The sequence below is a fragment of the Schistocerca nitens genome, chromosome 10 (assembly GCF_023898315.1).
Source record: "Schistocerca nitens isolate TAMUIC-IGC-003100 chromosome 10, iqSchNite1.1, whole genome shotgun sequence".
NCBI classification, from domain to species: domain Eukaryota; kingdom Metazoa; phylum Arthropoda; class Insecta; order Orthoptera; family Acrididae; genus Schistocerca; species Schistocerca nitens.
In genome coordinates this window covers 102,996,273-104,149,705 of record NC_064623.1, presented here as the reverse complement: position 1 = coordinate 104,149,705, position 1,153,433 = coordinate 102,996,273, and the positions used below count along the sequence as shown (strand labels likewise).

Sequence of the window (1,153,433 nt, the reverse complement as noted above, 5' to 3'; positions counted from 1 at the left end):
AGCATGCGAACCATTGAACGAAACATCAATATGGACTTTCGGAGCGGAAGACCCAGTCGTGCACTCTTGATGACTGCACGACACAAAGCCTCGCCTGAGACAGCCAACTCTGACATTGGACTGTTAATGACTGGAAACATGTTGCCCGGTCGGAAGACTTTAGTTTCAAATAGTATCGAGCGGATGGACGTGTAGGTGTACAGAGACCACCTCATGAATCCATGAACACATCATGTCAGCAGGGGACTATTCAAACTGGTGGAGACTCTATAAGGGTGTGGAGATCGTGCAGCTGGAGTGATGTTGGACATCTGATACATCTAGATACGACTCTGACGCGAGACGCGTACGTAAGCATCCTGTCTTATCACCTGCCTCCATTCTTGTCCTTTGTGCATTCCTTCGGACTCTCGCAATTCCGGTAGGACAATGCGGTACCCCACACGCCCTGTATTGCTTCAGGGTGGCTCCAGGAACACTCTTCCGAGTTGAAACACTTCCGCTGGCCATGAACATTATTGGCCATATCTGAGATGCTTTGCTGAAGGGACCTTCAACCCCTTGTTCTCTAACGGATTTATGGAATGACATGAAGGATTCACGGCGGCATTTCCCTCCAACATTACTTCAGACATTAGTGGAGTCCATGCCAAGTCGTGCTGCGGTACTTCCGCGTACTCTCGGGGACCCTGCACGATATATGGCAGGTGTACCAATTTCTTTGGCACTTCAGTTTACGTGAAACTTCAGGAATTCTGGAATTTTTCTATTCGTACCGACAATTTCTTCAAGTGCTCCGTGCCTGCAAATTTGGTTCAAAAATGGTTGAAATGGTTCTGAGCACTATGGGACTCAACTGCTGAGGTCATTAGTCCCCTAGAACTTAGAACTAGTTAAACCTAACTAACCTAATGACATCACAAACATCCATGCCCGAGGCAGGATTCGAACCTGCGACCGTAGCGGTCTCGCGGTTCCAGGCTGCAGCGCCTTTAACCGCACGGCCACTTCGGCCGGCTGCAAATTTGGCACAAAGTGCTTATTGATGTACAGAACAATGAATACCGTCTGTCAATCGTAGTAATTATTTGCGGTTTCATTACCATTTAAATGTTTCAATTCTCTCTGTATCGTACCGTAATATCGTTTCATAGCAAATAAACAGTTCCTGTCGCTTATGAGAATTCTCATCCCTCTCTTCTCTTATTCCCATTCTTTGTAAGGGATTATGAAGATCGCTAAACTGCTTCTTGCACAAGCAGCCACTGGATCTGTTTACCCCCTTCACATCACGAACAAATAGTGAAGGGTCAACAGCCCTGGCCGGCCAGGGTGGCCGAGCGGTTCTAGGCGCTACAGTCTGGAACCACGCGACCGCTACGGCCGCAGTTTCGAATTCTGCCTCGGGCATGGATGTGATGTCCTTAGGTTAGGTTTAAGTAGTTCTAGGGTACTGATGACTTCAGAAGGTAAGTCCCATAGTGCTCAGAGCCATTTTCGACAGCCCTGACACGACGATTCTGCAGAAAGATAGCTGTGCCGACCGAAAAATGCAGCACCACAGAGCTATATGAAATGTCAGACTTTTGCTGATACTTCCGAGTATGATCGAGCAAACCCGAGTGACAGGCAGGTGCGGCCCCGCACGCGCTGTACGTGTGAAGTTTGGCACGGGATGGCAGGCCCTGTGTACAGTATACATACGTACTTCCGTTTTTATGATTTGCATAGATGTAGAATGAATGTTAAAAACGTATTTGTATTGCAACGTAACCTTCCAGTACTGGTGGTGGTAAAAGTCTACCTAAGAAGGTAGGTTACCGTCGCTTTCACCTGTCCTTCCTCTCCTGCAAGCTACCGTCTGTAGTAAATGGTTTCTTAAATTCGTGTGGTCCACGAAATTACTGGCGCCTGCGAGTTATTGCTGGGTATTAATAATTTCTAGTGGAAGGTTTTAACGAACCGGTAAAAATTTGTACGCAACGGATAACGCTTTTTTTTTTCCTTTGAACCACTATAGAAGGCACTTATACAGGGCGTAATAGGCAGTATATAGCTTTTATTTGCTTTCATGACCCAGAATTCGACTGTGGTACTGACTGCCCCCTATTCTTTATGATTGACAGAGTAAATAATCAGATTAATTGGTATTCATTCACTACCGATGGTATTTCAACAACTAGTCGTGTTTCTCTTGCAATGTACAGCATCAAAACCGGTCTGTAGTTAACATGGTTCAGTTTCGCCACGTAATTATGGAATGGTGCAGAGGAGCGCAGACCTGGTTTCAATGTAATTTTATACAACCGCACAATTATACCAAAACCCACGGTTACTACATTCAGTTGCTATAGATAGAACCAATTCCGCAAAGACACTACAAGCGAAACTAGGTCAGGTTGGAAGAGTATTTCGCAAACCTTTATCAAATCAGTGGGCATTACAATCCGATACTTCTCCTAGTGGCACGAGTATTTTACTTAACGCACCACATCGCCAACAAATCAAATCGTTATGGGGGTGCACAAGAAACATCACCTCAATGCTGTTCAACCCACATGGCCAAGTTTCAGTAGCCAACAGAAACCCAGAAAAGTATGGACACACACGATTATTCCTTCCCTATTTTACTTTCGCTCACTATCATATGATTATTTATCGTGTACAATATATTTTCAGACCGAAACTACAATTTATCAATGCGGCGGTTGCTCCAACCGACCACGTGGCGCGAAAGCCAGTTCACAAAGGAAACCTATGGAAGATAAATAAAAATCCCCAAAATGTTACTGTAAATGGAAGAGCAGATTAAAATACATTGAATGAGTGAATTTCCATTAAACACAGAGGAATAACGTGATCGTGAGCTTAAGGCACATGGTGCGTTGCCTGAACAAGGCACTAACGCAAGGTCTACTGAAATTCGAGTAAATTAAGAAAATCAATTCCCTTATAGGGTTCAGTGATAATTTCGCACCTGATTTCACCATCAGGACTTCGTTACAGAGCAGATTTCAGACAATCTAATACCTATGTTAACATTGCCAAAACGAGAGCTGCGTCTCCATGTCTGTCCAGCACCACGACCCAGGAACAAGTGCTCTTCCAATCGAATTCGCCCAACCGTTCCGCTTACAAACGTGGTGGGGGTGGCGCGCCAACCTGACAGAGCCAATACGCGCGCCTACGTGTCATCTTTGCCCTGACTTGCAAACTTGGTCTCTGCTAAACTTGTTCACGCTTGGGGTGTTGGTACTACCCTACCCCAGAACGACCATTCATGCAGTGTTACAATCTGTGCCTAAAGCTTTCTGCTAGTTCACGCACTCACTCATTTATACCGTCGAGCCCGCACAAAGGAAAGGAAAATGGGAAACGTGGTACACAACAGAAAAAATTTCAATAAGTAACACTGTTTAGTCCATTCTCTCCTTTTGGACACCAGCTGAGGTATTACCTGCAAGAGAAGAAACTCTTGCTAATAATTTCTGCGTGCTAGCAATTTAATAAAACATTGGAACGGTGCAACAAGTTCCGTTTCAGTATTATTACAAGAACTTTCAATAAAAGTTGTGGAGACAATACCGTGTTGTCATTAAACGGGATGGGATGGCCACGCTTTCGTCCCTGAAAAGGTGGCAACGAACTGCGCGTGCAGAGCACACAGCGCACGGTGGGTACGCCACACTCTCGCACAATACGTGCGGCCCGCTCGGCCGCCGGATGTTCCCTCACGCACCGCTACGCACGCGCGCGCTGCCGCCATGTGTTTGCCGGGCCCGCGCCATACGTTCGCCGCTGTCGGGCTGCGGTCTGTGGACATTCCGTCCGCGGCAGCAGGATCGCCAATAAAGCAGACGCGAAACAATACGAGAGGAGAGCCCTGGCATTGCGCCACGTGGCCCCCGAGCAGCGGCCAATAAAAGTCCGCAATGGAATCACGCACAGCAAAAGCAGAGGGCACGGCATCTCGTCGTAATTGATACCACGGCGTCTCTCTCTCTCTCTCTCGGATCACACTGTCTTGGATAATACCAACACCGTTTTGCCGACGTAGCAGTCTCCAGCGATGCGGTTCTCGGCGAAAACAACTCGTTTCCGTCACGGAAAAATAGGTTGCTATCAATTCTGAGAGCCGCATTTTTTCGTCAAATTAAAATCGGCATCGTTCGGGAGCAGAGTTATATCTGCAAAATATTTTCTATATCTGCTGGAGCCGTTGGGTAACTACACGAGACCTGATCCGTGCGTGGCTCGTGTTCCCGCCATCATGTATTTTACTGTTGTGTACATAGTTCCGCTTAGTCAGCGCGTACACAACTTTCCCACTAGAGCGCGCCCCGCTAAGCACAACAGCACAGGCGCAGCGCTCGTCCGTCTCCGCACTACGAGATGGCGCTGCCATAGAGACGGACCAAATTAGGCTTCCGCCGATCCGCGTATTGCTGATTGCTGCTAAAGTAGAACCTTTTCTCCTCGCGGATCACATTCCCGCAGTGGTACATGAACGCGCGAGGTATTAAAACGAGTGTACAGACCTCCGATTAGTCAGTTTGCATTTGCACCAGGCTGTACGACTCTACATTTGTCTGTACCAGTCTATAGTCAAGTTTCAGTCTGCACCTAATAAGATTACCATATCCTGTACATAGCCACGAAGATAAATCTATACACACTTCTGTCAAGTATCAGAGATATATGTGAGAATAAGATTAACGTACCAATACCAAAGGAACTTCAGATTGTCAATCGTAAATAGCCTCCAGAATCAAGTTAAGTAAGGTTTATGATTGTTATTATTTTAATAAATGTGTGTCAAAATTAATCAGGTTCTGTTTAAAGTTGGTCACCGTCAATCTACTACTCTAAGCGTGTAAGTGGCATTCCTATCGTCTGACCTAATGGCAGAAGATAAACACGCCACGATAAGACCACGAGACATATTGCTGACACTCGCCTACTTCGTTAGAGCGACAAGTCAAGTAATCTGATGGTGTGTGTACTGAAGGTCTCACAGTACGCACACCAAATTTACACTTTGTTTTTAGCGTACTTCCACCTCACAACGTTAATTTAAATTACAACTGTCACTGAGTTGCTATTTGCCTGACTGTGACCTGCACTAGGAGCGCGTATCGATATATCCCCTCTCGTAGTATCTTTGCTTGACTGTTATTACTTCCCGGTCGTTGTCTGTCGTGACCAGTTCGTGTCGGGAGTTCGGGTCTGCCAGTCCGTTGCAACGAGTCTGGAGCGCAATCCGGATCTGCCAGTCGGCGAGTTGCAATGCGACGCGGCGCTATAGTTCAGTTCTTTTATCTTGGCGGTTCCTGCATGCTCGCCCAGACGCGGGAGATTGCTGCGTTGCCAGTTGTACGCGCCAAGAGAAGTGGCGCCATACTATAGTTCGCAAACTTACGTTTAGGGGGGAGCGCGCAGTTTATAAAGTAAAGCCACCACGGCCGCATTAACCCTTTCGCTGCTTCAGAGACGTGCTCCCCGCATTCCGCGCTGTGCGCCATTTTGTCATCACTGCACTGCTCGCCTATGCTGACACATGGTGTTCCTACTGCTTTCACACACTTATCATTCGATTTCACAAAAACTATTTGCCCCAAAAATTTGATTTTTACACGTCTTCTTGACTGATACCTTCCCCCCCATAAATGACTTAATTTTGTTTCGAAGTTCAACGCGGTTATTGTGCAGCATTAGATGTAGTAAACAATTGCACGAAATTTTGAAGAGTTTGCAGAGGTAAAAGTACATAGTGTATACTTTCTGTATGGTCGATTTTAGTTGCCACTAGAAATTTCAAAAAATTACATTCAAACGAATAAAATTCATGAAATAAGACACTTCGATATTGTTTTTAAATAAAGAAAATATTAAGAGCGAACAAGATTTGAACTCAGAACCTTTCACTTACCAGCCATACCCTTTAACCATTATGCTAACACAGCTCATCATTCAATACATATCGCGGAGGACTTTAAAATATCACGCAAAATACCGACAAACACTGTTGGTATGACTATGAATTACTATGAATTACTCACGTTTCGTCGAAGTACAATAGGAAATAAACAATAACCGCTGTTCTTTATTGCGAAAAAGCGGTTAGTGAGAATGATACAAACACCTTTCCTTGCTATCGCCTGTATTAGGAGGCTTATTGCTTGTTTGGTTTAATTAATTAATAGAATATGAAGCAATTGGTATAAAGAATGCTTTTTCCAAACATTATATAAAAGAAAGTCTGCTATCAAGACATTGCTTTTGTTCAGTTACTTTATTTATGACTGAACGTTTCTAAAACTGAAGACACTCGTCCATGCTCTGTACTGCAGTCGAGCTCTGGCAGCGTTGTCCTCTGTTCATTGGCTGACTGTGTTTGGTGACGACAGATGCGCAGAACGAAACTAAACTTGGCCACCGTCGTAAATGACGCGCACTTTAGTGCAGTCGGGTTGGAGCAGCAGTGAGGTCTGCATCGACATGGCTAGCCCGGCTATTGCCGCCACGCCTCACTTGAGCCGGACCACGGTCTCGGTGGATGTCGGTCGGTCGTCCGACTGGATGACATGTTTTGGCTCGCCGATCGTTCCTGAGTCGGCTGCGCGTGCGTGCATTGACTGCCGACTTGTCTTCGTGTGTGCTTAGTGGCTGTTGTGTATTATTCAGGTCTTCGTGCAAGTGTTTTGTCAGGCTCTGTGTGTGAGATTTTGATGAACAAGTTGTCTTAAATGTTGTCGCCGTATTGGCTCTGAGAGGTCGGTCGTCTCATCGGCGACTTTTAACTGGTTCTCCGAGCGCTTCTCATCCCCTTTAATTACCGTCTTGTGGAACTTCGGCCGCTCCTTTCCTGGTGCAACGATGTCGTTTAGCCAGTGGGCGTGTTTCCTCTGCGTGGTTGGGTCCGAGCCAGTATTTGCGCCGCCGTGTGTCTGGAGACGCACCAGCAGTGCAGTCGCGACAGAGCAGCAGTCGCGGACGGATCAGCAGGCAGTCGGTCGGTTGGTGCGGACCACGGGAGACATCTCCGCGTGGTACAGTCGGCTGGAGCCGCTGGCCACCCCTGCGCAGTGTAGGAGCGTGTGTGGAGCTGTCCGATCGCTACGAGCTCCGTGGTTCACCGAACCAGGAGGTCAAAGTTGACTAGTGCTTTCAACTATCCAAGCCACGTCCATTCATGTTGTGAGGTTCGTTTCAGTCGTTCGCTGTTGGGAAGGTTTTCCTGTGAGCAACACCGAGTGTTTGTATTGCTGAAATTTAGCCGCCATGCGGTGCAATTAACTATTTTGGTTGACTACAGTTCGAGTGCACCAGTGGAATTTTCTGACTTGTGGCCGTTATTGTTCCGGTTACCTGCCCTGGCCACTAACATAATTTCAGGCAGCGTGCTTTCCTCACCTGTTGTCGTTGTCCAACATGGTGTGTAGTTTTGACAGCTAATACAACTCCGTTGTGGATTATCACGTTTGTAGCATTCTGGTGTTTGAGTTCTCATGTACTGATTGACGGGAAGCAAGTCGTTGTATGGGTCGGTCCGTGGCTGTCCCCTGGTTGGGTTCCGACGGATCAAGTGTAGTTGGGCTCACCACCTGTCTCACCAAAGTGAACGAGGGCAGACCGATCTCCCTGGGGGCTTCTGAGTGCCACCGGTGTTTAATTATCTGTTGTCAGCTACTTTAAATGTGGTGTCACCGCCAGACACCACACTTGCTAGGTGGTAGCTTAAATCGGCCGCGGTCCATTAGTACATGTCGGACCCGCGCGTCGCCACTGTCAGGATTGCAGACCGAGCGCCACCACACGGCAGGTCTCGAGACACGTACTAGCACTCGCCCCAGTTGTACGACGACGTTGCTAGCGACTACACTGACGAAGCCTTTCTCTCATTTGCCGAGAGACAGTTAGAATAGCCTTCAGCTAAGTTAATGGCTACGACCTAGCAAGGCGCCATTTGTACCATTGCATGTATCTCAAGATAGTCTCACTTGTATCATCAAGAATGCTGTATACCAAAGGACGATATAAAAGTTAAGTGTTCTAGTAGCTACGTTCTTTTCTTTATCACATTCATTACGAATCCTGTTCCAGACTTCGCGCCAGTCGGCGTGTGTGTACGTGTGCCCTCTCGGCTACCCGTCTCTGTGGACTGGCTGCCTTGTCAGTCCACTACATTAAATTCAAGGCTTATGGCTATATTTTTATTTTCTTAAAAATTTTGCCAAATTAATTTTTAAATTTATCCTCAAGCTGAAACACTGCGGCCTTCAGCCTTTAAAGGATTATGGTAATATATTCTAAAATTTTGAAATTCAATTGTGGCCCTCAGCCATTTGTATTGCCCTGTTTCCTGGTCCTCATTTTAAAATTATTTAATTGCTACCTTAATTGGATTTTTATCTTGTTGATTTATTAAGATTTCTTGTTTGGAGGCCTTCAGCCGTGAAAGAGTTGCATTCGGTAAAGGTCCGGCTATGTGCCACTTTGGTTGTAAAGGTTATTAAGTTACAATAAATGACAATTAGAGGGAGAAACTGACCTCAACCTGTAGCCCTTTCCACAATCCTATTACCTGTTCTGCCCAGCGGGTTCAGCGGGCGTATCACGACCTGTTACTGAAAAGCCTAAACCTTATTTATTTAGTACACATTCGTGAGCAATAACCGCTTTCGCTAAGGCGGCAAGTCAAACGCCGGCACGCCAATCGCGAACAATAGAGCAGAGATAGCTATGAGATGACGACAGCCAATCGAAAACTGACCGACCCCTCTCCAGGACGACGACGAGACAGCAGCGTCCACTATGTCAAGAGAGCGCCGTGCCCGACTGGTCTCTGTCCAGTTGAATAGTAGCTTCAAATTAGGCACTTGTACAGCAGCCACAGGATTTTTCACACTGAAGAACATTGCTTATTTTGCGTGCCACCCTGTGCTTGCGACACATCTGTGTAATTGACAAAGTTAAGAATTGCGCAGCTGGCGACTGTTGGTGGACGTGGCAGATGGATGGTGTGTCAGGAGGCACTCTACCAGTTCGCCACTTTCCGGATCCACAGGGAAGAGGAGGTGACAGTCATCTATATACGCCAGTCGGGAAGTAAAATAAGAGTGACTTTTGACCATTTATTTCTATAAATACATGCTTTGCCGCTGCTTGTTCGGTTGCGCCGCGAGCGCCCAGCAGCTACTCACGAAGTGAATGCTGCGTCTCCGCCGTTCATACACGAAAGAAGGTTGCGCGTGCGTATGTGGCTTACACACGCTGACCCAGGGGGTCCTCTATGCCCTCCCGCAACTGTGGCTCATCTCTGCTCTGTGAACTGCGATGACGGTTCTCCTGTGGGAGAGAAGTGCGCCGACCATGGTCTGCCACGCAGGTAGGCCCCGTGGCTCCGCTGTAGTGTCAGGAACGTTGGTGTCCTGGCCCAAGATGACACGCAAGACCCCCAGGGAACCCATCTGCGTTGGAAGCTGTCAGCAGCGCCGAACTCCTGGTTGGTGCATACGGAGGGGAAGAAATCTCTCCGGCGGCAGTTGGCGGGGTTGAGTACGAGCAGGAAATCTACAACAGGCTTACACCCAGCGTTAATACCTTGTCAGGGAATCGAGTACGCGCGTCAAGTGCTGGAGTACTTACAGTGTGAAACATTGGCTGTATTCCAGAACGAGATTTTCACTCTGCAGCGGAGTGTGCGCTGGTATGAAACTTCCTGACAGATTAAAACTGTGTGCCCGACCGAGACTCGAACTCGGGACCTTTGCCTTCCGCGGGCAAGTGCTCTACCGTCTGAGCTACCGAAGCACGAATCACGCCCGGTACTCACAGCTTTACTTCTGCCAGTATCTCGTCTCCTACCTTCCAAACTTTACAGAAGCTCTTCTGCGAACCTTGCAGAACTAGCACTCCTGAAAGAAAGGATACTGCGGAGACGTGGCTTAGCCACAGCCTGGGGGATGTTTCCAGAATGAGATTTTCACTCTGCAGCGGAGTGTGCGCTGATATGAAACTTCCTGGCAGATTAAAACTGTGTGCCCGACCGAGACTCGAACTCGGGACCTTTGCCTTTCGCGGGCAAATGCTCTACCAACTGAGCTACCCAAGCACGACTCACGTTCCGCCCTCACAGGAATGTAGGAGGCGAGGTACTGGCAAAAGTGAAGCTGTGAAGACGGGGCGTGTGTAGTGCTTGGGTAGCTCAGTTGGTAGAGCCCGCGAAAGGCAAAGATCCCGAGTTCGACTCTCGGTCGGGGACACAGTTTTAATCTGCCAGGAAGTTTCATTGGCTGTATTAACCCAACGTCACTTGTAATGACCGCGTAGGCTTTCCTAATACGAAGCTATCAGCGATGCCGCGTATGACACTGTCTGGCGACAGGGACTGATCTACAAGCTACTTTGTACCAAGTCGAGAAATTGTGCATCTGATATCCAGCATGCTTAGTGAAAGGCAATTTGAAGTGTTTCTAGGCAGCTGTAAAAGCCACAAACGGAAACTAAATAATGGACTACCACGGGGATTTGTTTTAGCCCCATCGCTGTTCAATTTATATATTAATGATTTACCAACCACAATGTCAACTAAATTCATCTATGCTGATGACATCGTACTGGTAGCACAGAGCAGTAATTTAGAAGATGGTGAACGAATTCTTACGGAGGATCTGGAGATGATGTCAACTTTCTTTAAGACCTGGAGATTGATCCCAAGCACATCAAAAACTGAAGTCTCTTGTTTCGATTTAGCGAATCGTGCTGCGAACTACAAGAGTTCTGATCAATGGACAAACGTTGAGGTACAATCCTTTCCCAAGAGATCTCGGAATCACTCTAGATAGAACCCTGAGCTACAGAGAGCACATCACCTTGCTGCATGCCTCGTAATGACTGGGTGTTGTGTGATGTCCTTAGGTTAGTTAGGTTTAAGTAGTTCTAAGTTCTAGGGGACTGATGACCATAGACGTTAAGTCCCATAGTACTCAGAGCCATTTGAACCATTTTTGAACCTTGCTGCAAGGAACAACATATTACATAAGCTCAGTGGTACCACCTGGGGAACCTCTGCTGATTGCGTTTAACTGGCATCAGTCTTGTGTACTCTGCTGCCGAGTATTGTGCACCTGTCTGGTTGGAAAGTGTACACGTGAAGAAGGTAGACACAAAACTTAACGACACAATGCGCTGCATTACTGGTTCCATCAAATCAACCCCATGCGATTGGTTGCCTGTACTGAGTCACATCCCTCAACCTCACAAGCTCTACTGACGGAGGCCAATAAAATTGCTGCAACACCCTCTCTACCACTGCACCAGGAATTCTGTCAACAGCCACAGCAACGATTGCGATCAAGAAGACCAGCAAGTGTTACTGCAGGACAACTCATCGCGGATGGTTTTGATCTAAATGAAAGCTGGAAGAATGAATGGTCAACATAAACATTGGGAACAAGAGCCCATCACCTTGATCCCACAAAGAAGCCAAAAGGTTTTGACCTAGCGAGGAAACTTTGGTGCCGCCTCAACAGGTTAAGGACTGAACATGGTTATTGTAGCTACTTCAGGTACAAATGGGGCTGGATCAGTTCACCATTGTGTGAATGTAATCAAGAAGAGCAGACAACTGAACATCTTGTCCAACGCTGTCCACTTCATTCATACCCTGGAATTCCCGACGACCCAGCTTAATTAATTGGTTGGAAACACGGACTTTAAGGTTTAGTCTTGCCTTATATCATATGTATATTGTATAAAATCACTTGCCCTATATCAACTGTATATTGTATAAAATCACCATACGATTAAATAAGCGATTCCTATGGCGCCTTATTTGCTTAACACATTTGTTATACCAACAGAATGCTCCGTAACAATATCCAGTACGCCTTCTCGCGTTAGCGACGACTTCCCAGTCGTTTTGCTTTACTAAGCTCCTGCTGATTCTAGCTACCCAGTTCGCGCAAAGTGCTGATGTCCTGCTTTCCACCCGCCTTGCTAACGTGATGAAACGATGTCGTTTCGTGTCGTGCCTGTTGACACACCCGCTTGGATCACAAAGTGAACGAGGTCCCATACGTCCATCCGCTCGATACAATTTGAAACGAGACTTGTCCGACCAGTCAACATGTTTCCAGTCATCACGGTCCAATGGCAGTGTTGACGGGCCCAAGCGAGTTAGCTTCGTGTCATGCAGTCATCAAGCGTACACGAGTGGGCCTTCGGCTCCGAAAGCCCATCTCGATGATGTTTCGTTGCATGGTTCATGCGCTTACACTTGTTGATCGCCCCGCATTAAAATCTGCAGCAATTTGCGGAAGGGTTGCATTCATGTAGCGTTGAACGATTTTCTTCAATCGTCGTTGGTCCCGTTCTTGCTGGAGCCGCAGCGATGTCGGAGATAAGATGTTTTATCGGATTCCTGATATTCACAGTAAACTTGTAAAATGGTCGTACGAGAAAACGCCCGCATCATCGCTACCTCGTAGATACTGTAACCCATCGTTCTAGCGCCGACCGAAACACGACGTTCAAACGCACTTAAATCTTGATAAACCGCCATTGTAGCAGCTATAACCGACGTAACAACTGCGCCAGACACTTGTCTTATGTAGTCCCGCCTATACCAGTTTTTTTGGAGCGTCAGTCTATAATAAATACCATGACCTCACAGTCCAAGCTAAAGGGAGACAAATCTAAATTGTGATTGACTTCAGTGGATATTAAACTTGAAGTGTTGATGTAGAATTGAATGTTACTCGAATGTTGAACTAAATCTTAACGTGCTTAGCAAAGAAGCTTTTATCCTTCATCATGATTGCCTTTAAATGGATCTGAGCTTCCAGAACTGTCCAGGAATTCCCATGTTTAATAAGTTTACTTATATGGTGTAGATTCTTACAGCCGCCGTAATGATGAAATGGTAGCGACACGAAGTTGTAGCCTCCACATTCCGCACCGCTTCTCCTGAAAAACTTATTTAAGTTTATTTGCCACGTTAGACATTCGTGGCCACCTACCTTCGTAGCACACTCTGGGATGTATGAATGTAGTCGTCTAAGTTTTGGGGGGTCACAAAGACGAGTGTCCAATAGTCTGTATTTGTAAACTTGAAGCACAAATTTCCAAAGTTGTTAAAATAATGGAATAGCTAACCTCCGAATATAATTTATATGATAAGTTCTCTTTAACAAAACAATCAGTTTCGTTTTTCTGTTCACAAGATATTACGACTCAGCGTTTCATTGAACTTACTCTTCTAACTAATTCCGTAACGACTGAGGTGCAACAATACAGTTATATCCGCTCCGACAGCACGTCTTGGTGTTCCAGCGTCTCAACCCGCAGTGGAAAGTATTATTAATCCAGTGTCAAGAATGCTATCTAAGCACAGAGTACCATATCCTTCAGAGAGTCCAAGAATTGTCTCCAGCCTCAATGAAACGGCAGCCATGAGGCCCACGCTTTCTCACGCTAGACAATTCGTTACGGGGCCAATCATGTGCGATGGAGCTCAACCTTAATAAAGACTAATGAAGAACTGCGTAAACGTGTTCAGCAAGCCTTATGCAGTATCATTGTGTATATGTCAAGGAGGGCATAATTAAGCATAGATCTACGTAAAGGCGGGATGATACACACACAGATTGGCTGTCCGCTTCGGTTTTATACGTAATTACTTCATCATAATCATCACTACCTTCCTTTCAAGGATTACGCTGTAGCCTGTTCCGAACTTAGAAACAAATATGATTCTCATCTTTTTCATGATCTTCCAGTATCTATTTTCCCATTCGGCTTGAAGTTCAGAATTCTGTGACGTTGCATTCTCATGAGCTGTTGTTTCCAATCTTCATGATACTTTTGAATTTTTTATTCACGTTGAAAATATTGAACTCTGTACTAATATCTTCGTTTCTAATGATATATCTTCTTCTGTAGCCCATCCCCTTTCTTAAGAACTTTGCTGTTGAAATTTTTATGTATTTATTTTTTCTGGCAACCTAGCTTTCGCTAGGACAACACAAGGATCGCTATTACTTTAAAGAATATCATAATGGTTTCCTTTCTACTTTGTGGCCCAGTATTCTGCTAATGGTAGCACAGACCACTTGGAATTTGTGTATATTACTTTCAATGTCAGGGTCCAAATCAAAGCTTATTGACGCGGTCTAAATAAGAGATTTGAGACATTTGTTCTACACTACTGGCCATTAAAATTGCTACACCAAGAAGGAATGCAAATGATAAACGGATATTCATTGGACAAATATATTATACTAGAACTGACATGTGATAACATTTTCACTCAATTTGGGTGCATAGATCTTGAGAAATCAGTACCCAGAACAACCACCTGTGGCCGTAATAACGGCCTTGATACGCCTGGGCAAACAGCTTGGATGGCGTGTACAGGTGCAGCTGCCCATGCAGCTTCAACACGATACCGCAGTTCATCAAGACTAGTGACTGGCGTATTGTGACGAGCCAGTTGCTCGGCCACCATTGACCAGACGTTTTCAATTGGTGAGAGATCTTGAACATGTGCTGGCCAGGGCAGCAGTCGAACATTTCTGTATCCAGGAAGGTCCGTTCATGACCCGCAACATGCGGTCGTGCTTAATCCTGCCGTAATGTAGGGTTTCCAGGGATCGAATGGAGGGTAGGGCAACGGGTCGTTACACATCTGAAATGTAACGTCCACTGTTCAATGTGCCGTCCATGCGAACAAGAGGTGACCGACACGCGTAACCAATGACACCCAATACCATCACTCCGGGTGATACGCCAGTATGGCAATGACGAATACACGCTTCCAATGTGCGTTCATCGTGATGTCGCCAAACACGGATGCGAAAATCGTGATGCTGTAAACAGAACCTGGATTCATCCGAAAAAGTGACGTTTTGCCATTCGTGCACTCAGGTTCCTCGTTGAGTACACCATCGCAGGTGCTCCTGTCTGTGGTGTAGCGTCAAGGGTAACCGCAACCATGGTCTCCGAGCTAATAGTCCATGTTACTGCAAACGTCGTCCGTGTAGATGTTTGTTGCCATGCAAACGTCCCTATCTGTTGCCTCAGGGATCGAGACGTGGCTGCACGATCCGTTACAGCAGTGCGGATAAGATTCCTGTCATCTCGACTGCTACTGATACGAGGCCGTTGGGATCCAGCGCGGATGTTCCGTATTACCCTCCTTAACCCACCGATTGCATATTCTGCTAACAGTCATTGGATCTCGACCAACGCGAGCAGCAACGTCGCGACACGATAAACGGCAATCGCGATAGGCTACAATCCGACCTTTACCAAAGTCGGAAACGTGATGGAACGCATTTCTCCTCCTTACACGAGGCATCAGAACTACGTTTCACCAGGAAACGCCGGTCAACTGCTGTTTGTGTATGAGAAATCGATTGTAAACTTTCCTCATGTCAGCACGTTGTAGATGTTGCCACCGGTGCCGACCTTCTGTAAAAGCTCTGAAAAGCTAATCATTTGCATATCACAGCATCTTCTTCCTGTCGATTAAATTTAACGTGTGTAGCACGTCATCTTCGTGGTGTAGTAATTTTAATGGCCAGTAGTGTAAAACTGAATTGTCCAAACAATTTTTGACCTGACTACATATTTTATTTGAAGTGCCACTACTTTTGTTTTGTTACTAGACATTTAAAAGTTCAACTTCTTGTAAAATTCGTTCATCTATTATACTGATCTCTGGAGGTCATCTTCATTCTTTTGAATAATAAAAATCAGGAAACAAAAGTACATTGAGGTATTCCTCATTCGTTATCTTAATGCCTTAGTTTACTTTACATTTTCATTTGCGAAGAATGTAGTCAATATAGATATGAAACAGTTTAGGTGATAGTCCACATCCTTGTCTAGTGGCTTCGTTAGTAATTATTGCTTCTAATCGATTCCTACATGTGTTTATTACAGTGTGTGTAGTGTGGTATGGAGTTTTCACTCTCTCTGCCGGCCTGGGTGGCCGAGCGGTTCTAGGCGCTACAGTCTGGAACCGCGCGACCGCTACGGTCGCAGGTTCGAATCCTGCCTCGGGCATGGGTGTGTGTGTTGTCCTTAGGTTAGTTAGGTTTAAGTAGTTCTAAGTTCCAGGGGGACTGATGACCACAGATGTTAAGTCCCATAGTGCTCAGAGCCACTACCCCTATTAGGTGGTGAGGATATCCACACTCAGACATAATCTTCCATAGGGTACCACGATTCCCACGATCAAAGGTCGTCTCAAGGTCGTTAAAGCCCATACGGTTTCCTAAGATGCTTTTAACCACAAACACTTTGTCTGTGCATGAACGAAATGATCTAAACCCATTTTGTTATTCAGAAATAATTGCGTCTGTGATATTCTTCATATGGCTGATGAAGATCTTCGAGTATAGTTTGTACTCAATGTTTATAAGACTTATGCCTGGGTAGTTTCCATTTTTTGAAAAGAGAGACTACTTCTGGTGTGTATCAAGAGACTGTCGCTTTTATTGCGTAAAAAAATCCGATTCGGTCCTCTATCTTTCCTATCTTCAACGTTTTTAGATATGAGAAGTCCCAGTTCGGTTAAGTCAATTATTTATATTGTGCATTAAACTAACTACAAATGGCTCTGAGCACTATGGGACTTAGCATCTGAGGTCATTAGTCCCCTAGAACTTATAACTACTTAAACCTAACTAACCTAAGGACATCCCACACATCCATGCCCGAGGCAGGATTCGAACCTGCGACCGTAGCGGTCGCGCGGTTCCAGACTGTAGCGCCTAGAACCGCTTGGCCACTTCGGCCGGCCAAAGTAACTACATACCAGACCCTTCTTATGTAATTAATTCAATGCACAATAAATTCTTTTGTCCTAACGGAAGTGGGACTTCTCCTACACAGAAACGCTAAAATGATAAGATAGGAAAGATGGAGCACCTAATCGGCTTCGTTTATTCAATAACCGAGGGTGAGTCAGTTCACGAAAGCAAGCACGTTACAAAGTGACGTCGAGAGAATTTTCTAGTGTCATGATACAAGGATCAATATTCATGGCATTGTTGATACTATTAATTATAAATCGTATTGCATCGCTCTACAAACGTAGTAAATTCTTCTTGTTGGCGTTTCATTCAGTATCTTGTCATGTGCTCGAGAGAGTTTGACGCAAGAGTACCGTTTTGTTGAAAGTCATTAACTGACTAGCACAAACAATCATTAATTTGGGATCGACTTTTCTCGTGAAGGCATGCTTCCATTGAAATCACATTATGTCCGGCCAAAATGGGAAGAGAGAGGTTTTAAACATACTGATACGCAGAGATACGACTGTTTCTCAAAATAACTAGGTGGACACCGAGATAAAACAATTTAAGCACATGCTAAGAAAGTACGGTTGATCGAAGCATTAAGAATGGAGAAACGTAAAAATGATGTTCAGCATCGGCCAGACGATCCAGCTATTGAGCTTGTTCCTCTCTCGCGCGCGCTATGCCTCACAGAACAAACAGAATCGTTGGTTAACGATGTAAGAGAACTAATTACCGAACGGCCAGCAGGCTTAAAGAGATGGTACAATTAATTATGGACCGTCTTGTCTTCAAGGTCCTTTGAGGGCACAATATCGCTTATTAGTACAGAAGCAAGTACATTAGGTGGCTAAGAGACGTCGACTGCGTTCCGGCGTAACATCAAGCGCCGGCACGTGGGCCTGGAACGTTACAGCAGAGGGGGCTGTGAGACGAAGTCAGCCAATAGTAGGTGACGGACCGCTCTCTAGAACGACACCGGGACAGAAGTTGCCTCTAGGAGATGGGAATATAAGCGCCACCCCGCGTATGTTCGATACGAATTAAAGACGAGCCGTCCTACGAACGCTACAGCAGTGACTTGTGAACTGTATTGTTTTGCTTGTATTGGAGTTGTAATATACTGAAGAACACTGATTATTTGCATGTCACCATTCACTTGCGACACACCTACGTGATTATGCAAAGTTAAGTATTATCATTTATCGTACTGTAATGAACTTCGTTAATACTATTTGCTTGAATTGTTGTCTAGCGATCCGAGAAAGCAGGTTTACTAGGCACCGTATAATAGACGAGCTGGCAGAACACAACAGACATATCGGAAATCTCAGTACACTACCTTATCTCATACAGCCTCGCTCGTATAGACTGTTTGGTCTGCAAAGATTTTTTTGATTTTTCTGCGATCGAATGTGTATGTTGTCAAGACTACTACATATCTGCAAGTCTACAGTCAGTGACCCTGAATATAGCTGCCAGTCTTTGCATACTTAAAATGTTCCAACGTGTTTAATTTAATTTCATACGGCGAGCTAAGGAAAAAAAAAGGAGAGAGAGAGAGAGAGAGAAATCGGATAAATGGTTCCATACTACGTCAATCTTACACCCAGGACTGAATTCTCTCTCATCTCAAACGGATATTCCTGTACGTGTAATCGGATTTAAAGATTTAAACGCGATTACTAATTGATCATCAGTAATAATTATTTGCATAGTAATTACAGCAAATATAATTTTATAAGCATAAATTAAGCCCACTGAAAAATTAATGTACACTCCTGGAAATGGAAAAAAGAACACATTGACACCGGTGTGTCAGACCCACCATACTTGCTCCGGACACTGCGAGAGGGCTGTACAAGCAATGATCACACGCACGGCACAGCGGACACACCAGGAACCGCGGTGTTGGCCGTCGAATGGCGCTAGCTGCGCAGCATTTGTGCACCGCCGCCGTCAGTGTCAGCCAGTTTGCCGTGGCATACGGAGCTCCATCGCAAACACTGGTAGCATGCCGCGACAGCGTGGACGTGAACCGTATGTGCAGTTGACGGACTTTGAGCGAGGGCGTATAGTGGGCATGCGGGAGGCCGGGTGGACGTACCGCCGAATTGCTCAACACGTGGGGCGTGAGGTCTCCACAGTACATCGATGTTGTCGCCAGTGGTCGGCGGAAGGTGCACGTGCCCGTCGACCTGGGACCGGACCGCAGCGACGCATGGATGCACGCCACGACCGTAGGATCCTACGCAGTGCCGTAGGGGACCGCACCGCCACTTCCCAGCAAATTAGGGACACTGTTGCTCCTGGGGTATCGGCGAGGACCATTCGCAACCGTCTCCATGAAGCTGGGCTACGGTCCCGCACACCGTTAGGCCGTCTTCCGCTCACGCCCCAACATCGTGCAGCCCGCCTCCAGTGGTGTCGCGACAGGCGTGAATGGAGGGAAGAATGGAGATGTGTCGTCTTCAGCGATGAGAGTCGCTTCTGCCTTGGTGCCAATGATGGTCGTATGCGTGTTTGGCGCCGTGCAGGTGAGCGCCACAATCAGGACTGCATACGACCGAGGCACACAGGGCCAACACCCGGCATCATGGTGTGGGGAGCGATCTCCTACACTGGCCGTACACCACTGGTGATCGTCGAGGGGACACTGAATAGTGCACGGCACATCCAAACCGTCTTCGAACCCATCGTTGTACCATTCCTAGACCGGCAAGGGAACTTGCTGTTCCAACAGGACAATGCACGTCCGCATGTATCCCGTGCCACCAAACGTGCTCTGGAAGGTGTAAGTCAACTACCCTGGCCAGCAAGATCTCCGGATCTGTCCCCCATTGAGCATGTTTGAGACTGGATGAAGCGTCGTCTCACGCGGTCTGCACGTCCAGCACGAACGCTGGTCCAACTGAGGCGCCAGGTGGAAATGGCATGGCAAGCCGTTCCACAGGACTACATCCAGCATCTCTACGATCGTCTCCATGGGAGAATAGCAGCCTGCATTGCTGCGAAAGGTGGATATACACTGTACTAGTACCGACATTGTGCACGCTCTGTTGCCTGTGTCTATGTGCCTGTGGTTCTGTCAGTGTGATCATGTGATGTATCTGACCCCAGGAATGTGTCAATAAAGTTTCCCCTTCCTGGGACAATGAATTCACGGTGTTCTTATTTCAATTTCCGGGAGTGTATTAAAGATATGTTTCTTTTTTGTATGTAATTCTCAGCTCATTTGTCATGGTTATTGTTAAACAGCTTCCTTGCATTCCGTTCACAAATTGTTCCACGAGGTGTAGCCGGGCGGTCATAGGCGCCTTGCCATGGTTCACGCTTCTCCTCCCGTCGGAGGTTCTAATCCTCCCTTTGGCATGGGTATGTGTTGCCCTTAGCGTAAGTTAAAGTTAGATTAAGTATCGTGTAAGCCTAAGTACCGATGACCTCAGCAGTTTGGTCCCATAGGATCTTACCACTAATTTCCAAGTTTCACAAAGTGCAACATCTTTTAAACTTTTGACGCTAATTAAGGCCATAGAAACATGGTTCTTGCCGAATGCACTTCTGATAAGATATTCTACTTTCATCATAAAATATTTGCAAACCATCTTTCACCTCTTATTTCACCTCCATACAATTTGTATTTCTAAAAATGCTGAAGCACATATGTTTTTATTTCTGATCAGGGAACAAAACACCAATTTCGTAGTTCTAACTTCAAAATTGCTCCAACAATTTTTCAAAAAAATACTTCATCCCCTATTTATACCCCCTGAGCGGCGAATTTCGAAAAATCTCTTCTAAAACAGTGCCTACAGTATAAGATCCATACCCTCTCCCAATTTCAAGTTAGCGGTTTGGGCTGGTTGATGATGAGTCACTACTCCAGGTTGTCGTGCCGTCGTCTGAGGGGTCTGCAGACACGTCTTCGGGCTGGATTGTCACTGAATGTAGCAGAATTGTCTCGGTGATGAGCCCCACTTCAAAATGAGCCCCGATGATCACTGAAGGTGTCTCTGGAGGCGCCCCAGACTGCGGTGGGATCCCAAACTGACTGTCACCCACCATACGGCCTGACAACCAGGAGTGATAGTCTGGTATGACATTTCACATTAGGGCCCCTTTGTTGTCATCCGTGGCACTCCTACATCACAGTGGTATGTCAACGATGTTCACGCCCTTTTTTGTTGCCCTACAAAGCAAGTCAATCTACGTTTACATTGCAACAAAATAATGTCTGCCCCCCCCCTCCCCCCCGCCCACCACACACAACGAGAGTTTCTTCTGCTTTTATTCGCGCTCGCCAGCAAAACCTTAAGCTAAGGACAACACACACATCCATGCCCGAGGGACGACTCGAACCTCCGGTGGGAGGGGCCGCGCAGTTAGTGACTTGGCGTCTCTAACCGCGCGGCCACTCCGCACGGCAGTTTTGACGAAAATATTCGTAGTAGTAAAAATTTAAATTATATTACAGTTTGTTGTCTGAGAAGACTGCAATAACTGCTGTAACGTGATATTTGCGGCAGTTGCCAAAAGATGTTGCTTGACGATATTTAGTCTAATTTTAAATCACCAAGAACACACTCCACCTAGCCTGCTTAAGACTTCTTTATTGACTTTTTCTTAGCAGCTATCCCAGACTCATCACATCTTTGCTACCAAAGAATAAACAAAAAAAAATTAAAGATATTACATCATGTTATCAGTAATGAACTATAACTATTAACGGTCTTGGCAACTTCATAAAATATAAGAATTCCATTTAGATTTCATTAGTGTTGCCTTTACAATACGTACATTTCACTTGCATGTATAATGCGAGGAGCGTTCAATAAGTGAAGCAACATTTTTTTTTCTTAAAAGCATGTTCGTCTTATTCAGAATTCCAATACTTTTCTCCACTCTTTTGGCTATAAAACCCTATTTTGCAACATAATCTCCGTTCAGTGAGATGGAATAACAACACCTTAATGGGAGGGTACGCATGGCTGCATGGTATCCACCCACTGGTCGACGTCGGAACTAACGTTTTCCACTACCAACAGAGACATCTGGATGAAGTCTACGTATAGAGCCGCCACCTATCATAACTTCATGAAAATATAGAGGCTGAAGCGGGGAAAGTCCACTAAGTCCCACAGTGTTGAATTACACTCCTGGAAATGGAAAAAAGAACACATTGACACCGGTGTGTCAGACCCACCACACTTGCTCCGGACACTGCGAGAGGGCTGTACAAGTAATGATCACACGCACGGCACAGCGGACACACCAGGAACCGCGGTGTTGGCCGTCGAATGGCGCTAGCTGCGCAGCATTTGTGCACCGCCGCCGTCAGTGTCAGCCAGTTTGCCGTGGCATACGGAGCTCCATCGCAGTCTTTAACACTGGTAGCATGCCGCGACAGCGTGGACGTGAACCGTATGTGCAGTTGACGGACTTTGAGCGAGTGCGTATAGTGGGCATGCGGGAGGCCGAGTGGACGTACCGCCGAATTGCTCAACACGTGGGGCGTGAGGTCTCCACAGTACATCGATGTTGTCGCCAGTGGTCGGCGGAAGGTGCACGTGCCCGTCGACCTGGGACCGGACCGCAGCGACGCACGGATGCACGCCAAGACCGTAGGATCCTACGCAGTGCCGTAGGGGACCGCACCGCCACTTCCCAGCAAATTAGTGACACTGTTGCTCCTGGGGTATCGGCGAGGACCATTCGCAACCGTCTCCATGAAGCTGGGCTACGGTCCCGCACACCGTTAGGCCGTCTTCCGCTCACGCCCCAACATCGTGCAGCCCGCCTCCAATGGTGTCGCGACCGGCGTGAATGGAGGGACGAATGGAGACGTGTCGTCTTCAGCGATGAGAGTCGCTTCTGCCTTGGTGCCAATGATGGTCGTATGCGTGTTTGGCGCCGCGCAGGTGAGCGCCACAATCAGGACTGCATACGACCGAGGCACACAGGGCCAACACCCGGCATCATGGTGTGGGGAGCCATCTCCTACACTGGCCGTACACCACTGGTGATCGTCGAGGGGACACTGAATAGTGCACGGTACATCCAAACCGTCATCGAACCCATCGTTCTACCATTCCTAGACCGGCAAGGGAACTTGCTGTTCCAACAGGACAATGCACGTCCGCATGTATCCCGTGCCACCCAACGTGCTCTAGAAGGTGTAAGGCAACTACCCTGGCCTGCAAGATCTCCGGATCTGTCCCCCATTGAGCATGTTTGGGACTGGATGAAGCGTCGTCTCACGCGGTCTGCACGTCCAGCACGAACGCTGGTCCAACTGAGGCGCCAGGTGGAAATGGCATGGCAAGCCGTTCCACAGGACTACATCCAGCATCTCTACGATCGTCTCCATGGGAGAATAGCAGCCTGCATTGCTGCGAAAGGTGGATATACACTGTACTAGTGCCGACATTGTGCATGCTCTGTTGCCTGTGTCTATGTGCCTGTGGTTCTGTCAGTGTGATCATGTGATGTATCTGACCCCAGGAATGTGTCAATAAAGTTTCCCCTTCCTGGGACAATGAATTCACGGTGTTCTTATTTCAATTTCCAGGAGTGTATTTATGGAACGACTTTCGTATTGTTATTAGTTATGTTGTTTGGTGATAGTTTCGTAGCAACGAGGACTATTTGTATGAATTGCCCAAAAGTGAAAATAGAGAATATCTCGCCAAAGCTACACGAGTGTTGTATCGTTGTAAAACGATAACTGAAAATTATGTAAACGGAAAGTAAAATTATACTGAAATGAAACGCTGAGGAGGCAGAGACTTGCATGAAAGGGTAATCAGCTACAGACACCAAGAGGAAAGTAACTTAATTGGAAAGCAAAAAAGCATTTGCGTTATTCTAAAGTCCATGCGGTGGAAATAATATTTTAAACTCTGGGAGCAACTCGGCGGCGTCTGAAATGAAACGTTAATGCTGCTGTAAGACAAGGAAGATCCCTTTCACTCCGTCGAGCAGGTCTACGTCACGAATTAATGCGGAAGTGGGGTGGAGTAATTAAGAGGTCCATTTATCGGAGAGGGGCTTAAAAACACATTTGTCGCTCGCTCGATATTATCGACTTCATTTAACTCGGATACAGTGTCCGCCGGCGTATAATTACGGGAACAAAATTTAAAATACAGTGGCTTTAAATTATTTCGGCCCCAGAGTGTTCCGTGCTCGTTAGAAAGTTTGATTTCGTCGAACACAAGAGGGAGAACTTTGATGTGACATCTTCCGAAATGTTCTTAAAAATAGACGAGCGGAGCGAAAGAATTCCGGAGTCTCGTAAACAGCGCCTTGAGAGAGGGTAATGGCTCTCAGTCAGGCGACTGACTTCCGAGTTTCGTGTTTAATGGAGGCGCATAATTTGCCCCGAGGAAGCACTTCGCCTCACTTCGCTCCCGCCCCCCCCCCTCCCCCTCTGCACTTCGCTTTCGCATTCGTGATTTACTGCGTCGGGCCGGAAACAAAAGCCGAAGGTCTGGTAGCAGATTATATTGCCGCAGTGACACGCAAAGAACGTATACCATTAGAGTTCGGAATACGTCACTCCTCGGCATTCTCTTCGTGCTTGCGATTTTGTAGCGAACATCGTCTTGTAAATAGGGGTAGCACTTGGCCTCTTCTTGTTGTAACACTTCACGTCTCTGCTGCACGATGGAGTCAAAAATGAAGGGTGTAGCTAGTGTAACCTATTCCATTAGCATCTGATTACTGTTTGCGAGATTTGAGATGCTTCCACAAACTTCCAGAAATATTTTCTTAGTTAGCGCTAGTCTCTATTTCACATCCTCTCTGCGTGAACGATCATCAGTCATTTTGCTGCCCTATAGCTAATGCGACTTACTTCTTTTAGTGTCTCATTTCCTAACGCAATTCCCTCAGCATCAGCTCATTTATTTCGTCCACATTGCCTTACGGTCGTGTTATTTTAGTGAATGCTTCTAGGTAGGAAATTAACGTGATCGGATCTGAACTGAAAGAACCAGAGGTAGTTCACAGACAGAAAGGGGGGACTATGAAACCATTTCCTACAGCAAGGAGAAGCAGTACAGAATGAATGTGTGTTTTATGGAATCGAAATCGTAAAAGCAATAAAAGCAGCAGAGAGTCAAGTAAGAAAAGCAAGGCCCAGTAGGAATCTTCGGATAAAACAGAGGTACTGACTAACGGGCGAATAAAGAATGGAACGAAGATCAGCGTTCTGTCGACATCGACGTCATTAGAGACGTTGCGCAAACTCGGTTTGTCCCAAGGATGGTCAAAGAAAGTGGCCGTGTCCCTTTCAGAGTAACCATCTCGGCATTTATCTGGAGCACTTTGGGGAAATCATGGAAAACCTTCATCTTGTTGGGAGGTCTTAAATTTGAACTAGCGTCACCAGTCTCCGAATGCAATGTGTTAATAGCTGGATTTAATCAACGAAGGGAAAATATACAGGAAATGATCCACGTAAAAGGGAATGTAGTCCACCAATTTGTATATACTGGGAAAATACAGTCAGAATTTACTGAACAATCATATGAGACCTCCTAAAAATCGGTCAAGTTTGTGTGATCCAACAAAGATGTACAGACGGATACTGAATGTGTGCAAAGAAGTCCACCACGCATTAGGACAATTACATGAGATACACGTACGTTTTCACGGAAGTGCTGAAAAACTTCGTTTGTAAGATTCTGCAGATGGACGCCACCTGTCCCGCGAAACATTATTTACAGTGTTTCAAGAACGGGAATCAAGCGAGGAATCTAGGAATACACTACTGTCTCCTACGAATCGACTAAAGTCTAAACTACACTAAAGAACAAAAGAAACTGGTACACCTGCGTAAAATCGTGTAGGACCACCGCGAGCACGCAGAAGTACCGCAGCATGACGTGGTATCGACTCGACTAACGTCTGAAGTAATGCTGGAGGTAATTGACACCATGAATTCTGAAGGGCTGTCCATTGATCCCCAAGAGTACGAGAAAGTAGAGATTTCTTTTGAACAGCACGTTACAATGCATCCCAGATTTGCTCAATGATGTTCATGTCTGGGGAGTTTGGTGGCCAGCTGAACTGTTTACACTCAGAACAGTGTTCCTGGAGCCACTCTGTAGTAATTCTGGAAATGTGGAGTGTCGCATTGTCCTGCTGGAATTTCTTGAGTCCGTCGGAATTCACAATGGTGATGAATGGATGCGGGTGATCAGACGGGATGCTTACGTACGTGTCACCTGTCAGAGCCGTATCTACACGTATCAGGAGTCACATATCATTCCAACTGCACACGCCCCACAACATCTTCTACCAGACGATCAAGTCTACCTCCTGGGAGGCCCTCGCCACACGACATTTAATTTGGATTACAGAGACCACCAGCTTGAACAGTCCCCTGCTGACCTGCAGGATCCATAGATTCATGAGGTTTTCTCCATAGCGGCACACGTCCATCCGCTCCATACAATTCGAAACGAGACTCGTTCGACTAGGAAACTTGTTTCCAGTCATCAGTAGTCCAGTGTCGGTGTTGACGGTTCCAGCGAGCCCTAAAGCTTTGTGTCGTACAGTCATCAAGGGTACACGAGTGGGCCTTCGGCCCCAAAAGCCCATATCGATGATGTTTCGTTGAATGGTTCGCACGCTGATAGGTGTTGATGGCGTATCACTGAAATATGCACCAATTTGAGGAAGCGCTGCACTTCTTTCACTTTTGATAACGCACCGTTAATGGTCTATGGGAGCCATGTCGGGCAATCTGGGTAGCCAAGTCATACCTTGCAGTTGTCCAGAATGTTCTTCAAACCAATCGCGAAAAATGCGGCCCGGTCACATGGTGCATTGCCACTTGCCATAAAAATTCCGACGTTGTTTTGGAACATGACGTCCATGAAGGGGTGTAACTGGTTTCCATGTAGGCGAACATCCATAGGACACAGAGCCCACACCATTATGGCGCTGCTACCAGCTTGCACAGCGCCATGTTGACAACTCTGTCCATCGCTTCGTAGGGTTCAAAAATGGTTCAAATGGCTCTGAGCACTATGGGACTTAACATCTGAGGTCATCAGTCCCCTAGACTTAGAACAAACCTAACTAACGTAAGGACATCACACACATCCAAGTCCGAGGCAGGATTCGAAACTGCGACCGTTGCAACAGCGCGGTTCCGGACTGAAGCGCCTAGAACTTCTCGGCCACAGCGGCAGGCGCTTCGTAGGGCTCACCAACTGCAATCGGGACATGTAACCAGTCTACGGTTTTCCAATAGTCTAGGGCCCAACCGCTATGGTCACGAGCTCAGGAGAGGCACTGAAGGCGATGCCGTGCTCTTAGCAAAGGCAGTCCCGTAGCAAAGGCCATTACCGCCAAATTTCGAAACTAAGTCGTACGTCCCACATTGATTTCTGGATTTTTTCACGCGGTGTTGCTTGTCTGTTAACAGTGACACCTCCACGCAAAAGCCGCTGCTCTGGGTCGTTAAGTGAAGACCATCGGCCATTGCGTTGCCCGTGGTGAGAGATAATGCCTGAAATCCAGAATGAGATTTTCACTCTGCAGCGGAGTGTGCGCTGATTTGAAACTTCCTGGCAGATTAAAACTGTGTGCCGGTCCGAGACTCGAATTCGGGACCTTTGCCTTTCGCGGGCAAGTGCTCTGCCAACTGAGCTACCCAAGCACGACTCACGCGGTCCTCACAGCTTTACTACTGCCAGTACCTCGTCTCCTACATTCCAAACTTTACAGAAGCTCTCCTGCGAACCCTGCAGAACTAGCACTACTGAAAGAAAGGATATTGCGGAGACATGGCTTAGCCACAGGCTGGGGGATGTTTCCAGAATGAGATTTTCACTCTGCAGCGGAGTGTGCGCTGATGTGAAACTTTCTGACAGATTAAAACTGTGTGCTGGAGAGCTTGTGTAAAGTAGGAGACGAGGTACTGGGAGAAGTAAAGCAGTGAGGACGCGGCATGAGTCGTCCTTGGGTAGCTCAGATGGTAGAGCACTTGCCCGCGAAAGGCAAAGGTCCCGAGTTCGAGTCTCGGTCCGGCACACAGTTTTAATCTGCCAGGAAGTTTCAATGCCTGAAATGTTACATTTTCACACTGCTGATCTCGGAACACTGAATACCATAACGATTTTCGAAATGGAATGTCCTGTTCGTCTAGCTCCAATTACTATTGCACGTTCGAAGTATGTTAATTCCCATCGCGTGGCCATAATCACTTCATTTCGACATGAATCACCTCAGTACAAATGACATCCCCGCCGAAGCGCTGCTCTTTCATGTCTTTTTTCCGTGATACTACTGCCATGTAGATGTGGGTATATTCCTATCACATGACTTATCATCTCAGTATCCATGAATTTAAAAGAGATTGAAATCACCGATACAGATCTATAATCGCAGTACAACAAAATTTCGTCAGGTAGAATGTGTGACACAGGCTCAGGCTAGGGTCTATAAGTCCGAGTACGACCCTAGCGGTACTTACAGGTTTCTGTGCTGAGTGCATATGGGTCATTTATCACGTAACTCTGCGGCGCTATTACATTTACAGGCCGGTGTGTACCAGTGATTTGCATGTTTCTCATCAGAGGCGAGTAGCGGCGCGCTTTCAGGACGCTGTCGTGGAGTTTTATCGGGTTGGCCTCTGGCGCTACCTGGGGCTGGTCCTGGAATCTTGTTGAGTGCGCCGCTAGTGGGCGATCTCTCCGTCTGGCACACTGCCAGGCGCGCCCTTCTGCATCGCAGAGGCTCAATTTTGCGGCGTGTTGCGGCTTCCGGGAGCTACAAACCGAAAAAGAAGATGGTAGGCTAGGCTGCTGCCGGATATTTGCTTTTATACCAGCTGCGGGCGGCGGAGTGAAATATTCCCGTCGACAAAGTGCGCCACTGCATCGGACCGCTTATATAAAGGGTGAGTCACCTAACATTGCCGCTGGATATATTTCGTAAACTACATCAAATACTGACGAATCGGTTCCACAGACCGAACGTGAGGAGAGGGGCTAGTGTAATTGGTTAATACAAACCATACAAAAATGCACGGAAGTATGTTTTTTAACACAAACCTACGTTTTTTTAAATGGAACTCCGTTAGTTTTGTTAGCACAATTGAACATATAAACAAATACGTAATCAGTGCCGTTTGTTGCATCGTAAAATGTTAATTACATCCGGAGATATTGTAACCTAAAGTTGACGCTTGAGTACCACTCCTCCGCTGTTCGATCGTGTGTATCGGAGAGCACCGAATTACGTAGGGATCCAAAGGGAACGGCGATGGACCTTAGGTACAGAAGAGACTGGAACAGCACATTACGTCCACATGCTAACACCTTTTTTTGGTGTTTTTCACTGACGCACATGTACATTACCATGAGGGGTGAGGTTCACGTACACACGTGGTTTCCGTTTTCAATTGCGGAGTGGAATAGAGAGTGTCCCGACATGTCAGGCCAATAGATGTTCAACGTGGTGGCCATCATTTGCTGCACACAATTGCAATCTCTGGCGTAATGAATGTCGTACACGCCGCAGTACATCTGGTGTAATGTCGCCGCAGGCTGCCACAATACGTTGTTTCATATCCTCTGGGGTTGTAGGCACATCACGGTACACATTCTCCTTTAACGTACCCCACGGAAAGAAGTCCAGAGGTGTAAGATCAGGAGAACGGGCTGGTCAATTTATGCGTCTTCCACGTCCTATGAAACGCCCGTCGAACATCCTGTCAAGGGTCAGCCTAGTGTTAGTTGCGGAATGTGTAGGTGCACCATCATGCTGATACCACATACGTCGACGCATTTACAGTGGGACATTTTCGAGCAACGTTGGCAGATCAATCTGTAAAAACGCGATGTATGTTGCAGCTGTTTGTTACAACACGCAACTGAACGTCGGAGGTTTCAAGCGTCACGTTTAGGTTACAATATCTCCGGATGCAATTAACATTTTACGATGCAACAAACGGCACTGATTACGTATTTGTTTATATGTTCAGATGTGCTAACAAAACTAACGTGGTTCCATTCAAAAAAACGTAGGTTTGTGTTAAAAAGCATACTTCCGTGCGTTTTTGTATGGTTTGTATTAAACAATTACACTAGCCCCTCTCCTCACGTTCGGTCTCTGGAATCGGTTCGTCAGTATTTGATGTGGTTTACGAAATATATCCAGCGGTAACGTTAGGTGACTCACCCTGTATGAATCCTGAATGCGAATTCTTTCTCTGTACTTCGTTTAGAAATGAAGGAGGGATATATCCATACGTTGGTGTCGTGAGGCGCGCTGTTATTGGCCTACAGCGCTGAAGTCACTCTGTTGTAGAATTATGCAACATGTTTTACACTCATGAACTACGACGGCTTTCGAGCACTACAATCCCCACTACAAACATCAAAATGGATTCCACGAATTAGTCTTTGTTCCTTCCTGGCAGATTAAAACTGTGTGCCGGAAAGATATTCGAACTCGGGACCTTTGCCTTTCGCGGGCAAGTGCTCTACCATCTGAGCCACCCAAGCACGACTCACGCCCCGTCCTCACAGCTTTACTTCTGCCAGAACCTCGTCTTCTACCTTCCAAACTTCACAGAAGCTCTTCAGCGAACCTTGCAGAACTAGCACTCTTGAAAGAATGGATATTGCGGAGACTTGGCTTAGCCAAAGCCTGGGGGATGTTTCCAGAATGAGATTTTCACTCTGCAGATTAACACTGTGTGCTGGAGAGCTTCTCTAAGGTTTGCAAAGTAGGAGATGAGGTCCTGGAAAAAGTAGAGCTGTGAGGACAGGCCGTGAGTCATGCTTGGGTAGCTCAGATGGTAGAGCACTTACCCGCGAAAGGCAAAGGTCCCGAATTCGAGTCTCGGTCCGGCACACAGTTTTAATCTGCCAGGAAGTTTCATATCAGCGCACACTCCGCTGCAGAGTGAAAATATCATTCTGGAAACATCCCCCAGGCTGCGGCTAAACCACTCTGCATGGCAGAGTGTTCAATGAACCACCTTAAAGCTGTCTCTCTACCGTTCCACTATCGAACGGCGCGCGGGAAAACAAGCCTTGATTTCTCTTATTTTATCGTGATGATCATTTCTCCCTATGTAGGTGGGTGCCAACAGAATTTTTTCGCAGTCGGAGGAGAAAACTAGTGATTGAAATTACATGAGAAGATCCCATCGCAACGAAAAACGCCTTTGTTTTAATGATTGCCACTCCAATTCACGTATCATGTCTGTGGAACTATCATCCCTACTTCGTGATAATAGAAAACCAGCTGCCCTTCTTTGTACTTTTTCGATGTCATCCGTGAGTTCCATCTGATGCCGATCCCACACCGCACGGCAATACTCCAGAATAGGGCGTACAAGCTGGTGTAAGCAGTCTCTTTAATAGACCTGTTGCACCTCCTAAGTGTTCTGCAAATGAATTGCGGTCTTTGGTTGCCTCACCCACAACATTATCTATGTCATCATTCCAATTTAGGGTATTTGTAATTGTAATCCCAAAGTATTTAGTTGAATTTAGAGCCTTCAGATTTGTGTGACTTATCGCGTAATGGAAATTTGGCGGATTTCTTTTAGTACTCATGTGAATAACTTCACACTTTTCTTTATTCAGGGTAAATTGCCACTCTCCGCACCATACAGGTATCTTACCTAAATCATTTTGCATTTCGTTTTGGTCATCTGATGACTTTACAAGGCCGTAAATGACAGCATCATCTGCAAGCAATCTAATACGGCTACCGAGATTGTCTCATATGTTGTTAATATAGATCAGGAACAATAGAGGGCGTACAACACTTCCTTGGGGAACTCCCGATATTACTTCTGTTTTACTCGACGACTTCCCGGTTATTACTACGAACTGTGACCTTTCTGACAGCAAAATCACGAATCAAGCCACATAACTGAAGCGATATTCCATAGGCACGCAGTTTAGTTAGAAGACGCTTGTGAGGAACGGTGTCAAAAGCCTTCAGGGAATCAAAAAATATGGAATCAATTTGACATCCTCTGTCTATAGCACTCATTACTTCATGTGTATAAAGGGCTAGTTGTGTTTCACAAGAACGATATTTTCTGAATCTGTGATCACTAGGTGTCAATAAATCGTTTTCTTCGAGGTAGCCCATAATGTTCGAAGTATGAAGAGGCAACACATTGATTCCAACAACATCACTGTACAAGAATGAAGTGACCACAATTAGTTAACATTATAGAGAAATTAGAGCTCAGACAACGATTTATCGAGAGGCATTCTACCCACACACTATCGACAGTCATTTTATCCATGCACCGTTCCTTCATTGAGCAGGGAATGGAGGAAGTGATACAATTACGGCTGCAGAACTGCTCTCTACAACACTTTGTAACGTGGCTTATGGAATATGCATATGGATGTAGATATTATATGTTTAGTTACTGTTTAATATATGTCGAGAAACATGTCATGAATTAAATGGGTACTGAAGACAATTTATGCAGGCATTGCCCCCACAGGTGGTAAAGTTATGAATAACATGGTAGTAAAGCACCGGGAACATCCATCTCCGTAGCTGAGTCAGTCTGCCTTTGGCATTAGTGAGGTGAGCACGCCTTGTTTGCGTATCGCCTGTTGTGCTGGTGCGAGCGAGCTCGTGTCTCTGTTTCATTATGCATAGCAGCTTGTCTTTTGGTCTGAGTCCGTCAACCATCATGGCGTTTTTCTATCGCCAAGCTACGATTAAATTAACCTTTCGTTTGGATCATGAACGACCAAATGATTTGTAGTAGAACGGTTTACATACACTCCTGGAAATGGAAAAAAGAACACATTGACACCGGTGTGTCAGACCCACCATACTTGCTCCGGACACTGCGAGAGGGCTGTACAAGCAATGATCACACGTACGGCACAGCGGACACACCAGGAACCGCGGTGTTGGCCGTCGAATGGCGCTAGCTGCGCAGCATTTGTGCACCGCCACCGTCAGTGTCAGCCAGTTTGCCGTGGCATACGGAGCTCCATCGCAAACACTGGTAGCATGCCGCGACACCGTGGACGTGAACCGTATGTGCAGTTGACGGACTTTGAGCGAGGGCGTATAGTGGGCATGCGGAAGGCCGGGTGGACGTACCGCCGAATTGCTCAACACGTGGGGCGTGAGGTCTCCACAATACATCGATGTTGTCGCCAGTGGTCGGCGGAAGGTGCACGTGCCCGTCGACCTGGGACCGGACCGCAGCGACGCACGGATGCACGCCAAGACCGTAGGCTCCTACGCAGTGCCGTAGGGGACCGCACCGCCACTTCCCAGCAAATTAGGGACACTGTTGCTCCTGGGGTATCGGCGAGGACCATTCGCAACCGTCTCCATGAAGCTGGGCTACGGTCCCGCACACCGTTAGGCCGTCTTCCGCTCACGCCCCAACATCGTGCAGCCCGCCTCCAGTGGTGTCGCGACAGGCGTGAATGGAGGGACGAATGGAGCCGTGTCGTCTTCAGCGATGAGAGTCGCTTCTGCCTTGGTGCCAATGATGGTCGTATGCGTGTTTGGCGCCGTGCAGGTGAGCGCCACAATCAGGACTGCATACGACCGAGGCACACAGGGCCAACACCCGGCATCATGGTGTGGGGAGCGATCTCCTACACTGGCCGTACACCACTGGTGATCGTCGAGGGGACACTGAATAGTGCACGGTACATCCAAACCGTCATCGAACCCATCGTTCTACCATTCCTAGACCGGCAAGGGAACTTGCTGTTCCAACAGGACAATGCACGTCCGCATGTATCCCGTGCCACCCAACGTGCTCTAGAAGGTGTAAGTCAACTACCCTGGCCAGCAAGATCTCCGGATCTGTTCACCATTGAGCATGTTTGGGACTGGATGAAGCGTCGTCTCACGCGGTCTGCACGTCCAGCACGAACGCTGGTCCAACTGAGGCGCCAGGTGGAAATGGCATGGCAAGCCCTTCCACAGGACTACATCCAGCATCTCTACGATCGTCTCCATGGGAGAATAGCAGCCTGCATTGCTGCGAAAGGTGGATATACACTGTACTAGTGCCGACATTGTGCATGCTCCGTTGCCTGTGTCTATGTGCCTGTGGTTCTGTCAGTGTGATCATGTGATGTATCTGACCCCAGGAATGTGTCAATAAAGTTTCCCCTTCCTGGGACAATGAATTCACGGTGTTCTTATTTCAATTTCCAGGAGTGTATGATGAAACGCGTTTCCCATTGCAATATGATCTCACAACTCAGTTTTCGATCTTTTAAACATACCATGTTGTCAATGATGTATGTCACATAAAAACTGAACTGAGATAGAACGCGACTTCCTAATTGATTAAGGCTGGCTGTAGGGCAGTCATCAGTATGATTGCCAGCTGCACTTTGTGAGGTTCTTGCCGGGAATGCTTTCTCCATTCTTTATGTCTCCAATTTAGATAGGTTTAGACACTGATGGGAGACTTTACACTCCCTGAGGCATGCACTATGTTACCTTTATCTTATGAGTCTACAGCGGGCCTACCACCTGCTGTGGCTCTTTTGAACTAGGCATTGACAGAGTTGATGTCTATTGAGAATGTGTTGGTCGTTTTGCCTGTTTCTCCTACACTGCCACCAGTGTCAGTGCCAAGTGGTCAATGGCCATCAGCAGACCCCTTCTGATGACTGCCTCCCTGATATGTTGCACCTTCCTACTGATGATGCCTTGTCCTCTAACACCTTGGTGCTGGACAACCCAACGTGTCTCGCTGCCTCCGACTTGGGTCAGCATCCACCTACAGATCCAAATTTACCCCACCTAAATTTCATGTGTTTGCCCCCATTCTTGTGCCTGACGCTGCCTGTGGGTGCTGTTGTGATAGTGTTCCACTGAACTGGCCCAATTGGAGGACGGCGTCGATGCTGAGGATTCTGGAAGTCTATAGTGAACCACGATAGGAATGGTCGCAGGATTGCAGTTAACGAAAACGCGGTGGGACCGGCCCACAAGCAAACAAGACGGACGAACACAATTGATCAAGACACCTACAACAAAGTATTAAGCAACGGGGCCACAAGAGATAACCTCACGAAATCAAAAGAACGTCCAGTCGTAAGCGGGAAGAAAGCACATGCAACGTAAACATGATGTTTGTAAGCGAATTATCAACCGACTCAACGGGAATACCAGACTGCAGCGCTGAGTGAGAGGCAGCCGCCTAAATACACAACACGGTACGTCGCTATTGGCCTCTGGGACCACGTTCTCCACAGTGGCACCCTCACGTTAGACTCGGGGCCAGGAGCATGCGCAGCCACGGCTTACAGCGTGACTGCTGCAGAGACCTCAAGTGGTCATCGAGTTCCATGCCCTCTGGCGCGGACTCAAACCCCGCGGCGCTTGGTACCACATGTAGTGTGATGGAACACCTTGGGTAAGGTTGGCTCCCTCCCCTTTACAGTGATGTGCCCTTCCACAGTAGCCTAACTGGAGGCCCGCCCTCATGACGATGGCAGCTTTTCAAACTTACTGCATAGCCATGTTTAGTGTCAATACCATTCCTACATCCCATAAAGTGATGTTACTCAATGAAATGCTGCATGCTGTGGACGTAGACGTTGCCCTGCTTCAGGAGGTACATATTGCTGCTTTTTGTGCTCTCATGACTTTATGACATACATCTTCCATGCTTCCGCTACTTGTAGTCTGGTGGTGATCCTCTTATGTGACAATATCCTTGCTCATGCAGTTCTCTATGTCCTGCAAGTTAAAAGTGTGGCTATCACGTTTTGTAGCGTCGGGATTATCATCTGTGCACCATTTGATCCCGGTCACCATCACTAACTTTCAGCTTTCTCCTTTGAAACGATCACACTCTCTCCCTGGGTCGGCAGGATGCCTTGATCACGGCAAGAAACTTCAAGTCAACCCAGGCGCCCGCAGACCACCTGCGCTGCAATTGTCCAGCACCTCAGCCTTAAGAACTCTTGGCAGAATATCATGGTGATCAATTCAGGGCTTATGCATTTCATTGGACAATCTTCCAGTCGCCTCGATCGTGTTTGTGCCTCCTGTGTTATTGTCTGTGCGGTTGAGGATGCCGAAGTCAGACCCGTTGTATTCTCCAACCATGATGCCTATAATGTGCTGTCAGTCTCTGCCATCAAATGGTATACGCGGTTGGGAACTGTAAAAACTATACATGCTCCATCTTACTTCTCCTGACCGTCGGCAGCTCATTGAGACCATGTGGACCGCCTACGATGCATATCAGTCTACCCTGTCATGTTGGGTCCTCTGTGCACAGCCTATCGACTACAAGGGTCCTGATTGGTTACTGAAGGGATGTCCCAGCGTAGAAACGACAAACCTGGGACTTCTACCTAACCGTTCTTCAGGAATGTACTATGAACCCACATTCACCAGAGCGGAAGGCGATAGTCAATCATGCCAATGCACAGACAATGCCCTCTGTTGAAGTTAGTGAAATGCCCGCTAAACACGCTGGGAAGAACAGGTAATAGGATTGTGGGAAGGGCCAAAGGTTGAGCTCAGTTTCTCCTTTTAATCGTCATTTAATTTAATGACCTTTACAACCAAAGCGGCACATAACTGGACCTTTACCGAATGCAACTCTTTCACGGCTGAAGGCCTCCAAACAAGAAATCTTAACAAGAGAAAAATCCAATTAAGATAGCAATAAAATAATTTAAAAGAAAAGCAGCATATGCAAAGTGTAATACAACTGGCTGAGGGCCACAATAAAATTTCAAAATTTTAGAATATATTACCATAGACCATTAAAGGCAGAAGGCCAACAAGAAATCTTAAAAATCAACAAGATAAAAATGCATTTAAGATAGCAATAAAATAATTTAAAAAAGCAACATATGCAAATTGCAATACCAATGGCTGAGGGCCACAATTAAATTTCAAAATTGTTAAAATATATTACCACAATCTTTTAAAGGCACAAGGCCGCAATATTGAAGCTTGAAAGGTAAATTAAAAAACTAATTTTGCAAAGCTTTAAGAAAACAAAAACAAATAACCAGAAGCCTAAAATGTAAAGTAGCTGACAACAGATAATTAAACACCCGTGGCGCTCAGAAGCCTCAAGGTAGGTCGGTCTGCCCTCGTTCACTTAGGTGAGACAGGTGGTGAGCCCAACTATACTTCATCCGTTCCTCGGAATCCAACCACGGGACAGCCACGGACCGACCGACACAACGACTTGCTTCCCGTCAATCAGTACATGAGAACTCAAACCGACAATGTTACAAACGCGATAATCCACAATGGAGAATGTATTAACTGTCACAACCTTGGGTACTTAAAAGCACTACTGAACTTTGACGTCCTGGGTCGGTGAGCCACGAAGCTCGTAGCGATCGGAGAGCTCTACACACGCTCCGACACTGCGCAGGGACCGGAAGCGGACCCAGCCGACCGCGCCGCACGGAGATATCCTCCCTGGTCCCGTCCACCTGACCGACTCCTCTCAGAATGCAGACAACATCTCAAATGGTCATCAGTGGAAATAACACCAACTACACACACAACCTGACAAACACTGCATGAAGACCTGAACGATACCCAACAGTAACTAAGCACGCACGAAGACAGGTCGGGAGTCGATACACACACACATACAGCCGACTCATGAATGATCGGCGAGCCAAAACGCGTCGTCCTGTAGGACGACCGGCCGACGATATACCAAGACCGTGACACGGCTCATGATGCGTGGCGGCAATGGCCGGGAGAGCCATGTGGACGCAGACCTCACTGCTGTTCCAAACCGATAGCACTAGCGCCACACTGCAACTCCCCGACTGACCGGTCCAGACTGCGCTCCAGACACGTCCCAACCGACTGGCAGACCCAAAAACTCGCAACCCGAACTCCTAACTAGCTACGACAGACAACGACCGGTAAGTAATAACAGTCGAGCAAAGATACTACGAGAGGGGCTATATCGATACACGCTGCCGGCGCCGCTCACGGTGAGGCAAAGGCTCAACTCAATGACAGCAGTAATTTAAATTACCGTAGTGAAGTTGAAGTACGAGGTGCATTCAAGTTCTAAGGCCTCTGATTTTTTTTCTCCGGACTGGAAAGAGATAGAAACATGCGCATTGTTTTAAAATGAGGCCGCGTTCATTGTCAATACGTCCCAGAGATGGCAGCACCGTACGGCAGATGGAATTTTACCGCCAGCGGCGAGAATGAGAACTGTTTTAAATACTTAAAATGGTGACGTTTTCCTTACTTGAACAGCGTGCAATCATTCGTTTTCTGAATTTGCGTGGTGTGAAACCAACTGAAATTCATCGACAGTTGAAGGAGACATGTGGTGATGGAGTTATGGATGTGTCGAAAGTGCGTTCGTGGGTGCGACAGTTTAATGAAGGCAGAACATCGTGTGACAACAAACCGAAACAACCTAGCGCTCGCACAAGCCGGTCTGACGACATGATAGAGAAAGTGGATAGAATTGTTTTGGGGGATCGCCGAATGACTGTTGAACAGATCGCCTCCAGAGTTGGGATTTCTGTGGGTTCTGTGCACACAATCCTGCATGACGACCTGAAAATGCGAAAAGTGTCATCCAGGTGGGTGCCACGAATGCTGACAGACGACCACATGGCTGCCTGTGTGGCATGTTGCCAAGCAATGTTGACGCCCAACGACAGCATGAATGGGACTTTCTTTTTGTCGGTTGTGATTATGGATGAGACGTGGATGCCATTTTTCAATCCAGAGACAAAGCGCCAGTCAGCTCAATGGAAGCACAAAGATTCACCGCCACCAAAAAAATTTCGGGTAACCGCCAGTGCTGAAAAAATATGTTCTGGGACAGCGAGGGCGTAATCCTTTCCCATTGCGTTCCAAAGGGCACTACGGTAACAGGTGCATCCTACGAAAATGTTCTGAAGAACAAATTCTTTCGTGCACTGCATCAAAACGTCCGGGAAGGGCTGCGCGTGTGCTGTTTCAGAAGACAACGCACCCTCATATCGAGTTAACGTTACGCAACAGTTTCTTTGTGATAACAACTTTGAAGTGATTCCTCATGCTCCCTACTCACCTGACCTGGCTCCTAGTGACTTTTTGCTTTTTCCAACAATGAAAGACACTCGGCGTGGCCGCACATTCACCAGCCGTGCTGCTATTGCGTCAGCGATTTTCCAGTGGTCAAAACAGACTCCTAAAGAAGCCTTCGCCGCTGCCATGGAATCATGGCGTCAGCGTTGTGAAAAATGTGTACGTCGAGAAATAACGCCAGTTTCATCGATTTCGGGTGAGTAGTTAATTAGAAAAAAATCGGAGGCCTTAGAACTTGAATGCACCTCGTACGTTAAAAACAGTGTGTAAATTACGTTATGACGGTAACACGAGCGACGCACGGCATAGTTAGTTTGAAGGGGCTATCGTCACGGCTCGCCTACATAACAGCTTAGTGCAGGAGCGTCCGTCTATGTAGTGCATGGTAGTGGAACAGCGCTACCGTCGGAGGTTAATGTTCTTAGAACTGATGATAGGTGGTGCTTTGATACCCAACGCAATGTACGGTCAGACCTCCATGCACCTTATATTACGCTTTGCTCTGCACATCATCTTGCCGACATTGTGACAGTCTCTCGACTCACCTTCGGCTAGGTTATGTGGATGCAACGATAAATCTTTCTGCCGACGTAGTTGATGACGCTGTCCAGGAAGGTACGACAAACAAGTCACCTGGAACTGATGCCACCCACTGGAGTTTTATCGTTCGTTTCTTCCCCTACTGGCTCCGCTGAGGACAGAAATTTGTCAGGACTTAATGTAGCCTATCTTGCAGATTACAGACAGTTCCCTTGACGGTCATTCCCATATTATCGCCGTTTGTCGTTGCTCAACAACGACACAAAGGTCTTTACCCAGCTGTTGGCTGTACGGCTTAAACAGGCGGCCTGGTACTTGGTTTCCCTGATTAAATCTCTTTTGGGAGTTTCCAGTAGCATACGCACTGGCCTTGTCACTATCGAGACATAATCGCCCTCGCTTGTGCTCGTCGTGTGCCTGAACGTTTGGCTACTCTTCAGCCAGGTGTTCGATCGGGTCGATCACTGCTACCATGAAGGCGTTCTTTGCAGTATGACATGCTTTGATACTACCGTCAACGTCGTAACCCGTCTCCTCCGCGGAGTGACATCCCCATTCAGTGCGTTGAGGCTTCCCGCTTTCTGCCCTGTTGTATGCTTTCACCATGGAACCGTTGCCCTGTGGCCTTCCTCAAGACCTGCCTGGGATGTCTTAGATGGCCATACTGCTTATGTGGACGGTCTCTTACTTACTTAGTGGAGCGGAGGTCATTGAATCATTGGCTTGGGATACAACCTAAGGCGAAGCTTTTACAGCCGCCTTAGCGCCTGCTATTTGAGCGCTATGGCTGCAGGTGCGGAGCTCCTCGAGGACACCGCTGCTCCATTGCGAGTGGCTGCTACTATCCGATCGTTCGGACTCGATTTCACTCTTCATCTTCTACAACGGACACAGTATGTTGACGTACATTCGGTGTCACTTATCCACCACGTGGCACACACTTTTCCCACTTCGTCATCCAAGACCCGCTGCATGCTAGCGACATTGGGTTCTTATGTTTTCCATGGGTTGTTGTTCTCTCGAGGACACCGCTGCTCCATTGCGAGTGGCAGCTACTAACCGATCGTTCGGACTCGATTTCACTCTTCATCTTCTACAACGCACACAGTATGTTGACGTACGTTTGGTGTCACTTATCCACCACGTGGCACACACTGTTCCCGCTGCAAGCTAGCGACATTGGGTTCTTATGTTTTCCATGGGTTATTGTTCTCTCGAGGACACCGCTGCTCCATTGCGAGTGGCTGCTACTATCCGATCGTTCGGACTCGATTTCACTCTTCATCTTCTACAACGGACACAGTATGTTGACGTACATTTGGTGTCACTTATCCACCACGTGGCACACACTTTTCCCACTTCGTCATCCAAGACCTGCTGCATGCTAGCTACATTGGGTTCTTATGTTTTCCATGGGTTGTTGTTCTCTCGAGGACACTGCTGCTCCATTGCGAGTGGCAGCTACTATCCAATCGTTCGGACTCGATATCACTCTTCATCTTCTACAACGGACACAGTATGTTGACGTACAATTGGTGTCACTTATCCACCACGTGGCACACACTTTTCCCACTTCGTCATCCAAGACCCGCTGCATGCTAGCGACATTGGGTTCTTATGTTTTCCATGGGTTGTTGTTCTCTCGAGGACACCGCTGCTCCATTGCGAGTGGATCGTTCAGACTCGATTTCACTCTTCATCTTCTACAACGGACACAGTATGTTAACGTACATTTGATGTCACTTATCCACCACGTGGCACACACTTTTCCTACTTCGTCATCCAAGACCCGCTGCATGCTAGCGACATTGGGTTCTTATGTTTTCCATGGGTTGTTGTTCTCTCGAGGACACCGCTGCTCCATTGCGAGTGGCTGCTACTATCCGATCGTTCGGACTCGATTTCACTCTTCATGTTCTACAACGGACACAGTATGTTGACGTACATTTGGTGTCACTTATCCACCACGTGGCACACACTTTTCCTACTTCGTCATCCAAGACCCGCTGCATGCTAGCGACATTGGGTTCTTATGTTTTCCATGGGTTGTTGTTCTCTCGAGGACACCACTGCTCCATTGCGAGTGGCAGCTACTATCCGATCGTTCGGACTCGATATCACTCTTCATCTTCTACAACGGACACAGTATGTTGACGTACATTTGGTGTCACTTATCCACCACGTGGCACACACTTTTCCCACTTCGTCATCCAAGACCCGCTGCATGCTAGCGACATTGGGTTCTTATGTTTTCCATGGGTTGTTGTTGTCTCGAGGACACCGCTGCTCCATTGCGAGTAGCTGCTACTATCCGATCGTTCGGACTCGATTTCACTCATCTTCTACAATGGACACAGTATGTTGACGTACATTTGGTGTCACTTATCCACCACGTGGCACACACTTTTCCCACTTCGTCATCCAAGACCCACTGCATGCTAGCGACATTGGGTTCTTGTGTTTTCCATGGGTTGTTGTTCTCTCGAGGACACCGTTGCTCCATTGCGAGTGGCAGCTACTATCCGATCATTCGGACTCGATTTCACTCTTCATCTTCTACAACGGACACAGTATGTTGACGTACATTTGGTGTCACTAATCCACCACGTGGCACACACTTTTCCCACTTCGTCATCCAAGACCCGCTGCATGCTAGCGACATTGGGTTCTTGTGTTTTCCATGGGTTGTTGTTCTCTCGAGGACACTGCTGCTCCATTGCGAGTGGCAGCTACTATCTGATCGTTCGGACTCGATATCACTCTTCATCTTCTACAACGGACACAGTATGTTGACGTACATTTGGTGTCACTTATCCACCACGTGGCACACACTTTTCCCACTTCGTCATCCAAGACCCGCTGCATGCTAGCGACATTGGGTTCTTCTGTTTTCCATGGGTTGTTGTTCTCTCGAGGACACCGCTGCTCCATTGCGAGTGGCTGCTACTATCCGATCGTTCGGACTCGATTTCACTCTTCATGTTCTACAACGGACACAGTATGTTGACGTACATTTGGTGTGACTTATCCACCACGTGGCACACACTTTTCCCACTTCGTCATCCAAGACCCGCTGCATGCTAGCGACATTGGGTTCTTATGTTTTCCATGGGTTGTTGTTCTCTCGAGGACACCGCTGCTCCATTGCGAGTGGCTGCTACTAACCGATCGTTCGGACTCGATTTCACTCTTCATCTTCTACAACGGACACAGTATGTTGACGTACATTTGGTGTCACTTATACACCACGTGGCACACACTTTTCCCACTTCGTCATCCAAGACCGGCTGCATGCTAGCGACATTGGGTTCTTATGTTTTCCATGGGTTGTTGTTCTCTCGAGGACACCGCTGCTCCATTGCGAGTGGCAGCTACTATCCGATCGTTCAGACTCGATTTCACTCTTCATCTTCTACAACGGACACAGTATGTTAACGTACATTTGATGTCACTTATCCACCACGTGGCACACACTTTTCCCACTTCGTCATCCAAGACCCGCTGCATGCTAGCGACATTGGGTTCTTATGTTTTCCATGGGTTGTTGTTCTCTCGAGGACACTGCTGCTCCATTGCGAGTGGCTGCTACTATCCGATCGTTCGGACTCGATTTCACTCTTCATGTTCTACAACGGACACAGTATGTTGACGTACATTTGGTGTCACTTAATCACCACGTGGCACACACTTTTCCCACTTCGTCATCCAAGACCCGCTGCGTGCTAGCGACATTGGGTTCTGATGTTTTCCATGGGTTGTTGTTCTCTCGAGGACACCACAGCTCCATTGCGAGTGGCAGCTACTATCCGATCGTTCGGACTCGATATCACTCTTCATCTTCTACAACGGACACAGTATGTTGACGTACATTTGGTGTCACTTATCCACCACGTGGCACACACTTTTCCCACTTCGTCATCCAAGACCCGCTGCATGCTAGCGACATTGGGTTCTTCTGTTTTCCATGGGTTGTTGTTCTCTCGAGGACACCGCTGCGCCATTGCGAGTGGCACTTACTATCCGATCGTTCGGACTCGATTTCACTCTTCATCTTCTACAACGGACACAGTATGTTAACATACATTTGATGTCACTTATCCACCACGTGGCACACACTTTTCCCACTTCGTCATCCAAGACCCGCTGCATGCTAGCGACATTGGGTTCTTATGTTTTCCATGGGTTGTTGTTGTCTCGAGGACACCGCTGCTCCATTGCGAGTAGCTGCTACTATCCGATCGTTCGGACTCGATTTCACTCATCTTCTACAATGGACACAGTATGTTGACGTACATTTGGTGTCACTTATCCACCACGTGGCACACACATTTCCCACTTCGTCATCCAAGACCCGCTGCATGCTAGTGACATTGGGTTCTTGTGTTTTCCATGGGTTGTTGTTCTCTCGAGGACACCGCAGCTCCATTGCGGGTGGCTGCTACTATCCGATCATTCGGACTCGATTTCACTCTTCATCTTCCACAATGGACACAGTATGTTGACGTACATTTGGTGTCACTAATCCACCACGTGGCACACACTTTTCCCACTTCGTCATCCAAGACCCGCTGCATGCTAGCGACATTGGGTTCTTATGTTTTCCATTGGTTGTTGTTCTCTCGAGGACACTGCTGCTCCATTGCAAGTGGCAGCTACCATCCGATCGTTTGGACTCGATATCACTCTTCATCTTCTACAACGGACACAGTATGTTGACGTACATTTGGTGTCACTTATCCACCACGTGGCACACACTTTTCCCACTTCGTCATCCAAGACCCGCTGCATGCTAGCGACATTGGGTTCTTATGTTTTCCATGGGTTGTTGTTCTCTCGAGGACACTGCTGCTCCATTGCGAGTGGCAGTTACTATCCGATCGTTCAGACTCGATATCACTCTTCATCTTCTACAACGGACACAGTATGTTGACGTACATTTGGTGTCACTTATCCACCACGTGGCACACACTTTTCCCACTTCGTCATCCAAGACCCGCTGCATGCTAGCGACATTGGGTTCTTCTGTTTTCCATGGGTTGTTGTTCTCTCGAGGACACCGCTGCTCCATTGCGAGTGGCTGCTACTATCCGATCGTTCGGACTCGGTTTCACTCTTCATGTTCTACAACGGACACAGTATGTTGACGTACATTTGGTGTCACTTATCCACCACGTGGCACACACTTTTCCCACTTCGTCATCCAAGACCCGCTGCATGCTAGCGACATTGGGTTCTTATGTTTTCCATGGGTTGTTGTTTTCTCGAGGACACTGCTGCTCCATTGCGAGTGGCAGCTACTATCCGATCGTTCGGACTCGATATCACTCTTCATCTTCTACAACGGACACAGTATGTTGACGTACATTCGGTGTCACTTATCCACCATGTGGCACACACTTTTCCCACTTCGTCATCCAAGACCCGCTGCATGCTAGCGACATTGGGTTCTTATGTTTTCCATGGGTTGTTGTTCTCTCGAGGACACCGCTGCTCCATTGCGAGTGGCAGCTACTATCCGATCGTTCGGACTCGATTTCACTCTTCATCTTCTACAACGCACACAGTATGTTGACGTACGTTTGGTGTCACTTATCCACCACGTGGCAAACACTTTTCCCGCTGCAAGCTAGCGACATTGGGTTCTTATGTTTTCCATGGGTTGTTGTTCTCTCGAGGACACTGCTGCTCCATTGCGAGTGGCTGCTACTATCCGATCGTTCGGACTCGATTTCACTCTTCATCTTCTACAACGGACACAGTATGTTGACGTACATTTGGTGTCACTTATCCACCACGTGGCACACTCTTTTCCCACTTCGTCATCCAAGACCCGCTGCATGCTAGCGACATTGGGTTCTTATGTTTTCCTTGGGTTGTTGTTCTCTCGAGGACACTGCTGCTCCATTGCGAGTGGCAGCTACTATCCGATCGTTCGGACTCGATATCACTCTTCATCTTCTACAACGGACACAGTATGTTGACGTACATTTGGTGTCACTTATACACCACGTGGCACACACTTTTCCCACTTCGTCATCCAAGACCCGCTGCATGCTAGCGACATTGGGTTCTTATGTTTTCCATGGGTTGTTGTTCCCTCGAGGACACCGCTGCTCCATTGCGAGTGGCAGCTACTATCCGATCGTTCAGACTCTATTTCACTCTTCATCTTCTACAACGGACACAGTATGTTAACGTACATTTGATGTCACTTATCCACCACGTGGCACACACTTTTCCCACTTCGTCATCCAAGACCCGCTGCATGCTAGCGACATTGGGTTCTTATGTTTTCCATGGGTTGTTGTTCTCTCGAGGACACCGCTGCTCCATTGCGAGTGGCAGCTACTATCCGATCGTTCGGACTCGATTTCACTCTTCATCTTCTACAACGCACACAGTATGTTGACGTACGTTTGGTGTCACTTATCCACCACGTGGCAAACACTTTTCCCGCTGCAAGCTAGCGACATTGGGTTCTTATGTTTTCCATGGGTTGTTGTTCTCTCGAGGACACTGCTGCTCCATTGCGAGTGGCTGCTACTATCCGATCGTTCGGACTCGATTTCACTCTTCATCTTCTACAACGGACACAGTATGTTGACGTACATTTGGTGTCACTTATCCACCACGTGGCACACTCTTTTCCCACTTCGTCATCCAAGACCCGCTGCATGCTAGCGACATTGGGTTCTTATGTTTTCCTTGGGTTGTTGTTCTCTCGAGGACACTGCTGCTCCATTGCGAGTGGCAGCTACTATCCGATCGTTCGGACTCGATATCACTCTTCATCTTCTACAACGGACACAGTATGTTGACGTACATTTGGTGTCACTTATACACCACGTGGCACACACTTTTCCCACTTCGTCATCCAAGACCCGCTGCATGCTAGCGACATTGGGTTCTTATGTTTTCCATGGGTTGTTGTTCTCTCGAGGACACCGCTGCTCCATTGCGAGTGGCAGCTACTATCCGATCGTTCGGACTCTATTTCACTCTTCATCTTCTACAACGGACACAGTATGTTAACGTACATTTGATGTCACTTATCCACCACGTGGCACACACTTTTCCCACTTCGTCATCCAAGACCCGCTGCATGCTAGCGACATTGGGTTCTTATGTTTTCCATGGGTTGTTGTTCTCTCGAGGACACCGCTGCTCCATTGCGAGTGGCTGCTACTATCCGATCGTTCGGACTCGATTTCACTCTTCATGTTCTACAACGGACACAGTATGTTGACGTACATTTGGTGTCACTTATCCACCACGTGGCACACACTTTTCCCACTTCGTCATCCAAGACCCGCTGCGTGCTAGCGACATTGGGTTCTTATGTTTTCCATGGGTTGTTGTTCTCTCGAGGACACCACAGCTCCATTGCGAGTGGCAGCTACTATCCGATCGTTCAGACTCGATTTCATTCTTCATCTTCTACAACGGACACAGTATGTTAACGTACATTTGATGTCACTTATCCACCACGTGGCACACACTTTTCCCACTTCGTCATCCAAGACCCGCTGCATGCTAGCGACATTGGGTTCTTCTGTTTTCCATGGGTTGTTGTTCTCTCGAGGACACCGCTGCTCCATTGCGAGTGGCTGCTACTATCCGATCGTTCGGACTCGATTTCACTCTTCATGTTCTACAACGGACACAGTATGTTGACGTACATTTGGTGTGACTTATCCACCACGTGGCACACACTTTTCCCACTTCGTCATCCAAGACCCGCTGCATGCTAGCGACATTGGGTTCTTATGTTTTCCATGGGTTGTTGTTCTCTCGAGGACACCGCTGCTCCATTGCGAGTGGCTGCTACTATCCGATCGTTCGGACTCGATTTCACTCTTCATGTTCTACAACGGACACAGTATGTTGACGTACATTTGGTGTCACTTAATCACCACGTGGCACACACTTTTCCCACTTCGTCATCCAAGACCCGCTGCGTGCTAGCGACATTGGGTTCTGATGTTTTCCATGGGTTGTTGTTCTCTCGAGGACACCACAGCTCCATTGCGAGTGGCAGCTACTATCCGATCGTTCGGACTCGATATCACTCTTCATCTTCTACAACGGACACAGTATGTTGACGTACATTTGGTGTCACTTATCCACCACGTGGCACACACTTTTCCCACTTCGTCATCCAAGACCCGCTGCATGCTAGCGACATTGGGTTCTTCTGTTTTCCATGGGTTGTTGTTCTCTCGAGGACACCGCTGCGCCATTGCGAGTGGCACTTACTATCCGATCGTTCGGACTCGATTTCACTCTTCATCTTCTACAACGGACACAGTATGTTAACATACATTTGATGTCACTTATCCACCACGTGGCACACACTTTTCCCACTTCGTCATCCAAGACCCGCTGCATGCTAGCGACATTGGGTTCTTATGTTTTCCATGGGTTGTTGTTGTCTCGAGGACACCGCTGCTCCATTGCGAGTAGCTGCTACTATCCGATCGTTCGGACTCGATTTCACTCATCTTCTACAATGGACACAGTATGTTGACGTACATTTGGTGTCACTTATCCACCACGTGGCACACACATTTCCCACTTCGTCATCCAAGACCCGCTGCATGCTAGTGACATTGGGTTCTTGTGTTTTCCATGGGTTGTTGTTCTCTCGAGGACACCGCGGCTCCATTGCGGGTGGCTGCTACTATCCGATCATTCGGACTCGATTTCACTCTTCATCTTCCACAATGGACACAGTATGTTGACGTACATTTGCTGTCACTAATCCACCACGTGGCACACACTTTTCCCACTTCGTCATCCAAGACCCGCTGCATGCTAGCGACATTGGGTTCTTATGTTTTCCATTGGTTGTTGTTCTCTCGAGGACACTGCTGCTCCATTGCAAGTGGCAGCTACCATCCGATCGTTTGGACTCGATATCACTCTTCATCTTCTACAACGGACACAGTATGTTGACGTACATTTGGTGTCACTTATCCACCACGTGGCACACACTTTTCCCACTTCGTCATCCAAGACCCGCTGCATGCTAGCGACATTGGGTTCTTATGTTTTCCATGGGTTGTTGTTCTCTCGAGGACACTGCTGCTCCATTGCGAGTGGCAGTTACTATCCGATCGTTCAGACTCGATATCACTCTTCATCTTCTACAACGGACACAGTATGTTGACGTACATTTGGTGTCACTTATCCACCACGTGGCACACACTTTTCCCACTTCGTCATCCAAGACCCGCTGCATGCTAGCGACATTGGGTTCTTCTGTTTTCCATGGGTTGTTGTTCTCTCGAGGACACCGCTGCTCCATTGCGAGTGGCTGCTACTATCCGATCGTTCGGACTCGGTTTCACTCTTCATGTTCTACAACGGACACAGTATGTTGACGTACATTTGGTGTCACTTATCCACCACGTGGCACACACTTTTCCCACTTCGTCATCCAAGACCCGCTGCATGCTAGCGACATTGGGTTCTTATGTTTTCCATGGGTTGTTGTTTTCTCGAGGACACTGCTGCTCCATTGCGAGTGGCAGCTACTATCCGATCGTTCGGACTCGATATCACTCTTCATCTTCTACAACGGACACAGTATGTTGACGTACATTCGGTGTCACTTATCCACCATGTGGCACACACTTTTCCCACTTCGTCATCAAAGACCCGCTGCATGCTAGCGACATTGGGTTCTTATGTTTTCCATGGGTTGTTGTTCTCTCGAGGACACCGCTGCTCCATTGCGAGTGGCAGCTACTATCCGATCGTTCGGACTCGATTTCACTCTTCATCTTCTACAACGCACACAGTATGTTGACGTACGTTTGGTGTCACTTATCCACCACGTGGCAAACACTTTTCCCGCTGCAAGCTAGCGACATTGGGTTCTTATGTTTTCCATGGGTTGTTGTTCTCTCGAGGACACTGCTGCTCCATTGCGAGTGGCTGCTACTATCCGATCGTTCGGACTCGATTTCACTCTTCATCTTCTACAACGGACACAGTATGTTGACGTACATTTGGTGTCACTTATCCACCACGTGGCACACTCTTTTCCCACTTCGTCATCCAAGACCCGCTGCATGCTAGCGACATTGGGTTCTTATGTTTTCCTTGGGTTGTTGTTCTCTCGAGGACACTGCTGCTCCATTGCGAGTGGCAGCTACTATCCGATCGTTCGGACTCGATATCACTCTTCATCTTCTACAACGGACACAGTATGTTGACGTACATTTGGTGTCACTTATACACCACGTGGCACACACTTTTCCCACTTCGTCATCCAAGACCCGCTGCATGCTAGCGACATTGGGTTCTTATGTTTTCCATGGGTTGTTGTTCTCTCGAGGACACCGCTGCTCCATTGCGAGTGGCAGCTACTATCCGATCGTTCAGACTCTATTTCACTCTTCATCTTCTACAACGGACACAGTATGTTAACGTACATTTGATGTCACTTATCCACCACGTGGCACACACTTTTCCCACTTCGTCATCCAAGACCCGCTGCATGCTAGCGACATTGGGTTCTTATGTTTTCCATGGGTTGTTGTTCTCTCGAGGACACCGCTGCTCCATTGCGAGTGGCTGCTACTATCCGATCGTTCGGACTCGATTTCACTCTTCATGTTCTACAACGGACACAGTATGTTGACGTACATTTGGTGTCACTTATCCACCACGTGGCACACACTTTTCCCACTTCGTCATCCAAGACCCGCTGCGTGCTAGCGACATTGGGTTCTTATGTTTTCCATGGGTTGTTGTTCTCTCGAGGACACCACAGCTCCATTGCGAGTGGCAGCTACTATCCGATCGTTCAGACTCGATTTCATTCTTCATCTTCTACAACGGACACAGTATGTTAACGTACATTTGATGTCACTTATCCACCACGTGGCACACACTTTTCCCACTTCGTCATCCAAGACCCGCTGCATGCTAGCGACATTGGGTTCTTATGTTTTCCATGGGTTGTTGTTCTCTCGAGGACACCGCTGCTCCATTGCGAGTGGCTGCTACTATCCGATCGTTCGGACTCGATTTCACTCTTCATGTTCTACAACGGACACAGTATGTTGACGTACATTTGGTGTCACTTATCCACCACGTGGCACACACTTTTCCCACTTCGTCATCCAAGACCCGCTGCGTGCTAGCGACATTGGGTTCTTATGTTTTCCATGGGTTGTTGTTCTCTCGAGGACACCACAGCTCCATTGCGAGTGGCAGCTACTATCCGATCGTTCGGACTCGATATCACTCTTCATCTTCTACAACGGACACAGTATGTTGACGTACATTTGGTGTCACTTATCCACCACGTGGCACACACTTTTCCCACTTCGTCATCCAAGACCCGCTGCATGCTAGCGACATTGGGTTCTTCTGTTTTCCATGGGTTGTTGTTCTCTCGAGGACACCGCTGCTCCATTGCGAGTGGCACTTATTATCCGATCGTTCGGACTCGATTTCACTCTTCATCTTCTACAACGGACACAGTATGTTAACATACATTTGATGTCACTTATCCACCACGTGGCACACACTTTTCCCACTTCGTCATCCAAGACCCGCTGCATGCTAGCGACATTGGGTTCTTATGTTTTCCATGGGTTGTTGTTGTCTCGAGGACACCGCTGCTCCATTGCGAGTAGCTGCTACTATCCGATCGTTCGGACTCGATTTCACTCATCTTCTACAATGGACACAGTATGTTGACGTACATTTGGTGTCACTTATCCACCATGTGGCACACACATTTCCCACTTCGTCATCCAAGACCCGCTGCATGCTAGCGACATTGGGTTCTTGTGTTTTCCATGGGTTGTTGTTCTCTCGAGGACACCGCGGCTCCATTGCGAGTGGCAGCTACTATCCGATTATTCGGACTCGATTTCACTCTTCATCTTCCACAATGGACACAGTATGTTGACGTACATTTGGTGTCACTAATCCACCACGTGGCACACACTTTTCCCACTTCGTCATCCAAGACCCGCTGCATGCTAGCGACATTGGGTTCTTATGTTTTCCATGGGTTGTTGTTCTCTCGAGGACACTGCTGCTCCATTGCAAGTGGCAGCTACCATCCGATCGTTCGGACTCGATATCACTCTTCATCTTCTACAACGGACACAGTATGTTGACGTACATTTGGTGTCACTTATCCACCACGTGGCACACACTTTTCCCACTTCGTCATCCAAGACCCGCTGCATGCTAGCGACATTGGGTTCTTATGTTTTCCATGGGTTGTTGTTCTCTCGAGGGCACTGCTGCTCCATTGCGAGTGGCAGCTACTATCCGATCGTTCGGACTCGATATCACTCTTCATCTTCTACAACGGACACAGTATGTTGACGTACATTTGGTGTCACTTATCCACCACGTGGCACACACTTTTCCCACTTCGTCATCCAAGACCCGCTGCATGCTAGCGACATTGGGTTCTTCTGTTTTCCATGGGTTGTTGTTCTCTCGAGGACACCGCTGCTCCATTGCGAGTGGCTGCTACTATCCGATCGTTCGGACTCGGTATCACTCTTCATGTTCTATAACGGACACAGTATGTTGACGTACATTTGGTGTGACTTATCCACCACGTGGCACACACTTTTCCCACTTCGTCATCCAAGACCCGCTGCATGCTAGCGACATTGGGTTCTTATGTTTTCCATGGGTTGTTGTTTTCTCGAGGACACTGCTGCTCCATTGCGAGTGGCAGCTACTATCCGATCGTTCGGACTCGATATCACTCTTCATCTTCTACAACGGACACAGTATGTTGACGTACATTCGGTGTCACTTATCCACCATGTGGCACACACTTTTCCCAGTTCGTCATCCAAGACCCGCTGCATGCTAACGACATTGGGTTCTTATGTTTTCCATGGGTTGTTGTTCTCTCGAGGACACCGCTGCTCCATTGCGAGTGGCTGCTACTATCCGATCGTTCGGACTCGATTTCACTCTTCATGTTCTACAACGGACACAGTATGTTGACGTACATTCGGTGTCACTTATCCACCATGTGGCACACACTTTTCCCACTTCGTCATCCAAGACCCGCTGCATGCTAGCGACATTGGGTTCTTATGTTTTCCATGGGTTGTTGTTGTCTCGAGGACACCGCTGCTCCATTGCGAGTAGCTGCTACTATCCGATCGTTCGGACTCGATTTCACTCATCTTCTACAATGGACACAGTATGTTGACGTACATTTGGTGTCACTTATCCACCACGTGGCACACACATTTCCCACTTCGTCATCCAAGACCCGCTGCATGCTAGCGACATTGGGTTCTTGTGTTTTCCATGGGTTGTTGTTCTCTCGAGGACACCGCGGCTCCATTGCGAGTGGCAGCTACTATCCGATCATTCGGACTCGATTTCACTCTTCATCTTCCACAATGGACACAGTATGTTGACGTACATTTGGTGTCACTAATCCACCACGTGGCACACACTTTTCCCACTTCGTCATCCAAGACCCGCTGCATGCTAGCGACATTGGGTTCTTATGTTTTCCATGGGTTGTTGTTCTCTCGAGGACACTGCTGCTCCATTGCAAGTGGCAGCTACCATCCGATCGTTCGGACTCGATATCACTCTTCATCTTCTACAACGGACACAGTATGTTGACGTACATTTGGTGTCACTTATCCACCACGTGGCACACACTTTTCCCACTTCGTCATCCAAGACCCGCTGCATGCTAGCGACATTGGGTTCTTATGTTTTCCATGGGTTGTTGTTCTCTCGAGGACACTGCTGCTCCATTGCGAGTGGCAGCTACTATCCGATCGTTCGGACTCGATATCACTCTTCATCTTCTACAACGGACACAGTATGTTGACGTACATTCGGTGTCACTTATCCACCATGTGGCACACACTTTTCCCACTTCGTCATCCAAGACCCGCTGCATGCTAACGACATTGGGTTCTTATGTTTTCCATGGGTTGTTGTTCTCTCGAGGACACCGCTGCTCCATTGCGAGTGGCTGCTACTATCCGATCGTTCGGACTCGATTTCACTCTTCATGTTCTACAACGGACACAGTATGTTGACGTACATTCGGTGTCACTTATCCACCATGTGGCACACACTTTTCCCACTTCGTCATCCAAGACCCGCTGCATGCTAGCGACATTGGGTTTTTATGTTTTCCATGGGTTGTTGTTGTCTCGAGGACACCGCTGCTCCATTGCGAGTAGCTGCTACTATCCGATCGTTCGGACTCGATTTCACTCATCTTCTACAATGGACACAGTATGTTGACGTACTTTTGGTGTCACTTATCCACCACGTGGCACACACATTTCCCACTTCGTCATCCAAGACCCGCTGCATGCTAGCGACATTGGGTTCTTGTGTTTTCCATGGGTTGTTGTTCTCTCGAGGACACCGCGGCTCCATTGCGAGTGGCAGCTACTATCCGATCATTCAGACTCGATTTCACTCTTCATCTTCCACAATGGACACAGTATGTTGACGTACATTTGGTGTCACTAATCCACCACGTGGCATACACTTTTCCCACTTCGTCATCCAAGACCCGCTGCATGCTAGCGACATTGGGTTCTTATGTTTTCCATGGGTTGTTGTTCTCTCGAGGACACTGCTGCTCCATTGCAAGTGGCAGCTACCATCCGATCGTTCGGACTCGATATCACTCTTCATCTTCTACAACGGACACAGTATGTTGACGTACATTTGGTGTCACTAATCCACCACGTGGCACACACTTTTCCCACTTCGTCATCCAAGACCCGCTGCATGCTAGCGACATTGGGTTCTTATGTTTTCCATGGGTTGTTGTTCTCTCGAGGACACTGCTGCTCCATTGCGAGTGGCAGCTACTATCCGATCGTTCGGACTCGATATCACTCTTCATCTTCTACAACGGACACAGTATGTTGACGTACATTTGGTGTCACTTATCCACCACGTGGCACACACTTTTCCCACTTCGTCATCCAAGACCCGCTGCATGCTAGCGACATTGGGTTCTTCTTTTTTCCATGGGTTGTTGTTCTCTCGAGGACACCGCTGCTCCATTGCGAGTGGCTGCTACTATCCGATCGTTCGGACTCGGTTTCACTCTTCATGTTCTACAACGGACACAGTATGTTGACGTACATTTGGTGTGACTTATCCACCACGTGGCACACACTTTTCCCACTTCGTCATCCAAGACCCGCTGCATGCTAGCGACATTGGGTTCTTATGTTTTCCATGGGTTGTTGTTTTCTCGAGGACACTGCTGCTCCATTGCGAGTGGCAGCTACTATCCGATCGTTCGGACTCGATATCACTCTTCATCTTCTACAACGGACACAGTATGTTGACGTACATTCGGTGTCACTTATCCACCATGTGGCACACACTTTTCCCACTTCGTCATCCAAGACCCGCTGCATGCTAACGACATTGGGTTCTTATGTTTTCCATGGGTTGTTGTTCTCTCGAGGACACCGCTGCTCCATTGCGAGTGGCTGCTACTATCCGATCGTTCGGACTCGATTTCAATCTTCATGTTCTACAACGGACACAGTATGTTGACGTACATTTGGTGTCACTTATCCACCACGTGGCACACACTTTTCCCACTTCGTCATCCAAGATCAACTGCATGCTAGCGACATTGGGTTCTTATGTTTTCCATGGGTTGTTGATCTCTCGAGGACACTGCTGCTCCATTGCAAGTGGCAGCTACCATCCGATCGTTCGGATTCGATATCACTCTTCATCTTCTACAACGGACACAGTATGTTGACGTACATTTGGTGTCACTTATCCACCACGTGGCACACACTTTTCCCACTTCGTCATCCAAGACCCGCTATATGCTAGCGACATTGGGTTCTTATGTTTTCCATGGGTTGTTGTTCTCTCGAGGACACTGCTGCTCCATTGCGAGTGGCAGCTACTATCCGATCGTTCGGACTCGATATCACTCTTCATCTTCTACAACGGACACAGTATGTTGACGTACATTTGGTGTCACTTATCCACCACGTGGCACACACTTTTCCCACTTCGTCATCCAAGACCCGCTGCATGCTAGCGACATTGGGTTCTTCTGTTTTCCATGGGTTGTTGTTCTCTCGAGGACACCGCTGCTCCATTGCGAGTGGCTGCTACTATCCGATCGTTCGGACTCGGTTTCACTCTTCATGTTCTACAACGGACACAGTATGTTGACGTACATTTGGTGTGACTTATCCACCACGTGGCACACACATCTCCCACTTCGTCATCCAAGACCCGCTGCATGCTAGCGACATTGGGTTCTTATGTTTTCCATGGGTTGTTGTTTTCTCGAGGACACTGCTGCTCCATTGCGAGTGGCAGCTACTATCCGATCGTTCGGACTCGATATCACTCTTCATCTTCTACAACGGACACAGTATGTTGACGTACATTCGGTGTCACTTATCCACCATGTGGCACACACTTTTCCCACTTCGTCATCCAAGACCCGCTGCATGCTAGCGACATTGGGTTCTTATGTTTTCCATGGGTTGTTGTTCTCTCGAGGACACCGCTGCTCCATTGCGAGTGGCAGCTACTATCCGATCGTTCGGACTCGATTTCACTCTTCATCTTCTACAACGCACACAGTATGTTGACGTACGTTTGGTGTCACTTATCCACCACGTGGCAAACACTTTTCCCGCTGCAAGCTAGCGACATTGGTTTCTTATGTTTTCCATGGGTTGTTGTTCTCTCGAGGACACTGCTGCTCCATTGCGAGTGGCTGCTACTATCCGATCGTTCGGACTCGATTTCACTCTTCATCTTGTACAACGGACACAGGATGTTGACGTACATTTGGTGTCACTTATCCACCACGTGGCACACACTTTTCCCACTTCGTCATCCAAGACCCGCTGCATGCTAGCGACATTGGGTTCTTATGTTTTCCATGGGTTGTTGTTCTCTCGAGGACACCGCTGCTCCATTGCGAGTGGCAGCTACTATCCGATCGTTCGGACTCGATTTCACTCTTCATCTTGTACAACGGACACAGGATGTTGACGTACATTTGGTGTCACTTATCCACCACGTGGCACACACTTTTCCCACTTCGTCATCCAAGACCCGCTGCATGCTAGCGACATTGGGTTCTTATGTTTTCCATGGGTTGTTGTTCTCTCGAGGACACTGCTGCTCCATTGCGAGTGGCAGCTACTATCCGATCGTTCGGACTCGATATCACTCTTCATCTTCTACAACGGACACAGTATGTTGACGTACATTTGGTGTCACTTATACACCACGTGGCACACACTTTTCCCACTTCGTCATCCAAGACCCGCTGCATGCTAGCGACATTGGGTTCTTATGTTTTCCATGGGTTGTTGTTCTCTCGAGGACACCGCTGCTCCATTGCGAGTGGCAGCTACTATCCGATCGTTCAGACTCGATTTCACTCTTCATCTTCTACAACGGACACAGTATGTTAACGTACATTTGATGTCACTTATCCACCACGTGGCACACACTTTTCCCACTTCGTCATCCAAGACCCGCTGCATGCTAGCGACATTGGGTTCTTATGTTTTCCATGGGTTGTTGTTCTCTCGAGGACACCGCTGCTCCATTGCGAGTGGCTGCTACTATCCGATCGTTCGGACTCGATTTCACTCTTCATGTTCTACAACGGACACAGTATGTTGACGTACATTTGGTGTCACTTATCCACCACGTGGCACACACTTTTCCCACTTCGTCATCCAAGACCCGCTGCGTGCTAGCGACATTGGGTTCTTATGTTTTCCATGGGTTGTTGTTCTCTCGAGGACACCACAGCTCCATTGCGAGTGGCAGCTACTATCCGATCGTTCGGACTCGATATCACTCTTCATCTTCTACAACGGACACAGTATGTTGACGTACATTTGGTGTCACTTATCCACCACGTGGCACACACTTTTCCCACTTCGTCATCCAAGACCCGCTGCATGCTAGCGACATTGGGTTCTTCTGTTTTCCATGGGTTGTTGTTCTCTCGAGGACACCGCTGCTCCATTGCGAGTGGCACTTACTATCCGATCGTTCGGACTCGATTTCACTCTTCATCTTCTACAACGGACACAGTATGTTAACATACATTTGATGTCACTTATCCACCACGTGGCACACACTTTTCCCACTTCGTCATCCAAGACCCTTTGCATGCTAGCGACATTGGGTTCTTATGTTTTCCATGGGTTGTTGTTGTCTCGAGGACACCGCTGCTCCATTGCGAGTAGCTGCTACTATCCGATCGTTCGGACTCGATTTCACTCATCTTCTACAATGGACACAGTATGTTGACGTACATTTGGTGTCACTTATCCACCACGTGGCACACACATTTCCCACTTCGTCATCCAAGACCCGCTGCATGCTAGCGACATTGGGTTCTTGTGTTTTCCATGGGTTGTTGTTCTCTCGAGGACACCGCGGCTCCATTGCGAGTGGCAGCTACTATCCGATCATTCGGACTCGATTTCACTCTTCATCTTCCACAATGGACACAGTATGTTGACGTACATTTGGTGTCACTAATCCACCACGTGGCACACACTTTTCCCACTTCGTCATCCAAGACCCGCTGCATGCTAGCGACATTGGGTTCTTATGTTTTCCATGGGTTGTTGTTCTCTCGAGGACACTGCTGCTCCATTGCAAGTGGCAGCTACCATCCGATCGTTCGGACTCGATATCACTCTTCATCTTCTACAACGGACACAGTATGTTGACGTACATTTGGTGTCACTTATCCACCACGTGGCACACACTTTTCCCACTTCATCATCCAAGACCCGCTGCATGCTAGCGACATTGGTTCTTATGTTTTCCATGGGTTGTTGTTCTCTCGAGGACACTGCTGCTCCATTGCGAGTGGCAGCTACTATCCGATCGTTCGGACTCGATATCACTCTTCATCTTCTACAACGGACACAGTATGTTGACGTACATTTGGTGTCACTTATCCACCACGTGGCACACACTTTTCCCACTTCGTCATCCAAGACCCGCTGCATGCTAGCGACATTGGGTTCTTATGTTTTCCATGGGTTGTTGTTCTCTCGAGGACACTGCTGCTCCATTGCGAGTGGCAGCTACTATCCGATCGTTCGGACTCGATATCACTCTTCATCTTCTACAACGGACACAGTATGTTGACGTACATTTGGTGTCACTTATCCACCACGTGGCACACACTTTTGCCACTTCGTCATCCAAGACCCGCTGCATGCTAGCGACATTGGGTTCTTATGTTTTCCATGGGTTGTTGTTCTCTCGAGGACACCGCTGCTCCATTGCGAGTGGCAGCTACTATCCGATCGTTCGGACTCGATTTCACTCTTCATCTTCTACAACGGACACAGTATGTTAACGTACATTTGATGTCACTTATCCACCACGTGGCACACACATTTCCTACTTCGTCATCCAAGACCCGCTGCATGCTAGCGACATTGGGTTCTTATGTTTTCCATGGGTTGTTGTTCTCTCGAGGACACCGCTGCTCCATTGGGAGTGGCTGCTACTATCCGATCGTTCGGACTCGATTTCACTCTTCATCTTCTACAACGGACACAGTATGTTGACGTACATTTGGTGTCACTTATCCACCACGTGGCACACACTTTTCCCACTGCGTCATCCAAGACCCGCTGCATGCTAGCGACATTGGGTTCTTATGTTTTCCATGGGTTGTTGTTCTCTCGAGGACACTGCTGCTCCATTGCGAGTGGCAGCTACTATCCGATCGTTCGGACTCGATTTCACTCTTCATCTTCTACAACGCGCACAGTATGTTGACGTACGTTTGTCGTCACTTATCCACTACGTGGCACACACTTTTCCCGCTGCAAGCTAGCGACATTGGGTTCTTATGTTTTCCATGGGTTGTTGTTCTCTCGAGGACAGCGCTGCTCCATTGCAAGTGGCTGCTACTATCCGATCGTTCGGACTCGATTTCACTCTTCATCTTCTACAACGGACACAGTATGTTGACGTACATTTGGTGTGACTTATCCACCACGTGGCACACACTTTTCCCACTTCGTCATCCAAGACCCGCTGCATGCTAGCGACATTGGGTTCTTATGTTTTCCATGGGTTGTTGTTCTCTCGAGGACACTGCTGCTCCATTGCGAGTGGCAGCTACTATCCGATCGTTCGGACTCGATATCACTCTTCATGTTCTAGAACGGACACAGTATGTTGACTTACATTTGGTGTCACTTATCCACCACGTGGCACACACTTTTCCCACTTCGTCATCCAAGACCCGCTGCATGCTAGCGACATTGGGTTCTTATGCTTTCCATGGGTTGTTGTTCTCTCGAGGACACTGCTGCTCCATTGCGAGTGGCAGCTACTATCCTATCGTCCTGACTCGATTTCACTCTTCATCTTGTACAACGGACACAGTATGTTGACGTACATTTGGTGTCACTTATCCACCACGTGGCACACACTTTTCCCACTTCGTCATCCAAGACCCGCTGCATGCTAGCGACATTGGGTTCTTATGTTTTCCATGGGTTGTTGTTCAAGAGGGTACGAGACCCTCACCCTCCCTCATTTCAAGGGCGGATTAACTCTGCACACGGTCCTGATAGACCGAAAACCCTTTTGGTCAGTTTTGAAATGGTGATGTGGCGCTGTTGTCCAACGTGCCTCGCCAGACTGTTGATCGAGGGTCTTGCACACGCTCTCTCTCAGCCACTATCCACACTTCGGACGTCGCGCCGCCCTTTTTTTCCCATGAATGGACTTTTGTCCGTACTGCGATACTAGCAACGTGCTTGATATCACCAAGGACGATCTATAGCTTTCTTCAGCAGAACATGGCACCAAATGTGCTTGAGAGGAACCATCCACAGGTCGACTTACGTGCCGTCTGCCGATCGCTGAACGCTTCTTATCTTGTCACTGACGTACAACCCGCATGGTGCCCTACGATCAATGGAAAACAAGTATTCATCTTGCAGACGCCCTGTTGTGTGTCGCCTGTGATGTCCTGCACACAGAGGAGCATCGCTTGGAATGCGGATCGGCGATTGGTGGCTGGTTCTAGATAATCATGTTGGCTTTAATTACCTGCAGACTCTTCATAAGATACCTCCAGATCTGCTCCTCTTTTCGAAGACGAACTCCGTGACGTAGATTTCTGGACTTCACTATTTATTTGCTGATGTCACGAAAAATGTCTTTCATTTTTGTCACTTAATGAAGGGTGTTGTGCAGTTGTAAGCAATCCCAAATATAGACATTTTTCCTGTAATTCTCTTTGTAGTGTCTTTCTTTATCCAATCTGGATTTGCGATGTTAATGCAATGAGGAGTTGATCCACGCATTTCCACTCAGTAGCGGTTATTCTCTGGTCATTGGAACGTTCTTCTCAGAAAAAACTATGCTTTGAGTAATCCCACCAAGTGTGGCAAATTTCCACTCCATTCTCCTCGTGACGTCGGTTTCCTGCTCCTCTCGGTGGCGTGAAAATAAATAAATAAATAAAAAGTTGTTTCATTGATGCGCTTTGTACCATTACCCCACGTTTCCTGTAGTTTGCTCCCACACTTCCGTTTGGGCGCCAGGAAAGTCCAACTGAAAAAAAAGGGAAAGTGGTCAGTGTGGCTGACTATCGTTCGGGAGAATCGGTTCGATCACCGGTTACTAACGGCGAATTTTTGTTCAAGAAACCGGCAGGGAGAGCGATGTGCTGACCAAATGATACTCTGTACCACATCCATTGACGCCACTGCCAAAGGATGACCTAGCGGGCGAGCGGGTCCAACTAACCCGTCTAGGACCACGACACGGAACTGCACCTTCGTCGTTAAATCACCAGCAAATGCTGAATGAACTGTATCTTACTGAGTACTATTTAAAATCATTGTGATCGTCATACAGCAGTACAAAACGACACTAAAGTGCGTGTTACAGAGCAATAACACAATTAAAAACTGGGAATCCATTACGTATGCTTTCGATTGGTGCAAGTACGCAACACATTATTGACATAATAAGTAGATTTCTTTTCTTTTCTTCCTGCGCGATTTAACATAAGAAATAGAGCATCCTGCTATTTCTTAAAAATTCTCGTGGCACAACATTCGAACCGCTTCCAGCTCCTTCGCGCCCAGACTGACGCCACACATTTTGTTATGACCGTATTAAACTGCAGTCGCACAGCTATAACTGTGGGTTCTTTGTCTGCTCTGGGGGATGGCTCATTGGAGCTACAGCGTACGAAAATTAACTGGATAACTGATACGTGGCCGTCATGCAACTGCTATTCAACAAAAATTGAGAATATTAAGTCAAGTAGTCAATCGTGTAATTATTGCCAGAAAATGTTTCGGAACAAAATTATCCCATTTCAAGAGCAAAAAAAAAAAAAAAAAAAGGAAAGGACACAAGATAAAACAGTCCTCTTTATACCATCAGAAGAATATGGTTTACAGACATCCCGATTTAAAAACAACAGGAAAAATTTTTTATGGCGTTAGGCCTCGCCGTGACTTAAAAACAAGCTGCACACGTATATTGCCAACTCAAACCGTAAAACGTAATACATCCCAAGCCGGTGCATAGATCGTTCCCGAGAGGCAGTTGTGAACTGAAAGCTGCAGCCATTATCTGCCAAGGATACTCAGCACCAACTACTCTACTGTCTGTCATAAAATCTTTCAGAAATGCCTGTTGCAAGGTTGGCCTCAGTAGACGTAGCTAATTTGTATACATTTGTGACAGTTGTGGAAACGATAGACATCATAGAAAACAACTTACGTGAGCATAGTAAAATATCTGATGTGGAAATTAATGAATTTGTAAGGTCATTAAAGTTTGTTTTATCGTTCAACTACTTACGTTTAATGGTACGTTTGATGCACACGATAACGATTTAGCAATGGGATGCGCATTAGCATGCAGATGGCACACATCTTCCTGAATAAGTGCGAAGCAGCTTTTTTAAACGCAAATGTTACGTACAGCGATAAATACAGATGCAAAGTTGATATGTTGATATTTTAATACACTACTGGCCATTAAAATTGCTACACCAAGAAGAAAGGCGGATGATAAACGGGTGTTCATTGGACAAATGTATTATACTAGAACTGACATGTGATTACATTTTCACGCAGTTTGGGTGCATAGATCCTGAGAAATCAGTACCCAGAACAACCACTTCTGGCCGTAATAACGGCCTTGATACGCCTGGGCATTGAGTCAAACAGAGCTTGCTTGGATGGCGTGTACAGGTACAGCTGCCCATGCAGCTTCAACACAATACCACAGTTCATCAAGAGTAGTGACTGGCGTATTCTGACGAGCTAGTTGCACGGCCACCATTGACCAGACGTTTTCAATTGGTGAGAGATCGGGAGAATGTGCTGGCCAGGGCAGCAGTCGAACATTTTCTGTATCCAGAAAGGTCCGTACAGGACCTGCAACATGCGGTCGTGCATTATCCTGCTGAAATGTAGGGTTTCGCAGGGTTCGAATGAAGGGTAGAGCCACGGGTCGTAACACATCTGAAATGTGACGCCCACTGTTCAAAGTGCCGTCAATGCGAACAAGAGGTGACCGAGACGTGTAATCAATGGCACCCCATACCGTCACACCGGGTGATACGCCAGTATGGCGATGACGAATACACGCTTCCAATGTGCTTTCACCTCGATGTCGCCAAAAACGGATGCGAACATCATGATGCTGTAAACAGAACCTGGAATGACGTTTTGCCATATGTGCACGCAGGTTCGCCGTTGAGTACACCATGGCAGGCGCTCCTGTCTTTGATGCAGCGTCAAGGGTAACCGCAGCCATGGTCTCCGAGCTGATAGTCCATGCTGCTGCAAACGTTGTCGAACTTCTCGTGTACATTGTTGTTGACTTGCAAACGTCCCCATCTGTTGACTCAGGGATCGAGACGTGGCTGCATGATCCGTTACAGTCATGCCGATAACATGCCTGTCATCTCGACTGCTAGTGATACGAGGCCGTTGGGATCCAGCACGGCGTTCCGTATTACCCCCCTGAACCCACCGATTCCATATCGGATCTCGACAAGTGCGAGCAGCAATGTCGCGATACGATAAACTGCAATCGCGATAGGCTACAGTCCGACCTTTATCAAAGTCGGAAACGTGATGGTACGCATTTCTCCTCCTTACACGAGGCATCACAACAATGTTTCACCAGGCAACGCCGGTTAACTGCTTTTTGTGTATGAGAAATCGGTTGGAAACTTTCCTCGTGTCAGCATGTTGTAGGTGTCACCACCGGTGTTTTCCTTGTGTGAATGCTCTCAAAAGCTAATCATTTGCATATCACAGCATCTTCTTCCCGTCGGTTAAATTTCCCGTCAGTAGAACGTCATCTTCGTGGTGTAGCAATTTTAATGGCCAGTAGTGTAGTATATGAAGGGTCCAAGGAAGAAATAAGTGAGTTGGTGAATGACTTCAGCAAGAAGCATGACGTCATGCAGTCTCAAATAATTTAGACTTGAGGATCGAGAATAAGAATAACGTGCTCAAGATATGAATTTTTAGGAAAGTCAAGTTCACAGAGGCGGTTACTGATAAGTCCTCATGTCACCCCATAAACATACCTTAGCATTTTTTAAAAATGAGATGCACCTCTAAATCCGGAAACAAGAATGAGGGAATGAAAACTCTTAGACAAATAGCGGTAGAAAATGGTTTTCACGCTGGTTTGATGTATCTATTGGGTATAGCAGTTACGCATAGTAATGAGACAAATGATAAAAATCCAGACAAATATAGTGTCACGCCGTATTGAGCTATCACCTCACATAAACTAGCGAAGTTGTTTAGCAAGAAAGTGGTTAAAATGCTTTCAAGACGAACAAGAAATTAGGACATAAACTGAGGCATAAGATCCACACAGATGAGAACTGGATGAGGAAAGCGGGAGTGTAGGAACTAAACTATCAGCGCGATATGCGGGGCAGGCGGGAGAGAATTTTAAAGTAGTATTTCAGGATCAGAATAACAGAGTCAACGGCTTGTCAGCTGTAGCGAAGCACCTCAATAATGAGCAGCTATTGTTGGAGGGGTGGTGGGATTATAACGGAAAGCATGAAGGTGTTGCAAGTTGAATAAAAAGAGGGGTTGCTATGAAATTTAGAGGACGGAGAGATTTATTATGCCTCGATAGAGGAGAGCGCCGGCGTTTTAAATGAGAGGTCGTAAGCGTCTAAAGGGCATTTCTGGGCACACTTTAGCGATATCGTCCTTAAGAAGCAACCACATGACGTGGCGTTTATGCATGTTATTTCCGTTTAGAGGGCAGCTTAGAGGTAGTTCTATGTTAGAATGATATAAGAGCAGAAAGACATTTCTCAAAGAAACTATATTATTTCTAGTATTCTTGATGGTTGGAGAACATTTTAATAATAAAAAAAATATTCCCTGTACCCTGATAGGGCGCCCCATTCCTTACGGCAGCGGAAGGAGTCAAATGTGAAGTTATCTGTATGAGCTGTAGCTCTTCGTTGCACAGATTTGACATGTTTTTCACATTTTCGGAAATACCATCTTTGACTATGTTACGTAAGTCTGGAAATGATATATTCTATATTTTTTGCATATCCCTAAAAATTTTGGTAGTGCCTGTATTATACATGAGTGTAAATTTGCTTTTCTGTTCTATAGGATGATTTTAAAAAGAGTGACGCCCCAGAACTAGTCATCGAGTTAATAATAACCGTAAAATTTGCAACTTCTGGTTTTTTGTTGTACTGGTTAACAGAAGCTGGTGACTCGCAGCTACTCCAGCATGCTGGAAGTTCGTAAATTTCTAAAAGGTTTTATGACAGTATGCTGAGCATTAGGTTTGAAGTAGACATTGTCGTTGCTAGGTGATGGAAGGAGCTTTCAGTTTGCAACTTTACCTCGAGAATTGTGGACGCACCGCATTGTGATGTTACATGTCTTGCGGTTTATGTTGACCATGCACGTGTGCACCTTGTTTTTAGGCTGTGACGAAGCGTAATGGCATAAGAAATTGGTAAGGTGCGTTTTAACGCAGTACGTCTGTATTCGTTATATGTCTGTCGGTTTAAGGAGGATTGCTCTATCTGGTTTCCTTGTTTTTCGTACTTGAGGATGGGGTAAGGTTGTCCCGAAATATTTTGTGGCGGTAATTATACGATTGACAACTGGGCTGCATATCCTCAATGTTGCTTACTTGAAAAGTACTTCACTTTGTTACAGAAATAACAGAAAGATTTACGTAACTTTATTCAGTCTTTGGAAACATCACTGCTTGATCATTTGTACATGTCACTGACTATTAAAGTGTCACTTGATGCACGAATTAATAAACTGTTCTCTTGAAGTACAGTGTTCCACATTTACAAAAGTATTTTTCCGTCGGAGACTTGAGTAACTCTTTGGTCCTACTCAGTTACACTCCTGGAAATGGAAAAAAGAACACATTGACACCGGTGTGTCAGACCCACCATACTTGCTCCGGACACTGCGAGAGGGCTGTACAAGCAATGATCACACGCACGGCACAGCGGAAACACCAGGAACCGCGGTGTTGGCCGTCGAATGGCGCTAGCTGCGCAGCATTTGTGCACCGCCGCCGTCAGTGTCAGCCAGTTTGCCGTGGCATACGGAACTCCATCGCAGTCTTTAACACTGGTAGCATGCCGCGACAGCGTGGACGTGAACCGTATGTGCAGTTGACGGACTTTGAGCGAGGGCGTATAGTGGGCATGCGGGAGGCCGGGTGGACGTACCGCCGAATTGCTCAACACGTGGGGCGTGAGGTCTCCACAGTACATCGATGTTGTCGCCAGTGGTCGGCGGAAGGTGCACGTGCCCGTCGACCTGGGACCGGACCGCAGCGACGCACGGATGCACGCCAAGACCGTAGGATCCTACGCAGTGCCGTAGGGGACCGCACCGCCACTTCCCAGCAAATTAGGGACACTGTTGCTCCTGGGGTATCGGCGAGGACCATTCGCAACCGTCTCCATGAAGCTGGGCTACGGTCCCGCACACCGTTAGGCCGTCTTCCGCTCACGCCCCAACATCGTGCAGCCCGCCTCCAGTGGTGTCGCGACAGGCGTGAATGGAGGGACGAATGGAGACGTGTCGTCTTCAGCGATGAGAGTCGCTTCTGCCTTGGTGCCAATGATGGTCGTATGCGTGTTTGGCGCCGTGCAGGTGAGCGCCACAATCAGGACTGCATACGACCGAGGCACACAGGGCCAACACCCGGCATCATGGTGTGGGGAGCGATCTCCTACACTGGCCGTACACCACCGGTGATCGTCGAGGGGACACTGAATAGTGCACGGTACATCCAAACCGTCATCGAACCCATCGTTCTACCATTCCTAGACCGGCAAGGGAACTTGCTGTTCCAACAGGACAATGCACGTCCGCATGTATCCCGTGCCACCCAACGTGCTCTAGAAGGTGTAAGTCAACTACCCTGGCTAGCAAGATCTCCGGATCTGTCCCCCATTGAGCATGTTTGGGACTGGATGAAGCGTCGTCTCACGCGGTCTGCACGTCCAGCACGAACGCTGGTCCAACTGAGGCGCCAGGTGGAAATGGCATGGCAAGCCGTTCCACAGGACTACATCCAGCATCTCTACGATCGTCTCCATGGGAGAATAGCAGCCTGCATTGCTGCGAAAGGTGGATATACACTGTACTAGTGCCGACATTGTGCATGCTCTGTTGCCTGTGTCTATGTGCCTGTGGTTCTGTCAGTGTGATCATGTGATGTATCTGACCCCAGGAATGTGTCAATAAAGTTTCCCCTTCCTGGGACAATGAATTCACGGTGTTCTTATTTCAATTTCCAGGAGTGTATGTCGACTGCTGCAGCTGACGTCAGGAATGGAGGGCATGCGTTTCCATTGTTAGCTCTACATTGACCTCCGTACGAGGGCGCTTGTGTGCTGAGAGAGGGAGTGTGTGCCTTCTTTAGCCTCTCGCGTTTCTCGTTGAGGATCCCAGCGAGCCGTTATGGCCGAGCGGTTCTAGGCGCTTCAGTCTAGAACCGCGCGACCGCTACGGTCGCAGGTTCGAATCCTGTGACTGGCATGGATGTGCGTGGTGTCCTTATACTAGTTAGGTTTAAGTAGTTCTAAGTTTTAGGGGACTGATAACCTCAGATGTTAAGTTCCATAGTGCTCAGAGCCATTTTGAAATAAACGTAAAAAGTGACTTAGATTCTATCTTGAAGGTGGTAAGAGATACCATGGCTTCAGTTATGAACATTTATGTTCAGTTCTGTGGACAGAGGGTGCAACGGTAATCTCAGAATTATGTAAGTCTGCAGGCTTTCTTGGCCGTTGTCACTGAAGTTAAAATCTACTGGGTTATTAGGCTGCGTCATGTTTCTTCTAAAATGTTCGACATTTCGACCCCTCTGCTGGGATATTCCTCAGGATCTTTTGATGTCCACTACCGCTAGCAGAATCCTGAGGAAGATTCCAGCAGAGGGGTCGAAACGTCGAACATTTTAGAAGAAACATGACGCGGCCTAATAACCCAGAAGATTTTAACTTCAATCTCAGAATTTTTTTCCACCGCCGCCCTAATTCATTCAAATAGAAACACCACCTGTGACGATCCAAGCTACGGGTCTGAGCACGAACCCCTGTGGGATCTTGCCTCCTGGGTGTTAGTTCTACTAGTTCCCGCCGAACATCAGACAACGTAGTCGTGTCGGAGAAGAACCACGCATTACAATCGACCAGCGGAAGAGGTCGGCGCTTGGGCCACTCTGATAACTCCACCGTCGTGATGAATTTCCAGGTAGCGCAGTACGGAGTTACCTCCGGCGGGATTCAGAAATCTTGTTTCGTCTCCGGGACGCGTCGCAGACACGACTTCGTCTTCGTCGGGTGCTCGTAAGCCGCTTACGGCGTAACTAAATTCTCGCGCTTCGTTAAGCCCTCTTTTTTCCGCGACTGGCTACAATCCCTTCCCGTCGCAGTGCCGGGACGGCCCATTACACCTGATTCCTTCGCCATTTCTCTTCCCGCGTCGCATTTCGCTGCGAGGACGAGAGTACGCCAGACCGCTGCTTCTTATTTTCCTCCTACGCCGAAGACGAATTTCGGCTGCAGCTGTATTCTGCACGACGTGAAACGATCGGCTCTCTTGTAGTCGGAAACCAGATACCGGATAGAATGCTAAGAAAACGCAGCGTGTTTCGGGAAGCAGTCCTTAGCCTACAGATGCACTTAAGCTAAATAGTTGTAGTAAAATGTCCTTCAAGAAGCACACCAGTTTAGAACCACCATTTACTGTATTTTATATGTCAATAAACCACGTTCTTTTGTATTATATCACCATTTAGTGTATTTTATTTGTCGATAAACACGTTATTTTATATTATATCGGTGTTCTTCAGCGACTGCACTTTGGTTTTATTTCGCCTTTTTGGGGAAAAGAATTTTTGGAAGGAATTTTTGGGGAAACAGATATCTTTGGAAAATTTTTGGGGAAGAAAACTGTAGTTTCACCGCCAGACACCACACTTGCTAGGTGGTAGCTTTTAAATCGGCCGCGGTCCATTAGTATACGTCGGACCAGCGTGTCGCCACTGTCAGTAATTGCAAACCGAGCGCCGCCACACGGCAGGTCTATAGAGACTTACTAGCACTCGCCCCAGTTGTACAGCCAACGTTGCTAGGAAAGGTTCACTGAGAATTACGCTCTCATTAGCCGAGACGATAGCATAGCCTTCAGCTTAGTCAATTGCTACGACCTAGCAAGGCGCCATTTATCCTTTGCTATGTATTTAATGAAGCATGTACAGTAACAAGATCAATGTTCACCAATTGTGGATTAAAGTTAAGAATTCCAGCAGCTACGTACTTTTCTTTATAGCATTCATTAAGTATCCTGTTTCAGACCTCACGCCATCCTGCGTGAGCTTATAGCGTGCATTTCGGCTTCCTCAAACAACACGGTGTTGGCACTTCTGCCGACACTTCAAAAACTTCTGTACCAGGAAAACTGTGGAAGCATTTTATCCGCCTAGCCTTAACTTCATCATTCCTTATCTTATTTCTCTCCCTAATTTTCAACATTATTCTGTAGCACCACATCCCAAACACTTCGATTCTCTTCTGCTCCGGTTTTCCCAAAATCCATTTATCGCTACTATAAAATAGTGTGCTCCTCAGAAATTTCTTCCTCGAAGAAGGCTTTTGTTTAATACTAGCAGACTTCTCTTGGCCAGGATTACCCTTTTTGGAGTGCCAGTGTGCTTTTAATGTCCTCCTTGCTCCGTCCGTCATGGGTTACTTTGCTGCCTGCATAACAGAATTCCCTAACTTCATCTACTCCGTTATCATCAATCCTGATGTCAAGTTTCTAGTTGTTCTCATTTCGGCAACTTCTCATTAGTTTCGTCTTTCTTCGATTTACTCTCAATCATATTCATCACTGATTAGTCTGTTCAACCCATTCAACATATCCTGTAATTGTTCTTCACTTTCACTGCAGATGTACGGGCCCACGTCCAACACAATCTCCACGCCAGCCTGTATCCAGTCCAGCGAATGGCCTACATAAACACCTACGTAAAGCCAAAGCTCGTACACGTCGCCAGATATTCCCTCTGCCGATGGTCCCAGATCCTGGTGGATTTTGGGTACTTCGTATTGGCAGGAACCATGTTCAGCGTCTGCTACGACACTCTCACCCTCCCGACTTCAAGAGGAGGACTCGGTCCATACCTAACAACTTATACTTAGCTATCATGACAAGGCGTTGACACAGGTCTTCCACGTAGCTCACACGAAGCCTCATGGAGGTTCTTACGCCAGCCTTCCCTGGGCGTTTCACTTCTAGGCAATGATCTGGGTCAACCAATAGCAACAGTAGGAATTTTAAGCAATAAGTCTTCTTCAGCACACGTGCAGGAAAAATCCCTTTCTAATCAATGACGTTGACCCACCAGTGGTAGCCAGAGTTGTTTTAGCCAATAACCCTCTTCTTCGGCATTATCGATGGAAAACTTCTCTTACTATGTACGTGGCTCAGCAATGGTAACCGAAGATTTTTACCCAATAATCCTACTTCTCTAGCACAAACGCGGTAAAACCACCATTTGGAAGAGAAGGTGATAATGGTCTATAACAGCGGCCGGTCTGCAGTGGATGCCACAAGACCCTGGAGGAGACTCCAGCAGAGTGGTCTAAGCGTCCATTGTTTGAAGAAATATTAGACATCCTAACAACCCAGGAGATTTTTACTTCGTTACACAAATTGTTTATCCCCTGTATGTATCGGCAATGCTTAAAGCGACAAGGTGTCAACGCACTCGAAAAAAAAGTTCCCAGCTCAGAAGTTCGAACTGCGCGACCGCTTCGGTCGCAGGTTCGAATCCTGCCTCGGGCATGGATGTGTGTGATGTCCTTAGGTTATTTAGGTTGAAGTAGTTCTAAGTTCTCAGAAGTTGTCCCATAGTGCTCAGAGCCATTTGAACCATTTCGTTTTCAGAAGTTCATTCGAGTGTAAGGCTGGTTAATGATTTCACTTTGGCACGATATTTCATGCCAATGCTGTCTACCTGCGACGGTTGGCGGAATGGGACTGCAAACGCTTCAGTCCCGGAAGAGCCCTCAGTTACGACAGTCGAGTATGGGGATGGGGCAGCAAATGCTTCTGCTCGGTGGCTCTCGTCGTAATCGGATGTCTGGTGGCATCGGAAAGAATTCTGAGAATACCGTTGCGCCCTCTGTTGACAGAACTGCACATAAATATTCATAATTGAAGCCATGGTATCTGTTACCACCTTCAAGAAATCATCTAATTCATTTTTGGCGGTTATTTCAATCAGCGTTTTCAACCTATGTTGGAGCAACTCCTCAGATTCAATGATAGAAGTTCTTCATTGAATTGTCTCATTATGAGAGTACTGAAGGACGGCCTGTTTTATTGGTTATAGAAATCATTCAAAAACAAGATCACACTAAATATTTTTTGTCCAAGACAGCTGGTTCCAACTGTCTTAGCTGCCACCTTCAGGCATTACAAAAACAATCACTGAAATACGTAACGTGTGGAAAACACAAGTCCCTATTGTGCTCCACAGCGAAATTATCCTAAGTCCGGATGTTTCGCAGAAAACTGTATCCTCCGCATAGACTCGTTGAACTCTCACATGGATCTCTGTGACAGCTGCGCTTAAATAACCTCGAACTGAAATTCCCCAAGCTATGTCACTTAACTGCGCTTCCCATTGATCACCACTTCTTAGCGTATCCCTTCACATAGAAGAGCAATTTTAATTGTGATTGCACCAATATATGCGAGCTGAAATTCTCATCAAATAAGTCTATTACACGAATTTGTAGTTGCAATGGTTTGCCCAGAATTAATGTTTTGATTTTTTGCAATATCTCTACAGAGTGCGAAATAGTTTTTGTCCATTAGCGTCAATAAGTAACAATACAGTGGTTTATAAGGCACCATTTTCCGTAAGGCAACGGCCTTGCCGCAGTGGATAAACCCGGTTCCCGTCAGATCACCGAAGTAAAGCGCTGTCGGGTGTGGTCGGCACTTGTATGGGTGACAATCCTGGGCGCCATGCGCTGTTGCCATTTCTCGGGGTACACTCAGCCTCATGATGCCAATTTTGGTTCAGGAACGGGCAGTTCGGGCAGTAAGTGGTGTAAGTTCGCGAACCTCTTGTCGACCTCTGTTCACTAGTTTGAGTGTTCCGATATTGGCCTCTCAATATATGTATTCCTTTCTGTCGTTTCTTGTTATCGATATCAGCTTATTCCCAAGAATTAGCAGCTCTCACTCAGTTAAGAGTAGGCAGAAGTCCAATCTGTATTTGGATCGCACTTCCTCGACTCTTGTGCAGAAACGTGTGCGGTATACTGCTGCATCCATTTTCAATAAGTTTCCACAAGAATTCAAAAGTCGTAGCAGTAACACAGGTCTGCAAGAAATATTTTTTGAAAGTTGTTTGAAATTTGATAACTAATTTTTATGTACTTTTTTGCGCTGATTTAAAAATGCAATTCATTTTTTCTATGACGCCAGGTTTTCTCACAAAAAATTGAGTAATTTAGGGTAAAATAAAAAATTAAAGCAATTTATCACATTCTTTCCAACGTTATATAAAATTTATTTTATTTATATATTATTTTCTAAACTACAGTCCCAGCACACTTCCATTTCTCTTTAAGCTCTTAAGTCCTTATAATAACGCTTTCGATTTCTGTCCAATGTTCTTTTATTGCTTTTCCGGCTGTGGACTCGTTGAGGGTCATCTCTTTTTATCATTAAGCAGTATTCCGCTATAATGTTGACGTTCCATCTTCCTTGATATCTTCTTTCCATTTCTTTGATGTCTTGGTAGAATCTTTCCCTCTTCCCTTACATCCCCAAGGTTTGCAGGGACGTAGTCAAGATTTGAGGGAAAAAATGAACTTCAATGCTCATGTTACAGCCTAGCTTCTTAAAGTTGTCGCGCATGCCTGCCACGATTGTCTGGTAGTTTGGATCTCTTTTGTTTCCCAGGAAAGAAGAGAGAAGAAACATACAAACTCTTTTTCTCTCGATCGATACCAAGAAAAGGATCTAACCGGAGCCAAAATATTTTTATCTTTCAATCTAGATCCTAAAACCCCTGCCCATTTTTAGAAAGGCCTAAGTCTCTAACTAAATCGTTCAGTTCAGATTGTGAGAATGGAATGGGACCGGTTGTGCCAGGATCGTAGCAATCTCTGTCTTCTTCACTATCACCTTGATGAGCCAATGGCTCGTGATCATCTATATCATCGAAAGAATATGGAGGAGAGCGTATTGGTACTTCAGGTCCATGAGGAACAGGGCGAATGGCTGATAGTATGTTAGGGTAAGAAATATCATTTTTGTTTTTCAAATTAAAACGTCGTACGTTGCGAGAACAAAAATAGCAGTCATTACTATGAATTTTGTGCTCCCTCCAAACCATTGGTATTCCAAAACGTAAGGACTGCTTTTTACGTTGAAACCATTGCCTCAGGTCTTCAACACACACTGAACAAACTTTGTGTGGGGCCCAAGACTTTATAGCAAAATAGGTGAAATATACTTTTTCAACAAAATCGGAAATGTTTCTTTGTTGCTTTTAAACGGTATAGTTACCACAAATGTAGCAGAAACAATCTGGCGAGGTTATACATCCTCTGGTAGCCATTGCCCATTGTCCATAAAACAATTTTACAACGCAATAAAACAGTCACTACCTTAAAGCACTAGCAACAACAACACGTGAACGGCACAAAGTGAAGAGGTATTGTGAACTGAAGGACAACAGCAGAAGCTCACTGCTTGATGATGGGGGGGGGGGGGGGGGCGGTGGGGAGGGGGGGGGGAAGGGGCAGCGAGACAGACAGGAACTGACATGGAAGTACTGCTGGTTTCTCCTAATTTCTCTTTGTTTTATTTATATCTGGTGTAATAACGGCTAATAGTTTATGGAGATCCGAAAAACAAAAATTCAAACTCACTAGAGGGCTGAAATATCGAAAAAAGCTAAAATTAGATAAACAGTTTGTTAAATAACTGTACGTGATGGAATTTTTTCTCTATTTTTTCCGAAATCTGCGTTGAAAACACTATAATAATCACTTGATAAATTTGAAACAATTTTTATGCCCTAGACCCGTGAAATCTATGCGCTTTCATATCCAAACTGTAGTGTTTTCTCATGGGTCACTCCTTCTATTGTGACAAGGAGTTCCTTGAAAATTTAAGTTGGTTCCTGTATTACATTCTTGCTTGCGTTTGCATTAACTTATGGCGTGTATTTTTTAGATTCATAAACATTTCATTTTATATTTTTTACTTTTATTTCGTTATTTTATGTACTGTCACTTTCCATGACCTTGGAGGTTTGTTCCTCAGCTTCGTCCTATAAAACTAGACCTGGGAAATAAAAAAAATATAAAAATGAAAAACATTTGGTTGACAGTATCCACATACGACACTGAATGTACATACCGCTAATATATTGTTCTGGTTCAAATGGTTCAAATGGCTCTGAGCACTATGGGACTTAACATCTATGGTCATCAGTCCCCTAGAACTTAGAACTATTTAAACCGAACTAACCTAAGGACATCACACAACACCCAGTCATCACGAGGCAGGGAAAGTCCCTGACCCCGCCGGGAATCGAACCCGGGAACCCTGCCGTGGGAAGCGAGAACGCTACCGCACGACCATATATTGTACTACACATAGTTCTGGAGATATGATGTCGTAAACACTGAGATACATAAAACGATTCCGCATGAAGTTTGGAGTTGTAATACATTTTTCTTTACTACTACGATAATCTACAGTCAAGTCAACTTAAGGAAATCAGTGACACCTGGCAGCCTTTTAACATCTCTCAATTACGAAGCACAAACGGCTGTTAGGCGAAAACAATAGCCGTGTATAGAGCCAGGAAGAGGCGCGGCCACAGACATTATTACACTCGATACAGCTGCACTCAACGTATAGAAAGACTGTTCCATAATTTCAGATGTGCTTTCGGGAATACATGAAAAAGAAATTTTTTCGATACTTCACTACAAAGTTTATTCTAGGACGAGGAATTACGCCTTATGCAAGACACTTATTCAGTTTTGTTATACTCAGACATGTTTCAGTACTTTTTGCGCTGTGTTCAGTGGGTTATTTTTTATTTTCTTACTGTAAAATTGTTGGTACATAATATTTGCAATTGTGAATGAATAATTGTTGTATAATATTTTACAGTTGCTCATAGGTCACAGCTATGTATTAACGAACTGATGCTCTGCGTGTTGTCTATAACATTATGTCTAAAGCTCCAGTTATAGCTTAATTGGCATGAGAGTGGATGTATGCATTAGTTTACATACCTTACATAATGCTATTGGACGTTTATGTTGGTAGCTAGTCTGCTACACATTCTTTCGTTTTTGTTCGTAATACACTCCTGGAAATTGAAATAAGAACACCGTGAATTCATTGTCCCAGGAAGGGGAAACTTTATTGACACATTCCTGGGGTCAGATACATCACATGATCACACTGACAGAACCACAGGCACATAGACACAGGCAGCGGAGCATGCACAATGTCGGCACTAGTACAGTGTATATCCACCTTTCGCAGCAATGCAGGCTGCTATTCTCCCATGGAGACGATCGTACAGATGCTGGATGTAGTCCTGTGGAACGGCTTGCCATGCCATTTCCACCTGGCGCCTCAGTTGGACCAGCGTTCGTGCTGGACGTGCAGACCGCGTGAGACGACGCTTCATCCAGTCCCAAACATGCTCAATGGGGGACAGATCCGGAGATCTTGCTGGCCAGGGTAGTTGACTTACACCTTGTAGAGCACGTTGGGTGGCACGGGATACATGCGGACGTGCATTGTCCTGTTGGAACAGCAAGTTCCCTTGCCGGTCTAGGAATGGTAGAACGATGGGTTCGATGACGGTTTGGATGTACCGTGCACTATTCAGTGTCCCCTCGACGATCACCAGTGGTGTACGGCCAGTGTAGGAGATCGCTCCCCACACCATGATGCCGGGTGTTGGCCCTGTGTGCCTCGGTCGTATGCAGTCCTGATTGTGGCGCTCACCTGCACGGCGCCAAACACGCATACGACCATCATTGGCACCAAGGCAGAAGCGACTCTCATCGCTGAAGACGACACGTCTCCATTCGTCCCTCTATTCACGCCTGTCGCGACACCACTGGAGGCGGGCTGCACGATGTTGGGGCGTGAGCGGAAGACGGCCTATCGGTGTGCGGGACCGTAGCCCAGCTTCATGGAGACGGTTGCGAATGGTCCTCGCCGATACCCCAGGAGCAACAGTGTCCCTAATTTGCTGGGAAGTGGCGGTGCGGTCCCCTACGGCACTGCGTAGGATCCTACGGTCTTGGCGTGCATCCGTGCGTCGCTGCGGTCCGGTCCCAGGTCGACGGGCACGTGCACCTTCCGCCGACCACTGGCGACAACATCGATGTACTGTGGAGACCTCACGCCCCACGTGTTGAGCAATTCGGCGGTACGTCCACCCGGCCTCCCGCATGCCCACTATACGCCCTCGCTCAAAGTCCGTCAACTGCACATACGGTTCACGTCCACGCTGTCGCGGCATGCTACCAGTGTTAAAGACTGCGATGGAGCTCCGTATGCCACGGCAAACTGGCTGACACTGACGGCGGCGGTGCACAAATGCTGCGCAGCTAGCGCCATTCGACGGCCAACACCGCGGTTCCTGGTGTGTCCGCTGTGCCGTGCGTGTGATCATTGCTTGTACAGCCCTCTCGCAGTGTCCGGAGCAAGTATGGTGGGTCTGACACACCGGTGTCAATGTGTTCTTTTTTCCATTTCCAGGAGTGTAGAATATTGGCGAACTGAATACCGGGGCAATGTCGTGATTGTCAGCTAGTAGGCCTATAAAACTGGGTGCGAGGGTAGGCGAGAAATTACTGTGTGTTAAAATACAACTTCTTTTATTAGTATGTTGTTTGGGGCACGGTCATGACCTCTGTGACAGCATCGCCTCCATCGTTAGATCTGTACCTGCTGTGGTGGAGGAACAATTGGGAAGGAAATTTGGCCTTGAAGTTTTCAAAGGTGTCATCCCCTCATCTGCCTTTAGCGATTTAGAGAAACAAAGAAAAACCCAGACCTGGGTCATCGTGCTGAGTTTTGAGACGCCCTGTTACTTAAGGGAGTGGACCAGAGTGACTCTCGATCTTAGAATTGATATTCATAGTTTTTTCCAATTAGAATAACCCATCAAATTGCAGAACTAAATTTAGGCCTTCACTGTACACCTTTGAGATTGTATTATTAGGATTTTTTTAAGTACAAAACTGGTACCCAGGGGACACTACGTGACATCGACGAAAGGCCTTCGCCGAGTGAGAGGGCCGTTGGTGGGAGCTCTGACCGTCAAAGTGTTCACTCTAGAACAAAATTTCAAAATCTGCTTTGATACTGATAATACTGTATAACGTAGTAGATAGGGGAATTTTTAAGAAAAATGATTTTTAACAAAATGGCGACATTGTGAAATAAGTCAGTTTTTTCGACAAAAAAGTCGTTATGAGAAGGTCTAGTAAATATCGAAATGGAAATATACCACAAAAGTCATATTAATGCAGTAGAAAAAACACCGATTAACAAGTTACATACAGGTATAATGTAATTGCTTGTATATTTCCTGAGTTATATCTCCCTCCAACTCGAAAAATATTGTTTTGAAAATGGAACCGTTTAAAATTTCAACTTGTGTTTGTCAATGCTAAAGTTGAACAAACCTTTCATCGGCAATGCCAGTACCGTACAATTGGCCAAATTCCCCCCACCTCTAAATACTCTCATTTTGACGAAGTAATATCGATTAACTGGCTTTCGCTACCAATCGAAGCCTTTTTTGCACGACTGGGATTACTTTTAGAAGTTTTCTGTTAGCATAAATACGTTTGTCATATTAAAGCACGCCTCTTACTTCGTATGAAAACGAAGCGAAATGACAAGTTAAGCTGACGCGAAACAACCAACTGCTGTCAGTCAATTCACCATAAACTAATCACGTCACGAATAGAAATCTTGTGAAGGATAGTACTTTAATTGATACCGATATCTCTTGTGAAATTATCTCAAATTAGCAACACCACTACTCCGGCGGTGGCCATCGTAGTATTACATCGGTTACATTCGAGCTCTCGGATGCGTCAGAGCCCCACGCAGTAAGTAGCAGTTTTTGCATACTTTATAATTTATGGAACATTTTATGTGAATTAAGCTTAAAAATAGAATACATGAATGAATTCACAATCGCGAATAAGGACGAACATCAGCTGTAGAATGGAGTGACGACAAAGGAACTTTCTGCCAGACCGGGACTTGAACCATATTTCCCGCTTTTCGCTAGCGGTCGCCATATCTTTTTTTATTTTTTAATGTCCTTTTGTTCCTTCTTGTTCGTTCTGTTTGTTCGGGGCGAAAGTCCCATGACACCCATTCAACTTCATCGTCCATCCATTTACTCATTTTTTTATTACAGAGGCCGATTAACCCTCTGACCGAACACGCTGAGCTACCGTGCCGGCATACCATTTGGCTCTCCGTACACGAATCACGGCCAGACCCAAATTTCCATATGTCGTCAACCATGCGTCTAAGACCTCTACTCGTACATCCGTTATGTATATTCCCGTACACGTAAGACATTGTACTTGAAAGGCGCTTGCCCGGTATAGGTTCATAAATACGATTGAGGTCTGGGTTCTCAGGATGGGGCAGGATAAGGTTACGATTGTGGACGGGGCCGTAAGCAGTTACTCTCGGCTGCACAACAAATACGTAAACTTTATTTAAAGAAATTAAAATTTAAAAACAATTTCTTAAAAAAAACACAATTGACTGTATGACGGCTGAAGGCCTTATCACATAAAAAACTACACAATTTTAGGGCCGAAGGCCAGCAACAATAACCTCAAACAACAAACGGCTGAAGGCCTGAATTAAAAGTCAGAAGAACAATTCTAAATAACACATATTAAGATAAATACTTAGTCTTAAAACAAACTGTAACATGGCTAAAGGCCTTATTATAAAAGAAGTGAAATTGTTACTCGACTGAAGGCCACAAACAATTTCAGATAACAAACAGCTGAAGGCCTGAATTAGAAGTCAGGAAAACAATTCCAAACAACACACACCTCAACAAATACCTTGATACCTTGCTTTTAAAACAAGTTTGCTTTAAAAAAAAAACTCATTGTCAGACGGCTAAAAGACTTATCACGAAACATGTGAAATTACAGCTCGGCTGAAGGTCACACAAACAATAATTAGAAAATCACAAATATCCTTAAAACAAACATCACAATCTAAGGAATCAGGACAACCGGTTCTCTGCAAGTGTTCCAAGGACTGGCCTGGGAAGGTAACTCAAACATAAGGTAAGGTGAGACAGGCAGCCAACAGTTGTACTCACGTAACAGGATGGAAACTCAAACTGGGCGCAGCTTAAGCTCCGACCGTCCGATTAACCCATCCGCCTAGCGTCGGATCACCGGTACAACGATGGAATATTTTTAGGCAAGGGCGAAGAGACAGACAGCACTACGTCTTCAGAAAACACCAAAAGCAGAAGGAAACACTAGAACCAAGGTAGACCTCCCAAAAGAAATATGCACAGTACAATACAAGAGGCTGTCGAACTACACGCCGTGTCGGGCAGCATCAACACGACGAGGAAAGGTACAGTGCCGGAAAAGTACGCTAACCTTCAGGGCAGGTAACTGGAGCGTTAGTGGCCACAAGGCAGAAAACACCGCTGGTTGAACTTCACTAATAAAAATAATACTAAAATCAACGCTGAATAACAAATAGAGAAAGACAACTGCAATATCTCACCGCCTCGAAACACTTCACTCGTTGCCGCTAGGCTCAGCGGCCCTGGGAGCAACAACCCGCCGACCAAAGGCAAGACCTCAGAATAGTCGGCGTTGCATTAGCAGTTAACTCTTTACTCAACTGAAACGTCCAGGGTCCGGTGTGCAACGAAGTCGTCGCCCTGGCAGCTACCCCTCCTCGATCCGGCAGTGGCAGCACGGAGCCAGCGGCCCTGGCTTGCTCACGCGCTGCACGGACCTGCTCGCTGCTGCGCCCCAACCGATGTCCGTTCGCAACTCCTCACCAAACCCAGTATGCAGACAGCATTAAAATAACCGCTCATTTAAAACCACAAGATACACACGGATCCGGGAAAACAATTCCACCAACAACTCACAATACTAAAACCAGTCACTGTGGAATAACAAGGACGAATTATAAGTCGGCACAAAGACACAGAAGCCAGAAGCTGTCGGAAGACCAAATGCACGTCGTCCACTGCGGCGACCGACCGAACGACCAACCAACGGTCGTCCCCACTCAAATCAGACTGGATCCGTGAGGTGGCCACATCGCGACATACTGCAAAATTTAGTCGACTGAAGACGACATCGCAGCGAGAAATTGTTATTCGAAGCCCTGTTATTAATATGACAGGTAGAGATTTGGACGATGCTACGATGATGGTTTTGAGTAAGGGACTGAATTTTGCACCCACGCCACAGGTTCTGCCATTGTCTTCGTTTATCAGCGCCATTGAAGAAGCTGTTCGACCACTTCCCTCTGATTCAGCAGAGGAAATAAGACGTGAAACATGCCGTGCAATTATGAAGGCTCGCCCACAAAGGAGCAATACAGGGTTATTACAAATGATTGAAACGATTTCACAGGTCTACAATAACTTTATTATTTGAGATATTTTCACAATGCTTTGCACACACATACAAAAACTCAAAAAGTTTTTTTAGGCATTCACAAATGTTCGATAGGTGCCCCTTTAGTGATTCGGCAGACATCAAGCCGATAATCAAGTTCCTCCCACACTCGGCGCAGCATGTCCCCATCAATGAGTTCGAAAGCATTGTTGATGCGAGCTCGCAGTTCTGGCACGTTTCTTGGTAGAGGAGGTTTAAACACTGAATCTTTCACATCACTATGCGTGAAACTTGCCCGCACGCGTTCAACCGTTTCTTCGCTCACTGCAGGCCGACCCGGTGATTTCCCCTTACAGAGGCATCCAGAAGCTTTAAACTGCGCATACCATCGCCGAATGGAGTTAGCAGTTGGTGGATCTTTGTTGAACTTCGTCCTGAAGTGTCGTTGCACTGTTATGACTGACTGATGTGAGTGCATTTCAAGCACGACATACGCTTTCTCGGCTCCTGTCGCCATTTTGTCTCACTGCGCTCTCGAGCGCTCTGGCGGCAGAAACCTGAAGTGCGGCTTCAGCCGAACAAAACTTTATGAGTTTTTCTACGTATCTGTAGTGTGTCGTGACCATATGTCAATGAATGGAGCTACAGTGAATTTATGAAATTGCTTCAATCATTTGTAATAGCCCTGTATATCTGTGGCAGAGAGGGCTGCTCTACGCAAGCTTCGCCTGGATACTCAGACGGTGGTACTCCCAGCAGATAAGGGTAATGCTACTGTTTTATTGTCTCGGGACGAATACCATGATAAAATGTACAATTTATTGAGTGATAGCATGTACCGGAAGATCAGCAGGGATCCCACTAATCGAGTGGCAAAGAAAACTGTTTCGCTTATGAATGATTCTCCCTTTCCACCAGAAGTTGTTCGGAGATTGAAACCAAGTGGTCCGGTGCCTCCTACACTTTATGGTCTACCAAAGCTCCACAAGAAAGATGTTCCTCTACGCCCCATAGTGAGTAACATAGGCTCTCCGACCTATGACGTTGCCAAACATCTGGCATCATTGTTGACGCCTCTTGTGGGAAAATGTACTCACCACATAAGAAACTCGGCTGACTTCATTAGTAAACTGAAATCATTTAAAATGAACCCGTCTGATATATTAGTTAGTTTTGATGTGGTGGCTTTATTTACAAAGGTCCCCCTTCCAGAATCTCTACAACTTATTGAAAGAAGTTTTGACAAAGAGATTTCAGCTTTATCTAAACATGTTCTGACCTCCACATATTTCTTATTTAACAACGAATTTTTTGAACAGACGGACGGAGTCGCCATGGGTAGTCCCTTATCCCCTCTGGTGGCCAATTTATTTATGGAGGACTTCGAGGAGAAGGCGCTTGAATTTGCTGACTTGAAAACCACGGTATTCTGGAGGTATGTTGATGACACCTTTGTAGTTTGGCCCCATGGTGAAGACAACTTGCAAGACTTTTTAAGACATCTGAACTCCCTCCACGATCAAATAAAGTTCACAATGGAAATGGAAAAGGAGGGATGTCTTCCATTCTTGGATGTTCTGGTTCGCCGCAGAGAGGATGGCACTTTGGGACATGAAGTGTATAGGAAGCCGACACACACCGATCTGTATTTACGTGCAAATAGCTGCCACCATCCTGCCCAGACAATGAGTGTTCTCCGAACTTTGACTCACAGAGCGCATATTATTTCTGACTAAAGCAGTCTGCAAGATGAACTTACAAAGAGTGTTTGAAGACAATGGGCACTCTCCACAACAAATACAGAGGGCACTGAAAATGAAACCGAAAGAGGCCACAAAGAAAGCAGAAGAAGATGAAGAAGCCTTTAAATCGATGGCCTTCCTGCCATATGTGGGTAGCCTCTCATCAAAAATAGGACGCATTCTCGGCAGACACAAAATAAAAGTGATTTTTCGTCCTCCACCTAAGACAGCTGCACTCGTGGGCTCCGTCAAAGATGATGTGCTGCTCCGAAAATCTGGAGTTTACAAAATTCACTGTGAATGTGGCCTTTCTTACATCGGACAAACAACTCGGACTGTCCAAGAAAGATGTACAGAACACCAGAGGTACACACGACTTTTACAACCTAACAAGTCGGCCGTGGCAGAGCACTGTATTGATAATTGTCACAGTATGTTGTATGACAACGTCGAAATTCTGTCAACTACATCGTCATTTTGGGACTCGATAGTAAAGGAGGCAATTGAAATTCGCTTGACGACGAACTTAATTAATAGAGACAGTGGTTTCAATCTTGATAAATCCTGGAATCCGGCACTTGCTGTAATAAACTCGCAAAGACGTCGTCACAGTGCAGCTCATAATGATATATCGATATGCCAACAAAGATCAACTGCGGAGTCATAGATACAACTCGCGCGTTATGCACGTCTCTGCCGCCGACCAACGGCTCTGGCGCATTTGCATCTTTGGCCGCATGCGCAGTCGCGCGGTACAACAGTATAAAGGGACGAAGCAAGCACTGGAGCGGCAGTCTTGCGGCTCACTCTGAAGATGGCTGAACGTTTTACAGCCGAAATATAAGAAGAAGGAGATTTCTTGCGGCTGCACACCCGAAACTTAATGGAACGGTTGTTCTATAAGTTGGTATGATGTCTGATGACTTTAAAAAAAATACGTCGAAGCATTTGCGATCGCGTTGAGTGAGAGCACAGATTTGTCAGACTCAGCTCAATCAGCAATTTTTGTTCGTGGTGCAGGTGTGACGTGCAGTATAGATGTTCAAATGTGTGTGAAATCTTATGGGACTTAACTGCTTATGTCATCAGTCGCTACGCTTACACACTACTTATCCTTAATTATCCTAAGGACAAACACACACCCATGCCCGAGAGAGGATTCGAACCTCCGCTGGAACCAGCCGCACACTCCATGACTGCAGCGCCTTAGAGAAGTGCAGTATACTGATAGAGTTATTAGCATTGCAGTCTATTAACGGAACCACTACTAGTGAAGGTATTCTTGGAAAAAAAAAACTGAAACTTACAATCTGCAGTGGAGTCAACTCGCTAGAGTTTTTCTGGTGGAGCATGTCATTAAATAAAAAAAATATTTTGAATTAAATACTGATATAGCCAATTTAACAATTTTTCAGTGCATTATTCACGAACAAACTATAAGGGGGTAGAGCACAGTAGAAATTTTGTTATCAGTCTGTTTTTTAAGCTTCATTCATATGAAGTGGGACCTACATTTTAAAATATGTGAAAACCACCATTTACTGCATGGGGTCTGGCGCATCTGAGCGCTCGAATGCAAGCGATGTAACACTGTAATAGTTATTGACGGAATGGGGATCCTGTTAGTTTCGGATAGCACCACAGAGGGCTTCGATGGCTATGAGCACTATGACTGAGGTCATCAGTCCCCTATAACTTAGAACTACTTAAACCTAAATAACCTAAGGACATCACACACACCCATGCCCGAGGCAGGATTCGAACCTGCGACCGTAGCGGTCGCACGGTTCCAGACTGTAGCGCCTAGAACCGCTCGGCCAACCCGGCCGGCACCACAGAGGCCATTAATATCAACTGAAATACTATTCTCAACGAAATATCTCTTTATAATACGATTCGTTAGAGGTAAACGGTCTGACAGCACATGCTGTCACACAATTAAACCTTGGGTGCTTGAAAATTACGAACAAGCGTATCGATAAGTAAGCCCAATCGTGCAGAAAGACGCTTCTATTAGTAAGCGGAAGCATGTAATTTCGGCGAAAAAAAGGCCAACTATGCGGTGCTGGCAATGCCGGTTAAATGTTTCTTTAGTTACAATACTAAACAACAAGATGAGTTCTTCTCAAAACAAAATTTTTCAAGTTAGCGGGTGCTATAACTCATGAAATATACATGTGGTTACACAAACTTGTGGGTCGGCGTTTTCTGTACAGTAGTACTCAGGACATATTTTGATATTCGGTGCAAGTTTTTATAACCATATTTTTATCGAAAAATTGACTTTCATTTCAGAGTGCCGCCATTTTCTTAAAAATCAATTTTTAAAATATCCCTACATCTTACGTTAAACAATATCATCAGTTTCAAAGTAATTTTTGAGATTTTGTTCTACGTTGAAAACTGTGGCGTTCAGAGATTCCACCAAGTGACCTCGCACCCTGCGGAGGTCTTTCGCCGATGTCCTGTAGTGTCCTCTGGGCGCACGTTTTTTTGCTTAAAAATTACGTAATACATTTTTGGGGTGTACGATAAAGGTCTAAAGTCAGTTTTGTAACCTGTTTGTTAATTTACTGAACAATAATCATGAATGTCGGTTCCAAAATCAAGCGTCACCATCGTCTATCCCATTGTATGTGTGCCGGCCGTTGTGGCCAGGCGGTTCTAGGCGCTTAAGTCCTGAACCGCGCTGCTGCTACGGTCGCAGGTTCGAATCCTGCCTTGGGCATGCATGTGTGTGTGATGTCCTTAGGTTAGTTAGCTTTAAGTAGTTCTAAATATAGGGGACTGATGACCTCAGATGTTCAGTTCCATAGTGCTTAGAGCCATTTGAACCATTGTGTGAATGAGGCCCGCTATTCACCAATCTTTGCCCGTGCGTGGCATAGTAACAATAGCGCATTGGTGGAGTGGATGGCAGCCGAAAGATAGTAGAGAGCGTGCGGGGTGACCCGGGCGGAGACTCGAGGATGTTACAAGTTACAAATACACCGGAAAAAAACAGCATTGTAAAGTGTCATCAGAGCAAATTATAACCATTATGTAAAGAAGAATTAGGAGAACGTAGTAAATGAGGGAGAAGCTCACGGTGATAAGAACACAGTTGCGGAACTGATGTCTTAAATTGAACATCTAAAGACACGTTCAGTGTCAGTCTTGACATGTGGTCTTGTAGAAGAGACTTCTATATGTGTAACGCGTGCGACTGTGCTCCTCTGCAGATGCGGCACCAAACGCCCGAGCATCCAATGAGGCCAGGCTGCTCCTCCTCCGGGAGATGGGAAGCGCTTCCCAATCAGCGGAAGTCCAATTCCAATAGTGCCACGCAAATTGAAGCCTTCCCCGATCGTGCGGCTTCGTTAACTTGCCTCGGAGGGCCGTACGACGCCGCGTTCCCCGAAAACTCGTTTCAAACGGGACGCCGTGGGACCCCCAGCTCTTTCTGCGTCACATTTCACGTTTGGACTGCACGTAGTTTCGTGGCGGACTTTCAGGTCTCGTATCATTTACTGCACAATTTGACAACAGCGGCTCTCCGGAGCTGTACACCAGGTCGTGTCCCAGCGCCACAGCGATGCCAATTGAGTGAAGATTGATTATGCTACATCTACATCTACATTTATACTCCGCGAGCCACCCAACGGTGTGTGGCGGAGGGCACTTTACGTGACACGTTCTTTACCTCCCTTTTCTGTTCCAGTCGCGTATGGTTCGCGGGAAGAACGACTGAGAGCCTCCGTACGCGCTCGAATCTCTCTAATTTTACATTCGTGATCTCCTCGGGAGGTATAAGTAGGGGGAAGCAATATATTCGATACCTCATCCAGAAACGCACCCTCTCGAAACCTGGCGAGCAAGCTACACCGCGATGCAGAGCGCCTCTCTTGCAGAGTCTGCCACTTGAGTTTGCTAAACATCTCCGTAACGCTATCACGCTTACCAAATAACCCTGTGACGAAACGCGCCGCTCTTCTTTGGATGTTCTCCGTCAACCCGATCTGGTACGGATCCCACACTGATGAGCAATACTCAAGTATAGGTCGAACGAATGTTTTGTAAGCCACCTTCTTTGTTGATCGACTACATTTTCTAAGGACTCTCCCAATGAATCTCAACCTGGCACCCGCCTTACCAACAATTAATTTTGTATGATCATTCCACTTCAAATCGTTCCGCACGCATACTCCCAGATATTTTACAGAAGTAACTGCTACCAGTGTTTGTTCCGCTATCATATAGTCATACAATAAAGGATCCTTCTTTCTATGTATTCGCAATACATTACATTTGTCTATGTTAAGGGTCAGTTGCCACTCCCTGCACCAAGTGCCTATCCACTGCAGATCTTCCTGCATTTCGCTACAATTTTCTAATGCTGCAACTTCTCTGTATACTACATCATCATCCGCGAAAAGCCGCATGGAACTTCCGACACTATCTACTAGGTCATTTATATATATTGTGAAAAGCAATGGTCCCATAACACTCCCCTGTGGCACGCCAGAGGTTACTTTAACGTCTGTAGACGTCTCCCCATTGATAACAACATGCTGTGTTGTGTTTGCTAAAAACTCTTCAGTCCAGCCACACAGCTGGTCTGATATTCCGTAAGTAACTAAGTAAGTAATGCAACACACAATTTCTGTACAAATTTTGGTTGAGTAGATTTTATTGTGGTATATCGTTAAATATTCCCATTTTGGCCCCTATAGTTTTGTGAGTTTCCGATAGGTGACGTAATCCTCAAAATGGCATCTGTAACGTACGTGCGCTCTAAGCAGAGAGGTGTTATTCAGTTTCTCTTGGCCGTAAACCAGGGCACCTGAGATATTCATAGGTGCTTGGGGAATGTCCGCGGAGACCTGGCAGTGAACAAAAACACGGCGAGTCGTTGGGCAGGGCGTCTGTCATCTTCGCGCAAACGTTTCCGATCTCCCGAGTGCCGGCCGACCGGAGACAGCTGTGACTCCTGCAAAGGTGAAACGTGCGGACACTCTCAACCCAGGTGATAGACAGATCACTACCAGACACTCCGTTTCTCAAGTGGACGTCTCTGTTGGTTGTGCTGACACACTCGTACGCAGTTGGGTTCTCAAACGTTAGTGCCGTCTCACCGCCTAACAGAAGAACATAAAGAGCAACGAAGCACCATGTGTCTGGAGTTTCTTGCTCATTACAACGCTGATCGTGACATTTTTTTGGTCGAACACCGTGACAAGTAATGAACCACTTCTAACTGGAAAGAAAACGGTAATCCATGGCATGGCGTGACATGACCGCTGCTTCGAAGAAAATGTTCAAATCCACATCATCGGCCAATAACGTATTGACGATAATCTTCTGGGCCTCAGAAAGAATTACTGTGATTGCCCTCCGTCATGGTGCAACGATCAACCCCGAGGACTATTCTGCTACCTTCAGAAAACTGAGGAAACGATTTCAGCACGATCGTCGCCACAAAAATTCAAACGAATTTTTCCTTCACGACAACGCAAGTTCTCACAGAAATCTTCATTCTCCATGGCGCCACACAAAAATCAGCACACCCGAGAGAGGCCACAGAGCTTCATTGGACTGTTCTGCATCATCCACCCTACAGCCCTGATCTCGCACGTTCCAATTACCATCTCCACGGCCCGATGAAGGATGCACTCCGTGAGAAACAGTACCTGGATGATGGGGAGGTTATTGATGCAGCTAGACGTTGGTTTGAGGTTGACGAGTAGAGTGGACCATCAAACCTACAGGCCATGAGGTTAAGGTGGCTTGAGGCAGGCGTGTTGAACAGAGATTGTGTTGAAAAACAGTTTTTTAGCTAAAAGAGTTGGGAATAATATGGTGTATTGGAATATTCAATAAAACCAATTTACTTTAAGAAAAACAAATGTAATGCATTACCTATTGAACGCGCCTTGTGCGTTGGTGCGCACTACAACAGCAACAGTGGGAGGGATAGCAACTAATCAAACACACTATTTGGCACATCAAAACTGCGTGCTGGGACGAAACTCGGTAGCTTTGCCTTTGTCAGGCCTACCGACTGAGATACCCAAGCACAGCTAACGACCAACGTCTTGCACCGTGTCGTATCTCAGGTCGTGAGTTGTGTTCGGGTAGCTCAGTCGGTGGAGCATTTGCCGGCCAAAGGCAAATGTCCAGAATCTCGCACCGGCACACAGTTTTAACCGCCGAAACGTTTGATATCAGCGCACACTCAACAGCAAAATGAACATTTCAGTCCCAGCTAACGAAAATGACCCGTGCGGATGTGTTTACTTTTTGCGGACCCAGGGCACATCCGGTGCAACGCACTTATGCGGATAGGTCAAGCTTGTTTAGTCGGTCGTGTGTTGGAGTGATACTATCACCACGGATGGCCTAGGTGTGGTACATTCCCACATTACTCTCTGTTTAGTCGACTGAGAAAGTTCTTCTTGGCGCCTTTCCACTTCAGGTGCGTTTCCTGCAGTCCAGGCCTGGCTGATAACTGCATGACACATCCTCGGAAGACAGCTAGAGTGTACGAAGTTCGACTCAAGGCGCCAAAGGCTACGAATCTATTACTCCAGGAACATCATAGAGGGAAGTTATCCTGTCAGAAATATATGTCAAACAGGGTGCTATCATCGCTTCGGATCCCATCAGAGAACTGCCATTGCTTGCAGGTTGAGGTCCCCAGCTGTGGCAACGACTTTTTGAAACTATCTATACTGTGATGTAGGTTAACATTCGAGGTATCACACCCTGCAGCCATTGACCCCCGAGGGCACTTATTTGCGATTTATTGATGAAAAAAATTCGAAATTTTGTCTGACAATCAATAGAGCTAAAAAAAAGTCGTATGAAATAGTTCTGTTGCATGGTGTCATGGATAGGTAATGCATTCAAATAGAGCAGGTTGTGGTTCCGAATTTTTCCAGGTGCAATAAATTTTTCTAATTTTTAAATCTTTTTTCGAAATTACTTTGTTCATCATTCTTTTCAGTTAATTGAATTAAAATTCATTTTTTATTTTCCTTCCTTTGTTATAATATTTTAATCACAATATCAGCTTCTTCATTTGCTCTCATTTTTCTTCCTCTTTCTTTTTCCACTTGAAATATTCGTTCAGGTGGTTTTAATTAATTTTGTGTATTCACTTCGATTTCATTTCTTTTGTTTTATCATCCTGTATTCCGTCCAGGTTATTGCGTTCATTATGTCTGTTTCTCACTTTCCTCGACTTTCGTTTTACTCATAAAACCATCTTTCATTTAATCACCATCTGCGTTATTTTGTCCATAGTGCAATAGCAATTTAGGCTACGCCGGTAACGAAAAATGCATTTTTCACACCATTGCACAGCCTGTGTAAATGAACTGAATCGTATTTGGTTTTTCTAACTTACAAAATAGGATTTTTGAAATAATCGAGTATTATAATAGATAAATATAGATAAATTCACTTTTAAAAAATCATATTGGAAAAAGAATGATATAAAGAAAAAAACAAATCACTGTGTTATGTTCATACGGAGATTAAAATGATGAGACGAATAACAGAAATAAAAAATTACATTTAAGCCAGGTAACTGAATAAAAATTATTACCTATGTCATTTCGATGAAGATTTTAAAATATTTATTGCACCAAATTAGGCTCGAACCCAGAAACTCTTGCATGTTTAATTGTTATCCTATTCATTACACCAGACAAGCATACTACGTAACACGAATTTTATAACGCTACTGAGCGACGTGTAAAATTTCGCATTTTTTTCCGTAATTACTCGCAGACAAAGGCCCACAAGGGTGAATGGGTGAGGATGTGGTACCTATGACCTTAACCTACATCACCGTACATTTAGTTTCACGAAGTCGATCCCACCGATACGGACCTGTCGTTTTTAGTATTGACTTGCGGTATACCAATATCATATAAATGTTAGTATAAGTGATGAGAATTGCCGGATAAGCCTTATCGTCCTCTGGATCTGTTGCTAACTGTTTACTGCCATGCAAGTTTTTTAATTTATTTTTTTTAAAACTAATATTTCATCTCATGAAATTTCAAACACCAGTTTTCTCCTCCGATTGCGAAAAGATTCTGTTGACACCCACCTACATAGAGACGCGGAGAAAACGAGCATTTAAATTTTTCTGTGCGAGCCCTGATTTCTCTTACTTTATCGTGATGATCATTTCTCCCTATGTAGGTGGGTGCCAACAGAATATTTTCGCAATCGCAGGAGAAAACTGGTGACTGAAATTTCATGAGATTCCGTCGCAACGAAAAACGCCTTTGTTTTAATGATTGCCACTCCCGTTCACGTATAATGTATGTGACACTATCTCTCCTATTTCGCGATAATACAAAACGAGCAGCTCTTCTTTGTACTTTTTCGATGTCATCCGTCAGTCCCACCTGATGCGGATCCCACACTGCACAGCAATACTCCAGAATAGGGCGGACAAGCGTGGTGTAAGCAGTCTCTTTGGTAGACCTGTTGCACCTTCTAAGTGTTCTGCCAATGAATCGCAGTCATTGGTGTGCTCTACCCACAATATTATCTATGTGATCGTTCCAATTTAGGTTATTTGTAATTGTAATCACTAGGTATTTAGTTGAATTTACAGCCTTCAGATTTGTGTGACTTATCTCGTAATCGAAATTTAACTGATTTCTTTTAGTACTCATGTGAATAACTTCATACTTTTTTTATTCACCGTCAATTGCCACTTTTCGCACCATACAGATATCTTATCTAAATCATTTTGCAGTTCGATTTGGTCATCTGATGACTTTACAAGACGTTAAATGACAGCATCATCGGCAAACAATCTATGACGGCTACTCAGATTGTCTTCTATGTCATTAATATACGTAGATCAGGAACAATAGAGGGCCTATAACACATCCTTGGGGAACGCCAGATATTACTTCTGTTTTAGTCGATGACTTTCCATCTATTACTACGAACCTTTCTGACAGGAAATCACGAATCCAGTGGAACAACTGAGGCGATACTCCGTAGGCACGCAGTTTGGTTAGAGGACAGTTGACGGACTCAGATAAGGCTTAAACCTTTGTGTCCAGCAGTCTTGTATGGTGGGGAAGGAAATCAGCAGTGCCCTTTGAAAGGAAACATCCCAGCATTAACCTGGAGCGATTTACGGAAATTACAGAAACCTAAATAGTTGGACGCGGATCTGAATCGTCACGTTCCTAAACGTGAGTCTAATGTGTTAACCACTGCGCAACGTCACTCTGTATTTGCCGTTGTCTCACTGTATACGTTTGCCGATTATTGAATGACCATCATGTTGAGCTGTTCGTTTCGCCGTGTATACAGTACCGTGGACTGACATTAATGTTGTATTTAGATTTATATTGTGGTTCTTTGCTTGGACTGTTTGTGCTGGCTGATTACGTCTGGGCTCTTCTCACACTTCTTTGTAGATTTGTGAGCGTCCTGCTTGGTTTAGCCTTCCACATTAAAAACTAGACTGTGAACTTAGTGGCAACGTCGCTGTACTCCTGAACATAGCACACTACAACGGTTATTATGCGTTGAGGTAGAAAGGTGGCCGCTGGCTGTAATGGATATGGAGACAGGTATGGAAGACGAAGCGAGAAAGATTAGCGTGCTGTAAGGCAAGTTACCAACAGATCAGCACAAGTTATGTAGCCTATACATGTTACTTTTATTTTAAAATCGCACAGCAGGTAAAATTGTGCACAGACTGTTGAGTAGTTTACTCAAGAGGCAGACAGCACAAATGAAGAGAGATTGTAAACATTTTTGTTTTATGGGTGAGCACAGATTATTTGGTAGATAAGATGGTATAGTAATTATGATGAGATGACACCCACTTCTTATATGGTGCTAGGTACTATGGTACATCCGCACAGATGATCTGAAGGAGTAGACGTAGCATACGATAATTTTTCTGGCCGCCACCTACCTTACTGGCCATCTTAGCGTATGGTTCAAATGGTTCAAATGGTTCTGAGCACTATGGGACTTAACATCTATGGTCATTAGTCCCCTAGAACTTAGAACTACTTAAACCTAACTAACCTAAGGACATCACACAACACCCAGTCATCACGAGGCATAGAAAATCCCTGACCCCGTCGGGAATCGAACCCGGGAACCCGGGCGCGGGAAGCGAGAACGCTACCGCACGACCACGAGCTGCGGACTCTTAGCGTATGAAGCACAGACATGGTCAAATTAACGAATGTTGCATATGTAACAGACTTACGCACTCAGTTTTAATTGGTGGTTCGACCATAGCACAGACTCCCATATGGAGGGAATAGTAACATTCTACATCTACATCTACATACATACTCCGCAGGACGCCAGACGGTGTGTAGGGGAGGATACTTTACCTCTATCGGTTCATCCCTGACGCAGAGAAACAACTGAGAGAGATGTAAACGAGTAGGTCCGAATAGATACAAGTTCGGTTCCACAAAGGCTACTCTACTGCACTGGCTCCTTTATCGCGAATTTCTCGCCCAGTACCAACTCTCAAGCGACTGGAGAACAACACTGTTGACTCCTGTATACAAGGAGCAAAATATCGGGACCGAAAAATTACAGATAAATATTCTTTACATAGCTTTGCTGTAGAATTTATATACAAATTCTCAGTTCTAATGAAATACATTTCCTTGAAAGCTTTTCCCAAGAATCGGCACAGTTTCAGAAAGCAGTGCTCTCGCGAAACCCAGCTTCCACCTTTCTCACGTGATATCCTGTGAACTACGGATGGAGGACAACAGGCAGTTTCCATATTCCTAATATTTCGGAAAAGCATATGGCACGATACCCCACTGTAGATTGTGAGTGGATCGAAGACTTCTTAAGTAACAGAACCCAGTATGTTGTCCTCGACGGCGAATGTTCATCAGAGACAAGAGTATCTTCAGGAGTGCCCCAGTGAAGTGTGATAGGATCAACATTGTCTTCTGTGCACATAAATGAACTGACGGAGATGGTGAGCAGCAATCGGCGACTATTTACTGGTGACGCTGTGGTATATGGGAAGGCGTCGTCGTTGAGAGACTGTTGAGGATACTAGATGACTTAGACAAAATATCTAGTTAAGGTGATGTATGATACATCGCTGTGAATGTAGATAAATGTGAGGTAATGCAGATGAGTAGGAAATAAAAACCCGTTATGTTCGGATACAACTTTAGTATTGTCACGCTCGAGACTGTCACGTCGATTAATTATCTAGCATACGTTCCAAAGCAATATGAAATGGAACGAGCATGTAAGAATTTTTATTGCGAGAATTTTAGGTAGGGGTACTTCATTTGTAAAGGAGACAGCATATAGGACGCTAGTGCCACAGATTTAGTTCACTGTTGAGAACCAATTTTTGAATACCACCCAAATGTCTGGTATCAAAACTAGGTCGGACTAAAGGAAGGCATCGAAGCAATTCAGAGGTGTGCTGCTAGATTCGTTAACAACACGCAAGTATTACGAAGATGCTTCGGGATCTCAAATGGATGTCCATGGAGGGAAGGTGATGGAATGTCCTTTTCTAGGAACGGTACTGGTAAAATTTAGGGAACTCAAATTTGAGGCCCACCACACTGTGCAACAATGAAAATGTAAACCGAATGAAAATAGTCAATTCCTATCAATTGTAATGTGCTGATCGCGAATATCACAGAGACAATTCAAAATTAGCTCCAATTTTCATTTTACACTGTTTTATTAGGTGACATACGAGGGCAGTTCAATAAGTAATGCAACACATTTTTTTCTCGGCCAATTTTGCTTGAAAAAACCGGAAATTTCTTGTGGAATATTTTCAAACATTCCCGCTTCGTCTCGTATAGTTTCATTGACTTCCGACAGGTGGCAGCGCTGTACGGAGCTGTTAAAATGGCGTCTGTAACGGATGTGCGTTGCAAACAACGGGCAGTGATCGAGTTTCTTTTGGCGGAAAACCAGGGCATCTCAGATATTCATAGGCGCTTGCAGAATGTCTACAGTGATCTGGCAGTGGACAAAAGCACGGTGAGTCGTTGGGCAAAGCGTGTGTCATCATCGCCGCAAGGTCAAGCAAGACTGTCTGATCTCCCGCGTGCGGGCCGGCCGTGCACAGCTGTGACTCCTGCAATGGCGGAGTGTGCGAACACACTCGTTCGAGATGATCGACGGATCACCATCAAACAACTCAGTGCTCAACTTGACATCTCTGTTGGTAGTGCTGTCACAACTGTTCACCAGTTGCGATATTCAAAGGTTTGTTCCCGCTGGGTCCCTCGTTGTCTAACCGAACACCATAAAGAGCAAAGGAGAACCACCTGTGCGGAATTGCTTGCTCGTCATGTGGCTGAGGGTGACAATTTCTTGTCAAAGATTATTACAGGCGATGAAACATGGGTTCATCACTGCGAACCTGAAACAAAACGGCAATCAATGGAGTGGCGCCACACCCACTCCCCTACCAAGAAAAAGTTTAAAGCCATACCCTCAGCCGGTAAAGTCACGGTTACAGTCTTCTGGGACGCTGAAGGGGTTATTCTGTTCGATGTCCTTCCCCATGGTCAAACGATCAACTCTGAAGTGTATTGTGTTACTCTACAGAAATTGAAGAAACGGCTTCAGCGTGTTCGTAGGCACAAAAGTCTGAACGAACTTCTCCTTCTTCATGACAACGCAAGACCTCACACAAGTCTTCGCACCCGAGAGGAGCTCACAAAACTTCAGTGGACTGTTCTTCCTCATGCACCCTACAGCCCCGATCTCGCACCGTCGGATTTCCATATGTTTGGCCCAATGAAGGACGACGCAATTCGTGGGAGGCACTACGTGGATGATGAAGTTATTGATGCAGTACGACGTTGGCTCCGACATCGACCAGTGGAATGGTACCGTGCAGGCATACAGGCCCTCATTTCAAGGTGGCGTAAGGCTGTAGCATTGAATGAAGATTACGTTGAAAAATAGTGTTGTGTAGCTAAAAGATTGGGGAATAAACTGGTGTATTTCAATGCTGAATAAAACAACCCCTGTTTCAGAAAAAAAAATGTGTTGCATTACTTATTGAACTGCCCTCGTAATTATATAGGAATTTTTATGTTAAGTTTAAAATCAAATATTCTAATGGCTTGTCAATAACCAGTAACAATGGACTATATTATTGTTCCTGGTCTTACTTGTGTGTAATATTTTCGATATAAACGTTTTGACAACAATTGTAGTGAGCTTTTTGTTTCGCTCCTCTTCAACTTCAGTGACTTTATTAATGCATGTAATAATTTTGGCACATTTATTTCCATATTAACTACCAGTTGTTCAAGTTGACTGCTACTGAAGTGAACACAAATGCCACGAGTTTGTGTTAACAGTGCTGACACATACTGCTATGTGTGTGGAGAAGTGAGATTTGCTTCACAAAAACAGCAAAATCTTCAATGATAAAAAAAAGCTTACAGTTGTTATTTTGGTTGCAAAATAGGTGATCAGGATAAACCCTGGGCTCCACATCTCATCTGCAACACTTTTTCCAGCAACCTCAGGAATTGGATGCATGGGAAAGGACGTTCAGTGCCCTTTGCAGTGCCCATGATCTGGCGTGAGCCAACTAACCAAGTCAAGTGACTGCTGCCTCTGTATGGTTCCTCATATCAAGAAGGGAAAATCTAAGAAGAAGAAGCGGGCAGTGATTTATCCTAATATTCGATCTGCCATACGTCCAGTTCTACATGGGGAAGGATTGCCAATACCTGAACCACCGGCATAGTAAGAGATTACTTCTGATGGGGATTCTGAATGTCCAGAACCATGTACATCACATGATCCAGAGTTTCTTCCAAATATATCATCAAATGATCCACAAAAATTGTCTCAAAATGAATTAAGTAAGTTCATTAGAGATTTGGAGGTCTCTAAAGCTAAGGTTGAGATTTTAGCATGAAGATTGCAGCAGCGCAATTTTCTGGAAAGCAAAGTAAATGTTTCATTCTACCGCAGAAGAGAGCAACAATTCACTCCTCTTTTTTTTAACATGCAAGATAGTCTTGCGGCATGTATAGACATAAAGGCTCTCAGAATTATTTAAACCCAGATGAGTGGAGACTCTTTTTTGATTTGTCAAGGCCGGCCGCGGTGGTCTAGCGGCTCTAGGCGCTCAGTCCGGAACCGCGCGACTGCTACGGTCGCAGGTTCGAATCCTGCCTCGGGCATGGATGTGTGTGATGTCCTTAGGTTAGTTAGGTTTAAGTATTCCATAAGATTTCGGGATTGCAGCCGGATCTTATCGACTTCTTTCCACGATATTTCGGCTGCCAACCTTACAGCCATCTTCAGGCGAGTGTTTGACACTGGAGATTGCTAGTGCAGTCGCTGTATTTATACTTAAAAGTGCCGCAGGCGCGCATGCGCAAGTTAGCGTAGCATGCGCGCCACCTGTCGATTCCAAGGCCCTCTACAATATTACTGCATCTATGGAGCGCCAACGAATGCATGAAAACAGTAAAACATGCACACAGATGTGTCCAAAACAATAAAAGGAAAATTTCAATATTAAATTTAAAATTACTTGTCGCTCGACATGTCAGAAGCCATAAAAAATTTTCTTTTGGTTGAAATTAAAGAAATCAACGGGTCCCAGGCCTTATTCAATAAAAAGCCGCTATCACGATTAATGAGATTTTCCGCTAAACGTATTTCGACGGATTCCTTCACAACTGAATCCCAGAAGGATCTCGATGGAGCCAAGATTTTCGTGGCCGAATAATCCATAGTATGTCCTGTGGATATACAATGTTCTGCTATGGCCGACTTACTGGGCTGTAAAAGGCGAGTGTGGCGCTCATGTTCAACGCAGCGGTCGTGTACTGTGCGTGTGGTTTGACCAATGTAGGCTTTCCCACACTCGCAAGGTATTTTATAAATTCCAGCCTTCCGTAATCCCAGATCATCCTTGGCTGAGCCCAGAAGAGCACGAGTCTTTGTAGGTGGCCGGAAGATTGCTTTCACACGATGTTTCTTTAAAATTCTGCCTACTTTCGATGAAATGTTCCCGACATATGGGAGAAATGCTCTGGACTTAAACACCTCCTTATCCTCTTGATCTTGTGGGTGGTCACGATTTTTCCTCCTTAAAGCAGTACTGACCTGATGTGCAGAATATCCATTATGTTGAAATACCGATTTCAAGTGCTCTAATTCGTCTGCAAGGCTGTCTTTATCAGACACGACATGTGCCCTATGCACCAACGTTCGAAGAACACCCATAGTTTGTGACGGGTGATGACAGCTTGACGCCTGTAGGTACAGATCCGTATGCGTGGGTTTCCGATAGAATGCCCCAATGACCCATCCACCCTGCGTTTAACCCTGACGTCCAGAAATGGTAGGCAACCATCCTTTTCAACTTCCATCGTAAACTGAATGTTTGTGTGGATGGAATTCAGATGTTGTAAAAACCGTGAAAGCTCTTCTTCACCGTGAGGCCACACTACAAAGGTATCGTCCACGTAGTTCTAAGTTCTAGGGGACTGATGACCACAGATGTTAAGTCTCTTAGTGCTCAGAGCCATTTTGATTTGTCAAAGTTGGACATAGTGACCATACGAAAGAGTCATACGAAAACATGAAAATTTTACTAGAAGCCATCAAGTATAATGACTCTCAATGGGAGGTTTCTGGTGACTTGAAAGTGGTTGCACTGCTATTAGGTATGCAGTTATGGTATAACAAGTATTGCTGCAAGAATATTAACCGTGAATCTCTAGTAAATCTAAAAACGTTTTGCTACTGCCGTTGCACATCAAGCTGGGTCTCATGAAAAACTTTGTTAAGGGAATGAACAAAGAAGGTGACACGTTTAAGTACGAGGGTGAGTCAAATGAAAACCTTAAATTTCTAATAACAAATCGAAATTTCGCGCCTTTATCCTGCGTGCTACAAACAGCATGCAGAATGGCCTGTAGGTGGCAGCATAGTGCAGATGCACACATACCGCCGCAGTATCAGCATAAAGAAGGCCGCCCCACTTGCGACTTGCACCAGGGAAGAACAGCGTTCTGTTATTTTTGCGTAGTGAAGGTGTGAAACCTACTGAAATTCATCGACGAATGAAGGTTCAGTACGATGGTGCATGTTTGTCACAGCAGCAAGTCTACGAATGGAGTAGGAGGTTCGCAAATGGTGTGACTCCCGTAGAATATGCTCCTCGTCCAGATCAGGCACAACGAGTTATGACTCCACAGAACATTGCATCAGTTGAAGCCATAGTGATAGAAAACCGCCGAGTGACACTGAATGACATTGCAGCATGTTTACAGATTAGTCATGGATCAGCACACCACATTGTGCATGATGTGCTCCAGTTTCACAAAGTTTCTGCAAGGTGAGTGCCACGACAGCTGACTCCTGAAGTGAGTGAACGACGTGTTGATGCTTGTGAAGACCTTCTTCGGCGTTTTGAACGAGAAGGTGATGGAAACGAAGAGAGCGAGCAAAGAGTGGCACCATTCGTCATCACAAAAACCAAAGAAGTTTCGAACAGAACCATCAGCAGGAAAGGTTTTGCTGGCTCTCTTTTGGGACGAAAAAGGCGTCATTTTGGAGCATTACATGCCTATAGGGACCACTGTCACCATTGCATCATACACAGATCTCCTAAGAAATCATCTGCCGCCTGAAATCAAATCAAAGCGACGTGAATTGCTGTCAGCAGGTGTCCTTTTGCAACGTGACAATGCAAGGCCCCACACTACCTGAACAACAATTCTGAGTGTTTCCCTCATCCACCATACTCACCAGACCTTGCCCCAAGTGATTTCCATATGTTTGGACCACTCAAAGAGGCAATGGGAGGAAAGAAGTTCCGTTCTGATGAAGAGGTACCCCATGCGGTACATGAGTGGTAGCGCGGACTACCAAAGGAAATTTTTTCTAACGGAATTTATGCACTTTGTAAGCGCTGGAGGACTTGCATTGAGCGTGGGGGAGATTATGTTGAAAAGTGATACAGCTTTGTACCACTTCTGCACAATAAATGATATTTAAAAAAATATTGACTCACCCTCGTACTTAAGGCAAAAATTCCCTTACTTAAGTGATAGCAAAGTAAAGGAGGACATCTTTGTAGGCCTACAGATTCGAGAGCTTTTCGCAGACCATTTCATGGAATCATATAAGGTGATGAGAAACATGCATGGGAATGTTTTAAGACAGTCCGTTTACAGTTCTTGGGGTACAAACGAGCAATAAATTACAAGGAGATTGTAGATAACATGATGTCATCTTACGAAAAACTTGGTTGCAACAAGTCGTTTAAAATGCATTTCTTATGTAGTCATCTTCTTCCTCAAAGATTATGGGGTAGTAAGTGATGAACATGGGGAGCGATGTCATCGATATTGCCACATTTGAGAAGAGGTATGCCGTTAGTGGAGCCCTCCTGCCTTAGCAGATTACTGCTGGGCTGTCGTAAGGAATTTCCGGAGTATGTGTATAAACGTTAAGCCAAACGAAAACGGTCATCTTCTGAATTTATCTCTCAACAAAGTAGGTAATTGTATATACTGTACGTTTGGAAATTTAACATTTGTAGTCCTTTATATACACTCCTGGAAATGGAAAAAAGGACACATTGACACCGGTGTGTCAGACCCCCCACACTTGCTCCGGACACTGCGAGAGGGCTGTACAAGCAATGATCACACGCACGGCACAGCGGACACACCAGGAACCGCGGTGTTGGCCGTCGAATGGCGCTAGCTGCGCAGCGTTTGTGCACCGCCGCCGTCAGTGTTAGCCAGTTTGCCGTGGCATACGGAGCTACATCGCAGTCTTTAACACTGGTAGCATGCCGCGACAGCGTGGACGTGAACCGTATGTGCAGTTGACGGACTTTGAGCGAGGGCGTATAGTGGGCATGCGGGAGGCCGGGTGGACGTACCGCCGAATTGCTCAACACGTGGGGCGTGAGGTCTCCACAGTACATCGATGTTGTCGCCAGTGGTCGGCGGAAGGTGCACGTGCCCGTCGACCTGGGACCGGACCGCAGCGACGCACGGATGCACGCCAAGACCGTAGGATCCTACGCAGTGCCGTAGGGGACCGCACCGCCACTTCCCAGCAAATTAGGGACACTGTTGCTCCTGGGGTATCGGCGAGGACCATTCGCAACCGTCTCCATGAAGCTGGGCTACGGTCCCGCACACCGTTAGGCCGTCTTCCGCTCACGCCCCAGCATCGTGCAGCCCGCCTCCAGTGGTGTCGCGACAGGCGTGAATGGAGGGACGAATGGAGACGTGTCGTCTTCAGCGATGAGAGTCGCTTCTGCCTTGGTGCCAATGATGGTCGTATGCGTGTTTGTCGCCGTGCAGGTGAGCGCCACAATCAGGACTGCATTCGACCGAGGCACACAGGGCCAACACCCGGCATCATGGTGTGGGGAGCGATCTCCTACACTGGCCGTACACCACTGGTGATCGTCGAGGGGACACTGAATAGTGCACGGTACATCCAAACCGTCACTGAACCCATCGTTCTACCATTCCTAGACCGGCAAGGGAACTTGCTGTTCCAATAGGACAATGCACGTCCGCATGTATCCCGTGCCACCCAACGTGCTCTAGAAGGTGTAAGTCAACTACCCTGGCCAGCAAGATCTCCGGATCTGTCCCCCATTGAGCATGTTTGGGACTGGATGAAGCGTCGTCTCACGCGGTCTGCACGTCCAGCACGAACGTTGGTCCAACTGAGGCGCCAGGTGGAAATGGCATGGCAAGCCGTTCCACAGGACTACATCCAGCATCTCTACGATCGTCTCCATGGGGGAATAGCAGCCTGCTTTGCTGCGAAAGGTGGATATACACTGTACTAGTGCCGACATTGTGCATGCTCTGTTGCCTGTGTCTATGTGCCTGTGGTTCTGTCAGTGTGATCATGTGATGTATCTGACCCCAGGAATGTGTCAATAAAGTTTCCCCTTCCTGGGACAATGAATTCACGGTGTTTTTATTTCAATTTCCAGGAGTGTACATTTCTGACCAGTTAATTTATATATTTTCTTTTGTGCTTCAGATAGTTCTGGTACAAAGTAAACTTACAAAGTTTTGTCATTCATGTAGACTACTGGCCATTAAACTTGCTACACCAAGAAGAAATGCAGATGATAAACGGGCATTCGTTGGACTAATATATTATACTAGCACGGACATGTGATTACATTTTCACGCAATTTGGTGCATAGATCCTGAGAAATCAGTACCCAGAACAACCACTTCTGGCCGTAATAACGGCCTTGATACGCCAGGGCATTGAGTCAAACACAACTTGGATAGCGTGTACAGGTACAGCTGCCCATACAGCTTCAACACGATACCACAGGTCATCAAGAGTAGTGACTGGCGTATTGTGACGAGCCAGTTCCTCGGCCACCATGGACCAGACGTTATCAGTTGGTGAGAGATCTAGAGAATGTACTGGTCAGGGCAGCAGTCGAACATTTTCTGTATCGACAAAGGCCCGTACAGGACGTGCAACATGCGGTATTCCATTATCATGCTGAGATGTCAGGTTTCGCAGGGAGCGAATGACGGGTAGAACCACGGGTCGTAACACATCTGAAATGTAACGCCCACTGTTGAAAGTGCCGTCATGCGAACAAGAAGTGACCGAGACGTGTAACCAATGGCACCCCCTACGATCACGTCGGGTGATACACCAGTACGGCGATGACGAATACACGCTTCCAATGTGGGTTCACCCCGATGTCGCCAAACACGGATTCGACCATCATGATGCTGTAAAAAAAACCTGGATTCATCCGAAAATTGACGTTCGTCGTTGAGTACACCATCGCAGGTACTCCTGTCTGTGATGCAGCGTCAAGGGTAACCGCAGCCACGGTCTCCGAGCTGATAGTCCATGTTGCTGCAAACGTCGTCGAACTATTCGTGCAGATGATTGTTGTCTTACAAACGTCCCGATCTGGGGACTGAGAGATCGAGACGTGGCTGTACGATCCGTTACAGCCATGCGGATAAGATGCCTGTCATCTCGACTGCTAGTGATACGAGGCCGGTGGGATCCAGCACGGCGTTCCGTATTACCCTCCTGAATTCACCGATTTCATGTTCTGCGAACAGTCATTGGATCTCGACCAACACGAGCAGCAATGTCGCGATACGATAAACCGCAATCGCGATAGGCTAAAATCCGACCTTTATCAAAGTCGGAAACGTGATGGTACGCATTTCTCCTCCTTACACGAGGCATCACAGCAACGTTTCACCAGGCCACGCCGGTCAACTGCTGTTTGTGTAAGAGAAATCGGTTGGAACTTTCCTCATGTCAGCACGTTGTAGGTGTCGCCACCGGCGCCAACCTTGTGTGAATGCTCTGAAAAGCTAATCATTTGCATATCACAGCATCTTCTTCCTGTCGGTTAAATTTGGCGTCTGTAGCACGTCATCTTCGTGGTGTAGCAATTGTAATGGCCAGCAGTTTAATATTATCTCCATTTTTTTAACATTTTAGTTTTGTACTTTGAGAATTGCAGTGAAATTTATCAATGCATAACACATTACATAATTCAAGTAGCAATTCACTTAAAATTTGTTATGCTTCGTCTTGGCACATGAATGCATATTTAGTTAGTGAGTTATTTATAAAAGTGTAGATTACTGTAAAAAAACGGGGTTAAATGTTTATGAAGATGATGATTTTGTATCATTTTATACTGAAATAAACATAACTAACTCAAAGTCATGCAATTTATTCACTTTCCCTTCAGATTTGTTGTTCAGTGTCATTGTACGATTCTTCTACTTCCAACGTATGTTTCGTACAATGACTACGAAGATGAGGGAAATCAGGGTTCGTATGGAGGCATACAGACAGTCATTTTTCCCTCACTCAGTTTGCGAGTGGAACAGGAAAGGAACCCTCCCCCACACAACGTGCGATGGCTAGCGGATGTACTTGTATGTACATATAGAGAGTTCTTACTCTATGTGGTTTTTTCAGAACTTGTCCAGTATTGGATTACACCGCAGTACTGAAGGTACGGCAAAACACGCTATTACGCAAATTTGCATTTGACAACCATTGGAAACACATTCCGGAAAGACAATGGGCATAGAAGATAGCAATATTTTTCCTGTATGAGGCAGTAGTGCATCCAGCACAGATGACGTTCTTCTCTAAAATTTTCATTCGAGTTGTTCGCCGTTTTATGGTGTTGCATACCCATTTAGATCCCGTCAAAAGGAATGGAAAGCAACTGTCCTTGTGTTTTAGGACTAATTGATTGCTGATGGAACACTACATATTTCTGAAACTAATAAACATACACAATGAATTTTGTTTTCTGATGAACGGGAAACTCAAAAAGTTTTTCATATCTTTTCATAAGTGTTCAATATGCCCCACTTGAGATGCCCGGCATATGTCAGTGCGGTATTTAGATTGTTCCCACGCTGCAGCGAGCAAGTCTAGAGCTACAGCTTCCACAGCTGCTGTTATGCGATGCCTCAGTTCATTCATTGATGTTGGTGAGGGAGGCACATAAACAGTGTCTTTTCTAAACCCTCACAAGAAATACACTACTGGCCATTAAAATTGCTGCACCAAGAAGGTGACGTGCTACAGACGCCAAATTTAACCGACAAGAAGAAGATGCTGTGATATACAAATGATTAGTTTTTCAGAGTATTCACACAAGGTTGGCGCCGGTGGCGACACCTACAACGTGCTGACATGAGGAAAGTTTCCAAACGATTTCTCATGCACAAGCAGCAGTTGACTGGCGTTGCCTGGTGAAACGTTGTTGTGATGCCTCGTGTAAGGAGGAGAAATGCGTACCATCACGTTTCCGACTTTGATAAAGGTCGGATTGTAGCTTATCGCGATTGCGGTTTATCGTATCGCGACATTGCTGCTCGCGTTGGTCGAGATCCAATGACTGTATGCAGAAAATGGAATCGGTGGGTTCTGGAGGGTAATACGGAACGCCGTGCTGGATCCCAACGGCCTCGTATCACTAGCAGTCGAGATGACAGGCATTTTATCCGCATGGCTGTAACGGATCGTACAGCCACGTCTCGATCCCTGAGTAAGCACATGGGGACGTTTGCAAGACAACAACCATCTGCACGCATAGTTCGACGACGTTTGCAGCAGCATGGACTATCAGCTCGGAGACCATGGCTGCGGTTACCCTTGAAGCTGCATCACAGACAGGAGTGCCTGCGATGGTGTACTCAACGACGAACCTGGGTGCACGAATGGTAAAACGTCATTTTTTTCGGATGAATCCAAGTTCTGTTTACAGCATCATGATGGTCACATCCGTGTTTGGCGACATTGCGGCAAACGCACATTGGAAGCGCGTATTCGTCATCGCCATACTGGCGTATCACCCGGCGTGATGGTATGGGGTGCCATTGGTTACACGTATCGGTCACCTCTTGCTCGCATTGACGGCAATCTGAACAGTGGACGTTACATTTCAGATGTGTTACGACCGGTGGTTCTACCCTTCATTTGCTCCCTGCGAAACCCTAGATTTCAGCAGGATAATGCACGACCGCATGTGGCACGTCCTGTACGGGCCTCTCTGGATGCAGAAAATGTTCGACTGCTGCCCTGGCCAGCACATTCTCCAGATCTCTCACCAATTGTAAACGTCTGGTCCATGGTGACCGAGCAACTGGCTCGTCACAATACGCCACTCACTACTTTTGATGAACTGTGGTATCGTGCTGAAGCTGCATGGGCAGCTGTACCTGTACACGCCATCCAAGCTGTGTTTGACTCAATGCCCAGGCGTATCAAGGCCGTTATTACGGCCAGAGGTGGTTGTTCTGGGTACTGATTTCTCAGGATCTATGCACCAAATTGCGTGAAAATGTAATCACATGTCAGTTCTAGTATGATATATTTGTCCAATGAATCCTGTTCATCATCTGCATTTCATCTTGGTGTAGCAATTTTAATGGCCAGTAGTGTAATTACATACAGTCCGGTTCGGCGATCCTGGATTTCAGTAATGTAAAGCTGAATCATCTGGTCCAACGCGATCGATCCGTCGTTCTGCAACCATTTGATTTAAAAATTCCTTCATTTCCAGATGCCCGTGTGGTGGTGCCCCATACTGTTGGTAAATGAAGCCTTTCGAATCAGTTTCCCACTTTGGGAAAAAAGTTTTCAAGTATATCGAGATATGTGCTTCCTGTAACAGTGTTCTCGGCAAAGAAAAATGAACCGTGAAACTGCACAAAAGACACTAAATTTTGGAGAGTGCCTCTCATGTTGTACAACTTCATGTGGTTGTTCTAACCCCATATTCTCACATTATGACGGTTCACCTTTCCATTGAAATGGATTGTTGCCTCGTCACTAAACACTAAGCGTGGAGGAAAACTGTCATCCTCCATCTTGAAAAGAACGAAATTACAGAACTCCACACGTTGTTGTTTGTCACCTTCACAAAGGGCTTGAACTGGCTGTAGCTCGTATAGTTTCATGTGTAAACGTCGACGTAACACATGCCAGACAGACGTCGGGGGCGCGTTGAGCTGTCGAGCTGCACGGCGAAAGGATTTCTGCGGACTGCTTGTAAAACTATGGTGGATGCATTGGACGTCAGTGTCAGACACTCAGGGACGGCCCGGCGATTTCCTTCACACAAACAACCTGTTTCTCGGAATTCTTCATACCATCGTCTAATGCTCTGTGCTGTACGAGGATACACACCATAACTAGTGTGAAAGCCACACTGAACAGTTATTACTGACCCGCACTGCGTAAAACGTAGAACACAAAACGCTTTTGTGTTGCCCCGAAACCATTTGCACTGCAACTGAAGCGGGCGCACACCTGTGAAACTCGAAGTAGGCCCTTTCCAATAGTACGTTTAACACGCACATATCTCAAATAACACAATAGTTGTGATTTTTTTTAAATTCGGATGATTCTTTTTGATACAGCCTATGTAATAATTACTTGCGACATGATTATTCCTGTGGACGATGGCATTCTACGAGGGCAGTTCAATAAGTAATGCAACACATTTTTTTCTGAAACAGGGGTTGTTTTATTCAGCATTGAAATACACCAGGTTATTCCCCAATCTTTTAGCTACACAACACTATTTTTCAACGTAATCTCCATTCAATGCTACGGCCTTACGCCACCTTGAAATGAGGGCCTGTATGCCTGCACGGTACCATTCCACTGGTGGATGTCGGAGCCAACGTCGTACTGCATCAATAACTTCATCATCCGCGTAGTGCGTCCCACGGATTGCGTCCTTCATTGGGCCAAACATATGGAAATCCGACGGTGCGAGATCGGGGCTGTAGGGTGCATGAGGAAGAACAGTCCACTGAAGTTTTGTGAGCTCCTCTCGGGTGCGAAGACTTGTGTGAGGTCTTGCGTTGTCATGAAGAAGGAGAAGTTCGATCAGATTTTTGTGCCTACGAACACGCTGAAGTCGTTTCTTCAATTTCTGAAGAGTAGCACAATACACTTCAGAGTTGATCGTTTGACCATGGGGAAGGACATCGAACAGAATAACCCCTTCAGCGTCCCAGAAGACTGTAACCAAGACTTTACCGGCTGAGGGTATGGCTTTAAACTTTTTCTTGGTAGGGGAGTGGGTGTGGCGCCACTCCATTGATTGCCGTTTTGTTTCAGGTTCGAAGTGATGAACCCATGTTTCATCGCCTGTAACAATCTTTGACAAGAAATTGTCACCCTCAGCCACATGACGAGTAAGCAATTCCGCACAGATGGTTCTCCTTTGCTCTTTATGGTGTTCGGTTAGACAACGAGGGACCCAGCGGGAACAAACCTTTGAATATCCCAACTGGTGAACAATTGTGACAGCACTACCAACAGAGATGTCAAGTTGAGCACTGAGTTGTTTGATGGTGATCCGTCGATCATCTCGAACGAGTGTGTTCGCACGCTCCGCCATTGCAGGAGTCACAGCTGTGCACGGCCGGCCCGCACGCGGGAGATCAGACAGTCTTGCTTGACCTTGCGGCGATGATGACACACGCTTTGCCCAACGACTCACCGTGCTTTTGTCCACTGCCAGATCACCGTAGACATTCTGCAAGCGCCTATGAATATCTGAGATGCCCTGGTTTTCCGCCAAAAGAAACTCGATCACTGCCCGTTGTTTGCAACGCACATCCGTTACAGACGCCATTTTAACAGCTCCGTACAGCGCTGCCACCTGTCGGAAGTCAATGAAACTATACGAGACGATGCGGGAATGTTTGAAAATATTCCACAAGAAATTTCCGGTTTTTTCAACCAAAATTGGCCGAGAAAAAAAATGTGTTGCATTACTTATTGAACTGCCCTCGTATAAACGGTTTGGACATCGGCGTTAAAACGAAACCTACATGAGGCTGGAACCAACGAGATGTAATTGTCACATTACAGGAACGAAGGTGAACGCAGTGTTAACCCCAATGGTATGAAAGATAGAACAATCTTCGAGAATGATATTACAATGAAATGAACACCCTTAGCTGGTTACAGGCGTTGACATACGTCAACGGGGACAGATGAAAATGTGTGCCCCGAACGGAACTCGAACCCGCGATCTCCTGCATCGTCACCGATGATATCTGTTCTTTCGGACATGTCCGAAAGAACAGATACCAAATTAATATATATATACTTCGAGAATGACATTTCATTCCCACTGACCAACCAACAGACGAAAGTACCTCCTGGGATACTGTCTGTGTCCCTCATAACTTTTAAGATTTACAGTCATCTCGTACGTAAAATCTATGAAGGCTACAAATAATTCAATACCTTCCCTTTGCTGACAGTACAGGTAATGCGAAGGATGATGATAAATGCTAAATCTAGCTTTCAAAAGAGGACTGCAGCACTACTCGCCCTTTCAATTGTCGAACAAACGCAAGGATGGCTGACATAGTGTTTAGTGTATCTGGGATTGTAAAACAGTTGACGCCAGGAAGGCATCTGGCCCAGATGGTATCCTCGTAAGATTTTTGTTGACTAAGCTACAAATAAAGCACCATTCTTATCCGTCATCTATAAGAGATCATTGGAACAGCGGAAAATTCCACGGGACTGGAAGAAGGCCCAGGTCATAGCACTCTATAAAAAGGGTAGAAAATCGGATGCACATAATTACCAGTCGATTTCACTGACATCGCTTTGTTGTAGAATCATGGAACTTATTTCGTGTTCAGACATAATGACCTTTCTAGACTCTGAGAAGCTCATCTGAAGAAACCAGCACGGTTTTAGAAAACAACGGTCTACCGAGACACAGCTGGCCCTCTTTGTGCATGATATACAACAGGCTCTAGATACCAACTCCTAGGTTGATGCCATATTTCTCGACTTTCGAAAGGCGTTCGACTCAGTTGCGCACTGTCGCTTGCTCCAAAAAGGGCGCGCTTACGGTCTATCCGATGACACACGCGGTTTGATAGAAAGTTTACTAACAGAGAGCAGTATGCCATCCTGAATGGGATGACTTCAACATAAAGAAGTGTAACTTCAGGTGTGCCCCAGGGCAGCGTAATAAGTCCGCTGCTCTTTACGATTTACATGAACGGTCTGGTTGATGATATTGACAGCGGCATTAGACTGTTTCCCGATAATGCTGTAGTCTACAGAAAAGTAGTATCACATGAAAGTTGAGAACAAATCAATGATGATTTGCAGAAAATAAAAGCGGGTTGTAATGACTCGCAGTTTTCAATATTAGTAAGTGTAACTTAATGCGTATAACAAACCGAAAGTACCCATTAATGTACGAGCACAAAATAAATGCCCAGTCTAGGGAGCGGGAACATCCGTCAAGATGGTTCAAATGGCTCTGAGCACTATGGGACTCAACATCTTAGGTCATAAGTCCCCTAGAACTTAGAACTACTTAAACCTAACTAACCTAAGGACATCACACACACCCATGCCCGAGGCAGGATTCGAACCTGCGACCGTAGCAGCCCCGCGGTTCCGTACTGCAGCGCCAGAACCGCACGGCCACCGCGGCCGGCCATCCGTCAAGAATCTGGGTGTGAATATTAGAAATGATCTCAAATGGAACGATCAGATTACACAAGTAACGGTTAAGGCTAATTCTAGATTGCGGTTTATTGGTAGAATATTGAAGCGATGCAGTCGTTCAACGAAGGAAATTGCTTACAATACTTCAGTTTGCCCAGTCTTACAGTATTATTCGTCTGTGTGGGACCCTTACCTGTTGAGTCTGATTCAAGAGATTGATAATGTCCATAGACAAGCGGAAAGATTCGTTACTGGTGCATTTAGCCATCGCGAGAGTGTTACAGATGTCATAGAAAGTTTGAAGTGCGACACACTTGCAGATATACGATGCGCTGAACGGAAGGGGCTGCTCACTAAATTCCAAAATACGATATTCGCCGAGGATGTAGAGCTTATATTATTACCACCAACTGTCAAATCGCGCAAGATAAGGAAAATTACATCTCGTACTGAGGCGCTGAGGCGTTCAGGCTGTCGCTTTTCCTTCGAGTGGAAAGGGGGGGGGGGGATATGGCTTTGGTGCGAATAGTGCCCTCCGCCATACACCCCTTGGTGGCTAGAGGAGTATATACGCAGATGTGGATCTCAATACCTAAAGAAGCCAACAGCCTAGCCACAGTGGTAACACCGGTTCCCGTCAGATCAGCGGAGGTAAGCGCTGTCGGGCGTGGCTAACACTTGGATGGGTCATCGTCCGGGTCTGCCTAGAGCTGCCCTCAGCCCTTGTGAGGCCAATTGAGGAGCTACCTGGCTGATAAGTAGCGGCACAGGTCACCGGGAAGGCGATGTGCTGACCACATGCCCCTCCATATCCGCATCCAATGAAGCACGGCAGTCAGTCGATACCGTTGGGCCTTCAGTGCCTGTTCTGACGGCGTTTGTTTTTGATTGTTTTTCAGTATCTAAAAAGAGATCGTCATTAGTTTCAACAGAGGAAGTATCGATATCTTCAGGCGCAGCATTATACGTAAGTTAGGAGGTTATCGGCGGAGAAAAGCTAACTGTACAATTATGTGCAGTATCGATATCTTCAGGCCCAGCGTTATACGTAAGTCAGGAGGTTATCGGTGGAGAAAAGCTGTCTGGACAGGTACGGGATTGAAGAGATGTACATGACACACAAAAAGAATAATAAGGGGCACAGTACTGACCCCTGTGGCACTTCCGAGACAACTTAATTCCAGGTCAATATTTTTTTCCCAGTAACCAAGGAGTGCTGAAAAGTGCTCCATGGGAAAGGGTTCATATCATTATGCTTACGTTCCTAAAAATATGTTACTTAGAAAAAAGACTTTGACCGTTGCGGTTCATCACCAAAGCCTGAACGGAGTGGGGCTTTGAGCGGCAGCGGACCACTATTAAGCGTCAGTTGCAGATTTCCGAGTAGAGCTCATTAATCGGTAACGCACACAGGTGCGCAGCGTCGGAATGAACAGACTCTATCGTCCCTGCTGTCAGAATTTTCGTGGAACGCTGCCGTCAGGTGACAGACGCTGGCATTGATTGGATTCTGAATAATGGACGCCCCGCTCCGCATTAGAGAAATTTTCCATCAGCACTGGCTCGCTTTTAATTTGTGTCTGTCTGCCGCCTGCCGCTTTTTCTGCCAGTCTGACGGCCTCTCGCCAATGGCTATATGCCGAGAGTGAGTTTGTGTGTGTGTGTGTGTATGTATGTGTGTGTGTGTGTGTGTGTGTGTGTGTGTGTGTGTGTGTGTGTGTGTGTGTCATTAGAAACAACACGTCAAATTCTGGTGCACTACTAGTAATTTGCAAATTTCGTTTTCGCATAGTGCAGATCGAGTAGGTCGAAGCATATACTGAGCGTAACGTATTACATGTTGAGCCCAGAATATACACTACTGGCCATTGAAATTGCTACACCACGAAGATGACGTGCTACAGACAGGAAAAAGGTGCTGTGATACGCAAACGATTAGCTTTTCAGAGCATTCACACAAGGTTGGCGCCGGTGGTGACACCTACAACGTCCTGACATGAGGAAAGTTTCCAACCAATTTCTCATACACAAACAGCAGTTGACCGGCGTTGCCTGGTGAAACGCTGTTGTGCTGCCTCCTGTAAGGAGGAGAAATGCGTACGATCGCGTTTCCGACTTTGACAAGGGTCGGATTGAACCCTATCGCGATTGCGGTTTATCGTATCGCGGCATTGCTGCTCACGTTGGTCGAGATCCAACGAATGTTAGCAGAATATGGAATCGGTGGGTTCAGAAGGGTAATACAGACCGCCGTGCTGGATCCCAACGGCCTCATATCAGTAGCAGTCGAGAAAACAGGCATCTTATCCGCATGGCTGTAACGGATCGTGCAGCGACGTCTCGATCCCTGAGTCAACAGATGGGGACGTTTGCAAGACAACAACCATCTGCACGAACAGTTCGACGACGTTTACAGCAGCATGGAATACGAGCTCGGAGACCGTGGCTGCGGTTACCCTTGACGCTGCATCACAGACAGGAGCGCCTGCGATGGTGTATTCAGCGACGAACCTAGGTGCACGAATGGCAAAACGTAATTTTTTCGGATGAATGCAGGTTCTGTTTACAGCATCATGATGGTCGCATCCGTGTTTGGCGACATCGCGGTGAACGCACATTGGAAGCGTGTTTTCATCATCGCCATAATGGCGTATCACCCGGCGTGATGGTATGGGGTGCCATTGGTTACAAGTCTCGGTCACCTCTTGTTCGCATTCACGCCACTTTGAACAGTGAACGTCACATTTCAGATGTGTTACGACCCGTGGCTCTACCCTTCATTCGATCCCTGCGAAACCCTACATTTCAGCAGGACAACGCACGACTGCATGTTGCAGGTCCTGTACGGGCCTTTCTGGATACAGAAAATGTTCGACTGCTGCCCTGGCCAGCACATTCTCCAGATCAGATCTCTCACCAAATGAAAACGTCTGGTTAATGGTGGCCGAGCAACTGGTTCGTCACAATACGCCAGTCACTACTCTTGATGAACTGTGGTATCGTGTTGAAGCTGCATGGGCAGCTGTACCTGTACACGCCATCCAAGCTCTGTTTGACTCAATGCCCCGGCGTATCAAGGCCGTTGTTACGGCCAGTGGTGGTTGCTCAGGGTACTGATTTCTCAGGATCTATGCACCCAAACTGCGTGAAAATGTAAGCACATGTCAGTTCTAGTATAATATATTTGTCCAATGAATACCCGTTTATCATCTGCATTTGTTCGTGGTGTAGCAATTTTAATGGCCAGTAGTATATATACACATCTATATCTAAATGAACGGATCGTCCATAATTACATTATCAGTCTTGAAACGCCGTAGAAAGAAAACCACTACAAGAAAGACGTCAAATTTGAACGGCATATTATCGACGCTGCGAGAAACTTCATGGAGCGAAAATAAAGAAATAAATAAAGTAACGAAAATTTAACCAGTAGATGGTGCTGTAAGCGTCGGAATGTGCTCACCGACAGACGCTCGGCACACGGCTGTTGCTCACATTTCACTTTGCGTCCGAGACATCCAGCATAACTGTCTCCACAAAGGATCGAGCGCTGCTGGTAAAGCCCTTTTCCAACAACGATGACTGTGCGCCAGTAGCCCTGCAGAAGCTCCGGACACTCAAGGGTATGGGAAAACACTTTGGTCCGAAGTCCGCTGAGGATCTGGAGAAATTTATTAAAAAATCCGAGAAGACATCTGCTTTTGAACTGCAATGTGGCACAGGAAGGAAATCAGTTGATCCGACGTCAGTCAGAGATGTGGCAACAGCATTGGAGGAAGGGTCGAACGGTGATATGCATACATGCAGTGCACAGAGAATTGCCCGAACTTTGCACATGTCTGTGAGCAAGGTTCATGAAATCTGAATTCTGGCTTCGCAGGAGAGAGCGTATCAGGTTGTGGAGAGGCGCCAAGATCAGTTGCTGTTAGTTACACAAAAACAAACAACTGTATTCCTCGAAAACCAATGCACAGTTTTGTCTTTAAAACAACAAGTATCAATTCACGGCTGAGGGCTCAAGTAACTTCTCAATAATAAGGTTTAAATAATTCCTTTTGAAACACTAGGATTTAGAGAAACGGCTGAAGGCCTTACTTTAGCAAAATGAAAATATCATTGAATAATTCCTTTGAATGCACAATAATTTAGACAAACGGCTGAAGACCTTACTTAGGTCAAATTAAAATATCTTCTCGTCTAAAGGCCCAAATAATATTTCAGATCAGCAAAGGAAATTCTTTAAAAAGCAAGGCATTTACAAATCTCAGCTAAAAGCCATATTAAGGAAAATTTAAATTAATTCCTCGGCTGAAACATAATTAAAGGCAACCTTCAAAGACAAGTATTTACACAGTACAACAGAATACCATCTTGACAAAATTTGAATAGCTTGACAGCTGAAGGCCCAAACAATTATTCAAAATAATTAAAGACAAACCTTAAAATAAGCATTTACACAGTACGGCTGGAGCCATTTTAAGAATTCAAGATAATTAAAGAGAAACTTTACAGACAGGAATTTACACATTACGCCTGAAAGCCACAGATTTTAAAACAAATGCGGCTGAAGGCCTAAATACAGAGCAAACAAAACATTTAAATAAAACAGGGGCGACGGCCTAATCTTAAAATACTTCACATAAGGTTTGACTGAAGGCCATATAATGGAGCCGGCCGCAGTGGCCGAGCGGTTCTACGCGCTTCAGTCTGAAACCGCGCGACAGTTACGGTCGCAGGTTCGAATCCTGCCTCGGGCATGGATGTGTGTGATGTCCTTAGGTTAGTTAGGTTTAAGTAGTTGTAAGTTCTAGGGGACTGATGACCTCAGATGTTAAGTCCCATAGTGCTCAGATCCATTTGAACCATTTTGAACCATATAATGGACATAGAACAGACAAAATTAATACATGGCTAAAGGTCGTCACACACTCACAAAGAGCAGAACAGTGGTGCACAGAAGTGTTTCAAGTATCGGCCTTGGGAGAAAACTCTAACAACAGTTCAGGTAAGACAGGCAGCCCTGCATGACACTGAAGAACCAGCCAACAACCTAATCAGTTCCCATCCACCTGACCAATGGGACGACAACCAAAAAATATCAGCGAGGACGAGGATCGCGGCAGCACTATGTCTTAAGAATTAGCGTCGAGAAACAGTCAAAACACAATAACCACTCAAGGAAAAAGGGAGAACAACACCAAGCTGTCGAATTACACGCCACGCCGGACAGCATCAACACGGCGAGGAATACACACTGCTGGAAAATTTCGCTAACAACAAGAGCAGGTAACCGGAAAATTAGCGGCCACAAGGCAGAAGATACCGCTGGTGCACTTCACTAATAAATTATATAATCATTTTAAACAGGAAGACGGTTACAAAATTTTGCCAACTCGAGCACACCATCAACTCGCTACTTGTGGGAACAGCCCAGGAAGCAACAACCAGCAACCAATGAAGAGATCTCAGAGCAGTTGAGGTTTCATAACAGGTTCACTGACTACTCTACTCCAGTATGCAGGTTTGGTGGGTGACGCACTTTGCAGGTCTCAAAGCTAGTACCACACAACTCTGATTGTGTGTGCACACCGCTCTGGCCCCGACCTGACCTCACGCCACGGAGAAATTCTGGCTGCTCCGTCGCAACCGACCAACTGCCTCACACACACCACGACACGGAAATATAGCGGCGACACGAAAGAAGGTACAGCAGTACTAGTATCGATAAACGCTGCTGCTGCCACTGATGGAGGCAAGTGAGCAACTCGTTGAGGTAGTAAGGGAGCAATAAGATGTCACTGGATGGTGAGCAAATGCCAATAAAGGAACATGGCACAGCACGAGCCGACGACGGCTCAAAATCCTACAAACCTTCCTGTACTGCTATCCATACAGTCCCCCAAGTCTAGGGGACTGATGACCTCAGATGTTAAGTCCAATAGTGTTTAGAACCATTATGTTCAGGAGTTGCTTCCTGCTGACCTGCCAGCAAGACAAGCGTTTGCTCTGGAATTTCTTGCACGCATGAAGGTTGGCTGCCAGTGGCCATTGACCATTCTGTTGACGAGTGGTTCTAGGCGCTACAGTCTGGAACCGCGCGAATGCTACGGTAGCAGGTTCGAATCCTGCCTCGGGTATGGATGTGTGTGATGTCCTCAGATTAGTTAGGTTTAAGGGGGGTAGGACTTGCAGCAGGAGAGGCACCACATGCTATTTTAATTTCCAGTGTCTATACTTTTACAAATACATTAATAAAACTTTGTCAGCATCACCAGGAAGGATTCAGGATTCACACTAATTGCAGTGGAAGTTCGAAAACACAACCAAGTAATTTTTTTATACATGTGAAATTTCTTCATTTTTTCACTTACTAATGGCAGCATTTGTTGCTATAGGTACACTTTTCTTCATAAGTTAGAGAGATTCTTTGATGAATTTTGCACAGTATACATATCATACTTACAGGTATATGAAACTCTAGAATTTATTTAATTTATGGAAAAACGAATGAGCTGTTATATTTTAAACTTCATGTTGAGAAAAATCACAAATTTTATAGTTAATTACCTCAATTTTTTCCACAGTTTTCAATAGATTTGGAAAATTCCAGAGTTTCATACACCTTTAAATATGGTTTGTATGCTGTGCAAAATTCATCGAAGCATCTCTCTTACTTATGAAGAAAAGTGTACCTATAACAACAAATACTGCCATTAGTAAGTGAAACAAAATGATGAAATTTCACATGTAAAAAAAATTACTTCGTTATGTTTTCGAACTTCCACTGCTATTAGTGTCAATTCTGAATCATTCCTGGTCATGCTGACAAAGTTTAATGAATTTATTTGTAATAGTATAGACAGTGGAAATTAAAATGTGCGGTGGTGCCTCTCCTGCTGGAAGTCGGCCCGTTTGACGTCCTACCCCCCTTAAGTATTTCTAAGTTCTAGGGGACTGATGACAACAGAAGTTAAGTCCCATAGTGCTCAGAGCCATTTGAACGAATTTTGAAGAAAACCATTTCCACCTCCAAGGATGTGACAGCAAGCAGAACTGCACAATATGGGGAACAGAAAATCTTCACGCGAATCGGTCGATATCACTTCACACTGAAAAAGGTGGCTTCATGGTTTGGATTGATAGAACCGAATACCGTAGGGCCGTGCATTTTCGAAGAGATGAGTCTTGGGGGCCTATTACCTGAACCTTCACTAGCTAATGCTGTAAGAGTCTCTTGCGAACCAACGCCATCCCAACCCTTAAACAGCATGGTCATCCGGGTCGAAGGATCGTTTTTATGGAAGATGGAGCTCCTCGAACATTGCACAACCAGTGACGCGGCTGCTGCAGAGGCGTATCAGAAATGCTAGAATTACCAGCCATCATTTCCCAACAGCCTGGCCCTACAGACCATCTGGTCTTGATCCGAGTGACTTCTGGCTAAGTGGTTATCTGAAAAACGCTCTGTTCTCTGCTCCAATTACGAACGTAACTGAATTGAAGGCAAGCATTGCGCAACGTATTCTGAACGGGCCCCGCGAGAGACTCCGATCTGCTGTAAAACATGCTGTTTAACGATTGCTTGTGGCAGGAAACGGCGGACAGCATGTTGAACATGTCTTGCACCAGCCTCACGTCAGAAACTGATGTCCCTCTGCTCTTTATGCGGTTTTTGGCCTTAGGACAGTTAAAACCTGTAGAGTCTTGTACCGCAAGGAATCAAGGTAGAGGTTGTTGTTATCTGTGGGCGGTATACTCTCTCTACAAAACAAATGCGCAGTTAATTAATACAGTTCTTTATTTACTTGTTCTGCAAACATTTACGACCTCAGATAGAGTCCATTTGTGGTGGTACAGGCTCATCAGTAATAGACCTCTTGCAGACAATATCGGTAACCTCGCTTTGTACACTAATCAGGTTGCTATGCCCTGTCGTAGCCTGAGTGCGTCAGTGACGATATGACAGACAGCAAACAGGAAGTTGAGTCTGTGAGGCCCTCCGGTCAGCGGCGGTGGCCTAAATACCTGCTGTTGAGAGGGCGTTGGCGGCGTGTTGCTTGTCGGTGCGTCTCTGGCCCTCCCGTGGTAGGCGCGCTTGATCCAGGGCCTACTATCGACCTTCGCGCTACATCTTTGCCGACTGGTGTGATGGCGACAGCTTATGAAAGCACAATACCGATACTGTTTTGCTTTTTATGGATGTTCTGGCCTCAGGACAATTAAAAACTGAATTTTACCATCTGACATGATACCACTTTAGCACAGTGAAAGGTCGTAAGTAGGCAACAGCGTCGCAACTGTCGATGCCATACTTATGCAACCATGCACATTGAACAGCACGGATGTGTAACTCAGATCATAGCCCTCGTAATGTGATCTGTCATTTTTAGGTGACGCCATTTACTTTAAGACGCTTATAGTGCCACCTGTCGTCCAGATTTTAGTTAATTTTCTCTATCTCCCCCTTTTTCCTTCAATAATATTCTGTTAAAATTTGACGACATTCAGAGCAGTATTGTTCTGTTTGTATAGCGCTTTGAAACTGGGACTTTAATTACGGACATCCTGTACACATGTTCTCCTTGAAGCAACCTCGTGACACTATCGCAGCTTCCTTCTTTCCCTCTTTCATTTGCAAATGGTGTGAGAGAACAACACCTGTCGGGAAACATTGGTGTTAGGTCGAATTTCTCTGATTTTATCTTCGTGGCAAAATAGCTAAACGTATATGGGAGGATGTAATACGATGCTCGACTCACCTTGTAACACGCGTTCTCGGAGTTTGAGCAGACACTATCTCCGTGATGGGTGACGTCACTCTAGTAGCGTTTGCCATGGGAATCTGTTCAGCATTTCTGTAACTATTACGCGCTTACTAAACCATCCTGTAAGGAAGGGTACCACTCTTCATTGAGTCTTCTCTATCGCTTCCATTGTTCCAGTCAGACAAATAACCAACAAGGGTCGACGTTAGGAGTTTTTTTGTAAGCCCCTTTCTCGCTACTGTCTTGTGGCGTTGCAACCCTACGGAGGGTGGACTGCGACCAGCTACCGAAGTTTCCATATTATATACGTACAGCAATGGCCCTGTTACCATCAACTTTTGGGATAACGCATTAATTCTATATGCTAGAGGGTCGTGAGTCCTGCCACAGACTTCGTCTGGTACTCGGTAAGCTCGCATTTTTTTTTAAACTTTACAACACTACGTTGTTAAGTGTCGGGTTCTTTCCCGTTAGAATCCACATGTATATCAGACAGGTACGATATGTGTCCATTAGAACACTAGCTACTTGATCCAATGCCATTGTTCAAATGGTTCAAATGGCTCTGAGCACTATGGGACTCAACTGCTGAGGTCATTAGTCCCCTAGAACTTAGAACTAGTTAAACCTAACTAACCTAAGGACATCACAAACATCCATGCCCGAGGCAGGATTCGAACCTGCGACCGTAGCGGTCTTGCGGTTCCAGACTGCAGCGCCTTTAACCGCACGGCCACTTCGGCCGGCCTAATGCCATTGTGATAGGCGCTAGAGTCTGGGACCTCGCGACCGCTACGGTCGCAGGTTCGAATCCTGCCCGGGGCATTGATGCGTGTGATGTCCTTAGGTTAGTCAGATTTAAATAGTTCTAAGTTCTATGAGACTGGTGACCTCAGAAGTTAAGTCCCAGAGCCATTTGAACCAGTTTTGAGCCATTGTGATACATCATTCTTGCAGTGCAACGGAATATTCGAGAAGAGGTGAAACGAATGTCTAACTATATTTAAACTGACGGTACGTGGTAAGTTCAGAAAACCACGAAAAAAATTCAGTACTCTAGCACCGACTGACGAGCGAAGTTCCGTGACAGTGTGTATGCTAGAGGCGTTCAGTAAATAATGCAAACGATTTTTGTTCTCCGCCAATTTCGGTTGAAAACAGCGGAACTAGTTGTGAGGTATAGAGGAATATTCCCGTTTTAGCCCCTATAGTTTACTGGTCTTTCTATACGTAGCGGCGCAATACGTATCATTCAAAATTATATCTGTCACGGAGGTGAGTTAGAAGCAGTGAGCTGTCATTGTTTCTTTTGGCAGGAAACCACAGAATCGCAGACATTAACAGGCACTTGCTGTATGTCTTCAGAGACGAGGCAACGAACAAAAGCCGGCCGGTGTGGCCGTGCGGTTAAAGGCGCTTCAGTCTGGAACCGCGTGACCGCTACGGTCGCAGGTTCGAATCCTGCCTCGGGCATGGATGTGTGTGATGTTCTTAGGTTAGTTAGGTTTAATTAGTTCTAAGTTCTAGGTGACTGATGACCTCAGAAGTTAAGTCGCATAGTGCTCAGAGCCATTTGAACCATTTGAACGAACAAAAGCTCGGTAAGTCGTTGGGCGGGGCGTCTGTCATCATCGCAACGAGTTCGGACAAACCTATCCGACTTCCCACATGCCGGCGGACGTACTCAGCTCTGATTCCTGCTATTTTGGAACGTGCAGATACTCCTTCACCTCGCTGCTCTACTGGACATCTACTGGTAGCGCAGAGGCACTCATTCACCATCTGGGGTACTCAAAAGTGTGTGCCCGCTGGATTCCTCGCCAGTTAACAGTAAACCATAAAGAGCGAACGAAGAACCATCTGTGTGTAATTGCTTTCTCGTTACTGGCCGATCGTGGCAGTTGATGCTATTCTTGATCCAGCATGAAGTTTGCTCTGATGATCGTACGAGGCCTGTTCAGAAAGTAAGCTCCGATTGATTGCCAAATTGAAACCACAGTGAACATCAGAAATGTTTTACTTGTAACAATTAGCTACACCTTTCAGCTACTTCTCTACGTAGTCGCCGTTCTGACTTAGACTTTTGTCATACCGTTGTACCAACTTTTCAATAGCCTCATCATAGAAGGCAGCCACCAGTGCTTTCCGCCAATTCTCCACGCTGGCCTACACCTCGTTGTCTGTGTCAAAATGTTGTCTTCAAAGACAGCGGTTCATGTGACCAGAGATGAAACTCAGGGGGAGACAATTGCGGACTGTATTGTGGGTAATCTCACATTTCCATTTGAAAACGATGCAGGAGCATCTTCATTGCCCCTGCAGAATGCGGCTGAGAATTGTCTTGAAGAAGAAACAGCACGACAGTTATGTAATGTTAGCTGCATAGCTTCAGGCGAAATTTCTCACCAGGCCCTCGTACTTGGCGGCAGACACTATTTTCTAGACATCTTTACGCACTCACTGCGAGCTCAGAAATGAGAAGAGCGACGTGATGCTAACTGGGGTTATACTAGAGACACTACCCAACACATCTGTGCAAAGCTTTATCGGATTTTCATAGTCGTTTCCATTTCGCGACCGATCGGAGCTTACTTTCTGAACGCCCCTCGTATATTGACCCTCCCAGTAAGATGGCGTAAGGCCGGAGACTATGTTGAAAAATAGGATTTTGTAGCAAAACGAGTGGGGAGTAATATGGTGTCTCCTGAATAAAACCAACCAGCTTCCCGAACAGAAATTTGTTGCTTACTTATTGAATGTCGCTCGTAGCGGGCAGACGCCGTGGAGCACGAGAAGTAAAGGGCGAGTCGAGTGAAGAACACAATCGCTAACAAGTGTCAATCGATCACTCACTGTCCGTTGTTACCGACTTCACTGAATAGGTGACATCTCATTGCTCCCTCAGTTACTACCTGAACCAGTAGCAAACTTGCCTCCATCAATGGCAGCAACAGTGTTTATCGATACTAGTACTGCCTTAGTGTCGGAAGTTCCAGGCGGCTTTTCGCGGATGATGCTGTACTATACAGAGAAGTTGCAGCATTAGAAAATTGTAGCGAAATGCAGGAAGATCTGCAGCGGATAGGCACTTGGTGCAGGGAGTGGCAACTGTCCCTTAACATAGACAAATGTAATATATTGCGAATACATAGAAAGAAGGATCCTTTATTGTATGATTATATGATAGCGGAACAAACACTGGTAGCAGTTACTTCTGTAAAATATCTGGGAGTATGCGTGCGGAACAATTAATTGTTGGTAAGGCGGGTACCAGGTTGAGATTCATTGGGAGAGTGCTTAGAAAATGTAGTCCATCAACAAAGGAGGTGGCTTACAAAACACTCGTTCGACCTATACTTGAGTATTGCTCATCAGTGTGGGATCCGCACCAGATCGGGTTGACGGAAGAGATAAAGAAGATCCAAAGAAGAGCGGCGCGTTTCGTCACAGGGTTATTTGGTAACCGTGATAGCGTTACGGAGATGTTTAATAAACTCAAGTGGCAGACTCTGCAAGAGAGGCGCTCTGCATCGCGGTGTAGCTTGCTCGCCAGGTTTCGAGAGGGTGCGTTTCTGGATGAGGTATCGAATATATTGCTTCCCCCTACTTATACCTCCCGAGGAGATCACGAATGTAAAATTAGAGAGATTAGAGCGCGCACGGAAGCTTTCAGACAGTCATTCTTCCCGCGAACCATACGCGACTGGAACAGGAAAGGGAGGTAATGACAGTGGCACGTAAAGTGCCCTCCGCCACACACCGTTGGGTGGCTTGCGGAGTATAAATGTAGATGTAGATGTAGATGTAGATTTCGTGTGGCCGCTATATTTCTGTGTCGTGGTGTGTGTGAGGCAGTTGGTCGGTTGCGACGGAGCAGCGAGAATGTCTCCGTAGCGTGAGGTCAGGTCGGGGCCAGAGCGGTGTGCACACACAATCAGAGTTGTGTGGCACTATCTGTGAGAGCTGCAAAGTGCGTCACCCACCAAACCTGCATACTGGAGTAGAGTAGTCAGTGAACCTGTTATGAATCCTCAACTGCTCTGAGATCTCTTCATTGGTTGCTGGTTGTTGCTTCCTGGGCTGTTCCCGCAAGCAGCGATTTGTGATCGAATTTATTAGAAAATAAATTGTTTGTAGCTCAAAACGTTTTCAGGGATATCTACTTTGTTGCAGTGTTCATCTCAAGTTCGACAGAAACTCAGTCATTGAGTTACAGGGCAATCAGTTATAAAGTGTCTCTGCATTCACGGAGAGAAAAAATAGTCGTGATCTAATTTAACGATGACCTAACAGGCGTTGTGGAAATTACGGACGTGCTCGAAATTGAGACCATACCAGCCCGTTACAACTTTTGCACAAAAGCAGACGGGAGGCGCATCCAGCGAGAAGAGCAGCGGGTGACAACAGGTGCCAAACTGGGCCGCAGGATCGCCAGAGAATATGGAGGACGACCTCGTCTTTTTGGATTTGGAAGGGTTCCTGTATAGTTCGCGGATCGCTAACTAGGGTTAATTTAACTACAAAAAACGCAATCCGAAACTTTAAAAGCGTACTTCTCACAACTAGTTTATCACATTGCAGGAAATATAACTTGAGATCGGAATCTGATGCCGGTACTCTAAACTGAATTCTCTAACAGATACGTAGTGGTTTGGTGATACCTTGTCTCGATTTTGTGGGTGAGGAAAATGATATTTGTTTCAACTCGTCACCATTTTGTTAGAACGCACTATTTTTCAATTATCCTGTGTATGTTGATAAAAAGTGTATTGAAAAAGACTTTTGTTACAGGTCCATTAGGAGCGCTACGGATTCAAAATGTTCAAGTTTGTGTGAAATCTTATGGGACTTAACTGCTAAGGTCATCAGTCCCTAAGCTTATACACTACTTAACCTAAATTATCATAAGGACAAACACACACACCCATGCCCGAGGGAGGACTCGAACCTCCGCCGGGACCAGCCGCACAGTTCATGACTGCAGCCCCTAGACCGCTCGGCTAATCCCGCACGGGTGCGCTACGAATATTCCCGTTGAAGACCTAATTTCCGTCTGCAAGAGGTCTTTTCACCTGGTGAGCGATTACACGCAGCATCCTATGTAGACAGAAAATGATTTCATAAAGACCGAAGTGTAAAGAATAAAATTATATCATCAGAGTTACCATTACTTTTTATTTTCCTTAAAAAAATCACCTACTTTTCATGTGTTCAAAGAGGGCTACACCTTAAAGAATGATCTAATGGAAGCCACACAAAAGAACATTAGTACAGCATTGGATAGTGTCAGTATTACGGCACTTCCTCAGAACGCTTTGTCTGAATCTTTAATTCCAATAATGTAGTTTTATTTTCTTCATTCTCTCCTTGAAGTGGTTGACTAATGACTATCTCGTATGTTTCTATATTTCTCCCGAAATTCAAAATGAACATACCACAGGTAGACTTCTAACAAACGAACCATTACCCTGTAGATAATTTATGTTAGTACGCAGGGAGTTCAGAAAGTAATTGTCACATGTCACGCACTAAGACCATTGCGTAATAAGAACGGCTGATTGTCAGAAGAATGTCCATATTCTCAATATCCTGCAGAGCAGTTTTGCTGCAGTACGGATAACATCTGCATCACAGTGTACGTGTGAACTGGCGCGACAAATGGTAACAAAGACAGAACTGAAGCGAGCGGAGCAGTAAAATACTTATGCTAATTCTTGTGGAAAAATCATCTAAAATGCACACAGATTCATAGTGAAATTCTGTCAGTAAATGCACCAAATGCAATGTTCGCGTCTGTCCTTAGTGAAACGCCGCCAATAATTTTGACGAAGGCCACGCAGGCGTGGGCGATGCTGATCTTCCATAAACTTCAGATCATACGCTTTACGACTTTTCGTCACACTGCAAGAACTGAACCAGCGATGACTGAAGAGAATCGTTCAAAGTGACAGAAGTGCAACACTTCCGCAAATTGCTGCAGATTTCAGTGTTGGGACGTTAACAAGTGTCAGCGTGCGAACTATTAAACGTGTGTATGCCAAGAGGATACCGAAAAGAATATGTTCCAGGATGGAATGAGGAAAGTGAAACACTGTACCAATACTTCCAGCAAAGTGGTGACCCAGAGATAGCTACGGAACTATTTTCCAGCTTGGACATGTCTCGGAGGCAGAAATGGGCAGGAACAATCAAAACTATGGACTTTACCCACTCGAGCAGGAAAGCATGGAGTCTTCTGAGAAAATTGGGAGGAACTGCACCAGCATGCAGAAAAAATTCCGAAGTAACACCAGACCAAATTGCTTCCCACATCATTACCACCTCAAGAGTACCTCCTGACAAGAAACATACAAGACATATCAGACGACAGCTTCGTGACCTTAAAAAGAAGGCATCTCCCTCATCTGAGTATACCCATCCCTTCACAGTTTCAGACATTGACTCTGGACTGAAGGACCTCAAACCTCTTAAGGCACCTGGATTAGATGGTATCCACCCAGAATTCCTGATCCATATGGGAGGAAAAGCTAAGAAATGGCTGGCAGAATTCTTCACTGACATCCTGCTGACTGGTCAACTTCCATCTGAGTTTAAAAAGGTGAAGATAATATCTGTTCTGAAACCTGGCAAACCCAGCAACAGGGTAGAAAACTATCGCCCCATTTCCCTACTCAGCTGCTGCTACAAGCTTTTTGAAAGGCTAATATATAACAGAATAAGTAGCGCTATCTTAGAGAACGTTCCAGTTGATCAGGCAGGCTTCAGACCAGGGCGTAGCTGCTGCGACCAAGTATTGTCTCTCACATCCTTCATAGAGTCAGGATACCAAATGAAGCAGAAAACATCTGTGGCATTTGTTGATCTAACTGCCGCCTTCGACACTGTGTGGAGGGAAGGCCTTATCTACAAATTTCTCCGCATCATACCCTGCAGAACAATGGGTCGACTGATTAACAGCATGCTAAGTGATCGGAAGTTCCAGGCAAACACTGGAAGCAACATAAGTAAGGAGAGGAAGCTGAACAACGGATTGCCTCAAGGATCAGTTCTCTCACCCTTACTGTTCAACCTATATCTATCTGATCTACCTGACACTTCGTCCAGAAAATACTGCTATGCCGATGACCTGGCTCTAGCCGTCAAACACCAGGAAATGAAGACAACAGATTTTAGCCAATGACCTGTCTGCATTAGACAATTACTTCAAAATCTGGAGACTCCAACCCAGTGTGAGTAAAACAGAAGTGTGTTGCTTCCATCTAAATAACCAGTTGGCGAACGTAAAACTGGAGGTAAGTTTCAGAGGCAGAATTCTTCGTCACAACTGGAACCCAAAATATCTTGGTGTCATCCTGGATCGTACACTATGCTTCAAACAACACCTTCTTAACTTAGCTCAAAAGCTAAGGACTCGAAACAACATCCTCCATAAGCTATGCGGAACTACCTGGGGATCTTCAGCAACCACCCTGCGAACTTCAGCTCTGGGCTTGGTATACTCAAATGCTTTGTGCACCTGTTTGGATGAATAGTCATCATACAAGGCTTGTTGATACCCAGCTGAATACGAAAATGCGCATAATATCTGGCACAATCAGATCTACTCCAGTTTATTGGCTTCCACTGCTAACCGGTATAATGCCTCCTGATCTACGCAGATGTACTGCCCTTATGAGAGAATTCCACAAGACTTCCAGCAATTCTAACCTACCCGTGCATAGCGACCTGCCACTTTTAAATCGCAAGAGACTGAAATCACGTCATCCAACTCTGTGCGATGCTGCTGACATGGTTGCTAAGAATTTCAAACCTCTTGAAGAATGGAAAGGTCGGTGGGAAGCAGTGACAGATGTGCACCTGCATAACATCTTCTCAGGTGCTAAACTTCCAAGTGGATTCGACTTACCACGCAAGACGTGGTCTACTCTCAACAGAATCCGTACCAGCCATGGGCGATGCAGGGATGCTCTCTTTAAGTGGAAGAAGCTGCCTGATCCAGCTTGTGACTGCGGGGCTCCATACCAGACTGTTCACCACATTGTCAGTGAATGCAGGATTCGAGCCTATCACGGCGCCAAAGAGGACTTTCTGCTAGCAACTCCAGATGCAGTGCGCTGGATTGAAGGACTGGATATTCAGTTGTAAAGACAAACTTAAATTTCTTGTGTGTCAATATGTACATATGTATATGTAATTTCATGATATGTCTGTATTAGCCATACGCTAAATAAAAACCGACATTGAACTGTTGATGACTGGAAGCATGTTGTCTGGTCGGACGAGTATCGTTTCAAATTCTATCGAGTGGATGGACGTGTACAGGTATGGAATGCATGCACCCTCCATGTCAGCAGGGGACTGTTCAAGCCGGTGTAATGGCGTGGCACGTGTGCAGTTGGAGTGATATGGGACCCCTGATACGTTTAGATACGACTCTGACAGATGATACGTACGTAACCATCCTGTCTGATCTCCTGCATCCATTCAGTGTGCATGTGCATTCCGACGGGCAATGCCATTAGCATAATGCGACACCCCAAACATCCAGAATTGCTGCATTGCTAAGAGAGTGGCTCCAGGATCCCTCTTCTGAATTTAAAACTTCCGCTGGCCGCCAAACTCCCCAGACATGAACATTATTGAGTAAATCTGGGGTGCCTTGCAACGTGCTGTTCAGAAGAACTCCCTCGTACTCTTACAGATTTATGGTCAGCCCTGCAGGATTCATGATGTCAATTCCCTCCGGCACTACTTCAGACATTAGCTGAGTTCATACACTGTCGTGTTGCGGCATTTCTGCGTGCTCGCAGGGCCCCTACACCATATTAGGCAGGTGTACCAGTTCTTTTGGCTCTTCTGTGAAGTTTTCTGTTGAAAGCAACCACAGCTGAAGTAAACCATGTTTCTGAAATAAACTGCTTTCAGCTGTATATTAACTTTTACAGGAACACGACAAGTTTCGTGATGTGAAATCACAACTTCACGATACGTACAGTCGACATTATAATGAAAAGACTGATACTTTTCCTAATATCTATGCTCTATGACAACCAGTGTGCAGTTATCATACGTCAGTAAATGATTTAAGCGCAGATGAGGGAAGAAGCTGAACTCAACATTCTCAAAATGAAATACTGATCCCCGCAGCAAGTACGGCATCATAGTTCAGATTGACCAGTTGAAAAACACACATGTTAAAATCGCACTTACCCGCAATGAAAAGAGCCCAAAATGGCAAAATAAGAAAACAAGAAAAGGTAAAAAGCCTCAGCCAAAAGCATTGGAAGGTCGTGGTTACGGAAACTCACTTTGTACCATGAAGGGACGGACCTCAACACTCGAAAAGCATTGCCATAAAGATCCCACTGAGCATCAGTGTGCTCATGTATGTCATGGAGGGCACTTGCGCCACCGTACACATAGCGGGAAAAGTTACAAACGTTTTCGCGCGTATCCCAATATCAGGGAATGACCGGGGCTCCAGTTTAAAAGAAAACCATATAGACTACAAAATACGTTAGTGTAGAAACCGTTAAAGCGAAATAAACAAGACGCAAGAGCATATAACGACAATCCAAGGACCAGTAACCAAGCAGTCGAAGTATTCGTAATGTGTCCTTGAAAGGGAATCAAAGTTTGACAGTACATTCTAATGTCTCAACTCCACCTGCGTAATGGTGTATAGTACGAGGGTTATTCGGAAAGTAAGGAACGATCGGTTGAGAATTGGAAATCACAATGAAAATCCGCTGACGTTTTGCACAGGTGTGTTGGGCAGTGTCTCTAGCATGCTCGTCGATCCCGTTACGTCCTTCTTGTTAGTTCTGAGCACACAGGGGGCACATAGATACCTAGAACAATAGTGTCTCCCGCCAAGTAAGAGGGCTTGGTGAGAAATTTCACCTGAAGCTATGCAACCAACATTACATAACTGTCGTTCGATTTATTATTCAAGACAATTCTCAGCCGTATTCTTTCGGGTCAGTGAAGATGCTCCTGCATCGTTTTCAATTTGAAGTGTTTGATTACCCACAATGCAGCCCGTAATTGTCTCCCTCTGAGTTTCATCACTATTCACATGAACAGCTGGCTATGAAGACAACATTCTGGCACAGACAACGAGCTGTAGGCCAGCGTAGAGAATTGGCTGAAAGCACTGGTTGCTGCGTTCTATACCGAGGGTGTTGGAAATTTGGTACAACGCTACGACAAACGTCTAAGTCGGATCGGCGAGATAAATAGCTGGAAATTGTATCTAACTGTTGCAAATAAAACAGATTTGATTTTCACTGTGGTTTCCATTCCGCGACCTATCGTTCCTTACTTTTCGAATAGCCCTCGTATTATGCAGGAGCTCCAAAAAGCAACGATTCTGTGAGCGTTTGAAGCCGAGCGAGCACGGCACGCCTCGGCGTTAGACCACCGATTCCACGCTCACGTTTACCAGTGCCTCGAACACATTGTAGATTTACACTTTTCTCATGTTGGCACCCTGGTAGACGCTCAGCCAGCCGTTTCATGGCTGAGTAAGCGTCAGTCGGCTCCGAAAGCCCATATCGATGATGTTTCGTTGAATGGTTCGCATGCTGACATTTGCCCAACTAAGGTTTTGCTAAGTCCCTATGAGACCGCCGGCAGGAGTGGCCGAGAGGTTCTAGGCGCTACAGTCTGGAACCGCGCGACCGCTTCGGTTGCAGGTTAGAATCCTGCCTTAAGTAGTTCTAAGTTCTAGGGGACTGATGACCTTAGAAGTTAAGTCCCATAGTGCTCAGAGCCATTTGAACCATTTTTGAACCCTATGAGACCATACTGCTAAGGCCATCGGTCCCTAGACCTGCTTACGTAAAGTAACTTACGCTAAGGACAACATACACACACATGCAATAGGGACGACTCGAACCTCCGACGGGGGCCAGCATGAAAATCTGCAACAATTTGCGGAAGGGCCGAGCCTGTGTGACATTGAACGGTTCTATTCAGTCGTCGTTGGTCCCGTTCTGGCAGGAGCTTTTTCCGGCAGCAGCGATGCCGGAGATTTGATGTTACTGGATTCCTGATATCCGTGACTCACTCTTGAAATGGCAACCTCTGCGATACTGTGTCCCGTCGCTCGTGCGCCGACTATAACACCAAACTCACTTGGTGGTGGTGGTGGTGGTTAGTGTTTAACGTCCCGTCGACAACGAGGTCATTAGAGACGGAGTGCTAGCTCGGGTTAGGGAAGGATTGGGAAGGAAATCGGCCGTGCCCTTTCAAAGGAACCATCCCGGCATTTGCCTGAAACGATTTAGGGAAATCACGGAAAACCTAAATCAGGATGGCCGGAGACGGGATTGAACCGTCGTCCTCCCGAATGCACTTGATAACCTGTCACAGTATCAGCAGTAGCTGCGCCAGACATTTGTTGTCTTATATAGGCGTTGCCGACCGCAGCACCGTATTCTACCTGTACAGATATCTCTGTATTTGAATACGCGTACCTATAACAGTTTCTTTGGTCGTTCAGTGTATAAAACATGTTTCTGTTACTGTTAAATAACTTACGCGCTTATCAATAATAACACGAAACTCCTGCATTAGATGATTATGGAGACCGTTCTGTCGAGTACTAAATAACATCAATAGTTATATGGATTGTTTTCTTGTTTGCGTTTATAAACTGTCTGAAGTTCAGTCAAAATTAATTGTTTTCGCCACATAAAAGTGCAGAAGCTACGCGAGCACCTATTCTGATACCTATAAAATGCACTTTATTTTTCGTCAGGATACAAAATACGCAATGAACGATTTGAGGTTCTAATTATGTGCAAAACAAACAAAATCAATATGAATGTCATCTGCTCCCAGTTCTTCTCTCACACGTTTATTTACATTTCTTTCCCCACAAATTCTACCCATAGTACCGGTAATGCAACTATTTACTACGTTACTTACGTACTGTACAAAAATTTCCGAACCGTAGTTTTGCTAGAGTGCAACATACGTTACGTGGCAATGACTTATGATGCAAAAGTAATTTTCGTTCTCAAGTTCCAGACACCACTATGTCATTGAACGTCGCACACTTGTGTGCTTCTAGTATGCAAGGCATTCCGTTCTTAATTTCGAGTGTGAGTATTTCTCTTCACACCATGATATTTTTTTTTAACTTCTCTTCGTTGCCGCTATCGGCTTGTGCCCTTGGTCTCGCGCATCTACTTCCCACTGCGTGGCTGGCTCTTGTAGCCTAAGTGCGAGAGCCTGTTGGTCTGTGTTTCACCGATCCTCCCCCATCCCTACGTCTACGCCGAGCATCCAGATCTCACCAGCCTGTGTGCTTTCGGCCGTAATCAGATGATTTCCTCTTCCTTTTGGGGCGTGAAGGTCGACAGACTACGCATTTTTTTTTTTGGGGGGGGGGGGTGGGGGGGGGAGGGGGGGGTGGAAGGGGGTGATTACATAGTGCTATGAGCGAAATTCAGAATATAGTGATCAAGGTGCTCAGCACTCCCATATTAAATAATATAAGAGTAACATCGGCGCTAATCCGTTACTGCTGTATCACAGTCTCAAAGGTGGTAAGGAGAGATAAATTTGGGAACTGCCGAACATTTACCAGGGCGTGCGGAAAAGGAATGTCTCTGAATTACTTACAAGGAAAGTCGTGAGGCATTGTATGTGAAACAAACTTTATTAACGTTCCGCGTCTTTATGCTTGGGAGCGTCTACTTACAACGGAATGAAACAAATTTTTGGGTTTCGCCTTTACTCTTTTCAAGACATTACCAGTGGCATGAAATAAGTACATATATTTGTTTACACTACTTAGTTTACATTTTGGTAGTTGCATATATATATATATATATATATATATATATATATATATATATATATATATATGTGTGTGTGTGTGTCTGTGTGTGTGTTATAAAAAGTTCTGGCTGTTTGATTTTCTGTGGTGTAGTAATAATTTAAAGTTCTACTTACAGGTTTCGTCGATTTTGTTCTACATGTTTTGTTTTCGTTCCATTTTTAACGCTGATCTTCTTCATATAATGGCCATATGAAAGTTTGTTTCCAAACTTTACAGCACTATGAACTGAATAGTTGTTTTGATGATACTTTTTGCTACGCGTTGCGAACTGTCTAACGTTCTTGCCAACGATCGAATGTAGTTACCAATTACCAACTATTGAATGTCCCTGTCTGTCTCTTTCTCTCATTCACAAACTTACACACACACACACACACACACACACACACACACACACACACAAGTAGACGGCAGATATCACAAAAACAAATTCAGTAAATTGGCAGTAGCATTCGACAGATGACACCAATCAAAATATAACATCGGACACGTATTCAGTTCATAGAGCTGCAACGTCTGTAAACAATATTTCAAATGGCAATTACAGGAAGAACGTCAGTGTTAAAGAAAATATATAGAACAATATCCACTAAATCTGTAAGTAGAACTTTGAATTACTACTACATCACAGAAAAGCTAACGGCCAGAACTGTTTACTACTCTCACATACAACGTCCTAGACATAAACTAAACAGTATAACCAAAAATGTGTACATGTTCCGGTCAACTGAAGCAGCCTTGCAGAGAATAAAGGTGAAACGCGCATGGCACAAAAAATGTGTTTATTCAGTTGTTATTCGGCGGTCCAAAAGTAAAAATTATCAGCATATCGTAATATTACAAGCAACTGAGGACGACAGAACTACAGAAGTTAAGGAGTTCCTTCTTCATTTCTGCGTATTTATTTCTCAACACCCTGGTGACAAACGCATTTCTCCCAACGGCAGACCGATTTTCCAATTCCGTCACTGTAGAATGTCTTGCTTCGTTGACGGGGAGATAATGTCATCACTTCCTGCACCGCTTCATCAAGATCAGAGTGAGGTGTTCGAAGATATACCGTAAGTTGTGGAAACGGGTGTAAATCGGATGAGGCTATGTCGATATTAGTTTATCGATAACCATAATCCCAAGGCATAGGATTGTTGCTGATGGCTAGCGCTAGTATGTGGTCTGGCATCATAATACGAGGGCAGTTCAATAAGTAATGCAACACATTTTTTTTTCTCGGCCAATTTTGGTTGAAAAAACCGGAAATTTCTTGTGGAATATTTTCAAACATTCCCGCTTCGTCTCGTATAGTTTCATTGACTTCCGACAGGTGGCAGCGCTGTACGGAGCTGTTAAAATGGCGTCTGTAACGTATGTGCGTTGCAAACAATGGGCAGTGATCGAGTTTCTTTTGGCGGAAAACCAGGGCATCTCAGATATTCATAGGCGCTTGCAGAATGTCTACGGTAATCTGGCAGTGGACAAAAGCACGGTGAGTCGTTGGGCAAAGCGTATGTCATCATCGCTGCAAGGTCGAGCAAGACTGTCTGATCTCCCGCGTGCGGGCCGGCCGTGCACAGCTGTGACTCCTGCAATGGCGGAGCGTGCGAACACACTCGTTCGAGATGATCGACGGATCACCATCAAACAACTCAGTGCTCAACTTGACATCTCTGTTGGTAGTGCTGTCACAATTGTTCACCAGTTGGGATATTCAAAGGTTTGTTCCCGCTGTGTCCCTCGTTGTCTAACCGAATACCATAAAGAGCAAAGCATCTCAGATGCTTTGGCGGATTATTCTGTTCGATGTCCTTGTGCGGAATTGCTTGCTCGTCATATGGCTGAGGGTGACAATTTCTTGTCAAAGATTGTTACAGGCGATGAAACATGGATTCATCACTTCGAACCTGAAACAAAACGGCAATCAATGGAGTGGCGCCACACCCACTCCCCTACCAAGAAAAAGTTTAAAGCCATACCCTCAGCCGGTAAAGTCATGGTTACAGTCTTCTGGGACGCTGAAGGGGTTATTCTGTTCGATGTCCTTTCCCATGGTCAAACGATCAACTCTGAAGTGTATTGTGCTACTCTTCAGAAATTGAAGAAACGACTTCAGCGTGTTCGTAGGCACAAAAATCTGAACGAACTTCTCCTTCTTCATGACAACGCAAGACCTCACACAAGTCTTCGCACCCGAGAGGAGCTCACAAAACTTCAGTGGACTGTTCTTCCTCATGCACCCTGCAGCCCCGATCTCGCACCGTCGGATTTCCATATGTTTGGCCCAATGAAGCACGACGCAATTCGTGGAAGGCACTACGCGGATGATGAAGTTATTGATGCAGTACGACGTTGGCTCCGACATCGACCAGTGGAATGGTACCGTGCAGGCATACAGGCCCTCATTTCATGGTGGCGTAAGGCCGTAGCATTGAATGGAGATTACGTTGAAAAATAGTGTTGTGTAGCTAAAAGATTGGGGAATAACCTGGTGTATTTCAATGCTGAATAAAGCAACCCTTGTTTCAGAAAAAAAATGTGTTGCATTACTTATTGAACTGCCCTCGTGTTAAAGGAGTGAGTGCTCCACGTGTGGATGAATTCATTTGCGGTTAGCACGATGTTATTCACGCACCGACACACCTACATTACACACCGCCATGTTACACGCTGCAATCCGGAGCCCTCTAGCGGCAGACGGTTGTAGCTTGCGTCAGTGAAGCGGGAGAGGCGACCGAGTGATACAGCATGCATGACATGTAACAACACTTCAACTGATACTGAGAACAGAATAAAATAATAGTAAGGATTACTTTTCAACACAAGACCGTAGATTCGCATCTCGTGCATCCGAGCTACTGCCAAGAATATTAAATAATGGAATGGACTGGAAAATTATGGAGCAGTTTAGTTTTAAGGAAGATGAACGACGTTCTGAAACTAAGTTTGATAATGGAGGCGAGACTTCAGAAAAATCGAGGTAACTCCATATAAATTCAGCAGTTCATATGGAATTACCTGGCTTTTTCTGAAGATAGGTACAGTCTTCGAAAAGGTTAAACAGAGCGACGTGCTTAGGATTCTTGAATAAACTGATGGCAAACTATATGTATTCGGACTTCACAGACGGCATGTTACGATTACTAACGATGAATATAACTTTAGGTAGAAGTAAGGAGAAATTTCGATATTTGTGGTAAGTTCCTACGGGACCAAACTGCTGAGGTCATCCGTCTCTAGCCTTACACACTACTTAATCTAACTTAAACTAACTTACGTTAAGGACAACACACACATCCATGCCTGACGGAGGACTCGAACCTCCGACTGGGGGAGCCGCGCGAACCACGGCAAGGCGCCCCCACACCCCACGGCTACCTCACGTGGCAAGAAGGATGGAAGGTCAGAGTTTAAACTCCCGTCGACATCGAGTTGTAATGTTTTAAATTTATTTTTCAAAAAGGGTTCAAATGGCTCTAAGCACTATGGGAGTTAACATCTGAGGTCATCAGTCCCCTAGACTTCGAACTAATTAAACCTAACTAAAACAAGGACATCACACACATCCATGCCCGTGGCAGGATTCGAACCCGCGACCGAAGCAGCCGCGTGGTCCTAGACTGAAGCGCCTAGAACAGCTCGGCCACACCGGCCGATATTTATTTTTCCTGATTGCTTGGATGTATTTATTAGTTTCTGAAGGTGCAGTAGGTGCTTGCAACTCGGAATCAGATCGTAGGATGCAGTCAAGGCTTTCATGTATTTAGGAATAATAAATTCTTTTAGTCATGTCCGTTGGGACAGAGCTTTCTCAATGAGGTGAGAGCGACTGCTCTTCTATTATTACAGCAGTATATACAGTGTCCACTCACATTAATGCAACCACCTGTCAGAGCAATGAATAATCACGTTTTGCATCGCGCACCGCTGCGACACGTGTAGGAAGAGAGTCAGTGAGTTTCATGAAGATATCGACAGGGATTTGGAGGCATGCCGACTCCAGTGCCTTGGCCAGCTGAGCTACGCTTCTCGGTTGACAATCCATGGCAAGAACAGATCGCTGTGGTCCACGTATTCACGACGTTGAAATCCGGGGAGTTTCATGGCCAGGAGGACACGATGAACTTACCCTGGGCTCTTCCGAGTACGCACGTACACTATGAGCTTTGAGACGTGTTGCATTGTCCTGCTGGTTCATGTCATCGTAACGACAAAAAAGAAACCGCATGTATGGTTAGACAAGGTCCCCAAGGATAGATCCATACTTGTGTTGATCCATTGTGTCTTCCAGAATGACGAAGTCTCCCAGAGAATGCCGCGAAAAGGTTCCCCAGATGTGTGATTCTCAACATTTTTTAGACCATTACCCCTCAGTTCAATTACACATTAACTAGTACTTCCGCCCTCACCCCTCCTCCAAACCGTTGCTCCCTAGCCCCTCCCCCAAATTATTACCTAGTTAAACTTTTTAGCAAATAATTAAACTAATGAACTAAAGACTTTTCTGGGAACGCTTTTATTTTTAAAATGATGAAAGATGAATGCTATTTAGTTTGAGTGTGTGTGTGTGTGTGTGTGTGTGTGTGTGTGTGTGTGTGTACGCGCACCCCCGCGCGCTAGAATGAATGTCGAAGGAATTCCTGCTGCATTGTAAGTGCTACCCACAGCTCCTTCTCAGATAACAAGGCTAGACAACGAGGCTAGACACCTGTTACAAAACATCATTACACCCCAGCCATTGCGTCCCTTACTTGACCTGCTCACTACAACTCCATTTCGCCGGCCGGGGTGGCCGAGCGGTTCTAGGCGCTGCAGTCTGGAACCGCACGACCGCTACGGTCGCAGGTTCGAATCCTGCCTCGGGCATGGATGTGTGTGATGTCCTTAGGTTACTTAGGTTTAAGTAGTTCTAAGTTCTAGGGGACTGATGTCCTCAGAAGTTAAGCCCCATAGTGCTGAGAGCCACAACCCCAATTAAAATCAATGAAGTTGAAATGTATTCACTATATTTGTTGTTCGTAAATCGCTTGGTTTACTGCAATCCTTGCTTCTGAACTGGCTCCAGTTGGAAGACTTCAGACTGTTAATGCTTTGTGTATAATCACTCTATTAATTATAATAATAACTTCAGACTCTTAATGCTTTGTGTGCAATCGCTCTAATAATAATAATAATAATAACACTGTGTACAGCACTATAGTATCCGCTACACAGTTATTGCTGTGTCGTGCCGTCATTTAATTCATTTATCTGTTTCGAAGCGAATAATGAAGGTATTTATGGACTACTACAGGTACTATCTACGACTTGTAGAAGACATTTTTCTTGAAATACTTAGCACTTGTTACGTATGTGTCTCACCTTTTTTTTATTCGCGATTTACGTGACAAAGCACAGCATATGTGTGTAGTGATTGGGCTACCTGACGAAACTGTAACCTCCATTGCATTTATGCTACTAATGGAGAAAAAATAATTATTAGTAACTACTATAATCAATATTAGAGTCTTACAAAACCGTGATGATAGTAATGATCGTTCGAAAATAATTTGGTTTTGTAGCTGAAGCAGAATCGATTCGTTTTGCTTTTACCAATAAGGGAATTTCATTTTTCCCGTCAGGATGTAATTGCCCCCAGGTCGGGAAGCACTGCCCTATATCATAACGCTCGCTCCACGTGCCAGGTCCCTTCAAGTGGTTGTAGCAGGGTGTTTGCTTTCAGACGTTTCACGCCGTACAAGCCAACGGCCATTTGTCCGATGGAGCACAAAGCACGGCCCATATGCAAAAAGACTACCCGTCGCCACTCAGTGTAAGTCCATTTGCGGTGGTGCCGCGCAAATTCTTGCCTCGTCACCGATGAACAACAGTCGGCATGGGTACACGAGCCATTGTGGCGAAACAAGTGCTGTATCGTCTGAGAGATACAGAGACGAGCGAGTGTGCCGGGACTTACCCCACTACTACTAGCGCCACGTCAACATAACGCGTCGTCTATGCGTAGCACACAAATATTGCACCATAATTAAGAATGAAATTAAAAGTTAAATTTCCTTTTTCAAACTCGATCGGCATATGCTTTATCATAATAACGTTTAAACTGTCAAGTCTCAAATTGATTAGTCAATATTTTTACCTAAATAGATTGTTTTAAGTGGTAAATAATAAAGCTAGGACACCAAAATTGGTCATAATGTGCTGATGTATGTCAATATTAATTGGTACTAGTCCAGATGTGATTAAAGTAATATTTAGGTCAGAAGCCACAGTTTTTTAAAAAAATTGAAGACGCCAAATATTAGGCTTACAAATGTGACAATTTCTATGAAGCTTCAGTTTAGTATAAAAACATTAATTATTTAACCCCACTGAGCCACCTATAATAGTTTTCCAGTAATTTACGGAAAACTAAATTCCGAACTAAAACGTCGTTATTTGTAGTGGTTTAAGTATCTGTTATATTAATGCTAGAAAGTTTTGGTTACAGCACGTTATGAAATCTGTTAAATAATAGAGCTATAGCAAGATTCAAGGCCTGGATTTAAATAATAACAAATACAAGGTCTCTTAAATTTTTAGGGTAGAGGTCATGTTCTAATAACAGTACCGTTCTGAAAATTCTAGACGGCAAAGTTTAACTGCAGGTTAGCTCAAATTTATTCTGTGATTTTAAACAATTTACCTACATGCATACAAAAATTACGAAGACTTTAAATTGATTCATATCAATGTCCGAGAATGCGGCCGTTTAGAGATTGCTGCCGTGTGCATAAGGCGGATGACAGCTATTGTTTTCTTGGCCGTCCGCTGCGCCACATATATAAATACAGCCCCAGAATCAAGGCTAGGCTTCACTTCACTTCGTACCGTAAGATTCACATCAGTCAAACGTCGGACTGCGCGCTGCCTCGGATGACATCAGGGACAGGATGTTACAAAATGCTTATTTTCAGTAATAACAGTGAACTAGATCGGCGCTTCAGTCTGGAACCGCGCGACCGCTACGGTCGCAGGTTCGATTCCTGCTGCCGGGCATGGATGTGTGTGATGTCCTTGGGTTAGTTAGGTTTAAGTAGTTCTAAGTTCTAGGGGACTGATGACCTCAAATGTTAAGTCTCATAGTGCTCAGGGTCATTTGAACTACTTTAGCGCGTAACCGTCGCGGTGCGACTGATTGTTGATGGTGCGGAAACGCGATGACCGAACGCACGTTCTCACGCTCACTACAAGACACTGGTACTTGAATGCTCTCTTTCGTGATAAATTATATTGCTGATCGATATTAGTTCATTCTTAGAGGCCGAACACGTCGCTCATGATTGATGTACAGTGCGACATGCAACGAGAAGATACACAAATACGTTATCGGCGGCACTGCTCAGTTTTAATTACAGCATTGCGCACTTTCCTCTGACTCACTTCCATATTTCATCACTTTACTGTAATAGCGCTCGTAGTAACACTTGAACTTCCATAATAACAGTGCCTCTCACATGCAGAGCTTACCCACAACACAATATTACAGTTCCGTGTCCCGTGCTCGACTCTGCAAAACGCGGCTGCCCGCAAAGATACTCCGCAGCCAATCCAGCGATATGACAGTACGCTTACAGTACGTATAGAGAGTTGAATGACAGTCTCTCAGACTCACAGAAGACGTGATATTACACTCGGAAAGATGAAATTACTAATAACGACACTTGCCACAAAAAGAAGAAAGTTGAAGAAATCCCAGCACAGTGAAATGCAGAGAACTACAATATATTGGGCAGGCAAAGAGGAGAAACAGGTATACAACGCCGCAGAATGTTATTCAAAGAATAGTTCCTGCTAAAAAATTACGTGCAAGAAGAAGAACGTCATATGTCGGAAACTTATGGACATGATTTCCACAAACGACTAGGAATTTTTTCGAAGGAGCAAAAGTCGTGTAGCCGTGTCACCAACATGCGGAATGGATAGGCACTAGATGAAGAAGAAGGACTTTCCATAGCGTACTCATGTAACAGTGCCATAAAAATCCTGTTATGTAGCCGGCCGCGGTGGCCGTGCGGTTCTAGGCGCTCCAGTCCGGAGCCGCGCTGCTGCTACGGTCGCAGGTTCGAATCCTGCCTCGGGCATGGATGTGTGTGATGTCCTTAGGTTAGTTAGGTTTAAGTAGTTATAAGTTCTAGGCGACTGATGACCACAGCAGATGAGTCCCATAGTGCTCAGAGCCATTTGAACCATTTGAACCTGTTATGTATGTGCTGTTTTGTCCAAAACTGACATGGTGAGACCGTGGCTGTGTATAGTTAATGTAGATTGATTCTTACAAAGAAGAAAACAGCGACCAGCTACAATGAATACTGCTTTTTTTTAAGTAAATAGCGCCGTAACTGGTTGTGAAGTGCCAAGTTCATCATCTGACGGCTGTTCACACGATTTACAAGATGCACTTTACATACTTAACGTAATCGTCAGTTTTCGATTTTTATTCTTCCACTGTGGCGAAATATTCGTGGTGTGTTGGTGCCCTACGGTAGAAAATAGTGTTAGAAGCGCCCTATGTGAACATAACTAATCTCCAGACGATGAATACGAAGTAAAAAAATGTGTGAGGTTAAGTTGTTATGGTACTTACACAGAAAATTCCGCGCAATTTTGTAGCGAAGATACAGGATTGTGTTTTCCAAATACTCCAATCACTCCTATCATATAAGTGCTGCATACATTTTGGAATATTTGAAAAACACAATCCTGCAACTTCGCAACAAAATTGCCCGGAATTTTCAATGTAAGTAGCATAATAACTTAACCTCACACATTTGTTTATTTCGTATTCATGGTTTGGAGGCTAGTTATGTTCACATAGGGCGCTTCTAACACTGTTTTTTACCGTAGGCCACCAACATACCACGAATATTTCGCCACAGTGGAAGAATAAAAATCGAAAACTGACGATTACGTTAAGTATGTAAAGTGCATCTGCCGGCCGCGGTGGTCTAGCGGTTCTAGGCGCTCAGTCCGGAGCCGCGCGGCTGCTACGGTCGCAGGTTCGAATCCTGCCTCGGGCATGGATGTGTGTGATGTCCTTAGGTTAGTTAGGTTTAAGTAGTTCTAAGTTCTAGGGGACTGATGACCACAGATGTTAAACCCATAGTGCTCAGAGCCATTTTAAAGTGCATCTTGTAAATCGTGTGAACAGCCGTCTGATGATGAATTTGGCACTTCGAAACCGGTTACGGCGCTATTTACTTAAATAAATACCTTTATTAATAGTGGCTGGTAGCTGTCTTCTTCTTTGTAAGAATCAACCTACATGTAATGTAGGTGTTAGAAAGGCTGTTTTATAAATTTTATTCCGACGTTCGCTGTTTTCACTAATTAACGTGAAGTCGACTGCCAGATGATCTGACTTTTTACAAAGCGGTATCCGTCTGCCGTAGCATGTTACAATAAATAAACTGTCGCCGATTTATTGCTCTGACGAGTTCTTTGTTAGCCTCCAATTAGTACTCTGAGATTTTCCCCCCTTTGCTCGTAGTTGACGTTCCAGCCACGCCTGAATTGCCTTTTTTAAAAACGTTTTTCTTTGTTACTCTGTCCTTCTGAGAGCAAAAAGCGGCGCAGAAGTTTAAAATCGAGGTTGAACGTACCTTCAATATAGCATCGCTTCAAAGCAGCCTTTTAAAATACAGTGAATAGACGCATCTTCCATCAGAGGCGATCTTGCTCGACAAAGCTGATACATAATTATTCTCTTACACTACCGCTCAATATACAAGAGCTCCAGGGATACGTTTCCAGTAATTACTGAAAATCACAAAGCGACGTCTTTCACAACAGTTATAAGTCATTCAACCGTGTATTCTTGATGAATAATTGTATATTGCATAAACTCAATGAAATAAAATTTTAGAATGGCTCGGGTTCCAGGGTTCGATTCCCGGCGGGTTCAGGGATTTTCTCTGCCTCGTGATGACTGGGTGTTGTGTGCTGTCCTTAGGTTAGTTAGGTTTAAATAGTTCTAGGGGACTGATGACCATAGATGTTAAGTCCCGTAGTGCTCAGAGCCATTTGAACCATTTGAACCTTTTTAGAATGGTTTTTCATACTGTATCATTAGTATATGACCTAGACTTCGGGTTTTAAGCCCATTTTAAGTACACAACTGAACAAAAAGCTGTGAAACACGCGTAGAGAAACACGACAACTTCATTTACCGATTCGCGACTTCTAAAAGCTATCTTTGTCGAAAATTTTGGTAAAGTTACATATTCATAGAATGAAGGCTTTCACGACCGGATGACATAGCTGCTGGTAAACTTTTCGGGATGTGAGGTCGTGGTGCAATGAACTCTTCCGTTCCTAACGTTTCGCCCAGGACTGCGCTGGACATCTTCAGAGGCGCTCTTCCGCTGAGTCTTGCCGACTAACTAGTCGGACGTCCGAGAGCGACATATATACCGTAGGAAACGGAGCGTGGTCGAAGTAACACGTGATGAGCAAACATTACCCTTGCCAAAGATAAAACTTAGTTATCGATTGTCGTCTTGTCAAAGATAAAATTTTCTAGCGATTCTGCAGAGCTACTGTCCATATGTGGCTAAGTTTCATTGCCTCCTCTTTTCTATTAAAATTATCCTGATGCTTACAAATGTCAGTGGATAATAATTTGACGTTGTAGATAAAACTTCTGTTTCAGAAAACTTCACTTCTTGGATTCCTGACTGAAGACCATGCTCTGGTACAGCTGATTTCTCTATTTTTCCTAGTCGGCAAAGACTTTTGTGCTCTTGTAACCGTGTATTTACGCTCCTCTTGGTAGTTCCAATAGAAACTTTACCACACGTACACGGATTTTCTCCATATAGAAATTAGCGACTGCAGGAGCTAATGGGTTGCCCATTGCTACACCGTCAAGTTTCTCATAAAATTCATCATCCCACTGGAACTAATTCGATGTAAGGCAATGTGCAAAAAGAGCAGTAAAATCTCCTGGAAAAATATCCTTTATGAAAATCATAACTTAGTTGAGTGGAATTATAGTGAATAAGGACACTATGTCAAAACTTACAAGAATATCTTCAGGAGCTAGAATTCTTCTTTCAATGACGCGAGTCTTTTATAAATGAGCCAGTTTTCCCAGTATGTGGTTGTAATCGAGTTGCTAGACATCTCGCTATTTCGTACGTGGGAGAGTTGATGGCACTAACTATGGCTCTCAAAGGAGAATATTTTTATGAATTTGGGTACACCATACAGTCTAGGACACAAAGCTTCACTCTTAAACGAAGTTCTTTTATCTTCCTTTTGAATAGAGGTAGATGACTTAATCAGACTATTTGTTTTCCTCAGTACGCTGGCTGTAGGGTTCTTCGTAATTTTTTTTTATTGTCCTGAGGTTAAATGGTTCAAAATTTTTCTTCGAAAATCCTCTGTATTCATAGCAGCAGTAGCATTCCCTTTATCAGCAGGAAGAACCACTATCTTTCCATCTGCATTTAAATCTCCGAGAGCCTTCCTCTCGCCTTTTTTAAAATTACTTTCGAAAGGCTTACTGTCTGTTATTTATTTATTTATTAAGACCGTGATGATTTCGATTCGAATTGCATTTGCAGTTTCCTTGGGGAGATTTCCAGTACCTGCTTCTATATTAGCAATAATATCTTGAATTGCTACTCTGTTAGGTGTTATAGTGTAGTTATTTATTTAAAAAAGTAGCGGATAAGGTCGGTACGAGTTTACAGAAACATGACATCGGACCGGTCTTTAGACCAACAAAGAAAATAAGTCAAGAACTTCGGTCTGTGAAGGACAAACTGCCTCCTCTGTCGACATGAGGTGTATACAAAATTCCGTGTTCGTGTGGTAAAGTTTCTATTGGAATTACCAAGAGGAGCGTAAACACACGGTTAAAAGAGCACAAAAGTCTTTGCCGACTAGGAAAAATAGAGAAATCAGCTGTAGCAGAGCATGCTTTTCAGTCAGGAAATTACGAAGTGAAGTTTTGTGAAACATAAATTATATGCACAACGTCAAATTATTATCCACGACTATGTAGGGAAGCTATTGAAATTTATAAGCATCAGGGTAATTTTAATACAAAAGAGGGGGCAATGAAAATTAGCGACATATGGACAGTTGCTCTGCAGAATCGCTAGACAATTTTATCTTTGTCAAGACGACAATCTGCAATTAAGTTTTATCTTTGACAAGGATTATCTCTGCTCATCACGTGTTACTTCGGAAACGCCCCCTTCCTTACAGTATTTATGTCGCTCTCGGACGTCCGACAAGTCATTCGGAAAGACTCAGTGGAGGGGCGCCTCTGAAGATGTCCAACGCAGTCCTGGACAAAACGTTAGGAACGGAAGAGGTTCTTGGACCACGACCTCACATCCAGAAAGGTTTACCAGCAGCTAGTTACATATTCATTTACAAAATTAATTAGGAAAGCTTTATTTTACAATAGTCATGACTAAACGTACACTGGAATAGAGCATTGACAGGAATGGAATTTTTATCATCTACTCATGAACGAAGACAATGTTCTTCTCCTATGCAGCGGTTGTAACATTGACTAAATAAATTATGTTCGATCATTCAGTAATAAATGTGGGGATACATAGAGCTGTCCTTTAAATTCTAATATCTCTGACTGAGCTTGCAACCCCTTTCGTCTGTGTGTAGGAGATGTATGTTCGTTCATTCAGTAATAAATGTGGGGATACAGAGAGCCGTCCCTTAAATTCTAATGTATCTGACTAAGAGAGCTTGCCACCCCTTTTCTCTGTGTATAGGGCTTCTACGTATACTATGTGTTTATGGTTTTCGTTGAAGTAATGTTCCGTAAATACTGATTGTGGCTTCTTAGATCTGCAACTTCTATGGTGTTCTCTGAACTTTCTACAGATTGATCTCGCCGTCTGTCCAACACAGCAAGGTTGATACTCTTGGCAGATGATCTTATAAATTCTACCTTCCACGATGGCTGGTTATTTATTTTTTGAGTGAAGAAAACACTGACGAAATACTATTTAAATGGCAATCGTAGGGTGCAGAAAGTTAAAAACGATGCGTTTCGCCCGGATAGGGAATGACCAATTTATGTTAAAAGACCAGAAATAATCTGCCAATTGGTAGACAATTTCCGGTCTTTTAACATAACTTGATGATGCCCTATCCGGGCGAAACGGGTCGTTCTTGATAAAGAGTATTTCGGAACCTGAGGCAGATTTTTAAATGGTAGCAATAGGAAGTTGCTGTACCATCAAGCTGAGATGGAATAGAATAATTTTTATCTACGAAATGGATGTGAGACATAGAAAAACTCAACCCTTTACCGTTAATCTGTTTTTTATGCTCTTTGATGCCATACCTATAAATCATAAACTGCATCATATCCTTTCCGGGCTATCTGCGTTCTTCACTGGATACAGTAGTGATTTGGTGTGAAATAGACAAAATATCAATAAGAAACTAAAGAAGCGCGCCATATCGCTACTGCACCAAATGAACAGTGTAATAGACCGAAAAAATGAATGTTGTATTTCTCCTTTTAAAAGTACAAAAATCAAAACAGCCTTCAGTGAAATTAAAGACAAGGGCGGCACCATTAAATCTGCAAGAGGAATTACACTTTTAAGAGCAGGAGAGGGATTGGTGAGACCTCTATGAGGCACAGGACTAATCTGATGACGTGACAGAAGAAGAAATATAATTTACAGGGAAGAGGTAGGGGATTCCGTGTTAGAATCAGAATTTATTCACTGCAGGAAACGACAACAAAATGTTTATACACGATGGTGTGTAGAATGTATGGGACTGCCGATATACCATCAGACTTCTGCAAAAATGTCATCCATACAATTTCGAAGATGGCAAGAGGCGAAAAGTGCGAGAACGATCCCGCAGTCAGCTCAACAGCTCATGCATGCAAAAAGTTCCTGACAAGAATAACACACAGAAGAATGCAGCTTGACCTCACGAAAGGAAAAGATGCCAGGCAGTTGTGACGCTGTTGATAACGGAAGCAAGACTGAAGAATAATCAAACGGTCGTAGGATTTTTCGACCAAGAAGAAGCCTTCAACAGTGCAAAATAGCGCAAGAGTTCCAAATTCTGAGAAAAATAGGGGTTACATATAGAGAAAGACGGATAATATGCAATATGTACAAGAACCAAGAAGGAACAATAAGACGGAGGATGAAGCACAAAATGCCCGGATTAAAAAGGTTTGTAAAGACAGTTGAAAAGGTATCAAGGATAAGATTCGGTGATGGCTTTCCTACTCCAGTGAAAGTGAAGAAGAATTACTGGATCTGTTGAGTGGAATGAACTATATGAGGACAGCATATGGGCTGAGAGTAAATCTAAGAAAGATGAAAGTAACGAGAAGTTGCAGAAATGAGAACAGCGAGAAACTTAGATTTAGTCACCACGAAGCATATGAAGTTGAGAAATACTGCCACCTAGGCAGCAAAATTGAGCCGTGCATGGCTTGCCGTCCCACCATTTGGTATTTTACACACTGTTTTAACGTATTTCCATCTCACCACGTTGATTTAATTTACTGGCGTTACTGAGTTGCTGTTTTGAGTGACCGTCATCGGCACTAGCAGCACGTATCGATGTATTCCCTCTGATACCATCTTTGCCCGGCTGCTATTACTTCCCAGTTGTCATCTGTCGTGGACCCCCCCAAATTCTATAAGTCCCTCCAGATCCTTGAGCGTCATGCACTCAACCTCGCCTGCTGTATACGCCTCCCGTCCCCCACGCGGCTCCTCTATGACCTCATTCCTTTCCCCCATCTGCTCCTATTCCTCGAACATATCCGCATACTCTACACCTCCTGCCGCCTTGATCCCCCTCACCCCCTGGTTGCTCCTCTCCTCTCCCATCCCTGCCCCCTGCCACACCTTCACTGTTGTGTCCCCCCTACCCTCCAGCTCTACACCCTTCATCTCCTTTCCCAAGGTGGCTTCCACCAACTCCCCTTCCCGGATGATGCCTTCTCTCCCTCCATTTATCCCTCCTATCAACTCTGATCCTCACCCACCCCCTCCTTTCCGTCCTTTCCCCGGGCTCCCCCCTTCCATCCTGTGTTTCTCCCTGCCTAACCTCTCCCTAACTCCCTTCTCCCCCCTGAGTCCTTTTGTACTCCCCTCCTCTGCCTTCCCCACTCCCTGTCATGTCTGCTCAGCACCCCCAACCCCCGTTATGGGTCCTCATCCTCCATTGGCTCCTTTCCCCCTCCCCCGCTTCACTTTTCCTCTCCTTCCTCCCTTTTTTATTTTCCCATCATCTGTCCAGTTTCCCCCACCTGCTCTCGGCTGTGGTATGTCATATTTGCCAACGTTTTAGTGCAGTGTTCCAGTGAATGTTCAGTGTTGTTTCGTCTTTCCAAGTGTTGCGAACAGAAACCATGCTGTCGCTGGGTGTGAATTTTATGTCTTTTGCGAACGGAAACCAGACTGTGGCCGTGTTTTTAATTGTCTATTATTTTACCTGTCTGCTTCATATGTATTTTATTAGCATCATAATCCCTTTGTTCATCTGTTTTAAGTACCACGATTTTTTGGCCATGTTACCATTTAAGTTTCCCATTTTATCGCCCGTTTTTATTATATATTATCTTCACCTTTTTAAAACAAAGTCTGTAAAGAGCGGCATACTAAACTGCTGCCAGCCCGCCCCCTTCGGGGGGAATCGAAATTCAAGAAAAAAAAATATGTCGTGGAGTCAGTCGGAATGTGCGAGGAGGAGAGTTCACGGCGGCAGTTCGTGTCGTGAGTTGGGCCCTGCCAGGGAGTTGCAATGCGTCTGGAGCGCAGCCCGGGCCAGCCAGTCACCGGCTTGCAGCAACAGTGAGCCCTGCGTGGACATCGCCCGCCCGACCGTTGCCACCACGCGTCACTTAAGCCTGGCCTGACTTTTGGTGGACTGTTGGGCGGTCGGTTGGTCCGAGGACATCTCCGTGCGGCGTCGTCGACTGGGCCCGCTGGCAGTCTCTGTGCAGTGTCGGAGTCTGTCTGGAACTGTCCGATCGGTACGAGCATCGTCGATCGCCGACCCCAGACGTGAAGGTTGAGTGGTTTTGAGCATTATGTAGTTGGTTCCGGCGTTGCTGTTGTGGAGATTTTCCAATGAGCAACAACGAGTGAAGTGTTCGAGATAGCTGCCGTCAGGGAATTGTTCAAATTAACTTATCTATAGTCAAGTGCACCAGCAGAGTTTTCTGCCTCGTGGCTGTTAGTGTTCTGGTTACCTACCCTGGCCACTAATGTAAATTCAGGCAGTGTACATTTTGGGTGAAGTTAACCGTATTATCTTGTTCCGTAGTTAACTTGTGGAATATTCTGCCTTGTGCCCGTTAGTGTTCTGGTGGTGGCCGAGCGGTTCTGGCGCTACAGTCTGGAACCGCGCGACCGCTACGGGCGCAGGTTCGAAACCTGCCTCGGGCATGGATGTTTGTGTTGTCCTTAGGTTAGTTAGGTTTAAGTAGTTCTAGGGGACTTATGACCTCAGCAGTTGAGTCCCATAGTGCTCAGAGCGATTTGAACCATTTGAACCAAGTGTTCTGGTTACCTGCCCTGGCCGCTAACGTAGTTTTTAGGCAGTGGCTTTTCCTCACCTGTTATTGCTGCCCAACATGGTGTGTAGTTCTGTTCATATACGCGTTTGTTTAGCGATAAGGATACTTGTGATTGTTTCGGGGGCCTTGAATTCTTGTGTACTCCGTTGTGGCAAGCAAGCGGTTGGTCAGTCAGCCCGTGACTGTCCCTTGGTTGGGTTCGCACGAATTAAGTGTAGTTGGACCCACCACCTTTCTCACCTAAGTGAACGAGGGCAGACCGATCCACTGGAGGCTCTTGAGAGCCGTTCTCTTAATTGTCCTTTTGACACTGTTAATGTTGTTGTATTTTAACTGTAGTTTGTATTTTTAATTTGGCAAGGTTAGCTGTGGGCCTTCAGCCCTGAAAACATGTTCTCAGAGTCCAAACATTTTCGTCTTCTGCTCTTGAAAGGTTATTATAATTGTCTCTGAAAGATTTTACAAGTTATTGTGGGCCTTCCGCCATTGGTATTGCTAAAAGAAAACTTTTTAAACTTAATGAAGTAATTTACCGATTGTAGCAATATATATTTCCTTAATTTGCATAATTTAATTTTGCAGTCTTCAGCCATCTTATTGCGTTTGTTTATCTCTTTCTGTGCACCTTGTGGGCCATCATCCCTGTTGGCATCTTAAGACATTGTGGCCATCCGCCTTCAGTAATCATCATAGTATATTTGGAATTTAGAAGATTTAATCCGGCGGCCTTCAGCCGCATCGCATGCTGATCTCATATATGTGTACGATTTATCTTATTCGTTAATTTAACTGTGTGTCATGTCTTTTCAAAATTGAACTTATTCTAAAACATCTGCCGCGAAGCAAACTTAATTCCTTCAAAAGTGTATTTGTGAACTAAATGATAATAAATTACAATTGTGAAATGAATCCGACCGCAACTCCGATGGCCCTTTCCACAATCCTAATTATCTGTTAGCTCTGTGTGATTTAGCGGGCGTTTAAAATACACTACTGGCCATTAAAATTGCTACACCAAGAAGAAATGCAGATGATAAAGAGATATTCACAGGACAAATATATTATACTATAAATGACATGAGATTACATTTTCACGCAATTTGGGTGCATAGATCCTGAGAAATCGGTACCCAGAACAACCACCTCTGGCCGTAATAACGGCCTTGATACGCCTGGGCATTGAGTCAAACAGAGCTTGGATGGTGTGTACAGGTACAGCTGCCTATGCAGCTTTAACACGATACCACAGTTCATCAAGAGTAGTGACTGGCGTATTGTGACGAGCAAGTTGCTCGGCCACCATTGACCAGACGTTTTCAGTTGGTGAGAAATCTGGAGAATGTGCTGGCCAGAGCAGCAGGCGAACATTTACTGTATCCAGAAAGGTCCGTACAGGACCTGCAACATGCGTTCGTGCATTATCCTGCTGAAATGTACGGTTTCGCAGGGATCGAATGAAGGGTAGAGCCATGCCTTGTAACACATCTGAAATGTATCATCCACTGTTCAAAGTACCGTCAATGCGAACAACAGGTGACCGACACGTGTAACCAATGGTACCCCATATCATCACGCCGGGGGATACGCCAGTATGGCGATGACGAATACACGCTTCCAATGTGCGTTCACCGCGATGTCGCCAAACACAGATGCGACCAACATCATGCTTTAAACAGAACCTGAATTCATCCGAAAACTGACGTTTTGCCATTCGTGCACCCAGGTTCGTCGTTGAGTGCACCACCGCAGGCGCTCCTGTCTGTGATGCAGCTGATAGTCCATGCTGCTGCAAACGTCGTCGAACTGTTCGTGCAGATGGTTGTCGTCTTGCAAACGTCGCCATCTGTTTACTCAGGAATCGAGACGTGGCTGCACGATGCGTTACAGCCATGCGGATAAGTTGCCTGTCGTCTCGACAGCTAGTGATACGAGGCCGTTGGGAACCATTCCGTGTTACCCTCCAGAACCCACCTATACCATATTCTGCTAACAGTCATTGGATCTCGACCAACGCGAACAGCAATGTCGCGATACGATAGACCTCAATCGCGATAGGCTACAATCTGACCTTTATGAAAGTCGGAAACGTGATGGTACTATTTCTCCTCCTTACACGAGGCATCACAACAACCTTTCATCAGGCAACGACGGTCAACTACTGTTTGTGTATGAGAAATCTGTTGGAAACTTTGCTCCTGTCAGCACGTTGTAGGTGTCGCCACCGGCGCCAAACTTGTGTGAATGCTCTGAAAAGCTAATCATTTGCATATCACAGCAATTTCTTCCTTTCGGTTAAATTTGACATCTGTACCACGTCATCTTCGTGGTGTAGCAATTTTAATGGCCAGTAGTGTATAACCATAATACATGCACAAGTCTTACATATAGAGGTGCCAGTGGCAATCTAAGTCAGAGATGTTAGGAAATATGTACGTTTAGTCGTGATTACTGTTAATGCTGTCCTAATGAATTTTGCAAGTCCATATGCAGCTTTCTCAAAGTTATTAGTAGATATAATTTCATAGTTAAGATTCCATAAATTAAAAAGTTGGCAAGTTTATCTTCGCTTAGGTTTCGTCTTTGGTATCAGTGGTGCACTACAAAGTGGACTTGTAATCAGAAATCTATGTCGCAAAGGAGTAATAAAGTTTGGAAACAAGCCTGATGAAGTGTTCTGTGTACTTAATAAAACAACAGTTTATCTATGATTTTTGTATATGGGCAGAGATAAGGTTTCATAATGAAGATAGTAATACTTTCAATACTGCATTCTTATTATTATAATTTATAGGAGTTGCTTGTTCAGAGGCAGAATTTTTACCATGTCTTATTAATTTTCTCCCATTATTTTGTATGTCGCTCCGTAGTTATATCTGTGGTAAATGGAGGGAATTCACTTTTTTTCGGTCATCCGTTACTTCCATAGAGTGTTAACTACAAGAAAGATTTCCTTTTCTTTTTTCGTAATCAGCCTTCTGTTTGAAGCCGTCCGTCGTATGTGCCAAATTCTTTATCAAGGAGTAGCATTTGCATCTAACATCATCAAGTACATCTCGTGAATATCGCATTTTCTGACTGTCATTCTTAACAGCTTCTACTGTCTGTGCCTCCCTCTAGTACCATGAAAGATGTTCCAGGAAGTCTTGACATATCTCCTATTCTCCTGTCTGTCCTTTATGTTAGTCTTGTTCAGACATACTCTGAGACAAAAAAGGGCGCACCACAAAGGAATTATCCGAATGAGACGGGAATCATCAGATGTGATGTAGGTGTGCAGACTAACAAACAGTCGGAAATCAGCAGATGTGATGTAGATGTAAATGAGTAGGTGTGATGTACATGTGCAAACTAACAAACGTTTACAGTTTCAGAAAAAATTGATGATTTAGCAAGAGAAAGAGCTTCACAATCTGAGCAAGTCCATAAAGCATTGATCTAACTCTGGCCCTTAAGAAATTATTTGGATTGCCGTTGATAGATGTCCTTCTGAGGGATATCATTCCAAATCTATCCAATTGCCGCGTTGGATCGTCAAAATCCCGAACTGGCTGCAGGGCTCTGCCCACAATGTACGAAACATTCGCAAGTGGGAGAGAACCAGTGACCTTGCTGGCCAAGGTAGGGTTTGGTAAGCACGAAGACGAACAGTAGAAATTTTCACCGTGTGCAAGCAGGCATTATCTTACTGAAATGTACGAGGTGCGGCTAGAAAAAAACCGGACTGATGCTGGAAAAAACATTTATTTACAATTATTTACAATTTCATGTTATCTCCTTCAGTGTACTCTCCTCCTCGGTCTCTGCACCGCTCCATACGAATTTTCCACTGTTCATAGCAATGCTGCAGATCATTTTCGGTAAGTCCATACATTACTTCCGTCGCTTTTTCTTTTACTGCTTCAACAGTCTCAAATCTAGTTCCTTTCAAAGCTGACTTGACTTTAGGGAAAAGAAAAAAGTCACAGGGGGGCCAAATCAGGTGAGTAGGGTGGATGATCTATGATGGGAATGTTGTGTTTTGCCAAAAACGTCTTCACTGACAACGCACTGTGAGCTGGGGCATTGTCTTGGTGAAGGATCCATGACTTTTTTCTCCACAAATCGTTCCGTTTTCTCCGTACTCGCTCACGTAGGGTAGCCAGGACGATAATGTAGTAATGCTGATTCACTGTTTGTCCCCCTGGTACCCAATCAATGTGCACAATCCCTTTGATGTCAAAAAAAACAATCATCATTGCCTTGAATTTCGATTTTGACATTCATGCTTTTTTTTGTCGTGGAGAACCAGGAGTTTTCCAATGCATCGATTGGCGTTTTGTTTCGGGATCGTAAGTAAAAAATCAGGATTCCTCGCAAGTAATAACATTTTCCTAGTTTGAAACAAAATTTGATGTTAACACGCTGTTCTTTCTGTACACTCAACATTTTCCGACGCACAGACAAAACGTCAACTACTTAAAACAGACGCCACGGGCAGAGTGCAGGAGGCAGATGAAACTCGAGCAGTAGGCGGAGCGAGAGTCACGTGACAGGCCACGCAACTTTCAGCCTTATTGCATTCGTTTTATTGTTTCACCAGTACTAGTCCGGTTTTTTTCTAGCCACACCTCGTAAGTCCAGGATGGTTTTCTATGAAGGGAAACAAAACAGGACGTATAATATCGTCGGTGTACCGCTGTGCTGTAAGGGTGCCACGGATAGCAACGAAAACGGTCGTGCTGTGAAAGTAAACGACATACCGGACCAAGACTCCTGGGTGTCGGAGCGTATGGTGGGCGATATGGGGCATCTCCAGACGCATCTTCGCTGGTCATCGGGGATCAATTGGAAGCGGGACTCATCTCTGAAGGCAGTCCTGCTCCAGTGAATGAGAATAATAATTGTCACCCTTGTCAGACTTATAGCACAACGGGACGATGCCGATATTCTCTCTCAGGAGGACGTCCAGCAACTCTGTTAGTGCCAAGCCGAATAACTGCTAGCATTAGGGACAGAGGTGGACCAACGCGTTATGTACATGCTCGATTTGTGAAGCACTTCCTCTTGAATAAATCGTGCAATTGTTCTGAAATTGTATCATTTGTTTGTCTGTTCATGGTGTGGGTTCCTGTAGTCATGTCCTAGTTCATGAACCACGGGCAACGTATGAGTGGCCAAGTAAGTGGTCCCGACAGTCGGGATACCAGTTACTTTGGAATAATGCTGGGCATCTCGGACATATTCTGAGTGAGTCGTGGTCACCTTTGTGCTCATACGGCAAAGACTACCAAATCCACCGGTTAGTCCCTCGGCCGTTAGGGGTAAAACCCAATGGCACTCGGGGCAAGTAAGGCTAGCAACCTGCTTCCCTGGTACTTTAAATATGATGCTGGCAACAATCAGAGCAAAATGCCTCGGACCTTTGGAGGTGACGGAGTCACACCTCTAACTGACAAACCAGGGACTCCTAAGATACGACTTGGCAAACAAATGGTAATGAGATGGGGAGCTATTAATATCAATGGGGGCTACTCTGGGAAGAAGGTAGAGATGGCAGAGGCTGCAAGTAAGATGGGGCTGCACGTTTTAGCTGTTAGTGACATTCGCGTAAGGGGTGAGAAAGAAGAGGGAGAATACGAGGTCTACCTGTCAGGAGTCAAAGCAGGAATAGCTTTACATCAGGAAAGAAATGGAACCCAGCGTAGTTGCAATAAGGTATGTAAACGAACGACTGATGTGGATAGATTTGACAGTGTCTAGCAAGAAAATTAGGATTGTGTCAGTATATTCGCATTGTGAAGGGACAGATCAAGATAAGATGGATAGTTTTTATGACGCACTCAGTGATGTAGCTGTTAAAGGACAAGGACAGTGTTCTACTCATGGGTGATTTTAACGCCAGGATTGGAAATCGAACAGAAGGGTATGAAAAGGTTATGGGTAAATTTGGAGAGAATATGGAGGCCAACAGGAACGGGAAACAACTCTTGGATTTCTGTGCCAGTATGCGCTAAGTAATCACAAACTCCTTTTTAAACATAAGAACATTCACCGGTATACTTGTGAAGGCAGGGGAACCAGATGTCATTGACTATATAATAACAGATCAGGAATTCAGAAAGGCTGTGAGGGACACACGTGTATTCAGGGGATTCTTTGATGACACTGATCATTATTTAATCTGCAGTGAAATTGGGATTGTGAGGCCGAAAGTGCAGGAGGTCAGGTCCATATGTAGGAGGATAAGAGTGGAGAAGCTTCAGGATAAGGAAATCAGGCACAAGTACATAACAGCGATCTCAGAAAGGTACCAGTTAGTTGAATGTAGTCAATTACAGTCACTGGAAAAGGAATGGACAAGGTACAGGGACGCAGTACTAGAAGTGGCTAAAGAATGTCTTGGAACAGTAGTGTGCAAAAGTAGGATGAAGCAAACAGCTTGGTGGAATGACACAGTCAAGGCAGCCTGTAAAAGGAAAAAGAAGGCGTATCAAAAATGGCTGCATACTAGAACTCAGGTAGACAGAGAAAGTTATGTTGAAGAAAGAAACAAAGCCAAACAGATAATTGCAGCATCCAAGAAGAAATCTAGGGAAGACTTTGGAAACAGGTTGGAGACTATGGATCAAGCTGCTGGAAAACCATTCTGGAGTGTAATTAGCAGTCTTCGAAAGGGAGGTAAGAAGGAAATGACAAGTATTTTGGACAGGTCAGGAAAACTGCTGGTGAAACCTGTGGATGCCTTGGGCAGATGGAGGGAATATTTTGAAGAGTTGCCCAATGTAGGTGAAAATACGATCAGTAATGTTTCAGATTTCGAGGTAGAATGGGATAGGAATGATGATGGAAATAGTATCACATTTGAGGAAGTGGAGAAAATGGTCAATAGATTGCAGTGCAATAAAGCAGCTCGGGTGGATGAAATTAAGTCGGAACTCATCAAATACAGTGGAATGTCAGGTCTTAAATGCTACACATGATAATTGAATTGGCCTGGGAGTCAGGACAGGTTCCATCAGTCTGGACAAAAGCAGTAATCACACCAATCTTTAAACATGGAAACAGAAAAGATTGTAACAACTACAGAGGTATCTCTTTAATCAGCGTTGTGGGTAAAATCTTCTCAGGTATTGTTGAAAGGAAAGTGCAAGTGTTAGTTGAGGACAAATTGGATGAAAATCAGTGAGGGGTTAGGCCTCTTAGAGGTTGTCAGGACCAGATCTTTAGCTTACAGCAAATAATGGAGAAGTGTTATGAGTGGAACAGGGAATTGTATCTATGCTTTATAGATCTAGAAAAGGCATATGACCGGGTTCCTAGGAGGAAGTTATTTTCTGTTCTACGAGATTATGGAATAGGAGGCAAACTTTTGCAAGCAATTAAAGGTCTTTACATGGATAGTCAGGCAGCAGTTAGAGTTGACGGTAAATTGAGTTCATGGTTCAGAGTAGTTTCAGGGGTAAGACAAGGCTGCAACCTGTCTCCACTGTTGTTCATATTATTTATGGATCATATGTTGAAAACAATAGACTGGCTGGGTGAGATTAAGATATGTGAACACAAAATAAGCAGTCTCGCATATGCGGATGACTTAGTTGTGATGTCAGATTCGATTGAAAGGTTGCAAAGTAATATTTCAGAGCTGGATCAGAAATGTAAGGACTATGGTATGAAGATTAGCATATCCAAAACGAAAGTAATGTCAGTGGGAAAGAAATATAAACGGATTGAGTGCCAAATAGGAGGAACAAAGTTAGAACAGGTGGGCGGTTTCAAGTACTTAGGATGCATATTCTCACAGGATGGCAACATAGTGAAAGAACTGGAAGCGAGGTGTAGCAAAGCTAATGCAGTGAGCGCTCAGCTACGATCTACTCTCTTCTGCAAGAAGGAAGTCAGTACCAAGACTAAGTTATCTGTGCACCGTTCAATCTTTCGGCCAACTTTGTTGTATGGGAGCGAAAGCTGGGTGGATTCAGGTTACCTTATCAACAAGGTTGACGTTACGGATATGAAAGTAGCTAGGATGATTGCAGCTACTAGTAGATGGGAACAATCGCAGGAGGGTGTCCACAATGAGGAAATCAAAGAAAAACTGGGAATGAACTCTATAGATGTAGCAGTCAGGGCGAACAGGCTTAGATGGTGGGGTCATGTTACACGCATGGGAGAAGCAAGGTTACCCAAGAGACTCATGGGTTCAGCAGTAGAGGGTAGGAGGTGTCGGGGTAGACCAAGGAGAAGGTACCTGGATTCGGTTAAGAATGATTTTGAAGTAATAGGTTTAACATCAGAAGAGGCACCAATGTTAGCACTGAATAGGGGATCATGGAGGAAGTTTATAAGGGGGGCTATGCTCCAGACTGAACGCTGAAAGGCATAATCAGTCATAAATGATGATGATGTTTGTCTGTTCTCGTACGTAACATCTACCGGTATCAGTCCGATTGGCATAATTCCTTTGAGAGGCGTCTTTTTTTCTTTCGTCTTAGAGTGTATACTTTCCGTTGCCGATTCTGTGGGTAACCCAATTTTTTATGCTAACAGGTATTGTAACTGCGACTGGGACGGTCGCGGGGTTGAGACGACGGAAAGAGCGGCGGGACCCGCGGAGAGGCCAGCGAACAACAACGGGATAAGACGGACACGACCAACGAAGGACAGAACGAATAACAAGATCGAACAACGGAGTCACAAGGAAACCTAACAAACTCGTACACAGAACAAGTAAGTGAGCTGTCTAACGCGAGGCTATGTGACCACAGACGTACGCGAGATTGGACATACTGGCTGAGCATTTTTTTTTCTTTATTGAATTTTGATTCCCCCCGAAGGGGGCGGCTGGCAGCAGCTTAGTACGCTGCTCTGCAGCCTACAGACTTTGTTTGAATAAGATGAAGAATATAAATAATAAAAACAGGCGAGAAAATCGGGAGACTTAAATAGTAACAGGGATAAAAAATTGCCGAACTTAAAATATAGAACAAAGGGGTGATGATGCTAATAAAATACATACGAAGCAGACAGGTAAAATAATAGACAGACAATTAAAAAAACACGGCGACAGTCTGGTTTCTGTTCGCAAAAGACATAAAAAGTCACACCCAGCGACAGCATGGTTTCTTTTCGCAACACTAGAAAGACGAACAACACTGAACATTCACTGGAACACTACACTAAAAAGTTGGCAAACGTGACATACCACAGCCGAGAGCAGGTGGGGGGAAACTGGACAGATGATGGAAAAGTAAAAAAGGGGGGGAAAGAGAGGAAAAGCGTAGGGGAGGAGGGGGGAAAGGAGCCGATGTCGGATGAGGACCCATAAGAGGGTGCTGGGCAAACTGGCTGAGCTTTTTTTTTTTTGTTTTTCTTTATTGTTATTTAAACACCTTACATAAGGTGGGCTGGCAGCAGCATACTACACTCCTCTTCAGCCACAAGTTTGACAATGAAAAATACAAAGGAGACACACAAGATACTGAGCAAAGTGGGGGGGGGGGGGGGGGCAAAAAACAGTAAACACAGAAATAAATGACACGAAGCCGTTCACACTCGATGAAAAAACACTAAAAACTGTCGGCACGGCCTGGCTGAGGGCGAGGCCGGCGCTAAAGTACTCTATCGGGGGCGCTGCTATTGGCCGCTGGAACCACGTGTTCCACTGTGGCGCCCTCACACCAAAAGCGGGCCAGGAGGCGCGCGCCGCCACAGCTTAAGGCGCGATGGTGCAGAGACATTTATGGGTCTTCGACGTCCATGACGTCTGGCGAGGATTCAGATTCCGCGGCGCGCGGTACCAGAACAGGTCGCTTAAGTTTCAGTACACATTTGTAGAAACGTTTCTCAAACTTGTCTACTTCTTCTTTGGCTTCCGCACACCCTACAATTACAATGATTTGCTGCTTACAATGTTTAATTTATAAAATATCACACCTTTTCCCATCGCATAATTTTGGTCATTGTCAGTTTTACTGGCGCCGGCGCAGTGGCCAATTATAGTGACGCTGTGATTTAATTTTTATTTTAAATCTTCAGTACTGACTTGTCACACGCTTTAAAAATAAGTTCCCCGGGATATTTCGGAGTATCATTCCGATGCTTTCCAGTCGAAATTAAGCTCTGCGGCTTCCTACGTATATTTTGTGAAATACTTTGGTCACATTAGACCTTAAGTTTGTTTCTAGTGGGATTCTTCTGGCGAGGAATTCCCTCTTTCCCTGTGCGTGTCTTTAAGTCTTCTTCTATTCGTACGCCATTTTTTTTGGCCATGAAGATAACAGAATTCCTTCACTTTCTCTACTTAGTGTTACCCAATTATCGTTTTAACTTTCTTAAGTCTTTGGCGTGTAACTATGTTACATCTTGAGCAAAGGCTATTTTTTACCTAACGTCGTCGCTGCTGCTCCTTATTACTTTCTCTGATTTATTCGGAATCTGTAGCGTGTGCTCACTAGAGAAAAAGCCTTTGATAACGTAAAAGACCTCTGTTTTGGAAAATGTTGGAAACAAACGGTTTCTCTGAACATCTTATTAATACAGTAATCAGTCAGTATGTAAATACAAAAATAGTTGTAAGTTCATGTTCGAAAATGTCGGATGAAATTTTGATAAATCAAAGTGTTCGACAATGGTGGATAATGAAATGGTGCATAATGGGTTTCAGAGTAAAGAAACAATTCAGATGGAAAAAATAATAAATGAGAAAACCTTAGAGCAAATATCCCACTACAGTTGTCTAGAAGGTGGTATTAATTTTAATTATGACAATGACATTCAAAAAGAGGTTAATAAATATAAAACTATCTGTGGAACAATTGGAAGAATTTTGGGAAGAAAAACAAGAAATGAAACACACATGAAATTGTTTACATTTACTGCTTTTCCTACTATTATATATGGTCTCCAATCACGGAAAGTAACAAAACAAGAAAAATTCATGTATACAAGAAACAGATATGAACCTAATGGCACATGCAAGAGGCTGCAGAAAAAAGGATAAAACAAAGAATAAAACAGTAAGCACAGATTTAAAAATCATTTCAGTGACAAGATAGAAGAGAAGTTTCAGATGGAAGGATCATGTTGATAGAATGACAGAAACAGTGTGAAAAAAATGATAATAATGAATTATCGGTGGACAAGAAAGAGAGAACTACGCAGACCTCGTAAGAGGTGAATGGATGGAAGATAGAGACCGGAAACGATGATGTAATGATGGTGACGAGGCCCATTATATCCTTTATCCCAATGAAAAGGTCCTGCAATTCTTATTCACTTCCGCTGACGATACTAACATCGTCTGTAAGTCAACATGAACTTCCTTTAACGCAGAATCATAATCCGACTCCTCATCAGATCTCTTATTTACTTATTGCTTCTTCGATATGCAAGTTGAACATTATGGTTGAAGTAGTATATCACAGCCTTACGACTTACTACCACTTCCCTCTAGGTCTTCCGTTCTTATTCTCCCCATTAGATCTTGTACATAGTGCATATTACCCTTCCTTCAACACAGCTTATACATATTTTTCTCGTAATTTCGATCGTATTCCACCATTTTATAACTTTAATCGCCTTCTACATGTCGATAATACCAATAGAAGACATTTCTATCGTCAGTGAAAGTGAAGAAGAATTACAGGATCAGCTGAATAGAATGAACAAGATAATGAGTACAGAATAAGGACTGAAAATAAAGCGAAGAAATACGAAAGTAATGAGAAGTAGCAGAAACAATAACACTGAGAAACCTAACATCAGGATTGGTGACCGCGAATTAGATGAAGTTAACAGATGCTAGTGTCTAAGCTGCAAAATAACCAATGACGGAGGGAGCATGGGGACTTCAAATGCAGACTAGCACTGGCAAAAGGGGCATTCCTCTCCACGAGAAGTCTACTAGCATCAGTCACAAGCCTTAAATTGAGGAATAAATTTGTGAGCATGTTCATTTGGAGCAGAGCATTGTATTGTACTGGAACGTGGACTGCAGGAAAACCGGAACAGAATAGAATCGAAGCAGTTAAGGTGTGGTGCTACAGAACAATGTTGAAAATTAGGTGGACTGATAAGGTAAGGCGTGGGGAGGATTAGCGCAGAATCGGAGAGGAAAGGAATATGTGGAAAACACTGACAAGGTGAAGGGACAGGATGATAGGACTTCTGCTAAGATATCATTTCCATGGTACTAGATGGAGCTCTAGAGGGCAAAAATTCTAGAGGGAGACAGAGACTGGGATAGATCCGGCAAATAATTGACAACGAAGGTTGCAAATGCTACTCTGAGATGAAAACATTGGCACAGGAGAGGAATTAGATGCGTACTACATCAAACCAGCCTGAACACTGGTGACTCAAACACAGTCCAGTCTTTGTCTTCCCTTACATTTTTACACTCTACACCTCTCTCTAGTACCATGAAGGTTATTCCTTGATGTCTTAACGGATGTCCTACCATCATGTCCCATCTTCTCGTCACTCTTTTCCACATGTTCCTTTCGGCTATTCTGTGGAGAACCTCCTTTCACCTTCAATTTTAATTTCATTCTTGAACATTTCTTTTATTTCCATTATTGCTTCTTCAATGTATAGATTGAACAGTAGGGACGAAAGACTATAATCCTACCTTAGACAACTTTTAATCCGTTCCGTTCGTTCATGTCCTTCCACTCTTATTTTCCACTCTTCGCTCTTATACATGTTGTATATTACCCGTCTCTCCCTATAAATTAACCCTGTGTTACTCAGATTTTCGAACATTCTTCCATTTGACACTGCCGAGAGATTTTTACAGGTGGACAGATACTATGAACGTGTCTTGATTGTTCTTCAGTCTTTCTTCCGTTATCAATCGCAACGTCACAATTGCCTCTCTGGTACTTTTACCTTTCCTGAAACCAAAGTGATCGTCATATCGTCATCTAACACATCCTCAATTTTCTTTTCGATTCTTCCGTATACTGTTCATGTCAGCACAGCAAGTTGGATGCATGGGCTGTTAAGCTGATTGTGCGATAATTCTCGCACTTGTCAGTTCTTGTAGTTTTCGCAAATGAGTGGATGATATTCTTTCGAAAATTAGATGGTATATCCCCGGACTAATATATTTTACACACGAACGTTAAGAGTCGTTTTTTTGCCATCCATCCCAATGCTTTTCGATATTCCTATTTAATATTATCTGTCCCTTTTGCCTTATTTTATTTTGAATCTTTCAAATCTCTTTCAAATTCGGTTCTAATGCTGGATTACCTATCTCTTTTATCTCAATTCTTGATTCTTCTTCCATAACGTTATCAGGCAGGTCTTCCCTCTTGTACAGGACTTCAATGTACTCTTTCCACCTATCCGCTCTCTCCTCTGCTAAGAGTGGAACTCACATTGCACCCTTCTTTTTATTCCATCGGAGGTTGTTTTGATTTTTCTATGCGCTGAGTCAGTAAACTGATGTGCCAAAACATTATGGCCACCTGCTTAATAGCTTGTTTGTCAGTCTTTGGAACAGAGTACATCATCGATTCTGCGTATCGGGGATCCGACAGTTTGCTGGTAGGTCGGTGGAGGTATGTGGCATTAGATGTCTACGCACAGGTCATGTAATTCGCATAAACAACGGACTGCCGATTTGCGTACTCAGCGATGGCGCTCGATAGCGATCCAGATGGGTTTCATAGGCTTTACTTCAGGCAAATGTGGACATTGAGACATTAACGTGAGTCCACTATAATGATCTTCAAACCACTACAGCCGGCCGGAGTAGCCGAGCGGTTCTAGGTGGTATAGTCTGGAACCGCGCGACCGCTACCGTCTCAGGTTCGACTCCTGCCTCGGGCTTGGATGTGTGTGATGTCCTTAGGTTAGTTAGGTTTAAGTAGTTCTAAGTTCTATGGGACTGATGACATCAGATGTTAAGTCCCATAGTGTTCAGAGCCATTTGAACCATTTTTGAACCACTACAGCACGGTTCTGGCGCCGAGACACGGACATTTGAGGCGTCTCTGGAACAACGACTTAACTGCAGTATACGGAAGTTAAGATACAGAGCGTTAGATATTTGACGTTGTGTTTTCATTTATTTCAATCACTCGTACGCGGACGAAATTTCAGTCAAACAGAAACTACGCATTGTTGTTTCAGAATAAATGACGCGATAGTGTAATGAACCCTGAATTTACTTAAAAAAATATTCTTAAATTTATTTTATTTACTAGTGATTCATCAATAACATTAACACATTTAATCACACTATGTGAGCGTGCAAGTAGTTGCCAGGGAGTAACTGATGAAATCAAAATCAAATTGCTTTTAACAAATGGAAATTTTATTCCTAAAAGCCTTTTTTTTAATGAAACAGATTTAAAATTATAAGGACAAATCACCCTCTAAATATCAAGTTACAATTTATTCAGAGGCAGAAAGAAACAAATTTTTGAGTATATGAGCTTTCGGGCAGAGAACCTTGCCGCCCCCTTTTGAGACGGCCGTAGTCACGACCGCTCACAACAACCTCTGAAAGACTACACTGGTGCAAATCTGCAACACACCAGATTACCTTAAAGTTAAAGTTCTAACAATTCACACGAGCACACAAACTATGCACCCCGTGGGAGGGATGGAAATGGTACGAAAACTAAAATTAAAAGATTAACTTGACACCGAAGGTGCAACTTGATTTTAACTTCTAAGAAAAGTCTTGAGGTGGAAGGGTGGCAACTTTATATACTAAAATGATCATTCAAGTAAAAGCCTATAAAATGGAATCTTATATAAAATTCTACAAGGTTGGCCAGACAAACTAAGATACTCTACAGTACACAGATACCGCCTCTCAAGATGATAGGCAAAATCAAAACATACTTCAGGTTTTAGGCCGTTACACTCCAAGCAATCAATCCGTTAACACACCAAATCCGACAAACATGACAGAGGCAGCTCCGAACGACAGACAGACACAAACTGCCTAACAAATGCGGACGAGAGACAGACGAGCAAGCTGAGGACGAGAGACTGACCAAGAAAACAAGTAAAATTTAACAAGATAAATCACACAACATATCACCAATCACTTCTAATAAACTGCGACTTCTCAAAAAGACCTGGCGCAGCACCCCCAAATCGCTCTCCCGAACCGTCCGCTGCCAGCCGCTTCAACGGACGCAGGAAGGCGCGCCGATCTCACGTCCCACGGCGTCGCAGCTCGCACCGGCCAGACTGATCTCGTGGGTTGACTCCTGTTGCTCTCGTGTCGGCCGCGGCCCACTGGACTCAAGTGGCGACCTCACATGCGCCGACGCTCAAGACGGACAAGTCATCTTGTGTCCTAGTGCGCGACCGACCAACCGATCGATCCAACCGCCAATGACCGTTGCCTGAGCAACTCGAGCAGACTGGCGTCCTAACGCGCAGACTCAGATGCAGGAACTAAGCCCCGACCGGGCGACCACTTTTTGAGTTTCTCACTGCGCCACAAATTCGGACGAGAGACTGACTAGCAAGCTTGGAACGAGAGACTGACCCCAGACACTCCAGACTAACTCGACTGACCGACTGGCGAGCTCATACAATCCTCGTGGACAGGCACCCTTCCCCCTTTCCCACCAGAGAGAGACACCAATGCTGCGACTGACACAGCGGCACCACCGCCAGAAACGGAGGGAGACTGCTTCACACTTCGCGCTGCGACTCGCTCTTCCAAACAGCAATTTTTACCACGGTTCAGCACTGTGTACGACTTACATAGTGATTTGAACTGATAACACATTTCCACATTTATTTTGGTTTTCCATATATCACTGTTTGACTCGAACAAGAAAACGACATTTTCCGTATTTGGCTATTAAGCAGTTGTTAAATCTAAACTGTCATGGACTGTGCGGCTGGTCCCGGCGGAGGTTCGAGTCCTCCCTCGGGAATGGTTGTGTGTATTTGTCCTTATGATAATTTAGGTTAAGTAGTGTGTAAGCTTAGGGACTGATGACCTTAGCAGTTAAGTCCCATAATATTTCACACACAAAGGGTTCAAATGGCTCTGAGCACTATGGGACTTAACATCTGAGGTCATCAGTCCCCTAGAACTTAGTACTACTTAAACCTAACTAACCTAAGGACATCACACACATCCATGCCCGAGGCAGGATTCGAACCTGCGACCGTAGCGGTCGCTCAGCTCCAGACTGTAGCGCCCACAACCGCACGGCCACTCCGGCCGGCGTTTCACACGCACACATAATTGAATCTAAACGTAAACTCTGACAGTAAAGCAACAAAATATACTTTTATTCGGCAAAAATAATTAGTTTTAAAGCAACAGTGCACTGTGAAGGTTTCTCTGAAGGCTTTATATAAGCCAACGAACATAACACGTAATAATTGTCTTTAAAACTTAGTATTTACATAACAATCCGCAAAGCGAAAGAAATGCATTTATTCAATAACAGACATATGTGGGTCACAACACCGACCTCTGCAATTATCTGCGACAGTCTGTGCATGCTTACTACTGATCTTGTGTCTGTCTTGCATCCTGAGCAATCATTGTTTGTCCGAGATACCGTCGAAAATATTCTTCAGCATTTCTGCATTGTCATCTCGAAGGACTTAAGTAGTGTGCAGATTCCTTTCTTCTTTGCACCAGTAATCCCAGGACGAGGCATCTTCGCATTGGCAATGTACAACCTCGTTTGTTTACTCGGTAAGGATTAATTGTTCCTTTATAAGCAGACGAGACGGAAAACACATTTCCTTTGTAATACCAAACGACGTATTTTTGTCTTCAAAATAATGTCTTTCCATTTAGTTTTGTGACGTAGTATGATGATAAAGCTGACGCCTAGTCCACAATAATGTCCACTCCTTTCATTACCTCAATAGGTGCTGAATTCCTTCTGCAGCTCTGGAACACTGAAATAGATTGGCACATATTCTCAATGTTTTCAGTATTCCTTAGCATTTTTCCATATAGGCCGCAGTTATGGTCGCATTGACTGTATGAGTGTTCCCGAAATTGAAATATCTGTTGTATGATTACTTTGTTTGATTCTGAAAAGCAAGGACAAAGTCGTACCATGCTCATATTTTTATTTCGGCCTCCACAAGAATCCGATGGAAGCATATTAGTCTTAATATCGTTTGGGTCCAGGAGTTTCCTACTTACTAAGTTATATTAAAGGAACAAACAGCATTTAAATCTTGTTTTGCTGAACCTTCGAAAAACCAATATAATGTGCTTGACTGGTCATTTCGTAGTGAACATTAAATACGTACAGTCACAGCGGCCTCTTATAGAACTGCGCAGTAATGCTCAGTTTAGGCAGAGGCAGGTTCTGTGCTAAATCAGACTCGAGCACTAAGGTATCTATGTTGTGAACTGTGGCCAAATACTGGTCCTTGAGTTCACTGTACACCTCAGTCTTTAGTTTGTGTTGCTCATATACGTCTTTACGAAGATGATGATGATGATGATGATGTTTGGTTTGTGGGGCGCTCAACTGCGAGGTTATCAGCGCCCGTACGAATTTTGCTCGGTCCAGTCTCGTCAATTTCATTAATGATGATGAAATGATGAGGACAACGTCATCTTTACGAAGATCCTTTGCACTGACACTCAGTATAACTCCATACCCCCGGCAGAAATTACAGGTATCAGTTCTTGGTTTTCGAACCGAGTACGGACTATTCTCCCTAAAGAACTCATAGTAAGTTTTATACTTCATTTGGAGTACCATATCCGTTTTATGCAGAAAAGACCTGTAAACGATGTGAATAATTTTGCAACAGTGTCAGGATTGTCAAAATATTTCCTTTCGGACTTGCCTTGACAATAATGCGATGGTGTGGAATGAAACTGGTCCCAGTGAGAAAGGACCATGTCCCAAATTTCGTTGCAATTTAATGCGGTCTGTGGCTGTGTTTACCTCTTTTGCCTTCTACAGTAACAGCAGTAGCATTGAACGCCTTTCAGACTGACTTCAAACGACTATCGATAACTTGCAAGATACTTTGGAATAGCGATTTACAGACTACTGTCTTTTTATTGTTGTGTATGGTATATATAAATGGAGCTATCATTCCGACGAGACCTAGGTGCATTAGATGCTCTAAATGGGGTTTTCTTTTCAATTAAACTTAACATCAATGTATCTTGTGTGTTCTTGTCACCTAAAGCCCAAAATCGTTCATGGGTCTGTTCTCGATCTGTTGGACATATTTTTCGATAGCATTCCTTCGCGCAACACTTCTCACTAAATGAAATTTCTTAGAACAGAGTTTCTTGCCGTTTTCGGCAAAACATAAGATTGCCCCGAGTTTCTCTACTTCTTCGCGACCTCTTTCTTCGACTTCCCTTTCAGAATTTCACCTTTCCTTCCAGTTGGGTGGTTCTCATAATCACACTCCGTACTGAATATCCTATCATGGTCTCTTCCCATATTTTGTTTACAGTTACTATTTACTTCCCGTGTGATGTTGTTGTTGTTGTTGTGGTCTTCAGTCCTGAGACTGGTTTGATGCAGCTCTCCATGCTACTCTATCCTGTGCAAGCTTCTTCATCTCCCAGTACCTACTGCAACCTACATCCTTCTGAATCTGCTTAGTGTATTCATCTCTTGGTCTCCCCCTACGATTTTTACCCTCCACGACGCCCTCCAATACAAAATTGGTGATCCCTTGATGCCTCAGAACATGTCCTACCAAACGATCCCTTCTTCTGGTCAAATTGTGCCACAAACTCCTCTTCTCCCCAATCCTATTCAGTACCTCCTCATTAGTTATGTGATCTACCCATCTAATCTTCAGCATTCTTCTGTAGCACCACATTTCGAAAGCTTCTATTGTCTTCTTGTCCAAACTATTTACCGTCCATGTTTCACTTCCATACACGGCTACACTCCATACAAATACTTTCAGAAATGACTTCCTGACACTTAAATCTATACTCGATGTTAACAAATTTCTCTTCTTCAGAAACGCTTTCCTTGCCATTGCCAGTCTACATTTTATATCCTCTCTACTTCGACCATCATCGGTTATTTTGCTCCCCAAGTAGCAAAACTCCTTTACTACTTTAAGTGTCTCACTTCCTAATCTAATACCCTCAACATCACCCGATTTAATTTGACTACATTCCATTATCCACGTTTTGCTTTTGTTGATGTTCATCTTATATCCTCCCTTCAAGACACCATCCATTCCGTTCAACTGCTCTTCAAAGTCCTTTGCTGTCTCTGACAGAATTACAATGTCATCGGCGAACCTCAAAGTTTTTATTTCTTCTCCATGGATTTTAATACCTACTCCGAATTTTTCTTTTGTTTCCTTTACTGCTTGCTCAATATACAGATTGAATAACATCGCGGAGAGGCTACAACCCTGTCTTACTACCTTCCCAACCGCTGCTTCCCTTTCATGTCCCTCGACTCTTATAACTGCCATCTGGTTTCTGTACAAATTGTAAATAGCCTTTCGCTCCCTGTATTTTACCCCTGCCACCTTTAGAATTTAAAAGAGAGTATTCCAGTCAACATTGTCAAAAGCTTTCTCTAAGTCTACAAATGCTAGAAACGTAGGTTTGCCTTTTCTTAATCTTTCTTCTAAGATAAGTCGTAAGGTTAGTATTGCCTCACGTGTTCCAGTATTTCTACGGAATCCAAACTGATCTTCCCCGAGGCCAGCTTCTACTAGTTTTTCCATTCGTCTGTAAAGAATTCGTGTTAGTGTTTTGCAGCTGTGGCTTATTAAACTGATTGTCCGGTAATTTTCACATCTGTCAACACCTGCTTTCTTTGGGATTGGAATTATTATATTCTTCTTGAAGTCTGAGGGTATTTCACCTGTTTCATACATCTTGCTCACCAGATGGTAGAGTTTTGTCAGGACTGGCTCTCCCAAGGCCGTCAGTAGTTCCAATGGAATGTTGTCTACTCCGGGGGCCTTGTTTCTACTCAGGTCTTTCAGTGCTCTGTCAAACTCTTCACGCAGTATCGTATCTCCCATTTCATCCTCATCTACATCCTCTTCCATTTCCATAATATTGTCCTCAAGTACATCGCCCTTGTATAGAGCTTCTACATACTCCTACCACCTTTCTGCTTTCCCTTCTTTGCTTAGAACTGGGTTTCCATCCGAGCTCTTGATGTTCATACAAGTGGTTCTCTTCTCTCCAAAGGTCTCTTTAATTTTCCCGTAGGCAGTATCTATCTTACCCCTAGTGAGAAAAGCCTCTACATCCTTACATTTGTCCTCTAGCCATCCCTGCTTAGCCATTTTGGACTTCCTGTCGATCTCATTTTTGAGACGTTTGTATTCCTTTTTGCTTGCTTCATTTACTGCATTTTTATATTTTCTCCTTTCATCAATTAAATTCAATATTTCTTGTGTTACCCAAGGATTTCTACTAGCCCTCGTCTTTTTACCTATTTGATCCTCTGCTGCCTTCACTACTTCATCCCTCAAAGCTACCCATTCCTCTTCTACTGTATTTCTTTCCCCCATTCCTGTCAATTGTTCCCTTATGCTCTTCCTGAAACTCTGTACAACCTCTGGTTCTTTCAGTTTATCCAGGTCCAATCTCCTTAAATTCCCACCTTTTTGCAGTTTCTTCAGTTTTAATCTACAGGTCATAACCAATAGATTGTGGTCAGAGTCCACATCTGCCCCTGGAAATGTCTTACAATTTAAAACCTGGTTCCTAAATCTCTGTCTTACCATTATATAATCTATCTGATATCTTTTAGTATCTCCAGGGTTCTTCCATGTATACAACCTTCTATCATGATTCTTAAACCAAGTGTTAGCTATGATTAAGTTGTGCTCTGTGCAAAATTCTACCAGACGGCTTCCTCTTTCATTTCTTAGCCCCAATCCATACTCACCTACTACGTTTCCTTCTCTCCTTTTCCTACACTCGAATTCCAGTCACCCATGACTATTAAATTTTCGTCTCCCTTCACTATCTGAATAATTTCTTTTATTTCATCATACATTTCTTCAATTTCTTCGTCATCTGCAGGGCTAGTTGGCATATAAACTTGTACTACTGTAGTAGGTGTGGGCTTCGTATCTATCTTGGCCACAATAATGCGTTCACTATGCTGTTTGTAGTAGCTTACCCGCATTCCTATTTTCCTATTCATTATTAAACCTACTCCTGCATTACCCCTATTTGACTTTGTGTTGATAACCCTGTAGTCACCTGACCAGAAGTCTTGTTCCTCCTGCCACCGAACTTCACTAATTCCCACTATATCTAACTTTAACCTATCCATTTCCCTTTTTAAATTTTCTAACCTATCTGCCCGATTAAGGGATCTGACATTCCACGCTCCGATCCGTAGAATGCCAGTTTTCTTTCTCCTGATAACGACATCCTCTTGAGTAGTTCCTGCCCGGAGATCCGAATGGGGGACTATTTTACCTCCGGAATATTTTACCCAAGAGGACGCCATCATCATTTAATCATACAGTAAAGCTGCATGCCCTCGGGAAAAATTACGGCCGTAGTTTCGCCTTGCTTTCAGCCGTTCGCAGTACCAGCACAGCAAGGCCGTTTTGGTTATTGTTACAAGGCCAGATCAGTCAATCATCCAGACTGTTGCCCTTGCAACTACTGAAAAGGCTGCTGCCCCTCTTCAGGAACCACACGTTTGTCTGGCCTCTCAACAGATACCCCTCCGTTGTGGTTGTACCTACGGTACGGCTATCTGTATCGCTGAGGCACGCAAGCCTCCCCACCAACGGCAAGGTCCATGGTTCATTGGGGGGGGGGGGGGGGCGTGTGATGTTGGCATACGTAAATTCCACGGCACAGATATCCCGTCAATGACAGATACGTCTCCGCACAGCACACAGGCAATGTTGGTACGAGTGGTGTGGAAGTTACCTAGTGGCCATGGCGGTCGCTAGAACAACGACTTCGAGCAGCACGGCCGTTAAACGTATCTAGAGGGCCTTGCGTCGGTCGGAGAGTAATAATAATTTGTGAGAACAAAGACTTGATGGTGCAGATACAATTACTGCACGAAACGGAAAAACGGCCTTTTCCAGGGAACGCCTTAGTTTTTCTGCAGGAAGATGACATCGCCGTCGGGGGAGACACCAACCATTATGGGAAACTGGTGATTCGCAGCTTCGGTTACCACCACAGGTCCCACGCAGCCGTAGGAGAATGTCTCCCATATCACAGTACTGCTCCCACCTGTGGTGTCACCGCCAGACACCACACTTGCTACGTGGTAGCCTTTAAATCGGCCGCGGTCCGTCGGACCCGCGTGTCGCCACTATCAGTGATTGCAGACCGAGCGCCGCCACACGGCAGGTCTAGAGAGACTTCCTAGCACTCGCCCCAGTTGTACAACCGACTTTGCTAGCGATGGTTCACTGACAAAATACGCTCTCATTTGCCGAGACGATACTTTAACATAGCCTTCAGCTACGTCATTTGCTACGACCTAGCAAGGCGCCATTATCAGTTACTATTGATGTTGAATCATGTACCGTCAAGAGCGACGTTCGCCATTAATGGATTAAAGTTAAGTATTTCACCAGCTACGTCAGTGTTTTCTAAATTCTAATTTCCTTGTCCTGTTCCAGACCTCACGCCAGCCTGCGTGAGCTAAAACGCGTGCCTTTCGGCCTCCTCTAGTAACACGGTGTTGGCTCTCCTGCCAACCAAAACACCACCATCCTGCGTCCGTGGCGCGCTGCACGTTTCGAGCCGCCGTTCACCTCGATGACGGCGTTTAAGGAGACGACCGGCGTTATAGTGTAGTACAAATGTGATTCACCCGAAGAGCCGTCACGTTTCCATTGATCGACGCACAATTCCCGATGGTCCCGCGCCCTCTGCGATAGTGACTGATGATGTCGTTGGATCAATATGCGAACGCGCAGAGCTGGTTCTTGCGGAGCAACAATATACTACGAACGGTGGGTTCTGAAACGCTTGTGCTTGCACCAGCATTGTGCTGGTTTGGCGCAATGCCGCAGATCACCATCTATCCTTCTTTACAGAAAACAATCTTCCGAACCCCACGTCCTGTGAATAGTTGTAGATTTCCAACTGATTAGCGCCTAGCGTTAGTTTGACTGTCGTTCTTTCTCTTTCCGTAGGTGCTCACGACGTAGCACGTGAACATTCGACCAGCTTCGCCGTTCTCAGGCTCTACGTATTAATAATCTGCCTTTTGTCAAAGTCGCTAATGTCAATCGATTTCCCCATTGGCTGTCCATACCTTCGGTAAGGTGACACCCAATCGCGTCTGCTACTCTTACATACATTTGTTTCCGCGTCACGTGCCCGTATCACCACCAGACGGCATCAAACGTCGCAGTGGGAAGTGGTCATAATGTTTTGGCTCATCAATGTATTTTTATTATCTCTTTTTCGATTTATTCACATTTTCTTTACAACCGTTTTGCCTTAGCTACCGTGCACTTCCTATTTATTTCCTTCCTATGCTACTTATATTTATGAATTTCTCTGAAAATTTTTGTACTTTCTTCTTTCATCGATCAATTGAAGTAATTCATCCGTTACGAATAGTTTCTCCGCTGTTACCTTCCTTGTACCTGTGTTTTTATTTCCAACTCGTGTGATTCCTCTTTTTAGAGATGTCCATGCCGCTTCAGCTGAGCCGGCCGGAGTGGCCGAGCGGTTCTAGGTGCTACAGTCTGGAACCGCGCGACCGCTACGGTCGCAGGTTCGAATCCTGCCTCGGGCACGGATGTGTGTGATGTCCTTAGGTTTAAGTAGTTCTACGTTCTAAGGGACTGATGACCTCAGAAGTTAAGTCCCATAGTGCTCAGAGCCATTTGAACCAATTTTGAACCGTTCAGCTGAACTGCCTTCTGAGCTGTTCTTTTTCGCAGTAACTACAGCACAGAAAACAAGCTTACCTCTTCTTTCCTTAGTACTTCTGTATCCTACTTCTTTGGGCATTGTTTCTTTATTCTCTTATACTTTTGCTTGATCTTCATCATTCCTAAATTGTGATCTGAGTCTACATATCCTCCTGGAGACACCTTACAGTACAGCACTTGATAACAGAATCTCTGCCTGACCATGACGTAATATAACTTAGGTCTTCCAGTAACTCCCAGGCCTTTCGCAAGTATTCCTCCTCCTCGTTGCAGACGTGGTGTAGGGCAGCATGAACACCTACAGAAAAACATAACGCCATCGCAGAGATCGGACAGTATGGGAAAACCTCGGGAATCATAATCAATGTGACCAAATCAGCGGTTATTAACATCGGTCGTGGTCTATAAGTCGAAGGTCACTGCCACTGTCTACAGTGTACAAATTCCATTATAGAGGTATCACATTTAAAGGGTATCCATACGGCGGCGTATGGATACCGCTATTTGCTTCAGATGACATAAGCCCAAATCCAATACAGCCTCCATGGCAGCCTGAATCCAATCAAGCGACTGGCCTACATGAACATCTACGTCGCAGCCAAGCTCGTACACATCGCCCAAACCTCCCTCAGCCGATAGCCCCAGATGACAGTTCCTGGTGGCCTATGGGTATCTAATGATGCCCAGAAACGTCTTTAAGGTACGTTACGACACTCTCACCCGCTCCATTTCAGGAGGAGGACTCGATAAATATTAGATCCAGCACAATCGCTTTGTACTTAACTACGACGACACGGCGTTGACACAGGCCTTCCACGTCCTAACACGCAGTCTGTTGGAGGCTCTTACTCTGGATTCCCCAGCCTCACCGGTCAATATGGGCCCCATTGCCCCAACACGTTCCCTCATATCGCCCCACTTTGTCGAACGCGGCTACGTGCATGATACGTTTCCGACCAGTGCACACCACAAGCGAACTACTTCTTCACGTTGTTTTCACAATGCACCACCTGTAATATGTTGGGGAACCTCCGCCCAGATATCCATTGCACATCAGTGTGGAAGAACACTCACATTCCCTTCCTGACAACTGATGCACAACCCCTATGGTACCGCGTCACTAATAGCAAAAAGCGAATCCACCACAATGGACTGGCCGAATCACCGTTACGTACTCGCTGGCACAGTGAACATCGTCTCAGATGTCCATAGAAGCGCGATGTGTGGTAACTCGTGCAGTGGATACTGTCATGTTGCCTCCGTGCCCCACCAACGGCTGTCATCCCGCAATTCCTTCTCCTTACAGAGCACACACTTTTCCCACTCACCAAGCACCACGCTGTAACATGGTTCAAGGGCCTGGTAACTGTATGCCGTTTCAGTGACGGGCACAGTTTAAGCTGGACTTTTGGTAATGTGTTTAAGACGTTTACAGCACACTTGAACGAACGCCATCTACCACCCTCAGTTTCATTGTTACTTACATCATGTAATTTACGAGCCCCTCTCAGCTGGGGCGTACCCGACGTTCGACGTGCTCGACATCCACGACCCCTTTTTATGATCGGTGCAGTGTAACAGCCGAGTCCCGACTAATGAGCGGGAGCCGTGCTCGAAACGGTTCCTGCTACATCTCCCAATTTATCTTCATTCCTTTTCTCATTTATTCCCTCTTTTGCTTTCTGTTTCCTGTAATATTCCCAACGTTTTCTGCCTTGAGATGTTAGGGAAGTAGACCCTTATTCAGAACAGCTGGGACACAATAAAAGATTGAAATAAAGTAGCATAAAGAAAATAAATACACCCACACGCGCACGTATATATATATATATATATATATATATATATATTCGCCAGACATCGGTCGCGAACCCTGCCACTTGTCCCCCCCCCCCCCCCCCCGCCCATATCCCCCGACAATCGTTGTGCTCCTTCCATCCTCCCTCAGAAACAGTGGTAAAAAAAAAAATTGAAACAAGACAAGAGGGGTAACGACTTTGATTAGTGATCAAAACGTCCTCAATCCCGGGCTCTAATCCCACTACCACTTAAATTTTGCATTAAATTCATCAAGATTGGCGGTAGAGGACTTTCGGCCTAAGGAGTCGCCCTCGATCTGTCAACGACCTTTTCAACAGGGCGGAGGAGCGGACAGAGGTTCAGGGCACTGTGATTGCCCTTGGAATGGGAAAGTGTCCCAAAAGCGAGGATCAACGGCATGAGGATGCAGCAGCCAATATAAGGGACTGCATTAAAGACATATAATGTGTACCTACCGTACAAGTGGCCTGTAATTGAAAAAGTATCATGAGGACCTCCCGTTGCCAAAAGATTCCGGAACAGTTCCCTCTTCGGATCTCTGGGAGGGGACTGCCAAAGGGGAGGTGACCACGAGAAAAAAACTGAATAAACAACTAACGGATAACGTTCTGCGAATCGGAGCGTGGAATGTGAGAAGTTTGAACTTACAAGGGAACCTCCCCATCGCACCCCCCTCAGATTTAGTTATAAGTTGGCACAGTGGATAGGCCTTGAAAAACTGAACACAGATCAATTGAGAAAACAGGAAGAAGTTGTGTGGAACTGTGAAAAAATAAGCAAAATATACAAACTGAATAGTTCATGGGAAGGTACGCAACATCAAGGAGACTGGGAACGCAGGAACGCCGTGGTCTCGTGGTAACGTGAGCAGCTGCGGAATGAAAGGTCCTTGGTTCAAATCTTCCATCGAGTAAAAACTTAAATTTTTTATTTTCAGTTTATGTGACAAACTCTTATGTTTTCATCACTTTTTTGGGAGTGATTATCACATCCACAAGAAAACATAAATCGGGCAAGGTAGAAGAATCTTTTTACCCATTCGCCAAGTGTACAAGTTAGGTGGGTCGACAACATATTCCTGTCATGTGACGCACATGCCGTCACCAGTGTCGTATAGAATATATCAGATGTGTTTTCCTGTGGAGGAATCGGTTGACCTATGACCTTGCGATCAAATGTTTTCAGTTCCGATTGGAGAGGCACGTCCTTTCGTCTACTAATCTCACGGTTTTGCGATGCGGTCGCAAAACACAGGAACTTATTACAGTGAACAGAGACGTCAATGAACGGACAGATAATAACTATGCAAAAATAAAGAAAGTAAAATTTTCACTCGTGGGAAGACTTGAACCAAGGACCTCTCCTTCTGCAGCTGCTGACGCTACCACGGGACCACGGCGCTCCTGAGCTCACGTTCTCCTTGATGTTGCTTATGTAGCCCATGGACTACTCAGTTTGTATATTTTGCTTATTTTTTCACAGTTCCACACAACTTCTTCCTGTTTTCTCAATTGATCTGCATTCAGTTTATCAAGGCCTATCCACTGTGCCAAGTTATAACTAAATCTGAGGGGGGTGCGAATGGGGAGGTTCCCTTGTTAGTAGGGTAGCAACAAAATCCGTAAAGGGAAACGCTAAGGCTCAATCTAGATACAGTAGGGGTCAGTGAAGTGAAATGATAAGAAAACAAGGATTTATGGTGAGGTGCGTATTGGGTTATATGGGCAACAGTAGGAAGGGGTACAACGGGAGTAGGATTCCTTGTGAATAAGAAGGTAGGGCAGAGTGTATAACGGGGAACCGTTCAGCGATAGAGATATTCCCATCAGAATCAACAGCGAACCAACACTGTCAACAACTGTTCAGATAGAAGCACTGGGAGCAAAAGAAAAAGAAGACAGTGAAAGTGAAAAGCAAAGATGAGAAGAGACCATACGGAGGCTTGTGATTTCGGGACCCTCCCAGACGGAGGACTTTAACACATGAAGGCGTAGTTTGGACCAACATTTTAATCAAGTGGATGTAGGGGGAAAGGTAGGTTGGACCCCCAGAATCTATGCACTGTCGAAGCATGAAGGAGACACTGGCAGTGGAAAGAAAGGCAAAACTAGACAGTGTAAGTGAAGAAGGTGACGTGGCAGTGGGATATATTATAAATCCAAAGGAGAAAAAGCAGACAATGGGATACAGACATACACAGACTGCGATATGCCGAATATGACGGCTTAACTACACAGACAGAAAATTTGAGAATTTTCTGTGTCAAAATGGCGCGAATGTATTTTGCATGTCAAAATTTTTGGTGAGGAAGGCGGGATAAGTATTGAGGCAGGTCGTTTCCATTTTTTCTGGCAGAAAAGTGCGAAGTTATTCATATGAGTATTAAAAGAAATCAGCTAAATTTCGGATACGCGATAAGTCACACAATTCTGAGGGCTGTAAATTCAACTAAACACTCAGGTATTACAATTACAAAAACCTAAATTGGAACGGTCACACAGATAATATTGTGGGTAGAGCAAACCAAAGACTGCGATTCATTGGCAGAACACTTAGAAGGCGCAACAGGTCTACCAAAGAGACTGCTTACACTACGCTTGTCCGCACTATTCTGGAGTACTGGTGTGCGGTGTGGGATCAGCATCAGGTGGGACTGACGGATGACATCGAAAAAGTACAAAGAAGGGCAGCTCGTTTTGTATTATCGCGAAATAAGGGAGATAGTGTCACAGACATGAAACGTGAATTGGAGTGGCAATCATTAAAACAAAGGCGTTTTTTGTTGCGGCGGGATCTTCTCATGAAATTTCAATCACCAGTTTTCTCCTCCGATTGTGAAAACATTCTGTTGGCACCCACCTACATAGGGAGAAATGATCATCGCGATAAAATAAGAGAAATCAGGGCTCGCACGGAAAAATTTAAGTGCTCGTTTTTCCCGCGTGCCGCTCGAGAGTGTAACGGTAGAGAGACAGCACGAAGGTGGTTCATTGAACCCTCTGCCAGGCACTTTATTGTGAATAGCAGAGTAATCACGTATATGTAGATAGACGTGGATGTAGAGTCGTTTAAAGAGGAGTATGTTCGTATTTTATTGAGCTCGTACAGAAGCATTTTTCCACTGGTTAATTAATACCAAACAGGGTATGAAGGTACCACCTGAAACTCTGTCCTAAAGAGTGCAACAATGATTGCAGCATACCGTGATGGCGGGGAAAGAATACCAACAGCTTCGCGTATGTCAACAGGCGAGAGCATCACGGAAGGTACAGATGATAGGCAAAATACTGTGAACAGTCGTAGTAACGGGATGGTTTTGTTTGGCGGTCAACAACGCAGGTAAGACTCGTGTCGCGCTGGACTGAGTGTGTTCTGTACGGACCAGGCATCAGTGCATGTTGTTTACGAGTAGTGCACACTTCGTATTTGCATTCGAAGGCCGAGTGGAAGACCTGGCAGAGTTCCAAAGAGGACATGTAGTGTGGGCCAGATTAGCTGGGGCGTCAGTAACCAAGACAACCCACACAAAACGTGGAAATACGTCATCGTGTAAACATAATAGCGGGCGTAAATCAAAACCAAATGACAGACATCGTCGTGCGCTAACAAGAATTGTGTCAAAACAACACAAAACTACTTCAACCAAAGTGACTGTTGAGCTCAAAAGGCATCTTCTAGACCCCGTATCTATCGACACTGACCGCCGAGAACTCCATAAAGCGAGTAGTCTTGGACGAGCTGGTATAGCGAAACCATTAGTGACGACAACCAAAGCAAAGAAGCGTAAAACAGGGTGTCAGGAGGATAAATCCTGGACCTCTGATCAATGGAAACATGTCACACGGTCCGACGCGTAAACGGTTTCGTTATTTCCAAAATCGAGCCGTGTTTGAGTCTGGAGAACGCAAAAAAAAAAAGAAAAAAAGAGAAAAAAAGAGAAAAGAAAAAAGAGGCCTACAATCCTGATTGCTTGATTCCGTTGGTTAAGCGTGGAGGTGAAGTGTGATGGTGTGGTGTGGGCAGCCATATCGTGGTATTCTGCCTATTAAAGGCCGTGTTACAGCCAACGATTATGTAAACATTTTAGGTGATCATGTGCACCCCATGATTCCAATGTGTTCCCCAATAATGATGCCATATTTCAGGACGATAATGCACCTAATCATACAGCCATGAAAGTGCAATCGTGGTATCAGTGGCATGCAACTGAATTGCAGCGTCTTCTCTGGCTTGCACAGTTCTCGGACTTGAACATTATCGAACCCTTGTGGGCGGTAGTGGAGCGGAAAACTCCGGAGCAGATTTCCACCTCCCTTCTCACTACAGGAGTCAGAAGAGGTTCTGATCGGAAAGTGGCGTAACATTCTACTGGAGACTATACAATCATAATGTGCCAGTATTCCAAGGAGAATCGCTGTTGTATTACGGGCAAATGGGGGTCAAGTACCTTATTAATAAGTCATTGCCAAGGTAGTACAGGTGTTCACATTGTTCTGCCCATCCCCAGTAAGTTTCACTTAGTTTATGAGCTGAAAATGTCTAGCAGAGGTGTTGTTTGTGCTGTATATGGATACTCTAATTATTAACCATCATGTCGTCTTTCTACATATTCCCGAGGAAGAAAGAAATGTAGGTGTGTATATAAACTGGAGGGTAGCCCTCAGTGAGATAGTTTTACTTCGTACAATTGAGAACGTTATTATTTGTAACCACCCTTTCGTTATTTTTGAATGTAGACATTTGATTATTTACAGTAGAAGAGCAGACATTAACGAAATACTTAGCAAAGATGGAGCTGACCATTTAAATAGCAGTCATATAGTATATTCCGATCACTTTATAGAGAAGGACTTCAGAAATAAGAATTTACTAAGCCAGTGGTAAGTATTGTATTTTAAGTAGTAAAATAGCTATATTTTAAAGCATGTTTAGTGATTCGTTACGCTATTGCCGTTACACATAACTTTTTACCCTCCTAGTTTCAGCATTTGGCCTGACTGTGTTCCTTCAATTTTGCCAGATAGAAAGGAAAGTAATTTCGGAACAATCCAAAAGAAACGGAAGCGAGAAGAGGAAGTGGAGCAAAAACATCAGGCGCCGACATTAAAGTGTAAGAGGACCATGGTATTACCTCCAAATTTGCAAGAAAAATTTTTGTCGTTAGCGGTAAACTGTAGAACGTTACAGGAAACAGTATCGAGACAGAAATAAGTGATTCATATTTTGAGTTCCGAGTTCTGTAATGCACGAGGGTTGCCGAGAAAGTAATGCACTGCATTTTTTTCTTCAACAGTTCTTTATTGAACATAATGAGGATTACACACACGAAAGAATGGTGATTTATCTACCCACCCTATTTTTCCACGTAAGCTCCATCCGGTTTTATGGCGAAACAAGGGCGTGTATGCCCTGTTGGTTACAATCGTTGTCCTGGTGGCAGAGCCAGTGCTTCACTGACTCAATCACCACCTCATCGTCCTCAAAATTTCTTCCACGAACGTCATCCTTTAATGTCCCAAACAAGTGGAAGACCGAGGGGGCTAGGTCAGGGCTGTAGAGTGTATGCCGTAACACTGCCGAGTCCTGTTTTGCGATGTGCTCAGCAGTCCTCAGACTTGCGTGGGGCAGAGCGTTATTGTGTTGCTGTAAAACATCTCCTGGGTTGGTGTGGCGCCGAAGTAGCGGGAAGCGCTTCTTGAGTTTTGTTAATACGCTGACATATGCTTCTGGATTGATGGTACCTCCTCGTGCCATCACATCAACGAGAATCACACCTTCGCAGTCCCAGAACACGGTGATCATGATCTTACCGGCGGAAGCAGTCGCTTTGAGTGGGAATGGTGTCATTCCATGAGCTGTCGTTTAGTTTCGGGATCAAAATGGTGAACCCAGGTTTCACCACCTGTGACAGTGCGGGATAACAAGGCCTCCCAGAGAGCTTCAAAAAACTGCATAATATGAAGACGTGTTTCTCCTGTGCGATTTGTGATCCACCGTTAGACACCGCGGGACCATCTTGCACACACTTTTGAATATTCAAGAGTGCGGATAATTGCGTCCGCACTTCTTTTGCTCATTGTCAGATGCAGTGCCAACTGCCGAGTCGTAATGCGCCAGTCCTCGCGAACGACAACATCAGCTCGCTGCAACATGTCAGGTGTGACAGCCGTGGATGGTCTCTCCGACCGCTGCAAGTCGTGGAGCTCCGCCGAACCGCCTTCTGATGGCTGGCTCTGAGCACTATGGGACTTAACTTCTGAGGTCATCAGTCCCCTAGAACTTAGAACTACTTAAACCTAACTAACCTAAGGACATCACACACATCCGTGCCCGAGGCAGGATTCGAACCTGCGACCGTGGTGGTCGCGCGGTTCCAGACTGTAGCGCCTAGAACCGCTCGACTACCCCGGCCGGCGCCTTCTGATGATCTCACCCTCCGTGCCCAGCGAACTTGCTGTACTTCTGTCTACAGCAGATGCTCCATAGACTTCGCAGAAGCGCTTGTGAATATTCCACACGGTTTCTTTCTCTACAGTGAGAAATTCAATTACGGCATGTTGCTTGGAACGTACTTCACCTACAGATGCCATTTTGAACCTGTCCGGCAGCTACGCTATGTGTCGGAAATGACAGAAACTTTGCGTGCTCGCTCAGGAGACTTCACATAATACATACGTAACTTCCCGCATTCGTTGCGCTATTTTCGGCTGAGAAAAAAAATGCGATGGATTACTTTCTAGGCAACGCTTGTAAAACGCAAAGTAATGAAGTGCAACAGTACCAAAAGAGAAGTTGATAATGACGTGGCAGGCAAGTTCATCAGCCTGTAGGAAAAATACAGGAAGCCTAAGGGAAGAAGGTATATAGCACAAGAAAGCAGGTTTTCTTCGGCTTTTCATTTCTTTTCACCAAAATCGTACAGTTTTTCGTGGCAATTATAGGTGTATATGTAATGTAGCCACCGATGGAGTGAAGGATCATGCTGATGCTGTACATAGAAATAAAGATAATTATGTTTACATTGCATGTAAACACAGCCAACACCATTATGGAGCCACTTCCGAATTGCACAGTGCCTCGTTGACAAAATCGGTACTCTTCTGAGTAGGCCACGGTTTTCCAATCTCCTGGGGCCCAACCGATATGGTCATGGGCTCAGGACATGCGCTGTTGGCGTTGGGCTGTTAGCAAAGGCACTGGCGTCAGCCGTCTGCTGCCATAGGCCATTGACGCCAGATTTCACCGCTCTGTCATAACGGATACGTTAGTCATATCTCCCAAATTGATTTATGCGGTTATTTGAAGCAGTGTTGCTTGTCTGTCAGCACAGACAATTCTGAGCACACACTGCTGCTCTCGGTCGTTAAATGAAAGCCATCGGCCACTGTGTTGTTCGTGATAAGAGGTGATGTCTGAAATTTGGTATTCTCAGCACACTCTTCATACTATGGATCTCGGAATATTGAATTCCTTGACGATTTCCGAAATGGAATATCTTATGCGTCTAGTGTCAACTACCATTCCGCGTTGAACGGCTGTTAATTCCCGTCGTGGGCCGTAATTACTTCGGACATCTTTTCTCATGAATCACCTGAATACAAATGACAGCTCCGCATTTGCACTGCCCTTCTATACCTTATGTACGAGGGCAGTTCAATAAGTAATGCAACACATTTTTTTCTCGGCCAATTTTGGTTGAAAAAACCGGAAATTTCTTGTGGAATATTTTCAAACATTCCCGCTTCGTCTCGCATAGTTTCATTGACTTCCGACAGGTGTCAGCGCTGTACGGAGCTGTTAAAATGGCGTCTGTAACGGATGTGCGTTGCAAAAAACAGGCAGTGATCGAGTTTCTTTTGGCGGAAAACCAGGGCATCTCAGATATTCATAGGCGCTTGCAGAATGTCTACGGTGATCTGGCAGTGGACAAAAGCACGGTGAGTCGTTGGGCAAAGCGTGTGTCATCATCGCTGCAAGGTCAAGCAACACTGTCTGATCTCCCGCGTGCGGGCCGGCCGTGCACAGCTGTGACTCCTGCAATGGCGGAGCGTGCGAACACACTCGTTCGAGATGATCGACGGATCACCATCAAACAACTCAGTGCTCAACTTGACATCTCTGTTGGTAGTTCTGTCACAATTGTTCACCAGTTGCGATATTCAAAGGTTTTTTCCCGCTGGATCCCTCGTTGTCTAACCGAACACCATAAAGAGCAAAGGAGAACCATCTGTGCGGAATTGCTTGCTCGTCATGTGGCTGAGGGTGACAATTTCTTGTCAAAGATTGTTACAGGCGATGAAACATGGGTTCATCACTTCGAACCTGAAACAAAACGGCAATCAATGGAGTGGCGCCACACCCACTCCCCTACCAAGAAAAAGTTTAAAGCCATACCCTCAGCCGGTAAAGTCACGGTTATAGTCTTCTGGGACGCTGAAGGGGTTATTCTGTTCGATGTCCTTCCCCATGGTCGAACGATCAACTCTGAAGTGTATTGTGCTACTCTTCAGAAATTGAAGAAACGACTTCAGCGTGTTCGTAGGCACAAAAATCAGATCGAACTTCTCCTTCTTCATGACAACGCAAGACCTCACACAAGTCTTCGCACTCGAGAGGAGCTCACAAAACTTCAGTGGACTGTTCTTCCTCATGCACCCTACAGCCCCGATCTCGCACCGTCGGATTTCCATATGTTTGGCCCAATGAAGGACGCAATCCGTGGGACGCACTACGCGGATGATGAAGAAGTTATTGATGCAGTACGACGTTGGCTCCGACATCGACCAGTGGAATGGTACCGTGCAGGCATACAGGACCTCATTTCAAGGTGGCGTAAGGCCGTAGCATTGAATGGAGATTACGTTGAAAAATAGTGTTGTGTAGCTAAAAGATTGGGGAATAACCTGGTGTATTTCAATGCTGAATAAAACAACCCCTGTTTCAGAAAAAAATGTGTTGCATTACTTATTGAACTGCCCTCGTACACGACACTACTACCCTCTGTATCTGTGTACATCACTATCCCATGACTTTTGCCGCCTGAGTGTTTATTAGTAAAAAGATATGAATCATGCAATTCTTTTATTTTTTTAATGAATGTGAAACTTCTTGTCTTCTACGATGTCCAAGACCTTTAGGAATCGGTTAGCACACTGGACTCGCATTCGGGAGGACGACGGTTCAATCCCGCGTCCGGCAATCCTGATTTAGATTTTCCATGATTTCCCTAAATCACTTCAAATGCCGGGATGTTTCCTTTGAAAGGGATGGGGTCGATGACCTCGCTGTTTGGACCCTCCCCCAAAATCAACCAACCAACCTTTAGGAATCATTTCAGTAAATTTTTGTATTCATATATCCCATAGAGTTCGAATGAAATTGGTTGGTTGATTGATTCTCAGAAGGGGACCAAACAGCCACGTCATCGGTCCCGTCGCATTAGAGAAGAATGGGGTAGGAAGACGGCCGTACCGTTTCAAAGGAACCATCCCGGCATTTAGCTGAAGCGATTTAGCGAAATCACGGAAAACCTAAATCTGGATGGCCGGAATGCGAGTCCGGTGTGCTAACCACTGCGCCGCCTTGCTCGGTAACAAATTGGTCCATACACTGATAAGTGATATGCTTCTGTAGAGAGTGTTAGTGAAAATTGTTTCCTCTTATTGACCAACAAATATTTTGTGGAGCTGTTTAAATCATATGAAAATAAAATAAACAAGTCTTCTGAAGCCCGGTTATCAGAAAAGATTGTCAGACTAAAGAATATTATGCATATATGATCAGATAACTTTTCTGAGATGTTAGGTGTAAGTAATGCTGTAGTCAATCACATACAGTCCTATTACACAGAAAATCTTTTTATTCCATATCTAGGCCCCAGGAGAAGACAACATTTCATTAGTACTACTGACAGCCTTAGGAGAGACAGCCATGACAAAATGGTTCAAATGGCTCTGAGCACTATGGGACTCAACTGCTGTGGTCATAAGTCCCCTAGAACTTAGAACTACTTAAACCTAACTAACCTAAGGACGGCACACAACACCCAGCCATCACGAGGCAGAGAAAATCCCTGACCCCGCCGGGAATCGAACCCGGGAACCCGGGCGTGGGAAGCGAGAACGCTACCGCACGACCACGAGATGCGGGCCAGCCATGACAAAGCTCTACCATCTGATGAGTAAGATGTATGAGACAGGCGAAATACCCTCAGAATTCAAGAAGAATGTAATACTTCCAATGCCAAAAAAGCAGGTGTTGACAGGTTTGAAAATAAATGACCTATCAATTTAATAAGTCACGACTGCAAAATACTAACACGAATTCTTTATGGACGAATCGAAAAACTGGTAGAGGCCAACCTCCCGGAAGATCAATTTGAATTCCGTAAAAACGTAGGCACAAGCGAGGCAATGCTGACCCTACGACCTCCCTTAGAAGATAGATTAAGGAAACGCAAACCTACGCTTCTAGCGTTTGTAGCCTTAGAGAAAGGTTTTGACAATGTTGACTGGAAATCTGAAGGTGGCAAGGGTATAAAACAGAGAACGAAAATCTATTTACAATTTGTGCAAAAACGAGATGGCAGTTACAAGAGTCGAGGGGCACGAAAGGAAGCAGTGGCTGAGAAGACTGTCAGACAGGGTTGTAGCCCATCCCCGATGTTATTCAGTTTGTATCCTGACCAATCAGTAAAGGAAACAAAAGAGAAATTGGAAGAAGGAATTAAAGTGCATGGAGCAGAAACAAGAAACATTGAGGTTAGCCGATGACATTGTAATTCTGTCAGAGACAACAAGGGACCTGGAAGAGCAGTTGAACGGAATAGACAGTGTCTTGAAAGGAGGAAATAAGATGAACATCAATAAAAGCAAAATGAACATAATGGAATTTAGTCGAATTAAATCATGTGATGCTGAGAGAATTAGATTAGGAAGTCAGTCACTTAAACTAGTGGATGAGTTTTTCTATTTGGGGAGCAAAATAACTGATGATGGTCGGATATAGACTGGCAATGGAAAGAAAAGCGTTTCTGAAAAAGAGAAATTTGTTAACATCGAGTAAAGATTTACGTTTCAGGAAGACCTTTCGGAAGGTATTTGTATGGAGTGTAGCCATGTATGGAAGTGAAAAACGGACGATATACAGTTTGGCCCCCCCCCCCATGAACCATGGACCTTGCCGTTGGTGGGGAGGCTTGCGTGCCTCAGCGATACAGATAGCCGTACCGTAGGTACAACCACAACGGAGGGGTATCTGTTGAGAGGCCAGACAAACGTGTGGTTCCTGAAGAGGGGCAGCAGCCTTTTCAGTAGTTGCAAGGGCAACAGTCTGGATGATTGACTGATCTGGCCTTGTAACAATAACCAAAACGGCCTTGCTGTGCTGGTACTGCGAACGGCTGAAAGCAAGGGGAAACTACGGCCGTAATTTTTCCCGAGGGCATGCAGCTTTACTGTATGATTAAATGATGATGGCGTCCTCTTGGGTAAAATATTCCGGAGGTAAAATAGTCCCCCATTCGGATCTCCGGGCGGGGACTACTCAAGAGGATGTCGTTATCAGGAGAAAGAAAACTGGCGTTCTACGGATCGGAGCGTGGAATGTCAGGTCCCTTAATCGGGCAGGTAGGTTAGAAAATTTGAAAAGGGAAATGGATAGGTTAAAGTTAGATATAGTGGGAATTAGTGAGGTTCGGTGGCGGGAGGAACAAGACTTCTGGTCAGGTGACTACAGGGTTATAAACACAAAGTCAAATAGGGGTAATGCAGGAGTAGGTTTAATAATGAATAGGAAAATAGCAACGCGGGTAAGCTACTACAAACAGCTTAGTGAACGCATTATTGTGGCCAAGATAGATACGAAGCCCACACTTACTACAGTAGTACAAGTTTATATGCCAACTAGCTCTGCAGATGACGAAGAAATTGAAGAAATGTATGATGAAATAAAAGAAATTATTCAGATAGTGAAGGGAGACGAAAATTTAATAGTCATGGGTGACTGGAATTCGAGTGTAGGAAAAGGGAGAGAAGGAAACGTAGTAGGTGAATATGGATTGGGGCTAAGAAATGAAAGAGGAAGCCGCCTGGTAGAATTTTGCACAGAGCACAACTTAATCATAGCTAACACTTGGTTTCAGAATCATGATAGAAGGTTGTATACATGGAAGAACCCTGGAGATACTAAAAGGTATCAGATAGATTATATAATGGTAAGACAGAGATTTAGGAACCAGGTTTTAAATTGTAAGACATTTCCAGGGGCAGATGTGGACTCTGACCACAATCTATTGGTTATGACCTGTAGATTAAAACTGAAGAAACTGCAAAAAGGTGGGAATTTAAGGAGATGGGACCTGGATAAACTGAAAGAACCAGAGGTTGTACAGAGTTTCAGGGAGAGCATAAGGGAACAATTGACAGGAATGGGGGAAAGAAATACAGTAGAAGAAGAATGGGTAGCTTTGAGGGATGAAGTAGTGAAGGCAGCAGAGGATAAAGTAGGTAAAAAGACGAGGGCTAGTAGAAATCCTTGGGTAACAGAAGAAATATTGAGTTTAATTGATGAAAGGAGAAAATATAAAAATGCAGTAAATGAAGCAGGCAAAAAGGAATACAAACGTCTCAAAAATGAGATTGACAGGAAGTGCAAAATGGCTAAGCAGGGATGGCTAGAGGACAAATGTAAGGATGTAGAGGCTTATCTCACTAGGGGTAAGATAGATACTGCCTACAGGAAAATTAAAGAGACCTTTGGAGATAAGAGAACCACTTCTATGAACATCAAGAGCTCAGATGGAAACCCAGTTCTAAGCAAAGAAGGGAAAGCAGAAAGGTGGAAGGAGTATATAGAGGGTCTATACAAGGGCGATGTACTTGAGGACAATATTATGGAAATGGAAGAGGATGTAGATGAAGATCAAATGGGAGATACTATACTGCGTGAAGAGTTTGACAGAGCACTGAAAGACCTGAGTCGAAACAAGGCCCCCGGAGTAGACAACATTCCATTGGAACTACTGACGGCCTTGGGAGAGCCAGTCCTGACAAAACTCTACCATCTGGTGAGCAAGATGTATGAAACAGGCGAAATACCCTCAGACTTCAAGAAGAATATAATAATTCCAATCCCAAAGAAAGCAGGTGTTGACAGATGTGAGAATTACCGAACAATCAGTTTAATAAGCCACAGCTGCAAAATACTAACACGAATTCTTTACAGACGAATGGAAAAACTGGTAGAAGCCGACCTCGGGGAAGATCAGTTTGGATTTCGTAGAAATACTGGAACACGTGAGGCAATACTGACCTTACGACTTATCTTAGAAGAAAGATTAAGGAAAGGCAAACCTTCGTTTCTAGCATTTGTAGACTTAGAGAAAGCTTTTGACAATGTTGACTGGAATACTCTCTTTCAAATTCTAAAGGTGGCAGGGGTAAAATACAGGGAGCGAAAGGCTATTTACAATTTGTACAGAAACCAGACGGCAGTTATAAGAGTCGAGGGACACGAAAGGGAAGCAGTGGTTGGGAAGGGAGTAAGACAGGGTTGTAGCCTCTCCCCGATGTTATTCAATCTGTATATTGAGCAAGCAGTAAAGGAAACAAAAGAAAAATTCGGAGTAGGTATTAAAATCCATGGAGAAGAAATAAAAACTTTGAGGTTCGCCGATGACATTGTAATTCTGTCAGAGACAGCAAAGGACTTGGAAGAGCAGTTGAACGGAATGGAGGGTGTCTTGAAGGGAGGATATAAGATGAACATCAACAAAAGCAAAACGAGGATAATGGAATGTAGTCGAAGTAAGTCGGGTGATGTTGAGGGTATTAGATTAGGAAATGAGACACTTAAAGTAGTAAAGGAGTTTTGCTATTTGGGGAGCAAAATAACCGATGATGGTCGAAGTAGAGAGGATATAAAATGTAGACTGGCAATGGCAAGGAAAGCGTTTCTGAAGAAGAGAAATTTGTTAACATCGAGTATAGATTTAAGTGTCAGGAAGTCTTTTCTGAAAGTATTTGTATGGAGTGTAGCCATGTATGGAAGTGAAACATGGACGATAAATAGTTTGGACAAGAAGAGAATAGAAGCTTTCGAAATGTGGTGCTACAGAAGAATGCTGAAGATTAGATGGATAGATCACATAACTAATGAGGATGTACTGAATCGGATTGGGGAGAAGAGGAGTTTGTGGCACAACTTGACCAGAAGAAGGGATCGGTTGGTAGGACATGTTGTGAGGCATCAAGGGATCACCAATTTAGTATTGGAGGGCAGCGTGGAGGGTAAAAATCGTAGGGGGAGACCAAGAGATGCATACACTAAGCAGATTCAGAAGGATGTAGGTTGCAGTAGGTACTGGGAGATGAAGAAGCTTGCACAGGATAGAGTAGCATGGAGAGCTGCATCAAACCAGTCTCAGGACTGAAGACCACAACAACAACAACATACAGTTTGGACGAGAAGAGAAAAGAAGCTTTCGAAATGTGGTGCTACAGAAGAAAGTTGTACATTAGATGGGTAGATCACGTAACTAATAAGGAAGTACTGAGCAGAACTGGGATAAAGGGAATTTGTGGCACAACTTGTCTAGAAGAAGGGATTGGCTGGTAGGACACGTTCTGAGGCACCAAGGGATCATGAATTTGGCATCTGAGGAAAGCGTAGAGGGAAAAAATCGTAGATATGTGAACACTAAGCAGATTCAGAAGGATATAGGTACTGGGAGATGAAGAAGCTTGCACAGGACGGAGTGGCATGGGGAGTGCATCAAACCAGTCTCAGGACTGAAGACCACAACAACAACAGCTAAAAATATTTCCTTTTTGCCAAAATTCCCAACCTACTATTCAGTAAATGTCGTCTTATACCAATTACTTTACATATGAGAGCCAAACCCAAGGCATCACATATTCGTTTTTCGTGCAAGGTATTACGTGCCAGCAGACGACAACGGGAAAGATATCATTTCGAACCACTAGATGCCACATCTGTGCGCTGCCTGGTACGAAGATAATGCAATCTTGCGATTGTTCAAGCTGTTATCTTTATCCGCTATTTGTTAATGCGTTAGAAGAACATTTCCAGAATAGTCGCAGCGTGAGCAGAGGCAGCGCCTCTGACGGCGGGTGCGGCAACTGCCGCTGGCGACAGCAGCCCGCTCTGGCGGCGGATGCGAATGGACGGCGGCGGTTCGCCAGTAGCGCGCGAGACTCCGTCCCGTGAAGTCAACCCGGGGCCGGCTCGTTAAGAACGTCCACTGTGTCCACCGGTCACAACACCACGCTCCGCGGTCCTCGCTGACGGGACGACGAAGCGATCCGTCGACTAGCAATTCCTTCGCAGGCGTAACAGCAGGTCTCAGTCGTCCGGTTACTAGGTGCTGTCCTCCTTTGACAAGCGCGAGACTCTCTGGTAACAGATCGCCGTCATCGGCCAGGTGAGTGAACACTATTAACAAATACAGCTCTCAGTATCTTCCCTAATCAAAAGCAATCTTCTTGCTGCCATGTATTTTATTCATTGCAGACGCGTTTCGCCTATCCACTTTAAGGCATCTTCAGTGGAATCTGGACTGATACAATTTTATGTTGATACGAGAAATTTGTAGATTTTAAATCACTTCACGTCCAATTGTTTTCATACATTAGTGATTACGTATAGTTATTCGAGTTTTCTTCTATGGCGCCTGCGTTTTCTCTCACCTGATCACATGCTGAAGGTCGCACTATAATTTCACTCACGAAGGGCATTTTCAAATCACGACTTTTTTCTTCAGATTTTCGTGTTCTTTGCGCCAATTGCTTGGATCACTATCACTCTTCTGTTGCTGATTGTAGATATTTTACCGAAAACTGTGATTTAAAGTTGTAACTACTGTGTGTTTATGCCTCTTGCTATTTGGTTTCTTTGCGTATATATTGGCCAGGCAAACAAAAAATGGTCGTCTCTCGGTGAGACCACAGTGTCCTTGAAACTCCTATTAATTTATGATGAAAATTTTCTGAATGCGGTGGCGCGTCATAAAAAATGGTTCAAATGGCTCTGAGCACTATGGGACTTAACATCTGAGGTCATCAGTCCCATAGAACTTAGAACTACTTAAACTTAACTAACCTAAGGACATCACCCACATCCATGCCCGAGGCAGGATTCGAACCTGCGACCGTAGCAGTCGCGCGGTTCCGGACTGCGCGCCTAGAACCGCTAGGCCACCGCGGCCGGCGCGCGTCATAACGCTCAACTGCCGTCAATGAATAACACTGAAGTTTCACATACGGTTGCAGTGTCATTCATTTCTGCCATTTTTCCAGAAAATTTTTGTGTGAAATATGTAATATCTTAAGACATTCGACACAAATTTATCTTGATTGCGATGTGAAGAAGCCGCTATGAAACTGCATTCGATTGCTGAACGACGAACCATTTCCCAATGCACGAAGAGTATAGAGAAAATGGTGATAATTTTGATTTTCGCTGGAGCCACAGTGATGGTGATTTTTTTTTTTCAATAATGTTGCCGCCATTTGATTGTAATAATTTTTATTTCATTGTTATGCGATCTAGGTTTCGCCCTCATATCATTTCCAAGTACATATAAACAACTGTTTGTACTTGAAAAACGCTAAAGGCCGAAACCTGAATCGTATAACAATAAAATAAAAATTATGACGATCAAATGGCGGCAGCGTCATTAAAAAAAGGTGAGAGATAGAAAGGGTAGTCTATAAGGGATGTTACATTTCTAAAAGTGTAGGACATAAAAAGTTAAATTTTGCGAAATATGTAAAAATTCTTTCAGAAATAATCCGCGTTCAGGCGTATATGACGTTTCGTGATATCAGATCACATCATCAGGTTAACATCTACAGGATAAGAAACATGCGATCGACATTATGATAAAAAGAAACCATTCCTATCCTAATTAACTGAGCAGTATTTGACAACGAATATGAAATACACACATATCAGTAACACTTTAAGTCCAAGATACTGAAAGGTGGGGGCTCAACCTTCTCAAAATATTAGGTTGGCGCATAAATTCGTAGTGTTTTGTTTTGCATGTTGGTATTCCGTTTGCTATGGATTTATTTATCTATTATCACTTTTTATTTGTAGTTCACTGTTGCCTTTTTTAGCTTACATATTGTTCTTTTGTTGTTTCGGCATTGTGACTAGAGATGTGGACGCAAGAAAATGGAGTGCCAAGTGGAGAAGTAGGAACATTTCCGACATTTTCTTGTTTAAGTTCAGTAGAGGTGTGACAGCAGCGGATGCAGCCAGAAACACTGGCACCGTGTTTGGGGATAATGCCACTGGACAGAGTACGAAAAGAAAATGTTTTTCTCTTTTTAAAAACGAGCGCTTTGACATTAGTGACTCATTCAGGAAGACACGTTCAGGAAGACCAGCGGATTTTGATGAAGATCCTGTATCCGCGTTAATGCACAACGATTCACCTCAGTGTACTCGAGAACTCAAATGTGTTGGACTGTGACCATTCCACCATCGTGCACCCTTTTCAAGCAATGGAAAAGGTTCAAAAATCTGGTGTACAGGTACCGCATGCTCTAAGCCAAAAATCACAAAAACGAGCGGGTGGCCATATCTGCATCTCTGTTTGCCCGTCATAAATCGGCTTGTGTCGTTACTAATGACGAAAAATGGTATCTGTAGAAGGAAAAAAAAAAAAGGAATTATTGAGCCCATGTTGAGTCCAAACCAAGTAGCAACTCCCCGTACAAAGAAATGCGCGCATCCAAAAAGGTAATGTCATGCATCTGGTGGAACAGCGACGGTGTGTACGACGATTTGCTTCCCTGAGATGCAACCATTACTTCTGACATTTATTACCAACAGGTGAAACATCTTGCAGACGGAATCTAAGAACAACGACAAGGAAGAACGCTACTCCACGATAACGCAAGCCCGGGTTCTGCCACACTAACATAAGAGGGGACTTTGGTTGAGAGGTCAACTACCTTATTCGTCTAATCTTACAACCTCAGATTTTCACCTTTTCCACTCTCTATCGAACAACCTTGAAGGACCTTCCTTTCCGGATGAAAATACGCTCCGAACATGTCTCGACGAATTCCTCGTCTCAAAACCAAGTGATCTCTGCAGTCGTGGAATCTAAAGTTACCCCAGACGACTGTAAATAGAAAAGGAGCATATATTATTAATGACAAAAGTCTTTGTTATGTGTATCTGTCGTTTTTATTATTCTTACGGGGAAACCCTTCGAACTTACGTACCAACCCAACAAAATGCTGTTACCAGCAACAAGCAGGGCGTCATAGATCAAACTGATGAGGTGAAAACTGATCAACGTTAAAATGAAACTACACAAGAACACTTAAGAAGAGTCAACTAGTAACGTTGAAAGTCCGATAGTTTAGAAAACCATGTACACCTGAAGATGTGGTTTGCTATCACGAAATCGGTCGTCGTCCTATATATAAAAGTATACACAGCTGAAAGCGGTTTCTTTCTGAAACATTGATTACCTAAGCTGCAGTTGCCCTAAACAAAAACTATATATAAAAGACTGCCAACGGGAAAAAATGGTTCAAATGGCTCTGAGCACTATGGAATTTACCATCTGAGGTCATCAGTCCCCTAGAACTTAGAACTATTTAAACCTAACTAACCTAAGGACACCACACACATCCGTGCCCGAGGCAGGATTCCAACCTGCGACCGTCGCGGTCGCGCGGTACCAGACTGAAGCGCCTAGAACCGGTCGGCTACGACGGCCGGCGGCTTGCCACACTGGCGTCGTCGGTTCTCATCATACAGTCGAAATTAAGCGCTCTCGGTCTTGGCTAACATTTGGATGGGATACAGTTTGGAGCTGCGAGCGTCGTTGGAAAGGGCGAAGAGGCTGCACCCGGTACTTGTGAGGACAATTGAGGAACTACTTGAGTAAGAAGTTGCGGCTCCTATCACGGAAAGCGACGATGGCCGACAGGGAGGTGTGCTGACCACATGCCCCTCCATATCTGCTAATAGGCGGACGAGGATGACACAGCGGTCGGTCGGTTACAGAGTTTAAGATGAAGACATGCACACACACACACACACACACACACACACACACACACATATATATATATATATATATATATATATATATATATATATATATATATATATATACAACCAGGTCTCGAGAAGCCAACGGTACCGACTGACAGTCATGTCATCCTCACCCATATATAACGTTTCGTCCCGATAACGTAGCATTCTTCGATCTGAAACCGTTTGTTCGACAAATTAAACCAGTTATTTATCTGGTTCATTATATTGTGATCATGACAAGTAAATTTATAGTGAGTGTTTCCGGATCGCGTGCTTCGTTAATTGAAAACGTCAGGTTTGATAAATAAAAACATCGTTACAAAAATAGTGAGAACGGTTGCCGTTTTTCCTCTTCAGCGATATTTACGGAAACGGCTTCCGTGTTTCGAAGCCAATACCTGAAAATAAAAATCAGTCGTCTACCACATCTGATATTAAGTAGCGAGCGTTAGTTCGCTATAACTTTCAACGGTAGTAATAGGCTCTGTATGGCATTTATACTTCTTCATGCGCTCAAATCCATGAATTGCTTCACTAACTCATCCTATCTCTTTCCATTCTTTTTCTTTCTTCCTTTTTTGTGACCTAACTAAAAAATTTCGCTTTTTCACCGGGCCCCTATACTAATTCTTTACTTTCACGTGTAAACATCGCGTAATGCGTAGATATGAACGAAAGCAAATCTGCAGTAGTATTGACCGTACTGAACTAGTTTTATTGAAAATAAAGCTACCTAAATTTGGCAGCTTGCCTATCGACCTCTGACTTAAAGGTAGCTATTAATTGACACATGTTTTAGTGAATCATTAGAAGGATCAAAAAAGGCCTGTCGGTATTTCGATTGCTCGATAACCAGAAAGGTGGTGAAATGAATGATATCGTTGCTATGCTAAGTTAGAATATAGTTTATCAAAAAATGGTTCAAATGGCTCTGAGCACTATGGGACTTAACTTTGAACTTAGAACTACTTAAACCTAACTAACCTAAGGACATCACACACATCCATGCCCGAGGCAGGATTCGAACCTGCGGCCGTAGTGGTCGCGCGGTTCCAGACTGTAGCGCCTAGAAACCGCTCGGACACTCCGGCAGGCTATAGTTTATCCGTCAACTTCAACCCGTATTTTTAAAGCACATCGGATGCCCTTGGAAATCCACACGAACAACATTGCGATCCCTAATAGTGAATCTTTTTTAGAACTCCGCTCCACAGTCGCAGTGAACAATACACAACAAATTTCAGCACCCCACTTGCAGTTACGCGACTTTTACGCAATACATTTTTTTGGGCCCATTTAGGTTGGGACATCGTGGTATATTCCCGCTTCTGTCCCTATAGTTTCATGAAGTTCCGTTCGGTGGCGGCGCTATACGCAGCTTTCAAAATTGCGGTGCGTTCCAAGCAGAGGCCTGTCACTGAGTTCACTTTGGCGGAAGACCAGAGCATCGCAGATATTTACGCTCGTTTTCGAAGAGTCTACAGAGACCTGGCAGCGAACAAAAGCACGACGAGTCGTCCGGTGAGGTCCCTGTCATCTTCGTAACAAGATCGGGCAAACCTGTCCGATCTCCTGCGTGCCAGCTGCCGGCACACAGTTGTCTCTCCTGCAGTGCTGGAACGTGCGGACACACTCACTAGAGGTGATCGGAGAGTCACAATTAAACATCTCGCTGCACAACTGGACGTCTCTGCTGCTAGTACTGACACACTCTTCCACCATTTGGAGTTCTCAAAGTTGTGTGCTCTCTGGATTCCTCGCCACCTAACAGAAGACCATAAAGAGCGACGAAGGACCATGCCAGATTGCTCAGTGTTATAAGACTGATAGTGACAATTTTTCTCAAACATTGCCACAGTCGATGAAACATGGGTTCATCACTTCGTACCGGAAACAGAAATGCAACGCATGGAGTGATGCCATGCCATCTCTCCGAAGAAAAGTTAAAAGCTGCACCCTCAGCCGGCAAAGTCATGACGGACTTGTCGGGCTCTGAAAGGGTCATTGTGTTTGGTAGTGTCCCTCTGGGTGCAACGATCAACTCTGTACTGCGCTACCTTCAGGTAACTGACGAAACGACTTTAGTGTGTTTCTCACCACAAAAATGGAAAGGAACTTTTGCTTCTCCAAGACAACGCAAGGCCTCACACAAGTCTGCGCACCCGAAAGGAGCTCACAAAACTTCATTGGAATGTTCTTCCTCATCCACCCTGTAGCCCGGATCTCTTACCTTCCGAATTTTATCTGTTTGGCGCGATGAAGGATGCACTCTGTAGGGAGCTGTGCGTGGATGACGACGGGGAGGTCATTGTTGCAGCAAGACACTGGCACCGACGTTGACCGGTAGAGAGGCATGCGGATATACAGGACCTCCCAATAAGGTCGTCGCACTGAACTTCGATAATGTTGAAAAATAGGGTCTTTCAGTCAACAGAGTCAGGATAATGTGGTGTATTGGGAATCTGATTAAAGCCAACCTGCTTTCACAAAAAAAATATAATATACACTCCTGGAAATGGAAAAAAGAACACATTGACACCGGTGTGTCAGACCCACCATACTAGCTCCGGACACTGCGAGAGGGCTGTACAAGCAATGATCACACGCACGGCACAGCGGACACACCAGGAACCGCGGTGTTGGCCGTCGAATGGCGCTAGCTGTGCAGCATTTGTGCACCGCCGCCGTCAGTGTCAGCCAGTTTGCCGTGGCATACGGAGCTCCATCGCAGTCTTTAACACTGGTAGCATGCCGCGACAGCGTGGACGTGAATCGTATGTGCAGTTGACGGACTTTGAGCGAGGGCGTATAGTGGGCATGCGGGAGGCCGGGTGGACGTACCGCCGAATTGCTCAACACGTGGGGCGTGAGGTCTCCACAGTACATCGATGTTGTCGCCAGTGGTCGGCGGAAGGTGCACGTGCCCGTCGACCTGGGACCGGACCGCAGCGACGCACGGATGCACGCCAAGACCGTAGGATCCTACGCAGTGCCGTAGGGGACCGCACCGCCACTTCCCAGCAAATTAGGGACACTGTTGCTCCTGGGGTATCGGCGAGGACCATTCGCAACCGTCTCCATGAAGCTGGGCTATGGTCCCGCACGCCGTTAGGCCGTCTTCCGCTCACGCCCCAACATCGTGCAGCCCGCCTCCAGTGGTGTCGCGACAGGCATGAATGGAGGGACGAATGGAGACGTGTCGTCTTCAGCGATGAGAGTCGCTTCTGCCTTGGTGCCAATGATGGTCGTATGCGTGTTTGGCGCCGTGCAGGTGAGCGCCACAATCAGGACTGCATACGACCGAGGCACACAGGGCCAACACCCGGCATCATGATGTGGGGAGCGATCTCCTACACTAGCCGTACACCACTGGTGATCGTCGAGGGGACACTGAATAGTGCACGGTACATACAAACCGTCATCGAACCCATCGTTCTACCATTCCTAGACCGGCAAGGGAACTTGCTGTTCCAACAGGACAATGCACGTCCGCATGTATCCCGTGCCACCCAACGTGCTCTAGAAGGTGTAAGTCAACTACCCTGGCCAGCAAGATCTCCGGATCTGTCCCCCATTGAGCATGTTTGGGACTGGATGAAGCGTCGTCTCACGCGGTCTGCACGTCCAGCACGAACGCTGGTCCAACTGAGGCGCCAGGTGGAAATGGCATGGCAAGCCGTTCCACAGGACTACATCCAGCATCTGTACGATCGTCTCCATGGGAGAATAGCAGCCTGCATTGCTGCGAAAGGTGGATATACACTGTACTAGTGCCGACATTGTGCATGCTCTGTTGCCTGTGTCTATGTGCCTGTGGTTCTGTCAGTGTGATCATGTGATGTATCTGACCCCAGGAATGTGTCAATAAAGTTTCCCCTTCCTGGGACAATGAATTCACGGTGTTCTTATTTCAATATCCAGGATTGTATAATGTTCAGCTTTTTAACATGATGCAGAACCCCTCTCTTGCAGTGTCTGCTGCTGACATTGGATGAGCATCAACCAGACGCTTGACGCCAGACTCACGAGAGTTTTGTAAGCTACTTCAGTTGTGAGTGGACTGCATTGCCTTAGAGTACTTAGAATGGACCTCAGTTTATTGACTTGCCGTCTTGCAGCTTTTTGCGATTGATCGACTTTTAAGTCGCTCAATACACATCGTCATAGACATTTTATTGATGTGATTACTCCCAGTGATTTTCGTGTAAACATACAATAATGGCGAAATAGCAGTACTTGTTTCATTAAAACGTTCAATTCAATGTTTCTTCAGACATGCATGCTTGTCCAAAGGAACAGGTACCGCAGCGACAACAGCCATCAACATTACAGGAAATGTATTCGCACTCGCGAGTACGAACCACATTTGGCTGTATATTGTAATGACGACAACGAAAATTTGTGCCGAGCGGGTACTCGAACTCGGTCGCGAGCGGCCGTCTTACCATTAAGCTACCCGAGCACGACTCATGGGCAGATATAAACTTCCATGCATTCATATCTAGAGAAACGTTGCATCGTACTCCTTATAACACAGGCCCTGTTGCCTCGCATTACTTCTCCAATATCAGACCCTCTGCTCTCAGTAAATATTTTCTTTCCGGACGAGATAATATGTAACGTATGAGTGTAGGTTACGACACATGGATGGCGTCTTATGAAAGTTTCGATCCGGCAGTGATTCTTGCTCTGATGGCCGAAGCGGTTAAGGAGGCTGGTCGCATAAAGTGAAAAATCCGGTTTCGGGCCCTGTCGGGCGCTGTCGGGAGTTGCTGGGTGACCATCCGGGCTGCCATGCGCTGTTGCCATTTTTATGGGTGCACTCAGCCTCGTGATGCCAATTGAGGAACTACTCGACCGAATAGTAGCGGTTCCGGTCAAAGAAAACCATCACAACGACAGGGACAGTGGTGTGCTGACCCGACACCCCTCCTATCTGCATCCTCAGCCCAGGATGATACGGCGGTCGGATGGTCCCGATGGGCCACTTGTGGCCTGAAGACGAAGTGCCCTGATCTGGCCCAAATTTTCGTTGGCGGCATTCCAATATAAAGCTGAAGGGGTTTCATACTCACAAATACATTTCCTATACAGTAATTGTACTTTATGGCAGTTAATGTGCAATACCGTACTTTGGTTCATGTTGACCACTTGATGATCGTCTGTACGTCTTCACGAATTCGCTGCAATAATCTAGCGTTGCGAATTCCGTGTATATCATCGTCAGCGATATTTTCATTTCAGTACTCAGGAAGACGTGTTTCTTCACATGGAATAGTTCATTGTGTTCCTTTTGACCCTCTACTAAGACAAACAAAAGAATACTGGACACAGGAATTAAAACTTAATTCGAAATAAATTCCAGCAGTTACTTGCTGCGCGGTAAGGGGGTCTAGAGACGTTATTGAGTTTGTGTCAATCACCTCCTCCTCATCCTCTTCCCCCTCTCTCTGTCAGTCTTCTCCTGGTCCCACTGCCCACCTTCACCTTGCCTCTCTGTTCATCTCCATCTGGCCCCTCTCTTGTCCTCCTTCCCCTCTCTACGTCCCTCCCCCCTCTCTCTGTCCATCTTCACGTCATGCCATTCTCTGTCTATTTTCTCGTGTCCCTCTGTCTGTCGACCTCCTCTGCTACACTCTTTCTACCTACATCTTCCTCTGCCTGCCCCTGTCCATCTCTCCCTCTTTCCTTCCTCTCTCTCTCCCCTATTTCTCCCTTATCTGTGCTCATCTCCTCTCCTCTCGCTATCTCTTCATCTTCCCTTCTCACCCAACGTAATCAACGTCTCTTTAATAGGATGCTGGTAGTTCTTACAGCTACAGTACTTTTTATGAGTTTGATGTGGCCCGCCACGAATTCTTCTCTTGAGACAATGGCTTCATCTTTCAGCTCTCTTCATGTTATGTATATCTGTTAATCCTTTCTCGTGAGGATCACACAGTGGATAGCAATGCTGAACATTCGGATGAACAACGGTTCTGTGAGCCGCCACTTTTATCGTGCTGCATACAATATTATTCAGCTGCCCCTACCGCTCTCGTTTTATGTAAACCGCAGTGTTATAACTGGCCTTCATAAACTACATGAGTGTTTTTCATAGTCTCTCACTCACTAAGCGCAAACTATCAGTACTATGTAGAAAGTGAACAAAACCTTTTTGTAGGAAATTTCATGTAATTACAATTTGTACTGCGGTGTGTTATCGCTAGAGGCCGTAGTTTCCGAGTTATCCAAGATAAACTAACAAAAATGACATTCAAACGCACACCCACTGTCATACTCAATCCCCATGGCCAGCATTTCTAGCATGTTGTTCATGCCATTCTCTTTGAATAAGTATTTGCGACTGCATCAATTGCTTCCCACGTTCGATACTATTTAGTCTTCACTGACTGGCCTTACTGCACCACCAGCGTAGTCAACCACTTAGAAATTGTAGAAGTGACGTTAGTGTAAATTTTATTTAACAGTTTTGAGAATTTTAACAGCATAAAATATGCAATTACATCTTTGTATTCGTCATGATTTCTGACTATGAAACTATCGCTCTTATAATGGTTAACTTTGGATTTAATTGACAACATAATTCGTTTTAGCGTGACGTTTACAAAAGTTGCTCTTTCTTCATTATCCTCACGGACATGTTTAAATTAATATTGTTGACGAAGTAGACGACTATGCTTGTGGCGTAATAGTCCAGTCAATGGACACCGAAAAGGTCGAATGTTGGGAACAGTTCATGTGCGTTTGAAGGTCACTTATTTCCTTTTTTTTAAATAACTCTAAAACAGAGGGCTCCAGTGAAAACTTATCTTCTGACAAAATTTAACTATATTGAACGTCATAAAAAGTCCCATTCACTTTTTCTGTAGCACTAATAGTTTGTGTGTAGCGAGCGGGAGAATATGAAGGCCAGTTGTAACATTGCAGGCTCCATGATAGGAAAGCGGTTGGAGCAACTGACCCATCCTGTATATCCTTACAATTCTTGCGACGAATCGAAGCCAGGAATCTTGTTTCTCTACAACTAACTACTAGCTGGTCGATCCCGTTCATGTCGCTTCTAAATATTTTTACTTTTGCTAGTGATGGCTCGACAATCTTATAATGGGACAGTAACCGATGTCTTCACCTTTTTACGGCGAGTACGTTACATTTGACGAGGGTGTAATGTACGTCCCAGCGCCAAGCATCGGAGTACTGATCTCTCTTGCATTTCGCTACAACTTTCTGAAGTTGCGAATTTTTTGTGTACTACAGCATGATCGTCGAATTGCATCACCAACCTTCCGCCATTATGCACCGCGTAATTTGTATACCTTGTGATCAAAGCCCGTTTAGGTTCAGACCACTTTCGCCAGATAAGACAGTTGTCTTGTATCTATTGGTTACATTAATTTTAAACCCGTCATAGTATCCGGTCCTGTACTGATGTTCAAATGTGTGTGAAATCTTATGGGACTTAACTTCTAAAGCCATCAATTCCTAAGCTTACACACCACTTAACCTAAATTATCCTAAGGACAAACACACACACACCCTTGCCCGAGGGAGCACTCGAACCTCCGCCGGGACTCCTGTACTGGTTTTATTTTTTGTTACGAGACAGTTCGGAAATGTGTGTAACGAATTCTGAAAGCCAAGGAATATGACGCCAACTTAGTCACAGGCTTCTGGGTCTCTTTGTCGAATAAAGCGACCTGAGTTTCACAACGTCAGTAGATAACTATTGATTCCTGGAAAGGAAAATTTCGCAGTCGAGAAAGATCCAGAAAATGAAGCAGAACACGTGTTACTTTATTCTACAAGAGACTGGAGTGAGCGATACAGACTCATCGTTAATTGCAACTGTCTGACATTGCTTCTTGAAAACAGGAAGGAACTGAGCGTTTTGAAGTCACTTTGGACACTTGTCAGCTCCAACGTCCTACGGTACACCGAGGACCATTCAACCACTCCAACATGAGCCCCGACTAGAACACGTTCTTCAGAAAGTCCGTGGTGCTCACTTCTGTATCCAACAGACCTATGATCATTCGTGCAGCCCTTCCTTGTAAAAGTACGATAACCGTTCTTGGACATGTCTGGTATGAAACGAACATTAAAATGAAAATTAAAACATCTGCAGGAGTATCTTTTGCAACTTAAGTGACAGCTGCATTAGTTTTAATTTTCATTTAATACTGAACAGTCCAAGTCCTTGTAACCATTTATTACAAGGATGGCTATACAAACATTATCTGGTTCAAATGGCTCCGAGCACTACGCGACTTAAAAGCGGAGGTCATCAGTCCCCTAGAACTTAGAACTACTTAAACCTAACCAACCTAAGGACTTCACACACATCCGTGCCTGGTGCAGGATTCGAACCTGCGACCGTAGTGGTCGCGCGGTTCCAGACTAGAACCGCTCGGCCACTCCGGCCGGCACATTATCTGGTATTTATCCCGTACACGTGATCAAGTTTTTACTAAGCAGTCTCCTTCAATTTTCGCAGTATTCTACGATAGAATCGGAATATGCCACATGTCTTACCTGTAACTGGCTCTGTGTCATCGTTAGATTTTTTATCCCAACCTACTGTAGTACCCAGGTAGTTGTATGAGCCGACCGATTCCGGTTGTTATTCATTGTTATGCAGTCGTAGAATATTATGCCGTTGCGTTTTCTGAAAACGATAGGAATCAAATCTCCATGCGGCGATTGCGAGTTAAGTGTTCTGCCGTTTCCGTGAATTTCTTTACGTAACTGCCGGAATGGTTGCTGTTATACTACCAATCACATCCGTACCTAACTAGACCTATAAGTACGTGAATGACTGTAGGTGTAAGTACGTTTTCTGTTCTTAAACTGCAGTGCTGTATGCTCCTTATACTTCTGAAACTGGTCCGCAAATGTATTCAACAAACGTCAAATTGTTATGAGGAGTACTCTTTGCTTCAATACACAAATGACGCACCATCCCAGCGTATACAAATGAAATATGTAGGAGCGACGCCATCCACATTCTGTGTGTAAGAAGATTGTGAAGGAGGTTTGCATTCAGAAATCGTTCCATGGGTTCATGGTCGTCGTTCTGAACACAAGCAACGTCTGATAGGACGATTGTGACTAGTACTGAGAGGACAGCCCAGTCACGTATTTCGAGTCGGGAAATGGGCTGATTTTCAGCAAGGCAAGAATCCACGCGAACGGTGAGACGACTTTTGGATCATCAAGGATTGTCAACACGGTGACCATTGTTCCTTGACCATAGGAGTGGAGGGATAAGTGGCGGTAGTGATATGTCCAACGACCACAATGGACACAGGAGCCACGTTGTACTGGTTCTGTGAACAACGTCATCGTGCACTTACCCTTGTGTCGAAGCTCAAAAGACGACACATGTTGCCAGTTTGCATCGTTTTCACCAAACAGGATTGGCACCTAGCTCGATGGTATGGGTTGTCTTCGAGTTGACAACATGACAATGTCTGTTTCGCATAGCAGGTGATTTGGACAGCAGTGTTTCGAACGGTGGATGTGTCATATTTTGCCAAATTCATATATTGCCTCTACTGATCTTATCTATCCCGATACAGAGGTTTTCGACTGTTTGCCCTGCCCAGAATTTAGTTCAGATCTCTCACCCAGAGAAAACACCTGGTCGTGCACTGCTGAGAGACCAGCACACCACCACTCACCAGCCACCATGACTGATGAAAAAAATGGTCCAAATGACTCTGAGCACTATGGGACTTAACATCCGAGGTCATCAGTCCCCTAGAACTTAGGACTACTTAAACCTAACGAACGTAAGGACATCACACACATCCATGCCTGAGGCAGGATTCGAACCTGCGACCGTAGCGGTCGCGTGGTTCCAGACTGTAGCACCTAGAACCGCTCGGCCACTGCGACCGGCCCATGATTGATGAATTCCGGCTTGGGGCTGAAGTTGCATGGAATGACGAACCAGTTTAAATTGATGCCAAGGCTTGTTAAACCCGTTGCTGCTGCCGGAGTACTCAGTTCTGTGTGCTGAATTTCGCACCAATAAACCCCAATGGCCGGCCGATGTGTCCGAGCCGTTCTAGGCGCTCCAGTCTGGAACCGCGCGACCGCTACTGTCGCAGGTTCGAATCCTGCCTCGGGCATGGATGTGTGTGATGTCCTTAGGTTCGTTAGGTTTAAGTAGTCCTAAGTTCTAGGGGCCTGATGACAGATGTTAAGTCCCATAGTGCTCAGAGCCATTTGAACCAAACCCCAATGACCTACAATTCGGTCATGTATTTTTGACATTAAGTTGCGCGGTTATAGGTACATGAAATAATTTGATGCTATTATGGGTCTGGAGACCCCATCTGGGATGATTCAGCTTCCCATTCCAAATCTTTATATTTGATAGTACTTCGGCGAGTTGTGCGTCTATGATGATGAAATGAAGCTAAGGACACCACAGCAAAGCTGTCCCAGAGCAGATAAAACCGACCCGGTCAGGATTCAAGGCCTAGATTTCACGTTTTAGAGGCCGCAATATGTAAAATTCCGTTTTGTAGCTAACCTCTTTGTGTTATAACCTCAATGGCCAGGACTCTACTACTACTACTACTACTACTACTGCTGCTGCGATATGAGGGCACTGACGCGCATGAACGATTTTAAAGTCTCACACAGACAATACCACATCATTTGAACGTTGCCATAAAGAGAGGGTTAGCGCCAATGTGTGGTACACATTCACAATTTCACTTCACTCTGTTTCTACGTACCTGCGGTCCGCGAAGGACCATACGCATACTTACACCTTTCATTTGTTTAAATGATAATTAATTGAAACCCTCAGCTGCCGACAGGTGTTGTTGATATTCCTCGATTGGGACAGCTGAAAATGTGTACCCCGACCGGGACTCGAAGTCCACTATTCTACATATGTAATTTACCTAGTAGATATGTAAGCAGGGGATCCCGGGTTCAAGTCCCGGTCGGGGCACACATTTTCAACTGTCCCCATCGATGTATGTCAACAACACCTGGCGGCAGCTTAGGGTTTCAATTAATTATCATTTATTCTAGAGAAGCTGCCCGGTCATCAATGGTATCTGTCCTTTCGAGAACAGTTGCTATCTTCATATATTTCACTTTTTTTTTTAAGTCTGTTATTCATAACGTTAACACATCCGGATGACGGATTAGATAGGCGACAAGCCGGGATCAGCATTTATGGCCATTACAGTAGCGCTGTCCCGTGAGAAAGGATTATGCATTTTAATTTTTTTTTTTTTTTCCTCTTTCTTGCGCGGACAACAGCGCCAAGTGGCGCCTCGCGCGGGGGTTTCTGGAAGCAGCGCCGCGGTCCCTGCTGGTGAGCGGCGGGTTGCCGTCAGTCGCGCGGCAGGCGTCGCTAGCGGAGGCAGCGCAGTGGGTTAGCGGCAAGTTCTCGCGCCGCAGCGCGATCGCTACAGAAACCGCCGTGCTGAAATTACGTCGACTGTCCATTTCGCTAATCCAACTGTCGCTCGGCGTCCGAGGGCACTGAAAACTTCCAGTCGGGCTCCGTACGTGAGTACTGAGAGATCTAAAACTGATTTTCGTGCACTTTCGAAAAAAAATTCTGTGATAACAACGTACTTAAATATTGTTTTTACAGTTATACTAAGAATTCGCCTAATTCTCATACGTCGGCTTTCTTCCACTCACTCGTTTCCAATAACCACTGCATTACATATCCTTAAAAAATGTTGAGGAAGGGAGGGGGCGCCTTTCTTAAAGTGAAGACTGAATTTATTTGAAATTAATCAAGTTTTGCCTCAGTTCTGAGCGCTATCGTTGAAATTAAGCGTATGTCTGATTGCAATTTTATACATGTGAACCACCGCAATAAGCGGCCTACAATAAAAAAAATATATTGCCAGTATAAAAATAAATACTGCCGCCTTAATTTTAGCATCTGATTTCATAAAAAATTTGTGCCATGGCTCCCTGCGAAGCTGACAAAACATTTGGAAATAAAATCTGAATTCCGAAGAGGAAATGGTTGTTTTAGCCTCTCATAGAGTTTTAAAAACAGCACACTAAGCAAAACTAATGAACATAAAATCACATGAGACAGCGGTGGACTCCGTAATATAAGCAATTAATCACAGTATATTTCTCAACAGTTCTAAATGCATTGATCCTCTTAGAAATAACTTACTAACAGTTTCCTGTGCCTCCTACAAAATTTTTATGCACTTACAATGATTTACATTAATCTCACAAGTAATACATTCTCTGCAACACGAAGCTTGGTGGGGGATAGAAAGTTCTTTGCGGTATACGTCAGTATTTTTTTCTAAAAATTAGAAACAAAACCATTTTTTTTCACCTTTCGTACTTTTCCCATCATTCAGAAACTGTTTGAGATTCAATATCCTAGGTTTAAATTTCAAGTTAATATTTCAATATGACTACAAAAAGGTATGTAAGTAGGCCGTTGTATCGAAAGCTGTGGTTCTCTGATCGATGCCTGTAACGGTCTTCAAGAAACATATTAGTACCTGATGTTTCCTGCATGACTGCAGTTGCACTACTAACTGAACTACCCCTGCAGTCTACGCCAACAGTATTTCATCCACGTATCCAAACTTCAACACCTGATCTATTCCTCAAAGGAAAATGGCATTAATGGCTTGCTCTTGCCACGTGTACGTGGAAGTGCTATAGTTTGAATTACCAGCAATGGCAGTCTAGTTTAAGCTTGTTCTGCTCATCTATGTCACGCATTCTCCAAAACCAAACGAACGTTCAGTAGTGTTCAGAGCGCTCTGGTGTGATCGTCGTAGCCAATGCGAGCATTAAACGTGATCGCAGCAACTTATTTAGTGAGTTTTTATTTAATTGGCTGATGATGGTGGTAAGCCAGATATTCTACACAAACAACTGAGATACGTAATTCGCAGGACATACCTTTTATCAAGCATAAAGCGCATCTATGTGAGTGCTGCAAATTTCATTTGGTAACGGCAACAATGCAATCTCCATCCGTGTCGCGACCTGCGCGGAACGCCATCGTTCCTGAATCGGACCATAACCAATCTTAAATCATACTACTACTAATACCAACAATTTTTAGTTCTCAAATGACGCAAATACTTATGAAATGTTGTTAAATACATTATCCTTAGTCGCCAATAAAGTAACCAAAAATCTCTCGAGGGCTACGCACAAGCTTCTAGTTCTATACTAGAAATAGCAGGACCTTTTTTGTAGGAAATTTAATTTAATTCAGTTTTGAACTGGGATGCGTTTCCACTGGAGAGGTTGCGGATTTCGCGTTATTTAAGAAAGTGACCTTCAAACGCACCTCCACCCGATACTGTTCCTTCACCGCTCAGCATTTCTAGTGTGTTTTTCACGAAACTCTCTTCTACCACTTTTCAAAAACACACGAACTGTTCCCATTATTCGAACTGTTTTGGTTTCCATTCATTCGCTGACTATGCCACCAGCATAATCAGCTACTTTGTTATCATTATTAATGTAAACGAGACCATGTGTGTAATGAAGAAAAAACGACTTTTGTAAGCGTTACGCTAAAACTAATTATGTTGACAGTTCGATCTAAATTAACGCTTACAAGTGCTGTAGTTTTTTAATCAGAAGGCTTGACAAATACAACGGCATAATGGTTTATTTTGTGCTTTTAAAATTCACAAAACTGTTAGGTAAAATTTACACAGGTGTTAATTTACAATTTGTAAGTGCTCGACTAAGCTAGTGATGTAGTAAGGCCAGTTAATTAAGACCAAAAAAGTTTTGAGGATCAGAAATAATTCGTGTCGCCAATATTTGTGTAATCCTAAGAGAGAGCCATTAACAACATACCAGAAATCCTGACAGTGGGAGTGGGGGGTGGGGGGGGGGTGGAGTGTCGGAGTAATGATTATTTTGAACATTTGTACGCATTTCTTAAACATCACGAAAACTGTGGCCTCTAGCCGAAACATATCCGAATATAGATTTTAACCAAATTAAATTCCATATAAGAAGGTTCTCCTCGTTTTTGTCTGTACGACTAATAGCTTTCGTGTAGCTTGCGAGAGAAAACAAATCATGCGTGTTTTTTGGAGGCCAGAAGTAACATTGTTGGTTGCATAAAATAAAAGCGGTAGGGAGAGCTGAATCGCCTCTGTAAGGCTTGTAATGGTGTTGCATGGTACGTTGTGCTGAGAAACGATTATCAAGAAAAAAAGATTCGATTCGTTGCGACGTTTCCCGTTTAATTGCCATTTAAGTTAGTCAATCAGGCCGTTTCGAGAGTAAATTGAAGCGGCCCGCTAGAGAAGGTGACGTCAATCGTGTTCTTAGTTAGGTTTCCTAAAATCAAACAAGAAAACAAAAAAAAAAAAATTGAACTTTGGACGGTAATAAGGATCCACCCCAAGCCTAAGGCTGAGCTGTCTCGAGCTCTATCATCTTTAGTATGAGAACATCTCTCTCTAATTGAATTTGGCGTGATTGAATTTGCATGCATGCGCAATGGTCTGATAGGCTGACCTCAATGATAATTAAGTCTGTTTAGCGTACTGCATTTTTTCTTGACAATTGTTTCTCAGTGCAGCCTACCCTGCAACACCCTTACAAACTTTTCCACTGTTTCCACCACCCTGAACATATTAATCTTTGAGATTTCCTCAGTACAAATCTTAGTCCAACATAACAGTAATTCAGAAGTTTTGAAATATTAGAACACAAGTATTCTCTCGTCAACTTGTTCTTCCATGTTTTCCCATCTAGGTTATTCCTTTCATCTTCACTAAGTCTTGTCATTATGATCTGTACTCTTTGGAATCATACCGTCGTGCCTCGTACTCTTCTCCTCGTTACATAAGTTTCCTCTCTGACTACAATTCTTGGTTCTTCCGTGTTTCTCAAATGTCGATAGCACAGCAATATTCTTCTATCAAATGCTCCACATTCTCCTTCTTTTACTTCCATTCTCTCCAACACTTCATTATTTATTATCTTTTCTTTTCTTGATATTCGTAGTGGTCTTCTCCAAAAGATTCCTCTAATACTTTGAGCTTATTAATACATTTCTGATTAATTACCCATGTATCTGCTCTATACGAGACTATCCTTATATCGATTTGCATCTGGTTCTCTTAGTTCACCACATTCCTGTTCTGACGACTGAACTGAGAATCCCAGTGACTTTCTGGCCGTTATAATTCCTTTATTAGTTTCAAAATTTGATTTTTTTATTTTCTAAAGGGTACCCCTAGTAGAAAAATTATTGATATTTTTCTCCCTATCTATGTATAGTTCATATACCAGATGGTTATAATGAAACCTTCCCAATTCAACACGTTATAACGCGGAAACTAACGACCGTAATAGTACCAAACTTAGTAGCATTAATCTCCAGAGTATGGGGTGCATGATTTCCATGCATCACAGCAGTTCCAACTATGGCCACCAGGTGTTGTGAATAGTCGTAGTGATTCATAGTCTCACACACGTGACCAGTCGCAGTGCACCTGTTGATGTGTCAACACGAGCTTGGACAAAAGGAGCAGGGCATTATTAGGGAAGCTGTGTTAATCGAAACAACAGTAATGCTGCAGCTACACTTCGAGAATATCACCGGCTAAAAGAATTGCGGAAGGATACTTTTTCTCTACCTGCTGTGCGGAGCATGTTGAAGAAGTTCGAATCAACTGGATAACTGGGATTCGCTCCAGGAAGGGGTCGACGAACAGTTGCACCACAGGTGGTTGATGAAATCGCTATTGCTATGGCAGAAACCGCTGCGCGCAATTCCCGATCGTCAGGCAGTGTGCATGCTGTATCACGACAGTTGTATATCCCGGAGTCCACTGTACGGAAGGTACTTCGAGTCATTCTCATACTGTATCCGCACAAAATCCGTATTGTACAGCAGCTTGCACCACTGGACGCCCAACGACGTGTTGGCTTCGCTCTCCACTTTCTCGCACGTATTTAAGTTGACGAGGGCTGGCCCTGGACCATCCTATGGACAGACGAGGCTCATTTTTCTCTGACACGTGGGGCGAAATGCCGAGTATGGGATTCTTCACCTCACGTCACCGTGCATGAAATTTATCTGTGTGGTGAACGTGTCGCCGTATGGTGTGGCTTAACGGCTACGTTCACCGTCGGCCAACTCTTTTTTTTGAACAGGTTGGAGCTCAAGGACCAAAGTGTTCCGGCGTAAAATCAAGCGCCGGCACGTCGGCCTGAACAATACAGCGGAGAAGGCTGTGAGACGACGTCAGCCAATAGAACGCTGACCAGGACAACACCACGACAGGAGCGGCACCGTTACGAAGAGACTGTAAGCGCCGCTCCAGATTGCCTCGGCCGCACTAGAAGAGCCGAACTAGAAGACGAGCCATAATCCAAACGATTTAGCCGTGACTTGTGATCTACAGTAGAATCCCGCTAATCCGAACCCCGGTAATCCGAACATTCGGTTAATCCGAACATGAAAAATGTAAGTGTTATGTCTGCGGCAGACAGCCCCTGCCAGGCAGACTACACTCAAGACACCCCTGTGTACCATATAACATACAGAAGTACTTGCAGGCGCTACCAAGAGGAAAACAGTTCTTCAAAATAAACAGAACTTGCTAGAGACTTATGCGAACCTTTTTCTGCAGAGGTCGCCTCACAGACACAGGGAAAGTTGGAGTACTCCTCCGACCTCCGCCGGGTTTATAAGGCCAGCGCAGCAGCAGTACAGCCAGTTCCTCCCCGAGCTAGAACCAGCTCCGACGGACCTCACCGACGCTCTTGATGAATAGTCGTCTACATGTTATTTGTTTTCTTTGTGTGTATACAGGGTGTTACAAAAAGGTACGGCCAAACTTTCAGAAAACATTCCTCACACACAAAGAAAGAAAATGTGTTATGTGGACATGTGTTTGGAAACGCTTACTTTCCATGTTAGAGCTCGTTTTATTACTTCTCTTCAAATCCCATTAATCATGGAAACACACAGCAACATAACGTACCAGCGTGACTTCAAACACTTTGTTACAGGAAATGTTCAAAATGTCCTCCGTTAGCGAGGATACATGCATCCACCCTCCGTCGCACGGAATCCCTGATGCGCTGATGCAGCCCTGGAGAATGGCGTATTGTATCACAGCCGTCCACAATACGAGCACGAAGAGTCTCTACATTTGGTACCGGGGTTGCGTAAACAAGAGCTTTCAAATGCCACTATAAATGAAAGTCAAGAGGGTTGAGGTCAGGAGAGCGTGGAGGCCATGGAATTGGTCCGCCTCCACCAATCCATCGGTCACCGAATATGTTGTTGAGAAGCGTACGAACACTTCGACTGAAATGTGCAGGAGCTCCATCGTGCATGAACCACATGTTGTGTCGTATTTGTAAAAGCACATGTTCTAGCAGCACAGGTAGAGTATCCCGTATGAAATCATGATAACGTGCTCCATTGAGCGTAGGTGGAAGAAACTAAAATAAGCTCTAGCATGGAAATTAAGCGTTTCCGGGCACGTGTCCACATAACATCTTTTCTTTATTTGTGTGTGAGGAATGTTTCCTGAAAGTTTGGCCGCACCTTTTTGTAACATCCTGTATAGTGATTGTTTGAGAAATGTAGTTCAGTTTCAATAAACTACATTATGCTGAGTGTTCTACAATACTGAGTATTCTTCATTAAGGATGGAAAACTGCGCGGTAAACTGTTATACATACACACTATTTTAATTTACACAGTACAATGAACATGTATTAGAAAGATTGGCAAGAAAACATTAGGTTTAGACAATGCATAACAAGGAAAGAAAAGATGTCAAACCTCCTAAATTCCAGCAGACATTTCATCCCTACTTTTTAGGTGACAAAAACTCAATCATTGTTTTTTGGCGTAATGAAGACAGTCTGTTATATGTTGCATAGTTGCGCTATCGTCTCATAAACATCAGATCAGCAGGTGTAGTAGTGGGCTGTTGCTACAGATAACGTTGCGTCACTGTGTGGCAGCAGCTCTCTTTTGTCGCTGTCAGGCTCATTCTCACTACCGTCACAGTAGTCCACTTCTTTCTGGTCTTTAGTCACAGCAGCAACTAAATCAGCGTCAGTAAGGTTCTCCACACTTGCCCCATCCGCTGCCATACACTCATCTACGTCTCCTTCACTAGCTTCTTCACGTCCAGGAATTGTCTGTATCATTTGTAGTAGATTTTCCTCTTCATTTTCAACTAGGTTGTCCTGAAATTCAAGAGATATCCACACTTTTCTCCACGATTTTCTCAGAGTATTTTCTGAAATATTCTGCCATGCCTCAGCGGCCCAATAAACAACATCCTTCACATTGGTCTTTTATATTTTGTCCACTAAAGGAATGCTATCACCTTGGATCAGCATTCTTAAGAATTGTTTTCTGTAGGTCAGTTTTAATGTTTGCAGTACGCCCTGGTCTATCGGCTGTAGAAGTGGTGAAACACTCGGCGGCAAAAACTTCGCCGTAATTTCTCCAGCACATAATTCCTCATTGGTGGGGTCAGATTGCGCGTTATCAATCAAAAGAATTTGCACGGGGAGTCAAACGATTTTCCTTGGAAAACCGTCGAACAGAGGCAACAAACTGACCGTGAAACAATTGTTTGAACAGCTTACCATCCATCGATCCTTTTCTTTGGTTGTATACAGTCAGGAAGTTCATGTAGTAGTTTTTGAAAGCTCTGGGCCTAGCAGATTTGCCGATCAGCATTAAAGACAGCTTGTGATTACCAGCAGCGTCGCTGCACGCTAATGGAGTCACGCAACCTCGGCACATTTTAAAAGCAGGACCATGGTCTTCTGCTTTTGATGCCAGGCTTTTTGTTGGCAATGCCCTACAATTAAGTCCAGTCTCGTCAGCGTTATACATTTGTTGGGGAGAATACTTTCCGTCTCTTATCATTTTTTCAAACTCACCCAAGTATTCCTTCGCTGCATCACGGTCAGAAGAAAGCTTCTCTTCTGTAATTGTTAGCTGACGGATTCCATGACGTTTTTCGAATCTGTCCAACCAATCCGTACTCGCACTAAAAGACTCATCACCATTCAATAACTAATTCAGGTAGACAGCCTTCTCTTGAACCAGTGCTCCACTCAAAGGAGTTCCCCTTTTTTCTTTCCTTCGCAAACCAAAGGAAAAGAGCTTCATCCACTTTACCGTACTGGGACTCTTAAATTTTGCCGAATTTCGAGTGTTTTTCCCGACGACGTGGCACTACACTGTTCAAGCTTCACTCGGTTCTTCTTCCAATCACAAATGGTTGCTTTACCGACATCCAGTTCCGTTGTCAGTTTAGATACATTCTCACCATTGTCTATCCGCTTCAAGGCATTTAGTTTTTCTTTGAGAGTTAACGTTGTATGTCTCCGTTTACTCATAACGAAAATACGTACACCACTACCCCTGAACGAATACAGTACAACTGTTACGCGTGCCAGCGGTCGATAACTAACATAACCAAGCACTTTGCGAGCTAACTGGCAGTGCACTGACCTCAGACACTACGAAGGTCTTAACAACGCACAACAAAAAGTGAGCCATTGTTCCCACACTTGTTGCCATTTGTTACCATGGTGTACCTACTTATCTGCTTGGTATATTTCATTCTAGCCGGCCGGAGTGGCCGAGCGGTGCTAGACGCTTCAGTCTGGAACCGCGAGACCGCTACGGTCGCAGGTTCGAATCCTGCCTCGGGCATGGATGTGTGTGGTGTCCTTAGGTTAGTTAGGTTTACGTAGTTCTAAGTTCTAGGGGACTGATGACCTCAGATGTTGTCCCATAGTGCTCAGAGCCATTTGAACCTTTTTTTTTTTCATTCTAGAAATTCGTCCCCGTAATTCCGGCTAATCCGAACAATCGGTAATCCGAACAAGATCCGGTCCCAATTAGTTCGGATTAACGTGACGCTACTGTACATTAATTGCTTGCATAGAAATTTTATATATCGAAGAACATTGATTATTTGGATGTGGCCAATTGCTTGCGGGCCGGCCGCGGTGGTCTCGCGGTTCTAGGCGCGCAGTCCGGAACCGTGCGACTGCTACGGTCGCAGGTTCGAATCCTGCCTCGGGCATGGATGTGTGTGATGTCCTTAGGTTAGTTAGGTTTAAGTAGTTCTAAGTTCTAGGGGACTGATGACCACAGCAGTTGAGTCCCATAGTGCTCAGAGCCATTTGAACCATTTTTTGAATTGCTTGCGACACCTCTTTGTAAAAAGGCAAAGCTAAGTATTGTCAATTAAGTTTACTGTAATAAACTCCATTAATAAGATTTGATTGAATGTTGTCTAGCTATCCCAGAAAACAGCTTCCAAGGCACCCTATATTAGACGAGTGGGCAGTATCCCACACAAAGACGTACAGCGTGACTGGCCAGCGCTGCAGTTATATGCTTCGTCAGCATGCCATACCCTTCCAAAAGGAGAGAGAGGCATTGAACTCAACGGTTTTCATGCGAGATAGGGCCGCACCGCAAATCGCTCATGAAGTTTGGAAACGATAGCTATTATCAGTCGATCATTTCCAAATGCTTGGCCAGCACGATCACCTGATCTATCTTCCTGTGATTTCTGGTTGTGCGGCTACCTGAAGGTCAGGTTTACCATGGGACATTGACACGTGTGCTGATTTGAAGTGCAGCATATAAAGAGAGGTAGCCAGCATAAGGATGGACATACTTCATTCTACTGTGCCGAATGCAATTCTGCGCTTTCAGACTCTTCTGGACGCTGATAGGCGTCATAGTGTGCCCCTTCTGTAGTAGTAATGGTACCGGCACGAAAAGGTATGATGTACCGTAGCAGCACATTAAAAGTATTTCAATTAAATTGATTCTGCACTATTTCTCCTCCATACGTCCTTGACATTAATGCTACCAAGTCTGGTCCTCGTACGGTACTTAGTGTCCGCGTTATAACATGTTAAATAGGGAAAGTTTAATTATAACCATCAAGTAGATGCCCGCTATTATGTGTACTTGATGGTGAACCTTCAGACAGAAGTGTTTGTTTTCTATTGCTAATAGGTTACATATGTCACTTGCATCCTTCTTGCCTTGTGCTATGACGATTATGTCACCAGCAAATAAAACATGATATACATATTTTCCTAAATCTTAGATGGGACGTTATGTCTTTAAGCTTTCTTCAGTTTTACTTCTTCTAATGGGATTTCCATCTACAAATTCCTGTGCGCCTATCAGAATCGATAATTCTTTCTGTGTCAGCCCTTCACATGCAGTGACGTAATAATTCTAAGTTTTCGAGAACAGCCACAAGTTCGGATGAACACAAATTATATGTGTGTTACGTGTCACCGTTTGATTTCTTCTTAGTGCTGTTAGAGTTAAACGTAATAAGCTGCTGAATGTGATTAATGACTGTATGTACCGTATGTGGAAGTACAGTATCTGTAATACTGAGCGTCGTATCGACGGTCTCTTCATCGATCGGACACAGTGTGTGGCGCTCCGTTATCTCCGCACAAGAGTGGTGTCTTTTCTGTTGGACATATCCAACAGAATAGGCACCACTCGAATACACTCCTGGAAATTGAAATAAGAACACGGTGAATTCATTATCCCAGGAAGGGGAAACTTTATTGACACATTCCTGGGATCAGATACATCACATGATCACACTGACAGAACCACAGGCACATAGACACAGGCAACAGAGCATGCACAATGTCGGCACCAGTACAGTGTACATCCACCTTTCGCAGCAATGCAGGCTGCTATTCTCCCATGGAGACGATCGTAGAGATGCTGGATGTAGTCCTGTGGAACGGCTTGCCATGCCATTTCCACCTGGCGCCTCAGTTGGACCAGCGTTCGTGCTGGACGTGCAGACCGCGTGAGACGACGCTTCATCCAGTCCCAAACATGCTCAATGGGGGACAGATCCGGAGATCTTGCTGGCCAGGGTAGTTGACTTACACCTTCTAGAGCACGTTGGGTGGCACGGGATACATGCGGACGTGCATTGTCCTGTTGGAACAGCAAGTTCCCTTGCCGGTCTAGGAATGGTAGAACGATGGGTTCGATGACGGTTTGGATGTACCGTGCACTATTCAGTGTCCCCTCGACGATCACCAGTGGTGTACGGCCAGTGTAGGAGATCGCTCCCCACACCATGATGCCGGGTGTTGGCCCTGTGTGCCTCGGTCGTATGCAGTCGTGATTGTGGCGCTCACCTGCACGGCGCCAAACACGCATACGACCATCATTGGCACCAAGGCAGAAGCGACTCTCATCGCTGAAGACGACACGTCTCCATTCGTCCCTCCATTCACGCCTATCGCGGCACCACTGGAGGCGGGCTGCACGATGTTGGGGCGTGAGCGGAAGACGGCCTAACGGTGTGCGGGACCGTAGCCCAGCTTCATGGAGACGGTTGCGAATGGTCCTCGCCGATACCCCAGGAGCAACAGTGTCCCTAATTTGCTGGGAAGTGGCGGTGCGGTCCCCTACGGCACTGCGTAGGATCCTACGGTCTTGGCGTGCATCCGTGCGTCGCTGCGGTCCGGTCCCAGGTCGACGGGCACGTGCACCTTCCGCCGACCACTGGCGACAACATCGATGTACTGTGGAGACCTCACGCCCCACGTGTTGAGCAATTCGGCGGTACGTCCACCCGGCCTCCCGCATGCCCACTATACGCCCTCGCTCAAAGTCCGTCAACTGCACATACGGTTCACGTCCACGCTGTCGCGGCATGCTACCAGTGTTAAAGACTGCGATGGAGCTCCGTATGCCACGGCAAACTGGCTGACACTGACGGCGGCGGTGCACAAATGCTGCACAGTTAGCGCCATTCGACGGCCAACACCGCGGTTCCTGGTGTGTCCGCTGTGCCGTGCGTGTGATCATTGCTTGTACAGCCCTCTCGCAGTGTCCGGAGCAAGTATGGTGGGTCTGACACACCGGTGTCAATGTGTTCTTTTTTCCATTTCCAGGAGTGTATATACGTTTCAGCTAGAGCGCAACGGCTCGTTGACTTTGACTTCAGTGTGCTGCAGTAGTATCGTCTCAATTCCTATGGGAATAAATAATTTGCGACTAGGGATTATTGGAAGAGCGAAACGCTAAATTAGGGTTCGAGTCCCGATAAGGCATATTCAGCTTTCGCCACAGCATTACCACAAAGTGCTGCCCGGCAGGAAGTCACGAATTTCCACCCATCACTCCCCTTTCGTTCCCTGTTGTCTGTTTCATATAAATTTAAATCGGCAGCCGCGAGCCGTCGCTAGAGAGGCCTCGCCAGATGCTGCAGAGTTCGCATCACCTCACTGCCTACATTGGTGACTGGGTCACGAGTCTTTTAAGCCACCGCACTCGGAGCTCCGCCCTCGGATAATCTTCAAATGGCTCAAATGGCTCTGAGCACTATGGGACTCAACATCTGAGGTCATCAGTCACCTAGAACTTGGAACTACTTAAACCTAACTAGCCTAAGGACATTACACACAACCATGCCCGAGGCAGGATTCGAACCTGCGACCGTAGCAGTCACGCGGTTCCGGACTGAAGTGCCTAGAACCGCACGGCCACCTCGGCCGACGACTAATCCTCATATTATCTTCAGACTAGCTGGGTACCTAGCATTGTATTATCTCCTCCTCCCCCTTCATGTTTGATAATCTCCTTTCTATCTGTCCATCTCCTTCTGTCCTCTCTCTATCTAACTCTGCTACAGTCCCCCCCCCCCCCCCCCCCCCGCCACGTGCGCGCACTGGCCCATTGCCACTGTCTCTGTCTGTCCCTCTTTCAGTCCATCTGTTTCCTCACTCTCTGCCCATCTACTACTCCCGCCCTCCCTCTCTGTCCATCTTCTCATGTCCCCTCCATCCATCTGCTCCATCTGCTCCATCCCTCTCCAAACCCCTTTCTGAATAAATCTTCTTCTCACTCCTAAATCTCCCCCTTCCTCTGTCCATTTTAGCCACACACTCTCTCAGTCCATCTCATCCTCCCATTGTCCCTCTCCTTTCTCTTCCGTCTTCTGTCAATCTCCTCTTTCTCTGTTTTCTTCCTTTCCCCAGTCCCTCTGCCCATCACTTATCAGTCCATATTCTCCTCCCAATCTCTCTGTTGAGTCCCTCCTTGTCTCTTCCTTTGTCGATTTCCTCCTCCCTCCATCCACCTCCCCATTTCTCTGTCCATTTCTCCTCCGCCTCACTGTGTCGATCTCTTCCCTCATATCTTTATATCTTTGTCCACAACCTCCATCCAACTCTTTATCTGTCCACCTGTCCCCCCCCCCCCGCCTCTCCTGTCTCCATGTTATCAACCCAACAAAATAGGAAGTTTGGTTCCAACAATAACACCTCTTTCCTTACAGTAACATGGAAACCACATTTCGTTGAAATCAATCATTCGATTTAGTAGGAGATTTTTAGACATGGCATTGTCCGCCCGCTGTACCTGAGTGCTCAGCGCGACAGAATGTCAATCGTGAGGACCCGGGTTCGATTCCCGGCTGACTCGGAGTTCTCCGCTCAGGGACTGGGTGTTGTGTTGTCCTGATCATCAACCTTCCATCCCCATCGACACGTAAGTCGCCGAAGTGGCGTCAAATCTAAAGACTGGCACCCGGCGAACTGTCCATCCGATGGGAGGCCCTCGTCTCAGGAGATTTACATTTCTTTAGAGGTGGCTTTGCCAGAGAACGCTCATGTCATCTTATTCCACAAATACGTCACACATATGTCATCTGTATATGAAGCATGTTTGTTCTCCAGTTTCGGTTTCATGTAGCTCAATCCCCATGAAGTCAAATCTACTGAGCTATGTGCTCTACATTTGTACAGTATTGCAGTTACATTCAATGGTAAATTTTTATTCTGTTTGTAAAATGTGTTGCTAATAGAGTTAGTTATAAAGACGTAATACATTAAACATCGCGCCTAATGCGTCAGTTTTTCATGCATCTCAGTGATTACGTTATGTCCTGACCTTTGTGTCGTACAGTGATCCATTCAACGGTATAGATGAATAACATGCACAAAATCTGTCGCGAATATCCAGACGCCCCCCCCCCCCCTCCCAAAAGAAATAACATTCGTTTCACATATAAGGTGCATTGTGCTCCCACCTGCTAGCCAGGTACTCCACCGACCTCAGTAGTTGTTAGACATCGTGAGAAAGTAGAATGGGGCGCTACGCGGAACTCACAGACTTCGAACGTCGTCAGGCGATTGGATGTCACTTCTGTCATACGTCTGTACGTTATATTTCCACACTTATAAACATCTCTAGGTCCACTGTTTCCGATGTGGAAACGTAAAGAGACACTTACAGTACAAAAGCGTACACAACGACCTCGTCTGTTAACTGACAGAGACCGCCCACAGTTGGTCGTAATGTGTAATAGGGAGACATCTATCCAGTCCAACACACAGGACTTCCAGACTGCATCAGGATTCACTGAAACTACTATGACAGTTATGCGGGAGGTGAGAAAATTCAGATTTCATGGCCGAGCGGCTGCTCACGAGCCACACATCACGAGGATAAATGCCAAACGACGCCTCGCTTCGTGTAAGGAGCGTAAACATTGGAGGATTGAACAGTGGGAAAACGTTGAGTGGAGCCACTACAACGTGGTGATCCGATGGAGGGTGTGGATATGGCGAATACCGGTGAACATCATCTGCCAATGTGTGTAGTGCCAACAGTAAAATTCGGAGGCGGTGATGTTGTGGTGTGGTCGTGTGTTTCATGAAGGGGTCTTGTTCTTTTGCGTGACACCATCACAGCACAGGCCTACATTGATGTTTTAAGTACCTTCTTGCTTCTCACTGCTCATGAGCAATTCGGGGATGGCGATTGCATCTTTCAACACGATAGAGCACCACTTCATAATGCACGCCCTGTGGCGGAGTGGTTACACGATAATAACATCCCTGTGATGGACTGGGCTGCACTGAGTCCTGACCTGAATCCTATGGAACTGCTTTGGGATGTTACGGAAAACCGATTTCGTGCCAGGCCTCACTGACCGACCTCGATACCTCTCCTTAGTGCAGCACTCCGTGAAGAATGGGCTGCCATTCGCCAAGAAACCTTCCAGCACCTGATTGAACGTATGCCTGCGAGAGTGGAGGCTGTCATCAAGGCTAAGGTTGGGCCAACACCATACTGAATTCCAACATTACCGATGGAGGGCACCACGAACTTGTAAGTCATTTTCGGCGAGTTGTGAGGGTACTATTGATCACATAGTGTAAGTAATAAGTTAAAACGTCATGCCTCATGCGGCTTTTTTATTTCGTGAAGACCGGAATGCAGTAAAGGAGTTTTTTCTCGATTCATCGTATTCTGCGGTTTTCAGTGAGAAAATGCTTCTTAAAGGTTTTACAAATTATGTGTAGACTTTTCTGCAAGTCACTCAGTGCTGTAAGCGGTCTTATTCTCAAATACCTTATGAATAAGGTTCGGGTAATCGTGCCTGTCTGGATACTAAGTTATGTGTGTACCAAGTTTGGTTCAAGTCGATCTTTTGATCTAGGATGAGATGTAGGACATAGACACACAGGTATACACGGAAACTATTTTTATAACATGAATGGATTACCGTCAGATTAATTTTCGATCCCGCCGAACTTACAAACGACAGTGCAGTGAGAACCTTACGAGCCTAGCGAGGTGATCTACTTCGACTGTCTGTGAATACTGTAATCCATACTAGCGGGACCTAAACAGAGTGATCGCAAAAAGCTACAGGATATAAAGTTATGTACGCTTCATATCGAATGTACTGTAAATAAATACAGTAATCAGAATGAGATTTTCACTCTGCAGCGACAGCAGATTAAAACTGTGTGCCGGACCGAGACTCGAATTCGGGACCTTTGCCTTTCGCGGGCAAGTGCTCTAATATCTGAGCTACCCAAGCGCGACTCACGCTCTGTCCTCACAGCTTCACTTCTGCCAGTAGAGCACTTGCCCGCGAAAGGCAAAGGTCCCGAGTTCGAGTCTCGGTCCGGCACACAGTTTTAATCTGCCAGGAAGTTTCATATCAGCGCACACTTCGCTGCAGAGTGAAAATCTCATTCTGGAAACATACCCCAGGCTGTGGCTAAGCCATGTCTCAGCAATATCCTTTCTTGCAGCAGTGCTAGTTCTGCAAGGTTCGCAGGCGAGCTTCTGTTAAGTTTGGAAGGTAGGACACGAGTTACTGTTAAATACAGTAATGTTTTAATCCTTCTGCAGTGTTTGCTGTCTTCTAGAGTGTACATCCACCACACTACACCGACGGACACAACACTTACAGTGAATATGCTGCTTTGAACAGAGAAATCACTCCTCTAGAAAAATATAGTGGGATGCAGGACAAAGCCCAGAGCGGTGCTCCGTGTGAACAAATGTATTGAGTACAAGGAAAAGTACCCGTTATGTTTTCACTGCATGGTTGTGAAACAGTCAGTGCAGACAGTGGCATTTCTAAAAGATCTGGTCGATTTAAAATAACACTACCACATCAAACTGATGGATTAATGGCAGACCCCTGACTGAGGGTCGCTGGAAGAATCCACATGGCGTGTATTCCACCCGTAAGGGAGGTAGCTTACATAACAGTAGTTCGATCGATACAGGAGTACTACTTAAGAAGATCGCAGTTGTTCCAATATGGCTTCCAAAGTTATAAAACGAAATGTACCTAGAGAAACTCACTGTCAACTTCAACTAACAACTTTTTTCGAATAGGAAGTGCTCAGAAAGTGGTACCAGGCATGGGTGCTTTAGTGAAAAGCAAAGTAAGTAAAGTTCGCTGACGTACTGTGTTTTTGTATTAAAAGCTTTAATAAAATGGTAACGAAATTAAAGACGTTTTTAATTTAAAGTTCTACCGAAAACGACATTTACCATAAGGCTGAACCAGTCGTAAAAAGTATCATGCTTCGTACTTAGTTGCCCTCTGTTATTCGCTTGATCAGAATATTAAAAGATATGTATAAATTCATTGTCATTTCTCGTGAATGCAGTGGCCTTAGAAAACGGGCCAATAGTTCCACATTTCATTCTTTTAATCATCAAACCCTCCTGTATAAAATAACTTCAAACGCCTGAGCACTCTAATAACGAGTTAATGCGTTAAATATGTAGCGTTGAGCGTGTGAACTTTTCATGGTTGAAGACGTAAAATTCCAATTATTGTTGTTTTATTAGTTTTGGATTATTCGTCCAAAGACTAATTTTTCTGAAAAGTTAGTTATTCCTCTAAACTACGCGTCGCACTGTGATGTAATTTTTTGTATGTATCTTCAGTGGTGTATGTGGATATCACCTGAAAAATGCTTAGCGAATAGAGACAGTAACAAAAAATCATAAATTATAGCATTGTAAAAGCCGCCATGGTTTATCACACAAACAACATATGTTTAGTAAGTTGTATACTGTTTTTCTTTCATGGTTTTGTGAGACTATAAACGACCGAAAGCTTAGAAAAAGTTTGAACTTATCTTTGAATTAGTTGGCTGTCGCTAAAGGTTCTCATTTTCAAATACTGGTTGATTATAGTCTGTGTAATATGCGCGCTGTGCCTTATGCTATATCAGGTCATCTACACAGTTTCCAACTCAAACTAACTCAAATACGTGTATTATTGTCTTAAATCTTTAACCTAAGATGATAATTATTTCTTAATGCGTAGAGAATGAGAGGGTTTTCAATTTTTAAATTTGTTCACTTGTTACATGTCATATCGAAAATCAAATTTTGTACCCTTGGGAACCGTAGCTGGGATTGGGCAAGTGTTTTATCAGTTCAGTAACACAGATTTTCCACGAAAAGTATTAATGGGCCACCCTGAAGCTGTACATCACTATATAGTGATATTAGTAGCCATAGAATCAGACTCGATGGCAACAGTTTTTCTATCCCCTCCCCCTAGCCTCTTTGTTGAAGTGAACTGGCCGGTCGCTCGCCACGGAAGAGTGAGCACGGGCCAGTTCGATTTTTTAACTTTTCTTTTGAGTCTGCTGATTGCTTTGATGCAGCTCGCCATGAATTCCAACCTTTGCATCTGAGAGTAGCAATTACCACCTACGTCCTCAGTTATTTGTTACATGTAATCCAATGTTAATCCAATCTTTGTCTTCCTCTAAAGTTTTTTCTCTCTACAAGTAATTCCCTGATGTCTGAACAGATGTTGTATCACATTGTCCCTTCCCCTTTTCGGTGTTTTCCATATATTCCTTCACTTTCCGACTCTGTTCAGAACCTTCTCATTCCTAGCTTTATCGGTCCACCTAATTTTCAACATTCTCTTGTAGCACTACCTCTCAAATGCTTCAGTTTCGGTTTTCACACAGTCCATGTTTCACTACCATACATTGCTGTACTCCAGACGTACATTCTCAGAAATTTCTTCCTGAAATTTAGGTCTTATTTGATACTAGTAGACTTCCCTTGTCATGGATGTCCTTTTTGCAGGTGCTAGTCTGCTTTTGACGTGCTCTCTGGTGCGTCCGTCATGAGTTATTTTGGTGCCTAGGTAGCAGAATTGTTTAACTTTGTCTTCAGCGTGGTCCCGAATTCTAATCTTAAGTTTCTAGCTATTTTCGTTTCTCGTAGTTCTCATTACTTTCGTCTTTCTCGCTCTTAGTCGTACTCTGTACTCATTAGTCTGTTCATTCCATTCAACACAACCTATAATTATTTTTCACTTCTACCCAAAATAGCAAAGTAATCAGTGAATTTGTCGTTGATAGATTTTCATCTTCAATTTTAATCCAACTCGTCAGCCTTTCTTTTATTTCCATCATTCCTTCTTCGATGTACAGATTGAACAGAAGGAGCGAAAAACTACATTCCTGTCTTACATCCTTTTTAGTACGAGAACTTGGTTCTTGGTCATCCACTCATATTGTTCCTTCATGGACCTTATTTTTATTGTATATTGCCCTCAAGTCCTCATAGTTTGCTCTTATGTTTCTCAGAATTTCGAAGACCTTGCAACATTTTACATTGTTGAACGCTTTTTTCAGGTGGAATAATCCAATGAACCTGTCTTGATTTCGTTCAGTCTTGCTTCCATTATAACCATAACGTCGGTACTGCTTTTCTAGTGCCTTTACCTTTCACAAAGCCAAACTAATTGCAACCTTTTTAATTCACAGTTTTCGTTTCATTTCATCTGCATATTATTCTTGTCAATAACTTGGATGCATGAGATGTTGGGCTGATTGTGCGAACATTCTCGCTCACTCCGGCCCTTGAAATCTCAGAACTGTGTGGATAATGTGTTTTTCATTCTACACACCAACAATTCTTCCAGGGGTTATAGAAAAATAGATGGATTGTTATCAGTGTTATGTGCTTTATTTGATCTTAAGTTCCTAATCTCTTTACTGTCGAATCCTGTTTCATCTTATGTTAACTTCCCAGACAAGTCCTGCCCCTCACAGACGCTTTCAATCTACTCTTTCCATCTGTCCTATGTCTCTTCTGCATTTAACAGTGGAATTCCGATTACGCCCTTAACGTTAGCGCCTTGCCTTTAATGTCACTGGAGTCTGTTTTAATTTTTCTGTGTCCTGAGTCAGTCCTTCCGACAATCATTTATATTTAGATTCCTTCACATCTTACCACCTGTATCTTGTACAAACTACAAAAAGTAACATCGCTGTAACACTGCAGTTGAGTACCTCCGATATTATTTTTACACCTAAGTGTTTCGTAACAAGATCATCGAGTTGACCTAGAATATTCTGAATCCAGCCACAAATCCGCTCTGATATTCGCTAAGCTCATACTTATTCGTTACACGACATACCGGGAAACCAACCGGTGGAATAACTGAATGACTGTATTCGCGCCGTCCCGGTAGGAAACTGCAGCCTGCAAGTTCGACGTGTTCTGCGGGTTGCCGCTAACACACCTGACAGGCGTCCCCTTGCTGACAAAAACGCTCCCAGGCTTAAAGACACAAGCGTTTCATGCAGTACCTAAACAAATACCGAGCAACTCATTTAAGAGCCATCACTTTTTCTCCTGTGGTTCGCCAAGGATCTGCAAATCCGTTTTCTCAGTAAGTGAATCAGTCCAAACAAATACTACGGTACGCGCGCCTGCCAGCGCCTAAGAGGCTCCGGAACGCCCTATACTTGCAATGTTAAAATAACGCTTATAAATTACATCTTTCCTCACAAAGTATTTGAGGTAGGAAGTTGAACTTTTTACAGATTATTTATTGGAATATGGGCTACAACTTAACACAGGGATTTTACAAAATTTTAGTTCAGTTATTAAAGATGATTTTTTTTCAATTATAATGAAAATTCACAACATTTTTTTGCAATTTTTTTATTTATATATTCAAAAATATACAGTTTTTTGGAAAAAGGCTGTGTTAAATTATGCAGAAGGTACTGTGTAACATTTACTGAAAGTTTGAAACAAATATGTTTGGAAGATCCTTAGAAAACATGTAATTAGTATGAGAAAATAAAAGTTTTGGGAATCGAGCGACAAAGATTGGATTAACTTTTTAGTGCATTCCAGGTCCATAGGATGGATTATCTTCATCCTCTGCAAACTCCTCCTCCAGCTTCCTCTTGTTCCTCCTCCTGTTTACTCTTGCTTGTATTTCTAGACTCTTTACAGCCCTGTCTGCAGCCCGAAGGCGTTCCTTGTCTAAAGCAAGCATCGCTCGTATCATGTTAGAACCTATCTTCATTCCCATATTTCTAAATACCTTGCACCTTACAATGTTGCCATCATTGAAAGTCGCAACAGCATCATACACACCAAAGTGAAGTGTTTCTATTCCAAAAAATACAGTCTTGGGGATTCTCGACCATATAACACTATTTACACTTTCATTGGGGTTTTGAGTTTTTCCGTGAATACACTTTTTCAACAGTTCAGGTGCTGCTAAGTCTCTGAAAATAGGTTTTATACTTTATCTCACATCACTAAAATGTACCTGACATTAAGTTTAGGGAGAAGATATAAAAACCACGAGGTTCGTCGAAGGCATAGTTCCGTCACAGGGTACAAAGCACTTGGAAACGTTGCTGAACGGAACGGACAGGCTGAGATTACAAAATGAATCTCTCCGAAAGTATAACAAAAGTGAAAGAATGAAGTGGAATTAAATCACGGACGTTAATAATAACACCATTTGACAGCAGTTTAACAGCGCCACAGTGGGTCACGCCCATGTAGAACTCAAAAAAAATTTAAAAATAGTTGTAGTCTTCGGAATTGAATAAATTATATATCTATTAAAAGGTAACAGTCTGCAGATTCAGAAAACGCAAAAAAGTAAAAATTGAACTTTTCATGATTTTGAGCCTTTCCGGAGACCCTTAAGATAAAGTTTAATTTGTACCCCGTCATATTATTTGATGTTGAATTCAAAGTGCCAATCTGACAGAGCAGTGTCAAATTGTTGTGCTGAGTCGTAATATTGTTCTGGCCTTCCGTGTAATGACTAGCTCGATGCAGCTGGTCTACCCTGTGCAGCCTTCTTCATTTTTGCATTCCTATAGAAATCTACTCCATTTGATTCTCCATCCTCTACTCACGTTCTGGTCTCCCTCTGCAATTTTCATGCGACACTCGTCCCTCCATTACGAAACAGATCAGTTGTTATTGTCTCGGCAAGTGTGCTGTCAACTGGTCACTTCTTTTCGTCAAGCTTCGCCGCAAATTTCTTTTCTCCACAGCTTCATTCAGCACCTCCTGATTGGTTATACGGTCAACTCACCTGACTGTCTACATTCTTTTGCAGTACCGCATATCAAAGGTTTGCTGTTTGAAGTATTTATCATTCACAATAAACTTCGACGCGTCGCTATACTCGAGACACATACCTTCAGAAAATAAGCATAAATTTATATTCAGAGTTAAGAAATTTATGTTCTTCGGAAATACATTTCTTGCTACTACCAAATCGCATTTCGTATCCTTTCAGCTACCTTGTTGTACATACATCAGAACTCATCTATTATAGATAATGTTGTATCTCTTAAATGAATTCCGCCAACATTGCCTGATTTAATTCCACTTCATTCTTTCACTTTTGTTATACTTTCGGAGAGATTCATTTTGTAATCTCAGCCTGTCTGTTCCGTTCAGCAACGTTTCCAAGTGCTTTGTACCCTGTGATGGAACTATGCCTTCGACGAACCTCGTGGTTTTTATATCTTCTCCCTTAACTTTGACTCCGTCTTCAAATTCTCTCTTGTTTATAAACAAAATTTGATGAGTTTACTTATTGAATAACGTGGGGAAGAGGTTAGAACATCCTTTCTTCTTTCTTTCTTTCGCTTACGCCATAGTCCCGCAGCGATCGCAGGGTCAGCGCGGTTAGAACGGATTTGGCAGTGTTAGTTTTAGGGGTGGCCAGATGCCCTTCCTGCCACTACCCCGTACCGCCAGGGATGGAATCAGTGTACCCCCAGCTGTCTGCACCTAGTGTAAATCGGGAAGTAATGCGAAAGTGTTTCAAATGTCTGCGACGCGTGTAATTGAGACGGAACGTGGGGACCAGCCTGGTATTCACCTATCGGGATGTGGGAAACCGCCTAAAAACAACATCCAGGCTGGCCGGCACACCGACCCTCGTCGTTAATCCGTCGGGCGGAGTCGATCTGGGCCAGACGCGTCTACCGGAGTCCAGGAAGCAGCGCGTTAGCGCGCTCGGCTACCCTGGTGGGTTAGAACATCCTTTCTAACCCTCCTCAAACACTGACTCCCTTTTATGTTCTTCTACTTTTATCCACTCTACATATTAATGTGTCCACTGGTCAAATGCATTTTGTAGCGCAGACCGCTGCGAGATGTGCATGTGAGGGTCTGGAAGGTACCGGCGGGGTTGTAGAGTCAAACCCTCTTCAGTGGGGTGGCCAGCTACGCTAGGTTTCTCGGTTGAGGATCAGTGAACAGCCCGAACAGCCCGATCGAGGTTGGCACAAAGATTCTCAGTTGGGTATAAATACGGGGAGACTGATGGTCAGGAAATTACGATAAACACATCCTGGTACTTTTCGAACCACATACGTATACTGTGATCTGTGTGACATGCTGCATTGCCCTGCTGGTAGATGCCACCGTGCCAAGGTAAAACAAGTTACATGCTGGGGTGGACATGGTCCCCAAGCATTGATGTAAATTGTGTTGACCCATTGTACCTTCCAGAATGACGAGCTCCCAGGAAATGACACGAAAACATTCCCCAGACCATAACTCCCTTATCCAGCCTGAAGCCTTCCGGCAATTGCTGCAGGCTGTTTGGTTTTGAGGCGTTTCACATCATATACGCTAAAGACAGTCTCTCCAATGGTGCATAAAACGTGATCCATCAGAAACGGTGGCCTGTCGCCAGCCACATAATGTCCAGATGCGATATTGGCGTGGATATTCCAGCCTTCTTGACGATGGACAGCAATCAGCATGGTTAAATGAACCAGACGCTCATACGCAGCAACGAGTGCTGATCGTTGATAGGACACTGTCGGTAGCCCCTTGGCTGGTCCTGGCGGTGTTTCAAGTCCTCCCTCGGGCATGGGTGTGTGTGTGTTTGTCCTTAGGATAATTTAGGTTAAGCAGTGTGTACGTTTGGGGACTGATGACCTTAGCAGTTAAGTCCCATAAGATTTCACCTACATTTGAACATTTGGTAGCCACTTGGCTAATCTGAGCTACTACTTGCTCAGCTGTTGCACGTCTGTTCCCCCGTGCACACCTCCACACCGTCGCTCACCCCTATCGTGTATGGCCCATTGTGCACCACAATTGTCTAGACGGCTGATTTAGACAGCGCAATTTTCCGTTGCACGGTTCACTTTAACCGTTGCTGGACGCGATCAGTTTACAGACTTAACCGTTTCGGAAACACTTCCATCCTTAGCCCGAAAGCCAATGCCCATGTCCTCCGTTTTCACCTTACGACAACGCCTGCAATGTTTTCCAAGTCCGACCGACACGCTTTATAGACACAAGTGCTGCGATCTGCTGTCTGTGAGTGGTTACTGCAAGTTGACGTCGTACAAAGGTGTAGGTCATATTAATATGACTTAACCGTGTAACTGTTGTCATGATTCAGTGAAAGTCCTAGGTAACATTTAACTTACTGTATCTTCAGAATTCCGAAGAATATAGTCCTGTCAACATTGTCAATACTTTCATGTGAATCTACATTTGGCATGAAAGTCGGTGTGCCTTTCTTCAGCCTATCTTCTAACAAGTAGTAGGTATGAAAGTCGGTGTGCCTTTCTTCAGCCTATCTTCTAACAAGTAGTAGGATCAGTGCTGTCTTGTGTGTTCTTGTATTACTCCAAACTGATCGTCCCCGAGGTCGTCCAGTTTATCTAGTCTTCTAACGCTATACACACTAACTTGTGCGCGCAGTATACAAAACATCGGACATGCTCTTGGCCCTTTATCCTAATGTACATATTTCATGTGGCCTTTGATTATACAATACTGGGAGCGTTAACATGAGTCTAGGCATATGCTCAAGAATCTCCACCTGTGCTCGGCAGGCAACCTTATTGTGTGTGGCGAACGGCACTTTGTGTACAATTATCATATCCACCATTCGCTGTTAGACTCACGAATGGTTCGTGGGAAGAATGATTGCGGTAAGCCTGAAGCTGTCCTCTCACGAGACGTGCAAACGCTTGTGCACGAGAGCCTGATGACGTCACAGCTTGCAACTCCACGTACACTATACTGCGGAGCGAGAAGTAAAGAATCTTGCAATGTCAGATTTTTGTCTGGAGGAGAGGAACGTGGCAGGTGTGATGCGAGAGCAGGAGCCGCCAGATTGTATGATGTTAAACTTCGCTATCTCGAAAACGCGTCGTTTTAGCTGCGATTTTTTATAATAAAATGGCAGGAAACTACATATCGGTTGATAAGGCTTCCTGTAGTTGACGTGTTACGTACTATAAGTTGTGTGGTTCGAAAGTATACCGTTTCCAACGCTACGGCGAAATGATGGTGGTGGTGGAGGAGGAGTAGATCAGTATTCAACGTCTCGTTGACATCGAGGTCATTAGAGACGGAGGACAAGATCTGATTAGAGAAGGTACTGGAAGGTAGTCGGTTGCGCCGTCTCAAGGCAACCATCCCGGAATTTGCAGGATGCGATTTATGGAAACATGGACACTCTAAATCTGGATGGCCAGAACCGTGTCAGAACCGTCTACCTCCCGAATGCGAGTAATGTGTGCTACCCGGTGCGCCACCTCGCTTGGTGTGTTCTTAGTGCATTTTGCTTATCAAACCTCAAATAATGACACCGTTAGCTACAGCCATTAAACAGTAAATACCATACACGAAATGCTTGTTGCTATGTCAATATTATCGCGCAGTTGATAGCGTCGTGAACTCGTGAGTTGTGAAAAAAAAAAAGTCAGTTTGGCGTCCACCTCTTCTCAAATACGTTTTTTTTTCACCTTTCGCTTTTTAAAAGATTACAGATCTTTATTATTGATTGATCAGTAGTGTCAACTACTGTAGCTGATGCAGTTTGTTAGAAAAATGTATTTAATGCAATTATTTTTGCAAAGGTGAACGACTTGAAAGTTTCCCCAGTTGCCAGCTATCTCAACGTGACTGCCAACCTGTCAGAAAGTAAATACAGACTACACATTGGCAGCTTTTGCTATCATGAAACTTTCTCTAAAACATACATATCCATTCTGGTGTTTATGAACTGGCTATTTGTATCTTGCCGGTAAATTTCTTTTTCAGTAATGGTGTGTAACTGCAAGAAAAATTTCCCCTTCCATTCTAATGAGATTACATAACGAACACCGATTTTGAGATCAATCTGATGAAGCACATTACTTCATAGTATCGGTAGTTATCGCAACATCGAGAATAAGGGTATTATGCACCCACAAAATAACATTAGCCACTGCACCTTAACTTTATTCAGTTTAAAACCTAAAATAAGATGAAAATTCTGTTGAGGTAACCGATAACTTCTACTAGTACATATCTCGGACAGTTGTACAGTAACACGTAGTTTTCCTCTGCTAGTTATTCACTCTTCTTTGACATCGCTCACAGAAATAACGTAGCTCCTTTACGCGCGTCTATTTTCGTAAAGAAAGTGTATGGTCTCCTAGCCAAATAAAGCTGACAAGGGCCGCTGGAGTGCGCCGAGAGAGCAATTCATGTTAACCAGCTCGGTCAGTGGGGTTACGGCACCGTCTCTTGAGAGATCTGATATCCTGTCCGCGACCACGACAACGTTACCTGTCCCATCCCATGTGAGAACGGCATTAATGTGTGCCCATTTTTTGACTCATTAGTCTTCTGAACGGTTTGATGCGGCCCGCCACTAATTCCTCTCCTGTGCCAATCCCTTCACCTCAATTACACTCCTGGAAATTGAAATAAGAACACCGTGAATTCATTGTCCCAGGAAGGGGAAACTTTATTGACACATTCCTGGGGTCAGATACATCACATGATCACACTGACAGAACCACAGGCACATAGACACAGGCAACAGAGCATGCACAATGTCGGCACTAGTACAGTGTACATCCACCTTTCGCAGCAATGCAGGCTGCTGTTCTCCCATGGAGACGATCGTAGAGATGCTGGATGTAGTCCTGTGGAACGGCTTGCCATGCCATTTCCACCTGGCGCCTCAGTTGGACCAGCGTTCGTGCTGGACGTGCAGACCGCGTGAGACGACGCTTCATCCAGTCCCAAACATGCTCAATCGAGGACAGATCCGGAGATCTTGCTGGCCAGGGTAGTTGACTTACACCTTCTAGAGCACGTTGGGTGGCACGGGATACATGCGGACGTGCATTGTCCTGTTGGAACAGCAAGTTCCCTTGCCGGTCTAGGAATGGTAGAACGATGGGTTCGATGACGGTTTGGATGTACCGTGCACTATTCAGTGTCCCCTCGACGATCACCAGTGGTGTACGGTCAGTGTAGGAGATCGCTCCCCACACCATGATGCCGGGTGTTGGCCCTGTGTGCCTCGGTCGTATGCAGTCCTGATTGTGGCGCTCACCTGCACGGCGCCAAACACGCAAACGACCATCATTGGCACCAAGGCAGAAGCGACTCTCATCGCTAAAGACGACACGTCTCCATTCGTCCCTTCATTCACGCCTGTCGCGACACCACTGGAGGCGGGCTGCACGATGTTGGGGCGTGAGCGAAGACGGCCTAACGGTGTGCGGGACCGTAGCCCAGCTTCATGGAGACGGTTGCGAATGGTCCTCGCCGATACCCCAGGAGCAACAGTGTCCCTAATTTGCTGGGAAGTGGCGGTGCGGTCCCCTACGGCACTGCGTAGGATCCTACGGTCTTGGCGTGCATCCGTGCGTCGCTGCGGTCCGGTCCCAGGTCGACGGGCACGTGCACCTTCCGCCGACCACTGGCGACAACATCGATGTACTGTGGAGACCTCACGCCCCACGTGTTGAGCAATTCGTCGGTACGTCCACCCGGCCTCCCGCATGCCCACTATACGCCCTCGCTCAAAGTCCGTCAACTGCACATACGGTTCACGTCCACGCTGTCGCGGCATGCTACCAGTGTTAAAGACTGCGATGGAGCTCCGTATGCCACGGCAAACTGGCTGACACTGACGGCGGCGGTGCACAAATGCTGCGCAGCTAGCGCCATTCGACGGCCAACACCGCGGTTCCTGGTGCGTCCGCTGTGCCGTGCGTGTGATCATTGCTTGTACAGCCCTCTCGCAGTGTCCGGAGCAAGTATGGTGGTTCTGACACACCGGTGTCAATGTGTTCTTTTTTTCCATTTCCAGGAGTGTATTTGCTGGATGTATTCCAACCTCTGTCTTTTCTCTACAGTTTTTGCCCTCTACCTCTAGCACCATGGAAGTCATTCCCTCATGTCTTAACAGATGTCCAATCATCCTGTCGCTTCTTCTTATCAGTGTTTTCGACATATGCGTCTCCTCCCCGATTCTGTGCAGAACCTCCTCATTCCTTAACTTATCAGTCCACCAAATTCTCAACATTCGTCGGTAGCACCACACGTTAGATGCTTCGAGTCTCTTCTGTTCCGGTTTCCCCAAAGTGTGTGTTTCACTACTATACTCCACACGTATATTCTCAGAAATTTCCTCCTCAAATTAAGGCCGATATTTGATATTAGTAGACTTCTCTTGGCCAGTAATGCCCTTTTTGCCACTGATAGTCTCCTTTTGAAGTCCTCCTTACTCGGTCCGTCATTGGTTATTTTACTGCCTAGGCAGAAGAATTACTTAACTTCATCTACTTCGTGACCATCAATCCTAAAGTTAAGTTCCTCGCTGTTCTTATTTCTGCTACTTCTCCTTACTTTCGTCTTTCTTCGATTTACTCTCAATCCATATTATGAACTCATTACATTCTTCATTCCGTTAAGCAGATCATGTAATTCTTCTTCACTTTCACTCAGGATAGCAATGTAATCAGCGAATCGTATCATTGATATCCTTTCACCTTGAATTGCAGTTCCAATCCTGAACCTTTCTTTTATTTCTATCATTGCTTCCTCGACGTACAGATTGAACAGCAGGGCCAAAAGACTGCATCACTGCCTTACACTCTTTTTAATCCGAGCACTTCGTTCTTGGTCGTCTACTCTTATTATTCCATCTTGGCTCTTGTACATATTGTATATTACACGTCTCTCCTTATAGCTTACCCCTATTTTGCTCAGAATTTCGAACGTCTTGCACCATTTTACATTGTCCAACGCTTTCTCCAGTTCGACAAATCCTATGAACGTGTCTTGATTTTTCTTTAGTCTTGCTTCCATTATCAACCGCAACGTCAGAATTGCCCCTTTCGTATCTTTCCCTTTCCTGAAGCGGAACTGATTGTCATCGAACACAGCCTCAATTATCTTTTCCATTCTTGTGTATATTATTCTTAACAGCAACTTGGATGCATGAGCTGTTAAGCTGATTGTGCGATAATTATCGCACTTGGCATATCTCGCAGTCGTGTGGATGATATTTTTTTTCGAAAGTCAGATGGTATGCCGCCAGACTCATACATTCTATACACCAATGTGAATATTCGTTTTCTTGACTCTTCATGCAGAGCCCCTTTCTTCAAAATTCTGTCTTTAGATTTGACCGCGCATCTCGACGCTTTCGCGCATGTTAAATGAACCCGTAACGAAATGTGCTGCTCGTTTTTGGCTCTTCCCTTATTTCTTTATGAGTACTATCTGGTGCGGCTACCAGACTACCCAACAATATTCATTCATTGGTCGAACGAAGTTTTTGTAAGCTACCACATTTGCAGATGCACTACACTTCACTGAGGATTCTACCAAAGAACCTCCATCTGGTATTTGCCTAATATGCGATTAGTTGTTTGTGGTCGTTTCACTTCAAATCACTCCTACGCTAACTCCTAGATATCTTATGGATGTGATTGTTTCTGCAATCGTGTTTTCATACAATAACACTATGTATCATTGTTTTTATTGTTTCGTTGCAAACGTTATTTTCTAACTTCATTTGTCTCAGAACTGTGAAAAATACCAATTCCTCAGCCCAACTTTGATTTTATGAGTATGCTAGCAATATTTCTTTAAATTACGTTTCTCAGAATTTGAATGATGAAAAGATACATATCCCTTTCATTAATGTGAGTTTTAAACAAGTGTACGTGCCACATTCGACCTGTATAAACAGAGAAACGGAATACATGTGAATTAGAAGTATGTGTTGTTGTTGTTGTGGCCTTCAGTTTAGAGACTGGTTTGATGCAGTTCTCCATGCTACTCTATCTTGTGCAAGCTTCGTCATCTCCCAGTACCTACTGCCACCTACATACTTCTGAATCTGCTTAGTGTATTCATCTCTTGGTCTGCCTCTACGATTTTTACCCTCCACGCTGCCCTCCAATACTAAATTGATGATTCCTTGATGCCTCAGAACATGTCCTACCAACCGATTCCTTCTTCTAGTCAAGTTGTGCCACAAATTTCTCTTCCCCCAATTCTATTCAATACATCGTCATTAGTTACGTGGTCTATCCACCTAGCCTTCAGCATTCTTCTGTAGCACCACATTTCGAAAACTTCTATTCTTTTTTATGTCTAAACTATTTATGGTTACGTTTCACTTCCATACATGTTTACACTCCATACAAATACTTTCAGAAACGATTTCATGACACTTGAATCTATACTCGATGTTAACATATATGTCTTCTTCGCAAATGCTTTCCTTGTCATTGCCAGTCTACAATTTATATCCACTCTACATCGACCATCATCCTAATCTGATTCCATCAGCATCACCCGATTTAATTCGACTACATTCCATTATCCTCGTTTTGCTTTTGTTGCTGTTCATCTTATATCCTCCTTTCAACACACTGTCCATTCCGTTCAACTAATCTTCCAGGCCCTTTGCTGTCTCTGACAGAATTACAATGTCATCGGCAAACCCCAAAGTTTTTATATCTTCTCCATGCATTTTAATTCATATTCCGAATTTATGTTTTGCTTCCTTTACTGCTTACTCAATATACAGATTGAATGACATCGAGGATAGGCTACAGCCCTGCCCCACTCCCTTCCCAACCACTGCTTCCCTTTCATGTCCCTCGACTCTTATAACTGACATCTGGTATCTGGTTTCTGTACAAATTGTAAATAGCCTTTCTCTCCCTGCATTTTCCCCCTGCCACCTTCAGAATTAGAGTATTCCAGATAACATTGTCAAAAGCCTTCTCTAAGTCGACAAATGCTAGAAAAGTAGGTTTGCGTTTCCTTAACCTATCTCCTAAGAAAAGTCGTAGGGTCAGTATTGCCTCAGGTATTCCAATATTTCTACGGAATCCAAGCTGATCTTCCCCGAGGTCGGCTTCTACAAGTTTTTCCATTCGTCTGTAAAGTATTCGTGTTAGTATTTTGCAGTCGTGACTTATTAAACTGATAGTTCGATGATTTTCACATATGTCAGCACCTGCTTTCTTTGGGGTTGGAATTATTATATTCTTCTTCTGAGTAGTCACCGCCCGGAGATCCGAATGGGGGACTATTTTACCTCCGGAATATTTTACCCAAGAGGACGCTAGCATCATTTAACCGTACAATAAAGCTGCATGCCCTCGAGAAATATTACGGCTGTAGTTTCCCCTTGCTTTCAGCCGTTCGCAGTACCAGCACAGCAAGGCCGTTTTGGTTAGTGCTACAAGGCCAGAACAGTCAATCATCCAGACTGTTGCCCGTGCAACTACTGAAAAGGCTGCTGCCCCTCTTCAGGAACCAAACGTTTGTCTGGCCTCTCAACAGATCCCCTCCGTTGTGGTTGCTCCTACGGTACGGCCATCTGTATCGCTGAGGCACGCAAGCCTCCCCACCAAGGGCAAGGTCCATGGTTCATGACGGGTAGAAGTAAGTAACATTTCCAAATTTACGACTTTACTGTAAATCACTTTTACGGATCAACCCACAGATATGGTATCCCATAATGTTTTTGTTATACTGTCCTTGATGACAATGTTGAAAGACCAGTATGTACTGGTGGACGTTGTCACCTTGCTCTCCCGAGCGCTCTTCCGTGCCTTCTCTGTACCCATTTAGATGAGCGTCAAGAATTAAGACTCTAAACGTCCTATATCCCTTAATGTGAAAGTTCTCGACCAGATACACATAGTTTTCGGCCTTATAAGTGTCCTAAACTAATGATATAAAGAAGTCGAAGCTCCTTCGCAGTGAGCTTCTTTGGGAATTCCTTGTATTGGGTGACCGTCTTTGTCTATAGTTGCACAAACGCGCCAGGTTTGACCTTAGTCTCATGCAGTTTGCGAGAAAGGCTAGGAGGTATCTGAAGGCTGCCGAAACTTTATTCAAACTTCATTTGAAAGATGCAGGAGAGATTGTTTCGTCATTCATCACCATTGTGAAGTACATGTGAGTTGTCAATACAACTTTGGAGAGAACGTGTTTGAATGTCAACGTCATTTATATTAGAGCGACTATATTACACTCGCGTCCGTATTGTTATTAGAATTGAATCTGTCATATAACTATCACTGTTTTTTGTAAAATGGTTAATGATGTAATTATATTGAAACTAAAACGTTAATTACGTGTGACAGCAGTTTGACAGTCGATACTTACGAAACTATATGTTTACAAAGATTATGCAGATGAACAGCGATGTTATTTTATTAACTAAAATTTGTTACGATTGTCTTTGGTTGTTGTATATGCCACTTCCGATTCACCCATTTTCGTGTTCTAAAAGTTCAATAAAGATTTTGAGGTATTACTTATATCTCAATTCTGTGTGCTGGTTTAATACTTCGTGCAGGTATTTTCTCTTCTGTATATACGAGGGCAGTTCAATAAGTAATGCAACACTTTTTTTTCTGAAACAGGGGTTGTTTTATTCAGCATTGAAATACACCAGGTTATTCCCCAATCTTTTAGCTACACAACACTATGTTTCAACGTAATCTCCATTCAATGCTACGGCCTTACGCCACCTTGAAATGAGGGCCCGTATGCCTGCACGGTACCATTCCACTGGTCGATGTCGGAGCCAACGTCGTACTGCATCAATAACTTCTTCATCATCCGCGTAGTGCCTCCCACGGATTGCGTCCTTCATTGGGCCAAACATATGGAAATCCGACGGTGCGAGATCGGGGCTGTAGGGTGCATGAGGAAGAACAGTCCACTGAAGTTTTGTGAGCTCCTCTCGGGTGCGAAGACTTGTGTGAGGTCTTGCGTTGTCATGAAGAAGGAGAAGTTCGTTCAGATTTTTGTGCCTACGAACACGCTGAAGTCGTTTCTTCAATTTCTGAAGAGTAGCACAATACACTTCAGAGTTGATCGTTTGGCCATGGGGAAGACAATCGAACAGAATAACCCCTTCAGCGTCCCAGAAGAGTGTAACCATGACTTTACCGGCTGAGGGTATGGCTTTAAACTTTTTCTTGGTAGGGGAGTGGGTGTGGCGCCACTCCATTGATTGCCGTTTTGTTTCAGGTTCGAAGTGATGAACCCATGTTTCATCGCCTGTAACAATCTTTGACAAGAAATTGTCACCCTCAGCCACATGACGAGCAAGCAATTCCGCACAGATGGTTCTCCTTTGCTCTTTATGGTGTTCGGTTAGACAACGAGGGACCCAGCGGGAACAAACCTTTGAATATCCCAACTGGTGAACAATTGTGACAGCACTACCAACAGAGATGTCAAGTTGAGCACTGAATTGTTTGATGGTGATCCGTCGATCATCTCGAACGAGTGTGTTCGCACGCTCCGCCATTGCAGGAGTCACAGCTGTGCACGGCCGGCCCGCACGTGGGAGATCAGACAGTCTTGCTTGACCTTGCGGCGATGATGACACACGCTTTGCCCAACGACTCACCGTGCTTTTGTCCACTGCCAGATCACCGTAGACATTCTGCAAGCGCCTATGAATATCTGAGATGCCCTGGTTTTCCGCCAAAAGAAACTCGATCACTGCCCGTTGTTTGCAACGCACATCCGTTACAGACGCCATTTTAACAGCTCTGTACAGCGCTGCCACCTGTCGGAAGTCAATGAAACTATACGAGACGAAGCGGGAATGTTTGAAAATATTCCACAAGAAATTTCCGGTTTTTTCAACCAAAATTGGCCGAGAAAAAAAATGTGTTGCATTACTTATTGAACTGCCCTCGTAGATTTCCGGTATCAAGAAGGTCCATTGCAGAATCTTTTGTTATTCTGTGCAGAATGTGGAATGTATTTCCGATCATATCAGCAGTGTCATTTTGGTTTTTCAAATGTAGAAAGAAGCCCGACTGCTCACTTCCGCTCTCTCTAATGTGTTCCTTATATCTGACATTAAAATTTCATTATGTTTGTCCAGTGTAAAAGCTAATACAGCAGCCACATGTGTTTCATACTTGCCTAGGTTATCAAATTCGTTTTTCTAGTGGTGGCGGAACGTACTTTTATGAGTGGTTGTTACTGATTCGAGAGACTAGTAGAATATTTGTGGTCTTAAAAAGTAAGTTAAGTTTGCTGCTGGCCCTAAAGAAGAGACATTGTTGACGATATCGCTTTATTCAAACGTCTAACAAAGTGCTTCATTAAAGCTAGCCTTATGAGTAACGGATGCAACAGCGCCGTTGTTGGGTGTACCACGGATTCCCACCTGACATTACTCTTTCTCACCAGAATTCGTTTGTCTTCGGTCAGTTTCGCCTCTTAAAGTGACCTTCGATATCTCCTCTATCCCAAAAACAGAGGACGCAGGGAAACATAAGAAAAACCACACATTTTGGAGATTTATCAGAAAACCACAAATTTAAATTCTCCTATTGCCTCCCACCTATTCAATAAAATTATTAAATCTCAGTATCCCAGTGAGAAAAGCAAGGCCTGTGTCTATTTTTCACACTCTTTACACAGAAGCAAGTAGGAAGTACCGGTTCAAAGGCAAAAACATGTAACGGGTCTTTGTGTTTATATTTACGCAATAATTTACATTTGTTAGTGTTGAGGGTCAATTGGCACTTCCTGCACCAGGCGATTCTGTGCAGGTCTTTTTTCATTTCGCTAAAATTTTCCAGCATTGCAACTTCTCTGTATACAACAGCATCAGCCACGAAACCATCATGGAACTTCCGAGGCTATCCACTATATCATTTGTAAAAATTATGGATCTGTAACATACCTTTGTTCCACACCCGAAGTTGCTTTTACTTCTAAACATTTCTCTCTCTTGAGAATGACATGATGTACTCCGTTTGCTAGAAACGTTTCTGCCCAATCGGTAGGCTCGCGTTATGATCATTAGGCGTCAGTGCGGAATTGTATTGAACGCCTCCCGGAAGGCAAGTAACATGGCGTGGACGTCGGCGTTGGTAGCTACTGCTTTTTTTGGTCTCGTGGACGAAGACAGCAGGTGATATCTACACCCTGGTTGTTCCTGGAATCCACTGTGATTCCTACGGAGCGTATTTCCAGTCTGCAGAAATTTCTTATGAAAATAGACTGCCTCTTTACTCACACCAAGTTGGAAAATTGTGATAAGATCCTATGGGACCAAACTGCTGAGGTCATGGGTCCCTAACCTTACACACTACTTAATCTAACTTAACGTAACTTACGCTAATGACAACACACACACCCGTGCCCGAAGGAGGACTTGAACCTCCGGCGGGGTGAAGCCGCGCGGACTGTGACAAGGCGCCCCAGTCCGCGAGGCTACCCCGAACGGTTCACACGAAATTTTGAGTGTTATTGACAAGGGAATTCAGGTTGATTCCGTATTTCTATAGTTCCAGAATGCTTCTGACAATGTACCTCACAAGCAGCTTGTAGTCAGATTGCGTGCTTAAAGAATATCGTCGCGGTTCAAATGGCTCTAAGCACTATGGGACTTAACATCTGAGGCCATCAGTCCCCTACTTAAACCTAATTAACCTAGATTAGATTAGATAAGATTTACTTTCATTCCAATTGATCCGTAGTGAGGAGGTCCTCCAGGATGTAGAACTTGTCAGAAAAACTACAATACATGACAAATATTTACAACTCAAACAAATAAGCTAATGTATTCCACAGGACATCACACACATCCATACCCGAGGCAGGATTCGAACCTTCGACCGTAGCAGCAACGTGGTTCCGAACTGAAGCCCCTAGAACCGCTCGACCACAGTGGCCGGCTATCTCAGTTATGCGACCGGATGCTTGATTTCTATCAGAGCGGTGACAGTTCGTAGTAACTGACGGAAATTCATCGAGTACAGCAGAAGTTATTTCTGTCAATCCCCAAGGTATTGTAATAGGTCTTCTGCTGTTCCTTGTCTGTATAAATGATTTAGGATACAATTTGTACAGCCGTCTTAGGTTGTTTGCAGATGATGCTATCGTTTATTGTGTAGTACAGTCATCAGAAGATGGAAACAAATTGCCAAACCATTTAGAAAAGGTGCGAAAATTGGAAATTGACCCTAAATATCGACACGTGAGGTCATCCACTTGAGTGCTAAGAGGAATCCTTTCAACTTCGGTTACATGATAAATGAATCTGAAGGCCCAAAATGCAACTAAATATCTATGAATTACGGTTACTAGCAATTATTTTCATCATGGCAGCGAGAACAGCAACCGTTACGAAATTGTCTCGAATGAAAAACAGCCCACAGTTCCACTAAATTCTGTTTATTTCTGGACTGCTGAAGAAGGCTATATTATTATAGCAGAAACCATGGTCAAGGCTAAAAATAAACAGAATTTAGTGCAACTGTGGGCTGTTTTTCATTCGAGACCATTACTAGCAACTTAAGTTGGGAAGAACACATAAAAATGTTGTGGTGAAGGCGAACCAAAGACTGCGTTTTATTGGCACAAGACTTAGAAGCTGCAATAGCTCTACTAAACAGGCTGCCTACACTATGCTTGTCTGTCCCCTTTCGGAGCACTACTGCGCGTTGTGGGATCCTTACCAGATAGGGTTAACGGAATACATAAAGTTCAATCATCCGCTATCTCGTAATGCTGAAATATTTTCTTGACACCGACCTACATAGGGAGGAACGATCATCATAATAGAATAAGGGAAATCAGATCTCGCACGAAAAGCTCTTCGCTTTTTCCTCGCGCTGTTGGAGATTGGAATAATAGAGAATTATCGTGAAGATGATCCGATGAACCATCTGCCAGACACTTAAATGTGGTTTTCAGAGCATTAATGTAGATGTAGTTGAGATACGGGCCTATAGGTTTGTGTTTTTTCGAGCGACCTTTCTGGAAACTGGAACAAAACACAAAGAATACGCAGTACTCCACCAGCGACTGAATAGCACTGCTGCAAGGCGGTATAAGCCCATATTGCCGCCGGATAGACAGCCTAACGCCAAAGACAACAGGAGGCGAGAAAGGTAAAGGTGTGGCAAAACCATTTCTCCGTGATATCTTTCCTTCCACGAGTGCTAACCCAACAGACATGAAGCTGACATTCTGTCAAGTTTGGAATGTTGTGGAGAAGTACTGACAGAATTGTTGCCACCCGCGAGTCGTTCTATGGCGACTCAGTATGTAAGAGCTGCGCACACAAAAGGAGTGGTTCTGATTTTGAGTCCTGGTCTGTCACACAGTTTTGACGCACCATCGGGCTTCAGCAAAAGAGGCATCTCAATAGCTACAGAATTAGAATACAACAATACAGCTAGACGGCCACATACTCACATATGCTTGTGAAACCACACGCCTAGTGAAGCCATGGAGATCCTGTGTTAATTCGTTCCACCTGCCAGAGACCAACAGCGGTACACACAACCACGAGTCTACACAGGACACAACACATAGTTTGTCGTTCCTCGCTCCAGCTCTACCCTGAACAGGGAAGAGCGTTCACGTCCCGGTCGCGCAACACTCATTGTAAATTCCTGCACTCATTGTATCCCTCCAAGGTGCTCGTGTCACTATGTCCCACTGTACCACCGAGTTTGGCCTTTGAACTAGCCGCGTCAGAGCTTCTCTAGTAACCAGATACACGATACTAGCGCGAGGTACCGGACAAAGGTAACTACAGACGCTGAAGTAAAGTCAACCGCGCCATGGCTCAGCGATAAACGTGTATAATCAGTTATACGGTGATGGTTAGATAAGTCTGGCAAGTTTGAATGAATATTTTTGTTGCGCCTTCATTGTTCCGGCTGCGGTGGTCTAGCGGTTCTGGCGCTGCAGTCCGGAACCGCGGGACTGCTACGGTCGCCGGTTCGAATCCTGCCTCGGGTATGGGTGTGTGTGATGTCCTTAGGTTGGTTAGGTTTAAGTAGTTCTAAGTTCTAGGGGACTTATGACCTAAGATGTTGAGTCCCATAGTGCTCAGAGCCATTTGAACCATTTTTGCACCTTCATTGTACGTAAGCTTGATTATTTCAAGGACCATATAAAGATTTTCAACTATGTACAGTGTACAGTTCATTGTTGACAGCCGTCTGAATTGATTAGTCACCCCCTACTAGAAGGGACTCACAAAACCGGATTTCGTATGCCGATTTCCCAATACCGGTTGTGGGAGGTGATGTAAACACTTCAAAACCGAATGTAAAAATTCGATTCTAACGCCAGTTTTCGAATTCTGCAATCGATTTTCGCTCCCATGTAAATTCAACCGGGTTTGGAACGTGATTGGGCTGTCAGGTTTCGTCTTGTTCTTAAAATTTTGTGCTAATATGGATAGAGTGATTTTTTGCGCAGTGAAGTAGAAATATTAGACTGAAGCAGTTTGCAACTCGTTTGAGTGAAGAGAATTCTGACTGAATCAGAAACTGTAACTGCTGTCTTCCAGGCGCCATATTTAACCGGGCTTGCAAATCCGTTTGAGAAATGAACATGTGAACACGACAGCGGAAAACGGTTTTCGAAATTCAGTTTTCGTCTTTCAGAAGATGTGCCGTACTTAAACGTAGTGAGTGTGTCGAGTGAGATTGTGAATGGAGAAACCCGAGTTCAGTGTTGTCATTAAACAATTTCACTTGAAAGGCTGGTCTGCTGCACAAATCAAAGCAGTAGAGGATGCAGTTTACGAGGACTCTGCGCCATACTTGAAGACCATTCACTTTTGGATTAATGAGTTTTATCGTGGGCGGACAAACATCGAAGACGAAGCGTACTCCGACCGTCCAGTTGCGGTCACCACAAAGAAAACCATTGGCAAAATCCATGATAGCGCAATCCTAAGACAGTAGGCATCTCAACTAAGCAACTGGATAACATCCTCCACGGAGAATTGGCTTTGAGGAAGCTATGTGCGGGTGGGCGCCGCGATTGATCACAGTCGACCAAAAGCACATCCCACACGGTAATTCAACACAATGTATGGCGATGTTTAACCACAGTCGGCAAGACTTTTTGCAGCGATTTGTGACTGTTGATGCCACCTGGATCCATTATTACGAACCACAGTCAGAACGGCATTAAAAACAAAGACAAGAGCTTTTGCAGGTGAACCGAAGACAGCAAAGACAGTTTTGTTAACTAGTGAGGCGATGTCCACTGTTTTTTGGGATTCCAAGGAATAATCCTTGTGAACCACTTAGCAAAAGGCAGAACGATAACAGTGAAAGTGCATGAGTGGGGCTTTGAACAGGTTCCTCATCCACCATATTCACCAAGTGACTTCTTACTGTTCCACAACTTTTAGTCAAATGAGAAAGTGGTAATTGATGTCAACGAATATTTCGAAGAGTTGAACAGAACCTATTTTTCCGAAGGGATGAAAAAGCTTGAGGATCGTTGGACCAAAGGAGGCTATGTCGAGAAATAAGATGAGTTGGTTACGAAACAAAAATTTTTCTTGCATTTTTTTTTTTTTTTACCAGACTTATCATTCCACCCTCGGAGGACAAGAGGCGCATGGATGTCTTGGATTTGTTAAAGCGTTCTGGATAAAACACAATGTATCTGTAAAGGAAATCACATGCATGTCGCTAATCCTTCCAATGTTAGAGTACTGTTCCAGTATTTGGAGTCATTATAAAGTAGGAATGACAATAGATATCGAACGTAATCATAAATGGGTTGAGACAAGTGCTCAGTGAACTTGAATGGTAATACTTTGACGAAAAGCGACATTGTTCCAGCATAACTATGCTGTGTTAATTTAGAGAAGCCACATTCGAAGAAAACTGAGCGACCATTATGCTGTCAACGCCGGATATCTCATGTAAGTTTCACGACAATGGAACTAGGAAGCCTACAGAAGCACACAGGCAGTATCGCCCGATCATACAAGTACCACAACACACATAAGAGGGCTCATGTCGTTTGGGTACTATTGTGATATTCAAGAAGAAACGTTTGTCTACTAATTGGTCGGGCGATATTTAGGTCACAGGAGACCGATTATCCCTGTCGGGTGACGAAGAGGGGGAGGAGAGGGTGGGTGGGGGTAAAATATCGACACCTGTTAATGACCACCGCAAAGTTTTGCGGCATTTCATTTGCGTGGTCGTTATATCCACAGTTAATCTCCGGCTTAATGACGAATGCAATTATGGATTGAAACAGAAATGAAACGTTTCTCAAATGGTTTATCATTTTTTAAATGTGCCTGCGTAGTTACCATTATTATGCGTCGTTTAAATTGATACTATTAGGCGGGAACCATTACTAAAATACAGGTAATTTCTAAGTGGCTTTTATATACGAGTTGGAATAAAAAACTTTAATTCATTCGCTCTCCTAATTAACAATTAGTATGAGTTTCACTCTATTAAACATATCGATACCACACATCAGTCCTCTGTGAAGTCGCAGGGTTTCTGACACTGTTTTGCAAACTGGTATACTGAAGATTTACCTAACTAGAACTGTTACTAAAATAAATGGAGTGTAGGAAATACCCATTTTTTAATGAAACCCGTATTTGCTCAAGCTCTCTCGATACGGATTTATTGTAGTTTTCCGTAATTATGGGAAGTAGCCGGAGAATATTTCCAGTGAACAAGGTGTACCGGTCATACATCGTTATCAGCGATTTAAAATTTATTACGTTTTCAAATAAATATTAAGAAACCAATAATAAAAACTATTGCTGTCACACATTATAATAATTATAAATATTATTTACACTTGGTTTTCCAATCTGTGAACTATGTTAGTCTCGGTTCTATCTAAAAAGAGCTGTTACCTTTGTCCGCAGCTCGTGGTCGTGCGGTGGCGTTCTCGCTTCCCGCGCCCGGGTTCCCGGGTTCCCGGGTTCGATTCCCGGCGGGGTCAGGGATTTTCTCTGCCTCGTGATGACTGGGTGTTGTGTGATGTCCTTATGTTAGTTAGGTTTAAGTAGTTCTAAGTTCTAGGGGACTGATGACCATAGATGTTAAGTCCCATAGTGCTCAGAGCCATTTGAACCATTTGAGCTATTACCTTTCTTCCTCAAAATTGTTTTATAATTTGCCCATGTTTCCTTCATTCCTCTTCATTCAATTTTTCCTTCCTCTCCTCTTCTAGTTTTACACAATAATGCCTACGACGAAACACGTTTGTCTTTGTAGAGTCAACATTTTCACTGAGCCAGCACAATACTCGAAACAGAACCCCTCGCCTGCAAGTCGACATCAGTTGTCATGTGTTATGCGTGTTTCACAGTTTCTGTACAACATTCAATCCTATTTGTTCTTTTGCGCAGAAGTTGTCTTTATACATCAGGTTCGTTTCTAGTTTCAACTTATGTGTTAAGCTCCAACCGTTACTCATCGTCTCTGACTACAGATACATACTTCCAAATGTTGAATGACGTTTTATTCATTTAAAACATCGTCACTGATCGGGACTCAAAATCTATACTAAATGTTTTTACTGTATTTTCGCCCGATTTGCCTTTACATCTGTTATTGTGGTCGGCAAGGACACTATCCTATTTGCGTTTAACTCGATTCTTCTTTCCAGTGGTCACACTGGTGACCTGGTTGACGAACTGAATAGATCAACAATAATAACACATTACGCTTCATACTTTCAAAGTGTTTCAAGTCGATTAAATACCGAGAGTAAGTACAAACAGATCGTTTTACAACATATTTACTGGTTATCCCTTCTTTTCCACAGCCCCTATTCTAGGGTTAGTAAGATGTCTTACCCCCATAGTATTTTTATACAAATAATGACACATATCGATACGAAATTTGGCTAACTTTTCTCCAAACGTACTTGCTTCTATGTCACCCAATTTTCCATCCCCACCCCCACCCCTATGCAAGGTACATAGTTATTATCTCCTACACTTCTTTTTTCCAAATAGTATGTGATACAAGTTTCAAATGGTTCAAATGGCTCTGAGCACTATGGGACTCAACATCTTAGGTCATAAGTCCCCTAGAACTTAGAACTACTTAAACCTAACTAACCTAAGGACATCACACACACCCATGCCCGAGGCAGGATTCGAACCGGCGACCGTAGCAGTCCCGCGGGGCCGGACTGCAGCGCCAGAACCGCTAGACCACCGCGGCCGGCGATACAAGTTTCAAATTTGGATGAATTCTATATCAATTTAAGAGATGACATACGCATATGTGTACATGATTTCATAAATATATAGAATTATAAAATTCTTCTTTCGGTCCGTGGAATAGCATATGTGTAGCACGTCATACTTCGCAAAATGCAGCTGGGCTCCCTATGCACCACAGTACTTACGTTTATGCTGTGGTGTCGTTGTCTGCTATTTCTGGTATTCTCGGTAATGTTTAGTAGCTGCTTCCACATTAAGATCTCGAGCTTTTCTGTTATCCCTGCGTCCCTTCATTTTCCTTCTCAACACTGTCTTGCGTTCCTTGGACCATATCGTTTTTGTGCTTACCGTCTGTAAGGAGTGTTATATAGAGTCTGGTTCCAATAGGTAAATGGCAGTCGCTGGTGTCATTTCTCGAGTTTTACCTAATGTAGAGTTCTTCCAATCTTCTCTCTATTTGCTTGATCTAAAGGTTCTGTAGTTCTAGCATTGTTGTCTATGAGCAGATAGGGTGCTAGGATATGGGAATGTAAAGCGCTCAGCGAAAAATAAAGTACTCTCAGGTAAAGTAATCTCCGATAAAAAATCATTTATCTACTTACCACACAGATAAATTGCCATAAAAAACACACACACAGGTAATACCTGTTTGTACATAAATTTGAGCAGACGTTTTTCAAACAGCAGTTTCTGTTATACACATCAGCAGGTTGCTGATACTGGAAATACACAGAAACGTCAAAGAAACTGCTATAGGCTTGCGTATTCAAATACAGAGATATGTACAGAGCTAGAATACGGCAACGCCTATATAAGACAATAAGTGTCTGGTGTAGTAGTTGGATCGGTTATTACTGCTACAATGGCAGGTTATCAGGATTTAAGCGACTTTGAACGTGGTGGTATAGTCGGCGCACGAGCAATGGGATACAGCATCTCCGAGGTAGCGGTGAAGTGGAGATTATCCCGTTCGACTGTACCGTGAATATCAGGGATCCGGTAAAACATCAAATCTCTGACATCGCTGCGGCCGGAAAAAGATTCTGCAAGAACGAAACCAACGGCGACTGAAGAAATCGTGCAGCTTGACAGAAATGGAACCATTCCGCAAATTGCTGCACATTTCAATACTGGGCCATCAACAAGCGTCAGCGTGCGAACCATTCAACGAAACATAATCGATATGGGCTTTCGGAGCCGAGGGCCCACTCGTGTATCCTTGATGACTGCACGACACACAGCTTTGCGCCTCGCCTGGACTCATTAACACCGATATTGGACAGTTGATTACTGGAAACGTGTTGCTTGGTCGGACGAGTCTAGTTTCGAATTCTGTCTTGCGGATGGACGTGCACTGCTATGGAGACAAGCTCATGAAGCCAGGAGCCCTGCATGCCAGTTGAGGACTATTCAGGCTGGAGGAGGCGCTTTAATGGAGTGGGGTGTGTGAAGTTGGAGTGACATGGGGGCCGAGATACGCCCAGATACGACTCTGACAGGCGACACGTACGTAAGCATCCTGTCTGATCATCTACATCGTCATGTCCATTGTGCATTCCGACGGACTTGCACTATTCCAGTAGTACAGTGCCACACCCCACACGTTCATAATTGCTATTGACTGGCTCCAGGAACACTCTTCTGAGTTTAAACACTTCCAATGGCCACCAGTCTCCCCAGACATGAACATTATTCAGCATATCTGGGATACTCTGCAGCGGGCTGTTTAGAAAAGACCTCCGGCCCCTCGTACTCTTATGGATTTACGGACAGCCCTGCAGGATTCGTGTTGTCAATTCCCTCCAGCACTACTTGGACATTAGTCGAGTCTATGTCACGTCCTGTTGAGACACTTTTGCGTGCTCACGTGCATCAGTTTTTTTTTTTTTTTTTTTTTGGTCTCTTTAGTGTAATATGTAGGTCTGTGACAAACAGAATAGACTGTACATCAGTAAATACCAAAATACTTAGCTTAATGAATTAACAGCAGTAAATTTATATACACAGCTGTGAAGCAACTATGGATAATGTTATATAGTTTACATGCACGGTAGGAAATTTAAAGATATAATTTATTCCATTTAACAACACCTTCTGCAATATGTATTAACAGTGCCCGCAGCATGACAATACTATACACATATGGGAAGCAGACAAGGCGGACTTTAAGATCAATAATTATTGTAATGCATAGATAAAATTATTAATAAGAATGTTAAAATATTGTGTGCACCGCTGCGAAACAACCAGAGTGGAACGTTGTCCCTCTAGGTTGTACAACCAAGAAAAGTTGAAAATTCGAAATTTAAACGTCTGTGAAGCAGACTCATACAACAATAAATACCGGGTTGTTACAGTGCAGGTACTTACAGAGGTGAGGTGTAGGCTGCAAATAATTGTATGGCAACAAAATTTGGTAGATACTCTAATGAATTGATACAGAACCCATCTGCGCTGGTCAGTCTCGAGCCGCGCGACCGCTACGGTCGCAGGTTCGAATCCTGCCTCGGGCATGGATGTGTGTGATGTTCTTAGGTTAGTTAGGTTTAAGTAGTTCTAAGTTCTAGGGGACTGATGACCTCAGATACGTCCCATAGTGCTCAGAGCCATTTTGTACCATCTGCACTAGAAAAAAGAATTAGTTTCAGTTTTGGCCACCAGATGCAATTATGATGCAGTATGGCATCTTATCGATGTCTCCGGTGCTCAGAATGGACTAACTGCGTAACTGGCAGTTAATAACAACATCAACATTATGTCTTGCCTGCCCATGTTCCGATCTTAGTGCATTACATATGGAAACATTTCGGTACGTCTTTATTCCTGCTATATTGTGAGATTCGCACCTGGTGGGAAAAATTGGAGCCAATGTTTTCAGGGTAAATAGGTTCTGCATTAAGGCATTAGAATATCTACAAATTTTTGCTCCCGTAAGATAATTACAGCTCACACTGGACCTCTGTCAGTAGTAGCACGTTAATTATAATCACCAAGTATCAGTCAGAAAGATCACAATATCAGTCGGAAATAATTAATTGTTTCCACGCACAGCCAGGAAGCAGCCATGGGAAATTACTATTTCTCTAACATACATAATCACAAACAACAGGGAATTTTAAATAATGTACACAGCTGTGAAGCAGACTTTTGCACAAACTAATATCAGTCACATAGATGAGAAAATTAGTCTTAAAAAACCTTAACTTTACATATGCGAGTGCACATAGATTAAAAAAAATAGTATTAAAAAATCTTAACTGTACATAGATAGGAAAAAGTAGTATTAAAAATCGTTCAATACACAGGAGTATGTGAAGCAGCGAAAGGGAATTACTATTGCACTAATATGCGTAATCATAGGGAACAGCAAATTTAAAATAATGTGCACCTCTGTAAGCAGACTGAGAGCATTAGCAATCGCTTTTACGAGCATCAAAATCCCAGGCAGCCTGATGGCCTAGAGCACGTGATTAGGCAACTACAGCAACGGGTTGGTTTCGGCCGAATTTCCAGACAGTTTGTCGACAAGTTATTAAACATACACACGGAGTACAAATTTAGTTTATAGAATATATGGACGGTAGGCTGTACGCAAACCCCAACCACAAAAGAAACGTGGCGGTATATAACTGAGTCCGCCCCCTAGTACCCAAGGCTCTTAAATACAGGAAACGGCAGACACTGAAACCTTAATGGAGAAAACGGGTAGGCCTTAAGAAGCTGATAGCGTCTTAAAATTAAATAACCGTTTGATATGAGCAAATTCTAAGTGCCAGGATGCAGATCCATATAAAGGCATCGGTTAAACACCGGAAGAAGAACGACTGAAATCAGTCTACTGTCAAATAACAAGTGCTGAGTCCCACTTGTGACTGCAGAAGAGGGTGTTGTCTCGCAAATCATGACCAACACCTGACGAAGATAAGAAATGGTGCTCCCCACCGTTCCTGTATCAGGTGAAAGCGAATCGTGGACAACGACCTGGACACGTTCAATAGCCAAGACAGCAGGCCTGAAGACCAACTCTAGAGGAGGACCCGTTACCACACAGGCGCCTCAGCCCGTGATGTAAACATCGGCCGTACAGGCACTAAGAGCGACCACCACGAACGGTATAAGCCGCTATACCACGAAAACACCCAAACCCCATAAGATCCCGTGTCACTTTCGGAGCGCTTGATAAGGTTCCAGATCGCACCACTCGAGATGCGAAGGAAACGGTTTCTAAGCAACACTAGGCAAAGAGTTTCCGCAAGCACAAGAATCGGCTCAGGCTACTAAGGAAATATAACTGGACAACCCACGTTGGTGAATCTGTACAGATGGCAATAGAAAGCTAATCCCCTTGTTGTGATGGAACCGGTGAGGTTTCCTTGCTGTTGGTAGAGGTCACGATTAAGTCCGTGCTATAGTCTCCCACCAGACAGGATCCTTGTTCGCGATACCTTTCGAAGGAAGCTCCTCGTACTCTTACGGATTTGCGGACAGCCCTGCAGGATTCATGGGGTCAGTTGCCTGCAGTACTACTTCAGATACTAGTCGATTCTTTGCCAAGGCGTGTTGCATCGCTTCTGTGTGCTCGGTGGGGCCCTACACGATATTAGACAGGTGTACCACATTCCTTGGCTCGTCAGTGTATTTCAGGCTGTCTCCGCTTTGGCTCTATTGAATTCAGACAGAAGAATAAGTCCGAAACGTTTCGATTTCTCCAACTGGCTTCTCAATGCAGACACGGGCAAGGCATGGGCAAGAATATGAAAACACCAAAACCGCAACACATTACCGTGAGTAAGACGGTGCAGAAAAAGCAGCTTCTTGTTGTCTTGCAATTGGTAAATAGAGGTCCTGTTTGGTTGTATGGTTTTCAGTTGAAACTTGTACCATTCTTCCTGCAAAATTGTGGCGAGTTTAAGAAATGACGACGGAGGTGGATAGCGATAACTTTCTGGCAAAATCAGATCACGAAGGCTCAGTAATGATCAGGTCTGTTGTCTGTGGACGATTCTTGCTGTTTGAACAGAGGCCTTTTCGTCTTGTAAGAGTGTTTCACCGTTGGAGAATAATGCAGCATGTAGTGGATCTGATCATCTAAAATGGTCACAGAATCCTTGGCAGAGATGTGACACCACATGGCTGTCCAAATCGTCACCGAGCCCACGCCCTGTTCCACTACGGGCAGCAAACACTATGCATCACTGGCTTGAGATGCCATACGACAACGATTACTGAGAAGCTGGAAACAGTGTGAAACGAGATTCATCCGACCACATTCTTTCTGCCGATGTCCATAGTCCGGGCTTTATGACTGCAGTACCGCTGAAACGCCTGCGCTAGCAGGACAGAGCGGATTAGGTTGTGGAAAGTGGCCAAAATGAGTTCCTGTCAGTTGCACTCAGCATACAAACTTTATTTATCAACACAAAATATTATAGCAAGGATGCAAAACACTTAAAACTTTAATCGACCTCCCTTGATTAACTTTAGATCGGCTGTAGGCCACACTCAAAATCCAAAACACAAGGCCTAAGCAAGAAATTGAAATACAAGGTTCTTCTGGGGGTTTCACCCAAGAATATTTTCTAAATCTTCAATCTAAACAGGCTGAAATCCTTAGCAATTTAATTTTAATGGAACTTGCCTGGAGGCCGCATATTAGGCAAAAAGAAGGCCTTATCTTAAAACAAAATCAATCTTTTGCCTTAAGGGCAAGACAAGGACATTAAGAGACATTAAAACTCGGCTTAAGGCCGCACATGAACTAAATAACTAAAACCCGAATGAGGAAATTACTATGTAACACAGAAGGAACGGCGCTCAGAAGTTTCCAAGGGTCGACCTGGGATTATAACACTAACGCCCGTTTAGTTGAGACAGGCAACCTGTCCAACGACTTCTTAATCTCGAGGCAACCCAACCGACAGACAGCCGACCGACCAATCGACCAAATCAGTTCCGTTCGACGCAACCAGCAAAACGACAACCAGGTTTCAATACAACGACACAGACAATGCTGGCGCCCACAACGATCAGCAGTACCTCAGCTGTTGAACTACACGCCACGCTGGACAGAAACAACACAGCGAGGAAAATGCACCGCCGAAAGTTACGACAACCGCCATGGGCAGGTAACCGGAACGTCAACGGCCACAAGGCAGAAGATACCGCTGGTCAACTTCAATAACAGGGAGTAAATTAAAATCCACAGGAAGACGGCTGGAATCTTAGCCAACTTAAATAGACACACATTGTTGCTCGCGAAGAAATGTAAACAGTTGAGGATCGATAGTAGGTTAAGTGAGGACTCAACTCTCATATCCAAGATCGGTGGACGACGAACTTCGTAGCACTCGCAAGCAGCACCTCACACTCCAACGGCGCGTCGACGCCGCCAGCGGCTCCGGCCCGACTCCACGCGACAGGGACTTCTTCGCTGCTCCACGCCAGCCGACCGACTGCCCAGGCCCGAAAACGGTGAAAGGACCAAATATACGTCGGCCAGTGAGACGACCAACCGAACGACCAACCAACGGTCGTCCCACCCGAATCTCCCTCCGTCGGACTGTTCACGTGTGTCGCTAGCGGTCGGCGAGCACTGGCTGTCCGCGCCACATCGGCGCTCTGTCCCCCGACTTCACTGCTGCTGCATCCCAACTGCACTGCTCGTCCGTCCCGAACTGACTGCCAGACACACGATGCCCCTCAAATACTATCGGTCGCTCCAGCGGTGGTACGACCGTGCACATATCGATACGCACTGCTGCTCAAAAATGGCTCAAATGGCTCTGAGTACTATGGGACTTAACTGCTGAGGTCATCGGTCCCCTAGAACATAGTGCTACTTAAACCTAACTAACCTGAGGACATCACACACATCCATGCCCGAGGCAGGATTTGAAGGTACGAGCCGGCCGTGTTGGCCGAGCGGTTCTAGGCGCTACAGTCTGGAACCGCGCCACCGCTACGGTCGCAGGTTCGAATCCTGCCTCGGGCATGGATGTGTATGATGTCCTTAGGTTAGTTAGGTTTAATTAGTTCTAAGTTCTGGGGGACTGATGACCTCAGAAGTTAAGTCCCATAGTGCTCAGAGCCATTTGAACCACTTTTTTGCAGCCTACGTCCTCAATTACTTGCTGGATGTATTCCAATCTCATTCTCTACAGTTTTTGCGGTCGCGCGGTTCTAGACTGAAGCGCCTAGAACCGCTCAGCCACTACGGCCGGCGCACTGCTGCTGCCGCTCACGGGTAAGTAAGGCAGGAAGTTAGTGACGCCAATAAATGGAATAAGAAAACTAGGTGGCAGTAACGTAATAGAAGAAGACAAACAATAAGTGGGATGAACACGAACCGTGCACGGCTGAAACACGTTTCCCTGTTAAGGTTATCTAAAACACTGGTGTGTGGTTTTGGGACTACAGCTCGATCTGCAACTACACTTTCGTGTCGTTTTGGTGGTGACAGGGTTCATGAGTGTTACACTCATTTCCGCAGTGACTTGCACTGACGGTTACAACCCTCTTCTCCCACGATCACTCAACAAAAACTTTCGTCCGCTTTGTGACTTAGCGGATGATGTACTTCCCTATATGTGGCATTAATATTCAGTACGGTGCTTCTTGAACCATCGAACACTTGGGCTCACTTGGTTACGGGAGCACCCATCATACGAGTACCAACTATCTGCCCACTGTAGCTCCGGTACAGTGTACACACTACCACACAGTACGCTGTTCTGACCCCTACTGACACTCGCAATGTATTGAGGACACCACACAGGTGCCGACTGTGATCAAATACGAAACCATCGCCTTTGGATTTGACCAGCATCTGCAGTTACGTTCAAGGATGCATTCTTCGCGATATTTACATGCCTTTTCCCACTCCCTGCACTTAACTCCAAGTTCTCTTGCATTTTAAGTAAAAATTTCTGCGTGAACAGTTTTAAATATGCGAGGGTCGTTCAGTAAGTAATGCAACCGCATACTCATTCCAGCTGACTTCATTCTTTTCGGCGAAACAGTTGGAAGTCGGAAGGTGCGACATCCAGAGTGTAGGATGGATGAGGATGATGACAGATGACCCCTCCAACGACTCACCGTGCTTTTGTTCACCGCCAGGTCTCTGTAAGCACTCTGCAAGCGTCTCTTAATATCTGCGATACTCTGGTTTTCTGCCAAAACAAATTCAGTGACAGCTACGAGAATATTCCACAATCTCGTGCAACATTTTTTCTACTGAAAAAGGCGGAGAAAAAATTGTGATGCATTACATACTGAACGCCCCCTCGTAAAATCAACATTTGCAAACCCACATACCTTGTCAATAAAGGCGCTAAGCATCTGACTGGTTGAACGCATTCATTTTCAGCACGTAAAAAAGAGAACTCAGACCAGTGCTGTGGAAAGCAGCCATTCCAAGAAAATTTATATTTTATTTCGTCTTTTTTTCCAGTTTAGTGTTACGAAAAGTAATAGCGAAAAATACGCCCCACTCTTCTCCGTATGTATGAATATTTGCATGAATATCGTCACACATTAATAGCTTTACAACCGCAATGCCTCCAGCTAGCTTCCTGGACTGCTGTATATGCAAAGTGCAGGAGGTAAATCGCCAGATGCAGAATAGGAAGAAGCGGCATTTGCATATGGCGCGGGCAGAATGATTCAGGAGGGCGATAGCATTCCGTTCCCCCTGCCGTAAATCATAGCAGCCCAGGGAAACGAAGGACACGCCATCCCATCACATCCCATCCCATCCCATCCCATCGCATTGCGACGATCCGGAACTGCTCGGCGATTAAACAGTGATGGCTGCCTCCTCCCCCTCGGAACCAACGGGAGCTGAGCGATCGTTGACGTCATACGAGCTTCTGCCAGGCGGGTTGTAGCAGTAGCTGTCACTTATCTCTGCTAGAACACTGCATGGGCGTCTCTCATAGCCCTTCCCAATTTCACCCACCTAGAACCAAGCGTTGCCAATATTGCAGTCACATCCGAACAGTAAATATTAAAAAAAAATATGCCGCTATTGTATGTTTTCTGTGAGTTTCTGCTTGATTGCACAATATTATTACTTTTATTATTATTATTATTATTATTATTATCATCATCATTTTGGAGATGTGATCCGTCTGTTCAACCAAATAAGAGACCTGATTATTTTTAATGCCAAATACGATACGCTTCTATTTATTTCCGAAGCGTCGTCAGAGAAGGTATTTATGGTTATTGTTACCACAGACACAACCTGATGAAAAGTGCAAACACACCGTCGTTTCACTGCCTCGCAGAATCCCACCCGAAAACCACAGAAATAGGCGCAACTAGCGTAGGGAAACGACTGACAGAGTTGAAAAAAGATGATTCGCCACGTCCAGATGGAATCTCAGTTCGGCTTTACACATCTACGGGATTAGCCCCTTGTTCAGCTTGTATTTATCACTATCTCGCCCAGCGCAAGCGACTGGAGAAGAGCGTAGGTGACTCCTGTATACAGGGTGTACGGAAAGTCCGCTAAACACTTCTAGGACTTGTGGAGGGGGGTGAGCACATGATATTTTGAAGAGGAACCCATCTCCCTTAACATGCGGTTTCTGTTCTACGACGGTTGCACTTCTGTTCGATGTATCTGATCAGGTGAGACGCAATTCAGTTATTAGGTAACCATTCGAAACGAAACATTCATTTATCACCGAAGTACATTTGTCTATATTAACAATTAAAAATTTCGTGTTTGCATTATTCCAAAACAAAAAACCAGATATTGTAACTTTTTCATAATGCGGGGCGACAATCATAATATATTTCTTTAAAATCAGTACCGCCATTAGATTGTTGCTTATTTGCAGTGTTACATTTAATCTGTCACAATCATGATTTCGGCTTCAAAGTGCCATTATCAAGTGTTTTAAGTGTATAATGTGGGGACACACTTTAAAGTCACTACCGTCACTACACGCTTAAAACACTTGATAACAGCACTTTGAAGCCGAAATCACGATTGTGAAAGGTTAAATGTAACACTGTAAATAAACAACAGACTAATGGCGGTACTGACTTTAAAGCAGTATATTGTAAGTATAGAACGTAATCTTTAGGGGTTAATACAGAAAATGTTCTTAAGTGGTAAATGAATGTTTCGTTACGTTTCCTTGCAAATTGTTACCTAATAACTCTACTGCGTCACGACTAATTCAATTCCTCAAGCAGAAGTGATTGAGTTAAACATCCGAACTGAAACCGTCGTAGTACGGAAACGATGCGTTTCCGAATATGGCATTCTATTCAAACTGTTACGTACTCACTTCCCTCTACAAATCCTAGAACTTGGTACAGGGAATCTCCGAACAGCCTGCGTACCAACGGTAAAAGAACATACCTTATCACAGACCAATATCTTTAACATCGGTTTGCTGCATAATTCTTGAATGTGTTCTGATTTCGAATGACATAGATTTTCAAGACCATAAAACCTTCTGTCCACAAATCGCCACGGATTTACACAGCGTAACTCGTGTTGAACTCACCTTGGACTTTTTTCATGTGATATTCTAAAACCTCTGAGTAGAGAACAAGAGCCAGTTTCCACATTCTCATTGCGGAAAGCATTTTGACAAGGTACTCCACTGCAGACTGTTGACAAACCTCCGAGCATACGGTTTACGTTCCCAGACATATGAGTGGCTAGAAGACTTTTAATTAAGGAATAAAACTCACTACATTTTTTCAACGGTGATTGTTCATATCAGAAAATGATATGATCAGAAACAGAGGGAAGTATGATAGGACCGTTCTTATTCTCTACATACATAAATGGTCTGGTGAACAGAAATTTACTGCTGTTTGCTGATGACGCTATGGTGACCTGGAAGGTGTCGACCTTTAGTGACTGCAAAGGGATTCGAAATGACTTAACGGAGTTTTCTGTTAACTTAGTGAATGATAGGGTGCTCTAAATGTAGATAAAGGTAAGTTGATGTGGTTGAGTAGAGAAAGTAATACTGTAGCTTTCTAATACAGCATCATGAATATGTTGCTTGACACAGTCACAGTGATTAAATATCTAGGCATATCGCTGCGAAGAGGTATGAAACGGAATGAGCACGTCAGGTAGATGGTAGGTAAGGAGGAATGCTCGTATAACTAATCTGTAAATGACATGGCGTATAGAAGGCTAATGCTACCCCTTCTTGAATACTGCTCGTGTTTTGGATCCCCACAAGGTCAGATTAAAGGAAGACATCGAAGCATTTCAGATAATTGCTGGTAGATTTGTTACTGATATTTTCGATGAGGACGCAAGTAATACGGAAATGCTTCGTGCTCAGACAGTAATTCATGGAGGGAATGTTGCTGAAATTTAGAGTCCCGGCATTTGAGTCCGGCTTCAAATCGATTCTACTGCTGCTAACGTACATTTCACCTAAGGACGGCTATGATAAGGTGACAGAAATTAGGGATCGGACGTAAGCTTATACGAAATTTGTTTTCCCTCGCTCTATTTGCCAGTGAGATAGGAATATAAATCACCAGTAGTGATATGTTGTACCCTTGAAGATGCACTGTACAGTGGCTGGAGGACTATGCATGTAGATGTATATGTAGATTCGGACACCTATTAACAAGCTCCTCTTCCAGGCTTTGTAGACCCAAAGGATGTCGACCGGACGCTGTGTCATCTCCTACCATGGGGCGTCATGCAGATACAGAATGGGAGTGCATGTGTATGGAAGCATACTATGCACGGGGGCTTAATTATAAAAAAGAATGCAAATAATTTTTATTTTTCGTAGCTGAATGTCCGATTACGAAGTCTCGTAAACGGTTGGCCCTGACTAGTATTTGTACGCAATCTGACTGCATAGAACAACAACAAAGAATGAAATGAAATTTCCGTTAACACAATTAATTAATTAAGTCCCCAGCAACTATAAAACGTACAAAACCAAAGCACAAGTGTAACTGTTCTGTGTGTGGAAGTATGACTCAACGTACACATCTGGCACGGTTCTTCTTCAATAAGACAAGAAATTTCAAATACCATTTATACTGAAGTAATTAAAGAAAATAGAAATACCATAATTACGCAAGAAAACCAGAATTACACTCTAATCCAAGAACACAAGCCAGATGCTTTGTTGACTGAACCTGTAATGACGCATTATTCAAGACATTGAAATAATGAGAAAAAAAGAATAGGAGTTTTGTTACCTTCATATATATTGACGAAAAGCACTCTAATCATTACAATATCTCCATTGGAACAACATCTGCTGTATAGCCCATCAAACAACTGCATAAAACATGGAACAAGCACTCCCTACTACAACATCTCGACAAGCACTCTCCACCACGACCTCTCGACAAGCACTCACTCTACGACATCTCAGCAAGCACTGCCCACCGCAACTTCTCAATAATCACTGCCAGTGGAGGTGGCGGAACAATACTCTCTAGCGCGATCTCTGGCGCTGTGGCTCAGTGTAGCCACCTTTCGACTATCGCGGCGATATCCACTAACAAAATATTCTCGCGTTTCAAGGCGCGTCAGGTTGTTGTCTGCCCACGAGCTTTCGACAGAGATCTCCTCTGCCGTTGTCAATTTGCTGACTACCGTGTCTGAGTGCAGATGCCGTGCTTATAGAGCCGCGTCGCCACCAGTGACGTCTCTGGTACGCAGTCCCGCACGATGTGTGGTAATGCTCTTGTGACACGACCGTGGCGCCTGCTTCAGCTCCCCAATCTCAGTGGCCCAGGCCATACCCAACTGCAATCCACTGCCCTAATTAAGGGTGACGTCCGATATTTTGATCTCTATCGCCTCATTTATTACGCTATTCAAGAAGCCGTTGGTCTGTTTAGTAACAGAAGTATCTTCGAATGCAATTCGGTGCCCGTTGTCCAACTTTATGCTCCGCTACAGCTGGTTCAAATGGCTCTGAGCACTATGGGACTTAACTTCTTAAAACTACTTAAAGGTAACTAACCTAACGACATCACACACAACCATGCCCGAGGCAGGATTCGAACCTGCGGCCGTAGCGGTCGCGCGGTTCCAGACTGTAGCGCCTAGAACCGCTCAGTTACCCCGGCCGGCCGCTACAGCTACTTTTTCGCGATAGCGTAGGTGGAAACACCTTTCGTACTCTACGCGACGAGGTTCAATGGTGCGAAGAGTCTGACAGACATAACTGCCCATATCCACACGGCATTCTGCATATGCCAGGTGTTATGAGGCCTAATCCGTCTTTCACAGGCTTCATTAGTTGCTGGATTTTTGCTGGCAGTCTGAAGGCCGTGTCGATTTTATATTTCTTCAGGAGATAATCTTTTCTGTCATTGAGCCACAAAACGGTAAAACCGCAATCTTCTTCGTGTCTTTTACGGAGGCCTTCCGGTTTCGTGGCTTAGACGACACTGCTTAAGAAATTTTTCAGTTGCTGTAACTGTTTCCCTTGAAAGCTTTACATAAGTGGCTCAGTTCCCTTCAGCGTCTGTGACGGTTTCAGCTCTTTGAACCAAGGTCCTCAGAACAGACCGTTTCTGTGCTGGGTAGTAGTAGCTTGTGGCGCGTGAATGGATTTGTGGTAAACGCTATGACCAAGACACCCTTTGGGTGTACAGCGGACAAGGACGTCCAGGAATGGCAAGGAATGATCCTTCTCTACTTCCATCGTGAGCTTTATGTGGTCGTGGATGTTGTTGATGTATTCCAGAACTCTTCCAGCTTTTCATATCCATGAGCCTACATGACGAAGGCATCGCCGACGTAACGATAAAAACAGTAGGCTATGCAGGAGCCGTGTCCAAGGCGATGTCCTCAAAGTGCTCCATAAAGAGGTTGGCTACAATTGGGGCTAATGAATCCCCATCGCGACGCAGTCTATCTGCTTGAAATACTATCCAAGATGTAAAATATATTGACGTTGGGTATGTTGAAAGAAATTCATGATGGTATCGCCAAAGAGCCGAGACAGCAGGACTAAAGAGTGCACACGTGAATAGGGAAACCACATTAAAACTAACCGTAATATCCCTTCACCAAGGTGTAGACGTTTAATTCAATAGATGAAGTCCCTTGTATCCTGTATAGGGTGCGCACAATATCCAATGTGCTTCGGGAGGAGGCTGGCCAAATGATTTGTAGGCTCGTAGGTCAGCGATCCGATGGTGCTTACTATAGGCCTTAAAGGTGTATCGTTCCTTTGGCAAAATGTAGAACGTGTGTGGTCCGGGTGTCTGAGGGAGGAGGATTTTAATTACACTCTCTTCCAGGGAACGACCGTCTGGTAACCTCCGAAGTTGGATGTTGGGTACTGAGACAGTTGGTACGTATCTTCCTCCAGCAGCCGTCAGATTTTCGCCTCATAGTTGGCTCGTTCCATTAGGACGGCAGCATTGTCCTCGTCAGCTTCCGAAAGGTCGTGAGCAGATAACCACTTGCAGCTTGAAACCCGAGGTGCATCTGGCCAGAACACTGCACTCCTGGCCGTCCTGACGGCTTTCCGGACTATTTCTCATTAAGCAGCGCCTCAGTCGCCAAGACTCAGCACAACCAGGAGCGACCGCGTGCACCTAGGCGACACAGCTGGCGGTGTCTTTGGGACACAAAAAGCCTAAGGAGAGAGACGCGTTGCTACCCGACGAGAAAAACGTGACCAGTAGAAGGGCAAGAATGGAGACCTCCTCATGACGGCATTTGTGCGACTATGTGGAAAACAAACTTATTTACAAACTAATAACTATTGGCTCTTACGTGTCACTGAGGAGCGAGTTCGCCGGCCTGGGTGGCCGAGCGGTTCTAGGCGCTACAGTCTGGAACCACGCGACCGCTACGGTCGCAGGTTCAAAGCCTGCCTCGGGCATGGATGTGTGTGATGTCCTTTGGTTAGTTAGGTTTAAGTAGTTCTAAGTTCTAGGGGACTGATGACCTCAGAAGTTAAGTCCCATAGTGTTCAGAGCCATTTGAACCATTTGAGGAGCGAGTTCGCTCACCTTAAGCAGAAGAAAGAGACGATTACTTGAATGAAGATTCACTTTCGATATCTGTTTAAGTATCTATTTTATTGCAATTTAAATACGAGGTGTAATTTCTGAAACTCAAAAGCAAATATCTCGGCAATGCATTGTGCGACTACAGCAAACAAATCCTCTACGGATACATCCCCGTAGAGCTGTATTGGACAGTCATAGTAGACTCAATGAAGTTGTACGCATTTTAAGTGAAAGGCTTAAATGAGCATTTCACACAGTAAAAACAGTTTGCCTTGCTAAAAAAAAACTATAAAAATCCCAAAAGTAGAGGCAGCGATATAAAGTAGAAATAAATAAGATTAGAATGTATAGTTCAAATTATGTTTTAATACTTATTCCTAAAAACTTGAAAATCTAAGGATAGAAACAGAAAATTTGTTATTTATAAAATCTGTGTCAAACGTAAGAAAAAAAAACAGCATCATGAGATTTGTCGGAAAATTTCATCATAAATCGATGTACACTGAACAGTCAAAGAAACTGATACACATGCTTAATATCGTGTAGGGCCTCAAGACGAAGCGGCATGGACTCGACTATTGTCTCAAGTATTGCTGAGGGAACTGACACCATGAATCCTGCAGGGCTGTCCGCAAATCTGTAAGAGTACGAGGGGCTGGAGTTCTCTTCTGAACACCACGTTGCAAGGCATCCCAGATATACTAAGAAATGTTCACGTCTGGGGAATCTGGTGGCCAACGGAAGTGCTTAAACTCGAAAAAGTGTTCCTGCAGCCACTCTGTAGCAATTCTGGACGTATGGGGTGTCGCATTGTCATGCTCGAATCGCCCGTCGGAATGCACAACGGGCACGAGTGGATGTAGGTGACAGGGCACGATGCTTACGTATGTGTCACCTGTCAGAGTCGTATCTGGAAGTATCAGAGGTCCCATATAACTCCAGCTCCACACGCCTCAAAAAAATGGTTCAAATGGCTCTGAGCACTATTGGACTTAACTTCTGAGGTCATCAGTTCCCTAGAACGTAGAACTACTTAAACCTAACTAACCTAAGGATATCACACACATCCATGCCCGAAGCAGGATTCGAACCTGCGACCGTAGCGTTCGCGCGGTTCCAGACTGTAGCGCCTAGAACCGTTCGGCCACCCCGGCAGACCACACATCTCACACCATTACAGAGCCTCCGCTAACAGGCAGGGTACATGGATTCATGATGTGTCCTCTGTACCCGTACACATCAATCCAGTCGGTACAATTCTAAAATAGACTAGTCCGACCAGGCAACATGTTTCCAGTCATCAACAGTCCAGTGTCGGCGTCGATGGACCCAGGTGAGGCGTAAAGTTTTGTGTCGTCCAGTCATCAAGGGCATACGAGTGGGCCATCGGCTCCAAAAGCCATATCCGTGATATTTCGTTGAATGGTTCGCACGCCGACCCTTATTGATGGCTCAGCTTTGAAATGTGCAGTAGTTTGCGGAAGGGTTCCTCTTCCGTCACGTTGAATGATTCTCTTCAGTCGTCGTTGGTCCCGTTTTTGCACGATTTCCTGATATTTACGGTACAGTCGTGAAATGGTCGTACGGGAAAATCCCCACGTTTTCGCTACCGCGGACACGGTGTGTCCCATCGCTCGTGCGCTGATTATAACACCACGTTAAGAGCCACTTAAATGCTGTTAACCTGCCATTGTAGCAGCTGAGCCAGACACTTGCCTTTGCATAGGCGCTGCCTACCGGAGCGCCGTATTCTCCCTGTTTATATAGGTTTGTATTTGAATACGCCTGCCTATACCAGTTTCTGTCTCGCTTCGGTTTATAATAGATGTGTTAAATGTTTCAATTATCAGTTTCGGCAATCATCTTTCTAAATAGTTTATCTGACTTCAACAGTCATAGACCAAGGGTTTGTAAGGTAGGCGGCCACCTTTAAACGGAGAGCTCCGTATACTTATGCCCTGTGGGCAGCTTCTGTGAGTTGCTGTGTTTGATCAGCGGCAGCACAGCCGCTCTTTGTTAATTACAGTAAGTCGGAACTCTGATCTTGTGGGGGAAAGGTGACGGGATTTATCGTAAATTGTGACAGCCACTACTGATATATAAATGCTTGATCGGACCGTGCGTTATATACACTCCTGGAAATTGAAATAAGAACACCGTGAATTCATTGTCCCAGGAAGGGGAAACTTCATTGACACATTCCTGGGGTCAGATACATCACATGATCACACTGACAGAACCACAGGCACATAGACACAGGCAACAGAGCATGCACAATATCGGCACTAGTACAGTGTATATCCACCTTTCGCAGCAATTCAGGCTGCTATTCTCCCATGGAGACGATCGTAGAGATGCTGGATGTAGTCCTGTGGAACAGCTTGCCATGCCATTTCCACCTGGCGCCTCAGTTGGACCAGCGTTCGTGCTGGACGTGCAGACCGCGTGAGACGACGCTTCATCCAGTCCCAAACATGCTCAATGGGGGACAGATCCGGAGATCTTGCTGGCCAGGGTAGTTGACTTACACCTTCTAGAGCACGTTGGGTGGCACGGGATACATGCGGACGTGCATTGTCCTGTTGGAACAGCAAGTTCCCTTGCCGGTCTAGGAATGGTAGAACGATGGGTTCGATGACGGTTTGGATGTACCGTGCACTATTCAGTGTCCCCTCGACGATCACCAGTGGTGTACGGCCAGTGTAGGAGATCGCTCCCCACACCATGATGCCTGGTGTTGGCCCTGTGTGCCTCGGTCCTATGCAGTCCTGATTGTGGCGCTCACCTGCACGGCGCCAAACACGCATACGACCATCATTGGCACCAAGGCAGAAGCGACTCTCATCGCTGAAGACGACACGTCTCCATTCGTCCCTCCATTCACGCCTGTCGCGACACTACTGGAGGCGGGCTGCACGATGTTGGGGCGTGAGCGGAAGACGGCCTAACGGTGTGCGGGACCGTAGCCCAGCTTCATGGAGACGGTTGCGAATGGTCCTCGCCGATACCCCAGGAGCAACAGTGTCCCTAATTTGCTGCGAAGTGGCGGTGCGGTCCCCTACGGCACTGCGTAGGATCTTACGGTCTTGGCGTGCATCCGTGCGTCGCTGCGGTCCGGTCCCAGGTCGACGGGCACGTGCACCTTCCGCCGACCACTGGCGACAACATCGATGTACTGTGGAGACCTCACGACCCACGAGTTGAGCAATTCGGCGGTACGTCCACCCGGCCTCCCGCATGCCCACTATACGCCCTCGCTCAAAGTCCGTCAACTGCACATACGGTTCACGTCCACGCTGTCGCGGCATGCTACCAGTGTTAAAGACTGCGATGGAGCTCCGTATGCCACGGCAAACTGGCTGACACTGACGGCGGCGGTGCACAAATGCTGCGCAGCTAGCGCCATTCGACGGCCAACACCGCGGTTCCTGGTGTGTCCGCTGTGCCGTGCGTGTGATCATTGCTTGTACAGCCCTCTCGCAGTGTCCGGAGCAAGTATGGTGGGTCTGACACACCGGTGTCAATGTGTTCTTTTTTCCATTTCCAGGAGTGTATATAATTTTTCGTAATTGTGGGAGAAACAATAACCTTGTACCCATAACTTTAACCACTTGGAGTGCGTGCCTAATTTCTAGTGATTCAATTCTGTTTCTATTTATTTGAAAAATATTTTGGGTACATTGCGTCAGGTGTGGCGCCCTTAGACTTAAAACGGGCTACATTATTAAGTTCAGCTGGATCCTACGGAGGTCCATTAAATTGTATCGTGCTGGGTTGTATTTGAGTTATATTTTCGTGCATTAGCTTGTGAGCTAATTTATAGAGGAGTTAGACTCTAATTTTGGCACGTTTTACAGAATATTTATTCGTTATCCGCCACAGCGTTAGCGAAAGTCCGTGGTACAGATACAAAGTTCATTGGATAGAGCGCAGGAGACCCAAAAGTCGAATTCACTGGACTTGGATGTCGAGGGTACGCTAAACCAGTCGTAACTATGGTCGCAACCGATGTCAGCCGCAAAGTAGGACGAATTTCTAGGGGTCTTTTTTCACGTAGGTCAAGTAGCCTGTCTCTCAAGCTCCAGTGCTATGGTCTGTTCAGGAACCAGGTATGAGAGGACATTAGTATTTGAAGTGAACAAGTAAATGATCCGCAGGCAGAATTCTGACCCGAAGTGGATATTGGCTTCGCTTAGACCAAATACCTTTCACAAGTGGTATTGATAACAGACTTACGCACCGCATATGTCTGCTAAGGTTTGCTGGTTGAGTAAGTATAAATTGTAAAATACGATTCTCTAGATTGGGGTTCATTCAAAATATCGTAAGGAAATTTTTTTTTTTCAACGTTTGACGAGGTACTTTACAAAACTATCGTTTCGAATGAGTGTTGGCTATTATTCATGTGAGGCTCTAAAGAGGTAATATTAGCAAGAGGAAATAAATTCGTGTAGCATAATTGGCTGGGAGTCCTTCAAGAGGTACGATCAGCCTCATGTACACAAGTTCTCTCACTTGGGCTTCGGCGGCTTGAGTGCCCTTACCCTACCATAGCAATACTACAGGGAAAAATTTAAAATTTAACGTATAATCCGAAGCTCTTGTCGTTCCTGGAATATCCTTCCTTAACTGAGAGGCAAATGCTACCTTCACCTTTAAATGCACAGTGTGGCTGATCAGCTACAAACCATTCCTCTTCGATTCACAGTGCGTGAGTTTCTTTCTCACTTGTAATATGTACCATTTTCGTTTGTATACATTCTACATACGACAATCTACATAGTACAAGAAAACTGCAACAGATGGCACCACAAGGCTATTACAATCTATATTTCGTACAGTTGTGTCGCTGCTGAACCGCGCGTTTTGTTTGTGAAAACGGAAGTCCAGAAAGTGTGTTTGAATGCCAAAAATTGTTTAAAATTTTTTTATGACACGAGTAAGGTGTGTGGAAGCTATTTAAATCATAATATGTTTATATTCTAACTTATAAAGTGTAGAAAATCGTGAAATACTGTTTGTAGCTAATCAGCTGCAGCGTGAATTTACCGTATTTCAGAACGCAACCTAATATGACAAGAAGAGATCAGGAGAAAGATATATTGGAGTGGCTGCAGATCCCTTTATCCAGTGAAGATAGTTTGGACTCATCATATGATGACTCTTCACAAGACCCAACTTGCTTTATGCAAGAATATGAATATTCTGACAACAGCAGTAGTATGAAAGACGAAGTTTTATTTTGACAGTTACTACACACCATTACCATTTACAGTTTACTTACACAAACACGGCATTTATTGTTTAGGAACTGTGAGAAGAAACCGAGTGACAGATTGCAAGCTTCCAAAAGAAGAAGATTTGAAAAAAAACTGGAAGAGGTACTTGTATTGAACGTGTGACAACTGTTGAAGCCTCCAATGTTGTTTGGAAAGACAACAAAACTTTTATGCTTCTTTATACCCTTGCTGGAAAGGAACATATGAGGGAAGTTAACAGATCTAATCGGAAAACAAAAAGAAGAATAACAATGCAATGTCCTCAATTGATAAAGTTGTACAACAAACATATGGGAAATGAAAATTTATTACACAGTATTATGGGCAGACATGAAATTCTTATGAGATCTCGGAAGTGGTATCTTAGAATATTCTATCATCTGTTAGATACGGGCATAGTAAATGCATGGATTTTGTACACGGGAGTAGCAGAGTGTAAAGGGAATCAAAAGGTCATAAAGCTAAGCAAATTCCTCATTGAGGTTGCTGAATGTTTATGCCATGCTGGGACCACAACACCAAAGCGTGGGAGACCAAGCAATGAATTGGAAAAACAAATCCAAGGAAAGAAGAGGACCAACTGCTCATACGCCCTCAAAGCATGCAAGACTGGACCAAGTTGGTCATTTCCCATCTCACTTGGAAATAAGACAGAGATGTAAATTTCCCGGATGCAATGGATTTACATGGGTTTATTGTCAAAAGTGTGTAGTTCCATTATGCTTTCACAAAAATTAAAATTGCTTTAAGGAATATCATATGCAATAGGACTGTTGCACGTTCAAAATTAAGTTGAAAATTTTTGAATTAATTTAGTGCTATATTTAAATGAATTTTTGTGTTGCTTTTGTAACCTACTGAAGCTTATGTCATTTATTTTATTTCATTATTTATCCTTGCTTAATGTCAGTGAGTGTGTATGGACAATGTTCACTTTCGCAGTGGAGCAAAATTCCCAAGCACTGGCTGATGTAAAGCTGTCCCTGTGGTATGTCAGTTAACTACTAAATGCATTTTGTAGCTGGTCAACTACAAACCATTAATTTGGATCTAAGAGCCTCAAATTTTGAAATATAATTTTTTAACTATTTTTCTGGCTTTTAACATCACTAAACACAACAGTGGGAATGTTTAAAAAAATACATGCATTTAAGGGTTAATCGCCGACTGAGAAACTCTGGTGTGGGACTGGGATTCGGTCTCCACATTACGGTCTGCCGGCTAGCACTTTGTCACCAGATCACCAGACCCCAAGCCCCACAGGTAGTATTAACAGAAGAGACGGAAATTGTCCTGACTAGAACCATTACTCAGCGCCAGAGGATTGTTTCGATAGCGTCAAACCATTGCTGTCATATTCTCCCAAATACATCAACAACACATTCGCCTGGAAGCTGAAGCTCACACTTGTATCCGTGTTTGCTTACAAGTAGACTTGTACTTGAATACGTTCCACATTCAGCAATCACGTTTGTTTTCCTACGTTTTACCCAGACATGTTTCGCTGGAATGGCAGAATCTTTAGTGGGTCCTTTATTTTCTTTCTATCAAATAAAGAGCTGCTTTTTACTGTCTCCACAAACAGAATTTCAGTTTTTAAGCAAAAATGCACAAACTGGAAACAGCATTTTTGACACTTTCTTAACACAAGTTTTGTTTTCTGTAGCTTTCTGTGCGTTGCCATGCAGCTGCTATTCTTTCACATTTGTGGTCTACAGCCGTAGAGAACGTGATGAAGAAAACTTATTTCCATCAAAAATTAATCCGAGAATGTTAACACTAGCAATACGAAGGCATTTTCCATAACGCGAATTCCCAAAGGAGGCGGGAGGTTATTTTTCCCCTCCCCCCTAAAACACTTAAACAAAATAAAATTCGTTAATTGTTATTGAATTACATTAACAACCTACTCTTCAGAGAGGTACTGATGTGTAAGTAAAGCCATGAGCGTGAGAATACTGAATACGATTTTCATTAGGGTATGTGACATTTACCACTGAGACTTAAATATTTGTGTTACGTTTAACTGCAATATTGAGACAAATATGCAGGTTGGTAGAAAAAGTCATTAAAAACAATAAATATAGTTTTTAATTTTTTCAAATATAAGGTAGTCGACCAGATTACAATATTTTCTAAAGGTGGACATTAAGTAACGAGGTAGACCTCCCCCCTTCCCCACCGTTGCTATTGCGAAGGTTAACTATATTTACATTAATTTACTCTACGTGAAGGACTGCGTGATCGCAGTGAAGAGTGTTGCACGTCTTGCATATGCGAGTGTGTGCCTGTGCATGCACGCCTTATGTTTACACTTACGTTTACAGGTTTTCACATTGCTCTCTATGTAAGTCTACATAGTCTCACTGTTCACCATATTGTTTTCGTATGTTGTAAACGTCAAACATCATAACTGCCTCTTTGATTACTTTCCCCTTTTTTTAAAGTCAGAAAGATCGACAGGTAGCATCACAATTATATTTTCAATTTATTTGTATATTATTCTTCACATCAAACTGGTTACATGATTGTGCAGTAGTTCTTGTAATTTTCTACGTTTTCTATCCTTGTGGTTGTGTGTATGATATCCTTCTGGTTTTCCAGTGTCACAGATTCCACACACTAATTTCAATTAATGTTTGATTACCACTTCTCACAATGATTCTGAGAGAATAACATTCATCCTTCCTGCGTTGTTTAATAGCTAGTCTTCGACAGCCCTGTCACACACTTCACTGTAACACTCATACGTCCTACATCATAAAGTAGACCACCACTTCTCCGCCTGACTTTTGTTTCAAACAGTAAAACCATTACTCTGCCTTTTTTTAATGATATCAGTTACTATGTAATTATTCTTAATGGCCGTCTGGACATTACCCTCACGCCTAGCCATGATTTAAGCTTTACCAGCTAGGTGCAGTAAGTTGTCCCGGCACGTTTAATGGCAGAAGGATGATGATGATGAAGATGTTTGTGGTGCGCTCAACTACGCGATCATCAGCGCCTGTGCAAAGTCCCAATTTTCACACAATCAGTTTTTACACAATCCAGTCTACCCACTGTCACGAATGGTGATGATGAAATGATGAAGACAATACAAACACCCAGTCCCCGGGCAGAGAAAATCCCCAACCGGGCCGGGAATCGAATCCGGCGGCAGACGGAACATGAATATATAACTTATATCCGAGTGCCTCTGTCGGAGTCGGTCTTACCTGCTGACCTCACTTGAAACGGATTGCCGAAATGAATATTGAAACTTTTCCCCTAAAGCTGATTATCTTAATCCGGAAACCGGCCAGACGTCACCCCAAGTTCTAAGCGGAGTGAATCGACGCCAAAGTTCAGCAACGCTCGGGGATTTGTTATAAGACCCCGTCTATGGGAAACGAAGCAGACGACCAAAACTTTAATCCACTGTGCGAATTTCCTGTAACTCAGCGTTCCATCAGTCAGTCAGTCTTACTTACTACCAAGGACGTTCAATAAATAATGCTCCTCTCTTTTTCCGGTGCGTATTTACAGGTAAGAGAAACCGGTGACAATATCAGTCAGCATTTCTCTTACATATACAGTTTATACCGTTCTGTACCTCAGTCAATGAAAACGGAGCCCTTATAGAATCACTTTGTTGTGTGTCTGTTGCTCTGTTTGTCTCTTTTTCTCAATAACGGTAGAAAAAAATGGTTCAAATGGCTCTGAGCACTACGGGACTTAACGTCTGTGATCATCAGTCTCCTAGAACTTAGAACTACGTAAACCTAACTAACCTAAGGACATCACACACACCCATGCCCGAGGCAGGATTCGAACCTGCGACCGTAGCGGTCGCGCGGTTCCAAACTGTAGCGAATAGAACTGCTCGGCCAACCAGGCTGGCAATAACGGTAGATGGACCTATGTACTATGTCACGTACTAAGGTGTACGTTCCCTTAGCGGTGTAAGAAAAAGAAGCTTCGAAGTCAATGCAGTTAAAAGATACGGCGATTTATGTCACAATTTTGATACTCCCATTGGTCTAGAACCGCGAAATTTAGCAAGAAGAAGCTTTCACTGTACAAGTAAAACATTCGAAAATGGTTAGTGCATTATTATATCGGGCGAAAAAATTTTTTTGAGTGTATCCGTATATCTGATTCCTCCTTTTTCTCGGGAATGGGTAGACGTTTCAAGCTGAAATTTATGTCACATGCCAAGGTCTATAGTCCCTTGGTTGTGTACAAAACGTAAGCTTCGAAGTCAAAGCAGTCAAAAGATACAGCGATTTATGTCACGTATTTTCATTATGAACGTGGCATAGAAGCAGAACAGGGCCCTGATTTGTGAGCACCACCTAGAGGTCGCTGCTCCGAAATGAGAGTCACCATGCAAGTAGTTGTGCCTGTGTGGTGGCGGAATCTTGCGGTATTCGTTGAGTGCCTCTCAAGCCTGGTATACAACTGCCCTGGGCCTAAGACATTAGGTGTCGATGGTACAACTTACGTCTCACTTGTTGTGCAGGTTTCAGCAAGCTCAGCAAGCTCAGCCACTACAGTTCAGACGACATGGGCCTTCGCAACCCTGGATCTCAGCAGCCAAGCCAGAGAGCTCTGGCCAGGCCAACACGTGCAACATGCCTTTGGCAAACTCCAAGCTAAGAATAGGCATTCACATATCTGTCCATGAGGGGCTATTTACGCCAGCACACGGGCTGAAGAGAGCAGATCATACTTAGCCAGCAACCTGACGGTCTACACTCCTGGAAATGGAAAAAAGAACACATTGACACCGGTGTGTCAGACCCACCATACTTGCTCCGGACACTGCGAGAGGGCTGTACAAGCAATGATCACACGCACGGAACCGCGGTTTTGGCCGTCGAATGGCGCTAGCTGCGCAGCATTTGTGCACCGCCGCCGTCAGTGTCAGCCAGTTTGCCGTGGCATACGGAGCTCCATCGCAGTCTTTAACACTGGTAGCATGCCGCGACAGCGTGGACGTGAACCGTATGTGCAGTTGACGGACTTTGAGCGAGGGCGTATAGTGGGCATGCGGGAGGCCGGGTGGACGTACCGCCGAATTGCTCAACACGTGGGGCGTGAGGTCTCCACAGTACATCGATGTTGTCGCCAGTGGTCGGCGGAAGGTGCACGTGCCCGTCGACCTGGGACCGGACCGCAGCGACGCACGGATGCACGCCAAGACCGTAGGATCCTACGCAGTGCCGTAGGGGACCGCACCGCCACTTCCCAGCAAATTAGGGACACTGTTGCTCCTGGGGTATCGGCGAGGACCATTCGCAACCGTCTCCATGAAGCTGGGCTACGGTCCCGCACACCGTTAGGCCGTCTTCCGCTCACGCCCCAACATCGTGCAGCCCGCCTCCAGTGGTGTCGCGACAGGCGTGAATGGAGGGATGAATGGAGACGTGTCGTCTTCAGCGATGAGAGTCGCTTCTGCCTTGGTGCCAATGATGGTCGTATGCGTGTTTGGCGCCGTGCAGGTGAGCGCCACAATCAGGACTGCATACGACCGAGGCACACAGGGCCAACAACCGGCATCATGGTGTGGGGAGCGATCTCCTACACCGGCCGTACAGCACTGGTGATCGTCGAGGGGACACTGAATAGTGCACGGTACATCCAAACCGTCATCGAACCCATCGTTCTACCATTCCTAGACCGGCAAGGGAACTTGCTGTTCCAACAGGACAATGCACGTCCGCATGTATCCCGTGCCACCCAACGTGCTCTAGAAGGTGTACGTCAACTACCCTGGCCAGCAAGATCTCCGGATCTGTCCCCCATTGAGCATGTTTGGGACTGGATGAAGCGTCGTCTCACGCGGTCTGCACGTCCAGCACGAACGCTGGTCCAACTGAGGCGCCAGGTGGAAATGGCATGGCAAGCCGTTCCACAGGACTACATCCAGCATCTCTACGATCGTCTCCATGGGAGAATAGCAGCCTGCATTGCTGCGAAAGGTGGATATACACTGTACTAGTGCCGACATTGTGCATGCTCTGTTGCCTGTGTCTATGTGCCTGTGGTTCTGTCAGTGTGATCATGTGATGTATCTGACCCCAGGAATGTGTCAATAATGTTTCTCCATCCTGGGACAATGAATTCACGGTGTTCTTATTTCAATTTCCAGGAGTGTATATCAACTTCTGTAGAGCACGCCGCCTCCTGAGCTGGGACTCTAAGTGAACAGCGACATGTTCGTTGAGAATTGGTATAGTTGTAAAATTGTTCTTCTAGCTGACAAGATAGTGCCAGACTACAGGTTTCTATCTTTGACAAACTTAGGTATTTCATATAAGAGCGTAGGCTCCCGCGGCCGGTGTCAAAGTGATTAAAATTCTTCTGGGTATTATGCCACGTCATTGCTAAAAACTAACAACAACAATAAACTAAATCCGACGTTTCGGCCGAATTGCAACGGCCTTCCTCAGGGCACGACTGGTTTTTGATGGAGATTGGTGCTTCTATTTATTACAGACTATTGATGTCTGACGACACTGTTGTAAAACTTTTAATTGGCCCTCTAATATGATTGGCTAGTCATGACGTAAGGGAAGATGGAAGGAAAGAGGTTATTCGTGGATGTCCATGTCGTCAACGATTGGTAGCTGTCGGCCAATCAGCGTTCGGCTTCTGATCGGCAAGTTTTCCTCCTGGTGTGCGCGGATGTGGACTGACAGTTGCTCTACAGCTGTTTGTGCAGATACGACCGTGTAGCTTCTGCCCTGCGACAGCTCGCGGCCCGTTGGACTGGGATGGCCGGCAGCCAGGACGCCGGGAGTTTGTAGCCATCTTCTCTGTTGATGTTGTCAGGCTGCTTGATAATTTCAATCGCCTCCCGTATTTTGCGTTCTCGCATCCACAGTTCTTTCGCCAGTACTCGGGCTTCCTGGATCCTGATAGGTTGTCCACAGTCACGGTGGTGTTCTGCTAGCGCCGATTTATTATGTTGTTGTAATTTCATTACTGTTGGCTCTCAATACTTCTTCAGCTAAGTAAACCATAACAGTTGCTAAGTGTTTATTCTTCTTGACTGAAGCTTGCATTTTGGACCTTGGGCTTGAACCTGAAGTGAGAAACTTGTCTTTCCGTTTCAGCCTAAAATTATTGGGACTATAAGCACTACTCATTAAAGAGCATGTGACTACAGAAACTTAATTCACTGTTTTTAACGTAAAGCTCCTAACGCTGTAAGATTGAGTTAGCTAGAGTGCGTGTAACTCCTTCATATATTATGGAACACATTTATTCACTTTGTGATTCAAGAAATTGAAGTGGCTCTGTGATTTATGAACCATTATTTATTTTGTTTCGCTTATTGCAGGACTAGATTCCATTTTATTTCACTTAGCGAAGATCTATCCTTTCTTCTGTTGCATTGTAGAGAGTATTTTTGTGGAAATCGTGTCTGTTCGCTATAGCTTGGCTGTTTACTTGTGACCAGCACTGGATACATCAAGAACAGTCTTCTATCATGAACGGAACAATGAGGTTCATGTACACTGTTCAGGTTCATCTCATCGTAAGTCACTGTGGAATTGTTACTTCATTAATTTTGGGAGGTAAAAGTTGACAACAGAAACCAGGACTTGACTACATAGCAAAACTTCACGTGGACGTAGGTTGAAGCAGTTGTACAGAGAAGAAGTGAGTTGCAGAGAATAGGCTAGCATGGAGAAAGGCATCGAATGAGCGTTCACCAAAGCCAACAATAGTTGGGAATATTACGAAATGGATTCGCATTTTGCAAAATACATATTGATGACAGCTGTTTGTGACATATGAAAATCTGTGCTGGACCGGGACTTGAGATGGTATGCATGCACGACTGAAGGGCTTTGTAATATAAAGATACAGTCATTGTATAAACAAAGATATTGTAATCATCAGTGATTTATTTGGAAAGCTGCGATGACCCATCCTGTGGCGTTCAGGGAGGTGAGACAAGAGCAACTCCCTGGATCTTTCTTTGGTTTTTCTGAAGTGGCGCAACTCGGACACCACAGCGAAAAAACCTTCTTCGTCCATAGCATCGTGTACTAAACAGTCAGCTTTTCAAGTATTCACAAAATCTTGCGACTTTCTTAAATAATGTGCGTGGCGAGTATTAAAATTATTTTCACCACATCACCCAATGATCCTTTCCCACAGCAACGCAAGGACAGATCCAGAATACCGAGAAATACTGACATTAAAAAGCAAATTACCGTATACAGTTTCATGTCTTTTTCATTTTGACAGCGATTGACCCGTGCATTGGAACACTGGCATTGTAATTTGTTCTGCTGTGTGGCCATTCGATCTTCCGTTAAATGAGTAATTCGTACTCTTTCTTGTAACATCCCGCAACAACTACGACAACATAAACTTGAGACCGAACATAACGGATAGTAGAGGACCCCATTTGTAATGGCAAACCATGTAGTTAATTGTCACGAGGGTAAAGCATTGGACCGCGCCCCTACGAACGGCACTTGTGCAACGTCCTCAATACGTTTCAGGTATCAGTCGTGATCAAAACAGTATTCTGTTGTGACTGGAATCGAACGTACGCAAATTGTCGGCGCTTCTATGGCGTGTGCTTCTGCAATCAAAGTAGCGGAAATGTTTGTTGTTTCAAGAGAGTCGCCGGCCGTTGTGGTCGAGCGGTTCTAGGCGCTTCAGTCTGGAACCCCGCGACCTCTACAGTCGCAGGTTCGAATCCTGCCTCGGGCATGGATGTGTGTGATGTCCTTAGGTTAGTTAGGTTTAAGTAGTTCTAGGGAACTGATGACCTCAGAAGTTAAGTACCATAGTGCTCAGAACCATTTGAACCATTTTTTTTCAAGAGAGCCCGTATCGAAGATTTATGCCGCATACAGGAGGAAGCACAGGAACATTCACCATAAAGTCACAAGACGGAGGATAGTGTGTGTTAAGGAAACCTGACGGATGGCTATTGAAGGGAATTTTGTCCAAACACGAGAGTACGACATTTGCGAAAGTCACTGCAGAACTGAATGTTGCACTTGCTAAACGTTTCAGCACTAAAACAACACGAGGTTAGCGCCAGAAGCAGGATGTTGAAAGTCGAGCTTGAATTCTGTAGCTATTCAACAGCGATGTAAAAGTCTCTGAAAGCAAAACACGGTGTTGGATTGTGGAGTAATGGGAGACTGCTTTTCATACAATACTCAACTTCTTGTGACTTAAAGTCCGAAATGACAAACATCGTGGAAGCTAGGTAATGGTTGGGTAGCCATATCTTCGTATCCCATGGGGCCAATGGGTAGTCTACAAGGTTGCGTTACTGGCAGGTATTATGTGACCATTTTCGTTAATTATGTCTTTCCCACCTTGAAATGTTTGTTCCCAAACAATGAACAGGCCCCCTGTTCATACATTTTGCATTGTCCAGGACAGGTTTTGTGAGCACAACCATGAATTGTCGCATCCCCCTTGTGCACCACAATCACCAGATCTCAATATTATGGAGCACTTGTGCTCTGCTTCGAAGAGAAGGGCTCATGATCGCTATCCACCTCCATCACGGTTGCCTGAGCTTGCCATTGTTATGCGGGAAGAATAGCATAGGGTGTAGTGACTTGGCAAGACAGCCAAGCCACTCGGAGGTAGCCGAAAGGCACGCGTTTAAGCTCACGCAGACTGGCGTGAGGTCTGGAACAGGACAATGTCTTGAGAATTGCAAATAAAGTACGAAGATCTTGGAATACTTAACTTTAATACATAATTGGGGAACATCGCTCTTGTTGATACCTTAATAACAATCTCAACATAAACTGGTAATGGCGCCTTGCTAGGTCGTAGCAAATGACGTAGCTGAAGGCTATGCTAACTATCGTCTCTGAAAACGAGAGCGTATGTAGACAGTGAACCATCGCTAGCACAGTCGGCTGTACAACTGGGGCGAATGCTAGGACGTCTCTCTAGACCTGCCGTGGGGCGGCGCCCGGTCTGCAATCACTGACAGTGGCGACACGCGGGTCCGACGTATACTAATGGACCGCGGCCGATTTAAAGGCTACCACCTAGCAAGTGTGGTGTCTGGCGGTGACACCACATAGGGAAACCTTGGAAAACACACCGAATCTGTATTTATCCATTCCGAGGTGACTGAATGCCGTTTTGAATGGCTGTGTAATTCCTACACCGTATAAGCCTTGGTAATGTGTTCTGTTGTCGGGATTTCCATAATTTTGTATTCTGCCTGTACGTCAGCGGTAGAGGGTCGTATATTTGCCTCATTCTAGTCCTACGCTATCTACAGCACTTCCTTTTAATGTTTTTCTAATATTTTTCCCGGTCAGCTCATATTATGAGAACTACTGAAGACCTCATGAAACTGGGACACCAGACCCCCCCCCCCCCCCCCCCCCCCCGAGAGAAAGGAGAAGTGCCATGCCACAACACTGACGTCTGAAGCAGTGCTGGAGGAAATTGACAACATGAATCCTGCAGGGCTGTCTATAAATCCGTAAGAGGAGGTGGAGATCTCTTCTGAACAGCACGTTCCAAGGCATCCCAGATATGCTCAGTAATGTTCATGTCTGGTGGCCAGCGGATGTGTTAAAACTCAGAAGAGTGTTCCTGGAGCCGCTCTGTAGGAATTCTGGACGTATGGGGTGTCGCATTGTCCTGCTGGAATTGCCCAAGTCCTCGGAATGCAGAGTGGACATGAATGGATGCTGTTGATCAATAAGGATACTTACCTACTTGTTACCTGTCAGAGTCATATGTAGACGTATCAGGGGTCCCATATCACTCCAACTGCACACGCCCCACGCCATTACAGAGCCTCTACCAGCCTCGAATTCCTCTGATGATATGCAGGGCCCATGGATTCATGATGTTGTCTCCATACACGGAGGCAGAATCTAAAACGAGACTCGTCCGGCCAGGCAACATGTTACCAGTCATCAACAGTCCGATGTCGGTGTTGACAGTCCCAGGCGAGGCGTAAATCTTTGTGTCGTGCAGTCATTAAGGGCACACGAGTGTGCCTTTGGCTCCATATTTCGTTGAATGGTTCACACACTGAAACGTTTTGATGGCCCAGCATTGAAATTTGCAGCAATTTCCGGAAGGGGTGCACATCTGTCACGTTGAACAATTCTCTTCAGTAGTCGTTGGTTCCGTTCCTGTAGAATCTTTTTCCGGCAGTGATATTGAAAATTTGACGTTTTACCAGATTCCTGATACTCACGGTGAACCGTAAGATTACTACTGGTTCACCAAAGGTCATTAATCACAATTAATACACAAAATGTAAAGTGGAAGTAGGCGCCAAGGAATAACTGGTGAAATTACGCACAATTTTCAGTAACACTCTTTATTCGAATTTGATGCACGACTTTACGATATTTTAAAAGAACCCAACAATCATTTAACGAGTAAGCCACAATTTACGATAGGAAAGGACTTTTAAATTATTAAATTATTATAAAAAATTTCACGCCAGTAAAAGGCAACTACACGCAAGCAATTTAACGTATACAACGTGACGCTGTACAATATTTCAAGCTCAGCTAAAATTTCAGGTGTATTTCACTCCATTAATAAACGAATACCATTTGAATATATGACAAATTTCCCATTAGGTTACAACAGCCGTAGCTACGGCCGCCCACAGCAGCCTCACTCAGGCTCATTAAATGGCGCAGAATCTAACTTGTCTGCTACATATAAAGACAATCCTGTTTACAAAAGTTCTCAAAATAGAAAAACCAAAACGCATGAGTCATGAACACCGAGGGGGAGGGGGGGAGGGGACACTCACGGTTAATAACATTAACATTTCCAAAATATATAAAAAATAAATTTTACAAATTTCTGCCAGTTAACTTACGACAAACACACACGCTCACAAGGTAGGACTTGCGAACTTTTACAACATTCACCTTTCAAGGCAACAATTTCCACCCGTAATGAAATGGCAAACTTTTGCATGGCAAGAAAAGACACTAATGAGCAACTACCTGTATAAAACACATAAGCACGTTGACTAAAAGCCTTAGAGGGTACTGAATTGGTAAAAACACACAACAGTTTTTGCTGACTAGAAACAATACAAGAAAATCCACTACGGCGTACATTAACAACCTTGCTTGATTATAGCCAAGTATACATAAACAGAAAGTTACGTAAGTTACAGCTTCCAGATGAGCAGGAATTCGTTATGCAATTGACTAGTTCTTGCCACGAGGCAAAGGGAATTTTTCTTCTTTCTTAGAGTACCTTTTACACGTGAGTCTAGTAATACTACTTATGGCAAGCGAGACAATGGTTCAAATGGCTCTGAGCACTATCGGACTCAACTGCTGAGGTCATCAGTCCCCTAGAACTTAGAACTACTTAAACCTAACTAACCTAAGGACATCACACACATCCATCCCCGAGGCAGGATTCGAACCTGCGACCGCAGCAGTCGCACGGTTCCGGACTGCGCGCCTAGAACCGCGAGACCACCGCGGCCGGCGCGAGACAATGGATCAGGTCTTAGTGCATTGCATTTTAAACAGTACAGCCATTGGTGCCTCACGCTTTCACAGACATGGCAAACAGGCGAATAACCCGTAGGTAAGCCCGAAGGAGAAAGAAAGAAACAATCCGAACCACAGATTTACTCTGACTCCCCTCTCCCCCCCCCCCTTTCGGACCACCCTATCTAATATTACCACCTTCCCATGGGTGGGCAGACGAGAATGAATGGCGGGAAACCCCAAGAATATACGGCTGGTATAATTAACAAGAATAAGTAAATTGAACTCAATTAAACTTCTTAAAATCTGTTAACAATCAATACTCAACTTCTGGTGCGTTACGACTCCCAGGACTGAACCAACGCAGCACCACCAAATGCTCTGCCAGCCGTTTCAAAGGACGCAGGAAGGCGCGCCGATTTTCAGAACCTCCTCGCCGGTCGAAAGCATACTGCAGATTAGGCCCCTCGCGGACCCACGCTCAGGAAGATTCCTTTCGCGGCGACCAGTTAACGCCCCATACTACGGAGCCGCTGCTTACGCTGATGCCGCGGTCTGCGTGCTGTCCCTCTAGCACCGGCAGAGAGGTCGCTTCTTGATGACCCAACTGCCAACTCTCCACGAGAGCCCATACAGCCACCCCTCAAACCCACGCGAACAGCCCACTTTTCCCCTTTCCCCTTTAGAGGGAGACACCGGAGCCTTCAACTGCAACAAAGGCGCCACCGCCAGGAAACTGAGGGCGACTGCTTCACGCTACGCGCAGCGGCGCGCTTTTCAAAGCTAACTTTACTACGGCTCTCACGGTACACTCGTTAAATGGTCGTATCGGAAAAGCGTCACTTTACCGCTACCTAGGAGGTGTTGTGTCCCATCGCTCGTGCGCCGATTATAACATCACGTTCAAACTAACTGAACAGTAAGCGATCTAACAACTGCGTTGCACACTTGTTGTCTTATATAGGCGTTGCCAACCTGAGAGTCATATTCTGCCTCTTTACATATTTCTGTATTTGAATATGCATGCCTATACCAGTTTCTTTGACCCTTAAGCGTTGTTGCTGTTGTTGTGGTCTTCAGTCCTGAGACTGGTTTGATGCAGCTCTCCATGCTACTCTATCCTGTGCAAGCTTCTTCATCTCTCAGTACCTACTGCAACCTACATCCTTCTGAATCTGCTTGATGTATTCATCTCTTGGTTTCCCTCTGCGATTTTTACCCCCCACGCTGCCCTCCAGTGCTAAATTGGTGATCCCTTGACGCCTCAGAAGATGTCCTACCTATCGATCACTTCTTCTAGTTAACTTGTACCACAAACTCCTCCCCAATTCTATTCAATACCTCCTCATTAGTTATGTGATCTACCTATATAATCTTCAGCATTCTCTGTAGCACCACATTTCGAAAGCTTCTATTCTCTTCCTTTCCAAACTATTTATCGTCCATGTTTCACTTACATACATGGCTACACTCCAACAAATAGTTTCAGAAATGACTTCCTGACACTTAAATCTATACTCGATATTAACAAATTTCTCTTCTTCAGAAACGCTTTCCTTGCTATTGCCAGTCTACATTTTATATCCTCTCTACTTCGACCATCATCAGTTATTTTGCTCCCCAAATAGCAAAACTCCTTTACTACTTTAAGTGTCTCATTTCCTAATCTAATACCCTCAGCATCTCCCGACTTAGTTCGACTACATTCCATTATCCTCATTTTGCTTTTGTTGATGTTCATCTTATATCCTCCTTTCAAGACGCTATCCATTCCGTTCAACTGCCCTTCCAAGTCCTTTGCTGTCTCTGATAGAATTACAATGTCATCGGCGAACCTCAAGGTTTTTATTTCTTCTCCATGGATTTTAATACATACTCCAAATTTTTCTTTTGTTTCCTTTACTGCTTGCTCAATGTACAGATTGAATAACATCGGGGAGGGGCTACAACACTGTCTCACTCCCTTTCATGCCCCTCAACTCTTATAACTACCATTTGGTTTCTTTTAAGCGCTGATGAAAGTGAAAGACTGATAAAGAAGGAAATGAAAACTGTATACTGTGTTTGACGTTTGATTATACTCCCCTGACAAAAACCATAATTGTACGTGGAGCGTATCACTTTCCCCCTGACAGCAGCGGCGATTAAGTTGAAACTTTGCCAACTCTGGAAGCCTGGGGAACAAGGCGACTGGGACAAAGGTAGGGAGGTAAGGTTCGCTCTCTTGTTGGCGAGCCCGCATACAAGTTGTGTCGCTAACACATTGTCTGGAAAAAAGTCGTAGGCACTCGTATTGACAGTTGCTACTCTGACTCGTGAGCGCAAGGTCTTAGATCTCTTAGTCAGTAACACGTTGACGGAGAGAAAGGAATCAATGACAGTAAGTCAGTTATAGCAGTTATAACCACAGGCGTTACAAGGCATGTCAGGATGGGTAGTAAATTACGCAGTCCAGTCCAATCGGTATAAGCACTGCCTATGGTCGACCTGCAACGACTATTCGCAGAAAGCAGGTGACAATACTAGCAGTAATAGATACGAGGGGCGTTTGAAGAGTCCGTGCAAAAATAAAAACTACTTACTGTTTGGGGTTAATCTTTTTTTTATTTTTCGACATAGTCTCCTTTTAGACTTATACACTTAGTCCAACGCTGTTCTAATTTATTGATCGCCTCAGAATAATAGGAATTGTCCAGGTCTGCAAAATAGTTATTAGTCGCTGCAATCACCTTCACGTTTGATTAAAATCTTTGTTCCTTCAGCCATTTCTTCAAATTACGGAACAAATAGTATTCCGAGGGAGCCAAGTCTGGAGAATAGGGAGGGGGGAGGGGGCTGTGAAACGAGTTGGAATCCTATTTCCAATAATTTTGCGACCACAACTGCTGAGGTGTGTGCTTGTGCATTGTCGTGATAGAAAAGGACTATTTTGCCGTCCCATCACCGACGTTTTTCTAGCTGTTCGGTTTTCAAAAGGTCCAGTAACGACGAATAATATCACCTCTAATAGTTTTACCCTTTTTCAGATAGTCGATGAGGATTATCCCTTGCGAATCCCAAAAGACAGTCCCCATAACCTTTCTGGCCGAAGGAATGGTCTTAGCGTTTTTTGATGGTGATTCTCCCTTGGTAACCCATTGTTTAGATTGTTGTTTGGTCTCAAAAGTATAGTAATGTATCCATGTTTCATCCACAGTGATGAAACGACGCTTAAAGTCCTGCGGATTCTTCCTGAACAGCTGCAAACCATTCTTGCAACACTTCACACGATTCCGTTTCTGGTCAAGCGTGAACAATCCCGGAACCCATCTTGCGGAAAGCTTTCTCACGTCCAAATGTTTATGCAAAATATTATGTACCCGTTCATTCGACATGCACACGGCACTAGCAATCTCACACACATAACTCTTCTGTCATCCATCATCATATCATGGATTTCATCAATGGTTTCTGGAGTCGTAACCTCCACAGGGCGTCCAGAACGTTCAGCATCACTTGTGCCCATATCGCCCCTCCGAAAATTTTGAAACCACTTATAAACTGTTCTAATCGAAGGTGCAGAGTCACCGTAATATTTATCAAGCTTCTCTTTACTCCCCTGAGGCGTTTTGCCTTTCATAAAGTAAAGTTTAATCACCACATTAAGTTCTTTTGCGTCTATTTTTTTACACTCACTCGATTTCCTTGATTCACACGAATGCCAAACACAAAGAAATAGACCAATATGGCTGATACTTGGTGTGCGTTCTTTCCAAAGATGCTACTAACTGAACATGACCTCGATATGCACCGGTGGTGCCACTCTCGGACTTTACATGGTCTTTTCAAACGCCCGTCGTACATAAAGCTTGTTGGTGATTGGATGAGGAGGGGGGGCAGGGGGGGGGGGGGCAGGTAAACACGGGAAAAAGTGCAGTCTTTGTCGTGCGTAAACGGAACGATTTACCTGACGTCCTAGAGTGCTTGCCAGTTAGTTTTCGGGCCAAGACTGAAATTATTTTCGAATCGGCTTAGCTTGTAAACTGTTCGCATGCCGCCGTGGTTAAAGTAAAGAATGTCAGAATGGCGCTGTAGAAAACCGGTGCCGAAGCAACTATAGTGCTCCACGGGCCATAGATCATTGAGGTGACCGACGGCTGCGAATAGTGGTGCACCTGTTGAGAACTGACTGCCCAGATAAACCAAGGGGCTACCAGGAGTGTTTCCTCAAAGATCGTTCAGCGAACGCTGCTGTGTATGAGCCTCTGCAGCAGGTTGCTGATTCATGCACCCATGCTACTGTTGTTCATCCACGATCTAGGCTAGAATTTGCACCACAATAGCGCAACTGTATGTCCACTGAGTAGCGACAGGTGGCCTTTTAGGGTGAATAACGTTTTATGTTCTGTCGGAAACGTCGCCATTGGCTTTTACCGCCCCACAATAACCGTCGGAAGAGTGAGGCCAGCGGAGGGAAAGTTATGGTGTGAAGAATGGGTTCGTGGAATTCCCTGCACAATCTTTTTATTTTGGACGCACAATTGGTCAACAAAAGTATGCACGTCCACCCTAAGATCGATTTGCTTCTTCCTCGGCTCGATGACATACGAGGTACGACAATAATGAGACTGATTTGAAAATAAAAAATGTTGCTTACCGTTTTAGTTAAGTTTAATGTTGTCTCCTTCAAAGCAATTCCCTTCTGATTGCGCACACGTTTTCCAAGTCTTCTGCCATTGATGGTAACATTTCTGGAGCTCATCTTCTGTAATATCCTCCAAGACCCTCGTCACAGCTATTTGGACATCTTGTGTTGTTTGAAAATGGTGTCACTTGACCGCCGTTTTGACTCCCGGAAATAGAAAAAAGTCGCACGGAGCGATATCTCGCAAATAAGGTGGCTGTGGTAGTAGTGAAATTTGTTTTGATGTTAAAAATTGCTGTACTGACAGAGCAGTATGGGATGGCGCATTGTCGTGATGCAGAGTACAATTATCAGCAGTGTTAACACGGACACAAAGAAGTCTTTCTAAAGTCTTTCTAAAATTTCTTTGTAGCAATATTGGTTAACTGTTTGTCCAGGAGGCACCCACTCTTTATGAACAATTCCCTTGGAATGAAAGAAGCACACAAGCGTGCATTTCCCTTTTGACTTTGACATGCGAGCTTTTTTTTTTATAGTCTGGGTGATCCCTTTGAGCACCATTGCGAACTTTGGCGTTTTGTCTGTGGGTAGTACTGCTGAAAGCAACTTTCATCACCAGTGATAACACGGCTCAACAATTCTGGATTGATTTCCGTTTTCTCTAACAGATCGGCTGCCACATTTTTCCGTGTTTCTCGCTGTTGTGGAGTGCGGTTTTTGGGGAAAATTTTTGCACAAATCTTTCTCATACCAAGATCTTCAGTTATTATTAGACGAACTGTTTCTCGATTGATGTTCAGTTCTTCTGCAATCACTTTCACGGATAATCTTCGATGACATTGTACGAGGTCAGGCACCCTGGCCAAGTTGCCATCCGTCCGTGAGATTGATGGTCGTCCACAACAGTCTTCATCTTCAACATTCGTTCTGCTCACACTAAACATTTTATGCCAACGAAAAACTTGAGGTCTTGACATAACCTCCTCTCCAAAGGCCTTCTGAAACTTATCGTAAGTTGTCGCCGCGTTTCCACACAGTTTAACGCAAAAAGAAATGGCATACCGTTGCGCAATATCATGCGGTTCCATTTCCGTGACGAGAGACACAAACACGTGTTAACTTATTACAGCACAACTCACGACTGAGCAGTTGCATCGATGTGCCGCTTGGACTAGAAGCAGCTTATAGACCGAGGTCAAAGATATTGTGCTTACGCAAGGCTGCAGGGTTGCCACATCTTGCAAAGAAAATCAGTCTCACTATTGCCAACACGACAATGCGATGTTCACAAAGTTCGCAGTGTGTGTGCTTTGAAGAAAACCATGATAAGTTTCCGGTAGTCCCCTGGCCTCCAGACTCCTGGGATTTTAGCCCAATCAAGATTCTGTGAGACAATCTTGAGCTGACTTTTCGCCTCACGTATCCTCAGCCAAAAACTTAGCATAACTGACCTCTGCACTGGAGTCGGCGTGGCTCCATATTACTCTCAGTACTTTCCTGAACCTCATTGGCTTTCCTCCTGCACGTCCGTGCTGCCAAAGGTCCTTATTCAGGCTTCTGACAGGTATTCACATTAATGTGACTGGACAGTGTATTATTTCTTAGCAAGAGCGACAGGCGACAAACTGCGGAGTAGCTGAGCAGCCATCATCATTTAGCGCTGGGGGCGCAAATACAGGGCTATTACAAATGATTGAAGCGATTTCATAAATTCACTGTAGCTCCATTCATTGAAATATGGTCACGACACACTACAGATACATAGAAAAACTCATAAAGTTTTGTTCCGCTGAAGCCGCACTTCAGGTTTCTGCCGCCAGAGCGCTCGAGAGCGCAGTGAGACAAAATGGCGACAGGAGCCGAGAAAGCGTATGTCGTGCTTGAAATGCACTCACATCAGTCAGTCATAACAGTGCAACGACACTTCAGGACGAAGTTCAACAAAGATCTACCAACTGCTAACTCCATTCGGCGATGGTATGCGCAGTTTAAAGCTTCTGGATGCCTCTGTAAGGGGAAATCAACGGGTCGGCCTGCAGTGAGCGAAGAAACGGTTGAACGCGTGCGGGCAAGTTTCACGCATAGTGATCTGAAAGATTCAGTGTTTAAACCTCCTCTACCAAGAAACGTGCCAGAACTGCGAGCTCGCATCAACAATGCTTTCGAACTCATTGATGGGGACATGCTGTGCCAAGTGTGGGAGGAACTTGATTATCGGCTTGATGTCTGCCGAATCACTAAAGGGGCACATATCGAACATTTGTGAATGCCTAAAAAAACTTTTTGAGTTTCTGTATGTGTGTGCAAAGCATTGTGAAAATATCTCAAATAATAAAGTTATTGTAGAGCTGTGAAATCGCTTCAATCATTTGTAATAACCCTGTATGTTGTACAAACAGGTTCTAAGGTGAGCTGAAAAATAATAACTCCAACTTTCTGTGTGAGAACTCTTACACCTCTTTTGCAAAAGGAACCTTATTATCAGTCTCCATCTTTATTTTTCATCTTTACATATTTATTTCCCAACATAGTCCCCCTGGCGACGAACACTTTTTTCTGAACGAGAGACCAGTTAGTTGATTCCGATAATGTAGTCTTTGACTTCGTTGGCGGAACCACTAACTCATCTCTGCTTGCACCATTAAAAAGAAATCCTCGAAGGTGTTCTTTAAGTTTTGGCAACAGGTGATATTCGCACGGGGCAAAGCCGGGACTGTAAGAAGAATGATCGATGACACTGAAGCAAAGTTATCGGGTTGCAGATGTCGCAACGGTCTTGTGTGATCTGACATTGTCATACTGTCCCGTGTTTGGACGAACCCTTCGAATTTGATACCCGGTTGCAGCACACACTTTCTCACGCACTGACATAATTACGTTGCACACCGCCGTGTTACACGCTGCAATACGAGTCCCTGTTTTCACGGATGGCTGCAAATATGTAGACATGAAGAATATATATGTAGAATGTTGGTAACGTTTATTTTATTTAAAAAGCTTTAAGAGTTTTTACGTAAAAAATCGAATTCATTAATTTTCAGCATGCCCATTACAATTCTAAAACACTATAACATAAGCCTTAGAATAGTATCAGTAACACACGACTCCATCCCTCCAGTTAGTCAATGTGTTGAATTACAGATGAAGGCACAAGACTGTAATAATGCTGGATTTATTCGTTTAGGACAAATCAAACTGCATATGTTTGATGTTTAAAGTCCACCATATGAACAATGACCATTTGGTAAAGGATAAACTGTTTGAAACTTCCTGGCAGAGAAGACTCGAACTCGGGACCTTTGCCTTTCGCGGGCAAGTGCTCTACCATCTGTGCTACCGAAGCACGACTCACACCCGGTACTCACAGCTTTACTTCTGCCAGTATCTCGTCTCCTACCATCCAAACTGGCAGAAGCTCTCCTGCGAACCTTGCAGAACTAGCACTCCTGAAAGAAAGGATATTGCGAGACATGGCTTAGCCACAGCCTAGGGGATGTTTCCAGAATGAGATTTTCACTCTGCAGCGGAGTGTGCTCTGACATGAAACTTCCGGGCACACAGTTTTAATCTGCCAGGAAGTTTCATATCAGCGCACACTCCGCTGCAGAGTGAAAATCTCATTCTGATAAACTGTTTATTTTCATTATTTTTCTGAGGCTGTAGGCGAGAAAATGTTCAGTAAAGTTTTGAAATTAGGTTTAAGGCTACTTCTAGGCCGTCAGGTGCTCTTATCATCATACATTGCATGACAGTTTGAGTAATTTGCTGTCCGCCTAAAAAAAGGCCGGTTTCTGACGCATCTCGATATTTGCGGCATTCCTCATGAACTTCGTGCCGTACAGTGATATAGTTCATCGGTATATGCCGATACTGTCTGCAAAATGTGTAATGGACACATTTAGTAAAGAAGTTCTAAATTAAAACGTAATGCGACATGCTACGTAGCCATGTTAGAAAGTTCCTCTTCGGAGGTATATAGAACTTCATCAGAGATGCAAGAAAGTCTTTTTGAGAAACTGTTTTGAATGAAGCCACGGAGAAAGTAAGGAGAACAATACCAAAAAACGTTAAGCGAGTTCTGGAACAAAATTTTGTGAATTCTTATGACCGAGAATGTACAAGAAATTTTGATCGAAGTTTCCCATCACCTTCTAGTATGTGCCTCTCCTTCAATACTACACGAGTTTGTAGTTGGTTAGCTGCCAGATTGTATTGGTCTACGCATGTGACGTAGGAAAGCAGGTTAACTTTCACCAAGTTAAGTAGTGAAGTTATATCGGCTATATTTGAATTTTATAAGCGATTACAAAAGAACTTTTTTCGGACGGTACGAGGATGCAAAAAGCGAGGGGAAGTGGATGCATTTCAAAGACGTGAAACGAGAAAAATTCGTCTCACATTTACGTAACGGAACCTCTTGCACAAAACTACAATTTAGAGTGACCTTGTCGGTCCCGCATTGTGATGGAAAGCATTCGCCATATTCAGGGGAAGAATGGATTATTTAAATGAAGGTGCAAAATGCTAAATATCACGGAACAAAAATTTGCATTTCAAAGACAGCGGGGCACTTTCGCTCTCCCATTTCAATATTATATTCAGCGTTCGGGTGTTACGCGGAACGCACGCAATGCTGACCGGTGGCGCTCCTAGCGGCAGCAACTCAACTACGCCGGATGTCGGGGCGGTGGCGCTGCCAAGCGGCCGTTTCTGTAAACCGCCACGAAAGCAAACGTACCGCGCTGTTAACACTCCAAGAGAGGATTATTTATTTAGACACTACTGAACTACAAGAGTCGTGTTTCCTGGTATAATAGTCTGCGCCATTAAAGGAATAGGTAACATAATCAGAGATTACTTCTTGTGTTTACAATTGTAATAGAATTAATCCCCGTGTGTCAATGTCTCCAGTGCAGTCGATTAAAGATCGAAGAGTGGTCAGATCCAGGTCTTCGTGGCTCTCTCTGTCTTGTGCAAGCCTCTTAATCTCTGCACAGCTACTGAAATCAACCCTTAGTCTCAGTATACAATTTCAATACACCACACTCCCATCTATTCCTTTAACAAAATACAAGTCTATGTAGGATACAGTATTCAAATGTTTACAGATTTTCGTTAAACTGTTCGTATGTTTGTTCGACAAATGCAGCAGTGCCTTCCCATGCCCATTATCACAGTCTTCGATGCAGTGCTGCCTTTTGGTGTCATCGTTGTGAAATATTTCAAAGGTATCTGGACATGTCATTATTTGAATTTCTCTCCTACTAGTCCCATTTCCATTCTGTTCAATTTAACATCTTAGAACGTGTTTCAACCATATTTTGCTCATCATCAGACATTTATGCATCCAGATGTGACTTAAATTTAGTTTTAGTCTAAATGAACCTGGAGCTGCTTTTGTTCGCCATTCTACTATTGGAGTGACCGCTCGGATATTTGGTAGGAAGGGACTGGCAGTGCCTGGCCAGAAATCAGTGTCAGCGTTGTCTTCTGCAGCTTGGAGCTGTGCCTCGTTATTTTCGTTGACACGACAACCTGTGCGGGATGCAGATAGTTTTGCATCTCTCGGTGTGGCGTAATAATCGAGTGAAATGCATTCATATACACTCCTGGAAATGGAAAAAAGAACACATTGACACCGGTGTGTCAGACCCACCATACTTGCTCCGGACACTGCGAGAGGACTGTACAAGCAATGATCACACGCACGGCACAGCGGACACACCAGGAACCGCGGTGTTGGCCGTCGAATGGCGCTAGCTGCGCAGCATTTGTGCACCGCCGCCGTCAGTGTCAGCCAGTTTGCCGTGGCATACGGAGCTCCATCGCAGTCTTTAACACTGGTAGCATGCCGCGACAGCGTGGACGTGAACCGTATGTGCAGTTGACGGACTTTGAGCGAGGGCGTATAGTGGGCATGCGGGAGGCCGGGTGGACGTACCGCCGAATTGCTCAACACGTGGGGCGTCAGGTCTCCACAGTACATCGATGTTGTCGCCAGTGGTCGGCGGAAGGTGCACGTGCCCGTCGACCTGGGACCGGACCGCAGCGACGCACGGATGCACGCCAAGACCGTAGGATCCTACGCAGTGCCGTAGGGGACCGCACCGCCACTTCCCAGCAAATTAGGGACACTATTGCTCTTGGGGTATCGGCGAGGACCATTCGCAACCGTCTCCATGAAGCTGGGCTACGGTCCCGCACACCGTTAGGCCGTCTTCCGCTCACGCCCCAACATCGTGCAGCCTGCCTCCAGTGGTGTCGCGACAGGCGTGAATGGAGGGACGAATGGAGATGTGTCGTCTTCAGCGATGAGAGTCGCTTCTGCCTTGGTGCCAATGATGGTCGTATGCGTGTTTGGCGCCGTGCAGGTGAGCGCCACAATCAGGACTGCATACGACCGAGGCACACAGGGCCAACACCCGGCATCATGGTGTGGGGAGCGATCTCCTACACTGGCCGTACACCACTGGTGATCGTCGAGGGGACACTGAATAGTGCACGGTACATCCAAACCGTCATCGAACCCATCGTTCTACCATTCCTAGACCGGCAAGGGAACCTGCTGTTCCAACAGGACAATGCACGTCCGCATGTATCCCGTGCCACCCAACGTGCTCTAGAAGGTGTAAGTCAACTACCCTGGCCAGCAAGATCTCCGGATCTGTCCCCCACTGAGCATGTTTGGGACTGGATGAAGCGTCGTCTCACGCGGTCTGCACGTCCAGCACGAACGCTGGTCCAACTGAGGCGCCAGGTGGAAATGGCATGGCAAGCCGTTCCACAGGACTACATCCAGCATCTCTACGATCGTCTCCATGGGAGAATAGCAGCCTGCATTGCTGCGAAAGGCGGATATACACTGTACTAGTGCCGACATTGTGCATGCTCTGTTGCCTGTGTCTATGTGCCTGTGGTTCTGTCAGTGTGATCATGTGATGTATCTGACCCCAGGAATGTGTCAATAAAGTTTCCCCTTCCTGGGACAATGAATTCACGGTGTTCTTATTTCAATTTCCAGGAGTGTATATTGGCTGTTCACTAAAGATTTTCATGCCCTAACGCTTCATCTGGTTCGTTGGCACAGCTGTTGTTCAACATTACACTGTTGCATTGCTTATTTATAACACTGTTTTTGAGGTTTTTCATTGCACAAAAGTTTCTTCACAGATGTAAATGTGTATCTTAAATACAATATGGCGGCTTTACCGCGTGTGGATGAGTGTCGACTATCGTTTTTCTTTCCAGCGATATTCGCTGACTGACAGTGTGGTAATCGTTTGTTTCACACTGGAACATCTTGAATCTACTGGGTTTAATACTGGTTTCAAGCTATTCAAAAATTTCAGTTTTTGAGTTATGTTATCTCGTGAAGAACAAAAAAAAAAAAAAAACGGTTCAAATGGCTCTGAGCACTATGGGACTTAACATCTGAGGTCAACAGTCCCCTAGAACTTAGAACTACTTAAACCTAACTAACCCTGGGCATTACACACATCCTTGCCCAAGGCAGGATTCGAACCTGCGACCGTAGCAGTCGCGGGGTTCCAGACTGAAGCGCCTAGAAGCGCTCGGCCACTGCGGCCAGCCTTTAAGAACGCTGTCACTGATTTTTGCATTGTGAATGAAAATTTCCATTTCTCCCATGTTTCGTTCCCTTCCTTTTTTCGATTTGTGCTATATGTCAAGCCTGTCTTAGATTTTACTTTTTTCGATCTTTTGGAAAATTTCTAAGTTGCCTTAAACTGTTAGAGGCTGGCTCGTGTCAGTAATGTGTCTTGCCATTGTTAATTTATTACATTTTTCTAGCCTGTAACATTGTATATGTTTTGTCAATAATGTACTCTTGTCCCGGTCACTCAATTCTTTAGTTTTACTTATTAATGCGCGTCTCGCTTTAAGAGCATCACCAGATATATTTTTGGTACAAAGAACATTAGATTGGATAAGCAGACATTTGAAAAATAACGATGTTCAGAGTAATGGTGGTGGATACTTGGTATCAAATTCAACAACTTTCACAACATCAGAGGTCAAACTGGCTCTCGTCGTGCAGCTCGTTACAAGGTAAACATTTTCGGCCACCAGATGGATGAACGGGGTGTATTCAATATGATTCCACATATTATCTTAATGTGTAGCAATTATTCCCACCATAAGTATTATAACTGCAGCCTGTACATATTACATTATGAAACGCATTATTTTTTGCAGTAAAAGTTATTGTGCGTGAAAAAATATTAAGGTTTACTGATATAACGCTGGAATTAAAGTACAGTTTTTAAAAATAAGTATGGTTGCAATTAATATACGTGCAGTAGCATACGTCTTCCCCCATGAACCATGGACCTTGCCGTTGGTGGGGAGGCTTGCGTGCCTCAGCGATACAGATGGCCGTACCGTAGGTGCAACCACAACGGAGGGGTATCTGTTGAGAGGCCAGACAAACATGTGGTTCCTGAAGAGGGGCAGCAGCCTTTTCAGTAGTTGCAGGGGCAACTGATCGGGCCTTGTAACATTAACCAAAACGGCCTTGCTGTGCTGGTACTGCGAACGGCTGAAAGCAAGGGGAAACTACAGCCGTAATTTTTCCCGAGGACATGCAGCTTTACTGTATGATTAAATGATGATGGCGTCCTCTTGGGTAAAGTATTCTGGAGGTAAAATAGTCCCCCATTCGGATCTCCGGGCGGGGACTACTCAAGAGGACGTCGTTATCAGGAGAAAGAAAACTGGCATTCTACGGATCGGAGCGTTGAATGTCAGATCCCTTAATCGGGCAGGTAGGTTAGAAAATTTAAAAAGGGAAATGGATAGGTTAAAGTTAGATATAGTGGGAATTAGTGAAGTTCGGTGGCAGGAGGAACAAGACTTTTGGTCAGGTGATTACAGGGTTATAAATACAAAATCAAATATGGGTAATGCAGGAGTAGGTTTAATAATGAATAAAAAAATAGGAGTGCGGGTAAGCTACTACAAACAGCATAGTGAACGCATTATTGTGGCCAAGATATACACAAAGCCCATGCCTACTACAGTAGTACAAGTTTATATGCCAACTAGCTCTGCAGATGATGAAGAAATTGATGAAATATATGACGAGATAAAAGAAATTATTCAGGTAGTGAAGGGAGACGAAAATTTAATAGTCATGGGTGACTGGAATTCGTCAGTAGGAAAAGGGAGAGAAGGAAACATAGTAGGTGAATATGGATTGGGGGGAAGAAATGTAAGAGGAAGCCGCCTTGTAGAATTTTGCACAGAGCATAACTTAATCATAGCTAACACTTGGTTCAAGAATCATAAAAGAAGGTTGTATACCTGGAAGAATCCTGGAGATACTAATAGGTATCATATCGATTATATAATGGTAAGACAGAGATTTAGGAACCAGGTTTTAAATTGTAAGACATTTCCAGGGGCAGATGTGGATTCTGACCACAATCTATTGGTTATGAACTGCAGATTGAAACTGAAGAAACTGCAAAAAGGTGGGATTTTAAGGAGATGGGACCTGGATAAACTGAAAGAACCAGAGGTTGTAGAGAGTTTCAGGGAGATCATAAGGGAACAATTGACAGGAATGGGGGAAAGAAATACAGTAGAAGAAGAATGGGTAGCTCTGAGGGATGAAGTAGTGAAGGCAGCAGAGGATCAAGTAGGTAAAAAGACGAGGGCTAATAGAAATCCTTGGGTAACAGAAGAAATATTGAATTTAATTGATGAAAGGAGAAAATATAAAAATGCAGTAAATGAAGCAGGCAAAAGGGAATACAAACGTCTCAAAAATGAGATCGACAGAAAGTGCAAAATGGCTAAGCAGGGATGGCTAGAGGACAAATGTAAGGATGTAGAGGCTTGTCTCACTAGGGGTAAGATAGATACTGCCTACAGGAAAATTAAAGAGACCTTTGGAGAGAAGAGAACCACTTGTATGAATATCAAGAGCTCAGATGGCAACCCAGTTCTAAGCAAAGAAGGGAAGGCAGAAAGGTGGAAGGAGTATATAGAGGGTTTATACAAGAGCGATGTACTTGAGGACAATATTATGGAAATGGAAGAGGATGTAGATGAAGATGAAATGGGAGATACGATACTGCGTGAAGAGTTTGACAGAGCACTGAAAGACCTGAGTCGAAACAAGGCCCCGGGAGTAGACAACATTCCATTAGAACTACTGACGGCCTTGGGAGAGCCAGTCATGACAAAACTCTACCATCTGGTGAACAAGATGTATGAGACAGGCGAAATACCCACATACTTCAAGAAGAATATAATAATTCCAATACCAAAGAAAGCAGGTGTTGACAGATGTGAAAATTACCGAACTATCAGTTTAATAAGTCACAGCTGCAAAATACTAACGCGAATTCTTTACAGACGAATGGAAAAACTGGTAGAAGCGGACCTCGGGGAAGATCAGTTTGGATTCCGTAGAAATGTTGGATCACGTGAGGCAATACTAACCTTACGACTTATCTTAGAAGAAAGATTAAGAAAAGGCAAACCTACGTTTCTAGCATTTGTAGACTTAGAAAAAGCTTTTGACAACGTTAACTGGAATACTCTCTTTCAAATTCTGAAGGTGGCAGGGGCAAAATACAGGGAGCGAAAGGCTATTTACAATTTGTACAGAAACCAGATGGCAGTTATAAGAGTCGAGGGGCATGAAAGGGAAGCAGTGATTGGGAAAGGAGTGAGACAGGGTTGTAGCCTCTCCCCGATGTTATTCAATCTGTATATTGAGCAAGCAGTAAAGGAAACAAAAGAAAAATTCGGAGTAGGTATTAAAATTCATGGAGAAGAAGTAAAAACTTTGAGGTTCGCCGATGAGATTGTAATTCTGTCAGAGACAGCAAAGGACTTGGAAGAGCAGTTGAACGGAATGGACAGTGTCTTGAAAGGAGGATATAAGATGAATATCAACAAAAGCAAAACTAGGATAATGGAATGTAGTCAAATTAAATCGGGTGATGCTGAGGGGATTAGATTAGGAAATGACACTTAAAGTAGTAAATGAGTTTTGCTATTTAGGGAGTAAAATAACTGATGATGGTCGAAGTAGAGAGGATATAAAATGTAGACTGGCAATGGCAAGGAAATCGTTTCTGAAGAAGAGAAATTTGTTAACATCGAGTATAGATTTAAGAGTCAGGAAGTCGTTTCTGAAAGTATTTGTATGGAGTGTAGCCATGTATGGAAGTGAAACATGGACGATAACCAGTTTGGACAAGAAGAGAATAGAAGCTTTCGAAATGTGGTGCTACAGAAGAATGCTGAAGATAAGGTGGGTAGATCACTTAACTAATGAGGAGGTATTGAATAGGATTGGGGAGAAGAGAAGTTTGTGGCACAACTTGACTAGAAGAAGGGATCGGTTGGTAGGACATGTTTTGAGGCATCAAGGGATCACAAATTTAGCATTGGAGGGCAGCGTGGAGGGTAAAAATCGTAGAGGGAGACCAAGAGATCAATACACTAAGCAGATTCAGAAGGATGTAGGTTGCAGTAAGTACTGGGAGATGAAGAAGCTTGCACAGGATAGAGTAGCATGGAGAGCTGCATCAAACCAGTCTCAGGACTGAAGACCACAACAACAACAACAACAGCATACGTATGTGCATGTTGAGGTCGACAGAGAAAAGATACACTTTGTATGACATCCTAAATATAGGGTCACCAGTCGTTACCCGGGGCTGCTGTTACATATCAGTAGCCTTGGTGTCATGAGTGATGGTGAGTAATTTGTAAATGTCTGTGTACATATTGGTGTAGCGACGTACGTATACAAAATGTATGCATTACCGGTATGTAATGTCACGTCTCCCCACCGCGCACTTTTTTCTACGTCTGCTTTGGCAGTGGTGGTATATGGCACCACTTCCTGTGCCCCCGCCCACACAGTTTCAAAGGGTATTTCCTCAAACAGATTGCTTGTGCTGTCTAAAGCACTCGCTTCTATGTTTACGGCACTGGTTGGTTGTTGTTCCTCAGTATCCATGTTGCCTGTGCGTTGCCTGCGCAGTTTGACCATGTTTATGGTTTACGAACTTAATGGCTCTGACCACTATGCGACTTAACTTCCGAGGTCATCAGTCGCCTAGAACTTAGAACTAATTAAACCTAACTAACCTAAGGACATCACACACATCCATGCCCGAGGTAGGATTCGAACCTGCGACCGTAGCGGTCGCTCGGCTCCAGACTGTAGCGCCTAGAACCGCACGGCCACTCCGGCTGGCATTTAAGAACTTAGATACAATATCTATCGACTTACTCGTTGCATACAAAATATATAAACTTGTACACAATACGTCACACAATGAAGAATTCTATCTACACTTAACCCTGGCCTGTCACAAACAACTATCCGTAAACTAAACACACACCACTAGTGAGATATGACTTCACGGAAATTCATACTCTACTGGCAGGACAACTACACTGTAATCTTACCTTCAATTTGTATGGTTCTGAGTTCGGCTGCGCCAGGACTATGTTATTGTTACAGTTTCTCTGTAGAATCGGGTTGTACTCGTTCGGTTTGCACGCAATGGTGTAGTTTTCATGAAAGAGTTTTACATGCATTAAGACGTAGCATTTGTTACAAAATACATATGTACATTTATCGGTAAACATATATACACTAACCATTCTGAAAGAAACAACACAAAATTGTTAGCAAATTTTCATGGCCACAGTTCATTCGGACCCCGCGCTTTCAGGGCGCTAAATTGTCGCGTCTCCCCACCGCGCACTTTTTGATTTTATATGCAGATTATGTTGCATAACATTTTTATTAACTGTATATTGCTTATTGTTGCGAGCACAAAAGATAACATGCGATTCTCACTCTTAGTTTCTATAGTTGAAAAACTTTATGCACCTCGACCTATTATGTGGGCATACGCACAACACTAAAAGATTTCCTGCTGTGAACGTGTGATCTTTAATTTGCCAACTATTTACATATAACACTGATCTGGCCTTTTAGGAATGGAAAACGGTATCGTTACTGTAACTAATTACGAAATTAAATATGTCCTTCTTTACTTTCATCCCTGAAATTCACTGAAAATTACTCTTATTTACACGTACAGAAGTTACAGTATGCTATGTTCGCTAAACATAAAAGCTGCAGTGGATTTTTCAACATATGAAGACTATTAATTGCCACGACTAACACGAGAGCACGAATCAAAAATGAAATTTGATTTTAATGTTATTATTAGCCAGAAGAGGTTTCTGCACAGCAGTTTTTGGTATCACACAAGTACAGTGTATCACTCTGATTTACGTAAATTATTTACGTCACTGAGATTGTAATAGCATTTGCCCATGTCCACCTGAAAATGACATAATAAAATCCACAACTCTCCTCTGAGGTCTCCGGGAAACTGAAAGAAATAAATGTACCATTACCTGCCTGCTTAATTGCGGGAAAACTGCTTTCATTCAGTTATAATTTGAATTTGCCGCGGCAGCTCCCGCGATGGCGGCGCAGCTATGCTTAATGAAAAATTCTAAATATGCTGAAAACGGCTAAAAATGTGGAATGAAATACTGGGCAGGCTAGCAATAAATTATTACAAATATTTTTAACAACTTCTATTTTCAAAAATCAACATAAATTCAAAGTACACACCTTTCTTATACATCAGCCTCCAATGGCGTCTTTATCGAACAAAGAACAAGTGAAAGCTAGCCATGCATTCAAGAGAGCGTCACAGGCTCTTACAACTTTAACGGCTGCATGAAAGAGAGAGTAACGTTTAAGCCTTCACTAATCAATTCAGTACGCTAATAAATATCTTTGTTAATTTTTTTAAATTATCATTGCCTACCCGATTTCCACACTCGCCGACCACAGACGTTATTTGCAAAATATAGATACATAAACATTGCACAAACACAAAAATGAAAACTGATTATTTCCTTTTTTACAGGCTCTACATAATAGACAACAGTTCATACAGAAATGAAATAGTAATAATAATAATAATAATAATACAGATAAATGTATCTTTTTTCGCATATATTGCACAATTTTGCAAACGTCTTGCCAGAAGACATCACAGTATGTATATAATTAACGTGATTCTGTGATTGTGCTGTATGTCGAAATCAATCATTATATTTTCTAGTCATGTTTAAAAGGTGCCTTGATTCATTACATTCGTACACAAGTAGAGTTTTTAGGGGTTCCCTGTTATAGGTAGTACTGGATGTAATATTTTTCCGCCAGAGCAGCACATGCTAACCGGTTCTTCCTTCCATTTCTGTGCATTATACTGCTACATTCGTTATCCATCACCCTAAGATCACTCATTTACGATTGATGATGATGAAGTCCCATACTCCTTGACAGAGCGTAGAGGACGATGCGGGAGACGCGCACCGCTGTACTAGGAAACGTCCTAGCGGAGGTGGTTTGCCATTGCCTTCCTCCGACCGTAATGGGGATGAATGATGATGAAGATGACACAACAACGCCCAGTCATCTCGAGGCAGGTGAAAATCCCAAACTCCGTCGGGAATCGAACCCTGGACCCCGTGCTCAGGAAGCGATAACGCTACTGCGAGACCACGAGCTGCGCGCCATTTATGATTAAAATAGTTAAGAGATCATAATCAAATGAAGCCTAACCGAAAGCCCCAACGTTCTATATGCAAATGTACATGTCTCTGTGCTGGTCGCACAGTCTTCAAATCACTCCGTGGTTGTGAGTCTTCAAGCATATTGGAAGCTACAAAAGACGCGCGATGGTTACCGGCTAAAATGAGATGGTCTTCTGACATATTAGTGTGGACCTATGGATTAAATATGCAGAGGATTGCATATGAACTGTATTCATAACATTAAATTGTATTATGCAGAGTATGTCAAACAATAAAAGCATTTTCACAAATGTGGTAAACTTCAAAAGTAAAAGAAGAAATACGAGGGCAGTTCAATAAGTAATGCAACACATTTTTTTTCTGAAACAGGGGTTGTTTTATTCAGCATTGAAATACACCAGGTTATTCCCCAATCTTTTAGCTACACAACACTATTTTTCAACGTAATCTCCATTCAATGCTACGGCCTTACGCCACCTTGAAATGAGGGCCTGTATGCCTGCACGGTACCATTCCACTGGTCGATGTCGGAGCCAACGTCGTACTGCATCAATAACTTCTTCATCATCCGCGTAGTGCCTCCCACGGATTGCGTCCTTCATTGGGCCAAACATATGGAAATCCGACGGTGCGAGATCGGGGCTGTAGGGTGCATGAGGAAGAACAGTCCACTGAAGTTTTGTGAGCTCCTCTCGGGTGCGAAGACTTGTGTGAGGTCTTGCGTTGTCATGAAGAAGGAGAAGTTCGTTCTGATTTTTGTGCCTACGAACACGCTGAAGTCGTTTCTTCAATTTCTGAAGAGTAGCACAATACACTTCAGAGTTGATCGTTTGACCATGGGGAAGGACATCGAACAGAATAACCCCTTCAGCGTCCCAGAAGACTGTAACCATGACTTTACCGGCTGAGGGTATGGCTTTAAACTTTTTCTTGGTAGGGGAGTGGGTGTGGCGCCACTCCATTGATTGCCGTTTTGTTTCAGGTTCGAAGTGATGAACCCATGTTTCAGACAGTCTTGCTTGACCTTGCGGCGATGATGACACACGCTTTGCCCAACGACTCACCGTGCTTTTGTCCACTGCCAGATCACCGTAGACATTCTGCAAGCGCCTATGAATATCTGAGATGTCCTGGTTCTCCGCCAAAAGAAAATCGATCACTGCCCGTTGTTTGCAACGCACATCCGTAACAGACGCCATTTTAACAGCTCCGTACAGCGCTGCCACCTGTCGGAAGTCAATGAAACTATACGAGACGAAGCGGGAATGTTTGAAAATATTCCACAAGAAATTTCCGGTTTTTTCAACCAAAATTGGCCGAGAAAAAAAATGTGTTGCATTACTTATTGAACTGCCCTCGTACCTTTTCCAAAGAGCAATCACTGTTCCATATTTCGCGTGATATTCTTGAAATCAATCAGTAAGATGTATCGCAGACCACCTAAAGTAGCCTAAGATCCTATGATCTTCCTCAGTGCTCAAGCTATTCCGTACCATATTTCGCCAAAATTGTTTCATTGGTTTAGTCAGATGGTTCAAATGGCTCTAAGCACTATGGGACTTAGAGGTCATCAGTCCCCTGGAACTCAGAACTACTTAAACCTAACTAACTTACGGACATCACACACATCCATGCCCGAAGCAGGATTCGAACCTGCGAACGTAGCGGTCGCGCGGTTCCAGACTGAAGCGCCTAGAACCGCTCGGCCACAGTGGTTTCGTCGTGGAAGTGTAAGAGACAGAGGTGCTTTCGCATTCATACTATGGATATGGATATAAAAAATCTCAGTAAGAGAGACATATTGAACAGTATTGACAGTCATAACGCCCAGCCTGACATGGCTGTAGGTACTGTCCTAATTCTCGTGAAATTTATAAACAGTAAATCAATTACTAACACTTGACATAAAAATATGTGCGATGTATCTGTATGTAGCTTTGCACGTCCACATGCATCATCCATCATCCAGCAAATGTCAACCGCACCGGCATAGGAATGGAAGGTTCTACTACAAGAACTCTTGTTGAGTGTGTTAACTTTATAATGCGTAACGAAAGTACAGGACGAATACTTCGGTTGCAAACATCCGCCACGCACGTTTTCACCACATTCTGTGTTCCAATAACTTAAAGATCACTGTGTGAATGCTTCAGTAAAGGTCAAAATGAGGCGTGAACGAGGAACCTTTCGTTTATGTTTGTGCACCGCACCTGCAACGAATACAAAACGAGGCCCCGGTAGGACGGTAAGGAAAGGTGTCAGAGGCTATGTGAGGATGGATTTGTAGGAAGCACGACACCGGTAATGGTTCGAGTTAAATAAAAATTTTAAACCATGCTTATGGCTGGTTGCTGCTTAAACTACACACTGAAGAGCCAAAATATTATTTCCACTGCCCAACGCGATGTTGGATGCCACATGGTGACGTTCCGGGCTCGTGACGCAGTAACAAAAGTACGTAAGCGGAGTACACACGGACAGGGGATCATCCTGGCGAAGATATCGGCTGCGAAGGGGGAAATCCATTGAGATAAGCTACTTTGACGAAGGGCAGATTATTATAAGCTGAGCCTGTGGACGACTACGTTGAAAACGGCGAAGCTGGTCGCATGTTTGCGTGCTACTGTAGTGAGAATGTACGGTAAGATGTGGTAGGTCAGTGAAGCATCAACTAGGCGCTAAATGGTCTGACGTCCAAGACTCTTCAGAGAGTTCGGAGGATTGTGTGGTCTGCAAATTAGGATAGATGGTGATCCGTGGCATCTCTGCCGCAAGAACACAGTGCTGGTGCACCCACCTGTGTTTCGGAGCACACTGCTCATTGTACATTGTTGAACATGGAACTCTGCAGCTGACCACCCGTACGTGTTCACATTTGTGCCCTAAGACATCGTCATTTGCGACTGCAGTGGGTACGCGACCATCGGGGTTCGAGGGTCGATCAGTGGAAACGTGCTGGCTCTTCAGATGAATAATATTTTTCTACACTAGGTCGATGGTCGTCTCCCCAAACGCCGTCGTCGAGGTGAACGACGGCTCCAGACGTGCAGAACGCCACGAAAGCAGGCTGGTCGTCATGTGACTAGGGCCTCCCGTCGGGCAGAACGTTCGCCGGGTGCAAGTGTTTCGATTTGACGCCACTTCTGCGACTTACGCGTCGATAGGGATGAAATGATGATGATTAGGACAACACCCAGTCTCTGAGCGGAGAAAATCTCCGACCCAGCCGGGAATCAAACCCGGGCCCTTAGGGGAGGGCCGGCCGAAGTGGCCGTGCGGTTAAAGGCGCTGCAGTCTGGAACCGCAAGACCGCTACGGTCGCAGGTTCGAATCCTGCCTCGGGCATGGATGTTTGTGATGTCCTTAGGTTAGTTAGGTTTAAGTAGTTCTAAGTTCTAGGGGCTAATGACCTCAGCAGTTGAGTCCCATAGTGCTCAGAGCCATTTGAACCATTTGAACCTTAGGGGAGGATTATTGTACTGTGGGAGGCATTCTCCTGCGCTTGAGGAGGACCTGCGTTAGTAATCCAAGAGACGCTGACAGATGCGAACCAACTGAATCCCTTCATGCTTGATGACTTCCCCGACACCGATGTCATCTTTCAGCGGTGTAAATGTCCTTGTCTCGGAGCAAGATCGGTCCCCCAGATGTTCGAGGAGCATTATAGCGAAGTCACGTTAATGTCTCGGCTATGAAATTCGCCTCCAGTAAATCCGATGAAACACTTCTGGGACGCTGTCTGACACCATCAGCACGTACGCAAATCAGCGGCCTGTTGCTTATGCGAAATACGTGACTTGTGCATAGATATGCCTCCACAATCGTACCAACAAACTCTCGAATTTTTAATACGCAGACTCAGTGATGTTTGTCGTTCCAAAGATGGACAAAAAAGTGATTAATCAGGTGGTCGTAATGTTTTGGATCATCGGTGTGACACCCTTTATTCGGCTACAGAACCGTTTCTCAACATGTCAATTTTTCACAAGACAGCGAAAAACATTGGAAGTGCTCTTTCGTACTCAAAACGTGTGTTGATCGAAATTACGTTTTACGCCTGTGCCATGAAGTAATAACCAGAGATTGATCTAACCGATCTTCGCGAAATGTAATGAAACAAAATGTCTCACGAGCTATTTTTCTGTGTTACTATGTCAGCTAAATAACGTATCCCCGGAGGTTTAGACTTCCACACGCAGACTACCACAGTATGAAGGCAGCTTTCGTTGTTAATTGATGCTGCTCTCCGGGTTGTATGATAAGCTGACAGGGAATGTAGTGGAGAACGGTAGAAGGATTTAAGCAGTTGCTCAAAAGCGACTTCTGTGATTGCAGCTGTTCATCATCGGACGACACAATTGACTAACAGCGCTTCGGTGAGCGGGTGAGGGCGCAAGACACGCGACCGTCGACGGCACGAACGGAGCCGTTCGCTTGGATTGTCTAGCCAAAAAAAGGAACGAAAAAGGGCCATTCGCTTTTGACAGCCGTGAATTACGGGAGCCTTTTGTGGCGCGCCTCCTCTTCTCGCCTCCGGTATGTATTATGGACGACGCCCGCCATGCTGTCCCCGTGCCGTAAAACTGTCACGTGACGAGCCTGCCCCCTTCCTCTTTTTGTTGTCGCGGAGAGCAATTCCAGCGGACAAATTTCGGGCGGTCACGCCACGTCGACCTCCAGCGCGCCTGCCTGTCCGTCTCTCCACGCTGGCTGGAGCGGACGAGCAGGGCTGTCCTTGCGGGCTACGTTCCAGCAGCTGGTCTGACGTCATCGAGCGAATGCTTTCCAGATCTATCGATCACCAGACGAAACGCTCTACTGAGCCACAACCAGCGCGGAATCAGAAAATAACCGCCTTGTAGAACACAACTATCTCTCCACGATGTAACGTGCGTTATACGGCGCAAAACAATATGAACAGTTGAATCACTCAATCATATCATTAACCTCCTTGCGTCTTAATGATCCCATTTGTTATGGTAGTACTCTACCGTTGAGGTGCCTAGTTGCATTCACCACTCTGAGCGAAATGTACGAAGGTAATCCCAAAAGTAAGGTCTCCTACTTTTTATAAGTACACAGACCTGTGAGACCTTAACTTTTCCCGGCGAATCGAATGTTCAAATAGCTTACGGGTTTGCTGACAGGTGACGTCGTCGAACACCTGCCATTCTCAAGGCACAAATGCAAGGAAGAAAAAATTTGGAAGCAAATTTAATACCTTGGTTCACAGAGGAGAAACAAGGAAGACACCACACACAGAACAAGTGTCAACACAACCAAAGATAACCAGCATAAGAAATATCGATAGTTACTACACTCCTGGAAGTTGAAATAAGAACACCGTGAATTCATTGTCCCAGGAAGGGGAAACTTTATTGACACATTCCTGGGGTCAGATACATCACATGATCACACTGACAGAACCACAGGCACATAGACACAGGCAACAGAGCATGCACAATGTCGGCACTAGTACAGTGTATATCCACCTTTCGCAGCAATGCAGGCTGCTATTCTCCCATGGAGACGATCGTAGAGATGCTGGATGTAGTCCTGTGGAACGGCTTGCCATGCCATTTCCACCTGGCGCCTCAGTTGGACCAGCGTTCGTGCTGGACGTGCAGACCGCGTGAGACGACGCTTCATCCAGTCCCAAACATGCTCAATGGGGGACAGATCCGGAGATCTTGCTGGCCAGGGTAGTTGACTTACACCTTCTAGAGCACGTTGGGTGGCACGGGATACATGCGGACGTGCATTGTCCTGTTGGAACAGCAAGTTCCCTTGCCGGTCTAGGAATGGTAGAACGATGGGTTCGATGACGGTTTGGATGTACCGTGCACTATTCAGTGTCCCCTCGACGATCACCAGTGGTGTACGGCCAGTGTAGGAGATCGCTCCCCACACCATGATGCCGGGTGTTGGCCCTGTGTGCCTCGGTCGTATGCAGTCCTGATTGTGGCGCTCACCTGCACGGCGCCAAACACGCATACGACCATCATTGGCACCAAGGCAGAAGCGACTCTCATCGCTGAAGACGACACGTCTCCATTCGTCCCTCCATTCACGCCTGTCGCGACACCACTGGAGGCGGGCTGCACGATGTTGGGGCGTGAGCGGAAGACGGCCTAACGGTGTGCGGGACCGTAGCCCAGCTTCATGGAGACGGTTGCGAATGGTCCTCGCCGATACCCCAGGAGCAACAGTGTCCCTAATTTGCTGGGAAGTGGCGGTGCGGTCCCCTACGGCACTGCGTAGGATCCTACGGTCTTGGCGTGCATCCGTGCGTCGCTGGCTGCGGTCCGGTCCCAGGTCGACGGGCACGTGCACCTTCCGCCGACCACTGGCGACAACATCGATGTACTGTGGAGACCTCACGCCCCACGTGTTGAGCAATTCGGCGGTACGTCCACCCGGCCTCCCGCATGCCCACTATACGCCCTCGCTCAAAGTCCGTCAACTGCACATACGGTTCACGTCCACGCTGTCGCGGCATGCTACCGGTGTTAAAGACTGCGATGGAGCTCCGTATGCCACGGCAAACTGGCTGACACTGACGGCGGCGGTGCACAAATGCTGCGCAGCTAGCGCCATTCGACGGCCAACACCGCGGTTCCTGGTGTGTCCGCTGTGCCGTGCGTGTGATCATTGCTTGTACAGCCCTCTCGCAGTGTCCGGAGGAAGTATGGTGGGTCTGACACACCGGTGTCAATGTGTTCTTTTTTCCATTTCCAGGAGTGTATTAATCAACAGGTGAGGTAGCACTATTTCTGTCCCTCTGTTTTTTGATGAGAGACAGAGCCGGATTCCAAACAGCATTTAAACAAAATCCACCATCTCTGTTAATAAGGTTGCTTGATTGATTTCAACAGCTTCCTTGATAGCACTATCCCAATAGCTGGACGTGCAAGCCAGAATCTCCGTGTTGTTGTATTCCATAGGATGACCGGTGTCAAGGCAATGTTCTGCAATAGCAGATTTTCTCGGCTGTTGTAAGCGTGTGTGACGCTTATGTTCAATACACCGGTCTTCCACAGTCCTGATTGTCTGACCAATATATGACATGCCACAACTGCAAGGAATACGATAGACACCAGCCTTACGCAAACCAAGATCATCTTTTACGGAAGCCAACAGGGCGTTAATCTTAGAAGGTGGTCGAAAAACACATTTCGCATCATATTTCTGCAAAATACGGCCAGTGCTTTTGGAAATGCTTCCTGCGTAAGGCAAAAAGGCCATAGACTTACGTGCCACCTCGCTGCTATCGTCACTCTCCCGTTGCACAGAAGGCTGATGGCGCAACGCACGTTTGATCTGCCTCTCACTATAACTATTCTGATGAAAGGTGACTTCGAGATGTGCTAGCTCAGCTGCCAAACTTTCAGGGTCTGAGATAACGTGGGCCCTGTGAACCAAGGTGCGGAGTACTCCTTCACTCTGAGTCGGATGGTTGTTACGTCAACGCTCGGGCGTACGTTAACTCTTTAAAGCCTGTACTATGGTAAGTTGACGGGCTTCACCTTATAAGAAAGGATTTTAGTAAATATGTTGGCCGCGTGTACCTGAATGGAGGCACAATCAGACTTACACCCACTCAGTAAAAACAATGATACGTCAAGCAAGTCTAAAGTGCAACTACACGTTAGGACGGGCGAGAAACATACACAGCAGATGCTACCAATTGTTAATAATACGGTCGCCAGCCTAATTAGGCATTAAGTGCGTTTTTCCCTTATATAAGTAGATGTACGTACAAGCATAACAACACGTAGTAATACTGCATTATATGGAAAATTTTAGAACCAGAAAAATCTACTGAACTAATACTTTCCCTTTCTGTACTAATTTGGACAAGCTATAAATACTCAACATTACACTATAATGATTACTACAAATTGCGTTTTGTCTATTGATCCGACTGAAATCGGGCACAGGTTACCCTAGAAATAGCACTTTTGAAACACACATACAATGTCAATTTTAATAAGGGTAAAACACTGATAAATTTAGGTTTTATATTGACTTTAACTTTGCTGGTCAAATCAGTTCAGTACACTTCAGAATTTAAATGAATAGGAAAGAAAAGAGTGGAGGGGGGGGGGGGGCATGAAACTGTTATGATCACTGTGTTGAAACTATTAACTATTGGAAGCATTAAGCACTCAAGATTTACAATATATGAGTTACTACTCTTTTTGTCTTATTACTTCCTCATTTAACTATCATTATTTTTGTCTCAAATTAATTAAGCTTCATTACTAAACCAATTCCAAAATTATCTTCCAACTTTGTCAGACCTTTGTTCTTTGCTTATATTTTCATTAACAATAAAGCTCCTTAAAATTCATTCTAGCATAGATAGGTCTGCAGGTAATTCTTATTAACATAAACTTTAAATCTGCATTTCGGGACACTCGGATTGCACAACATGTGGAAAGGACCCTGTCTAGGTTAGTGATGAGGATAATTAATTGGTAGGACAATTCTGGTAAAAGTTAAGTTGTTATTGAACAGTCAGGAACAAAATTAACACTGGTCCACACGAATACAATTCCAAAGATTCAACCTGTTCGTGTCGATGCGGCGGTTGGCGGGCGGCGAGATGGCGAGGCGCACAGCACACATACAATCACAGCTATGGCTCTTGGTGTATCGGCACTTTGCTTCTTCTTAGCGTCGCAATCCTTTTCAATTTAGTGCCTATAGAATATAGCCATGCTGTATAGTCGTCGGAAACGGCACATCCGAGGCTCAATGAAATCACGTTTTCCAGGAGAGCCTCCTCGATCCAGAGCGTGTTTCTCAGACCGATGCCCAACTCCGACTACTACTGCTGAGCCCGTTATGCCGTGCCGCGCCCGTGTGCATTTTCCCGCGCTCGCCTGCCATCCGCCTTTTACCGCTCCCCTACAGACAGGGTATTCACCAAAGGTTTTACATTCCACATATCCTAATACGTTGCCTACGTATGGACCAGGCGCACAATTACAATTTTAAATATGTTACAATAGATTCAACATAGGTTACCCTTCAATTCTGTTATAGCATTGCTTGAAATTTGACATAAATATTAATATTCACATCGAAAGTTGCTTACAGTTTCTTTAACATAATAAAATGAAAAGAAAAGGAAATGAAATCAAAATATTGCTTACACTAATTTATCGAAAATTAGAAGAAAAAATTATTATATGTACAGTTGTTGTTGTTACATGGTGACAACTATCAGCTCGCAGATACAAGTCAGTTTGGGAGGCTTCCTATACACAGAATGTCCCAACGTACCATCAGTCTTCATTTTGACCAACACATCAAGGAAGGGAAGGTATCCATTCTTTTCCACCTCCATAGTGAACTGAATATTCGGGTGGATTGAATTCAGGTGTTCCAAAAACCGGTCTAAATTCTCACTACCATGGGGCCAAACAATAGAAGTATCGTCTACATATCTGAAAAACACGCTGGTTTTGAAGATCGTTGACTCCAATGCTCGTTCCTCGGAGTCCTCCATAAACAAATTGGCCACAATAGGTGACAACGGGCTTCCCATTGCAACTCCATCAGTCTGTTCGTAGTACTGACCATTGAATAAAAGGTAAGTGGAAGTCAGCACATGTCGAAACAAATTTGTTAACTCGACACCAAACTTAACCTCAATTAGCTGTAACGAATCAGAGAGAGGAACGCGAGTGAAAAGAGAAACCACATCAAAACTGACTAAAATATCAGAGTCATTCATACGCAATCCCTGCAATTGACGTAACAAATCTGCAGAGTTCTTAATGCGGTGTTCACACCTACCTACTAGCGGGCTCAACAAACTAGCAAGATGTTTAGCTGCACGGGACAGCCTCTTTATGGACCTTAGGGAGGCCATATAATCTAGGTGGTACAGCACTGTAAGAAATAAGACTCTTGATAGTCTCCTGTGACAACTAACTTTTCTTCAGGTTATTTGTCTTTCTCTCAACACTCTTAGTACGGTCAGCACCGATTTTGCGGTACGCCTAATCAGAAAGTAGACACTGCATCTTTTGAATGTAATCGTGCTTGTTCAACAAAACGGTGGCGTTTCCCTTGTCCGCAGGTAAAATAACAATATCAGGATCCATTCAAGGTGAACGTAAAGCAGCCGCCTCAGCTGCTGTAATGTTACACTTGGGTGGACGGGCCCCAGTCAACACACGACAAGCTTCCCTCCTAACCTCTTCCGCAGCCTCGGAAGGTAGTCTATAAACAACCTGTTCGATAGAACTAATAAAATCAACGACTGGTAAACTCTTAGGCGTTGGTGTGAAGTTCAAAACTTTCCCCAGCACAGACAAAGCTGCGTCGTCAAACGTTTTCTCCGTGAGATTGATCACAGAACGTCGAGAATTAGAATTAGACACTGAGCCAAGGAAACGTTCAAACTTCACCGAATGACGAGCAGTTACAGATTGAAATTCCCAGTCAGACTGCGTCCAAGAGGCACCGTCCACCCAATCCCAAGAAAATTCAGAAACATTAGACGCCATCATTAAATGAAGCTGACATAATTCCATAGAAAACAAAATGTAATTGACGGCGAGTATAGTGGACCCTTTCACGAACAAGAGCTAAACCAGCACGTTGCTTGATGCGACTGGCGGCAGGAGAATTAATATGATGCACAACCTTAGCAAACGTTGGGACCAAACTATGATTTCGACACTTCAATAAAAACGATAATGCACATTCCAACCTTACTCTATTGCTCCGAAGATTATCCAACCTCCGCAAGCAACGATACATTTCCTCCCCGTAGAGGTAAACTTGTTCTGTGTGTGGTATCTTCCTTGTTTCTCCTCTGTGAACCGAGGTATTAAATTTTCTTGCACATTTCTTCGTCCTTGCATCTGTGCCTTGAGAATGGCAGGGTGTGCTCCTGTCGGAATATCGGCGGTGTTCGACGACGTCACCCGGCAGCAAACCCGTAAGTTATTTGACTATTTACACATACCTGTTTATTTCCACAATGATGTACATCAGTTTACAGCTTGAACATTTAGCTATTTTTCGACATAATCACCAATTCTGTCGATGCATTTTTGTGGACGCTGTGGCAGTTTTTGTGTACCCATGTCATACCAGCTCGCCGCCATGCTGTTCAGAATGTTACGAACCTCTTCTTTCACCTCGTCGTCGGAGCTGAATCGCTTTCCGGTCAAATGTTCCTTTATCCTAGGGAACAGGTCATAGTCACTGGGTGCCAAGTCAGTACTATAGGGTGGGTGGGTGATTATGTTCCACTGAAACTGTTGCAGGAGAGCAACGGTTTGCCGAGCGATGTGTAGGCAAGCGTTGACATGGAGAATGTGTACGCCCTTGCTCTAAGTTCCTCTTCTCCGGTTCTGGATTGCCCGTTTGAGTTTTCTCAGAGTCTCACAGTACTTGTCAGCGTTAATTGTGGTCCCAGTGGGTATAAAGCCGATCAACAATACCTCTTTCCGATCCCAAAAAAACGGTCATCATGACTTTACCGGCACACTGTGTTTGTTTGAATTTCCACGGCTTTGGCGAAGAAGGATGCCGCCACTGGCGTGATTGTTGTTTGGTCTCAGGTGTAAAGTGGTATGCCCAAGTTTCGTCACCCGTGACAATTGAGTCCAGAAAGTTGACCCGTTTGCCTGTAAGGCGGCGAAGAAATTCGCGGGAAGCATCAGCTCGTTGCCGCATGCTTGGCACCCATCTTGCGCACACCTTCCAGTAGTTCAATGTTTCCCTTAAAATTCTGTGAGCGGTGCTTCGGGAAAGCTCAGGAACCAACGTGCAGAGATCATGCAGGGTGATCCGCCGAGTTTCACCAATGATTTGCTCAACTTTCAACACTGTCTCCTCAGAAACTGACGGCCTCCCGCTCCTTTGTTCGTCGTAAATTTCGGTCCGACCAGCTGCAAACTCTCTACACCACTTACGAACCTTTTCACATCCATGCATGACTCACCAAACACTTCCGTCAATTGACGAAGGGTTTCAATCGGCGCAGTGCCCTTTGCGTTCAAAAACCGAATAGCTGCGCGCGATTCACACTTGGCGGTAACATCCAACGGGAGCTCCATCCTCAACGGCTGCCAAGTCAAAACTGAGCGCCTCAGATCTGAGTGCACATGTTTACACACAGCGCTTGAAGCACTCTTCATAACAGTGTGACCAACTGCCACACAAACAGAGTTCTGCACTTATAAAAAAATAGGAGACCTTATTTTGGGATTAACCTCGTATAAACTTGTAAAGATTATCCCCTGCATTGACAGCAACACATAGATCGTAGGTCCGTTGTGTTGAGGCTGTTATATGTTAGTAATGTGCTAGTTTGGGATGCTACGAGAAAATGCCATTTACAAACGTTATCCGATGTCTTTTGGACAATTCACACATTTTAACATACTTAAAAAAACTTTATCTAGCAACGCCCATAACTGATTACATTTTATGGATTCTTAAACTGGTCTGGAATCAAAATTCTGCACAATGTTTATGATTGCCAGATTGCACCAGACAACAGTCTGTACCTCTCGACTGCCCCTTCTCGTCTTATTAGACAGCGCCGTCCCTATGCTTGGGAGCCCTGTCCATGCAGAACTCCAAAGACACCGGAAGAGCTTCTTCTGCCTTTTCGTTTAGCTCTGGTTTTTAGCCTTACTTTTAATCCGGACTTTCGAAATATGTATACGACAGCTTGTTATGTGGAGATACTTATTCCTGAATGTTAAGCGAGTTTAATGCATCGCTATTAAAATGTCAGTGAAAGGAAGTTAACATTTTCGGCACACAGCCTCCGAACTTACCAGACGACTGATGGATTACAATTCTGATGTTCCTTCCCACGACAAAGGTACCATCTGCTACTGGTACCTCATATCACTGATTAATGACAAAAAAATGTTCAAATGTGTGTGAAATCTTATGGGACTTAACTGCTAAGGTCATCAGTCCCTAAGCTTACACACTACTTAACCTAAATTATCCTAAGGACAAACACACACACCCATGCCCGAAGGAGGACTGGAACCTCCGCCGGGACCAGCCGCACAGTCCATGACTGCAGCGCCTGAGACCGCTCGGCTAATCCCGCTCGGCGTTTAATGACAGACGAAGTAGAGTGTATAAAATGCATTCTGTCAGTAGCACGAAAAACATATATGAAAATACCGAAGGAGTGCAAGGAGAACCAGCAATGTGAGGGTTCCGTGCCGGCCGCGGTGGTCTAGCGGTTCAGGCGCTCAGTCCGGAACCGCGCGACTACTACGGTCGCAGGTTCGAATCCTGCCTCGGGCATGGATGTGTGTGATGTCCTTAGGTTAGTTAGGTTTAAGTAGTTCTAAGTTCCAGGGGACTGATGACCACAGATGTTAAGTCCCATAGTGCTCAGAGCCATTTGAACCATTTTGAGGGTTCCGTATAAAGTTACATACTTGTGTAGAGAAAAGGGGACTTATAGCATAATGTGAAATCCGAACCACTTGTTATTCCTGTCAACTCCTCGCGTCTTTGAGAGATGGAGGTTAGCTGAAAACGAAGACCAAATAATTCGCGTTTATTAACAGGATGGTAATTGTATAACACTTCGACACCTACTGCCCTTGAAAATGGCCTGTAACACAGAAATTGGCCAGTCGTGCAAGGTACATTAAATCGAATATTTGTGAAAATACGTCCTAGGTGGAATACCTCAAAATGTCGTGGTACATATACAGTCTGAAAGTGGTGTCCTGCATCCTCGCACTAAATCGGAAGTGTGAGTTTGTGTCACGCAGACAAATGTCAAAGTGAGCTACAGACGTGATCTTCACAACATCGACACAGGACTTATATTCTGTATTGCAGGTCTTATAACACTCCATCGCAGGCTGCTTAACCTTAGACGTCTTCTGACGTAAACAGCATCACAAGTACAAATTATGCATCCTTTCGAACCCAGATCTGGAAGTTGGAGACATCAGGAGAGATTGAATAAGAGTCTCTAACAGTTCTTTCCACCAGCCTGTCGTCTTCTAAAGATGTGTCCCCAGCTCAGAAGACAGCTTGTCGGTCGTGAGATCTTCTTCGGCAGAGGCTGCTATGCTGTCACCTCCAAGCTGTGATTGTGCTTTTCTACGGGATGCCACTTGCCAGGTTAGTCTCTGTATCTACAGAGGGCAAGATCTGTAGTACTGACAATGATGGTAAGATACACTTCTCGTTAAAATATACCGTTAGGTTATTACTTAAATATTCACACATTTTACAGTCTCTTTTACAACACTCGACACAGCTTCCTTATTTGTACTAGTAACTTTTCTAGACATTTCTGATATAGAGTATGACATGTCTGTCCCTCCAGAACGTCCAAAAAAAGAGTTACGTGTCCGGCTCTGAAGAACGCCCGAAACATAGTTACATGTCCATCCCTCCAGATGTTGCAATATTATATTTCTCAAAACTAGTGAAATTTAATAAGAAAAACGATAGACTCGTAGGGTGTCCATGAGAGATTGTCATAAAAGAATGGGTTAAATGCAATGAAAAGTATATAAATAATTAATCAGAGAAGTTAGGCGTTTGCCACCAGAATGTGCCGCCCAATCAGGAGCAAGTTCAGAACAATTGCCGGATTCTGCCACGGGACTGGCACATACTGTACCATCTGTCGCTTGTACCTCACTACACTTGTGTACGATATGCTACTTCACGTGTATGAAGCTGCATCAAGGCGAGCTTCTAGCAAAATAAAATACTGGCAGTGACAGTCAGGAATATCATACAAGTTTCAAATGGTAACCAAGGGGAAGGAAGGAAACACTCTAACCCTACAGTGTGGTGTCACAGCCAGACACCACACGTGCTAGGTGGTAGCTTAAATCGGCCGCGGTCCTGTAGTACATGTCGGACCCGCGTGTCGCCACTGTGTGATCGCAAACCTAGCGCCACCACAAGGCAGGTCTCGAGAGACTGACTCGAACTCAGCCCAGTTGTACGGACGACAGAGCTAGCGACTAGACGTACGAAGCCTTTCTCTCTCATTAGCCGAGAGACAGAATAGCCTTCAGCTAAGTTAATGGCTACGAACTAGCAAGGCGCCATTAGCCTTACAGTGATTGTAATTAGAGCCTCACTTGTGTTCACCATAGAGATGTACAAGAAGACATTAAAGATAAGTATATGAGAAGCTCCGTTCTTTTCTTCATAGCATTAATTACGTATCCTGTTCCAGTACTTCACGCCCATCTGCGTTAGTCTCGCGTGCCTTGTTAGCCACCTCTATTTACAAGGTGTTGGCCCAGCTGCCGACACATCATACAGAACCAACACATTGTCCATAACATGCATAACCACGTAAGGGGGAGTTGCTTTACCGCACACTAAATATAAATAAATAAATAAAATTCAAAATTCATTAATTATTGTTGAGTAATATTAACAACACACGTTTTAAAGACATATTTATGTCCAAGTAGGGTCCAGAACCTGCAAATATTTTTTAGTACGCTTCTCGCAACATCGACGCACTTTCAATAACATTTATTACCTGAGGGCAGTGGCTACCATATGTCCACCACAACAAAAAAATTTAAAATGCAAATTTCTTTTATTGTTCTTGGCTTCTACTCCTAAAGATTGATTGGTATGTAAGTAGGGCCCTGGACGTGAAAATACTGAAGTGACGTCTACTGAGTTAATCCTTACTGAACAATTTGAAACATTCATGAATCTGGCGGATGAGCTCACTAAAAATAATAAATATATTTTTTTAAATTATTTAAGAAAGTAACTGTGTATATAACAATAGTTGCAAAAAGTGGGCGTAAAGTACCCTGCTACCACTGCCCCCTCCCCCGACAAAACTTGGTATTGCGAGAATCAATACCCAGCCAGCTAGAAAATTCTTCGATGGGTTACTAGTGTGGGCACATAAAATATTTCGTGCACCTTAAGATACGCAACTCAACTTACATGATCTGCCCCAGATGCAAATGACTTAGGTTGGGTTGCTCGACTTAAGGTGCATGAAGCATTTTTTGCAACGTTTTTATTTTGTCTACCATGTGGATATTTACTGCACAGCATAAGAGTGGACAGCAAGTTTCAGCAGCGAAGTTACAGTCTGCCTGATCTGACCCAGAGCTTTAAAATATACACGGTGTTCTAAAACTATTCATTCAAAGTATTACAGGTGATAGAGAACATTATTTTGATAATTACGATATTGCAGCGCCTGTGTTATTAGTTGCGATGCAAAGTTCCTTTGGTCATGCATACATGTCCAAAGGGACAGGCACTGTGGTGACTACAGCCGTTACGACACACATTAGACACATAGCTGAGCACATATGGAAGTTTGGGTGCGGCAGTGAATCGTGCACGGATAGCTAAATGGTAAGATGACCACTCGCGATAGGAGGGAAATCCGGGTTCAAGTCCCGGTCCGCCAATAATTTTCACTGGCGACATTCCATTCTACAGCTGATGATTGCCCATGTTCGTAACTGCGAATACATTTAATGTATTATTTCGATAACGAACGTATAGTCTCTGAAATCAACCTGTAATCACCAGTAGCGACATACACTCCTGGAAATGGAAAAAAGAACACATTGACACCGGTGTGTCAGACCCACCATACTTGCTCCGGACACTGCGAGAGGGCTGTACAAGCAATGATCACACGCACGGCACAGCGGACACACCAGGACCCGCGGTGTTGGCCGTCGAATGGCGCTAGCTGCGCAGCATTTGTGCACCGCCGCCGTCAGTGTCAGCCAGTTTGCCGTGGCATACGGAGCTCCATCGCAGTCTTTAACACTGGTAGCATGCCGCGACAGCGTGGACGTGAACCGTATGTGAGGGCGTATAGTGGGCATGCGGGAGGCCGGGTGGACGTACCGCCGAAGTGCTCAACACGTGGGGCGTGAGGTCTCCACAGTACATCGATGTTGTCGCCAGTGGTCGGCGGAAGGTGCACGTGCCCGTCGACCTGGGACCGGACCGCAGCGACGCACGGATGCACGCCAAGACCGTAGGATCCTACGCAGTGCCGTAGGGGACCGCACCGCCACTTCCCAGCAAATTAGGGACACTGTTGCTCCTGGGGTATCGGCGAGGACCATTCGCAACCGTCTCCATGAAGCTGGGCTACGGTCCCGCACACCGTTAGGCCGTCTTCCGCTCACGCCCCAACATCGTGCAGCCCGCCTCCAGTGGTGTCGCGACAGGCGTGAATGGAGGGACGAATGGAGACGTGTCGTCTTCAGCGATGAGAGTCGCTTCTGCCTTGGTGCCAATGATGGTCGTATGCGTGTTTGGCGCCGTGCAGGTGAGCGCCACAATCAGGACTGCATACGACCGAGGCACACAGGGCCAACACCCGGCATCATGGTGTGGGGAGCGATCTCCTACACTGGCCGTACACCACTGGTGATCGTCGAGGGGACACTGAATAGTGCACGGTACATCCAAACCGTCATCGAACCCATCGTTCTACCATTCCTAGACCGGCAAGGGAACTTGCTGTTCCAACAGGACAATGCACGTCCGCATGTATCCCGTGCCACCCAACGTGCTCTAGAAGGTGTAAGTCAACTACCCTGGCCAGCAAGATCTCCGGATCTGTCCCCCATTGAGCATGTTTGGGACTGGATGAAGCGTCGTCTCACGCGGTCTGCACGTCCAGCACGAACGCTGGTCCAACTGAGGCGCCAGGTGGAAATGGCATGGCAAGCCGTTCCACAGGACTACATCCAGCATCTCTACGATCGTCTCCATGGGAGAATAGCAGCCTGCATTGCTGCGAAAGGTGGATATACACTGTACTAGTGCCGACATTGTGCATGCTCTGTTGCCTGTGTCTATGTGCCTGTGGTTCTGTCAGTGTGATCATGTGATGTATCTGACCCCAGGAATGTGTCAATAAAGTTTCCCCTTCCTGGGACAATGAATTCACGGTGTTCTTATTTCAATTTCCAGGAGTGTAGTCGCGTATATGAACAGAGATTCAATACTGTCAAATGTTCTTTATTCCCGATTTTGATCACAATATGAATTCTTTTGACGATGACGAGTTTCAGTCAGTAATGACCATCCTCAGATCTTCTCTACACCACGTCCTAAAGGACATGATGTTGTGGCGTAACAAGACAGCCACGCCACTTGGAAGTAGCCGAAAGGCACGCGTTAACTCACGCAGGCTAGTAGATAGGTCTGAAACAGGATACGTAATGAATGCTATAAAGAAAAGTACGTAGCTCCTGCAATACTTAACTTTAATCCATCCTTGTGGTACATCGCTCTTGATGTTACAAGCGAGACTCTTTAGATACAAGCTATGTAATGCTAATGGCGCCTTGCTAGGTCGTAGCCATTGACTTAGCTGAAGGCTATTCTAACTATCGGCTCTGCAAATGAGCGAGGCTTCGTCAGTGTGCATCGCTAGCTAAGTCGTCCGTACAACTGGGGCGAGTGCTAGTCCGTCTCTCGAGACCTGCCGTGTGGTGGCGCTCGGTCTGCGATCACTGACAGTGGCGACACGCGGGTCCGACATGTACTAATGGACCGCGGCCGATTTAAAGCTACCACTTAGCAAGTGTGGTGACTGGCGGTGACACCACACATGACTTTAGGACACGGTGTAGAAATGACCTGAGCATGGTCACTACTGACTGAAACCGGTCGTCGTCAAAAGAATTGACATTGCGATCAAAGACTGGAATAAAAAACATTCAACCTGTAATGTTGGGGATCATATTACTAGTGGCGCTGACTAAACTACTGTATTGGTGTCGCTGAATGGAAATGTATACTGACATTAAAATATCCACAATTCGCATATCCGGGCACACGTGAAGCCACGAGGTACTCGACCTCATGCTCATCAACAGCGATCCGGTGCTAATACACTCCTGGAAATGGAAAAAAGAACACATTGACACCGGTGTGTCAGACCCACCATACTTGCTCCGGACACTGCGAGAGGGCTGTACAAGCAATGATCACACGCACGGCACAGCGGACACACCAGGAACCGCGGTGTTGGCCGTCGAATGGCGCTAGCTGCGCAGCATTTGTGCACCGCCGCCGTCAGTCTCAGCCAGTTTGCCGTGGCATACGGAGCTCCATCGCAGTCTTTAACACTGGTAGCATGCCGCGACAGCGTGGACGTGAACCGTATGTGCAGTTGACGGACTTTGAGCGAGGGCGTATAGTGGGCATGCGGGAGGCCGGGTGGACGTACCGCCGAATTGCTCAACACGTGGGGCGTGAGGTCTCCACAGTACATCGATGTTGTCGCCAGTGGTCGGCGGAAGGTGCACGTGCCCGTCGACCTGGGACCGGACCGCAGCGACGCACGGATGCACGCCAAGACCGTAGGATCCTACGCAGTGCCGTAGGGGACCGCACCGGCACTTCCCAGCAAATTAGGGACACTGTTGCTCCTGGGGTATCGGCGAGGACCATTCGCAACCGTCTCCATGAAGCTGGGCTACGGTCCCGCACACCGTTAGGCCGTCTTCCGCTCACGCCCCAACATCGTGCAGCCCGCCTCCAGTGGTGTCGCGACAGGCGTGAATGGAGGGACGAATGGAGACGTGTCGTCTTCAGCGATGAGAGTCGCTTCTGCCTTGGTGCCAATGATGGTCGTATGCGTGTTTGGCGCCGTGCAGGTGAGCGCCACAATCAGGACTGCATACGACCGAGGCACACAGGACCAACACCCGGCATCATGGTGTGGGGAGCGATCTCCTACACTGGCCATACACCACTGGTGATCGTCGAGGGGACACTGAATAGTGCACGGTACATCCAAACCGTCATCGAACCCATCGTTCTACCATTCCTAGACCGGCAAGGGAACTTGCTGTTCCAACAGGACAATGCACGTCCGCATGTATCCCGTGCCACCCAACGTGCTCTAGAAGGTGTAAGTCAACTACCCTGGCCAGAAAGATCTCCGGATCTGTCCCCCATTGAGCATGTTTGGGACTGGATGAAGCGTCGTCTCACGCGGTCTGCACGTCCAGCACGAACGCTGGTCCAACTGAGGCGCCAGGTGGAAATGGCATGGCAAGCCGTTCCACAGGACTACATCCAGCATCTCTACGATCGTCTCCATGAGAGAATAGCAGCCTGCATTGCCGCGCAATGTGGATATACACTGTACTAGTGCCGACATTGTGCATGCTCTGTTGCCTGTGTCTATGTGCCTGTGGTTCTGTCAGTGTGATCATGTGATGTATCTGACCCCAGGAATGTGTCTATAAAGTTTCCCCTTCCTGGGACAATGAATTCACGGTGTTCTTATTTCAATTTCCAGGAGTGTATATGGACCGACGTTCTCGTTGATAGGTTGATTCGACCGTGGATTTTTCCATTCCGCCTCAACGACTGGACGTGCCGTATTTCCTTGGACATGTGTTGCCAGAACTGCTGGAGGATGTCCCTGTAGATTTTAGACAAAGGATTTACTTCCAGCATGATGGGGCGGCAGCCTATTTCAGCAGTGTTGTGAGAATTATAGGAGAGCCACCTTCGGGAATCGATGGATCGCCGGATGTGGCCTTACGTGCCTGGATTTCTTCCTCCGAGGGCGTATGAAAGAGCTGACGTATGGAATCGTTGCGGAAACAGAAGAAGACTTCGTCGGAAGAACCGCCGTCGCTGCTGGTATCACTGCATTCACACCAGGAATCTTCTAACGGACAAGACAATGGTACGACAAAGTAGTGCGTGCATACAGAACAATGGCCGCGCATTCGAGGATTTGCCGCGAATGCCACAGCCGTAATTAGCATGCTAAACTACCATCCGTGTAAATCGTGCCTAGCATCGGATATTGCCGTCAGGGATCATAGGTACTATAATTAAATGTTTGTTCTGATGTTCTGTACCTCTTGCATTAATTTGAACGAATAGTTTCGGAACGTACTGTATAAAGTTTATCAAGTGCGTGTTGCCTGCTACGCTGTCAGTCATTTTAATGATTCCTGCGGCGCGAAACATTAGTCTACCAGCGATCAAATATGTGATGTTGGAGACATGAAGGGAATTGGAAGCAAGTTACATTGCAACCAACAAAACAATTATGACTTTGTATTTTCAATGAAACAATGGAGTCAGACAATATCTCAAGTACATCTCCGTACACTTGGCGTAGTGGAAGATGAGTTGTACATAAAATGCTCGGTGGACCCATGTATACAGTTGTGTGATCAACTTGCGATTGTTTGCCGAGCACTTGAGGGGCGAATTGTGTTCTCCCCTGTAAAAGAGAAACAGTGCCTTCTCAAATTCTCAAACGTCCGTCGCTACGTGGCCCACCACTTTCCTAAATTCTGCGGATAAAAAGCGCGCAGAGGCCGCATTTTCCTGTTTCATGATTGGGAACAAGGAATAATCTACCAACCTACTCTGAGAATGTAGGTTTAATTTTATCTCGATCACATCTGTGGTCGTATGTAGCGATATTCTCAGAAGAATATTCAGAAAGAGGTTGTCGATAAAACAATACTAAATACACGGAACTGATCACAGCATACTTTCTTCGCCTCTTTAGTACCCCCAGGGACGTACACTCATCTTTGCAAGCCTTTAAGAGAGCTAAAAAATGCTCCATTTTATTTTTCTTGTGATAAACATTGCGTCGACGTAACTTTAAGGGCTGGTAAATAAATTCCTTCTGTCACCTCTTAAAAAATTAATCGCCCTTAATCGCCCTCTGCCTCTCTCATTCCCCCTCCCTCCCTCCTCTCTCTTTCTCTTTGTCTCCCTCTCCCTCCCTCCCCCCCCCCCCGCCCTCTTTGTGTGCGTGTGTCTCTCTATCTGTGTGTGTGTGTGTGTGTGTGTGTGTGTTTGTGTTTGTGTGTGTGTGTGTGTGTGCGTGTGTGTGTGTGTGTTCCTCTGCTAATCTCCCAGTTCCTTTAATCTCACCTACCATCCTGTATCTTATTCCTTCCATTCGTCTCCCACACACTAATCCTTCTTATGTACTCCGTCTGTCCAATGACAACAACCTTTCTCTTCTTCTTATAGCTTCCAATTGTCTTCCTCCCTCTCCTATTCTTTTCAGCACCTCCTCGTCAGTCGCTCTCCGTACCTAACCATTTTCCTCCACATCTCGAATGCTTCCAACTTTCTTTCGCGCTCTCTTCTCAGTGCCAATGTTGTAGCTGAATAGCGTGGAACACTCCAGACGAAACACTTGTCTGTCTTTTCATCTAACTTACCGCATAATAAATCCCTCTTTCTGCTTAATGCCTCCTAAACGAAAGCGTTTTGAGTCTTCACCTCTTGGCGGTTGCCGTCCACAGTGGCCGAGCGTTTCGAGGCGCTTCAGGCTGGAACCGCCCAACCACTACGGTCGCAGGTTCGAATCCTGCCTCGGACATGGACGTGTATGATGTCCTTAGGTTAGTTAGGTTTAAGTACTTCTAAGTTCTAGTGGGCTCGGGAGGACGACGGTTCTATTCCGTCTCCAGCCATCCCGATTTAGGTTTTCCGTGATTTCCCTAAATCCTTTCAGGCAACTGCCGGGATGGTTCCTTTGAAAGGGCACGGCCGATTTCCTTCCCCATCCTTCCATAACCCGAGCTTGCGCTCCGTGTCTAATGACCTCGTTATCGACGGGACGTTAAACACTAATCTCCTCCTCCTCTAGTGGGCTGATGACCTCAGATGTTATGTCCCATAGTGCTCAGAGCCATTTGAACCATTTTTTTCTTGGTGGTTCCTTAGATCTTCCGTTATTATGCTCGTACTCGGCGTGGCTGTAAAATAACAGGATTGATCCAGAGATTTTCACTCTACAGCGGGGTGTGCGCTGATTTGAAACTTTCTGGAATTTTAAAACTGTGTGCCGGACCGAGCCTCGAAATTGGGATCTTTGCCTTTGTTGGGGAAGTGCTCTACCATCTGAGCTACCCAAGAACGACTGACGACCCGTCCTCACATCTTCAATTCTGCCCATACCTCGCCTCCCACCTTCCAAACTTCACAGAAGCTCTTCTGCGAACCTTGCAGAACTAGAACTCTTGGAAGAAAGGATATTGCGGAGACATGGCTTAGCCACAGACTGGGGGATGTTTCCAGAATAAGATTTTCACTCTGCAGAGGAGTGTGCGCTGATATGAAACTTCCTGGGGACCGAGTTCGAGAGTCGGCCCGGCACACAGTTTTAATCTGCTAGGAAGTTTCAACAGGATTGATGCTGTCACAGAGATAGTGCGCATGCGCCGAAGGTGAGCGACCAACAGCAGTGAAGCTTGATGCATATGTGGTCGTGACCGTTGGCGTAGAAGCTGTTTTTTGCTAAAAAAAATGGCACGTATAGTCATAGAGCAACTAAATATTGCAAAGTTTCACATGAAACTTGGAAAAACTGTTATTGAAAACTATCTTCTAGTAGAAGAAGTGTATGGCAAAGACTCTTTATCATGTACGGGACTTTTTGAGTGGTTCAATAGTTTCCAATATGACGGAGAAAACGATGAAGGTATCTCACGCCCGGGACGCCCTTCAACATCAAATAAGTGTGAAAACATAAAAAATGAACCAGTAGGTAATATGGCTCAATATTACTGTCTGTTGACTAGTCCGTCGATTGCTGAAACTATACAAATTGGCAAAGAATGAGTGAGACAAAATTACGTAATCAGTTTAACATGAGAAAAGGGTGTGCGAAACTGGCGCCAAAAATCGTCACGATCGAACAAAAAGAAGCACTTGAAAATGTTTGTACTGTCACTTTGTGTACCACTGAAAATGATCCTATTTTCTTGGAAAAGAAGATAACATGTTACGAACCCCGGTTATCCACATATGATCTATAAGGTAAGTGCGAAAGCATGCATTGGAAATACCCAACTTCATCGAGAGTGGGAAAAGTTCGAATGAGCAAATCAAAATTCAAAGTCATGATCATTGCTTTTTCCGTTATTCATGGGACTGAGTACCGCCACCGTAGCTGACTGGACAGTGCGCCGGCCTAGTCATGCTGGAGGACCAGGTTCGATTCCAAGCTGGGTTGAAGATTTCCTCCGCTCAGTGGCTGGTTGTTTGTGTTGTCTTCATCCTCATCAACGCGAAAGTGGCCGAAGTGGCGTCACCTCAAAAGACTTGCACCAGGCGACCGGGTGTAGCCGCCGGGAGGCCCTCGCCACACGACGTTTTGTATTCCCTGGGCTGGATCACATTATTAACCACCATTGCTATCTAAAGCTCCAGCTAAACACTGTGCGAAAATAAGACACTAAAATGTAAACTTTCACGGCCGGAAATATCATGTCCCTTATAATTATCCGGGCTGTTATGCCGTGGTCGGTTGATGAATTCTGAGGTGATTCCCAACGTTTCGTCTCCGACTGCGGGAGACATCTTCAAGGGGGTCCGTAGCTTGATGGTCCAACACACACACTGGCTCGCTACTGACTGCCGCTAAATTCCGTGTCCGCGCGCCCCCGCGCCGCGGCGTGACGTCACGTGTTTTGACAACGTCAGTGCAATTGGCCGCTGTCCGTCGCCGTCGATCGCCGTTGCCATCACCCAGTAGTGGACGAGTGGTACACATCTTCTTTAACACCGGCATCCATATACCATTTAATTTGACGCCCTCCTCCTTTCGGTTGAAATTATTTGGGTGTTTTGCGATTTCGATTGCCTCCCTGTAGAGCCTTTCGTAGTATCCGCTCGTGGCCGCTAGTACTTGCGTCTCCTCGAAACGAATATTGTGGTTCCCTGGCTGGAAAGCATGCTCCGCAACAGCTGATCGTTCCGTTTCTCCTCTTCTACAATTTCCCTTGTGCTCTTCCAAACGTTTAGAAACAGTTCTTTTGGTGGTACCCACATAAACATCACCCCGCTTCTATTGTGCGTGGTGGTTCGAATCCCGGTGCAAATAACGGTCCGTGTGCGTGGGTTTGCGGTACACTGAGTGGCCCAAACTACCATTTTCGTTTCTAAACACAAGCACATCGAGGAAATGTAGTTTGCCGTCTACCTCCTCCTCCATAGTAAACTGAATTCTTGAGTTTATACTGTTCAGATGTTCGTGGAACCGGCTTAGTTCCTCCCTACCATGTCTCCACAACACAAACGTGTCATCCACGTATCGGAACCATATATTTGGTTTCTTGCTGGCAGTACCTAAGGCCTGTTCTTCGAATTTCTCCATAAAGAAGTTTGCAATTACGGGACTTAGGGGGCTTCCCATAGCTACGCCATCCGTTTGCTCATAAAGCTGTTCATTCCACTTGAAGTATGTGGTCGTCAAACAACACTTAAACAGCTCTAAAATATCGGCAGGAAAAATTCGATCCAGCTGTTCCAATACATCATTAAGTGGAACCATGGTAAACAGCGATACCACATCGAAGCTGACCAATATGTCCTCCGGCTGGACCACTATGCCATTCAATCTGCTGATGAAATGTGTCGAATTCTTTATATACGAGTCCGAACGGCCCACATGTGGTTTTAACAGCGTAGTCAGAAACTTGGCTAACGAGTAGGTGGGCGAACCAATGGCACTTAGTATCGGTCTTAAAGGAACATTTTCTTTATGAATTTTGGGCAATCCATAAAGCCTCGGTGGTAGCGCAACCGAACTGCAGAGACCTTTCTGAACACTCTCTTCAATGGAGGACTTTTTTATTAACCGCGACACAGTTCTGAGAACGTTGTTAGTGGGGTCCTTATTCAGCTTCCTATATGCTTGCGGATCCAGTAGATCCGTAATTTTTCTCTGATAGTCGGCCACATCCATAACATGGTAAGGAGGAACTAAGCCGGTTCCACGAACATCTGAACAGTATAAACTCAAGAATTCAGTTTACTATGGAGGAGGAGGTATTCCTCGATGTGCTTGTGTTTAGAAACGAAAATGGTAGTCTGGGCCACTCAGTGTACCGCAAACCCACGCACACGGACCGTTATTTGCACCGGGATTCGAACCACCACGCACAATAGAAGCGGGGTGTTATCAAGACGTTAGCGGACAGAGCTAGAAATATTTGTGAACCTGAGTTGCTCGACGCTGAGATGGAACATCTCCACAATGCATTAACGAAGAACGGATATTCGTCCGCCGAAATAAAACGTGCGTTGAGGCAGCCACGCAGAAATCATACTGACGTACAGGCTACTGCAAAATCTAAGGTTTTCCTGCCGTTTGTTAAAAATGTAACGGAAAGAATAGGGAGGATCTTGACGAAGCGGAATATTACCGTAATTTACAAGCCCACCAGGAAGATACAGGAATACCTTAGGCCTGCCAAGGACGCTCGCAAACCATTGGAAAAATGTGGAGTGTATAGGATCCCATGCAGCTGTGGTGATGTTTATGTGGGTACCACCAAAAGAACTGTTTCTAAACGTTTGGAAGAGCACAAGGGAAATTGTAGAAGAGGAGAAACGGAACGATCAGCTGTTGCGGAGCATGCTTTCCAGCCAGGGAACCACAATATTCGTTTCGAGGAGACGCAAGTACTAGCGGCCACGAGCGGATACTACGAAAGGCTCTACAGGGAGGCAATCGAAATCGCAAAACACCCAAATAATTTCAACCGAAAGGAGGAGGGCGTCAAATTAAATGGTATATGGATGCCGGTGTTAAAGAAGATGTGTACCACTCGTCCACTACTGGGTGATGGCAACGGCGATCGACGGCGACGGACAGCGGCCAATTGCACTGACGTTGTCAAAACACGTGACGTCACGCCGCGGCGCGGGGGCGCGCGGACACGGAATTTAGCGGCAGTCAGTAGCGAGCCAGTGTGTGTGTTGGACCATCAAGCTACGGACCCCCTTGAAGATGTCTCCCGCAGTCGGAGACGAAACGTTGGGAATCACCTCAGAATTCATCAACCGACCACGGCATAACAGCCCGGATAATTATAATGGACAGAAAATAAGACAACACCCCGGATTGTAGAAGAAAAAGTCTTGGATTCTGCGTCAACACAGCGCAAAGGGTCATACCCCGTTGTCTGTTAAGAGGTTTCTAGCGAGGTACACCATCACAATGTCAGATCACACACCTTATTCGCCTGACCCAGCATCAAATGACTTCATTTATTCCCAGGAGTCAAATCCGCATTAAAAGATGTATCTGTTGAAGCACAGAAAGAAAAAGTTGTAAGTGTCATCAAAGAGCTCACAGAGGAAGAATTCCATCACAAATTCAATGAATGGAAAATTGGCATGAGGTGTTGTAACGGTGGAGGAGGGGAGTATATTGAGGGTGGCAGTAACTAAATAAATAGGTTTTTGAAATAAAATATTTTACAGCTATAGTCCCGTTACTTTGTAGCCACACCTTATGTACACACATCAAAAAAGTATTGCATCACCTCGGTTCCTGAACCTGTACAGAAAATTGGAATAGAGATAAACATAAACATCATTTACGACCTTTTTATTGCTAATGGAAACCACACATTGAAAGTTGTATCACCATACAGCGAGACCTTCAGAGGTGATAGTCGAGATTGCTGTACACACCGGTACCTCTAATTCCCAGTAGCACGTCCTCTTGCATTGATGCATGCCTGTATTCGTCGTGGCAAACTATCCACAAGTTCATCAAGGCATTGTTGGTCTAGATAGTCCCACTCCTCAATGGCGATTCGGCGCGGATCCCTCAGTGTGGTTGCTGGGTCACGCCGTCCATAAACAGCCATTTTCAATCCATTCCAGGCATGTTCTATACGGTTCATGTCTGCAGAACATGTTGGCCTCTCTAGTCTGGCGATGTTATCCTGAAGGAAGTCATTCACAAGATGTGCATTGGTGTTAGGGCGGGGGGGGGGGGGGGGGGAATTGTCGTCCATGAACACGAATGCCTTGCCAATATGCTTCCAATATGGTTGTACTACCGGTCGGAGGATGGCATTCACGTATCGTACAGCCGTTACGGCGCCTTCCATGACCACCGGCGACGTACGTCGGCCCCACATGATGCCACCCCAAAACAGCAGGGAGCCTCCACCTTGCTGTACTCGCTGAACAGTGTGTCTAAGGCATTCAATCTGACCGGGTTGCCTCCAAACACGTCTCCGACGATTGTCAGGTTGAAGGCGACACTCATCGATGAAGAGAACATGATGCCAATCCTTAGTAGTCCATTCGGCATGATGTTGGGCCGATCTGTACGGTGCTGCATGGTGTCGTGATTGCAAAGTGGGACCTCTCCATGAACGTCGGGTGTGAACTTGCGCATTGTGCAGCCTATTGCGCACAATTTCAGTCGTAACACGACATCCTGTGGCTGCACGAAAAGCATTATTCAACATGTTGACGTTGCTGTCAGGGTTCAAATGGTTCAAATGGCTCTGAGCACTATGGAACTCAACTGCTGAGGTCATTAGTCCCCTAGAACTTAGAACTAGTTAAACCTAACTAACCTAAGGACATCACAAACATCCATGCCCGAGGCAGGATTCGAACCTGCGACCGTAGCGGTCTTGCGGTTCCAGACTGCAACGCCTTTAATCGCACGGCCACTTCGGCCGGCTTGACAGGGTTCCTCCAAGCCATAATCCGTAGGCAGCGGTCATCCACTGCAGTAGTAGCCCACCTGGGCGGACCGAGCGAGGCATGTCATCGACAGTTCGTATCTCTCTGTATCTCCTCCATATCCGAACAACATAGCTTTCAAATGGTTTTTGATTCCAGTCTCTGATCACTGAATTCTTTAGACGATGACCTGTTTCAGTCTGTAATGACCATCCTCAGATCTTTTTTACACCATGTCCTAAAGTGATACGGCCATAATGGCATCGTCAAAACATATAAATATAATCAGCATAGCATCGCCACATAGATTTAAAATATACTGATTATATTTATATGTTTTGACGATGCCATTATGGCCGTATCACTTTAGGACATGGTGTAAAAAAGATCTGATGGTGGTCATTACAGACTGAAACCGGTCATCGTCTAAAGAATTCATTTGTGATCATAAACTGGAATAAAAAAGCATTTTACAGTATTGAATCACTGTTTGTACACGCGATTATGTCGCGGTTGGTGAAACATAGCTTTGGTTCGCTCTGAGACGCATGGGTACTTCCGTTGTTGAGAGCCCTTCCTGGCACAAAATAACAATGCGGACGCGATCGAACCGCAGTACTGACCGTGCCGTGGACCTCCTTCCTGGTGGAACGTTGGGAACTGATCAGCTGTCAGACCCCCTCCGTCTAATAGGCTGTGCTCACGCATGGTTATTTATATCTTTGGGTGAGTTTAGTGACATCTCTGAGCAGTCAAGGGGACAGTATATGTGGTACAATACCCACAGTCAACGTTTATCTTCAGGAGTTCTGGGAACCGGGGTGATGCAAAACTTTTTTTGATATGTGTGTAATTGAAGGTCGTCACACAAATAATTCTAGTTATCCCATCCTAATATTAGCTAGTTTGCCTCCATTTGGTTTGATGGAAAAATGTATGTGAAAGGTCTCTGTTGGATTCCTTTCATGTTTGATTTCTTAAATATGTTGTCATTTACGGCATAAATTCCTCTTCTAAATTTACTGCGGTGTTTCTGACTATCTGGGAGGAGACTGAGTAGTGGAACGTGTTACTTTTACACATAAACAAGAACGATCTGTCACACTACTACACTTTAAAACACAGTTTATATGTAATTCATGTCACACAGTCTCATACGGAACCTACATCCGCTTTCTGTTATATACTGTATATGATAAGATACTGTCATCCCCCTTCCCTTCTGTGTGAGAGGATGAATGATCAAATGTGTTTGTAGTTGCATGCTTGAGGGTAGCAGACAAGGCTGTCTGCTAGAGAACAGTAGGACCAACGTCGGAACAGGTAGCTACGCTTTCTTAAAGCAGAGAGGTTTCTATCCTTAGTATGGTCCTGTCCGTCCGTTGTCATGTTGGTATAGGAAGCTGCCCCTCTGGCCCCTTCCGTTTGTCTTTGTGAGCCACCCTCAGGAAGCACGCTCGGTAGTAGGCAGTTGCAGTCTGGCGGTGGCGAGCGTCTGAAATGGTAAGATCTCCGGCTAAGCGCGTGTCTGCTAAGTCCGTAGGACAATGGATTTGTTAAGTTCAGCCTAACTGAGAATTTAATCACCTTTATTTCGGGTTAGCTCTAAGATATCTAAGGTTATCTTAAATTGCAGCGTAGTGTAATTCTCGTGTGAAGTTCATATTATTTTCCGGGAGTTGCTTTGTTACTACTTTGTGAGTAAAGTGGAACCACGTGTTGATCAGTAACTCTAACTAAGATCAATCTTAAATGCGAATGCTTGTGTGATTATAACGTCTCGTCTTAACAATATTTTGGAATATAGCAACTTTTCTTTATGTTCAACCCACGTGGGATGTACTTTGCGAGACCAGTACCACGTGCTTATATAACTGTTTGACCCGTCAGGTTAACAGTAAGACGTTAGTAACCAGTTCGAGGTTTTTCTTTTGTAATTTGCTTTTCGATCTAATTTATTTTAATTATCAAAATTATTGTGGAGTTATACGCTTTGTGTAAACCAGGATTGTGCTACGAACGTAATTTCTTTGGGTAAAAATTTGAATCTGTTTGTAGTGGTTAACTTTCTCTTGCATGCGTTTCAACGTTCTTTGTGTGTTGTTTTATGAATGCAGTGTTCTATGCAGACTCCCAATCTTGGCTCCATATTTGATGTGTTCCGTAAGATTTTCACCATCCTAAATAAGGCACCAGCTTGTTCGAATAAAATTTAATATGCTGAAATTTCATGACCAATCTTAAAAATAAATTTCCAAATATAAACTGAATTCTTTCTTTTTATTTAAATTCTCCTTTTTATATATATATTACGGGTTGTTGTATGACTATTAAAAGATTATCATTAATGTTAGTCTGTTTGGGAATTTGGTAAACTTAGACTAGATACCTGATGAAGCCCGCATCTCGTGGTCGTGCGGTAGCGTTCTCGCTTCCCACGCCCGGGTTCCCGGGTTCGATTCCCGGCGGGGTCAGGGATTTTCTCCGCCTCGTGATGGCTGGGTGTTGTGTGCTGTCCTTAGGTTAGTTAGGTTTAAGTAGTTCTAAGTTCTAGGGGACTGATGACCATAGCTGTTAAGTCCCATAGTGCTCAGAGCCATTTGAACCATTTTTGAACCTGATGAAACAGTTGCCCAGTAATCCACGGTTAACTTCCCCAGACAGATCACAGATTTTAACCCGGTTTCATTGTCCATCAGTACCGCTTTCAACATACCAAAATTAAAGCTACAACGTTACATATGTGCATGTCTCTTAAACGGTTTCGTTATGACTAGCCAGTCGTACGTGAAGGGTATTTCCGTGCACTGAAATGAAACGGTGGACCCGCTTCTACAAACGTCTCGTTCACCTGTTATCACTGACTGACAAACAACTCTTTTCTCTGACTGGGGTCGCTACTGCGTACCCGATACGGTTCCCAACCGCCGCTCCATTTGATTTGTCCCTCAGATGTCGACTGAGAGGTGCTTGGCCGAAGTAGCTGCTCGCGGAATGCTTACAAAAACTCTGTTCCCTCTCTGCGCAATGCTCCTCACGTCGCCGCGGAATCTCTGTGAGAGCTCTGAAGTCAAGAAACCGTGGCGGCGCGCTCGGCGCCACAGTTTTGGCAGAGCTTTAGCATATTAAAATAACAGCCAAGGACTGGTAGCTACACTCCGATTGAAACCGTGCGCTATTCAGAATAGCAATGAATCCGTTAAAACTGTTTACGGAATCAGTACAAACTCTGTGTGTGGTTTCTTACGGTAGCTGAAAGCATTCTAAGTAGTTGCTTGTACAGAATACTGGGACTTCTCCAGTTGTGGCTGGTAGCGCTCGTTAGCTAATCGCATAAAGCCGACTACTAATTCAGACCGTCTACAGAGGCTTCTGGTGGAAGACAGGTTGCGATATCGCATAAATGCAAGAAAACACGAGGCGGTACTGGCCATTTCACTAATATGAGAAGACAGATCAATGAATTCCAAACTTTTTTCAATGAACAAATGGCAGGTAGTCGGATGTGTTTCTTGGAACATTTGATGGATGAGCTAAATGAATGTGACATTTGCCTTCCTGTGCCACTTCTGGAACATTTTATTCAGTATTTTTGAAAGTCCCTTTTTGTAACATCTTAAACATCTTCATGAAATAATAAACTAATTACAGCGAACCGACGTGAATAATGTGCTTCAGTATATGTCGTAACGAATCTACTACATTTTATATACGAACTTCATATGTGCTTTTTTCTTCCTTTATTGTTATTTCATCCCTCTCGTCCCACATGGACAGCGGGGAATGGGTTGTCAGCGGTACAATTCTCCTCTCTTCAGGCAAGCGAATTAAAAAAAAAATACGAGAAATACAAACAAAATTTAGGGTTGCTTCCTTTTTTATATTAAAAAATGAAAAGTAGTAGAAATGAGAACAGCGAGAAACTTAACATCAGGATTGATGGTCACGAAGTAGATGAAGTTAAGGAATTCTGCTACCTAGGCAGTAAACTAGTCAATGACAGCCGGAGGAAGGAGGACATCAGAAGCAGACTAGCAATGGCAAAAAGGGTATTCCTGGCCAAGAAAAGTCTACCAATATCAAATATTGGCCTTAATTTGAGGAAGAAACTTCTGAGAATGTACGTCTGGAGTACAGAATTGTATGGTAGTGAAACATGGGCTATGGGAAAGCAGGAACAGAAGAGAATCGAAAGAGATGTGGTGCTACAGACGAATGTTGAGAATTTGGTGGACTGATAAGTTAAGGAATGAGGATGTTCTGCACGGAATCGGAGAGGAAAGGAACATGTGGAAAACATTGATAAGCAGAAGGGACAGGATGATAGGACATCTCTTAAGACATTAGCGAATGACTACCAAGGTACTAGATGGAGCTGGACCTGTAAAGGGCAAAAACTGTAGAGGAAGACAGAGATTGGAATACATGCAGCAAATAATTGAGGACGTAGGTTGCGAGTGTTACTCTGAGATGAAGAAGTTAATATAGGAGAGGAATTTGTGGCGGGCCGCATCAAACCAGTCAGAAGATTGATGACCCCAAAAAAAAAAAAAAAATTAAAAAATTGAAGACCGACTGTCAGAAAAAATCGAAATAAATGCATTTTAAAAACACATCACAGGAAGACGAAATACTGGTGATAAAAACACCGAAGTACCGCAGTTTCTCTTTAAATCGGAAGGTCTTGCACTAGCGTGAGAAGTACAGCTGGAAAAGAGAGTATGTTCCATAGGGTTGCGGGGAAGAAATATAGGGCTCTGTTACATAGGGAAGCTATGGAGATGAGAGGTACGAGCTGAGGTAGATGGCGGGAAATACAGTCGTTGGGGAAGACAGAAGTTGAGGAGCAGTGCGTCGTGTGGGTAGGACAGTTGAAAAAGGAAAGAGACGGGCATGGATGGAGAGGGAACTTGATATGTGCTTCAATCTTATCATAAAATATATATACTAAATTAGACAAATTAGTTATCACTTTATGTACAGGCTTTTTTTTATATAAGATTTCAACAACTTTGTCAGTGATCCGGATTGTGGACCCTTACGTAATTTCAGGTTTTCGTACACGCGTGTGCTAAGTTGTTTTGACCAGTACATCCTACGTAACGCACACGAAGTCGTGGCGCTTGACACACATACCTGTGCTCAACGCCCTCTAGCTGTCGAGGACATTGCGGCTTCACATTGAAGTTCTAGCCTTGTGACTTTTACGTTTGTTGTTGGCATGAAGCTGTTAACTGATTAAGCTTAAAATTCAATTGATGATACACGATTATTCATGTGTATTGTTTGGTATGTATCAAAGGTCCACAGTTTACTACTCTTGACTGCTGTCTTATTGTAGCTACCATTACAAGACTGTTGTAACATCTACCATAATTACAATGGTATTTTGTCTAATTAATAGGTCATCGGATACTGAGATAGTCGCGAAACGCGTCAATAAGGGAATTCACGACAAACTAGTGAATGTTTTTGAGCAACCTTACAGCATTTTTAAGTATATTTCATAATTTCTACACATCTAAGAAACATAAACCAACATTTACAGTACTCTTTGGTTCGTAATATACGTCTGATAATGTTGAGTAGAATACGCCTCCTTCAGTTGAGAATGTAGCTGGGATAAAATAGAGTAAGAGGAAGGTTGTCCAATCTTATACAGAAACCATACTGAAGTTATAAGGATCGAAGGACGTCAAAGAAAAAATAGTTGAGAAGGGAAGGAGGCAATGTTGTAAGCAGTCTCGATATTAACCTGTAGGGAAAGGAGAGAATTGGAAAGAGAATAAAACTTCCGAAACAAGAAATAAAAATATTGTTTGATTATGACATGGCATATATTAGAACTATCAGTGGAATGAAGCGTAAGATGTTCCGAAGTGACGTTGCAAAATAAAAAGAAACAAATAGTATAGTGTATCAGAATTGAATATGATGAAGTTGAGGGAATTGCATTAGGCAATAACACTTTAAAGTACTAAAGCTCAACTTGGTTCGAGTGACATACGTCTTACTCTGTAACGGTGCTGGTGGCCATGGAAATCAGTATTTTCCGATTATTGTCGGATTACCTAGAGGCGGTGGAGCTATAAAGATGTTTAGCTCATTGACAGCAGAGAGGGGGGCCTTAAAGAAATTCTAGTTTATTAATTCATTTATGTTTGCGATACTGTATATTTTTACAAATTCTATTTCGTGTCATGTTTGTACGAGACGTCATGAACCTAACCAGTGATTTCCGTCAAGACGAACTCACTATTCTGAAGTGTGAATGGGATGATGCATGTAAATACACTCCTGGAAATGGAAAAAAGAAGACATTGACACCGGTGTGTCAGACCCACCATACTTGCTCCGGACACTGCGAGAGGGCTGTACAAGCAATGATCACACGCACGGCACAGCGGACACACCAGGAACCGCGGTGTTGGCCGTCGAATGGCGCTAGCTGCGCAGCATTTGTGCACCGCCGCCGTCAGTGTCAGCCAGTTTGCCGTGGCATACGGAGCTCCATCGCAGTCTTTAACACTGGTAGCATGCCGCGACAGCGTGGACGTGAACCGTATGTGCAGTTAACGGACTTTGAGCGAGGGCGTATAGTGGGCATGCGGGAGGCCGGGTGGACGTACCGCCGAATTGCTCAACACGTGGGGCGTGAGGTCTCCACAGTACATAGATGTTGTCGCCAGTGGTCGGCGGAAGGTGCACGTGCCCGTCGACCTGGGACCGGACCGCAGCGACGCACGGATGCACGCCAAGACCGTAGGATCCTACGCAGTGCCGTAGGGGACCGCACCGGCACTTCCCAGCAAATTAGGGACACTGTTGCTCCTGGGGTATCGGCGAGGACCATTCGCAACCGTCTCCATGAAGCTGGGCTACGGTCCCGCACACCGTTAGGCCGTCTTCCGCTCACGCCCCAACATCGTGCAGCCCGCCTCCAGTGGTGTCGCGACAGGCGTGAATGGAGGGACGAATGGAGACGTGTCGTCTTCAGCGATGAGAGTCGCTTCTGCCTTGGTGCCAATGATGGTCGTATGTGTGTTTGGCGCCGTGCAGGTGAGCGCCACAATCAGGACTGCATACGACCGAGGCACACAGGGCCAACACCCGGCATCATGGTGTGGGGAGCGATCTCCTACACTGGCCGTACACCACTGGTGATCGTCGAGGGGACACTGAATAGTGCACGGTACATCCAAACCGTCATCGAACCCATCGTTCTACCATTCCTAGACCGGCAAGGGAACTTGCTGTTCCAACAGGACAATGCACGTCCGCATGTATCCCGTGCCACCCAACGTGCTCTAGAAGGTGTAAGTCAACTACCTTGGGCAGCAAGATCTCCGGATCTGTCCCCCATTGAGCATGTTTGGGACTGGATGAAGCGTCGTCTCACGCGGTCTGCACGTCCAGCACGAACGCTGGTCCAACTGAGGCGCCAGGTGGAAATGGCATGGCAAGCCGTTCCACAGGACTACATCCAGCATCTCTACGATCGTCTCCATGGGAGAATAGCAGCCTGCATTGCTGCGAAAGGTGGATATACACTGTACTAGTGCCGACATTGTGCATGCTCTGATGCCTGTGTCTATGTGCCTGTGGTTCTGTCAGTGTGATCATGTGATGTATCTGACCCCAGGAATGTGTCAATAAAGTTTCCCCTTCCTGGGACAATGAATTCACGGTGTTCTTATTTCAATTTCCAGGAGTGTAGTATTAATTTCCGTTGGAGACGGGTGTATGATCGTTAATAAATCCAAAGTTCCACGCATTACTTGCAGTGTGGTCTAAGAAATCGAATTTAAACATTCTGGTTATTGTAGCCGAGTTTCCAAACAAATTACACTGCTTTGTTCAGAAAAAATTAAAACAAATCAAACCATATACCCGTAGTTGCACAGACCTTTTAAAGCATCAGACATCTATGCTCTATATATCCAGTCTGAAGTGAAGAAAGAAAATTTATACCAAGGCCAGTATTTGAACCCAGGTCTCCTGCTTACTAGACAGGTGCACTCACCACTACGACACCCTGACACAGTGACTTTTCACAACTGCACTGACTATCCTGGCACATGTCTCTCCTCAGTCCAAATTCCCATTCACGCTTAGACCACTTGGTATTCCCACTGGAATTCTCTGTAACCATATAGTTTCATTTGATTAAGGCACCTGTGCAAGGGTTTCAGGCAATATATCCATTTTCGTTTGACGCTGAAATGCTACTCCAATACAGCTGCGGATCGTCAGCAATGTTGTTCCAGATTATCAGTAATACCATGTGTGCTGAGGAATGTGGATTGGGGAGGGAGAACGGCCAAGGTAATCTGCACGATCATGCAAAGCCACTATGCCAGGGTGGCGTATTGGTTAGCTTTCCTGCCTAGTGAGCAGAACAGCTGGGTTCTAAGACCGGCCTCGTTACAATTTTTCATTCCTCGCCTCATCTGTATACATACAGGGGATAGGAAAAATAATGTGAACGTCTGTACTTACTTGGGAATGGTATATTAATAAAGGGCTGGACCCTAATTTGCTCGTAACACAGCTGCAATTCTTCTTGGAATACTGGCATGAATAGGCTGTTTTAGTTTTATTTCTAGACCATGCCCTCTTAGACAAATTATAGATTCAGGTACATCTTCTGAATAAGGCTCAATTATTTGGGCTGAAACCTAGGTAAAGGTTGGTTTCATTACCGCAATCGAGGATGATAGTTTCTCCTATATTAAAATAAAATTTGGCAAAAAGCATCAAATTTGGAATAAACATCGCATTTGCAGAAAAAAATTAGTTTTGATGAAAAGGTATCGCATTTGGCAGCAGAGGAACACTGAATTTGAAAAAAAAAATCGAATGTGGGGAAAGAAACCAATTTGGCCAAAAATAACAACGATTTTAGCCAGAAGCAACAAGTAATTTGCAAGGGTAGCAACAAATTTAGCAAATGTAACAACGACACTGGCGAACAATAACACCAAATTAGGCAGAAAGTTACACCGATCTTGTCTGTAAAATAAAACTGGTTTTTCCTGTCCCTGTTTATTATGGCTCCCGCATTTTAGCCTTCGAAGTCTAGTGTGCTTAAAGATGGGTTTATGATCGCCCGAAACCGATCGTAGTATTGAATTAATACACTGAGTGGTTGATTACCTGATTCTGCTATGGAGCTCAGTTGCGGATCTCCTTTCTACCTATTCTTCTCTGGAAAGCGTTAATCTGCGCATTTTATAGACATGTGTCATGCAGCTGGCTTGAGAATCGTAAGAGCAACAAACTCTTATAACTTCTATATAATTATTTGCACAATAGAAATTGAAGTGTGCATTCATCATGATCAGTGTTTCACATAGAAACGCGTTGTTACAGGTCTGCAGTCTGTGGCTGTGCGATCATATAAATAAGAGCAACGGCCTATCGATTAGAAATTCCAGCCTACTTTCGAGGAACTCAGATTTTCCTCTACTTTTTCCTTGTTTTTATGTGAGGGAGGGAGCGAGAGGGACGAGAAAAGTCTTTCTATTTCTACCTCGCCTACTCGACTCACTGAACGTCATGTTGTATGCTGACCTCGAAATGTGTCAGATCAACTACACTCCTGGAAATGGAAAAAAGAACACATTGACACCGGTGTGTCAGACCCACCATACTTGCTCCGGACACTGTGAGAGGGCTGTACAAGCAATGATCACACGCACGGCACAGCGGACACACCAGGAACCGCGGTGTTGGCCGTCGAATGGCGCTAGCTGCGCAGCATTTGTGCACCGCCGCCGTCAGTGTCAGCCAGTTTCCCGTGGCATACGGAGCTCCATCGCAGTCTTTAACACTGGTAGCATGCCGCGACAGCGTGGACGTGAACCGTATGTGCAGTTGACGGACTTTGAGCGAGGGCGTATAGTGGGCATGCGGGAGGCCGGGTGGACGTACCGCCGAATTGCTCAACACGTGGGGCGTGAGGTCTCCACAGTACATCGATGTTGTCGCCAGTGGTCGGCGGAAGGTGCACGTGCCCGTCGACCTGGGACCGGACCGCAGCGACGCACGGATGCACGCCAAGACCGTAGGATCCTACGCAGTGCCGTAGGGGACCGCACCGCCACTTCCCAGCAAATTAGGGACACTGTTGCTCCTGGGGTATCGGCGAGGACCATTCGCAACCGTCTCCATGAAGCTGGACTACGGTCCCGCACACCGTTAGGCCGTCTTCCGCTCACGCCCCAACATCGTGCAGCCCGCCTCCAGTGGTGTCGCGACAGGCGTGAATGGAGGGACGAATGGAGACGTGTCGTCTTCAGCGATGAGAGTCGCTTCTGCCTTGGTGCCAATGATGGTCGTATGCGTGTTTGGCGCCGTGCAGGTGAGCGCCACAATCAAGACTGCATACGACCGAGGCACACAGGGCCAACACCCGGCATCATGGTGTGGGGAGCGATCTCCTACACTGGCCGTACACCACTGGTGATCGTCGAGGGGACACTGAATAGTGCACGGTACATCCAAACCGTCATCGAACACATCGTTCTACCATTCCTAGACCGGCAAGGGAACTTGCTGTTCCAACAGGACAATGCACGTCCGCATGTATCCCGTGCCACCCAACGTGCTCTAGAAGGTGTAAGTCAACTACCCTGGCCAGCAAGATCTCCGGATCTGTCCCCCATTGAGCATGTTTGGGACTGGATGAAGCGTCGTCTCACGCGGTCTGCACGTCCAGCACGAACGCTGGTCCAACTGAGGCGCCAGGTGGAAATGGCATGGCAAGCCGTTCCACAGGACTACATCCAGCATCTCTACGATCGTCTCCATGGGAGAATAGCAGCCTGCATTGCTGCGAAAGGTGGATATACACTGTACTAGTGCCGACATTGTGCATGCTCTGTTGCCTGTGTCTATGTGCCTGTGGTTCTGTCAGTGTGATCATGTGATGTATCTGACCTCAGGAATGTGTCAATAAAGTTTCCCCTTCCTGGGACAATGAATTCACGGTGTTCTTATTTCAATTTCCAGGAGTGTATTTATGGTCTGGGCGGTCAGCGTCTGCGTGCAGCGGTACGCTACCCCGCAGTACCCAGATTATTAACAGTTGTAATCCGGCAGGAAGTTTCATAACAACGAACACGCCGCTGCAAAGTGAATATTTCATTTTGTAATTACTTTTGTTACTGCATATTGAACTTTCCATCCCACTGACCGCTTTAATAACTGGTAATAATTTTCCCCTCTAGTGCTGTAGGTATGGCCATCACAGTTCTTCTCAACTCGTGATGGATATTTATGACGAATTTCTTTAGCAAATTATAAACTGATCAGCAGCGTCACCTGGCGAGCAATGACTGCTAGTTAGACACAAGCGAGCTTGCATTGAATTGTATTAAACCGAGGACCTAGAAACGACGGAGAGTCTTCGTCCCACCTCATTGGTTCCAAAGCCCACAACAGGCCACAGCAGTCCACCCACCCCACCGCCGTCCCACACTCAGCAATCGCCGACACAGTATATCTGAGGCGGAATAAGGGGAACCACCCTGCGTTCACCGAGGCATATGGAAAACCGCCTTAAAAACCATCCACAGACTGGTCAGCACACTGGGCCACGACACTAATCCACCGGGCGGATTCGTGCCAGGGACAGGCATGCCTTCCCGCTGCGGAAGCAGCGCGTCAGACCATGCGGCCAGCCGGGCGGTCAGATTAGATTAGATTACATTAGATTAATACTAGTTCCATGGATCATGAATACGATATTTCGTAATGATGTGGAACGAGTCGAATTTTCCAATACATGACATAATTAGGTTAATTTAACAACATACTTAAGTTAATATAACAACTTTATTTTATTGTGTTTTTTTGTTTTTCTTTATTTTTTATTTTTATTTTTTTAATATTTTTTGTTTGTTTTTTCTTAATTTATATCTAAAAATTCCTCTATGGAGTAGAAGGAGTTGTCATTCAGAAATTCTTTTAATTTCTTCTTAAATACTTGTTGGTTATCTGTCAGACTTTTGATACTATTTGGTAAGTGACCAAAGACTTTAGTGCCAGTATAATTCACCCCTTTCTGTGCCAAAGTTAGATTTAATCTTGAATAGTGAAGATCATCCTTTCTCCTAGTATTGTAGTTATGCACACTGCTATTACTTTTGAATTGGGTTTGGTTGTTAATAACAAATTTCATAACAGAGTATATATACTGAGAAGCTACTGTGAATATCCCTAGATCCTTAAATAAATGTCTGCAGGATGATCTTGGGTGGACTCCAGCTATTATTCTGATTACACGCTTTTGTGCAATAAATACTTTATTCCTCAGTGATGAATTACCCCAAAATATGATGCCATATGAAAGCAATGAGTGAAAATAGGCGTAGTAAGCTAATTTACTAAGATGTTTATCACCAAAATTTGCAATGACCCTTATTGCATAAGTAGCTGAACTCAAACGTTTCAGCAGATCATCAATGTGTTTCTTCCAATTTAATCTCTCATCAATGGACACACCTAAAAATTTGCAATATTCTACCTTAGCTATATGCTTCTGATTAAGGTCTATATTTATTAATGGCGTCATACCATTCACTGTACGGAACTGTATGTACTGTGTCTTATCAAAATTCAGTGAGAGTCCGTTTACAAGGAACCACTTAGTAATTTTCTGAAAGACAGTATTGACAATTTCATCAGTTAATTCTTGTTTGTCAGGTGTCATTAATGAGCTTGCTGTCTGAGTGTAAAATCGGAAAGCTGCGCGTTCTATCTGCGTTTGACCGATCGCAGATTGTGATGGCCAGGAGGCTTGGCACGAGTGCTACGGAAACTGGAAGACTTGTTGGGTGTTCGTGGAGTGGCATGATGAGTGTCTTCAACACTTGGTGAAACCATGTCCAGACGTGGTGGGGTTGGGCGGCCGCCTCTCATTACAAAAGTTGGACTCGTAGGTTGAGCAGACTAGTAAAACGTGGCGAAAATGACATCAGACTTCAACGCTGGGCAGAGCACAAGTGTGTCTGAGAGGACATATCACTGAACACTCCTAACGATGGTCTTCTGCAGGCGACGACCCAAGCATATGCCAATGTTAGCACCACTACATCGGCCACTACTACTAAATGAGCACGAGACCGTCAGCACTGGACGTTGGCGCAGTGACAGAGCTTTGCATGGTTTTACGAATCCTTTTCTACTTCATCGTGTCGATGGGAGGACGTGAATTCGTCGTCCTGCAGGGGAACAGCTCCATCACACCTGTACTGCGGGTCGCAGGCAAGCTGGTGACAGCTCCATTACGCTCTGGGTACCATTCATGTGGACATGCATGGGTCCAGTGGAGCTCGTGCGAGGCATCTTGACGGCAAAGAAGTATCGCACACTGCCTGCAGACGACGTACACCCCTTTATGACGACCGTGTTATGGATGGGCAGTGGCGTTTTTCAACAAGATAATGCACCATGAAACAAGGTCAGGAGTCTGATGGAGTGGTTCGAGGAACACAGTGGCGACTTTCCATTGATGTGTTGACCCACCAACTCGCCAAGTGTGAACCCGATAGAACACATCTTGGATGTGACTGAACGTGCCGTCAGAACTCATCATTCCCCTCCCAGGACTTTATGGGAATTAGGTAAGTTGTGTGCGCAGGTGTTGTACCATCTCCCTCCAGCGACCTACGAAGGTCTCATTGCTTCCATTCCACGACACGTCGCCGCTGTTATGAGTGTTCAAATGTGTGTGAAATCTTACGGGACTTAACTGCTAAGGTCATCAGTCCCTAAGCTTACACACTACTTAACCTAAAGTATCCTAAGTACAAACACACAACCACGCCCGAGGGAGGACTTGAACCTCCGCTGGGACCAGCCGCACAGTGTTATGTGTGAAAGGTGGACATAGCTGCTGTCAGGCAGGTGGTCATAATGTTCCGCCTGACCAGTGTATGCATGGTGCAGGCGCATTTAAAATGGGCAGCGGCTTCAGGAGGTACCTAAATGTCGTCGGTGAGTATACACTGTGGTGTCACCGCCAGACACCACATTTGCTAGGTGGTAGCCTTTAAATCGGCCGCGATCTTTTAGTATACGTCGGACCCGCGTGTCGCCACTATCAGTGATTGCAGACAGAGCGCCGCCACACGGCAGGTCTAGTCTAGAGAGACTCCCTAGCACTCGCCCCAGTTGTACAGCCGACTGTGCTAGCGATGGTTCACTGTCTACATACGCTCTCGTTTTCAGAGACGACAGTTTAGCATAGCCTTCGGCTACGTCATTTGCTACGACCTAGCAAGGTGCCATATTCAGTTACTATACTATCTTCAAGAATGTCTTCTGAACAGATAATATTGTGACTCATGTACCGTCAAGAGCGACGTTCATCATTAATGGATTAAAGGCAAGTATCAAACTAATTACGTCCGCTTTCTGAATTCTCATTCCTTGTTATGTTCCAGACCTCACGTCAGTATAGTTCTTCCCTCCTCACGCTAGCCTGCTTGAGTTAAAACGCGTGCATTTCGGCCTCCACTCGCAAAACGGTGTTGGCTCTTGTGCTAACAAAAAATACAACACTTATTAGTCGTACCGCTCACCTTTGTGGAACCAATACTGAGTGATAAATTACACAAGAAATTTTTCCGTAACACAATAATGATTGGAAAAATGAAAAGTACATCAGGAGGTTCAAACACTTGTTTAGACTGATTAGCAATTACACGGAAAGCAAAAGTAGTAGAACTCAACTGTCTTAGACACTCAGTAATATGCTGCTTCCAGTGCAAGTTTTCATCGGTACGTACTCCGAAAAAATTGGAACATTCTACCCTATTTACTGACTCTTGCTCACGTGCTAACTCAATTGTTGGTATGAGTCTGTCCGTTTTACAGAACTGAATATTTTGTAATTTTTGAAAATTTATGGAGAGTCCATTTTCCGACAACCGCTTGATAATCATTTGGGAAATATCATTTTCTTTCCACGTTTCGAGTCTTTTCCTCTCTATCTTACTTCATTACCGCGAATTAGTTGAGAAATTAGGAAACTGATGCGTATAATAATAGAAAATCTTTCCCTACAAATTTGGGGGAGAGTAAAGATCCCAAATCTCCCTGCCCTTCTTGCACTTCCCCTCCCCCGTCTCCGATCAGCTCTTGCTACACTACTACTGTGGGCGCTGTCAGTGGCAACGTTGACCAAACACAGGTGAGGAGACACACCTCCACTCTGGGCCCCCTCGGCGTCAGCCCAGGAGAAGCAGGGCGTCCCCACACTGCGGCCGCCTCAGTAATAGGCAATCACGCTGAAAACCAGGCATTAGAGCGCGCTATCGCCGCCCATTACTGGCAGCCAGCGTATACGTTAAGGCCGGCGCGCCGTGTCGGCTATTACTCAGCTCCCAATAACAATTACTGACGCCCCAATCACTCGCGGTCACGCCACGCCAAGCCACGCGTTCTGGCTCGATGCTCCGCGACTCAACATAATAGCTGTTTGCACCTCACATCCGTATGATAAGGACTGTCTGCCGTGATATGTGGCTCTCGGTTCCACTTACAGGTCATGCAAGTAAAGTGAGGGCGTATGAAATGCATTTTCTGATTATGTTCTACCAGATGAGTACCCAGAGTTTCTCAGGAAGGTGTTTATTCCAGTCTTTTATTTGTCAATCTCCTATTTAACCTAAATCAGTCCATCTCCTCCTTCACCCTCTCTATCTCCTCCAATCTCTCTCTCTGTCCACCGCCTTCAACCCCCACCCTGTTTCCTTCTGTCTCCCTCTGTCTATCTGCTCTTCCCCCATCTCTATCCTTCTCTCCTCCTCATCTCCTCCCTTTTTCTTTCAGTGTCTTTCTCCTCCTATCCCTTCTCCCTGTCCACCACCACCTTCTCCTCCTCCTCCTCTCCCTCTCTTCCTCCACCATCTCTCTGCCTGTCTCTTCCTCTGCCTCGATGTCCATCACATTTTTTTTCTTCATCACCTTCTCTCCCCTCTTCATTCCCCCTCCCCTACCACTGCCCACCTCCCTCTATACCTTCCCACCTCCTCCCTGCTCCTTCCTCCTCTCTGTCTGGCAATCTCAACTTCACCAGGTCTATCTCCATATGAACACACACTCTGAAAGGAGTCTGGTGGTTCTGACCCCCACAGCAATTCTTTGCAGGTCGTAACTAATATTTGTACAAAATTTGATGATAACTTTCTAGGAAGGATGAGCTTTTTGCGGATGTCCTTATGGGCATACGCACATGAACATATATTTATCAAATTTCACACGTATTTGCACACATATCTCACTTGCATCTGCTAGTCCAGTACTTTAATTTTAACGCAGCTCAACGTTTATGATGTTTGTGTGTGTGTGTGTGTGTGTGTGTGTGTGTGTGTGAGTGCGCTCATATGGCTCTGAGCACTATGGGACTCAACTGCTGTGGTCATCAGTCCCCTAGAACTTAGAACTACTTAAACCTAACTAACCTAAGGACATCACACACATCCATGCCCGAGGCAGGATTCGAACCTGCGACCGTAGCAGTCGCACGGTTCCGGACTGCGCGCCTAGAACCGCGAGACCACCGCGGCCGGCTGTGTGTGCGCGCGTGTGTGTGAATTCCTAAGGGACCATACTGCTGAGGTTATCCGTCGCTAGACTTTCACACTACTTAAACTAACTTATGCTAAGAACAACGCACACACCCATGCCCGAGGCAGGACTCGAACCTCCGCCGGGAGGGGCCGCGCAATCCGTGACATGGTGCCACTAACAGTGTGGCCACGCCGCGCGGCCCATGTCTCCTCAACAAGGCGTCATGCAGTGGTATAATTTTACTGAATTACCCAGTGGTATGCATGGCTACTGTCTGAGAAATGTGATCCGAACAGCGTTAGCATTAATGAATTAATAAGCTGAAACGTCATGCATACTGTGGTAATTTTTTTTTGCGCATCTCATTGTTTATGACCTCATAAGTCCTGAACTATTTGTCGTGCAATTATATGTTTTTTTAGGCACGTACAGTGGTATATGAGCATTCTGTCTGGGAAATGTATTATGAATAGTGTTGGTAATAAAGAAGAAATAAATTAAAACGTCATTCATGTTGCGGCAATTTTACTGCATGAACAACAAAAGTGTAGTAAGCAATAAATTTTTTTCTCTCATCATTTCTTGGGGGTTGTCAGTGACACAAAGATTCGTAATCGTCTGAAATGAAGTGCAAAATTTTTTGCAACTCGTAAGTGCTCTGATTTCCCAATACTGAATGACTAAATTAAGGTCATTTACATGTCATGGACTACACCGGCTTTTCACCCCTACAACGATCTTTTCTAGACAATAAGTGAGATGTGCACCAAGTTTGGCTGAAATCGATCTAGTGGTTTACATAAATAAATACATATAAATACATAGAGACAATCATGTACAGGGTGATCAGGGTAGGTTGTGCTGGCTAATAATAGTTAAAAAATTCGATTCGTTTTATATTTTCCAAGTTAATTAGCACTGAAGCTGGCCACTCAGGGAGTTTGACATGCATATTCCAGCGGATCGTCCGCTACAGTTAATGTCAGTTGTGCTCATAGCTAAGATGATAGCACACGGTTCTGCTGAGCCTTTGGCTTGGATTGGATCGTTACAACTGTCTCATGTCCAATTCTTACATCACTCTCTTATTTGGTTTTAGGAAACCAAACGGGAAAATGTTCGGCAACACAGTCTTTAGCGGGCCGTTAGAATTTTACGCGTCAATGGCCTGACTGGATAACTTCAATTCTAATTAACTCGGAAACGCTGCAAGTTATCACATTTTTTTAAATATTTATTTCACAGCACGATCGACTCTGCAATTCTCTTACAAGCCTTTCAGACTATTTCTGACCACCCTGTAGACATACATCCATTTTAATTATACACTCCTGGAAATGGAAAAAAGAACACATTGACACCGGTGTGTCAGACCCACCATACTTGCTCCGGACACTGCGAGAGGGCTGTACAAGCAATGATCACACGCACGGCACAGCGGACACACCAGGAACCGCGGTGTTGGCCGTCGAATGGCGCTAGCTGCGCAGCATTTGTGCACCGCCGCCGTCAGTGTCAGCCAGTTTGCCGTGGCATACGGAGCTCCATCGCAGTCTTTAACACTGGTAACATGCTGCGACAGCGTGGACGTGAACCGTACGTGCAGTTGACGGACTTTGAGCGAGGGCGTATAGTGGGCATGCGGGAGGCCGGGTGGACGTACCGCCGAATTGCTCAACACGTGGGGCGTGAGGTCTCCACAGTACATCGATGTTGTCGCCAGTGGTCGGCGGAAGGTGCACGTGCCCGTCGACCTGGGACCGGACTGCAGCGACGCACGGATGCACGCCAAGACCGTAGGATCCTACGCAGTGCCGTAGGGGACCGCACCGCCACTTCCCAGCAAATTAGGGACACTGTTGCTCCTGGGGTATCGGCGAGGACCATTCGCAACCGTCTCCATGAAGCTGGGCTACGGTCCCGCACACCGTTAGGCCGTCTTCCGCTCACGCCCCAACATCGTGCAGCCCGCCTCCAGTGGTGTCGCGACAGGCGTGAATGGAGGGACGAATGGAGGCGTGTCGTCTTCAGCGATGAGAGTCGCTTCTGCCTTGGTGCCAATGATGGTCGTATGCGTGTTTCGCGCCGTGCAGGTGAGCGCCACAATCAGGACTGCATACGACCGAGGCACACAGGGCCAACACCCGGCATCATGGTGTGGGGAGCGATCTCCTACACTGGCCGTACACCACTGGTGATCGTCGAGGGGACACTGAATAGTGCACGGTACATCCAAACCGTCATCGAACCCATCGTTCTACCATTCCTAGACCGGCAAGGGAACTTGCTGTTCCAACAGGACAATGCACGTCCGCATGTATCCCGTGCCACCCAACGTGCTCTAGAAGGTGTAAGTCAACTACCCTGGCCAGCAAGATCTCCGGATCTGTCCCCCATTGAGCATGTTTGGGACTGGATGAAGCGTCGTCTCACGCGGTCTGCATGTCCAGCACGAACGCTGGTCCAACTGAGGCGCCAGGTGGAAATGGCATGGCAAGCCGTTCCACAGGACTACATCCAGCATCTCTACGATCGTCTCCATGGGAGAATAGCAGCCTGCATTGCTGCGAAAGGTGGATATACACTGTACTAGTGCCGACATTGTGCATGCTCTGTTGCCTGTGTCTATGTGCCTGTGGTTCTGTCAGTGTGATCATGTGATGTATCTGACCCCAGGAATGTGTCAATAAAGTTTCCCCTTCCTGGGACAATGAATTCACGGTGTTCTTATTTCAATTTCCAGGAGTGTAGTTAAAAAAAATTCGATTCGTTTTATGTTTTCCAAGTTAATTAGCACTGAAGCTGGCCACTCAGGGAGTTTGACATGCATATTCCAGCGGATCGTCCGCTACAGTTGATGTCAGTTGTGCTCATAGCTAAGATGATAGCAAATGGTTCTGCTGAGCCTTTGGCTCGGATTGGATCGTTATAATTGTCTCATGTCCAATTCTTACATCACTCTCTTATTTGGTTTTAGGAAACCAAACGGGAAAATGTTCGGCAACACAGTCTTTAGCGGGCCGCTAGAATTTTACGCTCAATGGCCTGATTGGCTAACTTCAATTCTAATTAACTCGGAAACGCTGCAGGTTATCACATTTTTTTAAATATTTATTTCACAGCACGATCGACTCTGCAATTCTCTTACAAGCCTTTCAGACTATTTCTGACCACCCTGTAGACATACATCCATTTTAATTATATGTATGGATTTTGTCACGATCGTTTCATACATAGGTAATTACTGCACACTACATCTGAATAATTTGTTTCATTTGATCAAGCATGTCTTTAGTCTCTTTATCGCCTCTGGAGGTGATAGAAATATATACTGGCACTTCTCCCGTTGCAGGAGAAGGGTACATGGAAGACTCTTACGTGTAAAAGGGTCAGGTTTCTGACGTACCACTATGGCATCATGAAATGAAACACTCAACTAGGAGCTGTCGCAGCAGTAGCGGGGAAAAAGAGTATAATCAGACACGTTTAGAATATGCAAAGCACCTGTATTACTGTTAAGAGCTCAGATGGCAAGCCAGTGCTAAGCAAAGAAGGAAGGGCTGAAAGGCTGTACAAGAGAAACTAACTTGGAGACGTTAATATAAGAAGTGAATAAGAAGCAGGAAAAGATGGGCTGAGAAATATGATACTGCCGGATGAAGACTTAAGTAGTGGAGTGGACGACATTCACACGGAATTATTCAAATCCTTGGGATTACAGCGAAACTAATATTATTACGCTTTAGTTTTTATGTAAAAAAAAATTCTGTTTTCTTTTTTTTTTTAATTTTCTATCGATAATTCAATCGACAACTCTACAAAGAAAGGAAACTGCATAGTTTTTATTTTGTCAAAATTTGCAACTTTCATTAATAATTATTGAGGGCGTAAAGGGTGCTGTATATAAATACGTACAAATAATTATTTTCAGAAAACATTATGCAAATTATACCTGAAAAGTAATTTCCATTACAACAGCCGTAATGAAAATCACTTTAATTACATTCTGTTCCGCCGGCCGGAGTGGCCGAGCGGTTCTAGGCGCTACAGTCTGGAACCGCGCGACCGCTATGGTCGCAGGTTCGAATCCGGCCTCGGGCATGGATGTGTGTGATGTCCTTAGGTTAGTTAGGTTTAAGTATTTCTAAGTTCTAGGGGACTGATGACCTCAGAAGTTAAGTCTCATAGTGCTCAGAGCCATTTGAACCATTTGAACATTCTGTTCCAGATAGTTCTGGAAGCTATGTACATAATACTTATAAAAATTCTAGGCACCAATAGCTTCACTTTAACAAGTTTTGCTGTAGAAGGTGTCAAGAATATGTGAATTAATATTGATGACGTCAAAGAGTAACTGTATCCCAGCGTCTTTTAGTGAAATAAAAAAACTTTGGACTTATTAATTGAAAAGCATAAACAGGAACCGACAGCCTAGCCATCCGTGTCAAGATAAGTAATATTTATCTGCTAATATAATATTTCTGCTACTTTCTTTTGGAATCATCAGTCTTCTGACTCGTTTGATGTGACCCGCCACGAATTCCTCTCCTGTGTCAATCTCTTCATCTCAGAGTAGCACTTGCCACCTACGTCCTCAATTATTTGGTGACTTTAGTTCAGTCTCTGTTTTCCTCTACAGTTTTACCCTCTACAGCTCCCTCTAGTACCATGGAAAACATTCGCTCATGCCTCCAGAGATGTCCTATCATGCTGTCCCTTCTTCTTGACTGGACAGGAATGCACTTTTTGCCAGTGCCAGCCTGCTTTTGATGTCCTCCTTGCTCCATCCGTCATTGGTTATTTTGCTGCCTAGGTAGTAGAATTCCTTAACTTCATCTGCTTCGTGACCATCAATCCTGTTCTCATTTCTGCTACTTCTCATTACTTTCCTCATCCTCCGATTTACTTTCAATCGATACACTGTACTCACTTCACTCTTCATTCTATTCAGTAGATCATTCTTCACTTTCACTCAGTATAGCAATGTCAGCAGTGTTGCGTATCATTGATGTTCTTTCACCTTGAATTTTAATTCCACTCCTGAATCTTTCTTTTATTTCCATCATTGCTTATTCGATGTACAGATAGAAAGTGAGGCGGAAGATTACATTCCTGTCTTACACACATTTCAATCAGAGCACGTAGTTCTTAGTCATCCACTCTTTTTATTCCCTCTTGGCTCTTCTACATGTTCCATATTAATCGTACCTCCCAATAGTTTACCCTATTTTTCTCAGAATTTTGAACGTCATGCGCCATTCTACACTATCGAACGCATTTTCCAGGTCGACAGATCCTATGAAGGTTTCTTCGTTTTTCTTTAGTCTTCCTTCCATTATCAACCGCAACGTCAGAACTGCCTCTCTTGTTCCTTTACCTTTCGTAAAGCCGCACAGATCGTCATCTGACACAACTTCAATTTTCTTTTCCACTCTTATGTATATTATTCCTTTCAGAAACTTGGATGTATGAGCTCTTAAGTTGATTGTGCGATAATTATCGCACTTGTCAGCTCTTTCATTCTTCGGAAAGTGTTGCTGATACTTTATCGAAAGTCGGATGGTATGTCACCAGACTCATACATTCTACACACCAACTTGAATAGTCGGTTTGTTGTCACTTTTCTAAATAGTATTAGAAATTCTGATGGAATTTTATCTATCCTTCCTGCCTTATTTGATCTAATTCTGGATCCCCCATTTTAAATTCTGATTCTGATTCTGGATCCCCCATCTATTCTAAATCGACACGTATTTTTTCCTCTATCAAATCAAACAAATTTTCCCCCTCACAGAGGCCTTCAGTGTATTCTTTCCACCTACCCGCTCTCTCCTCTGCATTTAACAGCGGAATTCCCGATGCACTCTCAATGTTACCACCCTTGCTTTTAATTTCACCGCAGGTTGTTTTGACTTTCCTATATGCTGAATCTGTCCTTCCGACAATCATTTCTTTTTCGATTTCTTCACATTTTTCTTGAAGCCATTTCGTCTTAGCTTCCCTGCACTTGCTATTTATTTCATTCTTCAGGGACTTGTGTTTCTGTATTCCTGAATTTCCCTGAACATTTTTGTATTTCCTTCATAGTTTCTTCACAGTTACCTTCTTTGTACCTATGTTTTTCTTACTGCCCTTTCTAGAGATGTCTATTCCTCTGCTACTGTTCTCCCTAATGAGCTATTCCTTATTCCTGTTACAACAGCCTTAGAGAACTTGATCATAATCCGTCATTCCTTAGCATCGTCGCATCCCACTTCTTTGTGTATTGAGTCTCCTTGACTAATCTCTTAGATTTCAGCCTACTCTTTATGACTACCACATTGTAATGTGAGTCTGTATCTCCTCGTGGGTAACCATCACAATGCATTATCTGATTTCGGAAGCTCTGACCATGGTGTAATCTAACTGAAGTCTTCCCATATCACACGGCCTTTTCCAAGTATACGTCCATCTTTTGTGATTTTTGAAGAGAGTATTCGCTATTACTAGCTGAAATGTATTACAGAACTTAAATAATCTTTCTCCTCTCTCATTTTCCTGTAACCTTTTCTTCCACTCTTTCTCCTACAACTGCATTCCAGTCCCCCTTGACTATTAGATTTTCAATTCCTCTTACGTAGTGTATTACCCTTCAATTTTTCATATTACATTCTGCTTCTCTTCATCTTCATCTGGCAACGTCGACATGTATACATGAACTATCGTTATCGGTGTTGGTTTGCTGTGGATTCTGATAAGGACAATCCTATCACTGAGCTGTTCACAGTAACACTCTTTCTGCCCTACCTTCCTATTCACAACTAATCCTACTCCTGTTACATTGTTTTCTGCTGCTGTTGATATTACCGACATTACCGTATACTCATCCGACTAGAAATCCTTGTCTTCTTTCCATTTCAGTACACTAGAGCGAGACTTTTCATTTCCCTTTTCAGATTTTCTAGCTTCCTTACCACGTTCAAGCTTCTGACATTCCACACCCCGACTCTTGGTTATTCAATCTTTTGCTGGTGGTCACTTCCACAATGGTAGTCCCCTCCCGGTGATCCGAATGAGGGACTACTCCGGAATCTATTGCAAGTGGAAAAATCATCATGTAACTTTTTCAATTGCAGCCGGCTGGAGTGGCCGAGCGGTTCTAAGCGCTTCAGTCTGGAACCGCGCAACCGCTACGGTCGCAGGTTGGAATCCTGCCTCGGGCATGGATGTGTGTGATGTCCTTAGGTTAGTTAGGTTTAAGTAGTTCTAAGTATTAGGGGACTGATGACCTCAGATGTTAAGTCCCATAGTGCTCAGAGCCATTTGAACCATTTTTTTTTTCAATTGCAGGCCACAAGTCCTGTGGATACACGTCATGTGCCTTATTGCAGTGGTTTCCATTGGCCTCTGCATCGTCATTCTCGTCTAATTCTTCCGCCTTTAGAGGCTGTGTCCCACCCCGATGGAAAGAGAGTGCCCTGAACCTCTGTCCCTCCTCCGCCCTCTATGACAAGGCCGTTGGCAGAATAAAGGTGACTTCTCATGCCAAAAGTTCTCGGTTGAAAATGCTGATTATTAATAAAAAATAAGCGGTGGCGGGTTTCGAACTCAGGACCTAGGACATTTTGATTACTAGCTGAAATTTATGACAGAACTCAGTTAGTCTTTGCCCTCTCTCACTACTTGTCCTAATTCCACATTCTCTTGTAACCTTTTCTTCGAATACTTCCGCTACAACTACACTCCTGTCACCCGTGACTATTAGGTTTTCATCTCCCTTTACGCATTGTATTACTACTTCAGTATCCTCAGATACTTCTCCATGTCTTCAACTTCAGCAAGTGTCGTCGGTATGTACAGCTGAACTAGCGTCGTGGGTTTGATTTGCTGTTGATTCTCATAAGAACAACTCTATTACTGAAATGTTCACACCAGCACACTCTCTGTTCTATCTTCCTATTCGTAACATATCCTATTCCCGTTATAGGAATGTCTGCTTCTGTTGATATTACCCTATAGTCATCTGAAAAGAAATTCTTTTCTGCTTTCGATTTCACTTCACTGCCACTTACTATATCTACATTGATCCTCTTCATTTCCCTTTTCAGCTTATCTAGCTTTCCCACAACATTCTATCTTTTCACATTGCACGCCCCGACTCGTAGTACGTTATTACGTTATCCTTTGGTTGGTTATTGAATCTTTTTCTCATCGTTACTTCCCCTTTGGCAGTCCCCTCCACGGTATCCGAATCGGGGGCTATTCCGGAATCTTTTACAAGTGAAGAGATCATCATGACATTTTCCAGTTACAGGTCACATGTCCTGTGGATACACGCTATGAGTCTTTAATGCAGTGGTTTCCGTTGCCTTCTGCATCGTCATGTCGTTGATCATTGCTGACTCTTCCGCCCATAGGGGCAGTTTTCCAACTCAAGGACAAGAGAGTGCACTGAAACTCTGTCCACTCCTCGGCCAAATGGAATTATGTAAGTGTTGGCAACACTAGAATAGTTAGTTCAACTTAGGATATTTAATTTCTGAGTATCTACGATCATTTTGATAGTAAGGGGTATGTAACATTATACACTGTAATTCTGTCAGAGACTACAAAGAATTTGAAAGTTCTGTTAAATATAATGGATATTGTGTGGAAAAGTGATTGATTATAAGACGAAAATGCATAAAAGTGAAGCAACGAAGATGGAGTCAGTTAAATCAGCTAATTGTAAGTGAGTTCGATTAGGAAATGAGTCACCAAAAGTACTGCATTGTTATGTAGACAGCAAAATAGCATCAGGGCGATCTGGCAGCAGCAGGAAAATGGTTTCCAAAGTTAATTATTTTAACGTATAATTTATATTTGTGGTCTACGAAGTCTCTTCTGCAAGTCTTTGGTTGTAGAATATCGTTGCGTGAGGATGAGTGGTGTATGATAAGCAGCAAAGACAAGAATAATATAGAAGTCTGTGGAATATTTGATGTTGGAAAAAAATTCTGAAGAAGAACAGGGTAGGTAGGATAATCAGTGAAGGAGTATTGAATCAAATGAGGCAGAAAGATCTTTAAAAAAGGAAGGAATGAGCTTTAAGCACATATCATGCATCAAGGAATCATAAGTTGGATTCTGGAAGGAGTATTACGGTTTGATAACAGTAAGTAGGCTCTAAAGGATGTAGGATGCAGTAGTTCTACAGATATTAAGAGTGATTCTCGGGATAGACTAGCGTAGAGCGTCACATTAGACCAGTCTTCGGACTGAAGACCACAACAACCACTACATTCCCTTTAGTAATCTTCATTATGCATTTTACCTGTACACTGCATTTATGACATTTGTCAACATCATCTAATTTGGAATTATTCTAGTTACTTGTTAAAGTTTCCAATGGCTCTCGCGTCACCATGATACAATGCTGTGATCCAGAAATACACTTCCAGACACTTCGACATTTCCATATGGATTTTGGATTACAGTAGAGTTCCATGCCTCTTGCACTTGATCGATCAGTACAGATTTTGTTATCAATACATGGTTTGTTAATGTTCGTTGTGGATAACGCTGGAGCTGTGTTCCGGTGATATCCCATATGGATGCTCGACTGGAGACAGATCTGGTGATGGACCAGGTAAAGACGACATGTCGACACTCTGAAGATAATATTGGGTTATAAGAGCTGTATGTGGGCGAGTGTTATCCTGTTGGAAAACAACCCCTTCAGTGCCGTTTATGAATGGAAGCACAACAGGTCATACAAATTTCGATACAGGATGCGTCGGATGACAACGAGAGCGCTCTTGTTGCCACACAAAATAACATTCCAGACCGTAATTCCAGTCCAATGTGTCTAGCACGCAAACGGTTTTTTCAGGCCTTCAAACGGCCTCCTTGTAACTAAAACACTGCCATCAGTGGCACCGACGCAGAATCAGCTTTTATCAGGAAACACAACAGAGCTCCACCCTGCCCTCCAGTGATCTCTCGCTTGACACCATTGAGATCGGAAATGACGGTCAGTCGAATTGCTACAAGGCGTCTGGCTCGGAACTGTCCTGGAAGTTGCCGACTTTTAACATTTCGTTGTGTCACTGTGGTGCCAACTGCCGCTCAAATTGATGCTGCAGACGCAGTACGGAGGGCCAGAGACATACACAGAATACCATGGTTTTCCCTCTCGGTAGCACCACGTCGCCGTCAAGAGCCCGTTCTTCTTGCGACGGTACATTCTCGTGGTCACCGTTGGAAGCTGTCATGTACAGTGGCTACATTCCTGCAATGTCTTTCTGCAGTATAACACAGGAACATCCGACTTCTTGTGGCCCTTTTACACGACCTCGTACAAACTTAGTGGGGTGTTAATAATGGCAGCTTGCAGGTGCAGAAGCAAGCATAACAGCTTTCGTTTCCGTCGCACAACTCCTTCTTGGTGTTGCGCATCTTATTGCGTCAATGTACTGATGACACACATTTTTTACACGTGATCCCCAACATACCGAGAGAGTGTACCGCCGCTTCCCTTGGACGGTTGCGCAACGAACTGCCCATTCAGCGGAGCTAAGCGCAGCCTGTGCTGAATCGGTTGGACGCGGCGGTCGCGCCGCGTGGGAGGTGTGGGCGGTGTGAAGGGACTGGCTGGTGTTTACCTGGCGCCGCCTAAACACGCCGGCGCGACTGCTGACTCTCTCTGACTCTTCTGTCAGCGCCGGCGGCCGCCCTGCAGCGTGCGTGCGTGTGTATTGCAGGCTGCCCACCTCTGGCTATTCTGGTCAGCAGAAGCTATTTCCTGGATGTCTTATCTCTGACCAGACGCACCGCATTTACTTGTGCTGAGCATCCCGCACTTTTTCATTGACTATTGCTAGGAATACAAATCACGTTTAGCAACTAAGACGCTGTCTCTCAGGGTGACATCCTACAACTCATATCAGTCAGTGCCTAGCCGAATAACTGATTGTTGGACCAAAGTGGTTTATTTATGTCCATCCTTGTGACTGGTGTAATCATTTGTAACTCAGTACATGCATCTCATCAATTTTTTGTCCTACATATATGTCTTTCATCAAATGGCTCTGAGCACTATGGGACTCAACTGCTGTGGTCATCAGTCCCCTAGAACTTAGAACTACTTAAACCTAACTAACCTAAGGACATCACACACATCCATGCCCGAGGCAGGATTCGAACCTGCGACCGTAGCATGTCTTTCATCAGGGAGCATATACTCCTGGAAATGGAAAAAAGAACACATTGACACCGGTGTGTCAGACCCACCATACTTGCTCCGGACACTGCGAGAGGGCTGTACAAGCAATCATCACACGCACGGCACAGCGGACACACCAGGAACCGCGGTGTTGGCCGTCGAATGGCGCTAGCTGCGCAGCATTTGTGCACCGCCGCCGTCAGTGTCAGCCAGTTTGCCGTGGCATACGGAGCTCCATCGCAGTCTTTAATACTGGAAGCATGCCGCGACAGCGTGGACGTGAGCCGTATGTGCAGTTGACGGACTTTGAGCGAGGGCGTATAGTGGGCATGCGGGAGGCCGGGTGGACGTACCGCCGAATTGCTCAACACGTGGGGCGTGAGGTCTCCACAGTACATCGATGTTGTCGCCAGTGGTCGGCGGAAGGTGCACGTGCCCGTCGACCTGGGACCGGACCGCAGCGACGCACGGATGCACGCCAAGACCGTAGGATCCTACGCAGTGCCGTAGGGGACCGCACCGCCACTTCCCAGCAAATTAGGGACACTGTTGCTCCTGGGGTATCGGCGAGGACCATTCGCAACCGTCTCCATGAAGCTGGGCTACGGTCCCGCACACCGTTAGGCCGTCTTCCGCTCACGCCCCAACATCGTGCAGCCCGCCTCCAGTGGTGTCGCGACAGGCGTGAATGGAGGGACGAATGGAGACGTGTCGTCTTCAGCGATGAGAGTCGCTTCTGCCTTGGTGCCAATGATGGTCGTATGCGTGTTTGGCGCCGTGCAGGTGAGCGCCACAATCAGGACTGCATACGACTGAGGCACACAGGGCCAACACCCGGCATCATGGTGTGGGGAGCGATCTCCTACACTGGCCGTACACCACTGGTGATCGTCGAGGGGACACTGACTAGTGCACGGTACATCCAAACCGTCATCGAACCCATCGTTCTACCATTCCTAGACCGGCAAGGGAACTTGCTGTTCCAACAGGACAATGCACGTCCGCATGTATCCCGTGCCACCCAACGTGCTCTAGAAGGTGTAAGTCAACTACCCTGGCCAGCAAGATCTCCGGATCTGTCCCCCATTGAGCATGTTTGGGACTGGATGAAGCGTCGTCTCACGCGGTCTGCACGTCCAGCACGAACGCTGGTCCAACTGAGGCGCCAGGTGGAAATGGCATGGCAAACCGTTCCACAGGACTACATCCAGCATCTCTACGATCGTCTCGATGGGAGAATAGCAGCCTGCATTGCTGCGAAAGGTGGATATACACTGTACTATTGCCGACATTGTGCATGCTCTGTTGCCTGTGTCTCTGTGCCTGTGGTTCTGTCAGTGTGATCATGTGATGTATCTGACCCCAGGAATGTGTCAATAAAGTTTCCCCTTCCTGGGACAATGAATTCACGGTGTTCTTATTTCAATTTCCAGGAGTATATATATATATATATATATATATATATATATATATATATATATATATATATATATATATGGAAGTGTCGTGTTTGTATACATATACATGTAGACGAGAAAGATACTCCACGATGAGATAAGTGTACAGACAAGCAAATTATATGATAATTAAATCATGCTCCTACGCTGTTGACAGGCGTTGATGTACATCAACGGGGACAGTTGAGAATATGTGCCCCGACTGGGACTCGAACCCCGGATCTCTTGCTTATTTGGCAGACGCTCTATCCGTCTTAGCCACCGAGGGCACAGACGATAGTGCGACTGCAGGGATTCATCCCTTGCACGCTCCCCGTGAGACCCACATTCCCAACTTAATGTCCGCACACTACATTCGTAGTGCCCCTGCCCACTACAAATTATATAGTGGAGATCTGGAAGACTTTGACCTGGAAGGTATATTCGTGACACCATTATATTTACAACTACTTTTGACTTATAACATTAAAGCATTTCATCAAGTTATATACATCATACTAGCAGGATCAACTACAAATAAAAATGTAACGATTTTTATGTTACAAGTACAAGCGAAATTTTAATTGACGACCAAGTACCACAACTATTCGAATTTCGTGGTAGATGAAACTTCATGAGAATTGTAAGGTGAGATAGGTCAACAACATCTGCCTACGTTGATGTCCAAAGATGTCTCGTTGCCCCTGCAACAAGTGTAGTAGAAACTGGCTGACAAAAGGTATCACAAAAATACCTTCCTTTACCTTTCTCCATTCTGTGGTAAGAGCTTACCCAGGCACACTAGTCAACGGTTCAATGATTTCTTAATGCTTTATCGTTTCTTTCAGCGTATTCGGACCTGAAATACGACGAAAGTGCTTAAACATTAACATGAAGTTAATTATCTAGCGAATCAGTTAGACTTAGCACACTATGCTCAGAAGATACAACGTAACCGAACTATAGCGCAGAACAATGGACCGGTCCTAACCTTCAATTTTACAAATACTAAGAAGTTCTTTTCGAAACAAAAGCTGTAGCTTTCGTAACGTGAATAATTAGACTAAGTGCGAATCGTAAAATATTAGGTTTTTCTGGGTTTTTGTGCTTACTTTAACTAGTTTTCGCAAATTTTCAAAAAATTTTACACATACTCTTACAAGTATTACTGCGAACAACACAAGTACTAACGGTTTTCGATTTTCTACTGAACGCTCACAGCAACTTCAACGATATCTTGTACTGGCAACGATAACGTCTCAGGAAGTACCATACGATGTGGCGCGTTGCCCCTCCAACAGGTATACTTGCAGTAGGTTAACAAAAAAAATCATGAAGTTATCATTACCACCTTTTTTTACCTTACCCTCAACGAGTGAACATAGATAAAAGTACCTGCCGTGATGATGTCGGCTTACGATGTTACAATTTACTCCTACACTGCCGCGCGGTATTAGCCGAGCGGTCTCAGTCATGGACTGTGCGTCTGGTCCCGGCGGAGGTTCGAGTCCTCCCTCGGGCATGGGTGTGTGTGTGTTTGTCCTTAGGATAATTTAGATTACGTAGTGTGTAAGCTTAGGGACTGATGACCTTAGCAGTTAAATCCCGTAAGATTTCACACACATTTGAACATTTTTGAGGTAAATATCGGGCTGGTCCCCACGTTCCCCTCAGTTACACGACTCGCAGATATTTACAGATGCTCGCACCATTTCATGGCTTACACTAGATGCAGATGCAGACCTCTACCACTTCACTGCAACGAACACGTTTGGGGCTATGTGCATTTTACATTTCTATCTTCGTACTTGCGGACCAATATGCTTATGATGTAGTGCGAGAAAAATATGTTCCCACTATGTGACTGATCTGTACAAGGGCGGTTTAATGAACCTGATAGAGAAGGAAGCAAAAATATTTGTTTCGAAAGCAATTCACCTTACTTCTCGACATATTCTTCTTTGAGGGATGTACACTTGGTCCAGCGATTCTGCAGCTTTTTCATCACATCGGTAAAATAGGTTCTATTGAACTCTGCAAAACACACTTTGACTGTAACTATCACTCCCTCATTTGATAAAAATTTTTCTCTGCAATCGAAAATTTAAAGTTATGGAAAGGGAGAAACCACTATGGGCTACGCCTGGTGAATTGTGTGTATGAGGAACCAGTTCGAAGCCCAGTTGGTGCACTTTGCCATTGTTATCGCTGATGTCTGGGATGGAGCATTATTCATAGAGAAAGCGCACTTTTCTGGGTGCTGGAGAGCGCAAGTTTCAATCGATCCGGCTATGAAGCTTAATAAAGGTTCAGTTATGGGTCTGCCTTTTTACAAATAATCTATGGGGATTATTCCTTGAGTATCCCAAAAAAACAGTGACTGTCACCTTAGCAGCTGAGAAAACGGTCTTTGCCTTTATCGGTGCCCTTTCACCAGCGTTTGTCCGTTGTTTTGACTGCCGTTTTAACTCTTGTGTTTCATTATGAGTTCAGGTTTCATCAACAGTAGCAAATGGGTGCAAAAAGTTTTGTGATTTGTGATTAAACATCGCCAGACACTGTGCTGAAATGTATGGGATGCACCATTGGTCGACTGTGAGCTACCGTGGCATCGACCTCACACACAACTTCTTTGTAGCCAGTTCTCTGTGCAGGGTACTATGCATTCGCTCAGTTGAGCTGCCTACAGTTTCACCAGTGTCATGAACTTTTATTCGTCACACTTTCATTACCACATGATGGAATTTGTCAATGGTTTCCTTTGTGGTGACCGCCTCTGTACGGCAGGAACACACTTCGTTTTCGATGCTTGTCCGACGACGTATATTGCCGGCCGCGGTGGTCTCGCGGTTCTAGGCGCGCAGTCCGGAACCGTGGGACTGCTACGGTCGCAGGTTCGAATCCTGCCTCGGGCATGGATGTGTGTGATGTCCTTAGGTTAGTTAGGTTTAAGTAGTTCTAAGTTCTAGGGGACTGATAACCACAGCCGTTGAGTCCCATAGTGCTCAGAGCCATTTGAACCGACGACGTATAAATTCATTAACGCAAAAGTAACTGCTTTTCAGTGATGTAGCAGAGTCCACATGAGCTTCATTCAGTTCTGTTTTGACTTGTACAGATGTCCTACCCTTCGAATGCAAACGTTTAGTAACTGCACGAAACCCAGTCTTCACCATTTTTTTAATCATAGACATCACACTGACCATTTCAGATGGCTGTCGAGAAAATGTACCAAACTTACCAAACTACTCTGGTATGCACTTTTAAATTTTCGAAGACCGGTTGACGACAGCAAACTACCCTCCAGAGCAGCCGAGAGCGCTAAAGCGCTGCTTCCTGGACTCTGGTAGGTGAGCCGGCCCCAGCTCGAATCCGCCCGGCTAACTAACGACGAGGGCCGATGTGTCGGCCAGCCTGGATGTGGTCTGTAGGTGGTTTTCCCCATCCCGCTAGGTGAATACCGGGCTGGTTCCCACGTTCCGCCACAGTTACACGACTCGCAAACATTTCCAACACTTTCGCACTATTCTCCGGATTACACAAGATGCAGACAGTCAGGAAACACACATTCCATCCCAGGGGGGGAGGGGGGGGGCGACAGGAAGGTCATCTTGCCTCCCCTTAAAATTAACAAGCAAAATCCGGTTAACCGCCATTCAGGATAAATACTTGGAAAGAGAGATGACGACAGCAAGCTTCTACCAAAAGCAGTCATCCTGAAATAAATAATATTTATAAATATTGGTTTCAGATGAAATTTGTTTCCATGAGGGATTGATTGTGGTAAATGACTCTTGGATGTCACCTATGAAGAGTGAAATGAGACATCAGGACGAAAGTAGGTTTGCTGAGTTAATCTCTTCATTCTGATCCTCGTCAGCAACAGCTTGGTTTGGCTTCCAGTTGCCTCTCATGTGGATCAATAGACATCTGTAAGTCTGCAGGCTTTCGTGGCCGTTGTCACTGAAGTTAAATTCTTCTGGGTTATTAGGCCACGTCATGTTTCTTCTAAAATGTTCGACGTTTCGATCCCTCTGCTGGGATCTTCCTCAGGATCTTTTGGTGTCCGCTACTGCTAGAACACTGTCAGAGACGTGGGTCGCTTCCACATATAAAGGGGGAGTTTTCTGGCGTTCGTGCTGGAGTAGTGATAGTATTGCTTAAAATGTGGCTACCATTGGTGGCCCATTGTCATGGGCTAATATTCCCGCTTAGGTGCTCATCTCCTGTGGATACCATTGGCAGTCCATCGTCATTGGGTAGAAAGGCACTATTCCACACTTATGCTGGAGGAGGGTTATTGGTTGAAATGCCTGCTACAGCTATTGGTTGGTCGTCATCAGTGGCGAGATTCGAAACGGACAGAGAAAGAGAGGTGCAATGTTTACCCAAAATGTTATTGTCCGCCGAGGTGACTTGCAGCGTGTTGTTTATGCCGCTCACACACCGCGGCCGCGTATTTACTTCCTTGATGGCGGGGAACCACGATGCCGGAAGCCTATAACCGTCCTCTCTATTCAGATTAGATGATTTCTTAGAAATTTCAACCGCTTCTCGGATCTTTCTTCTATAGATGTTTGTTTCTTTAGCCAGTACACGTACGTTATTAAAATCGATGTCAGAGCCACAGTTCTTGTGATGTTTCGCTACGCCGATTTTGCACTCGAGAGGTCGGCTATAGGCTTCCGGCATCGTGGCTCCCCACCATCAAGGAAGTAAATACTCGGCCGCGGTGTGTGAACGGCATAAAGAACGCCCTGCAAGTCACCTCGGCGGACAATAATATTTTGGGTAAACATTGCGCCTCTCTTGCTCTGTACGTTTCGAATCTCGCCAATGATGACGACCAACCAATAGCGGTAGCAGGCATTGCAACCAATAACCCTTCTCCAGCATAGGTGTAGAATAGTGCCTTTCTATCCAATGACGATGGACCGCCAATGGTATCCACAGGAGATGAGCTACCAACGCCCCTTCTTCTCCATAAGAGCGGGAATATTAGCCTATGGGCCACCAATGGTAGCCATATGAATTTTAAGCAATACTATCACTCCTCCAGCACGAACGCCAGAAAACTGCCCCTTTATAAGTGGACGCGACACGCGTCTCTGTTCTAGCAGTAGCGGACACCAAAAGATCCTGAGGAACATCCCAGCAGAGGGGTCGAAACGTCGAACATTTTAGAAGAAACATGACGCAGCCTAATAATCCAGAAGATTTTAACTTCAATAGACATCTGGCGTTGATGACAGCACAAAGAGCAGGACCGAGAGTGGCATCACTCAAATGCCGCTGTCAGAAACGTCTGCTGCTGGTGACCGTGGCGACAGCATTGCAGCACAGCTGACGAGGGCTGTGAACTCCCTGCAGCGAGGTGGCGGCCACCTCGTTACTCAGCGCAGACTGCCCTGTGCCACGGTCTAACAGTGGACCCGTACTGCATTCCAGAATGTCGTCCCGGGTGTCACAGTCTGTGATACTGGGACGAGAACGCTTTAGTACGCAAATGCCTGAGATATGCTCCAGACTATGTTCGTTTAGTACTTAAGGTATGCACTCTAGCCTGATGCAAATTGAGGAAAGGCTTCCATTCTTCTGCTAGCGTATTGCACCATGGGCTGTAGCTATACCGTGCCCAGCTGGCTCCGTTTCGCAACACCAGTCGGCCAGGCTTATGCTTTGCAATGCGTAACACTCTCACTCACTTGCGTCCCGCTCTGTTGCAAACTCATTGCTGCTCCAGCGTATTTCTTGACCAAATACGGTCGAAACCCAACAATTGGATTCCTCCTGGTGTATCAATGACTCGTCAGTTCGGGAACGAATCGAAGGCTGCAACAGTATTAGTTGAAAACAGTCTTGTTTGCAATTTTAGTTTTTTTATTTATCAACTACGCGTTTTGCCTTATTTAGGCATCTTCAGGCTGATCTTAGTTTGGTATTTCTTAGGACGATCCATTAGACAGTGCAGCAGAAGGGCGTCGTCGAGTACATCAGGCCAACATCGCCTTCGTTAACCTCAATAAATACTTTGTAGATGGACGTGAAAGTATTTACTGAGGTTAACGAAGGCGATGTTGGCCTGATGTACTCGACGAAGCCCTTCAGCTACACTATCTAAGCTGCGCGGCATTAGCCGAGCGTGCTGCAATCATGGACTGTGCGGCTGGTCCCGGCAGAGGTTCGAGTCCTCCCTCGGGCATGGGTGTATGTGTTTATCCTTAGGATAATTTAGGTTAAGTAGTGTGTAAGCTTAGGGACTGATGACCTTAGCAGTTAAGTCCCTGTGGTGTGCGTACTGTAAGACCTTCGGTACACACACCATCAGATTGTTTGACCTGTCGCTCTAACGAAGTAGTCGAGTGCCAGCAATATGTCTCGTTGTCTTATCATTGCGTGTTTATCTTCTGCCGTTAGGTCAGACGATAGAAATGCCACTTGCACGCTTAGAGTAGCAGATTGACGGTGACCAACTTTAAACAGAACTTGATTAATTTTCACACACATTTATTAAAATATTAATGAGCATAAACCTTACGTAACTTGATTCTGGATGCTATTTACAAATGACAATCCGAAGTTCCTTTCGTCTTGGTACGTTAATCTTATTCTCACATATCTCTGATACTTGACATAGTGTCTATACATTCATCTTCATGGCTATGTACAGGAATATGATAATCTTATTAGGCGCAAACTTAACTATGACTGGTACAGACTGGTACAGACAAATGCAGACTGACTAATCAGAGGTCTGCACACTCGTTATAATACCTCGCGCATTCAGTTATCACTGCGCGAGTGTGATCTGCGAGGAGAAAAGGTTCTACATTAGCAGCAATCTCATTGGCTGCGTTACATATTAATACGCGGATCGGCGGAAGCAGAATTTGGTCCAAGGCAGCGCCATCTCGTAGTGCGGAGACGGACGAGTGCTGCGCCTCCGCTGTTGTGCTTAGCGGGGCGCGCTCTAGTGGGAAAGTTGTGTACGTGCTGACTACGTGGAACTATGTACACAACATCCCCATAAGATTTCACACACATTTGAACATTTTACACTATCTAATGGATCGTCCTACGAAATACCAAATTAAGATCAGCCTGAAGGTGCCTAAATAAGGTGAAACGCGTAGTTGATAAATAGAAAAACTAAAATCGCAAAAAACACTGTTTTCAGCGAATACTATTAAACACTGGTTTGCTGATTGATGCCACAGATGGATAAGAAGAATTTATGAAGAAGGCAACGGTAAAAATTGCAGTTGGAGGACAGCAAGCATGTTTAGTTGTCTGTACAATGGAGCAGTTATACAGAGATCTACATTTACATCTACATCTACATGATTACTCTGCAATTCACATTTAAGTGCTTGGCAGAGGGTTCATCAAACCACAATCATACTATCTCTCTACCATTCCACTCCCGAACAGCGCGTGGAAAAAACAAACACCTACACCTTTCTGTTCGAGCTCTGATTTCTCTTATTTTATTTTGATGATCATTCCTACCTATGTAGGTTGGACTCAACAAAATATTTTCGCATTTGGAAGAGAAAGTTGGCGACTGAAATTTCGTAAATAGATCTCGCCGCGACGAAAAACGTCTTTGCTTTAATGACTTCCATCCCAACTCGCGTATCATATCTGCCACACTCTCTCTACTATTACGTGATAATACAAAACGATCTGCCCTTTTTTGCACCCTTTCGATGTCCTCCGTCAATCCCACCTGGTAAGTATCCCACACCGTGCAGCAATATTCTAACAGAGGACGAACGAGTGTAGTGTAAGCTGTCTCTTTAGTGGACTTGTTGCATCTTCTAAGTGTCCTGCCAATGAAACGCAACCTTTGGCTCGCCTTCCCCACAATATTATGTATGGGGTTTTTCCAACTGAAGTTCTTTGTAATTTTAACACCCAGGTACTTAGTTGAATTGACAGCCTGGAGAATTGTACTATTTATCGAGCAATCGAATTCCAACGGATTTCTTTTGGAACTCATGTGGATCACCTCACACTTTTCGTTATTTAACGTCAGCTGCCACCTGCCACACCATACAGCAATCTTTTCTAAGTCGCTTTGCAACTGATACTGGTCTTCAGATGACCTTACTAGACGGTAAATTACAGCATCATCTGCGAACAACCTAAGAGAACTGCTCAGATTGTCACCCAGGTCATTTATATAGATCAGGAACAGCAGAGGTCCCAGGACGCTTCCCTGGGCAACACCTGATATCACTTCAGTTTTACTCGATGATTTGCCGTCTATTACGACGAACTGCGACCTTCCTGACAGGAAATCACGAATCCAGCCGCGCATCTGAGACGATACCCCTTAGGCCTGAGGCTTGATTAGAAGTCGCTTGTGAGGAACGGTGTCAAAAGCTTTCCGGAAATCTAGAAATACGGAATCAACTTGAGATCCCGTGTCGATAGCGGCCATTACTTCGTGCGAATAAAGAGCTAGCTGCGTTGCACAAGAACGATGTTTTCTGAAACCATGCTAATTACGTATCAATAGATCGTTCCCTTCAAGGTGATTCATAATGTTTGAATACAGTATATGCTCCAAAACCCTACTGCAAACCGACGTCAGTGATATAGGTCTATAGTTCGATGGATTACTCCTACTACCCTTCTTAAACACTGGTGCGACCTGCGCAATTTTCCAATCTGTAGGTACAGATCTATCGGTGAGCGAGCGGTTGTATATGATTGCTAAGTAGGGAGCTATTGTATCAGCGTAATCTGAAAGGAACCTAATCGGTATACAATCTGGACCTGAGGACTTGCCCGTATCAAGCGATTTGAGTAGCTTCGCAACCCCTAAGGTATCTACTTCTAAGAAACTCATGCTAGCAGCTGTTCGTGTTTCAAATTCTGGAATATTCCATTCGTCTTCCCTGGTGAAGGAATTTCGGAAAACTGCGTTCAATAACTCCACTTTAGCGGCACAGTCGTCGGTAACAGTACCATCGGCACTGCGCAGCAAAGGTATTGACTGTCTCGAAATTTGGTAGAAAATCCGAAGAAATTCTGGTCGTATGTAAAGTACACAAGCGGCATGACAGTGGAACCTATTAAAGGCATCTCGCATTGAAGTCCCTGCCAAATTTCGCGCGTCTGTAAATTTTAGCCAATCTTCGGGATTTCGCGTTCTTCTGAACTTCGCATGCTTTTTCCGTTGCCTCTGCAACAGCGTTCGGACCAGTTTTGTGTACCATGGGGGATCAGTTCCATCTCTTACCAATTTGTGAGGTATGAATCTCTTTGAATTTGAGCCACATCTCGTCTACATTTGCATAGTCAGTTCGGAAGGAATGGAGATTGTCTCTTAGGAAGGCTTCTAGTGACACTTTATCCGCTTTTTTAAATAAAATTATTTTGCGTTTGTTCCTGGTGGATTTGGAAGAAACGGTATTGAGCCTAGCTAAAACGACCTTGTGATCACTAATCCCTGTATCAGTCATGATGCTCTCTATTAGCTCTGGATTGTCTGTGGCTAAGAGGTCAAGTGTGTTTTCGCAACCATCTACAATTCGCGTGGGTTCGTGGACTAACTGTTCGAAATAATTTTCGGAGAATGCATTTAGGACAATCTCAGAAGAGGTTTTCTGCCTACCACCGGTTTTGAACAAGTAATTTGGCAACATATCGAGGGAAGGTTGAAGTCCCCACCAACTATAACTGTATGAGTGGGATATTTACTTGTTACGAGACTCAAATTTTCTCTGAACTGTTCAGCAACTATATCATCGGAGTCTGGGGGTCGATAGAAGGAGCCAATTATTAACGGCTATTAAGTATAACCTCCACCCATACCAATTCGCACGGAGTATCTACTTCGACTTCACTACAAGATAAACCACTACTGACAGACACAAACACTCCACCACCAATTCTGCCTAATCTATCATTCCTGAAAACCGTCTGAGACTTCGTAAAAATTTCTGCAGAACTTATTTCAGGCTTTAGCCAGCTTTGTGTACCTATAACGATTTCAGCTTCTGTGCTTTCTATTAGCGCTTGAAGCTCAGGGACTTTCCCAGCACAACTACAACAATTTACTACTACAATTCCTACTGTTCCTTGATCCAAGCACGTCCTGTATTTGCCATGCACCCTTTGAGATGAATTGGCTTGCAAAGGAAAGACCAGCGCGGGAGGCTGCGTGAAAGCAGTCTTTGTGCTGAAAACCACAACAGCGTTTTGTTGTTGCGATGTTCAGTCCAAAGATTGGATTGATTTGCTGTAACTCTCCACGCTGTTCTGTCCCGTGCGAGCCTCGTGAACTCTGGACAGCTGCTGCAAACTACAGCTAATACCGAACATGACATAACATTCTATTCACGTCTTGGTCTTGGGTCTCAATTTTTCCCCCTCGCTCTTACATCTATTGCCAAATGGATGGGTCCTTCATTCGTCAGAAAGTTTCCTCTCAACAGACCCATTCATTTAGTCAAGTTGTGGAATAAATATATTTCTCACCAGTTCTATTCAGTACCTTCTCATTATTTACTGGGTCTATCATTCTAATCTTCAACATTCTTCTGTAGTGTCACATGTTAAAAAGATCTTTACTATCTGTTTGCATGAACAGCTTATAATCGACAATTCGTACAACACTACGCTGCAGATAAATCGCTTCTGAAAGTACTCCCCAACACATGAATTTATAAAAAAATGGTTCAAATGGCTCTGAGCACTATGGGACTTAACATCTTAGGTCATCAGTCCCCTAGAACTTAGAACTAGTTAAACCTAACTAACCTAAGGACATAACACACATCCATGCCCGAGGCACATGAATTTATAGTAGGCAACAAATTATTCTCGTTCCATAGCCAGTCTTCAGTTTATATACTCTCTAATTCAGCCATTATCAGTTATCAGTTATGAAGGCATGGGGAAAAGTAGTACCCCCGAATTTGTTATGCGAAAACTCTTGAAACATTTAGCCTAAAGAAATTTTATTAACATTCTGCATCTTTTTTTTCATCTCTATATTTTTTTCTCAACATAGTGATCCTGAGGACAAACACATTTCTCCCAACGCGAGGCCTGTTTGTTGATATCGTCACTCTAGAATATCTGGCTTCTTTGACCGAGCCACAACCTCACCTCTCGTTTCACCATTTCATCACTGTCTAACTGAAGTAATCGAATGTGTTATTTAAGTTCTGTAAACAGGTGAGACTATGAGGGGGCCAAGTCAAGATTAGTAGATAGTGTCGGAAGTTCCATGCGGCTTTTCGCGGATGATGCTGTAGTATACAGAGAAGTTGCAGCATTAGAAAATTGCAGCGAAATGCAGGAAGATCTGCAGCGGATAGGCACTATGTGCAGGGAGTGGCAACTGACCCTTAACATAGACAAATGTAATGTATTGCGAATGCATAGAAAGAAGGATCCTTTATTGTACGATTATATGATAGCGGAACAAACACTGGTAGCAGTTACTTTTCTAAAATATCTGGGAGTATGCGTGCGGTACTATTTGAAGTGGAATGATCATATAAAATTAATTGTTGGTAAGGCGGGTACCAGGTTGAGATTCATTGGGTGAGTCCTTAGAAAATGTAGTCATCAGTGTGCGATCCGTACCAGATCAGGTTGAAGGAGGAGGTAGAGAAGATCCAAAGAAGAGCGGCGCGTTTCGTCACAGTGTTATTTGGTAACCGTGATAGCGTTACGGAGATGTTTAGCAAACTCAAGTGGCAGACTCTGCAAGAGAGGCGCTCTGCATCGTGATGTAGCTTCCTCGCCAGGTTTCGAGAGGGTGCGTTTCTGGATGAGGTATCGAATATATTGCTTCCCCCTACTTATACCTCCCGAGGAGATCACGAATGTAAAATTAGAGAGATTCGAGCGCGCACGGAGGCTTTCAGACAGTCGTTCTTCCCGCGAACCATACGCGACTGGAACAGAAAAAGGAGGTAATGACAGTGGCACGTAAAGTGCCCTCCGCCACACACCGTTGGGTGGCTTGCGGAGTATAAATGTAGATGTAGATGTGTGGAGGATGATCGATGACCGGGAAGCCGAGGCGTCAGATCGTTGAAAATGTCGCAGCAAACTGGTGTGGTCTGACATTGTGATGCTGAACGAGAGTATTTTCCACGTGTGGCCGAACTCTTCAGATTAGACACTCGAGTACAGTTCCCTGTTTGCCACGCACATGAGTATTCGCAGCTACCAAAAACACCTTTATGTTACACGCTACAATTCGAAACTCCCTAGCGGCAAGGGGCTGCAAATATGTAGACAAGATGAATAGAGGTCTAGGGTGTTAATAACGTTCTGTTTCTCTTTTTATTTAAAAAGCATCAAGAGTTTTCCCATAAAAATGCAAAGGCATTATTTTTCAGTATACCATCCTATTTTCTTTACCAAACAGCAGATACGTCTATTACGCTACTAGCCATTAAAACTGCTACACCACGAAGATGAAGTGCTACTTACGCGAAATTTAACCGACAGGAAGAAGATGCTGTGATATGCAAATGGTTAGTTTTTCAGAGCATTCACACAAGGTTGGCGCCGGTGGCGACACCTACAACGTGCTGACATGACGAAAGTTTCCAACCGATATCTCATACACAAACAGCAGTTGACCGGCGTTGCTGGTGAAATGTTGTTGTGATGCCTCGTATAAGGACGAGAAATGCGTACCATCACGTTTCCGACTTTGATAAAGGTCGGATTGTAGCCTATCGCGATTGCCTATCGTATCACGACATTTCTCCTCGTGTTGGTCGAGATCCAATGACTGTTAGGAGAATATGAAATCTGTGGGTTCAAGAGAGTGATATGGAACGCCGTGCTGGATCCCAACGGCCTCGTATCACTAGCAGTCGAGATGACAGGCATCTTATCCGCATGGATGTAACGGATCGTGCAGCCCCGTCTCGATCCCTGAGTCAACAGACGGAGACGTTTGCAAGACAACAACCATCTCCACGAACAGTTCGGCGACGTTTCCAGCAGCAAGGACTATCAGCTCGGAGATCATGGCTGCGTTTACCACTGACGCTGCATCACAGACAGGAGCGCCTGCGATGGTGTACTCAACGACGAACCTGCGTGCACGAATGGCCAAACGTCGTTTTTTCGGGTGAATCAAGGTTCTGTTTACAGCATCATGATGGTCGCATCCGTGTTTGGCGACATCGCGGTGAACGCACATTGGAAGCGAGTATTCGTCATCGCTATACTGGGCTATCACCCTGCATGATAGTATGGGGTGCCATTGGTTACACGTCTCGGTCACCTCTTGTTCGCATTGACGGCACTTTGAAGAGTGGACGTAACATTTCAGATACTGTACCTTCGATTCGATCCCTGCGAAACCCCACATTTCAGCAGGATAATGCAGGATTGCATGTTGCAGGTCCTGTACAGGCCTTTCTGGAAACAGAAAATGTTCGACTGTTGCCCTAGCCAGCACATTCTCCAGATCCCTCACCAATTGATAACGTCTGGTCAATGATGGCCGAGCAACTGGCTCGTCGCAATACGCCAGTCACTACTCTTGATGAACTGTGGTATCGTGTTCAAGCTGCATGGGCAGCTGTACCTGTACACGCCATCCAAGCTGTGTTTGACTCAATGCCCAGGCGTATCAAAACCGTTATTACGGCTAGAGGTGGTTGTTCCGGGTACTGATTTCTCAGGATCTATGCACCCAAAACTGCGTGAAAACGTAATCACATGTCAGTTCTAGTATAATATATTTGTTCAATCAATACACGTTTATCATCTGCATTTCTTCTTGGTGTACCAATATTAATGGCCAGTAGTGTACTTCTAGCGTATTATTTCCTAAACTGCGTACGCATCACCTGCCTCAGTGTCACTAAATTCCATCACCGTCGTTATACTGTTGTTGGTGTTCATCATATAATTTGTTTTCAAGACTCTAACCATTCTGTTCAACTGCTCTTCAAGTTCTTCACTGTCTCTAGCATGATTATAATCTCATCGGCCGACATCAATGGTTTTATTTCTTCTTCCTGAACTGTCATCACGGTATTTTGTAAACGCCAGACTTCCTCACACCTAAATATGACAGAGTCAAGAAGTGGTCGAATCTTAGCAGGCGGACGAAATACACATCTGATATCACATTTCTTCAAAAGTCTACCTATCTTCGCGGACACATTCCGAGCATCTGTCGAAATCAGACTAGCAGATAATATCACTAATCGTGATAATGGATACCCACTTTTTAGAAGTAAAACGTGGAATCCTGTTTTATCAGACATGAAGAAACAACGGCATCTGATCGGCTGGCTATGAATAATCATTTGTAACGATGTATCGTTTTCAACAGCATTCACCACCAGAGGCGCTGCAACTCCTTTTGCGCCAGGGCTCAGCAGGAATGATTGAGCGCTTGCGAACTGTATCTAGCGCATGCGCTCTTGTACTTCCGATGCATATAAAGGTGGAGTCATTTGCATGTGGAATCATCCGCTCTATCGCCTGCTACGCCCACCCTGCCTGGATCTCCGCCCCTCCTACCTTTTACAAATTCCTTCAGATCCTGGAACGCCACGCTCTTCGCCTCACCTATCGCATCTGTCTCCTCTTCCCCACGGGGATCCAGTACGACCTTATTCCGTTCCCCCAAATCGTCCTTTTCCTCGAACGGATACGGATCCTCTACACCTCCCGTAAACTCGATCCTCCTCACCCACTTGTCTCTCTCCCGTCCCCGTCCACTGCCACGCCTGTATTTCCACCTCCATCTCTCCACTCTCCTTACCCTTTCCCAAGGTGGCTTCCACCAGCTCCCCCTCCCTGATGATGCCCTCCTCCTACCAACTTTGAACCTCCCCTCCCCCTTCCTGTGTTTTTTTCTCAGGGCACCCTCTCTCCCTTCTCTCTCCTTTCCCTCCCTCCTTCCTTCCTCCTTTCCTCCCCCCTCCCCCGTTCTACCCCGCGCTTCCCCTACCCCCCCCGTACCTTCCTTCTTCCCCCTATCACCCCTCCCATTGGCATCTCTGCTCTCCCCTCTCCCTACCCCACCACCTTCTTCCCCTCTTGGCAGGTCCCCGGACTCGCACACGTTAAGTGGACATTCACGCACCGGAGATCATCGCCATCGTTCTAGTTTTGTGCCGTCGTGTTGGCGCCTCAGTGTTTTTCGCTGCCCACGCTCCATCGTTCACGTGTCGTCTCCATCGTCAGTGTCCATGTGCAATGCTAACAGTTTCTTTGGTTTTCTTCGCGTGTGAACGGCATCGTGTTATTCGTTACTGTGTCTACTGTTTTTTGCCCCCCACTTTGTTCTGTATATTCTGTGTCTCTATAGTTTTTCTTTTGTAAAACAAGTGGCTGAAGAGCAGTTTAGTGTGCTGCTGCCAGCCCACCTTCTGTAAGGTGTTAAATAACAATAAAGGAAAAAAAAAGTGGAATCAGTTATCGGCGATAGCAGCGTAGCTGTTCTCACCTGATGATGGCGGCCAGGTGGACCGCTGAATTTTGTGTTCAGATGACAGTCTGATCCGGCTGAAAACCCGACAAAAATTTGAAATATCACAGTGTGTTTTTAGTGTCACTGCCATAGTGTTCCTCTTAATATGGATGGGAAATACAATAGATCCTCGGCTACTTATCGCGAGCAACAGTCCCTCCACCCTGCTCATGCATGTAGCCCCCATCTCACACACATCTCTCACCTCACTCTTCGCATAACTCTCCTGGAAACCCCTGCAGTCACCTAATTTCCACCGTGTCCCTTCTCGCTGACGGCACCCTCTGCGGCGTTTTACGCTTGCCCACCGTCCACCGTCCGGTAACTGGTGGGGAGTTGGGTCGCCGGTTTGGACGGCCCTGGGGATTACTCGCGACTAATGGGTTCATTTGCGGCGACCGAGCCGAGGCCCTGTGGTCGGGGCTCCGCAATGAATTGTGGTCGCGGGTTCGCGGCCGACGTCACGACCTGTGGGGAAGAGAGGCGTGCAATATATCCGGCTGGAGCAATTAGCGCAGCGGCTGAGCCTATTAATCTGGCGCCACTCTTGGTTCCCAGCCAGAGTCCGACTTAACTCGCGATCACAGTCCATTTGATGAAATCAATCCAGTAGTCTTATCCGGAGTTGTTATAACCTGTGTAGCCGAAGTGGCACAGCATTGCGAAGTTTCAGACCCGTTATCAGATGTCACCATCGTACTCCTCACACTCCTCATCGTGTATCATGTAAGGGATTAAGCATCTGCTTGTTTACAATGTCTCTTTGGTCGACCTATGTTTCTCCTTCCATTCGGATAGCAGATTCGGTTTTTTCTAGGTGGTAATTAATCCCTCGTGCTAAAAATCATTCAAAAGCCAAGATCGCACAGACTATTCTTTTTTTATGAAGACAATCGGTTTCAACAGTCTTTGCTGTCATCTTCAGGTCTTAAACATTTTTTGTAGCAAAAGATGTTCATTTTACGCTGAATCTTTTGCACAAGATTTCAGCGAATAAAACACAGCATATTATACACTTTGTCATCGATAAAATATTTAAAAACACACAGTCCATGTCCGTACACATATTGCCCCCACATGCTTGTTACGCGATACAAATAAATCTGTAAGCAGTATGTATATGGACATGGCCTGTATGTTTTTAAATATTTTAGCGATGACAATCGTTTATAAAGTTCTGAGTTTTATCCACTTGACATCTCGTGCATCAGGTTTAGAGTAAACTGAACATATTTTACTATAGAAAAATGTTTAGGACCTGAAGATGACAGCTAAGACTATTTTAAAGCGCTTGTCTTTTGAATGGTTTTCAAAAATTGAAACAGATCGCACTTCAGTACTCTCACAATGAGAAAATTCTATCCCTCGTACTGTTCAGACGTTTTCTCCCGTTCTATTAGTTATTTCTCATTAACAGTATAATGTGAAGGATGGTAATGACTCTTCCAGGTCAGAGACATCTTAAAATTCTGGAAGCTATCGTTTCTGGAAGAATCAATCACTATATCGCTTCGTCCTTTATATAGCTCGCAAAAGATACCATGGAATGAAACTGACAATCAGTCTCACATGTAGATATAGAAAACAGTGGACCTGGAAAGGGGGAAACAAACAGAACCCTACGCAGCCCATCCTAAGGTGGCTCGTGTTACTTTCGTCTTTCTTCGGTTTACTCTCTATCCACAATCTGTACTCAGTACGCTCTTCATTACAGTCAACACATTCTGCAATTCTTCTTCAACGCCACCGAGTATAGGAATGTCACGAGCAAATCTTGTAACTGTTATTCTTTCACCCATAATTTTATCCCACTCTCGAACTTTTCTTTTATTTGCGTCATTGTTTCTTCGATGTATAGATTGCACAGTGTTAAGACAGTCTTGTCTTATCACTGTTTTTAACCCGAGTATTTCCTTCTTAGTGTTCCAGTCTTATTTTTACCTCTTGATTCTTGGACATAATGTACAGTACACGTCTTTCCCTCTATTTTACTCCGATTTTTCTAAGAATTTCGGACGCTTTCTTCGATTGCCAAACGGTTTTTGTAGGTTTAAAATCCTATGAATGTGTCTTGATTTTTCTTCAGTCTTGTTTGCTCAATCAGCAGCAACATTGTAACTGCCACTCTGGCGCCTTTACTCACCATCAAACTGATCGGCATCAAACAGATCCTCAGTTTACTTTCCATTCTTCTGTGAGGCCTAGGGTGCATGAGCTGTTAACCTGATTGCGCGGTAGTTTTCCCACCCCTGTGCCCCTGTTATCTTCGGAATTGTAAGGATGATATTTTATCAAAAATCTAATTGTATGTCGCCAGTGGCAAAGATTCTGCACGTGAAATAGAATAGCTGAATTTCTTAAAGCATCCATTAACGATTCTACATGCACACGTGCCTCTTAGTACATTGGCAAGAGGCACTCGTGGATTGTAACATTCATTCTTCAAACATTTGTAATACCTGTGTTACACTTTGATTTTTATTAGAAAGATAGGGCGTTGTCAGTCTATCCTCAGTAGACCTGGCTGAAAAACATGTGAGGTCCGAAACTAATCGCCTAATATAAATACTGCAACTGTTGACAGAATCGTTAATAAACGCTATAAGAAATATGGTAAGGTTCCTGATTCCCTCTCACCAAACATTAAGAAGAATATAGTAGTTCTATTGCCTCTTCTCCCAGTGATTTTAGACATTCTGATTGAATTTTATCTGTCCCTTCTGCCGTATTTAATCTGAATTACACTGAAGAACCAAATAAAATGCTACACTTGCCTAATACCGTGTAAGGCCGCAGCGAGCACTCAGAAGTGCCGCAACACGACGTGGCATGGACTAGACTAAAGTCTGAAGTAGTGCTGGGGCGAATTGACACCATGAATCCTGCAGGGCTGAAAAGTACGAGTGGGTGGAGTCCTCTTCTGAACACCATGTTGCAAGGCTTCCCAGATATGCTCAGTAACGTTCACGCCTTGGGAATTTGGTGGCCAACGGAAGTGTTTAAACTCAAAAGACTGTTCCTGGAGCCACTCTGTAGTAATTCTGGACATATGGGGTGTCCCATTGTCCTGCTGGAATTGTCCGTCGAAATGCACAACGGACACGAGTGGACGTAGGTGATGAGACACGATGCTTACGTACGTGTCACCTGTCAGAGTCGTATCTGGAAGCATCAGAAGTCCCATACCACTCCAACTCCACACGCCTCACACCATTACAGAGCCTCAACCAGCTTGAAAAGTCCCTTGCTAACATGCAGGTTCCATGGATTCATGAGGTGGTTTCTGTACCCATACGCGTCAATCCAGTCGATAAAATTTCAAACTAGACTAGACCGACCAGGCAACATTTTTCCAGTCATCAACAGTCCAATATCGGCGTTGACGGACTCAGATAAGGCTTAAACCTTTGTGTCCTGCAGTCATCAAGGGCGCATGAGTGTGCCTCGGGCTCCGAAAGTCATTATCGATGATGTTTCGCTGAATGATTCGCACGCTGACGCCTTTTGATGGCTCAGCACTGAAACTCGTGAGAGTATGAGGGCGTGCAGATCTCTACTCAACCGTACGTTGCAAGTCGTCCCGATATGCTCAATAATGTTCATCTCTGGGGAGTTTGCTGGTAAGCGGAAGTGTTTAAACTCAAAACAGTTTCCATGGAGCCACTCTGTAGCAATTCTGGACGTCTGGGGTGTCACATGGTCCTGCTGGAAATGCTCAAGTCCTTCTGAATGCACAAAGGACCTGCATGGATGTAGGGAATCAGACAGGGTACTTACCTACGTGTCATCTCTCAGAGACGTTTCAAGACGTATCAGGGGTCCCATATCACTCCAACAGCACATTCCTCACACCATTACAGAGCCTCCACCAGCTTGAACAGTCTGCAGCTGCTATGCAGGGTCCATGGACACATGAGGATGTTTCCAGACCCGTACAGGTCCATCCTCGCGATAGAATTCGAAACGAAATTCGTCCGACCGGACTACATGTTCCCAGTCATCAACAGGCCAATGTCGCTGTTGATGGGCTCAGGCCAAGCGTTAAGCTTTGTGTCGTGCAGTCATCAAGAGTACACGAGTGGTCCTTCGGCTCCGAAGGAGCATATCGATGATGTTCCGTTGAATGGTTAGCACGCTGACCCTTTTTGATAGCCGAGCAATGAAATCTGCTGCCAATTAGCGAAGTGCTGCACTTCTGTCAAATGGTTCCAATGGCTCTAAGCACTATCGGACTTAACATCTGAGGTGATCAGTCCCATAGACTTAGAACTACTTAAACCTAACTAACGTAAGGACATCACACACATCCATGCCCGAGGCAGGATTCGAACTTGCGACCGTAGCAGCCGCGTGGTTCCGGACTGAAGCGCCTAGAACTTCTCCGCCACAGCGGCCGGCGCACTTCTGTCACGTTGAACAATTCTCATTAGTTGTCGTTGGTCCCTTTCTTGCAGGATCTTTTTCCGCCTTCAGCGATGTTGGAGATTTGATATTTTACTGGATTTCTGATATTCACGGTACACTCGGGAAATATTCGTACGGGAAAATCGCCACCTCATCGCTACCTAGGAGATGCTGTGTGCCGTCGCTCGTGCGCCGTCTATAATACCACGTTCAAATTCACATCACCGGGCGTGGTGGCGCAGTGGTTAGAACACTGGACTCGCATTCGGGAGGACGACGGTTCAATCCCACTTCCGGTCATCCTGATTAAGTTTTTCCGTGATTTCCCGAAATCGCTCCAGGTAAATGACGGGATGGTTCAAGTGCTTCAAATGGCTTTGAGCACTATAGGACTTAAATTCTGAGGTCATCAGTCCCATAGAACTTAGAGCTATTTAAACCTAACTAACCTACGGACATCACACACATCCATGCCCGAGGTAGGATTCGAACCTGCGACCTTAGCGGTCGCGTGGCTCCAGACTGAAGCGCCTAGAACCGCTCGGCCACTCCGGCCGGCCGGGATGGTTTCTTTGAAAGGGCACGGCCGACTTCCTTCCCCATACTTCCCTAATCCGATGAGACCGATGACCACGCTGTCTGGCCTCCTTCCCCAAAACAACCCAACCCCAAACTCACATCTTGATAACTCGCCATTGGAGCAGCAGTAACCTATCTAAAAACTTTGCCAGACACTTATCTTACTTAAGCATTGCCGTAATCAGCCTGTTTACATCGCTCTGTATTTGAATACGTATGAGCCGGCCGGTGTGGCCGCGCGGTTCTAGGCGCTTCAGTCTGGAACCGCGTGACCGCTACGGTCGCAGGTTCGGATCCTGCCTCAGGCATGGATGTGTGTGATGTCCTTAGGTTAGTTAGGTTTAAGTAGCTCTAAGTTCTAGCGGACTAATGATCTCAGAAGTTAAGTCCCATAGTGCTCAGACCCATTTGAACCATTTGATAACTGGCCATTGGAGCAGCAGTAACCTATCTAAAATCTAGGCCAGGCACTTGTCTTATTTAGGCGTTGCCGACCGCAGCGGCGTATTCTGCCTGTTTAGATATCTCTGTATTTCTGTATTTGAAAACGTATTCCTATATCAGTGTCTTTGGCGCTTCAGTGTTTACTAAGAGGGAACCACAGGGAAAGATAAACACTTGACATTTGCCGGCCTGCAGATGTGTATCAGCCGAAAGCTGCGGCGTGACAGTGCTAGAAACGGTGATACGCAGCACTGCGTGATACCTACTGCCAGTGACTAAGTGCTCGCGTGTGCTTACCGAGCCGAAGATGATTGCAAAGTATCTGAAAGCGGCTGATGTAATGAGCAGCATATACGTTCCTGTTCTTCAGCAAGAAATTCCTTTGGTGTCAACCTGGCCCTTATGTACGCTGGTGAGCGGGGTATGACGTCTCGCGGAAGGCGCCGCAGACCGGATGTGAGTGGCGCGGCCGCCAGGGGATTGAATGAGCGCTGGCTTCGGCCCGTCACGTGACGCACAGTAGGCTGCGGAGACGGCGCGCTGCCTCACGTAATGCGGGGCTCTGCAGGCCCGTCACGTCGGCCGTTCTTCCAGTCCGTGGGCGCGGCGCGATTGTACCGCCGGACGACACACCCTGAATCTCAAGCTTCGGTCCACTGCCGGTAATGTAACTGTTTACGATAGTGCACGACGGACACTCAATCCCTATGATTCGGTGACGGAGAGTTATCCTATCGCTCGTTTCCTCTTTCTTAATCTGTATTATGAAACCGCTACAACTATCAGCGTAGACGAGAAACAGGTCGCGTTCCTAACGGCTACAACGGACAACAGTAATTTGAATTTCTATAGGTCATATACACTGAAGCGCCGATGAAACTACACTCCTGGAAATTGAAATAAGAACACCGTGAATTCATTGTCCCAGGAAGGGGAAACTTTATTGACACATTCCTAGGGTCAGATACATGACATGATCACACTGACAGAACCACAGGCACATAGACACAGGCAACAGTGCATGCACAATGTCGGCACTAGTACAGTGTATATCCACCTTCCGCAGCAATGCAGGCTGCTATTCTCCCATGGACATGCGGACGTGCATTGTCCTGTTGGAACAGCAGGTCCCCTTGCCGGTCTAGGAATGGTAGAACGATGGGTTCGATGACGGTTTGGATGTACCGTGCACTATTCAGTGTCCCCTCGACGATCACCAGTGGTGTACGGCCAGTGTAGGAGATCGCTCCCCACACCATGATGCCGGGTGTTGGCCCTGTGTGCCTCGGTCGTATGCAGTCCTGATTGTGGCGCTCACCTGCACGGCGCCAAACACGCATACGACCATCATTGGCACCAAGGTAGAAGCGACTCTCATCGCTGAAGACGACACGTCTCCATTCGTCCCTCCATTCACGCCTGTCGCGACACCACTGGAGGCGGGCTGCACGATGTTGGGGCGTGAGCGGAAGACGGCCTAACGGTGTGCGGGACCGTAGCCCAGCTTCATGGAGACGGTTGCGAATGGTCCTCGCCGATACCCCAGGAGCAACAGTGTCCCTAATTTGCTGGGAAGTGGCGGTGCGGTCCCCTACGGCACTGCGTACGATCCTACGGTCTTGGCGTGCATCCGTGCGTCGCTGCGGTCCGGTCCCAGGTCGACGGGCACGTGCACCTTCCGCCGACCACTGGCGACAACATCGATGTACTGTGGAGACCTCGCGCCCCACGTGTTGAGCAATTCGGCGGTACGTCCACCCGGCCTCCCGCATGCCCACTATACGCCCTCGCTCAAAGTCCGTCAACTGCACATACTGTTCACGTCCACGCTGTCGCGGCATGCTACCAGTGCTAAAGACTGCGATGGAGCTCCGTATGCCACGGCAAACTGGCTGACACTGACGGCGGTGGTGCACAAATGCTGCCCAACTAGCGCCATTCGACGGCCAACACCGCGGTTCCTGGTGTGTCCGCTGTGCCGTGCGTGTGATCATTGCTTGTACAGCCCTCTCGCAGTGTCCGGAGCAAGTATGGTGGGTCTGACACACCGGTGTCAATGTGTTCTTTTTTCCATTTCCAGGAGTGTAGTATAGGCATGCGTATTTAAATACAGAAATATGTAAACAGGTAGAATACGGCACTGCAGTCGGCAACGCATACACAAGACACAAGTGTCTGGCGCAGTTGTTACATTACTGCCCATTAAAATTACTAAACCAAGAAGAAATGCAGATGATAAACGGGTATTCATTGGACAAATATATTATACTAGAACTGACATGTGATTACATTTTCACGCAATTTGGGTGCATCGATCCTGAGAATTCAGTACCCAGAACAACCACCTCTGGCCGTAATAATGGACTCCATACGCATGGGCATTGAGTCAAACAGAGCTTGGATGGCGTGAACAGGTACAGCTGCCCATGCAGCTTCAACACGATAACACAGTTCATCGAGAGAAGTGACTGGCGTAATGTGACGAGCCAGTTGCTCGGCCACCATTGACCAGACGTTTTCAATTGGTGAGAGATCTCGAAAGTGTGCTGGCCAGGGCAGCAGTCGAACATTTTCTGTCTCCAGAAAGGCCCGTGTAGGACCTGCAACATGCGGTCGTGCATTATACTGCTGAAATGTAGGGTTTCGAAGGGATCGAATGAAGGGTAGAGCCACGGTCGTAACACATCTGAAATGTAACGTCCACTGTTCAAAGTGCCGTCAATGCGAACAAGAGGTAACCGAGACGTGTAACTAATGGCACCCCATACCATCACGCCGGGTGATACGCCAGTATGGCGATGACGCTTCCAATGTGCGTTCACCGCGATGTCGTCAAACACGGATGCGACCATCATAATGCTGTAAACAGAACCTGGATTCATCCGAAAAAATTACGTTTGGCCATTGGTGCACCCACGTTCGTAGTTGAGTACACCATCGCAGGTGCTCCTGTCTGTGATGCAGCGTCAAGGGTAACCGCAGCCATGGTCTCCGAGCTGATACTCCATGCTATTGCAAACGTCGTCGAACTTTCTGTGCAGATGTTTATTGTCTTGCAAACGTCCCCATCGAGACGTGGGTGCACGTTCCGTTACAGCCATGCGGATAAGATGCCTGTCATCTGGACTGCTAGTGACACGAGGCCCTTGGGATCCAGCACGACGTTCCGTATTACCCTCCTGAACCCACCGATTCCATATTCTGCTAACAGTCATTGGATATCGACAAACGCGAGCATCAATGTCGCGATGCGATAAACCGCAATGGCGATAGGCTACAATCCGACCTTTATCAAAGTCGGAAACGTGATGGTACGCATTTCTCCTCCTTACACGAGGCATCGCAACAACGTTTCACCAGGCAACGCCGGTCAACTGCTGTTTGTGTTTGAGAAATCGGTTGGAAACTTTCCTCATGTCAGCACGTTGTAGGTGTCGCCACCGGCGCCAATCTTGTGTGAATGCTCTGAAAAGTTAATCATTTACATATCACAGCATCTTCTTCCTGTCGGTCAAATTTCGCGTCTGTAGCACGTCATCTTCGTGATGTAGCGATTTCAATGGCCAGTAGTGTAGATCGGTTGCTGCTGCAACAATGGCAGGTTATCAAGTTTTATGTAAGTTTGAAGGTGGTTTTATAGTCGGCTTATGAGCATCTCCGAGGCAGCGATGAAGTGCGGATTTTCCGTACAACCATTTGACGAGTGTGTCGTGAGTATCGGGAATCCAGTAAAATATCAAATCTCCGACACAGCTGCGTCTGGAAACAGATCCTGCAAGAACGGGACCAACATCGACTGAAACAATGGTCCAACGTGGCAGGATTGCAACACTTCCTAAGAAACCTGCAGATCTGAAAGCTGGGCCACCAACAAGTCGCCCATTTAGGATCAAAGAAACGTAACAACAAAAACAGTGTTTCGAGATAATTCGATTTAAAGGTTTTGTCCAAAAAACTGAGTAATTTCTAATAGTTTTTCACAAACCTTTCTATGGAAAATAAAAAGTATGCTTCATATGGTTGTTTTCTACTAGGTGTTACATATTTTAGTCACTCGACGGGCACCAATGAAATATTTAATGAAATTATGCACGCAGTTACGTCTATCCGACCCTTAACTTAATGGCTGCTGCTGTATAACATATGAACGTCAAACAAATAATATGCAGCTTTAAGCGATATTATCATATTAAAGTTTACTGCAGTTGTGTTAATAATGTCTTTATAAATACAGATTACACGGAACAAGCTATGGGAATATGTGCTTTCAAAAAATGATTCAAATGGCTCTGAGCACTATGGGACTTAACTTGCAAGGTCATCCGTCCCCTAGAACTTAGAACAAGCTAACTAACCTAAGGACATCACACACATCCATGCCCGAGGCAGGATTCTAACATGTGACCGTAGTGGTCGCGCGGTTCCAGTTTGAAGCGCCTAGAACCGCTCGGCCACCACGGCCGGCTCAGTGCTTTCAATACTATAAGCAAGAGAACTGTGTTCCAGGAAGTTTATTATCAATCTATGAAGGAGAATACATAAATGCCAAGAATAACACAAACACACCCATGCCCGTGGGAGGACTCGAACCTCCGACAGGAAGGGCCACGCAATCCGTATCATGGTGCCTCTAACCGTGCGGCCACTCTGCGCAGCTCGGCCCAAACGAGAACACGCAAATGACGTCAGCCAAAGGTTAGTAAATATTCGTGGGTCTGTGAAAAGATCTGTACGCGAAGCATACAATAACCACCATCGTCATACCTTAACAAAAGAGTGGCAGAGAACTCGAGGAAATGCTTTTCGCATTGAAATCGCTAATCTGGTCTAATGCTCCGCTCCAGTGAATTGTTGACCCATCGGGTGCGGCAGTTGAAAGTAGCAAAACGAAAAATTTAATTTTAAATTTCACGTTCAAGAAATCGTTCACATGGGAGATTCGTACAAACCTATACCCGTATGACGGTCGAGCAGATTCCCATATGGACGACATAGTAATAAGCATCCCTGGCCTAGAGAAATAACGGAAACAGATGGAAACATATAAGTCAGCAGGTCGGGATGGCGCGCTCTGTTCGATTTTTCAAAGTGTGTTCTACAGCATTGGCGAATCTGTTGTCCAGCGCAAGATCACTGTTGTTGTTGTTGTGGTCTTCAGTCCTGAGACTGGTTTGATGCAGCTCTCCATGCTACTCTATCCTGTGCAAGCTTCTTCATCTCCCAGTACCTACTGCAACCTACATCCTTCTGAATCTGCTTAGTGTATTGATCTCTTGGTCTCCCTCTACGATTTTTACCCTCCACGCTGCCCTCCAATGCTAAATTTGTGATCCCCTGATGCCTCAAAACATGTCCTACCAACCGATCCCTTCTTCTAGTCAAGTTGTGCCACAAACTTCTCTTCTCCCCAATCCTATTCAATACCTCCTCATTAGTTACGTGATCTACCCACCTTATCTTCAGCATTCTTCTGTAGCACCACATTTCGAAAGCTTCTATTCTCTTCTTGTCCAAACTGGTTATCGTCCATGTTTCACTTCCATACATGGCTACACTCCATACAAATACTTTCAGAAACGACTTCCTGACACTTAAATCTATACTCGATGTTAACAAATTTCTGTTCTTCAGAAACGATTTCCTTGCCATTGCCAGTCTACTTTTTATATCCTCTCTACTTCGACCATCATCAGTTATTTTACTCCCTAAATAGCAAAACTCCTTTACTACTTTAAGTGTCTCATTTCCTAATCTAATCCCCTCAGCATCACCCGATTTAATTTGACTACATTCCATTATTCTCGTTTTGCTTTTGTTGATGTTCATCTTACTAGGGGTAAGATAGATACTGCCTACAGGAAAATTAAAGAGACCTTTGGAGAGAAGAGAACCACTTGTATGAATATCAAGAGCTCAGATGGCAACCCAGTTCTAAGCAAAGAAGGGAAGGCAGAAAGGTGGAAGGAGTATATAGAGGGTTTATACAAGGGCGATATACTTGAGGACAATATTATGGAAATGGAAGAGGATGTAGATGAAGTGGGAGATAAGATACTGCGTGAAGAGTTTGACAGAGCACTGAAAGACCTGAGTCGAAACAAGGCCCCGGGAGTAGACAACATTCCATTAGAACTACTGATGGCCTTGGGAGAGCCAGTCATGACAAAACTCTACCATCTGGTGAGAAAGGTGTATGAGACAGGCGAAATACCCACAGACTTCAAGAAGAATATAATAATTCCAATACCAAAGAAATCAGGTGTTGACAGATGTGAAAATTACCGAACTATCAGTTTAACAAGTCACAGCTGCAAAATACAAACGCGAATTCTTTACAGACTCAGCAAGGTCACTAGCAACAGGAAAAAGCGCAGGTGACTCCTGTATATAAGAAGGGCAAAAGAAAAAACCCGCAAAATTACTCATCATTATCCCTAACATCGGTTAGCTGCAGAATCCTTGAACATTTTGTCAGTTCGAATGTAACAAATTTTCTGTAGACCATGAATCTTATGTCTACGAATCAGCTTGCTTTTAGAAAGCATCTGTCGCTCGAAACTCAGCTTGTTCTTTTCTCACGTGCTATACTGCGAACTATGGATGAAGAGCAACAGGAAAATTCCATATACCTAGATTTTCGGAAAGCGTTTGCTCCGGTGCCCCATTGCAGGCTGTTAACGAAGGTACGAGCATATGGAAAAACTTCACAGATACGTGAGTGGCTCTGAAGTCTTCCTAAGTTGTGGAACCCAGTATTTTGTCCTCGACGGCGCATCAGAGCCAGTAGTGCTCCAGGGAAGTGTGATAGGACGGCTGTTGTTCTCAAGATAAACAAATGATTTGGCGGACAAAGTGGGCTGTGTTGTGTCTAGACAAGACAGCCTAGACACAATGAGAGGAAACCGAAAGGCACGCGCTTAAACTGGTCTGAAACAGGACACATAATGAAGGCTATAAAGAAAAGTACGTAGCTTCTGGAATACTTAACTTTAATCCATAATTGTAGAACATAGGTCTGACGGTACAGGCTTTATAAGATAACCAGCAAAAGATAAATGGCGCCTTGCTAGGTCATAGCAAATGACGTAGCTGAAGGCTATGCTAACTATCGTCTCGTCAAATGAGAGCGTAATTTGTCAGTGAACCATGGCTAGCAACGCCGGCTGTACAACTGGGGCGAGTGCTAGGAAGTCTCTCTAGACCTGCCGTGTGGCGGCGCTCGGTCTGCGATCACTGACAGTGGCGACACGCGGGTCCGGCGTATACTACCGGACCGCGGCCGATTTAAAAGCTACCACCTAGCAAGTGTGGTGTGTGGCGGTGACTCCACAGGCAGCACTCCGCTGCTGTTTGCTGATATGGCTGTGGTGTGTGGTATGGTGAGTGGCTCTAGGAAAATGTAAGTTAATGGGGATTTGTAGGGAAAAAAATGACATGTTCGGATACAGCATTAGAAGTGTCCTACTTGACACAGTCAAGTATTTAAATACCTGGGAATAACGTTTCAAAGATATACGAAATGGAACGAGCATGTGGTGGTCGTGGTAAGGAGGGCGAATGACTTCGGCTTATTGGAAGAACTGATGGGAAATGTGGTTTATCTGTAAAGGAGACCGCATATATGGCGCTAGTGTCACCCATACTTGAGTACTGCTCGAGTGCCTGAGATCCGTACCAGGTCTGATCAAAGAAAGACATCGAAGCAGTTAAGAGGCAGACTGCTAGATTTGTTACTGGTAGTTTAGAACAACACCCAAGAGTTACGGAAATGTTTCGGGAACCCAAATGGGAATCGCTAGAAGGAAGGCGATGTTCTTTTCGAGGAACAGTATTGCTGAAATTTCAAGAACCAACATTTAAAGCTGACTGCAGAAAAATCCTGCTGCCTATAACTTAAGGACCAATAAGATAAGATACGAGAAATTAGGGCTAACATGGAGGCACATAAGAGTGTTGGCCAGAAAGTAATGCACCGAATCTTTTTCACAGCCGAAAACAATGCTACGAATGCGAAATGTTACGTATGTATTATCTGTCGTCTCCCGAGCGAGCGTGGCAAGTTTCCGTCACTTCCGACAGCTATCGTACCTGCAGGACTGTTTCAAAATGGCGTCTGTAGGTGATATACGTTACAAGCAACGTGCCGTCATTGAGTTTCTCACTGCAGAGAAAGAAAATTTGGAGAATATTCACAAACGCTTGTGCAAAGCCTATGAAGCATCTGCTGTCGACAGACGTACAGTTAGTCGCTGGGCACGGAGTGTGAGGACATCAGAACGCGGTTCGGCGGAGCTCCACGATTTGCAGCGGTCGGAGAGACCATCCAAGGGTGTCACACCTGACCTAGCCCTCTCGGACGTGTTTGGGCCGTTAAAGGACGCCATTCGTGGAAGACATTTTGAGGACGATGAGGAGGTGATTCACACAGTGAAGTACGAGAACAAGGACTGTCACCGACAGAGCATACATGCCCTTATTTCGCGCTGAAGGAAGGCCATAGAACGGGATGGATGTTACGTAGAAAAATAGGGTGAGTAGATAAAACATCATTCTTTCGTGTGTGTAATTCTCATTATGTTCAATAATTCTTGAAGCCAAATGAGGCGGTGAATTACTTTCTGCGTAACCGTCGTCGACAATCGTTTTGCCCTTGCTCTATTTGCGAGTAGAACTGCAGAGGAAACGACTAGTACTGGTAGAGCATATCCTCAACCTGTATTGCGGGGTATCTGTGTAGATGTACACGTAGATGCAGTAACAGCCTGATTTCGGATAGGAACATAGTCGGCTACTTTCTTCAAGTGCGCGATGACCATCCGGAGCTCCTTACACTACTGGCCATTAATATTGGTACACCAGGAAGAAACGCAGATGATCAACGTGTATTGATTGGACAAATATATTATACTAGAACTACTGACATGTGATTACATTTTCACGCAGTTTTGGGTGCATAGATCCTGAGAAATCAGTACCCGGAACAACCACCTCTGGCCGTAATAACGGCTTTGATACGCCTGGGCATTGAGTCAAACACAGCTTGGATGGCGTGTACAGGTACAGCTGCCCATGCAGCTTCAACACGATACCACAGTTCATCAAGAGTAGTGACTGGCGTATTGTGACGAGCCAGTTGCTCGGCCACCATTGACCAGACGTTTTCAGTTGGTGAGAGATCTGGAGAATGTGCTGGCCAGGTCAGCAGTAGAACGTTTTCTGTATCCAGAAAGGCCCTTACAGGACCTGCAACATGCGGTCGTGCATTATCCTGCGTAAATGTAAGGTTTCGCAGGGATCGAGTGAAGGGTAGAGCCACGGGTCGTAACACATCTGAAATGTAGCGTCCACTGTTCAAAGTGCCGTCAGTGCGAATAAGTGGAGACCGAGATGTGTAACCAATGGCACCCTATACCATCACGCCGGGTGATACGCCAGTATGGCGATGACGAATACACGCCTCCAATTTGCATTCACCGCGATGTCGCCAAACACGTAAGCGGACATCATGATGCTGTAAACAGAACATAGATTTATCCGAAAAAATGGCATTTTGCCATTCGTGCACCTAGGTTCGTCGTTGAGTACACCATCGCAGGCGCTCCTGTCTGTGATGCAGCGTCCAGGGTAATCGCAGCCATTGGTCTCCGAGCTGATAGTCCATAGTGCTGCAAACGTCGTCGAACCGTTCGTGCAGATGGTTGTTGTATTGCAAACGTCCCCATCTGTTAGGGATCGAGACGTGGTTGCACGATCCGTTTCAGCCATGCGGATAAGATGCCTGTCATCTCGACTAGTGATACGAGGCCGTTGGGTAAAAAAAAAATGGCTCTGAGCACTATGGGACTCAACTGCTGAGGTCATAAGTCCCCTAGAACTTAGAACTACTTAAACCTAACTAACCTAAGGACAACACACACATCCATGCCCGAGGCAGGATTCGAACCTGCGACCGTAGCGGTCGCGCGGTTCCAGACTGTAGCGCCAGAACCGCTCGGCGACCTACGGCCGGCGCCGTTGGGTTCCAGCACGGCGTTCCGTATTACCGTCCTGAACGCACCGATTCCATATTCTGCTAACAGCGATTGGATCTCGATCAATGCGAGCAGCAGTGTCGCGATACGATAAACCGCATTCGCGATAGGCTACAATCCGACCCTTATGAAAGTCGGATACGTGATGGTGCGCATTTCTCCTCCTTACACGAGGCATCAGAACAACGTTTCGCCAGGCAACGCCGGTCAACTGCTGTTTGTGTATGAGAAATCGGTTGGAAACTATCTCGTGTCAGCACGTTGTAGGGGTCGCCACCGGCGCCAATCTTGTGTGAATGCTCTTAAAAGCTAATCATTTGCGTATAATAGTATCTTCTTCCTGTCGGTTAAATTTCGCGTCTGTAGCACGTCATCCTCGTGATGTAGCAATTTTATGGCCAGTAGTGTACTTACAATTACACTGAGGAGACAGTCATGGGATAGCGATATGCGGGCATGCAAATGGTGATAGTGTCTCATACTCAAGGTATAAAAGAGCAGTGCGTTGTCGGATCTTACATTTTTAGTCAGCTGATTCTTGTGAAAAAGTTTCCAAAGTGTTTATGGCTTCACGAGGGGAATTAATAGACTTAGAACTCATAATGACAGTTCGGGATAGAGGGAGGGGACATTCCATTTATGAAATCATTAGCGAAGTTAGTATGGTGAGGTCCACAGGGTCAAAAGAGTGCGAGAATATCAATACCTCTCACTACTGACAATGCAGTGGCCGATGGCCTTCACTTAATGACCGAGAGCACCGGGGTCTGCGTAGAGCTGTCAGTGCCTACAGACAGGCAACACCGTGGGATCAACCGCAGAAATCAATGTGGGACGTACGCCGAACATATCCGTTAGGACAGTGTGGTGGAATTTGGCCTTAGTGGGATATGACTGCATACGACCGACATGGGTCTGTTTGCGTACAGCACAACACCTGCAGCGCCTCTGCTGGGCTCGGGACCGTATCAACTGGACCCTAGACGACTGAAAAACCTGATCAGATGAGTCCAGATTTCAGTTGGTAAGAGGCGATGGTAGGGTCGAAGCCATGTACCCGAGTTATCCACAGCGCACTGTACAAGCTGATGGTGGCCCCATAATAGCGCTGAGTGTGTTTAGATGGCATGTACTGGGCGCTCTGGTCGAATTGAACCAGTTGCGTGGAAATGGTTATGCTCGGCTACTTGGAAACTATTCGCAGGCAGTCCCAAACAATGATGGGCTTTTTAATGGATGACATTGTATCATGGTCCCAGGCCACAATCGTTCGCGATTGGTTTGAGGAACATTTTGGGCAGTTAGAGTGAATAATTCAACCGCACGGATCCCCCGACGTGAATCCCATCGCACACTTATGGGACATGATCGATAGGTCGGTTCGTGCACAATATGTTTCACAGGTACGACGTCGCAATTATGCACGTCTATAGAGGCAGTATGGCTCAGTATCTCTGCAGGGAATTTCCAGCGACTTGTTGCGTCTATGCCTGGAAACGGAGATCTAACACAATATTAGAAGGTATCCTTTAGGCTATCGTCATCGACCATAGACACAAATGTCCAGACAGTCGAGGGTCTGATTCTCAGCAATGACAGCGTTACAGTTGCGGAGAATACGCAGTAGATGTACGAGGGAAGTTCAATAAGTAATGCAACACATTTTTTTTTCTCGGCCAATTTTGGTTGAAAAAACCGGAAATTTCTTGTGGAATATTTTCAAAGATCCCCACTTCGTCTCGTATAGTTTCATTGACTTCCGACAGGTGGTAGCGCTGTACGGAGCTGTTAAAATGGCGTCTGTAACGGATGTGCGCTGCAAACAACGGGCAGTGATCGAGTTTCTTTTGGCGGAAAACCAGGGCATCTCAGATATTCATAGGCGCTTGCAGAATGTCTACGGTGATCTGGCAGTGGACAAAAGCACGGTGAGTCGTTGGGCAAAGCGTGTGTCATCATCGCCGCAAGGTCAAGCAAGACTGTCTGATCTCCCGCGTCCGGACCGGCCGTGCACAGCTGTGACTCCTGCAATGGTGGAGCGTGCGAACACACTCGTTCGAGATGATCGACGGATCACCATCAAACAACTCAGTGCTCAACTTGACATCTCTGTTGGTAGTGCTGTCACAATTGTTCACCAGTTGGGATATTCAAAGGTTTGTTCCCGCTGGGTCCCTCGTTGTCTAACCGAACACCATAAAGAGCAAAGGAGAACCATCTGTGCGGAACTGCTTGCTCGTCATGTGGCTGAGGGTGACAATTTCTTGTCAAAGATTGTTACAGGCGATGAAACATGGGTTCATCACTTCGAACCTGAAACAAAACGGCAATCAATGGAGTGGCGCCACACCCACTCCCCTACCAAGAAAGAGTTTAAAGCCATACCCTCAGCCGGTAAAGTCACGGTTACAGTCTTCTGGGACGCTGAAGGGGTTATTCTGTTCGATGTCCTTCCCCATGGTCAAACGATCAACTCTGAAGTGTATTGTGCTACTCTTCAGAAATTGAAGAAACGACTTCAGCGTGTTCGTAGGCACAAAAATCTGAACGAACTTCTCCTTCTTCATGACAACGCAAGACCTCACACAAGTCTTCGCACCCGAGAGGAGCTCACAAAACTTCAGTGGACTGTTCTTCCTCATGCACCCTACAGCCCCGATCTCGCACCGTCGGATTTCCATATGTTTGGCCCAATGAAGGGCGCAATCCGTGGGAGGCACTACGCGGATGATGAAGAAGTTATTGATGCAGTACGCCGTTGGCTCCGACATCGACCAGTGGAATGGTAACGTGCAGGCATACAGGCCCTCATTTCAAGGTGGCGTAAGGCCGTAGCGTTGAATGGAGATTACGTTGAAAAATAGTGTTGTGTAGCTAAAAGATTGGGGAATAACCTGGTGTATTTCAATGCTGAATAAAACAACCCCTGTTTCAGAAAAAAATGTGTTGCATTACGTATTGAACTGCCCTCATATATCTCAAAAGGCAGTGTTCATCGCGCCGTACGAGATCGTTCGCAGTTTTGGAAATTGTTGTTGTGCTAGCTTTCACGATTACAGTCAGCAGCACACATACGCGAAAGGTTTATGCTAATAAAGAGCAAGCGGTGTGCAAAATTAAAGAATTACACTGGTCTCCTGTAGGACAATGCGAAACACCACATAGCGTGCAGCATAATTCAACTTTGCTTCATAGTCTTCGATTCGAGGTTTGGATGCTTCTGCCGTACAGTGCAGATGTTGTATCATGCTATTTCCACGTTTTCGGCAATCTGGAAGAAAGTAAGCGTGAAAGAGATTTCCGAAGGATGATGATGTTCACACAACAGCTCTTGTTCGCCTTCTTGAACAAGGATCCCATTTCTGTCGACGATAAATTGAACGACTGATACAGCTTTCCGGGCGTTGATTGCACAGACTTAGTGACTATGTTTGAAAAATTCTGTTAAATAACTGTGTCCTCTGAAGTGTAGTGCGGTATTCATTAAAAGTTACAGTCGCTACCATAATAATGTGTAACATATTCTGGAGTTCTCCAGTACACATAACCTGCTGCTCTAAACTGAAGCACACAGTTTCTTTGCGATGAAGTTGAGGCCGTGCTATTCAAAAAATGGCTCTAAGCACTATTGGACTTGACATCTCAGGTCATCAGTCCCCTAGACCTAGAACTACTTAAACCTAACTAACCTACACGCCCGGGTTCCCGGGTTCGATTCCCGGCGGGGTCAGGGATTTTCTCTGCCTCGTGACGGCTGGGTGTTGTGTGCTGTTCTTAGGTTAGTTAGGTTTAAGTAGTTCTACGTTCTAGGGGACTTATGACCACAGCAGTTGAGTCCCATAGTGCTCAGAGCCATTTGAACTTAACTAACCTAAGGAGATCACACACATCCATGCCCGAGGCAGGATTCTAACCTGCAACCGTAGCAGCAGCGCGGTTCCGGACCGAAGCGCCTAGAACCGCTCGGTCACAACGGCCGGCCCGGCTGAGTATTCGTCAGAGAAAGTACTTCAGCGTGCAGCCCGTCAATGCAACTGTTGTCATCTTGGAATATGAGGATAACCATAGAAATATCGTCATGAAAATGTACGAGAAAGGGCAACACTTTATCAGCGAGAATGCTGAAGTAATCAAATCGGTTCATATTCACGATGCCTTGTTAGAGTGGGACGAAGTAATGGCACGAAACCACCTCTGGTCTGAAATGAACCCTAGACACACTGCGTGTTCAAAGATTCATTGAGCCATTGATGCCTTCGACGTCTTGCGTGATTTGAAGCATGGGAAAAACTGCGAATCCTAGAATCACACTTCACGTCTCTGGACCACTGTTTTCTATGTTGTTTCATTCTACGTGCCACTGCGATCAGTGGCCTTTCCTCATGGACACCCAACGTTCGCTCGGATACTGGTTAAGACGAACGTGCATTCACTGACTGCAGCAGTTCTTGTCATAATTGAAGCCTTACCGTTGCTGACGGGCGTTGACACTCGTCTTCGAACCCTGTCGGTTAAGATCCTCTTACACTGTTGTTCCTGCGCCACGTTACATTGCTGTGCGTAGTACACCATTCGTTTTAGAGACGTTTGACGATCATTCGTACGGAGTGGCCGCGCGTTTTGAGGCGCCATGACACGGATTGCGCGGCCCCTCCCGCCAGAGGTTCGACTCCTCTCTCGGGTATGGGTGTGTGTATTGTTCTTAGCATAATTAGATTAAGTAGTGTGTAAGTCTAGGGACCGATGACCTCAGGAGTTTGGTTACTTAGGAATTCACACACGTTAGAACATTGTTATTATCATTCGTATATACGCCAATAGATAGTGTATTTTCATTCTCGGTGTTGATATGAGCACGTCTCAACATTCTGTCAAGTCTCGAGGTCGGCTGATTTTAACTGGCTGATTTCATACAACCGAATGACACATGTGTACCACTACGTGCATTCGGGATGTTTCCGTAAGAGCGTGAAAAAATGCAACAGGGCATAGAGGATGCTCCACTGAACCATTTGAGGTAGGAAACCTGCGATTGGAGAAGCCAGCTTAAGGGGCTCCGGAAAGCCCTATACTTACAATGTTAAAATAACGCTTATAAATTACATCTTTCCTCACAAAGTATTTGAGGTAGGAAGTTGAACATTTTACAGATTATTTATTGGAATATGGGCTACAACTTAACACAGGGATTTTACAAAATTTTAGTTCAGTTATTAAAGATGATTTTTTTCAATTGTAATGAAAATTCACAACATTTTTTTTGCAATTTTTTATTTATATATTCAAAAATATACAGTTTTTTGGAAAAAGGCTGTGTTAAATTATGCAGAAGGTACTGTGTAACATTTACTGAAAGTTTGAAACAAATATGTTTGGAAGATCCTTAGAAAACATGTAATTAGTATGAGAAAATAAAAGTTTTGGGAATCGAGCGACAAAGATTGGATTAACTTTTTAGTACATTCCAGGTCCATAGGATGGATTATCTTCATCCTCTGCAAACTCCTCCTCCAGCTTCCTCTTGTTCCTCCTCCTGTTTACTCTTGCTTGTATTTCTAGACTCTTTACAGCCCTGTCTGCAGCCCGAAGGCGTTCCTTGTCTAAAGCAAGCATCGCTCGTACCATGTTAGAACCTTGCTTCATTCCCATATTTCTAAATACCTTGCACCTTACAATGTTGCCATCATTGAAAGTCGCAACAGCATCATACACACCAAAGTGAAGTGTTTCTATTCCAACAAATACAGTCTTGGGGATTCTCGACCATATCACACTATTTACACTTTCATTGGGGTTTTGAGTTTTTCCGTGAATACACTTTTTCAACAGTTCAGGTGCTGCTAAGTCTCTGAGAATAGGTTTTATCACCTCCATTATTGCATGAGGCAGACTATGCTTATGAGTGTACACTTCACCAGTTAGCAATCCTTTGTTATATTTACACCAACTGTCTTCTTCTTTGGGACACAAGCTATGTTGGGGATTTTCATCGTCTTTATTGTTTACAGTAATAACACATACCTTTGGCTTTCCAAAATTTCTCCTTTTCTTAAAAGCCTTCAGAGGATTTCTAATAACTTTACTTTTACTCATTATTATACAACAAAACAGAGACTCAAGAAACAGAATTAATTACGAATATTTTCGAGATAACGACAGAGTAAATAAACATGAAACAATCGACAATCACACCAGCGATATATATTGAACCATCACAGGTTAGCCACAACACATACTTTATCTCACATCACTAAAATGTACCTGATGAACACGGACGTTAATAATAACACCATTTGACAGCAGTTTAACAGCGCCACAGTGGGTCACGCCCATGTAGAACACATTTCAAAAAAAAATTAAAAATAGTTGTAGTCTTCGGAATTGAATAAATTATATATCTATTAAAAGGTAATAGTCTGCAGATTCAGAAAACGCAAAAAAGTAAAAATTGAACTTTTCATGATTTTGAGCCTTTCCGGAGCCCCTTAAGGAAATAATAGGAATAAAATCACGTTACTGTATACTTCTTTATTTACATTAACTACAGTTAAATGCAGAAATCGTCATTGACACAATGAACGTATGATTTTTACGTTATCTTACAAAATCTGCTGAAACTGACGGCCATCAACATCAATCCATGCATGACAACGGCGATCAGGATCTTGACACACCCTGTTAAATATCCCTGGTGTGTTTCGAATTGCATGACAGGCACCTTCAGTTCTGGCCACTAATTCCATCTCATTATCCACTGGAGTCTCACACACAAGCGATATTAGAGATACCCATAGGAAATAATGAAGGGGATTCAGGTCAGGTGACGTCGCAGCCCATCAGTCCCCTAGAACTTAGAACTACTTAAACCTAACTAACCTAACGACATCACAACATCCATGCCCGAGGCTGGATTTGAACCTGCGACCGTAGCAGCAGCGCGGTTCCGGACTCCGGTGGTTTCTGCCATAATTCAAGCCTTACCGTGCTATTCAAAAAATGGCTCTAAGCACTATGGGACTTGACATCTCAGGTCAAAAAAAATCAAATGTGTGTGAAATCTTATGGGACTTCTGCTAAGGTCATCAGTCCCTAAGCTTACACAATACTTAACGTAAATTATCCTAAGGACAAACACACACACCCATGCCCGAGGGAGGACTCGAACCTCCGCCGGGACCAGCCGCACAGTCCATGACTGCAGTGCCCTAGACCGCTCGGCTAATCCCTCGCGGCCATCTCAGATCGCCTCCCGTTCCAGCGACCAGGAAATACTGTTCCGGTACTGATCTATTGTACTGAACTGTACGTCCGAAAAGCGCTGATTAATGAATGCGTTTTTTGTTGAATCATAGCACTTTCTGTCGTGGGACAATGTAAATACGATACATCAGAACCACCTTATGGACAAGTTAGTAAGAAAAACCTTCATCATCATTCCCTGGGGATCAGACTCGTCCTTCTTGTTTCCTTGTAAACTTGGACGCATGTTAGCTGTAAATAAGCTTGAGAACAGAGATGCTTGACAAAGCAGTAAACACGTTCTCTTACTTGTCTCCTGAAGCTGGCTTCTGCGACCTAGATTCCCTACTTCAAATTGCTAAGTGGAGCATTCTCTTTGTCCTGTTACACTTTTGCTCGCTCTTACGGAAACAGCGTGTAAATAATGACCTATGTACTAGAATATGGTCGTGTGATTCAAAGCCCTAGGTGTGGTTCTGACATATGTGAATTAATTACCGTCCAAAATAATGAAGTAGGAATTTAATTAATGCTAAATAAAACATTAATCGGAATTATTTCCGTTTATTCCGTTGAAGAAAACATTTAGTAGGCAAGGATAGTATTATTCTAGTAAACCTTGGAATATATGGTAAAGGGGTTCTGGGGTAATCTTACAATAATCACGCAAATTAAAGAATTGCTGTCGCAAAGTGGTACCGTTACCTTAGTGACGTTAGTAGTGAAGACCGGTAGTACTAAAGAAGGGAGCGCGTTGAACCTGTGGTCAGAGCTAAAAGTAAGCTGATCATTGAATTCGAAACGAAGCCTTCAAAGTGAAGTTTGAAGTTACGGAATACTACAAAATGAGCTTAATGTACCTAAGGATCATCTCACGGCTGGAGATCCATGTCACCATAGTAAATTGCATGTAGAAGCTGAAGTAACTTCAGAATCAGTCACTGGCAGCACAATAACGACCCTCACCAACAGCTAAGTCTGATTCAGCCCGAAATCTTTCGAAGTCTCTCGATACATCTGCTCTGCCGGCATTGCAGACCAGCAGCGGTGAAATCACGTGACGGAGGTTCTCAGCAAAGACGGAGTGAGTAGCTTAACTTTCACTGAGAGTTCGCTAAAAGAAAAACTCGCTTTCCCACGTTTTCGTTCTTTTGCTGTATTCGAACTGGCTAGGTTACAGGTTGTCCGGGCACTGACCGATACACGTCTTCCTTAGAAAACGCTGCCCCCTTCACTGATCTATTTCTTAGGCCGCTAATCAGTAATTGGCGTTTAGATTAGATTATATTATATTAGTACTTGTTCCATAGATCATGAATACGACACTTCGTAATGATCTGGAACGTGTCAGGTTAATAAAAGGTGTCTAACAAGATATTACATTACACAAAATATTACATGACACTTAATATTTTTAATACATATATTTTTTGTGGAGGTTGGGGAAATTACCCACTTACTGTATCCAAAAATTCATGTAATGAGTAGAAGGAGTTGCCATTAAGAAATTCTTTTAATTTACTTTCAAATACTATATGGCTGTCTGTCAGACTTTTATTGCTATTAGGTAAGTGACCAAAGACTTTGGTGGCAGCATAATTTTTCCCCTTCTGAGCCAAAGTTACTTTTAACCTTGAGTAGTGACGATCATCCTTTCTCATAGTGCCATGTACACTTCTATTACTTTTGAATTCGTTTGGATTGTTAATAACAAATTTCATAAGTGAATATGTATATTGAAAGGCTACAGTGAAGATCCCTAGTTCCTTAGTGTCTGCAGGATGATCTTGGATGAGCTCCAACAATTATTTTGATTACACGCTGTTGTGCAATGAACACTCTTTTACTCAATGATGAGTTACCCCAGGATATGATGTCATACGAAAGCAGAGAATCAAAATTAGCGTGGTTAGCTAATTTACAGAGATGCATATCGCCAAAATTTGTAATGACCCTAATAGCATAAGTAGCTGAACTCAAACGTTTCAGCAGATCCTCAGTGTGTTTTTTCCAGTTGAACCCCTCATCAATGCATACGCCAAGAAATTTTGAATATTCTACCTCAGCTACCGATTTCTGATCGAAGTCTATATTTATTCATGCTGTCATTCCATTTACTGTGTGGAACTGTATATACTGTGTTTTGTCAAAGTTTAATGAGAGCCCATTTGCAGAGAACCACTTAATGATTTACTGAAAAACATCGTTTACAATTTCACCAGTTAATTCTTGTTTGCTGGGTGTGATAGCTATACTTGTGTCATCGGCAAAAAGTACCAACTTTACACCTTTGTGAATATAGAATGGCAAGTCATTAATATATATTAAGAACAGCAGAGGACCCAAGACTGAACCTTGCGGCACCCCATTCTTGATTGTTCACCAGTTAGAGAAATCACCAGTTTTTTGCATATTATGTGAACTGCTTATTTCAACTTTCTGCACTCGTCCAGTTTGGTATGATTTAAACCATTTGAGCACTGTCCCATTCATACCACAGTACTTGAGCTTATCTAGAAGTATTCCATGATTTACACAATCAAAAGCCTTTGATAGATCACAAAAAATCCCAACGGGTGACTTCCGGTTTCTCAGAGCATTTAACACATATCATTTAACACTGAAAAAGGGCATCGCACTCTATTTTCATCTCTCTCTGTGGCTGTTGAAGTGGGTCCTCCTCAGATTTCTCTGCCTAACCTGTAGTTTATTTATATTAGTCAGGCTGGCAGTTCTTATGTTGCGTAAACATTTCCTTTTTGTGACGTCAACGACCAGAGGCTTTAGAACATACCAAAACTACGGTTTCCTATTCCAGTTCTGAGATAGCATCTATGGTATCTGGAGCTTTCTGGAGAGAAACCAGCTCTCTATGTTTTGTGCGCAGTAGTGGCTTCTTGGACCTCGTTAAAAACGGCGTTCCTTCTCATTCTACTTCTGGGTCGCAGAAGTAGTCCTAGCTGCAGGCCTTACACCGCAGCAGATCTTATCTGTGTTTGTCTGCAGTGCCTCAGGCGGCCAGTGGCGGCACTAGAAAAGACTGTCCAGTGACCTGCGAGCCATTGGCCTAACTGCTTCTCATCGCTCCCTTCAGAGAACTACGTCAAGGATGGTGGCCGACATAACTCCACTGCTCTGTCGCCTTGTCACAATCTGCTTTCAGCGTTCAATTATTTACATAAAGGGCGCTAATTCGAATAAAAGAGTAAATATAGAGTGAATTACATTAGTCAGCTATCGACAATCACTAGTACTCTTATGTGTCACATTCCTCTGTGTCAATTAATTATTCCAATTGTATGGCTCTTTGCGTTATGATTTTACATATGTTACGGCAGTATTTACGAACAAAATATCAGGTAATATACGTCAGTGGTGGGGAAGTCGTATGACTGCCTGCTACCTGTTTGATGCCACACACCACTGGAGTAGTTTAGCGTGACATGTAACGTGAATACCGTCTGGCAAGAAATAACAAATCTGCATCTGCTTCTACATTTATACTGCGCAAGCCATCACGTGCTATGTGGAGCAGAGTAGTTTGTGAACCACTGCCTCGTCCAACCCGTTTAGCTTCCAGCTGCGAATAGTACGAGAGGAGACGGACTTGTGTGTAAGTTGTCTGTCTGATTTTACCTTCACGATCTCTTCACGATACATTCATACGATGAACTAAAGTGATGACTGACTCATTTATGAAAGTATCTACTCGGAATTTTAGCAGTAAACCCAAAAAAAGGAATTGTTGTTGTTGTGGTCTTCAGTCCTGAGACTGGTTTGATGAAGCTCTCCATGCTACTCTATCCTGTGCAAGCATCTTCATCTCCCAGTACCTACTGCAACCTACATCCTTCTGAATCTGCTTAGTGTATTCATCTCTTGGTCTCCCTCTACGATTTTTACCCTCCACGCTGCCCTCCAATGCTAAATTTGTGATCCCTTGATGCCTCAAAACATGTCCTACGAACCGATCCCTTCTTCTAGTCAAGTTGTGCCACAAACTTCTCTTCTTCCCAATCCTATTCAATACCTCCTCATTAGTTACGTGATCTACCCACCTTATCTTCAGCATTCTTCTGTAGCACCACATTTCGAAAGCTTCTATTCTCTTCTTGTCCAAACTAGTTATCGTCCATGTTTCACTTCCACATATGGCTACACTCCATACAAATACTTTCAGAAACGACTTCCTGACACTTAAATCTATACTCGATGTTAACAAATTTCTCTTCTTCAGAAACGATTTCCTTGCCATTGCCAGTCTACATTTTATATCCTCTCTACTTCGACCATCATCAGTTATTTTACTCCCTAAATAGCAAAACTCCTTTACTACTTTAAGTGTCTCATTTCCTAATAATTCCCTCAGCATCACCCGATTTAATTTGACTACATTCCATTATCCTCGTTTTGCTTTTGTTGATGTTCATCTTATATCCTACTTTCAAGACACTATCCATTCCGTTCAACTGCTTTTCCAAGTCCTTTGCTGTCTCTGACAGAATTACAATGTCATCGGCGAACCTCAAAGTTTTTACTTCTTCTCCATGAATTTTAATACCTACTCCGAATTTACTGCTTGCTCAATATACAGATTGAATAACATCGGGGAGAGGCTACAACCCTGTCTCACTCCTTTCCCAACCACTGCTTCCCTTTCATGCCCCTCGACTCTTATAACTGCCATCTGGTTTCTGTACAAATTGTAAATAGCCTTTCGCTCCCTGTATTTTACCCCTGCCACCTTCAGAATTTGAAAGAGAGTATTCCAGTTAACGTTGTCAAAAGCTTTCTCTAAGTCTACAAATGCTAGAAACGTAGGTTTGCCTTTTCTTAATCTTTCTTCTAAGATAAGTCGTAAGGTTAGTATTGCCTCACGTGTTCCAACATTTCTACGGAATCCAAACTGATCTTCCCCGAGGAAGGAATAAAGATTCGAATTTAACAGTAAACTAACCCGTGATGCGAAACATTCCACCTGTGTTGTTCATGGAGGAAAGTGGAAGGAAGATTGAGTTTAGTGTCTCGTCGACATCGATGTCAGTAATTAGAGACGGCGCGTAAGCTCAGATTGTGTAGAGGATGGGGAAGCGAAACGGGCCGTGCCCTTTCGGAGGAACCATCCCCGCATTTGTCTGGAGCAATTTAGTGAAATCACGGAAAACCTAAATCTGGAAGGCCGGAAGCGGGTTTGAACCATCGTCCTCCCAAATGTGAGACCACTGTGGTGGAGCAATTGCTAAACGACCACACGACATACCGCACTGCGATTAGATTGGCGGTTTCAAGACGTAGTCTTCATCTTTAGAAATGAGTAATGCACTAAAAATCATCATGTCGTATGTAAACTGCAGTATGGTGTGAGACACTGCATTCACGATCAACAGTTATATTCAGTTAAGAATGAACTCTAAAGTGCGATTGTGGTTCTTATCAGGTTTAATATATTTCAGATCTAATGATACATTTTGCTGTACCTAGCCTTGATCCCGGATATCCCGCTTGCCACGAGCAGTCACCTAAATCACTTCAGCTATCCGAAGACGCCTCCAGGATTGGCCAAAATTTGCCACTTCTTATGTTTTCACGGCAATACAGTGCGAGCAAAAGGGAGTGTAGAGACACCAGGACAAAAGAAGATTTTGGCGGCTCCTGGAAGCATATTCATGTACTGGATGTGGTTAAGGCAACCACCTGCGAGAAGCGGGAAATCCAAATTTTCGTTTCAGTCCAAAGACTGATGTGATCCTCTTCTCTACCGTAGTTTATCCTGCGCAAGCCTCTCCATTTATCCCTAACAACTACCACCGACATCCATTTGGCGCTGCATATTGAATTCAAGCTTTGCTATCCCTCTAAAATCCTTCCCCCTCCACAACACCCCGCCCTCCAATACATACGCATATCCATTAATTCCAAAAGGGGCAGAACCCATTATGCCAGAGGATGTACGCTCTCAATTGAATAATTAATTCTGTCAAGGAGTCCCAGAAATTTCTTCTTTCCCACCTTCGATTCAGTACCTCTGCATTAGTTACTGGAGTCAGTACCTCTACATTAGTTACTGGAGCTAGCCATCAAATCATTAAAATGCTTCTCTACCACCATATTTCAAAATCTTGTGTTATCTTGTTGTCTGAACGTCTTGTAGTCCTTTTTTCACTTCCCTACATCCTCCACACAAATACGTTCAGAGCAGACTTATCAAGACTGAAATTTATATTAGATGTTAATGAACTTTTCTTTTTTCAGAAATTCCTTTCTCGCTAGTGGCTGTCTCCATTTTATTCCCTCTCCTCTTCAGCCATCGTCAGTTACTTTGCTGCACAAACAGCAAAACCCATCTACTTATTTTAGTGTCAAATTTCCTAGTCTAATACCCTCAGCACTACCTGATTTAATCTTACTACATTCCTTGCCGCTGTCTTACATTTGTTGCTGACCATCATACTTCTTTTTAAGACTCCATTCAACCGATATAATTCCGCCACCTCTGAACTGTAACGTCATTGGAAAATCTTAGACTTTTTTCTTCTTCTCTCGGAAACTAAATCACTTTTCAAATTTGAGCTCTGGTTTCTTTTACTGTTGCTCAGTGTTAAGATAGAATAACATACAGAATATATCGAATTAAATAAGGACGCAACTGTCTCAATAGGCTCTGACTTCATTTACGATAGGTGGAAGCTCTCCATGCGCTGGCAAATTGCGTCAGTGCAGTGGACAATGGATGTGAGTCACTGCATGCCGCTCCTACGCGGCAAAACCGCACACAGGGTGCGGTGTCCTCGTATTACAGGCACACACGTCCTGAGAATGCTCACACGTACGGCTTTCTTTGCTCATTCGAAACTACTGTGTCTCTTGAAAACTACACTTCTAATCATTTTCGTGAAAAAAGCACAATCAGTGGCGAAATAGATTATTCAAAATGTCATGTTTAAGCATTGTAGTGAATAACACATAATTAATGGGGAAGTGAATCACACTCACAGTTCAAAACCGGAAGTGAAAACTTAAGAATTTCGATTCAAACAGTAAAATTACTGCACCACTTGCGTTTTGTCAGCCATAGCACAAGAGGTTTCGTTAAATTATTCTCATGTGTTAGCTCTGTGGAAGTTTGCATGGTTTCCTTTTTGATTTTTAATATGTCTGTCATTATACCTATCTTCCTCTACAGTCCTGTTTTCGTCTCTTCTTCCTGTGGGGTTCCTACAACTGTCACCGCACCACATATTCCTGCCGTCTTCGATTCCTATCTTCCAATGCCTTATCCTCGTCTTCTCTCTGCTTTTCATAGCCTCAATCAGACCGTCCCATCAGATACCTTCGCTCTTCGTCTTCTCTTTCTTCCCTGAGGATGATAGATGAAGGTCCTCTTTGGCCATGTGTCATGTGTCTTTAACATCACGTTTGCACCAGCCAGGCGAGCTGCCGTTCTTCAACTCTGTGATGTTTTATGGTGGCTGCGGCGTTTCCCTAACCACAGTACTTCTTACATGGTAATAACAACGTATCCTACAAGATCTTTGCTTTAAGGTCCTAGCGGTAGCATCTACAAGTTGTTATAGGCTCTATAATACTTGAATACAGGATCTTCTTTACTTTCCAACTCATCTTAAAGTATCACAAATATGGAATACCTTTCGGGTTGCTGTTTACCCTTGGGATACCTGTTGCTTTAACAGACAGCATGATACGCAAGAATTTAATTTTTTTACTATCCTTGATGTGCCTACCATATACTGTTATGATTCCTGCAGTGTCTTGCTCAAAATAAAGATGTATTGAGACGACTATTGTTCTGGGGTGAAGTGCCGATTTTACTTTATTAAATATTACTGATTAAAGTTCTCTTTTGATACAACTGGTACTAGGAGGATCCTACAGATGATAAGGGCTTCACTACAGTAGTAACGTTATGCAGGAAACCTGTAAATTCAATAAACAAAAGAATATTGTTAGTTTTCCCAACTTGTACGAAGGACTACGATGTGTTGCGATGTAAACAAGAGATTTCGGCTGCACACCAAGTTCGCCAGCTGGCAATAGGGCGCCCTCTGAGCTAGTTCATTTTGAGAGTCGGTAACAGGACGTATCCAGATACTTACTTACTTACTTATACTGGCCACACAAACCGCAGACGGTCCTTGGCCTCAATCAGTCCAGCCTTCCGCACTTTTGTGTCATCTGTGTCTTCATCTCCCAGACCCTGTATCAGCATGTCTCCCTTGGTACTATCCTTCCATCTCATTCTCGGCCGTCCCAGTGGTCTCTTTCCTTCAGCTTCTCCATCCATAACAGCCTTTATTGCCGTGTTCTCCCCTCTCCTCGTCACATGTCCGTACCATCTTACTCTCAATTTTCACATTCGCTACGACGTCAGGCAGTGTGTATAATTGTGTGAGTTCTCTGTTTTTCCTTATTCTCCACTGTTCATTTTCTTTCACTGGTCCATATATTTTTCTCAGTACTTTATTTTCAAAAGTGCTGAGTTTTTCTCTGTTTTCTTTGTCAGGGTCCATGTCTTTCTTGCATAGCACATTACTGACTTGATGATGGTCTGATACATTCTTATTTTTGTCTGCCTAGATAGTAACTTAGATCTTATGATGTTGTGCATCTTCCTCCAGCTTGAATTCTTGTTACTATCTCTTGTTCTATAAGGTTTTGCTGGTTGATCTTGACACCGATGTACGTGGATGTGTTTGTCTTCAGTATTGTTAGATTTCTGACTTTTTTATGGTTTGGTTCTAAATGAGCTCATCTTCCTACTACCATCAACTTTGTTTTACTTTCATTTATACTTAGACCTACTCTCTTAGCTTCTTCCATTAGCACAGCACCCATTTTCTCCAGGTCTTCCATGCTCTTTCCTATCAGCACAATATAATCCGCAAAAGTAAAGACATTTATCTCTTTTCCTATGGTGACTCTTTTCTCATGTTATTCTCTCTATCTCACTCCTGTTTTCAAATGCTTCTGAGAACTCCCCCTGTACTTTCACTCTACACTTCGATTCCATCACACATATTTTAGCTTTATCAGCTTTCAGGTATCCCACACTGTCATTTTCCTCCACATTTCCTCTCTTACTTTGCTGTCATATGCTTTGTTGAAATCTATAAGCAGGCAAATGGTATCATGATTGTGCTACAAGTTCTTATCTAATACACTCCTGGAAATGGAAAAAAGAACACATTGACACCGGTGTGTCAGACCCACCATACTTGCTCCGGACACTGCGAGAGGGCTGTACAAGCAATGATCACACGCACGGCACAGCGGACACACCAGGAACCGCGGTGTTGGCCGTCTTTAACACTGGTAGCATGCCGCGACAGCGTGTACGTGAACCGTATGTGCAGTTGACGGACTTTGAGCGAGGGCGTATAGTGGGCATGCGGGAGGCCGGGTGGACGTACCGCCGAATTGCTCAACACGTGGGGCGTGAGGTCTCCACAGTACATCGATGTTGTCGCCAGTGGTCGGCGGAAGGTGCACGTGCCCGTCGACCTGGGACCGGACCGCAGCGACGCACGGATGCACGCCAAGACCGTAGGATCCTACGCAGTGCCGTAGGGGACCGCACCGCCACTTCCCAGCAAATTAGGGACACTGTTGCTCCTGGGGCATCGGCGAGGACCATTCGCAACCGTCTCCATGAAGCTGGGCTACGGTCCCGCACACCGTTAGGCCATCTTCCGCTCACGCCCCAACATCGTGCAGCCCGCCTCCAGTGGTGTCGCGACAGGCGTGAATGGAGGGACGAATGGAGACGTGTCGTCTTCAGCGATGAGAGTCGCTTCTGCCTTGGTGCCAATGATGGTCGTATGCGTGTTTGGCGCCGTGCAGGTGAGCGCCACAATCAGGACTGCATACGACCGAGGCACACAGGGCCAACACCCGGCATCATGGTGTGGGGAGCGATCTCCTACACTGGCCGTACACCACTGGTGATCGTCGAGGGAACACTGAATAGTGCACGGTACATCCAAACCGTCATCGAACCCATCGTTCTACCATTCCTAGACCGGCAAGGGAACTTGCTGTTCCAACAGGACAATGCACGTCCGCATGTATCCCGTGCCACCCAACGTGCTCTAGAAGGTGTAAGTCAACTACCCTGGCCAGCAAGATCTCCGGATCTGTCCCCCATTGAGCATGTTTGGGACTGGATGAAGCGTCGTCTCACGCAGTCTGCACGTCCAGCACGAACGCTGGTCCAACTGAGGCGCCAGGTGGAAATGGCATGGCAAGCCGTTCCACAGGACTACATCCAGCATCTCTACGATCGTCTCCATGGGAGAATAGCAGCCTGCATTGCTGCGAAAGGTGGATATACACTGTACTAGTGCCGACATTGTGCATGCTCTGTTGCCTGTGTCTATGTGCCTGTGGTTCTGTCAGTGTGATCATGTGATGTATCTGACCCCAGGAATGTGTCAATAAAGTTTCCCCTTCCTGGGACAATGAATTCACGGTGTTCTTATTTCAATTTCCAGGAGTGTATTTGTCTTAGCGTGAATATTTGGTCGATTGTTGATTTAGCTTTTCTGAATCCTGTTGTGCTGCGTTAGTATTTCCTCAATATAAGGGTTGAGCCTGTTTAGTATAATTCTTGATATTACTTTATAGAATGTGCATAGGAGAGATATCCTTCTGTAGTTCTGTGTCAGCATTTTGTCTCCTTTTTTGTATATGGGACATACAGCGGCAGTTTTCTATTCCTCCAGCTTAACTTCTTTTCTCCATACCTCTTTTATCAGTTTGGCTAACCATTCACGTATCTTCTCTCCCCCCTTCTTTGATGAGCTCTGCTGATATCATGTCTATGCCAAGGCCTTCACATTTTTTAGTCTTTTTATTGCCTCTTTCACCTCCATTGGTTCTTCGATTAATGGTTGTACGTTCTGATTCAGACATTATTTTTTATATTCTTCAACTTGACGAACCTCTCGGAACTTTATGAAAGGAATCGTTTCATGGCACTAAACTGTTATTATTTTACTGTGTTGGCAAATAAAGCGATTATGAAGCCTTGTTGCATGAAAGTTAGCTAGCCGCATCACTCATTAGAATGACAGATAGACTGCCTGCTTCTTGTGAAGAGTCCAGCGCGCTGGCTGATCTGCTATTGGTGACATCATTCACAAGAGTTTCACAGAATTCATGTAGAAGAGAGCCCTACACGCCGATTCACTTCGGTAACCCTAGAAAGAATCATCTAACAAGCACAGTGTACAGTTGGAATGCTTGTACAGTGTAGAGTATGTCATCTACACCATTTGCCACTGAATCGCGTCTGAACCGAGAAATTTGTGTGTAGGTCCAACGACGCGATGGGATTTTGCAAAAGGTGTCCGAAGTCGATATCACTCTAATGTGGTATCACTAACTATTGCTGCGTGAAGATTGACAAATGACAGGTGGGAAATAAAAGGGTGTTTATACCCATCACTGAACAAAAAAATGGCTCTGAGCACTATGGGACTCAACTGCCGAGGTCATAAGTCCCCTAGGACTTAGAACTACTTAAACCTAACTAACCTAAGGACAACACACACATCCATGCCCGAGGCAGGATTCGAACCTGCGACCGTAGCGGTCGCGCGGTTCCAGACTGTAGCGCCAGAACCGCTCGGCCACCAGCGGCCGGCATCACTGAAGAATTCTTTCGTAGTTTCGGTTCACATTTATCCCTTGTCAACTTGGTATTTACACCACATTTACAGCTCACACAAACAGAGCCATTAGCGAAAGCTGTATCGGGGTGCGAGACTGGAAATTTAAATAAAAGCGGTAAGAGTTTCAAACTGTGATGCTCGTTCAGAACGCGCTCTGCGTGCATTACTGGGCGGCCGAGATTTAGGGGAGGATTAATGCGTTCGGAAATGCGCCCCCGGGCTCGCGTATTTTGTCTTACCACAATCGGCGGTCGGCGCTAATGGTGGCGATGGTGTGCGGGATTCGTTAATCGCGCCGCCGTAGTGACTCCGGCCGGAAGCCGCAAACGCACCATTAGTTCCACACCACATCAGCAAAGCTGGTCGCCGTCCTGCGGCAATATACTGCTCTGCCAGTACAAGGGGTGCCAAACAATGTTCATGATATCGTTTCCGCATACGCACGAGGGGTAACCTTATGGTTTTAATTTACTCCGTCCGAACAGGCATTGGAAGGCTCGAAAGGACCGACCGAACTTCATGTCATCCTCAGTCGATAGGCATCACTGGGTGCGGAAACCTTATGGTTTTAATTTACTCCGTCCGAACAGGCCTCGGAAGGCCCAATGGTACCGACCAACCACTATCTCATCCTCAGCCGATAGGCATCACTGTATGCGGAAATGGAGGGGCATGTGAGTCCTACTTTCCAGTCAAGTAACTCCTCAGTGGGCCAGTCTGCGGCTGAGTGAACCTCGCTTGCCAACAGCGCTCAGCAGGCGCTGGTGGTCACCAAGCCACGTACTAGCCAAGCCTAAGAGCGCTTAACTTGGGTGATGTGACGGGAACTGGTATTGCCACAGCGGCCAGGCCGCTGGTAAGGCTTTAATTACCACTTCAATAAAAATCAGGCAGCCCATTTCGATGTGATTCTGCTTACTTCTTATTTCACCGCTGCAGTTAGGAAACATAAGGTAGTTTGATTCATCTGCTGAAACCTGGGCTTACAAAGAAATTTCGACCAGTGTATGACTCTGTGGGACACATACCAAGTACGAACAATGATGACAGAGGGAAGAAGGAATCGTTTAGTGGCGGCGGAGGGGATTTAGAATTAAAATTCAGAGAGCGAATGAAGTAACACATTACGTCAACACACCTGCTTGTTACGAAATTGCCACGACGAGGAAACCAAAGGAAGTAGGGGAAAATTTGCCTAAACTGCCCCAGTTTTGAGGTCTTATTTGTTACAGTTTAATCAGTAAGTTACAACATAATTTATACCATGCTATCCTTCAGCGCAGCATGTTGTTTTTTTGCACCTTATTTTTAAAGACTGGAAATTCTGATAAAAATGAACACACTATACTGACTTTTCCAAATATCTGCGATATAATTACAAATACGGTTCCCAAATACACTGAAAAGCCAAAGAAACTGATACGCCTACCTAATCTCGTGTAGTGGCCCCGACAGCACGCAGAAGTGCCACAGCGCGGCGTGGCATGGACTGACACCACGTACAAAGAAGGGCTGTCCATTAATCATTTAAAGTACGATGGGGGGGGGGGGGAGGAGATCTCTTCTGAAAAGCTCTTTGCAAGGCATCCCAGATAAGCTGAATAATATTTATGTCTGGTGAGTTTGGTGGCCAGCAAAAGTGTTTGAACTCAGAAGAGCTTCCTGGAAATACTCTGTTGTAATTCTGGACTTGTCGGGTGTCGCAATGTCGTGTTGGAATTTCCCGAGTCCGTCGGAATGCACAACGGTCATGAATGGATGCATGTGATCAGACAGGATGCTTGTGTACGTGTCACCTGTCACAGTCGTATCAGGGTCCCTACATCACTCCAACTGCACACGCCCGCCACCATTAGACAGCCTTCACCAACTTGAACAGTCCATTGCTGACATGCAAGATCCATGGATTTATAAGGTTGTCTCCATACCCGTACATGTCCATCCACTCGATGCAATGTGAAATGAGACTTGTCCGACTAGGCAATTTGCGCAAGGAATGCACTTCAGCCAAGCTGAACCATTCTCTTCAGTTTCTGTTGGTTTCGTTCTTTCAGTATATTTTTCCGTCCTCAGCGACGTCGGAGATCTGATGTTTTACCGGATTCCTGATATTCACGGTTCACTCGTGAAATGGACGTACGGAAAATCCCCACTTCATCGCTACCTCGGAGATGCTGTGTCCCATAGCTCGTGCACCAACTATAACACCATGTTCAAACTCACTTAAATCTTGATAAACGGCCATTGTATCAGCAGTAACTGATCTAACAATTACACAAACACAAAACAGCACCCCAGACTATACGCTTAATGAACAAACCGAGTTAGCTAAGACACCTTTCCTGAAAAATTTCCAAAAATTATTTTCCACCCTCCAAAGCAAATTATATTCCTACGCCTATCTGCAGATCTAGTAGCAAATTTATATCCTACTATAATTCTCATGATGCTAAATGTATATAAATAATGTTCTGTCTTACCTATACAGTACTAAAAAAAAGTGGCTCAGCTTGTAACAGTATTCGCTCTAAAGCTCACAAAATCAATGTCTCTCTGTGCTAGTGTAAAAGGCGTTTCAGTTGGATAAGTGAATTTATGGTCTTTTTCCAAACATGGGACATCTTCATGATGTTACGATATGTCATAGCATCATTGTCACTCATATGTTTGTAAGCACTTTGTATTGTATCAAAATATGTGGTGTGTGCTAGAAATCTTTTCTGTGACAGATCTAAAGTGTTCAGCGAGAAAAATTTACGTGTGCAACTGTAAGAATGCAGTGGGAATCTATTCACAACTGTTGGACGAATGTAATGTAAACAAACACTGCAACCCGACATTACAAGTAAGTCACATCCGCCGGCCGCGGTGGCCGTGCTTATCTAGGCGCTCCAGTCCGGAGCCGCGCTGCTGCTACGGTCGCAGGTTCGAATCCTGCCTCGGGCATGGGTGTGTGTGATGTCCTTAGTTAGGTTTAAGTAGTTCTAAGTTCTAGGGGACTAATGACCACAGCAGTTGAGTCCCATAGTGCTCAGAGCCATTTTTTTTAAGTCACATCCAATGAACATCTGTAACGCAACCATCTGTGTGGCGTGCTTATAATTATTAATTATTTATATTTTAGGACAATTAATCTGAAAAAAAACGTTGTAATGAAAGCATGAAAACCGTCTGAAGACGAATCATAACGATTCGAAACCGGTAATAGTAACCTTTGAATAAAGTAACTGAAAATAGATTTGTGGCTGGTTGCTGTCACAGCACCATCAACATTTATTTCAAAGATATTCACCCAGAAACATAAGATTATTTTGCCACTTACCTTATAGCAGCAACTTTCTCCACTACGTACACAAAAAGGTATGTGAAAACAACCAGAAAATCGACATTGTCTACGGATGATTGAAACGTCCCCTTTGAAAAATTATAAATTCCTGTGCTCGTAAACCTCTTACGTTATTTGATTTTCAAACAGCTGAGCAGAACTGGACGTACTCAGACATTTCTCTCTTTACTTATTCTGATCATCACTAAACTGACACACAACATTTTTAGCGTAACGCAGTCTGCCATTCAATAATTCCTACAAAAGAATGGCCGTGACTAACAATAACCTATACCTTTCATGAATCACTTACCTCACAAAAATCTTCGTTACTCGAACTACTGCAATACAGCGAGCGCCAATACTGCCAGCTAAATAAAAGATTCTAACTACGGAAGGCACTAACTACTGATAGGCATACTTAGCAAATGAAAGATTTTGATAGAGAACAAACAATATATTTACCTTAATAGTGTTCAGAATTCATATATATATAATCAGTTGCATCGTGATGACTGGGTGTTGTGAGCTGTCCTTAGGTTAGTTAGGTTTAAGTAGTTCTAAGTTCTAGGGGACTGATGACCATAGTTGTTAAGTCCCATAGTGCTCAGAGCCATTTGAACCATATATAATCAGTTCATGACATCCAGTCTTACAAATTTACTCTTTCAGATGGACACACGTCCAGATCATCCACTCTAAAAACTCCGCCATCTCTCTCCCCACAGTGCTGGCGGCTCACCTCCAACTGCGCAACGCTATGCGCTGTTCACATCCAACTGCCCAACACTACAATAGCGAATATTCCAACAATGCCAACGAGTCACAGACTGCACACAGCACAGCCAGTGATTTTCATACAGAGCGCTACGTGACGTTACCAACATAAAAACCTAAACAGCCTACTTACATGATCTATTCCTTGACACACAAACTCACAGCTAAAAACATGGCTCGAAGAAGGACATGCTTCACTCTAATTTCTCTAACGTCGGATGCACAAAATGTGCGAATTTTGTAACAGTCGCACAAATTAGTAGCAATTACAGTATAGGCAGTTCTCTCCTACAGTATATAATTTATTTCACTTGACTGCAATGTATACAATGATGTCCGGGTTCGATTCACACGTAGACGTCATATCATTAAAAGCTCAGAAAGGAACACATTAATTTGTTTTTGCCACGTTGGGACAAGTTTATTTTTTTCTTGCTCTTCAGGAACACTTGAGACTGGCACAGTGGATCATACCTAAGGCAATTTTGTTACTTTTGCAGTTATGTATCAGTATGATTCATCGGGAGTCTAAAATAAAGTTTAAATGAGGGAGTGATTTCTGAAAACATGCTGTTAAAACATTTTAACGTGGGGGGATGCATATATTCAGAACGAGAAGGTAAACATCTCGATTAATTACCACAGGAAATTACACACACCAAAGTGTCTGTAATAACCAAACAAAAATCTATCATAGCATCATAACTCGCAACACAGTATCTCAACTACTGTCCTAGCTGTCTCGTTTGATAAAATAAAAAGACCCGTGAACAGTACTTCCAGTGCTCCTAACCTACACTGGAACAAGCTACCGTAACTCCCTGCACGGTTCATAGCCTTTTAGTATTCAAGGGAAAGCTGAGTGACTTTGTTTAGGCAAAACCGTAGCTTTTCCCTCAACATTTATTAACCACGCTATTCTCTCTCATGAACAGTCAAGCGGATGTTTACTTTCTATCCTGGTGCTCTTCTTTTCTGTCAGTTCCTTGATATGACTGTTTTTATCATTAAATCGACTTTGCTGCAAATCATCAAACAATTAAAAATGTAGTATTTTTTTGGTAGAACTGTTACTGTTTTCCAATATCAGTCACTACCGTTTTTAAGTGTTACAGTCAAGACTAACAGAAGATCTAATGTAAAAAATGCGTTTTAAACAACATATAATGATAAAATATGAGCACTGCCTGCTAAGATATTGCCAGTATGTTGAAAAAACAGCAAATAAAATAGAGAGTACATTTGTAACGCGACGAAGTTTCCCTGTGTGTCCTTAATTGTCTGTCTAATTCCTCTCTGTCTGTCTGTCTCATTCCTCAGTGTCAGGATGATTTACAGATACCATTACCGAATCGTACATTTAATCAACATTTTGTTAATGGAAACGAAGTGGTCTGTTTACTGACATCAATTCAAAGATATTAAAACTGTACCACATTTCTATTCAAATTCGTCCAATGGTGTTACTGGAAAGTCTGCAGCTGTGTCAGTATTACACCAGAGTGTGACATGGACTGACTTTCTACAGTAACTTATATATCCAAAACTGAAATCATGTAAATTGCACTGTGTCGAAAAACAAAACAGAAGTGTCACCAAAGTAAAAAAAAAAAAAGAAAAGAATTCTCTGAAGTCTTCGTCAGCTGACTTCGCCTGCCATCACGAGAACAGCTACGATAATGTGCGATTAATAATTTCGCGAACTGAATTTCCCTACATCGTCTGGTAGAAATTTTAGAAATGAATCTGTTGATATCCAACATAAATAGCATGGTGAAACACGATACTATATTTGTAAAACAGTTAACATGCGTTATTCGTATAAAATACTCATTTTGAGGTGTATAAAGCACGTTCATAAATTCGTAGATTTCACAGTGTTCATTAAAAGTGACCCTGGATGTTCCAGGAACCCAATGGACATTCGTATCGATCCTCTTCAGACATGTCAAGGCAAACATGGAAGAATTATGCAGGCAATAACTCTTGCGAAACAAAGACGTCTTCTTAAATTTATTTCTCTGCGACCTACTCCTGTGTCGTGACATATTTGTTTCTCCAACTTTCGTCAGTAAGCCTGAATATTTCATCAGTTACCCATGACTTTTCGCATTGGATGTCCTCAGTCACCCCCCTCCCCATGACTTATTTCAGTTCTTTACTGTATTCCATTTGTTTTCTGCTGCCAACGTCAGTGATTTTTCTTATCTTCGGGAAACTGTCACTGCATATCATTATTTATTAATTTGTGAGGTTAGTGATTCCGCTAGTACTCATCTATTTCTCTGTTTTTTCAATTTTCAGGCGTTTGACATATTAATGTCATATGAATCTTCGTGAGGTTTAGGTCAAGCAATTTTCTTAATACCATCTTATTTTTGAATCTCACACTTGTATTGAATAGCTCGAAAATCGCTTCAAGTAATAATATTTGAAAGGCATGCCCTTAGCCCTAGAATTAAGTTCTAGATCACATTTGACATGGCCATACCTTAGTACAATGTTATGTTAAGAAGTGCACAAGCAAGAGACTTATGAAAACATGTAACAAATGTATTTTAGTAGCCTCTTTACCTGGAAAATGTGATTCTCGTTATTCCAGGGACAGAGATAATGTAGGGTACTGCTAAACATCTTGATTCTCTCACCGATTTTACCCGACCAATTCACCAAGATCATGTTTGTGCAAGATGCGACTCCTGAAGAATTCGTGTACATTCTGTCATCAAACTGTTCCCAAATTTTTGGTTGTTTCTTGTGTAATCTGTTTTCTACTGATTGAATTTTAGATATGAACAGCAATCATTACCATTTGCATTCCGGTCTTACGTGATTTGTGTAACACTGTGCCCTGTCGTCTAACTGTTGTTTCTTGCTTAGTTGTTTTAAATGTGACTGGGGATGACCAGTTTCATTATACTTTTGCCACGTATTGCGGGATTGTTTACCTGCAGACTGTTCTTTCACAGTGAAGACAAGCGATTCCACTCCAATCTACCTGATCAGACCCGTTGTGTCTACATTAGGTATTCCCCTTATCAGGTATTCTCTCATCTGGGATAGCACCTCGCTGCACTCAAGGGCAAAACGCTCAATGCATTTACCAAATTGCTATCAGTTCAGACAATATTGATGCAGTTCACCTGACTGTCATTAGCTGAAAGCCATCACTTACCGAAATGCTGGTGGACTGTGTCCCAGGAAATGGTGCTTACCGGAGATGATATGTTAGAAGCAAAACCGTCCTTGTTAGGCTTGAGCCCAGAACCAACTGTCGGAAGCCCTCTGTGTAATAAAAGGGAATCTTTTGTATTAGAAACATTTTGTATACTTATTACATCTACAAGCAGTGGCGGCTCGTAGGTATAAATTCTGGATGTTCACAAACTTTTATATTCAGATAAATATGAGAGTGTGATATTAATAGCATCTGCTGTATAACAGTTACGCATATTCATACAACTTCAGTCAGTGTCAATAATAATAATAATAATAATAATAATAATAATAATAATAAAACCCGTGGAGGCCCGGGAAAAGAATAGGCCTCTGGTATGTTCTGCCAGTCGTAAAAGGCGACGAAAAGAACAAACCACTAATAGGGCTAACCCCCCCTTTTAGTGTGATTAGTTGGTGCAGGACAGAACTAATGAAGCCTCGGACAAGCGCTGTCAGTGAAATTAACAGACATCTCATGTTCCGTTATTACCAAGCAACAAACTTAGGAACCAACACAACTGGATACAGATCACAAGTATACATAACATTTATTACCAGATACCCAGAAATAAAATTTTTAACAGAACAACGACTAGCTGATCAGATCCGCTTAGTAATCAAAAATAACACGATACCCCAGTCAGAATTAGAAAACATCAAACAATAAGTACAACAAATACTGGAACAAAATAATGTGCAATGAGAAGAAGAAGAAAATACAGTAATGGACTCAAATATCCCAGAGCAAACAAACAAAGAACAACACGCATCAATTAAACAATCAATGGAAAACGAAATCTTAAGACAGCCACCAGAACAAGCACAAATAGAACACAAAGTGACACACATGTTAGATATAGACGAAAAATTTCAGCTGACATATATAGAATACAAAGACACAAATACAGACATTCTTGCATACACCACCAAATAACCCACAAGTCGAAACAACAATAACAACTATCAACACAATCATACACAATAAAATAAATGGAAATACAACTATGGAAGAGTTACAACTACTGGTTTATATAGGAGCACTGACTACACTAAATATACACACTAGGCAGAGACCAGAACCAACCAACACACAGAAAAAACCCACAAAACCAGCATGTCACCACAGGCTACAGATCAGAATAGAAAAACTGAGAAACGACATCGGACAGCTAACACAATTTATAAGAAATGAAATGTCAGACAAAAAACGAAAAAGGATAGGTAAAATGTCACAACAAGAACCAATAGAGCAATTAGATGAAATGAAGCAGAAATCATACGCATTGGCCAAACGACTTAGAAGATACAAAAAAAGTGAAAATAGAAGGAAACAAAACCAAACATTCAAACCAAAAGAAATTTTACCAGACAATAGATAACACACACATTAAAATAGACAATCCACCAAACATAACAGACATAGAACACATCTGCAGCAACATACGGTCAAACCCGGTACAGCATAACAGGCATGCACGGTGGATACAAGCAGAAACAGACGCATACAAGATAATACCACAAATGCATGAAGTGATAATTTTGCAATATGAAGTCACCCAAGCAATTAATTCTACTCACAATTGGAAATACCCTGGAAAATATAAAATAGCAAATTTCTGGCTAAAGAAGTTCACCTCAATACATTCACATTTAACTAAATTATTTAACAGTTACATTGCAGACCCATACACATTCCCTGATACACTTACACATGGAATAACTTATCTGAAACCTAAAGATCAAGCAGACACAGCAAACCCAGCTAAATATCGCCCCATAACAATGTACCAACAATATAGAAAATATTAACTTCAGTCATTACACAGAAATTAATGACACATACAACACAGAACAAAATTATAAATGAAGAACAAAAAGACTGTTCCAAAGGAGCACGGGGATGTAAAGAGCAACTGACAATAGATGCAGAGGTGACATATCAAGCTAAAACTAAACAGAGGTCGCTACACGACGCATACATTGATTACCAAAAAGCTTTTGATAGTGTACCCCACTCATGGTTACTACAAATATTGGAAATATACAAAGTAGATCCTAAATTGATACAGTTCCTAAACATAGTAATGAAAAATCGGAAAACCACACTTAATATCCAAAAAAATTCAAATAATATCACATCACAGCCAATACAGATTAAGCGTGGAATATACCAAGGAGAGTCATTAAGTCCTTTCTGGTTCTGCCTTGCTCTGAACCCACTATCCACCATGCTAAATAATACAAATTATGGATACAATATTACTGGAACATACCAACACAAAATCACACATTTGCTATACATGGATGATCTAAAACTACTGGCAGCAACAAATCAACAACTCAGCCAATTACTAAAAATAACAGAAGTATTCAGCAATGATATAAATATGGCTTTTGGAACAGACAAATGTAAGAAAAATAGCATAATCAAGGGAAAACATTCTAAACAAGAAGATTGCATATTGGTTAACCACAGACATTGCATAGAAGCGATGGAAAAAACAGATGCCTATAAATATCTAGGATGCAGACAAAAATAGGAATAGATAATATAAATATTAAAGAAGAACTAAAAGAAAAATATAGACAAAGACTAACAAAAATACTGAAAACAGAATTGACAGCAATAAACAAGACAAAAGCTATAAATACTTATGCTATACCAATATTGGCCTACTCACTTGGAGTAGTGAAGTACCACACAACAAATATAGAATACATCACATACGTTCAGCAACAGAAAGATTCACATTAAGCAGATAGGAAGGAGGAAGGGGATTTATCAACATAAAAATCCTACATTATGGACAGGTAGACAATTTAAGAAAATTCTTTCTAGAACGAGCAGAAACTAGCAAAATACACAAAGCAATCACTCATATAAATACATCGGCTACACCACTGCAATTTCATAACCAATTGTACAACCCTTTAGATCACATAACATCAACAGATACGAAGAAAGTAAATTGGAAAAAGAGAACACTACATGGCAAGCACCTGTATCATCTAACACAGCCACACGTCGATCAAGACGCTTCCAACACATGGCTTAGAAAAGGCAATATATACAGTGAGGCGGAAGGATTCATGATTGCAATACAGGATCAAACAATAGCCACCAGATATTACAGTAAGCATATTATTAAAGATCCCAATACCACAGCAGATAAATCCAGACTTTGCAAACAACAAGTAGAAACAGTAGATCACATCACAAGCGGATGTGCAATACTAGCAAATACAGAACACCCCAGAAGACATGACAACGTAGCAAAAATAATACATCAGCAACTTGCCATACAACATAAACTAATAAAACAACACATTCCCACAAACAAGTATGCACCACAAAATGTACTGGAGAATGATGAATACAAATTATACTGGAACAGAACCATTATAACAGATAAAACAACACCACATAACAACCTGACATCATACTCACCAATAAAAAGAAGAAATTAACACAACTAATCCTAATATCCGTACCCAATACAACACATATACAAAAGAAAACAGGAGAAAAAATTGAAAAATACATCCAACTTGCTGAGGAAGTCAAGGACATGTGGCATCAGGATAAAGTTGACATTATACCAATTATACTATCAACTACAGGAGTCATACCACACAATATCCACCAGTACATCAACACAATACAGCTACATCCAAACTTATATATACAACTACAGAAATCCGTAATTATTGATACATGTTCAATTACCCTAAACTTCCTAAATGCAATGTAACATACACTGTACAGTTAAAAGGAAGTCACGCTTGATCAAGGTCCGCGTCACTTTCCGTTTTTGACCAGACATAACGTCTTAGAAAAGAAAGAATAATAATAATAATAATAATAATAATAATAATAATGGTAATGGTAATAATATTATGCATAACTTATCTCAGGAAAGGAAGAACCGTTTGTGTGGAATTATGTCATTTGTACCTAATTAAGGACAGTTTATGACAGTAACGGAACAAAGCTTCCGCTACTCTTCGTTTCGCAGTTTTGTCGGAGTTTTCGTATTTTTCTATTTTTTTGGACAAATGCAAAAGATTCCTAAATTATGTATTAGTTAATGAATTAACATCTGGGCTGAAAATCAGGCGTTCCTACGTTCCACCCACACAAAAACTTACGCTTATCATACACTTCTTTGCTAAATGTTCTCTTGCAGTCCCTCATAGTTGACTTCGTCACTATCTCAGACAACGGATCTGGTCTGGTGTGCCCTACTTCCCCTGGGGCTAACTTTTCCGAGTAATTTCCTTTTCTGTTTGTGCTTAATACAAAATCAACAGAGTTTATGTTGACACTCACAGGAAAGCCGATATCTGCACAGCAGAAACCAACTTCAAATACAAAATGCCGTTTCCAGAAATTATGAAATTCAGGTGTTACTATCTACCAAGAAGGTCCCTTGACTACAATACAAATGAAGCGCTGAGGGCCATAAGGGCCAAATCCACACCGTCTTCGACACCTCATACTTAACTGAATATCATAGAAACCTGTGAGAGAGTTTTTCATGAATGTTCAAATATACGTACAATGTAGGTCTACAGTACAGATAAAACTGTCCCACAATAACAACAACAGATGTCAGAAGCATGAATAAATTCTACAGCCTTATCGTTCTTAGCGCCTGAAATGGATTATTCTCTGATAAAATCCAAAACTTAATGTATTATATTTCATTCAGAATTCATAAAATAGGTTTTTCTAGCAGTATATCTAGAACACATACTGACGTCCGATCTAATTATACTATAGTCAATGAATTCGCATATCTGTGGAGTGCGCTACTGCCTAGAAGGATTTATGTAAAACGAACGTAGATAAAAGTCTGCTGCAACGTGCTAACACCTGGTGCAATGGACATTAGTTAGCAGTTGAGTGATAAGGGCTAGCAGTGCATGCCGAACCGTACACATTGTTTATCAAATCCGTATGTATGTTGCCCGCAAGGCAATTACGTCACGCCAGTCGCGCATGCGCAGAAGCTGCTTAAAAAGTGCACAAGTGAAGGTGTGCTTGCGACACTGATGCCAAGTCTCACCGCGTCTACATCTACATCTACACCTACATGGATACTCTGAAAATCACATTTAAATACGTGGCAGAGGGTTCATTGAACCACCTTCACAATTCTCTATTATTCCAATCTCGTATAGTGCGCAGACAGAATGAACACATATCTTTCTGTACGAGCTCTGATTTCCCTTATTTTATCGTGGTGATCGTTCCGCCCCATGTAGGTCGGTGTCAACAAAATATTTTCGCATTCGGAGGAGAGAGTTGGTGATTGTAATTTCGTGAGAAGATTCCTTCGCAACGAAAACCGCCTTTCTTTTAATGATTTCCAGCCCAAATCCTGTATCACTTGTGTGACACTCTCTCCCATATTTCGCGATAGTACAAAACGTGCTGCCTATCTTTGAATTTTTTCGATGTACTCCGTCAGTCCTACCTGGTAAGGATCCCACACCGCGCAACTGTATTCTAAAAGAGGACGGGCAAGCGTAGTGTAGGCAGTCTCCTTAGTAGGTCTGTAACATTTTTTAAGTTTTCTGCCAATAAATCGCAGCCTTTGGTTAGCCTTCCCAACAACATTTTCTATGCGTTCTTTCCGATTTAAGTTGTAATACCTAGGTGTTTAGTTGAATTTGCGGCTTTTAGATTAGACTGATTGATCTTGTAACCGAAGTTTAATGAGTTCCGTTCAGCACTCTTGTGGAGGACCTCACACATTTCGTTATTTAGGGTCAACTGCCACTTTTCGCACCATTCAGGAATTTTTTCTAAATATGTAGCACAGCGCCGTATATTTATTGTCACGAATTTCAAATTACCGCATTTACATTGCGTTCAACAGCGTTCAAAGAAAAATAACCAATAAATCCCCAATTTGTCAAAAGTTAAGGTGCTCATGTGCTGGTTTGCTCTTAGACAACAGCCGCCACTGTCAATAAGGTTACTATAAATGATTGAAGCGATTTTATAGATTCACTGTAGCTACATTATTTGACACATTATCACAAAACTCAACACTTGTACAGAAAAACTCAAAACGGTTCGTCCTGTTACAGCCGGACTTCAGATTTCTGACACCACAGTGCAGCAGTGAACAGTTAGGCAAGATGGCGACAGGCGCCGAGAAAGCGTGGGTTGTTCTTGAAATGCATTGACATCGATCTGCTGTAAGGTTGCAACGACACTTCAGAACGAAGTTGAAGAATGAACCCTAACTCCCAGCTCCATTCGGCGATGTTATGAGCAATTTAAAGCTTCAGGATGCCTCTTAGAGGGAAATCAACGGGTCGGCCTGTGGCGTTGAAGAAATGGTTGACTGCTTGTGGGCGAGATTAGCACTTAGCAGGTAGAAATTTACGAACAGTGATCTGAACATAGCACAATAGACCGTTTGGAGGATCTTAAGGAAACGACTGAAGGGGAGCCTTATCGTTTGGAATTGCTACAAGCCATGACTCCTGCGACAAATTCAGACGCTTTGAATTTCAGGCACAGTTGCAACACCTTATGGAAGAGGATGGGTTTTGTGAGAAACTCATCTTCAGTGATGAACCAACATTTTTTTTCTATTTTTGTGAGTGGCACAGTGAACAGGCAGTGTGGGTACAGATAATCTCCTCGCTATCGTGCAGTAAATACGAGATTAACCAAAAGATAACGCTTTCTGTACAGGCTCACTCTTTAAAGCTTACAATCCCTTTTTCTTCTGCGAAATGACCATTACAGGACACTTGTACCTGGACATTCTTGAAAACTGGCTCCTACCACAACCTGAGACCAACAGTGTGGACTTCATCTACCGGCAGGATGGTGCTGCATCCAATTTCCATCTAGACGTTTATGAATCCCTAAACAGGAAATCGTTGAGAAACTGATAGATCGGTAGCAGTGGAGCTATGATCAGCAATTCACAACTTGACCTCCACGCCCTTTCGATCTAACCCCTTGCAATATTTTTGTGTGGACTTTTGTGAAAGATTCACTGTTCACGCCACTTCTACCACTAAATCTACCGGACGTGCGACCTCGCATAAACACTACTTCTGGATACATTCATAGGGGACCGAGCGAGGTGACACAGTGGCTATCACACTGGACTCGCATTCGGGAGGGCGACGGTTCAATCCCGCTTCCGGCGATCCTGATTTAGGTTTCCCTAAATCGCTCCAGGCAAATTCCGAGTTGGTTCCTTTGAAAGAGCACGGCCGACTTCCTTCCCCGTCGTTCCCTAATCCAATGAGACCGATGACCTCGCTGTCTGGTCTCCTCCCCCAAACAACCCAACCCCACATTCATAGTGATGTCCTGTGCCAAATGTGGGAAGAACTTAAGTATCGACTTGACATCTGTATAGTTAGTAGGAGGGATGGGTGCACATATGGAGCGCTTGTAATATGCCAAAACATTTTTTTTAAGTTTTTATATGTACTTGCAATGTCCTGTAACAAAGGTCAAATAATATAATCACGTCAAATATATGAAATCACTTCAGTCGTTTATAATAAGGGTTTATTTTTAAAAGCAGTTTTTTGGTCGACCCAAATGGTATTTTACCTTCCATTAACTTGAAACTATCCACAAAAACATCAGAAATTTAGGAAGACATTAAGGAAGCTATACCAACACAAAAATATCTTGACGACTTTTTGTTACACTTGTAATGGAATGCTAATAAACATAGTACAATTCCTTAGGTGCTTTTTTCGTGACTACATATATGTTGATCGATATATTATGTTGCGCAGCTTGAAAAGCCAACTCATATTAACTACATTCATTGACGATAAAGAATGCCCAGGACTGTGAAAAAAATCAAATTTTTTTACTGTGTGATTTATTAGAGTGCTTCTTTAAGAATAACATCGCAAAGTTTTATAATCGAAGCCTGGTTAGAACTAAGTTTCAAAAAAAGTTTGTTTGAGACATGCTCCATCCTTCTCTGCTGTGGTCCACACCTACTCTAAGCTAGAAACATTGTATGCGTTAATTTTCCGTTTCCACAATTGAAACGAACTACAGGTGAGTCTAGAAGGCTGTGAGAAAGATTATCTTTGCTTATTCCTGTGAATGTGGTTTTCACTAATAGTACGTGCTACTAAACTTATTTCAGGTTTTAGATTTGCATATCCCAAAATATATTATGGAAAAGTTTTCTGGGATAACTTGCATAGTGTGAAAACAGTGCAGCAAACCGTGTGTACAATATTTCTTCACAAACTTTCCACAGATGATAATTCTCAACATTGCCTTTGTGACATATTGTGATATAAACAGCTTCTAGAAGAAGCCAGTGAAAAGCGATACTCCCACAACCATGGTTTGGCACTTGCAGTTTTAGATATTATAAAACCAACTTTCAGGAACCTAGCCAATCCTGAACTGCTGAAAAAAATGTGTACATGGGGAAAAACAGAATACAAATGAGAGCTACAATCACATGATATGAATGCGTTGTCCAAAAATAGTATTTGGTCATCAGTTGTGAATATAGCTACGTGCGATGCCTGTCTAATGTTCAGTAGTGGAAAGGTAGGTAGGATTAAGTACCCGCAGAAATGAGAGCTGCAATCACATGATATGAATGCGTTGTCCAAAATCAGTATTTGGACCTCAGTTGTTGTGAATATAGCTACATGCGATGCCTGTCTAATGTTCAGTAGTGGAAATGTAGGTAGGATTAAGTACCCGCAGAAACGAGTCTTACGTCCAGGTGCATTCACGCTGAAGATACCCTGAATCATCTACGAAGAGCGACTGGACAAAAGCTCAGGCAGCACAGTAACAAATGCCAAAGTTTGCTAGGCAAAGGAGGCAGGGGAAGGTGTTACCCAGGAAGGCGAGGAAGAGAATAAAGAATATGGATATGGACAGTATTAGTCACTAGAGGTATAGAAATACTATTAAAAATTCGAATTATAACTTTTTGAGCTGTAGTGTACGTTTTTTCGCAGGAAATATATTGAAACTTGGCATATTTCTTAAGAAATACTTACTGAATAGTTCTGTGCAGCACTTTCTCTGAGACAAGTTCTCCATTAAAATTTGAGAAAAATAGAACAGTCTTGGATACAACAAAAATGAATAATTAATTTCTAAGCAACTATAATCATAAGCAAAAGTATGTCCCACAAGTTTTATTATTCTTTTATAGAGGTGTAAACTGTGAAATTCTAGTTTTATTGCTTTTTAGTTTACGAGAAAACGTACATATAGAAACAATGGTAAATAAAAATTCAAATCCTTGTAAAGTATATGTCGCTGCGCATTTTCAAACAAAAATTATGTAATACGTAACTGTCTCAAGTTTTACTATTTTGGAAATTTTGTATTTAAGTACAAATGCGAGCTGTACTAATGTGATTAGAGAACATAATAACTTTTTTCATTATCGGAAACTTCTGATCCTCGTTGCTCTTTAAGAAATTGGTATTGTACTAATTTTGATGTGCATTAACTTCCATCACCAGTGGCCATTGGATGTTAGGTGACGTCTTTATGAAATACTAAGGCAACTAATGTTTCGACCGTATTTGCAGCATTTATCTTCAAGTTCTGTGAATGAAACCAAGGAAAAAACCAAACAGTGTCTGCAGACTCATACTACCACTAAGTCTAAAATATAGTAGCCGTCGGTGTGAAATAGCAAAATGATGCTGACAGTTTTTTGGGATGGCAAAGTAATTCTAAAAAAGACTTCAATGGGAGTAATACGTGAGAATACTGTCACCTGACAGTTTCATTGTGAGAGTGTTACGGTCCTTGCGAGCACAATTTCTAATTAATGGCGCCAGGTATTAAATGAAGTAGTCAGTCTCCCTCGCGACAACGCGCGAAGCAAATACTGGAAACAGAAAGAAGGGAAAGTAGTCCGCCGCGCAGAGAAGGCGCGTGGTTTGAGGCGCCATGTCACGGATTGCGCAGCCGCTCTCGCCGGAGGTTCCAGTCTTCCCTCGGGCATGGGTGTGTGTGTCGTTCTTAGCATAAGTTAGTTTAAGTATTGCGTAAGTCTAAGGACCGATGACGTCAGCAGTTTGGGTCCTTAGTAATTCACACACATTTGAGCATTTTGAAAGTAGTACGGACTAGGCACAAAGGGACTATCATCTCTTCCCCAAGGTAAATGTCTGGCAAGTTACACAACACGACAATGAGCTCAAGAATGCTATCAACACATGGCTTAAACAGCAGTTTGTGATGAAGGGATGAAGAAGCTTGCTTCACAGCGTGAAAAGTATTTGAATTGGAGGTGGCGGCTGTGTGGAGAGGTAACGTCACGTGTAAGGATATACCTTACACAGCAAATAATTATCCAACATTTCTTTAAATAGCGAAACGTAAACTAATTGATGAATAGTTGCAAAGCGTAACTGCTTTATTTCACCATTTTGATGTATTTAGGGTATGAGGTGTATAAATCCAGATTCCTTAACAACATCACTCTTTCCCTCATTTGCAGATTAATAATCATGTTCAAAAATGTGTGTGAAATCTTATGGGACTCAATTGCTAAGGTCATCAGTCCCTGAGCTTACACACTACTCAATCTAAATTATCCTAAGGACAAAGACATACTCCATGCCCGATGGAGGACTTGAACCTCCGCAGGGACCAGCCGCACAGTCCATGACTGCAGTGCCTTAGGCCGCTCGGCTAATCACACGTGGGTTAATAATTATAGCTGATGGGAGTAGTATGTCTGTAGAATGGTTAGTACTTCTAAGAACATGTGGCAATAGCAAGCCATTAATGCTTATTTTCCCCTGGGCAGCATGTCAGGTGTTGCACTGTTCCCACATGCACGCAAAACGGTTAGTCTATGGTGACATGTGTCGTTCACTTATGGTGCACTTACTACCGTACAAAAAAGGTCAGGTAGTAAATTATGTGACGGGTTTGCGGATAGACTGTTAGACGCAGAGGAAAAAGTAACTAACACACTGAAATGGGTCTGTATTGCCGTACCATTGACCATGACATCTCCACTTATACTCCTAACACCTAGGCATATGAGAGGCACACCTCGCATGTGGAAACGAGATTTTACTCAATGAACCAAGAGGATATATGTAGCGTTATGTTATGGTAACCGGGGATCTAGAAACGACGAAGAGGCTCCGTCCCCGCCGCAGCCGAAGTGGTCCGCAACCCCACGGCGACTACCGCAGTCCACTTCACCCCTCCGCCGCCCCACACCGAATCCAGGGTTATTGTGTGGTCCGGCCCACGGTGGCCCCCCATGGAACGTCTCACGCCAGACAAGTGTAACCACTATGTTTGCGTGGTACAGTAATGGTGGTGTACGCGTACGTGGAGAGATTGTTTGCGCAGCAATCACCGACATAGTGTATCCGTGGCGGAATAAGGGGAACCACCCCGCATTCGCCGAAGCAGATGGACAACCGCCTAAAAGCCATCCACAGACTGGCCGGCTCACCGGACCGCGACACAAACCCGTCGGACGGATTCGTGCCGGGGACTGGCGCTCCTTTCCGCCCGGATAGCCGTGCGTTAAACCGCACGGCCAACCGGGTGGCTAAGAGGTTCAAATGGCTCTGAGCACTATGGGACTTAACTGCTGAGGTCATCAGTCCCCTAGAACTTAGAACCAGTTAAACGTAACTAACCTAAGGACATCACACACGTACATGCCCGAGGCAGGATTCGAACCTGCGACCGTAGCGGTCGCACGGTTCCAGACTGTAGCGCCTAGAACCGCTCGGCCACCCTGGCCAGCGCGGCTAAGATGATATAGCACAGAATTTGTGGAAAGTTGTTAAGCTGTGTCTTCTGATAACTTTCATAAGTTTTCGCCAGACAGTTAGCATATACAAGAAGCCAGAAACGCCGCTGATACTGCCACGGTATCAGACTCCTCTACTATGAGAACAATAGCCGGTCTTGTCTGGACAGAGAATGGTTTTGTCCGCAGACGGCCATAAACAGGCCACAGTGCGTTTACAGGGTGCCCGGCGCCGTTTTTGCGTTCGCGCGGAATTCCGTCAACAAGAGCGGCGTGGCCCACAAAAAGCTGCAGGAAGACGAGGCCCACTTGTAGCAGCCGAGCAGAGGAAAGGCCACGCCGGACTGGGGGAGCGCCCGCCCGCTGGTGTTAACGACCGCACCGCGGGCTGTGACGTCACCGCCGTGGCGTCACCTTCCCGACACTCCGTGCTGCGCCGCGCCCGGCCTCGCGGATGCCGTCAGCCGTGTAGCGTGTCAAGGTGACGTCATACCGCGCCCAGTGCTGACTAATTGCACTGGGCGCCTCGGCTGCCACAACATGCATTTTCACATAGCGTGGATAGCAAGTGTAAGTTCTCCATCAAATTGTGGGATAACGTCACCCGCCTTATTACAATTTGTACGTATCTGCAGGTAGCGTACTTGGGCGTCACACGCTTAATACACTGCTGGCCACCGTAAATGCAACACCAAGAAAGACAAGAGGTAGCACAACAAGATTTATTTTGTAGATAACATGTTGACCAAGTATCAAATGATTACGTTTACAGACGTCTGTGACATGTGGTTCAGCCGGCCGCGGTGGTCTAGCGGTTCTGGCGCTGCAGTCCGGAACCGCGGGACTGCTGCGGTCGCAGGTTCGAATCCTGCCTCGGGCATGGGTGTGTGTGATGTCCTTAGGTTAGTTAGGTTTAAGTAGTTCTAAGTTCTAGGGGACTTATGACCTAAGATGTTGAGTCCCATAGTGCTCAGAGCCATTTGAACCATTTTTTGACATGTGGTTCCTGCCAGAATCAGTAGCCACAGTATCCGCCATTGTTGGACATCACCGCTGCCATACGTCTCGGCATTGAGTCAAAGAGACGTTGGATGTGTTCCTGGGGTACAGCAGCCCAAGCAGCTTCGACACGTTGCCAAAGATCATCTGGTGTGGCAGCTGGGGATGTAATCTGGGTCACTCGTTGAGCAACCATGGACCACATGTTTTCTATCGGCGAAAGATCCGGAGAGCGAGCCGGCCAGGGAAGCAATTCAATCTGGTTATTGACGAAGAACCTTTGGACAATGCGAGCCACGTGTGGTCGCGCATTATCCTTTTGAAATATGGCTGTGGCCGAGCCCTGAAGGTAATGAAGGACAACTGGCTCCAGCACCTCGGATATGTAGCGCCGGCTATTTAAAGTACCGGCAATGCGTACTAGAGGCGTGCGAGAGTAATATCCAATACCGCCCCATACCATAATACCCGGTGCAAGACCAGTGTGGCGGTGCATAATGCAGCTGTCCAGCACTCGAATCCATCGTGGTGCTGCAGACAGAAGCGTGCCTCGTCAGTAAAGACAACGTCATTCCATTCTGCTGTCCACATCCCTCTGTCATCACACCATTGGCGACGGAGACGTCTGTGGTTCTGCGTCAATGGTAGACGAAGCAATGGACGTCTTGCGGACAGACCACTCTGCTGTAAACGGCGTCGAATGGTACGCGCAGACACTGGATGGTGCGTTACAGACGCAATGTGCTGTGCTATGGTTCGGGATTTCACTGAGCGATCCGTCACTGCCATGCACACAATTTGCCTATCAGCACGTGCAGTGGTGCACCGAGGTGAATGCGTTCGACCACGTCGGTCTGTCGTACCCTCCTGCATCCGACGGTCACATATCCGCATTACAGTTGTTTGGTTTCGTCCAACACGACTAGCGATTTCTCTGTATGATAATCCACAATCTCGGTAAGCCACTATCCTTCCTCTGTCGAACTCGGATACTTGATCAAAAGATGTTCGATGTTGTCTACGAGGCATAACTGATCGTCTTGTGAAACAACCACAAGGTAAACACAGGTACCGAACGTACACTCGTCGAATTCGCCAAGCCTTAAATGGCACTATGAGGTGGCGCCAGAGGCGCGCGTGATGTGCGTATGCGCTGAAATTCTAATCAGTTGCATATCTCATCGCTGCAAACCCATGGTGTAAATTTCACTTGATTCGGATGCTTCCTTCAGGGTGTTGCATTTACGGTGGCCAGCAGTGTACTTACTGTGCAGTAATTTGTCAGATGTCGACTGAACATTCCGCAGCTCGCTCTCTGGGCGCCTCTCTTACGCCGTTACAGAAGTAAACCGTCTCAATGACAAATCTTCAAAGCTTATTAACAATCTGTTATGAACGTAATTTTTCTGAAACAAAATGTATCTACTGTTCTGGTCACATTCTTGTCCTGAATCCTTTTCGTCAGCACTCATTCTGCAGACAAAAGTCTGGCGGGCTGTCAGTATCGTGCTCATGTATCCTTCATGCCAATGACTCGACCTTTCTCAGAGTCCGAAACATCACGATAAGCTGCATATTCATGTGCTCTTGACATTCTGCTTCCTGCCCCTGAAAAGTTTCAGTGACGTTATTGACTGTTGATAGCCAACATGTACGAAGGCCCCTGAAAAGTTTCAGTGACGTTATTTGTAACCTCCCCACAGAAATTTCAATGACAATATTTATTAGTAATGGAGCCAAGTGTAACCTTCCCGCAAAATTATTAATGACAAAGACAATTAAATGAAAATAGCAATCTGACCCAAGTACAAGTTCCCATAAAATAATGAAAGATAATCCCATGACAATGAAAGTACAGTGATAATCAAAACTCAATTAAACCGAAATGTCGGTCTTTGGCCCTATGCAAAAATCAGAATTAATTTCTTACCTTAGTATAACTGCATGTCAATTATCTGCTCTTATTCTGCGCCACAGCTTGGAGGAAATGCATCGCAATAATTATTTTTTTTTTTTAAGTTAACTGAAAATTTTGTTTAAAGGAAATGGAAGGAAATAGAATGATTCTTTTGTTAAAAATTGCTTTGAAAACCAAATTATTATTGGGGGCGATTCTTGCACAAATTAGTTACAGTTAATTTACATTACTAGCTGAGCGCAATGCTGCTTATTTAAAAATAATATACCTCATCCTATATCTTGACCAGAGTGCCATGTCGACGCCCGCCGACCGCTCACACACAACTAAACTCTCTCGCATCTAGACCGCGACTGCGTCATCTCCGACGCGCTACTCGCAACCACTAGCTCGCAACTGAACTCTCGCGCTCTCTGGTCAGAGATTCTTTTATGCCTCACCATCGCTGCCTATGAAACGTACGCGTTTCATATTGACTGTTGATAGCCAACATGTACGAGGTGTATTCAAGTTTAAACACCTCCCATTTTTTCTCTCTGGAAACTCATAGAAATATGCAGTTTGTTATACTACACACACGCAGTCAATGTGGATGCATGAAAAGGCAGCAACACTGTATGGCACACGGAACACTCACCCCAGTGACGTGGTTGAGGTCTCTTCTTAATACCAAAGATGGCGTCGTTTCTCTTACAAGATTACCGTGTCTTTCGTTTTCTCCATTTGTGTGACGTGACAGCACCAGTTGAGTGAAACCTGTGATAATGGTGTGACAAATATGCGTTCGTGGTTGTGACACTTCAAAGAAGGCAGAACGTCGGAGACGACAATCTCTGCCTTGCACCAACCAGTCCGACGAAATATTCGAACAAGAGGAGAAAGTTGTCTTAGAGGATCGCCGAATAAGTGTGGAACACATTACTTCCAAAGCTGGCATTGCCGTGGCATTTGTGCGCACAATCATGCGTGAAGACCGGAAAATGCAAAAAGTGTCCTGCAGGTGGGTAACATGAACTCTAGCGAATGATCACAAGGCTACAAGTGTGGTTTGTTGCCAGGCAACGTTTACCAAGTTTGATTCCGTCAGAAACCTTTGTCCACAGCGACCTTAGACTTACAAGGAATGGTAAGAACACATCACCTGCACTCCCTTTGCTTTTTTATTGTTCTTGTATAACGACTTTCGCAGCATTTGAGTGAGTTGCAATCCAACAGCCGGCCGGTGTAGCCGAGCGGTTCTAGGCGCTTCAGTCTGGAATCGCACTACCGCTACGATCGCAGTTTCGAATCCTTCCTCGTGCATGGATGTGTGTGATGTCCTTAGGTTAGTTAGGTTTAAGTAGTCCTAAGTTCTAGGGGACTGATGACCTCAGATGTTAAGTCCCATAGTGCTCAGAGCCATTTGAACCATTTTTGCAATCCAACAAACACGCAGCAATACATGTCATCATATGTCTTTAATGGTCTGTAGGCAATTACCATCTGTCTATAGACCAGCAAAAAGATGTACGGTGACATGTACTGCTGCGAGTTTGTTGGACTGGTGGAACTCACTCCAACGCCCAGAAGATGGCAAAAATGTGGACATGCAGGAATAATAAAAAATCAGTGAGATTGCAACTGATTGCTGTGTTCCTATTCTTGCTTGTACGGTAATGCTAGAGTGCGATGGCCCCATGAACGGGGTTCCGTTATTCGACACGGATGCCGGTTTTCAGTCCTGAAACGAAGCGCCAGGTCAACAAAAGTACACATACTCATCACTAAAAATATGTAATGGTTATATCAGGATATATGTATTCGGAAGAACACCAATGCTAAAAAAATGGTGGATGCCCTGTTAAGGGACAGAGATGGCGTCATCCTGACTCATTGTATTAGGAAGTGCATTACAGTGAAAGGTGATCCGAGGCATGTGGGGAGGGAACGTACTGCATGGTTCAAGCTGGAAAATGGGCTGCGACAGGGAAGTGCACTTTCGCCTTTATTGTTTATTATGGGGAGGGAACGTACTGCATGGTTCAAGCTGGAAAATGGGCTGCGACAGGGAAGTGCACTTTCGCCTTTATTGTTTATTATTGTTATGGATGAAATCCTACAGCAAGTATCAGATGCAATTGGAGATCATAAAATGAAAGCAGTGCTTTTTGCCGATGACGTGATGTTATGGGGAAATTGCGAGAAGGAAGTGCAAGAGCAGTTAGATGTATGGGAGGCAACGGCAGCACAATATGGAATGCATTTCTCTGCAAAGAAAAGTGAAATAATTGTCACAACAAGGAAGAAGAATAGGCCAAATGTGGATATAATTTGTGGAGGGGAAAAACTACAAGTGGTAGAGAACTTCAAGTACCTGGGAAGCTTGATTGAAAGTAAGGGGGGAAACGCAATGGAAATAAATGAAAGGTGCAGAAAAGCAGGGCAGTTCTACAAATGCATTAGGGGGCTTATTTGGAGCAAGGAGGTGCCACAGAAATCCAAGGGAACTATATACCGAACCTACTTTGTCCCCATATTGGCATACGGAAGTGAGACATGGGTAATGCACAAAAGCGACAAAAGTAGAATACAGGCTAGTGAAATGAAGTTCCAGAGGAGCAGGTTGAGTGTAACAAGACGAGGCAGATTGCGAAATGTGTATGTGAGGGAAAGACTAAAGGAGGAACCAGTACAGGACAGGATAGAAAAATCAAGACTGCAGTGGTATGGACACATGAAGAGAATGGATGAGGGAAGAATTCCAAAGAGGATGTTTGATCTGCAACTGGAGGGGAAGAGGCCCACAGGAAGAGAGATAGATGGGTGAAGGGAGTGAAGGAATGTGTGACGAGAAGAGGAGAGAACTGGACGAAGGTGGAAGAGGGGGAATGGTGGAAAGACAGAACACGATGGAGAGGCTTGTGTTCCCGACAGACCCAGCCAGTGGCTGGAAACTGTCCAAGATGATGATGATGATGATGATGATGACAGTGAAAGGTGCATCGTACGAAGATGTTTTTGAAGAAAAAAATCCTTGCCAGCATTGTATGAAAAACGACCAGAAACCAGCATTGTATGAAAAACGACCAGAAAAGGCCGCGCTTGTGCTCCTTCAGCCCGCCTCCGTAGCGTAGCGGTAGCGTCACCGCCTGTCACGCAGGGGGCCCTGGTTCGATTTCCGGCAGGCGACTGGGTGTTGTGTGTCCTTCATCATCATTGACTCGCAAGTCGCCGATGTGACGTCATCTAATGAGGACTTGCAATACTGTGGCAGAACTCCCCCGAATGGGGCGTCCCGGCCGACAGTGCGATAATATCATTTCCATTTCTTTGTGCTCCTTCAACCAGACAACGCATCTCCGTACCGGGCGAACGTGACCCTGTAGTTTCTTCATGACAAGAACTCTGAAGCGAATTCCCACTCTCCCTGCTTCCCTGAAGTGGCTCCTAGCAACTTATGGCAGCTTATAACGACGGAAGACCATCCGTTGTCACGCATTCACTAGTGGTACCACAACTGCATGAGCGATTTTCCAGTGATCGAACACGGCTCTTAAAGAAGCGTTCGCAACGGCCGAGGACCCATGGCGTCGAAGCTGTAACAAATGTATACGAGTGCAGCGGAATTACTTCAAAAAGCGCCAGAGATTTCATTTGTTTGTGAAAAAAATCGGGTTTTGGTAACTTCAATCTAGCTCGTAGTCGCAACATTCTTCATCCGCGTGACTGGCTTCTATTGCACAAAAAAAGGTTGTATACATCAGAAATTAAAATCAAGTCCACCTTTAGGCCTTGAAGTAGTGGAGCATCGGTTTGGCTGCATTCCGCTGGGATGCTATTGTGATGGTCTACGTACGGTAGATGTTTTCCTGCCACTTGTTTGGGCGTGGACACGTATCCTACTACTGTTACATTTCTGACACACCTGATGATGGACTGAGACCCCGATACCGCGGTCATGTACAGTGACCTCTGTCGCATGAGACTTCAGTCACTGGAAGGATTTTACAACTTTGGCAGGTTTCTTACCCATGAACGTATTGCAGAACAGTTGTATTTTCTTTCTTTCCAAGCATTAATCCCGACGTTGCGGGGACTGCTGTTAATATTAAACCGACGTGGCATGTTAATTTTAAGGGATGGCGTGATGCCCTTCCTGTCGCCCCCCGTACACCCTGTGACGGAATAAGTGTACCCCAACTGTCTGCATCTAGTGTAAGCCATGAAATGGTGCGGGCATCTGTAAATATCTGCGAGTCGTGTAACTGAGGGGAGCGTGGGGACCAGCCCTATATTTACCTCAAAAATGTTCAAATGTGTGTGAAATCTCATGGAACTTAACTGCTATGGTCATCAGTCCCTAAGCTTACACACTACTTAACCTAAATTATCCTAAGGACAAACACACACACCTATGTCCGAGGGAGGACTCGAACCTCCGCCGGGACCAGCCGCACAGTCCATGACTGCACCGCCTTAGACCGCTCGGCTAGGTATTTACCTAGTGCGATGTGGGAAACCGCCTAAAAACCACATCCAGGCTAACCAGCAAACCGACCCTCGTCGTTAGTCTCCCAGGCGGATTAGATCCGAGGCCGGCGCGCTTACCCGAGTCCAGAAAGTAGCGCCTTAGCGCTTTCGGCTACCCTGGCGCGTTGTTGCAGAACAGTTGTTGAAGTTCCATAAATAAAAATTTATGCCTTTCCGTTACGGTTACTGTATCCCGGAGGTATAATGACCACGCTAAGTATGCGTAAAATCGAGAAACTTTTTTGTCATCAGTTTCACTGTAAGCACAACTCCCTCCCCCTTTACAAGATACCTGCCAAATCAGAAATATTAATTTAGTTGCACAGTGGTTTTTCGTAACCAGCGAGGTGTCCGCTCCTACAGAGCAACAGCTCCTTTTTTCTCTTCCTATTTCCCAGAACACCATTCTCGGTGAGTGTTACAACCGGTGGCAGGTCGGCGCGCGACTCTAAATTGGGGGGAAATCATGCGAGACACGGCTGCAGTGGTCTCGGCAAATTTCATTATTTGTTTTCCGCTACGGAGAGCGCAGCGTCCGCGGGTTAAAGTGAATTATGGGGGCGTTCAGAGCGGCCCAATGAAGTTTCCGTCTGCACGCGCCCAAGTTGGGTCCCTAATACTGCAGGCAGCGGCGGCAGCGGCGGCGACGGCAGTTGAGCACAAAAGCCGCTTTCCGCCGCTTCTTACCCGCGCGCAGACTCGCAGCCCCGCGTGGCATAGCAGTGGGAAACGCGAGGGCTTCTCTCTCTCTCTCTCTCTCTCTCTCTGTCTCTTTCCGAGCCGTCACGCGCAACTTCTCCGCTCTTCATTAAGACGGATGACGCGCGGCTCCAACAAAAGGATCAACAACACAAGTAGTTCCACTGTGCGTACAGTATCAGAAAGTTTCTGCAGACGCCGCAGAGATGCGCCGGGCGTCCTGATACGCTCTCCCCCACCCTGCGCCGCCGCCGAGGACGCTTCCGAGAAGAAGATTCGTCCCATTGTGAGACGCCAAAACTCTGAGTGTACGCTGCGCTCAAAGCCCGACAGTAGCGACGTACAAAAGTGTGATTCCCTTACTTTGGATGATACATTCGGGTGTACATACTACCGAGGGGGAAAGCATACCACAGGGAACTATTTTTGATCCAACAATATTTAGCTTTGGGAATCAGTTCAACACAAACCACAAGTTGTCAATATTAATGAAATTAACCAAGAGCCGTCTAACGTAAGATGTTATTTTATTTTATTTTTAAGGCTACCAGTTTCAGCAGTTCACTATGCCCTCTTCAGGCCCCATATGCATCTCTCCAAATAAACGAAAATGTGATACAGAGCTATAAATCTCTGGATATCGTGAATTAAGTCGATGCAGTAGTGCTTCATTCGAAGACCTGATAGCAACTGATTCACGACATCCGTAGATTCAAGGCTCTATATGACATTTACGTTTATTGGGAAAGACGCATATGGGGCCTGAAGGTGGCATACTGAAATGCTGAAAGTGGTAGCCTTCAAAATAAAATAAAATAAAATAAAATGAAAAAAAACATCTCACGTTTCACTGCTGTAGCTGAATTCCATTGACATTGACAATTACTTACCAGCCAATGTACCCTGTCCATGATGGACCAACAGAGATCAAAATCACAAGCGACGAATGAAATTTTGGAGCAATGCTGGGATTCGAACCTGGGTCTCCTGCCCACTAGACGGATGTGCTGGTACAGTAGTTTTGCTCAGCTTCACCGACTACCCGAGCACGTCACCCTCCTCAGTCTAAATTCCCACTCACGCGTCAGCACACATGCTGTTCCCCCTAAACTCAAATAGCATTGCAAGGACTCCCAATCTGTATTGGAATAGAGCCTCGGCATCGAGCGAAATGGGGGATTCTGCCTGAGACCCACACGTATGTGCTTTAATCATACGAAACTCTATGGTTTCAGGGACATTTCTCGATCACAAACATCTATTATCTATAATGAATGGAATGAAAGCACATGGATTACTTTTAAGAGTTTTGATCTCTTGTGGTAGCTTATTGAAAATAGATGCAGCAGTACACTGCACACCTTTCTGCACAAGAGTCAAGGTTCAAATGGTTCAAATGGCTCTGAGCTCTATGGATTTCTGAGTTCATCGGTCCCCTAGAACTTTAAATACTTAAGCCTAACTAACCCAAGGACATCACACACATCCATGCCCGAGGCAGGATTCGAACCTGCGACCGTGGCGGTCGCGCGGTTCCAGACTGTAGCGCCTAGAACCGCTCGGCTACCCCGGCCGGCCAAGAGTCAAGGAAGTGCGATCCAAATGCAAATTGGATTTCTGCCTAGTATTAACTAAGTGAAAGCCGCTAATTCTTGAGAATAAGCTGATACTGATCACAAGAAACGACAGTAAAGAATATTTATATTTAGAGGCCAATGGCAGAATACCCAGACTAGCGAACACGGATCGACAAGACGTTGGCGAAAGTACACCACTTATTGCCGAACTGCCCATTTCTGAGCCCATAATATCGTTCGAGAATTGGAAGAGCTAGACGAAAATTTAGGTTGTTTGAAAAAGAACTCCCTAGTTTTAATGAGACCTAGAATCTGTACAAAGTGACATACAGTATTCTAGTTTGTGGTGTTTGATTCATCAACTCTGAAAGTTTGGCTCACCTGCAGTTGACCTTGAAACGGTACCAGTGCTGTTTTCTTCCTTTGTTGTCACAGTTAAGTCCAGGCGTGCGTGCAGTGCAGTGCAGAGCAACTCAGCAAGAATGTGTACTTCACGAAGCCCAGACTTAACCACACTGGGCAGAGCGGGGTAGCCGCGCGGTCTCAGGCGCATTGCACGGTCCGCGCGGCTCCCTCCGTCGGAGGTTCTAGTCCTCTCTCGGGCATGGGTGTGCGTGTTGTCCTCAGCGTAAGTTAGTTTAAGTTAGATTAAGTAGTAAATGACCGATGAGCTTAGCAGCTTGGTCCCATAAGACCTTACCACAAATTTCCCAACTTTAACCCCAATGGACTTTTCCTTTTGGGGCCACATAAAAAATGTGTACAGTGGAAAGATCAGAGACATCCATCATTCACGGGAAAGTTTCGTCGCGGCGGTTGGGACAGTTACACCTGAAATGTTGGTGAATATGTGGCTAGAAGTGGAATATCGTCTCGACGGACGTGTGTAGGGCAACAAATGGATCTCACGTTGACGTCTACTAACATTAAACAAAACTTGAAGGAATTCTCTTTTATGATATGTACTCATTGATGTAATTTTTCATTCATTTCCTCATTAAGTTTACACTTGAAACTAGGGAGTTCTTTTCCAAACACCCAGTATAATACCATACGACATAAGCGAACGAAAATAAGGAAAGTCGACTAATTTTCTTGTCGAACGATTACTTACTTCAGATGCCGTTCGAATAGTAAAATTGGCAGCATGAAGTTTTTGAACAAGATCCTTAACGTGGGCTTTCTGCGACAGTTTACTAGAAATTTGAACTGTCCAATTTCACTAATCACATGCCCATTCCGTGAAATAAAAAACGTCGGGTTTTGTTGAATTGCATATTAGAAAGCGTAAAAACCGTGTGTTACTGTCATTTAGCGTTAGTTTCTTTTCTACAAGGCGTGAACTTATGTCACGAGTTACACTATTTGAAACCGAGCCAATGTTACACACAACATCCGTTACTACCAGGGTAGTGTCATCAGCAAACAGAAATATTTTACAGTTACCTGTAATACTAGAGGGCATATCATTTATATAAATGAGAAACAGGAGTGGAACCAACACCGAACTCTGGGGCACCCCCCATTTGACAGCACCCACATCACAGCCATTCTCAACAGTGTGAATAATGACCTTTTGCTGTATGTTATTGAAGTAAGAGGTGAACTAATTGTGAGTTAATTTCCATATTCTATAATGGTCCAACTTCTGGAGCAATATTTTGTGATCCACATAATCAAACGGTTTAGGTAAATCAAAAAATACGGACAGCATTAGAAATTTTTAGTTTAATCCATTCAGTACCTCACAGAGAAATTAGAATATAGCGTTTTCAGCTGTTGAACCACTTCTAAGACCGAACTGTAGAACTGATGGCAAATCATATGATATTAAATGATCATTTGGAAAGTTTGGGTAAGTCCCTATGGGACCAAACTACTGAAGTTATCGGTCCCTAGAAATACACATTACTTAATCTAACTAACACTAAAGACAATAAACACACACACATGCCCGAGGGAGGGCTCGAATCTCCGACGCAAGCAGCCGTGTGAACCGTAGCAAGGCGCCTAAAACCTCCGGGATACCCCTCACGCCAGTGATCAATTACCTTATACACACACACACACACACACACACACACACACACACACACTGTCTTTTCAATAACTTGAGCCAACACTGTTGGTATAGACATATGTCTAAAACTGTCTATATTATCCCTTTCTCCCTTTTTATAAAGCGGCTTTACTACTAAGTACTTTAACCTTCCATCGGGTGCGGGTGTTCTAAATGATACACGTCGATATTTTCTGTTAATTATTTGCCAGCAATTGGCAGCACTGGCACCTTCTCGCTTCTCCGAACACTTTCCATTGTTGTGTGCTTCTGTATCAACGCGACTGCTCTGTTGTCGAGATATTTGCTGATTTCTCGGTTTGATACACCGCGCCCGTTCCCGCTGCATTTCAACAGGTAATTTCTTTGGTTATCAACGTAACTTAGCAGGTAGTAGAAAGTTGATTTAGAATGTAAAATGCACTTGTATTCTTTTTGGAGCGTTTAGTCTTTTACAGTCGTCTGAATATCAAGTATCAAATTGATAAACCGCACCCGATTACGGTTTTTGTAGGAATTTTATGATTTTAGGCGGGATATGCTTCATGATGGCAGGCTACAGTAGGACATATAACCTCCACCACCCAAATCATGTTGCAGAAATACAAAAGATGCTAGTCGAACAGGATAACAATGAATTTCAATAGGATTTTCAAGACGATGTGTACACAGATGGTGATGACGTAGTGGAAGTCGAGCCGGGAGATCCAGAAACAGAGGAAAGCGACAGTAAAGAGGGCTATTACTGTATTGGACGGGACCAAGAGACAAAACGGAGTAATGTACCGCCGTCGCACAGATTTTGGGCTCTCAAAGGTACTGGGAAGTTACCTGGACCTATACGTGTGGCAAAAGCAGCGAGAAAGCCTTTGGAATACTGGAATTGCCTCATAGATGACGAAATTTTGTTTATTACAGTTTTGTGTACTAATCGGTATATTGAGAGCGTCAGAGCTTCATTCCAAAGTGAGAGAGACTAAAACAAATAGACATTAATGAATTGACAGCCTTCTTCGGTCCCTTATTTTTAGCTGGAGTAAACAAAAGTAATAAACAAAGCTTAGAGGATCTGTATGGAACCGATGGGGATGGCATTGGGAAATTTCGCCTCGTAATGAACATAAAATGTTTCAAATTAATTATGCGGTGTCTTAGATTTGACAGTCGTGCAATTCGCGATGAAAGGAGACGATTAGACAAGATAACAGCGATTCGGGAATATATTTCCATATTTGTACAGAATTGCCAGAAATCCAGTACCTTCAGAGAAAATGTTACAGTAGATAAGAAACTGGAAGGATTCCGTGGAAGGTACAGTTTTCGCCAATATATACCTTGCAAACCAAACAAATATGGGATTAAAATATATGTTCTTGTGGATTACCAAGTCTTTTACCTGTATAATTTCGAAATATACGCTGGGTTGCAGCCAGAAGGATTATATCACACAAGCAGTAAACCTTCCAATGTTTGGGCGACTATGTGAACCTATTTATCAGTCAGATCGAAATGTGACCGCAGACAACTGGTTTACTACAACTGGCTTGATAGAAGAGTTACGAAAGAACAATCTTCCTTTCGTAGGAATTATACAGAAGCCGGCTGGAGTGGCCGAGCGATTCTAGGCGCATCAATCTGGAACCGCGCGACCGCTACGGTCGCAGGTTCTAATCCTGCCTCGGGCATTGATGTGTGTGATGTCCTTAGGTTAGTTAGGTTTAAGTAGTTCTAAGTTCTAGGGGACTGATAACCTCAGATGTTAAGTCCCATAGTGCTCAGAGCCATTTGAACCATTTGAACTATGCAGAAAAACAAGGGTGAGACTCCTCCAGAGTTTGCTACCAGTAAAGGAATGGCTGCCAACACTTCACGTTTTGGCTTCAATAAAGGATGTACTCTGGGTTCCTAGGTTCCTAGAAAGGGGAAGTGTGTGTTCCTAACATCAAATTTGCATCACGATAATTCAATAGATGCTGACACCGGAGATAACCTAAAGCCGTCTATTGTAACATTTTATAATAGCACCAAAGGTGGAGTCGACACTACAGGTATGTTGACCGTTTCATACAATGTTGCAAGAAATGTGCGCTGTTGGCCCATGGTTGTATTTTTTGCAGTGATCAATATGATGGGATCAATGTACACGTAATCTATTGTGGCAACAATGAGAATTGTATCCGAAGAAAAGGATTCCCGAAACAACTATGTTATGCATTAGTTCTACCTTACTTGGTTCGAAGACGTTTCGACACCACAGGAGTTCACAGGGATGTTGAACTGAGGCTACAACGTCATAGGCCAACGTTTGAAGATGAAGGAGAAGAGGAAAGCATAAAAGGAGAAGAAACAACTGCAAGGAAGAGGGGAAGGTGATATACCTGCACAGTAAAAAAAAGACGGTTAAAATATTGTTGCAAAATGTGTCTAAAGCAAATCTGCTTGATACACATTGAACTTTTTATTCTGAATGTGGTAAAATTTCTCATACGTTACCGCAGTCCAAAAGTGACGATAATACACCTGAACAAGCAATGTTACCATTGTTATTGTGCTATAATATGATCTTTGCCCTTCTGTATAGATACTGTTAATTTCTAATGAGTTTAATTAGTGAAATGTAATAAAGAAGCAAGTGAAGGAAAAGGCGATGTCGTGATTTGTTACCACAATCCAACACTGTCGAAAATAAATCTGAATGAATACTATTTCTATTGCTGTTGTGCTCGTATGTCTTCTTTGTCTTTCTTTAACGATATTTTAACGTATTGTGTGTTTTGTTAATGAAATTTAATAAATAATCACGTGAATAGGCGATACGATCAACTTGATACACCGTGCCCCATCTCGTTGCAAAAAGCACTGCGCCCGACAAAAGGTTAATCGTTTAGGAAACTGACCATTCTTGGAGGAAAAATTACAAATATGGCTAAGTACAGGGCCAACATGTGCAGCACCGTACTTTAATATTCTGCTAGACACTCCATGATATCCATGACAGTCCTTAGGCCTCAGTGACTTAATTAGTGACTCAATCTCCCCCTTGTCTGTATCACAGAGGAGTATTTCAGGCATCAATCTCGGAAAGTCATTTTACACGAGAGTTGTATGATTCCCTGTACAAACTAAGTTTTTAATAAATCAAAAGCACCTGTTTGCTTTTGTTCTACAGTATTAATTTTTTTATTGTGTTTACCGGTTTTCGGTTTACAGGACCATTTCAGACATTTAAAAAATGTTAAAATGCAATACCACCACCACATTCTCAAAGATTGCATTTACTGTATGTTCTCTAGAAACTCCTCCATTTTCCCCAATTTATTTATTTCTGTTATCTTATTGATACTGCTTAAGTTCCTTATGTATTCTATAGTTACATTGATCATTGTTCCTTCTTTTAATTGGTTTGTGTATTACTCTGCATGTTTTATACTCCATGATGTAGCCTCGTCAAGTACTAATTTTATTTTATTTTATTAGTTTTGTTTATAAATAGGAACTGTTATGTAGGCATGCTCTTCCTACTTTGTGTTAAAGTTTTTCCTGTCTACTCCATTTTTATTTATGTACGTTTTTTACTTTTTCATTGCATTACCACCATACTGTCAAAGATGTTACTTACTGTATGTTTCTGCTTCAGTCTAGGCATGTTAGTTCTCTTCCAATGTTTTTTTGCAAACATTGTAACTTCTTTGGTGACAATACTCAGTAAATGTCTGAAGACGGCCTTGTTAACAGAAAACCGGTTAACACAATAAAAATTAATATTGTAGAACGAGACCAAACTGGTGCTTTTCATTTATTACAATGTTGTTCTACCAAGAATCGACGGAGAATTCTGTTACCGTAACTAAGCTTTTATATAATTCACTAACAATGCTCGCAAAATGATTGTTTAATACTACAGAAATATTTTTACTACGAATTGACTTTATATCGTCGATCTTGTGCTGTTGTCCATACGGTAGTGGCATAGTGGTTAGCACATCTCCCTAAAGAGCAGGAGACGCTGGTTCAAATCGCGGCCTTGCTACAAATTTTCATTGATTGCTTCAGTCCGCCTTTATACATCACAGATATTGGAGATTTAAAAAGGTACCTGTAACCATATAACATCATAATATGACAAAATTACAGTCAGCGACGTAGTCACCAATAAAAATACTGAATTGTAGAATCCTGAGTCACATCTTCAGTTATCCTCAATATTTCAGCAAACAGACTCGATGCTGCCTCCTGATGATTCCTGATACATGCCTCTCTGTCTGTTTTGGTGTCCTATGTTCGTCAGCCGTTACCTAATCCACCACTCCACTCAGTTGCTATCTGCGCTGCCTCTGAGGTAGGTGTTGGTGGTAGTTGGGGGGGAGGGGGTGGGGGTGGGGGGGGTATAGAAGCCTCAGGCTATGAACTGCGGTATGGTCATCAAGTGCAGACCTCACCGTAGGAGAACACTTGTTTCTTCTCAGCTCAAAAAAAATGGTTCAAATGGCTCTGAGCGCTATGGGACTTAACATCTGAGCTCATCAGTCCCCTAGAACTGAGAACTACTTAAACCTAACTAACCTAAGAACATCACACACATCCATGCCCGTAGCGGTCGCGCGGTTCCAGACTGAAGCGCCTAGAACCGCTCGGCCACCACGGCCTGCCTTCTCAGCTCAGTGTCAGCACAGTTGTAGGGCCCTGTCATTGTTAATCAGAGCATCTTGGACCCTAATTTCAACACTCCCTTTGCTCACGCATTCGTAGAAGGGAACACAATAGTGAACTTTCCGGTGACACAGCATACAGGAGAATAAGTGGGCGACAAGTCGCCTCCAGAGAAAAGCTACTGAACTTCTTCAATCTTCCATGCGAAAACCGTGAAGAAACTTCGACCGTGAACTGCCACTCCGTCATGTCTGTACGAGCTGCCAAAGATCCACACAAAAAAAGGCATCCCTGTGCTACCTGTCGTTAACAATTTGGGTGCAGCAACATACAGGCCGCCCAGACAGCTGACTGCTCTCGTAAGTAAGTACACCTGTGGAGGAATGCCAGGGCCACATCTGGAATTACATTCATTTTGTGCAACGTCCACTGACACTTAGCATCACTGACAGTGACGTGTTCACGAATTGTGACTTACAAGGGGAGGCCGACAATTGTGAAATTCAGATTCGATTCATACTGCGCATAATAACAGCTCATGACCAGAGGTGTAATGTGGCAAAGCACGAAGATGCACTTCTCAGCCGTTGTCGAGAAAATCTACAGTTAAAAGAAACGGTTGCGGTGAAATACTCTCTACGATTAACAATTTTCTACAGCGTCGTGGCTCAGCGGTAAGCGCTTGGGTCGTAATCCGAAGGTCACCGGATCGAATCTCGCGCCATGCAACCTTTTTTTTTTTTTAGTATTTGTTTTTTGTAATTCAAATGTGTATACACACACACACACACACACACACATATATATATATATATATATATATATATATATATATATATATATATATATATATATATATATATATATAATTCCCGGCAATCAGTTGCAACAATTATGCATATAATAAGTTGTTGAAAGTCGTTTGCCGTGTAAAAACTGGCGACTTCGAACATCATTATGTTTTCCGCAAACAAAGTTGTATTTCACAAATGTTATTAATTGTCTTCATAATGTTAACCATGTATAGTTAACGGAAGACATAGAAACGATATTCCGAAACGAATACGTATAGCGTAAGTCAAACGTTCGAATTAAAATAGAGACCCCACGAACACAAATTTGCTGTGGCAGATATGAAATATAAACTCCGTTACTCGCTCGTTACACTTGAAGGACAGATGTTGAATGGGCCGAAACGAGCCGCCGCATAACAGCGTAGTTGCCTGCTAACTTCGAAAGAAGGTAGATGCGGTCCCTAGCGCAACTTATAACATCGTCGAAAATCAGTGCAGACGTGAGAGCTTTGGTACACCCTGTTAAACAAACGGAAAAATGGAGGCGGTACAATTGGAAAGCGATCCGCCTTCACCAACATGCATAAGCAATTACAAAAAAATAATAATTAAAAAAAATTGTATGGCGCGAGATTCGAGCCGGCGACCTTTGGATTACAAACCCGAGCGCTTACCGCTGCGCCACGACGCTGTAGAAAATTATTAATCGTAGAGAGTATTTCACCGCAACGGTTTCTTTTAACTGTCGATTTTCTCGACAACGGTTGAGAAGTGCATCTTGGTGCTTTGCCACATTACACCTCTGGCCATGAGCTGTTATTATGCGCAGTATGAGTCGAATCTGAATTTCGCAATTGGCGGCCTCCCCTTGTTAGTGTCTCTCATCACCACTACATAACCCCATGGAATTGATAAACACGAAATTCAAGACCAACGTGAGGAGAATAATACCAATTTATTTTCCTTCAACAGAAATTATTATGAAAAGACAGACGGCTTCGCCATGAGGTGTTCTCTGTCGGTGAGAAGGCCCTGGAGGAAGCCCAACAAGAACCAAACTATTTCTACCATTGCGAAGATTATACGTTCGTCCTTTGGCCACACACATGGGACATATACTGTTTATAAAAAACTCAGTGTTATGAACAGCAACTCCCTTCACATGATGGCTCTGTGGCCTAGGTCGCATCGTAGCTTTAATTATGACCGACGATGAGTAGCCGCTTTTATTTGTATTTGTTGATGACATCACTCTGGTTCTATTACATTAGGACATGAACAGATACCACTTAGGTATAGACACCTTTGGAAAGGAGAGTAACAGCTCCTCAATGTTTATTTCAATGCGAATGTACAAATATCGTCCGAAGTCCTTGAGGAATCAGGATTTGCGAACAGAGAGCTTAACAGACGAGGGACGCTGCATTACCGCGAGTGACATGTTGGAAAATCGAATTAATCGGAGACAGTGGTGGTTGGCCAAAGAAGGAAGCTGCTGATGAGTACTAGCAGATCCGGGATCGATTCCCGGTCTGGCATTAATTTTCAGCTTTCGCCACTGCATTACCACGTTGCCTTATGCGGCTACCCGTCACGATATCCCACCCAGCCTTTCCCTTTCCTCTTCTCGCATTTCATACCTACACGCGTGTACCAGCCGTCAGAACAGACACCATTCATATGTATACAATTCGTCGATCTGGCTGCTCTGAGAGCACTGGAAGCGTCTGCACGACTCGGCGATTCTCACACAGAGGTACACCGCTGGGGATGTTCTTTCACCTCACCCTGGATTGCTGTACATCTACATCTACATGGATACTCTGCAAATCACATTTAAGTGCATGGCAGAGGGTTCCTCGAACCACCTTCACAATTCTCTATTATTCAAATCTCGTATATCATTCTCAAGGTTGGATTGAGGCCGGGTGTAGTAACGTATAAGATGACTGTCAGGATCTTAAGTACATCATCCAGTGTCATCATATTCTGCCTAATGACCATAGCGTGTCGGGAACTGTCTGCATGGGTCTGAATGGCACGGTACCTAAAACCAGCAGTTCTTCTCTTTCATAAGTGAGAAATGAACTAACCAATTTTTATGCTTGATGTAACATTGCATTTGCTTGACACTTAGCTGATGGGTATAAATTCGTTATTGTTTGATTTTAGCTAGTCAAATATTCTGACCAGGTTTTACGTACCGTGCCATTTAGACCCATGCAGACAGTTCCCAACTCACTATGGTCATTAGACAGAATATGATGACACTGAATGATGTACTTAAGATCCTGATAGTCATCTTATACGTTACTACACCCGGCCTTAATGCAACCTTGACAATGGTTTGACATGGTTATAAGTGGTCATAGGGGTGCATACCTTTTATTTTGAGGTTATGTTCGGACTTATAGGTGGCCTCCTCTATCTTTCTTGTTCTTCTTTTCCTTTTTATTCACTCGATTCCACTTGGTATAATCCTACGTAATTGTATAGGACTTATATGTAGGGAGGCTGACATTTCTTGACATACAGAGATCGAGAACATTTTTTGTCGCCATGACTCTATGAGACAGCTACTGTCGAAGCATTAATCCACTCAGCATAGTGCGAGGTGGTCTTACATAGGGGTTTCTAATGTAGTGCCTACGGGACCAGCTGTTTGATGATTTTTATAGTACGACTGCATTGGTTTAATTCGTGAATGCAGCTGGGTTTTAAGACAAACTTTTTTATGCTTCTTATCGTTAATATTGCGGCAGCTGTTTATCGTACCACAAATAACACGACCTAGGCTACACATACGTAACTTATGTACTCTGACATGGTAATGTCACATTTTATTGTATTTTAATTTATTTTATTATTTATTTATATTAGTTAATTATTTTTAAAAAATTCTTCTACTGGACACATGATTGTATGGCGTACATTTGATTGTTGTGTTGCATGGCCTATTACAACTGTGAGGTACGGATTTATGAGTGATAGCGTATCCATATGTTCATCTAAACTCCTGGAAATGGAAAAAAGAACACATTGACACCGATGTGTCAGACCCACCATACTTGCTCCGGACACTGCGAGAGGGCTGTACAAGCAATGATCACACGCACGGCACAGCGGACACACCAGGAACCGCGGTGTTGGCCGTCGAATGGCGCTAGCTGCGCAGCATTTGTGCACCGCCGCCGTCAGTGTCAGCCAGTTTGCCGTGGCATACGGAGCTCCATCGCAGTCTTTAACACTGGTAGCATGCCGCGACAGCGTGGACGTGAACCGTATGTGCAGTTGACGGACTTTGAGCGAGGCCGTATACTGGGCATGCCGGAGGCCGGGTGGAAGTACCGCCGAATTGCTCAACACGTGGGGCGTGAGGTCTCCACAGTACATCGATGTTGTCGCCAGTGGTCGGCGGAAGGTGCACGTGCCCGTCGACCTGGGACCGGACCGCAGCGACGCACGGATGCACGCCAAGACCGTAGGATCCTACGCAGTGCCGTAGGGGACCGCACCGCCACTTCCCAGCAAATTAGGGACACTGTTGCTCCTGGGGTATCGGCGAGGACCATTCGCAACCGTCTCCATGAAGCTGGGCTACGGTCCCGCACACCGTTAGGCCGTCTTCCGCTCACGCCCCAACATCGTGCAGCCCACCTCCAGTGGTGTCGCGACAGGCGTGAATGGAGGGACGAATGGAGACGTGTCGTCTTCAGCGATGAGAGTCGCTTCTGCCTTGGTACCAATGATGGTCGTATGCGTGTTTGGCGCCGTGCAGGTGAGCACCACAATCAGGACTGCATACGACCGAGGCGCACAGGGCCACACACTCGGCATCATGGTGTGGGGAGCGATCTCCTTCACTGGTCGTACACCACTGGTGATCGTCGAGGGGACACTGAATAGTGCACGGTACATCCAAACCGTCATCGAACCCATCGTTCTACCATTCCTAGACCGGCAAGGGAACTTGCTGTTCCAACAGGACAATGCACGTCCGCATGTATCCCGTGCCACCCAACGTGCTCTAGAAGGTGTAAGTCAACTACCCTAGCCAGCGAGATCTCCGGATCTGTCCCCCATTGAGCATGTTTGGGACTGGATGAAGCGTCGTCTCACGCGGTCTGCACGTCCAGCACGAACGCTGGTCCAACTGAGGCGCCAGGTGGAAATGGCATGGCAAGCCGGTCCACAGGACTACATCCAGCATCTCTACGATCGTCTCCATGGGAGAATAGCAGCCTGCATTGCTGCGAAAGGTGGATATACACTGTACTAGTGCCGACATTGTGCATGCTCTGTTGCCTGTGTCTATGTGCCTGGGGTTCTGTCAGTGTGATCATGTGATGTATCTGACCCCAGGAATGTGTCAATAAAGTTTCCCCTTCCTGGGACAATGAATTCACGGTGTTCTTATTTCAATTTCCAGGAGTGTATTATACTACAGTTGTGTAAAACAGTGAAAACTATTAACAAGAGTATCACATAGGCAGTAGCCTAATGTTACATATAGTTTTAATGATATACAGTATGTCATTCTGAGCCACTTACATAATTACCACGATACCTGTTAGCTGTTAACGTATTTTATATATTTTTATAATAGTGCATTTGTTCCACTCATTGAACAGAGGCCTGCTGATGGCATCAATGTGATGCCGAAACTGGTAGCACATAAGAAGTTAATAAAATAAATTTCTACAATACATACGGCTCTTGGTAGATTATTGCATCAAGAAATACATGTCAGCCGTTGTCCCACAGTCCATAATGGACCAACAAAGAATTAATGCGCGATATTGTCTTTTCAGTATCTGCGCCGTTTTTCTTATCACCTTCTAGTTGCCTGCTGCGATATTGAGGCGCTTGGATTTCTATCTGTACCACAGCTGTAGACCCGTACCTGCAAACAAACAATGAAAATTAGTTTCGTGTCTTTATTTCGTTCGGGTGATGAAACAAACATAATTAACAATACAATTTTTCTAATCAATGAATAAAATATAGTAGAAGGATACCTTAATCCTGCTGCTGTATTGCGACAGTAAGCAACCCATTATTTTTTTTGTGATTTAAAATTTCACTCCACAATGAGGATTACCTGTCGATCTTTCGGCTGTGATTCAGTCGAGCGCTGTTCTGGGGTCTTCGTCCCCCGCTCGCTATGTACTGTGTGTGCGGATAAAACTTCGTCCCCTTTGGGAGGGCTCGCTTTAATTTGTCGCTCGAACGCATCTGCTGCGGAAGCGTCTAATGAGCGCCTAGTGGCGCGGAATAATTACGGCTGCCGATGAGATCAACGTCCCGGCGCCAGACGATAATCGCGTCGCAATCGCGTAGGCTTTGTCTGCTGCTATCTGTCGTCGTGCGCAACGCTAAAGGGTGGGCTCTGGGGGGCCCCTAATAATGGCAGGGAAATCGCTGGGGTTCCTCGCGGCCCCACCCACCAGCCGTGCGGTAACTACGTATTCTTATAATAACTATGTTGAATCCTGTGGAAGTCTTGTCTTTCTAAGATATGGCGCAAACTCTTTGTCTATATGCCCTACACACTTACGCAAGTCGGTTCTACACTACTGGATGCCGGGTTGGTTCCTTTGAAAGGGCACGGCCGACTTCCTTCCCCGTCCTTCCCTAAACCGATGAGACCGATGACCTCGTAGTTTGGTCTCTTCCCCCAAAACAACCCAACTCTACACTACTGGCCATTAAAATTGCTACACCAAGAAGAAATGCAGATGATAAACGGGTATTCATTGGACAAATATGTTATACTAGAACTGATATGTCATTACATTTTCACGCAATTTGGTTGCATATCTCCTGAGAAACCAGTACCCAGAACAACCACCTCTGGCCGTAATAAAGTCTTTGATATGCCTGGGCATTGAGTCAAACAGAGCTTGGATGGCGTGTACAGGTAAAGCTGCCCATGCAGCTTCAACACGATATCGCAGTTCAACAAGAGTAGTGACTGGCGTATTGTGACGAGCCACTTGGTCGGCCACCATCGACCAGACATTTTCAATTGGTGAGAGATCTGGAGAATGTGGTGGTCAGGGCAGCAGTCGAACATTTTCTGTATCCAGAAAGGCCCGTGCAGGACCTGCAACATGCGCTCGTGCATTATCCTCCTGAAATGTAGGGTTCCGCAGGAATCGAATGAAGGGTACGGGTCGTAACACATCTGAAATGTAACGTCCACTGTTCAGAGTGCCGTCAATGCGAACAAGAGATGACAGAAACGTGTAACCAGTGACACCCCATACCATTACGCCGGGTGATACGCCAGTATGGTGATGACGAATACACGCTTCCAATGTGCGTTCACCGCGATGTCGCCAAACACGGATGCGACCATCATGATGCTGTAAACAGAACGTGGATTCATCCGAAAAATTGACGTTTAGTCTTTCGTGCACCCAGGTTCGTCGTTGAGTACACCACCGCAGGCGCTCCTGTCTGTGATCCAGCGTCAAGGGTAACCGCAGCCATGGACTCCGAGCTGATAGTCCATGCTGCTGCAAACGTTGTCGAACTGTTCGTGCAGATGGTTGTTGTCTTGCAAACGTCCCCATATGTTGACTCAGGGATCGAGACGTGGCTGCACGATCCGTTACAGCCATGCGGATAAGATGCCTGTCATTTCGACTGCTAGTGATACGAGGTCGTTGGGATCCAGCACGGCGTTCGGTATTACCCTCTTGAACCCACGGATTCCATATTCTGCTAACAGTCATTGGATCTCGACCAACGCGAGCAGCAATGTCACCATAAGATAAACCGCAATCGCGATAGGCTACAATCCAACCTTTATCAGAGTCGGAAACGTGATGGTACGCATTTCTCCTCCTTACACGAGGAATCACAACAACGTTTGACCAGGCAACGCCGGTCAACTGCTGTTTGTGTATGAGATATCGGTTGGAAACTTTCCTCATGTCAGCACCTTGTAGGTGTTGCCACCGGCGCCAACCTTGTGTGAATGCTCTGAAAAGCTAATCACTTGCATATCACAGCATCTTCGTCCTGTCAGTTAAATTTCGCGTCTGTAGCACATCTTCGTGGTGTAGCAATTTTAATGGCCAGTAATGTAATATAACACTAACGATACTTTTGGCTTCAACTTAAAAATGCATGAAATTATCCGTCTGTTTTTCACAGCCCTCTCTTTGCTTTCATATCCCATCTTTCGATTCGAATTAACGGTTAGACTTTCCGTTTAGAATCTATGTCTGTTATTACTAACATTTATTGAAAGACAGAGCTACCTGTGAGTCCCAGTGACGTAATACACTCCTGGAAATTGAAATAAGAACACCGTGAATTCATTGTCCCAGGAAGGGGAAACTTTATTGACACATTCCTGGGGTCAGATACATCACATGATCACACTGACAGAACCCCAGGCACATAGACACAGGCAACAGAGCATGCACAATGTCGGCACTAGTACAGTGTATATCCACCTTTCGCAGCAATGCAGGCTGCTATTCTCCCATGGAGACGATCGTAGAGATGCTGGATGTAGTCCTGTGGAACGGCTTGCCATGCCATTTCCACCTGGCGCCTCAGTTGGACCAGCGTTCGTGCTGGACGTGCAGACCGCGTGAGACGACGCTTCATCCAGTCCCAAACATGCTCAATGGGGGACAGATCCGGAGATATTGCTGGCCAGGGTAGTTGACTTACACCTTCTAGAGCACGTTGGGTGGCACGGGATACATGCGGACGTGCATTGTCCTGTTGGAACAGCAAGTTCCCTTGCCGGTCTAGGAATGGTAGAACGATGGGTTCGATGACGGTTTGGATGTACCGTGCACTATTCAGTGTCCCCTCGACGATCACCAGTGGTGTACAGCCAGTGTAGGAGATCGCTGCCCACACCATGATGCCGGGTGTTGGCCCTGTGCGCCTCTGTCGTATGCAGTCCTGATTGTGGCGCTCACCTGCACGGCGCCAAACACGCATACGACCATCATTGGCACCAAGGCAGAAGCGACTCTCATCGCTGAAGACGACACGTCTCCATTCGTCCCTCCATTCACGCCTGTCGCGACACCACTGGAGGCGGGCTGCACGATGTTGGGGCGTGAGCGGAAGACGGCCTAACGGTGTGCGGGACCGTAGCCCAGCTTCATGGAGACGGTTGCGAATGGTCCTCGCCGATACCCCAGGAGCAACAGTGTCCCTAATTTGCTGGGAAGTGGCGGTGCGGTCCCCTACGGCACTGCGTAGGATCCTACGGTCTTGGCGTGCATCCGTGCGTCGCTGCGGTCCGGTCCCAGGTCGACGGGCACGTGCACCTTCCGCCGACCACTGGCGACAACATCGATGTACTGTGGAGACCTCACGCCCCACGTGTTGAGCAATTCGGCGGTACGTCCACGCGGCCTCCCGCATGCCCACTATACGCCCTCGCTCAAAGTCCGTCAACTGCACATACGGTTCACGTCCACGCTGTCGCGGCATGCTACCAGTGTTAAAGACTGCGATGGAGCTCCGTATGCCACGGCAAACTGGCTGACACTGACGGCGGCGGTGCACAAATGCTGCGCAGCTAGCGCCATTCGACGGCCAACACCGCGGTTCCTGGTGTGTCCGCTGTGCCGTGCGTGTGATCATTGCTTGTACAGCCCTCTCGCAGTGTCCGGAGCAAGTATGGTGGGTCTGACACACCGGTGTCAATGTGTTCTTTTTTTCCATTTCCAGGAGTGTAGTTTGGCTGGGCGTAGTTTTCATAAGCTAATCCCATCAATTTGAGTTGTGATGCTACAGATGGATGTTGAAATTCTGATGCACTGATAAGGTAAGAAATGAGAAGGTTCTGCTCAGCATCGCTGAGGAAATGAATCCGTGGAAAACACCGATAAGGAGGAGAGTCAGGATGATGGGAGATCTGTTCAGACATGAAGGAACGACTTCCGTGGTAGTAAAGGGAGCTGTGGAGGACAGAAACTGTAGAGTAAGACAGAGATTGGAATCCATCCTGCAAATAATTGAGGACTTAGGTTGCAAGTGCTACTCTGAGATGAAGAGGTTAGCACAGGAGAGGAATTCATGGCGGCCAGCATCAAACCAGTCAGAGGACTGATGACAAAAACAAAGGAAAAAAACTTCCAAACAAATCAGCATACACAGGCATGGATCTGCCAGTAGCATAGCGATCATTGCATATAATCTATATAAATATAAACCAATTGCCGCGCGGTGTGGCCGTGCGGTTTGAGGCGCCATGTCACGGACTGCGCGGCCCCTCACGCCGGAGGTTCGAGTCCTCCCTCATGGGTGTGTGTGTTGTCCTTAGCATAAGTTAGTTTAAGTAGTGTGTAAGTCTAGGGACCGATGAACTGAACAGTTTGGTTCCTTAGGAATTCACACACACACACACACACACACACACACACAATATAAACCAATTGCCGCATGTATGGTAGGTCACCACTTGAGCACGGTTCGACCGATTTGTCTTTTTTTTTTTTTTTTTTTGATCCTTGTGTTCGTAATTGTCACGACAAGGTTTGCATGAAAGAATGCCGGCCGTTGTGGCCGAGCGGTTCTAGGCGCTTCAGTCCGGAGCCGCGCTGCTGCTACGGTCGCAGGTATGAATCCTGCCTCGGGCGTGGATGTGTGTGATGTCCATAGGTTAGTTAGGTTTAGGGGACTGATGACCTCAGAAGTTAAGTCCCATAGTGCTTAGAGCCATTTGAACCGTGAAAGAACATTTTTGGAGAAACCGCCGGAAAGTTTGAAATTTGCGTGATATTTTTCTATCAGAACCTCAATGAAAGAATGGTGACGGTCGGTTTCACAGTTGTGTTGTCACATGTTTTCATAACAACAACCAATTCAGAATTTAGTGATAACATTTTGAGAAAAAAGAATACATTTGAAAGCGACATTTCAGTACGCTATTGGTGGTGGTCATATGTTTGGTGTCTCACGAATATTGAATTGACTTCCGTTCGTGGTAATTTGGTTTATTGCAAAGATTCAGTCGATTTCTTTGGAAATAATACCAACAGTGAGGCGTCGAAATGTCGATCGGCGTACGCGCAACACAGGCTAACTACATGATTATAGAATGAAGGCTTTCATGACCGGATGACATAACTGCTGGTAAACCTTTCGGGATGGCCCAAGAAACGCTTCTGTTATCGACATTTCGGCCCGGGCTGCTCTGGACATCTTCAGATGCGGCAAGACTCAGCCGAAGAGCGCCTCTGAAGATGACCAGCGCAGCCCTGGACGAAAGGTCGGGAACAGAAGAGTTTCTTGGACCACGACCCCACATTCCGAAATGTTTACCACAAGTAACTACATGATTGCCGAGACAATGAGACTGACGAAGGGCGTTGACAGTGTTCGTAGGCAAATCGAGTAAGAATATCTCGATCGCGATCCATTGTGAATCCGAAACAACAGATGCAGTCGGCTTCGACTCGCTCAGCGTGCGTTTACTCTCAAAATAATTTGAAACGTCGACAAAACAAAAGAATCGTTCAAATGGCTCTGAGCACTATGGGGCTTAACATCTGAGGTCATCAGTCCCCTAGAACTTAGAACTACTTAAACCTAACTAACCTAAGGACACCACACACATCCATGCCCGAGGCAGGATTCGAACCTGCGACCGTAGCGGTCACGCGGTTCCAGACTGAAGTGCCTAGAACCTCTCGGCCACTCCGGCCGGCGTCGACAAAACAGACAGCCGAAAGTCTCAATTCGAACTGAACGCTTGGCGTGCAGATACGATCCAACAGTCGATGACGCATCGGATGTATAAGTCGACTTCGTAAAAATGAACACCGTTTGCCAACACTGCAATGCTGTCAGTCTTTTGGTCGCAAAACTTTTTATCCCGGGTTCAATGTTTCTAGACTTTCAAGAATTATAGATTCAGCGTACCGAACAAATTTTCAGTTGGATATGAAGGTAGTTGAAAATTTTAGCTCAGCCTGCAAGTGTGACAGGGCCATTGTTGGCCCTGTTGGCTCTTACTAAAGTAGCAGTCAGGAACTTCGCTCATGACATACACGAAAGTATCATCTGATAACAAAATAGTTACGATATATCCTCGTAATATTCATGTGTTTCAGTGATTTGAATTCCTCTGTGATGTGACAGAAATCAGGGTTAGTACAGTAGGCAGTATTTAAAGTACTTAAGTAATTTCATGTTCAATGAGCCAGTTCCAAGATACATCCTAACGATGCTAAAAAAATTCCCCCCAAAACACACGACCTGTTCGCTCGCGTCTTTCTGCAGCAAAACCACTGCTTCGTTTTTAATAATTTTGAAAGTGACAGGATGCGAAGCTCTAACTTTCCTCCCTTAATATTTAACTCCGAAGAAAATCATCTAATGTTTATGGATTTATATTAACAGGTCTAGCTTTGCAGCTTCGTGGCGTACTCAAATAGTGTGGACTCGAAATCCTGAACTCCGCTTTCCGCCGACAGGTGGTCTACCGACAGTTCGCGGCCAGCTCCCACTTTACTTTCTTCAGAACCTTTCACCTACTTCGCAGATGTTCTTCCGCAAATCTTGCTGCACTGTCTCTGCTGAAAAAAGGGATATGGAGCAGGCAGTATCAGATGTAAAAGTGCGAGAGCGCGTCGTTAGTCATGCCTGGGTTGATCGGCCACTAAGAGCATCATCCGACAAACGTAAGGTTGTGGGTTGCAATCTTCGAACAGCATATTGCTTAATACGCCAGGAACTTTCGAAACAGCGAACACTCCACTGCAGAATGAAACACTCATTTTGAGGTTTTAGATTTGACTTTTCTTGATCAGTAGAAACAGGCACTTACACTCGTATTAAGTTTGGAACTCACGATAGCTATTAAAACTTAGTAAACCAGAAATATTACAGTTTTGTGTTTTGGCATATCTGAATTGCTTCTTTCAATAACCTGCATTGAGTAACTTCAGTATTTTGTTACTATTTTGTTGCAGGACGCGTCCGTCAATTTGATATTTCGCAGAGAGTTCAGCCCAAATGGACTGACTTCGCCCAGGAACATATTCTAGGCGCTACTGTTCGCACAGATAGAAGCAGAAAGCTCAGCACCTGAACATCACAGACGGATCGCATTCGGTAAGTCATTATGACAGATAACTTCTACAGTAATCTGATCAACTTGTACCAACGTGAATTTTATTCTCAAACGGCATCTACTTACTTTTATTCCCCTTCTGTTCCCAATCAATTAAATTGTTTTACTCCAAATTGCATCCTTCACTTCGTATATTAAATGAAACACTATGTACTTATATCTCTCAGATGTCTAAAGATGATGAGTGCTTTTGAGTGCGAAGCAAGCACCACCACATTGATCAACATACTCTTCAAGTCATCATGAAGTGCAGCGCAGAGGATAATGTACCGCATGTTTTGATATCTGCCCCTTCCATTAGCATATGAAAAGTAGTAAGTGGAAGGGAAGAAGTACCCTACTGAACGCAGTATAATTAGCCTAATTTGGACTTGACAGTCTCAATGGGGGCGTTACGCAGGTCGCTTTAATACATTCCTAAGTTAAGAGCGATTGGTCAAAGTAGGTTGTCCAGTAAGCGTATACTGCTGTCTTCAACCGTCCGCCAGTTCACGTTTTCACCATTCGGTGACGCTCTCTCCTGACTGAAACAAACCCGCGAATGTCCGTGTCTCTCTTCTTTGAACGCGCCCGACACAGTGTGTTAACTATATTTGCTATGGGTCACACAAAATTGAGCGGTACCTTACGGTGCGTCACACAGCTGTTTCGCAAGTGATCTCAGTACTAGGATGGGAAGGGTCCACGGGGAAAATGTGGAAGGTGGGGGGGGGGGGGGGGGGGTTGGAATGTGAATGGTCCTCTATACTGGGTGGTGGAACTAGATTGCTAGTGATGAGAAATGCCCTCAGCTCTTCACCCAGAGCGTGATTGCAGTTGTGTGTTCGGTACGTAGGGGCGACCAAGGTACATCGCCCATAGGGGCTCGATAGCCAGTTCGTGTTTTATTTGCTTTAACTGCCGTTAGAATACGCCACCGACCATGGAGGTTGGCAATAAAAAGCACCGTTATCTTTCCACAAACGCGTCAATACAGTTAGAGTGTCAAGCGAAAAAGGCAATGCATTTTATTTTGACATTGTATAAAGCGATAAATGCTCAAAACATTTTCGTAAACTAACTACTTGACTTACTTGACTTAATTCCTTTGGCCCCTATGGGGGCATGGGGCATCCAGGAGAACTCGCCATCCGTCTCTGTCTTTGACCATTTGCCTCAATTGTGCCCAGGTCTTGCCAACTCTTTTTGCTTCCCCTTCCACTGTCCTCTTCCATGTGCCCCTTGGTCTTCCTCTCTTCCTTGTTCCCTGGGGATTCCACTCCAATGCTTTTTTCTCAATGGCTCCATCTGGTTTTCTCAAGGTGTGCCCCAACCAGCCCCACTTTCTCTTTCGTATCTGGTCTTCTATAGGTATCTGGTTTGTTATTCGCCAGAGCTCCTCATTACATATTTTTTCTGGCCACCAGATATTCATGATGCGTCGAAAACATCTGTGTATGAAGCTTTGTAACTGGGATGTTATCTTTTTATCCATTTTCTAGCTTTCACTGGCGTACAGGAGGACAGCCTTTACTTTTGGATTAAAAATACGGATTTTTGTTTTGTACGTGATATTTATATTTTTCCATATTGGATACAATTGTATGAAAGCAGCATTTGCCTTTTTAATGCGGTTTTTCACGTTATCTCCAGCTCCACCATCTTCCGCCACTATACTACCCAGATACAGGAATGAGTTGACAGTCTCCACCCGCTGCTCACCTATTAACAATGGTACCTCCATGTTCCCTGAATTTACTCTCATTTCCTTTGTTTTGCCTATATTTATCTTGAGGCCAGCAGTCTCTGCTTCTTCTTTCAGCAAGTTTAATTTAGCTTGCATATCAGTCAGCCTTGGAGCAAATAAAACTATGTCGTCTGCAAAATCCAAATCCGCCAGACGTTTGTGAATCCCTCACTGGATTCCTCGTCTCCTGCCTGCTGTGACTCTTCTCATAACAGAGTCTAGAACGAGGAGAAAAAGTGTTGGTGACAAAATACAACCCTGCCGGACTCCAGTTGTTACTTTTATGGGCTCTGTCATATTTCCCTTGTGGAGTACGCAGCATTTGTAGCCATCATATGGATCTTTTATGATGTTTAAGATCTTCTGTGGTATGCCATACTTCCGCAACACCTGCCAGAGCACTTTGTTTCACGGAATCGAAGGCCTTTAGAAAATCAATGAACGCCAGGTACATGGTTGCTTGGAATTCTTTGCTTTGCTCTAAAATTATCCTAAGAGTCTTAATAAGATCAACACAACTGCGTTGTGCCCTAAAACCGGCCTATTCTTTACGCAGTCGCTTTTCAAGGGATTCTTTACTTCTGTTTAAAATAATTCTGGTGAGGACCTTACTGGGCACTGACAACAATGTAATACCACGCCAGTTGTTACAGTCTGACAAATTTCCCTACTACAGTAACTCAGAAATGGTGATACAACCAATGCCCCTCATGGCCATTCTTCCCTGCTGTCTTTTGTAAGTATATACTTTAATGTCCATTTATAAGCTCAATGTAGTCGAGGTCTACATCACACCAAATGCAGTTTTTACGTAAACCAATTCTTTCCTGGATTGATTCTATGAATTTTTTGGTCTTTTGACTTTTAGCAATGACTATGTACATAGCAGGGACACCAAAACCTAATTCTGTTCATTGAGGTTCAATTGTTGAAGGTGGTCCTTCAGCTGCTCAGGCAAACAATGGTAGGCATGTCGTTTTAGTAACAACGCCGTTTAGGTGAAACGCCACATCACCTGAGCAACAGTGCTTCAAAAATGGCTCTGAGCACTATGGAACTCAACGGCTGTGGTTATCAGTCCCCTAGAACTTAGAACTACTTAAACCTAACTAACCTAAGGACATCACACACATCCATGCCCGAGGCAGGATTCGAACCTGCGACAGTAGCAGTCCCACGGTTCCGGACTGCGCGCCTAGAACCGCGAGACCACCGCGGCCGGCAACAGTGCTTCCCTACATCTAAAGAAGTCAGGGCATTTTAGAAATTATAACCAAGAAAAAAGACCTCAAACAACGCAAAATGAACCCGAGTAATATTGCGGTGGCGGTGGTTAGTGTTTAACGTCCCGTCGACAAAGTAATATTGCCTGACACTCCAGTGAAATATGTGTTGCCATACGGATACCTAGCCTCCACAGGCAGGAAAGGAAATATTTTAGAGAGAAATTTGGATGTTTAGCGCAAGAAAATATTTTCTAGGAGACATGGCCATTGTCATTGTATATAACATAATAAGACTGTGGTGTCACCGCCAGACACCACACTTGCTAGGTGGTAGCCTTTAAATCGGCCGCGGTCCGTTAGTATACGTCGGACCCGCGTGACGCCACTATCAGTGATTGCAGACCGAGCGCCGTCACACGGCAGGTCTAGAGAGACTTCCTAGCACTCGCCCCAGTTGTACAGCCGACTTTGCTAGCGATGGTTCACTGACAAATTACGCTCTCATTTGCCGAGACGATAGCTACTTCATTTGCTACGACCTAGCAAGGCGCCATTATCATTTGCTATTTATCTTGTGATGCATGTACCGTCCGACCGATGTTCACCAATTATGGATTAAAGTTAAGTATTCGGCAGCTATGTACCTTTTTTACTAGACTCAACTCCTTTAACTGTTCCAGACCTCACGCCAGCCTGTGTGAGCTTAAACGCGTGCCTTTCAGCTACCCGTCACTATGGATTGGCTGTCTTGCCAGTCCACAACAAAGACTAGTGAAATAAAATAAAGAAAGGAAGTACATGAGTAGGAGGACAAAGAGAAAGCTGTTGCATTTTGTTAGTGTAGGATGCCTACATCAGAGGCAGGGTTGAACTTGGAGGCTAACCTATTGTTCTCCTTTGATTGACAGGTCATTAACCTATTGTTCTGCTAAATGGATTAAAACCTTTCCAGATATCCTTCCATTTGATTGACAGGTCCTTGACCTATGTCCCTCCACTCCTCCTCCCTCTCCACCTCCCCATCCCCCTCCCATCCCATCAGGAAACGCATAACCCACCTACCCTTGCTCCTCACTGATATAGGTACACTTGCAGGTCTGAGTTATTCGAATAGACCCCTCTTACTCTTATCAGTCAAATTGATAAGAATGAGAGGGGGTTATTTCATTAATGCAGACCTGAAAGTGTACTTATACCTTATCAGTCAAATTGATAAGAGTGAGAGGGGGCTATCTGAATAATTCAGATGTGAAAGTGTTCCTGTGTCAGCAATGGGCAGATGGGGGTGGTGGGTTGGAGGTTTCCTGAGAGTTTGGGAGGAGGAGATGGAGGAGGGATTGAGGGATAATACACTCCTGGAAATGGAAAAAAGAACACATTGACACCGGTGTGTCAGACCCACCATACTTGCTCCGGACACTGCGAGAGGGCTGTACAAGCAATGATCTCACGCACGGCACAGCGGACACACCAGGAACCGCGGTGTTGGCCGTCGAATGGCGCTAGCTGCGCAGCATTTGTGCACCGCCGCCGTCAGTGTCAGCCAGTTTGCCGTGGCATACGGAGCTCCATCGCAGTCTTTAACACTGGCAGCATGCCACGACAGCGTGGACGTGAACCGTATGTGCAGTTGACGGACTTTGAGCGAGGACGTATAGTGGGCATGCGGGAGGCCGGGTGGACGTACCGCCGAATTGCTCAACACGTGGGGCGTGAGGTCTCCACAGTACATCGATGTTGTCGCCAGTGGTCGGTGGAATGTGCACGTGCCCGTCGACCTGGGACCGGACCGCAGCGACGCACGGATGCACGCCAAGACCGTAGGATCCTACGCAGTGCGGTAGGGGACCGCACCGCCACTTCCCAGCAAATTAGGGACACTGTTGCTCCTGGGGTATCGGCGAGGACCATTCGCAACCGTCTCCATGAAGCTGGGCTACGGTCCCGCACACCGTTAGGCCGTCTTCCGCTCACGCCCCAACATCGTGCAGCCCGCCTCCGGTGGTGTCGCGACAGGCGTGAATGGAGGGACGAATGGAGACGTGTCGTCTTCAGCGATGAGAGTCGCTTCTGCCTTGGTGCCAATGATGGTCGTATGCGTGTTTGGCGCCGTGCAGGTGAGCGCCACAATCAGGACTGCATACGACCGAGGCACACAGGGCCAACACCCGGCATCATGGTGTGGGGAGCGATCTCCTACACTGGCCGTACACCACTGGTGATCGCCGAGGGGACACTGAATAGTGCACGGTACATCCAAACCGTCATCGAACCCATCGTTCTACCATTCCTAGACCGGCAAGGGAACTTGCTGTTCCAACAGGACAATGCACGTCCGCATGTATCCCGTGCCACCCAACGTGCTCTAGAAGGTGTACGTCAACTACCCTGGCCAGCAAGATCTCCGGATCTGTCCCCCATTGAGCATGTTTGGGACTGGATGAAGCGTCGTCTCACGCGGTCTGCACGTCCAGCACGAACGCTGGTCCAACTGAGGCGCCAGGTGGAAATGGCATGGCAAGCCGTTGCACAGGACTACATCCAGCATCTCTACGATCGTCTCCACGGGAAAATAGCAGCCTGCATTGCTACGAAAGGTGGATATACACTGTACTAGTGCCGACATTGTGCATGCTCTGTTGCCTGTGTCTATGTGCCTGTGGTTCTGTCAGTGTGATCATGTGATGTATCTGACCCCAGGAATGTGTCAATAAAGTTTCCCCTTCCTGGGACAATGAATTCACGGTGTTCTTATTTCAATTTCCAGGAGTGTAGGTTAAGGACTTGTCAATAAAAGTGAAGGATATCCTCAGGTAGTCTTAATCTTCTTAGCAGAACAATAGGTTAATGACATTTGAATCAAAGGAGAACAATAGGTTTCCCCCTGAATGCATATATGCATCTGATATAGACAACCTGCTATACCAAAATGCACCAGCTCTCTCTTTGTCCTCCTACTTAAGTGTTAATAAGAAGGTTCTTTAAGATGAAGATGAGGTTGCCATGTGTCTGTCAGAGAAGTCCAGGTAATGACGTGGGTCAATGTGTTATTCAAGTTGTAATTGGTGGACATATCTACAGTGTGGTAAAAATGGTATGAAAAACTTTTATGTGAATGTTTGGTCTGTGAAGATAATATTGCTCACTGAGACGAAGACTGCTAAAAATTTTGGACATATTTGTCTGTCAAACTGTTATTACAACAATGATTTCACCATTTATGACTTGTAGTACTGCAGAGCCTGTGTTTCTCCGAATTAAGATGTAGTATTCCTTCGAAAATGCACGCATGTTCGAAGGAACAGGCACTGAGGCGACTATAGCCGTTATGAAATACGAGAAATATATTCGAAGTTGTGAATATGGACCACTATCAGTTATATAATGGAATGACAACAATGAAAATATGTGTTGGACTGGGACTTGAATCCGATTTCCCGCTTTTCATGAGCAGTTGCCTTACCGTCTTTTCCCTTAACCTTTTTTTTACAACATACTTAATTTTAATTTATTTATTTTTTTAAGCGAAAAGCCATGTATGATAGAAAGCATACAACACGTTCATATATTACATGTAGTCATTAACAAAAAAAGAAACAGTTAAGATCAGACAGGACGCCCCCCTGGCGAAAAATAATAAGGTTCAATGGACATCAATAACAAACAAAACGTAAACGAAAATAAAAACGCCGTCCTGGAGAAACAAACTAAATGGCATCCGCCAACTTAGGGATAGATGCACTCGGAATGTCAAGTCAATCAGGTATGTTCGGGGAAGGTCTCCTCATAGAATATTCCATCTTTCCCGTACACTGGTCAGAGTACTTGTATTACACACTCACATTGAAATCACCTTCTAATATCCGGGACATTGCACATTGCAGCTGAAGGAAAGAGGAGGCGGATTGGTCCAAGAAGACACTAGGCACCACCGAAAAAGTTTGCATAGCATTGACGATATATCGTATTGTGCGTGGGAAAAGTAAAACGATGATGCAGGAATGTCAAAAAAGTCAAAAACCCTTAATTCCTTCATGGAACAAATAAGAGATCGATAAGCCTTTTATCCAGCTCACCGGATTGGTCTTCGTACATGGGAAATAAGTCTCATTTGGGAACAGAAGAGTCTTCGATGCAATGGCGCATTTTCTAAATCAGCTCCCACACCTTTGCAAAAGATCCACACAACAGTCGATGTTCATCCGTGTCAGGCGTGTGACAATGAAGGCAACGTGGTGAATCTGTCATGTTAATGGCCTGTAGGCGAAGTTGTGACATGCATTTCATATTAAGAATGAAACACCAGGTCATACGAGCGTTCGTGTCGAGGAGAACATGGTTCACAGAACTCCAGACCACAGCTCATGGAGACCTCAGGACACCGGCTTTCCACCACGTTACGGGTATGACCTTTCGTCATTAGGCGATAAATATCACGTATCATAGGGTATCTAGTACAAGGCAAGTCGATATGGAAATAATTGTATTCGATAGAAAATGTCCAGATATATCTACATCTACATCTACATTTATACTCCGCAAGCCACCCAACGGTGTGTGGCGGAGGGCACTTTACGTGCCACTGTCATAACCTCCCTTTCCTGTTCCAGTCGCGTATGGTTCGCGGGAAGAACGGCTGTCTGAAAGCCTCCGTGCGCGCTCTAATCTCTCTAATTTTACATTCGTGATCTCCTCGGGAGGTATAAGTAGGGGGAAGCAATATATTCGATACCTCATCCAGAAACGCACCCTCTCGAAACCTGGCGAGCAAGCTACACCGCGATGCAGAACGCCTCTCTTGCAGAGTCTGCCACTTGAGTTTGTTAAACATCTCCGTAACGCTATCACGGTTACCAAATAACCCTGTGACGAAACGCGCCGCTCTTCTTTGGATCTTCTCTATCTCCTCCGTCAACCCGATCTGGTACGGATCCCACACTGATGAGCAATACTCAAGTATAGGTCGAACGAGTGTTTTGTAAGCCACCTCCTTTGTTGATGGACTACAATTTCTAAGGACTCTTCCAATGAATCTCAACCTGGTACCCGCCTTACCAACAATTAATTTTATATGATCATTCCACTTCAAATCGTTCCGCACGCATACTCCCAGATATTTTACAGAAGTAACTGCTACCAGTGTTTGTTCCGCTATCATACAATCATACAATAAAGGATCCTTCTTTCTATGTATTCGCAATACATTACATTTGTCTATGTTAAGGGTCAGTTGCCACTCCCTGCACCAAGTGCCTATCCGCTGCAGATCTTCCTGCATTTCGCTACAATTTTCTAATGCTGCAACTTCTCTGTATACTACAGCATCATCCGCGAAAAGCCGCATGGAACTTCCGACACTATCTACTAGGTCATTTATATATATTGTGAAAAGCAATGGTCCTATAACACTCCCCTGTGGCACGCCAGAGGTTACTTTAACGTCTGTAGACGTCTCTCCATTGATAACAATATGCTGTGTTCTGTTTGCTAAAAACTCTTCAATCCAGCCACACAGCTGGTCTGATATTCCGTAGGCTCTTACTTTGTTTATCAGGCGACAGTGCGGAACTGTATCGAACGCCTTCCGGAAGTCAAGAAAAATAGTACCTACCTGGGAGCCTGTATCTAATATTTTCTGGGTCTCATGAACAAATAAAGCGAGTTGGGTCTCACACGATCGCTGTTTCCGGAATCCATGTTGATTCCTACATAGTAGATTCTGGGTATCGAAAAACGACATGATACTCGAGCAAAAAACATGTTCTAAAATTCTGCAACAGATCGACGTCAGAGATATAGGTCTATAATTTTGCACATCTGCTCGACGACCCTTCTTGAAGACTGGGACTACCTGTGCTCTTTTCCAATCATTTGGAACCTTCCGTTCCTCTAGAGACTTGCGGTACACGGCTGTTAGAAGGGGGGCAAGTTCTTTCGCGTTCTCTGTGTAGAATCGAATTGGTATCCCGTCAGGTCCAGTGGACTTTCCTCTGTTGAGTGATTCCAGTTGCTTTTCTATTCCTTGGACACTCATTTCGATGTCAGCCATTTTTTCGTTTGTGCGAGGATTTAGAGAAGGAACTGCAGTGCGGTCTTCCTCTGTGAAATGGCATTGGAAAAAGGTGTTTAGTATTTCAGCTTTACGCGTCTCATCCTCTGTTTCAATGCCATCTTCATCCCGGAGTGTCTGGATATGCTGTTTCGAGCCACTTACTGATTTAACGTAAGACCAGAACTTCCGAGGATTTTCTGTCAAGTCGGTACATAGAATTTTACTTTCAAATTCACTGAACGCTTCACGCATAGCCCTCCTTACGCTAACTTTGACATCGTTTAGCCTCTGTTTGTCTGAGAGGTTTTGGCTGCGTTTAAACTTGGAGTGCAGCTCTCTTTGCTTTCGCAGTAGTTTCCTAACTTTGTTGTTGTACCACGGTGGGTTTTTCCCGTCCCTCACAGTTTTACTCGGCACGTACCTACCTAAAACGCATTTTACGATTGCCTTGAACTTTTTCCATAAACACTCAACATTGTCAGTGTCGGAACAGAAATTTTCGTTTTGATCTGTTTGGTAGTCTGAAATCTGCCTTCTATTACTCTTGCTAAACAGATAAACCTTCCTCCCTTTTTTATATTCCCATTAACTTCCATATTCAGGGATGCTGCAACGGCCTTATGATCACTGATTCCCTTTTCTGCACATACAGAGTCGAAAAGTTCGGGTCTGTTTGTTATCAGTAGGTCCAAGATGTTATCTCCACGAGTCGGTTCTCTGTTTAATTGCTCGAGGTAATTTTCGGATAGTGCACTCAGTATAATGTCACTCGATGCTCTGTCCCTACCACACGTCCTAAACATTTGCGTGTCCCAGTCTATATCTGGTAAATTGAAATGTCCACCTAGGACTATAACATGCTGAGAAAATTTATGTGAAATGTATTCCAAATTATCTCTCAGTTGTTCTGCCACTAATGCTGCTGAGTCGGGAGGTCGGTAAAAGGAGCCAATTATTAACCTAGCTCGGTTGTTGAGTGGGAGGCAGAAAAATGTGCTACTGCAACGGGCCCTACTCGAGAGGGAGGGGCCAGTTCATCAATCAGCCTTCCCGATAATCCGATCCGGTGGCGGGTCCATGATTTATCCATTGTACTTACATAAAGAGCGTGTGGTCTAGGGTGGACGTTGACAAGACCGAGGCCGCCGACTCAAGGAGAAAGAGTTTGTGTGTTGTAGGGGACTTTGATGATGAGACAGACACTTTCAAAGCAGCCGAGCACCGCCTGCAGCCTCTGTACTTTTGCCAGATGGGGTAGTCACGAATCCCGATGACTGATAACAAAATCCATCCGTTTCGTCATGTCCAATGCTCACAGGAGGTTGCCACGAATATCCATGCGGATAACTTAAAGGTGGTGTTTATAAACTCCTGGAAATGGAAAAAAGAACACATTGACACCGGTGTGTCAGACCCACCATACTTGCTCCGGACACTGCGAGAGGGCTGTACAAGCAATGATCACACGCACGGCACAGCGGACACACCAGGAACCGCGGTGTTGGCCGTCGAATAGCGCTAGCTGCGCAGCATTTGTGCACCGCCGCCGTCAGTGTCAGCCGGTTTGCCGTGGCATACGGAGCTCCATCGCAGTCTTTAACACTGGTAGCATGCCGCGACAGCGTGGACGTGAACCGTATGTGCAGTTGACGGACTTTGAGCGAGGGCGTATAGTGGGCATGCGGGAGGCCGGGTGGACGTACCGCCGAATTGCTCAACACGTGGGGCGTGAGGTCTCCACAGTACATCGATGTTGTCGCCAGTGGTCGGCGGAAGGTGCACGTGCCCGTCGACCTGGGACCGGACCGCAGCGACGCACGGATGCACGCCAAGACCGTAGCATCCTACGCAGTGCCGTAGGGGACCGCACCGCCACTTCCCAGCAAATTAGGGACACTGTTGCTCCTGGGGTATCGGCGAGGACCATTCGCAACCGTCTCCATGAAGCTGGGCTACGGTCCCGCACACCGTTAGGCCGTCTTCCGCTCACGCCCCAACATCGTGCAGCCCGCCTCCAGTGGTGTCGCGACAGGCGTGAATGGAGGGACGAATGGAGACGTGTCGTCTTCAGCGATGAGAGTCGCTTCTGCCTTGGTGCCAATGATGGTCGTATGCGTGTTTGGCGCCGTCCAGGTGAGCGCTACAATCAGGACTGCATACGACCGAGGCACACAGGGCCAACACCCGGCATCATGGTGTGGGGAGCGATCTCCTACACTGGCCGTACACCACTGGTGATCGTCGAGGGGACACTGAATAGTGCACGGTACATCCAAACCGTCATCGAACCCATCGTTCTACCATTCCTAGACCGGCAAGGGAACTTGCTGTTCCAACAGGACAATGCACGTCCGCATGTATCCCGTGCCACCCAACGTGCTCTAGAAGGTGTAAGTCAACTACCCTGGCCAGCAAGATCTCCGGATCTGTCCCCCATTGAGCATGTTTGGGACTGGATGAAGCGTCGTCTCACGCGGTCTGCACGTCCAGCACGAACGCTGGTCCAACTGAAGCGCCAGGTGGAAATGGCATGGCAAGCCGTTCCACAGGACTACATCCAGCATCTCTACGATCGTCTCCATGGGAGAATAGCAGCCTGCATTGCTACGAAAGGTGGATATACACTGTACTAGTGCCGACATTGTGCAAGCTCTGTTGCCTGTGTCTATGTGCCTGTGGTTCTGTCAGTGTGATCATGTGATGTATCTGACCCCAGGAATGTGTCAATAAAGTTTCCCCTTCCTGGGACAATGAATTCACGGTGTTCTTATTTCAATTTCCAGGAGTGTAGTTAAGTGAGGATGTGCGCTGTACATCACATGTGAAGGTGATCCCCAAATCTTTGAGCTTATCCAGTAATGGCAATGTGGCTACATTCCCTGTTGGAAGACCCCTACAAACTAACATAGCATCAGAATTCATCAGATTCACATGGCTTCCTGTAGCAGTGCTATATTGATTGATTCATTCCGGTGCCTCTGGCACTTCATCTCCTGATAGAACCAAGAAAACCAGGTCATTTGCGTGTTCATGGCAGATGAAAGACTCCCGGTCATTGTTATCCCAGTCAGCCGTCTCGCCAAACCGTGTAAGAGTGGCTCAAGGGCGATGGGGTAGAGGGGCATAAACAGAGGACATCCCTGGTTAACTGACTGCATGATAGGAACGGGGCCCGCCAGGGGGAAATGTTCAATAAAGAAAGGAAAGTTTTTCGACTTATGGGATATTTTTCTTTTCTAAACTTCGAGTTCCTTATATAAGAAACCTGACTAAATTGGGTTCTACATGTTTCAAAAATCTTTTCACCAATTTAGAAACTCTTCAGTATTGGACGATTCTGTTTGTTTTAGCTTTAGCTGTGCAGAAAATTTGCCATTATAGTCTCCAATCTCTGACCTGCATAAATGGAAACATTATGCCTTTCTTTGGAGGGAGTGGGGTTGTAGGGTTAGAAAGAGAGATAGCAAGAGAGAAAGAGAGAGAGAGAGAGAGAGACCATTTGGAAAAACCAAGTCAATAATTTCCTGTTCTTGTATGTCTTTTCAGTATAATGCTCACATCATCTTTGAACAACTGATGCAGTTTGTATTAATTTTACATGTCCTAGAAAGAACAGTGGAACTAACGTTTGGCCTTTTGAAACAACATTATTCATTTATTGCGAGTTATGAGCAGTGGATTAGAAACCTCTTTCGATTACTGTTGTTGAAATGACTGTAAATATTTTTTCTGTGGTTCTCATTTCTAGAAAGCACATATAGATACAAAAAGAGAGTGAACAATGAGAGGCAGTACAATTAACATATCTGGCAGTTACCGATGTTTATAAAACCTCTAATTTTTCCACAGCAAACTCCACAAATTAAATTAACAATTTGCAGCGACGGTACAACACAGCAGAAGCTAATAGAGTGCCTATAAAAATTAACTACAACACTGTTACTGACTGCAAATAGAAGCAAAGCTGCTTTTATGCTACTGAATTAAAGATAAAAGGAACAATAAGGGTCCTAAAATTAGGCCTCGTGGAACAAAGTGTATGATTTTTAACGACGAAACTCTACAAACCAGACAATAGACTTGTGGAGCTCCAACACAGCAGAAACTGCTTGCTGTGTTAGGGATGATGAAGTCTTTGAGCGAGTATCGCGTTATCCGCGCTGCAGGGCGTGTACCTTCCAACCTCTGCAACGTCTGAAAGCGTCGGAGCGGTGCATGGGAGGCGATGGTGCGTGAGATAATACGCCTGGCGGGAGTTGCGGTTTCCGCGGCGGCGCTGCGTGATCGGATAACGTAATTGGAACCCCACATGAGTTGTTCACATTTTCAGTTCACGGAAAGATAGACCCCTTTGTGCGGTGCACCGTAATGCCGTGACGTGACGTGTTGCAGAGATGGGTTCGGGTGATGGAAAAAGAGTTTTACGTCCACCACGAGAGCTGCCGCACTTTTCATAAAGGCACGAACTGGGTGCGATATCCAGCCTGTTACACACTGACGGCTGAGTGGCGTGATATGGCGACACAGCGGCGAATTGGGTTGTTAATTTGCAGAAATAATATTATCTGTCGTAAAACCGCTTTATGGCAGGTGACTGGAGCAAAAGGAAAAGCTCTAACATCCATGTGAATGCTATCAGGAATGACACCTCCCAGAAAGCACTAAATTATTACCAGTCATCCATTACAACGTACGGGATATGATGTGCCAAAGATTTTCATTTGTTATCCGTATAATACACTGATTTATTTTGGAGCGATCAGCCTGTTTCACAATTACTTGATCGGATACGAAATGAACCAAATAAAGCAATCACATTGATTGTACCATTACAGACTACATTGTGGAACAGTGAATGTCTAACACTGAAACTTGTAAACACGTAAAAAGGGAAAGAAACATTTACCGTTATTATTATCCCCAAGATTAAACATAAAATTTAATTTTAGCTCTCAATTTGTACCTGCTGTTGTCGTTGTTGTGGTCTTCAGTCCTGAGACTGGTCTGATGCTGCTCTCCATGCTACTCTATCCTGTGCAAGCTTCTTCATCTCCTAGTACCTACTGCAACCTACATCCTTCTGAATGTGCTTCGTGTATTCATCTCTTGGTCTCCCTCTACGATTTTTACCCTCCAAGCTGCCCTACAATGCTAAATTGCAGATCCCTTGATGCCTCAGAACATGTCCTACCAATCGATACCTTCTTCTAGTCAAGTTGTGCCACAAACTTCTCCTCTCCCCAATCCTATTCAATACCTCCTCATTAGTTACGTGATCTACCCACCTTATCTTCAGCATTCTTCTGTAGCACCACATTTCGAAAGATTCTATTCTCTTCTTGTCCAAACTAGTTATCGTCCATGTCTCACTTCCATACATGGCTACACTCCATACAAATACTTTCAGAAACGACTTCCTGACACCTAAATCTATACTCGATGTTAACAAATTTCTCTTCTTGAGAAACGCTTTCCTTGCCATTGCCAGTCTACATTTTATATCCTCTCTACTTCGACCATCATCGGTTATTTTACTCCCTAAATAGCAAAACTCCTTTACTACTTTAAGTGTCTCATTTCCTAATCTAATTCCCTCAGCATCACCCGACTTAATTTGACTACATTCCATTATCCTCGTTTTGCTTTTGTTGATGTTCATCTTATATCCTCCTTTCAAGACATTGTCCATTCCGTTCAACTGCTCTTCCAAGTCCTTTGCTGTCTCTGACAGAATTACAATGTCATCGGCGAACCTCAAAGTTTTTACTTCTTCTCCATGAATTTTAAAACCTACTCCGAATTTTTCTTTTGTTTCCTTTACTGCTTGCTCAATATACAGATTGAATAACATCGGGGAGTGGCTATAGCCCTGTCTCACTCCCTTCCCAACCACTGCTTCCCTTTCATGCCCCTCAACTCTTATAACTGCCAATTGGTTTCTGTGCAAATTGTAAATAGCCTTTCGTTCCCTGTATTTTACCCCTGCCACCTTAAGAATCTGAAAGAGAGTATTCCAGTCAACATTGTCAAAAGCTTTCTCTAAGTCTACAAATGCTAGAAACATAGGTTTGCCTTTCCTTAATCTAGCTTCCAAGATAAGTCTTGGGGTCAGTATTGCCTCACGTGTTCCAATATTTCTACGGAATCCAAACTGATCTTCCCCGAGTTCGGCTTCTACTAGTTTTTCCATTCGTCTGTAAAGAAATAAATTTGTACCTATCCGTCCATAAATTTTGTCCGTTATGTTTTGTTCCAGTAAATATCTGAGTTCCTTGTATCCATGTGGTCGGTGTTCTCCACTTCCTCTTCCTTCCTAGTACCCAATCCATTACCTGTAACGGCTTAACGGCTATCTCTCCCTGATATCCCTTCCGTATTTCCATACACAATGAGCTGCTTTTCTTCCAGAAAGTCGCAAATCAGAATTCTCCTTCTGATGACCCTTTACGTAGACCGTCTCCAGATGCGCCTTCAGTTGTCCTCAACCTTATCATTAACTGGGATTTACTTGTCCCTGCTTCTCATCCATATATAATAAGATTTATTTTTTCATTTTGTTTCTAAATTGCTGATCCGATCAAATGCTGTTTAATTTACCAGTAGTGAATATTTCGTCATTTATTCTTGAATTTTTCCCTATATTTTTTACCATCAGGTATGATTTTTACTTCCAAATACACGTGGTCTTCACTACGTGTAATAGTTCTAATCCTTCCTTCAAGCATCAAGTCTTGACTGACGCAGAAAACTGTTCTGTTTACATGAAATTTTAATTTGTTTCTCCTATCACCACGCAGTTTTTTTATATTTGTGTTGATCTGAAGTTTCCTTTTTTATAAACCTCTATTAATTTTCCTGACGGTACATTCAGTTTCTCCTATATTATGTGTCAAAATTAACTGGTCACCAATAAATTGTGGCTGGCTCTGAGCACTATGGGACTTAACATCTAAGGTCATCAGTCCCCTAGAACTTAGAACTACTTAAACCTAACTAACCTAAGGACATCACACAACACCCAGTCATCACGAGGCAGAGAAAATCCCTGACCCCGCCGGGAATCGAACCCGGGAACCCGGGCGCGGGAAGCGAGAACGCTACCGCACGACCACGAGCTGCGGACACCAATAAATTGTAATGGATGTGTAGTACTAACGTCTGTGCAGACATTCCTTTTCTTACATTATTTCTTCCTATTATCTAACGATTTATAAAGTGTGGCAAACAGCTGCATCCCTGATGTAATCCTTTTGTAAGTTTAAATCCAGCAGACAGGAAGATTTGTATTTTTATTCTTGTTGTACAAATTTTTCACGGATTCTGAACTGCTGTTTTCATCAGATATTTCACCGTCTGTAGGTATTAATTGAAGGGGCGTACATTCGACAAGTCCTTGCTAGATTTTGTGACTTACGTGGCACGAGATCTCTACCCATTTATCACGTAATTCAAGTAACTTGATAAAAAAGTGTACTGCAATCAGTGAAATATATCTCACGAAAGGAGTGCACATAATCCTTAACGATATCGTTGTGAGATATTATTGATAATCAGCTCTGTAGGTCTAATCTTTTTATTGTTCGTCTAGTAACTTCCATTGGTTTCTGTGATGTCTGAAAGCCCTAAACCGTAACTGCCCATTCGTCAGAAAGTGATACAGAATCCTACAGCTAATTCTTTCTGTACTGTTCTCTAACACTACCGGTGATTAACGTCTGTGTATTTAAAGAAAGACGTTCCGAAACTGCCACAAGCTGCAGCAGTGTGTAATATTTTAAGGGGAAACTAACGACCACACCCAAGTAACAAACACCATTACATCAATTTGAAGTAATGTTTATTAATGCTGCTGCTAGATGTAGTTAATTACTTGACGCTAAGGAACCTTCCTTTAACCGCATGTAATGGTATCCGTTACTTCAGACTGGTCGCTAGCCCATCCACCATCTTTCGGACACGAGTGAACCAACGGGAATACGTGTTATTCTTTGTGTTAGTGTAGAAGGGAGGCTGCTAATGGTTTCAAGAAATTCTTATAACTACAGTTTGGACCTTTAGTTTGTGCAGTCTCCAAGTTACATTGAAATCTGGTTTCGCAGGACAGAGCAGATCAGGTTATGGTTGTGGAAGGGGGCCAAAATCAGTTACTGTCCGTTGCACAAAACACACGAACTTTATTTTCCTAAAAACATTTAATCACACATGCCCTTAAAAGGATTCAAAACAGTAGGACTAAAACCCCAAACACAGGTTATTACAATTGCTTTAAGGAATACACGCGGCTGAAGGCCTTACTTAAAAAAGAAAGTCTTACGTAAATACTGGGCTGAAGGCCGCTCACTAGACACAGAAGATCTGAGGCTTAAGGCATGGATAATAATGATTTACAATGGGTAAAATCCCTTTCTTTCTATTTAAAAAAAAATTAATTTAAGCAAGAACCTTCAAACTTTTAATTTAAGACGGCTGAAGGCCTTATCTTGACATTAAAACAAACTAAATTAATACACGGCTGAAGGCCTGGCACAGTACTTGAGACTAAAAGAAAATCACAATCTAAGACAACAGTGCTGCTGAGAAGTTGGTTGGTTGGTTGTTTTGGGGAAGGAGACCAGACAGCGAGGTCATCGGTCTCATCGGATTAGGGAAGGACGGGGAAGGAAGTCGGCCGTGCCCTTTGAAAGGAACCATCCCGGCATTTGCCTGGAGGGATTTAGGGAAATCACGGAAAACCTAAATCAGGATGGCCGGACGCGGGATTGAACCGTCGTCCTCCCGAATGCGAGTCCAGTGCCTAATCACTGCGCCACCTCGCTCGGTGCTGAGAAGTAATCCAAGGGTCGGCCAGAGAGGTAACTCTACCATAAGTTTAGGTGAGACAGGCAATCAAGCGTAATAATAAATAATCGGATGGCAACCCGACCCAGGGACGACTGAAGGACCGACCAGCAACCTAATCAATTACCTTCCGCCCGCCCAACAGCACGGCAACGGAAAAATCAGCACTACGTCTTGAAAATTGGCGTTTAAATACAGTCAAGTGACAGTAATCACTTAGAAATATGAACAACACCAAAGGCTGTCGAACCACACGCCGTGCCGGACAGCATCAACACGGCGAGGAAACACACACTCGCTGCTCTGTCCCAACCGAACGACAGCCTACTCCAGTACGCAGACAGCATTCATACCTGCTCAGTGGAAATCACAGTAGCTACACACAGTTCCACGTAGACACTTGCACCAAGAACTCTGACAACTCTAAAACCAATCAGTGTGGAACAACAAGGAGAAATCACACTTCAACACACACACCAAGTTCACATACGCGATTGACGACCAAATACACGTCGCTCGATGAGACGACCGACCGAACGACCAACCAAGGTCGTCCCCACTCAAGTTATGTGTGGCGGCTACGGTCGGGCGAGTCATGGCTGTCCGGAGCTCACTGCAGCTCCATCACGACTCCTTGATGTCCGTTTGGAACTCGGAGACACGACGACTTGGGCACATTGGCTCGGACCCAACCATGCAGAGGTAACTCTTGCCCACTGGCCACGACGTCTCTGCACAAGGAAGGAACCGACACACATCCGGCAAGATGACCAACTGAGGAGGCCCAGAAACGGTCAAAAGACCAAATCCACGTCGCCCGATGAGATGTCCGACCAACCAACGGTCGTTCCCACTACTGTCTCCTTCCGTCGCCAGCGGTGGGCCAGTACTGGCTGTCCCGACCTCACTGGCGCTGCATCCCGACTGAACTCACCGCACACCACGACCCGGAAATACTCGCGGTCGTTCCAAAGATCATACGACAGTGATCTTATCGACAGCGCTGCTGCTGCCACTCACGGACAGGCAGGCCAGCAACTTAGTGACACCAGCAAATCGACTAAGGAACGGGACGGCAGTACCGCAGAGAGAAGATGGCCCAGCCATTGGCGGAAGGGATGCACTTCTGTCACACTGATCGATTCTCTTCAGTAGTCATTGGTCCCTTTCTTGCAGGATCTTTTACCGTCCGCAGCGACGTCGGAGACTTGATGTTTCACCGGATTCCTGATAATCACGGTGCACTCGTGCAATGGTCGCACTGGAAAATGTCCATCTCTACCTCGGAGATGCTGCGTCCAACAGCTCGTTCGCCGACTGTAACGCTACGCTCAAACTCACTTAAACATTTGATAATCTGCCATTGTAGCAGCAGTAACCGATCTAACAACTGTGCCAGACACTTGTTGTCTTATATAGGCGTTGTCGACCGCAGAGCCATATTCTTCCCGTTTACATATCTCTGTATTTGAATACGCGTGCCTATGCCAGTTTCTTTGGCACTTCAGTGTATATATGAAAGCACCTGCCTGCGTCTATATTTTGCTGACTAGTGGGAAACTATAAGTTGTTAGAAATATTCAATTTGGTTTCTGTAAAAGACAATTAACCAATGGGCAAGCTTAAGATATTACAGTTATGAAGCCGTGCGGGATTAGCCGAGCGGCCTAAGGCGCTGCAGTCATGGACTGTGCGGCTGGTCCCGGCGGAGGTTCGAGTCCACCCTCGGGCATGGGTGTGTGTGTTTGTCCTTAGGATAATTTAGGTTAAGTAGTGCGTAAGATTAGGGACTGATGACCTTAGCAGTTAAGTCCCATAAGATTTCACACACAATTGAACAATTGAACAGTTATGGAATATAATGTGTGTTGCTCTATTTAAGTATAGCTTTCTGATAACTATAATTGAGAGTAGTCAGAGAGCATCATTTTAACTGCCGCTGTTCAGTTTTGTATTAAGGCCAACCCTTTATCTCGGCCGTAAAAACGGCCGAGCGGTGTCCCTTTAGAACAGAAGCAAAAGCTTACAATATAAAGATCCATTCAACTTGTATAGTTTCTCTGTCCACTGAAGTGTATGTTTTCTGTACGTCTAGTAGTTTCCCCAAAGCTGTCTTCGGAAACTTCATATGTACTTATGAAAATCTCTGTACGTTCGACTCCTCCCCACGTCGTAAAACTAAACGGTGGGAGATACGAGGGCTATCCACAAAGTACATTACGTTTTGGAATTAAAAATAAATAAAGTATTGCAAATTTTTTTTAATTATATACAAATGAAAGCCACACTTAAATACTACTTTTCTACATAGTTGCCATTTAAGTTAAGGCACTTATCGTAGCGATGGACGAGCTTGGAAATTCCTTCGTCGTAAAATTCGGCCGCCTGCGCCTTCAACCACGTGGTTACCTCTTCTTGAAGCTGTGCGTCGTCATCAAAACGCTGCATAGCCAACCACTTCTTCATTGCTGGGAATAAGTGGAAGTCGCTCGGTGCCAGGTCGGGACTGTACGGCGGATGAGGAAACAACTCCCACTTGAAAGATTCGAGAACTTCACGAGTGGCATTTGCCGTGTGGGCCCTGGCGTTGTCGTGAATCAGCAAGATCTTTGAGCCCAACTTTCCCCTGCGCTTGTTTTGTATTGCTCTTCTGAGGTTGTGTAGAGTTTGGCAATACCTTTGAGAGTTTATTGTAGTGCCTCTTTCCAGGAAATCCACAAAAATCACACCTTTTCTGTCCCAAAAGACAGTCATTACGTGGTTGAAGGCGCAGGCGGCCGAATTTTACGACGAAGGAATTTCCAAGCTCGTCCATCGCTACGATAAGTGCCTTAATTTAAATGGCAACTATGTAGAAAAGTAGTATTTAAGTGTGTCTTTCATCTGTATATAATTAAAAAAAATTTGCAATACTTTATTTACTTTTAATTCCAAAACGTAATGTACTTTGTGGATAGCCCTCGTATTTTTCATATTGTTGCTTTTCAGTAGGACGTTAATTAAAATAACGACACATTAATGTCTTTGATTCAGAGAAAAGACTGATAGTGAAAGGATTATTAAGCACTATGGGACTTAACAGCTGAGGTCATCAGTCCCCTAAATTAAAAACTACTTAAACCAAACTAACCTAAGGACATAACACAGCCGGCCGCTGGTGGCCGAGCGGTTCTGGCGCTACAGTCTGGAACCGCGCGACCGCTACGGTCGTAGGTTCGAATCCTGCCTCGGGCATGGATGTGTGTGTTGTCCTTAGGTTAGTTAGGTTTAAGTAGTTCTAAGTTCTAGGGGACTTATGACCTCAGCAGTTGAGTCCCATAGTGCTCAGAGCCATTTGAACCATTTTTTTGACATCACACACAGCCATGCCCGAGGCAGGATTCGAACCTGCGACCGTAGCAGCCGCGTGGTTCAGGACTGAAGCGCCTAGAACCGCTCGGCCACCGCGGCCGGCGAAAAGGATTATCCAGAAGCGTTTTTACATAATGAAATATCTATTGCAGCAGCATTACATACACTCCTGGAAATTGAAATAAGAACACCGTGAATTCATTGTCCCAGGAAGGGGAAACTTTATTGACACATTCCTGGGGTCAGATACATCACATGATCACACTGACAGAACCACAGGCACATAGACACAGGCAACAGAGCATGCACAATGTCGGCACTAGTACAGTGTATATCCACCTTTCGCAGCAATGCAGGCTGCTATTCTCCCATGGAGACGATCGTAGAGATGCTGGATGTAGTCCTGTGGAACGGCTTGCCATGCCATTTCCACCTGGCGCCTCAGTTGGACCAGCGTTCGTGCTGGACGTGCAGACCGCGTGAGACGACGCTTCATCCAGTCCCAAACATGCTCAATGGGGGACAGATCCGGAGATCTTGCTGGCCAGGGTAGTTGACTTACACCTTCTAGAGCACGTTGGGTGGCACGGGATACATGCGGACGTGCATTGTCCTGTTGGAACAGCAAGTTCCCTTGCCGGTCTAGGAATGATAGAACGATGGGTTCGATGACGGTTTGGATGTACCGTGCACTATTCAGTGTCCCCTCGACGATCACCAGTGGTGTACGGCCAGTGTAGGAGATCGCTCCCCACACCATGATGCCGGGTGTTGGCCCTGTGTGCCTCGGTCGTATGCAGTCCTGATTGTGGCGCTCACCTGCACGACGCCAAACACGCATACGACCATCATTGGCACCAAGGCAGAAGCGACTCTCATCGCTGAAGACGACACGTCCCCATTCGTCCCTCCATTCACGCCTGTCGCGACACCACTGGAGGCGGGCTGCACGATGTTGGGGCGTGAGCGGAAGACGGCCTAACGGTGTGCGGGACCGTAGCCCAGCTTCATGGAGACGGTTGCGAATGGTCCTCGCCGATACCCCAGGAGCAACAGTGTCCCTAATTTGCTGGGAAGTGGCGGTGCGGTCCCCTACGGCACTGCGTAGGATCCTACGGTCTTGGCGTGCATCCGTGCGTCGCTGCGGTCCGGTCCCAGGTCGACGGGCACGTGCACCTTCCGCCGACCACTGGCGACAACATCGATGTACTGTGGAGACCTCACGCCCCACGTGTTGAGCAATTCGGGGGTACGTCCACCCGGCCTCCCGCATGCCCACTATACGCCCTCGCTCAAAGTCCGTCAACTGCACATACGGTTCACGTCCACGCTGTCGCGGCATGCTACCAGTGTTAAAGACTGCGATGGAGCTCCGTATGCCACGGCAAACTGGTTGACACTGACGGCGGCGGTGCACAAATGCTGCGCAGCTAGCGCCATTCGACGGCCAACACCGCGGTTCCTGGTGTGTCCGCTGTGCCGTGCGTGTGATCATTGCTTGTACAGCCCTCTCGCAGTGTCCGGAGCAAGTATGGTGGGTCTGACACACCGGTGTCAATGTGTTCTTTTTTCCATTTCCAGGAGTGTAGTTTCGTGAGGCCGCTATTCATAATCTGATTGGCTGGTCACTTTTAGCTCAATTATTTGCCCATTACTCCTCGACCAATTCTTAAAAAATCAATCCAAGAGCTGAAAATACTGAGTCAGTCACTGTGTGAGTGCTGTTCTGGTTGAAAACGTTTCGTACCGAGCCCCATGAATGATTTTGTCCCATTAGTGTATCTCCAGTAAATGCCGCAGTCTTGGAAATCTCTGCGTGCAATAATCCGCGAAACCGAAGCAGACATACGGTAAAATGCTGGAACAAAGGGATAAACGGACGTGATTCAAGCGATCGCCGGCCGTCCCTCGTGCCTTAAGCTGCTGGCCTGGGTTGTCGCCAGCAATCCACTCTGCTCGGACCTCCAGTTGTTTGTGGTTCGCGGCTGGCTGCATTTATAATGCGAACGCACAGCGAAGGGAAGACCCCCCGACCAGTTCCACCAGCTAATACATATTGCAGCAGCCGACAACTTTGCTTACGCGTGCAGACGCCAAATTAGAACTGAGAGCCTCTCTTCTCTGTGATTCTCCAGTGGACCGGCGCTATTCCTGAGTGGTAGAATCCAAACGCGTGTGGCTCGCTGCTCCCATATATGAATACAGATCGGTTGGATTGCGTACTCTGAAAATGTAATATATGAATAGTATATTCGTATGATAACTAACAAAAAGACAGCATTACAGTTCCAGAAATAAGAAAACAACAACAAAGGAAAAATGACGAATAATCGGAATATCTCCCTTGGTTAAATGAGGTTTCATGGAATTCATGCTATAGCCAACCAATGGATAATGATTCATCTGTCCAAAACAGTGCATAAAGCTGTACTTAATAATCGTTTTCCAACATTTTTGAGAAGGAGATGTATTCTATAATAGTACTACACCTGAGCAACAATAACATCCTCAGAAAATCGCGGACTCGATTTAAAAAGGGTTGCTCTACTAAGGATGCCATTCACATGTACACTCTCCTAGTTTTACAAACGTTACATAATATAATGTCTGCAGTTTTTTCTTTCTGCCACCTATCTACGGCATGTGATTGTGTGAATTACAATATTCTCTTGGTAAATTTAAGTATGATGGAATTAATGGTACAGTATGGATAAAGTCATTTGTAACCAAAAGAATTCAATTAACGCAGCCCGCATACATTATTCTGTCTGGGGAGAAATCATATTTGGAATGCACGAGGCTTAATCTTAGGTCAGTAGTGGTCATATATTTAAACCTTCTTCCGTCTAATGTACCACAGACAAAATTAGATACTTTGGCTGGTTTTCTGTGAATGGTCTCACCCTCTGCTTTCAAAAGATGAGATTGATGGTACAGTAACGAATGAATAATGTCTTTTATAGCCAAAGGATTTTTTTATTGTGTACTCAGTAACTGCACAAATGTAATTCGGGGACATTATACCGACTGGGGAGAAATCACACATTCACTTCTGCACATCTACAAGGACTACGCCAGTGGAAGTGTAACACATGGTGACGAAATATTTAACATTTTATATTGGAAAGAGCTCATTTTGGAACCCCTACAGCAACTAAGTTCAGCCATATTTATCCGTAGAATGTTTGCAAATCTTCGCGACGGACAAATCACTAAGTTATGTTGCATATTTTCATTCTATAATGTCGTATGGAATAATATTCTGTTGTAATCCATCCTTAAGAAAGATAGTCTTCATTGCTCGAAAATATGCTGTAAGAATAATATGTGACGCTCATGCACGATCATATTGTAGACATCTGTTGGAGGAGTTCGGCATTCTGACTATAGCTTGGAGATATATTTTTTCCTTTATCAAGTATTATGCAAATAACGCACTACAGCTCTAAAGGAAAAATGATATAATTAATTACAATACCGGAAGGAAAAATGACATCTCTTACTCCACATTAAGATCGCCTTTAGCACAAAATTGGGTGCACAACGCTGCAACAGAAATTCTAGATACCTTACCCAGTTACATAAAATGTCTGACAGCAAAGTAAAATTTGGAAATTAACTGAAAAAAATTTCTTCTTGACAGCTCCTTCTACTCTGTAGAAGGTTTTATAATAATGTAAAGTGCAAAAGATGGTAGGAAGTATTAACTCACATCTGCAATATTTTTATAAAAAAACAGAGAGACGGAGAGAGGGAAACTTAAAAATTTTCGATTAAGTGGCAACAAACAGCCTTTAAGTACTTGAGAAAACGCCTTATTAACCATCGCCTGCTTATTGTAAACCTATATGTCTACAGCTTTCAGTTATAGTCCATCATCTCAGGACGTCTGCCAAAATCAAAATTGTATACTTATAAGGTTCATGAAATAATTTAATATGACAATATACATGTACGTACAGTATACCCACATTTTTGGCATGTTACATTCTTTTCGTGCACATTACTTGTACTCAAATGATTCAAATGGCTCTAAGCACTATGGGACTTAACATCTGAGGCCATCAGTCCCCTATACTTAGAAACTACTTAAACTAACTAACCTAAGGACATCACACACACCCATGCCCGAGACAGGATTCGAATCTGCGACCGTAGCAGCAGTGCAGTTCCGGACTGAAGCGCCTATAACCGCTCGTCCACAGCGGCCGGCTACATGTCTTCTGTTTTGATCTTGGCAGACGTGCTGTGATGAAGGTCGATGACCGAAACTGGTAGACATATAGGTTGATAATGTAAAAGCTGACGGCTAATAACGTCTTTTTTCAAAGACCTAAGTGTTCAGCATGTGGCCATACTTACAAATAAAATTATGATGTGAAAATAAAATGTCTAGTTCCACATCGTTACGATTTATCGAGGAAATGATCCTTGGAACATTAAACTAACTAACTAACCTACCAATGTAACCAGGAAAGATTCTTCTCATGCAAGGAAGCACTGCTGGTAAGGTTATATATCTAGGTATTCATACTGGTGAGACTGTCAACAAAAACCGCATGTTCTTGAACATATAGAACAACCCCAGCCACATTTGCCCTTTGAATCACTGCAAGACTTGATCAGAGACCAGTCAGTTTGTTAACATATAGAAAATATTCTCACTCATTGACAGTAATGTCCTACGGAATAATTTTCTAACAGAATTCATCTTTACCATGGAACGTATTCATTGTTCAAAAACGTGCTGCATGAATAGTATACGATGGTAACATATGTTCATCTTGTAGGCATTGTTTAACGAGTCAAGGATTTTCCACGTTGTTTCACAATATATTTCTTTCCTCGTCATTTTAGTTAAAAATAACTAACTTCAGTTCAAATGCAACAATGATGTACGTAATTACAACACCATAACCGAAAAAGAGATTCATTATTGCATATTAAGTTTGCCTTTAGTCCATGAAGGGATACGAAACGTTAGTGTCAAATTCTGATGATCTAACCAAAGTTACCATCAAATTCTGATGACTTAGTCTATGACATAAAACGTCTGACAGACATCAATGCTAAATATGAAAACAAACTGAGAATTTGTGCCAATGAGCCACCGGAAATACGAGTATACATGGTGATTCAAAAAGAAAGAAGATATTTCAGACAAAACTTGCAAAACAGAAGCACATTGCGCATGTCACTGGATAGAGAAAGGTTGAAGGTTTTGTGTACCGCAGACACTGTATCATACACTCAAAATGAGCACCATGCGTTTGCTCTAAAAACATCGTGACAGTAGCCCATTTCATTCCATGCACGGATCAACAGGTTCCTGTTTATTGAATAGGCAGCTTCAGCTATGTCACTACTCACAACGTGAAGAATATCGGCCAGACGTGCAACAAAGGTTCGGTCTTTTATGCCTCCCACAGAAACAGATACAAGGTGTGAAGCCCGGTCTCATGGGAGACCACAAAAAATTAACAATATCTTTTTGTCCACCTCTTCGAATCCAATTTTGTGGTATGATGATGTTAACATAAAGCCGCACCTCAACGTGACATTGAGGAAGGGCGCCGTCATGCATAAAAATAAAATAGTAGGAATCTTCGTGAAGCTGAGGAAACAGCTAATTTTGCAGAATGTCCAGGTGTGATATTCCTGTCAGTTCCGTCCACAAAGGAGGTAGATCCATAAACTATGTAAACAGAAATATAAAAAAAAAGACATTCAGTTTCGATTAGTCTCTTTGGTTGGTTCAAATGGCTCTGAGCACTATGCGACTTAACTTCTGAGGTCATCAGTTGCCTAGAACTTAGAACTAATTAAATCTAACTAACCTAAGGACATCACAAACATCCATGCCCGAGGTAGGATTCGAACCTGCGACCGTAGCGGTCGCCCGGTTCCAGACTGTAGCGCCTAGAACCGCACGGCCACTCCAGCCGGCCAGTCTCTTTCATGTTCGAAGACAACGCCAGGATTTTGTAGCCCCCAAATTGTTGTTCCTCGGCTGCTTATTTCACCTAACAAATGGAACTTCGAGTCACCCGAAAGGAGGAGTGTTCGAAAAAAAGTGTCCTCTCCCATGTACTGGAAAAATGAAATGTACCTTCTGTTAAGGTCGCTGCGACGCAATTGCTGCAGTAACCACAATTTCTAGCCTTCATATGCAGGCGTCGTTTCAGAACAAGACACACCGCTGTTTGAGGAAGTTTAAATTCCTAGCCTGCCAGTCTTGTATACTTCCGAGGATTCTGTGTGAACGTACCTCGGACACGCTCGAGATTTTCATCAGACGTGCGTGGCCGTCCATATACGCAAAAAACTTCCAAGAAATTATTCGATAACTGACAGGCAACAATAGGGAAGCACATCCGTATGTCCTCCTCACATTTGTCTTTTCTTTGTGCTTTACCGTTGGCAGAATATGCAGCACCTGTGTGGAAAAACTCCAGCCGTGCCAAACGGGTAAATATTGCCCTAAATGAAATAGGACGCACTGTGACAGGCTGCCTGAGGGAAATCCCGGCTAACAAAATATGCTGTTTCTTGAGCCTAGCACCTCCAAATATCCTTAGGAAAACTGTTGTCGAAATGAAAAGTAACAAGCAGGAGACAGACCCAAGACATCCCCTGTTACCACATGATCATCAATCGAGAAGACTGAAATCGAGAAACAGTTCTCTGCAGACGACACAACCAATTCCTACACCACCTGCAATACGTAGAACACAACTCTGGCGTAGTTCATCTTGAGAGGAATATTGGGATGACTGCAAATAAGAACTTGGTGCAGGTCACCACCTCCCATGCGAGACATAGGGGCAGATCCTCAGTAGACTGAGAACTGGAGTGCCTCGGTGTAAAGTAAACATGAAGGCACGGAGGTACATCTCAGAGGATGAGCTGTGTGAGTCTGGTGAACATCGAGACCACCAGCACCTACTCAACAGCGGGGAAGTGGCGAAACCAGTCTCCATGACAAACTGGTTGTCTCCAGTAATAAGGCAGTTCGTACAGCGGAATTCTGGGCACCACGTGGTATAAAATCATGTGTATATATTTCATAATCCTTTATATATATATATATATATATATATATATATATATATATATATATATGTGTGTGTGTGTGTGTGTGTGTGTGTGTGTGTGTGTGTGTGTGATATTCAACAATATATGTATTATATGTTATGTTCTGGGCACTTATAAATAAATAAACTTCTGTTGTGGTGTAGTGGTGTTGTTGCTACAAACTAACAACACAGCAGCTGTGTGAAAACTTTGAAACCTTCTGTATCCATTGACATGCGCAGTGTGTTTCTACTTTTTCACTTTGCATAATAAACGTGTGGAATACGTTCCTCGTTTTTGAATCACCCTGTATAAACACTCCCAGTCTGACTTTAATTTAAAATCAGTGTTCCGTAGCCATTCTGAAACTTATCCGGTTTTTAGTTCTCTGAAACAATAATGAAAAATTTTATTCGTATATTTTTGGGTGTCAAGGTGAGATAGCGATAATGTGCAGCAAAATGGTGACGTCACCTTATCTAGAATCTAGAAACATTTTTTTGCAATTAAGCGTAGAAATTCTGAGAAATTACAGTATTTTTACTCAAAATATTACAGTTAATGTTTAATTTTCTTTCATACTTTTAACGACTTCCGTGGTTTTTTATCGTCAGACCGCATATTCAGAGGTACACTTTCGTCATTCCTTTGAAGATATTTCGGTTATGTACACCAACCCTCCTCGTTTTATTGTTGGTCCAGCGTGTTTGTCTGCACCGTTGTCAGAACGTCAGAAGGTCTAGCCCTAATAATCTAATAATATTTCAGAGTGACCAGAGAAGTTATTTCATAAAACATCGAAAGTGTCCGGATTTAAAATACTTACGTTCTCGGAAACAAAACCAGTTTCTTTTTATTTTATTTTATTTTATTTTATTTTTTTTGTACTTGCTAATTGAGCGCAGCCAACAGTAATGATTCAACGAACCAGGACGATCGATTGTTTGCGTTCAGATGTGAATGCACCGTTTCCAGAGGGGTGCGAACTAGGTTACAGTCTGTTTAAGGTGTTGTCTACACAGTCGGCTTAAGGTGTTGTCTACAGGTATGATTAGCTGTGAAAATGAAATACCAATATATGGATGTGAATAGTGCTTATTCCCACCCATGACTTGCTGTTTTTCATAGGCTATGAAATGCAAACAGGTTTTTGCTGAGGGGGTGTAATTTGTGCGGACATAGCTGGTGACGAAATTTTGTTTACATACATACTTTACACAAATAAATGGTTGCATACGTGATCAAGGGCTCGATTCAAATGATTTTTGATTTATGGACATCATCACAGTTTTTCAGAAAAACGGAATGCAAACTGTCCCCAAATGGTTCAAATGGATATAAACACTGTGGGACTTAACATCTGAGGTCACAGTCCCCTAGACGTGGAACTACTTAAACCTAATTAACCTAAGAACTTCACACAGATCCATGCCCGAGACAGGATTCGAACTTGCGACCGTAGCAGCACCGCGGTTCCAGACTGAGGTGCCTACACCGCTCTGCCACAGCGGCCGGCCTGTCCCAAAAATTTGCCAATCTTCCTCTGTTATTCACGTATCAGTAATTGAATTTTAATGTTTAATTTGGTGTGCCCGACGATACATCAGCTCAGTTCCATGAGCGCTAATAGCACCTTAAACAAAAATACATTAACCAGTTTCAAATGATGAAAAGAACATTTAGTCTGTTCATTAGATAGTAAAATTAACAGGTATAATGCTTATTTTATCTTTGATGAACACCCTGTGATGTCCTCACGTGTCATCAGGTGTACACGTACCACAGTGGTATACCGACGGTTTAGTTCAACCAGTGTAACCTGGTTTCGGTCAGGAGAGTGAATGGACAGAGTAGTCAACTAACACATGAAAGATTGGTTTCAGTTGGAAGAACGAGTACATGATTCGTCCTACAGTGAGACAGCAGACTTGATCCACTTGAAGATAAAAATGTTCAAGTGTGTGTGAAATCTTATGGGACTTAACTGCTAAGGTCATCAGTCCCTAAGCTTACACACTACTTAACCTAAATTATCCTAAGGACTCCGTGACTGCAGCGCCTCAGACCGTCCGGCTAATCCCGCGCGGCTCCACTTGAAGAGAAAGAACGAATAATTCAGTACAGTAGCTAAACTAGTTAGGATTGTATCGTTGTCATTCGTTTGCTCCCACAGAAGAAGCAAATCAATAAGTAGTAACCGACCCGATACGTAAAACTATAACCAACTAAATGGATGTTTTTCATTCGCTTGTTTCCAACACTAATAATCAGAACGGCATCTGGTGATAATAAATGGTTCAAATGGTTCTGAGCACTATGGGACTTAACTTCTGAGGTCATCAGTCCCCTAGAACTTAGAACTACTTTAACCTAACTAACCTAAGGACATCACACACATCCATGCCCGTGGTGGTGATAATAACTCTCTCTTGAATACATTAAGAGTAGAAGTAAAAGCACAAAATTCTTGATTATGTTTTGTTTCCCGAACGTGAATATATAGGAAGCAAAACGTCATACCTTTCATACGCTCTGTGAATATCGTGTCTATGTGCATTCAACATGCCGGGGTGGCCAAGCGGTTAAAGGCGCTACAGTCTGGAACCGCGCGACTGCTACGGTCGCAGGTTCGAATCCTGCCTCGGGCACGGATGTGTGTGATGTCCTTAGGTTAGTTAGGTTTAAGTAGTTCTACGTTCTAGGGAACTGATGACCTTAGAAGTTAAGTCCCATAGTTCTCAGAGCCATTTGAACCATTTTTTTTTTTTTTTTTTGCATTCAACAACTACACTCCTGGAAATGGAAAAAAGAACACATTGACACCGGTGTGTCAGACCCACCATACTTGCTCCGGACACTGCGAGAGGGCTGTACAAGCAATGATCACACGCACGGCACAGCGGACACACCAGGAACCGCGGTGTTGGCCGTCGAATGGCGCTAGCTGCGCAGCATTTGTGCACCGCCGCCGTCAGTGTCAGCCAGTTTGCCGTGGCATACGGAGCTCCATCGCAGTCTTTAACACTGGTAGCATGCCGCGACAGCGTGGACGTGAACCGTATGTGCAGTTGACGGACTTTGAGCGAGGGCGTATAGTGGGCATGCGGGAGGCCGGGTTGACGTACCGCCGAATTGCTCAACACGTGGGGCGTGAGGTCTCCACAGTACATCGATGTTGTCGCCAGTGGTCGGCGGAAGGTGCACGTGCCCGTCGACCTGGGACCGGACCGCAGCGACGCACGGATGCACGCCAAGACCGTAGGATCCTACGCAGTGCCGTAGGGGACCGCACCGCCACTTCCCAGCAAATTAGGGACACTGTTGCTCCTGGGGTATCGGCGAGGACCATTCGCGACCGTCTCCATGAAGCTGGGCTACGGTCCCGCACACCGTTAGGCCGTCTTCCGCTCACGCCCCAACATAGTGCAGCCCGCCTCCAGTGGTGTCGCGACAGGCGTGAATGGAGGGACAAATGGAGACGTGTCGTCTTCAGCGATGAGAGTCGCTTCTGCCTTGGTGCCAATGATGGTCGTATGCGTGTTTGGCGCCGTGCAGGTGAGCGCCACAATCAGGACTGCATACGACCGAGGCACACAGGGCCAACACCCGGCATCATGGTGTGGGGAGCGATCTCCTACACTGGCCGTACACCACTGGTGATCGTCGAGGGGACACTGAATAGTGCACGGTACATCCAAACCGTCATCGAATCCATCGTTCTACCATTCCTAGACCGGCAAGGGAACTTGCTGTTCCAACAGGACAATGCACGTCCGCATGTATCCCGTGCCACCCAACGTGCTCTAGAAGGTGTGAGTCAACTACCCTGGCCAGCAAGATCTCCGGATCTGTCCCCGATTGAGCATGTTTGGGACTGGATGAAGCGTCGTCTCACGCGGTCTGCACGTCCAGCACGAACGCTGGTCCAAGTGAGGCGCCAGGTGGAAATGGCATGGCAAGCCGTTCCACAGGACTACATCCAGCATCTCTACGATCGTCTCCATGGGAGAATAGCAGCCTGCATTGCTGCGAAAGGTGGATATACACTGTAGTAGTGCCGACATTGTGCATGCTCTGTTGCCTGTGTCTATGAGCCTGTGGTTCTGTCAGTGTGATCATGTGATGTACCTGACCCCAGGAATGTGTCAATAAAGTTTCCCCTTCCTGGGACAATGAATTCACGGTGTTCTTATTTCAATTTCCGGGAGTGTATATGGATGTTTTTCATTCGCTTAATTCCAACACTAACAATCAGAACGGCACCTGGTGATTGTGACTCTCTCTTGAATACATTAAGAGTAGAAGTAAAGGCACAAAATTCTTTATTACCTTTTGTTTCCCGAACGTCAATGTATAGGAAGCATACCTTTGATATGCTGTATGAATATCGTGTCTGTGTGCATTCAACAACTGGGTGACGCTGACCCTACCTCGGCTATCTTAAAATTTACACCCACGCGAGAGAGCACCAAGTTTCTTAGTAGAGTCTCGTGCACTCTGCGCCACTTTGATTACTTCCCCTGGCGCGATTTCCAATTAAAACTTTTAATTTGAAGACACTCTTATGAAAATCTCGAATCGCTGGAATTTTTTTCCCCTACCTATCTACTTCTGTGCAGAAGAAGAGCATGACAGGAATGACCTACCCAGCAGATGCGCCAGGGAACAGCGTCTTCCGATGGTGGAACGCGGTTCGGAATTTCTGAGAATCTCCTCCCGCCGCTGGCTAATGTCGAAGTTGCGGGACTTCGTGCTGGCCGTGGACGCGGAATGCTGAAGCCCCAAGTAGGCTAGCGGCACGCCTTTCAGTACTTACCACCGAGGCGGGAAGCCAGTTAGAAACCAGCTCGACGATACAGATAACAGCAGATGCAGAGAAATACAGAAGGAGCATCTGAAGAAAATACGAGGGTTGTAACAACCGATACAAAAGAGTTACATGTTTGCACCTGTTACTGTCCTTCAAAGTAGTCACCAGCGTTGTGTAGAACCTGTTGCAAGCGATGTGGAAGGCGTAGTTATATCGATAGTGCGAATGGAGGGGTCTAAAGTTGTGGTAATTCTCTTGTACGACTGTGATGGCCTTATCCTAACGCATTACGTTCCTCCACGGCAGACCGTCAATGCACAGTTTTACTGTTCATTTTTGGAGCATCACCTGCGACAAGCTTTGCGAAAGAATCGGTGACACTTTCTGAGCAACCCAACCATCATTTTGTACAACAATGTGGTGCCTGCTCTGTTCGCTCGATGGGGCTGGGAAGTACTGTACCATCCACCATACTCCCCGGACTTAAGTCTTTCTGACTTCGATTTAAGTTCCAACCCTCATAGAAATCTCGTTTCCTTGACCTGAGTGGATCAGCAACAATATCAAGTTGTTCGCTATTGGTGATGATAGGCATTGCAAAGAAGTGCTTGTCTTATGTTTCTGCATCACCTTTAACACCCACTCACTCTCGAAGTATGTCTCCAGTACTCTAGAGCACATGTCTTGTATTTATTCCACTGTCGTTCTCACTTTAGTTTCATTCAAATCTTTATCACATGTAGCGAAATGTCTTACAAACAGTACCGCCTTTTAAAGTGATCCACTTGCATATCTAGCAAACTATATGCACACATCGCCCGGCTAGCCGCGCGTTCTAACGCGCTGCTTCCCGAGTGGGATGGCGTGCCGGTCTCTGGCACGAATCAGCCCGGGGGACTGATATCGAGGTGCGGTCTGCCGGCCAGTCTGTGGATCGTTTTTAAGGCTGTTTTCCATCTACCTCGGCGAATGCGGGCTGATTCCCCTTATTCCACCTTAGTTACACTACGTCGACGATTTCTGAGCAAAAACTGTCTCCACATAGGCATACACCATAATTACTCCACCACGCAAACATTTGGGGTTACACTCGCCTGGTATGAGACGTTCCCGGGAGAGGCGGGGGGGGGGGGGGGGCCTCCACTGGGGGCCGCACGGCACAATAACCCTGGTTTCGGTGCAGGGCGGCGGTGGGCTGGTGGATGGACTGCAGTGGCATGTTGTGCGGTTGTGAACCACTGAGCACTACGGCGGTACGCAGCCTCTCTGTCGTTTCTAGGTCCACGGTTTCAATACACAATACACACAAACTATTTGCAAGATGACGCCGCTTGTTAGATGTACCTATTGGCTCTGAGCACTATGCGACTTAACTTCTGAGGTCATCAGTCACCTAGAACGTAGAACTACTTAAACCTAACTAACCTAAGGACATCACACACATCCATGCCCGAGGCAGGATTCGAACCTGCGACCGTAGCGGTCGCTCGGCTCCAGACTGTAGCGCCCAGAACCGCACGGCCACTCTGGCCGGCAGATGTACCTATTGTAAGTGATCACATCTATACCTCGTTGTTAGTTTTTGCGTGGAGTGGTTCAAGCTTATTTTGCACCCTGACGAAGTAAATATTTGCTTGTGAAGCGTCTGTACTGTTACACATACTATACACTATGGGACTTAACATCTGAGGTCATCAGTCCCCTTGACTTAGTACTTAAGCCTAACTAACCTAAGGACATCACATCCATGCCCGAGGCAGGATTCGAACCTGCGACCGTAGCAGCAGCGCGGTTCCGGACTGAAGGGTCTAGTACCGCTCGGCCACAGCGGCCGGCAGACGTAAAATCGATCTATAACTTATATAGGATCTAACTATACTTATTCAGTGATGATATAGCGCAGAAACGAGTGAAAACGCCTTAGCCTCTGTGACGACTTGTAAATTATACCACCACTTCTTATATATTATTGTGGTACATTCTAAAATATTGTTCACTATATAAAAAAATTTCAAATGTCTGTGAATTCGTAAGGGACCAAACTGCTTAGGCCATCGATACCTAGACTTACACACTACTTAAACTAACTTATCCGAAGAGCACCACACACACGCATGCCCGAGGGTGGAGTTGAACCTCCGGCGGGAGGGGCCCCGCAGTCCGTGGTTCACTATTTATATTTTAAAAATTTATCTAACAATTTTGCTACCATGTGTGTGTTGCCTGCTTTAACTTTGGCTGTAGATGGTGGTGTAACCATAGTTTGCCTGTCTGCACACTCAACTCATGGGCTGCATCCAATAGACGTTGCATGTTTTAAGCCAATTACAACTTATTACACTCAAGCAGCTGACAGATGGCTTTCGCACAATCTGTGGCAGCAAAATTACGTCAGATAAGAATTGCTCAGCCATTAGGAGTGTCATATGATAGGACTGCGAGGCACAAAATGCAGTTTGGGACCTCTCCAAAACTGGAATCTTGCCATTCTGTAGAAGATTTTTTTGGTTTCTGGCTTAGAGCCATCAAAAGTCCGTCCATAATCAGAAGCTGGAAATGAGGAAGACGAAATGAATGGACAGATACGTCAAGAATTCCCAGGAAAACCTAGACATGCTAACGGAAATAATGCATCCCTGAATGCTTCAACTCCCACAAAACAAACTCTGCAGTAGGAGAGACTAGGTATACCCACAGCATATCTTCACTATCCCAATTCTGTACGAAACAGAGCAACATCGGTTGTCAAGATTACCGGTAGATCTTCCAAGAGTCCTCTCCTAGAAAAACAGAAGTAGGCCGAACAAAACTATAACTGGTAAAACCGGAAGTGCCAATATGTCTACAAGCTGTTTCTGCAATATCTGCAAAGTTCATAAGCAGGAAGAAGTTATTAACTTCGTCTAATGATGTCATTAGTTCCCATGTCTAGTGTGCGAAAGTAAGCGCGAAGGAAAAGGTATTTTATGTGATTGATAGAAACCTGAATGAGTGTGTAATGTTGAAACTGTTCAATGTAATTCCATAAGCAGACCGAAATTTTACGTAATCAGTATGTATTAAAGGTTCAAGAAGTTTGCTAACCTCTAAAACATTAAAATGCATTTTTATCATCTCCAAATTTCTCTCTTTCTTGCTGCAGTTAAGGAAAATTTTAGTGGTACAATTTACCGTGCCACTGGTATAATTTAGATCTTATAAACTGCTCGCACCTCATTCACCTACTACGTTGTATCTTTTAACTTGTAGAAATTCTATTTTCAAAACTTTCACTGTAGTATCCAAGAGAACGCTGTACACATTATTAGTATTACATTTGGATTATATATAATTTCAGTAAAATCAGAAGAATGCTGAAAGTGGTACAATTCATGTGACATTACGTTACATCTTCTGCTGAGTGTATTTCTTCGTATAAGAGTTACAAAGCTGCCGGTTTAGTAGTAGAAGTTCGCTTCTCGCCAGCCCTTTAACGTACGTTTAATATATTTTATTATTCTAGATTCAAATTACAGCATCCAATCATTGTGTGCTGCAGTATTGTTCTAAAATTACAAAAAATACTGAGGAAAGGTAAGGTTTTAGCAAATACGAAAAACTGTTCCATGGTGAAACATCATGACTTATCGGGGAACAAATGTACAAAAATCGAAAGAATCTTTCAATATTGCATTCAATGTCACATTACTTTATGTAATCTTGCCAATACTGTATTTAATGTTGCGTTATTACTTCTACTAGACATCAACAAAATCAAATTAAGAAGAAATATCAAAAACCAGTTACACGTTAAAAACATTTCAAAACAGACTCTACTGGCACCTATCAAAAATTTCCTTTTTCAAGCCATGGAAAATTGTTAATACGTGGAAGAAACAGTTAATTTACAAATATCACTTTTCCATAGTAGAACACCTTTTTCTGTTTCAAACTACAAGATAGAGCACGAATGGCGAAACATGGCTTAATCGTACACATGTTATTGACAAGTTTTAAAAATATACAGGATATCACTCACCATAAAATTCTGTAACTGAAGAACTAACAATTTCCTCCAAACACCTCTAATATACTGTGCAGAACATAAATGTGTAGAGCTCTTAATACTTACACAAGCGCTGTTCTAAACATAACCTCACGTCTCACAAGAACGAGAACTGTAGAACATGACTGAAACTGATTATGTCTGATTGTACTGTGGACACCTTCCCGTCATTCTAAAATCGGGCCGCGCGGGATTAGCCGAGCGGTCTCAGGGGCTGCAGTCATGGACTGTGCGGCTGGTGCCGACGGTGGTTCGAGTCCTCCCTCGGGCATGGCTGTGTGTGTTTGTCCTTAGGATAATGTAAGTTAAGTAGTATGTAAGCTTAGGGACTGATAACCTTAGCAGTTAAGTCCCATAAGATGTCACACACATCTGAACATCTTTTTCTAAAATCGGTCACCAGATTGAAACACTGACGGGCAAACATCGTTTGCTCCTAGGTACTCTATCTTCCAGGTACAGCTCTCTCCCCTGCTTAAAAGAGCTAAAAATTATTTAGCTCACGTGTACCGTGATGTCTTTTTGTTTTTCATGTCATTCTCCTTCCTTCTTGGCTCATTCTCACCCCCCCCCCCCCCCCCAATCACACCACACGAACGCATAACCTCTACTTTGTTGTTGTTGTTGTTGTTCAGTCCTGAGACTGGTTTGATGCAGCTCTCCATGCTACTCTATCCTGTGCAAGCTTCATCTCCCGGTACCTACTGCAGCCTACATCCTTCTGATTCTGCTTGGTGTATTCATCTCTTGGTCTCCCTCTACGATTTTTACCCTCCACGCTGCCCCCCAGTACTAAATTGGTGATCCCTTGATGCCTCAGAACATGTCCTACCAACCGATCCCTTCTTCTAGTTAAGTTGTGCCACAAACTTCTCCTCTCCCCAATTCTATTCAATACCTCCTCATTAGTTATGTGATCTACCCATCTAATCTTCAGCATTCTTCTGTAGCACCACATTTCGAAAGCTTCTATTCTCTTCTTGTCTAAACAATTTATCGTCCATGTTTCACTTCCATACATGGCTACACTCCATACAAATACTTTCAGAAACGACTTCCTGACACTTAAATCTATACTCGATGTTAACAAATTTCTCTTCTTCAGAAACGCTTTCCTTGCCATTGCCAGTCTACATTTTATATCCTCTCTACTTCGACCATCATCAGTTATTTTGCTCCCCAAATAGCAAAACTCCTTTACTACTTTAAGTGTCTCATTTCCTAATCTAATCCCTCAGCATCTCCCGACTTAATTCGACTACATTCCATTATCCTCGTTTTGCTTTTGTTGATGTTCATCTTATACCCTCCTTTCAAACCACTGTTCATTCCGTTCTACTGCTCTTCCAAGTCCTTTGCCGTCTTTGACGGAATTACAATGTCATCGGCAAACCTCAAAGTTTTTATTACTTTTCCATGGATTTTAATACCTACTCCGAACTTTCCTATACTTTCCTATACTGCATGCTCAATATACAGAGAGAATAACATCGGGAAGAGGCTACAAACCTGTCTTACCCCATTCCCAACCACTGATTTCCTTTCATGTCCCTCGACTCTTATAACTGCCATCTGCTTTCTGTACAAATTGTAAATAGCCTTTCGATCCCTGTATTTTACCCCTGCCACCTTCAGAATTTGAAAGAGAGTATTCCAGTCAACATTGTCAAAAGCTTTTTCTAAGTCTACGAAAGCTAGAAACGTAGGTTTGCCTTTCCTTAATCATTCTTCTAAGATAAGTCGTAGGGTCAGTATTGCTCACGTGTTCCAACATTTCTACGGAATCCAAACTGATCTACCCCGAGGTCGGCATCTACCTACTTTTCGATTCGTTTGTAAAGAATTCGCGTTAGTATTTTGCAGCTGTGACTTATTAAACTGATATTTCGGTAATTTTCACATCTGTCAACACCTGCTTTCTTTGGGGATTTGAATTATTATATTCTTCTTGAAGTCTGAGGGAATTTCACCTGTCTCATACATGCTCACCTGATGGTAGAGTTCTGTCACGTCTGGCTCTCCCAAGGCTGTCAGTAGTTCTAATGGAATATTGTCTACTCCCGGGGCCTTGTTTCGACTTAGGTCTTTCAGTGCTCTCTCAAACTCTTCACGCAGTATCATATCCCCCATCTCATCTTCATCTACCTCCTCTTCCATTTCCATAATATTGTCCTCAAGAACATCGCCCCTGTATAGACCCTCTATATACTTCTTCCACTTTTCTGCCTTCCCTTCTTTGCTTAGAACTGGGTTTCCATCTGAGCTCTTTATATTCATGTTCTCTTTTCTCCAAAGGTCTCTTTAATTTTCCTGTAGGCAGTATCTATCTTACCCCTAGTGAGATAAGCCTCTACATCCTTACATTTGTCCTCTAGCCATCCCTGCTTAGCCATTTTGCACTTCCTGTCGATCTCATTTTTGAGACGTTTGTATTCCTTTTTGCCTGCTTCACTTCCTGCATTTTTCTATTTTCTCCATCCATCAATTCAATTCAGTCTCTCTTCTGTTGCCGAAGTATTTTTACTAGTCCTCGTCCTTTTACCTACTTGATACTCTGCTGCCTTCACTATTTCGTTCTTCAAAGCTACCCATTCTTCTTCTACTGTATTTCTTTCCCCCATTCCTTCAATTGTTCCCTTATGCTCTCCCTGAAACTCTGTACAACCTCTGGTTCTTTCAATTTATACAGGTCCCATCTCCTTAAATTCCCACCTTTTTGCAGTTTCTGCAGTTTTATACTACAGTTCATAACCAATAGAGTCCACATCTTCCCCTGGAAATGTGTTACAGTTTAAAATCTGGTTCCTAAATCTCTGTCTCACCATTATATAATCTATCTGAAACCTTCTAGTATCTCCAGGGTTCTTGCATGTACACACCCTTCTTTCATGATTCTTGAACCAAGTGTTAGCTATGATTAAGTTATGCTCTGTGCAAAATTCTACCAGGCGGCTTCCTCTTACATTTCTTAGCCCCCATCCATATTCACCTACTACGTTTCCTTCTCTTCCTTTACGTACAGTCGAATTCCAGTCACCCATGACTATTGAATCTTCGTCTCCCTTCACTACCTGAATAATTTCTTTTACATCATACATTTCATCAATTTCTTCATCATCTGCAGAACTAGTTGGCATATAAACTTGTACTACTGTGGTAGGCGTTGGCTTCGTGTCTATCTTGGCCACAATAATGCGTTCAATATTCTGTTTGTAGTAGCTTACCCGCACTCCTATTTTTTTTCATTATTAAACCTACTCCTGCATTACCCCTATTTGATTTTTTATTTATAACCCTGTATTCACCTTACCAAAAGTCTTGTTCCTCCTGCCACCGAACTTCACTAATTCCCACTATATCTAACTTTAACCTATCCATTTCCCTTTTTAAATTTTCTAACCTACCTGCCCGATTAAGGGATCTGAAATTCCACTCTACGATCCGTAGAACGCCAGTTTTCTTTCTCCTGATAACGACGTCCTCTTGAGTAGTCCCCGCACGGAGATCCGAATGGGGGACTATTTTACCTCCGCAATATTTTACCCAAGAGAACGCCATCATCATTTAATCATACAGTAAAGCTGCATGCCCTCGGGAAAAATTACGGCTGTAGTTTCCTCTAGCTTTCAGCCGTTCGCAGTACCACAACAGCAAAGCCGTTTTGGTTAGTGTTACAGGGCCAGATCAATCATCCAGACTGTTGTCTCTGCAACTACTGAAAAGGCTGCTGCCCCTCTTCAGGAACCACACGTTTGTCTGGCCTCTCAACAGATACCCCTCCGTTGTGGTTGTTCCTACGGCACGGCTATCTGTATCGCTGAGGCACGCAAGCCTCCCCACCAACGGCAAGGTCCATGGTTCATGGTTACTCAATAATTAGTCTTAATATTTTCTGGTATACAATCGCACTGTGAAAGATGACACATCGTTTGTTTTTACATCTTGCTTTTCTTCTGTAATACGCTCTCCAGACCCGTTCACCAATACTGTACCTTTTTTGAGGGCTATAGTTAATTTGTCCTTTGTAAAGCGAATGCATGATAACCTAAATTTTAACATTGCCTTCTGTGCCCTTCTTCATTAAATATCAATTTGTTCGACCAGTTAGCAACGGAAGAATTAAATATCAGCAAAAGGCGGAAAGAGTTGGAAAAATTTATTTTTAATGTAATGGATTATAGCTTTCTTCATGAGTGGATAAATGTAATATAATGCATAGAACGAAGAGAATGGACCCGATATTATATGATTACAATATCAGTGTAAAACACGTTAAGTACGTTCAATTATTTAGGGGTATTATCAAGAGACCCTATGAAATGGAACGATGACGTAAAATCAGGTAGAGGAATAAAACACTTGTGTTTGATGGAAGGGTTGTGGAAAAATACAATACATCAGGAAACAGCTGTCGCGTACCACACACTAGTACGATCATATCTAGAATATTGTTCCATTGTTTGGAGTTCCCACCATGTAGCCTTGTATCACCTGTACGTTGATGACATTCGGTTATACGTAGGCGCAAGTCCAACAAACTTGTGCACAGTAATCCAGCATGTACTAGTAAATGCTGATTTATTGCCTTATCTGAGTGGCCGCAGAACTTCCAAACTCTCTCTCTCTCTTTTTTTTTATTTATTTTTATTTTAGTCATTAGTCTTCTGATTGGTTTCATGCGGCCCACCATGAGTTGCACTCCTGTGCCAACCTTTTCATCTCATTGTGGCAACTGCATCTCACTTTTTCAATTATTTTTTAGATGTATTCCAACCCCTGTCTTCCTCTACAGTTTTTTCCCTCTACAGCTCCCTCTAGTACCATGGAAGTCATTTTCTCGCGTCGTAATAGATGTCCTATCAACCTGTCCCTTCTCCTTGTCAGTGTTTCCCACATATTCCTTTCTTCCCGATTTGTACGCAAACAAATGATATTTACTGACATGAATTAGTGCTAATGAAGTCCGTTACTTTTGCCCTCCAGGTACCCATTACTTGTACGTCATTCTCTGAGGTGTCTCTTTTTACCGAACAGATCCAACTTCACAAATCCGCAATAATCAACGAGAACAACAGGAATGCGTATAGGTAGAAATCAATGACAGCTCACGAGAATGGACTTCCTAATGACTTGTTCTGGAAAATCAAGAAGCACGACTTCCGGATTCATAATCGCTTTGAAGCACACACTCAGCGCCAGACGGCTCACGAGATACCACCTGTCCCATCCTTGTCATTCTAGAGCTTTAAGTCTGTAAAATTCTGTTTTACGTTAATTACTTGTTTTGTTGTTCATAAACTGTAATAACCAGACATGTCCCACATCCATATAAAAGAGATATGCAGATAAATGAAACTACTGCTACTGCTAATACTACACGGTCAAGTCAAACTAATGCGACCACCACCTGTCCTCGACGTCAACGTGCCTCAACCGCTCAGAGACAGCAGGTGGCGCCACTAGCAGTGGAGGATATATAAGGCTGTACGGAGGAGCGCAGACAGTAGCGCGGTCGTTGTCCTAATGCGGAAACGGAGCGATTTATCTGACGTCCGAACGGACATGATCACTGGCTTTCGGGCCAAGTCCGTAAATTGATTGCGTGCCCCCGTGACTAAAGTTTCCATGCATGGCAAAATGACCCTATCTAAAACAGATGCCGAAGTAACTGTGGTGCACTACAGGTAACAGACGAGGCCTGCAGACAGGCATATGAGTGGATAGACGTACAACTGTTGGGCAACTGACCACCCAGATAAATCAAGGGGCTAGCAACAGGGACTCCTCAGCGATCTTCAGCAAACGCTGCGTATGGGTCTCCGCATTAGGTGCCTCATTCACGCTCGCTTCATAAGAGTGATTCACCGGCGACGAAGGCTGGAATTTGTTCACCAATAACGCATCTGGACGTTCACAGATTGGCGAACGATATCTTTGTGGTGTCACCGCCAGACACCACACTTGCTAGGTGGTAGCCTTTAAATCGGCCGCGGTCCGTTAGTATATGTCGGACCCGCGTGTCGCCACTATCAGTGATTGCAGACCGAGCGCCGCCACACGGAAGGTCTAGTCTAGAGAGAGTCCCTAGCACTCGCCCCAGTTGTACAGCCGACTTTGCTAGCGATGGTTCACTGTCTGTATACGATCTCATTTGCAGAGACGACAGTTTAGCATAGCCTTCAGCTACGTCATTTGCTACGACCTAGCAAGGCGCCATATTCAGTAATTAGAATGAATTCTGAACAGAGACTATTGTGAATCATGTACCGTCAAGAGCGACGTTCATCATTAATGGATTAAAGTTAAGTATCAAACTAATTATGTCCGCTTTCTGAATTCTCATTCCTTGTCATGTTCCAGACCTCACTTCAGTATAGTTCTTCCCTCTTCACCCCAGCCTGCGTGAGCTAAAACACGTGCATTTCGGCCTCCATTCATAACACGGTGTTGGCTCTTCTGCCAACACAACAATCTTTTTCAGATAAATCACGTTTTATGGTCATCACACCGATGGCTGTGACGTGTACGACGTGAAACGTAGGTACGAAAATTCCCTGCAACCAGGAAAAAGCGATATGGAATGAGGACTGTTTTCGTGGCATTCTCTGCACGATCTCGTCATTCAGTGACGCACAATGAATGAACACAAGCATGCATCCATCTTAGAAGACCATGTCCAACCCTAAATGTAGTTCGTTTTTCCTCCGCATGGTGACGTCTCAAACTGCAACACTAACACTGCAAGTGTCACACAGTACACAGTGCACGTGTGTGGTTTGAAGAGCAGCGGGATGAGTTTACGATACACCCTTGGTCACCATACTCTCCAGTCGGGTATCTGTGGAACCATATCGATTGGACGGTTCTTCAGCCAATAAACGTAGTGCAGCTGGCCACGGCAAAGAACCTCACTGACTAGCTTCCCCCACATCTCACACTGCTAGAGGTGGTTATTCAAGCTTTTGACATTGATATAAGTGACGGTGTACTACTATTACTACCAACACTAAGAGTCCTGAAGGTCGAGTCCGAATTTCGCAGGCGCCTAGGCCATTCATCCAGTCAGAGCCAAGACTGAAATCTAGGACTCTCATTCGCCATTTCGTGTTCCTGCTTGCAGCACTTCCGTAAGGTGCCGGCTTCCGCCAAGATTTTAAGTTATTTCAAGTGCGAATATTGCAGACACCTCCCGTCAAGGGGTAAATGCTCTCCCTGCAACTCAACGATATAGGCTCTGGCCCAACCCATTTAGGGTCAGGGAAAGCTCAGCCCGTTAGCTCCATTTTGAGCAAAAAATCTCTCCCTGGAGCTGAACACTGGTCCAGGCGACTATAATGGACGAACAGGCTAGCGCATCTTGATGGCTAGGAAATGTTGTGTTAAAACTGTTGTGAATTGGCAGGAGCCAATTCACGGGGTTTGGAGGAAGTCGAAAGGCACGCGTTTAAGCTCACGCAGACTGGCGTGAGGTCTGCAAAAGGTAAAGTAATTATACTATCAAGAAAACTACGTAGCTGCTGGAATACTTAACTTTAATCCATAATTGGTGAACATCGGTCTGACTGTACATGCATCCCAAGATAAATAACAAATGATAATGGCGCCTTGCTAGGTCGTAGCAAATGACGTAGCTGAAGGCTATGGTAACCATCGTATAGGCAAAGGAGAGCGTAATTTGTCAGTGAACCATCGCTAGCAAAGTCGGCTGTACAACTGGGCGAGAGCTAGGAAGTTTCTCTACATCTGCCGTGTGGCGGCGCTCGGTCTGCAATCACTGACAGTGGCGACACGCGGGTCCGACGTATACTGGCGGAGCGCGGCCGATTTAAAAGGCTACCACCTAGCAAGTGTGGTGTCTGGCGGTGACACCACAAAAACATTACTAGAACTTTCAAATAGAACCCAAAGGTCTTGCAGGTGCGTCTTGTAGACAACATTCGGACCCTGTGACAGGGAGAGTCATTGGCATCTGGGGCTCGAGAGCTTCATATCGACATATCGCAAAGACAGTTGGCAGTATCGCAGTGTCTGGTGTCCCGGTCCAGAGTGTTTGAAGGCCCACTGGTCGTTAAGGATGCCAGCCACTAGGAGGCGCGGCTGCTATCGCCGCTACGAGCGCCACAGCGAACACTGTACCAGCCAGTCGGCTTCGCTTCTAAAACCGGCAGCGTAGCTGTTCCCAAGCCAGTTTTTATTTCCTTCGGATACAGTGTTGATCTTACCACATGTCATTGGCCTGATTCTGGTACGCCATAGCTTTGGATCTTGGTTTTGGTCTATGGACTTGTTACTCTGCCATGCCATCTCCATTGTCTTTCTCCAGTGTTGTCCTTCTGCCACTCTCTGGAGGCTTTCTGTCGACGCTCTAGGCCGGTTGGCCAGTCTCGAGTCGTCCCCAGCTTTGACAGATCCCAACAACGACGACAGGATTGTGTTGACGAGATAAGCTAAGGGCTGCAGTGAGACAAGCAAAGTAGGCACAGCCTTTCCAGCAACTGGATAAGACATCAGGTATAATTTGGTAATTGTTGAAGATGGTTGAGTGACGATGGTTGACAAGAATGGTGACCAGGGAACAAAATGGCAAACTGCAACTAGACCCTACTCTATATAGTTCACAGCACCAACACTCATGATGTCTCTGCCAGGTGTATCGGGCTTAGCAATAAATTTCACAATTGGACATTCGGAGGCTGTTTGCCAAAATGTATAGAAGAATATAGTAGAGACCATGGTTGTCAGACCTTCTAATGTTGGTGGTGGTCTTCACTTCAGAATGAAATGAAGGTTTATTGTTTACTACGCATAATGTGATGAACGTCTCAATGCACTTTGATAAACATCAGACTGGTGCTTCGTAATGTTACTACATTAATGGACCTTCTGTCAGATGCATCAGTAACCACTTTTTGCTGTACGGACTGCCACAAGACGTGCTGGAAAAGAGTCAGGGATGTCGAACCAAGCTGACTTCTGTGCAGTGGCCGGCTGCTCTAGGTTTATCGGCTCAGAATCCATGAAGTGAAAAGCGCGATCGAGGTGGTACCACAAATTCTCGTTTTGGTTTAAATCTTGCAGATTTGTTGGCCAGAAGAGTGCGATAAACCCATCCTTGTGTTCTTCTAACAAAGCACGTACTGTGTAGGTTCTGTGACTCGTTACACTGTCCTGGTTGAGCCGTGCCGCCATTGAGTTAGTGGACTGTTCTGTCTGGCGCCACTGGCTCAGGTACAGTATCGACTATCCCTCTTGCGGCCCCATTGTCGATATCCATGAGGAAGAGTTGGTATCTGTGAGTTGTTTCCTTAGAAGGTCTTTGCTTACCGATGTATATACGAGGTTCGCTGGCCTGTGGAGGAGGCACGACGGTTGGGGATTGGCGGTAGCGTCCAACAACAGGTGGTCAGGTCACGAGGTTCGAGCGGCCGAAGCCACGAGCTGCGCACCACTCCGTAACCGCTGCGAGGCACCGTGGATCCGTGGAACTGCTTGTTGATAAAGGGGAGTAACATTCTGTAGTACTCGTGCTGATTTGTGTCATTCTATACCTGCTCTGTAAGCCTAGGGACCGATGATCTCAGCAATTTGCTCCCATAGTCTTTATCACAAACTAAAATTATCTACCTGCTCTCATTATCATTTTCTGGTTTGTACCCGTCCCTCAGAGCTTTACTCGGTCGGCTATTTAATCGTGAGTATAGGCCGTAGTATTCTGCTAACACACTAGCTGACGTTTGAAAATTTGTCTCGCCATTATATTGCCATTCCTTTCTGGTTGTACCCGACCAATCAGGGTGCGATTTGTGCTTTTACCAGTGGTGGGGGGGGAATGTCTTAGGGGGTTAGTAGAATTATATATGTTACTAGCTTGGACCGTGGCGTTACGCATGGTTAAACAGCTATTTATAAATACACTCCTGGAAATGGAAAAAAGAACACATTGACACCGGTGTGTCAGACCCACCATACTTGCTCCGGACACTGCGAGAGGGCTGTACAAGCAATGATCACACGCACGGCACAGCGGACACACCAGGAACCGCGGTGTTGGCCGTCGAATGGCGCTAGCTGCGCAGCATTTGTGCACCGCCGCCGTCAGTGTCAGCCAGTTTGCCGTGGCATACGGAGCTCCATCGCAGTCTTTAACACTGGTAGCATGCCGCGACAGCGTGGACGAGAACCGTATGTGCAGTTGACGGACTTTGAGCGAGGGCGTATAGTGGGCATGCGGGAGGCCGGGTGGACGTACCGCCGAATTGCTCAACACGCGGGGTGTGAGGTCTCCACAGTACATCGATGTTGTCGCCAGTGGTCGGCGGAAGGTGCACGTGCCCGTCGACCTGGGACCGGACCGCAGCGACGCACGGATGCACGCCAAGACCGTAGGATCCTACGCAGTGCCGTAGGGGACCGCACCGCCACTTCCCAGCAAATTAGGGACACTGTTGCTCCTGGGGTATCGGCGAGGACCATTCGCAACCGTCTCCATGAAGCTGGGCTACGGTCCCGTACACCGTTAGGCCGTCTTCCGCTCACGCCCCAACATCGTGCAGCCCGCCTCCAGTGGTGTCGCGACAGGCGTGAATGGAGGGACGAATGGAGACGTGTCTTCAGCGATGAGAGTCGCTTCTGCCTTGGTGCCAATTATGGTCGTATGCGTGTTTGGCGCCGTGCAGGTGAGCGCCACAATCAGGACTGCATACGACCGAGGCACACAGGGCCAACACCCGGCATCATGGTGTGGGGAGCGATCTCCTACACTGGCCGTACACCACTGGTGATCGCCGAGGGGACACTGAATAGTGCACGGTACATCCAAACCGTCATCGAACCCATCGTTCTACCATTCCTAGACCGGCAAGGGAACTTGCTGTTCCAACAGGACAATGCACGTCCGCATGTATCCCGTGCCACCCAACGTGCTCTAGAAGGGGTAAGTCAACTACCCTGGCCAGCAAGATCTCCGGATCTGTCCCCCATTGAGCATGTTTGGGACTGGATGAAGCGTCGTCTCACGCGGTCTGCACGTCCGGCACGAACGCTGGTCCAACTGAGGCGCCAGGTGGAAATGGCATGGCAAGCCGTTCCACAGGACTACATCCAGCATCTCTACGATCGTCTCCATGGGAGAATAGCAGCCTGCATTGCTGCGAAAGGTGGATATACACTGTACTAGTGCCGACATTGTGCATGCTCTGTTGCCTGTGTCTATGTGCCTGTGGTTCTGTCAGTGTGATCATGTGATGTATCTGACCCCAGGAATGTGTCAATAAAGTTTCCCCTTCCTGGGACAATGAATTCACGGTGTTCTTATTTCAATTTCCAGGAGTGTAGATGTTAATGCCGAAACTCAGTATTGACGCGTATGCACTATCAGAAAAGCCATCCCTTGTTATATCTTTAAAAGTACATTATAGGTAAAGCTTATTTACAAAATCATATACATATGGGTACAGATGTACGAGGAGAATTCAAAAAGTAGAGGCACATTTGTGAATAGTTGTACTTATTCCGATGATAGAAAACTGAAACATATTAATAGTATTAATAGTAAGACTTATTAAAAACTTTCAGTGTTCGGTTCCACAAATTTAAGTTATATGTAAAGTTTTACTCCAGTGCGTGGGAAATAAACATACCAGGTTGGGATGTATGAACTAAAACCAGAGGAGGGGATGGTCTGATGCAGAAGGGGGGGGGGGGGGGGGAAATCCCCCCCCATCACCCCCCTGCAAATCGCACACTGCGACCAATCAACTGCTAGTCGTAAATACAGCCGGAACAATTGTAATAAGGCACAGGTTGCCGTTAAACGCATCTGAACGACCTGTTGTACTAAGATATGCGTTGCTGTGTTTGGAAGACCGGGTCATTGTTGGTGCATTTTAGCTGGATCTTGTGGTTCCGCCGAGTGCGTTCTCTTGTAATAAATGTTCACAAGTAACGTTTTGAGACGTTTCATCAGAGCGGTCTTAATAAATGGTAATCAGTGTAGCTTTGAAAATATTAACAGCCAATGTCACCAGGGCTTTAGTGAAAATAAAACTGTCAGAAGGGACGGATTGGGATGCAGTCGCACCTTGGTTGCTCGTTGAAATTAGGAGGTTTGTTGCTTTGAAGTACGCCTTATCACTGTCATATTATTTCCTAACCTGTTTAACCTTTAAGAAAAGATGTGCATCTTAAATACGAACTTTTGGACATACAGCCTTCAAGTTAAAAGTTATCTGTGTTGAGTAATTGAATCACTCTTTTCATCAATGGTGCTTATACAGTTTTCATGTGTTACAGAAGGGCATTTAATAAGAGAGACTGTGTCGAGCGTACCGGCCGTTATGGCCGAGCGGTTCTAGGCGCTACAGTCTGGAACCGCGCGACCGCTACCGTCGCAGGTTCGAGTCCCGCCTCGGGCATGGCTGTGTGTGATGTCCTTAGGTTAGTTAGGTTTAAGTAGTTCTAAGTTCTAGGGGACTGATGACCTCAGAAGTTAAGTCCCATAGTGCTCAGAGCCATTTGAACTGTGTCGAGCGCGGTAGTAAACACAACCTTTCCACCACATAACGGGCGGGCTGCAGGTCCGCCAGTCTTGTAATCATTGTCATATTGTTTGTTGTTTTGAATTCGTTTGCAAATGCTTATTGATCTTAAGTTTTAAGGTGAAAAGAATTTTTCACATTTGTTAATTTTTAAAAAAAAATTTTTTTTGTTTCATATGTATAATGTTAAATAAACAGGGTGTATGGAGAGTAAGTTATATTGATGATTCCTCCCTTCCACGTTTTCCTTAATTCCAGTAAATACCACGTAACAATGCTGGCAAATATCACTGTGCCGAAGAAAAAGTATGGATATGGTCCAGAAGGATTGGAACGTTTCTGAACGGTCTAAGGCGCTGCAGTCATGGACTGTGCGGCTGGTCCCGGCGGAGGTTCGAGTCCTCCCTCGGGCATGGGTGTATGTCATTGTCCTTAGGATTTTTAGGTTAAGCAGTGTGTAATCTTAGGGACTGATGACCTTAGCAGTTAGGTCCCATAAGCACTCCCAGTTTGCGTTTAATTTAAAATCAGTGTTCCGTAGCCATTCTGAACCTTATCGCCGCGTGGGATTAGCCGAGCGGCCTAAGGCGCTACAGTCATGGACTGTGCGGCTGGTCCCGGGAGACATTCGAGTCCTCCCTCGGGCATGGGTGTGTGTGTTTGTCCTTAGGATTGTTTTGGTTAAGTATTGTGTAAGCTTAGGGACTGATGACGTTAGCAGTTAGGTCCCATAAGCACTCCCAGTTTGCGTTTAATTTAAAATCAGTGTTCCGTAGCCATTCTGAACCTTATCGCCGCGTGGGATTAGCCGAGCGGCCTAAGGCGCTACAGTTATGGACTGTGCGGCTGGTCCCGGGAGACATTCGAGTCCTCCCTCGGGCATGGGTGTGTGTGTGTTTGTCCTTAGGATCCTTTAGCTTAAGTAGTGTGTAAGCTTAGGGAGTGATGACCTTAGCAGTTAGGTCCCATAAGATTTCACACACATTTGAACATTTTTTTTTTTACTGAAGCGTTGGTCCAGTGTGCGTTCCAGAATGACGAGATCATTTAGGAAATGCCTACAAAACATTCCCCAGACCCTAAATTTCACTCCTGGTTGCAGAGTGTTTCCTCGCAGACGTTTCACATTGTCCGCGCCAACATCAGATAGAGCATAAAATTTGATTCTTCTAAAAAGGTCACTTGTCGTCACTCAATGAACGTCAAGTTGCGTTAATGGCGTGCAGAATCCAGCCTTCCTCAGTAATGCACAGCAGTCAACATGGGAGCGCATGAAACAGGTGCCTGCTGCTAAGGCATATACGCAGTAGCGTTCTCTGAATGGTGGTTGACGAGACACTTGGTAGCCTCTTGGCTTATATGGGCGCTCGGCTGCTCAAAAGTTGCGCAGGGGTGCACCACAGGGCATAGTTGACTGGTGACTGCTGCGGAGATATGTTTGGACGAATGTCCGTACGTATCTCCGCAGCCGTCACCAGTCAACTATGCCCTGTGGTGCACCCCTGTTGCCTCGGCGCCGGTTTTGGATAGCCTCATTTTGTCGTGCATGATATACTTTAACGTTGTCGGTATGCGAACATTTTACGAACTTTGTCGTTTCAGAAATGCTTCCACCCTTGACCCGGAAGTCAATGATCCTGCCATTTGGACGTCAGATAAATTTCTCAGTTTCAGCCCCCTCCCTCCCTCCCTCAGCCTGGCATACTCTACACATCCTGCACTGCTAGTGCTGCCACTCACCGTCTGCCAGCAGTTATTACACTTTACGTCGAAAAAAGGACGTAAAAATGAGCGTTCGGCGTCATTGGCCCTGAGGCCCCTAACGGGGCAGGTCTGGCCGCATTGTTGCAGGTCTTCTTACATTCGACGTCACATTGGACGACCTGCGCTCCGCATGGGGATGAACTGATGATGAAGACAACACAGCCCCCAGTCCCTGAGCGGAGAAATACCCCACCCAGCCTGGAATCGAACCCGGGCCTGTAGGACGGCAATCCGTCACGCTGACCACTCAACTATCGAGGCGGACAACATAGGAGGTGGCTGCATTAATGTGATTCGACAGTGTATTCCCACTTCCGTCAGCATATAACATGTATATTGCTTATGGCAATAAAATGTCAATATTCATTTTCCAACAGTCACTTCGTTATTCCATAGCTTTAAGTGTAGATCTGTTTACCACACGAATAATTCTGACCTGTAAAATCGGGGACAGTATAATCTCCGACGATTCTGAATTCGCTTCGCCGCTATTACATTAACATTGCTTTTAGAGCTGGCTGAGAGTTTTCGCTCAACTTGTTCCTTTTGCGTGGTAATCAGAGTGGTACAAAGAGAAAGGGGCTTAATTTGAATGCGGGGCGAAGAGCTTAATGGACTAATAAAGGACCGAGGAAGTGGTTTGAAAACTGTGCCTGCAGAGAGCAGCGATGCGGTGTCAAAGCTAGACTGCTGTGTCAAGCGACAGAAGTTTTCTGTTTCACAAGTCCGTGGCGCGGTAGAGCGAATTAAGCCTTTTGAGATATTTTTAGTAAATGTCAAAGACCTACCGAAGTACTACATCCATGCTTTCTTTGATCACGGGCCGTTTTCTTAAATGTCTGATGCTAATTTGATTTAAAACTGCGAAACAAGGTTCCGTTACAACCGATCCGTTAGATTTTTCTTTTTGTATTTCCATCTTTTCGTTGACAGGGAACAGCAAATGGTTCAAAAGGCTCTGAGCACTATGGGACTCAACTGCTGTGGTCATAAGTCCCCTAGAACTTAGAACTACTTAAACCTAACTAACCTAAGGACATCACGCACATCCATGCCCGAGGCAGGACTCGAACCTGCGACCGTAGCAGTCGCACGGATCCGGACTGCGCGCCTAGAACCGCGAGACCACCGCGGCCGGCAGGGGAACAGCAACTTCATTTGAATTTCTTAAAGCGTTTACTAATATTTCTGTCAACAGTAGCAGTTATTTATTAGGCGACTAGTTTCCGACCCTTACAGTCTGATTTTCAAGCCTGGCAACCTCAGTCGACCAGGGTTGAAAATGAACTTATAACGGTCAGAAACTAGTCGCCTAATAATTTACTGCAACTATTGAAGAATCATTCGTTCACGTTTTAAGGAAATTCTCTGCAACACCTCTAAACAGCATTTCTGCTGTCCTCAGGCATCTACCGTAGCTGCAGGAAGAGGTGGGGAGAACATGATTTTTATACTGGTTTTTCTATTATAACTGAGTCGTTGAGCTTTAAGGAAACATTCTCGAACAAACAAAAATTGTTGACGGTGCAGCAGTAAAATAAATGGAAAAGGAAAACTTTGAATCTGAACAATTATTAAATGTCAATAGAACAAAGCATATACAGGATGGTTCATTGATAGTGACTGGGCCAAATATCTCACGAAATAAGCATCAAACGAAAAAACTACAAAGAACGAAACTCGTCTAGCTTGAAGGGGGAAACCAGATGGCGCTATGGTTGGCTCATTAGATGGCGTTGCCCTGGGTCAAAGGGATATCAACTGAATTTTTTAAAAATACACTCCTGGAAATGGAAAAAAGAACACATTGACACCGGTGTGTCAGACCCACCATACTTGCTCCGGACACTGCGAGAGGGCTGTACAAGCAATGATCACACGCACGGCACAGCGGACACACCAGGAACCGCGGTGTTGGCCGTCGAATGGCGCTAGCTGCGCAGCATTTGTGCACCGCCGCCGTCAGTGTCAGCCAGTTTGCCGTGGCATACGGAGCTCCATCGCAGTCTTTAACACTGGTAGCATGCCGCGACAGCGTGGACGTGAACCGTATGTGCAGTTGACGGACTTTGAGCGAGGGCGTATAGTGGGCATGCGGGAGGCCGGGTGGACGTACCGCCGAATTGCTCAACACGTGGGGCGTGAGGTCTCCACAGTACATCGATGTTGTCGCCAGTGGTCGGCGGAAGGTGCACGTGCCCGTCGACCTGGGACCGGACCGCAGCGGCGCACGGATGCACGCCAAGACCGTAGGATCCTACGCAGTGCCGTAGGGGACCGCACCGCCACTTCCCAGCAAATTAGGGACACTGTTGCTCCTGGGGTATCGGCGAGGACCATTCGCAACCGTCTCCATGAAGCTGGGCTACGGTCCCGCACACCGTTAGGCCGTCTTCCGCTCACGCCCCAACATCGTGCAGCCCGCCTCCAGTGGTGTCGCGACAGGCGTGAATGGAGGGACGAATGGAGACGTGTCGTCTTCAGCGATGAGAGTCGCTTCTGCCTTGGTGCCAATGATGGTCGTATGCGTGTTTGGCGCCGTGCAGGTGAGCGCCACAATCAGGACTGCATACGACCGAGGCACACAGGGCCAACACCCGGCATCATGGTGTGGGGAGCGATCTCCTACACTGGCCGTACACCACTGGTGATCGTCGAGGGGACACTGAATAGTGCACGGTACATCCAAACCGTCATCGAACCCATCGTTCTACCATTCCTAGACCGGCAAGGGAACTTGCTGTTCCAACAGGACAATGCACGTCCGCATGTATCCCGTGCCACCCAACGTGCTCTAGAAGGTGTAAGTCAACTACCCTGGCCAGCAAGATCTCCGGATCTGTCCCCCATTGAGCATGTTTGGGACTGGATGAAGCGTCGTCTCACGCGGTCTGCACGTCCAGCACGAACGCTGGTCCAACTGAGGCGCCAGGTGGAAATGGCATGGCAAGCCGTTCCACAGGACTACATCCAGCATCTCTACGATCGTCTCCATGGGAGAATAGCAGCCTGCATTGCTGCGAAAGGTGGATATACACTGTACTAGTGCCGACATTGTGCATGCTCTGTTGCCTGTGTCTATGTGCCTGTGGTTCTGTCAGTGTGATCATGTGATGTATCTGACCCCAGGAATGTGTCAATAAAGTTTCCCCTTCCTGGGACAATGAATTCACGGTGTTCTTATTTCAATTTCCAGGAGTGTAGGAACCCCCATTTTTTATTACATATTCGTGTAGTACGTAAAGAAATATGAATGTTTTAGTTGGACCACTTTCTTCGCTTTCTGATAAATGGCGCTGTAATAGTCACAAATTTATAAGTACGTGGTACCACGTAGTATTCCGCCAGTACGGACGGTATTTGCTTCGTGATACATTACCCGTGTTAAAGTGGACCGTTTACCAATTGCGGAAGAGGTCGATATCGTGCTGATGTATAGCTAATGTAATCAAAATGCCCAACGGGCGTGTGCCATGTATGCTGCTCGGTATCCTGGACGACATCATCCAAGTGCCCGGACCGTACGCCGGATAGTTACGTTATTTAAGGAAACAGAAAGTGTTCAGCCACATGTGAAACGTCAACCACGACCCGAAACAAATGATGCCAAAGTAGGTGTTTTAGCTGCTGTCACGGATAATCCGCAAATCAGTGGCAGCCAAACTGCTCGAGAATCGGGAATCTCAAACACGTTGGTATTGAGAATGCTGTTTCAACATCGATTGCACCCGCACCATATTTCTATGCACCAGGAATGGCATGGCGACGACTTTGAACGTCGTGTACAGTTCTGCCATTGGGCGCAATAGAAATTACTGGATGATGACAGATTTTTTGCACGCGTTATATTTAGCGGTGAAGCGTCATTCCCCAACCACGGTAACGTAAACCGGCATAATATGCACTATTGGGCAACGGAAAATCCACGATGGCTGCGAGAAGTGGAACATCAGCGACCTTGGCGGGTTACTGTATGGTGCGGCATTATGGGAGGAAGGATAATTGGCCCCCATTTTATCGATGGCAATCTAAATGGTGCAATGTATGCTGATTTCCTACGTAATGTTCTACCGATGTTACTACAAGATGTTTCACTGCGTGGCGATGTACTTCCAACATGATGGATGTTCAGCGCTTAACTCGAGTGCGGTTGAAGCGGTATTGAATAGCATATTTCATGACAGGTGGATTGGTCGTCGAAGCACCATACCATGGCCCGCATGTTCGCCTGATCTGACGTCTCCGCATTTCTTTCTGTGGGAAATTTGAAGGATATTTGCTACCGAGATCCACCGACAACGCCTGACAACATGCGTCAGCGCATTGTCAATGCATGTGCGAACATTACGGAAGGCGAACTACTCGCTGTTGACAGGAATGTCGTTACACGTATTGCCAAATGCATTGAGGTTGACGGACATCATTTGAGCATTATTGCATTAACGTGGTATTTACAGGTAATCTCGCTGTAAGAGCATGCGTTCTCAGAAATGATAAGTTCACAAAGGTGCATGAATCACATTGGAACAACCGAAATAAAATGTTCAAACGTACCTACGTTCTCTATTTTAATTTAAAAAACCTACCTGTTACCAACTGTTGGTCTAAAATTGTGAGCCTTATGCTTGTGACTATTACAGCGGCATCTATCACCAAGCGAAAAAAGTGGTCCAACTAAAACATTCATATTTCTTTACGTACTACACGAATATGTAATAAAAATGTGGGTTCATATTGAAAAAAACGCAGTTGGTATCCGTTTGTAATATGGCTGAGCCCTCTAGCGAGCCAACCATAGCGCCATCTGGTTTCCCCCTTCAAGCTAGCCAAGTTTCGTTCTTTGTAGTTTTCTCGTTGCACGCTTATTTCGTGAGATATTTGGCCCGGTCTCGATCAATGGACGATCCTTTACATATTAAGGCTAAACATGGAAAAAGCGGCTTATATACACCAAATGATAAGAGTATCCAGAAACCTATTTCTGGACATGAGTATGCTGTTTGTCTCCCTGTGCCTTTATGATTACTTGAAATATGCTAGGGACACTTTGAATGAGTTGTATGAATGTGAAATACAGAGTACTGTAAAATGTGTTCATGTCCTTCCACATTTTGCGTTTTCTCAAACACGATAAGGGGACCGTAGCCTGACCACGAGGAACACTCACATACCATAACGGCACCTCCGCATTTCACTGTTGGCACTACGGCTCCTAGCAGGTAACCTTCTGATGGCGTTCGCCAAACGCAGACACTTATAACGAGTTGTCACAAGGTAACACTTCATAATCACACTTTCAAATCTTTCACTGTCCAGCGGTGTTGCCCGGTGTTTAACAAATGGGTCGGTATTTGAGGGATGCCTCGCCCGGGATGACCGGTGGATTAGTGTCGAGGTACGGTGTGCCGGCCAGTCTGTGGATGGTCTTTAAGGCGGTTTTCCATCAGCCTTGGCGAATGCAGGCTGGTTCCCCTTATTCCGCCTCAGTTACATTATGTCGGGGATGCCTGGGCAAACACTGTCTCCACGAACGCATAGACCACAATTACCTTATCACGCAAACATTTGGGGCTACATTCGTTTGGTATGAGACGTTTCCGGGGTTGGGGGAGGGGGTCGGGGGAGAAGCCCACTGGGGGGCCGGACCGCACAGTGACCCTCGGTTCGGTGTGGGGCGGCGGGGGTGTGAATGGACTGCTGAGGCCTGTTGTGGGGTTGTGAACCACTGAAGGATACGGCGGGACAAAGTCGTTGGTAGGTCCCCGGTTTTATATACAATACACAATCACTGCGTCTCTTAACGAAAGTAGTGATAGGATTTTCTTCTTATTATTATTATTTCACTTTCGAGGGCTGTTCGAGAGATTCAGTAACTGGTTTAAATGTTTCTGTGAGAGACAGATCTCGTTCCAAATACCCTTATCTTAGCAGTCGTAATTTCCGTCAAATGGCTTTACTCGTCCGAAAGACTTGTCGATATATTACTGCATACTAAATAAGCTTCGGTATTGTACGCTACTTATATAGTCTTGTAAACTTATACATGTTAGTGAATGGCGTTTTCTCTTTTTTTTTCTTTTTGGTCATCAGTCTACTGACTGGTTTGATGCGGCCCGCCACGAATTCCTTTCCTGTGCTAACCTCTTCATCTCAGAGTAGCACTTGCAACCTACGTCCTCAATTATTTGCTTGACGTATTCCAATCTCTGTCTTCCTCTACAGTTTTTGACCTCTACAGCTCCCTCTAGTACCATGGAAGTCATTCCCTCATGTCTTAGCAGATGTCCTATCATCCTGTCCCTTCTCCTTATCAGTGTTTTCCACATATTCCTTTCCTCTCCGATTCTGTGTAGAACCTCCTCATTCATTACCTTATCAGTCCACCTAATTTTCAACATTCGTCTATAGCACCACATCTCAAATGTCGTCTATAGCACCACATCTCAAATGCTTCGATTCTCTTCTGTTCCGGTTTTCCCACAGTCCATGTTTCACTACCATACAATGTTGTACTCCAGACGTACATCCTCAGAAATTTCTTCTTCAAATTAAGGCCGATATTTGATATTAGTAGACTACTCTTGGTCAGGAATGCCTTTTTCTGCCACAGCGAGTCTGCTTTTGATGTCCTCCTTGCTCCGTCCGTCATTGGTTATTTTACTGCCTAGGTAGCACAATTCCTTAACTTCATTGACTTCGTGACCTTCAATCCTGATGTTAAGTTTCTCGCTGTTCTCATTTCTACTACTTCTCATTACCTTCGACTTTTTCCGATTTACTCTCAAACCATACTGTGTACTCCTTAGACTGTTCATTTCGTTTTCTCTTAGTATGTCTAAAACTTTTTCAGTCTCATCAGACGTTACATTTACCACACGAATTAACCTTACAAAGATTCTTGTGTTTTTTCCAAGCTCTTCTTTGTTTGTCATTCCATACAAGTATTTTTTCATACCTTGTAAAGTTGTTTCAGTTTCATAACCCTTTAGAGTGATTGTGTTCATGTGATCCACAGCGACTCTCAGTGTTTGCATCTAGTTGCATTTTCAATTTCTATAGTGCAGTTTTTACGGCTCTCGTTTACTGTTTCCATTTTCGCATCCATATACGGGGGTGTATTCTGCCTACGCACCCGCACTTCTCGAATTGAGTGCTTTACATGCATGCCAATTTCCGCGTAATATAATGTATACTAACGTACTTACCTATTTGGTTTAGTGTATATACACTGAAGAGCAAAAGAAACTGGTTCACCTCCTTCATATGGCATAAGGTCCCCACGAGCAGCTAGCAGTGCCGCAGTACGACGTGGCATAGACTCGACTAATTTGTGAAGTATTCGTGGAGGGAACTGACACCTTAAATCCTGCATGGTTTTCCATAAATCCGCAGGAGTACGAGGAACTGGAGATCCCTTTTGAACAGCACGTTGCAAGGCGTCCAAGATATGGACAAAATGTTCATGTCTGGGGCGTTTCGTGGCCAGCGGTAGTGTTTATACTCAGAAAAGTGTTCCTGGCGCCACTCTGGAGTAGTTCTCGACGTGTGGGGTCTCACAATGCCATACTGGAATTGCCCAATCCGTCGGAATGCATAATGGACGTAAGTGAATGCAGGTGTACAGACAGGATGCTTACGTGTGTGTCACCTGTCAGAGTCGTATCTAGACGTATCAAGGGTCCCGTATCACTACAACTGCACACACCTCACACCATTACAGAGCCTCCACCAGCTTGAACAGTCCCCTGACGACATAAAACGTCCGTCGATTCATGAGGTAGTCTTCAAACCCGTACAGTCCATCCGCTAGATACAATTTGAAACGAGACTTGTCCCACCGGGCAACATGTTTCCAGTATTCAACAGTCCAATGTCGGTGCTGACGGGCCCAGGCGAGGCATAAAGTTATGTGTCGTGCAGTCATCAAGGGTACACGAGTGGGCCTTCGGCTTCGAAAGCCCAAATGTTTCGTTGAAGAGTTCGCACGCTGACACTTGTTGATGGCCCGCATTGAAATCTGAAGCAATTTACAGAGTTTTTGTACTTCTGTCACGTTGAACGATTCTCTTCAGTCGTCGTTGGTCCCGTTCTTGCCCGCGGCGATGTCATAGATTTGATGGTTTATTAAGTTCTGGTATTCACGGTGCTCTCGTGATATGATCGAACGGGAAAATCCCAACTTCATCGCTACCTCAGAGATGCTGTGTCCCATCGCTCGTGCGCCGACTGTGACACCACGTAATGGTGTAAACCTGCCATTGTAGCAGCAGTAACCGATGTAACAACTCCGCCAGACACTTGTAGTCTAATACAGGCGTTGCCGACCGGAGTGCCATATTCTGCCTGTTTACTTATCTCTGTATTTGAATACGCATGCCTATTATGGCGCTTCAGTATATAAGTTTGGTACTTTGAACTAAGCATGGCAAAAGCGGACTCCCAGAAGAACTCTTCTATAAATTTCTGAACACCTGTTTCACATGTCAAGAACATGTCGTCTCATATTAGCTTTCCCACGTACTACAATACAAAAATGGCACAACAAGAGCTCAAACCTGGGACCCTTCGTACCACAAAGTAACCCTCCAGGGGTGCTGTATATTGCAGAGGATCACGGATATGCTTTTTCTGTGCTACGTAGGGCGGGTAGACTTACCCTGACGTGACAGAAGTCATCGGAAACCCTAAATATCGTGTCGGACCTCCTTTTGCAGAGCGTAATTCAGCAACTAGCCGTGGCGTGGACTCAACAAGGTCTTGGAAATCCAATGCGTAGATATTGAGCCATGATACCCCTGCTAGCCGCCCATAACGGCGGAAGTGTAGACTCCTCGATTACGTCCCTTAAACGCACGATGGTATTCATGTCGGGTGATCTTGGTGGCCGAACAATTTACTCGAATTTTCCAGAATGTTCTTCAAACAAATTGCGAACAATTGTGCTCCATCCACACGGAACATTGCCATTCATAAAAATTCCATAGTTGTTTGGGAATATGACCTCCATGAACGACTGCAATCGATCTCCAAGTAGCCGAACTTAACCACTTCAGTCAATAAACGGTCTAGTAGGACCACAGGACCCAATTCATTCCATTTGAACACGGTGCACATCACTGTGAAGCCACCACCAGCTTGCCCAGTGCCTTGTTGACAACTTGGGTCCTTAGCTTCGTGGGGTCTGCGACCCAATCGAACCCTACCAGCAGCTCTTATCAACTGAAATCAGGACCCGTTTGACCAGGCTACAATTTTCCAGTCGTCTAGAGTCCAACCGATATGGTCAAGAGCCCAGGAGTCACGCTGCAGACGATGTCGTGTTGAGTTCTACGCATCTAGTCGGCCAATACAGGGACAGATGGAGTCCGACGCATCTAGTCGGCCAATACAGGGATGGATGGAGTTCCACACACGTAGTCGGCCAATACAGGTACGGATGGAGTTCAACGCATCTAGCCAGCCAATACAGGGATGGATGGAGTTCCACGCATCTAGTCGGCCAATACAGGGACGGATGGAGCTCGACGGATGTAGTCGGCCAATACAGGGACGGATGGAGTTCGACACATGTAGTCGGCCAATACAGGGACAGATGGAGTTTGACGCATCTAGTCGGCCAATACAAAAAATGGTTCAAATGGCTCTGAGCACTATGGGACTTAACTGCTGAGGTCATTAGTCCCCTAGAACTTAGAACTAGTTAAACCTAACTAACCTAAGGACATCACACACATCCATGCCCGAGGCAGGATTCGAACCTGCGACCGTAGCGGTCTCGCGGTTCCAGACTGCAGCGCCAGAACCGCGCGGCCACTTCGGCCGGCGTTCGGCCAATACAGAGATCGATGGAGCTCAAGGGATGTAGTCGGTCAATACAGGGATGGATGGACTTCCACGCATCTAGCCAGCCAATACAGAAACGGATGGAGTTCCACGCATCTAGTCGGCCAATACAGGGACGGATGGAGTTCGACGCATGTAGTCGGCCAATACAGGGACAGATTGAGTTCGACACATGTAGTCGGCCAATACAGGGACATATGGAGTTTGACGCATCTAGTCGGCCAATACAGAGATCGATGCAGCTCAAGGGATGTAGTCGGCCAATACAGGGATGGATGGACTTCCACGCATCTAGCCAGCCAATACAGGAACGGATGGAGTTCCACGCATCTAGTCGGCCAATACAGGGACGGATGGAGTTCGACGCATGTAGTCGGCCAATACAGGGACAGATTGAGTTCGACACATGTAGTCGGCCAATACAGGGACAGATGGAGTTTGATGCATCTAGTCGGCCAATACAGAGATCGATGGAGTTCCACGCATGTAGTCGGCCAATAGAGGGACGGATGGAGTTTGACGCATCTAACCAGCCAATACAGGGATGGATCGAGTTCCACGCATCTAGCCAGCCAATACAGGAACGGATGGAGTTCCACGCATCTAGTCGGCCAATACAGGGATGGATGGAGTTCGACGCATGTAGTCGGCCAATACAGGGGCGGATGGAGTTCGACACATGTAGTCGGCTAATACAGGGACAGATGGAGTTTGACACATCTAGTCGGTCAATACAGAGATCGATGGAGTTCCACGCATGTAGTCGGCCAATACAGGGACGGATGGAGTTTGACGCATCTAGTCAGCCAATACAGGGACGGATGGAGTTCCACGCGTTCTTCAAACCAATCGCGAACAATTGTGCTCCATCCGCACGGAACATTGCCATTCATAAAAATTCCATAGTTGTTTGGGAATATGACCTCCATGAACGACTGCAAACGATCTCCAAGTAGCCGAACTTAACCATTTCAGTCAATAAACGGTCTAGTAGGACCACGAGACCCACTTCATTCCATTTGAACACGGCGCACATCACTGTGAAGCCACCACCAGCTTGCCCAGTGCCTTGTTGACAACTTGGGTCCTTAGCTTCGTGGGGTCTGCGACCCACTCGAACCCTACCAGAAGGTCTTATCAACCGAAATCAGGACCCGTTTGACCAGGCTAGAATTTTCCAGTCGTCTAGAGTCCAACCGATATGGTCAAGAGCCCAAGAGTCACGCTGCAGACGATGTCGTGTTGTTAGCAAAGACACTGGCGTCGGTCGTCTGCTACGATAGCCCATTAACGCCGAGTTTCGCCATACTGTACTATCTAGGCCATCTGACATCGATTTCTGAGGTTATTTCATGCAGTGTTACTTGTCTCTTACCACCGGCAAAGGAACGCAAACGGCGCTGCTCTCGGTCGTTAAGTGAAGGCCCTTGTGAGAGGTAATGCCTGAGTTTCGGTATCCTTGGCTCACTCTTGAGACTGCGGAAATTCCAATTCGTCTAGCTTCAATTACCGTTCCGCGTTCAAAGGCTGTTTATTCCTGTCGTGCGGCTATAATCATGTCGGAGACCTTTTCACTTGACCCAACTGAGTATAACTGACAGCTCCGCCGATTCAATGGAGAATGAGATTTTCAGTCTGCAGCGGAGTGTGCGCTGATACGAGGGACACTCCAAAAGCAATGCACACTATTTCTTTCTATATTCATCTTTTATTTTGCGTGTTTAAAAGTTGTACAGTGTGTTGATACATCCTTTAGGAACAATATTTTAAGTTCTCCACATAATTTCCATCCCTCTCAACTGCCTTGCGCCCTCTTGGAACCAGCGCCTGCACACCCGTACGGTAGAATTCTGGAGCAACCTGTTGGAGCCACTGTTTGGCAGCGTGCACAAGGGAGTAATCATCTTGAAACCTTGTTCCACGAAGAGAGCCTTTCAGTTTCCCAAAGAGATGATAAGTCACATGGAGGCAGATCAGGACTGTATGGCGGGTGTTTCAGTGTTGTCCATCCGAGTTTTGTGATCGTTTCCATGGTTTTTTGACTGACATGTGGCCGTGCATTGTCGTGCAACAGCAAAACTTCCTGCTTTTGCCGATGTGGTCGAACACGATTCAGTCGAGCTTGAAGTTTCTTCAGTGTCGTCACATATGCATCAGAATTTATGGTGGCTCTGAGAACTATGGGACTTAACTTTTAAGGTCATCAGTCCCCTAGAACTTAGAACTACTTAAACCTAACTAACCTAAGGACATCACACACATCCATGCCCGAGGCAGGATTCGAACCTGCGACCGTAGCAGTCGCGCGGTTCCGGACTGAGCGCCTAGAACCGCGAGACCACCGCGGCCTGCAGAATTTATGGTGGTTCGACTTGGCATGATGTCCACAAGCAAGAGTCCTTCGGAATCGAAAAACACCGTAGCCATAACTTTTCCAGCAAAAGGTGTGGTTTCGAATTTTTTTTTTTTTTTTCTTGGGTGAATTTGCATGATGCCACTTCATTGATGGCCTCTTCGTCTCTGGTGAAAAATGATGGAGACATGTTTCATCACCTGTCACAATTCTTCCAAGAAAGTAATCTCCACCATTCTCGTACTGTTCCAAAAGCTCGCTGCATACTGTTTTTCTTGTTTCTTTTTTGTGAGCCACTGTCAACATCGTGGGAACCCACCTGGTCAAACCTTTTAAACGCCAACACTTTCAGTATTCTGCAACCACTTCCTTCCCCTATTCCAACGTAGCGTGACAATTCGTTCACTGTGATGCGTCTGTCAGCAGTCACCAATTCGTTAGCTCTCTGCACATTGTCTGGAGTGTGTGCAGTACGAGGCCTGCCGCTGCGAGGAGTGTCCTCAATATTGCCGTGCCCGCTTTCGTCACGTAACCTGCTTGCCCACCGACTAACTGTACTGCGATCGACAGCAGCATCTCCATACACTTTTTTTAACCTCTTGTGGATGTTTCCCACTGTCTCGTTTCCACAGCACAGGAATTCTATGACAGCACGTTGCTTCTGGCGAACGTCAAGTGTAGCAGCCATCTTGAAGACATGCTGTGACGGCGCCACTCACGGGACAGGTTGAACTAAGTTTGGAAAACAAGCAGAAAGGGTGTATCTACACACTGTAAAACTTTCACACTTGCAGAATGAAAACTGTATTTTAACAAAAACAGTGTGCACTTCTTTGGGAGTGACCCTTGTATGTAACTTCCTTGCAGATTAAAACTGTGTGCCGGACCGAGACTCGAACTCGGGACCTTTGCCTTTTGCGGGTAAGTGCTCTACCTCATTCTGGAAACATTCCCCAGGCTGTGGCTAGGCCATGTCTCCACAATATCCGTTCTTCCAGGAGTGCTAGTACTACTAGTACTCGCAGAAGAGCTTCTGTGAAATGTGGAAGGTAGGAGACGAGGTACTGGCAGAAACGAAGCTGTGACGACCGGTCTGGAGTCGTGCTTGGGTAACTAAGTTGGTAGAGCAATTGCCCGCGAAAGGCAAAGACCCTGAGTTCGAGTCTCGGTCCGGTACACAATTTTAACCTGCCAGGAAGTTTCATAACAGCGCACACTCTGCTACAGAGTGAAAATCCCATTCTGTAAACATCCCCCAGGCAAATGTCCCGAGTTCGAGTCTCGGTCCGGCACACGGCCTTAATCTGCCAGGAAGTTTCAATTCACTGCACTTTTATACGTTGTTCACGCGGTACCACCGCCATGTGTAGATGTGCATATTGCCTTTCCATAACTTTTGTCACGTCAGTATATTAATTACCGTCTACACACAGCGCATAACACAAGCTGTATAGAAAGGACGATGGTTCAAACTCAAGTCCGGCAATCCTGATTTGTTTGCCACGATTTCCCTAAATCATTTGGGGCAAATGCCGGGATGGTTCCCCTAAAAGGGCACGACCTACTTCCATCGTCATCTTTCCCTTATCCGAGCACTGTGCTCCGTTTCTAGTGACCTGGTTGTTAACGCAACGTTAAACACTAATCTCCTCCTCCTCTTCCTCCAAGCTACATCGGTCTTTTGGTTGATGGTTCAAATGGTTGGTTGATTTTGGGGGAGGAGACCAGACAGCGAGGTCATCGGTCTCATCGGCTTAGGGAAGGATGGGGAAGGAAGTCGGAAGTGCCCTTTCAAAGGAACCATACCGGCATTTACCTGGAGAAATTTAGGGAAATCACGGAAAACCTAAATCAGGACGGCCGGATGTGGGATTGAACCGTCGTCCTCCTGAATGCGAGTCCAGTGTGCTAACCACTGCGCCACCTCACTCGGTGGTTCAGATGGCTCTAAGCACTATGGGACTTAATATCCGAGGTCATCAATCCCCTAGACTAAGAACTACCTAATCCTAACTAAGAACATCACACTCATCTTTGCGCGAGGCAGGAATCGAACCTGCGACCGTAGCAGCAGCGCGGTTCAGGACTGAAGCGCCTAGAACCGCTCGGCCACAGCGGGCAGCCGTTTGGTTGATCTCTATCGATATACAGCGTTCGGTACGCATCTGCCTGCGTGACATTCGGCGGTTTGGGAGACACCAAGGTCCTCTGCTGACGATGGCGCGATGCTGGCAGAAACAGCCGCACTGCGCCAGACGGAGCTACCTGGCGCCCGCAGCGGCTTCGCGTGTGTTGGCGCCGACACGCCACGCCGTATTCCGGCGTCAGCGCCGCCAACCGGTGGTGTGAAGGGAACTCGACACGACACGGGCGGCCACGCTTGCTGCGATTTTATCCGCCACGCCTTTCTGGCGCCCTCTCTTTTATTATTTGTCATTAGGCCGGCCGTATCTGGCGCGCCGGCCAGCAAACGGCCAGATGGCGTTTCAGCGGGCCGGTATCTGCGCCCGTAATCCGCTTCCAGCGCGTTCCATCATCGCGTTTCGCTGCTATTGCATTCCATTTCGCCCGTGAAACATTTGGGAACACGGCGTGCGAGTAACAAGGTGTTCTCATCCTAAATTTAGCGTTTCTATTTCTGGCCGAATACGAGATATTCGCTCTAACGCAGTTTCGCCCGTAGACGCATTCGACAGCTTGGATATTATGTCATTACTGCCTAAAAGGGGAATAAAGCACAAATAGCTATATGTCATCTTTCCAGTGAGACTAATACGTCGATGTACACAGTTAACACACAGTTAAAAATATGTTGCCGGGTCTGAAGTTTTGGCACATTATGAAGTTACTGCTAACAAACTAAACAAACATCGTCCGAACAGGCCTTGAAGGACCAGCTATACCGACCAGCCATCGTGACATCCTTAGGCCTTAAGTGTCACCAAACGCGGATACGGAGGTGCATGTAGTCAACACACCTCTAGCCCGGCCGTTCTTAGTTTTCGTATCGATAGTAAGAAGCTGGTACATCTGCCTAATATCGTGTAGGGCCACCACGAGCACGCAAAAGTGACGCAACACGGTGTGTCGTGATTCGTTAATGTGTGAAGTAGTGCTGGAGGGAACTGACACCATGAATCTTGCAGGGCTGTCCGTAAATCCATAAGAGTACGAGGGGGTGGAGATCTCTCCTGAACAGCACGTTGCAAGACATCCCCGGTATGCTCAATAATTTTCATGTCTGGGGAGGTTGGTGGCCAGCGTTAAGTGTTTACACTGAGAAGAGTGTTTCTGCAGCCACTCTGTAGCAATTATGGTCTTATAGGATGTCCCATTGTCCTGCTGGAGTTGCCCAAACCGTCTGAATGCGCAATGGACATGAATGGACGCAGGTGATCAGACAGGATGCTTACGTACGTGTCCCATGTAAGAGACTTGTCTAGACGTATCAGGAGTCCCCTATCACTCCAACTGCACACGCCCCACTCCACCACAGAGCCTCCACCAGCTTGAACAGTCTTCTGCTGATATGCAGGGTCCATGGACTCATGAGGATGCCTCGATAGCCGTACACCTCCATCCGATCGATACAATTTGAAACGAGACTCGCCCGACCATGCAATATGTTTCCAGTCATCAACAGTCCAATGTCGGTGCTGACGGGTCCTGGAGAGGCATAAAGCTTTGTGTCATGCAGTGATCAAGAGTACAAGAGTGGGTATTCAGCTCCAAAAGCCCATATCGATGAGCCGGCCGGTGTGGCCATGCGGTTCTAGGCGCTTAGGTCCGGAACCGCGCGACCGCTACGGTCGCAGGTTCGAATCCTGCCTCGGGCATGGGTGTGTGTGATGTCCTTAGGTTAGTTAGGTTTAAGTAGTTCTAAGTTCTAGGGGACTGACGACCTCAGATGTTAAGTCCCATAGTGCTCAGAGCCATTGGAACCATATCGATGATGTTTCTTTGGATGGTTCGCATGCTGGCACATACTGATGGCCCAGCATTGGAATCTGCAGCAGTTTGTTGAAGGGTCGCAAAATTCCCGGCCGTAGCGATGTCAGGATTTTGATGCTTTACCAGATTCCTGACATTCACGGTATTCTCTTGAAATGTTCGCACGGGAAAATCCCCATTTCATCGCTACCTCGGGGATGTTGTATCCCATGACTCGTGCGCTGACTACAACATATCGTTAAAACTCACTTAAACCTTGATAACCTGCCTTTGTAACAGCAGTAACCGATCTAAGAACTTCGCCAGTCACTTGTTGTCTTATATAGACATTGCGGACCGCAGCGCCGTATTCTGCCTTTTGACATACCTTTGTATTTCAATATGCATGCCTATACCAGTTTATTTGGCGCTTCAGTTTAAATCTAGCAGCTTTAGAGAAAACTATGATGTAGTAAATGTAATTACAGCAAAGGTACGAACCTCCTGGATTCAGTCTATAAAGTATATGCCAAAATCCCGAATACAAGAATGAAAGTTATCATGGAACAACTAAACATCAATCACATTTTGGAATGGGACGATCAATTTCTGACGATATTGTTACACTACACTAAATTATAGGAAACAGATGAGAATTTCAGGAAGCAGAGTCACAAATCTAATGATCAAAAACAAATTGGGAAAAAAGGATGCTGTACTTCTAGAACATCTCACTAGACAATACAATCATGTGTGCAGATGACCGAACACTGATTGCAGAGAATGAAGGTGACCGTCAGGTGCGAGTCTCTTAGCTGCAGCAGATAGGCTCAGATTACAACCTAACACTCCATTTAGATAAAACGAAAGTGATGGCATTTCAGGGTATACAACATGTAAGATCAAAAGTAGTCTTCAATAATAAAATCTTTGACTGAGTTAACGTAATTAACATCAAGGATGCGACATCCAATACGAATAAAACCACAGAGTGGCCCAAAAATGAAATAAATCTAGTTCCATATGTTGAAATATTGTATGAAAACTGCAGACTAAAGTCAGAAAACGAATAAAGCCGATGTTTCACAAAAACAAAGCAGTACCAATACTTTACTTATGTAGAAGTGATGTACGAGTGACAATAAGACACCTATAAAATGAAATAAAGGCTCAAGAAAAGAGGTTTACAAGATGAGTGGAAGAACATAGAAGAGAAGGTCTTAGACGAAACGAGGATACAAAAAAATATTTAGGAATATGTTGTGTAAAGAGGAAGTTGAAAATAGGAGCAAATGGAAGGGTCATGTAGACCATATGATTGAATAAGACTCCTCGTAAAAGCTATAAATTACCAATCAACGGAAAAAAGAATGATAAGAAGGCCATTCAAGAGATAGACCACAGCTAGAGGGAATTAGCTTAATGCAAGAGAAAATATTTGTAATATTCATTGTACCCCTCAAATACTCGTAGATTGGGGTTAGTGTGACAATTAAAAGCAGCTAAATTTGTAGGATGTGCCTATCTGGCCTACTACCTACGTAAAAATGGAATGAGATAATATTTTGTTCCATAATGTTTCACAGCTATTCCATTTTACGAGTGAAACATCTGAAAACACGACGTTTGCGTGAAAAAGTATTCTAACTTCAGCATTTCTATTCTTGAATGAATGCGAGATATTTACTCTTACGCTGGCTTGAAAATCAAATTATTAACTAATAGGCGAATTCAAAGAAGAAACTACGAAGTTTCGTATCTCCAGTAAGGCTAAAACAAAAATATTTATTGTTAAAAGTTGGAAATATGTTGTTGTGTTTGAAGCTGTGGTTCATTACAAAATTAAAACTTAAAAAATGTGATAAAACTGTTCAAAAATGGAATATTCTGCACTGAATCATCTGAGATATTCTCCATATAGAGGTCTGGCATAACAGAACAGCGATAGTGGTAAATACAGGCCGTCTCGCAAGTAACAGGTAAAACTAAAACGGGTGAACGTGCAAAGTAAACATGGATCTGCAAATTAGCTGTTTGTGAGATAATTGTGAATGTATGATAACAACCAGTTGCCGACTTCCATACGAAATGTGTCCTCGTCAGTACAGATGTATTTTAAATATTAACTTTTTGATGAAAACTCCATTTAATTGCGTTTAAACTTCGTCGAAGGTTCAATGTTTGGGAAATGTACGGACGTAATGGGGACACCGGCACTTACTGCTGCGAACTTCTAACGCGGAAATATGGTCGAGCAGGGATTGTAACTGGGCCTCCCCTCAATCCTCTGGTTGAGGATGATGAGGAGGAGTAGGATGAGGAAGCGGAGGAGGTTAGCGTTGAACGTCCCGTCGACAACAAGGTCATTAGAGACTCAGCACAGTCTCGGATTAGGGAAGGATGGGAAAGGAAATCGGCCGTGAGCTTTGAAAGTGACCATCCTAGCATTTGCCTGAAGTGATTGAGATAAATCGCGGAAAACTGAAATCAGAATGGCTGGACGCGGGTTTGAACCGTCGTCCTCCCGAATGCGACTCCAGTGTGTTAACCACTGCGCCACCTCGCTCGGCCAGTCCTCTGGAGTCTTCCGTCTGGGGACGTCTCACAAGAGAACAAGACAGCATTTAACAAGATTGAAGAACTGGAGTAGCAATTTTTACAGTCTTATCAAACTATAAGAGATGATCCGGGGCAGTTTGAAACAGTTCATAACTCACAGAAGTTGTTGTTGTTGTGGTCTTCAGTCCTGAGACTGGGTTGATGCAGCTCTCCATGCTACTCTATCCTGTGCAAGCTTCTTCATCTCCCAGTACCTACTGCAACCTACATCCTTCTGAATCTGCTTAGTGTATGCATCTCTTGGTCTCCCCCTACGATTTTTACCCTCCACGCTACCCTCCAATGCTAAATTGGTGATCCCTTGATGCCTCAGAACATGTCCTACCAACCGATCCCTTCTTCTGGTCAAGTTGTGCCACAAACTCCTCTTCTCCCCAATCCTATTCAGTACCTCCTCATTAGTTATGTGATCTACCCATCTAATCTTCAGCATTCTTCTGTAGCACCACATTTCGAAAGCTTCTATTCTCTTCTTGTCCAAACTATTTATCGTCCATGTTTCACTTCCATACATGGCCACACTCCATACAAATACTTTCAGAAATGACTTCCTGACACTTAAATCTATACTCGATGTTAACAAATTTCTCTTCTTCAGAAACGCTTTCCTTGCCATTGCCAGTCTACATTTTATATCCTCTCTACATCGACCATCATCAGTTATTTTGCTCCCTAAATAGCAAAACTCCTTTACTACTTTAAGTATCTCATTTCCTAATCTAATACCCTCAACATCACCCGACTTAATTCGACTACATTCCATTATCCTCGTTTTGCTTTTGTTGATGTTCATCTTATATCCTCCCTTCAAGACACCATCCATTTCGTTCAACTGCTCTTCCAAGTCCTTTGCTGTCTCTGACAGAATTACAATGTCATCGGCGAACCTCAAAGTTTTTATTTCTTCTCCATGGATTTTAATACCTACTCCGAATTTTTCTTTTGTTTCCTTTACTGCTTGCTCAATATACAGATTGAATAACATCGGGGAGAGGCTACAACCCTGTCTTACTCCCTTCCCAACCACTGCTTCCCTTTCATGTCCCTCGACTCTTATAACTGCCATCTGGTTTCTGTACAAATTGTAAATAGCCTTTCGCTCCCTGTATTTTACCCCTGCCACCTTTAGAATTTGAAAGAGAGTATTCCAGTCAACATTGTCAAAAGCTTTCTCTAAGTCTACAAATGCTAGAAACGTAGGTTTGCCTTTCCTTAATCTTTCTTCTAAGATAAGTCGTAAGGTCAGTATTGCCTCACGTGTTCCAACATTTCTACGGAATCTAAACTGATCTTCCCCGAGGTCGGCTTCTACTAGTTTTTCCATTCGTCTGTAAAGAATTCGTGTTAGTATTGTGCAGCTGTGGCTTATTAAACTGATTGTTCGGTAATTCTCACATCTGTCAACACCTGCTTTCTTTGGGATTGGAATTATTATATTCTTCTTGAAGTCTGAGGGTATTTCGCCTGTTTCATACATCTTGCTCACCAGATGGTAGAGTTTTGTCAGGACTGGCTCTCCCAAGGTCGTCAGTAGTTCCAATGGAATGTTGTCTACTCCAGGGGCCTTGTTTCGACTCAGGCCTTTCAGTGCTCTGTCAAACTCTTCACGCAGTATCGTACCTCCCATTTCATCTTCATCTACATCCTCTTCCATTTCCATAATATTGTCCTCAAGTACATCGCCCTTGTATAGACCCTCTATATACTCCTTCCACCTTTCTGCTTTCCCATCTTTGCTTAGAACTGGGTTTCCATCTGAGCTCTTGATGTTCATACAAGTGGTTCTCTTCTCTCCAAAGGTCTCTTTAATTTTCCTGTAGGCAGTATCTATCTTACCCCTAGTGAGATAAGCCTCTACATCCTTACATTTGTCCTCTAGCCATCCCTGCTTAGCCATGTTGCAGTTCCTGTCGATCTCATTTTTGAGACGTTTGTATTCCTTTTTGCCTGCTTCATTTACTGCTTTTTTATATTTTCTCCTTTCATCAATTAAATTCAATATTTCTTCTGTTACCCAAGGATTTCTACTAGCCCTCGTCTTTTTCTACTTGATCCTCTGCTGCCTTCACTACTTCATCCCTCAAAGCTACCCATTCTTCTTCTACTGTATTTCTTTCCCCCATTCCTGTCAATTGTTCCCTTATGCTCTCCCTGAAACTCTGTACAACCTCTGGTTCTTTCAGTTTATACAGGTCCCATCTCCTTAAATTACCACCTTTTTGCAGTTTCTTCAGTTTTAATCTACAGGTCATAACCAATAGATTGTGGTCAGAATCCACATCTGCCTCTGGAAATGTCTTACAATTTAAAACCTGGTTCCTAAATCTCTGTCTTACCATTATATAATCTATCTGATACATTTTAGTATCTCCAGGGTTCTTCCATGTATACAACCTTCCATCATGATTCTTAAACCAAGTGTTAGCTATGATTAAGTTGTGCTCTGTGCAAAATTCTACCAGGCGGCTTCCTCTTTCATTTCTTAGCCCCAATCCATATTCACCTACTACGTTTCCTTCTCTCCCTTTTCCTACACTCGAATTCCAGTCACCCATGACTATTAAATTTTCGTCTCCCTTCACTATCTGAATAATTTCTTTTATTTCATCACACATTTCTTCAATTTCTTCGTCATCTGCAGAGCTAGTTGGCATATAAACTTGTACTACTGTAGTAGGTGTGGGCTTCGTATCAATCTTGGCCTCAATAATGCGTTCACTAAGCTGTTTGTAGTAGCTTACCCGCGTTCCTATTTTCCTATTCATTATTAAACCTACTCCTGCATTACCCCTATTTGACCTCGTGATTATAACCCTGTAGTCACCTGACCAGAAGTCTTGTTCCTCCTGCCACCGAACTTCACTAATTCCCACTATATCTAACTTTAACCTATCCATTTCCCTTTTCAAATTTTCTAACCTACCTGCCCGATTAAGGGACCTGCCATTCCACGCTCCGATCCGTAGAACGCCAGTTTTCTTTCTCCTGATAACGACATCCTCTTGAGTAGTCCCCGCCCGGAGATCCGAATGGGGGACTATTTTACCTCCGGAATATTTTACCCAAGAGGACGCCATCATCATTTATTCATACAGTAAAGCTGCATGCCCTCGGGAAAAATTACGGCCGTAGTTTCCCCTTGCTTTCAGCCGTTCGCAGTACCAGCACAGCATAGCCGTTTTGGTTATTGTTACAAGGCCAGATGAGTCAATCATCCAGACTGTTGCCCTTGCAACTACTGAAAAGGCTGCTGCCCCTCTTCAGGAACCACACCACAGAAGAGGCGAATGCTATATTGCATCAAAAAATGGTTCAAATGGCTCTGAGCACTATGGGACTCAACTGCTGAGGTCATTAGTCCCCTAGAACTTAGAACGAGTTAAACCTAACTAACCTAAGGACATCACAAACAGCCATGCCCGAGGCAGGATTCGAACCTGCGACCGTAGCGGTCTTGCGGTTCCAGACTGCAGCGCCTTTAACCGCACGGCCACTTCGGCCGGCTATATTGCATCAAAACGCGAGAACGCTTCAAGGATCTCGTTTACTAGGTGTTAGTCTATAGTAAATTCTAATGCTGAATCAGTATTGTATTTCTTGTTAAGTTAGGCCCTGGGTGAAATTTGAGCCCAATGTACGCGTACGTAACCGAAAAGTTTACGTGTATTGTATGTGTGGTGCACTCATAACTTTGCAGCCGTTTATATATGTAACGAAACAGAAATTTCGATATCAGCGGCAGTCCAGCACTGAAATAAATCCAATGCCAAAAAAAACGAATCTTCGTGTCAGACCGGGACTCGAACCACAACTTCCTATTTACTACGAGCGGTCGTCGTAACCACCTCGGCTATCTGAGCGCGTTTCACGTCCAATCCAAATTCACATACGTCGCATGTTCGGACGCGTCAGAATGAACAGACACCACACGTCTAAGTATATGTACCTCGACAGCAAATAATGATAGATTCAGTGCGGACGAATCCTTTGTTCGACCTTTTGCGGGAATCAGGTGGAACTGTGTGCCTATGTAGTTTGCAACATATGGTAATTTGGATTAGACAGGAAGCCGCTCGGATAGCTGAAGCGGTTAAAGCGACTGCTCGCGGTAAGTGAGAAATACGGGTTCAAGTGCTCGTTCGGCACAAATTTGCACTTGTCACTGTTGGATTCATTCCAGTGCTCCATTGCAGCTGATGCCGGAACTGCTCTTTCGTCATAATTACATTAACTACTACAATGTTTTATTCTCTTGTCAGTGACGGCCCGCAACCCTATATTCGCAGTTATCCCACAGATGTCCTGCTTGCGAGCCCCTGTTTACTGGAATGTCTTTGCTTTTTTCATCTTATTTTTCAACTGTGTCCGTTATCCTACATTTTAGTCCATGCTTGTTTACGTTGTTAATCATAAGCAAAAGATGGAGGATTTGACTGCACGTCACAAGTCACATACCCCGTCTAAAATAACAATAGCGTGTTCGTAAACAGTCTGAGAAGTTTTTATGGATGTTGTAGGGTAGGATATACTGAGAAATACGTGTCATGAAACAAATTAAATACTGTGCACCATTTTCAAGTTCATTAGCAGTGAATATAGACAATCAGGCTATTGCGTGCATGAATTCAAGTGGCCCACCGTAGACAGTGTCTAGAACTGTTTTATTCATTTGTTTTCCTGAAACTGAATAAAAGAGTGATACAGAAATTGGACATGGGATGACAGTAACGATCGAACCCGAGCCCAAACCCGGAATGTCTCGTGCGCTATCACCTACGCTTTAGAACGACTGACACTAATAATTGTATCTGGTCGTCCACATGACCGCAGCTAAGTTCAATGCTCATTAACTTAGAAATGGCGCTACGTATAGAACATTTCCCTTAACAATTATTTCTCAGCGTAATCTACCCTGCAACAATCTCACAAGCTTGCCAGATTTTCTTCTGACCATTCTGTATATAAATGCAGGTTGAGTCAGCTGGCATGAGTTTAACAACAGGGGTCATGCTAAAATTATAGAATATGAAATTATTTAAAAATTCTCACTGAAACACTAATATTGTAGAACAAAGGGTATGTAAAATGTAATCGGCATAAAATAGTAAAATTACAAAATGGAGCAAGGGAGATTGGGAGAGGTCAAAGAAGGCATGGATGAGGGGAAGGGAGGAATAGGGGTAAGGATACTATGGGTTTAACAAAACTGGGTCTTGTATTATAATTGAGAAAAATCGATTATCTAAACAACCGTATGTTAAAATACTAGACTGGAAGCTTAAAATCATTAAAGTAGGGAAAACTGAATTATTATCTTAAGGTATTCAAAATGTGAACCTTTGAAAGTATAAAGTCATAAGGTTTTAGTCTGAAAGCATAAAAATAAAACTGTATAAAATTTTTTTCGTTAACATACACTCCTGGAAATGGAAAAAAGAACACATTGACACCGGTGTGTCAGACCCACCATACTTGCTCCGGACACTGCGAGAGGGCTGTACAAGCAATGATCACACGCACGGCACAGCGGACACACGAGGAACCGCGGTGTTGGCCGTCGAATGGCGCTAGCTGCGCAGCATTTGCGCACCGCCGCCGTCAGTGTCAGCCAGTTTGCCGTGGCATACGGAGCTCCATCGCAGTCTTTAACACTGGTAGCATGCCGCGACAGCGTGGACGTGAACCGTATGTGCAGTTGACGGACTTTGAGCGAGGGCGTATAGTGGGCATGCGGGAGGCCGGGTGGACGTACCGCCGAATTGCTCAACACGTGGGGCGTGAGGTCTCCACAGTACATCGATGTTGTCGCCAGTGGTCGGCGGAAGGTGCACGTGCCCGTCGACCTGGGACCGGACCGCAGCGACGCACGGATGCACGCCAAGACCGTAGGATCCTACGCAGTGCCGTAGGGGACCGCACCGCCACTTCCCAGCAAATTAGGGACACTGTTGCTCCTGGGGTATCGGCGAGGACCATTCGCAACCGTCTCCATGAAGCTGGGCTACGGTCCCGCACACCGTTAGGCCGTCTTCCGCTCACGCCCCAACATCGTGCAGCCCGCCTCCAGTGGTGTCGCGACAGGCGTGAATGGAGGGACGAATGGAGACGTGTCGTCTTCAGCGATGAGAGTCGCTTCTGCCTTGGTGCCAATGATGGTCGCATGCGTGTTTGGCGCCGTGCAGGTGAGCGCCACAATCAGTACTGCATACGACCGAGGCACACAGGGCCACACCCGGCATCATGGTGTGGGGAGCGATCTCCTACACTGGCCGTACACCACTGGTGATCGTCGAGGGGACACTGAATAGTGCACGGTACATCCAAACCGTCATCGAACCCATCGTTCTACCATTCCTAGACCGGCAAGGGAACTTGCTGTTCCAACAGGACAATGCACGTCCGCATGTATCCCGTGCCACCCAACGTGCTCTAGAAGGTGTAAGTCAACTACCCTGGCCAGCAAGATCTCCGGATCTGTCCCCCATTGAGCATGTTTGGGACTGGATGAAGCGTCGTCTCACGCGGTCTGCACGTCCAGCACGAACGCTGGTCCAACTGAGGCGCCAGGTGGAAATGGCATGGCAAGCCGTTCCACAGGACTACATCCAGCATCTCTACGATCGTCTCCATGGGAGAATAGCAGCCTGCATTGCTGCGAAAGGTGGATATACACTGTACTAGTGCCGACATTGTGCATGCTCTGTTGCCTGTGTCTATGTGCCTGTGGTTCTGTCAGTGTGATCATGTGATGTATCTGACCCCAGGAATGTGTCAATAAGGTTTCCCGTTCCTGGGACAATGAATTCACGGTGTTCTTATATCAATTTCCAGGAGTGTATTAAAAGTACAGGCCTAGAACAAGGGCTGCACAAAAAGTGAAAAACGTAGGGATCGTAAAATTACGAATGTGGAGTTATGTAGAGGGCCTAGAATTGCATAATATGGCACTATATATTATGATGTTAAAAGAAAATTAAAGAATAAAAACGTAAAAAATATGAAACAATAAATTTTGAAAGTGAAACTCTGCGAAGCAACTAAAGTTTGCGCGAACAGTGTATGAGAGTTACGGTTCATTGCATTAGCTTCTGCTTGGTGGCGTTGTATAGCACACAGTTTTGCAGTAGAGTGTGTACTGAAGCCAGTCTGCACGCCAGTCTGCTGCTGGGACGGTGTGCGATGTCAGCTGATGCGCTGCCGCTGTCTTTTCTCAGGAAGAGCAGCTGTTGATCACGTGTGTGCTGCGGTGACGTGGACGGTTGGAACGGGCTTTAGAAGATTCTGTAAAAATGCATGAAACTTAGACTGTGGAAAAACTGGAAGCGAAGAGAATCGAAGCATTTGAGATGTGGTGATACCCGCGAATACTGAAAATTATGTGGACAGATAAGATAAGGCATGAGGAGGGACTGTGCAGAATCGGAGGGGAAAAGAGTATGTGGAAAACACTGACAAGGAGAAGGCACAGGATGATATGACATCTGTTAAGACATGAGGTAATGACTTCCAGGGCACTAGAGTGAGTTGTAGAGGAAGACAGAGATTCGAGTAATACAGTAAATAATTGAGGACATAAGTTTGCAGGTGCTACTCTGAGATGAAGAGGTTGGCACGGGAGAGGAAATAGTCGGGGGCCGCATCAAATCAGTCAGAAAACTGATGACTCACAAAAATAATCCTCCGTTAATAAAATCGTACTACTGATTTAATTTAATGTATCGCCAGGCTCTTGCAGACGGGCTCTAAAAATCTAAATTTCTTCCAACATTGTCAGGAGGTTCCCCTTATGTTCTTTCTGCAGCACTTCCAAATGCGTATCGATAATTTCAACAGTACACTAAGTGCTCAAAAGTATCCGAACACCTGGCTGTAAATGACTTAAGTTCGTGGCACCCACAGTTGGTAATGCTGGAATTCAGTATGGTGTTGGCCCACATTTCAGCCTTGAAGACAGCTTCCACTCTCGCAGGCATAAGTTAAATCACGGGCTGGAAGATTTCTTGGGGAATGGCAGCCCATTCTTCATGGACTGCTGCACTGAGGAGCGGTATCGATGTCGGTCGGTGAGGCCTGGCACGAAGTCGGCATTCCAAAACACCCCAAAGGTATTCTGTTGGATTGAGGTCAGGACTCTGTGCAGGCCAGTCCATTACACTTATATTACTGTCGTGTAACAACTCCGCCACAGGCCTGCATTATGAACAGGTGCTCGATCTTGTTGAAAGATGCAATCGCCATCCCCGTATTTCCTTTCCACAGTGGCAATCAAGAAGACGCTTAAATCATCAGTGTAGGGCTGTACTGTGATAGAGCTACGCAAAACAACAAGGGGTGCAAGCCCCTCCATGAAAAACATGACCACACCATAACACCACCGCCTCCGAATTTTACTGTTTACACAGTGCAGTTGAGAGATATATACCACATAAATTAAAAAGTGATGGTTCTGATCCCCCATGGTACACAAAACGGGTCAGATCGCTGTTGCAGAAGCAACGAAATAAAACATGCCAGATTTAAAAGAACTCAAAATCCCGGAGATTGGCAAAGTTTAGCAGAAGTTCGGAATATAGCGTGTACTTCAATGAGTGATGCTTTTAATAATTTCCTCAACGAAACTCGGAATCTGGCAGAAAACCCAAAGAGAGTCTGATCATATGTAAAGCACACCTGTGGAAAGACGCAATCAGTACCTTCACCGCGCGATAACAACGGTGAAGTCACTGATGACAGTGCCACCAAAGCAGAGTCATTAAACACGGTTTTCCGAAACTCCTTTATCAAAGAAGACGAAGTAAATATTCCCGAATTCCAATCAAGAACAACTGCGAAGATGAGAAACACAGAACTAGATATCCCCGGTGTAGCAAAGCAGCTTAAATCACTTAATAAAGGCATGGCCTTCGGTCCAGACTGTATACCAGTCAGGTTCCTTTCAGAGTATGCTGATAAAGTAGCTCCTTATTTAGCAATTATATACAACCACTCGCTCACAGAAAGTTCCATACCTAAAGACTGGAACGTTGCCCAAGTCACACCAATGCCCAGAAAGGGAAGTAGGCCCAAATCACTAACGTCGATTTGCAGTAGGTTCAAAATGGCTCTGAGCACTATGGGACTCAACATCTGAGGTCGTCAGTCCAATAGAACTTAGAACTACTTAAACCTAACTAACCTAGGGACGTCACACACATCCATGCCCGAGGCAGGATTCGAACATGCGACCGTAGCGGTCGCGCGGTTCCAGACTGTAGAGCCTGGAACCGCTCGGCCACTCCGGCCGCCGATTTGCAGTAGGGTCTTGGAACATATACTGTATTCGAACATTATGAAGTACCTCGAACAAAACGATTTACTGACACATAGTCAGCACGGTTTCAAAAATTATCGTTCTTGCGGAACACAACTAGCTCTAACGAGTGCTATCGACAGGGGACGTCAAATTGACTCCATGTTTTTGGATTTTCGGAAGGCTTTCGACACCGTTCCTCACAAGCGTCTTCTAACCGAACTATGTGCCTATGGAATATCGCCTCAGTTGTGCCACTGGATTCGTGGTTTTCTATCAGATTGGTCACAGTTCGTAGTAATAGATGGAAAGTCATCGAGTAAAACAGAAGAAATATCCGGCGATCCCCAGGGAAGTGTTATAGGAACTCTATTGTTCGTGAGCTATATTAACGACATAAGAGACAATCTGAGTAGCCGTCTTAGATTATTTGAAGATGATGCAGTCATTTGCCGCCTTTTAAAGTCACCAGATGACCAGAAAGAATTACAATTACTAATACCCTAAATTGGAACGATCACAGAGATAATGTTGTGGGTGTAGCAAACCAAAGACTGCGATTCATTGGCAAAACACTTAGAAGGTGCAACAGATCTACTAAAGAGACGGTTTACACTACACTTGTCCGCCCTATTCTGGAGTACAGCTGTGCGGTGTGGGATCCGCATCATGTGGGACTGACGGATGATATTGAAAAAGTTCAGCTGCTCGTTTTGCATTATCGTTAAATACGGGAGATAGTGCCGCAGACATTATACGTGAATTGCAGTGGCAATCATTAAAACAAATGCGTTTTTCGTTGCGACGGAATCTTCTCATGAAATTTCAATCACCAGTTGTCTCCTCATATTGGGAAAACATTCTGAGGGCACCCACCTATATAGGGAGAAATGACCATCACGATAAAATATGAGAAATTAGGGCTCGCACAGAAAAAATTTAGTGCTAAATTTTCCCGTGTGCAGTTCGAGACTGGAACGGTAGAGAGGCAGCTTGAAGGTGGTTCATTGAACACTCTGCCAGGCACTTAATTGTGAACAGCAGAGTAATCACATAGATGTAGATGTACACACGCTGGCAGATGACGTTCACAGGACATTCGCCATACCCACACCCTGCCATCGGATCGCCACATCGTGTACCGTGAGTCGTCACTCACAACGTTTTTCCACTGATCAATCATCTAATGTTTACGCTTCTTACACCAAGCGAGGCGTCGTTTGGCATTTACAGGAGTGATGTGTGACTTGTAAGCAGCCGCTTGACTATGAAATCCAAGTTTTCTCATCTCCTGCCTGTCATAATGTAGCCTAATGCAGTTTGGAATACCTGTGTGATGGTCTGCCTATTATACGTTACGATCCTCTTCAACTGTCGACGGCCTCTGTCCGTCAACAGACGAGGTCGGCCTGTACGCATTTGTGGTGTAAATGTCCCTTCAAGTTCCCACTTAAGTTTTTTTCTTTGGTCATCAGTCTACTGACTGGTTTGATGCGGCCCGCCACGAATTCCTTTCCTGTGCTAACCTCTTCATCTCAGAGTAGCACTTGCAACCTACGTCCTCAATTATTTGCTTGACGTATTCCAATCTCTGTCTTCCTCTACAGTTTTTGCCCTCTACAGCTCCCTCTAGTACCATGGAAGTCATTCCCTCATGTCTTAGCAGATGTCCTATCATCCTGTCCCTTCTCCTTATCAGTGTTTTCCACATATTCCTCTCCGATTCTGCGTAGAACCTCCTCATTCCTTACCTTATCAGTCCACCTAATTTTCAACATTCGTCTGTAGCACCACATCTCAAATGCTTCGATTCTCTTCTGTTCCGGTTTTCCCACAGTCCATGTTTCACTACCATACATACAATGCTGTACTCCAGACGTACATCCTCAGAAATTTCTTCCTCAAATTAAGGCCGGTATTTGATATTAGTAGACTCCTCTTGGCCAGAAATGCCTTTTTTGCCATAGCGAGTCTGCTTTTGATTTCCTCCTTGCTCCGTCCGTCATTGGTTATTTTGCTGCCTAGGTAGCAGAATTCCTTAACTTCATTGGCTTCGTGACCATCAATCCTGATGTTAAGTTTCTCACTGTTCTCATTTCTACTACTTCTCATTACCTTCGTCTTTCTCCGATTTACTCTCAAACCATACTGTGTACTCATTAGACTGTTCATTCCGTTCAGCAGATCCTTTACTTCTTCTTCACTTTCACTCAGGATAGCAATGTCATCAGCGAATCGTATCATTGATATCCTTTCACCTTGTATTTTAATTCCACTCCTGAACCTTTCTTTTATTTCCATCATTGCTTCCTCGATGTACAGATTGAAGAGTAGGGGCGAAAGGCTACATCCTTGTCTTACACCTTTCTTAATACGAGCACTTCGTTCTTGATCGTCCACTCTTATTATTCCCTCTTGGTTGGTGTACATATTGTATATGACCCGTCTCTCCCTATAGCTTACCCCTACTTTTTTCAGAATCTCGAACAGCTTGCACCATTTTATATTGCCGAACGCTTTTTCCAGGTCGACAAATCCTATGAAAGAGTCTTGATTTTTCTTTAGCCTTGCTTCCATTACTAGCCGTAACGTCAGAATTGCCTCTCTCGTCCCTTTACTTTTCCTAAACCCAAACTGATCGTCACCTAGTGCATTCTCAATTTTCATTTCCATTCTTCTGTATATTATTCTTGTAAGCAGCTTCGATGCATGAGCTGTTAAGCTGATTGTGCGATAATTCTCGCACTTGTCAGCTCTTGCCGTCTTCGGAATTGTGTGGATGATGCTTTTCCGAAAGTCAGATGGTATGACGCCAGATTCATGTATTCTACACACCAACGTGAATAGTCGTTTTGTTGCCACTTCCCCCAATGATTTTAGAAATTCTGATGGAATGTTATCTATCCCTTCTGCCTTATTTGACCGTAAGTCCTCCAAAGCTCTTTTAAATTCCGATTCTAATACTGGATCCCCTACCTCTTCTAAATCGACTCCTGTTTCTTCTTCTATCACATCAGACAAATCTTCACCCTCATAGAGGCTTTCAGTGTATTCTTTCCACCTATCTGCTCTCTCCTCTGCATTTGGCAGTGGAATTCCCGTTGCACTCTTAATGTTACCACCGTTGCTTTTAATGTCACCAAAGGTTGTTTTGACTTTCCTGTATGCTGAGTCTGTCCTTCCGACAATCATATCTTTTTCGATGTCTTCACATTTTTCCTGCAGCCATTTCGTCTTAGCTTCCCTGCGCTTCCTATTTATTTCATTCCTCAGCGATTTGTACTTCTGTATTCCTGATTTTCCCGGAACATGTTTGTACTTCCTCCTTTCATCAATCAACTGAAGTATTTCTTCTGTTACCCATGGTTTCTTCGCAGCTACCTTCTTTGTACCTATGTTTTCCTTCCCAACTTCTGTGATGGCCCTTTTTAGAGATGTCCATTCCTCTTCAACTGTACTGCCTACTGTGTTATTCCTTATTGCTGTATCTATAGCGTTAGAGAACTTCAAACGTACCTCGTCATTCCTTAGTACTTCTGTATCCCACTTCTTTGCGTATTGATTCGTCCTGACTAATGTCTTGAACTTCAGCCTACTCTTCATCACTACTATATTGTGATCTGAGTCTATATCTGCTCCTGGGTATGCCTTACAATCCAGTATCTGATTTCGGAATCTCTGTCTGACCATGATGTAATCTAATTGAAATCTTCCCGTATCTCCCGGCCTTTTCCAAGTATACCTCCTCCTCTTGTGATTCTTGAACAGGGTATTCGCTATTACTAGCTGTAACTTGTTACAGAACTCAATTAGTCTTTCTCCTCTTTCATTCCTTGTCCCAAGCCCATATTCTCCTGTAACCTTTTCTTCTACTCCTTCCCCTACAACTGCATTCCAGTCGCCCATGACTATTAGATTTTCGTCCCCCTTTACATACTGCATTACCCTTTCAATATCCTCATACACTTTCTCTATCTGTCCATCTTCAGCTTGCGACGTCGGCATGTATACCTGAACTATCGTTGTCGGTGTTGGTCTGCTGTCGATTCAGTATCACATCGGAAACAGTGGACCTAGGCATGTTTAGGAGCGTGGATATCTCGCATACAGATGTATGACACAACTGATATCCAATCACCTGATCACGTTCGAAGTCCGTGAGTTCTACGGAGCACCCCATTCTGCTCTCTCACAATAATGACTGCTGAGGTCACTGATATGGAGTACCTGGCAGTAGGTGGCAGCACGATACACCTAATATGAGAAACGTATTTTTTACGGGGTGTCCAGATACTTGTGATCACATAGTGTATGCTTCGATTTTTAAAGACTCTTAGTAAACGTTGTTTTATTAGTTTGAATCGAAGCGTGGTCTCTGAACTGTATTTCAAACGTCATGCGTGTTTGAACCATGTAAACGTCTGGATAGTTGCCACACTTCGCGTATTTCGAAGCTTTTCTATTCGCACGGTGCTGAGTCTGAAGTGAATAACGTAATTAGTTGTAAATCCTACCCGTAAATTGCTACTGCTAAATTGTCTAGTAATAATATGTGAAACCTGTTGGTTATAGCTTATGAGCATGTTCTTGTCTTCCTGATCTCCTATTACTTTCCCCCAACATTATTTGAAACACTGATCACAGTTGCAAAACACAGCACTCTTACATGTGGTTGTGAGTAGACAACCCGGTTGCTGACGCAACTACTTAGGTAAGCTGAACATCTATGTACAATTATTTTCTTTTCTGCAAACTGCAAAGAGTTAGGAGGTACATACGTTATTTTACTTTGTTTTGGATCTCCAGAGTGATCGAAAAATTTATTCTAATACGTGCTGTTGAGGTGAAACAGTAAATGAGAATTATCTTAAATATCAGTACAGTTGCCGAATTTCTCAAGTCGATTATGTCGGCTGTACTGATTTCTATCCTCCCCTCCATGAACCATGGACCTTGCCGTTGGTGGGGAGGCTTGCGTGCCTCAGCGATACAGATAGCCGTACCGTAGGTGCAACCACAACGGAGGGGTATCTGTTGAGAGGCCAGACAAACATGTGGTTCCTGAAGAGGGGCAGCAGCCTTTTCAGTAGTTGCAGGGGATGATTGACTGATCTGGCCTTGTAACATTAACCAAAACGGCCTTGCTGTGCTGGTACTGCGAACGGCTGAAAGCAAGGGGAAACTACAGCCGTAATTTTTCCCGAGGACATGCAGCTTTACTGTATGATTAAATGATGATGGCGTCCTCTTGGGTAAAATATTCCGGAGGTAAAATAGTCCCCCATTCGGATCTCCGGGCGGGGACTACTCAAGAGAATGTCGTTATCAGGAGAAAGGAAACTGGCGTTCTACGGATCGGAGCGTGGAATGTCAGATCCCTTAATCGGGCAGGTACGTTAGAAAATTTAAAAAGGGAAATGGATAGGTTAAAGTTAGATATAGTGGGAATTAGTGAAGTTCGGTGGCAGGAGGAACAAGACTTTTGGTCAGGTGAATACAGGGTTATAAATAAAAAATCAAATAGGGGTAATGCAGGAGTAGGTTTAATAATGAATAAAAGAATGGGAGTGCGGGTTAGCTACTACAAACAGCATAGTGAACGCATTATTGTGGCCAAGATAGACACAAAGCCCATGCCTACTACAGTAGTACAAGTTTATATGCCAACTAGCTCTGCAGATGATGAAGAAATTGATGAAATGTATGACGAAATAAAAGAAATTATTCAGGTAGTGAAGGAAGACGAAAATTTAACAGTCATGGGTGACTCGAATTCGTCGGTAGGAAAAGGGAGAGAAGGAAACATAGTAGGTGAATATGGATTGGGGGGAAGAAATGAAAGAGGATGCCGCCTTGTAGAATTTTGCACAGAGCATGACTTAATCATAGCTAACACTTGGTTCAAGAATCATAAAGGAATGTTGTATACCTGGAAGAATCCTGGAGATACTAAAAGGTATCAGATAGATTATATAATGGTAAGACAGAGATTTAGGAACCAGGTTTTAAATTGTAAGACATTTCCAGGGGCAGATGTGGATTCTGACCACAATCTATTGGTTATGAACTGCAGATTGAAACTGAAGAAATTGCAAAAAGGTGGGAATTTAAGGTGATGGGACCTGGATAAACTGAAAGAACCAGAGGTTATAGAGAGTTTCCGGGAGAGCATAAGGGAACAATTGACAGGAATGGGGGAAAGAAATATAGTAGAAGAAGAATGGGTAGCTCTGAGGGATGAATTAGTGAAGCCAGCAGACGATCAAGTAGGTAAAAAGACGAGGGCTAATAGAAATCCTTGGGTAACAGAAGAAATACTGAATTTAATTGATGAAAGGAGAAAATATAAAAATGCAGTAAATGAAGCAGGCAAAAAGGAATACAAACGTCTCAAAAATGAGATTGACAGGAAGTGCAACATGGCTAAGCGGGGATGGCTAGAGGACAAATGTAAGGATGTAGAGGCTTGTCTCTCTAGGGATAAGATAGATACTGCCTACAGGAAAATTAAAGAGACCTTTGGAGAGAGAGAACCACTTGTATGAATATCAAGAGCTCAGATGGCAACCCAGTTCTAAGCAAAGATGGGAAGGCAGAAAGCTGGAAGGAGTAATAGAGGGTTTATACAAGGGCGATGTACTTGAGGACAATATATGGAAAGGGAAGAGGATGTAGATGAAGACGAAATGGGAGATAAGATACTGCGTGAAGAGTTTGACAGAGCACTGAAAGACCTGAGTCGAAACAAGGCCCCGGGAGTAGACAACATTCCATTAGAACTACTGATGGCCGTGGGAGAGCGAGTCATGACAAAACTCTACCATCTGGTGAGCAAGATGTATGAGACAGGCGAAATACCCTCAGTCTTCAAGAAGAATATAATAATTCCAATTCCAAAGAAAGCAGGTGTTGAAAGATGTGAAAATTACCGAACTATCAGTTTAATAAGTCATGGCTGCAAAATACTAACGCGAATTCTTTACAGACGAATGGAAAAACTGGTAGAAGCGGACCTCGAGGAAGATCAGTTTGGATTCCGTAGAAATGTTGGAACACGTGAGGCAATACTAACCTTACGACTTATCTTAGAAGAAAGATTAAGAAAAGGCAAAACTACGTTTCTAGCATTTGTAGACTTAGAGAAAGCTTTTCACAACGTTAACTGGAATACTCTCTTTGAAATTCTGAAGGTGGCAGGGGTAAAATACAGGGAGCGAAAGGCTATTTACAATTTGTACAGAAACCAGGTGGTTATAAGGGTCGAGGGGCATGAAAGGGAAGCAGTGGTTGGGAAAGGAGTGAGACAGGGTTGTAGCCTCTCCCCGATGTTATTCAATCTGTATATTGAGCAAGCAGTAAAGGAAACAAAAGAAAAATTTGGAGTAGGTATTAAAATTCATGGAGAAGAAGTAAAAACTTTGAGGTTCGCCGATGACATTTTAATTCTCTCAGAGACAGCAAAGGACTTGGAAGAGCAGTTGAACGGAATGGACAGTGTCTTGAAAGGAGGATATAAGATGAACATCAACAAAACCAAAACGAGGATAATGGAATGTAGTCAAATTATATCGGGTGATGCCGAGGGAATTAAATTAGAAAATGAGACACTTAAAGTAGTAAAGGAGTTTTGCTATTTAGGGAGTAAAATATCTGATGATGGTCGAAGTAGAGAGGATATAAAATGTAGACTGGCAATGGCAAGGAAATCGTTTCTGAAGATGAGAAATTTGTTAACGTCGAGTATAGATTTAAGTGTCAGGAAGTCGTTTCTGAAAGTATTTGTATGGAGTGTGGCCATGTATGGAAGTGAAACATGGACGATAAATAGTTTGGACAAGAAGAGAATAGAAGCTTTCGAAATGTGGTGCTACAGAAGAATGCTGAAGATAAGGTGGGTAGATCACGTAACTAATGAGGAGGTATTGAATAGGCTTGGGGAGAAGAGAAGTTTGTGGCACAACTTGACTAGAAGAAGGGATCGGTTGGTAGGACATGTTTTGAGGCATCAAGGGATTACAAATTTAGCATTGGAGGGCAGCGTGGAGGGTAAAAATCGTAGAGGGAGACCAAGAGATCAGTACACTAAGCAGATTGAGAAGGATGTAGGTTGCAGTAGGTACTGGGAGATGAAGAATCTGGCACAGGATAGAGTAGCATGGAGAGCTGCATCAAACCAGTCTCAGGACTGAAGACCACAACAACAACAACAACAACAACAACAACAACTAATTTCTATATGAATCTGAACTTTCACTGCTACCAAAATTTCGGCCCGGAAGCGGGTGAAAAAAGAAAACCATGAAAAACTGAGACTTTTATCGTATTTTTCGCTTATAACTCGGAAACGATGCTATTTACGGTGATGCTGACTTTTTCTGGAATTAAAGAGAACGTTACCCACATACATTCTCATTTTGTAGGCAAATGAAGTGAACGCCAGAGGAGTGGTGCACGAAGCGCAAAGAGGATGAAACATCTTAGAAATTACTTTAAAATTATTGAAGAAAATATATACCATTATGATAGTTATTCTTATCATTATTACCTTATGCTAAATAAATCATAATTAGCCGGCCGGGGTAGCCGATCGGTTCCAGGCGCTACAGTCTGGAACCGCGCGACCGCTACGGTCGCAGGTTCGAATACTGCCTCGGGCATTGATGTGTGTGATTTCCTTAGGTTAGTTAGGTGTAAGTAGTTTTAAGTTCTAGGGGACTGATGACCTCAGAAGTCCCATAGTGCTCAGAGCCATTTGAACCAGTTGACCTAGAATCATAAAACTTGGCAAGAAGCAAGGTTCCACAGAAGAACCAAACGAAAAAAGATTCGAAAATTTTTAGTTTGTCATTATATCACTCGTTAAATTATTATTTTTGTGTCATTTGCTGTCTGACTGTTCGTTAGTGTGTTAAGATCCCTTTTTCTGGGGAACGAGTTGCCTTGTCATGTCTCTTGGCGGTGTGAAAAGGTTGAGCATCTACACCTATGCAATCAAAACATACAGTCATTTACGACAGATATATTGATATTGTGACAGTATCGGTATCGATAACAGGTAAAAATCGTCGAAATGATCGATTCCGAAAATTGATGAATTTTGTACGGAACCATCTTCGCGCGAGTCACACTTGCAAGTGTCCGGACTTTTCTTTTTGTGGATTTACCTATTTTCATTTTGACTGCTGTAGTTGGTGAAAAGTGAACATAGAAATTTCAGGTGACTTCTTATGAATGGCAATGTATTCAATCGAGATATTTGTAACAGCGGACTTATATACAATTACAGTATTCGCATAGGTAGAGGGCCACAACTGAAGCAAAAAAAGTATGAAACAGCAGTTTTTTACTCAGCCCTTACTAGTTCACGTATTTTAACTTGCGTACTGTAGCCGGGGCGGCCGAGCGGTTCTAGGCGCAACATTCTGGACCCGCGTGACCGCTACGGTCGCAGGTTCTAATCCTGCCTCAGACATGGATGTGTTTGATGTCCTTAGATTAGTTAGGTTTAAGTAGTTCTAAGTTCTAGGGGACTGATGACCTCAGAAGTTAAGTCCCATAGTGCTCAGAGCCATTTTTAAAGCATAATTGCCGCGCGCGATTAACCGTGCGGTCTAGGGCGCTGCAGTCATAGACTGTGCGGCTGATCCCGACGGAGGTTCGAGTCGTCCCTCGGGCATGTGTGTGTGTGTGTGTGTGTGTGTGTGTGTGTGTGTGTGTGTGTGTTTGTCCTTAGGATTATTTAGGTTAAGTAGTGTGTAAACTTAAGCACTGATGCCCTAGCAGTTACGTCCCATAAGATTTCACACACATTTGAACATTTTGTAAAGCATAATTATTATATCATTCACATATGTTACTTAATCGCCTTTTAACTGTAGGGGTGATGAAAGCGTAACGTTTCAATTAACATTATGTCATAGCATATTGAGGAACGAGGACTTGGGTTTTGGTTGTAGCGACTGAAATTACTCGGAGTTCAATCTGTACGCCACATGGTTAGTCTGACGGAGAAAATGACTCAGGCTTATTTTCTGAAAATTTTCATCCTTTTTACTTAACTAATTGTCAGCTTTGTTGAAAATTGCTCCGTTTCTGGGATGCCAGCGAAAACCTTAAAAAAGTCCAAATTTTTCGTATTTATTTCCAATCTTGACTGACTTCCGCGCCGAAATTTTAGTGTTCACCACAGGAAAAGTTACAATATTTAGACGACCGATTACGGCATCTTATTAATGCCATCTTCAGGGTCCTATGCACCGCCTGTATAGAGAATCGGATACAGCAGTACTTTCTTATTTGGTGTCATCAGTATCTGGATTCCATTAATTCGTTTTTGGAGGGTTTACTTCGAAGACTGTCCAGTATCCATCATGGAACAAGAGAGATTGAAATTGTTAGTGGGGCTTTGATAATTCGGATCGAGCACTCTTGAAAATATATAGAAGGATTGTCAAAAAAGCTTCTACAAAATGTTCAACTAAGAATCACCATTTGACTGGACTACTAGAACAGCATTCATCACATGTATTCCCCGACAACGATATTACTGTACTTGGCATTCCATGCCCGTTTTCGGAACCACGCGGTGGCGTTACAGTAAACAAGTACAAAAATGGCTCTAAGGACTATGGGACTTAACATCTGAGGTCATCAGTCCCCTAAACTTAGAACTACTTAAACCTAACCAACCTAAGGACATCACACACATCCATGCCCGAGGTAGGATTCGAACCTGCGACCGTAGCAGCCGCGTCGTTCCGAACAAGCGCCTAGAACCACTTGGCCACTGCGGCCGGCAAGCAAGTACAGTTGTGGCTAAGGAAACGCAACTCACTGCGTGGCAGTACTGCATATATACTGACAAAACCCGCCATGGTAGCCGAGAGTGCTAATGCGCTGCTTCCTAGACTCGGGTAGGCGCGCTGGCCACGCATCGAATGCCCCAGGCGGATTAATGACGATGGCTGGTGTAGATGTGGTTTTTAGGCGGTTTTCCACATCACGCTAGTTGAATACCGGGCAGGTCCCGAAGTTCTGCCTCAGTTACACGGCTCGCCGACATCTGACCACATTCGCACTATTCCATGGATTATACTAGACGCAGACAGTTGGGGTACACTAATTCCTTCCCGGAGGGTAGAGGGTGGAGACAGGAAGGGCATCCGGCTACCTCTTAACATTAACATGCCACATCCGATTAACCAGCAGAGCCCACAAGACGGAATAAATGCTCCAAAATACACTTACAAGCCAAAACATCGCTGCCAACCGCGACGCTGGACGCCACCTGGTGGCGTTGTGGGCATATGATGAGGTAACAGAAGTACGTAAGCGGAATAGACAGGGACAGGGGGATCAACTTATCGAAGATATAGGTTGCAAAGTGGGAAATTCGTTGTCAAAGAGCGATTATAGCATAGTGCCTGTGAATGAGAATCTCGAAACCGGCGAAGCTGGTCGAATTTTCACGTGCTGTTCTCGTGAGCATCTACAGAAGGATGTAGAAGAACTGGGAAACGCCATTAGGCTGTAAATGGCTAAATGACTGAACGCCCACTACTCTACAAAGAACGTGGGGTTCGGAGGTCTGTCTGCTCTTAAAGTACGATAGATGGTGATCAGTGGCATCTATATGTCCGCCCCCGGTAGCTGAGTGGTCAGTGGGACAGAATGTCAATTCAAAGGGCCCGGGTTCGATTCCCGGCTGGGTCGGAGGTTTTGTCCGCTCAGGGGTTGGGTGTTGTGTTCTCCTACTCAGCATCATTTCATCCCCATCGACGCGCAAATCGCCGAAGTGGCGTCAAATCGAAAGACTTGCACCAGGCGAACGGTCTACCCGAAGGGAGGCCCTCGTCACACGACATTAAAATTAAAAGTCGCATCTCTGCTCAGAAGTCTTTTAGAGTACGCCATTTACTGTACATCGCAGGGGACCATCCCTACGTGTTCAGATGTTGACCCAACGACATCGTCAGCTATGGTTGGTGGGTTGGTTGTTTGGGGAAGGAGACCAGACAGCGTGGTCATCGGTCTCATCGGATTAGGGAAGGATGGGGAAGGAAGTCGGCCGTACCCTTTCAGAGGAACCATCCCGGCATTTGCCTGCAGTGATTTAGGGAAATCACGGAAAACCTAAATCAGGATGGCCGGTCGCGGGATTGAACCGTCGTCCTCCCGAATGCGAGTCCAGTGTCTAACCACTGCGCCACCTCGCTCGGTTGGTCAGCTATGGTTGCAGTGGGCACGGGACTATCGGATTCGACCGTCGATCGATGGAAACGTGTCGGCTCTTCGGGTGAATTACCATTTTGCTACACTAGATCAACGGTCGTTTCCGCAAACACCGTCATAGAGGTGAACAGAGGCTCGAAACGTGCAGCGCGCCACAGACAGCAGTGTTATGGTGCGGTAGACATTGTTCTGCGCTTGCATGGGACCTGTGGTAGTAATAAAAGACACGCTGACAGCTGCGAATCACCTGTGTCCCCTCATGCTGGATGTATTACACGACAGCGATGCCATCTTTCAGGAGTGTATTGTCCGTGTCTCTGAGCCAGAACCGTGCTGCAGTGCTGTGAGGAGCGTTATAGTGAGCTGACGTAAATGTCTCGGTGACAAAATTCGCCTGATGTAAATCCTATGGAACCCATGTGGGTCGCTATTGGGTGCTTCACCGAGTACGCCAATCAGCAGCGCGTTACTCACCGGAATTATATGACTTCTGCGTAGATACACAGGGTGGTCCATTGGTCGTGGCAGGCCAAATATCTCACGAAATAAGCTTCAAACGAAAAACCGACAAATAACGAAACTTCTCTAGCTTGAAGGGGGAAATCAGATGGCGCTATGGTTGGCCCGCTAGATGGCGCTGCCATAGGTCAAACGGATATCACTGCGCTTATTTTAAATAGGAACCCCCATTTTTTATTACATATTCGTGTAGTACGTAAAGAAATATGAATGTTTTAGTTGGACATCTTTTTTCGCTTTGTGATAGATGGCGCTGTAACAGTCACAAACTTATGGCTTACAATTTTAGACGAACTGTTGGTAAGAGATAGGTTTTTAAAATTAAAATAAGAACATAGGTACGTTTGAACATTTTATTTCGGTTGTTCCAATGTGATACATGTACCCTTGTGAACTTATCATTTCTGAGAACGCAAGCTGTTACAGCGTGATTACCTGTAAATACAACATTAACGCAATAAATGCTCAAAATGATGCCCGTCAACCTCAATGCATTTGACAATACGTGTAACGTCATTCCTGTCAACAGCGAGTAATTCCGTAATGTTCGCACATCCATCGACAATGCGCTGAGGCGTGTTGTCAGGCGTTGTTTCTGGATCCAGATAGCATATATCCTTCAACTTTCTCCACAGAACGAAATCCGGGGACGTCAGATCCGGTGAACGTGCGAGCCATGGTATGGTCCTTAGACGACCAATCCACCTGCCATGAAATATGCCATTCAATACCGCTTCAACCGCACGCGAGCTATGTGCCGGACATCCATCTTGTTGGAAGTACATCGCCATTCTGTCATGCAGTGAAACATCTTGTAGTAACATCGGTGCAACATTACGTAGGAAATCAGCATACACTGCACCATTTAGATTGCCATCGATAAAATGGTGGCCAATTATCCTTCCTCCCATAATGCCGCACCATACATTAACCCGCCAAGGTCGCTGATGTTCCACTTGTCGCAGCCATCGTGGATTTTCCGTTGCCCAATTGTGCTTATTATGCCGGTTTACGTTACCGCTGTTGGTGAATGACGCTTCGTCGCTAAATAGAACGCGTGCAAAAAATGTGTCATCGTCCCGTAATTTCTCTTGTGCCCAGTGGCAGAACTCTAGACGACGTTCAAAGTCGTCGCCATGCAATTCCTTGTGCTTAGAAATGTGGTAGGGGTGCAATCGATGTTGATGCAGCATTCTCAACACCGACGTTTTTGAGATTCCCGATTCTCGAGCAATTTCTCTGCTACTGATGTGCGGATTAGCCGCGACAGCAGCTAAAACACCCACTTGGGCGTCATCATTTGTTGCAGGTCCTGGCTGACGTTTCACATGTGGCTGGACACTTCCTGTTTCGTTAAATAACGTAACTATTCGGCGAACGGTCCGGACACTTGGATGATGTCCAGGATACCGAGCAGCATACATAGCACACACTCGTTGGGCATTTTGATTACAGTAGCTATACACAACTCGATATCAACCTTTTCTGCAATTGGTAAACGGTCCATTTTAAGACGGGTAATGTATCACGAAGCAAATGTGGCGGAATGTTACGTGACACTATGTACTTATACGTTTGTGACTATTACAGCGCCATCTGTCACAAAGCGAAAAAAGTGGTCCAACTAAAACATTCATATTTCTTTACGTACTACACGAATATGTAATAAAAAATGAGGGTTCCTATTTAAGAAACTCAGTTGATATCCGTTTGGAAGCGCCATCAAGCGAGCGAACCTTAGTGCCATCTGGTTTTCCCCTTCAAGCTAGACGAGTTTCGTTCTTTGTAGTTTTTTCGTTTGATGATTATTTCGTGAGATATTTGGCCCGGTCACTGTGGTGTCACCGCCAGACACCACACTTGCTAGGTGGTAGCCTTTAAATCGGCCGCGGTCCATTAGTATACGCCGGACCCGCGTGCCGCCACTGTCAGTGATAGCAGACCGACCGCCACCACACGGCAGGTCTAGAGAGACTTACGAGCACTCGCCCTAGTTGTACAGCCGACTTTGCTAGCGAAGCTACACTGACCGATACGCTCTCATTTGCCGAGACGATAGTTAAAAAAATGGCTCTGAGCACTATGGGACTCAACTGCTGAGGTCATTAGTCCCCTAGAACTTAGAACTAGTTAAACCTAACTAACCTAAGGACATCACAAACATCCATGCCCGAGGCAGGATTCGAACCTGCGACCGTAGCGGTCTTGCGGTTCCAGACTGCAGCGCCCTTAACCGAGACGATAGTTAGCATAGCCTTCAACTACGTCATTTGCTACGACCTAGCAAGGCGCCATAGCAGTTGATAATTAATATTACGAAGTATGTACCGTAACGAGAGATGTTGTACAATTGTGGATTAAAGTTAAGTATTACATCATCTACGTACTTTATTTGCAATTCTCAAGATATTGTCCGGTTCCAGACCTCACGCCAGTGAGAGTGTAATTAAACGCGTGCATTTCGGCCTCCTCTAGAAACACAGTGTTGGCTCTTCTGCCAACACTAGTCACTATCAATGGGCCACCGTGTATAATGCCACATACCTCCACAGGCCTTCATATGCATAATCAATTATGCATTTCGTTCCAAAGATGGACAGACAATCTATTAAGCAGGTGGTCATAATGTTTCTCATCAATGTACTAACAAGTGGGTAAGTGTGTCGTACATCACGAAGCGAGTAAGCCGACGGAAGCGCCTTCAGTTCCAGGTGGAACAGTACTGTTTATCTTGTATGTACTGTAATTTCACGACAGACGGGCGAAGTCCGAGACGCACTGCGTGTGGGGGCCTCCCCTGCCTGTTGGTCCTTCAGCGACACCGCGTCGGTTTGAGAGGTAGTCTCGCCTCGCCGGACGGTGGCCGTCAGCGACAGGGAGCTGCGGCGACGGTGGCGCCGCGGTGCGGACTCCGGCCGCAGCTGCCAGAGGCGCGGGTAACTTTGTACCGGGAGGCGGCGGCGGTGGCCAGTCGATTGTTGGCTGCGGTGGCGGCGGCAGCTGGGATACGGCAAGGGTCGCAGGCAGACTAGCTGGCAAGTCCGGTGGCGCTCGTCGTCTGCAACACGGAGCAACGGGCCGGCCGCGTCGCGTCGCACGTCGGCGGCAGGGCAGCGGACGATAAACAGATCAGCGTCTCCAGGTGCGAGCCGCATATCAACAGGTCTCCCTCGCCCCGTCTCGCGCGAAGTTTGACCGCCTCGAAGTAAACACCGGAACTAGAGGTGAGTTCGCGCCGATCGCAGAGGATTCCAAGATCTAAAATTTATTCCCAGCGGTGAATTTAAATTAATTTAGCACGTTTGCACAGGTAAAGGGCCGCATAAAATTTGGCCGAGGAATTTTTAGTTTTCCGTACATCGACCTGTAATAAATGAAGCCATAAATAATCAGCTTGTTGGCCCGCATCTCGTGGTCGTGCGGTAGCGTTCTCGCTTCCCACGCCCGGGTTCCCGGGTTCGATTCCCGGCGGGGTCAGGGATTTTCTCTGCCTCGTGATGGCTGGGTGTTGTGTGCTGTCCTTAGGTTAGTTAGGTTTAAGTAGTTCTAAGTTCTAGGGGACTTATGACCACAGCAGTTGAGTCCCATAGTGCTCAGAGCCATTTGAACCATTTTAATCAGCTTGTTGTCCGTCTATCTCTCTGTCCGACTGTTAAATATCCATTTTGTCAAGTATCGAGTTGAAATTTATACTATGTAGTGAGATCTCTACTGCCTTGGTGCTGCAAAAACTTTAAGCTTCCAAGTCAACGAAATCAAAAAGCACGACGTTTTATGTATTTTGACACTCTATACTCACTCATCAAAAAATGAAGGATACTTCCCGTTGACCTGGAATCATGAAATTTGCCAAAAAGCAAGATTTCACAGCGATATTTTTAATTTGTAGTCATATCGCACGAAAAATTATCTGTCTGTTCGTGAAGACACCTCTTCTGCAACACAAGAATGGCCTGAGGTATCAAGGTCACGTATCGAGGTCTATGGACCTTTCGTGGTGTAAAAGCGTTAACGTTCTTAGCCAATGCAGCCAAAAGATATAGCCATTTACGTATTTTGATACTCATAAACTAACTCTTTAAAACCTATAGGACACTTGCCGTCGACCTGGGAACATGAAATATGGCAAGAAGCTGGTAACGGAAAAAAAATCCGAAAATTTTAATTTGTAGCTGTATCACATGAATTTTTTTCATTAGTTATCCGACTGTTTGTCTGTACGTTTGTTAAGACCTTTTTTTCTCAGGTTTAGGTAGACAGGTGAAGTTAAAACTATGGTCCCTTGCTGGTGAAGAAAAGTTAAGCTTCTAAACTCAATCAAAAGGTACGGTCATTTATGTCACATATTTTGTTGCTCCATAACTCAGTCATCAAAACTTATAACGTGCTTCCAGTTGACCTAGCCGGCCTCTGTGACCGAGCGGTTCTAAGCACTTCAGTCTGGAACCGCGCGACCGCTACGATCGCAGGTTCGAATCCTGCCTCGGCCATGGATGCGTGTGATGTCTTTAGGTTAGTTAGGTTTAAGTAGTTCTAAATTCTAGGGGACTGATGACCTCAGATGTTAAGTCCCATAGTGCTCAGAGCCATTTGAACCAGTTGACCTAGAACCATAAAACTTGGCAAGAAGCAAGGTTCCATAGCAGAACCAACCAAAAAATAAAAAATAAAAATCAGGAAGTTGTTAGTTTGTAATTCTACCACACGAAAAATTATTATTTCTGTGTCATTTGTTGTCTGAGTGTTCGTCAGTCTGTTAAGATCCCTTTTTCTCGGGAACGAGTTGACTTGTCATGGCTCTTGGCAGTGTAAAAAAGCTGAACTTCTACATCAATGCAATCAAAACATACGATCATTTACGTCAATATACTGATATCTTGCCAGTATTGTCATCCATAATAGGTTAAAATCGTTGAAACGATCGATTCCGAAAATAGATGAACTTTGTGCGGAACCCTCGGCGCGTGAGCCATACTCGCAAGTTTCCGAACGTTTCTTTTTTATGGATTTACCTATTTGAGTGCTGTAGCTAGTGAAAAGTGAACATAGAAATTTGAAGTGACTTCCTATGAATGGCAGTGTATTCAATCGAGATCTTTTGTAACAGCAGACTTAAATACAGTAACAGTATTCGCGTAGGTAGACGGCTGCAACTGAAGCAAAAAAGTGTGAAACAGCAGTTTTTTACTCAGTCCATACTAGTTCACGTATTTTTAATTTGCGTACTGTAGGTGGGGAAAGGCAAACAGAGAAATTGGAAGTGACTTCGTGTGGATAGCAGTGGACTCGAAGATCAATATCTCTTCCAACTGTTAATTCAGTCGGACTGTTTATGTAGATAAAGAGCGAAAAAATGGTGCAAAAAGATAGAGAAAATATTTTCTTCATCGGTATTTACCGCTTTACGTTTTATATTTTAATGTCCGTTTTATTGCTGGTGAAACACCAACAGAAATATCCGTTCTTCAGGTGGATGGCAGCACATTTGAACATCGAAACTTCTTCCAATTGAGAGTCTACTTTCACAATCTTTGGGTACATTATGTGCAACGAACGATGTATAAAATTTGAAATATTTACTATTTTCTCTCAATACGTGCCAATTTTTTTTCTTTTCCTCCTCTTCTTCTCCCTAGCGCGACTAGTATAGGTCTGCTGTATCAGGATTTGTTTTATTATTTGACTTTATTTCACAAGTTGCGTTAACCTCGCGAATGGAACAGTGACCCGAAAATGTAGAATAAATTTCTTTTATTTCGCCTCCATACTCCGAGGACCTACAAATTTGTGAACACAGACGTGAAATAAAAGAAATGTATTTAAATTTCGGCCAGGTGCCCTTTCCTGACACCACAGTCGTCAAGGTGATCTAAGGGAGCGAAGTCGTGTTCTCTTTGTTGTGTGTCTTGCGTACCGTAGTCACTGACGTAGAATATGCGTACCAGCCTAGCATTTGTTTAAACGCGCGTGGGAGACCGCCTAAAAACCTGGCGCGTGAGTCCAAGGTCGTAAAACAGCATCCTGAATTCGAAGCGGACATGACGCACTCCCTGTATCGCAGGTTACCGCACTGCGCGCTACGCTACACGAGCAGTTGCCAGTTTACTGCGGTTTCATTTTGGTGTTGTAGAAGGTGAGACGGAAAAAGATAAATACAAATGAACCTCAGTTTAATGGCAATGTATATGAATATCTAAACTGCTTCCATCAGCTAAGTGAAATTCTAAAATACTCGTATATATGTAGATCAAGGGCAGCATGAATTTTTTATTGAGTTGTAACTTCAGTGCTGTAGTTGGGAAAACGTGAAGAGAGAAATCGTAACACTCTTTATGTGGAAGACAGCGTATTCATGTACCTCTACCAATTTCTTCTGAGTTTTAACTTTATTTAGAGGTGAACAGAGAAATTAGTATGGACTTGTTTTGAACGGTACCATATTCGAGGATCGATGCTATAAATTTTCTAGTACATTTCGTGATAAATGGGAATTTGGCAAGACGTGTCGCAAGTGGGGTAAGTAGTAAAGAAGTAATAAATTAAAATGTCATGCATGATGGGGCAGATTTTCATGATTTTCGGAATTCGACGTGATATCTTCTGAACTATGAGTCGTACAATGTTATGTTTTTGTACGTACATTGAGCGCCATATGTGGATACCCACTGCGGAATGAGTTGCGAATAGAGTTAGCAACAACGAAGCAATAATTCGAAGCTTCTGATACGGCAGATTTCCACGCTTCTCAGTGTTTATGATGTCATGTCTCCAGAACTACGTGTCGTACAATGATATAATTTTGCTTGAATAATCAGTGGTATGTGTGAATACTGTCCCAAAAGTGTCCCGCGAATACAGTTAGTAATAGGGAAGTAATAAATTAAAACGCCATGCTTAATGTGACAGTTTTACTGCATGAACAATGAAACTATAGTAAGGGACATACTTTTATCCTTTCATCATTTGGTGAGGGTTGTCATCGAGGAAAAGTTTAGTAAACGGTTGAAATGACGTGTAAAGTCTGTTGCACGTTACTAAATGCTCTCATTCCCAAATATTGGACGAATAAAGTATGGATATGAGCTACATCGCTTTATACACTCCTGGAAATTGAAATAAGAACACCGTGAATTCATTGTCCCAGTAAGGGGAAACTTTATTGACACATTCCTGGGGTCAGATACATCACATGATCACACTGACAGAACCACAGGCACATACACACAGGCAACAGAGCATGCACAATGTCGGCACTAGTACAGTGTATATCCACCTTTCGCAGCAATGCAGGCTGCTATTCTCCCATGGAGACGATCGTAGAGATGCTGGATGTAGTCCTGTGGAACGGCTTGCCATGCCATCTCCACCTGGCGCCTCAGTTGGACCAGCGTTCGTGCTGGACGTGCAGACCGCGTGAGACGACGCTTCATCCAGTCCCAAACATGCTCAATGGGGGACAGATCCGGAGATCTTGCTGGCCAGGGTAGTTGACTTACACCTTCTAGAGCACGTTGGGTGGCACGGGATACATGCGGACGTGCATTGTCCTGTTGGAACAGCAAGTTCCCTTGCCGGTCTAGGAATGGTAGAACGATGGGTTCGATGACGGTTTGGATGTACCGTGCACTATTCAGTGTCCCCTCGACGATCACCAGTGGTGTACGGCCAGTGTAGGAGATCGCTCCCCACACCATGATGCCGGGTGTTGGCCCTGTGTGCCTCGGTCGTATGCAGTCCTGATTGTGGCGCTCACCTGCACGGCGCCAAACCCGCATACGACCATCATTGGCACCAAGGCAGAAGCAACTCTCATCGCTGAAGACGACACGTCTCCATTCGTCCCTCCATTCACGCCTGTCGCGACACCACTGGAGGCGGGCTGCACGATGTTGGGGCGTGAGCGGAAGACGGCCTAACGGTGTGCGGGACCGTAGCCCAGCTTCATGGAGACGGTTGCGAATGGTCCTCGCCGATACCCCAGGAGCAACAGTGTCCCTAATTTGCTGGGAAGTGGCGGTGCGGTCCCCTACGGCACTGCGTAGGATCCTACGGTCTTGGCGTGCATCCGTGCGTCGCTGCGGTCCGGTCCCAGGTCGACGGGCACGTGCACCTTCCGCCGACCACTGGCGACAACATCCATGTACTGTGGAGACCTCACGCCCCACGTGTTGAGCAATTCGGCGGTACGTCCACCCGGCCTCCCGCATGCCCACTATACGCCCTCGCTCAAAGTCCGTCAACTGCACATACGGTTCACGTCCACGCTGTCGCGGCATGCTACCAGTGTTAAAGACTGCGATGGAGCTCCGTATGCCACGGCAAACTGGCTGACACTGACGGCGGCGGTGCACAAATGCTGCGCAGCTAGCGCCACTCGACGGCCAACACCGCGGTTCCTGGTGTGTCCGCTGTGCCGTGCGTGTGATCATTGCTTGTACAGCCCTCTCGCAGTGTCCGGAGCAAGTATGGTGGGTCTGACACACCGGTGCCAATGTGTTCTTTTTTCCTTTCCAGGAGTGTATACTATGTAGGTGGTTCTCACCCCAACAGCGATTCTCTCCAAAGAGTAAGTGAGATATGCAACAAGTATGGATGAGATCGGTCTAGTGGTTTGGTAGTAGTTGTAGAACATACATTCACGCTCGTACATACGTACAGGGAGTTTCAAAATTTCGCAGACATACTTCGAAGGGATTTAGAAGACGCCTCGAGGAACAAAATGAGGATAGGAACCAGTGTCCAGAAACGTCACGCAGCTAGGCTGCAGAACGTCGACGTTACAGGTGCTAAAAACGTTTCCATATACAGGTTGATTCCATGATGATGATACAGAGTATTAGCGATGTTGCAGCAGGATAAATCTATCAGTCTGAGGTAAGGGACCCTGCTCCGTAAGCGAACAATTCGAAAGTTATAAGCGGGTGGAATACACGAACCCGAAGCGTTTCGCTATTATTGTAGGGAGGCACCTTTCAGAGGCAGTAGTATGAACCAAAACAAGCAAAATAGCCAAGTAAACATGCGCTCTAAAACGCATGCCTACAGATCTATGAGGCACATGTCTTCGTCTGAAGGTCTATTCATTGTAGAGCCCTTATTTATTGACTGGAATACTTTCTTTCAAAATTTAAAGGTGACAGGAGTAAAATACAGGGAGCGAAAGGCTATTTACAATTTGTACAGAAACCAGATCGTAGTTACAAGAGTCTAGGAACATGAAAGGGAAGCAGTGGTTGGGAGGGGAGTGAGACAGGATTGTAGCCTCTCCCCGATGTTATTCAATCTGTATATTGAGCAAGCAGTGAAGGAAACAAAAGAAAAATTTGGAGTAGGTATTAAAATCCAGGGAGAAGAAATAAAAACTTTGAGGTTTGCCGATGACATTGTAATTCTGTCAGAGACGGCAAAGGACTTGGAAGAGCAGTTGAACGGAATGAACAGAGTCTTGAAAGGAGGATATAAGATGAACATCAACAAAAGCAAAACGAGGATAATGGAATGTAGTCGAATTAAGTCGGGTGATGCTGAGGGAATTAGATTAGGAAATGAGACACTTAAAGTAGTAAAGGAGTTTTGCAATTTGGGGGGCAAAATAACTGATGATGGTCGAAGTAGAGAGGATATAAAATGTAGACTGGCAATGGCAAGGAAAGCGTTTCTGAAGAAGAGAAATTTGTTGACATCGAATATAGATTTAAGTGTCAGGAAGTCGTTTCTGAAAGTATTTGTATGGAGTGTAGCCATGTATGGAAGTGAAACATGGACGATAAATAGTTTGGACAAGAAGAGAATAGAAGCTTTCGAAATGTGGTGCTACAGAAGAATGTTGAAGATTAGGTGGGTAGATCACGTAATTAATAAGGAGGTATTGAATAGGATTGGGGAGAAGAGATGTTTGTGGCACAACGTGACTAGAAGAAGGGATCGGTTGGTAGGACATGTTCTGAGACATCAAGGGATCACAAATTTAGCATTGGCGGTCAGCGTGGAGGGTAAAAATCGTTGAGGGAGACCAAGAGATGGATACACTAAGCAGATTCAGAAGGATGTAGGCTGCAGTAGGTACCGGGAGATGAAGGAGCTTGCACAGGATAGAGTAGCATGGAGAGCTGCATCAAACCAGTCTCAGGACTGAAGACCACAACAATAATAACAACAACATTTATTAACAAAGGTTTTTTTCTTATTTCGGTTCATACTACTACCTCAAAAAGTTTCCTACCTTACAACCTTAACAACAGCAGTACCACGGGCGATGACTGAATAATGGATTCAATCAGTGTGCCTCCAACGTCATATTGAAGCCCCAAAGAAACTGGTACGGGCATGCGTATTCAAATACAGAGATATGTAAACAGGAAGATTACGGCGCTGCGGTCGGCAACGTCTATATAAGACAAATGTCAGCCGAAGCTGTAGATCGGTTACTGCTGCTACAGTGGCAGTTTATCAAGATTTAAGTGATTTGAACGTGGTGTTATAGTCGGTGAACGAGCGATGGGATACAACATTTCCGAGGTAGCGATGAAGGGGTTTTCCCCTACAAACATTTCACGAGTGTACGTGAATATCAGGAATCCGGTAAAACATCAAATCTCCTACATCGTTGCGACCGGAAAACGGGACCAACGATGACAGAAGAAAACAGTTCAATGAAACATCATCGATATGGGCTTTCGGAGCCGACGGCCCGCTTGTGTACCCTTTATGACTGCAGGCCTCGCCTGGGCCTATCCACACCGACATTGATGACGGGAAGTAAGTTGCGTGGTCGGATTTGAATCGATTAAAATTTCATCGAGCGCATGGTCGTGCGCGGGTATGGAGACAATCTCATGAATCCATTGACCATGCAGGTCAGCAGGGGACAGTTCAAACTGGTAGAGGCTCTGTAATGGTTTGGGGCGTGTGCAGTTGGAGTGATACGAGACCCCGATACGTGTAGATACGACTGTGACAGGTGACACGTTCGTAAGCATCTTGTCTGATCACCTGCATTCATTCATGTCCATTGTGTATTCAGACGGACTTAGGCAATTCCAACAGGACAATGCGACACGCCACACGTGCGAATTGCTACAGAGTGCCTACAGGAACACCTGATTTTAAACACTTCCGCTGGCCACCAGAGTCCAGAGACATGAACATTATTGAGCATATCTGGGATTCGTTGGAACGTGCTGTTCAGAAGAGTTCTCCACCCCGCCGCACTCTTGCGGATTTATGGACAGCGCTGCAGGAATCGTGGTGTCAGTTCCCGCCAGTAATACGTCAGGCGTTGGTAGAGTTCATGCTATGTCGTTTTGCGGCACTTTTTCGTGCTGTCGGCGGCCGTACACGATATTAGGCAGCTGTACCAGTTTCTTTGGCTGTTCAGTGTATATCCTCCAGCGCTTATAGCTTCGAAGCACTGTAGCTTAGTTGGATGATGTTTTGCGACACGGTTTTCTATCCTCATCCCATTCCGTAAGACACCTTCTGCATCCCCTCGAAGTCTTTTGGTCGTACTTTGAAAGACCGTGTATAGAGGCACATTCATATTTCTAATAAATGTGGATTCGCCTCTTAAAACGGCTCATGGAGCTTCGTAAGTAATGCTCAGCATGATAGCTGGTATCTGTTCTATGAAAGTTTCTCAGTGTGTATGTAACACTCTCCGCGTGTCAGTTAAATACGTAACAATTCGCGGTGGCCTTCGTGTACATTTAATGTCCCGTGTTGGTATGGCGACGTGTCGTCGTGTGCTACGGTTTATATCTGTGAGAACATAGCCTCTAGGATGCTGCAACTCTGCAGCTACCTCTAGACTAGTAATCATCAAGCTACCATTCCATGCATCGCTGAGGGTACTTTCCACTGTTATCATTCCGTAGTCACAAATGGAGCGAGCGAAAAAGCGAATGTGTAGATCTATGTCTTGGGTACGAGTCCTAATTTCTGTCATCTTGTATTCGCGAAGTGTTCGTCTGCGATCGTAGAATCATTCTTCAGTCACCCACAATTTCGGTTTCTCTAAATTTTTTGAACTATGTTCCGTAGAAAAAAAGAACATCCCCTTCCCTCTAGAAAGTCGGTAATATTCGCGTGTTCACCGAACCTACCTATAACAAATCTAGCAGCAGACTTTTGAACTACTTCGATGCCTTACTTTAATCTGATCTGGTGGTAATTCCAAACACACTATCAGTTTTCAAAAATGGGTTGCACTAAAATGTTCTATACGCGGATTCTTTAGAGATGGGATAAAGTTTTCTAAAGTTCTCCCGATAAACCGAAGTGCACCATTTACGCTCCGTACTATCGTCTTTACGTGCTCGCTCCAGTCCATATCGCTTCGCGACGTCACGCCCAGATCCTTAACCGACGTGACTGTGTCAAACAGCTCACCGATCTTACTGTATTATAGGGTTGTTTTCCTACACATCTGCTTTAACATATGTTTCTCTACATTTAGAGCAAGGTGTAATTCATCACTCCGAATAGAAACTGTGTCTAAGTCACCACGTTCCTTTGTAAAGTCACTCAACAACCACACTTTCGTGTACACCACAACACGAGTAGCAAACCGCAGCGCACTGATCCTCAGTTTATCCGTCAAATCATGTACATATATAATGAATAACAGCGGTCTCTCACACTTCCATGGAGCACTCTTGACGATAACCTTCTACTTCTACATCTACGTCTTCATCTCCATCTACGTCGACTTGATTACCCAGCAATTCACATTTAAGTGCCTTGCACAGAGATCATCGAACCACCTTCAATCTGTTTCTCCGCCGTTCCATTCACGAAAAGCGCGCGGCAAAAACGAAAACTTAAACCTTTCCGTAAGAGCTCTGATTTATTTTACACTCCTGGAAATTGAAATAAGAACACCGTGAATTCATTGTCCCAGGAAGGGGAAACTTTATTGACACATTCCTGGGGTCAGATACATCACATGATCACACTGACAGAACCACAGGCACATACACACAGGCAACAGAGCATGCACAATGTCGGCACTAGTACAGTGTATATCCACCTTTCGCAGCAATGCAGGCTGCTATTCTCCCATGGAGACGATCGTAGAGATGCTGGATGTAGTCCTGTGGAACGGCTTGCCATGCCATTCCCACCTGGCGCCTCAGTTGGACCAGCGTTCGTGCTGGACGTGCAGACCGCGTGAGACGACGCTTCATCCAGTCCCAAACATGCTCAATGGGGGACAGATCCGGAGATCTTGCTGGCCAGGGTAGTTGACTTACACCTTCAAGAGCACGTTGGGTGGCACAGGATACATGCGGACGTGCATTGTCCTGTTGGAACAGCAAGTTCCCTTGCCGGTCTAGGAATGGTAGAACGATGGGTTCGATGACGGTTTGGATGTACCGTGCACTATTCAGTGTCCCCTCGACGATCACCAGTGGTGTACGGCCAGTGTAGGAGATCGCTCCCCACACCATGATGCCGGGTGTTGGCCCTGTGTGCCTCGGTCGTATGCAGTCCTGATTGTGGCGCTCACCTGCACGGCGCCAAATACGCATACGAGCATCATTGGCACCAAGGCAGAAGCGACTCTCATCGCTGAAGACGACACGTCTCCATTCGTCCCTCCATTCACGCCTGTCGCGACACCACTGGAGACGGGCTGCACGATGTTGGGGCGTGAGCGGAAGACGGCCTAACGGTGTGCGGGACCGTAGCCCAGCTTCATGGAGACGGTTGCGAATGGTCCTCGCCGATACCCCAGGAGCAACAGTGTCCCTAATTTGCTGGGAAGTGGCGGTGCGGTCCCCTACGGCACTGCGTAGGATCCTACGGTCTTGGCGTGCATCCGTGCGTCGCTGCGGTCCGGTCCCAGGTCGACGGGCACGTGCACCTTCCGCCGACCACTGGCGACAACATCCATGTACTGTGGAGACCTCACGCCCCACGTGTTGAGCAATTCGGCGGTACGTCCACCCGGCCTCCCGCATGCCCACTATACGCCCTCGCTCAAAGTCCGTCAACTGCACATACGGTTCACGTCCACGCTGTCGCGGCATGCTACCAGTGTTAAAGACTGCGATGGAGCTCCGTATGCCACGGCAAACTGGCTGACACTGACAGCGGCGGTGCACAAATGCTGCGCAGCTAGCGCCATTCGACGGCCAACACCGCGGTTCCTGGTGTGTCCGCTGTGCCGTGCGTGTGATCATTGCTTGTACAGCCCTCTCGCAGTGTCCGGAGCAAGTATGGTGGGTCTGACACACCGGTGTCAATGTGTTCTTTTTTCCATTTCCAGGAGTGTATTATGATGATCATTTCTCCCTATGCTGTTGCTAATCAACAAAATATTTTCGCATTCGGAGGAGAAAGTGGGTGATTAAAATGCAAAAATAAAAATGTTCAGATTTATGTGGATTCCTAAGGGACCAAACTGCTGTCATCGGTCCCTTTACTTACACACTACTTAAACTAACTTACGCTAAGGACAACACACACACCCATGCCCGAGGGAGGACTCGAACCTCCGGCTGGAGGGTTTCGTGAAAACATCCTGCCGCGACGAAAAACGCCTTTGTTTTAATGACTGCCAGCTCAATTCGTGTGTCACATCCGTGGCACTCTGCACCCTATTTCGCGATAATGCAAAACGAGCTGCCCTTATCTGAACATATGCGATGTTCGCCGGCAATTATATCTGATGCGGATGCCACACCGCGCAGCAATATTCTAGAAAAGGACGGACAAGCGTTGTACACGCTGTCTCTTACCTGCTGCGCTCTCTAAGTGTTTTAAGTGTTCTGTCAATAAATCCCAAACTTTGGTGTGCTCCCGCCATAATATTATCTAAATGATCGTCCCCATTTATGTTATTCGTAGTTATAATCCCGAAGTATTTAATTGAATTCACTGCCTTGTGTTAGTGTGATTTATCGTGTAAGCGAAGTTTAATGGACTCCTTTCAGTACTTATCAGGATGGCCTCACACTTTTCATTATTGGTCAGTAGCACTTTTCTCACCTTAAAGATGTCTTTCCTATTTCATTTTGCAATTGGTTTTAATCATCTGATAACTTTACAAGACAGTAAATGACAGCACCATCCTAAAATAATTTATGAAGGCTGCTCACGTTGCCTTGTAAACCGTTTATACAAGGTGTTTCAAAAATGACCGGTATATTTGAAACGGCAATAAAAACTAAACGAGCAGCGATAGAAATACACCGTTTGTTGCAATATGCTTGGGACAACAGTACATTTTCAGGCAGACAAACTTTCGAAATTACAGTAGTTACAATTTTCAACAACAGATGGCGCTGCAAGTGATGTGAAAGATATAGAAGACAACGCAGTCTATGGGTGCGCCATTCTGTACGTCGTCTTTCTGCTGTAAGCGTGTGCTGTTCACAACGTGCAAGTGTGCTGTAGACAACATGGTTTATTCCTTAGAACAGAGGATTTTTCTGGTGTTGGAATTCCACCACCTAGAACACAGTGTTGTTGCAACAAGACGAAGTTTTCAACGGAGGTTTAATGTAACCAAAGGACCGAAAAGCGATACAATAAAGGATCTGTTTGAAAAATTTCAACGGACTGGGAACGTGACGGATGAACGTGCTGGAAAGGTAGGGCGACTGCGTACGGCAACCACAGAGGGCAACGCGCAGCTAGTGCAGCAGGTGATCCAACAGCGGCCTCGGGTTTCCGTTCGCCGTGTTGCAGCTGCGGTCCAAATGACGCCAACGTCCACGTATCGTCTCATGCGCCAGAGTGTACACCTCTATCCATACAAAATTCAAACGCGGCAACCCCTCAGCGCCGCTACCATTGCTGCACGAGAGACATTCGCTAACGATATAGTGCACAGGATTGATGACGGCGATATGCATGTGGGCAGCATTTGGTTTACTGACGGAGCTTATTTTTACCTGGACGGCTTCGTCAATAAACAGAACTGGCGCATATGGGGAACCGAAAAGCCCCATGTTGCAGTCCCATCGTCCCTGCATCCTCAAAAAGTACTGGTCTGGGCCGCCATTTCTTCCAAAGGAATCATTGGCCCATTTTTCAGATCCGAAACGATTACTGCATCACGCTATCTGGACATTCTTCGTGAATTTGTGGCGGTACAAACTGCCTTAGACGACACTGCGAACACCTCGTGGTTTATGCAAGATGGTGCCCGGCCACATCGCACGGCCGACGTCTTTAATTTCCTGAATGAATATTTCGATGATCGTGTGAGTGCTTTGGGCTATCCGAAACATACAGGAGGCGGCGTGGATTGGCCTCCCTATTCGCCAGACATGAACCCCTGTGACTTCTTTCTGTGGGGACACTTGAAAGACCAGGTGTACCGCCAGAATCCAGAAACAATTGAACAGCTGAAGCAGTACATCTCATCTGCATGTGAAGCCATTCCGCCAGACACGTTGTCAAAGGTTTCGGGTAATTTCATTCAGAGACTACGCCATATTATTGCTACGCATGGTGGATATGTCGAAAATATCGTACTATAGAGTTTCCCAGACCGCAGCGCCATCTGTTGTTGACAATTGTAACTACTGTAATTTCTAAAGTTCGTCTGCCTGAAAATGTACTGTTGTCCCAAGCATATTGCAACAAACGGTGTATTTCTATCGCTGCTCGTTTAGTTTTCATTGCCGTTTCAAATATACCGGTCATTTTTGAAACACCCTGTATATATGAGGAACAGCAGAGGACCTGTACGACTTCGTTGGGAAAATGACGTTCCGTCAATTACTACGAACTGTAACCATTCTGACAGGAAACAATGAAACCAGTCGCACAACAGAGACGATACACTATGGGCACGCAATTGGATTATATGTCGCTCGTGAAGAACGGTGTAACGTTCTGTAAATCTAAAAATATGGAATCAGTTTGACATTTCCTGTCGATAGCACTCATTACTTCGTGAGACTAATGAGGTACTTGTGTTTCACAAGGCTATATTTTCTAAAGCCGTCTTGGTTACTTGTCGAAAAATCGCCATCTTTGAGGTTAGTCATAACTATCGAACTCCTGATGACTCCAAATCCTACTGCAAATCGACGTAAGCGATGTGAGTCCGTAATTCAGCGGATTACTCCTACAAATCCTTTCTTGAGTGTTGGTGTGACCTGCGCAACTTTCCAGATCCTAGGTACGAATCTTTCGATGAGCGAGCTGTTGTATATGATTGCTATATATGGAGCTATTGTACCAGCATACTCTGATGAAAAGAGCCTAACTAATATGCAGTCTTGGCCAGAGGCCATGTCTTTATTTAGTGATTTGAACTATTTCTCTACGCTGAGGATATCTAAATCTATGCTACTCATGTTGGCCGTCGTTCTTGATTCGAATTCCGGAATATTTACTTCGGCTTCTTTAGTAGCGAAATCTCGGAAAACAGTATTCAGTAAGTTTCATATCAGCGCATACTCCGCTGCAGAGTGAAAATCTCATTCTGGAAACATCCCCCCAGGCTGTGGCAAAGCCATGTCTCCGCAATATCCTTTCTTCCCGGAGTACTAGTTCTCCAGGTTCGCAGAAGAGCTTCTGTGAAGTTTAGAATGTAGGAGACGAGATACTGGCAGAATTGAAGCTGAGAGGACGAGTTGTGAGTCGTGCTTGGGTAGCTCCGATGGTGCCGGCACGGTAGCCCAGCGTGTTGGGCCAGAGAGCTGGTTGGCCTCCGTAACAAAAACACTGAGTGGAAGGATCAACAACGAACTTGACCGGATGTCATGAGACGTCCGCAACAACCAAACACAACGATCAACAACGAACAATATGAAAAAAAAGCTGGTAGAACAATTGGCCGCGAAAGGCAAAGATCCCGAGTTCGAGTCTCGGTCTGGCACACAGTTTTAATCTGACAGGAAGTTTCGCATCAGCGCACACTCCGCTGCAGAGTGAAAATCTCACTCTCGTATTCAGTAACTCTGCGTGTTACGGCGTTAGGTCAAGCGCCGGCACTCCAGTCGGGAACGAAAAAGAAGAGACGGCTGTGAGAAGATGGTCAGCTAATCGCTCGCCGACCGACCCCTTTCCAGGACGACAACGTGACAGCAGCGGCGCCGCGCGGGATTAGCAAAGCGGTCTCAGGCGCTGCGGTCATGGACTGTGCGGCTGGTTCCGGCGGAGGTTCGAGTCCTCCCTCGGGCATGGGTGTGTGTGTTTGTCCTTAGGACGATTTAGGTTAAGTAGTGTGTAGGCTTAGGGACTGATGACCTTAGCAGTTAAGTCCCATAAGATTTCACACACATTTGCACATTTGATTTGACAGCAGCGGCCCCTACGTGAAGAGGACATAAGCGCCACTCTCGACTGATAGCGGGCCCCCTTGGATAGCAGCTTCAATGTTGGGCACTTCGATAGCAGCATCAGCGTTACTGACTTCGTTAGCCAGCTCTACGTAACACAGACTTGCATTTGACTACTCTGAAGAAGACAGATTATTTTTTATGTCGCCCTTTGCTTGCGACACATCCAGCAAAGTTAAGTATCGTAATTTTCTTGTTGTAATAAAACTCATTAATACGAGTTGTTTCATTGTTTGTCTAGAGAACCGAGAAGGCAGGATTCGTAGACACAACACTGCGTTAGTGGAACTGTTATCAGTAATATCCGTTGCTATTACGCAGTGTAGTGAAGATACTGTTTTCGTCTTGCCGCTGGTGTACTTTATATACGACCAAAATCTCTTTGGGATTTCTGCCAGTTTCAAGACAGAGTTTCGTTGTCTCTTGTCTGTGATTATCTCTCAACCTCAGGACAATGTATTGGGTTTCATCACTTGAGGTCCGCTTATGCGCCATGCCTGCAGTCGTTGTGCGACTGTTTAACTTGCCCCACACGGAAGTAGAGGCACGCAGTGTGAACACAGGTGTGAATGGAACCACTCGCACCAACATGTGGAGGAAGTGGCAAGCACCTACACGCGTAACGATACTTGCGTGTGCGGCACGCACAATCTCACAGCGACTAGCCTCAAGGTGCACAGGTGTATAAGCCCCGTTAACAAGTCGTCGGGCCACACACGAGTCTGGGAACGTATTCGGTATTCCCGGCCCTTTGTTAACAATCTGCAGTGGAGCCACTGTGTCCAAAGCCCTCTGGAAATCTGCAAATACCATAGACACTACAGTCCTCATAAATCCGAATTCATGTCTAAAGCTCCGATACTGCCACGTCTTAAGTACACTGCGTGATCAAAAGTATCCTGACAGCGACAAAAACGCACGTTTTTCATGTTAGGTGTATTGGGCTGCTACCTACTGCCAGGTACTCCATATCAGCGACCTCAGTAGTTATTAGAGATCGAGAGAGAGAGGAATGGGGCGCCCCGCGGAACTCACGGACTTCGAACATGATCGGGTGATTGGGTGTCACTTGTGTCATACGTCTGTACGCGAGATTTCCACACTCCTACACATCCCTAGGTCCACTGTTTCCGATGTGATAGTGATGGGAAACGTGAAGGTAGACGTACAGCAGAAAAGCGTACAGGCCGACCTCATCTGTTGACTGACAGAGACCGCCGACAGTTGAAGAGGGTAATAATGTGTAATAGGCGGACATCTATCCTGACCATCAGGAATTCCAAAATGCACCAGGATCCACTGCAAGTACTATGAGAGTTAGGCGAGAGGTGAGAAAACTTGGATTTCATGGTCAAGCGGCTGCTCATAAGCCACACATCACGCCGGTAAATGCCGAACGGCTCTTCGCTTGGAGTATGGAGCGTAAACATTCGACGATTGAACAGTGGAAAAACGTTGTGTGGAGTGACCAATCGAGGCACACAATGTGGCGATCCGATGGCGGGGTGTGGATATTACGAATGCCTGATCAAAGACATCTGCCAGCGTGTGTAGTGCCAACAGTAAAATTCGAAGGAGGCGTTGTTATGGTTTGGTCGTGTTTTTCATGGAAGGGTCTTGCACAGCTTGTTGTTTTGCTTCGCACTATCACAGCATTATGTTTTCAGCTCCTTCTTGCTCCCCACTGTTGAAGAGCATTTCGGGGATGGCGATTGCACGCAACACGATCGAGCACCTGTTCATAACGCACGGCCTGTGGCGCAGTGGTTACACGACAGTAACATCCCTGTAATGGACTGGCCTGCACAGTGTCCTAATCCTGAATCCTATAGAACAGCTTTGCGATGTTTTGGAACGCAGACTTCGTGCCAGGCCTCACCGGCCGACATCGATACCTCTCCTCAGAGCAGCACTCCGTGAATATTGGGCTGCCATACTTCAAGGAACCATCCAGCACGCGATTGAACGTATGCCTGCGAGAGTGGAAGCTGTCATCAAGGCTAAGGGTGGGCCAACACCACATTGACTTCCACCATTACCGAAGGAGGGTGCCCCGAACTTGTAAGTCATTTTCAGCCATATGTCGCATTCGGGAGGACGACGGTTCAATCCCGCGTCCGGCCATCCTGATTTAGGTTTTCCGTGATTTCCCTAAATCGCTCCAGGCAAATGCCGGGATGGTTCCTTTCAAAAGGGCACGGCCGAGTTCCATCCCCGTCCTTCCCTAATCCGATGAGACCGATGACCTCGCTGTCTGGTCTCCTTCCCCAAAACCAACCAACCAACATCAGCCATACGTCCGGATACTTTTGATCTTCTACTGTATGTTAACCTGCAACCTGCTGGTATTTCTCCTAACTGTTCTCTCAAACTGACTGCCCAGGTGTGGCTGCTACACTCCCGCCAAACGGCGCACCTAGCGACCACATTCTTTCCTCATACTTTCGGTAACTTAGTTTCCCTGTTCGACAGTAGCTTGTCACTTCTACTACTGTAGTGCGTGAATTTGACCTCCTTTACTTCCGCAGGAATTATTTTCAGACACGGCATAAGGTTCAGGCACTTAGTGTACACCGCCAGCAGTGTGCAAATTCGGCTAATTGGCTTTCGTTGCTGTTCCGTTCGCCAGGGAAGCGACTCCTAAACAAGTGTGGGACCGCCGAACATGTGCACACCAAAGTTGTGGAAAAGCGAGAGCATCGTGATCGTGGCTGCACTACTAGATGCGCAGGAGATTTTCTCCGTCTCCGAATGTTCCTCGCTGCCTTGGCGCCAGCGGCGCTTGGGGAAGACATTATCTTTATGCTCCCACACAGCGTTATCACCAGCTTGTTTCCACGAAAGCTTCCTGTGTGAAGGCGCCAAGTTCACTTCTGATCGTTGTTACGTGCATAGACTGGACGATGTGGCACACTCTTTTGGTTTACAAATTAGACACAGAAGTACGCAAATCTGTATCAATACTGTTTGTTTCACTTAGAATCAATCATTATTTCGTTTCCATGCTGTAACAGAAGCAGTGTCGGCAGATTTAATCATGAAAATTCTGGCCCGCCAGTTACGCACGCAACTTTTCTTCTTAACGCCCTAAAGTGTTACGGCTTTCTTGTCCCATCATCAGTGGGTAATTTCACTCAGGTCTGTCAAATGCAGACTTGTTTCACCTAGTGGTTACCGAAACAATATTCACGCCTAAAGGAATTTTATGTCTACTGAGATTAATGTCTTCCGTAGAACGTTTGGTGCTGTAACATCGTCTTTTTGTTACTTTATATCTTATTAAAAGAAGTTTGTAGCTTGCTGCTGATAGTCTTTAACTGCAGTTCGCGATATCTCGACTGGGCAGCTACAAGTCAACCTCAGTATCTTCGATGGCTAATCTTCAGGTGAGCAACCGAAGATACTGAAGATGCCTTGCAGGTGCCGTCGAAATTTCGAGAACTCGAGATATACGACGGCCAGCAGCAACCCATAAACCTGAATGAAACGTTCTCGGTTTTCAAGCCGCGTCAATTTGAATAAATTCCTCGAGCTTTCGATTACCATCTCCGCCATCGTCGTCATGAGTTCACTGACTTCAGTCTGTCAGCGAACTCCTGATGACGATGGCGGAGATGGTAATCGAAAGCTCCAGTATTTCATTCGAATTGACGAGGCTTGAAAACCAAGAACGTTTTATTCATTTATCCCGTCGCGAAAGACTCCGAGGGCAAACCCTTAAACTTTTTTGAATATTCATCTCTCCGGAAAATTTTGAAGTTCATATTTTATACCTTGTCATTAGTTATTAATTATTTCGAAGTTACTTGACGAGTTAACGATACCGTGTATGTACTTCCTCGACGCCAAATTACATTTATAGGTACATTGACTTGTTGAGTCGCCATCTGGCCTTACAATAACTTCTTTCGCTACAGATGACAAGCTACAATATTAATTAGAAAATTCTTTTTTATTAATATTATATCTTGTTATCTGTAACGAAAGAAGTTATTGTGAGCCAGATGGCGACTCAACAAGTCATTCCATCTATAAATGTACGAGGGCTATTCCGAAAGTAAGGTCCGATCGGTCACGAAATGGAAACGACTATGAAAATCCGATAAAGCTTTGCACAGATGTGTTGGGTAGTGTCTCTAGTATAACCCCAGTTAGCATCACGTCGCTCTTCTCATTTCTGAGCTCGCAGTGAGTGCGTAAAGATGTCTAGAAAATAGTGTCTGCCGCCAAGTACGGGGGCCTGGTGAGAAATTTCCCCTGAAGCTATGCAGCTAACATTACATAACTGTCGTGCTGTTTCGTCTTCAAGACAATTCTCAGCCGCATTCTGCAGGGGCAATGAAGATGCTCCTGCATCGTTTTCAAATGGAAATGTGAGAGTACCCACAATACAGCCCGTAATTGTCTCCCTCTGAGTTTCAGCCCTGGTCACATGAACCGCTGGTTATGAAGACAACATCAAGACAACGAGCCGTAGGCCAGCGTAGAGAATTGGCGGAGAGCACTGGCGGCTGCCTTCTATAGCGAGGGTATGGGAAAGTTGGTACAACGCTACGATACACGTCTAAGTCGGGTCGGCGACTATGGAGATAAGTAGCTGCAAGGTGTATCTAACTGTTGCAAATAAAACATTTTTGATTTTTACCGTGGTTTCCATTTCGCGACCTATCGGACCTTACTTTCGGAATAGCCCTCGTAATATCTAACTTCCTGTACAGCAAGACAATAAACACAATAGACGTAAAATTTTTGTCGTAAAAATTATTTCTTTAAACGTATTTACGTTTCCCAAACCGGAATAGAGATATTTAATGAAAATTAATACATCGAGTATAGATTTAAGTGTCAGGAAGTCGTTTCTGAAAGTATTTGTATGGGGTGTAGCCATGTATGGAAGTGAAACATGGACGATAACCAGTTTGGACAAGAAGAGAATAGAAACTTTCGAAATGTGGTGTTACAGAAGAATGCTGAAGATAAGGTGGGTAGATCACGTAACTAATGAGGAGGTATTGAATAGGATTGGGGAGAAGAGAAGTTTGTGGCACAACTTGACTAGAAGAAGGGATCGGTTGGTAGGACATGTTTTGAGGCATCAAGGGATCACAAATTTAGCATTGGAGGGCAGCGTGGAGGGTAAAAATCGTAGAGGGAGACCAAGAGATGAATATACTAAACAGATTCAGAAGGATGTAGGTTGCAGTAGGTACTGGGAGATGAAGAAGCTTGCACAGGATAGAGTAGCATGGAGAGCTGCATCAAACCAGTCTCAGGACTGAAGACCACAACAACAACAGCAAATGGCGGAAATTTTGCAAAACATCTTTGGGTATTAAAATGAATAACAGTTTCCTGCGTAGAAATCAGACCGGAATTCTACAAGTTAGAAATATTGGTGGAAGATGTACAGAGAGACTGTTATTAGTATCTAAAAAGAAACTCAAAGTGACCTAGATGGCGCTGAGACCAGTAATTTAATAGGAGACACATGGGACCGTAAATCTCGAGAAGTACTCCATAATGGATGGCAATGTTGAATATGTGACGTCACCAGGTGACGTACATGTTAAGCGGATGAGCCTGTTGATCCCACAACCATCCTACCCTCGCTGGTAGGGGAGAATGCTGCGCGTAGCTCTACGGGGCTGCTGTTTTTTAGAAAACGTTTCGTCATTGTGATCTGTTGTAAATGTAGAAGTTTCAGAATAATTATCCTCACTGTAAGCTCGTGGTCTCACGGTAGCGTTCTCGCTTTCCGATCACCGGATCCCAGGTTCGATTCCCGGTGGGATCAGAGACTTTCACCTGCCTCGAGATGACTGGGTGTTGTTGTATCGACTTCGTCATCATCATTCATCCGAATTACGGCCGGAAAAGGTAGTGGCAAACCACGTCCAGTAGGACCTTGCCAAGTACGGCGGTGCGGCTCTCTCGCATCGCTCCCCTACGCTCTGTCAAGGAGTATGGGTATTGATCCTCATCATCTTCACTGTAACCAAGCAAAAGCTCTTCTTATCATGTGTTTCTTTACTTTGGCCCCTTCTGTTTTTGCTTACGGACTTTATTTAGTAAAGAAAACGTAGGCCATTTACTGGTAGCGACGCAGTTATAAAGCCTATACTCACTTACTACCGTGCGGTTCTGGGCGCTACAGTCTGGAACCGAGCGACCGCAACGTCGCAGGTTCGAATCCCGCCTCGGGCATGGATGTGTGTGATGTCCTTAGGTTAGTTAGGTTTAGTTAGTTCTAAGTTCTAGGGGACTGATGACCTCAGAAGTTAAGTCGCATAGTGCTCAGAGCCATTTGAACCTCACTTACTAGTGACGGAATACGCTAGGTTTCTATCGTACTGTCCTTTGCAGTCAACCAGTGGAGACCGGAGACCGGCATATGACATAGTAAAATGTAAACACACAATTATTCAACGCAGTGCAATCGAATACTGCCTGCCACGCGCAAGACTGGAACTCTGCGTCCTACGCGCTTAGGTCGTGCCCGTGGGCCTGGAGTCACACCGACGTGAATATTTGGGTTGGGATGATCGGGTGCGACAGACCTATAGCCCAGCCACTGCAGCGAGGTACGACATCTGATGATATGTCCAATGTTCGTCACACACTTTTGGGGTATTTCCCGACATTTGCGGCCCCGTTTGTCTTAAATTACTTGTACAGCGTCATATGCGTCGCTTCGGTTGTTTTCCAACGTTAATAAGAACCAACCTCTACACTGATCTTGTAAAAAAGCCTTTTTACGGGGATGGCTGCATAGGCATCCAAACTAACGGCAGTAACATTGTTAGTTTAACTTTTGAGCTGGAGATGGTGGTAAAGCACGGATCTCTCATTGACACGGCATTTATTAATTATAGATATCATGTCGTACAGTTTCCCGGATTCGTGCTTACAGGAAATCAGGAAAAATGTTCAAATGTGTGTGAAATCTTATGGGACTTAACTGCTAAGCTCATCAGTCCCTAAGCTTACACACTACTTAACCTAAATTATCCTTTGGACAAACGCACACACACCCATGCCCGAGGGAGGACTCGAACCTCCGCCGGGATCAGCCGCACAGTCCATGACTGCAGCGCCCCAGACCGCTCGGCTAATACCGTGCGGCAGGACACGAATGGTGTGGGCTTAACATGTATAAGGACTGAAACCCTGCAGATATTTTCAGTAAGCTAAATGAGAAATCATTACAGGTAACACATGAAGCAATGTGAAATGGGGCGTGTAAACGGTATTTGCGAAGCCGTTTGGTGGTCTAGGATTTTTTGGAAGGATTATATTGACATACGGAACCAGTGATCGGAAATGTGTATGCCTATTGTGTTAATGGCAAACACAGCGTACATCACGCAACAACATCGTAGTTCACTGTGATCGTTCTAAGTGACGACAGCCACTTTCAATATATTTATTGCAACGGTGCATGCCAGGCTATACTCTTGTTGCCCGTGAAAGGATGTCAGTTCAGTACGACGGTGCAGCAGCCCACTCCGACGTTAACATCTGCGAGCGACACGTACGGACACACTACAGCTGGATTAGAAGCAAATATGCTGTCCCACTCCCAGCACAATTGCCGGATCTCAAACCTCTCTACGTTTTTCCTCTGGGGCTATGTTAAGGCAGTGATGTATGAAGCCTCCGCAGATATACTGTAGATGAAGACCTGCTTGTCTCCTACGAACTTTGGGACAGTGCGGTGGAATTTTTCCTCCGTTGCCATGCATGCTTTTTGAACAGTTACTATGAGCTAGGTTATTGTTATGGCGCGTTCTCCGTGAGTTCATAACACAATAAATGAGCGTTTCCGATCATTGGTTTCCTATCTCAATAGAATCGCTTCTGTTTCAATTTGACCCAAAAGGCTTGAGACACCCTGTATGTATAGTGGAGATGTTACAATGGTCGCAAGGGCGGGTGGTTGGTGGTGCTAGCGAACAGTGCGTTTGCAAACATATTATTCTGCGATAGTGAGTCTTGTTAATTTAAAAAAAAATTCTGAGCATAACAGAAATAAAATACAGAGAATGAGAGGTTATACACAACATGTACGGTAACAAAACTGCAAGTACATGAGTCGAAAAACGTGAATGAGGAGCAGATTGAGAAGGGAGTGATACAGGGCTGTAGCCTATCCTCGATATTATTCAATCCGTATACATAGTGAGCAGTAAAGGAAACAAAAGAATAGTTGGAGAAGGAATTAAAGTTCAGTGAGTAGAAAGAACAAGGGTACAACAACGCTGGTACTGTACGAGCACTTGATCTGGATGGATAATGTCTTGCAGAAAGGTTATAAGACGGACATGAACAAAAATAAAGTAAGGGTAACAGAATGTAATCAGATTTACCGAAGTAATGATGAAATTAGGTAGATTAGGAAATAAACCCTAAAATAGTAAACTAGCTATGTAATTTGGGCAGAAAATAATTGATGATGGCCAGTGCAGAACAATAGAAAGTACACACTGGCTATAATATGAAAAGCATTTAAGAAAAAGAGTTATATGTGACAGTCTAATGAAAAAAAATGTTTTTGATGTATTTTCTGATGGTAGGTTGCAATAGTTATGCAGAGACGAAGAGACGTGCTCTAGATAGGGCAGCGTGGAGAGATGCATCACGTGTCTCTAGCCAAACGTTTGTATTTCGAAATAGTGTTCCACGTGACCTCCAGATGTGAATGCGTCGAGAATCACTCTCCAGACAAAATCGAGACTCACCTGCGAAAAGAACATTGGCGCAATGTTCGACCGTCGAGATGGCATATGACGACTCCACTCTAGATGTGCCCTTTTGAGTAGACGAACCAGAGATACAGTTACAGAAGGTCCCCGCCAATAAAGGCTACTCTGCCGAAGCCTACTGTACGCCGTTTGTCTCGATACAACACCTCCAGTGGATGCTACGAAGTCAGATACCAGTTCCCATGCAATACTAAGGTGCTACCGTAGTGCTCTTATGGCCAAATAATGGTCCTCTCCTTTTGATATCACACGTAGTCGGCCATCCCCTGGTCTCTGGGATACAGGTTTGGTCTGTATAAACTATCGCCACATCCTAGAAACAACAGAACGCTTCACATTAAGCCTTCGGGCCACATCAGTTTGTGACTGTCCTGCTTCCATTCTTCTTATGGCCCTCCACCGCAGTCTGGTAGGAGCCTTCTTTGTGCCATACTGCAAGATCACTGGCGCTATACACAGCTACTGGGGATGTGGGACTACCCAGAAAACACTACCTGTTTGATAGGTGCCCTGATGTCATCGTTGACGTGGTTCTGCATTGACCGGAATACCATCTTCCGTGAAGAACATGATTGTACCGACGTCTATTGACCTTTTATGTGATTACAATGTTAATTACACACGATATGGGGAAACAGGTGTTTGTTGTCTTAATTTTGGTCACCAGTGTACATACAAATGCTGCCCGGTCGCTCCTTCCGCAGCGTTGTTTACTACCTCGAGCCCCGCCACATCAGCCTTCAGAGCGACTACTGGTCCGGCCGATCCCTTGTGATGCTGCCTTGTCTCCTGTCGGCCCAGGCTCCTCCAAACCGGAGACAATAGCCGCCTGCGTCCTCCAGAGACCAAGCAGCTACGCCCACCAGCCTCACGAGCTCCAGCGTGCTAGACGCGAGGTTGGGGCAACGCCCAGGGCAGGCAATGACCTCACAAATTACCTGGGCCACTTTACGGCGTCGTTACTGCCACAGAGATGCTGCCGGCGCCTGCAGACGCTTTCCAAGCGGCATAGCTTATTTATTCCTGCCTCCGTCGCTTCCTATATTTACCTCTCGATGCAGACAGTTTTACTTTGTACTACACCCAACACAGACCGAGCTAGGAGAGTCTACAGAGACGGAACGCCATTGCACTGCATTCTTCCTAAATAAAAACATTGAAATGAGCCATTCCCAACATCATCACCGGCAGCATTAATTTTGACACCAACTTCCTGTCTCTTGATTAGCTCTTCAAACTAATACATGATGCAGTTACAATAATGTGGCCTGTGACCGACGTCAACGTGCAAGAGTCTCAGACAGCAGGTGGCAGCACTAGCAGTGGAGGGTACATAAAGCGTATTGGGGAGATGCGGTATACAGTGCTGATGTTGTCGTAATGTGGAACTGAACTATTTGTCTGACATCCAAATAGACAAATGGCTTTTGGGCCAAGGGTGAAACTGCTAAGTTTGTAACCTTTAATCATGCCGCTATGGTTAAAGTATACATTTCATGATAAACAATCCAAAACAGGCTCCTAGGCTACTATTATGCACCAAGGGCAACAGACGACATGAGTGAAAGATGGCTACAGAGATATATACAGGCGAACAGACATGCAAGTGTTGAGCTACTGACCTCGTAGATGATCCAAGTGCTACCAACAGTGTCTCCTCATTGCCCATTCTGTAGTGTCCTGTAGTCGGCAGGAAAGAACTAACGACCAAGTTTGAACACACTTTATTATAACTAAAATACCTTCTTGCCGTGCAAGAACAACCAGAAGCACAACAATTCTTGTGGTGGCAAAACCAGATAAGAGTACAAGACAATGAAAAGGAAATAATAACCAAAATACTACTCTACACAGTTACGTAGATTAAACTTCTACTGACTGCTATGGTGTGTGTCTACTATGCTAGAGCTGGCGTAGGTATTGGCTGGAGCTATCCTAGCTGTAGGTACACACGACCGGTCTGACTCTGTGGGTGTGCTTATAACGCTGATTCGGTGGAATGTTACACATAGTCACATTAGTTCCAACTGGTGGATCTCTGTCATATGGCTTATCACGAAGTAGTTCTGTGTTTATGTGGAATGTCTGTTGTTGTTTACATCCACTGGCGATGTTTCGACCTGAGCTCTTGAAGGTAGGTTGGCAGCCCACCTTGCTTGTCTATTGTACGGGCCCTCTATGTAATAAGGGGCAGCACATTTAGTGAACGTTGCTGCGTATGGGCCTCCGCAGCTGGCACCTGGTTCATGCATCCATGCTGATTGTTGTTCAATGGAAAATTTGCACACCAGTACTGCAACTGGATGTCCACTGAGTGGGGAGAGATGGCCTTTTCAGATCACTCACTTTTTATGCTTCATTGGACAGATGGTCGTTAATGCGTATGACGTGAAACGTCTGAGAGCAAACACCCTGCGTCAATAGTTAGAAGGACCCAGGCCAGAGGAGGGAGAGTTATAGTCTGGGGAAAATTTTCGTAGCATTTTCTAGGTGATCATGTCATCCTAGAAGGCGCAATGGTTGCACAACAGTATCCATCTATCGAGGGGACCATGTTCACCGCACATGCTGTTTGATTTACCGCGACACAATGGCACGTACCAGCAGGGCAATGGATGTGTCATGCACGTCATTCAAAACTACCAGGATGTGTTCACTGTACCGCTCTGACCATAAAACTACCTGGTGAATAACCCAACTGAGAATCTCTGGGACCACCTATATTGGGCTGTACGCAGCATGGACACAAGACCGAGAAATGTAGCGCAGCTGGCCGTGCCACTGGGGTCAGAATGACTGCACTTCCTTGTCAGTACATTCCAGAACCTCACTGTGTCACTTCCTCCACATCTTGCAGCCATCAGCGCTGTAAAAGGTGCTTATTCAGGCTCTTTACAGGTGGTCACATTTATGTGACTGGACAGTGTATAACCTTCATGGCTGTGTCTTATCGCTCTCAGCGCGAGGTTATTCTTACATTGCATCATACTTCCTCTCTCTTTGGTCGTGCGGTTCTAGGTACTTCAGTCCAGAACCACACAGCTGCTACGGTCGTAGGTTCGAATCCTGCCTCGGGCATGGATGTGTGTGATGTCCTTAGGTTAGTTAGGTTTAAGTATTTCTAAATCTAGGGGACTGATCACCTCAGATGTTAAAGTCTCATAGCGCTTAGAGCCATTTGAACCGCTCTCTTGACACAATGCACCTGAAAAACATCCAGCTATGTCATTTGTTACATGTCTCGCTCACATAAATATTTCATAAAGGAACTGAGATCTGCAATACACACCTAGTTTCCAGGTAAGGTGTGCAAACATTGGTGACAACAACACTGGACATCGGCCGACAAGTCTCTCCTCTCATTGTGTAGCACTTCTTTTCTCTTAACACAGGTCACTTGACAGACATCCAACCATGACCTCACCTACCTGGTTCCCTTATACAAATCTGTACAAATCATAAAAATGAATTTAAGTATATATTGTGTGGTTGTGTGTGTGTGTGTGTGTGTGTGTGTGTGTGTGTGTGTGTGTGTGCAGGCAACCGTGTCAGTAGGGCAGTCACGGCTACGAGTAGTCGTCTTGGGTATTAATAACCACTTCAGCTGTATTTAGTCCAATATTATCGGATCACTACCGGTTTCGTGTCATTAAAAGCCATAACTTCAGATGAACATATGACTATACATTAGAGCGGGAGAGCTTGGAACCTTTTTACCAACATTCGTTGTCCGTCAAAACAAAACACCGCCTTTTCTCCCCAACGAATGTTGGATAAAAGGTTCGGAGCTTTTCTGCTCTCATGTTTTAGTCACATGTTCGCCTGAAGATGTGGATTTAGTGCCACGTAACGGGTAGTGGACCAGTAATAAAGGAATAAATGTAGCGGAACCGGTTATTAACATCCAAGATGTATTAATGTATTTATTATGTTCCACGTCTCCTCCTAAAGCTTTCGACCGATTTCAAGCAAACACAGCACACACCTCACTTACTGTCTGAAGCGAATCGCTGTGACGGTAATAGCAGCCTAACTAAAAAAGGGGTGGAGTTGAAAACTAAGTATAACCCATGATATGTGAGTAGCCTTGAACAAAGAGAGGAAGAGGAGGAAATGGACAGAGAAAGGAAAGAGGGGGAGATGGAGAGTGGGGAGGAAGTGATGGACAGATGGGCAGAGAGGACGAGCAGATTGACGGAGGGGGAAGGAGATGAATAGAGAGAGGGGCATAAGGAGTTGCAAAGAGAGTGGCTGGGGATGGCGGGGGGGGGGGGGGGGGGAGTGGAGAAGGCGGATAAAGAGGTGGAGAAGGGGAAAGGGGCGATGGTCACAGAAGATTGAAAAAAATGCATATCCAGGCAGCACCAGGTAATGAAATAGTATTTCATAAAGGAACTGAGATATTCCGTAGCACAAACGTAGTTTCTAGGTGAGATACGAAAACAGTAACAAGCCTAAGACTGAACCTTGTGGAACTTCACAGCTGGACAAATCCCCCCTCTCGTTGCTTCCGTCTTCCTTTCTCTTTCAACAGATGTTCTGTAGATGACCTGACACACTTCCAGCAGTACCCTTGGCTACCTGTTTCCCACGGCGGTGGCCGGTCTCCCGCTCCCGTGTTAAGTAATGGCTGTTTACGCTTCGACTCCTCGTAATCTCGAGTGGTTACTCTGCCTCCGCCGCTGCGACCTTGCGCGCGCCTAAAGAGCCGCTTTCTCCGGCCGCCTCCATACGTCAAAGTCGCGCTGAGTGGCGGCATCGCATTGGCTGGTTGGCTACACCCCTCATTACGTGTTCTGTCGTCCGAGCACAGAACGTCGTTTGTCATCTGTCGTAGCTGTCGTGTAGCTGCGCGACGCCATACAGGCGTCGAAGAATATATGTATCACGCACTCAAATCACAGATCACTCGTCACTTCACCACATGTACACGTTTCACCACGTGGCGTACAGGAAATACGAGACTATAGTCCGAACGATAGACAGCTTTCATCACGATATCTAAGACCACTTCTGTAGATGACGATCAGTTTGGCATTAGGAAAGGTAAAGACACGAGAAAGGCAATTCTGACGTTGTGGTTGATAATAGAAGCAAGACAAAAGAAAGATCAAGGCACGTTCATAGGATTTGTCGACCTGGAAAAAGCGTTCGACAATGTAAAATGGTACAAGATGTTCGAAATTCTGAGAAAAATAGGGGTTTTATTTAATCGTATGGCTAGGGCCCACTTCGGACAGACCGTTCGCCGGGTGCCGGTCTTTCAACTTGACGCCACTTCGCCGACCTGCAGTCGATGGTGGATGAAAGGATGATGATGAGGACAACACAACACGCAGTCCCTGGGCGGAGAAAATTCCCCGACCCAGCTGGGAATCGAACACGGGTCCAGAGAACTGATAATTCGTCACGCTGACCATTCAGGTACTAGAGGGTGGACAAAATAAGGGTAAGCTATAGGGAGGGACGGGTAATATACAGTATGTACAAGAGCCAAGGTGGAATAATAAGAGTTGACGACCAACAACGAAATGATCGAGTCAAAAAAGGTGTAAGATAGGAATATAGTCTTTCGCCCCCACTGCTCAATCTGTACATCGAAGAAGCAATAATGGAAAGGTTCAGGAGTAGAATTAATATTCATGGTGAAAGGAAGTCAATGATACGATTCGCTGATGACATTGCTATCCAGAGTGAAAGTCAAGAAGGATTACATGATCTGCTGAAAGGGGTAAACAATCAGTTGAGTATACAATATAGACTGAGAGTAAATCGAAGAAACGCGAAAGTAAAGCGAAGTAGCAGAAATGAGACCAACGAGAAACTTAACACCAGGATTGATGGTCACGTAGTAGATGAAGTTAAGGAATTCTGCTATCTAGGCAGTAAAGTAACAAATGACGGACGGAGCAAGGAGGATTTCAAAAGCAAACTAGGCACTGGAAAAGAGTTCATTCCTGGTCAAGGAAAGTCTGCTAGCATCCAACATAGGCCTTAATTTGATGAAAAAATTACCGTGAATGTACAATATGTGATCAAAAGTATCCGGACTCCTGGCTGAAAGTGACTTACAAATTCGTGGCGCCCTCCATCGGTAATGCTGGAATTCCGTAAGGTGTTGGCCCACGCTTAGCCTTGATGACAGCTTCCACTCTCCTAGGCATACGTTCAATCACGTGCTGGAAGATTTCTTTGGGAATGGCAGTCCATTCGTCACGGAATGCTGCACTAAGAAGAGGTATCGATGTCGGTCGGTGAGGCCTGGCACGAAGTCCGCGTTTCAAAACATCCCAAAGGTGTTCTATAGGATTCTGGTCAGGACTCTGTGCACGCCAGTCCATTACACGTGTATTATGAACAGGTGCTCGATAGCCTTGAAAGATGCAATCGCCGTCGCCAAATTGCTCTTCAACAACGGGGGGCAAAAAGGTGCTTAAAACATAGACCTGTGATAGTGCCACGCAAAGCAACAAGAGAAGTAAGCTCGCACCATGAAAAACACGACCGCACCATAACACCACCGCCTCCGAATTTTACTGTTGGTACTACACACGCTGGTAGATTGTCTTTCACCGGGCCACACCCTGCCATCGGATGGCCACATTGTGTACCGTGATTCGTCACTCCAATGTAACAAAAAAATGAATGGAATTGTGTGGTGGGGAGGGCACTGAGCTTAGGTAGTTCGTGCAGCAATGTTGACCATCGTACTGCGGTGGTGTAATGGTTAGTATTTCTGTCTAGCAAATAAGAAGACCTGGGTTCGAGTCCCGGCCGCAGCACAAATTTTAATTCATTTCGTCTACTTCGATGATTATCGTAGAGAATAGAAAGAGATTTAAATATCTATGGGAAACATTTAATTATAACATTTCTTCTATGTTGGAAAGAAGATAATTCAAGATGGACGAAGCAAGAGGGATATAAGAAGTAGGATAGCTTATGAAAGCAGAGAATTCCTCTGTGTAAGAAGTCTGTTAGTACAAGTCTGAAGAAGAAATTTTTATACTAAACGTCTTGACAATAGAATTGCATGGAAATTAAACACAGCCTGTGTCAGAATCGAAGCTTGCACAGGATAGGGTAGCATGGAGAGCTGCATCAAACGAGTCTCAGGACTGAAGACGACAACAACAACAACAGTGTCAGAATCGGAAAAGAGTAGAATCAAAGCTTGTGAGATTTGGTGTTGAAGGATGCTGAAAATTAACAGAATTGCTAATAGGAGATCCGAGGTCTTCCGTAGAATCGGCAAATAAAGTCATTTTGGAACAACACTGCCTAAAAGTAGAGTAGAACAAGTGTGAAGAATAGGAGAAGTACAGCGGCGTAGGCTTCCGCGGCCAGAATCAGTTGACATAAAGGTATTATACCGTGTCACAACGCAAGAAAGACAAAAAAAGTTCAAAGATCAACATTAAGCGATAACAAATATGCAAGGAATGGTTGGTCGTGGAGGGCTAAAATTGTAGGGCAAGACAGTTATTCGATAATACCCAACAAATAATGGAAAAACTAGATAAGATGTCATTTTGTCGAGTATTTTCGCTTTGCCTTCTTCCTTTCTTTAAGGTCTTGCTTAATGTTTTCCGTGCCGGCCGGAGTGGCCGAGCGGTTCTAGGCGCTACAATCTGGAACCGCGCTGCCGCTACGGTCACAGGTTCGAATCCTGCCTCGGGTATGGTGTGTGTGTTTTCCTTAGGTTAGTTCTAAGTTCTAGGAGACTAATGACCTCAGAAGTTAAGTCCCATAGTGCTCAGAGCCATCTGAACCAACGTTTTCCGTATTACAATAACATAAAGCCAGTCCCAATCGGGAGGTGATCACCGCTACCCTTTAGTTGGTTATTCAGTCAACCAACTAAAGGGTAGAATTCCAAGTTGGCAAAGCATGGACTGTCAGAAGTCTGAATGTGGTAGGGAAGATGGAAAATCTGATCTAGATATAGTGGGGGTCAGTGAAGTTGTACGAAAAGAAGATAAGGATTTCTGGTCAGGTGAGTATAGGACCATAAATATACTCAGAGGCAGAAAATAGTGTAACAGGAGTAGGATTCATTTAGAATAGGAAAGAAGGGTAGCGAGTGAGTTACTGTGAAGAGTTCAGTGACAATATTATTCTTATTAGAAGCAGCACCAACAGCAATAGCTCAGATATAATGTAGGCATCACGAGCAGAAGATGAAGAAAAAGTGTATGAGGATATTTATTGGCTAACTCGGTGTGTAAAGGGACATGAAAATCAGCGGATTGAAGGAGAATTTTTCCTTAGAAAAGTCACTTCTTTCTTATCCTGTGCCTATTCTCAGTCTCTAATAACCTTATCGTCGACAGGACTTTAAATTTCCGTATAAATCTTCTTTCTTCGCTAATGATCCCGATAACAACGGCAAATTACACTCTAACCTTTCTCATTTCCTCCTCTCCTTGCTTCCTCTGAGAACGGCTACGGCAGCTAAGACAACCGGACGAAACATCCCAAACCAAAAAATTCCTCCGTGTCTGAAGAGGTGACAATTATATTTGCTTATGTCATTCACACTCTTACGCTGCCATTAAAGCGCGTTGTTACTGTTTACTTACCTCCCGCGGTAAGATGTGGCCTTGCGTCACGACACACTCTCACCGGCCTTTCACAGCCATAAAAATGCCATAATTTGTAAGAAAGTGTCCACCGCAACAACGTTGTCATTCTTAAACTTTGATATTAATTACAGGTTCCTCCTTACTGGTAATTACAGCTATCAAAGAAGGGACAGCACTCGCATGTAAAAGGATAGTCTCATTTATGGGAAATGGCTGTTCGCTCCCAGCAGACCGTAAAATATGTGGTAGATGGCTTACTTGTAACCCAACAAGGCAAACTAAAGTTCCAGTGAAAGTGGCTGGCGCGGCTTGGTACACTCGGAAGAGAGAAAGAGAGAGAGAGAGAGAGAGAGAGAGAGAGAGAGAAGGTGTGTGGAGGAGGTAGAGGGAGGGAGGAGGAAGGAACGAAGGGAAAAGAGGGCGACGGAACTCTGTAAACACTGAAATACGTGCAGAAGTACAGCTGTAGCCCACTGAAAGTTTGGCAGTCGGTGCGCTTTTGTTCGACAGAGTTCCTAGAGTACTGCCACGATATCACTACCCATCCAAGCTTAAGCTAAATAAACGCTAGATATCCAAGGTTCTGATGCGTTCTTTCCATAAGAATCTAGTACGACCCACTGAATACAAACATTTTGGTTGGTAGACGATCGAATCATCGGCTTTATACTTATTATTATTTCATCAAGAATCGGCTCGATGCGAAAAACCTTTTTTTTCTGATTGGTACTGACTGTATAAGTCTACGCATTAAAGCTTAATTGTTTCGTCGTTCCCAGATCTACGAGGGTCGACAAATATGGCTAGAATACAACGTTTCAAGAAGGAAAAACGACTTTATAGTTCCGTAATCGGGACGTTTAACTTCAACGACCTTTCGTGTTTGACGGAGGGAGAGGGGCGAGGGATTGATGACGAAAAGGATTGGAGTGTAAGGCTTTAATTGTGATTCTAATTTACATGTAATGGATTTTTTCTGGCTGTAGTAAATACGCTAGATGCTTTAGTTACTGTACCTCATTTCATAACAATAATAATAGGCAAACGCACAAAACAATGATGTCGGTTTTCTGACACGACAATGTCAATTTCATCTTTACTGGTGAACGTGTTATTTCACCTCGTGTTGATTGTTCATTGCATCGTTATTAAGTTAGTCTGGCAACCGTACCCCTGGGTGACTTACGACTCTTAACCATGTTTAAAACATACTGCTTCTACAAATGCTGCCTACGAGTGTTTGTAGATGGACCAACAACACAAGGCACCTCGGCGCCTCTGCGCCTCTGTCAGGATTGCATTCTACGGACATGACGGATCCGTGTTGTTAGCCACACAAAAAATCGTGCAAACAGATGAGTTATTTGCTTTATTATAGGCAGTACTACACAGAAAAAGAAAAGAAACTGCTACACACGTCTAACATCGTGTAAGGCTCCCGCGAGCACGCAGAACTACCACAAAGCGACGTGGCATGGACTCGAATAATGTCTGAAGTAGCGCTGGAGGGAACAGACGCCATGAATCCTGCAGGGCTCTCCATAAATCTGTAAGAGTTGGAGAAGGTGCAAGTCTCTTCTGAACAGCGCCTGGCCGGCCGGAGTGGCCGTGCGGTTCTAGGCGCTGCAGTCTGGAACCGAGCGACCGCTACGGTCGCAGGTTCGAATCCTGCCTCGGGCATGGATGTGTGTGATGTCCTTAGGTTAGTTAGGTTTAATTAGTTCTAAGTTCTAGGCGACTGATGACCTCAGCAGTTAAGTCGCATAGTGCTCAGAGCCATTTGAAACATTTGAACAGCGCCTGGGAAGTGTTGTTGTTGTTGTGGACTTCAGTCCTGAGACTGGTTTGATGCAGCTCCCCATGCTACTCTATCCTGTGCAAGCTTCTTCATCTCCCAGTACCTACTGCTTCCTACATCCTTCTGAATCTGCTTAGTGTATTCATCTCTTGGTCACGCACTACGATTTTTACCCTCCACGCTGCCCTCCAATACTAAATTGGCGATCCCTTGATGCCTCAGAACATGTCCTACCAACCGATCCCTTCTTCTGGTCAAGTTGTGCCACAAATATATCTTCTCCCCAATGCTATTCAATAGCTCCTCATTTGTTATGTGATCTACCCATCTACTCTGCAGCATTCTTCTGTATCACCACGTTTCGAAAGCTTCTATTCTCTTCTTGTCCAAACTATTTATCGTCCATGTTTCACTTCCATACATGGCTACACTCCATACAAATTCTTTCAGAAACGACTTCCTGACACTTAAATCTATACTCGATGTTAACAAATTTCTCTTCTTCACAAATGCTTTCCTTGCCATTGCCAGTCTACATTTTTTACCTCTCTACTTTGACCATCATCAGTTATTTTGCTCCCCAAATAGCAAAACTCATTTACTACTTTAAGTGTCTCATTTCCTAATCTAATTCCCTCAGCATCACCCGACTTAATTCGACTACATTCCATTATCCTCGTTTTGCTTTTGTTGATGTTCACCTTATATCCTCCTTTCAAGACACTATCCATTCCGTGCAACTGCTCTTCCAAGTACTTTGCTTCTCTGACAGAATTACAATGTCATCGCCGAACCTCAAAGTTTTTATTTCTTCTCCATGGTTTTTAATACCTACTCCGAGTTTTTCTTTCGTTTCCTTCACTGCTTGATCAACATACAGATTGAATAACATCGGGGAGAGGCTACAACCCTGTCTCACTCCCTTCCCAACCACTGCTTCCCTTTCATGTCCCTCGACTCTTATAACTGCCATCTGGTTTCTGTAAAAATTGTAAATAGCCTTTCGCTACCTGTATTTTACCCCTGCCACCTTCAGAATTTGAAAGAGAGTATTCCAGTCAACATTGTCAAAAGCTTTCTCTAAGTCTACAAATGCAAGAAACGTAGGTTTGCCTTTCCTTAATCTAGCTTCTAAGATAAGCCGTAGGGTCAGTATTGCCTCACGTGTTACAATATTTCTACGGAATCCAAACTGATCTTCCCCGAGGTCGGCTTCTACTAGTTTTTCCATTCGTCTGTAAAGAATTCGCGTTAGTATTTTGCAGCCGTCACTTATTAAATTGATAGTTCCGTAATTTTCACATCTGTCAACACCTGCTTTGCTTGGGATTGGAATTATTATTTTCTTCTTAAAGTCTGAGAGTATTTCGCCTGTCTGATACGTCTTTCTCACCAGATGTAGAGTTTTGTCAGCACTGGCTCTCCCAAGGCTGCCAGTAGTTCTAATGGATTGTTGTCTACTCCAGGGGCCTTGTTTCGACTTAGGTCTTTCAGTGCTCTGTCAAACTCTTCACGCAGTATCATATCTCCCATTTCTTCTTCATCTAAATCCTCTTCTATTTCCATAATATTGTCCTCAAGTACATCGCCCTTGTATAGACCCTCTATATACTACTTCCACCTTTCTGCTTTCCCTTCTTTGCCTAGAACTGGGTTTCCATCTCAGCTCTTGATATTCATACAAGTGGTTCTCTTGTCTCCAAAGGTCTCTTTAATTTTCGTGTAGGCAGTATCTATCTTACCCCTAGTGAGATAAGCCTCTACATCCTTACATGTGTCCTCTAGCCATCCCTGATTAGCCATTTTGCACTTTCTGTCGATCTCATTTTTTAGACGTTTGTATTCCTTTTTGCCTGCTTCATTTACTGCATTTTTATATTTTCTCCTTTTATCAATTAAATTCAATATTTCTTCTGCTACCCAAGGATTTCTGGTAGCCCTCGTCTTTCTATCTACTTGATCCTCTGCTGCCTTTACTATTTCATCCCTCAAAGCTACCCATTCTTCTTCTACTAAATTTGTTTCACCCGTTCCTGTCAATAGCTCCCTTATGCTCTCCCTGAATCTCTGTGCAACCTCTGGTTTAGTCAGTTTATCCAAGTCCCATCTCGTTAAGTCCCCACCTTTTGCAGTTTCTTCAGTTTTAATCGACAGTTCATAACCAATAGATTGTGTCCACATCTGCCCCTGGAGATGTCTTACAGTTTGGAACCTGGTTCCTAACTCTCTGTCTTACCATTATATAATCTATCTGAAGCGTGTCAGTATCTCCAGTCTTCTTCCATGTATACAACCTTCCTTTATGATTCTTGATTCAAGTGTTAGCTATGATTATGTTGTGCTCTGTGCAAAATTCTACCAGGCGGCTTTCTCTTTCATTTATTACCCTCAATCCATATTCTCCTACTACGTTTCCTTCTCCCCCTTTTCCTACTACTGAATTCCAGTCACGCATGACTATTAAGTTTTCGTCTCCCTTCACTATCTGATAAATTTCTTTTATTTCATCATATATTTCTTCAATATCTTCGTCATCTGCAGAGCTAGTTGGCAGATAAACTTGTACTACGGTAGTAGGCATGGGCTTCGTGTCTATCTTGGCAACAATAATGCGTTCACTATGCTGTTTGTAGTAGTTTACCCGCACTCCTTTTTTGTATTCATTATTAAACCTACTCCTGCATTTGATTTTGTATTTATAACCCTCGCCTTGGAAGATATCCCAATTATGCTCAATAAAGTTCAAGTCTGGAGAGTTTGATGGCCAACATAAGTGTTTACACTCAGAAGAGTGCTCCTGGAGCCACTCTGTAGCAACGTTGAACGTGTGGGATGTTGCATTGTCCTGCTGGATTTCCGTTGGAATGCACAATGGACATGAATGAATGCAGATGATGGGACAGGATGTCTACGTGTGTCCCCTTTTCGTATCTAGATGTATCAGATGTCCCGTAGCACTCCAACTGTGCACGCCCCACACCATTACAGTCCCTCCGCCAGCTTTAACAGTCTCCTGCTGACATGCAGGGTCCATGGATTCACTAGGGTGTCTCCATACCCATACACGTCCATCCGCTCGATATAATTTGAAACGAGACTCATTCGACCAGGGAACATCTTTCCAGTCATCAACAGTCCAACGTCGGTATCCGTGGGTCCAGGCAAGGCGTAAAGTTTGTTTCGTGCAGTCACTAAGGGTACACGAGTGGGCCTTCGTCTCCGAAAGCCCATATCGATGATGTTTCGCTGAATGGATCGCACGCTGACGCATATTGATGCCGCAGGATTGAAGTGTGCAGGAATTTGAGAAGGGTTGCACTTTCAACGATTCTCTTCAGTCGTCGTTGGTTCCGTTCTTGCAGGATCTTTATCCGGCTTCAGCGATGTCGGAGATTCAATTTTTTACCGGTTCCCTCATATTCACTGTACACTCGTGAAGTGGTCGAATGGGAAAATGCCCACTTCATCGCTACCTCGGAGATGCTGTGTCCCATCGCTCGTGCGCCGACTATAACACCACGGACAAACTCACTTAAATCTTGATAACCTGGAGTTGTAGCAGCAGTAACCGATCTAACAACTGCGCCATACGCTTGTCTCATATAGACGCTGCCGACAGCAGCGCTGCATTCTGCCGTTTGCATATCTCTGTATTAGAATACGCACGCCTATACTAGTTTCTGTAGCGCTTCAGTGTATTTGTAACACAACTACAAGTTGGCGGTTTCCTGGTCTTCGATTTTCTAAGCAACTACCCCGCAACCCGGAACCTGATACAGTTTCGAGGTTGCCTATATAACGGCATTCAGAGTCAACAAGAAATGGTTTTTCAGTTTTTCACTAAGTTATCTTCCTATGTTGAAAATTTAAACACAATAGGACAAGTGCCGTGGTTCGAAACTGTGTTTGTCTTGAGGCAGCGTAAGTGATAGTGCATAAATTTTTAGTATTTTATCCATCTTCAACAACTGTAGTCGTATACAATGAAATAATAAGCAACCAGTAGAAAGAAAGAAATTTAATTTCTTTACCGGTTTCGGGCACTTAGTGCCCTTCTTCAAAAGGCTGCACGTGAAAATACGCCACTCATAAGTAAAAGTCAGACAAGAATATTAAAATTGTGGACGAAAAGTTTAAGAATTTTAAATTTGGAAATTTGTGGTAAGGTCTTATGGGACCAAACTGCTGAGGTCATCGGTCCCTAAGCCGACATACTACTTAATCTTACTTAAACTAACTTACGGTATGGACAACACACACACACACACACACACACACACACACACACACACACACAGCCATGCCCGAGGGAGGACTCGAACCTCCGACCTGAGGAACTGTACGGGCCGTGACAAGGTGGCTCAGACAACGCTGCTTAAGAACTTTAAAAATTTAAGGATAAAAATGGTGTATAATTATACCTATCGCATATTTTCCAAGTATCAATAACGAAGTGCATGCAGTAAAATGCCATGTACCTAAAAATTATGTAGGAGTGATAAGTAATGCAATACTGAATCCATTAATACAATAAGAGCTCTCAGATGCCTACATGTAGTTCACAGTGTGTGCACAAAATTAGTACCTAAACGGAAAACAAAAAATGCAGATATCAAGACAGAACAGGAACCAATCAGGCAATGTCACGCGTATCTTGAAGTTCAAAAAAATGTTCAAATGTGTGTGAAATCTTATGGGACTTAACTGCTAAGGTCATCAGTCCCTAAGCTTACACACTACCTGACCTAAATTATCCTAAGGAAAAACACACACACACACGCCCGAGGGAGGACTCGAACCTCCACCGGGACCAGCCGCACAGTCCATGACTGCAGCCCCTGAGACCGCTCGGCTAACCCCGCGCGGCATCTTAAAGTTCGTGTCAGAGTGGAGGTGAAGGTACGAGAAAATAATAAAACAAAGTAACTATAGCTGTCGTAGCCGTTACGTGTTTCTTATTGCTCCTGCGTATTTTTTAGGACGATGACATTTTCCTGTATGTACTTTATTACTGGCACTCACGATGCCTATAAGTACGTGCCATGATTCTTCTTTAAGTTAAAAAATAATTTAAATCGCTTACTTCATTCAGTGAAACTTTAGCGTCAGATGTTTGGAACTGTTTATACATGGGAGTTTGAACTTGCGAGATCGGCATATCTCCTTAAATCGACCTTTCCATAGCGGATACCAGGCCACATCGGCAGAAGAGGCAAGAAACCCGGTGTCCTAACTTGCCACAAACGTGCTATAGCTGCGCCGGCCGGAGTGGCCGAGCGGTTCTAGGCGCTACAGTTTTGAACCGCGCGACCGTTACGTTCGCAGGTTCGAATCGTGCCTCGGATGTGTGTGATGTCCTTAGGTTAGTTAGGTTCAAGTAGTTCTAAGTTCTAGGGGACTGATGACCTCAGAAGTTAAGTCCCTTCGTGCTCAGAGCCATTTGAACCATTTTGCTATAGCTGCCACTCTCTATGGTGTTCATTCCACACTGTGATTACTGTCGGAGGCTTGAAGCTTAGGTAATTCCAGAAATGTTGTCCTTACCTTCCGACGACATTCACTTCAAAGGAATTTGGTACTGGACTAGACACAGATTCTTAATTCTGCTCCGAAACGGAAGGGAACTGTCACGGTTAATGGATTAAGAGCAGAGCAAATGGTTTCAACAAAAGGAAAAACATATTAATGTTTACCCTCTACGAATTACTGTGCGATTGCTGTACAGTAGGTCATGACATCTTGCTTTTTTAATAGGAGTGTGTAAAGTCTAATGCACAGGGAGGAAACGCTATACGAAGGAAACACGTCTTAAGTATATAACGCAACGGAAAACTTAGTACTTACCATTCACCACTGATAGTCTCTGCAAATCATTCAACAACAATAACTCTTTAAACAAATTTTCCGGCTAGATGGTAGACGTAGTGCCAAGCCATAAGAACGCGTTAAAGCTGGCAAACCAGGAGAATTATATCTTCACAATTAATGTAGTTTCAGATGAGCATTAAAAGATATGAACATGTATATAGTTCTTATAGCTAAACAGTAGAGCAAGCACGAGCCTTTTGTAAAATCCTAAGAGATACAAAATAAAATAAAGTAAAACAAAATCCATTGAAGATGGCAAACAGGTGTCGAAATATGCTTAGTCGAGGGATGAAACAATACAAATAACTTCTGTTTAGCAAAAAGTGGATTAATAAAAACATTTAACATTTAATTCTAAAACACTAAAAAGACTTCCATAAGGTTTTACAACCCCAAAAAGTTGGCTATACCAAGATCGAAAAACTCTTTATCTCCTCTCAACCCGATTAGTTGTGACTTCGTCTAAGGATCAAACACGTAGGGTTTGCAAAAGTAAGCAATAAGGATTCTTGAAGTTTTTATTTATTCCATGAAATGTTGCTTAATTTGTTAACCTATGAAAACAGTTAACTCTGAGTGACGCATTGTCCAATGTCTTTACATTCGTGAGAGCAAAGTGTACAAATACTAATTAATTTTTAAAATGTTACTCTCTTCATGTTCTATGAATGAAGTACCCAAAATGCAAATGAGTCACACGTTTCTGAATTTCTATTTTATTCTATGGCCATTGACTGTTATCATTTGAATAAAATAAATAAAAATAAATCTCCTGCAAGAGACAACTTCAAAACCAGTTTTATGTCAATCTTTTGAAAAAGATGAGTCTACGACAAACTTAAAGGAGCCACCGAAATACGTGGAAATTGATTGTGGAAGAATAAAGAGGGCTGCTAAATTTAAATATCCAAGTGAAACAAGGCATCCGAAAGCTTTGGGCCAAGAATCTACTTTAGCAAGCGCAAGGAAAATTGAAGTAACTTTCAAGTAACAAAATCCTTGTACGACAAGGAATTTTACCCATCAGTACAAAGCTCTGACACTACAACAGACCCATTGGACAAGAATGCCTTTACGCTTCACAATGCCTTTCCTTAGATACAGCTAAACAGCAGGAAAGGAAAGGAGTCATGAAAAGCCAAGTATTACAGTGGAATATGAAAAATAAAATAAATAAATAAAATATTTGCAAATTACTTCAAACAAAAGTTATGTCATCACGTTTGTCGACTGTAAAACAGCATATGACAGTATAGACCGAGAATCCCTTTTTGAGGTATTAGAAAAATTCAGACTAGATCAAAAGACAACAAACATCATAAAAGATAGACTCACGGAGACCAAATCCTAAGTAAAATTTATGGGAGGATTGAGCAAAGAATTTGAAATAGACGCAGGAGTACGACAAGGGGATGTACTGTTCCCAGTGCTCTTGAAAAAGTTGTTGGAGAATGGAGAAAAGCAGGTGCACCAGCACACAGACTGGGACCAAAACGTAAGGTCATAGAATTAGACTGTTTGGCGTATGCTGATGACATGGCACTGATCGCACAGACATTACCGATGCACTGAAACAGCTAGAATTATTACAAGAGCAGGCAGCAAAAATAGGACCACAAATTTCATTCGAAAAAACAAAATTTATGACTGACGTCAAAGAGGCACCTTCTGATCTCAAAATTGGAAATAACTACATCTCTCGAGTAAAAGAATTTAAATATTTAGGTGAATGGATTATAGAAAATTGTAATGAAAAGAAATCTGTCAGATCAAGAGTCCAGAAAATGAAGATGGCGTTTCAGTTAACAAAAAACATTTACAACAAAAAGAGTCTCTCGTGGAACTACGCTCTCTACGCATCTGAGACATTAAACCTTCAACACAGAACACTAAAAGGGAAATTAGAAATGAAAGAACGTAAAATAATGAGGAAAATCCTAGGACCAAGAACTAAAGAAGCTGTGCATTATCCAAAACCCAATGCAGAAATAAATAAAAATATCTTCATAATAACAGACACAATGCGCATGACAAGAATGCAATTCATGGGGCATTTAGAAAGAATGGACTCAGACAGGTTAACACACAAAATCCATTCGTTTTTAAAGAACAAAACTACAAGACCGAGTAGCCAAGCGGTTCTAGGTGCTACAGTCTGGAACCGCGCGACCGCTACGGTCGCAGGTTCGAATCCTGCCTCGGGCATGGATGTGTGTGATGTCCTTATGTTAGTTAGGTTTAAGTAGTTCTAAGTTCTAGGGGACTAATGACCTCAGAAGTTAAGTCCGATAGTGCTCAGAGACATTTGAACTACAAGACCGAACTGGAACAAATAGACAGAAAAAGACGTGAGAGAATTAGGGTCTCCAAATCTACATGACAGAAATTATATCAGAAAAATCACAAATACACGCGTTTTTGAGGAAGAAGAGACAAAAAGTAACCGACATACGTGGTCTACGCAACGAAAGCTAGCCCATTCGTTGCTGATGAAGAAATACTGGGCGAAAAGGAAGGCCAACAAATGTTGATTACGGGTGGTCCTAAGTCATCCATCCGCAAAGAAGAAGAAGAAAGGAGTATATGAAAGAATGACAGAGAAGGAAGTAGGGAAAACTTTAAGGTTAAGAGAAATATTAAAAAAGTCTGAAGAGTTCTGAGGGGAAAGCAAAGAAAAAGACAGTGCAACATATACAGAAGAAAGAAGAGAACATCATAGGAAAAGAATGAAAATAACTAAGTATAGGAGAAAAGAAAGAAGATGTAAGATATTACATGTGCTCCTCAGTAGATGGAAATAATGAAAATGAAAGGAAGGGTCCTGTTGTTGTAATGTTAATGCAGTATTTCGATGTGGGCCAGATGTTATGACACACGATGGAGTCTCGGACGAGAGGAAGGGCAAAGACAGAGCTATCGGTGGCAGGGAGCGCCGGCCGTGACGTAACTCTGTGACGTCACAGGACGCGCCGGATTCCTGGCTGGCCGCGGAGGCTGCGCGCGTGCCTCATCCTCAATCGCCCCCTCCCCCCCCCCCCAGTCACCCCCCACCCCATCCTCTTTGTCCAGCCGTACTGGAGAGCGGGCGCCACGCACAGGCGGTCACGCATCTCCGCTGGGACACGCAAGTTGCTCCGGACCGGACTACGCCCAGCCGAGTCGTCACGGCGGGCACTGGCCCGTGGAAGAAACCGGAACCTGTAATGTTTATTTTAATTTTTTTTCCGGTTCACTTGTTTATCTGAAATCGTGACACGTTACTATCTAGGCGGCAGTACCGCTTCCCGGTTTATGTAATACATGTTTAGGTACCATAAATAATCATCTGTACTGTATTTACTTCATTACGATACAGACGGTTTTACTACATGGTCAATACAGGACGTGACTCAGTCCCGTCTCAGTGAGAAAGTTCTCATAATATGGTATGTCCACAATGATGTTGTAGATCTGTAACGGCAGTCCACATGAAATCGTAAATAGGATATGTCACGCAGCTGGCCACGTTGCGTAATGTCAGGCCAACATCATCTCCGCTACACCATACTTTGTTATTGAGGTACTTAGGTTGACGCCACCCTAAAAGAATTTTCTGTTACTCTGGTCTTAGCCACGGAATTTCAGTTTGTCTCTGGTGCCAAGCCGGTCTGGGTGGCCGAGCGGTTCTAGGCGCTACACTCTGGACCCGCACGACCACTACGGTCGCAGGTTCGAGTCCTGCCTCGGGCATGGATGTGTGTGATGTCCTTAGGTTAGTTAGGTTTAAGTAGGTCTAAGTTCTAGGGAACTGATGACCTCAGAAGTTAAGTCCCATAGTGCTCAGACCCATTTGAACCATTTGTGGTGCCAAAATACACGGATGTCCAGAACTGCTATTTCCCCGTCCTGTGTCTGATGGTTCAAATGGCTCTAAGCACTATGGGAGTTAATCTGAGGTCATCAGTCCCCTAGACTTAGAACTATTTAAACCTAACTAACCGCAGGCCATCATACACATACATGCCCGAGGCAGGATTCGAACCTGCAACCGTAGCAGCAGCGCGGTCCCGGACTGAAGCGCCTAGAACCGCTCGGCCACAGAGGCAGGCTCCTGTGTCTGATTCACGATATAATCGTACAAACTGTCAACAGAGCCGTTACGATCGTATTCTTCATGGAAGACGGCATTCGGATCAACCTGACAACCAAGCCAGCAATGACTTCAGGTCACGTATCAAGCGGAGTAGTGTTTTCCTGGTAGTCCCACATCCACAGTCGCCATGTACACAGTCACAGGCGATGCGGCACGGCACAGAAAAGACGCCTACATACTCACTGATGTGAAGGGCCATAGGAAGAATGGAAGAAGGAGAATCGGAATCTGACGTGGCCCGATGGCTTAATGTGAATCGTTGTGTTGTTTCTCCGATGTGGCGAGTGATTATAGAGACCGAAGCTGTATCCCGGAGACCAAGTGTGACATCAGAAAGAGTTATTTGGCTTTAAGGGCAAGACGGCACCCGGCCGCTGTGGACGAGCGGTTCTAGACACTTCAGTGCGGAACCGCGCTGCTGGTACGGTCGCAGGTTCGAATCTTTCCTCGGGCATGGATGTGTGTGATGTCCTTAGGTTAGTTAAGTTTAAGTAGTTCTAAGTCTAGGGGACTGATGACCTCAGATGCTAAGTCCCATAGTGCCATTTGAACCAAGACAGCACGGCCTTAGTAGCACACTGCATCTGGCATCTGACCTCGCAGCATCCCCTGGGCGTGTTGTGTCGAGGCAAACGGTGTACAGTAAACTTCAACAGAGCGGCCTTTATTAATGGAGACTTTCTGTTTATCTCTGCTGTGTCTTCTCAGAAGGGAACGTCTGGAGTGGAGCCGTCAACATGCCACGTGGACGGTTGGACTGTGGGCCAACGTTCTTTCCACAGATGAGTCCAATTTGGTCTGCAGACTGATTCTCGACGGATTCGGATTTGGAGGTCACGTGGAAAACGCTTTCGGTACCCAAAAATTGTGGAAAGAGACCTATATCGAGGAGGATCTCTAATAGTGTTGATCACTCGAACCCCTCTTCATGAAATTGTGCGGATGAATGGACAAGATATTACTACTGTCATGTACCGTGAGGAGATCTGGTGCGCTTTTGTTGCGAGATGCTATGATCCCAGACTTCGTATTTATAGATTATAATGCTCGCCCACATACAGCATGGGTGGTTGATGTTTTTTGGAAATGTAAGATATTGCACGAATGACGTGGCCTGCTCTATATGCATATCTGGGATGCAATAGGGAGAAGGGTTACAACACGTCAGCATCCACCACCCACTCTCCGAGACTTGTAAACAGCTCTGCAGGAAGAACGGGCGTTATTGCCTCAAAATGAGGTTCATGACTTTGTTCACAGCATGTCCCTTCGTTTTCAGGCCGATATTGGTGCCAGAAGTGGTCACATCCCAAACTGACCACATTAATCCGTTGTCAGTAAGTGTGCGCAATTCCGTTAAGTGGGAAACTAAAGAAAAACATTTTTATCTACCGTTATGCATGTTGCAGTTGATTATATTCTGTTTTCTTCACATTGTGTCTACTTTACTATCGCTTTTTTATATTGTTTTGCTGCAAGATAAACGCAACCTTGTAAAACTTCCGTTTGTTGCTTTAACTTTGGACACCAGTGTATGTTGTAAAAGGCGCTGTACGTATTGAAATATAAAAATGTGAGAAACATAGTTCTGATACTCTGCAGTATCACTAGGTTACAGCTGAAGGTGACGTAAGGCACAGAATGTCTGTTAGTGTGGAAATACGAGGGTTGGAACTTTAATAGTGGCAACTATTTATTTTTAGCTCGTACAAAATTGATGCTTGTTTCAAAGTTTTACTGACCTTCAAAGATGTATAACCCGTTGCCAGCGACGTGGAAGTCTTAGGATACTCTTAGCAGTGCCAGTTGTGTTGACAGTTAGAGCGGCGCGGTCTCTTGCCTGACGAATTTGTAGTACGAGGGCAGTTCAATAAATAATGCAACATATTTTTTTTCTCGGACAATTTTGGTTGAAAAAACCGGAAATTTCTTGTGGAATATTTTCAAACATTCCCGCTTCGTCTCGTATAGTTTCATTGACTTCCGACAGGTGGCAGCGCTGTACGGAGCTATTAAAATGGCGTCTGTAACGGATGTGCGTTGCAAACAACGGGCAGTGATCGAGTTTCTTTTGGCGGAAAACCAGAGCGTCTCAGATATTCATAGGCGCTTGCAGAATGTCTACGGTGATCTGGCAGTGGACAAAAGCACGGTGAGTCGTTGGGCAAAGCGTGTGTCATCATCGCCGCAAGGTCAAGCAAGACTGTCTGATCTCCCGCGTGCGGGCCGGCCGTGCACAGCTGTGACTCCTGCAATGGCGGAGCGTGCGAACACACTCGTTCGAGATGATCGACGGATCACCATCAAACAACTCAGTGCTCAACTTGACATCTCTGTTGGTAGTGCTGTCACAATTGTTCACCAGTTGGGATATTCAAAGGTTTGTTCCCGCTAGGTCCCTCGTTGTCTAACCGAACACCATAAAGAGCAAAGGAGATCCATCTGTGCGGAATTGCTTGCTCGTCATGTGGCTGAGGGTGACAATTTCTTGTCAAAGATTGTTACAGGCGATGAAACATGGGTTCATCACTTCGAACCTGAAACAAAACGGCAATCAATGGAGTGGCGCCACACCCACTCCCATACCAAGAAAAAGTTTAAAGCCATACCCTCAGCCGGTAAAGTCACGGTTACAGTCTTCTGGGACGCTGAAGGGGTTATTCTGTTCGATGTCCTTCCCCATGGTCAAACGATCAACTCTGAAGTGTATTGTGCTACTCTTCAGAAATTGAAGAAACGACTTCAGCGTGTTTGTAGGCAGAAAAATCAGAACGAACTTCTCCTTCTTCATGACAACGCAAGACCTCACACAAGTCTTCGCACCCGAGAGGAGCTCACAAAACTTCAGTGGACTGTTCTTCCTCATGCACCCTACAGCTCCGATCTCGCACCGTCGGATTTCTATATGTTTGGCCCAATGAAGGACGCAATCCGTGGGACGCACTACGCGGATGATGAAGAAGTTATTGATGCAGTACGACGTTGGCTCCGACATCGACCAGTGGAATGGTACCGCGCAGGCATACAGGCCCTCATTTCAAGGCCGTAACATTGAATGGAGATTACGTTGAAAAATAGTGTTGTGTAGCTAAAAGATTGGGGAATAACCTGGTGTATTTCAATGCTGAATAAAACAACCCCTGTTTCAGAAAAAAAATGTGTTGCATTACTTACTGAACTGCCCTCGTAGTTACGAAGCGAATGCCGTGAAGTGTTTCCTTCAGTTTAGAAATCGAGTTGAACTCAGGAGGGCTTAAGTCAGGGAAGTGCCGTAGGTGGTATAGTACTTAGCAGACCCGTCAGTCAAACAAATCCGTAAGACCTGCTACTGTACGTGCTTGAGCATAGTCCTACAAAATGATGGTTAGGTCCTCTAGAAAGTGTCATCACTTCTGTCTCTAAGCTGTTCATTTTTGGAACACAACCTACGAGCAGCTTAGAGACAGTGATTACAGTTTCTGCAGGACCTGACCATCATTTTCTTGGACAATGCTCAAGCACGTACAGTGCAAGCTGTTACTGATTTGTTTGACTGACGGGGCTGCTAAGTACTGTACCACCAACTGCACTCCCCTGACTTAAGCCCTTGATTTCTAAACTGACGGAAACGCTTCAAGGCATTCGCTTCAGAACTGCTACAAATTCGCCGGCCAATAGACCGCGCCGCTCTGTCAACACAACAGGCACTGCTAATAGTATCCTACGAGTTCCACATCGCTGGCGACGGGTTATACGCAATTCTGGTGACTACTATGAAGATAAGTAAAACTTTGAAACACGTATCTATTTTGTACGAACTGTAAATAAATACTTGCCACTATTAAGGTTCCAACCCTCGTAAATACCAAAAAATGGCTCTGAGCACTATGCGACTTAACTTCTGAGGTCATCAGTCGCCTAGAACTTAGAACTAATTAAACCTAATTAACCTAAGGACATCACACACATCCATGCCCGAGGCAGGATTCGAACCTGCGACCGTAGCGGTCGCGCGGTGCCAGACTGTAGCGCCCAGAAATATTTACAAGGCCCAGCCACTTTAATGTGATCACCTGTCAAAAGGGAAGGTACGAATCGAGATGTGGAACCATGCCGACACCAGCGCTGTGGCCAGCTGCGCAATGCTTCTCTGTCGAGGATCCATGGCACGAGGAATTTAATTGAGGTGGTCCCACAGATTCTCACCTAGGTTAAAATCCGGGGATTTTGGTTGCCAGGGGAGTGCAGTAAACACATCCTGGGGCTTTTGGAACCACGCGCTTACATTACGAGCTCTGTGACATGTTGCATTGTCCTGCTGGTAGATGTCATCGTACCGAGGAAGAAACGAACGGCATGTGGGGTTTGGCATGGTCCCCAAGGTTAAATGCATACCCGTGCTGATCTGTTGTGCCTTTCAGAACGACATCACCCAGGGAATGACACGAGAACATTCCTCAGATCATAGCGCTCGCTTCTCTGGCCGAAGTATTCCGACGATTGTTTCAGGGCCGTACACGCTGTCATCTGATGGATGGATTTTCTCTGAAAAGGCCACATGTCACCATGACCCGTGATGGACTACAGCTGCCTCGGCGCCATTCTGTCACCCATGGTACACTTGATCCACGCCGGGGCTCGAACAATTTACAAACATAGGCGTTTCGGATATACTTTCACCCTTGGCCCTGAAAGCCAATGATGATCCCCTTGTGGACGTCGGATAAATCGCTCCATTTCCGCACTGCAGTGGCTGCACTGACCTCCATGGCTGGTTCTCCCAACTGCCTTCTGAGGGTGGTTATTGCACGTTGACATTGAACATAGGCGGTTGTGACGTTAATGTGACTGGACCGAGTAATACTGCTGTAACGTTGTGGTACCGACTGCAGATTCAGATTAGCCTTTAAGCACGGCGTCCCACACATGGCGAAGCAGTGATCACGTGTTTGCGAGTAAGAGCAATCTGTTGATCGAATCATTTTAAAAAAATTCTTCTTACCGCATGTTTCGTGTGAAGCCCAGCATTGCGCAAAACACTGATTTATTTCTCATTACAAAGGATATATTTTCAGAGTACTATTTTAAGTGCCTTTAGCATATAACTGTTGAAAATAAATGGAGTGCATTATGTCATCTACAACTTATGACGTCGGTAAACACTTGTTTGAGTCACATCCACCCGAATATTCCTTTACTTCTGTTCTCGTTAATGACAAGCTACACTGTTGTTATAATTATGAAAAATCCGCCTAGATTGCACAAACTACCTGGTGTTTACCTAGTTTTCAGCGTGGGTAACCACGCCTTCTTCAGAACAACATATGAACCAAGTCAATAATATTACGTATCTCAACCCTGTGTGTGCTGCCTCGCCCGGCCAACGCACGATCGTTTTTATGGGGTGTTGCCGCTATAGGTGTTGATTTTAGCCTTTGACTATGCCTATTTAGGCAAACTGTTTCATATTTTTTCTGAAGAAGGCGTGGGTACCTATGCTGAAACCTAGGTAAACACCAGGTAGTTTGTGCAATCGAGGCAGATTTTTCATAATTATTTCGATACTTACGATTGCTGACGCGCTGAAATGCTGAAAGTTCTTATATACTGTTGTTCCGAGTCGATGTAAAATTGCAGGTGCCCCTCGAAACTGGCTAATCACGGCAATTCCAAAGTCAGAGAATTGCAGGGATGTACGAACTACGAAAGTTGAATGAACAGTAATACCTCAAACGCAGAAATAATCTTTGGAATCCTTTAGCCAGCTGGATACATTCCTGCCAACGATGAACAAGTTTTCTGAAGCCGTCACGGAAGAAGTCGACACTCTGTTTCGACAATCACAGCCTCACAATTGTCTCAACGTCTTCATCAGAAACACAATAATGTCCCCGCAGATCGTCTTTCATTATCGGGAACAGATGGAAGTAACGCGAGAGGAGTTCCTGTCAAGTTTCAAGTCTTTGCGCTTTCATTTCAGGAGTCAGCATACGGGGTACCCACCGTGCACAGATCTTCCGATAGCCAAGCGAAGCAATAATGTGACCCACACGCGTTTGTGAAATGCCGATTGTGCTTGCAGTTTCTCTCTGAGTGATACGAAGATCGTCCTGAATCAATCTGTCAACATTTTGCTTGTGAAACTCGGTGGTTGCTGTCACAAGACGTCCATCTCATTGTTTGTAACGCAGGTCAGATGTTTCCGCCTCAACATCTTTACACTTACTCGCCCAGCCACGCACAGTACTCACATCAACCCAATCACCATAAACTGATTTCATTCCCTGATGAATCTCCTTTGGAGTGACACCTTCTAATGTCAAGAATTCAATGACTGCACGTTGCTTAAACCGCAGTGACCGACCGTCTGCGTAGGTTTCCTTAACACCGTAACAACACAAACGTTCAATGGTTGGGTTGGATTGTTCGGGGGAAGAGACCAAACAGCTAGGTCATCGGTCCAATTGGATTAGGGAAGGTCTGGTAAGGAAGTCGGCCGTCGACCATCCCGGCATTTGCCTGAAGAGATTTATGGTAATAACGAAAAATCTAAATCAGGATGGCGGACGCGGGATTGAACCGTCGTCCTCCCGAATGCGAGTCCAGTGTGCTAACCTAAACCGGTCAATGCTAAGGCTTCCCGCCAAGTGGAGCTGTAGAGAAGAGGCTACGGAGCAAGCCAGTACCTGCCGCATACCATTGCTGCCAACTGTTGAAGAGTTCCGAAGGTAGAGGCATTACATTTCAGTCAGCCCTCGTACAAGAGGACTATGCCTAGTGAAACATTGTCGAATTTACACCAGACTTCCTGTTACGCACAGCTTTAATTTATCTAGTTTATCTTCTTTCTCCCTTCCGTGGGTGTTGAGTGAATAAGTGTACAACGTGGTTAAAACTGTTAAAAGTAGAAAAACGTATGAAAGATTAATTTTACTTATAATTGCAATGAATTTCTGCACTATTGTCTTTGTCACCCAGCCGGACACGAGGAACGTAACATTGTCAAAGGTAAAGCGTACTATTAAAATACCGACTTCGTTACAAAATTAAAGCTAAGGCTCACTTGAAAATAAATAAATAAATAAAAATTACATAAAGACAGAGAGAGAGAGAGAGAGAACATGAGCCACACCGGTGTGTGTGTGTGTGTGTGTGTGTGTGTGTGTGTGTGTGTGTGTGTGTGTGTATGTGTGTGGGTGGGTGGAGAGATGTTATTGACTGCATCATCAGCACTCGGGCATTTCCACACTGTTTTCGGAATAGTGAAATATATAACCGAATAACACACGAATAAAGGAATATTTGTGCTATATATGGCTGCATTTTTGCATTTGGTGCTGTATCTTCCCTTCTTCCCTTCAAAAAGCTACGTGCATCGACTTCGTTCACGCTTGTGGTTTTGCGAGTGGCTGTTAAGTAACTCTCCCCCTGATTTGCATACAAGGGCAGACACAGTAGCGGTAACACGGCTTGTGTGTGTGTGTGTTGTGTGTTAAGTGCTTGCCCCAGTTTGGACGCCGCCGATAACTGAGTGAAACATTTGTACCATCCAGCTGGGCAGATAGCAGTTGAGCAACAGAGGGAAAGCACCATGGAGGAAAAAAAAAAAAAAAACTCGTTCTTAAGTAAACTGACACTCCGTTATTCACACCGACTCCCTTAGCAGTGGTCTTCTTTATTAAAACTGTAATCGGACTGAACTGGACTCATTTCCACTTTATGCCTGAACTGGACTCATTTCCCCTTTATGCCTAGGTGAAATTGTAATGTTGATGCAGTAATTTGTTCTGAAAGCGGTGCTGATATTCCAGACAATAAAAGCGGGTTAAAAGCTGTGAGCTATCTAGGGAAGTTAACCTTGCATTATTGAGCAACTGTTTCACCAGGTATCCAGTCTGCCTTACGAAATTCTCAACCAGACTAACATTAATTATAACCTTTTAGTAGTCATCTTACAATAACCGGTGATATATATATATAAAAAGACAATTTAAATAAAAAGAAATAAATCAGTTTATATTTGGACATTTATTTTAACATTGATCATTGTTCCGTTAAAATTTCAGCATATTAAACTTGATTCATGACTAAACTGGTGACTTATTTAGGCTTGTGGAAATGTGAGTTTGTAATCTTATGGAACACATCAAATATGGAGCCAAGATTGGGAGACTGCATTCATAAAGTAACACACGAAGAACGTTGAAACACATGCAAGAGGAAATTAACCACAATCAACCGATTCAATTTTCACCCAAAGAAGTTACATTCGTAGTGCAATCCTGTCCGTCATGAAATTACCACACACTGGTATACTAAATTCATACTAACTCTCTGTGAAATCTTCCCAAAAAGAATAGCTGAGAGCTACTTTGATGATTACACTACATGCTTCACGTGGTCAACTTGGTTTACACAAAGAGTGTAACTCCACAATAATTTTGATAATTAAAATAAATTACATTGAAACACAAATTACAAAAGAAAAACCTCAAACTAGTTACTATCGTCTTGCTATTAACCTGATGGGTCAAACAATTGTATAAGCACGTGGTCCTGGTCTCACAAAGTACACCCCACGTGGGTTGAACATAAAGAAAAGTTGCTGTATTGAAAAATATTGTCAAGACGAGACGTTATAATCTCACGCACATTTGCATTTAAGATTCATGATCTTAGTTAGAGTTACGGATCATCCACATGTTGTTCCAATTTACTCACAAAGTAGTGACAAATCAACTATTGGAAGATATTCTGAACTTGACACTCGAATTACACTGCATTGTAATTTAAGATAACATTAGATAATTTAGATCTAAACCTGAAATAAGGGTGATTAAATTTTCAGTTAGGCTGAACTTAAGAAATCCATTGTCCTACGGACTTAGCAGACACACGCTTAGCTGGAGATCTTACCACTTCAAACGCTCGCTGCGGACCGACTGACCTGGGCCCCTACCGAGCGTGCTTAACAGATACAAAACGCAAGTGACCAGAGAGGCAGCTGCCTATACCAACATGACAAGGGACAGACAGGACCATACTACGGATAGAAACCTCTTTGCTTTTATAAAGCGTAGCTACCTGTTCCGACGTTGGTCCTACTGTTCTCTAGTAGATAGGCTTGTCTGCTACCATCAAGCATGCAACTACCTTTCACACAGAAGGGAAGGGGGATGAGAGTATCTTATCATATACAGTATATAAAAGAAAGCGGATGTAGGTTCCGTATGAGACTGTGTGACATGAATTACATATAAACTGTGTTTTAAAGTGTAGTAGTGTGACAGATCGTTCTTGATTATGTGTGAAAGTAACACGTTCCACTGCTCAGTCTCCTCCCAGATAGTCAGAAACACCACAGTAAATTTAGAAGTGGAATGTATGCTGTAAATGACAACAGTTTTAAAAAATTAACATGAAAGGAATCCAACAGAGACCTTTCAATGTTTGTAATTGATGTAAGTGAATATCTTTCTTATTAGTGTTCATTTTACCATCTCATTTTTCACAATTTAGAAGTAATGACATACCACGATGAATACTGGCAGATGTGATGTAAATTCACAGACACACTAATGATAACAATTTCAGAAAAATTGGATCATTTATCCAAGAGAAAGAACTTCCCAGATGCAACAAGTCTACAACACCATGGTCGTCCTCTGGCATTAACTGAACAGTTAATCGGTTTGGCATTAATTGACAGAGTTTTAGGATGTTCTCCTGAGGGACACCGTTCCAAATTCTGTCCATCTGGCATGTTGGGTGGTCAAAATCCCGAGCTGGGTAGCGGGCCCTGTCCATAATGCTCCAAACGTCCTCAGTTGTGAAGAGATCCGGCGACGTCGCTGACCAAGGTAGGTTTTAGCAATAAAAGTTATAGTGAGTGCTATCATTTCTTTTCATAGCAAGACCCCTTTGGTTGTGATACCTGGAGCCCTTGCAGGACAGCGCTATGCCGACCATTTTCTATTTCCTGTTTTGTTGCCCTTCACGGCAAACTAAAGTAATGACAAGTAGCAGAAGTTAGAACAGCGAGAAACTTAACCTCAGGAGTGATGGTCACGAAGTACATGAAGTTAAGGAATTCTGCTATCTAGATAGTAAAATAACCAATGATCGGCGGTGCAAGGAGGACATCAAAAGCAGACTAGCAATGGCAAATAGGGCATTCCTGGCCAAGAGAAGTTTACTAGTATCAAACATAGACCTTAATTTCAGGAAGAAAATTCTGAGAATGTACGTCTGGAGTACAGCATTGTATGGTAGCGAAAAATGGACTGCGAGATAATCTCAACAGAAGAGAATCAAAGCATTTGAAACGTGGTTCTGCAGACGAATGTTGAAAATTAGGTGTACTGATAATGTAAGGAATGAGGAGGTTTTACGCAGAATCGGAGAGTAAAGGAATATGTGGAAAACACTGATAAGGAGAAGGGACAGGATGATAGGACTTCTATTAAGACATGAGGGAATTACTTCCACGGCACTAGAGGGAGCTGTAGAATGTGAAAACTATAGAGGAAGACAGAGGCTGGAACCCATGCAGCAAGTAACTGAGGACGTAGATTGCAAAATGGTTCATATGGCTCTGAGCACTATTGGACTTAACATCTGAGGTCATCAGTCCCCTAGAACTTAGAATTACTTCAACCTAACTAACCTAAGGACATCACACACATCCATGCACGAGGCAGGATTCGAATCTGCGACCGTAGCCGTCGCTCGGTTCCAGACTGAAGCACCTAGAACCTCTCAGCCACAACGGCCGGCAGTAGATTGCAAGTGCTACTCCGAGATGAAGAATTAGTGGCGGGCCACACCCAACCAGTCAGAAGACTGATGACCCAAAAAAAGTCCGTTCGCACACGGTGTGAGTTTCTATTCTTTGTCTTCGTGCTTGCCTAACAGTACTTTGTCCGGCAAGGTCACTACATCTCACACCAATCGAGAATGTTTGGGGTCTATGAGCAGGACCCCCCAACCACCTCGGGATTTTCACGACCTAACGTGACAGATGGACAGAATTTACCACAGTATCCCTCAAGGGGACATACAACATCAGTCAATGCCAAACCGAATAATAGCTTGCATAAGGACTAGAGGTGTACCAATGCATTATTGACTGCTCAGTTTGTGAATCTCTTTCTATTCAATAAATAATCCAGTTTTACTGAAACTGTAGTCACATGTTTGTGTGTAAATCACATCTTATATCAAATACATCATATAATTCCTTCATAGATGTTTTTAATGTACGAAGTCCACTCATAACAGACTTGTTGGGTTGCAAAAGGAAGGTGCATCGCTGGGGTTCGTGGTTCGACGCACTGTCCTCGAACAGTATGTGGTTTGTTCCACGTAACTTTCACCACAATGAAGGGAAATTTCAAATAACAGGTGATTCCATAATGATATTAGGAACTTTCAGTTGTCAGGGAGAAAGGTAAATGTTTCACTTTGAGGTAAGGGTCCCTGCGCCGGAAGAGACCTAGTCGATAGTTATCAGCAAAACACCTTCTGATATTTCTGAAAGTAGAAATCGTGTACCGGTACGGTCGTTTCTAAGATTTTAGTTTTGGCAACTTTCATAGCTGTTAGTATGGACCAAATCAAGGAAAAAATGTCCAGTAAATATGGGCTCTAAAATGCCTACCTTCAGAACTATGAGCATTTCTTCATCCTCGTTAATGTGAAACACATGTCTTCTACTGACCAAGTGCCTGTAGAAGGTGTGCTTCTTAGAGAACATGTTTACAGGACTTTTTCTCTAGTTTTCATCCGTACTACAGCGTCTGAAAGTAGCCTGTCCAACAGTCTCAGCAAGAACAGCAACGGAACATATATTCCACTGTCAGAGGTATCAGAATGATTTTCGCTTTCCGACCAGGGTCGGTTTCTACACTACTGGCCATTAAAATTTTTACACCACGAAGACGACGTGCCACAGACGCGAAATTTAACCGTCAGTTAGAAGATGCTGTGATATGCAAATGATTAGATTTCCAGAGCATTCACTCAAGGTTGGCGCCGGTAGCGACACCTACAACGTGCTGACATGAGGAAAGTTTCCAACCGATTTCTCATACAGAAACAGCAGTTGACCGGCGTTCCCTGGTGAAACGTTATTGTGATGGCTCATGTAAGGAGGAGAAATGCGTACCATCACGTTTCCGACTTTGATAAAGGTCGGATTGTAGCCTATCGTGATTGCGGTTTATCGTATAGCGATATTGCTGCTCGCGTTGGTCGAGATCTAATGACTGTTAGCAGAATATGGAATCGGTGGGTTCAGGAGTGTAATACGGAGCGCCGTGCTGGATCCCAACGGCCTCGTATCACTAGCAGTCGACATGACAGGCATATTATCCGCATGGCTGTAACGTATCGTGCAGCCACGTCTCGATCCCTGAGTCAACAGATGGGGACGTTTGCAAGACAACAATCATTTGCACGAACAGTTCGACGACATTTGCAGCAACATGGACTATCAGCTCGGAGACCATGGCTGCGGTTACCCTTGACGCTGCATCACAGACAGGAGCGCCTGCGATGGTGTACTCAACGACGAACCTGGGTGCATGAATGGCAAAACGTCAATTTGGCAAAAGGTAATTTTTTTCGGATGAATCCAGGTTCTGTTTACAGCATCATGATGGTCGCTTCCGTGTTTGGCGACATCGCGGTGAACGCGCGTTGGAACCCTGTATTCGTCATCGCCATACTGGCGTATCACCTGGCGTGATGTTATGGGGTGCCATTGGTTACACGTCTCGGTCACCTCTTGTTCGCATTGACGGTACTTAGAACAGTGAACGCTACATTTCAGATGTGTTACGACCCGTCGCTCTACCCTTCATTCGATTCCTGCGAAACCCTACATTTTTAGGTGCTGTACGGGCATTTCTGGATACAGAAAATATTCGACTGCTGCCCTGACCAGCACATTCTCCAGATCTCTCACCAATTGAAAACGTCTGGTCAATGGTGGCCGAGCAACTGGCTCGTCACAATACGCCAGTCACTACTGTGGTATCGTGTTGAAGCTGCATGCCATCCAAGCTCTGTTTGACTCAATGCCCAGGCGTATCAAGGCCGTTATTACGGCCAGAGGTGGTTGTTCTGGGTACTGATTTCTCAGGATCTATGCACCCAAACTGCGTGAAAATGTAATCACATGTCAGTTCTAGTATAATACATTTGTCCAATGAATACCCGTTTATCATCCGCATTTCTTCTTGGTGTAGCAATTTTAATGGCCAGTAGTGTAACTGTCCTGAGGCCAAAAACTCCGTAAAAAGCATCAATCACATCGGTTTTTAGTTTTCCCGAGGCCAAAAACCGCATAAAAGCATAATTGAAAATCAAATCGGACTATTAATTTTCGTGTGACTGGCGCAAAACATATTTGATTTGCTGTCCACCGTTTTCTGCAACAAGTTGAAATCGAGAAACAGCAGGTTCCACAACTGAGCGAAGTGTTTCCGGGGTCGCGTTCAGAATGTGTAGCGCAATGCGTGCCTTCAGTGCAGCTAAGTTTGCAATCGGAACACTGAACACAACCTCTTTCAGACAGCCCCACAGAAAGAAGTCACGCGGGTTAAGATCAGGTGATCAGGACAGCCAGGCTGTAGGGAAATGGTGGCTGATAATTCTATCATTTCCGAAAATGCGCTTCAGCAGCTGCTTAACTGGATTTCTAATGCATAAAAATGACCCTATCCTCACATCCAAGCTGTTGGAGAGGTTGAATGACGTAGTTGCTCAAGTGACACTCGTAGCGCTTACCAGTGACGGTACAGGTAACAGGACCGGAAGCACCTGTCTCTTCGAAAAAATATGGTCCTATGATAAATTATGCCGTAAACCCGTACTACACAGTGACCTTTTCAGGATGAAATGGTACTGGTTGACTTGCATATGGGTTTTCCGTTGCCCATATTCGACAATTCTGTCTGTTGACATATCCTGTCAGATGGAAGTGGGCTTCGTCTGTCCACAAAATCTTCTACGACCAACCATTGTCCACTTCCATGTGAGCAAGAAATCCTAAACCAAAGGTCTGTCTTGCTGGCAGGTCAACAGCAAGCAACTCGTGCACATGGGTAATTTTGAATGTATAGCAGAGAAGGATGTTTCGTAGGATCTTACGCACCGTGCTCACGGGTATGTCCAATGTTCGGGCAATTCTCCGTGCACTACACGTTTGCACACCACCCCTCGTCTCCTCCTGCATTGCTGTGGCCACTGCTTCCACTGACGTCGAATCAATTCGTATCCTCTCTCTAGCAGGTTGTTCACCAGAAGAACCCGTCTTTTCGAATTTCCGAATCATTTTCTTCAGACCCACGGCAGTCACCGGACCTACGCCTTTTTTCAAACACTTCAATGTCCGGGACTTCTGCTGAGCGACGTGTGCACAGTCGTCATTCTTGTAATTCAGCTTTACAAGCAGAGCGCAATCCTGCATTGAGACAGTCATGGCGAACGTCGCAGACGTGAAAGGAGGAAAAGCCGTGTACCCGGCGTGTTTATACCAACTTCAGTGGGTCGTGCGCATTACAGGTGTTTTCACTGACGTATTCTGACACATACAGCGCCATCTATTGATCAATTGTCACACAATTTTTTTTCTTCTGCCATACGTTTTCCCCCTTGTCCGATAATATTCCTTTGCAATTTGATGTCATTCTTACCGTCAGTGTTAATTCTACAGAGTTTTGAAAGTTTAACTTTAATTATACTCACCCTGTATTTCCGCCTGTGGTAAAAGCATATCATCTTCCACGTATAACAGAAAACCTGCCGTCTTGGACCGTGGGTGCAAGACCACACCCATCTTATGCTTGTTCGTTACTCACGCAAATTTTGAGCATCATAAATTGCTGGCTTTCACAGCTGATATCTGTGTCCTTGGTGATTTTTGTTTTCTGGCCATTAGGCTGTCGTCCAAGACATATTTATCTCCCTAACTTTTCGTCTGCATATGCTGAACTTTTTTTAGCTGATGTCTGAGTCTTTATAACCTCTGATGATGTCTCCTGCATTTGGAGACGAAAACGTTACACAGAGATATATGCCTTGGACCACAGCCTAATGGCCAGGAAACAAAACTCGTGAAGGATCAACTTCTGAAGGTATCTTCCCTCATACGACAGGAAGTTTCCCCTTGTTCCTTTTCTGACTGTTCTGCTGTTTCTCGTTTGCAGAGCTCTCTCAGCCTTATGGTTTGTATAACCCTTCTCCCCTGAATAGTTCCTAGTTGTACCAGCTCGTTCTGAAGGTTGTCAGAATCGGACTCTACATGGCCACTAGGTACCAAACTACAGATTTTAAATACTGAAACGTAATATGTCACATGAATACGAAATTGATTTTCAACATAAGACAGATAAATTTAACTTAATAAATGATATCAAACTTGTAAACAATAGTAAAGAAGGGAATAGTTTCGGAATTTCATCAAGCTGCAAAGCTTGTTCTATGTTCAACGAGTCATTCGTACAGTTAACCTTTGAGACGTGGAACGAGTCATTTAACATTCATATCTTTTGGCATTCTGACCACTTACAAGTTGTCTACCTTTTCTTAGTACAGATATTAATTAGTAACATATATCCCCAGTCTTTGATTTATTATCTGTTATACGCAGTAGAGTCTTCAACGAGGAATTTTTTTCAGTTAGTTTCCAAATTTAATTTTGCTGTACACCACAGGTTTCATATCATGCAGTAAGTGATCAATAACTCTGATGCAGCCATTCTGATGCCAAATACTACCATAATATGGAATAATGAATGTCAATTTTTTCTGATATTGTAGTTATCCAGGGAGTGCCAGGAGAAATGGTCAGTATTCAGGCATATGTCAGAAACAACCATTGAAAAAAAAAGTCTATCTAAAATGCATACTTGACTCTCCTGAGACCCAGGCACATTTTTGTCGAAATTATAAGTGATACTGTTATTTTTGTGTTCCTAAAACTACATAGGAAAATGCTTAAAAAATCTTTTACAGCCAATTTTCATGAAATAGTGGTTACAGTATACTGTACTTTGGGACTCTACAATGAAAGATATATATAAATTCACTAATGACATTCAAAGTAAACAATTGTAATATTATTAAAACATATTTACTGAAAGTAATAAAGTGGATTACAATGTCTGTTGAAAAACACATTTTAGTGTAACTAGAAAACGTAACATACATAGTAAATAAAACGTATAACACAGTTATGAGAGTTTATTTTTCATGAAAGAATTTAAAACAGTTTCATTTCACTAGAAAGCACAAGAAAATATTACAAGTTGTACATTGTGTTCTTTTTCTTTCTCTACAGCCTGGTCTTCTACATTTTTGCCAGTCTTTAACCTCAGAAATTGCTGGCATGTGTACAGATTTTGACTTCCTAACATTTTCGTGAGGAAGTGGAACAGGTACTTTTCTTTCCTTTTTACTTGGCTGCACTTCCTCATCTAGTTCACTGCCTGCTGCGTTGTTTGTTACTTCCTCGATATTACTGTACAGAAGTGGTTCTCAGAGCATAAGTTCGTACTTTCCAAGTTGAGAAATATTTTTTGAAGGTACCCTCTTTTGAATATGGTCCGCTGTGAATTGTATCCAATAATTAACTACTGTCATGTTAAACAAATGAAATGCACTTCTTATAGTCAATTTCTTGGTTCTGGCTCTCATGGGACAGCATGAGAGAGTTCTGTCGGTAAGGTCCACTCCCCCATTTTATCACTGTATGGTTGGATGGCCATTGGCCTGGTGTCGTCTGAGTCTTATCCTTTCTGGTGTACCGTAAGCACATGTCTATTTGGTCTACACCATGGGCAGAAGACATCACCATAACACTCTTTCTAGCCATATATTTAATTAAACATATATTTCCATCGTAATAGATAAGCATATCTGATGACCCTCTGCCTTCCTTAGTAAGCTCCTTGTCAGTTTCCAGTCTTGCCTCCTTGGGCATCCTGTTTTTCTGCATAGTGCCAGTTGAAGTGAAACCTATTTTCAGAAGCTCACGTAACAACTTCAGATTGATGAAAAACCTGGCATGATAGATTGAATGTCCAGAGGCAAGACTTTCAGTCAACTGGATTACAGCCGATTCACCTAAGCCAAATCCTCGTTTAGTGTAATCATGGTGTGTGGTCTTCCCCTAATAAAATGTGAAGTCTATCACAAGTCAATTGGGATTTGTAAGTACAAACACTTTCAGACCAATAGGATTTGGCTTGTTTGGGCAGTACTGCTTCAGAATACGTTTACCCGAAAATGGTGCCACCATCTCATCTACTGCCACATCTACCTCTTTTTCTTGCTTCAAACACACTTCTCTAATTTTTGTGATCAGTGGGCGTAATTCCCATAGCCTGACCTTTTTCTTCTTTCTTCTTCTTTGACATCATCATCAAACACAACTTTCATATTGGTTCTAATGACAAAGAATCTGTTCCGAGAATAAGGTTTTCACTCTGCAGCGGAGTGTGCGCTGATATGATAGGTGACGAGGTACTGGCGGAAGTAAAGCTGTGAGGACGGGGCGTGAGTCGTGCTTGGGTAGCTTAGTTGGTAGAGCACTTGCCCCCCAAAAGGGAAAGGTCCCGAATTCGAGTCTCGGTCCGGCATACAGTTTTAATGTGCCAGGAAGATTCAATCTGTTCCTAGTCATGTTATCACTCATGACAGGTATTCTCCATCTGTTATCCCAATACATACGGATAATAGGATATTGTAAGCAGCTCATGATCAGGCAAATGCCAATAAACATCTTCATTTCAGTCAGATCTAAACCTAAAGGCCTTCCATTCACTTTAGTGTAAGTTTTACAGATTTCCTCAACTATTATTTGCAATATGAAATCGTCGAGGTACCGTCTAAAATAATCAACGTATTTGTAGTTGCTAGTGTCTTTTCGAGGCAGTGTTGGCTGCGAAATTGTTACTCAAGCTGGGTTGAAAGATCTTCTTCGCCAGTGGCACCTCGGTGCAATTGGAAGAGGAACCTAAAATTTAAAACAGATTAATTTAATTTATTTGAATACATGTTGATTCTTTGCTATCTGTTCAGACATTAGCACTTACTACAGAAAGGGGAAAATCTTTGCAAACCTTTGCAAAATTTTAGGACAGGAAAGTTATTGTGTAATTGTTATTCTACAAATACGTTACCTGAGATTCCTCCTCTGATTCTTCAGTCAGATTCGTTTTCATTTGCTGGTGTTACCATCACCGTCAGAAATATCTCCTTCAGCAGTCTAGCAATTCCTCCAGATACGATAATATTCCATCATCTGAAATAAAAGTAATTACCATTATTATATTTACATATTTCAATGTAATGGTCCCTATTATGAGTATTAACTGTATCAGTAACATACTGTTTCATAAATAAAACAAACAATTTTTGTTTATGAAACAATAATGGAAAATTTTACTAATGAGATCAGTTAAGCTGAGTCCGAAAGTAGAGGATACTGAACCTCTCGATTGTGAAGGTCACTACCTCAAGTAAAACTCAACACAAAATTATTCTTTTCTTCTTATTATAATCCTCAGACATTTACAAATAAGTCTTGCGTTGCTATGTGTGCTACAACTAAAGCGATAACTTGTAATTCGCACTTACCTCGAAGGATGTTTCTTTCAAAGCGCGAACTGGTTACTACTATTTTCTAAAATGATGGTTTAGAGAGACACCGTGAACAGAAGATCAGGTTCAAGTGCACAAAACACTTCCTAGATGTCAGCAGCAACTGTTGAGCAAGAAAAGAAGGACTAGTTCATGCTACCATTTGGCGGAGAATTTTTTTTAAACTTGTTAGGAGTGGGAGCACGTCTTCACAGTGGATATTGTGAAATAAATCTCTTTTTTTGTTCACCAAATCAAGAAACCAAGCCCAGTAAACAAGGGCTCTACAATGGATACATTAAGAATTACGAGATGTGTTCCACGGTAGGGAAGAAGAACATGTGGCCGTTGCTCTTTAAGTTAGGCGTTTTATAGCCCATGCTTACCGGCTTTTTTGCTTTGCATAATCGTTCGTGCTACATCCCTGAGATGTGACATTTCCTCGTGGGACACTCCATGTGCATAACTGTCCGAGCAGCAATGTATTATTCACGGAAAACAAGTTTCTAACTTTAATCCGATAAAACGTGTCGAGAAAACTGAGAATAAATATAACTGTTCTTCCTTTGGCCCGGTGTAACGGGAAGATTACCGCGATCCTAGCAGTTATGTCGTATCTCTTTTGAAGGCAAACAAGGAATGAGTTATTGGAAACATGAATCTGTCGGTGGGTCGCATTCTGTGCGGTAAACATAATGCGAAACAACCGCGTAATAAGACGCTTTAAAACACACTCTCAAAGAGACCCGTTGTATTTCAGCAGCCGCGCTTCTGAAGCTCAAAGCGATAAAAGAAATATGTCCGCTCAGATTGCGAGCAGTGCGGGCACAATAATTCAGCGGCTCCATTACGTCTGAACAATGGCGCGATTCTTTTCTGCGCGCCCAGATAGGACCGCCGGCCGCTGGGAATTGGGTTCCGCAGTCGCCACGGGCAGTCCATTGCTGGAGCACTTAAATTTGTCACTCTTCGTAAATCTAAATTTCTATCAGCCGGGCCCGCTGACAAAAGGGACGCGCGCCTGAATTAATAGCTCCGCGAGGAGCGCAGGCTTCCTCGGCGTGGCTCCGTGTCGGCGCCAGGGACGGAGCCGAGGTCCGTTCTGATGAAAAGCCTCTCGGATTACGTTCAGCTGGCAGATCCACTTGGCGTGCCGGTTAAGTGGCGTGCCCCGAGCGAACGACGCGCATCCCGCCGGCTAGTATTACGTTACCGCTGCGCGCCCGGGGAGGCATTTCGGATCGGGGCTGAAGTTACACCGTTTGTAATGTAAATCTAGGGGGACGCCGAATACCACATCGATTGGAACCGCATACGGCGAATAACTTATCCATCAGGCCGAAATGAATCTCATCTGAATAGCTCGCCGTCTATTGTCGACCAAGTCCGTTTGTTGTAGCTAATTCGGTACGTCCTTTATTCGTTATCGAAGCTCTAATACAGTTCCATTCCAAAGCAACTCCGAATGCGTAATGACAGCAGTTACGGAAACTATCTCAGAAGGAAAACCTACGTTTACACTACTTGTCTTCATATTAATTTGTAGATTTAAATAAATACAGAGTCAAATAGGTGCAGTTCAGGAGCAGGTCTAATAATGAACAAGAAAGTATTAATGCGGGTGAGCTACTGCGAATAGCACAGGGAACGTATTATCACGAGCAAGATAGATGTGAAGCCAATACTCTTCACAGTAGTACAGTTCATATGCCGATTGAAAGGAAGCATGATGAAATAAAAGAAATTAGACAGCTGTGGGAGAAGAAAATTTAAGTGGGGTGAGGAATTGGAATGCGGCAGTAGGAAAAAGAAGAGAATTAAAATAACAGTAGAATATAGACTGGGGGTGACGGGAGACGAATGAAAGAGAGTCTCCTGGTAGTGTTTTGCACAGAACATGATGTAATCGGTACTGACACCTGACTGGTGAAAAAGATTGTACACGAGGAGAGACCCAGAGACTACTGATGTCTCCAGATGGATTATCTAATGGTAAGATAGAAATTTCGAAACCTGATTTTTAAACGACGAATAATTTCCATTGAGCAGATGTGGACGCAGTGGATAATGTACTGGTTTTGGGCTACGGATTAAAAGTGAAAAAAAAAAGGCTGGATAATGGTCGAAAATTAAGGAGATGTGAGATGGATAAATTGGAAGAGTCAAGGTTTGCTGAGTTCCATAGACAATACTGAAAAATAAGGTGAATGGGTGGCTTTGAGAGATGAAATACTGAAGACAGCAGAGGGTGAAATATACAGAAAGACAAGGCCTAGTGGATATCCTTGGATAACACACAATGTATTTTCGACTGAAATGACGGAAGAAGAAAGTACAAAATGTACTGTATGAAACATACAGAAAGGAAAACGGACTTCCAAGGAATGAGACTGACAGAAAGAGCAGAGTGGCTAAGCAGGAATGCAATGTTATAGAATCATGCAAACTAGATGAATGATAGATGCTGCGTACAGGAAAGTTAATAAGAGGATTGGAGAAAAGAAGGTCAACTTTATGAATATCAAGAGTGCAGATGATGAGCTACTACTAGGTTAAGAAGGGGTACCTGAACGGTGGAAATAACTAACAGGCTATTTCAAAACTCGACGGCAAAACTTCACAAATGAATTCCACACATAACAAGAAGAAAAAGGGTCTAATAAATTGAGCTCTAGAATGCGTACCTTAAGATCTATGAGTATTTTGATCTTAAATACTCTGAATCTCACATCTTCTATTGTACATGTGCTCAAAGTTCTTACGGCAAGCATTTTAGAGCCCAAGTTTTCTAGACATGTTGTTCTTGTTTCTGTCCATACGACCTCTGCACAAAACGTAGGAAGCAAAGAGCTTGCAGTAAGAGATTTGTTTTACAGTGTCGAAGATGAAGAATAACAGTAGCTCTTAAAGTATGTTTTGTTACTGGATTTTCTTCTTTTTGTTATATGAGGAGACCAGTCCTGAAGTTTTGCTGTCGATTTTTCAAATACATCGTGCAGAAGAGGAGATTTGTTGCGGTGGAAAAGTGTTTGACAGAGCAATGAAAGACCTAAGCTAACAGAAGACCCCTGGAGTAAACGAAGTTCCCTCAGGATTACTGAGATCCCTGGGAGAATACACAGTGGCTAAGCTATTCCACCTGCACGCAATTTTGAGAGGCAAAATACTTTCACAGTTCAAGACGAGAGTAATAATACCCAAAGAAGGGAATTGCTGATACATGTGAATATTACCGAACTATCTGCCTAATAAGTCATGGTTGCAAAATAGCGACACCTATTTCTCCACACAAGAATGTAAAAAAAACTGGCATCGAGGAGGATCAGTTGGGATTCCGGGGTAATGTAGGTACAGGTGAGGCAATAATGGCCTTTGACTAACGTTAAAGGATGGGTTGAAGAAAGACAAACCCATGTTTACAGTATTTGTAGATTTAGAGAAAGCTGTCACTAATATTTGCAGGAATACAACGTTTGAAATTTTGAAGGTAACAGGGATGAAAAAATATGAGCGGAAGTCTGTTTTGGACGCACTCTGAGGGGTCAACTATTAGGTCATTTCCGCAGTGAATTTTCACTCAGCTGCAGATTGTGGTCTGATATGGAACTTCGTGGCGGATTACAACTGTTTACCGAACCGGTACAAAACCTTATGTGGAATAAAGCTATGAGGACGGGTCGTAAGTCGTGCTCGGGCAGCTCATTTGCTAGAGCACTTTTCTGCGAAAGATAAATGCCCGGGGTTCGTGTGTCGGTCCGGCACACAGTTTTAATCTGCCAGCAAGTTTCATATCAGCGCACAATCCACTGCAGAGTGAATAATTCATTCTGGAAGCAATCCTCCAGGCTGTGGCTATACAGTGTCTCCTTTCTTCCAACAGTGTTAGTCCCGCAAGTTATGCAGGGGAAATTCTATGAATTTCGGTAGGTAGGAGATGTACCGGCGGAAGTAAAAGCTGTGAGGACGCGTCGTGAGTTGCGCTTGGGTACCTCAGCTGGTAGACTACTTGACAGCGAAAGGTAAAGGTGCTGCGTTCGAGACCCACTCCGGCGCACAGTTTTAATCATACAATGAAGGCTTTCACGACCGGATGTTTCAGCTGCTGAGAATTTTTCCGGGTTGTATGGCCGTGGTCCATTGAACTCTTCTATCCCTGACGTTTCGTCCAAGGCTGCGTTAGACATCTCCAAAGGTGTTCCTGGTTGTGCTGAGTCTTGCCGACTGACGAGTCGGACGTCGAAGAGTGGCCTAAATACTGTGGGAAGTGGGAGTGGTCTGGATTTCATATGATAGCAGAGATAAACGTTGTCAAATATAAAAAATTTTAACGATCGATTTTAGTACATCAAAGATAAAAGCTTCACATCGATTCTGTAACGGCACCGTCCATGTATCACTGAGTTTCATGTCTTCTTCTTTTCTGCTAAAATTATCCCCATGTTTTAATACTTCGAAGGCATCTCTATATAGCCGTGGATAATAGTTCGTCATAGTACATAAAACTTCAGTATGCAAGGTCTACATTGGAACTACAAAGAGATGTGTGAATATACGGTTGAAGGAACATAAAAGTCTTTGCCGACTAAGGAAAACAGACAAATCAGCCGTGGCGGAACGTGCACTTCAATCAGGTGATCACGTAGTGAAATTTTCAGAAACTGAAGTTTTATGTAGTATGACGAACTATTATCCACGGCTATATAGAGAACCATTGAAATATTAAAAGATGGGGATAATTTTAACAGAAAAGAAGAAGCCATGAAACTCTGTGATATATGGACTGTGGCACTGCAGAATCGACGAGAAGTTTTCATCTTTGACGTGCTATAATCGTTAGTTAAAATTTTTTATCTTTCACAAGGTTTATCTCTGCTATCACGCGAAATCCAGACCACGCCCACTTCCCACAGTATTTAGGCCACTCTTCGACGTCCGACTCGTCAGTCGGCAAGACTCAGCACAACCAGAAGCACCTCCGAAGATGTCCAACGTAGCCTTGGACGAAACGTCAGGGATTGAAGAGTTCCATGGACCACGGCCATACAACCCGGAAAAATTCATCAGCAGCTGCCAGAAAATTTCAATAGATAGTTCATGCAATCAATTGTAGAGACAGAGCAAACTTGTTGAAATGGATGTAGCTTGCAATATTTTGCAGAAATGAAGACTTGCGCAGGATAGACGCATTGCTTCGAACTATTGTTCTGACGGAAGACGATAGCAGCTTCTTTTCAGCCATATGACTGCCTCCTGGTGTTACAATTACACACATTAATGCATTTAATTCAGTTTCCTTATTACTCGCGAATAAAACCTATGATTACTGTTCTTTGGAATAGCTCGGTAAGAGTTTTCGTGGTCCGTCGATCCTGCCTGGCATGGAGTCGCTGTGGTACAGGAGAAACCAGTCTCTCTGACACTGAAACCAAGGACAGGTTTACATCGCCTCCATCAGTTCTCATTACTTTTTTCCTCGTCTCCCTCATGAATACTGTCATCTCCATCCAGTAATCTGCTGACTAGACCGTAATATTTTATTTTAATCAAAGGCACCTTCGAATTATAGACATTAAACCTTATTCGCTATAATAGACACTGAATTTTTCATGTCGCTGGCAGATTATTTATTGTACAACGTTACTCAATTTTCCTCCTGATCTTCATCGTCATCACCTACTTCCCGTTCCTAATTCTTCAAGCCTGCATTTATGACCTCCATCTCTTGCCTGGAAACCTAACTTTGGGTCATAGCTCTTAACGAGTAGGAAACGTGGGCACCGAGCGGTTCTAGGCACTCCAGTCCGGAGCCGCGCTGCTGCTACGGTCGCAGGTTCGAATCCTGCCTCGGGCATGGCTGTGTGTGATGTGCTTAGGTTAGCTAGGTTTAAGTAGTCTATGGGACTGATGACCTCAGATATTAAGTCCCATAGTACTTACAGCCATTTGAACCATTTGAAACGTGGGCAAGAGAGAACAAAATTAAAAAGATCAGAAGTTGTCAAGTATCGTGTTATAGGATACTGTTGAAACCCAGATGAACTGATCTTGTAAAGTATAAAGAAGTGTTACATCGAGTAACCGATGCTAAAATGATGCCTGATAAAAACTCCAAGACAGGGAGAGTGGTTGGGTACGTATACTGACGTTAGCTATTGCTTAAAACTGTGCTTAGAGACATGATTGGAAGAAAGAGTCGCTGTGGTACGCTGATATACGAGCATACAGACGAGCTGGTTGACGGTGTAGGATGAAGTAATCATGCTAAAATGAAGAGGACAGCTGGTAAAAGATACGAAAGAAGAACAGCATCGAACCACCTGAGGGTTGATGATAGGAACCAGTGTAGTACAGCTTCAAATGATGGCAGACCACGGGTAACGAAAAACAACAGCGCATGCGGGATTGGTGAGCAAAGAAGCTGTTGTTTTGTGACAGCTGAAAATGTATCGCTGTCTTGCGATATCACCGTTCTAGCGAATGGGAATCTGAACAGTGACACCTTGTCTCACCGTCTTGGTGGTTAAGTGCGGGACCAATTTTTCGAGTTCTCGTCACACAGCGGAGACCAAAGTACATGGTGTCACAAAAAAAATCATCCTATTTGACAAGCTCATATCTACGTCAGAGATGAAGACAGAACTTCGGTGTGAATTTGAGCTTACGTGTGGGACTATAGTGTTTTCGTATTCAACAGTACCGTCCGATATAGAGTGATTGTTATGTTTCTGCACTATGATTTCGCTCACGTGTTGAAAATGCTCAGTTTTGCTACACTAACCGGTAAGATCAGTTCGTTCCTGTGTGTAATTCAAAACACTGTTGAACACGAAAATTTCATCTGAAATGACGAAATATTAATGAGTGTGTGTATACAGCACAGTAGGAAGAATAAATGATTACAATTGTAGGGTGTTCTCCTCTTGGGCCTGAGGGGGTGGGTGTGGAGGTGGGGAGGAGGGGATACATTGTGGAAAGCTTATTAAGTACAACCGGCGCCTCTGACAAACAATAAATACTCTAACGCAACAGGCATGTAGTCGAACTGATGGCCGACTGAACCAACGTCGATTAAAAAGTAAGGTAACAAAGCGTTCCGCGATCACGATTAAAACTTAACCGCCGTTAAGTTCTCTCTGCCTTCCACCAACGTTAAACGCCAGTTAGTAAAACGTGTTCAGCTAACTGGGAATTTGACTGCGGTTAACTGTCTTTATTACAAACGAGAGCACTCATTATACATGCAGGGATAGATGTAATCGCTGACTGTGATACAGTACTAATCTCTAACAGGTTTTGGCACTTACGCGGACTTTTCAGTTTGTTGTCGCAATGTGGGTATTGCTACTGCGCTTTGGAGGGTAAGCAAAGGACGCTGAATTTCTTAAAATTTGGAACTGATATCCTTTTAGAGGAGATCGGCTGTAATGTGAAAATTTTAAGATGAAAAAAAAAAGGAAAGGTAATGTGTTATGGACGAACTGAAAGCGTGGTCGAATACAGCAGCACAGTTTAATTCCACTCCAGATGAGAATAAATTTTGCTTGATCCATTAATTAATAAATTTCTATTACTAAAGTACATGAAAACACTATTCTTCATGGTACTTAGACATACACAAATAAGAAGTCTGATCATCGCCGGCCGGAGTGCCGCACGGTTCTAGGCGCTTCAGTCTGGAACCGCGCGACCGCTACAGTCGCAGGTTCGAATCCTACCTCGGGCATGGATGTCCTTAGGTTAGTTACGTTTAAGTAGTTCTAAGTTCTAGGGGACATAATTTCCCCTTTCCACAAGTGCAGCAATAGAGTGGCGGCGAGGATTAAATGGTGAAGAGACAACATTTCTTCACCTTCTGTGCCGTCTAAAACATCAAAACATGCCGCCATCGTATTACTATATGTATTTACTTCGTTTGAACTGTGATGAATTCAAGATAAACTAGCCTCCAACCTCAGTCAATTTTAACGGCAATTAACTCTCTCGTTTAACCTTAAATGAGGTTTACGTCATTCCATGCTTCTCCAGGTCACAGTTCATCGATGGTAGTGACTGATAGATAATGGTGTGCCAGTCGCTCGCCAACCACGGCGAGAGATTTACAGTGACTGAGACATCTGATGAACGCGCTGGCCAGCCTAACAGTCGAAAACGCTATGCGTCTGGGTAGTTCTGACTAGCATGGGGGGGAGATACACTCTCAGGCTGAGAAAACGACGCAAATGAAGAAATCATCGAAATGGAATGGAAATCAGTGGATGTGATGTACAAGCACAGACAAACAAATGATTACAATTTCAAAAAAATTGGATGATTTGTTCAAGAGAAATAGCTTCAAAAATTGAGCAAGTCAGTGATACTTTGGTCTACATATGTTCGTTATGCAGACAGTTATTGGGGCTGGCATTGACTGATAGCTTTTTTGGATGTCCTCCTGAAGGGTATTGTGCCAAATTCTGTGCAACTGGCGCGTTAGATCTTCAAAATCACGAGCTGATTGGGGGGGGGGGGGGGGGCTGCCCGTAATGCCCCTAATGTCCTCAATTGGGGAGGGATCCGGGGCTCTGCTGGCCAAGGTTGCTTTTGACAAGCACGAAGCAAGCAGCAGGAGTTCTCGTCTTGTGCTTCTGGGCATTATCTTATCATGTAGGGCCACGAAACTGGGCGTAGAGTATCGTTGAAGTATTGCTGTCCTGTAAGGGTGTCGCGGATGACAACCAAAGTGGTCCAGCTATGAAATGAAATGGCACACCCAGAACAGCACTTCCGGTTGTCGAGCTGTATGGGGGGTGACAGTCAGGTTGGTATCCCACCACTGTTTGTTCGTCTCCAGACACCTCTTTGGTTGTCAGCTGTTGGACTCAGCTCGAAGTGGAGCTCATCACTGAAGACAACTATACTCCCGTCAATGAGATTCCTTGCCTAATGTGCTCGGTACCACTGCAACGGTCTTGTTGTTGCACAGAGGTAGATGCTATTCGGCTCAAGGGGCTCTGTGAGCTGAGCGACCATTCTGTCAGGTGCTTACCAGCGGTCCTTGTGATCAGAAGCACCAGTCGCTCGTCGGGTCGATGATCATGGCTAATCCGGGGTTCTGAGTCGCTCTCTGACGGCTTCTCGGTCCCCACGTTCTGTCGCCTCTCTAGGTCACCGGATTCCTTCTTGACGCTATGTTCGGCCATGGTTCACCGCTTCCTCCCAACATCGTCGAATAGTGGCATCATTTCTACTCAAACGCCGAGCCATTAGCCAATTACTCCAGCGGTCTTCTCTGCGGCAGACTACACGTCCCCTCTCAACTGCTGCCATCTAGATACGTTATCCGTGCATCTGTCTGTGAGGCGTAGTTACTGTCCAACTGAGTACGTGGAATGAAACTCACAAGAACTTTATGCCCTGGTATCGTCGTGGTCGCTAGTCACTGCCCTTGCCAGCTATTCGGTGAACTTCCGCGCTGCAACTTTAAGCATACATCCACAAGTTGCCTAAGGTTACATTAATTTTACATTTTCCGTCGCTGCCTGCATCAACATCGATTTGTGATCAATTTGCATAACTCCTCCGTGGTGTTCTTTCTTTTTTAATGGAAGTTCACTGGTTATCTTGGTAAAATGCAACGGCACAGAGACCTCGAAGATCCTGTAAAGCAAACACCTAAAGTGTTCGTGGCATTAAGCCAGGTGCTGGACCTCCCCCTAACGATGACACATGCAGCCTGGCTACGTTCGTTCTCCTAGGAGCCTTCGCGCATGCCCACGTCCATCGCGATGCTATAAACAGAACAGGAACTCTGAAGAGACGACGTGATTTGATAGTCCTGTGTCCAGCGGTGTCATTGGTCGCATAATTATCCGCGTGCCTTTCTCTGCTCATGCGTCGAGGGAAGGCACGATTGGTTACCGTGCACGCGGCCTATGGCGCTCCAGACGTAGACGCGCTGTCCATGTAGCTATTTGGTTTACTGCAAACGAGCCCATTTTCTTACTGAAGGTGGGTGATGTGCCTGTGTCATCCCAGAGAATAACTTTTCTGTCCTCTCGGGAGCTAGATGCGTGGGGCCGTTGGCGTTCTCTAGGGCGTTGAGTATGACGCTCCCCAACCTATCGATCCCATAATCGCAAGGCAGTCGTGACATCACAACAAATGTGAGCGGCAGTAACCGGAACGATAACCCGCTGTCTGTATACGATGTTGCAGTGCCTGTGTTCTTCCAACTCACGATGAAATGTCGCTTCGAACATGCATGCCGGAATACACAGGGGAATGCCAAATAATGTGAACACCTGTACTTACTTGGGAATGGATTTAATAAGGGGTTGGACCTCCATTTGCCTGTAATACCTCTGCGATTCTTCTTGGAATACTGACATATAATTATTGTACAGTCTCCAGTGGAATGTTACGCCACGCTTCGATCAGAACCTCTTCTAATTTCTGTAGTGACGAGGGAGACGAAAATCTGCTTCGGAGTCTGCGCTTCAATACCGCACGCAAGGGTTCGATAATGTTCAAATCCGGTGACTGTGCTGGCCAGGGAAGATGCTGCAGTTCAGTTGCATGCTCCTCATACCACGACTGTACTGTCCTGGCTGTGTGAATGGGTGCATTATCCTCGTGAAATATGGCATCCCTGCTGGGGAACTACATTTGAACCATGGGGTGCATCTGATCGCTTAAAATGCTCACATAATCGTTGGCTGTAACACGGTCTTTGAGGGTAATCATGGCACCTGCAGAATACCATGATATGGCTGCCCACACCATCGCACTTCCACTTCCATGCTTCACCGGTCAGTATTGCAGGCTTCTCTTTGCGTTCTGCAGACGTAAACCGATGCTGGAAATAACGAAAACGTTGACTCGTCGGAACACATGACGTCCAGGATTTATGCTCCTGACACCGTGCTTTACGCTTCTTTACGTTGTTTGTCGTCACTTACAGTCTCGGTATAGCAGCCCATCCATGAATATTCGCTTTATGGAGTTGTCAGCGGACAGAGTCGATAGACACTGGGTGTCGAAGGGGGCTATTGAACTATACAGTCACTTCAGCCCCCTTCGTTTTATGTGGTTTTGACACAATTCGTGTTAGCGTACGACGAATTGTGTCATTTAGTTTTGATTTGCGCCCACTATTACGTTTACACGATGATGTCTTTCCATGTTTTGTGTAGGCTGTCATGACTGTTGTAACAGTTGCTATTCAAACATTCAATAAGTTGGCTGTCTTGGTTCCTGATGCTCCAGCTAATCGGGTCCCCACAATCTGCCCTTTTTGGAACTCTGTTAGGCCTCTGAATGCAAATACGAAATGTGTTCTACTCGTAAACAACCTGCACTGATGCCTAGTCAGCACCGAACACGCACAGTCTAGCACGACACGTGCCTTACCTCCGTTGTTGACGGTCAAACACAACCATCCCATTACTACCACTGTTCACATTACTTTGCCTAATCCCAGCACACAATGGATGTACGAGTACAGGTTGTAAACACATGGTTGACGACATGTGACTGTGAATCGCGCTTGGATAGCGAAATGGTAAGGAGGCCGCTCGCTGTAAGCGAGTAATTTGGGTTCGAGTCCCAGGCCGGCACAGATTTTGACTGTTGCCATTCAGTTATAAAACTGATTGTTGTCTATTTCGCAACTGCTTAGATATTTCATGCATTTCATAACGGCTGTAATCGCCATAGTTGCTGTTCCTTAGGGCATGCACCCATGCCCGAAGAAGCTTTGTTGCGTAATTCAGAATAACACAGGCACTGAAACATCGTATTTATCCGCCTACACCGGGCAAGCGACTTTCAAATAAAATGTCTCTCCTGTACGGGAATGTACGTAATGGATATATGAGTACAGGTTGTGGATACATGGTTGGCAATATGTGGATTTTGGATCTGGGCTATTCAAAAGAAGGCACAGATTTCAAACATTTATTGCTTTTAAAAAACTACAAAAGATAGAGGCACAATTCCAACGTTCTCGGAAAGAGAAAAGTTCAAATTTCTATGCATTCAATGTGAACACGATGTCATACACTACAAATATGAAAACGGTGGCCCACACGAAGCAGTTGGTCTCTCGTTATCGACTTCACAGCTTCAACAATGCGGTGTCGCAGAGTTTCAAGAGTGTCTGGCATACGGGGGATAAAAACGCGCTGTGTTTTTTGTAGCCGCACGGATAAAAGTCACAAGGTGTGAGATATGGAGACCCGGGAGGCCACCGGCGATGAAGTCCATCTCCTGCTTGTCCTCTTCCAATCCAACTCCCTGCAGTGATGTCATTCAGGTAACGTTGGATGTGCTTGCAGAATTTCTATCCTTTGAAGCAATAAATGTTTGGAATCTGTTCTTTCTTATCGAATAGTTCTATAGAAGATGACTTCTCGCGATAAGCGGGAAATCCGGGTTCGATTCCCGATCCGGTATAAATTTTCATTGCCGTCATTCCACTATACAGTTGATGGTTATCCATATTCGGAAATGCTAATACATTTAATCCAGTCTGTATACGTTACCTGATAGAACCAATGCCAAATTTCTTCAGGTACTAATAGACGATTCTCCTTCTCCAGTGACCCATAATACTACACTCCTGGAAATTGAAATAAGAACACCGTGAATTCATTGTCCCAGGAAGGGGAAACTTTATTGACACATTCCTGGGGTCAGATACATCACATGATCACACTGACAGAACCACAGGCACATAGACACAGGCAACAGAGCATGCACAATGTCGGCACTAGTACAGTGTATATCCACCTTTCGCAGCAATGCAGGCTGCTATTCTCCCATGGAGACGATCGTAGAGATGCTGGATGTAGTCCTGTGGAACGGCTTGCCATGCCATTTCCACCTGGCGCCTCAGCTGGACCAGCGTTCGTGCTGGACGTGCAGACCGCGTGAGACGCCGCTTCATCCAGTCCCAAACATGCTCAATGGGGGACAGATCCGGAGATCTTGGTGGCCAGGGTAGTTGACTTACACCTTCTAGAGCACGTTGGGTGGCACGGGATACATGCTGACGTGCATTGTCCTGTTGGAACAGCAAGTTCCCTTGCCGGTCTAGGAATGGTAGAACGGTGGGTTCGATGACGGTTTGGATGTACCGTATACTATTCAGTGTCCCCTCGACGATCACCAGTGGTGTACGGCCAGTGTAGGAGATCGCTCCCCACACCATGATGCCGGGTGTTGGCCCTGTGTGCCTCGGTCGTATGCAGTCCTGATTGTGGCGCTCACCTGCACGGCGCCAAACACGCATACGACCATCATTGGCACCAAGGCAGAAGCGACTCTCATCGCTGAAGACGACACGTCTCCATTCGTCCCTCCATTCACGCCTGTCGCGACACCACTGGAGGCGGGCTGCACGATGTTGGGGCGTGAGCGGAAGACGGCCTAACGGTGTGCGGGACCGTAGCCCAGCTTCATGGAGACGGTTGCGAATGGTCCTCGCCGATACCCCAGGAGCAACAGTGTCCCTAATTTGCTGGGAAGTGGCGGTGCGGTCCCCTACTGCACTGCGTAGGATCCTACGGTCTTGGCGTGCATCCGTGCGTCGCTGCGGTCCGGTCCCAGGTCGACGGGCACGTGCACCTTCCGCCGACCACTGGCGACAACATCGATGTACTGTGGAGACCTCACGCCCCACGTGTTGAGCAATTCGGCGGTACGTCCACCCGGCCTCCCGCATGCCCACTATACGCCCTCGCTCAAAGTCCGTCAACTGCACATACGGTTCACGTCCACGCTGTCGCGGCATGCTACCAGTGTTAAAGACTGCGATGGAGCTCCGTATGCCACGGCAAACTGGCTGACACTGACGGCGGCGGTGCACAAATGCTGCGCAGCTAGCGCCATTCGACGGCCAACACCGTGGTTCCTGGTGTGTCCGCTGTGCCGTGCGTGTGATCTTGCTTGTACAGCCCTCTCGCAGTGTCCGGAGCAAGTATGGTGGGTCTGACACACCGGTGTCAATGTGTTCTTTTTTCCATTTCCAGGAGTGTATAATCTGACAAACATACGAACGGCATTTCTGAATGAGATGCTGGCACTGTAATGTTCCATAGTATGCAGAGTGTAGATGGCGTTAATCCTACCTCCTTTTTGTCGTTTCCCTGACATCGTAATAGTTTACATATCCATCACGAAGATGAAGTCTCATACTCCGAAGAGCGTAGGGGACAATGCGGGAGAACCGCACCGCTGTACAAGGAAGGTCCTAGCGGAAGTGGTTTGCCATTGCCTTCCTCCGACAGTAGTGGCGATGAATGATGATGATGAAGACGACACAACAACACCCAGTCATCTCGAGGCAGGGAAAATCCTTGACCCAGCCGGGAATCGAACCTGGGACCCCGTGCGCAGGAAGCGAGAACGCTACCGCAAGAGCACGAGCTGCGGACCATATCCATCAAGCAAGTAGTTAATTAGAAGCCAGTTTGACGTTCTTTTCATGCGACTCTTACCTTATCGCCTTAATGGCCAGCATTGCCAACTGATGGCTCTATCGCATAATTTTGTTCACGACTTCCAAGTGGTCACATTTGATGTCTTCACTTCTAAATATGTCTAGTTCCATTGCTTCATTAAAGTATAATGTGTTTTCCTCTGTAATTGTTCATAATTGTAATCAAAATCATGTTCATTACGTAATAGGAGTTTGGAGGCTTTTATTTTCGTCTCTGTCATTTGTTTTTGGACTACACTGATCGGTAAAAAGTCAAGGGAAGACACAGGATGTGATGTCCTGCCAGAAGTGTGATCCTGACGTCCCACAATCATATCGGTGGTGAACATAATCACATCCCACCGTCGGTCGCCTCTTGTTGACGAACAGTCGTCAGCTTTTAAAAGGAGCGCGTAATGATGCTTACCTGTCTAGATATCTGCCCAGGGAACCACGATAATTCAGCCGTCCGCAACAGCGTTACTAAACATCCCAATTCTCGGCCCAGCATTTTATCAGTGACTGGGGGTTAATTTAGACATAAAGTTTCATTAATTTTGCTCTGGGATGACTGCGAAATGAAAGTCACAGGCAAAATAAATCCCTGAGTTTATTAGAACAAACCGATTTCCTTTAAACATTGTCAAGTGAGTTACTTAAGATGTAACAGCAATAATAATAAATAATAAGCAAAAAAAACTGAGACGATTTTGGCTTGCAAAACTTAGGAAGGAAAGCACGTGATAGTAATTTCAGCTCTCTAACACATTAATCCTCGCAACATCAGGGATGGAGGCGCGGACTTTATGCAAACCTCCTATATACACTCCTGGAAATGGAAAAAAAGAACACATTGACACCGGTGTGTCAGACCCACCATACTTGCTCCGGACACTGCGAGAGGGCTGTACAAGCAATGATCACACGCACGGCACAGCGGACACACCAGGAACCGCGGTGTTGGCCGTCGAATGGCGCTAGCTGCGCAGCATTTGTGCACCGCCGCCGTCAGTGTCAGCCAGTTTGCCGTGGCATACGGAGCTCCATCGCAGTCTTTAACACTGGTAGCATGCCGCGACAGCGTGGACGTGAACCGTATGTGCAGTTGACGGACTTTGAGCGAGGGCGTATAGTGGGCATGCGGGAGGCCGGGTGGACGTACCGCCGAATTGCTCAACACGTGGGGCGTGAGGTCTCCACAGTACATCGATGTTGTCGCCAGTGGTCGGCGGAAGGTGCACGTGCCCGTCGACCTGGGACCGGACCGCAGCGACGCACGGATGCACGCCAAGACCGTAGGATCCTACGCAGTGCCGTAGGGGACCGCACCGCCACTTCCCAGCAAATTAGGGACACTGTTGCTCCTGGGGTATCGGCGAGGACCATTCGCAACCGTCTCCATGAAGCTGGGCTACGGTCCCGCACACCGTTAGGCCGTCTTCCGCTCACGCCCCAACATCGTGCAGCCCGCCTCCAGTGGTGTCGCGACAGGCGTGAATGGAGGGACGAATGGAGACGTGTCGTCTTCAGCGATGAGAGTCGCTTCTGCCTTGGTGCCAATGATGGTCGTATGCGTGTTTGGCGCCGTGCAGGTGAGCGCCACAATCAGGACTGCATACGACCGAGGCACACAGGGCCAACACCCGGCATCATGGTGTGGGGAGCGATCTCCTACACTGGCCGTACACCACTGGTGATCGTCGAGGGGACACTGAATAGTGCACGGTACATCCAAACCGTCATCGAACCCATCGTTCTACCATTCCTAGACCGGCAAGGGAACTTGCTGTTCCAACAGGACAATGCACGTCCGCATGTATCCCGTGCCACCCAACGTGCTCTAGAAGGTGTAAGTCAACTACCCTGGCCAGCAAGATCTCCGGATCTGTCCCCCATTGAGCATGTTTGGGACTGGATGAAGCGTCGTCTCACGCGGTCTGCACGTCCAGCACGAACGCTGGTCCAAGTGAGGCGCCAGGTGGAAATGGCATGGCAAGCCGTTCCACAGGACTACATCCAGCATCTCTACGATCGTCTCCATGGGAGAATAGCAGCCTGCATTGCTGCGAAAGGTGGATATACACTGTACTAGTGCCGACATTGTGCATGCTCTGTTGCCTGTGTCTATGTGCCTGTGGTTCTGTCAGTGTGATCATGTGATGTATCTGACCCCAGGAATGTGTCAATAAAGTTTCCCCTTCCTGGGACAATGAATTCACGGTGTTCTTATTTCAATTTCCAGGAGTGTATATAGGACAGACGATCAATAGAAGCTTGTCACTTGGTCACATGAGCCACGTTTATTGCATCACCAGGTCATACTGGCGAATGACCACTTACAAACCGCAGCACGCAAAGGACCTACGGCGATGGGGGCTGTATTTATGATATGCGGACCATTCAACTTGCTTTCTGTGGGATATGCGGTATTAATCGAACACACCATGTCAAGTAGGACTGTCGGTATTTTAAAAATATCGGGAATCCGATACATAGATATTTAAAGAAGATATCATTTCAGGCCTTTGATATATCGGAAGAAATCAGTGATGTATCGACGGGAAAATATCGACGTACCAGCGAAAGGAAACAACGCCTGCACGTTGTATGGATACTGCCAGTTGTAGAGCTGTATGTCTAATTATTGATTTATTATTAAATATTCTGTATATGAACAAGTTAGCAGACTGCTAATCCCCCTTATAGCAATTTTGAAAAGAAATACATGCACGTTCACGCTTGGCGATAACCATTTTGCCCACAATGGTAACAGCAGGTAAGTGCCACAATAAACGGTATCCGATGGGTCAGTCGTTCGGCTTCTTCACATATCGGATTTGTCTTGACCTGTATATGTTGGCATCTGTGTTTTTTCATTTCTGCAAACGCCAGCGACCTAGCAGTTGTAGTGTCAACATTACGCCGGGCAGTTAAACATTGCAGATTGCAATTGGTAGCGCCGAGAGGCGTTTACGTCAGCATTTCCCCTCGCGTCTCCGCCCATCGCACAGACCAATCCTGTCATTTAAATTTTTAACGAAATTTGCTGGCAGATTAAAACTGTGTGCCGGACCGATACTCGAACTCGGGACCTCTGCTTTCCGCGGGCAAGTGCTGTACCAACTGAGCTACCCAAGCACGAATTACGACCCGTTCTCTCAGCTGTAATTCCGCCAGTTCGTCTTCTCCTACCTTCCAGACTTCGCAGAAGCTTTCCTGCGATCTAGATTTTTGTTCACCAGTTTCAGCAAGTGTATTTGAAGAACGCTGATGTGATGAAATAGCACACTAGTTGTGTCAAAAATATTTTTTTAGTGAAACTGGTGTGCTATTTCTTCACATCCAATTTCTAGTTATTTCGTTCTCATCGTTCATCATTCAAACGAACAATTTAGGTAGTATCCAATTATAACTTCACCAGGAACAATTGCATGACAATCGTTAAAATTTCACTAATGAATTAATTCTCTAACCAATATTAACTGTCCGATCTGTTCATAGGGCCGGCCGGTGTTGGCCGAGCGGTTCTAGGAGCTTCAGTCAGGAACCGCGCGACCGCTACGGTCGCAGCTTCGAATCCTGCCTCGAGCATGGATGTGTGTGATGTCCTTAGGTTAGTTAGGTTTAAGTAGTTCTAAGTTCCAGGGGACTGACGACCTGAGAAGTTAAGTCCCATAGTGCTCAGAGTCATTTTTTGATCTGTTCATAAATACTGGATCTATAATGTGTTGATCAGAAAGTTGGTTGATCTCATCAGAAACCATATCATTCAAAGATAATACCTATCTTTCAGAAGCCACAAAAGTCCTACTGAAGTCTTAGGTGATTCACCCCTATACACAGCTCATATACTGCGGGAATCGACCATTTTTGCCTGTTATCGACACTCATACTGACAAGATACCGGTCCCACTCATTCCATGATTTTCGTGTTTAGAGTTCAGTAATATAAATATGATATGAAGTCATGCAGGGGGCAAGCTACCATTATTGTAATAATCGCTAATTCTCTTTTCAGGCTAAGTGGTTCGCAGAGCGAAAATAAACACCGGGCAAGGAATCACTTTGCTGCTCTCGTCTGTCGGCAGTTGTGTCCCTCACTAAACTGTCTCGCTGTTCGTGCAAGTACTGCGTCCCTCCGACACTATACGGCGCTTTGGCTGCCTTGGGCTGCGTTCACTGTGGCTCCGACAAAACACTTACCAGACGCCGTAGGCAGAGATCGCTCGGTAACATCGGCCAACAGCTTGGGCCCAGTAACTCCGATCCCCTTTGTCTCTCTTTGGCGAGGGCAAGGAGATTAGATTAGGTTAGAATATATTCCATGTATAAAGTAGGTAAGATTTTAACATGGGGTGCCCTCTCTGCTTGGAGATCTACATCTAAATCTTCATAGATACTCCTCAAGCTGGCTTACGGTGCGTGTCGGAGGATACCCTGTACCACTTCTTGTCATTTCCCCTCCTGTTCCATTCTCAAATAGAGCGAGGGAAAAACGACTGTTCTGTACGCCTCCGTATGAGCGCTAATTTCTCGTCTCGGAATTTGTCCATCATCAGATATCCAGGAACGATTACTGCACGTAGGTATGGTGTCTCAAGTAGTATGTGAAACAAACACTAGAAACTAGTCTGCGTTATTGTGCCGGCCGCGATGGTCTCGCGGTTCTAGGCGCTCAGTCCGGAACCGCGCAACTGCTACGGTCGCAGGTTCGAATCCTGCCTTGGGCATGGATGTGTGTGATGTACTTAGGTTAGTTAGGTTTAAGTAGTTCTAAGTTCTAGGGGACTGATGACCGCAGATGTTAAGTCCCATAGTGCTCAGAGCCATTTTCTTCTGCGTTATTGTTCTAATTTAAAGTTTGACATCGGATAAAAAATGCCAAAATAAATATGTTTTCGTGTGAAATGGTTACAAATTAATAATTTTCGGGTTTTCTACATTACTTGTTCTCTGAAACCTTGCTGCTCGACAGATTTCATGATTCTAAGTCAACGGGAAATACTTAGAGTTTGCGAGTAACAGAATCTGTGATATAAATGGCCGTTTCTTCCGACTGCATTGACTTATTATTGACGTTATTGACGTTTATTATACCTCCAAGGGACTATAGAAATTAGGATGGGCGGCCTTTGTGACCGAGCGGTTATAGACGCTTCAGTCCGGAACCGCGCTGCTGCTACGGCCGCAGGTTCGAATCCTGCCTCATCCATGGATGTGTGTGATGTCCTTAGGTTAGTTAGCTATAAGTAGTTCTAAGTCTAGGGGACTGATGACCTTAGATGTTAAGTCCCATAGTGCTTAGAGCCATTTGAATCATTTGAACCTTCGTATGTAACATAAATTTCAATTTCAAATGCCTGTCTGTTCCGGGAAAAAAGGTGTTTCAACAGACGGATGAAGAAGCGCAGTCAGATAAGAAAAAAAAATTCTGTGATAGAATCACAGATTCTCAGTTTTCAGATGTTTTCCTTTCTTTATACTGTGAAACCTTATTTGGTGCCGAATTTGATGACTCTAGGCCAACAGGAGGTACCATAATATAGGTTTTGTTGAGTTTGCGAGTATCTAAATACGTAGCTAAATCTCGTACATGACGGAAAGGGCCGTATCTTTAGACTGAAAAAAAAAAAAAAGGTTCAAATGGCTCTGAGCGCTATGGGACTTAACATCTGAGGTCATCAGTCCCCTAAAACTTAGAACTACTTAAACCTAACTAACCTAAGGACATCACAAACATACATGCCCGAGGCAGTATTCGAACCTGGCACCGTAGCGGTCGTGCGGTTCTAAACTGAAGCGCCTAGAACCGCTCGGCCACAACGGCCGGCATTTAGACTGAACTGATGTAGAAGTTCAACTTTTTACACCGTCAAGACATCATAGTATATGACATATATTTCAACTTGATAACAGGCAGACATAGACAGACGGACAACAAAGTGTTCCTATAATGGTTCTGTTTTTACCGATTGAGTTACGCAGCACTAAAAAGAAGCCGAATGCACGTGAATTAGCTATATCCTCGTAGAGAAGTGTAGATTCGGTCCTAAGTCATCGGAATAACCATACAAACGAACACGATCAGTCACAACCGGAAGATACTTTTTTCCTATAAGGTTACCGGTCTTGACTTGTTTTAGACCATCTTTTAATTAAATTAATTTTTTAATATCAAATGGCGTTATTCCATTTAAAAAAAGTATATGGCTGCACAAAAGTATGCTTCCTAAGAATTATTACAGTCGGTTGATGGGATAACAATACGAGCTCTTGACCATCAATCCTTTCTGTCGAAATCAAACATCAGTAACATTTTCTATTTGCGCAGCAAGTTTTAGGTGGTTCACCCTGTATACATAATTAAGTTTGTACAGAAACCTTAGTGCGCGACGTCTACTCGCACGTGGCCAGATTTAACACTAAAAGGCACAGTGCGACACTTAACCACCATGTTTGGATGGAAATCCAGTTCGATTTTAGAAAGACTCATTCCATATGCTCCTATCTTCGTTAACAGCCTGTAGGGGGGTGCCGTGTTAAATGCTTTCCGGATATCAAGAAATCTGGACTCAGCCTGTTGCCCCTTAGCTTGCATTTATCGTGAATCTCTCGCCCAGCACAAGGTCCAAAGCGAATGGACAAAAGCTCAGGTGGCTCCTGGTTATAAGAGGGGTAATAGACCGGACCCGCAAAATTACAAACCAATAACCTTAACTTCTGTTTGCCGCAGAATTCTTGAACATATTCTCAATTCGAATGAAATAAAGTTTCTCGAGACTGAGAAGCTTGTGTCCACAAATCAGCACCATCAGCACGTCCTTTTCTCACATGATATACGGCGAACTATGGCCTAAGGGCAACAGGCTGAGTCCAGATTACTTGATATCCGGAAAGCATTTGACACGGCACCCCCCTACAGGCTGTTAACGAAGATAGGAGCATATGGAATGAGTTCACTGACATGGGAGTGATTCGAGGACTTCTTAAATAATACGACCCAGTATGGTGACCTCGAGTGTTCGCCAGAGACAAGGGTATCGTCAGGAGTGCCCCAGCGAAGTGTGACAGGACCGCTGTTGTTCTTTATATACGTAAATGATATGGCGGAGAGAGTGGACACCAACCTGTGGTTTATTGCAGATGATGCCGTGGTGTACGGTAAGGTGTCGAAGTCCAGAGACTGTAATAAAATACAAGACGACTTAGGCAAAATTTTAAGGGGTTTTGATGAAGGGCAGCTAGCCCTAAATGTGGAAAAATTTTAGTTGATGAGGATGAATAGGAAGATCAAACCTGTAATGTTCGAATACAGTATTACTACTGCTAGACAAGCTCAAGTATTGTGGCATGAGTGGGACAGTGCACAAATGGTTTAATTCGTACCTAACTGGAAGAGTGCAGAAAGTTGAAATAAATAGTTCTCGTAACATGCAAAGATCAGCACATTCCTCAAACTGGGGAACTATCAAGAATGGGGTTCCACAAGGGTCAGTCTTGGGTCCTTTGGTGTTCTTATTATATATTAATGACTTGCCATTCTATATTCATGAAGAGGCAAAGTTAGTTCTCTTTGCTGATGATACAAGTATAGTAATCACACCTGACAAACAAGAATTAACTGATGAAATTGTCAATACTGTCTTTCAGAAAATTACTAAGTGGTTCCTTGTAAACGGACTCTCACTGAATTTTGATAAGACACAGTACATACAGTTCCGTACAGTGAATGGTATGACGCCATTAATAAATATAGACCTTAATCAGAAGCATATAGCTAAGGTAGAATATTGCAAATTTTTAGGTGTGTCCATTGATGAGAGATTAAATTGGAAGAAACACATTGATGATCTGCTGAAACGTTTGAGTTCATCTACTTATGCAATAAGGGTCATTGCAAATTTTGGTGATAAACATCTTAGTAAATTAGCTTACTACGCCTATTTTCACTCATTGCTTTCAAATGGCATCATATTTTGGGGTAATTCATCACTGAGGAATAAAGTATTTATTGCACAAAAGCGTATAATCAGAATAATAGCTGGAGTCCACCCAAGATCATCCTGCAGACATTTATTTAAGGATCTAGGGATATTCACAGTAGCTTCTCAGTATATATACTCTCTTATGAAATTTGTTATTAACAACCAAACCCAATTCAAAAGTAATAGCAGTGTGCATAACTACAATACTAGGAGAAAGGATGATCTTCACTATTCAAGATTAAATCTAACTTTGGCACAGAAAGGGGTGAATTATACTGGCACTAAAGTCTTTTGTCACTTACCAAATAGTATCAAAAGTCTGACAGATAACCAACAAGTATTTAAGAAGAAATTAAAAGAATTTCTGAATGACAACTCCTTCTACTCCATAGAGGAATTTTTAGATATAAATTAAGAAAAAAAACAAAAAAATATTAAAAAATAAAATAAAAAAAAATAAAAAAATTAAAATAAAAAATAAAGAAAAACAAAAAAACACAATAAAATACATTTGTTATATTAACTTAAGTATGTTGTTAAATTAACCTAATTATGTCATGTATTGGAAAATTCGACTCGTTCCACATCATTACGAAATATCGTATTAATGATCCATGGAACTAGTATTAATCTAATCTAATCTAATCTACTTGACACAGTCGTTTAAACATCTGGGCGTAACGTTGCAAAGCGATACGAGATGGAAAGAGAATGTGAGAACTGCGGTAGGGAGGGGAATGATCGACCCCGGATTATTGGGGGAATTTTAGGAAAGAGTGGTTCACCTGTTAAGGGGACCCCATGTAGGATGGTGGTGAGACATACACTTGAGTACTGTCCAAGTGTTTGGGATCCGCACCGAGTCGGACTGAAGGAAGACATCGAAGCAATTCAGAGGCGGTCTGCCAGATTTGTTACCGGTAGGTTCGAGCAACACCTAAGTGTTACGGAGATGCTTCAGGAACTCAAATGGGAATCCCTCGAGGGAAGGTGACGTTCTTTTCGGAGAACTCTACTGAGAAAATTGAGAGAACTGGCATCTGAAGCTGACTGCCCAAAGATTCTGCTGCCGCTAACGTACATTGCGCGTAAGGATAATGAAGATACTATGGCTACAACTTCGCTTCCACCGTTTCTTTTTCGAAGTTCGGGGCTTTATTGTGAAAAACTTACAAAAAAATATGATTCATAGTATTGTCCATCGCTGGCCACTACTTTCCCCCATCTTTCGGATTGCATATGAATCCCGTGGCGGAAGAACTGGGCGTATTTTGTGGGGATTCATGTGTCGATTCAATTTTGCACTTATTGATATGATCGGAAGTGCAGGCCAGCCAGACTGTATGCCGCTGATCGAAAAAGGTGGAATCCAGAAAGAGCAACGTATGGAGAATACAGAGGGAGCGATAGGACTTCTCATTTCAACGTTTCCATGTATATTTTGACGGTGTTTGCGACATGGGGTCGAGCACTGACCTGCTACAAAATTACCTTTACGTGTCTATCGCTGTATTGTGGCCGTTTCTGTTTCAGTGCTGGGCTCGAACTCATCAGTTGCTTTCGGTAATGATTTCCTGTGACTGTCTTCGCCTGTTTCAGTAGCTACGAAAACGTTCTGTCTTTCGCCACCATGCCGGTCTTCGACATCAAAATCACCGTTCTTAAGGCGTTGAAAACATTCTCTGCACGTTCTTCGACTAATAGGTCCCTCACCATTGGTCACGCCTAGCATTTTAAGAAAAAATGGCTCTGAGCGCTTTGGGACTAAACAACTCAGGTCATCGGTCCCCTAGAACTTAGAACTACTTAAACCTAACCAACCTAAGGACATCACACACATCCATTCCCGAGGCAGGATTCGAACCTGCGACAGTAGCAGTCGCGCGGTTCCGGACTGAAGCGCCTAGAACCGCTCGGCCACCACGGCCGGCAGCATTTTAAGAGCCACAGCTGCAGATCTCTTCATGTTAAAGCAGGAAATTTAAACTTCCCGCAAATGGTGAGAAATGGGTACTTAAGATGACGTACTTAATCGAGTATAACCTTACGATGCAGTCACAAATCGACTAACTATGCCTAAGCTTATTGTTTTACACCTTTGACCAACCATACAAGCCCCACTTGCCGCTACTGCCGTCTATTGCATAACGGCGGAATCAAAGTTGTAGACCTAATGAGATACGAGAAATTAGGGCTCATACGGAGTCGGACAGACACTTCTTTTTCCCTCGCTCTATTTTAAAATGGAAGGGAAACGACGAGTAGTGGTACAAAGTATCCTCCGCCACGAACCGCACGTTGGCTTGCGGAGTATCTACGTAAATGTAGATGTAGATCTCCAAGCAGAGAGGGCACCCCATGTTAAAATCTTACCTACTTTTATACATGGAATATATTCTAACGTAATCTAATCTATTTGGTCTCGCCTAAGATAGACAAAGGGGATCGGACTTACTGGGCCCAAGCTGTGGGCCGATGTTATCGAGCGACCTCTGCCGACGGCGTCTGGTAAGTGTTTTGTCGGAGCGACAGTGAACGCAGCCCAAGGCAGCCAAAGCGCCGTATAGTGTCGGAGGGACTCAGTACTTGCACGAGCAGCGAGACAGTTTAGTGAGGAAGCGGCAGTCGCCCGCAGCCGCGACCAGAAATCAATTACGTTAATGACCGACACGGATCTCTCATCCGCCGCAACCGCTCCACGGGCGAGCCGCGACTCCGTCTCCAGTCCCGCCTTTAATGAGCTCAGCTGCCGTCTGTCGCTATAAATCAGGGACGCCCGCGAGCCGAAGAGAGAAACAAGAAATGAATGAGAGAGAGAGAGAGAGAGAGAGAGAGGGAGACACACATACACAAACGCACGCACACACACACACACACACAGACAGAGACAGAGAGAGAGAGAGAGAGGGAGGGAGAGAGGGTGGGAGAGAAGGAGGGAGGATGACGGAATATTCTGTGGTCGCTCGTGGATGTGCTCACTTGACTCCGCGCGTGTAGAAGCTGACCTTGTACTACGGTCCTAGACCGGCAACACATTTATACAGCAGTGTGTCAGTAATACCAACATCTTGTACTATAGCTTAGCAGAGACATCTACTGTAGCTGTGTGGAACATGTCGCATATACACTACTCCCCATTAAAATTGCTACACCAAGAAGAAGTGCAGATGACAAACGGGTATTCATTGGACAAATATATTATACCAGAACTGACATCTGATTACATTTTCACGGAATTTGGGTGCATAGATGCTGAGAAATCAGTACCCAGAACAACCACCTCTGAGTGTAATAACGGCTTTGATACGCCTGGGCATTGACTCAAACAGAGCTTGGATGACGTGTACAGGTACAGCTGCCCATGCAGCGTCAACACGATACCACAGTTCATCAAGAAGGGTGACTGGCGTATTGTGACGAGCCAGTTGCTCGGCCACCGTTGACCAGAAGTTTTCAGTTGGTGAGAGATCTGGAGAATGTGCTGGGCAGGGCAGCAGTCGAACATTTTCTGTATCCAGAAAGGCCCTTACAGAACCTACAACATGCGGTCGTGCATTATCCTGCTGAAATGTGGGGTTTCGCAGGGATCGAATGAAGGGTAGAGCCAAGGGTCGTAACACATCTGAAATGTAACGTCCACTGTTCAAAGTGCCGTCAGTGCGAAAAAGAGGTGACCGAGACGTGTTACCAATGGCACCCCATACCTTCACGCCGGGTGATACGCCAGTATGGCGATGACGAATACACGCTTCCAATGTGCGTTCACCACGGTGTCGCCAAACACGGATGCGACCATCATGAAGCTGTAAACAGAACTTGCATTCAAACGAAAAAATGACGTTTTGCCATTCGTGCACCCAGGTTCGTCGTTGAGTACACCATCGCAGGCGCTCCTCTCTGTGATGCAGCGTCAAGGGTAACCGCAGCCATGGTCTCCGAGCTGATAGTCCATGCTGCTGCAAACGTCGTCGAACTGTTCGTGCAGATGGTTGTTGTCTTGCAAACGTCCCCGTCTGCTGACTCAGGGATCAAGACGTGGATGCACGATCAGTTACAGCCATGCGGAGAAGATGCCTGTCATCTCGACTGCTAGTGATACGAGGCCGTTGGAATCCAGCACGGCGTTCCGTATTACCCTCCTGAAGCCACCGATTCCATATTCTGCTAACAGTCATTGGATCTCGACCAACGCGAGTAGCAGTGTCGAGATACGATAAACTGCAATCGCGATAGGCTACAATCCGACCTTTATGAAAGTCGTAAACGTGATAGTACGTATTTCTCCTCCTTACACGAGGCATCACAAAAACTTTTCACCAGGCAACGCCGGTCAACTGCTGTCTGTGTATGAGATATCGGTTGGAAACTCCTCATGTCAGCACGTTGTAGGTGTCGTCACCGGCGCCAACCTTGTGTGAGTGCTCTGAAAAGCTAATCATTTACATATCACAGCATCTTCTTCCTGTCGGTTAACATTCGCGTCTTTAGCACGTCATCTTCGTGGTGTTGCAATTTTAATGGCCAGTAGTGTACGTCGCAATTTGAAGACACCGCCACCCGGCTGGAAGCCCGAGCCCGAGAACTCTTCACCAGCTGTATACGCCGGGAAAGCATACATTCACATCTTGTACATCTACTGTAGCTGCGTAAAACGTGTCGCACATAGGAGCCACTCCTACTCTACACTGCGCAACAGAATTAAGAATTAACTTTTTCGAAAACCAGTAACTGTCTGCCAATGCGACGCGTAAGTTTGATATTCGGCTCAAGGGTGCCTAGTGTCTTCTTCTTTTGCCGTGGTGCAAAGGGTTGGCGCCCTGCGACATCACTCTCGCTTTCCGCAACGTTTCAAACAGCAAGGTGTCGACACATACTAAAAGAAAGGTCACAGGCCAGAAGTCCACGTGACGTGTAAGGGGAGTTAACGATCTCTCATCGGTATCAAATTTCATCAGAATTCCGCAGTACACCAACTCGGTCGCCTCGCACGATGAAAAGGTCGTCACAACCTCTATTGTACAACGTTCCGAAACGTGCTACGGAGCCAGGAGAACACCAGATTCATTTTGATAGGACTCAATTATCGACAGCCACAAGCGGATACCATGAAATGTTATACAGAGAGGTCATAGAGATTGTAAAACGTCCCACGAATTTTAATAGAAAGAAGGAGGAAGTGCTACGGTGGAGGTTCGAATCCTGCCTCGGGCATGGATGTGAGTGATGTCCTTAGGTTAGTTAGGTTTAAGTAGATCTAAGTTCTAGGGGACTGATGACCTCAGATGTTATGTCCCATAGTGCTCAGAGCCATTTGAACCATTTTGAAGGAGGAAGTGAAATTGAATGACATTTGGATTCAAGTGCTGAAGAAGATGTGTACGCCGACCGGGTTGGCCTAGCGGTTCTAGGCGCTACAATCTTGAATCGCACGACCGCTACTGCCGCAGGTTCGAATCCTGCCTCGGGCACAGATGTGTGTGGTGTCCTTAGGTTAGTTAGGTTTAAGTAGTTCTAAGTTATAGGATACTGATGACCTCAGACATTAAGTCCCATAGTGCTCAGAGCCACGTGAACCAAGATGTGTACCAGTCTTCCACCGCGGGGCGATAGCAACAATGGAGACGGCCGACAACAACGGCCCGTTGAAATCGCGCATTCTAAACATGTGACGTCACGCCACTGCGCTGAAGCGGAATTTTGCTGTATTCAGTAGCGAGTCCGGTGTGAAAATATCTGCTGTAGATGGGGACGAAACTTCGGGTTTTAAGGTGAAATCCTTTCGACCACGGCATACTACTTCCGAACATTTTATTAACTGTGACAATCAATATTACCCGCATATCAATCGTTCTTTCCACACCTCTGCGAAGGCAGTTTGAACAGCGACACGAAGCGTTGGAATGAATGAGCATTTGGCGTCATTGGCCGGGAGGCCCCTTGCGGGGCAGGTCCGGCCGCCTTGGTGCAGGTCTTATTACATTCGACGCCACATTGGGCGACCTGCGCGCCGGATAGGGATGAAATGGTGATGACGACAGCACAACACCCAGACCCTGAGCGGAGAAAATCCCCAACCCAGCCGGGAATCAAACCCGGGCCCGTAGGACGGCAATCCGTCACGCTGACCACTGAGCTATCGATGCGGACACAACGCGTTGAACTCACACGTTCTTACGTGTGACCTAGGGAAACATTCCGCACACACTGTCACTCAGAATCGGTACGTAAGAGCCTCAGGGTTTGACATAAAGGGTTTCAATGAAACCACCCCGTTCTCTGGGGCGTTGATTCCCACACATATCGCGGCCGAGAACGACAGTTCGCAGTGCAATGAGCAAGATGTTTCGACACCCTTGGACTTTTCAAACCTTCTCTAAACGCATTGAGAGACTGCATCTCACTAAATGTGATCGCAACACTTCAAAGGGAGCGCGACCGCAATTTTTGCTCTTGTGTACAGGTTGGAACCACAAGGGACCGTTCAAAACCATTCGACGTGATCTGTGTGCACTTTCATCCCTCTTTTTCCGCCCTTCCTATGGCTGACACTGCACTAAGAAGTATTAATTACATTTTATGTGGTCATTCACCTTTTTTCAGAGAGCCAGAGTAGCTGCTGACGTGCTTCCACATGCTTCATGGCTAAGTAGCACAATGTATGAGTGTGTAACACCGTAAATGCAGATGAAGTACCTTGTGCACCATCCACAATTTTTCGCAATTTAATATCTGATGATAACTTGTACTGTACTGCTAATTCTGAATCTGTAAGTTTTATTACATGAACTATAGTTAATTTGTGATGGAGGTAATAGTGTATTTATTTGAGAATGTAAATGTTATAGTGGAAATGGAAGTTAGGGAAGGTAAACCTTCCCTGGAGGATGTACACAATCACTAAAATGATCAGTGAGGGCTTACCATAAACTGAAAATAACACATCCACTAGTCAAGATGAACCATCACCGTACTCCGCTAAGGAAAGTATACAGTAGCATATTACTCACTATTGATGCTGTACCATCGATGCTCCCGCGTTATTAACGGTGCGTCCAACAATTCTGCCATGTATCAGCATGAATGTAATTGTCGTCAGCTCGTTATTGTTATGTTATACAGCAGTGCAGTTATGGTTGACGGTAGTGTAGTTACGGTTCACATCAGTGCACCTATGGTTGAATCACTGAAGTTCTACGAACATCTCAGAGTAGAACGGGAAAATCTGAGTTATAATTCTGTCTTCACGGCAGAATCACTTATTATCAATGGCTAAATCACTAAAATCTGAGTCATGGACTGTGCGGCTGGTCCCGGTGGAGGTTAGAGTCCTCCCTCGGGCATGGGTGCGTGCGTTTGGCCTTAGGATAATCTAGGTTAGTTAGTGTGTAAGCTTAGGGTCTGATGACCTTAGCAGTTAAGTCCCATAAGATTTCACACACATTTGAACATTTTTGAACTAAAATGTGTACGAAAGGAGGACGGCAACGGCTACAAGTTTTTAAAGAGATATGAAGTGCTGGAACTAAATGGAGTAACCAAATTTATACAACCTGTAACTAAAGAAGGTGAGATTAAATACTACGTTTATGATCAAGAACTGCGTGACAATCTGCGTGATGCTTGTGTAATGACTGTCACGGTGGACGCAACTAAATGATGAAATGCCTGGAGTCAAAGTTCTGTAATATACACTCCTGGAAATGGAAAAAAGAACACATTGACACCGGTGTGTCAGACCCACCATACTTGCTCCGGACACTGCGAGAGGGCTGTACAAGCAATGATCACACGCACGGCACAGCGGACACACCAGGAACCGCGGTGTTGGCCGTCGAATGGCGCTAGCTGCGCAGCATTTGTGCACCGCCGCCGTCAGTGTCAGCCAGTTTGCCGTGGCATACGGAGCTCCATCGCAGTCTTTAACACTGGTAGCATGCCGCGACAGCGTGGACGTGAACCGTATGTGCAGTTGACGGACTTTGAGCGAGGGCGTATAGTGGGCATGCGGGAGGCCGGGTGGACGTACCGCCGAATTGCTCAACACGTGGGGCGTGAGGTCTCCACAGTACATCGATGTTGTCGCCAGTGGTCGGCGGAAGGTGCACGTGCCCGTCGACCTGGGACCGGACCGCAGCGACGCACGGATGCACGCCAAGACCGTAGGATCCTACGCAGTGCCGTAGGGGACCGCACCGCCACTTCCCAGCAAATTAGGGACACTGTTGCTCCTGGGGTATCGGCGAGGACCATTCACAACCGTCTCCATGAAGCTGGGCTACGGTCCCGCACACCGTTAGGCCGTCTTCCGCTCACGCCCCAACATCGTGCAGCCCACCTCCAGTGGTGTCGCGACAGGCGTGAATGGAGGGACGAATGGAGACGTGTCGTCTTCAGCGATGAGAGTCGCTTCTGCCTTGGTGCCAATGATGGTCGTATGCGTGTTTGGCGCCGTGCAGGTGAGCGCCACAATCAGGACTGCATACGACCGAGGCACACAGGGCCAACACCCGGCATCATGGTGTGGGGAGCGATCTCCTACACTGGCCGTACACCACTGGTGATCGTCGAGGGGACACTGAATAGTGCACAGTACATCCAAACCGTCATCGAACCCATCGTTCTACCATTCCTAGACCGGCAAGGGAACTTGCTGTTCCAACAAGACAATGCACGTCCGCATGTATCCCGTGCCACCCAACGTGCTCTAGAAGGTGTAAGTCAACTACCCTGGCCAGCAAGATCTCCGGATCTGTCCCCCATTGAGCATGTTTGGGACTGGATGAAGCGTCGTCTCACGCGGTCTGCACGTCCAGCACGAACGCTGGTCCAACTGAGGCGCCAGGTGGAAATGGCATGGCAAGCCGTTCCACAGGACTACATCCAGCATCTCTACGATCGTCTCCATGGGAGAATAGCAGCGTGCATTGCTGCGAAAGGTGGATATACACTGTACTAGTGCCGACATTGTGCATGCTCTGTTGCCTGTGCCTATGTGCCTGTGGTTCTGTCAGTGTGATCATGTGATGTATCTGACCCCAGGAATGTGTCAATAAAGTTTCCCCTTCCTGGGACAATGAATTCACGGTGTTCTTATTTCAATTTCCAGGAGTGTATATAATATATCGCACAAAGATGTCCTAATTTATCATAGTTTGTTTGAGTCGTGTTTACAAAAGCACAAAGGTCAGAAAAAAGGAATAGTACTGAAGCCAATGCTGGTTAAGGAGGTAGATTCCAGATGTTAAGTTGATCTAATTGACTTGCAATTGCAAGAAGATGGAGATTACAAATACGAAATGGTTTATCAGGATCACCTCACTAAATCCTTTGTTCTCAGGCCACTGAAGTCCAAAACAGCTGAAGAGGTATGCAATAACATTATCGACAGTTTCACGTTGTTCGGCGCTTCCTGAGTATTGCAGTCTAAGTGTGGTACGGAGTTCGTAAGCAAACTAGTGAGCAGCTTAACTGAACTATGGCCCAATTGTAAGTTTGTCCACGGTAAACCTAGATACAGCCAGAGCCAAGGCAGCGTAGAGCAACCAAATCAAGACATAGATAATCTGCTAACTACATGGATGCAGGAGCACAACACCCTGGAGTGGAGGAGTATAGGCGTGTGTTTAGATCTGTGCAGCTAATGAAGAATGGCACTGTAGATTTTGCAATTAAAAGGTCTCCGTACGAAGCGATGTTTGGCTGCGCTCCTAAATATGGTTTGTCTTCAACAACTTTACATCGTGAAGCATTGATGAAAGTTCAATGTGAGGATGACCTTGAAAATATAATTAATGAATTGAGTGTTAGCGCCGGCCGCTGTGGCCGAGCTGTTCTAGGGGCTTCAGTCCGGAACCGCGCTGCTGCTACGGTCGCAAGTTCGAATCCTGCCTCAGGCATGGATGTGTGTGATGTCCTTAGGTTACTTAGGTTTAAGTAGTTCTAAGTCTAGGGGACTAATGACCTCAGAAGTTGAGTCCCATAGTTCTCAGAGCCATTTGAACCATTTTGAACCTGACTGATTTAGACGAGTCAGCTCGTGGTATTAAAAGAGACAGAACTGAAGCGTACAAGTGCTTAGAAGAACAAGCGCAAACAATGCGGCAGTGTTCAGATAGCTGCTTTCCGACGGTGGGAAAGAACTGTGCTGCCAGAGTTCCAGTTGCCGAATTCGACAGAAGAAGAGGAGACGATAGGTCGATCTCGGGTGTCGCCCTCGAGACAACGGCCGGTGGCTTCTACCGAATCGGGATGAGAGATGATGTGCTGAGCCAACAATACGCACGCTTGTTTTTAAACAATCATGAAAGGGACGATACGATATGCCACTGTGGCTACAACATTTTGTTTCAGATCCCAGTTCAGTACTCGCCCTCTAAGAATAACCTCAGACGAGAAAGTTCCAGCAGAGACGTCTCAGTCGATGGGAAGCGGCCAGTGATTCTTCAAATGCAACTGCCAGCAAAAATGTCAGACTCTGAGATGCTTTTGCAAAAACAAAAATGTTTAGTACAACTCAAAGCGCCATGGTGCATATCCCTGCTGCAATAAATGTATTTTACATAATATGGCTATGTTTTCAAACTACAGGTGATACGAATTGCAACTGTTTTGTTACTATAGCCGTGGTTCACATTCCCTATCTCTTGGCAGTGAAGGTACACATTCACTAGTGCACTATCCCTTGTCGATGTGTGTTGTTTGACGAAACTGGAATCAGTAATCCACTTTCACTAAATGGGCCAGTGAAGGTGCACTATCACCAGTGCTTGTATGCTTTCCCTGAAACTTCCACATATATTATAACATGTATAAGCGATTGCATTTATAATGTAAATTGCTGCGCAATAGTAAAGGAAACTTCATTGAAATGCATCGATAGCAACGTCTAAATGGCAGTAACTGTTCCGTTGTTTATTTTTACGTATGAAGAGCCTCTGACGCGTTGCGAACAGAGAGGAAGCAGAGAGCGTGAGTCATGAAAGAGTGCTGAAGTGTTTGTTGGACACTTCCGCAGACGTGGTGTGCAACTAAGATCACGCCAGTGTAGGCGGACCTACTTTGTTAACCGGCGTGTATTGCGAGCACGGTAGGAGTGGACAGCTGGAGGAAGCTGCAATTCTAATTGCTGCGTAATTATACGTCGCTCTGGAGACGACTCGTCATCCACAACCAGAGGCAGCAACAGCAGCATCTAAGCATTGTCGTCGGCTACATTATTCGTCGTCCGCACAGCTACAACATCGTGTATCTAATATCGTACAGGCATTACCCAGTGACATTTCTTTCACAAACATTAATGACTAACGTGAATAATAATCTGCAGTAGTTAACACTTGTTGGGCACCTCTGTTGTCATTGTCCTCAGACAGACTAGCAGGGTCCCTTTTCTTTTCCATGTAATCGCCGAGTGTTGTTAAAATGTGAAAATTGGTTAACTGCAACCTGTTACTTTTGTTTGTTTGCTAATGACCAGTTTCAGTCTAAGTATTGCTGCCTGAGAAACTACTCATTCTTGTATTGCATAACAGAGGCTTAACTAATCTGCAATTTTGAGTATTAACTTCATTCACTTAAAGTGACGTAAAATTTCACTGGCAAAACCAATAACTAAAGGTACAACACAAATTAAGAATGCGCACTGTCATTTATTCTGTGTTCAACTTAGCTGCTGGCTTGGCGGGTACCTTACGTCATAACTGAATTTAGTTGCTCATTGAGTAGCCTTCAGTGATGCAAAATCACGTAATTGAAGTGCGACGGAGTATTAATACGACGATAAATGTAAAATACCTGCGCGAGACATAAATACTCGGTAGAATTTAAGCATCTCCGTGCGAACTCGATAACAAAGATGTACAGACTGTATTAAGCTACGGCAAAGAGACAATTGTTCCATATTGGGCATTGGAAGAGGGATGTTCTATGTCGAATTGAGAGGAGATTGTTGGAAGTCGCCATTAAGGCAGTAGTCAATGTTTTGTGGTATTCAAGCTAATACCTGTAAATACATGTAAAATCAGAAAAAGAGTAGCAGGTGTGTAGAGTTAATAACCCTTAATCATTTCTAAAGAAATATTCAGTGATTATAAAGACACAAGTCGTTCGGAAGTGCTGTGTGATTTGATGGTGCGAACATGCAGTTTTACACGGTTTTGGGATCCGTGGAGAATATTTCTCCGAGGACCTAAATGATTTCACGAACTGAAGTTGGACACCACATTCCATACACATGACACAGCGTAGCACTTGGCTGAACCGATCGATTTCCGTAGAGCGATAAATTATCTTTAGCGATTTCAGGTGGAGAAGTTCCAGCAAGGAGATTTAACGAGATCTGTTGCTGCGAAGCGCATATGGTTTTACCGTATTCTTTAACTTACGGAGAACAATAAGCAATATAGACTTCATAATCACCAGAAACATAATTAAATGGACTCAACTTAAATAAAAGAAGCAAACATTGAAAAGGAATCGCTAAACCAAACCATAAATAAAAATCAATTAATAATGATACGCAATCACATTAATAAAACGCTCATTAAATAATAGAGAGAATAAAAATAAAAAGTATAAAATCTGCTTAAAGAAAATTCAATTCAACCTTTCAATAATTAAAAGTAAACTGATTGCTCTTTTCCAAACTTTGCATTATGCTACTCTGAGGTTACTTAAAGTCATTTTTTATTTAACAGAATTTCAGTTGCAGTCGGTTATTTATTTAACGAACAGGCTCATTTATCTTTGCTTTCAAAATTTAGTATTTCAGATTAAGCAACTGCTAATTCATTGCTTTCATACTCACGTATTTTCTCGTGAATCGTTGTGTTGTGGAAAAACGTGACAACCTCATGTTACCACGCCAGAGATTATTTACTTAATTTTCGTTGCCTTTACCTGTCTTAAAATCCTGGGTATTCATTGCGCTAGAGGACTGGCAGCCCTTTATCCCTTATTTGTTAATCAGTATTTCTTGTATTATCAGTATTATTTGTATTAAAATATTACATGGTACCCTATTCCCCTTCTCTGGTTCGTGAGTGATTGCACTAAATTACACCGATTTCCGTATTATTATCGGTATTTAGATCAGATTCTTCCTACAGAGGGATCTGTTGTACACTTTCCTCCTACTAACGGGTATTATTTTCCTTCGGTTACGATAACTTTACTCACTGTAAATTTTCATTAAGCATTCGCGATAACGGTCAATTATATCGCAGTCCAGAATGCCCATTAGGAAAGGGGAGGTTACAAGTGCTGCATGTGGAGATTCTGCGGCTGGTGCCGGCGGAGGTTCGAGTCCTCCCTCGGGCATGGGTGTGTGTGTGTTTGTCCTTAGGATAATTTCGGTTACTTAGTGTGTAAGTTTAGGGACTGATGACCTTAGCAGTTAAGTCCCATAAGATTTCCCACACATTTGAACATTTGTGTGGAGATTCGTTGATATCCTGGGGTGAGGCACTGTGTCACATGTTGTTGTTGTGGTCTTCAGTCCAGAGACTGGTTTGATGCAGCTCTCCATGCTACTCTATCCTCTGCAAGCTTCATCATCTTCCAGTACCTACTGCAAACTACATCCATCAGAATCTGTTTAGTGTATTCATCTCTTGGTCTCCCTCCACGATTTTTACCCTCTGCGCTGCCCTCCAATACTAAATTGGTGATCCCTTGATGCCTCAGAATATGTCCTACCAACCGATCCCTTCTTCTAGCCATGGTGTGTCACATATTTCTCTGCTCCCCGATTCTATTCAATACCTCCTCATTAGTTATGTGATCTACCCATCCAATATTCAGCATTCGTCTGTAGCACCACATTTCGAAAGCTTCTATTCTCAGCTTGTCAAAACTATTTATCGTCCATGTTTTATTTCCATACATGGCTACACTCCATACAAATACTTTCAGAAACGACTTCCTGACACTTAAATCTATACTCGATGTTAACAAATTCCTCTTCTTCAGAAACGCTTTCCTTGCCATTGCCAGTCTACATTTAATATCCTCTCTACTTCGACCATCATCAGTTATTTTGCTCCCCAAATAGCAAAACTCCTTTACTACTTTAAGTGTCTCATTTCCTAATCTAATTCCCTCAGCATCACCCGACTTAATTCGACTACATTCCATTATCCTCGTTTTGCTTTTACTGGTGTTCATCTTATATTCTCCTTTCAAGACACTGTCCATTCCGTTCAACTGCTCTTCCAAGTCCTTTGCTGTCTCTGATAGAATTGCAATATCATCGGCGAACCTCAAAGTTTGAATTTCTTCTCCATGGATTTTAATTCCTACTGTTTGCTCAATATACAGATTGAATAACATCGAGGATAGGTTACAACCCTGTCTCATTCCCTTCCCAACCACTGCTTTCCTCTCATGCCCCTCGACTCTTATAACTACCATCTGATTTCTGTACAGATTGTAAATAGCCTTTCGCTCCCTGTATTTTACCCCTGCCGCCTTCAGAATTTGAAAGAGAGTATTCCAGTCAACATTGTCAAAAGCTTTCTCTAAGTCTACAAATGCTAGAAATGTAGGTTTGCCTTTCCTTAATCTATTTTCTAAGATAAGTCGTAGTATTGCCTCACGTGTTCCAACATTTCTACGGAATCCAAACTGATCTTCCCCGAGTTCGGCTCCTACCAGTTTTTCCAATCGTCTGCAAAAAATTCGTGTTAGTATTTTGCAGCCGTGGCTTATTAAACTGATAGGCACAAAGTTCGGAGGTAGTCGGCTGTGTCACATACTTTCCGAAAATCTAGGAATACGAAATGCCGTCGTTACCTTTCGTCCATCTTTCACCCTCTATTGCGCGAAAAAGCGAAGTCTGAGTACCACAACAGCATGTTTATAAGTTGATTTAAGATTTTCTCTGTCTCTCAAGGAAAATGTCTTTATGTTCAAGCTCAGAATGTACCCAACAGTTCTCCAACAAACGGATGTAAATGTTGTTCCTCTGCTAATGACCATTTGTTAAATGTGATGCTCTGTTTTCCGTTCTGAAAATTAGACACCATATCGATGCATGGCCCCGTATTACGCGCCCGCTTGTCACCGTTTCTGCTCTGCTCACTACAGCATACCTTGTCTCAGGTAGGACAACCAGCCCGCTGTTGATCTGCTAAACGGCGCAGTCGGGACTCTGGACTTAGCGCCCCCTCGTGCTTCTCCAGACATCTCCAGCTAGAAGCGAGCCGACTTGTTAACCGTGCTAATTGGATGGCCCTCCGAGCGCAGTGGACTGCACTCCAGCGCTCGCCCGCTAGGGTTCAGAAGCCAGCAGTCGGCCGGAGCGTGACGTCACGAGGCGGCACCCTTCATAGACGCTATCACACCATCTCGAGCCGAAATAAATTAAAAAAAGGAAAGATAGAAACGAAAGCTTGGTCAGGCCGTACAGAGACTGCCTCAAGTACAGCTCGTTGGCCTGGTCGGTGCCGTTTATGGAAGGTCGAGGTCCTCTTGAGGACGATACTAATTAAGATAGTGACGTACATCTGAGGAGGGCGCCACCAGCGAGCTACCGCTATCGTTTTATAAATACAGCGCGGCGTCATGTATCGCTGACAGCATCACCGCCGTTAGCTGCTTAATGAGGAGTGGCCGATTAAAAGCCAAGACGCCGTAACAGCATATCCGATATAAAGGCGTGCCAATTGACGGATAATACGAGGAAGATGAGAGCCTTATCTGCTATACCTGCTACGCTCTCGTCGAACATAATATTTAACAAATTAGGGATGGAGTCATTAAAAGCATCATCATCGTCGTCGTCGTTGTCGTCATCAAGGGTTAGGCCTTTTGAACTACTCCACCTCAGAACTGTTCATGTCATCTCATTTCTGTTGTGTTACACTGTATTGCAGCTTTAGTTACGCTATTATTAGACATGCATTGGGCACGATCTTTCCATATCAGTATGTATTATTCAGTTTAGTTGTAATGACTTCGCCGGCCGGGGTGGCCGAGCGGTTCTAGGCACTACAGTCTGGAACGACGCGACCGCTACGGTCGCAGGTTCGAATCCTGACTCGGGCATGGATGTGTGTCATGTCCTTAGGTTAGTTAGATTGAAGTAGTTCTAAGTTCTAGGGGACTGATGACCTCAGAAGTCCCATAGTGCTCAGAGCCTTTTCTTTTTTTTTTTTTTGGTAATGACTTAAACATCTAGTTCTTGTCAAATATCGGTGTTTCTTTTGTGGTCTTGTTATGAAATCTCGCTACGAAGTGGAGGAACTATTCGTCGCTGTTAATCAGTTTTTAGAGTCCAAAATTCTCTACCATACAGAAGCACAGGATAGGCTATTACTTTTTAAAAGTCTAATTAATGTTTCTTTCCGTTTGTTATGTTTTAACATAAGTTGGATGGTTACACAAAAGTGTCTGAATCCGAACGACTTAAGCTCTATACCATCTGACTTGGGAAATTTAAAATTGCACCATCCATATTTAAACGCTCGGAAATGTTAAATTATTTCAAACTGATCGTCATCTAAAAGCTCAGTAGGGACTTCAGTAAAGAGTAATGGACGTCTCTCAACAGGGCAACCACAGAAGTTCGAAAGAAAAACATAGGTTCAACGAAGCTAACTGCAAAGAAACAAGAGGCAACAGAAGAAATTATTCAGTTGATTGATGAAAGAAAGAGGTAAAGAAAAGTTCAGGAAATCCAGGAATACAGAAATACAAGTCACTCATTACTGAATTGAATAACAAGTGGTCGAGCGGTTCTAGGAGCTTTAGTCCGGAACCACGCCGTAACTACGGTCACAGGTTGGAATCCTGCCTCGGGCATGGATGTGTGTGATTTCCTTAGGTTAGTTAGGTTTAAGTAGTTCTGAGAATAGGCGACTGATGACCTCAGATGTTAAGTCCCACAGAGCTTAGAGCCATTTGAACCATTTTTTAATAATAAGTGGAGGCAAGCTAAGGCGAAGTGACTCCATGAAAACGGTGCAGAAATCCATTATGAAGTTGCGTATATCGCGCTAAATGTTGAAAACTTTTTCCACTGTCGTCACGTTTATGACAAATCGGTTTCAGAGAACCAGAGAGTGCCGGCCACTGTGGCCGAGCAGTTCTAGGCGCTTCAGTCTGGAACAGCGCGACCGCTACGGTCGCTGGTTCGAATCCTGCCTCTGGCATGAATGTGTGTGATGTCCTTAAGTTAGTTAGGTTTAAGTGGTTCTAAGTTCTAGGGTACTGATGACCTCAGATGTTGTCCCCTAGTACTCAGAGCCATTTGAACCATTTTTGGACCAGAGAGTCCACCTGTCTTGCTTTGGGGTTCCCAGTTCTCCACAGAGAGGTGGACCGCTATTTCGATTCCGTCATTCACATTCGTTTGAAAGCACTGCAAGAAATTGGAATCGATAGGGAACACTCACGGGATCCAATATTAGAATCAGAGTGTGAAAGAGCTTTGGGAGACTTAAGTTCAATTAACACACAAGCGATAGATAACTTTCTATAGTGTAACCTCCCCACATCAAATTCTTTTTAAATACAATATAACTATATTTATTAGTAATGGTGCCACAGGTAAGTGTAACCTCCCGCAAAATTTTAATGACAAAGACAATTAAATGAAAGCTCGCTATCTGACTCAAGTGCAAGTTCCCATAAAATAATGAACGAGAATCCCATGACAATGAAACTACAGTGATACTCAAAAATCAATTTAACCGAAATGTCGGTCTTTGCCCTGTGCGAATTCAGAATAAATTTCTTACCTTATTAAAACTGCATGTCAAAATTCTGCTCTTATTGTTGGCTGCGGCTTGGAGGAAAAACATTGCAATTGCCCTTTTTTTTTTTTTTTTTTTTTTTTTTAAAAAAAATTTTGTTAAAGGGAAATGGAGGGAATTTGAATGATTGTTTGTAAATTTGTTTTTAAATCCAAATTATTATTGGGGGCGATTTTTGAAAGTTAAATTACAATGAGTGGACCTTACATTATCTGATAAGCGCAAAGCTGCATAAACATTTATTTAATAAAATTATACCTTGTCCTGAATCTTGACCATCGCTGTGCCGACGCCCGCCGACTGCTCTCCGCTACTACTACTCACATACTCCTAGCACTACTGAGGACTGACTACTGCAGACTGACTGACTGCTCGCTACTGCGAGTCGAGCGCAACTGCTCTGGTCAGAGATTCTACAATGTCTCAGCATCGCTGCCGCACAACATACGTGTTTCATAACCCTCCACTGGGGGGGCAAAAATTTGGCAGCGATGGTGAGTCATTTGGACTTACCATCGTAACAAATTTTTCCTTTAATTAACAAAATATTTAGATGTATCACATGAATTAAATGTTGTGCGCATGCACCGATTACAAAACATTACAGACAAGAGAAAATATAAGTACTGAGCATATCAGCAAATCCGAAAAATGTATATACAAATTATTTGACAGATAACAAAGTGCAAAGACGAAATATATATACAATGAGTAACAAATGACATAAATCATACAATTGTACAGAAAAACACAAATCATGTTGAAAATGAGAAGAGTGCACAGGCACTGGAGTTCAGTTGAAAACATATTCACATAAGTGCACATGCACTGCAAATTTTTGAACATTTTCATAAGAAATAAACGCAAGTGTACAAAAAATTATCAAATCACAAAAAGTATATACAATATAAATGACAAGAGTGCACACATACTGCACTTCAGAACAAATCAAAAATGTCTTTAGTATTTTCACAACAAATGGCAAAAATCATGTCGACAAGTGACACACGTGTACTCGCACTAGAGTTCAACAAATCGAGAAAAAATGTATAGGCCATTAACATAAATGGTGTTAGTAAAAATGATTTTCACTATTAGGATAGGAAAGGAAAGGATTGCATCATGGTTGTAGCACTTTAGTTTGCACATAGCTGCACTGAAAGTCCATATCTTTCCACAGAATCACAATACTAAGTGATACAATCTGCATGTCCGTTCCCAGAAGTATTTATCAGCTTATCAAGACAGTGAAACGTCGTAGTAGTATTCCATACTATCATTTGGCAGTATACCAGGTACATCAAACAGTGCGACCAGAATAACGTCTTCATCGGTTACGGTGGTGGACAGCATGTCGTGTCAACACCACGCTCTTAAGAGGCGGCACACCAACGTAGAATTAGTGCAAAAACCAAATATAGTGCTCCATGATAATGAGGATGGACAAGACAAATGGATGTTACAATAATTTCAGGTAGTTAGGTCAGAAGGTGAAGGACATTAACTAACACACAAGTCTTGATTAGTGATTACATAAGTAGTTTGCGGTATCCATACTCTAGTCATTGAACATTTCTGTACCATGAATGTAGTATTACAGAAAAATGTTCATTAATTAATTTAAAGACAAGAGTGGTAATCAATCGCTATTTTCGTCAATTTGGTTGTTATGTGGTTCACTTTTATTATTGACTTCCGTATTCAGAGTGTGTGAAATTTCCACTGACTCTAAATTAAACTCGTCGTGTATCTGTACTGCGTTTTTAGGGCATTGTTCAGTGACTGCATTAATTTCGTGGATATGTGTTGCGTATGCTGAACATTGTTCAGTAATTGCATTAATTTCGACTTTATGTGATTCTGTTGTACCTACACGTGCACTACTTAATTCTTGTGCAACAGTGCCAACTTCTTTATTACTGTTTTTAGCACAAGCCTTAGTATTCACACGTAATGGTTCTTTAATGTCCTGACATTGCCCGGTAACATCTGTACTCTGTTCACTAACTTGTTTGTTCCGTTCGTTAAGGTTGTCTTGTTTTTCGTTCGCCAGATTGAAACTTTCATTAATTGTTTCGCTAAGTTGTTTGAAGTGGTTGTCGAAACTTTCATTAAGTCTGTCGTATGTTTCACTCGTCTTTTTGAAACTTTCATTAAGTTTGTCGTATGTTTCACTCGTCTTTTTGAAACTTTCATTAAGTTGATTAAACATTTGTTGCAAGAATGCTATATGTTCAGCAGTAAGACAAGTGGTTGAAACGCACTGACTGTTAGTGAACGCAGGATTATCATCCTTACACTGCGTGTCACTGGTACTATTGATGAAGTCATTTAATTCGGTTGTTTCGTTCATAATACCTCGCGATACACTATTCACAGTCTTTCGCGGCATTTTCACAATAGTCACAATAAATCACAAAACAAATAAACACAATGCAAAAGCAACAAACAAAATACAACAGAGCAACAAATTGCCGATGATCTAAGGAGAGAAGGTCACAAGATTAGTAAAAGCGTTGCGCCAAATCCTAATTATATCTAAGAAATAAGAGCAGATATCTGACTGTTTTTCAAAAGATTCTCTACGAAATACGATCCTGGCAGGGTCGCCAAGTGTAACCTCCCCACATCAAATTCTTTTTAAATACAATATAACTATATTTATTAGTAATGGTGCCACAGGTAAGTGTAACCTCCCGCAAAATTTTAATGACAAAGACAATTAAATGAAAGCTCGCTATCTGACTCAAGTGCAAGTTCCCATAAAATAATGAACGAGAATCCCATGACAATGAAACTACAGTGATACTCAAAAATCAATTTAACCGAAATGTCGGTCTTTGCCCTGTGCGAATTCAGAATAAATTTCTTACCTTATTAAAACTGCATGTCAAAATTCTGCTCTTATTGTTGGCTGCGGCTTGGAGGAAAAACATTGCAATTGCCCTTTTTTTTTTTTTTTTTTTTTTTTTTAAAAAAAATTTTGTTAAAGGGAAATGGAGGGAATTTGAATGATTGTTTGTAAATTTGTTTTTAAATCCAAATTATTATTGGGGGCGATTTTTGAAAGTTAAATTACAATGAGTGGACCTTACATTATCTGATAAGCGCAAAGCTGCATAAACATTTATTTAATAAAATTATACCTTGTCCTGAATCTTGACCATCGCTGTGCCGACGCCCGCCGACTGCTCTCCGCTACTACTACTCACATACTCCTAGCACTACTGAGGACTGACTACTGCAGACTGACTGACTGCTCGCTACTGCGAGTCGAGCGCAACTGCTCTGGTCAGAGATTCTACAATGTCTCAGCATCGCTGCCGCACAACATACGTGTTTCAATAGGAATGCCTAAAATCATTGGGGGAAGTGCCAACAAAACGACTATTCACGTTGGTGTGTAGACTGTATTGGGACCGGCGATAAACCATCGTATTTCGGAAAAACATCACCCCCACAATTCCAAAGAGCTGGTAAGTGCGAGAACTATCGAACAACAAGCTTAACAGCTAATGCATCCAAGTTTCTGACAATAATAATACACAGAAGACTGGAAAAGAATATCAAACTTCAGTTAGATGACGACCAGTTTGCCATTAGTAGAGGTAAAGGCACCATAGAGGCAATTCTGACGTTGCGGTTGATAATGGAAGCAATACTGAAGAAAAATCGGGACACGTTTATAGGATTTGTCGACCTGCAGAAAGCGTTCGACAACGCAAAATAGTGCAAGATGTTCTAATTCCGAGGAAAATAAGGTTAAGCTATAGGGGGAGACGTCCGTCGCCGTAGCTGAGTGGACAGGACGCCGGCTTGTCATGCCGGGGGCCCGGATTCGATTCCCGGTTCGGCTGGAGATTTTCTCCGCTCAGGTACTGGGTGTTTGTGTCGTCCTCATCATCCTCATTTCATTCTCACGGACGCGCTTGTCACCTAAGTGGCATCATCTCAAAAGACGTGCACCAGCCGGTCGGGTCTACCCGCAGGGAAGCCCACGCCACATGTCATTTCACTTCATACCGAGAGTCGGGTAATATACAATATATACAAGACTCGAGTTGAGTTGAGTTGTTTGGGGGTATCGTATTAGGGAAGGATGGGGAAGGAAGTCGGCCGTGCCCTGTCAAAGGAACCATCCCGGCATTTGCATGAAGCGAGTTAGGGGAATCACGGAAAACCTAAATCAGGATGCTGGACGCGGGATTGAACTGTCGTCCTCCCGAATGCGACTCATGGGTGCTAGCCACTGTGCCACCTCGATCGGTGTATGTACCAGAGCCAAGAGGGAATAAGAAGAGTGGGAGACCAAGAACGAAGGGCTCGGATTTAACGGATGTAAGACAGGGATGTAGTCTTTCACGATCACTGTTCAGTCTCTACATCTTAGAAGCAATGCAGGTAATAAAAGGAAGGTTCAAGAGCCGCACGGAGTGGCCGCGCTGTTTGAGGCGCCATGTCACGGATTGCGCGGTCCCTTCCGCCGGAGGTTCGAGTCCTCCTTTGGACATGGGTGTATGTGTTGTTCTTAGCACAAGTTAGTTTAAGTAGTGTGTAAGTTTAGGGACCGATGACCTCAGCAGTTTGGCCCCTTAGGAATTCATACACATATGAACAAAAAAATGGCTCTGAGCACTATGGGACTTAATTTCGGAGGTCATCAGTCCCCCAGAACTTAGAACTACGTAAACCTAACTAACCTAAGGACATCATACACATCCATGCCCGAGGCAGCATTCGAACCTACGATCGTAGCGGTCACGCGGTTCCATACTGTAGCGCCTAGAACCGCTCGGCCACCCTGGCTGGCACACATTTGAACATTTGAAGGTTCAAGAGCTGGATTGAAACTCAAAGTGAAAGGGTACCAATGATGACATTGGTATCCTCAGAGAAGATGAAAAAGAATTACAAGGTCTGTTGTCTAATGAGTACGGTCATGGATTTTGAGGAAAGCGAAGAAAAACTTAAGTAATGATAAGTAGCAGGAGCGAGAACGGAGAGAAACTTAACATCAGGGCTAGTGATCATGAAGTAGATGAAGTTAAGGAATTCTGCTACCTAGGCAGCAAAATAATCAATGACGGATGGAGCAAGGATGACAAAAAAAGGAGACTAACAAAGAGGAATAGGGCACTCCTGGCTGAGATAAGGTTACTGGTATCAAACATAAGTCTTAATTTGTGCAAGAAATTTCTGAGGATGTACGTTTGCAGCGCAGCGTTGTATGATAGTGGAACATGGACTGCGGGGAAAAGTGGGGCAGTGAAAATACTGAGGAGAAGAAGAAGGGACAGTGTAATAGGACATGTATTAAGACATCAGGGGATAACATCCACGGTACTTAGGGGAGCTTTAGAGGGTAAAAACTGTAGTGGAAGACAGAACTTGGAATACATCCAGATATAATTGAAGACGTACGGTTATTTGCTACTCTGAGATGAGGAGATTGGCACAAGGGAGGCACTCGTGGCGGGACGCATCAAACCAGTCAGAAAAATGATTACTGAAAAAAAAAATCAACTGTGAACACTGACAGAGCTACGTTACTGTCGCGCAAGACTTTAATTGTGTCTCGGGCCTGCAGACGTGTCCCTGCAAAGATAAAAAATATTAATGATGTCCTTTTTAAGATGGTAAGAATATTATGTGATTGCCCTCGTAATGCACTTCTTGACAGAGCGTCTGCATAAATTTTCTATTTGTAACATCATCCGTTTTCCTCTACAGGCAGTGCAATTACGATTTGTGAGGATAACTTGACGTCTGTTACAATTATTTCTACTATTTTGTCTTATTTATATACCTACCGATGAAACATCATTGCAATGGCTGTGGAGTTGTTGCAGTCAAACGTGGCGTAGTTTGGTGAGGTAGCCGACGATTTTATGTACATTTTGTTTTCACGTGGGACTCTCATTCGTTTAGTTTTCCATGAGGCTCACGCTTGAAAAAAAATTGATTGCCTCATCCTTGGATGCGACATTCTGTATGGCAAAAGGAAAGCGAATTCAGCTTCGAAACCATCCGAAAGACAACGCCGCCTCACCAGGTGCATACTGAAGAATTTCTCTGAAGTCAGCGTCGGTAACGAAGACGCCATTGTGTTTCAGATCTGTAGATTGGTGGAAGCATTCGACCCACTGGTCAGGTAGAGACACACAGCGCGTGGAAGGCTTATCAAAGCTCACTTCGTGCGTCAGACCGTGGAGAAAAGGAAACGCCATCGTGTTTGGAATGGTTGCGCCAAGAAAGCTGCACAGAGTTGGCAGGTGCGTCGGGTGAGAAACCGGTCTTGTAGCGGCAGGAGTTGGGTTCAGACCCGAGTAGACAACTCTTGTTTCGGTTTTATGCGCCGCCCCTGAGTCAGTGTCGGTTATCAAAGCCACAAGTCTCTATACATAAAAGGCAATGTCCAGACTGACTGACTCACTCACTGGCTCAGCATCTTCGCCCAGCCCAAACCACTGAGGACAGAAACTTGAAATTTGGAGAAGGCGAAATTCCAACCTTACGGGGGTGAAACAGCGGATGAAGGTTTCTGTGAAAACATGTTGCTATTAAGGCAACTTCGAAAGTAGACCTACTAAAATCAATATTTGGTTTATCTGTCAGAAATAAAGAAAAACATGTTTCAATATTTTTCGAAATTTCATCCCTATGTTGGTAAAATATTGGGTGAAAGTTTATTTGAAAATAAATCATTTTTAAAGAACTAGTAAAGTATTGTTAAAGCTACGTGTATGAAAATTGGTCTTTGACTTTTTGGTTGGAAACAAAAAAAATACGTGTCTCAGTGTTCTTGGAAATTCAACCCCTAAGGGGATTTTTTATGAAATATTTCATTATGAAAACATTTTTAAAGTTAAATCTATTAAATTTTGAATTTTGCTTCTTGGTTGGAAATAAAAAAAATACTTCTTTCCATGTTTTTGTTAACTGAACCGCTATGGTGGTCAAAGAGGGTAAGAAAGTTTTTATGGAAATATTTCATTATGCAACGAATTTTTGAAAATAAATCTATGAAAATTGGGATTTGATTTCTCTGTTAAAGAAAAGAAAACATGCATATAACTGTTTTTTGATTTCAACCCCTAAGGGGCTGAAATAGGGGACGAAAATTGTTTGACGTAGACATTTCATTGTGGAAGTATTTTTAATGATACACCTATGACTATTGGTATTTGGCTTCTTAGAAATGAAAAAAAACTACGTGTTTCACTGTTTTTTTTAAATAGGGTCAGACTGATTCAATGCCTCATCATCGCCCAGCCCAAACCACTAAAGATAGAAACTTAAAATTTGGAGAGGGTGTGGATCTTATACAGTGGGCATCGTTTAAGATGCGGTTGTTCGAAATTACACTTCTAAAGCGTGTGGAATAGGGGTTGAAAATGTTTTTTAATATGTCGCTATTAACCCAATTTCGAAGCTATAACTACGAAAATTGGTGTCTTGCTTCCCGTCAGAAAGAAATAATTGTTTCACTGTTTTTGCAAATTCAACCAATTACGGGGTGAAATACGGCACGAAATTTTTTAAGAAAATATTTCTTTATATTAAAAGATTTTTAAAGGTAAATCTCTGATAATTGGTATTTCTCTTCAAGGTAAGATGTCAACAAATATGTGTTAGGGGATAAAGTTTCTATCAATATACTACCACAAGAATGCAAAAGATTAACAGAAACCTTCGACTGCAGCTACCAGAATAGCTTTTTTGTGAGAAGTACGTTCGGCAAAGACCATGCTTCTATACCTTTATTTAGCGTGAAAACTTGGAAGGTGCTGCAGTTTGTCAACAACATAAAAATTTGATTAAAATGAAAATCGGAAGCAGCGAGTGGTAAACAACTTTATTATAATATCAGGGTCAGCGTAAATGTTTATCTGATTTATAAATTTTTTTTGTAACAATGATATACAATGATATATAGCTTAAGTCATAAAGTTCTCTATGGATACACTTGCAAAAGTTGAAACGTCTGGGACACAGTCAGTTTCTCTCCACCTCCACTTAGAGCATCACGTATTCGTACCTTAGTAGTTTTTAAATCAGGAACTGGTGAATTGAATACTTCAGCGTTACCGTCAAAATGGTCAAGACAGGTTATGACTATAGTGAACGAGGTGACCACATGATGTAGGACCGCCGAAAGAACTCCTCCAAGGACTGTGCGAATAAATAACCTCCAGTGCTGTGGTGCACCATCTTGTTCAAATACTATCCATGCCTTAAATTCCTGTAACTGAGGTGCAACTTGAAGTTCTAACATGTCTAGGTAAGCTGTTGCCGTAATGGTAGGCTCAATGAAAAAGAACGGTCCAGTAATCGTGTTGAGCATTACGCCACACCACACAGTTACTTCCTGGTAGTCTCTATTGTTTGCTGTATCACGGTGTGCTACTACTGCTAGATTCGGACATGATGCCCTTTTACTTTCCCTGATCCGTGAGATGTCTTTCCATCGAAAAAAAAAAAACTCTATTAAGAAATCCATTGAAACTTCCTGGTTCCTGACAGATTAAGACTGTGTGCCGGACCGAGACTCGAACTCGGGACCATTGTCTTTCGCGGGCAAGTGCTGTACCGACTGAGCTAGCCAATAACGACTCACGCCCCGTCCTCACAGCTTTAATTGCCCCAGTACCTTGTCTCCTACCTACCTAACTTCGCAGGAGAGCTTCTGCGATGGTCCCTCGTTCGAGTCTCGGTCCGGCACACAGTTTTAATCTGCCAGAAAGTTTCATATCAGCGCACACTCCGCTGTAGAGTGAAAATTTCATTCAAGAAGTCCATTGTCCACATCTGTCTGTTCCAGCATATTCGCAGAAAACTGACCACTTCAGGGCTTAACATCCATTTGTGCAAAATCATCGCCACAGTGATCCACAGTACCCCTGTTTTTCCGGATACGCGCAAACTACCATTTGCCAGGGACTGTGCTGAAATGCTATACCATCGGTATCAATAGAGTCGTCACTCCAGATCCATCGCTTCATGCCCGGTCAACATCAATGCCTCTTTCTTCATGCTTTTCATTCCATTATTTTATAGTCTTCACATCTGGTTAATATCGACCACAGGCACTTCGGAACAGTCACTGAACTGTAATACGTGATCGTGTTTAATGAAACCACCAACCCCATTGCAGTTTCCCTGGCGTAGACGACAGAAGCGTTCCTAAATTACGCTACCTGTAACAAGAGAGAGAAAAAAGAAATCAGATGCTGGGAGAAAATTTGGATATTTGTGGTAGGGTCTTATGGGGCCAAACTGCTGAGGTCATTGGTCCCTAAGCTTTCACACTACTTAATCTAACTTAAACTAACTTACGATAAGGATGACACACACACCCGTGCCCGAGGGAGGACTCGAACCTCCAACTGGAGAAGCCGCGAGGACCGTGACAAGACGCCACAGACCGCTCGGCTACCCAGCGAGGTTAGATGCTGGGAGAGGACATGTAGAAGGATATCCATAAAACCTTCATGAGATAAGTTACCATTTGCAATAAACTACATAGCTGTATCGAGCAAAGTTCCTTAGAGATGAATATTTGTAGCTAGGGAAGTACTTCTCACTCTGTACAACTCCATTTTTCAAGTACGCGAATAGTTACGTATGAAAATGGCGCATGTACGAGGGCATTCCATTAGTAAGGCAACATATTTTTTTCTTAGCCAATTTTGGTTGAAAAAAGTGCGCTGTATTTATTGTGTAGAGTCATGAAATATTCATGCTTCAGCCTCTACAGTTTTATGAAGTTCTGATAAGTATCGGCACTGTACATGGCCTTCAAAATGGCGTCTGTAATTGGGGTGCGTTCCAAGCTGAGACCTACCATTGAGTTTTTCTTGCCGGAAAACCAGAGCAGTGCAGATACTGAGAGGCACTTGCAGTGAGCAAAACACGTTCAATGGTTGGGAGAGGCGCCTATCTTCATCGTAACAAGGTCGCGCAACCCTGTCCGCTCTCCCACGTACTGGCCGGTCGCACACAGCAGTGAAATTGAAGAAACTACTGCAGGGTGTTCGTCTGTACAAAAATGCGAACGAACTACTCCTTCTCCATGAAAACGCAAGGCCTCACACTTCTGCGCACTCTAGAGGAACTAACAGAACTGCAATGGACTGTTCTTCCTCATCCACCCTGCAGCCCCAGATCACGCACTTTCCGACATCCATCTTTTTGGCCCAGTGATGGATGCTTCCGTGGGAAGCACTATGCGTATGATGGGGAGATTATTGATGCAGAAAGACGGTGTCTCCGAAGTCGTCCAGTAGAGTCCAGTAGAGTCCAGTAGAGTCCAGTAGAGTCCAGTAGAGTCCAGTAGAGTCCAGTAGAGTCCAGTAGAGTCCAGTAGAGTCCAGTAGAGTCCAGTAGAGTCCAGTAGAGTCCAGTAGAGTCCAGTAGAGTCCAGTAGAGTCTAGTAGAGTCTAGTAAGGTTGTGTAAGGCCGTAGTCCTGAACAGAGATGATGTTGAAAAGTACTTTTTGCTGCCGAAAGAGTGGGGAACGGTGAGGTGTATTGAATCCCGAATGAAACCAAATTACTTTCAGAAAAAAAAATGTGTTGCCTTGCTTATTTGAACGCCCTTCGTTCATTGTTTACACCCACACATGGGACTGTGTAAATTTACGAGGATCTGAGTAAACTCGTTAAAATGGCGTGTCACCGAAACCAACTGAAAGTGTGAAAGAAAAAGAGTGTGACCCGTGCATGGCAAAGATGGAAAATGGAGTTGTCTTTTGAAGTGACGGTGTTGCACCAAAAAAATACTGTGATCAAATTCTTCTCTCAACCATAATGTCAGGTAAAAGATTTTAATCCTTTTTCCAGAGGAAAATTATAGGTCTCACCTGTCTCCAACAATGGTGGCAGAAGTCTCAACTTTATCTTCAGTGAGGATAGAAGCTGAAATAATTAATTTAAATTTGTGCCAAGGCCGGGTCTTAAACGCAGGTCTACTTCTTTCTGGGCAGACGCGCTATCCACTACACCATACTGGCATTGTAGCTAGCGTGGCTGCTCGGATTAGCCTTTTCCAATGCCCTTCCTTACACAAACTTCAATTCACACCACAGCCCATCTGGCTTTTCCTCTTATTGTGCTGTAGTGGATAGCACATCTGCCTTGTAAGCAAAAGACCTGTTTTCAAGTTTCCGCCTTGCCACACATTTTAATTTATTATTTCAGCTTGTAACTTGAGACTCAATATATCTCCAGGAAAATGTAATTCCACTAGATCAATAGGTACCAGAAGCAGTCCATAAGAATATTGTCCATTACTTTGATATCCGTCTGTTGTAAAATTCCAAAATATGTTTAAGCTCAAAAAAGAAATGCAATATCTCGAACACAGTGACATCCCTCTCGCAGTTTGCTTACGTTGCATTCTGAATATCAGCTCTGGAGGCAGTCAGGTGGATGGAGTATATTTCGAGTTCGGACAAGCATTTGACTCAGTACCACAGGTTATTCTATGGGGTAGCAAACGAAATCCGCAACTACATAAAGACTCTTTAGCAGGGAGGACTCAACAAGTTATATTGGATGCTCATCGACAGATGTAGAATAAATTGCGGGAAGTGTGTTGACAATATTGCTTTCCTTGTCGTTAATCAATAACTAATCTAAAAATAGAAATAGTGACCTGAGGCCCTATTACAGATGATACATTTATATAAACTAGTAATAAATTTGAAAGCCCGTCGTGCCTGTCTCAGAACACGCTAATCTCCTAAACTCCGATCTTTAGCTTCGAGTGCCTGTGTTGTTGTCCTAAACAACACAGGTGGTGTAATTACAAAAAGACTACCTGACTAAATGAGTCCCAAAGCTATCTGAAATTCTATAACTGACGTTTACAAAAATAATCAGAATACCTAAAACCGTACGCTAAAGAGACTGTCCGGTGTAATGCTGTATGAGCAGGGATAGAATGCGTGACGTTGCAGTACTTGACTTTCAGTTCCAATACACAAAACTACAAGAATGAAATATCTTGCATAAAATTACAAGTCCAATTGTGAAAGACTAAATACCCTAAATGTTTCTCTCAACAGTCCGCTTGAATTAACGTGCGCAAAGTGACTAAAGGAAATTGCAAACAGTAGGTAAGACACATGTAGTATTTAAATGATTGGAAAGAAACTAACCTTTTTTTAAAAAAAACTATATTGTGAATAATGAAATGCATTGTCTGACTATTACAATCACCTGTACAGAAATAACTTGCTATTAAAAATATGAGTCTGTCACGAAATTAAATTTTGAAATGGTAACGGAGTGCGTAAATCTGTAACTACTGAGTGCAAGCCATGCAAATAGATAATTCTCCTTAATCACGTCTGATCAATGAATATAACTAACCCAAACCAATGAAGAAAAACCCTACTAAAGCATTCTGTTACCCAAATACATCATAAATTACTTGTAAGATAATGTAACACAACAATACCTGAAAATCTTCAATTCTCAAATTAATCTTAACTAAATTATATTTCCAAAATTCCACATCCGCTGTATCTGTACGTCTGTGCTTTGTGAGATATTTCCAAACCGTTCATCAGCATAACCAACAGCTGACTCACTAGTTTCTCTTACAATGCTACAGCAAAGACAATGCTACCAGCAAGCAAAGATAATATTGTTTATACTCAGAAACTCTCTGACGTGACATATGGACTATTGAAAACTACTGTTCGAAAAATGTCCAGAGTACAGATATGTTGTACAAAACATCGAATGGGAACAGAGCTTACGTCACTTTTCTTGAATACTGACTCACTTTTCTTGAATACTGAAATTAAGTTAGAAAGCTTCCAATACATACGTCGTTGGCAATGAAGGCACAACGACTGTGCATTGAAATATACGTCGCTGGCTCTTTCCACAAGACTGGAGAGAGGCCTATTTCCAGTGCCGACGTGTGTCTAGTGTAAAGGGAAGTGTTGCGTAAGGCAGGTTTCCTGCGCGTCACCTTCGGCTATGACTCAAGACACTTTAAGACTAGTTCTGTGTCCAGAGGCTATAACGGAGCATATCCGCCGGAAGTCCTTGTTGTTAGCTGTAGGTATGATCATTTTTGACAAGCTTTTTCCCCCCTGTGCTTTGTTCACTAGGTTCTAGCTCACCTGTATTACATGTTCAATTCGATATTGTGATAGGGAATTAAAATCAGTCTGAGTTGATAAGTTTCAATACAATGAACGTGATCGGAAGAGCATTCAAACGTTGTAGGAGAATCCACATAAGTACCAAATATACCCTGAGGTATAATGTGCTAGGCGCTATTCTGAGAGCCATATTAACGTATACAAACATTAGTAAAACCAACAAACTGCAAGGACGGATTTCTGACTGGAAAAGGAGGAAAAAAGATGCGATGAACATGTGTCCGCAAATGCATCGTTGCCACGGTAGATGTCGCTGACGAATGAATGTTCTTCTGACCACGTGCCGTATTTGGTATTCATGTTGGGAATAAGTCGAGTCAGCGACCGACAATCGCGGTAACTGCCAGCGTGAGATTTACCCATTTCCAGCGACGCTGTTCGTCTCTGTATATGGATTTGTCCGTACCAGTCAGTTTGCCGGGCCTGATTCCCGGACCCGCTAATGCTCAGCCGTTCTACAAATTCGCCACTTGCTGGACTCTTCCAGTCTACGAAACCACTCGCGTATATACGCGTAACGCTACAATGTCAACCCCGTAAAACTACATAACGTCACGTTGTCAGAATGTAAAATTGCGTTTAACTCTCTGACCGACACTTGATAACATTAACCTGTTATTACGAGTTAAAGAAATATATGTGAGAAGTACCGTATGCTTTGAAGGATGAAAAAATAATACGTTCTTTTATTTTTCCTTTCCACCCGGTATCGTTAACTGTAAACACTTTTACTTTATTCATTTTAAATAGGATACGAGTTGTGGTAATATCAACCTTACTGCCAGCCGCTGTGGCCGAACGGTTCTAGGCGCTTCAGTCTGGAACCGCGCTGCTGCTCCTACGGTCCCAGGTTCGAATTCGGCCTCGGACATGGATGTGTGTGATGTCCTTAGTTTAGTTAGGTTTAAGTAGTTCTAAGTCTATGGGACTGATGACCTCAGATGTTAAGTCCCATAGTGCTTAGAACCATTTGAACCATTTTCAACCTTACTTCTACGAATTGTAATTTGCAGCAACGTAAAAGATGATATTCTGTTATTTTCTTCATTCAGACATACAGACGATTACTCATCTCTCTCTGTGTGTGTGTGTGTGTGTGTGTTGTTCCAGCTAGGATATTTATAGTACACATTCAACTGTAATGTAGAAAATAGGCAACATTTGTGTCCCCAACCTACGTTCTTACAAATATTGGGACGTATGCCGTAATTACAATGGGACGATACACCTCACACTACATTTTCTTTCGACGTACCAAACAAACCGTCCATGAGAGATTGGGCATTGTACATTATTAAATCAAAATTTTACTATACAAAAATATACAGTCTTTTTCATTATTCGTAATTTTTTATGTGATTTACGTTTCACTGACATGCGGCCGTTTTTTGATTGCTATGGTACTACTCAATCCTGCCAGTGAATTCCATCTGTTGGCGACTAGCGACATCAAGTTCCTTTGCTAAGAACTCGCTCAGCCAAAGGCAGATAACGAAGCGTCCAAGGAAGTGAACCATGCCCATATGAGAGTCTAGTCTAATCACATTCATTAATAACGAGAAATGTCAACGAAACATAAGCTGATAATGTTCTTTATGTAAAACTCCGTGGTTTGTATTGTGTTCATTAGTGGCAGTGCGTGGCTTTAGTCTAACGTTCAGGAAGGCAGATAAACGCCGTCAACCTTGTCGGTATCTGTTGCCCTCTGGGTCTCGTGCACGAGGAACAGCTTCATTCCCGTCGCTCTGCAATCTTCCTCTCTCCCTGGACCTCGAACGAGCTTATGACCACGTATGGCATTCCCGTCTCCTCTTCAAGCTCCAAACCTTCGCCCTTCCCGTTAACTACGTCCGTCTGATCGGCTCCTTTCTCTCCCACCGTCCTTCCTACGTCACCATCCATAACACGGATTCCTACACCTTTTTTCCCTCCGTCGGTGTACCCCAGGGCTCCGTCCTCTCCCCCCTTCTGTACCTTTCGTATACGGCAGACATGCCGCCGCCGTCACCCCACGTCCACCTTCTCCAGTTTGCCGATGACACCGCCTTCCTTGCCCTTGCCCCCACCCTGCAGCGTTCCCAACACCTTCTCCAATCCCATCTTGACCGGTTCACCGCTTGATGCAACCAGTGGTTACTGAAGGTCAATCCCCCCAAAACCCAAGTGATCATTGTAGGCAAAACCACCCCTTCCTTCCGCCTCCTTGATTTCTATCTAACCATCTATGGCCGTCCTATCGCCCTCACCCCCACCCTTAAGTACCTTGGCGTCACCCTCGACCGTCGCCTCTCCAGGACCCCCCATCTCTGGACAATCCAAGCCAAGGCACGCTCCCGACTCCATCTCCTCAAGCTCCTTTCCGGCCATACGTGGGGTCTGGACCCCTCCACCATACTCCTATAAATCCCTCATCTGCCCTATCCTCTGTTACACCCATCTTGCCTGGACCTCCACCCCACCCGTATCTTTTACAAATCCCTTCAGATCCTTGAACGCCATGCTCTCCACCTCGCATATCGCATCCGTCTCCCCTCCCCCATGCTGATCCTGTACGACCTAATTCCGTTCCCCCAACGTCTCCTTTTCCTCGAATGGATACGGATCCTCTACACCACCCCTAAACTCGATCCTCTTCACCCGCTTGTCTCACCCATCCTCTCCCACCCCCCCCCGCTGCCGCGCCTGTGTTCCCACGTCCCACTCGGTCTCCATCTCTCCACCCTCCTTACCCTCTCCCAAGGTGGCTTCCGCCACCTCCCCTCCCTGATGATGATCTCCTCCCATCCATCTACCCCTCCTATCAACTTTTTATCCTCCCCTACCGCTTCCTGTGTTTTTTCCTATGGGCACCCTCCCACCCTTCTCTCTCCTTTCCCCACATCCCCCCTCCCCCCACCCCTCTTCCCCCGGGCTTCCCCTCCCCCTTCCTCCCTTCCTGCCTCCACCCTATCTCCCCTGCCCTTGTCATCTCTGCTCTCCCCTCTCCCGCTTCCACCCCCCTCCTCCTCTCTTGGCAGGTCCCCAGACTCGTACACGCTCAGTGGACATTCGCGCGCCGGAGATCATCGCCATCAGTGTCTCATGTGTGTGCCTTCGTGTTTGTGTGCCGTCGCAGTCGTCCGTGTTTTGTGCGCCGTGTCAACAGGTTTTATTGTTTTTTTCTTGTCCAGCGTGAACGGCTTCGTGTATATTGTTTTCCGTGTCTACAGTTTTTTTACCTGCCATTTGTATTATATCATCTGTACCTCCATTATGTTTTATATTGTATCACTCGCGGCTGAAGAGCAGCGTATTATGCTGCTGACAGCCCACCTTTGTACAAGGTGTTCAAAATAACAATAAAGAAAAAAAAATCGTGCACGAGAAGAGCGCGCTGGGTTTCACACGAAAGTTGTTTGCGGTATCCATATTTATTCCTTTAAGAGAATATTCACTCTCCAATAAGATGCTAAAACTCTAGCGATGTACGAAGCATGTTCAATAATTAGTGCAATACAAGATTCCCTGAAAGCAGGTTGGCTTCATTCAGGATTCCTGTACACCATTGTATTGTATTGTATGTTAACCGGGGGCCTAGAAGCGCTGCAGCCACAGTGGTCCACAACGCCACGACGACTACCACAGTGCACTTCACCCTTCCACCGCTCCACACCGAACCCAGGGTTATTGTGCGGTTCGGCCCCCGGTGGATCCTCCCAGGGAACGTCTCACACCAGACGAGTGTAACCCCTATGTTTGCGAGGTAGAGTAATGGTGGTGTACGCGTCCGTGGAGAACTTGTTTGCTCAGCAATCGCCGAGGCGGAATAAGGGGAATAAGCCCGCATTCGCCGAGGCAGATGGAAGACCGCCTAAAATCCATCCACAGACCGGACGGCTCACCGGACCCCGATACAAGTCCACTGGGTGGATTCGTGCCGGGGACCATGCGCTCCTTCCCGCCCGGAAAGCGGTGCGTTAGACCGCACGGCCAACCAGGTGGGCCCTGTACACCATATTATTCTCCACTCTTTTGGCTACAAAATCCTATTTTTCAACATACTATTTATTCAGTGTGACAACCTTGTGCAACCTTACTGGGAGGGCCTTTATGACTGCAAGGTAGCACTTCTACTGGTTGACGTGGAAGCCAACGTCTTGATGAATCAACGAGCTCCCCATTATCCATGTACTGTTGCCTGCAGAGTGTATCCTTCATTGGGGCAAACAGATGGAAGTCGAAAGTTGCGAATCCCGGGCTGTGATGGATCAGGACTAACAGTTCTATTAAGATTTTTGGGCTCCTCTTGGGTGCACAGATCTGTGTGAGGCCGTGCTTTGTCATTGAGAATGAGAAGTTAGTGTGAATTTTTGTGGCGAGAACACGCTGAAGACCTGTCTTAAATTTCCTAATGGTAGCATAATACCTTTCGAGTTGATCGTTGCAGTATGTAGGAAGATATCGGAATAGCTTCGTCAGAGTCCTGAAGACTTTACCGTTTGAGGTGCGGCTTTGAACTTTTTCTTCCAGAGGAGAGGTTGTATGTCGGCACTCCATGGGTTGCCGTTTGGTTCCGTTTCGGAGTGATGAATCTCCGTTCAATCGCCTGTGATGATGCCCGACAGAAATTGCCAGTATGACCCTCGTAATGTGAAAGTTATTCCGCACAGATGGTCCTTCGTTGCTCTTTATGGTTTTCGGTTGGGCAGTGAGGTATCCAGTGGAAATACACTTTGTAGTACCCCACCTGCTGATGTCAGCACTGCCAACAGAGACGTCCTGCTCGGTAGCGAGATGGTTGATTGTGGTCCTTCTATCACCTCGAATGAGAGGTGAACGTTCGAACATCGCATCCAGACCAGAGAAGTTTGCGCAACCTTATTGCGAGAATGACAGATCAAAATGGTTCAAATGGCTCTGAGCACTATGGGACTTAACATCTATGGTCATCAGCCCCCTAGAACTTAGAACTACTTAAACCTAACTAACCTAAGGACATCACACAACACCCAGTCATCACGAGGCAGAGAAAATTCCTGACCCCGCCGGGAATCGAACCCGGGCGCGGGAAGCGAGAACGCTACCGCACGACAACGAGCTGCGGACAATGACAGATGCCTCGGCCAATGAGACACTGTACTTTTGTTCACTGCCAGGTCTCCGTAGACATTCTGCAAGCGCTTACGAATATCTGCGATGCTCTGGTTTTGCCCAAAAGGAACTCCGCGACAGCTCTCTGCTTGGAACGCGTCTCCATTACAGACGTCATTGTGAAGGCTACGTATGTCACCTGCACCTGTCGGCATCAAAATATAGTAGATGAAGCTGGAATATTCAACGACATTCCACTACAAATAGATCATTTTTTCAACCGAAACTGGCGGAGAAAAAAAATGTGTTGCAATTCTTATTGAAAGCTCCTCGTAGGTAGTGGTTGTAACGTCCCCTTTGAAAAATTATGAATTACTTTGCTGGTATACCTCTTACGTTATTTGATTCACAAACAGCTGAGCAAAACTCAACGTACTCAGACAGTTTTCTCTTTACTTATTCTGATCATCACTTAAATGACACACAAAATTTTGCACAACGCAATCTGTGTTTCAATAATCCCTACAAAGAATGTCCCTGACTAACAATAACCTTTACCTTCATGAATCACTTACCTCACAAAAATCTTCGTAACTCGAACTACTGAAATACAGCGAGCGACACTACTGCCAGCTAAATAAAAGATTCTAATTACTGAAGGCACTAACTATTAATAGGGACAGTTAGCAAATGAAAGATTTTGATAGAGGACAAACACTGTATTTACCTTAATAATGTTCAAAAGTCATCTTATATGTATCTATCAATTCATGACATCTATCTTCACAAATTTCCTTTTTCTAGCGGACACACGTCCAGATCGTCCTCCCAAAACTCTGGCATCTCTCTCCCCACATCCACCACTGCTGGCGGCTCACCTCCAACTGTACAACGCTACGTGCCATTCACATCCAACAGCCCAACAGTACACAACCGAATATTCCAACAATGAGTCCAACCAGCCACAGACTGCACACAGCACAGTCAGTGATTTTGATACTGAGCGCTACGTGGCGTTACCAACATAAAAACCTAAACACCTTACTTAGAAGATCTGTGCCGATGTTGGCTCAAATGCTCATGAATATTAAAGGGTGTGGCGGCCACAGGAAATTTAACTTTGCTATATAAAGTGTCACAACGTTAACAATACTAAACGTTCTGCTTGGAGCATAGGCAGCGAAAACTTATAACAACACATCTCGCAGCACCCGTAATCGACGTCTGGGTCGGTCGTCGAATTTATATGCGCTGCAATGGAATCAACGAGTCAGTTGAATCCCGAAAACGGCCGCGAACAAATCTGAGACATTCCTTTTATTATATGCATGGCGTCTGTTCTCTCCGACATGTCCGAAAGAACAGAAACCATTTTGATCCTGCTGCTACTATGAATCAAGACAAAAAGAAGTTAAAGACATTAGCTGGCAGTGGTCACATATTTTTGTCAATGATGTTGAAAATTTTTGCTGAACCAGCATTCAAACCCAGATCTCCTGCTTATTAGGCAGATGCACTGACCATTACGCCATCCAGGTACAGTGGTCATCGCAACTACACGCTCTACCCTAGTACTCATCGCTTCAGACTTAATTTATCTGCTTATGCCACCCACAAGAGTGATATAGTGCCCCTGCCCATTAGCCTCATTACTCGCGGCACCTCGCCGATTCACTTGGGAGTTCGAGTTTGTTGTGCATCTGCACCGCGCGGGATTAGCCGAGCGGTCTAGGACGCTGCAGTCATGGTCTGTGCGGCTGGTCCCGGCGGAGGTTCGAGTCCTCCCTCGGGCATGGGTGTGTGTGTTTGCCCTTAGGGTAATTTATGTTAAGTAGTGTGTAAGCTTAGGGACTGATGAGCTTAGCAGTTAAGCCCCATAATATTTCTCACACATTTGAACATTTTGTGCATCTGCACTGTAGGAATCATTACCCATAATCACCTTAATTATATATATGTGGTATCTGTTCTTTAGGACGTGTCACCATGCTAAGGCGGTCCGTGCAGTTATGGATGGCGCAGTGGTCAGCGCATCTACCTAGCAAGCAGGAGACCTGGTTCGAATCCCGGCCCGGTACAAATTTTCAACATGCCCCATTGATATAAATCAGTGCCCATTGGCACCTAATATTTTAAATTCCTTTGCGTCTCGATTCCTCTCATTCACGCAGACCTCAAGGTATAGTTCTATATCGCTGCGTGTACGTGTGTGGCAACTTGCCCGGGAGTTTCTGGTGGGGACGAGACAGGGACAAGTTCCGTGAAAGCCTGGCTGTCCTTGCGTGGAGTCCTCGCTTTGGGAGAGAAAGAGAGAGAGCGGCTGCGCCACCCCGCGGCGGCGCGGCAGGTGGTGCGGTGTGTGGCGGAGGGGACCTGTTGCGCAACGGCCGCTCATCTGCATACGCATTACAGCGGCGGCGCCGGCCGCGCGTGTCGCCGGTGCGTCGCGGGCACGCCTCGTTTTCTGGGCGACTGCCCTCGCCTCCATCCACTGTTTACTGCGCGCTTAATGGCCCGCCGCTGAGAGACTGGGAGACACTCGCCGCCGCGCGAGCTTTAATGTCCAGATAAAATACTGACTGTGACTTAAATCCTACAACTCTTCTTCACCATCATCGTTCCTCTCTCCATCCGCATCCATTCTCCTCTCCAACCCCTTTCTTGACTTCTCATATTCCGTTACACTTTCCTCCTCCCTCTTCCACCTTTCTTCCATGTTCCAACATATTTCTGTACTTCTCCACCGTCTTGACGGTCTCTTCTTATTTTAGAAACACCTCTTCAACTGCTCCATCACATGTTCATTTTCACTGCTCTTACTCTATACTTTTCCCAATCGTCTCTCTCGTCCATTGTCTCCATGACGTCATTACCAACTACCTTTCAGTGGTTCAAGGTTATCAAGTAACCTTAGTAATCGGCAACTACAAGACCGAAAAAGAAACAGAAGAGACTCACTACCTGTTTAAATTCACAATATTCTTCTGTTTTATTGAAGACCCGGCAGTGTAGCCGAGAGTGCTAATGCGCTGCTTCCTGGACTCGGGTAGGCGCGCCGGCCCCGGATCGAATCCGCCCTGCAGATTAACGACGAGGCCGGTGTGCCAGCCAGCCTGGATGTGGTTTTAGGCGGTTTTCCACGTCCCGCTAGGTGAATACCGGGTTGGTACCCACGTTCTGCCTCAGTTCCAGGCGTCGCAGACATTTGCAACTCGTTCGCACTATTTCACGATTTACACTAGATGCAGATAGCGGGGGTACACTGATTCTGTCCCAGGGGGTACAGGGCGATGGCAGGAAGGGCATCCAGCCATCCCTAAAACTAACCTTGCCAAATCCGTTGTAACCACGCCGACCCTGCGATCTCTGCGGGACTATGGCGTAAGCGAAAGAAGAAGAAAGATTCTTCTGTTTTATTGAACTTAAAAACTTTTTTTTCTGCATACAGAATCGCAGTTCCAATGTTGTGAAGGAGGAACAGTTACTGTAGTGAATACAGCCGCTACGAAAGACTTGAAATGTGTTCGCAATTGGAAATATGACCCACATCCAGCTGTATAATGGAATTACGATAGTGAAAATTTGTAATAGTCCGGGACTCGAACCCGGATTTGCCGCTTTATGTGAGCAATTACCTTAACAACTTTGGGCATCTGTTCACGACTTATGGCTGGTCTCAGACTTCCATATGTCGTGTCTCCTATGTTACAACCTGTACTCGTATGCACTTTGTGTGATTCTCGTACAGGGCAGTCCATTTTAATAGAAAGGCCCTGCCCAGCATCAGTGGATGCTTAAGATACTGCAGAGCCTGTATAGTTAAGAAGAACTAAGCAACGTTCCTTTGGACATACATTGTACAGCTGATGGATCCCTGTATTCTCAGCTGCAAATACATTTCATGTATTTCATGGCGGGTCTAGTCGCCATAGTGCCTGTTCCGAAACAACATTGCGTCGTTCTTCTTCACTGCACAGATACTTCAATACCGCATATATCGGCCTATACCAGGCCTGCGACTTACAAACAGAAATAACATTAACGGCATGTACGACGCAGTTACGACACACGGACGACGACACGTGGAAATTTGGGTCTGGCTGTGAGTCGTTTTCAGATAGCCGATGCAATGAAGCGAGCGCTCGCGCAAGTCTTGAAATCCGGGTTCGAATCCGGAACCTGTACAAATTTTCATTGCTGTCATTCCATTCTGTGGCGGTAGGTGGCTCATATTCGCAACTGTGAATACACTACATCATCGTATGTCTCTTCTGCATCGTCACCTATTCTCCTGTTTCTCCTCCTTTCTCAACCTCTTATCTAATCTCTTTCATTTTCTGCTTCATTTTCTTATTTTGTTGCTTTCTTCTATGATACTCCTGCTGTCCTTCCTTCTACATCTGCATCTACATACATACTCCGCAATCCACCAAACGGTGCGTGGCGGAGAGTACCTCGTACCAAAACTAGCATCTTCTCTCCCTGTTCCACTCCCAAACAGAACGAGAGAAAAATGACTGCCCATATGCCTCTGTACGAGCTCTAATCTCTCTTATCTTATCTTTGTGGTCTTTCCGCGAAATGTAAGTTGGCGGCACTAAAATTGTACTGCAGTCAGCCTCAAATGCTGGTTCTCTAAATTTCTTCAGTAGCGTTTCACGAAAAGAACGCCTTCTTTCCTCTAGTGACTCCCACCCGAGTTCCTGAAGCATTTCCGTAACACTCGCGTGATGGTCAAACCTACCAGTAACAAATCTAGCAGCCCGCCTCTGAATTGCTTTTATGTCCTCCCTCAATCTGACCTGATAGGGATCCCAAACGCTCGAGCAGTAGGTCGTATTAGTGTTTTATAAGCGGTCTCCTTCACAGATGAAATACATCTTCCCAAAATTCTACCATCGAACCGAAGACGACTATCCGCCTTCCCCACAACTGCCATTACATGCTTGTCCCATTTCATATCGCTGTGCAATGTTACGCCCAAATATTTAATCGACGTGACTGTGTCAAGCGCTACACTACTAATGGAGTATTCAAACGTTACAGGATTCTTTTTCCTATTCATCTGCATTAATTTACTTATCTATATTTAGAGTTAGCTGCCATTCTTTACACCAATCACAAATCCTGTCCAAGTCATCTTGTATCCTCCTACAGTCACTCAACGACGACACCTTCCCGTACACCACAGCATCATCAGCAAACAGCCGCACATTGCTATCCACCCTATCCAAAAGATCATTTATGTAGATAGAAAACAACAGCCGACCTACCACACTTTCCTGGGGCACTCCAGATGTTACCCTCACCCCCGATGAACACTCACCATCGAGGACAACGTACTGGGTTCTATTACTTAAGAAGTCTAGCCACTCACATATTTGGGAACCAATCCCATATGCTCGTACCTTAGTTAGGAGTCTGCAGTGGGGGAGCGAGTCAAAGGAGTATGGCATCCACCTGATAACCTTCATCCATGGTTCGCAAGATATCATGTGAAAAAAGGGCGAGTTGCGTTTCGCAGGAGCGATGCTTTCTAAAGCCGTGCTGATGCATGGACAGCAACTTCTCTGTCTGAAGGAAATTCATTATATTCGAACGGAGAATATGTTCGAGAATCCTCCAACAAACCGATGTTAAGGATATTGGTCTGTAATTTTGAGGATCCGTCCTTCTACCCTTTTTATATACAGGCGTCACTTGCGCTTTTTTCCAGTCGCTCGGAACTTTACGTTGGGCAAGAGATTCGAGATAAATGCAAGCTAATTAAGGAGCCAAAGCAGTAGAGTACTCTCTGTAAAACCGAATTGGAATCCCATCAGGACCTGGCGATTTATTTATTTTCAACCCATTCAGCTGCTTCACAACCCCAGGGGTGTCTATCACTATGTCCTCCATACGGGAATCTGTACGAGACTCAAACGGCGATATGTTTGTACGATCTCCTGCGTGAAAGATTTCTTAAACGCTAAATTTAAAATTTCAGCTTTCGTTTTGCTGTCTTCCGTCGCCAGGCCAGACTGATCAGTGAGTGACTGGATGGAAGCCTTCGACCCGCTTACCGATTTTACGTAAGACCAGAATTTCCTTGGGTTTTCCGCAAGATATTTTGCTAAGGTATGACGTTGGTAGTGGTTGAATGCTTCGCGCATCGCTCTTTTTACAGCAGCACGAATCTCTGCTAACTTTTGCCTGTCCTCATTCTCCCAATCTTTCTTGTACCACGAGTGCAACTGCCTTTGCTTCCTGAGCATTCTCCGAATTGCGCTGTTAAACCACGGTGGGTCTTTTCCGTCCTTAACCCACATCCTTCTACACACCCACACACTATCCTTTTGTACTCCTTTTTCAGATTCTCCATCACTCACTTTCATTGCCTTCCAACTTACTCTTTGTTTATTCCAGTAGTCTCCCTAGCAGATAATACCTCTTGCTCTTTCTCCTATTTCTCCCCCTTCTCGTACAGCTCCTTATCATCTAGCATCGCATCTTATGAGGGCTTTCCGGACAATAAGGTCCGATGAAACGCGGAATGGAACCCACACTGAAAAATCCAGATGTCTTGGGCGGTGTCTCTAGTACACCCCTCGATCACTTCACGTCACACTTTTTAATTCTGAGTGCACGGTAATCACATAAAAATGCCTAAAAGATGGTGTATCCTGCCAAATATGAGTGCCTGGTGAGAGATTTCTCCTGATGTCATGCTCCCCACATACACTCCTGGAAATGGAAAAAAGAACACATTGACACCGGTGTGTCAGACCCACCATACTTGCTCCGGACACTGCGAGAGGGCTGTACAAGCAATGATCACACACACGGCACAGCGGAAACACCAGGACCCGCGGTGTTCGCCGTCGAATGGCGCTAGCTGCGCAGCATTTGTGCACCGCCGCCGTCAGTGTCAGCCAGTTTGCCGTGGCATACGGAGCTCCATCGCAGTCTTTAACACTGGTAGCATGCCGCGACAGCGTGGACGTGAACCGTATGTGCAGTTGACGGACTTTGAGCGAGGGCGTATAGTGGGCATGCGGGAGGCCGGGTGGACGTACCGCCGAATTGCTCAACACGTGGGGCGTGAGGTCTCCACAGTACATCGAAGTTGTCGCCAGTGGTCGGCGGAAGGTGCACGTGCCCGTCGACCTGGGACCGGACCGCAGCGACGCACGGATGCACGCCAAGACCGTAGGATCCTACGCAGTGCCGTAGGGGACCGCACCGCCACTTCCCAGCAAATTAGGGACACTGTTGCTCCTGGGGTATCGGCGAGGACCATTCGCAACCGTCTCCATGAAGCTGGGCTACGGTCCCGCACACCGTTAGGCCGTCTTCCGCTCACGCCCCAACATCGTGCAGCCCGCCTCCAGTGGTGTCGCGACAGGCGTGAATGGATGGACGAATGGAGACGTGTCGTCTTCAGCGATGAGAGTCGCTTCTGCCTTGGTGCCAATGATGGTCGTATGCGTGTTTGGCGCCGTGCAGGTGAGCGCCACAATCAGGACTGCATACGACCGAGGCACACAGGGCCAACACCCGGCATCATGGTGTGGGGAGCGATCTCCTACACTGGCCGTACACCACTGGTGATCGTCGAGGGGACACTGAATAGTGCACGGTACATCCAAACCGTCATCGAACCCATCGTTCTACCATTCCTAGACCGGCAAGGGAACTTGCTGTTCCAACAGGACAATGCACGTCCGCATGTATCCCGTGCCACCCAACGTGCTCTAGAAGGTGTAAGTCAACTACCCTGGCCAGCAAGATCTCCGGATCTGTCCCCCATTGAGCATGTTTGGGACTGGATGAAGGGTCGTCTCACGCGGTCTGCACGTCCAGCACTAACGCTGGTCCAACTGAGGCGCCAGGTGGAAATGGCATGGCAAGCCGTTCCACAGGACTACATCCAGCATCTCTACGATCGTCTCCATGGGAGAATAGCAGCCTGCATTGCTGCGAAAGGTGGATATACACTGTACTAGTGCCGACATTGTGCATGCTCTGTTGCCTGTGTCTATGTGCCTGTGGTTCTGTCAGTGTGATCATGTGATGTATCTGACCCCAGGAATGTGTCAATAAAGTTTCCCCTTCCTGGGACAATGAATTCACGGTGTTCTTATTTCAATTTCCAGGAGTGTAACATCACTCTCATGCGTTTCTTTCTTCATGACAATTCTCGTCCGCAATCTGCAGGAGTATGAAAATGCTCCTGCAGTGTTTTCGATGGGAAGTGTTTGATCACCCACAATACAGCCAGTAGTTGGCTCCCCCTGAGTTTCGTATTTGCTCACATGAACCGCTGGCGATGAAGACAACATTTTGGCATAGACAACGAACTGCAGATCAGAGCACAGAAGTGACGGGGAGCACAGGTTATTTGAAAGTTGGTTCAACGTTATGATAGACGGCTAAATCGGAGCGGCGACTATGTGGAGGATTAGATAGAAGGCTGCAAATAAAGCTGTTTTAATTTTCGCAGTCATTTCCATTTAGCGCCCTATTGGACCCTCCTTCAGAATAGCCCTTGTATTTATCTTCTTCTCGCTCTGTTCCGACGCGCGGTCTAAGGCGTTTTGTCACGGTCCGGGTTGCTCCCCCCGTCGGAGGTTCGAGTCCTCCCTCGGGCATGTGTGTGTGTGTGTGTGTGTGTGTGTGTGTGTGTGTATGTGTGTGTGTGTGTGTTGTCAAATGGTTTAAATGGCTCTGAGCACTATGGGACTCAACTTCTGAGGTCATTAGTCCCCTAGAACTAGTTACACCTAACTAACCTAAGGACATCACACACATCCATGCCCTAGGCAGGATTCGAACCTGCGACCGTAGCGGTCTCGCGGTTCCACACTGCAGCGCCTAGAATCGCACGGCCACTTCGGCCGGCTTGTGTGTTGTCCTTAGTGTAAGTTAGATTAAGTAGTGCGTAAGCTTAGGGACCGATGACCTCAGCAGTTTCGTCCCGTAAGACCTTGCCATAAATTTCCAAGTTTTCCCTTTGTTCCTCTTTCACTTCTCCACTTAGTTTTCCTCTTATTATTGCTCATGCTGTACATCTGCTGCCCGCATTTAGACCTCTCTTAACTTGCGATGTCAAAGATCCATGGCATGGCAGTATAATGATAAAAAATAATAATTGCTACCATTAAAGAGAAGGAAGCACTTGAGGTTTATAGGTAATTTAGGATCTTAAATGACTAAAAAACAGACAAATGTTCATAACATTTTATGCTTGATTCAAGGGCTGCTGAAACTTGGTAAACAGATTATGATATTGCATAGGTGTGTATGAATTTTCCCTCGTATTAGCAAGTCGGTGCCTAGTTACATCTACATCTACATTTATACTCCGCAAGCCACCCAACGGTGTGTGGCGGAGGGCACTTTACGTGCCACTGTCATTACCTCCCTTTCCTGTTCCAGTCGCGTATGGTTCGCGGGAAGAACGACTGTCTGAAAGCCTCCGTGCGCGCTCTAATCTCTCTAATTTTACATTCGTGATCTCCTCGGGAGGTATAAGTAGGGGGAAGCAATATATTCGATACCTCATCCAGAAACGCACCCTCTCGAAACCTGGCGATGCGCATTAAGCAAAGTCTTCGTATGAACTTAAACGCTTTCATGTTGTCGATATACCTGTGAAGTAATGTTGGACATCTGAAGGCGCCATTGGGAGCCAACTTGACGTTTCAGGGTAGTACTTTTGGAACTGCTTCAAAAGACACAGGTTTAACCTAATATGTAATGTTACTTTGGTCCGGATACTGCTGTCTTTGGAAGCCGGCGTTTTATACAGCACTCAAGGTGAGCAGTGGCTTTCACATTTCGGAATGCCTTGGAGACATCAACATACGCTTCTACAGTGGTCGCAGTTAATGACAAGACCACACAGACTTACAGTATAGGTGCCAAGTTGTAGCAGTGTTCTCAAGTGTTGAAGCCTGAGAAGTTTAAGAACGGCTGCTAAATTTCGATGAGCACACTATTTAAACATCTTGGTGCTCGCTTGTTGCTACAAATCGATTCAAAGATATTATGATGATAGCTTCAGAGTATTACTGGGTGATGAAGTGATCTATACTGCTACTCAAGTAGCGCAAAATGTTCCGCTGTTCTCGTACCATCGAAGTGACAGGATTCCTCTCTCATTCACGTTTATTTTAGCATTTATTGAGTGTGATTCTTTCCTGTTACCGACTAGCGATTGCTGGTCCAATAAGCAGTAAAATTTGTACGATTTAAGCCTGATTTGCCACTAATTCCAGTACTATTGCATTAACTGATTACGTGAGCTTCTTTTATCTCTGTCAGAAGCTTTTATTAACTATATCAGTTTATTTGAGTCCTTAATTTCTGATAATAGATCTATCATAATCACATCGTTTAATCGAGAGTCCAATGTCAGTTACTCCTACAAGTATGAGAGAAAACTGATGCGAGAGTTACTGGTTCCTCATTTTTTTAGGAGTTCGGATGGTACTTGCCATTTACAGCTACTTGTAGTACTTCGTTTGTTATGAATAACATTAATATTTTCTCTCCTACTTCACATATATGCGACACTACTCTACACAAGATGCTCTCTTCTCTCTACTTTGACACATATTTCATAGTTTTCACTTTATTCAAATTAAAATATTTTCGTTAACGGTGGCGAGAACTTAGAAAATTGCATAAACTAATTAACGACGTCTAATAGAACATACTGCCACAAAAATATATATACTGAGACAAAAATCTACGGTATGTTACAGTTGATCTAATCGTTAAATAGAGTGCATGATACATCATGCTCTTGTTCTAGTTTTGTACTGTATTTGTATTTCTACACAAAACTACAGTCTAGTGAACCTGTGCAGAGTTTGTCGTATTGTGAGAATTCTGTACCTGTTACCAAGTAGATTGCCTTACGTAACCCTTCACTCCTCTGTAACAACTGTATTACTAGGTCAGTCATATATATTTTTTCATACCTCTTCCGTTTGAAGGTAAAGCTCCAAACCTGACTGTGATGCACGTCAAAACTTCTGTTTTAACTGAAACCTGCTACTGTTCACAAAATAAATGGAATCTCTTTTTTGTTTCAGGAATATACGTGGTGCTTGTTTTCGCCTGCTCGAGAAAAGTAAGTGAGCAACTTTATTGTAGTGAACAATAAATACAATAGCAATTGCTTTCTCTATCTAACTACCTGTGGAATGATTTGCAGCAAGATGACTCAAGTGTTTAGGAACACTCAGAATTTACGTGAAACATACACGTTTCGAAGCCAGTATATAACTATTGTTGAAATTTAAATATAAAACTGTAAACAATGAGGACGCACAGTCATCGATCAGTCACCAAGTAAACAATCTCATTTGCATTTACGACATTACACACGACGAAAGAAGTTGTAAGGCGTACTGTGCCTCATTTAATACTGAATCTTTTTTAAAAGGAAGTAATTAAACAAATGAAAATTTATCTACAGCGGACTAATATCTTGCAATGGAAATTCGGCTGCAATTAACAGCGCATATCAGAGTGAGGCTCGAACCCCGTCCTTCCCTTTCATCGTAAACACTCTTACCAGCTGAGCCATCTACTACGCTTTCTTTCGCGCATAACATCTTCATTTGTTCAGTATCTCAGTCCTGATTTCAAAACTTCACATCCTGCTGATCTAGTTCTACTGGTAGAAATATTCTCGCGGAGCGAAGGAGTTGTGGCCGAGCGGTTCTAGGCGCTTGAGTCTGGAACCACGCGACCGCTACAGTCACAGGTTCGAATCCTGCCTCGGGCATGGATGTGTGTGATGTCCTTAGTTTAGTTAGGTTTAAGTAGTTCTAAGTTCTAGGGGACTGATGACCTCAGATGTTAAGTCCCATAGTGCTCAGAGCTACACTCCTGGAAATTGAAATAAGAACACCGTGAATTCATTGTCCCAGGAAGGGGAAACTTTATTGACACATTCCTGGGGTCAGATACATCACATGATCACACTGACAGAACCACAGGCACATAGACACAGGCAACAGAGCATGCACAATGTCGGCACTAGTACAGTGTATATCCACCTTTCGCAGCAATGCAGGCTGCTATTCTCCCATGGCGACGATCGTAGAGATGCTGGATGTAGTCCTGTGGAACGGCTTGCCATGCCATTTCCACCTGGCGCCTCAGTTGGACCAGCGTTCGTGCTGGACGTGCAGACCGCGTGAGACGACGCTTCATCCAGTCCCAAACATGCTCAATGGGGGACAGATCCGGAGATCTTGCTGGCCAGGGTAGTTGACTTACACCTTCTAGAGCACGTTGGGTGGCACGGGATACATGCGGACGTGCATTGTCCTGTTGGAACAGCAAGTTCCCTTGCCGGTCTAGGAATGGTAGAACGATGGGTTCGATGACGGTTTGGATGTACCGTGCACTATTCAGTGTCCCCTCGACGATCACCAGTGGTGTACGGCCAGTGTAGGAGATCGCTCCGCACACCATGATGCCGGGTGTTGGCCCTGTGTGCCTCGGTCGTATGCAGTCCTGATTGTGGCGCTCACCTGCACGGCGCCAAACACGCATACGACCATCATTGGCACCAAGGCAGAAGCGACTCTCATCGCTGAAGACGGCACGTCTCCATTCGTCCCTCCATTCACGCCTGTCGCGACACCACTGGAGGCGGGCTGCACGATGTTGGGGCGTGAGCGGAAGACGGCCTAACGGTGTGCGGGACCGTAGCCCAGCTTCATGGAGACGGTTGCGAATGGTCCTCGCCGATACCCCAGGAGCAACAGTGTCCCTAATTTGCTGGGAAGTGGCGGTGCGGTCCCCTACGGCACTGCGTAGGATCCTACGGTCTTGGCGTGCATCCGTGCGTCGCTGCGGTCCGGTCCCAGGTCGACGGGCACGTGCACCTTCCGCCGACCACTGGCGACAACATCGATGTACTGTGGAGACCTCACGCCCCACGTGTTGAGCGATTCGGCGGTACGTCCACCCGGCCTCCCGCATGCCCACTATACGCCCTCGCTCAAAGTCCGTCAACTGCACATACGGTTCACGTCCACGCTGTCGCGGCATGCTACCAGTGTTAAAGACTGCGATGGAGCTCCGTATGCCACGGCAAACTGGCTGACACTGACGGCGGCGGTGCACAAATGCTGCGCAGCTAGCGCCATTCGACGGCCAACACCGCGGTTCCTGGTGTGTCCGCTGTGCCGTGCGTGTGATCATTGCTTGTACAGCCCTCTCGCAGTGTCCGGAGCAAGTATGGTGGGTCTGACACACCGGTGTCAATGTGTTCTTTTTTCCATTTCCAGGAGTGTATTTGAACCATTTGATCTCGCGGAGAGTTTCTTAGTTATAGGAATGAGTGGTGTCTGTTTTTTGTGGACATGTCTGAAAGAACAGACACCACGCAGAATCAGCTGCTGTTATGTAAATTGAGACAGGTGGGGAAGGGAAGGAGAGGAGAGGGAAGGTATTACTGTCGTCAGCTGCTTCGGGACATTACGCGGAGTCAGTGGCGATGTGTGAAAATGTGTACCGGACAGGGATTCGAACTCGGGATGTCCTGCTTACTAGGCAGCTGCATTAACCATTAAGCCCTCCGGGACACAGTGTTCATCGCAACTGCACGGACTATGTCGGCACGCCTCATGGCTGATCCTCAATCACACCGAGCGCCACCTATCTGCAGACCCTGTCCATTTCCTATATTCTCGCTATTCGGAGATTCCCGCAGCAGCTCGGACTTGGGCATATTCACTGCCAGAAGGTGGATCCATCGCCCATCTAAGCGAATTCGTTATACACTGAAGAGCCAAAGAAACTGGTGCACCTGCCTAATACCGTGTAGGGCATCCGCGAACACACAGAAGTGTCGCAACACGATCTGGCATGGTCTTCACTAATGTCTGAAGTGGTGCTGGAGGGCATTGACACCGTGAATCCTGCAGGACTGTCCGTAAATCCGTAAGAGTACGAGCGGGTGAAGGTCCCCTCTGGAACAGCACGTTGCAAGGAATCACATATGTGCTCAATGATGTTCATGTCTGGGAAGTTAGGACCGCAGCGGAAGTGTTTAAGCTCAGACCAGTGTTCCTGGAGCCACTCTGTAGCAAATCTGGACCTGTGGGGGGTCGCATTGTCCTGCTAGAATTGCCCAATCCCGTCGGAATGCACAATAAACATGAATGGATGCAGATGATCAGAAACGATGCTCGCGAACGTGTCATCAGTTAGAGTAGTATCTAGACGTATCAGGGCTCCCATATTACCCCAACTGCACGCCCCCCACATTATTAAAGAGCCTCCACCAGCTTCAACAGTCTCCTGCTCACATGGATAGTCCACCTATTCATGAGGTTGTCTCCATACCCGTACGCGTCCATCCACTCAATACAATTTGAAACGAGAGTCTTCCGACCAGGAAACATGTTTCCAGTTATCAGTAGCCCAATGTCGATGTTGACTGGCCGAGGAGAGGCGTAAAGCTTTGTGCCGTGCAAAGGGTACACGAGTGCGCCTTCGGCATCCTAAAGCCCATGTCGATGATGTTTCGTTGAACGATTCTCTTCAGTCGTCGTTGGTCCCGTTGGTATAGGGTCTTTTTCCGGCCGCAGCGATGTCGGAGATTTGATGTTTTACCGGATTCCTGATATTCAGGGTACACTCGAGAAATGATCGTAAGGCAAATTTCCCACTCCCCCGCTGCTTCGGAGATCCTGTGTCCAGTCGCTCGTGCGCCGACTAAAACACCACTTTCAAACTCACTTAAATCTTGATAACCTGCCATTGTAACAGCAGTAATCGATTTAACAATTACCCCAGACACTTGTTGTCGTATATAGGCGTTGTCGACCGCAGCCTCGTACTCTACCTCTTTGTATATCTCTGTGTTTCAATACGCTTTCCTATATTAGTTTCTTTTTCGCTTCAGTGTATGAAAGCGTGGTGGTTTACGCATCTGCCTAGTAATCAGGAGATCCCTGGTTCGAATCCCAGTCCAGTACAGATTTTCATTCGTCACCGCTGATCTGACATCAGTAATCCCTCCCCTCTCCTTTCCTTCCCCCCGCCCCCACCTCCTCCCCCCCACACACTACCTTCAGCTTACATTTTACCTGCTGATAGTGCGGCTTTCAATTTTTTCTTCGGGGAAGAGATTTTTGGGGTCCAGTCCTTGGATTGTCGTTTCGTTTCCTATTCGAATATGTTTCGCCACCTGTGACGATGTAGGACAAAAAATTGTCGCTTTCAGTCACGTAAAATTTAGGATGAAACGGTGTCGCTGATAAGATTCGATGACGACATACAATGCATAGAGTGTGAGAAAGAACTATTGAAATGCACAAAAAGCCAAGTGTACACACACCAAGAATTCGGAGTAAATGGAAGAATGATGACATTAATGAGGAATAGTACGAAACAGATTAGCGATGTTAACAACATATTTAGCGACCACAAAGTAGAAAAAGTAAAGGAATTATGCTACGTTTGAAACAAAACAACACAAGAAGGACTTACCAAGGAAGACATTGTAAGCAAGACAGCACAGACAAAGAGGTCATACTTGCCAAATGATGTCTGGCGGGGACAAGAACATGTCGAATAAAATGAATAGAAGAAGGAACAGAATGATTTGTCACTTGTCAATATATCAAAAAATAGCTTCTATGGTAATATATGGAGGTGTGGAGAATAAAAACTGTAGGAATAAGTCAGAACTGTAATTTATCTAACAAATAACTGAGGACGTATGGTGCAAACGCAAATTTGAGATGAAGGCGCTTGAGACGAGTTCGTGACGGGGCACATCAAACAAATTCAGAAGTCTGATGCCACAATGAAGGAGAATCAAACGTGAGTCCCATACGCAGGAAGCGAGCGTCGTGTAAGTCCTCATGGCCGTCGCAGCGAGACAGTAGTTGAGATGGTTTATCGCTACCTTCCTCTCACCTTATATGAAATGCCTAATGTTATCTGTGTCGTGTGTGTAACTGTCACTCGTTATCCAATGTTGTGTTGTGTTCGTGGCGTTCTGTCAGAGGTGGAGGGAGAAGATGAAAACCAGTGCCAGCAGTAAGTCTACTCCCCCTAAGTAGCCTACGAGCCTTGAGGTGTCCGTCCAGCATATCTCCACTGAAGCGCCAAAGAATCTGGTACAGGCGTGTGCATTCAGATACAGAATACGGCGCTACGGTCGGCAACGCCTATATAAGACAAGTGTCTCACGCAGTTGTTAGATCAGTTACTGCTGCTACAATGGCAGATTATCAAGATGTAAGTGACTCTGAACGTGGTGTTATAGTCCGCGCAAGAGCGATGGGACACAGCATCTCCGAGGTAGCAACGAACTAAGGACTTTCCCGTACCACCATTTCACGAGTGGAAAAATAAATCAATGGTGGGACATCATCAAGTGTCAGCGTGCGAACCATTCAACAAAACATCATCGAGATGGGCTTTCTCGAGCCGAAGGCCACTCGTCTGCCCTTGACGACTGCACGACACAAAGCTTCACGCCTCGGCTGAGCCCGTTAACATCGAGACTGGATTGTTGAGGACTGGAAACATGTTGCCTGGTCGGACGAGTCTCGTTTCAAATTGTATCGAGCAGATGGACGAGTACGAATATGGACACAACCTCATGAATCGATGGACCCTGCACGTCTACAGGGGACTCTGAAGCTGGTGGAGGTTCTGTAATGGTGTGGGGCACGTGCAATTGGAGAGGTATGGGACTCCTGATAGGTCTAGTTACGACTGTGACAGGTGACACGTACGTAAGCATCCTGTCTGATTGATTGTATCCGTTCATGTCCACTGTAGTGGACTGTTAAGGCAGCCAGTCCACAGTGAAGTAGCCGAAAGGGCACGCGTCAACTCACGCCGTCTGGCGTTAAGTCTGGAACAGGATTCGTAATGAATGTGATAAAGAAAAGAACGTAGCTACTAGAACACTTAACTTTTATATTGTCCTTTGGTATACAGCATTCGGGATGATACAAGTGAGACTCCATCTTGAGGTACATGCAACGTTACAAATGGTTAATGGCGCCTTGCTAGGTCGTAGCCATTAACTTAGCTGAAGGCTATTCTAACTGTCTCTCGGCAAATGAGAGAAAGGCTTCGTCAGTGTAGTCGCTAGCAAAGTCGTCGTACAACGGGGCGAGTGCTAGTACGTCTCTCGAGACCTGCCTTGTGGTGGCGCTCGGTCTGCGATCCTGACAGTGGCGACACGCGGGTCCGACATGTACTAATGGACCGCGGCCGATTTAAGCTACCACCTAGCAAGTGTGGTGTCTAGCGGTGACACCACATCCACTGTGCATCTCGACAGACTGGGGAAATTCCAGCAGTACAATGCGACACCTTAAACGTGCAGAATTGCTACAGAGTGGCTCCAGGAAAATCCCCAGACATGAACATTATTGAGCATATCTGGGATGCCTTCCAACATGCTATTCAGAAGAGATCCTCCTCTTACGGATTTGTGAACAGCCCTGCAGGAGTCATGTTGTTTGTTCCGTCCAGCACTATTTCAGACTTTAGTTGAGTAATTGTTGCCACGTCGTGTTGCGGCTCTTCTGCGTGCTCGGGGGGAGGGGGGGGGGTTCAAGATATTAGGTACGCGTGCCAGTTTCTTAGGCTCTTCACTGTATTTGCGGAAATGCATTGATTCCTCGCACACGTACCTCGCGGAATCAGCGTGGTGGTATTAACTACAGTAATTCAGCGTTAATTACTGTCTCGCGGATAGTTGCTGTTCGCGCCTACCGTTCACGAACGGAAATCGAAGGGTGCGATGTAAGGTGTCTTAAGAAGAGTAGATGGAGAGGTAGAAAAGTGATTTGACGATGGGGATGAATGGTGATCTATGCCGACAGATCGTTAGTCGTACTACTCGCAGGCCTGTTCTTTGAAGTACTCTGTAAGCCATCTACTGTGACAGAGCTGTCGCAAACTGTGCTAGCTGTATAACCTAAATAAACCTGAAGCTGGTAAACAGATGTAGTTAGTAAACTCTCGAGGTGAGTGAGGAGTGACACACGTCACGACGTTACCAAAACGTTCGATAAGCTCAGCGGTCAAATTTAACTCGGCACACTGATCAGTCCAGAGTACTGGGTTAGCAACTAGTAACACAACGTCTTGTGCTGACTCGTGTGTGTGTGTGTGTGTGTGTGTGTGTGTGTGTGTGTGTGTGTGTGTGTGTGTGTGTAGAAAGGAGCTACCGAGTTTAGCCGTGTTCTTGGCCACACAATGAAATAACCTAATTTGTTGGTACATCAGAATCAACAGTCGAACTTGTCTGCAGCAAATGGTGTATTACCCACAGTAGTGTAGCACGGCGTAAGAACTGTGGTGGTAAAAAGTCCTTACCGACAGAGACCTGATAGGAGTATCATACCTTGTAATACACCTCACAATAGGCCACAGCTTCCACAAGTATATAAAGCAGCACGCCTTCTATAAGAGATCGATTATCATGACGCTGATAATTTAGAGTTTAAGCCAACTCCACGGCCCGCTCGCCTGAAGATGGGGGAAGTTCTGTGCTTATTTATTGTGAAAAATACGCTGCAGAAAAAAAATGGTTCAAATGGCTCTGAGCACTATGGGACTTAACATCTATGGTCATCAGTCCCCTAGAACTTAGAACTACTTAAACCTAACTAACCTAAGGACAGCACACAACAGCCAGCCATCACGAGGCAGAGAAAATCCCTGACCCCGCCGGGAATCGAACCCGGGAACCCGGGCGTGGGAAGCGAGAACGCTACCGCACGACCACGAGATGCGGGCTACGCTGCAGAAAGCATGAGATGTATGCAGTTATGTCAGTATTACGACAGGCAACTGGAATCTAACAGCGGATAGCCGGCGGCCGGGCGAGAATGAGGCAGGCATCAGAGAACAAATAATTGCGTCGGCCAAAGTTTGAACTTCTGTAAAAAGATAAAAAACAGTCGTATGTTAGACTTTGTGATATACAGGCTATACAGCAGCAAGATAGAATTGTGAATTTACCAGGTGTAAAAGTATGATAGTGGAATTTCCCTATAGATGATGCCAGCTAGCCGTCAGTGTAGGGGTGTGAGACGGCGTCTGCAGCGCCGTCTGCTTGCTGTAACGGCTGACGACGGATGTCAGCACACAGTAATCCAAGTTCCATACATTGGTATCTGTTTCAAACGCGTAAACGTTCCTTTTTTTGTGCTTATGAACTAAGATTTGCGGACAGCGTTGGTTTTCTGTTATCATTTGAAGAAAACTGCTGCAGAATCGCATCGAATGTGTGGTGTCACCGCCAGACACCACACTTGCTAGGTGGTAGCCTTTAAATCGGCCGCAGTCCGGTAGTATACGTCGGACCCGCGTGTCACCACTATCAGTGATTGAAGACCGAGCGCCGACACACGGCAGGTCTAGAGAGACTTCCTAGCACTCGCCCCAGTTGTACAACCGACTTTGCTAGCGATGGTTCACTGACAAAATACGCTCTCATTTGCCGAGACGATAGTTTAGCATAGCCTTCAGCTACGTCAATTGCTACGACCTAGCAAGGCGCCATTTTCATTTACTATTGATATTGTGAATCATGTGCCGTCAAGAGCGACGTTCATCATTAATGGATTAAAGTTAAGTATTCCACCAGCTACGTCCGTGTTTCTAAATTCTAATTTCCTTGTCCTGTTCCAGACCTCACGCCAGCCTACGTGAGCTAAAACGCGTGCATTTCGGCCTCCTCTAGTAACACGGTGTTGACTCTCCTGCCAACCACAGCAGAATGCTTGTCGAAGCTTTCGGCGAAACATACTCTTGGGAAAACACAGTGTTTCAAGTGGTTCTAAAATTCAAAACTGGTGATTCTGATGTGACCAACGACGAGCGCGGAAACCACCGAAAACGTTAGAAGACAACGAATTGCAGGCTTTACTGGTTGAAGATGATGCTCAAACTCAACAGCAACTCGCGGATCAATTGGATGTGACGCAGAAAGACGTTTCTCTTCGGTTGAAAGCTACGGGAAAGGTGCAGAAAGTGGGAAAATAAGTTCCGCATGAACTGAATGAAAGACAACAAGTAAATCGAAAGACCACTTGCAAAATGGTGCTAGCCAGATACAAAAAAATGTCGTTTCTCCCTAGAAAAGCGACAGGTGATGAAAGATGGATATATTTTGAGAATGCTAAACGTCACGCATCATGGGTGAATCCAGGCAAACCATCGACGTTCTTTCCAAGCCCAAGTCGCTTTGGACAGAAGACAATGCTCTGGGTTTGGTGGGATCAGAAGCGTGTCATCTATTATGAGCTGCTAAAACCCGATGAAACCGTGAACATTGACCGATGCCAACAGCAAATGATCGATTTAAATCGAGCATTACGTGAAAAACAACCGGAAGATGGAAGAAGGTAACATAAAGTCATATTACTCCATGATAACGCCCCATCACACGCAGCAAAACGGGCCAGGGAAACGTTCAGTTGCTAAATACTAGGGCGTGCGGCTTATTCCCCAGACTTGACAGCAATTACCATCTGTTTGCATCATTGGGACGCCCTATTGCTGAACAACGCTTCAGTCCGTATAAAAATGTACGAAAATGACTCGCTCACTGGTTCGCTTCGAAAGAAGAACTATTTATTTGTCTTGGCATTCATAGCCTGCCACAAAGGTGGGAGAAATGTATAAACAGCATTGGAAATTATTTTAGTAAAATAACATCGGTTTCAAACAACAGACGTGTAATTATTCTGGTTTCGTACTTCTACACCTCTTATTCCTGAACACTGCTGAAATTGAGATATAATTAGGGATTTTAAGTGGCAAATTCATTTATTCAGTGCTACATAATGCAAATATGTTAATTTTGACTTCTGAAGCAAGTGATCAGTAGTGTGGAGACAGACGACAGCTCCTGTTAAAAGTTCACGAAGTACTCTGTTATGATTTGGACTCGAAATTAATTAGAAGTAATCTTGGTATCGATTTGAGAGCACTTTAAACAATAACGAATACTTCATTTCCTTCTGTATGAACCCACAGTATTGATCGCTCGTCCCATTAGATGTTGTAGAGGGTTCACTGAAACACGGCGTCTGCTCGTCGTCTACAGATGTGACACGAATATGGCAGGCAGCTTCTTCGAACAAGTATTGTGCAATTTTCACGACAGCCTCCCATGCAGTGGCCCAGAAACATTCCAGCAGTCAAAAAGCTTTACAGCGTTTTTAATAAATTGAGAGAGTCTTAAGTACCATATCACTTGACTCAGGAATGCCGGAGACAAGTCTGTTGTTTATCGGCGTAGGGCATCGTGGTGGACACCGCAGTTGGTAATGATCCTTACTGATTTCAGGGTCGTACTACCTAACTGTTCTGACCACTATACGTATCTCTGTGCCGGTCGTACTTACAGCTGCTTCACAACCAAGAGAGAAGGCGTATTGCATATTGCAGTGGGTTCTCAATCAAGGAGACTGAGGTTCTATTCCGTGTCTTGCCATCCAAATTTAGGGTTCTGAGAAGAAATTGCAAAAATGGAGATATGAAGCATGCGAAATCGACAAGAAATGTCTAAAAAATGAGGCTGATATGAGGGGAAAATGACAAAGTAGGAGTGGCTACAGGATTAATACAAAGCAGTAGAGACAGATATGACCATGGGATAGACAACTGCCTCCTATAGGAAAACTGAAGAATCATTTGGACAAATGGGAATCAGGCACCTGTATATCAATAGCCATCACAGCAAGGAATGAAAGGGTGAAAACCCGAATTAACATGTATGAGGGTTAGACAAAGGAATGAAACTTGGAGACAATACTATAGAAGATGAAATAGATGATGATATGTGATAACGCAATACTAATTTGACAGCGCTGGAAGAGCTGACTGGAAACAAAACACCTGGAGTAAAAGACAATCTTTCAGAATGACGGAGATCCTGGGGAGAACGAATCAGGACTTCAAGAACAAAATAATAATCGGTAATCCAACTAAGGCAGTGAAAACAGGTGTGAATATTACTGAACCATCACTTTAGACGGGCATAGTTGCCAAATAGTGAGATGAATAATTTACAGAAATATCGAAAAGCCAGTGGAAGCAGATCTCGGGGAAACTCAGTTTGGTTTTAGGTGAAATGTAACAAAAAGATAGGAAACAACGACCTTTGAAGATAAAGTGAAGAAGTGCAAACCTGCGGCTGCAATTTTTGTAAATTTAGAGAAACCTTTTGACAGTATTCACTGGAATAAGCGTTTTGACATTCTAAAAATGAAAGGGAAAACAGATATAATGCAACAGATTATATACTACTTGTACTAACACAAAGCTTAAGGTACAAGTATCGACGGACGTGGTACGGGAAGCAGCAGTTGATGGGAGTAAACCATAATTGTAGCATAAACCTGACGTTATGCAGTGCGTACGTTGGGCAAGCTGTAAGGAAAATTAAAGAGAAAACACGAATCGCAATTAAAGTTCAAGGAGAAGAGATAAAAGCCTTGAAGTTTGTCGATGCCATTGTAATTTTGTTAGAAACGGCAAAGGACTTGCAAGAGCAATTGAACCGAGTGCGTAGCCTCGCGAAAACAGATTATAAAATGAAAATTAAGGAATGTAATATAGGGCATGTGCCATCCCTCTTAATCTGAAGTTGAGCCCATATTAAACGATATTAAAATAAGCAGTAATGATGGAATTTGATTATGAAATGAGATACTAAAAGTAGTAGATAAATTTTGTTGTTTGGGCAGTTAAATAAATAACGGTATCAGGAACAGGACATAAAATGCATACTGGTATTTGCTAGAAAAGGAAGTCTAAAAATAGGAATTATTTACCGTCGAATATGAAGATATGTGCTTGGGAGTTTTGACCAAAGGTGTCCGTCTGGAGCGTAGTCTTACAGCGAAGCGAAACATAGACGATAAACAGATCAGACTACTGTGCAATAGGATAGTTTCAGTAACGTGATGGTATAGGAGAGTGCTTCAGATTAGATGGAGAGTGTGGATAGCTAATGAGAATGTATTTAATCGAAATGTGGAAGAAAGAAATATAGTTCAAAACTTGATAGAAGGAGTGTATCAATTGATAGAACACATCCTCAGGCATCAAGGAAATGTCAGTTTAGTAATGGAAGTACGGGGGTAAAAACTGCAGAGGGAGAACAAGGTTTGTGTACAGCAAGATGGTTCGAGCGGATGTAATTTTATTAGTTATGTAGGCCTAGATGAAGAGTTTGGTTCGGGATAGGCTAGCATGGGCTGCTGCATGAAACAGGTCTTCGGACTAAAGAACACAATAAAAAAAGCAGCAGTTTTCTTAATCAAAACGTTTCGCCAGTGTCCACGCCTTAGAAGGAGATGTTACTAAGCCAAGTATGGCTTTTGATACTCTTCGCAGTGCTAAATGTTGCGAAATGGAGAGTATGGAGAAGCAAGGATATGTAGGTGAAGAGCTGGAGCGGATTGTAAGGCAGGACGTCAGAAATCATTAGGGGTTGGGTAGGAACGCCGGTTGTCGGCTAAAAGCAACACGCCGCGTCGATGCCGCTGAATGGAGGAGGAAGACACAAAGGGTTCCGCCCTCGGAGCCGACAGGCAGCCCTTCGCAAGGGCGACACAGTGGGCCTGTCTCCATCCCTCAGCCCTCAGCCCTGGATGCTGGGGGCGCGATTAAATGGAGCTGTCAGGCAGTCCCAAGGGCAATGAATGGTGCGGGAGCCCAGCCGAAAGGATAACCTTTCCAAGTCTCACAGGGGAGGATCAGATAGCAGGCAGCACCAGTGTCTCGTCCCGTTCTCCGTCTTTGTACTCCGTCTCTCGATTACAATACAAGTTATAAACGGACTACTGTAATGCAAATCATCGTACGGCTGAGCACTGGAGGCGCCTGTTAGGTAGAAACGACTTCCTGACACTGTTCTCGCCTGCGGAGCCTACTAGAACTTCAGATACATCTGCATTTTCGGGTGGCAAGTTACCGTAAGGTTGGGGTCCAGAATGAATTTTCACTCTGTAGTGGAGCAGGCGCTCATTTGAAGCTCTCTTGGAGGATTAAAACTGACAAGGAGAGGTGCGATAGACTTTTTGAAACTATATGGTGGCGTAGGTTAAGGTTCCATGTGTCACAAACTGCAATCATTCACTCTGGTGGGTTCTCGTTTGCGAGTAATCGATGAAAAAAAAGTTCAGAATTTTGTATCAAACTCAGTAGCGTTATAAACGTTGCATTAAATTATCTGGTTGCGCGGTACGTTGGATAGGACAACAGCTTCACATGAGGAGGTTGTGGGTTCGAGTCTCGTCATGGGCAGTAGGCTTCTTATTTTTAAATCTTTATATAAAACACTTTGATCATCATTTTTATTCAATTAATTGTTTAAATGTATTTTTTTAATTTCACTCCCTTGTCACAATATTCTAATCATAATATCTATCCCCTTCTTCATTTGCTCTCATTTTTCTCCTTATCATTCTTTCTCCTTTTTAAATATTTGTTAATGTGTTTTCAGTTATGTACTAATTTTGATATCATTCATTAAATATTTGTGTGATGATTACCATACTAAAAAGGGAACCGCCGGTCACAGAAGTACGTTTTTCACACCGTTGGACAAGTCTTCTTTGTTGGCTAATGCCTTTGTCCCGCATTTTGCGCAGGGTCGACATGGTTAAGAGCGGATTTGGCATGGTTCATTTTAAGGGGTGGCCGGATGCCCTTCCTACCTCCACCCCGTACCCCCTGTGACGGAATTAGTGTACCCCAGCTGTCTGCGTCTAGTGTAAACCATGAAAGAGTGCAAACGTGTTGCAAACATCTGTGAAGCGTGTAACTGAGGCGGGATGTGGGGACTAGCCCGGTATTCACCTAGTGCGATGTGGAAAACCGCCTAAAAGCCACATCCAGGGTGTCTAGTACACCGGCCCTCGTCATAAATCCGCTGGGTGGATTGTATCCGGCCCGGCGCGCCTACCCGTGTCCAGGAAGCAGCGGATTAGTGTTCTCGGCTAACCTGGCTGGTTACCATTGAAGAAGTATACATAGATTATTTCGTGTTTTGTTCTTTAATTGACATATTTGGATTTTTCAAATAACTGAGTATTATAATAGATAAATATAATGGAATTCATAGTCACAAAAATTCCGACTAGAAGAAGAATGATGTAAAGAAAAAATGAAACAAATGAACAAGTTCGTATGGTGGTCAAAATAATGTGACAAATGAATAGAAATAAAACATTAGATTTAAATTAATTAACTGTACCTCAGTCTGATACTTCCGCAGCTCGGTGTGTGGTGCAGCCCTTATTGGCCCACCTTCTATGTTTTTATTTTAGTATTTTGTGACTAAAGCGTTATCGCTTCATATTTATTTTATACGTGACATACCACTTTTAAATGCTTTATTTATGATGAAAGCAGGGCTGTAATTGTTTTAATTCTACAGTTGCAGAGTCGACGCATCACATTCACGAAACTCAGCAGTCACCGGCAATTCTGTGCACCTCTCTGTTGGATGAAATTGTCACTGAGCACTTGCTGTTCCGGAAATTGTGCGCCAGGTTTGTGCCTCCCTCCTTTGAGAACTTGTATTGAGAAGGGAGCGTGCTAGGGTAGTATATGCTGATGTGCAAAGCCACTGTGCCTGGGTTAGCACTGCAGTCCGGAACCGCGGGACTGCTACGGTCGCAGGTTCGAATCCTGCCTCGGGCATGGGTGTGTGTGATGTCCTTAGGTTAGTTAGGTTTAAGTAGTTCTAAGTTCTAGGGGACTTATGACCTAAGATGTTGAGTCCCATAGTGCTCAGAGCCATTTGAACCTGGGTTAGCAAATGTGCCAAGTGAGCAGAGAACCCGGGGTCAAGTTCCGGCCTTGGTACAAATTTTCATTCGTCGCTTCAGACTGCATATACAGGGCGAGTCAATAACTATTGTCACCTAGAATAACTCCGAAAGTATGATAGGAGCTGAAAAGTTTGTGGAACAAAAATTGCATGGAACAACGAGGCTCATAAAAAAATGGTTCAAATGGCTCTGAGCACTATGAGCCTTAACATCTGAGGTCATCAGTCCCCTAGACTTAGAACTACTTAAGCCTAACTAACCTAAGGACATCACACACGCACATGCCCGAGGCAGGATGCGAACCAGCGACCGTAGCAGTCGCGCGGTTCCCGACTGAACTGCCTAGAACCGCTCGGCCACAGCGGCCGGCTGCTCCGTTCTCTGCAGCTATTTTTAAATTGTGGTCAAAAGAAACATTTTTTACAGATTTCAGTTGGTAGTCCGTCCTCAACGCAAGTACGACTTACTTTCAAATTATTTCGTGTAAGACACAAGTTTGAAGTATGCTCTTTCTTATCTAATAGATAAAGTATATGTCCAGCGTTCACTTAAGGGTTACGCTGTGCCGAAATAGGATTAAAGCATGGATCCTAATACGGGGTGGTAATACGTTGCACTCTTTCGGGTTCCCAAAATTTGGCCGGCCGTTGTGGACGAGCGCTTCTCGGCATTTAATTCCGGAACCGCGCGACTGCTACGGTCGCAGGTTCGCATCCTGCCTCGGGCATGGATGTGTGTGATGTCCTTAGGTTAATTAGGCTTAAGTAGTTCTAAGTTCTCGGGGACTGATGAACTCAGATGTTAAGTCCCATAGTGCTCAGAGCCATTTGAACCATTTTGAACCCGAAATTTGGTGCCAGTTTATGCAAACAGATGATCTGTATTCCAGTGTTTGAGAGACAAAGACATCGGGCCATTGGTGGGTTGCGTATACTGCAGAATAGTAACGATGGAAGTTAATGCATATGGTTTCAAAAAATATGGGGCTCATGATTTCTTCGTCTCTGGATTTCCCTCGTCAGGAATTTTCAGCAGATGCAGAGAAGACCTCACAAGGCACAGCAGGGCCACTGTGAACTGCATTTAATGGAATGGGAGAAATAGCGGTTAGTAATCTGCGAAACACCTCTCATCCTGTTCCTCCACCATCAAGTACAACACGAAGAGTAGGCAAAGCAGTAGTGTTGTAGTTACCTGCTTTTCAAAACAGCTTTGCAGCAGTCCCTCACAAAGGCGAAAAGGAAGCTAGTACCAAGACTACAGGGAAGACAGTGCCTTCAGCAAAACCTAGAACAACTCCATTTGATGCACATGATAAACCTTCTTCCTAGGACAGAACCAGAGATCACGGACCAGGATCATGATAAGGAACACTCATATTCAAGCGTTTATGAAACCATGTTGGAAGACTCAGTACCTGAATATGAAGAGGACGAGAAGTGCATTTACTGCGACCAAATGTGTTGAGCTGACATCTCTAAACAGACTCGAATTAAGCGCATCGGTTGCTTTCGCTGGTGTTACGAGTTTTGTGCAGGTGTCGACGATGTTACATGGAATCCTTTTAAACGGGAGTTCTGTATCAAACAGCACAAAGACAGCATTATGGCTGAAACGTCTGCAGAGCACCCGACAGTTACGCAGCACTCTACTTTCGAAACAAACATTTGGTGCGAATGCACGCTGTGATACTAACTCATATAAAATATCTGGAGATAGGAAGCCTGAAAACACGAAACTGGGAACCATATTTTCAGGAGATAAAAATTATATGTTTTAATTCTTTGTTCAGCAATTAGAGAATAAGAAAATATCGGAAGATTTTTTGCAAAGGTAATACTTAAATATTCCCTATTAGCAGTACAGCAGATGTTTCATAGTTTGAAGAGTGATAATTTACTGGTAATCTTAAACTTAAGAATGGTACCCGATAATAGGGCACTTTACCCTATTCATTCTAATGAATTTCTCGGACTGCTATAACTACTTTCAGATCTTTCGTAATCACAACCACTAAGTTTGTCACAAGCTTTTTTGTGCCTTACCACACAGATATAAGACTGATTATTGATATATTCCACAAACTTACGCAGCACGGAGTGAAACCACGCGCACGCAAGTTGACAGCGATGTGAATGTATGGCTGGTGTCACTGTCTACCATCCTATTTAGTGACAGCTTTACTGCCTGTATGTCTACCATGCAGCGAAACAACTAATTCATCGATGTGTCGAACCTCTTAGGTCGCGTGAATGAATTCCCGTTTCCTTATTTTCAATTGTTATAGGGGTACCACCTCGTTCGAGAAGCGACCTGCGTCAATAATTTATTGTACCTCAGGATATTTCGCGATCAGAAACGTGGTTACCTAAGGCATTCCAAAGCAGTTACTTACAAGTGTCCATATAATACTAAATTGAGGTTCGACAAACTCGATGTGTAGCAGTTGGGCCCTGTCTGTGTCAGTTTGGCGACGGCACTGCTCCACGACAGTTGTCGGCGACATTTGGAACTAATTGAGAAACTTCAGCAATCAATTTTACGGCATTCCCAGCAAGGAGACCACTTGTTGCAGCCCTCGTACCACTCACAGGCCACGAGCTATTTCGTTTCAGAGTTCGGCAGGCCTCTGTGAGACTCCCTGTTACGATCCATCACGGTGGACTCTCCTAAGGAAAAACGAAGTCGACGTGCTACCCAACTGCGACTTTCTTTTTCCCTCTCTGCTGTGCTCTAAACTGATGAGTCCTAATTGGAAGTATAGAGAACTCGAAAGAAAACGTTTTTGTTGTTTATTGACGATGGTACGTGAGAGTATACCTGTGAGCTTCGCGTGTAATTCTGTAATGCGGCTCTCAAAATGAACAGGATATTGTGGTGATTCTTACTCCACTGCTGGGATTTTGAGGAGAGGCTGTTGAGTGGGAAATAACTGCATCCAGATTTCTACACCTACTACTAGATCCATACTTGACGGACTACCGAGAAGTGCGTGGTAGATGCTACTTACTACTGCACCACTTATTACGGTTTCTTCTCTTTCCATTAACTTCTGAAGTATGTTCTGTAATTATTACATTCTGTACACGGTCGTTACGAGACTATTTGTCGGGGAACTGAAATGTGCTTACCAGATAAATCTCTTAATACTGGTTCTTGAAACTTATTAATTTGGCTTTGACAAAATGATTGGTGACCACCTTCAAGGGTGTCCATGTCTGGTTTCACAGCATTCCCATGTCTCTCTGCTGTGAGAAACAAACCTGTGATGACTCGCTCTGCCATTCTCTGCATATGTTCAATAATCCCTGTTAGGCCTTTTTGGAACGGGTCCCACGCTCTTGGTTAGTATTTCATGATGCCTTGTACGAGTACTTTGTGAACGATCTCTTTTTGTAGGCTGATACTGCTTTTCAAATATCTTTCCAATGAACCGAATTCTACCGTCTGCGCCGGCCGCGGTGGTCTAGCGGTTCTGGCGCTGCAGTCCGGAACCGCGGGACTGCTACGGTCGCAGGTTCGAATCCTGCCTCGGGCATGGGTGTGTGTGATGTCCTTAGGTTAGTTAGGTTTAAGTAGTTCTAAGTTCTAGGGGACTTATGACCTAAGATGTTGAGTCCCATAGTGCTCAGAGCCATTTGAACCATTTTTTCCTACCGTCTGCCATACCAACGACCAGGTCTATATGAGCGTTTCATTCTATATCCCTACAAAATTTTCGATTATGACTTATTGGTATAACAGTCACAGGACAAAACTCCGTTATGGATTTTGAAAATACCACGATTTTAAATATCTGAATATTAAACGTCTTTGGTAAAATTTTTCCCGCTTTGAAACATCACCATGACGTAACTAAATATTTAAGCGGCCTGATTTTTTTTAGACAGTACCCCATTATAAAGGGTGAGTCAGGAGGAAAGAAACATGCTGTCAGGGGTGACAATACTAGTGACTGTGAACAAAAGAACTTAATATAAGCGTATGCCCTTTTCTGAATGGTTTCCGAGCTAGAATAGATTTAATATCACTTGCGCAAGTTTTTCTTGAATAACTCGAAAACTTCACCCTCCAGCGAAAACATGCCACTGTTCGAAAAAGGTTCCATTAATTTTTTCTAGGATAAATAGGTTGCTTGAAGAGAGCGCGAGAATATTGAAAAGTCCGTTCTACACACACGCGCTGTTCCTTAGGTAGATTTTGTAGGTCATTTGAGGTAGTTTCTCGACTTGACATATCATAAGTGCACTGTATCAAATTCTTCTAGCCGGCCGAGCGGTTAAAGGCGCTACAGTCTGGAACCGCACGATCACTACGGTCGCAGGTTCGAATCCTGCCTCGGGCATGGATGTGTGTGATGTCCTTAGGTTAGTTAGGTTTAACTAGTTCTAAGTTCTAGGGGACTTATGACCACAGCAATTGAGTCCCATAGTGCTCAGAGCCATTTGAACCATTTGAGCCAAATTCTTCTACTCAACTTTCTCTACACTAATGTGGTACGTTGCTAATGGTGACAATATTTGAATAGCACGGAAAGTAAACAACAATTTCCATAAAATGTGTTCTATCTCGGAAATAATTTGGTAGGGGGCATATGTCCATATGAAGCTTTTTGTTCAGAATCAGTAATACTATCACCCCTCGAAGCATGTACCTTTCACCCTGACTCTTCCTGTAGACAACTATATCGTCTGCAGACTGTTTTAGGTTACTATTGATATTATCTGCCGAGTTATTAATACAGAACGTGAACTCCGTGGGTCCCATCACATACCAGAAGTTTATTTGTGTTCGTGTTCATGACTCTCCATCTAAGGTATGAAGCGTGAAGCGTTCCCCCTTCCAAGAAATCCTCAAAACAGCCACAAATTTCGTTAATAAGGTGTGATAGCTTAGCCGTGCACAGCTCGTGTTCATGCCATTTATTGTTTGTCATCTTCTATTACTACACTGCCGCCTCGTTTTCTTATTCCATTTACTGGCGTCGCTAACTTCCTGCCTTACTTGCGGTGAGCGGCAGCAGCAGCGCGTATCGATAAGCGCACTGTCTTACCATCTCTGGAGCGACCGATAGTATTTCCGGGTCGTCGTGTGTCTGGCAGTCAGTTGGAGACGGACCAGCAGTGCAGTCGGGACGCAGCAGCAGTGAAGTCGGGGACGGAGCGCCGGTGAGGCGCCGACAGCCAGTGCTCGCCGACCGCTGGCGACACACATGAACTGTCCGACGGAGGGAGATTGGAGCGGGACGACCGTTGGTTGGTCGTTCGGTTGGTCGTCTCATCGGCCGACGTATACTTGCTCCTTTCACCGTTTCCGGGCCTGGGCAGCGGGCCTGGGCAGTCGGGCGGTTGGCCTGGAGCAGCTAGGAAGTCTCCGTAGCGCGTGTATAGCCGGGCCCGTTGGTGGCGTCCACGCGCGGTCGGAGTGTGAGGGGCTGTTCCCATTGTTACGAGGTCCGTGGCTCACCGAACCCGTACACGATGGTTGAGTCTTTACTTAATCTGCCAGCTAGCACCAACTGGTCAAATTGTGTCGTTTGAATTAGTTATCCTGTCACTTGGTCCGTTGACTAACAGTCGGTCGGGTTGTTGTCGGATCGTGAATCGTTGGCCCAACTGTCTGTCTCACCTAAACAGGGGTTAGTGTTAGAATTCGGCCGGCCGCGGTGGTCTGGCGGTTCTAGGCGCGCAGTCCAGAACCGCGCGACTGCTACGGTCGCAGGTTCGAATCCTGCCTCGGGCATGGATGTGTGTGATGTCCTTAGGTTAGTTAGGTTTCAGTAGTTCTAAGTTCTAGGGGACATGACCACAGCTGTTAAGTCCCATAGTGCTCAGAGCCATTTGAACCATTTTTTTGTTAGAATTCCAGGCCGACCCTCGAACGTCTGAGAGCCCATGGGTGTACTGCCCTTTTATATGTTCTTGTTGTTTGTATTTGTATGGCATCTAAAAACATGGCTCTGAGCACCATGGGACAACATCTGAGATCATCAGTCCCCTATACTTAGTGTAGTGGACTGACAAGGCAGCCAGTCCACAGAGACGGGTAGCCGAGGGCACACGTACACACACGCCGACTGGCGCGAAGTCTGGAACAGGATTCGTAATGAATGTGATAAAGAAAAGAACGTAGCTACTAGAACACTTAACTTTTATATCGTCCTTTGGTATACAGCATTCTTGATGATACAAGTGAGACTATCTTGAGATACATGCAATGGTACAAATGGCGCCTTGCTAGGTCGTAGCCATTAACTTAGCTGAAGGCTATTCTAACTGTCTCTCGGCAAATGAGAGAAAGGCTTCGTCAGTGTAGTCGCTAGCAACGTCGTCGTACAACTGGGGCGAGTGCTAGTACGTCTCTCGAGACCTGCCTTGTTGTGGCGCTCGGTCTGCGATCCTGACAGTGGCGACACGCGGGTCCGACATGTACTAATGGACCGCGGCCGATTTAAGCTACCACCTAGCAAGTGTGGTGTCTGGCGGTGACACCACACTTAGAACTACTTAAACCTAACTAACCTAAGGACATCACACACGTCCATGCCCGAGGCAGGATTCGAAGCTGCGACCATAGCAGCAGCGCGCTTCCGGACTTGAAGCGCCTAGAACCGCACGGTCACATTTGCCGGCTTGTATGGCTTCTAGCCTTTTTTTCTTTTTTAATTAAGGATGTTTTGCCCTTAAGGCGTGACATTCTTTAGGCCTTCGGCCTAATTTAAAGAACTGTTTCATGTAAGACGTTTGGCATTTTAAAGGTTTTAATGTTGTTGAATTTTAAGTGTTGGGCCTTCGGCCGATTTTCAGTTTGAGTTGTTTTGCTCTTAAGGCCTTCAGCCTAAATTAAAGAACTGTTTCACGTAAGGCCTTTTGTATTTAAAAAAATTAATGTTATGGAGTTGTAAGTGTTACGCCTTCAGCCGATTTGAATTTAACTTGTTTGCTTTTGAAGTGTCTGATTCTTTGGGCCTTCAGCCTAACCAAAAAACTGTTTTAAGATAAGGCTTGCCTTTTAAATTTCTGATTATGCTTGCATTATAAGTTATAAGCCTTCAGCCGTTTTTAAGTTAAATCTCAAAGATTAAAGCTGTGTGTTAAAAACTGTTTTTTGGGCTCTTGTAATGTTTGATCAAATAATAAAGTTGTATGTTCGCGTGTAACTGACAGCCCCTTATTTTGGCCCCTTTCCACTATTTAAACTACTTGTCCTGTCATGGGGGTTAAGCGGGGCGTTTCACAGAGTATAGACGTAGATGTAGAAATTTGCTCTTCCTGTCCGCTTTGTAACAGTGGCAAATTAGGGGAACGAAATGCGCTAGAAATTCTTGCTGGGTAGGAGCCGTGGGCAGCTAGCCAGGAGGTTGTGCGAGATGAACATCTGTCTTGCGGCCACCTGGCACGCCGCAGCGTTCAGAAGTAGCGGTGCCCTCACACGCGTGTTGTGACTGAAACTCGAGAGCGGCGCTCCGTTTCATGTTGCCGCACTTGTGACACGGACCGTTTCCTGGCAGTTTCCACTGAGACGCCTAGAGATCCACCAGTGTAGCAATAAATGTTTCATCAGTTACGTGCGAAACCTTTCTCTTGAATGAAATTTTCACTCTGCAGCGGAGTGTGAACTGACCTGGAAGATAGTACACGAGGTACTGGCGGAATTAAAGCCCTGGGTCGCGCTTGGGTACTCAGTCGGTAGAGCACTTAAACCCGCGAAAGGTAAATGTCCCGAGTTCGAGTCGCGATTCGGCACACAGTATTAATCATCTGGTAACTTTCACATTTCTCTTGTCCTATCCTGCTTCCTGCCGGTCTACTCTCTTACTTACAAGGGGGCTGTTAGAACTTCGCATCACCTATTCTATTCATACTGACGGAATGTGCAGGACATGACAAGGCGTTCAATATACGCAAGCATGAAGACGGAACTCTCGACCGTTTTCGAGTAATTTGGGTTTCAAACATTTAGCCGTATTTGTACATGGTGACTCAGCTGCCCCTACTGATGCGTTTTATGCAACCTGGAACACCTTCAATTACCACGTACAAGATTTTAACATTTCTTGCTCACTATGTGCAGACTGTTAGTACTTCAGAAGAAATGAACAAGATATTTTTGTAGGAAATTTAATGTATTTAAATTCTGTGCTGGGATACGTTTTCCCTAGAGTCTGAAGTTTTCGAATTATCCTAGAAAAAATTACAAAAGCGACTTTCAAACGAGTTTTTCTTGAGTAACTCGAAAACTGTGGCCTCAAAGAAATATGTACCCCCGAACAATGGGATCAATAGTTTGCGCATAACGAACTAGAGATTATGAAAATCTCGTGGATGGCTTCTGAAGATGTTATGGGTGGCAAAAAATCCTCTGGTGTTGGCAGCTGGATCAGCCTGAATACTTTTTATGGCTGCTAGTATTCAAGGACTCCGCAGGTGAGAAACTACGCGTTTAGTGCCGTAAGTGCAATGTGTCCGCACCAAATCTCGTTGGTGGTACTTTTCTCCATTCCCATGTATTTCTATCAGCAGATTTGTAATGACTGTGCTAATTATCAGTATCTGTTGAATCATTTTCTCATAATCTTTGTCCTAAAAGTGAGAAAAATAGTTTTTGTAAAAAAATTGGAAGTTTCTCATAATCTTTGTCCTAAAAGTGAGAAAAATAGTTTTTGTAAAAAAGTTGGAAGTAAAAAAGGATACATGATAATTTTCAGTCAGATCACTCGAGGAGCAGGAGAGTAGTATTTAACATCCTGTCGACAAAGAGGTCAATAGAGAAGGAGCACAAGCTCGGATTATGGAAGGATGAAGAAAGAAAGCGGCTGTGCTCTTTCCAAGGAATCGTCCCTGCATTTGCTTTAAGCGGCTTAGAGAAGTCACGGGAAATCCAAATCACGATGGCCGGACGTGGGTTTAAGCCGTCGTCCTACCGAATGCGAATCCAGTGTGCTACCCAATGCGCTGCCCCGCTCTGTCAGTTCAGTGCAGTCATTTTATTGATAATATTGTATTTACATTAGTGGCTAGGATAACGCGCTGTCTTCGGAGCACTCCACGAATCGGTATGATACTGATCGCAGAAACATGGTGTAAGGCGTATGCTTCGCCGGCGATGGGCGAAGCATGGCAGAATCTCTGACCAGAGAGTAGTTTATCGTCAGCTGTTGCTAGTCTGCGCTTGACCGCGCGAGAGTTCAGTTGTACTCTGTCTGTAGTAGTAGCAGTCTGGTGTAGTAGCGAGTGGACGGTTGTACTGAGCTGGCGTCGGCATGCGTCGACGGCGTGTTCTTCTTGTGACTCTGGTCAGGATTGTGGTGGACGATGAGTACTGTTGTAGAAGGTAATGAAGCAGCATTGCGCACATCTAGTAATGTATGTTAATTGTAATTAATTTGTTCAAAGAATGCCCCAATAATAATTTTTTATAAAGTAACTGTTTTTTTAAAGAAAAAGATTCATTTCAATTTAAAGAATATTTCCTATGCATTTCCTCCAAGAATCAAAATGAAATATACGCCAGCATTGCACGAAGCTGTGTCGATAAATAAGAGCAGATATAGATGCAGTTTTTTATTGAGGTAAGAATTTTTTGATTTTGTTATTCAGAGTACAGGGCCGAAGGTCAGCGCTGCTGCCCTTATAAAATTTATCAGGTTTAATTATTTCTGTTCAGATGTTACATTCAGTTGATGGTTCATTATTTAATTGATATTATTTTGTGGTTTTTGGTCAATTTTCATTTATCAATTTTGTGGGGAGCTCACGCATGGTTGCATTTCACATTTTTTATTAAACATTATTTTGTTGGGAGATTACGCTTGGCACCATTTTCCTGTTTTACAATCTTGTAATTCTGCGGGGAGGTTACAATGGAAAACAGTAATTCTTGCAACATACAGCTCATGTAATGAACGCCGAATTTTTTGCGTGTGCCTCATTTCTTCATTGTATATATTGCAAAGCAAGCTTGGCTTAAATTGATAAACGGTTCTGTCACCGGATAATTTCGCTGCGTACCACACATACTATCGAATGTACTTTTTATTGAATGTTTTGAGGCCGTCTGTAGAACCTTTGTTCAGTAATTAACGCGCAGTTTTGTAGGCATTTTACAAAGTTCTTCCATTGCCTGTAAAAATAAGTCACAATGCTGCGCCATCGGAGTATTTTATGGAGATATTACTTTAACACTGCACGTTCGCAGATCATTTCCCTCTTATAAAGCTTAAGTGAGAATGAAAAGCGGGAACAGCACCCGCAATGACATCCTATCCAGAAACTTCTCGCTTACGAAATTAAGCACATTACTCGCTCGGCTGCGTGCTCTGTAAATACTAGCGACCATACAAAGTATACAAGCACGCTCAAAATTTTCAGAAACGATATTCTCGATAACGGTGAGAGTTGTGTATTCCTGTTTACAAACTCTAAGTCCCAGTAGTACCCAATCTGTACCTTCAGTATGAATCAGCGAGGGAAAGTCCGAGGTTCCCTTGTTAGAAATAATTAGTAATTGCCGAAGAGAAAAGCAATCGCTCGTGATTTTTGTTATAGTACCATTGCGAGATGTGCGTCAAGTGAAACACTGGAAAAATGCAACAGGAAACCTTGAAAAGAATTAGGAATCCGATTCTCTTGAATATTTTTATAAAAGTCGCGAAGTTCACCTCCCGTCTTCTTGTCCATCCGTTCTCGACTTCCGTAACTGCATTTTCAACACAAAAAGCGCGGTGTGTGGGTAATACGTAGACGAACTATCATGCCACACAAGAAGCTCTGTTCAAGTCAAGCTGCTCAAAGTACTACTGTGGGATCTTGACAGTAAAGACTCCCTAGGCTATGAGAGCGTGGACAGAAATGAAATGAGCGTTTGGCGTCATTGGCCGGGAGGTCCCTTACGGGGCAGGTCCGGCCGCCTTGGTGCAGGTCTTATTACATTCGACGCCACATTGGGCGACCTGCGCGCCATATGGGATGAAATGATGATGAAGGCCACACAACACCCTGAGCGGAGAAAATCTCCGACCCAACCGGGAATCGAATCCGGGCCCCTCAGGACGGCAATCCGTCACGCTGACCATTCAGCTATCGGGGCGGACAAGGGCGTAGATAGATGATAGACTGCGATCTTCTCTCCTACTTTCAGACGGAATGATTGGCGTTGTCATTCTGAACAAATCATGTACTCTTGCTGGGCAGTAACTTCTCTTCACGCTGTGAGGTTGACGCAGTCCTGCCTTATGATCATAAATTATTGTCACATGATGCACGAAGAAAGCCCTTCAAAAAGCTAAGGGAATGCACATCTATGTCCAGAACTTACTGAGAAGTAAAAGGATGTTGTCGTTAAAAGTTCTTTAGCGTTGCCCAAGATATATATATTTGCTCTGACTCCCCCGGACCCGCGAAGTCTACCCTCTGTTAAGGAGAGACCAGGTGTTAGAAGCCATTTACGTAAGGTACGGTCGCAGTGGTATGTCGGTCGCTCCATTATGGTCATGTCCTGCCCACTCAGCGCAGAGGGCAGCGGTCTACGGCCGTGGCACAATGAGTACGCCATTCAATAGAGACGTCAGCGTTCTGCAGGGCTGCCTGCACCCTCCAGGTGCCCGCACATTCCCTTTATACGGCCAGCCCCTATTCAATCCCAACTCGCTGCTCTGTTACTTTTTCGAGCAGGTGGTACGTTGCTCCAGTTACAAGCTCCCTTGGCTGTGATCTCCTCTCCTGCCCTTCGTTCTTTCACAGTTTGTACCAGCTACCCCGATCAGAGGCAGTTACTGATTTAATAAAGCTTACAATGAACAAATATGATTGTTATAGGGCCTCTAATAACTCACGAAACTCGGAACTGTTGGTGAATTATTACAGCGACAAACTGCCACTTAGTTGTATCGAGAAGAAAGGATTCAGTCCGTTTGGAATGCCGAAATTTTCTGTCTCCCTCTATAGCATACTTTGACCAACATGATCCAAGGTCTCCAGAATGAGATTTTCACTCTGCAGCGGAGTGTGCGCTGATATGAAACTTCCTGGCAGATTAAAACTGTGTGCCCGACCGAGACTCGAACTCTGGACCTTTGCCTTTCGCGGGCAAGTGCTCTACCATCTGAGCTACCGAAGCACGACTCACGCCCGGTACTCACAGCTTTACTTCTGCCAGTATCTCGTCTCCTACCTTCCAAACTTTACAGAAGCTCTTCTGCGAACCTTGCAGAACTAGCACTCCTGAAAGAAAGGATATAGCGGAGACATGGCTTAGCCACAGCCTGGGGGATGTTTCCAGAATGAGATTTTCACTCTGCAGCGGAGTGTGCGCTGATATGAAACTTCCTGGCAGATTAAAACTGTGTGCCCGACCGAGACTCGAACTCGGGACCTTTGCCTTTCGTCGTGCTTCGGTAGCTCAGATGGTAGAGCACTTGCCCGCGAAAGGCAAAGGTCCCGAGTTCGAGTCTCGGTCGGGCACACAGTTTTAATCTGCCAGGAAGTTTCATATCAGCGCACACTCCGCTGCAGAGTGAAAATCTCATTCTGGAAACATCCCCCAGGCTGTGGCTAAGCCATGTCTCCGCTATATCCTTTCTTTCAGGAGTGCTAGTTCTGCAAGGTTCGCAGAAGAGCTTCTGTAAAGTTTGGAAGGTAGGAGACGAGATACTGGCAGAAGTAAAGCTGTGAGTACCGGGCGTGAGTCGTGCGTCGGTAGCTCAGATGGTAGAGCACTTGCCCGCGAAAGGCAAAGGTCCAGAGTTCGAGTCTCGGTCGGGCACACAGTTTTAATCTGCCAGGAAGTTTCATGATCCAAGGTATTAAGACGTATTGACTTCATCTTAAAATACATATTCATGATAATCGGCGAACTGAACCTATGCTGCCAGCTGTTGTATCTCTATTGATTAAGTTTGTTTCTTTGTACTACCCTGTGAATTTGCTTCAAATATGTTAAACAGCAATCCTCATCGTCACCAAGATGTTCAGTATAACAATATCCCACTGGGAACATTTTCGTAAGAACTCTGAAGGTTTACGCTAAAGACAAAATCAAGCAAGTTCGTCTAAAGATGGTAACGAGACTGAAGATCGTTTCTTCGCGGTAACTTGAAGTTTAATAGCAGAAATGGGAGGTACAGTAGATTGTTCAAAAATGGTTCAAATGCCTCTGAAGACTATGGGACTTAACAGCTGAGGCCAATCAGTCCCCTAGAACTCAGAACTACTTAAACCTAACTAACCTAAGGACATTACACACATCCATGCCCGAGGCAGGATTCGAACCTGCGACCGTAGCGGACGCGCGGTTGCGGATTGAAGCGCCTAGAACCGCTCGGCCACTCCAGCCAGCAGCAGATCGTTCACTCACTTAATAAAGGACTGTTAATTCTTTTTCACTTTCTCTGAGAAAGGTAATGTCGTCAGCGTAGCTTATCATTGATACCCTTCCAACCCCGTATTTGAACCCCACTCTTGAACCTTTCTTTTACTTCCGTCATTCCATTAGGGGCAAAATATTACATCCGTGTCTACCACACATTTTAATCTCAGAACTTCGTTCTTTGTCTTCCATTTTTAATGCTCTCTCTAAGTTCTTGTAGAAACTGTATATTATTCGTGTTTTTCTATAGCTTACTCCTATTTTTCTCAGAACTTCGAACATTTTGCACCATCTTCCATTGCCATATTTTCCATTGTGTCGATAAATCGTTAGATTTCTGTCAGTTCTTGCTCCCATTATCAGTCGCAGCGTCAGAATTGTCTCTCTGGTGCCATTACGTTCCGAATCCGAAAGTGATCCCGTATAACAGATGGTCAATTTTCTCTTCGTTTATCACAACATTATTGTTGCTGACGCAAGTTTGGTGCATACGTTCGGCTCAGTTACTGCCGATTTCACGTGGTGGGTGCATTTCATAACGCTTTCTGCTTCACTAGAGTTCTTTATATGCTAGTGAGCCCAGAACTGCGTAAATCGTAGAAACCAATAAAAGGCCACCACATGTCTGACTTCGTGAATAATTGCAGGACATCGTTAACAATCCTCTTGGCCTGCCTCCAGAAGACTCGGTGCATGGGCGTTGCGATATCTGATGAAATACATCCTGTTAAAACAGATAACGCTAACTAGATGGAGAAGAAAATCTGCGAGATAGTTTCGAGACCTAAAATAGTGTCACAAGGAGGTACTTCTAAAGCAAGCGATATTAGCGGGAAAAACTTTAAATAGCCAATAAATTTATCGGAAACGTAACCTCGTTGTCTTTGATTCAACCTGTTTTGCAATAGGACTGAGTGGAACACATAATGGCAATTAGACAGCACTTCCTGCGCAGTTGTTGAAGAGAAGCTGATGTAGAGACCTCGCTTGTATTATAAAGTTAAGTACAGCAGAAGGAGCATGTCCTAATCAATACGGATGAAACTAAACAGCAATAAATGAAAAAGACTACCTCGATATTTGATTCTTTGTTGATTATGACAGATTTAGAACTGAATAGCATATAATCTTCAGATCTTGTACTGCAATGTGTAGTTCGTCAGTAGTGGTAAGAATGTATCATAAAACTATGTAGTTCGTGACACTTTGGCTTCTTCTGTTTTAATCGGATCCGTTCCAACACATTTTAAGCTCGTGTTATCTACACATATTTCACATGTTCACGAGACCCAGAAAGTATTAGATACCGGCTCCCAGGTAGATGCTATTTTTCTTGACTTCCGGTAGGCGTTCGATACAGTTCCGCACTGTCGCCTGATAAACAAAGTAAGAGCCTACGGAATATCAGACCAGCTGTGTGGCTGGATTGAAGAGTTTTTAGCAAACAGAACACAGCATGTTGTTATCAAAGGAGAGACGTCTACAGACGTTAAAGTAACCTCTGGCGTGCCACAGCGGAGTGTTATGGGACCATTGCTTTTCACAATATATATAGATGACCTAGTAGATAGTGTCGGAAGTTCCATGCGGCTTTTCGTGGATGATGCTGTAGTATAACAGAGAAGTTGCAGCGTTAGAAAACTGTAGCGAAATGCAGGAAGATCTGCAGCGGATAGGCACTTGGTGCAGGGAGTGGCAACTGTCCCTTAACATAGACAAATCTAATGTGTTGCGAATACATAGAAAGAAGGATCCTTTATTGTATGATTATATGATAGCGGAACAAACACTGGTAGCAGTTACTTCTGTAAAATATCTGCGAGTATGCGTGCGGAACGATTTGAAGTGGAATGATCATATAAAATTAATTGTTGGTAAGGCGGGTACCAGGTTGAGATTCATTGGGAGAGTCCTTAGAAATTGTAGTCCATCAACAAAGGAGGTGGCTTACAAAACACTCGTTCGACCTATACTTGAGTATTGCTCATCAGTGTGGGATCCGTACCAGATCGGGTTGACGGAGGAGATAAAGAAGATCCAAAGAAGAGCGGCGCGTTTCATCACAGGGTTATTTGGTAACCGTGATAGCGTTACGGAGATGTTTAATAAACTCAAGTGGCAGACTCTGCAAGAGAGGCGCTCTGCATCGCGGTGTAGCTTGCTCGCCAGGTTTCGAGAGGGTGCGTTTCTGGATGAGGTATCGAATATATTGCTTCCCCCTACTTATACCTCCCGAGGAGATCACGAATGTAAAATTAGAGAGATTAGAGCGCGCACGGAGGCTTTCAGACAGTCGTTCTTCCCGCGAACCATACGCGACTGGAACAGGAAAGGGAGGTAATGACAGTGGCACGTAAAGTGCCCTCCGCCACACACCGTTGGGTGGCTTGCGGAGTATAAATGTAGATGTAGATGTAGAATTAGTACCCATAGATTATTTTATGACTTGTTTGTTGTGTTTAGTTTCCCCTTTTGTTTCAAATCTGAAGATGGGAGTTATGGACCAAAAGCTGATGTCTGACGAAAATTTAGTGGTGATCATTGACTGCATTAAAAACGAAAGAAATCTAAACTTCCTGGATCACTGTCCTTATTCGCGACTGTGGCTTGGACATCGTTAGCTGATATCAACCATTTGTTTCTTTCTTTCCCCCTGTTAAGGCTGCAGCATAAAGAGCTAATTACTTATCCACAGAAATCCTTTCTTTGTGCCATCAGGACCCTATTGAGACCAGGAGTAGCTATCATATGTGGAGGGAAGAATGGAAGGGAGGAAGGAAGGGAAGTTAGTATTGGACGTCCCACCTACATCGATGTCATTACAGGCTGAGCACAAACTCGGGATGTTTCAAAGAGGGGGAAGGAAATCGGCCGCGTTCTTCTCAGAGGAACCATACAGGAATATGTCTGGAGGTGTAGAGAAATCACGCAAAAACGCTGCTATTACATGGTTGGCTCTGTGTGCTTCATAAACCATTTCATTATCAGTGTACATTTTATGTAAATGTGTTCACAGAAGATGCTTCTAATCCTAAGAGAGTGAATACCATTGAGAAACCTATCAATCGGTTGGTTAAACCTTACACCGACAGCGTTACTAAATCAGATCCGAGCTTATTAGAGTACGATCGCATATACTGTGTCACTGCGCTCTTTCCTTGCTAGCTGTCAGATGGCTGTCACCCTGACATTTCAGTCATGTGCTCTAATCAAAAGATAATTTCAGTTCTTAACCTTGTCATGCAGCAAACATGTTCTGCTCCTAATAAGACAGTAACTCGCTGAATTGAAAATAGCGATACAGCGAAGACCGAAGATCGACTCGTTGTTGGAGTGAGTCATTCAGAAATGAGTCACCGTGGAACAATCTCGTGGAATTATGCAGCGTAGAGTTTTGCGTACAATAGGGCGACCACAGCCTTACAACACTAGTCACTCTTGAAAGGGCCGTGTGCTGATATTCGGGAAACATGAAAGTCATGAAATGCAGTTAGATAATTGTCGACCAGTCACAACGCCATATGGACCTTTTTCTTCTTTTCACCTGGTGAAAACGAGTAGTCCTTTTCTGGAGTGCTTTAGTCCGATATAATGCGCTTGTTAACAATAACGTAATTCACGCGGTGGAGGGCTAGTTCACTCGTCGTAAACTGAGCCGTATTTGGTCTCAGGAGTTTATGAATTGTTAACAGTTAATTTTTTTATGAGAGTGAAAAACGGACGGTTGTTATAATGCAGTCATAATATGAGAAGAATGGTAAAGCTAAAACAGATTCATTCATCATCCTGCTATGAGATATAGACTCAAAAAAAAAACGCATCACGAAGGAATTATCCGAATGGGACGGAAATTGGTAGATACGCTGGACATGTGCAAAGAAAAAAGTGACTACAATTTCAGGAATACTAGGATGATTTATTAATTGATAAAGTCAAAAACGCGGTGGTCTCCACCTCAGGACCTCATGCAAGCATTTATCGGTATTGACAGGGTTATCGAATGTCCTCTTGTGGAATATGGAGCCGAATTCCGTCCAGCTGGTGCGTTTGACCTTCAAAATACCGAGGGACCTGCACATAAGCCTCAAAGTGTTCCCAGTTGGGGAGAGATCCGGTGACCTTGCAGGGTCCTCCCGCCAGCAGGCATTTTTGTTCTAAAGCGCCAACTGGGCAGAATTTGGTACAGTATACCTCAGAATGACATCCAACATCTGTATCAATCAATGTCAAGCGATATAACTGCTTGCATAAAGGAATAGACGTGGACCAGCTCTTTATTGACTTGCTCAGTTTGTGAAGCTGTTTTTCTTGAACAAATCATCCAGTTTTTTTTTCAGAAACTATAATCATTTGCTTGCCTGTACACTTTCCCATTGGGATAATTCCTTCGTCATCCGTCGTTTCTTTTGTCTTAGAGTGTATGATAAAACTAAAACGGATTCATCTAACATCCATCTAGATAACATTTGTGACTATTGTAATGTAAAGTGAAACGCAAACCACATTATCCATGTATTATATATGTATATTTACATATATTTCACATTCAGGAGATCAAAAACTGAATTATTAGTTCCTGAGCTGCTTGGGAAAGTGAGTTAGGAATCTGACAGGTCATATAGTTTATTGAAGACCTGGTAGACAATATTTACAGTAACCTTAGACATTTTCCAGATGATAGTTATGTGAACTGAAGTACAGTCTGAGAAAGGCCACATAAATACAGGGTGGAGGAAATGAAAGTGGCCCAGACTACATAGTCCCAGGGTACAAAGAAACTAACCTGACTATAGTAGGTGTAGAAAGTCACCACCAGCCATCTCTTGACATATTTCGACCATGCTCAGCAAGTTGCTGAAGTCGGGTCGAGGCTGGTCCGCAGGAACTGCTGCAGTCTCTTCCGAAATGCTCTGCTGCAGTTCTTGAAGACTATGAGGGTTGTTGTGGTACACCTTAGACTTGAGGGCTCCCCACACAAAGTAATCGCTCACTGACAGATCAGGTGAACTGGGTGGCCACCTAGGGCCGCAAGCACACTGAACTCTGCTAACAACCCTCTTAGGCACGAAGATTGTTTAAATTTCCTTCAAGGTTAGGTCGGCTGTATGGGCAGTTGCCCCAGCCTGTTGGAAGTGACTGTAAATTTTTCCCTCCTCTGTTAATGCTGCCACAAATTCGCGTCCAGTCATATCTACTCGTCCGGGCCACTTTTATTTGCATATATATAAGATGGTATCTGTTCTTATCGACATGTCAGAAAGAACAGATACCATCTTGATATATGTAGCTAAGGCACACCGGCCATTTGACCATCTTCTTCTTTTCGGATGCACAAACAGTGCCCGAACTCTTACGGGAAGCGGCAGTAAAGCCGCAAGTAATGAGTAAATATAGTGCGGGACAATAAGTTGCGAATATGTGTCTCACGGGAGATGTACCAGAGATAAGTCCCTGCAGTCGCACTATCCTCTGTGTCCTCGGTGGCTTACATGGATGGAGCGTCTGCCATGCAAGCAGAAGATCCCGGGTTCGAGTCGCGGTCGGGGCACACATTTTCAACTGTCTCCGTTGACTTATATCAACGCCTGTATGCAGCTAGGGCTATTCATTTCATTGTAACTTGTATTAGCCCCACCATGTATGAAGTAAGATCAGTATCATGCTTCAAGATGGTTTAAAAAATGAGACGTCGCTATAAATGGGACCTCGCTATGAATATTCAAAAATGTAAAACTGCGGATCTCAAAAAACGCAGTAGCATAGTGTCTTACGACCACAATGTCAGTGAGCTACAATATGAGTTAGTCAACACATACAAATACCTGGGCGTATAATTTATATAAATGTGAGATGGAATGATCACACAAGTTAAGTCGTAGGTAAAACAAGTGGTAGATTTCGGTCCATCGGTAGAATACTAGGGAAATGCTGGAGTCTACAAAGGAGGTTGTTTACACCCGTCCGATTCGTTCCATACTAAAAATGTTCAAATGTGTTTGAATTCCTAAGGGACAAAACTGCTGAGGTCATCGGTCCCTAGACTTACACACTACTTAAACTGACTTATGCTAAGAACAACACACACAGCCATGTCCGAGAGGGGACTCGAACCTCCGGCGGGAGGGGCCGCGCAATCCGTCACATGGCGCCTCAAACCGCGCGGCCACTCCGCTGGGTTCATCCCATACTGCCCAACTGTATGCGACCCATACCAGATAGATGTAACAGGTGATATAGATCGCATGCAAAGTAGGGCAGCACGTAATTTCCCATGTCTGTTTGATTCAGGGAAGAGTGTTTTGGCATGGCTCAACAGTCAGGTGACAAACTGAACGTCGGCGGCATACGTTTCCCCTTGTCCTACCAGGGGAAGCGGACCTACAGTTTAACGTGGAATTCGAAGCAAATGTCGTTCCTTGCTAATATTCCTGGTTAAACTTTATCTCTCCTTATCCCGGTATATTACGGATGGTAATCTCTCGTTTCTACAGTTGGGTGAGAGAGATGTCGCGTCCGAAGCGTGAGTGTTGCTTCCGATTGGGCGCCAAGTTCGGGAAACAGCCGTCTGGGCTAAGCGAGAGAGAATCTTGACTTGAATACATTGTTAAAATTCCCTTCTTACATAAGATAAGACTTGGAATAAGTCCTTGAATGACAAACACTATGAGTGCTTTACAACTTCTGACTTTATTCAGGACAGTAGCAACTACCGATATACTCACTCTGAAACAGTTGTACCCACAAAGAGACAGAGTCTTTCAGTATACAGAGACTGTGAGTAACTATTAAGTGAAACTGTCAGTACTAACTGAACCTAAGCCTATGGTACGACATACAGCAAGTCCGTAGCTGAACTGCTGGGATTCCATCAGTTGCGCTTCAGCTGCTGCAGAAAACTTCGCTTAGCCCTGTCTGGCTACTCTCCACGTCTACCCCTGCTGACAGTACTACAGGCTTCGTACTCTTACTGCAGTAGTCGCCTCGGAGCATCCTGCTTCCGAGTTTGATTCACTTTTCGCCTTGACCTTCTTCAGTCCGTGACATGGTGTGTTGCCGAAAGTCCTTCACCGTCTCACTGGCTCTAATTGTGCACTATTCTACGGATGCTTAGTGGAAGCAGGAAGGCATCTACTGTTAACCCCATGTCTTAGGCCTCCTATAGGCTCTCCATGACGTACAGGTGCCTCTCCCAAAGACTATCTCCCTTTATCCATATCTGACCCAGACTCCTTGTCTGCAATTATTACCCGCTTATTTTTATAAAGTTATCGCTGTACGCGACCTGGCGCCTCTGTTCAGTGTGTTCCCCGATGCGTTTAGGAGCACCTGATATTTTATGTAATCTTCCCACAAGGTCTGACCATTGTTGTGCCTAGGCAACCAGAATCCGTTGTCTCGTACCTTTCCCTTTGTTTTGCGATACTGCAGTGCCTTTGCTGTTTTAGAAGTATCATACAGTGCACGCATTTCCGAAATAACTGGCACTGCGGCAACTACGATCATTATGAAATACATGAAATTTATTCGGAGATGCGAACATGGGGAACTATCAGCTGCATAATGAAACGACGACGATAAAAAATTGTCTCGGGCCGGGATTCGAACCCCGATTTCCCGCTTATCGTGCACGATCGCCTTAAAATTAGGTCAGATCCAAACTGACGACATACGGAAGTTCGTGTCTGGATATGATGTATGCTCGGATAGTCTAATGGTAAGGCTAACGCTCAATATAAGTGGGAAATCCGGGTTCGAGTCCAAGTCCGACACAAATTTTCGTCGTCGTAATTCCATTATAGAGCGGATGGTGGGACATATCAGCAACTGCGAATAGATGTATCCCCTTTCCCATGTTACCAACTTACAAGAATTGGCCGTTTCCCGTGGGTACTACGGTATCCAGAAACCGCAAATTTTCTACGAGTGCGATACTCATTATCTTTTGGCGAAATCAGACGATAATATTTACTATTAACAACAGTCATGATCACGATTTACTTATCAAGGTGACCGGTTTCGACCACTGCTGTGGTCATCTTCAGACCATTGAGTAGGAACCTCTTTCTGTTGGAGAATCAGTGATTTAGGTTAGAATCAGTGATTCTCCAACAGAAAGAGGTTCCTACTCAATGGTCTGAAGATGACCACAGCAGTGGTCGAAACCAGTCAGCTTGATAAATAAATCGTGATCAAGACTGTTTTTAATAGTGAATATTTGTAACACATTGATCACTGCCACTCCCATAATGTATTCAAAAGTAGTTGACAATATGACATTTGTCCAAAAAATGCCACCCAGTTACAGAAAACTTTTCATTATACCCTTGACATGTACTCCGATTCCTCACTCCCTGTAACCCTTATAATATTTTTCTAATTTTTTTGTTATTGCCAAACTCAAGAGCAAATTTTAATTAATTTGTTCATTAAAATCGTTGCATAGCCTGTATCAGTTGGCCACCATTAACCCATTACGTACATTGCACGTTATTTAAGTGGTAGTGCAAATATATCGCTCAGTCGTTAGTAACCACTCGCAGTGGCTTCCCAGACTTGTGGCTGCACCACTCGTCCCTTGGGTGGCATCTACTTTGCACCGCACTGCAGGCTCCATTCCTGCGGGCCCTGCAGGCGAACCCTTTAGGGCCACGCGCGGCCCTTCAATAGGGCCGCCGCCGCCCTGCAGGGCCGCCACCTCTACGGGGCCACCACCTCTATGGTATCGCCCCCTTCCCCTTGCCGTCCCCCCCCCCCCCCCCGCCTCGCCATGTTATTTTTTCCAGCGAGGTGCTCGCTCGCTGTCATTCTGCACCCTGCCTGCTCTTCTTCCCTTTCTTTTTTTTCGCTTTTTCTTTTTAGGCGCAGTCTCTTTTCTTGCAGTCCTCGCGGGCCAGAAATGAAAAGCGGCGTCCATTATTTCTCGCAGTGCCGCGTCACGAGATATTTCAATAGCCGCACACGTCTATGTCACAGTCTCTCGCGACGCTCTGCCCACCTCTGCCGTTCCACCGCGACAAAAGGGCCGTCCCTCTCCAAGATATAAAAGTGCGCAGCGGCAGAGACTAGTCACCACGACAGTCCGAAATTAAATTTTTCCTGATATAAAAATAACGTCATAGAGGCTGCCTTTAGGATAGGGAGTGGGGGGGGGGGGAGGTGTGCACTTAACACTTTTCTACTTTTGCCTTCTGCTTTTTTGGTTACATGACAATGAAAATTGTACACAATACACCTAGCATCATAATTTTCTCGCTGCCGTAAGTTCAAGATTACTTTTATGATGTATTAAAGTTGTATTCAACAAAATGTTACAAATAATGAAAACTGATGTTCGCACCAGGCCTTGGTCGAACACCCTATTCTTATGGAACAAAATTCCACACAAAAAAAGTTATTATAATGAACTAAAGGAGAATTACAGTATTTGTCAGGTACTGCCGTTCTTAACTTCTGTAACGTTGTACTGTATCGAAATCATCACCACCATCACAATCAATATCTTTCCCTCCATCATTCAGGTCGCATTAAACATGAAAACATGACGGTAACATATCAAGAATTTAAGTACAAAACATTTTAACACAATAAAACACATTGTGGTATTATTATTATTATTATTAGACCTTTTCTTGCCACACTTTTCTGCAATTATCCCGGTACAGCCTGTATTCGTGTTTCGTGTTCATTATAGACTCGATGGGGCGGAAAAATATATTTATATTGCAATGTTTCTAAGTTCCTGAATAGGAGTTCTATTTGCGCTTTATTGAACACTGTTATCCTGTCGATATCGATTTTCTCCGTTTTCCTCGAACTAAAATTATGAATGTGCGCGTCCGGTCTTCAACTGCCACATGGCTTTCTTTATTAAACAGGTAGTTTACGCCATTACTTTTAGCAAACTGATATCCTAAATGAAGGAAGTATTTGAACGTAAGGCCATATAACATAATATTCAGACTGGCACAGTGCTTCGCCAATTCTGTTTGCTCTGTATCATAAGATACTGTCTTGCAGCAACCCAAGGATGCTACACCTTGGCCTTGTTTAAGCCTTTCACCTAACGTGGGTTATTACATCCAAGCAGTTTAGCTATAATCCTGTTGTGAGATCGATTTCCGTTAGCTTCTAAGCTCCTCTAACATTTTAGAAGACAACGAGATGAAAGACGTTTTTCTCTCATAGCTGCCGGCCGGAGTGGCCGAGCGGTTCTAGGCGCCACAGTCTGGAACCGCGCGACCGCTACGGTCGCAGGTTCGAATCCTGCCTCGGGCATGGATGTGTGTGATGTCCTTAGGTTAGTTAGGTTTAAGTAGTTCTAAGTTCTAGGGAACTGATGACCTCAGCTGTTAAGTCCCATAGTGCTCAGAGCCATTTGAACCATTTTTTTCTCTCATAGCTTCTTTTAACCCGTTTCATCCCAAGACGGTTTGTCATTAAAATCATTTAGTAATTCGTCTTTAAATCTTATGTTTGGAATGTAGATAAACTATAAATACCACTTTCATGATTGTAACAATATATTTACAAAAAATGGAAGTACCAAAAATAGAACAGTGGTAACGAGAGGGTACAGGTACCGTTCATACAATACTGTGAGAAACGAATGTAAATTCAGTTTAATATAAAATCGAGCAAGATGTATTCATACTGAATCAGTCGATATGAAATAGTGAGCTATAAACGAAGGTCCATTAAATATGTTAAACAAAACTACGCGTTCAGTATTAAAACCGTAGAAAGGTAGACTTTCTGGGACAAACGTACATATACGGACACTTTCCCAGTTATTTCGTTCGATCTTTGGCCCTTTATAATTTCTGAACTTCTGGTATCAGTGCCATATGTGCCAACTTTTTAAACTAACAATAAGCTTAAGGTGTGAGTTAGGCTATGTACTTACGCTCGACGTATTGGTAATTCTTTGGGATCTTCTTATAGCAGATAACTCTCAGTTACATGGTAAATATTTAGATCGAAAGTTCAAAAAAACAAAAAAAGCTATCTCACCTCATATCTCGAAAGCTTAGAAGTGCAAACTAGTAACACCACACACCTCACTCTTCCCCTAGCTGAAGATGCGCGGCTGCCACAAAACACTTACAAAAAAAAAAAAAAAATCGATTCAGATCTTTGCGCCGTGCGCACTTTTGCTCTCGCCCTCGCCTACATTAATGACAGCCAATCACTATACGATTTCAGTCAAGTGTTGGAAGTTTTTAAAACTGAATTAAAGCCATTCTTGAGCGCAACACAATATATGTTGACAATGCAATGGTATCCGGTTTTGGTCAAAATGTGACCATCTTCAGACTACATTACCCTATGATGGAAGGCTATGGCAGTGAGCGGACAGGTATCGTGGATCCGCGAAAGTCAGTCGGCACTGCTTGCCATCATGGTGTAATACGGTCTGAAGATTGTCACATTATGACCTGAATTCTTACCATCTATACAAATAAAAATAGAAAGCTTCTCGTTGGTAATTGGGAACGATCTGACAATTTCTTCAAACAAATGATCGTAATACTATGAATAAGGTTTTTAGAACAATAAAAATTATAGAAGCTGCTCGTAAAATTCAGTAAAACATATAAACGTTTTTTGCTGTGCGTTTTTTGTGTCAGCTCGAGACCATAACTCACAATTCGAACTATGACTATGCGTAATTCCTTTTTCTTTCTTTCTTTCTTTTTCTTTTACTTTACCCGTTATGGACATTGAAAAGTTTTCAGAAAAAAAAATTGGACAATTACAAAGCAAAGCTGGAAATATCGGAGAAATTGTAAAAGCTCATAATAGTTGTATTTCATAACTGACAATAGAACACTTATTTGGTTACTTCTTTTTTGTGTTGTTCGTTATGTTCCCGCGGTGGAAATAATGTTGTGGTATTAATGTGCACTGCTGACTTTGAAGTGGTACGGTGATCTCTGGACAAAACGGCAATGATACAATTTACTATACACCCTATGCACCTTTGTGTGTGTGTGTGTGTGTATTTGTGTGTGTGTGTGTGTCGAGCTCCATCACTCTTTCAGTATTATTACTCTCTACTTGCCACCTCAAATTGCACGGCTCTCTACTTGCCACCTCAAATTGCACGGCAGTTCCGTATTCAAGAGGTGTGGGGTAGCATTTCAGTGCGGGAAATGATCTGACCCCTTGACAGCTACATTAAATTGATGCTGCTTTATCAATCCATAGAGGTCGTGGGGAGTCAAGAGCCACTCGTGTTAGATTAAGAGTGTCTTCTGTGTTGGATATGAAATACGATTTAGTCGCCTATGCCATTTGTATTCTCTCGACTAACCTCAGTTCTGTTCGAGAGAATGTCTCCAGAGAAAAAAAAAAGTGCAAAAACTGCTCAAGTGTAGCTTACTATTTACATTTTGTTGTGAGTCATTTATGGCCATGACATTTGTGAGCTGCACCTGCATTTACATTTTTACTATAAATTGCAGCCACGTGTGTTCGTTTCTTTTGCTGGTCAGCACTCGAGAGTTGCATCATATATTCTCAGCTTTCCATTACGTGAACGTGACATCAGATCATATGCAAGAGGGAGAAGCGTGATGCGCGAGCTTGTAGGTTTCTGAATCATTTACATAATTTTCTCGCGGAAAATACCTCTCTTACAACGTCTTCCATGTAAAAACAATGAAAGGCTGTATAGCGTATTCCTGCTAACCTGCAAATGACATTTCAGAAGGCACTGTTTGTCTGTGCGCCCTCTAATTTTCAGCAATTCCGTCAACTCAGAGGTCCAGTCGTACAGAGCTTAACTGTACTAATAAAAATGTTTTTCGTGTAGAGTCATACATCTCTGCATGGCCATCCATTACATTGCAGAAGTAATCTCACTGTAACTCAGTTTCTTTTTCATCTTTGTCTTCTGTTCTTCCATGAGCACGCGCCCGCACACACACACACACACACACACACACACACACACACACACACACACACACACACACACGAACAGCCGTCAGCAGTGTCCAAATCACTCTGACAGAGAAACGTGGAATATCATAACATGAAATTAAAAACATTATACTACCTCTACCTTCTACTTTTATATTCTGCAAACCACTGTGAAGTGCATTACAGACGGTATTTCATATTTAGCTCGTATTATGTTATCTCAACATTCAAATTACACATTTAGCTCGGCAAAATTATTAATTAAATGCTTCTGTGTGCGTCATAAAGTAAGCGTGCATTTTTAAACTTGTATAGACAGGCGTATTCAAATACAGAGGCATATAATCAGGAAGCGCTGCGGGCGGCAACGGCTATATAAGATAACAAGGGTCTGGAGTAGTCGTTAGATCTGTAACTGTTGCTGCAATGGCAGGTTGTCAAGATTTAACTGCGTTTCAACGTGGTGTTATACTCGGCGCAAGAGGGATGGCACACAGAACCTCCAAGGTAGCGATGATGTGGGGATTTTCTCGTACGACCATTTCACGAGTGTACCGTCAGTATCACGAATCAGGTAAAACATCAGATCTCCGACCTCGCTGAGGGCGGGAAAAGACCCTGAAAGAACGAGAGCAAAGACGACTGATAAGAATTGTTCAACGTGACAGAAGTGCAACCCCTCCGCAAATTGGTGCAGGTTTTGATGCTGGGCTGTCAAAAAGTGTCATCGTGCGAGCCATTGAACGAAACACCGTCGATATGGGCTTTTGGAGCCAAATTCCCACTCTTGTACCCTTGGTGCCTGCACGACACAAAGCCTTACGCCTCGGCCCGTCCGACATGGGACTGTTGATGACAGGAAAAATGTTGCCTGGTCGGACTACTCTCGTTTCAAATTGTGGCTAGTGGATGGACGTGTACTGGTATGGAGACAACCTCTTGAATCCATGGGCCTTGCATGTCAGCAGGCGACTGATCCAGCTGGTGGAGGTTCTGTAATGGTGCGGGGCGTGTGCAGTTTGAGTGATATGGGGCCCCTGATGCGTCTAGATACTACTCTGACAAGTGACACGTACGTAAGCATCCTGTCTGATCAGCTGCATCTGTTCATGTTCTTTGTGCATTCCGACGGACGTAGGCAGTTAGAGTAGAACATTGCGACAACCCATAATTCCAGAATTGTTACAGAGTGGCTCCAGAAACACTACTCTGAGTTTAAACACTTCCGCTGGCCACCCGAGTCCCCAAACATGAACATTATTGAGCATACCTGGGACCCCTTCAACGTGCTGTTCACAAGTGATATCCACCCCCTAGTTCTCTTACGGATTGATGGACAGCCCTACAGGATTCGTGGTGTCAATTCCCTGCAGCACTACTTCAGACATTAGTCGAGTCCATGCCACGTTGTGTTGCGACACTTCTGCGTGCTCGCGGGGGCGCTGCACGATTATAGGCAGGCGTACCAGTTTCTCTGGCTCTTCAGTGTATTTATGAAGTGGTTTCCCAACGGTAGGTGCTCTAGAATAAATTTGTAATGCTGTCTGTGAAAATTATTTTCGTTTCGTTCTACCACGTCAGGATTTTTTAGTTGGTAAGATCTCATATTTTAAATGTTAACTAATGGAAACACAAATTTAGAAAACAATTTCTGTCACTGTCAGTATTTTTTATTGATTGTTTTATTTTCCTTACAAAAAAATTCTACAAACATTCGTCTTAACAGCAATCTGAGTACCAGAACTCCGTTTAGTTTAATATTAAAACATCCCCATCTTTTATTTCCTTAGAGAATCTCCATTTTTACCCTCTCTCTTCTTCAGACAGTAATAATAACAATGATAATAATAATAAATGGACATGATACATTGATTCTGTCTTCCCTACTATCTCACATTCATCTCGGTATCATCCTGTCATTCTACTTCACTAGAATGTCTCACAGTTCCCACACTTAAGTGGGACTTACTCTGCAGCCGAACTTCTTGGAATTTTCCTGCGTGGTTTGGACAGTGCGCTTGTAATATCCCTGCTTTTTTTTCATAAAAAATTTTATTAACAGATCCGTAAACAGTCCAGGCATCTTTTTCTCTAACATTCATTGTGTTCTAAAATTCATTACCTCTCCGTCAGTTTATTAATTAGAGGGCTAGCAAAAAAAATCTTGCTTTCAGTTATTCTTGATTTATGAAGTTTTTTTTGTTGTGTTGGCAGAAGAGACAAAACCGTGGTACTAGTGGAGGCCGAAATGCACGCGTTTTAGCTCACGCAGGCTGGCGTGAGGAGGGAAGGACTATACTGACGTGAGGTCTGGAACATGACAAGGAATTATAACTCAGAAAGCGGACGTAATTAGTTTGATACTTAACTTTAATCCATTAATGATGCCGGCCGAAGTGGCCGTGCGGTTAAAGGCGCTGCAGTCTGGAACCGCAAGACCGCTACGGTCGCAGGTTCGAATCCTGCCTCGGGCATGGATGTTTGTGATGTCCTTAGGTTAGTTAGGTTTAACTAGTTCTAAGTTCTAGGGGACTAATGACCTCGGTAGTTGAGTCCCATAGTGCTCAGAGCCATTTGAACCATTAATGATGAACGTCGCTCTTGACGGTACATGATTCACAATATTATCTGTTCAGAATACATTCATAGTTAATGAATATGGCGCCTTGCTAGGTCGTAGCAAATGACGTAGCTGAAGGCTATGCTAAACTGTCGTCTCTGCAAATGCGAGGGTATGTAGACTGAACCATCGCTAGCAAAGTCGGCTGTAAAACTGGGGCGAGTGCTAGGGAGTCTCTCTAGACTAGACCTGCCGTGTGGCGGCGCTCGGTCTGCAATCACTGATAGTGGCGACACGCGGGTCCGACGTATACTAACGGACCGCGGCCGATTTAAAGGCTACCACCTAGAAAGTGTGGTGTCTGGGCGGTGACACCACATTTTTTTTTCCCTGACATCTTGTGTTAGATCTCTCACAGTCGCCTTCAGCAATCAGAACAGGATGTCAAATACTGCACAGAATGCGTAGTGCTACAAGCAAAACCGATTCAAGCATTGTTCTACAAGAAAGTGGTGGGCGTTTTGGGGTAGTCATCTTGTTTTACCAATAAAATTCCCGTAAGTACAAATAAAACAACTTTTAAATCTGTGCGTGATAGAGGAACGCTCAGAACAGTTTCGATCTCGCGAAAACGTTATTTAGGGTCACATAAATCATATTTACTATCATGCAGCGGTGTGTAATTACTCTCATCAAGAAAGTCCTTAGGGAGGGATTCATAAAGTGGTTGTGCAATATTCTTAGATTCATCATATTTCTGTCTGTAACTTCGCCTAACTATTTCCCGCATTGCGATATATAGATAATACTCGTAAATTTTTTGTTCCTTAGTCTGGTTTGAAAGACACGCCACGAATTTCTCTCCTGTGCCAGCCTTTTCATCTCAGGGTAGAACTTGCAACCTACGTCCTCAATTACATGCTGGATGTACACCAACTCCTCTCTTCCTCTACAGTTTTACACTCTTCAGCTCCTTCTAGTACCATGGAAGTTATTCCCTGATGTGTTAACACATGTTCTAACATCCTGTCTCTTCCTCTTGCCAGTGTTTTCCACATATTCCTTTCCTCGCCGATTCTACGCAGAACCTCCTCATTCCTTGCCTTACCAGTCCACCTAATTTTCGGCATTCGTCTCTAGCACCGAGTTTTTTCCGATTTTTCCCCACACCGTGTTTCACTACCATTCAATGCTGTGCTGCAACCGTACAATCTCAGAAATTTATTCCTCAAATTAAGGTCTATGTTTGATACTTCTCTGGCCAGCGGTGCCCTTTTTTCCAGTGTTAGTCTCCTTTTATGTCCTCCTTGCTCCGTCCGTCATGGGTTATTTTACTAGTAAGTTCTTAACTTAATCTACCTCGTGGTCTCGAATTCTGATATAAAGTTTTTCTGTGTTCTCATTTCTGCTACATCTCATTACTTTCCGTCTTTCTCCTATTTACTATCAATCCATATTCTGTACTCATTAGACTGTTCATCCTATTCAACAGCTCCTTTAATTCTTCTTCGCTTTCACCGAGTATAGCAATGTCATATCGTTTCATCTTGAATTTTAATCCCACTCTTGAACCACTCGTAACTACACATTTCAAAAATTTTTAACATTCATTATAGCTCTCTCATAATACTCCCCTTTCTCACACGAACAATTCTATGAACATGTCGTTGGTGTTGCGTATGGATACCCGGTACTTTATCTTTCGGAAAACATTCATTTTCTCGAAAATGCCAATCGTATCTGCGAATGTCGGTGGTATTTAGTGTGGCTATAGTACATCGCCGACGAATTTTCTTATGCACAGTGATGACAGATCGTTAATTGATAAATTCTAACACGCAGAATGCCATTGGCCTTCTGTACGGCATTCATCATATTCATTGATGAGATGTAATCTATCACCTACGCCTCAGCGATCATGTGCCGGCTTCCGATCCACTGCGCTTGCACGGCAATTAACTCTTTGAAATTTCTGCAGCACGTACCTTAATTCTTACCCAACTGTCAGTATCCACTACATACAGGGTGTTTCAAAAATGACCGGTATATTTGAAACGGCAATAAAAACTAAACGAGCAGCGATAGAAATACACCGTTTGTTGCAATATGCTTGGGACAACAGTACATTTTCAGGCGGACAAACTTTCGAAATTACAGTAGTTACAATTTTCAACAACAGATGGCGCTGCGGTCTGGGAAACTCTATAGTACGATATTTTCCACATATCCACCATGCGTAGCAATAATATGGCGTAGTCTCTGAATGAAATTACCGGAAACCTTTGACAACGTGTCTGGCGGAATGGCTTCACATGCAGATGAGATGTACTGCTTCAGCTGTTCAATTGTTTCTGGATTCTTGCGGTACACCTGGTCTTTCAAGTGTCCCCACAGAAAGAAGTCACAGGGGTTCATGTCTGGCGAATAGGGAGGCCAATCCACGCCGCCTCCTGTATGTTTCGGATAGCCCAAAGCAATCACACGATCGTCGAAATATTCATTCAGGAAATTAAAGACGTCGGCCGTGCGATGTGGCCGGGCACCATCTTGCATAAACCACGAGGCGTTCGCAGTGTCGTCTAAGGCAGTTTGTACCGCCACAAATTCACGAAGAATGTCCAGATAGCGTGATGCAGTAATCGTTTCGGATCTGAAAAATGGGCCAATGATTCCTTTGGAAGAAATGGCGGCCCAGACCAGTCCTTTTTGAGGATGCAGGGACGATGGGACTGCAACATGGGGCTTTTCGGTTCCCCATATGCGCCAGTTCTGTTTATTGACGAAGCCGTCCAGGTAAAAATAAGCTTCGTCAGTAAACTAAATGCTGCCCACATGCATATCGCCGTCATCAATCCTGTGCACTATATCGTTAGCGAATGTCTCTCGTGCAGCAATGGTAGCGGCGCTGAGGGGTTGCCGCGTTTGAATTTTGTATGGATAGAGGTGTAAACTCTGGCGCATGAGACGATACGTGGACGTTGGCGTCATTTGGACCGCAGCTGCAACACGGCGAACGGAAACCCGAGGCCGCTGTTGGATCACCTGCTGCACTAGCTGCGCGTTGCCCTCTGTGGTTGCCGTACGCGGTCGCCCTACCCTTCCAGCACGTTCATCCGTCACGTTCCCAGTCCGTTGAAATTTTTCAAACAGATCCTTTATTGTATCGCTTTTCGGTCCTTTGGTTACATTAAACCTCCGTTGAAAACTTCATCTTGTTGCAACAACACTGTGTTCTAGGCGGTGGAATTCCAACACCAGAAAAATTCTCTGTTCTAAGGAATAAACCATGTTGTTTACAGCACACTTGCACGTTGTGAACAGCACACGCTTACAGCAGAAAGACGACGTACAGAATGGTGCACCCACAGACTGCGTTGTCTTCTATATCTTTCACATCACTTGCAGCGCCATCTGTTGTTGAAAATTGTAACTACTGTAATTTCGAAAGTTTGTCAGCCTGAAAATGTACTGTTGTTCCAAGGATATTGCAACAAAAGGTGTATTTCTATCGCTGCTCGTTTAGTTTTTATTGCCGTTTCAAATATATCGGTCATTTTTGAAACACCCTGTATCTATAGCCATGTGTAATCATCATGTTCATTCCTGTACATAGACGTAAATTATGGGAAAGGTTACAACAATAATGATTATTTCGAATTGATATCCGTAAGTCTTACAGGAAATCTTAACCATAAACGTTCACATTCTATCGTCATCAAGCGCTCTAATGAGAACAAATGCCCAACTGCGTTTCAAATATCTGACCCTGAATTAGCCGTAGCTGCGCTGATGAAATCATTGTGGAACCTTTTCACGCTTGTCTCGTATCTCGCAGTGGGCACTAATAAGCTGAACAGGCTTTTGTCACAGGACTGGTGTGTGAAACTCTCACACAGGTTGCTCGTTAATATAACAGGCGTAATGAGAGGGAGAGGGGGCAGACAAGATCGCCTGATTAACGACCCCTTAACAAGCCGCATTCAGAGCGGCGAGGCGCCGCAGCTAATCCAGCAGCCAGCTGTGGGTGCCGCGTGCGACACGCCTGTTTACGGACGGGGGAGACTTTGTCTCCAGCCGGTGTTTTTCCCGCGCGGAAGGCATTCCAGCAGGCGCCACGGAATGACGCAGATGTCAGGAGGGACAGGCGGAAAACACGTGGAGCCGGTAGATCGTGACTGCTGTGCTGTGCCAGGCGCCGGGAGATAGGCTATTGTAGGCGGACGTGACACTGTTCAGCAGCAGTTCACGCACACCAGTGAAGTCCCGAAAAGTTCCCGATAGAGTCTCCGAAACATCGAGTAATGGAGAACACTGAAAAGGAGTAAGTATGCGTAGCCTAACGACTCAAATGTTATCATGAGTACTCCAAAGCCCTCGTACGTTCACAAGACACTGTCCGACGAAATGTGCAAGTGTTTACCTATAGGCACAAATTCCTGTGGGTACTTCTAAGGACGAATGGTGGGCTCCATGTGGTTCCCAAGTCGTGCAGCGACCGTAAACCATAAAATTACCAAATATGCAGCAACAAGTCGCAAAATCATTATTTATTCACTTTTGCAAATCGATTTCAACTGATTAACAGCCATCATTGGTGCTTTCAACTAGTATGTGACCTGAGTAGTAATACTGTCTTAAGCAGAGGTCAAACATACTACTACTCAGGGCACATATTGGTTGAAAGCAACGATGATGGCTGTTAATCAGTTGACATCGATTTGCAAAAGTTAATAAATGAAACATGATTTGCGACTAGTTGCTGTATATTTGGTAACTTCCAAGGATGTAATGAGATAATTGGACTAATAACACTGGTTAATATCATTTTGGGGCTTTGAATGAAAATAGGTGTCCTTACATTTTTCACAGAGCTGTTTACAAACATGGCATAAGATTTCCTGTAACACCCACAGTTTTTACATAATTACGTAATTCTGCTTCTTTCAGAATTTACACGTAACAACGCACAGTGGTCGTTATAATAAACGGGGTGGACCATTTTAGTCCATAATGGGGAATAGCTCGGAATAGAGCTGAGATATAGCAAAATATTGTAGGTAAAATTTATAGATTGCAGGGAAGGTTACGCTTTGCTACTGATGGCCATGACCTTCAACGTGAATTCCAAGGGTGATCCGGAGGTTAAAGTAATCTTTTTCAGGCTGGAACCCTAATATTTGATTTGAAGCATCAAATTTTACGTATAAAATTATACGTTATTCAAGGTCTTTGCAAGATTCGATGAAGGTCAGGTAAACAAATATGTTTTTAATCGTAGTACGGATTAACTCCGAGTTGTGGAGGAAACCAGCCAGCATGAGGGGTCACATATCATTGCCAGTAACCATGATCTTAAACACAGTTATTGAAGGTCGTTCGAAGGCTAAGTTTTGTTCCATGGAAACCCTTCTTTGTGACCTCGGATTTGGAAGGAGTGAAGCGAAATTCAAACTTTAAGTTTTAGTTAACGTGTTTATTGCCAAAATCAAATACATCGATACGTATGAAAGTTATTTTGACACCTGCAACACAGAACGCAGATAAGACATAGTTCGTTGATTTACAAGTCGGTCAGAGAGTCCTGCCGCCTCTCATTCCGCGGGATGATGTTTTCAGTTTGTATCTAACATTTCATTTTGTTGCACCCCTCCTCTATTCCAAGCAAATCCCTACTACAACTAAAAACATATTTGCTTAATTGACCTTTATTGCACCTTCCCATTACCTTGAACAACAGATGACTTTATACGTAAAACTTGCCGCCCTTTTCAAATCTTAGCCGTCCGCTGTGACCGAGCGGTTCTAGTCGCTTCAGTCCGGAACCGCGCTGCTGCTACGGTCGCAGGATCGAATCCAGCCTCGGGCATGGATGTCTGTGATGTTCTTTGGTAGTTAGGTTTAGTAGTTCTAACTCTACGGGGCTGATGACCTCAAGTCCCGTAGTGCTTAGAGCCATTTGAAATTTTTTCAAATCTTAAATCAAATAGTGTGGTTCCAATCTAAAAAAAAAAAATCTGTTAGGAGCCAAATAACGTTGAAAATCGCATTTGATGTCAGTGCCGTTAGTGTCAACGCGTGACCCCTCATTCCCACCTACAGCTTTAATCTAAAACATTTTTTTTGTATTTCATCTGTATCCAGAGTTATTCGGCATTATGAACTAAAATGGCCTACCAGGTATATTAGAAATATCTAAAATGGCCATTTTTGCTAATATCGATACATTCTGTTGATAAGTTCACACAGAAACACTGCTGCTGTTATAGCTTGATTTTTAAGTGTGCTTGGTATACCTCTTACACTTTCCAATGCATTTAAGTAAGTCCACAAACGTCGAGCTCCTCAAGATGGCAGCATGAAAACAATCCCAACTCGTTATGTTTCATTCGCGGATCGTTTACTTTGAAGGGGGAATATAACCTCATTCGTGAAATCGACTTACCCGGCTAATTTTGGTCTCAGATTAGGAAACCAAGACAAAAGATTTGTGCGACATAGTGCGTGTGATACGTGTGTTACGAGAGCAGAAGTCCAAACAAACCATATAGATGACTGCTATTTTTTCATGGTAAAAGCTGAGGACAATCACAAGAAGAGTATTAATAGCATAATATATACAAACCTGAGATAAGCCACCAGGCAACCAGTAATAATTACCCCAGGTGAACTAAATGACTTAGAATGAGATCTGGGTCTCTCACAAGTTTTGGGCTCTTATTTAAAGGAGAAAAACACGGCTGGATCCTGTTACAACATTCCCTTGTTAACGAACAAGAGACGGGGAGTTTAGTGAGTTATTCATTGAAACAGGTCCTCTATAAAATGTTGCAATAACGATGGAGAAGTAGTACGAAAATATAGAATCACAGGGAACAAGAAAGAATCGAGTCTTTTCATCGATAAAACTCAAGAGCCAAGGAAACTGGTACACATGCCTAATATCTTGTAGGGCCTCGGAGGGCACGCAGAAGTGCCGCAACACGACATGGCATGGACTCGACTAATGTCTAAAGTAGTGCTGGAGGGAACATTCCCATGAATCCTTCAGGGCTGCCCATAAATACGGGATGGAGATCTCTTCCTATTGCAAGGCATCCTAGATATACTCAATAACGTTCATGTCTGGGGAGTTCGGTGGGCCGCGGAAGTGTTTAAACTTAGAAGAGTGTTCCTGGAGCTTACGACTACATACCTGTGGACCGGTATGTCCACCTTTGGCATGGATAACGGCTGTAATACGTCATGGCATGGAAGCAATGAGGCCTCGGTAGGTCGCTGAAGGGTGTTGGCACCACATCTGCACACACAAGTCACCTAATTTCCATTAATTCCGGGGATGGGGGCGATAAGCTCTTACGTCATTTTCAATCACATCCCAGATGTGTTCGATCGGATTCAGATCTGCCGAGCCTGGCAGCCAGCACATCAAGTTAAATTCCCCACTGTGTTCCTCTAACCAGTCCACCACTCTCCCGGTCCTGAGACCTAGCGCATTATCTTGCTGAAAAATGTCACTACCGTCGGGAAAGACAATCGTCATGAAGGGTTCTGCGTGATCTGCAACCAGTGTACATTATTCCTTTGGCCGTCATGGTGCATTGCACGAGATCCGCTGGACTCATGGATGCCCACGTGAATGTCCCCAGAGCGTAATGGAGCCGCCACCATCTAGTCTCCGTCTCGCAGTATAGGTGTCAAGGAGCTGTTCCCCTGGGAAAATGGTTCAAATGGCTCTGAGCACTATGGGACTTAACTTCTAAGGTCATCAGTCCCCTAGAACTTAGAACTACTTAAACCCAACCAACCTAAGGACATCACACACATCCATGCCCGAGGCAGGTTTCGAACCAGCGACCGTAGCGGTCGCGCGGTTCCAGACTGTAGCGCCTAGAACCGCTCGGCCACTCCGGCCGGCATTCCCCTCGGAGACGACGGTTTCGCGCCCTCCCGTCGGCATGCTGTGTAACGCTCTGCCACGGCGCCAACGTCTAGTGCCGATGGTCACGTGACCATTTCAGTCGTAGCTGCCGATGTCGTAGTGTCAGCATTGCAAACATGCATTCGTCGTCGGCTGTGCAGGCCTGTCATTAGGAGCGGTCGGTGCACCGTATGTTCACACACACTTGTACTCTGCCCAGTGCTGAAGTCCGATGTCAGTTTCGCAACAGTTCGCTACCTGTCCTGCTTTACCCGTACGCCGAGCCTAAGACGTCCGATATCTACAACGAGGGTGAGCGCCCACCTCAACGATGTCCGGACGTGGTTCCACCTTGATTTCGCCACTTGTTGTAAACACTTACCACAGCACTCCTCGACCACCCGACACGGTGCTCTTGCCGAGCCTCCGAAGCATCACAGTCTGCCCTCGGTTCAAAATGGTTCGAATGGCTCTGAGCACTATGGGACTTAACATTTGAGGTCATCAGTCCACTAGAGCTTAGAACTACTTAAACCTAAGTAACCTAAGGACACCACACACATCCATGCCAGAGCCAGGATTCGAACCTGTGACCGTAGCAGCAGCGCGATTCCGAACTGAAGCGCCTAGAACCGCTCGGCCACAGCGGCCGCCGCACGCCTCCATTCCGCGGTGTTGTGCTGACTGACTGAAGCGCCTAGAACCGCTTGGCCACCGCGTTTTGCCTTTCCCTCGGTCAAACTCAAATAATCACGCGCTTTCCCTACTCTACACACGCACAGAAACATTCTTTCGCATCTTTCTGTCCCACTGGACCACTCAGCCACTTTCTGGAAGTCATTCTTCAACGCCACCGTGGCTCATCTCCCTCCGACCACGACGAGATGAAGAAGTAGTTCTTACAAAGCTTCTTTCGACACGTTTTATTTATATTCCGTGCAAGGAAAAACAGATTTATTAGCTTTGCCTGTTGATTTGGGTGCCGACTCATTAAATTTTGATTTCGTTTTGCTTACGATTCTAAATACCTAGAAAATGGCCGAGTCTTTCTGAATACGCCAGTATTACTAAGAGACTGAGCACTGTATGGTCTATAGGAGTCGAATAAAGATCGTGATGCGAGACTTGTTCAAGAACATCAGATCTTAACTCGTCCTTTCGAAACTCTTTCTGAAAGAGAGATGCAAAGTACTCCGAGAATGTCATGCATATCTTACTCCTCTGAACCTTTCAGTCGCAGAGGATTAAAGTTACCTCACAGAAGCAGAAATTATGTTGAGAAGTGGTGCTGGCGAGCGATTTTTTGTGCATCAAATCCCACTTATTCCTACCCAGTTGCCGTTTCCCTTTAAAGGTGTGCAATCCCGAGTCAGCTTACGTTGTGTCATGACCGTAAATAAAGCACAAGGTCAGACACAGGATGTTGCTTGTATGGACCTTGGTGCAAGTTACTTTTTGCATGGCCAGTTCTACTTGGTTGTAAAGCAAACAAGCCCTTCATTCAAGTCCCTCATCATGCTACTTCAAAAGCTGTACATAAACGTGCTTTATAAGTCAAACGTAAGTTCTAGACCTAAAAACTCTCAGGCTTAGCTCTAAGTAAATAACGTGGCATCGCTGGGTTTCGCCACGACTGTTGAATATTTCTTTTCTATGTAGTTACGCAGCTGCAAATTGCTTGAATTGCATTGTGTTGTAATGATATTCCATCAGAGTTTCGCTTCTGTTTTTCTTTTTCTTTCTCTTTTTCTTTTTTTTTTTACAATTTATTTCATGTATTATATGTACACTGAAGAGCCAAAGAAACTGGTACACCTATCTAATATCTTGTAGGGCCCCCACAAGCGTGCAGAAGTACCGCAACACGAAGTGGCATGGGCTCGGATGTCCATAAAACCCAACGAGTACCGGGGAGGGGAGAAGGGAAGACCTCTTCTGAACAGCATGTTGTAAGACATCCCAGATATGCTCAATATTGTTAATCTCTGGGGAGTTTGGAGGCCAGCGGAAGTGTTGAATCTCAGGGAAGTGTTCCTGGAGCCACTCTGAAGAAATTCTGGACGTGTTGGGCGTCGCATTGTCCTGGTGGAATTGCCCAAGTCCGTCGGAATGCGCAATGGACATGAATGGATGCAGGTGATCAGACAGGACGCTGACGTACGTATCACCCGTCAGACTCGTACCTGGACGTATCAGGGGTCCCATATCGCTCCTACTGCACAAGCCCCAAACCATTATAGGACCTTACCAGTTTGAACAGCCCTCTGCTGACAAGCAGGGTCCATAGATTCATGAGGTTGACTCCATACCCGTACGCATCCATCCGCTCGATAAAATCTGAAACGAAACTCATGCGATCAAGTAACATGTTTCCAGTCATTGACAGTCAAATGTCGACGTTGACGGGCCTAGGCGAGGCGTAAAGCTTCGTGTCGTGCACTCATCAAGGGTATCAGAGTGAGCCTCCGGCTGCGAAACACCACATCGATTATGTTTCGTTTAATTGTTCTCGCGCTGACACCAGTCGATGGCCCAGCATTGAAATCTACAGCAATTTTTGGAAGGGTAGCACTTCTGTCACGTTTAACGATTCTCTTCAATAGTCGTTGGTCCCATTCTTGCAGAATCTATTTCCGGCCGCAGCGATGTCGGAGATATGATGTTCTACCGCATTCCTGATAATCACAATACACTCGTGAAATTGCTGTATGGGAAAATAACCACTTCACCGCTACCATGGAGATGCTGTGTCCTATCGCTCCTGCGCCGCCTATAAAAGCACATTCCAACTCAGTTAAATCTTGATAACCTGCCATTGTAGCAGCAGTAACCGGTCTAACAACTGCGCCAGGCACTTGTTGTCTTACATAGGCGTTGCCGACCGCAGAGCCGTATTCTGCCGGTTTGCATATCCCTGTATTCGAATACCAGTTTCTTTGTAGCTTCAAGGGACCGATGACCGTAGCAGTCTGGTCCCTTTAATCCCACAAACCAACCAACCTTTGTAGCTTCATTGTATATTTACTTTGCTAACATTAAAATTCTAAATGTTTCTGGCAGTTTAAATGTACTTCACTGGGACTACAAACGTTGGACGTGTCTTTCAAGGGCATCGCACTTGCCAACTCAGCAGACTTATGATGCGCCAAAGGCAATGTCCCAAGTTTGAGTCCCGTTTCTACACACGGGTTCCATCTGTCAGGAAGTTTGAAAACAGTGTAATATACAGTATAAATATTTTCATATTAGGATGCTAATAAACGGTAAAACTAGTAAACCTACAAAGCGAAAATTTTTTTTCGCCTCCTCCTTTTGATTCTGCATATGACTGCACTAGACGAGTTCGTGTTTCTGAGATCGGTTGTAGAAAGCGGCACGTACAACGCAAACAGGGCTCACCAGATAGCGCGTTCAGCAGTGTAACTCGCCAGCCGCAGTGACTATCCAAAGTAAACCACAGCTCCGCGATTCTGTATGCTGGGCTGTGGAGATTCCTCAGGAGTGGAGGTGGGCGAACGGTTGAGTGACGGCGCAGCTGCAGGCGCGTGAACAGCCGGAATGTGTGCGCGCGTGTTGTGGGTTCCGAGGAGTTGTGGCCTGCTGCAGTCTGAACGTTAAGCTATTTATAGCGCTGCAGCCCCTGGACGTTATTATTCCCTGTCGCCCCTAGGCTGCTGGCTGCTCTGTCTGGGAGATAGTGCGACGCTGAAAGCCCGCAGGGCACCCTGCTAACAGTGCACTAGCAGTTCACAGAAAACTCGTAACTTTACCTAAGCACACAGCACGCGTTCTCTATGCCCAGCTCCCCCCCCCCACCCCCCCCCACCCCCCCCGTAAAGGTGGAGTGCATCCTATCCTTAATCAGGTTTCGGAGCTGTTGATCGATTTATGCCTGCGAGACAAGGATTGCCAGTGCGAAAATCAATAAAGAACTGAGCGTTTCTCAGCGAGCAGTGGCGAGATACATGTTGGGAATTATTGGAAGAGATACGAAAGGAAACAAATACGTCAGGAAACACAGTGGAGCGGAAGAAGTAATTGTCTATAGGAACTGAAATTGGGGAGAATGGGACTCAGAAAGAAGAAGATAGCGTAAAAATTTGAAGTGAATAGATGAGAAACTTTTCCAGACTTTTCGTTACAGTGAAGAGCCAAAGGAACTCGTACTCCTGCCTCATATTATTTAGGTCCCCGCGAGCACGCAGAAGTGCCGCAACACGACGTGGCATGGACTCGATGACTGAAGTACTGGTGGAGGGAATTAACATCATAAATCCTTCAGGGCTGTCCGTTGGGCATTTTCGTCACAATAGCCATAGATCAACACGAAATCGACCTTTTCCGCAATTGGTAAACGGTCCACTTTAACACGAGTAATGCATCACGAAGCAAATACCGTCCGCACTGGCGGAATGACGTGTCGCATTGCCCTGCTGGAATTGCCCAAATCCCTCGGAATGCACAATGTATATGAACTGATGCAGATGATCAGACAGGGTGCTTACGTACGTGTTAACTGAGTCGGGTCTATACGTATCAGGCGTCCTATGTCACTCCTACTGCACTCGCCCCACACCATTACAGGACGTCCACCAGCATGAAGTCCGCTCCCAGTAGCTGAGTGGTAAACGCGACAGAATGTCAATCCCAAGGGCCCGGGTTCGATTCCCGGCTGGGTCGGAGATTTTCTCCGCCCAGGGACTGGGTGTTGTGTTGTCCTAATCATCATCATTTCATCTCCATCGACGCGCAAGTCACCGAAGTAGCGTCAAATCGAAAGACTTGCACCCGGCGAACGGTCTACCCGACCGGAGGCCCTAGTCACACGACATTTACATTTACCAGCATGAACAGTCCCCTGCTGACCTGCAAGGTCCATGGATTCATGACGTTGTCTCCATCCCCGTAAACGTCCATCCGCTCGATAAAATCATCATTATTTGTTGCAGGTCGTGGTTGACGTTTCACACGTGGCTGAACACTTCATGTTTCCTTAAATAACGTAACTATCCGGCGAACGGTCCGGACACTTGGATGATGTCGTCCAGGATACCGAGCAGCATACAAAGCATACGCCCGTTGGGCATTTTGATCACAATAGCCATACATCAACACGATATCGGCCTTTCCGCAGTTGCTAAACGGCCCATTTTAACACGGGTAATGTATCATGAGGCAAATACCGTCCGTACTGGCTGAATGTTACGTGATACCACGTACTTATACGTTTGTGACTATTACAGCGCCATCTATCACAAAGCGAAAAAAGTGGTCCAACTAAAATATTCATATTTCTTTACGTACTTCACGAATATGTAATTAAAAATGGGAGTACCTATTTAAAAAAAAACGCAGTTGATATCCTTTTGATCTACGGCAGCGCCATCTAGCAGGCAAACCATAGCGCCATCGCCTGCCGAAGTGGCCGTGCGGTTAAAGGCGCTGCAGTCTGGAACCGCAAGACCGCGACGGTCGCAGGTTCGAATCCTGCCTCGGGCATGGATGTTTGTGATGTCCTTAGGTTAGTTAGGTTTAACTAGTTCTAAGTTCTAGGGGACTAATAACCTCAGCAGTTGAGTCCCATAGTGCTCAGAGCCATTTGAGCCATAGCGCCATCTGGTTTCCCCCTTCAAGCTAAAGAAGTTTCGTTGTTTGTAGTGTTTTCGTTTGACGCTTATTTCGTGAGATATTTGGCCCGGTCACGATCAATGGACCACCCTGTATAAGTGGGGCCGACCGCAGCGCCGTATTCAGCATGTTTACCTATCCCTGTATTTGAATACACATGACTATAACAGTTTGTTTGCCTCTTCTGTGTATATAGAGGGTGTAAACGGTAGACGCTGTAAAAAAAGTGCTGCTAGTAGAACATAAGTAATTGATTTGAAACATCTAGCATGTTTTTCCATTTAATTCGCTTGTCCCCCCCCCCCCAAAAAAAATATTCACCTCGAAACAATGTTTTTGGAAATGTGGACATTACCGCTGTGCATACAGACATTGCGAGCGTGAGTCGCAAACACGTGGGCCAGACGTGGTTGAGTCACAGTAATAAGCGGATCGTCGGTAGTCGTCGAGTTACCTGTGCAGATGTTGGTGCAACTCTGTTAAGCGTTAGGACGGAAGGGAGATTTGCTATTGCTGAACTATGCGATATTCTTCTTCTTCTTCTTTCGATTTCGGCCATCTTTGGACCACGTTCAACAATTCACTTGCCCGGCTTTTTGATCTTTTTTCTCTCTTCCCAATATTTCCTCATCATTTTCGAATGGTTCCTCCTCCGCTCTTCCGACCATTTCCTGTTATTATTCTTTAGTTTCGTTTCTTCTGGAAAACACTTAATTCCGTTCACTATTTGTCTAAACTTTTTCCTGTCCCTGATTGACTCACGGGTGACATTAAAATAGGCCAAATCCTTTTTCACCATCTGTATCCATTTATTGTTGGTTTTTTCGTTCCTGTTACTATGTTCAAACACTTTTCTTGTTAGTCTGTTTCCATCCATCCTCGACAGGTGACCATAAAACGTTAGTCTGCGTTTACGCATTGCATCACTCACTTTCTCAATAGTTTTGTATATTTCCTTATTACTCTTTAGCTTGTACTCTTCTCCAATCTTTCTCGGTCCTAATATTTTTCTCAAAATTTTCCTTTCTTTCCTTTCCATGTTTTCTATTTCCCCCTTTTTGTTAAGAGTTAGGCACTCCGATGCATACAGGCATTCTGGTCTAATGACAGTTTTATAATGTCTTAATTTAGCTTGAATCGAAATGTTTTTTTTTGTTATATATGTCTTTGGTTTTTTGAAAAGCAAATTCCATTTTCCTTGCTCTCGCCTGGTTTGCACTCTTGTCTAAACCATTCACTTGAATTATTTCACCTAAATACTTAAATTTTTCTACTCTCTTAATATTGCCGTATTTAGTAATAAGATTTTTCTTGTTATTTCTATGATTAGACATATACACGGTTTTTTCAAATGAAATCTGCAGTCCAGCTCTGCGATATTCATTTATGTATGCGAGGCAAAAGGTATTGCGAGGGTAGCTGTGCGAATTTATCCAGAAGCTTCCCACAGCGAAAACATTCCGCAGGATCGACATTTGTCGCTGTTCACCAAAGGTTGGAATCGTCATAATTCTCTACATTTACCCGATTATTTTGCGACTCATTCGTTAGAAAGTACAGTAGTTATTTTTATCTGTATGCGAAACGTATTGCCCGTTCTGATATCATTTCGTTCTGTTATTAAGCAAATCATGACAAAATACAACTTACGACTACGTACTTAATTTGCGTAGATTGAGAGATATTTGCTCTTTACTACTCCAGGCGGAAGGCAGAAGCCCACTTCGCGAAGGACGTAGGTGGGAAGCTGAGGAACAAACTGTGGACCGCATACGGGAAGATCCCACTCAGCCACTAGAAGGATCGCTTGCCAAGTGGATGTATCACATACTGTCGTTCAACCAACTTTGAAATAGGAGCTCCTGCAAGTGTACCATATTCAACGCGTAGAAGCGTTGGAAGAGCAAGATTTTCCTCCGCGCTGAAAATTCTCAAAGTGGTTTTCATTACAAATGATTTTGTAAACAAGCAACACATTTTCAGTGTCATTTTTCCTTAAATGCATCGGCTGTTTAAATCGGTGATTACAGTACTGGGCCTTACGTTTTACCTGGACGATTGACTCGTAACATTTACCGAACCTTTGTAGGGGAAACATTGCTACTTGCTTTATTAAAAAAAATATGCCGCTAGCCGTACGTCATAACATATGGTTCCTCCACGATGGTGCTCCATCCCAAATTAGTAACAGAGAACGAAGATTTATGAATAGACGATTTCCAGGAGATTGTGGTCTACGTCGGTGGCCAGCACGCAGCCCTGATTTAAATCCACTGGAGCTTTACATGCGGGGCCATTAGAAGGAACTTTTTTAGGCTCAGCAAATAAATCATGTGGACGAACGTACGCAGAGTATTTTCGGTGTTGCCAATAACATAAAGGCAAATGTGCGTGTGTGTGAACGAGTGCGACCAAAATGGTTTCGTCGTAATGAAGCATGTGTGCGGGGCCGGGTAGCTGCGCGATCTTAGGCGCCTTGTGACGGTCCGCGGAGCTCCCCCCGTCGGAGGTTCGAGTCCTCCCTCGGGCATGGGTGTGTGTGCTGTCCTTAGCGTATGTTAGTTAAGTTAGAGTAAGTACTGTGTGAGCTTAGGGACCGATGACCTTAGCAGTTTGGTGCCATAGGCTATTACCAGAAATTTCCCAATTTCCGAGCATGTGTCGAATCGAATAGTGGGCATTTCGAACACTTATTGTAGTATCGGCGTAACAGGAAACAAAGTAATTTCATTTTCGTTACGGTACTGTCATTGAAAAGGAAAATAATCTGAAGTTAATTTTCGTTATGATATTGTTGTAGGAGGAAGAAACAGTTAACGAACAACAAAATTACATGGTAAGTCGATAATTTTGTAGTAAGGGAAAAACATTTTATTTGATGTTAGTTTTTATTTACTACCACTACCTTCGTTATGGTAACGTAAGAGAGAAAACGTGTGACTATACTTAATTCATGTTTACATTGCCTGTACCTAGCCGCCGCGCAGCGTAGTGACACGCGCTTCGTGTTCACACTGCTCTGGTTCCTTCCTTATCTTTAACTGATCGCCGCGTCGATATCGGTAGTACACAAGCAAGGTGCGTGGACAATATAAACAGAAATACGGCTGCTATAAAACCTACAGATATCTGTCTTCTAGAAACTGAAGGTACCGCTGCCCATGCAGCTTCAACACGATACCACAGTTCATCAAGAGTGGTGACTGGCGTATTGTGACGAGCCAGTTGCTCGGCCACCATTGACCAGACGTCTGTGTTATTTGCTTATTAGAGGAAGGGTAGCGCCTAAAAACTTGAAGTAAATCTGCCTAGAACGTTTCGGGATTTTTGGTAACAACTGTAAACAACGTCTTGTCTTTATATAGTAGCGTGCATAAGTACGCACTTTGCATGGGGTTGGTTGGGTATGCTGAAGTGCTAATCATTCGCATATCCATCCGTGTAGCACACTTCATCCTGATTGAACATTTGGTGTTTGGTACATGGCGTCTTTATTATGTTCCAGCTTCACTGTGCAGTAGTGCGGCTTTTACTTAAGTAAAATAAAGCAGTAATAACGACGTGATTTCTTGTGTTTGTTGCAGACCTGTTAATCCAGACTGTGAGCGCCCTTCAGACGACGAGGACCTCTGATTCACTTAACGCAGGTGAGAGAAAAAAAAAATAAAAATAAAATATAGTATGACTTACGATGCTGATGGGCCACTTTTTAATGCACGCCATTCGTCAGAGCCGATAGTTCACGTGCATAGATAATGCTCCTGTAGTGTCATCGATATACTGTGTTCTATACAGTCGTCATTGCGAAACGTTTGTGATACTGGGCTGCTAATGTGTTAGGCCGTGACCCAAGGAGAAGTTTTCTTTCAGCTGCTTGGCTACTACACATTCACCGATGATTCTGGAACTGCTTTAAGTGGAAACTCGGCGAAGTAAAGCACTTATGAAGAGCTGCTGAAATGTAATCCACTATACCATGTTTTTACGTTTTGTGAACTACACCTGTAAAACAATTTTCTAACCTTTGAACCATTTTGACACTTAATGAAGACCAGAGTGAACAATTCCGCAACATTTTCAGACACTGCACGTAAGAGTATTGCGTGCATGGACTGTTAGGTTTCTGCTAATATTATACACTCACTATTGTCCGACAGGTCATTCCGATACAACACGAACAATAACAGTCTCATCACACTTCCCTGGAACACAACAGAATTTCTTACATATGTCAATGACTCTCCATTCGAGAAAACATGCTGTATCTTCCCTAACAATAAATCTTCATTCCACTTACACATTGCGTTTGGTAACCTGTACGATCGTATTTCCCTCAATAAGCGTAGGTGTGGTACCATGACAAGTGCTTTCCGACAGACAACAAATAAGGTAACTACATTACTGCAAAGATCCCTGGCTTTCTGGATGTCACGTGCTATATGCTCGAATTTAGAAAGTTTCACTAATCCACGCTAGCTGATACGGAGGTTTTTTATTCTCGATGGAGGTTTTCTTTGCGCCTTAACAAGTTTGATCTGATAAAATGTTTTTGGATTTAGAAGAGCTGGGTGTCAAGGATATTGGACGGTACTTCTGTGTATCACTTCTGTTCCACGTCTTGTAGGCTTCTATGACCTTCTAGCTGCTGAGCGCATGTCTGATTTTCGGTATTTTTGGTTAAAAAAGGGATTAACTCAGCCGTAGGTTCTTTGTAGAATCTAATAGGATTTCCATCAGGCCTTAAGCTTGTTTCAGTTTGAGCCAGTTCAGCTATCTAGTGGAGCGAAAAATGAGCTGTGGCAGCAGTTTTATATTCTCCTTTGAAAGTGTCGTTCAGCATTCCTGCTTTCGCTTTCCTAATCTCAGTTCCACTTTCTCTGTCGTCCTTGAGCGTGTAGATGCTATCTTTTGTGTCACTAACAAGCTTTAGACATGACCTGAATATATTTAGATTTCATGAGAAGAATTCTGATGAGGTTTTGCTACGGTAGTCGTATACGGCCTCAGAAATTCCCTTGAGAGAACTAAGGCAGCTGTCCATACTGTACAATCCTAAGCTGTACTAGGCTTTGTTTTACACCAACTGTGCTGCAACTCTGTTTCTTTAAAAGTTTCCTCACAGAATCTGTATATCATGATGGGTCTCAAGGTAGCATCATGAATTCTCCTACGGTGTACAAGTGAATCCAGTCGTGTGCCAATTACTCATGTAAATTTCAGGCACATTTCCGCAGTATGTGCCTGTGCAGAGGTGAATTAATTGAGAGTGAGAGCGTAATCACGTTTCTGCTACACTACAACGAAATAGAATCCTGTTGCTTGTAAAAAATACGTTTAAATACCATACATGACGTATGGACCACATTTATAAGAGACACTATTTTAAGTCTATAATAAGCAATTAAAAAACCTACTATGTGTGTAAATTTCGTAAGGAATTAGCATCAGATGGTGAACGAATTCTTACGGAGGATCTGGAGAAGACGTCAACTTTCTTTAAGACCTGGAGATTGATCCCAAGCACATCAAAAACTGAAGTCTGTTGTTTCCATCTAGCGAATCGTGCTGCGAACTACAAAGCAAGAGTTCTGCTCAATGGACAAACGTTGAGGCACAATCCTTTCCCAAAATATCTCGGAATCACTCTAGATAGAACCCTGAACTGCAAAGAGCACATCACCAAACTTTCTCATAAAGTTGCTGCAAGGAACAACATACTACATAAGCTCAGTGGTACCACCTGGGGAACCTCTGCTGACTGTCTGCGTTTAACTGGTGTCAGTCTTGTGTACTCTGCTGCCGAGTACTGTGCACCTGTCTGGTTGGAAAGTGTACACGTGAAGAATGTAAACACAAAACTTAACGACACAATGCGCTGCATTACTGGTTCCATCGAATCAACCCCATGCCACTGGTTACCTGTACTGAGTCACATCCCTCCACCTCACTTAAGGTGGAAACAGGATCTACTGAGGGAGGCCAAGAAAATCTCTGCATCACCTTCTCTACCACTGCACTAGGAATTTTGTCATCCGCCACAGCAACGATTGCGATCAAGAAGAGCAGCAAGTGTTACTGCAGCTCATCGCGGATGATTTTGATCTAAATGAAAGCTGCAAGCATGAATGGTCAACAAAAACATTGGGAACAAGAGCCCATCACCTCGATCCCACAAAGAAACCAAAAGGTTTTGACCTACCGAGGAAACGTTGGTGCCGCATCAACAGGTTAAAGACTGGACATGGTTGTTGTAGCTACTTCAGGTACAAATGGGGCTGGATCAGTTCACCAATGTTTGAATGTAATCAAGAAGAGCAAACAGTTGAACATTTAGTCTAACGCTGTCCACTTCATTCATACCCTGGAATTCCCGATGACTTGTTCACTCTCACACACAGCTTAATTAACAGGTTGAAAAACACGGACTTTCAGGTTTAATCTTGTCTTATATCATATGTATATGGTATAAAATCATTTGCCTTGTATCAACTGTATATTGTATAAAATCACCATACGACTAAATAAATAAACCAGTAATGTAGGACAGAAAAAATATATAATAACTGTGGTGTGTATCTGGCAAGGTAACAATGTCGTTGTTGTTGGGGTCTTCAGTGGGAAGAATCGTATCATGCAGCTCTGCACGATACTGTGCCCCATGCAGCCCTTTTCATCTCTGCGAATTACCACAACCAAGGTCCATTTGAACCTGCTTGGGGGACGTCCATTTATTATGTGAGAAATTGTCAGAAAATTTGGGCCCTCCATTCACTCATGGCGAGATTAGGTGAGATATGGTGGGACCCCCTCCGCGTCCCCCTTACCTGCTGTTCATCTCATATTTGGGTGAAAATACGTAAATATAAAACTTTTTACTTGCTTTAATTATTGGTTAAAACTCTTCAATAAAGCCATGTTCTATTTGTAAACTATATTCAACAGTGTTTTTACCACAGGATTAAAAATACTGTATTTTGAACGGGCCAACCCTAAGTAGTAATTGGATGGACAGACAGACAGACAGAGACATATGGACAAAAATGCTCCTCCAATGATACTAACCGTATTGACGGATCCCTTAAAAATTTGGCTTTATTGGTATTTTTATATTAAAAAAACTAAAAACCCGCCTCGATTGCGAAAAAAGCACGTAGTGTTAAGTGTTAACCCAGGTTTTGGCGTAGGTAGCTACACCTTCTTCAGAACAATAATAAAACCCACAAGTGCCCAAGAAGACCTTTGTAAATGATTAAAATATCGGGTCATGGCCCATCAAACATAGGTCGGTGTGAGGTGGAGAGTACACCATTAAGTTAAGTAGAGGTTTTGACTTTGTACATATGTACTGTTTGTGTTTTCCTTTTCATTTTCGTTTATAAATGTATAGCTGTGGTGTTCTTTTAATCATTGACAAGGGCTTGTTAGGCACTTGCGGGTTTTATTGTTGTCCTGAAGAAAGTGTAGTTATTTACGCCGAAACCTGGGTTGACACTTAACACTAGGTGCTTGTCTCGCAATCGAGGCGGGTTTTTAGTTTTTTAATATAGTAACCAACGATTACTGACACGCTGCGATGTTGAAGGTTCTTTTATTGGTATTAATATACAGGCTGATCGAGCTGGCCCTATCTATGAATTTTATTCAAGAGCCACACTAAGAGGCTTTAATATTTTCTCACTCATTATCATGCAAACTATTAGTCTTCCAAAAAAAAAAAAAAACGAACCGGACCTCCTTTGTAGAAAATTTAATGTGGTTAAACATGGTACTGGGATACGTTTTCGCTGGAGGCCATGTTTTCGAATTATTCAAGAGAAACGAACAAAAGTGACTTTCGAACGCGCTTTTCTTGAAGAACTCGAGGAATCATGGTCTCAAGCGTATACTGATTCAAAATTTAACTATGTTAAATATTCTGCAAAAAGGTCCTGTTGATTATTTTCCAATAGGACTTACAGTTTTTGCGTAGAGAGCGAGAGAATATAAAAAAGTCACCCATGATTTTTGAAGGCATTGCGGGTTGCATTGATCTATAGGTAGGAGCAGCTGAATAATTTTGTGTACATTAAATGTCACCGCCACTTTACTTATTTTGCAGATGAAAGACGCCATTGTTTGTACGTTCATGTGAACCGTACCACTACGTAGCTTTTCACACTCTTTAGTTATACAATCACTAACGAATTCTTGTTGGTGTTCGGCTTAGCTTCCTTCCACAAACGGTTAGCTTCATCCTTCCACGTGCGTTTCGACTTGTCGGCACGGCACTTAACGTACACATTGTAAGACTTTTGACGCAAATTCGTGTTAATCGCAATATCATTGGCTTTGTATGCGTTTGTAGAATATCACGAATGACTGACTGACCGACATGCAGTGATTTCGACCGGCGCGGCAGAGAAATCCGATATTGAAGTCAGACACTTGTGCGACACTTTTTTCACATCGCAGAATCCCGAGGATACACACGTGCAAGGCATTCAGTTCAATTCGCAGAGGCCATAAAGACTGATGGGCACTTTAATGCTCTATATGATCGGAATTAATTATATAAAACAAAATATTATCTGTTATAATAATAAGGTTAGGTCAATAAGTTCGTAGCTCTTTCGTTTAGGATTTTGGGTATTCCGCTAACTATGGGTTTATTGATCGAGTGTCAGTTTTTATTTCTAGTTGGCTGTTGGTATTTGAATTACATATTGTGTTTTGGGTATTTGGAAATAGTGAGTGGAGCTGTGGATTCTAGAAAATGGAGTGCCAAGTGGAGAAACCGGAAGATTGCAGCCAGAAACATTTGCAGCATGAATGGGAATAACGCCACTGGACAGAGAACCGCAGGAAGCTGGTATTCTGTTTTAAGGGGGCTCGTTTTGATGTTAGTCTTCCTTCAGGAAGACCTTCGGTGATTGATGAAGATCGTTTAAACGTATTAATTCCCTCTCATCCACGTCAGTATACTCGAGAAGAGGCAAATTTCGTGAACTGTATTCATTCCGCTATCGCGCAATATTTTCACGCAGCGGGGAAGGTTAAAAATATCCAGTGTATGGGTGCGGCAGCACAAAAATCAGCGGCTGACCGTATGTGCATGTCTGCTTCCTCGTCATCAAATTTACTTATGAACAACTCCGACCATTCCTACCCTGAAGCGTTACTAGTGACAAGAAATGGTGTGCCAGCCGTTGTGGCCGAGTAGTTATAGGCGCCTCAGTCGGGAACCGGGCTGCTGCTACGGTCGCAGGTTCGAATCCTGCCTCGGGCATGGATGTGTGTGATGTCCTTAGGTTAGTTAGATTTAAGTAGTTCTTAGGGGACTGATGGCCATTTGAACCATTTTTGAGAAATGGTGTCTTCATGCTCACATAAGGAAAAGAAAAGAATGGTTGAGCCTAAATAAAGCAGAAACTCCTTGTACAAAGACGTCATTAATTTGATTCTGAACAAAACCGACCATTCCTACCGTGAAGCGTTACTGGTTACGAGAAATGGTGTCTTGATGCTAACATAAGGAATAGAAAGGAGTTGTTAAGCCTAAATAAAACTGAAACTCCTTGTCAGATTATCGTAGCCCTCCCCTACCGCCCAACCTTTAAATGAGATTTGGTGATGCTTTGTAGAATGCCTCTCGCCGCCCCCCCCCCTCCCACTCAAATTTGAGCTTACGTAATTAATGGAAGTCCTCTTACTGTTTTCACCTGGCAACTGCTTTATTATTTTTACCCCCGACACTTCGCTCCATTATCAAATTGAAGATTCCTTTATGCCTCATGATGTTTACTCTTAACCGATCCATTCTTATAGTCGAGTTTTGTCATATTTTTCTCCTACTACTCGATGCAGTACTTGCTCCTTTGTTATCTGATATATATATCCTCATATTAAACATTATTTTGTAGCATTTCGAAAGCTTCTACCTCACTGAATGACTTACCATTCATGTTTCACCTCGGTAAAAGGCAACACTGAGAGAAATACTTTCAGAAAACCTTCCAAACAAATTTAATTTGGGTGCTAACACTTTCTTCTTTTTCAGTAATTTTTGTCTGCCATTGTTAGTCTGAACTTTATGTCCTCTCCACCTCGGCCTTCAGGAGATACTTTTCTGTGCAACTAACGAAACTCTTCTCATACCTTTACCGTCTCTTCCCTAACTTATTTCCCTCACCATGGACTGATTTAGTTCCATACAGATCATTATCCTCGGTTTGATGATGTTCTTTTCGAGACACTATCCATTCCGTTCAGTTCACCTCGTACATAACGTTGACGTTCAAACCAACTGTCTTTTTCCTTTTTCTTTGTGATCTGCATTTCGAAGACTAGTCTGATGCAGCTCTCTCTGCTACTCTATCGTGCTCAAGACTCTTCATTTCCGAATAACTACTGCTATATACATCCTCCTGAATCTGCTTATTGTATTCATCTGTTCGTCTCCTTCTACAGATTTTACCCCTCCAAACACACACACACACACACACACACACACACACGTACACGCATACACTTCCCTCCAGTACCAAACTACTGTTCCTTTGATGTCTCAGAATGTGATATATCAACCGATTCCTTCTTCTAGTCAAGTTGTTTCACAATTTCTTTTTACCCCAGTTCTATTCATCAGTAGCATCACGTTTCAAAACTTCTATTTTCTTCTAGTGCGAACTGTTTATTGTCCACGTATCACTACACTCCATGCAAATACTTTCAGAAAGACTACCTTACACCTAAATCTATATTCGACGTTAAGGAATTTGTCTTCTTTAGAAAGTCTTTCCTTGCCACTGCCAGTCTACATTTTATATCCTCTCTATTGGGAGCCATCATTAGTTAGTTTTGCTGCACGAATAGCAAAATTCATCTTCTACTTTAAGTTTCTCGTTTCCTAATCTAATTCCCTCTGCATCACCTGATTTAATTAGACTACATTCCATTAGTTTTGTTTTGCTATTATTCTTGTTTCAAGACATTGCCCATTCCGCTTAACTGCTGTTCCGAGTATTTTGCTGTATCTCAGAGAATTACGAAGTTACCGGCAAACCTCAGAGCTTTTCTTTCTTCTCTCATAAAGTTCCTACTGAATATTCTTCTTTCGTTACCTTTACTGCTTGCTTAGTGTACAGACTGAATAACATCCGGGCTAGGCTACAACCCTGTCTCACTCCCTTCTCAACCATTGCTCCCCTTCCATGCACCTGGACTTTTGTAACCGCTGTCTGGTTTCTGTGTTGTTTTTGTTGTGGTCTTCAGTCCTGAGACTGGTTTCATGCAGCTCTCCATGCTACTCTATCCTGTGGAAGCTTCTTCATCTCCCAGTACCTACTGCAACCTACATCCTTCTGAATCTGCTTAGTGTATTCATCTCTTGGTCTCCCCCTACGATTTTTACCCACCACGCTGCCCTCCAGCACTAAATTGGTGATCCTTTGATGCCTCAGAACATGTCCAACCAACCGGTCCCTTCTTCTAGTCAAGTTGTGCCACAAACGTCTCTTCTCTCCAATTCTATTCAGTACCTCCTCATTAGTTATGTGATCTACCTATCTAATCTTCAGCATTCTTCTGTAGCACCACATTTCGAAAGCCTGGTTTCTGTACAATAGCCTTTTGTTCCCTGTACTTTAGCCCTATTACCTTCAGATTTTCAAACAGGATTTTCCAGTCAACACTGTCAAATGCTTGCTCTAAGTCTACAATTGCTATGAACGTAGATTTACCATCCCCTAACTTCTCCTTTAAGAGAAGTAGGTTCACTGTTGCCTCGCATCTTCCTACATTTCTCCTGAATCCTAGCTGATCTTGTCTGAGGTCAGCTACACCAAGTTTTCCAAACTTCTGGAAAGAATTCGTGTTCGTGTTTTATAACCATGTCTTATTAAACTGGTAGTTCGGTTAAAACGACACCTATCAACATCTGCTTCCTTTCGAATTGGAAGTATTACAATCTTCTTGAAGCAATCTGTTCGGATTTATTTGACAGCGAAAGAAGTATCTATATTGACCGAAAAGCTAAAGGGAATAGGCAGAAAAGAGCAGAAAAGGAATAGGTTCTTAGGTGTGCAGGAATCGAATCCAATGCAAATCGTCGTGAACTTCCTCCGTCGGTAGCGGGTGACGTCTGAGCAGAGGTTATTACGGTTTGGTCCTTTGAGAATCACTGGCGCCACCATTGGGCCCAAATTAATGGAATACCGCGGAGCGGGGCGTCTCCTCTCCCTAAGGACGAGACGGCCCGGTGGAAATTGTCTGCTCCGGCACTGGCGAAGACATCTGCTCTATTAATCAGGGGGAGATTTAATTAGCGATAAAGAGACGGACCGGCCTGGGCGCGTCGCATTCATCCGGCGGACAGAATGAGCGCGCCTTACCTGCTCCGCCGCTGGCGTGCCTTATTAGAACGGAAGCGAAGACTGGCTGGCTGGATACCTAATTACGATTTCGCTCCTGCCGCCACCTGTCACCGCGACAAAGCGCGAGCGACAACTATTGAACAGGTGCAGCACTACTAGATCCATACCATTAATGCAGACTGCGGTGGCATCCCGTGAGGGAATTACATGCCACATCAAACCTGTGTAGACCAAGGAATAACCGTTACGAGGGTAATCCCAAAAGTAAGTGAACCGTGAACTTCACTGTCAAAATCTTTTATTAAAGAATTTTCTTTATTTACTAGCGATTCATCAAGAACATTACCACATTTAATCACACTATGCGATCGTGGAAGTAGTTGCCAGTGGGTAACTGATGAAAACAAATTAAATTTTTTTCAATAAATGGAAATTCTTTTTCCTAAAAGCCCCTATTTTTTGTAAACAGATTTCAAATCATAATCAGAAGGCACACTGTGAATATCAATTTACAAATTATTCAGAAGCAGAAATAACAATTTATTTTTTATTTTTTTTATAGTATGAGCTTTCGGGCTGAGAACTTTGCCGCTCCCTTTCAACACGGCCGTAGTCACGACCGCTCACAACAACCTCTGAAAGACTACACTGGTGCAAATCTGCAACACACCAGATTACTTTAAACTAAACATTTTAACAACTCACACAAACACACAAACTATGCACGCCATAAGAGGGATGGAAATGGTACAAAACACTCACATTAAAATTATTTGCCACCTACATTAAAATTATTGTTGAGGTAGCCAAAGACTAACCTTATTTTAATTTATTTTATTTCGTAGTGCTTCAGAAACAAAGTTCACTATTAATTTCAGTCACTAAATTAACTTTCAATTTTCCGGTTTTATTAATTCTTTTGCTAAATTAAGTCAGAGTGTAGCGAAATTTATTACTTCTGACAAACATTCAGTTTTGACAAGTGCAACTTGTTTTTAAAAGAACTCTTACGGTGGAAGTGTGGCAACTTTATATTCTAAAATGACCATTAAAATAAAAACCCATGAAATGCAGTGTTACATAAAATGTGCAAACATGCTCCACATTACACATATACCGCCTCTCAAGATGATAGGCAAGATAAAAACATATTCCAGGAATTCGGCCTTTACACCTTAAGCAACAATTTTGTTAACACCGAATCCGACAAAAATGACAAAGGCAGCTATTAACGTAAGGCAGACCGCCAGACAGACAGATAGATACTAACTGCCTAACAAATGCGGACGAGAGACAAAGGAGCAAGCTGGGAACGACAGACTGACCAAGAAAAGAAGTAGAATTTAACAAGTAACGAAACAACTTATCACGAATCACTTAACTTCTAATATCTGTGATTTCTGGCGAAGACCTGGCGCAGCACCTCAAAAACGCTCTCCCGAACCGTCCGCTGCCAGCCGCTTCAACGGACGCAGGAAGGCGCGCCGATCTTCCGTCTCACGGCGTCGCAGCACGCTCCGACCAGACCGATGTCGTGGGTTGACTCCTGTTGCTCTCGTGTCGACCGCGAAGCCACTACCCCTCGCTATGCGGCGCGGCCCACTGGACTCACGTGGAGACCTCACATGCGCCGACGCTCAAGACGGACAAATCATCTTGTGTCCCAGTGCTCGACCGACCAACCGATCGATCCAACCGCCAATGACCATTGCCTGAACAAACTCGAGCAGACTGGCGGCCTAACACGTACTAGCACTTCGGACGACAGACAGACACTGCCCCACACTGACCCGTCTGACCAACTGACCAGACTCGCCGAGACTGACAGACTGACCCCCTCTGCCGAGCTCATAGCGCCCCTTAAATTCTCCTGAACAGGCTACCTTTCCCCTTTCACACCAGAGGGAGACACCAAAGCTGCGATTGCCACAGCTTCGCCGCCGCCAGAAATGGAGGGCCACAGCTTCACACTACGCGCTGCGGCGCGCTCTTCAAAACAGCAATTTTTACCAGGGCTCAGTAAGGTCTCCTATTTTTTATGAGTACGAAGACCTGTTTATTTCTACAATGGTGTACATCAGTTTACAGCTTGTACATTTATCTGTTTTTCGACATAATCACCATTTCTGTGGATGCATTTTTGTTGACTCTGTGGCAGTTTTTGTATGCCCATGTCATACCAGCTCGCCGCCATGCTGTCCAGAAAGTTATTAACCTCTTATTTCACCTCGTCGTCGGAGCTGAATCGCTTTCCGGCCAAATGTTCTTTTAACGTAGGGAACATGTGATAGTCACAGGGCGCCAAGTCAGCACTATAGGGTGGATGAATAATTATGTTCCACTGAAACTGTTGCAGGAGAGCAACGGTTTGCCGAGCGATATGTGGGTGAGCGTTGTCATGGAGAATGTGTACGCCCTTGCTCAACATTCCTCTTCTCCGGTTCTGAATTGCCCGTTTGAGTTTTCTCAGAGTCTCACAGTACCTGTCAGCGTTAATTGTGGTCCCAGTGGGAATAAAGTCGACGAACAATACCCCTTTCCGATCCCAAAAAACGGTAATCATGACTTTACCGGCAGACTGTGTTTGTGTGAATTTACGTTGCTTTGGCGAAGAAGGATGCCGCCACTGGCGTGATTGTTGCTTGGTCACAGGTGTAAAGTGGTATGCCCAAGTTTCGTCACCCGTGACAATTGAGTCCAGAAAGTAGTCCAATTCGGCTGCAAGGCGGTGAAGAAATGCGCGGGAAGCATCAACTCGTTGCCGTATGTGGTCCTCAGACAGCATGCGTGGCACCAATCTTGGACACACTTCCGGTAGTTCAATGTTTCCGTTAAAATTCTGTGAGCGGTGCTTCGGGAAGTCTCAAGAATCAACGTGCAGAGATCATCCAGGGTGAGCGGCCGATCTTCACGCATGCTTTGCTCAACTTTCAACACTGTCTCCTCAGAAACTGACAGTCTCTCTCTCCTTTGTTCGTTGTGAATTTCGGTTCGACCAGCTGCAACCTCTCTACACCACTTACCAACATTTTTGACATCCATGCACGACTCACCATACACTTCCGTCAATTGGCGATGGATTTCAATCGCCGCAGTGCCCTTTGCGTTCAAGAACCGAATAACTGCGCGCAATTCTCACTTGGCGGTAACATCCAACGGGAGCTCCATTCTCAACAGCTGCCAAGACAAGACCGAGCACCTCAACGTGGCGTGCGCATATTTACACACAGCGCGTGAAGCACTCTTCATGACAGTGTGATCAACAGCCAAACAAAAAAAAAAAAAACAAAAAAAAAACAGGAGACCTTATTTTTGGGATTACCCTCGTACATACACCACTGCACATTGAAACTGAAGCCCAAAAAATTATATCAATTAACGAAGATTTCCCTACACTGAGATGACAGAATTCGTGGGACAGCAATGTGCACAGCTACAGACGGTGATAATATCGCGAGCACAATGTATAAAACAGCAGTGAATTCGCGGAGCTGTCATTCGTATTTAGGTGATTCCGACATGATTAAGGCCAGACGATGGGAATTAAAGGACCTCGAAAATGAAATGGTACTTGGAGCTAGACGCATTTGACATTGCAGTTCGAAAATCGTTAGGGAATGCAATATTCCGAGTTCCCAAAGGTCAAGTGTGCGCTGAGGATACCACATTTCAAGTATTACCTATCACCACGGACATCACAGTAGCCGACGGCCTTCACTTATCGATCGAAAGCAGCGGCGCTTGCGTAAAGTTGTCAGTGCTAACAGACAAGCAACACCGCGTGAAATAATCGCTAAAATAGATGTGTGACGTGCGATAAACGTATCCTTTAGGACAGAGCGGCGAAATCTGGCGTTAATGGGCTACGGCAGCAGATGAAGCCATTGCTAACAGCACGACAACGCCTGCAGGGCTCGTGACCACATCGGCTTGACCCTATACGTCTGGAAAACGGTGACCTGGTCAGATGAGCCCCGATTTCAGCCAATAAGAGCTGATGGTAGCAGTCACGAAGCCATGGATCCAAAATGTCAACAAGTCTGTGCAAGCCGGTGGTTACTCCGTAATTGTGAGGGCTATGTTTACGTGGAACTGACTGGGGCCTCTGGTCCAGCTGAAGCGATGATTCCCTGGAAATTATTATATTCACAATCTGAACACCATTTGCAGCCATTTGTGGATATCCTGTTCCCAAACATCGATGGAATTTCCATGCATGACAATGCAACATGTCAGCAGGCCACAGTTGTTCGCGACTGGTTTGAAGAATCCGAACTAATGATCTGGCGACCCAGATCACCCGATATGAGTCGCATCGGACATTTTTGGGAAATGATCGAGAGACGAGTTCACGCAGGAAATGGTGCGCTGGCAACACTTACACAGTTATGGACGGCTGTAGAGGCATAGTAGCTCAATATTTCTCCAGTGGACTTCCAATGACTTGTTGAGTCCATGCCACGTGGAGTTGCTCCGCTGCACTGGTGAAAAGGAGATCCGACACAATCTTAGTAGGTATCTTAGTGTGCTGTGCTTATACAGGGCGTCCCAGAAATGTTGCGACAAACATCGAGGGCCTTAGAGGGTGTTTCGAGGGACAAATCGAGGACACAAACCTGTGTCCAGAAACGTTCGTCCAACGACAGTACAGAGCGTCGAAGTTATAGGCGATGGCGCCTGCCACTAGGCAAATCCTTCATAAAGAACTGTGACTTTGTACACTAGTGGACTGTAGGCGAAACGTCTGGCAGTGTTATATGTTATTCACTGATCGCGGCTGATTTCTACGATCGCCAGTGGAGAGGATGGACAAAATTGCTGCGTGGGCATGCTTTCTATTCTATGAATGCGATGCTCCGTTGCCATGGTGGATAACTCTTTCAGATACAGTTTTCCATATGCAGTTTATAGTTCTCCCGAATACTGAAAAACACTGGAGATTTTACGGGGTTCCAGGACAAAAATAAACAGCCAATGGAAGTCCTCGTCTGAAACTGTCATCCACCATGAATGGCCTTCATAGTAGGCAAGGCCTGTCTATGCAGCAGCTGTCTCTGTCTTGTCCACTGGCATTGAATAACAAACAACATTGCGAGACGTTCCGGCTACGGTCCATTAGCATACAAAGTCACTTTTGCTGCTGAAGGGATGGCCTAATGGCAGGCGCTGCCGCCTATAACTTCGATGCTCCGTAGTGTCGTTGAATGACGTTTCTGGCTCATGTGGTTCAAATGGCTCTCAGCACTTAGAACTAATTAAACCTAACTAACATAAGGATATCACAAACATCCATGCCTGAGGCAGGATTCGAACCTGTGACTGTAGCGATCGCGTGGTTCCAGGGTGTCGCGCCTAGAACCACTAGGCCACTCCGGCCGGCCATGACGTTCCTGGACATGGGTTCCTATCCTCGATTTGTTCCTCAAGACATCCTTTCGGGTCCCTCGAAGTTTTTTGAAACATTTCTGGGCTCTCTGTATACTGTACTGGGAATAATATAAATTTTGCTGGCCGGAGTGGCCCAGTAGTTCTAGGCACTTCAATCTGGAACCGCAGGACCGCTACGGTCGCAGGTTCGAATCCTGCCTCGGGCATGGATATGTGTGATGTCCTTAGGTTAGTTAGGCTTAAGTACTTCTAAGTCTAGGGGACTGATGACCTCAGATGTTAAGTTCCATAGTGCTCAGAGCCATTTGTACCATAAACTTCTAGGTAATTTTGGGATACAGTGTGTACATCGTGCATAATTCAGTAAACAGAGCCGGTACCTGTTGTAGAAGTCATTGCTCAAAGCTGTCTGGACACCAATTCGGAAAGAAGCCAAGTGACAGATGAAACTAACTCGCATCGTTCTAGAATGCATTTCCACTCTGCAGGCGAGTGTGCACTGATCTGAAGCTGCCTGACAGATTAAAACTGTTGTCGGACTGGGACTCAAAGCTGAGACCTTTCCCGATGGTAGTAACTCTTCCATCGACTGTGCTATCCAAAATCGACTCACAACCAACCCTCACTGCTTTCCTTCCTAAGTGTCTCCTCTCCCACGTCCGGAAAATCACAGAAAATTTGCTACTTACCTTGAAAGGCTACTCTCCTAGAAGAAGAGATGCTAGTGCTTCAGTACATGCAGGAAAACTTCTGTGAAGTGTGGAAGGTCAGAGACGAGGTAATGACTGAAATATAGGTGTGAGTGCGGGTCGTGAGTCATTGTCGGATAGGTCATTCTCTGGACGACTTACCGTCATAGGCAAAGTTACGAGGTTCAGCAATCCACTTGCTCTCACTGATTCACTGCACTGACGCTGTTTACAACTCGCTCCTATGCTTGTTGAACAATATATAACATCTCATTCTTGCGCAGTATGCAAGGGGGCTGTTTTCCCTGTTGGCGCTGCGCCATCCGGCATTTAGCAATTGAGTGTCCTCCCTCACTCACAGACTGACTGGAGGAAACCAGAGATAACAGTCAGCTAAGGATCTCAGTCGGAAGCGGTAAGTTGAACCGTCTATAGTCCCAAGATGGATGATGTAAAACGTTTCAAAAGTATTAGCCGAAATGGGAACGTTACCTAATGTTCCGCTATTGCTTTTAAACCGTTTTTATACAAATTCTACGCATAACTGTCGAAAATTAATGACTGACCTTCGTATGCTGCTGATAGAACAGGTTTGCTGTCTGTCCTCAATCACATCAGCTGCCACTTGATAATGAGATGGAGCCGAAAATGGCCTATAGTGGAAGATAAACAATACTTACTGTCGACAGCAAAAGAAGTCAGCAGTGTAATAAAAAATATAAAAAAGAGTGAAATCAATCTGAGTTCTTTCCACTTTCTAATAAAGGGTAGGGTTTGTGGTATAAGTGCAGATCAAGATTGGCAACAGAATTAATAGTTCCCATGCAATACTGAGAATAGTCATGTGGGATCTGGCTTACCCAATTGGGGCACACCCACCATGCCACACCTCCAGTGGCTCTACACCACTAGCGCCCACTGCCACCGCAATATAGGACGGCTACCAGCAGCGACTCACGCCACTTGTGCTTGGAAGCACTACATTGTAACCTTAGCTCATGGTAGTACGCTGAGATTATTCCTTGTGACGTTGAAGCTGGACACTGTACCTTACTACTTATTTCTCACGAACCTTCATTTGCTGAAAGAAATACAAGTTTAATAAATCTTCTGTCTGTTGTGTTAATTTGTTCACTAATCATTCCTGCTCCTATCCAGCTTTCCTATGACGACAGTTGCCACAATGCTCTTTAGCTCACCTCCCGTTACGGTTGTGTACAATGTCGTATACAACAAGGTTGTGTTGGATCACTGATTTCCTTTCCAGCAACAGAACGAATGAAGTGGCACCTTGGCAAAGGCGGTTCATTTCCTGACGCAACATCAGGCAACAGGAGCTTGTGCTCTGTCTGTATTTATCATAACCATCCGCTTCTCTCCTCTTTGATTTCACCGACTTTTCATTAACCTCTGTCTATGTAAACGACAAAACAACTAATTTAGTATTCAAGTGTCTGCGTGTGCCATCCAAGGAAAGATGATCTGCAGGCTAGAGGGGTGTGGAGGGTGGGTTCTGCATATCTCGATATTTCTGAAAGATATAGATATGGACTGGGAGTAGAACTGTTTGCTTGACACTTGCACGCCAGGACGTGTCGGACATTCTCCTCAGGGGACAGCCGTGGCACAGGGGACGAGGGGCGGGCGGCGGCTGAGTGGATTAATTGTCAGGACACAGAGAGGCGGCCGTTGACCCTGTGCAATCAGCTGGGCCCTCTGCGGTCACCACTTAGCGCCCGGCACGTGCTGCCTCCCCTGCTGGAGCGGCACTGACTGCTTCCACACAGGAGTATCACTGTGCTGTGTCGCTGTAGTGACGACATCTCCGTTTGTTTATCGAATCTGATATGATTAGTACCATCAGGCCCTCTAATACATCAGACCAGGGATTCTCACATATGGTGTCATTTTTACATCATACTTCCCTAAGAAGGAAGAATTTTAATATGGCAAATAGTATTAAAATGATTAAAGGATCTGTAGAGACGATGTGAGTATGTAATATTGTCAGCTAATGAAGTTAATACTCGTAGTACGAGGTGCATTCAAGTTCTAAGGCCTCCGATTTTTTGTCTAATTAACTACTCACCCGAAATCGATGAAACTGGCGTTACTTCTCGACGTAATCGCCCTGCAGACGTACACATTTTTCACAACGCTGACGCCATGATTCCATGGCAGCGGCGAAGGCTTCTTTAGGAGTCTGTTTTGACCACTGGAAAATCGCTGAGGCAATAGCAGCACGGCTGGTGAATGTGCGGCCACGGAGAGTGTCTTTCATTGTTGGAAAAAGCCAAAAGTCACTAGGAGCCAGGTCAGGTGAGTAGGGAGCATGAGGAATCACTTCAAAGTTATCACGAAGAAACTGTTGCGTAACGTTAGCTCGATGTGCCAGTGCGTTGTCTTGGTGAAACAGCACACGCGCAGCCCTTCCCAGACGTTTTTGTTGCAGTGCAGGAAGGAATTTGTTCTTCAAAACATTTTCGTAGGATGCACCTGTTACCGTAGTGCCCTTTGGAACGCAGTGGGTAAGGATTACGCCCTCGCTGTCCCAGAACATGGACACCATCATTTTTTCAGCACTGGCAGTTACCCGAAATTTTTTGGTGGCGGTGAATCTGTGTGCTTCCATTGAGCTGACTGGCGCTTTGTTTCTGGATTTAAAAATGGCATCCAAGTCTCATCCATTGTCACAACCGACGAAAAGTCCCATTCATGCTGTCGTTGCGCGTCAACATTGCTTGGCAACATGTCACACGGGCAGCCGTGTGGTCGTCCGTCAGCATTCGTGGCACCCACCTGGATGACACTTTTCGCATTTTCAGGTCGTCATGTAGGATTGTGTGCACAGAACCCACAGAAATGCCAACTCTGGAGGCGATCTGTTCAACAGTCATTCGGCGATCCCCCAAAACAATTCTCTCCACTTTCTCGATCATGTCGTCAGACCGGCTTGTGCGAGCCCGAGGTTGTTTCGGTTTGTTGTCACACGATGTTCTGCCTTCATTAAACTGTCGCACCTACGAACGCACTTTCGACACATCCATAACTCCATCACCACATGTGTCCTTCAACTGTCGATGAATTTCAATTAGTTTCACACCACGAAAATTCAGAAAACGAATGACTGCACGCTGTTCAAGTAAGGAAAACGTCGCCATTTTAAGTATTTAAAACAGTTCTCATTCTCGCCGATGGCGGTAAAATTCCATCTGCCGTACGGTTCTGCCATCTCTGGGACGTATTGACAATGAATGCGGCGTCATTTTAAAACAATGCGCATGTTTCTGTCTCTTTCCAGTCCGGAGAAAAAAAATGGTAGGCCTTAGAACTTGAATGCACCTCGTACTTGCACTACTGCAGCTGCTGCGTCTAATAACGATAATAGTTATAAAAATAATAGTAATAATAATTATGACAATAATAGCTGTAATATCAATAGCAATATAAAAAGAATTTATAGGTGTACGAGATATATGTTTTCTCCTATAGCGAGTTCCAGGGGAAGGAAATGTAAGGAGACTGTACCAGTTAAGAACACTGAGAGGTAAGGATGATCTGGTTGGAAAGAAGGATCTACAAGGATAATGCGTGCGTACTTGGACAATGCTAATTGTCATTGTTGCCTTAGCCGATATGCCATTTACTGTCTTTTGAAGGTAGATGTGCTATTCAGTTGTCTAGTATAATGCGACAGGCTATTCCAGAGTCGGGTTCCTGCTACTGAGAAGGATTTCCAGAACGTTTCTAAACGGTAGAGTGGGACCGAAAAGATATAGCGCTGATGGGAACGGATGACGTGTTGGCCAGACAACAGCGCTAAGATGCAGGAGAGATATGAGGGAGAGTGTTCGTTGACAAGACAGTAGGGGAGAGAGAGGGTATGGAAATCTGTGCGCTTGTCTGCACACAGTCGCGATAGATGAGCATGTGCTGGTGAAAAACGATCAAGCAGTCGAATATGACTGATACAACGAACACAAGCATTAATAAACAGTTAGAGACTCCGTGAGCATTCCTGAGAAAGACTTGCAGTATAACATCGTTGTAATAAATAACTGGAGGTACAAGTGTTGTTCAGTTTCATTTTCTTCTGTCAAGAGGGAATAGGTTTTTATACTTTTGTGAGGCATGGAGAGATGTTGATACCTTCTTGCACACTTCAATTATTTGCTCATTTCAGTTTAGACTGTCATTTTTTATTACCCCTAGAGTCTTTCCTGGCGAAGTGATGTGGACAATGAGCCTAGAATGGACAACCAGTACTGCCTGCGTTTTGGATGGTTTAAGCTGTAGCCCCATATTCTGCACCCATTCCGACAGTTCACACGGGCTGGTATTGAGAATCTCGATAGGTGTCTTCAGGTTCATTGGTTTTGCACTTAGATGTAACTGCAGCAGGACAAAACTGATGATACATCGTTTTACGTACAATGATGGTGATGCCTCATACTAGCTGCCTCCGTGGTGACTTTATGGTGCTGGACGTGACGCATTGCATTGCTAGCGTAATGACAGGTATGTACGAAACCATTGGACTATACTTGCCGAAAAGTTTAGGTTGCTATGTTTGGAAAGTAAACTGTCGAAGTCGACAGTGTTACAGGCCTTGCTTGACACTAAGAGGCACATCATAATTGCCTCTTGTGCATCCATGGCAAGCTTCAGGCTATCTGTTACCTTCATTAGGGCAGATGATTTGCTGCGATGTTTATGGGAACCAGACTGGTATTCGTCAAGTAGGTTGTTTGTAGTTAGATAGTTCGTTGGATGGTCGTGAAATATATATTCAACCTTTGTGTTTGTAATACAGTTATACCACTGAGACATTGGACAAAACTTATTTTACTTGATGGTGATTTACAGCAATAGAAAATACGAGTTGACAACAGTTTGTGGTCAAACAACATGTTTTTCGATAAATATCTGTAAGTTGTGAGCACCTAATACTACAGAAGCAATGCCGACCTGGGGGACGTAAGAATCTATTATGTCGGGCCAACCCAAAAGATGCATTAGAATGTATTTAACAATACTGTATTACATAATGGAAATTATCAGGAAGCATTTCCAGAACCATTTAGACAGTTTTCGCAAAGTGTGCATTAAATATAACTACTAAAAATACGTATTTTGAGAGTCACTCAGGGAATTAAATGTCGGTTGGACTCTCTGGCACCAAAGAACATGACCACATTTATAACAGCTACAAAATTCTTTATATTCAGTGTCTTCAAAAATATTGCAATTTTTCGCCAACAGTATGGCACAGTCCTAATGTGTATCATGGTAAAGTATGTCAGTATTCAGTAACAAGTTACTGTATTTATTCTGTTGCCAGAATATCCTGTCACCACCAACATTTAACGGTTCTGAAGCCGGCATTTCACAGCAGTGTCGAGTCACTTTCTTGTATACCTTGAAACCCTACCTCACACATATGCTTTATCCTCTCTCTTCCCTCAAAGTATAAGCATTACATAAATATTATGTAAAGGTCAAAAATTTTTCTAGACCAGGGTAGAGGATGACGATTATAAAAAAATTTTCAACTCAACCGTGGGTCACAACTGCACCATTGTGATGTTATGACCATATAGGGCCTCCCAGGGACAATGCTAAATTTTCATTGTTATGGCTGGAATGCTCATTTGAAGCAATAAACTTCATATGGACATATACCATGTTCCGGATGAATTCCGAAGTAGAATACATTTAACTTATGCTAGTGGAACGTACGTATGTGCCTTACCCACCCAACCTGTCTGACTTTTTATTCCAGCTCAAACTATCTCATTGCTTTAAACCTTTTTGCTTGGAATGTCTTTCTGCCACTGAATTAGTGCGTTGGCGTCGCAGTTCTCGATGGTGTGTTGCGAGTGAAGTAGTCCGAGGAGCAGTATCCGTTAGCTGCGTCTGTACAAGCGCCAACTGTGTACAATGTTACACATCCACAGTAATGAAGAATGTACTGATGTGGTGTGTGTTTACCGCTTCTGCGAAAGATGGTGCTCATACTGCAATACAAGAACACTTTTACCGCTTTCCGACACGTCGAATTTCTGATCGCAGAGTGTTTATTAGAGTTCTTTGCAGGTTGCCTGAAACAGATATTCTTCCAAGTTCCCAGTTTTCTTCTGAACGTGTAGCTCCGTAATTTTTGCAAGAACAGCCACATACTGTCTATGTGGTACAGCGTAATCCTATCACCACCAAACAGCGACTTTCTGCACGTATCGAGCTCCCACAAACATGTGTGTACAGATCATTACATGCGGAACGCTTGTATCCATTTCACATGCAGCGTGTCCACAGTATTCGAATATGCTAAAGTGTCACACACCTTGAATTTCGTCAGTGGTTACGTCGTTTTGTTCCATTTGCTTTCACTGAAGAAGCCACGTTTACACGTAGTTGTAGGAAAATTCTCGCTGTACAATGGAAACCAATTTCCTAATTCGTTTTTCGCTCAGTGCGGCGTAATCGGTCAGATATTGATAGATCCAGTCAGCTTTGAAGAGCTAATGACGGGACATCATTACCTAAATGTTTTGGAAAATTCGTTTGTTGAACAACTTGAGGACGTTCCATTGGGCACGTGATTTGCAATGTACTACCAGCATGTCGGAGCCCTTCCATATTTTATTAAGTGTGTGACGGAGTGGCTCAACAGAATTTACCCTAATCGCCCGACAGGTCGTGGTAGTATCTGAATTAACTGGCCACCAAGAGCGCCAGGCTTTAAGCAGAAGATATTTGTATAAGGGTTTGGATAAAGTCTGAGATGTACAAACGAAAGGTGAATACGAGGAACGAAGTGCTCGGTCGCATCATGAATAGTACTGCCCCCCCCCCCCCTCCTCCTCCCCTCTAGGGCAATCAGTCAACCAAGACAACATGTTCTCCCAAGAGTGGACACATTCACTGAAGCTGAATATGAGATATTCGAACATTTATTGTGAACTGTACAAGAGAAAGAGAAATTGAAATTTATGCCATATACTGAAGTACGTGGTTCATTGGTGGTGTAGAAAATGTAGGCTTCTAAGTAGGTGTACTGGAAAGATACGACTATTTCTGTCTCGCATTTTGCTCCAAGCAAACTCACTTACCGGAACCTACTACTACTATTACTACTAAAGAGTGCTTCAAACAGAAACATCAAAATTTGGGAGAAATTCGAAATTAAAACATTCTCAAAAGTCCTGGATTCCTCGGGACAGATACAGTGTCAGTAACAATGTCGATAACAGGCTAATGGATGAACTGTCTATATAGACTAAAGCGCCAAACAAACTGGTATAGGCATGCGTATTCAAATATAAGAGATATGTAAACAGCCAGAATACGGCGCTGCGGTCGGCAACCCCTATAGAACCAGTGTCTGGCGCTTTTGTTAGATCAGTTGTTACTGCTACAATGGCACAAGATTTGAGAAATAGTAAATTTGTGGTAAGATCTTGTAGGAACAAGCTGCTTAGGTCATCGGACCCTAAGCTTAGACACTACTTACAAGGGAACCTCCCCATCGCACCCCCCTCAGATTTAGTTATAAGTTGGCACAGGGATAGGCCTTGAAAAACTGAACACAGATCAATCGAGAAAACAGGAAGAAGTTGTGTGGAACTATGAAAAAAATATGCAAAATATACAAACTGAGTAGGCCATGCGCAAGGTATGCAACATCTAGGAGAGTATCAGCTTGTGAGCGCCATGGTCCCGTGGTTAGCGTGAGCAACTGCGGAACGAGAGGTCTTTGGTTCAAATCTTCTCACGAGTGAAAAGTTTAATTTTTTATTTTCAGACAATTATTAAAGTTCAGGCACTCACACATAATCAACTTCGCTCTCCAAAATTCCAGGACATGTTTAGATTTGCTTGGACATATGCAGGATTTGACGGTCTACACACGGAAACATTTGAAAACGTAAAAAACATATGTTTTGACAGAGCACAGGGAAAACTGTCCGACTGTGAAACTGTTGCATTCATTTGTTGCAGTTTATGTGACAAACTCTTATGTTTTCATCACTTTTTTGGGAGTGATTATCACATCCACAAGAAAACCTAAATCGGGCAAGGTAGAAGAATGTTTTTACTCATGCGACAAGTGTGCAAGTTCGGTGGGTCGACAACATATTCCTGTCATGTGACGCACATGCCGTCACCAGTGTCGTATAGAATATATCAGACGTGTTTTCCTGTGGAGGAATCGGTTGACCTATGACCGTGCGATCAAATGTTTTCGGTTCCTATTGGAGAGGCACGTCCTGCCGTCTACTAATCGCACGGTTTTGCGGTGCGGTCGCAAAACACAGACACTTAACTTATTACAGTGAACAGAGACGTCAATGAATGAACGGACAGATCGTAACTTTGCGAAAATAAAGAAAGTAAAATTTTCACCCGAAGGTGGATTCGAACCAAGGACCTCTCGCTCCGCACCTGCTTACTCTAACCACGAGACCACGGCGCTCCTGAGCTGAGATTGTCCTTTATGTTGCCTATCTTACACACGGACTACTCATTTTGTATATTTTGCTTATTTTTTCATAGTTTCACTCAACTTCTTCCTGTTTTCTTGATTGATCTGTGTTCAGTTTTTCAAGGCCTATCCACTGCGTCAATTTATAACTAAATCTGAGGGGGGTGCGATGGGGAGGTTCCCTTGTTAATATAACTTAAAGTAACGTACGCTATGGACAACACACACACACTCACGCCCTAGGGAGGACTCGAACCTCCGACGGGGAGGGGGGGGGGGGGGGGGCGCGGACACTCACAAGACGCCTGAGACCCAGTTGCTACCCCGCGTGGCTTAAAGAAATTTGAGTTTGAACGTGGTGCTGTAGTCGGCGCACGAGCAATGGGACACAGCATCTCCGATGTAGCGATGAAGCGGGGATTTTCTCGTACGACCATTTCACCACTGTAGGCCTACTGTGAATATCGGCACTACGCTGAAACATCAAATCACCGACATAGCAGCGGCCGGAAAAAGATCTTGCAAGAACTGGACCAACGGCGACTGAATAGAATCGTTCAACGTGATAGAAGTGCAACCATTCCGTAGACTGCCGCAGATTTCAGAGCTGGTCCATCAACAAGTGTCAGCGTGCGAACCATTCGACGAAGCCTCATCGCTAGAGCTTTCGGAGCCAAAGTCCCACTCGTGTGCCCTTGATGACTGCACGACGCAATCCTTTACGGCTATCCTGGGCCCGTCAACACCGACATGGCACTGTTGATGACTGTAAACATGTTGCCTGGTCGGACGAGTCGCGTTTCAAATTGTATCGAGCGGGTGGACGCGTACGAGTCTGGAGACAACCTCATGAATCAGTGGACCCTGCATGTCAACAGGGGACTGTTGAAACTGGTGGAGGCTCGGTAATAACGTGGGGCGTGTGCAGTTGGGGTGACACGGGACCCATGATACGTCTAGATACGACTCTGGAAAGTGATATGTACGTAAGCATCGTGTCTGATCACCTGTCCATTGTGCTTTCCGACGGACTTGGTCAATTCCAGCAGGACAATGCACACTCCAAAAATCCAGAATTGCTACAGAGTGGCTTCAGGAACATTCTTCTGAGTTTAAACACTTCCGTTGGCCACAAAACACCCCAGACATAAACGTTGTTGGGCGTATGCGTTCACTGCAACATGCTGTTCAGAAGAGGTCTCCACCCCTTCGTAGTCTCACGGATTTATGGACACCCCTACAAGATTCATGATGTCAGTTCCCTCCATCACCCCTTCAGATGTTAGTCAAGTCAATGACGCGTCGTATCGTGTCACTTCTGCGTGCACACGGGGGGCCCTACATGACATTAGGCAGCTGTACTTGTCTCTTTGGCTATTCAGCGAACATAACTAAAGATTGTACCAAATCTTGTGTGGGCGAGTCTTATTCGCACCTGGCCAATGTTTTGTAGATACAATGCCTATAATCTCTTCTACTCGTTCCTGGGTTGGAACATCAGGTAATATCACCCACTGGAAGTGCTTTAATTGAGAATTTAAGTAACATGTGCAGAATTTGAGGTAATCATAGGGAATTATGTGCATATGTTTCGTGTTAGCTATATATTCTTCCACCTGTTTCAGAAGTGTCTCTGATGATCACTTTATAAGTCCAGTAACCCTGACTGGACAAAAATTTTTTCTCGAGTCTTCCTGTTATCCACGATTTGTGAACCGTGGTCTATTGCTTCACTCCGAGTCTCACACTGGTAGCAGCGACGGCAGAGCATTGACGATTGGGTTGTATTGGCTCCAGCTGATCGGCACTACTTTGCCTCACTCGCTGTACTCGTGGCGCCTGTTAGGCTCTTTCGACCTACTGAGAAACACGTATGACACAGACATAAGAACAGAATTAGTAGATGTAGCTATGTAACCTTATAGTATATCTCCTTGTTTCTCGAGCTTAGATCAAAAGCTTGGGACGATCTTCAGTTGCGCGTTGACTATTGCATTAATAGAAAGCACAAAGAAAGGTGGAGACGACGGACTTCTATATACATCGCCGAAAAAAAAGAATTATTAAAGCACGTGGAAAGACGACGTCGATTTCGATCCCATAACGGCGTATACCACCTGGGGGATACTACATGTACTGTTAATGGTTTCAGTGTCGTTCGCCAACAAGTTGGATAATGGCATACGTACAAGAGCGCCATCTATGTCTACTCTTCAGTAAGGAACGCTCATAGCCAGAAGGCTCAGTGTTGTCCAAACGTGTGAAGGAACCAGGTAACGGAGACGCATTCGTACTTGCTACAGCCAACTGAGAGAGTATGAAATGTATGAAATTGTGCCCTTCCAAGTGGTGGGACGGTACTTTCGGAGAACTGGGACACAAGTTGGACGTGCAGCGTCAGGTGTGCAACGATGGTGGTATCAGTAGTCATGTGGACATTTCTCACACCTGTAGACCAGGTTCTACACGTTCACACAGGACAGATTCCCACCGCGATGGTCGTGTTGTAAGGGCAGCGGTGGCTTATCGTACAGCTGACATAACTCAGATATGAGGACCAGACGTGTCAACACGAACTGTTGCTAAATTTCCACTCGATGCCTTTACCCAGTCTTGGGTGAAAGCCGTACCGTGTGATAGTCGGACATTCCAGTGATCTGAAAAAAATGACAAAAAAAGGAACTATTTCATAAGATTTTGTAACACTTATGTGCATTCCCTTCACGTGTTTAAGCCAAGTAGTATGCATATTTATGCGATCGGGAATGTTCAGTAGCAGCCAGGCTACATGTACATTTAACAATTAAGCGTCAGCAAGGAGCATTAGTGAGGATATCATAGGAGGCAATGTTGTGCAACCTTAGTAGGGACACGATCCAACTATTCGGGAGTAGGATCTTACACTCTGAGACAGTGTTACGAGAAAAACACAATGTCCGCAAACGTGACGTCAGATCCGCCTAGCAACAGCAATCTGAATGCCCATTGGCTGAAGGTTTGGATATATAGGAAACGAGAGAAATGTCTTTATTGGCTGAGTTAGAAAGGTGGGGTGGGTCTCTCTTGTCCTTCGGGAAGACAGGGCGAGTCAGTCGCGAGGAGCCACCCAAAACGGACGGGCGAGTAACCGGGGCGGCTCTAAAAGAACGGCCGCGAGTGCATATTTCAGCTGTTAAACGAGCTAGAAAGTGAAGTTATTAGTTATCAGAACGCCACGTGTCGTGGGCAGTGTTTATCATTATGTAAAGGCAGAAAACAGTGTTCATGTGTGTAAAGGGTCGAATATAACGGCGTAGTCCAGAGCCGCTATATTGCAAATGTCGATTCTGTGACGTGTGTGACAAAGAAACTTCTGTATTAAAACAAGTATAGTACAAACTTTGTTGACAATGAACAACTGGCGTCCCTAAACACTCTAATTCAGCAGGATCACCACCTACATGGAACCTGGCGACTGGGCGCTACTACTGTGCTACGAGGGACTTACCGAAGCAGCAAGACACCAGGTTAGTGATACCGCGCAGAGAAGCACTTCCTTCTCGCTACAATGCCAATGAGGGTGTCGAAATTTTGTTACAAATGAGCACTGGGAGTAGGGGCACGCACACCTCTTCGACGTGCACGATTCTACTGGTGCCGTCAGAGGATCACTTGAAAGATTGAATGGCGCGCCGTGGTCTTCATCGGTGAAAGCAGATTCTGCCTGCACGCTAGTGATGATAGTTCGCAGTTACGACGTAGACATGGTGAATGCTGTCTCGTTGAGTGCATTCGTCCAAGACACGATGGCCCCACCTCAGACCTTATGCTCTGAGGTACGATAAGCTACAGCTCTCGTTCACCTTTGATGTTACTGGAGGAGACGCTAACCATCCCCCGGTACATGCAGAATACTCTCATTCCTTTGCCATTCAAACAGGATTGGTCGCTCACACACTGCCCCTGAAACTCAGCGTGCTCTACAAGACGTGCAGCAACTTCCCTGGTCAGTGAGATCTCCAGACTCGTCTTCAATCGAACACGTGTGGTATGTGATAGGACGAGGAGTGACTAATGAGATTCGTCAACCAACATGTCTTACAGAACTACGTAAACACTTAGAGCAGGTGCGAAATAACGTATCCCGGGACAGTATTCGCTATCGGTACGATCGAGTGGATACCGCAGACAACCCTTACATTGAAACCTCCTGGCAGTGCACACTCCGCTGCAGAGTGAAAATCTCATTCTGGGAACCCTTACATTGCCGCCCATCGAAGCTGCACCGCGTAACAATATGGGTATGACAGCATGGGTCGATACCTAGTGCTTCACAAACGCTTGTCCTACTTCTTTAAAGTCAGTACCGCCATTAGGCTGTTTGTTATTTTCAGTGTTACATTTGCACGATCATGATTTCGCTTTAAAGTGCCATTATCAAGTGTTTTAATGTTATACAGTGCCTAAGGTGGCATACTGTTGTATTTAAAATACAGTATTAGAAACATTCTCTAAGGGTCAATCTTAGGCACTGTATAACATCAAAACACTTGATAATGGGACTTTAAAGCCGAAATCATGTTCGTGTAAATGTAACAGTGCAAATAAAATACAGTCTAATGGCGGTACTGACTTTAAACAAATATATTATGACTGTGGCCCCACATTATGAAAAAATTATTAAATGCTTGTCCTACTGATCTGTAAATGTAATCATTTCATTTACTATACCTGTACTGCTGCAACAATAAATCTTGGACGAATAGGAAACTTCTAAAATGGTGTACCGTTTTTATTTTTATTTTTGTGTCTTGTTGCAACCCCTGTCCACAGTACGAGCAGCCCTTTGCGGCTCGCCATCTGACAAGTGTTCATGACGTCGCCTTTCCGGCTGACAACGGAACCTCCCCATCGCACCCCCCTCAGATTTAGTTAAAAGTTGGCACAGTGGATAGGCCTGGAAAGACTCAACACAGATCAATCGAGAAAACAGGAAGAAGTTGTGTGGAACTATGAAAAAAATAAGCAAAATATACAAACTGAATAGTCCATGCGTAAGATAGGCAACATCAAGGATAACGTGAACTCAGAAGCGCTGTGGTCCCGTGGTTAGCGTGAGCAGCTGCGGAACGAGAGGTCCTTGGTTCAAGTCTTCCCTCAAGTGAAAAGTTTAATTTTTTTATTTTCGGACAATTATTATCTGTCCGTCCGTCCGTCCGATGCGAGGTAACTGCGCCGTAGTATGGGGACGCTACACCTAAACAAACATCGAAACATACGACGTCAGTCGATTACAGCGCACGGAAGAGAGAGTATGCCTGCTAACGAGGCTCCCTGGATGGCAGTTGACTGTTCGCTACTTTGGACGAGAGTGCATTAAGTACGTGAGATGTATTCCGTGGGCAATATGAATCCAGAAAATATAGCTCGCGACTTCAATAACAATCGCACGGTTTTGCGGTGCGGTCGCAAAACACAGACACTAAACATATTACAGTGAACAGAGACGTCAATGAACGAACGGCCAGATCATAACTTTGCAAAAATAAAAAGTAAACTTTTCACTCGAGGGAAGAATTGAACCAAGGCCCTCTCGTGCCGCAGCTGCTCACGCTAACCAACAGGACCACGGCGCTCCTGAGGTCATACAATCCTTGATGTTGCCTATCTTGCGCATGGACTACTCGGTTTGTATATTTTGCTTATTTTTTTCATAGTTCCACACAACTTCTTCCTGTTTTCTCGATTGATCTGCGTTCAGTTTGTCAAGGCCTATCCACTGTGCCAACTTATAACTAAATCTGAGGGAGGTGCGATGGGGAGGTTCCCTTGTGAGATCTTTTTTAATATGTGACTTGTAAGTACTGCATCTTTTCGAGTCAGTACAAACATTAATTTTATTAATGTACTATATACCTAATGTTTTAGTACAGTTAGTCTAATTCTGAAGACGACGGTCATAGTAGCGTCGAAACCGGGTCAATTTTGGTTCAAATGGCTCTGAGCACTGTGGGACTTAACATCTGTGGTCATCAATCCCCTAGAACTTAGAACTACTTAAACCTAACTAACCTAAGGACATCACACACATCCATGCCCGAGGCAGGATTCGAACCTGCGACCGTAGCAGTCGCGCGGTTCCGGACTGCGCGCCTAGAACCGCTAGACCACCGTGGCCGGCGGTCAATTTTGACTTGATATTTGTGACCGAGGGCTTATTTGTTACAATATAATTTTTTTATTATTTTTTTCTGTCAGTGTATTTGAGCTGACAGGACAGTAAAATCCCAGACACCCGTCAAACCCACTTGAGCAGCAATATTAAGACATGTCAGAGTACTGTGTATTAAGTCTTTTTATATGATGTTCTGTGGTATGATATCTCCAAAAAACGTAAACACGCGGTTCCAGACTGAAGCGCCTAGAACCACTCGACCACAGCAGCCTGCGGAATTTTGTTCTTCAGCTATTGTTGTAGCTATTGTATGATGAACGGTGTTTAGCCTTTCATGTTTCTTCTTCTATTTTAAGTGCATATGCATATTTGTCTTAATGTTGTTGCACAGTTCTGCAGCAATGTCATCGTTATAGCGGCGGCCGACCGTCTGGTGTTTATCTGATAGCGCGCTTATTTTACTTTAAGCGCGTGTTTGTATGCCAACTTCGTATTTTTGTTCTATTCTGCTTTTTTGCAATTATATTTCTTTGCCACTTTTTGACCGTTGTCGGCTGTATAGTCCTTGTAACCCATCAAAGCTGTAATTAGCTTCGAAAGCCAGCGGTGAGGAATAGATTTGGCCAGTATTCAGCGGGTTGTGCCGCGTTCGCTGTCGGAAAAATACTTTACTGCTGTCCTTTAGACATTCGTATGGCACTACGCAATTATCTGGAACAACACACTGCACACCCGGAGCCTGTGCAGACAATTATGGAACACCGCTCCCGTAGTCGTAATTTACTGGACGTGTAGCGATTTTAACAGTTCGCTGCGCGAGAGTAACACGCGGAACAGGTGGGTCCTATTCCGACCTACTCCGCGCTTGTCCCCGTTCGCTGGTGCGCCTTTACAGCGCGCTCGTTATCACTGCATTGCTTTGTCTCGCCTTCTCGTCGCCTCACATATGCGGCGCGGGCATTGTGAATCGCCTGAGTGTTCCCGCACTACGGTAGACTAGGCCGCTGCGGCAGGCGGGCGGTCCAGAGAAGGCGCGGAGGAGTTAACGAGGAGCGGGCTGCTGTAGCGAGAGGGGCAGTCGCGGCTAATACGCCGTAACGAGCGCTTCCACTCCCTCCTTCCCTCCTCCTTTCCCTCCCTCGCCATTCCTCTCCCTCCCCCCCCCCCCCCACCGTCCCCCACCCAGCACGCTGGACAGTGGGCGCTGGGCAGGCTGCTTAAAGAGGCACTCGCGTCTGGATCCTCGATACTTTCCTTCCCAAATCCACTAGGATATCGTCCGTAGCGGAGGAGATGAATTTAAAATATACGCCCGTCAATGCGATCTCTGTCCCGCGACAAGAAAACATTCGGCAGGTTGTCCGATAAGCCGTCCTCACACCGGAAGCGGCAGCTAACGTTGTCGTGGGCACGGACAGGACATCCTATGTCACGACTGAGCGAGCTCGAGTTGCGCTATACAAAACTACGGCTCAGTAGAATTGGTACAGTCCGTAAATGGCGTAGTAAATAATAGTACTATCGGGAGTATTCAGAGGATTGGTCGGGAAAGAGGTACAAATGAATGAATGAGAGAGAAACTGGGAGCTGACGACATCTTTTTTTTTTTCTTTCTTTTGGGCATCACTAGATCCGCATATTGTTCGTTGTTAGAGCGGTGCGTATTTTGTGTCCTTGCGAAATTCAACATTTTTATGTAACCAAAGTAATTATTTTGATATACGTACAGTTTACATGCACAATCACAAAAAATCTGTATAATTATTGCAGTTATTCTGTACTCAGTATAATGTTCATCATGATCAAAGACAATAATTTCCGTGTGTTACTGATAAGGGGCGAACGTTGTTTGTGAATAACAGCCACATGTTCTATTTGATCTCGGCGATGTATTCAAGCTCAAAATGGCTCTGAGCACTACGGGACTTAACATCTGAGGTCGTCAGTCTCCTAGACTTAGAACTACGTAAACCTAACTAACCTAAGGATATCACACACACCCATGCCCGAGGCAGGATTCGAACCTGCGACTGAAGTAGCAACGCGGTTCCGGACTGAGGGGCCTAGAACCACTCGGTCACAGCGGCCGGCAGTATTCAAGCGATGTCTGAGACGTTGTTTTGCTTTTCTTTTTCTTTTTTTTACGCGTTTTGTAGGACAATGCGCTTTATAGCGCTGTATGATAAATCTGTACTATATAATTTATACTACAGTTTCCCTTTAAGGAAAGTGAGCAAGAAAGATATCCTCATTGTTATGGGAGACATAAATGCCAAGGTGGGAGATAACAATGACGGGTAGGAACAGATAATGGGGGGGGGGGGGGTACATGGCTTGGGTGAAATGATAATGAGGAAAGATTTAGTGACTTCTGTGCAAGCCATGACCTTGTAATATGAGGGACCTTGCTTTCTCATCGGAGATATCATGAGATGCGTATCCCCAGATCATACTACGGAAAATCAAATTGTCCACATCGCAGTATCCAAGAAGTTCAGGAGGGGCCTGGAAGATGTGCGGAATAGAAGAGGAGCAGACGCAAGTAGCGACCACCCATCTTGTTACTGCCAGTTTCCGAATGAAGATTGTGGTTTCCAGAAGGAAATTCGAGCCAAGCAATAGAAGATTAGACGTAGGTAAATTGAAAGATCCACAGATAGCTGAGGGGTCCCAGCTGGAGCTCAGGCGCTGGTACTGGAGATGACTGAGGATAAGAACATGGAGGAACTGTGGACAGAAGTTAAGAATACTTATGTGCAAATGAGTGAGAGACAACTTGGCTTTAAAAATCACGTGCCGAGAGATTGGATGTCCGGACATACCTGTAGGTCACCCATAGAAAGGAGGCCACGGGAAGAATAAACCAGAGGAGGACCAGGCAACGAAAAACATAGGCACAAGCTGATTATAGAGCAGCCGATAAGAAAGCGAAAAGGACTGTCAGAAGGGACCACGGAAGATGTATAGATGATCAGGCTGAGGGGGGATGGGAAAGAACTATAAGATATCACTAAGATACTTTCACAGAAAAGCTTCCAGAGGAACAGACTAGTAAGGAATAAGAAAGGGGAGATACTAACTACACATGAAGAACAATCACGTAGGGAAGGAACACTTTAACGAAGTTCTAAATAGAGACCTTGGCGATGAGGTAGGAGAACAAGAACAAACGGAATACAGCGATATTAGTCCTAGCATTGGTGTAAATGCACCCTCCAAAGTAGAAATTCGGATAGCGCTGAAGCAGATCAAGAAAGGGAAGGCACCAGGACCAGATAATATAACATACGTGATGTTGAAAACAGACTTCGACGCCACTGTCGAGTTATTGTACATCTAGATGCGTTCTCTAGATATGGAAAGAGAAGAAACTGCCAACAGATTGGAAACGAAGTACTATCGTGAAAATACAAAAAAAAAAAGAAGGAGATGTTAGTAACTGCAACAACTGGCGGGGCATTACCCTATCGTCAGTATCGAGTAAGGTACTTTCGAGAATCATTTAAGCCGCATTAAGGATTCTGCGGAAGCACAACTGAGGAGAGAGCAGGCGGGTTTTACAAAACAAGCTGTATGGACCTTATCAATGCTCTCAGAATTATTCTGGAACCAAGTGCGCAGTGGCAACACACCCTCTACCTTACCTTCATTGACTTTGAGAAGGCCTTCGACTCTCAATCGAAGAGTCATTTGGGATACACTTGCAAAACATGGCATTCCAACGAAGATTTTTAACATCATTATGGAAATGTATGAAGACTGAGTGCCAAGTACTACATAATGGAGAACTAACACAGCCTTTCCAATTTAATTCGGCAGTACGACAAGGGTGTATTCTTTCGCCAACACTATTTCTTTTGGTGTTCGACCATATGGTCAAGAGAGTGATTGGGGGACGGAAGAGAGGTGTGCAATGGGGGATGCGGGATGGATTCGAAGATCTAGATTTCGCAGACGACATCTGATTAATGGCACAATGATATCGAGACATCGAGGAGAAACTGGCCAGGTTACAGAGAGAGGCAGAAGTTGCAGACCACAAGACAAATGTTCGCAAAACCAAGGAAATGCGGATAAATTCGACCATCACGACTAGGCTGGCCGTTAATGGAGAGGACGTAGAACAGGTCCAATCTTCCCTCTATCTCGGAAGTATAGTCACGACTACAGGAGGAGCTGAGGAGGACGCCCGAGGTCGCATCCGCAAAGCAAATGGTGCGTTTGTACAACTGCACCCTGTTTAGAGAAATAGGAAACTCCGGCTTTTCAATAGCAAACTGAAGGCTGTTCTGTTGTATGATTGCGAAACTTGGAAGGTGATTAACTACATCAGAAACCAGCTCCAAGTTTTTATGAACTGCTGTCTACAGCGTATTTTAAATGTCAGATGGCCAGATATAATGACAAATGAAGATATAGAAATATAGAAATCAAAGAAAGAAAATGGAGCTGGATTGAGCATATATTCAGGAAACCTGATGGAGCTGTTGAAAGGGGGGGCGTTGGCTTGGAACCCTCAAGGAATTAGAAAACTTGGACTTCCCAAACAAACCTGGAAAAAGACGATCGAGAGAGATGCTGCAGAGGGTGGGAAATCCTGGAGTGAAGTAAAGAGACTTGCTAGAAATGGTACCAGGTAGAGTAATTTCGTCACGGCCTTACGTACCAGATGGAACGACAGGAACTAAGTCAGTCTTTCCCTATGTTCCTCGTTACAAATCAATAATTTTCGAATTAAACCTGAATTAAACATTGACAGTTTCCTTTTTGATATGAATGCAGTTTATTTTTAAGTAACAGGCGGGAGGATAACTATGTAGAAACGGGCAGTTCGGGCAATAAGTGGTGTATGTTCGTGAACCTCTTGCCGACCCCTGTTTTCTAGTAATGATACTCTTACATTGGCCTCTCAGTATATATATATATATATTCTTTAGTGTCGTTTCTTGTTTATTTCATGTACTGACACGTTCCACGGCCTTGGAGACTTGCTCCTCAATTTGGTCCTAAGGAACTAGATGTTTAAATAAAAAAGAAAACAGAATGAAAAAAAAAGTGTCCCTTAAGTTACACAGCCCTTTATATATCGTCACTCAATTTCTAAATGGTTCAACACGTTCGGTTCCTATTGGAATCTATTAATACACTGATCGCATTGCAAACAGAGAGATTGCAATGAGATAACGCCTTATAGTTATGCAACACAGCTAACGTACAGGTAACGCTGTTAACAGCTTAACTGACCAGGGGCCCTAGGAAATGTACCGCAGCCTACGCTTACTTACGATAGACTACAGTAGTTTTTCAACTCTAGGACCAGCTGTTTAACGCGATTTGTGTTCTCAGTGCTCTCCAGTGCCTGATGTCGGCTTTATTTGATTCTCAGACCACGCAGTTTCTGTACGAAAACGGACACATGTAAAAGAAGTTGTGTTAATTCTGTTAGCGATTTTCGAAGAAGAGCAGAGAAAATCGCGAAGAAAATTGTGGACTATAAGGTGGCTTGAACAGCTCATTGCTGGTAGAAGAACACTACACAATGTTGTACAGCGATGTGAGATACATACTCACATCAATAAAACTTTTCCATTACCTCGGTTCCGGAACGTGTACAGAAAATTGGAATAGGGCTCAACATAAACATCATTTCCGCCATTTTTACTGCTCATGAAAACCACGAATTGCATGTTGTACTACCATACAGCGAAACCATCAGAGGTGGTGGTCCTGATTGCTGTACACACCGGTTCCTCTAATATACAGTAGCACGTCTCCTTGCATTGATGCTTGCCTGTATCAATCTGACATACTATCCACACGTTCATGAAGGCACTGTTGGTCCAGATTGTCCCACTCCTCAACGGTGATTCGGCGTTGACCCCTCAGAGGGGTTGGTGGGTCACGTCGTCCATAAACAGCCCTTTTCAGTCTATCCCAGGCATGTTCGACAGGGTTCATGTCTGGAGAACATGCTGGCTACTCTAGTCGAGTGATGTCGTTATCTTGAAGGAAGTCATTCACAAGATGTACACGATGGGGGCGCTAATTGTCGTCCATGAAGACGAATGCCTCGACAACATGCTGCCGCTATGGTTGCACTATCGGTCGTAGGATGTCATTCACGTATCGTACAGCCATTACTGCGCCTTCCACATAATGGCAGCCCAAAATAACAGGGAACCTCCACCTTGCTGCATTCGCTGGACAGTGTGTGTAAGGCGTTCAGCCTGACCGGGTTGCCTCCAGACACGTCTCCGATGATTGTCTTGTTGAAGGCGTATGGAACACACATCGGTGAAGAGAATGTGATGCCAACCTTGAGCGGTCCATTCGGCATGTTGTTGGGCCCATCTGTACCGTGCTGCATGGTGTCGTGGTTGCGAAGATGGACTTCGCCATGGACGTCGAGAGTGAATTTGCACACTGTGCAGCCTATTGCGCACAGTTTGAGTTCTAAGACGACGTCCTGTGGGTGCACGGAAAGCATTATCCAACATTGTGGCGATACTGTCAGGGTTCCCTCGAGCCATAATCCATAGGTAGCGGTCATCCACTGCAGTAGTAGCCCTTGGGTGGCCTGAGCGAGGCATACCATCGACAGTTCCGATCTCTCTGTATCTCCTCCATGTCCGAACACCATCGCTTTGTTTCTCTCGGAGACGCCTGGAAACTTCCCTTGTTGAGAGCTCTTCCTGGCACAAAGTAAGAATGGGGACGAGATCGAACCACGGTATTGACGATCTAGGCATGCTTCAACTACAGACACCACGAGCTGTGTACCTCCTTCGTGGTGGAATGACTGGAACTAATCGGCTGTTAGACCCCCTCCGACTAATAGGCGCTGCTCATGCATGGTTGTTTACATCTTTGGGCGGGTTTAGTAACATCTCTGAACAGTCAAACGGATTGTGTCTGTGATAGAATATTCACAGTCAACGTCTATCCTCAGAAGTTCTAAGAACCGTGGTGATACCAAAATTTTCTGATGAGTGAATTTCGAACGAGTTTAATAACTGTTGAATGTGTATTTAAATGTATGCACGTTCTCAGTAGGAAACGACAAACATAACACTAGAGCGCAGCTTTTAAATTAAATATTGACTTCCTGTGTGCCCTGCGTGTGGGCCGAACGTTCGCGAAGTGTGGCGAACAAGCCGGCTAGTGTGACGTCACAGGTTCTTTGCGGAACCCTTATATCTCACTGGCCCCCGTGCAACGAACTTGTGACGTCGCACTAGTCGGCTTGTTCGCAACACTTCGCGAACGTTCAGGCCAGGTGCAGGGCCCGCTGGTAATTAGTATTTAATTGAAAAACTGCCCTCTAGAGGTCTTAAGTTTGTCGTGTGCTTTCGAGAACGTGCATGGAGTTAAACACGCAGTCAACAGTTATTACCCGCGCGGCTTCCACCTTCCACCGTCGAAGTTCAAGTCCTCCCTTGCGCATTGGTGTGTGTGTTATCCTTGGCGTAACTTACTTTAAGTTAGATTAAGTACTGTGTAAGCCTAGGGACCGATGACCTCAGCAGTTTGTTCCCATAGGACCTTCCACAAATTTCAATTTCAACAATTATTAATCTCGATGAAATAGTTTCTCCCTCCCCGCAGAAGACAGTTGACATTCGTAAGACCCACAATGTCACGTGCTGTGACGTTCGCACCACGTCCTGTCTTTCTCGTGGGTCTAGAATTCCACGCTATGACGTCACCAGCTCCTCGCCCAAGTGCGTTTTCGCGTCGCGAGAGAGGACGGCTTAAGAGTTGCCGCTAATCTCCTGAAACAGCTTCTTGTTAAAGTATATAGGTTTCTGCAGCCACACACGTAAGTGTAGCATTGGTGCATACTGTAAAATAACTGTGACTCGAAGCATATGCTCGACTACTGACTTTGCTGAGGAAGGCTAGTATCTCTGTTACCGAAACACCGGTTTCAGAGATACAAAATGGTTCAAATGGCTCTAAGTACTATGGGATCTTAACATCTGAGGTAATCAGTCCCCTAGACTTAGAACCACTTAAACCTAACTAAGGACATTACACACAGCCATGCCCGTGGCAGGATTCGAACCTGCGGCCGTAGCAGCAGCGCGGTTCCAGATTGAAGCACCTAGAACCACTCGGCCACAGCGGCCGACTTCAGAGATACACGTCTAACCATAACCAATCTTATATGCGCTTTTCCTTTAATCATATGTCAGTTTCGTAGACACACTCTTGACAGAATTTTGCCTTACTACTGCAAACATAATCTCTACCATTGGTACTAGCGGTGTAGTGTTAGTCATGGTGGTATTTTTGTAGTTACTACAGTGTCGATATATGAGAGTAGTTGAGAAGGTTGTTTGACTGGCTAGTGCCCATCATGTTATTCAAACTTTCCATGGAGACGACAGTAAAAGAAGCCGAAGTGACATTTGGAAAGAGATTTCAAGTTGAATGAGAAGTAATAAAAACCTGAAGGTTTTCCCTTGACGTTGTGTAGTCTGGAAGACGAATCCTCAGTACTGATAGCTGTATAGCGTCGTTTCGTTGCCTAGAGACCGCAGTAAGCTGACCAATAACGGACGGCGCTTGAGCCGGAGACATAAGCCATGTTGCCGTGCTGCAAAATAAAATGCCGCGTGCGTTAAACGTAACAGTGAGTTCCCTTGTTTATAACCAGTGCTACATTTTCACTTCGTCTATTTAGAAGTGTAGTATTTAGTGTATTTTGTTTCTGGCGTTTCCCGTCTCTAGTGTTTATTCACTTCTGTTTCGCTTTAAACCGCGTCCAGTGTGAATTGTGGTACAAGAGCCGCCCCTGAAATGAAACAGAGAAAGAAAACCGGCTTCACAGCCAAGCTCGCGAATTTCTGTACTCGGTGAGAGAGTGCTTTTAGACACAAAACGGACAACGTGAGACCTTATTTTCTGTTAGCCACTTTTTTATTATGGATTTGGTGGGTTACAAGGACTATACAGCCAACAACGGTCATAAAAAGGCAATGAAAGGTAATTGTAAAAAATAGAATAGAGCAAAATTACGAAGTTGGCATGCAAACACGCTATCAGATAAACACCGGACGGTCGGCGGCAGCTATAACAATGATACTGGAGCAGAACTATGCAGCAACATTAAGAGAAATATGCATATGCACTTAAAATAGAAGAAGAAACATGAAAGGGTAAACACCGTGCGTCATACAATAACTAGAATAGCTGAAGAACAAAATTACAAATAACATCATATAAAAAATAATGACAAAAATAATACAACCAGCGTTATGTACAATAGTGCCAATAGAACAGTGACATAAAATGCACAGGAGAGCAATAATGGTAATGTAGAAACAGAGTGCTGTACACAAATTAAAACATAAAATTATGCACCTGATTGGTTCAAAATGGTTCAAATGGCTCTGAGCACTATGGGACTTGACATCTATGATCATCAGTCCCATATAACTTAGAACTACTTAAACCTAACTAACCTAAGGACATCACGCAACACCCAGTCATCACGTATGCACCTGATTACGAACAGGGCTAACGCCATGTGAAAATCGGGACCTCAGCAATTCATGAAGTGAATTTTGATGTCAGTAGGTTGGTGAGCAAGCTATATTTATCAATATAGTGGAATAAAACAGGAACACTGGCTGGGAGGGAGTAATCTGTAGCAACCAATTTCTTATACAAAACTGATTTTGCAGTCATGTACTTTGAACATGCCAATATGATGCTTGAGATCCGCTTCTGCGGTTCAGTTGCTATCAAAGTGTCCAGACGTGATAATCTTTGACAGATATAGGAGCATGGAATAACACCCGTGTCCCAGCCCCATGCGAATTAATAGAAGCCACATGCCGTCTACGGAGCTGCACCGAGGCGAACCATGGTCGAGAAGAGACATTCGGTTGTATGGCCGCAGGTGGCCGACATTAGCATGCCGAGAGACGTGCCATTCACAATTCCAAGTGTGGTATCGTCGATATGAGATCTATATCAGGAGTCGACGTTGGGCACAACTGTCTTTGTGTATACTCTCTTGGCACGACGATCAACAGTTTCATTGTGGAGAACACCATGGGATGTGTTTAACCAAGAGTTACTCACTTCTGCCGCAGCTTTGCAAGTAAGCAAAAACACTATTTCTAACAATATGGAAAGGACAATACAATGTCGATTGTGATGTAACACCTGGAGGAATGATGCCGAAGAAGAAACAAGAGAGCTTTGGATGGTTTTCAGAAAGAAGCTGTTCATCGATCTGTGTGTAGATAGATGGAACTTTGGTAAATGTCACTGATGACTCGGGCATACAAAAGAAAGCAATTTGAAATCAGATACTGATAGCAGTGTGGGTGTTTCTTGATTACCGTACCTGCAATACACTCTGTGTAAGAGAAGAGCATGCTGTCAACAGATCATCTCATTGTGAGTACGTTATAACCGTTAATACAGTTATAATTTATTCTTTCGCTCGTCAAAGACAATAATGCAGATGAAACTTCCTGGCAGATTAAAACTGTGTGCCCGACCGAGACTCGAACTCCGGACCTTTGCCTTTCGCGGGCAAGTTCTCTACCAACTGAGCTACCGAAGCACGACTCACGCCCGGTACTCACAGCTTTACTTCTGCCAGTATCTCGTCTCCCACCTTCCAAACTTTACAGAAGCTCTCCTGCGAACCTTGCAGAACTAGCACTCCTGAAAGAAAGGATATTGCGGAGACATGGCTTAGCCACAGCCTGGGGGATGTTTCCAGAATGAGATTTTCACTCTGCAGCGGAGTGTGCGCTGATATGAAACTTCCTGGCAGATTAAAACTGTGTGCCCGAGCGAGGGCAGAAGTAAAGCTGTGAGTACCGGGCGTGAGTCGTGCTTCGGTAGCTCAGTTGGTAGAGGACTTGCCCGCGAAAGGAAAAGGTCCCGAGTTCGAGTCTCGGTCGGGCACACAGTTTTAATCTGCCAGGAAGTTTCATATCAGCGCACGCTCCGCTGCAGAGTGAAAATCTCATTCTGGAAACACCCCCCAGGCTGTGGCTAAGCCATGTCTCCGCAATATCCTTTCTTTCAGGAGTGCTAGTTCTGCAAGGTTCGCAGGAGAGCTTCTGTAAAGTTTGGAAGGTGGGAGACGAGATACTGGCAGAAGTAAAGCTGTGAGTACCGGGCGTGAGTCGTGCTTCGGTAGCTCAGTTGGTAGAGCACTTGCCCGCGAAAGGCAAAGGACCCGAGTTCGAGTCTCGGTCGGGCAGACAGTTTTAATCTGCCAGGAAGTTTCATGTCAGCGCACACTCCGCTGCAGAGTGAAAATCTCATTCTGGAATAATGCAGATATTTAACAAAGAAAAGAAAAACTGCGGATCTTCGATAATATTATGAAAATAGTTTATATTACTGATGTGAAGTACAACACATAACTTTTAGATATTTTAGCATAGTAGATATTTAGTGGCAAAGGCATTGCCGTCAGATCTCCAAAGTTAAGCGCTGTCGGGCTGGGCTAGCACTTGGATGGGTCACCGTCGGGGTCTGCCTAGTGCTGTTGGCAAGTGGAGTTCTCTCAGCCCTTGTGAGGCCCGTTGAGGAGCTACTTGACTGAGAAGTAGCGGCACCGGTCACGAAAACTGACAACGGCCGGGAGAGTGGTGTGCTGTCAACATGAACCTCCATATCCGCATCCAGTAACGCCTATCGTCTGAGGTTGACACGGCGGCCGGTCGGAACCGTTGGACCTTCAAGGTCTAATCAGACGGTGTTTTTTCGTTCTGTTTTAGTTACTTAGTAGCTCTTCTTAATTTTTCGGATTTACATCTTAGAAATACTGTAAATAAATTTAGGCTTACAGAAAACACAGGCGTGTTGTCGCATATTTTTTTTCTTTTTTTAGTGTTATTACTCCGCTAGGGTACGTGAATCTTAGTTATCGGAGTGCAATACACCACATCCGGCAACACTGCCAGCTGACCACGTGGACTGTCAATACCAATCATTCATCTCTCGGACTTACGATCAGTGCTAATTCCTTGAAGGATTAGTTGAATGGAATAGATAGTCTCTTGAGAAGAGGGTTACAAGATGAACATTAGCAAATGCTAAATGATTGCAATGGACTGTGGTCTAGTTGAATCCAGCTGCGTTGAGGGACTTACATTACGAAGTGAGACACAAAAAGTAGTGGATGACTTGTGCTATATTGGTAGTAAAATAACTGATGCGGGCCCTAGTAGAGATAACAGAAAATGCAGACCGATAATGGTAAGAATAGTAATGAGAAATATTTAAATCCTTATTATGAAATTAATTGTTAGGAAGTCGTTTCCTGGAAGTGTGTGGAGTGTAGGCGCTGTATGGAACTTAATAGACGACCACAGAGAGTAAAGACAAGAGGTGAATAGGATATTTTGAAATATGATGCTAGAGAAAATTGCTGAAGATTATACGGCTATACAGCGTAACTAACTATGAAGCACACAATAGAATTGTGCGAAAAAGAAACTTATGACACAGAGTCACTAAAAGAAGGGATCGGTTGATGGGACATATTCTGAGTCTCTCTCTCTCTCTCTCTATTCGTTTAGTCGGTTCCGACTCTTCGTGACCCCATGAACCAAATCACGCCACTTTTTACTGTCTTGCACTTTCTCCCGTAGACCTTCCAGGTTGGAACACATTGCTTCTGTGATGCCATCGATCCAGCTCATCCTCTGACGTCCTCTTCTTCTAGTTCCTTCAATCTTCCCCAGCATTAATGTTTTTTCCAGCGAGGAATGCCTTCGCATTGTGTGTCCAAAGTAGGTCAGCTTGTGTTTTAACATTAGACCTTCCAGGGAAAAATCTGGTTTAATTTGCTCCAATATTGATCTGTTGGTTCTCTTTGCAGTCCATGGAACTCTAAGAAGTTTCCTCCAACACCACAATTCGAAGGAGTCAATTCTTCGCCGTTCAGCCTTTCTAATGGTCCAGGTCTCACATCCATACATCACAACTGGAAAGACCATAGCCCTCACAATACGGATCTTTGTTGCTAGTGTTATATCTCTGGACCTTATAACCTTGTCAAGGTTTGACATCGCCTGTCTACCGAGCAACAGGCGTCTCCGGATTTCATGGCTGCAGTCGCCGTCAGCAGAGATCTGGGAACCGAGATAACTGAATGTGGTCACTACCTCCATGGTTTCTCCTGCTGTATCCCACGAATTGGTAGGTGTAGTTGCCATAATTTTCGTTTTCTTCACACTCAGCATAAGACCGGCCTTTTAACTTTCGTCTTTCACCTTCAGTAAGAGTGTTCTCAATTCTTCTTCACTTTCTGCCAACAGGACCGTATCATCCGCGTACCTGAGGTTGTTTACATTTATTCCAGCTATTTTAATTCCTGTTTCGCCTTCATCTAGCCTCGCATTCCTCATAACATATTCTGCATACAGATTGAATAAGTACGGTGACAGTATGCAGCCTTGCCGGACCCCTTTCTGAATCTTTATCCATTTCGTTGTTCCATACATAGTTCTCACCGTGGCTTCTTGGTCAAGGTATAAATTCCGTATCAGATGAATGAGGTGATCTGGTACACCCATGTTTTTCAGTACGTTCCATAATTTGTTGTGATCGACGCAGTCAAGGCTTTGGCGTAGTCAATAAAACAGAGGTACACATCTTTCTGGAATTCTCTCGCTTTTTCCATAATCCACCGAATGTCAGCAATTTGATCTCTAGTTCCTCTTCCTTTCCTAAATCCAGCTTGTTCTTCTGGCAGCTCTCGATCTAGATATTGGCGAAGTCTATTTTGTAAGATTTTCAACATAACTTTGCTAGCATGTGAAATAAGTGCGATTGTTCGGTAATCTGAGCATTCTTTAGAACTTTTCTTCTTTGGAATGTGGATGAATACTGATCTTTTCCATTATTCTGGCCACTGCTGCCTGATCCATATTTTTTGACATATTGAGTGCAGCACTTTTACTGCATCCTTTCCAGTGACTTTAAACAATTCTGCTGGTATTTCATCATGTCCACTAGTTTTGTTATCAGCCATATTTTCAAGGGCCCACTGGATTTCGCTCTCCAAAATATCTGGCTCTAGTTCTAAATAAACGTTAACATCAGCAGTAGGAGCCCTGTCATGATGCAGTTCTTTCTTGTATAGGTCTTCTACATATTCTGCCCATCTTTCCTTAACATCCTCTGCTTCACTCAGATCTTTCCCGTTTCTATCTTTTATCATTTCAATTTTTGCCTGGAATTTGCCTTTAATTTCTCTAATTTCCTTATAAAGATCTCTTGTCTTCCCCATTACGTTACTATCTTCAACTTCTTTGCACTGTTCATTAAAGAATATATTTTTATCTCTTCTAACTAATTTCTGAAAATCTTTATTTAATTCAAACATAGCTGATCTATCTCCCTTGATTTTTGATTTCCTTCGATCTTCTGCAACTTGCAGTGCCTCAACTGATAGCCATCTAGCCTTCTTAGTGTTCCTTTTCTTGGGAACTTCTGAGTACAGTTGCGCTATACCGAAACTACGGTTCGGTAGTTTTGGTACACTACATAAATGACTTAGTAGGATTAGCGTTACTCTTGGTACCACACATATTTAGAATCGCACATAGTTCAGTGTATCCTTGTTGTTGTTGTGGTCTTCAGTCCCGAGACTGGTTGTTGCAGCTCTCCATGCTACTCTATCCTGTGCAAGCTTCTTCATCTCCCAGTACCTACTGCAACCTACTTCCTTCTGAATCTGCTTAGTGTATTCATCTCTTGGTCTCCCCCTACGATTTTTACCCTCCACGCTGCCCTCCAATACTAAATTGGTGATCCCTTGATGCCTCAGAACATCCCTTCTTCTGGTCAATTTGCGCCACAAACTTCTCTTCTCCCCAATCCTATTCAGTACTTCCTCATTAGTTATGTGATCTACCCATCTAATCTTCAGCATTCTTCTGTAGCACCACATTTCGAAAGCTTCTATTCTCTTCTTGTCCAAACTATTAACCGTCCATGTTTCACTTCCATATGTGTATCCTTATAACATATAAATTGCACTTTATAAGTAATAATTTTCTGATCATTTAACTTCTACGATTTTATGTAACGAAAGCAACGGCTTTTGATGCAAGTATATTTTTGGGCAAAAACATAAAAAGTCTGAATTATTACTGTTGTTCTTTCTACTCAATAGAACGTTATTTATCATGATAAAAGACAAGGGTTTCTTTTTATTACTGTTAAGAGCGAAAGTTATTTATGACCACCAGAAACAGGTTTTATATAAGCTCGACGAACTATTGAAGTGACTTTTGGTGTATTTTTGATTTGCACCTTTTTTAAAAATTTTACCCTTTTATGAGTAAATTACTTTTCTAACTCTGTATAATAAATCTCTATATTTTTTTACGCAGTCCCCACAGAAAATGGTAAAATTACAATAAAACAATATATATATATATATATATATATATATATATATATATATATATATTGCTTTTACTACAAAGTCCTTCTGTTTCGTGTTACAAATCAAAAATGTTCGAAAAAAACGTGAACCAAATACTGGTACTTTAAATTCTGCTACAAATACAGTTTATTTTTAAGTAACAGACAGGAGGATAATTATGTAGGACAAAAGCCGGCCACGGTGGCCGAGCGGTTCTAGGCGCTCCAGTCCGGAGCCGCGTTGCTGCTACGGTCGCAGGTTCGAATCCTGCCTCGGACTTGGATGTGTGTGACGTCCTTAGGTTAGTTAGGTTTAAGTAGTTCTAAGTTCTAGGGGACTGATGACCACAGCAGTTGAGTCCCACAGTGCTCAGAGCCATTTGAACCATTTTTTAGGACAAAAATGTTCCTTTGGTTACGCGACCAATTACATATACTCACTCAGTTTGTAGACAGTTCACCGCTTCCGGTTTCTAGAGAAATCTAGTGAGACACTGATCGCGCACGCAAATAAAGCGATCGAAATGAGGTACGGCACGATAGGCATGCAACATATCTAAAATGCAGGTAACGCGGTCTAGAATCCTGACAGACCAAAGCTACTTGGAAAACTAGCGATATCAACACTTACTATTGATGGTCTATGCTTTACCAATCTAAATCTGAGGCATGAACAAAAAGTCATTACTTATTTATCTACACTCCTGGAAATTGAAAAAAGAACACATTGACACCGGTGTGTCAGACCCACCATACTTGCTCCGGACACTGCGAGAGGGCTGTACAAGCAATGATCACACGCACGGCACAGCGGACACACCAGGAACCGCGGTGTTGGCCGTCGAATGGCGCTAGCTGCGCAGCATTTGTGCACCGCCGCCGTCAGTGTCAGCCAGTTTGCCGTGCCATACGGAGCTCCATCGCAGTCTTTAACACTGGTAGCATGCCGCGACAGCGTGGACGTGAACCGTATGTGCAGTTGACGGACTTTGAGCGAGGGCATATAGTGGGCATGCGGGAGGCCGGGTGGACGTACCGCCGAATTGCTCAACACGTGGGGCGTGAGGTCTCCACAGTACATCGATGTTGTCGCCAGTGGTCGGCGGAAGGTGCACGTGCCCGTCGACCTGGGACCGGACCGCAGCGACGCACGGATTCACGCCAAGACCGTAGGATCCTACGCAGTGCCGTAGGAGACCGCACCGCCACTTCCCAGCAAATTAGGGACACTGTTGCTCCTGGGGTATAGGCGAGGACCATTCGCAACCGTCTCCATGAAGCTGGGCTACGGTCCCGCACACCGTTAGGCCGTCTTCCGCTCATGCCCCAACATCGTGCAGCCCGCCTCCAGTGGTGTCGCGACAGGCGTGAATGGAGGGACGAATGGAGACGTGTCGTCTTCAGCGATGAGAGTCGCTTCTGCCTTGGTGCCAATGATGGTCGTATGCGTGTTTGGCGCCGTGCAGGTGAGCGCCACAGTCAGGACTGCATACGACCGAGGCACACAGGGCCAACACCCGGCATCATGGTGTGGGGAGCGATCTCCTACACTGGCCGTACACCACTGGTGATCGTCGAGGGGACACTGAATAGTGCACGGTACATCCAAACTGTAATCGAACCCATCGTTCTACCATTCCTAGACCGGCAAGGGAACTTGCTGTTCCAACAGGACAATGCACGTCCGCATGTATCCCGTGCCACCCAACGTGCTCTAGAAGGTGTAAGTCAACTACCCTGGCCAGCAAGATCTCCGGATCTGTCCCCCATTGAGCATGTTTGGGACTGGATGAAGCGTCGTCCCACGCGGTCTGCACGTCCAGCACGAACGCTGGTCCAACTGAGGCGCCAGGTGGAAATGGCATGGCAAGCCGTTCCACAGGACTACATCCAGCATCTCTACGATCGTCTCCATGGGAGAATAGCAGCCTGCATTGCTGCGAAAGGTGGATATACACTGTACTAGTGCCGACATTGTGCATGCTCTGTTGCCTGTGTCTATGTGCCTGTGGTTCTGTCAGTGTGATCATGTGATGTATCTGACCCCAGGAATGTGTCAATAAAGTTTCCCCTTCCTGGGACAATGAATTCACGGTGTTCTTATTTCAATTTCCAGGAGTGTATTTTCATCCAAGGATCATGAAAAATGATATAGGATTTGTTAAGGTAATACAGTACCAATTCATTGGACAAGATATAACAGGCATTCCACGTAACTAGAGACCGGATTATATGCTTTTGCATGTTGCATATGCATTTGCATATTTGGCTCCTTTTCATCGGTTACTGTATACTTTGGCTAAAAACTAGTCACGATGCATATTTTCGCTCTACGTTTACAAGATTTTAAAAATTTAAACGGGCGGTCTCGAGCTCGATCTAGTTTTGATGTCTCACAGATTGACCGCCACTGCCTAGCGAAATCATTACAGAAGAGGAACAGGAACAGACAGACAGAGTCAATGCTCCTGCGCTCGCACCCCTGGTGAATCCCCTCCGCTGCCATACCGTACGCGTCGGCAACATTTAAATTAAACTAGCCACGCCTTTAGCCTCACGTCCATTGTTCCAGTTTAGCTTTCTGTTTACTTGTACACAGTTGAACCTGTTTACAACGTGTACTGTGTCATGGATAGCTGACCATCCTGGAACATTTACATGTGACGGAATTGTTTTGCATTATCGAGTTTGCGAGAAAAACGTTTCGAGCAAAAAAAAAAAGTTTCAGATAGATCAGCATGTCAAGACCAGTCTTCATATCGCAGGAATGCAGATGAAAGGACCACGACAACAACTTCAGACAAAGCAGGTCGCAGTAGTAGAGATTTGTCTGAAGGTAACCAAATGAGTCAGTTTAGCTTGGATCTATGTGAAGCATTCATTGCAAGAAATATTCCTCTTCACAAACTTAGATGCCCTATCCTCAAAGGCTTCTTGTGAAAATATTGGTTAAATCAAAATGTATCAAATGAATCAACATCGCGTAAAAATTACGTATCGACAATTTAAGTAAATGTTCTGGAAGAAATACGTAATGAACTGAAGGATAGCATTATCCAGATTTCAGTTGACAAAACTACCGACACTTATGGCCGTTACATTGCAAATTTAATAGTTGGTGCTTTGAAAGATGTGCCTTCCTCTTCCTATGTAGCGAATTGTGAATGAGGGTATTAGAAAAATATTTCCAGAATCTTCTGCAGATGAAACTATGTTTGTGTTTATTTGAGATGCTCCATCCTATATGATCAACGCAGCAAGAGCCCTCCGAGTATTTTATCCCAATTTGATTAATGTGACGTCATTTGCTCATGGAGTACATCGCCTTGCTGAAGAAGTACGTTCCACGTTTGTGAATGTAAATAAACTGGTTTCATCCACAAAGAAAATGTTTATAAAGGCTCCTGCTCGCATCAGGACCTACAAAGAAAAACTACCAAATGTCCCTACTCCTGCCGAATCAGTGGTATCTCGTTGGGGTACGTGGGTCGAAACTGTGTTGTTTTACAATGAAGATTTCGAGGCCATTAGAGGGGTAGTAAACGACATCAATAGTGCAGAGGCTTTGGCAGCTTTTAATGGTTCCGGCATTAAAATAGACATTGCTGTGATTAACACTCATTTATCCCATATACCTGCAAGTATTAAAAAAGTTTGAAGGTTTGCGCTTTGAATAACTCTATTCAGTTAATGAATAAAATTATTGTAGTTAACTCCTCATTGCCGGAGGTATTCGCAAGAAAACTATGAGTTGAAAACATTTTAAACAATATCCTAGACTTCGAACCCTTGTGCCAAATTGTTTTATGAATGGGATTGGGTGAACTTTTATCAGAAACAAGAAGTACCAACAAAGAACCCAAATTCAAATACTGCCCAGTTTCCTCAGTTGATGCAGAGCGGTCCTTGTCTGCTTGTAAAAATGTTTTGATTGATCGAAAACACGATCTTACTGCCGACAATTTAGGACAGTACTTGGTCGTTTATGTTTACAATAGTAGAAAAATGTAAAATAAATTGTAAATGATGCTTCGGTCCGATAGTAGTAATTAAAAATTAATGCTGCACAAAAAAATTCGTGATCATACGCTGTTTTTGAAATAAAATATTACAGAGTTATTGAGCGTGCCTCTCTGCGTGCGATATATCTCGATGGTGGTGCTGTACATATCGATTGATTCGCTGCGACTCGCTCGCATCGCATCCTCTTGTTATAACGACAACAACTGATAGGAAGAAAAATTGTTTAAACATGGTGTGCGTCCCAATTTTGCAAATTTTTAGAAAATAATCAAAGAAAGGTCCCCTTCGTTATATCTACCAGAAAGTATTCAGAAATTGATATCAGTGTTCTATATGTACGGATTTTTAACGTTGGTCGGCGCTCTTCCTCATAACTGATATTCACAGGATCGACTTTGAGATATAATGCTCGCAGTAACTACTATGTCTTTTTTATTATTTGATCTTGCATATTTCGACTCTATTTATGCAATTTTCGTTCATATTTGCATGGGTATATTAAGGTTTTTATGATGCTTATAATCCGGTCTCTACACATAACATACTTTAAGGGTTTAGGACAGGTAGGCTACGGGGATATGACGGGTGTTCAGCCGTGGCCGTGATAAAGTAACCATGCCGGCATTTACTCCAGAGATCTAGGAAAGCCATTGAAAACATAAAGCACTATAACCCTACCACTACTATTATAAGTCTCCATGTTGTCACGTATACTATACCCCAACAGAGCAAATAGTCCTGTCACGGGAAAAGCCAATTGTAACCCTCTTACTAAATTTTAGTTTAGTTTCCAAATAAAGTACACTATGGGAGGATAGTTCTCTTAATAGGAAAAGCTAATCAATAGTGTTACCCTTTTTACAGGATTTGAGTGTATGTTGTGTCTAATGGACAAGTAAATCAGACTATTCAATCGTTTTCCTAAGAACTTACTCAGCTGTTAGGTAGAAACGCACTATTAATAATATTATGCTGAAGCTGGGAAAACTCAGTTCCAAGTACATTTAGTGGTTTAAAACACGTACTAATGGTCGCCAGCCAATCCAGACAATGAAAGAGTGAAGTATTGAAAAGGCAGAAGTGTGTACTTTGCCTACTTTCTTACTACTGTTTAAGTTGTTTCTGCAAATAAATATTATTCCACGTAAAGAATGTTTTACTACACCCTTATGCATTACGTTTTTAAAACAGAAAAAGAACAGTAAATAACTGCATGGAAGCAAAAAAAGTTTAGTCAAGGGGGGATCTTTAAAAAAGCATTCTCTATAATCAACAAACTTAAATACTAAACTACGTAGATACTAAAGCACATAGTTTTTATACTGAACATTTCATTTCAAAAAAACCTCATTCTTGCTAGAAGTTACACTACTGGCCATTAAAATTGGGCCTTGATACTCCTGGGCATTGAGTCAAACAGCTTGGATGGCGTGTACACGTACAGCTGCCCATGCAGCATCAACACGATACCACATTTCACAAAGAGTAGTGACTGGCGTATTGTGAAGAGCAAGTTGCTCGGCCACCATTCACCAGACATTTTCAGTTGGTGAGAGATCTGGAGAACGCGCTGACCAGGGCAGCAGTCGAACATTTTCTGTATCCACAAAGGCCCGTATAGGACCTGCAACATGCGGTCGTGCATTATCCTGCTGAAATGTAGGGTTTCGCAGGGATCGAATGAGGGGTAGAGCCACGGGTCGTAAAACATCTGAAATGTAACGTCCACTGTCCAATGTGTCGTCAATGCGAACAAGAGGTAACCAATGGCATACCATCAAGCCGAGTGATACGCCAGTATGGCGATGACGAATACACGCTTCCAATATGCGTCCCCCGCGATGTCGCCAAAGACGGGTGCGGCCATCATGATGCTGTAAACAGAACCTGGATTCATCCGAAAAAATGACGTTTTGCCATTCGTGCATCCAGATTCGTCGTTGAGTACACCATCGCAGGCGATCCTGGCTGTGATGCAGCGTCAAGGGTAACCGCAGCCATGGTCTCCGAGCTGATAGTCCAGGCTACTGCAAACGGCGTCGAACTGTTCGTGCAGATGGTTGTTGTCTTGCAAACGACTCCATCTGTTGACTCAGGGATCGAGTCGTGTCTGCACGATCCCTTACAGCCATGCGGATAAGATGCCTGTCATCTCGAATGCTAGTGATACGAGGCCGTTGGGATCTAGCACGGCGTTCCGTATTACCCTCCAGAACCCACCGATTCCATATCCTGCTAACAGTCATTGGATCTCGACCAACGTGAGCAGAAATATCGCGATACGATAAACCGCAATCGCGATAGGCTACAATCCGACCTTTATCAAAGTCGGCTACGTGATGGTAGGCATTTCTCCTCCTTTCACCACGCAACGCCGGTCAACTGCTGTTTGAGTATGAGAAATCGGTTGGAATCTTTCCTCATGTCAGCACGTTGTAGGTGTCGCCACCGGCGCCAACCTTGAGTGAATGCTCTGAAAAGCTAATCATTTGCATATCACAGCATCTTCTTCCTGTCGGTTAAATTTCGCGTCTGTAGCACGTCATCTTCGTATTGTAGCAGTTTTAATGACCAGGAGTGTACCTTACGTTAATATGCGAGAAGAAATTGTGTAACCCTCATAATCGAACACTTTAAAACAGGTGCTTTATCTGACATCCATTGGTCCAGATAATGAGTACAGTGAAGCTAGTGTTTAAATCAGTGCTTGCGAAAGATTACATTTTTATGATTTCACCTCCTGTGCAAGAAAAAGTGAGAAATTATTCCAGATAGGTCATAATTTATAGGTTAAGCACTAGTTAATTAAATTATTAGAGCTGCAAGACGAATAAGTACAAACTGCCTTATTTTATACCATAGTATGACAATTTTAATGCTCAAAATGTTATGGGAAAAGAAGGCATAACTTACGTTACAGATTATTTTAATTATTATGAATCCAAGAGTATTCTACACACAAAATGAGAAGAGTGCCTTTTGCTTTCTTTCGTGATCACTCAGTGATTTTTCATCTGTTTCCTTATTTACTGCTTCAACGTCTGGATCTTCATCACTGTCATCTGTATACAGTATTATCTTCTCGGAGAAAATCTTCCTCTTCACTAAATTTGCCATTACGTCTCTATCAGTTTCTTGAAGCAAATCATCTAGTTTGTTAGAGTCAAAATCGAACTCCGGCCACCCATACCGTGCGAATTTCAGTAGGAAAAGATGAAAATAACGCTGAAGAGTGCTAGCGTCACATAAACTAACACTCTTGTGCTGAATATCTCACGCACGATGCCACACAGATAAATATTAAGCAACATAAGGAGTGTGCCATCTATTAGAAAACAGACACACCATTATTAAACACTCGTAATATTTACAAGATTACCTGCTAACAGTCATTGGATCTCGACCAACGTGAGCAGAAATATCGCGATACGATAAACCGCAATCGCGATAGGCTACAATACGACCTGCTCGAGTCTGACGAAGATAAGGCAACCTTTGTTAACAACTACTGGATGGTTAAAACTGAAGTATAGCTGCCCGTGGAGGTCAGTGTGATTGTAATTATCGTATGGCAGCGAAATTTATAGATTTCCTAATGCATTAATGAGGAACAGATTTACTCTGGAAAAAATTTAGTTTCAAGTTTGGGTTTGTCCACCAAGTGCTTTACGGTACTGTAAATGCAAGATGTTTGAAAATGTTCGCACATGTAATGGATAAGGTAGTGGACGTGGGAAGAAAAGGTCATACAAGTGGGAAAGGCAATATGTTAATTTTCTTATTAACCACTGCTTTCACAATTTGTTCGATATAAGCACCGGAGTCGTCGATGAGATGCTGCATAGCGTCAGATTTGCACCTGGTGGCCATAATTGGAACTAATTTTTTTCCCATCGTAAATCGGTTCCACGTTAACTCATTAGCGTATCTACTACGCTTCGCAGCCGTAGGATAATTAAGCCCACACTGGAACTCCTTGTGTAAGTGCACATTAATTATAGCCATCCGTTATGCTTTCCATAAAGGCACTCAAGAGTACGTTTCGCTGACTTCCTCATATTCGCCGAAACCTCGAAGAGATACCAACTGCAATCGTAAATATCACGAGGGTTGAGTAATCTAGGGTTAAATTAACTATGCCAGATCTGATAGTAACCAAGCCTAAGCTGCGCCGATACGGGACAAAGACACAAGCAAAGTAAAATAAACTTGAAGAGATAACGTGAAACTCACGTTAGATCGCAACAGTCTTGCAACTGGTGGGACACCAGTGAAGCACACAATGCACCCGTCGGCGAGGTACCTCGACAAATGACTGACTACCGCCACTGCGGTTACACATACAGCAATGCACAAACTGTATGATGTAAATCACATATAACGCTCTCTGCATTTAGTGCTGCTGTCATGCGATGCGTAATCTGGAATTCGTGGTGAGGGTACTCTACAGAAGTACTGCGTGACAGCAGCTTACCAGCGGCCAAGAAAGGACTTTGCGCATTGCGACAGCTTATGTAATCATTGAGTTAACAGAGAAAACCACAGGAGGGGATATTGAACTTGGGACAGGGAAGGGGCAAGGGGGGGGGGGGGGGGGACTAAACAAGGACATAAGAAATCGGTTCTCGGATTTTGTGTAATTCATTTAATAAATCGTTACATCTCAAACTTCTACAAGTTTCTCTATGTTCTAAAGCACTACTATAGAATGTCATAACACTAACCGATTTGAAATACATACAAACTGCACGACTTCTAATAAAAACACGTTGAGGTTATTTTGCGATAATTTACATTTTCGACTGGTCCATAGACACATAGGTGTATCAAGAAAAATATTCTCGGAACTTCTGTGCGATTTGCCAACAGTTTAGCTACGAGAAACCAAAATAGTACCTTAATTTGGGATATTATGTATTGTTCTTTTGAGGTAGTAATAAAATTTGAAAATGTGTAAAAATTATTACTACGAAAGGGACTACAATGGACGCATTGAGAAATGCAAAAGACACAGTAGAGGGAAGCACACGATCTACATATACGTGTACATACATACTCTGCAAGCCACCGCATGTGTGTGGCGGAGGGTAGCCTGTACCACATGTAGTCATTTCCTTTCTTGTCCTACTCACAAATAGAGTGAGCAAGAAACGTCTCTCTATATGCCTCCATGTGAGCCTTATTCCCTCTAATCTTATCTTTGTAGCCGTTGAGGGAAATATATGATGTGGCAGTAGAACGGTTCTGCAGTCAGCTTCAAAGCCGTAACTCTAAATTTTCTCTATAGCGTTTCTAGAAAAGAATGTTTCCATCCCTCCAGCGATTCACATTTCACGTCACGAAGCGTCTCCACGTTACTTGGGGTGTTGCGCGAACCCACCTGTAACACATGTAGCAGTCCGTCCCTGAACTGCTTCATAGTGTTTCTTTAATCCGTTGTCCCTTTAATTCGACCTGTTGCAGATCTCAAACACTGAAGTAGCACTCAAGAATAGGCCTATAAGGTGCCCTTCATAGATGAACTACACTTTTCTAAAATTCTCCCAATAAACCCAAGTCGACAATTCGTCTTCCTTTCTACAGACCTTACATGGTCATCCCATTAGAATATTACCCCCAGATATTTAAACTACGTGACTGTGTCGAGCAGCACGCTACTATTGCTGTATTCGAACATTATGGGTTTGATTTTCCTACTCAACTGCATTAACTTACATTTTTCTATATCTACAGCTAGCTGCCTTTCAGCACGCCAACTAGAAATTTTGTCTAAGTCATCTTGTATCCTCGTACAGCTAGTCAACTTCAGTACATTTCCGTACAACACAGTATCATCAGTAAACAACCGCAAATACACTCCTGGAAATGGAAAAAAGAACACATTGACACCGGTGTGTCAGACCCACCATACTTGCTCCGGACACTGCGAGAGGGCTGTACAAGCAATGATCACACGCACGGCACAGCGGACACACCAGGAACCGCGGTGTTGGCCGTCGAATGGCGCTAGCTGCGCAGCATTTGTGCACCGCCGCCGTCAGTGTCAGCCAGTTTGCCGTGGCATACGGAGCTCCATCGCAGTCTTTAACACTGGTAGCATGCCGCGACAGCGTGGACGTGAACCGTATGTGCAGTTGGCGGACTTTGAGCGAGGGCGTATAGTGGGCATGCGGGAGGCCGGGTGGACGTACCGCCGAATTGCTCAACACGTGGGGCGTGAGGTCTCCACAGTACATCGATGTTGTCGCCAGTGGTCGGCGGAAGGTGCACGTGCCCGTCGACCTGGGACCGGACCGCAGCGACGCACGGATGCACGCCAAGACCGTAGGATCCTACGTAGTGCCGTAGGGGACCGCACCGCCACTTCCCAGCAAATTAGGGACACTGTTGCTCCTGGGGTATCGGCGAGGACCATTCGCAACCGTCTCCACGAAGCTGGGCTACGGTCCCGCACACCGTTAGGCCGTCTTCCGCTCACGCCCCAACATCGTGCAGCCCGCCTCCAGTGGTGTCGCGACAGGCGTGAATGGAGGGACGAATGGAGACGTGTCGTCTTCAGCGATGAGAGTCGCTTCTGCCTTGGTGCCAATGATGGTCGTATGCGTGTTTGGCGCCGTGCAGGTGAGCGCCACAATCAGGACTGCATACGACCGAGGCACACAGGGCCAACACCCGGCATCACGGTGTGGGGAGCGATCTCCTACACTGGCCGTACACCACTGGTGATCGTCGAGGGGACACTGAATAGTGCACGGTACATCCAAACCGTCATCGAACCCATCGTTCTACCATTCCTAGACCGGCAAGGGAACTTGCTGTTCCAACAGGACAATGCACGTCCGCATGTATCCCGTGCCACCCAACGTGCTCTAGAAGGTGTAAGTCAACTACCCTGGCCAGCAAGATCTCCGGATCTGTCCCCCATTGAGCATGTTTGGGACTGGATGAAGCGTCGTCTCACGCGGTCTGCACGTCCAGCACGAACGCTGGTCCAACTGAGGCGCCAGGTGGAAATGGCATGGCAAGCCGTTCCACAGGACTACATCCAGCATCTCTACGATCGTGTCCATGGGAGAATAGCAGCCTGCATTGCTGCGAAAGGTGGATATACACTGTACTAGTGCCGACATTGTGCATACTCTGTTGCCTGTGTCTATGTGCCTGTGGTTCTGTCAGTGTGATCATGTGATGTATCTGACCCCAGGAATGTGTCAATAAAGTTTCCCGTTCCTGGGACAATGAATTCACGGTGTTCTTATTTCAATTTCCAGGAGTGTAGTTACTCGCCCTGTCCGCCAGACTGTTTATGTATATAGAACATAATAACCGACCTGCCACACTTCCTTGTGGCACTCCTGACGATACGCTTGTCTCTGATGAACACTCGCCGTCGAGTGCAGCGTACTGAGTTCCACTAGTTGGTGAGTTCACTCACATGTGTGGGAACCTATTTCATATCCCCGTAACTTCGTCAACATTCTGCAGTGAGGCACCTTGTCAAATGCTTTTCGGATATGGAGTCACCTGTTGCCCTTCATCCATAATGCACAGTATTTCTTCGGTTAGCCGGCCGCTGTGGCCGAGCGGCTCTACGCGCTTCAGTCCGGCACCATGCAGCTGCTACGGCCGCAGGTTGGAATCCTGCCTCGGCCGTGGATGTGTGTGATGTCCTTAGGTTAGTTACGTTTAAGTAGTTCTAAGTCTAGGGGAATGATGACCTCCTAGGTTAAGTCCCATAGTGCTTAGAGCCATTTGAACCATCTTCGGTTAGCGAAGCAGTTTGGTTACTTACTTCCAGCTAAGAAACAAACATAAAAGCAAGTGGAAGGGGCATAAAACCAAATATATGACCGCAAAACAGCATGTCAGAAACCAAGTCATTAGTCATCTGTCTTATTTAGCTTTTAAGCAGGCGAAGTCGTTAGTAACTGAAAAAGATGTTTGCCAGGAAATTTAATAAGGTACTAAGAAAGACGAAATTAATATCTGCAGTTGACAAAATAGCCATAAAAGTATCAGAAAGCGACGTAAAAGAGTCAGTTCAGAAACTGTAATAAATAACGAAACCAACAATATCGAAATACATGTACTAAAAATTAATATGCAAGATTTCAAGGGATAATGCTCGACAATAGCAAAGATCTTAATCGCTAAAAACATTATGAACAAATTAAAGTTTTATTTTTAAAAAAATCTCGTTGATGGTATGAGATTAGAGGAATCCAGATATATTAAGTCTGAAATTAAAACATTGTGTGGCTAAGACGCATAGTTAAGACCTATAGGTGACATAGTAATGGAGGAGTGGCTGATAAAATTTTACAGCATCATGGCAGTCAAAAATATTATTTTATGGAGATGAATGTTACATACTGACAAAAAAAGAAAACAACATGAAAGATCCATACAGCTGAAATGAGGGCTCTACGTACGACTATTCTCTATCTTCGATTACCTGATAAACAAGAAACAGTCCGAACCGAAGTGAAAATACGGTCTCAGATTAAGTATAAAGACTTTTTTTAGTTCGTATTCTTTCTTGATGTCCGCCTACAGTTTCCCTACAAATTTTGTCTGCTCTGGCTTCCTGCAATACCATGCATGTGGTGTCCTGATGGCTCAACGCATGACTTACCATACGGGCCCGTCTTCTGTTGCACTTGTTCCACATATTTCTTTCCTTTTCCGTTCTATGGAAAACTTCTTCATTTCGCTTATTACTAATGCAACAAATTTTTCCCCTTCCTTCTTTAACAACATACCTCAATTTCTTCGATTCCCTTCGTTTCTTGTTATTGTGTTATTTGCAGTACTACGCGCAAAACGTAAATTCTCAGAAACTTTTCTCTAAAATTGCTTTTTGTGTTCTGTACTACAAAGCTTACTTGACGGGAAATGTTCAGTCTCCCTGTGCTAGTCTCCTGCTTATATGCCCTTTGCTTCGTCCACCACGCATTTATTTGCTTCTTAGGGAGCAGAATTCCTTCCCATCGTTTAGTTCGTCATCCACAATTCTATCGTTAACTTTATTGCTAATCTCATTTTTGTTACTCCTCAATACTGTCGACTTTCTCTGATACCCTCTGTAAGCCTTACATACTAGACTTTTCATTCCATTAAATCGGTTGTTTTATTCTTCCTTTTGCAAAGGTTTATCATGTCCGCAGAGAATCACGTAACTCAATCTGGATTTAAAAGATGCTTCCGAACTTTTCTTCAATTTCCCTCGGTGGTTCATCTGTAGACCGGCTCAAGAGTAGACGAGAAAGTGTGCACCCCTGTCTCACATCCTGTTTCATCCGAGTCCTTGATCCTTGGTCATCGATTCTTGTTGTTCCATCTTGGTTGTTACACGTATTGTTCAAAATGTTCAAATGTGTGTGAAATCTTATGGGACTTAACTGCTTGGGGAAGTTTACACACTACTTAACGTACATTACCCTAAGGACGAAACACACACCCATGCCCGAGGGAGGACTCGAACCTCCGCCGGGATCAGCCGCACAGTCCATGATTGCAGCGCCCTAGGCCGCTCGGCTAATCCCGCGTGGCTACACGTCTTGTATACGGGATGATTCCATGACGATGTTTCAAAGTTTCAGTAATGATAGATAAGCGTAACTGTATAAATTCGAGGTGAGGGACCCTGGTCCGGAAGGACCCAGTTCAACGTTATAAACGAAAATAGTTCCGATACCTCTGACAGTGGAATATATACCGGTATTATTGTTGCTAAGATTGTAGAGTAGGCAACTAGTAGTATGGACAAAACCAAGAAAGGAAGTCCAGTACATATGGGCTATGGACACTTTGTCAGCAGCAGAGAGTGTTTAACAGTAGCGAAAACGAGCAAGGGCCCATAGCTCTTAAGGTATGCATTTTAGAACCCGTATTCACTGGACGTTTTCTTCTTGTTTTGATCCGCGCTACCACGTCGAATCTTGTCTGGCTTACAATCTTTGTAACAACAGTAAAGGTACATGTTTTCCACTGTCAGGATTATCAGAGCAATTATCGCCTAGAACTTGCGACTCGAACGTTTCCACACCAGCGTCCTTTACCTCCAACTGATAAAGTTACGAGGTGTTTTCAGTAAGTAATGCACCAATGTTTCAGCCCGGATCTCGTGGTCGTGCGGTAGCGTTCTCGCTTCCCACGCCCGGGTTCCCGGGTTCGATTCCCGTCGGGGTCAGGGATTTTCTCTGCCTCGTGATGGCTGGGTGTTGTGTGCTGTCCTTAGGTTAGTTAGGTTTAAGTAGTTCTAAGTTCTAGGGGACTGATGACCATAGATGTTAAGTCCCATAGTGCTCAGAGCCAGCACGAATGTTTCTTTCTAACGCGTATGTGTAGGTCATATTCAGGATTCCAATCCACCGTATCATTTCCCGCTCTTCTAGCTGCAAAAACCTATTTTTAAATATAATCCCCGTTCAATGCGACGGCTTTACGCCACAATATTAGGAGGGCCTGTAGGCCGTCATGGTACGACTCTACTGGTCGACGTCGAAGCGAACATTTTTCTGCATGAATAACCTGTCCATCATTCACGTACTGCTTCCCGTGGAATGCAATCTTTACTGGGCTAAACAGGTGGAAGCTGGAAGGTGTGAGATCCGGGCTGTAGGGTCGATGAGGAAGAACAGTTCAGTAAAGTTTTCTGAGCTCTTCCCGGGTGCGCAGACTTGTTTCAGACCTTGCTTTCTCACAGAGAAGGAGTAGTTAGTATGCATTTTTATGGCCTAGAACAAGCTGAAGACGTGTTTAGAATTTCTTGAGGGTAGCATAATACACTTCACAGTCACTCGTTGCACCATGAAGGAGGATATCAAACAGAATGAGCCCGTCAGAGTCCCAGAACGACGTCGCAATGACTTTACCAGCAGGCGGTGCGGCTTAGAACTTTTTCTTCGGAGCTAAGGTGGTGTGGCCCCACTCCATGTTTGCAGTTCGAAGTGATGAAGTTACATCACCTGTGACGATGATCGACAAACATTTGTCAGTATCAGTCTCGTAACGCGCAAGTAGTTCCTCCAGTTGGTCTTTTGTTGCTTTTTACGATCTTCTGTTATGTGGGGAGAACCCAGCGGGTACACAGCTTTGAGTGCCGCTGCTGGTGGACGAGTGTGTCAGCCCTTTTTGAACAGAGACGTCGAGTTGTGTAGCGATATTTTTAATTGCGATTCGATCATCTCGAATGAGAGTATCCGCACGATCCGTCATTGCGAGTGTCACGGGTGCGTGTGGGAAATCGGACAGGTTCGCATGACCTTGTTGCGATGGTGGTAGATGCCTTGCCCAACGACTCATCGTGCTTTTGATCATTGCCAGACTCCCGTACACATTCTGCAAGCGCCCATGAATATCTGCGATGCTCTGGTTTTGCGCCAAAATGAACTTAGTGACATATCTGTATTTGGAAAGCACCTCCGTTGCAGACGCCATTTTGAATGCTACGTATAGTGCAGCCACCAATCGAAACTTCATGGAACTATAGGGGTGAAGTAGGAATATTCCATGATGTCCTGCGACACATTCCACATTTTTCAACCGAAATTTGCCCAGAAAAGAACATATGTTGCGTTACTTAGTGAAGGCCTCTAGTATCTTCTCTATCATCCCTTTAAGCATGAAAAAATCACGGAATCAGCCTGCATCTGATACGCGGATCCAAGCACAGTAGATCAGGAACCACCTGAAGATGATTACCCGCCTTTTCACTACAGCATGTGAGGTGAAGCAAGTAAATTTTAATTGTGTTGTTGAAAAAAGTAACGTAAGTAATACTTTGTTTCTCAGCAGTTATACGTCTGTAGCACCGCGGGAGCTACGGCTGTGGCAGATGAGGCTTCATGGTGCCAGTTCGTAGAATGAGGCGGGCTGTAGGAACAGACAAAGAGAAGCAGATCCGGTCTAGCGCTTTAGCTCAGCGGAAGCCTCCGCAGAGGACTCTTGCTGAGCCACGGAGAGTCACTGGCCACAGGGACAGGAGAGCCTATTGTCTCTGAAGCCAGAGGAAAAGCATTAAATGTATTCACAGTGGCGAGTAAGGATAACCGTCAGCTGTATCACGGAATGACGACAGTGAAAATTTGTGCCGGATCCGGACTCTAACCCGGGTTTCCCGCTACAGCGAGTGGTCGCCTTAAAATTTGGCTATCCGAACACGAGTCACGGCCAGACCCAAAGATCACATGTCGTCAACCATGTGTCTCAACCTGTACTCGTACACCCATTATGTATATTCGCGAACAGGGAGACAGTTTACTTGAAAGTCACTTGCCCAGTGTCGCCGTATAAATCCGATACTGAAGTGCCTGTTCTATTCCGAATCACGATGCAATGTTCCTTCAGGCGCTGCAGTATCATAGACGAGAAACAGTTTTTACAACTTATCTCACTGAGTCGTGTCACACGGAGGGAGAAGCTGTAATTCTCGGCAAGGACCATAATAATATTTCCTGGAAGCTTCCTGAAATATAAATATCAGCTATGCCTGCGAAAACATTCACGGAGACACTGCTAGAGGCTGGACACTTGGTAACCGAGATGGCTGGAAAGAGTAGTGTGTTGAAACTTCCTGGCAGATTAAAACTGTGTGCCGGACCGAGACACGAACTCGGGACCTTTTCCTTTCGCGGGCAAGTGCTCTACCAACTGAGCTACCCAAGCACGACTCACAACCCGTCCTCACAGCTTTACTTCTGCCAGTACCTCGTCTCCTACCTTCCTAGCTTTACAGAAGCTCTCCTGCGAAACTTGCAAGACTAGCTCAGTTGGTAGAGCACTTGCCCGCGAAAGGCAAAGGCCCCGAGTTCGAGTCTCGCTCCTGCACACAGTTTTAATCTGCCAGGAAGTTTCATATCAGCGCACACTCCGCTGCAAAGTGAAACTCTCATTCTGGAAACATCCCCCAGGCTGTGGCTAAGCCATGTCTCCGCAATATCCTTTTTTCAGGAGTGATTGATAAATGTGTAGATAATTATTCGACTATCATACCAAAAATTCATTTGAAAAGAATTTAACGCTGACGGATAACGGACAAAAGAAGATTTCAGCTCGCCGTTTATTAGTTTTAGTAATAGTTATTTTTCGTTGTTCTCATTTCCCGCTGATAAGACGTACAAACGAAGTGCTCTGTAATTTCAAGTGTTATTGTGCTACATAATAAAAGCAACTTCTGAAACAATACGATTTTCTCATTTACGAGATCATGGATTCCTGCTCGTAACCCTGGAAAATGATTATTATTTTAATTTTGTATGGAGAATTTAGATGAAGTCGACGATCGTCACGACGGCGCTGCTCAACAATAGAGGAAACTGAATTTCTTCATCTCCATTCCCTCCGTGGCCGCCAAGACCAACTTCAATATCTATGTCATATTTGCCACGACATTCAGAACCTGCAGTCTTTCTTTCCATTTAATTACTAAGTCCGATTAGTTTCTTTTTTGTATGAATAAATATATTTGAACCACAATTCTTTTTACCCTGGCCACGGGGTATGATAGTGCTTGGAACGTACGTGCCTCTATCCTGATCATACGTTCGCGTAGAACTGAGTCTGTACCGACGTAACTATACTTACGATCCATTCCCCTTACAGTATTAATTCTTATTTTCAACCACTCACTCGCGATGTACGTGCCCTCTTATTTTGTGTAGTCAGTCAGGTCTATTTCTTAATATGTTACTTTTTATATTCAGTGGCTTAGTTTCCACAATTAACCTTTGCCTCTGTCGCAACGGCGCTTCACGCGAAATATTTATTACGCGACGTTGATACCAACTCTCATTTCAAAACTACGACACTGGCTGGCTAAGTTTTTAACAATTTAATAGGGCGGTTACATATTGTGGTACGATTATTCTAGCTCGAAAAAGCTTATGAGACCAACCGTTATACGACCGACTGGGACGTAATTGTGCCGCGCATGGCTGCTGGCAACGGTCTCCCCAGGAATATTTCTCGACACAGCTGCCCCGTCGTGCTATCACCGCCTATTTCAAACGCTGCACGTCCAGATGCGACGAGAAACTAAATTTCTGGCGCAGACGGAAACGGCTGCGGCCGCACGCGGCGCTGTCTGGTAATAAGCAGAGCGCTTCTAGCGATAACGAGGGAGTTATCGCGCCGCTACCACCAGCACCGCCACGAGTCGCAGGAGCGTCCAAACACAAACCCGGTCGTGTCTCCAGCGCCGCGCGCGGCAGCGGTCGTGCACAGTAAACATTGCGCCAGCACCGGGGCTCCCGTTGATCACGTCGTAAGCCAACTGGCGCCAGTCCACGCGGGATCGTAAAAGATAAATCCGTAAGCTGACGCGCCAGTAAGAGGGACATTGGCAGAAATAGCCCTCTCTCGGGCGTTTACGCTGCAGCACGCACCCACCCACACACACACACACACACACACACACTTGCTACCTCTGGCGTCTGGTGCCGGGTCTGTCCTGTTTGTTGACTGACGGGCAGGTCACGCCAGAGACGGCGAGTAATGAGGTGTCAGCATGCACCAGGGGGGATCAAGGCGGCGCCCGGCGTGCGTGGGCGCAGTGCGTGAGGCGGCGTGGTGCGTAGGAGGGCGTCATGCGTCACGGTCGCTGGCTGCGGTGACGAAGCCCGCACCGGCAGCAGAGCCACACTTACAGCAGTCCGCTTTCAAGCAAAGTGACTCTGATAAAGCTGCCTAAACCTACATCTCCGTCCCTACTCTGCAATTAGCTCTTGAATACTCGCCAAAGGCTTTCTGGAACAGCCTTCAGAATATGCCTCCACCGTTCCACTCACGAATAGCGCGTGGAAAAACTAACATATAAATCTATCCGCGCAGTCTTTATTTCCTTATTTTATCACAGTCATACGCGGGCGCAACAAAAATTTTCGCATACGAAAGAGGAAGTTTGTGACTGAAATTTCGTGAAAACATCCCACCACAACGACAAATATCTTTGTTTCAATGAACGCCACCCCAACTCGCGTACCATATCCGTGACACTCCCACCCCCTTTCTCTTGTAATATCACAAAACGAGCGAGCTACACTCCTGGAAATTGAAATAAGAACACCGTGAATTCATTGTCCCAGGAAGGGGAAACTTTATTGACACATTCCTGGGGTCAGATACATCACATGATCACACTGACAGAACCACAGGCACATAGACACAGGCAACAGAGCATGCACAATGTCGGCACTAGTACAGTGTATATCCACCTTTGGCAGCAATGCAGGCTGCTATTCTCCCATGGAGACGATCGTAGAGATGCTGGATGTAGTCCTGTGGAACGGCTTGCCATGCCATTTCCACCTGGCGCCTCAGTTGGACCAGCGTTCGTGCTGGATGTGGAGACCGCGTGAGACGACGCTTCATCCAGTCCCAAACATGCTCAATGGGGGACAGATCCGGAGATCTTGCTGGCCAGGGTAGTTGACTTACACCTTCTAGAGCACGTTGGGTGGCACGGGATACATGCGGACGTGCATTGTCCTGTTGGAACAGCAAGTTCCCTTGCCGGTCTAGGAATGGTAGAACGATGGGTTCGATGACGGTTTGGATGTACCGTGCACTATTCAGTGTCCCCTCGACGATCACCAGTGGTGTACGGCCAGTGTAGGAGATCGCTCCCCACACCATGATGCCGGGTGTTGGCCCTGTGTGCCTCGGTCGTATGCAGTCCTGATTGTGGCGCTCACCTGCACGGCGCCAAACATGCATACGACCATCATTGGCACCAAGGCAGAAGCGACTCTCATCGCTGAAGACGACACGTCTCCATTCGTCCCTCCATTCACGCCTGTCGCGACACCACTGCGTCGCTGCGGTCCGGTCCCAGGTCGACGGGCACGTGCACCTTCCGCCGACCACTGGCGACAACATCGATGTACTGTGGAGACCTCACGCCCCACGTGTTGAGCTATTCGGCGGTACGTCCACCCGGCCTCCCGCATGCCCACTATACGCCCTCGCTCAAAGTCCGTCAACTGCACATACGGTTCACGTCCACGCTGTCGCGGCATGCTACCAGTGTTAAAGACTGCGATGGAGCTCCGTATGCCACGGCAAACTGGCTGACACTGACGGCGGCGGTGCACAACTGCTGCGCAGCTAGCGCCATTCGACGGCCAACACCGCGGTTCCTGGTGTGTCCGCTGTGCCGTGCGTGTGATCATTGCTTGTACAGCCCTCTCGCAGTGTCCGGGGCAAGTATGGTGGGTCTGACACACCGGTGTCAATGTGTTCTTTTTTCCATTTCCAGGAGTGTATCTTTAAACCTTCCCAGCCTGTTATACACTGAAGAGCGTAACAAACTGGTATTGCTGTCTAATATCGTGCAGGGGCCCCGCGAACACCCGGAAGTGCCGCAACACGACGTGGCATGGACTCGACTGATGTCTGAAGTAGTGCTGGAGAGAACTGACACGGATGTCCATAAATCAGTAAGAATATGAAGGGACGGAGATCACTTCTGAACAGCACGTTGCAAAGCATCCCAGATATGCTCAATAATGTTAATGTCTGGTGCATTTGGTGGCCAGCGGAAGCATTTAAACCGAAAAGTGTGTTCCTGGAGCCACTCTGTAGCAATTCTCGAAGAGTGGGGTGTCGCATTGTCCTGCCGGAATTGACCAAGTCCGTCGGAATGCACTACGGAACTGAATGAATGCAGGTGATCAGACAGGATGCTTACGTACGTGTTACCTATCAGAGTCGTATTTAGACGTATCAAAGGGTCCCATACCACTCCAACTGCACACTCACCACACCATTACTGAACCTCCACAGCTCGAACAGTCCCCTGCTGACATGAAGGGTCCATAGATTCATGAAGTTGTCCCTATCCCCGTACGCGTCCACCTGCTCGATACAATTTGAAACGAGACCCGTTCGACCAGGAAACTTGTTTCCAGTCATCATGTCGGCGTTGACGGGCCCAGGCGAGGCTTAAATCTTTGTGTCGTGCAGTCATCAAGGGTACACGAGTGGACCTTGGGCTCCGAAAATCCATACCGATCACGTTTCGTTGAATGGTTCGCACTGAAATCTGCAGCGATTTTAAGAAGGGTTTCACCTTTGCCACATTGAATGCTCCTCTTCAGTCGTTCTTGGTTTATTTCTTTCAGGATCTTTTTCCGGCCGCAGCAATGTCGGAAATTTTGTTATTCAGCCGTATTCCTGAGATTCACGGTAAACGCATGAAATAGTCGTACGGGAAAATCCCAACTTTATCGCTCGTGGGCCGACTACACCACCGCGTTCAAACCCACTAATGTCTTGACAACCTGCCATTGCAACAGCAGTAACCGATGTAACAGAGAGTTGTGGTCTTAGAGAGGCGTTGCCGCCGCAGCGCGATATTCTGCCTGTTTACATTACTCTATACTTAAATACGCATGCCTATACCAGTTTCTTTGGCGTTTCAGGGTATAATGAAAAGACTGCAGCCATCATTTCAATGTTATTTATTATACACCAACCAGTTCCGGTGACTCATTACACCCTCCTCACGCCTTAATTGACGGTGAGTATCTGGTAAGAATCCCACACTGCACACCAGTACTCTAGCAGAGGACGGACGACGCAGTCTCTATAAAAGCCCTGTTGCATTTTCTACGTATTCTGCCAATTAAGAGCAGTCTTTGATGCGCCTTTCTCGCAAAACTATTCACAGATAGTTCCAATTTAACGTATTCGTAATTGCAATCCCTTGGTATTTACTTGAATTTACTGCGTTCAGATTCGTGTGTTTTATCGTGTAGCCGACTCGTTGCTAGGAACTCTTCTATCAAATCACACAGTTGGTATTGTGCTCATTTCGTGACAGTGCGGAAATGTATCTAACGGCTACTGGAATTAAAGGAAAACGGCATTAACCTGGGCACCGGTGTCTGCTGCCTTCTGTATCTCGAGGACAAACAGAGCGAGCCAAAGTAAAAAAAAAGAAAAAAGAAAAAAAAAAGGTTCAAATGGCTCTGAGCACTATGGGACTTAACTTCTGAGGTCATAAGTCCCCTAGAACTTAAAACTACTTAAACCTAACTAACCTAAAGACATCACACACATCCATGCCCTAGGCAGGATTCGAAGCTGCGACCGTAGCGGTCTCGCGGTTCCAGACTGTAGCGCCTAGAACCGCTCTGCCACCCCGGCCGGCAACCAAATTTCACACGATTGTTGTTTGTGGAGTTCCGGTGAAATTTTCCGTCTCTTGAAGTGGCGTAGCATGCGAGCACAAATATAGTGCTAAATATCGTTCAAGAAAACTGGATACAATATCTCTGACCGAACACTCGAAAGCAAGCCGTCAATTAACTGGTGTGGTCATTTACCTGAATTGCACAGGCGATGCGTCCCCTGTGAGGAAGACACTGAGTGCCAGTATTGTGTGTGCTTTTTTTCTTGGCCTTGGTTTCCTTGGCCACAGCATGCGCTTTAATCATCCTGCGGGTGTTCTGGGAAGCCAAGGCTATTTCTGTATCGCCGGGCAGAGCTGCAGTGTGAGCTCACTGCTTCTACCGCCGTGATGACTAAGTAACACTGACCTAGGGTCACGCCACCTGTGTCAGGCGAGAGACAGGTATCGAGTGCCAACAACCGTACCGCCGACCATTTATCAGCATAGCTGCTCATTATATGAACCTGCCACACATCAATAGGTCACTTCTGAAACGGCCCTGTAACTAAAATGCTGTTTTCGATAGAAACACACAGATGTGTTCTAAGATATTATTAGTTCCTGAACAATTATTTTCTTATGCCAGTGAGTACCATCATGGAGTGGGAGTACATATGGATAGTACCTAACGCAGTGCGGATTTGAACCACATCAAACTGAAATAGTCATGTGATTTACGTATGACTGTTTACACATTGAAGTAAGAGTGAAACTTCAATCCGGTTTTACGCACTTTTTTTATTAATAACAGAAATCGTTGATAATTGTTGCTGCTGTGGATGCTCATCGAAGTACGTAGAAGGTGGGAAAGTTAATTCTCATAAGTAAGTGGCACATGGGTCTAATGACAGCTATGTAATCAGAATGGATTTATTAATATCGAGACACATTGAATGTCGAGATGATGATCTAAGGATAATTTACAAAACTCTGTGATCATACATTTACGTGGCGCAAGTGCTTGATAAATTCGGTAGTGTAGGGACGTGTTGCGAACCAGTTTGTTGAATGTATACAGATATCGAGCAATTCTCACTTGGAGATCGCATTTGTACACGACAGTCTGAGTCATTACCTTAATATTATACATATCCCATCATTTTACTTATCATTTCAACTAACTTGGTAATTATAAATCGACAATTCTGTGTACGTTCTAAACTATTAATAAGTTTCAAAAACCGGTTTGCTGCTTTAAGACCATCATCAGCCTAACTGGCAATTCTCGTAAAAGCTGGAACAATACTCTTGAACAACACTGAGGAATCTCATCTTCGACGGTGCGGCGGTACGGCATTTAGAATGTTAAAGCTAAATCAATATACATAATACAAAAGTAAGTGCAAAATGTGCGTGACGCTAAAACTCAGTAACGAGGGAGTTACATGGTGCGTTAGCCCTCTATCCCCCGTCCACGAAGAAGGTTCCCGCTTTTACCTGTAGAGCGTGCTTTTGAACATATAAGGAGCTGGAAAGCTTTACCCTTTAAAAATTTCTTGAACATTCTAGAGTATTCGAGAGCATTCAACAACATTTCAGAATGTTCCACAATGATCCGGGATGTTCTCGAATGTTCGGGAATAGTCTGGAACATTCAGGAAGATTCCAGAATACATCCTAAAATGTTCTGGATCATTTTGGGACATTCCACAACATTCTCGAATGTGGTGGAATGTCCTGGAACGATTTGTACCATTCAAGGCCTTTTTGGTACGTTCTGGAATTCGCCAATCCGGACGGCCCATTTGAAAGGTCAGTTTTGGCAACTAAAACTAATAACGTCGGCGATATCTACTTTAATATATGAAAGAAAATCTCCAGCGAAGAGAGAATATACAAATCGATCGAAATGATGGTAAACGTTGTAGGAAGTGTGAACTTCAGCCATTACACTGTCTCCGACTTAAAATTGGATGTCCGATCATACTACACAAAAATCTCAACTCACCAAGACTACGTAATGGAACAAGAATGATCGTCAAACATCTATCGAATAACATCATCGAAGCCGGGGATATGGCTGGGAACTACAAGGGGCACAAACTGTATATCCCCAGTCTACCACTGAACTGCCATTCCAGTTTAAAAGACTGCAATTTTCGGTCAAGTTAGCATACCTTTTTACAATTAACAAAATACAAGGACAAACTTTAAAATATTACGGGATCAACCTCAAAGACTCCTGCTTCTCTCACGATGAACTATACGTAGTTTGCTCTCGAGTAGGAAATTCGAAAAATTAGTACATATATACCCCAGATAACAAACATTGTTTATAAACAAGTATTGCCAATACTTAGAATATTTTTCCAATAAATTTTTCTTACCTCTTATACTTTAAAAAGTATTGTAAGTAGTTATAATGTTTCCAATAATTTTTTGATCTCTTGTACTTCAAAGTTTACGCTTTCATTCCATCTACCAACAATCCCATATCAATTCCCTGAGAGAAGCCGGGTACACCAGCTAGTAGTAAATAAATATAAGCGGAGCAAACCAGAATAACGTTAAACACAAAAAACAATATCTACATAACAAATTGAATTACACTAACAATCGCAGTAAAATAAAAACAGTAGGTGAGAAGAGTATTGAATTACAATGGATGAATTGATGAATGTGAGCTAACGTCCTGATTTGATAACCAAGCACAGCCCAATAATTCCCCATCCTCTAAATTTCACTTAATTTCACATTTTTTAATGCTTCCCACACTGTCTGTTCTATTGTGTTCCTTCACTTTTCTTGTATTTATTTATTTACAACGTATATTCTCTTGTTAGAAAAGTCAATCCCATATTTTGCACTTCTTCTCTATAAGCTTCCATATCCGATACCTCATGAAGCTATTCATCAGTACTCTTGTCATATGTCAATTTTATTTTGTTGGAATTGTTGCTTTCATTTAAATTGTTGTATAGGCTCTGGTTTTTTTTTCGAATTTACTGTTAATTTTTTATTATCTGGTTTATTTATTTTCACTTACTGTTTAATTTTCACTTTTTAAATTTCATTGCCACTGCAGTGTCAATGATGACATTCACTCTGTATTCGCACCTCCCACTTGATGTACGTTATTTTTCCTCAGTCTTTTTTTTCCAACTATTGTAGGTTAGGTCAACAGCCTGGCGGCAGTGGTAACCGCGGTTCCTGCCAGGCCACCGAAGTTAAGCGCTATTGGGCTGGGCTAGCACTTGGATGGGTGACCCTCCGATCTGCCGAGTGCTGTTGGCAAGCGGGGTACACTCAGCCCTTATGAGGCAAACTGTGGGGCTACTTGATTCAAGATTAGCGGCTCCGGTCTCGTAAACTGACATACGGCCGGGAGAGCTGTGTGCTGACCACATGCCCCTCCAAATACGCGTCCAGTGACGCGTGTGGGCTGAGGATGACGCGGCGGCCGGTTGGAACCGTTGGGTCTTCCAAGGCCTTTTCTGGCGCGGTTTAGTTTTATTGTAGGTTAGAATTTGATGATGACGGTGTAAGGCGGAAACCGCTGAACAAGAAATATAAGTAGTGCAGAACACGCTCGATATTGTGCTTTTCGTCTACAATTATGAAGTTGTTCCACCAAGAACCGATGGAAGAATCGGTTAACATGTACTGAGTGTTTCTGATGTAGCAATACGTATCATAGGGAGACCTCAGTAATATAGTATATAATATGTGGTGCAGCAGAGTAGTCTATGTATCCTATTAAACGTGGGCGGTGGCTCATGCCGGAAAATATACATAGACCAGTGCAACAAGCTAGACTGTCGTGTCCGAGAATAGGAGTGCACAACTTCGTTGATACATTCCGCTCCGACGGATACTCAAGGAAAGCGATGCCGGGAATAAACTTGCAGTTTTATTGACTGTACACACACTCAACAAGCCCAAAATAAACCTGTGAAACGTGTGCCTACAACATCCGGGAGAGGTCTCGCTCCTAACAAGAGGGCGCAGTGCCAATTAAGTCAGCTGCAGCAAGCCTAAACGTTGAGACTTAATTACGGAAGTATATTATTGGAACAGCAATATTAAGATGAACATTTCTCTTTTTTGTCGGGATCGTGCGAGCAACTCCGAGAAGTTACGACACTTGGCTATATATTCTCAAAAGGAAAAGACACATACGTACCCATTGAAACTTACGGGCAGCTTTATGACGGAATTTCGTGTCCAAATTTAATGTCATGCTCGATGGGTCTTATAAACATTCAGTGATAGCTATAAACTGTGAAGTTGTGCATTACTTATGAACGTCGCTTATACCTTTATACAAGTGCTTCTTTCTTCCTGTCAGATGGGCTTTTATTACGACAGGTAGAGACCTTTTCTACTTTGTTATGTCTTGAGGGCCGGACTAAATCTGCAGCTGATTTCTCCCTTTTGTTATGCTATCTTGCAGAAGAAAAGCCTTCATCTACCGCTCCCTTTCATTCCAGCAGTCGTTCCTTCAATGACTCTTACTTGTAAACAATTTCTTCACAGTCCAGCCAAGATCTTTTACTCGTTCTTCTTATTCACTCAATCCATATCTTTTAAGTGTACACCACGATAAACATATTTTAGAACAAGATGTGTATTTTTTTATTTCTCTTTAACAGCTCATCATTCATAGACATAATAGCAAAACCACATTACAAATAAAACACGTCATGAATCTCTCTGTCCTGTCGGGACTCCATTGACAAAGCTTCCCCTATTTTCAAAAACATTTTCACCAACAGATATTCACTTATTATTTTCGCACATTTTCCTACGTAAAGCTTTCATTTTACATCAGTATACACTTCCTGTATGAGACAGGCGAAATACACCCAGACTTAAACAGGAATATAATAATTACAATCCCAAAGAAAGCAGGTGTTGACAGATGTGAAAATTACCGAATTATCAGTTTAATAAGTCACGGCTGCAAAATACTAACACGAATTCTTTACAGACGAATGGAAAAATTGGTAGAAGCCGACCTCGGGGAAGATCAGTTTGGATTCCGTACAAATGTTGGAACACGTGAGGCAATACTGACCCTACGACTTATCTTAGAAAATAGATTAACGAAAGGCAAACGTGCGTTTCTAGCATTTGTAGACTTAGAGAAAGCTTTTGACAATGTTGACTGAAATACTCTCTTTCAAGTTCTGAAGGTTGTTGTTGTTGTTGTGGTCTTCACTCCTGAGACTGGTTTGATGCAGCTCTCCATGCTACTCTATCCTGTGCAAGCTTCTTCATCTCCCAGTACCTACTGCAACCTACATCCTTCTGAATCTGCTTAGTGTATTGATCTCTTGGTCTCCGTCTACGATTTTTACCCTCCACGCTGCCCTCCAACGCTAAATTTGTGATCCCTTGATGCCTCAAAACATGTCCTACCAACCGATCCCTTCTTCTAGTCAAGTTGTGCCACAATCTTCTCTTCTCCCCAATCCTATTCAATACCTCCTCATTAGTTACGTGATCTGCCGACTTTATCTTCAGCGTTCTTCTGTAGCACCACATTTCGAAAGCTTCTATTCTCTTCTTGTCCAAACTGGTTATCGTCCATGTTTCACTTCCATACATGGCTACAAGGTGGCAGGGGTAAAATACAGGGAGCGAAAGGCTATTTACTATTTGTACTGAAACCAGATGGCAGTTATAAGAGTCGAGGGGCATGAAAGGGAAGCAGTGGTCGGGAAGGGAGTGAGACAGAGTTGTAGCCTTTGCCCGATGTTATTCAATTTGTATATTGAGCAAGCAGTGAAGGAAGCAAAAGAAAAATTCGGAGTATGAATTAAAATCCATGGAGAAGAAATAAAAACTTTGAGGTTCGCCGATGACATTGTAATTCTGTCAGAGACAGCAAAGGACTTGGAAGAGCAGTTGAACGGAATGGACAGTGTCTTGAAAGGAGGATATAAGATGAACATCAAAAAAAGCAAAACAAAGACAACGGAATGTAGTCGAATTAAATCGGGTGATGCTGAGAGAATTAGATTAGGAAATGAGACACTTAAAGTAGTGAATGAGTTTTGCAATTTCGGGAGCCAAATAACTGACGATGGTCGAAGTAGGGAGGATATAAAATGTGGACTGGCAATGGCAAGGAAAGCGTTTCTGAAGAAGAGAAATTTGTTAACATCGAGTATAGATTTAAGTGTCAGGAAGACGTTTCTGAAAGTATTTGTATGGAGTGTAGCCATGTATGGAAGTGAAACATGGACAATAAAAAGTTTGCACAAGAAGAGAATGGAAGCTCTCGAAATGTGGTGCTCCAGGAAAATGCTGAAGATTAGATGGGTAGATCACATAACTAATGAGGAGGTATTGAACAGTTGGAGGGAAGAGAATTTTGTGGCAAAACCTGACTAGGAGGAGGGATCGCTTGGTAGGACATGTTCTGAGGCATCAAGGGATCACAAGTTTAGTATTCGAGGGCGGCGTGGAGGGTAAAAATCGTAGAGGGAGAACAAGAGATGAATACACTAAGCAGATTCAGAACGATGAAGGTTGCAGTAGGTACTGGGAGATGAAGAAGCTTGTACAAGGTAGAGTAGCATGGAGAGCTTCATCAAACCACTGGACTGAAGGCCACAACAACAACAACAATTCCTTATCACATGTATCTGCGTACCCTTCTATAATGCAGAACTGACAATTAGATGTCACGAATGGCGGTTTTGGTCGGTAGACAAACAGCAACGGCAGCTGAATCGGTCGGCCAGGAGTGCTCAGTGACTTCGAATGTGGGCTAGTGAGTGGATGTCATCTGAGTAACTAATTTTTGAGAGGCTAGCCGATTGTTGATTATTTCACGGTGAAGGCTAGGCAAATCTCTTGTACTGACGCACAGGGTCCACCGAGCACTGCGGTGAGTGGTTATAAAAACTGCGCGAACTGAGTGCAAGACTCATTCCTGAATTTCTTACGCCACCAGCAGGCCGGCTGGTACAATGACTGACTGTGCGTAGAAAGCTAATAAAAGTTTGCCGTACAATGGTCCAGCAGTTGCTGAGAAGCCACACATTTCCAATGTCAATGCCAAACGGTGCTTGAGGCGGTGTGAATAGCGATCCCACTGGCGAGTGGATGACTGGTAACGAGTGATATGGAGCGATGAATAACGCTATGTCCTTAGTCATCCGATGGAAGGGTTTGGGTTTGTCGAATGGCTGCAGGACTTTTAACCGCCATGATGTGAAATTCCAACAGTAAAGTGGTGTGAAGGATATGGTTTGACGATATTAGTGATTTTCGCGGTTAGATTGTGGTCCAGTTATTGATCTTAAGAGAGCACTAAATGCTGAAGGACAAGAACCCATTTTAGAGCATTGTGTACTGAGTTTAGCGAAGGAACAGGTCGGAGTCGTTGAGCGTTTGTGTCAGCACGACAACGCACCGTGTCATAAAAAAGCATCTGTGAAACAGTGGTTTATGGACGATAGTATTTCTGAAATGGACTGGCCTATCCAGGGTCAGAACACACAGGAATATCTTTAGGATGAGTTGTCGACTTCGCTCCAGAGCCAGCGTTCCTTCTCTGGTTTCGGTTCTTGAGGAAGAATGGGTCGCCAATTTTCCACGGACATTGAGACATATCACTGAAAGTGTCCCCAGGTGAGTTGAAGCAGTCATAAAGGCTATGGGTGATCACTCACGATATTAATGTCCACTAATCACGTGTCCGGATACTTTCGAGCAGAATACTTCCTACGTATCTACGAGACTCCTGTTGTTCATGGCAAAGAAATGACGACGAAACCCTAAAGTTTGCTGACTCTCAGCACCTTGTTTATGACTACATTATCTTTTAAGCACACTCTTTCCCTCATTTCCAACTCACACATCAAAAACTCTACTTAATCCATCGATCCTCCCTTCACAACTTGATAATCTGGGTACTTACTTTCCTCATATTATCTACTGTTACAATTTTGCACTAGTTTTTTCGGAAACTCTGTCCCCCAGTTTCTCCACTTAAATGTGGAAAAGCGTTGGTGTGAAACAACATCCTTTTGTAACATCTCTTTGCCACTCCTTACTCGCACTTCTTGTATTCTGTTTCCCTTTTCAGCCTTCTGTCGCAAGCTCTGTCAAACACATTTTGCCAGTCAGCGAAACTCATGTGCATATCCGTATTAATTTCTATCATACTTCCTTTAAGGTCCTCAAGCATTCCATCTTTCCTGGCGTTCTTTTAACGTTCTCAAATCCAGATTTGTCTACCCCAGTGTGAACCTCATTTTTCAAAAATCTTCTGTATACAAACTGCTTACTCGTTTTGTACTATGGTTTGTAAAAGTAATGGGTCTATAATCCGTACATTCTCTAATAATTCTTTCTCTAACGAGTATTAATTAAAACAAAAACAGAAAAATCAGTTTCAGACATGTATATCTTGACATTAACTTGCACTGTGCTTAGGAAAGAAAAACGGAGCTGAGGCATATGTACAGATCGAAGCAGTCGCTTACCGACACTGAGGTAACATTTTGTGCTTTACGAGAAATAGGTTAGGTGGCAAATATGTATTTGTCGGATGGAATTAATTCATCCTTTATCAGAATAACTGAGAGCTTAAGGTGTTGGCAGATAGGAGGGAGGTTCAAGATACGCTGCAGTAGGTTCAGGATGCTGGTCATCAGATTCGGCGGCATGTCTCAGGGAAAAGTTCGGCAGTGTCGAAGTTCTAGCAGAGAAAGACCAAGAACTACAATGTGCACCAATAACTGGCGGTACGTCCTCCTTTCATCTTAGAATTGACTAAATGGGCGCACACAACTGCTTCACTGTCTCTTTTCACCGTGATATTCAATTATTTATCTTACAAGTCAAGTTTACGGCCATCATTCGCTCTCTATCATGTGACCAGACCTTTAGATATTCTGAAGACAAACTACAATTCGCGTGGTTCATAGACTGCATATGCTTACAAGTCTAAATATTATTACCATCTACTTAATAGCTAGTTGCTCCGCCTTCGGGATGCCTGAGGTATGGGGCAACAGATGTCTACGCCCAAGTCACTGAACCCTTATAAATTACGGGCTGATCGTTTGTGGGTGCGCATCTGATGCTGCAACTTGCAGAATGGGAGAATTTGATGGCCAAGACGACAACGTGACTTCACTATCATTCTCCAAAAATCTCTGTAGCCCGATTGATCTGATGACACAGAATGTCATCTTGCTGGAAGATGCCATAGCATCTGGGTAAGACGTTAGCATAATTGGTTGCAGTGCATTTTCACGTAGTTCGGAGTGGTCATGGTGCGTTCAGTTACTTCCAAAGGCCACACATAATGTTTAGAGCAGCGGAATTGCATTTAATTGTATGCCTGTTATTATAAAACGTACTTAACATGTGCTACGAAACGTTTATATAGGGCATCCCAGGAGGAATGGTCAGTATAACAAGATTTCGTACATAGGAGCGATCATTTGAACTAAAAAAGCTACATAATGACGTAGCCCTATCCCGAATGGTTTCCGACAAAGAACGCACACAGTGTTCATGTCATTTATTTTCTGTGTAATTTGTCATTCAATACATTGTGAGATTTGCGTATGCCTTTCACAACACATCAACAGAAAAATATGTATTTTCAAAACTTTTCTTTTATCGAATGAAACAACAAATTTACTGTTACCAGCCACTGTTTATTTATCTCCACGACGCATTTCAAAGTTCACCCTTCCATCATCAGATGGATTTACATTTGTCACTATGATATATGTGAGTGTAGTGTTACTGTTTTTGGAGGTACTTGTGGCACTATCTAGTGGAGGAACAAAACCCTGTTTCAGAAAATGTTTTCTTTTTTGGACACAAAACTAAACATGATAATAAAATAAAATAAGTAAAATATAATACCTCCAATGGTCAGAGGCCCCTTTCACTGTCTTAACACATCACATGTGTATTGTCATATTTTGCAAACAAAGACGGCGTCTTGAAACTATTTGGTGCAAGGTTCATATAACAAAAGGGAAACACTACCACACAGTACAAAAGATAAACAGCATAACAACATTATTACGGAAGAAGTTTTAAGGGATTTTGGAGACCTCTGTTTTGAGGTGTTGAATACATGCTTTGGACTAAACCTGAAATATTTATTCCATTGCACATACTCAACACCTCAAAACAAAGCTCTCCTAAATCCATTAAAATTCCTTCGGTAATAATGTTGTTATGATGTTTATTCTTTGTACTGTGTGGTAATGTTTCTCTTTAGTTATATGATCCTTGCAACTAAAAGTTTCCAGACGCCATCTTTGCTTACAAAATATGAAGATGTACGTTTGATGTGTTACGACAGTGAAACGGACCTGTGACCACTGGAGGTATTCTATTTTACTTACTTTATTTTTAGCCTAAGATATACGTTCACTTTTTTGGCAAAAAAACCCAAAACTGTGTTCCGAAATAGTGCCTTGTTTCTCCATTATAGTACACAAATTTCTCCAAATCTCGTAACAACACACACATATGTCATACTAACAAATGTAAATCCACCTGATGATGGAGATGTAAACCTCTGAACGCGTCGTGAAGATATACAGTGGCTGGTAACTTATTGTTTCATTCGATGTCAGTAACAGTCACGGTAAAGCCTAACCTAAAATGTTCGATTTTAACGTCTTTATTAGGTCGCTTTCTTGTCTGTTTTTCGGTACAAGTTTTGCAATTGATTTCCCGATGAGTTAGAGACTCCAAATTTTCAACATAGCTCAAAACTGGACGATAATGGAATATTAACTTGCTTTCTTCTCAGGTGAGAGGCGGAGGTTCACATTCCGTGAACTCGGTGACAAAGCAATATTAAGCCGCTTCCGTGTCTGGCGTGTAGCGGATGTCCCTTTATGTATACACACACCATATTGACCTCATTGTGATGGTTGTGCTGTGCCGAGAGGGATTTGTGATCTTCTGGTGTGTCTCCCATTGGTTGTTACGGGTTACGGCGAGCCCTCGCTTATGCCTGTGGTACATGTCGCGTTGCCGATTTTGGCGTGGCACCGCGATCTCTTGACAATGTCACGTAATGTTCGCCTTGTACATGTTTGTGGGTCATTCAGTCGTGCTACTAGTAGGACGTGCTGCTCTTCCTGGACAAGTTGTTGACCTACACGTGTAGAAAATTGGGAACCTATTTAAAGCTCATGCAATGTGCTGAAAACGCTGGCAAATACTCCACTGTAGGGGGAGCGCTACCGTCGTAGAACTCATAAACGAAAACTGTTTCCGCACATTCTTCATAAGTGCAGATGAGTGGCATTTCAGCCAGCGCGTGTCTAAACACAGTTAACGATAGCTTCTTGCTATCACACTCATAATTCCTTCCACTGCTTCACCCACAACCTACCGTGGACAACTGTGCGAACAACAGTCTGATTTAATGGTGAAAAGACATCCTGAGGAAGGAGACAGAGAGGAACGAGGTAGATTGGACTAGCAGTGAAACATGAAAGATGTTGAGTGGGTAAGAGACATACATGCGTGAAACTAGCCGAAAAAAAATTAAACAGTATTATGGAAAAGATAGTTCCTAGAGGATTGTAGCCTCTCTCCGATGTTATTCAATCTGTATATTGAGCAAGCAGTGAAGGAAACAAAAGAAAAATTCGGAGTAGGTATTAAAATTCATGGAGAAGGAATAAAAACTTTCAGGTTCGCCGATGACATTGTAATTCTGTCAGAGACAGCAAAGGACTTGGAAGAGCAGTTGAATGGAATTGATAGTGTCTTGAAAGGAGGATATAAGATGAACATCAACAAAAGCAAAACGAGGATAATGGAATGTAGTCGAATTAAGTCGGGTGATTCTGAGGGTATAAGATTAGGAAATGCGATACTTAAAGTAGTAAAGGAGTTTTGCTATTTGGGGAGCAAAATAACTGATGATGGTCGAAGTAGAGAGGATATAAAATGTATACTGGCAATGGCAAGGAAAGCGTTTCTGAAGAAGAGAAATTTGTTAACATCGAGTATAGATTTAAGTGTCAGGAAGTCGTTTCTGAAAGTATTTGTATGGAGTGTAGCCATGTATGGAAGGGAAACGTGGTTGATAAATAGTTTAGACAAGAAGAGAATAGAAGCTTTCGAAATGTGGTGCTACAGAAGAATGCTGAATATTAGATGGGTAGGTCACATAACTAATGAGGAGGTATTGAATAGAATTGGGGAGAAGAGGAGTTTGTGGCACAACTTGACAAGAAGAAGGGATCGGTTGGTAGGACATGTTCTGAGGCATCAAGGGATCACCAATTTAGTATTGGAGGGCAGCGTGGAGGGTAAAAATCGTAGAGGGAGACCAAGAGATGAATACACCAAGCAGATTCAGAAGGATGTAGGTTGCAGTAGTTACTGGGAGATGAAGAAGCTTGCGCAGGATAGAGTAGCATTGAGAGCTGCATCAAACCAGTCTCAGAACTGAAGACCACAACAACAACAGTTGCCATTCACCATATAATGGAGATGCTGAGTCGCAGATAAGCACAACAAAGTGAGCATTTGGCCAATAAGGACTTAGCGGAAAATAGACTGCATACACACACCTAGGCACGCACCCACGCAAACAAAACTCACATACACACCAACACACATACACACACACACACACACACACACACACATGAGCACAGTGTCTGGCAGCTGAAGCCAAACTCATACACATATATTATGTGGTGTCACAGCCAGACACCATACGTGCTAGGTGGTAGCTTAAATCGGCCGCGGTCCTGTAGTACATGTCGGACCCGCGTGTCGCCACTGTGTGATCGCAAACCTAGCGCCACCACAAGGCAGGTCTCGAGAGACTGACTCGAACTCAGCCCAGTTGTACGGACGACAGAGCTAGCGACTAGACGTACGAAGCCTTTCTCTCCCATTAGCCGAGAGACAGAATAGCCTTCAGCTAAGTTAATGGCTACGAACTAGCAAGGCGCCATTAGCCTTACAGTGATTGTAATTAAAGTCTCCTTTGTGCGATGTACCACAATGATTGATTAAAGATAAGTATTATACCAGCTACGTACTTTTCTTCATAGCATTAATTACGTATCCTGTTCCAGTACTTCACGCCCGTCTGCGTTAGTCTAGCGTGCCTTTTAAGCCACCTCTATCTACAAGGTGTTGGCCCAGCTGCCGACACATCATATTAAATGTATGTTACCTCAGAAACCGTTCGGAATAGGGCATATGAAATGGAACGCTCATGTGAGAGCTGTGGTAGGGAAGGCGAATGGTCGAATTCGATTTATTGGAAGAATTTTAGGGAAGAGTGCTTGACCTGTAAAGGAGACCGCATAAACGACGCTGGTGCGACCTATTCTTGGGTACTGCTCGAGTGCTTGGGATCCGTACCGTGTTGGATCGAAGTAAGACATCGAACCATTTCAGAGGCGGGCTGCTAGATTTGTTACCGGTAGGTTTGAACAGCACGTAAGTGTTACGAAGATGCTTCAGGAACTCAAATGAGAATCCCAGGAGGGAAGGCGACATTTTTTTTTTGTAGAAATTCTATTGTGAAATTTTAGAGAACCGGCATTTTAAGCTGACTGCCAAACGATTCTATTTGCAGCCAAAAGAATGGTTCAAATCGCTCTGAGCACTATGCGACTTAACTTCTGAGGTCATCAGTCGCCTAGAACTTAGAACTAATTAAACTTAACTAACCTAAGGACATCACACACATCCATGCCCGAGGCAGGATTCGAACCTGTGACCGTAGCGGTCGCTCGGTTCCAGACTGTAGCGCCTAGAACCGCACGGCCACTCCGGCCGGCATTTGCAGCCAACATACATTTCTGCGTGAAGACCACGAAGGTAAGATACGAGATATCAGGGCTCATACGGAGTTATATAGACAGTCGCTTTTGCCTCGCTATGTTTGAGAGTGGAGCAGGAAAGGAAATGACTAGTAGTGGTACAGGATTCCCTCCGCCACACACCGTTCGATGGCTTGCAGAGTATCTATATAGATATAGTTGTTTCAAATGAGCGTTCCTACTATATCCGTGAATATTAGCCATCATTCCTGGGACACGTCGTATACACGGCGAGCGAGAACTCCAGAGACAAAACGTCGGAGGCTGTTTAAAAGTTTGTTCAGAGGATTTTGCTATGCAGGATCTGTGGTCTGGTGGATCGTTATAGAGCAATTGTTTTTGGTTAGATGTTTTATTACCCGTTGCATCAGTTGTTGTTGTTGTGGTCTTCAGTCCTGAGACTGGTTTGATGCAGCTCTCCACGCTACTCTATCCTGTGCAAGCTTCTTCATCTCCCAGTACCTACTGCAACCTACATCCTTCTGAATCTGCTTAGTGTATTGATCTCTTGGTCTCCCTCTACGATTTTTACCCTCCACGCTGCCCTCCAATGCTAAATTTGTGATCCCTTGATGCCTCAAAACATGTCCTACCAACCGATCCCTTCTTCTAGTCAAGTTGTGCCACAAACTTCTCTTCTCCCCAATCCTATTCAATACCTCCTCATTAGTTACGTGATCTACCCATCTTATCTTCAGCATTCTTCTGTAGCACCACATTTCGAAAGCTTCTATTCTCTTCTTGTCCAAACTGGTTATCGTCCATGTTTCACTTCCATACATGGCTACACTCCATACAAATACTTTCAGAAACGACTTCCTGACACTTAAATCTATACTCGATGTTAACAAAATTCTCTTCTTCAGAAACGATTTCATTGCCATTGCCAGTCTACATTTTATATCCTCTCTACTTCGACCATCATCAGTTATTTTGCTCCCTAAATAGCAAAACTCCTTTACTACTTTAAGTGTCTCATTTCCTAATCTAATCCCCTCAGCATCACCCGATTTAATTTGACCACATTCCATTATCCTCGTTTTGCTTTTGTTGATGTTCATCTTATATCCTGCTATCAAGACACAGTCCATTCCGTTCAACTGCTATTCCAAGTCCTTTGCTGTCTCTGACAGAATTACAATGTCATCGGCGAACCTCAAAGTTTTTACTTCTTCTCCATGAATTTTAATACCTACTCCGAATTTTTCTTTTGTTTCCTTTACTGCTTGCTCAATATACAGATCGAAGACTGTATTACATTGAAAATGGCTGCACAAAATCGTATGTCGACGGTAGGCGCTGTGTGTGTTTCTGGAAAAAAAAACTTGTTCCATTCAGTACTGGCCGTGCTGCTGACAACAATAATGAATACATGACTCCTCGTCCTCCAGTTTCTATTCAGAACTGCTAGATTCTGTCTCGGGTCTGTTGTCAGTGATAGTTAACACTGATACACCTTATATGGAAATACCTGATAAGTTCAAAAATAGTTCAAATGGCTCTGAGCACTATGGGACTTAACATCTGAGGTCCTCAGTCCCCTAGAACTTAGAACTACTTAAACCTAACTAACCTAAGGACATCACACACAACCATACCCGAGGCAGGATTCGAACCTGCGACCATAGCGGTAGCGCGGTTCCAGACTGAAGCGCCTAGAACCGCTCGTCCACCGCGGCCGGCACCTGATAAGTAACTTTCTCCCAGATTAAAAATGTGTGCCCGGCCGAAACCCGAAAAGGAGCCTTTATCTTTTCGCGGAAAAGTGTTCCACCGAGTAAGCTATCTAATCTCGACACACGACACGTCCTCACAGCTTTACTTCCGCCAGTACCTGATCTACTACCTTCCAAACTTCACAGAACCTCTCGTGCGTAACTTGTAAGACTAGCACTCCTGGAAAAAGGATCATGCGGAGACATGGGTTAGCCACAACCTGGGGGATTTATGATCTACCCAAGCACGACCCGTCCTCACAAATTTACTTCCGCCAGCAGGAGACGAGATACTGGCGGAAGTAAAGCTATGAGGAAGGATTGCGAGTCGTGCTTGGGTAGCTCAGTCGGTGTCCGCCTGCTTAGCTGGGTGGTAACGTGCGTGCCTCCCATGCTGCGGGCCCGGGTTCGATTACCGGCCGGGTTGGAGATTTTCTACGCTCGTGGACTTGGTGTTGTGTTGTCCTTATCATCATTTCATTCTAATCACCAGCACGCAAGTCGTCCAATGTGGCGTCGACTGAAATAAGACTTGCACTCGCCGGCCGAACTTTCCCGGATGGGGCCTCCCGGTCAACAATGCCATACATTCATTTTATGTTTTAGCTCAGACGATAGAGCACTTTGCCGCGAAAGGCTAAGGTCCAGAGTTCGAGTCTCAGTCCTATATACAGTTTTAATCTGCCAGCAAGTTTCATATCAGCCCACTTCCCGCTGCAGAGTGAAAATTTCATAGTGGAACTGATGAGAAGTTGACCCATACGGATCTCGTGTATGGTTCACTTAATACGGTGGAAGAACGGCAAGACGCTGTGTTAACCTGTTCTCACAGCAACGGCAACCACATCATAGTAGTTTTGCATCTGTACACAGGCGCCCATTAATAACCATACCGTTTAGTGTTGCTACTTTTTGGTGCTGTGTATTACATGCTTTTTTCAATGCTGTGAAAGTATTTTCACATAAACAAAGACAATTCTGGCAACAAACCCGAATAAACGATAATTATTTCGTTACTCTCTAACGATCCAGCTGAGATCAAGGGTCCCTTATCGGTTTATTCACGACAAAATTTAAATATTATGTACTTCCTCCAGCCCAGGCAAGTTAAGCAAATCGGTTGGTTATTTTGCATTTGGTGTGGGCTAGAGTTAGGGTGGAACTTAGACGGCTTATAAAAGCACTATTTGTTCATAGGCTCTTCCAAGAAAAAAAAAATGAAAACCATGAAATTTGGGTATCAAAAGTACCATGTGTGAGTACTGCCATTTCCCTTATTTCTATTCATAGCAATTCATCAAATTTTTACCGTATGTTCTTAAAATGAAATTCTCTGCGAAACTGGAAAGTTTTCCCACATCAATTTCTGTTACCGAGATTCATATGTTTAAAGTTACTGCAGTTATGGAGAAAGCCACAAAAAACGGGTTTAATCGTTTTTGCATCGTAGACATAAATTATCTATATAACTACCGGTACAAAACGGCTCAATTTTTAACTGTACATTCCTTAGATATTTATCTACAAGCGCAATTTTTGCGTTTTCGAAAATCTTTATCCATTATGAAGACACACCCGGTAAAACTATGATTTTTGAATATCTAGCGTAACAGTTGTGGCGATTGCCGCTTCTACAATTACTTTTCATGAAAATAGTTCGAGGAATGGTCAGTATTCACAGATATGACATTCATTGTGTAGCCCAAGTTTGATCGTCTTTCAGTTGCTATTAATTTTCTAACAACGTATTCATTTAATGTCGATGTTTCGCAGTCCTAAGTTATTAATGGCAGTATACATTGGTCAAAAACAGCAGTGTCCATAAGCCGGCCATTCTAATATAGTGCGTTAAAATATATGTGGGCTTAGATCCGTCTTCATAGTTTTAAGTTAACTCAGATATGTTCTATGACCGTTGATAGTTGCGTACTTCCAATGGAATTATATAGCCCCTTTGTTCATTCCTTCACCTAATGGTATTTAGCATTTAGACCAACTAAAGAACAGACAAATCCATGTGTTCTAACCATTTTGAAGTTACTGTTTGCACGGCTGCATATAATATACAGGGTTAACCAGAAATCAACAGCAAAAATATCGGTGATTTTTTTCTGAGTATTTTAGTGTAACGGACGCGTAGACTCCGGTGATTTGTTATAGAGTAATTACACTTATTTAAATATTTCTGACCCTTAGGAATTTTTAACCGAACTGGCCGTAGTTTGTTCGTCCTGGCCAGGCACATTCAGGCAGAGTTGGTAGCGCTCTGGGGTCCTGGCAGACCTATCGGAGTCCAAACCTGACGTACCTCTCGCCTGGCCACTGTTAGAGTGCCGCTGTTGGAAGCACTTTTCTTGCCCTGTCCTTCCCTGGAATATGTATGAGGCGGCTGCAGTTTTGATTTACAATTCCTTCCCTCCTTCCTCGGACGCGATCGACCGGCGCTGCCATCGGCTTTCGTTTCTTCTCCTCCACCACCTCCTCCTCTTCCGCCTCCTCCACGCCATTTGCATTTCCCTGCCGCTTCTCTGCACCTCTTTGTTTGTCAGTGTTCCTCGTTTCTCCCATTCCACCACCGGATTTTTCTTTCTTCTCACTCTTTTCAATATTTATCAGGGTCGAAGTAGTGGCGCTCTGGTGGCGACGTACGGTCGTCAATTTGGAGATAAAAGCGCGCTGCCTGCGTGGGGATACGGCGGAGTGGCCGGAACCCCATTAATAGCCCAGTGTTGCCGTATGCATGAATTCTGAGTAGCGCTCTGTATTACTGCCGTAGATATCAGCGATTGATAACACCATATTCTCGCTCTGTGGACGGCAACAAAGTTTTGTTGTGTACTTTTTACTGTTAGTTACGACACTTTCTTCTTGATAACATCAGTTTCGTTTATTTTTCTTTTATTTAGTTCCTCGCGTGGTGTAAGCACTTCCAAGGAAATGCAACTTTTTCATGCAACGAATGCCAACATGTACATTTCATAATACATCCTCTCTGGTTCTGTTGGCCCACTTCAGCCGGAACTATGTAGTTGTACGACTATGTTGTTAATGGATTCACAGAACTATTAATCAAAAGGGAAGCGGAAAAGGAACGAGTAACAGTCTGTTTCCACATAGCATTTCGAGAGGAATGTTTAGTCACACAAAGGGTATCATTTATTATTAAGGGACATAGAGCAGGGTGGGGCTTTCTGAACCATGGGCCTAGTGGATAGAAATAATGAAATGTTGTACCGCTCAGCCCGTCGTCCGCAGCTGTGAAGCTATCATGTTAGAGTACCGTTGTTAGATAAGTCGTGCGCAAGCGGCAAGAAGCTTTCTCCAAATACGAGGGTCACTCCAAAAGAAATGCACACTTTTTTTTTAAATGCATCTTTTATTCTACATGTATGAAAGTTTTACAGTGTGTAGATACATCTTTTAGGAACAATATTTTCATTTTTCCACATAATTTCCGTCCCTCTCAACTGCCTTACGCCATCTTGGAACCAGCGCCTGTATACCCACACGGTAAAATTCTGGACCAACCTGTTGGAGCCACTGTTTGGCAGCGTGCACAAGGGAGTCATCATCTTCAAACCTTGTTCCACGCCGGCCGGGGTGGCCGAGCGGTTCTAGGCGCTACAGTCCGGAACCGCGCGACTGCTACAGTCGCAGGTTCGAATCCTGCCTCGGGCATGGATGTGTGTGATGTCCTTAGGTTAGTTAGGTTTAAGTAGTTCTAAGTTCTAGGGGACTGATGACCATAGAAGTTAAGTCCCATAGTGTTCAGAGCCATTTGAACCTTGTTCCACGAAGAGACTCTTTTAGTTTCCCAAAGAGATGGTAGTCACATGGAGCCAGGTCAGGACTGTAAGGCGGGTGTTTCAGTGTTGTCCATCCAAATTTTGTGATCGCTTCCATGTTTTTTTTTTTTGACCATTCTCGTACTGTTCCAAAAGTTCGCTGCATACCGTTTTTCTTGTTTGCTTGTGAGCCACTGTCAACATCCTAGGAACCCCACAAACCTTTTTTTAGCGCCAACACTTTCAGTGTTCTGCAACCACTTCCTTCCCCTATCCCAACGTCGCGTGACAATTCGTTCGCTGTGATGCGTCTGTCAGCAGTCACCAATTCGTTAACTCTCTGCACATTGTCTGGAGTGTGTGCAGTACGAGGCCTGCCGCTGCGAGGACAATTCTCAATATTGCCGTGCCCGCTTTCGTCACGTAACCTGGCGGCCCACCGACTAACTGTACTGCGATCGACAGCAGCATCTCCATACACCTTTTTCAACCTCTTGTGGATGTTTCCCACTGTCTCGTTTTTACAGCACAGGAATTCTATGGCAGCACGTTGCTTCTGACGAACGTCAAGCGTAGCAGTCATCTTGAAGACATGCTGTGACGGCGCCACTCACGGGAACAGGTTGAACTAAGTTGGAAAACAAGCGGGAAGGATGTATCTACACACTGTGAAACTTTCACTCATTCAGAATGAAAACTGTATTTTTAGAAAAATAGTGTGCATTTCTTTTGGAGTGACCCTCGTATATTTAATCCAGACTGCAATCATGCACAAGAAAACAGAAGAGGGAAGATAGTACATAACTGTTGTAACAATACGTCGTGCAATATTAAACCTACTTAAAATAAGGCCTATTTTTTAAACACACGAATGTTAGTTATAGATATTTCCGCTATCAAAAGTGTAGCACCCTCCAGATCGGTGGACAGAACAACTAGCGACATAAGTTATAAATTTCAGCAACTGCTTACTTTTAAATAACAATAATCCAGTAGGGCTGCATGGGCCTTTCTGAATCGGAATGTAATATCCATTATTTCTTCTTTGTTAAAGTATTTAAGTATGCTAATAATACAGAATAGCCAGGCAGCCTCCACTACCATTTTTGTTTGTTTGTAAAATTTTCGATTCACCTGGAGACGTGGAGCTGAAGTAGTAAAACTGTAATTTGAGTACAGTAGAATTTTCCCCCTCAGTTCCAACAAAATACCATCCCGCTAATTTCTTCCTTCTTCCACATTCCTGAGTGATGAGTCCCGCTCTGCTACCACAGAAGCAGAGGAAAACCCAGGCCCTGCAATTTTTAATCACCCAAGAAATTCAGGAAGTCAGAGTTCAGCATCGTCATCGTTCTCTTCCGTTTTGCCAACCCCCACCAAAACGTCCCGTACCATACATGCGAGGATAGAAAAAAATTCAGCTTGCCTTCTTAATTTTTCTGTCTCAATCTTACAAGACGGAAGGGAAAATTGCGTCTAGGAAACTTCCATAGAAAATTTGCAGAAATGCGTTTGATGTTTACGAGAAACCTTCAAATCTAGAAGAGGATTCATCTCTACCACCACATGGAGCTGGGTCGGTGGAATGTAGCGTACCGTGTGGTTTATGCAGCATCAAATATTACGACCCTAGATATGTAAGGACAACGGATCAGGTGTGACAAGTGCAAGGTGTGGTTTCAGGAAATTTCTATGGCGATGCTAGGCGTAGCCAGCTCCGTTGTGGGAAACGCATGCAACAGCTACAGTCAAAAAGTATATTCTATATAATTATTTGACAGTTTACGATGATAAACGTACCTACATTTACTATTAAAAAAAGGCCCAAAATTTTTTAATTTAGTATGTTTCAATACTTTAAACTTTGCTGTTTACAACGAAGAAGAATACGTCTTGGAGCAGTGTTTCTTTATCATACAAGGGTTGTAACTATGACTTATTCACCATTACAATTTTACATGCGTAGTAAAATATTTACTAACCCAAAACTTGAAATGATTCGTTTAGTACCACCTTACGGTGTAGACCTGAACGCGCTCTTACGGTTATTAATATAAATAACTGCAATTGCACAAAAATTACCATTTTTAATTTTTACGCATGTTCTGACAGTAAATTATATGGATAGTTCAAACAGTCCACCCTGTGCCTCAGTACACACTGCGCAGCTTCTGATCAATACCGATCCAACTCTGCAGAGTATGCCCGCCCATACACCCACCGTCACCGCCTCCCCCCCCCCCCCCCACTCTGTTATGCCTTCCTTGGATACCCTTTGTACTACTTTGCATTACTCTATTTCGAATATCAACTCTTTTTGAAATTTTAACTATTACTAAGCCAGCCGTGGTGGCCGAGCGGTTCTAGGCGCTTCAGTCCGGAACCGCGCGACTGCTACGGTTGCAGGTTCGAATCCTGCCTCGGGCATGGATGTGTGTGATGTCCTTAGGTTAGTTAGCTTTAAGTAGTTCTAAGTTCTAGGAGACTGATGCCCTCAGATGTTAAGTCCCATAGTGCTCAGAGCCATTTGAACCATTTGAACTATTACTTCTAAATACTACGACCGGGTGCCTGCCGCTGTGGCCGAGCGGTTGTAGGCACTTCAGTCTGGAACCGCGCTGCTGCTACGGTCGCAGGTTCGAATCCTGCCTCGGGCACGGATGTGTGTGATCTCCTAAGGTTAGTTAGATTTAATTAGTTCTAAGTTCTAGGCGACTGATGACCTGAGAAGTTACGTCGCATAGTGCTCGGAGCCATTTGAACCATTTTTTGTCCTTAGGTTAGTTAGGTTTAAGTAGTTCTAAGTCCAGGTGACTGATGACCCCAGATGTTAAGTCCCATAGTGCTTAGAGTCATTTGAGCCATTTTAACTACTATCGGTTTTTGGCTCTTAGGTCATTTCGTATTACAGAACTTAATCTAATACTCGTTTCTGTATGAGCACTATCTAAAGAGCGGTTACAAGAGCACGTCAGAATTCTGTCGCTTTTTGTGGGATGCGTCAATGACTCAGGCTATTAGCTCAGCTCTAGTGCAAGTGGATTAGCGTAAACCATGTCTGCAGTATCCCCTAATATAGTAACCAAGGGGTGTCAAGTTAGGCGAACGCGCTGGCCATGCAACTTGTCTTCCTCGTACTATCCAGTTTTCCCCAAAATCACGCAACAACACCGCAGCGTACTGGAGCTCCGTCATACTGGAATCAGGTGCTTAGGCGCGCAGCTAGCGGTGGACTGTCCAGCATTTCCGGAAATGTCGCCTGCAAGAATCGTAATTAGGCTGCTGCAGTAACGTAGGTAGCAGTGTTAGAGGTCCTACAAGATGATTAACCACAATTTCCGTCCACATCTGTAGGGACAACCTATGTTGTTGAGATCTAACAGTAGCCGCATGCTGGTTCTCATAGTCCCAGACGTGGCTGCTTCTGCTGCTAAAATACAACAGTAAAGAAGGCCCCCATGTGTACATAAAACATGTATGTGGAAGGCAACATCATACACCCTTTGGTGCACGAGCCACCACACAAACAGCATACGATTCCGGTAACCAGCTGCTCGTAAAACCTATAGTCTTTCAACGTGTTATTAACGTAGGTTGTACTCCTGCAATACTCTCCATAAAGATACTAGAGCTATTCCCATCACACGGGCTGCAGCTCACGATTATTTGGACGTTCATTCCTAAATCTGCAGATCTCTTCACTTTAGGTAGGATATGAAGATGGTATCTGTTCTTTCGGACACCTCCGAAAGAACAGATATCATCGGTGAGCATGCAGATCTCTTAGAATGAAATGATAATTAAATCAAGACACTAAGCTGTCGACAGGCGTTGATATACATCGCCGGCCGGTGTGGCCAAGCGGTTAAAGGCGCTACAGTCTGGAACCGCGTGACCGCTACGGTCGCAGGTTCGAAACCTGCCTCGGGCATGGATGTGTGTGATGTCCTTAGGTTAGTTAGGTTTAAGTAGTTCTAAGTTCTAGGGGACTGATGACCTTAGAAGTTAAGTCCCATAGTACTCAGAGCCATTTGAACCATTTGATATACATCAAAGGGGACAGTTGAAAAGGTGTGTCCCGACCGGGACTCGAACCGCGATCTCCTGCTTACATGGCAGACGCCCTAGCCATCTGAGCCACCGAGGGCACAGAGGATAGTGCGACTGCAGGGATTTATTCCTTGCACGTTCCCAGTGAGACCCACATTCCCAAGTTACTGTCGACACACTACATTCGTAGTGCCCCTGCCAATTACTCGCGGCAGACAATCTTACCGAGTCCCGTAAGAGGTCGGGCAGCACGTGTGCATCCAGCACAGAAGAAGAAGGTCAATGGCCGGTTAGGCCTAACTATATGAAGATGGTATCTGTTCTTTCGGACATGTCCGAAAGCACACATACACTCTTAGGGGACTCGGTAAGATTGTCGGCCGCGAGTAATGAGTGTAATGGGCAGGGGCACAACGAATGTCGTGTGTGGACATTAAGTTGGGGATGTGGGTCTCACGGGGAGCGTGCAAGGGATAAATCCCTGCAGTTGCACTATACTCTGTGCCCTCGGTGGTTCAGTAATTACAGTATTACTAACTGCTTCGGGAGGACGACGGTTCAATCCCGTCTCCGGCCATCCTGATTTAGATTTTCCGTGATTTCCCTAAAGCATTTCAGGCAAATGCCGGGATGGTTCCTTTGAAAGGGCACGGCCGATTTCCTTCCCAATCATTCCCTAACCCGAGCTTGTGCTCCGTCTCTAATGACCTCGTTGTCGACGGGACGTTAAACACTAACCACCACCACCACCACCACTAACTGAAAGGAAGAAGAAACAATCAATAAACACGGAAGGCACCTAAAACCCAATGGAAACAAACCAAATTAGTTGACTATATTTGTCATATTAATTTAGTTTTCGGTAAGAAGCTTGAACAGAATTTTATCAGAAAAAGCAGACCTTAAGGTTTCAACCCCATTGCACAACAAAGCAAGTTCTAAGCTTACGGTAGCTTAAGACGCAAAGCGGAAAAATATACGGTATACAAATACTCAGCAGTACATGACTACTGCATTGCCTCTAGCGAACAGGATAAGAAGGTCGCCAGCACAGCTTCCACAAAGGGAATTTTAAGATACAGGTAGAACAAGGTAAATAGTGGCCACAATATACACTACTGGCCATTAAAATAGCTACACCACGAAGATGACGTGCTACAGACTCGAAATTTAACCGACAGGAAGAAGATCCTGTGAAATGCAAATAATTAGCTTTTCAGAGCATTCACACAACGTGCTGACATGAGGAAAACTTCCAACCGATTTCTCATACACAAACAGCAGTTGACCGGCGTTGCCTGGTGAAACGTTGTTGTGATGCCTCGTGTAAGGAGAAGAAATGCGTACCATTGCGTTGCCGACTTTGATAAAGGTCGGATTGTAGCCTATCGATAGCGTTCTCGCTTCCCGCGCCCGGGTTCCCGGGTTCGATTCCCGGCGGGGTCAGGGATTTTCTCTGCCTCGTGATGACTGGGTGTTGTGTGCTGTCCTTAGGTTGGTTAGGTTTAAGTAGTTCTAAGTTCTAGGGGACTGATGACCTCAGATGTTAAGTCCCATAGTGCTCAGAGCCGTAGCCTATCGCGATTGTAGTTTATCGTATCGTGACATTGCTGCTCGTGTTGGTCGAGATCCAATGACTGTTAGCAGAATATGGAACCGGTGGGTTCAGGAGGGTAATACGGAACGCCGTTCTGGATCCCAACGGCCTCTTATCACTAGCAGTTGAGATGACAGGCATCTTATCCGCATGGCTGTAACGGATCGTGCAGCCACATCTCGATCCCTGAGTCAACAGATGGGCACGTTTGCAAGACAACAACCATCTGCACGAACAGTTCGACGACGTTTGCAGCAGCATGGAGACCGTGGCTGCGGTTACCCTTGACACTGCATCAGAGACAGGAACGCCTGCGATGGTATACTCAACGACGAAACTGGCTGCACGAATGGCAAAACGTCATTTTTTCGGATCAATCCGGGTTCTGTTTACAGCATCATGATGGTCGCATCAGTGTTTGGCGACATCGCGGTGAACGCACATTGGAAGCGGGTATTCCTCATCGCCATACTGGCGTATCACCCGGCATGATGGTATGGGGTGCCATTGGTTACACATTTCGGTCACCTCTTGTTCGCATTGACGGAACTTTGAGCAGTGGACGTTACATTTAAGATGTGTTACGACCCGCGGCTCTACCCTTCATTCGATCCCTGCGAAACCCTACATTCCAGCAGGATAATGCACGACCGCATATTGCAGGTCCTGTACGGGCCTTTGTGGATACAGAAAATGTTCGACTGCTGCCCTGGTCAGCACATTCTCCAGATCTCTCACCAACTGAAAACGTCTGGTCAATGGTGGCCGAGCAACTGACTCGTCACAATACGCCAGTCACTACTCTTGATGAACTGTGGTATCGTGTTGAAGCTGCATGGGCAGCTGTACCTGTAAACGCCATCCAAGCCCTGTTTGACTAATTGCCCAGGCGTATCAAGGGCGTTATTACGGCCAGAGGTGGTTGTTCTGGGTACTGATTTCTCAGGATCTATGCACCCAAATTGCATGAAAATGTAATCACATGTCAGTTCTAGCATAAAATATTTGTCCAATGAACACCCGTTTATCATCTGCATTTCGTCTTGGTGTAGCAATTTTAATGGCCAGTAGTGTAGGTATACAAGCAGATGGCCAAGTTATTAATTGATATCTTGATACATTAGAACTAGCGGACTCTTGGGCTGCTTGGACTCTAGTGAGTGATGCCAAGATATCTGGAAAAAATCTTGTTAGTGACTTTTGTATCGCCCGCATCTCGTGGCCGTGCGGTAGCGTTCTCGCTTCCCACGCCCGGGTTCCCGGGTTCGATTCCTGGCGGGGTCAGGGATTTTCTCTGCCTCGTGATGGCTGGGTGTTGTGTGCTGTCCTTAGGTTAGTTAGGTTTAAGTAGTTCTAAGTTCTAGGGGACTGATGACCATAGATGTTAAGTCCCATAGTGCTCAGAGCCATTTGAACCATTTTTGACTTTTGTATCCCAAAACTGCCGGACGATATGACGTGGATTAGTCCCAAGTTTTGCGACCGAATACAGGACAACGGAACCTTTAAGCGTCAGCACAACTCGTCCGCGTCGCAGTGAAATTCCGTTTGGCCAACCAAGAAAGACCAAATAGAAAAGGAAATGCATAGAGGAAGTTGGTCAGGCGATGCGCAACAGCTAGTCCGAGTTAGGACTAATGAAATCGTGGGGCTGCTACCTGGCACACAAACCACAGGTCAGTACATTGAAATAACAATGTTGAAGATAGCATACAAAGATCAGATGTAGCAAAAAGGAACCCACTAAACAATTTATCATACGATACTGACGTATAGCTGATAACAAATTCAAAGCGAAATCTGAGAAGCAATATGAGCTGACGTTTGAAGACACACGAATCACATTACAGTTAATAACGAGGCCTACTTCCGCACTAAGGCAAAATGGAAAACCATTAAATATAATACCAGGTGATACTACTTGACCTTGGAAGGGAAAAGGTTGTAACCGTCTCGAACTAATAAATCCTGGAATCTGTGTAGGAAAAAAATAATTATTAGTTGAGTGTGGTCACTGGAAAGGTACTCAAATGCTAAGTGTGTGTTGATAAAAAAATTTATTTGTTCAGGTTGAATGCCTTTGTTGGAAAGATGAAGTACGTGAAGGTTCTGGTCTCTGACGTTTGATAAAAGGTAGTGTTGGGAAATCTGTGTGGCAAAGGAAACAATATATTTTTTAATAACGGGAATTTATTTAGTCATTTATCGGGGTAAAAGTGTGTAGCAATTGCAGGGAAGCTGGGACACAGCAACTGATGTACCCCTATGGTGGAAGTATCAGTTTAGTATTTTCAATCCCAGACACATATCAACAGGGACGAGGGCGTGGTTTAAATGTTAAAGGGAAGCTGAATGGGTAAGCGCATTTGCTAATAATTAACATAAAAATTGCAAATCAGTCTCTGAGCGCGGTGGCACGCATTACGCATATGCAATCAAGTCCCCATCAAACAAAGCTGTTTGGTAAAATTTCCAGTGGAACGAGGATTAATTTGCTAGAGTAATCGTTCTAATAAGCTAGAGGGAACAAAGCGCAGACAGAATAACGAAACAAAAAGTTATTGATGGGAATTTCCATTGCGTGTACCCGCTCGTGTTTGACTCGACCAGAGAGGAGAGACTTTTCAATGGTACGGGCCCAGCGTGCGCGCCGGGGTGACTGGTGAACAGTATTTGCCGCGCCATAATAAAGCAGCAGTGGCCCTCGGAAACACAATATCGCCCGTGCCGCCGGTGACAGGCGCATACTGCTGCTAATGAAACTCGACGAATGGCCTTTGTCCCGCCAGCGTTCGTGTGTACACACCAAACACCCGTATGCACCTCTTTCGTTAATGGCTATCGAGCAAGTATTGCTTGTTTGGAATGTGCTAGGGTTTGTGTGTGTGTGTGTGTGTGTGTGTACGTGATTTTGTTTGAGTTTGCTGCAATAAAAGCAGCAACGCATCGTCACAAGCAGAGGTAAGGGTGAACATACGGCGAAGGGTAAGACTTTGAACATAGCTGCCTAGGTTCAGTGACCGTGTCAGAATTATATTGTAACAAATAAGCCCTCGGTCACAAATATTAAGTCAAAATTGACCTGGTTTCGACGCTACTATGAGCGTCGTCTTCAGAATTATACGAACTGTACTAAAGCATTAGGTATATAGTACATTAATAAAATTAAAGTTTGTACTGACTCGAAAAGATGCAGTGCTTACAAGTCACATATTAAAAGAGGATCTAAGCCGGAAATGCGACGTCATTAACACTTAGTCAGATGGCGAGCCGCTAAGGGCTGCTCGCACTTGAGTGAACAAAGGTTGCAACAAGACTGCGGTGCCCACTTTAGAAAGTGTGGGCAAAGGAATCACAACACAAAAAACAAAAAGAAAATAACACCTTCCATACAATCCCCTTTCTGGGTAACATTTCATACCAGATTGCCAATGTCTTCAAACGGAAAGGCATAAGCATATCCTTTATAACAGACAACAAGATTGGACAGAAGTTACCCCACAACATCGGCACACGAAACCCGCTTCATCACACAGGTGTGTACAAAATTGAATGTTTGGACTGTGACTGCTTCTACATAGGCCAGACAGGCAGATCATTTGAGATTAGGTTCAAGGAACACATGGCAGCACTAAAAAACAAAAACTATCACACATCAGCAATAGCTACCCACCTGCATGAAACAAAACACCATGTTAACAACACAAGTATTAGCATCTTACACATACAACCAAAAGGCAGAAAACTAGACATCCTTGAAACACTCCAAATATACAAACATCAAATGAAACAACCAGAATCCATCTTAAATGACAAAAATGACAATATTTACAATAGTATCATCTCCGTTTTCAGCAACTGCCTACACTCATAAAAATGCACACACACACACACACACACACACACACACACACACACACACACACACACACACACACACCTAATATTTACCATAAATATTGACAGCTGCCAAGAGTACAAGAGATTGACCTCATTCACAGATAATTCATCACACCAACAGCTTGTACCCCTTGTCAGCTAAAAACTGTATGTACATCAACTACTGGCACAAATGTATATCTATCTGCATATTTTATAGCATTAACCAATGTATTACCCCAAACCTTTAGGCAGCTAATATATGCAACATGCAATCTTAAGACTCCTTGCCATGTAAATGTTTCCTCTCATTCTGCCTCCAGCCCCTCACTTCACATCTGTTTATTAACCCCAATCAAAGAGTGTAATGTATGTATGATTTTACTGTTGTAGCCAATATGATCATTGTAATTACAGTCAGTAACATTTCACCTAATTGTTATCAATAAGTATGAAGTTTAAGCCATTTTAACATTCCACCTGATTGTATAAACGAGTACGAATGTCTGCTGTTTTAACTTGTCAGAATTGGATTTATATACCACCTGAAGTACACACACATATATTTGACACCTCAAAACAAACTCCGCCAAATGCTTAAAGCAATTATTCTGTAATAATATTGTTATGATGTATATTCTTTGCACTTTGCGATTATGTCTTGACTTCTGCTATACGAACCTTGCACCCAGCTGATTCCAGACGCCATATTTGTTTACAAATGTGGCAGTATACATGTGATGTGTTACGATAGCAAAAGGAACCTGTGATCACTGAAGGTACTGTAGTTTACTTATTTCATGTTTACCATTAGAGATCAGTTTAATTTTTCGTCAAAAGTAATCCTAAACCATATTCTGAAATAGTATCTCGTTTCTCCACTAGGCAGTGCCACAAGTTCCTCCAAAAAATCGTAACACAACACACACACAAATGTAATACTTACTAATGCAAATCCACCCGATGATGGAGGTTTAAATCTTCGAAACGCGTCGTGGAAATAAATAAAACGGTGACGGGTAACAGTGCACTTGTTGTTTCATTTAAACATGGTGTTGCTACGAGCGCCATCTAGTAGCCGCAGAAACAGCTAGGCTACTGTACATTCAAAATTAGACACATGAAATTGTGATGCAGCTGATTCAGGCATAACGTTATTAATGCTTACGTTATGCCTGAACCAGCTGCATCACAATTACTTACAGTTAATTAAAACTATCCTGCTGCATATGATGGTCCTTCCCTGGCCTCCAGCAGGTCTTCCAGCTTCTTTTTCACCTTCCTGGATGTTTGTCTTGCTTTCTTAGCCATATTGGATGCAGACCTGTCTGCATCGGCTATCCTCATTTTATCTCAATGTTGCAGCCCAGTGATCATATTTTCACCAGGATTAATTCCCAGCTTTTTCAGTACCCAACACTTTCCAGTATTACCACAGTTGAATGTAATAACAGCATCATGAACTCCTAGTTTCATTGTATGCATGCCTACAAATACAGTTTTAGGAAGACGGTTCCAAATTATGCTGTGGAAACATTCATTTAGGTTCTGTGTCTACCCATGCAGACATTTCCTTAGAAGGTCAGGATGAGCTAAGTCTCTGAAAATAGGTTTAATTGCTGTAATAAAAGTAGCAGGAAGAGAATGCTGGTGAGAATAAAAATTCTCCAGTTTCCTGCGCCCTACTGTATCTGCACCACGAATTTTCTCCTGATGAACACAATCCATGACATGGCTTACCATCAGTAGAGGACTTGTGGAAGTATATGCCCCTAACATCTCTTTTCATTGCCTCCAGATTTTCTTTATTTCTCCTAATTGCCTGCCCATAGTATACCTGCAAGTTTTCTATTTCAGTTTTAGCTAACCGACTCTGTCCGGTCAACAATTTTCCATCTTCTAATTTTTTTTTCCTCTCATATCAACAGTTAGTTTTCTCAGCATTGTTCCCAAACGGTTTTGAACATGGCCTACACATTTTATTTTGCTAATAATAGCATCTCCAAATGGCTTAGAGTTCACCACATTGGTGTATGCCTTACTGTCACCATCGCCCAAATATTTGGTGTAACCTACGCCTCTTGTTTCTACGGAGTGATGACATATTTGTTGTACTCCATGAACTTCCATACCACCAGATGTTCCTCTAAAATTAGCCACATAGTTGTGTTCTTTATGTTCATTGACCTTACAATATTTGCAATGTTGTTGTTGTTGTCTTCAGTCCTGAGACTGGTTTCATGCAGCTCTCTTTGCAATATTTAGACATTATTTACACATCTAACACTTTACCGGTGTCTATACACGTGGCAGTCACTACTCCATTCAGAGAAATATGTCCTCTTTTCTGCCAACTTCCATCAAGTGCAGCTGCAGTATCCGAACAACCATCATTTTCTTCCACTGCTTCCCTAGCAGCCAGTTTCATGATTTCCTCACTGATCTCACATACAGCTTTTTCTAATATTGCAGTCAGTTTTTCAAATTTATTTTGTTGGTTGGTTGGTTGTGTTGTGGAAGGAGACCAGACAGCGAGGTCATCGGTCTCATCAGAGTAGGGAAGGACGGGGAAGGAAGTCGGCCGTGCCCTTTGAAAGGAACCATCCCGGCATTTGCCTGGAGCGATTTAGGGAAATCACGGAAAACCTAAATCAGGATGGCCGGACGCGGGATTTATTTTGTGGTTGATGTAAGTTCATCGCTGAACAAAATGTCCTCCCTGCAGCCAAGCCCTTGCCAATGGATCGTAAGGCATAAACTAATCTAGTATTGATCTCATAAGGGCCACTTGCATCTGGTTTTGAGGAACTCATAAAAGAAATCACAGCTCAGCATTTAGTGCACATTAAATCCAAAGCAATTGCTAAGCCTCTTCTCCCACTGGCAGTCTTGCTAATTTTCACTCTCTCTGACTCACCTAACTGTCTACATTGTACAAATTTAGAAATTACATTCTATAATATTCTCAAATTTATAATAATGTTACTGCACCCCTGGTCACTTACAGTAAGTTCGTTACAAGTCTCCTGAAATGGTGAGAGCTTCTTTGATGATGTACTTGTTGGATAGTTACAATTAGAAACATCCTTGTCAGGCGACATAACCTCTTGTACAGAAATCTTTCGAAACTCGTTTCCTCTAAATTGTCGTTTCTTGAAAATGCCTTTACGTTTCGTCATCTTCAATAAACACAACGAAACACACGTAAACAAGCACTGCAAACGTAAGTATAAGAACTACTCGACAATCACACTTGAACAAAACAAACAGCGTGTTTGAAAGCATGTTGTTTACAAACTGCAGAAACAAAAGAATACCGACCGTTGCATTCCCAGGATAGCCAACAGAGTCTGGAGTAAAAGAAAATCCCTAACGTGCAATGTAGTGGATATAAAGATCTGAAACATATGCAGAAAAGTGGGAGACAGAAAAATGCGCGTGGCACATAAACACACGTGGTAGGAAAATGCTTTTTAAATGCTCGAAAAAATTTTTTTTCAGGGAAATCCTTTTCAGAGTACTTAAATAAAACCTTAATCTATCGAAATATGATGAAAACCAGAAGTCGATATTTTTTGACCTGAACCACGATGTGTTCCCCTTAAATCAGGCAATTTATGGAATCAAGAAACCTCCTTGCATAACGGGACTTCCACTGAGAAGGAGCAACAGCAAATTCAAATAGCCAACACCACACATATGGTCCGTCTTTAGATAACACCCCGTGTCCACAACTATTAAATAGGCCAAACGTTTAAAAGGCTACCAGTCACTCCCTGGCACGTCAAGGTCGGTTGAATGGCACATACTGTCAACGGGCCCAGCGTTGCTCTCCCTCCGATCCGCCTTCAACTACCTGTCTGATCTTCTGCCGCTCCTCACTGCCCAGCGCGACTCCACCACGCCCTCTGGTGCCACAAGCTCCGAGCTGCGAGAAGTGACGTACACTAGGCGCACAGGGCGGAAATCAAAAAAGGAAGTCTGTCATTTCTCAACCTCCCCACCAAACCAAAATCCCCCCCCCCCCCCCCGCCCCCGTCAATAAGAACCCATCTGCAAGCGACTTGGGTAACGTGCACACTGAAGATTTTGCCCATGCGTAAATCGCGAACCACAGGGTTCACTTGACTCTCCACTCTGAAAACGGTAGCAGGAACCAAGGAGTTAGCTCACTGGCGATCCGTGACTCCCCTTTTCGAGCAATTTTAGGGTTTTTGAACAAACATCCTGTTCCCGGCCTTTGTCTTGAATGGTTTACACCCTGCACCCAGATCGTAGCGGATGGCTAGGCTGTCGGGAGTAATTTTGATATTACGCGTAGCCCAGCTCCAGTTCTGCTGTATCACTTCCGTCTTCACTTCTTCTTGAAGCAAATAACTGATCGAGCACAAGTTGGCAAGAGATGAACTGACTGGACAAGCTAGCATAATGGACACCGGAGCAGCCTTCAGGGACTCTTGTTGAGTGGTGTTAAAGGCATAACTGAGCCACGGCACCAACATGTCCCACTTCCTGTGAGCCTTACTGTGAAAGATGATGAGTTCAGCCTTTAAGCTGCTGCTCACCAAATCAGCAAACGACGGCTGCGGTTAATGACGAGTTTTGGTCACATGCTTACTATCAGTGTCAAAGCAGAACTATTGAGCCATGGCTGGCTCCCTCTTTGAATTCCCGACCCAAATGCCGGGCGTATGCCACTTCTCTCGGCTCGGAGCTTGCGGCGCCAGGGGGGTTGTGAGTCGGGCTGGGCGGCGAGGGGCGGCAGTGGACGGGCGTTTAGTCGGTGTTTTCAAGCAGGACCGGAGCCCGAGCCAAACGGGGCCTGTAGGCAGTATGTGTCGTTGACCGAACTTGCTTGCCATGAAGTGATTGGTGACCTTTTAAACGTTTTGTCTATTTAATACACTGAAGCGCCAAAGAAACTTGTATAGGCATGCGTATTCAAATAAAGAGGTATGTTAACAGGCAGGATGTGGCGCTGCGGTCGCAACGTCTATATAAGACAACAACTGTTTGGCGCAGATGTTAGATCCGTTACTGCATCTACAGTGACAGGTTATCGAGATTTAAGCGAGTTTGAAAAGTGGTGTTATAGTAGGCGCACGAGCAATGGGACACTGCATCTCAGAGGTAGCGATGAAGTGGGGAAATTCGTGTACGACCATTTCACGAATATACCGTGAATATCAGGAACTGATAAAACATCAAATCTCCGACATCGCTGCGGCCGCAAAAGGATCCCGCAAGAACGGGAGCAACGACGACGGAAGAGAGTCGTTCAACATGATAGAAGTGCAACTCTTCAGCAAATTGTTTCAGATTTCAGTGCTGCGCCATCAAGAAGCGTCAGCGTGTGAACCATTCAACGAAACTACATCGATCTGGGCTTTCGGAACCGAAGGCCCATCTGTGTACTCTTGATGACGGCACAACACTAAGGTTTATGCCTAGCCTGGGCCCGTCAACACCAACAATGGTCTGTTGATGACTGGAAATATGTTGTCTGGTCGGACGAATCTCGCTTAAAAATTGTATCGAGTCGATGGACGTAAACGGGTATGGAGACAACTTTACGAACCAAAGGATTGGAAAAAGGCACAGGTCATTCCCGTTTTCAAGAAGGGACGTCGAACAGATGTGCAGAACTATAGACCTATATCTCTAACGTCGATCAGTTGTAGAATTTTGGAACACGTATTATGTTCGAGTATAATGACTTTTCTGGAGACTAGAAATCTACTCTGTAGGAATCAGCATGCGTTTCGAAAAAGGCGATCGTGTGAAACCCAGCTCGCGCTATTCGTCCACGAGACTCAGAGGGCCATAGACAAAGGTTCCCAGGCAGATGCCGTGTTTCTTGACTTCCGCAAGGCGTTCGATACAGTTCCCCACAGTCGTTTAATGAACAAAGTAAGAGCATATGGACTATCAGATCAATTGTGTGATTGGATTGAAGGGTTCCTAGATAACAGAACGCAGAATGTCATTCTCAATGGAGAGAAGTCTTCCAAAGTAAGAGTGATTTCATGTGTGCCGCAGGGGAATGTCGTAGGACCGTTGCTATTCACAATATACATAAATGACCTTGTGGATGACACGGAAGTTCACTGAGGCTTTTTGCGGACGATGCTGTGGTATATCGAGAGGTTGTAACAATGGAAAATTGTACTGAAATGCAGGAGGATCTGCAGCGAATTGACGCATGGTGCAGGGAATAGCAATTTAATCTCAATGTAGACAAGTGTAATGTGCTGTGAATACATAGAAAGAAAGATACCTTATCATTTAGCTACAATATATCAGGTCAGCATCTGGAGGCAGTTAATTCCATAAATTATCTGGGAGTACGCATTAAGAGTGATTTAAAATGGAATTATCATATAAATTTGATCGTCGGTAAAGCAGATGCCTGACTGAGATTCATTGGAAGAATCCTAAGGAAATGCAGTCCGAAAACAAAGGAAGTAGGTTACAGTACGCGTGCTCGCCCACTGCTTGAATACTGATCAGCAGTGTGGGATCCGTACCAGATAGGGTTGATAGAAGAGATAGAGAAGATCCAACGGAGAGCAGCGCGCTTCGTTACAGGATCATTTAGTTATCGCGAAAGCGTTACGGAGATGACAGAAAAACTCCAGTGGAAGACTCTGCAAAAGAGACGCTGAGTAGCTCGGTACGGGCTTTTGTTGAAGCTTCGAGAACATACCTTCACCGAGGAGTCAAACAGTATATTGGTCCCTCCTACGTATATCTTGTGAAGAGACCATGAGGATAAAATCAGAGAGATTAGAACCCAGACAGAGGCATACCGACAATCCTTCTTTCCACGAACAATACGAGACTGGAATAGAAGGGAGAACCGATAGAGGTAGTCAAGGTACCCTTCGCCACACACCGTCAGGTGGCTTACGGAGTATGGATGTAGATGTAGATGTAGATGTAGGATCCTGCATGTCAGCAGGAGACTGTTCAAGCTGGTGGAGGCTCTGTGATGGTGTGGTGCGTGTGCAGTTGGAGAGATATGGAACCCCTGATACGTCTAGATACGACTCTGATAAGTGACACGTACTTAAGTATCCTGTGTGTTCTATTCATGTCCATTGTGTATTCCGACCGACTTGGGCAATTCCAGCAGGCCAATGTGACACCTAACACGTCCAGAATTGCTACAGAGTGTCTCCAGGAACAATCAGAAGAGCTGGCGTTCAGTCTCCCAAGACACGAAAATTATTGAGCATATCTGGGATGCCTTGCAACGTGATGTTAAGAAGAGATCTGACCCCATCATACCCTTACCCATTTATGGACAGCCGTGCAGGATTCATGGTGTCATTTCCTTCCAGCACTACTTCAGACACTAGTCGAGTCCTACACAATATTAGGGCGGTGTACTAGTTTCTTTGGCTCTTAAGTTCAGTTATGTGCACGGGGTGTTACCTAAAGACGGAAAATTTGGGTGATCTTGGCTATTTGAATCTGCTGTTGTTTCTTCACCGTGAATGTCACGTCCTGGAAGGAGCTTTCTGATCAGAGAAATTGCCTGATTTTAGTCGTGTTGTGACGACAAGATCAGACAACATGTCACATGTCCCTCCCTGCATAAGAAAGTCCGTAGGTCGGTTGAGGGATCTGTAAGGATGCTAAACCCAACCTGAATTCCCCAAAGGGGCTTTTAGAGACGGCCCGCGAGGAACTCTCGATGCATAAGATTTTTATTGGTTATATAGGGTCGCTCGCTCGTACGTGTGTGGACAGTGAGTACATATTAGTCCTCGTGGGTGCCTTTTTTCGTTTTTGTTGCCTCATTCCGAGTATAGGAGTGACTGTCCCGGTAATTATCCAGTGTTTGTCGGAAATTTTTATCTGTTTTCGGGCTACCCAAAACGCTTGTTAGTGATAATACACCTGCGTTTGCTTCCCGACTATTCGAAATTTTCTGCTTTGACAGTGGAGTTAAGCACGTTACCAAAACTCCTTATTACCCGGAGGTTTCGTTTTCTAAGCGGGTGATCCGCAGCTTGAAGGTTGCGCTTGTCATTTTTTCACAAAAAAGCTCAGAGCAAGTGAGACATGTCGGTACGGTGGCTCAATTTTGCTTTTAACACCGCACAACACGAGTGCCTGAAGGCTGATCAGATGTTCCTTATGCTAGCTTCTCCAGTCGGTTCTCCTCTTTCCAACATGTGGTCGATGAGTGATTTGCTTCAGAAACAAGTCATCCCGGTTTTTTGAGAAACAAACAAGTACTCTGATCTGTGAAGGATATATGTCCTTCCCTGTCAGCATGTGCCGTATATAAATTACCTTGTACGTGTGGTAAAGTTTATATTCGAACAACCAAGAGAAGCGTGAGTTGCTAAAGGAACACAGAAGTCCTTGCCGACTAGAAATAATAGACAAATCGGGTGTGGCAGAGCATGCTCTTCAGCCACAAAGTCACGAAGCGAAGTTTTCTGAGACCAAAGTTTTATCTACGACGACGGACTATTATTATCAATGCTGTTTGGAAAATTCCTTGAAATATATAAACACAGCAGTGATTTTAATAGGAAAGAACAGACCATGAAAGATAGCGACATATAAACAGTAGTTCTGCACAATCTTTGACAAGACGACAATCGATAGTTGAGTTTTATCTTTGACAAGGATCATCTCTGCTTATCACGTGTATCTCTGGCCACGCCCAATTTTTCTACAGTATATACGGCTCTCTCAGGCGTCGGACCCTTCAAATGTGTGTGAAATCTCATGGGACTTAACTGCTAAGGTCATCAGTGCCTAATCTTACACACTACTTAATCGAAACTATCCTAATGAGAAACACACACACCCATGCCCGAGGGAAGACTCGAATCTCCGCCGAGAGCAGCCGTACAGTCCACCGTCCGACCCTTCAGTTGGGAACACTCATCGGAGGAGCAACGCTTCCGAAACTGTCCAGAGCAGTTCCGGAGGAAACGTTAGGAACTGGAGAGTATAGTGAACCTCGGCCTCACACGCCGAAATATTTACCAGCAATTAGTAAGAAGGGGCCACAGTCTGGATGATTGATCTGGCCTTGTAACACTAACAAACCGACCTTGCTGTGCTGGTAATGCGAACGGCTGAAAGCAAGGGGAAACTACAGCCGTAATTTTTCCTGACGGCATGCAGCTTTCCTGTATGGTTAAATGATGATGGCGTCCTCTTCGGTAAGGTATTCCGGAGGTAAAACAGTCCCCTATTCGTATATCCGGGCGGGGACTACTCAGGAGGACGTAGTTATCAGGAGAAAGAAAACTGGTGTTCTAGAGATTGGAGCGTGGAATATGAGATCACTTGATCGGGCAAGTAGGTTAGAAAATTTAAAAAGGGAAATGGATAGGTTAAATTTAGATATGGTGGGAATTAGAGAAGTTCCGTGGCAAGAGGAACGAAACTTCTGGTCTGGTGAATACAGGGTTATAAACACAAAATCAAATAGGGGTAATGCAGGAGTAGCATTAATAATGAATAAAAAATAGGAATGCGGGTGTGCTACTACAAACAGCATAGTGAATGCATTATTGTGGCCAAGATAGACACAAAGCCCATGGCTACCACAGTAGTACAAATTTATATGCCAACTAGTTCCGCAGATGACGAAGAGAGTGATGAAGTGTATGATGAGATAAAAGAAATTATTCAGATAGTGAAGGGAGGCGAAAATTTAATAGTCATGGGTGACTGGAATTCGATAGTAGGAGAAGGAAGAGAAGGAAACGTAGTAGGTGAATATGGAATGGGGGTAAGGAATGAAAGAGGATGCCGCCTGGTACAGTTTTGCACAGAACAACGAAGTAAGAAGTGACTGAAGCAGTAAACGTTTATTTCGTAGATCTAATTCTTTCGTAACTCCGGCTACAAGAACTATGTCGTCAGCGAACTTTACTACTGGATGCCTTGCGTTCCCTTCACGATACGGATCTGTTGCCACAGCCGCGTGGTCTCTCCTCTGTTGACTGCCTACGGCGCTGCGCCGGGAACACAGGCCACCAGGTGGGCGCTGTCTTCGCTCCGACCAACAGCAAACACTTCCTCTGGGAAGGCCTGGCAGGAAGGACGCGCATCCCGACTGCACCAGCTGCGTTCTACTTGGCAGCGCTCCCGTGGAGAGGAGAAACAGAGAGTGGGTTGGCGGGAGATGGGAGAGGGGGGGGGGAGGAAACAGCAGCCCCGATATCGACGGCGGACCGCTACAAATAACGTGACCGCGTATATTTTATGGCTGTTGTTTGTTTGGGGGCGTCGTTTAATTTCCGGCGGAATGGAGCCAGCTAGCCAGCGGTCTGCCGTGGGGCTACGGCATAAACACCGTACAATGGCTCTGCAGTTTTATTATAGTTTCCGGCCGCCCAAAGGCCGATAACTCTACCACACTATTGCAAAATAGCCCGGAGGAACACCGAAGCCGCCTCAGAGCTCGATTTCTGAATACAGCCTTCTAGATAGCTTAATATACGACTTTATTTATGACGACGTTTCGGGCACTGGCATCATCAGGTCTAAAGTCACAATTTGTAAGCGATGTTCATTGTCCGATTTAGGAAAACCTATGCGTAAGCGGGGCGTCAGCAGAAATTAGCACTTGATGTCGCACTTACAAACATATCCTCTTGAAGGTGACACTGAACATGGATTTACAAGTTCTATGTTTGATCTGACGATGACAGTAGCCGAAACGTCACAGTAAATAAATACACTGGTGTTTAAATTAAAACATACAGAAATTGTGCGAGACTGCGTTTATTTCGCAACAAAATAGTATAAACAGGTGATAGTAAAGTAGAAACCGTGTAAAGAATACAGAAAATAAACAACTGCAGCATGCATAAGTGCAGACGAAAAAGTTCTTCGTTTTTTCAAAATTATCGAATTTGCACACACATTCCGACAACTGGATAATGTGCTCAGGATCTGGTGCGACCACTCTGGCACCAATACAGGCCTGACAGATGGTTCAAATTGCTCTAAGCACTATGGGAATTAATATTTGAGGTCATCAGTCCCCTAGACATAGAACTACTTAAACCTAACTAACCTAAGGACACCACACACATCCATGTACGAGGCTGGATTCGAACCTGCGACTGTAGCAGCAGCGCGGTGCCGGACTGAAGCGGCTAGATCCACTCGGCCACAGAGGCTGGCCAGGCCTGACAACGACGACACATTCAGTGAATGATGCCATCAATGTCATATTGAGGCAATAACGCCCATTCTTCGTACAGAGATGCTGGCAAGTCTTGGAGAGTGGTTGCTGAATGCTGAAGTTATGCAACCCGTGTCCATAGTGCATCCAGACATGCTCTATGGGATTCAAATAGGGAGAGGGAGCAGACCATGCCATGCATGCAATGTCTTCCTTTTCCAAGAAAAGATCAACCATCCGTGCTCTACTACGTCGAGCATTAGTGTCCGTCAGTACGAAATCTGGGCCAATAACACTTCGCAACTACCGTACATGGGGTCCAAAGATGGCGTCACAATACCTGCAGCAGTTAAACCTTGCCTATTCTCCCATACAATTTCATGGAGAGGTGTTCAAATGGTCAACATACCCCTGCCCACACCATTAGGGATCTTCCTCGGCATCGATCTCTTTCTACAATGTTCGGGTCCCTACAGATAGGAAACCGTCGAGAATCACTCTCCAGACCAAATCGGGACCTATCTGTAAAAGGAACATTGGTCCACTGTTCCACCATCCAGGTGCCAAGTTGACGGCTCCATTCTAGATGTTTCTTTCTGTGATGACGCGTCAAAGGTACACATTCAATAGGTCTCCGACAAAAAAGGCCACTCTATCGAAGCTTCCTTTACACCGTTTGCCTAGATACAACACGTCCAATGTCAGATACAAGTTTCCGTGCGGTAATAAAGCGATACCGTCGTGCCTTTACACCCAAATGACGATCTTCTCTTTCTGGTGCCACTCGTGGTTGGCTCTGTGGTTATTTTCGGGATACAGCTTCGGTCTCCATAAACCATCGCCTCATCCGAGAAACACCAGAAAGATTCCCATTAAGCCATCGGGCCATATCAGTTCGCGACTGTCCTGCTATCATTCTTCGTGTGGCCCTCCTCCGCAGTGTATCTGGTGGGCGTCTTCTCTGTGCCATACTGCACAGTCTGTGGCTGTGTACACAGCAATTGTGGATGTGGGACTACCCGGCAAACATTACCCTCTTTGATAGTGCCCTGACGTCATCGCCGGCCGCGGTGGTCTCGCGGTTAAGGCGCTCAGTCCGGAACCGCGCGACTGCTACGGTCGCAGGTTCGAATCCTGCCTCGGGCATGGATGTGTGTGATGTCCTTAGTTTAGTTAGGTTTAAGTAGTTCTAAGTTCTATGGGACTGATGACCACAGAATTAAGTCCCATAGTGCTCAGAGCCATTTGAACCATTTTTTTTTTGACGTCATCCTCCGCGTTGTTGTCTATTGACCGGAATGCCATCCTCCATGCAGAATACGATCGTACTGACATCTGCTGACAGTTCGTATTATTATATCCTGAATTAAATTAATTTTGGACACCAGCGTGTACTGAGTGATGTAGACGGTCTTATTCACAATGTCCACAGGGATCGCAGACCCTTTCAGGAAACGTATTTCTTTTATTATTATTCTTACACTCTAAGAAAAAGAAACGACACACCACGAAGGAATTATCCAGATGGGACACAAATCGGCAGACGTGATGTACATGCACAGATAAATAAATGATTACTATTTCAGAGAATTTTGATGATTTATTCAAGTGAAAGAGCTTCACAAATAGAGCAAGTCAGTAACATGTTGGTCCATCTCAGCCACTTATGCAAGCAGTCTGAAACGCCCGCTAAATCACGCAGGGCTGATCAGGTGATTAGGTTTGTGGAAAGGGCCAAGAGAGTTGCAGTCGCATTCATTTCACAATTGCAATTTAATATCATTTAGTTCACAAATACCCTTTTGAAAGAATTAAATTTGCTTCGCGGCTGAAGGCCTCCAAACACATGCTTTAGAATAAGTTCAATTTTGAAAAGACATGACAGAGTTAAATTTAGGAATAAGATAAATCGTATAGATATATGAGATCGCCATGCGGAGCGGCTGAAGGGCGCCGGATTAAATCTTCTCCGCAGAATCTGAGAGGAAAGGAATATGTGGAAAACACCGACAAGGAGAAGGGGCAGGATGACAGGACATCTGTCAAGTCATGAGGGAATGACTTCCATGGTACTAGAGAGAGCTGTAGACGGCAAAAATTGTAGAGGAAGACAGAGATTTGAGTACATCCAGCAAATAATTGGGGAAGTAGGTTTTAAGTGCTACTTTGAGACGAAAAGGTTGGCACAGGACATGAATTCGTGGCGGGCCGCATTAAACCAGTCAAGAGGCATGATTGAAAAGAAAGAGAGAAAAAAACGAACCTGGTGAGGTCTGAGGAATTTGATGGCTCTACAACTTTTTTAAAATTTATCTGGGTAGCATGACCGTGGTATCATATGAGTGAGCGATTACTACTGTGTGTTTGAAATCACGGTAAGGCAGGTGTCAAGTAATCACGTATTGATAATAGTTACTGTATTTCATACGTGTTTTGCATTTTCCTTGTAGATGATACAGTTGGTTGCATTTCTATGTAGATTGTCTTGTATTTGCCAATGTCTGTCTGGTATACAGTGAAGACGTACCTAGTAGTGAATTCTAAGTAATTACTCTACGCCATTCTGCTTGTCATTATATTATTTTAGTGTATTTTTGTAAAATAATCTGGGGGTAAAAGGAAGATACATGATTTTGTTACAGTTTTGTAAATTCATTTACCATTAGGAACAGGTTGTTATGTTATTTCCTTGCGCTTCGGTAAAGTTGTTGCCGGAAGGAGTTTTTCTTTATTTTCTGGCAGACTGAACTATGTGCCAGACCAAGACTCGAATCCAGAACCTTTGCCTTTCATGGGCAAGTGCTCTACCAGCAGAGCTACTAAAGCACGACTAACGACCCGTCCTCACAGCTTTGGTTCTCATGTTTTCGAGGTGTTGTGGCGGATGTAAAGCTGTGAGTACGAGTTGTGAGTAATTTTTGGGTAGCTTTGATGGTAGAGCACTTGCCCGCAGAAGGCAAGGGTCTCGTTTTCGAGTCCTGTCGTGGCACACAGATTTAATCTGCCAGGATGTTTTTATAACAGCTCACACTTCGCCCCAGAGTGAAAAACAGCAGAAACAGTATAATTTAATCTGTATAACGTATGCATTTGTCTCCGGATAAGTTCCAGCGTATAATGAAAATAATGATATCATTGTGACGGCACTGATTGTTTCAATTTGTAGTGTTCTTTGGTTCTGAAGCTGAGTAATTCACTGACACATCGTAGCGCAGCATAAACCGCTAAGAATAGAATTTTGGAGAGGGTGCTGATTTATACTTCAGGTATTGCTGAAGAAGGGATTTTTCCTAATTCCACCACTAAGAGGGCGAAATAAGGCATGAAATGTTTTATGAAAGTATGACGCTATTAAGGCAATTTTGAAGCTAGAAGCACGAAAATTGGTATTTGGTTCCTCGTTCAGAAACAAAAGTAAGATTGTGTTACAGAATTTTTGGAAATTCAACCCTAATTGGGTAAAAGAGTGAGGGAAAGCTTTTAAAAAATAGATCGTTATTAAAGAACTGTTACACCATTTTTAACGCTCCATCTACGAAAATTGGCATTTGACTTTCATTTAGAAATAAGAATTAAGTGTTCCATTGTTTTTTTAGAATTTAACTAGATTTACTAACTTGTACGAAGGGGTAAAATATAGGATGACGAATTTTATGAAAATATCACTTGATGCAAGCATTTTAAAGCTAAGTATATGATAATTTGTATTCCGATTTTCGGTTGCAAACAACGAAATATGTGTTAGTTTTTTTTTTTTTTGGAAATTCAACTTCTAATGGAGTCAAACAGGGGATGAAAACTTTTATGAAACAATTTCGTTACATTAAAACACTTTTTAAAGCTATATCTGTGATAATTGGTTTTTGAATTCCCGTTTAAAGGCTCTCTCCCTTTCTTCTTTCCAAATCTCATTTTGTTTATTCCCTTTCCTTCTGTTCTCTCTCCACATTCTTGTGGTGTTTTCGTCAACACGCATTTGAGTAACCTAATGATGGAGACATTTCATCTCCCTGTCCCACTCTATTTACAGTTTCAAAAACTTTCGGTGTTAGTTTTATTAATATTTTTTCTGGATTGTTTCAGGGACCGAGACACAGGGCGAGTTCTCCTCCTGGTGGTTGCCTGCTGTGATGACGCACTGACTTTGCCGGCGCCGTAGACTATCTGCAGCGACTGAGCTGCTACTGTCGCTTAGGTGAGTCTCATTTCGGTGAGTGATGTCATATATTCATGGCTTAATGACTTGTACGTTGTTACGCTTATGACTATTGGGAGACATCAAGAGCACTCCAAGGTAGGAAATCAGAGGCACATTGCAAAGAGGAGGCAAAAGTGGCAGCGTTAGCTTACCGGAGATAAAGAGCAGCAGTAGAGCCGTCCAAATTGCAGACGCTCTGGGCAGCTGTCGCAGTGGAGAAGTCTCACTTCAGAGAATCACCTGGTAACTCCATCCACCGCCTAGATGCTATTATAAGCCCTCAAAGTATAAGATGGCCACGAAAAGGCACTTCTTAGCAGTGGCAGCAAGCTTGATGGTTCAGATGGTTCAAATGGCTCTGAGCACTATGGGACTTAACATCGGAGGTCATCAGTCCCCTAGAACTTAGAACTACTTAAACCTAACCAACCCAAGGACACCACACACATCCATTCCCGAGGCAGGATTCGAACCTGCGACCGAACCGTCGCGCGGTTCCAGACTCAAGCGCCTAGAAACGCTCGGCCACACTGGCCGGCAGCAAGCTTGATACTTGCTCCTCAGAATTGCAACGTCAGTGGGTTGGAGTGCTACTACAGTAGCCCCACACAAAGAAGGGCGGAGGACGGAACCAACTGACGTAAAACGCTGTCGGTGTGACCGAGCGGTGTGGCCGAGCGGTTCTAGGCGCTTCAATCTAGAACCGCGTGACCGCTACGTTCGCAGGTTCGAATCCTGCCTCGGGAATGGATGTGTGTGATGTCCTTAGGTTAGTTAGGTTTAAGTAGTTCTAAGTTCTAGGGGACTGATGACCTCAGATGTTAAGTCCCATAGTGCTCAGAGCCATTTGAACCATTTGAACACTGGGGTTGCTGGCCATAATAGGAGTGGCAGTGACGTTAAGCTTTCAGCTGAACGCTGTTGATACCAAACTTGGAGTCTGCTAATGTGAAGTCTAGAAGCATCCCTACCTACCGAGTAGGGGCGGAATCTAAATGTGTTTGGCCAAGGGCGCCCTGGAGTTGCAGAGAGACTCGTCAGATTAGCCGAAGCTGATTGAGTGCCGACTGGTTAGTGGGTCGACCGTAGGATGGGAGAAATAGTGCGCCGCCACGAGTCTTTAACACCCCATGTTTTTTGTATTTGGTGGGGAGTTCTCAGTCATATCGCCGCGGCTCCGACTCCTTGTCTCTCGTAGGCAGCCTCCGTAAGCTCCGACGCGTCCGCTTTTCTCACTTGGAGTGCTGCTCGCAAGTGCTTACGTATCGTGCTCCTAGTGTTAGCTACTTCTGTTGGCACCCACCCCCTTGGATTCAGACACTGACTTCTGTTGTGCAACCAGTTGCCTCCTTTGACTTTTCTAGTGTTTAGAATTAGCCTTCAGTGTAGCAGTTAGTCTGATTCCTAATAAACAGTGCTAATCAAACCCCTGAATTCCATAAGCGTCCTGCTGCAAGCGTCCAGTCGAGTCCCAGAATCCGCGGCTCTCGAAGAAGCCCTGCGACAGTGTTTGGCGCTGTTCCAAATCATCCACCTGTCTTCACTGGGAATTTGTCTTTCCGCGTTTGCTCTTCACCGCTCAGAAATTTGCAGGCTGACCTTAAACCTCCTGTCTTCCCTCTATCCTCTGTTAGGACACGACATTTAGTTCAGGTTAAGAGGACGTAGTTCAAGGGAGAAAATGAAGGTATCTACTTAATCTTTTACAGTAATATACGAGGGTTGGAACTATAATAGTGGCAACTATTTATTTACAGTTCGTACAAAAGAGATAGGTATTTCAAAGTTTTACTCACCTTCAAAGTAGTCACCAGCGTTGTGTATAACCCGTTGTCAGCGATGTTGAAGTCGTAGGATACTCTTAGTAGTTCCAGGTGTCTTGACACTTCGAGCGGCGCGGTCTATTGCCCGCCGAATTTGTAGCAGTTCTGAAGTGAATGGCGTCAAGTGTTTCCTTCAGTTTATAAATCGTGTTGAAATCACGATGGCTTGAGTCAGGTGAGTGCAGTAGGTGGTATAGCACTGTACGCGCTTGAGCATTCGTCTTTGAAAATGATGGTCAGGTCCTGCAGAAAGTGTCATCACTTCTGTCCCTAAGATGGTCGTAGGTTGTGTTCCAAAAAATGAACAGCATAGAGAAAGAAGTGATGACCATCATTTTGCAGGACAATGCTCAAGCACATACAGTGCAAGCTGTTACTGATTTGTTTGACTGATGGGGCTGCTAAGTGCTATACCAGCTACTGCACTCCCCTGAATTAAGCCCTCGTGAGTTCAACTCGATTTCTCAACTGAAGGAAACACTTCACGGCATTCGCTTCAGAACTGCTATAAATTCGTCGTGCAATAGACCGCGCAGCTCGAAGCGTCAACACAACGCACTGCTAAGAGTATCCTACGACTTCGACATCGCTGGCAACGGGTTATACACAGTGCTGGTGGCTACTTTGAAGGTCAGTAAAACTTTGAAACACGTATCAATTTTGAACGAGCTATAAGTAAATAGTCGCCACTATTATAGTTGCAACCCTCGTATTTACAGGTGGATCTGTCATTTAAGCTCCTCCATATTTATCATTGTAAAAATCAGTTCATTTTTAGTCTGAAGAGAGATACAATAAGTGCGATAGTACAGAAGAGCTAACTTATCTTCACACTAAGACAAGACTACACGTTCACAGGGAAAAGAATAAGAACTATCGTATGAAACTGTACATTATTAATTGCTGCGCCCAGTACTGGATTAGCCACGTAGCAAGAGTTATCAAATTTTTCTGTTCCCGTGCAATAGGATATCTACCGCGCGAGCGTAAAAAATCTGTGATATTAAATATGTCTAAAGGAAAGGCGGTGGTGTCCAAATCTACAATGAGTAGTAACAACTTTAGCTCATTTCTAAAAGTGAGTGATGGGCACACCCTACAGTATGTGTCGTAAGTCGACCATATAAAAAAAAATACAGGCAAATTCCCTAATCTTGTCCGAACTGGTAAAACCTGATCAATTAGCGCAGGCTTCTGATAATTAGCAATAAGGAAGTAATAGATTGATACTGCATTTATTTTTGTAGGTGTGTTATCACAGTCGTCATTCCTTCCGTAGCGAATTTCCTTTTCTTTCAATACTTTCGATACAAGCCTCTAGAGTGACCGTTCCTACCTTGTTGGTGGACAAAATTGTTGTATAACGTGTTATTGGCTCAAATGGCTCTGAGCACTATGGGACTTAACATCTATGGTCATCAGTCCCCTAGAACTTAGAACTACTTAAACCTAACTAACCTAAGGACATCACACAACACCCAGCCATCACGAGGTAGAGAAAATCCCTGACCCCGCCGGGAATCGAACCCGGGAACCCGGGCGTGGGAAGCGAGAACGCTACCGCACGACCATATAACGTGTTATTGTTTCACGGCTCTTGAGTTTGCCAGTTGTTGTGGACTAATGGGATACAACACTGCTGTTTAGCAACAGTAGGAAATATTAAGAGAATGAAATATAATTTAATCTTACCATTGCGAAATTGTACTACAGACAAACAAGAAACGCTGGAGAATTAAGGTAAGCTTATTTGTTTCGTTATATACGCTACTAGGTTTCCTTTAAGTTCAAATGGTTCAAATGGCTCTGAGCACTATGGGACTTTAACATCTGTGGTCATCAGTCCCCTAGAACTTAGAACTACTTAAACCTAACTAACCTAAGGACATCACACACATCCATGCCCGAGGCAGGATTCGAACCTGCGACCGTAGCAGTCGCGCGGTTCCGGACTGAGCGACTAGAATCGATAGACCACCGCGGCCGGCTCCTTTAAGTAGGTTCTATGTGCAACATATATGACAGTGTAGGTATCAATTATTGGTGTTTAATCTGATAGTAAAATGTTGTCGTTATAATTCATTTACTTCCAAAGGCAGTAAAGATTTATTTTCCTTTGGGACATCAGGGGGGGGCTTGACTTTTTCAAACCACTCATAGAGTGGTGTGAGTTTGGCTGTCGAGAGGAACAAAACCATTAAAAATAAAGCTGTGTGAATCCAGTAGCTACGTAGCATAGTGGCTAAAGCTCTATGCTCGTAATATAAAGATTTGGTATCCATTAATTACAAAACGATAATTTTTTTAAATCCGTACGATAGCGATTGTGGTTTTATTTTCATACGTACAATTTGGTTTTAAGTACAAATCTTTTGTTTAATTTGATTTAATAACGTTGAATACCTTATTTCATTCTATGAGCTAACCTTATTATTTTAAATAGTTTAATGAATCGAATATGTATTAAAAATATGACTGCAGTAACATAGCTTTTATATTTTCCCGCAGTGCGAAAAAATTAATGTTTTAAATGTCTGTTTGACCATACCAATCCTAGGAAATGTACTTATACATTTTGGGACCAAAGTAAAGTGGTGTTTTCTTTTACATCGCAAACTTTTAGGCCTAAAACAAACCGAACACAAGAGTTCTCTATGTGCCACGTGCTGACTCATTGAGGCACTGGCTGTGCCATTTTGATTTCGCTTCTCTAACGGTGTGGTAAGGCACATCGTCGCGGGGATATCAACAGTTTCTACGGACGTTACTGCAAATGAAAAAAAGCACATTACTGTCTCTCGTACAACATGATTTCCTATTACGCTGGCCGTCGTTTGGTAAACACTTCTGTCACTACCATCGGACGTTACCAGAGGTAGCTACAGTCGATGATGAGCAAATCTTGGAGAGATTTTCTAGAGAAATTTCTACAATGTTCTTGTAACGGAATGAAAACGAAGTACCCCACATCACACAAAGGTTTTGCTAAGTATGAAACACTTTCTTGTAAAAGAATTAAGATTTACTCATGTTTAACCTACAGCAAAATTGATAACAGAATAGAAATTCGTTGCTCACGTTACTTTGCGATAAGTGTTCTCTCCAAGTTTCTCCCCGAAATTAAACAGTACGTATTAGTTTAATCGTCCTCCTCCCTAAATTTGAAGTTTGCTACCACAGTCTAACTCACACAGTCACGTCACTCCTCCTTATTTTTGTTATATAGTGCGACAGTAGCGCTCATAGTGGACAGGAAGGTACACTTCTCTATACAGCATCGGATGACTGCGAATAATGTTGTTTGTGTTGATTTCTAGCATGGTTTTTACTACAGGTATGTAGTGCCATGAAAACCAGCAATTTAAAAAAAATACACCACATTTATATGTCTTTAGTTTCCTAAGGACCCTGGGAAGTATGAAGCGCCACATTACGAGCAGTTTATTTACGATTATTTTGTAACATACAGGTATTTAATGAGGAGTGACATTTACTTTTTTGGACCGATGACCTCGCTGTCTGGTCCCCTCCCCCAACTTAACCAACCAACCGCTTACTTTTTAAGACGGAAAATGACTACTAAACAGCAGAAGACCGGACATTTCGGAGAAGGACGTATCTACTCAATGACGTGACGTTTTCTTTCATCACGCTTCCATTGAAATCAATGAATGTGCAACATGGGAAACTCAAGTGGTATGCGAAATCTACATCATTCAAAGTACAAAATAATCCACCACAGCTTCAGCTGAAAGGAAAACCCCATAGACGTGAGAGTAAAACGCCAAGTGCAATAAAACTTTTTCCCAACACGAAAGAAACAAATTCGACAATTGTTGCTACATCAGAGCCATAACAGCAAGAATCTTCTACACATGCACGTTTGAAGCAACAATAATTACATTTACAGAAGTATTCGTGTATCAGAAAGTCAAGTGAAGTGTAGCAACTTGTGAATTAATAGACTTATTAGAAAACTGCTGCATGTCAAGGCAAAAGCCTATCGTAATAAGAATGAACAACAGAAATATATCAAGTCTCCGTAAATTCAACTTCATACAGGACTCTTGAGGGCCTTAATGTGTTCAGTACGAAACGTCAAATGAAAAACCCGTTTGACCGTCTATATTTCATATTTTGTTTTACTTATACGATCAGATTCGGCCTGAAGTTGGCGTAGTCAAACGCCGAAACTGGTCGCGTAAGTGAAATAAAATTTGAAATACAGACGGCTGAACGTGCTTCTGATTTGACATATTACATAAATATATGCTCATCGTGCATAACATACGTAAGTCTTCAAACTTTCCCGGCGATCTGTTGACATGCAACACCTGAAGATGTGCTGATATACGTGTTTATATTCTCTTGGTTTCAGAGGAGTAAGCTGCAATTATAAGCGTATTCGAAAGTACGTCTTCATGAATAATTCATATATTATGCCACTGAATCACAGGCATTCAGTTGTTTCTAAATTTATTTCACAATAATTAATGTCTCATGATGACTTAAGAATGCCTGCAACGCAAACATATAGTAATTATTTCGTTAATTAAGTTGAAAAATAATTAAAAACTAATATTAGTCTGACGCCTACCTTTCTCGCCGCTAGGTGTCATAACAGCACAAAATATCAAAACATCAGAAGTGAAGGGCCTGTGTTACGACACGTTAACAGAGAACGGCAGCAGCGCTCCAAGTGGCGTGGCAGTGAACTCTGAATACGAATAAAAGGCGCGGATATCTGCATTATTGCTTTTCGAAATACTATTACTACATGTTAATATTTTTCATTTATACTTTACATTTGAGTCTGCTAATCTGGTGGTGAGGAGCATCTACTTTTAAAACTTAATATTACAATTTCGACGGTGTGACTGTTATCAAGTGGAAGTTATGTTCCTGATTACCACCATATTATGCGTATTGCAGTCTTTGAATTGTAACGTAAGTATTTTGCTCGTATTGTGCTTAATGATTCCTCTCATCTGTAATATTGGGTGGATTATATGATTCATAATCTGTTTTGCTTCGTAAGAAATGGAAACTGGTTTTAGTCACGTGGTGTTCTATGGACTCATGACTATTTGTCACAGCTTACAAATCCGTTTGTCAAGTATTCACTGTATGTATGTTGCACGTATCCTACGTTATTTTTGTTACCGTCCTTTTTTGTACTCTCGCAATTAATGGAGACCACCGGAATTTTGATTGACTACTGCTAAAATGTACTATTCGTAGTACCTGGTAGTAACATGAGGAAACCTTTGCTTAAGTACTGTCGTATTTTTAGCTTTGGCAAGAAAAAATGCACTAGTCACCAAGACTACAGGATCTACGTCCGTACTCTGCAAGACACTGTGAAATGCATGTCATTCAGTGGCAGGAAGCAACACCATTTAAAGCTGAATGACACACTCATTTCGTGGAAAGATATAACTGTGGTGCCGGCCGCTATCCGGTCGGTCGCACTTTAAGTACGTGCGCAGTCAGTTACGTCGCCGCGCTTCCTACAACCGCCACCACAGCACGTGGGCGCTGCCTGGACGATTACGCTGCCGGCAATGAGATGCAAGCATCCCCTCTCCGGAGCTCAGGCGGCGGGTGTACTTAAGTTCGAATATTCATGCACGAAGCCCCTTTTGTGCGTTTGACACTTGGATAACATGTACATACTTTCATAGTGACCAGGACTCGACATCTTGTGAACAGACATTGTATGAAAGAGTGACATATTTAGAAATCTTTTGTATCTTCATGTATGTCCACATTCAGATCTACCGTTAGCAACTGACGCTGTCAGCACTTCAAAAAAAATACGTATTGTTTTTAATATTTGATATTAGATGTAGGTATATCTGAGTCCCATGCTCACGAACAGGCTCTGTTCCTCGCTCCTGTATCCGCTAAAGAACGACACACTATGCAAGGAAAACATAACAATAAGAAAGCATCCATACTTGTTTCAATTTTGTATGACAAAAAATTCCTCTCAAAAGGCACTAAAATCAAACACAACAACACGTTTATCAAACCGCCAGTCACACATGCCAGTGAAACACTCTCATTGACTTGGAAACTATATTTACAAGAAATTAAGAAAGTTGAGAGAAAGTGAATTAGAAAAATAGACAGAAGATGGAAACAAACTGCAAACCACCCAAACATCGAAACTGACATAGGGAGACGAAATGGTTCAAATGGCTCTGAGCACTAAGGGGATTAACATATGAGGTCATCAGTCTCCTAGAACATAGAACCACGTAAACCTAACTAACCTAAGTAGATCGCACACATCCATGCCCGAGGTAGGATTCGAACGTGCGACGTAGTGGTCGCACGGTTCCAAACTGAAGCGCCTAGAACCGCTCGGCCACAGCAGCCGGCTAGGAAAGAGACATTTAAGATCCATGGACACCTAGACAGATTACCTAGAAACGCACTAACTATTGAACTATGTGACATCACTTAGAGCATTAATACCTGGCTCACTGAAGTTAAGAAGGACCTGATAAAAACAGAACTTGACGTAGCCTAACAAACACATCAGACAGGTATACATTCAGAAGTAAAGTTAGTAAGTGGATGTTTACTCCAGAGACAGAACCATAACTGTATTGACCAAAGTGGACTGAAGAATGAAAGGAAGCCTTCGGGAAAAAAAAAATTAAGAAATACTGCTAAAATAAGAAAGATTGCAAATCACCTACTTATTGTCCAATGGGGACATTCGCTAGTAAAAATTATAATAATAATAATAGTAAATAATAATAACAATAAAGATGAATACCAACACAGTTATAATGGGTTAACTTGGAGAAGTATGGAAAACGGATGGAAACAAAACTAATGTAGAATACGAACAATAACTTACGTCGCATTGAAATTAAGCAGTTCAGACTCAGATTCGTAAGGAATAACAGATACACATAAGTCTGCAGAACACCATGCATCGGAAGCAGCTTCCGCTCTATATGAAACAGAAGCAAATTTGCAATTGTTTACCTACCCAGAATTATGGCTGCGGAAGAACGCTATCAAATTACAAGTAACATATTTCCAACGCAATTCAAAGAGCGCGGTACGCATGAGAAGTCGTAATAACAAGTGCACTATGATGAAACCAATGTCTGTTAACTATGGAACGGAAGGGAACATGGAAGACTAAAACATTTAGCCAGTAAGAAAACAAGAAGATGGGACGATATACTTGCAGCGCTCCAAGTGGCATGGCAACGAACCAAGGACGTGTTAACAGACAACACTGTATGAGTTTCACTCCCGTGCACTACAGTGTCTCGCGACTGTAGGGTTTAAAATATCGTTTTCCACTGACCCTATGTAAAAAAAAAAAATTAAAACTTAAAAAACGAAACCACATCGCCAATCATTTACAATAACCCTGCTTCTCATGATGTAGCTAATAGCGAAACCGGTTACCAGCATAATAGTTGCTACGGAGCTAACGTGGAACGAGTATCGGTTGACAATCATCAACAAACCCGGAAATCAATGTGCTTCTGTTAAACGAGGCGAACAATTGACATATACGTCCCTGTCCAGAACAGAACACGAACAGCGCGCATTAACTGGCTCGAGAGAAACGAGCAAACGGTCGATTTCACTCGCTCAGTTCAGGATGGGCATTCACGTGCGACAGTGCAAATATTGCGGAGAGTTGTGTGTATCGGGGGGCGGCGAACTTTTGGCCAGCGACCACAAAATGCAGGTCGTTCTGTTCAACCGACTGCAATAAGCGCGCTCACTGGCAACATGCATGGTTACAAAGCCGGTCCTGGTCAAAACTGCACCCTCGATGCGTTTTCCGAGCTGTCGGTAGTAACTATGACGCTATTAGTACTGATATCAGGCTGCGCTATTCATCAGCCTTAACAGCACGAATTTATCGGCAAAAGAGTGAGTAAGTGAAGTGCTTACAGCCTGCATGTGTGCGGTAAAGCGTCGCATCCGCTAATGTACAGGCGTAATGTACCGGGCCAAACGATTCGTCCCATTTGTGGCGGCAAAATTACAAAAAATAAATAAATAATAAACTCGTTGAAGACTGCAAGCCGGACGTCGGGTCTAAAATAGGAATCCTCTACGAAATTATCAGCATAAAAATCTTGACTGGGATCCTGGAATACGCAACTGATTGCCGCTGATAATTTTCCGCCGTGTCGGGCGTTTCCCAACTCCAAAGATTACTAAAACGTAAAACAAAGCATAACCAGGTGTCTGTTATTTCACGCAGCAACTAATAAATAAAAATTGCACACTGTATTTAATTACTTTGGAAAAAGATAAAATATTTTCAGTCCAGCTCACTCTACAAAGAAAACGACTGACTATTAGATTAAAAATAAATTATACCATGACGTGACAAAAGTCATGGGATAACACGAATATACATGGCGGTAGTATCGCGTACACAACGTATAAAGGGGCAGTCCATTGGCGGAGGAATCGCTTGAACTCAGGTGATTCACGGGAAAATGCTTCCGGCATGGTTATGGCAGTATGACGGGTATTAACAGACTTTGAACACGGAATGGTAGTCGGAGCTAGACACATGGGACATGCCATTCCTGAAATTGTTAGGAAATTCAGTTATCCGGGACCCACAATCTCGAGGCTGTGTCGCAAATACAAAATTTAAAGCAGTGGGTCTCACCACGTACAACGAAGGGGGCGACATCCTACACTTAACAACGGATAGCAGCGACGTTTGGGTAGAGTTTATAACACTACCGTCTGCTACTGCTGTACCATAACCTTAAAGCTGGAAACAGGTTGTGAAATAAAACTATTTTGTTATAGCAATTATGGTATAAAGCAACAGAGCAGTGTTACCCTCTGAGAGGAATTTTGTTATGTTGACCGTGTTTTTCCTAACGGAGGTGGCTTATCGGAAATGAAAGTCAGAATTACGTAAATATTTGAACAGTGACAAACAAAATTTTGCCTATCTGCACTGTTTAACGGATAACGAAAACGGTCGCCAGCCTAACTAGGCAAGAGAATGATTAACATTCTCGTTCAAGAAAATAGTTATTAGTAACTTTAATGGATAAACACACCCTATACTTTGTCACACGCGAGTGCAGTGAACTCTGACACATACGTATGTTTACGGTAAGATTGAAACTAACAGTTAGAGCAGCACAAACTATCTGCAAAATTATAACAACTACAGAAAAACACTATCACTTTCAGGGCTTATACAAACTGAATGGTCTTTATAACGTTATTATTACTATTCACTGCAGAATCATTAATTAGATGTAGGTTAAGTCTCTCTCAGTTAAATACTTTACTGTTTAAAATGAAAGTTAATTGGAATCCACTGAAAGGTTGCTTCTCACTATCATTTGAAGAAAGAAATTACGATTTTTATAATTAATGGTCTTTCCGTTACTTGTTACTCAGCATTAACACAATAGACAAACTGTGGATCCAGTTATACAATTAATATGCACCTCCAATACACAAGAGAGACAAACATTTGGCAATCATGAACATATAATTTCCTGCTATTGCAGTTTTCCACTTTTACTACAACGAAACACAATGTTGAAAAAATTGCAAGAAACTGACTCACCTTTCTGAATTTACTACAGATATCAAGATGATCATTTGCTAATGAAAACTTTATAAGCCTCAGTCTTAAGAACTTTTAATTTTGCAGTTGGCAACAGCACTTTAATAAGCAGTTTTAATAGGAAAATTGTTTTCTGCAAACAACATTTACTTTAACTCACTCTCTTGCCACATTAACTTTCTTTTTACTAAGTTCAAGAGGCATTAATTAGCATAACATTGGTCATAAATGTTCTTTCAGTAGGGACACTCGGTAATTACTTTAGTTCAAACGGAGAGGAACCTGAGAGGTGTTATGATGAGGAGAAAAATAAAGGTTGGTATATAAATTCAGATATAAATTACCTTATATTTGAACACACTAACACATCCATGAAGCTGATCCTTCACTGTACATCATTATAGTATTAGGTTACAGTGATTGCGCAACGTGGTGGCAACTGCATGTTGGTAGGTGGATTCGCAGGCAGAATAGCTGGACTCTGTCATTTCTTGGTGGCGACGACAGATACAAATTCCAGAATAGTTCCAGCTATTTATCCATCCATCCGAGACATTGGAAAGCGGCAGGAAAAGCCTCTCTCGGAACCAGCACGATATGGAACATTTACATGACAGTGCACAGTTTGGTAGCTCGTCCCCGACTCGTAGCTTGTCCCCGAGTCGTAGCTTGTCCCCGACTGACTATCAGTTCCACCTTTCCTACCTAGGCCAACCACAGTTTGCGCGCGCTACACAGTTCCGTTCCCGAGGGGAACCACTACACCTTTTACATACAAACTAACTAAGAACACTAAGTGAGGATCAGCAGTTTACATAACAGCAAACAATCATTTTAAACAAAACAGAACATTTGCACATACAGACATTTCTACAAAAAATTATTCACACAAAATTACAATTATAAACAGTAAGTTTTGTTCCCTCCAAATGGGACAAAGAGTTTACATGACAGATACCCTACATTGCATAGAACCAAACCATGACATCGAAGTTTGTATAAAGAAAGCAGTACACAATTTTGTGTTATCTATTCAATCAAACATATTTACAGAAGCTCAACGATGTAACATTAAATAAAACAAAAGGCAAAATAAACCCGTATAGCATAAGAGCTATGGTGTTACAAGTTGTCAGTGCTAACAGACAAGCAACACTGTGTGAAATAACAGCAGACATCAGTTTGGTACCTACAATGAACGTATCCGCTAGGACGGTGAAGCGAACTGTGGCGTTAAGTTAGACTACTGGAAAACCGCTGCCTGATAAAATGAGCCCCGACTTCAGTTGGTAGGAGATGACAGTAAGCGTCGCGTCTGGCAAACCCCACGAAGCTATGGGTCTAAGCTGTCAACAAGAGATTGTGCAAGCTGGTCGTGACTCTATAATGGTGTGGGCTATGTTCACACGGAACGGACTCAGTGCTGAGGTCCAAATGGACCGATTATTGAGGGTAAATTGTTATGTTCGGCTACTTGGTGACAATTTTCAGCCATTCACGGACATTTGTTTCCCAAACAACGATTTTTTATGGATGACAATGCGGCGGCAGCGATTGGTTTCAAGAACCTCCTGGACAGTTCGAGCGAATGGTATGGCCATCTGTATCACCCCACATGATTCCCATCGAACATTTATGGGAGATAGTCGAAAGGTCAGTTTGCGCGAAAGATCCTGCACCGGCAACACTTTAGCAATTATGAACGGTTACAGAGGCAGCATGGCTTATTATTACTGCGGACGCTTCCAGCGACTTTTCCAGGCCATGCAATGTCGAGCTCTGGCACTTCGCCGGCAAAAGAGTTCCGGCACGATATTCTTTACAGGAAGTTACAGCCACTGCGTCTCATCGTTCTAATTTCCAAACAGTTTATCGTAGATAGTGAATACAGGCCAAAGTAATGAATTAAAATTTGTACGAGGGGAAATTTTAATTCATTGTTTCGGCATTTTTTTGCTATCATAGATGTGTCTTTGATACATATAATTTAATATGATTCCGAACAGTTTTTTATAAAGCGTTGGTAATCATTACAGTATACTAATCTGATGCAAATACAGACACGTCGTACACAATGCTTCAAAGTTTCTCACCAATAATCAGACTGCATGTGCCAAAAATACAGAATCAATCCGGCTAAGGTTTAACTGACGACGATATTACAGTCTAGCAACAGCAATGCACTCATCACTTCGTAAAGGAGCCTCACAGCCACATTACATTCAGGCGCTCTATCTCAGCATATGCCGTACCTACTTGGAAGACGATGCAAACATTCAATATTGCCAATAATACCTTTCTACGTACAGAGGCTAACTAAAATTACCCTGAATATTAGTATGTATAAGCAAACTTACGTATTAGAGCAGTCAAATGAAAACCAAAGACTCATCACAATGTGGCCACGGAACAGATTTACTCAAAAGTAATCAGCGCACGCGGATGACAATTATCCACTGGGAGAGGAGACATTCGTTGAATGCAGTCATCCCGCGACGGATATGCAAATACGCCCACTATTGTACTTCTTCGGCCGACAGAAAACCGACGTCCACGCATGTCGCCGTCCGGGATGACCGAGCGGTTCTAGGCGCTCAGTCCGGAACCGCGCGACCGCTACGGTCGCAGGTTCGAATCCTGCCTCGGGCATGGCTGTGTGTGATGTCCTTAGGTTAGTTAGTTTTAAGTAGTTCTAAGCTCTAGGGGAATGATGACCTCAGAAGTTCAGTCCCATAGTGCTCAGAGCCATTTGAACCATTTTTTTCCACGCATGTCATTCTTCAGATCGTTAAAGATGCAAGAATCATACTGTGAAAGACCCAGGCTGGTCCCAAATGATAGCTGAATACTTGTGTCGATCAGTTGTGTCTTCCAGAATGACGAGATCACTCAGGGAATGCCACGGACGCATTCCCCAGACCATAACGCTCGCTCCTCTGACCCGGGCCGGCCCCTGTGGCCGAGCGGTTCTAGGCGCTTCAGTCTGGAACCGCGCGACCGCTACGGTCGGAGGTTCGAATCCTGCCTCGGGCCTGGATGTGTGTGATGTCCTTAGGTTAGTTAGTTTTAAGTAGTTGTAAGCTCTAGGGGAATGATGACCTCAGAAGTTCAGTCCCATAGTGCTCAGAACCATTTGAACCATTTTTTCCACGCATGTCATTCTTCAGATCGTTAAAGATGCAAGAATCATACTGTGAAAGACCCAGGCTGGTCCCAAATGATAGCTGAATACTTGTGTCGATCAGTTGTGTCTTCCAGAATGACGAGATCACTCAGGGAATGCCACGGACGCATTCCCCAGACCATAACGCTCGCTTCTCTGACCCGGGCCGGCCCCTGTGGCCGAGCGGTTCTAGGCGCTTCAGTCTGGAACCGCGCGACCGCTACGGTCGGAGGTTCGAATCCTGCCTCGGGCATGGCTGTGTGTGATGTCCTTAGGTTAGTTAGGTTTATGTAGTTCTAAGTTTAGGAGACTGATGACCTCAGACGTTAAGTCCCATAGTGCTCAGAGCCATTTGAACCATCTTCTGGCCCGGACCCTTTCGGTGGTTGTTACAGGGTGTTTGCTTTCAGTCTGATAGAACAGAGAGCGTGAGTCATCTGAAAAGGCCACCTGTTGCCTCAGTAGAGATCCAGTTTCGGTACTGGTTTGTGAATTCCAGCCTCCGTGCCGATGAATAGTAGTCTGTATGAGTGCACGAACCAGGCACCTGCTGAAGAGGCGCTGTTAGTATCCTCTCGGTTCATTTGGGCGCTCAGTTGCTCATCAGTTGCACATCTGCTCGCTCCTATACATCTTGACAACCGCCATTCACCCCTGTGATCTATGGTCCTTGGCATACAGCCGTTGCCTTGTACCGGTTTTGAGTAGCGCCATTTTGCTACATCTATATCTACATGGCAAGTTACTCTTAGGTATATGGCGGAGGGTTAATAGATGCACATTTACACTAATTCTCTATTACTCCACTCACCAAGAGCGCGCGGAGAAAGAAAAGCTACATATTCTTCCGTGCAAGCTCTGATTCCCGTTATTACAGACAGAAGCACCAAAGAAACTGGTATAGACATGCGTATTCAAATACAGAGATATGTAAACAGGCAGAGATGACAACAAGTGTCTGGCGCAACTGTTAGATCCGTTGCTGCTGCTTCAATGGCAGGTTATCTAGATTTAAGTGACTTTGAACGTGATGGTGCAGTCGGCTCACTAGTGATGGTTGCAGGTGATCAGACAGGTAGCGGATGAAGTGGGTGTTTTCTCGTTCGACCATTTCACGAGTGTACCCTGAATATCAGAAATCCGGTAAAACATCAAATCTCTAACATCGCTGCGGCCAGAAAAAAGATCCTGCAAAAACTGGACCAATGGCGACTGAAGAGACTCGTTCAAAGTGGTTGAAGTGCAACCCTTCCTCAAATAAATGTAGATTTCATTGCTGGACTATCAACAAATGTCAGCGCGTGAACCGTTCAACGAAACATCGTCGAAATGGGCTTTCGGAGCCGAAGGCCCACTCAGGCACCCTTGATGACAGCACGACACAAAGATTTACGCCTCGCCTGCGCCAGTCAACACCAGCAATGGACTATTGATGACTGGAAATTTGTTGCCTGATCGGACGAGTGTCGTTTCAAGTTGTATCGAGTGGATGGACGTGTACGGAAATGGACACAAGCTCATGAAACCATAGACCCTGCATATCAGCAGGGGACTGGTCAAGGTAGTGGAGGCTCTGAATGGTGTGGGGCGTGTGCAGTTGGAGCGATATGCGGCCTCTGATGGGTCTAGATACGACTCTGGCAGGTGAATCGTAAGTAAGCATCCTCTCTGATCACCTGCATCCATTCATGTTCATTCTGCATTCGAAGTACTTGGACAATTCCAGAAGGACCGTGAGACACCTCACACGACGATAATTGCTACAGAGTGGCTCCAGAAAGACTCTTCTGCATTTAGACAGTTTGGCTGGCCACAAACTCCCCTAACGTGGACGTTATTGAGCATATCTGGGATGCCTTGAAACGTTCTGTTCAGAAGATATTTCCACCCTGTCATACTGTTACGGATTTATAGATAGCCCTGCAGGATTCATGGTGTCACTACCCTCCAGCACAACTTCAGACATAATTCGATTCCTTGCCACGTCATGTTGCGGCACTTCTGCGTGCTCGCGGCGTCCCTGCACGATATTAGGTAGGTGTACCAGCTTCTTTAGTTCTTCAGTGTATTATGATGGCTGGCCGCGGTGGTCTCGCGGTTCTAGGCGCTCAGTCCGGAACCGCGCGACTGCTACGGTCGCAGGTTCGAATCCTGCCTCGGGCATGGATGTGTGTGATGTCCTTAGGTTAGTTATGTTTAAGTAGTTCTAAGTTCTAGGGGACTGATGACCACATATGTTAAGTCCCATAGTTCTCAGAGCCATTTGAACAATTTTTTTGTATTATGATGATCGTTTCTTCCTATGTAGGTTGGCGTCTAAGGAATATTTTCACATTTGGATTAGAAAGATGGTAACTGACATTTCGTGAGAAAATACCGCCACAACAAATCGCACCGCAACCATAAACATCTCTGTTTTATTATCTCCACCCAAAATCCTGTGCCATATTCATGACACTCTCACCTGTTTCTCGATATTATAAAATGTGCTCCCCTTGTTTGTTCTTTCTAGATGTACTCCGTTAATGCTATCTGGTAAGGACCCCACGCTGCGTCAGCAGTACTCCTAAGGAGGACGGACAGTAAAAGTGTAGGCAGCCTCTTTAGTAGATCTGTTGCACCTTCTAAGTGTTCTGCCAATAAAACCCAGCCTTGCACCGTATACTTCAACAATGGGGACGTCAGAGCAGCCTGCAAACGCAGTCGTTTCGGGAATGCTTCCACCCTTGGTACGAAATCCAATGGTCATGCCGTTCAGGAAATAAGACGAATCACTCCGGTTCCGCAATAGGACAACGACTGCACTGTTTTCCGCATCCCTCAGACAAGCTTTACATACCCTCTCCAGCTAGTGCTGCAACCTTCCGGCTGCGAGTGGTTATTGGGCGTTCACGTCGAGGATAGGCGGTGGTCGCTTTAATGTGACTGGACCACGAGTAACGGCCATGACAGCAGCAGCGCGGCTATCCCGCCAAACCGGGCGGCCTCCTCTGTTCATGGCACATCATTCGACTCGCGCAAGTGATGTCCAAGCGCGAAGCACTCGAGCAAGTGTGAGCCAGCAAAACGCACAATTTGGAGACCTCTGTACTCTGCCCGATAGAATAGATGATCTGCCTCCATTGCTGCTGGTCGTCCTCTTGTCCAAACCGCAGTCAACAGCTCAGAACTCCGCTCGCAGCGAACCTCTTCGACGTAGTTCGGAGTCGCGAGATATCACCATCTCCGTCACACTGAGCAGAAACAATCTCCATCTAGTCCTCGTGGGTCCACAGAACTGCCAACCTAGATACCACAACCGAAAAACGTGCCAACCTTGGCACAGCAATATTTCGTCCCGTAGGAGATCAAAGTTTTCGATATGTTCTTGCAGCCGTTGAGAATGCTAGATCTTCGATGTACGCAATCATTTATGTAACCATCTCTGCCGCAAAAAACAATATTCCGTTAGTCTTTTCTAGTGAAACGTAGCCAAACAGAGGACCTCTAAGACAGTGTCTCTCGTTTCCGACTATGGTATTTGGCTGCTGTACTCTGCACGCTCATTTCGGCAGAAATGCTGGTGGCAAGGAAAGCTTTTAAGAGGTTTTTTAAATTTGCTAGCCGAGCATCCGGCGTTGCCAGGAATTTATTTACTCGAATCTTCTATTGGTGCATCACCTCCCTCATCCTCTCTCAGTCCATCTCCTCCTCCCCTTCTCTACGCGTATATCCACCTCGCCCCTGTCGCTGTCCATCTCCTCCATCCAACTTTCTCTCTCCATTTGCTTCTCCCCCCCTTTCTACGCATATTCTCCTCCTCTCTGCCCATTTCTTCCTCCTCCCTCTCTATCTCCTCTTCTTTCCTTTCTCCGTCCGCCCCTCTCTGTCTGTCCATCTCCTCACACTCTTCTATTTCCCCGTCATCACGCCCACCAGAATAAGAGGATGCTGGTTTGAAAAATGGGACGTTATCGCCTTGAGCTGGTGGTAAAATAGCTTTTTTATACAACCAGTTTTAGTCGTTTGACCATCATAGGGTTAGTAACAGTATTCACAGCATTGTGTTAAGTGAAATAAAAACTCGCTACAATCGTATCGAAACATAAATTCCGTAGTCAATCTAAAGAAAAATACTAGGTGCTATTAATAGATGGATGACGCAATTTGTATTACGATATGGTGGTTTAATCACCTGGCGATAACGATTTTATACATCACTTAACATGATAACGTGAATATTTTCATAAACATGATGATGATCAGACGACTGAAACTGGTTGTATAAATAGTTTACCTGCAGCTCAAGCCGAGAATGTCCCGTTTCTTTTGGTATATGCACTGAAGAGCCAGAGAAACTGGTGCAGCTGCCTGATATCGTGTAGGGTCCCCGCGAGCACACGGAAGTGTTGCAACACGACGTGGCACATCCTCGATTAATGTCTGAAGTAGTGCTGTAGGAAACTGACCCCATGAATCCTGCAGACTGTCCATAAATCTGTAAGTGTATGACAGGGTGGAGAGATCTCTTCTGAACAGAATTTTGCAAGGCATCCCAGATATGCTCAATAACGTTCATGTCTGGGAGTTTGGTGGCCAGCGGATGTGTTTAAACTCAAAATCGTGTTGCTGGAACTGTGGCCTGTCGCTTTGTCCTATTGGAATTGCCATAGTCCGTCGGATTTCACAGTGGACATGAATGGATGCAGGTGATCAGACAGGATGGTTCGTACGTGTCAACTGTCAGGGTCGTATCTAGACGTATCAGGTGTCCCACATCACTCCAAGTGCACACGCCCCACACCATTACAGAGCCTCCACCAGCTTGAACAGTCCCCTACTGACAGGCAGGGTCCATGGATTCATACGGTTATTTCCATACCTGTACACGTCTATGCGCTCGATACAATTTGAAACGGGACTCGTCGGACCAGGCAACATGATTCCAGTCATTAGCAGTCCAATGTCAGTCCTGACGGGCGCAGTCGAGGCGTAAGGCTTTGTGTCGTGCAGTTCATCAAGGGTACACGAGTGGGTCTTCGGTTCCGGAAGTCCATATCGATGATGTTTCGTTGACTGGTTCGCACGCTGACATTTCTTGACGGCCCACCACTGAAATCAGTAGCAATTTGCGGAAGAGCTGCACTTCTGTCACAATGACCAATTCTCTTCAATCGGAGATGCTGTATTCCATCACGCGTGCGCCGACTATAACACCATGTTCAGACTCACTCGAATATTGATAACCTGCTACTGTAGCGGCAGTGAGCGATCTAACTTGTCTTATACAGGTGTTGCCGGCCGAAACGCCGCATTCCGTACGTTTACAGTTTCTTTGACCCTTTACTGCATATCAGCTGTGGTATATTATTTCCTGAAAATATGTTAGATTGCTGGGTCTTACCCCAAAAGTATTTCTTTCCTGATACTAAGTAGTATGTGTACCAAGTTTGGTTGTAATCGATCTAGTGGTTTAGGAGGACCTTTCTACAAGTGGCTGTCGTCGGGCAGCAAGTGTCACGTATACTCAACACGTTTTACAAATATTTGTATACATCTTTCTTCTGTATCTCCAGTGAACTTCGCTCTGCATTTTCGATATCATGGAGCTCAGTGTTTATGATGTCAAATCATCTGAAAAATTTGTCTTGTAGTGATGTAAGTTACCAAGAGCATTCAGTGTTAATATGTGAATAACTTCCGCAACATGTGTCGTGAATACTGCTAGTAGTAAGCAGGTAATAAATTAAAACGCCATGCTTGATGTGGCTGATTTACTGCATGAACGGAAAAATTTAGTAATAGATATTTGTTTTTCTTCCATCATTTTGTGCGGCTTTTCAGAGAGATAAGGTTTTTAAAAGGTTTGAAATCATGTAAGTCGTATTCCATACTACAGTGGCAGGCTGCTACAGCAAACATTTTCGAATTATTTCAGTATAAAAACGCTATTGCTAGCGAAATTATTTAATACGGTAAAGCGCCAAAGAAACTGGTACAGGTATGCGTATTCAAATATAGAGACACGTAAACAGGTAGAGTACGCCGCTGCGGTCGGCAACGCCTATATAAGACCAAAAATGTCTGGCGCAGTTGTTAGATCAGTTACTGCTGCTACAATGGCAGGTTATCAAGATTTAAGTGAGTTGAAACCTGGTGTTATAGTCGGCGCACAAGTGATTGGACACGGCACCTCCGAGGTAGGGGTGAAGTGAGGATTTTCCCGTACGACAATTTCACGAGTGTACCGTGAATATCAGGAATTCGGGAAAACATCAAGTCTCCGACATCGTCGCGGCCGGAAAAAGATGCTACAAGAAGGGACCGACGACCACTGAAGAGAATCGTTCAACGTGACAGAAGAGCAAACCTTCGGAAGATTCTTGCAGATTTCAATGCTGAGCCATCAAAAAGTGTCAGCGTGCGAATCACTCAAGGAAACTTCATCGGTATGGGCTTTCTGTGCCGAAGGGCCACTTGCGTGCCCTTGATGACTGCACGACACAAAGGTTTACGCCTTGCCTGGGCCTGTAAACACCGAAATTGGACTGTTAATGACTGGAAACATGTTGCGTGGTCGGAAGAGCCTCGTTTCAAATTGCATCAAGCGGATGGACGTGTACGGTTCTGGAGACAGCCTAGTGAATCCATGGACCTGCATGTCAGCAGATGACTTTTCAAGCTGATGGAGGCTCTCTAATGGTGTGGAGCGTGTGCAGTTGGGCTGGTATGGGACCCGTGATACGTTATGTACGACTCTGACAGGTGGCACGTACGTAAGCACCCTGTCTGATCACCTGCATCCATTCACGTCAATTATGCTTTCCGAGGACTTGAGAAATTCCAGCAGGACAATGCGACACCCCACACGTCAAGAATTGCTACAGAGTGGCTGCAAGAGCACTCTTCTGAACTTAGACACTGCCGCTGGCCACCAAACTCACCAAACATGAACATTATTGAGCTTTGAGAAGAGAGCTCCACCCCCTCGTAATCTCACGGATTTATGGACAGCCCTGCGGGATTCATGGTGTCTGTTATCTCCAGCATTACTTCCGATATTATTCGAGTCCTTGCCACGTCTGTTGCCGCACTTCTGCACGCTCCGGGGGTGGGGGGTGTACACGATATTAGGTAGGTGCACCAGTTTCTTCAGCTATTCACTGTATTAGCCACCCGTTTCACGCCTTTCTAGGCAACATGGGATTGTGTAAAGTAGCTCGGTATATAACACGTGACTTTATGACGGATGGGTTTCATATCCAGCTGCTTTTACACAATGTCATGATGCTCCAAAAAAGGTGAAACGTGACACTGATACTAAATAATTTCCCAACCAAGAAATTTACTCTGAAGTTTGAAATTGCGTTTAAAGTTTGTTGCAAGTCTCGATTCTCAAATACTGGAAGACTGAGGTGTGGGCATTCGCTCTTCATGGGGTACAGTACTATTTCACCCCCGCGCTAATCCCTTTGGTAGGTGGTTCATATTCAGACAGCGATTCTTTTCAGGCACTGTTTAATAAGTGTGACAAGTTTGTTTGTAATCGGTCAAGTCGTTGAGGAAGAGATAGGAAACTTATACTTCGTACATACATACATGCAGATGTACATTCATCCATTTTCGTAATATATCGTACTTTGTAAGTCTCTTTAGTGGTTTTTCTTCTTACCTAAGCATTTGATTTCCAATGGTCTGTGCATTGAATATGTTTCGTCATATGAGTGTCTTATGTGATTTACTTCATCTGCCATACCATTCAGATTCGTAACAAGAAGATACTCCGGCGTGCCATTGGCCTTTAGAAACGCAAACGCGGCAGAGACCTTGCGTGGACGTTGCCCTGCTGACGAGGAGAGCCCACGACACAGGCGTCTCAGCTGACAGAAGAACGGCCCGCAGTAACGCAGACAGACAACAGCCACTTGACCCGGTATTTTCACTCGTCCGCAGGGTCGCTACTCGCCAAACAGACGTGACACGGAATGCCGCACCCAGCATTAGGACCGTGACTTTATTACCGAAATAGCTTCTGTGGTGCAACTGATCTTACGAAACATCGTAGCCGGCATCGTGAACTACGGCACGTCCGCTATTCGATAAAAACCTCGTCTAGGAATATTTAGTCGTTATGAGTTCCACCTCCGCCGATGCAACGTTGATCCAGCATTTTTCTTTATACGATATTGCAGCGCCTGTGCTGATCAGAAGCACGATGCAAATTACCTTCGGACATGCAAATGAACTTTGCATCATATTTCTGAGTAACATAGGCTGTGCAATATCGTATTTATCCGCCGATACTGGGCAAGCGACTTTCAGGTAAAACGTCACTCCGGAGCGGAAATATACATAATGCATGTAAGAGTACAGGATGTAGACACACGGTTGATGACATTTGGAATTTTAGATCTGGCTGTGAGTCGTTCTCGCGTAGCCAGATGGTAAGGCGACAGCCCGTGATAAGAGGGAAATCCGGATTCGAGACCCGGCACGGCAGAAATTTTCATTGTTGCCATTCCATACGGTTGATGACATTTGGAATTTTAGATCTGGCTGTGAGTCGTTCTCGCGTAGCCAGATGGTAAGGCGACAGCCCGTGATAAGATGGAAATCCGGATTCGAGACCCGGCACGGCAGAAATTTTCATTGTTGCCATTCCATACGGTTGATGACATTTGGAATTTTAGATCTGGCTGTGAGTCGTTCTCGCGTAGCCAGATGGTAAGGCGACAGCCCGTGATAAGAGGGAAATCCGGATTCGAGTCCCAGCACGGCAGAAATTTTCATTGTTGTCATTCCATTATACAGCTAATGGTTGTCCAAATTCGCCGCTGCGAATACATTTAATACATTTTCCTATGTCATTCCCCGAATTCCCTTCAGTTCCTAATCCCGGTTTTTCCTTTTGGTCTCTGGCTAGGAACTTCAACATTCTCCTATCTATGAGGCATATCCAGAAATCAAGAGTATTCAATTATTTGAAAACTCTGAAAGGTAACAGAATCGTGAAAAATTTACAAGTAAAAGACTGTACGAGAGAGTGCTAAACAGCAATGCCCCCCAACTTTTTTATGTAAGACTCTTAAGGCTTTTTAAATAGAACATACGTTATTACCATTCTGCATCGTTATAATTCGTGTCTACATACTTGCAGCACTCAGCCGCTAGAGGGCACCGAATCGGAGCTGGGAGCTGGTAATATGTCAGTGTGTAACGTAACAATGTCGGTGGGCGAGGAACAGCGTGCTGTATTCGAGTTTCTAAATCGACGAGTTCATCCTCACACGGAGAACCATCTCCTTCAAAATATAAATGCCAGACAACACATGAGTGTGGCAACATCCTGCAACAATGCGACGTCGTGCATGATCCTCCAAATAGTCCAGATCAGCCACCATCTGACTTTCATCTGTTTCAAAAACTTGCAGAAAACCTTCTAGGACTTCACTTTGATAGTGATGAAGCGGTGCAAACATAGGTGAGGTTGTGGCCCCATCAAAGTCAAAACATTCTACAGTGACGGCATAAACAATCTGGTCTTCCTTTGGGAGGAGTGTATTTGTCACCGCCGTGACTATCTTGAGAAATAAATATGTAGACACGAAGAGTACAGATGTAGAATGTTAATAACATTAATTTTATTTGGAAAACTCTAATAATTTTCATACAAAATATTCGGAGGTATTACTTTTCTGCATCAGCACGTCCTCGTGTACTTGAAGGACCGTTTGGAGTTTTCCACCTCGGCTGTTTTTGACAAATTATTCAATTCATTACGTCTTGCACGATTGGCCAACTGCGGCCTTGCAGGCCATTTAAGCGTACCCCTTCACTTGCAGGATCTCCATCGCTTTGCTTGTGTGTGCTATGTCCGTCTTTTTTTAATCGAATATTTGTGTAATGCATCGACACTACTGCTCTTGAAAAGGACGTGCAAGGTCTAAATCAGTAACTCGTGCAAGAATACCAGTCAAAACCAACCACGGTGGAAAAATTCAAATTGTCTTTTAGATAATGTGCGACTGTATTACCCCACAGTAAGACAAAGGAAAAAAAGACATCAAATACAAGCTGTCTCCAAAAAGTCATGAAATATGTTCCAGGACCGTATAACAACTCTTCCTCTAACTCGAATTGTTCCTGGAGAGCAATTCCCTCTTTCGTCTTGGCGAGAAAATCGGATCTGGCTGCGCTGGATATGTTGCGTTCGGCAGCCTGCACTCGGTGTTCGTCAGCCTTTTCAGCGAATATGTGTGCACGCGTTCTTCAATATAAATCATTTTTTCAACGTGCGTCACGGCATGAGCCGAGCGTCTCCAGCTGAGAGCGTCCCACGGCAGCCGTGACACTGCTTCGAACAGTGGGCTGCAGAAACTTTGTTAGGGCACGGGTTAAAAGACCTTTTAGCCCCAACATTCTAGACACAACTACCTTTAAAAAATAGAATAACTGAACTGCCGAACTTTTTACCATTTTGAATGAGAACCTGACCTTAACTGGACAACGCTACTACAACTCTATACAGGGATGATGTTTCTTGCACACGATAGATTAGCATGAAGAGCATCAAAGCAGCCTTAGAACTTAAGACCAAAACAACAGCAACAATTTCCGTGAGTAAGCCATGTCACCCGACAACACCACAAACAGAAGCTTCTGCTGTAAACGAATCAATCTCATAATAACCCTAAATGACGCAATTACAATTCAAATACGAAAATAACAAATCACGTACACTCACGCACGCACACGCACCCACATCTAATTCGGTAACATATATGCCAATCAGGTTTATGATTTGCACTCTTCGCACGTAAAAACCGGGCTAGCAGTCACCTAAAAAACCAGTCATGTATCAGTGATTAATTAATGTACATTTTTAAGTACCCAAAGCTAAATCCTTCGCTACAGTTGCGTAAAATGAGATTTTTACGTTGAAACTTTGCATTACGAATTGAATGTGTGCGATTATTTATCACAATTACCGTGCCTGTAAAACACGTTTGTAGAAGAACGCGTGGCAGCCCTGTCCGGAATTCCATTGTGTTGTGTAAAACACTTTCCTGAGGCGCGTCTTAACGGTCTGTGTTTAGTCACGTGGTTTAAAATAGCAATATAAATTTATTATTTCGTTTCATATCTTGTCGAATCTACACTGTCTAAATAAAACCAATTGGACACAACTATATTATTATTTAATTATTTGGCTAAGAAATTCGTCAAAGAGTCGTGCACATTGAGAGGTTATTTTGTTTTCGCTACCAGTTTGGACAATTCGGTATACCATTTTCAGGCCCCAATACACCTCTAAAAGTTATCGATACTGGTGTACTGGAGACATCTGTTTCTGGATGTCGTGAATTCTCAAGTGCTTCCTTCGAAGACTTGCGGGCAATATCAGATCTGCCGCAGTTCCGGTCGATGTTTGTATCTGAAGCTTTGTTACAGTCGGCGCACGAGCGATGGGACACAGCATCTCCGAGGTAGCGATGAAGTGGGGATTTTCCTGTACGACCATTTCACGAGTGTACCGTGAACATGAGGAACCCGGTAAAACATCAAATTTCCGACATTGCACTGGCCGGAAAATGATCCTGCAAGAACAGGACTAACAATGACTGAAAAGAACCGTTCAACGTCACAGAAGTGCAACCCTTCCGCAAATTGCGCAGATTTCAATGCTGGGCCATCAACTAGTTTCAGCATCTGAACCACTCAAAGAAATATCATCGATATGGGTTTTTGGAGGAGAAGTTCCACTCGTTTACCGTCGATGACTATACCACACGACGCTTTACGCCTCGCCTATGCCTGTCAACACCGACATTGGACTGTTGAAGACCGGAAACATGTTTCCAATTCTATCGAGCGGATGGACGTGTACGAGTATCGAAACAACCTCATGAATCCTTGGACCTTGCATGTCAGCAGGGAACTGTTTAAGCTGGTGGATGCTTTCTAATGGTGTGGGGCGCGTGCAGTTGCAGTGACATGGGACCACAGATACGTCTAGATACGTCTCTGACAGATGACTCGTACGCAGGCATCTGTCTGATCACCTACACCCATTCATGTCCGTTGTACATTTCGACGGATATGGGCAATTCCAGTAGGACAATACAACGCTCCACACGTCCAGAATTGCTACAGAGTCGTTCCACGAACACTCTTATGAGTTTAAACAACTTCTGTGACCACCAAACCTCAGTCATTAGCATTATTGAGCATATCTGGGATGCTTTGCAAAGCGCTGTTCACAAGAAATCTCCACCCGACCGTACTCTTACGGATTTATGGACAGCCCTGCAGGTTTCGAGGTGTCATTTCCCTGCAGCCCTACTTCAGACATTGCTCGACTCCATACCACGTCGTGTTGGGGCATTTCTGCGTGCTCGCGTGGGCTCTACACGATACTAGGCAGGTGTACCAGTTTCCTTGGCTCTTCAGTGTATAATGGGAAGGTGATCTGCTCTGGTTACGTAGTAAGAAAATAGGTAGCTTATCCTTCGACTTTTCCTGCTACATGTACAACCCAGATTGGATGGAACACTCCTAGTGAGCACTTATCTTTTTGTAAGTTGTTATGGCAGAGGTTTTAGTGAGTGAGTACAAGTGTTTTTGTGAAAATGACCAAAATCGATTATCGAATTGTCATTAAATTTTTCTTATTCAAAAGCAGTACACTTACGCAAATTATACACGAGTTGGACACTGTGTACTGGGACTCAGCACCATTCTCTACCACGGTGACATTTTTCGGCCGATGGGTTTAAACGTGGCCGTATCATCCTGGGTAACAATGAACGCTTGGGTCGGCCGAAACTTGCAACCACTGATTATAACATTATTCAAGGTAACTAATAGGTGCTAGAGAAAAAGAAAAGACTATTGCAGGATCACAATAGGCGACGTTATTTGACAAGCTGAAAGCGGAAATTGAAGAACAAAGAAAAGGTCACATTTCCTGAAGAAAAAATAACAATTGTTTCACCAAGACAATGCATCGTTTTAGTTCCATGGTCAAAATCAACAAATCGCTGTTTCAGTTGCTTGACCATCCATCTTACTCACAATATTTAGTTCCAAGCCAAAATTTTTTTGTTCCACAGGCTAAAAGTTGAATTCGGAGGACAGAACTTTTCGTCAAATGAAGAAGCAAACAGCTTTGTAAAGAAATGCTTTGCAGGGAAATGGGTTAAAGAGATGATGGTAGCATCGCATCAACATTATGGTAGGAAAACGAAAAAATATTTCAATAAAAAAATGTCTTGTTTCTTTGTTAGGTCGGAAAATTTTCAGACCATCCTCATAAGCTGAAGGTTAAATAATCAAAATGAAAACAAACATTTCGAGTCACTTTTCAAGGAAAGTACCTGCCACAGTATCTATGCTCCTCAATTCATTCCATTTACAAAATTACAAATTTTTTACGCTTCCATAGTCGCTGCTTCATACAATTTGAAAATGAGAAACTCAGTAAACAAAGCATTAGTGTCCCACTTGAGAGAGATCACTGTCAGCTCTGGAAACGTGTAGATGAGGCAGAACTGCTACCTGGTGATCGTGTAACCCTCCAGAGCTAACGAAAGTCGTCGCAGTGACGTGGTGTGCCCATCGTGGTCAGTTGTAAGGCATCAGCGTGGTAAAATAATTTGACGTGGGGACGTAATGGAATGACGGAAAGGAGGTATCTTGTGTTGCCTAAGGCTTTCGCGACAGACTGCTTCTAAATATGATTTTCGAACGAAACGTCTGATGTCCTTGTGATAGTTCCTCGCGGTCTAGGCTCTGCAGTCATGGACTGTGCAGCTGGTCCCGGCGGAGGTTCGAGTCCTCCCTCGGGCATGGGTGTGTGTGATGTCCTTAGGTTAGTTAGGTTTAAGTAGTTGTGTGTGTGTGTGTGTGTGTGTGTGTGTGTGTGTGTGTGTGTGTGTGTGTGCGCGCGCGCGCGTGCGTTACAGCATAGCTGTGAAACGCCTGGAGCAATTTATACCGGAACCGCACGACTGCTACAGTCGAATCCTGCCTCGGATGTGTGTGATGTCCTTAGGTTAGTTAGGTTTAAGTAGTTGTGTGTGTGTGTGTGTGTGTGTGTGTGTGTGTGTGTGTGTGTGCGCGCGTTACAGCATAGCTGTGAAACGCCTGGAGCAATTTATACCGGAACCGCACGACTGCTACAGTCGAATCCTGCCTCGGATGTGTGTGATGTCCTTAGGTTAGTTAGGTTTAAGTAGTTCTAAGTCTAGGGGTTCAAAAACAATGGCTCTGAGCACTATTGGACTTAACATCTATGGTCATCAGTCCCCTAGAACTTAGAACTACTTAAACCTAACTAACCTAAGGACATCACACAACACCCAGTGATCACGAGGCAGTAAGTCTAGGGGACTGATGACCTCAGATGTTAAGTCCCATAGTGCTCAGAGCCATTTGAGCCATTTGAACCACTTTCTACCCACCTTGGTACACTTATTTTCCGTAGGGGTAAGAGGCTTGTAGCGCCGTATTTATGGCGGTGTGAAAGTGATGACTTGTCAGAATAGTTACAGGCACTTTCTCGTTTTGGTGTAGGTTCGTATTGATAACACCAAGTATCCTAACGAGTAACTGAGCAGAATCTGTCCACAGTAAGTCAACTTTTATCAGATCAGAAGACTTTTTCCAGGAAATAGTTGTACGCGTTTTGCATTTCGATCAAATGATGGTAGTCATCTATACGTAGCTGTTTTTGTTCACCAATCAAGCTATGCAGGCCAGAGTCTGCTGACACTTTCCTCTTCCACGCCGTAGAACAGTTTGAACACAAGGTTACGAAATGTTGCTCCATTGTGATTTGTTGTGCAACAGCCATGGCACATTACAGCCGCACTACTTAACACTGCGAGCTCATAACCGACTGATCGAATGCACATGTGTAGTTTCCAGTCCAGCCAACAATATAGTCGCTGCACTGGCGTCGCTCTTGTAGGCAACGAATAAAATCAGTCTAGAAACTTTCTGGACAGGCGCTATGTAATAAGAAAAGCAATATAATGTCATCCCATGAATTAATTAATTCATACTACATAACTCCTGGCAATATCGATGATATTTCGGCTCAGTTACTAGCCCGATGTAATGCTGAGTATTCAGGTAGCACATTAAAAGAGCAGTATGGGACGATGGTGGAGCAGACGTTGAACAACTGCGCGGAAGACAACACAGGGAGGATCATGAGCCGGCGAAAGGGTATCGGTTTTGCTCTTCTTAGCCAGAGCAAGGAAGAGCCTGAAAAACGCGGCTGCGCTGTCAGGCTGGCTTTTAAAGCAGAAGCAACAAACAGCCGGAGTGCTCCCGGAATCTAAAGCCCCGCGCGTTCCGTGTCTCTACCAGTTGCATCGCATCTCCGGCGCTGTTTGTTTTCCGGGAAGCCGCAGGCGCAGCCTAAATATGCCCGGGGGCAAACGACCTCTCGCCGCTGCAAGGGAGCCTATACCACAGTCTCTCCTTGTTATGACGTCCAGTTTTCGAACAAAACGAGTTGTGCTATTTCAAAAAACGCAAATGGGACGCTGTTTTCTAAACAGCCAAGTCCTAACACTCCTTTATCTTCCGCGTAAAGGAAAAGAATGAATTTTCAACAATGTAGTATCTCAGACGTTACCAGGAAATCCCTGAAACCTATTCCCACGGCGTACGTATTCTGATCCAGAAGCAACATCGCAGCAACTGCGAAAACATTAGTCGCTCGAGTACCGTGTACATTGCCTCTAGATAACGGCCTCAGTTAAACGTGGAAGAGAGTTCACAAATTTTTTCAGGTGTGCTATATATATATATGGATGGGGAGCAGTGGCTGAGAGGCCTGTACCAATGTTATTCAATCTCTACACTGAGCAAGCAACAAAAAAAAAAAAAAAAAAAATTGAAGTAGCAATTAAAGTTCAGGGAGAACAAATAAAATCTTTCAGATTTCACGATGACATTGTTATTCTGTGAGAGACAGCAAAGGAGATGGAAGAGTGGTTGAAAGGAATGGACATTGTCTTGAAAGGAGAACGTCAACAACAGCAAAATAAGGATAATGGAATGGACACTGTCTTGAAAGCAGGATGCAAGATGAAGGTCAACAACATCAAAATAAGGATAATGGAATGTAGTTGAACTAAAGCAGGTGTGGCTGAGGGAATTAGATTAGGAAACGACACACATAAAGCAGTAGATGAGTTCTGTTATTTTTGTTGCAAAATAACTGATGATGGTCGAAGTAGAATGGTTCAAATGGCTCTGAGCACTATGAGACTTAACGTGTGAGGTAATCAGTCCCCTAGAACATAGAACTACTTACACCTAACTATCCTAAGGACATCACACACATCCATGCCCGAGGCAGGATTCGAACCTGCGACCGTAGCGGTCGCGCGGTTCTAGACTGAAGCGCCTAGAACCGCTCGGCCATTCCGGCCGGCGTCGAAGTAGAGAGGATGCTAGATGTAGATTGGAAATGGCAAGAAAAGAAGACAAATTTGTTAACATCGAAAATAGAGATAAGTGTTACAAAATCTTTTCTGAAAGTATTTGTATGAAGTGCAGCCGTGTATGGACGGCAACTTTTTTGGACGGGAATAGAAGCTTTGGAAATGTGACGTACAGGAGAATGCTGGAGATTAGATGAACAGATCACGTAACTTATGAGGAGGAACGGAACAGACTGGGGGAGGAAAAAACGTCTCACACCAGACGAGTGTAACCCCAATTTTTGCGTGATAGAGTAGTTATGGTGTACGCGTACGTGGAGAAAGTGTTTGCGCAGCAATCGCCGACATAGTGTAACGGGGGCGGAATAAGGGGAACCAGCCCGCATTCGCCGAGGCAGATGGAAAACCGCCTTAAAAACCGTCCACTGGCTGTCCAGCACACCGGACCTCGACACTGAGCCGCCGGGCTGATTCGTGCCGGGGACCGGCACGCCTTCTCGCCAGGAAAGCAGTGCGTTAGACCGCACGGTTAACCGGGCGGGCTTACGCTACCCTATTGCGAGGGCGGATAGACACGCACGGTACAACCTAGTGGTCGACGTCGGTGCTAACGTCTTGCTGCGGTAATAACCTCCCAGTCATCTCTGTGCTGCTCCCCACTGAGTGCGTCCTTCATTAGGCCAAACAGATGTAAGTCAGAAGGTGCGAGATCCAGGGTGGTTGGAGGACGGGGAACAACAGCTCGACGAAGTTATGTGAGCACCCGTCTGGTGCGGAGACTTGGGTGAGGCCTCGCGTTGTCACGGAGATGGATAAGTTAGTTTGCATTTATGTGGCGACGAACACGCTAAAGTTGTTTCATCAATATCCTGAGGGTAGCACAATGCACTTTACTGTTGATCGTTGCGCCATGAGGGAGGACATCAAACAGAATAACTCCCTCACTGTCGCAGAAGACCGACGCCGTGAATCCACTGGCTGAGGTGCGGCTTTGAAAGTATTCTTTGGAGGAACGGTGGTGTGGCGCCTTTCCTTAAATAGCCGATTTGTTTCCCGTTCGAAGGGATGAATCCATGTTTCATCGCCTCTGAGGATATTCGAAAAATAAAAATGTTACAATCAGCCTCTTAACGCGCAAAGAAGTCTATGCAGATTGTCTTTCTTTGTTCTTTATAGTCTTCCGTTAGGCAGCGATGTATTGAGCGGACACACAACTTTGAGTATCGAAACTGGCGGAAGAGTTTGTCACCACTATGAACAAAGCTGTCAACGCCCAGTAGTGCAGCGGGGCGTTCGATTGGGATCACCTCTAATGAGAGTGTCCGCACGTTCCAACACTGCAGGAGTCACAGCTGTGCGTGGTCAGCCGGCACGCGGTAGAATGGGTAGGTTTGCGCGAAATTGTTGAGATGATGACAGACGCCTCGCCCAACGTCTCACCGTGCTTTTGTTCACTGTCAGGTCTCCGTAGACATTCTGCAAGCGCCTACGAATATCTGTGATGCTCTGGGTTTTCGCCAAAGAAACTCGAGGGCAGCTCTTTGCATGGAGAGCACCTGCGGTAAGATGCCGTTTTGAAGGCTACGTACTGCGCCAACTCCTATCCGAACTTCATGAAACTGTAGGGGCTGAAGTGCGAAATATTCCACGATGTCCCGCAACGCATTCCACCTTTTTTCAGCCAAATTTGTCCGAGAAAAAGAAGTTTTTCATTACTTATTGAACATTCCTCGTATGTTGCGACATCAGGGAATAATTTCCTTGGTGCTACAACGAGCTGTAGAGGGTGAAAACTGTAGGGGAAGACAGTGTGGGAGTCCGCAGCTCGTGGTCGTGCGGTATCGTTCTCGCTTCCCGCGCCCGGGTTCCCGGGTTCGATTCCCGGCGGGGTCAGGGATTTTCTCTGCCTCGTGATGACTGGGTGTTGTGTGATGTCCTTAGGTTAGTTAGATTTAAGTAGTTCTAAGTTCTAGGGGACTGATGACCATAGATGGTAAGTCCCGTAGTGCTCAGAGCCATTTGAACCTTTTTTTGACAGTCTGGGAAATATATCCGACAAATAATAGAGGACGTGGAGTGCAAGCGCTACAGTGAGATGGAGAGCTTGGAAAGGAATTCGTGGCTGGCCACATCAAGTGGCATAGGCGAGTTATGAGTGACAAAGAACGGCTTACTTTGGAGATTCTTACACCTCCATATTCTGAAAGATTGGTATTCGTTAGGGGCTTTGACACCATTCCTACATCGCTGCTTCAGGTGGTGTTACTGTCTTAGTTTTGTGCAGTGCTATTAATATCCCCAACGCTTCCGCATTCTCAATAAAGGGTGGCTTCTCTATTAGTTTCTACGTGTTATTCGGAACAGCTTTGTTTAAACTTCGTCTGAGTAGCTACTGTGTACAATTTTCTTGAAATGCTACTCCGTGTAAACCAGTGTTTTCTTGGTGCTTCCTGGTGTATTTCCCTATAATATCTGCCTGTAGTTCGTGACGATATTTTCCATTATTTACTGCACTGTGTTTTTCTTTCATTTGAGTACAACAGTAAAGTTGGGACTATGGTATCATGAAACTTTTAGGCGGGACATATGTCTTAACACGCACTTGTTGTAACAGTACAGTTAATGAGTGCGTATGTTTTAGGTAGTGTTTGGCTACAATAAATTTTTCTCTTTTAGATCCTTAAATTATTCATCTTATCTACACTGATGAGGTGCTGTATTAAAATGCTTACCAAATACGTTACATACAAGCACTTCGTGTATTAACAAATATAAATGGGAACAGCCTGAAAAATCTACTCTCGATACAGTACACACAAAAATATCGTGCAGCAGTTTTCGCGAAAAGTTCTACCACCTCTTGATACATCACTACACCAGCATTTTTCCTCCATTATGGTGCATCTAAACATTATTTCCAAAGACTTTCCTAGTTGCGCTAGGATTTCTTAAATCCGCAATCGGTCGCACCGCTGTTTCGTAAGCTAGTAAATGAGACATGAGCTTCAGTGCAGATACACGGGTTGTTGATTGGTGTGAAAGTTAATGGACAAATCGTATATAGCTTCATTAGCAACTCAAAGAGTCCCACTCAGCAGCGAAATATCCTTCGGATTCACTTTTTACGGCTGTGTAACCGGCTTAACGAACCGGATTCCCTAATTGGATTTATGCAGAAGGCTGCATTCGTTATCACCAATTATATTAGTCGAGCCCTTTCCGGGTAGCAACTGAATTTCCACATCGATTTTCTGTAGTCAGCCAGTGGATGCGCGCCACCTTAGCACCAACTCTTGCTTCTTAAAGGAGGAAGAGGATAAAACTGTATGAAAATGTCAACATAGAAGTACACTGTACGTAACATTTTAGGAAGTTGTAGAATGTGCTTCACTTAAGTATTATTCGACGTCCTTTTGTCAGTGCGGGATTAGCACGGGGAGCGAATAGCAAACCCAGTTTACAATCGAATTTCAGATCATTATGATCAACTTGACGATGTATGAAATCACATGATGCGATTAAAAAAAATGTTCAAATGTGTGTGAATTCCTAAGGGACCAAACTGCTTATGTCATCGGTCCCAAGACTTACACACTATTTAAACTAACTTAAACGAACTTATGCTAAGAACAGCACAAACACCCATGCCCGATGGAGGACTCGAACCTTTGGCGGGAGTGTGCACGCAGTCCGTGACATGACGCCTCAAATCATGAGGCTACTCCGTGCAGCGATACGACTAGGAAAACACACATAAACATTATGTTCTTACATAGATTTTATCTCGCTTGACCAGAGAAATATTAAAAATAATATGAAGCTATCAATGCAACTGCAGAAGAGGGTCTGCTAAACGTTGAGTACTAGAAACGTGTGTAAGAGTGCTCATTTCTTACACACCTTGATCTACTTCGCCGAAAGTAACCATTTTACTGCACTCCACAATGTACGCGATAGTAGTGCAAGATTGTAAGTTAGACAATTTGTGGTTCAATCGGATTTATGCAACATAACCACACATGAGTCCTCCTCTCTCCCGTACGCACATGTTGCTAATGGTATAACACTTAGTTCCAGCTTCCTTATAAAAAATTACATTGATAACATAATCTCAAGTTGTGCTTGATTACGATTGGCACTATAGAGAATGAAAATTTCTGAACCAGATTTGACGTAATGCATCGCTGGACATTTAATTCGCGAAAATCGTGCTTGTACACTCCTGGAAATGGAAAAAAGAACACATTGAAACCGGTGTGTCAGACCCACCATACTTGCTCCGGACACTGCGAGAGGGCTGTACAAGCAATGATCACACGCACGGCACAGCGGACACACCAGGAACCGCGGTGTTGGCCGTCGAATGGCGCTAGCTGCGCAGCATTTGTGCACCGCCGCCGTCAGTGTCAGCCAGTTTGCCGTGGCATACGGAGCTCCATCGCAGTCTTTAACACTGGTAGCATGCCGCGACAGCGTGGACGTGAACCGTATGTGCAGTTGACGGACTTTGAGCGAGGGCGTATAGTGGGCATGCGGGAGGCCGGGTGGACGTACCGCCGAATTGCTCAACACGTGGGGCGTGAGGTCTCGCCAGTGGTCGGCGGAAGGTGCACGTGCCCGTCGACCTGGGACCGGACCGCAGCGACGCACGGATGCACGCCAAGACCGTAGGATCCTACGCAGTGCCGTAGGGGACCGCACCGCCACTTCCCAGCAAATTAGGGACACTGTTGCTCCTGGGGTATCGGCGAGGACCATTCGCAACCGTCTCCATGAAGCTGGGCTACGGTCCCGCACACCGTTAGGCCGTCTTCCGCTCACGCCCCAACATCGTGCAGCCCGCCTCCAGTGGTGTCGCGACAGACGTGTCGTCTTCAGCGATGAGAGTCGCTTCTGCCTTGGTGCCAATGATGGTCGTATGCGTGTTTGGCGCCGTGCAGGTGAGCGCCACAATCAGGACTGCATACGACCGAGGCACACAGGGCCAACACCCGGCATCATGGTGTGGGGAGCGATCTCCTACAGTGGCCGTACACCACTGGTGATCGTCGAGGGGACACTGAATAGTGCACGGTACATCCAAACCGTCATCGAACCCATCGTTCTACCATTCCTAGACCGGCAAGGGAACTTGCTGTTCCAACAGGACAATGCACGTCCGCATGTATCCCGTGCCACCCAACGTGCTCTAGAAGATGTAAGTCAACTACCCTGGCAGCAAGATCTCCGGATCTGTCCCCCATTGAGCATGTTTGGGACTGGATGAAGCGTCGTCTCACGCGGTCTGCACGTCCAGCACGAACGCTGGTCCAACTGAGGCGCCAGGTGGAAATGGCATGGCAAGCCGTTCCACAGGACTACATCCAGCATCTCTACGATCGTCTCCATGGGAGAATAGCAGCCTGCATTGCTGCGAAAGGTGGATATACACTGTACTAGTGCCGACATTGTGCATGCTCTGTTGCCTGTGTCTACGTGCCTGTGGTTCTGTCAGTGTGATCATGTGATGTATCTGACTCCAGGAATGTGTCAATAAAGTTTCCCCTTCCTGGGACAATGAATTCACGGTCTTCTTATTTCAATTTCCAGGAGGGTAGTATGCAAGGAACGTCAAATCGTCATGAATTGCCGACACTACCAGCACTGTGCAAATTATTAGCCTTTCAGCGCAACCAATGTAAGTAGAGTGACGCCATCCTCAGTTTCTATACAGGGTGTCCCAGAAATGTTGCGACAATATTCTAGGGGTTGTAGAGGATGTCTTGAGGAAACGTCATCGAACGATGATACAGAGTGCAGAATTTATAGGCCATGGCGCCTGCCATTGGCCACCCCTTCGGCAGCAAACATGACTTTGTACGCTGATGCACAATAGGCTGAACATCTCGAGATGTTGTTTGTTATTCAGTAGTCGCGAGTGATTGCCACGACCGTCAAAGGAGACGATGGAGAAGCTGCTGTGTGACCAGGTCTTGTCTCCTACGAACGCGATGCTGTGTTGCCTCGGTGATGACAGCTTCTGATATGGGTTTCCATCTGCTGGTTATTTTTTTCCTGTTTACCGAAAAACATTGCACGTATCAGAGGGTTCCAGGAGAAAAATATGCTGCATGTGGAAACCCGAGTCTGAAACCGTCAGCCATCAACGCAACAGAGCATCGTATTCATAGAAGACAAAGCTTACCTAAGCAACTAGCTCCATCTTCTCCGTCGGTGACATTGGCGATAAGTAACGGTCACTGAATAGGAAATGTCATTGCGAGACGTTCCGCCCACGGCCCGTCAGCATACAAAGCCACGTTCGCTGCCGACGCGGTGTGCAAGCGGCAGGCACCAATGATTATGAATTCAAAGCTCTGTCGCGTCGCTGCATGACGTTTCCGGACATGGGTTCGTATCTAAATATGTGAATTCCTAGGGGACCAAACTGCTGAGGTCATCGGTCCCTAGACTTACACACTATGAAACCAACGTATGCAAAGAACAACACACACACACACACACACCCATGCCCGAGGGGGGACTGGAACCGCCGGCGGGAGGGACCGTGCAATCCGTGACGTGACCTCTCAAACCTCGTGGCCACTCCGGGTGGCTGGCTCGTATCTTCGGTTTGCTGCTTAAGGCACTTTCTACAAATCCTAGAAACTTGTCGCACCTTTTCTGGGACACTCACCTGACTTCTCATTCAGAAATCCCATCTGAATAGAGTTTGGTTGTTAGAAGGTGATTTTGGCCTCGTTTAAGAAGGAGGTAAACCTACTATCGTACGTCGGCATTCGATATAACTAGACTGTGTATGAAAGCTGCACTTCTTCATTGGAGGATAGTGCTGCTCATGTCGGATAGGATTCCACGACTGTGACGTGTTGATAGGCTGTGAAGGATCCATACAGGATCTCATCGGCCCCAAGTGATTAGCCCCCGAGAGGACAGACATTCTGCTCGCCTGGTCGCACAGCCATGTCACAAACCTCGAGCCAGAAATTGGGATTTTCACTTGGGAACCAAGGGCTGTCAGCACGGAAATGCCGTCGTATCCGCTAAGTGGGACCAGAGAATCCAACGACAACAGAGGAAACAGACGTGCCGTCTGGTGGTCTTTCAAAACATATCTAGGTCTGTGCACAGCATCACGATGAGTGTACCCATGTGCAGAAGATCATAGGAGAATGATAGTTGCCATATTTTATTTGTGGGTGTACTCATTTATAGAAGATCCAAGTAGAACGAAGGTTGCGATAGTGCATCCGTCGTTACACTGGCCAGCACCTGGTGCGATGTTATGGGGTGCATTTGGGCACTCAACTCGATCACCTCAATTTCCCATAGCAGGTAATATGAGGCGAAAGCTGTACATTAGTGCGTCCACTACGGTAGATAAACTCTAGCGTGGAGCTGAAGCAGAAATGAATCACGTACCTGTATCTGTCATCCAAGCTCATTTCTGGTGCTCAGACTTGCTACTACAATTGTTGGTGTCAGGGATGGCAGCAGAGTGTAGCCCTGTATTCTTCCTATAACAATGGAGACGCTCAATAAGTAGGGCTCCGTTGCTTGCTATCGTCCTTGGTGATGCAATTTCAGTGGATAGCTATGTCCACTATGTGATCAAAAGTATCTAGGTACCTACTTGTCATCATTAATATGAGGTGTGCCCATCCTTGCCTTTATGACAACTGGAACTTTGCTGGCGACACTTTTAATGAGGTGCCTTTACGTCTGTAGAGGAGCAGCGGAGCCCAAACAAGAGATGGCAGTGATGTTAGAACCTCGGTTCTGGAGTTCTGACGATCTGACCAACACCAAAGATATTCCATTGGCTTCAGGCCGGTACTTCTGTCAGGTCAGTCGATTTCAGGAGTGATACTGTTGGCAAATCATTGTCTCTCAGACGCTGCTTTGGGATAGGCTCATTGACATGGTGTTAAAAACAATTATTGTGTCCGAACTGTTCCACTACTGTACACAGTAAACAATGATGTAAAATATGCTCAGCATTTACCGTTTCTTTCAGCGTAATAAGCGAGCCACAACCCGACAAAAACACACCCATATTATAACACCACCTCCTCTGTAAATTACTGTGAGCCATAACCGTGATGATAGGTAACATTCTCCAGGCATTCGCCAAACCCACATGCTCCCATTGTATTTCCGCAGGATGTGTGGCTTCCAATGCTCCACAGCCCGTTTGCATCGCTCTTTACGCCACCTCATGTGTCGCTTAGCATTTACTACCGAAATTGTGTTTTATTCTCTTGAAATCTCTGCCTCACATCACTAGGGTATCTGGCCTTTTGAAACACGCAAGCGATTCCTACCACGGATTTCGTGCAATTTCTTCCAACCACCCTCCGGGATACTTTGATTGTTCAAGATCCTTTCCACTCGCCAACCACGTCACCAGCAGTCGATTTGCGCAGCTTGAGAAGCACTGACATGTTCCTGTTGGATCTGTTAGTCAGGACGCGTCCAAAGACTAGTCGACATGCGAAGTAACTGAGGTCTCCCGACCTACCCATTCTGCTGTTAGTGCTTCCCTACTGACAACACAATACTGTTAAATTTGATAGCAGCCGTGTAATTGAGGTGTTACTTTATTTTATTTTAACTTTCAGTTTCGGCATTACACTATGCCATTTTCAGGCCTTACATACAACTCTAAGAGATAAATGAAATTGTCACACGGAGACATACACTACTGGCCATTAAAATTGCTACACCAAGAAGAAATGTAGATGATAAACGGGCATTCATTGGACAGATATATTATACTAGAACTGACATGTGATTACATTTTCACGCAATTTGGGTGCATAGATCCAGAGAAATCAGTACCCAGAACAACCACCTCTGGCAGTAATAACGGCCTTGATACGCCTGGACATTGAGTCAAACAGAGCTTGGATGGCGTGTACAGGTACAGCTGCCCATACAGCTTCAACACGATACCAGAGTTCATCAAGAGTAGTGACTGGCGTATTGTGATGAGCCAGTTGCTCGGCCACCATTGACCAGACGTTTTCAGTTGGTGAGAGATCTGGAGAATGTGCTGGCCAGGGCAGCAGTCGAACATTTTCTGTATCCAGAAAGGCCCGTACTGGACCTGCAACATGCGGTCGTGCATTATCCTGCTGAAATGAAGGGTTTTGCAGGGATCGAATGAAGGGTAGAGCCACGGGTCGTAACATCTGAAATGTAATGTCCACTGTTCAAAAGGCCGTCAATGCTAACAAGAGGTGACCGAGACGTGTAAGCAATGGCACCCGATACCATCACGCCGGGTGATACGCCAGTATGGCGGTGACGAATACACGCTTCCAACGTGCTTTCACCTCGATGTCGCCAAGCACGGATGCGACCATCATGATGCTGTAAACAGAACCTGGATTCTTCCGAAAAAATGACGTTTTGCCATTCGTGAACCCAAGTTCGTCGTTGAGAACACCATCGCAGGCGCTCCTCTCTGTGATGCAGCGTCAAGGGTAACCACAGCCATGGTCTCCGAGCTGATAGTCCATGCTGCTGCTAGTCCATGCTGCTGCAAACGTCGTCGAACTGTTCGTGCAGATGGTTGTTGTGTTGCAAACGTCCCTATCTGTTACTCAGTGATCGAGACGTGGCTGCACGATCCGTTACAGCCATGCGGATAGGATGCCTGACATCTCGACTGCTAGTGATACGAGCCCGTTGGGATCCAGCACGGCGTTCCGTATTACCCTCCTGAACCCACCGATTCCATATTCTGCTAACAGTCATTGGATCTCGACCAACACGAGCAGCAATGTCGCGATACGATAAACCGGAATCGCGATAGGCTACAATCCGACTCTTATCAAAGTCGGAAACGTGATGGTACGCATTTCTCCTCCTTACACGAGGCAGCACAACAACGTTTCACCAGGCAACGCCGGTCAACTGCTGTTTGTGTATGAGAAATCGGTTGGAAACTTTCCTCATGTCAGCACGTTGCAGGTGTCGCCACCGGCGATAACCTTGTGTGAATGCTCTGAAAAGCTAATCATTTGCATATCACAGCATCTTCTTCCTGTCAGTTAAATTTCGCGTCTGTGGAACGTCATCTTCGTAGTGTAGCAATTTTAATGGCCAGTAGTGTATACGCAAAGCCGTATCCCAAGTGCTTCACTCGAAGATTTGATTGCAACTGAACACACGTGCAGTCCAAGAACGTGGTCACATCCGGATGAAGGACTTGGGATGCGGTTTTGAATTCACAACATCCAGGAATACACCGAAGAACCAAAGAAAGTGGTATACCTGGCTAATATCTTATATTACCCACGCAAGTATGAAGAAGTGCCGCAACACAACGTGGCATGGATTCGACTATTGTCTGAAGTGCTGCTGTAGCAAACTGACACCATGAATCCTGCAGGGCTGTCCATAAATCCGTAAGACTACGATGGAGTCGAGATCTCTTCCGAAAAGCAATTATGCTCAATAATGGCATGTCTGTGGAAGATTGGTGACCAACGGAAGTGTTTAAACTCAGAAGAAATTTCCTGGAGTCAGTCTGAAGCAATTCTGGTAGTAGGAGGTGTCGCATTGTCCTCTTTAATTGCCCAAGTCCGTCGGAATGCACAATGGACATGTATGGATGCAGATGATCAAACAGGATGGTTACGTATGTGTCACCTTTCAGAGTCGTATGTAGACGTATTTGGGGTACCAGCTGCACACGCCCCACACCATTACAGAGCCTCCACCAGCTTGAACAGTCCCCTGCTGCCGTGCAGCGTCCATGGATTCATTCCTGTACACGTCCATCCGCTGGATACTATTTGAAACGAGACTCGTCCGACCAGGCAACATGTTTCCAGTCATCAACAGTCCATTGTCGATGTTGACGGGACCAGGCGAGCCGTAAAGCTTTGTGTAGTGACTCATCAAGGGTACACGAGTGGGTCTTCGAAAGCCCACATCGATCACGATTCGTTGAATGGTTCGTACGCTGACACGTGTTGATGACCCTGCATTGAAATCTGCAGCAATATGCGGAAAGATTCAACTTCTGTCATGCTGAACGATTCTCTTCAGCCATCGTTGTTGGTTCTTGCAGGTTCCTTTCCCGGCAGCAGTGATGTCGGAGATTTGATGTTTTACCGGATTCCTGATACTCACAGTACACCCCTGAAATGGTCGTATTGGAAAATCCCCTCTTCATGGCTACCTGGGAGATGCAGTGTCCCATCGTTCGTCCGCCGACTATAGCACCACGCTCAAAGTCACTTAAATCTTGGTAACCTTCACTGTAGCAGCAGTACTAACAACTGCGGCTGACACTTGTTGTCTTATACAGGCGTTGCCGACCGCAGCGCCGTATTCTGCCTGTTTAGATATCTCTGTATTAGAATACGCATGCCTGTACCATTTTCTTCGGCGCTTCAGTGAATATGGCGCTGTGTGACAATATTATTTAATTTTAAGAGTTGTATATGATGTCTTAAGATGGTATAGTGGAATGCCGAAACTATTAATCAGAATGAAATTAAGTAACACCTCTATTCAGCGGCTGTTGCCGAATTTCTTTGATACACTCCTGGAAATTGAAATAAGAACACCGTGAATTCATTGTCCCAGGAAGGGGAAACTTTATTGACACATTCCTGGGGTCAGATACATCACATGATCACACTGACAGAACCACAGGCACATAGACACAGGCAACAGAGCATGCACAATGTCGGCACTAGTACAGTGTATATCCACCTTTCGCAGCAATGCAGGCTGCTATTCTCCCATGGAGAAGATCGTAGAGATGCTGGATGTAGTCCTGTGGAACGGCTTGCCATGCCATTTCCACCTGGCGCCTCAGTTGGACCAGCGTTCGTGCTGGACGTGCAGACCGCGTGAGACGACGCTTCATCCAGTCCCAAACATGCTCAATGGGGGACAGATCCGGAGATCTTGCTGGCCAGGGTAGTTGACTTACACCTTCTAGAGCACGTTGGGTGGCACGGGATACATGCGGACGTGCATTGTCCTGTTGGAACAGCAAGTTCCCTTGCCGGTCTAGGAATTGTAGAACGATGGGTTCGATGACGGTTTGGATGTACCGTGCACTATTCAGTGTCCCCTCGACGATCACCAGTGGTGTACGGCCAGTGTAGGAGATCGCTCCCCACACCATGATGCCGGGTGTTGGCCCTGTGTGCCTCGGTCGTATGCAGTCCTGATTGTGGAGCTCACCTGCACGGCGCCAAACACGCATACGACCATCATTGGCACCAAGGCAGAAGCGACTCTCATCGCTGAAGACGACACGTCTCCTTTCGTCCCTCCATTCACGCCTGTTGCGACACCACTGGAGGCGGGCTGCACGATGTTGGGGCGTGAGCGGAAGACGGCCTAACGGTGTGCGGGACCGTAGCCCAGCTTCATGGAGACGGTTGCGAATGGTCCTCGCCGATACCCCAGGAGCAACAGTGTCCCTAATTTGCTGGGAAGTGGCGGTGCGGTCCCCTACGGCACTGCGTAGGATCCTACGGTCTTGGCGTGCATCCGTGCGTCGCTGCGGTCCGGTCCCAGGTCGACGGGCACGTGCACCTTCCGCCGACCACTGGCGACAACATCGATGTACTGTGGAGACCTCACGCCCCACGTGTTGAGCAATTCGGCGGTACGTCCACCGGGCCTCCCGCATGCCCACTATACGCCCTCGCTCAAAGTCCGTCAACTGCACATACGGTTCACGTCCACCTGTCGCGGCATGCTACCAGTGTTAAAGACTGCGATGGAGCTCCGTATGCCACGGCAAACTGCCTGACACTGACGGCGGCGGTGCACAAATGCTGCGCAGCTAGCGCCATTTGACGGCCAACACCGCGGGTCCTGGTGTGTCCGCTGTGCCGTGCGTGTGATCATTGCTTGTGAAGCCCTCTCGCAGTGTCCGGAGCAAGTATGGTGGGTCTGACACACCGGTGTGGATGTGTTCTTTTTTCCATTTCCAGGAGTGTATATGATGTCTTAAGATGGTATAGTGGAATGCCGAAACTATTAATCAGAATGAAATTAAGTAACCCCTCAATTCAGCGGCTGTTGCCAAATTTCTTTGATATTTACTTGACCAGCTGATGTCCCCTGCTCAGGATGGATCACAGAGACTACTTTTATACTGGTGGGAATTTCACATTAGTTTGGGGATGTCGGGATACCTTCGTGTTTCATGACTACGGCTAAGGCAAATGGAATGTTCGGCAGACTGGCCGTCGTCGCGGTGCCTCTGGTGGGGGAGATGTGTGGAGCGGCGCCGGCGCGGCGCGGCCGCCTGCTGCTCGTGGCGCTGCTGCTGCTGGCGGCGTCGACGTGTGCGTCAGCGCGGCGCAAGTCTGGCGGCGGGCACCGACACGCCGCCCCCAGGACCACCACGCCCGCGCCAGAGGTCGACATCTGCGACATCCAGGAGCCCGGGGTGAGTCCACACACGAGCCGCGAGGCATCCACACGTGGCTGCCTCTGCCACTACCACATAGTGCCTGTTCTGTTTAAGTGTAAAGACGCTGAATGCTACCACCACATGCACTTCGTTGGTTCTGTCACGAACCGTGACTACCGCTACCAGTGTTCATGTTGGAGGAACGGAGAGGGGAAAGCAGTAGCGTAGCGTCACACGGATGAGGAAAAAAACGCGACACCAAAAACTAAATACTGTAGAGTAATCAAATTTCAGGAATACATATTGGAAAAAATTTGGAAATTTGTGGTAAGTTCCTGTGGGACCAAACTGCTGAGATCACCGGTCCCTAGGCTTCCACACTATTTAACTTAAAGTAACTTACGCTAAGGGCAGCACATACACCCATGCCTGAGGGAGGACTCGTACCTCCGACGTGGGAGCAGGGCGAACCGTGACAAGGCGCCCCAAACAACGCGAATACATTTTATGTAGGTGACATAATTAAGTGATTAATAGTGTAAGTGTGGTGTCACCGCCAGACACCACACATGCTAGGTGGTAGCTTTTAAATCGGCCGCGGTCCATTAGTATACATCGGACCCGCGTGTCACCACTGTCAGTAATTGCAGACCGAGCGCCGCCACACGGCAGGTCTAGAGAGACTTACTAGCACTCGCCCCAGTTGTACAGCCGACGTTGCTAGGAAAGGTTCACTGAGAATTACGCTCTCATTTGCCGAGACGATAGTTAGCATAGCCTTCAGCTTAGTCAATTGCTACGACCTAGCAAGGCGCCATTTATCCTTTGCTATGTATCTAATGAAGCATGTACAGTAACAAGACCAAGGTTCACCAATTGTGGATTAAAGTTAAGTATTCCAGCAGCTACGTACTTTTCTTTATAGCATTCATTAAGTATCCTGTTTCAGACCTCACGCCATCCTGCGTGAGCTTATAGCGTGCATTTCGGCTTCCTCAAACAACACGGTCTTGGCACTTCTGCCGACACATCAGTAAGATCACATGTTATTGTAAGCAAGAGATCAGCCATTTCAAATGTGAAATGCTGGTACATTAATAACAGATGTAACTGCCAGAATGTTGACTGCAAACATGCAGACGTGCATGCTCTCTATCTTAAGGGTCCCGCATCGCAGTATGTGTGAAGGAGTTGTGTGCCTGTAGCACTTGGTCGGTCAATACAGCGACTGTTAATGCTGATTGGACGATGACGTTGGAGTTGTCGCCTGATCATGTCCCAAATGTGCTCGGTCGGAGGCTGATCGGGTGATGGAACAGCCCAAGGCGTCATGTCGACAATCTGTGGAGCATACTGGTTTACGCCAGCGATATGTGGGCGAGCGTTGTCCTGTTGGAAAACACTCCCGGGAATGGGCCGGCAGGTGTGGCGGAGCGCTTTTAGGCGCTTCAGTCTGCAACCGCGCGACCGCTACGGTCGCAGGTTCGAATCCTGCCTCGCTCATGGATGTGTGTGATGTCCTTAGGTTAGTTAGGTTTAAGTAGTTCTAAGTTCTAGGGGACTGATGACCTCAGACGTTAAGTCCCATAGTGCTCAGAGCCATTTGAACCAGCCCCCGGGAATGATGTTCATGAGTGGCAGCACAACAGCTCGAATCACCAGACTTAGTATAAACTTGGAGACACGTTGCGTGGGATAACCACGAGAGAGCTCCTACTGTCATACGAAATCGCTCCACGCTGTCCAGTACATACGTCTCCATACAGTATATCACATGCTCGGATTCGCTCAGCTCTCTTCTCAGTCTCCAAGCTCTCTATCCTGTCCACCCTGTGGCGTTCCTCTGGATCCCAGGACATGTTGGTATCTGTGGAAATGAGGCGGCCGATATAGCGGCCAAGGCTGCAATCTGTCTTCTTCAGCCAGCTATTCGCATGTTTCCCTTCGCCGATCTGCGGAGTATTTTATGTCGTCGTGTTGCTCTTTTATGGCACGCACATTGGTCTACACTTCCCGATAGTAAATAACGGGACGTGAAACCTCTTCCATGTGCTTGGATCTCTTCCTCCCGAACTCGTCGTGGGGAGGAGGTAATTTTAACTAGATTCCGGATAGGGCACTGCCTTTTTAGCCATCGACATCTTTTAAGTGGCGATACTCCCCCGCTTTGTCCTCACTGCTCTCAACTGTGGATGGTGAGACACCTTTTACTTCAGTGCCCCTATTTTAATGCACTTCGCGCCCGTTTACAGTTGTCGCCTGATATATCTTCCCTTAAATTCAACTAAATACCTAGGTATTACAATTACGAACAAATTAAATTGGAAGGAACACATAGAAAATGTTGTGGGGAAGGCTAATCAAAGACTGTGTTTTATTGGCAAGAGAATTAGAAAATGTAACAGACCTACTAAGAAGACTGCCTACACTACGCTCGTCCGTCCTCTTTTAGAATACTGCTGCGCGGTGTGGGATCCTCTCCAGATGTGACTGACGGAGTACATCGAAAAAGTTCAAGGAAAGGTAGCACGTTTTGTATTATCGCGAAATACGGGAGAGTGTGTCACAGAAATGATACAGGATTTGGGATGGAGATCATTAAAAGAAAGGCGTTTTTCGTTGCGACGGAATCTTCTCACGAAATATCACCAACTTTCTCCTCCGAATGCGAAAATATTTTGTTGACACCGACTTACATAGGGAGGGACGATCACCAAGATAAAATAAGGGAAATCAGAGCTCGTACGGAAGGATATAGGTCAGGGCTTAACAACTGGCCGGTTTTGAGCACGAGTACTCGCGTCTGCTCAGGCAGGTGCTCGCGAGCAGCTGCAAGGTCGTGGAGTGGGGAGGGAGGGGAGGGAGGGGAAATGCGCGCGCACGTTTGAATAGGACCGCAGCGTGCCTATTGAATTCGCGCCGACTGTGTAACGTTTAAAGTACTACGATCAGCTCGTAACAGTCACTTCGCTGGTTAAGAATCATGTGAAGTCGCCGTTGTGTAACCCCAACCATGCTTTCGCAGTTCAACCCCCATTGGGAGGAATTGTATCTGTTTACTGAAAAAGATGGTGTTGCAAAATGATTAGTATGTCACAAAACGCTGAATTCTTTTACGAAATTTAATTTGCAGCGACATTATATGTCGTACCACGCGAAAGACTACGGACGTGGAAAATGTGATTGACCAGATCGTGCACAGGAAGTTACTAAACTTAAAAGGAAGCTATCCGAAGAAGATCTGGACGACGAAGAAAAATCAACTGAGGCAGCTCTCAGAGTGAGTTACAAAATTGCTTTATTTTTAGCAAAATCCCTGCGCCCCTTCACTGATGGCGATTTAATAAAAGATGGTTTTGTAGTTGCAGCGGAACATTTGTGTCTATCTCAAGCTGAACAGTTTCGGATTGTGCCATTATCTGACATGACCATTATGCGTCGCATACAGGACATGGCAGACGACGTCCAGAACCAGTTTGCAAATATCTGTAAAGATTTTATGGCGTATTCTCTAGCTCTAGACGAAAGTGTTGATATCACTGGAACAGCGCAGCTTGCCATATTTATTAGAGGTGTTAATAGAGATCTTCAGGTGAGGGAGGAGCTCCTCGATGTAGTAGCCATGAAGAACACTACAACCGGAGGTGATATTTTAAGTAGTGTTGAAGAAAGTGTTGAAAATATAGGATTGTCGTGGAATTCTTTAGTTTCAGTGTCTACAGATGGTAGAGACATACACTAAGCTAATAAAATTATGAGGCACGTGTACATTCTCCTTTATTTGTTTCATTTGTCGCAGTAATAATTCGTGAGTGATATCCCTGCAGGTGGCCGCGGATTTACATTGACTGGCGGCAGCTGTTGTGTGCCCCACGTGACTCTCCCCACTCTCCGCTCTGGTCCGGTAGTGGGGGTAGCGTGCTCGCGCTGCTCCGTGCTCGCGCCTTGCTGCTCACAGCTTGCTCCGCGAGCACGTATTTTGTGAAGCCCTGATATAGGTGTTCATTCTTTCAGCGCGCTATACGAGATTGGAATGATAGAAAATTGTGAAGGCGGTTCGATGAACCTTCTGCCAGGCAGTTAAATGTGATTTGTAGAATATCCATGTAAATGTAGATGTGGATGTTTAGCAGATGACACGAGCTCAGCCGATCGTGTCCTCGAGTTTACCAGTGTCAGTGAGATGATATTGCTCATTTGACATCCTGGGAAAGCAACCCCCCCTCTCCCCCCCTTTCAATAGTAGTTTCCTAGATTTTCTTCTATTTTCAGTTTCTCTCCTTTTTGAGTTTAGTTCCCATTGCTGCTGATTTAACATTCTGTTTTTTACCCTTCCATAAGGCACAGAATTCGCTCTTATGACTAGTCGTTTTGGCCCGAAAATCATAACAAAAAAAAAACAAAACATAAAATCACACCAGATCGTAACTCCACGTCCAGGTCCAGTGGTCTAGTACGCAGACTGGCTGGTTACACACCCTCAACTGGCCTCCTCCCAATCAGCGCTCTTACGTTGGCATCGAGGTAGAACCACCTTTCATCAGAAAACACAACACAGTTCTCGCTTGATAGCACTGAAGTCGCGAATGGTGCTGGTTTGGGGTCAGTGGAACGCACGCTAAAGGATGTCTGTCTCGGAGCTGTCCAAGAACTACCATTTGTAATAGTCCGTTGTGTCAGAATGGTTCCAACCGCTGCTCAAACCGCTGCTGCAGATGCAGTTCAGTGCGCCAGAGCCATACGCTGTGCACGATGTTCTTCCCTCTCGGTAGTGCCACGTGACCGTCCGGTGTCCGCTCTTCTTGCGTCACGTACATTCTCGTGAACAGCGCTGCCAGCAATCATGGACAGTGGCTACATTTTTGGCAAGTCTTTCTGCAGTATCGCAGAAGGAACATCCAGCTTCTGGTAGCAGTATTACACGACCTCGTTGAAACACAGTGGGGTTTTGATAATGGCGTCTTTGTTACCTTAAAGCAGTGGTTCAAAGCATACGGTTAATCGCCCGATGAGAAGTAGAATTATACATTATAAGGGGTCAAACAATGTTAGTGAAGCACATCCTTTTCTTTTCTCCCAGTAACTCAGCAAAAAATCTTAACACAAGCTTGAAATAAAAATTTAATTCTAGCATTACTGAGAATGTGTTACCGGTGAATATGAATCACCCACAAGCTTCCGTTTAAGTTTGCATTTTGTTGTGTCTAGTTCATACTGTCTAGACACAATGAGGTAGCTAGGTGCACGCTAAACTAACGCAGACGGGCTTGAAGTTCTGGAACATGAGACTTATTAATGAATAAGAAGAAAAGTACGTAGATGTTGGTTACTTAACTTTTATTCTCTTGTTGGAATACATCTCTCTTGAATATTAGTACGCTATAAGCACTGATACAAATGGCGCCTTGCTAGGTAGTAGCTATGGACTAAGCTGAAGGCTATTCAATCTGTCTCTCGGCAAATGAGAGGAAAGCTTCGTACGTCTGGTCGCAAGCTATGTAGTCCGTACAACTGGCGCGAGGTCTAGTCCGTGTCTTGTGACCTGCCATGTGGTGGCGCTAGGTTTGCGATTACACAGTGGCGACACGCGGGTCCGACATGTACTACAGGACCGCGGCCGATTTAAGTTACCACCTAGCAAGTGTGGTGTCTAGCGGTGACACCACACATTTATTGCAACACAACCAGTTGAAACACCAACAATTACATGTTGCAATTGATTAGATAGGTCGCAGCTATACTGGAAACAATTTACAGAAAATAGACTAAGGCTTGCAAACTTAGCAAATTTAAATTCCACGAAAATTAGGGAATAAGCAGTAAAACTGGAGAACAACTTGGTTGTGATTTGACTGGTATACATTATAGCACTGAAACACCTTTCGACGAGATAAATCGTAGAACACGGAGAACTACTCAAATTGACGTGTTACAGGAAGCCGGATCAGTTAGTTTAATTTAAGAGTGATATTTCAGTGGGCTTACTTGAACACTAAATGAGACAGGATAAATCTAGCACCTATTAGAAGGGGCGTATACATTAAATCATGGAAATAGCACAATAAATTTATATATATATATATATATATATATATATATATATGCTTCTAACACAACTCTGTTTCACCCCGACCAATTTTGGGTAAAAAAGGGTTACAAATTGCTCTTCAAAACCATCACTTTGGGATCACATTGGCTTTGTAAAACCCACTTAATGAACTCGACTACAGTAAGTTACTCTCTAAGCTTTATGAAACTGTATATAAGATCAAAGGGATCCTAACGAACCATTGCTGGCCTAAAGCTAGCTTGAGGAATTAAACCCCTCCCTAACGCTGAGGCAGCCAAAGAAAGGGTAAGATTGACCTCCACGAAGTACTAAACTCATTAATTGACCAGAATCCAAAAAAAAGCACATCGCATGTCAAAACATTTCACGGGCTGGACAAGTTTTACATAATTTAAAGTATAAAATAGTTACGTAACTAATCAACTAAAATCTCATAGAAAACTGGATAAACAAGTTACACAAATGCAAATGTAAGTGACATTTATGTTGGTTGCCTGACGTGCGTCGTGACTGGTATGGGACGTGCTGGTTATCGATTCAAACAAACCCAGGACTCAACCACTAGACAACAAGAATATTAACACTCAAATGAACCCAACAGCACACAGCGGAAGAAACGGAAGAGAATACTAAAGCGTCTGATAGGAACAGTCAACAGTAGTCACGACTAACTTCGGCAATATGGCGGGGTTACTTGATCACCGTTTTAGCGGAATGTGAATGTCAACCACCGCTGAACAAAGTTGTGTGGCAGGTCTTACTGTTATTGACGCACGCTCCGACGAATAGCTATCGGTACCGGGACACAGTCTTTCTTCATGGAAGTTAAATTAACGCTGCAAGCGACATTAACAGGCACACAGTTCACTCAGGTTTTATTTCGCTCAAGAAACTGAATTATTTTTGCAATATCAGTACTATTATCATTATTTCGTAAAACGCAATACTGCATATATAAGTTGCCTTCAGTTAAATTTTTTAAAATACCATCGTTAACGGAAACATAATGAGGGGGAGCTTACAGGTTTTGAAACGAATTTATGGTATTTTTCCTCACATAGGCAAGTCACTAAAGACACGCTTTCTAATTCGTACCTAGCACTCATGACAGTAAAACTGAGAAATGTACACGACATGCATTTAAATATTACATGAAAATGCCTTCTCTCAGTTGTAAGTAGCTCCCGGAATGGACCTGAAATTGTTTCAATATTCATTTCACAACAGTTAAACGAACTGATTGGCAGTACAAAACAATAGTAACTGTGTAATAGCTACTACATTTTTGTAGTACCTGAACAGTATTATTATTATTATTATTATTATTATTATTACCATTAGTCATTTAGTAAGCACAGACAGCCTGAAGCCTTCCAATTTCTGCAAGTTCAGAAGTAAGGATTCCTGACATCAGGTGGTTTACGAACGATAAGTATTGTGCACACATTTTAACTTGGATGTTTTCAGATGGGGTGCAGGTTGTCGTTGAAACCAGAGTCGGTACAGAGAGGAGTGACGTAGAGGGAGAACTATGTTTTGTTGCAAGTGTCTACCCTAAATGTGCATTGTTAGCTTTACTTTCCACGAAGATGTTGTAGGATACACCAGCGAAACACTGAGAACTGCTGCATCAGTATATAAAGAAAGAAAAATGAGCAGTACGAATTGTCTCACTGCATGTTTAGTTTATGGTTTAATGAAACACATACATAAAGCAAATGTCACTTATTTTTCATCTTTTTAAAGAAGTTTTGCATCACCCTAGTTCCCAGAGCCCCTGAAGGTAGACATTGACTGGGGATATTGTACTACAGGCACAGTCCCTTTGACTGTTCAGAGATGTCACTAAACCCGCCCAAAGAGGTAAACAACCGTGAATGAGCAGCGTCTATTAGACGCAAAGCATCCCACAGCCGATCAGTTCTAGTCATTCCACCAGCAAGGCGGTACACGGCTCGTGTTGTCTGTAGTTCAACCATGCCTAGACGATCAATACCGCGGTTCGATCGCGTCCGCATTGTTACTTTGTACCAGTGAGAGGCACCCACATGCCTTGCTCATACTGTGGCATCAAGCAGTCAGGCCTGCAAGATGAGTGGTCTGCCAAGCGAGTGGATTCATTCTTAATTTATCGAGTAACATGAACTCTCGTACCTTACTATTTAGTTACTAATTATCCTCCTGTATGAATAATACGCAACGGAAACACGCATCTGACTATCAGTAATTTACAGAACTCTGACTGTACACTACGCACTGGCAATACCACATTTACTTTTTGTCTTTTATTTAACGACTTTTGTCAACACGTGGCCACCGCACTGAATATGAATGGCGCACACATTATAAATTCGGGACATTATGACAACATACAATTCGAAGGAAAAGTCCACCAATCTTTTTCTTTTCACTATCTTATTTATTCCGATAAATTCTCTAACCTAAACACACAAATTCTATAACCTACAACAATAACACATGAGAAATTCCGCCCAGTGGGCATGGCTTTACATTGGTGAATCTCTATATTATGGTCTCGTAATTATTTAACTCTACAGTGCACTTTCTGGATAGGATGGTGGATCTTTTATTATATCTCACGCTTCGACTCTCACAATCATCATCACGAAACTTTCCTCCAGATCGAGCGATACAGAAGGAACAAGCATAACCCACAAATCTTTTGAAACAACCTTGCTACTCTCCCATGCAAACCACACATACCCAAATTACATGACACACATCACACTGCAATAAGAAATATAAAACACTAAATAGTCACAACACTATCACTTTCAGCTTTGCCACTTCAATTAATATTTATCCCAGTTTCACACGACACTGCCCCACTTTGTAATTCTACTTTCCTACTGTGAACTCTGGAGATAAATGCACGTCTTCCTGTGCAATGCAAGCCAAGTGGCGTTGCTGGATAGACGGCCGACTCACCTTGATTCTCTCTCAGAGTTTGAATCTAGCGTCACACGGAATTATATCACGCAAGGCAACATTAAGAATATATTCATCACACACGCGAGTCCTCAACTGATACCATGGACGAGTACTTCTCTTTATCCTTTGTCTCATACACAGATTTAGACTCACACAGTACTCACCACGTGTAAGTACTCGTCTCTAATTTCAAGTCCTGCACACGCCATTTCTTAAGTATTTCAGCTTATGGTACACACGCTATTTCTTAAATATTTCAACTTATTGTACACACGCTAGTAATTCAGCTTAACTTAAGCACACGCAAGTATTTCAACTTATTGCTACACGTGGTTTCATTGTGACCGTTGGTCACTTCCGAAGATTACTACAACCCCATTAATATTACCTGCCTGACATTTAATGCTCCCCACAAAAGTTCCTGAGATAGAGAAATTATTATTTCAAACTAATCTTAAATATTCCACATGCATACCATGTCTCCACTCTTTTGTCATTACGGAGCACAACTAAAACAGGTCTTAACAGCACAAGATCCAGCGGCAGAGTCCTGAAACATGGCCGTATTCAGGTTCTCTCGCACCTCTGTCGAAGTGGGAGAAGCACCTTGCTACCTTATTGGTCAGCCACACTTCAGGCACTCAAAGCTCAGGTAAATTTCATCTCTTTGGACCCACCAAAGGTGGCCAAAGGATCGACTCAAAGATGATCATATATCCACATTCACTATCTGCGGTTAGCAGACGATCATACATTCATTCATTTCACAGATCTCACCAAACTGGATGTAGGGATTTATTTTGTGGGAGTGCACATGTGATCAATTAAATAAATAAATTGTCATTCTTTCCCAAACTGGTATCCGGCTTCGCTGTATTAATTGAAATTGAGTTATTTTACAAAAAAAATGTGTTGTTCTGACAAAAATAATGAAGTATTTCGTACCTATTTTCAATGTCGGGCGGTACTGTACCCTTTCACCAGGAAGGGCTCTCAACAAGGCAAGTGTCCAGGCGTCTCGGAGTGAACCAAAGCGATGTTGTTCGGACATGGAGGAGATACAGAGAGACAGGAACTGTCGATGACATGCCTCACTCAGGCCGCCCAGGCAGCCCAGTCAAGCTCGTCCAACGGATTCTCGATTTAAATCTGGGGAGTTTGGAGGCCAGGGCAGAATGCTTATGTCATCCTGACACTCTTCTAAGCACGCAAGTAGGCCTACACTGCGAGATGTCTGACACGTTGGAATGTCCTGCTGGTAGATGAAATGGTGCCGAGGAGAAACAAACCGCATTTAGCGGTGGACATGGTCCCCAAGGATACATGCATACTTGTGTTCGTTCACTGTGCATCCGAGAATGACGAGATCGCCCAGGGAATACTACGAAAACATTCGCCAGATCATAATGCTCCCTCATCTGGCCTGGCCTGGACAATTAGAACGATTCTTCCAGGATGTTAGCTTTCAGGCGTTTCACACCGTAGACACCAACGGCTATATGTCTGGTGGATCATAAAACACGATTCATGTGAAAAGGCCAACTGTCGCCAGTCAGTGAAAACCCAGTGGCGGTACTGGCGTGCAAATTCCTGCCTTCACGCCTACGAATAGCACTCACAAGGGGAGGCCGCCAATTGTGAAATTCAGATTCGATTCATACTGCGCATAATAAAAGCTCATGGCCAGAGGTGTAATGTGGCAAAGCACCAAGATGCACTTCTCAGCCGTTGTCGAGAAAATCGACAGTTAAAAGAAACCGTTGCCGTGAAATACTCTCTACGATTCACAATTTCCTACAGCGTCGTGGTGTAGCGGTAAGCGCTCGGGTTCATAATCCGAAGGTCGCCGGATCGAATCTCGGGCCATGCAACTTTTTTTTAGTATTTGTTTTTTGTAATATATATATATATATATATATATATATATATATATATATATATATATATATATAATTCCCGGCAATCAGTTGCAACAATTATGCATATAATAAGTTGTTGAGAGTCGTTTGTCGTGGAAAAACTGGCGACTTCGAACATCATTATGTTTTCCGCAAACAAAGTTGTATTTCACAAATGTTATTAATTGTCGTCATAATGTCAACCACGTATAGTTAACAGAAGACGTAGAAACGATATTCCGAAACGAATACGTATAGCGTAAGTCAAACGTTCGAATTAGAATAGAGACCCCACGAACACAAATTTGCTGTGGCAGGTATGAAATATAAACTCCATTACTCGCTCGTTACACTTGAAGGACAGATGTTGAATGGGCCGAAACGAGCCGCCGCATAACAGCGTAGTTGCCTGCTAACTTCGAAAGAAGGTAGATGCGGTCCCTAGCGCAACTTATAACATCGTAGGAAATCAGTGCGGACGGGAGAGCTTTGGTACACCCCGTTAAAAAAACGGAAAAATGGAGGCGGTACAATTGGGGAGCGATCCGCCTTCACCAAGATGCATAAGCAATTCATTTATATATATATATATATATATATATATATATATATATATATATATATACTTGAATTTCAAAAAACTAATAATAAAAAAAAGTCGCATGGCGCGGGTTTCGATCCGGTGACCTTCGGATTATGAAGCCGAGCGCTTACCGCTGCGCCACGACGCTGTAGAAACTTATCAATCGTAGAGAGTATTTCACGCTAACGGTTTCTTTTAACTGTCGATTTTCTCGACAACGGCTGAGAGGTGCATCTTGGTGCTTTGCCACATTACACCTCTGGCCATGAGCTTTTATTATGCGGAGTATGAATCGAATCTGAATTTCACAATTGGCGGCCTCCCCTTGTCAACATGGATGCATGAACCAGGTGTCTGCTGCAGAAGCCCATACGCAGCCTTTGCTGAACGGTCGTTGAGGAGACACTGCTGCAAGCCCCTTACTTCATCTGGGCTCTCAGTTGCTCAACAGCTGCACTTGTATTCACCTGTACACATCTCCGATGCCGTCATTCACTCCTGTCAACTATTGCCCATGGTGCAACACAGGTGGCTCGGCGCTGGTTTAAGATAGCGACGTTTTGCCGTGCACGGTATACTTTAATCACGGCCGCACACGAACAGTTTACATTTTTAGCCGTTTCGGAAATGCTTCCACCCTTGGTCCGAAAGCCAAATATCATGCTCTCTTAGAGATGAGTAAATCCTTTTATTTCTTCACTACGACAATCACTACAGTGATTTCCAAATCACCGACACGTTTCATTTACCCTTCACTGTTAGAAATGCCGTCTGTGAGTGGTTATCGTACTTTGACATCCAACAAAGTCGCAGTCATAAGTACCAGGGTTGGAACATTAATAGTGACAACTATTTATCTACAGCTCGTACAAAATAGATACGTGTTTCAAAGCTTTACTGATCTTCAAAGTAGTCACCAGCATTGTGTAACCCGCTGCCAGCGATGTGGAGATCGTAGGATACTGTTAGTGCTGTTTATTTTTGGAACACAACCTACGACCAGCTTAGAGACAGAAGTGATGACACTTCCTGCAGGACCTGGCCATCATTTTGCAGGACAGTGCTCAAGCACGTACAGTACAAACTGTTAGCGATTTGTTTGACTGATGCGGCTGCTAAGTGCTGTACCACCTACTGCAATCCCCTGACTAAAGCCCTCGTAAGTTCAACTCGATTTCTATACTGAAGGAAACACTTCACGCCATTCGCTTCAGAACTGCTACAAATTCGTAGGGCAACTGTCAACACAACTGGCACTGCTAAGAGTATCCTACGACTTCCACATCGCTGGCAACGGGTTATACACAATGCTGGGCACTATTTTGAAGGTCGGTAACACTTTGAAACACGTATCTATTTTGTACGAGCTGTACATAAATACACTCCTGGAAACTGAAATAAGAACACCGTGAATTCATTGTCCCAGGAAGGGGAAACTTTATTGACACATTCCTGGGGTCAGATACATCACATGATCACACTGACAGAACCACAGGCACATAGACACAGGCAACAGAGCATGCACAATGTCGGCACTAGTACAGTGTATATCCACCTTTCGCAGCAATGCAGGCTGCTATTCTCCCATGGAGACGATCGTAGAGATGCTGGATGTAGTCCTGTGGAACGGCTTGCCATGCCATTTCCACCTGGCGCCTCAGTTGGACCAGCGTTCGTGCTGGACGTGCAGACCGCGTGAGACGACGCTTCATCCAGTCCCAAACATGCTCAATGGGGGACAGATCCGGAGATCTTGCTGGCCAGGGTAGTTGACTTACACCTTCTAGAGCACCTTGGGTGGCACTGGATACATGCGGACGTGCATTGTCCTGTTGGAACAGCAAGTTCCCTTGCCGGTCTAGGAATGGTAGAACGATGGGTTCGATGACGGTTTGGATGTACCGTGCACTATTCAGTGTCCCCTCGACGATCACCAGTGGTGTACGGCCAGTGTAGGAGATCGCTCCCCACACCATGATGCCGGGTGTTGGCCCTGTGTGCCTCGGTCGTATGCAGTCCTGATAGTGGCGCTCACCTGCACGGCGCCAAACACGCATACGACCATCATTGGCACCAAGGCAGAAGCGACTCTCATCGCTGAAGACGACACGTCTCCATTCGTCCCTCCATTCACGCCTGTCGCGACACCACTGGAGGCGGGCTGCACGATGCTGGGGCGTGAGCGGAAGACGGCCTAACGGTGTGCGGGACCGTAGCCCAGCTTCATGGAGACGGTTGCGAATGGTCCTCGCCGATACCCCAGGAGCAACAGTGTCCCTAATTTGCTGGGAAGTGGCGGTGCGGTCCCCTACGGCACTGCGTAGGATCCTACGGTCTTGGCGTGCATCCGTGCGTCGCTGCGGTCCGGTCCCAGGTCGACGGGCACGTGCACCCTCCGCCGACCACTGGCGACAACATCGATGTACTGTGGAGACCTCACGCCCCACGTGTTGAGCAATTCGGCGGTACGTCCACCCGGCCTCCCGCATGCCCACTATACGCCCTCGCTCAAAGTCCGTCAACTGCACATACGGTTCACGTCCACGCTGTCGCGGCATGCTACCAGTGTTAAAGACTGCGATGGAGCTCCGTATGCCACGGCAAACTGGCTGACACTGACGGCGGCGGTGCACAAGTGCTGCGCAGCTAGCGCCATTCGACGGCCAACACCGCGGTTCCTGGTGTGTCCGCTGTGCCGTGCGTGTGATCATTGCTTGTACAGCCCTCTCGCAGTGTCCGGAGCAAGTATGGTGGGTCTGACACACCGGTGTCAATGTGTTCTTTTTTCCATTTCCAGGAGTGTAGCTGCCACTATTAAAGTTCCAACCCTCGTATTGGAAACACCGTATTGCTAGAGCCTCCCGTCGGGTCGGCCGTTTCCCGGGTGCAAGTCTTTCCAATTGACGCCACTTCGGTGACTTGCGTGTCGATGTAGATGAAATGATAATGATAAGGACAACACAACACTCAGTCCCTGAGCGGAGAAAATCTCCGACCCAGCCGGGAATCGAACCTGAGCCGCTAGCTATGACATTCCGTCGCGCTGACCAATCAGCTACCAGGGGCGGACACCCTCGTATTAATGTGACTGGACCGTGTATATAAAAGTCAGATATTTAGGAGGTTTTCGTTCATCCGCGTGACGAGCTTGTGTAGCGATTAAACAAAGGAAGTGCACATGAGGCAACGCTTATAACAGTATACGATATTTCAGTTAGCAGGAATAATTAGTGCAAATCAATGCATTACACGCGTGTTCGCAGCTAAAGTCGTTTTTGCGTTAATGTACTTAGAAACTCAGAAAATTCGTACCTTTCAGTGATTGCTGGGTAATATGTTTCACTGTTCAAACTGTGGTGTCACCGCCAGACACCACACTTGCTAGGTGGTAGCTTAAATCGGCCGCGGTCCATTAGTACATGTCGGACCCGCGTGTCGCCACTGTCAGGATCGCAGACCGAGCGCCACCACAAGGCAGGTCTCGAGAGACGTACGAGCACTCGCCCCAGTTGTACGACGACATTGCTAGCGACTACACTGATGGAAGCCTTTCTCTCATTTGCCGAGAGACAGTTAGAATAGCCTTCAGCTAAGTCCATGGCTACGACCTAGCAAGGCGCCATTAGTTACTTCATGAATCTAAAGAGTCTCACTTGTATCATCAAGAATGCTGTATACCAAAGGACGATATAAAAGTTAAGTGTTCTAGTAGCTACGTTCTTTTCTTTATCACATTCATCACGTATCCTGTTCCAGACTTAACGCCAGACGGCGTGAGTTGACACGTGCCCTTTCGGCTACTTCACTGTGGACTGGCTGCCTTAACAGTCCACTACACAAACTGTATTGCATGAGGCTATAAATCGTTAGAAGAGTTTTTGGTTCTTCAAACCATTTGTGCCATTCGCATTATTTCGCACTTTGCTCCACAGTTTTAATTTGTTTTCTTGATGATAGCGCACCGCTGAGGAAATCCGCTGGGTCCACATTACCAACAGTGGAAATTCATAGTCACTAAAGAATCATATGAAATAACAAAATTATTTCATCTCACAGTTCTCTGTGACGTTTCAATGTTCAGGAGCTTAGAACTTTCGACATTTTGGTGTGGTAGTGTACTTTCGTCCACGTGTTGTTGCACTGCATACAGTATATAGAGTGTTTGTCACGAATGAGTCAACAAATGCGTGTACGATTGTATAACATTTACGTACACTCATCATGCCAGAGAGTCAATGAGACTCGTAATATTCTGCTTGTGCTCATAAACCATTCAATAACAAAATCTTTTTCTCTATGGTGTATAAGAGATAGGATGTTTGAGATAATACAAGTGCGGTGTCGGTTCTGTATGCGTTGTTCGAAATAATGTCACCTGCACGTCGCGAAAATTTACACTAAGGTCAAGCTAAGACTTTTACAGGCTAAATGGTTCATTTTTTAAATATCTAATAAAAACAATCACAATGACGTAAGCTATACTGTTGCACTTCGTATACGTGGGTTCAGGTTCGCAAGAAATGTAAACTGACCCTCTCCTCACTGTCGGTACAGTTGGAAATTAAATGTCAATTAGTTACGCAGTTTCATTCAGCCAAGCCAGGATCGTATACTTTACCTTTTTCTACTTAGGCCAAGTTCTGGTATTTTAATCAAAGTTTTTGTACTTAAATACTCGCCAGGATAATTTATTCCATATTTTAAGAATTTCTTACGGGTTAGAGTGCGCTGTTGGTTTTTTTATACGGTAATTTAAAAAATCCGCGTAATGGCGAATCAAATGGCGGCCAGCGACAATCCTTTTCGCCTCCGCAGCGGCTGTGCTACATTTCTGGAAAATCTCTAATAATTGGCGAATGTATGTTATTATCTAATAAATGAGTACATTTACGCTCAGCGTTGCTTTACGTTGTATCAAGAATCTTAACCATGATACATTTCCCTGAATACCGACCTATAAGTACAGATAAGAACATTCGCTCTTATAACAAATGAAACGAAAGTAGTTCGGTGCGACATAGGAGCAACGAGATCAAGACCAAACGAGCAATAAAGATCAGTAGATCGAGACTGTAATTGTGACTTGCTATTTATAGATTATATACAATGACAACGATTCTTATATGTCTGTTTGCATCTAAAGCTTTTAGCTTGTCTTTCACGTAATTAATATCTGGCATAAGTACACAAAACATCTTTAGATCAGAGTTCGTTAATTTTTATACCTTTGTTGATTTTTAATGTTACTTTTTCTATACATTATGAACGATTGCAACCCAGGGGCCGCACATCTCTCATATACAAGTTATGCTACGGTAAATTAACAGCGGGAACCAGCCTTGTTTTGTTTCGTACGTGTTTTTAATGATCCTTTATATCTTGTCATTGAAGTATGAGTAGATCACATGCGTAGGTTCATGACAATACTTGAGCTCTAATTTGCGATTGCACAATCCCATCACGATTTCAATTTTGCGTTTAAATGCATTCGATCTCGGTATAGTAAGGTTGCTGTATGCATATTGATGATCTTACAGAAGTATTATTAGAGACTCATTTTCGGAAGCTATAAGGATCTAGAAAGCCGCGCGGTTTCCTTTGGAGGCCAGCGAGCAAACTCACATCCTCAACAGCTTTCACTATTAGTCCTCCTTTTTTAATACATACTAGAACGTAATTTAGAAGAGATTGAAATTCAAATGCAGCCACAGTGCGTCGCCGTCTTATTTATTCATGATAGTGTGTTATGCCTGACGACCAGTTTCTTTATAATGTAACTTAAACAAGAAGTTCCCTCCCAATATTTTACAGCTAGGTTTCACATTGTCTCACTCTACTATCATTACCTCCATCCACTAATAAAAGTAGAGCAGGTGGCCTACACTGTGGCGCTCGATTTACGACCAGCGAATTATAACTTGGCATTTTGGCGTTTCGCGTCTCAGCACCAGGCACTGGAAACACTGTTTATACCTACGTTAGGACTTGAATCGTCTGTGCAGTATCTCTACTGCACCTATACTCCTATTCTATAGTTGCTCAGTGACAGAATGTACACATGCCTATTACAACTTAAGTGTTGGCGTCTTGGAATTACCTTCCTCCAAACGTTCCTTCAGTAGCCGAGTCCAATAGAAGTGTCTCTACCATAGGACTCTGCAGCCGCCTCAATTTTCAGCGACAATCTTACAACAGACAGGCTCGGTGAGAACGATATCATTTATCTCCACGATTAGCTTATTGACTCTTTAACAATGGATGTCCCAAACCTTAAAGAACTAAATGATGCACCTCTTAAACTGAGTAATTTGAGTGTGTTTTTTACGCCAGATTTCTTTTTAATTGTCTGCTATTTGCTTTCCTCTCTTTTACCAAATCTTTCCCGTCGCAGTAGCAACTAGATCCAGCGGCCTCAACTGCTTATTTTACGTAGGCTGTATCACAAATAACAGCGAAAACCAAGAGAGGTGAATCTGTACCGTAATAGGAGTAAAAACGTTCCATTAAACGTAGACCCACTAACGAGCCAATATGAAAGGTAAATGTGAACTTGTGGCTAGAACGGGTAATAACTCACAAGCTGCTAGTACTTTTATTAGTCACTGTCTAAACTTAGCAGCAAATGTGGGATAATATGGTTCATTTGAAGAAGCAAGACAATATATTAAAAATGTCATTCCACGAAACTTAAAGCAAAAAGAAATAGCACCAACAACCGTCACCGAAATTAATTGTTTATAAAAAAAGAAGCAGTTCCTTTGGTGTTGATAGAATTGTAGACAAAATTCTGAAATTCTGTTCCAGCTTAATAAATAATGTCCTTAGTGATGTATCCAATGCATCACTGGCACAGGGAATTTTTTCAGACAGGCTAAAATATGCAGTTATTAAACCACTTCATAAAAAAGGTTACAAGACAGACTGAAATAATTATCGTGCAATTTCCTTAGTGTCATCGTTTTTCAAAACACTCGAAAAATTAAAGTACTCAAGAGTAGTCGGACACTTAAATGGAAGCGATTTACTTAGGATACCAGTTTGAATTGCAGAAGGGTTGCTCGATGACCAAATCTATTTACACATTCAGTCATCAAGTAATACAAAGCTGTAAATAATAATACGTCGCCAGGTGTTATTTTTGGTGATGTTTCCAAGCAGTCTGGTTGTTTAGATCATATTACTCACTTAAAAACTCAAGTTTTCTGGAATTGATGGTTTCACGCAAAACTGATTTCAGTCATTCGCAACACGCAGAACATAAAAGGCTATGCTGAATAATTCAGACAGTGTCCAAAAGGTACAAAACTATAGTGACCGGGAGGAAACAATCACAAAAGGAGTGCCACAGGATTCAATTTTGCACTACTGCTACCTACATCATTCTGAATCTGCATTTCTTGATTTCCCTCTACAGTTTTATCCCCCCTCGCTTCCCCTCAGTACTAAATTGGAGATCCCTTTACGTCTCATAATGCGTCCTACCAACCGGTCTCCTCTTCTAGCCAAGTTATACCATAAATTTCTTTTCTCCCCAGTTCTCTTCAGTACTTCCTCATTAGTTACGTAATCTACCCATGTAATCTCCAGCATCCTCATGTAGCAAAACATTTCAAAGGCTTCTATTCTCTTCTTGTCTAAACAGGTTACCGTCCACGTTTCACTTCTGTACATGGCTACACGCCATACAAATACCTTAAGAAAAGACTTCCTGACTGTTAGATCTATACTCGATGTTAACAAATTTCTCTTCTTCAGATGTGCTTTTGTTACAATTGCCAGTCTACATCTTTTACCCATACTATTTCGTCCATCATCAGTTTTCTGGTACCCTCTCTTTTCCTAGTCTAACTCCCTCAGCAGCACCTGATTCAATTCGAGTACGTTGCATTATCCTCGTTCGGCTTTTGCTGATGTTCATCTTATACCCTCCTTGCAAAACACTGTCATCCCGTTCAATTGCTCTTCCAAGGCCTTTGCTGTCTCTTTTAGAATTATAGTGTCATCGGCAAACCTCAAAGCTTTTATTTCTTCTCCCTGGTTTTTAATTCCTACTCTAAATTTTTCTTTTGTTTCCTTTACTGCTTTATCAATATACAGATTGAGAAAGTTCGGGGATAGGCTACAACTCTGTCTCACTCCCTTCTCAACCATTGCTTCCCGCTCATGGCCCTCGACTCTTACAACCGGCATCTGGTTTCTGTACAGTTGTAAATAGGTTCTAGGCGCTTCAGTCTGGAACCGCTCGACCGCTACGGTCGCAGGTTCAAATCCTGCCTCGGGCATGGATGTGTGTGATGTCCGTAGGTTAGTTAGGTTTAAGAAGTTCTAAGTCCTAGGGGACTGATGACCTCAAATGTTAAGTCCCGTAGTGGTCAGAGTCATTTGAACCATTTTTTTTTTCAGTTTGATCCAAAAGATTTTTGACATCCTGTATAAGAGGGCGATCAAAAAGTTTACTTTCGAAAGCCGTACAGTCCAGAGTCGGTATGCCAATCAGGCAAAATCGCCTTGAGCACTGAGACAATCATTCCACCGTCCCAGCAGGTGTTAGATATCGGTTTGGTAAAACGTCAGGTCCTATGGACTAAAGATGTCCGTAACTGCCTGCCGCACATCCTTGTTCGACAAGAATCGTCGACCCTTCAAGCCCTTTTTGAAGTGATCGAAGGCGTAGTAATCGCATGGGGAGAGATCAGATCTATACGGCGGGAGCTAAAGTGACTCCCATCTGAACTGGCGTAACTTCTGCGCTACGACATTACTGATAATGGAACGTGCATTAATATCAAGCAGCAACACCTCTTGTCGGAGTTTCGGCCTTAATTGCACGCCGTTGTTGCTCCACCGTTGCGCAGCACCGTTCGCCAGTGACGGAGACACCAGGTTCCTTGAAATCAGTAGATGAAACTGGCCGCTCAGATAGACCGGCGTCTGGTGTCAAATCACGGCCAGCACGGAACTTGGTACACCATTCCACTTTTGTATCCCGCTGGGAAGGCGGCGCGTGGGTCTGCTCCTGTGATACGCAAATTAGGCCGAATGAAGGAAGCGAGTAGGATCAGGAGAGGTAAAGCACTTCGGTACTGCGTGTAATGTTAAAAATGTTTACTCTTGGCAAAAACAAGTCAGTTAATGGTTACATGATTTTGCGGTGATGAGCACGTAGGTGCGAAGCCGTATTCTCGTCTTAAGTACCGGGTGATCAAAAAGTCAGTACAAATTTGAAAACTGAATAAATCACGGAATAATGTAGATAGAGAGGTACAAATTGACACACATGCTTGGAATGCCATGGGGTTTTATTAGAACCAAAAAAAAATACAAAAGTTCAAAAAATGTCCGACAGATGGCGGTTCATCTGGTCAGAATAGCAATAATAAGCATAACAAAATAAGACAAAGCAAAGATGAAGTTCTTTACAGGAAATGCTCAATATGTTCGCCATCGTTCGTCAACAGTAGCTGTAGCCGAGGAATAATGTTGTGAACAGCACTGTAAAGCATGCCCGGCGTTATGGTGAGGCATTGGCGTCGGATGTTGTCTTCCAGCATCCCTAGAGATGTCGGTCGATCACGATACACTGGCGACTTCAGGTAACCCCAAAGCCAATAATCGCACGGACTGAGGTCTGGGGACCTGGGAGGCCAAGCATGACGGAAGTGGTGGCTGAGCACACGATCATCACCAAACGACGCGCGCAAGAAATCTTTCACGCGTCTAGCAATATGGGGTGGTTCTAATAAAACCCCATGTCATTCCAAGCATGTGTGTCAATTTTTACCTCTCTATCTACATTATTCCGTGGTTCATTACGTTTTCAAATTTATACTGACTTTTTGATCACCCGGTAGTACAGTCTCAATAGCAAGCCAACACACTCTCAAGTTGAAGCGATGTATCCAGGCCGTCTGCTGTTGCTCAACTGGACAGAAAGCAGAGCAGCGCTGGTTGAGCTCCACAGCGTCGGCTAGAGGGCGCTGTGGTCGGCGTAGTTCGTCCGCTCTCCCGCTCTCTTAGTGCCAATCTACGAGAGTGCAGCTACAGTGTGGAATCAGAACTATGGATACCACATCCACAACTGTGGTTCCTCCCTACCGGCACGCTAGGTTTCAGCACTTGAAGGCTCCTGTGTGTTGAACAGGAATGTAGTCCCCAAGAGGCTATGTTACTGGCTTCCATGTTCAAGTTCAATGCTGTCAACACCCTATGATACGGTGTCGTCAGAAGGCAGTCATTTTCTCCATTGGTAGATGGTAGACAGTGAGCAGCAGGAGGATCATCAGATGAACACTATCATCTCAAGTATATCTTTGCTTTGTTCATAGACTGTGCTGAACATCTAGGACATAGATTCACTACAGTATTGTAATCATAGAGTCGAATGCTATTATTGTGAATGTGATCGATCTCAATGACCAATACATGATGAGAGTTGGAACACTGGATAATTTAAAGGGGACTACCATGAGGCTGTGATGTGAGGCTTGATTTGTAATGCCCACATGTGTTCTTCCTATTCTAAACAGGCTGTTAACTGCTGTGTCAGTTCCTTGTCATGTGCTCTTGTGTAAAAAATAGTGTTTCTTGCACCATGTCTTACAAGTTAACAAATAGGCTTGTCTCACTTGCTTTGGTTTTCTGTAACAGTCGTCTTTCTGCTGAATGTGTATTCGCACTCGGCAGATGGTGTCGTAATGTGTGAAGGGCCTGATCCACTTGACATACTGGCTCCTAATTTCCTACCCCTTACTATTATGTGTCATAACAGTATCATGGCAGTCACAATCACTTTCCCCAATGCAGGTTGGGGCATTTGGAAAAGCGAGACTCAACCCACATTTTACCACTGCTTGCTTTCTCGTTTCGTCGTCATTCACGCAACTCTCCTCCATGATGGTTAGGTGCCTCAAAAAGTCACCTGAAGTGGTCTCATTCAGCTGCAACATGTCTGCTGCTGCCTCATTTCGAAAGGATTTGTGAGTGAATGTGAGCAGTAGCAGAACCCAGTGAGCGTCGTGCTTTGTCATGTTAAAAATATCGTTGAAGTTGTTGAAAATGCATTCACTATACGCGCTTTGTAATACGGCAGTCTCTGAGCACCATGGTCCCCTTTCTTTAGCGTTTGACGGTCCCTGACTGAGAGGTGGTCTGTCTCTTCGTTCGCCATCATTCAGCCTTCTTTCATCACACTGGAGGCACTTGTGTCATACGAATTTTTGACAAAAAATATTGCACAATACTCCGCAAACGGGATATGACATTTTGATTTGGGTTTTTATATGTCTGCTACAGCACCGTGACACTGGCGTTTCACTGTGTACTTGCAGTGTAAACACACAGGGTATTTGTTTTAACTTGAGAGAACTAAATATCTCGAAAACGATGCATCGTACGAAAAAAATGTTCCATGTGAAAAGTTAATATTAGGAAAAGGGACAACCACCTGTGCTACAACGGACATCTCCCAACCATCCCTCCTGCGTGGGTGGGAGTCAGCTTTATATCTTCAAATGGGAACCATGCATTTTTATTGCATATTCGGATCTTTCCCCAAAAATGACGTACGGTTTACTCAAAACATTGTTTTCCATTCGTGGTACATGGTGTTGTAATAAAATAAATACAGGGTGTTTATACATGAATATCGGGGTTTTAACGCTTTATAATATTTATTATGTTAACCTTACAGTCGTAAATGATATGTCAAATGAAAGAGCAACTCAAACAGTTTTACCAAGAACCTTATAAATGTTCAATGTGAGCACCATTTGTCACACGGCACACATCAAGTCTATAGCCGAGTTCTTCCCAAACGTTGATAAGTGTGTCTTCAGTGATTGTAGCAACAGCTGCTTCAATCCGGTTTCTTATTTCAGGGCCGGCCGGAGTGGCCGTGCGGTTCTGAGCGATACAGTCTGGAGCCGAGCGACCGCTACGGTCGCAGGTTCGAATCCTGCCTCGGGCATGGATGTGTGTGATGTCCTTAGGTTAGTTAGGTTTAATTAGTTCTAAGTTCTAGGCGACTGATGACCTCAGAAGTTAAGTCGCATAGTGCTCAGAGCCATTTTTTTCTTATTTCAGGGAGGTCTGCTGGTAGCGGAGGCACGTACACACGATCCTTGATTAAGACCCAAAGGAAAAAATCGCATGGCGTTAAGTCGGGTGAACGTGGAGACCATGCAAAGCAAGCCGTGCCATTGGCCCCCTTGCAGCCTATCTAGCGCTTAGGTGCAGTGAAGTTCAACCAACCGTGTACTTCGTTATGCCAGTGAACATTTATAAGATTCTTGGTAAAACTGTTTGAGTTGCTCTTTCATTTGACATATCACTTATGACTGTAAGATTAATGTAATAGATATTATAAAGCGTTAAAACCCCAATATTCATTTACAAACACCCTGTATTAAGTGTGCCGTCTTTCTATTAAGAACCAACTCATTTGATTCTACAAGTCATGTACGATGTTAATCTTTACCTTTGTGTTGTAACGCTTGATACAGATGTTTGAAGTTTCTTTAGTATTGAAATTGTAATTCTACAGTACAAAAATTGAAATTTATAGCAAATAAGCTGTTAATATATTCTCTGTTCCCTACGGGATTGATTGTGGTGAGTTCCCAAACTATTGGAACGGTTGATTTCGGCGACGGCCGTCGAACAACGCCATCAGGGTGACTGATTTCGGTGTATGTTTCCATTTTAATGTACCCTCTCCTTCCTACTTGCAGTCTTTTGTGAAAATTTGAGAGAAGGGAAGCTTACAATAATCTTTCTAGTTTACTTACTTTGTCATGTTGAGTTACCTCCAGTTCTTCTTGTCTAGGGATCTGATTCTTGAAGCTGAAAGTCTCACATTTTTAGGTACTCACTGTTGGATTGGCTCTGAGCACTATGGGACTTAACAGCTATGGTCATCAGTCCCCTAGAACTTAGAACTACTTAAACCTAACTAACCTAAGGACATCACACAACACCCAGCCATCACGAGGCAGAGAAAATCCCTGACCCCGCCGGGAATCGAACCCGGGAACCCGGGCGTGGGAAGCGAGAACGCTACCGCACACTGTTGGATTGATCTATATAAATGTGAAGATTGTTGTTGCAGAATGTTTGATTTTACGTAAATCTATTTTTCACATTTTAGTATATCATACAGTCTTTTGATTTTTCACATTAACAAAGCCGAAATTGCGTTGTTGACACAAAATACAAGACTACGTCCGATCACATCAGAGGCATGCTTATGACTATCACAGTCTGCGGAAATAACGATATTCCAAAAGGTTTAACAATTTTTCTTAACAAAGTAATTTCTACTAGTTTCTGTTACATTATTGATTTCGATTATTATTTCATAAATGAATCCAGAAACAAACGTAGTAACCGGTACAGTATTGCGTGATTAATAATAGAAATTTTAAGTGTGCCAGTTGTTCGTAATTTCAAACGATTCTAAAACAAAATAATTTTAATTGTAGATACAGAACTAGTACTTATTGATCATAACATCGAGACTAAAATATTTTATAAAATAATTCGTTTTCATAAATTTTAGCTTGAAATATAACATACTGTGTAAAAAATTATATGAAAGTTTTCAGAAAAGCAACTGAGATATTACTGACCAGTCCAAAATTCGAAGAATTATACCGTTATCGATAACTACTGTTGAGGAAAAGTAACGCTAGAGGAAGATGCCCCGTTACACCATCAAAACGCCGTAACCCTCGCACTGGCCGCTTTGCGGCTACCGGCGGAATACAAACCGCAGACATTGTATTAAGGTTCAAAATGGTTCAAATGGCTCTAAGCACTATGGGGCTTAACATCTGAGGTCATCAGTCCCCTAGACTTAGAACTACTTAAACCTAACTAACCTAAGGACATCACACTTGCCGGCCGCTGGTGGCCGAGCGGTTCTGGCGCTACAGTCTGGAACCGCGCGACCGCTACGGTCGCAGGTTCGAATCCTGCCTCGGGCATGGATGTGTGTGTTGTCCTTAGGTTAGTTAGGTTTAAGTAGTTCTAAGTTCTAGGGGACTTATGACCTCAGCAGTTGAGTCCCATAGTGCTCAGAGCCATTTGAACCATTTTTGACATCACACACATCCGTGCCCGAGGCAGGATTCGAACCTGCGACCGTGGCAGCAGCGCGGTTCCAGACTGAAGCGCCTAGAACCGGTCGGCCACAACGGTCAGCTATTGTATTAAGGTAAATTATCCATAGAGTGATAGTGACAGGCGCACCTGCTATGAATACTCACCGAAATCACGCGCCTCAGTGATCTATGGCAAATGGACTTACCAAAATAAAGCATCCCGACAGGAACAGAAAACTATTACGTACGTCCATGTCGTAGTTGCTGGATCACGCCAATTTTAGTTTCCAACCATACTGGAGTGTACAACCAAATGTTCAACACTTAAGTAAATTTGAAACATAAATATCAATCGTTAGAACATAAAGCGGTACATTTACATCGTAAATGAATTGTGTACTGGAATGCATTGGTTCTTAATTGCAAAAACAGGAGGATTTGATATTTGTCAATTACAGCGCTATCTACCACAAACGGAAAGCAATGGTTTTGTAAAGCATATGTATTTTTTGCCGTAGAATCCAAATATGTAATAAAATGGGGAGTTAACATTTGAAAATATAAAGTTGGTTTAGCAGGTAGCCAGCTGTAGTACAGACGGATGTCCCCTTTACTAATATTAACTTTTCACATTCAACACTTTTTTCGTACGATGATTCGTTTCCGAGATATTTAGCTGTCTCAAGTTAAGAATTAACACCCCATGTACCTGCTACAAAACAAAATATTAATTACATAATTTTAACTTTTTAGAGTTGAAACTTTACGATTAGCCGTCGTGTTAAAGACAGTCTATTAACACAGATGAATCGTGGCACAGACGACATACAGACAATGGTAATCTGACCCGATTTATGGTGACAACTTTCTTACTGGTGCAACAAACCCTGTGCGAATCCTTTAAAAATTGGCGAAACAGAACCATGTTTCTAAGTTGACGGTTGTGTAACCTGTGGTGATTTTTCAGTTTATTTGTTTAATTAGCCGGCCGAAGTGGCCGTGCGGTTAAAGGCGCTGCAGTCTGGAACCGCAAGACCACTACGGTCGCAGGTTCGAATCCTGCCTCGTGCATGGATGTTTGTGATGTCCTTAGGTTAGTTAGGTTTAACTAGTTCTAAGTTCTAGGGGACTAATGACCTCAGCAGTTGAGTCCCATAGTGCTCAGAGCCATTTGAACCATTTTGTTTAATTAGTTGTGACCCTTTCCGGAGACTGTCCGTTACGAAATGATTTCTCAGCAGGACTTGACGTATAATTTCTCTGAAACGTTTCGGCGTGTAGAAAGTTTCTCACGCTCAGTTCACAATGCATGCATATCGGAGTTTTATCTTAGCAGCCCGTACAAAATGCATCTCAAGTGAAGGAAATGTAAACAGGCCGCCACAGGTGCCCACTGTGTGTAGCCTACACGTCCTAATGCTTTCTCGCTGTAATACAGCCGTGCCAGTTGCAGACTTAAAAGAGCAAAACATCCGTCATGGTTACAGGGCTTCTACCTGAAAAATTTCCGGAAAATAAGAAATAAAACGAAAATAACCTGAGCAAGGACCTGTCAGCGGCAGAGCGCAGCCTCCCTTTCGTTATGTTTTTAAAAACAACTGTGTTTTGAATTACAAAACTTTCCAAGAGAGAAAAGTAAAGAATATAACTGGTGAAAAAATTCAGTCCAGTTTCGTCATTGAGCTCTCGCTTCAGTCTACAAATTCTTACTGTTTGTCATAAGTTTCTTGTGTCTCTCGAATTCTCTTCTTCGACTCTCAGTATCCAATCGATCTCTTCCAGTCTATGTCCAGCGTCTTCCTCCTACCTTTCTATCTCTCCTTCTTTCTTCCTCCCAGTCTATTTCCTTCACCATACAGACCCCTGACAGTATTTCCCCTCTCGATGCTTCACCCTGTCAGTATTTTGCTCATCTTTCCTACTTTCTATCCCTCTCTTCTCTCGCTCTCTCTTGCTCTCTCTCTATCCGTCCTCACCCCTCTCTCTTTCTGTCCCTCTATCTCTTTATTTCTCTCCTTCATACATCACTCCCCCACCTCACACACACATGCACAGGCTGTGTTACCTTCTTTACCTTGACATTTTTCCCGTCTATTTGTACATCTCTGCTACTTCACGCTGTCAGTTTTTGCTCACTTTCTCTCCTTCTCTTCTCTCTTTCCCAGTCTGTTCTTGTCTTGGTATTTTTGATCTCTCTCTCCGTCTCTCTGTCTCCCCCTCCCCTCTCTCTCTGTCTCTCACTCCCTCTCACTATATCTCCCTCTTCACCCTGTCAGTTTTCTCCTTCTACTTCTCTCTCTACATTTCTTGTTCTGCAAGAGTGGCAACAAGTGACCGGTTGTTCGATGTAAAGGTCTCTATCGGTGTTTCAGTCGCCGGTGTTCTGCTACTGCAAGAGCGGCGAGACCGGACAGGTGGCGTCCGCCACGTGCCTGGTGTTCTCGACGCCTCCAGACGATGAGGCGGCGTGGTCAGCGTTCCAGTCGCAGCCCGGAATCCGCACGCTCAGTCTCAACGTCCGCGGTGACGGAAAGCTCACCAGGATGCCAACCAGGTGAGCCATCACCAGCTCCCCACGGTCCCCTACTTTCACTGCACTGGCCCAACACAGGTCCCACCAATACACTGCTTGAATCCGGTCAGGACCCACATAACTAAAAGGTAAGCTTTGAAACAAATGCTCAGTTTCCGAAGGGCGTTCAATAAGTAATGCAGCGCATTTTTTTCTCGGCCCATTTCGGCTGGAAAAAATGTGGAATTTTTTGTGAATCATAATGGAATAATCTCGGTTTGGACCGAATAGTTTCACAAAATTCCGCTCTGTGGTGACATTACTCGAACCTTAAAAATGGCATTCCAAGCAGAGATGTGCCATTGAGTTTCTTTTGGGGGAAAACCGAGGCATCGCAGATATTCATAGTCACTTGCGGAATGCATACCTTGTGGTGAACAAAAGCACGTTGAATCGGGCGAGGTGTCTGTCGTCATCTCCACAAGGCCGCGCATACCTGTCCGGTCACCCCAGTGGCGACAGGCCGAGCACTGCCGTGACTCTTGCAATGTCGGAACGTGCGGACACTCTCATTCGAGGTGATCCACAGATCACAATTACAAACCGCACTGTCCAACTGGACGTCTCTGTTGGTAACGCTGACGCACTCGTTCACCAGTTGGGGTACTCAAAGTTGCGTGCCCGCATGGTTCCTCGCTGGCTAACAGAAGTCCATAAAGAGCAATGGTGGACCATTTTTGCGTAATTTCTTGCACGGTACGAGGCTGATCGTGACAATTACTTCTCTAACATCGTCACATGCGATGAGACATATGATTATCATTTCGAACCGCAAACAAAAAGCGGCAATCCATGGAGTGGCGCCAAACCACTTCTCCTCCAAAGAAAAAGTTCAAGGCCGTGCCCTCAGTCGTTAAAGTCATAGTGACTATCTTCTGGGACTCTGAAGGCGTTATTCTGTTTGATGTCCTCCCTCATTATGTAAGCGCAAGGAAAACTCAAGAAACGACTTTTGCGTGTTTATCGCTACAAAAGTGCATACGAACGTCTCCTTCTACAAGACCTCACCAAGGCCACACACAAGATTGCGCGCCCAAGTGGAGCTCACAAAAATTCAATGGACTGTTCTCTCTCATCCACCCTACACAACGGATCTCGCACCTGCCGACCTTCATCTGTTTGGTACAATGAAGGATGATCTCCCCACAGCAAGCAAAACGCGGGTTATGGAGACGTTATAGATGCAGCGAAACGTTTGCTCCGACGTCGACCAGTAGAATGGTATCATGCGGGTACACAGCCCTACCCAACAAAAAGGTGGCGTAAGACCGTGACATTGAACGGAGATTCCATTGAAAAATTATATTTTGAGCCAAAGGAGTGAGGAATAATATTGCACATTGGAATCCTGTACAAAACCAACCTGTTTCTTCTTTTTTTATATAAAGAAAGGTGCTTTACTTATTGAGCGCCACTTGTAGCTAGATCGTCTCCATGAATATACGAGGGTTATTCGTAAAGTAAGGAACGATCAGTCGCAAAATGCAAAATACAGTGAAAATCTGATGAAGCTTTGCACAGATGCGTTGAGCACTGTGTCTAGTACGTCCGTCCATCGCATCACGTCGCTCTTTGCAGGTCTGAACTCACAGTGAGAACGTAAAAATGGCTAGAAATTAGCGTCTCCCACCAAGTATGAGGACCTGGCGGAAGATTTCGCCTGAAGCTATGCAATCCACATGACATAACTGTCATGCGGTTCGTTTCACACGACAATTCTCGGCCGCACTCTGCAGGGGCAGTGAAGATGCTCCTGCAGCGTTTTCGATGGGAAGTGTTTGATCACCCACAATACAGTCCGTAATTGCCTACCCCTGAGGTTCATCTCTGCTCAAATGAACCGCTGGCTAAGAATATTTCGACACAGGCAACGAGCTGCAGTCCAGAGTAGAAAATTGTCGAATAGCACTGGCGGCTGCCTTCTATAATGAGGGAATAGAAATGTTGATACAACGCTACGACAGATGTCTGACCAGTGGCTGTGTAGGGAAGAAGCTAGAAGGTGTAGCTAACCGTTGCAAATAAAACAGTTTTGTTTTTCACTGTGGTTTCGGTTTCACGACCTATCGTTTCTTACTTTCTGAATATCGCTCGTAGCTACCAACTGCCAGGTTTCATTTCTGAGGGTTTATAGAGTGTATCCCTCTACCCCATAACTATACTGGACTCTTTGTTTACCAGCGACAACCTTTTTGTTAGAATTATTATTTTCTTAACATAAGTGTAATTAAGTGCATATCAAATTAACCTCAGAGTTTCCTGAAAAAAAGTGATTCACAGATTGTTTATGAGCTGTTTCACAGTGGGACCACTGCTAAACCAAAGAGTTCACCTTTAGTGGTACTCTCCACATCACGTATTACTTCTCATGCATTTTCCAGTACAACACATCTGACGCATCCATTTTGGTACGAGGGACACTTCTTGTGGTATACAATGCACACCTTTTTGGTGTTCATACTATTGGCGTAAATGCTGCATGATTTACGTGTTTAGTCTGTAAAGAATTTGGTTTCTGACAGAAAATGCGTAGAACGTGGTCACGCAAAAAGATTTCCGGCGTTTGGAGAAGTTGCTGTGTGAGTTGTGGTCGGAGGATAGCTCGATAACGGTGTACCTGACACTTTCAGTAGGCGCAATGGCTTGGGTAGATGAGTATCATGCGTCTGTCGCGGAGAATTATATTCCTGATTAAGGTTGTTAGATTACTACTCAGCGAGAATTTCACATCGGTACGAATTTGGCAGACATGATTCTGTTACTTTTCGATTTTCCGTACCAAACTTTAGAACGTCACGTTCTACAGTGGAAACGTCCGTCCAGAAGTCCCCAAAACATTCAGCACTGAAACATTCATCTGCTCCATAATTTTCTGCTAGGAGTGTAAGAAGAATCCTGCACAAAAAAGTTCACATACAGCCACATAGAATGATGGTTACCCAAGAATAGAGAGAGAAATAGAGTTTGGAACTGGCAGAACTATGTGCGAAGAAATTCTTCAAAACATTTGCCCTGGTTCTGTTATGATTTCTTCTTGTGAGGCCCACTTCCACCTGTCAGATACTCTAAATAAATAAAACGTCTGCAACTGGGCAACAGAAAACCCTCACGAGTTTCACCCACGACCGCTTCACAGCCGTCGTGCGACAATTTGGTGCGACTTTGCTGAATTTCGTGTTGGTTTCCGTATTTTTTCGAATAAGAAGTTGTAAGGGTAATTCATATCTCTACTGTCACATGATAGAGACCTTCTTCCAATCTAAGTTAAACCAGTCTGTTGGCGACCATGAAGAGGGAGAAGCCTGGTTCCCACAAAACGAAACCACAGCTCACACCTCTCCATATTCTCTAGAAATTTTGAGAGTAATTGTTCCTAGACATCTTCTCTGTTCAGGAAAGACTTCGTCAGTGTGTCAACAATGGAGGACGTAATTTACCGAACACAATTTTTAAAACCAACTATACAATGACAGCGACTCTAAAGCCTTTGAGACTCATTCTACCTTCGACATCTATTTCGCATACCACTATGCTGGCATTGACTACATCCACATCGAGAAAATGCCACATTATGCAGTGGAACCATTTGACCTTTCATGGAAATGTGAACAGTCTATGCAACTAAATGAAAGGCAGTTTGTTTTTGGCCACAAGCGTTTCGCATCTTTTCCTAACGAAGCATCTTCAGTGGCCTGTGATACATGTTTATTTCCATAATAATAATTAATGTATTATGTAATAGTTACAACTTGATATTATGTTACTCTTTTCATCCTGTTTTTCAGATTGGAAACAACTTTTTTAGCGCTAAGATCGTGATATTAAATTATCTTTTTGTGTTACTTACGATTTCCAGTGTTGTTATTCCATATTAGTCTATTTGTGTGAACCTGAAGATTTTTTCCTTTGGTCCTCATGCTCCATCTGGTCGATTTCTTTTGTTTTCTCATGGACATTTATTAAAGCACATCACTTGTACCTTTCATTGTTCGATCTGTATGTGAGTGTTTACAGAGTGTACTGTTGCCAAATGTCGACGTGTGTTTATCTTCTGTCTTTTGTATATTGATTTGGTCATTAATTACCTTGTTTTTCATTGCCAGGGCCCTCTGTATATGAAAGGTTTCTTGTAATGTCACGAGTTTTTTATGCCATTACATGAAAACTTTGACATACAAAAATGAAACAGAAAGTAATTAATGACCATATAAATGTAAGCACTAGCTCCCTGATCGTTTTAGCCACAAAAACAATAGCAAAGAGAAATCTGAAACATAACGAGAGTTTATAATTTCTCTATCTCAAATCAAAACGTAAAATGTCAAACCAAAGACACAGCACAAACAAAATACGGAATATAAACACACAGCGACAGTTGCCAACACAAAGCTCTGTAATCACACACATACACATGAAAAAATGGAAGGTGCAAGTGATATGTTATAATAAAAGTGGGTGAGGAGCTTCGGAAATCTGCCAGCTGGAGCATGAGGACCGAATGAACACGTCCTCAGGACCACACATATGGACTGACACTGGAAATCATAACTAACACCAAACGATAATTTAATAATTTAACATATGCTTGTGTCACAAAAGTTGTTTCGAGTCTGAAAAACAAGATAATAAATGTAACATAATAACAAATTGTAACTGCTACATAATACATTTATTATTACAAGCCGCAGAAGGTGATTCGAAAATAAAAGATGTGAAATGCTTATGGCCAAATACAAGCAGCCTTTCATTTAATTGCATAGACAGAACACACTTCCATGAAATCTGAAGCAACTAAGGAACGAAGGAAAACAAAATAATGACAGTTTGACTTTTATTGTCACTGGCGGAGAATACTGACTGAATGAATTCGCGACTGAGGGTAGGAGATGACTCGAACCATACACTAGTTACAGACTTAAACATTACATGATTAACTTCTTAAGTAAGAAAGCCGGTTATTTGTAACGACTTGGGGTGCATAAAACACTAATTTAAAGACGCTTCAAAACTTGTTATCAACAAAAACTGAAGTTCATTATCACGAGCAAGAAATAATTCACTGACACTGGAGCACAAACGAAACAAGAGCTGCAGCGGTGATCCCAGAGCCAGAAAACGTGCTCCGGTGCTCCAGTGCTGGAGATGTCCGGTAGAGGTCAGCAACTACCAGTAAACGTGCTCGTAGAATCGGTAGTCGAACAACAAAACGTGGTTTCGCGCAGATACCAATAGCAATCGAAGGACCTCAAAATTCAAATGGCTCGGAGCACTATGGGACTTAACATCTGAGGTCATCAGTCCCCTAGAACTTAGAACTACTTAAACCTAACTAACCTAAGGACATCACAGACATCCATGCCCGAGGCAGGATTCGAACCTGCGACCGTAGCGGTCGCGCGGTTCCAGACTGAAGCGCCTAGAACCGTTCGGCCACACCGGCCGGCCTCGAAGGACCTCAAAACGTTTGTATAGGTAATACGTTGATGGAATTGGAGTGTTGCACGATGAATACCTTTGCCTAACTGCACGAAACTGGTACGTGCATACTTCATTGTCTGTGACTTACGTTGATTAAAATTTAATCCTCACACGAAACTACTTTCACTACAGAAAGAAAAAAAAGAAAAAAAAAACATCTCGTACGGATGAAGTGTGTTGGGAGTACCTGATGGCTACTGGCAGCGTCTAACGTTGCTCCAACCAGGTGTAGATCGCAACACGAGTTTCACAGAATTAGTCCACATGCCCTTTATCGTCATGTTTCAATCTTAGAGAAAGCTCGAAAGACGGGAGTACCGTAGCAGCAGGTGGCACAGGCGGTTGGTTCTAATATAGCGACTTCAGAATGGGACGCAGGACAGTTGTGTGTCGAGAGCGGTGGACACGGCTCCTTGCGAAAGGCCTAGACCACGAGAAGATCGAAGGACTGCTTGGCTATCTCCCACAAATACACTCCTGGAAATTGAAATAAGAACACCGTGAATTCATTGTCCCAGGAAGGGGAAACTTTATTGACACATTCGTGGGGTCAGATACATCACATGATCACACTCACAGAACCACAGGCACATAGACACAGGCAACAGAGCATGCACAATGTCGGCACTAGTACAGTGTATATCCACCTTTCGCAGCAATGCAGGCTGCTATTCTCCCATGGAGACGATCGTAGAGATGCTGGATGTAGTCCTGTGGAACGGCTTGCCATGCCATTTCCACGTGGCGCCTCACTTGGACCAGCGTTCGTGCTGGACGTGCAGACCGCGTGAGACGACGCTTCATCCAGTCCCAAACATGCTCAATGGGGGACAGATCCGGAGATCTTGCTGGCCAGGGTAGTTGACTTACACCTTCTAGAGCACGTTGGGTGGCACGGGATACATGCGGACGTGCATTGTCCTGTTGGAACAGCAAGTTCCCTTGCCGGTCTAGGAATGGTAGAACGATGGGTTCGATGACGGTTTGGATGTACCGTGCACTATTCAGTGTCCCCTCGACGATCACCAGTGGTGTACGGCCAGTGTAGGAGATCGCTTCCCACACCATGATGCCGGGTGTTGGCCCTGTGTGCCTCGGTCGTATGCAGTCCTGATTGTGGCGCTCACCTGCACGGCGCCAAACACGCATACGACCATCATTGGCACCAAGGCAGAAGCGACTCTCATCGCTGAAGACGACACGTCTCCATTCGTCCCTCCATTCACGCCTGTCGCGACACCACTGGAGGCGGGCTGCACGATGTTGGGGCGTGAGCGGAAGACGGCCTAACGGTGTGCGGGACCGTAGCCCAGCTTCATGGAGACGGTTGCGAATGGTCCTCGCCGATACCCCAGGAGCAACAGTGTCCCTAATTTGCTGGGAAGTGGCGGTGCGGTCCCCTACGGCACTGCGTAGGATCCTACGGTCTTGGCGTGCATCCGTGCGTCGCTGCGGTCCGGTCCCAGGTCGACGGGCACGTGCACCTTCCGCCGACCACTGGCGACAACATCGATGTACTGTGGAGACCTCACGCCCCACGTGTTGAGCAATTCGGCGGTACGTCCACCCGGCCTCCCGCATGCCCACTATACGCCCTCGCTCAAAGTCCGTCAACTGCACATACGGTTCACGTCCACGCTGTCGCGGCATGCTACCAGTGTTAAAGACTGCGATGGAGCTCCGTATGCCACGGCAAACTGGCTGACACTGACGGCGGCGGTGCACAAATGCTGCGCAGCTAGCGCCATTCGACGGACAACACCGCGGTTCCTGGTGTGTCCGCTGTGCCGTGCGTGTGATCATTGCTTGTACAGCCCTCTCGCAGTGTCCGGAGCAAGTATGGTGGGTCTGACACACCGGTGTCAATGTGTTCTTTTTTCCATTTCCAGGAGTGTAGGAGGATGACAACAGCTGAAACCCGTACGGATCTAACATGCAGTGACATCGCGGATCGACAGAGGCATGTTTCTGGAAACTAAGAGCAGATATTCACTTAGATCAAAATTTAGAAATTATGAAAAGGAGACCCAGTTTTAACAGAATCATCTGGAACATCCACTGTGCAAAGAAGGAGAGTACTGTAGTACTGCGGAATAATGAGGTGCGTTCGAAGTTCTCTAGCGCTGTGGAGACTGCTGTAATTAATTCTTCAAAGAGCGATTCAGTAAAAGAGGAGTCGCCGTCTCTAAAGAGGACAATCGTAGAAGTTAGGTAGACAAAGGCAGGTACAAGGAAGGTAACAACCAAAATGCCTTGCGTAATAATGAAAATATTAAAATTCACATGCGAAAGAAGGGTCTACAAAGCTTTTATGGGAAAGCAACAAACAGAGCAATATAATTTTGAAATAAAATCGCTGAGTACGACTACCTTGGCTTCGGCTGTATGGGGTAATCATACTAACTACTAGTGACATACGAAAATTTGTCCTAGGACAATTTCCCGCTTGTCGCGAGCGACCACCTCAGCCACTTTCAGGGAGGAAGACACTATGACCCATAGAAGTGTAGGTCGGCCCAGCAAGCATGCAGAGATAGCCTAAGTAATTAATGTGACCGCTCGCGCTGAGAGGGAAATTCATTTTCATATGTCGCAAATAGGTGGTGTATCTATACCTATTTCCGCTGATATTGGCAGTCAGCGAATTTATACTAAGGTGACAACAGTCGTTGGATGCCTCCTAACATCGTGCGGAACTTTCATTTGCCGGCGTAGTGCAGCAGTTTGACGTAGTACGAACTCAACGAGTCATTGGAAGTCCCCTGCACAAATACTGAGCCATGCTGCCTCTATAGCCGTCCATAATTGCGAAAGTGTCGCTGGTGCAAGATTTTGTGCGCGGATTGACTCTCGATTATCGCAAAACCTTTCACACTTTTCACGGCCTTACGCATATTTCACCATATCTCAGACGCTTCAGTTCTCTTCTTTCTCAGTTTTCTCACCGTCCATGACCTACTACCATACTACACTCTCCTCCAAACGTTCATTCCCAGAAATTTCTTCTTCAAAGTGAGGCTGATATTTGATACCACTAGGCTTACTTCTTGCTCACTTTCACTGCCAATAGCCAGGTCATCTCCAAATCTTGTCATTGTTATTCTTTCAACCTGAATTTTAATCACAATCGTGAATCTTTGTGTTATTTCTGTCACTCTTTCTTCAGTGTATACCAGCACCATTTTTAATGCGAGCACTTCGTTTCAGGTTTTCATTTCTTACTGCCCCTTCTTGGTTCGTACACATATTGTATATCATCCATCTTTCCATATAAATTACATCAATTTTTCCGGAATTCGATGCGTCTTGCACCATTTCGCATGACTGAACTTCTTCTGAGTCCTATAATCCTATGAAGGATTCATGTCCAGTGATTTGAGTGAGGCCGGTCGGGGTGGCCGAGCGGTTCTATGCGCTACAGTGTGGAACCGCGCGACCGCTACGGTCGTAGGTTCGAACCCAGGCTCGGGCATGGATGTGTGTGATGTCCTTAGGTTAGTTAGGTTTAGGACGTTCTAGGTTCTAGGGGACTGATGACCTCAGAAGCTAAGTCCAATAGTGCTCAGAGCCATTTGAACCATTTGAGTAGGCAAATCATTTTCTCAGATTGTTCAGATTGTTCTTCAAACAAGTCGCGAAGAATTGTGGCCCGATGACGTGGCGAATTGTCATCCATAAAAATTCGATTGTTGCTTAAGAACATGATGCCCACGAATGGTGGCAAATGGGCTACAAGTAACAGAAGGTAAACATTTACAGTCAATGATCGATTCAGTTGGACCATAGGACAGAGTCCATTCCATGTGAACGTAGCCCATACTACTGTGGGCACATCACAAACTGCACAGAGACTTTTGACAATTGCGGTCCGTGTCTTCGTGGGGTCAGCCCCACACTCGAACCCTGCCGTCATCTCTTACCAACAGAAATCTGGACAATGATTTTACAGTTGTCTAGGGTCCAACAGGTGTGATCATGAGCTTAGGAAAGGAACTACAGGTTCATGCTGGTAGAAAAGGCACTCGCCTCGGTGGTCTGCTACTATTGGCCATCAAGGGGCTCCGGAAAGGCTCAAAATCATGAAAAGTTCAATTTTTACTTTTTTGCGTTTTCTGAATCTGCAGACTATTACCTTTTAATAGATATATGATTTATTCAATTCCGAAGACTACAACTATTTTTAATTTTTTTTTTTTTGAATTGTGTTCTACATGGGCGTGACCCACTGTGGCGCTGTTAAACTGCTGTCAAATGGTGTTATTATTAACGTCCGTGTTCATCAGGTACATTTTAGTGATGTGAGATAAAGTATGTGTTGTGGCTAACCTGTGATGGTTCAATATATATCGCTGGTGTGATTGTCGATTGTTTCATGTTTATTTACTCTGTCGTTATCTCGAAAATATTCGTAATTAATTCTGTTTCTTGAGTCTCTGTTTTGTTGAAGTATAATAATGAGTAAAAGTAAAGTTATTAGAAATCCTCTGAAGGCTTTTAAGAAAAGGAGAAATGTTGGAAAGCCAAAGGTATGTGTTATTACTGTAAACAATAAAGACGATAACCAAGTGAGTGAACCTAACCTCTCAAGTACACCTGCCCATAGCAGTCAAAGTGGGAAAGAAAATACTTCACAGAAGAAGCTTGATTCAATGAGTAAAAACTATGAATGTTTTATGGGCGAATCGGATGTGAATGAAATATTTGATATGTCGGTTCTCAAAGGAATTTTTTCAAACTGTGTAAGATGTATTCATTGTAGTGAAGTTGGTCTGGAACTCTCCATAATAAAGCACGTAGGACTTGCTACTGAAATACAACTGAAATGTGATAAGTGTTCATACATGACCACCTTTGGAACAGTGTTGCAGTAACTGCAACTGAAGAAAATGGTAGCAAAATCTACGAACACAACAACGAGCGATGCTTGCTTTAGACAAGGAACGCCTTCGGGCTGCAGACAGGGTTGTAAAGAGTCTAGAAATACAAGCAAGAGTACGGAGCACTGACGTAACGTATACGTTTGTCGTACGTCCCACATTGATTTCTGCGGTTATTTCACGCGGTGTTGCTTGTCTGTTAGTACTGACAACTTTACACAAACGCCACTGTTCGCAGCTCTTCAGTCGGCCACTGCGTTATCCTTGGTGACAGATAACGCCCGAAGTTCCGTATTCTCGGCACGCTCTTGACAGTGTGGATATCGGAATATTCAATTCCATATTCATTTCCGAAATGGAATGTCCCATGTGTGCAGTCCTAACTACAGTTCTGCGTTCAAACTCTGATAATACCTGTGTGGCCATCATCACGTCGGAAACCTTTACACATGAATCTCCTGAGTAAAAATCAGAGCTCTGTCAGTTCACCGCCCTTTTATATCTCTTGTTCGCGATGCTACAGCCAACTTGTAAATGCATGTCGCTACCCCAATACTTCTTGTCACCTCGGTATATTTCGAACTAATTTAGCATTGTTGTCGGTCGTCGGTCGTCGTTCTTTCAGACATGCAAGTAAGTAATATAATGCACTTATGAATGAAATAAATAGGAAGTGCAAGGAAGTGAAGGCAAAATAGCTGCGAGAAAAATGTGAAGAAATAGAGAAAGAATTCGTCTTTGGAAGGGTTTATTCAGCATGAACATAAGCCAAAATAATCTATGGCAGAATTAATAGCAAAGGCGTCTACAGCAAGAGTGTAACACGAATAATGTACAGGAGATTGGAAAAGAAATTTGATGATCTGTTAGAAGATGATCAGTTTGGCTGGGGGGGAAAGGTAGAGAGACTGGAGAGGCAGTTGTGATGTACTACTTGATAATGTATGCAAGACTTACAAAAAACAAGACACGTTCATAGGATTATAGGACACAGAAAAAGTTCAGTCATGCGAAATGGTGCAAGACGCTTCGAATTCCGGAAAAATTGATGTAATTTATATGAAAAGATGGATGATATACAATATGTGTACGAACCAAGAAGGGACAGTAAGAATTGAAAAACTGGAACGAAGTGCTCGCATTAAAAATGGTGCTGGTATACACTGAAGAAACAGTGACAGAAATAACACAAAGGTTCACGATTGTGATTAAAATTCAGGTTGAAAGAATAACAATGACAAGATTTGGAGATGACATGGCTATTGTCAGTGAAAGTGAGCAAGAAGTAAGCCTAGTGGTATCAAATATCAGCCTCACTTTGAAGAAGAAATTTCTGGGAATGAACGTTTGGAGGAGAGTGTAGTGTGGTAGCAGGTCATGGACGGTGAGAAAACTGAAAAAGAAGAGAACTGAAGCGTCTGAGATATGGTGAAATATGCGTAAGGATGTGAAAAGTGTGAAAGGTTTGACTGGTAAGACAAGTAATGTAGATGACCTCCGCAGAAATGCAGTGTGGAAGACATTGACGAGTTGCCGGCCGGTGTGGCCGTGCGGTTAAAGGCGCTTCAGTCTGGAACCGCGTGACCGCTACGGTCGCAGGTTCGAATCCTGCCTCGGGCATGGATGTGTGTGATGTCCTTAGGTTAGTTAGGTTTAATTAGTTCTAAGTTCTAGGCGACTGATGACCTTAGAAGTTAAGTCGCATAGTGCTCAGAGCCATTTTTGACATTGACGAGAGGGCCAGGATGACAGGACATTGTTAACTATTGGCGGTGACTATAGAGGGTAAAAACCGTGAAGGAAGACATAACTTGGAATAAGTCCAACAAATTATTAAGGACGTAATGTATAAGTGCTGCTTGAACATGGAGAGATTGGCACAGGAGAAAAACTTGTGGTGAGCCGCGCCACACCAGTCAGAAGACTGACGACAAAAAAATTGAGTTCTTGAAATTGTATGTGCTGTTTACTGCTGACACCATGCTTCAGACAACAAAGACTTACATGGCGTTCAGCCAGAGTCAACCGGGACACTGAGTGGCTTTCTGTGGTCTTCGTGATGAGAGTCGCTTCTCTTCATAGCCGTCAGTCAGGTAGATACTAAGCTGACTATAGGCGACCTGGTGAAAAGTAACGGGAAGTAATGATTCTACGCATACTTCTTTCTGTGTCCCGCCTGGAAGGTGGCGCGTGGGTCTGCTCCTGTAAACGTAATGGGTAGGCCGAATGCAGGAAGCGAGTAGGTGCAGGTGAGATAAGATTCTCGGTACAGCTGTTTACGTGAAAGTACATTTAATGGAGAATATTAGCCAATGACATACATAACTTTCAGTATTTTACTGAACCTGTAATAACTGCCCCTCATACTATATTGGTCAAACAGGCAGAGCTGTGAAAACACGATATAAAGAACATCTATTAGGTAAAAAAGGAGCGAATATTCACAACTCTACTTTTGCTGAACACCTCTTGATAGCCGGCCATACGCCTAAACAGCTATAAGACACGGTTATCCTACACAGACAAGTCAAAGGACGGAAACTAGATCTGTGGGAAGAGTTATTTATTTTTAAACATCTAGAGCTCAAAGACGGTAATATACTGAACGATCAGTTGAACCTTGCCTGTAGACAATTCTTCGAAAGCTTCAAACCCGTACTGTTTAATATATAGCGGTAATGTTGGTAACCTCAGTAGTCTATTTCCTCAGGAAGCTATAATGCACTTTCAAATCTTTAAGCTCACTACCTTTTATGCAATGTGGTTTTCTCACGATGTATGGCTACCACTACATCGGCCCTCATGTAATTTTCTCTTTTTCTAAAACCTTGGCTCCCTGAGAATGTATATTAACTGGATTGTTGACCAGGTTTCGTAATATATTTCTTAAGAGCCATTACTGATTATTCTTAAAGTCTTGATTTATATACGTTCTATGTACTTCACTCATATGGTAATATAACTTTAATATTCTGGCTGTATATGCCACTGCATGTAACTCACGGCGTAAGCGCCACCTGCCTTTTGATGTATGTATCTACGTTACTGTTCCTAAGGCTCCCACAATGTCATAACGGGAGTGTTAAATGCTTTCCTTTTTATTTATTGTCACTCTATCTAAGGACGCAATTAATATTGATATTTTACATGTTGCTTCAGTACGCCAATTGGCACATAGTTCACGACCTGAGCGCCACCTGCCCTGGCCGCAGTGCTACCACGCAGGCCGATTTTACTCAGTCGCTTATGCGCTCTCCAACTTCCATGTACTTATTTTTATTTGTCTGACAAACCCTGTTCTCAGGGCTATATTTTATTTGGACTAATAGAGCTATGCAGATGTTTGTAAAAACGACAATGACATATCACTCCATGTTAATGTAATACTGTAAGTACGAGGAATTCTTCTCATATTTTGTAACACGAGATTCTCCTAATATATGTTAAACTTTATTTTTGGCTTATGTTTCATACCTTTAATATAAATTACGATGTTCATTGTCCGCAGGCCGCCTTCTGAAGAAGATAGATTTAAATCTATCGAAACCTAGGTAAAGATTACTTTATCCTTTGCAACTGGTGGGCTGTTTTTTTTAATCTTAATACATAACTTTGCACTGAAGAGCCTGTAGGTGCGAAACTGGATAGGCATAATCGTTAATAGCCACTAGTAGTACGACAAACTATCATTGAAGTAACAAAGTCAGTAATGGCCACCTATGAAGTAGAAACAAGGTTGCTAGGTCGTCTCCTCGGAATCAAATGGGCTTAATCTGGAGCGGAGCTCGTAGATCTCCACAGCGCCGGCTAGAGGGCGCTGTCGTCGGTGTCGGTATCCTTGTACCAATCTGAGAACTTGCATCTACGCCGTGGCATCGTCGCTATCGATACCACACTTCCGAAACCCATACTTCTGAAACCATACTGCTGAAACTGTTAGAATCTTAGTGCGGGGAGCTGCTGGATATGACAACAGGACTTACTGGTAGTAAACGGAGGGACTCTGATTGCTAGTCAATTGGGCAAAAACGGTAAACGTCTTCGCTACATCCTTCAGGATCAGGGTACCATATCGCATATCCCAAGAGGTGCTGTTCAAAAATGTGTGTGAAATCTTATGGGACTTAACTCCTAAGGTCACCAGTCCCTAAGCTTATGCACGACTTAACCTAAATAATCCTGGTTCAAAACACACGCACCGGGATCAGCGGCACAGTCCATGACTGCAGCGCCTTAGACCGCTCGTACCCCAAGAGTATAAGCTATGCTCTACACTGCAGCTCACCTCACAGATGTCTTCAGGACTGTAAGGAAACTTCAATGTCCAGGTTGTCCAATTCATTTGTCATCCATAGAGCATGTCTGGAATGTGATAGGAAGCCAGATTCTGCACTAACCTTAGGGGAATGCTGTACGAAAAGAGTCCTACTTGTGATGACAACATAATCCTTGTGTTCAGAATGTGTATATACATGTCATGTGTGTCCCAGAAGTAGTCAATGAGCATCCTTCATGCGTAAACACTGTGTTATAAACGCATCGGAAGAGACGTCAAGATCAGGGCTTTTTTCGGATTGACGCTACAATAATACCAACAACATCCATGCACAGTATCACACAATCTAAGAGTGTGTTGTAAGAGGCCAGAGACTATTTAACACACATTAAGATAAGTAATCCAACTTATATTTCCTGCACCTTCAGGGGGTGATGTAAGTTGGGTAGCGTATATTAAGGAGCATGAAATGTTTTTCAGGCTAGTTTTATTTCGTCTGTGCTGTATCTCTCTCTCTCTCTCTCTCTCTCTCTCACACACACACACACACACACACACACACACACACACACACACACACACACACATACACGACTACTATTTATGCCTAGGTCAATGGACAGTGCACATTTTCCAAAGATTAAATGGAAAATACTCCCAAACCCCTCACTTCTGGCGAATGTTGTTTGGTGATTTCCGATAATGCCATAAATGAAAATTCTGAATTAGAATCCTCTCTACTCCCCACCAGCTCACCTAGTACACTCTAAACACAACAAAATCCGACGTACCACTCAGAAATTTTCCAAATTGGATTGAAAACGGTATATCTGATGTAGATATACAGACAAACAAATCTTAAAGTTTCCAGAATAATTGGTTGATTTATTCAAGACGAAGAGGTTCTCCACAAACCTAAGGGATATCAATCCAAATTCCGTCCAACTGGCGCATTAGATTATCAAAAACACGAGCTGGTTGGAGGGCCTTACCCATAATGCTCCAAACGTTCTCAATTGGGGATGGATCCGGCCACTTTGCTCCCCTGGAACTGGGACCTGAAAGCCCTGTCTCATTATCCAAGTTTGTAAGCCTGCCACAGATGGAGGTGTTGTCCATCCATAAACATATGTCTCCTCCCCCTCCCCCCCCTCCCACCAGGATCTGTGACTTGACAAACTTGCACTGTTCCCCAGGTTGTTCGCAAATCTGCCACAGCTGGAGGTGCTGTCGCTCCAGTACGCCAGCATCAACCGCGTGACGCCGTACGCGCTGGCCAACAGCTCCAGCCTGAGGGAGGCGTCGCTTTCCAGGAACCAGTTCGTCAAGTTGGCGCCGCGAGCCTTCCACTCCCTCCCTAGGCTGGAATCCCTGTATCTCAGCGAGAACCGCATCCAGGAGCTCCACCGTGACGTGAGTAAACCATGCTGCTGGTGGCTGATCCACAATATCTCCTATATTCCCACAGTGAAATCCACTGTTGGCATCTTCTGTGATTATCAGCTGAGTGGCAGCGTCGCCGAGAAGCAAAAGTTCGACGACGTTCTTAGTCTAAGTGAATTGTCGGCTTCCTGTGAGATCTACTTATAGACAACTTTTCCTCTTCTTAAATGAAGGTGTATTCCTCCTGGCACTTCCTTCATTCTCATAGAGCCAATACTGCAGTGATGCCAAAATACAAGGGCGTGAAGAAAAGTAATGCCTTCGAATTTTTAATGTGAATACTGTTACAGATTTTTTAAATGAAACGAACTTGATAAACACGCTACGTCTTTATTCTTCATGTCTACATATCCATTTTCCAACATAATCAACCTGGTTTCTCCCAGTGAGAGACTTTTTTGTCGATACTGTCTTTATGGAATGTTTGACTTGGTGGACAGGATGAAAGTCCTCGAAGGTGTTCCTTTATGTTTTGGAAATAGGGGAAAATCGGATGGGGCCAATTCGGAAATGTATGGAGGGCGATCGATGACAGTGAATCCAAGGCGTCGGATTGTTGCAGATGTCGCAGGGATCGTGTTTGGTGTGACATTGTCATGCTGAAGGAGTGGAGCGACCGCTACGGTCGCAGGTTCAAATCCTGCCTCGGGCATGGATGTGTGTGATGTCCTTACGTTAGTTAGGTTTAAGTAGTTCTAAGTTCTAGGGGACTCTTATGACCTCAGATGTTAAGTCCCATAGTGCTTAGAGCCATTTGAATCATTTTTGAAGGAGTGGAAGCTGCATGTGTGGAAGAACTCTACGAGGCTCCACTTTAGCACGCTGATTCTCAAGTACCGGCGTAGTTACGTTACACACCGCCAACTATTCAGTTTGGTGACATCTTGTGACAGAGGGCTCCAATATGCAGTCATGAAGAATAAAGATGTAGAATGTTAGTAACTTTTGTTTTAATTTAAAAGACCTACGACTCTTCGCATAAAATATTCGGAAGGATCACTTTCCTGCACGCCCTCGTAAAAATGGCCCAGGTAATACTCTCTATGACAAAAAGTATCCCACCCAAAGGAATTACGAGGGTGAGTCAGATGAAAACCTTAAATATTTTTTAAATATTATTTATTGTGAAGAAGTGGTACAAAGCTGTATCACTTTTCAACATAATCTCCCCCGCGCTCAATGCAAGTCCTCCAGCGCTTACAAAGTGCATAAATTCCTTAAGAAAAAACTTCTTTTCGTAGTCCGCGCAACCACTCATGCTGCTGTGACAAACATGCATCACCGTACTGAATCTTCATTCGTCGATGAATTTCAATATGTTTCACACCTTCACTACGCAAAAACCGAATAACAGGACGCTGTTCTTCCCTGGTGCAAGTCGCAAGTGAGGCGGCCATCTTTATACTGATGCTGCGACGGTATGTGTGCATCTGCACTATGCTGCCTCCTACAGGCCATTCTGCACAATGTTTGTAGCACGCTTACCAACTTACACGATAACGGCGCGAAATTTCGATTTGTTATTACAAATTTAAGATTTTTCATTTGACTCACCCTCGTATCTGAATGGGGCGGATATCAGTAGATGTGATACAGATGTACAGACAAACAAATGACTACTGTCAGAGAAACTGGATGATTTATTCAAGAGAAATAGGTTCACTAACTGTGCAAGTCAATAAAGCGTTGATCCACCTCTGGCCCTTATGCAAGAAGTTCGCCTTTCCATTGATTGACAGTTGTTTTATATCCTCCCGAGAGATATCGTGCCAAATTCTGTCCAACTGGCGAGTTAGATCTTCAAACTACCGAGTTGGTAGAAGGTCTCTACCCATAATGCTCCAAACGTTCTCAGTTGGGGAGAGATACAGCAACCTTGTTGGCCAAGGCAAGGCTCAGCAAGCGCGATGACAAGCAGTAGAAACAGACGTCGTGTTGAAACGGGCATTACCTTTCTGAAATGTCAGCCAGGACGGCTTGTCATTGTTGGCAACAGTACAGAGCACAGAATCTCGTCGACGTAACGCTGTGTCATAAGGTCGCTCCGGATGAGCACCATCTGTCCAAAAAGTGTTTGTAGTTCAACATTTGACCTTAATGTGCAGCCATCTTCTCTCTCACTGCTCCAAAAGTCCTTATCAGTATCTTTGCTTCACATCACAATCACCAGTTCACCTCCTTTAATGTCAAAACCCAGCCTTCTGATCCATATATTACTAATAGGTCTTAATATGGTCGAGTACAAAAACCATAATACACACGACCACATTAAGACCTATAGTAATATGTGGATCAGAAGGGAAGAAGTCATCTCAGAGTGGCTGGGTGAACAACTAGACGACGATATTTACATAGGGGGGGGGGGGGGCGGCTGTCATCTGGTTCAAAAATGGCTCTGAGCACTATGGGACTTAACATCCTTGGTCATAAGTCCCCTAGAACTTAGAACTACTTAAACCTAACTAACCTAAGGACATCACACAACACCCAGTCATCACGAGGCAGAGAAAATCCCTGTCCCCGCCGGGAATCGAACCCGCTGTCATCTGGTACTGGCGCACCCTCTGAGCATGAAGAGATCAATAACGCAATAGATCAGTCAGACAGCGAATCTGATACCTCAGCAACAGCTGTTTCTCAATATACAGATAGTGAAACCTTTCAGACAGCAAAGCTGATAATTCACCTGTAGCTGTTTCTCAATGTAAAGAAAGTGAAACGTTTCAGACAGCAAATCTGATAATTCTCGCTGTTGAGAGGAATGTCGTTACACGTATTGCCAAATGCATTGAGGTTGACGGACATCATTTTGAGCATTTATTGCATTGATGTGGTATTTACAGGCAATCAAGCTGTAACAGCATGCGTTCTCGGAAATGATAAGTTCACAAAGGTACATGTATCACATTGTAACAACCGAAATAAAATGGTCAAACGTACCTACGTTCTGTATTTTAATTTAAAAAACCTACATGTTACCAACCGTTCGTCTAAAATTCTGAACCGTATGTTTGTGACTATTACAGCGCCATCTGTCACAAAGCGAAAAAATTGGTCCAACTAAAACATTCAATATTTCTTTACGTACTAAACGAATAAGTAATAAAAAATGGGAGTTCCTATTTTTTAAAAAAACGCAGTTGATATCCGTTTGACCTATGGCACCGCCATCTAGCGCGCCAACCATAGCGCCATCTGGTTTCCCCCTTCAAGCTAGATGAGTTTCGTTCTTTGTAGTTTTTTCGTTTGATGCTTATTTCATGAGATATTTTACCCGGTCACTATCAATGGACCATCCTATATACATATGGCCATTAAAATTGCTACACCAAGAAGAAATGCAGATGATAAACGGATATTCATTGGTCAAATATATTATACTAGAACTGACATGTGGTTAAATTTTCACGCAATTTGGGTGCATAGATCCTGAGAAATCAGTACCCAGGGCCGTAATAAGGGCCTTGATACGCCTGGGCATTGAGTCAAACAGAGCATGGATGGCGTGTACAGGTACATCTGCCAATGCAGCTTCAACACGATACCATAGTGCATCAGCGTATTATGACAAGCCAGTTGCTCGGCCACCATTGAACAGACGTTTTCAATTGGTTAGAGATCTGGAGAATGTGCTGTCCAGGGCAGCAGTCGAACATTTTCTGTATCCAGAAAGGCACGTACAGGACCTGCAACATGCGGTCGTGCATTATCCTGCTGAAATGAAGGGTTTCGCAGGGATCGAATGAAGGGTAGAGCCACGGCTCGTAACACATCTGAAATGTAACGTCCACTGTTCAAAGTGCCGTCAATGCGAACAAGAGGTGACCGAGACGTGTAACCAATGGCACCCCATACCATCACGTTGGTGATATGCCAGTATGGCGATGACGAATACACGCTTCCAATGTGCGTTCACTGCGATGTCGCCAAACACGGATGCGACCATCATGATGCTGTAAACAGAACCTGAATTCAACCGAAAATATGACGATTTGCCATTCGTGCACCCAGGTTCGTCGTTGAGTACACCATCGCAGGCGCTCCTGTCTGTGATGCAGCGTCAAGGATAATCGCAGCCATGGTCTCCGAGCTGATAGTCCTTGCTGCTGCAAACGTCGTCAAACTGTTCGTACAGATGGTTGTTGTCTTGCAAACGTCTCCATCTGTTGACTCAGGGATCGAGACGTGGCTGCACGATCCGTTACAGCCATGCAGATAAGATGCCTCTCATCTCGACTGCTAGTGATACGTGGCCGTTGGGATCCAGCACGGCTTTCCGTATTACCCTCCTGAACCCACCGATTCCGTATTCTGCTAACAGTCATTGGATCTCGACCAACGCGAGCAGCAATGTCGCGATACGATAAACCGCAATCGCGATAGGCTACAATCCGATCTTTATGAAAGTCGGAAACGTGATGGTACGCATTTCTCCTCCTTATACGAGGCATCACAACAACGTTTCACCAGGCAACGCCGGTCAACTGCTGCTTGTGTATGAGATATCGGTTGGAAACTTTCCTGATGTCAGAACGTTGTAGGTGTCGCCACCGGCGCCAACCTTGTGTGAATGGTCTGAAAAGATAATCATTTGCATATCACAGCATCTTCTTCCTGTCGGTTAAATTCCGCGTCTGTAGCACGTCATCTTCGTGGTGTAGCAATTTTAATGCCCACATTAAACACTTTCTAGTGATCGTTGTAATAGCTGAAACATACATACACACATATATATATATATATATATATATATATATATATATTTATATTTATATATTTATATATATTAATCGGGTGATCAAAAAGTCAGTATAAATTTGAAAACAATAAACCACGGAATAATGTAGATAGAGAGGTAAAAATTGGCACACATGCTTGGAATGACATGAGGTTTTATTAGAACCAAAAAAAACCCAAAGTATTGCTAGACGCGTGAAAGATCTCTTGCGCGCGTCGTTTGGCGATGATCGTGTGCTCAGCCGCCACTTTCGTCATGCTTTGGCTCCCAGGTCCCCAGACCTCAGTCCGTGCGATTATTGCATTTGGGGTTAACTGAAGTCGCAAGTGTATCGTGATCGACCGACATCTCTAGGGATGCTGAAAGACAACATCCGACGCCAATGCCTCACCACAGCTCCGGACATGCTTTGCAGTGCTGTTCACAACATTATTCCTCGACTACAGTTAATGTTGAGGAATGATGGTGGACATATTGAGCATTTCCTGTAAAGAACATCATCTCTGCGTTGTCTTACTTTGTTATGCTAATTATTGCTATTCTGATCAGATGAAGCGCCATCTGTCGGACATTTTTTGAACGTTTGTATTTTTTTTTTGGTTCTAATAAAACCCATGTCATTCCAAGCATGTGTGTCAATTTGTACCTCTCTATCTACATTATTCCGTGATTTATTCAGTTTTCAAATTTGTACTGACTTTTTGATCACCCGGTATATATATATATATATATATATATATATATATATATATATATATATATATATAGTTTCTAGTGATCGTTGTAATAGCAGAAACCATTAAAATTACGTCGTCCCTTCTCTTCACTATGTCTCGCAATGCACTGCGCTCTTGACGTGTGTAGGGCAGAGGCATCAGTATAGAACATTTCTCAGCGAACACCTGTCGTCGCACTGAACACGTCGTTCTGACCGGCAGGTGTTCGTGGACCTGCCGTCACTGCGGGTGCTGGCGCTGGACCGCAACAACCTGAGCGTGCTGCACGAGCGCGCCTTCTCGCAGCTGCCGGCGCTGCAGGAGCTGGACCTGCACGGCAACCAGCTGCCGGCGGTGACGCGCGCCACCTGGGCCGGGCTGGGCGCGCTGCGCCGGCTCGACCTCAGCGGCAACCGGCTGGGCGCCGTCGCCGACGGCACCTTCCAGCTGCTGGGCGCGCTGCACGAGCTCGAGCTCGCCGAGAACGACGTCGAGTGGGTGGGCGCGCGCGCCTTCCAGGGGCTGCGCGCGCTGCGCCGGCTCTCGCTGCGCGACAACCAGCTGGCGCAGCTGCCGGGCGGCCAGCTGCTGGCCAGCGCGGCCGCGCTGCGCGTGCTCGACCTGCGCGACAACGAGCTCACCACGCTGCACGAGGACACCGTCCGGCCCGTGCTCGAGACCATGACAAACGCCAGCGCCTACCTCTACCTCGAAGGTCAGTAGTGGCGCCCACTCTGCTCTCACCTACACCAGTAACTGACACCTTTTTCAGAAGAGTTATTGGGTCTACAACTTTGCCAGTAGTGGCAAGTGGTGGTGCAGGTCATTTGTGTCATACAACAAGCTTCTTTGTTGTGATCTTCAGTCGGAAGACTGGTCTGATGCAGCTCTATATCCATTGTTCCGAATGGGCTTAATTTGGATCACGCTCGTCCAAATGCTGGGCTTTGATCTTTGCCCAGTAGTGTCGCGTCCTCTGGTGATTTAACTCCCTCCTTTCTTCTGTCCAATGGGTACCTTTCCTTCACAGGTTTTCCTGAAACTCTCAGACTTCCTTCAGCGCTTAAGTAATACAACCCAGTACATTGTCCTCGATGGTGAGTGTTCATCGGGTTTGAGGGTATCATCTGGAGTGCCCCAGGAAAGTGTGGTAGGTCCGCTGTTGTTTTCTATCTACATATATGATCTTGGGGATAGGGTGGATAGCAATGTGCAGCTGTTTGCTGATGATGCTGTGGTGTACGGGAAGGTATCGTCGTTGAGTGACTGTAGGAGGATACAAGATGACTTGGACAGGATTTGTGATTGGTGTAAAGAAAGGCAGCTAACTCTAAATATAGATAAATGTAAATTAATGCAGATGAACAGGAAAAAGAATCCTGTAATGTTTGAATACTCCATTAGTAATGTAGCGCTTTACACAGTCACGTCCATTAAATATTTTGGCGTAACATTGCAGAGCGATATGAAGTGGGACAAGCATGTAATGGCAGTTGTGGGGAAGGCGGATAGTCGTCTTTGGTTCTGTGGTGTCACCGCCAGACACCACACTTGCTAGGTGGTAGCCTTTAAATCGACCGCGTTCCGTTAGTATACGTCGGACCCGCGTGTCGCCACTGTCAGTGATTGCAGACCGAGCGCCACCACACGGCAGGTCTAGAGAGACTTTCTAGCACTCGCCCCAGTTGTACAGCCGACGTTGCTAGGAATGGTTCACTGACAATCACGCTCTCATTTGCCGAGACGATAGTTAGCATAGCCTTCAGCTACGTCATTTGCTACGACCTAGAAAGGCGCCGTATTCAATTGATATTTATATTGTGAAGCATGTATCATCAAGAGCGATGTTCTACAATTAGGGATTAAAGTTAAGTATTCAAGCCACTACGTTCTTTATTTATTAGACTCAACTCCTTTAATTGTTCCAGACCTCACGCCAGTCTGCGTGAGCTTAAACGCGTGTATTTCGGCCTCCTGCAGCAACACGGTGTTGGCTCTTCTGCCAACACTACAGGTTCATTGGTAGAATTTTGGGAATATGTGGTTCATCTGTAAAGGAGATCGCTTATAAAACACTAATACGACATACTCTTGATTACTGCTCGAGCGTTTGGGATTCCTATCAGGTCGGATTGAGGGAGGACATAGAAGCAATTCATAGGCAGGCTGCTAGATTTGTTACTGGTAGGTTTGATCATCACGCGAGTGTTACGGAAACCATATGGCATTTCCATTTATAGGCAGTCGATAGGCCAGTTCCAACTGATTAACTCTCATGAATGATGACGTTTCTTCTGATGAGTTGGATTCAATCCATTCGCTGATATACTTAAACTTCTCTTCATATTTCCCTGATCTAGTAAAACTTCGTGTTAGCTTCTTTGATGTTGGTGAAAAACTCTATCTTCTCCAGCGACACTTGAAGACCCTCTTTGGCTGCTTGTTTTCTGAGGCTGTTTACCGTCATTGTTCGCATTTCAAGAGAATCAGCAATCAGTGGCATGTCATCTGCAAAAGCACAGGCAATCTACAATCACTGCTTCGTTCCTATGGCCCAAGTAAACATCACTCTGAATACCCAAGCCGGTCAGATCATTGCGCAGTTCTCTTAAAACCTATTCAACGACACAGTTGAGGAAAAGTAGGGAGATTCCAGCCCCTTGTCTCACTACAGCTTTTATCTCAAAGCTTTCTGAGATCGCACCTCTAAATTTGACCTTGTAATTAGTGTTGGTCAAGGTTTCTGTTGTCTAGTCCTAGTTCTTGGACTATTTTGCTAAGCATTTCTTTGTGCCAGTACAGTTTCAAGAATGACGATCTGTTCTGCACAGGATTATATCTTCCTGTAGCCTCTCTGATATTCTCCCTGTTGACTATCCTGTTGGTCTTCTGCCCTTTTTAGTAGCGCCTTGGAGAGAATCTTGTATGTTACTGGGACAAGAGAAATTCCATGATAGTTGTTCAGATCAGTAAAATATCCCTTTTTGTGAAGCGGGTGGATCAGAGCCATGTTCCAATCAGGTGATAATTTCTCTGTTTCCCAGATGATCGCGGTGAGCTTGCCCATGGTATTGCTTCCAGTGCATTTCCAGAATTTGGCAACGATAGAGTCCTCTCCATCTGCCTTATTATTCCTTAGAATTTGAATAATTTGTTCAATTTCTTCCAATGAGTTAGGCAGTGAGTCCAGGTTTGGTGTAGTTTGTTTGTAGTCAAAGTCTTCGTTGGCTGGATCACAGTTTAGTAGGTTTTTAAGCTAAGAGGTGGAAGTTGTCCTTGTCGCTAAAAATCAGTTTGCCCTGCGAGTCCCTAAACTTAGCGGATTGTGTATCCTGAGTGTCGGCTCCAAAGTTCTGTAGAAATCTCGGGAGTTATTCTTAGCGAAGTTCCCTTCGATTTGGGTTAGCTGATTCACAGTTGCCCACTATATTTCTATACGTTTTCTCTCTTCTCAGTTGGGCATTGAGGTCACCAAGCAGTATGACGGTGTCCGTCTCTGGAACTTTATACAGAATATCTTCTAGGTCTTCCCAGAATATGTTAGTTCTGTCTGGATTGCGTCTGTTGTCCTGGTTGGTTGGGGCATGTACGTTGACTACATTGTAGCCCTTCTTAGCACATTTGAGGGAGACGATGGATACACATGCTACTCTGTAATAAAATGGAACACCTACAGCCGTCCTTATGATCTTATTAATTATATGGCTACCAGTTTCAGTGCTTCAGTGCACCATCTTCAGGCTTTAACTGACGCTGAGGGTGTAACTGTTTATCGTGACCATGTTTCAATTCGGAACATGGCCACAAGCCACAATCCACATAAATACTTTCTGAAAAGACTTCCTAACACTTACATCTATATCCGGTTCTAACAATTTCTCTTCTTCAGAAACACCTTTCTTGCCATTGCCAGTCCTTATTTTATATCCTCTCTACTTTTCCCATCATCCATTATTTTACTGCCCAAGTAGCAAAACTCATCTACTACTTTAAGTATATCGTTTCCGTTTCTAAATTCCTCAGCCTCAGCTGATGTAATGCGCCTATTTTCCATCACCTTTGTGTTTATTTTTTTATGAAAATCTTATATTCACTTTTAAAGACACTATCCATTCCGTTAAACTGATTCTTCAAGTCCTTAGTATGATAACAGAATTACAATGACATTGGCGAACTTCGAAGTTTTCATTTCGCCTCCTCATACTTCAGTTCATACTCTGAATTTTCCTTTGATTTCCTTTAGTGCCAGCTTACTGTGCGGATTGAATAACGTCAGGCAGTCGCTGCAACTCTGATCCACCTCCTTCTCAATCATTGCTTCCTTTTCATGCCCGTCGACTCTTATAACTGCCGTCTCGCTTCTGTACAAGTTGTAAATAGCTTTTCATTCCATTTATATTATCCTTGCAGCCATCAGAATTTCAGAGCGAGTATTCCAGTCAACATTGTCAAAGGCTTTCTGTAAGTATACAAATGCTATAAACGTCTGTCTGCCTTTCCTATCTTCTAAGATAGGTCACAGGGTCAGTATAGCTTCGCCTGTGCCGACATTTCTCAAGAATCCATGCAAATCTTCGTGAGATCGGCTTCTACCAGTCTTTCCATTCTTCTGTATACAATTCGTGTTAGCATTTTGCACCGAAGACTTATTTAAGTGATAGATCGGTAATATTCAGACCTGTTAACACCAGCTATTTTTGGAACTGTAATGATTATAATTTTCTTGAAGCATAGTTTAGGTAGTTGCAAACAACGCCATGGAAATATTACTCGATTTGTAGTTGCATCACGCAGTTATTCTCGACTCAATACGTCAACTTAAAAGCCCAGTATTCTTCATTTATGAGAAGTTTTAATTTGCTGCTTCATGATGAAGGAATTTGCGGCTAAGATTCATAAAATTCTGTGTATGTCCTATTGTGAGTGACTTATTAGTGGAAGAACGTGCAGAGAATGTTTCAAACGCTTCAAGAACGGTGATATTGACGTCGAAGACCGACATGACGGTGAAAGGGAGAAGGTTTCCGACGCTACTGAAACAGTCTCAGGAGATCGTTATAGAAAGCTACTGATGCGTTTGACCGAGCACTGAAAGACAATACAGTGAAATACACGAAAAGTGTGTTTTGCAGCATGACAATGCTCCGTCCTAAGTCGCATGTCTAAACACACTTGGAAACGCAGCAATTGGAGATTCTACCCCCCCCCCCCCCCCCTTGCCGTATTCTCCAGACACTGCTCCCTCTGATCATCACCTTTCTCGATCAATGGCACGCGGCCCGGCTGACCAGCTCTTCCGGTTATGTGAATAAATGCTGTGGCATTCGCATGGTGCCCCAAAGATGGGCCAAAGTAATGCCAAGAGACAGCCAGAACTGTGAATCGTAAATTTCTTTTTTAACTTTTTCACAGGAAAGACTCGAACCTGGAGAACAAACGCTGGCAGCAAAGCTGTAGACATAATACTTAGTGCTGCACCTAACAGGAGGGGAGGAAGTTCATGGCACAACGTGACTAAAAGATAGCACCAGTTGGTAGGAGACGTTCTGTCTGACTGGCCCTCTCACAGCTCCATGAAATGGCAGTAACCGACATTATCCGGATTATAGTTGGTTCTTTTGTGGTTGCCAGTCTTCTGACTGGTTTGATGCATTACATCACACCTCCTCTTTTGTGCTAACCTCGTCATCTCATTGTAGCACTTACATCCAACGCCCTCAATTATTTGCTGCATGATTCCAAGCTCTGTCTTCTCCTGCAGTTTTTACCCTTTAGCACCATGGAACTTATTCCCTGATGTCTTAACACATGTCCTTTCATCCTCTCCCTTCCTCTTGTGTTTTCCACCTATTTCTTGCCTCGCCGATTATCCGGAGAGTCTCCTTACCTAATCAATCCACCTAATTTTCAACATTATTCGGCAGCATCAAATCTCAAATGCTTGGATTCTTCTCTGTTCTGTCATTCCCACAGTTCATGTTTCATTAGAATACAATGTTGCGCTGCAGACGTACATTCTCAGAAATTTCTTCCTCAGATTACGACCTACGTTTCATATCAGTACGCTCCTCTCGGCCAGGAATGCCCTTTTTGTCTGTGGTGGTCTGCTCCTTATATCCTATTCGCTCCGTTTATTATGGGTTATTTTGCTGCCTACGTAGCAGAATTTCTTAACTTCGTCTACATCGTGAACCCCAATGTTTCTACGTGTTCTCCTTTCATCTACTTTTCATTACTTTCGTCTTTCTTCGGTTTACTCTCATTCCACATTTCGCACTCATTAGACTGTTGATTCCATTGACTGTATCCTGTAATTCTTCTACGCTTTCAATGAGGAGAGTAATGTCAACACCTAATATTATTACCAATAACATTCTTGAGCTTTTTTTTTACATCAGGATTGCTTCTTTGATATGCAGATTGAACAGTAGAGGCGAAAGGCTGCAGCCGACTGTTGTGACCGAGCGGTTCTAGGCGCTTCAGTACGGAACCGCGCGACTGGTTCGAATCATGCCTCGGGCATGGATGTGTGTGATGTCCTTACGTTAGTTAGGTTTAAGTAGCTCTACGTTCTAGGGGACTGATGACAAATGTTAAGTCCCATAGTGCTCAGGGCCATTTAACCATTTTGAAAGACTGCATGCCTGTCTTACACCCTATTTACTCCGAGCACTTCGTTCTTGGTCTTCCAGGCCTGAAGTTCCCTCTTGGTTCTTGTGCAAATTATACATTCTCTACTGTTTACCGCTATCATTCACAGAGTTTTGAACATCTTGTACCACTTTCCTTTGTCGAACGGTTTTTCCACGTCGACAACCCCTATGAACGTGTCTTGATTTTTCTTCAGTGTTCCATCCATTCTCAACCGTAACATCAGAACTGCCTCTCTGGTACCTTTGGCTTTCCTAAAGCCAAAGTGATCGTCATCTAACAAGTACCCACTTTTCCATTCTTCTGTATATTATGCGTGTCAGACGCTTGGCTCCATGTGCTGTCAAGCTGATAGTACGACAATTCTCGCTAATTGTCGGCTCTTGCTATCTTCGGAATTTTGTGGATGATAGTTTACCGACAGTCTGATGGTCTATTGCCAAACTCATACATTCTACACATCAGCGTGATTTGTCGTACTTCCCTCATTGATTTTAGAAATTACGATGGAATTTTGTACATCCTATCAAGTTCTGATTCTAATACTGAATACCCTATCTTTTCCCTGTCGACTCCTGTTCTCCTTCTATCGCGTAATCAGACAAGTCTTCCCCTCATAGAGGCCTTCAATCTATCTACCTATCTGCTCTCTTCTCTGGATTTAATGATAGAATTCCCATTCCACTCTTAATTTTCTCGCCCTTGCTTTTAATTTCACTGAAGTTTGTTTTGACTTTTATATATGCTGAACCAGTCCTTCCGACATTCATTTCTTTTTCGATTTCTTCACTTACTTCTTGTAGCCATTTTGCCTTAGTTTTTCTACACTTACTAGCCATTTCAACCCTGAGTGAATTGTATTATTGCATTCCTGAATTTCCCTGAACATTATTGTCGTTCCTACTTTTTCGATCAACTGATGTATTTGTTCTGTTACCCCTGGTTTCTTCGCAGTTACCTTCTCTGTACCTACGTTTTTCTATCCAACTTGTGTGATTGCCCTCTTTAGAAATCTCCATTCCTCTTCAACTGAACTGCCTGCTGGGTTATTCACTATCACAGTGTTTGTAGCCTCTTAGAACTTCAAGTGCATGTTTTCTTTTCGTAGTACTTCAGTATTTCACTTCCTTAGTGCATTGATTCTTCCTGTCTTGTCCCTTAAACTTCGGCGCACTCTTCATCGTTACTAAATTGTGTTCTTAGTCTGTTCGTATATCTCTACATCTACATCTACATCTACGTGATTACTCTGCTATTCACAGTAAAGTGTCTGTCAGAGGGTTCAATGAACCACATTCAAGCTGTCTCTCTACCGTTCCACTCTCGAAAGGCACGTGGGAAAAACGAGTACTTAAATTTTTCTGTGCGAGCCCTGATTTCTCTTATTTTATCGTGATGATCATTTCTCCCTATGTAGGTGGGTGGCAACAGAATGTTTTCGCAATCGGAGGAGAAAACTGGTGATTGAATAAGAAGATCCCGTCGCAACGAAAATGGCCTTTGTTTTAATGATTGCCACTAAAATTCACGTATCATGTCTGTGACACTATCTCCGCTATTTCGCGATGATAGAAAACGAGCTGCCCTTCCTTGTACTTTATCGATGTCATCCGTCAGTCCCACCTGATGCGGATCCAACACCGCAGAGCAATACTCCAGAATAGGGCGGACAAGCGTGGTGTAAGCAGTCTCTTTAGCAGACCTGTTGCACCTTCTAAGTGTTCTGCCAGTGAATCGCAGTCTTTGGTTGGCTCTACCCACAATATTATCTATGTGATCGTTCCAGTTTAGGTTATTTGTAATTGTAATCCCTAAGTATTTAGCTGAATTTACAGCCTTTAGATTTGTGTGACTTACCGCGTAATGGAAATTTAGCTGATTTCTTTTAGTACTCATGTGAATAACTTCACACTTTTCTTTATTCAGGGTCAATTGGCACTTTTTGGACCATACAGATATCTTATCTAAATCATTTTGACTATTCTACAAGACAGTAAATGACAGCATAATCTGCAAACAATCTAAGACGGCTATTCAGATTGTCTCCTATGTCGTTAATATAGACCAGGAGCAATAGAGGGACTAAAACTCTTTCTTGGGGAACGCCGGATATTACTTCTGTTATACTCGACGACTTTCCGTCTATTACTACGAACAGTGACCTTTCTGACAAGAAATCACGAATCCAGTCGCACAACTGAGGCACGCAGTTTAGTTAGAAGACGCTTGTGAGGAATGGTGTCGAAAGCCCTCTGAAATCTAAAAAGATGGAATCAATTTGACATTCCCTGTCGATAGCATTTATTACTTCATGAGTATAAAGAGCTAGTTGTGTTTCATAAGAACGATATTTTCTGAATCCGTGCTGACTATGTGTCAATAAATCGGTTTCTTCGAGGTGCTTCATAATGTTCGAATACACTATATGTTCCAAAACCCTACTGCAAATCGACGTTAGTGATACAGGCCTGTAATTCAGCGGATTACTCCTACTTTCCTTTTTGGGTATTGTGTGACTTGAGCAATTTTCCAGACTTTAGGTAGGGATCTTTCTGTGAGCGAGTGGTTGTATATAATTGCTAAATATGGAGCTACTGTATCAGCATGCTCTGAGAGGAACCTGACTGGTATACATATCTGGACCCGAGGCCTTGCCTTTATTAATTGGCTTAAGCTGCTTTGTTACACCGAGGATATCTACTTCCGTGTTTCTCATCTTGGCAGTTGTTCTTCATTGGAATTCAGGAATATTAACTTCATCTTCTTTGGTGAAAGAGTTTCGGAAAACCGTGTTTAATAACTCTGCTTTAGTGGCACTGTCATTAGTGACTTCACCGTTACATCGCGCAGTGAAGGTATTGATTGCGTCTTTCAACTGGTGTGCTTTATGTAGGACCAGAATCTCTAGGTTTTCTGCCAGATTTCGAGACAGAATTTTGTTGTTGAAATTATTAAAAGCATTTCGCATTGAAATACGCGCTATATTTCAAATTTCTGTAAAACTTTGCCAATCTTGGGGATTTTGCGTTCTTTTAAATTTGACTTGCTTTTTTCGTTGCTTCTGTTACAACGATCTGACCCGTTTTGTGTACCATGGGGTTCAGTACCATCACGTATTAATTTATGTGGTATATATCTCTCAGTTGTTGTCGATACTATCTTTCTGAAAACATTCCACAACTTTTCCACACTTACATGATCATATCGGAAGGAGTGAAGACTGTCTCTTAAAAAGGCGTTAAGAACATTTTTAAAATAGATATACTTTGCATTTCTTTTTGATGGTTGTAAGTGTTACTGTATTCAGCCTAGCAGCAACTGCCTTGTGGTCGCTAATCATTGGATTCATCAGAATACTCACAATTTGTCCAGAATTAAGTGTTGCTAAAAGGTCAAGTATGCTTTCGCAACCATTTGCGCTTCGAGTGGGCTCATGAACTAATTGTTCAAAATAAGAGAGAAAGCATTCAGTACAATTTCGTATGACGTTTTATGCCTGCCGCCGGCTTTACACGCATAATTTTTCCAGAATATCGAGGGTAGATTAAAGTCACCACCGACTCTAATTGTATGAGCAGGGTACTTATTTGAAATGAGACTCACATTTTCTTCGAACTGTTCAGCAACTATATCTTCTGAGTCGGGGGGTCGGTAAAACGATAAAATTAATAGTTTAGTCCGACTGTCAGGTATAACCTCTACCCATACTATTTCACACGAACTATCTACTTCAATTTCGCTACAAGGCAAACTACCTCTGACAGCAATAAATACTCCACCACCAACTGTATTTAATCTATCCTTCCTGAACACTGTTATCGTTTGAAAAAATTTCGGCTGAACTTATTTGCGGCTTTAGCCAGCTCTTTGTACCTACAACTGTTTGAGATTCAGTGCTTTCTATTAGGGCTTGGAGCACTGGTTCTTTCCCAACACAGCCTCGACAATTTACAATACCTATCGTTTCTACAACTACCTTACTGTGTTTTACCTGCCCACTTTTAGATTGACGCCCCTTCTGTGGTTTCCTGAGACCCTCTAACCTAAAAAATCGCCCAGTCCCTTCCACACAGCCCCCGCTACCCGTGGAGCAGCCTCCTGTGTGTAGTGGACTCCTGGCCTATTTAGCGGAACCCGGAAACCCACCACCGGATGGCGCAAGTCAAGGAATCTGCAGCCTTCACGGTCACAGAACCTCCTGAGCCTGTGATTGAGATCCTCCAGTCGGCTCTGCACCAAAGGACCACAGTCGGTTCATCGACGATGCTGCAGATGGTGAGCTCCATCTCGGAAGCATGGCAGTCTTTACAATATCCGATAGCCGCCCGAAACCAGACAGAACCTGCTCGAACCCAAAGCGACACACGTCATTGGTACCGACATGAGTCACCACCTGCACTTGGCTGCACCCTGTACTCTTCATGGCATCCGGCAGCACTCTTTCCACATCCGGAACGACTCGCCCCGGAATGCACACGGAGTGCACATTGGCTTCCTTCCCCTCCTTGGCAGCCATGTTCCTAAGGATCCCCATTACGCGCCTAACGTTGGAGCGCCCAACTACCAACACACCCACCCTCTCTGAATGGCCAGACCTTGCGGGCCGAGAAGCTTCCTCTGGAACAGGGTGGACGACTGCATCCGGCTAAGAGACATCGTCAGCCACAGATAATGCAAGAAACATGTTCGTTAAACGAACTGCGGAGGCCCTACCATCGGCCCCACAGAAAGTTTTTCGCTGCCTGCTAGACTTTGCAATGATCTCCCACTTGACCACAAGTGAGGGGTCAACCTCAGTGCAGGCAATACCCGGGGCAGTCGCAGCAGTGGACCGATCGGAAGACATGTGAGACGTGCTCGACATCCCTCGCATCCCCGCATTCGATCAGCCACAGTAACGCCTCTTGGCAGTAGCCTCAAGCTGTGTGACGGAAGCCAGTGCAGCCTGGAGCTGTGAGCGAAGGGTCGCCAACGCAGCTCGCATCTGTACACAACAATCATAGTTCCTATCCAATATTACAATCGCTCCTGTCTTAAGATTCGACGTCATAAACATTGAGTTACAGGAGGAAATTACATGACAGGCCATTAAAATTGCTAAACCAAGAAGAAATGCAGATGATAAACGGGTATTCATTGGACAAATATATTTTACTAGAACTGAAGTGTGATTACGTTTTCACGCAATTTGGGAGCATAGATCCTGAGAAATCAGTACCCAGAACAACCACCTCTTGCCGTAATAACCGCCTTAATACGTCTGTGTACTGAGTCAAACAGAGCTTGGATGGCGTGTACAAGTACAGCTGCCCATGCAGCTTCAACACACTACCACTGTTCATCAAGAGTAGTGACTGGTTTGATGTGACGAGCCAGTTGCTTGGCCACCATTCACCAGACGTTTTCAGTTGCTGAGAGACCTGGAGAATGTGCTGGCCAGGGCAGCAGCCGAACATTTTCTGTATCCAGAAAGGCCCCTACAGGACCTGCAACATGCGGTCGTGCATTATCTTGCTGAAATGTAAGGTTTCGCAGGGATCGAACGAAGGGTAGAGCCATAGGTCGTAACACATCTGAAATGTAACGTCCAGTGTTCAAAGTGCCGTCAATGCGACCAATAGGTGACGAGACGTGTAACCAATGGCATCCCAAACCATCACGGCGGGTGATACGCCAGTATGGCGATGACGAGTACACGCTTCAAATGTGCGTTCACCGCGATGTCACCAAACAATGATGCTGTAAACAGAACCTGGATTCATCCGAAAAAATGACCTTTTGCCAATCGTGCACCCAGGTTCGTCGTTGAGTACACCATTGCAGGCACTCATGTCTGTGATGCAGGCTCAAGGGTAGCTGCAGACATGGTCTCCTAGCTGATAGTCCATGCTACTGCAAACGTCGTCGAACTGTCCGTGCAGATGGTTGTTGTCTTGAAAACGTCACCATCTGTTGACTCAGGGATCGAGACGTGGCTGCGCGAACCGTTACAGCCATGCGTATTAGATGCCTGTTAGTGATGCTAGGCCGTTGGGATCCAGCACGGCGTTCCGTATTACCCTCCTGAACCCACCGATTCCATATTCTGCTAACAGTCATTGAATCTCGACCAACACGAGCAGCAATCGCGATAGGCTACAATCCGACCTTTATCAAAGTCGGAAACCTCATCACGCATTTCTCCTCCTTACACGAGGCATCACAACAACGTTTCACCAGGCAACACCGGTCAACTGCTGTTTGTGTATGAGAAATGGGTTGGAAACTTTCCTCGTGTCAGCACGTTGTAGGTGGCATCACCGGCGCCAACCTGGTATGAATGCTCTGAAAAGCTAATCATTTGCATATCACTGGATCTTCGTCGGTTAAATTTCGCGTCTGTAGCACGTCATCGTCGTGGTGTAGCAATTTTAATGACCAGTAGTGTAGCTAAAGGTGAAATATATGTACAAGTATGCATGAAGTAGTGAAACATGTGATGTGTCGACAGAAGTGCCAACACCGTGTTGTTTGAGGAAACCGAAATGCACGCTGTAAGCTCACGCAGGATGGCGTGAGGTCTGAAACAGGATACTTAATAAATGCTATAAAGAAAAGTACGTAGCTGCTGGAATACTTAACTTTAATCCACAATTGGTGAACATTGGTCTTGTTACTGTACATGCTTCATTAGATACATAGCAAAGGATAAATGGCGCCTTGCTAGGTCGTAGCAACTGACTAAGCTGAAGGCTATGCTAACTATCGTCTCGGCAAATGGGAGCGTAATTCTCAGTGAACCTTTCCTAGCAACGTCGGCCGTACAACTGGGGCGAGTGCTAGTAAGTCTCTCTAGACCTGCCGTGTGGCGGCGCTCGGTCTGCAATTACTGACAGTGTCGACACGCGGGTCCGACATGTACTAATGGACCGCGGCCGATTTAAAGCTACCACCTAGCAAGTGTGGGGTCTGGCGGTGACACCACAACATGAGTGAGATATATTGCACTTTTGCGTATGTGAACAAAGAAGGGGTAAGAAGCTCATCCAATTCGCCTGGAACGATTTCAATCAAATTTAATACACATGTTAGTTACAATTGGAAGAGAAATTAAAAAAAGTGTAAGAACCACCAGCTTTATATTGGAGTGAGTGTGATAACATGGAGAGAGAAGGGAGGTCAAGATGGACAGACAGCCAGGGGGAAGGCGGGGTGAGATAGGCAGAGAAGAGGATATGGAGGACATAGAAAGATATATGGAGAAGTAGACAGAAAGAGTGGAGAGAAGCAGACGGAATGAGAAAGGAAAGTGTAAGATATGGGCAGGGACAGGTAGGGGATTAGATAAGCAGAGTGATGGAGGAGGTGAAAGGCAGAGGGGAAGGAGTAAATGAAAAGAGAAAAGGAGATGAACAGAGAGAGGGGTATGATAATGTCTGGTTTACGGGCTCTGAACTGCGCGGTCTCCAGCACACGTACGAAATCCCAATTTTTACGCAGTCCATTTTCTTTTCACAGTCCAATCTAGTCATTCGCAGAAATAATGATGATGATGAAATGATGAAGACAACGCAAACACCCAGTCTCCAGGCAGAGAAAATCCCCAACCCGGATGGGACTCGAACCTGGGACCCCCGTGATCGAGAGGCAGCAACGCTAGCCCCTAGATCACGAGCTACGGTCGAGGGCAAAGAGGAGATGGACTAATTTAGGACTGGAATAAATACACACCCGGGCAGTGCCGAGTACTCAATAATTAATAAGCAATAAAAATATTATTTGTTCAACGACTGTTGCGGTTGTCATCATTTTGTAAAAACAGGCAATACGTACAGTTACGGTTGCTCTGCGGAATAACTTTTTCGAGTACTTAAATGGAATTGCAGATCGCGTATGACACTATAGTTCGATGTTGATTTTTTTCTTATCTGTCTTTAAATCGGTATAATTGCAAATACAGTGAACGATGAATAAAATCACCAAGATAATGTCTAGCTCGGCTTCCCCCCTCGCCCTCAAGGCACTGAGTAACAATCTTTGATACACAAAGTGGAGCCGCGTGTCTGCTAACATTCACGTCTGGCGGATGGGTGTCCACTTAGGAACTACTTGCGTGACCTAATGCGAAGGCGGGACATGGTCCTTGTCAAGCGCGCCCTCTTAAGTCGTAGTCATCTCGGCGCTGTTCACTCCAGTCTGTGTCCCATATCTTCTTAGTTACCTCAAGATGTGCACATACAGGAACTTCTTTTGCAGATCTAAGTCAGAAATCGATATTAATAGGGATATTTTACTGAAGAAAGCTGTATTAGTGTACTTCCGATATTACTACCATCGCCCATCAGCTGTAACATTGCTTCCTAGATGAAGGAATTGTTTCTTTTCCCACAACTCAGTGCCCTCCCGAATTTGAAGTTAAGCAACTTATTACTTCATTTTTTTGTTTGTGTGGTGCCTGTCATAGATATAAATATATGAGCCTCCACGGCAATTAATTTCTCCTTTAATAACGCCGTATACAGACAAATTGGCCATGGGATCACCTCTGGCAAGCGTAATTGCTAACATTTACCATAACTACATCGAACATCATTTTTCTTTTCAAACCACTCTCAGCACATTTAACGAGTAGTTGGTTATAAAGGATATGTTGATGACATTATATTCCTTTATAATGAAACCGATCACCAACTGCAACTCTTTCAAAGGGCGACTTAGGGCAGGAGAAATCGATTACACCTTTCTACGTCCGCAGTAACGTTCGACTCCAACTGAAACAGCACGAAACCGGAGAGTGCAACTGCTACCCTTGGACAGGTATCTACCAGATTCACTGATGCGGTTGCCGAGGCGGATTAACGACGACGGCCGGTGTCCTGGCCAGCCTGGATGTGGTTTTCAGGTGGTTTTCCACATCCTACTCGGTGAATACCGGGCTGGTCCTCTCGTCCCGCCTCAGTTACACGACTCGCAGACATTTTCAGCACATCCACACTATTTAACGATTTACACTAGACGCAGACAGCTGTGGTACACTACCATGCCAAATCCGTACTTAACCCTGCCGACCCTGCGGTGACGTCGAGTCGAGTGGTGGTGATAATCGCTGCAGTGCTTAGTCGATTGACCTGTCAGGTACTACTAAATCAATCAGGCGATGCTACAGCACTTTGTTCAATGGACCGCCAAACTCCTTTCTTGTCGGACAGTCGTGTGAGTACGACCATCCCTCCCGTCACCCCCCCCCCCCTCCGACACTCACACCCTTTCATCAAATGCATTCGTAGTTGCGAATATCAACAAACATCAGTTGTAGAATGGAATGACGACAATGAAAATTTGTGCCGAAACGGGACTCGAACCCGAGCGGTCGGTTTACAATTTGGCCACCCAAGCACGACTCATGGCCAGACCCAAACTTCCATATGTCGTCGTACGTCGTACGTTCGTAATGTATATTCCTGTAAAGGCGAAACATTTTACTTCAAACTCGCTTGGCCAGTGTCGGCCGTATTATTCAGAATGACGATGCAAAGTTCCTTCGGACATGCGTCCATGCATCATAATTCTGAATAACACAGAAAGTACAATATTTTATTTATCCGCTGACAAAGGTCAAGTGGCTTTCATGTGGAATGTGTTATCTCTACGGGAATGTAGACAATGTATGTAACAGTACAGGTTGTAAAGGCATGGCTGGCGACATATGGAAGTTTGGGTCTGGCCGTGAGCTATGCTTGGATAGACCAATGGAAGGCGACCGCTCGCAATAAGAGGGAAATCCGGGTTCGATTCCTTGTCCAGCACAAAAATTTCATTGGCGTCATTCAGTTACAAAGCTGACAGTTGTCCATATTCGCAACTGCGAATGCATTTAACGTATTTCATAACGGCTGTAGTCTCCGCAGTGCCAGTTCGTTTGGACATGCATGCATATCAAAAGCAACTTTGCATTGTAATTCACAATAATACGGCCACTGCAGTATCGTATCGTCCCCACCATTTCGCCCGATCACCACCACCACTCGACTCGACCTCACCATCACTTCACCCAACAACTTAAGCAGTGTGTAACGCTGTCGTGCAAACCACCTGAGAAAAGATTTTTTTTTACTGTAATGGCTGAGTTAAAAAGGTAGGAACGTGTGTGGGCTGCGCAGCAAGTTGGTCGGCCGGTCTGTCGAATGGCAGGTCGAACTGTCGGTCGGTCGGTTGATCGATCGACTAACCACTGCAGCGATAAACTATATATTTATGCAGCTGACGCGGACAAAATTTGTCAAATTTTCATCATTATAGGGCCCTACGTACTCACAAACCAACCTACCAACCGACCGACAGATCAACCAACCAACAGATCGACCGACCGATAGGTCGACTGACCGACTGTATGTGACCCAACCGACTGACAGAACGACAGCAGATCGACCAAACGACAAAATGTCGACCGATCGATCAATATTTAGATAGATTTATTATCGATCTGTCCGTCGGTCAGGCGATGTGCCAGTTGGTTAGTCGGTCAGTCGATCTGTCTGTCGGTCCATCTGTTTTTCGGTCGATCTGTCAGTCGATAGGTCATTCGGTTGGTATGTTGGTGCGCCAGTGAGTAGGGCCCTATAATGATGAAAATTTGACGAATTTTGTCCTCATCAGTTGCATGAATATACAGTTTATCGGTGCAGTGGATAGCGGTTTCGCAGTGACTCGCACATTCTCAAACGATACTCATTGTTTCATTCAGGTGAAACAGAAGACACGTAGGCTGTCATAGCAAAGTGCACCTTTGTTATTCACAGTTTAAATTTCTTGTATCACATAGTTCGTGCCTTGTTGTGTAGACACTTACTTTTAATAACAAGGTTTGGTTTGAGAATGAGTAAGTGAACTCGACTCCGGAACCAATGCAGCAACAGATAATATATTCTGCAACTGAGACGGACAAAATACAAACTTATCAACTTTTCATCATTCTGCATTATTGGTCACAATCTTTATAGGCTCTGTTTCTATCCTTGTTTCCCCAATCGCCACTGTTCTGCAACGTTTCTCATATTTTGCATTGCAACTAACCTGATCGCTGGCAGAATTTTAGTGAAGGTAGTCCTTATTAGTGAAATGATTTGAATTGTCGTGTGGCTAGGGTCTCCTTTCGGGCTTACCGGTCGCCTGTTGCAAGCCTTTTGAGTTCACGTCACTTCGGCAACTAGCTCGTCGAGTTCTTATTAGCACCTGCTGTATTATGCTTGCAAGGAATTGTAAATAATTTGTCCTTAGCGTTGTCTCTTGTATGTTTTCAGTAACATTACACCTGACCATGGTTGTTTGTTAGCCTGAAACTGGTCGTGTCATTGGAAAAATAAAAGCCTTTTACAACTGAATAGGTTTGCGTCCATATTTACTAATGATCGCCCAGTGCAGATGCAATGTTCGTACGAACTCTTGCGAGAATGAGAGTGAGGCCGTGGGTAGTGAGTGTAACGGATGGGCGATATTACGTCACCATGGCGTGCCAAGTTGGGAATTTTGGCTGGACGAGAAGTGTGTTCGAATAGCCGAAGCAATTAATGTGGCCGCCCACGCAAAGCAAGAAATCCTGTTTCGAGTCCCGGTCCGGAACAAATTTTTGATTGTGAGTATCAAACTCATTTCAGTGCACGATTGCAACTGAGATCTCAGTTTCGTCTTATCATTTGTCTTACACTCCTGGAAATCGAAATAAGAACACCGTGAATTCATTGTCCCAGGAAGGGGAAACTTTATTGACACATTCCTGGGGTCAGATACATCACATGATCACACTGACAGAACCACAGGCACATAGACACAGGCAACAGAGCATGCACAATGTCGGCACTAGTACAGTGTATATCCACCTTTCGCAGAAATGCAGGCTGCTATTCTCCCATGGAGACGATCGTAGAGATGCTGGATGTAGTCCTGCGGAACGGCTTGCCATGCCATTTCCACCTGGCGCCTCAGTTGGACCAGCGTTCGTGCTGGACGTGCAGACCGCGTGAGACGACGCTTCATCCAGTCCCAAACATGCTCAATGGGGGACAGATCCGGAGATCTTGCTGGCCAGGGTAGTTGACTTACACCTTCTAGAGCACGTTGGGTGGCACGGGATACATGCGGACGTGCATTGTCCTGTTGGAACAGCAAGTTCCCTTGCCGGTCTAGGAATGGTAGAACGATGGGTTCGATGACGGTTTGGATGTACCGTGCACTATTCAGTGTCCCCTCGACGATCACCAGTGGTGTACGGCCAGTGTACGAGATCGCTCCCCACACCATGATGCCGGGTGTTGGCCCTGTGTGCCTCGGTCGTATGCAGTCCTGATTGTGGCGCTCACCTGCACGGCGCCAAACACGCATACGACCATCATTGGCACCAAGGCAGAAGCGACTCTCATCGCTGAAGACGACACGTCTCCATTCGTCCCTCCATTCACGCCTGTCGCGACACCACTGGAGGCGGGCTGCACGATGTTGGGGCGTGAGCGGAAGACGGCCTAACGGTGTGCGGGACCGTAGCGCAGCTTCATGGAGACGGTTGCGAATGGTCCTCGCCGATACCCCAGGAGCAACAGTGTCCCTAATTTGCTGGGAAGTGGCGGTGCGGTCCCCTACGGCACTGCGTAGGATCCTACGGTCTTGGCGTGCATCCGTGCGTCGCTGCGGTCCGGTCCCAGGTCGACGGGCACGTGCACCTTCCGCCGACCACTGGCGACAACATCGATGTACTGTGGAGACCTCACGCCCCACGTGTTGAGCAATTCGGCGGTACGTCCACCCGGCCTCCCGCATGCCCACTATACGCCCTCGCTCAAAGTCCGTCAACTGCACATACGGTTCACGTCCACGCTGTCGCGGCATGCTACCAGTGTTAAAGACTGCGATGGAGCTCCGTATGCCACGGCAAACTGGCTGACACTGACGGCGGCGGTGCACAAATGCTGCGCAGCTAGCGCCATTCGACGGCCAACACCGCGGTTCCTGGTGTGTCCGCTGTGCCGTGCGTGTGATCATTGCTTGTACAGCCCTCTCGCAGTGTCGGGAGCAAGTATGGTGGGTCTGACACACCGGTGTCAATGTGTTCTTTTTTCCATTTCCAGGAGTGTATTTACCACTCATTAACGCGGTTTCTTCAGAATCCATACTTGCAGCTAAATGAACACATCAGAAAAAGTTTTGCATCACGTCGGTTCCGAGAGTTCCAGAATCTGTACAGAGAATTGGAATAGAGGTCAACATAAACATCATTTTCACCCTTTTTATTGCTCATGAAAACCACACATTGTATGTTGTACCAACACACAGCGAGACCTTCAGTGGTGGTGGTGCAGACCGCTGTACACACCGGTACCTCTGATACCCACTAGCACGTCCTCTTGCATTGATGCATGCCTGTATTCCTCGTGGCTTGCTATCCACAAGTTCATCAAGGCACTGTTTCTCCAGATTGTCCCACTACTCAACGGCGAATCGGCGTAGATCCCTCAGAGTGGCTGGTGTGTCACGTCGTCCATAAACAGTCCTTCCCATGTGCACGATTGGGGGGGGGGGGGTGCGAATTGTAGTCAATGAAGACGAATGCCTCGCCATTATGCTGCCGATATGGTTACACTATCGGTCGGAGGATGTCATTCATGTATCTTACAGCCGTTACGGCGTCTTCCATGACCACCAGCGGCGTATGTCGGCCCCACATAATGCCACCCCAAAGCAGCAGGGAAACTTGATCTAGTTGCATTCGCTGGACAGCGTGTGTAACCGTCAGTTTGCGTTTCATAAAATACGTTGAACGAACACCCGCAATGCTACAGCACATAGGTTTCCTCTGTTATTTTATTTGATGACTGTCGCTGCAGGACGGGTATGATGCGACTTCGTTATAATAAAACTAAATTTTATAGATCATGAAAACAGCGTACCACATACGACGGGAAAAATACTAAGAAATACATGCCAGAACTCCACTTGCGAAATTTGCCAAATAGCAGCGTAGTTAGTATTCAGTGATGAAGTATTGGTTGGCCTACAACAATGGAGATAAACTTGTCACTTAATTGACGCTGGATTGGACAACCTATCTGCAACAGCTAACACTCTAATACATCAGAGTGATGCTGGAAGGTGACAGTCAACCCACTTTAGAAATAATTATGTGGTTTTATAATTCTGCATTTTTATCATGCCGTGGAGGAAGATCACAAAAAATGGTTCAAATGGCTCTGAGCACCATTGGATTTAACTGCTGTGGTCGTCAGTCCCCCAGAACTTACAAGGGAACCTCCCCATCGCACCCCCCTCCGATTTAGTTATATGTTGGCACAGTGGATAGGCCTTGAAAAACTGAACACAGATCAATGGAGAAAACAGGAAGAAGTTGTGTGGAACTACGAAAAAAATAATCAAAATCTACAAACTGAGTAGTCCATGCGCATGATAGGCAACATTATTCAAGTCTTCCATCGAGTGAAAATTTTACTTTATTTATTCTCGCAAAGTTATGATCCGTCCGTTCGTTCATTGACGTCTCTATTCACTGTAATAAGTTTAGTGCCTGTGTTTTGCCACCGCGCCGCAAAACCGTGCGATAAGTAGACGAAAGGACGTGCCTCTCCAATGGGCACCGAAATCATTTGCTCGCAAGGTCATAGGTCAACCGATTCCTCCACAGGACAACACGTCTGATATATTCTATACGACACTGGTGACGGCATGTGCGTCACCTGACAGGAATGTGTTGTCGACCCACCTAACTTGTACACTTGGCGAATGGGTAAAAAGATTCTTCTACCTTGCCCGATTTAGGTTTTCTTGTGGAAGTGATAATCACTCCCAAAAAAGTGATGAAAACATAAGAGTTTGTCACATGAACTGCAACAAATGAATGCAACAGTTTCACAGTTTTCCCTGTGCTCTGTCAAAACATATGTTTTTAACGTTTTCAAATTTTTCCGTGTGTAGACCGTCAAATCCTGCATGTGTCCAAGCAAATCTGAACATGTCCTGGAATTTAGGAGAGCAGAGTTGATTATGTGTGAGTGCCTAAACTTTGATAATTGTCTGAAAATAAAAAGTTTTTTACCCGAGGGAGGTTTGAACCTATGACCATACGCTTCGCAGTTGCTCACGCTGACCACGGGACCACAGCGCTTCAGAGTTCTCAGTGTCCTTTATGTTGCCTATATTCCGCATGGACTGCTCAGTTTGTATATTTTGCTTATTTTTTTCATAGTTCCACACAACTTCTTCCTGTTTTCTCGATTGATCTGTGTTCAGTTTTTCAAGGCCTATCCACTGTGCAAACTTGTAATTAAATCTGAGGGGGGGTGCGATGGGGAGGTTCCCTTGTTAGAACTACTTAAACCTAACTAACCTAATGACATTACACACATCCATGCCCGAATCAGGATTCTAACCTGCGACCGTAGCTGTCGCGCGGTTCCAGACTGTAGCGCCTAGAACCGCTCGGCCACTCCGGCCGGTGGAAGATCACATCGCGAACGGAAATTGTGTGTACTTTATTTTCATTTTCCTGCATTTCAGGGCACCATTTACCTAAACATGGAATGGTAGCTGGGTTGAATGAGTATGGGTGTAATTAACGCATGCAACTGGGTGAATTTCAGTGGTCATCCTTAGTTTGGGTTTGTGGCAGCAGTTGGAATTTCAAAACTGGCCACTCAGATGGTGCATCATTGCGTTGCCTTCACGGTTCTTCGTGACGGGTCCTCTCGCAATTGGCTGCCTTTCAGCCACGCGGGAGTGACGCGTTTGGTCAAATCTCGGACGTTGAACCGAGGGGAAATTTTCCTGTCAGACTAAAACTGTGTGGCGGAATGAGACTCGAGCTCGGGGACTTTGCGTTTAATAGGAAAGTGCTATACCAACTGAGCTAAGGAACCACAGGTTCCGACGTGTACGTAGAGCACTTTGCTGCGAAAAACAAACGTCCTGAATTCCAGATCAGGTCCGGCACATAATTTTAATGTCGTCAGGAGATTTTATATCAGCGCACACTCCGCTGAGAATAAGAAATTTCTTTCTGCGAAATTTATTATCATTTAACTAAATTCGGATGGTACAGAACTTGTTCTACATTCGGTCACAATTCACTTCAGCCAGTGTGATCCTGATTTCACTTGATCTTCCCGCCCGCCCCCTCTCCTCCTACCCCACAGTGCGACACTCAAGCCAGTTTTGAAGTCTCAACTTTGGCCAGAAACGTGTGATTCTTATCTTCCGTTATTCCAGGAATACCTGTAACGTTCCGTGTGAGAGTATGTGCGTTCATGTTGCCCCTCTGATCCAACCTAACGCTCGCTGAACTACAATGATGAATACAATTTGCTGTTACACTACCATAGTGTAATGATTTTAGACAAGTTCCAAGTTTAATGTAATTGAAGAGTACGCTCCACTCTGTAAATAAAAGTTCTCTCACTTTGAATTTAGTTCTTTACACTTTTCGTCATTGTGCAGCTGATGGTAGCCCACAATCGCAACTACGGATACATTACATCTATGACATACGTTAAGGCGAGGCTGCACAAATATCGTTGGTACGACTGGATGAATCAAGAAGTTGCGAGTAAGAGGTGTGATTGACGGGGGACGCGGAGATGCAGCGGGCTATACGTTGAGAAGCTGGGTCGGACGGCAGGCGTGTCCGTGTGGACGGGACGGTTAAGACAGCCGTTTTAGGGGAGCAAAGCGTCTGGGTTCGAGTCGTGTCCTGCACAAAGTTTCAACCTTATAATACGGTTATGACCCGTGTGGCTGGGAGCCATGATTTTCCACCTACCAATTTTCCGTTCGTTCGCGTTTCGGCCGCGATCCTCTACGGGTTGTGCTTCAACCCTACGTCGCCGAACGAGCGCTGACGCCTAAAGGCCAGTGAAGGCGCTAACACTGCTAAGAAGTCAACCCCTGCAGCGCACATTTTGAATGTCATTCCTATAGATCTGGGTACACATACAGTAAATAGTTTTCCGTCTACACTGGCTTCAGTGGCCAAAGTTTAAGTACAACGACTCTGTATTTTGAACGGCTTAGAAGGCGACATAAATTAAACAGAGTCGAATAACATAAGATTCGTGGTTCTTCACTATTGTTAAGTAATAGACGAATCATGCCTTTCATGTTATTCGAAGGTATTGAATACGTATTGCCTTCTTAGCTGCCGAAAATATTTTATGTTACGTGATGAGGTCTGAAGACCAAAACTTGTTGTACAATAAAGAGATTCGTATCAACTGTTCTGAGTAGTAAACCATGATAAGAGCAGTAAAATTACCGTAGTCTGCCATAGACCATTAAAAATAAGAGTCCACTACTGTATTTTTTCTAGTATTGTTGGTTAGTTAACATCGTACCAGCTTTACCTGTATGTTATGTATGTTGCATATCTATTGGGCGTTACCTCATGTCGATCGCTTTGTTTAGAATAATTTTGGTCTACGTAGTTATTCTCCTGTGTGTTACTTAAAAATACAGTATGTTTTTAATTTTCAGTCTGTGTGTGATGTCCTTAGGTTAGTTAGGTTTAAGTAGTTCTAAATTCTAGGGGACTGATGACCTCAGCTGTGAAGTCCCATATTGCTCAGAGCCATTTTAACCATTTTTTGTTTTTAATTTTATTGGCTTTCTCGACGTGCCCCACAGCCATCTCATTAGTGTAATGTCAGATACGACGATACGATCGTAAGGACAATACAGCACCCAGTCCCCAAGGGGACAAAATCTTCTACTAGCCAGGAATAGAAACCAGGCTCCTTTGGTTAGCAATGCGCCGCGCTAACTGCTCATATGCTGAGGCGGAAAAAAGACAGTATTAACCGAAACATTGAATTTCGCATTGTTTAATTCGGGTTTTATCCGGAATGGTCAAATTTTAACATGAAGCACGTTGATATTGCACCAAGAGTTAAAAAAAAAAAAAAATAAGCAGTACAGATTCACCATGTTGCTCTGGAAAACACTGTTTCCTCAAAGAGGAAAGATTACAGAAAGAAAAAGCAAAACAGAAACATTTGAAACATCACTTCAGTACTTCGTCGAGATTGTATAAAAATGTTTGTGTTATTCATGAACAACTTCTCATTTATCAATAATAGTAGGGGATTGTTACCTTTGGTTGTTGTGAAGAACGTTCCACTGAGTGCTGAATAACTGTAATACGAGGGCTATCCACAAAGTACATTACGTTTTCGTTTGTGTCCGTTAGGGGCGGGGCTAGCGCGGCCATCTTGGTGTCATGGCATTCCGCCGCTCAGTCGGCATCCTGCCGTGCTAGTGAGAGGTTCGTGCTGTACTCCGTTGAGTTATTGTGACAGTTTGAAATGACAGCGTTAATTGAAAATGCCGCGAAGTGTAAAGTGCGTGCTGTAATAAGGTTTCTGACTGCAAAAAAACTGTACACCGATAGAAATCTATCGGCAGCTTTGTGAAGTGTATGGGGACAACATAATCACTTAAGGTGGAGTGCGTCAATGGGTCATAAAATTTAAAAATGGCCGAACTAACGTTCACGACGAAGACCCAGCATAGTGACTGCCGGACTTGTCGAAAAAGTCGATGCCGCAGTCCGTGAAAACCGTAATTTCACAATAACGGAACTCTCTCTGAGTTTTCCACAAATTTCACGAAGTTTGTTGCACTAAATTATTGCCGAAAAGCTTGGTTACCACAAGTTTTGTGCAAGATGGATACCAAAAATCTTGACAGAGATTCACAAAAATCAGCGAATGGCTGCAGCGTTAACGTTTTTGGACGCTTACGAGAAAGATGCGACTCATTACTCGATCGCATCGTTACTGGTGACGAAACATGGGTTAAGCATGTGAACTGCGAGACAAAATTGCAGTCAATGCAGTGGGGGCACACAGATTCCTCCCCCCCCCGAAAACCCAAGAAATGCATGCAGACAATGGCGGCAAGGAAGGTGATGGCGACTGTCTTTTGGGACAGAAAAGGTGTGATTTTTGTGGATTTCCTGGAATGAGGCACTACAATAAACTCTCAAAGGTATTGCAAAACTCTGCACAACCTCGGAAGAGCAATACAAAACAAGCGCAGGGGAAAGTTGGGCTCAAAGATCTTGCTGATTGACGACAACGCCCGGGCCCACACGGCAAATGCCACTCGTGAAGTTCTCGAATCTTTTAAGTGGGAGTTGTTTCCTTATCCGCCGTACAGTCCCGACCTGGCACCGAGCGACTTCCACTTATTCCCAGCAATGAAGAAGTGGTTGGCTATGCAGCGTTTTGATGACGACGCACAGCTTCAAGAAGAGGTAACCACGTGGTTGAAGGCGCAGGCGGCCGAATTTTACGACGAAGGAATTTCCAAGCTCGTCCATCGCTTCGATAAGTGCCTTAATTTAAATGGCAACTATGTAGAAAAGTAGTATTTAAGTGTGGCTTTCATCTGTATATAATAAAAAAATTCCAATACTTTATTTATTTTTAATTCCAAAACGTAATGTACTTTGTCGATAGCCCTCGTAATTACGTAGATTCTTTATGTTTATGCATGTAAAGTGCTCATGCATCAAAAGAAATTGCTTTGAATACATAAACGAGCAGAAGTTATGCGATCAATTAATTTTTATTACTAACAACATGCAATTTTTATTTTGTAAGCATATATAATACACAATGGACTACACCGAGCTATGAATGGTTCTGATTAAGTGCAAATCAAACAGACAGGCAAACAAAACACAAAGAGAAGTTACCGGCTCACTGCTTCTCTCACACATTCATTTACTTTCTTTCCCTACCAGTGCTACCAACACTATCGGCAAAACTATCATTTACTACGTCATTTATGTACCGTAACCAAACTACCACACCATATTTTTGGTACAGCTCAATTCTAATCGCGTGGTGTCCAAATACTTAAGAGCTGTCCGATACTGTTTCATTGGAGTGTGTTAAGGCCCCAAGACATGCTACTGCATGCTTGACAATCACGCTTGCGCAAACGTGCTTGCTCAAGCGTGCACAAATTCCTCGCGCTTCCACACAACTCAAGCACGCACTTACAAGCATCAGTTTGTTTACATTGTAAAATGACGAGCACAGTCGACGATGCGCTTGTTGTTGCAGTCTATTTTCTTGTTTTACGGAAAAAACAAAAGAGAAAACGCGATATGTGGAGTAAAGAGTGGCTTAAAAAACGAAAATCGTATTCTCATAAAAATTTACGGAGTGAATTGAAGATATATCCTCGTGATTGGCATAATTACATCAGGATGAATGAGGAAACGTATTTGAATCTTTTGTTCTTGTGACGCCTGATGGCTTAACAGCAAAGGATTCTAATATGCTACCATTGCAAAGGTCTACTGCAGGAAACATTCCACTTGATGCTAAACATGTGAGAGAGGAATTTATGAACTATTTTATGAATGAAGGATACGTTCCTTGGCAACATAATTTGGTGAATTAGCAGTAAAGAAAAATGTAAAAGAAAACAATGTGGATTGCAGTATAGTATAAACAAATAAATGCATAGGCTTATATTTTAATTGTAACAGTGCTACTGTAGCTAAATACCACTACCAGCCTATCTCACTTATCGCTATTCCTTGTAAATTACTCGAAGAGCATCTTGGTGTCTCCTGTTCATTTAAAAAGCTGGAAGGATCGAAGTATCATAGATCAGGTCTGTAAACTTCGTCTGCTGCAGCCCGATTTGTAAGTGCTGTCACATTTCCTTTTTTCTGGTCTGTAATTCGTTCGTAATGTATTAATTTTCTTAATAACAGTATCTGTAGTTGCTGATGGCTCTATTTCTTTGTACTTTGTGAGGAGCACCTCATATGCAGCGTATCTTTTCATTTTATCGTGATATTCTTTACTTTTAATATTCCATAAACATGGGTGTCTTTCGTAGCACCTAATAAAGTCCTCCAACACTTCCCGGTCTGACATCAGAACGAAGAAGGAAACGACACAAAATCCAAATAAACGAGCCCTCTCCACAGTCTGTGTCCGAATGACAGATGTGTGCTTGTTCAAGCCTCCCTACTCTAGGCACGCACGAGTAAGCATGGACACGCTTGGAGGCTTGTACAAGCACGCATAATCGAAATTCGGTCAAGTGTCAAGCTGCTTGTGCAAGCCGGATGCTTGCGTTAATTTACCCTACACACCGTCAAGCAAGCTTGCACAAGCACGCTTGCGCAAGCATGATTGTCAAGCATGCAGTAGCGTGTGTGCGGGGGGCCTTTAGTTATCCTTTATCGAATTAGGACGTGTGCTTTTTTCTCGCAGGTAACAATCTGCAGTGCGACTGCCGGCTGTCCTGGATGTACACGCTGCGTAACCAGACGGAGAGCAAGCAGGTGCGGAACTCCCTGGAGGAGCTGACGTGCGTGCTGCAGGAGGACGTCAAGGGGCCCGCCGAGGGCGGCGACGACGACGACGACGTCGACGACGAAGACGACGGCGGCGAGGAGGGCGAGGGCGGCCGCGGACGGATGGCCAACGATGTGGGCAGGTCCGTCACGAGTCTTCCTCAGCCTTCCATCGCTTTCATCCCGCGCTTTCCCCTCCATCTGACAACCATCATATGTGACCTTCACCATCTCATCATAGATATACAACGTGTTTCGGTAAGAGCTGAGAAAATTTGACAGGACGTAGAGGACGCTCCACTGAACAATTTGGGGTGGGGAACGTAGGCTCGGAGAAGAAAGGTTAAGGACATAATGGGAATAAAATTACATTATTGTGTACCTGTTTATTTATAAGTACATCAGTTAACTGCAAATACCATCATTGGCGCAATAAACGTACCATTTGTACTGTATATTACAAAATGTACTGAAACTGACGGCCATCAACCTCAATGCAAGCAAGACAACGGAGAAGAAGATTCAGGCACACCCTGAGGAATGTCCCTGGTGTGTTTCGAATCACATTACAGACAGCTACAATTCTGGCAACTAGTTCCATCTCCGTATCCACTGGGATCTCATATACAAAGTGCTTAAGATACCCCCATAGGAAATAATCAAGGGGATTCAGGTCAGGAGACCTCGCAGGCCATGGAGCAGGACCTACCCTTCCAATCCAGCGACGAGGAAATGCTGTCCCGCCACTGCTTCATCGTATTGTACTGTACGTCTCTGAATAGCACTGAGTAATGAATAGGTCTATCATTGATTCACAGCACGTTCTGTCGTGGGAAAATGTAAATACGATACAACAGGGCCACTTTTGGACAAGTAAAGTAAACAAAACCTGCATCATGAATTCCTGGTAATCAGGCTCGTACTCCTTGCTTTCTTGCAGGGAATATGTACATCTAAATAAGCAGCACAGTACATATAAACTTGTACCCATTTTAGTTGTAAATAAGCTGGAAAAAAGTAATGCTAGACAAAGCGGTGCACAGGTTTACTTCCGTATATCCTTAAGCTAGCTTCTATGACCCCAGGTTCCTTACCTCAAATTGTTCAGTGCAGCATTCCCCGTGTCCTGTTACAGTTTTTCACGCTCTTACGGAAAGAACCTGTATAAATAAGCTACAAATGTAGTAGCGTACGATATAATTATATCTGTAATTCTAATGTACTGGCAGTTTATGCTCTATATTGAGATATATTGCAAATGCTTATGGATGTTAAACTTCCTGGCACATTAAAACTGTCTGTCAGATCTAGACTCGAACTCGGGACCTTTGCCTTTTCCACGCTGTGGCTAAGCTATGTCTCCGCAATATGCTTTTTTCCAGGAGATTTCTGCAAGGTTTGCAGAAGAGCTTCTGTGAAGATTTGAAGGTAGGAGACGAGCTATCGGCGAATTTAAAGCTGTGAGGACGGGTGGGTGTTTTGAAGCACCATCCGTGTTCTGCTAACTTGGCGCCTTCAGATTATCACGTCTTCGCCTCCCTGAGAGCACACATGAGTGGAATTAAATTTTCAACCGACAATCTGTTGCAGAAACAGCTCCGAAGTTGAGGGAATGAGTTGGAGTGAGAGTTCTTTGAGGAGGGCATAAAGAAGTTTCTGCCACGGCTCACCATATGCACTGAAAGGGATTGCGATTATATGGAAAAATAGTCGACAAGTGTGTTAACAATATCCTGTAATATTTTTCAAATAAACGTTTACTAAAAATATTAAGTCTACTAACATACTTTGTTAACATGCCTCGTGCAGAATAGAAAAATATCTATCGGTCTAAGGGGAAACATCCATAAGTCCAAAATGAAATTTTCACTCTGCAGCGGAGTATTCGCTGGTGCGGAACTTCCTGCTGGCACAAGCTGTGTGCCCCACCGAGACTCGAATGAGGGAACTTTCCCTTCTGCGGGCAAGTGTCCTACCATCTGAGCTGCCCAAGCACAACTCACGCCCCGTCTTCACAGCTTTAATTCCGCCAGTACCTCGTCTCCTACCTTCCAAACCTCCCAGAAGCTCTCCTGCGAAACTTGCAGAACTAGCACTGCTGGAGGCATGACTTAGCCACAGCCTGGGAAAGGCAACAGTCCCGAGTTCGAGTCTCGATGTCTGTAACAAGACACGAAGAATGCTCCACTGAACAATTTGAGAGAGGGAACCTGGGGTCGTAGAAGCTAGATTAAGAAATTACGGAAGTAAACATGTTAACCGCTTTGTCTAGTTTTCCGGCTTATTTACAACTAAAATGCGTACAAGTTTATATGTACTGTGCTGTTTATTTACATGCACATTATTCCCTGCAAGGAAGCAAGAAGGACGATTCATTGTTTACTTTGCTTGTCCAAGAGCGCCTTGGTTGTTAAGGATGTGTGAGGCCGGATGTTGGCGAGCAACATGCACACTTCTCTCGCCAAAATTCCCATCCTTTTGTTTTGAAAGCACCCTTAGAGTTTGGTTAGGACTTTACAATATAGCTATGCATTGATGGTCTGCCCCACAGTGACTGCATTTGCCAAGGCATACAGCGCCTGGTCAACACCTTATGGTGTGGTGTATTATTGGATACAATGATCATTCACAGCTGGTGCGTTACCAGGGAACTGTGAGCAGTGCGACTTACGTCAATCAAATGATCATGTGGCATTGTTGGCTGGGAGATCCCATCCGGGTAAGTTCGGCCACCGGGTTCAGGTGGCGCCACACTGGGTGACTTCCAGGTCGGTCATGCTGAGGTGATGAGGACGACAGAACACCAAGTCTACGAGCGGAGAAAATCTCGAACCCGGCTGGGAATCTAACCCGGGCCCATGACATGGTAGGCCAACAGGTTACCACTCAGCTGAGCAGGCAGACTACTTACGCGAATGACATTCCACGAGATACAGCCATACCCCTTCTGTACAACACCCAATACAATGCACGGCCTTGTATTACTTTGCGAACACGTGCCTTCTTGGTGCGGTAGCCGGCCGCTGTGACCAAGTGGATCTAGGCGCTTCAGTCCAGAACCGCGCTGCTGCTACGGTCGCAGGTTCGAATCCTGCCTCGTGCATGGATGTGTCTAATGTCCTTAGGTTGGTTAGGTTTAAGTAGTTCTAAGTCCAGGAGACTGATGACCTCAGATGTTAAGTCCCATAGTGCTCAGAGCCATTTGAACGATTTGAACTTAGTGCTGTGGGATGTCAGCCTTTTGCCCTGACACGGCAGATCAGACTTTTCGACAATCAAAAATGTGTGGGATATGGTGAAACTACTGACGGCCTTGGGAGAGCCAGTCCTGACAAAACTCTACCATCTGCTGAGCAAGATGTATGAGACAGGCGAAATACCCTCAGACTTCAAGAAGAATATAATAATTCCAATCCCAAAGAAAGCAGGTGTTGACAGATGTGAAAATTACCGAACTATCAGTTTAATAAGTCACAGCTGCAAAATACTAACACGAATTCTTTACAGACGAAGGGGAAAACTGGTAGAAGCCGACATCGGGGATGATCATTTTGGATTCCGTAGAAATATTGGAACACGTGAGGCAATACTGACCTTACGACTTATCTTAGAAGAAAGATTAAGGAAAGGAAACCTGCGTTTCTAGCATTTGTAGACTTAGAGAAAGCTTTTGACAATGTTGACTGGAACACTCTCTTTCAAATTCTAAAGGTGGCAGGGGTAAAATACAGGGAGCGAAAGGCTATTTACAATTTGTACAGAAACCACATGGCAGTTATAAGAGCCGAGGGGCATGAAAGGGAAGCACTGGTTCGGAAGGGAGTGAGACAGGGTTATAGCCTATCCCCGATGTTATTCAATCTGTACATTGAGCAAGCAGTAAAGGAAACTAAAGAAAAATTCGGAGTAGGTATTAAAATCCATGGAGAAGAAATAAAAACTTTGAGGTTCGCCGATGACATTGTAATTCTGTTAGAGACAGCAAAGGACTTGGAAGAGCAGTTGAACGGAATGGACAGTGTCTTGAAAGGAGGATATAAGACGAACATCAACAAAAGCAACACAAGGATAATGGAATGTAGTCGAATTAAGTCGCGTGATGCTGAGGGAATTAGATTATGAAATGAGACACTTAAAGTAGTAAAGGAGTTTTGCTATTTGGGGAGCAAAATAACTGATGATGGTCGAAGTAGAGAAGATATAAAATGTAGACTGGCAATGGCAAGGAAAGCGTTTCTGAAGAAGAGAAATTTGTTAACATCGAGTATAGAGTTAAGTGTCTGGAAGTCGTTTCTGACAGTATTTGTATGGAGTGTAGCCATGTATGGAAGTGAAACATGGACGAGAAATAGTTTGGACATGAGGAGAATAGAAGCTTTCGAAATGTGGTGCTACAGAAGAATGCTGAAGATTAGATGGGTAAATCACATAACTAATGAGGAGGTATTGAATAGAATTGGGGAGGAGTTTGTGGCACAACCTGACGAGAAGAAGAGACCGGTTGGTAGGACATATACTGAGGCATCAAGGGATCACAAATTTAGCATTGGAGGGCAGCGTGGAGTGTAAAAATCGTAGGGGGAGACCAAGAGATGAATACACTAAGCAGATTCAGAAGGATGTAGGTTGCAGTAGGCACTGGGAGATGAAGAAGCTTGCACAGGATAGGGTAGCATGGAGAGCTGCATCAAACCACGCTCAGGACTGAAGACCACAACAACAACAAGGTAAAACGACAGATTCAGAACTGTTACCCAATGCCAACCACCACAGGTGAGACCGCCCGGGCGGGCGGCTAGCAGCGCGGTCTAACTCGCTGCCTCCCGAGCGGGTAGGCGTGCCGGTCCCCGGCACGAATCCGCCAGGCGGATTCGTGCCGAGGTACTGTGAGCGGGCCAGCCTGTGGATGATTGTTAAGGCGGTTTTCCATCTACCACGGTGAAAGCGAGCTGGTTCTGCGTATTCTGCCTCAGTTATACAGCGTCGGCGATTGCTGCGCAAGCACCATTACCATAAACATGTACACCATCATTATTCTACCACACAAACATTTGGGCTACACTAGTCTGGTATCGCACAATAACCCTGCGTTCGGTGTGGGGCGGCGGCGGGGTGGGTGGACTGCTGTGGTCTGTTGTGGGGTTGTGAACCATTGAGGGCTACAGCGGGACGAAGCCTCTCCGTTGTTTCGAGGTCCCCGGATTAATACATACATACACCCTATAACATACATACCACAGAGGAAGTTAAGAACCAAGTGAAAGCACCATGCACAGGACGCAATTCACACCTTATACGCATCGATGCCACCACGCACAGAACAAGTTATCAAGGCGCATGGCGGAGCCTATGCCTACTAGGCAACAGGACACATGCTGAACAGACCGTTTTAATGTACATGTCCTGTAGTCGTTCAAGGTGTTCTGTTTTCACTGAACATGAGTGTACTTTGTAAAATAGTCGGGTTTCTGACCGCATCACTTCGTAACTTCTCACGAAACTTGAGGATACACCCTCATTGCTATAGTTGAGTAGTACGCAATGGCTGCTGCCGTGCTCGGGCCGGGATCCTGTATTCCCCGGCTGTTACCACTTCCTTCATTCCGCCCTGTCACTGTCTGTGCCTCCAAATGGCTCTGAGCACTATGGGACTTGACATCTGAGGTCATTAGTCCCCTAGAACTTAGAACTACTTAAACCTAACTAACCTAAGGACATCACACACATCCATGCCCGAGGCAGGATTCGAACCTGCGACCGTATCAGTCGCGCGGTTCCAGACTGAAGCGCCTAGAACCGGTCGGCCACAGCGGACGGCTACAGCACCAAGAAGGCACGTGTTCGCACAGCAACAAAAGGCAGGGCATTGTCTTGGGTCTTGTACAGAAGGGGTTGGACTTGGTGTTGTGTCGTCCTCATCACCTCATCATGACCGGTGTGGAAGTCGCCCAGTGTGGCGTCACCTGAAATGAGACTTGCAACCCGGTGGCCGAACTTCCCCGGATAGGACCTCCCAGCCAACAATGCCACATAATCATTTGATTCACGTAAGTCGCACTGCTCACAGTTCCTTGGAAACGGAGCAGATGTGAAGTATCATTGTACCCAATAGTACCCCACACCATAAGGCGTTGTTGAGCTGGCGCTGTATTCCTTGGCAAATACAGTCGCTATGATGTTGGTCCCCCTGTCTACGGTGAACCAAAATGCGGTCATCATTTTAAAACAAACAGAACCTGTATTCGAAAACATTGTCTGATGCCATTGCTGTCCCCACTGATGTCCTTCCATACACCATTGCCGACTGGCGTGTTTCTGCAGGTTCGTCGAAGGTAGGCAGAGGAGTGGACGACGCGCATTAACTCTTGCTGTAATAAACGGCGATGAGATGTCACACCTGGTCGTGTACGATGTGTTCCACTGTTGAGCCAGAGCTCAGGAGGACGTAGATCTGTCCTTCAATGCCGTTGAGATGAGGTGTCGATTTTCTCGGCAAGTGGTATGCGAACCATTCTGCACACATCCGTTGCAGTGCCGAAACATCTCGTCCCACATGAGCGGCAATTTCCCGCATGGATGCATCACATACTCTCATGCAAATAACACGCCTTCAGCCTCACTGGTTTGACGGTGAATTTCGCCCATATGTCTGTGAGGCATCCTGCACGCTGATGCATTACGTTAGGTTTATACCGACAACGAGAACCACAGGCACGTTTTTACCAATAGGCGGTGTTGCGCCGACATGGTTTAAATGGCGATCATTTCTACAGAAGATACTAATGTATATGTCCTGTGAATATGTATGTCCCATTTCTAGTCGTTCTAGATGCTGTGTTTTTTCCGAACATGAGTGCATAAATACACCGCTAAAACATCAGATCGCATAATGACGATGATGACTCACGGTTGCTTCACTAAAGCTGCTCACACGCAACAGTACAATCAAATTCATTCATTTATTTTATTCTCTACAGATGCCTCTAGTACCATGCAGTTTACTCACTGATGTCTAGACTCATGACTGATCATCCTGCCCCTTCTTTTTATCAGTCGTTTGTATATACTCTTCTCCTTGCCGATTCTGCGGAGAACTTCCTCATTCCTAACTTTGTCACTTTTTATCACTTTCAACCTTGTTATGTAGCAACACATCTCAAAAGCTTCAGTTCTCTTCTGTCCTGGTTTCCCCACTACCTACGACTCTCTAGCATACAATGCTGTGCTCCAAACAAACATTTTGAGAAATTTCTTCCTCAAATTATGGTCTATAAATGGTATTATCAAACTTCTCCTGGCCAGGAATGCCCTCTTTGCCTGTGCTGCATTGATTTTTATGTTCTCTTTGTTTCGTAGCTCATGTGTTATTTTGTGTCAAGGTATCTGAATTCCTTAAGTTCGTCTACCAATCTTGGTGTCAAGTTTCTCCTTCCTCTCATTTTTGTTACATCTCATTACCTTCTTCTATTTCTGTTTTACTATCAAACCACATTCTTTATTCATTGCACTGTTCATTCCATAAAATGCTTCCACTGAAAACATCACTTCCGTGACGATAGCAACGTCAACAGCGAATCATATCGTTGATAGTCCTCGACCGTGAATTTTACTCTTTGTCTTGAAACTTTCATTTCATTCCCATCATACCTTCTTCAATGTATAGATTGAACGGTAGTGGCACGAGATCAAAGCCCTATGTTGCCTCGTTTTAATTTGAGCACTTCGTTGTTCGTCTTACTGTCGTATGGTTTCATCTTTTTTCTTATAGATATTACCTTTTTCCCTACTTCTCTCATACCTTACACCTATAGTTCTCCGAATTTCGACCACCTTCGATTATTTTAAACCGCCGAACGCTTTTTTTAGGTCGACAAATGCTATGGCAGTGTTTTGATTTTCTGCAGAATTGGTTCTGTCATCAGCCATATCAGAACCGCCACTCTGTTGCATATACCTTTCCTAAATCCAAACTGAAATTCTTCTAACATGTCCTCAGTTTCTTTTCTCAATCTCCTGAGTATTACTCTTGTCAACAGCTTAGATGAAGTAACTCTTAAAATTGGTGGCCAATAGTTGTTGCACTTATCTGACTTAGATATATTGATATTGTATTGAAGCTATTTTTCCGGGAGTCTGATGGTATGTCACCATACCATAGTTTCTACAAAGCAGTTTCAATAACTGGTTTGACTGCCTTTGCCCCAGAATCATTTTAGAAATTCAGAAATGTTATCTAATCCTACCGTTTTATTTGATTCAAGTCTTGTAGTTGTCTTTTAAATTCTGACTCAAATACTGGATCCCTTATGTCATCCACATCGACTCCCATATCTTCTCAATCACGTCATAGACAGACCCTTTCCTTCGCAGAGGCTTCCCAGGTATTCTTCGAGCCTAAATCTTCTCTTCTCTGCTTTTAACAGTGGAATTTCCATTCCAGTCTTAATAATTTCCTCCATTCCTATATAATTTCATCGAAAGCTTCTTTGACTTACCTGTACTGTATACTGCGTCAGTTTTTCTGACGATCATTTCTGTCGTGAAAACAACTACTTTTGTCTGACTATAGCTGTGGGTTCGTTGATCACTCGCTGCGGTGGCACATGGGAACTGTAGTCCATCAAATATTAGATCGCTTTATTGCATTACAAAGTTCAAAGTAGCATACAAAGATCACATATAACAAACAAGAACGCACCAGACAGCTTATAATTGGTTTCGGCACCATCGGTCACCCTGACACACTGACTCATGACCTATCACATATTGAAAGGGAAACCTGAGAAACAATATGTGCTTACAGGCTCTGAAGCGCAAAAGAAACTGGTATAGGCATGCGTATTCAAATACAGAGATATGTAAACAGGCAGAATACGGAGATGCCGTCGGCGACGCCTATATAAGACGACAAGCGTGTGGCGCAGTTGTTAGAGCGGTTACTGCTGCTACAATGGCAGGTTATCAAGTGTTAAGTGAGTTTGAACGTGGTGTTAGACGGTGACACAGCATCTCTGAGGTTACGATTAAGTAGGGATTTTCCTGTACGACCATTTAACGAGTGTACCGTCAATATCAGGAATCCAGTAAAACATCAAATCTCCAACATCACTGTGGACGGAAAAAGATCCTGCAAGATCGGGACCAACGACAACTGAAGATAATCGTTGAGCGTGACAGAAGTGTAACCCTTCTGCAGACTGCTGCAGATTTCAGTGCTGGGCTATCAACAAGTGTCAACGTGTGAACCATTCAACAGAACATCTTCGACATGGGCGTTGGGAACCGAAGCCGACTCTTATACTCTTGATGACTGCACTACACAAAGCATTATCACTTGCCTGGGCCCGTCGACACCGACATTGGACTGTTGATGATTGGAAACATGTTACCTGATCGGTTTCAAATTGTATCGAGCGGCTGGACGTGTACGGGTATGGAGACGACCTCATGAATCCATGAACCCTGCATGTCAGCAGGAGACAGTTCAAGCTGGTGGAGGCTGGTAATGGTGTGGAACGTGTGCAGCTGGGGTATTATGGGACCGCTGATGCGTCTACTTACGACTCTGACAGGTGACGCGTACGTAAGCATCCTGGTGACCACTTCTAACTATCCATGTCGATTGTGCATTCGGACGGATTTAGGTCATTCCAGCACGACAATGCGACACCGCACAAGTCCAGAATTGCTACAGAGTTGCTCAAGGAACTCTCTTCTGAGTTTAAACACTTCCGGTGGCCGCCAAACTCCCAAGAAATGAACATTTTTAAGGATATGTTCGATGCCTTGTTGCTCAGAAGAGATTTATTGACAGTCCTGCAGAATTCATGGTGTCAGTTCCCTCCAGCATCACTTCAGACATTAGTCGAGTCCATGCCACGTCGGGTTGCGGCACTTCCTCGCGGGAACAGGTGTACCAGATTCTTTGGTTCTTCACTGTATTTAATTAAATTTGCCTCACTTCCTTGGAACAGGAATACTGGCCAATTTCAGCTGCTATCGTCTAACACTTATTAACAACCTGCTCTCTTGAGGTACATCAGAAACTTGAACAACTCGTAGGTCCTAGTATGGGATGTTCCGTGCTTCAGATGAGGTCACGAACTAGGGCAGATCGCTTCCACACTCGGCTCTATATTTACCTCTGGTGCGAGGGCGTTGCTTCCTGAGAGGGGATGTGTGGTGTTTGGGAGCGCCTCGCCTTAGCAGCGAGATCTCGGTAATGTCTGTGGTATCGATATGGGTTACTGACTTCGGTGAGGTAGCGTGATCTGAGGACGATACCACAATTTCTTTTTTGACTTCTTCGCATCTTTCGCCTTGGCTGCCCTGCGATACCTATTCATCTCACTCCTAAGCGATTTGTGTAGCCGCATAGAAGATAAATAACCGATGGTTTTATGCGCAGGTTCGGCAGCGTTCAAGGCCAGCAGCAGCACCTGCGCCACGGCGCTGAACACCGGCGACATCCGCAGCCTCTGCCGGCCCAGGAGCTCCCGCTGGACTACGTGGCGGAGGACGTGGCGGCCGACATGGAGGACGGCGTGGCCAACAACCACAGCGCCCCGGTGCTCCGCCACCTGCTGCAGATACCCGTGGAGCGCCTGCCCTGTCCGGAGGCCGTGTCCAGGCACCACGGCGGGGACCACGTCGCGGGGGCCGAGCTGTCGGCCGACATGTCGCAGCGGCAGCGCCTGCCCGGGGGCGAGCTGGCGCCGGGGGCGGAGGACGCCGCGGACGGGCCCTCTGCCGGGGGGCGGCCGACCGCGGGGGCGGCAGCGGCCCTCCTCTTCCCCGCCCTGGTGCTCGCCGCTTCGCTGCCCGTCGCGTGATCTGCAGCAACCCCCCACCCGCTCCACTGAGTCCGCCGCGCTCCGCACGGAACCCTCGAGTGACACGGACTGGCGGCAAACGGACAGTCCCGCGACAGGACAGTCAGAGGTTTCCCCGGGGGCACGTCTCGTATTTCTACTTGCACTCGCCAGGTGCTACGATGAATCGATACAAAAATCTCTCTATACTGTATTTCTTAGACGCAGCCTTCTCCTGTTCGAGATCGCCGTTTGCTCGGAAGCGACTGAAGCATTTCTTCAATTGAACGCTCCTCTCCTCTTCTCTGTATAGACGTTTTAAAACCCATAAATGTGGCCGATAACTGTGCCACAAATAGAATAATATAATACATACAATTTGATCGACTCCATCATTACAAACGCAACCTGTATACAACAATGTATATTAAAATACAGTATTGGTGACAAGATACAGGCATCACTGAAGCATTCAGTACGTGTCGTTATGGAAATTACGCTACACACGATGATGTTTGGTCTACGATGGACATGATGCAGACATTTATCAATAATTTCTGAGCAGCAAGTGAAATATTTCTGAAGCTCTCCACTTATTTTTCTTGTAAAAATATGTTTTTCTTTGTTTTGACTAGATATAGTTTAAAAAAATTTAAAAAAAACTGGGTAACATACTAGACTTAATCTGGTCAAGTACACACAAGCACAGCGCTTGTTTTCAAGATCGCATAATGAAATACAATACTGCCATCCATGATATTTGCAGGCCAGAAGCTCAATATTTGTCCAATAAGGGTATTAAGTCCTGCATCACGATGTTTCGTCTATAGTCGACTGTGTGGTGTTCCAAACTCACAGTAAATATTTAGAAGGAAGTGTTACATTTGGTTGACAGCAGTGTCAAGGGCAGAGCTCTGTAACAGACAGCACTTGATTAACCACACTTGTACAGCACAATACAATGAAATACAATACTGCTATCAATACTGTTAGCAGGAGACAATTATCTCTGGTGCATGAAATGCTTGTCCCATAATAGAATTAAATTACACGCCGAGATTTTTTCTCTGCAGTCGATATCAGAGAAATCTGTCGATAAACAGTACACTATCGAAAGCATGTGTAATATTTCTTAAATTACTCCTTCCTCTAAAAAAAAGGTATTTCATTTCACTGCCGCTAGAAATGGTCAGCAGTAATGGAAAGAACTAAATAGTATACTAGACAAAATTTGACCAACATGTATGAACATTGCATGGAACACCATACTTTCGATATACCCATTACAATGATAAAATTCCAACAGATCTTAAGATCCAATATTTACTCAATACAGTGACTCAGTGACACCCTAAATGTCTTGTCTGCAGCCAACAGGACCCAAGTATTTGTAGACAAACATTAAACATTACCGTGTAAATCAGCAGAAATGCAGAACATGAGCCTGATATTTGATATTATTTGTAATTTAACCATAATCTCTACCAGACTGAAATATTAAATGATTAAAAACCTTTTTTAGCTAGCATTTTCCAATCGAAATAATTTTTGGTGTTAATGTAATAACGATTCGAAATTTAAAAGGAACTTAATCAGTTTTAAATTTTAATGTGAATACTTTTTACAAGTGTTTATCATTGATTTGCATACCATACCAGACGATTTTGATGCATGCCTGTAATCAAATATTATCATATGACAACAATAATGAAGCAGCTGATAACGGTCGTGTGGTGAAAAGAGATGGCACTGTATAATAAATCGAAATAACTGAAGCTGGTTCAGTCTGTTGACCTGAACATGAGGAAGCAAATCAATTAAACTGCAGTGATCATACCACTGTATTTATGAACACTGAATACAAAATGTTTATCACTTACAATTTCAGTGATTTCTAGAAAACTGTCTTCTTATGTTATTTTGGATCACAAAGTTCTCAATCTCTTTTTTTATTACTTATGAGGCAGAACACAACAAAATGGCCTTCATCGAAATGAAACTATTGTCTGTACCTTTCGTTTGTCTGAGTGACCTTTACACACTACAATTCCTCTCCACTTCCTTATATGAACGGGATTCGCAGCTACACCACTTTCTCTCAGCAAGTATGCTATCCATCCATAGAGCTAGAAGCTTGCTTTCAGTTGAAACCTACCTTTCTTCCAAGAAGAAAGACCACAGAACAAACGAATTCACCGAAAATTCTACTCATTGAGTCAAACTCGTGGAAAAGAGACATGCGAGTTTAATGTCATGTCGGAAATAAGATCATTTGATACCCGAGAAGTTACTGTCCCTCTCCTGCAGCATGACATATTAAAACTAGTTTAGTCTCTACCATTCCTGTTCTCCACTGAACACTGAAATTTTACTCTAGTGAGATTCTGTGAATAGAACAACAAGATTATTCCTTTTTCTCTATCATCAGCACATTCATGATACTAGCAACAAATTACAAAGACAGTAGAATATGTTAATGAAAGTAAAGATTTTTGAAATTCTATCCATGAAAAGAATCTACATCACTAATTTGTATCGTACCAAGTCCACTGTTCCTAAAGACTTTCCTTGTTCCAAAATATCAGTGCGAGTTGTTCGATAATTTAGATAATATCAGAAGACTAAACTACATCTACGCTCTCTAAAAAAGATCAGCTGCGAAGATCTTTACATTAACATAATAGCTTTGAAATTCACAGAGTAAAAGTTTATACTGACTTTAACGTTTGAAAAAACAAAGGCAACTGCCGTCGTTTAAAATTCGTCATTTTTCTTCTGTACCATATTTTTCAAACTGCTTTGATTATGTGCTGTAGAAAAGCACTGCAGTTTCAAAACGCATCCAGCCCTGCATAACCCATTAGAAGATATAAAATCATAAGGACTTTGTTGGAGACTGCAGTAAGTTCTTGGAGAATAATATAACATCTGATAAAATTTGATAACATCAAATTAAACAAGAAATGACTACATATTTCTTGCCAATCACATACATTTACTAGAAAATTTCTTGGAAGTAGCCTGGAATATGAGAATGTTTAAATATAATACGCGTATTATGCTTGTCATCTATGATGTTACTCGATAAACTAAATGGCTTAGTTTCATTACATGATTTCATATAATTTCTTCTTTTCATCTAGGCACATTAATGAATCATCTTAATGAGTTACATAATTTGTATTATTGTTGTTTTTTTAAAAAAAACATCAATAAACCAGCATATTCAGAGCCATGAGAACTTTCCTGTAAATTATGGGATTTCCTGAAGAAGACGCTAAAAGTTGACATAGTTACATATATTGTAATTAGCTTGTTTTCATTAAATTTAGAAAATTTATAGCTCCTGTATTAATTTAAATTAAGAACAGTGGTTCCATTTTAAACGCTTCAACTGTCATTTACAGAAAAGGCCTCAGAAGGACTTTGGAACTTAAACACTTACTCAAGCATAGAAAGGTTAAAAGAAAGCAGTGAAATTACATTAGTAGTTTGGGCTGCATTCATAGAGCTTTTACAAACATTGATGACACTACATTCAACACCAAAAACATAGGTACTGACGCTTTGAATATTAGTCAGTACAGCAAACAAAAATGTCATGACTATATAGCGTAACCAGAATGGAAGACACAATTTTCACTTGTGACTATCACAGTACGTTATGTTACTGGAGTTTTTGAAATTCTTCCATATCTTTTGCTTTTGTAGTACAATGAGAAATAAACTTTGTAGTATGGTCATTGTTGTAACTATTGAAAATGACGCTTTTGTGGTACCAGATGTACAGTATTCCAAGGATTAAAAACTTTGGTTGTTTCCACAATTATCTACACACGTGAGTCACATATATTACTAAAGGTAAAAAGAAGCATTCAAGTATTCAAGAGAGAATCTAGAAGGAAGAATGAGAACATGGGAAAGGAGATGGTGTTAATTTTGTGACACTACTTTTGTGGACCATCTTCTTTTGGTTAGTTACCAAGTTATGATGCCAAAGTCATTGTGAAACAAAATGTAAATAGTTGCTGAAGCGTTGGAGCACAGCATGGCTCTGCAATACTTGTAAAAATGAGTGGGGAAAGATAATGTTTGTGACTGTTATCTCTTTAAGAAACATTAGGTGTATATTATTCATAAGCTTGAAGACTTATTTTAAAATTAATGTTATGTAATATAGAGCTCGGATATTATTTTGAAATGTATCTGAGTGCGTGGTGTGCTTTGAAATTAAAGAGTGTTAAAAGACTGTAACAATCACACAATCTTTAAGAATTCTCTAAGTGTAAGTTATCAATGTAATTAATAATAGATCTTATTGTAAAGCAAGATAGTGACATCGCAGTTAACTTCAAATGTTTTTAAAGCCCCTGATTTAATTGTTGTTGATAAATTAAAGTATCAAACCTCCTTTCAGATCGAATATATTTCATCCATGATCACATGAGATGAATCATGTCAGAGAAGTTAAAAAGAAAAACATGTTAATTTTTCATCTGTAATGTGCTTTATGTATTAGCATGGATGAATGGTTTTCATGGGAATTCATTTCCAGTTGCTTTTGAAGTTAAGTTCGATGTACATTCACAACACTACTATTTTCAGACGGCTTTATCTAACAAAAGCAACACAATCACAGTCTGTTTTTTAACATATTCGGCTTTGTAACAGTTTTTCACTGTACCAGAATTACTGCTTCTCTCTTATATTGCAGATGTCAAAAGTGTTATGTAAAAAGATGTTAATAAATTCTTTGTAAGTCGATTTTTATTTAATAAAATTTTCAATGTCCAGAAAGTTCTGTTATGGATTTTAATTTTCCTCACTATAATCGTACAGTCTTTCTATGATAATCGCTCATACAAGAGCAGGGGAATGACATTTTTGTCAGTGTTCTTTGTGACAGTGCAATGTGGTAATATGAAGACATATAATGGTTATTACCACCACCCTCCAATGAATTTACAGTGAAAAAGTTGTTTTCTTCAAAAAGCGAAATAAAAGAAAAGGACAATAGAATTCAAATATAGCAAGTTTCGCTAAACTGTGCTACTTGAGTATACAAACATGTTTAAAGAGAAAATATGTCATACTGACATGCCACACGGAAAGCATGTGTGAATTTGCACATTCTTCCCTGATGATTCAGGTCTTAGTTGGAAATTACTCCGAATTATCTGAGTTTGCTTGTTTGCTGTGTATGACATCTTGAAGAACAGTAAGGCAACAGTTGTATCATCAAATTTTTTTCCATAAAAACTAAGGTGCAATCTACAAAACACTACTGATGTGCTCACACATTACAAACAGGGATCACATAGCCCCAGAGGGTAGACCCAGTGCCAGGTGTATCCAAGGATATCTCGATGGGAACTGAAATGATTTCGCCTCCAGTGTTTGGATGAGTGGCAGATGAGGTGTTATTCAAAGGAGTGGCAAGAATTGAACAGTTTACAAATGGAGCAATTTTGAACAATGAAACCGCTGTGATAGGTACAGGGAACGTTAATTGAGGATGGAGGAATTCACTGATAAGTGTACAATGTAACGTGTCAAAAATGGTTCAAATGGCTCTGAGCACTATGGGACTTAACAGCTATGGTCATCAGTCCCCTAGAACTTAGAACTACTTAAACCTAACTAACCTAAGGACAGCACACAACACCCAGCCATCACGAGGCAGAGAAAATCCCTGACCCCGCCGGGAATCGAACCCGGGAACCCGGGCGTGGGAAGCGAGAACGCTACCGCACGACCACGAGATGCGGGCTGTAACGTGTCACGGGAAAATTTCCTGTTTTACATAAAATTTTAAAAAAATGTCGCAAACAGTCGAGAAATGAAAGTTAAAAGTTAAAATAAGCAACATACATATTCATTTAATTACAGGATGTATATCTAGCCACATCAGTTGCACTAAATTTTTGTGAAATTGACCATTCTTTCGACTGCACTAGGGCAAATAACGTACAGTTTCTGGATCTCAGCCAATAAAAATTTTTAAAATTTCATATTCATTTAATTGTGTACTGAAAGACTGTTTCTTCCTTTCACCATTTAATAAATAGACTGTTGTGCATTAAATTGTTGGAGATGCAATTAACACTTACTTAACTAATAAAGCTTCGCTGGGAGAACACACTTAAGTAAGCATAAATGTTTTTCCTTAAGGACACTAGAAGAGTGGAACATAGCCAAATTTTTGCTGCATTCCGTTTTACCGAAAAGAAGACTTAGTGCCCAATAATTAAAATAATCTCTGAGACGGCGCCTGCGTCCTGCACACCCTGTGTGCATGTCAGCGCCAGTGTCCTGCTGCTGCTAGACCAGGGATGCAGCCGGAGCGAGGAGGTGGCGCGATGGGCATTTGCGGTTACCGCAGGTCCCGGCAATGCTGCGCTCGAGGCTAGGGTACCAGCCGCAGCGAGGAGGTGGCGCGATGGTCTGCACTAGCGGCAAATGCCCATCGAGCCACCTCCTCGCAACGGCTGCCGCCCTGGCCGTGGTAGCTGTAGGAATAGGCTACAGAGTCGGTGCAACACACTGAAAAGGGTTAAAAAAAAGGAACTCAGTGAATTACCAAAGACTGAGTTGAAACTTTGATATTATTGGCGTATCTGACATACACTTACAAGGACAGTAAATCTCGTTACAGCTTACAGCGCAAAAATAAAAGAAGGAAAGAAAGAAACCCCGTGTCCGAGTACGTACACGTTCGTCACATAACGTAGAATTGTTCATTTGTGTGGCCATAGTGTCCCTAGCTTTATAATTCATGAGAGTATTTTTTCATTCGTCGTTGCAACTACAAAAATGCGTGATTTTTTCACCAAAGGCGTTTCGCTTTAGTGAGGTAAAGCATCATCAGTGGTCTGTAATTACGTTTATTTATTTTGATTTGCTTTTTAGATCGAAAAACAGTTCGTTAAGAATAGGTTGGTTTGTACATAACGGTGGTTTTTCGGCTGGTTTCTCGCTTACATCGGGAAATGCCGTGTGCTACCACATCGTTGTTTTCCTGTGTTGTTGTGGTCTCCAGTCCAGAACTGGCTTGATGCAGCTCTCTGTGCTAATCTATCCTGTGCAAGCTTGTTCATCTCCCAGTACTTTCTCCAACCTACATCCTTCTGAATCTGTTTAGTGTATTCATCTCTTGGTCTCCCTCTACGATTTCTACCCTCCACGCTGCCCTCCAATACTAAATTGGTGATCCCTTGATGCCTCAAAATACGCCCTACCAACCGATCCCTTCTTCTAGTCAAGTGTTGCCACAAGTTTCTCTTCTCTCCAATTCTATTCAATAGCTCCTCATTGCTTATGTGGTCTACTCATTTAATCTTCAGCTTTCTTATACTTTTTAGATGCTCTGCAGCACTATGCATTTCTCACAACACACTGCTGACTGCATATCCTAACATTATGCCGATTCACTTTACCACAGATAAGGAAGGTGGCTTCCTCACTGAATACAACTTTACCCAGAAAACCATTTGAATAGTCAGTATTTTGCTAAGCATTTGTAAATAAAACTCAGCTCCATTCATTTTCTTTGTTACTTTCTCAAAAAGCTTGTAACAGTTCCAATTTGTAAGTTGGTTGGTTTAAAGGGGTGCTGGGGGGGGGGGGGGGGGACCAAACTGCTTGTTCCTATTAAAACAATTCCACAAGGAAAGAATAAAACAAACGAGACCTACAACAAAAAATCGAAGGGAAGATAAAGTACAAGAACGACAGAAGGGCAACATACACTACAATGGACAAATAGGACAAGAAAATCACAGAGAGACGCAAGAAACTGGTAGAAGGCATTATACAAGAAAGTAGATGACCGTGGCGGCCTGATCACGAGAATAATGAAGATAAGCCAGCTACTCTGTAGCACATTAAAACCTCCAGCCTAAAAGCACTACGCTACAGAACACAGAGGGACAGAGGGCATGCCCTGAAACTTCGATAGGATGATAAAACCCACCCTCACTTACAAATGGTAAAACTAAATCAGCCGATGAGGCATTGTCAGCTAAAAGTAACGGTAACGAGTCCGGTAACCGATGATTTTGTCGCAGGGCAGTCGAAATAGGACATCACAACAAAATACGAGCCACTGTCAACCGGACGCCGCACCGACACTGAGGTGGGTCTTCATGGTGCAAGAGACAGCCGTAGGTCAGCCAAGTGCGGCCAATGAGGAACCGGCAGAGAACCACACAGTTCACTCCCAAATTCGTACAAATTAAGATCAAAAAACATGACTGGGTTAGCAGTTCCATTAAAACGAAGAGCGAAGGACTATGGATGAAGCTTGAAATAAGGTTATACTCCAAATACGATGCCCTTAATAAGTTTCTCTACCTTAACCACCTAAGACTCAGAAAGATACTAAACGAGTGCCAATTATACAATTTAGCTGTTGCAGGACGATTTGATTCACGGATACAGTTATATGTCTCCTTCTGTGAATAGCGATTTTACGACTATGAGGAGTGGATCCTGAAGATGGCATCAATGTAATGCCGAAACTGGTAGCACATAGAGGTTCATGTTGTTGTTGTTGTGGTCTTCAGTCCTGAGACTGGTTTTGATGCAGCTCTCCATGCTACTCTATACTGTGCAAGCTTCTTCATCTCCCAGTACTTACTGCTACCTACATCCTTCTAAATCTGCGTAGTGTATTCATCTATTGGTCTCCCTCTACGATTTTTACCCTCCACGCTGCCCTCCAATGCTAAATTTGTGATCCCTTGATGCCTCAGAACATGTTCTACCAACCGGTCCCTTCTTCTTGTCAAGTTGTGCCACAAACTCCTCTTCTCCCCAATGCTATTCAATACCTCATTAGTTATGTGATCTACCCATCTAATCTTCAGCATTCTTCTGTAGCATCACATTTCGAAAGCTTCTATTCTCCTCATGTCCAAACTATTTCTCGTCCATGTTTCAATTCCATACATGGCTACACTGCATACAAATACTTTCAGAAACGACTTCCTGACACTTAAATCTGTACTCGATGTTAACAAATTTCTCTTCTTCAGAAACGCTTTCCTTGCCATTGCCAGTCTACGTTTTATATCCTCTCTACTTCGACCATCATCAGTTATTTTGCTCCCCAAATAGAAAAACTCCTTTACCACTTTAAGTGTCTCATTTCCTAATTTAATTCCATCAGCATCACCCGACGTAATTCGACTACATTCCATTATCGTCATTTTGCTTTTGTTGATGTTCATCTTATATCCTTCTTTCAAGACACTATCCATTCCGTTCAACTGCTCTTCCAAGGCCTTTGCTGTCTGTGACAGAATTACAATGTCATCGGCGAACTTCAAAGTTTTTATTTCTTCTCCATGGATTTTAATACCTACTCCGAATTTTTCTTTTCTTTCCTTCACTGGAAGCTTGAAATAAGAAGGTTATACTCCAAATACGATGACCTTAATAAGTTGCTGTACCTTAACCACCTAAGACTCAGCAAGGTACTAAACTAGTACCAATTAGACAATTTAGCTGTTGCAGGACGATTTGATTCACGGATCCAGTTATATAGCGATTTTACGACTATGACGAGTGGGGCCTGAAGATGGCATAAATGAAATGCCGAAACTGGTAGCACATAAAGGTTCATAAAATAAAATAAATTTCCACAATACATACGGCTCTTGGTAAATTATTGCATCAAGAACCACACAGTTCCGGCGAGAGGCACGCATGGCTGACTTCCACTCTTTCTCAGTCTCCTTAATGGCCGCAGTTTGTTGTGCGTATGGGAGTAATGTACTCCGTCTCCCAAATCCGAAAAATATTGCAGCTCTATTTGTAGGATTTAAATGAGAGGCGTTTCGGTAATTCCTTCCACACTGTACCACTCTGCCTATTCAATTCTAAGCTCGCACTTATAGTTTGACTCACCTGCATTAAAATTGTAAGATTGCCAAACTTGTTCAATTGCTGCGTCAGAGAATGCTGGTCGACCCTGACCCGGTCTTCTATAGGATACACAGCTGGTCCGGTGTAATGATCGATCAATACCAGTTTGTCTTCGAGGCCGTGGCTTGTGATATTTAGTCCTGAATTCTCTCTGAACTTTAGTATAGGGTTTGCATTCACGCACCGTTGTACGACTCCATTTACCGGAAACATAAGGAGCCAACAATGTTGAGCGAGAAGAAAACTTGAAAATGGAATGAATTAAGAGCTGTATCAAACATTTTCGTAACTTACGAGGGTCATTCCAAAAGAAATGCGCACTATTTTTTTTTAAATCGATCTTTTATTCTACAAGGTTGAAAGTTTTACAATGTGTAGATAAATCCTTTAGGAACAATATTTTCATTTCCCCACTAATTTCCATTCCTCTCAACTGCCTTACGCCATCTTGGAACCAGCGCTTGTATACCCGCACGGTAAAATTCTGGACTAACCTGTTGGAGACACTGTTTGGCAGCGTGCACAAGGGAGTCATCATCCGAGTTTTGTGATCGCTTCCATGGTTTTTTGACTGACCGTGGCCGTGCATTGTCGTGGAACAGCAAAACATCCTGCTTTTGCCGATGTGGTCGAATATGACTCAGTCGAGCTTGAAATTTCTTCAGTGTCGTCACATATGCATCAGAATTTATGGTGGTTCCACTTGGCAAGACGTCCACAAGCAAGAGTCCCTCGGAATCGAAAAACACCGTAGCCATAACTTTTCCAGCATAAGGTGTGTGGTTTTTATTTTTTATTTTTTTTCCCTTGGGTGAATTTGCATGATGCCACTCCAGCGATTGCCTCTTCGTCTCTGGTGAAAAATGATGGAGCCATGTTTCATCACCTGTCACAATTCTTCCAAGAACTTCATCTCCACCATTGTCGTACTGTTCCAAAAGCTCGCTGCATACCTTTTCTCTTGTTTCTTTGTGAGCCACTGTCAACACCCTGGGAACCCATCTGGCACAAACCTTTTTTAACGCCAACACTTTCAGTACTCTGGAAACACTTCCTTCCCCTATCCCAACGTAGCTTGACAATTCGTTTACTGTGATGCGTCTGCCAGCAGTCACCAATTCGTTAGCTCTCTGCACATTGTCTGGAGTGTGTGCAGTACGAGGCCTGCCGCTGCGAGGACTATCCTCAATACTGCCGTGCCCGCTTTCGTCACGTAACCTGGTTGCCCACCGACTAACAGTACTGCAATCGACAGCAGCATCTCCATACACCTTTTTCAACCTCTTGTGGATGTTTCCCACTGTCTCGTTTTCACAGCACAGGAATTCTATGACAGCACGTTGCTTCTGACGAACGTCAAGTGTAGCAGCCGTCTTGAGGCATGCTGTAACAGCTCCACTCACGAGAACAGGTTGAACTAAGTTTGAAAACAAGCGGGAAGGATGTCTCTACACACTGTAAAACTTTCACACATGCAGAATGAAAACTGAGCGGACGATTTGGATGGGATTTTATTAGTGAAAAGGGGACAAACAATTCAAGGTTTATTTCCCCAAAACAATTAATTAATTGTAATAAATTACACTGTGGCTTACAAAATTACAGTGACACAAACAAATCAAGCTGCTTACAATATGAGGTAATAAACATGTTATATTCCACAGGTAAACAGAGAAAGTTCGAAACTGTTTACAATTCGATACATCAACAAATAATCGTAGTGCATTAAAATACATACTTTCACCTAATACAGTTACATTTTTAAATGTGAAGCACAAATGTATAATTTACAATTAAATTTTTAGTTGAAATTACTCCTTCCTATACCTTCTTTAAAAGAGTGATAAAACTTTCAACAGGTATCTCACTTTAAAATGTCCTAGAATCCTTAACACATCAACACGTACATGACTAAATACATGTACGGCAAAGCCCAACATCAACAGAGCAAAACACATTCAAACTTTCGCCAACGTGGGCCGCTTGCCGGTCAAAACATGTTACGACTACAGCAGCGGGCAAACTTACATAGGTAATAACACAGGCCACCTAGTAATCTTGCCAAAATCAGTTTACACGAAGGAGGAAGAAGGGGGGAGGGGTAAACACAATAAATACCATACGCAAGTGCACTTGCCAAACCTACTACTAAAAATACAGTATAAAAGGCTCTCAATTAATGACAAATCCGGGATAGGCCCGGCAATATTGCACCTGAGCGCTAGTAGCCGAAATAAGGTTGACAGATACCAAGGTCTGACATCATCTTAGGGCTAACTGGCACAACAAATAAATATGAGTAAAAGAACAAGCAAATGCCAATGCTCAAGAATTTAAATAGGATTAAGTACACACGAGGCTAAAATCAATTGCTAGCACCTTGGACATCGCCTTAGGCTTAATTGACACTACAAATAAATAAAGATAAAAGGACAGACAAATGACAATGCCCAGCAATTTAAATAAAATAAGTAAGCGCAAGGCTAAAAGCAATTGCTAGCAACTTAACAAGCACACATAAAATAAAGACTGCTGCCACATCACAAACGGAACAGTCGCGCGCGCAGTCCCCAGCAAGCCAGAAAACCAATAACACACACGCGAGCAACCGAGCCAGCATGACCACAGTAATTTCAACTCAGAATCAGGGCGCGTGAGCACACCGGGTCCACTCAAAACACACACTGCCAAATAATTCCCACCAACAGATACGGCTGCCCCCCGGGCGGGAAAACAGGGGCGACGACCGGATGCACACCAGCAGAAAACTCGACACCCAGACTCCGGCTAACACGGAATCACGCAGAAGATATAAACAACAGCTGAGGTAAGGTGAAACGAACCCCGCCACGCAGACCGGACAGAGCAAACACACAGAAAACCTGCCCTGCAGTCCTTACAACTCCTGGGCGCGGAAACCCAAGCGATATCGTGGAACCGTTTTCAGAGGCTGAGAACCTCGAGCGATCTCGTGCGGGAATCCATCAGTTGTCCACTACAGCACATCATCAACACGGCACACTGCCCAATGCCCAAATCAACGAGGCCCACCAACAACGAGACCACACCTCCGTGCCGGGGCGGCAGGCAAAATACCGCCAGCTCGGTGCGAATCCAAGTGCCGAGCCGAGCGCGCGCGGCCCCCCGCGAGAAACGCTCCAGAGGGCAGCAGCCGCCTCAGCGCCTGCGCAGGCCGAACCAGACGGAAACAGAAATACAAGTCGCTATCGATAGTGGCGGATACGCAACGCGCCAGAGAAATGGCACAAAAACTGTATTTTTACAAAAATATTGTGCATTTGTTTTGGAGTAACCCTCGTATTTACATTTTTCATAGTTAAAGGTTATTTTTGTATAATTTATAAACACCCTGTACAGGGTTATTACAAATGATTGAAGTGATTTCACAGCTCTACAATAACTTTATTATTTGAGATATTTTCACAATGTTTTGCACACACATACAAAAACTCAAAAAGTTTTTTTAGGCATTCACAAATGTTCGATATGTGCCCCTTTAGTGATTCGGCAGACATCAAGCCGATAGTCAAGTTCCTCCCACACCCGGCGCAGTATGTCCCCATCAATGAGTTCGAAAGCATCGTTGATGCGAGCTCGCAGTTCTGGTAAGTTTCTTGGTAGCGGAGGTTTAAACACTGAATCTTTCACATAACCCCACAGAAAGAAATCGCATGGGGTTAAGTCGGGAGAGCGTGGAAGCCATGACATGAATAGCTGATCATGATCTCCACCACGACCGATCCATTGGTTTTCCAATCTCCTGTTTAAGAAATGCCGAACATCATGATGGAAGTATGGTGGAGCACCATCCTGTTGAAAGATGAAGTCGGCGCTGTCGGTCTCCAGTTATGGCATGAGCCAATTTTCCAGCATGTCCAGATACACGTGTCCTGTAACGTTTTTTTCGCAGAAGAAAAAGGGGCCGTAAACTTTAAACCGTCAGATTGCACAAAACACGTTAACTTTTGGTGAATTGCGAATTGGCTGCACGAATGCGTGAGGATTCTCTACCGCCCAGATTCGCACGTTGTGTCTGTTCACTTCACCATTAAGAAAAAATGTTGCTTCATCACTGAAAACAAGTTTCGCACTGAACGCATCCTCTTCCATGAGCTGTTGCAACCGCGCCGAAAATTCAAAGCGTTTGACTTTGTCATCGGGTGTCAGGGCTTGTAGCAATTGTAAACGGTAAGGCTTCTGCTTTAGCCTTTTCAGTAAGATTTTCCAAACCGTCGGCTGTGGTACGTTTAGCTCCCTACTTGCTTTATTCGTCGACTTCCGCGGGCTACGCGTGAAACTTGCCCGCACGCGTTCAACCGTTTCTTCGCTCACTGCAGGCCGACCCGTTGATTTCCCCTTACAGAGGCATCCAGAAGCTTTAAACTGCGCATACCATCGCCGAATGGAGTTAGCAGTTGGTGGATCTTTGTTGAACTTCGTCCTGAAGTGTCGTTGCACTGTTACGACTGACTGATGTGAGTGCATTTCAAGCGCGACATACGCTTTCTCGGCTCCTGTCGCCATTTTGTCTCACTGCGCTCTCGAGCGCTCTGGCGGCAGAAACCTGAAGTGCGGCTTCAGCCGAACAAAACTTTATGAATTTTTCTACGTATCTGTAGTGTGTCGTGACCATATGTCAATGAATGGGGCTACAGTGAATTTATGAAATCGCTTCAATCATTTGTAATAGCCCTGTATTCTTGAGAGATAAAAGAATCATTTTATCTAGATTGAAGGGGGAGGGCGGAGACGACATCAGCAGATGATATCAGCTGCATCAGGACTTTACGCGGAATTAGCGGCGACGAGTGAAACATGTAGGGCAGATTGGGACTGGAACACTCGATCTTTTGCTTACCAGGAGTGGCGTTAAACCACTACGCCATACGAGAACGGTTTTTAGGGTTACTGCGAGAACTACCTAGGCACGCTCACCGGCCTACTCGCAGTCCCCCCTAGCTCCACCTGTCCGCAGAATCCGTCCATGTCATCCATGCTCGCTCATTTTAGATTCCCACTGGAGATGGAACGTGAACTTACTTCTGCACTGGAGGTTGTTGGTTGATTCCTTCCCCACCGAGACGAATCAGTTATGAGGAAGCATGGTGCCTGTTGTCTCTCTCTTGTTATTTTTCCACACGATCGCCGTCCCTGTCAACTGTCTTACGGAGCCGTGGAAGTAAGGCCTGTATGCCTACACGTCCGAGTGTCTGTTGAGCAGCCTTTACAACGAAGTCATCATCTTCACATCACGTTCCATGAAGGGAAACTCCAGTGTACTGAAGAGGTGTACTCACACTATGACAGATCAGGCCTGTACGGCGAGTGTTTCAATGTCGTCCGCCCTAGCTCTGTGATCATAGTCGTGGTTTATTGCACTGAAGTGCTATACCGATGTCTCTTCTTTTCTTGTTTCTTGATCCCAGCTTCTTGTGATCTCTTGTGAAGAGTCACTATAGGAGTTCAGTGGTGGCGTGGGACAATCTGTTGTAGGTGAATTCGTTTCCGACTAATAAACTGTCCAGATAAAGTGAAATAATAATGTATGATAGACGTTTTCAGATAAACCTTATTACACCCACAAGATTTTAATAATTCCACATGGTACAGTTTATCCTAGAATTGGAAGCTGATTGGTCTGTTTTAATGAAGTAATGCCCTTTCAGTTATATTGGCATTTATTACTGGTTGTGATGTGAAATGCTACTTGGCAATGTTGGTGAGTATTCAAAATCTACTTGCATTTAATGTTCATTTATCAATAAGAATAGTGTTTGTCAGTGAAATGCAATATCAGTGAAGTTACACAACATTCGGTAATTTAACTTTTGAAACCGCTGGTTCATTGAAATTTCTGGAAAAGTACACTCTTACACTCTCATTAGATCAGCAATTTCCGTGTAACAGTTTGTATGTGTAATGGGACTTAATACGTCGCAAATCGTTCTAATGAATGTATTGATTTGCATTACAGTGTTGCTAAGCAACGAGATCAACAAGGTGATATGTGTCCTAATTAAAACACAACCTCGATATTTTGAATAAATTTACATTTCGTTTTTTATAAAAAAATCAGTATTTGTCTCGAAGAGTAATTTAAAACTTCGTGCATTAAGTACAAGCACATTTGCAATTATTAATTTAATGGAAAGCGCAATCACGCGCTAGCGTGGACGTCTTTGAATTCGAGAGCGCAGGTTTCATTTTTCCCTGATGGGCTAAATGATTTTTTTGTAAAAACGTGATGTGTCTATCTCACGTAAAGTCTAAATGGAACTGGATTTGTCTCTATTCAGCCCAAAATCATAAAATGAAATTCACCGCACAGGTCAGCGAACTGTACACGTGCACGTTTAGCACTCTTAAGTGGTAATTCGTCTAAGAGTAAAAGCCAGACATAAATTCACACTTTTTACATGCATACAAAAACCAAAACATCTTTAATCAGGTAAATTATAGCATTAAATTACTAATTAAACATTTCCTGTTCTAAATAAACTTCAAGAACTTGTCTTTCGTAATCAATAAAATTTTATCCCGTGAAAGAAACTATTAGTCTGCTAAAACTGATTCAGATTACTGTCCACTCGTGTCTGGACGATGAGGTCACGAATTGATACTTGCTTGGAATGAACGAAATACCTTTACTAAAAAATACTATCAGTTGAGTAATTTATGGAATTTTATGACAAAATTCGTACCCCTTGCATCGTGACAGTGTGACTCGGCGTTACCATGCGAGACCCAAACATCGTGTTTCCCCGCTGTTGTCGAACACGACGTATTCGAGCACGAAGTTTTTTAGGGCTGTCACATGCGCGTCAGAACTGACACTGGTTCTGTGTGGCAGGAAGTCCAGAAGCGACGCCACTCGGAATCAGAGAAACACCGTAGCCGTCAGTTTTCCTGCTGAAGGCGCAGTCTTCAGTGTCTTCTTATTCAGCATCGAGGTATTCCAGGCTTCATCTACCGTCGCAGTTGTTGCAAGGAATTCGTGTACAGAATTGCCGCACTGTTCCAGAAGCTCGCGGCAAACCGTCATCCGTGTTTCTGTGTGGGCACTCGTCAGCATTCAAGGAACCCTGCGGTTACAGCTGTCTCAATATCCTGCGCAGATTCGCTTCTGCTAAACGCATTCTCACTGACAGCTCTATCACTGTCACGCGTTTGTCAGCCGAAATCAGTTTATGAATACGCTGCACATTTGCATTAATCTGCACAGTGCCCCGTCCCTAATACTGGCGTGCCCACATTCTCATTGCAATCTGCTCATCCAGCGACCAGCTCAGCTAAGATCGACAGCGTCATACCCACACCTCTACTTCGGTTTGACTGTTTGTCATTGTCTCGTTTCCACAATACAGGAACTCCGCCCTTGTATAACAGCACGCTCCTTCAGCCACCTTCACGGAGTGCTACGACAGCGAAACTTGCGGGAACAGATTGAATGAAATTTGAGTACAAACGGGGAGAATGTGTACCACCCCACCCCTTGCTTGTCCTGTTTTTACGTGTGTTCGCCCATGACAAACAACTTACAGAGAAATTTGGAGTGGAACTGTACGCAAAAATGGATAACGCTGGATTTAAATGTGGCTCTGTCACCCCTAATTAATCTGCGGTGGTAATGTTGGCGATAAATCACACCTATTTTTACTTCCAAACATGAACGATCACGAACACTTAGGGTGTTCAGTGACATCAAGCACATACACAAAAATAAAATACAGCAAAAGGGTGAATTCAGGATCAACTACTGAAAGTAAAGGCTCTACTGAATCACAATAATTTTGTTACAACCATCAGATCAATGCTGAATAAATCACAATGCACAATTTACAAATTATTCTCCTAACTCGCATTGGCAGTAACTGTGTTTCGGTCCAAAACTCGATCTCTTATAACATATATACGAAGAACCAGTACACTCCAAAGTACTGTGACACCTCTGTGGAAACAGCAGTTGCAATTGATCCAACTATTTAACGTTACTCCTAACACAGGCCGAAGCGGGAGCGATCTCACCGTAATATTCCTGTTGTAGCGGCGGTCTCCGACGGCGACGGCGCGGCCGTGCGTTCCGCGTGTGGCGTCTCGGAAAGTACACTCCTACAGTATTCGAACACCAGACTGCTGTCCGTAAACTTCTCTAATTGCGACAATGTTTCCGTCAGCAATGAACTGGCGCGGCTAACGTCCTCTCAGAATGAAAGACCAAGAGGGGAGGCGACTTGGCTAACGTCCTCTCAGTACGAGAGCCCAGAACGGAAGACCACGACCGAGAGTCCAGCAAGATCGCTCTTCACCTTTGTTTTCTCACCTCAACTTTTACCGAGCGAATCACATCACTAGAAGCTCTCAAAATACCCAGTTTGCCAGTGCCGACCAATGTACGGACTGGGAATATAACTCTTTTCCACAATTCTTTTATTTCTACAAAATATCACGAGCAAACTCCGCCCTCGCCGGCTCGGAAGAATCACAGCTGTGGGCAATAACACGTTTACTGGAAGTTTTCTCCCAAGAGATCACTCGAGATTCCTCGTCGTAGCGAACACAGATTCTTGCATTGAAAGTTTGTTATTCGGAACTCCTGGCCTGCCCCACTTGAGTTACTCGAAGGCGTAAAATTAGTGGGACACAGGCGAGAGCACGCACAGGAAAGCCCGTCCAGCTATCTACTGCTCTGATTTGGTAAACACTTGAACACCTACAGCCGCGCGTCCCTCAGAGGCTGGCGGACGCTGTGGCCTCTCTAAACGGATTACAGAAATCCCCCAGTTCACCATTCATACCGTCAGGCTGTGGCCTTCGGCGGTTAGGCAGGGACGTAGCCGAGCTCTGTCTCGCGTACTGCCTTTCCGCAAAATCTTATAATTACAAAATCAAGGAATTCTCGTGTACCGATGCGTTTCCACATAGATTTCCTACACTGTAATTCATAGTATTACTCCAAAAAAACGTAAAGTGTCACGTTAAATGGACTCATGTACGGTGCATGGCCGTTGCCACCTTACAAATCTTTCTGAGACCTCAGTCAGTAGCAAAGACGGAGAGATTTTGGAAAAAGATCTTAGTCAGTTTTGCAACCTGCACCACGCAAGTAACGAGCAGCCCTTGGTGGCTCGCCATCACAGTTTTCTTTATCTTAAATATCTTTGTGATTAATGCCCTTTTGGCATATTTATTATTTTATAAATGGCATATTAGTACTGTCAGTCTTTTACGATGATTCCGTACTTATACCCTGTCATACGTTTTTAGTCATTATTCTATGACCATGTTATAGAATATAGACCATTCTTTGTTTTAAATTCTGAAGAAGACACTCCTAGCAGTGTTGAAACAAGGTTAATGTGGTGAGCGTACTTTAAGACCTTCAGTACACACACCATCAGATTATTTGACCTGTCACTCTAATGAAGTAGGCGAGTGTTAGCAAAATGTCTCATGGTCTTATCGTGGCGTGTTTATCTTCTGCCCTTAGGTCAGACGATAGAAATGCCACTAGCACGCTTAGAGTAGCAGATTGACGGTGACCAACTTTAAACAGAACTTGATTAATTTTCACACACATGTATTAAAATAATAACAAGCATAAAAATAACTTAACTTGGTTCTAGATGCTATTTACAATGGACAGTCTGAAGTTCCTTTGGTATTGGTACGTTAATCTTATTCTCACATTTATCTCTGATACTTGACAAATGTGTCTATACATTTATCTTCATGGCTATGTACTGGAATATGTTAATCTTATTAGGCGCAGACTGAAACTTGACTATAGACTGGTACAGACTGGTGCAGACAAATGCAGACTGATTAATCGGAGGTCTGTACACTCGTTATAATACCTCGCGCGTTCAGGTATCACTGCGCGAGTGTGATCCGCGAGGAGAAAAGGTTCTACGTTAGCAGCAATCTCATTGGCTGCGATACATATTAATACGCGGATCGGCAGAAGCAGAATTTGGTCCGTCTCTATGGCAGCGCCATCTCGTAGTGCGGAGACGGACGAGCGCTGCGCCTGCGCTGTTGTGCTTAGCGGGGCACGCTGTAGTGTGAAAGTTGTGTACGCGCTGACTACGAGGAACTATGTACACAACAGTTAATTTCTTAAAAATAGTGACCGAGGGCTGTTTTTCTTTCAGTTGTAACTATTCACGGTCTCTGAACGAGCAGCCATGTACAAAAGTTTGTGACACACATCTAAATTCACTGGTCAGCCAGAACATCATGAGTACCTACCTGATAACTGGTACGTCGAGATCCGGCACAGATAACAGCGGCGACGAATCGAGCCATGATCCTTGAAAGGATACAGATCCTGTACACCTCCCGCAAACTCGATCCTCCTCACCCACTTGTCTCACCCATCCTCTCCCACCCCCTTCTGCTGCCGCACCTGTATTCCCACGTCCCACCCGGTCTCCACCCTCCTTACCCTCTCCCAAGGTGACTTTCGCCAGCTCCCCCTCCCTGATGTTGTCCTCCTCCCCTCCATCTACCCCTCCAATCAACTTTGATCCTCCCCCCCCCACTTCCTGTGTCCTTTCCTTTAGGCACCCCCTCTCCCTTCTCTTTCCTTTTCCCCCATCCCTCTTCCTCCACCCCTCTTCCCCTGGGCTTCCCCTCCCCCTTCCTCCCTCCCCCTACCACCCCTGCCCATGGCGTCTGTTCTCCCCTCTCCCTCTCCCACTCCCCTTCCTCCTCCTCCTCTCTTGGCAGGTCCCTGGACTCGCACACACTCAGTGAACATTCGCGCGCCGGAGATCATCGCCATCAGTGTCTCGTGTGTGTGCCTTCGTTTGTGTTTAGTGTTCTTTCGCCGTCACGCCACCACTGTTCACGTGTGCCGTCGCCGTCATCCGTGTTATGTGCGCCGTGTCAACTAGTGCTAGTGATATTTCTCGTCCAGCGTGAACGGCTCCATGTTTTTTGTTTTTTAGTGTCTACATTTTTTGCCCGCCGTTTTGATTGTATTCTCTGTGCCACCTATATGTATTACTTATTGTAAAACTCAAGGCTGAAGAGCGGTGTACTATGCTGGTGACAGCCCCCCTTGTGTAAGGTGATCAAAATCACAATAAAGAAAAAAAAATCGAGCCATGGAGGCAATGAAGCGCTGGTAGGTCGCTGGAGGGAGTTGGAACCACATCTGCACACACAAGTCACCTGATTCCCATAAATTCCGGGGAGGGGGCGATGAGCTCTGACGCCACGTTCAATCACATCCCAGATGTGACCGATCGGGCTCAGGCCCGGCGAGACAGGGGACCAGCATATCAACTGGAACTCACCCCTGTGTTCCTCGAACCACTCTATCACAATTCAGTGACATGGCGCATTACATTGTTGAAAAATGTCACTGCCGTCGAAGGAAGTAACCGTGATGAAGGGGTACACGTGGTCTACAACCAGCGTACGATACTCCTTGACCGTCATGGTGCGCGAGATCTACTGCACCCATGGATGCCCACGTGAATGATCCCCAGAGCGTAATGGAGCCGCCGCCAGCCTCTCTCAGTCCCGCAGTAGAGGTATCAAGAAGCTGTTCCCCTTGAAGGCGAGTGATTCGTGCCCTCCCATCGGCATGACGAAGAAGGACCATACAACCCTAGGTCACTGCACCAAAGTCCAGGGCTGAGGTCACGTGCCAACTCGTAGTTACCGATGTAGTGCAGTTAACATTGGTACAGGCACCGATCGCCGAGTGCGGAGGCAGATCGTTAGGACTGTTCGGCATACAGTGTGTTAAGACACACTGGTACCCCTTCCAGCATTAAATTCTGCGGCCTGTCCCGTTTTTCCAGTCTGCCTAGCCTACGACGATGGACATAGGTAATGAGAAATGGCCGCCAAAACCCCACATGGCCAGGATTTGGTTTCACCTTGGTTTCGCCTCGTGTTAACACTTACAGCACGGTGCCCGTACGCCATAGTGGCGCGGCCGCCCTGACGTTGGCGACGGCGCCCGTATACCGTACGGGCGAGAATTTCTTTGGCTCCGTAAGCGCGTTTAGCGGGTCTCCGAAGCAGTTTCGTCAACTAATGTGGAGGTATTTCGTTCTTCTTCCGCAAGAGGCAAGCACTTATCAGCTATCTCATCCTGGGAGCGGCTGTGAGCACTGCAAAGTCGAAGTTACCCGCAGTTCATTTGCAGGTGTTTACGATCGTGAAAATATCGCGCAGCGAGTTGACGGAGGCAGAGATCTTAGATATTCTTTATGGAGATGAAGAATCTGAAGTTGATGATTCTGACAAAGAGGATTCGTACTCTGCAGACGAAAGTACAAGTGACGATTCAGGTATGTATATGTCTCAATAGTTCATAAAGTGAAGAGCCCGTTTGCCCGAAAAACTTTGAGTGGTGGTAACAGCTGTTTTTTCACTTGTTTATAGTGTCAACTGTCAACAGTTTTATTTTATATAAAGAAAACAGTAGGGAGAATGTATTCCTAGTAGACTTTGTTCACAGAGTGCGGAAGAAATTGGCTGAGAAGGGCGGAAATATTTTTCAGCAACAAGCCGCTTCATCCTCACAAATTGAGAGGACATTTTCTAGGCACTTTCCAGAGAAGGTCCCACCCACTGCAAACAAGGTGAATACTACTAGGTATTGCAGAGTATGTTCAGACATGTGGAAGAAAGAGACGGGTAAGCGCATCAGGAAGGAAAGTAGATGGTGGCGCAGGGACTGTGGCGTTGGCCTTTGCGTCCCACAGTGTTTCCAGGATTTTCACACGAAGGCTAACTACATCTGAACTATTAAAATACTCTAGTTTACAGATACCGGCAGTTAGACAGTCAAGTGATATTTTGTTTTAAATTTAGATACAGTAATAATGGATTTACTCAAGAGAGAGATCATGTAAAACTTTTTTATCCACGATATTTTTGTGTTTTCTTTTTTAATTATAACACCCATTTGTATTTTATATTGTAAAATAAACTCACTATCATGTAAAGCTCTTACTTTTTCCTTTTAAATGATGCAAGAACCATATTCCTATCATTTTCCTGTTCTTTGCAATCTAATTTCAAACATTCTTTAAATATGCCAGTTCACAGCCAAGTGCCGGGTGTAAAGAGGGCAGTGTTGAAAGTGACAAACTGCCTATTGGCTTCTGTCTCGGGTTCTTCGGCCGACGTTCATCTAATGATTTTTCTGACGTTTCGCCAGCACGAGTGGCTGGCATTGTCAAAGCTTCACCCTCCATTTCCGGTGGTGAACTGGAGCCGAGCTCGCGGCCGCAGACTATATGTAGAAGCCAATAGGCAGTTTGTCAACAAGTGGCCACGAAAGCCTTAACAATTTTGTAGTGTTGAAAGTGTTAAAGACACTAACCACAGCACATCTCAAACACATCTACATCTACGTGATTACTCTGCTATTCACAATAAAGTGCCTGGCAGAGGGTTCAATGAGCCACCTACAAGCTGTCTCTCTACCGTTCCACTCTCGAACGCCACGCGGGAAAAAAATGAGCACTTAAATTTTTCTGTGTAAGCCCTCATTTCTCTTATTTTATCGTGATGATCATTTCTCCCTAACTAGGTGGGTGCCAACAGAATGTTTTCACAATCGGAGGAGAAAACTGGTGATTGAAATTTCATGAGAAGATCCCGTCGCAACAAAAAAAAAAACGCCTTTGTTTTAATGATTGCCACTCCAATTCACGTATCATGTATGTGGCACTATCTCCCATACTTCGCGACAATACAAAACGAGCTGCGCCTCTTTGTGCTTTTCATCCGTCAGTCCCACCTGATGCGGATCCCACACTGCACAGCAATACTCCAGAATAGGGCGGACAAGAGTGGTGTAAGCAGTCTCTTTAGTAGACCTGTTGCGCCTTCTAAGTGTTCTGCCAATGAATCGGAGTCTTTGGTTTCCTCTACCCACAATATTATCTATGAGATCGTTCCAATTTAGGTTATTTGTAATTGTAATCCCTAAGTATTTAACTGAATTTACAGCCTTCAGATTCGTGTGACTTATCGCCTTATCGAAATTTAGCTGATTTCTTTTAGTACTCGTGTGAATAACTTCACACTTTTCGTTATTCAGGGTCAGTTGCCACTTTTCGCACCATACAGGTATCTTATCTAAATCATTTTGCAAGTCGTTTTGATCAACTGATGACTTTACAAGACGGTAAATGACAGCATCATCTGCAAACTCTCTAAGACACCTACGCAGATTGTCTCCTATGTCGTTAATATAGATCAGGACAAGTCGTGCAGTTTTCGAAATTCTTGTACCGCACCTCCAGGCCGTCACAATCAGCCCTCGGTCAGAGAGAACGCGCGCCTTTCCCCTTCAACACACGGCCAGCACGCTCACTGATTCTACATACATCGTTCGTGTGTCTGATTAGCAGCTATTCCTCGCCACATGAGGCTGCTAGCGCCTATTATGTTGATACTATATGGGTCGTCATAATGTTCTGGTTGATCAGTGTAAGTGTCAATACATTTAATATTTTTTGTTCTAGGTGTTCTTTTGCCATCTGAGACTCATTAACATGTAGTCGAAATCAAGGAGGATAAAAGTAGAAACGTTAGCTTCGAAGGTAAAAATAAAACACACACACACACACACACACACACAGCAGTTTATCAAAACCCTTACGAAGCATCAGAGACCGTATAAAATCCTTACTCAAACTTTGTTCATAATGACCGACTTAGGCATAAGTTCAGACAAAATTCGAGATGGCTCATTGAAGACAAATCACGCACTGCATCGTTTAACAGTTCTTAGTCTCCGTCCACTGTACGTAACTTCATGTTGTGGTTATGACAAAATGGTGTGAATTGTTTGTACTTCCCTTTGAGGGCTGTAGAATGTTCAAATAACTTACGGGTTTGCTGCCGGGTGACGTCGTCGAACACCGCCGATATTTCGACTGGAGCACACCCTACCCTTCTCAAGGCACAAATGCAAGGAAGAAGAAATGAGCTGGAAAATTTAATACCTCCGTTCATAGACGAGAAACAAGGAAGACACCACACATAGAACAAGTGTCAACACAAAGATAACCAATATCAGAAATATCGATAGTTATGTTAATCAACAGGTGAGGTAGCACTAATTCTGTCCCTCTGTTTTTTGATGGGAGACAGAGCTGGATTCCAAGCAGCATTTAAACAAAATCCACCTTCTCTGTTAATAACGTTGCTTGATAGTCTGATTTCAACAGCTTCCTTAATAACACTATCCCAACAGCTGGACGTGCAAGCCAGAATCTCCGTGTTGTATCCATTGGATGACGGGTGTAAAGGCAATGTTCTGCAATTGCGGATTTGCTCGGCTGTTGTAAGCGTGTGTGACGCTTATGTTCAATGCACCGGTCTTCCACAGTCCTGATTGTCTGACCAATATATGACATGCCACAACTGCAAGGAATACGATAGACCCCAGCCTTACGCAAACCAAGATCATCTTTTACGGAAGCCAACAGGGCCTTAATCTCAGAAGGTGGTCGAAAAACACATTTCACATCATATTTCCGCAAAATACGGCCAACCCTGTTGGAAATGCTTCTTGCGTAAGGCAAAAAGGCCGTAGACTTAGGTGCCACTTCGTTGCTATCGTCACTCACCCGTTGCACAGAAGGCTGATAGCGCAACGCACGTTTGATCTGCCTCTCACTATAACCAGCTCTGTCTCTCATCAAAAAGCAGAGGGACAGAATTAGTGCTACCTCACCTGTTGATTAACTATCGGTATTTCTGATTTTGGTTATCTTTGTTTGTGTTGACACTTGTTCTGTGTGTGGTGTCTTCCTTGTTTCTCCTCTATGAACCGAGGTATAGCACAGTTCTTCTTCCTTGCATTTGTTCCTTGAGAGTGGCAGGGTGTGCTCCTGTCGAAATATCGGCGGTGTTCGACGACGTCACCCGGCAGCAAACACGTAAGTTATTTGAACATTCGATTCGCCGGGAAGAGTTAAGGTCTCACAGGGCTGTAGAAGTTTAATCAGTATTATCTTGTCAGTATGACGTTCCAGTCATTAATACTAGTCAGTTACAAGAACATAGTACAAATCCTACCTTCCTCCACTGTAGCTTTGTGTTTTCGTGGAACAACTTATCTTATCAGTATGACGTTTTAATCATCGAGACTAGTCAGTTACAAGAACATAGGACAAATCCTACCTTCCTTCACTGTAGCTTCGTGTCTTCGTGGAACACTTACAACTATGATACCAAATCTTTAGTAGCAAGGCGTACACATACTTACCGGTAGCATGTGACTATTGTCAATATCCAAAGAGAGATGGAGCCATCCCACCGATAGCAACCTTTCCTAAAAAGAGCATCATAAAAAACGCTGGAATTTACAATTTAAAGTGCGGTAGTTGACTGATTGCATTTTCGACACCACAGATTAATCTGGGGCCGGCAATGTAATCAGCTAACTACCATATTTCAAATTTTAAATTCCGTTGTTTCTGATGAAGTTCTTGTTAAATAGAAAGAACTAAACCGCTCAATAAAACATACTGAGAGCGACTTGTGGCTGTCCCAAAAAGCTTAGTTTCAGGAAATATTGTTCAATCTGAGAGAATATTGTCATTTACTGGTAACGTTTTCCCTTGGACACAAAGTGACTGATTCTGGATTACTCTTACACAGAGGGGGACCACAACTTAACTTTGTTTTTGTGATGTTATCTCTGGTTCCCTGGTTAGCTGTGCTCTTCAAGCATCTGTTGTACTTGCTTCTCTAGTTGGTACTTCATTTAGTGTTTCATTCCATAGAGGTCTCCCATAGCACAAATGATAGAGAAGTGGAGTCCTTCCAAGTCCTTGATTCGCTCTCCTGCATATGGTTTGCAAAGTTCAGGGCCTACTTCATGCAGATAGCGTTTTCTGGCGTTTTATTTTCCTACTTTCCACTTAGGCACAATCATCGTGAACAGTGTGTGCCTCCGCGCGAATTTAAACACACAAAATCATTTTTCTTGTGGTGTAGTCGCTATGTTACTACAAACAAACAACAGTGCAGCTGTATCAAAAGTTTGAAGCTTCCTCCATCCAATGACATGCGCAGTGTGTTTTTTTATAGTTTTTCTGAGATTAAAAAACTAAGATCTGTTCTTTCTTCTTGTATTACCCAGTGCTACGGATGGTCGACGTAATTGGATTACCTGCGTGGATAGTTATAAGTCTTAGAGTCGAAGTTGGCGAGCAGATGACTTTCGTGACGGCGGTCCAAGTTTGTGTGGAATATAATGCGAAAAAATGGTTGCGTCACAGTAATAGACGTGAATCAGTTTTCACTGAACAAATTTAAACTTCAGGGTTCGACTTTTTCTATGCCGTGCACGTTTGCACGTAACAGTAAACAGATGAGGCGCGAATCGTTACGTCACCAAGCTGATCTGATTCCAACGTAATTGACTCTGAAACATAAGAAACTCTTTATTTCATGAGTGAATGGTAGTAACCTCATATCGAAAAATAAAACATTGAAATAATGACAATTTCAAGTTATTGTTTCTAAAGTCCTTATGAACAAATACAAAAGATGCTTACACTCTGAGATGCAATAAGAGACAGCCAGAGGATGGGAGGCGATTCGTGTTTCTCTTTAAAAATGAACGTCGAAAACAGCTGCAACGATGGCTGTAGAAATGTGGCAGTAGTAATATACAATTTTATCTTTGCCTGGCTAAATAATTAGTTATACATTCACTACGTTCACATGCGACACATCAGATTCAGAAGCATCCGACCCATCTTACATTTCAGGGCGGTGGGTTACTCTGTACTGTTAATGAAATAAATAAAATAATAAATAATAAACATCTTCTGGAAGACGAAAACTGAATTTCGGAAACCGTTTCTCGCTGTCGCATTTACATGTTAACGTCTGAAGCGGATTTGCTAGTTTGGTTAAATATGGCGTCCTTCACTGCACTATAAGTCCATATTTACCGAATATTCTGAAAACAACACGTAACTTGACAAACGAATCACATTTCAAAATCGGTTGCGTTTACCTGGAACTGAAAATCCATTGCGTAATTGTAAAACCGACAGCTAGAAGCGGATTTCCAAAAGCGATTCTGAAGTGCTTACATGACTAGCCAAAAGCGGTATTAGGAAATCGGTTTACGAAATCCGTTTTTTGAATTCCCATATGAACGGGGTGAATGTGGTGGCGTCTAGCCTTTTGACATTCAAGGACAGTAATCGTAACTGGATTGAATATATTAATTTTGCGCATATAATAAGCTGAACTGTCTAAATATATTTAAATTCTATAGCTCGCGTTTACTATTGCGAGGAATAAAATAAAATGAAAATAGAGCTGATGGTAGCGGCGCGAATCGAATCCAAGCTGACGCATTTTTAAATAAAAGCCATTGGAATGGCACGCCGTTGCGAGAACTGCTGCTCAAAAACCATGCATACTCTACGCGTAAGGTTTTAGAGAGCGTTCTAGCTTTTCCTACTGCCCACGATGGTGAAATATTCTAGGAACTTGAAAAGGGCGTCTGCGTCCTTTTACTCACATAGTTTAAACCAGATCTGTGAGCCTCGTCCTACTGCGCTTTGTGTTAGCTTTACCTTTGGATTAAATTTACCTTACTCTTTAAATTTCAGTTTATCCACCAAAGAGCCCTGGAAAAGGGCATGTTTAACAGATCATCTACCGCTCGCGTTCAGAAAACACTTTCATACTACATTTTCCTGTATGCTCGCTCTTTTTCACCTCCACCTATAGGCTTTAGACTTATAAGGGTAGTAACCATAACTATATTGAATATATTACGTTTATGTATATCAATTGAACTGTTTAAATAGATTTAAATTTCGTAATTAATAACACAGGCGAACGAAAAATTTTTTTAAAGAGTTTTCTTACTTTGATAGCTGATCTTTATTGATTTTTATGAGCTGAAGCCAAATCTAGCCTTAGTTTTTTTGTATCACCCATAGTTTTCGAGCAATATGCTTTTTATTATATAGTATAAAAGTCCAATGCTATACGGTAAACGGGGAAATTAATCAAACACTTGGTTACAACATAAGCATGGTTTGTGTTTACAGTAAGCTACTTAAAACAATGATATGTGTTAACAGAGGTTTAACTTGTCAGCTGTTATTGGTTTGTATTTTCTTTCTCTTTTTTCTTTGAAGCTTCTTGCGTAGCTTTTTTACAATGAGTCGCTTTCTGAACTTCTCGGTGAAGTGACCAACTGTAGTCCCCCATCATGCTGGTGTTCCAGCTGCCTTGGTAGCGTTTTCCCATCACTTTAATGTCCTGGTGAAAACGTTCTCCTTGCTCCTCACTAACATCTCTCAAAATGTCCGGGAAGTAATCAAGGTGACTGTTCAAAAAGTGAACTTTCAGGTTCACTAAACATCCTAAAGTTTTAAACTTCTTTAACAGTGTAGCTATAATGGAAACATATTCTGGGTCTTTTTAATTTCCTATGAACTTTGTAACGACCTACTTGGATGATTACCATACGTCTTTCACATTTAAAGTCATTGTGGATTCAGAGTTAACATCAAACATCAATTTTCTAATGTCAAGTCCGACAAAGACGCCTTCTTTTACTTTAACTTCTGAAAGGTGTGGAAACTTTTGGCAGAGATAATAAAAATATGGTCCACCTTTAGGCGAAGCCTTTAAAAACTATTTCATTAGGTCTAACTTTATATGTAGAGGTGGTAAGAGTACGTTTTTTGGATCTACAAGGTTTTTGCGTAGACTGTTCTCCTCGCCAGGTTTTAAAGACTCCCTGACAGGCCAATTCTTTCTGCACCAGTGTTGGTCCCTAGCCCTACTGTCCCATTCACACAAGAAACATGGAAATTTGGTAAAGCCACCTTGCTGACCAAGGAGCGTGCATATTACTTTTAGGTCACCACATATCATCCAACCATAAGCAGAATAGCCTATTTTATTTAGCACTATTTCTAGGTTTTCATAGCTTTCTTGCATATGTAGAATGTTCAACAGGTATAGATGCATATATGTCACCGTTGTGTAATAAAACAGCCTCTAAACTAGTTTTGGATGAACCAGTCTTCCTTTTTGTATTTAATACCAAACTCTTTCATCAGACCGGGAATGTCTGAACAGTACACTAAATCACCTTATTGTTGAAAAATCTTGGATACTCGATGCTCTCTCTTTCTATACATGTATATGCTGGTTCCAACTGTCAATAAGTTCTTTTAATCTAGAGCCAAGCAATTCAGCTTTCTTTCGTTAAGCCCAGATCCCTAACCAAATCGTTAAGCTCGGTCTGATTAAACAACTTGGGCTCTAGACTTTCCGTATTACAATGGAAATAATCATCATCTGGTTCATCTAAATCATACTGCACATCAGAAAATACTTCTGCTGGAAGATATTTGTTTTTCTCCAATGATGACCAGTAATAACAACACTGCCAAAGTAGCAATCATCGGAATGATTTCTTGGCTCCCCCCTTATGATAGAAACAGCAAATATAAAGGCTTTTTTTCTCCTTTTTGGACAATTTTCTCAGATCTTCAACACACACATAACATACCTTATGTAGCGCCCGAGATTTATCTTGATCACCAAGTTTAGATCCAAAGTGTGATAGATAAATCTTTTTCACAAAGTCTGGAATATTTTTCTTTGGTGTTTTTTAATCACATATTCACCACAAATATAACAAAAACTGTCAGCAGAGTTTTTACAACCACAACTAGACATTATACTGAGAACATGTACAGGAAACGGGAAAGTGAGGTTTGGTTGACAGTAAACAAAACACCATCTGTTAACACAAAAATAGAATCGACCTTTTTCTGCCAGCAAATTTTTTTCAGCAGTGCTACCAACGTCATCTACTCATTACACCTCTTTTTTAAATTATTTCAATTATATAAAAGTTATTAAATTCTTTAAAAAATCGCTTAATTTAATAAATTTAACTGCAAAATGTGAATAAATGGTGAGTGATACAGTTTTGTGAAGTATCATATTTGGAATTCCCACCTTAAAAGCATAAGAATAAGGCATTTTCAGCAAAAAAGTTTTTCCATCGATAGCCTGGGTAATTTAATGTTCTGAAGAATAAAATAAAATGAAAAAATGATGCTAGTAGCAGGAATCGAAACTATCAATAGCCTGTCAGTATATTTTTCCACTCACGTTAACCACAGTGATGTTACGTCGGCTGCTATTTAAAAAGGCCTTCATTCACAACGCTTGCACAACACATTATATGCACTTTCAAAGAAAGTTTCCGACCTGGTGCTGTAAGCATCTTAACATTTATGGTGCCAGAAGGTATGATATCCTATCTTCTCAACATGTTAACAGTTACGGTGCCAGAAGGGGTGACGTCACACCAGAGCATGCACAGCCGAAGACAGACAGCTGCGTCGCTTCTCTGAGTCCATCGTAGCGCGGTTGACCCCTATTGAAACACTTGATACTTAGTGGAATACCTACAGTGTGGTGTCGCACATTGGCACATGATAACCGGCTGCCACTGGGTGGAGTGTAAGGAGTGCACACCGAGTTCATGAGATGAATAAATTCCACATTTTAGAGAAAAAGTGGCGGTAAGTTGCGGTATGCTGAAAAAACATAAGCAGGGTCGATAATATGGAGCTCGTGAATGTGTTAAGTCAGGAAGGGCGTGTAACTGAAGTTTGCTCATTCCGCAAGCCAGTCAGAAGCATCTCCACGCAAAATTCCGTGGGCCAGTATAACAAGACACCCATGACAACATACTGGAGAACGTTTATGAAGACTATTACAATAATGCCTTCAACTGCTCGAGCAAACCCCTGAGGCAGTATAAGTTGATTTGAAATGAATCAGATTGCAAGGTAATGAAAGTGGGCACAATAAGATGTGTATATCGTTTTTCCCACTTTGCACTGACTGCTACATTATAGTTCCACATCACAATATCGGCTTAATAGAAACACTTCAGTGTTCATATGGCGTAATTATATTAAGGTAGTTAGTTAGTTTCATGTTCCATGGATCATTTGTACAATAAATCGTAATGTGTCACTTTTCACTCACATCGTAAATTAATTTGTAAAGATGGGTACATGCTGAAAATTTTTTGTTTTATTATTATTAAATATACATATGTGATTTAGTAACTCTTACCCACTACCTATTACCCATTACAATAACAAAAATTCTTCTACGAAATAAAAGGAGCTGTCAAGGAGAAACTTTTTCAATTTGTTATTTACTTTTACTTTGCTGTCGTCTATCACACATTTTATATCTCTGTTTAAATTATCAAAAATTCTAGTGGGCCATTGTGCACCTATTTTTGTGCCACAGACAAGCGCAGTGTGGAGTAATGAATGCCATTTATCCTTACGGTATTGTAATTTTGAACGTCATTGTTCATTTTCAACTGCAGTGGATTATTTCCAGCGAACGTCATAAGGGAATAAATATACTGTGAAGCAGTAGTCAGAATGCCCAACTTCTTAAACAGATCTCTACAAGATTATCGAGCATGACCATCACATATAATTCTTATAGCACGTTTTTGAGCCACGTAGAGTATCCGTCTTCAAGACGAGTTACCCAAGAACATTATTCCATACGAAATTATCGAACGAAAAAATGCAAAATATGTCAACTTACAGACCTGTCTTTGCCCAAGATTTTCAATAATACTAAGTGCAAAAGGGGCATGAACTACTTTTCGTCCGAAGGGCTCATACCGCTGTGAGCGATTTACATTCTAAGAACATTTTCTTGCGCTTTTTAGCGTTCACATTTTGCTATCACACTGTCCTACTGCTGTATTTTGCACACCATCGATCAGTACTCATATTTTAGCACTTTTCTCGCACTTTTCGTCAAAATTTCCATCGGCACCAAAACGTATTTTCCAGTTTAAATTCTCATAAATGTAGACACCAAAGAATCTTGAAATTTCCACATTATTTATTATTTCCTCACCAGGCGTTACAGGTTTCATTGGTGTAGCAATCCTGGCCTTGCAGAACTGAATAGATTGCATCTTTTTACAATTGAGTGTGACACCATTGACAGAAAACCACCCTATGATACTTTTAAGCAGAATGCAATGCGACAGTAAGTCACTACGTGGAACTAAGGGAGTTTTGTGTCCTTTTATACGAATATTATGCTTCTTCGCGTTTCCACAGTACCTCTCATAAACTTTGAATAGACGATCTCGTAAATGTGTTTAGCGGTAAGACGCGCAGTATTTCATCCGAATGGCTCATACCGCTGTTTTTGATGTGAGCGATTAATATTCTAAGAACATTTTCTTGCGCTTTTGAGCGTTCACATTTTACTATCACACTGTCCTACTGCTGTATTTTGCACACCATCGATCAGTACTCATATCTTAGCACTTTTCTCGCACTTTTCGTCAAAATTTCCATCACCACTGTAAGTCTTTTCTCCTTCTCGTAGTCAATAAAGTTAACGACATCACCATAATGTCTTCAGGAATACCAGTGGAGATATTTTCAGCGACCATTTTCCAAGCTCATGCTGCTGGTAACAACGTCTACTCTTTTAAAACTGGAACGTGACCATAACTAATTCCGTTGGCTGAGCTAGTTCTTAGTGTACAATTCGCTTTGCCGAATAAAACGTACTCTAATTGAAAACTACTGACCTAATACCTTTGAATGAGTTAGGTTTTTCTTAATTTCGTAATGAGCGACTATAATTACGTAACAGCTTCAGAAATAGAGAGCAAATGGAAAACGTTCTACGTGCAAAATGCGACATTTGTCTCGATAATGAAAAAAATGATATACTTCTGTCTGCATATAACTCATATATATCCAAAGAATTTGAAAGGTATTCTGATGCGACATAATTATGCCGCAAAAAATAGAGAGAGAAATTAGAAAATTAATAATTTACTAAGACCATTCTAAGTGCCATAACAAAAAACTGATTGGTTCTAAGTGCAAATAAGGTTTCTTGAGATTATTCTTGCTAAGAAGAAAACAGCAACCAACCACTGTTTATGATGTTATTCACTTATAACAATAGCGCCGCCACTGGTTTCGAGTCGACTAGTCCATCTTCAGACAGCTGTTTTTTCACGTTTACATTGCGTACGCCTGGTGTTGTGTACATTTGCTGCTGGCTGACTTTTTTTTTCCTGAAACCCAAGGATAAACAAAAACAAACGCGAAAAACCATCAGAGGAACAACCTATCGTCTCGAAACCGATAACGGTTGTTTGTTGCCTTCTTCTCTACAAGAATGATCGTGTATTTACTACACTGTCACGATCTTAATGCATTATTTGCAATGTCAATATCCCTTTTTGTCAACACATACAAATTGTACAGGGGTGAATGAGATATCGTTAGAAAAGTTTTTTAACCGGCTTCTGACATTGCTTACCGATGTTGCCCTAGAACCTACTGTTTGTGGTGAATTTTAACCTATGAGAGACGTTTGGCTATCGTAGACAAGAGGGTATCATGGATGTCCAGCATCATGCATAAAGTTTACGACGCGAACTTATTAACCACGAATAAGAGACTCCGTATCCATATTATCTCATTAAAATAACTAGGCGTACAAAGTAATTCATTGCTGTAGCGTGAAAACGCAATTTAGATACGACTCTGTTACGGATGTCATTGTGAAGAGCGTGAGGTGCACTATCAGTACCCAAAGAGAGGCAAGTGGCCAAATTCAAGTGAAAATCCTTATTAAATTGATAATTACAAAATAATGTAAGATGTGACCTCGCATGATTCGTAAATAGACTCAGAATTTTAGAAAACTAAAGTCAGACGATATCAGTCTTCGGAGGGAATTCAAGAAGCGTAAGAGTCCAATGGCGACAGAATATGACAATTACGATGGCGTCGCAAACGAAACGAAAAAAACGGCGCAAGGCGATCACACAGCTGATTCGTCCGTCATACGGCGGCCAGCAACTCTCCAAACTCATTATGAGTAACTACTGTGTATAGACACCGCATTGAAGAGATTGATAGTAAATGTACATATTAGTATGAAACATTTGTTGTGGTTCCTGTCACGACATTGCATGGTAGGAGCACATTCCAAAAAAAAAGCCGCGCATGAAAATGTGAGCATTCAGGAAGCCATATCTCGTGTTCTATTGATCATACAGATGAGGGGTTAAGCGCTTTGGACAGCCGTTATCATAGCGACCATTTCTATACCTATGCTGTAGTTGTCTTACAGTGCAGGGTCTAAATTTAAACAGTACGCTCTTCCTCCAGCCCAGGAGAGTTGAGAAAATCGATTCATTCTTATGCGTTAGATACGGTCTAAGGTCGGCCTTAGGTGGCTTATAAAAGTACCATTTGATCATACGTGGCTCCTGAGAAAATACCAAAAAAACCATGATTTTTAGGTACCAAAAGTACTAATTTCACAAGCTGCGACGTTATCGCGAATGGAACTGTCACCCGAAAATATAGAATAAATATCTTTTGTTTCACGTCTATGGTCATAAACGCGTAGGTGCCCAGACTACCGGTTTCGGACCGAAACTGTTAGTTTGAGGACCTACGAGCTTGTAACCACAGACGTGAAATGAAAGAAAAAAGTACCAATTGTAGGGGTGGCCACTTCAGTGAATCGTCGAAATTTTCAGCACATGTTCTGAAGATGCTGTTCTCGGGGAACCTTGAAACTTATTTCGTCACAGAGTTCAAAAGTTCAAATGGCTCTGAGCACTATGGGACTTAACATCTGTGGTCATCAGTCCCCTAGAACTTAGAACTACTTAAACCTAATTAACCTAAGGACAGCACACAACACCCAGTCATCACGAAGCAGAGAAAATCCCTGACCCCGCCGGGAATCGAACCCGGGAACCCGGGCGTGGGAAGCGAGAACGCTACCGCACATCCACGAGCTGCGGACAAAAAGAAGAGAACCAACTGAAAGGTTCTCATGCAGGAAGCAAAATATATGTGAATATGCTCCTCTTTAAATGAGGCGGGACAATAGGGATGACAGTTATCGCTTAAGCAGCCAATATTCGGTTGTACCGGTTCTTTTCAAAAATGGCTCTTAGCACTATGGGACTTAACAACTATGGTCATCAGTCGCCTAGAACTTAGAACTACCTAAAACTAACTAACCTAAGGACATCACACACATCCATGCCCGAGGCAGCATTCGAACCTGCGACCGTAGCGGTCCCGCGGTTCCAAACTGCAGCGCCAGAACCGCACGGCCACTTCGGCCGGCCCGGTTCTTTTCGTCTTCACTAAAACTTCACTGCGAAACCACGCAAAACAACCGGTTCTTGAAATAACCGATTTTCTGTTTTTATTGATATATCGCCCAGTAATAAACGTAGACTTTGCTTAAAGACTGAAAAATTCTAATAAAGGTGGAGGAGTAGGGGGACACGATCGAAGTGGGGTTGAGTCTGTAGCAGAAATCGGTCTCATTGTCTCCAGCAAACACTGAGAAGGTGAAGGAGAGGAACTCAGTGCACTTTCGGACAGTATCAATTCTCAGCTTGAAGCAACCCAAAATTAAGGCCTCAGTTATCATCCCAAGTTTATATTATTTCAGCAAGATTATAGGTATTTCCATTAAATTGATCTTATCTTCCAAGGAACATTGTGAATGTTTCTTCTCGTTGTATTGAAAATATCTAACCAAAATTGTATCCTTTTTTATTTTTGAGAGTATCATTGATAAGATTGTTCTAAATTAATTATTCAGCAAACCTGCATCTGACTGCGTCTGTGGACTTGTTTCTTACACTCCTCCATTTTACCAGAAATGCAACATGTATTTGACTCAATAAAGTTTAAGAGAATAATGCCGTTTGTGCAATGGCATTAAGTTGGTACTGAAAATTTAACTTTTGGCCCTGATGCTTATTTAATGAAATTATATCTTGACTTGAATAACGCCAGTTCTGAAATGGCATAAAATTAGTTATTTGAAATAAGTTTGCTCTGATAACGCTAGTTCGACCAAAATCGATTTCAAACCATGAATTGCACATATATATTGCATAGAGGGCTCATTTTCTTTACATTCTTTCATTGGTGGGAAACTTTACTTTACTACTCATTTTCTTATTCAATACAAGCAAAGGATGTGGATTATTATTCACGCTATTAGATTTAAATACAATGTTGATCTCAATATATACTGAAACTTCCTGGCAGATTAAAACTGTGTGCCTGACCGAGACTCGAACTCGGGACCTTTGCCTTTCGCGGGCAGGTGCTCTACCAACTGAGCTACCCAAGCACGACTCAGGTCCGGTACTCACAGCTTTATTTCTGCCAGTATCTCGTCTCCTACCTTCCAAACTTTACAGAAGCTCTCCTGCGAACCTTGCAGAACTAGCAAAAATGGTTCAAATGGCTCTCAGCACTATGGGGCTCAACTTCTGAGGTCATTAGTCCCCTAGAACTTAGAACTAGTTAAACCTAACCAACCTAAGGACATCACACAAATCCATGCCCGAGGCAGGATTCCAACCTGCGACCGTAGCGGTCTCGCGGTTCCAGACCGCAGCGCCTAGAGTGCTAGTTCTACGGCCGCCCGAAGTGGCCACTTCGGCCGGCCGCAGAACTAGCACTCCTGAAAGAAAGGATATTGCAGAGACATGGCTTAGCCACAGCCTGGGGGATGTTTCCAGAATGAAATTTTCACTCTGCAGCGGAGTGTACGCTGATATGAAACTTCCTGGCAGATTAAAACTGTGCGCCCGACCGAGACTCGAACTCGGGACCTTTGCCTTTCGCGGGCAAGTGCTCTACCAACTGAGCTACCGAAGCACGACTCACGTCCGTTACTCACAGCTTTACTTCTGCCAGTATCTCGTCTCCTACCTTCCAAACTTTACAGAATTTCATCCTGGAAACATCCCCCAGGCTGTGGCTAAGCCATGTCTCCGCAATACTGAAAAACTACTGCTATGGCAAAACGATATACCGTTTTTTTGCTGGTTATTAATAAAAAACGAAACCCTTTCATCACACAATAACTTAAAACATGGGTTATTCAAAACTAAAAGACCGGTATTATTTTTAACCGGTCGATTTTTCTCATCCCCAAGCACAGTCCAAAAGTCTTCGTGAGATCTCCCCTGAGATGTTTGGCTCTGCAGCTGGATGTGAAAAGCTTCATGTTAAAATGTTTTTCTGGTTGGTTCGGCTTGCAATATCCTCCTTCGATACACTGTCTGAAGCGATTCTACTCCCACGGCAGGTGAAGGATTCGACGACCTCCACCCGTTCAGTGTTAAGTGAGCGTTCATCTACATCAGGGACAGCCAAGATTACGGCTCCCGGGCCGTGCTCAGGCACGAGTGCCAAAGCGCTAGGCCTCAATTCACATTTTCCCCACCGCCACGACAAGCTGCCTGAGCATGAGGAAGGGGAAAGAGGAGAAATCCAATGCGTCGAATTTCATTCGCAATCTAGTCTCACTGTACACGATTTTATATTTTACATTTCTCAACAGCGCAATTCAAGAACGAAACAAACCTTCACTATCATTTATTTATTTATTTATTTTTGGCGCGCTGAAGACATAAAACTACTGGCATATGGACAGATGCAGACAATTTCACAGAGTTTTACACTGAATTTGCCCGTAATCGTGACTTATTTGTTTCATAATCAACAAAAGTTCTCTCACACAGATATGTAGATCGAAATATTGTTGCACTTTTGCAACCTCATTATGGAGACTTGGAAAATCTACCTGAGAAAAGCAATGTAGGCGTCCTGGAAAGTGTTAATGTAAAAAGTTTGTAATTAAAACTGGAATTTTCTTGCAAGCATATCAGTTCCATCTACACATGCGCAGGAGCGATTTCAACTGAAACGGCAAACGGTTCATAAAACAGTTCGAAAATAAATGAAAGATTGACAGTGTCCTCAAAACGTTTAAGAAACTACCCTTGTTGTTCTTTCAAGTCCACAACTATTTCCTGAAACTTTACGTTTCCTATAATGATTCTGAGCTTAGGAAACTGGATTGTCTTTGTCAGAATGTGTCCCTTCTGTAATGTGATTTTCTTTTTAAATGCGTCCCCATCGAGTCAGAAAGAAGTTCTTGCAATGTCTTACAGTCTGCAGTGAGCAGTCAAGTCAATTTAAAACACGAAGTTTGACCTCCATTCCAGATGTTCTAATTTTCTTTCCCCCACTCCCTTTTCTTCCCGAAATTCAACAGTAGTGTGTGTTAAATGGCAAAATCGTTGCAGATCTGCCCCTTGACTTAAAGTAACATATGAAGTCTCCATACTCTTCGTTCAGTTCTGTATATTTTCCTTACTCTCTAAGGTACTGGATGGATTAAACAAAAGTTTCGAACGCTAGGCATCTTTATTAACTGTGGCGTTCGATTGTGTTGATCACAAAATATTGCTCCAGATGTTGGACCATTATGGAATACGGGGAGTATCTCACATATGGCTCCTCTCTTACTTTAACAACAGACTGCAAAAGGTCATTATTCACATGTTCAGAATGGGTGTGATGCGGAGCCTGAGTGGGGTACGGTCAAGGGGGGGGGGGGGGGGGTGCCCCGGGGATCAGTTTTGGGGTCACTCCTGTTCCTTGTTTATATAAATGGTGTGTCCTCTAGTATTAGAGGTAATTCTAAAATATTTCTGTTTGCTGGTGGCACTAGCTTGGCAGTAAGGGATGTTTTGTGCAGCATTGGCTCTGTTTCATGACAAGTGCATGGCTTGTAGAAAGTAAACTAACGTTAAATCACAGTAAGACTCTCAAAATATTGCTCCGGAAGTAGGACCATTATGGAATACAGGGGGTATCTCACATATGGCTCACCTCTTACTTTAACAACAGACAGCAAAAGGTCACTATTTACAGTGTTCAGAATGGGTGTGATGTGGAGTCTGATGGGGTATGGTCAAATTGGGGGGGGGGGGGGGGGGTTGCCCCAGGGATCATTGTTTGGGCCACTCCTGTTCCTTATTTATTTAAATGATATGCCCTCTAGTATTACAGGAAATTCTAAAATATTCTGTTTACTGATGGCATTTGCTTGACAGTAAGAGGTGTTGTGTGCAGCATTGGTTCTGTTTCATGACAGGAGTGCATGGCTTGTAGAAAATAAACTAACTAAATTACAGTAAGACTCACTTTTTACAGTTTCTAACACACGATTCAACAAAACCCGACGTTTTAATTTCACAGAATGGACATATGAGTAACGTAACCGAACAGTTCAAACTTCTAGGTGTTCATATGCATTTTAAAATGTCATGGAGTGGTCACGTTCAGGATCTAGATCAAAGAATTAATGCTGCCATTTTTATTATTCGAACGGTATCTCAGGTAAGTGATCGTTCGGAAAATTAGTCTACTTTGCTTATTTTCATTCGCTTATGTCGTATGGTATTATATTTTGGGGTGACTCTTCTCATTGTCAAGGGATATTTTTGGCTCAGAAACGGACACTTCGGGCAATAAGTGGCATAAGTTCGCGAACCTCTTGTCGACCCCAGTTCACTAGTCTGGGTATTGTGACTTTCTCCTATCTCTCTACATATATATGTATATTCTTTACTATCGAATCTTGTTGATAGTATCAGCTATTTCCTAAGAGTTAGCAGCTTTCACTCAGTTAATACGAGGCAGAAATGCAATCCGCATTTTGATCGCACTTCCTTAACTCTTTTGCACAAAGGTGTGCAGTACACTGCTGCATCCCTTTTCAGTAAGCTACCACAAGAATTCAAAAATGTTAGCTGTAATCCACGCGCCAGTAATGCACGCGCTTTCAAATCGGAACTGAAGAGTTTACTCGTGGGTCACTACTTCTATTCTGCTGAGGAGTTCCTTGAAAATTCAAGCTGATTCTTATGTTATATTGTTGGATGAGTATACTTAAACTGATGGCTTGAATTTTTTGGTTTCATAAAGATTTAATTATATCTGTCATTTCTTCTATGTTGTAATTTCATGCGCTGACACGTTCTGTGACCTTGGAGATTTCCTCGACAATTTGGTCCTATGGAACTAGTCGTGTAAATAAATAAATAAATACATACATCATTAGTCTTCAGTTCACAATTAAGTACCTGGAAAAGCGTTCATCGAATCGCCTGATTCCAGTCTCGAATGGCAAACGGGAAAAAACGAGCAATTAAATGTTTCTAAGCTAGCTCTAATTTCTCTTATTTTGACATGACACCTCTTAATTTATTCATAGTAGGTGGATGCACACAGACTATTTTCAGAGTCGGAGGAGAAAGTTGGTCACTGAAATTTTACGTGGAAATCCTGCCGCAACGAAAAACTTTTTTTTTTTTTTTTTTTATAACGATTGCCACCCCATATGCGTGTCACTCTCTACACTGTACCACGATATTACGAAACGAGCTACCCTTATTTCAGCTTTTTAGATGTTTTCCGTCAGTTCCATCTGATGAGAACGCCGCACCGTACAGCAGTAACCCAGAAGAGGGTGGACAACCGTCGTGTAAGCAGTCTCTTCAGTAGACCTGTCGCATATTCTAAGTGCTCTAGAAATAAATCGCAGTGTTTAGTTTGCATTCCCAACAACATTACTTTGATTTCCTTTCCTCACAATATTGTCTACGTAGTCGTTCAAATTTATGTTATTTATAATACCTAAGAATTTAATTGAATTTATACCATTTAGATTTTTGTGATTTACCGTGTAACCTAAATTTAGCGGTATTTTTTAGTAATCTTGTTGAATGGCTTCACATCTTTAAGTATTTGTAGTGAATTGCCACTTTTTGAGCCATAGTGATGTCATTTTGCAATCGGTTTTGATCATCTGTTGACTTCACAAGACTGTACGTAACGGCGTTGTCTCAAAATAATCTAAGAGGGCTGCTCAGTTTGTCTGCTACGTTTATGTAGATTAGGAACAGCGGGAGTCCTTATACGTGTAGCTTTACGGCCGCCTCCCGTAAATTAACAACAATCGCGGTGTCTATGGGAAGGGGGTGGGGTAGGAGGTTGGCCTCCTTCCTTCGTTGCTTCGTTCGTCAACCGTCGACCGCTGCGAGTCGAGTCGCAGTAACGGTCGTAAGCGCTGTATCTGGACAGCACGAGCGGACGCGCTGAGGCACGCATGCGCATCTCGTACGCACAGCACAGCACAGCACCGCAGCACAGGAAGCGCGGTCCCATATACAGGCAGTGCAGCCGCCCACGCGGCCAGGGCCAGGCGGCGGCCGGCTGAGTCACGACTAGGAAGCGCCACGGCGTGTTTACTGGCGCGGCTATTTGTGGCGCCAGTGCAGCCGGAGCGATGCGGCGGCCGCCGGGAGCGCGCGCGTCATCCCACGCGGGCCGCGACGTCACAGCGCCGTCTCGCGACTGTTACCGGCTTCAGATTCCAGGTCCCAAACAGTGCACGTGCTTCCGAACACAATCTAAAACAAAAACAAGGACACACACGAAGGATTTATGCACATTTGTCCCAAACTGATATACACACTGGTATCGACGGAAAATGCTAAATCGTAAACTTTAATGGCCGATGAATGAATGTGTGATGCTGAAGCGCAATTTTAGCGCTGCCAAGGATAGTAAATAGGGGTTATGTCGATACCAGGGCATAAAATCTTGGCGACTTTAAACCCGTGTACTCAGATACTAAGAATGCTACGCACACAAGGGCGTGAACATTATACACTGAAACTTTCTGGCAGATTAAAACTGTGGGTCGGACCGAGACTCGAACTCTGGACCTTTACCTTTCGCAGGCAAGTGCTCTACCATCTGAGCTACCGAAGCACGACTCACGCCTCTTTCTCAAAGCTTCACTTCTGCCAGTATCTCGTCTCCTACTTTCCAAACTTTACAGAAGCTCTCCTGCGAACGGAAAGTTTGGAAAGTAGGATACGAGGTACTGGAAAAAATAAAGATATGAGGACGGGGCGTGAGTCGTGCTTGGGTAGTTCAGATGGTAGAGCACTTGCCCGCGAAAGGCAAAGGTCACGAGTTCGAGTCTCGGTCGGGCGCACGGTTTTAATCTGCCAGGAAGTTTCAGTATATATTGAGATCAACATTGTATTTAAATCTAATAGCGTGAATAATAATCCACATCCTTTGCTTGTATTGAATAAGAAAATGAGTAGTAAAGTAATATACAAACTGAGTAGTCCATGCGCCAGATAGGCAACATCGAGGAGAGTGAGAACGCAGGAGCGCCGTGGTCCCGTGGTTAGCGTGAGCAGCTGCGGAACGAGAAGTCCTTCGTTCAATTCCTCCCTCGGGTGAAAAGTTTAATTTTTTATTTTCAGTTGAGAAGCACCCACTTGCCTTACTCATACTGTGGCATCAAGCTGTCAGGCCTGCAAGATGAGTGGTTTGCCAAGCGAGTGGATTCTTCCTTAATTTATCGAGTAACATGAATTCTCGTATCTTACTATTTAGTTACAAATTATCCTCCTGTGTGAATAACACGCAACGGAAAGACGCATCTGACTATCAGTGATTTATAGAACTCTGACTGCACACTACGCATTGGCAATACCACATTTACTTTTTGTCTTTGATTTAACGGCTTTTATATAAATTCGGGATATTATGACAACATACAATTTAATGAAAAAGGCCACCAATCTCTTTCTTTTCACTATTTGATTTATTCCTAAACACACAAATTCTACAACCTACAACAATATAACATGAGAAATTCCGCCCAGTGGGCATGGCTTTACATTAGTGAATCTCGTAATCTATTTACCGCAACAGTGCACTTCCTGGACAGGATGGTGGATCTTTTATTATATCTCACGCTTCGACTCTCACAATCATCCTCACGAAACTTTCCTCCAGATCGAGCGATACAGAAGGAACAAGCATAACCCACAAATCTTTCGAAACTACCTTGCTACTCCCATACAAAACACACATACCCAAATTACATGACGTACACAACACAACAATATGAAATACTACACAAAGAACTGTTACAACATCATCACTTTCCGCTTTCCCACGTCAATCAATATTTATCCCAGTTTCACACGACACTGCCCCACTTTGTAATTCTACTTTCCTACTGTGAGCTCTGGAGATAAACGCACGTCTTCCTGTGCAATGCAAGCCAAGTGGCGTTGCTGGAAAGACGGCCGACTCACCTTGATTCTCTCTCAGAGTTTAAATTTAGCGTCACACGGAATGATATTTCTTAAATACTTCAACTTATGATATTTCTTAAATATTTCAGCTTATCGTACACACGCTAGTTATTTCAGCTTAAATTAAGCACACGGAAGTATCTCAACTTATAACTACACGTGGTCTCATCGTGACCGTTGGTTTACTACAATCCCCTTAAAATTACCTGCCTCACATTTAATTCTCCCCACAAAAGTTCCTGAGGAAGAGAAATTATTAATTCTAACTACTCTTAAATATTCCACATCCATACCATGCCTCCACTCTTTCATTACGGAGCACAACAAAAAACAGGTCTTTACAGCAGAAGGTCCAGCGGCAGAGTGCCGAAACATGGCCGTATTCTGGTTCTCTCGCACCTCTGTCGAAGTGGGAGAAGCACCTTGCTACCTTATTGGTCAGCCACATTTCAGACGCTCAAAGCTCTGGTAACTTCCATCTCTTTGGTCCCACCAAAGGTGGCGAAAGGATCGACTCAAAGATGATCACATATTCCCATTCACTATCTGTGGTTAGCAGACGACCATACATTCATTCCTTTCACAGATCTCACCAAACTGGATGTAGGGATTTATTTTGAGGGAGTGCACATGAGATCAATTAAATAAATAAATTGTCATTCTTTCCCACACTGGTATCCGGCTTCGCTGTATTAATTGAAATTGAGTTACTTTTACACAAACAATGTGTTGTTCTGACAAAAATATCGAAGTATTTCGTACCTATTTTCAATGTCGGGCGGTACTGTACCCTTTCACCACTGGCTACCCATGCAGAAAAAAAATGGCACGGTACTATCCTTGCAATGCGAGGGTAGTTCCGAACATTTTTTTAAGAAAACTGTATTAGAACAAACGTAGCAAGTCATCAAAATACCCAGGAGGAGACCTTAGCCCCTGGTGACCTCAAATAGACGCCCAAATATTGTTACTTTGCCAAATTATTGAGAGTTGTTGCATTATTGTACTCTCCACAATCCGGAGTAACGTACACATACAAATTTACAACAATCCACATGACAAATAAAACATTATATCATACAAATAAAAAAAATAATGTTGAGATAAAAATTTGCTTTAGTTACTGGGATCTTAATCCAAATTTCAATAATTCTAACACAAAATAAAAAAATACTAATTGTACTCATGAAATTTTAAATAGCTCGCCGTCCAAACACAGAGCAAGTAATCTGACATTCATAAATTGCGCTGTAAAAACCTTTACACAGCAAAGTCTAAATACAAAACAAAATCAACAAAAGAAAAACATTGCGTACACTAGTTACACGTAGAATGTCAGGCTCCATACCATTACTCTAAAATATACCCCAAACTTACAGAGAAATAAAACTGAGAAGAAAAACAATGAAATATACCACAAGTTACATACTGGTTACGTAATATAGTTCGTCTAAGACATCATGTCATACCCCATTAACTATCATCACCTAAGCAATTGCCACAACTACTCGACAGTGAGTTTAACCTTATCCTATATCGATCAGTACAAATACCTGCTGCTGAGCTAGTCAGTCCATCAACTATGATCAATACACGCAATAAATAGTTAGCAATAAGTGCTTGAATCTACCAGTAGCTCTCGTATCTTACTCTACTGTTCATTTCTCTGTTGTCACACAATTAGACGACAGGAACTTGCATTTCGACTAGCCTTCGTTACACTTTAATGTGAAAAGTCACCACTGTGATAATGCAAAGAAGTGGCTTCAGTCAACACACCAATAAGATCATTACTGTGCACGACATCAAAATGCATCAGTTAATTCCGATATTTGTTGTGCAATGCAAACCCTTGTCACCTGTGACAACCTTACTGATCAATGCTACAAGAACCGCTACGTTAGTATTACGCCACTGGCTTATAATTAAAGCATCATTGTACCAAATATTCTAATAAACATGCTACGTGAACTTGATAACCCAGAACAAACCAAAAAACTAACACTAACTATTCTAAACACAAATGTTAATGAAATACAATTACACTTGCTGTCCCTTCAGGAATGAAACATATAAAAAAAAACATTTACACAATTACAAATACATTATTCCCTGTCTTGCGAGTCACACGGAAACATTTCATTCTGTGATTTTCTTGGGGTCAAAAAGTTGCTGATAGTTTTCCTAGAACCACTGTCTCGGTGTCAAAGCTCTCCCATGGTTACCCGGACGAAAGTCTTTGAGTCACTCAATTTGGCATTTTCAACACGCACTGTACAGTAAACTGTACCTCTCATCAAACACAAATGTCATGGCCGGCCGAAGTGGCCGTGCGGTTAAAGGCGCTGCAGTCTGGAACCGCAAGACCGCTACGGTCGCAGGTTCGAATCCTGCCTCGGGTATGGATGTTTGTGATGTCCTTAGGTTAGTTAGGTTTAACTAGTTCTAAGTTCTAGGGGACTAATGACCTCAGCAGTTGAGTCCCATAGTGCTCAGAGCCATTTGAACCATTTTTGAACAAATGTCATAGTCACTCTCAGAGTACCACCCGCTGTTGCCTCCGCGGGATACCTTCCCCAGTCGTAAGGGTGGCGGAACTTATGAATGGCCAGTGATACGTGCGTGTCGCCCCAGGCCGTTGACCTGCTGTAGCGGGCTCATGGAGTGTACCTCGTCCGACAGTGGAGTGGGGAGTGCCGCGGCTCTGTCACCCGTCGCCATGGCAACGTCAGCTCGGCCTGCGAGCGGTACGGGCGTTACGACACCCAATCAGTCAGAGCCTTCCGTGCATCTCGCAACATTACAGACAAAAGAATATTCTTACATTATTTAAATGGTAATAAAAGAATCTTTGTCCTAAAAAAAACATAAAATTATACGCCCTAGTTTTCTACACACACAACATCAATATTTATCTATCCCTTTTCTATAGACAGCCCACACTCGTGCTATTCATTGTACCTGTCGTCCCTCATACAAAACATGAAAGTGTAAAAAAAAAAAAAAAAAAAAAAAAGGAATAATAAGCAATCTATACTGCTCATAATTACAATATCAAATAGTAGGCTACTCTAACATCCTATCACAGTGAAAATATTAGAAACTTTATTCTAAAACTACAATATACAATGAACTTTTGTGCTTGTGACAGACTGAAGGTAATACCCCTTGAAAGTGTTCTAACAAAAAATAAGAATAATCTACACAGCTCACAATTACCTACCACATGTTATTAAATAGTAAACTACTTTAACACCCTAACACAACAAACATTTTAGAAACTGATGACTCTAAATCTACAACATACAATGCACCTTTGTGCTTGTGACAGACTGAAATTAGTATCTTTCTATATATTTCACCTTTTTATTATATATAACAACATTTCTAGGACATGTATGAACCATTCACATGATGTCAGATCCTGACCTGCCATCGAGGTTCATCCCAATCAAACAATTCATAATAATGTTTTAGTTACCGATCGGTAGCATTCCCTTTACAGGAGTGTGCGCATTGATCACACTACTCTACGACTCTCACTCATCAGACATCACATTTTCCTTCTCATTCAATCCATTAATACACTAACAGAATAGGTCTAGAAGTCAGCACACCTTAACACCACCACACTCACGACAACATACCATACCTTTGCTCCCTTATACTCAACCACATAACACATGAAGCTGCTTCGGAGATAGCTTTCCAGTCTCCGAATTCGTCCTTTCACTCTGGCACCTCTCTCCATCGGCTTACCTCCGCATTCGCTTTACCCATTAATCATTCTGCTAAACACCAACTTAGAATTGCGACATTTCATCTAAGAACAAAAAATACACAAATTAATCAACCTGCAAAATAACTGTACACATTCTTGGTACCGTTTTGATTGGTTATACTGGTACCAGGCTTCAACAACAACAACAAATATTATTTTTGCCAAATCGCAAATTTTATGCTAAGAATTAGATCTACACTTATATTACATCTTACGTCGGTATTCCACAACGTTCACCATCTGGGTCTCGTACTCCCTTTACGTCCTTTCACATTGTGCAGTTGTCCTCATGTCTTCATTCGTATTTCGGCTCTCCGTCCGTCCATTACTCCATCATTTCCTGGTCTTCCTTCGCCATTGGCATTAATCTCTATTGCAGCATACACAGGCCTCTCTGTAACATACATCTAAGACATCTCCACATTATTAATTCTACTTACCTTTATTTACCACTGTTTCATCACGTCGAATCTCTCTTTATTAATCACACTGCTTCACGTCGCTTTTCTCCTCACATATCACCTTTATCCACTACTATTTATCACGTCGCTTCTCTATCTACCATCTTTAACTACTCATTAATCATCACGTCGTTTCTGCTTGATTCTCATTCATATGACAAAAAATACATACATACACCACTCTGTCGACTCCTGTTCATGACTCATTCGACCAGTCTATTCCGTCACACTTCCTGACATCCCGCCTGAAAATTCTTATGTTCGATTTGACCCTGCACAACGTTACACACCACAAATAAATACACTGACTATCTACCATAAATTGCCTACCTTAGATCTATCCTTAACTTTTCCATAATTTGATGTTAGAAATGTGATGAAGCCCACGAGATTGTTTCCCCTTGATCGTCTCAATCAGTACAGCATTTTCATGGACAATCCGCCTCACTCTGAATGGTCCACTATACACAGTAAAAATTTGCTAGTTAGGAATCTGTGGCTACACGAAAATTAAATGTGTGCCGAGAATATACAAGCTGGGAGAATTGGGCAGCCCAAGTGTTAGTAACTTTGGTGCTAGTGGCCTCTTTCACTAACACCAGATTCCGAATAACCATACACCGCACTTCATTATAACTGTCACCACGACAATGACATACTATAGATCAGATGGCATCTAATTTAAAAACTTCGTTCACCATGTTTACCTCTTACATTACGTGTTTAGTATCTACAATAGTCAAATCACACTAATTCAACTGGACTCATTGGCATTATTACATAACAATTCTTTTACTTTACTGTTCGAAATAAAATTTGCAAATTTTACTGAGATACCAGCCTAATAGATGCCATTACTGCCGTTTTATTCTCTGATCAGAAGTATGGTATTTGCATTCCTACATATTAGTAGAGTTTGTCTGCTACATAGACAATTTTCAGTGCCAGCTGCATGTGTTTTAGAGCAAGATATTAAGGGCTGATATGTTGGATTTGATTCTCCTATTCTTCAGTCTATTACGACAAGAAAGAAATACCAGGATTCCACGCTCTCCTGTCATTCTGATACTTTCTGCCGTTCCTCTCCTCGACACTACCTGACCTATGAGTCGTGTCTCCGTTCACGATATCACTCTCATTACCCAATTCTTGTAACAAATGCTGAAATGACGCAGAATCGTCTACGCCTCTGCCTGCTATCGCTATATCTCTGCGCAATTTCACTGGCAACTTCGTTATATGGATCCTAATGAACTCCGCTGGTTCGTATGTCACATCCAAGTACCTGTTTCGTCTGAACATCTCCTGATAGCACGACACTGAATCCCTTATACCACATTCGTTACAATTTGGCATCATCAATATGCTTTGCGTAACCTGGTCCTGCTTACTTTTCGACCAGAATTCATTTAAATAGCTACTACAGTCTTTAAGGTCTTCCTGCATTTTCGCTCTAGCCTCGTCCCTCAAATAGTTATACACAAACTTCGTTTTGAGGAGCAGTCCCCACGATGAAGGTAATGAATCGTGAAATTGAGACAGCCTTGGACTATACCCAGTTGGGTCTGCCACCTGTTTTATCTGACACAACCGTTCTTCTGACTCTCTGAATTCGTCTTGCTCTTTCTGCCTATTTTCGCTTTTTGAGTTTATCTCACTCTCCCTCTGCAATCCACCTGGTGGTGTGTCACCTTCGCTACTGCACGCTAATTGCAACTGTGCTAGTTCACTATGTTTCCTACCTATTTCTAATTGTGCCTCTTTAAACTGCAATAGTGATTGTATCTCCTCCTGGTCGGCATAAACCTCTCGCTGCGTACTGTCAGAACCTGTCTCGCCCCTTGTACTGATCTTTTCTGCATCTGCACTAATCGTATTCATTCTGGCCACTACCTCTTTGATTCGCTCATCGGGCAAAACGTCCCTACGTTCAGTAGTATCACTCTCTATTGCAAATACTTGTACCTCCAAATTATTAGCTTTTTCTTTCACTGCGTCACATACTTCCTTCAACGCACCCAGATTCTTCTCCCCCTCATCTAACCGATTATTAACTGCGGGCAGACACTCATCGGTAACTGAGTGTACCTTCCTCATTGCCTCTTTATTTCCCTTATCCAATGCCTCCATACTTTCCTCACTATCTTTATCCATCGCTTCCCATCTTTCCTCATTACCTCTAAACATCGCGTCCATCATTTCCATTAACTCCCTATGTCTCTCCTCAGCCTCCCTATCTCTCTCGTCAGCCTCCCTATCTCTCTCCTTATCTCTTTCCTCATTCTCCCTATCCATCGCTTTCCATCTTTCCTCATACTCCCTATCTCTCTCCTCGTTCTCCCTATCCATCGCTGCCCATCTTTCCATCCTTTCCCGGTCTCTCTCGTCAGCCTCCCTATCCATCTTCTGTAAAAACTGCAGTATCACATTGTAATTTGCTACTTCCGACGCGCTCACCTCGCTCGCCTGAGAAACCGTAGCTTCGCTAAGGGTAGCTGCACTTTCACTGCACACCTGGCGTAGTCCCGAGCCCGCGTCGTCGGGAAAAGCCCGCGTTTGTGGACAAAGCCCGCCGCATAAAGGATCCCCTTGCAGCGGTCCACTGAACAATACAGCCCCTTCTGAGTGTCTGCCGTCCCCGCTCATTAACCCATGGTCAACAGCTACTTCCCGCTGCACTGCTACGTTCACGCCAGAATCGCTATTCTCCATGGTGACTACACTTTTAGACTGCGACCTAGTTACTACGGACATTACGCAAAAAAAATTATAAAACGATCTTCCAGCCTTGTGCGATATAGCAATTAATTACATAAAATAAAATAAAAGATCCTCACCAATCCAGAAAGAAATTGCAAACAGAAAAAATTTTACTTCTTAGCGCTATCACAATATATTCCATCAAAAAATAAAAAAATTTAATAGCAAACCCTAACAACAAAATATCCTAACAAAAAATGATCCTCGCAACAAAATTATCGTGACAAAAACGGAATCCTGGCATCAAAAATATCCTAACAAAAGGAATCCTGGCAACAAAATATCCTAACAAATGTTATCCTGGCATCAAAAATATCCTAACAAAAAGGAATCCTGGCAGGGTCGAAATTATGAGAGGCACCCACTTGCCTTTCTCATACTGTGGCATCAAGCAGTCAGGCCTGCAAGATGAGTGGTTTGCCAAGCGAGTGGATTCTTCCTTAATTTATCGAGTAACATGAATTCTCGTATCTTACTATTTAGTTACAAATTATCCTCCTGTGTGAATAACACGCAACGGAAAGACGCATCTGACTATCAGTGATTTATAGAACTCTGACTGCACACTACGCATTGGCAACACCACATTTACTTTTTGTCTTTGATTTAACGGCTTTTATATAAATTCGGGATATTATGACAACATACAATTTAATGAAAAAGGCCACCAATCTCTTTCTTTTCACTATTTGATTTATTCCTAAACACACAAATTCTACAACCTACAACAATATAACATGAGAAATTCCGCCCAGTGGGCATGGCTTTACATTAGTGAATCTCGTAATCTATTTACCGCAACAGTGCACTTCCTGGACAGGATGGTGGATCTTTTATTATATCTCACGCTTCGACTCTCACAATCATCCTCACGAAACTTTCCTCCAGATCGAGCGATACAGAAGGAACAACCATAACCCACAAATCTTTCGAAACTACCTTGCTACTCCCATACAAAACACACATACCCAAATTACATGACGTACACAACACAACAATATGAAATACTACACAAAGAACTGTTACAACATCATCACTTTCCGCTTTCCCACGTCAATCAATATTTATCCCAGTTTCACACGACACTGCCCCACTTTGTAATTCTACTTTCCTACTGTGAGCTCTGGAGATAAACGCACGTCTTCCTGTGCAATGCAAGCCAAGTGGCGTTGCTGGAAAGACGGCCGACTCACCTTGATTCTCTCTCAGAGTTTAAATTTAGCGTCACACGGAATGATATTTCTTAAATACTTCAACTTATGATATTTCTTAAATATTTCAGCTTATCGTACACACGCTAGTTATTTCAGCTTAAATTAAGCACACGGAAGTATCTCAACTTATAACTACACGTGGTCTCATCGTGACCGTTGGTTTACTACAATCCCCTTAAAATTACCTGCCTCACATTTAATTCTCCCCACAAAAGTTCCTGAGGAAGAGAAATTATTAATTCTAACTACTCTTAAATATTCCACATCCATACCATGCCTCCACTCTTTCATTACGGAGCACAACAAAAAACAGGTCTTTACAGCAGAAGGTCCAGCGGCAGAGTGCCGAAACATGGCCGTATTCTGGTTCCCTCGCACCTCTGTCGAAGTGGGAAAAGCACCTTGCTACCTTATTGGTCAGCCACATTTCAGACGCTCAAAGCTCTGGTAACTTCCATCTCTTTGGTCCCACCAAAGGTGGCGAAAGGATCGACTCAAAGATGATCATATATTCCCATTCACTATCTGTGGTTAGCAGACGACCATACATTCATTCCTTTCACAGATCTCACCAAACTGGATGTAGGGATTTATTTTGAGGGAGTGCACATGAGATCAATTAAATAAATAAATTGTCATTCTTTCCCACACTGGTATCCGGCTTCGCTGTATTAATTGAAATTGAGTTACTTTTACACAAACAATGTGTTGTTCTGACAAAAATATCGAAGTATTTCGTACCTATTTTCAATGTCGGGCGGTACTGTACCCTTTCACAGTTTATGTGACAAACTCTTATGTTTCTATCACTTTTTTGGGAGTGATTATCACATCCACAAGAAAACTTAAATCGGGCAAGGTAGAAGAATCTTTTTACCCATTCGCCAAGTGTACAAGTTAGGTGGGTCGACAACATATTCATGTCATGTGACGCACATGCCGTCACCAGTGTCGTATAGAATATATCAGACGTGTTTTCCTGTGGACGAATAGGTTGACCTATGACCTTGCGATCAAATGTTTTCGGTTCCCATTGGAGAGGCACGTCCTTTCGTCTACTAATCGCACGGTTTTGCGGTGTGGTCGCAAAACACAGACACTAAACTTATTACAGTGAACAGAGACGTCACTGAACGAACGGACAGATAATAACTGTCTGAAAATAAAAAATTAAACTTTTCACCCGAGGGAAGACTTGAACCAAGGACCTCCGGTTCGCCAGCAGCTTATGCTAACCACGGGACCACGGCGCACCTGAACTCACATTAACCTTGATGTTCCTTATCTTGCGCATGGACTACTCAGTTTGTATATGTTGCTTATTTTTTTTCATACTTCCACACAACTTCTTCCTGTTTTCTCGATTGATCTGTGTTCAGTTTTTCAAGGCCTATCCACTGCGCCAACTTGTATCTAAATCTGAGAGGGGTGCGATGGGGAGGTTCCCTTGTTAGATGACAAGTCATGAGGTATCTCCTCTTGCCCGGTGTAGTGCGACAATTTGGCTTAGCATGGACTAAAAAAGTCGTTGGAAGGCCCGTGCAGATATAATGAGCCATTCTGCTTCTATAGCCATACATAACTGCGAAACGTTGCCGCTGCCGGATTTTCTGCGCGAATGGACCACTCGATTATGTTGCAAAAAAGTTTTCAGCATATTCTTCAAACCAACCGTGAACAATAGTGGCTGGTGACAAGGTACATTGTCATCTACAAAAACTGTTTCGGAATATGAACTCCATTAATGGCTGGAAATTGCCGCCAAGTAGCCGAACATAACCATTTATACTCAATGATCGGTTCAGTTGGACCAGAGGACCCAGTCCACTATGGAGCCACCACCAGTTTTCGCAATGCGGCTACGTGGGATCTACGCAATTCTCGAACCCTACCATCGGCTCCTATCAAATGAAATCGGGACTCATGTGACCACGCCACGGTTTTTCCAACGTCTAGAATCCAACCGACACGGTCAACAGCCCAGGAAGGGCGCCGCAGACGATTCCGCGTTGATAGAAAAGGCACTCGCATCAGTGCCACAGCCCGTTAATGCCAAATTTCTTCGCACTGCTCAAACGTATACGTTATTCGGTACGTCCCACATTGATTTGTGCTGTTATTTCACGCTATGTTGCTTGTCACTTACAATGGAACCTCCCCATCGCACCCCCCTCAGATTTAGTTATAAGTTGGCACAGGGATAGGCCTTGAAAAACTGAACATAGATCAATCGAGAAAACAGGAAGAAGTTGTGTGGAACTATGAAAAAATAAGCAAAATATACAAACTGAGTAGTCCATGCGCAACATAGGCAATATCAAGGACCGACAGAGCTCAGGAGCGCCATGTTCCCGTGGTTAGCGTGAGCAGCTGCGGAACGAGAGGTCTTTGGTTCAAATCTTCTCTCGAGTGAAAAGTTTAATTTTTTATTTTCAGACAATTATTAAAGATCAGGCACTCACACATAATCATCTTCGCTCTCCAAAATTCTAGGACATGTTTAGATTTGCTTGGACATATGCAGGATTTGACAGTCTACACACGGAAACAATTGAAAACTTAAAAACATATGTTTTGACAGAGCACAGGGAAAACTGTGCGACTGTGAAACTGTTGCATTCATTTGTTTATGTGACAAACTCTTAGGTTTTCATCACTTTTTTGGGAGTGATTATCACATCCACAAGAAAACCTAAATCGGGCAAGGTAGAAGAATCTTTTTACCCATTCGCCAAGTGTGCAAGTTTGGTGGGTCGACACCATATTCCTGTCGTGTCGCGCACATGCCGTCACCAGCGTCGTATATAACATATCAGACATGTTTTCCTTGCGGAGGAATCGGTTGACCTATGACCTTGCGATCAAATGTTTTCGGTTCCTATTGGAGAGGCACGTCCTTTCGTCTACTAATCGCACGGTTTTGCGGTGCGGTCGCAAAACACAGACACTAAACTTATTACAGTGAACAGAGACGTCAATGAATGAACGAACAGATCGTAACTTTGCAAAAATAAAGAAAGTGAAATTTTCACTCGAGGGAGGACTCGAACCAAGGACCTCTCGTTCCGCAGCTGCTCACTCTGACCACGGGACCACGGCGCTCCTCAACTCACAGTGTCCTTGATGTTGCATATTATGCACATGGACTACTCAGTTTGTATATTTTGTTCGTTTTTTCATAGTTCCACACAACTTCTTCCTGTTTTCTCGATTGATCTGTGTTCAGTTTTTCAAGGCCTATCCACTGCGTCAATTTATAACTAAATCTGAGGGGGGTGCGATGGGGAGGTTCCCTTGTTAGTACTCACAACTCTATGCAAACGTTGCTGCTTTCAGTGGTCAAAGCCTTCGGGCGCAGGTTCGTCCGTGTTGAAAAGTAATACCTAAAACATAGTATTCTCGGCACACTCTTGGCACTGTGGATTTCGGAATACTGAATCTCTAACGGTATGTGAAATGAAATGTCCCATGCTCTAGCCCCAACTACCATAGCGTTTCAGGTCTGTTAGTTCCCGTCGTGCAGCCATAATCACGTCGGAAACCCTCTCGCATGACTCACTTGATTACAAATGACAGCTCTTCCAATAAACTGTCCTTGTAGAACATGCGTACTCGATGTTACCGCCGTCTGCATATGTGCACACCTCTAACCCATGACTTAGCTCACCTCAGCTTACACAGATGGCGTAATTTGACAGAGGCCGGTTGAAGCTGGTTGGAGAAATCGGTGAACCGCTCGTCATGTGCATTGGAGCGGTGCCGCTATTTGGATGGTGTCGAAGGGAATGGATAAACAATGGCCGAACACCGCGTCAAGAAGGAAGTTTCGACCTAGAGAGATGAATAACGTGTGGACCTGGATGAGCTTTGTTTCCTGACCATTAAGTCGTGGTTCAAGGCATATTTCTCAGCATGAAGTTTAATCCTTCACTGCTGGAGACGCCATGAGAGTCTTTAAAGACTTAGAAAGCTGTTACAGTACCAAACAACCCCTGCAAGCCGAACTGTTTGTGCATAACGACGCAATGGTCCGTTCGTGACGTCTGTATACCGCTAAACCGCAACCTAAGATTGCAGTGACGTTTGTTATGGAGTGTGTGTGTGTGTGTGGGGGGGGGGGGGGGGGGGGGGAGTGTTCGCTTTTATGTACCACTGAAGCCCACAGCTTGTCTAATTTCAATTCTCTTCCCCTTCCATACAAGTGGCTTTTGCTGTTTTGAATTTCTGTGGCCTCTCTGTACCTGCTAGCATATTAATGATAGCATCTTAATAAAATCATAGTATCAGCAATCTCAATAAAAGCATAAATACAGGTCACAGCCCATGATAGACTAACTTCGATCTGTCCATGTTTCTACTTGTGTTCCTTAATATCTGTGTTAATGCTTCTTTTTATAGTTCATGAGTACACTTGTCTCCAGAACACTGCAAATAACCAACTCCCGCCACTTGCCACAACATTAGTAGATAAAATCCCTTTCACGGAAGTGTAACCGCAATACTCAGTTGATTTAAATGAAAGGCATTGGCAGAAAAGCGGACAGAGTAAAGAAAAGATATACGAATTACCCATTCACCTGTGACGGCTACCACGTTATTACCGTTTGATTACCGTACAAATTCACAAATTGGTGATACTGAGGTACGAGAAGCCTTTTCACTTCTTCCTTCGTTATGACCCAGCAGAAGACCACACTGAAGTCGCAAAGTCAACTTTGCAGTTTCCCCATTATTCCTTCATGTTTCACTTGTTTCGTCGCTCTCTCCTGCTACCCATTTTCGTTCCTGGTCTTTTGGAAATGTTTTTCTTGGATATCTTCTCACTTTTTACTAGCTTTCTGTTCTGCGCTCTTTCGGTTTTGACGGGCTCGCACCAGAACCTTGCAAATAATTACACCATGTTCCTTGAAAATTTTGTTTTTGAACCTGCTGCATGTTTGACCACATTTTCTGTATAATCTTTTTGGTGATTTTGTAGTCCGAAGTCGTCTTCTTCTGGCGAATAACTCCACATCGTCTCATGGTATTGGTTCTTGACTCTCTCCTCCATGTGAGGACGTATAATTTCTTTGCCTAATTTCTTGAGTAAAATTTTTCTTCTCTCATATTTGCATTCACATTTGCATTCCTGTGAAAATAAACGTGGGACATTCGCAACTGCTATACCCATTTTGTTTATGTACAAGACAGAACGCCATCTTCGTTACTATCTCCTGCATGTTATTATACGTGCCTTCTAGAAAAAGAGAACCAACTCCTGATTTAGTTTTATTGTTGAATAAAAGTATCGCTGGCTTATTTTTACATCCACATACTGTGGTACTGTGGGACAGAGAACTTTGCAGTGTGACACTTTTCTGTCTTCAGAGCGCATAACTTGCATTATTGTCAAGTTGCTTTTGAAACCAAATGACAAAGGTAAAACTTCAATGTACTTTAAAAGCCTCCATTTCTGATGGAGTCTCCTTTCTGTTTTCTTTCAAAGTAACCACTTCATGTAATATCTTTGTGCTTTAGTTTTTCTAAGAACACATGTGAAAACATTATCCACTATAATAGTTTTTGAGATTCCTCTCAGAGTAAAGCTTAGTGTCTTTATTATAGTTAAAGCAACAGTGGTTTGTCTTCTCTGATCGGAAACTATTTTAGTACGGACTAAAGCGTGACTGGTGTATGAAGTCAAGAAATCGCAGTGTCAAAATATTTTGGTTTCTTTGGATTGCTAGGAGTATACAGAATAAGCTTGAATGAAGATGCCCTTCATCATTAGTTAAAGTTTCATCTGGATGCATTGTTTGTGGGGAGTTTTGTATGGAAAGGTCCGAAACGCATTGAACTGTACCACGCTGTCATTCTTTCTCCCGTCTCTGTAGTATCTTTGTTAACGTATGTCATGACTCTTCGTACGTATTCAAGGCCGTTAATTGCGAATGTGGCCAAGAAGGTAGGAGCGGAGACGTTACCACGAAACAGCTTTTCGACTGGCTCATCCCAGGTTCCTCCTAAACCAGCGATTATCAGGAGTCCAAAGTAATGCATTCGTTTCCCTAACACATAACATTTTTTGGTCCTTTTCTATTGATACTAATAACTCAATACTACCTTCCAAACCAGTACAATGCGCGATAATTTCTAACATTCTTTGCGAGATCAAGTAGGACCAAACGTTCTTAGGAAGGAAAGTAACAGTACCTGTTACTGTAGTAAGTGGAATTGTCATGATATCGTGTACTACATTTCTGCTGAATGGTGGCAGTGTTTTGCTACACTGAGTTCCGTGAAGACAGTTAAAGTACTCAAAACTTCTGGAGAGTGTCTCAACTGATTATTCACTGCTTGCTTTGTTTGATACGCTATAACACGTGGATTCATTAGTCTGAGGACAAGCAGTGTCGGAGAACAGTCATCCTTGTGGTCAAATAGAGTTTCATTTTGAAGCCGTTCAGAAACTGACGAGTCAAACTTATGAACTTTGTTCACGCTTTCTGACAATGTTCTTTTGTTTCTAACACAAATCCACGCTATAAGTAAGTGCTACTCATATAATATATAATTAGTCTGTTTATAAAGTTAAAGGTATGCTCACCTCAGGGCAATTTGATGTAAATGGATATACTTACATATCAGAACTGTCGGATGGAACTTTCACAGTACTCCCGATTTTTCAACACTTAGTGTAACTGTGACGGACTGCTATTTGATGTCAGTAATATTTCCAGCAGAACTTACCGTTCAGACCAAAAGTAAATCAACTGCTCAAAAGTTGGGCTTGCTCGTTAAGAGGTCCAAAATACCTCTTTCCTGTATCAGAAGTGCAGCATTACAAAATTAATATAGAAGAACAATCTGACTTGCTCCAAGTAGTGTCTTTTTGCGAAGAAAGGCAGTTGTTTGTCCAAGGATAAATCTATATAAATAAAAATACACACATAAAAAAAAAAAGTTTTGCATCACCTCGGTTCCGAGAGTTCCGGAACCTGTACAGAAAATTGGAATAGAGAGCAGCATGAACATCATTTCCTCCCTTTTAATTGCCCATGAAAAACACATATACATGTTGTACCACCGCACAGGGAGACCAGAGGTGGTAGTCCAGACTGCTCTACACACCGGTACCTCTAATACCCAGTAGCACGTGCTCTTGCATTGATGAATGCCTGTGTTTGTCGTGGCATACTATCCACAAGTTCATCAAAGCACTGTTGGTCCAGATTGTACCTCAACCGGCGATTCGGCGTAGATCCCCCAGAGTGGCTGGTGGGTTACAACCTCCATGAACAGGTCTTTTCAATCTATCCAAGGTATGCTCGAAAGGGTTGATGTCAGGAGAGTATGCTGGCCACTCTACTCGAACGATGTTGTTATCCCGAGGAAAGTCATTCTCAAGATGTGTACAATGGGCGCGCGAATTGTCGTCAGTGAAGACGAATGCCTCGCCAATATGCTGCCGATATGGCTGCACTATCGGTCGGAGGATGGCATTCACGTATCTTAGAGCCGTTATGGCACCTTCCATGACCGCCAGCGGCGTACGTCGGCCCCATATCACGCCATCCGGAAACATCAGGGAAACTCCGACTTTCTGTACTCGCTCTAAGACGTTCAGCATGACCTGGTTGCCTCCAAACACGTCTCCGACGATGTCAGGTTGTAAGCAGGTGCGACACTCATAGGTGAAGAGAACGTGATGCCAATCGTGAGCGGTCCATTTGGCATGTTGTTGGGCCCATCTGAACCGCGCTGCATGCTGTCGTGGTTGCAAAGATGGACCTCGCCACGGACGTCGGGAGTGAAGTTGCGCATCACGCAGCCTATTGTGTACAGTTTGAGTCGTAACACAACGTCCTGTTGCTGCACAAAAAGCATTATTCAACATGGTTGCGTTGCTGTCAGGGTTCCTCCGAGCTATAATCCGTAGGTAGCTGTCATCTACTGCTGTAGTAGCCCTTGGACGGCCTGAGCGAGGCATGTCGTCGACAGTATCTGTGTATGAGTATCTCCTCTATGTCCGAACAACATCGCTTTGGTTTATTCCGAGACGCCTCGAAACTTCCTTTGTTGAGAGCCCTTCCTGGCACAATGTAACAAGGAGGATGTGATGGAACCGCAGCACTGACCGTCTAGGCATGGTGGAACTACAGACTACATTAGCCGTGTACCTCCCTCCCTGGTGGAATGACTGGAACTGATCGGTTGTCGGACCTCCTCCGTCTAATACGCGCTGCTCATGCATGGTTGTTTACATATTTGGGCGAGTTTAGTGACATCTCTGTATAGTCAGACTGTGTCTGTAATACAATATCGAAAGTCACGTCTATCTTCAGGAGTTCTGGGAAACCGGGGTGATGCAAAACTTTTTTTTGATGTGTGTAAATTGCCGCATCTATGAAAGGTTATGGCTTAAAAACGATTCAACCGATTTCGCTTCTTTTTCTCATTATTTTGATGACAAAGTTTGCATGCAAAATTTTTTTTAGGAAATCCACAGGAGAATCGGAAATTTGGATGGTATTTTTGTATGAAAACCTCAGTGAAAGGAATATGACGGTCGGTTTGATGGTACTGCTGTCACATTTTTTTTCAGAACAACAAATACCGCTTTGGGTATTGACGTTTTGCGAAAAAGAAATGGTCGCCTGGAATAAACCCCACTTCATTACTACCTCGAAGATGCTGTTTCTCATCACTAGTGCGTCGACTATAACACCACGTTGAAACTGACATAAATCTCGATAACCGATCTGACAACTGTGCCAGACATTTGTTGTCTTACATAGGCGTTGTCGACCGCAGCGCCGTCTTCTGCCCGTTTACATATATCCGTATTTGAGTACGCATGCCTGTACCAGTTTCTCTGCCGCATCAGTGTAGAATCTTGATGAGCGCCCATATCTGGTGTCTGGCCTTCACAAAGGCCATGCGAGTAACAGTCGTCCAAATTCCTGGCTTTGGGATTTACCCATTTCTGGCGACGTTGCTCGTCTTGGTACTATCTTGACTGACCCGTTCCGGTCACCTAGCGGGAACTGCTGTGGCTCGACCAGAATGCTGGGACCGCCAACGTTCAGCGGTGCAACAAATTCATCTCACCTCGTACCAGTACTGGGCGGCCGGTTTCTCACCTAAATACGCGTAACGCTACAATCTCTATAGATAAAAGGCGATGCCTTGACTGATTCAGCATCTACCAGCCCAAAACGCTAAGGATAGAAACTTTAAATTTGGAGAAAGTGTCGATCTTATTATATAGGGATCGTTAAAGAAGGGATTTTTCGAGTTTCTAACTCTACGGTGGTGAAATAGGGGTTGAAGGTTTTTTTTTTCATTATTAAATGTCGGTATTAAGGCAGTTTTCAAGCTACACCTACGAATATTTGTATTTGGTTCGTCCGTCAGAAATAAAGAAATGTGTGTTTCAGCGTATTTGGAAATTTAACCCTATGGGGGTGAAATAGTGGTTGAAATCCTTTTTTGATAATATATCATTATTAAAGAACTACTGAACTATTTTTAACGCTACTAACATTCTTATTTGACTTCTCTGTTACAAACAAACAGAAAAAAAATGTGTCTCAGTGTTTTTCGGAATTGAACCCCTAGGAGATGAGATTTTTACAGATGTATTCTGAGCATTTTTGAAGCTAAATCTATGAAAATTTAAATTTTCGCGTCTCAGTTGGAAATAAAAAAAAAGATCGTGTTTCACTGTTTTCGGAAACTCAACCCCTACGGGAGGGAATGGTGGATGTAAGTTTTTATGGAAATACTTCACTGTGCAAGCAGTTTTGAAGCTAAATCTATGAAAATTAGTAGCTGGCCTCTCCGTTAAAAACAAAACTTACGGATGTCACTCTTTTAGGAAATTCGACATCTAAGGGGGGAAATAGGAGGCGAAACATTTTGTGAAAATATTTCACTGAGAAAGCATTCTTAAAGCTAAGTCTTTAAAAATTGGTTAGAGATAAAAAAGTATGTTTCTCGCCGCTTCAAAAAATTCAACCCCTGAGGGGGTGAAACGGGGTAAGACTGATTCACTGATTCATCAGCGCCGAGCCCAAACCGTTAGAGCTAGAAACTTGAAGTTCTGAGAGGGCGTGGATCTGATACTATACGCATCGTTTAACAGGGAAGTGTCTGGAATCACACTACTAAGGGGCTGAAATAGAGGCTCACAGGCTTTTTGAAAGCCTGTCGCTATTAAGGGAATTTTGAGGCTAGAACTACGAAAACTGGTATTTGGTTCCTCAGTTAGAAAATAAAAAATACGTGTTTCAGTATTTTTCGAAATTCAATCACTAAGAGGATAAAATAGTGGATGAAAGTTTTGTTTTGAAAATAAGTAACTATGAAATAACAATCACAGAATTTTTAAGACCACATCCATGACAATTTATACGAGGGCTGTCCAGAAAGTAAGTTACGATCTGTCGCGAACTGGAAACGACTATGAAAATCCGATAAAGCTTTGCAAAGATGTGTTGGGCAGTGTCTCAAGTATGACTCTAGGCAGAATTATGTCGCTCTTTTCATTCCTGAGCTCTTAGTGAGCGCGTAAAGATGTTATAGAAAATAGTGTCTCCCGCCAAGTACGAGGGCCTGGTGAGAATTTTCCCCTGAAGCTATGCAACCAACATTACATAACTGTCGTGCGGTTTCTTCTTCAAGACAATTCTCAGCCTCATTCTGCAGGGGCAATGAAGATGTTCCCGCATCGTTTCAATTGGAAATGTTTGGTTACCCATAATACAGCCCGTAATTGTCTCCCACTGAGTTTCATCTCTGCTCAAACGAACCGCTGGCTATGAAGACAACATTTTGGCACAGACAACGAGCTTTAGGACAGCGTAGAGAATTGGCGGAAAGCACTGGCGGCTGCCTTGTATGATGAGGGTATTGGAAAGTTGGTTCAACGCTACGGCGACTACGTAGAGAAGTAGCTGAAAGGTGTAGCTAACCGTCACAAATGAAACATTTCAGATTTTCACTGTGATTTTCATTTCGCGATCAATCGTAACTTACTTTCTGGACAGCTCTCGTATTTGACTTCCCAGTTAGAAAAAAAAAAGAAAAGAAAAAAAATCTGTTTCAGTGTTTCTGGAAATTCAACCCCTAGGAGAGTGCAATAGAGGATGAAAATTTTGAAGGAATTATTTCGTTATATTAAAAATATTTTAATTTAAATTTATGAACATTGGTATTTTACTTCTCGGCCATATACAGAAATATTTGTTAGTGGATGGAAGTTGCTGTGGAGATATGTCTACAATAGCGTAAAAGGCATAATTAAAAAAAAAAAAAAGCTTTGCACTCTAACTACCAGAATCGTTTTTTGGTCAGAAGTACATTCGGAAAATACCACGCATATATGGTCTTAATTAGCGTGAAAAGCTTATGAGGTGATGCAATTTCTGAACAACTTAAGAATTCTATGAAACAAAAGTAAAAATTCTCTTCAATCCATACAGACTGCGAAAGCGTAGCAGTGGGCACAAACTAGTCTTATATATGTTATTTTGTACCTCCATGTTTTTTGCTGGTAACAGGTAGCTGCTAGGAAAATTTTTGTGGGCTTGGTTTGTACTCGAGCGATCCGCGCAGGTTAATGTTGCAAAAACGAAGTTCGCGAGTTAAAAATGTACTACACTACTTGAGATGATGCGTCTGTAACATGATCCAATGGTACCATTTTAATGTGATGAATAGCAGTTGAAAAATGCACAATTTTCAGTCCCCCTTGTTAGTTACAAGTATTACTGCTGTTACAAATCAATGAGCAGTTACTAGTACCAAGCACCGGGAGGTATATCTTCTGAACTGATGGGATACCAAATACTGTATTTCTGCCTTTAAAAGGACATTAGACACCAGAAACTAGAAGTAGCATGTTCATTATGCTAACTGGCAAAAAGATAGTCTCTGTTGATCCATTGTGGACGTAGCACAACGGAAGGTCATACTTTTAACAAATAAATTCTTCAAACAGCCGTGCAGATTCAAAAATTATTTTCTTTTGTTTTCACTGTCAGTTTCGGCAACTCAGCATGCCATCTTCAGGTCCCATTTGCACCTCTCAAACATTGTCGATATTGGCATACTGGAGCCATGAAGACTTGACTACAATACCAGTTCCAAATTGCAGTCACGTCTGCGAAGAATGCACTTGAGAACTCACGACATCAAGAAACAGATGGCTCATTATGCCAATATCGATAATTCTTGAGAGGTGCATATGGAGCTTAAAGATAGCACATTCAATTGCTGAAATTGATAGCGAAAACAAAATAAAATATATTCTCAATTTACACGGATGTAGTCGAATTTCTTTGTGAAAGACAAAAAGTTAGATGCCAAGTGGACACGCTAGGAGCGCAGATGAAACTTGATCCCATTAAAATTGTGCTTAGTAACTGAAAATTAAATATGATCCTTCTTCGGCTTTCCAATTTCATTGAAATACTGGAAAAGGTCTAATTGGCCTGTTTAATTTGTCTCTATTTACCTTTCTTTGTTATTATACTTACGAGTTACGCTGATGTCTACAGTGCTAAACGATAAAATTCTTGGAATGGAAATGCGTGTAGCACGAGCATGTTTCATTCATTTTAATAGTCAATAACCTGTTTCCGTCTTCACACTGTCCCTGAAAGGTAACGGTAAGTGTGAATGTGAGATTCCGTGTGTTTCTAATATGCTGCCTGTGGAACAGTAACGAGAGATTCATCATATTCATAACAGAATGAGATTTTCACTCTGCTGCGGAGTGTGGGCTGATATGAAACTTCCAGGCAGATTAAAACTGTGTGCCAGACCGAGGCACGAACTCGTGACTTTTGCCTTTTGCGGGCAAGTGTTCTACCAACTGAGCTACCCAAGCACGACTCACGCCCCGTCCACACAGCTTTACTTCTGCCAGTATCTCGTCTCCTACCTTCCAAACTACAGAAGCTCTTCGGCGAACCTTGCAGAACTAGCACTGCTGAAAGAAAGGATATTGCGGAGACATGAAAAATCTCATTCTGAAAACATCCCCCAGGCTGTGGCTAAGCCATGTCTCGGCAGTATCCTTTCTTTCAGGAGTGCTAGTTCTATAAGGTTCGCCGAAGAGCTTCTGTAGAGTTTGGAAGGTAGGAGACGAGATTCTTTCAGAAGGAAAGCTGTGAGGACGGGGTGTGAGTCGTGCTTGGGTAGCTCAGTTAGTAGAGCACTTGCCCGCGAAAGGCAAAGGTCCCCACGTTCGAGTCTCGGTCCGGCGCACAGTTTTAAGCTGCCAGGAAGTTTCATATACACTGACGGAGAAAAATCCCACCACCAAGAAGGTTGTTGTTGTTGTTGTTGTTGTGGTCTTCAGTCCTGAGACTGGTTTGATGCAGCTCTCCATGCTACTCTATCCTGTGCAAGCTTCTTCATCTCCTTGTACCTACTGCAACCTACATCCTTCTGAATCTGCTTAGTGTATTCATCTCTTGGTCTCCCTCTACGATTTTTACCCTCCACGCTGCCCTCCAATGCTAAATTTGTGATCCCTTGAAGCCTCAAAACATGTCCTACCAACCGATCCCTTCTTCTAGTCAAGTTGTGCCACAAACTTCTCTTCTCCCCAATCCTATTCAATACCTCCTCATTAGTTACGTGATCTACCCACCTTATCTTCAGCATTCTTCTGTAGCACCACATTTCGAAAGCTTCTATTCTCTTCTTGTCTAAACTAGTTATCGTCCATGTTTCACTTCCATACATGGCTACACTCCATACAAATACTTTCAGAAATGACTTCCTGACACTTAAATCTATACTCGACGTTAACAAGTTTCTCTTCTTCAGAAACGATTTCCTTGCCATTGCCAGTCTACATTTTATATCCTCTCTACTTCGACCATCATCAGTTATTTTACTCCCTAAATAGCAAAACTCCTTTACTACTTTAAGTGTCTCATTTCCTAATTTAATTCCCTCAGCATCACCCGATTTAATTTGACTACATTCCATTATCCTCGTTTTGCTTTTGTTGATGTTCATCTTATATCCTCCTTTCAAGACACTGTCCATACCGTTCAACTGTTCTTCCAAGTCACCAAGAAGGATTGGTGTTAAATAAACAAAAGTTGGTAGGCATGTTTCTGCATCTGAAAGACGGCGCCTGTTCAACTTCCGCGCCAGTCCCATAAGAGTGGCCCTAGAAGCGACACCACGAGTATACATGTCAGATTTACTTCAAAAAATACACGTTAGTCGTATTAGTTGTCTTGGAGACTAGACGTAGTGAGCTGATAATAGTCAAGAAAGTCTTTAAGACGGCGAAGACACAATTATCAATAGCTCACTTAGTTTGAACGAGACCGTGTAATGGGAGTACAAGAAGCTGGATATTCCTGCCGCGAAATATCAGAAAGAGTTGGCAGAAATGTAGCCACTGTGCCTGACTGCTGCAGTGATGGTCACGGGAATGTACGGCCGCAAGAAGTGCGCTCTCTGCCGGACGGCCACGTGGCATAATCGAGAGGGAAGACCGCCGAATTCGGCGTATGCCAGTATCGCATAGTACTCCGTCTGTAGCAGGGATGGGAGCGGCAGTTGGCACTGCAGTGGCACAACGAACTGTTACAAATCAGCGCAAGCGAGACGCCCTATAACGCGCGGTTCACTGATCGCAAGCCACCGCCGTTTGTGACTTCAGAAATCTGTTATGTGTTCTGACGAAAGCCTGTTCAGCCGCGGTGCCAGCAATGAGCCCGTGCTGGTTAGCAGGCGGCCACTTGCGCAGCTGACGCTAACCTGTGTACGGACTAGACACTCTGGATCCGCACCTGGAGTTACGGTCTGCGGAGAGATTTCGTATGACAGATGAACACTCTCGTCCTTATCCCACGCACCCCGACTCCAAACTTTAACGTAAATCTGATGGTTCGAACTGTTATAATCTCACTCATTGACACACACAGTGGTTACAGTTACTACAAGCCACACCACAAGTTGGGAAACGGGGGCAAATTTCTAGTAGTTTACTGTCGAGTTGAGATTTTCAAAAAATGGCTCTGAGCACTATGGGACTTAACATCTGTGGTCATCAGTCCCCTAGAACTTAGAACTAATTAAACCTAACTAACCTAAGGACAACACACACATCCATGCCCGAGGCAGGATTCGAACCTGCGGTCGTAGCGGTCGCGCGGTTCCAGACTGTAGCGCCAGAACCGCTCGGCCACCAGCGGCCGGCGAGATTTTCACAAATATTTTATTCGTATCTTACAGAAACTAGCAGTACGGCAATAAACAGCCTTTTAAACACGTTGCTAACGGCAATCAAGTAATTTATAGCAATACAACAATTTAAAAAAATTTAAAGAACATTAGTAAACAGGCTGCTAAAGTAAATAAAGAACTTTGTAAATAAAGTACGGTGAGGTAGTGAAGCTACCAACACCGCCATTAAAAAAAAAAAAAGGTCTCAGCAAGCACACGATTAATGGTAATAAAAGGAATTTACAAACTTGGAGGAATTTAAAATTTTTTTAAACAAAAGTGTCCTGCAATATCATTAGAACAGACCAGATATGACGGACCCGTGTAAGGCGGCCACAAATCACCAACTCAGGGATGCTCAGGCTAGACAGAATACTGACCAATTTAAACACGCCCGTAAACACAATTGCCACTCTCAGGCTGGTTCCTGCACCGACTTTTAGCCAGCGAAAACGTGTTATAAGATGGCTTAACTTGCTGACAGAATTAGACCTAACCTCGTGCAAGGAGTCCTGAATGAGCGACCACATGATCAACCAACATGAGGCATGAATTTACTCATAACACACGACAGAATAGCGAAACAATTAAACTGCCAAAACTACACCTCCCATCGAACAGTAACGATAGGAGGAGGAAAGATCACTGTCTTCAATTACACCGGTGCTAGGGACAGGAAACCCGGTCGCCGGAGGCGACAAGGCAGAAGAGACGCTGGTTACACAAAGTTATTACTTAATGATTACACCTTCGATGAACTTAACTTGCAATTATGCTCGAACAGGCAGTACACGACCTCCGATGGCAAGGATCCACACATCCGACCGCGCACGCGTCGCCAGCGTACCCATCACGCCACGGTCACGCGACAACACGCTCTGTCACCGGAGTTCACGTCTTCTCTGCAACGTTGACGGGTAGTGACCGCTCCTTCCTGTTAGGTGCCTCCTTTTAAACTCCAGTGTTGAAACGGAGGATCTAAAGAAGCTTGTTAACGTCCCACAGAGGCGAAATGAACAGCAACTACTCGTGGGGCGATTCTGTATACAACCAACACGCGGGGAGCTCTTCCGTCAACTCGACCCTCTCGTTACACACAACCGACGTACATCACGTGGCGACTCGGTACAACCGACTACGCCTGCTTCGCGCTGGGGAGCCACACTGCCCTCCCGTATCCCCCACACTCTCTGCGCGCCACGCCCCTACTTCCGCGCCACCACACGAGGTTACAACCGGTCAAGGATCTCACTTCCTCTATAGCAGTTTCCCGGAAGCAAAAACGCAGATATCGAGACCAGAGGGAAAAGACAACCAAGCAGTCACTTAATGACAGACAACATATCAAACAAACATATGAGTGCAAGAAAAGGAAACCAATGCAATCTAAACACAAGGTGTAGCACAAGTCGATACACGGCTCACTCGTGTACAAAGGCGTTTTCCAACAGGATAACGCTCGCTCACTTACCCATTGTTGCAACCAAACATGCCCTACAGACTGTCGACATGTCACCTTGGTCTGCTTGATCACCAGATCTGTCTCCAATCGAGCACATATGAGGCATCATCGGACGACAACTCCACCGTTTTCCGCAACCATCATTACTAGCCTCTGTACTGACCGACCAAGTACAACAGGCCTGGAACTAACTCTCACATACTGACACCCGGCACCTATACAACACAATGCTTACATCTTTGCATGCTTGGGTTCAACATCGTGGTGGCTACACCGATTATTAATGTACCAGAATTTCACATTTCCTATGGCTTTTCTCGTGCTTGCATTAACCTGTGAACTTGCAGTGTTAATCACCTAAATGTGATAACAAGATAAACATTTTTCAGAAATTTCGTTACCCTGCATTAATTTTTTCTTGGTGTTGGGATCTTTTTCCCTCAGTGTATTATAGTTACGCTGATGCACTGTCATTCTGTCGAACAGAGGAGAAACCCATCAATCTACATAGTTATACAAATGTTACTGTGCTTTTTTTGTTTTTATTTGTTTTGTGTGACTGAAGGTGTGTTTGTGTTTGTTTATGCGTATGTGATTTTCCCTCTCCTGTCATGAGCAGGATCATATGTGTTAATTAGACGAAAGTATTCATGTAGTACTTCATTATTTTGATGAAAGAGTTGCAAGTTGCGTGGTAACATTTTGCATAAACAGACATAATATGTGAAGGGATACCGCAATCACTGCTTATACAATGTTACTTATAATCCGTCTTGATTGGAAATGTTTATTCTCATGACCGGTTTCGGTTCCTATAGAACCATGTTCAGATCTGAAATGACAATGATACTAATTTACTATTTCACAAATGCAAATCTATTTCTTCCTACCCGATCAATATCAAATGTACCAGAACGTACCTGCAATTTCGGTTATAGGAGTAACCCGTCGACACACAGCAACCTTCACACACTGCGTCACATAAAATTGGTTGGCAGAATGCACGTCATTTGTATTAATTATAAAACTCTTACCGACAGGTGGCGTCTGGTACATTTGTTACATTACATATGCACATACTGTATTAAGTAGATTTTTCTAATTGGCTTTTATCTCTAAAATAGTTAAGATCTGCAGTTGGTTCAAAAAAATGGTTCAAATGGCTCTGAGCACTATGGGACTAAACATTTATGGTCATCAGTCCCCTAGAACTACTTAAAGCTAACCAACCTAAGGATATCACACAACACCCAGCCATCACGAGGCAGAGAAAATCCCTGACCCCGCCGGGAATCGAACCCGGGAACCCGAGCGTGGGAAGCGGGAACGCTACCGCACGACCACGAGATGCGGGGATCTGCAGTTGTCAAGGTTAAAATCTGTACTTGTCAAAATTAAAATACAGAATAAAATTATCGGTTTTGCATGACGTTTTCGGTCATACAAAAACGATAATTTTATTTTGTATTCTAATTTTGACAAGTAACTTAGAAATCTAAGAACTTGTGTAATGTGCCCATAATTTAGCATAATACTTTGGACATTTGATTCTGTACCCGTATTTTGTTTGTCATTTCTTACAGTCTATGAGCCGTGGCGGCTCGTATCGATTGATCGGTAGGGTCGGCATGTGTGATCTTTGGGCTCAGCCGTTTGACGTGGCTTTTGGCCGCGACGGGCGTGAGAATCGGAGGCGAGCGTGGTTGAGCAGGCCGGGGCCGGTGCACGACGCAGAGGTTGTGGTGTGTTTGACACGTTGGCAAGACCGAACCTGGCTTGTAGTGTAGGAACTGGACTCGGCCACATTACCCGAATCGAGTCGTGCGGCCCTGATTTGGACCTGTGAAGGATTTCATTAAAGATTTGTGCGTTATAGTGTACTGTGTGCGGCACCCTGTCCAGCTCACCCGCGCCGGCCGAAGTGGCCGTGCGGTTAAAGGCGCTGCAGTCTGGAACCGCGAGACCGCTACGGTCGCAGGTTCGAATCCTGCCTCGGGCATGGATGTTTGTGATGTCCTTAGGTTAGTTAGGTTTAACTAGTTCTAAGTTCTAGGGGACTAATGACCTCAGCAGTTGAGTCCCATAGTGCTCAGAGCCATTTGAGCTCACCCGCTTGCTGTGGGTTCTGGGTGCAGCCGCCTCTGGTCTGGGCCCAGTGGGCCCCGCTTCTGCTACTTGTGACGTCACCTGTTTTGAAAATCTGCCACGAAGGGGCATGTCTGTTTGTATTTTATTTTGTGTTAAAAATATTGTGATATCCATTATTGGTTAAAGTTTATCTCATTATTGTAGTCTCCATTTGGGAGCTTTACTGTGTACAGATTTTAATTAACTTGCGAGTCACTTAATGCTTGTTTAAAGATTAATGCTGTTGTTGCTTGAATAGGGCGGTTGCCCGTGCTTGTAAGGATTTTTTTGGTAACTTACCTTATCACAAAAATTTTAAAGACAAAATTTTATTTTGCCAAAGAAAGGTTATAAACTGTGAATGTTGCTTATTTACAGCGCACATGATAGCACAAAATAAAATAGAGTAATCACCAAATACACTCCTGGAAATGGAAAAAAGAACACATTCACACCGGTGTGTCAGACCCACCATACTTGCTCCGGACACTGCGAGAGGGCTGTACAAGCAATGATCACACGCACGGCACAGCGGACACACCAGGAACCGCGGTGTTGGCCGTCGAATGGCGCTAGCTGCGCAGCATTTGTGCACCGCCGCCGTCAGTGTCAGCCAGTTTGCCGTGGCATACGGAGCTCCATCGCAGTCTTTAACACTGGTAGCATGCCGCGACAGCGTGGACGTGAACCGTATGTGCAGTTGACGGACTTTGAGCGAGGGCGTATAGTGGGCATGCGGGAGGCCGGGTGGACGTACCGCCGAATTGCTCAACACGTGGGGCGTGAGGTCTCCACAGTACATCGATGTTGTCGCCAGTGGTCGGCGGAAGGTGCACGTGCCCGTCGACCTGGGACCGGACCGCAGCGACGCACGGATGCACGCCAAGACCGTAGGATCCTACGCAGTGCCGTAGGGGACCGCACCGCCACTTCCCAGCAAATTAGGGACACTGTTGCTCCTGGGGTATCGGCGAGGACCATTCGCAACCGTCTCCATGAAGCTGGGCTACGGTCCCGCACACCGTTAGGCCGTCTTCCGCTCACGCCCCAACATCGTGCAGCCCGCCTCCAGTGGCGTCGCGACAGGCGTGAATGGAGGGACGAATGGAGACGTGTCGTCTTCAGCGATGAGAGTCGCTTCTGCCTTGGTGCCAATGATGGTCGTATGCGTGTTTGGCGCCGTGCAGGTGAGCGCCACAATCAGGACTGCATACGACCGAGGCACACAGGGCCAACACCCGGCATCATGGTGTGGGGAGCGATCTCCTACACTGGCCGTACACCACTGGTGACCGTCGAGGGGACACTGGATAGTGCACGGTACATCCAAACCGTCATCGAACCCATCGTTCTACCATTCCTAGACCGGCAAGGGAACTTGCTGTTCCAACAGGACAATGCACGTCCGCATGTATCCCGTGCCACCCAACGTGCTCTAGAAGGTATAAGTCAACTACCCTGGCCAGCAAGATCTCCGGATCTGTCCCCCATTGCGCATGTTTGGGACTGGATGAAGCGTCGTCTCACGCGGTCTGCACGTCCAGCACGAACGCTGGTCCAACTGAGGCGCCAGGTGGAAATGGCGTGGCAAGCCGTTCCACAGGACTACATCCAGCATCTCTACGATCGTCTCCATGGGAGAATAGCAGCCTGCATTGCTGTGAAAGGTGTATATACACTGTACTAGTGCCGACATTGTGCATGCTCTGTTGCCTGTGTCTATGTGCCTGTGGTTCTGTCAGTGTGATCATGTGATGTATCTGACCCCAGGAATGTGTCAATAAAGTTTCCCCTTCCTGGGACAATGAATTCACGGTGTTCTTATTTCAATTTCCAGGAGTGTATCAACATAAGAGGTGTTAAATGAAAATAAGCCTTTTTATATTTTGACCACTGATTGACATGACTAGACTTTCAGTTGTTGCTACCCCAAGGAATGAGTAGCAGTAACAAATAAATAAACGCACAACAAAACACCTCTTGAACAATAAGTAAGTAAAAGATACCTCTTGCACATTCTTCTTAAATAGTCACAGTTTTGTGATCCCTCGTCGCCAGTTTTGTATAGGCCTCGTCGCTACTGCTATGGCGGCCGAGTTGCCACTGGTATTACGGTAGGCCGGTTTGTGGGTTGGTGAAAAGCCTTCCGGGAGCAGTACACGCTACTTCTCCCTGCCATTATTACATAGCTATGCCCCAAGGTCGGGTAACAGGATTGGAGTACAAAGTTTCTACAACACTCCTACAAGTTAGTAACAGAGTCACACAAATGAGTTAAAAGGTTTACTTGTGTTTGTGACTTGTTGAAGAATGGCGTCTGCAACATTGCTTCTAATATAACACGAAAAAAGGCCCGCAATGGCTAAGTGCAAGTAATCGCAGGTAAACGTCACAGTACTAACAAATAAAATTTACAACAACTGTGTGTTAACTTCTAAGAGTTCACTAAACAATGCTCCCTGTCTAAGTCAGCCCTGGACGGTTACCTACAACCAAGTGGGCGAGAGCTGCTCTTCTGTCTTCCGAGTAGGCTTCTATCGGTTGTCGTCAGGTCACTGGCGGATTGCACTCGGCGCCTATTGGCCGAGGCAAAGTAGATATTTGCATCATCAGCGCCGCTCGTTGCGCTGGTGGAGCTCGCGCAAGTGGCGAGTCTCTACGGCACTGCCACCAGCTCGCATCTTTGCGCGTGTGGTGCTTTCGCCCTGGCTGTGTCTTCTTCGGACAACACAGCACACAGTTGTTAAGAACTGCTAATTTAGAATCAATACCCAAGCACGGCATACCTGACAAGTTTTCTTCCGTCTATAGAACGGATAAAATGACAAATTAAGCTCAAACAAAAGAGTGAGTTGAAAACAGAAATCAAAGGAGATGACAATCCTAATAGAAAGTACATTAAAAGTTTCCTCACTACGCCAATTATACAGCGTGATTCAAAAAGAATACCACAACTTTAGGAATTCTCTGCAACGACAAAAGGCAGAGCTAAGCACTATCTGTCGGCGAATTAAGGGAGCTATAAAGTTTCATTTAGTTGTACATTTGTTCGCTTGAGGCGCTGTTGACTAGGCGTCAGCGTCAGTTGATGTTAAGATGGCGACCGCTCAACAGAAAGCTTTTTGTGTTATTGAGTACGGCAATGTCTGTATATGGGGCACTGAGAATCCGCGGGAAAACAACTCAGTATGAACGTGACTCGCCTAAGGTGAACGTTTTCTGTGCCATTTCAGCCAATAAAGTTTTTGGTCCCTTTTTCTTCGAAGGTGCTACTGTAACAGGACTACAGTATCTGGAGATGTTAGATAATTGGCTGTTCCCTCAGCTCGAACAAGAAGCACAACAATTCATATTTCAGCAGGATGGAGCGCCACCACATTGGCACTTATCTGTCCATAACTACCTGAACGTCAACTACCCGAGGCGATGGATCGGCCGCCAGGCAGCCCGTGACAGAGCACTTCATCACTGGCCTCCAAGAAGCCCTGATCTTACCCCCTGCGATTTTTTCTTATGGGGGTATGTTAAGGATATGGTGTTTCGGCCACCTCTCCCAGCCACCATTGATGATTTGAAACGAGAAATAACAGCAGCTATCCAAACTGTTACGCCTGATATGCTACAGAGAGTGTGGAACGAGTTGGAGTATCGGGTTGATATTGCTCGTGTGTCTGGAGGGGGCCATATTGAACATCTCTGAACTTGTTTTTGAGTGAAAAAAAACCTTTTTAAATACTCTTTGTAATGATGTATAACAGAAGGTTATATTATGTTTCTTTCATTAAATACACATTTTTAAAGTTGTAGTATTCTTTTTGAATCACCCTGTATATGCTAATATTTGAACAGTCAGAGGAACTACCTCAAAACTTAATCAGAACATTGCTCACATCTAGGTCTATAGGCAGAATATTTAGAAGTTAAAGCAAGTACACCAGAAGCTAAAGAACGGAAAGGTGAAACTTAACTTACAGAGGGCAAGCCGCCAAGGTGAACAGTTCCACTACAGCAACAGCGGACACGACTCAAACACAGTCAGGAGTCACGTGCAGGGGTACAACTGTAATAGGCCCGCCCGGCAGACAGCCGCCAAAATATCTCACCAGCGCTTCACAAGTCTAAGAGGCGTTGCTTCCAGACGCCACGTAGTTGAGATACAGGCTACAGAAATACAAATTACATAAACAGAAATCGTCTCCTTCTTAAGAGAACACGGCTACGAGCCCAAAGAAATTCATCGTAAAATAAGGTAGCAAATATTACTCCGAAAAAAATTGCCTGAAGGAAATTGATCTGTAATCACTGGTGAGAGAGCGAAAAGATGTAATGGTTAACGTCTCCCCAAACAAGTTACGTAAACTCTCTACATCTACATCTACGTGATTACTCTGCTACTCAAAATAAAGCGTACGGCAGAGGATTCAATGACCCAGCTTCAAGCTGTCTCTCTGCCGTTCCACTCTCGAACGGCGCGAAGGAAAAACGAGCACTTAAATTTTTCTGTGCAAGTCCTAAATCCTCTTATTTTATCGTGATGATCATTTCTCCATATGTAGGTGAGTGCCAACAGAATGTTTTCGCAATTGGAGATGAAACTGGTGATTGAATTTCATGATAAGAGCTCGTCGCAACGAAAAACGCCTTTGTTTTAATGATTGCCACTCCAATTCACGTATCGTATCTGTGGCACTCTCTCTCCTATTTCGCGATAATACTAAACGAGCTGTCCTTCTTTGTACTTTTCAGATGTACTCCGTCAGTCCTATCTGGTAAGGATTCAACACCCCACAGCAATATTCCAGAACAGGACGGAAAAGCATGGTGTAAGCAGTCTCTTTAGTAGACCTGTTGTGTTCTGCCATGAATCGCAGTCTGTGGTTTGCTCTACCCACAACATTAACTATATGATCGTTCCAATTTAGCTTATTTGTAATTGTAATCCCTTAGTATTTAGTTGAACTTACAGTCTTAAGATTTGTGTGACATCGCGTAATCGAAATTTAGCGGATTTCTTTTAGTACTCATGTAAATAACTTCACACTTTTCTTTATTCAGGGTCAATTGCCACCTTTCGCACAATACAGATATTTTATCTAAATCATTTTGCAATTCGTTTATGTCATCTGGTGACTTTACAAGACGCTAAATGACAGCATCATATGCAAACAATCTAAGACGGCTACTCAGATTCTCTCGTATGTCGTTAATATAGGTCAGGAACAATAAAGGACCTATAACACTTCCTTGCGGAACGCTGGATATTACTTCTGTTTTACTCGATGACTTTCCGTCTATTACTACGAACTGTGACCTTTCTGACAGGAAATCATTAATCCAGTCTCGCAACTGAGGCGGTATTCCATACGCACGCAGTTTGGTTAGAAGACGCTTGTGAGGAAAGGTGTCGAAAGCCTTCTGGAAATCTAAAAATATTGAACCAATTTCACATCCTCTGTCGATAGTGCTCATTTCTTCATGAGAATAAAGAGCTAGTTGTGATTCACAAAAAACGATATTTTCTGAATCCGTGTTGACTATGTGTCAATAAATCGTTTTCTTAGAGGTTCTTCATAATGTTCGAACACAGTATGTGTTCCAAAACCCTACTCCAAAATGTTCAGATGTGTGTGAAATATCATGGGACTTAACTGCTAAGGTCATCAGTCCCTAAGCTTACACACTACTTAACCTAAATTATCCTAAGGACAAACACACAGACCCATGCCCGAGGGAGGACTCGAACCTCTGCCGGGACCAAATCCCTACTGCAACTCGACGTTAGTGATATGGGCCTGTAATTCAGCTGATCACTCCTATTTCCCTTCTTGGATACTGGAGCGACTTGAGCCAATTTTCAGTCTTTAGGTACGGATCTTTATGCGGGTGAGCGATTGTATATAATTGCTAAATATAGAGCTGTTGTATCAGCATACTCTGAAAGAAACCTGACTGGTATACAATGTGGACCGGAGCCCTTAACTTTATTAATTGATGTAAGCTGCTTTGTTACACCGAGGATATCTACTTCTATGTTTCTCATCCTGGCAGTCGTTCATGATTGGAGTTCAGGAATATTTACTTAGTCTTCTTTGTTGAAGTGGTTTCGGAAAACCGTGTTTAATAACTCTCCTTTACACTTTCCACTAAAACTGCACGGCCAGGTTCTTACTTGAATCAAACAGATGGAAGAAATGAATCATTAAGCTTGCCGCTCCAAAACAATACTTAGTGAATAGACATAACAAACAGTGTTTCCTTGAATCAGTCCACAGGGTTGACAACCATTTAGAACATAGTTTCAAAACACTCATATTATTACAGGGAATAAAAACGTAAGATTACTAAACTTACAAAACGTGAAAGAAACTCTCACAGTTTAAAAATGGCTCTCAGCACTATGCGACTTCTGAGGTCATCAGTCGCCTAGAACTTAGAACTAATTAAACCTAACTAACCTAAGGACATCACACACATCCATGCCCGAGGCAGGATTCGAACCTGCGACCGTAGCGCTCTCTTATTGAACAGGAATTATGCCACACGTCTCATGAATCAGTTAATAAAATTGGGTATAGAACTTCATTAATAGGATTGGTTAAAAACAGTCTTAGTTGCAATTTTTATTTTTTTTATTTCTCAAGGAGGCGTTTCCCCTTATTCACGCATCTTCAGGTTATCTTTTATAGATGGACGCGAGAGGCACCAATATCTGTATAACGCGTTCCCGCTCACAGGAGCGAGTAACAGTAAGATGGGGGCCCAGGTAGTTTGGCTTACTAGCTGAGCGTCGGTGAAAAATAAAAAAAAATAAAAATTGCAACCAAGATTGTTTTTCACCAATACTGTCAAGCACTGGTTTGCTGTATGCCACATATGGATTGGAAGAACTTCTAGAACTTCATTAAACACTAAAGCTCATACAGAAAACTGCCATACGCATGAGGCGAAACGTAAGTTTCAGCAGTGAACCAATGCATTTGAAAGTGCGGCACGACTTATGGCCTTGGTAATCCACAGCAAGTACACGACTTTATTGTCAACGCAGAGACAGTCACCAGTTCACACCCAAAATTTCCACCAACGAAATAAATGCAAAGGTGCAACACAGTTGCGGCCAATATCACAATAAATTAAGATATTCCAGTCATCATATGGCACCAACAACAGAGGCTCAGGTATCAGAACGGAGCAATACTGACCGAAAAATTTTCCAGCAATGGTCCTTGCATACGTGGAAACGATGAGGGCAAAACTGTAAGAGTCCATGTCCGTACATCATGGATAGACAGCGAGGTGCAAATCCTCTCAAAGCTGTACGAGGATACTGTCGGTATGGCAATGCGACGGCCACTACCCAAACGAGCGAGAAGTTCATCTCGGCGCAGACAGAACTAACGCCCGAAGGGACGGTTGCGCACGAAAATCCACGCGTGATACCACTGCGAGGCGCTGCATCCCTGCTGCCCGCTATCGCCTCACAACCCGCTGCCGGCCTATTTCAAACTCTCTGAGCCAACAATCATCCACGTAAATTGCAAGTTAAATTTGCCTAGCCTATCGGGGCGCCAGTGAATGAAGGCGCCGGGAAGAGATAAAATGAACTGAAGCCATCAAGGCGCAAATACACCATATTATTTCTCACTCTTTTGGTTACAGAACCGTGGTTTTAAGGGGCTCCGGAACGCCCTATACTTGCAATGTTAAAATAACGCTTATAAATTACATCTTTCTTCACAAAGTATTTGAGGTAGGAAGTTGAACTTTTTACAGATTATTTATTGGAATATGGGCTACAACTTAACACAGGGATTTTACAAAATTTTAGTTCAGTTATTAAAGATGATTTTTTTCAATTGTAATGAAAATTCACAACATTTTTTTGCAGTTTTTTATTTATATATTCAAAAATATACAGTTTTTTGGGAAAAGGCTGTGTTAAATTATGCAGAAGGTACTGTGTAACATTTACTGAAAGTTTGAAACAAATATGTTTGGAAGACCCTTAGAAAACATGTAATTAGTATGAGAAAATAAAAGTTTTGGGAATCGAGCGACAAAGATTGGATTAACTTTGTAGTGCATTCCAGGTCCATAGGATGGATTATCTTCATCCTCTGCAAACTTCTCCTCCTGCTTACTCTTGTTCCTCCTCCTGTTTACTCTTGCTTGTATTTCTAGACTCTTTACAGCCCTGTCTGCAGCCCGAAGGCGTTCCTTGTCTAAAGCAAGCATCGCTCGTACCATGTTAGAACCTACCTTCATTCCCATATTTCTAAATACCTTGCACCTTACAATGTTGCCATCATTGAAAGTCGCAACAGCATCATACACACCAAAGTGAAGTGTTTCTATTCCAACAAATACAGTCTTGGGGATTCTCGACCATATAACACTATTTACACTTTCATTGGGGTTTTGAGTTTTTCCGTGAATACACTTTTTCAACAGTTCAGGTGCTGCTAAGTCTCTGAAAATAGGTTTTATCACCTCCATTATTGCTTGAGGCAGACTATGCTTATGAGTGTACACTTCACCAGTTAGCAATCCTTTGTTATATTTACACCAACTGTCTTCTTCTTTGGGACACAAGCTATGTTGGGGATTTTCATCGGTTGAAGAAGTATGAAAAAAAGAGCCCAAACAGCCTTCTTCATTTCGTCGACACTTTGTGTATTTTGCCTAATAGCCATTCCATAATAGTTCTGTATTTTGTTAATTACACTGTCAGTTAACCTTCCCTTCCCATCCAACCCTTTACCATCACTGAGTTTTTGTTTTTTGTACGAAGCTTTCAGTCGCCGAAGTCTTGTTCCCATTCGCTTCTGTACGTGTCCAATACACTCAAATTTCTGCACTACAACATCATCACCATAGGGCTTCAGTCCTTGAACATGTTTGAAACTTTTAGAATCACCGTCACCAAGGTAATTGACATATCGCACTTTATCACACGCCTCAGAACGCTGGAATATACTGGCAACACCAGCCACTTCCATTCCTCCACTACTGCCACTATAGTTAGCTTTCCAATTATTTTCATGTGTACCTTTATATTTTTGTGGACATCTACAATACTTTGATATTACTGCTACATCTAAAACTTTCCCTGTGTACATACTGGTGGCAGATACTACACCATGAAGAGATGTGTGTCCCCGTTTATGCCAGGTACCATCGAACGCTGCAGTCAAATCTCTGTTACCATTATTATAAACATGAAACAATCGACAATCACACCAGCGATATATATTGAACCATCACAGGTTAGCCACAACACATACTTTATCTCACATCACTAAAATGTACCTGATGAACACGGACGTTAATAATAACACCATTTGACAGCAGTTTAACAGCGCCACAGTGGGTCACGCCCATGTAGAACACATTTCAAAAAAAATTTAAAAATAGTTGTAGTCTTCGGAATTCAATAAACTATATATCTATTAAAAGGTAATAGTCTGCAGATTCAGAAAACGCAAAAAAGTAAAAAATTGAACTTTTCATGATTTTGAGCCTTTCCGGAGCCCCTTAAACACAATTTCCGTTTAATGCGATGGCCTTACATCACCTTACTGGGAGGGCCTGTGTACCCGCACCGGTCCATTCTACTGGTCGACATCGAAGCCAACGCCTTGCTGCACCAGTAACCTTCCCATCATCCACGCACCGCTTCCTGCCGAGTGCATCTTCGTTGAGCCGAGCAGGCGCAAGTCGGAAGGTGCGAGATCCGGTCTGCGGTATGGACGAGGAAGAGCAATTCAATGAAATTCTTCCAATCCATATGTGGCATACAGGAAACCAGTGTTAACAGTATTGGTTAAAAACAGTCTTTGCTGCAATTTTAGTCTTTTTATTTTTCAACGACGCGTTTCGCCTTACTTAGACATCTTCAGATTATCTACATAGAAACCAGAGAACAAATACATTTATTTAAGAATCGCGATCGCGTTGTGCAGATTTGGATAACCTACAAGCATGCATAAACAGATCAACTATTGAAAGAGCAAATAACTTAATTTGGTATTTCGTAGAAGAATCCTTTAGTCAGTGTAGCCGAAGGGCAGCGTCAAAAAAAAAAAAAATAATAATAATAATAATAAAAAACACCAGTGGGGGCGGAGAGGGGGTGGGGTGGGGGGGAGTTCACCCGCATAACGCCCGTCTTCCAAGTTGGTGTTTATTTTTTAAGCCTAATAATTTTACTTGTTTTGCATAAAAAAGTTTTCTTGCTAGAACTTCTATCTCCGAATGACGCAGTATTGAGTGTTATATGGGTGGCCTCTTTATCTGAAATTACGGACCTATGTTTTTAATGTTCTCGTTCTGATACGAAAAAACTGTTTATGTACTGCATCTGTGTGTTGTATTACACACCTTTTCTAATTTTCAATTTAGCGCCTTCATTTATATTTTACTTCGTCAAAATTTTAGGCTAAGTTAATCACAGGTGTTGCCCCTAGTAATTCCATCTTATCGATGTTTTATGTGCATTACATTTATAAAGTTTTAGTGGGTATGTATATCCAGTTAACGATCTCTCATTTTTATCACTGCTGCGTCTCAGCGCCACCTCTTCAGGTGATTCTGTATTAGGCTTGAGTACTGGCACACGACGCTGTGGCGCATTATGCTTACTACCTGAGCCCTCATCTTACTCTGTTATTGGCTCCTGTGAACGGGAACGCGTTATGCAGATCTCTGTGTCTCTTGCGTCCATCTAGAAAAGGTAATTATTTTACTATTTTATATTTCTAGTTTTTACTAAGTTTATTGAAGGCGATGATGGCCTGATAATTTCGACGATGCCCTTCGGCTCACTAAAGGAATTCTTCTAAGACATACTAAATTAAATTATTGGCTCTTTCAATAGTTGGTCTGTTTATACATGCTTATAGGTTATACGAGTCTGCACAACGCGATCGCGTTTCTTAAATAGATATATTTGTTCTCTGTTGTTTATTGAGATAACCTGAAGATGCCTAAATAAGGCGAAACGCGTCGTTGAAAAATAAAAAAGTAAAATTGCAACCAAGACTGTTTTTAACCAATACTGCAATTCAATGAAGTTTTGTGAGGTCCTCTCGGGTGCGCAGACTTGCCTGAGGCTTTATGTTGGCATGAGAAAGAGAAGTTTGTTTCCACTTTTGTGCCGACGAAGTCGCTAAAATTGTTTCTTGAGTTTCCTGAGGCTAGCACCATACATTTCCGACGTGATCGTTGTGCCGTGAGGAACGACATAAGACAGAGTAATCCCTGCAGAGACCCAGAAGACGTCGCCACGACTTTACTGGTTGAAGGTGCGGTTTTGAACTCCTTCTTCGGAGGGCACGTGGCGTCACTCCACGGGTTCCCGTTTTGTTTCCGGTTCGAAGCGAATGAACCCATGTTTCATCGCATTGGACAAAAAATTGCCACAATGAGTTTCGTAACGCGCTAATAACTCCACTCAGATGGTGTATAGTTGCTGTTTATGTTCTTCTGTTAGGCGACAAGGAACCCAGAGGGCACAGACATTTGAGTCCACCAACGGATGGAAGGGTGTGTCAGCACTATCAACAGAGACGTCCAGTTGAGTAGCGAAGTGTTTGATTGTCATCAGCTGATCACCTCGAATGAGAGTACATCAACTGAATTCGCAGTTGGGAATAACCACAACCATTAGCTGCAGAATGGAATGACGACAGCGAAAATTTGTGTCGGCCCGGGAGTCTAGCCCGGATTTCCCACCTATCGCGAGTGGCCGGCTTACCATTCGGCTATCCGTGCACAACTCAAGGCCATACTCAAACTTCCATATGTCATCAAACATGCACCTACGACCTGTACATCTATTATGTACACTACTGGCCATTAAAATTGCTACACCATGAAAGTGACGTGCTTGCTACAGACGCAAAATTTAACCCACAGGAAGAAGATGCTGTGATATGTAAATGATTAGCTTCTCAGAGCATTCACACAAGGTTGGCGCCGGTGGCGACACCTACAACGTGCAGACATGAGGAAAGTTTCCAACCGATTTCTCATACACAAACAGCAGTTGACCGGCGTTGCTTGGTGAAACGTTGTTGTGATGCCTCATGTAAGGAGGAGAAATGCGTACCATCACGTTTCCGACTTTGATAAAGGTCGGATTGTAGCCTATCGCGATTGCGGTTTATCGTATCGCGACATTGCTGCTCGCGGTGGTCGAGATCCAATTACTGTTAGCACAGTGTGGAATCGGTGGGTTCAGGAGGGTAATACGGAACGCCGTGCTGGATCCCAACGGCCCCGTATCACTAGCAGTCGACATGAGAGGCATCTTATCCGCATGGCTGTAACGGACCGTGCAGCCACGTCTCGATCCCTGAGTCAACAGATGGGGACGTTTTCAAGACAACAAGCATCTGCACGAACAGTTCGACGACGTTTGCAGCAGCATGGACTATCAGCTCGGAGACCGTGTCTGCGTTTACCCTTGACGCTGCGGTGGTGTACTCGACGACGAACCTTGGTGCACGAATGGCAAAATGTCATTGTTTCGGATGAATCCAGGTTCTGTTTACAGCATCATGATGCTCGCATCCGCGTTTGGCGACATCGCGGTGAACGCACATTGGAAGCGTGTATTAGTCATCGCCATACTGGCGTATCAGCCGGCGTGATGGTATGGGGTGCCATTGGTTACACGTCTCGGTCACCTCTTGTTCACATTGACGGCACTTTGAACAGTGGACGTTACATTTCAGATGTGTTACGACCTGTTGCTCTACGCTTCATTCGATCCCTGCGAAACCCTACATTTTAGCGGGATAATGCATGACCCCATGTTGTACGGGCCTTTCTGGATACAGAAAACATTCGACTGCTGTCCTGGCCAGCAAATTCTTCAGATCTCTCACCAATTGAAAACGTCAGGTCAATGGTGGCCGAGCAAGTGGCTCGTCACAATACGCCAGTAACTACTCTTGATGAACTGTTGTATCGTGTTGAAGCTGCATGGGCAGCTGTACCTGTACACGCCATCCAAGCTTTGTTTGACTCAATGGCCAGGCGTATAAAGGCCGTTTTTACGGCCAGAGGTGGTTGTTTTTGGTACTGATTTCTCAGGATCTATGCAACCAAACTGCATGAAAATATAATCACATGTCAGCTGTGGTATAATATATTTGTCCAATAAATATCCGTTTATCATCTGCATTTCTTATTGGTGTAGCAATTTTAATGGCCAGTAGCGTATATTCCCTAAAGATCAGACATTGTACGTGAAAGTCGCTTGCCCGATATCGGCAGATAAATAAGATATTGCACTGCCTGTGTTATTCTGAATACGATGCAAAGTTCCTTTGGACATGCATGCTTGTCCAAAGGAACCTTGCATCGTAATCAGACTAACATTGGCACTGCAATATAGAATGATAGTGTCCGCACGTTACAGCATTGCAGGAGTCAAAGCTGTGTGCTGCTGGTAAACACACAGTAGCTCGAACAGGTGTGCGTGATCTTGCTGTGTTGATGACAGACACCTCGCACAACGAACTATCGCGCTTTTCTTCACCGCCTGAGAGCCAGGTCTCCCTAGACATTCTGAAAGAGCGTAGGAATGTGTGTGATGCTCGGGTCTCTCGTCGAAAGAATTCAATAACGGCTCTCTGCTTATAACGCATCTCCGTTACAGACGGCACTTTGAAGGCTACGTAGAACGTCGCCATATATCTGACAAGGGGAAGGCCCCAGACACGGCCAACCGATTCGGCTCAAATTTGACAGGTCGCTTGTGTCCAAACTAAAACGAAGGACTCTTATTTTGGGTCAACACCCTCGCAATTTTGAGAAAATCACCCCTAAATGTTATGACGAGCAATCGACCCAAAACTGGAGTGGTCGATAAATAATTATAAATAGAGCATTTTTCATAATCAGGTATGGGGTCCGCTAACGCAAACTTTTTCAGAAATCGAGGTAAGAAACTTTTACTACTGCCGCTTCCCTACCGACATACTAAACGCTTTTCGCCGACAGCGCCGATAGCGCAGCGGCCGAGGTAGTCAGCCTTCGGCGGCGCAGCGGTTCGGACGGTGTTTACGTCCCTGCCGCACGTCTGCGCGAGAGGTGTTTACGTTACGTGTGTAGCGGTGTGTCGCGGTAATACATAGAACGAATCATGGCCTTGTCATTCCGCAAATCGACACTGAAATTTAGTTTTGCTAACGAATATGCTCGACCGAAGGCTTACGAGATCGAACGTTATTTACGGGACGAGGTGAAAATCGAACCTGACGTTCTACTTGGAATACACTTATCTATAGTCAGCAGCGTGGTTTATGTCAAGCTTATAAATGAAGCGGCATGTGACGAACTCCTACTTCGACACCGACAAGGACTTCGTTTCTGTCATTCGGACGGGAATGTTGGAGCGGTAACAGTTGAACACGCCGGCATGGGACTCCGAACGATCCGCGTCTTTGAGCTTCCATTCGAAGTGCCAGAAGAATTGGTGACAGACGCCCTGCGTCCTTACGGAACGGTCCTATCCCACGTGGCTGAAAAATGGGCGAGTTTCAAGACGTATCCTGTCCTCAATGGCGTCAGACAAATACGGATTGAACTCCGAAAACACGTCCCGTCATACTTGTACATCGCCGGTTGTAGGGCGATTGTCATTTACGACGGACAACCAAGGACGTGCTCTGGATGTGGGAAGGAGGGACACATACGTTCTGAGTGTGCTCAACGAAGGTTATTACAGCTGCCACGGGATGATCCACCCCTCACGCCGCATCCGACTGTGCTCCCCATGACTTACGTCGCCGCATTACGCGATGACGTGGGCCGCGAGACAGACGCGTACCAGAACACACAGACAGCGGCGGATCGTGGCGAGCCACAGAAAGACGACGTTGCGCTGGACCGCCTGCAGCAGTCACAGGACACCCTCTCTTCGGTTCCGCTTGCGGCCCCTTCCGATAAGGCACTTGGAGACGTCGATAATACGACGGCGCACGATTCTGACGTCCCCCACGAACAACTGGAGACCATGCTGACCTCTGATTCCGAGGCCCGGCAACGTAAACAGCGCTCTCCAAAACGCCGGAAGAAGCGCCGCCTCACGGTGGAGAACGACCACTCTGATCTCGCAGATAATTCTGAGAAGTTTACGGGTACAGAACAGACGACCATGGATGCAGAAGAACTGCCTAGCGTGGATGCAACGGTGGCCAGCGGGACGGCGACACGACCTACCGCTGATGATGCTCCAGACACAGCGAAGGAGCTCAATAGACGGCAACAGGCTACTGAGGAGGCTACGGCGCCTGCACCGCACGACAACGATGGGACACTAGGGGACTGGTCAGAAGAGCCACCCCCGTGGGGGACAGATGATGCCGGAGGAACTGCTCCCACGCACTCTCCCGGTGTAAGACCGGCAGAGTGCACGGACTAATGGCAGACCATATGAGGGGACGGCGGGGGACGTTAGTCCGACAGCAGCCTCTATACGGCAAAATTAGCGACCGTACGGTACCCTATCTACGTAGACCGCCATGCAACAAGCTTATCGGATAGGGTCTGTTAACATCAATAGCATTGGGACGCCGGTAAAAATCAAGATGCTCAGTGACATGATAAAGGCTGCGGATTTAGACATCGCACTATTACAAGAAGTTCGGGTACTTCCCCCCTCGGACTTTTACGGTTACGACGTTTACTGTTCCCCGTGTGACGAGAGAGGCGTTGGCACAGCTATATTATTAAAGGAAGGGATACGTGCAGACGAAGTAGAGTATTTGCCTTCTCCCCGTGGTACGGCCGTGACCATAGGAGGAATACGTTTGATCAACATATACGCACCGTCAGGCTCGGATAAGATAAGGGACAGAGCAGATTTTTACGCCCATGAGGTTGCACCGTTGTTCCAGGGACGATACGAAGGTTGCATACTCGGCGGAGATTTTAATTGTGTGCTTGACAGAAAGGACCAACAACCTAACTATACTACTAGCCCAGAACTTAGGGAGCTGGTCAACGGGATGGAATTAGTCGATACATGGGACCTGAAGTATCGCCACCAACCAGGATATACATTTTTTACTTGCCACTCCGCGGGCCGTTTGGACCGAATCTACGTTTCAAGGGCGTTAGCAGTGTCGACGGTGGACGCAGAAATATGGCCGACAGCGTTTACGGACCACGAGGCATATATTTGTACGGTTAACCTTGATAGACAGCAGGTATGGAGACGGAGGGGTAATTGGAAGATGAACGTCTCCCACCTGCGAGATGCAGAATGCCGACGCATGGTGGAGGACGCGTGGCATGGCTGTCTCCGTCGCCGAAATTCTTTCGGTTCTATCCTGCAGTGGTGGATCGAGTGCGCGAAACCAGCTTTACGGAGGACGTTAATAGGTTACGGGAAGGAGGTTTCTCAATGGCAGCGCACGACCACTGAGTTTTACTTTACGGCTCTCCGGGAACTGTTAGCTCAACCACCTACACCAGAACGCCAGACGGCTGTCCACCGAGTTAAGGCGAAGCTGGTACAACTTGCGAAGCAGAGGATGGCAGGTACGATGATACGCGCGAGGTCGCAGGATTTCCTGCCCAACGAGGTTCCCTCGATGCATTACGTGATAAAGGAAAGACGAAGAAGACGCAGGAATTTAATACATGAGATCGATCTCGGCGATGGCCGTCGTTTTACAACACAAAGGGGCATAGCACAGGCGTTCACGGATCATTTTAGCAGATTCTATGCGAGCAACGGGGAGGGTCCGAGGGAGCTGGGGAACGTCCTGGAAGAGATCCCAGACGCGACGAGTGTGAACGGGGAAGCAGACGGGTTATCTGAAATTACGTGTGAAGAGCTGGTGGAAGCGATTACACGAGGTGCTTGCAACAAGTCCCCAGGTCCAGATGGATTCCCGTTGGAATTTTACCGTGCCTTCGTGACCATTATGACACCGATGTGGCTATGTATGTTTAATGAGCTTCTGCGGCAAGAAGTGCCGGTTCACATTCAATTCACGGAAGGGCTCATGATACCGATACCGAAGCCCCGTGGTGGCAAACGGCCTTGTGATTATCGCCCCTTGACCCTCCTTAATAGTGACTACAAGATCTTCATGCGCATCCTGGGAAGTCGTATCAAAAAGTCGCTGGAGAATCGAATACATGCCGATCAGACTTGTCTTGGCGGCATCAGTAATATCCACACAGCCTTGGGAGACTATCGTGACGTCGTCGCCCTCGCGGCTGCATGCCGCCTCCGGGGGGCGATGGTTGCAGTAGATTTCGATCATGCTTTTGATCGCGTGGATCATGTGTACCTCGCGGCGGTGATGAACAGGATGGGTGTCTCGCCATTCCTGACCAATGCTGTGATGCGGCTGTTGCACGGCGCCAGATCAGCGATGGTGGTCAACGGAGGGAGAACTGAGTATTTTAAGATCTTAAGATCAGTGAGACAGGGTTGCCCCTCGTCGATCCTCCTTTATGCGATCGCCTTAGAACCGTGCCTCGCAGGCCTTCGCCGCCGTCTTACCGGGATCTCCCTACGGCATTTATCATTCAAATGCAGAGCATACGCGGATGATATTGTGTTCCTCGTGCGGAATGAGAGGGAGACTCAAACAGCACTGGATTGGCTACAGACGTATGGGATGGCAGCTGGAAGTGTGGTCAACTACCGAAAATCACAATTCATGCATGTGGGGCGTGGACTAGAACCGGGAACGGAAGGGCCCTTACCTGCGGTGGCAACCCTCCGCTGTTTGAGTATCACCTTTCATAAAGAGACAGCGGGAACGGCTGCGGACAACTACCGAAGACTGTTACTCAGAGTCCGCACGGCAGTACGACTAAACGCCCTACGGTCGATGGATATGCTGCAGCGAGTGTTACTCGTCAACCTTTATCTTGCGCCCATGATGTGCCACCTGACACCTTCTCCCCTTGACGCGTACGATGGCTATGAGGATTCAGGCGGCTTTTGGGTACTATGTGTGCCTGGGACAACTCTTTAAGGTACAGTACAACACGCTTACCCTCCCAGCGCGAGAGGGGGGCGTTGGTTTAGTGAACGTGCACGAGAAGGCGCGTGCCATGTTTATTTATACTATGCTCAAACGGTGGCGCAACAGGAATCACTCGCTTACGGGGACGATCATCGAAGAACTCGTACCAACATCGCATCTTCCTCCAGTCAGTGTCGGCCATATATCGCCACCTTTAACGTATGTGCGCACGTTCATCGTGGAACACAGTTACGTTCGAGAGCGTTTACCGACGACCCGACAGTCGACATCGAAGGACGTGTACCATCCGCTTCTTCGACAGATCTCCCGGAATAGGGTGGAACGCAAACATCCAGCTGTTAATTGGCACGTGGTGTGGCGCACGGTCCACCACCCCCACCTACCTACATCAGTCAGATCAACATGGTACATTGTCGTCAACCGAAAATACCCTACAAACGATAGAAAGTACGCAATACATTTGGCGGATTCGCCCTTGTGTCAGCAATGCGACGTGCTGGATACGGACGACCATCGGCTGGTCTGCGGCGAGGCATTGGCTGTCTGGACTCTCGCCAGAAAGATAATAGCGTTCATGCGGCACACTATCTATACAGCAGTCTCTTCTGACATAGTATTTTTTCCAGAGGAAACGTATTTTCCGTGTCATAAGACGAACGCGGTGGCGTGGATCACAGGTATGACGGTCCATTACATCTATAGAGACTCACGTACGAACTTACTCCACGTCCTGGATTACTGGCAATACTTGCAAGATGGACACACAACACTATTACGGCTACAAAAGTACAAGGATTGGTATGCCAATTTCCTAGTAACGGTTTTTGAGGACCCGCCAAATACCTGGGGTGTGCCGGGTGCACAAAGATGAGCGGCGGCGCTGTCGTTGTGAAACCGACCAAGTTAAAGTGATCGACTAAGAACACTATGCGAGTATGCGACCTACGAAAAACTCACGCTTGAACAGTTATCAAATGGATGTATTTCAAATTTTGTTTTCATACCCAACATACTTTTGTTTAGGGTGCCGGAGGTGGCCCCACTTCGATTTTGTTGTTATTTCATGCTGCATGGTAGGACGGCAGCGAGGATCCTTCCAGAACAGTTATCATGTGGCAGGACGTCCTATGTTTATTTTTTGAATAATAAAGGTTTCTGTTTCTCCTACCTTCCTTAAAAAAAAAAAAAAAAAAAAAAAAGATGGATAGAGCGTATGCCATGTAAGCAGGAGATCCCGGGTTCGAGTCCCGGTCGGGGCACACATTTTCAACATGTCCCCAATGAAGTGTATCAACGCCTGCTTGCAGCTAGGGTAAAAATAAAAAAAATAAAAAAAAGGTAAGTGGCTGGGAATCGGAGAACCTGTGTTCGAATCTCGAAGAAACTCCAGCGGATGCTATTCTTTTCGTTTGTATTTTTTCATATCTCAACTGACAAGGCTAGGAGGATTAATAAGGTAAGTAAATCAATAAGGAATGATAATAATAAGCTGGGCATAGTTGTTAACCTGGAAGAGTGAAGGTGTCCAGCACGAGCCTTATAGAAGTCAATCGGAAAGAGTTGTTTTCCGTCATTAGTCTGCCGCGAACCTCGCGGATGCATGTAGTGATTTTTCCATCGTTAATGCGCCGAATGAAATACGTTTTGTGAATGAATACAGTGTTCTTCCGTAAGTAACATATGACGAGTACTGTATGTAGTCTCTAGTAATTATCTTGTCTGTTTATGCCGTAGTAACTAGTTATTGTTTGTTGTGCCATATCTTTCAGGCGCATAATATGAATAATGGAGGATGTACACTCTTCGACTAGCGCTGTAATACACTCCTGGAAATTTAAATAAGAACACAGTGAATTCATTGTCCCAGGAAGGGGAAACTTTATTGACACATTCCTGGGGTCAGATACATCACATGATCACACTGACAGAACCACAGGCACATAGACACAGGCAACAGAGCATGCACAATGTCGGCACTAGTACAGTGTATATCCACCTTTCGCAGCAATGCAGGCTGCTATTCTCCCATGGAGACGATCGTAGAGATGCTGGATGTAGTCCTGTGGAACGGCTTGCCATGCCATTTCCACCTGGCGCCTCAGTTGGACCAGCGTTCGTGCCGGACGTGCAGACCGCGTGAGACGACGCTTCATCCAGTCCCAAACATGCTCAATGGGGGACAGATCCGGAGACCTTGCTGGCCAGGGTAGTTGACTTACACCTTCTAGAGCACGTTGGGTGGCACGGGATACATGCGGACGTGCATTGTCCTGTTGGAACAGCAAGTTCCCTTGCCGGTCTAGGAATGGTAGAACGATGGGTTCGATGACGGTTTGGATGTACCGTGCACTATTCAGTGTCCCCTCGACGATCACCAGTGGTGTACGGCCAGTGTAGGAGATCGCTCCCCACACCATGATGCCGGGTGTTGCCCCTGTGTGCCTCGGTCGTATGCAGTCCTGATTGTGGCGCTCACCTGCACGGCGCCAAACACGCATACGACCATCATTGGCACCAAGGCAGAAGCGACTCTCATCGCTGAAGACGACACGTCTCCATTCGTCCCTCCATTCACTCCTGTCGCGACACCACTGGAGGCGGGCTGCACGATGTTGGGGCGTGAGCGGAAGACGGCCTAACTGTGTGCGGGACCGTAGCCCAGCTTCATGGAGACGGTTGCGAATGGTCCTCGCCGATACCCCAGGAGCAACAGTGTCCCTAATTTGCTGGGAAGTGGCGGTGCGGTCCCCTACGGCACTGCGTAGGATCCTACGGTCTTGGCGTGCATCCGTGCGTCGCTGCGGTCCGGTCCCAGGTCGACGGGCACGTGCACCTTCCGCCGACCACTGGCGACAACATCGATGTACTGCGGTGACCTCACGCCCCACGTGTTGAGCAATTCGGCGGTACGTCCACCCAGCCTCCCGCATGCCCACTATACGCCCTCGCTCAAAGTCCGTCAACTGCACATACGGTTCACGTCCACGCTGTCGCGGCATGCTACCAAAGACTGCGATGGAGCTCCGTATGCCACGGCAAACTGGCTGACACTGACGGCGGCGGTGCACAAATGCTGCGCAGCTAGCGCCATTCGACGGCCAACACCGCGGTTCCTGGTGTGTCCGCTGTGCCGTGCGTGTGATCATTGCTTGTACAGCCCTCTCGCAGTGTCCGGAGCAAGTATGGTGGGTCTGACACACCGGTGTCAATGTGTTCTTTTTTCCATTTCCAGGAGTGTATATAGTTGGGAGCCTGTCACAGACGATGGCAAGTGGGAGGTTACCGACACTGTGTTTTGGTTTGTAAAAGTGTTGCAAGACAGATGCATTATCAATGCACTACCGTAAGCAGGCAGCTCTGTTTCTCGTCGTTCCTGATTCATAGGAGCGGCTATCGTCGAGCGATTTTTGGAGCTGACGAACGAAATGACTTTTGTTGATACTGAAGTACTGTACCATAAAGACGAAGCAGAAGGGGATTCAGTGGAAGATATCCCGACTAGTGAATAACAAAATGGTCATAACACTTTGGAAATCTCCACGTCACTGGGAATATGTGCTTCATCTGTTCCCGATGAGTATTACGAACCGGTTGCTAAACGATTGAACTACGGTGCTATACCCCTTGAAGTAAAAGTAAAGGCGGTAGCGCTAGCCAGGAATCATCCAAATTGGAACTTACAAACACTGCAAAAGAATGGAGCAACAACGGCCCTGTAAAGGAAGAAGGACTTGAAATTGTGGGCAAGTGATATCGTTAAAGGAGGGACAAGATACGACAAGTACCAGGCGATAAATAAGTGGACAAATGAGCGATTTGTCGAATCTCCTTGTCGTAACGAGAATGTATCAACGAGAATACTTCAGGAGTGGGCTGCAGGTGCAGCGCTTCAATACACGGCCAACAAGGATTTTAAGTTTTCTGCATTATTATCTTGGGCAAGAAATTTCAAATCGGAGTATAAAATTCGTCAACGGCACGCCACTACATACGTCTCTCATAGGGAGGTACAAAACATAGAAGATATACAGAAAGTGGCGGCTCTTTTCAGCGCGCAAACGGCGTCACTTATGACCGGTTTTAATAGTGGTTACGTGACCAACGCTGATCAAACAGGATGCAAGTATCGGGTGAACATTCGACGCACGTTATCGCATAAGGGAGATAAACGAACCCTTGTCGCAGTTGGTAGCAAAAACAAATTAACACATTCGTACAGGGCGCAATATGCCATCACAGCCTCTGGAAAAGTGTTGCCTAAGGTTATCGTGAGTTTACAAGAAGCGAATGTTACATTTGGTTCTCGGGTTATAGAAGAGTCAATCGTTTAACTGAGTCGTTGAAAAATGTTTACATTACCTGCTCCAAATCCCGGAAACTGACGAATGCGATTTACAGAACATTTCTTGAGAATGTTTTAAAACCATACGTTTCTGATAAGTTTTGCCTAATACTGGATTCCTGGAGTGTTTGTTTTCCACCGACTCTTCAAAAGGAACAGTGTGGCTGTCGAAAGATTGCATTCATTAGATGTTCTTGGTGCCATGAGCATATTTGTTTCGAATGTTTATATGACATTTACCATCCGTCTAGTTGTTCGAAGAAAAGTGACTGGAAGAGCCATTGTAAAGTGACATAGAGTAACATTTCAGTTGTTTACTATCCCAAGAGGTTTGAGAAATTTATTTGCGTACCTTATTTTTATCATTCCTTATTGATTTACTTACCTTATTAACCCTCCTATACCTATCAATTGAAATATGGAAAAACACAAACGAAAAGAAGAACATCCGCTAGGTTTCTTCGAGATTCGAACCCGGGTTCTCCGATTCCCAGCCAGTTACCTTGGCAGTTTTTTTTTCTTCTTTTTGCATTTTGTTCGTTGTGTTTGGTCGTTGCGGACGTCAGATGACATTCGTTCAAGTTCGTTTGTTGATCGTTCCACTCAGTTTTTTTTTATTACAGAGGCCAACCGGCTCTCTGATCGAACACACTGAGCTACCGTGCCGGCCCGTTACGCTATCGGTGCTGTCGGCGAAAAACGTTTACCATGTGGGTACACAAGAGGCAGCTATAAAAGTTTCTTACCTCAATTTCTGGAAAAGTATGCGTTTTCGGACCCCATACCTGATGATGAAAAATGCTCTATTTACAATTATCTATCGATCCCGCCAATTTTGAGTCGATTACTAGTCATAACTTTTAGGGATGATGTTCTCAAAAACGCGGGGGTGTTGACCCAAAATATCTTGGATTCCTTCGTTTTAGGTTGTACACAAGCGACCTGCCAAATTTGAGCCGAATCGGTTGGCCGTGTCTGAGGCCTTCCCCTTGTGAGCATTATGAAACTGTGGAGGTGAAGCGAGAATATCCCACAATGTGCCACAAAAAAATCTGCATTTTTGCAACTGAAGCTGGCAGAGGAAAAAAAAATATCTTGCGATATTTACTGAACGCCCCTCGTACGATATATTTAACAGTAGTGAACCTCACGCTGAGCTACTGTAACACTTGTCTCCACTCCCACTAGTAGATCAGCACAAGAAGACTAACAATGTACTGTCGTCTATTTTGGTATCCAACAATAAAAGTTAGCCGGTTTGGGTGGTGGTGTAGCTCAGAGGCGGATGTTGAGTAAGAGAAGGAGACACACACACACACACACACACACACACACATACAGATGTGCTGCGGGCGCCACTACAGAGCCCGCTGTCGGGGCGTCTCTTTCGCTTCTGCTCCCGTCCTGACCATTCCTCAACTCCCCTCCCCCCTCCACCCAGCGCAGTCCGAGTTACGGCGCCCACACCCCGCAGCAGTTAAGGCCAGCTGCCGCAGCTGCTGCCTCTGGAATACATTGCCTCTCTTGCGTCCTTCTCTGCCTCCACAGACGAATTAGCCCTTCCACGGGGACGTATATTTTTTTTTATATCTCTTGCGGGCACACACGTTGTCCGTAAAAGAAAGCCGTATTTAATTTTCTTTAAACAGCTGGTGTGGCTGACTTAAACACATCTGTCATAAAACTGACAAATCACGAGATATTTTTGGATTTTTTAAAAATTCATGTACACTTTAATGTCCTTAAATCAAAAATAAACACTAAAATTACCAGCTGTTCAACAACGTTGCTGTGAGATATTTAAATATAGCAAAAAGCCTATAGTTAAAAAAGCACCTAACCTGGTGCTAATATAACATGCTGGTAACCTGTTATCACTGAAAACATTTTTTATTAAAAGAAATATTAGTAAGGGCAGGAAAAGTCACGAAAACGACAACGCAAAATTAGGGGATTTGAGCAAAATAATGCGAAGTCGGCGATTTTTATGAGATACTGCGAAATTTATAACTTTGCCGTATAAAAATATTCTAAATCTAACAACGTCAGGTTACTAAAACACCTAACTGATAGTTATTAAATTTTAAAGTTGCATTTTGACATCTAGTGTCCTCAAGACTGAGTTACGTATGTAGTCCCAAAATGACAGCTCGTTTCCTGCGCAATGAACTTGAACCTCGATGTGACAGCAAAAATAGCTCAGAAATTTGTAAAAAAAAAAAAAAAAAAAAAAAGAATATTCGAATTGACAAAAGACACCGAATCTGGCAGAAAAACAGGAAATTTGGTAAAACGCGGAATTTTGCAAAAAATCCGAATGTGGGAAAAAACAGAATTTGGAAAAAAATATACAATATATCAAAAAACATCCGCGAATATAGCAAAAACCAACAATGAAATATTAAAGAAGTACGCTGAATTTGAAAAAAGAGAAACAAAAGGTAATGCAATTACACCGAATGTGGCAAAAAAATTACATCGAATTTCGCCAAAACTAATCGCTAAGTATTAAAACTAACACCTAATTAGGCAATAAATAACGCCTATTTTGCAAAAAGAAATCAATGAATTTCACATACAGAACACTGACAGTGGCTGGGAAATTGTCCAATTTGCTAAACCAACACAATGAGGAGGTATTGAATAAAAAAAAAAAATAAAAACACCTTCAAATGTATGTGAAATCTTATAGGACTTAACTGCTAAGGTCATCAGTCCCTAAGCTTACACACTACTCAACCTAAATTATCCTAAGGACAAACACACACAATGCCCGAGGGAGGACTCGAACCTCTGCCAGGACCAGCCGCACAGTGCATGACTGCAGCGTCTGAGACCGCTCGGCTAATCCCACGCGGCTGTTGAATACAATTGGGGAGAAGAGGAGTTTGTGGCAAAGGATAGAGTAGCATGGAGAGTTGCATCAAAGCACTCACAGGACTGAAGACCACAACAACAACAACAACAACAGCAACATAAAAAGTTTGTAATTTTAATATTTGACTCATGTTGTTGAACACATAACGCTGGATTAACTATCATTTTTAAATACGGTCAGTAATTATATGAAACACTCTACAATTTTTTTTTGTTCCTCCAAAAAGCCCTTAGATAAGCAACCTATAGAGGAGACTGGGTCACCGTTTTATTTATTTATTTATTTATTTATTTATTTATTGATTTATTTAACCTGGCAAGATTAGGGCCATCAGGCCCTCTCTTACATCTAACCAGGCATTCTACTTATTTTACATTCATATGTTTTAGTAGGCATGTTACACTACATCTAGTACAAAAAGTGAAATAAACAATTTGAAAGGTACACCTGGAAAAATACATACATATAGAGTTTATATTCTTAGATCACAAGTACTGTTATAATTAGACATTATTGAACAGATAGATTTGAGATAGGAGTGCTGACAGCAGGGAGTATGAGGGAGACTCATGGTGAAGGGAGGAGAAGAATAGAGAGACATGATGAAACATAATTAAGGAAATATAAAGGAAAAGAATATTGCGTGGCTAATAGAGATAGATGAAGAGGAAGGCATCTCAGGAGCAACATAGGAGACGCTAGCTTTGCTATTTGACAGATGAGGGGATTGTCCTTGTACATTAATTTTGTGGAGAACTTTATAAGGATGATAGTAGGAAATGCTTCAACTTCTTCTTAAAAGCAGCAGGAAATTGAATTTTGCGCAAGGTAAGGGGCAGTTTGTTCCAGAGGCGGACAGCGGCAACTGAGAAGGAGTTTGCAAAAGTTTTTGTTTTGTGAGTGGGCACAGTTAGGATACCAAATAAGAGTGACCTCGTGTTTCGATTATGATGACATGACAGGTTTTTAATCTCTGAAGCAAGGTACTGGGGTGATTGCGCCTCGAGGAGTCGGTGGAGTAGACATAGAGTGTGGTAGTCGCGCAATTTGTCCGGCCGCAGCCACCCTAGCTGGGAGTATGAAGCACTAACATGATCGTATCGGCGAATGTTGCAGGTGTAACGCACACAGGCATTCATGGTTAGCTCTAGCCGTCTTTTGTTTTCACTGCTCATGCCTTGTTGAATCACATCACAATAGTGGAGGTTCGGTAGAACGAGTGCTTGCACGAGCTGGCGTTTCAAGTCCTGTGGAAATATGTTCCGAAACTTTTTGAGAGCATAGAGACAAGCAGACGTCTTTCGGCACACTGCGACTGTATTCTCCGCCCAGTTGAGATGCTCATCCAAAGTTACACCCAAGTTCTTCACTGTTTTCTGATATGGTATTGGAGTACCGTCGAGCAGAATAGGAGGTAGCCGTTCGCGGAAATCTGAACTTATTAATTTCTGATGGGCTATTAAGATTACTTGCGTCTTTTTTGCATTTAGTTTAAGCCCCAGGTTTTTCGCCCATGTCACTACTGAAGACAGATCATCATTCATCTGAGCGATTGCAGTGTTTACATCTTCAGGTCTGACGCTTAGGTAGAGCTGGAGGTCGTCGGCATAGAAATGATATTTACAGGAGGACAGAACCGATGAAATATCGTTGACATATAAAGAAAACAAAAGTGGTCCTAAGACTGATCCTTGTGGCACTCCCGAGGAAACATGTTTCCAGGAAGATTTTTCATTTACGCAGACAACACATTGCTGTCTGTCTTTTAAGTAGCTTTCAAACCATCTCATTGCACTTTCAGAGAAATTAAGCTGTTACATTTTTCTGAGCATTATGTCAAAGTTAACAGTGTCAAAAGCTTTGCTGAAGTCCAGTAGCGTCAATATTGTTGCCTTTCGATTGTCGATGGCATATTTCAGGTCATCAGTTACTTTAATTAGAGCAGTGTTTGTGCTGTGATGTTTACGGAAACCGGATTGAAATTTGTCATATAGGCTGAATTCATGCAAGTGTTCAGTGATTTGATCATGAACAATATATTCAAGTGCTTTGGAAACAGCAGGCAGTATGCTAATTGGTCGGTAATCACTAGGCAGTTGCGGGTTTTCGATCTTAGGGATGGGTCGAATTAGGCTTCTTTTCCATGCAGTGGGATATATTCCGTTCACGAGGGAAAAATTAAATATGTCAGTTAAGACAGGCACTAAGATATCGGCAACATTCTTAATCATGGTTATACCGATACTGTCGTTGCCTATTGCATCAGAAAAGATTCTCATTATTGCTTTTCTTGCCGTATTTGTTGTTACATGTTTTAGATGGAAGGTATCGTTGTTAGTTATCCTGTTTAGGGATTCTTGTGGACGGTAATTATCAGCTGTGCTGGTATTCAGAGGTGCAGAGAAGAATTCATTTAATTCATTAGCTGACACATGAAAAGTGGTTTCCGATTTTGCCTTTCCGACCCCCAAGCTACGGAGATTCTTCCATAGAGTCGTGGGCGTCAGATCGCTGCATACAAGGGAGCGAGCGTGCCTGATTTTAGCATTGCGAATGCATTGTTTCACTCTGTTCCGTAGCTTTCTATATTCTTCGAAACGCTCGGGTTTCGGATCTGCCTTGAAACGCCTGTGGGCAGCATCCCTATTAGTCATCATTTGACGTAATTCAGCTGTCAGCCATGGAGCAGGAGATTTTCTTACACGGATTGTGCGCACAGGTGCATGTTTGTCATAGAGGGCAGTGAGTTTATCACCAAGTTCATTAATTTTGCCGTCGATTGTGGGTTTTCTGATTATTTGATGCCATGAGATTTCTGAGCAATCGGCTGTTAGAGCGTCAAGGTCAATACGTTTCATGTTCCTACAAGTTATGTAACGCGATTTGATCCTTGGGGGCTGCACAGAGTAGGCCAGGAATATTACATCATGTGCTGAGAGGCCAGGGGCCGATGTTTGACCAACATCTCTTACTTTGTCAGTCTGTTTCGTTGCGATTACGTCTATAAGAGTATGACTGTGCGCCGTATGGTGTGTAGGTTGTAATGGAAGAATGTTCATGCTATTGCAACTAAACAGTCTTCTTAGGTATATTGCGGAGGGAGTGTCTCTTAGCAGGTCTATGTTCAAGTCACCCATTACGATGACATGTTCGTATTGACACTGAAGTGAATGTAATTCCGACTGGAAGGAACTCATTGAGCTTATTTTTGGCGGCTTGTACACGACGCCAGTCAAGAATTTCCGACTTTGTATATTTATTTCAATGAACATGAATTCAGCCTCTTTTTCTTCAGCAGGATTTGACGTACATAAGACTTTCGCTTTGAGATCTGTTCGTATATACGCGCCGACCCCGCCACCTCGCTTTTTTGATCTGTCTGCCCTAAGAAATGTGTACCCTGGGAGATGAATAGATGCAGAGGATATGTGTGGTTTCAACCACGTTTCGGATAAGAGGATTACGTGGTAGTTTAGTTGGTTGAAGAGGAGGCTAAGTTCTTCGTAATGTGCAGGTAAAGACTGGATGTTGCAGTGAGCTGCTAAAAGCTCTGACGCGTTCCTCTGAGCAGCCTGAACTAGGGTGGCAGACTGGTTTGTCCCTTTGTTAGGCACTACCTGCCGCGAGGGGCACTGGCCGCTGCTTCCGCCAAGTGACATAACACAGGGGTGTCCGAGATTTTGCGCGCCCTGTGTGTGACACCGCGAGTGCCGAAAGAAAGGCGACTGCTAGAGATTTCCTGAGGTTGCGGGAGTATAGAAAATGGATTAGTGGTATTCGGTGCAAGGAGAATATGACCAAAATAGTGACGGCTGTGTGTCACTGTGTATCCTCTGTCGTACGAGGAGAAATGTAATTAGCGTATTTGAAACAGCTTAGGGTGGAAATAAGGGAAAGGGAGTGATTTAAGAGGCCGATGCTGCCAGCAGAGAGAAGTAAGCTTAATAATTAATAGATTATCGTAGGAAGCTAGAATTAAATTGAAATTTACTAAAGTGATGCTGGTAGTGATTATCGTAGGAAGCTACAATTAGATTGAAATTTGCTAAAGTGATACTGATAGTGATTTTTGTTATGAACAATTTAAACCAAAGATATGGGTGATTAATGAACTAAAGGAGAAACTAATAATTGCAATAGAACTAATTCAGAACGGAAGAGAATAAACTGAGAAAATGAAAAAAAGTATTAGCAGTAACTAAAATTAAGTAATGGTTAGAGCTACAGACACAAAAAAACAGTGAAAAGTTAATACAGTTACAAAAACAATTAGTTGAAGGTACAAATATGGGTATAATTAAAAAATTAATACAATTACAAGACTATATCTGAGTATAGGGCTGTTACAATTTGCAAATGGTGTTAAGTTTGCACTTTTGGCTCGAGTAGCTTCACTTAATACTATTCAGTTCTGTCATGTTTGTGACTGTCTTCTTTCCAGCTGCTGTCTTAATGATTACTCTGCCATCCTGAGTCCACACATTCTGAAGACCGAAATGGGATATGGCACTGTTTAAAATCTTTAGCCGTTCGTGTGTCAGATCTTCCCTTATTGTAAGCCCTGTCCTTGCTAACTTCTTCTTCTGAGTAAAGATCTCTGCCATTTTTCGGTACGAGACAAATTTAATTATTATTGGACGAGGTTTGGTGGCACCTGGTAGTTTTCGTCCCACCCGATGGCTCCTGTCAATGTCTGCCTTGGTCACTTCTACGCCTAATTTTTCACGCGCAACCTGTATAAGCAGGTTGTCCGTGTCTTCTTCTTTATTTTCTACTACTCCAAACAGTCGTAGACTATTTCGCCTTTGGTACTATTCTAGTTCGTCAGTTGCGGCAGATAGTTTCACTTCCAACTCTCGTGCCTTTTTCTCGTATTCAGACACAGACTTTTTTAGTGCTGTAATTTCGGCAGTATTGGCCTCAACAGTTTCACGCATTTTGGCCAATACTGCTGCCGTTACAGTATCTGATATAGTGCCTGCTATCAGATCGAGATTGTTTTTATCGCGAAGCGCAGCGTTTACCTCAGAGCGGACCAGCTCCGCTATACCGGGAGCCGCGGCCGCACCTTCCGCCAAGAGCGGGCCCGCCGCACCTGATGCTTCCCCGCTGCTGGACGCGCTGCTGTTGACTCTTCTGTTTACCATTTTCTCGAAGATATTGGCGGAGCACAGAAAAAAAAATAGCACTACTGCACAGAACACTGTTGTTTACACGATTTCCACTTGTACTAGACAACACCACCTGCGAGAACACCTTCGAATTCGACTAAATTTCGCGAGCCGAACTTAACACGTGTTACACTGCAGCCGCCATATTTCCTCTCGATTTAGTCGATTAGTAATAAACAGACTTAATGAGAGAGCGTCACAACTTATAAGTCCTTTGCTGCCTGCAAAACTATTGCAGCGTCATCAGTAAATTTCATAGTTTGTAACTAATATAATATGTGCATTCATTAAACACACTAATTCCCTAAGCATCGCCTGATTTTATTTATTTACAATCCACAACCCTTTCTATTTTATTGCTGCTCATCTAATGTCTTTTGGTGCCACCATCCATTTCGTTGAACTGGTTTTCCAGATCATTTAACCACTGTGTTAGAATATTAGTGTCATCAGGATAACGTAAAAAGTTTCCTTCTCCAAGTTTCCGTAAAAGCAGTCGCTATCGATGACCTTTACTTATTGATCTAGCAATAAAAGACTCAAATTGTTTTTTGTATCAACTTCAATGTGTAAACGATAATATATATATATATATATAAATATATATATATATATATATATATATATATATATATATATATATATATATATGGTGATTCAGCTGTCCCTTCATATTCTCTCGCTCACTTCGTGCGAACTATTAGTCCGACAACAAAAATGAACATAACTTTTTGTAAGAAATGTAATGTAGTTACATTTTCTACTGGAATACGGTTTTGCTGCAGGCCAGGGTTTCCCAGTTATTCAAGAGAAACGAGTTTGAATGTTACTTTTTTGGGTTTTCTTCAGTAATTCTACAACTGCAGTGTCTAATGAAAACGTATCCCAGAAGAAAATAGAAGTACATTAAATTTCCTTCAAAAAACCCTGTTCGTCTTATCTGTAGGCCTGTTAATTTTGGCGCAGCGAGCGGTATAACATGAAAATCTAGCACGTGGTACCCGAAGGCCCTGCGTGTTGTATGGGTTGGGGGCAGCTGAATAGGCATAATTTAGGACATTGGCACTGGAACGAAGTTGACATCAAGCAGGTCCAACACATGTGCTATCGAGGGTGGATGTGTGGTTTTTCTGGCCATGGGAGCTCCTCAAAATCACGCAGGGACTTCAAAGAGAGACGTGGTATGTGCGAACGACCATTGTCCTGTTGAAAAAAACGTAACACCATACTGTCACGTGAGAAGTAATTGAAATCGCTAAACACAGGATGGGGAAGGACAATGAAAGCATGGAAGGGTGAACCTAGAATATCAGCGTCATTGTCATATGAAAAGACACAACTCTTTAACCACCGTATAACACACTGAAGATCCAAACAAAATGGTACACCAGCCTAATATCGTGTAGGGCCCCAGCGATCACGTAGAAGTGCCGCAACACGACATGCCATGGACTCGACTAATGTCTGAAGCACTGCTCGAGGGAACTGACACGATGAATCCAGCGGGCCTGTCAATAAATCCGTAGTAGTATGACGGGCTGGAGTTCACGTCTGAACAACACGTTGAAAGGCATCCCAGATATGATCAATAATGTTCATGTCTGGGACGTTTGGTGGCCAGTGGAAGTGTTTAAACTCAGAAGAGTGTTCCTGGAGGCAATATGTAGCAATTCTGGACGTCTGGGGTGTTGCATTGCCCTGCTGGAATTGGCCAAGTCCGTCCGAATGCATGTTGTTGTTGTGGTCTTCAGTCCTGAGACTGGTTTGAAGCAGCTCTCCATGCTACTCTATCCTGTGCAAGCTTCTTCATCTCCCAGTACCCACTGCAATCAACATCCTTCTGAATCTGCTTAGTGCATTCATTTCTTGGTCTCCCCCTACGATTTTTACCCTCCACGCTGCCCTCCAATACTAAATTGGTGATCGCTTGATGCCTCAAAACATGTCCTACCAACCGATCCCTTCTTCTTGTCAAGTTGTGCCACAAACTTCTCTTCTCCCCAATCCTATTCAATACATCCTCATTAGTTATGCGATCTGCCCATCTAATCTTCATCATGCTTCTGTAGCACCATATCTCGAAAGCTTCTATTCTCTTCTTGTCCAAACTATTTATCGTCCATGTTTCACATCCATACATGGCTACACTCCACACAAATACTTTCAGAAACGACTTCCTGACAAATCTATACTCAATGTTAACAAATTTATCTTTTTCACAAACGCTTTCCTTGCCATTGCCAGTCTACATTTTATATCCTCTCTACTTCGACCATCATCAGTAATTTTGCTCCCCAAATAGCAAAACCCCTTTACTACTTTAAGTGTCTCATTTCCTAATCTAATTCCCTCAGCATCACCCGACTTAATTCGACCACATTCCATTAGCCTTGTTTTGCTTTTGTTGATGTTCATCTTATATCCTCCTGTCAAGATACTATCCATTCCGTTCAACTGCTCTTCCAAGTCCTTTGCTGTCTCTGACATGGATGCTGGTGATCACACAGGATCATTATGTACGTGTCACCTGTCAGAGTCGCATCTGTACGTACCAAGGATCCATCACTCCAACTACACACGCCCCACACCATTAAAGAGCCTCCACAAGCTTGAACATTCCCCTGCAGACATGCAGGGTCCATGGGCTCATGAGGTAGTCTCCACACCCGCACACGTCCATCCGCTCGATACAATTTGAAACGAGACATGTGCGACTAGGCAACCTGTTTCCAGTAATCAACAGTCCTATGTCGGTATTGACGGGCTCAGACGAAGCAGTCATCAAGGGTACACGACTGGATCTTCGGCTCCGAAAGTCTATATCGATGATGTTTCGTTGAATGGTTCGCACGCTGACACTTGTTGATGGCCCAGCATTGAAATCTGCAGCATTTTGAGAAAGGGTTGCACTTCTGTCACGTTGGATGATTCTTTTCAGTTGGAGTTGGTCGCGTCCTTGCAGGATCTTTTTCTGGCCGCAGCGATCTCGGAGATTTGATGTCCACCGGATTCCTGATATTCATAGTACACTCGTGAAATGATCGTACGAGAAAATCCCCACTTCATCGCTAACTCGGAGATGCTGTGTCCCATCGCTCGTGCGCCGGCTATAACACCACGTCCAAAACCAGTTCAATCTTCATAACCTGCCATTGTAGCAGCAGTAACCGATCTAACAACTGCGCCAGACACTTTTTGTCTTATATAGCCTTTGCCGACAGCAGTGCCGTATTCTGCCTGTTTACATTTTTCTGCATTTAATACGGCTGACTGTACCAGTTTATTTGGATCTTCATTGTATAATATAGTGAAAAAATTTGTTTAAACTGCTTTCCTTAGAATATAGAAGCTACTTAAAGGGCAACAGCAAAGATATCATTAACACAATTTGAAATAATTAGACTTAAGACATTCACAGGATTTTCAGAAAACTAATTATTTCTTTAATTAAACACGTCTTTATCACACAAGAGGGCAAACACAGTGGTAAAAACAGTAGAAAATCTGCTGAAAATATTAACAAGTACCAAAAGAGCAAAATAGATTACGGCTGTCCAAATATGAGGCGAGTACGACCCCCATTTGAACTCAAACCAGTAATTACTGTTAAATTATTTGGAAATATTCGTGTAACATAATAATCAAGAAAATACCTTGTGCTTAAGCAAATTTAGAAAAAACTTAGCTATCCGAAATTCATAACACAGGGAGTACAGGCTTATTCCAATGGAGATGCAAGACTGTAAGTAAAAGTTTAAATAAGGTTCCATACATCAAAACATTAAGAAGTGTAGTCACTATTTAACATAAGATTTACGAGCATTCAGCGTCAATCAGCTCACTAAGCCAGTCGAGGACACGAGTCGAAGGCAGAAATAACCACCAAGGCGGTGCTGAACAGCAAGAGGCCCCCGCGGCCACCTACCACTAAAAAACCGGTTGCGAATCTCAGAATCCAAAGTTGGGCTGTTTACAAAAACCACTTATGTCAAGCATAAGCCAAACAAAAATATTAAGCAAATATTAATAGCCACCTTCTCGAGAAATGGTCAACATAAGGACTTTAACATGCAGCCAAATTTCAAAGATTTATCTTTAAGAAAATCCATAAAAATCAAGAATGCTTAGTCGTGGCTAGGGTAGTGGCTTTTAAACAATTAGACGAATAAAATTTAATACAGAAAAGCTTAATTATTGGCCACAGAATAAGGTCTGACAGTAATTTAGGCTAACCTCACTGCTATAAACCTTGGGTGAACCAGTTATCTACGGAAAATGACAAGCTCACCTCTACGAGGTACCTAGACGCATAAATCTATAACACAAGTGTAACACATGCATTTCTGTTAAGGCAAACAAAATATAAAATGAAAGATTAAATGCAAGCTCCTTAAAAACAATTAAGAACGAAATTTAACACGCAAAAGTTTTGCCACGGCTTATTGTCGAAACACCATCAAAGAATATTATGTGAGAGAACCGACGGCGATATCAATGGGAAAATCTAACGTTGGAGTTAACTACCGTATCTAGTCTTTGACACTGTGTGTAAAAATGGTTTAAATGGCTGTGAGCACTATGGGACTTAACGTCTGAGGTCATCAGTCCCCTAGAACTTAGAACTACTTAAACCTAACTAACCTAAGGACATCACACACATCCATGCCCGAAGAAGGATTCGAACCTGCTACCGTAACGGTCGCGCGGTTCCAGACTGTAGCGCCTAGAACCGCTCGGCCACCCCGGACGGTTCACTGGGTGTAGCCAAGACAAATAGACTACAGTCACGCTCTCAGTGGTACATAGAAATCCCAAACACAGGCACAATTACATACACAGCCAAGTGTTCGATTGACTAAAAATATAAATAATATGAAGCAACAGATCCTTAGCTCAGATAATTACGCTCAAGCAAATAGTTCAGGAAGCCACCAAGCGCAGGCAATGAAGGTGGGCGTATAACAGTGTGAGAAATACTGACCATAAATGCATAATGTGGCCGACATTTGATAATCCTGATAATCCTGGAAACGATCACGGCATGGAATATCAAAGCCGAAAACATCAGCAACCGCCCTCAACTCAGTGTCGTATTTCCGACTTTGTCAGTTACATAAAGTCTTGACATAAACAGAGCTAAGGGCTATGTCCAGAACTTTGGCCTGTGATGCCCTGTAGTCTGTCACTCGCTGCCAGGCTTTTACTGCTCCACCAACGCTGCTCAAGGCCTACTTTAGGACTCGCTCTGCCAGACATAATCAGAATCGAGCTACAATAGATTCGCACTGCCAATAGTAGCTCCAGTGAATATTCGAGGCACGCAAAATCGATTGCGAGACCCCCTCCCCAAAACCCTCCCCTCCCCACTCCCTCAGCTCAGTAACACATGAGGATGAAGGATGTCCGTGTCGTACCGTTGTGCCATTACAGTTCACTAAATGACTACTAGCCGTGAGCTGAAGTAATACCTGATGGCACCCAAGAAGAAGTCAGGAGTAACATCGATGTGCCTCTCTAAAACGCTGGGATAATGGGACCTCCCACCAAGTCTGCACCATAGACTCCGATGCTGGTCATCCTTGTAAGGTGGCTATAATTTCGCACCTTACAAGCACCCATTCACAGACTTTGCCGTGAAGTACAACCACAATTAGATATCATTTGACAGGTTGTACATCATATATATGAATATTTACAGGAGACTGATATTGTCACGTACGCCTTGTACATAATTGCTAACGGTTATCGTGTGAAAGGTGACGGAGTGTTTTTATTATAAACGCGGCGTAATGAATGGTTGCCTATACTAGGAGAGGTTGGAACGTTAATGGAGATGAAATGGCAGGCAGAACTCAAGCTCAGGATTTCCATCGACCCTCAAGGAGAAACTTCACCACTTGATCAAGTAATTACAACTTTATTGATAATTATCAAGTGGAACTCTGCGAACAGATTGTAATTTAACGTGGCTAGATCACAATACTTGCTATTTTATACTGCATGAGGTATCAAAAAACAGTTAGAATAAAACATTACGAACAGTAAATAAATGAAACAGAATATTCTAAATTCTAGGATATTTCCATTGATAAGAACCTGAACTGGAAGTCCTGTGCTACATATTTTAAAGACCTGAGTTCTGCAATTCATGCGTTCCAGTTTTTGGTGCGTATACCCTTTCCTACGCTTACTTTGCAATGAATCAAGGTATACTTACCAAAGACTGATAATTTTTTAATTTTTGAGTTGAGCGTTTCGGTTCGAAATTATTACCTTCTCGCAATGTACCTGTACGTTTGTTAAAACTTCATTCTGATAAGGCATTGGAAGATAGGGCTATGTATTAAAAAATTATCTGCAGGCCGTTGGCCATGTTATTTCTCCGTTGTAACCAAGAATCATAGAGAGTTTTACAGGGTTTAAACACTGTATCATGTCTAGTAGAAATCCGATGATCCAATCCGCACCCTAAAATAAAATCAATCTCATTATCATCATCGTCATCCCATGTGTAGGTTGTTACTATGTACGAAATGAAGGGTTCAGATCTTCGTCCTGCCATCAGGGTTTACATTAACAGGAAAGTTTCTAGATTCTTTCAATGACGTCACTTTCTAATCCCACCGGCATTGTCTTCTAAACTCTCCGACAGTGGCGAATGCGACAGGTTGTTAAAAGGGAATCTTTTTTACTTCCTCCGAACAGAGTAAGCAACGAACAATACTGGCCCCTCACGACGGCGATGCATTTGGAATTTACACACTCCAGTATCGGCAATATAAACATGCTAAATTCTGTAAATTGGTACTTGCATTTTTGTGATATATGGCAAGCTGTTCGTTTCACCTCCGATTTCTCTGCCGCTTCTGGCTACGTCGCATACTTCTGGCTTTCCATGTAAAGTTTTTTCCCCCACTTTCGTATTCTGACGACTGAAATACTGCTGAGCCTGACCATTAACTTTCCTGCACGTTCGGGCGGTATGTGAAACAAAAGAATATAATGAAACGCTTACAACGAAGCTGCTTCAATGTAGCTGCCTCTCGGGCACTATCAGAGATAGATAGTCGTTTTCTTACTGCGCTTGGAGGTATGTAATGGGGGTGGGGAGTGGGGGTGGGAGGGGAGGGGAGGGGAAGGAGTACAAACATGTTAATGTACGACGACATGAAGGCATTTGAGCCATGGAAAAATGGAAGCTGGTGCTCGATGGCGAATAACTGATTCTCGGAGGAAATTTGCACAAAATTAATTTGAAGACTAATTTGCTGAATGTTTGCAAAGTAAGACAATTCTCCAAATTACGGAATTACTCTACTTCACACTATCATCGTCCTCTCCGTGTGGCATTGTATAACATTACTATTAAATTAAAAGAAAAATTTTTTAGATAATAGGGAAGGAATGAAACGGGCTGGCTTCAGAATCCAACGTACAGGGCTGGTGCATATGTTCATAGTGTTTATCCATCAGTTTAATACAGACTATAGATGCAGATAACAGAGACTTCATTCATCAAAAATATATTCTTCGTAATTTTCAGCAATCTTCGAACACTGGTGTAACTTTGCGATTTTGAAATTATAGAAATCACGTTGTATTCGAGGCTACGAACTCGTCGAACCATGTTGTTGTTGTTGTTGTTGTTGTTGTTGTTGTGGTCTTCAGTCCTGAAACTGGTTTGATGCAGCTCTCCATGCTACTCTATCCTGTGCAAGCTTCTTCATCTCCCAGTACCTACTGCAGCCTACATCCTTCTGAATCTGCTTAGTGTAATCACCTCTTGGTCTCCCTCTACGATTTTTACCCTCCACGCTGCCCTCCAATACTAAATTGGTGCTCCCTCGATGTCTCAGAACATGTCCTACCCACCGATCCCTTCTTCTAGTCAAGTTGTGCAACAAGCTCCTCTTCTCCCCAATTCTATTCAATGCCTCCTCATTAGTTATGTGATCTACCCATATAATCTTCAGCAGTCTTCTGTAGAACCACATTTCGAAAGCTTCTATTCTCTTCTTGTCTAAGCTATTTATCGTCCACGTTTCACTTTCATACATGGCTACACTCCATACAGATATTTTCAGAAACGACTTCCTGACATTTAAATCTGTACTCGATGTTAACAAATTTTTCTTCTTCAGAAACGCTTTCCGTGCCATTGCCAGTCTACATTTTATATCCTCTCTACGTCGACCATCATGAGTTATTTTGCTCCCCAAATAGCAAAACTCCTTTACTACTTTAAGCGTCTCATTTCCTAATCTAATTCCCTCAGCATCACCCGACTTAATTCGACTACATTCCATTATCCTCGTTTTGCTTTTGTTGATGTTCATCTTATACCCTCTATTCAAGACACTGTCCATTCCGTTCAGCTGCTCTTCCAAGTCCTTTGCAGTCTCTGACAGAATTACAATGTCATCGGCGAACCTCAAAGTTTTTACTTCTTCTCCATGGATTTTAAAACCTACTCCGAATTTTTCTTTTGATTCCTTTATTGCTTGCTCAATATACAGATTGAATAACATCGGGGAGAGGCTATAACCCTGTCTCACTCCCTTCCCAACCACTGCTTCCCTTTCATACCCCTCGACTCTTATAACTGCCATCTGCTTTCTGTACAAATTGTAAATAGCCTTTTGCTCCCTGTATTTTACCCCTGCCACCTTCAGAATTTGAAAGAGAGTATTCCAGTTAACATTGTCAAAAGCTTTCTCTAAGTCTACAAATGCTATAAACGTAGGTCTGCCTATCCTTAATCTTTCTTCTGAGATAAGTCGTAGGGTCAGTATTGCGTCCCGTGTTCCAACATTTCTACCGAATCCAAACTGATCTTCCCCGAGGTCGGCTTCTACCAGTTTTTCCATTCGTCTGTAAAGAATCCGCGTCAGTATTTTGTCGAACCATGGTCGGATCATATTTTAATCCGGAAACGAAGTTCCTTCAAAATGTGTGAATTCCTAAGGAACCCAACTGCTGAGGTCATCGGTCCCTCGACTTACTCACTACTTAAACTAACTTAATCTAACTTATGCTAGGAAAAACAACACACATGCTGCAGTGCCCGAGGGAGGACTCGAACCTCTGGCGGGAGATGCCTCTGTAAATAGGTGCCTCTAACCGCGCGGCCACTACACGCGGCCGAATTTCCTTCAAGGCTGTTCGATATAGAGCGAAGAAGGTGAAAATTTTATGGTGCAAGACCAGGTGAATAAGGTGGGTGCAGAATGACTTCCAAAACTGTCCTGCATACTGTTTTTTGTCAGTCTAGCAGAATGCGGGCCGGCGTTATCACGAAATGTTCTTGCTCGTTGTTCCTGGACTCCGTCTGCCAGATGTCTCAGTTGTTGACAACAGGTGGCAGCAGTGATGGTTATACCTCCGGTAAACAATTCGTAGTACACCACACCGTCGCCGTTCCACCAGATGCATAACATTATATTTTGTGGATGGCGGTAGATCTTTGTACGGGGAGGTAATGCTACACTAATCCCTTCCTCTCTTTTCCTTTCGTTAGCATGAAGATACAATAGGATAGGAATGGTTCACGAGCCAACTGTGGACGAGCGAAAAAGAGACACACATATGGACACACTCTTAATTTAGAATTTTGGCTTACAGCGTGCCGTACCCATACACCCGACTTTTGAACCTTCCATATTTAATGCAAATGTCTATCGACGTCAGAATGATCATAATTCATCACATTTGCCACTTTTCAAGTACACTGACGTGGATGAATATTGGGTTTAAAACATTTTAATCAAACCCTAAAGGTGGACAGTCTCTAATGTCAAAACGATGCTCCAACGAGGAAACCATTTTCTTGCCGTGTTCTGTCCAGTGCCACTATCCCGATACACGGCGTAAATGTTTCTGGCTGTCTCGGCTGCTGTCACCCCTCTATTGAACTCAAACGGAAGAATGTGTGGAAAATATTCCGATTTATCACTTGATACTCCATTTTCCAGCGACCACAGCTCCACTCACTATCTCCAAATGATAAAATGGCAATATGTAAACTCAAATAGCAACAGTGTACTAAAAATAAAAAATGGCGTTCGATAAACAAAACGATAACAACCGGAATACCAACGGACAAAACAAAAACGCTACAAACTTTTGTGCCAACCAAACAGTAAAATGAACCAGTACCAGGTCGTGAAGGAACCTGAAGAAACAAGCCATGGATTTGAATTACCAGTCTGCCTCGAACAAATTCTGAAAGATCTTTGCATTCCGGTAATACTAATGTAGACGGTCCGTCCAAAAAGTTCCGCTGCAGATTTTATTTCTGGCGTATGACGTCATCGCTGTTAACGTCCGTGACAGCTAGAATTAACAACTGTAAGCAACGGACGTGGATTCGAGGAGTAAGTTGTGCGCAGGCAGTGTTAAGTAGTGGGCGTGAGGCCGTAGTGTGTCAACGTTGTTGGGACATAAATCACAATTGAGCAAAATCTCTAAATCAAGTGTTTAAGACAATCTCCAGAACGTTTTGAAAAAGAAAAAGAAATTATGTGTGCGAAATTTGTGCCACTAGCCTTAAACCCCAGACAAAAGCGATGCACGGACGTCTGCTGTCGCTTGACTGAAACGAAAAACCAGGGCCTGTTCTGGAAAGAACAGTGACGGGTGACGAGACGCAGTGTTATCAGTACAAACCTGATACAAAGGGGCAAAGTGCAGACATCACACAATGCAGGATTTCATGGAAAGCGAAGAAATGATTAGGTCAATATGAAATCACAGTTCTGGCGGTTCCCTGATTTATCCGTACTGCCCACGCGCTAACGGCTCTTTTGTTCCTTGAGCCAGGCGTTTACGCTTCTTTCTTTAGTTGATATGTACAGTTGACCTAAAGTACGAAAGAATTTATATTCTGCTGCTGTGGCAAACGGCGGGCGTAGGTTCTTCGCTGGGTTCAAATAACCACACACCTGCAACAGAAAAAAAAGTGGAATCAGACAATTAGTGCGCCCTAGTGCTGAATAAAACAAACAGCGCCAGTTCTTCCTCACTACAGGCTCCACATGATGCGTAGGAGGGGCTCGACGATCTTAGGTTGCAGTCTGAGGACGTGAAATGTGTGTGAATCCTTGCTGAGGGCATCGGTCCCTAGACTTACACACTACTTATGTGGTGTCACCGCCAGACACCACACTTGCTAGGTGGTAGCTTAAATCGGCCGCGGTCCATTAGTACATGTCGGACCCGCGTGTCGCCACTGTCAAGATCACAGACCGAGTGCCACCACAAGGCAGGTCTCGAGAGACTGACTAGCACTCGCCCCAGTTGTACGACGACATTGCTAGCGACTACACTGATCGAAGCCTTTCTGTCATTTGCCGAGAGACAGAATAGCCTTCAGCTAAGTCCATGGCTACGACCTAGCAAGGCGCCATTAGTTACTTCATGAATCTAAATAGTTTCACTTGTATCATCAAGAATGCTGTATACCAAAGGACGATATAAAAGTTAAGTGTTCTAGTAGCTACGTTCTTTTCTTTATCACATTCCTCACGTATCCTGTTCCAGACTTCGCGCCAGTCGGCGTGTGTGTACGTGTGCCCTTTCGGCTACCCGTCTCTGTGGACTGGCTGCCTTGTCAGTACCACTACAACTTAAACTAACTTATACTAAGAACAACACACACACCCATTGTCGAGGGAGGACTCGAACATCCGGCCGGAGGGGCCGCACTATCCGTGACATGGCGCCTCAAACCACGTAGCCACCCCGTGCGGCTCTGATAACATCATGAACTGATCGTTGCGTGGAAACGTGTAAGCATTTCTGCCTGCTGAGCTTCTCTGATACTGTAACTCCTTTCATCTAAACCTACATGTTTACCATGCAGTACACAATTAAGTTCCCGGCACTCCTTCAAGTTATTTCTCTCTCTCTAACAGCGAGCGGGAGAAACGGACACTTAAACCTTTCCGTACAAGCCTTGATTTTTATTTTTCTCTTATGATGACTTTTCTCGCCACGTGGGTGAGCGCCAACAAAATATTTTCACAATCGGGGGAGAAAGTGACTGAAATGTCATGAGAAAATTCCTCCGCAACGAGAAACGTCATTTTCTTGCCACCCCAATTCATGCATCATACCCGTGACACCCTCTCCCCTTTTTCAGAATGAGATGCCATTTTTTTTGACTTTTTCGATATTCTCCGTCGACCCTATCTGAAAGGGCTCAGCAATACTCCAGAAGATGGCGGACAAGCGTAGTGTAAGCAGCCCCTTAGTTGCCACGTTGCAGTTTCTAAGCGTTCTGACAATAATTCACAGTTCGCTTTCTCCACAGCATTATCTACGTGCTCGATCCAGTTTGCGTGACTCGTACTTGTGACCCCTAGGTATTAAGCTGAATTCACAGCCTTCAAATGAGTGTGATTCCTTTTAGCATTCATGTGGATGACCACACCATTTTCATTATTTAGAGTCAATTGGCACTTTTCGCATCATATTGATATCCTATGTAAATCATTTTGCAACTTAATCATCTTGTGACTCTACAAGACTCTAAATGACAGCATCATCTGCAAAAAATCTGAGTGGGCTACTCAGATAGTCACCTAAATCGCTGATGTAGATGAGGAACAGCAGCGAACATATAAAACTTCTTTGGGGTATGCCAAATATTCTACTCGATTACTTTCCGTATATTACTACAAAAACTGGCCGTCATGATAGGAAATTATGGATTCAGTCGCATAAAGACGATACTCCGCAGGCACGCTGATTAATTAGAAGTCGCTTGAGGGGAACGGTATCAAAAGCTCTTAAATCTATAAATATGGAATCATTTTGACATCCCTTGTCGAAAGTACCCATTATTTCGTAAGAATAATGAGCTACTTGTGCTACACAAGAGTCGTCAAAGCCTCTGATAATGTCTTCAGCATTGGAAGACGAAACGTTAGACGCAGGCCCACTGCCCATAAAACAAATATTGCCAATAATCTGCAATAAATTCACATGCAGAGTCACAATCAAGAATCAGGCCAATGAGATGACCCAGCTGAACGACATCCAAAACAAGAGTTTTTTCTGGCAGCTTCATTAAGGTATACGAACGTTTTGTGCGCTGTACGCATCAGTAGCATTGAAACTGTTGTCATCAGACAAAACTACTCTGAAGGATCAAAGAAACTGGTATTGCATTCGTATTCAAATACAGAATTATGTAAACAGGCAGAGTATGGAGCCGCGTCAGCAACGCCTGTACAATACAACAAGTGTCCGACATCGCTGAGGCCGGAAAACCATCCTGCAAGAACGGGACAAATGACAAATGAAAAGAACCATTCAACGTGAACGAAGTGCGACCCTTCCGCAAACTGCTGCAGATTTCAATGCTGGGCTATCAACAAGTGTCAGCGTGCGAACTATTTAATGAAACTTCATCGATATGGGCTTTCGCTGCCTAAGACTCGTCTACCTTTGATGACTGCACGACAGAAAACTTTACGCCTCACCTGGGCCCGCAAACACCAACATTGGACTGTTGATGACTGGAAACATATTGCCTGCTCGGACGCGTCTCGTTTCGAATTGTATCGAGCGGATGGACGTGTAGGGATATGGAGAAAACCTCATGAATCCATGGGGCCTGGCCGGCCGAAGTGGCCGTGCGGTTAAAGGCGATGCAGTCTGGAACCGCAAGACCGCTACGGTCGCAGGTTCGAATCCTGCCTCGGGCATGGATGTTTGTGATGTCCTTAGGTTAGTTAGGTTTAACTAGTTCTAAGTTCTAGGGGACTAATGACCTCAGCAGTTGAGTCCCATAGTGCTCAGAGCCATTTTTGAACCATGGGGCCTGCATGTCAGCAGAGGACTTTTCAAGCAGGTGGAGGCTCTGTAATGGTGTGGGGCGGGAGCAGTTGGAATGGTATGGGACACCTGATACGTCTACATACGCCTCTGACAGGTGACAGGTAAGTAAGCACCCTGTCTGATCACCTGCTTCCATCTATGTCCATTGCGCATTCCGACGGACTTAGGCCATTCCAGCAGGATTCACGTTGTCAAACTTGATGTAACCTGCGATTTCTGGAGGATACGGTACCACAAAACCTACCATCTTTATTTTTCTCTATTTTTCTCTTAATCCTGTCTGGAATTTTTTTGAATTGATGGGGTGCATTACAAAACACGTCGTTAATTCAGTTTGTGTTATTGTACTGAAGTACACATATGTTGACACCAGAAGTGAATTTTCTTCACGTTTTCTTCGAAGTGCAAAAATGGTTCAAATTGCTCTGAGCACTATGGGACTTAACATCTGAGGTCAACAGTCCCCTGGACTTAGAACTACTAAAACCTAACTAACCTAAGGACATCACACACATCCATGTCAGAGGCAGGATTCGAACCCGCGACCGTAACAGCAGCGCGGTTCCGAACTGAAGCGCCTAGAACCTCTCCGCCACAACGGCCGGCGACGTGTAAAGCCAAAGTTACCTGACCGATATATTTTCACATTTTAAAAGAAACCTTATCTAATACCTACACTGTTGAGCCAAAACATTATGAGCACAGCCCACCGTTACAGCCTGGTGTTGCCATCTGGCAACAAACCGTAAGTTTAGGTATAATATTTAGGAAACCACGATGTTGCCGTCTGGCAACACGCACAGTCTGGCTGCATCGAGCAGTAGTGTGTTTAGAGTAATTATGTTGACAGAAAACAGTTCAAAATCGTTAATCTTTGCTGGAGGTTGAATGTACATAAACACACATGAGAGCAGTAATTTTTCAGAACATTTCTCGTGGAGAACATCGGTTTTTCTTAGTACTGTGGAATTGACATAAGCATCCTCGATCTCAAGAAAGCGTTATTTTTATGGTTACCGGTTCCGGTCAGTTATTGACCATCTTCAGCGCTCATACCATGATGGTAAGGGGTAGCGGAGAACGGAGTAGGCGATACGAGCATCAGGAACATCAACTGTTCAGTCGACGTCTGTGGAGTTCGTAACGCGTTCCATTCTTAGCAACCGCATACCATCATGGTATGAGGTTTGAAGATGGTCAGTAGCTGACCGGAACTGCTAACCACAAAAATAAAGGTTTCTTGCGGTACGGGCTGATTATGCTTATTTTAAAACACATGAAAGCAGTTGAAAGAGTAAATATCATAATTCTTGCATTTGGATCACATTTAACTATACTTGTAAGGTATGTAAACTGATGCTTAATAACAGAGCGCATTATGTTTCCATGCACTTGTTACTGCCTACAATGGTGTTAGGTATTTGTAGATCTCTGAAAAATAGGTACACTCAGAATACCTTGAACGACTAGAGATAGGACCCGCATATGCATAGGACATGTACATTAGTTTCTTCTGCAAAAATGATCTGCATTTAAGCCAACTCTGCTCACCATTTGACCTGTTATCGCGGAGGCACAGGATCCGCCATGCGCCCTGATAACTTACTCCATCCGTGATGGCATCGACGTGTATAAAAGTGCGAATGACGTCCTGTGGTATAGTCATCCATCTAGCTGCATACTTCATGTGGTATCACCGCCAGACACCACACTTGCTAGGTGGTAGCTTAAATCGGCCGCGGTCCATTAGTACATGTCGGACCCGCGTGTCACCACTGGCAGTGATCGCAGACCGAGCGCCACCACAAGGCAGGTCTCGAGAGACTTACTAGCACTCGCCCCAGTTGTACGACGTCTTTGCTAGCGACTACACTGACGAAGCCTTTCTCTCATTTGCCGAGAGACAGTTAGAATAGCCTTCCAAGGCGCCATTAGTTACTTCATGAATCTAAAGAGTCTCACTTGTATCATCAAGAATGCTGTATACCAAAGGACGATATAAAAGTTAAGTGTTCTAGTAGCTACGTTCTTTTCTTTATCACATTCATTACGAATCCTGTTCCAGACTTCGCGCCAGTCGGCGTGTGTGTACGTGTGCCCTCTCGGATACCCGTCTCTGTGGACTGGCTGCCTTGTCAGTCCACTGCACTTCATCTGTGGTGGTTGGCATTGGGTCACATCGTTTCACCAGATTCTCTTACATTTTCGATTGGCGACAAATCTGTTGATCTGGCGGTCCAGGGCAAAACGCTAACATCCTGTGACACCAAAAACGTAAATGTTCGTGCAGCAACATGTGGTCGTGCAAAATCTTGCGGAAAAAATAGCATCTGTTGTTGTGCAGAGAGGGTATGGCCACGATGTTTTTCACGTATATCATACTGGTCACAGTGCCCTGGACACGCAACAGCTGTGATTTGTGGTTGTACCCAGTAGCACCCCACACAATGAAGCCTTGAGTTTGCGTTGTATGTCTTCTGAATGCAGTCACTGTGATGCCACTCCGCCTGTCTGCGGTGATTCAAAATGCGGCCATCATTATCAAACAAAGATCACGATTCGTCCGTAAACACCATCTGATGACGTTCCCGTCCCCAGTGACGTCGTTGCAAACACCATTGCCGTAAGCATATTTCTGCACATTTCGTCTAAGGCGGAGAAATCGACGGCACTCATGTAAACCATGCTGTAATAAATGGCGACGGACTGTCACCCCTTATAGTGCACGATGTGTTCCACTGTTGCGCCAGAGCCGAGGAGAACGCCGATCTGTCCTTCAATGCCATTCGCATGAGGTGTCGACCTTCTCGTAGGGTGGTCTGGATGGTGCGACCTGTCCTATCTCGCTCCGCTGCCGAAACGCCCTTTCCCACACGAGCAGCAATTTTCCAGATGAATGCATCATGTTTCTCACGCTAATAATGCGCCCTCTTTCAAACTCACTGATTTGACGGTACTGTTCGCGCACACATCTGCGAGGCATCCTGCGCGTCTTCTCTGGTCACACTGATGCATTGCCTTCCATCTGTACCGACGAGAGCACGCATTTTATCGGTAAGTGGTGTTGCGACGCGATATCTATGTTGACCTTGAACCCGCAGGTCGACGTGGTTGAAATGCTAATCATTTCTGCAGAACAGTTTAATGTAAATATTCTGTGAATTCGAACGTCGTATCTTTAGTCGTCTTTTCTGAACAAGAGTGTATAAGCTTTTTGGAAAGACGGATCTTATACGAGGGCAGTTCAATAAGTAATGCAACACATTTTTTTTCTGAAACAGGGGTTGTTTTATTCAGCATTGAAATACACCAGGTTATTCCCCAATCTTTTAGCTACACAACACTATTTTTCAACGTAATCTCCATTCAATGCTACGGCTTTACGCCACCTTGAAATGAGGGCCTGTATGCCTGCACGGTACCATTCCACTGGTCGATGTCGGAGCCAACGGCGTACTGCATCAATAACTTCTTCATCATCCACGTAGTGCGTCCCACGGATTGCGTCCTTCATTGGGCCAAACATATGGAAATCCGACGGTGCGAGATCGGGGCTGTAGGGTGCATGAGGAAGAACAGTCCACTGAAGTTTTGTGAGCTCCTCTCGGGTGCGAAGACTTGTGTGAGGTCTTGCATTGTCATGAAGAAGGAGAAGTTCGTTCTGATTTTTGTGCCTACGAACACGCTGAAGTCGTTTCTTCAATTTCTCAAGAGTAGCGCAATACACTTCAGAGTTGATCGTTTGACCATGGGGAAGGACATCGAACAGAATAACCCCTTCAGCGTCCCAGAAGACTGTAACCATGACTTTACCAGCTGAGGGTATGGCTTTAAACTGTTTCTTGGTAGGGGAGTGGGCGTGGCGCCACTCCATTGATTGCCGTTTTGTTTCAGGTTCGAAGTGATGAACCCATGTTTCATCGCCTGTAACAATCTTTGACAAGTAATTGTCACCCTCAGCCACATGACGAGCAAGCTATTCCGCACAGATGGTTCTCCTTTGCTCTTTATGGTGTTCGGTTAGACAACGAGGGACCCAGCGGGAACAAACCTTTGAATATCCCAACTGGTGAACAATTGTGACAGCACTACCAACAGAGATGTCAAGTTGAGCACTGAGTTGTTTGATGGTGATCCGTCGATCATCTCGAACGAGTGTGTTCGCACGATCCGCCATTACAGGAGTCACAGCTGTGCACGGCCGGCCCGCACGCGGGAGATCAGACAGTCTTGCTTGACCTTGCGGCGATGATGACACACGCTTTGCCCAACGACTCACCGTGCTTTTGTCCACTGCCAGATCACCGTAGACATTCTGCAAGCGCCTATGAATATCTGAGATGCCCTGGTTTTCCACCAAAAGAAACTCGATCACTGCCCGTTGTTTGCAACGCACATCCGTTACAGACGCCACTTTAACAGCTCCGTACAGCGCTGCCACCTGTCGGAAGTCAATGAAACTATACGAGGCGAAGCGGGAATGTTTGAAAATATTCCACAAGAAATTTTCGGTTTTTGCAACCAAAATTGGCCGAGAAAAAAAATGTGTTGCATTACTTATTGAACTGCCCTCGTACATTCTAAGACAAAAATAAAGTCGCTCCACGAAGGAACTATCCGAATGGTACCGAATTATGTAGATGTGATATGTATACAGACAAACAAATGATTACAGTTTCAAAAAAGTAGGATGATTTATTGAAGAGAAAGGACTTCACAAATTGAGCAAGCCAGTACCGCATCGGTCTACCTGTGGCCCTAATTGAAGCACTTATTCTGCTTGGCATTGATTGGTAGAGTTGTTCGATGTCATTTTGCGGATTTTCGTGCCATGTTGTGCCCAATTGGTGTGTTGGATCGTCAAAACCCCATAACGCTCCAAACGTTGGCAATTGAAGCGAAAACCACGGACCTTGCTGCTCAAGGTAGGGTTTTGGCAAGGACGAAGGCAAGCAGCAGAAACTCTGGTGTGTGCAGCCGGGCATTATCTTGCTGAAGTCTAAGCTCAGGATGGCTTGCCCTGAAGGGCAACAAAGCGGGCGGTACAGTATCGTCGACGTAACGCTGTGATGCAAGGTTTTCTATGAAAAGAAACCAGTATGAAACACTTGTTGGCGGCTAGCAAAGAACGTATAGCGCAACAATGGAAATAAATGGGAGGTTAGGACTGGCATTAAAACTCGGAGGATATCAGTGAATAGCTTCACTGATGATATTTCCTTCATCAGCGAAAGTAAGGGGGAATCATAGACTGCTTAACTACAATGAAGAGTTTGATGAGAATTTCATGTCGACCAAGGGTAAACGTAAGAAGAGTGAAAGTAAGGAAGGTAGCAGAAATGAGATTAGTGGGAAACAGAAATTACTTCGAAAGCGAGGTAATGCATCGCGGACGGCGTAAGGAGGATGTAACAAACAGTCTATCAAAGATGGCACTCTTGGTCAAAAGAAATATACTAATAGAAAATGTAGGCATTAATCGGAGCATGAAATTGCTGAGAATTTACGTCTAGAGCACAGCGTTTTGTGGAAGTGAAATAGAGTCTAATGTTTGAAATGAGTAGTAAGGACGCTGAGAATTAATGGACGTATCACAAATTAGAAGGTCCACCACTGAATTGGCGAAGAAATGAATTATACGAAAGTAGTGACTAAAATAAAGGAAAGCATGAAAAGTGTTAAAACACCGAGGAATAACTTCCATAATGTTAGAGGTAGCCAAACAAGGTAAAAGATGTAGTCCAGACCGTGAATCGTCTCTGTAAGAAGAGCTTCATGACTTTTTGTTTGTTTTACCTTGTTACTACGTCTCATGTTAGCACCTCAGATATTCGGCGTGTTGCTTAACTTACCACACAAGGAAATTGAGTGTTGCAATATTATTTCAACCATAGCTAACGTTATAATGCGAACGACATATCTTTTGCATCGCTCTGAAACATGTTTATGTATGTATAACTACTGTCCATTGGTTCCCACGTGATCCACACTTCTATGTAATATTTCTGTTATTTTATACTTCTATGTTCCTCCCTTTCCCTACCCTCACGCGTTAAAGAGTGAGTGAATGTGTCTGTGTCAGCTTTGTATTTCTGAGGTGGTTGGCAGTGGCAGCATTTTCCGTTCGCTTTGCTGCCTGTGTGATCAACGTTGAGTAGCTTCACCAAAGCCAACAGGTTTGTATCCACTGCGGTGCTCATTCGAATGTTAGGTTCGCGGCGGAGGGGATCCCTGCGGTCATTTCAGTTTACCTGGGTGGTTCATTGTTCAGCAAGCGTACACGAGCACTCTGCTGCAGGTATTTCGTGAGTAAACATCGTCGGTTACGCGTGGACATCGTAACTTAAAATCTGAAGTAACTAATCATTGTATTTATCAGCTGTAATTTTGTAATCATGTTGTGTGATTTACACTGATGTGAAAATGGCCATGTGAAGATAGTAAGTGCACACTTTGCCCGAGCTCTTACGGCAATCGTCACCTTAGCTGGCGCGAGTAATGAGTGAATGGGCAAATATCCTTTAGGAACATCACAAATGTAGGTTGCGGACAGTTGGCAATGTGGGTCTCAAGGGAAGCGCGCAAGAGATAAGTCCCTGCAGTCGCGCTATCTTCTCTGCCCTCGGTGGCTCAGATGGATCAAGGGTCTGCCATGTAAGCAGGAGATCCCGGGTTCGAGTCCCGGTAGGACACACATTTTCTGCTGTTCCCAATGAGGCATATCAACAACACCTGTTGGCAGATGAGGGTTTCGATTAATTATCATTACAATGGTCATGGTACACCTCCTAATGTTGTGTCGGACCTGATTTTTTTTTGGCATAGTCCAGCAACTCCAGCAATAAGTCGTTGAAAGTCCGCCGCAGAAATAATGAGCCATACTGCCTATACAGTTGCCCTTAATTGCGAAAGCGTTGCTGGTGCGGGAAATTGTGCACAAAATACACTCCTGGAAATTGAAATAAGAACACCATGAATTCATTGTCCCAGGAAGGGGAAACTTTATTGACACATTCCTGGGGTCAGATACATCACATGATCACACTGACAGAACCACAGGCACATAGACACAGGCAACAGAGCATGCACAATGTCGGCACTAGTACAGTGTATATCCACCTTTCGCAGCAATGCAGGCTGCTATTCTCCCATGGAGACGATCGTAGAGATGCTGGATGTAGTCCTGTGGAACGGCTTGCCATGCCATTTCCACCTGGCGCCTCAGTTGGACCAGCGTTCGTGCTGGACGTGCAGACCGCGTGAGACGATGCTTCATCCAGTCCCAAACATGCTCAATGGGGGACAGATCCGGAGATCTTGCTGGCCAGGGTAGTTGACTTACACCTTCTAGAGCACGTTGGGTGGCACGGGATACATGCGGACGTGCATTGTCCTGTTGGAACAGCAAGTTCCCTTGCCGGTCTAGGAATGGTAGAACGATGGGTTCGATGACGGTTTGGATGTACCGTGCACTATTCAGTGTCCCCTCGACGATCACCAGTGGTGTACGGCCAGTGTAGGAGATCGCTCCCCACACCATGATGCCGGGTGTTGGCCCTGTGTGCCTCGGTCGTATGCAGTCCTGATTGTGGCGCTCACCTGCACGGCGCCAAACACGCATACGACCATCATTGGCACCAAGGCAGAAGTGACTCTCATCGCTGAAGACGACACGTCTCCATTCGTCCCTCCATTCACGCCTGTCGCGACACCACTGGAGGCGGGCTGCACGATGTTGGGGCGTGAGCGGAAGACGGCCTAACGGTGTGCGGGACCGTAGCCCAGCTTCATGGAAACGGTTGCGAATGGTCCTCGCCGATACCCCAGGAGCAACAGTGTCCCTAATTTGCTGGGAAGTGGCGGTGCGGTCCCCTACGGCACTGCGTAGGATCCTACGGTCTTGGCGTGCATCCGTGCGTCGCTGCGGTCCGGTCCCAGGTCGACGGGCACGTGCACCTTCCGCCGACCACTGGCGACAACATCGATGTACTGTGGAGACCTCACGCCCCACGTGTTGAGCAATTCGGCGGTACGTCCACCCGGCCTCCCGCATGCCCGCTATACGCCCTCGCTCAAAGTCCGTCAACTGCACATACGGTTCACGTCCACGCTGTCGCGGAATGCTACCAGTGTTAAAGACTGCGATGGAGCTCCGTATGCCACGGCAAACTGGCTGACACTGACGGCGGCGGTGCACAAATGCTGCGCAGCTAGCGCCATTCGACGGCCAACACCGCGGTTCCTGGTGTGTCCGCTGTGCCGTGCGTGTGATCATTGCTTGTACAGCCCTCTCGCAGTGTCCGGAGCAAGTATGGTGGGTCTGACACACCGGTGTCAATGTGTTCTTTTTTCCATTTCCAGGAGTGTAACTTCTCCATTATGTCCTATAAATGTTCGATGGGATTTATGCCGAATGATCTGAGTGGCCAAACCACTCGCTCGGATTGTCAAGAATGTTCTTGAAACCAATAGGCAATAGTTGTGTCTCGTTGACATGGCGCCCTGTCAACCATAAAAATTCCATCGTTATTTGAGAGCATGACGTCCATGACTGGCTTCAAATGATCTGCAAGTAGCCGAACAACCTTAGGCCCAGTCCATTCTATGTAAACACAGCCAAAACCATTACGGATCTACCCCTCCCCACAGCTTGCATAGTGCCTTGTTGACAACTTGGGTCCATGGTTTTGTGGGGCTGCGCCACAGTGGAATGCAACCATCAGCTCTTACCAACCGAAATCGTGACTGGTCTGACAAGGCCTTGGTTTTCGAGTCGTCTGGGGTCCAACCGACACTTTCACGAGCCCAGAAGAGGCGCTGCAGGCTATTTTGTGCTGTTAGCAAAGGTGCTCGGCTCGGTCGCCTGCTGTCGTAACTCATTAACGCCAGATTTCACCGCGCTCTCCTAACGGAAATTGATTTTTGCGGTTAAGGCACGCAGTGTTACTTGTCTGTTAGCTCTGACAACCCTACTTACCCGCCGCTGCTGTCGGTCGATAAGTGAACGCCAATGGTCACAGCATTATCCATGGTGAGAGGTAATGCCTGAAATATGGTATTATAGGAACACTCTTGTCGCTGTTGTTCTCGGATTATTGAATTCCCTAACGATTTCCGACGTGGGAAACCTTTTCGCATGAATCATGTATAGCTCCGCCGATGTACTGGCCTGTTATACCTTGTGTACGCAATACTACCGCCATATGTACATGTGCATGAGCATATCGCTAGCCCATTACTTTTGTCACGTCCCTATTTTTAGGATGGGGAATGGGAGGATTTTCATTATATATTGATTTATTCAAGGACTTGCTTCGTCCCACTGGAATTTTGAGTTTTGTAAGCATGACTTACTTAGAGATGCATAGTTTACGTTAAAATCTTTCCTCCCCTGGTGTCAATACGTGTGTAATTATGTCTTTGTGTGTTTTCTTGTGATTCTTTTTCTTGTCGTAATGCAATATTTATTTGAGTTTTCGTTCTCTGTCCTCTTCCTGTGTCCTACTAGTCTCACTAGTTCGTATTTCGTTCAATTTGTCTTCCACTCCATTTTTTAATGCCTATAGACTTAATCTTTCGTTACATTGAACAATCTCCATTTGTGTGTGAAATTAATTTTATAATTTCTGTGTTTCTAAAACTTGTTCTGTTCATGAGAACGACATATTACTACAAATGTTGACTCAACTGTACTTTTTCATTATTTCATCGGCGCTGCTGCATATCTCTCAATCTTTTTCGAACTTGTGTTGGTTACTTACTCAGTCTTCACCTCTTTATGATATTCGCTTGCTTTCTACCTTTCTTAAATCACTCAACCCCATGGGTCCCTTTTTTTCGTTTATGCGAGTGAATATTTTCAGATCACTGTTAATGTGGTGTCACCGCCAGACACCACACTTGCTAGGTGGTAGCTTAAATCGGCCGCGGTCCATTAGTACATGTCGGACCCGCGTGTCGCCACTGGCAGTGATCGCAGAGCGAGCGCTACCACACGGCAGGTCTCGAGAGACGGACTAGGACTCGCCCCAGTTGTACGACGACTTTGCTAGCGACTACACTGACGAAGCCTTTCTCTCATTTGCCGAGAGACAGTTAGAATAGCCTTCAGCTAAGTACATGGCTACGACCTAGCAAGGCGTCATTTGTAACATTGCATATATCTAAAGAGTCTCACTTGTATCGCCACAATCACCAGATGGCTCATCAAGAACGATGTATACAATGAGGGATTAAAAGTTAAGTATTCAAGGAGCTACGTACTTTTCTTTATAACATTCATTATGTATCCTGTTTCAGACCTCACTCCATCCTTCGTGAGTTAGCGCGTGCATCTTGACCGCCAATTAGTGTACGTAGTGTTGGCAAGTCCGCCGACACTACAGTTAACATACCGTGTTAGGGCATTTTTTATTTACTGTCGGCGTGAGGTCAGTCGGTACGAGTTTCTTTTTTCCAAAATTATTGTGTGTCTACAGTGATGGTCTAATTTCTTCCCATATTCAATCTTTTTTGTTTGAATCCAGTTACACGTGTGCTAATTCATTCTTTCCCTTCCTTAAATTTTAGGTATTATTCAACAAATAGAGGCCTTCTTGGGACCTATTGCGATTTTTCCCAAATGATATTTCACGAGTAAATCAGACACCGGCAACCGCTAACGTTACGATGCTCTTTTTTGGATGTTAATGCCAGTAATGAATGTTTTGGTGTAAACTTATACAACTTCTTTCAGCAGGAAATTTCCCTCAATTTTATTATCTGATCTCATAATCACTACTAAAGTACAAAACATGATATCGCGAGTGTCTTATGGTCTTTGCTGAAGAACGAAGTAATTTATTTTCAATATACCGAAGGAAGCAATAGTCTCAGTGACAATGATGAACGTCTAAGAGACGTCAGTAAACTAAGAGGTCATTTTCTGCAAAAGGAGTAGTCATATACTATCAGATGTGGATTATTATAACGACGCCCAACCTCTTATTTGTTTTTCAATGAGACAGTCATGTGGTTGCACTGACGATTTCTTTTTCAGTCGTTTAATTTATGCCCTTTGATACCTAAATCATAAAACACAACGTGTTGTGGTTGGCTTGATGACTCACCCAAAAGCAATATTGAATTTAGTTATGTCACAGCTAGCCACAAACATCACAGTCCACCACCCACCAACTACAAACTGCTCGAGTAACCATTGTCTACAGAGACTGGGATACATCGAGGAAATACTATATCACTCGCGAAATGTAAAGCACCCGGAAGACGACATCTGGTTGAGAGGTTATGTGATATTATTTCACTGATCAGAAGATGGAGACAAAGTTACCCACACATTAGCCGTGTGAGCTCACTTACCTTATACTGAACCCCTGTGGTCAGGATGCACACACTGATTCGATTGGGAATGGTGTCGTAAGACTGTTGTATCTTCTTACGCGGCTATATTGCAGCTAAATGAGAAAGGATCTTTCTTTCTGTGTATTCGCAGCACATTACACTTTTCTACATTGAGTTTCAGTTGCCATTCGCTGCCTCATGCGTCAATTCGTTGCATATCCCCCTGCATTTCAGTACAATTTTCCATTGTTACAACCTCTCGACATACTACAGCATCGTCCAGAAAAAGCCTCAGTGAACTTCCAAAGTTACCCACAAGGTAAGAACACCGTGAATTCATTGTCCCAGGAAGGGGAAACTTTATTGACACATTCCTGGGGTCAGATACATCACATGATCACACTGACAGAACCACAGGCACATAGACACAGGCAACAGAGCATGCACAATGTCGGCACTAGTACAGTGTATATCCACCTTTCACAGCAATGCAGGCTGCTATTCTCCCATGGAGACGATCGTAGAGATGCTGGATGTAGTCCTGTGGAACGGCTTGCCATGCCATTTCCACCTGGCGCCACAGTTGGACCAGCGTTCGTGCTGGACGTGCAGACCGCGTGAGACGACGCTTCATCCAGTCCCAAACATGCTCAATGGGGGACAGATCCGGAGATCTTGCTGGCCAGGGTAGTTGACTTACACCTTCTAGAGCACGTTGGGTGGCACGGGATACATGCGGACGTGCATTGTCCTGTTGGAACAGCAAGTTCCCTTGCCGGTCTAGGAATGGTAGAACGATGTGTTCGATGACGGTTTTGATGTACCGTGCACTATTCAGTGTCCCCTCGACGATCAGCAGTGGTGTACGGCCAGTGTTGGAGATCGCTCCCCACACCATGATGCCGGGTGTTGGCCCTGTGTGCCTTGGTCGTATGCAGTCCTGATTGTGGCGCTCACCTGCACGGCGCCAAACACGCATACGACCATCATTGGCACCAAGGCAGAAGCGACTCTCATCGCTGAAGACGACACGTCTCCATTCGTCCCTCCATTCACGCCTGTCGCGACACCACTGGGGGCGGGCTGCACGATGTTGGGGCGTGAGCGGAAGACGGCCTAACGGTGTGCGGGACCGTAGCCCAGCTTCATGGAGACGGTTGCGAATGGTCCTCGCCGATACCCCAGGAGCAACAGTGTCCCTAATTTGCTGGGAAGTGGCGGTGCGGTCCCCTACGGCACTGCGTAGGATCCTACGGTCTTGGCGTGCATCCGTGCGTCGCTGCGGTCCGGTGCCTGGTCGTCGGGCACGTGCACCTTCCGCCGACCACTGGCGACAACATCGATGTACTGTGGAGACCTCACGCCCCACGTGTTGAGCAATTCGGCGGTACGTCCACCCGGCCTCCCGCATGCCGCATGCCCACTATACGCCCTCGCTCAAAGTCCGTCAACTGCACATACGGTTCACGTCCACGCTGTCGCGGCATGCTACCAGTGTTAAAGACTGCGATGGAGCTCCGTATGCCACGGCAAACTGGCTGACACTGACGGCGGCGGTGCACAAATGCTGCGCAGCTAGCGCCATTCGACGGCCAACACCGCGGTTCCTGGTGTGTCCGCTGTGCCGTGCGTGTGATCATTGCTTGTACAGCCCTCTCGCAGTGTCCGGAGCAAGTATGGTGGGTCTGACACACCGGTGTCAATGTGTTCTTTTTTCCATTTCCAGGAGTGTATATTGTGAACAGCAATGGTCCTAAGACACTCCCCTGCAGCACACCTGAAATCACTCTTACTTTGAAAGACTTCTCTCCATTGAGAATGACATGCTGCGTTATCTATGAACTCTTCAATCCAATCACACAATCGGTCTGATAGTCCATATGCTCTTACTTTGTTCATTAAACGACTGTGGAGAACTGTATCAAACGCCTTGCGGAAGTCAAGAAACAAGGCGTCTACCTAGGAACCCGTGTCTATGGCCCTCTGAGTCTTGTGGACGAATAGCGCGAGATGGATTTCATACCATCGTCTTTTTCGAAACCCATGCTGACTCCCACAGAGTAGATTTCTAGTCTCTACAAAAGTCATTATACTCGAACATAATAAGTGTTACAATATTCTACAACTGATCGACGTTAGAGTTATAGGCCTACAGGGTGTTACAAAAAGGTACGGCCAAACTTTGAGGAATCATTCCTCACACACAAATAAAGAAAATATGTTATGTGGACATGTGTCCGCGAACACTTAATTTCCATGTTAGAGGTCATTTTAGTTTCGTCAGTATGTACTGTACTTCCTCGATTCACCGCCATGATTTCATACGGGATACTCTACCTGTGGTGCTAGAACATGTGCCTTTACAAGTACGACAGAACATGTGGTTCATGCACGATGGAGCTCCTGCACATTTCAGTCGAAGTGTTCGTACGCTTATCAACAACAGATTTGGTGACCGATGGATTGATAGAAGCGGACCAATTCCATGGCCTCCACGCTCTTCTGACCTCAACCCTCTTGACTTTCATTTATGGGGGCATTTGAAAGCTCTTGTCTACGCAACCCCGGTACCAAATGTAGAGACTCTTCGTGCTCGTATTGTGGACGGCTGTGATACAATACGCCATTCTCCAGGGCTGCATCAGCGCATCAGGGATTCCATGCGACGGAGGGTGGATGCATGTATCCTCGCTAACGGAGGACATTTTGAACATTTCCTGTAACAAAGTGTTTGAAGACACGCTGGTACGTTCTGTTGCTGTGTCTTTCCATTCCGTGATTAATGTGATTTGAAGAGAAGTAATAAAATGAGCTCTAACATGGAAAGTAAGCGTTTCCGGACACATGTCCACATAACATATTTTCTTTCTTTGTGTGTGAGGAATGTTTCCTGAATGTTTGGCCGTACCTTTTTGTAACACCCTGTATAGTTCTGCACAACTGTTCGATGTCCCTTCTTGAAAACGGGGATGACCTGTGCCCTTTTCCAATCTTTTGGAACGCTACGCTCTTCTAGAGACCTACGGTACACCGCTGCATGAAGGGGAGCAAGTTCCTTCACGTACTCTGTGTAAAATCGAACTGTAGTTGAGCGATTACCGCTAAGGACACGCCGACCCTGCGTACTCGGCTGAGACGGCACCTACACAGGTCGAAAAGGCCATCTTTAGCGGTATTCTTTTGCGGTGTGGTCGAACCGTGCCATTTACAGATTTGTGAGGCATTCGGATGTAACTGTCGCCTAATGGTAGGACTACAAGGGAGTGTGAGGGCAGGCGTACTCCTCACCTAGGTTCGAGTCGACCACCTTTGACCACCACATGGGAAGGTCGCCTTATTGTGCCGCATTGGACCTCCACATTTGCACCGGACATCCCAGAACACGTAATCAGCTCCTTGCAACAAATTGTATCATCCCACATACAATTGATCGGAGACTAGCAGAATAGGATAATACCGACCCTTGTATAGCCTACCGTTAACACCATTCTTCCAATGTTTTGGAAAGGCGTAGTTGTGTTGCTCCTGGCGTCATAACGCAGTAAGCCATCGGACATGACTTCAAGACAGTTTATAGCGATTGAGGAATATTTGGCCGCCTGGTGGTACATCACCGACTTCTTGCGCCCTAATTTGTTACCCCTTATGCGAGGGTGTCTTGCTATCATTTTAAACAGGACAGTGGCCGTTCACACATCTCATATGTTCCTTTGAACCCTGTGTATTATGCTGGAGTACAGCCGTGACCAGTGAAATCCTCAGATCTACCCCCAATAGTAGATGTGTGGAGCCAACAGGGGCGTTTGTTCAATTTCCGGAAACCAGGATATCAAGGACCATTTACAACAGTTGAGGGCATGAGAGACGCTCAGTAGCTCGGTACCGGCTTTTGTTGAGGTTTCGAGAACATACCTTCACCAAGGAGTCAAGCAGTATATTGCTCATTCCTACGTATATCTCCCGAAGAGACCATGACGATAAAATCAGAGAGATTAGAGCCCACTCAGAGGCATACCGAGATTCTTTCTATCCACGAACAATATGAGACTGTAATAGAAGGGAGAACCGATAGAGGTACTCAAAATACCCTCCGCCCACATTGTTAAGTGGCTTGCGGAGTGTGGATGTAGACGTAGAACTGACGCTGATCACTCCCCTTAGACCGGGTGCTGGCGTAAGAGTGTGCAAACATGTAACAGGAGAGAGCGAATGATCCACTGAACTATTTGGGGGGTTTGAGAAGACAGCTTAACGAAATATGGAATTAAATTTGTTCAAAAATGGTTCAAATGGCTCGGAGCACTATGGGACTTAACAGCTGAAGTCATCAGTCTCCTAGAACTTAGAACTACTTAAACATAACTAACCTAAGGACAACGCACACATCCATGCCTGAGGCAGGATTCGAACCTGCGTGGTTCCAGACTGAAGCGCCGAGAACCGCTCGGCCACTTCGGCCGGCAATAAATTTGTGTTAAGTTTGTCTAGTATTACTGTTTTCCAGCTTATTTACAACTAACATGCGTACAAGTTTACACGTACTGTGCTGTTTACTTAGATGCAAACTCTTCATTTTGTGCAAGCAAACAATCAGGAAATTTTGGAAATTTCTGGTAAGTTCCTATGGGACCAAACTGTTGAGGTCATCGGTCTCTAGGCTTAGACATTGCTTAACCTAACTTTAACTTACGCTAAGGACAACACACACACCCTTGCCAGAGGGAGGGCTCGAACCTCCGACGAAGGTAGCCGCGCGAACCGTGCAAGGCGCCCTAGTCCTCGCGGCTACTCCGAGCGGCCACTGTAGCATGTCGGTCAATACTTGTGTGTGACGCTAAATCGACACAATTATCCAGAATGAATGTTTCCCTGTGCAGCGGAGGGTTTCGATTGTTTTGGAGCTTGTCGGCAGTGTTAAACAGTACATGAAGTGTTCCGTACTCAGCACACTCCAACAAGAAACAAAATTCTGTCCCGGCAGCGGAGGAAGGGGGGGGGGGGGGGGGCGAGAACCGTGCAAGGCGCCCTTCGACCACGCGGGACTTGGAGAACGAGCCTGATTACCAGGAAGCTACGATGCAGGTATTGTTTACTTTACCTGTCCATAATGTTGCTCTGGTATAGCGTATTTACATTGTCCCATTACGGAACGTGATGTGAATCAACGACATAACCATACATTGCTCAGTGCTGTTCAGAGACGTACAGTAGAATACGACAGAGCAGTACCGGTACAGCATTTCCTGGGTTGGAGGGGGAGATCCTATTCCATGGCCAGCGAGGTCACCGAAGCCTTATGATTATTTTCTATGGGGACAACTAAAATCACTTTTGTATCAGACCCGAGTGCATACCGAGATGGAATTTATCTAGGCTGCCTGTGATGTGATTCTAAACACACCAGGGATGTTTGTCAGGGTGGGTCAGAATCTTGTTCGTCGGTGTCAAGCTTGCATTGAGGTTGATGCCCGTAATTTTCAGCACATTTTGTAAGATTCAGTACTAACGGTACGTTCATTGTGTCAGTGATAGTATTTGCAGTTAACAGAAACTAATGTAAATAAAGAATTACACGGTAATGTGATTTTATTCATATTATCTCCTTAGCTGGCCAATCCGACCACAGGTTCCCTGCCTCAAATTGTTCAGTGGAGCATCCTCTATGTATTGTTGAATTTTTGAATGCTCTTATGGAAACACCTTGTATAACATACCGTGCCTGGGCAGAACACTAAACACCAACAACAGTAACGCACGCTGGTGGTCACTCTACGCGTCACGGAAAATTGTAACTATAATGAACGTGTACGAAGTTACAGTGACATACGACGGTGTCGTTTCGGTGCCTTTCTGTTTTTGTCAGGCTACAAGTGAAGAGTTTGACTGCAAGTGCTGCTCTAAGGTGAAGTGGTTGACAGAGGAGAGGAATTCACAGTGGCCTGCATCAAGCCAGTTCCAACATAATCCACTCTGCACACACCCCCTCTCGAACAGCCCATGTGAGGAAATGGAGAAAGAGAAAACGTGGTCAAGTCACTCCTATACTAAACTTTGTTCCGTTTTAAGACTGCGCGATGTGTGAGAGGTAGACTGCCTCTAAGCCGCTCTCGGGATACAAGAGGATACGAGAAAGGAGACACCGCGGTGACGTCACGCAGACAGCGTTCGCGAGTTGCAGTGCCGCGTTACGCGCCGCAGAAAGCAGAAGGCGGAAAAGAGATAGTTCAGACCTCCGAAGGCGTCTCCGAATGGCGGATCTGAAAAGACACAGATGCCGCATCATCACACTGGAATTGCCTCACCAGCTTTCTTGATTTAGTCACCAGTTTTAGAATAAAAGGTGTGTACAAACATATGTTATTGCTCAAATTACAAGTGCTTACACTCATCAACACTTTACAACTGATAGATTCTAGCGGCAACGTTGTTACGTCTATACATTACGTTCATACGTATATACATTACGTTACGTATATACATTAGGTGACGCAGTGATAGAACGAATCTATATTATCATCTCACATTAAGTTATGGCAAGAATCTACTATTCTATAAACACTAAAGAGCCAAAAAAATTGGTGCACCTGCGTAATAGCGTGTAGGGCCACGTGAGCACCTAGAAATGCTGCAATACAACGTGGCATGCACTCGAATAATGCCTCAAATAGTGTTGGAGGGAACTGCCACCATTAATCCTGCAGGTCTGTCCAAAAATCTGTAAGAGAACGAGGAGGGGGAGATCTCTTCTGAACAGCGCGTTGCAAGGCATCCCAGATATGCTCAATAATGTTCATGTCTGGGGAGTTTGGTGGACAACGGAAGTGTTTAAACTCAGAAGAGTGTCCCTGGAGGCACTCTGTAGCAGTTCTGGACGTGTGGGGTGTCGTATTGTCCTGCTGGAATTGCACAGGTCTGTCGGGATCCACAATGAATGATACGCACGTGATCCGACGGCATGCTTACGTACGTCTCACCTGTCGGATTCGTATCTAGGCATCTCAGGCTCCCATATTACTCCAACTGCACACGTCCCACACAGTCACAGAGCCTCCACCAACTTCAATAGTCCGTGGATGACATGCAGGGTGCATGGTTTAATGAGGTTGTCTCCATACCAGTACACGTCCATCATCAGCTCGATACAATTTGAAACGAGACTCGTCCGACCAGGCAACATGTTTCCAGTCATCAACAGCCCAATGTCGGTGTTCACGGGCCCAGACGATGCGTAAAGTTTTGTGTCGCGCAGTTATCAAGGGTACATGCGTGGGCCTTCGGCAGCGAAAGCCTATATCGATGATGTTTCGTTGAATGGTTCACACGCTGACAACTTGTTGATGGCCCAGCATGTAAATCTGCAGCAATTTGCGGAGGGTTACACTTCTGTAACGTTGCACGACTCTCTCCAGTCGTCGTTGGCCCCGTTCTTGCAGGATCTTTTGCCGGCCGCAGTGATGTCGGAGATTTGATGTTTTATCGTATTCCTGATATTCACGATACACTCGTGAAATGGTCGTACCGGAAATTCCCTACTTCATCGCTACCTCGTAGACGCTGTCTCCCACCGCTCGTGCTCCGAGTATAACACCACGTTTAAATCTTGACGTACTGCCATTGTAGCAGCAGCAATCGATCTAACAACTACACCAAACACTTGTTGTCTTATATAGGCGTTGCCGACCGCAGCACCGTATTGTGCCTGTTTACATATCTTTGTATTTGAAAAGGCTTGCCTATGCCCGTTTCTTTGGCGCTTCAGTGTATTTGCTCTTCTTAACTTATTGTCATGACGTATAAGACAAATACGTATTCTATAGTTCTAAAAACTGCCTGTAAAATCACCTGCAGCATTCGTAAATCATAATTTATACAAAAATCTTTTTACGTCATTTTAGAAAAAAAAATTTAGAAACATTTTTTAAGAATTCTTAAGAATTCATTACTAAATTTTTCTTTATACAAAAATCAGAAACAGTATGACAGACTTCACGTACACTTCCCACGTTTATTGTAGCCATCGTACAATTAGAACACAATATGGGATTGGAATCACTATTAACCGGAGGCCATCGTGTACAATTACCAGGTCACTTCTGCATATGGCTGTGCTAGAACTAATATATTAACGTGATATTTACCCATTATTTCCAATGTCAGAAATGCCACTATGTAGCAGAATTTGTTCCAACAAAGCTATAAATAGCAGTGAGCTGGTAATTCTACATGATGGGCTCCGGTTAAGAGTGATTCCAATCCCACGTTGTGTCATAATTGTACATTGGTTGTATTAAACAATGGAGGAATGTTCACCTAGGTATCAGGTGATCAGATTGCACACAGACGCCCGGCGACAAGAATTCACCTAGGTTCAAATGGTTCAAATGGCTCTGAGCACTATGGGACTCAACTGCTGTGGTTATCAGTCCCCTAGAACTCAGAACTACTTAAACCTAACTAACCTAAGGACATCACACACATCCATGCCCGAGGCAGGATTCGAACCTGCGACCGTAGCGGTCGCACGGTTCCGGACTGCGCGCCTAGAAAATTCACCTAGGCCTCAAGCGATGTGTTGTAGTGGATAAGTTCATATAAACATCGTAATTAATAAAAAAAGCACACACATTTTTAGCTCCATTGTCGCTCTACTCACTTTGAATATATTCTTAATGGAACGTATCTATGCCTGTAGATATGAACCTATTCCTGCTTGTACGAAAACCAACCTCTTTAAGATACCATTAGCTGTGCACAGAGAGGTTTTAAGTGGTTATAGAATGTCACATTGTTTCTGATTTTCTATAAAGGTATATTTGTTGATGAATTATTAACAATTTTTATGCAATTATTTTAATTTTTTTCTTACATGGTATGAAAAGGTTTATGTATAAATTTCTGTAGGGTTGATACTAATGGCATTTCGTGTAACTGAGTCTTCAGTGACTTGATTTAGGTTACCGTGGATATGAAACAGACTGCATATTTCAACATCCTTGGTGAGCAAGCGTTCCCGTCTCTTCTACATCTTCATGCCACTCAACGACAAGTTTCTCGTACACCACAGCATCGTTATCCAACTGCCCCAGACTGGTGCGCACATTGTCGGTCAGATCGTTTACCTGCAGAGAAAATAACAGCGGTCCTATCACACTTCCCTGGACCAACCCTGCCGATACCTCTGTCTCGGACGGACACTCGCCTTTCAGGACAACGTATTACTTTCTGTTACTTACAAAGTCTTCGGGAAAACCTTCGATCCAGCATTTGGGGACTTAGAGGAAGCTTTTAACAGTGTTTACTGGATTACTCTCCTTCAAATCCTGAAGGTGGCACAGGTAAAATACAGGGAGCGAAAGGCTATTTACAATTTGTACAGAAACCAGATGGCAGTTATAAGAGTAGAGGGACATGAAAGAGAAGCAGTAGTTGGAAAGGGAGTGAGACAGGGTTGTAGCCTCTCCACAATGTTATTCAATCTGTATATTGAGCAAGCAGTAAAGGAAACAAAAGAAAAATTCGGAGTAGGAATTAAAATCCACGGAGAAGAAATTAAATCTTTGAGGTTCACCGGTGACATTGTAATTCTGTCAGAGACAGCAAAGGACTTGAAAGAGCAGTTGAACGGAAAGGACAGTGTCTTGAAAGGAGGATATAAGGTGAACATCAACAAAAGCAAAACGAGGATAATGGAATGTAGTCGAATTAAGTCGGGTGATGCTGAGGGAATTAGATTAGGAAATGAGACACTTAAAGTAGTAAAGAAGTTTTGCTACTTGGGGAGCAAAATAACTGATGGTCGAAGTAGAGAGGATATAAAATGTAGACTGGCAATGGCAAGGAAAGCGTTCCTGAACAAGAGAAATTTGTTAACATCGAGTATAGATTTAAGCGTCAGGAAGTCGTTTCTGAAAGTATTTGTATGGAGTGTAGCCATGTATGGAAGTGAAACATGGACGAGAAACAGTTTGAACAAGAAGAGAATAGAAGCTTTCGAAATGTGGTGTTACAGAAGAATGCTGAAGATTAGATGGATAGATCACATAACTAATGAGGAGGTATTGAACAGAACTGGGGAGAAGAGGAGTTTGTGGCACACCTTGATTTGAAGAAGGGATCGGTTGGTAGGACACATTCTGCGTCATCAAGGGATCACCAATTTAGTATTGGAGGGCAACGTGGAGGGTAAAAATCGTAGAGGGAAACTAAGAGATGAATACACTAAACAGATTCAGTAGGATGTAGGTTGCAGTAGGTACTTGGAGATGAAGAAGCTTGCACAGGATAGAGTAGCATGGAGAGTTGCATTAAACCAGTCTCAGGACTGAAGACCACAACAACAACAACAAAGTCTCTGAGCCATTCACATATCTGGCAAACTGTCCCGTACTCTCATACCTTCGTTAACAGTCTACAGTGGCGCCCTGTCTCAAACGTATTTCAGAAATCTAGGCATATGGAATCTGACTTTTGCTCTTCATCCATGGATCGCCTGATATCATGTGAGAAAAAGATCAGCTGACTTCCACAGAAGCCATGTTTTCTTAGACGTGCTGATTTGTGGATAAAAGCTTTCGCTTTTACCCAGTCACTTCGGACTCTGCGCTGGGAGGGACATTCGTGATAAATGCAAGCTAAATAAGCGACCAATGGCGTAGAGTAATCTTTGTGGAACAGAATTCGAATTAGATCTGAACCTGACGAATTATTTGCTTTCAACTCTTTCAGTCGCTTCTCTACGCCAGGGATGCTTGTTACTATGTCCTCCATACGGAAGTCTGTGCGATGGTCAAACGACGGTTTGTTTGTAAGTTGCTTAACGTGAACGGCTTCTTAAATGTGAAATTTAAAGTTATGTGTCTTCTGCTAAAATCTGACTGTGGTAGTTGTATGCTTGTAGCATAGTTCATTTTACAGCCACCAAAATTTCTGTTAACGTTTTCCTGCCGTCAGTTCGCGTTCTCTTTTGAGACAAGACTACAGCAATCTTTGCTTCCTCAGTATTTTCGGAATATTGTTATTAATCCACTTACTCGGCATATACTTCTCCGTGGTGCTATTCACAAACCGTTTAAACTTTGCCCATAATTTCTCTACGTTCGTCACACTGAAACTAAAGGATGTTTATTCATTTTCTAAGAAGGACGCTAGCAAATGCTTATATACTTTTTCTATTAAATATAATCTCCTAGACGTGCTGACTGAATTATGAACTTCAGTAAACATCATTGCTATATCATGATCACTAATCCCTGTCTCTATATTAATACCTTCGATAAGGTCACGCATGGCATGGCATGAACTCGACTAATATCTGAAGTAGTGCTGGAGGGAACTGACACCATGAATCCTGCAGGGCTGTCCATTAACCCGCAAGAGAATGAGACGTGGAGTTCTATTCTGAACAGCAGGTTGCAAAGCATCTCAGATGTTCATGTCTGGGGAGTTTGGTAGCCAGCGGGAATGTTTAAACTCAGAAGAATGTTCCTGGCCGGCCGCTGTGGCCGAGCGGTTCTAGGCGCTACCGTCTGGAACCGCGCGACCGTTACGGTCGCAGGTTCGAATCCTGCCTCGGGCATGGATGTGTGTAATGTCCTTAGATCAGTTAGGTTTACGTAGTTCCACGTTCTAGAGGACTGATGACCTCAGATGTTAAGTCCCATAGTGCTCAGAGCCATCTGAACCATTTTAAATGTTCCTGGAGGCTGTGCAATAATATACGTGCGGGTGTCACATTGTTCGTCGTAATGCACAATGGACGTGTATGGATGCAGGTGATCAGGCAGGATGCTTACGTGCGTGTCATCAGTCAGAGTCGTCTTTAGACGTATCAGAGGTCCCATATCACTGCCAACGCCCCACACCATTAGGGAGCCTCCACAAGCTTGAACAGTTCCCTGTTGACATGCAGGGTCCATGGATTTATGAGGTTGTCTCCACACCAGTAAACTTCCATCCCTTCGATGCAATTTGAAACGAGACTCATCCGACCAGGCAACATGTTTCCAGCAATCAAGTCCAATATCAGTGTTGATGGGCCCAGGTGAGGTGTGAAGCTTTGTGTCGTACAATCATCAAGGGTACACGCGTGTGCTTTCGGCTCCGAAACCCCATATCGATAATGTTTCGTTGAATGGTTCGCACGCTGACACTTGTTGATGACCCTGCACTGAAATCTGCAGCAATTTGCGTAAGGGTTGCACTTCTGTCACACTGAACGATTCTCTTCTGTCTTCCTTTATTTCAAGTGTGTGATCAAAGAATATTGTCTATAGACCGTCAGTGTCGATTACACCCAATAATGGAAATCCTCAAATCGTAACCTAGACGGAATAACTTTTGCACGAGATCCAGAAATGAGTCATAGCGACAGTACGAAAAAAAATGGTCATCTAGGAATCCTTGAAAGACGTTATAAACAATATCTTTATTTCCATTTCAGGTCGAATTATGGGATCTTTTTAAGTTTTATTACTTTCTTTTTAGGTTTTTAAATTTTTTACTAGCGTTTAGCGAATTAAGTAGTTCCTTGTTCATAACAAATTGGTTTTGGCTCACGTGGTTCCACTGAATCTGAGGAATTAAGTGACATTTGTGAGGCATGATACTATTGATTTTATTACACGTATTTGCAGCTGGCAGTCTGATTTAGGCTGAAGCAGTTTCGGAACCGTTTGGAAATTTACTCAGAACGTCCTCAGAGTCTATCTTCTTATACGTGGCCGCGACAGCTGAGTAAAATGTGTCACCATGTATCAAATGCTAAATCGTTAACATATGAGGACTATATTTCCATCCTTTCGATCGGCACGTACTCTTTCTGGGCGATGTAATCGTACTTCCGTAGGCGCTCTTCTGCGGTCCGTCGACAGCAAACCCACGTCCCCGGTGCGGCCTGTCACAGAGCAGAACATTTGCACTTAAATTGCCCATTGGCGCCTTTGATGGCGGCGCCGTTAGGAATACGGCGCGCGCGTTTTAAATATCCATGAGATGCTTGGAATAACCAGCCGCATTAATACCGCACCACTCTCCCGCCTGCTGGCGGACGTAGAAGGAACGCACGCGGAACAACCCGGCAGCTGCCTACATTGGCTACATATTGTCTCCACTACGTCACGCACAGTCGCCCTTTCGCTTATTCCTGCACGCAAACATGGAAATAAAAATACATACGCACTGCAGCGGTGAGACAAACTGAGAGGGTGGGCGCAGATTCACGCTGGGTCGTCGAGTTAAGTAGTGGTAGTATTGACAGGTGTTCATCCAGCCAACTTTATACAGCAGTCTGTCAGGTCTCAGGGCTGCACTGCGTGCAAGCGTAAACGCTGATACCAGATCAAGCGGTTACGACTGCTGTGTTGGACTGCGGGGAGCTGCTGCTGCGGCGGCGCCATGTGGGGTGGGAGCCGAAGAAGGAGGAGGTCAGTCCACCCCGAACCTCCAGAGTTTCGCCGGCTATGTACCTCCACGCATACTCGTTGCCTCCCTGTCGTGTGCTTGGGTGCTTCATTTCCTGATGCCGAGCAGCAATGCACCAGTAACCTCTCTCCCCTCCCCCTACCCCGTCATTCCTAGGCAACAGTTTTCTGACCGGTTTGATGTGGACCATCACGAATTCCTCTCCTCTGCCAACCTCTTCATCTCAGAATGGCAGTGTATCCTACGTCCTCAATTATTTGCTCAATGTATGAGGGTTGGTTGGTTTGTGGGATTGAAGGGATCAGACTCCTAGGGCCATCGGTCCCCTGTTCCAAAAACTTCAAACACCCACAAAGAATAAAAACGGACAATGGAGATGACAAGAGGCAACACAGGACAAGAAAGACTCAGACAGAGATCAGACAAAAGGAATTAAAAGCACACAGAGTCTGACAGTGGTTGGCCGAACATAGAGACAAAAAAAGGAAAAGCCAACCACCTAGAAACACACTAAATAACCCAGTCTGAAATCGTAGGGTAAAGGCCAGACTCAACACGAAGAATGATGCACATTTAGATCAAGTGGTAAAAGCCCCATGCCCGCATAAAACGCAAAACTAAGCCTGTCATGGCAGTGTTAAAAGGGCAGGGAGCGTATCAGGCAGCGCAGACGTCTGCCGGAGCACATTTAAAAGGGGACAGGCCAACAAAATGTGGACCACCGTCAAAGCCGACCCGCAGCGACATAGAGGCGGGTCCTCACGGCGCAGTAAATAGCTGTGCGTCAAGCGGGTGTGGCCAATGCGGAGCCGACGAAGGACGACTGATTCCCTGCGAGTGGCTCGCACGGATGACCGCCACACATTCGTCGTCTCCTTGATAGCACGGAGTTTGTTTGGTGTGGTCAGGTTCGCTCAGTGGAAGAGAGATCAAAGTAAGTGAACATTTGTCTCGGCTTATCCGTAGATATTCGACAGTTTCTCAGAAACCGATAATCAAAGTACCCCAGGTACTTTATGCTCTTTTTAACGAGTAAATAGTTTAATCGCACTGGTGACGCAGTGGCTAGAGTTGTGGCTTTATACTTCTGCATCCCATGTTCGAAATGTCATTATAATTTTTATTTTTTTTAATTTCAGTCATCAGTAGAAGATTAGTACATGGATGTTCTCTAGCGTATACTGAAACATCGTTGTTATTCGTCTAGTAATTACATATCTGTGTAATGAATTAAAAAGACATTATATGAATGAGAAAATCATTTGAAATTGATTTTGGTGAAATTCCTGCAACATACCTTGATTCCAATCAATCGCGAACGCCACATTTCGATAAAGCGATTCGTTATGTGTGGTTTGACAACGAGTTAAATCTTGAACAGTGTTAACGATGTTTCTTTCCCGAGTGAGATTGCTAAGCGAAAATGTCTTTGTCGATGAAACTTCCTGGCAGATTAAAACTGTGTGCGGACCGAAAAATGGTTCAAATGGCTCTGAGCACTATGCGGCTTAACTTCTGAGGTCATCAGTCCCCTAGAACTTAGAACTACTTAAACCTAACCTGAGGCAGGATTCGAACCTGCGTCCGTAGCGGTCGTGTGGTTCCAAACTGTAGCGCCTAGAACCCCTCGGCCACCCCGACCGGCACAGTTTTAATCTGCCAGGAAGTTTCATATCAGCGCACATTCCATTGCAGAGTGAAAATCTCATTCTGGTCTCTGTGGCTACCTGCCTCGGCGCATTACTCGTTGTGCTCTGAATTTCTATATTTCGAATGCTTCTACGATTGATATCATCCAAGGGAATGCACCAAATCCTCCTGAAGAATAAACATTAAAATAAAAGCGTTAATACAGTAATTGAGACAAGAATGAAATAGAAGAATATGAGAATTTAAAAAGCTACAGAGGGTCTTTCAGGAACACTCTTCTGATTTTCAACACTTCTGCCGGCCACCAAACTCCCCAGACATGAACAGTATCGAGCATACATAGGATGCCTTGCAACGTGCTGTTCAGAAAAGATCTTGACCCCCTCGTACTCCTACGGATTTATGGACAGCCCTGCAGGATTCATGGTGTCAGTTCTCTCCGGCACTACTTCAGACATTAATCGGGTCCATGCCACGTCGTGTTGCAGCAGTTCTGCGTGCTCTCTGGTGCCCTACACATTAGGCAGGTGTACCAGTTTCTTTGGCTCTTCAGCGTGTATTACATAGTAAATGTATGACACATATTGTGCAACCAAGTTGTAATTTTACAGTTACTATTACGCTCTTGTTTCCTCTCACCTGATGGGAAATATTCGCGTACTAATCTCTAAGGACATGGGTAGATAAACGACAAAGAAGTAAAATGAAATAAACAAATAAAAACAGTAATTGTGACCAGAATGAGATTTTGGCTCTGCAGTGGAGTGTGCGCTGAAATGAAACTTCCTGGTAGATTAAAACTGTGTGCCGAACCGAGACTCGAACTCGGGACCTTTTCCTTTCGCGGGCAAGTGCTCTACCAACTGAGCTACCCAAGCACTAGGGTAGCTCAGGTGGTAGAGCACTTGCCCGCGAAATGCAAAGGTCCCGAGTTCGAGTCTCGGTCCGGCACACAGTTTTAATCTGCCAGGACGTATCACAGGAATTGTGCTTTGAACACGGATATGACTAGACGCGTGTCGATTTGTTTTGACGCCTCCTTCACTGACAAGGGAAATTTCCCATTGCACCACCACAGATTTCGTGCTAAGATGTATCAGTGGATAGCCCGTCAAAGACTGAACACAGATCAAGCAAGAAAACAGGAAGAAGGTGTACTGGACTGTGAAAAAATAAGCAAAATAGAAACAGTGGATGGCCCAAGCCCAAGATCTGCAACATCGAGCGAACTCTGGTATTAACGGCGTTGCTGTTGTCTGGTCGCGGTGTTTGACTGCGAAGGGGGCAATCAGTGTTCATATCTCCGTCGTGCGCCATATTTTGTTTTCGCACAATTACGAACTGTCCGTCCGGTCATTGACGTGTCTGTTCTCTGTATTCAAATTTGTGTGTGTGTTGTGGTGCAACGTCCGTTTGCGACGGCGACGTGTAAGAAAGGGGAACCGAGATGTACGTATCTCCTATTTGTTCTAGACAATTACCACATGTTATGTCTTTTGCGCTCTCCGTTTTGGAAGTTTTCACTCTTGAATTTCTTTTTTCTACAATATTTCACACCTGTGTGTTTGTTCCTTTCATTTCTTTGAAAAGTGTAATCGCCATCTCGTCTGCTATATTCATTACATCCACTGGCGACTGTGATATATTCTTTCTACATGACTCATGTTCTATGACCAATCTACAGTATGAAAATTGCTAAGACTATAGCTGGAAAACAGACACGTCAGCGGCGGGCAGAAAGTTCACAATTTTGTGAAAACAAAACGTAAGGTAGAAGCGAGATTCGAACCAAGACCTCCTACTTTGCATTCCAACACCCTGACCACCCAACTTTATTTGGCCCTTTGCACAATCCTAATTACCTGTTCTGCCCAACGGGTCAATTGGCGTATCACTATCCAGCTCCCTCGATTTTGCAGATCTTGAGCTTGGGCCATTCACTGCTTCTGTTTTGCTTCTTCCTTCACAGTCCAGTACACAGTCTTCCTGTTTCCATGCTTGATCTGCTTCCAGTTTTTAATGGACTATCTAAGCCGTCCTCACTCCCAACTATGCGTTTTCGTGAACTTCGCTGTCTATCTGTGTTTGGTTTCCCATCTTTGTTGTGGTTACATCGTGGTTCTTCTTCCATCTACGTGTGGCAGCAGTGATGTGTATCGATATTTGCACCGTTTACCATCTTTGGTTTTGTGCGTATAGCTTCCGGCTAGGGGGTTTGCAGTGAGTCGGTCGGTTGCTGCCGACCAGGGAAGTTATCTCCGCGCGGTAGAGTCGGCTGGGTCTACTAGGGGACTCTGCACAGTGTCTGAGCTTGTGTGGAGCTGTCCGAACACTACGAGCTTCGTGGTTCACCGACCCAGGACGTAGAAGTTAAGTAGTGGTTTCAACTACCCAAGCCACGTCCATTCATGTTGTGATGTTACGGTGATTCGCTGTAGGGGAGGTTTCCCTGTGAGCAACACCGAGTGTTTCTATTCGTGAAATTTACCCGCCATGCAGTGCAATTAACTATATTGGTTGACTACAATTCGAGTGCACCAGTGGAATTTTCCGCCTTGTGGCCTTTAGTATTCCGGTTGCCTACCCTGGCCACTGACGTAAATTCAGGCAGTGTTTTTTTGGGTGAAGTTAACTATATTACCGTATTCCAAATTCAAGTGTACTAGCGGAATTTTTTGCCTTGTGGCCGTTATTGTTCCGGTTACCTGCCCTGGCCACTAACGTAATTTCAGGCAGCGTCCTTTCCTCACCTGTTGTCGCTGTCCAACATGGTGTGTAATTTTGACAGATAATACATACTTCATTGTGGATTATTATGTTCCTAACCTGAGTTCTCATGTACTGCTTGATGACAAGAAAGTCGTTGTGTCAATCGGTCCGTGGCTGTCCCCTTGTTGGGTTCCGACGGATCAAGTGTAGTTGGGTTCACCACCTCTCTCACCTAAGTGAACGAGGGCAGACCAACTTCCCTGGAGGCTTCTGAGTGCTATTGTCTTTATTGTCTTTTCCACTGGTGTTTAATTATCTGTTTTCACCTACTTAAAATTTAAGGCTTATGGTTATATTTTTTAAAAATGTTTTGGTAAATTGATTGTGGGCTTTCTTCCTTACAACTGATTTTAAAAATTATCTTTCAAGTTTAAACATTGCGGTCTTCTGCCTTTAAAAGATTATAGTAATGTAGTTTAAAATTTGGAAACTTAATTGTGGCCTTCAGCCATTTGTATTGCATCTTGCACATGTTTGTTCTATCTACTTTGCCTTGAGGCTTTCCACCTAGCTGTGATATGTTTAGGTAAATTTATTTTATTTGCTGTTTTAACTGCATTTTCATTTTGTTGGTTTTTAAGATTTCTTGTTTGGAGGCCTCCAGCCGTGAAAGAGTTGCATTTGGTAAAGGTACGGCTCCGTGCCGCTTTGGTTGTAATGTGTTATTAAATTACAATAATACAATTTTAAGGTGAAACTGACAACTTTATTTGGCCCTTTCCACAATCCTAATTACCTGTTCTGCCCAACGGGTCAATTGGCGTATCACTATCCAATGGGCCATCTTACCACTAAATCTGAGGTGGGTGCGATGGGTAATTTCCCTTGTGAGTAGTACGCCTGTCAGTACGGACTTCCCCTTTTGCATCCACGGTTCATAACCTGACCTGCTGCCCAAGCGTAAAGCAAGCATTGATAGCTCGCTCTTGCCACGTATATTTGGAGGTACTAATTAACGTAAAAACATACTACTTCTAATAGCTATAATTATTTGTCTGCAAATAAAACACTGATGTAATGATGTTCAGTACACTGTCCTCAGTAACCAGTCTATGCCACTAACACTCTGTATATCTAGTGGCAGACGCAAACATGGTTGAAATGGCTCTGAGCACCATGGGACTTAACTTCTAAGGTCATCAGTCGCCTAGAACTTAGAACTACTTAAACCTAACTAACCTAAGGACATCACACACATCCATGCTCGAGGCGGGATTCGAACCTGCGACCGTAGCGGTCGCGCGGTTCCAGACTGTAGCGCGTAGAACCGCTCGGCCACCCCGGTCGGCAATGGCAGACGTGTGTTGTACTATGTCGGGTCTCCAGCTGGAACATCTCGTCATCTGGACACAATATTTCGGCGGTCCACCTGGCTGCCATCTTCAGGTGAGTAGTCCATCGCTCTATCTCACCGTAACTGAAATCAAACACGCAGGGGCGGCTCATTTATACACCGACCATGGGTCCACCGCGCGTGCGCGAACATAACTGCTCCCTAGCGACAGGCACAACAGTGCACCGGTGGTGAAAGCTCGAGTAAACGATAAATCGATCTCAAACACTATTGACAGTGTTTGATGGACGAAACAAGGGCCGTTGTTTCTTAACGTCAAACAGAACAGGGTCCCAACTCTTACTTGAAGGATACCCCTTATCTCTGTTTACATTATTGTCAGATGGCCGGATTTCAGTGGTTGCTTTCAGTAAACAGTCCCAATAACGCGACGCAGGAGCAACCACTTGTTCTCATCGTACAACATTTTATGTCCTTCAGCAAGAATGTTCCGCCACTGTAAATTTTTCTGGATGAAATAAACGCGTGTGGCGATGATGCTCCACGCGATCCTGGACCGTATGAATCCCTTGTCCAATTTAGGCTTTCCCGCAATGGCAGGAAATCTTGTAGACACCAAATCATCCTTCGCTGAGCCCAGCAGAACTCTGGTCTTATCTGGCGGACGGAAATGACGTTTAACATTAAATTTCTGTAAATTTATTCTTGTTCGTGAAGATATGCTCTCCGCAAAAGGTAGAAATGCCACTGATTTGCTTGTATCTTCCGTTGGTTCCCGAGAAGGTCAAATCTGTAGAGCACGACGGATCTTGACTTAATTCCTTTGGCCCCTATGGGAGCATAGTGCATCCAGGAGAACTTGCCATCCGTCTCTGTCTTTGGCCATTTGCCTCAGTTCTGCCCAGGTCTTGCCAATTCTTTTGCTTCCCCTTCCACTGTTCTCTTCTATGTGCCCCTTGGTCGTCTTCTCTTCCTTTGTCCCTGGGGATTCCATTACAATGCTTTTTTCTCGATGGTTCCATCTGGTTTTTTCGAGGTGTGACCCAACCAGCTCCACTTTCTCTCTCGTATCTGGTCTTCTATAGGTATCTGGTTTGTTATTCGCCTGATCCTCTCATTACATATTTATTCTGGCCACCAGATATCCATGATGCGTCGAAGACATCTATTTATGAAGGTTTTTAACTGGGATATTTTTATCCATTTTCCAGATTTCACTGGCGTACAGAAGGACAGCCTTCACCTTTTTATTAAAAATACGGATCTTTGTTTTGTACGTGATATTTCTATTTTTCCATATTGGATACAATTGTATGAAGGCAGCATTTGCCTTATTAATCCGGTTTTGCACGTCATCTCCAGCTCCACCATCTTCCGCCACTATACTACCCTCATACAGGAATGAGTTTCCGGTCTCTAACCGCTGCTCACCTATTAACAGTGGCACCTCCATGTTCCCTGAATTTACTCTCATTTCCTTTTATTTTTCCTGTATTTATCTTGAGGCCAGCAGTCTCTGCCTCTGCTTTCAGCAAGTTTAATTTAGCTTACATATGTCAGGCTTCGAGCTAATAAAACTATGTCGTCTACAAAATCCCAATTCTCCAGACGTTCATGGATCCACCATTGGATTTCCCGTCTCCTGCCTGCTGTGACTCTTCTCATAACTGAGTCTAGAACAAGCAGAAAAATTGTTGGTGATAAAATGCAATCCTGCCGGACTCCAGTTTTTACTTTTATGGGCTCTATCATATTTCCCTTGTGGAGTACGCAACATTTGTAGCCATCATTTAGACATTCTACGATGTTTAAGCTCTTCTGTGGTATGCCGTATTCCCGCAATACCTGCCAGAGCTCTTTATGATTCACGGAATCCAAGGCCTTTTGAAAATCAATGACTGACAGGTACATGGTTGCTTGTAATTCGTTGCTTTGCTCTAAAATGATTCTAAGAGTGTTAATAAGATCAACACAACTGCGTTGCACCCTAAAACTGGCCTGTTCTTTACGCAGTCTCTTTTCAAGGGATTATTTAATTCTGTTTAAAATAGTTCTGGCGAGGACCTTACTGGGAACTGACAACAATGTAATACCACGCCAGTTGTTACTGTATGACAAATTTCCCTTTTTTGGGATCTTTAACACCAAACCATTTTTCCACTCCTTTTGAGATTTCTCTTCAAGCGAAATATGCTTCAGCAAGGGATGGAGCATTTTAACAGTACTTTCAATATCGGCATTTAAGAGCTCCGGTGCTTTGTTGACTAGGCCTGGAGCCTTTGTATTTTTTAGTGTTTTCAAGGCCATCCTAATTTCGTCCACTATGTGGCACTGTAAATTTATATCTTGATCTTCTTCGACTTCCTCTGGAATATCTCTTACCTGTGCCTCTTAGTTGACTGCACAATTTAACAGTTCCTTGAAGTGCTCCTCCCATCTCTGTAGCTGCGCCTGTTGAGTTGTAAGTATCACCGCATCTTTGTTCTTAACTGGTCCTTCATGTCTGAAGTTCTTCATTGAGAACCGTTTGGTTACATTTCCTTGTCTTACTGCCTCTTTCTTCCCCCATGAACCATGGACCTTGCCGTTGGTGGGGAGGCTTGCGTGCCTCAGCGATACAGATGGCCGTACCGTAGGTGCAACCACAACGGAGGGGTATCTGTTGAGAGGCCAGACAAACATGTGGTTCCTGAAGAGGGGCACCAGCCTTTTCACTAGTTGCAGGGGCAACAGTCTGGATGATTGACTGATCTGGCCTTGTAACATTAACCAAAACGGCCTTGCTGTGCTGGTACTGCGAACGGCTGAAAGCAAGGGGAAACTACAGCCGTAATATTTCCCGAGGACATCCAGCTTTACTGTTTGATTAAATGATGATGGCGTCCTCTTGGGTAAAATATTCCGGAGGTAAAATAGTCCCCCATTCGGATCTCCGGGCGGGGACTACTCAATAGGACGTCGTTATCAGGAGAAAGAAAACTGGCATTCTACGGATCGGAGCGTGGAATGTCAGATCCCTTAATCGGCCAGGTAGGTTAGAAAATTTAAAAAGGGAAATGGATAGGTTAAAGTTAGATATAGTGGGAATTAGTGAAGTTCGGTGGCAGGAGGAACAAGACTTTTGGTCAGGTGATTACAGGGTTATAAATACAAAATCAAATAGGGATAATGCAGGAGTAGGTTTAATAATGAGAAACAAATAGGAGTGCGGGTTAGCTACTACAAACAGCATAGTGAACGCATTATTGTGGCCAAGATAGACACAAAGCCCATGCCTACTACAGTAGTACAAGTTTATATGCCAACTAGCTCTGCAGATGATGAAGAAATTGATGAAATGTATGACGAGATAAAAGAAATTATTCAGGTAGTGAAGGGAGACGAAAATTTAATAGTCATGGGTGACTGGAATTCGAGAGTAGGAAAAGGGCGAGAGGGAAACATAGTAGGTGAATATGGATTGGGGGGAAGAAATGAAAGAGGAAGCCGCCTGGTAGAATTTTGCACAGAGCATAACTTAATCATAGCTAACACTTGGTTCAAGAATCATAAAAGAAGGTTGTATACCTGGAAGAATCCTGGAGATACTAAAAGGTATCAGATAGATTATATAATGGATAGACAGAGATTTAGGAACCAGGTTTTAAATTGTAAGATATTTCCAGGGGCAGATGTGGATTCTGACCACAATCTATTGGTTATGAACTGCAGATTGAAACTGAAGAAACTGCAAAAAGGTGGGAATTTAAGGAGATGGGACCTGGATAAACTGAAAGAACCAGAGGTTGTAGAGAGTTTCAGGGAGAGCATAAGGGAACAATTGACAGGAATGGGGGAAAGAAACACAGTAGAAGAAGAATGGGTAGCTCTGAGGGAAGAAGTAGTGAAGGCAGCAGAGGATCAAGTAGGTAAAAAGACGAGGGCTAATAGAAATCCTTGGGTAACAGAAGAAATATTGAATTTAATTGATGAAAGGAGAAAATATAAAAATGCAGTAAATGAAGCAGGAAGAAAGGAATACAAACGACTCAAAAATGAGATCGACGGGAAGTGCAAAATGGCTAAGCAGGGATGGCCAGAGGATAAATGTAAGGACGTAGAGGCTTGTCTCACTAGGGGTAAGATAGATACTGCCTACAGGAAAATTAAAGAGACCTTTGGAGAGAAGAGAACCACTTGTATGAATATCAAGAGCTCAGATGGCAACCCAGTTCTAAGCAAATAAGGAAAGGCAGAAAGGTGGAAGGAGTATATAGAGGGTTTATACAAGGGCGATGTACTTGAGGACAATATTATGGAAATGGAAGAGGATGTAGATGAAGATGAAATGGGAGATAAGATACTGCGTGAAGAGTCTGACAGAGCACTGAACGACCTGAGTCGAAACAAGGCCCCGGGAGTAGACCACATTCTATTAGAACTACTTATGGCCTTGGGAGAGCCAGTCATGACAAAACTCTACCATCTGGTGAGCAAGATGTATGAGACAGGCGAAATACCCACATACTTCAAGAAGAATATAATAATTCCAATCCCAAAGAAAGCAGGTGTTGACAGATGTGAAAATTACCGAACTATCAGTTTAATAAGTCACAGCTGCAAAATACTAACGCGAATTCTTTACAGACGAATGGAAAAACTGGTAGAAGCGGACCTCGGGGAGGATCAGTTTGGATTCCGTAGAAATGTTGGAACACGTGAGGCAATACTAACCTTACGACCTATCTTAGAAGAAAGATTAAGAAAAGGCAAACCTATGTTTCTAGCATTTGTAGACTTAGAGAAAGCTTTTGACAACGTTAACTGGAATACTCTCTTTCAAATTCTGAAGGTGGCAGGGGTAAAATACAGGGAGCGAAAGGCTAATTACAATTTGTACAGAAACCAGATGGCAGTTATAAGAGTCGAGGGGTATGAAAGGGAAGCAGTGGTTGCGAAGGGAGTGAGACAGGGTTGTAGCCTCTCCCCGATGTTATTCAATCTGTATCTTGAGCAAGCAGTAAAGGAAACAAAAGAAAAATTCGGAGTAGGTATTAAAATTCATGGAGAAGAAGTAAAAACTTTGAGGTTCGCCGATGACATTGTAATTCTGTCAGAGACAGCAAAGGACTTGGAAGAGCAGTTGAACAGAATGGACAGTGTCTTGAAAGGAGGATATAAGGTGAACATCAACAAAAGCAAAACGAGGATAATGGAATGTAGTCAAATTAAATTGGGTGATGCTGAGGGGATTAGATTAGGAAATGAGACAAAGTAGTAAAGGAGTTTTGCTATTTAGGGAGTAAAATAACTGATGATGAAGTAGAGAGGATATAAAACGTAGACTGGCAATGGCAAGGAAATCGTTTCTGAAGAAGAGAAATTTGTTAACATCGAGTATAGATTTAAGTGTCAGGAAGTCGTTTCTGAAAGTATTTGTATGGAGTGTAGCCATGTATGGAAGTGAAACATGGACGATAACCAGTTTGGACCAGATGAGAATAGAAGCTTTCGAAATGTGGTGCTACAGAAGAATGCTGAAGATAAGGTGGGTAGATCACGTAACTAATGAGGAGGTATTGAATAGAACTGGGGAGAAAAGAAGTTTGTGGCACAACTTGACTAGAAGAAGGGATCGGTTGGTAGGACATGTTTTGAGGCATCAAGGGATCACAAATTTAGCATTGGAGGGCAACGTGGAGGGTAAAAATCGTAGAGGGAGACCAAGAGATCAATACACTAAGCAGATTCAGAAGGATGTAGGTTGCAGTAGGTACTGGGAGATGAAGAAGCTTGCACAGGTTAGAGTAGCATGGAGAGCTGCATCAAACCAGTCTCAGGACTGAAGACCACTACAACAACAACAACAACTGCCTCTTTTGCTAATTCTGCTTGCTCATCTATCCATTTCCTTTTATCTCGACGTAGCCATATTTTCATTTTTTTTGTTCGCCTCCGTACGTTCTTTATGCGCTTCGCTCTTCTGCGCTCTTGTCTTACAAAGATTTGACTTAAGTTTTAGTTCTTTTCTGTGGTTAATTTCATTCCATGTAGCATCGGAGGTCCATTCCTTCCTTTGATGTGCGTTAAATCCTGAGATTTTGTTTCTCCCACATCTAAATAACTGTCTTTAATTTTCTACCAACCTGTTTAAATTCATTCCATAAAGTTTTCTTCAGGGAGGACCTGGAATCTGTTTTTTAGTTCAAGGGCAAATGTTTCTTCGATGTGTTGGTCTTTTAACCTTGTCATCTATTTTCTTGCACCTGTGATTGAGCTTGGTTCTATTTACCACTATCTTCAGTCTGATTTCCGCCAAAACTAGGTGGTGGTCACTTCCAACGTCTGCTCCTCTTCTTATTCTGACATCTAAGACAGAGTGTCGGAACTTGCGGCTTATAACTATTCAGTCTATTTGATTCTCGGTAACGTGGTCTGGAGAAACCCACGTTGTCTTATGGCAGTTACGATGTGAAAACAATGGGCCTCCAATGACTAGGTCAAGTTTTATGAATTCATTTGTAAAAGTAATAGACAGTGGAAATTAAAATGTCCTGTGATTCCTCTCCTGCTCCAAGTCGGCCAGTTTGACGTCCTACCCCCCTTAAGGGCACCGTCACATAATGAACTCTTCTTCAAAAGTGAAAGCGTCTTGCGCTTTATATGTTCAGTTGGATCGTTCTGCATTCTTCGGTATGCCGAGTCTGCAAGGACAAGATCCATTTTACCCACATAATCGTCCAGCGAAAGAAGAATCCTTGCATTGCCCTTGTCCGCTGGTAGATTTACTAAGTCCAGGTCTACTGTGATAAGCCGGATTGTGTATTAATGGGTTTGTTCGGTACGAGGTCGCGATGTAGGGTCGCGGCTTTAGCGCTCGGTGGGTTGCCACCACATTTGGTGGAACCGGGGCCGTTTTCCCCTTCCTTTCCAACTCGCCGCAGTGCAGCACTGCTTCGCATGGGACCTCGTCCGCGGCTGCGTCAGGCGATTGGTATCGACAGCGGCAGAAATTGTGAAAGCTTGCAAACGAGCGCACGCGGCGAGCGGGAGGAAGAAACTGCGATGCGAAAGGCGTGAAAGCGGATAAGCGCCGGGATTAATGTGGCTGGCTGGCTGGCTGCCGCCCAGGCGCCGCGCCGCACACTGCACACAGGGGCGGAGCGGTTATCGCCGGCGCCGTTATACGGCGGCGCGTCCGCTACCCCTGCCGCCAATGGCCCTCGCGGGCGCGCCTCTAGACAGTCTAGAGGTCCCTGCGTGCTGCTAAACACAGACGCCCACACTGTGGCAGCGGCCCCGTGGCGCCAACGCTGTGGTCTGTACAGCGGACTCGCTCCCAAGCTCGACTGCACTCAACGTACTGCCTCGTGCAAGCGAGCGTTACTGTCTGTACATACTGTACTTTGCGAATGAGCACTGCGGCTTGTACACACTGTACTCTGCGAATGAACACAACTTTTTATACATACTGTACTTGTTGAATGACCACCACTGCCTTTACACGTTGTACATTGTGAATGAGCGCTACTGCAGGTACATTCTGTACTTTGGGAATGGGCACTGATGCTTGTATGTACTGTACTTTCTGAATGAGCATTAATGCTTGTACACATTGTATTTTCTGAACACTATTGCCTGTACATGCTGTAATTTGCGAACGTTTGTTACCACGTGTAAGGGTGGTACTCTGAGAATAAGCACTTCTTCCACACACTGAAGTTTGTGCCTGAACATTATTTGTTGTACGTACTGTACTTTGTGTACCATCTCTACGAGGACACTCATAACGTTTTATGAGAATACATGGTATCAGTTCTTTCAGAAGTGTCCGAAATAATGGACACCACGAATTCATGTAGTTTATTTGCGCCGATGGGCAATGAATTTACAGCCTTCACTGCAATTGCACGTTTACTTTCAACCTCCAGCCGGAATCTAAAACTAGCTAGAGTCGGGCACATCGACGGGGACTGCAGATAGGTTCAAATGGTTCAAGTGGCTCTGAGCACTATAGGACCTAGCTTCTGAGGTCATCGGTCCCCTAGAACTTAGAACTACTTAAACCTAACTAACCTAAGGACATCACACACATCCATGCCCAAGGCAGGATTCGAACCTGCGAACGTAGCGGCAGATAGGTATCGGTAGATGGGAATGTGGATTGGCAGGGGAGCGTGCTAAGATTCTCCGCGTACTTCCGACCAACACTGTGTGCGGGAGGAACAGTGGTTAACGCAAGAGCTTAGTAAGCAGAAGATACTGGGTTCGAGTCCCAGTCGAGCAGAGATTTCCACTCGTCGCCACTGATTCCGCATAAAGCCCCGATGCAGCTGATATCATTAGTTTTTTCCTATATTAGCTTTCTCTCCCTCCACTTTCAATTTACACAATACGTAAGATTTTAATTACAGCCTACAAAATATTGAGTGGGTAGACCATGTTGATACTCGATTTTGGAACCGATATTCATGATTTTTTTCAATAAAATTTTTAAACAAATTGTTGTGTTTGCAGAAGAGCCAACACCGTGTTACTAGTGGAGGCCGCAGTGCACGCGTTTTAGCTCACGCAGGCTGGCGTGAGGAGGGAAGGACTATACTGACGTGAGGTCTGGAACATGACAAGGAATGAGAATTCAGAAAGCGGGCGTAATTAGTTTGATACTTAACTTTAATCCATTAATGATGAACGTCGCTCTTGACGGTACATGAGTCACAATATTATCTGTTCAGAAGACATTCTTGAAGATAGTACTTACAGTAACTGAATATGGCGCCTTGCTAGGTCGCAGCAAATGACGTAGCTAAAGGCTATGCTAAACTGTCGTCTCTGCAAATGAGAGCGTATGTAGTCAGTGAACCATCGCTAGGAAAGTCGGCTGTACAACTGGGGCGAGTGCTAGGCAGTCTCTCTAGACTAGACCTGCCGTGTGGCGGCGCTCGGTCTGCAATCACTGATAGTGGCGGCACGCGGGTCCGACGTATACTAACGGACCGCGACCGATTTAAAGGCTACCACCTAGCAAGTGTGGTGTCTGGCGGTGACACCACACAAATGACAAAACTGAATTTAGAGCATCATTTTACAGCCTTAAGATAGTACTGTTTTTAAAGTAAAACGCTTGCTCCACCCTACACGACATTGGCGGAAGGCCTTCGCGGGGTCCGAGGGCGGTTGGTGGGAACTCTGAACGCCACAATTTTGAACTTAGAACAAAACTTGAAATGTGTTTTGAAACTGATGATTTTGTCTAATTTAGTACATAGGGACATTTAAAAATTGAACTGTAACAAAATGGCAGCACTCAGAAATAATAGTCAAATTTTTCGACAAAAATGGGTATCAAGAATCGGAACTAAAATATATCACTTATCCTATGTATTACAGCAGAAAAAACGTCGACTCACGCCTCGCAAAAAGGTATTATGTAAATGCATGTATTTTTCATAAGTTATAGCTCCCGCAAAATTGACAAATGTTGTTCTGAAAAACGAGCGTTTAAAGTTTCAACTTGTGTTTTCTAATACAGAAGTTGGACAAATCTTTAATCGCCAATGCTTCTTTTTATCGATGTCGAAATACTGTCATTCTTAAGAAATTATTTCGACTAACTGGCTTCTGCTTTAAAATCAAAGCGTTTTTTTACACGAGTGGGATTGCTTTTCGAACCTTTCCTATCCGTATAAATACGTTTGTTCGTCATTTTCAAGCACTCACATTCTACTTAGTATCAAAACAAGCGAAATTACAAGTTACGCAGACGCGAGATACGCACGTGCTTTCAGGTTGTTGGCCGCAATCTAATCATGTGAGGAAGAGAATTCTTATTGATAACATTATTTTAATTGATACTAATGCTCTCTGTGATGCTCTAAATGTCGTATGACTACGGCCTCCCGTCGGATAGACCGTTAGCCTCGTGCAAGTCTTTCAATTTGGCGCCACTTCGGCGACTTGCGCGTCGATGGGGATGAAATGATGATGATTAGGAAAGTCCCTGAGCGGAGAAAATCTCCGACCCAGCGGGGAATCGAAGCCGGGCTCTTAGGATTGACATTGTGTCGTGCTGACCACTCTGCTACCGGGGGCGGACTATTCAAAACCAGCGAGGCACCATTCCGTCGCTGACTATAACAATATTACTTCGGTGGCATTCGAACGCTCGGGTGTGCCGAGCCCCCGAGCAGTAAATGCGGTTTTAACATATTTTAAAATTAATGGCACACTTTATATGAATGAATCTTAAAAATAAACTCTCTGTGAAGTATCTTAAACTAACAAAAGGTTTGGCTGAAAAATTCCAACCGTGGTCTACAATCTTCACTAAGAGAATTAATTCTTTGGTGGTTTATTGCATCTACATGTCTGCAGCGCCGGTACGCATTGTGTTCCTATGGTCACACTACTGCAGCACGCCGTCACAGGCCCCAGTACAGAACGGAGCAGCCCACCTCTACTTTATCGATGGGCTGTATATCATTTTTGGATAGATCAGTGCTACTGCAGGCTTTGGCGGGATAATAAGTGCTGGGAATGCAGGAGGACGGCATAGTTTATCCTCAATCACAAAGGTTCCCAACAATGGGTTGGTTGTTTGGGAGGGAGTGGAGCATCGGATTAGGAAAGGATGGGGAAGGAAGCCGGCCGTGCCCTTTGAAAGGACCCATCCTGGCCTGTGCCTGAAGCTATTTAGGGAAATCACGTAAAACCTAAATCAGAATGGCAGGACGCGGGTTTGAACCGTCCTCCTTCCGAATGCGAGTCCAGTGTGCTGACCACTGCACCACCTCGCTCGGTCCAATAATTAGTAATAAAATGGTATTTATTAAATATGAAGAAATAATCAAATGATGTGTCTTCTTGTGAAATGTCTAGCACAATTAGAATTCGTCTAAAATGTTAGAGTCGTGTCACTGTGCTTCTGAGTGACACCCACGTAGTCCAGAGCTGGCCTATAATGCCTAAGAAGCCTCAGTCTCGGAGACGACGGACGATCGCTGCAGCTTGTAGAATCGGCCGTAGCTTGGGACTAGACTCGCAGCACTGAAGGGAACTGTCCGCCATAGCTCAGTGCTCTGGTATTGAACGAGGCACCGACCGATCGCTATCCACACACGTGATGTCCATGGATTGGCCACTGCGGCCCCTGGCGGACCTCGTTATACTTCGTACTGACAACCCATACGAATGTTTCGAGGTCGGCTTATCGACTGTGGTACAGAAGTCTCTGGAATCTTGAGTAGCGTCACAGCAGTAAGTACGTATCTTTACGGGTCGGCTAGATCAGGCTGTTTAGAATATCTGTGAGGTCTTCTTGCCGATTGTACTAACCTGTGACTATCCATTCAATACTCTATGTCTTATATGCTATCCGTACACATTCTGTCAATATTCTAAGACGTGCTGCATGGTAATCTGGATATGATCTTCTTTATAAACTGTCAGCATTTTCCCTGTATACTGAGAATGAGCAGAAATATATTACCTGCTTTACCTGCGATTGTCCCCCCTCCCCCCCCCCCCCCCGAACCATGCACCATCCGTTAATGGGGAGGCTTGCGTGCCTCAACGATACACATAGCCGTACCGTAGGTGCAACCACAACGGAGGGGTATCTGTTGAGAGGCCTGACAAACGTGTGGTTCCTGAAGAGGGGCAGCAGCCTTTTCAGTAGTGGCAGGAGCGACAGTCTGGATGATTGACTGATCTGGCCTTGTAACACTAACCAAAATGGCCTTGCTGTTCTGGTACTGCGAACGGCTGAATGCAAGAGAAAACTACAGCCGTATTTTTTTCCCGAGGGCATGCAGCTTTACTGTATGATTAAATGGTGATGGCGTCCTCCTGGGTAAAATATTCCGGAGGTAAAATAGTCCCTCATTTGGATCTCCGGGCGGGGACTACTCAAGAGGACGACGTTATCAGGAGAAAGAATACTGGCGTTCTACGGATCGGAGCGTGGAATGTCAGATCCCTTAATCGGCCAGGTAGGTTAGAAAATTTAAAAAGGGAAATGGATAGGTTAAAGTTAGATATAGTGGGAATTAGTATTCGGTGGCAGGAGGAACAAGATTTTTGGTCAGGTGAATAAATACAAAATCAAATAGGGGTAATGCAGGAGTAGGTTTAATAATGAAAAAAAAAAATAGGAGTACGGGTAAGCTACTACAAACAGCATAGTGAACGCATTATTGTGGCCAAGATAGACACGAAGCCCACTCCTACTACAGTAGTACTAGCTTATATGCCATCTAGCTCTGAAGATGACGAAGAAGTTGATGAAATGTATGATGAGATAAAAGAAATTATTCAGGTCGTGAAGGGAGACGAAAATTTGATAGTCATGGGTGACTGGAATTCGAGAGTAGGTTAAAGGGCGAGAGGGAAACATAGTAGGTGAATATAGATTGGGGGGAAGAAATGAAAGAGGAAGCCGCCTTGTCGAATTTTGCACAGAGCATAACTTAATCATAGCTAACACTTGGTTCAAGAACCATGAAAGAAGGTTGTATACATGGAAGAACACTGTAGATACTGACAGGTTTCAGATAGATTATGTAATGGTAAGACAGATATTTAGGAAGCATGTTTTAAATTGTAAGACATTTCGAGGGGCAGATTAAAACTGAAGAAACTGCAAAAAGGTGGGAATTTAAGGAGATGGGATCTGGATAAACTGAAAGAACCAGAGGTTGTAGAGAGTTTCAGGGAGAGCATAACGGTACAACTGAGACGAATGGGGGAAAGAAATACAATAGAAGAAGAACGGGTAGCTCTGAGGGATGAAGTAGTGAAGGCAGCAGAGGATCAAGTAGGTAAAAAGATGAGGGCTAGTAGAAATCCTTGGGTAACAGAAGAAATATTGAATTTAATTGATGAAAGGAGAAAATATAAAAATGCAGTAAATGAAGCAGGCAAAAAGGAATACAAACGTCTCAAAAATGAGATCGACAGGAAATGCAAAATGGCTAAGCAGGGATGGCTAGAGGACAAATGTAATGATGTAGAGGCTTATCTCACTAGGGGTAAGATACATACTGCCTACAGGAAAATTAAAGAGACTATTGGAGAAAAGAGAACCACTTGTATGAATATCAAGAGCTCAGATGGAAACCCAGTACCAAGCACAGAAGGGAAAGCAGAAAGGTGGAAGTAGTATACAGAAGGTCTATACAAGGGCGATGCACTGGGAATATTATGGAAATGGAAGAGGACGTAGATGAAGATGAAATGGGATGTATGATACTGCGTGAAGAGTTTGACAGAGCACTGAAAGACCTGAGTAGAAACAAGGCACCGAGAGTGGACAACATTCCATTAGAACTACTGACAGCCTTGGGAGAGCCAGTCCTGACAAAACTCAACCATCTGGTGAGCAAGATGTATGAGACAGGGGAAATAACCTCAGACTTCAAGAAGAATATAATAATTCCAATCCCAAAGAAAGCATGTGTTCACAGATGTGAAAATTACCGAACTATCAGTTTAATACGTCAAAGCTGCAAAATACTAACGCGAATTCTTTACAGACGAATGGAAAAACTGATAGCCGACCTCGGGAAAGATCAGTTTGGATTCCGTAGAAATGTTGGAACACGTGAGGCAATACTGACCCTACGACTTACCTTAGAAGAAAGATTAAGGAAAGGCAAACCTACGTTTCTAGCATTTGTAGACTTAGAGAAAGCTTTTGACAACGTTGATTGGAATACTCTCTTTCAAATTCTGAAGATGGCAGGGCTAAAATACAGAGAGCGAAAGGCTATTTACAATTCGTATACAAAGCAGATGGCAGTTATAAGAGTCGAGGGGTATGAAAGGGAAGCAGTGGTTGGGAAGGGAGTGAGACAGAGTTGTAGCCTATCGCCGATGTTATTCAATCTGTATATTTAGCAAGCAGTGAAGGAAACAAAAGAAAAGTTCGGAGTAGGTATTACAGTCCATGGAGAAGAAATAAAAACTTTGAGGTTTGCCGATGACATTGTAATTCTGTCAGAGACAGCAAAGGACTTGGAAGAGCAGCTGAACGGAATGGACAGTGTCTTGAAAGAAGGGTATAAGATGAACATCAACAAAAGCAAAACGAGGATAATGGAATGTAGTCGAATTAAGTCGGGCGATGCTGAGGGAATTAGATTAGGAAATGAGACACTTAAAGTAGTAAAAGAGTTTCGCTATTTGGGGAGCAAAATAACTGATGATGGTCGAAATAGAGAGGATATAAAATGTAGACTGGCAATGGCAAGGAAAGCGTTTCTGAAGAAGAAAAATTTGTATAGATTTAAATGTCAGGAAGTCGTTTCTGAAAGTATTTGTATGGAGTGCAACCATGTATGGAAGTGAAACGTGGACGATAAATAGTTTAGACAAAAAGAGAATAGAAGCTTTAGAAATGTGGTACTACAGAAGAATGCTGAAGATTAGATGGGTAGATCACATAACTAATGAGGAGGTATTGAATAGAATTGGGGAGTAGAGGAGCTTGTGGCACAACTTGACTAGAAGAAGGGATTGGTTGGTAGGACATGTTGTGAGACATCGAGGGATCACCAATTTAGTATTGGAGGGCAGCGTGGAGGGTAAAAATCGTAGACGGAGACTAAGAGATGAATACACGTAGCAGATTCAGAAGGATGTAGGCTGCAGTAGGTACTGGGAGATGAAGAAGCTTGCACAGGATAGAGTAGCATGGGGAGCTGCATCAAACCAGTCTCATGACTGAAGACCACAACAACAACCTGCGATTGCATCTCTCTGATCATTCCGTTTGCGTCCGGAGATATGTGGACATCGAGACGTCCGGACACAGCCAGTTCACACAACAACTTACCTGATTCATATCCCCTCTCTCGCCTCTCGCCTGGTTCTTGGCCTCCCAGTCCATCCCCTGCCCTCTAGAGATATGTGAACGACGGGCTGGTAGAAAGTCAAATCTATGTTAATTTTCAACATAATTAACCACCCGCAGCGATCATACCTTCAACTTTAATGAACAGCTTATCAAATCGCAATAAATTATTTATCTTTGTTTCCGCTGACCAGTTTTGGTCTACAAGACTATTTTCCTACCTATAGGTACCACCAATAGGTTCTGTTAACTGGCCTCTCAGGTCGTCTGTAGTCTTTGGTCTGCAGATAGTGTTATAAACAGAAACCGGTTACCGGAATCAAAACTAAATAAGTTAATACGGTTTGGTCTGTAATTCATAAACATAAGTCCACTTACATATTTTCCTTCTGAAGTAAAAGCTGAACTTGGTGGTGCTTAACATAGAAAAGGAAAAAAAATGTTTAAATAATGGTCAACGTCTTATAGTCTACAGGGAAGCAGAAAGCACTAATTGGCTTCAGACTACACCTCAAACATCAGTATTTAGCATCTATGCATGGTTTCTTAATACACATATAAAATAAAACAAAAACCTACTTTCACAGACTGAATTTTTAGAATCGTATTTTAATACAATAGCATAAGCTTATGCAACAGTAATAATATTTAACATTTTGTAAATTGATCATAAATGATCCTCAGAGACATTGTTTTCATTTTCAATATTAAAATACAGTTTTATCTCGTCGAAATAAATTACAGCAGTATTCCACATTGCAGCCATGGAAGACTGCTTGCACTTCGAATTTTTGTAGAGTTACTGGAAGTCTCTAAAACGCACATTAATCTCATGAAATTATTAAAACCATTAACGAATCTGGATATCTAGTTGTAGCAGTGCGTGGTCACCAGAATCAAAATCTTTGTATGTTTAAGACTTGTCCCTATTTGTTTATATTTGCATATTGCTCCACAGTAGCGTTGATCTTCATACCCAACGAAATAAGCCACAAAACAAAACAAAAATGGTTTCCTTACTTCTTCGTAGCTACCTAAAATCATTATTAGAAAATATATTTAATTATTTTTACAGGTTTTCATTAGAATCAGTCACATTGATGGCGTTTACTGACGATGGAAAATTAACCCTGTGGCTACAATTATGTACATTAACTTTTATTGTGTCTTAGCTGCAGCAGAAGTATTTTTTCCCAGTGGGAACTAGAGATATATATTTATGAATGTTCAACCTTTTCATTATGCGCAAGTGCTGCCAACTATTGGGCAACACTAAGAAAATATCAGTAAACCAGTGCAGCAGTGCGCAGAAGTTTGTAACCACCAGAATACACGGATGTGGTTGGTTTGCTATTTGCCACTGTGTAATTGAATATTGTCATTATTATTTTGCATGGTAATTACTGAATGATCATTTTACTATTCATTACAACAGAGTATTTCGTAATTATTTATTTTAGTCATAAAATGAAGCCTAGTGTTCAAAGTACATTATGGAAACGAGTACATATTTCTGTATAAATCTTGCATCTAAGCTCATTTAAAAACTCACGTAAGATCTTTACCGCAGATAAGAAATATTTCCGTCCTCCAGAAAGAGTTATAGAAGACTCAAATTACCATCTTCTCGACAGAAACTTCAGTTACTCCTAATCTTTTTCAACTGCGATTTTCTCTCTAATTGTCATGTTTTGGCCGTGCGGTTAAAGGCGCTGCAGTCTGGAACCGCAAGACCGCTACGGTCGCAGGTTCGAATCCTGCCTCGGGCATGGATGTTTGTGATGTCCTTAGGTTAGTTAGGTTTAACTAGTTCTAAGTTCTAGGGGACTAATGACCTCAGCAGTTGAGTCCCATAGTGCTCAGAGCCATTTTTTTTGTCATGTTTTCTTTCTCTATTCCGTCCCGTGACATCATTAATAAATTTTCAAAAGCCACAAGAGACATTAGACTTCAATACACAAATTAAATGGAGCATGTCGTTGTTTCCTCAGCCATCCAAATACCAATTATAGCTATAGTTAATGGTACACCAACAAACGATTAATCGTTCTTCAACATCTTGGGTTCTCGAATTTATTTCCAGGTGGTTGGCACATTACATTAGCATTCGAGAGGACAAAAGTTCATATCCTTGTCTGCCCATCCAGAATGAAGTGATTTTCTAAATAGCTTCAGGTAAATGCCGGGATGGTTCCTTTGAAAAGGGCATGACAAAATTCTTCCCCATCCTTTCACAATCCGAGATGCGTGTCAAATGACCAAGTTATCGATGAGACGTTAAACACTTCCTTCCTTCCATCTTCCAAATGAATATACGAACGTGCCTCCTGATGGTGTTATGGAGGATGCTGTATACAGAAAGAAAGACAATATAGTACGTTATTAAGTACTGAATGTCATCGGCCTTGGCGCACTGTGAACATCGATTCCAGTCAGATTACCAAAGTTTCACGCTGTCAGGCTTGGATGGATGACCGTCCGGATCTGCCAAGGGCTGTTGGCAAGCGGGGTGCACTCAGCCATAGTCGAATCAAATGTCGTGTGACTAGGGCCTCCCGTAGGGTAGACCGATGGCCAGTCTTTCGATTTGACGCCACTTCGGCGACCTGCGCGTCGATGGGGATGAAATGATGATGATTAGGACAACACAACACCCAGTCCCTGAACGGAGAAAATGTCAGACCGAGCCGAGAATCGAACCCGGGCCCTTAAGATTGACATTCTGTCACGCTGACCACTCAGCTACCAGAGAGGACAGCCGTAGTAAGGCGACTGAGAGGCTACTTGATTGACAAGTAGCGGTTAAATTCGCGAACAGTGACAACGGCTGGGAGAGCTGTGTGGTTAAGATGTTCCCCTACATATCCGCAGCCTCTGACTCCTTCTGACTGAGGATGACATGACAGTGGGCCGGTGCCGCTTAACCTTTCAGAGTATAATAAATACAGAACGCGTGCAGGCTCCGTACGTACTAGCTGTGTCAGGAAAGAGAAGAACACGACAACTTGAAAGCTGATAATTGCGAACACCGCCAAGGCGAGAAAGGAACCATCGTCCCGAGGAATGCGTGCAGAAACTACATATCACAGGGGGTGTCCACAAATCTCCAGCAAACCTTGCTGTCTGCTTATCTCTGTGTCGGCATTTCTCTGGAATTCATTCCATTACACATCGCTGCCAGTTGCAGCATCCCAGTAAATACATGAGCTGAATGATTCCAAATATTACTCACTGAATTTAAGTCATAGGATAGCGCTGTTTTGTGTTTGCGTGACATTACATCAAACAGATAAGCACTACGATTATTGAAGCGCTTGGTTCCAAATAACCTACAAAAACTGAACTTTTGTTAAGCTGTGTGTGCAACTTCCAGTCTTTATCACAACCAGGGCCAGCCCAGGCGAGCTAGCACTAAGGCGCATGCCGAAAAATCACACCCCTACATCTTTCGGTTCATGGTACAACAGCCTCTTGAGATGTTCAAGAAAGAATAGGCACACGCAGTTCTAAAATTGTTTTTATATACACTCCTGGAAATGGAAAAAAGAACACATTGACACCGGTGTGTCAGACCCACCATACTTGCTCCGGACACTGCGAGAGGGCTGTACAAGCAATGGTCACACGCACGGCACAGCGGACACACCAGGAACCGCGGTGTTGGCCGTCGAATGGCGCTAGCTGCGCAGCATTTGTGCACCGCCGCCGTCAGTGTCAGCCAGTTTGCCGTGGCATACGGAGCTCCATCGCAGTCTTTAACACTGGTAGCATGCCGCGACAGCGTGGACGTGAACCGTATGTGCAGTTGACGGACTTTGAGCGAGGGCGTATAGTGGGCATGCGGGAGGCCGGGTGGACGTACCGCCGAATTGCTCAACACGTGGGGCGTGAGGTCTCCACAGTACATCGATGTTGTCGCCAGTGGTCGGCGGAAGGTGCACGTGCCCGTCGACCTGGGACCGGACCGCAGCGACGCACGGATGCACGCCAAGACCGTAGGATCCTACGCAGTGCCGTAGGGGGCCGCACCGCCACTTCCCAGCAAATTAGGGACACTGTTGCTCCTGGGGTATCGGCGAGGACCATTCGCAACCGTCTCCATGAAGCTGGGCTACGGTCCCGCACACCGTTAGGCCGTCTTCCGCTCACACTCCAACATCGTGCAGCCTGCCTCCAGTGGTGTCGCGACAGGCGTGAATGGAGGGACGAATGGAGACGTGTCGTCTTCAGCGATGAGAGTCGCTTCTGCCTTGGTGCCAATGATGGTCGTATGCGTGTTTGGCGCCGTGCAGGTGAGCGCCACAATCAGGACTGCATACGACCGAGGCACACAGGGCCAACACCCGGCATCATGGTGTGGGGAGCGATCTCCTACACTGGCCGTACACCACTGGTGATCGTCGAGGGGACACTGAATAGTGCACGGTACATCCAAACCGTCATCGAACCCATCGTTCTACCATTCCTAGACCGGCAAGGGAACTTGCTGTTCCAACAGGACAATGCACTTCCGCATGTATCCCGTGCCACCCAACGTGCTCTAGATGGTGTAAGTCAACTACCCTGGCCAGCACGATCTCCGGATCTGTCCCCCATTGAGCATGTGTGGGACTGGATGAAGCGTCGTCTCACGCGGTCTGCACGTCCAGCACGAACGCTGGTCCAACTGAGGCGCCAGGTGGAAATGGCATGGCAAGCCGTTCCACAGGACTACACGCAGCATCTCTACGATCGTCTCCATGGGAGAATAGCAGCCTGCATTGCTGCGAAAGGTGGATATACACTGTACTAGTGCCGACATTGTGCATGCTCTGTTTTGCCTGTGTCTATGTGCCTGTGGTTCTGTCAGTGTGATCATGTGATGTATCTGACCCCAGGAATGTGTCAATAAAGTTTCCCCTTCCTGGGGCAATGAATTCACTGTGTTCTTATTTCAATTTCCAGGAGTGTACTTAATTTGTGACGCGTTTCACCACTCGTGTTTTAGCCGACGTCTGATGATGCTCCTGTGAGAGTGAAACACGTCACAAATTGGAAAAAAAAATTGCAACCATACTCTCAGTTCTCTCCTGAAAGCGCATGCCAGGAAAGCGACAGGTCGTTGTACTGATTCCCCATCACGCCATGTAAATTTTATGTTTTTAATCAAATCTTCATCTCTCAACTACCTGAGAGGGCGCCAGGAACGAGTCGTGATTAGGAATCCATGTGATAGTCCAGGTCCACTTTCCTCAGATAACTAGGATCTATTAGGTACACTCAAGCTGCCGAAGTGGCATCAATCCTGTAGTGTTACTTTGTGTAGTTCAAATGGCTCCAAGCACTATGGGACTTAACATCTGAGGTCATCAGTCCCCTAGACTTAAAATTACTTAAACCTAAGTAACCTAAGGACGTCACACACATCCATGGCAGAGGCAGAATTCGAACCTGCGACCGTAGCAGTAGCGCGGTTCCAGACTGAAGCGCCTAGAACTTCTCGGCCACAGCGGCTGGCCGTGAAGTGCTGAGAAAGGCACGGTGAAGTACTGCATTTGCAACCGCAGGTTGGTAGCTGTACTACGTCGACAAGTGGGTACGTTAAACGCGAACGCAAGGTAATTGCAGGACGACGAAAGCCCTGCACAGCGGAAAATTGCACCGTGAAGCTGTAACGACCGCAGTGGCTGGTCAGTGCCATGACACCAGAGCAAGCCTGTTGTTGGGCTATGTGACTAGGTGCCACTTTGTAGTACCCATGGATTTTGAGGCAAAGTCCAGCACCACCACCACAATCCCAAGGCCAGACAGCAGCAGGGCGAATCCCCCGCTCATTACTCTCCAAGCCATCCCACTGAATGCATTCTGAGACGAGAGGCTGTTCCAGGTGCCATCACTAACAGGGAAATTGGAAATTTGCGGTAAGTTCCTATGGGACCAAACTGCTGAGGTCATCGGTCTCTAGGCTTACGCACTACTTAATGTAACTTAAACTAACTTACGCTAAGGACAGCACACACACGCAGGCCCGAGGGAGGACTCGACCCTCCGATGCGGGTAGCCGCGCGAACTGTACCCCTAGACCGCGCGGCTACTCCGCGCGGCCACTAACGGGGAAGTTGCATGCCGCTCAGTACTTGTGTGTGACGCCAAATCGACACATTTATCCAGAATGAATGTTTCCCTGTGCAGCGGAGGGTTGATTGTTATGGAACTGTCCGGCAGTGTTAAACTGTGCGTGCAGAGTGTTCCGTGCTTGGCACACGCCAACAAGAAACCAAATTTAGTCTCAGTTTATTAAGAAAATCAAGATCTTAAACATGGCTGACACAGCAACTGTTGAAATTCTTTAAGGTAAATGATGACAGCCAAAACAGTTGCAGGATAAAGATTTATTAAAATTCTTGACCAAGGTTTCGGTACACATAAATATACCTTCATCAGAAGTAAAAAATCTGAAATTACATCTTGCAATGGAGATTAGTAAAACAATTGTGCTTTCACACTCTCGTCACAACAGTTCATAGGCGAAGTACTGGAGCTAAACTGTGTTCGCATTAACCCTGTGTCCATAATCATGTTGTACAAATGGAGATGATGTCTTA

At 44.5% G+C, this 1,153,433-nt stretch overlaps 2 protein-coding genes and 2 non-coding genes across 5 annotated transcripts; 2 read left to right on the top strand and 2 right to left on the bottom strand.

Annotated features, from left to right (window-relative positions):
* The first annotated feature begins 188,600 nt into the window (after positions 1-188,600).
* LOC126210221 (connectin-like) lies at positions 188,601-990,965 on the top strand. Of its 2 annotated transcripts, XM_049939403.1 has the most exons (11): positions 188,601-188,812; positions 453,252-453,393; positions 681,218-681,255; positions 741,960-742,022; positions 853,135-853,246; positions 897,500-897,710; positions 925,649-925,830; positions 941,676-941,892; positions 947,599-948,091; positions 975,300-975,525; positions 985,791-990,965. In XM_049939403.1, the coding sequence occupies exons 6-11, from the start codon at positions 897,534-897,536 to the stop codon at positions 986,212-986,214; spliced, it is 1,719 nt and encodes a 572-aa protein (XP_049795360.1). In that variant the 5' UTR covers positions 188,601-188,812; positions 453,252-453,393; positions 681,218-681,255; positions 741,960-742,022; positions 853,135-853,246; positions 897,500-897,533; the 3' UTR covers positions 986,215-990,965. The 2 variants fall into 2 exon arrangements, with proteins under 2 accessions (XP_049795360.1, XP_049795359.1); XM_049939402.1 differs by lacking the exons at positions 188,601-188,812; positions 453,252-453,393 and adding an exon at positions 548,609-548,842.
* Positions 767,891-785,716, bottom strand: LOC126209913 (uncharacterized). The gene is made up of 2 exons (XM_049939033.1): positions 785,387-785,716; positions 767,891-767,944 (listed from the first exon to the last, which is right to left on the bottom strand). The coding sequence occupies exons 1-2, from the start codon at positions 785,714-785,716 to the stop codon at positions 767,891-767,893; spliced, it is 384 nt and encodes a 127-aa protein (XP_049794990.1).
* Trnas-cga (transfer RNA serine (anticodon CGA)) lies at positions 782,601-782,675 on the top strand. Its single transcript has one exon. It is a non-coding gene; the product is annotated as a tRNA-Ser (tRNA).
* Positions 990,966-1,023,848: 32,883 nt separating the features above from the next.
* Trnas-cga (transfer RNA serine (anticodon CGA)) lies at positions 1,023,849-1,023,923 on the bottom strand. The gene has a single exon. It is a non-coding gene; the product is annotated as a tRNA-Ser (tRNA).
* Between the last annotated feature and the right edge of the window lie 129,510 nt (positions 1,023,924-1,153,433).

Excerpts from the sequence above, each read along its gene's own strand:
- LOC126209913 (XM_049939033.1), bottom strand. The coding sequence starts at position 785,716 with ATGGGGAAGACAAGAGATCTTTATAAGGAAATTAGAGAAATTAAAGGC. Across the intron at positions 767,945-785,386 it reads AAGTCACTGGAAAGGATGCA|ATCACTGGAATGTCCGACTA; the intron begins GTAAAAGTGCTG and ends CATTTTTTTCAG.
- LOC126210221 (XM_049939403.1), top strand. The coding sequence starts at position 897,534 with ATGTGTGGAGCGGCGCCGGCGCGGCGCGGCCGCCTGCTGCTCGTGGCG. Across the intron at positions 925,831-941,675 it reads CTCACCAGGATGCCAACCAG|GTTGTTCGCAAATCTGCCAC; the intron begins GTGAGCCATCAC and ends ACTGTTCCCCAG. Across the intron at positions 941,893-947,598 it reads TCCAGGAGCTCCACCGTGAC|GTGTTCGTGGACCTGCCGTC; the intron begins GTGAGTAAACCA and ends TCTGACCGGCAG.